We start from the raw sequence: 1,057,972 nt of genomic DNA, 5'->3' as shown, positions 1-1,057,972 counted from the left end.
AAAAATGTTCCTGGGGCGCCTGGGTTGCTCAGTCGGTTAAGTGTCTGACTCGATATCAGCTCAGGTCATGATCTCATTGTTTCATGGGTTCAAGCCCCACGTTGGGCTCTATGCTGACAGCACAGAGCCTGCTTAGAATTCTCTCTCTCTCCATCTCTCTGCCCCTCCTTCACGCTGTCTCTTTTTCAAAATAAATAACTTTAAAATTTTTTTCAAAATGCTCCTTCTTGACTGGCACACACTGTAGCTTCTAACGGAAGCAGAACACTAAAAAGCAAGGATGGCTAGAATCCATGTGGTTTTGATGTGTAACAGGAGTACAGTAACACGGCATTTCCACCTGTGCTGAAGACTGGCAAGTGGCCAGCAGGTTAAAGGTGGCACCAGGGAACGGTGGTGGGAGAAGTTGTTCAAGGCCTTCGTCTTCTAATGCATACTGTCTATCTGGTCAGAAGCTCCAAATGTTTCTCCAGAACCATGCTGCCCAATAGAAATATAATGTGTGCTAATATGTTATTTAAAATTTTCTAGTAGCCACATTAAGATAGTAAAAAGATCCATTGATAGATGAAGGGGTAAAGACACACCTACAGGGGCGCCTGGGTGGCTCCGTCGGTTAAGCACCCAACTTTTGGTTTCAGCTCAGGTCACAATCTCACGGTTTGTAAGATTGAGCCCTATGTCAGGCTCTGCACAGACAGTGCGGAGCCTGCTTGGGATTCTCTCCCCCTCTCTCTGCCCCTCCCCTACGTTCTCTCTCTCTCAATATAAATTAATAAACATTAAAAAAAAAAAAAGACACACATACAATGGAGTATTGCTCAGCTTTAGAATGAGATCTTGCCATTTACAACAACATGGATGGACCTAGAGGGTATTATGCTAAAGTGAAATGTGTCAGACAAAGACAAATACTATATGATTTCACTTACATGTGGAATCTGAAAAGCAGAAGCATCCATAAATTCAGAGAATAAACTGACAGCTACCAGTGGAGGAGGGATGGGCAGAAGGAATGAAGGAGTGTGGGAGGTACAAGTTTCCAGTGTTAGGGAAGGAATAAGTCATGGGAATAAAAGACACAACTTAGGAAATATAGTCAGTGATACTATAATAGCATTGTATGATAACACGGTAGCTACACTTGTGAGCAAAGCATAATGTATTGACTCACTCACTATGTTGTACGCCTGACACTAAAGTAACGTGTGTCAACTGTACTATAATTTTTAAAAAGTACAAAGAGGGATGCCTGGCTGGCTCAGTCAGTAGAGCATGTAACTCTTGATCTCAGGGCCATGGGTTCATGCCCTACATTAGGTGTGGAGATTACTTTAAAAAAAATTTTTTTTTAAGTGGTTGTATCAATTTATTTTTTTAATTTATTTTTTATTTTTTAAAATTTACATCCAAATTAGTTAGCATATAGTGAAACAATGATTTCAGGAGTAGATTCCCTAATGCCTCCTATGCATTTAACCCATCCTCCCTCCCACAACCTCTCCAGCAACCCTTTTTGGTCTCCATATTTGAGTCTCTGTTTTGTCCCCCTCCCTGTTTTTATATTATTTTTGTTTCCCTCCCCCCAAAAAATTTTTTTAACTTTAAGAGAGACAAGGAGGTTAACTTTAATTATGTATTTTTTTAGGATCGCCTGGGTGGCTCAGTTGGCTAAGTGTCCGACTTTGGCCCAGGTCATGATCTCACGGTTTGAGCCCTGCATAAGGCTCTGTGCTGACAGTGCAGAGCCTGCTTCGGATTCTCTTTCCCTCCCTCTCTTCCTCCCCCACTTGTGCACTCTCTCGCTCTCTCAATATAAAAAATTTAAAAATAAACTTTAAAATATAAATAAATAAAAGCTAAATACAAGGGACCTGTCTGGCTCAGTAGAGTATACGACTCTTGATCTCAGGGCTGAGAGTTCTAGACCACATTGGGTATAGAGATTACTTAAAAATCTTAAAGCTACATATATTTTCCTTTTTGTACTAAGTCTTTAGTACAGAAGACTTGTGTCTTTGACACTTACAACAGGCCTCAATGTGGACTAGCCCCAGTGTGAACAGTGACTACCCTATTGGATAGTGAAGTTCTAGAAAGACCCCTTTATTGCATGTCACCAGTATAATGGTACATTTGTTTTGAGTGTTAAAGTTGGAGTATGTAGGTTGGGAGTAAGGCTAGTTAAGTGTGATTTTGAAACGCTTAATAGATTATTAAGTTTTATGGGAAAGCCAGTTAAATATGATTTTAAAATGTGTAATTGATTATTAAGTTTTATAAGGATTGGAGTAAATATTTTTGCTTTGGGAGCACATAACAAATCTGTGCTCCTTAATGGATTCTGAAATATTTCATAATGCTTGAAATTTTCCTTAAGCAGTTCCAATGACACTCCAGAGTTTTCTCTAAATCATGCGGAAGCTAATCCTTAGTACAGCCTCGATTTACATTCTAAATTTCAAATCTGTCGAATATAAATTGAGATTTTGGGGATGAGAATAGGATTATGTGACTAGATAACATTAACTGAGAACTCAGGATGTGTGGGAATAGTAAGGCAGTTCAGGCAGAGCTGAGATTTTTGTCTAACTTGGTTTTTGTTTTTTTTTTTTTTAAGTAATCTCTACACTCAACATGGGGCTCAAAGTCATGACCCTGAGATCACAAGTTGCACACTCTTCTGACTCCCCCTTGTTTTTGTTTGTAGTAACAGCTTTGTGGAGTTAAAAGTCTGTTTCCTTGCTGGGCCATCCTGGCTACTTAGGGCAGGGTCTCTGTGCACTAATTAGGAGGAAGTCATAATGTGGATAACTCCAAAAGGTGAAAATCCAAAATTAGATATAGTTTAATTTTTTTTTAACCAAAGTATAGTTGACCTGCATTACTAGTTTCAAGTGTAAACCAGTGATTCATTTATATATATTTATATATATTACAAAGTGATCACATTGATAAGTCTAGCTCCCATCTGTCACCATACAAAGTTGTTACATAGCTTCCCTATGCTGTTCATTGTATCCCCATGTCTTACTTATTTTATAACTAGAATTTTGTACCTTTTAATCCTCTTCCCTTTTGCCCATCCCCCACTCTTATTGCTTATGCCCAGCTTATTGATCTCTAATTAGCTATTATGTAGGAAAAACATGCTGCATCCATTCCACAAATGTTTATTGCGTCCCTAGTATATGAAAAGCACTGCATTGCGGTGCCTGGGTGGCTCCGTTGGTTAAGTGGCCAACTCTTGATTTCAGCTCAGGTCATGATCTCCTGCTGGTAAGATCAAGTCCCGCATTGGGCTCCACTCTGAGTGTGGAGTCTGCTTGGGATTCTGTGACTCCCCCTCCCTCTCTGTCCTGCTCACCCTCTCTCTGTCTCTCAAAATAACTAAACTTAAAAAAAAAAAAAAATGAGCACTGTGTTGCTGTCTTTAAGTAGACCTTGCCTTGAAGGAGCTCCTGAGTCCGTGTGTCCAGTAGTTCGTGTGCATATACCAACTAGTGTCAAGAGAAGAACATTCCGGGGGTGCCTGGGCTGGCTCAGTTGGTTAAGCCTCCAACTTCAGCTCAGGTCGTGATCTCATGACTCGTGGGTTCGAGCCCCACGTTGGGCTCTATGCTGACAGCTCGGGGCCTGGAGCCTGCTTGGGATTCTGTGTCTCCCTCTCTCTGCCCCTCCCCTGCTCGTGCTCTGTCTCTCTGTCAAAAATAAATAAACATTAAAAAGAATTTTTTTAAGAGAAAAACAGTCCAAAAGCATGGTGGGAAAGGGAAAAACCCAGCAGTATAATGAAACTGTGGAAAATAAATCACAAAGTGGGAGCTTTGTTAAGTGGATAGTCAAGATAGTGGAGAGAGTTGTTTTTCACAAAACTTTGAGGAGTTCGTAACACTTAAGACATGAGTGATATATTTGTTCTGAGACCTGTAATTTCCTAATTTTAGGCTCAGCAAAGACAGATAAAGACATAACTGATGTTGCAATAGTGTTGTATAGTGACACAGGGTAGCTAACACTTGTGCGCGTAGCATAACATAGAAGTGGAACCACTGTGTTGTATACCTGAAACGATCGTAACATTGTCAATAACACTCAAGTTTAAAAATTAAGTAGACATTAATTACGCTGACCAGCTATACTTCTAAAACCAGAGAGGGGCTCCTGGCTGGCTTAGTGGCTAGAGCATGCAGTTCTTGATCTTGGGGTCATGAGTTCAAGCCCCACAGTGGGCATACAGCTTAGTTTAAAAAATGAAAAAAAAAATTAATAACCAGAGAATATCCATTTGTGGTCCAATAAAATATTAACGGCAAAATAAAATGTTAAAGCAAGAAACTGTGAGCAGGGGAGAAACAGAAAGAGAGTGAGAGAGAAAAGATCCCAAGCAGGCTCTGTGTTGTCAGCACAGAGCTCAACAAGGGACTTGATCTCTCAAACCGTGAGAGCGTGACCTGAGCCAAAATCAAGAGTCGGATGCTTAATGGACTGAGCCACCCAGGCGCCCCTAAAGTGCACTTCTTGTAGACAACGTATACTTGGGTCTTGGTTTTTTTTGATCCACTCTGACAATATCTGGTGTTTAATTGGTATATTTGGATCACTCACACTTAAATTGATAGCTAATATAATAGGATTAATATCTGTTTTCTGTTTGTTGTACTAATTCTTTGTACTTTTTTTTCCTCCCCTCTTTACTTCCTCTGATTTTAAATGAGCATTGTATATGATTCCATTTTCTCACTTCTCAGTGTATCAATTTATTACTTTTCAAAAAATTTTAGTGACTATCCTAAAATTTACAATATATATTTATAAGTAATATGATCCACTCTCAACACTACCATATTGATTCAATATACTGATTTAAAGTACAGGTACTTTGTGGATAGTACAGGTGCCATATAATAGTTTCTCCAATTCCTTTGTACTGTGCCTTATAACACTGCTTTTATTCATTTCACTTTTCCATATGCTATAATCACCCAATTCGCTGTTACTATTATTATTTTGGACAGAGTTATCTATTCGCTTGATTAAGAATAAAAAATGTAGGGGTGCCTGGCTAGCTTAATCAGTGGAGCATGCAACTCTTGATCTTGAGATTGTGAGTTTGAGCCCCACATTGGGTGTAGAGATTACTTACAAATAAAAAATCTTAAAAAAAAGAAATAGTGGGACATCTGAGTGGCTCAGTCAGTTAAGCATCTGACTCCAGTTAAGCATTGCTCTCTGCTAATGTCATGACATAGCAGTTTGTAAGTTTGAGCCCCATATTGGTCTCTGTGTTAACATCATGGAGCCTGCTTGGGATTCTCTCTCTCTCTCCCTCACTTTCTGTCCCTCCCTCACTCGTTTTCTCCTCTCTCTGTCTCTCAAAATATATATACTTTAAAAAAAAAGAAGAAATGGGGGCACCTGGGTGGCTCAGTCAGATGAGTGTCCGACTTCGGCTTGGGTCATGATCTCACGGTCTGTGAGTTCAAGCCCCGCGTCAGGCTCTGTGCTGACAGCTCAGAACCTGGAGCCTGCTTTGGATTCTGTGTCTCATTCTCTCTCTGCCCCTCCCCTGCTCATGCTCTTGTCTCTGTCTCAAAAATCAATAAAACATTTAAAAAAAATTTTTTTTAAAGAAGAAATGTAATTTCTTAATTTTACTTTAATTTATTCCATCTGCATTGCTCTCTTTATGTACTCCAAAGTTCTCCACCTGTATAATTTGTCCTCTTCCTGTGTAACTTCTTTTAATACATCTTGAAAGACAAGTCTTCTGGTAAGAATTCTCTCAGTTTTTGTTTGTCTGAGAAAGTCTTTATTCCTCCTTCACTTTTGCGGGATGTTTTCACTGGATGTAGAATTCTAAGTTGGTGGATTTTTCTCTCAACATTTAAAACATTTCACTCCGCTTTCTTCTTGGTTTCACGGGTTCTGATGAAAAGGCCAGATAATTCCTATCCTTACTCCTTTCTAGGTAAGACATTTTCCCCTCTGACTTCTTTGATGATTTTCTCTCTGTCTTTAGTTTCCTGCAATTTGAATACTATATGCTTAGTTGTAGTTTTTATGGTATTTATGCAGCTTGGTGTCCTTCTCTGAATTCCCTAGATGTGTGATTTGGTATCATTAATTTTGGAAAATTCTTGGCTGTTATTACTTCAAATTATTTCTTTTGCTCTGTTGTTGCTTTCTTCTGGTATTCCAATTACATATATGTTGCACTTTTTGAAATTGTTCTGCACTTCTTGGATATTCTGTTCTGGGGTTTTGTTTTGTTTTGTTTTGTTGTCCTTTCATTATTTTTTCTCTGCATTTCAGTTTGGGGAGTTTCTATTAACACATCTTTTGGCTCACTGAGTCTTTCCTTGATTGTGGCCAGTCTGTTAATGAGCCCATCACGGCATTCATTCAGTTCTGTGGTGGGGGGGGGGGGGGGTTGTTTTGTTTTAATGTTTTACTTATTTTTGAGAGAGAGGGCACGAGCTGGAGAGGGGCAGAGAGAGGGACAGAGAATCCCAAGCAAGCTCCATGCTGTCAACACAGAGAGCCCAGTGTGGAGAGCTCTATCTCATGACCCATGAGCCAAAATCAAGATTCAGACGTTTAACCAATGGAGCCACCCAGGTGCCCCAGTCCTAGTTACTTTAAACTCAAAAGTCTGGGGGCGCCTGGGTGGCTCAGTCGGTTGAGTGTCCGACTTCGGCTCAGGTCATGATCTCACAGCTCGTGAGTTCGAGCCCCGCGTCAGGCTCTGTGCTGACAGCTCAGAGCCTGGAACCTGCTTCTGCTTCTGTGTCTCCCTCTCTCTCTGCCCCTAACCCACTCACATTCTGTCTCTGTCTCTCTCAAAAATAAATAAAAATTTTAAAAAATTTTAAAAAATAAACTCAAAAGTCTGAATCTTAGCTGAATCTGGTTCTGATGTTTGCTTTGCCTCTTCAGACTATGTTTTTTCTTGCTTTGAAACTGAGTGTGCCTTACAAATTTCTGTTGAAAGCCAGACATAATGTATTGGGAAATAGGGACTGAGATAAGTAGGCGTTCAGCATACGGTTTAATGTTAATCTGGCTAGGAATTGGACTGTGGTTCACGTTCGCTGTAGCTGTAGGTGTCAAGGGATTTCATTTCCTCTCACGTCCTTGTTTTTGTCTCTCCTGTTGTGTCTGTGATTCCCTGAAACTCCCCCTTAAACAGGATCTGCACCTTTGCTGCTCTTTCAACTGTGATCCACTGTTAATATTCTGTAGCCCTGTTGGGAAGGGAGAGAGAAAGTGTTCTGGAAGGCTGTACTAAACCTCAGTCTTTCAGTAGGAGTGTCCTGAGGCTGTAATGTTCACTAGTGTCTCTCAGCAGTCTTCCCCCTTAGGTGAGACAGGAAGGCTAGAGAGGGCTGGATTTGGGTAATTTGCCTCCCCCAAAGTCAGATAAGGCTCTGATAAAGTCTACATCACCTGCTGAAGAGGCCTTTGTTATGGGGAACATTCTGGGCAGATTTCAAAATGGTTTCTTTCCCCCCCTCCCCCTGCCAGAAACCCAAGTGTTTCTGCGTGGCTCTTCATAATGAAAACCTAGTGGGGTTTCTGGAAGTAAAATCTACTGAAATGTGGAGGCCTCTCTAAGACCACAGCCCCTAGGAGCTTCCTGCTAATCCACACCCAGCCCCTAACACTTCCTACCTGTCTCCAGATTCTGAGGTGACAACTTGCCCTGCAGCCTTAATTCTCTGATGGCTCCAAGAAAACTCATTCAAATTGTTGACTTTCACTTTGTTCAGGTTTTTTCTTACAAGAACATGAATGACAACTTCCAAACTCTTTATATATCAGAACAAACTGGAGGCCCACTCGTATGTATTTTTTCAAGTTAAACATATTACATTATTACTGTATATAAAGAGTCCCTCTTACTTGGAATAAATGTCATGATTCTAGTGCTTCTCAGTCACCACTGTATTAATCCTAAACCTCCTACAATGACTGTTGTTAACAGTTTGCTGTTATTTCTAATTATTTCCTCTGTGTTTATACAGGTGGGTATATCCAGATCTAAATGTATGGTGTGTGCACAGAGATAGACACACACACACACGTATATACATATTTTATTTTATTTTATTTTATTTATTTTTATGAGAGAGAGAGAAAGAGAGCACAAGTGAGTGAGGGGCGGGGGGGGGGGGGGGAGAGAATCCCCCAAGCGAGAGAGCACTAGTAGCAGGGCTCCAGCTCACCAGAATGGGTGCTCAAATTCATGAGCCAAGATGGTGTGCCTGGCTGGCTCAGTCAGTCAAGCATCCGACTTTGGTTCAGGTCATGATCTCCTGGTTCGTAAGTTCGAGCCCCGCGTCAGGCTCTGTGCAGACAAGAGACTGCTTCAGATTCTGTGTCTTCTTCTCTCTCTGCCCCTCCCCTGCTCATGCTCTGTCTGTATCTCTCTTCCAAAAATAAACATATAAATAAATAAATAAATAAATAAATAAATAAATAAGGGGGGCTGGATTACAGAGAGGGAGGGAGGCACACCATAATAGACTCTTAAATACTGAGAATAAACTGAGGGCTGATGGGGGTGGGGGAGAGAGGAAGGTGGATGATGGGCATTGAGGAGGGCACTTGTAGGGATGAGCACTGGGTATTGTATGGAAACCAATTTGACATTAAATTATATTTAAAAAAATAGAACTACAGGGGCGCCTGGGTGGCTCAGTCGGCTGAGCCCCCGACTTCGGCTCAGGTCATGATCTCACGGTCTGTGAGTTCAAGCCCTGCATCGGGCTCTGTGCTGACAGCTCGGAGCCTGGAGCCTGCTTTGGATTGTGTGTCTCCCTCTCTCTCTGCCCCTCCCCCGTTCATGCTCTGTCTTTCTCTGTCTCAAAAATAAAACATTAAATTTTTTTTTTAAAAAATAGAACCACAAAAACAAATAAATAAATATTAAAAAAAAAAAATTCATGAACCATGAGATCATGACCTGAGCCCAAGTTGGATACTTAACCAACTGAGTCACCCAGGTGCCCCATATATACACATTTCTAATGTGCATGAATGTGTGTATACTCTATGCTGCAACTTTCTTTCTCCATGTAATATTCTTTACTTCACTTCCTTTTTCTTTAAAAGCTAAATTTATTTCAAATGAAGTGTATACTCGACTGACAAAACTGTATTTTTCCTGAAATTTCACTTATTCCTGAAATTTCCTATTATTTATTATCACTCATTTTATGTATAAACATGTATTAAGTAGGTGCTATGTTAAAATTTTATAATTCTAGGGGCACCTGGGTGGCTCAGTTGGTTGAGAGTCCAACTTGATCTCGGCTCATGGTCTCACGGTTCATGAGCTGAAGCCCCATATCAGTCTCCATGTTGACAGCACAGAGACTGTTTGGGATTCTCTTTCCTTCTCTCTGCCCCTCTCTGGCTCACTCTTTCTGTCTCTCTCTCAAAATAAACTTAAACAAATATTTTGTAATTCTATTAAAAACAGAGGCAAAAACTTTTTTTTTAATGTTTATTTTTGAGAGAGAGAGAAAAGGGGACAGAGTGTGAGTGGGGGAAGGGTAGAGAGAGAGAGGGAGACACAGAATCCAAAGCAGGCTCCAGGCTCTGAGCTGTCAGCACAGAGCCCAATGTGGGGCTCAAACTCACGGACCGCGAGATCATGACCTGAGCCGAAGTCAGACACTTAACTGGCTGAGCCACCCAGGTGTGCCTTTAGGCAAAAACTTTTTAACTCATTTCCCACTAATTTTTGTGCAAGTATTCCCTTAACTTGTATTATTTCCCTAATCTCCAAATAAAATATCAATATATAATAAATTGAAAAAGCTCTCGTAGTTTTTTCCACTTTCCATCCTGTGAGGGTTCAATGGATGTGGAAAATTACAACTTTTTTAGTAGCTATACTTTCAGATATATTTCTGGTTTAATATGGCAGATTGAACATACCCATCTTACTCTTTCTCACTTAATTAAGAAATTATAGGAGAGTGAACAGGTGGGATCACATGGGTAGAGAAAAAGAAGAGGAAATTGCACGAAGCCCAACACACCGCACGTAATGAAGGAATCCTGGCAATTGGAAAGCTTGAGGTCAAGGAATACAAAGAGCAGGGCTGGGCCTGGAAGCCATATTTAGAGTAATTCATTAAAGAAGCATGCTTGGAATTACGGGGACAGTCGGTTCCCTCCCCTCTCAGCTTCTTTCACTTATTTGTTACACGAATATTTGTTGGGCACTTTGTAAAGCACTAGGCTCTGCTCCCAGTGCCTTTGCCCTTGGGATAAAGCCAGTGAACCGTTCTCTAAAGCAAGTGGGCAGGTAGCCCAAGGAGGGCACCCAGTGTAGTGTTCCAAGCCTGGGCGAAGGAGAGCAGTGCCTGAACTGACTTCAGAGCCCCACAGCAAATGTGGGTGGGGAGCAGGGAAAGGCAGTGCTGCCTAGGAGAAAAACACACTCAACCTGTTCCATCTAAAGTGCAGCCCTTTTTAATTTGGGGATTGTGGGGTTCCCCAGCCCGCCTGCTGGCTCCTCACCCACACATCTTGCAGTGAGGCATGCTGGAAGGCCGGCTGTACCACTTACTCAGAAGCAGCTCAGTCTTCCCTTCAGGAGGGGCCGGCTGGAGAACAGAGAACATCAGTACTGAAGAACCCCACCCACCGCACCCTCGGCTACCCAGTGGAGGCCTTTGCTCCTACCTGTGGGTCCGAGAATGTCGGAGTTCACCAGACAGGAAGAGAGGTGGCAGCAGCATGGAAGAGAAGGACCAAGAGAAACAAACTGAATAACGGACCCCACAGGAGACACAAATAACTCTAGAAACAGAAGAGAATTTAAAATTGTCCTATTTAGCATACTCAGAGGGTAGTGCATCAATCAAACAAACAGTCTTCAGGGAAGGGAGATTGACTGGACAACTGGAAGAGTGATTGCCGAAGTAACGTAATGGATTGGAAGAATGATAAAGGGGACTCGTGGAAGGCTGCGTAATTGGGAGGACAAAGTAGAGGAAGCCTCTCAGAACAGAAATCAAAAAGATAGCACTTGGAGGCTATGTTGAGGTAAAGATGGAGAACAAAGACCAGAGTGGGGAAATAAATCATAGAAAAATGCCACTCACCAAGTGTCAGGACTAATTGGAAAGGCCCACACATTCAGATGAGATTTCAGAAATCCAAAAATCTTCCCAAGAGCAGGGTAAAAAGCCATGGCACTTGCAGAATATCCAAATAAGACTGACTTCAGATTTCTCTTCACCAAATGCTGGAGGATGTTGGAGTGATGTCTTCAAAGATGGAAGATAAAAGTCTTAGAACCTAAAATTTTATACTTAGCTGAGGCATCAATCAAAAGTGAAGGCAAAATAAGATACCTTCACATGTATAGATAGACCCCGTATGAGGAATTTTTTGAAGATATTCTCCAGCAAAAAAAAAAAAAAAAAAAAGAGTGCACCTGGGTGGCTCAGTCAGTTCAGTGTCTGACTCTTGAATTCAGCTCAGCTCATGATCTCACAGTTTGTGGATTCAAGCCCCCATCAGGCTTTGCGCTGACAGCTTAGGATTCTCTCTCCTCTCAATCTGTCCTTCTCCTGCTCGCTCACTCTCTCTTTCAAAAATAAACAAACATTAAAAAAAAAAAAAAAAAAAAAGGAGCGCCTGTCTGTCTTAGTCCATAGAGCATGCGACTCTTGATCTCAGGAATGTGAGTTTGAGACCCACATTGGGTATAGAGATTACTGAAAAATAGTAATAATCAACCAATCAATCCAAAAATAGGAAAATGATGTGGTCCTAGCAGTTAGAAACTGAAACAGAGGGGCACCAGGCTGGCTCACTCTAAGGAGCATGTGGCTCTTGATCTTGAAGTTGTGAGTTCAAGCCCCATGTTGGGTGTAGAGATTGCTTAAATAAATAAACATAAATTGACCCAAGTACAACACAGTTAATATTAGAAATAGAAAGGCAAATATTCACGATTCTCCTTTGATTGCCAAAGACATACAGTTGCATTTTCCTTTTTTGTTTGTTTGTTTATTTTGAGAGAGAGAAAGCATGAGCTGGGGAGGGGCAGAGAGGGAGGGAAAGAGAATCACAAGCAGGCTCTGAGCTATCAGAGCTCAGAGCTTGACTCACCAACTGAGAGACTGTGACCTGAGCCAAAGTCAAGAGTCCGATGCCTAACCAATTGAGCCACTCAGGCTCCCCTTCCTTTTTTTGGGGGGGGGGGGTGGGGAGTGGGGAGGGTTCCAATACACGATTTCATTCTTTAATAGTATTTGCACATTCACAGCTTTTATGACACTACTATTTGGTCTTACTCTTTTAGGATGTATTCATTCAGTAGATGTTTATTGAGCACCTATTAGCCAGGAACTGTTCCTGGCACTGGGAACATTCAGCGAACACGACACAACTCTTTGCATAGACTTATTTTCTCAGAACTGGGGAGACACATCTTTGGGGAGGTGGCTGAGATCTGAGCTGAAATCTGAACCAAGTGAGGGAGTGAGCCATGAAGAGCAAATACAAAGGCCCTGAGGCAGAAACACATGGTTTGCTACAGCAAAGAGGAAATTCAAGTTCATATTTAAGTAGATAAACAGTATATAAATATTCATCTTGACAAAGTACGATAGTGTAACTAGCAAAAATTGAGAAGAGATTAAAAGAATAAATGCATTAATTTGCTCATATTCATAGAGAGAAATCAGTAGATATAATGTGACATTTCTAATTTAAGAAGTTGATGATTTTATATGATATTTTTAAAGACAGCAAGCCAGTAGGAGAAGTAGGAATAAAAGCCAACTGGAACTACTGCGAGTAAATGAGAGTGTTATATAAATCACTTATGTACCAGAAAGTGGAAAATACAGCCTAAAGTTGATAAGTCAGGAAAAAACATGAAAGGGTTTTATTTCATGTCAGAAGGATAATGAACTAACAAATGAAAACGAGAAACTGTAAACAGAAATTGTCTGTGTATGTGGACCTGGGAATAAGGAAGGAGCCACTTTCATTTTTTCATTTCCTCCCCTTCTGTTCTACTTTAGTTCTTTCTGCCTGTTCTTTTGACTTTGCCTGAATAGCTATATTCTAAAAGTAGCTTCAGGGGCACATGGGGGGGCTCAATAAGTTACACACCTGATTTCCTCTCAGGTCAGAATCTTGAGGTTCATGAGTCTGAGCCCCTTGTCAGGCTCTGTGCTGACAGCTGAGAGCCTGAATCTGGCTTCAGATTCTGTGTCTCCCTCTCTCTCTCTCTCTCTCTCTCTCTCTCTCTCTGCCCCTCCCCCTCCCTCAAAAATAAATAGACATTAAAAAAATAAAAATAGCTTTAAAATAATATAGAAACTGTTTTGGTACCAAAAGCATTAAAGTAACTTAAAAACATGCAAACAATAATAATTGTAATGAGATGAATTCAAGAAGGAAGGAAAATCATTATAGGAAGTTTGAAGCTAAGGTGATATTTAGTATTTAAAAATTATTTAAGGGGCGCCTGGGTGGCTCAGGTGGTTAAGCATCTGACTTCGGCTCAAGTCATGATCTCATGGTTCGTGGGTTTGAGTCCTGCTTCAATGTCTGTGCTGATAGCTCGGAGCCTGGAGCCTGCTTCAGATTCTGTGTCTCCCTCTCTCTCTCTGCCCCTCCCCTGCTTGTGCTCTGTCTCTCAACAATAAGTACATGTAAAAAAAATTTTTTTTTAATTATTTAAGGTATACGTGACAGATTTCTCACGGCTTTGCTGTATTGAATGTTTCTTGAAATTTCTCACAATTCTAACTCCAACAGTAAATTCTCTGTTTGGAGATAATGATCCACTGGAGAGATCTGAGGGAATGAGCTACATCATTCCAGCCAGAAGTCCTTGACCAACACACTATGTCAGTTTCATTTGAAATCTGAACTGCTTTTCTAAATTTAATTTAGATGATGAGAACACAGATAGTTCCTTGTGATATACCAATAAGGGATCTGGAGAAATGAACATGGTAACCAAGATTTGAAACACAGGCTTTTGTAATTGGTCAACATTTTGTGTGTGGTTTATAAATTCTAAAAGGCATCCTGGCTGGCTCAGTCAGAGGAGCATGTGACTCTTGATCTCAGGGTTGTGAGTTCGAGCCCCACAATGGGTGTAAAGATTACTTACATAAAAAAAAAACTTTAGAACATTTTTTAAAAGCAGAGAGAGAGAGGCATCTAGGTCGCCCAGTCAGTTAAGCATCTGACTTTGGCCTGGGTCATGATCTCACGGTTCATGAGTTCAAGCCCCACATTGGGCTTGCTGTTATCGGATCTTCTGTCTCCTTCTCTGCCCTTCCCCCATGCTCTCTCTCTCAAAATAAATAAACACTTAAAAAAAATTTTTTTTAAAAACTTGATACACTGGAAAGATCCAAATCTTTTATTGACATTTATGACATGTTAATCAGCCAGCAGAGGGGGACATGGCTGTACAGCTGTTAGCAAATAGCCTTTTTCAACTAGCAGTAAGAAGGATGCTATCAGCCTACAAGGAATCATCAAACAGGTCTTCGAGATTGTGCATGCGGGCCACTTTTCAGATGAGGAAAATGGGACCCAGAGCAGCAAACCCACTTCGGCCAGAATGAGCACCTCCTCATCTCTGACTCCTAATGCAGTGTTCTTTCCTCTATACTTGGATTCTGAAAGGGACAGTACTGGCCCCTTCGCATTTAAAAACAGGTTTTTTTTAATGTTTATTTATTTTTGAGAGAGAGAGCGAGAGCACCAGTGGGAGAGGGGCAGAGAGAGGGAGACACAGAATCTGAAACAGGCTTCAGGTTCTGAGCTGTCAGCACAGAGCCCAACGTGGGTTCGAACTCATGAACTTCGAGATCATGACTTGAATCAAAGTGGGACATTTAAGCAGCTGAGTCACCCAGGCACCCCTGTGTGGTTCCATTTTTAAGAAATGTTAGAAAATGCAAACTAATCTATGCTAAGTAGATCAGTGGTTACTTAGGGATGGGAGTATGCGGGTACATTGGGATGGAGAGATTACCAAGGGGCATGAGGAAACCTGGGATGATGGCTATATTCATCTTGATTGTGGTGATAATTTCTCAGGCAAATAATATGTCAAAAGTTATCAAATTGGGGCACCTGGGTGGCTCAGTGGGTTAACCATCTGACTCTTGACCTTGGCTCAGGTCATGATCTCACGGTTCGTGAGTTCAAGCTCCACGTAGGGCTCTGTGCTGACTATGTGGAGCCTGCTTGGGATTCTCTGCTCTCTCTCATTTCTATCTCTCTCTCTCTCTCTCAAAATAAATAAATAAAATTTTAAAATAAATAAATAAATGAATAAATACAATGTGTCTTATCTCTTACAGGTACATACTGTAGTATTCATAGATGAGATTATATGTCTGGGATTTACTGAATTGGAGGAAATGATGGGTATGGATGAAATAAATTTGGCCAAATATTACTAATATTGAATTTAAAATGGTCACATAGAGGTTTGTTATACTATTCTTTCTACTTATGTGTTTTTTGAGATTTCCCAAAATAAGTTTTTGTTGTTGTTGGGTTTTTTATAAAATGATCATTTTAGGGTAGCCTAGGTGGCTCAGTTAAGTGTCTGACTTTTCAGCGGGGCAGGAAGAGAGAGAGCGTGGGGACAAGTGCAGCAGGGGCTGAGGGAGAGAGAGAATTTTAAGCAGGCTCCATGGTCAGCATGGAGCCCAATGTGGGGCTCGATCCTATGACCCAGGGATCACGACCTGAGCTGAGGTTGAGAATCAGACACTCAACTAGCTGAACCACCCAGGTCTGACTCTTGATCTCAGCTCAGGTCATGATCTCAGGGTCGTGAGTTCGAGCCCCACGTTGGGTTCCATGCAGGGTGTGAAGCCTACTTAAAATTGAAAAAAAAAATTATTATTTTAGTCATGCTCTGAAACAGTGGAGTAGACTAAGTGGCCTCTAATCTTCTCATCTGAGAAAACATACCTTTTCTATTAAGTAATAATCTCTATCATGAACTATCTGCTTCTCACTAGAAGCAAAAAATTGAAGTCTGAAAGACACATGGGTTTTTTGACCAATTAATCACAAATCCCTACACTGATATGCTGTTGGAATCATTGCTTAAAAAATGAAAAGTGAGCCAGTGGCATAGGATAAGAATGCTATTTTAAAATTTCTTTCTTCTTAACTCATCCCCAAATGTCACAGAAATAACCTGTCACTGAAGGTTTCATTACTTTGAAACTCAAAGTAAATTATATTTTTATTCTGGCTGGAGGAGAGAAAAGGTGACCTGAGCTTTTCTGACTAGATACAAGTTTTCTAAATTAAAAAAAAAAACAAAAAAACTGAGCCAACTGGAAACTCTCTTTAGGGGGCAAGCATGGGATAAGTAATTATATCAAGGTATTATTTGCAAAAAGTTTAAAATGTGACTCATGCAGAAACAGACCCATAAATACAGAGACAAACTGGTGGTTCCCGGAGGGGACTAGGGGGAGGAGGAGGGCAAAATGGGTGCAAGGGAGTGGGAGGCACAGGCTTAGTTATGGACTGAGTAAGTCATGGGGATGAAAGATACAGCCTAGGGAAATAGTCAGTGGTGCTGTCGTAGTGTTGTGTGGTGAGCACAGCAGAATGTCCTTGCTGAATCACTATGTTGTACACCTGAAACTAATGTAACATTGTACATAACAATGTACTTTGACAACACATATACTTACTGATGGCATGTAGATGACTCATACAAATAGAGAAGGAACACACGGAGAAGGTTTTTTTCAACTCATCAGTGAGTTGTGTACATCCTGTCTTCAGTGGGGGAACTGCTGAATTGGGCCCCGAGGGCCCCGCAGGCCTGCCGACCAGTCTGAGACTTGGGGTTGAGTAGCCCTGAACTCAGGAGCGGGAGCAGTCCGTCACCCTGAAATTCCTCCTTGGTCACAGCCTTTTCAGCAGCGGCCTGCTCTTCCTCTTCGATGCTTCAGGATCTCTGTAGAAGCAGAGATCGGGCAGGACCTCCCGTGGGTGTTCACGGAAAAGGAGCCGCGCGCGCGCGCGTGCGCAGAACGTCCCGGGCCAGCAGCCACGTGGGACCCACCGAGCGAGCTCCCCCGTTGTTGCAACGGCTGGCAGCGCCCACAGAGGGCAGAGGCGAGTCTGTGACACAGAGTGATGGGATGCAGGTGAACGGAAGACGCCTCCGTGAGAGGCTGGCGGTCAGCCCTGGGATCGGTTATCACCAGAAGTCTCGGCTCCCAGAAGGCTGCCTGGATCTGGGTTAGTGAAGAAGGTTCCAGAAGTGAAGTGGCCAACAATAGGAGTGGCTCCAGCAGCAGCAGCAGCAGCCGCAGCAGCAAACCTCAGCACAGCTCACTGGCCAGTACTCCTGGGTGATGTGACACTGACATCAGCTGGGGTTTCAATGGCAGCAATGGCACGAGCTGCCAGCAGAAGCTTCTCCCAGGTTCTCTTCAGATTTATCATGTAGCTGCCACGACTTTTCCTCTTGTATATGTACTGTTCCATTTGGAAGTCAAGGTTGATGCCACCTAGGTGGGTTCCTGCTGCGGGGAATTTAAGGACAGCCTCCTCCTTGCATTTGTAGGACATCAAGGGCTCGGGATATCGTGAAAATTTCCCTTTAAGTTATGACAGGAACACAGGACAATGCCGTATGGACCCCTCCCTGGGTAGCATGGAAAAGCAAGCATCCAAGTCTTGATTCTGGCTCAGGTCATGATCTCAAGCTTCCTGGTATCGAGCCCTACATTGGGCTCCTCACTGACAGTGCGGAGCCTGTTTGGGATTCCCTCTCTCCTCTCTCCCTCTCCTCTCTCTCTCTCTCTCTCTCTCAAAATAAATAAACTTAAAAAAAATGGCTACATGAGGGATCCTTGAGGTGATGGAAATGCTCTGTGTCTTGACTCTATTCATCAGTATCCTGACTGTATACTGTACTATAGTCCTGCAAGATGTTCCTGTTGTGGAAACTGGGTAGAGAGTACACAGCATCTCTCTGTATTATCTCTTACAACTGAAAGTAAATCTACAAAAATCTTGAATTTTAAATTTTTATATATTTATTTTTAGGTTTATTCACTTGTTTTGAGAGAGAGCACACACGTCCACTAGAAGGGGAAGGGCAGAGAGAGAGGGAGAGAGAGAAAGAATCCCAAGCAGTCCACACGCCACCAGTGCAGAGCTCAACTTGGGACTCAAACTCACAAACTGGGAGATCATGACTTGAGCTGAAATCAAGAGTTGGACACTTAACCAACTGAGCCACCCAGGTGCCCCTAAAGTTTAACTTTAAAAAAAAAAAGGAATTGCTCTGTTAGATACAAAACTGGTCAGTTAGTATCTTTTGACAATAAACCATAAACTTCTTTTCCCATAACCTTTGATGTTATATTTCTATCAGACAGATTAATATTACCCTTACTGGAGAAAAATACATCTTAACATGTGAATTCATAAGCTCTAGACTTTTAATCAATGGTGAATAGTGAAACAAACAAGTGAAACAAACAAAGGGACTTCTAGAATCAGCAAACTGTCCTCAGCAGGCCAAATGTAGCCAGTGGATGTTTTGGCACAGCCCATGAGTTAAGAATGGCCTTTATGTTTCTCAAGGATTGTAAAATCCAAAAACCTGAATAATTGACTGATTCTTTTTTTTTTTCCAGAAAAAGTTTGCTGACCCCTAGGTCCTAGATAATTAAATAATACTTTGGTGGACATGTTAAACAATGTCTTCAAATCTCACACGTGAAAGTAGGGGAAAAGGACAAGTCTGTATTTTTGGCGTCATATTGACAAAATGTGTTTAAATGTTTTATGCCATTAAAAAAATGACAGATAGATATAAACAACAAAGTCATCTAAACACATCGGCGATTCTGAAATACCCTAAGCAAAAAAAAAAAAAAAAGGAATAGGTACAAGTTATTATCAGCTACAGAGTGCTTCTCAAATTTATAGGTAAAAAACATTAAATAACACATATTCAGTGTAAAAGAACTTCTTATAAGTGAATTCTAAGTTGCAGAAATTTCAATCTCTCTACAACACATAACCTTTAGAAGACCTTTCCTATCTCTTACATTAGTAAACAAATATTTACTGAGGCCTCCCAGTTGTAGAGTCAAACCAACATATTGAAATACACAACAAAAAATAGACTTTTGGGGCATCTGGCTGGCTCAGTTGGTAGAGCACATGACTCTTGATCTCAGGGTCATGAGCTCAAGCCCCACATTGGGTGTGGAGCCTATTTAAAAAAAAAAGGGGGTGCACCTGGGTGGCTCAGTTGGTTGAGCGTCTGACTTCGGCTCAGGTCATGGTCTCGTGGTCCGTGGGTTCGAGCCCCGAATCGGGCTCTGTGCTGACAGCTTGGAGCCTGGAGCCTGCTTCTAATTCCATGTCTCCCTCTCTCTCTGCCCCTCCCCTGCTCATGCTCTGTCTCTCTCTGTCTCAAGAATGAATGAACGTGGGGCGCCTGGGTGGCTCAGTCGGTTAAGTGGCTGACTTCAGCTCAGGTCATGATCTCGCAGTCCGTGAGTTTGAGCCCCGCGTCGGGCTCTGTGCTGACAGCTGAGAACCTGGAGCCTGTTTCAGATTCTGTGTCTCCCTCTCTCTGACCCTCCCCCGTTCATGCTCTGTCTCTCCCTGTCTCAAAAAAAAAAAAAAAATTTTAATGCATGAACGTTAAAAAAAATTTTTTTTAAATAGATTTTTGCTTTGATTGTCAAAGCGCTGACAAATAGAAGTAGGATAAAGAAAGGAAATATCTACTCAGTAAATAGATAATAAATAGGATAAAGAGAATAGATCATTAATAGCTCAGAATGTGATAGAGTTAGGAGAAATGCTAGTACATTATCGAAAGATAGAACTACAGAACAGCGGCTAGAATTTGTTTTCCCAGCCCTGCCCTCAGACCTTTTTCTCAAAGACCCAAAAAGCCTCTCCAAACATGGGCCCCTTCATTAGTTCCCTAGGGTTGCTATAACAAACTGGCTTAAAGTAACAGAAATGTTGGGGCAACTGGTTGGCTCAGTCAGAAGAGCATGTGACTTTTGACCTCGGGGTCATGAGTTCAAGCCCCTCATTGGGTGTAGAGATTACTTAAAACAAAACAGAAATCCAGAAATGTCTTCTCTCCTCATGGCTGGAAGCTGGGAGTCTGAAATCCAGGCCTCGGTAGGGCCATACTCCCTGTGCAGGTCTAGGGAAGAACGCTTCCTGGTTTCTTCCTAGCTTTTGGTAGCTGACCATGCTCTCAGCATTCCTTGCCTTGTAGACGTACTACTTCAGTCTCTGCCTCTGAGGTCACGTGGCCTTCTTCCCTCTGTCTCTGTGTCTTCTGTATCTTTGTATCCAAATTTCCCTATTCTTACAAGGTCACCAGTCATTGGATTAGGACCCACCCTAATCCAGTGTGACCTCCTTTTAACTTGATGACATCTCCAAAGACTATTTCTAAATAAGGTTACATTCACAGGGATGGTGGTGAAGAGTAGGTGTGTTAAAACTTCAAAATCTCTTTTTAGCGGACACAGTTCAACCTATACTAGGGTCCTCTCCTCAGCTCTTCTCTTTAGGCAATACCCCGCATAACTACACCGACTGGTCTAAAGTGGGGTGTAGACTACTTGGAATGTTGGAATAAGTATTATACCTTGCATTTGTGTTTATTTTTGTGCAAATGTGAAATTAAGCTCAATCAGTATTTAGTATGTGGATTTTTCACTCTAGTACCCTGTCATTCATATATCAGTCACTCAATATCAAATATGTTATTCTGAGGAAAGACTGGGGGTTCCTGACATGGAGGCATCATCACACTCCAGAATACGGGGCCATTTGCAGATTACCCAAGCCTAGTTACTAGATTTGTAGGTTGTATTATCTAGTTTAATGAAACCAACCCTCACAAAATTAACCTATGGCTTTAAAAAGATTCCCCTGGAGGGGTGCCTGGATGGCTCAGTCCGTGGAATATGCAACACTTGATCTCTGAGTGGTAAGATCAAGCCCCACATTGGGTGTGGAGCCTACTTAAAAAAAAAAAAAAGTTCCCGGGGCGCCTGGGTGGCTCAGTCGGTTGAGCGGCCGACTTCGGCTCAGGTCATGATCTCGAGGTCCGTGAGTTCGAGCCCCACATCGGGCTCTGTGCTGACAGCTCGGAGCCTGGAGCCTGTTTCAGATTCTGTGTCTCCCTCTCTCTGACCCTCCCCCGTTCATGCTCTGTCTCTCTCTGTCTCAAAAATAAATAAACGTTAAAAAAAAAAATTAAAAAAAAAAAGTTCCCTAGAGCATTGATTCTCAAAGTGAGGTCTGGGGACCCACAGGAGTTCTGTGAGCCAGCCCCAAATACATAGCACTAAGACGTTTGTGCCTTTTTCCACTCGCAAACTCGCCTAAGTATGCAGTGGGGTTTTCTATAGGCTCCGTGACATGGATGCCATCATCATTCTGCTGCAAATGCAATGTGCGCTTAGGGATTCTTGTTTTTTAAATTTTTTCTGTTTTAATTTCCAATATGATAAATATCAACAGATACATAACCACATCGAAAAACATCTCTTTGAGGGGCACCTGGGTGACTCTGTCAGTTAAGCATCTGACTCTTGATTTCGGCTCAGGTCATCATCTCATGGTTGGTGAGTTTGGCCCTGTGTCGGGCTGAGCACTGACGGCGCAGGGCCTGCTTGGGATTCTCTCTCTCTTCTCTCTTCCCTTCCCCTGTTCGCTCTGTCTCTCAAAATAAACTTTAAAAAATTAAAAAAAGAAAAACATGTCTTTGAGGTCTATAATTTTTTTCACTTTTTAAATGTTTATTTATTTTTTGAGAGAGAGAGACAGAGCGTGAGCAGGGGAGGGTCAGAAAGAGAGGGAGACACAGAATCCAATGCAGGCTCCAGGCTCCAAGCTGTCAGCACAGAGCCCGATGTGGGGTTTGAACCCATGAACTGTGAGATCATCACCAGACTGAAGTCAGACACTTAACCAACTGAGCCACCCAGGCACCCCCAACTCTTGATCTCAGCTCAGGTCTTGATCTCAGGGTCATGAATTCAAGCCCTGCCTTGGGATCTGCATTGGGCATAAAGCCAATTAAAAGAAAGAAAGAAAGAAAGAAAGAAAGAAAGAAAGAAAGAAAGAAAGAAAGAAAGAAAAGAAAAAAAATTATGAGGACTACTTGAAACAAAAATTTTTATTCTTATCATTATTTTCTATCCCTTAACATTTTTTTAATATTTATTTTTGAGAGAGAGAGAGAGAGAGAGAGAGAGAGTGTGTGTGTGTGTGTGTGTGTGTGTGTGTGTGCGCAAGTGGGGGAGGGGCAGAGAAAGAGGGGGACAGAGGATCCCAAGCGGGCTCCATGCTGACAGCAGTGAGCCCAGCATGGGTCTCTAACCCACAAACCACAAGATCATGACCTGAGCCCAAGTAAGATGCTGAACTGACTAAGCCACTCAGGCACTTATCATTATTGATAAACTTTGCCCTAAGTGTTTATTATATATCAAACCTTTATGAAATATCTTCTTTGCTTTGATAGCCATTAAGATCAAGTACAAAAATAAACTGAACTTAGAAGTGTTTTTATGAATTGCTATCTCACAAAGTGTCAAACCAAGATTTAAAAAATTTGAAAGGACCATAATTAGTCATTTTGCTCTCACTACAAAGTTAGTACTGGCAACATTTTTAGTAAGAACAAAAAGTCTTGATTTTGTAAATTATAGAATTATTTTTAGTTATCTTTATTTTGTCTTTCTAAAATGTTTTTGTACAATTTTATAATGCAGGTAATATGTTGGTTTTGTGACTGATGTAGTAATTCATAAAAATAAGTAAATGTCATATTGAGGGTGCTTTCTTGAAATGTTTACTGATGGGGTACAATATCAAAAAAACATTTGATCATCTGGCTGCTTGTTAAAATGCACATCCCTTGGTCTCCAAATTGAACGTAGTAAACAAGATTGGGTTGGAATCTGATAAGTTGTATTTATTATCATTTTTTAATTAATGAGGCTCCATGCCTAATGTGGGTTTTGAACTTATGACCTTGAGATCAAGGATCACATGCTCTACTGATGGAGCCAGACAGGCACCCCTGATAAGTTGCATTTAAAGCCAAACCCCATGTGTTTCTAATATATGTTAAAGTTTGAGTATTGGAGCCGGGGATGGTAAACTCAAATGCTTATAGAGCTAAGAAAATGATAATGATGACAGTGTTGATGACAAATGCTTATTTGCTCTTACTATGTGCCCAGCACTATTCTAAGCACTTGATATATTTTGACTCATTTATTCCTCTCAATAACCCACTGATAAAGATACTATTATAATCCCCATTTAACTTGAGGAAATAGTGGCACAGAGAGAATAAATTATTGTCCAAGAGCACAAAGTAGTGGAGCCAGTATTCAAACCCAGAGCAGTCTGGCTCTGCTATCTATAACGAATGTCGTGGGAAGCAGGCTTGGTGAGGATTCTGGCAAAGCAAAGAATGTATGTTGCTTGTGGGAATGAAGATCCAGTTTGGACAGATCTCATGCATTTAATAGAATATGAAAATCTAGGGTGCCTGGGTGGCTCAGTCGGTTAAGCATCTGACTTGGGCTCAGGTCGTGGTCAAAGGGTTCGTGAGTTGGAGCCCCGCATCAGGGAGTTTGAGCCCAGCTTCAGGTGAGCCCCATTTCTCTCTCTCTCTCTCTCTCTCTCTCTCTGCCACTTGCTCACTTGTGCCCTCTCTCTAAAATAAAATATAAGAAAATTTGCATTCATTTACATAAAATCTTTTAATATAGGTAATGCAGGTAGTGAAATTATTTTAACCATGCTTCACTACGCTCTTTGTGAACCAACAAAACATACGATAGCTGGATATGGTCATTGGGCTGCCACGTACAACATCTGCCTCATCCATTTTTTCCTTCCAACGAAGCTCACATCCATAGGCTCCAGCCTAGTTGTAGCAATGCAGCTTAATTTGAGCATGTAATGCCTCTTTAAGTCTTAATATCTGATCATCTCTTACTGTACAACCCTCAGGTGGAGTATCTAGAATTTTCTTTAAAAAAATTTTTTTTTAATTTTTATTTATTTTTGAGAGAGACAGAGACAGAATGCGAGTGGGTTAGGGGCAGAGAGAGAGGGAGACACAGAAGCAGAAGAAGGCTCCAGGCTCTGAGCTATCAGTACAGAGCCCAATGCGGGGCTCGAACTCGTGAACCATGAGATCATGACCCGAGCCGAAGTCGGACGCTCAACAAACTGAGCCACCCAGGCGCCCCGAGTATTTATAATTTTCAAGATGACTTCTTTAAGTGGGCTAAGAAGACGAGAAATTTCAAATTTTAGACATGTACAGAAGAAGTTGTGGTGGTTATTGTTGTGGTTGTTGTTACTCCTAGGTAGCTTCACGCTTCAATAGTCTTAACCACTCTTGGTCAAGTTGATTTTATCCATATGTCTGCTTTTCCACATGCCCATCACTACATAAGTTTTAAGCAAATTCTATACATTACATAATTTCATCCAGAAATTAAAAATTACTTTAAAAAAATTTTTTTTAACATTTATTCATTTTTGAGAGTGAGAGAGACAGAGCATGAGCGGGAAAGGGGCAGAGAGAGAGGGAGACACAGAATCTGAAACAGGCTGTAGGCTCTGATCTGTCAGCACAGGGCCCAACGCGGGGCTTGAACTCACAGATTGCGAGATCATGACCTGAGCTGAAGTCGGACGCTCAACCTACTGAGCCACCCAGGCGCCCCTAAAAATTACTTTTTGAGATTAAAAAGTCCAAGCTCAAACTCAAAGAAATGACTTTTTTTTTTTAAAGTAAACTCTATGCTCAATGTGGGGCTCAAATTCATGACCCTGAAATCAAGAATTACATGCCAAGAATCCCTCAAGGAAATGACTCTCTAATGGTGAAGTCTCTGTATGCAATTGAAGGGAAGATATTTGAACTAGGAGCCTTTAGTGGACCTCTACATTTTTACCATTTAAGTAACTGACTCAGCTCTCTACGGATATGATAGTAAGTTGGGTACTTCAGAGAAAGTATATTGTAGATGGATTGTAGCTGAGACTGAAAGGGGAGAAGAGAGGTTGTTAATTTCATATATTACGAGAACCTGAAGGCAAGGACTTGAAGGCAGAAGACTGGAGGAGAAAAAAGAAGAGATTGGATTAAAATGTAACTTAAATGGCTTAAATAATGAGATTTATTATCTTATATAATACGAAATCTAGAAATAAGCAGTTTCAAGTTGATTAATTCAGTAGTTCAACCATGTTATCCTTTCCCATTTCCTCTGTGCCATCCTCAGCACGTCCTCTTTTCATGAACTGCCTCTTAATTCCCCTCCTGGTGACCAGGTAGCATGGCATCCTGCAGAAAGAAAGGGATCTTTTTTCCCCTCTTGTGGTGGAGTTTTGGACTGATTCTCTCAATATCCATTTTATTTGTCATCTATTTTGAGAATCTAGAAAGCTAAACACAGTATTTTCCAGGTTCCTTGGCAGCTAGAATTCAGACTATGAATCAGGTCCTGCCAACTGGATGTAGGAGAGAGAGGTACAAGGTGGAAATGAGATGGGTTTTGTTGTGGCTGAGGTGGCAACTGCTTCCAGGGGACTCCTGAGTCCAGTCGCCACTTTCGTGAGTGGGAGGAAGTTGTAGCAGCTTCTTTTTATTTTATTTTATTTTACTTTATTTTATTTTATTTTAGAGAGAGAGAGAGAGAGCAGGAGAGTGCCAGCAGATGGGGGGGGGGGGGTGGGAGGGAGGGAGAGAGAGAGAGAGAGAGATTGGCTCAAGCAGGCTCTACACCCAGCATGGCTCCATCTCACAATCCTGGGATTATGACCTGAAATCAAGAGTCTGATGCTTGAGTGCCTGGGGCGCTCAGTCAGTTAAGCATCTGACTCTTGATAGCGGCTCAGGTTATGATCTCACCAGTTTCAGGAGTTTAAGCCCCGAGTCGGGCTCTGTGCTCACAGTGCAGGGCCCTCGGGATTCTGTCTCCGTCTCTCTCTGCCCCTCTCCCACTCGTGCACGGAGTGCTCTCTCTTTCTCAAAAAGAATCTGATGCTCAATGGATGGAGCCACCCAGGCACCCCAGTTATAGCAGTTTCTTAATCTTTGAATTGCAGCTACATTGATGTGACCTTGAACCAGAGTCCCGTGGGCAGCCTCCAGATGTCTGCTTTTCCAGGCTTTCAATGACTTTCTAATCACCTTATTCCCTGTATCAAATCCCTTTTTATTTGATGTATTTAGAGTCCTTTCTATTCTTAAACCAATCACTGGCTGATAAACACCTTTTTCTTTTTTTTTCCTTTAAATATTTTCTTTTATGTTTATTATTTTTTTAAGTTTTTATGTATTTTGAGAAAGAGAGAGCATAAGCGGGGGAGGGGCAGAGTGAGAAGGAGAGAGAGAGAATCCCAAGCAGGGTCTGCACTGTCAGCATGGAGCTGACAAAGCCACAAACCACGAGATTATGACCTGTGCCAAAACCAAGAGTTGGACGCTTAACTGACTGAGCAACCCAGGTGCCCCTAAAGATTTTATTTTTTAAGTAATCTCTACACCCAACTGTGGGACTTGAACCCAGGGATCAAGAGTCATGCGCTCCACCAACTGAGCCAGCCAGGCGCCCCTCTTTTTCTTTTTAAAGGGGAAAGAAACCTTTCCCAAAAACATCTAGAAGACACCCCTTCTTGTCTCATTGAGAACTGGGTCCTATGCCTCATTGAGGAGAACTGAGTCACATGCTCATCCCTGAGGTACCTCCATGATTTGTTTAAATCAGTGACTCCTCTAACAGTGGTCTGGGAAGCACGGGAGATCCTTTTTGATAGTTTTAAATTTTTTCCCTTTTCCTTTGTATTGTCTCAGGAGTGGACAGTGGAGTCCCCTAGAGGCTGTGTGGCATGGGATGGCCGTGAGTTAAATGCACATGCAGATATGAGATTCTGTCTTCTCTTAAGCCAGACATTAGAGACATTTGCAAAAATGTAAAACAGTGCCACTCTTCTAACTAAATATTTTATTTTGGAAAATATAGTTACTTTTCATTAAAATATGTTTTTTAAATTAACATTGTAGGCATATTATTACTTTAATATAAATTCTTAATCCTGGTTTCAATTTGTTTTTTTTTTATTTTTTAATGTTTATTTTTGAGAGAGAGAGTATGAGCAGGAGAAGGGCAGAAAAAGAGGGAGACACAGAATCTGAAGGAGTCTCCAGGTTCTAAGCTGTCAGCACAGAGCCTGACGCAGGATTTAAACTCACGAACCTTGAGATCATGACCTAAGTTGAAGTCTGACACTTAATCGACTGAGCCACCCAGGCACCCTATGGTTTTAATTTCTATTATGTTAAGTAGTGATATATAACATAAAAGTTCTCGGAGGTTCTCAATCATTTCTGAGAGTGTCAAGAGATCCTGAGACCGAAAAGTTTGAGAACCACTGGCTTAGATCAATCAAAATACAGTCAAATAACAGAAGGATGGTGGACACAGAAACAAACAAAAATAGAGCTCTGCCAGTGGGTAGGTGTCCAATGATGACTGTTACCTGAGGAAGATGGTTTGGATCTGGTATGTGACTAAAGAAGAGAGAAAGTGTAAGTGTGCTCAAGGGAAATAAGAACAAGTAAGCTTTTTCTTCCCTTTGGGTTATGGGAAGGAAGTTTCTAGAAGACTGATTAGCAGTGACCAATCTGAAGTAAGGGATGAGGGAAAGCAGGAGATGCTACAGTGTTAGTAACATAAGATATTTGTAGCATGAAAGGCTATGCTAGCAGACCAGTTAGTGAAAGATACTGTAGTAATCTTGTGCCTTAAGTATGGAAATATCTTTACCTTTTTTCCCTGGTTTACACATTTACATTTGAAATACCACAATTTTATGTAATTGAACAAAATTGTAATTCATTGTAATTGAACAAAACAATGTAGGGGAAAAACTATTTAGAAGATGGTTTTACTCCAAGAGGAAGAGGTGGAGCATGTTCATAGATCAGGAGATAGAATCCTTCCTAAACAAGAGCCCCCAGAAGGCTACTGAGGCTAATGAAACCACCGAATCCTCTGTCCAAGGTGCTGCCAGTGACAGGGGCTCTCAAACTGCCTTTAGAGGTTAACATGCAGGACGATATTCTAACTGTAGCTTGTCATTACAGAACTACCTATTTCTATTTTTCAGAAGATTCTGGCCGATTTTTCAGACTTTATCCCACTGAAAACGTATAGTAAGCTTTTGTTTTGTTTTATATATCTCAGTGTAATTCATTTTCTGGACACGTCCAGCATCACTAGCTCCTCTAAATTTAGTTTAATGCTTGCCAGGAACTATTAGCAGATAAGTTTGCTCTCATGGTATTGAGTTTATTTGTTTTCAGAGAACTTAGATACCTCATTTCTAGTGGTGCTGTATGTACATGTATATCAATATATGACTGTCAGCTCAATTTTCTCCTTGGAACTTTGGATTGGGTTATAAGAGCTTTGATTCCTTCTGGAAATTTTGGCTGCAGCAGGAGAGTCTGCCTATTGTGTGGCAGAACTTTCAGTTAAGAGAACTTTTCCTCTTAATTTTTTTCTCTTTTGGTTTTAGGTGTAATGGTCTCTAGTCTTTTACACATACAGAGGGAGTATTGGGTAATGTCTTATGGCTTATGAAATAATGTCTTATTTTTATTTCTTTTTAATGTCAAAATGTCAAAAATTTATTTTTGAGGGAGCGCAAGTAGGGGAGGAGCAAAGAGAGGGGACAGAGGATCCACAGTGGGCTCTGCACTGACAGCAGCAGCCCTGATGTGGGGCTTGAACTCATGAACCAGGAGATCATGACCTGAGCTGAAGTTGGAGGTCAACTGACTGAGCCACCCAGGTGCCCGTGAAATAATCTTTGACTTATAAAGAGGAGGAACCGATGTGGGAAAAAAGTGTATGTTGAGTGAAAATGTTGTGTGTGTCCTAGCTCTCCTACCTACTGCAAAAATGGGACCTCTGGAATGTTTTCCAAAGCCCACAACCAATTCTCTAATGCTCAGGACACCAACTGGGTATTCAACAATTCATTTCTAGGGGCGCTTGGGTGGCTCAGTCCATTAAGCATCTGAAGTCTGCTCAGGTCATGATCTCACAGCTTGTGAGTTTGAGCCCTGTGTGGGGCTCTGTGCTGACAGGTCAGAGCCTGAAGCCCGCTTCAGATCCTGTGTCTCCCTCTCTCTCTGCTCCTCCCCTGCTTGTGCTCTGTTTCTCTCTCTCTCTCTCTCTCTCTCTCTCTCTCTCTCTCTCAAAAATAAACATTAAATTTTTTTTTAATTTAAAAACAAACAAAAAACACACAATTCACTTCAGTTCTGACAATAACTGTCTGGAGTTAGCACGGACCCTACAAAGCTGCCTCCCTTCCTGCTTCAGGACCAGTTTCAAGTCTCAGAGAGACCACCCAGGCTTATTCTGACTGGCAATAAAAAAGCAGGGATTGCCACAACAAATTATCAGGTTCGATAACTCAGGTTATCGATAATTTGCTAGAAAGGCTCGTAGAACTCAGGAGGGCATTTTATTGGTTTATTATAAAAGCTACACGGGAGCAGCCAAACAGAGGTGATGTGTAGGGCAAGGTTTGGGTGGCGGGGTGCACAGGGCTTCCACACCCTCTTGGGGCACATCACCCTTGCAGCACTTTGATGCTTCAACAGCTGGGAAGTTCGAATGTCATCCAAGAGTTTTTATCTTCGGGGCACCTGGGTGGCTCAGTCAGTTGAGTATTCGACTCTTGGTTTCAGCTCAGGTCATGATCTGATCTCATGGTTTGTGGGTTTGAGCCCCAAGTTGGGCTCGGCGCTGACGGTGCGGAGCCTGCTTGGGATTCTCTCTCTCCCTCCCTCTCTGCCCCTGCCCCGCTCATGTGCATGTGTGTGCCCGCACTCTCTCTCTCTCCCTCTCAAAATAATTAAATAAACTTTAAAAAAGTTTTTATCTTTGTGAAATCCTTTAGCAATCCTTCCCTCAAAGGAGGTCAGGGGTAGGGCTGAAACTTTCAATCCTTTCATCATTTGGTCTTTCTGGTGACCAGCCTCATCTTGAGGCTTACCAGAAGCATTACCCTGAGTTGGCCAGGTGTGACCAAAAGGGGCTCATCATGGAAAAATAAAGACCTTTCTAATACCGAGAAAGTCTCAAAGGTGTTAAAAGCTCTGTGCCAGGAACTGAGATCAAATACCAAGTGTATGTCTTATTATACCCCATGCACATTACCTATTTCACAGGGTAGATTTGAAAAAAAATTTTTTTAATTGATCTGAAAGCATTCTTTTAGCCAGAAATTGCAACATAAATGTATATTCCTAGCTTATTATTTTGTTCCTTGTGGTTGCTAAACAAAACAAAACAAAACTGTTGACAGATTGAACTTACAGAGGTTTAGGTACATTGGCAAGCATGCTACTAATCAAGTCCAACTGGATTTTACACACACACACCCTATGGTAGATTGCTATAAAGTGGCCCTGATGAATCACACCTCCCTAAAATCACGCGCTTGGTATCATTGCATCTTGCAATAAATCTGGCCTTAGGATTTGCTTAAAGCAATAGAATATTGTGGAAGTGTCATCGTCTGAGTTTTCTGGAGCCTCCACAGCTTGTGTCTTCACTCTCTTGAGATTTGCCATGTAAAAAGCTCAGATAGACTAGCTAATGACAAAAGACTTCATGGAGAGAGAGAGAGATTCCAGCCTTCCAGTCCCTTCACTGTCTCAGATATAGGGATGGGGTCATCTTGGGCCCTCTGGGTCTAGCTCACCCACCAGATGGATGCAATAGCCTGAGTGAGCCCAGATGAGATCAGAATAACTGCCTAGTGAACCCACAGCATTGTGAGAAATAATAGATCATTGTTGTTTTAAGCTACAAATTTTAGGTTGTCTTTCTATGCAGCAATAGACAAATGAGGCAATACCCAACTTGTGATGACTAGGTTCTTTAGGTGTTACATGGCTGTGAATCTAGCATTAGACAAGAAGGGGAGGGGAGAGAACTGAAGAAGTGTCTGAGGACTCAAAAACAGGAGGCTCTTATATCACCTTGCACTACGACAACAGAACACGCTGACTTCCTGTCTGGTGACAAATAGTGCATGAGAAGAGACATCCGTTTGCTGTACATCACCGGCTGTGACAGGCTACGAAAACATGCCTTCCGTACCCAGCGATTAAAAAATACTGTTGTCTTTAATTCAGAGTTAGGTATATCTGCTTCCTCACCATTTCGTCAAACAAAAAAAGTCCCCAGTTTCTGGATTGTTTTGACTCTATTATTAATGGAACCTCAATGAGGTTGCATTACTTGTAAAGTCAGAAAATATCACCCTGGTAATCCTACATTATATAAAAACAGATATATGCAATTGGAAATTGTGTTGTTCTACAACACATAAAGATTATTCTATAGGGGCGCCTGCCTGGCTCAGTTGTTGGAACATCTGAGTCTTGATCTTGGAGTTGTGAGTTCGACCCCTACATGGGGTGTAGTGATCAGTTAAATAAATAAAACTTAAAAAGATTTATTTTATAAACACATGTATATGTCACCGTCACTCCTCCTCCTCCTTTCCCTGCCCTAATTTTTGTTGAGCAGTTTGACGTGCTAGGTGGTGGTCAGCCTCCTATGTTAGGAGCTTCTAGCAAGCTGCTACTTCTCCATGGTCAGCTGAAGTCAGGAGCCCTGAGTTACCAGCAGGTGTTAGAAACCCATTGGTTCCTCAAAGTTTGGTTTGTGAAGGATTCCAGGTGGGGTCAGCAGATGTGGGTTGTTTGCCCTGGGGCTTGTGTAGGTTGATTCTTAAGACCTTGGAGAGGCGCGGGGGTGGCTCAGTCGGTTAAATGCCTGACTTGATTTTGGTTCAGGTCACGATCTCACAGTTTTTGGGCTTGAGCCCTAAGCTCTGTGGTGGCAGCATGGAGGCTCCCTGGGATTCTCTCTCCCTTTCTCTATGCTCCACCTCTGCTTACCCTCTCTCTCTTTTTCAAAATATACATATTTAAAAGGAAAAAAAAAGACCTCACAGAGGTTTGAGAGGAGCACCCTGAAGTCTGAGTCACTCTGAGAATAAATCCTAGGGGATTCCTTTCATTTGGGGATTTCCATTAAAGATTATTGAAAAAGGGGAGTGCCTAGGTGGCTCAGTTGGTAGAATATGTGACTCTTGATCTTGGGGTTGTGAGTTCAAGCCCCCATTTTGGGTGTAGAGCTTACTTAAAAAAAAGGTTCTTGAGAGAGAGCTTATTTTATTTTTTTTAATGTTTTTATTTTTGAGAGAGTGTGAGTAGGGCAGAGAGAAGAGGGCACAGAGGATCTGAAGTGGGCTCTGTGCTGACAGCAGATAACCCAATGTGGGGCTTGAACTCAAGAACCGTGAGATCATGACCTGAGCCGAAGTCAAGAGTCAGACAGACGTTTAACCGACTGAGCCAACCAGGTACGCCTTTTTTTTTTAATTTTTTACTTTATTTTATTTTATTTTTTATTTTATTTTATATCTTATTTTATGCGGGACAGGGGAAGTGAGTGAGAGAATCTCGCTGAGTGCAGGTTCCAAGCTCACTGCAGAGCTCAATGCGGGACTCGATCCCATGACCCTGGGATCGTGACCTGAGCCGAAATCAAGAGTCCGACATTCAACCGACCGAGCCACCAAGGCGTCCAGTGAGAGGGTTTAAACGACGACGAGGTTGACATTGCAGGCAAGGCTGCCCCAACCCAAAAGTAGCTCCCCCTGCCACTGTTGTGTTGTGTCTGCTCCTGTATCAAACATTTAAGCAGACCGTGAGAAGCAAAATGGGTCTCGCAGGGCAATAGAACCAGCCCATGGAAATTAAGCCCTGTTTATCTACAGCTACCCAGTGCAATGTGTTCTCCGGTTACTGAGTGTGTCTTAGGATAGGGTAGAACTGACCTCAATTTACGTTACTGTTGTACATTAGTTCAACTGTACGAAAGGACAGATTTAAACTTCCTTTTATTATTTGTATTATTTATTCAACATCACGTACTATGTGCCAGACACTCACAGAGGAATTAAGGACATACAGTCTATCTTTATGCAACATGAGGTCTAGTTTGCTTTAGCATTGCAACATAAAAATCCTGAGGTAGAGATTAAATTACAACGGTGTGGGGCTTATTGACTTTTAAAAGTTCTGAGAATCAGCTGTGAGATCCAGGGAATGCCTTAGAATCAATGCAGTCATTTCTACAAGCACTTTGGGAAATGTTTGGGCAGTACCGCTAAAAGTGAGCGCACACATTCCCTGTGACTTAGCAGTTCCGTAGATCTTGACATATTTACCAACAGACAGAGACAAGGACATTCATAGTAGTGTTACTCATAATAGTCCAAACAGGAGACAGTCCAAACACCTGTTACTGGTAGAATCATGTGTCCATTAGAGTCTAGAGGAAAAACAGAAAATTACCTTTTTTTTTTTAAACTTATTTATTTTGAGAGAAAGAATGGGCAGGGGAGGGGCAGAGACAGAGGGAGAGAGAGAGAGAGAGAGAGAGAGAGAGAGAATCCCAAGTAGGCTCCTTGCTGTCAGCACAGAGTCTGATGTGGGGCGCAAACTCACAAACCATGAGATCACTAATTGAGCCAAAGTCAGATGCTTAACAGACCCAGACACCCTGAAAATTACTTTTTTATTGCAGTTAGATGAGTTACTTTCACAAAAACATGTAAGGCATTGTTAGGTTGAACAGGTGCTGGAGAATAACAAAGGGCAAAGGGGACATGGTGATAACAGTAATAATGCATGTTCCCCATCTCCCCGGGGCGGGAGTGGGGGGCGGTTAGGGAACAGAGTGCAGAGCTGAGGTGCCTCAGAAGCTCAGAGGAGGGAGCTGGGACCCAGAGGTCTGAGGAGAGGGAACTGTCTGGTGTTGTTCATTCTACCAGGACAGGCTGGTCTGAGGAGTACCATAAAACCTGACACTGGAAACAACTCCTGCTGTGAAGAGGTGATGCTGACGGGACCGCCAGCCAACAGGAAAGAGCAAGTCCTCCAGCCTCCAGCCTCCCTCTAGCGCCCCCAACAGGCAGAACTAATTGTAGCCCCTTGGCTGAGTCAGAACTGCCTCATTACACGCCTGAGGGTAGAAGGGCAGGTTTGGGGTTAAGACACAGTAGTTGTTGTTGTTGTTGTTGTTGTTGTTTCATGTTTATTTATTTTGAGAAAGAGGGCACATGCGAAGAGGAGGAGCAGAGAGGGAGGGAGAGAGAATCGCAAGGAGGCTCTGGGCTGTCAGCTCAATAGCCCCACATGGGGCTCGAACCCACAAACAGTGAGATCATGACCTGAGCCGAAATCAACAGTTGGATGCTTAACCAACTGAACCACCAAGGCGCCCCAAGATACATAGTTTAATAAATGTCACCAGTGGGGGCGCCTGGCTGGCTCAGTCCCTAGAGCATGTGACTTGTGATCTTGAGGTTGTGAGTTCAAGCCCCATGTTGGTTGCAGAGATTACTTAAAAATAAAATATTTTAAAAAACGGGACGCCTGGGTGGCTCAGTTGGTTAAGAGTCCGACTTCGGCACAGGTCATGGTCTCACAGCTTGTGGGTTCCAGCCCCGCGTCAGGCGGGTCTGTGCTGACTGACGGCTCAGAGCCTGGAGCCTGTTTCGGATTCTGTGTCTCCCTGTCTCTCTGCCCCGCCCTCTCTCATGCTCTGTCTCTGTCTCAAAAATAAATAAAACATTAAAAAAGTTAAAATAAAAAAATAATGGTGCCAGTGGATATAAAAAAACAAGTGGTATATACACACAATGGCACACTATACAGCAATGAAAGTATTACATACAACACACAGCTCGGTCTCACGAACATCATGCTAAGCAAAAGAAACCAGATGCAAAGGCCTAGTGTCTGATTTTATTGCCATAAACCTAAAAACCAGGCAGCATTAATTGGCAATGTTAGAAGTTAGAATAGAAGTTACCTGGATGGGAGTGGTGACTGAAGAGGAATGAGGGGAGCTTTCATGAGGTAATGGGAATGTTCAACATTAAAAAATTTTTTTTGATGTTTTTATGTATTTTTGAGGCAGATAGAAAACATGAGTGGGGGGAGGGGCAGAGAGAGAGGGAGCCAGGCCCCACGCTGACAACAGAGAGCCCAATGCAGAGCTCAAACCCCAACCAAAAGGTCATGACCTAAACCAAAGTCAGATGCTTAGCCAGCTGAGCCACCCAGGCACCCCTAAAACACAGGTGTTTTTATTGTACCCTTGTGATTTATGCATATTTCTACATGTATATAATGTAACAATAGAAAGTTTAAAAAACAAATATAACTGAATACTATAATCATGAAGACCTATCAAGCTGTGTTTGTTTGTTTGTTTTTTTAAGATTATTTTTGGGGCACCTAGGTGGCTCAGTCAGTTAAGCATTGGACTCTTGATTTCCGCTCAGTCATGATCTCACAGTTTGGGAGTTCAAGCCCCATGTTGGGCTCTGCCCTGACAGTGCAGAGCTTGCTTAGATTTCTCTCTCTAACCCTCTCTCTGGCCCTCCCCTGCTTGCATTCTCTTTCTCTCTCTCAAAATAATTTTTTTTTAAAAGGGATTTTTAAAAAGATTTTATTTTTAAGTAGTCTCTACTCCCAACATGGGACTTGAACTCTTGACCCAGAGATCAAGAGTCACATGTTCCACTGACTGAGTCAGCCAGGCGCACTGACTATAAAGCCGTTTTTTATTGATAAAGTGTATTTTATCTCTGTACTCATACTCAGAGTCACACATTCTTGAAGAACTGAATGTGAATTATGCTAGAACAGAATTCATGTTGAACTGTGAGAAAAATTATGTTCAATTTGTTTTTACATTAGATTTTATATTGGATTTTAAAATCAGTTACAATAAAATGGAAAACAAAATTCTTACAGTCAGAGAGTCAGAGAGTTCATGTATTTGACAAACAAGTATTCGATCATGGCTGTATTCATGTCCAAATGCTTGAAAGGAGTGGAGTCCGTGGTGGGAGAGTTCAGCATAGTTTATTATGGCCAGACCATTGAATCTGTTTATATATGTGCTGGCATATTGGTCAATATTCTTTTTCTTTTTCTTTTTGATGTTTATTTATTTTTGAGAGACAGAGCGTGAACAGGGGAGGGTCAGAGAGAGAGGGAGGGAGAATCCCAAGTAGGCTCTGTGTTGTCATCTTGGAGTCAGACACAGGGCTCAGTCTCACGACCCGTGAGATCATGACCTGAGCCGAAATCAAGAGTCAGATGCTTAACCAGCTGAGCCACCCAGGCGCCCCCATATTGGTCAATATTCTAAATCCCTACTAACACAGCCCTGGCAGATCTTCAGGAGTCATTTTTCTTTTTTTTTTTTTTAACTTTTTTAACGTTTATTTTTGAGAGACAGAGAGAGACAGAGAATGAGCAGGGGAGGAACAGAGAGAGGAAGATGCAGAATCTAAAGCAGGCTCCAGGCTCCGAGCTGTCAGCACAGAACCCGACACTGGGCTCGAACCCACGGACTGCGAGATCATGACCTGAGCCAAAGTCAGTTGCTTAACCAACTGAGCCACCCAGGCGCCCCCAGGCGTCATTTTTCACTGGCTTATGTAAGAGTCTTATATACAGTAGGCATTTCATTTATGACAAATTTATTACTATTGATGATATTCTGTAGATAATCTAGTCAACCTTCCTTTTTCCTTAGTCTGAGTGTTGGACTGAGAATTCTCTTTCATTTCTACTCTTCAGACAATGGCCAAATGAGGGGTCTATAAGGATGCTCACTTGCAAATCAGAGGCAGTAAAAGAAAGACAGAATGACCCCTGGTGGTGGTTTAAAGAATATGTCCACATAGTCTGTTTGGCTTCCCTTCAAGAAATGCTCTCAGGCCCCTCCTCTAAGCATGTGCTGTACTTGCATCTCAGGAATAGAATGTAGTGAAAATGATGGATTGTGACTTCTGAGGGGAGGTCACAAAAGGCAGTCAAGTTTCTTCCTTGCTCTCCAGGGGAAGCCGGACACTCAAGCCAGCCCTATGGAAAGATCAGGGGGAGGAAGTGAGGTCTCCCTGAAACAGCCAGTGAGGATCTGAGACCCCCTGCTAACAGCCATGTGAGTGAGCCATCTTGGTAACAGATCTCTCAGCCTTCCTCCACCCTCCAGATGACAGTGGCCTCCAGTGACAACTTCACTTTCCAGCTGAACTGCTCCCAAAGTCCTGGACCACAGAAATCGTGAGATAATAAACGTTTGTTGTTTTCAGTTGCTAAATTTGGGAGAAATTTGTCATGCAGCAATAGATTAGCAATGCATGTCTTAATGTGCATATATATAAGTACAGTCAATATTTATTGAACAATTAGATCCTTCTCTAAACATTTTATGTGAAATAACTCATTGAATCCTCACAACAAATATATAAGGTAGTTAATACTATCCCCATTTTTTGGATCAGGAAGCTGAGGCACAGAGAATGTGAGTAACTTGCCCAACGTTAACAAGATAGTGAATGATAAAACTAGGGTTTCAACTGTGCCAGTCTGGCTCTATTACTCTGCACTAACTTCTGGGTGAAATTGCTGCTTTAGTGGTACTAATGTCACTGAGAAATATGCTGTAATGAAATAATAAGAGACAGGCTTGGGGCGCCTGGGTGGCTCAGTTGGTTAAGTGTCCAACTTCAGCTCAGGTCATGCTCTCACGGTTCGTGGGTTCAAGCCCCATGTCGGGCTTTGTGCTGACCGCTCAGAGCCTGGAGCCTGCTTCTGATTCTGTGTCTCCCCCTCTCTCTCTCTGCCCCTCCCCCACTCATGCTCTGTTTCTCTCTGTCTCAAAAATTAAAAAAAAAATAAAAAAAAAAAAGAAAAGACACATAAAAAAAAGAGACACGCTTAAGCTTCATACTAGAAAGTGTAAATTAGATACAAGGAAACTTTCCTAGAAATGTAAAAGCGTTAGAAAGCCTTTGGAAAAAGGCTAGGTTCTCATCTACTAAAGGCCTGAAGGAAGGTGGATTATATGAGCTCTCAAGTCTGTTTCCAATTCAATGACATACTAAATATACCTTCTAAGATACAGTATGATTTAGTAGCTCTACTTGGAAACATTAGTGTGTAATTGGGTTTACAGCGTTCTGTAATTTTCTCTTATATTTAGTAAAAATTAATATGATATGTTCATCTTGAATTCTGTTGTACTTGGCTGGGGAAAAATGCATATGTATTTTCCTTTTCACTACTTTTGGACAGCACAGAGAAAAAAATATATCCAGTTTTTGTTTTTGTTTTTTTTTTCCTTTTTCTCTTTGAGAGAGAGAGAGAGAGAGTGTATGTGTGTGTGTGCACGCTAGCAGGGCAGAGGCAGAGAGAGGGAGAGGGAGAATCTTTTTTAAAATTAAAAAAAAAAAAAGTTTCTTTATTTTTAAGAGAGACAGAGCACAAGAAGGGGAGGGGCAGAGAGAGAAGGAGACCCAGAATCTGAAGCAGGCTCCAGGCTCCGAGCTGTCAGCACAGGGCCTGATGCAGGGCTCAAACCCGTAAGCTGAGATCTTGACCTGAGCTGAAGTCAGATGCTTAACTGAGCCACCCAGGCACCCCATAGGGGGAGGGAGAATCTATTTTATTTTATTTTTTAATGTTTTTTATTTTTTATATTTGGGAGACAGAGAGAGACAGAGCTTCGAGCAGGGGAGGGGCAGAGAGAGATCGGAGACACAGAATCCAAAGCAGCTTCCAGGCTCTGAGCTGTCAGCACAGAGCCCGAAGCAGAGCTCGAATTCACGAGCAGTGACATCATGACCTGAGCTGAAGTCGGCCGCCCAACCGACTGAGCCACCCAGGCACTCAGGAGAGGGAGAATCTTAAGTAGGGTCCACTTCTAGTGCAGAACTGGACATGGGGTCTCATCCAATGACCCTGGGATCATGAACTTAGTGGAAATTAAGAGTTGGTTTCTTGAGGCGCCCGGGTGGCTCAGTTGGTTAAGCTCAGGTAACGATCTCGCGGTCCGTGAGTTCGAGCCCCGCCTCGGGCTCTGTGCTGATGGCTCAGAGCCTGGAGCCTGATTCTGATTCTGTGTCTCCCTCTCTCTCTGCCCCTCCCCCGTTCATGCTCTGTCTCAAAAATAAATAAAACGTTAAAAAAAAAAAAAAAAAAAAGGTTTCTCAACTGATGGAGCCACCCAGGTGCCCCTAAGATATATCCAGTTCTAATACTTCCCCTTCTTAATTATAATATCCTTATGATTATTTTTATTAGCAATAAATATTGGTAGAATAAAATAATTAAATTTATACTCTCAGGATTGTGAGTTTGAGACCCACAATGATCTTACTTGAAAAAAAAAAAAAAAACTGGGTTGCCTGCATGGCTCAGTCAGTTAATCGTCCAACTTCAGCTCAAGTCAAGATCTCACGTTTCGTGGGTTCGAGCCCTGTGTCGGGCTCTGTGCTGACAGCTCAGAACCTGGAGCCTGCTTCGGATTCTGTATCTCCCTCACTTTCTGCCCATCCCCTGCTTGTGCTCTGTCTCTGTCTCTCTCTCTCAAAAATAATAAACGCTTAAAAAATTAAAAAAAAAAAAGGAAAACTAAGAATAAAACATATACAAAAAAACTTTTATTCTCTTTGTTTCTTTTTTTCCTTTAAAATTATTTATTTTTAAATTAAAAAAAATTTTTTTGTATTTTTGGGGGAGAGAGTGAGCAGGGGAGAGGGGCAGAGGGAGTGAGAGAGAATCTTCGGCATGGAGCCTGATGTGGGGCTCCATTCCATGACCCTTGGATCACGACCTGAGCCAAAATCAAGAGTCGGACGCTCAACCGACTGAGCCACCCAGGTGCCCCTGATTTCCTTTAAAATGTTATTTGAAACTATGATGCATATCAAATAAATTTTTAGTTGTTTTAATTTTTTTTTCAGTAGTCTCTGTACCCACTGTGGGGCTTGAACTTGCCACTGACCCTGAGATTCTCACATGCTCTGTATGCACTGCACCAGCCATGCGCCCTGAAATGTTTCATTTTTAAATTTGCAGAGACTAGGTTTATAATCTATCATTCTTTCTGTAAGCACCTAATATAGGATGTGTAAATAGTTTATTGATAATTTGGTTGGTGTATTTTAATTCAATAAATTCAAAGCAATTCACAAATACTCTAGGTGGCAAATATACTTCTCTCCTAATTTATAGAAGTAAAAAGATTGACAAGATCACCTTGAGGCCTTTCATTCTTAGCTTTTCAGTGAGACTTTTCTTAAGTCTCAAAAGGTTGGTGTTTGTTTTTCAGTTTTTTTTTTCTTTTCATAGATGGTATTGCCATCTAGTAATCATAATCTACAAGTCCCATGTTTATTTTGTTTATTTTCTGCTTCTGGCAATAGAGTGTGAGCTCCATGTGGGCAGGGAGATCTTTGTGTGCTTTGTTCACTGCTGTAGATTCAGTACCTAGAACAATGCTACATAACAGGTATTTGGTAATTATTTGTTGAACAAATGAATGCAAAAGATCTAGCAAAGAGATTGGGTATGTGCCTCCCATGTAATGTGAATGATAATTACCGTGTACTGGATAGTTACTTATGTTAGTTGATTATCATATTGACCCAGGAGGATTGGTATTAATATGATTACCATTTTCCAGATGTTGTAATTAGGTAACTTGTCCCAGGTTATGCAGAAATTAAGTAGCAGAAATTGGTTTCAACATTGAGGTAAGTGAAAAAAGCCAGTCACAAAAGGACACATATTATATGATTTCATTTATATGATCTGTTTGGAACAGGCAAGTCTATAGAGAGAGAAAGGAGATTAGTGCTTGTCCAAGGCTTGGGCAGGGAAGGTTGGGGGAAACGGGGAGTGACTGCTAATGGGTATGGCGTTTCTTTTAGGGGTGACAAAAATATTTTAAAATTAGATTGTTAATTTTAAATGTTTAAAATTAGTTGTGGATGTGAATGTATTAAAAACTATTAAATTTTGCACTTTAAGTGGATGAATTGTATGGTATGTGAATTATATCTCAATAAAGCTGTGAAAAATAATAAAAGAAACTGGTTTCAAACTCACATTTCTTTGGCTTCAAAGCTTTTAATCACCTTCTAGAAGGAGCTAAGACTGGACTCATGATGTTTCTGAGATCAGGTCAGGGAAAGGACAAGGTTTCCTGGAACATGCCAGAAAGTAAAGAGGTGCTCAAAAACCCATGGGGACATGTCCAAAGGACACTGCAAGTTGGAAGTGTCTTTTGTGGTCAAATATGGAACAATTCAAGATCAAAAATCAAAGTGACAGTAATTACTGTCAACTGTCAGTTGACAAAACAAAGAGAACAAGCTGAAAACAGAGAACCAAGGAGTGGCAGGAGAAATGAAAGGTCTTCCTTAGAGAAGACTGTCACCTAATTAATATAGATGGAACAGATGGAACGTTAGGATTGTAATATCAATATTCTACCACCACTATAATAATAATTGATCCAGGCAAGCATCATCACTGGATGCTAACCCACAGTGTGAAAGATTCTTGAGGAAGGACACTCAGTCTCAAAGCATTACCCTCACAGAATTTTGTTTTTAATGTTTATTTTTATTTATTTTCGAGAGCGAGCGAGCGAGCGTGTGCATGCATGAGTGAGGGAGGGGGAGAAAGAGAGAGGGAGACACAGAATCTGAAGCAGGTTCCAAGCTGTCAGCACAGAGCCCAAAGTGAGGCTCAAACCCACAAATCTGTGACCTGAGCTGAAGTCAGATGCTTAAACAACTGAGCCACCCAGGTGCTACAGAATTTTTTTTTTAATTGAGATGAAATTCACATAGCATGAAGTTAACAATTTTATTTTTTAAGTTTTTAAATCTTGTTAATGTTTATTTATTTTTGAGAGAGAGAGAGAGAGCACGAGTGGGGGAGAGGCAAAAAGAGAGGGAGACACAGAATCCAAAGCAGGCTCCAGGCTCTGAGCCGTCAGCACAGACCCTGATGCAGGACTCGAACCCGTGAACAGTGAGATCGTGACCTGAGCCAAAGCTGGACGCTTAACTGACTGAGCCATCCAGGTGCCCCACGATCTTAACAATTTTAGAGTGCACAATTCATTTAGCATGTTTACAATATTGTAATTGTGCAATACACCTCTTTCCAGCTCCAAAACGTTTTCATCACTACAAAAGAAAACCTGTACCCGTGTAGCTGGTTGTTCCTCATTTCCCCTCCTCCACCCGGCCACTAGCCACCACCAGTCTGCTTTCTTTGGATTTGCTTATGCTGGATGTTTTCATATAAATGGCATTATACAATATGAAACAGACCATTTGTGTCTGGCTTCTTTCACTTGCATAATGTTTTGAGGTTCATCTACATTGTAGCATGTATCATTCGTTTTCATTCTTTCCTTCTTTTTCTTCGTGGTTTTTTTAATGGGCTGAAAAATATTTCATTGTATGTCTGAAACACAATTGGTTTAGCCATTCATATGCTGATGGGTATTTGGGTTGTTTCTAACCTTTTGGCTACTGTGATTAGTACTGCCACGTACATTTGTGTACAAGGATTGGAGTACCTGTTTGTATTTATTTTGGATGTCTACCTAGGGGTGATAATTCTATGTTTAGCTTTTTGAGGAACTGTGGGGCTGTTTTCCACAATGATTGCACCATTTTACATTCCCACCAGCAATGTACAAGCGTTCCAGTATCTCTATATCTTTGCCAACATTTACGTGCCATTTAAAAAAGGAATATGGGGGCACCTGGGTGGCTCAGTCGGTTAAGCGTCCCACTTCAACTCAGGTCACAATCTCGCGGTCTGTGAGTTCAAGCCCCGTATCGGGCTCTGTGCTGACTGCTCAGAGCCTGGAGCCTGTTTCAGATTCTGTGTCTCCCTCTCTCTCTGACCCTCCCCTGTTCATGCTCTGTCTCTCTCTGTCTCAAAAATAAATAAACGTTAAAAAATTTTTTTGAAAAAAAAAAGGAATATGGTCATTCTAGTACGTGCGAAGTGGTATCTTATTGTGGCTTTGCTTTGCATTTCTCTAATGTTGTTGAGCTTCTTTTCATGTACTTGTTGGCCATTTTGTGTATCTTTGGAGAAACGTATATTCAAGTCCTTTACGCATTTTTTACATAGACTGCTTTTCTTTCTTTTTTTTTTATTTTTGAGGGGGGGGAGGGACAGAGGGGGGAAGAGATAGAGATAGAGGTAGAGGTAGAGGTAGAGGTAGAGGTAGAGAGAGAGAGAGAGAGAGGGAGAATTCCAAGCAGGCTTCCTGCTCAGTGCAAAGCCTGACACAGGGCTTGATCCCAAGACCCTAGCATCATGACCTGAGCCAAAATTGAGACTGATGCTCAACTGACTGGGTGCCCAGGTGCCCCCATAGACTACTTTTCTAGGTAGAAAAGAAAAAAAGCTACCTTTACCATAGAAAAATGATTACATGTAACATCACTAATAATGGAACAAACTGACATCATTTCCCTCCTGTTCCAACATACTGAGGATGGACACAATATCATCCATATAGTGTACCTGACAAAATTATTTCATTTGAATCTAATAGGGAACAGAGTGGAAACAGAGAAATGTCCTGTAGAAAAGTAGAATTGGATTCTTAAAAAAAAAAAAAAAAAAGTCAATGCTATAAAAGAAAAAAAAAACAACAACAACCCAACAACCAGGGATTATTCTAGACTAAAGGAGTTTAAAAAGACATGACAATTAAATGTAATGCACGATTTTTGATTGTATCTTGCATTGGAAGAAAGCCTGCTAAAAGGGACATTTTGAAAATTTGAATATGGCCTCTGTATATTGCAGATACTAGTATTGTATTAATATTAAATTTTCTTGTTAAGATCATGGAATTTCGTTGATGTAAAATATCTTTGTTCTTAGTAAATACTTATTGAAATTCCAAGGGTAGAGGGTAACATTGTTTGCGAAAACTTGAGTGATTCCGCAAAAACAAAACAAAGAAAACTACACATGCACACATACAGGGAACGCAAATGTGATGAAGTGTTAAAAATTGGTGAATGTGGGTTAATATGGGTGTTCATTATATTTTTCTCTTAACTTTTCTGTAGGGTTGATAGTTTCAGAAATAAAAGTTGAGGAAGTACTTATCTATAGAGGACAAACTGATGGTCAGCAGAAGGAGGTGGGTGGGAGGATGGCTGAAGTAGGTGATGGGGGTTAGGATTAACAGGTGCACTTGTGGCGATGAGCACCACGTGATTAAAATAAAAACAAAACAAAAAAAAGCTGAGAAAGTGAAAGGTTCGTGGTGTCTAAGCAGCGCTGTCCGGGTTCTGTTGAGTTTGCCATCTTCAGAATAAGACTAGATCCTTTTATGAGTTACGAGTACAGTTGGACAACCAAAGAGAGTAAATGGTCGGGATGGATACCTTTCCAAAACATTATAATTATATAAACAAACAAAGGAACACTGCAGTTATCATTCTGTCCTGCTATCACCTTGATTGCTATCTTTATTAGGGAGCACGATAGCTCCCTAATAAGACTTTGGAAAGTCTTTGCAGTCAGCTAGGCCTACATTTGAATCATCATCGCTGGGCAAACTGTTCAACTTCTTTAGGGGTCAATTTCTTCGTTGTAAGATGTAGACAATAACTGTTTGGTGGGATTGTTGTGTTAAATTGTTAGACACTTGGTGTTTTCTGAGCTGGGCTTTAATTCAGGTGCAAAAACTTCGTCCTACTTTCCATGCAATTTGCATCTTTTCCCTCATTAAACTCAAACAATCCTGGGGGGTAAGTAAAGGTGAGAGATAAGATGACTTCTCCAAGGTCACACAGCTGGTGAAGGACCCAGGTCTCCCCGCTCTTGGTCCTGTGCCCTTTCCACACCCGCCAGAGACGAGGAAGCGGCGCTCATGGGGATGCAAGGATGTAGAGGTGCAAAGGGGGAGAAGAGGCCGCGCGAAGAGAGGTGGTGTGAGACCCGCGGAGGCGCCGGCCAAGGAAGGGCGCATGGAGAGGCGGGTGGCGCGACCGGCCGGGGTGCGTAGGAGAGAGGCTGTGGCTGGAGAGGGAGGGTCGCGCGGGCGGGGTACCCGAGAGAGGCGGGAGGCCTGGGCCGGCTGCGGGGGCTCAAGAGGCGGAGGCCCCGGCCGCAGGCTGGGGCGGGGGACGCCGTGGGCGGGAGTGGCGGTGGTCGCGGGGGGGGGGGGTGGGGTCACTTCTGCACAGGTGGGGCAGGCGGGTGGGTGCGGGGTGCGCAGGAGGGCTCGGCGTGGGGGTCCGGACCCCACCGGGCGGGTGGGGGCGGGGCGGGGGCGGGGCCGGCCGGGGGCGGGTCTCGCTGGGCCCCCCGCGGGAGCGGCGGCTGCGGCGGCGGCGCAGGCGCGGTTCCCGCCTCCTCCCGGCTGGCGGAGCGAGTGGAGGCTGCAGCCCGGCTCGGCTCGGCTCGGCTCCCGCGTCGCCGCCGCCGCCGCCGCCGCCGCCGCCGCGAAGCCCCCCGCCCCCCCTTCCGCCGCGTCGGGATGAGCTCCCGGAAAGGTGAGTGGCCCGCGGCGTCCCCTCCTCCCCGCCACGCGGCCCCGCAGGCCGACCGGCCCGACCGTTAATGTGTGTCTTCTCTTTCCCCAGTGCTGGCCATTCAGGCCCGAAAGCGGAGGCCGAAAAGAGAGAAACATCCGAAAAAGTGAGTCCACGTCGCGCTAGACCCGGGGTCCCTGCCCCCCGTACGGTCCAGAGCAGCCCGCGACCACGGAGGGGAAAGTTGCCCGGATCCCCCCCGGGCCGAGGGATGATCCCCCGGGACGCCGGCGCTCGCCTCCTGCGCGCCCTGCGGGCGGCCCGGGGGGAGGGGCGGGCGGGCGGGGGAGGGGCGCGTGCGAGCTCGCGGCCGGCCCGCCGAGCATCCCCGGACCCCCGGGCCCGGGGTGGCCGTGGGCGGGGTGGGGTGGGGGGGGGCGGTGAGTGTGCGCACCCTCCCTGCGCGCCGCGCTGGCCCGGGGGTCGCGGGCGCTTCCCGGGAGGGGCGCTGGCGTCCGCCTCCCTGGCCCTGCCGCGCCGTGTGCGGGCGTGAGGCTGCTGCGTGGCTCGCACCTGGACGCGGCGGCCCACGAGGAAGAGGAGCCGAGTGTGCGAGAAAGTGAGTGTGCGTGTGTGTGTGTGTGTGTGGCCGGCCTTCTCTTCCTCCCCGGCCCCCGCCTCTCGGCCTTTTCTGCCGAAAACCCGAGCTGGTTGTCAAGTGGTTTGCCTGGGGCGTGTTCCTGGCGCGAGTTCAGCCCAGAGACCTGTGCGTTTCGGCGCTCGGGTTTTTTATTCGAAACTTTCTGCTCGGGCCGAGCGTCACTTTGCTTCGCGGCGGCTGCGCCCGGGTCGCGGGCTGCGCGGGGGCCGGTGGGCGTGTGCGCGGGCGGTCCCGGGCGCGGCTCCCCGGCCCTCATTGTGCCGGGGCGTTGATGAATGGGGTGGTGGTATTTAAAACGTGCCAGCCGGCGGCCACCTCCAGCCTGGCCGCGGACCGGAGTGGGAGCGGCCGGCGCCCCGAGATGAGCCTTTCCTGGAGAGCTGCTCCGAGACCGCAGAGCGCCGCCGCGTCGCTCCTTCCCGTTTCTTAATCCTCAGAACCTAGCAGCGTTCCACAGCTTTACTCCTTCTAGATTTGTGGCTTCACTCTTCCTTTTGAGCAAGCAAGGCTCTCTGGTATTTTTGCCCTACTGTAGGGAATGGTAGACCGTGATCCTTCTTGAACATCACGAGATATTTCTTGTTTTTGTTTCCTTTGGGGGACTACCTTGCAGCATTCTTGGGCCTCCCCCCTTCCCGCCCCGCCTGGGTCTCAGCCTAGTGAATTTCATACCCTTTGGTGGCATCTATAAAAACTGCCTGAGGCGCTGCGAACGCGGTGGTTGGTATATCAGGACACGATTTTCGTTCACTCCAGATGGAATATAACTTGAAAAGTATTTTCAGGGTTTCTCAAAATGTGGATCTTGATATAATAATGCCTTTCGTAAAAAAAAACACACACACACACACAAAAATAAAAAAAAACTAGAGTGACAGGAAAAGTACTTACTAATGACTTGAGAAACTGGTGGGTTAAATCGGTTAGTAGATTCTTAAGATATTAAATCGGGGTGGATATGGTAGTTTCGAGATGCTTTAAAAAGATTAATGCTCGCTTTCAAGTCAGGGCCTTAAATTTGCGATTTCCTTGGAATGACAGAAGATTAGCCTATGAGTAAGGAGAACTAATATTTAGGAACTTGAGTATTGGGTTTTAAAACCAATTTTAAATTTAAAGCATTTATCGCAGAGTGCATTATGTCTAGAAAGGTAAAAAAGAATTGAAAAAATCATGTCCCCAGTTTTGGGAATGGCTGTGTGTGTGTACATATGTATGTAACATACATGTGTATGTTTGGGTATACATGTAAAAAGCAGTTTTAGGTAAGTCAACATGTGTTTCATATTTTCATATTTCAGGGTATGACTTTCCTAATGGCCAAGAGCCTTTTTTGGTGTGCTGCAGTTTGGATTTATGTGATACATTTATAAAGAGTTAGTGTATAGCCACAGTATTCAGTTGTTACTCTCACAAATTAATCTTCCAGCGCTTTCCATTGTCCATTGTGTCGATGTGATAAGATTTGAGGGAGAAGCCCCCAGGCATCGCTAAGTGAATTGGTTGGTCTGCAAGGTAATTAACAAGAGGAGACCAGCCCAATTACATAACTGATTAATGAAATGCCATTTTTTTGGCCCAATTCTTTGAATTAAGACATTATTTTAAAGGAATGCTTGATATGATTTATTCACTCATATGTTCAAGTATTTGCACGCCTTTCCTTGGAGATGGTGGTAGAGCTTTGAATAAGACAAAACTGCTCTTGAAGGTCACAACCAGTGGGCGTTGGGGGAGAACCCTAAAGAGGATAACAAATCAAGATTACAGTTGCAGATAGTGCTAAGAGATAGGGACAAAAATAAGATAGGATGCTTCAAGTAATAGTGATAGATGACATTTGAACACTGTGCCAGTCACTGTGCTGATAGCTTTATGGCCTTTTCTTCCTTGTGATGCCACTATACAGTGGGTGCTTGTTATTAATTGCCATTTTACAGATGAACAAGTATCATGCCCCGTTGGTAAGTTGAATACAGGCAGCCGGGGACTAGAATCCACACTTCAGTCTCTGAGGAGGCGACATTTGAGCAGAAAGTGGAATGAGGAGGAGTGGGGGGAGCCCGTTCTATATATGGGCTAGGAATGTTGGAGGAACCTGAGGGTCAGGGTGACTGGAGTGCCACGGAAGAAGATGGTAGCTGGTGGGGGGGGGGGGGGATGAGAGTGGGTAGGGCCTTGTCCTGTCGGCCATTGAGAGGCTTACAGATGGGAGTGACAAGATCTGGTTCCTGTTTTAAAGCACTGGCTGTCGGTTTGGAGGACGGATTGTTAGGGGTCAGGGAGAAGCAGAAACTGGAAGCTGACCTTCTGTCCAGCTGGGAAACCCGGGTGACTTGGTTCAGGGTGGCAGCAGTGGTGCTGGAGAGAAGTGATGGAAGGAACTGTAGGAGGCTGCTGGTCTGAGAAGAATTCCTCATGTTACATTCAGCCCTGACCGGTTAAAGTCCTGCAATTAGCATAGTTTGGACCACAATCCAGGTCTCCTGATGCCCACTGTTTTTGCTTTTTGATTGCTTCTCCAGAGGAGAAGGAGTAATAGGTCTAATTTCAAACTGTATAAACATAATGATTGGCAGACCTAAATTATGTGACAGTATGGGCCTGGCTTGATGTAATATGATCTACTTTTGTTATTATCTCCTTGTATAGGTAAGCTGGCTTTTTATTCATTTTCATTCAGTTTAATTCTGTGAGCATTTATGAATTGAGCCAGTTCCTGTAGGCTACTTTTTAGTAAACTGGAGTTTGTGGTTGTCAGGAATACCATTAAGATTTCTCTACTTAGCTGAGTCAGGATTTTAATCTCGTCAGATTGTTCCAGTGGGTTTAGTTTGCGGAATATTAATTGTGCTGCTTTGTGAGTAACAGGCAGCAGGGAAGGATCATAGTGTCATTCAGTCATGAATCTCAAGAATTAGCTAAATCACGTGGCTTGGGATAGTGTTGCTTTGGGGCATGAATGTATAAAATTTTTAAGGATGTATTTTTTTTCCTGCATGTAACTTTTTTTTTTAATGCTTATTTTTGAGGGGTAGGGGGTGCAGAGAGAGGGGGAGAGAGAGAGAATCCCAGGTAGGCTTCACAGTGTCAGCACAGAGCCCAACGTGGGTCTTGAACTTACCAACCCCAAGATCATGACCTGAGCTGAAATCAAGAGTCAGAAGCTTAACCTACTGAGCCACCCAGGTGCCCCAAGCATGTAACTTTTTCATTGATACATAATTCACATACTATAAGGTTTATCTTTCAAAATATATAATTTGGTGCTTTTTATTATATTCACAAGGTTGTGCAGTGGTCACAATGATTAATTCCAGAACATTTGCACCGCCCCCCCCCCCCCCCCCCCCGTAAACCCCTTACTTTATTTAGCAGTCACAATTCATTCTCCCCTGCTCCTACTTTGTTTTCTGTCTCTCTGAACTTACCTATTCTAGATATTTCATATAAATGGAGTCATACAATATATCAGTCTTGTGTCTGATTTTTTTTTTTTTAACTTACCATAATGTTTTCAAGGTTCATCCATGTTGAGGCATGTATTGGTACTTCATATTTTTATACTGCTAAATACTGTTTCATTCTATTGATACACCACATTTTATTTATCCCTTCATCTGTTGATGGACATTCAGGTTCTTTCCACATTTTGGCTATAAATTATCTTTTAATTCCCTTAAACATTTTTGTTTTATTTTTATTTTTATTTTATTTATTTTTCATTTCATTTCACTTCATTTCATTTATTTTGTTTTTTTTAATCTCTATACCCAATGTGGATGGAGCTTGAACTTACATCCCTGAGATCATGAGTCACATGCTCTACCAACTAAGCCAGCCAGGCACCCCTTGACTCCTTTTTTTTAAATTAAAAATTTTCATTTTGAAATCCTAAGACTCCCAGGAAGTTGCAGAAATAGTGCAGAGTTCCCTGTGTACCCTTCATCCGGCTTCCCCCTGGTGGTGATATCTTACATGATCATAGAACATTGTCAAACCCAGGGACTTGACATTGCCACAGTGCTATTAACTGAAGTAAGATTTCACCAGTTTTTACTTGTATTCTCTGTGTGTTGTTCTCTCAGATGGATTACTTGGGTGGATTAGTGTAGTCATCATCAGGATTAGGATGCAGAAGTGTTTTATTACCACAAGGAAACTCCCTCCTGTTCCCTGCCCTTAGCCCTAACCCCTGCAAGAGTTTTGACACTTTGAGATTGTTGTATAGGTGGGATTATATAGTATGTAACTGTTTGAGATTCACTTTACTCACTTGGCATGGTGCCCTTGATACTCATCCATGTTGTGGGGTGTATCACTAGCTCATTCTTTTTTAATGCTTAGCAGTATTTCATGGCATGAATGTACCAGTTTATCCATTCTTCTGTTAAGGATGTTTGGATAGTTTTAGTTTTTGATTCTTAAAAGTAAAGCTGCCGAACATTCATGCATAGGTTTTTATGTGAACGTGTGTCCATTTCTATAGGGTAAATACCTAAGAGAATGATTGCTGGAGAACTTACTGTTGTACTTGGACTTTCTAGCAGGTTAGCAGCTTGGTCTCTCCCTCTCTCTGTGTATATCTTTCCCTCTGTCTGTCTTTTTTTCCTCTGCACCATGTCTGTGATCTGTGTGTGTGCTGTTGGTGGTGGGATTCTGCACTGTATCTTTTAGGCTTTTGACTTTCTGTTGGTGGGTGAATCCTGTCGGTTATTGCTTGTCTGTTCTCCGTAGTAAGGGTTCTGGCTGCCACCGAAAATGATAGGCATGGGATTGGTGGCCCTGGGTCAACAAATCACAGGTGAGACAATTCAGGAATGCTGTCATACAAGTTGATATCTTTCTTAGGTAAGCCTCAACTCTTCCCTGTGTTATAAATGCGAGCTCACAAGCCCATGACCTTGGAATACCTTCTAGGGAAGGTGATCACTTATTTTTGAGTTCTTGTTTTGTTACCCATTGTTTATTCAGCAAATATTTCTGCTTACCACAATACACTTCAACGTAACAAACATATAAGAAGCAGATTCCTAGAGCTGGGCAGTGTGTTGTATGCTAGGAAGAGTAAGATGAATAAAGCCCCATTCTTACTGGCAAGTAGGAGAGATGTCTGTGTCTCATGGTCAGTAGGCTGTTGTGGGACAGATAACCAGTAGGTGCTGGTGCTTTGATTGATTGGTAAAGGAAGGCATTAAGAAGAAATCTTGTTTACTTTTAGCATTACTGTTATTCTAATGAAAGAGCTTTCTTAAAAAAATAATTTATTTTTGAGAGAAAGTACGTGAGCAGGGAAAGGGCAGAGAGAGGGAGAGAGAGAATCTCAAGCAGGCTCTGCTTGATCTCACATCATGAACCGTGAGATCATGACCTGAGCCAAAATTGAGTCGGATGCTTAACTAACTGAGCCACCCAGGTGCCCTGAAATAGCTTTTTTTTTTTTTTTAAATGATTAAAAGTAAGTAGTAATATGGTCTTGGTGGAAAATTAAGACAGTATAGAAAAATTTAAAGAAATAAACATGAGTTGTATATCCACCAATTATGTTGCTGTATTATCTTTTTACTTATGCATACTTTTCCACCAATATTATTGAGATATTCTTGCCATATAGCCTGTAAATTTAAGGTGCATGAATATTTGGTACATGGAAAATTGTGAAATTTTTTTTTGTTGCAATAACATTCATGCTCTAGTCTCTTCCAAGTATGTAATACAGTACTATTATAGTCTACTTGTGCATTTTTTGTTAGTTAAAAAAATTGAATTATAACATGTATGTGTGTGTGTAGTAAAGTGCACTAGTCCCAAGTGTACAGCTTGATGATTTTTACATGTATTTTTATATGTGTTTTACATGTATTTTTATTCCTAATAACCACCACCCAGATCAAGATACAGACCCTTCCAATACTTACCTCATAACGTTTCTCAAGCCTCTCCCCAGTCTATACCCTGCCACCCACAGGTAACCGCTTTGCTGATCTCTATCGTTATTGATTAGTTGCCTGTTCTTGAACTTCATATAGAATATATTCTTGAAATGAAATCATATAGAATATTCTCTTGTGTCTGGCTTATTTTCACTTAACACATCTGTGAGATTTGTCCATGTTGTTGCAGGTACCAGTGGTTCACTGTTACTGTTCTGAAGTGTTCCTTTGGATGTATATTCCACGAGTAACTTGTCTATTCTGTTGATGAGTGTTGTTTGTTCAGTTTTTACTCATTATGAATAAAGCAGCTATAAACATTCTTGCACATGTCCTTTTGTGGACATTTGCATTCATTCCTCCTGGAGATAGACCCTAGCAGTGGGATTGCTAGGTTACACAATAGCTATATGCTTAGTGTTAGTAGTAATGGCAAAAATATTTCCCCCCAGCTTTATTATGAGATCTTTTTTTTTTTAATGTTTATTCATTTTTGAGAGGTAGAGCACGAGTGAGAGGGAGCATGAGTGGGGGAGGGGCAGAGAGAGAGGGACAGAGAACCCGAAGCAGGCTCTGCTGACAGCAGTGAGCCTGAGCCAGGGCTCAAACTCACCGTGAGATCATGACCTGAGCTGAAGTCGGATGCTCAGCTGACTGAGCCACCCAGGTTCCCCTTTTATGAAATAGGTTGGATTGAACTGCTTTCCTCTCCCACTGTGTGACAGTTTCGGTTGCTCTACATCTTTGGTACACTTGATAGAGTCATTCTTTTTAATTTTGGCTATTATGGGTATATATTGGTATCTCACCGTGGTTCTCTTTTGTGTTTTTCCGAGTGATGGTGTTGAACATCTCTTCACATGCTTATTGGTCATTTGAATTTCCTATTTTGTGAAGTGCCTTTGTTGTTTTTTGCCCTTTAAAAAAAAAGTTCTTTTTCTTACAGAAAATTAAGAAACTTTTCTTGAGATGTAATTTACATTCTTTACAATTTGTCTACGTAAAGTGTACAATTCAGTAGTTTTTAGTAGATTCACAGAGTTATGTTAAACTGGATCTTGAAGAGCCAATAGTAATTTGCCAAGTTGGTAAGAGGGGGCGGGGTGAGGACCTTCCAGGCAGAAGCTAAGAGGGGGCGGGGTGAGGACCTTCCAGGTAGAAACAGCATTGTAGTTGGTAGAAACCTGTGGAGGTGTAAATGGTATGCTTGTATTTCGGGAATGCGAAGCAGGTAGGAAAGGCTAGGGTGCAGGCTGTTGTGAGCTAGGAATGGGGCTCACGTGTCTTGAGGAAGTTAACAAGGGATTGGGGAGCTGTTAAAAGGCACAGGTTGAGATTTTTAGAAAGATTACCCAAACTGCTGTGTGGACTAGGAGATCCATTAGGAGGCTATTGGAGGAGACTTCAGGAGACTGATGAGTATTAAGGAATTAGAATTCATTGGATTTAGTGTCCAATTTAATGTGGGAGCAGGCTGGGAGGGGTTTAGGATGAATCCCAGATTTCTGAATTAGCAAAATTTGTGGATGGTGTTGTCATTCCTCAAGATAGGAAATGCAGAGCGGGTTTGGGAAAGGCTGATGATGGCTCTGGTGAGGCCGTTAGGGGTGTCTGGGTGAGTCCAGTTAGAGATACTGGTCAGTGTTTGCAGCTAGAGCACTGGGAAGAGCTCTGGTTAGGGGATGTGAACTGGAAGTTGTTGGGAATAGCTGTTGGTGGCTATTGGTTGAAGGTGCTGCGTGTGAACAGAGGAAAGCCACAGGTGGTAAAGGAGGAGCCAGAGGGGAGAACCAGCGGACAGTGATTCCCAGAGCCTGAGGGAATCATCAACAGAATCACAGTCCGCAAAAAAGTTCAAGTCAGATGAGCCCCAGTCCTTGGCCTTTGATTTTGGCACATAGGGAGTCCTTAGAGACCAATGCTTTCAGAGGAGCAAATTTGCATGAGTGAATGAGATGACATGACAGCAGAGTCCTTTTTTTCTTTTTAAAAGATTACTCTCTGAGTAAGCTTTCTTTGTGTAAAAGAGAGAAGGTGGAGAGGGAGGTTCTTGAGAAGTGGGTCATCTTCCCCTCCCCCCATGGAAGGGTGTAGCAAGGAGGCAGTAGAAGTGTAGAGGTTGAAAATACTGGCAAGGGGGATTTTGGTGCAAAAGCCCTGAGTTGACAGAAGGGGGTGGGATCAGAGCGCAGGTTTGCTTTGGACAGAAGTCGGTGGCTTTCTCTGATATGAGGAAGGCTGTAGGTTGCATATTATGTTTTGTTTTTTTTAAGTTTATTTAGAGAGAGGGAGAGAGAATGAGCAGGGGAGGGACAGAGAAAGAAAGAGTGAGGGAGAGAAAGGATCCCAAGCAGGCTCCAAGCTGTCAGTACAGAGCCTGACGAGGGCCTTGAACTCAGGAACCATGAGATCATGACCTGAACCAACACTCAACTGACTGAGCCACCCAGGCACCCCTAGACTGCATGTTTTAAAAAAACATGTTCCCAGACCTTGCTGGAATGTTATGTAATACATGATATAAGTGCCATATTATCTTTGGAAAATTAAAAAAACTGGAATGTGGTAGTATGTGGCCCCAAGGGTTGTGGACCTTTGGTAAGTGCAGTAAAGGTTGGCTGCCATGAGACTTCTGGTGTTGCTGGTTTAATTTTTCCTCAATGACGAATGCACTTGTTCTCTTGCATTTCCACACAAGTGTGTTGACTTCTCTGTTTCTGATGTAGTCCCATGTTGTTTTAATTGCTGTAGTTTTGAATACATTTTACAGTTTTTTGGTAGGCCAGAAGCCCTCCTACTTCTCCCATAAACACCTCATTACTCACATTTTCAGAATTATTTTGGCAATTCTTGCGTATTTATTCATTAAGATCATATTTCCAAGTCCCTCCTTCAGTTTGTGTTTGCTGTTTTGTTTAAGGTAATTGACTCTGTAGATTAATTTAGAGAGACCTGACAAGTTTTGGATTAGAAACACCTTTTATTGGGGTGGCTCAGTCGGTTAAGCATCTGACTTCAGCCCAGGTCATGATCTCACGGTCTGTGAGTTGAGCCCCTGTCTGAGCTGTGAGCACAGAGCCTGGAGCCTGCTTCCTTGTCTCCCTCTCTCTCTGTGTGTCTCTCTCTCTCTTTGCCCCTCCCCTGCTCACACTTTTCTCTCTCTCAAAATAAATAAGCTTTAAAAAAAAAAAAAACTTTTTGATTGACCACACACACAAAAATGGTAAATATGTAAGGTGAAGGATGTGTTAATTAACCTGATTGTGGTAATTATTTTACAAAAATATGTATGTCAGATCATCATGATATATGCTTCAAATATATACAATTTTATTTGTCAGTTACACCACAATAAAGCTGTTAAAAAAAAGTTATAAGAATCTTGAAATTGCCGTATTCGAGAACTTGCTTTTGGGGATTTATTAGTATCTCCTTCATTTTGTCTGTTTACAAAAAAAGGTTTTAAGACATGTTAAAAAATGCTTTTTGAATCTGATAGTAGTTTTCCAGAGCACATGATCTGTATTTTTAAAAACTGAATTTCTTCCCTGGTCTTACTGAGAAATAATCGACACACATCACTGTGTAAGTTTAAGGCATACAGCATGATGGTGTGATTTACATATGTTGTGAAATATGACCAAAAGAGGCTCAGGTAACATCTATCTTCTTGTGTAGATACCATGATAAAGAAAAGAAAATCAGTAATTTCTCCTTCGCTGAAAACTAATTAATGTTCCTGTGTACTGAACAGTCATCCTGCTACACCATGTTATATCCCCGGGACTTACTCATTTTATAACTGGAGGTTTGTACATTTGACCACCTCCCTCTACTTCTCCCTTCCTCCACCCCCTGCGTCTAGTAACCACAAGTCCTCTCTCTTTAAAAATCTTTCTTTTAATCATTTTTTTAAGTTTATTTATGTTGGCGGGGGAGAGGGGGCGACAGAGAGAGAGAATGAGAATGAATCCCAAGCAGGCTCCATGCTGTCAGCTCAGAGCTTGGCGAGGGGCTCTGTCTCAAGAACTGTGAGATCATGACCTAAGCCAAAGTCAAGAGTTGGATGCTTAACCGACTGAGCCACCCAGGCGCCCCCAAAACGTTATTTTTTAGAGCAACTCTTAAGTTTATGGACAAGCTGTGAAGATAGGACAGGGAGAGCCCGTGATATTTATCTCCGTCTAGACTGAGCTGTGTCATTCTTGAATCTGTACCTGAACTGTCAGTTCATATTTATCAGTTCATTCACAGCAGATACTTAATCCAGGTTGTAACTGTTTGCTGAACAGTGAGACATTTGTTTAGTTTTTCCTCATTTGTTTTATGTAATTACATCTGTTATCACAATGTAATGATTTACTTGCTTTTTAAAACAATTTTTAAAAATAGGCTCGTGTACAGCATTAATAAGGTTATATAGCTTAAGGAATAATTCTAAAAATGTGTTGAATTTACTTGCTCCCTTTTAAATTGATTTTTTTTGGGCTGAAGTCTCTAAGCCTCGCAAATTAGTATTGATTACAGTGATTTCAGCCATTTCCCCCAGAAGGTTCTAGGTCAGTGAAGAGCAGCTTTTACCCCTCCTCCCCCATCCTGTCTGACCAGCTCCTCTGGGAATGATCTTCTATCCCCTGCCATCAAGCTTAGCATTACTGTAATCCTGATTGTTCATTTCCTCTTGTCTTGAAGATTTTTCCTCTTATTATGTTAAAGATAGGATAAGTGAGAGAGCCGTCTGTCGTAATAAAGGATTTGTAAGGACTGGAGTGTAAGGAAACTGTCTCCTTTTTTGAGGGATAGTTTTTGGGAAAAGACCATGTTTTATATAGACACATATGATACTTGATGCCAAGTTCTGAGCCTTAGTAGATAAGTCCTGCAAAACATATTAGGTAATGTTTTGCCCCTGATATTTGAATTCAGTTCCACATTGAATGTCTTTGTAGTCAGACTGCTTTGCTAACAATCAAATTAATGATTGATACATCAATTCCATGGTGTATTTATTTCAGCTCTTGGACAATTATTAATGTAAATATTTGTAGACATTATAATTGTAAAGTCAGGGTCTTAAAATGTGGCGCCTAAAAAGATAGGGACGAGAGGAATCCTCTGGATGAGGTTGTTGGATGCTTTAAACTTTGAAATGTTGTGACACATGACTGTTACTCTAGTTGGGCACTGAGTGTGGGTGCCCATATCCCCTGTAGCACTGACATTTTGTAGATGTGCCCTTGGCTGGACTGTGTGAAAGGTGCAGGTTAACTAGTAGGGTGCGGAAGGAGTAAAGAAATAATTCAACCCAGGGGTACCTTATGACCGAAGCTGAAGTTGTAGAAGAGTTAAGATGGACAATCCATTTAGATGTGGGAATCCTGGCTCAGGGGAGTTCAGTGTTGGGTGCTTGCATCGGTCCCCAGGTGTGCCGTTTTTCTGGCATCTGGGGAACAGAGGTCACCTCTGCCGCTTCGGCTGCCAGCTGGCTACTGCTGCTGCTTCTACAGGGAATCTTATCCTACTGTTTGTTTATTTTTTAAAATTAAAAAAAATTTTAATGTTTATTCTTGAGAGAGAGAGAGAGAGATACCATGAGTGGGGCTTGAACTGGTCAACTGCGAGATCATGACCTGAGCCGAAGTCAGACGCTTAACCAACTGAGCCACCCAGGCGCCCCAGATTATTTTTTATTTCTAGAGTATCTCACTGAAAGATTTTTTTTTGAGGGGGAGGCACGATGTGTTTTATCCCAAAATAGGATGTAACTGAATGTTAATTGCAGCATTCATGTGGCATTGACTCTGTCACAGATGAAACCCATTGCATAAGGCAGTGGATGCAGCGAGGGGCAGGACTTTAGAGAAAGCACCTGGACAAGTGTTTTTGGCCCTTACTTTGTAGTAGCAGAATGCTTTTTAAATAAAGTTTTACGGCGAGGTGCCGACTTTGGCTCAGGTCATAATCTCACGATCTGTGGGTTCGAGCCCTTGTTGGGCTCTGTGCAGACAGCTCAGATCCTGGAGCCTGCTTTGGATTCTGGGTTTCCCTGTCTCTCTGCCCCTCTCCTACTCATGCTCTGTCTCTGTCTCTCAAGAATAGATAAACATTAAAAAAAAATAAGTAAAATTTTATGGAAAATTCTATTATGTAAAGTGGAAGAAGTTCTAGGCAGGTTGACATGTGAGGGGTCCTGCTTACCTGGCCTTCTCCCTCATCCCCTAGGATGCTCCCCAAGCCAGTTTTGTGGACAGAGTTTCATATTTCCTAGGCCTGCATGTCTCCTTCTTTTCTTCAGTGAAGGAGACACGAGGGCCTAAGGAACAGAAGTTACTTGATTAAAGTCACTTACCCTGTTTAGTGGCTGAGCCAGTTTGAGTGTAGACCTAGAGCCCTGGACTCTATACAGTGGGTCTTTGAAACCACCATCTGATCTGCAGAAAGACAAAGCAGTTCTGGGCCTGATACAGAAGATAAAGTTTCTAACCCCCTGAAGAGAGATTATTGTAAGGACCTTTTTTTTTATAGCTTTTATTTTTTTTATTTATTTTTTTATTTTTATTTATATATTTTTTATTTTGCATTTTTTTATTATTTTTTATTTTTATTTTTATTTTTATTTTTATTTATTTAAAAAAAAAATCTCTACACAATGTGGGGCTAGAACCCACAACCCCAACATCAAGAGTTGCACACTGTACCTATTGAGTCAGCCAGGTGCACTGCATGAACCGTATTTTTTAATTCTTCCTTTTACTGTCAAAAAAAAAAAACAAAACAAACCAACAAAAAAACGTATATTCTCTTTTCCTGAATGGAAAGGACTATTAACATGCCACATGGCGCTGGGCTGTTCTGTCACATGCATACAGGAGTGGGATGGAAGTTACTTTAGGTAGAAAACTTTGGTGTACAGTAAGATTTTTTTTTTTTTAAAGGTGTAATTTTGTTTGCTGTCTTAGCTTTGAAAACTTGTTTTTTGTTTTGTTTTTTAGTAGCTACAGGGCTGAGGTTTTCAGTATTTCTATAGCAACCAGTGTCCTGTAGGCATAACAGTAGCAGAGCTGTTCTGTGTCCCTTGGCTCCACTCCTGCCTCCTACCTGCAGTGTCGTCATTGCGATCAAGAGACACTTGGAGATAAAAGTGTACTTTTGGGGGATCCTGGGCTTTGTAACTTCATGCTCTTAAAGTTGGAGTCCTCTTACCTTGTGTAAGGCAAAGGCTGTCTCACTTCCCCAATTACCTAGAAGATGTGATGGTTTCCCACTTCCCCAAAATCCGATTTTTCTTTGAATATTCTTGACTCAGGTTGATCTTGCAATCAGAGGTAGCTGACCAGGGTTCGAGTTTTGAAGGCATCACTTTTCTCAGTGGTAGATAAGTTATTCAGTTTTTCTGAAGCTCAATTTCTTCATCCTAAAGTAGAGCTCTCAGAGAGTAAATGTGAGGATTAAATGGGATCTACACACACACACGCTCTTATTCTGTGTGGCGCATACTAAATGTTCAGTAAGTGGAGGGTATTAGTTTTATGTTGTTTCGTTTGTGTTTTAGAGGTTTTTATAACGGGGAAAAGACAAGCTATGGAATTGTGATAAAATTTTCTTAAGTGTCTAAACATGCAGATGCCTTTATTTTAGCTATCTCACATTTTTTAAAATTGCAGTGTAGTTGACACACAATGTTACATTAGTTTCAGGTGTATGGTATAGTGATTGAACAGCTCTATTACAATACCATTGGTTATATTCTGTATGCTGTTCTCTCATCCTCATGACTTACTCATTCCATAACCTGAAGCCTGTGCCTCCCTCTCCCCTTCACTCAGTTTGTCCCTTGTCCCTGTTCTCCCTCTCCACTGGCAGCCTTATTTTCTGTATTTATGAGTCTGTTTCTGCTTTTTGTTTGTTGATATGTTTTGTTTTTTAGATTCCATGTATAAGTGAAGTCATGTGGTATATGTCTTTCTCTGTCTTCCCTTAGCGTAACACCCTGTAGGTCCATCCATGTTGTCACAAATGGCAAAATCTCATTCTTTTTTTATGGTTGAGTGATACTCCATTGTGTGTGTGTGTGTGTGTGTGTGTGTGTGTGTGTGTGTACACCATATCTTTTTGATCTCTTCATCCACTGATGGACCCTTGACTTGGGTTGCTTCCATATCTTGGCTATTGTGAATAATGCTACAGGGTGCCTGGGTGGCTCAGTTGATTAAGCGTCTGACTCTTGAACTTGGCTAAGGTCATCATCTCATGGTTCGTGAGATTGAGCCCCACATTGGGCTCTGCGCTGCCAGTGTGGAGCCTGCTTCAGATTCTCTCTCTTCCTCCCTCCCTGCCCCTCCCCCATCACACGCTCTTTGTCTCAAAATAAATAAATAAACATTAAAAAAAATAATGCTGCTGACAGCATAGGAGTGCATATATCTCTTTGAAATGGTGTGTTTGTTTTCTTTGGGTAAATACCCATTAGTGGAATTAGTGAATCATACAGTATTTATATTTTTAATTTTTTGAGGAACCTTCATATTGTTTTCCATAGTGTCTGCACCAATTTACATTCTTACCAATAGTGCATGAGGGTTTATTTTTCTCCATATCCCCACCAACACTTGTTACTGCTTTTTTCATTTTTTAAAAAGTTTTCATTATATTTTTGTTAGTAATCTCTACACTTGACATGGGGCTCAAACTCACAACCTTGAGATCAAAAGTCTCATGCTCTTGAATTGACCCAAAACCAGGTGTTTGTTTTGTTTTGTTTTGTTTTTTAAGTAAGCTCCACCCCCAACGTGGGGTTCGAACTCATGAGAATCTGGGACCCTCAGATTAAGAGTCAAATACTTTATAGACTGAGCTAGCCAGGGGCCCCTTTGTCTTTTTGAGGTTAGCCATTCTGACAGGTGTAAGGTGATACCTCATTGTGGTTTTGATTTACATTTCCTCTGATGGCTGGTGATGTTGAGCATCTTTTCATGTACCTGTTGGCCAGCTTAAATCTTTCTATACCATCCCCTATAACTTATTTATAGGAGACATAATGTTGAAGTACAGGTCCTCATGAAGTTAGATCTAGAAATCATGAAAGAGATAGTCTAGGTCTGTAATTTGAAACTAGAATATGGGGATGGGGAGGAGGAGACAAAGGCATGTGATAAAAGGAATGGGTGGTCCTTGTAGTCATTTTTAGATCTATTTTTTATTTTTAAATTACGTTCAGGCAGAATCTAAGAGGGAAATAAACATTTGTTATCCCATCCCTTGTTTCGTGTGGTAAATGTACTTTGGGTAAGGTTGAAAAAACTGTTTTTTTGTAAAGGGAATTCTAGTTTCTTGTTAGCTAGTATTGAGGCATCAAGTGATGTTTTCCCATGAAAAGAATTCTTAATAGAGTTGAGAACTCTGACTGACAGGGGTTCAGGTGGACATCAGGCCCGAACTGGGTGTTACTGTTCAGGTAGGAACTACTTTGTGGCACCGCCCATCTTGGAGACTTTGCTTTCCCGAGCTTTGACTCGTTTTTTTCCACAAGACCAGAGAAATCCCTCCTAAAGTAGAGATTCTTAACTCTGTAACCTGAAGGTTTTAAAGATTTTGAAAATAAGCCTTGTTCTTTTTTTTTTTTTTTTTTTGATAAAGATGTAGTCTTGCATGTCACTGTGAAAAAGCAGATGTGGTTGAACATGCCTTAATTTTAAGCTGAGTATATATGACATTGAGCTATATGAAATTGGCTTGTTTTCCCTAAATGTCAGATTCTATCAGCTCCCTTGTGGTTCATCTCATATACATAAATAGCTAATACAGCAGCTTCTATTTATTAAGCTCTTGTGTCTTGGGCATCCTACTAAATGCTCAGTGTGTACTTCTCATGTTTAATTCTAACAACCTGAAATTGGGCTCTTTAAATTTTCAGCTGTCCAGAATCCATTTATCCTCCTGAAAAGAGGCCTCAGTTTTTGTGTGGGGATTAGGCCTTATCTATTTTTGGTTCAGGTAATTCAGTCTCTTCCCGTTTCTTCTCACACTCCAGGGATAGTGTGTGTCCTGTTTCAGTCAGTGTTTTCTGCTCACTGGCCACAGTTAGAGTCCACCTAGAGCTCATCACATGGCTTTTGTTGGAGGATCTGGAAGGGGCTTTTGCTTTGTTTGGCTTGACTGTGAGAGGTTGTGAAATGAAGTTATGGTGCCATTTTGTCACCAGACAGACCCTGCAAACAGAGAACTGAGCCTACCCGAGAGGTGGGGAGAGACTCAGTCCTGAAAATGATATTGAAACTCTGTCTGAAACAGGGGCTACCTGATGGATTTCCAGTTACGTAAGCCAGGTTGAGTTGGGGTTTCCATTACTTACACTCAAAGAGCAGTGTTATTCATAATGGCAGGTGGGAATAACCCAAATGTGCATCAACTGATGAATGGATAAAGAAATTGTAGTATATCCACGGTGGAATTTCATTTGGCAATAAGACAACGGATTACTGTCAATTACTACATCGTAGGTGTACCTTGAAATCAGTATGTTAAATGAAGGAAGCCAGTCATGAGTGACCAGATATTATATTGACATGAGATTTTAGAACATGCAGATCCCTGGAGATGGAAAATAAAGAAGTGGTTGCTTAAGGCTCGGGGGGGGGGGGGGAGTGGCGGGGAATGGGGAGCTATTGTTGATAGTATGAGTTTCTTTTGGGGGTGATGAAGATATAACAAAATTAATTATGGTGATGCTTTTACAACTTTGAATATACTAAAAGTCATGGAATTCTATACTTTAAATGCATGAATTGTATGATACGTGAATTGTATCTGACTAAAGCTATTATTAAAAGAAAAACAACCAAAAACTGAAAGATATTACCAAAAGAAAAACACTGAAAGAATTCTAAATTACTATTTTTTTAAAAAATTGTTTATTTTTTGAGAGAGAGTGTGCATGTGTGAGTGGGCAGAAAGAGAGAGAGAGAGGGAGAGAGAGAGAGTGTCCTGATGTGGGACTTGAACTCACAAACCGTGAGATCATGCCCTAAGCCAAAATCAAGAGTTGGATGCTTAACCTACTGAGCCACCCAGGTGCTCCTGGATTACACTGTTATTATTCTCATTTTACAGATGAGCTGGGGCACAGAGATGGTGAGCATCTGGCCCATCATTGTTGAGTGCTGGGGGCTTGGAGAGCTGGGGTTCAGGCCACTTATCTGACACCGTGTCCAAGCTTCCTGTTGTACTGTGCTGCCTTTTTTCATAAGACTGATCCTTATGGAACTTTGTGGAGTCGGGAGTTCCTTAGCAATTACTTAATCTAACTCCTTCATTTTACTGATGAGAAAATTGAACCTCACATAATGCAGTGACTTACTCGAGATTGCCAAGTTAATTAGTGGCAGCCAGGGATTTGTGACCTACTCAGAGAGGCAGGCAAGTAAACAAGTAAGCAGTGATCAAAAGTGGAAAGGGTGGAGAGCAAATAGAGGTACATTGTGCTTTGTAGAATTAAGGGAGGGCTCCGAGAGTTCTGATGACTGACTGCCCAAATGAATTTTCACTCAGGCCGTGACATTCTGAGGGAATAGGTGACAAACAGGGTGAGTGTGAAGGAGAGAGTGAGAGGTCCTGAGCATCTCAGCGCATACATGGGGTCACAGCAGGATGCAGAAGGTGGGAGTAGGAAATTCTGAGTTTGTCTGGAAGCAATGGCGGATTTTTGAGGAATAGCATGCTCACCTGCTTAAGATAACGGATGGGCAGCTACGTGGAGGAGGGCTGAGGCCCGTGGCAGAGACTGAAGATCTGGAGAGACACTTTTGCACGTTCTCACAGTGATCCAGGTGTGAGGCTGGGTGGTGGTGGGAGGAGTGGGACGGAGGGAGGGAATGTGTGTCTGCACAGGTGGAATCATCAGGACTTGGCAGCAGACTGGAAGCCGCTAGATGGTGAGCTTCTCGGGGCAGCTGGGTCCCGCCTGCCGTGTTTCCCTGGTGCCCAGCGCAGTGCCTGGCACCTTTTGCAGAAGGGGGAGGATTTTGATGTGACTTCGGATATGTCATCTTCTGACTTGGAAGATTTTGGTCCGTTAATGAACACAGGGGGAAGAACAGGGTTGGGCCTGGGGATGAAGGGGAAAGATATGAGGATTGAGGTGGAGGCAAAAGATTGAGATTTTGTTGGAGTTTGAGATACGAGACATTCATATGTGGCTGTTGAGCTGGATGAATTGGGATCTCATCTACTCAGATAAGAGAGAGAGGCTGTAATATATCTAGGAGTCAGAGGGTCATCCCCAAAAAGGTCATAATTGAGGCTGTGTAAGAATTAAGAGAATGTTGAAGATAACCTACATTTTGAAGGGGCAGGATGGGGAGTAACAGCAGTAGCAGAGGCCTGAAGAAGGACTGTGTTAGTGGTAGTAGTTTATTCTCTGGAGGCCAAGGGACGGGCACCATTTGAATGAGCGTCCTGTGCATCAGAGTTAGTAAATGAAGACCAGTAAAAATGGCTAATGGGCTGTTTTGGTGGCCAAAGGAGGTGCTCCCTGTTGAGAATTGGGAATTTTTTTAAATGTTTTTAAAAAAATGGTTATTCATTTTTTGAGGGGGGGGGCAGAGAGAAAGAGACAGAATCTGAAGCAGGCTCCAGGCTCTGAGCTGTCAGCACAGAGCCCAATGTGAGGCTTGAACTCATGAACCGTGAGATCATGACCTGAGCCGAAGTCGGATGCTCAACCGACTGAGCCACCCAGGCGCTCCGAGAATTGGGAATATTTAAAGCATGGTGTTATAAGACTGGGGTGGCTGCTAGTGAAGGGAGAGTAAGGAAGTAAGATTAGTAACAGTGAACATTTGTAAACCTTCAGTGTACGCACCATGCCGAGTGCTGGCCATGTTCTTCCGTGTAGTCCTCGTGGTGACTGAGAGGTACAGAAAATGGAAAGATGATTGTAAAATGAAGAGGGTATTTAAAATGAGGTTTGTATCTGTCCTAGTACACATGGCAAAACTGATTCTGAGGAACGGCCCCTTAGTCCAGGTCATATGTACAGCTGCTTTTAAGACATGACCTGCGGAGCCTGTGCTCTGGATTGTAGGGTGTTGGTCACATGTGAGATGTGTGTGTTTTCTTTCCCAGTTGTATTAGTTGCTTATCACTTTGTAACAGATTATCTTAAAACATAGTGACTTAATCACTTACAAAACGTCAGTTATGCATCAGTAAACTTGGACAAAAGCCACAGTGGCTTCATACAACAGGCATTTATCACTGCATAGTTCCCGAGGTTAGGAATTCGGGAGCCGTGCAGCTGGGCGGTTCTGGCGCTGGGTTGCAGACATTGGAAGGCTTGGCTGGGGCTGGAGGAGCTCCTTCCAAGCTGGCTTACTGACATGGCTCTTGGCAGGAGACCTCAGTTCCTTGCCATGTGGACTTCTCCTTGAGCGTCCTCACGACACGTCAGCTGGCTTTGCCCAGAGTGATGATCCGAGAGAGCAAGGAGGAAGCCACAGTGCTTTACATGACCTGCTCTGGGAAGTCTCACACCTGTCACCTCTGCCACATTTTACTGGTTAGAAGTGAGCTACTGGGGGGACAGTGGAGGCTGTCTCCCCCCTTTGAAGAGAGGCATACTAAATACTTGGTGAACATATTTTTAAAGCCAGCGCCCAGGTCAGGCACAGCGAGGAGGAAGGGCTCCCGGGGGAGGAGTCAGAAGACTGGGGTTTCAGACCCAACTCTGCAGCCTGCTCCCTGAGGCTCTGGAGGATGTGGTTTATCCTTCCCGAACCTCGTTTCCTCTTTGAAAATAGGGGTCATAAAAGTGTGGGCCACTTCACAGTGAGTCATAAAGTTGACAGCAAAGAGATAACACTTGTGATGGGCTCTGGGACCCCCCCCCATCCCCCCCTTACAGCGGAACGGGCTTTGCTGACGGACGTGACTGCTTGTTCCAGTCCTGTGCTGTGTAATCTGGAGCATGTCGTGTGACCTCTCTTGCGCCTCAGTTTCCTCGTGTGTGAGTCAGGATTAATTCAGGTGTCCATCTCATGGGGTTACTGTGAAGATTGAATAAGAGTTCATAGGACATATTTAGCATAATGCCTGCACATGTTAGGGCCAGGTGTTACTGAATAAGCAGTAACTCGAAGACTCTCTTCTTTCTGCTGGTTTCCATTCTAGTATCTCTTTCTTGGGCTTCAGCCAGTACTTGGCCCCAGGACTTTCACATGGGTATTTATGAAGGATCCTTGATCCAAGGTCAAATGTTTCTTTAAATAAAACATTTTATTTTTAAAAACATACTACCTGATTGTACTGAACTAGTTTGGTTAGAAAATATTTCACTTTTCTGTACCAAATAGTGACTTATTAAGTTTGCCAAGCAGTTACAGTGTCATTAATATTAATATAAGTCATTTGTGGATCAGTTTGAAAATGTTTTGTTTTTCTAAACTTCTGTTTTCAAGGAAAGTTTCCAATTGTGATATAATCATTTTATGAATAACTAAGGCCCTTGAGATATCTTAGTGGTAGTTGAGAATTGTGCAAAAGACCACATATGACTTAATGGTTCATAAATTATTGCAAATGACTCACATAAAAGTTTCTAATTCTTATTGAAGCTCAGAGTTTGTTTTTATTATGGTAAAATATACATAACATAAAATTCATCATTTTAATGTTTTGTAAGTAACTATACAGTTCAGTGGCGTTAAGTATGTTTACATGGTCTTGCAGCCATCACCACATGTCCATCTCTGGACTGTTTTCATCATCCCATATTCAGACTCTCTGTATGTATTAGAGACCAGAGTTTCAAGGGCACCTGGCTGGCTTAGTTGGTGGAGCACGTGACTCCTGATCTCAGGGTTGTGGGTTTGAGCCCTGCATTGGGTGTAGAAATAACTTAAAATCTTTAGGGGCACATGGGTGGCTCAGTCGGTTAAGCATCTGACTCTTTATCTTAGCTCAGGTCTTGATCTCAAGGTTGTGAGTTCAAGCCCCACATTGGGCTTGTGCTATGTGTGAAGCCTACTTAAGAAAAAAAAAAAGAAAAAAAAAAGAAACCAGGGTTTCATTAAACTTGTTTTCACTGGGTACTATTTATGAAAAACATTTGATTTTTTTCTTTTCCTTTTTAAGTTTATTTATTCATTTTAGGAGAGTGAAAGCACCAGTGGGAGAGGAGCAGAGAGGGAGGGAGGGAAGGACAGAGAGAATCCCAAGCAGGCTCCACATTGTGAGTTCAGAGCTTGACGTGGGCTTGAACTCACGAACCATAAGATCACGACCTGAGCTGAAATTGAAAGCCAGGTGCTTAACCAACTAAGCACCCAGGTGCCCTTATTTTCATTTACTTTTATTTTTAAAAGACTGACAGGAGATTTATTGCACTGCTGTTTGCTACAGTAGAGAAATACAAATGGACACTTCCTACATACAGTATCATTAAAATACATTTATGGTAAATATCTTTGTGAAGCTTCCCAGATAGCCTATTTACTAAAATATTGAAAAGAACATTTTAAAGGCAGCCACTTATTATGGATACGCCTTTGGAGATCAATATAAATAATTTATTATGTAACAGCTTAAGTTTTCTTTAGAAAAGTTCATATCAGGTTTGCATTAGAGCCACTTTTTTTTTGTCATTTATAAGAAATAATATATGCATATTCATTTCTCTTATTGTAAAAAAACCCACAACATAAAATTTACCATCTTAACAATTTTGTGTCCAGTACAGCGGCATATGTACCCACTGTTGTGTAACACAACACTAAGACTGTCTTAAAGAACCACAATTCTTGGACCCATCAAACAACACCTTCCTTCTTCCCCCTTACCTGACCCCTGGCGACCACCATTTCCTTTGTTTGTCTCTTTTTAAAATATTTTATTTTTATTTAAAAAAATTTTTAATGTCATTTATTTTTTGAGAGAGAGAGAGACAGAGCACAAGCTGGGAAGGGGACAGAGAGAGAGGGAGACACAGAATCCGAAGCAGGCTCCAGACTCTGAGCTGTCAGCACAGAGCTCGATGCAGGGCTTGAACTCAAGAACTGTGAGATTATGATCTGAGCTGAAACCAAGAGTCAGATGCTTAACTGACTGAACCACCCAGGTGTCCCTGAAATACTCAAATGATAAATGTTGTAAAGATTTTAAAGCCATGGTGAAAGCATTCAAAATGATTATTTTCCTGTATGAGTTAACCTAGGAAGACTTTTTTCAGCTTTTAATACAGTAAATACACCTGTAGGAAAACTGTTACATGGTACTTTCCAGGAGACAAGTGGTTAACACTTTACACTTTCCTTTTGAAGAAGGGAAGAAGTTAAGATTCCATTTTTTTGTTGAGTCAACAGAGACAGGGAAGTGTATAACAATATTTTAAACCAGTACTGTCCAACAGATCTTTGTGTGATGATGGAGATGTTCTGTATCTGTGCTGCCCAATATGGCAGCCTGGAGCGTGTTCTAGATCACTTGAAGTACGGCTGCTGTGACTGAGGGACTGAAGTTCTAATTTTATTTAACGTAAGTTAGTTTACATTTTTTTTAAGGTTTATTTTTGAGAGAGAGAGACACACACACACACAGAGACAGAGTGCTAGTGGGGAGGGGCAGAGAGAGAGGGAGACACAGAACCTGAAGCACGCTCCAAGCTCTGAGCTGTCAGCGCAGAGCCTGATGGGCTCAAACTCATGAACTGTGAGATCATGACTGGAGCCGAAGTTGGATACTTAACCGACTGAGCCACCCAGGCGCACCTAACGTAAGTTAGTTTAAATTTAACTAGTCACATGTGGCTAGTGGCTATGATACTGGTCAGAGCAGATATAGAACATATGCCTTTGTGGTCATTGGCCATGTCCATTTTGGACACTTGTTTCTTGCCCAGCTTTATATTCCAAACACAGTTCTTCGTGTATAAAATAAATATTTATGAATGAATAAATGAAAAGTTTTTGTTCTTCAGATGATATGGTGTTTCAGTTGTGTTTTTTTTAACCTTATTCTCTTTTGTAACTTCTAATTGTTACATAACGTCTTTTCCTTCTTTTTAATATAGTATTTTTTGATTTCCTGTGGTATATTTGGTCATATTATTCATTTCTCTAGTCTGGTCTTGTGCATTTCTTTAAAATGTGCAAATGAATTTGGATTATCTCACCAACCTGAAAACTACTGTTTAGTTTTTAGTTTTTGAATCTGTAGGAGAGAAACTTGACTGAATTGAGATTCATCCTAACGGACTCTGAACACTGCACATCAGTGTAAGAGCTGTCATTATTCTTTGTTCCCTTTGTACAATTACTTAAAATCCCCTCCTCTTCCTTTCAGTATTTTATTCATTTTTATGATTTAAAAAAATGTTTATTTTGAGAGAGAGAGAGAGAAAGAGAAAGCTAGTGGGGGAGGGACAGAGAGAGAGAGGGAGATCGAGAGAATCCCAAGCCAGCTCTGCACTGTCAGTGTGGAGCCTGACACGGGGCTCAGACTTACAGATGGTGAGATTGTTACCTGAGCTGACACCAAGAGTTGGATGTTTAACTGACTGAGCCACCCAGGCACCCTTACTTTCAGTATTTTAAATCAGAAACTAGATAAGCAAATTTTTTTTTTTAAGTACAAATGTGGGTGAAGATTTTATTTTTAATTAATCTCTATACCCAGTGTGGGGCTTGAACCCACAACCTTGAGATCAAGGGTTCCGTGCTGTACTGACCTAGCCAGCTAGGTGCCCCTCCAGCACTTTTTGTAGAAAAGACTATTCTTTCTTCCCTGAATTGCCTTTGTTTTTTTTGTTGAACATTAATTGACCACATATGTGTGTTCTCTTTCCAGACTTGAATCTGTCCTATTGATTATAGACCTTTTCATCTATGTTGATATTTTACTGTCTTGATTACTGTAGCTTTAATAATAATTCTTGAAGTCCGGTGGTTTAAGTCCTCCATATTTGTTGTTTTTCAAAGTTTTTTTTTGGTTATTCTAGATCCTTTGTATTTCTCCATGAGTTGTAGGATCAGCTTGTCAGTTTCTACCAAAAAGTGCTTATTTAGATTGGGGTTGCATTGAATCTATAGATAAATTTGGGGGAGAAGTAACATCTTAGCAGTACTGAATCTGTGGTCCATGAACATATGTTTCTACCTTTATTTAGGTTGTCTTTAATTCTTTTCAGTAATATTTTCTAGTTTTCAGTGTACAGGTGTTACACATCTTTGGTCAGATTTATTCCTAAGTATTTAATATTTTTTGAAGCTGTTATTATATATTTTTTAATTTCAGCTTTTTATTTTATTATAATTTGAGCCTACATAAATCATGGCTATGATTGTGGATTCTGGAACTAGACCTAGGTTTAAACTGCAGCTTTACTACTTCTTGGGTGTCATGGATTGGGCAAAAAAAAAATCACTTTTTCTGAACTTGTTTTGTCAGTGAAATGGAGAATGATTACCGACAGCATTTTTCAGCCTTGGCACTGCAGATGCTCGCTGCAGCTAATCAGCCTGATGATGGAAAAGGTCTCCAGTCGTTGCCGGAGGTCTCTGGGCATTGCGTGGGGGGCATATCAAAATCACTCCTGAGCGAGAGCCATTGTTTTTGCTTTGTGAGATTGCTGTGAGGGTTAATTTGATTGCATGGGAAGAACTTACTTGCAGTACTTGTCTATGGAAGACAAATTGGTCGATACTGTATTGTATGTTCTTCAGTTGTTTTGGCACTTTAAGTTACTTTGTTTACTCTTAAGTATAAGCTCAGGGAGGGTAGTCTTTGGAAGGAAATCATTTAATTATGTCTTAGAGTCCAGGGAACATTTGGTAAGTAATTGAGTATGGGTGCTTTATTATACTAGTTTGAGGAGGTGTATGTAATTACGTATCTATGTGGTGACCAGGAAGAAATGAGGATGTGGAGGATTAGTAAGAAACTGGACTGCTGTCTATTTTCTTGTGTCTCATCTTCTCGTGTGGTTTTATGTTTATGTCAAATGTAGTGGATTTCTAGAATGTCAGTGACAAAACTCAAGCGTGTTTCAAAACCACAGTAACTTCACCTTGCCTGGCGGGCATGTGTTGTTTCTTTGCTGTTGGTCATTTCATCACCTTGTGAAAAGGACACCCTTTTTCATTTTGCTGGATCATTCAGTATTGAGAGTGCTGGGAGAAGTGCGGGTAGAGGGGTGGAGGGTATCCTCTGTCCTCCCGCGGGCACCTGACTTGATCCAAGCCTGGAGCTTCCTTCCTAGAATTTGAACCCTGTGCCCAGTGACTGGGGATCCTGCCCTTCTGGAGTAGGACCCAGACGATGTGGTCAAGATCATCCAGGGCTGTCTCCATCCCGACCCTTCTCTGCACCGTTGGCCTTCCCTTTGGCCCTGTGTGCACCCCTGTGACTGTCTCACAAACCTCCCCCTCTGTTTCTGAATGGAGTTGTCTGTGACAAATTGATGCTTAACCTTTCTCCCATACAGCTGAGGTAAAATGTGTGAAGGGTCCAGAATTGCTTTGAAAATCGATATGTGAACGTATGTACTTTTCTTACATATTATTTTGTCTGGTTTTAATGTATTTCTCCTGATGATACGATTTTCTTTCCAGCGGAGGACTGTTTTGTGAGTAGAAATCTGTAAAAAATCTCGTTTGAGAATGGCCATCCTTTTTGTGGAAGTTCTCTCATTTTGTATTTGTTGTTGTACACGTCTGTGATTGACGGGAGTAAAGTAATTTTAACACTGATAGGCCACAGAGTAGGAAGTGAAACATTTACCATTAAACAAACAAACAAACAAACAAACAGGGATGCCTGGGTGTCTCAGTTGAGCTTTTGACTTTTAATTTCGGCTCAGATCGCAAACTCTTGTGGTTCCCGGAGATGGACACTTGCGTCAGGCTCTGCAGACAGTGTGGAGCCTGCTTGGGTTCTCTCTCCCCCTCTCTTTCTGCCCTTCCCTCTGTCTCACTCTCTCAAAGTAAATAAATAAGCATTAAAAAAACAAAAATAAAAAATGGTCACATAAATAACATTTTTTAAAAAATGAAAACTAACTTTCAAAACATTGAGAGAAGTGGCCTTTAACGTCTGACTTAGTAGAAGACGGATTCTCACGTATACTTCTTCATTCAGTCTGTTGTGATATATTTGAAGTAAGCATATGAAGAAGATGTGGCCGTGGACAGATAGGTAGTTGGAAGAGTGTTTTAAAAGACTTTTTAGATAATCATAGGTATTCATTGTGACTACACTGACACTTAGCAAGTGGGCAGGTGTTGGAAGAAAGGTGGTGTTGTGGAATCTAAACCCATATTGATGAGCTTTTCATACTGTCACATTAAAATCCATTGGTTTTCTCGTACTTTACATGACTCTTTGCCCCATACATGGTTTTGTAACATCATGCGTCAGTCTTCTGGAAAATGAGGCATGCAGTACTTCAGATGTTGACACATGTCGTTAAACTGTATCCCAAAGTAATGCTCATTAATATCTGATCAGAAGAGTTTTAAGCGTTGAGACCTGTCCTGCTTCTGGTGGCACATGGAAGTTTTACAGACTGTTGTCTTGAAAGCTTGAATTTTATCACTGGCAACAAATACTCTTTCATTTGTTTTTCTTTAAATGCTAGGCTTGCTTATTTATTTATTTTTTTATAGAAAAGTCTTTCATGTAGCCAAGTCTGAATAAGCATAGTTTGTGGTGTTTTTTCAAGTAAAGATGATGTTCTGTGAAAGAAAGTGGCTAATTCCGCCTACAATTCGGTTACCCAAGTGCTTTTTCTTGAGATAGCCGTCGTATTGTGGTGTGTACCAGTTCTTTATGCACATTTCCCACTTTGTCACACAGAATTTTAAGTAGATACTTTTTTTTTTTTTTTTTTTAAAGCTTATTCTCGGAGCTCCTGGGTGGCTCAGTCAGTTGAACATCTGACTTTGGCTCAGGTCATGATCTCATGGTTTGTGAGTGTGAGCCCCACATCGGGCTGTCTGCTGTCAGCACAGAGCTTGCTTCGGATCCTCTGTCCCTCGGCACCTCTCCATTTATAGACTCTCTCTCTCTCTCAAAAATAAATGAATAAACATTTAAAGTTTATTTGAAAGAGAGAGAGTGTGCGTGTGCACAGGCAAGTATGTGAGTGGGGGAGGGGCGGATAGAATCTCAAGCAGGCTCTGTGCTGTCACAGAGCCTGAGGCCGGGCTTGAACTCATGAACTGTGAGATCACGACCTGAGCTGAGATCAAGAGTCGGATGCTTAGCCGACTGAGCCACCCAGGCATCCTGCTTAGTGTTATTTTAGAAATGTCAGTGTAGGGGCGCCTGGGTGGCTTGGTCGGTTAAGCGTCCAACTTCGGCTCAAGTCATGATCTCACGGTCCATGAGTTCGAGCCCCGCGTCAGGCTCTGTGCTGACAGCTCAGAGCCTGGAGCCTGTTTCAGATTCTGTGTCTCCCTCTCTCTCTGCCCCTCCCCTGTTCATGCTCTGTCTCTCTCTGTCTCAAAAATAAATAAATGTTAAAAAAAAAAATTTTTTTTTTTAAAAATAAAAGAAATGTCAGTGCAGTCATACAAGAAAAACATACATACACAAACTAGAAGTGAAGATTATTATTTTCAGATGATAAAGTCTATTTGAAAGATCAGAGACTATTGTGAAAATTATAATTAAGAAGAGTTAAGGCAAGTGAAGTATTCCAAACAAAAAATAATTTAAAAATATTTCAGTAATAACCTATTGGATATATAATGGAAAGATACTCTCTTTACAGTAGGATCCAAAAATAACATCTTTTTCATAATTGAGGACATTTAAGTAGATAAATAATTTGGACAAATTAACTAGAACATTGAGTATGTAAGGTCAGCATTTTTAGCTTGACACTCTTAGGTGAGACAAATTATTTTAAAAATCCTGTAACAGTTCTTACCAAATTTATTCAAAGACAAATTTTCAAGTCAGCTTCTTTTTTTGCCTTGTAATAATTTAAGATTAGTACTTTGTTTATCTTAAGACATTTTAATTCCGGTTTTGGTTATAGGAATTACATTGAAAAGTAGTTTCATACATTCTTTTTTAAAGCTTTTTTTTAATTATGAGAAATTTCAAACTTAGAAGTTGAGTTAATAGCATATTAAATGCAAGTACCTGTCACTTAAATTCAGTTTTGTTACTTTGTTAGATATGCTAATGATTTGTGACTATGTAAGAAAATGTACAAATCTTTTAGTGACTGCTGTGGACTGATTTGTGTCCCCCCAAGTTCCGATATTGAAGCCCTAGCCCCCAAAGTGATGGTGTTTGGAGATGGGGCCTTTGGCAAGTAGTTAGATTTAGATAAGGTCATAAGGGTGAAGCCCTTAGGATCGGATTAGTGCCCTTATAAGAAGAGACACTGGGGTACCTGGGTGGCTCAGGTGGGTGAGTGTCTTACTGGTGTTGACAACGTGGAACCTGCTCGGGATTGTCTCCCTCTCTGTCTGCCCCTTTAGATTGTGGTCATCTAAACCCAGTCTTGTATTCACATTTCCACAATTACTTCTTACAGTTGATTTTTTAGAATTGGGATCCAAAAATAACTCCATGTGTTCTATTTGTTATGCTTTTTAAATATGGTTAAGTAAAAGAGTGGTTTTAAAAAACAGTGCAGTGGGACCACTGATTTTTCATCCAGTGGTTGTACTTAAAAAAAAAAAAAAAAAAAAGGAGGGTGAAGGACTGCTGTAGAGGAAAAGATATTTAAAATGCAAAATGAACAAATGTAACATGTGGGCTTTTTTTTTTGGAAGGGGGTCCTGATTCTGACATATTAACTGTAAAAAAGATGACAGTGTCTTAAGTTCTATAACTCCAATATTCTGGAAAACTGACGCACACAAACATTTGCGTTGTAAATAAAATAACATTCTGAAAGTATTTTAATTAAATAAGGATTTATATTTTTCACAAATTATGATAGTATTTTAACTTTTAAACATTCCCAACACACTAATGAAAATTTTGTTAGAATATTTTTAAAAGTCAAGGTATTATTAACTCATGGTGTAGCTTTAAAAACTTCTCCCCTTCAAAAAAACCAGCGTCTCCAAAGCTAAATTTATCAGATCAGCTTAGTAAAATTTTATAAAGATCATTACTATGATATTTTTGACATAGTGTTTTATACTAACTATAGTGAATTTTTAATGTGCAATGATATTATTCAAGTATGAATTTAACCAGTAGGTGGCAACAAATCAAGATCTGAATTTATTTTTAAGAAAATTTCAGAAAAAACAGTATAAGTCATAAATAAGGCACATTTGATATTTTTCTACAAATAAATATTTTGTACTTATGTCCTTTATACATGCTTTTTAATTTGAAAAAAATGTACAGATTTTATTTTTGTATGATACACATAGTTCTTTTTAAAGCTGTGATTGGTTTTTAATAGTTGGATGATTAATTTATAGTTGTACTTAACAACTGATAATGAAGGTATTTGATTTATTACCTGGTGGATACAGATAATCATGATTTGAGTTATATTTTTGTTTTTGCTTTGCTTAATTCGAAACTTAATCTGGTTAATAAGTAGTATTGTTTAATTTGCTAAAAATAAGCTTCTATTAAAATTAAAAACCCACAAAAACCCTGGAAATTTTATAACGCCGTGTGATAGAACACTTGGGAAAAATCAGTGGGGAGTGTATTCATATGTTGTAATGTTGTAAATGCATTAGATCTATCGTTACTTACATCAGCTAGGAAAATACACCTATTTTTCGAATTAAAAAGCGTGTATAAAGGACATAAGTACAAAATATTTATTTGTAGAAAAACTTGCATCAAGTTTGACAAATGATAGAAAAGTATAATGCCATTTATAAAAGGTTTCCAGTACCGTGTATTGTTGATGGATGTGTGTCTGTATTCGCTTCTCTGTGCGCTGTCCCTTGGATTCTCTGTCTCTCATAAAAGTATCCAGAGGTGGACACTTGGGCTTCCATCAGAACGTAACTGCCACTAGGAGCCAGGAGAAGAGGATAGGACTCAGGGTTTATTTTAAAGGGTTAGCTTACCTTAAAAAAAAAAAAAAAAGCTATTTTAAAATAATGTTAGCAGTTGTTAATTCTAAAGAGTGGGAATAGGAGTGTCATTGTAATACTTTAATTCTTTAATCTGTTGATTTAAAAAAGATACAACTGAACATAGTCTTGAGCAGAGCAGTCCATGGTTACAAAATGTTATTTGTCTCTTCAAATACAAACATTTAAAAAGTTATAAACATTTTATGTTTTGTCCATATATACAAACTAAATGTCATTATTTACTACTTGATGTATTTTGGGTACTTTTTAATCTACGCTCATGTACATTTCTAATTTAAATTAACCCATTACAATTTACGTACTTTCACACATTTAGGCTTTTTGGTGGTTTCTTTTTTATTTTGGAAGGATCATTTCTTGTGACTATATTTTGTGCACTTGGTTTTAGGGGGAGGAAGAGTAATATTTTTGGGAAATAGAAGCTTATGTGAAATCCAAAGATATGAGCAGTGTTATAGTTTCTGTCATTTATTTTTAGATTTTCTGTATTTTTCTTAATTTTTTGAGCCATACTTTGTCGACAATGTCAGTCTAGAACAAGCCAGGCATTTTTCCCCATGAAGTGAGATAGTTTTCATTCTGCCGTAACATGTACCCACACATCTTCTTCACCTTGAAAATGTAGCATTTCAAGCTTTAGTCAGGGTAGATTACCCCTTTTTCACTTTCACACTTTTTACCGTGCTGCCAGAAGTCTTCTCAGCATTTGCTTTGAATTCTGTCTTAGCACATCTCTCACTGCTTTTGCACAGATCTAGGAGTATGGGATGTAGCTGGGTCCAGCCTCTCGCCACCAAGATGTCATGAGAGTAGGTGTGTCAGTGTTGGCTCCTGGACTGTCTTTAGGTTAAATAACACTCTAGCATACAGTTCTGTCTCTTTCCTCATCCTCTCCAACTTTTGTCATTGTATTTCATTCAGCTTTGTTAGGTGGATAAATGCAGGTGGCTATCAGGAATGTACACACTTCCCTTGCAGTGATGTGTTGTGTAGGAACTTGTGTTTTTCTTGGTACTTTAGAATGTCATCTTTATCCCTTGCCCTTGTCCACTGGTATTGTTCATGATCTCTTGGGCCCTTTCCTGCCTCTGGCCTTTTTGAGCTGCTGTTTTCCCTCTTCGCTTTGCTGGCTTCTTGTTCTTTCTTCTGGTATCAGCTTTGATGTTGTTTCTTAGAGAATTCTTTCGTGACCATCCTGTGTACAGTGCCTCCTCAGTAGGTCTTTACTTGGAGCAGTCTGTCTTTTCCTCTGTGGTGCTTACCAGAACATCCCATTGCTTTTTGTGCTGTTTGCTCAGTTCCTACTAGACTTAAGCTCTGTGAGGTCAGGGGCCATGTGTATTTTACTCAAACTCTGAAAATTCAGGGCTTACATCCATGCTTGGAATGTTCTATGAACTTGTAGTAAGTCAAATGAATTGCTGAACGAATGAACTTTAAGGATTTACGGTTTACGTGTCAGAACTCATTTAACTTTTCTCTCTTCATCTCTCGTCTCTCTGTTCATTCTTTAGTGATGAATTTTCTCTTCTCCAAAGGTAAGATATGCTTTTAGGATCAGTATTTGTTTTTATGGGTTATTCTTTATATTTAACTCTTTGACACATCTGAAATTTATTGTAGAATATAGTGGTGTGTGGTATATTCAAAGTAATTCCTTTTGTTTTGAACTGCATTCTCATATATTGAGTCATTTGTTATTATTTATAGTTAAAAATTTAAAAATGTCTGTAGAAATACTGTTTTATGTTTTAGTCCATTGATTAATGCCTTCTCTTAGTTTTAAACTATTATATTTTGAAAACCTGGTCCCCATGAAAATATAATTATAATTTAAATTATTTATGGTACCCATGAATATATAATTATCACTTAAATTATTTAATTTTTGTCAAACCCATGTGAATTTTACTATCAAAGGACCAGGTTATAGAAAATATTTTGTGTGGTTTCTACTTGGTATTTCACTTAATCTCTAAATTTATATTACTGTCATATTTATACTTGGATAGGTTTCGTAATTTTTAAACTAAATGATTTATATTTTATCCTACCATCCACACTACCCCATCCCATCAGTCCTACAACTTATTCTTTGCTAAGTCATTTGGGAGTAGACATTGAGAGCTGCTGACATATTAACTTCACCCCTGAATAATTAAGCATGTCTCTTAAGAAAAGGGATGTTTTCCTACAATACAACCACAGTGTTATTATCACTCGTAGGGAATTTAACATTGATAGAATGTTGTGTGTGTGTGTGCATAGATTTAACATTGGTAGAATATTGTGTGACTATATGTTAAATTATATATATGTATACAAACACACACACACACACACACACACACACACACACACTACACATATATAATTTAAATCCAGGAGCACACATTACATTTAGATGTCATGTCTCTTAGTTCTCCTTCTGAAACTCTATTGGAGAAGGATCGTTTTTTTTTTCTTTCATTTCCATTCTGCTGTGGACCAATAATTTTTTAAAATACAATGATAATAAATTACTAGAAAAGTAAAATGGAAGAAATGAAGACATAAAATTAAGGCTCATTTAAAAATTAGATTCTATGATCAAGTTGCTATAAAAATTTCTGAACTCTAACTTGTGTACTTCTCTTATCATGGATCAATAGCAAACATTTTGAGGGCTTTTAGTGATCTGAGAGTTAAGTAACACTGATCTGGAATGGTTCCCCCAGGCTAATTTATTTTTTTAATGGCCATGAGAGTTTTAAAGAGCCCAGACCAGTTGTTTTATAGATGAGTCTCTTAATTTGGATTTGTCTGATTTGTCATGATTAAGAATCAGATTAAATACTTTTGACAGGAATACATCATAGGTCATGGTGTCCCCTTCTCAGTGCGTCCTTATTATCACATGAGACACATCATTATTGCTAATGTTAAGTATCATTTGGTTAAAATGTGTCTTCCAGGTTTTTTGATTGTGGAGATTTCTTTTCCCTTTTTAAATAAGATATTTTCAGACTGTGTGAGTATCTGTTCTTATAATTATGCAGTGGTTTTAACATCCCTTGGTGTTTCTTGCCTGAATCAGTGTTTTGCAACCGTGGGTTGCAAATGAGAATTGTCTAATTCTCTTAGTATCTTTTTCGTTGATTAGTTGTCATTCCTTTGAAGAGAAGACATTTTCCTACTCCAGCAGAGTTCTTAAACCACATTGTAGAGATGAGCCCTCTTTTCCCTTTTTCTGATAGATGCTTGTCTGACCTAGGGAAAATTGAAGTAAGTGTCTTTATATTAGACACCTCCCATTTCCTTTTCTGTACCTTTTCCATCAGTTTTGCCCTTTGGGTCTGTTTTCTCCTGGTTTCAGTTTTCCCGAAGCTTCCGGGCTTAGAACCTCATGCCGCAGCCCATGAGGGCTTCATTTCCTTAAACTACCTACTTTTTTTTTCCCCCCTCCTGTCTCATGATCAAAACTGCTTTGTGTGGTCCATGTTAATGCATGAAAATTTTTGTTATTTAGGTTTCTTTAGCTATTTGTTTCTTTAGCTTTTTAGATCTGTTTGTGTTTTAAAAAAATCTCTTAAAAAAGAGATTTCTTGTAAGGTGAGTGAATAAATTAGATGACTAATAGGCAGTGTGACATGGTGAAATATGTAAAGGCAATGTGGGAGGAAGATTTTTTTGGAGGTTGTGGTTGAAACTGAGGAGCAAGCAGCCTCTGCTATATATGAGTTTTGCGGACTCACATCTGAGCCTGCAAACTTGGGTTGTTCCTGTTTTTGTTGTTGTTAATACCTTTTACCACTGGGCTGCGTTTTAGTTTAACCTCTCCCCACTACCCGCCCCCACCCGCCCCCCGCCCCCCGCCCCCCCCTTCCCTGTCCTGCCCTGATCCATTTTGTGCATTGTTGGGGTTTATGAGTAGAATGAAGCAGGGGTTAGAGTCATTCATATGACTCCTTTGTAACCCTGATAAAATGTATTTCTGGTATCTTCTGGCAGAAATTTCTTGTAAATTTGAAGGTGTTTTAGATCAGCTCATCTGACTATAGTATCTTCTGCCCTTTCATTCATTCAGCAGGTATTGGGTGCCTACTGTGGACAGTATTGCTGGGCAGTGGGATCTAATAATGAACAAGCTGATGTGGGTCTCCCATGTTGTAATCTAGTTGGGGAGGCAGCTGTATACAGACAGTACACATGTCACATGGATGTGAAGTGATGGGAGAAAAATCCGGTGCCACAGAAAAACCTTAGCCAATCTTGGCAGGGAGGAGGTCAGGGGATGTTTTTTGGGGGTCACTATGTTGGGGAGGGGTGCAAAACCAGGAGACTGTGGGAGTGGTTGACAAAGGATCTGGAAAGGATTGCTTTTCAGGCCACATATCTGTCGTAGCTCCCTAACTTGCCACCGTAGTGCAGAAGCAGCTGTGGGAAATCAATAAACACATGAATGTGAGGGTGTCTCAGTCAGACTTTACTTATGGACAGTGAACTCAGAATTACCTTAAAATTTTCAGCTGTCATGAAATATTATTTTGATTATTTTCCCCCCAACCATTTAAAAATGTAAAAACCGTTTTTTACCTTACACGTTGTTACAGAAACAGGTGGTGAGCTATAGTTTGCTGACTCCTGGAATATGGCGCTAAAATAAAACGCCCATTATCAAGGGTCTTTTGCCTGAACTCTTTATAAAAACAGAGCTATCGTGCAATAGACCTGTAGTCAGAGCGTGCATTATGCTTTCAGTAAGACATAAATATATAGGTAGGGTTGAAAATTACAGTATTTCTGCACCTCTAGCTGTTCTTTTGAAACATTCCAGTAATTCTGGAAGTTAAAGGGAAGGCTGTTGGGAATTAAGAGAGTGATTGACTAGTGGTGCACATACAGAGGGACTTGCATGGTGTCATTAATAGTACTTAGAATCTAGGCCTAAGTTCCAGTCATGAACTTGTCAGTTACTGCCTATGCACATCATGGCACTTTTCTGAGCTTTGTCTATCTGTGAAGAAGAGAAAGTGAACTCAGTACAGATACTGCTCGGAATTATTGCGGGTAATAGTATACTTTAAAGCACCACGTAAGTGTCAGTACTGATATTTTAAGTTACACCGCCATTTCTAGCATCTTTACATACATCCTGTAGATGTAAAATGGCATCATGTTTGCTTAGTTTTTGTCACCAAGATGGATTCTTGGGGAATTCAGCCATCATGCAGACATTCATGTGTCTACTGTATATTAAGGACATTCCAAATATGGGGATACAACAGTAAAGAAGAAATTGTTCTGTTCTTGTGGGATATAAATAAGCATGTATTATACTGTGAGGTGGTCATAAGTACTATAAAGAAAATAAAGGTAAGGGGGTAGATGGAGGTCTGGGAATGGTGCATGGGGAACAAACTGGGGAAAGCCTCTTAGGAAATCAGGTTTGAACTTACTAAGGTTTGGAGAGGCGGGAGAGCTTTCAGAGAGACAGAGAACACAATATAAAGGCCCTGAGGTAAGAAAGATTTAAAAAAAAATTTTTTTTAACATTTATTCATTTTTGAGAGAGAGCATGAGGGGAGGGGCAGAGAGAGAGAGAGAGAGAGAGAGACAGAATCTGAAGCAGGCTCCAGGCTCTGAGCTGTCAGCACAGAGCCCAACACAGGGCTTGAACCCACAAACCATGAGTTCATGACCTGAGCTGAAGTCAGACGCTTAACTGACTGAGCCACTCAGATGCCCAAAAAAGAGTTTTTAGTATGTTTGAATAAAGGCCAGCAAATATAGAGTGCTTTTTTTACTGCATAGATGTAGAGAGGTAGGGGAAAGATTTATAGGACCTGTTGGACCATGGGAAAGAGTTTGGATTTTATTCTGGGAAAGATGAAAAAGTGATTGGAGGGTTTTGAGCCAAAGAGTGAGAAGTGATCACTCTCCCTTTCTTTTTTCTGAACAGTTCTGTCCTGAAACCATTCGGTGGGACAGAGCAAGGTAGGCACATACCATTTGAGGAGGGGTGTGTGGAGCTGTTGTGGCACAAAGCAGCATGTTGGCCCTCGTGGGATGGGGATGGTGGCCTGGGACAGAGGATCCATGTTGGGAGGGCATGGTGGATGTCACCAGAGTCAGAGCCTAAGTAGGGTGAAGACAGGGTCTTTCTGATGGGGTCACCTAGTGTGGGATGCTAGGGCTTGATCAGGGTGGGGAGAGTGTCCAGAGGGGAGAGTAGACTGCACGGAGAGTCAGGGCCCATGCTGTCCCCACCATGTGTAAGGGGTGGCCTGGAGCAGGCTTTGAGGATTAAAGCATAGTAATGTAGCAGTCTTCATTTCCTGATCTTGATGATTTTGTTGTAGTTTGCAGACCATCCTTGTTTTTTGCTTTTGAGGATGTTGGAGCCTCAGGTTGGCAGCTGACTCTCAGGTGGTTTGGGGAAGAAAGTCTTTGTATTGTGCTTTTCTACAAGTTTGTTGTTTCAAAACTGAAAAAGAAAAACCAACAGTGTCACTGTGGCCACTGTATGATAATGAATTGTAGAGTGGCAGGATCTCAGGCAGGAGGCTGCAGCGGCCACTAGTCTGGGTGGGTTGTGCTCGTGGTGTGAGTAGGTGGTCTTAGTGGAGGAGGTGAGAATGGTCAGATTGGGGACTTAATTTGAAGTGAGAGCTGATTGGATTTACTGGTGGGTGTGAGAGAAGACAAGAGTCAAGGATAGCCTCTTGGTTTTTTAAGGCTTCAGGAACTGGGGAAAGATGATGTCATTAAATAATGCCATGAATTTGTTTTTTGAAAATTGAGTTTAAAGAAAAAATAGTTGTCAAAAGACCTGGTTTCCAGTCTTAGCTCACCCACGGAGATGGTGTGTGAACTTGCCTTGACATTTTTGGCTCTTGGTTTATTCATGTGGACAGAATGGTGTAGAATCTACTGTAGTAGGACCAAACAAGCCACGCCTAAGCTAAACCCGGTCTTCATTTCAGCAAGGCATGTGGTAATCTCTCATGATACTTTGTTGAAGGGCTGGAGAAATGCAGTTTATATAATTGCACACCTTGATAGTTTAACACCTGCTCTCCGAAAGTATTAATGATTTAATCACTAACTTTACTTTCAAAGAGTTCATTAAATGGTGAGATGAAATACTTTGTCTTTGATCCTGTTTTGCTAAATGTTTTTATCAGTGCCTTGGATGGCTTGAATTACATGCTTATCAAATTAGTATATAGGTAGGGATGTTGAGAGCACCTTTTTGGGGGGTTATAGCTGGGAATCATAAAAGTCTTGGTTGAATGAAACCACCATGATAATTACTGATGAACAGCTTCGGTTAACTTCATCATGTACCTACTTCAGTGTGCATACATGGATTTTGAATAGGAATGACAGGATTATTGGGCATTAAATGATAATAGATGGAAAACCCCAGGCATGCTGGACGTACCCTGTAGATGTCAGTAGCATTCCTTCTTAGTCAAAGGGTGTACAAGCCTTACTTATCCATGCTTCATGTTTGTTAACTTTTTGGTTATGAATCATTTGGTCAGAGTACTTTTAAGGAAAGACAGTTTGAATCCTTCCAAAAATTTGTTTGTACTGTGCATACTTGAGGTGGTATTTCTTACCTTGAAAAAAGCTTCCGTAGGTGAAGTTTTCAGCCGGTTTGCTTGGCTCTGCTAAGGGAAAAGTGTGAGTGATATGTCCCCAGATCATTGCTATAGTGTTAAAGATATATATATATATATATATATATATATATATATATATATATATACATACATACACATACACATATATATATATATACACACACATACATACACACACACATACATACATACACACACATACATACGTACATACATACATATATGATATAATACACAATACAGATATTTTTTCACTTCTTAGAAATGAATGTACTATTCCCACTTTATCCTTAAAATAACTCTAAAGCACCAAACACTGTTCCCCTGTGTTCTTTGTTACTATGTAGTATCTTGTACACTTTGGTGCTGAGTAAGTTACATAGTAAGTAATTGAGAAGAAAGACTTTATTGTTCCTAACATTTCTGAACAGTGCCAGTATTATAATCTTATTTGCTTTAAGAATCAGCTCTTGAGAAAGTGCTAGACTGCCTGCAGTGTCTCAAACATGAAATACGGGTAGGTGTTGCAGAGAAATTTCTGTGCTGTTCTGCCTTGTGGTTTGAAGTTTGAAACTTAGGAGGAAGTTGCTGCCTGACATTTTCAAACATTGGTGGTGGTAATGCAGACTTGAGTGTTGGTCACTGTCTGTGTTCACGGAAGGCCTCACCTTCCATTTGTGTTTGGATTTTGTTAGGGAAGTTTTAGTGTATACATTTCTCTAGTGCTTTTTTCCCCCAGCATACAGTTTCAGTCTTTATGTAAATATACGTTCTTAAAGTTTGTTTTCACAGATCATTTTTGACCCAGTGTTTTCTCTCCAGCTGCATCTGGGCTGTGTACCAGGGAGACCTGAGGTATTGAGAGGGGAACACTGAGCTGGGGAGAGCATTCCTGGCTGAGGTGGAGATGTATAGACTAGCAAATGAGATATCTACACAAACTTAAAAAATTGAGGTGAAATTCACACAGCATAAAATTAACCATTCTAAAGTGAACAGTTCAGTGGCACTTAGGATATTCACAATGTTGCAGCCACCAGTTCCAAAATGTTTCATCTCCTGAAAAAAGAAACCTGTGCCCTTTAAACACTTATACCCCACTGCTCCTTCTGCCAGCTCCTAGCCACTACCAGTCTGCACTTTGTCCCTTTGGATTGACCTGTTCTGAGTATTTTATATGGTGGAATCATGCAGTATGTACCTTTTTGTATCTGGCTGCTTTCATTTCATATAATGCGTCTGAGGTTCATCCAGTTGTAGCGTGAATCAGTATTTCATTCCATTTTACGGCCAAATAATATTCCATTACATGGAAATGCCACAGTTTATCCATTCATCACTGATGGATGAATGTGTGTATGTGTGTATTTGAGTACCAGTTTTCACTTCTTTTGGTTATATACTTAGGGAGGGGACTGCTAGGTGGTTGTATTATAATTCTGTGTTTATCACCACTCTTTCCTCTAGAGGTTCCACTTCTTGATATTCCCTCCAGCAATGTATAAGGGTTTCTCCACATCTTTGCTAACATTTGTTAGTTTCTCCTTTCTTGCTTCCTTCCTCCTTCCTTCTTTCCTACCTTCCTTTCTAAATTATAGCCATCCTTTTTCTTATTTTTCTTATTTTTTTTATTGGGGGAGAGAGTGTGTGTGCATGTGCAAGTGGGGGAAGAAGAGGAAAAGAGAGAATCTTAAGTAGGCTTCATGCCCAGCATGGAGCCCAGTGAAGGGTTTGATCTCACAATCATGACCTGAGCCAAAAGCAAGTGTTGGGACACTTAACCAACTGAGTACCACCTAGGTGTCCCGAGCCATCCTTTTTAAATTATAGCCATCCTTTTTGGTTCGAAGTGGTCTCTCATTGTGGTTTTTGCATTCTCTAAATGATTAATGACATTGGGTATCTTTTCATGTACTTGTTGGTGACTTGTAGATCTTTGGAGAAATGTCTATTGACATTTTTGTTGTTGTTATTGAGTTGTGCTTGTTATTTATTTTAGGTACTAGACCTTTATTGGATGTATGATTTGTTAATATTCTCTCTTCTGTAGGTTGTCTTTTGCTTTCTTCTTTTTTAAATTTTATTTAGGCTCTATGCCCCACGTGGGACTTGAACTGATGACTCTGAGATTAAGAGTTGTATGATCTACTGACTGAGCCAGTCAAGTGCCCCAATTTTTTGCTTTCTTGATAATGCCTTTTGATGCAAAAGGGTTTTTAATTTTGATAGTCCAATGGATCTATTTTTTCTTTTGTTGCACATGCTTCTGTTTGTATAATCTAGGAATCTATTGCCAGACTCAAGGTCCTGAATCTTTATTCCTATGTTTTCTTTTAAGAGTTTTATGGTTTTAGCTCTTATATTTAGGCTGTTGATCCATTTGGAGTTAACTTTTGTATGTAGTGGGAAGTAGGAGTCCAACTTAAGTTCTTTGGATTGTCGATCTCCATTTGTGCCAGCACCATTTACCAATGAGACCATTCTTTCTCCACTGAATGGGTCTTGCTGTACAAACTTTTACTTCTGTTTATAAGTATATGGGTCTATCTATAATTTATTTCTGAGGAAGAGCTTTGTTTTTTTTTATTAGTTATTTATTTTTTTTAATTTACATTCAAGTTTAGTTATCATATAGTGCAACAGTGATTTCAGGAGTAGATTCCTTAATGACCCTTACCCATTTAGCCCATCCTCTCTCCCACTACCCCTCCATTAACGCTGTTTGTTCTCCATATTTAAGGGTCTCTTATGTTTTGTCCTCCTCCCTGTTTTTATATTATTTTTGCTTCCCTTCCCTTATGTTCATCTGTTTTGTATCTTAAAGTCCTCATATGAGTGAAGTCATATGATATTTGTCTTTCTCTAATTTTGCTTAGCATAATATCCTCTAATTCCATCCATGTAGTTGCAAATGGCAAGCTTGCATTCTTTTTGATTGCTGAGTACTACTCCATTGTATGTATGTATGTGTATATATATATATACACATACATACATACATACATATATATATATATGTATGTATGTATGTATGTGTATATATATACCACATCTTCTTTATCCATTCATCCATCGATGGACATTTGGACTCTTTCCATACTTTGGTTATTGTTGATAGAGCTGCTATAAACATTGGGGCACATGTGCCCCTTCGAAACAGCACATCTGTATCCTTTGGATAAATACCTAGTAGTGCAATTCCTGGGCGAAGGGTAGTTGTATTTTTAAGTTTTTGAGGAATCTCCATACTGTTTTCTAGAATGGCTGCACCAGTTTGCATTCCTACCAACGGTGCAAAAGAGATCGTCTTTCTGCATCCTCTCCCACACCTGTTATTGCCTGAGTTGTTAATGTTAGCCATTCTGACACGTGTGAGGTGATATCCCATTGTGATTTTGATTTATATTTCCCTGATGATGAGTGGTGATGAGCATTTTTTCATGTGTTGGCCATCTGGATGTCTTCCTTGGGGAAGTGTCTATTCATGTCTTTCACCCATTTTTTCACTGGATTATTTGTTTTTTAGGTGTTGAGTTTGATAAGTTCTTTGTAGATTTTGGATACTAACCCTTTACCTGATATGTCATTTGCAAATATCTTCTTCCATTCTGTCGGTTGCCTTTTAGTTTTGCTGATTGTTTCCTTCACTGTGCAGAAGCTTTTATTTTGACGAGGTCCTAGTAGTTCATTTTTGCGTTTGTTTCCCTTGCCTCCGGAGATGTGTTGAGTAAGAAGTTGCTGCGGCCAAGATCAAAGAGGTTTTTGCCTGCTTTCTCCTTGAGGATTTTGATGGTTTCCTGTCTTACATTGAGGTCTTTCATCCATTTTGCATTTATGTTGTGTGTGGTGTAAGAAAGTGGTCCAGGTTCATTCTTCTGCATGTCGCCATCCAGTTTTCCCAGCACCACTTGCTGAAGAGACTGTCTTTATTCCATTGGATATTCTTTCCTGCTTTGTCAAAGATTAGTTGGCCGTACATTTGTGGGTCCATTTCTGGGTTCTCTGTTCTATTGATCTGAGTGTCTGTTTTTGTGCTGTGAGGAGGAGCTTTGTATGGGAGGGTTTTTGGGGGCCACAGTCTGGCTGTGGTGGTAAATAGGGATTTGTCACTTGAATGCAAAATTTGCTTTATAAGTATAACTTTATTTTATTATTTAAAAAGAATTTTAATTAATTTTGAGAGACAGTGCCAGAGGGGAAGGGGCAGAGAGAGGGAGAGGGGCACAGAGGATCTGAAGCAGCCTTCGTGCTTACAACAGTGAGCCTGATGTGGGGCTTGAACTCACAAACCGCGATATCATGACCTGATGACCAAATGATTAAATTAGGGCTGATTTTATTTTGGCTTTTGAGTCCCCTGCAGGATCTATTTAGTTTGCCTATTGTAGTTCAGTACTGCGAAGTGGGCTTACTGGTTTCCTTTCTGAAAACTTATAGTTTGTTTTGCAATTTATTCTCAAGGTAATTATTAATGTATTTTTTATTTTTTCAATTAAATTTTTTTAAAGTAATCTCTGTGCCCATCATGGGCTCAATTCATGACCTCAAGATCAGGAGTTGCATACTATACTGACTGAGTCAGCTAGGTGTCCTCATTTTAAAATGAGAATCTCAAAAAAAAAAAAAATAATAATAATAAAATAAAATGAGAATCTCTAGGGGCACGAGGGTGGCTCATTTGGGCATCTGACTCTTCATTTTGGCTCAGGTCATGATCTTGAGGTTTGTGAGATTGAGCCCCACATGGGCTCTGTGCTGGCAGCAAGGAGCCTAGTTGGGATTCTCTCTTTCCCTGTCTTTCTGTCCATCCCCACTCGTGTTCGTTCTCTCTCTCTCCCTCTCTCTCTCTCTCTCTGTCTCTGAAAATGAATAAACATTAAAAGAAAATGATGGGGTGCCTGGGTGGCTCAGTTGGTTAAGCATTCGTCTCTGGCTCAGGTCATGATCTCATGGTTCGTGGGTTCCAAGCCCTGCATCAGGCTCTGTGCTGACAGAGCCTCTCTGCCCCTTCTCTCTGCCTCTCCCCTGCTGGTGCTCTGTCTCAAAAACAAACATTAAAAAAAAGACGAAAAAATAATTCTCTAAAGAAATTATACTGATAAACTTTAAGTTTGTTTAATGTAAACATTTTGCATATGCAGCTCCTCTTTTCCCCTCTTCCACATGATTAAATTGGTAGCAGTTTTGCAGTAGACACATTAAGGGGCTGAAGATGAGAGGTGCTGAGCCAGCGAGGAACGTTAGCTTCCATTTCATCCCTCTGTCTTTTGAGGGAGTGGATGTGGCAGTGTGTAGGGACTATGTGTTCATACGTGTGGGTGTTTTAGATTTAAAAAAAAATTATTTTAGAGAGGGGGAGAGAGTGCAAGTTGGGGAGGGGCAGAGGGAAAGGGAGAGAGAATCCCAAGCAGGCTTCCCACTGTCAGTGCAGCCCGAGAGGGGGCTCGATCTCAAAGACCATGAGTGAGATCAAGACCTGAGCTGAAATGGCTCAACCAACTGAGCCACCCAGGTGTCCCTTGTGTGTGTTTTAAAGCATAGATGTTGCTTTGCTTCTTTGGATCTTGTCTTAAATATATAGCAAAAACCAACATAAGGACAACACTGTAACTAAAAAATGGTAACTATTTAAAGATTTGATGACCTGGATTACTAGGAAAAAACCACTTGAGTATTTGCAAAAAATTTAAAAAGCTGATTATGTAATTTTTTCCTCTTCCTGGGTTAAATTTAATGGTGGATGTTGACAATAAAAACTAAAGTTTGTTAAAGTTAATCGTTAATGTGTTTCTTGAAAAAGTGTTTAAGAATGTGGAAGAGGGGCACCTGGGTGGCTCAGTCCGTTCAGCATCCGACTTCGGCTCGGGTCATGATCTCGCAGTTCACGAGTTTGAGCCCCTGTGTCCGGTTCTGTGCTGACAGTTTGGAGCCTGGAGTCTGCTTCGGATGTTGACAGTAAAAACTAAAGCTTGTTAAAGTTAATCATTAATGTGTTTCTTGAATAAGCATTTAAGAATGTGGAAGAGGTGCCTCTGGGTGGCTCAGTTGGTTAAGTGTCTGACTTCGGCTCAGGTCATGATCTCATGGTTTGCAACTTTGAGCCCCTGCATCAGGCTCTGTGGTGACAGCTCAGAGCCTGGACCCTGCTTTGGATTCTGTGTCTCCCCCTTCTCTCTGCCTCTCCCCTGCTTGTTCTCTGTCTCTCTCTCAAAAAAAAAAAAAAAAAAAAAAAAAAAAAATTAAATTTCAAGAATGTAGAAGAGAGAAGAAGATAATTTTAAGCCTTAATAATACTACAAATGAATGTTTAAAAAAGTTCATGAAACCATAAATACCTGGAGGCTGTTGTACTTAAACCCCTATATTCTATATTGAGTGATAATGTTCAATAGTAGATAATCCTATTTTGATTGTAACTCTTAGCTATGTTGAAAAAGACATTTGCAGTGTGAACAATTTTGAGTCTTCAATTAATATGTATAGAATTTTAAAATAGTATTGAGTTACATTTTCACAGAACTTAGAGATTTCTAAAGGGTAAAAGGGTGCTTTGTGAACATAACATTTTCTTAACTGTGACTTCCAGTCAGTTTTAAAATATTGAGTAAATGAAGTTGTTTTTAAATATATGATAGATTTCATCTTTACTCCCTTGGATTTGTGTTTATTTTAGTTTTAAGATATGACTCCTTGGGGGTGCCTGGGTGGCTCTGTTGAGTGTCTTGATTTTGGCTCAGGTCATGATACCAGGGTTGTGGGATCAAGCACTGCATTGGGCTCAGGGCTCAATGTGGAGCCTGCTTAAGATTCTCTCTCTCTCCCTCTGCCCCCCTCCCTAGCTCATGCATGCGTGCACTCTCTGTATTAAGAAAAAAAAAAAGAAAAAAAGATGTGACTGGTTTATTTGAAAATATTGCCTAGGTTTTGTTTTAAAACATGAATTTCACTCATGCATGTAAATTCCTGTTTTATAAGTTGGCTTGTGATCATTTGATTTGTGACTGTCTTGGAGGTACAGTAATGGAATGCTGGGTGTGTGAAATACCGACTCCTCACTGCCCTCCAGTGCCAGGGTTCTGTACTGGTGTTTAGTGGCTCAGACGGCAGGACCCTGCGCTTGGACCCAGAAGTTGCATGCATTCTGTAGTGCTTGAATTCTGTTTTCTAGAGAGTTTAGAGCTTTTACTCACATTCTCAAAGGAGGTGGGAGAAGCATGTCTTAAAAAAAAAGTTAAAAAAGAAGTTAAAAGGTTAATTAAGGTAGCATATTGGTAGCTGAAGGGTAAACTAAAAATAAGATTAGTAAAGTTCTTTGATACTAAGGATGTTACAGAAAGAACATAAAAGGCTCAGGTGCTGAGTGACATTTCTGATTATTCAAATAGCATGAATGAAGGAACTTGATACTTGTGTAGACAGTGATTCTTAAATGTTTTACTCTCAGGACTCTTTTAGACTCTTAAAAATTATTGAGGAGACTAAAGAGCTTTTTAAAATGTGGTTTATATTGATTAATACTGTTAGAAATTAAAATTGAGAAATTTTGAAAGTTAAAAGAACAGTAGTAAACCATTGAGTATTAACATAAAATAGCATATTTTTAAATGAAAAAATTTTAAATGAAAAAATTAAAAAAAATAAAACATTTGAAGAATTACATTGTTCTACATTTTTGTCAATCTCATTAGTGTCTGGCTTAATAAAATCTAGACTCTGTTGTTTTTCAGAGTTTATTTTATTTTGATAGAGTGCAGATGTGTGCACATGTGCAAGCAGGGAAGGGGTAGAGAGAGAGGGAGAGAGAAAATTACAAGCAGGCTCTGCACTGTCAGCACAGAGCCCGATGCGGGACTACATCCCATGAATTGTGAGATCATGACCTGAGCCGAAATCAAGTCAGACGCTCAACTGACTGGGCCACCCAGGCTCCCTGAAGCTAGATTCTTTTATTTATATATATATATATATATATATATATGATATATCATATATATATATATCGTATATATAATATATAAATTTATATATATATAAATGTATGTATGTATATATATAAATTTATATATATATAAATGTATGTATGTATATATATGCTTCTGCCTTCAGTCTGTCACAGAATGTTATTTTGACTGAAATATATGAAAAAAAATCCTTAAATTCATCCTCTGTCCTTGGCATCAGCTGTTTGTATTAAAGCAGGAACTTCATTTCATCAATTTAAAATTTTTTTTTTTTTAACGTTTATTTACTTTTGAGACAGAGAGAGACAGAGGATGAATGGGGGAGGGTCAGAGAGAGAGAGGGAGACACAGAATCTGAAACAGTCTCCAGGCTCCGAGCTGTCAGCACAGAGCCCGACGCGGGGCTCGAAGTCACGAGCTGTGAGATCATGACCTGAGCCGAAGTCAGACGCCCAACCGACTGAGCCACCCAGGCGCCCCAATTTCATCAATTTTTAAGACTGTGTCTGCCAGGTTCCCCAGTTTGAATAACCATGGCTCCTCTGTTAGCCAGGTGAGAAAGGTGTCCCCTGGGAAAAGAGACCACTTTTCTTTGCAACCAGCATACTCCCACAGGTGTTTTCCCTGAGACAAATGTATGCAGCAGAATTGCTTCCTGCTTCATTGGACTGAACGTGTGCTCAGGGTTGAGATGTAATAATATGTTCTACTCCTTGGTGAAAAACACTTTGAAATGAGATGGACATGATCTTAAGTGCAAGTTAAGTGAAGAGTGCAGTGATTGCTGACGGGTGCAGTTTGGAGCCGGTGAATGTGAGGTGCTTGCCCTGTTACTGTTGATTCACGTGTCAGTACATGTCAGCACAGGGAAAAGGGCAGATGGCATCTTGTTACCATTATGGAAATAGCTTGGATCGTGTGGACTTCTTGGGATTTGTGAACTACTTTTGAGGGTTGTTGGGGGATTTGCACCTGTACTATGAATTACTGTGGCAGCTCTTCCTCCCGTCAAGAAAAATACAGAATCAAACCAGAGTCTAATTTTCAGGTATAATGGAGGGGAGGAGGTGTCAATAATATTTCTCATTTTCCTGTTTGTCATTCTTATGTCAGCCTCTGAACTGCCCAGTAGACTAGGTATTGAACTTGCAGATGAGGTAAACACCCTGAGAGGCAGCATACCTTGCCTAACTTAACTAAGGTCACAGAAGTAGTAAACGGGGGCTCGTGGGCTGGAACTAAAATGGGGTGAAATCAAAGACGACACGTCCACACGTGCCTGCAGGTAGAGGTAACGGATCCTGGATTTAGGAGAGTCTTATTTGAAGGACTGGTGCCCTATCCTTGAACCGCCTGTGTCGTTGCAGCCATTTTCTCCTTATCTTGTCATTAACCTTTTTCATTTAGAATCCTAGGAATCCTGATTAGAAAGATGCTTATGGAAACCACTGATATTTACTTGATCTTTGATCTCATTTGTAAAATTGGAATAAGGTCAAGGAATAAAATATTGTCAAGCTAGAAGGGAATGTAGTTAATCTGGTGGTCTTTCTTTCTCTGATTTTTAGAATTGTTTGTACCGGTTTGCTGTGAAGCACTGACTTAACACGGAGGGAGTGTCGTCCAAGTGCATAGAGTACCGTGCTTTAGCTAGTCTTTGAGTATGTCTTCATGGAGTAGCGGGCAGACTACAGAAGTTAATGCTGCTTTCCAGTGCTTTCCAGTCATTTGAGAGGTAGTTTCCACTGCTTAAAGGATTCTTCTCTTCAAGTCAAGAGGCGCACTTTTAAGATTACCTGAAAGATACCTTTTTCATTAATACACCATTTTGTGTTGTGTAAGAATGCTGGGAGTTTCATGGTATCAACTAAGAAGCAATTTCAGAAAATTTTTAGTAACTGATGTCTTTAATATGAATATGCATTAGGAGGAATACTATCATAGACTCTCAGAATTAACAAAAAGTTATTTTGCAGTATATTAGAATCATGCCAAATATATTTAAGCTGGAATTTTCTTCACCAAGAATATTTCCAGATTTGCCAAAGGGATGAGAATACAGATGTGTATGTAAGATTTAGAATGAATAATAATACTCCAAGGGACTTTACAGATTATCTACTTAAGTGGTTTTAGAACTTTAAAATGGTGGAACTTTTTCTTTATTTCAAATCGTGTCCAGGAGTCCAGTATTTATTTATTTTTTAAAGTTCTTTTTAATGTTTGTTTATTTTTGAGTGAGAGACAGAGCACGAGCAGGGAAGGGACAGAGAGAGAGGCAGAGAGAGAAGCAGGCTCCAGGCTCCGAGCTGTCAGCACAGAGCTCTACGCGGGGCCCGAACCCACAGACCATGAGATCATGACCTGAGCCTAAGTCGGACGCCCAACTGACTCAGACACCCAGGCGCTCCCAGCAGTCCAGTATTTAAAGCATAAAAGGCAAACGGTTGAAAGGAGAGTCGTGAGTCTGGAATCCTTATGCTTCTTGGCAGGTTCTGTTTGCCACTGCTGGGAGCCTTTGGTTAATAGTAATAAACAACATTAACATGTATCAAGTGTTCATTCTGGGCCAGATACTAAAGCACTTTATATGCATGATTTCACGGTTTGAAAGCCACTCATTTAGTTCAGCTTGTGAGTTTATCTCTGAAGAAGCAGGCCCAGAGAGCTTACTAGCTCACATGAGTTGCCCAGGGTTTTTTGTAGAGTTAGCGTTACTGAAATTCTTCAGTCAGTTTAGCAAATGGTGTGTGTATGTGGTGTGTTATTATTCCAGATACGAAAAGTCATATGTGTTCATTGCCAAAATTTTTGCCTTCAGAAAAGAGCAAAAGGGAAAGAACACTTAGCTTCACTAATTATGGATTGATCAGATTTTGGTGCCGATCTTTGTAGCCTTCTTAAATATTTATTGGAAAATTGATATATGTACCATACCATTTCATTAGGAGTCTTAAGGTTAATAATACATTCTAAAGCATGTTCCTTTTTCCCTGAAAGTTCTTTATGAGAATGATTATTTAATGAAATTTTATTAAATTGAACAGTTTATTTAATGTTTCCCATTGTTGGACATTGATGATGTTTGCAGGGTTTTTCTTTTTTCTGTTGTATTTAATGCTGTAAGGAACATTTAATGAGCATAAAATTTCTGGAACATGAGCTTATAGATTTCAAATTAGTAGATCTTAAAAATATATTTTGGGGGCACTTGGGTGGTTCAGTCAGTTAAGTAGGAAACTGTTTATTTTGGCTCAGGTCACTATCTCACATTTGTGAGATTGAGCCCTGCATCTGCTCTGTGCTGACAGTGTGGAGCCTGCTTGGGATTCTCTCTCCCCCTTTCTGTCCCTCCATCCCTCGCTCTCTTTCTTTCTTGCCCCTGCCCAATAAATAAACTTAAAAAAACATATATATGTTTTATGCATATTTCCTAACTGATCTTTGGAAGGTTTTTGCCAATTTATGCTTTTACAGTCATGTAATTAAACTCTTGTGAGTTCTCAACAGTGCAGCTAAAACAAATGGATAAGTCATTGTTTTAATTTGCAGTTGATTATAAATGAGGTTAAGCTTTCAACCCTTTATATTTATTAGGTGTTTCTAGTGTTTCATTTGTAAATTTCTAGTTTTTTTTTTTTTTTTTTTTTTACTTTGCCAGCTTTTCTATTTGGATGTTTTTTCTCTTTTTAAAAAATAAGAGTTTGGGGCACTTGGGTGGCTCAGTTGGTTAATAAGCATCTGACTTCAACTTAGGTCATGATCTCGAGGTTCCTGAGTTCGAGCCCCACATTGAGCTCTGCCTGCCTGGGCTTCTCTCTTTCTCTGCCCCTCCCCCACTTGCTTGTGCGCATGCTCTCTCTCAAACTTCAAAAAAAATAAAGGGAAACCTGATTTGCTCTCAATTTAAAAAAATTTAAAAAGTAAAAAATAAGAGTTAAATGGAGGCAAAAATTCTCAACAGGATATTAGCAAATAACATCCAACAGTACATTAAAATAATTATTCACCATGATCATGGAATTTATTCCTGGGCTGCAGGGGTGGTTAAGTATTTGCAAATCAATTAACATAATATACCACACTGATAAAAGAAAAGAGGGGCGCCTGGGTGGATCAGTTGGCTGAGACTCAGACTCTTGATATTGACTCAGGTCATGATCCCAGAGTTGTGGGATTGAGCCCTGTGTCTAGCTCTGAGCCATATGTGAAGCCTGCATAAGACACACTCACTCACTCTCTCTCTCTCTCTCTCTCCCTCCCTCCCTCCCTCCCTCCCCCTCCCCCTCTCCCTCTCTCCCCTGCTTGTGCTCTTTCTCTAAAATAATAAAAAATGGGCACCTAGGTTGACTCAGTTGGTTAAGTGTCTGACTTCAGCTCAGGTCATGATCTTATAGTTCGTGGGTTTGAGCCCTGTGTCGGGTTCTGTGCTGACAGCTTGGGGCCTGGAGCCTGCTTGGGAGTCTCTCTCTGCCTCACTTTCTCTCACAAAAGAAATAAACTTAAAAAAAAATGCAGCATTCATTCTGGATAAAAATCCTCAAGAAAGTAGGGATGGATGGAACATACCTCCACATCATAAAGGCCATATATGAAAGACCCACAGCTAATATTATCCCCAGTGGGGAAAATTTGAGAGCTTTTCCTCTATGGTCAGGAACAAAACAAGGATGTCTGCTCTCACTATTACTATTTAACGTAGTACTGGAAGTCTGAGCCTCAGCAATCATACAACAAAAAGAAAGAAAATGCATCTATCAGGACATGCCTGGGTGGCTCAGTTGGTTAAGCATCTGACTCTTGGTTTTAGCTCAGGATGTAAGCTCTTGGTTTGTGGGATCAAGCCCTGAGTTGGGCTCTGTGCAGACAGCACAGAGATTCTCTGTCTTGGAATTCTGTCTCCCTCTCTCTCATAATAAATGAATAGACATTAAAAAAAAAAAAGGCATCCATATTGGCAAGGAAGAAGTCAGAGAAGGGAATGAGTGAACTTTATGGTGTGTGAATGACAGCTCAATAAAATTATTCTGAGTAAGAAGCTGCTGGTTTAGAGCTATAGCGCCACATAAAACAATGAAACCAAAGCTGTACTGGGTCAAATGATACTTTCCCATATTTCCACCTTTGTAAGCTACCTAGAGATACCAGTTTACTTCTCTCCACCCTTTTCCAGAGGAAAAACAGCAAGGGGCAGGTCGGTGTGGGAGTCGCTGGCTTGCGTGTGCACCCTGGTGCTCCCTCAACTACTGAGAGGCACACACACGTTCGCTCGCTCATCTCTCCTGGGCCCTACGCCCCCCACCCCACCCATAGTGGGCACACAGCTGCCCCACCATCTCTTCAATGGCCACAGACTTACCTCACTGCTTCTACTTATCAACCTTCTGTTTTTCTCCTCTGCTGTCAAGTTTCCTCTTCGTTCTGCTGGTAACTACTACGCTGCAGCTGGGGCGAACCTGAAATTGTGCCCTAACTACAATATGTCCCAAGTACAACCTCTGCCTTTTTGATTTCCCTTGGTTATTATTCCTTTCTGTCCTCCAATACGTTCCACATAGAGGGGTCAGGTGCTTCAGGCACTATGAAGCAGCGGGCCTGCCTATAGAAGAAGCCACACCAGCCACTGGACGTACTGCCTGCTGGTTAAAAGCAAGAGCTGTTGTCTGCTTTTCAGTCATGAGATATACCACTTCCACTTTGTGTGCTTTGGGTGTCCTCAGCTGTCCCCTGGGGCCCTGCAGGTGTTTACTTACCTCCCAGTGGTGTTGCAAAGAGTCAATAAATTATTATGTGTCAGATGTTTACAATAGTGTCATGTATTAATAAGCACTTAGAACATATTGCTCCTACCGTTGCTGTTACTATTTTTATTAATGGATAGATCCACAAATAAGAACTCTTTGGAGTGAAATTTCTATTACATTTTGTATAATTATTCAAAGTAGAGAGATTATAGTAGAAAATATCAAAAACAATACTGTTTGGCTCCAAACCACAGTAAGAACTTTGCCTTATAGCCTTCTAGGTGATCATCAGAACGAAGACTAAAAGTACGTACAAGTGAGTGAAAGTCCATACGTGTCCACCATTCCTTAAGGTGACCTCCTGTTCTGCTTCTTGTCCTAAAGAGAAATCCTAGTATGCAGTTCTTTCTGTGTAAGCTGTATGAACATTTTTACACGTTAAAAACAGCATGCACCTGGCATTTTCTAGAGCTCCCCGAAAACATAATCCTGTCAGTGCTTGGGAGGTGAGATGGGAGAAGGGGGGGAAGCAAAAGAAATGCTCAGGTGCTATCTCAGTCTGCTGCAAGATAGGTTGTTGGCAAAAGGGGGACAGGGTTTGTTTCCTGTGGGTTTTCTTTTTTTATTCTCCATGGTGCAGACCTGATTTTCTATGGAAGCAGTATCATGAACTGTTAGGCCTCCGGGTGGAGCCACAAAAGCTCTCACCCCAAACTCCTAACTTTGGACATACTCGGGTAACGAGCCCACAACTGTAGTAGTGAAGCCGTAATATTTATGAAGGCCTCCCATTTTGCTAAGTACGTCTGCACATCCCGTGTCATCCTCACTGCAGTCCCATGACACAGATATTTTTATAAAATTCTTATTTTTGTGGTTGATGGTCAGGGACGTAGATCATTGGAATTTTAGGAGCTGTCTTGCATGACTAAGGAGTCACCCAGAGCCCATACTCAAAGACATCATGGTATGTCCCACCTAATTGTAAAAATACTACTTGACTGTAAAAAAATATATATCCTGATTATAAATTCCTTTCGATTCTATATTCTATCATACTTCTACTTATTAAAGGCTTCTTCAAGGCACTGTGTGCATCTATAGAGGCATACCTTTTGTACTTTTTCTCATGCAGTGTTTTTCTGTGTAAAACTAAGATTAAAAAAAATTTTTTTTAACGTTTATTCATTTTTGAGAGACAGAGCATGAGAGGGGAAGGGGGGCAGAGAGAGGGAGACACAGAATCTGAAACAGGCTCCAGGCTCTGAGCTGTCAGCACAGAGCCCGATGCGGGGCTCAAACTCACGAACCGTGAGATCCTGACCTGAGCCGAAGTCGGACACTCAACCGACTGAGCCACCCAGGTGCCCCTGTAAAAGTAAGATTTAGATAATACTGGGAAGTAACAGGAGAGAATAAGAAATCAGCATATGTCAGTGACCAAATGGACGACCTGCCAGGGCGCGGTGAAGAGGGTAGGAAGCTTCTCTCACCTGCCTGTCTTCTTTGCTCTTCAACAGAATTCTAGGTCACCAACTTCACAGACTCCCTTCTGGACTAAAACACCTACTTAGTACATGTTGGAAATTATTTGATTCTGTATGTCCTCTTTTGGTTTTATCATTTGTTTATCCTTTTTAAAAGATGGAGGAATTCTTATTGTAACAGTAAGCCTTTCTTATGTGAAGAAAAGCCCCTTTGTATTCACCACAGCAGATGGAACAGCATTTGTACTTCTAAATTTTTTAGTAGTAAGACCGCCTAAAATAGCACTAAAAGTGAATTACTTTGATTGACACTCGCCCTCTCCCCCATCCCTGTTGGGGAAGCCTTGGTTTTGCATGATAAACTCTGACCCTTCAGCTAAAAGCTCTTTACGAGCTGAAGGCCTTTGTGTTTCAGGCCGTGTTCACTTGCACCTGCCTGATACTCAGTGCCTTCCTCCACTAGGCAGAACTGTGAAATAAGAGGCAAGGACTGTTTGCCCTTTTCAGGACTGGGCAGCATGATGATTTGACGCCCGGCCCTAAATGTGAATTTGTATTTCCATAATGAGGTTGTAAGTTTGTGTTCGAACATGTCTTTTTTCGGTGTTAGAGTCCTTTTCCTCTCTTTCCTGGGATCATTTTCTTTTATGTAAATGTTCCTGTGGTAGTGTTTTAATTCTAATTCTGAGAAATTTATGCCTTTTGTTTTCCATTAGAATTTATTCTCTACTTAAGTTAGAGGTGTATACAACATTAAAGTGGTTGCTAATAAAGACATTTGTAAATGAATGTTTTGGTTAAACGCTTTTCCAACCGAAGGTGGCCTCTTGCCAGCGAGAGGGCGGTAGTTAGCCAACACATCTTTCTACATGACTTTTTTTTCTTTGTTCAGGCAGAGTAACATCCTGCTACTTTAATGGCAGAAGACTCCTCTCCTCTTTATGGGATTTGAAAAGAATGTTGTTTGCCTGGTTTAAAAGGGTTGACTAGAAGTTGACTGTGGTATGGTCTCTTAAGTTGAAATATTTCTACTTTATGGTTTGGTTCTTGGGATCTGTCCTTTGCAATAACAATTCATAGTTATTGTGACTTTCATTAATGTTATGAAACTATGGTTTGTTTGGGTTTTTTTTTTGGTAAATATATTGAAAGGCATGAAGTGAGTACAATGATCGATGACCCTCCAGGGCCCTATTGAGTCCTTTAAAAGCCTAAAGCACCGTGCCACTTTCTCTCCCTGTAAAATGAAGAAAGGCAATACCAAAATGAAAACTAAAGAATTCCCATTGTTACCTGTAGTTGAAGTACATAAAATATCAATATTGAAGAAAAAAATTCTTTTATTCATTTATTTTTTTGGTGGTATTCCCCAAACATGCTGAAGGGGGAACAAAGTTTGCCACCTCAAAACATGCCACTTTGGCAAAAGGATTGTTTTGAACCGCAGACAGCTCTCTCTGACCTCTTACTTTCTATCTAAAAGCAGGATATAAGTTTCCATTTGTAAAAGTGTTCCCCTTTCCCACACCAGGAGTGGGAGAATCTTCTCTGTGTACCAGTCTTACTGACAGCCCTGTCTTACAGCACTTACCTTTGTCCCCTTCTCACAGCTGCTCCCAACCTTTTCCTTCCAGCACCGTTTGTTAAGTCCTGCATTCCATCCATCCTTTGAGTTGCTCATCATAGAGTTTTCCTGTGTGCATGAGCTTTAAATGTGTAAATAAGCGAGTTTCTTTCCTCCTGTTAATTTGTCTTTAATCACTTTGATTTGTTGGTGATCCTCGGAGGATAGTGGAGTTTTTTCGCCCCCTCTACATGGCTTCCTTTTGGGCAATGCAGCTCTGACTCTCCCCCAAATTGTACCAAAGGCAATCAGAATAATACTGGAAGAGAGGAAGAGGGCAGAGTTTATCTGGTGGAAGCTTTTTGTTTTTTTAAAGTTATTACTCTAGAATAAGTATTCGTTCCTTTTTTGTATACTGCTGTGATAAAGGAGGATTTTTAAGTAAACATCCTTTATTCTCTCCATCCGGAGCTTTAGAATCCAGAGAACACAGAAACCCATTAAAATAGGTACTTGAGGGGAGCTGGGTGGCTCAGTCAGTTAAGCGTCTGATTTTGGCTCAGGTTATGATCTCACCATCCGTGGGTTCAAGCCCTGCATCGGGCTCTGTGCTGACAGCTCAGAGCCTGGAGCCTGCTTTGGATTCTTTGTCTCTCTCTCTTTGCCCCTCCCCTGCTTGCGTTCTCTCTCTCTCAAAGATAAATAAACATTAATAAAAGTTTTAAAAATAGGTACTTGATATAAAGCATTTTGAGCAATATTTATTGGCTTGGTCTGGATGTTTCTAGAGTGATGGTGTATATTTTTCAATTAGATCAGGAATCTTCTTTAACTATATGGTAGTTTGATTTTAAAACCATATACTTTTTGATTTATCTCTAGTCTAGGGAGGCTTTTAGTTTTTCTTTTGCAAGGAGATGTCCCTTGTCTGAAGGGGTCTGTAGGCATTGTGTAGCAGTTACTGATAGCAGGCTGGGGCCAGGGCAGTGCTGAGGCACCCAGAGTGGTTTGCTCTCTGTGTATCATTAGTCTCTGGAGACAATAATAAATGAATACTGAAATGAAAAGATGGATCAAATAGTTTGGTTTTTCTCTCAGTTTTTCTTACCATTAGTCATCTAATTAAGGCGTAGGATGTTACCTGATGGGAAACAAAGGGTTAAGGCAAAACTCCGTGTCTAGTCTTTGGGCAGGACGTTTCTGTTGACCTTAGTATGCATATGTGCCTGTTCTGCCTTGTTCCAAAAAGGATGTAAGGTGGCACTTCTCGGCAGTTTTTATGGTCTGAGTAAGACTTATTTATAAACGCACTTACCAGGCTCAAGCTGAAATGAATCTGGCTTCCAAATGCCGTGTACTCACTCCAAGAATGCTGCCATTGTATCTCAAGGTCTTGTTTCACCTTTAGGATTTGATTGTGTTCGCTGGTCCCAAGTCTTTGTCCTTTGATGTAAGAATCCATTTTTGGCATTGGCCAAAAAAATCACCGAGTGCCAAGTCTGGTCAATAACTTGGATAGGCAGTGCTGGGTTGTTAGAGTTTTTGGCTTATTGTTTTTGACTCACAGACTATGAGCCAGAACGTTTGCAGGATGATGAAACCAGTTTCGGAGCCACAGTTAACTCCTTGTTACTTCAGCAGACTTGAACAATGGGTCCGATTGACTCTTGGTCTCTGTGGGCTGTTCCTGCAGCAGCCGCGCTGGGGATCAAACAGATGAGTTAGTATTGTTCTCACTTGTGATTTTGATGTTGAGTATTTTGGAGTTTCATTGGACTGCAACAGAGTTTTCCATTGTAAATTTTATGTTTTCAAGTTACTATGAAACCCTTTTATCATTAGCTCTACTAGTTTTCTCAAAATGTTGTTTTCTTTAGCTGTTGATGAAAGATCCAAAACAAAGAATAGGTTTCTAGCTGCTTTTTATCACTTAGTGAAAATGTTTGGAACATTTTCCACCCAACTTCTCATTATTTATTGGCCACCCTGACTCACCTCTCTCCCCAAACCAACAAATTTTCTTGTGTTCTGATTTTTCTGTCTAATCATTTAATTGGATGAATTAAGGTACTACTTGGATAGCATCTTGTAGATGAAGAAAAAGACTTCGGGAAGATGAAACTTTTATTTATTTATTATTTTTTTTATTAAAATTTTTTTTTAACGTTTATTTATTTTTGAGACAGAGAGAGAGAGAGACAGAGCATGAACGGGGGAGGAGCAGAGAGAGAGGGAGACACAGAATCGGAAGCAGGCTCCAGGCTCTGAGCCATCAGCCCAGAGCCCGACGCGGGGCTCGAACTCACGGACCGCGAGATTGCGAGATCGTGACCTGAGCTGAAGTTGGACACTCAACCGACTGAGCCACCCAGGCGCCCCTGAAACTTACTTTTAAATTAGGAATCAGAGATGCTTGAAGAGAAAAAATTTAAATCCCAGTTTTCTGACTCTAATTGAGGATTGTTTCAGTACTTAATACTGTCATGATGGAATCAGGTCATATTTTCTTTAATTTTTAATAGTATGAAAATTAAGAGGTTTCTCCTTTTATTCCCATATATTTCACTTGTGGATTTAATGTCATACAAAATTAAATGTTAATTTTTTTCTCCATGAGGTCATTTTTCATTGTATATCAACATGAAGCCTGCACATGCATTTACCTCAACAGATTGTATTTTGGCCTTGGAAATAGTTGTTGCATATGAAAAAATTACAGTACATCCCTCCTGTGCCTGTTTCTTTATTTCCATAAATCATGCCAGAAAATCATTACATTTTAGTGTTGCATTGAAACATTAGTTTGTCTTAGTTATGATTTATAAAAGTCACACTTAGGGGTGCCTGGGTGGCTCAGTTGGTTCAGCATCCAACTCTTGTTTTCGGCTCAGGTCATGATCTCATAGTTTGTGAATTCTTGCCCCACATCGGGCTCTGTGCTGACAGCGTGGAGCCCGCTTGGGATTCCCTCCCTCCCTTCTTCTCTCCCTCCCTCCTTTTCTCTCTCTCCCCTTCCCCCTCCTCTTCCTCCTCCTCCTCCCCTGCATAAGTGCTCTATCTCTCAAAATAAATAGTTAAAAAAAACCCCTAATTGTTAAAAAAAAAAAAGAGAAGATAATTATCAAAAGAAGCATTGATAGTGATTTAATTAAATTGAAAAAATTACGGAATATGATAGTACCAAATCTCATATAGTACCTAACTATAGGCAAATAACAATGTTTAGAGTATCAAGACAGAAGAAAAACTGAGATTGAGGGGAAAATAGGGGTTATCCAATTCAAACAAAGAAAACTCATGAAATTTAGGGTCCAGAAGAGACCTTGAGAGAAGATGGTAGCCCTGAACTTCTCCACATACTCGATATGAACTAGGAAGTGAGGAGGCCTTCTACCTCTCACCCTCCAGGAGGTTGTGTGTGTTTTTAGACATTTTGTATGTAGATGTGAATTTTAAAGATGTGAATGTTGAGGACCAACATGTTTTCAGCTAAGTCTTTCCACAGTTTACAGAGTGAATTAGGGCTGGGACTGACCCAGGTCTTACTCCCAAGGGCCGTGCTGGTTGTGGGAGGGTGTGCTCCTTGTCAGGCAGCACACACTGGGAAGAACGACAACTGAGAATTACCTGTTAATTTTGTATTAGCAACTTTTGTTGAATGCTTGCTCTGTCAAGGGTATCAAAGGTGTTGTGTTTGACTTAGGAGTTGAGACAGGGAGACCGTTGCCATCAAGGGCTTGTGGCCATGATGAAGGGTAAGGGAAAATGAGCCTTTTGCAAACGTGAGAAGTGATAGACTTGATCAGGTGGCCTCTGAGGAGGTCTCCTTCAACTCCAGGAATTTCTGATCCTTTAGGCAGCCAGTCACTGGGTGAACCCCTCCCCCCCGCCCCCTCCTGCCCACTGGTAGAAACTCTGCTGGTGGGTTTTGGAGTGTGAGCCATGTAGGATGGTGAGGTTTTACTCAAAGTTAGGGATAGGATGGAAGGAGGTGTTAGTGTTCCAGTTAAAGAAAGTGTTGGGGCGCCTGGGTAGACTGAGTTGGTTAAACATCAGACTCTTGATTTTGGCTCAGGTCACCATCTCAGGGTCCTGAGATGGAACCCCATGGAGCCTGCTTGAGATTCATTCATTCATTCATTCATTCATTCATTCATTCATATTCATTCTCATTCTCATTCTCTCTCTTTCTCTCTCTCTTTCTCAAAAATAAATAAATAAAATTAATTTAAAAACAAAAGAAAGAGTTAACTTGTTCTGCAGATTAACAAATGTAAGGCTTTACTGTTCTGAGTATGATACGGTTTTATCCAGACAGCATTTGGCCTTATCTTTACAGGGTTCATTGTTATTCTTTAGTCTTAATTTTTGAAAAGTTAGTTCACTGATATCTTTTTCAGAGAGGTTAATAAAATGTGAAAATTTCAGAACAGAAGGTCTATTGTTCATCCTGTCTATGGGCTATCTGAAAAATATTTCATTTAAAAAATTATGTAGATGGAAAAAAGGCTGTTGACAATGTTGAGATGGGAAAAGGCCTTAGTTGAAAGGATTGTAGGGAGTTGGAGGCTCTCCACCTGAAGAGTGGGAAAGAGACTGTGGTGACAATGGCAGTCCTGCCCCCACCAGGCCCTGCGGATGGGGACTTGGGAGAAACAAGGGCCTCTGTTCCCGGGCCTGCTGGACAAGTCCGGTCCTCAGTTGGGTTAGGGCAAGCAGTCCTCTTACATCTGGGGTAGAGGTTGTGGAGATTTGCTGATGCTTCCAGTGGGCAGTGGAGGGAGTGGGGGGAAATCGGGGCACATCAGTGATGCTGGTGATGTGGGTCACTTGGGCTGACGGAACCAAGCGGCATCTGGGAAGGTGGGTCAGCTGGTCAAGCTGAATGGGTGCTGTTGCTGGTTCTCTGGGTGGTGATAAGAGCGATGGGATTGAAGGCCAAGCGAAAGCCTCCTGGGGGGCAAGCTCTGTTGGGGGTGGGACTCCTCCTGTGCCCCCTGCTGGGTCCGCTGTGCAATCACGGTCACGCTTGGGGGAAGGCCAAGGGCAAGCTGTTCTAGGCTGGGCGTTGGCAGCTTATACTGAGCCACACTATCCTGAAGGCCTCTTTATTTGATAATTTTGTTTGCTTTTTATAGACACAGAAATACTATTATACTATAGTTGTGATTGAATTTTGTTGCTTGCTTGTTTAGTGGGGTTTTTTAGTTTTTGAGTCCCCTAAAATGGCTTGCCAGAAATGCTAGCATGCAGAAGTAAGTGCCTGCCATGAATACAAAGTGGTTGAGAAGAATCCCCCCCAGCTATTTCCTAAACAAACCTTGCTCTTTCAATCTTTGATTGCTTGCGATCTTTCCCCTTCCTGGAATGTTACTCTCTGCCTGCCCTGTTTGCTCAGCATCAGACTAGCCCTCCTGGAAGCTCCTGAGTGCCTGCTGCTATCATATTTGGACTTGGTCTGTGTCCACACTGCTCACCTTGGATTTAGTGAGTTGATCATGTTGTTGCCTGTGTTAGTCTGTGCCCTCTTATTTATTACTCTTATATCCCTAGGCCAAATATAGGTGCCCAGAAAACATTTGTCAAATAAATACTGTGATAAGGACCAGAACTTTGGATCAAGCAGTAAAAATTAAAAAAAGTAATTGATACCTTGCACAACATACAAAAATTAACTCAGAATGGATTATTGGCTTAAATCTAAAGCTACAAACTAGTAGAAGAAAACATTCGAGAAAAATCTTTGTGACTTGAATTAGGCAAAGATTTCTTAAATAAACCAAAAACCTGATCCATTAAAAAAATAAGTTGGACTTATATCAAAGTCTTACCCTTCTTGAAAGACATTCTTTTTTTTTTTTAAGTTTATTTATTTATTTTTGAGAGGGAGATCTGAGAGAGAGAGCGAACCAGCACGTGCACACTCATGAGTGGGGGGTGGGGAGGGGTAGAGAGAAGGGGAGAGAGAGAATCCCAAGCAGGCTCTGAGAACTGTCAGCACAGAGCCCGAGGTGGGGCTTGAACTCACAAATCACGAGATCATGACCTGAGCCAAAATCAGGAGTTGGACGCTTAACCCACTGAGCCACCCAGGCGCCAAATGGTGATATATCAGTACAATGGAATACTGTTCAGCAATAGAAAGAAGTGAACTATTGATACCATTGCAGCAAATGAATGAAATCTGAAGATGTTACACTTCCTGAAAGAAGTCAGACTCCAAAGCACGTAGACTGCACAATTCCATTTGTATGGGAAAAGGTAAGAGGATAGGGACAGAGAACAGATCGGTGGTGCTAAAGGGTGCGAGTAACAACGGTCTGTGTTTGTTACATACAGAACACTTACAGAACTGAACACTGGAGGGTGGATTTTGCAGTGTGAATTACACTGTAATAAAAAATGAAAACAAAACAAAAGTGATTGATACGGTGATTACCAAAGGTTTTGTTAACTCTGTTAAAGCTTGATAAAACTTGGCAGGTTTGGGGGAAACAATTTGCCCAAATGTGATCATCTCCGAAGGCCTTTCAGGTGATGGTAGTGAGGACCTCTGTATTCCTGATCTTTTGTCCAAGTGCACAACCAAGGAGGCCACATGTTACGGATGAGACGGCTCTTTTATCAGGGAAAGCCAGTGTGGTTTGAAACATTTGCAAATGTTGAACAAGACAATGTTAAGTGTAGTTGGTAAAGGACAATGTGGCAAGACAGAATGGATGTGCTGCGTCCTGCCTTGCATTCAACAGTTGTGACTCTTGTGGTTTAAGGAGCACAGGTCTTTGTTGCTTCATTCTGTCAGTACATCATTGAACTCCACGTAAAACTAAAGATCTGTGATTGGCAATTGGTTTGCCATTTTGAACAGTCCATTGGTTTTCATTTTTATTTCTAAAATAACATTTATTTCATTTTGACAATTTTATCACACCTGTGAGTTACTGTTCTTGAAGATTCCCCAGAGTATTGTCGGGTGAGTGTGTGACGGGGTTCAGTAAGTGTTCTTACTCTGTACGTTCTTTTTGTTAGTTTATGACTCTTGAACCCCACTGTAAATGTTATCACGAACCTGCCATAAAGATTGTGAGAGGCGCTTTGTAGTAGTGGCTTCTGGAGCCAGGTTACCTGGGTCTGTCTCCAGCTCTCCCATTTATTAGCTATGTGACCTTGGGCACAAGTATTTATAATTTCTCTATGCCTCTGTTTCCTCATCAGTAAGTGAGAAGAGGGTGAAAATTACAAGACCAGCTCTGTGGAGGGGTTGTGTAGATTAACTGAAGTAATAAATGGGAAGCCCCCCAAACAGGTAACCTAGAGCTCAGTATCACTTTTAGCTGCTGCTGTTGGTTACTGTTATTCTTCTGTCCACGAATAGCCTCATAAGCCTTCCTTAAATGTTTAAATACAAGAATGGCAATGATGCCATTTCTCCTTTGGCTTCCTGACACTGGATTTCTTTAGTTCTTATAAAGCCAGTGGACTTAGGCCCTCTTTTTTTCCCTCTCCTTTCTCTGAACATTGCATATTTGATTTTTAGTACGTATGTTACATTTCAAATCTGTCTTCTAAAGATTCATTGCCTTAAGAAATAAGAGACAGAACTAAACGTATCTCTTAAATGGGGAGCTAGGGAATGCGGTTATAAATTGAGATTTGGAAACCTGGTAAATTTAGAGGACTGAATGCTATAAATCAAAAGAACAACTTGTTTGCTTCCTTGTGTAGTATGTTAATTTTGTAAAATTGTGTCTTTTATACGGAGAGGTGCTCTCAGCACAAAGCTGATTGTGTTTGTCAGAGTGTTTTGAAGGCGCTCGTTAAAGGGCACTGGTGGAATGGTTTGTGGAAATGGCTCTGGTTTCAGAGTGTTCTTGCCCTCCTCAGGTCCATTCTTTGTAGGAAGAAAACAAAATTTGTCTTTTAAGCGTGATGGTAGCAAACCAATTTACAGGACTTTTCTTCTTGTGGGGTTAAATTGGACAGTATTCCTTAGAGGTACTCAAGCCACCCGCTGGGTTGCTGACAGTGAGTCCATCCTCTGTACTGAGGGTCTGACGCGACTTTCGACTTTTCGCGGCCTGAACCACGACGTCCCATATCCCCTTCTCAGCCCCTGAGCCTGTTTTATTTTCTCTATTAATTTGCTTATTCTGGATGCTTCGTGTAAGTGGGTTAAATGTATTATTTAATTAATTATTGGTTTCGTAGAATAATATTCAGCTGTAAAAAAAAGAATGAAATTCTGACACGTGCTACGACACAGATGAATCGTGAAAACATGCTAAGTGAAATAAGCCAGATACAAAATTACTACTTGACTGTAAAAAAATATATATCCTGATTATAAATTCCTTTCGATTCTATATTCTATCATACTTCTACTTATTAAAGCCTTCTTCAGGGCACTGTGTGCATCTATAGAGGTATACCTTTTGTACTTTTTCTCATGCAGTGTTTTTCTGTGTAAAACTAAGATTATATCTGTCCTTTTGTATCTGGCTTATTTCACTTAGCATGTTTTCACGATTCATCTGTGTCGTAGCACATGTCAGAATTTCTTTTTTTTACAGCTGAATATTATTCTACGAAACCAATAATTAATTAAATAATACATTTAACCCAGTGTCTCCAAAACAGTGTAACATATCAAGGTGTAATCTGTATAAAAATAGTAACGGAATATTTTTCATTCTGTTTGTGTGCTAAGCATGTCTCTGTTCAGAGTAACCATCTTTCGGGTGTGCAGTAGGCCCATGTGGCAAGTGATTTCTGTATTGGACAGTGTAGACCTAGAATAAGGGAATGATTACTTAAAATTATTAAGCAGCACAAACTTTTTAAAAAAGAGAAATATTTGCTGAAAGACATTAGAGAAGATTGTAGTCTTCAACTATAGAAAAAAGGACTTACAAAATGACAAAAAGGGGCAGCTGGGTGGCTCAGTTGGTTAAACGTCTGACTCTTGATTTTGGTTCAGGTCGTGATCTCATGGTTCATGAGTTCGAGCCCTGCATCAGGCTCTGTGCTGACAGCGTGGAGTCTGCTTGGGATATTCTCTCTGTCTCTGTCTCTCTCTTTCTCCCCCTCCCTCTCAAAATAGATAAATAAACTTAAAAAATGACAAAGACCCAGGCATAGTTTTTCCTTTGCTCCAGACTTCACAAGGGATAGGAGCCCTTAGGGGAAGAAGTATTTACTGAATTTCTTTTTGCCAGAACCTCTGATGAGAAGGCATAAGGAACCCCAGACAGGGTTTTTGATTCACACTGTCCTAACTACAGTGCTGGTAAACCATAGGCAATTCATATTTTAAGTAGAAAAATGTGAATATGGAGTAAAGGTGGAACAGAAATTTGCAGTGGCTGCTGTGAGGCTTGATGAAAAGCTCTTGTCCAAACTCTGGAATTTTTCCTTTCCATTCCCATACCTCGAACTGTGGGGATTATACCTGATTTATGTCAGGCACACTTAAGTGTGGGTTTCAGCACTAGGAGTACCTAGGTAGGGGTGTAGACCGGAGGTGTCCCGTGGCGGCCCCTCCCGTGTGGCTCTGCTGTGTGCCAGCTCCTCCAGAGGGACTGGGTTGGGTGTGCAGCACGGCTCCAGCGCGGACAGGCCACATGGCAGCTGGCGTCTTGTGCGCATGGTAGCCTGGCTGGAAAAAGTGAATTGGAATAATGCAGTCTCTGCCTCAGGAATTTGGATTTCTGAAGTGGAGAGCTTAGGCCACCTTGATCCAGCCAGTGCATCATTGTAGATGGTAGTAGCATTGGCTTCAGAGTTTGATTGACCTGGGGCCAAGTTCTGTGTCTGTCACTTAATGGCTGGATGACTTCATTATTATTATTTGCTTATTTCAGAGAGAGAGGGAGAGGGAGAGAGAGAGAGAGAATATGAGAATCTTAAGCTGGCTCCACATTCAGCATGGAGCCTGAAGCAGGGCTTGATCCAACGACCCTGGGATCATGACCTGAACTGAAATCAAGAGGCAGATGCTCAACTGACTGAGCCACCTAGCTGCCCCAGTGACTGAGTGACTTTAGACATGTTACCTTCCCTCCTCCACTCCCTCCTTCCCTCCCTCATCTACACAATAGAGATGGTGATTGTGTATGCCTCCTAGTATTTTTATGAAGATAAGTATCTGTAATCCTTGACAAACTCAAGAGTTATCCTTGTCACCGTCATACAAAACAAGAGTTATTGTTGCCATCGTAATATAGAGGAGCCTGGCATACTTTTATATGCCGTGTGCAAGCTGCATTTATAGAGCTGACCACTTGGGAGAGAATGAAAGGGATGCTTAAAGAGAAGCAGATGTACTGTGGCAGTGGGATCCCAAAAGAGAGAGGGGCCATAGCTGTTTTTATGTGAGCCTTGGATTTGTAGCACTCCTCAACCTAGGAGTGTTACCGACGTTGTGAAGAAAACTTCACGTATGGTGTGGGAAACTATCTATTTATACTTTACTCAGCAGGTTGGAATGGGCCAGTTGGAAGGGCACATATGTGGTCACTGGAAGGGACAAAAAGAAAACAGTAACAAGCTGAATCCACTGCCCTAACCTGGAGCTCTTGTTGCGGAAGCAGACCTTCAGCCTCCTTCCAGAGGCCCTGAGGGTGTGGGAGTCCTGCTCATGACAGACACTCTGAGGCAGCCAAGAAACTTTATATTAGGCATATGTGAATGTTTCAGTCCAGAGCGGCTTAAATAAGATAGATAATCTTTCAGCTGTCAAGAACACGTGGCTGTCCAGAATTCACGCATTCCTTGGAGGCCTGGTAGCTGGGGTATACCTATGTTCAGAGGAGGAGATAAGGAAGAGACCATGCTGAGAAAGCAGTGGAAACTGGTTAAACACTGGTGAAAAATTAAAATCATATTTTAATAAGAAATTTTTTAAATGTTTATTCTGAGAGAGAGAGAGCCACGCACACATGCGTGCACACCCGTTGCAAGCAGGCAGGAGGAGGGGCAGAGAGAGCGCATCTTAAGCAGGCTCTGAGCTGTCAGCACAGAGCCCACTGTGGGGTTCAAACTCCTCGAACATGAGATCACGACCTGAGCCGAAATCAAGAGTTGGACGGTTCACGGACTGAGCCACTCAGATACTCCAAAAAACATATTTTAAAATTATGCAATGTTTCATGCATATAAAACCTGAAATGTGAATGTAAATTTGAAAAATGAGATAGGCACCTGAATACCCCCCTCGCCCAACTCAAGAAATAGAAATATTTTCCCCCTTCCTCCTATCTTTGTAGTTGGTCCAGATTTCAGAGAGTTATTAGGCTTTAGAAAGAGGAAAAAGCTGGGTACCTCAGATGTCTTATAATACATTGGCCAGTATATTTCAGTATAAATTGAGGAACCATTTTGTTATTAAAGTAGATGATATGACTGGAAGAAAGTTATATTTTTTTTAAAAAAGCAACATTGGAATTTCTTGAAGTTGTGGTCTTGAGCCATTTTATACTTTTTATTGCATTGCTTCTTTTGTGGGAAGTGTTTCTTGCTACGTAACTGCCCTGGCAATTGACTCTGGTTTCTCAAGCACATGCCTTTCTTTCTCCTCTGCACCATCTAACAAAGAACCCAAATATTCATGGCTCTAGGTACAAAATTTAGTTTTTATCTTAACTTTCGTCTGTGGGATTCTCTGTGTTTCTTCTATGCAGTAGTATACCTTTCATAGGCACACCCCATTAGTTGAGACTTGGTCACTTTTGGACTGCTAAATTAATACCTGTATTTTTAAATACTTTTTTTTAGTTGACCAATTTGTTTCAGCAATTTTATTTCATTATAAGAGCCTGCTCATGATAGAATTGGAACAGACCGAATTTAGTTTTTAAAGCTAGTTTTAAGTGCCATTTTTACAACCTCCACAAGACTCCCTTTCTTATGATAGAACAGTGTCTGAAGAATTGAGCTGGTTTTCCCCCCCATTCAGTATAATACTCTCAGGATTCCAATGGAACATTGCTTTGATCTTGATTAAACTGTGAATTTTATTTGAAAGTGAAAATTGGCATTTGGATGTTATTTATAATGGTGTGATGGCAATCTTTTTGCAGACTGTCCGTTTGAAAGCTGGGTAAGCACAAAAGGGGTTTATTTTAAATGGGGTATCCTTTGGCAACACTCAACATTATTTGAGAAAATTATTTTTAATTACACAAATAACATCTATAAAAGATTTAAGTGCTGTAAGGGTGAAATTCTCTGATGACCATTCCCTCATTCCTTTTTTTTTTTTTAATGTTTTATTTACTTTTGAGAGAGAGAGAGAGTGAGAGAGAGAGAGAATGTGAGTGAGGGGGAGACAGAAAGAGGGAGGGAGACACAGAATCCGAAGCAAGCTCCAGGGTCCGAGCTGTCAGCACAAGAGCCCGACACAGGGCTTGAACTCACAGACCGCGAGATCATGACCTGAGCTGAAGTCAGACACCCAGCTGACTGAGCCACGCAGGCACCCCTCCTCATTTTGTCTGCAAAAGCAAGGAAGACCTTCTCCTAATCAGTTTGGAGTATACTCTTCCTCAACTTTACTTTTCATTTACATGTACATATACGCACGCACATACACACCTGTGAAAACACGCATTTATAACAAAAGTAGTATACTGCGTATTCTGCACGCTTAGTGTCAGTTTTGTAGATCATTCAGTACCTGCAGGGCCACCTCACTCTTTTCAAAGGCTGTGTATGATGAATGTAGCAGAGTTCAGTTAACAGTCGGGTTGTTCTCCATTACTTGCTGTGGCACACAGCATTATGAAGAGCATCTTTGTGTGACCCTCCGAGGACACGCGTGAGTGTTCTCGTAGCTTGGATTTGGAAGAAGTGGAATTGCTGGATTCTCACTATCTAGCATTCCCTATGTTGAAGTCCCAATAAATAGAATATTGTTTGGCATGATTGGCTAATTGTGTTTGTGAAATGAATTGTGTGTTTGTAACACTGTCGTGTCAGTCAGATAAGGAGGACAGGCGCCAAGTGTAAAGCCAGTGATTCTCAACACTGGCCGCGCGTCAGAATTACCTCTTAAGACTTTTTCGGCATCATCACCCCAAGAGAGTGATTTAGTAGGTCTGCAGATCAGTACGAATGGCCCTTGGCATGAAGAGGAAACTTAAATGCAAGAGATACAGAGTGCCTCAATTGCCCAGTACTAGTTCAGTACGTAGCTCATCCATAAAATGCAGTCAAAATATGGCCCTAAAATTTGATTTTCTTTAAACTCTTAATGCGAGTTAGTAACGTTACCCCCACAGACACTTACCATAGTTGTAGGTGTAATAAATGATTGTTTTAAGGCTGACAGATTTTTTTAAGGGGGAGGGGACAGCAAGATTATAAACATGAAGTCTGAATAGGACTGAATTTATAGGATTGTGTTGTAACTTTCATAAGTATTGTGAACATAAGTGAATGTTTAGGTTTTTTACTATGGAAAAATGTGAGCGCATTCTAAATCGGCCACACATAATGTATGGTGGTTGAGGGCCCAGAGCCTGTACAGAGGCTGCTGGGGCTCTGAGTCCCCTCTACTACACTAGCCCTGTAAATGGCAGCAAGTTATTAAGCCTTTCTGTACCTCCATTTCCCTGTCTGTAAAATGAGGATAATGATAATGTTTATCTTCCAGGGATATGAGAGTTTTCAGAGAGTCACTATATAAAGCAGGTAGAAGAGTTCCTGGCATTGTAATTGGTATGAAATGTTAGATGTTACTGTTGGTATTGTTGCTGCTCTTTGTTACAAATATAATTATGAATCCTGGTGTCTTTATATTTAGGCATTATTGCATGCTTAAAGTATTTTTCCACGTGACTAGAAACCAGCAACGCAATCAATACGTGGCCAGAGATGATAAGGATGAAGAACTTGTACTCTGGAATACTGATTCAGCGTCATTTTGATAAAACAGAGTTAAAGTGTTCTGTGTCCTTGATACGTTTAAGGCCCTGTTTATTGATTTTTGCATATTAAAATGGAGAACTAATTGAGGTTTTCTGTTTATGTAATTGGTGGGAAATCCCACAGACAGCAAGACAAGAATGAAGTAGCCTGTGTTTGATTTGCTACAGTGTTTATCGTACTTTAGAACATTGTGTAAAGCAACAAAGCCTTGGAAGTAGACTTTACTATTGCTTGCTGCTGTTAAAGATTTTTATAGAAATAAGGCACTATTGAGGCTTGGGGTGAGAATTTTAGGATTTACAAATGAGAGAGGTGATAATTGGCAGAGTTCCTGGGGGGCACCGTGTGGGTGTACAGACACAGGATGAATTGTGGAGAATTGACAAGTCTCATACATAGTTCCATGAAGTCAAATACTTTCTCCCTGGCATGACATAAGATTTTAAAAATTTGCTCTTAATTCTAACCCACCTGTTGAATCTCTTATTTTAGTTTTCACTGTATAGTTGGTTATATTCTACCCTATGTAAGACGGACTTCTTTGTATGGCGTGTAAGATGCTCTAGGGACAGACCCCGCCAGTATCTCTCTTTATTTCCTACCAGTCTCTACTTGGCTCCTGCCAGCCACCAAAACAACTTGGATGGCCCACACGACAGGAGTCTCCGTAGCTTTGTTTGTGCCATTTTCCTGTTGGGAGTGGGCTTCTCTTCACCTGGCAAAGTCCTCCTAACGCTAGTGACAGATGCCTTCTTTGGCCATTCCCTTTCCCCACACTGATCATTTCCTTCCTGGAGGCTGTGCAGCGCAGCACGCACCTGGGGATCTAGACTACAGAGCTAGGCCGCCAGGTTCTCATCCTGGCTCAGTGACCTACTAGCTCTGGAATCTTTTTTTTTTTTTTTTTTTTTTTTTTAATTAAAATAAAATTCACATTCCCCTTTTCACCAGTTTAAAGTTTACAAGTCAGTGGCTTTTAGCATATTTATACTATTGTAAAGACCTCGCCATTTCCCAATTCCAGACCATTTTTATCATTCTAAAAAGAAACTCTTTGTGCATTAGCAGACACTCCCCATTTTCCCTCCTTCCCTAGCCCCTAGATCTACTTTCTGTCTCTCTAGATGTCCCTGTTCTGGACATTTCATGTAAATGAAATGATACAATATGTGTTTTGTCTCTGACTTGTTGCACTGTCCATAATGTTTTCAGGGTTCATCCATGTGTTAGCATGTATCATTACTCCATTTTTCTTATGTATGGATATACCACATTTTGTTTATTCATCAGCTGATAGATATATGGGTTGTTACTTTGGGGATATTACAAATACCACTTGTGTGCAGGTTTTTTTGTGAACAGTATGAACGTATGTTTTCAGTTCTCTTGGGTATATACTGAGGAGTGGAATTGTTGGGTCATATGGTAACCCTTTGTTGAGCTTTTTGAAGAATTGCCAGATTGTTTTCCAAAGTAGCTCTGCCATTTAACATTCCCCACCAACGGTATGTGAAGTTCCCAAATTCTCCACATCCTTGTCAATCCTTGTTGCCGTCTTTCTGATTACAGCCATCCTGGTGTGGGTATAAAATGATATTTCATTTTTGTTGTAATTTGTGTTTCCCTGATGACAGATGATGTTGAGCAGTTTCTCATGTGCTTCTTGGCCATTTGTGTGTTTTCTTTGGAGAAATGTCTATTAGATCCTTTGCCCATTTTTTAAATTGGGTGTTGTTTTTTTTTTAAATTGCTGACTTTTAAGAGTTCTTTATATATTCTGGTTTCTGGTTCTTTATCGGTATGTGATGTGCAAATATTTACTCCCATTCTGTGGATTATCTTTTTTTCTCAATAAGTGTTTCTTGATTCACCAAAGTTTTTAATTCTTATGATGTTCTTCTGTTTTTTGTACTTTCTGTGTCATATTTAAGAAACGAGCCTAATCCAAAATAATGAAGATATACATCTGTATTTCCTTTTAAGAGTCAAGTTTTAGCCTTTATATTTAGATTTTTGATCCATTTAGGGCTAACTTTTGTATGTACTGTGAGTTAGGAGTCCAATATTATTCTTTTGCATATAGACATCCAGTTGTCTGGACCATGTTTTGGAGGCCATTCTTTTCTCGCCTAGTGGCCTTGGCACTGTTGGAAATCAGTTGGCTGTCATGTGAGGGTTTATTTCTGGACTCTGATTCTATTCCATTGATCTATATGTCTTATCTTTATGCCAGTTTCACAGTGTTTTTTTAAAATTTAATTAAAAAAAATTTTTTAACATTTATTTTTGAGACAGAGACAGAGCATGAATGGGGGGGGGGGGGCGGGTCAGAGAGAGAGGGAGACACAGAATCTGAAACAGGCTCCAGGCTCTGAGCAGTCAGCACAGAGCCTGATGCGTGGCTTGAACCCACGGACCGCGAGATCATGACCTGAGCCGAAGTCGGCTGCTTAACCGACTGAGCCACCCAGGTGCCCCTAAATTTAATTTTTTAAATGTTAATGTATTTTTGAGAGAGTGCACAAGCGAGCAAGAGTGGGGGGAGGGGCAGAAAGAGAGGGAGTCTGAATCCGAAGCAGGCTTCCAGCTCCTAGCTGTCAGCACAGAGCCTGACTTGGGGCTCAAACCCACATGCCATGAGATCATGACCTTGAGCCCAAGTTGGACACTTAATTGACTGAGACACCTGGGTTCTCCTTAATCACACTGTTTTGATTACTATAGCTTCATAATAAGTTTTGAAATCAAGATGTGTGAGTCCTCCAACTTTGTTCTTCTTTTTTCAAGATTGTTTTGGCTATTCAGGGTCCCTTGAATGTCTAAATGAATTTAAGGGTCAGTTTGCCCATTTCTGGAAAAAAAAGGTATTGAGAATTTTTATAGGAATTGTGTGAATCTGTAGATCAATTTGGGGGAATACTGTCATTTTAATAATAATAAGTCTGCCAACTCACGAACACAGGATGTCTTCTCATTTAAGTCTTTAATTTCTATCAACAATGTTTTGTGTTTTTCAGTGCACAAGTCTCTGATTTCCTTTGTTAAATTTATTCCTAAGTATTGCATACTTTTTGATGCTATTGTAAATGGAATTGTTTAGGTCTGGAGGTTTTAGAAAAATTTTTTATATTACTATTTTTTTAATGTTTATTTATTTTGAGAGAGGAGAGAGAGAGAGCATGCACACACGCACGCACCGCAGGGGAGGGGCAGAGAAAGAGAGAATCCCAAATAGGCTCTGTGCTGTCAGTGCAGAGCCTGACATGGGACTCTATCCCACGAACTGTGAGATCATGCGCCAAAATCAAGGGTTGGATGATCAACTGACCGAGCCACCCAGACACTCTGTTTTGGAAATTTATAAACGTCCAAAGCTTCAGTTTCCATGCATGTAAAATGGAGATTATGTTAAGTGCCTACCTCTCCAGTTGTTGTGAGTTCATTCATGTAAAGGGCTCAGGTAGGCCAGATGGTTCAAGCTAAATGCTAAATATTAGGCTGTGAACTCCCTGAAGGGAGGAGTTTTGCCCTACATATTTTTTTATTTTTATTTCTTATAATTTTTCTTATTTTTAAAATAATTTTTAAATGTTTATTTTTGAGAGAGAGAGAGAGAGGGAGGGAGGGAGACAGAGAGGCGCTGTCAGCACAGATTCCAATGCGGGGCTTCAGACTTACAAACCATGAGATCATGACCTGAGCTGAAGTTGGACAGTTAACCAACTGAGCCACCCAGGTGCCCCTGCCATACGTGTATATATATATACATATATATATTTTTAAGTTTAGGTGTTTATTTTTGGGAGGGGAGGGGCAGAGAGGTAGGAGGATAAAGGAGCTGAAGCAGGCTTTGCACTGACAGCAGACAGCTCGATGCACGGCTTGAACTCACAAACTGTGAGATTATGACCTGAGCAAAAGTCTGATGCTTAACTGACTGAGCCACTCTGGTGCCCCTGCCCTGCATATTTTGGAGACATTCTTCCTCCCTCTGCTCGTGTGGCATCTAGTGCAGCACCTGTTGGTGATGAGGGAATGTGGAAGAGTGGACAGATTGGACTGCATCACATCAATTTCAGAATTGCAGTTCTAAAGTTTGAAAGTTAATGTGGATTGGGAGTTAGGGACTCTAATTCCTCCTTATACCTCATATTTTGATATGGCTTGTTTTCTTATACATGTAAATAAGCCTTGTACAATAATTTTACCTCCTCTTAACATAGTGAAATTACTTTTGAAGATGGTTGAACAGCCTTGGTTTACTACAGGAGTCAATAAAAGCAAGCATTTATTGCCTTGGTGAACTCACAGTCCTTTATGTGCCAAAATTGTAAATGAAATTAAAATGTCTTAATTTATGACATTGTAAGCCACAATATTAGAGAACCGAGTAGTTTCACTTGTATATTAATATCTAGTATGAAAAACTGTCTTTTAGTTAGGATTATAAAAATACTTCTTTTTCCGAGTAGTATTCTGTGTTGTAAATTCTAAAATTCATGTATCAGAAAATTGTACAAATGGTATTTATTTTATAAGCGTAAAACAGAGAAAGCTTTAAACTTGATCTCATGGTGAAGGGGGAGGTTGGATCTCACCCTGAGTGTAACAGTTCAGTTATCTAAGAACTTGTGTTACTTCTTAGGTCTCCCCGACAGAGTCAGGGTAAGAGTGTCTTTGTTCTGTTTAGCAGCCTGGATTAACTATTAATGATACTGTGCTGTGGTGAGAAACCTGTAGACAGTTTTCAGGAATTAGTTTCATTACATTTCCTTGCTGATAGAAGACAATGATGGTGATGGTAATAAAATTAAGAATTTTTTTAAACATTCATCTTTTCGTATTTTAATACATTTTTGTATTAAGTTGTCCTGGAATTCCTCAATATCAAAATACAAAAGCACTGGTAACAGATACTGTCTGGAGGCCTTTGAAGTCTGAGCGCACCCCTGCCATGTCCAGTTGGGTGGTCTGGGGTCTAGGCTGGTGCTGCAGACAGACACAGCCAGGGCACCTGGTTCCTCTTCTCCCTGCCTCTTGCTTGCAGTTGCAGGCTTATGGGGGTAAGTGAGGATGGGAATCCCAGTTTGAGGGGATTGACCTGCTTTTCTTTCTAGAACTTGAAAATCGGGAGCAAACTTTTCCTTTTAAACTAATGTTCCTTTTGCGTTATCAGTTGCACTCAGGGTAATTAGTTTAAGAAGTAACAGAAGGAAAAGTATTGCCTCTAGTAAATGAAATTTCTGATTAGTGGCAGCAGCAGCTACCTTGAAAGTTCAAATCGAAACCTAGCCAGCTGGAGACCACCTCCTTCCCCTCCTTGTCCCCGCCCCCTCCCACCCCCACCCCTTTGTGGAGTTTGGAGTGAACACAGTGTAGTCCGCTGGCCCATCACCCTGTTCAGAAGGCAGGATACTGGAAAAAGTCTCCTTTTAAGGAAGGGGTGAAATTGGGACTTTTATCTTGAAAAATAAAATGATTCTGAAAGTAAGTTATTTTATTTATCAAAATTTGAATTCTAATGAAAAATAAGTACTGAATATTAGAATGAACAAAGAATGCATCAAGTGTTGATTGTTTTGGCATATATTTTTGTACTAAATTTTGTGTAATAACTTGATTGGATATCTTATAATTTATAATGCAATTATAACGAAGGACATTTTTGCAGACTCTTCAAGAGTTTTATTATCTTCCCCGTTAGTCACTGATAATCAAATAATTGTCATTCTTGAGACACTTAGAATATTATTGTCCTTGTTGATTTTTCTCATCAATCACTGACCTTCCTGACTCCTTCTGTAGCCTCATTTGGGATTCTAACATTTCGTGAGTGTCTTCAGCCAGCCTTGTCAAATGTTGCATGTTTTGGAACGTATTTTCAGTTTTCACTTTGTTTTGGGTTTACATCTTATTTGAATTGTTGTTGGACTGTATGACCATCAGTGTGAAAGAGAGAAAGAAGGGGTTTGATGGATGGAGATGGAGACTGGGAATAACCAGGGACAGTTGTTTGAATGGCCATTTTGTTAATGATTGCTTTTGTTTGCACAGTTTTTGCTTTTCTCTGTGTTCTTCTAACAGAAGGCTTGAATAATGAATGCTGGGACGGCAAGGACTCATTTTTACACCCGACTGTCTTCATGGTGTTGGTCAGTTCATCACTGACCTTCCTAGACGTCTCAGAGTGCTTGCTTTACTCCTGCTTCTTTATGAAGGGTCTCTTATGTGCCCGTCTCTTGAATTTTGGGTCAGGAACTCAATACTTGGTCCCAGAGGGTATTATCAGGGATTGACACTTGGGCCAGAAAAGCTGCTGCAGCCCCTGGTTTGCATTTACATGGGAGCCCCGTAGAGATACTTGCAGGCTTAAGTTGGAGACACCAAGAGAGAAGGCCGTAAGCATGCATGGTTGAGGCAGTAGGATCTGTGAACATGAGAAACAGAGAGAAGCAGTTAATTGGTAGTGACAGGAGAAATGGAATTAGGGTCAGAGAGGTGTTGAGTCCCCAGAATGGTGAAGCATTAAGGTGGAGAGCAATCCCTCTGAACACTTGGTAACATGAACTGAGTATCAAGAGCTGTTAAGAACAGATAAATGCCTCCACAGGCCTCACAGCCAGAATCTTGTTCTGTTCTTAACTTTTAGATGTTTTCTGGCAGTACTGTCTTATCCCCTGAGGTAAACTGAGCACATACCTGTTCCTTGCAGCCTGAAATGGCTCCAAATATACAGATAAAGCATTAATTTAAAATATCCTCTTTCAGGGCGCCTGGGTGGCTCAGTCAGTTAAGGTCTGACTCTGGCTTAGGTCATGATCTCACGGTTCGTGAGTTCGAGCCTCACATCCGGCTCTGTGCTGAGGGCTCGCAGCCTGGGAGCCTGCTTCAGATTCTGTGTCTCCCTCTCTCTCTGCCCCTCCCCTACTCGCACTCTGTTTTTCTTTGTCTCTCAAAAATAAACATTAAAAAAAAAAATCCTCTTTATACCTGAAATAAAATCAGCTTTGTGAATGGTCATGTAAAGAATTTGACAAGAGAGGAGTGCTTGGGGTGGTTCAGTTGGTTGAGTGTCTGACTTTGGCTCTTGTGGTCCGTGGGTTTGGGCGTTGCGTCGGACTCTGTGCTGGCAGCTCAGAGCCTGGAGCCTGCTTTGGATTCCGTGTCTGTCTGTCTGTGTCTCTGCCCCTCCCTCGCTAGCACTCTATCTCTCTCTCAGAAATAAAAATAAACATTAAAAAAAAATTTGGCAAGAGAAATTAAGTTTAGTGAATCTGTTGGAATAGCACCCATGGAGAAAGGATGTAGGTTTAAGAATTTAGGTAGAACTGTCTGCCCACTTATTATATCTTAATTTCCATGTCTTAAAAGGAAGGGTCCCATGTGAGCTTGTGTTGGGCAGGTAGTGATGTAAAGGACATGGGAACATGTCCTCTCCACAGCATCCTGTGTGAGTCTCACACTACTGTTGCTCTTAGGATCCAGGTGGATTCAGGGCTGTGCACCTTTTCTCCCACACTGTCTGATCTTTGAAGCATATCCTTTATTGGACTTGGTTGTTTTTTAAATTGTTTGTTTATTTATTTTGAGAGAATGAGAATGCACATGTGAACAGGGGAGGGGCAGAGAGAAAGGGAGAGTAACCACTCTTCCTGGTCTGGGTTCTCAGGGATGGTCTCAGCTCTGGACTCATAGCCCTAAGTGTTCCATGAGTCTTCAAACTCACGTTATTGAGTAGAAAACTAAATATTAGACATAGTAGGCCATTAACCGAAGAGCTAAAAGTGTTCATCTTTGCGAGGGATTTGAGTATCTTTTAAAGTGTGGGTACAATCAGAAGAAAAGGTTTTCATTTTATTCTGGATCTGTAGGTTGGATGAAAGAGAATGAGTGGGAGATCCTGGTGAATTGGTTTTTCCTTTTTGGTGTATAATGTGATGAATAGGAAGAGTATGATGTCACAGACCAGTTGGTTTTTAAATTTTAATGTTTATTTATTTTTGAGAGAGAGAGAGACAGAGACAGAGACAGAGCGTGAACAGGGGAGGAGCAGAGAGAGAGGGAGACATAGAATCCGAAGGAGGCTCTCAGGCTGTGAGCTGTCTGCATAGAACCTGATGTGGGGCTTGAACTCATGAACCGTGAGATCATGACCTGAGCAGAAGTTGGACGCTTAACTGACAGGGCCACCCAGGTGCCCCAAGACTGACCAGTTGTTTTAATCAAGAAAGCTGATTAATAGTGATGATTTTAATTGATTGGAAATATGAGTTAATAGATTTAGAAGCTGGTTTAAAAAAATTTTTTTAAGTGTACTTATTTATTTTGAGAGATAGCACGAGCAGGGGAGGGGCAGAGAGGGAGTGAGAATCTCAAGCAGGCCCCAAAGTGTGAACACAGAGCCCAGTGCGGGGCTTGAACTCATGAATGCGAGATCATGACCTGAGCTGAAACTGAGAGTTTGATGCTTAACCGTCTGAGCCACCCAGGTGCCCCTAGAAGCAGGTTTTAAAGGATGCTGAATGTTCTGCTTGGGTTGCTAGGTCCTTGGAAATTTAGCTGTAGGTCTCAGAAATGGTAGTCTGGGCGAAGGTGAAAAGTGTTATTGCCACCAGTTGTTTATCTTTTTAGCCCTCAAATTTCTTCTTCATAAATTAATGTGGTTCAGCTAAGTGATGACCTCTGAGGACTCTTCTATCTCTGTAGTTGTTTGAATCTCCGATTGAGTAATTGTGTCTGGAAATGTATATTTAAGAATAAGGACACGAAGTTAGCTAGAGTGTAACATTGACTAGGATAGGCTAAGAGGACCATGAAAGAATCAACAAGTAAGTGTAAATTGAAATGAAACTTCAGGTCTCCATTCCTAAAGAAGGCCTGGTCTCGGGGAGTCAGACAAGTAGCGTATATATTTCAGTAATTTTGTCCTGCCGGTGTATGTGATATATAGAAGGACAGCGGAGGTGAGCTGTGTTCTGTCTGGGGTGCAGTCAGAGGGGAGGTGGCGCGTGGGCTGAGATTAGAAAAGTGAGTTGGGTGTGCAAGGGAAGCACACTGGGCAGTGGCATCCCAGGGAGGGAAACTGCGTTCTAAGAAAACACTTGGTGGTGTGAGAAAGCATGGTGTGTTTAGGGAATCCCAGGGTAGCGCTCAGCAGTCCTGGAACATAAAATAGGTTGGAAGGGGAGAGTCGTGGTAATGATACCCCAAATGAGACAGGGGTGCTAGTCTGGAATCCTTCAAACATTCCAGACTCAGAAGGGCAATGCTGCTGCTGTTTGGGGAGATGTGAAGGTTCTACATAGGAGATCTTAGACCGGGAAGTTGAAGAGTTTAGGTTTAGATGGTGGGTTCAAGGCATCTAGGGACCATGTAGGTGAAGATGTCTAGGAAGGGTGGAAGGATGCACAGTGCTGAGTTGCAGGAGAGAGTATTGGGCTCGAAGTTCAGGTTTGGTCACCATCAGTGTCCTTTGGTTGTGGATGTCAGGGGAGCAGATTGGAAGAGTCGGTGAGTGAAAAGAGGGTCACGTGAGATAAGTATCTCCTACATTTAAGGTCTGGGTGAAAAAAGATGATCCAGCAAAGAACCTAGAGTTAGGAGGAGAATCAGAACACAAAAACTTTAGAAAAACAAAGAAAAACTTAACATTGTCCCATAATGTTATTTAGAAATTAAAAGAACATGATGACAAAAAAAAAATCAACCATAATTTTAAATATGCTTATTCAAACTACACAAGTGCCACTCGTTTATTTTCTTTGTGAAATAAAGAAGTGTGGCCTTAATACTCACTGGCCTGAATGAATAAAGGGGAGACCCTAGATGGTTGAATAAATATGTATTTATGGGGTTGTTACGATGGCCGCTTCGGAAGAACCTGAGGAGTGGTAGTGAAGAGAGTAATTTAGAATTGGTGGGGGTTGATGGGGGTGTAGCATTTTAAAGTGTAACTATGAAAGCAGACTGGATCTCTACATCCGTTCATAGACTGAAGTATGTTCTAGAAGGGTCCAAGATTTACATGCAAAGTGAATTATAAAGCGTTATTTGTGGAAAATGGGACGATTTTAAAAAACCGGTGTGGGGAAAGTCTAAATGTGACAGGAAGACCATCATTCATAAAGAGAAAGACTGGTGGACTTAATTGCAAAAAAATGAAGGATAGGGTCATAGATACTGTGAATAAAACACAAACTAATTTTGGGGGAATGTTTGTAGTGTGTGTAAGAGAGTGTGGTAACGGTAGATGACGCAAGTGATCAGAGGTTCAGAAGGCTGAGGTCCTTAGCCAAGGGTTTGTGGAAGTCCTACGAACGTGAACATCGAAGCCCCCCGGTACTATGGCAGGTATTGTGGTGGAGTAAGACTCAGTGACATGGCTTCTGGGGTTCTCAATGGATGCGGGGAATAATTAGACCATGGATGGTATTAGTAAGGAGGAGTAGGTAGTAGACTAGAAATGGACCTTTTGGGGGGCGCCTGGGTGGCTCAGTTGGTTGAGCTTCTGACTTCAGCTCAGGTCATGATCTCACGGTTTGTGAGTTTGAGCCCCGCATCAGGCTCTGTGCTGACAGCCCGGAGCCTGGAGCCTGCTTCAGATTCTGTGTCTCCCTCTCTCTGCTCCTCCCCCACTTGCACTCTGTCTGTCTGTCTCTCTGTCTCTCTCTCAAAAATAAACATTAAAAAAAAAAAAAAGAAAGAAAGAAATGGACCTTATGGGCCTCAGAGGATACAATATTCATGTAGTATTTGTAAACATTCCTGAATGTTTTAGTCCTTCAGGAACTAGAAACATATCTGAAGGTTTGAAGAAAATGTGAAAAACATGTTAGAAACCTGTCCATGTATTACTGGAAACCCTTTTGGCTTGGAGCTCTCAAAGCTTTAACTTTTCTTTCTAATGTTTGTAAGATGGGCATATACTTCCTGAGAACTGTGTGGTTTAAATTGGGTGTCTTTCAGCTTATGTGCACAGATGATCTGCACACTGAAGGGTGAATCTTTTGTCTTTTTGGAATGAACAATTACCATGATGAAGAAGGATTCAAGTGTAACCTCATTTCTGACATGGCTAGTTGATAAACTGAGAATTACACGGGGAGACTGAGATACAGATTAAAGTTAAATTTCCACATAAAATCAAACTATAGTGATAAAAAGCTGCATGTTGATGTTGATAGTAAGGACAAAGTAGATCAAAACTGTGGACAAGCTCTTTAAAATAGGACAGACCTAGTATACCTCATTAACTCCTTCAACAAATATTTATTTAGGATTACTGTCCTTTGCTAGGCACTACTTAGCAGCAGACACAGGGCTTACTATATGGCAGGCACAACACTACATCTACATGACTTTCATGGATTACCGTATTTCATACGGCTCACAACAGCCCTTTACGAGCAGTTGCTATCCCCATTTTATAGGAGAGGAGATAGAGGCTTTTAGAGAGTCTCATTAATTTCCCCAAGGTCATAGGGCTGTTAAAAATGCTGGAGGAGCCTGCCTTCAGATCCAAGGCTGCTGGTGGCCAAAGCTGAGCTCTTCTTAAACACTGCTCTTTTTAAACCGGTGGGAGGGGCATTACTGAGCATTCTCTGTGGCACCCGGTGCCAGACTCTGTAATCCACGTAAGAATCCTCGAGGTAAGTTTCAGTATCATCATCTCGTCTTAACCACTGTGCTGTGTGCTCTCCCCAGTGGTTAGGTAGTTTGGCCAGAGCTGTGGTAGATTCTGTTCTCTAAACGGACGTTCATGCCAGCTTTATAGTGCCCATTGGATGAAGTTGTAAGCTTAAACAATTCGGAAATCCCTTATTTTAACAACATTGAAAAAGATATTTCTGAACAGGTCCATTGTATCTTATGCAACTAATTTTTATTCCCTTTTCCTATTCCTTTGATTTCTGTAGTCAAGATTCTTACAAATTAAAATGTGTTTTACCCCTAAGAAAAAAAAATACCCTGAAACTGTTAGCTCTACTTTGATATCCTGAGACTGCCTATAGCAGTATGTCAGTGGCCAGGTGTTTTATTTTTGGTACGTGAACTTTTATTATGCATGGGAATAGGAGTGGGAAAACGGCTTTACGTGTGAAATAGTTTGGGTAATGGGATCATGTTAGTTTTATTCACGTAAAATTACGTGCTTTTCGGTCAGTCATTAGTATTTTTAAAGGAAATGTGTTAGGTTTTATTTTCCTTCTCTTTTCCTTCTCCCTTTTATTTTTACCTCTCCTTTGCTTTTGGTCTGTTATCTCTGTCTCTCTTTTTTTTTCTTTTCCTCCAAATCAGTATCAGCAATTATCTTTTAATTAAATTGAATTGGCGCTTACATTTCTGTTGCAGATGGCATTGTCAGTCCTTTCCTAAAAGGACAAGTATATTATCTGCTCGGTAACTGGGTGTTGCTGTTCACTTGTGCTGTACTGCGAAGGAGGAGGGGAGAATTAAGGTGTAAAATACAAGTCTTTTTCTGAAGGAGTTAAGGACAAGATGTTAAACACATTCTTTAACTAAAGACGGTCAAGAAATTCTAAGAAAGGTTAAAAAAATTTTGATCTATAAATTGGGGTTCTGGTTTAATATTTCATTCTTAAGTGACAAAAATGATTCACTGAGCCATATTTTTCAGGGCTGGTGAAATAGAAGTAGCCCAGGGTTGCACATCTGTTCTTTACAGCCTGTAACTTTATTATCCAGGCTTCTCAGATTATCCAGTGTATCCAGTCCAGTTGTGAGCATTTCTTGTTTGTATTTTAATTTGCTGCATTTGAAATCTTCTTGCAGAGCCATGCTGGTTCTACCTTAAAAAAGAAAACACCCCTCCGCTTAAAAGAAATGGTACTTCCTGCTTTCATAAACAGTCATGTGCATAGTTTAGCAAGGCCTGGTGCCTCTGGAGCTTTTCCCTTTATAGCACCATCGAATCCCAGTCCTAACAGAAGTACTGCGAATCTTGTGGCCTCTTTTTGAACAAAAGGGATCAGAGACGAAAAATCTGTTGATATAAAGCTTGAAAGCAAGAGCAGGCAATCTTGGTTGTGAATATTTTCTGATTTTTCCAGAAATCAAGCAGAAGATTGAGCTGCTGATGTCAGTTAACTCTGAGAAGTCGTCCTCTTCAGAAAGGTACAGCTACATCTCTTGCATGAACAATTAATGGTGTAGCATTGCTAAGAAACAAGCAGGACGTATTTTTTTCTTGTCAAGTTTGCTGTATAACGTATCGTACTGCATGCCGGTCATTGTGCTGTGTCGAAGATGTGTATTTGGGCAGGCTGTTCTGCTTTTACAAAGGGTAATTGATTTTTTAAAAAATAGTGAAGCTTAATCAGCTGCAGCATGCACACCATCGCACAGCAGAGCGCTAGTTCATGTGTGACAGCTGTTGAAGCCTTTAAAAAATAATTTACTTCGCTACAAAACAAAAATCTTGCTTTCTTTAAGGAAATATTAGTATTAGATTTTCTTCCTATGTTTGGAGATGGTTGCTACACAAAATCACATTATTTGTAAGATCTAGGTTAAAAATACTTGGCTTTTGGTGTAATAAATATTTTCTTATATGGAAAGGGAGTGCCATTTGTAAATAGCGTAGGAATTGCAAACCCACAGATTAGTCACATTCTGAAAGAGAGATATGATGCTTCTTCAAGTCTGTGCTAGGAAATGGAACAGTCACTGCATGCAGTAATGGTTCATGCCTGCAGGTAAGGACAAAATGACTCAGAAGTATTTTTAAAGCAATTATTTTGTCTGTCAATCAAATGATTATACCTGTAAGGAGATATTTCCTTAAAATGGCTATTTTACTTAATAAGTGGAATAAAGGTATTTTTATCTCAAGCCAGAAATGAGGCTAATAATATAGTTGCCTATATTGGTATGTAAATACTGTGTTCACTTCTCTTTGCCAAAATTGTGTATACTACATAATGTTTTAAATGGAGGTTCTTGGGCATATAGTTGATGCTTACCCTTCTCTTGGTTACCTAATAGTTCATATTTTATGTTGATATTTTATATTGAAGGTGTGTTGATTTGTCTCGTCCGTGGTTAGTTTTGAGGTTATCTTTTTCATAGATTTAATATTTAGGAAAATATTATGGAGACATGATTTAGTACTTGAGGAAGATAGAGGAAAAGCACTGGGGGAAAAAATGAGGTGAACAGCCTACCATGGTAAAATGGATTTAATTAAAGTACACTAGTGTATGGAGGACATGATCTGATGGCAAAATGATGACATTAAATCGATTTATTAGTGTAATTAGGGGAAAGACTTCTGGTTATAATTTAGGGCATTACAAATAAGATGTTAACTGCTTTCTTTAGAAATTGAAAATAGAAAAATTTCTTCACATTTGTGTTTATTTTCATGTAGCTTCTAACTCCTGGTTTGTGGCTAGCCATCCGAGTTTTTAAACATTCTGTTTGCTGAGATGAAAAACAATCTTCAGCCTTGTGAATGTTCAGCCAGTAAAATGGTGGTGCTGGGAAGGGGAGAGGGTGGTGGTGTAAATAGTGAGCGGTCCGGGCGCCAACTGTGATGTTGGAGTTCTGTTACCAGGGAAGAGCATTCTCAATGGGATGGCAGCAATGATTATGTTAGCTTTTTTGAGTAGCATGAATTCTCTATTGATAAATTGGATGTTGAAGAGAATGGAAGAATATTAGTGAGAAACAAGTTAGGAATGGATGAGGTTTCTCTAGTTAAAGGAAAGATTCTAAAATATTTTGGTGATTACATTTACTTATTATTATTATAACAATAATAATTTATTATTTTTTAAATCTTTATACCTAAGATCCTGTAGTTAAATTTGATGGAAACAGAGGATGCATGTGGTCATGGTTTTAAAGTTCAGAAACCAGCCACTATGCTTGTGACAGCTTTATACACAGTTTTACCAGAGCTTGCTTGCTTTGTTTGTTATTCTTTTGGGGGTGCTTAGACATATATATGGCAGTTGTGATATGCTGACTTAATGGGTGATAAATCTAATTTATGGGTCAGCCAACACTTTGCAAACATAGAAGTTGTTTCATTAATGTAAATACATTAAAAATAGAAGTTACTTCTTTTTTCTTCTCTTTGTAAAAGGCATACAGTGACGAGTAGTCAAATGATTTGTCTTTTCAATGTGTTTCAAAGAATTTGAAAAGCAAGAATGTAAAGTTAAAAAAAATTCATAGCCTAGTAGTGCTATATCCTGCTCATGCATTTCTATCGTATCATGTAACATTACCATCACATTCTTCATTCAATTCCTTGTTCACCGGTTACTTAATTTTAAAAGTCTTTGACTTTTTTTTTTTTTTTAATTTAGCTGTTAGAGTCAAGGCCTGAATTCAGCTATTTGGGATTTACATATGGTCAGTATTCCACATGGTTTTTTGGGTAGAAATGATGAAGAAACCCTGCTTCTTTAAAAGAGGGGAGAAGCTGCTTTGCAAGAAACCAAAACTTACCATTTGGCACAAATGATTTCGTTCACTGTCTGCAGGATAGAATGATCTTTTGATGTTTCAGACCACTGAGTGGAGTGGAAATGCAACATTTTTATAAGTAAAAATATAACTGTAAACAGCAATGTGATGTTCCTAATAATTCTTCCATCTCCTATTTTTAACCCGTTTAGTGAGAATTGCTAGTCCTGTGTGACAGCTAGTATTGGTTGAATTAATTCTTGCTCAGACAGTTTTGTAAAACGGGAGAAACAAAACAAAAAATAAATTTATTTCTGTAGACTTAGGGTTCTTCATTGAAAAATACGAATACGATTTGAAGCAGTATATGGAATTTTGAAAATTGTTTTGGAACCTAAATTAGAAAATATGTTTTCTTAATGGATCTCAATACCACCTTGAGATTTAAGATTGTATTTTTACCTTTAAAAGAAGAGTGGAGATCCATCTAAATGTTCTTTTGTAGGGGAGGTGGGGAGTACTGTTCAGAATGGCTGACTCAGGGGACAAAGTCCAGTGGGGTGACAGAAAGTTATAATTCTATTTTTTGGTTTTATATTTCAGAGAAAGGGGAAAATGTCAACTTACTCAATTATTAAATTAAGGACAGAGAATATTATTGAATGAATTAAAAAGACAAAAACAAATGATGCCTGATTTGTATGTTATTACCAGCTAAGAGGAACACGTATCCGTTGCAAGAGAGCCCCCTTCTGCAGATTTTAGGAGCATATCCTACTATGAGTATTTGCTTTTTAATTGCTGCCTGTTGAATGAATGAATGTATTCATCTTAAACATGGTAGTGACAGGGCCAGGCACAGTTTTACTTCCTCACCTACCCCCATTTAATGAAAAAAAGAAAGCTGTGAACATTTATTTGATATAAAAACTAGGTTTTCAAGTTTTTGTTTCTTCTTGACTTAACCATAACACTTCTGGGATTTGGAAATTTATGGAGTTGACTAGGTGGGAAAGAGGAGGAAAAGGAGTAGTAATCATGGTAATATCTAGAAAAAAGATAATCATTTCTTAAACATTTCCACATGCAAGTTTTAAGTGAGGAGAGAGAGTGAGTGAGTGTGTGTGTGTGTGTGTGTGTCTGTCTGTCTGCCTGCTGTGGGAAAGACTCTGGCAAATCAACCTCAAAAGATCCTGAGTGAGCAGAAGGCTCTTTGCTCTATTAAAATTTTGGACAAACTGTGTTGCTACTTCTTCAGTGAACTCATGAACAAAATTGGACAATTCTTTATCAGTGAGAAGAGTTGAGCCCAGAGTGCTCAGAGAGAGGATTCCCAGTGTTTCCGGGCTGACTCCAGGGAGGCCTGTGGAGTTTGTGAGGGGAAGGAAGGTCTCGAGAAGCTGGGGAACCTATGTTCATACAAAGCTTTGGCCACATTTGCTCTTGTGAAATGTAAATGTTGTTGTAATTAATAAAGTTCACAGTCAGTCAAAAGTTAACTAAGTAGCAGTGCCTACTGTTGTATTTTCTCAGGTAACAGATAATAAAAGGATAATTTCGCACTTGCATGAGAGAGAGAGAGAGGGAGAGAGGTTGAGAGAGAAAGAGATATTTTGGTGATTAAAGGGGTCTTTATCCTGGAAGAGATAGGAAGTGCAAGCCTGGATCATTAGCATCCCACTTGAATTTAGAAATTGCTAGCTGCCTTTTTTTCAGGAGGAGAGAGAAAGGAAGAGGGAGAAAGTATCATAAAAATATTTATGCTCTGGCCTATATCCTGCCAATGCTGTGTAAACAGGATTGGTAAGAAAGGTTAGAGATTGTTGCCCCTACCCCAGTAGAAGAGGGGCATTTGGAACACATAAAGAACCTGTGCTGTTTTTGTGTGTGTATTTTAATTCTTTTCTTATTTTGGAGTCTCTTAAGTGAAAGAAAAAAGGGCATATGATAATGATGCGTGGTTGCAGAAAGCAAAAAGAGAAGCCTGGAAGAATAAGGGGAATGGGAGGGAAAACAAAAACATCAGGATGGGACCACCTGGAGAAAGAAGTAAGTGTAGGATATTTGGTGGAAAAGGATCCAGGACCAAGGCGTCTTTTATTTGCTCTTATGTTGAACGTATTTTCCTCCATGTCTCTATGGTGTGAACTAAGAACAGTCATGGAGGATAGCCAAATTTTATTAAAAATTCCCTCTTCCGGGGCGCCTGGCTGGCTCACTCAGTAGGTTGAGATGCGACTTTGATCTCAGGGTTGTAAGTTTGAGCTCCATTGTTGGGTGTAGAGATTACTTAAAAATAAACAGATAAATCTTAAAAAAAAAAAATTCCTCTTCATTGTAGTGAAGAGGCAGAGGTAGTTAGTGGTGACGGCTTCTCCCTTGCTCATGCTCACCTCCGCCTCTGTCTGTGTTTGCGGGTGTACTTGAGAACCACTTTCTCTGAGGGGTTAGAAGAGATGACCGTGGCTGGTTGTGTTTTCTCCCTCTGCTCAGTCCTTATGCTTTCTGCTGTTTTCATTTAATTTTTAGTAATGTGTTTATTGAAGATATATATGGGAAAGTGCACAGATCATAGATCATTATGAAATCCAATTATTTTTTCTCTTTTGTTGTTTATGTTTTATGTTGTATGTTTTATGTTGTATCTAAGAAACCCTTGCTAAGCCCAAGGTCACTATGATTTTCTGCTAGGCTTACCTAAAAAAAGTTTTTGACTTTTAATATTTTAAGACTTTGATTCATTTTGGGTCTTTTTAAATTTTATTTGTTTATTTAGAGAGAGTGTGTGTGCACACTTGAACGGGAGAGGGGCAGAGAGAGAGAGAGAGAGAGACAGAGAGAGAGGATCCCAAACAGGCTCTGCACTGTCAGCACACAGTCCGATGCGGGGCTTGAACTCGTGAACCGTGAGTTCATGACCTGAGCCCAAATCGGGTGCTTAACCGACTGAGCCACCCAGGCGCCCCTATCTTGGGTCTTACTTAGTATTAAGATAAAGATGAGGTTATTTCCACATCTGACTGTTCAGTTATATCTGCCCTTGAGCGTTACATGCAAATAGAAACCCTCTGTACATGCGTTACGTTGCGCTACGCTCATGTTTGTGTGCAGCAGCGGCAGTTAGTTCCGTCTCCTTGCTGTGCGTTATTCACTTGAATGTGCCTCGCTTTATGTATCCATTCTACTACTGATGGGCATGCGGGACATCTGCAGTTTGTTAGGATTGCCGCTCCTGTGAGCATTTGTACACCTGTCTTCTGGGGAGTGGATCTATGCGTGCACTTCTGCCCTGTGTGTACCTGGGAGCACAGTTGCTAAGTGTTAGCGGACACTGCCTGTTTTCCAAAGTGAATGTGCTAGTCTGCATTCACACCAGCCTGCCCCAGGTCCTTGTTCGCTTGGTACAGCGCATATCCTTTACCTCTGCCTTCCCATGTCTTTTCCCTTCCCCTTTTCTTTCTCTCTGTTAGAATACTGATGGGTCAGGGGCCTGGGTGGCTCAGTCAGTTAAGCATTTGACTCTGAATTTCGGCACAGGTCATGATCTCACAGTTTGTGAGTTCAAGCCCCGCATCAAACGCAGCTCCACAGAGCCTGCTTGGGATTCTCTCCTTCTCTCTCTGCCCCTCCCCTCCCCTCTCTGTCTCTGAAAATAAATACAATAAACTTAAAAAAGAAGAATTCTGATAAGTGTGCCAGTGTGAACAGGCAGAATTAGATGCAGATAAGGGCAGAATTTTTGAGGAGAAGTAGATGCAGATAAGGGACTGTTTCTGAGTACCAGCTTTCATGAAGGAGATCAGAGTTAAAAGTTGAGACCAAATGGGAACCAGCCACGAAGTGTAGTCAGTCATCTGAGGTACTGCCCTCCCACTGACTGATTCGGAACTGGATCCGAGAGGCCACAGCTGTTACCATTAGTTTTCAGACTTGGTTTGAATACCAAAATTATTTCTTTATTTAAGCCTTATTAGAAGCCTGTCATGCAAAACAGAAAAGAAAAGCTTGGGGTGAGAACCAGGGAAGTAATCTGGGCCTCAGTTTTGGTGCTCAGCCATCCCATCCTTGAGAGCCCTTCCGTCGACCTCCAGTCTTCTTAAACCCTTCAGGTGGACCACCTTGGGTCTGACCAGGAAATTATGACATTTTTGATATGTCCCAATCAAAAATAAACTTTTTTTAATGTTTATTTATTTTTGAGAGAGAGAGAGGAGACAGAGTGCAAGCAGGGGAGGGGCCTAAAGAGAGGGAGACCCAGAATCTGAAGCGGGCTCCAGGCTCTGAGCTGTCAGCACAGAGCCCGATGTGGCGCTTGAACGAACTCTCAAACAGTGAGATCATGACCTGAACCAAGGTCGAATGCTTAACTGAGCCACCCAGGCACCCCTATATGTTCCAATCTTATATCAACTTTTTATAGTGTTAAATTTGTAGAGTGTTACATTTCATATTGTTCATAGTCTCTAAAATTTCAGTATCCTATGTCTGAATAAAATTGTACTAGTGTCTTTTAATTTCTGTTAGGAAAACAAAACAAATCTGGACAATTAGCTGAGCTTCCTTCCTGTTGGTCATTACTTATGTGGTCTAGATGCAGTAATTTCTAGGTTATTTTGTTTGTTACCAACTTAAACTTTGATTCTGACACTTCTTTGGAGGGTTGCCACATCACAGCCCGCACAGACCTTTCAGAACACCAGTCTGCTCAGGCCAGGTCACTCTCCACTTTACATACCCTTCAGCCCTCTTCCCACTGTTCTTGGCATAAAGGAAAACTCTGTATCTGGGTCACTGAGCACCCACATTCTCCATCCCAACCGCAGACTCCTCTGACTCCAGTCCTGTCTCTCTTGCTTTGCTCTTTCGCTGCTCCTATCCTTCCCATCTCAAGGAAGCCCTGCCTAGGTCAAATTACACTTGTTATAAGCCCTTCCAGAACCATGTACCTCTCCTTTGTAGCATTTGTCACAGCTGCTGTTTGACAGAGGGGAGTATCAATGACATTTGGTCTACTTACTGGTGTACTATTAGCCCTGACTTACGATCTTAAATATAGAAGTGTTTTCATTAGAGAATATTTTTATATCATCATTTGCAGCTTGCAAATTAGGAACCTTATGGGAAGACCTTTTTTGGTATAGAGGGAGTCATTTATTTTTATGGTATTGTTTTAGATTAATAAAGTATAGCTGTACGTGGTCATAGTTATATATAATCCTATGTTGTCAATTGTAGTCATAAGCTAATTTAACTTGAAGTGTCAAGGTTACAAATCTTAGGTTTTTCTATCACCATAAAAATGCACAGTTTGTTATTACATATATATTTTTTACGTTTGTTACAATGTAAAATGGACATTAAAGTAAATCTGAACGCTTCCCATCTCTTTGCCAAACTGGTAACATCAAACCAGAGCCCTTCATCTCCCAAATGTCAGTATTGTGTATATCACCTCAGTGCTCTTTGTCATGGTTGTACTCCATCCTTTACTGTTACTTAATATCATGTTCTTTGTGTTTAGTTGTGGCAAGATGCACATAACATAAAATTTGTATAATGCTTTTTAAAAGTTAATTTTCTTTAAAAGGAAATCTCTGTATCCCTACCAGAACCTTTAAAAACAATTACTGTTAAATCCTGTCCAGATTCTGTTGTCTGATAAAGGCTTAGGCCTGTGCCATATGCTCCCTCTGTTTACAAGGGAAATTAAATTGGCAAGTGTCATAAAGGAGCTTAAGTGTATGTGTTAGCACCAAAGTGAGACATGCTGTTTGATATACTCAGACAGACTGAAAGAAGTTGGGAAAAGCGTCACTTTCTCAGTGTGCAGTTCGTTGTAATTCAGTCCCAAGTCCCAGGTACCGTATTACCTAATGTGGGTTTGTACCCCAGCAGCAGCACTTCCTCTTCCCTGTGGGATCTGCCCTCCTCCCCCCCCCCCCGCCAGATGGTAGATCAGGGAAGTTTTGAACAAATGTGCACTGCTCTTGTAAGAATAACAATGACAACAATAAAAAATAACTCTCCTTCTAACAGTCATATTGCAGATTCCCTTTGGAGCAGAATTCCTTATGTGCCAATAGCTGGAAGAAATTAAAGACTGATTTTAGTATAGCTTACATTTGTCATCCATCCATCTTCTGTGCGTCCATCCAGCATTTATCAGCAGCGGCTGTGCACTGCCCACTCAGTGATTGGGAAATCAGGGGCCAGCAAAGGCAGCACAGAAGCCTAGGCTCTGTGTAGAAGAGGCTTTGGTGGGTGGCCTCCCCTCACCTAACTTGGGCAGTTTCGTGGGCATCTAGTCATGGACCACACCAGCGGGAAGCTCTTGGCATTTGTTGAAAGAATTACAAATAACCAATAATAGCATTTTGGGTGAACTTACATTGAGGCTAGAGCTGTATACAGTGTAAGGGTTACAGACATTTGCCAAAGGCAAATAGTGATGCCTTTGAGACGAGTGAGGACCAAGGGCCAGATGCAGATTCTAGAACGCTAGAGACCACAAACCCATGTAAAGAGCTAGCTGCTGCTATACTGAATTAAAACGAGGGGAAAAGAGACTGAAAACTGGGGAGGAGGAGGCCAGAGAACTCCCATCCTTTCATATTCTTCTTCAAAGTCTAAAATAAAACACAGGTACCTGGGTAGATCAGTCGGTTAAGCGTCAGACTTCAGCTCAGGTCATGATCTCAAGGTTCATGGGTTTGAGGCCTGCGTTGGGTTCTGTGCTGACAGCTCAGAGCCTGGAGCCAGCTTCAGATTCTGTGCCTCCCTCTCTCTCTCTGCAGCACCCCCCGCCCCCCCCCCCCCCGCCGTCTCTCTCAAATACAGACATTAAAAATAAAACAAAATTGTCTTTGTAAATTACTCTGCACATTTATGGTAGCAAAGCTATTGGAAATAAATGGTTTGCAGTATGAGAGTATTAAATTTGTTATAGTTTATCCAGTGTAAGGAATATGCTACAGAGATTAAAACATGATGTAGAAGATTTAATAACAGTGTTATTAAAAGGCATAGTAGAAAAAAAACAAGAAAGGTGAAAAACAGGCAATAAAAAACTACTAAAGGTGTTCCCACTTCTGTAAGCCCAGAGTGTGTGAGGCTGTGTGTGTATGTGTGTACATATAAAAAGAGCCTGTGCACACAAATAACATGGTTTGCAAAGACACACCGCATGAAGCTATGATGCCTGGTATGGTTACACATCTGTCCTTTTGCTTGTAGGTATGTGGTACAGTTTTTATAATGGCATGCTGTGTTTTTGAGATCACATGTTTGTAAAGAACCCGTGTTCCTCCAAAATAAATGAGTAAATAAAGAGGTGGTTGTGGATCAGCTCTTGCTGGCTACTGCCATGTGGAAATCCAGGCCAAATTTTGCCAGCCTTTGTGATTTTTGTGAGAAGTTGACTACTTTTTTCTGTCAGAGCTCTCATTTTAGTCTTATTTATTTATTTATTTATTTAGTTAGTTAGTTAGTTAGTTAGTTAGTTAAAGATTTTTACTTAGAAGTAATCTCTACCCGTGGGGGTTGAACTCACAACCCCGAGATCAAGAGTTGTTTCCCCCACTGACCGAGCCAGCCGGGAGCCCCAGATCTCTCCTTTTAAATGGTGGCACAAATTAAAAAACAAAACAAAAACTCGTGCCAGCCTCAAAAGAAAAGAATGTCTGCCATCTAAATTCAGCATCTAAATTGAGCTGAAGAAGAACAGTTTTCTTCTGTGCTGTATAGCACATTGATTTACAATCTGTGAGCCACAGACCTGTGCAGATTTATAGGAAAGGATTTTCAAGTCCTGTGAGTACTATAAGCATTCATTATCTGTAGATTGAAGGCATGCACATCAAACTGTTGTTGTACTAAGAACTGTATCTCTGGGTTTTTCTGATGTTTCAAATCTGCACAAATACTGGTGAGCACTGTTCTAATAACCATATGCTAAGGTACCAGAATTCAAGAAGATTTCAACTGTTTGGAGTAGGAAGGGCCCCTGAGAGACATGCATTTCTCAAGCTGGGAAGGTGTTCTGTCCATTCATTCATTCTACACGTAGTACAGTACCCGCTGTGCTGGGACCTAACCTTCAATAAATTAACCTGAAAATTACAGAGCTAGAACAATATCCTGCTGCTGCAAATGCCACCTCATCCTTTTTCTCCTTTCCCCTTTTCCTTCTTTTTCCGTCTTTCTTTTCCCCCCTCCACCCACACTCCCCCCACAAAAGGATTTGGAGGCTAGTGAGAAGAAGATCTACAATGCAGTAGAAAAAGGGCCAGAGAAAATGCAGGTCAGACTAGAAGGTTACGATGGCGGATAGTCAGAAGCACACGCCGCCAGTTATGTGGCATTTGCTGTGCACCTGCTGATGGTGACCGGCAAATTTGGCTTTGAGTCTCCTGGCAGCCAAACTAAGGAAAAAAATAGTGTTGCTTACTCTCTATAAGGAGAAAATCTACTAGTTCCTACAGAAGAAGTAAACTTTTTCTCTAACTTAATTATGTTACGTATTATTTAACGTAATCCTTTTCAGAAGATATGTTTATTCGTTTTTGAAAATTCAGATAAAAAGGAGAACACAAAAAGCACCATACTTTCATCATAAAAGGTCAGTCTCTAGTATTAATTTTTTAAGTTTAATATTATGTTTTAGCATCAGTAGATCTATAAAAATCAAGCAGACATACTTTCACAGCATTACCGTCATCAACAAGAAAACCCAACATCACACTGGCACATTACTCTGGAATTGGCTTTTTACGTTATCATATGCGGTCTTTCTTAGGTTATTAAGTAATCTTCTGTGGGCATTTTTTTATGGTATCATTTTTAAAGGCTGCATAGGACTGAGTCCATGATATGGATAGGTATACCATAATTCTTTTTATTGAGTCTTGGTCTTAGAAATGGAATCACTTAGAAAAGCCAGCTTGTAAGGCTCTCGGTCAGGAGTGTTAAATTGCCTCTGCAAAGCTGGAGCTTTACACTCTTACGGGCAGCGTGTAAAGGACCTTTTTGCTTACACTCTCATTTTGGAGTCTCAGTTGTTTCTTTTCGAGTGTTCTATAGATGATGGTTGACAGTATACTAGACACTGTTGACAGCAGTCCCCTCTGCTTCTTAGCTCTTCTCTCTCGTAAAGCCACCTGTTACTGTGACACCTTCAGCATTCTGCTGGGTGTGCATAAATGAAAGCCAAGTCCATACAGTCAACTTTAACAAACTCTGAGGCAGTAGATTCTGTATTCAGTCAAGCATTCACGAAATGCTTAAGGTATACTTAGTGCCTTTGTTAATGACTTTTAATTTTGTAAGGGATTTCAAGAAGTTGTATCGTAGAAGCTTCTCACCCCAGACAGATGACAAAACATGGCAGACTTTCCTTTTTTATTTTTATTTTTTCAATATATGAAATTTATTGTCAAATTGGTTTCCATACAACACCCAGTGCTCATCCCAAAAGGTGCCTTCCTCAATACCCATCACCCAAAAAATATGGAACGCTTCACGAATTTACATGTCATCCTTGTGCAGGGGCCATGCTAATCTTCTCCGTATCGTTCCAATTTTAGTATATGTGCTGCCAAAGCGAGCACCCTTTTTTATTTTTAAAAAGATGTACAGGAATTAAGATTCTCTAACCCTCCTTGTCAAACTAGGGCCTTGTGGTTGTTCGGTAAGCATTCACTGACTCTGATGTAAAACTGAATCACCTTTTTAGGCAAGATCTTCTTTTTGGCCAACTGCATTTTTCTTGCTAGAATTTGTGTTTTTTGGGGGGTGGAGGGTGGGGGGGGTGGGGGTGTGTGTACTTTGTAGAGCGGGAGGACGGAATGTGAAGTCCCAGTCCTCAGGTTAGCGTTGCACGCTGGGGAAATAGCATGTGAGAAATCAGAGTGAAGCGAAACATGGTGGTGCCACGTGGGAACTTGAGATGATAATGTAAGGCTGGGAAAGAGGTGAAGGAAAGGGTGGGAAAAGAGGGGAGAGGATTCTTCTGTGCAGTGGTAAGCCTTTTGAATTTTAATGCTGAAGTTTAACAAGAGTCATTGATTGACAGGATTTAGCAAGGGAGACGTTCTGCCCATGTTTAGAACATGCACACACTCCTGCGAGCATAAAGGTCTTTTAGGAAAGTCTTAAGAAACCCGTTTTCCCCTGTAAAATAGAAACAAAGGTTGCAAGATACGTTGCAGAGTTGATGGCAAAATGTTATTCATTTGCTCTGGAAAAGGGTGGAAACATTATGGCAGAATTTACCATTTGAATGACAGAGGGTGGATGAATGCCTTGATGCCTTGAGTGTTAAGCACTGAAATGGATTACCAAGAGAGGCTATGAAGTGTATTCCTCTCCAAGATTTTATAAAGAGGATGGTTCCTTATTTTTTTGGATGGATGGAGATGTCCTAAAGACAGGTGGTCGGTCGGCCTGTCAAACCTTAAGTATTTTTTTCCTGTGTTATGTATGGTTAGTCATGATTACAGGATTTTTGTGGTTAATAAATTGACACCTTTTTTTCCTGAGCTTTTGTAGTTGAAGCAAGATTGCATTGAGATTGTATCGATGATGGATTTATTGCTGTGGTGCTTTCTGTTTCAGCGTCGATGCAAGTATTCATTGCAAAGTGAGCAAATCCAGAAATCGTGTTTGGGTGTAATGAGCTGTGCAGTGTCCGGCCCATCGTCATGTTGTCCCTCCACTGCCATCACTCCTGAGTAGCTCCTGCTGCTCTCGCTGCCCTAAGGCCAGTCATGTTCTCAGCGGTAGCTTGGGCTTGGCATGGCAGTCCACCTGGCTCCTGGAGAAAAAGAAGACCGTTATTACCCCTGCTTCTCTCAGAGGTGCTGTAAAATATTTAACAGCCAGCGACAAAAATGAACTGCTTATCTGTGTGGTTCACCCTTCTGGTAGTTGGATGGAATCACACATTTTATGGAGAATATGACAGGCCTTCTGATTCTTAGGACTAGATGTTATGGTGGATCTGTTTGTAGTGATAGCTCAAAAAAATTTTAATGCTCATTTGTGTGTGTGTGTGTGAGAGAGAGAGCGAGAGCGCGCGCGAGAGGGAGGGAGGACGGGGGAGGGGCAGAGAGAGAGGGAGACACAGAATCCAAAGCAGGCTCCAGGCTCTGAGCTGTCAGCACAGAGCCCGATGCAGCTTGAACTCACTGACAGTGAGATCATGACCTGAGCTGAAGTCAGACGCTTAACTGACTGAGCCACCCAGGTGCCCCTGTAGTGATAGTTTAAATAAACTCAAGTGAGGCATTTCCCAAGAAATTTCTTTCAATCTAATGTTTTAAAGTAGATCTACTGAAGTTTACTTAAAAACATTTTTTTAAGTTTATTTACTCATTCTGAGAGAGAGAGAGAGAGAGAGAGAGAGAGAGAGAGAGAGAGAGAGAATATCCCAATCAGACTTTGCACCGACAGTGTGGAACCAAGCAGGTGCAAAGCCCGATGTTGGGCTTGAACTCATGAACCATGAGATCATGACCCGAACCAAAGTCAGATGCTCAACTCACTGAGCCACCCAGGCACCCTAAAGTTAACTTTTTCTAAAGTTGAGGCTCTGTCTAGTTACCTCATATGATTTGATACTTTTTGTAGTTTTGAACTTGAGAATTCCCGCTAAGAGTTCAGTGGCGTCACACCCTGCATGTGCATAAAGTGAATCCTGTGTGTTTCTGAATGTGAAATGATGGTGTGTCCCGCCTCAGTCTGGCACAGCCAGCCTTTTCTCCACTGGGGCAACACATCAGTGTCCCTTTGCACTGTTTGTTGCTTTGAGAGCAACAGTTGTGCTTTGAGAGGCATGTGGGCAACAAGGGCTCATGCAAAGAAATAGCAGACTTACACTTCATGTTTCCTGTCCTTCTTGCTGGGAGTGATCACCACACTATGAAAATTGTCATTTTCCCTCTAACTTTAATACAGTCAGGATGGTGGAATGTAAAAGTTCACTTATGAATGATGTAACTCAGTTGGAATGACTCGTTTTTATTAACTAATCAAAAGCATTTCACTAGTTCTTGTGACCAGACACATACAGATGAATATAATGGGGGAACAAAAAAGTCCTAGCCAAAAAAGAGCTTGGAGATCCCGCTCGTCCTCCACGCTTGTTTTCTGCATGAGGAAAACTGATGCCCAAAATGGTGAAGTGATTCATCTCAGGTTCCACATTGGACTCTTGTAACCAGTTACTTTCAGTACTTAAAGTGTAGGAATTTAGAGTCTTGGAACATCGTACAAAGAAATTGACCAGTTTACTTTTTCTTTAAGAAAACCGAGATTGGTTATGCTAAATTATACTAGTGTTGGTAGAATTTGAATTCTATAATTCTCTGCTCTAGCTGGAGAAGAGAGTAATAACCTCAGTGCCTTACAATGCATTCTCCTGTTCACTGTTAATTTAATTCTTTCAACAGTTCTTGTAGATGTATAGTGTGGATGGGTCTCTCTTCACTTTCTAGGTAAGAAAACCAGTGTGTTTATGATTTCACAGTGTCACCTTGCGGTTCCAACCTCTGCACCTCAGGGGTACAACCGACTGACAAAGATTTCCAGTGTTTCTATGTACGAGGTGTCCTGAGTCAGGTTGCATGCGTTTAATAAGAATATGCACACCTCAGGTCCTTCTCCAGCAACTTGAGTGTCTAAGCACCAAGAAGGCAGAGAGACTAGGGGTGCCAATCTTGGCCGTGAAACAAAGCAAAGATGACTGGCACACCTGGACAGAATTCACGTTTTTGCTATCCTCTTCTCCTTATTTCCCATCCTGGCTTTACATAGAAGTCTTTAACCCCAAATCTGTTCTATGTGAAGAGAATTATGCAATTTCTTAGGCAAGAGGAGCAGTGACTCCGACCTTCTGGAATCATAGGATCTGCCTCCTTTAAGTAGTGACAGCCTTTTAAGGGGAAGGTAAAAAAGATCATCAATACAATCAATTTTCATACCAAGAATTAAACTTCATTTTAGGGGGTACCTGAGTGGCTCAGTTGGTTGAGCATCCAATTTTGGCTCAGGTCAGGATTTCACGGTTCTTGAGTTGGAGGCCTGCTGTTAGGCTCTGTGCTCATAGCTCAGAGCCTGGAACCTGCTTCGGATTCTGTGTTTCCCTCTCTCTCTGCCCCTCCCCTGCTCGTGCTCTATCTCTCTCTCAAAAATAAAACATTAAAACATTTTTTTAAAATTAAAAAAATAACCCTTCATTTTAGCTACTGTCTAATACATTTTGTTAGGCACCATTTAATTGTCATATTTTGGGGCACTTGGGTGGCTCAGTCGGTTAAGTGTCTGTCTTCTGCTCAGGTCATGGTCTCGTGGTTTGTGAGTCCGAGCCCTGCATCAAGCTCTGTACTGACAGCTCAGAGCCTGGAGCCTGCTTCAGATTCTGTGTCTCCTTCACTCTCTGCTCCTCCCCTGTTCATGCTCTCTCCCTCCCTCCCTCCCTCCCTCTCTCCCTACCCTCCCTCCCCCCTCTCAAAAATAAACATTAAAAATTTTTTTTTTTAAATTGTCATATTTTGTTCAGTTAATGGTTAAAAACTTCAAACAATAAAATGAGAACCCTGTAAAAGGTGTAGCTCCTTTTGGGGGGGAGGGGGATATATATGGTACTTAAGTGATTTAAAAAAAAATTATTTTTTTACATTTATTTATTGTTGAGAGACAGCGTGAGCAGCAGAGGGGCAGAGAGAGAGGGAGACACAGAATCTGACGCAGGCTCCAGGCTCTGAGCTGTCCGCTCAGAGCCCCATGCAGGGCTCGAACCCGTGAACCGGGAGATCATGACCTGAGCCAAAGTCACATGCTTCACAACTGCCTGAACCACCCAGGTGCCCCAAGTACTCGAGTGATTTTTTAATAGCTGCACAGGTATTATTGCACTTTGATGATGAGTGATAATAGTTTGGAAAGCTCATCATCATTTAGTCCATCCCATTCTCCTCCTGCTCTTCCTCATTTATTAATGCCTAATGGTCATCGAGTTAGGGACTTCTTCCAGACATGCTTTCAGTTAGTCCTCATAGCATTATTATCTCTGTTTCACAGATGGATTGTAGATAACACCCAGAGCCACAGAGCTGATGAGTTTTAAGAAGTGCTTCCATTTTACAACACTGAATGTATTCACACTTCACCTCTAGAGAAAAACGGTTAATGGCAGGAGCAAAGACTTCTGTTAACATGCGGCCTTGTGCTGTAATTGTGAACCCATAGAGACGTGGTTTTGATTCCCAGTTCACATGGTACTGTAAGGACCAGGATCCTCCATTTTTCTCTGTAATCCACCAAATTTGAATGCCAGTAGGAGAGGCCCAGCCCCTGCCAGTAGCACAGGACCCACCATTTACCGTTGTGTTTCTTAGTGCTTCACACTCACCTACCTGAATTTTTTTTTTTTTTACGGTTTTATTTTTTAATTAATCCCTACACCCCACGTGGGGCTCGAACTTAGAACCCGGAGATCAAGAGTTGCATGCTCTATTGACTGAGCCAGCCAGGCCCCTTCACCCACCTGATTCTTGCAGACATTTAAGCCATGAACCAGTCACATAAAGAGAAATCTTCCTTTATCTGGAAATACCACTCATCCGCAGATTTAACTCGTACAGTCCCTCTTCTCCCGACAGGTCTAGATTACTGTTACTAACTGAAATTGGTAAAATTGGTGGTAGTCTTCGGTATTTAAAATATCTGGCACTGAAATACATAGATACGCTTAACACAAAAGGTTTCTGTTGTTGGTTTGTAAAGAAGTTGGGGTAGAAGATGAACTACAAGCCATCCTCCTCAGTTTCTTTGGTTTCCCTTATCCAAACGTTGGCCCTTCCACAGGGTCTCTGTCCTAGGCCTGTTGCTCTTGCCTGCATTCCCTCTGAAGATGATCTCATCTGTTTCCATGGTGTTGAGTACCATCTGTGTGCTGATGACTCCCAAATTTATATCTCAGCTCTCCATTCTGAGCTGCAGACATATATATCCACCTGCCTACTTTACATCACTACCTAAATGCCTTTTGAAACCTAAAATGTAACTGGCCATGAATCAAACTCTTTATCTTGTTTAATCCTTCTTGACTGTGCTGATAGACAGGTTACATGGCCACTCTGTGCTTCACTTTTCTGTCTCATAAAATGTACTTGTAGGGGGAGGAGAGGGACTAAATAATTCTTTTGCTATATGGCTGCCCTCAGGGGCTCTAGGATCAAGGACAAAAATTACCCTGTATGTTTAAATGTTAAAGTTTTACCCTGCCTCTGTGGGTTTAAATGAACATTATAAATAGCTTTGAAAGAAAGCAGAAGACAACAGGAAATTTTATAAGGTCTCTAAAAGGATAGAAAGAAGTTCCCTAATCTTGGCCCAGCAAATAGTGAGGATTTTTGCTGATGTGGACGGTTGACCTTTGAACAACATGAGTTTGAACTGTGTGGGTCCCACTTATACACAGCTATTTTTTTTTTTACATTTCTTTTTTTTAATTAATTTTTTAATGTTTATTTATTTTTGAGAGAGAGAGAGAGACAATGCGAGAGGGGGAAGGCAGAGAGAGAGGGAGATACAGATTCAGAAGCAGGCTTTAGGCTCTGAACTGTCAGCACAGAGCCCAATAGGAAGCTCAAACTCATGAGCCGTGAGATCGTGACCTGAGCCGAAGTCAGAGGTTCAACCAGCTGAGCCATCCAGGCGTCCCCCACCCACCTTTTTTTTTTTTTTACACTTCTATAAGTGAATTTTTTTCCTTATCATTTTCTTAACATTTTCTTTTCTCTCCTTTTACCTTATTGTACGAATACAGTATATAATATACAAAATATGTGTTCATTATGGTATCAGTAAGGGTTCCTGTCAACAGTAGGCTGTTAGTAGTTAAGCTTTTTGGGAGTCTGAAGTTATATGTATGTGGCTTTTCCACTGTATAGTGGTCAGTGCCCCTAACCCTCAGATTGTTCAGAGGTCACCTGTGTATGTAACTTTCAAGGTTTTCTTTGTAGCAGCTACTGGAGCCGCTGTCATCTCTCTGCCAGACTTCTTGCTCATGTGACGACTTCTCCTCCTCCTCCTTCTCCTTCAGAGAAAGAGTATGAGTAGAGGGGAGAGAGGAAAAGAATCTCAAGCAAGCCCCACGTTCAGTGTGGAGCCCAACTCGGGGCTCGATCCCACAACCCTGGGATCATGATCTGAGCTGAAATCAAGAGTCGGATGCTTAACCCGTGGAGCCACCCAGGTGCCCCGCTTATGTTACTTCTTAACTGTCAAGCACAGTGTGGGGCCTCTGTGACCAGGAATGGTCCTTCTATCTCTAAAATTTTGTCACACTGCTCATTTGAATTTAAAGAGTGAATATTTATAGCTTTGTATAGATTCAAAATCCTCAGCATTATGTGACCTCCTCATTTTTCCTCAGAGTCTACATCTGGTTGGTCATCGGGTCCTGTTAATTCCCTTGCAAGCATCCTTCCCAAACCCTGTGCTTCTCTGTGACCTTCGTGCACTGCTTTTATTCAGCCTTCCTGCCTCTGGCCTCCAGTGCTGCTCAGTCTCTTTGCTGCCTGTCACCAGCCCCTCCCCTTTGCCCATTGTGTCACCTCCAGGATCTCATTCCTACGAGAGACTTCCTGGTCAGGCTTGAGAAGGTCTTTTCACTGTTGGGTGCCCCCCACCTGCAGTTCCTGCTGCCCTTGGCTCTTCACTCCTCGCCTTCTTCATAAGTGCTCTTCCCTTCATAAGTGCTCACCGTTCAGATGCTGTCCCCACTTTGAATGGCCCCTCCTGTGCCCCTGCAGAGGGTCCTTCTCTGTTTGTGTCTCCCAGAAAGCCGTTGATACATCTGAGAAGCTGCCCATCACCCCATTAGATGGTGAGAGAGTTTCATCCATCTTGGTGGCGTTCCTGGCACATCTTGTAGCCCATACAGTAGACACAAATTTTATTTGCATAAAAGATTTTTAATTTCTTTCCCAATTAGTAAGGAGGTTTACACTGAGAAAAAAATTTTTTCTTTTTAATCAGACAGTATTGTTGGGCAATATTCTCTTAATTTGCTCTCTCCTGAAAAGCTCTGTTAGATGTTTGTTTCTGTAGCTGTTTCACCCAACCTCCCTGTGCTCGGAAACCTTAAAGGACTCCCACTATCTTCTGTGGGGACTCCAGTGACATCTTCCTGCTAGAACTCTTTTCTCCCGGAAACACTTACCTGATGTTTGAATTGCCCGCGCGCCAGGGGCCTTGGAGGCATACCAGTTAATTAATGGCAGAATTGGGACCGGAGCTTAACTGCTTCCTGTCTGTCTAGTGCTCTTTCCCTTGCATCTGTCTGATGCCAGCAGCGAGGACACTAGGCGCAACTCCTTAGATTGGACTGGGGAAGTTTTGTTGATGCCGTTTTTCACATTTAAATCTTAGGTGTTCGGCTGAACTGCCGCTGTGTATCAGTCTACTCTGATTTATGGATATTATAATCTGGATAACTGAAATTTAAAATTCTGTACTTCTTCTCAAATTCAGAGTTTATTAAAATTCTCAGCTTGGTTCACAGCCCTTACTAAACTCACTAGTTACTATTTAAGGTTGTTTGGCAAGTGACTTTGGGATTTTGAATTTAATCTTGGTCACCTCTGCTCCTTCTCATGTTCTTCAACTGTAAAATGACATACAGACTTGGAAAATTGAGATTACAATGTAAAGATGTCCAGGCTTTTTGAACTTTGTCCACGCCGTCTACCAGAATAAATAAAATACAGGAAGTAGCCTTACATATTTGAGATACTGCTTCCTTGGTAGGCTTTGAGCCTTTGTAGCTTTCTGTTCTTATATTCAGGTTTTGGCTGTAGTCAAGCCAAAGGTTACTCCTAAGGATTAGAGATCCGGCTTGCCTTAAGATTCATTGGTGAGCCCAGCTGGCCGCTCATTTGGCTGCCGCAGGCCAGGCTAGGCCCTGTCTTGTGTGGATGTGAGCTAAAAATAGAGGATTCATTTTGGGTTGGCAAAGCCCAGGCTCTGGGTGGTTTTCGTTGCTTGTTTCAGACTGGACTTTGTGTGTGTGCTTGTGAGTGGATCTTTGTGTATACAGTAGAACCTGATAATACTCTGCTGTACTTACTGTGGGGCTTTGTCTGCAGCCCACCCCCCCCCCCCGCCACCCCCCCCCCCCCGCCATCCCCCATAAACTATCAGCCTCTTCCTCATGAACAGGCAGAGGAAGAGGGATCCTATCAGATAACTTAGAGCTCTGAAACAACAGGGGCATTTGAGATGGTGTTGCTCACGTTATAGATGAGGTAGCAGACCTAGAAATGTTGCCCATCATCAATCAGATGATAATCGCACAAGATAGAAATGGCAGCAGGGGGAAATATTTGATTTTTTAATTGAAAAATACGTATCAGTTTATGATTTTGTCTTTGGACTTGGAGTAAGGTTATCATGCAGAGAATGGCAGACTCTTGACAGTGGCCTTGCCCTGGTGACCTTTTCTCCGGGGAAGATTTCCTTCTAATAGCTTTAAGCTTTTCCAGTTGTCTGTTTGAGAAGGGTGGTGGGTGGTCGTAGAGGGAGTTACTGATCGTAATGTAAGTCCTTGAGAATTGTCTCAGTACTTCACTGGGAGAGGCAATAGGGGTGTGAGAAGGGGGGAACAAGAGAGGCTGTGGCAACAAAAGATCAAGTCCTACTTCATCTCCATCCTGCATGGAATCGTTTCCTGTAAGGGAAGGGAACACTTTGTGGTGATAGATTTATAGAATATTAGTACCGAAAGCAGCATGATATATTGGAAGAGAGAGTATGGGCTTTGGAGCCACGGACGAGAAACTAAATCTTGGCAAGCTACCTAACTTAAGTCTTAGGTTTTCTTGATCTTCAAAATAAAGATGATAATGCCCACCTCACACGGAATTGTGAGGATTTAAAGAGATAATGTTTATAAAACGGATGTTTAAGAGGTAGTGGGTGGTATTGTTTTCAGATTACATGCTCTGGAATCAGGCCAGATTTTCTAATGCGCTCAGACACCAGATTGCTTTGTTTATCTTGGGCAAGTAGGTAACCTTCTCTGGGCCTCAGTTTCTGTATGTGTATAAAGCAAATATAATAATGCATACCAGTTGGGAAATTATGAATTTAACCATTCAATAAATGGCTTGATGCCACAGAGAGGGAATGTCTAAATTTAGCTTGATGGTCCTGTTCTGTACCTTAGGTTGTTACCATCTAGTTTTGGTGTCAGAATTAGAGTTTTTAAAAGTTTATTTATTTTGAGAGAGAGGATGTGCAAGTGGAGGAGGGGCAGAGAGAGAGGGAGAGAGAAACCAAGCAGGTTCCGCATTGTCAGCGCAGAGCCTGACGTGGGGCTTGAACTCACAAACTGTGAGATCATGCCCTGAGCCGAAATCAAGGAGTTGGACGCTTAAACTACTGAGCCACCCAGGTGCCCCTAGAGTTAGAGTTCTTTAGAAGCAGAATTTCAAAAAGAAGTTTACATTCTTTCCTTACCATATAGTCTCTTTTTAAAAAGTTATTTTGTATTCTGACACCATTTCGGTGTTTTCACTTGGAGTCCTTGTATCTTTTTGCCTCTATATTCTTTCCATCAGTTTGGTAAAATGGTTCTTGATCATTCTTTAAAAGGCAAACAAACAAAACAATAATAAAAATAAAGCATTGCAGGGGTTCCTGGGTGACTCAGCTGGTTACATGTCTCACTCTTGGTTTCAGCTCAGGTCGTGGAATCAAGCCCTGTTCCAGGCTCTGTGCCAGCGTGGAGTCGGCTTAAGATGCTCTCTCACTCTCTCTTTAGAAAAAAAAAAAAAAAAAAAAAGGCAAAAGATTATCTGCCAAACTATTAAACAAAATAATAAAGCATTGCAGATTGTGCACTGGAATTGTGCTGCCAAAGATTACTTAAATTAAGCATCTTAAACTGGCAAATATTCATTAAATATTATATATATATATATATATATATATGGTAAAAATATTGATAAACATCTGGGTAAATATCCGGTAAATATTTTCATTTGTGGCAAATAAAGCCCTCCAATAAATCAAGAGCATGTTGGAAATACAACATATGAGAAAAAACACTTTACAAAATGTTTCAAGGCAGTATGCTTCCTCTTTCTTCAGCGATCTTGCCATTTTTAGAGACAAATGAGGTTCAAAGGTCAGCTGTTAGTTCACCCTGTGCTTTTCTGAAACTACAATCTGTGTTGAGGCTGTTAATGTTAAGAAGGTTTTTGTTCCTTTTTCCCCTCCCTCTCTCCCTCTCCCTTTATCCTGGCCTGTTTGTAATTTCTGTCTGGGATTTATATGTAGAGAACTTTACAAACCAGACATAATATGTAATGCCTCATGTGATTTTTTTATACCCTTTCTGTATTCTTGGGACTCTGTTTAAAGAAATGTTTTAAAATGTGTTTGTTCTCCCCTGCTTCCAGTTAAAATTATTTCACTATCACTCCGTGAAAGGATAAAAGTACGTTTATAAAAAAAATTACCTATGACCTTTTAGGCTGAGCCCAGCGTATGTGATTTGGAAACTGACTTCCCTCTCCTGTAGGTAAAATATCATCAGTAGAGGTGGGGAATGTGAGCAGAATTCATCTTCAGAAAAGAGTACTCGGAGGGAGGAAAGGAAATAGACTGTAGGTAAGGAACGGTTGCTGACAAGGCAGAAAACCAAAAGCGAAAGCTGCTACAAAGCAAGATCTTGTTTAAAAAGAGGAGGAAAGAAATAAGCTCAAGGGATTCTGGCTTTCTTACTGTTATCAATTACATATCGCTCTTTTTGAATCTATGCTCTGATTTCCCCCTAGTTGGTTTTTCTGTCGTTGCTTTGTATTGTAGAGCACTGTTCCTATATCTGGGTCTGTCGAATTAAGAGTCTGTTAATTAAGTTATATTTATTTATTTATTTATTTTGCTCTCATCCCACCTCATCATGTCAGCTTCTAGGAGTATATTCGAAACCATGTCTTTTGATTTTCCCCTCCAGCCTTCTTAAGGGCTCTGACCTACTTAAAGGGGGGAAGAAAACCCCAAATGATACACTATTTTGGGTGTGGAGAACTGGGCGTACTGTTTCATTGATGACTTGATAATTCAGGAAAAAGTCCTTTGTTCTCTCTGTTTTTTATTGAATGACTTCCTGTGCAAGGACAAATTGGGTCAACATTTTTTCTGACCTAAGAAGGAAGGGGTGGTATCTATATTTTGCATCTTCTGATGATAATTCTATTGCAGTTTTAAAAAAACGTCTTTCATTAAAATTTTGGATTTGTTAGGACTTAGATTTATCTTCTTGTTCTCCTGTTTGCCAGTTGGTAAAAATAAATTGTGCTAGGGAAGGATAATTTATAATTCGTAGCCTCTTCTGATGAATGGTACTATTTCTAAAGTGGAGGTTTCTAATCAGTAGGCTGAGCTATTCAGGTATGTAGGGCAACCCTACAGCTGGGTTTGCCAAGGATAGCCCCAATTTAAGGATGTTTTCTTGGATTATTAATAAGGGAAGGAAAGAAAGAAGCCCTTACGGAACGATGAATTATGTGGTCATCCTTGCTTCATGTCTCCATAGGTCTCTAGTGTGGTTAATGTGTCCACACTTTCTTCTCGGGGGTCAAAATGTCCATTTGGGCAGAAAACTTGGAAAGGTGTGTTTCAAAATGATTGTGGTTGTGTCTGTCTAGTTAGTGGGATTATAAATGATGTTACATTTTTCAGTGAGCTTGCTCTAGTTTCCAGCTTTCTACTAAACAAAATAATTTTGTTATTAAAACCAAAAGAACTATATTTCAGAAATTGTTTATGCTTAACAAATATAAAATGGAGACTGTGTAATGGTGAAGCCTGTCAATCAGGCTTTTGCATTCCAAGCAGTACAAGTTGATTTTGTGTATTTTAACTAGTAACACAGTTTATTGGAATGACTGAAGTATAGTTGACTCTCAAACAATGAGGAGGTTATTAAAACAATCCTGTATGTAACTTTTGACTCCTGAAAACATAACTCCTAATAGCCTACTGTTGACTGGAACCCTTACTGATATTGATCAGCACATATTTTGTATGTTACATGTATTATAGACTATATTGTTACAATGAAGTAAGCTAGACAAAGGAAAATGTTATAAAAATCATAAGGCAGAGAAAATACATTTGTAGTATTGTACTGTATTTGTCAGTACCATCAGTTTATGTCATCTGTTTACAAGACGAATTGTCTATCAGTACCTGCATTAATGTCTTACCTGATACAAAACACTATAGCTGTTACACATATTTCTAACACTAGACATCAGAAATGAAAACAAACTTGGGGTGCCTGGGTAGCTCAGTCGGTTAAGTGTCCGACTTCGGCTCAGGTCATGATCTCATGGGTCATGAGTTCGAGCCCTGCTTCAGGCTCTGTGCTGACAGTCTGGAGCCCTGGAGCCTGGAGCTTTGGGTTCTATATTTCCCTCTCTCTCTCTGCCTCTCCCCGACTTGTTCTCTCCACCCCTCAAAAATAAATAAATGTTAAAAAAATTTTTTTAATGAAAGCAAACAAAAAACAAAAGAGTAACCAAAAGAAAATGTGAAAAAGAAATGTATGTTTATTTATAGGGTATGAGTCATGCAGTGATAATGAAGTAGCAACAATATGGTTGTTTTATGGTAGCCTACTATAATCGATATGATTGCTTCACGGGAGCCTAGCTTCTATACCAGTGAATGAATCGTTATAAAACTTTTGTGCTTTACAGTATTACAGTCCTATTCATAATAAAGTATTGGAAACATTGTTGCATTAAAAAATTACTTATCTGTGATGATAGGGTGATAGGCAGTTCCTCCAGTTATGAGAGAGGGAGGCATAGTGTACAGTAATGTAATTCTTTGAAAGCACAGTTATAAAACAGAAAATTAACAGTATTTTATATTAACTCTCACTCACCTTATGCCTACATAAGGATGGGCTGTCCATTTCCATGCAAGTCTTAGACACAGTGTTCCTTGTGGTGAATATGTAGGCGATGATGGTGATGACACAGAAATGTCCCATACATTGCTTGTCATGCAGTTATTAGATACTAACACAAAGACACACACATACACAACAGTTAAGTTTATTTAAAAGAATTTTTTTAATGTTTATTTTTGATAGACACAGAGTGTGAGTGGGGGAGGGGCAGAGAGAGAGAGAGATAGAAAGAATATGAATGAATGAATGAATGAATCAGTCAATCAATCTGAAGCGGGCTCCGGGCTCCGAGCTGTCAGCACAGAGCCTAACGTGGGGGTCAAACTCACAAACCACGAGATCATGACCTGAGTCAAAATCGGTTGCTTAACCAACTGAGCCACTCAGGTGCCCCTCACAACAGTTAAGTTTATTAACTGTATGGCATGATGAGTGTTTACTCTTCACTGAGTGGACATCGATCATCACAAAGTCTTGTCATCTTTGGGTTGTGTAGTATGAGGGGGAAGAAACAGAAGAGGAGGGGTTGGTCTTACTGTCTTAGGAGTGGCAGAGGCAGAAGGGGAGGCTGGGGGCGGAGCAGGCACTCTGGTACATGTAACCTTACGGGGATACCTCATAATTTCTGACTTTTTTTTTTTTTTTGCCTTTTCAGTTCTCTAAAAATGTTTCTAAGATCCATGCCTTGAAACCCTTCACCCACCCACCATTTCTGCCACATCAGCAGTCTCTTTCATGATTTCCTTGATTGGCTCTTTCGTAAATCCTGTGAAGTCATGCATAACATCTGGACACAGTTTTCTCCAGCAGGAATATTCTTTCAGTCTTGATGGCTTTCATGGCTTTTTCTAGAACAGTGGCATCTTCAATGGTGTAAGCCTTCCATACTCTCATGATGTGCTATCAGGGTTCTCTTCCGTAGTGTTCACAATGCTTTCCAGACATCACTGTGTGTAACGAGCCTTAAAGTTCCTTATGACCCCCTGATCTAGAGGCTGAGTCAGAGTCATTGTGTTTGGGGGCAAGTAGACTATTTTGATACCTTTGGTGTTGAACTCATGGGATTCTGGTTGGCCAAGGGCATTGTCTAGTATTAAAAGAACTTTATTAAAAAAATACTTTTTAATGTTTATTATTTTTTGAGAGAGAGAGAAGTGGGGGCGGGGGGGGGGGTGGGTGGTGGAGACAGAGAGAGAGATGGAGATACAGAATCCAAAGCAGACTCCAGGCTCATAGAGCTCAGTGTGGGTCTTGAACCTTCGAACTGTGAGATCACGACCTGAACTGAAGTTGGATGCTCAACCGACTGAGCCACACTGGCACCCCTTAAAAGAACTTGAAAGGGCGGCCCCCAAGGCACTTGCTGATCAGGGACAAAGCTTGAGGGAACCCATCCAGAAAAAGGGTTCTCACTGTCCAGGCCTACTTGCTGTGCAACCAGGCACTGGCAGCTGATGTTTATCTTTGCCCTTCCAGGCTAGGAGGTTAGCAGCTTTACAGACAAGGGCAGTTCTCATCATAAACCGGACTGCATTTGCATGAAACAGTAGAGATAGACTATTCCTTCCTGCCCTAAGTCCTGGTGCTCGCTTCTCTTCCTTTTTTATCAATGTCCTTTGTGGCACTTTTTTCCCTGAACAGGGCACTTTCGTCTGCATTAAAAACCTGTTCAAGCAAATATCCTTTCTCTTCAGTAATGTTCTTAATGGCGTCTGGGAAGTCATCTGCTATCTCCTGGTTGGCAGAAGCGGCCTCTCCTGTTATCTTAACTTTTTTTTTTAAGCGAAATCTCTTTCTAAAATTACCGAACCATCCTTTGCTGGCATTACATTTTCCAGCTTTAGATCGTTCACTTTCCTTTTACTTGAAGTTGTCATATAATGACTTCGCTGTTTCTCGAATCGTACCAGTCTTTAGAGATACGCCTTTCTTTTAGCAATCCGCACCCACATTAAAGCTGCATTTTCAATATGGGGTAAAAATGTATTTTGCAAAAAGTCCAAGGTTTTTGTGCCTGCTGGCATAGCAGCAGTGACAGATTCATTAACTTCCTTTTCTTATTTCTACAGTGGTCCTTGTGCTGGATTCATTTATCTTGAAATGGCGGACAACTGCAGCTGCAGACCTCAATCCATGTACATGCCACGCCATTTAACTTTTTCTTGTAAGGTCACGCTTCTTGGGAGCACTTCCAGCCTCACTAGTGGCACTTCTTATGGGTCCCCTGGTGTGATTCAGGGTTACCAGTATTGCACGAAACACAATGAGAAATACACAAGAGTTGTGAGAGGTCGCCTTTACTGAGATACAGAGTTTACTGGAGACGCAAACTGCGCGTTCAGTGATGAGGGTCATCTTGCACTTGAAGTGTGCACTCTCACCACTTGAGTTCTCTGCAGTAGCAACAGGAGGTGGCTATGAAATGTTTACAGGAGTGCAGTGTGTATTACAGTTAATTTTATGCAGTTATGGTTTAATGAATCCTTCTCTTGACTACACATGGCACCATGTACAGTTTGTAAGTGTGTAAGTTTTGATAAATTTTAACTTTTTATAATAGATTCATGTAGATTTTATGGTAGTAAGTGATAAAATAGTGTAGTACCTACATATATTTTATGTATTCGTGACATACCTAATTTTTTCTTAAAATTTTTTTTTACATTTCTAGGCCATGTAGTTTGTGAGTTTATTCAAATTGTCAAAAATCTCCAAAAAACTTTCCAATGTGTTTATTGGAAAAAAAATCCCTATATAAGTGGACTGGCACAGTTCAAACCTGTGTTGTTGAAGGGTCAGGTGTAGGTGATGGAACAACAGAAAAGCTGAGGGACTGGTGGAGAGACAGCAGCCACTGCCACGGCGCTGGGGCAGTCTTGGGTCATGATGGCTGCTGGCACCACTGTAGCTGGACGCCTTGTGCTGTCATTTTGCTTCCTGGGCCACGGGCCTGTGCTTTGGCCTTTAAGGAGCAGGGACACATCTCATCTTCTACTCCAGGAGTGGGAGGCAGAGTTTCATGGTGACTCCTGCATGAGCTTTTCTTATCATCTATTCACACCCAAGAGATGAGACTAAGAACAATAGTAGTAATAATGGTTTAGTTTTCTTGATATCCCATCTATTAGGAATTTGAAGGAGGCATGCAGCGTCTTTAAAAGAAATCTGCTTTGGTTTGAAAATGATCATTAATTACCACTTGTTGAAAGTCCCGTCTCATGTTCCTTGGCTGTTGTTTTCTCCTCATGACTCAGCCCTTACTTAGAACCTCTTGTCATTTGCCTGGTTGGGGGAGTATGGAATAGTTATTTTGACAGAGGGGTTGATTTAGATCTATGCTTTGCCTTTAGTTCTGGGTTATTTTGCTCATGAGTTGTTTCAATCGTAATAATACTGTAGCTTTTTTAGTGCCTTAATTGTCAGAGTATACTGCTGGTGTTATTGGCTGTTTATAAACATTTAAATGCTTTCCCCGAAATCAGTCCAAGACACGTGTGTGTGTGTGTGTGTGTGTGTGTGTGTGTGTGTAAAATGAACTTAAAACCAAGCAGGAAAAAATAAGAGTTCTGTTGTGTTAATTGCTCTGGATATGCTTTCTTAGGTTCTTAAGGTTTGGTTTATGGCCTCAGTAGAGCAGCCACGTGCTTCATGTCTGGTGGCAGGAGCCACACGTGTGAGAAAGAACTTGACTTACCTGACTCACGATATTTATTTTTTAATTTTTTTTTAACGTTTATTTATTTTTGATACAGAGAGAGACAGAGCATGAACAGGGGAGGGGCAGAGAGAGAGGGAGACGCAGAATCTGAAATGGGCACCAGGCTCTGAGCTGTCAGCACAGAGCCCGACGCGGGGCTCGAACTCACAGACCGTGAGATCATGACCTGAGCTGAAGTCGGATGCTTAACCAACAGAGCCACCCAGGTGCCCCCTGAGTCACGGTATTTAAACATACATGGTAATTAGAGCAAAAACTTTGTGGCCTCAGAGTTAAGCCTGATTTACGTTTTTCTAATCAGAAATTGAATGTGAGATTTAAGTAGTGTTTAGAGTTCCTTCCAGGGGTGAAAAATATTTGGGCCCCAGAGGAATTACCCGCTTAGACGATTTGCCCCTCTGAACTTGTAGCTGTCTTAGTAAGGAAGATTTGTTTGATGAACCCGAATATTTGCACATTCTTCTCCTAGGAGTTACAACATTTAATCGATCCAGGTAAAGGTGTAAGTGTGTTTTGAGAATGTGCTGAGTAGTTTGCATAGTTTAGTGGATCTTCTATTAGTAGACTTGCGGTAGGGAGTTGGGAGTATGCAGAATGTTATGACAAATAGTATTTGTTAGCTTTTCTAGTCTTATTTTTTCCTTTAAGTTTTAGAATTTATCATTTTGGCAGCCGACAGAACGGTATTTCAGAAAGTCACCTTTTCAAACCAAGTTTGATCAAAAGCATACAACTTGTGGTGTTCTGTTTTGTTTTGTTTTGTTTTGTTTTGTTTTGTTTTGTTTTGTGTTTGAGAGTTGGTTCTGTGTGTTGCTGTGAAATGTCTAGGGTTTCTGTCTGGTAGCCTCAGGAAGCTGATGGTGGACGGCGTCCTGGCGGGCTTCTAGCCCTCAGGCCTGTCTTAGCACACACCTGATTTGATGGTCTCACCTGCTGTAAATTAAAGTGAATCCTCAGACCATTGTCTCCTCAGGACATGATGTCATGTGCTGCATCACGCAGCCCTTTGGGGAGCGGTTCCCAAACTGGTGTTCTGATTCGATCTCTACATTCATGGGGGTGGTTGATTTGGCTGTTTTCATTTTTTAAAAATAGTTTCTTAATAAAAATCTTGAGGCAGTTCGTCCTAATTGCTTTAATTTGGTATTTCCCACTTGGTGCCCCTTGTGGATATGTTGTGCTGTGTTGGCTTGACTTCATTGCTTTTCCACTTCTCTGGCAAGTATAGGTCACTGTTGTCCCCAGTACTATATTAGAGGCAAGATGTTGTCAAGATTTTGGGGTTTTCTAATCTTGGCCCTATCGTTTACTAGCTCTGTGATCTGAAATGTGTCTCTTAGATTGCCCTAAAGTCTGTTTCCTGATCTGTAAAATGGGAACAAAACCTGTTTTTCCCTCTTACAGCATCACTGTATCTGAAGAGATATTATTTTGCAGTGAACCAGCCACCTGTAAATTATAATACACATCATTATTTTACATGCCACTAAGAAAGAAAAATCACCGCGCTGATTGCAAAATGCATCCTGCTATCGGAAATTATAAGTGTGAAAAATGTACATGTTAAAATAAGTGAAATGTATTGTATGAGACAGCTCCATTCTTCATATTGCTGTCAGAGTGATATTTTAAAAACCACAAGTCTTACAATGTCATTTCCCTGCTTGAAATTTCTCAATGATTCTCCATAACCTAAAGACACAGTCCAAACCCTTAATGTCATGGAAAAGGGCCAGTGTAATCTGGATTCGAGTGTGGTGCCCCACAGCATCAGCAGCACCTGGGAACTTTTTAGAACTGGGACTTCTCGGACCCTTTCCCGTTCCTGTGGAGTAAGAAACTTGGGGGTAGATCCAGGAGCTTTTTAACAAGTTCTTTGGGGGATTCTGGTATATGCGAAAGTGTCAGAACTTCGATCTAGGTCAAACCTACTTTAATAAGTTTCTCCCCCCCTCCCCCTTCTTTTTATGTGCGTTTAATTTAATGTAGAAGTACTGGGACTGCTTGGAGGTAAGGTGAGTACTCCCCTTCCCAAGAAATTATCCCCCAGAGAAGATCGCTGCAGACAGCTCTCATGTTAGGGCAGGCTGTCTCAAGGAGTTAATTTTGAATAGCAAAGAATTCTTTGTGATGACATACTATAAATCAAAATGATTTCAATCAATGCTTAGTTTCAGATATTTTTAGATTCGCTAGTGGAAGTAGTAAAAAAGGCAAAGACTTTTTTAACACTGATTTTGTAAAATTCCTCACAGTTCCAAGTGTTGACTGTCTTTCTGACGCCTTTTAAAGATGACACAAAAAGCAAAACAATAAGTGATTGTTATGTGGAGATTGTGTGTGTGTGTGTGTGTGTGTGTGTGTGTAAAATGGAAAAATGAATGGTTATTTCTGACTTGGGATAACAGTTCTAGAGGCAGTATCATCTCCATTAAAATAAAAAAAAGAACCAAAATCTATCTCACAAGGCTTGGAAATAAAGATGCTATCATTTGAAAACCGGCTTTAGACTAAAGAATTGGCTTTAAGGGCACCTGGGTGGCTCAGGTGGAGAAGCGTTCAACTCTTGGTTTCGGCTTAGATCATGATCTCATGGTTGGTGGGTTCGAGCCTCGCGATGAGCTCCAGTTAGCGTGGAGCCTGCTTGGGGTTCTCTCTCCCTCTCTCTTCCCCTCCCCACTCTGTCTCTCTCTTTCAAAATAAATAAATGAACTGGAAAAAAAAAAGAATTGGCTTTACTGCTGAAAATAGTGATGACAAAAATGCATATGAAACATCTGAATAAACTTGCTTCATGAAAGTAAGAAAAATGTTCTAAACAATATTCTGTAACATGTACATTTAACTATATGTGCTTAAATTAAAAATTAAATGTTATAAGTGCACATTTGCTTCACCTCTATACCTACAAATTTACCAAAAATTTTGGGGGAGTAATTGCCAAATAATATTTATAATTTCAAAAAACCCTCCATTGCCCTCTCTACCACCCCTTTCTCTTCATGGGCTTCTTGCACTCTTTGAAAGTCTGTTCCCATTTTCTCCCCATGTTTACTGTACATTTTTTCTTTCCCACCGTCGAGGCTAAGAGTACATACCTTTTCTCTGCCTCCTGTGGCAGCCGGTGCATACTGCGTGTCTGTGCACCTGTCTTCATTGCCCTAATGCTCTCTGGTTGCTTCGTCATTTTTTCTATTAATTTGAAGGCTTTCTTTTTGGGGTAATTCATAACTAAGTGTAATGAGCATGGGTTTTGTAGACATGCTTGGTTTGAACGATGGCTCAGCTACTGTTTAGGCTTATTACCTGGCACAAGTTACTTAGTCTTTCTCAGTCTCCAGAAATTGAAGATAATAATTAGTTTGTTGAGTTACGCTGAGGATTAAATGAAGTAGCACATAGTTAAGCATCAGTAATGCTTATTAATCAATTTTGTCTTCAGTGTGTCATAGGGACCCAAGGTATCTTTTCTTAAGTGAGTTAGAGGAGTTCTATCTAATTTATCCCCGGTTGTCTCTGGAGAGATCAAAAAGCCATACGTGAAATATTAGCATATATTTCAAAATCTTATTTACTGACTAACATGTTTGCATTGCTTCAAATGGTATTTGTTTAATTCTATCCCTTAAAAAAAAATCACCCATAATCTCACATTCCAGTGGCAACTAGTCTTAACACATCTATGGTCTTTTTCTGTTCTTTCTTTTTACATAACTGAGTTTACTAAAATATAATCTCACTTATTTGATTAAAACTGGAATAGGAGAAGTCTGCTTAATGTGCACCTAATTTTAATAGGGACCTAAATTTCATGTAAATTGTGAAAGAGGTTTAACTGGGCCTTATTTTGATAGAATCATAATTACAGATTCTTAAAATTAAATCAATTTTATCTTACACATAATAAATTTCGCTTTGTTTCATCTGTAAGCTAGTTCACTGAATGAACAAAGGATGACTTAGGTGTTGTTTCTGGTATAATATCCCCCCACCCCCACCCCTCACTTTATTTTTCACTTCATAATTGAACTTTGCAGGAATTATTGAAGGGATCTTGTTTGGTGGGAGTAGTTGAGAACTTGATCTTTTTCTGGTGGTCTCTCTCCTAATACTTTTATGCTCACATTGTTTTGAAGAGACTATTAATGAATTCATTCTCTTTGTTGGTCTTGTCCCCCAGTTGTTACTCGGTCTGCCAGTTTCTTTTGTCAGGAGCTTGGCCTCTTATTAATATCAACATCTATTATTGTCACCATGAAATCTTCCATATTTTTGAGATTTCTGCTGTTATTGAATTGTATCCACAGTCTGTGGTCAAATGACTAATTTATCTGGACCTCCATTAAACAGATCTAGGTCTTTTTTTTTTTTATTATTTAAAGTATGGAGAGATACTTGATTTGATCATAATTTTATGAATTCTCAGTTTACTCATGAATATTTTGTGTTTTTTTCCTTTTGCAACCTCATTACTTCTCAGACAGATTACAAGTGCTTGCATAGTTTTCTAAAAACAATTTTTTATATTGCTGTTTTTGCTTTAATGTACTACAGACTCTTTTTAAACTTCATTTTAAACATAAATTTTATTTTTGGGACACTTGGGTGGCTCAGTCATAAAAGGGTCCAACTCTGGATGTTGGCTCAGGTCATGATCTCAAGGGTTTGTGACTTTGAGCCCCTCATTGGACTCTGTTGCTGATGGTGCGGAATCTGCTTGGGATTCTCTCTCTGTCTTACTCTCTGTTCCCCTTCCCTGCTCATGCTCTCTCTCTTTCTCTCCCGCACCCCCTCAAAATAAATAAATAAACAATAACAAGAAAAAGATTTAAAAAATAAAAATAAATCTTATTTTTAATAAATTCAAGAATATTGGATATATAGGGATCAATAATATGTTTGCTACTATGAACAGTCATTGTATACATTTAAAATTCTTTTGAATTTTTCTTTTATTTTTTTAGTTTAGAGGGAAAGTGCATGAGTGGGGTAATTGGGCAGAGGGGGAGTCAGGCTCTGCTGCCAGCACAGACCCTGACGTGGGGCCCCATCCCACAATCATGGGATCAGGACCTGAGCCCAAATCAAGAGTAGGATAGTTAAGCAACTCCACCACCCAGGCGCCCTTACGTTTTTTAACCGAAAAGCATCTGGATTGTTTTCCGTGGACAAATTCCTAAGGAAAAATCACAAGATAGGACCATTTAAAGTTTTCCGATACATATTGCTAGTTATTTTAGCAGTTTATGTTGATCAGCTTGTGAGTGCTGATGTCAGTATACATTTATCTGTGTGTACTGTTGTTTTTAAAAACTTGGAACAGATGTGAAAGGTAAATCAAGGGTATCTCATTGGTATATGACCTTCTCTAGGCAAGGGAGACCCGTCTCTGGGTGAATCTTGTTAGCATCCTGTGTCCCTCCATTCATCCCGCTGAAGTATGTCACGTTAACCGTTCTAAGGCACACATGCTTTTGTCATTTTCCTCTTCTCCATTTTCTGCTTACTTGCTTTTCCACCGACTTTAGAGCCCGGCAGTGGTGGTCTCTCGCCTGTGTCTCCACCAACCTTATCGCTGAGTTCTGTCCCATGGACTCGGTACTGACGCTCAGTTGGAGTGCCGCGTTTGCTTGACTCTAGTCACTCTCCAGTTCCCATCTCTGTCCGTCTTACTTCAAGTCCCATCTTAAGTATCTTCATCCTTTGTTGAAGGAGTACCTTTCTCTTCCATTAAAGGGTTCTGTGGTTTTGGTCTCTTTCATCCTCAGGTACTCTTTGCTCAGACTGAGCACTGCATTGTCCTGCAGCCAGACTCTGCTCGTGCTCTGGAAGAGGGGCTGTCTCCTGTTAGAAAATGCCCTCCCTGCCCCTGCCTGGATTCTACCTGTATGTCAGGACCTAATTCACTTCCACATCCCCTTGAAACCTTCCTGGATCGCTAAGTCCTTATGATGTTCATCAGTACTGTTTAGTTCTTAAATTAAAAACTGTTTTCGCCTCGGCTCCTGGGCTAGATTCCTGTGACAGTGACTCTGCTTGGCTGCTTCCGTTTCGACTCTTGATAGTAAACCTGAACCTTTTGGTTTCTGTGTGGTTGTTTCTGTTTATCACCTCATGGCCTCAGTGCCATACGTTCATTTAACCAAGATCTGTTCCTATTCTGTGATCCTGGATCTTGACTCTAGAATTTTATTCCTGCACTCCCTCTCCATCTGCAGGGCAGAGTGTGGGATAAGTGGGGAAGAGAGAATCATCTCTGTCTTTGCAAAGCTCAAGGCTGTGTGTTTGATGTTAAGAAAGTGAGATAACTAGATGCCTGGATTTTCTTACAGGTTAGAGCAGAAAGGAAGGCCCTTTAAAGCAGCAGCATTTTAGGGTGGCTTTACTTTTTATTACTGTTATCTTTAAATGTGCATTTATTTATTTAGTTTTTTGTTTTTTGTTTGTTTTGAGAGCAAGAGAACATGAGAGGGCAGAGTCTCTGGAAGAGAGAGAATCAAATGTGGTTTTACATGCTTGCTTGGTTGAGTTTTCTTGCTTCGCTGCAGTTTTCTTGCTCTCGTGGGCACCCACATCTTTAAATAACTGTTGGTTGGCCAGTGTCATTCAGCTTCAAGTCCACAGTAAAAAGGCAGCAAGGACACTGTTGGTTCTGTTAGCAGTAGTTCTACTTAATACTCAAAACGTTTCTATATAAAAGTGGTAAATGACTGTATATATTAATTTACTCGAAAGGAAGCACATTAAAAGATGTTTTGGTATCCTCTTTGAGTATCTTTTCTATGGGCTGCTTATCCTTTCTAAAGAACTCGTATTGCATCTTTCTTATTCCCTTTAGTACCCAGATACTGGAGTGTCACAAACTTCTGTTTTAAACATTTTTGAAGAGAGATATTTTCAGAGAGTTGACGCGCTTTGCAGCTTCAAATGTAAATTTTCTAAGTGTTAATCAAAAGATCTAAATCCAGGCACCGTACTGTTCTCCTAGCAAGTTAATTTTCCACATAAAGTGAGCTTTATCCATTCCTTGTATCACTTCTCCCATACCAGCTTAGGATGGTGGTTTTGGCCATCATTTACATTTTTGTTATTAAAAACTTCCTTTTTAAATTTTTTCTTAAATTTTATTTTTTTTAATTTACATCCACATTAGTTAGCATATGGTGCAACAATGATTTCAGGAGTAGATTCCTCAGAGTGCCCCTTACCCATTTAGCCCATCCCCCCTCCCACAAGCCCTCCAGCAACCCTCAGTTTGTTCTCCGTATTTATGAGTCTCTTCTGTTTTGTTCCCCTCCCTGTTTTTATATTATTTTTGTTTCCCTTCCCTATGTTCATCTGTTCTCTTAAAGTCCTCATATGAGTGAAGTCATATGATTTTTGTCCTTCTCTGACTGACTCATTTCACTTAGCATAATACCCTCCAGTTCCATCCACGTAGTTGCAAATGGCAAGATTTCATTCTTTTGGATTGCCGAGTAATACTCCATAATATATATATATATACACACACACACACACACACACACACACACACACACATATACACACACACACACACATACACACACATACATCCACATACATACATACATACATACACACACCACATCTTCTGTATCCATTCATCCATTGATGGACATTTGGGCTCTTTCCATACTTTGGTTCTTGTTGATAGTGCTGCTATAAACATGGGGGTGCATGTGTCCCTTCGAAACAGCACACCTGTATCCCTTGGATAAATGCCTAGTAGTGAGTTGCTGGGTCGTAGGGTAGTTCTATTTTTAATTTTTTGAGAAACCTCCATACTGTTTTCCAGAGTGGCTGCACCAGCTTGCGTTCCCATCCTTTCTTAATTTTTAATCTCATTGTTATTTTTATGAAGTTTATTCTGAGAGAGAGAGAAAGAATGTGCATACACACATGCAAGTGGGAAAAGGGCAGAGAGAGAATCCCAAGCAGGCTCTGCACGGACAGCGCAGAGCCCAACGCGGAGTGCAAACTCACAAACCGGGAGATCATAACCTGAGCCACAGAGTTGGACGCTCACCAGACTAAGCCCAGGTGCCCCCAAAATACTTCCTTTTTAAAAATAGTAGATGAAATACTTCCTTTTTAAAAATAGTAGATGAAATACAAAATACTTCCTTTTTAAAAATGGTAGATGAAAAATAGTAAAAATAGCTTGTAGGGATGGAGATTTGCCTGTATCAATTATTTCCCCCTTCCTCACTTCTCTGAGGATCAGGGTAGGTTGTGAGATGTTTACTGTGCATTTTTAAATAATATTTTTTAAAATGAAAGAGAAAAGAAAATGTACTTCTTTGTCTTCAACTGCTTTGTATTAGTACAGAACATTGCATTTTCTATATAATGAAGTAAAATGAAGTATGCTATAGCTACTCAATTTTTACCTCCTGTCCCCCAACTCAGTGCACAATCTGGAAGAGGGTTGTGCATTACTATATTTTTGGTGCCTTTAGTCATTTACCTGTGGCAAAGTAAATACATTAAAATCTAAAATGGTTTTCCTTAATAATGTATTCTGTACTTAAGAAACACTGTTGAGAATTACTGGTTCAGTTAATGCCAATAAAGGATCTAGGAAGAAGTTTTCCTTTCAAGGGATTTCTTGTGGTCTGTGGCATATGTGTTTGGCAGCAGATGAGGTAAAGACGGGTATGATAATGAATTCAAAGGAGAGGTGGCTATAGGAGGGTGGGGTAGGTAGAATTAATTATAGTTTAAGGCTTGTTAAATGCTCTTGTTGGACTTTTCCTTCATTATTAACCTTCATATGATTCTGGGTCCCCCAGTTACCAGGCTTAGATCAAATTGCTCTTTGTTCTGTAAAGTGGAGAATAATAGTCATATCCACGAAGAGTGTTGTAAGGGGGTTGAGTGAGTAAACATATGTTGAGAGCTTAGGATGATACTTAACAGTCATTTGATCTCAGTAGTTATTCCATATAATACTTTTGTTAGATTTTTTATACTGGTGGCTTGGCCACAGGAGTTCATGTTCATTCTGGGACCTGCCTAGAACAGGAAGTGGAGACATTGGGGAACGTGTTTTATTTGGTTTTCTGGCAGATGCCTAGGAATTGACTAGTAGATAAAAACATAAATGTCTTGAGAATTTCAAGACTGCAGTGAGGTGAATCTGGATGGGAAGTGGAGAATATCTGTGATGTGTAATAGGTTCTGAGTTGTGAAAAATTCTGGGTTTGAGGCATAATGTGGCTTCTGAAGTTCTAAGGCTAGGAGTAGTTGCATTGTTGAAAGAGAATTTTTAAACTTTGAAAGGGGACCTTAGGATCTTTGGGGGGTATTGAGGAATCTGAGAGTGAGTTGAATTCTTCCAAATCTGTAATGAGGTATTTCTGAAAACCTTTTTTGTCTTTGAAGCCAGAGTATGAACTTGGAACCCAAGGGAGGAAACATAGAAAAGATCAAAGGACTGTATGTTTCTAATGTCCATTCAACCAGTGAAACTCTCAGACTTACATTCTGATTACTGATTGTGTATCAGTGCTTTAGTCTTTGTAAACTTGATGCCTTGTACCTTGAAATTTCCCTGGATGAGGTTTTAAAGTAACAGGTGCTTTCCTATGGGGGCTGTATAGGGGAGAATTGCTGGGGGATTGTCTTCAAACTCAGGGACAGGGATTTTGGGAGTCATAAACCTCATCCCCTGGTAAAGCCTTAGGATAATGCCCATTCAAATTCTGGGCTCACATTCGTCCTCCGATTTTTGTCAGGCTCCCTGGCTCACTGTGTGACTGATATCATTGGGCTGGTAGCCTCATCTCTCCCCTTATAAAGCCTACTCAACTCAAGCTTAATAGGGAAGTGATAAGCTATGCGTTTATTTTCCCATTCATTCATTCATTCATTCATTCATTCAGCAGACTTCATGCCCAGCGTGGAGCCCAACATGGGACTTGAACTCATGATCCTGAGATTAAGACTTGAGCTGAGATCCAGAGTCAGACACTTAACCAGCTGAGCCACCCAAGTGCCCTATAAGCTATGTATTTAATTTTACGTAAAAACACATATACAAACATCAGGCTATAATTCACACAGCATATAGTTCATCCATTTAAAGAGTAAAGCCAGTAGTTTGGGTATATTCACAGAGTTGTGTAACCATCACAATAAGTTTTAGAACATTTTCATCACCCCCCAAAAGAATCCTGTACCCTTTAGCAGTCATGCCCCATTTCCCATCATCCCCCCAGCCCTAGTCAATCATCGATCTGCTTTTTTTTCTCAATGAACTTGAATATTTTGGGCATTTTGTACAAATAGAACCATACTATATGTTGTCTTTAGTCAATGGCTTCTTGAAGCATTCTTACCATAATGCTTCAAGGTGCATCCATATTGTAACGTATATTTGTTCTTCATTCCTTTTTATTGCTAAATAATACTCTGTTGTATACGTATATACTACATTTTGCTTATCCCTTCATCGGTTGATGGACATTTGAGTTTCTACTTTTTGACTCTTGACTAATGCTGTTGTGAACATTCCTCTGCAAATTTTTGAGTGGACATGTATTTGTTTATTTTCTATTGGGTATACTTAGAAGTGAAATTGCTAGGTCATATGGTAATGCTTATGTGTAAGTTTTTGTAGTAACTGCCAGACTGTTTACCAAAGCTGCTGGACTTAATGTTTATTTATTTTTGACAGAGAGAGAGACAGAGCATGAACGGGAGAGGGGCAGAGAGAGAGGGAGACACAGAATCTGAAGCAGGCTCCAGGCTCCGAGCTATCAGCACAGAGCCTGATGTGGGGCTCGAACCCACAGACCGCGAGATCACAACCTGAGCCGAAGTCAGACGCTCGACCAACTGAGCCACCCAGGCGCCCACTGCTGTACTTATTTAGATTCTACCTGTAATGGAAGAGATTTCCAATTTTTCCACATCTTTGCCAACACTTGTTATTAGCTTTTATTTAATTGTTATTATAGCCATCCCATTGGGTGTGAAATGGCATCTCACTGTGGTTTTTATATTTACGTCCCTGATGGCTAATGATGTTGAGCATCATTACTTATCATCATGTGCTTATTGGCCATTTGTTTATTGTCTTTGGAGAAATGTCTGTTAAGATCCTTTACTCAATTTAAAATTGAGTCATCTATCTTTTTTATTACTGAGTTGTGAGACTTCTTTATTTGCTTTCAGTTATTGAGTTTGGGAGTTGTTACAGTGCCTTTGATTCTAGGCAGTTAATAGTCCCAGCTCTCCCCTCTCACCACCAAGGTGTCTCCACAGAAACGGAGAGGAAGTGAGAGAGGATAGGGGATTTGCTCCTGGTGCAGGTGAAAGCAGTCCCTGCTCTCTTATCCTTATATCCCAGTCAGTATATTCTTTTGATTTAACCCAAACTTGGAAGGAAATCAAATTTGATTTAACCCAAAACTTGAGGAGGAGATCTGTCTTTGCCACTTGTGACGTGGAATTCTTTTTAGAGAATGAATTTTGCTTCTTCCTTGAACACATACACAATGTGTTTTCTTTTTTTTTTAAACAAGCAAAAAATATTTCTCTTACTTTGTATCCTGGGAAATATATAAATAAAATCATTAAATGCTTTCAGGCAAATATGATTTTGTATTTCTTTAAAGTAGATTTAGGGTCACCAAGCTGGCTCGATAAAAAAAGCATGTGACTCTTGATTTCGGGGTGGTAAGTTCGAGTCCTATGTTAGATGTAAAGATTACTAAAATAAATAAATAAATAGACAGATATAATATTTTGACATAGTTATTAACATATTTTAGAGATCTTTAGATTCTGAGACTCAACAGAAATTTGTATGTGGTAGTAAAACTATATTTTAAAGTTAACTTGATTAGCACAGTTCACAAATTTTAACATTGTGAACAACATTGCCTGCCTGGTAGGCAACATTGCGGCAACACTGCCTGCCTGGTAGGAGTCTGTGGTGGAAACACTGCCCAGTGTGGTAAAGCAGCCCAACATGTGACAGCACTTGAAATACGGCTGGTAAAAGACTGCTGAGTCTTTAGGTTCATTTATTTTAAAGTATTAAAACTAAAATTTAATTAATTAATTTTTAAATTATTTATATAAAATTTCTTTCAGTGTTTATATTTGAAAGAGAGAGAGAGAGACTGTGCAAGCAGGGGAGGGGCATAGAGAGATGGAGACAGAATCTGAAGCAGGCTCCAGGCTCTGAACTGTAGCACAGAGCCTGACGCGGGGCTCAAACTCATGAGCCGTGAGACCATGACCTGGGCCGAAGTCGGATGCTTAATCGACTGAGCCAGCCAGGTGCCCCAAAACTAAAATTTCAATAGCCACATGTGGCTAGTGGCTACCTTGCATAAGTTCTAGACAGCACAACTGTAGAACCTTACTAATCTATTACATGGTTTAGAAGGAGGAGTTGAGTTGTAAGAAATAAGTACAATATATTTTTGGCAAATATTTTTACTGAATTTATTTTCTATTTTCTCCAGTGTTTTTTATTTATAGTTTTTTTTTAATGTTTATTTTTGAGAGAGTCACAGAGCAAAAAGCGGGGGAGGGGCAGAGAGAGAGGGAGCACAGAATCCGTAGCAGGCTCCAGGCTCTGAGCTGTCAGCACAGAGCCTGATGTGGGCTAGAACCCATGAACTGAGATCATGATCTGACGAAGTCAGACATTTAATGGACCGAGCCACCCAGGTGCCCCTATTTTCTCCAGTCCTAGTTTTCTACATGGGGCCTTTTGAACTTTATAAATAAAATTAAATTTCTGTGTTTGTATCTGTAATTAAAATGTGATAAATGGCTGGATAAATTTTCACCAAATTTGGAAGATTTGAGATGTTCTGAGTGAAAATATAGGCTGTGTGTCATGCTAAAGAGTGGCTTTGGGCAGTATGGTGGCTGTTACCTATGAGAGACTGACGGACCCTGGGAGGCCCTCCTTGCCACCTTTCACCCAGAACGTGGGATAGATGGGAACAGCTCGTGTTCTAAGTATGAATCTTACACAGAAAGCTTCCGGGGCAGATGACCCGCACTGCTGGTTGGCATGTCTCTGTGGCCTCCTCCAGTGACAGTGGCACTGAATCCCCATTGCAAATGGAGAAGGGCTAGCTGCTGGTCTTAAATTAATTATCCACTGTCGTTGCAGGTAGAAAAGCAAGCCAAATTGCATTGGCACTTTTTGGATGGTGGCAGCGTTCTAGGTAAATTCAACCTTATTAACATGATTGCGAAAGCTTCAGAAAGGAAAGGGAATCACTTGATTTGATACCTTAACACCCTTCTTACATTTAAGCTGATGTGTGTCTTGAGATTAGTTTTTTTTCCCTCATGAAACATTTAACTTTGAGTTAGCAAGTAAACATTTAAGGGGTGCCTGGGTAGCTCAGCAGTCTCTGTCTCAAAAATACATTAAAAAAAAAAAAGAAAAACATTTGAAAATTTTTCAGGCCAGGGAGGATATTTATTTCACTTTGTTTATAAGTTTATTTATTTTGAGAGAGAGAGAAAGAGGGAGAGCATGGGGGAGGGGCAGAGAGAGAAAGAGAGAATCCCAAGAAGGCTCCATGCTGCCAGTGCAGATCCCAACTTGGGGCTCAGTCTCAAGAACCATGAAATCATGACCTGAACTAGATGCTTAACTGAGGCACCCAAGTGCTCCAGTTCACTTTAAATAGCAGCTTAACATACCAAATTCGTGAAATACGGCAGGGATAATGGCAAGATACATTTTAACTGGCAGTTTGCAGTTTGATTTAGAATTCTGAATGTTCCAAAATGGAAGATGGCGGCAAGCTGAAACTTGAGCCAGCCTTGACTGAATGACCAACAAGTGAGGGGTGTATTCATGGAGTAGTTAGAACGGGTTAAGGTCTTTTTTTTTTTTTTTTTTTAGGAAAGGATAGCAATTGTGAATTACTAGAAATAACTCTAAAAAAAAAAAAAGCTATGTGTGGCCTTTTTGGAGAATATGTCAGAACATTATGGAGGACATAAAAGCACTCTAATGTTGGGGCGCCTGGGTGGCTCAGTCGGTTAAGCATCTGCCTTTGGCTCAAGTCATGATCTCATGGTTCATGGGTTTGAGCCCCATGTCGGCCTCTGCACTGACAGCTCAGAGCCTGGAATCTGCTTCGGATTCCACCCGTCCGTCTCTCTGCACCTCCAAGCCTGCTTGTGTTTTCTCTCTTTGAAAAATAAACTTAAAAAAAAAAAAAAAAGGGCACTGGAATGTAAAATGAAGAGAGAGGGCAGGGTGATTTAATATTGTATGGAAGTTATTAGTCTGTAAATTCTGCTGGTACAATTGGTTATCCATATGTGAGAAACTAAATCCAGAGCTCTACCTCACACTTTAATTCCCAGGTAGATAATTCTCTAAATCACCAGTGTGTCACAGTTGAAGATGTGTCTCGTCTGTTGATTGTGGAGTTTTTACTTCTAGGTATGTACTCTCCAGGAGTGGCTTCCACATTTTATTCTGTGACCCACTGTGTACACAGATCTTTCCATGTATAACTGAAATTTATTTAAAGAAGCAATACTCCTACTAAATGAAACACACTTTTTTTTTATTACATTATTCCATTTTTAATAAAATACTATCATGACCCAATACATTGATTTCATGAGTCACCCCGTGTAGCTTGACAGGGGCTGCCTTTGAGAAACTCTTGTGCATGGACATTTTAGCATGTTTGTAACAATGTAAAATGATATGTCCATGAGCACAAACGTGGCTAGGAATGGATAGGAATGATGACTCTTCATTTGGGGATGACTGCCAACCTGTGGAAGGAGGGGAAAGGAACTGAGGGTCTTCAAGTCTGTCTATAGTAAGTTAGTCCTTAATCTAAAAATATATGAAGCAAATGTGACTAAATGTTACAATTTGTTAACTTTGTAGGCGGGTCACGTGTTCTGTACCTTTGAAATAATGGAATATAATAAGAGGCAGAGAAAAAAGGAGCGAAGGTGTGGAAGTGAGGCTAGATTAGTAAGCAGGACGCAGACCGTCAGAACTGTATTCATCATGTTAAGCATATTTTGCTCTATCTCGAGGGCAGAAGGATTTAAGAAAAGAATGATGAGATCAGATTTGTGTTTTTGAAGCATCACGTTCATTACTGTGTGGGACGAACAGAGTTTGAGGGAAGCGTGGTAATGATTCAGTTGAGGGATGTGTGTGGCTTGGACAGAGTAGGGCAGTGAGGGAGTCGGAAGGGGATTGCCTGGAGACCTGGAGGAGGCAGGCAGCGTGTTGGTGTCTGATGAGACACAGCGGCAGGGCTGACGCTGAGGGTAACTCCAGGCTTCCCTGTTAACCACCGAGGTGCACGAGTGGTGGTGCTCTTTGCGCACGGGGAGACACAAGGGATGGATTAGGTTGTAAGTAGCAAATGCAGAGAACTAAATGAGAAGTCAGGCTTCCTATGGGGAGATGATTGTGTTCATCATTTCTGCTTGATCTCATTTCCAAAAAACTAAAGCTAAAACTTTATAATTAATGTTTTTATGTTTACAGAGTATTTCTTTTTAGTTTGGTTTTGACGAAAAAGGTGATTTTCACATGAAAGATGGAAAAACGAAAGGTACTGTTATCTAACAAGGTACCTGTTTGAATAGTAATAGAGATACTTTGATGATAATAGAGAATTGGTTTTGCCTCATAATACAGTTTACACATCTTTGCAGAACTTTTAGATGGACCACTAGGTATCGGGCTAATTTGTTGGGTTGTTTTGGTTTTATTAATTAGCTTTCTCAAACATTTTAAGAATTTTTAGTTATTCACTGACTTTGGTCTATAATTTTTTTTATTCAAGTTTACTTTTGACAGAGACAGCGTGAGCAGGGGAGGGGCAGAGAGAGAGAGAGAGAGGAGGGTGGGGAGAGAGAATCTCAACCAGGCTCTGTGCCATCAGCACAGAGCCTGATGCGGGGCTCGAACTCAGGACACCTTGAGATCATGACCTGAGCCGAAACCAGGAGTTGGACGCTTAACTGACTGAGCCACCAAGGTGCCCTTCTTTCATCTATAATTTTAGCTTCTGTTTTGGTCGCAGTTGGCTTCTAGAAGCCAGCTTTGCATTTATTCTTTTATTACTTTATTGTCCTCCTTTACACATGAAAGAAGTTTGATAAAATCCAAAGTTGACAGTTGCAACCGACACCTTGCTTATAAACCGTTTTTCTGTAGGAACATGCTAGAGGTGCACCTGCTAGTGGAATGGAAACCCACTTTGCTCTCTGCATCTGTCTTTATAAGTTGGAGCTGTTACTTAAGAGTCTTCAAAGCTGACATGTTGGTAGTCACTGACGGTGCAGACAGATGTGGAGCTTGTGCTTGTCATCATCCATGGTTCTCTCCTGTTGTTTGTAAATCAGTATTGTGCCTGCTGCGGTGTGTGGCCCATCGTTGGTCTTTAATGAATACTTGTTGAATGAAAGTATACCATGGCCAACATGGTATAATGAGGATTTGAATCTTTTACAGTTTTTAATGTCTTTTGAAGTTGACTTACTACTTTGTGAAGATAAAATATCACTTCTGAAAGTGTAATTTCAAATAAGAACACAGATAATGGGGGCGCCTGAGTGGCTCAGTCCGTTAAGCATCAGACTCTTGATCTCTGATTAGGTCATGACCTCATGGTTTGTGAGTTCGAGCCCTGCGTCAAGCTCGGCAATGAAATCGCGGAACCTGCTTGGGATGCTGTCTCTGCCCCTCCCCATGCTGTCTCTCTATCAAAATAAGTAAACTTTAAGAAATTTGAAAAAACAACAACAACAAATAATGGTTCTCAGTAAGCAGGATTAAGTTAAGTGGTTTGGAATGCTCCCTTAAAATAATTTGTGGTAGTATGCCCTGTTGGTGTTGAACCATTCACTGGTCAGGTGGTTTAATAAAGCTTTGATGTGATTTCCAGGTAAAACTTTTTGTTTGTTTAAATTCCCATATGGATTATCCAGAATTATAAGGTAATAATCTTACCATGCTTGGACATTTGATTTGTTTTTTATAAGGTTTATTTTTAAATTTATTTAGGAGAGAGAGCGAGCATGAGTGCTTGTGGGGGCGGGGCAGAGAGTGGGAGAGAGAGAATCTCAAGCACACTCTGCTGACGTGCCATGCAGCTTGAAGTTACCAACTCTAAGATCATGACCTGAGCCAAATTCAAGAGTCGGATGCATAACTAACTGAGCGATCAAGGTGCCCCTCGATATATTTTTGAAAATTAAGGGTAGGAAAGGGTTTAGTGAATACTTTAAAAAACAAGGAAATAATTTCATGTTTGTAAGTTGAAGAGAATGTTAAATTTTTGAACATTTACTGTCTACTGAACTCCCATGTAGCAAGGACTTGTTATCCAGGGTTCTTGTGTTCTCCATCTCAACCATCTAAAACACAGGTGAGAGTAAGAATGCAGAGTTTTGAAAATGTGCAGGGCATGGAACCAGGAACAGAGTGGTCGGAGGTGGTACTTAAACCTGCAGGTGGCAAGTGGGAGAGCAGAATGTGTGTGCACTTAATTAACACGCCGGCGGGAGGCAGGAAGCACTGTCCTCACATCTGCGGGGGATACAAGTTTCACAGGGAGTTGATCAAATCGGACTTGATGGTTGGAGGAAGAGTATAATTTGTCAACAGAAGAGTGAGGAAAAATGGCAGAAGGTTGCACAGAGGTGGGAGATACTTACGCTTTTGGTATTCTGGTGCAGACGTGTAGCAGGATGAATTGCAAAGGAAGGGCCTTTAGTTCCATCTTGTGCCTGGATTCCTGAAACGTGGAGAGCCTGTGAGTGGTCAGCACAGAAGGATCCTCTTCTGAAGACACTTTTTCACTTTTGTGATGTTGGGGGAAGAATCGAAAGCAGTGGTAAAGAATAGTTGTTGCAATTTGTTTGTTTTTAAGCTGAAGAGGAACAGAGCTCTTTTTGGAATTACTGCCCTTGATTGAGCCCATTCTGGGCAAGTGGAGTTAAGGTTGTGAGGTGTCAAGGTCTCATGCCTTTTCTGGGCTGAGAGGCCATGGGCTGAGGCGACAGGTCTTCCGGGGTGTCTGTGTGCATTTAGTGGCAGACTGAACCACTTGGTCTTACACCTGGGTCATTTTGCACGAAGGGCAGTAAGTTTCTTCTGTGCTGTTTGTGCTTTTTACGAAATTAGTCTTTAAAAAAATGTATTTGAATAAACGTGAAAGCATTTAGATAATGCCTGTCTCACAGTAGTAACTAGAGTTTAGCTGGCTTTTTACACCATTAAAATTAGAAATACAAACTTTCTTGTTCTGATTCCAGTGTAATCCCAGCAAAATACTCCAGGAGGTCAGGGGCCATATCAATCTTGCTCATGATGAAACAAACACAGATCTATGTAATAAATTGCTAGTGTGGTTATAGTTCATATAAGTGAAAGTCTTCCAGAAATGTGTTTTAAAACTCATGCTATTATAGATTCAGCTTCTGTATTTACACCAGAATGCTCTTTCTCAAAAATGTAATTAATGATGAAAAACGTATAGGGAATGTGGGGGAATAGTATTTAAAGAGTTAGCAATACTCCGAATAGGTATTGAAGTAGGCTTTAAAAAAAAAAGATGGTTTTAAAACTTAACAGTGATTTTGCAGTTAAGAAAAACTGTTTTCTGCTTATTAAATTGTTAGAATATTATCTTCAGTTATTGTTAGATTAGATATTACTTCAAATGTTGAGTTTCAAACTTTGTTGATTATAGTATCTTTATTGTCTTTATATAGCCTGGAATGTTACTATAGGAGTCAGGAACCACTGTAAGGAAACCGCCTTGTTGCTGGGATGTCTGTACTAGAGAGGGTGCAGGGGCCCATCCTATGCAGCTAAGCTACCAAAAAAGATGCTTCCTGATGATGAGAGTGAAATGTGTATAGCATTTTGGCAGTATGTTTGGTTTTTAGATGTCTATAATTTTTGATCAGTCTGTGTACTTCTGAGACTGTGTCTCAAGAAAATAATATATAAGATATAGGCAAAGGTGTTTAACCAAAGATGTTAACATTATTGTATACATGCAGTCTCCCTACACTGGAAACAAAGGAATGGTTAAGTAATTTTGGTAGATAGGTGTCATGAAGTAGTCTATGCCTATTAAAATGACATTTCGAGGGGCGCCTGGGTGGCTCAGTCGGTTGAGCGTCCGACTTCGGCTCAGATCACGATCTCACGGTCCGTGACTTCGAGCCCCGCGTCGGGCTCTGGGCTGATGGTTCAGAGCCTGGAGCCTGCTTCTGATTCTGTGTCTCCCTTTCTCTCTGACCCTCCCCCGTTCATGCTCTCTGTCTCAAAAATAAATAAACGTTAAAAAAAATTAAAAACAATGACATTTCGAGAGTTTTTAATAACAGGAGAAAATGCTCATGAAAAGAATGACCTCATATTATGTAAGATATATATGGGTAAAAATTGGGAGGACATGTATGGAGATATTCTGGTTTATTTCTGTACACTAGGACTATAAATAGTTTCTTTAGAATTCTGTGATTTTACACATTTCTCATAATGAAAAAGAATTTTTTGTTGTTGTTAATCTGAAGACAAATAAATAGTACTTTTTGAGAAGGAGACACAGGTCGTGTGTCTAACTTGGCCAGGTAGCTCTGGTGAAGGAAGGTGGGTTGAGTGGGGAGGAGCCCGGGCATCAGAGAAGGTGGTGAAGACTGTTGTTTAAGGCAGAGGGATGAATAAGGGATACGCCACAGGAGCAGCAGCATCGAGATTCAAGAGAGCACTCAAAGAATGCTTTGAGGTGTTGACCCTGGCAAACAGCTGTGGTTGGGGTGAAAGTGGGCAATGATATGATACTGGTTTGATATCCTAGAGGAGACGTGTTTTGCACACTGGTTCAGCAGGCTAGTGGAGATGCTTGTCTGGATCCAGGGTGGGACATGACGGCTGATGCAGCTGGGGGAATGAATATGGTGGTGAGAAAGGTACGGATCGGAGAAGGTGATGTTGCCTGTTCAAGGCCACAGAGCTCATCTTAAATGAGGTCTGTGAACTTTCCAGACTGTGCTTTTAACCACCACTTTGTACTTTTAAACTTTTATTGAAAGGAGTAAAATACCAACTTAGTTTGTAAAGACATATTTATAAAGGCAACAATATAATCTGGTTTAGAGATTTGTGTGTGTCTTGGGGGGGGTCAAAAAGTGGTGAGCGGGATTAGTAAACCTCTTAGACTAATTCACTCATGTAAAATTCAATTTCTGACTCTTTCAACTCAATATTGCAAATATTTTTAAATTAATGATTTAAAATTGTACCAATTTCTACTCTTTATTTTTTCCTCTTTATATTTCAAAAGGTTATTATTTGGCACTTGTCATGGCTGTTGTTTCTTCTTCAATGCTCTTTTAAAACCTTTTAGGGCTTGGGGAGCCTGGGTGGCGCAGTCGGTTAAGCGTCCGACTTCAGCCAGGTCACGATCTCGCGGTCCGTGAGTTCGAGCCCCGCGTCGGGCTCTGGGCTGATGGCTCGGAGCCTGGAGCCTGTTTCCGATTCTGTGTCTCCCTCTCTCTCTGCCCCGCCCCCGTTCATGCTCTGTCTCTCTCTCTCCCCCCAAAAATAAATAAACATTGAAAAAAAAAATTAAAAAAAAAAAGGTTTTATTTATTTATTTTTATTTATTTTTGGGGGGAGAGAGAGAGACAGAGCATGAACGGGGGCGGGGCAGAGAGAGAGGGAGACACAGAATCGGAAACAGGCTCCAGGCTCCGAGCCATCAGCCCAGAGCCCGACGCGGGGCTCGAACTCACGGACCGCGAGATCGTGACCTGGCTGAAGTCGGATGCTTAACCGACTGCGCCACCCAGGCTCCCCTAAAACCTTTTAAACAATTCAGGATACCCTTTGAAATGAATTAGCCACAACCTGGGATGACAAAATTAGGGCTAGGAATCTGGGTGTCTTGATAGACACAAGTGGTTAAGGTGAATTGTAGTGAAAACAGTGTATTAAAATTCTACTAGAATATAGATATGCTAGTTTTGGATTCTTTCAGTGAGGTGTTTTATACACTAACAAACTATTGACAGTGCTATTGTTTTAGCTAGGTATCACAAGCCACACTGTCAACAATATAAATGGATCCAAGAATTTAGCAGAAACAGGATCACTTAAAGCATTTAGAATACAAAACATTATTATTATTATTATTTTAATATTTATTTATTTATTTATTTCAGAGAACATGTGCACATGCAGGGGAGGAGGGGCAGGGAGAGAGAGAGAATCTTAAGCAGGCTTCATGTTCAGTGTGAAGGACACCGAGCTCAGTCTCATGAACTGAGCCAAAGTCAAGATTCAGACACTCAGCCAACTGAGTCACCCACGTGCCCCTAAAATATTAATTTTATTGTCACATTTAGACTCCATCTTTTGGGGAGGGGTGTATTTAGTTTTTTGTCTGCTGATTTGACAACATTAATCATTTAAATGAAATCTTGCTTCATTTTTCACGATTTAAATCATATGTTGAGTTCCTAAAATTCTCCCTAACAAGTAGTAATGAATAGACTATTTAGCATGTATGCTTCTAGGTCAAGTGCACACAAGTTGGAAAGTTTGGCCTGTTCTTGCCACTGGTTTGTGACTGAGTTATTAGGAAGATTGTTTACTCATGAATTCCTAATATATTGAAATATTATCTATTTGATAGAATTTCTTTTTTTTTTTTAATGTTTTTATTTTGGAGAGAATGTTTGTGAGTTAGGGAGAGGGGCAGAGGGAGAGAATCTTTTTTTTTTTAATTTAATTTTTAAAATTTACATCCAAATTAGTTAGCATATAGTACAACAGTGATTTCAGGAGTAGATTCCTTCATGCCCCTTTCCCATTTAGCCCATCCCTCCCTCCCACAACCCCTCCAGTAACCCTCTGTTTGTTCATATTTACGAGTCTCTTCTGTTTTGTTCCCCTCCCTGTTTTTACATTATTTTTGCTTCCCTTCCCTTGTGTTCATCTGTTCTGTGTCTTAAAGTCCTCATATGAGTGAAGTCATAGGATATTTGTCTTTCTCTGACTAATTTCACTTAGCATAATACCCTCTAGTTCCATCCATATAGTTGCAAATGGCAAGATTTTATTCTTTTTGATTGCTGAGGAATACTCCATTGTCTATGTATATACCACATCTTCTGTATCCATTCATCCATCGATGGACATTTGGGCTCTTTGCATACTTTGGCTATTGTTGATAGTGCTGCTATAAATATGGGGGTGCATGTGTCCCTTCGAAACAGCATATCTATATCCCTTGGACAAATACCTAGTAGTGCAATTGCTGGATAGTAGGGTAGCTCTATTTTTAATTTTTTGAGGAACCTCCATACTGTTTTCCAGAATAGCTGCACCAGCTTGCATTCCCACCAGCAGTGCAAAAGAGATCCTTTTTCCACATCCTCGCCAACATCTGTTGTTGCCTGAGTTGTTGATGTTAGCCATTCTGACAGGTGTGAGGTGGTATCTCATTGTGGTTTTGATTGGTATTTCCCTGAGGATGAGTGAGGTTGAGCATTTTTTCATGTGTCGGTTTGGCCATCTTGATGTCTTCCTTGGAGAAGTGTCTATTCATGTCTTTTGCCCATTTCTTCACTGGATTATTTGTTTTTTGGATGTTGAGTTTGATAAGTTCTTTATAGATTTTGGATACTAACCCTTTATCTGATATGTCGTTTGCAAAGAGAGAGAGAATCTTAAGCGGGCTCCATACTCAGCGCAGAGCCCAGTCTGGAACTCCATTCCACGACCCTGGGATCATCATGACCTGAGCTGAAATCAAGAGTCGGATGCTCAACTGACTGACCCACCCAGGAGCCTCTCAACAGATTTCTTATACTTTCAGATGAAACCTCATTATTTATTGCTTTGGGGGAAAGAAAGGACTAGGAAATACATTTTTTTTTTCGGAAAACTTCTGTTACTCCGTTGAGGTTGAGAACCAGTGTAACATAAGGACATCAGAGTATTATAGGCTTAATGATTTAGAAAATAGTGGGTATACATACACTTTTTTTTTTTGTTTATTTATTTTGAGAGAAAGAGAGAAAACCAGCAAGGGAGGGGTAGAGAGAGAGGACAGAAGGTCTGAAGTGGGCTCTGTGCTGACAGAAGAGAGAGCCCAACTTGGGGCTTGAACTCACAAACCAGGATATCACAACCTGAGCTGAAGTCGGACGCTCAACTGACTGAGCCACCCAGGCACCCCTCATACACCTTTCCATTTCGATTTTTCATTCAGCATGTATTATTTAATGTCTGTCCTACTAAAGCACCTGTGTGAGGTATGTAGGCACCAAGGCATAGCTCTTGTCCTTGGTCATCAATCCAACATGATACCTAGTGAAGAGTGACCGACACCCAACACTGGAAAGCCTCACAGGAACCTGGGTAGAGGAGCTGATTGGTCTTCATCTGGGGAGCATCCAGTGGTGACACCTAAATGCTCTTACACATCACAGGGAAAGTATTAAGAGAAGGATGACCAGAAGAAAAGAATTTTATTGGAATTATATATGGCTCTGGCCTGGGTGGGACTATGCAGTTTCTTCAATAAAGAATTCTCAGAACCCCTGCCCAGGGAAAGAGGGAGGAGCTGGGCTTGTGTTTTGGGAGCAGGGTGGAGTAAGGAGTCTGAGAGTCTCGCTGTTCACCATCAGAACTGTTTCTTATCCCAGTACCTTACCACATCCTCTGTGCCTGATGTTTCCAAAATGTCTGGTCTTTACCAGGATCTGTTGTAATCTGCCTACTCGGAGGGTGAGCGGGTGTGTGGAGAGGGAGCCATGGCTTTATCCAGCTGAGCTCTGTGTCTTCGGCACACTCTCCCCCTGCCCCGACCTCTTCCCACACTCTGGTCATAGTGCTGAGGCTCTCGGGGTTCCAGGATGGACGAGTTGCTGGTCAGCGTCTGTTTCTGCAGCGACTATTGGTTGTATCTGCTTATGTTCTTCCTGATGGTTATGTCCTCCATTCACTTTGTTTTCTAAAAACGTTGAATTTCTTGTTCCTCAGTTTTTACTTTCCTATTGTCTTTGTTCTCGTGGGTTTTCTTTACTATTATTATTATTTGAAAAACAGAAGAAAAACGTGTGCTGTTAATCAGTCATGTTTAAATTAGACATTCTTGGGGTACCTGGGTGGCTCAGTCGGTTAAGCGTCCGACTTTGGCTCAGGTCATGATCTCAGGGTTCATGGGTTTGACCTCTGAGTCGACAGCTCGGAGCCTGGAGCCTGCTTCTGATTCTGTGTCTCCCCCTCCCTCTGCCCCTTCCCCGCTCATGTGTGCGCACTCTCTCTCTGTCTCTCTGTCTCTCTTTCTTTCTCTCTCTCTCTCTCTCAAAAATGAACATAAAAAAAAACACCTATAAATTAGATGTTCTTTAGCTGTGCTTTTCTGATGAAACTCTAATACATAAGAGTATAATTATTTATATTTTAATGGAATTAACTAAAAGTTGGTTTTACTTGAAGTAGATGATTGAAAACAGACTGTGGGATTAGGGGAGTATCTTTTAAGAAATATGTGTCTATTAAAGTGGAGGTCCATTTCCTGAAGTCTTCAGGAGCATTAGAAATTCTTATTTGTATCTTTGTCTGTTTGTGTGTTTGCTTGTAGAGTTGACCCTTGAACAGCACAGGTTTGAATTGCACAGATCCGCTTACACAGATTTGTTAAATAGATACAGTAAAGTACTGTAAATGTATTTTCCTTATGATTTTAAAAATATTTTTGTCCGAGCTTTCTGTATTGTAAGAATATGGTCTATAATGCATATAACATAGAAAATCTGTGCTCATTGACTGTTTATGTTGTAAGTAAGACATTCTGGTCATTAGTAGGCTATCAGTAATTAAGTTTTTGGGGAGTCAGAAATTACATGCAGATTTTTGACTGTATGGAGGTTGGTGCCCCTAACCCCCACATTGTTCAGGGCTCAGCTGTGTTTGAATCACAAGCACCCTTGAGTGCATTACTGGTAGACATCTGTTAGAGGTGGTAATGACTCCTCACAGCAGTGATTCCTAACCATGGGTGTGTACCAATCTCCTAGTGACTTGTGTCCAGGATACATTCCAGACCTACTGCGTCACAGTCTCCTGGTTCTAGGCTTTTGTTTTTTGAAAAAGCTTCCCATGATTTTGATGTATAGTCCTTTTTAAGAACTATTACAGCTTCTAAAATAAAAGTAGATTAAATTTTGCATGGCATTTATATCCTACCAGAAATAAACTCCAAATTCTTCATTCAAGGGTGTCAAAATCTGGTCCCAAACTTTCTTTATAGAATTTCTGGGACGCCTGGGTGGCTCAGTCGTTAAGCACCTGACTTTGGCTCAGGTCAGGTTCCAGGTCAGTTCCAGTCCCATAACAGGTGAGCTCAAGCCCCGCTTCGGGTGAGCTCATGTCCTGCATCAAGTGGACCCCTCATCAGGTAAGCATGAGTCCTGCTTTGGGTGAGCCCTGCTTCTCTCTCTCTCTTTCCCTCTCTTTCTCTCTTTCCCTCTTTCCTTCTCTCTCTCTCTCTCTCTCTTTCCCTCTCTCTCTCCCTCTCTCTCTCTTTCCCCCTCTTCCTTTCTGTCTCTCTTCCTTTCTGTCTCCCTTTCTGTCTCTCTTCCTTTCTCCCTTTCTCTCTCTCTTCCTCTGTCTCTCTCTCCCTTTGCCCCTCTTAGGATTCTCTCTCTGTCTCTCTCTCTCTCTCTTTTTGCCCCTCACTCACTTGCACCCTCTCTCTCTTTCAAAAAAAATTATAAATAAAACAGGATATCTGCCAGTATTCTCCCGTAGCTTGTATATCAGCATGACTGGATGAGCCCTTTCCTGCTGCCGTATAATGCCCACTCGTGTCCTCTTGCCCTGAAAGTCCTTTCCTAGCTACCACTTTTTCTTCCTCACAGGTCAGCCTCAGTTGTCACTCCTTTCTTTCTCTAAGCATTCTGTGGGACTCACCTGGCCAGAGAGAACATTGTTGTCTTTCTATGTACTTTGTTCTTGTCATTGTATCCGCTGGACCTTATAACAGTATTGGAAACTGTGTAACTTGAATATGTTTTGAGTTAATAAAGGAAATAACCTTTTCACACCAGTGATTGCCTTGTTTTATATTATTTATGTACCTGTCTACTACAGTGTTAGACTCCTCGTTCCATGAATGAAGATTCATGGAAGAGAGTTACTGAAGAGAGTTGAGTAAAAATTTCTCGAACACGTAAATGAGGGATGTTCTCAGTACGTGGGGATCCAGCCGAACGTGGCACTGCGGGTGCAGTCGCGCAGTTTATGACCCAGGGAAGGGGAGAGAGTATCCCAGGGCCTGTGTTCTCTTTGATCTGACTTCGTAAGATGCTTGTGCTGGTAGAGTACTTTAGTCCCTGCCCTGTCCGAGCTATGGGTTTGATGTTTTTCGGGACCGTCTTCAGCCGTCAGGTAGGTTCACACTGTGGCGTCTGTGACTGCAGGAGAGTCATTGGCAGTATTTGCTATGATGGCTTTATGTTTTGAATCTGTTCCACCTTAGGTAGGGGTTTTCTTGCGCTCGGCTCTGAAGCTTTTGTTTTCTTCCCTGTTAAGTAACTGCCCTTGCAAGGAAGAGAGTAGTCTCCAACTAGGTGGCGAAGGTCGGGACTGAGTGCCCCGTGTGTTCATGTCCATGACTGAAGCGTTTGCAGTATTTTACATTTGGTTGTGAAAAGCCCTGGACCTTAACCAGCTGGAGTATGATGGGGGCTTCTGGTAAGAATGTTTCACTAGGGAGAATTCACTGGCAGCAATGATGGTCTTTTTTTTCAGTCAGCTTTATTAATGTGTAATTTACATGAAGTCAGAATTGACCAATTTGAGGTGTACAATTCAGTGAGTTGTGACCAGTGCACACATACATGGTGTCATTAGGATCACAATCATGATGTAATATTCATTGGCATCAAAAGTTTCCCTTGCACCCTTTTGGAGGCAGCCCTTCCCCCATCCCCAGCGCCTCACAGTCATTGATCTGCTTTCCATCACTGTAGCTTTGCCTTAAAAAAAAATTTTTTTTTTAATGTTTATTCATTTTTGCGAGAGAGAGAGAGAGAGAGAGCATGAGTGAGGGAGGGCAGAGAGAGGGAGACACAGACTCTGAAGCAGGCTCCGGGCTCTGAGCTGTCAGCACAGAGCCCGATGCCGGGCTCGAACCTACTGATAGTGAGATCATGACCTGAATTGAAGTTGGACGCTTAACTGACTGAGCTACCCAGGTGCCTCTGGCTTTGCTTTTTAAAATGGAGTCATGGGGTGCCTGGGTGGCTCAGTGGGTTAATCATCCAACTTCGGGTCAGGTCCTGATCTCCACGGTTCATGAGATTGAACTGCACATTGGGCTCTGTGTTGCCCACAGAGCCTGCTTGGAAGTCTCCCTCTCTTTCTCTCTCTTTCTGTCTTTCTCCCTCCATCCCTCTCTCTACCTCCCTCCCTCCCTGTCTCTACCTCCCTCCCTCCCTCTCTGTCTCTCTCTCTCTCCCTCCCCTCCACCGCCTCTCCCTAGCTCCTGTGCTTTCTCTTTCTCTCTCAAAAATGAACAGATGAACTAAAAACAAATAAAACGGAGTCATATACTATGTAGTCATGTGTTTGGCTTTGTCACTTAGCACTTTTTTCACTTAGCACATGCTTTTGACTCCATGTTTTTGTACTTATTGTTTTCTTATTACTGAGTAGTTATTCCATTGTTCAGCCGCAGTTTATCTTTTCTGCCATCATCTTTTGGGAGAGCGTGAAACTGGCACAGTATTTGTCTAAGGATTTACTTGATGCCTGTATCTAAAATGCACATGAACATGGTTTTTCTTGTTAAAAAGGTCATTAAAGTAAAACAGAAAATGAGACCAATGGACTTGTATGTAATGTTTATAGTGGTTACATGTGCTTGGAGTGGTGTTTCTTAAAGTATGGCCCTTGAACTACTGCATCAGTCTTCTGGGGTTCTTACCAAACATGCACATTCCTGGGCCTCATCTCCGTCTTATGAGTCACGCTCTGTGGTTGGAGAAGTCCGAATGTAGTAAGTGGGCATCGGCACTAGAGAGGACTCATCCCAGTAGGTGTCTGCTCGGATGTTTCCTGTTTAGACTTCTCTCCAGTGGCAGCCGCTACCCACCTACCCTTCCCTCCATGGAGTCTCCTGGTGCTGTAGGAGATCTTTAGTCCCACTAGAAAGTTGGGTCTAGAAACCTGTCACTGCTTCCAGTTGCGATCTAGTGGGGCAAGCTCCATTTCTGGCTCTCTACTCACCAAGCTTTGTGACTTTGAATACCTTATTTACTCTCTGTGCCTAATTATCCTCATTTGTGAAAATGGGGTGGCTAAGTAGTACTTACAGAGTTGCTCAAGGATTAAGTGAGTTAATTTGAGTGAAGTGCTCCAGAATAGTGCTGTTGTTTAAGAGTTTGCTTTTAAAAATACTTTATTTTATTTATTTATTTTCTTTAAGTCTGTTTATTTTGAGTGAGAGAGTGAGAGCAGGAGAGGGGCAGGGAGAGAGGGAGACACAGAATCCCGAGCAGGCTCCCTGCTGTTAGGCGCAGAGCCTGATGCGGGGCTTCACCCCATGAAGTGCGAGATCATGACCTGAGCTGAAACCGAGAGTCGGACACTTAGTTGACTGAGCCACCCAGGGGCCCCTTAAAAATATTTTAAGCCATGCATTTGTTACCAACCTGGAGATACTCATTCAAGTGTTTATTTTGGTTTACTCACATATGTACCAGTTTGCTAAGAATCACCATTTTTTTCTTGTAATTTAGACCTTCTTTCCTAATTATTTTCTGCCTTTCTGAAATACATTCTTTAGCAGTTTCTTTACAATAGGGTCTGTGAATGGTATACTCAGTTTTTGTTGACCTGAAAATATCTTTGCTCCATATATATATATATATATATATATATATATATATATATATTTTATACAAAAGAATGCAGTTATTGGGTCTTTAACACTTTAATGATTTCACACTACTTGTTTGACTTGGAGTTTTTCTTTTGAGATGCTTGGTGACCGTGTAATGGTCATTCTCTGTAGGAAATCTGGCTGTTTGTCCCCCTACAGTTTTCTCTTTGTTTGGTGTTCTTTGGTTTTACTTTGTTGTGATTTATTTTTATTCAGCACACTTTGTGCTTTCTGAATCCAAGAATTTACATTTTTTTAAATCAGTTCTGGATGGACAATTCTCAGCTGTTATTTCTTCTAATAGTGCCTTTCCTCCATTTTCTTCCTTTTTAAGAACCCCAAATATTAGGTAAATTAGACCTTCTCAGTCTCTACTTGAGGTCTTAACCTTTCTTTTGTATTTTCAGTGTCTTTGTCTTTCTGTGATACATTCTAGGTGATTTCTTCAGATCTGCCTTCCAGTTTGTGGTCTAATCAATTTAACAAATTTTAAGTCTTTTTTTTTTTCCTGCTTATGCTTTAATTTCCTTCCTTTATTTCTGTCAACACTATGGACATACTTATTTCATATTCTGTATTCCACAATACTAGTATCTGAAATCTATTTTTGTTGATTATTTCTTTGTCTTGCTCATAGAGTATTGTTTCCTTGTTTATTTGATGATTTGAAAAAAAAAATTATTAAATTACATTTCCACAATCTTAGTTACTTGGAATCCCAAGGAGGCCCGATTGAGGGTTCATTTCTTGCAAGAGGATTTGTTTCTACTTCTTCCAGGAGCCCCGGGAGGGCAGTGACCCAGAAGCACTCTAAATTTCCTGGCTTGGGAGGTTTCCAGGACTGGGTAGGTATTATAATAAATTCATATGCTCACCATGCATGCGGGGAAGCTTGAGATCACAGATTCTTAGGGAGGATTTCCCCTTCCACTGGAATCTGGAGGAGTACGCTATATGGCCTCCCACATACATGTCACTGGCTGACCCTAGGTGCATTGTTTCGCTTCTCTGGTCTTATTTCCTCCTAGAGCTGTCCTTGGATCCCAGGTCACTTTGTTGGAATCCTAACCGACTCTTCCTTTATTCTGGAGCCCTCTGGGAATGGATTTGGTGCTTGCAGTAGGTCTTGTTTTCTTGGAAAATGTTTTTCTGATGGCTTCGTCAGATACCCATCAATCTCTGAGAATGGCCACTCCTAAAGAATAACATTTATGTGCTTTAACATCTTTGAAGAACTATATACACAGTTCCTACAGTAGGTTGGCATTAGTGCTAATTGAAACAACTGCCTTCAGAAATAAAGCTATTTATCTGAAAACATATATTTAAGAATATGGATGAATGAAATTTTAAAGTTTCAGAGGTAGAATGTATTGCAGAGCACTAATAAATCTTCAGGTGATTTAATTTCTGTGCCAGCAGTTCTGAATTTCTTCCCCTTTAGGGAACAGTTTAACATGGAAACAGTTTAATATGGGAACAGTTTGATACGTAAAGGTCATTGTGTGGAACCCTAGTTCACAAGGTCTTCGAGGACTGGGCTTAACTTTGTACTTGTCAAAAAAGACCTAGTTAGAACAAGTCATGTGTTAATGGAGAAGCTTTATGAAGCAATTTGCTTACTCGTTATATTTAAAAATTCATGTTAGACATCTCTCTCTTCTAAGATGATTACAATAGCAGTAGTCATTTGTCTTATTGCCTTGTGGAAATATGTAATAATTAACAGGAGAGATCCTTGTTGAAACTTACTTAAATCTTTTAGCTAATCTTGACTACAAAATAGATGCGTTTAGAAACAGAAGGGTTAAGAGGTGGGACTGATGCTGGCCTGTGCATTAGGACAGTCACAGGTGAACAGAGAAGGCCAGAGGTCAGCTCACAATATTAGGTGAGATGTGTCCCGGTGTACCTATGATCACAGCCCCCACAGCCTAGGAGGGTGGGGAGGAGAGGATTTCCTACCACCACATGCACAGTTAACATACCAGGTGACTTAGGTATCATCTCTTTTAATTATCATGACCCTCTGACTTTCCTTAGGGGCCCAGAGAACTTGTCACTGGCTTGAGTTGTCTGGATTTTTAAATGATAGAACTAGTATTCAAACCTAACCCACAGCCTTTCTACCAGAAAGCTGCATGGCATTTGAACTTTGACCTTTATCCTAACTCTCTAGTTCTAAAGTAGAGTAAGGTGTGACTTGCCTGTGCCTTAGACACATTTACTTTGTTGTTCTTTAGTAGATTCTCCCTAGCTGCTGGAGGGACAGGGGTATCACAGATAGGAACCCCTTTCCCAGCATCTGTTTTCCCTTTCCTGTCTCTTTAAGTTAATAATTTAGGGGCCTCTGGGGTGGCTTCATCTGTTGAGTGTCTGACTCTTGATCTGCACTCAGGTCTTGATCTCAGGGTGGTGACTTCAAGCCCTGGGTTGGGCTCTGTGCTGGGCGTGGAGTCTGCTTAAAAGAAGAAAAGAAAAGAAAGAAAAAAATTACTTCAGTAGGCATGCACATGGTACCAAATTGAAAAAGTAGGAAAGGAGTGTGGGGAATTTTGAAAAAGTTAATTGCTCTCTCTGATCACCAGCCATTGAGTTCCTTTCCCTGCAGAAAGCTGTTACTGCCAGTGTCTTATTGCTGCATCCAGAGAGAGATTAAGCCGAGGCACATGCTTCCCATCTCTGAAACATGATGCATGCCCTATACAGACGCTCTGCACCTTTGTGTTCATCACTGGCATATCCTCCCTGTTGGTAAATATTGAACTGCCGTAGTATTTTTGTGTAGCAACATTATTGGGAGAAAATTGACGTACAATAGAATTCATCCATTTAAGATGAACGATTCAGCACAGGCCTAGGTCCAGGCGGCAGGGGAGGTTGCAGGTCGTCCCGGGCAGGTTCCCCTTGGCGCTCCCCCACGGAGCAGGTGGAGCAGGCAGCGAGTGGGGCTGCAGCCCCAGACGCTCTCTCCTCCTACTGTGTGGTGACCAAGGCGCCTGTGTGCGGCCTGTGTGGCTGTGTGAGTGGAGGTGCCTGGACCAGAGGGTGGACGGGAGGCTGCCTGGCTGGCCTCCACTTGGGGCTGGAGCTATTCTGCTAGGGTTTGAAACTTTAAAATGAGAATAAGGAGTATTATTTACAAGGAAATGAGAGGGGGGAATAAGTCATCTCTAACCTCTTCCAGCCTTTTTTCATAAGAGAGACTGTATTAAACTTACATATTTGAAGACTGCAGAATCCTGCCTCCAGCACCAGCAGTTTCTCTGTTTTGTGATCAGCGTGATTCACAAGAACTTCAGTAACAAAATGATCCAGGGGCATCGAAAATACGACTTTGACATTGGTCTGGGATTGGCCATGAGCCCCAGCATTTTCATTGGTGGGAGTTTCATTTTGAAAAATAAAAGGTCTGGGGCGCCTGGTTAAGCGTCCGACTTTGGCTCAGGTCATGATCTGCGCGGTTTGTGGGTTCGAGCCCTGTGTCGGGCTCTGTGCTGATAGCTCGGAGCCTGGAGCCTGCTTCGGATTCTGTGTCTCCCTCTCTCTCTGCCCCTCCCCCACCCACACTCTGTCTCTCTCTCAAAAATAAATAAATGTTAAAAAACATTTTTTTTTAAAAGAAAAGAAAAATAAAAGGTCTTTTGTGCCTTGCCAGGAAAGGCTCTGTGAGAACAGGTCTAGGTGGCCATGCACATCTGGTGGTGGCCTGGATTGCTATCAAGTATGTATAGAGAACATTCCAAGAAAATATAATTGTATATCGACATGTTCTCATATACTAGTACAGCCTCATACTACGTAGCACATTTTAAAACTTGAAATAAATCCTGGTTTGTTTTTTTAATTTTTTTTTTAACGTTTATTTATTTTTGAGACAGAGACAGAGGATGAACGGGGGAGGGTCAGAGAGAGAGAGGGAGACACGGAATCCGAAACAGGCTCCAGGCTCTGAGCTGTCAGCACAGAGCCTGACACGGGGCTTGAACTCACGGACCGCGAGATCACGACCTGAGCCGAAGTCGGCCGCTTAACCGACTGAGCCACCCAGGCGCCCCTCCTTGGTTTTTAATAAACAATACTCAAAATATGTAAAATTTAAGCCAGTAAAAGTCATTTATGTAGCAAGCGAAAACTATACGTTCAAAGGGTTTCCAGTATAAAGAGTTGTGCAGCCACCACCAACCAACCACCTAGTTTTAGAACATTTTCATCACCCTAAAAAGAAGTTCTTAGGCTTGAGTAGTCATCCCCATCCCCCCTTCCGCCATAAGCAGCTACCGATCTTCTGTCCCATGGTTCTGGGAATTGCATATAAACGGAATCATCCAGTATGATCTGTAGTGACTCTGGCTTCTTTGACTTACCATAACCCACATGGTAGCATCTATCAGTACTTCATTCCTAATTACTGTTTTATTGTTGTTAATGGACATTTGGCTCGTTTCGCCTCTTGGCCATTATTAGTGATGATGCTGTGGACATTGACGTGCAAGTTTTTGTTTCGATGCGTGTTTTAGTTTCTCTTTGTTACATACCTGCTGGTGGAATTGCTGTGTCTTATGGTAACTCTGTTGAACTTTTTGAGAAGTTGCCTCCCGTTTTTCAGATGACTGCACCATTTTCCTTTCTCATAAGCAGTGTGTGAGAGTTCTACTTTTAGCACATCCTTGTCATCACTTGGTATTACCTGTCCTGTTGATTATTACTAATTTTTGATTATTATCCTAATAGTTGTGAAGTGGCATTATTGTGGTTTTGATTTTCATTTTTTTGATGGCTGATGATGAACATCTTTTTTAGGAGATTTATATAGTTTTAGCTCTTAACATTTAGGTCTTTGAGATATTAGGAGCTATTTTTTTGTGTATGATGTGAGTTAGGAATCCACTTTTCCTTTCCACGTGGATATTCAATTGTCCCATCACCATTTGTTGAAAAATCTGTTGACTGTGATATGAGCGTTTATTTCTAGAACTTCAATTCCTGTTGATCTATGTGTGTTGGTACCACACTGTGTTGATTACTGTACCTTTGTAGGGAGTTTCGAAGTCAAGAAGTGTGAGTCTTCCAATTTTGTTCTTTTTCAAGTTTGTTTTGGCTATTCCGGGCCCTTGCGTTTCCATATGAATTTTAGGAATGGCTTGTCAATTTCTGCCACTAAGGCAGCTGTTATTTCAGTAGGGATTGAATTGCATGTATAGATCAGTTGGGGACATATTGTCATCTTAACAGTATTAAGTCTACTGTCCATGAGCATGGGATGTGTTTCTTCTTATTTAGGCCTTCTTTAAATTCTTCCAATAATGTTGTTTGGTTTTCATAGTATACGTTTAGACACTATTTTGTTAAATTTATTCCTAAGCACTTTATTCTGTTTGATGCTATTGTGAATGGAATTTTCTTAGTCTCATTTGCCTCGTGCTTTTTAGCAGAGTTGTGTTGTATACACATACCATGATTGATCAGATGTTATTAATAAGGCCTCTCTTGATGCACATTTAGGTTCCAGTACATTGCTGTTTGCAGACATTGTAACCGTGAGTGTATCAGTAAGATGAATTCTGGTAAGGTGTGCTGAGCCAAAGGGTATTCAGATTTTGGACTCACCTGTCAAATTCAAAATGAATATACCCTTTTTGTTTATAATTTTACAGCTTATTTTTCAAACTTCCAGTAGTAGGCTGTATAGAAAAATGTTCCAAACTCTTGTAGTTGATCTTATTTACTTATTAAAATAATAGTATGCTAGAAGAAGTTCATGCTGCTAGAATATTGCCTATAGCAGTGTTGTCTCATAGAGCCTTCTGTGCTGATGGAAATGTTCTGGATCTGTACTGCCTAATACCATAGCCACCAGCAGTCCATGGCTGTCGAGCACTTGCAATGAGGCTAGAGTCACTAAAGACATGAATTTTACATTTTATTAAGTTGTAATTAATTTGGCTAGTGGCTATTGAATTGTATAATTACAGTTGCTTTTAGGTTTAAAACTTGGGGAAGTTTGCAGAAGCCTCGTCCAGAGTGGTACAGGTTGCATTATTTCCGGAGCCGCGTGAGGCGATCGTGAGTGGTTGTGGTAAGTTCCATCAACATACAGGTCTCAGTAAACAGTTCTTTATTTGTAGCAGTTCTCCTACACCCATTGACTTCCTACTGCCTACAAACAGAGCTCTTAGATAGAAGCCCATGCAGGTCCTAGGTTTGCTAGTTCTTTTTTTCTTTTTCTTTTTTTAGCATGTATCTCCTCCTAATGTAAAAGGTAGGCTTCCATGAGGTTTTTATGCATGTGTATTCTTTAAAATCTGTATTGAAATCTATGAATTTATATTGGTGGTCATAGTATGGGTCATTGCTGTGGATGATGAGCTGGGAAGTCAAGAATCTGTTGGTGCCTTCATAACATTGTGCTTTGTGAACTAGGCTCTGCCCTTCACCCTCTCATTCATCATTTATCCTTGGCACTCTGACCTGCTTGGAAAGGCTTCAGCTGCCAGCTGTTTGCTCAGACATCTGCTTCTGTTTACAGCCCAGACCTTCATTTCTTACTGTGGATTCTATATACCAAGCAATCCACTGTATTCCTACACTGCTGGGCATCCCATATGCCTCTCAAACTGAAATGAACTTAAAACAGAAGTAGGTTTTCTCTGAAAGCCCTTCCTCCTTCTCCTGTCTCTGTTCTCAATGCTGTCTTACTACCGGAAATTGAGGAAGCAAAGACCCACCTCCAGCAATGGAATGACCAAGTTCTGAGCTATGTTTTTTATCATCTCCTCTCTGGACTCCTCACTAGTTTCCTTGCTTCTGGCTTTTATCCTTTCTACCCATTCTACGTACCAGTTCCTTATGTTCTTTGCAGAAAGCAAATCTTGACCTAAAATTACATTTCAGTGTCTCCTACTTGCTTTAAGGATAGAGCCCACGGGTGCCTGGATGGCTCAGTTGGTTAAGCATCCAGCTTCAACTCAGGTCATGATTTCACAGCTCGTGAGTTCTGCATCGGGCTCTGTGCTGACAGCTCTTGGAGCCTGCAGCCTGCTTCGGATTCTGTGTCTCCCTGTCTCTCTGCCCCTCGCCCACTCTCACTCTCTCTCTCAAAAATAAACATGTAAAAAATATTTTAAAAATAAATAAAAACATTAAAAAAACAATAATAATAAAAGGATAGAGCCCAAACTCCTTAGAACTCTGAGTCATTCCTCTGTGAGCTGATTGCTGCAGAAACTCTTGCTTATCTCCAGCCACACCACTCCAGAGGGTGTTTTAGGCCTTTGTGCCTCTGGTCACCCTGTTTCTTGGGCCTTGGGCCTCCACCCTACCTCCCACCCCTACCCTCCACACCTCATTCTGGTCAGTATCTTAAGATCTCAGGATGTAGATGTTTCTGGCTCGGCCTTCTGTCATCTCCTTTTCCATAACAGTACCTGGGAGCATTCGATTTATGTTCATGTGTTCATGTGACATGGCATTTCTCCCACCCTGTAGACTGTGTATCCCTCAGTGCTGGGCTCCCAGGAAACTTCCTGGAATGTGGCACACACTATTCTATTTGTAGAATCAAAGGATGTCTTTTTTACATGCCTTTGAACTCTGATTTAAACTTTTCTGACAGTCTTTATTCCACTTCAGTAGCACTGTTTTTCCCAGGTCCCACAAATGTTCTGTAAGATATTAACAGTTTCAGTGGCCTATGAATTATGTAGCCCTGTCATATATATATTGTTAGGTGATCAGTCAACTTCTTTGTGGTCTAAAATGTTGATTAGTTGGGAAGCAGGTTTGTTTACTTACATCTTCATCAACTATTAGTTGGCTGTGTTCCATATTCTAAAAAACAACATAGTCTTAGAAAATAAGAAGGTCTAAACTTTCTGGCTTGGAATTATGATTGTTTCCATTAGTATCTGGGGCATACTGGGGCACCTGGGTGGCTCAGTTGGTTAAGTTCCCGACTCTTGATTTTGCCTCAGGTCACGATCCCACAGTGGTGGGGTAGATCTCTGGGTCACACTCCACGCTGAGCGTAGAGGCTGCTTAAGATTCTCTCTCCCTCTCCCTCTGCAAATAAATACATAAACATTAACAACATTGGGGGGACATACTTTTTTTTTTTTTAACCTGTCTTTTCCCATAAAAGAATTGGCTCCCATTCTTGAATACCCAGCTTCTTAATTCCTTTGGCCATTTTAATTTAAAAAAAAAAAAAAAAAAGCCCAGGCCTCACTGTTGAGGCCAAAATCTGATAAATTAATATGAACTGCTCTGTTACTTACTGAGAACTAACTTGGCAGCTGTATTCATTTTCTATTGCTGTGTAACAAATTACCACACACTTAGCAGCTTAAAACAGTATGCATGTATTAGCTCACAGTCCTGTAGGTCAGAAATTAGGGCCGCGCAGCATGGCTGGATTCTCACTGTACTGAAATCAAGCTGTTGGCCAAGACTAAAGTTCTCTGTTGGGACTCAGAGCACTCTTCCAAGATCACTGGTCATTGGCAGAACTCACTTCCTTGCATTGAAGTCCTTGTTAGTCCTTCTAGCTGTTGGCTGGGGACCGTGCTCACTCTGAGAGGTCACTCGAAATTCCTTGCTCTGTGGCCCTAATGGGCAGTTCACACCGTGGATATTTGCTTTCTTCTCAGCCAGCCAGAGCACGTCTCTTTGACTTCTAAGACCAGCAACAAAAAACTCTCTACTTGTAGAAGGCTCATGTAATTAGGTCAAACCCACCCAACATCACTGCCCAGTTGCCATGTAACATAATATAAAGATGAGAGTGATGTCTTATTCACAGGATCTACCTGCATTCAGAGGAGTTGGGAATTCTACAAGGATGAGGGTCATTGGGACTCATTTTCAGAAGTTGGCCTACCACAGCCGACACTTAACATTCAGGTTCAAGTTACATAAAGTTTAGAAGTGTTTTCATTACAGAGGAACACATAAAACTAGTCTGGGTTTTTCTCCTTAGCTGTGCAGCTTTACCCAGTGTTACAGAAAGCCTTTTTGGATAAGCTGTTTTGAGAGAAAGTATGTATTGATTGATTCTACTCTTAAGCAGAAATGGCAGATTGCATATTTCTCTGGCTAACAATTTACCATCAAGAATGGGAAAGTAAGAAGGAGGGAGGGAGGAAGAGAGTGAGTTGTAGATTAGGTGGTGGACATAGGAAAGAAAAAAAAATTGCCTTTGTGTGAATGTTCCTAGGAGAAATTCATTTGGAACTTCTTTTTCTTTGTATTTTGGTTAAAACTGAATGAATGAATTTCTTGAATTGTGTCAGTTGCCATTTAGGTTGATAATAAAGGAAAGGACTTCTTTTTCTGCCAAATGTGAAGTTTACTTGTCCTTTTCTCTGCTCGAAAGAAATAGCAGCTGGAAGGAAGTGGGAACTCCCATCTGGTTGCCATGGCAATTTAGAGCTGATCGTGCATGCATTTTGCTAGGGTTCGGTTTTCCTCCCCTTTGTGGTAGAGCAAATGTACTTGAGAAATACAGTATGCAGTAGATAAACATGATAAAATCATCTTAGTATTGTAATATTTGAAGAAAATATTTTGTGTTTTTTCTTAAACTGCATTTTTTATGTTTGGAGTAATGGGAATATTTACTTGTGTTTAATGTAGGGCAAAATAAATGTAATTCTTTGTGAAAAACCTAAATGACTAGTTCTAAATTTTTTACTCTAGTTGCTAAGGGTGGTACATTGTTGATGTCATATGAGAGCATGTTCTTTAAATTCGTGCCTCGTGTAAACTTGGACATTTAGGTAGACTCTCAGTCTGGTTTTTATGGAAGTATGTATTACCTTTCACTGTAAATGTGGCTGGGAAGTTGTGAAGGAGACCATATGTAGCAGGTTTTCTAAATCTAAAGATAGTTATTTCTAATTTTTCTTGGAGAGTGGACATTAAAAGATAATATACAGGGGTGCCTGGGTGGCTCAGTCGGTTAAGCACCCAACTCTTGATTTCTGCTCAGGTCATGATCTCACACTTCATGAGATCATGAGATTGAGCCCCCTATTGGACTCCACGCTGGGTGTGGAGCTTGCCTAAGATTCTCTCTCTCCCTTGCCTTCTGCCCCTCTCTCACTTGCAAGACATGCTCTCTCTCTCTCTTAAAAAGATATTATATAGTTGTGTAACCTTTTGTTTTTTTAAAAAACAGCTTTTTGCAGGTGCTTTGTACCTGTTAACAGTCAATCCCCATTCCCCTTCTTCTTTATTTCCCCTACTCTCAGCCCTCAGCAACTACTAATTTACTCAGTTCTCTATACATTTGCCTAGTGTGGACATTTTTATATAAAATGGAATCCTATAACATGTGGTCTCTTCTGCCTAGCATTTTTCATTTAGCATAATGTTTTCAAGGGTCACCCATGTTGTAGCGTGTGACAGTACTTTCATTCCTTTTTATTGCTGAATAATGTTACCATTTTATTTAACCACATTTTATTTATTTATTCATTTATCACTCGATGCACATTTTTGGTCTGCTACGAATAATGTCCTATGAATATTTTCGCACACGATTTTGTGGGGACATATGTTTTCATTTCTTTTGGGTATTATACCCGGAAGTGGAATTGCTGGGTTATGTGATAACGCTGAATTCAACGTTTTTAGGAACTGCCAGCTTGCAAAGCAGCTGGGCCATAGAACACTACTGTTACAATTCAGGGTTCTACTTTCTTCATTCTCGACAGTACTTGTCATTGTGGTTTTGATTTCCATTTCCCAAAGGACTAATGATGCTGAACATTTTTTCATATATTTATTGGTCATTTATAGGTCATCTTTGGAGAAATGTCTATTTTAATCTTTTTCCTATTAAATTTTTTTTTGTCAAGTTATGCAAGAGTTCTTTTTACATTCTAGATACAAGACCCTTATCTTGTATGGTTTCCAGATACTTTATTCCATCATTACATGATGACTTTACTTTCTGGTGGTGCCCTTTGAAACACAAAAGCTCTTAATTTTGATCAAGTCCACTTGCATATGCTTTTAGTGTCAAATCTAAGAAACATTGTTGAGCCCAAGATCATGAAGATTTACTTGTATTTTTTTCCTGTGAGTTTTGGAGTTTTAGCTCCTTTATTTAAGTCTTTGATCCATTTTGAATTAATCTTTATGTGTGTGTGAGGTAGGGTTATGACCTCATTTTATTGCATGCAGATAACCATTTGTCCCAGTACCATTTGTTGGAAAGACCATTCGTTCACCATTTAATTGTGTTGGCACCCTTGTTGAAAATATTTATGGGTTCCCTGCATGGCTTGCTAAGGGCTTCTAACAACTCTTTTTTAATTATTATTTTTTAATTTAAATCCCCGTTGGTTAACATAACAATTTCAGCAGTAGAGTTTAGTGATTCATCACTTACATGTAACACCAAGTGCTTATCCCGACAAGTGCCCTCCTTAAAGCCCATCACCCATTTAGCCCATCCCCCCATCCAACACCCGCCAGCAGCCCTCTGTTTGTTCTCTGTATTTAAGAGTCTCTTATGGTTTGTCTTCCTCTCTGTTTTTAAATTTTCTTTTAATGTTTATTTTTATTTTTGAGGGGGGTGGCATGAGCGGGGGAGGGACAGAGAGAGGGAGACACAGAAGCCGAAGCAGGCTCCATTCAGAGCGTGATGCAGTGCTTGAACTCATGAACCGCAAGATCATGAACTGAGCCCAAGTTGGATGCTTAATGAACTGAGCCACCCAGGCACGCCCCCCTGCCTGTGTAAAATTTTTTTTTAAATCCCTCTCTGTTTTTATCTTACTTTTGCTTCCCTTCCCCTATATTCATCTGTTTTGTTTCTTAAATTCCACATATGAGTGATATCATATGATACTTCTTTTTCTCTGACTGACTTCGCTTAGCCTAATACACTCTAGTTCCATCCATGTTGTTGGAAATGGCAAGAATTCATTCTTTTTGGTCACTGAGTAATAAATATTCCATTGTATATATAAACCACATCTTCTTTATCCATTTGTCAGTTGATGGACATTTTGCTCTTTTCATACTTTGGCTATTGTTGATAGTGCGGCTATAAACATTGGGGTGCATGTGCCCCTTCGAATCAGAATTTTTGTATCCTTTAGTTAAATACCTAGTAGTGCAACTGCTGGGTTTGGGTAGTTCTATTTTTAATTTTTTGAGGAACCTCCATACTGTTTTCCAGAGTGGCTGCACCAGTTTGCATTCTCACCAACAGTACAAAAGGGTTCCTCTTTTTCTGCATCCTTACCAACATCTTGTTGTTGCTTGAGTTGTTGATTTTAGCCATTCTGACAGGGGTGAGGTGGTATCTATCTCATTGTGGTTATGGTTTGTATTTCCTTGATGATGGGTGATGAGCATTTTTTCATGTGTCTCTTAGCCACCTGGATGTCTCTGGAAAAGTGTCTATTCATGTCATTTGCCCATTTCTTCACAGGATTATTTGTTTTTTGGGTGTTGAGTTTGGTAAGTTCTTTGTATTTTGGATACTAGCCCTTTGATAATGTCATTTGCAAATACTTTCTCCCATTCCATGGGTTGCCTTTTAGTTTTGCTGATTGTTTTATCTTGACGAGGTCCCAATAGTTGGTTTTTGCTTTTGTTTCCCTTGCCTCCAGAGACATGTCAAGTAAGAAGTTGCTGTGGCGAAAGGCCTGTTCTCTCCTACGATTTTGATGCTTCCTGTCGTACGTTTAGGTCTTTCACTGATTTTGAGTTTATTTTTGTGTATGGTGTAAGAAAGTGGTCCAGGTTCATTCTTCTGCATGTGGCTGTCCAGTTTTCCCAACACCATTTGCTGAAGAGACCATCTTTTTTCCATTGGGTATTCTTTCTTGTTTTGGCAAAGATTAGTTGGCCATACATTTGTGGGTCCATTTCTGGGTTCTCTGTTCTGTTCCATTGATCTATGTGTCTGTTTCTGTGCTGCCACCATACTGTCTTGATGAGTACAGCTTTGTAATACAGCTTGAAGTCCAGAATTGTGATGCCTCCAGCTTTGAATTTCTTTTTCAACATTACTTTGGCTATTTGGAGTCTTTTCTGGTTCCATACAAATTTTACAATTGTTCTAGGTCTGTGAAGAATACTGGTGTTTTTTTGATAGGGATTGCATTGAGTATGTTGATCACTTTGGGTAGTATCGACATTTTGACACTGTTTGTTCGTCTAATCCATGAGCCTGGAATGTTTTTCCATTTCTTTGTGTCTTCAATTCCTTTCATAAGCCTTCTATAGTTCTCAGCATATATGTTTTTCACTGTTTTTGTTAGGTTTATTCCTAGGTGTTTTATGGGTTTTTGTGCAATTGAAAACAGGATCAATTCCTTGATATTTCTTTCTGCTGCTTCATTATTGGTGTATAGAAATGCAACTTATTCCTGTACATTGATTTTATGTACTGCAACTTTGTTGAATTCATGTATCAGTTCTGGCAGTTTTTGGTGGAATCTTTTGGGTTTCCACATAGAGTATCATGTCGTCTGCAGAGAATGAAAGTTTTACTTCCTCCTTGCTGATTTGGGTGCCTTTTGTTTCTTTCTGTTGTCTGATTGCTGAGGCTAGGACTTCCAACACTCTGTTGAGCAACAGTGGTGAGAGTGGACATCCCTGTCATGTTCCTGACCCTATGGGGAAAGCTCAGTTTTTCCCCATTGAGGATGATATTAGCGATGGGTCTTTCATATGTGGCCTTTATGATCTTGAGGTATGATCCTTTTATCCCTACTTTCTTGAGGGTTTTTATCAAGAAAGGATGCTGTATTTTGTCAGATGCTTTTTCTGCATATATTGAGAGGCTCATGTGGTTCTTATCTTCTCTTTTATTAATGTGATGTGTCACATTGATTTGTGGATATTGAACCAGCCCTGCATCCCAGAAATAAATCCTGCTTTATTGTGGTGAATAATTCTTTTAATGTATTGTTGGATCCATTTTGCTAGTATCTTGTTGATGATTTTTGCATCCCTGTTCATTAGGGAAATTGGTCTGTAGTTCTCCTTTTTAGTGGGATCTTTGGTGTTTGAATCAAGGTAATGTTGGCCTCGTAGAATGAGGTTGGAAGTTTTCCTTCCATTTCTTTTTCTTGGAACAGCTTCAAAAGAATACATGTTAACTGTTCTTTAAATGTTTGGTAGAATTCCCCTGGAAAGCCATCTGGCCCTGGATTCTTACTTTGGGAGATTTTTGATTAGTGATTCAATTTCTTTACTGGTTATGGGTCTGTTCAAATTTTCTATTTCTTCCTGTTTCAGTTTTGGTTGTTTATATGTCTCTAGGAATTTGTCCGTCTCTTCCAGATTGCCCCATTTGTTGACATAATTGGTCATAATATTCTGTTATTATTGTTCATATTTCTGCAGTGTTAGTTGTGATCCCTCCTCTCTCATTCGTGATTTTACTTATTTGGGTCCTTTCCTTTTTCTTCTTGATCAATCTGGCTAGGGGGTGATCAGTTTTGTTAATTCTTTCAAAGAACCAGCTCCTGGTTTCATTGATCTGTTTTTTTGGTTGTTGTTGTTGTTGTTGTTGTTTTCCTTTGATATCATTGATTTCTGCTCTTATCTTTATTTCCCTTCTTCTGCTGGTTTTGGGCTTTATTTGCTGTTCTTTTTCGAGCTCTTTTAGGTGTAAGGGTAGGTTGGGTATTTGAGACCTTTCTTCCTTCTTTATGAAGGCCTGGATTGCTACATACTGCCCTCTTCTGACTGCGTTTGCTGCATCCCAGAAGTTTTAGACTGCCGTGTTGTTATTTTCATTGGCTTCCATGTACTTGTTAATTTCCTGTTTAATTTCTTGGTGAACCCATTCATTCTTTAGTAGGATGTTCTTTAGTGTCCAAGTATTCATGGTGTTTCTAAATTTTTTCTTGTGGTTGATTTCAAGTTTTATAGCATTGTGATCTGAAAATATATAAGGTATGATCTTGTACTTGTTGAGAGCTGATTTGTGACCCAGTATAGGATCTATTCTGGAGAATGTTCCAGTGCACTCAAGAAGAATGTGTATTCCTTTTTAGGATGAAGTGTTCTGAATATATCTGTTAAGTTCATCCAGTCCAGTGTGTTATTCAGAGCCATTGTTTCCTTGTTGATTTTCTGCTTAGAAGATCTGTCCATTGTTGTAAGTGGGGTGTTGAAGTCCTCTACTATTATGGTATTATAATAAATGAGTTTCTTGATTTATATATTTGGGTGCATTCACATTGGGTGCATAAATATTCACAATTGTTAGATCTTCTTGGTGGATAGACCCTTTAATTATGATATAGTGCCCTTCTTCATCTCTTGTTACAGTCTTTATTCTAGAATCTAGTTTGTCTGATGTAAGTATGGCTATCTTTTGATGACCATTGGTATGATAGATGATTCTCCATCCCCTTACTTTCAAATTGCAGGTGTCTTTAGGTCTAAAATGAGTCTCTTGTAAGCAGCATACAGATGGGTCTTGTTTTCCTATCCATTCTGATACCCTGTGTCTTTTGATTGAAGCATTTAGTTTATTTACATTTAGAGTGAGTACTGAAAGGAATTTAGTGTCATTGGGTTGCCTGTAGAGTTGGTGTTTCTGGTGATGTTCTGATCCTTTCTAGTCTTTGTTCCTTTTGAGGTTTTGTTTTGTTTTGTTGTTTCTCCAGAGTACCCCCTTAAAATTTCTTGCAGGGCTGGTTTAGTGATCATGAATTCCTTTAGATTTTGTTTGTCTGGGAAACTTTTAATCTTGCCTTCTGTTTTGAATGACAGCCTTGCTGGATAAAGAATTCTTGACCGCATGTTTTTCTGATTCAGAATATATCCTGCCATTCCTTTCTAGCCTGCCAAGTTACTGTGGATAGGTCTGCTGTGAACTTATCTGTCTTCCCTTATAGGTTAAGGACTTTTTTCCCCCCCCTTGCTGCTTTCCTAATTCTTTCCTGCCTGTATACGTTGCTAATTTGACTATGATATGCCTTGGTGATGGTTGGTTTTTGTTGAACCTAATGATGGTTCCCTGTGCTTCTTGTTTTTTGATGTCTGTGTCCTTCCCCAGATAAGGAAAGTTTTCTGCTATAATTTGCTCACATAAACCTTTTGTCCCTTTTTCTCTCTCTTCATCTTCTGAGACTCCTATGATTTGGATGTTACTACCTTTTAATGAGTCACTTGAGTTCTTTAAGTCTTGTATCATGATCTTTTGCCTTTGTATCCCTCTTTTTTTTTTCCTGCTTCATTATTCTCTGTAATGCTAATTCAATGCTTGATCCATTCTTGGTGTTGTGGCATCCATCTATTTGAGATTGTATCTTAGTTGTACCATTTTAAATTTCAGCCTTACTGTATTTTATAGCTTTCTTTAAAAAAAATTTTTTTTAATGTTTATGTATTTTTGAGAGAGACAAAATATGCGCAGGAGAGGGGCAGAGAGAGACGGGGATAGAGAGAGACAGAATCCAAAGCGTGCTCCAAGCTCTGAGCTGTCAGCACAGAGCCCAATGTGGGATTCAATCTGACAGACTACGAGATCATGACCTGAGTCAAAGTTGGATGCTTAACTGACTGAGCCACCCAGGCACCCCAGATTTTATTAATTTTGTCTCTGCAGAAAGGGATTCTTTTATGTCTCCTATGCTTTTTTCACCCCAACTAGTATTCTTATTATCATGGTTCTAATTCTAGTTCACACATCTTATACCTATGTTGATTTAGTTCCTGGCTTTCATTTCTTCCTGTTCTTTCTTTTGGGGTGAATTCATTCATTTTGTCATTTTGGAAGAAAAAAAATTAATAAAATAAAAATTAAAAACAAAACAAAATATCAAAAAAAAAAAAGGAAGCTAGATCCTAGGTGAGTTTTGTTCTACTTGTTGAAAGAAGTTTTATGGAATACAGGAAAAAGGGAAAGGAAAGGGGAAAAAAAGGTAAGAAGAACTTTGAAAATTAAAAAACTCATATATAATAAAATAGAATTAAAGAAAATAAAATGAAATAGAATAAAAAATTTTTAAAAATAAATGAAGTAAAAAACAAGTTTTTCTTTCTGTATCTAAGAAAGAGAAAGAAAACAAAGAAAAAAAGAACATTTTAAGCAAAAACTGAAGCAAAGAAAATGAACACATAAAGGAACCAGCAAACAGAATGAAACCTGAATGAAGTTACATCCAGTGTCCCTTAGAACTGAAACTACGAAGGATTCTATAGTCCATACACTAAGCTTGTTGGAGTGATTTATGTTGGTCTTCTGGTGCCTGTGCTTGGAGGGTGCAGATGGGTGGAGCTTGATGTAATTGCTCCATTCTCCACTAGGTGGCTCTGCTTAGCCTACTGGGGTGGATCCATGTGCCTGTGTGCTGTGTGTGCACAGGGGAGGTGGAAATGGCTTCACCCAGCTCCCTAGTATCTAGCACAGGAACTTTGAGTTCTCACTGACCCGCGATCAAGCCCCTCCTTTGTCAGCCCTCTGTCTACTCCCTGTCTCTACCCTGTCCATGTTCAAGCTGTCCACTGCCAGGTGGCACCTCCCTCTAGAGTTTTATCTTAGATGGGGTTTTGTTTCAGAATTCCATGCTTCAGAGTCCTCGGTGGCTTGGACCTACGCTGACTCTCTGGGGAGGGTCTTATTGAGTGATGGCCGAGTGCCACCCTACGCCAGAAAAACGTTCATGCAATCGCCGCAGCAGTGATTCAGAGATTATGGCAAATCACAACACCCAGCCAGTGCCAGGTTTCATGGCACTCTGGCGTTTGAGTCCCTATACCAGCATATGTGCTGCTCTCCAGGGTCCACTGGGACCTTTGCCCCAGGGGAGGCCATATGGCCTCTACCAAATACACTCCAAGCGGGGCAACCACTTCTCCCTGTGTAGCACACAGACCCCTCAGACTCTGCAGCCTGCTCTTGGGGATTCGCCCTACTTCCTCACCAGAGCACTGCCAGGCACTGAGCTCGGGAACTTCAGAGTCTATGCTCCACTGTTTACAGAATCCTGGTGGTATTGAATCCTCTTCTTTCTCCCTGGCAGTGGTTTTGGGGAACAGGTTTCTTGTTCAGTCCCCTGCGAGGGTTTTTACTCTTTCTCCCTTTCTCTCTTTCTCTCCAGCTACTTTGGTGGGGAGTGCTTTTCTTGTACGATCCCGATGCACTGCTTTCTCTGCCTTTCTCTTTCTCTCTCTGCCAAAATAGCTCACCACCCTCCACGGCTTCTTTGTCTCCCCCGGTTCACCTGCCTGCAGTGCATATGTGCCAAGTTCTGCGGCTCAAGTTACGAAGATTGTTGTGTTAATCCTCAGATCAGTTTCCTAGGTGTTCAAAATGATTTGGTGCTGATGTAGCTGCATTTCAGGGAGGAGACAAGCTCAGGTTTCCATGCTGCTCCGCCATCTTGATTCCTCCCCAGTGCTTCTAGTAATTATTCTGTGAAATAACTTTTTGATGGTTCTCATTAGGATTGATGAAAAGGTACTTTTAAAATCTGTTGATATATTTTTTAAGTATGTACTTGGTGATATAAACTGCCTGCTACCTCTGGATCTTTTAAATAGTTGAGATTTAACCAGGCTTAAAGTAATACTGTGGAAGCCACAAGAATCCACTTTGAAGAAGCCAGCCTTCAAGATGGTGTGGCCTCCTTCTCTTGTGCCTATACCTGCCCTAAGACATATTTACTTGTGTTTCCCCTATGTGGTAGGCAGTAACAAGGATGAATGAGATGAAGAAGAGTCGTGATCAGCACCATAACATTTGGCAGTTATGTTGTTCTGAACCTTACTATGACGATTTAAGTGATTTGATAGTTGGTGATCATTGATGTGAGGCATGTTACTAGGAGAAGCCTTAGAAAAATTCACCATCATTGGTATGACCAGGAATCTCTGACTTTTTAGGCCAAGTACTCCTCTGGTTTTTATCTGAAGAGCCTAGGGTGGTGCTGTCCAGTAGAACTATAATGTGAGTCTCATTTGTAATTCGAAGTGTTCTAGTAGCCACATTAAAAAAAGTAGAATCAGGCGAGTTTAATTTTAATAATATATTGCATTCTATCCCAAATATTATTGTTTTAACATATAATAAATGTAAACTTATTAATAAAATATTTTACATTTTTTGTATGAAATCTCAGAAATCCAGTATGTATTTTACGCACGTAGCATGTCTTGATTTGTACTCTCGTCCCATTTCCAGTGCTCAGTACAGGCATGTGGCCAGTGCCCACTGATTAGACAGCATAGCCCTAGGTGTTAGGATGTGATAGTTGAAATATTACTTCAACATTACTCAACTTCCTTTCTACTTCAAAGTACCCTGACTCCTTCCTTTAACTTGAGAGAAATAAGTGGCCTTGGGGGCGCTTTCTGCCTGCCTGTTCAGTGTGGCCCTCACTGGAGGGAGAAGAGGTGCCTGCCTGCTCATTGAGACCAGAGGGTCTGACAATTTTGTTAAGTGATGTGGACAGCTGAGCAAATGGGGGGACAGTAATTAAGAGAAACACATTATGATGAGCCTCTCAAATGAGAGAAAATGGGCCCATGAAAATGAGAATTTGTTTTCCCTTATTACAGATACAGTCTACTCTGTAGGAATAAAGCTAAGTACAGAAAACGCTTGTTAGAGCAGTGGTTCTCAAATGGGTATGATTTTGTCCCCAGGGAATTTGTTAATTTCTGGACATAGTTTTTGATGGTCACAACTGGCGGTGGGTGTGGATGTTACTGACATTAATGTCTTGAGGCCAGGGATGCTTATAACATTCTACAGTGTACAAAACAGTCCCCACTACAGTGAATTAATTACTTGGCCCAAGGGTCTGTAGTGAGGAGCACAGGTAGAAGATTCTCTAGTTCTGTTCTTTTCATTAATTGTTACATAGTTTCTATAGGGAATATAACATGTTTTCTTTTAAATTTGGAGAATCTCCTCATTTTTTCGTGTAAAATTTCTAAGCGTTTCTGATTGAGCACATTGGTCAGCTCAGTAGTTTCTGCTCACAGCCCTGAAGAATGAATGAATGGTTCTTGTGAGACCATTCATCTTGCTCACCTCCCCTTCCCTCTGGTGCAGCCCTCTCCTGCCTCCCCTTCTTCCAGCCTCTCTCTTGTGCATTGCCATTCTACTTTCAGTAAGAACATGTATGTTAAAAAGGAAAGGAGCATTTGCAAGGCTGCCAGAAAGATTAGTACACTTCCATAAGGTCTGTTAGATGTATTTTTGGATGTATTCTGGCAGTGATGTGGGTGTTTGGTTGTGATTATCCCCTTCCAGGGCTCCATCTTGAGCAGTGGTTAACTCAGGATGTGATCACCACCCTGTTCCTAACGTTTGTCACCCAGGGAGCTGTAACTTTGAGTCTCCATAAATTGTGGCAAATAGCAATCAATACAGGTCGTTTTCAGCTCATAAGCGTTCCTTAGTCACTCTGCCAAAGATACTCAACTTGCCAGTGCTTGCCTTTCAGGTTACCTGTGCGGCACAGTCCCCACCCCTTCCTCGTGACTGCTGGATTTCTGCTGCCTTCCACCCTACCCCCCTTTGTTGCTTGTGGCACTTTGAGTTTTGGTGGCAAACCACATAAGTGACCTTTAGCCAATTTAGGCTAAGAGCAATACAGTAAATGCTCTTTGGGGGCTGTCAGATTGGGAAGAATTTAGAGGTCTGGCTTAGAGAGGGGCCAGGGTCATGTGGCTCTGCTGGCCCTGCCTCTACTGGCAACTGCAGATGAGCTTGCTGCCCGTGACAGCCGGCCTGAAGGTTCCAGGCCTGTAGAGTCAGCTTCAGCCGTCTGTGCCCTGAGCGGTACGACAGTGAAGAAAGCGGATCAGAACCAGCCTTCCCTTGTGTAGGGAGGAGCAGTCTCAAAAGGTGCTTTTTGAAGGGGGGCACGACTACTGGTAGTCCAAAAAGAAGAGCAGTTGTGCACACATCAGTGCTTATGGGGTTCCCCTTGCTCCCCAGACTAGAGACCCCCTCTTTACCCTGTGAACCTCTCTGGAGAACACCTCTGTCAGCCCGATTTCCCTTGCCTGTTCGTGCACTCTGTGTGCTGGCTCAGGAAGAGTTTCTCCTCGAGTTTCTCTAGATACCTGAAAGAAGGCTCTCATCTGTAATCTCTCAAGCTTAGAAACATTTTTTTGTATTGTGGGTTTTCTTATCTTTTATAAAAGAGCAGACTAACCATTATTTAGCCTTTTTGTGACATTTGGAAATTAGCATTTTGTAAACCTTGGAAACCTTGCATTAATGTATGTGCTGCTTTTGTATTTGACTGACAGTGGGTGTTTTCATTGTTTAATTTCCAGTTTGGGGTAGTATTCTTGATAAGCAAGGGAGATAGATGGCTGAATTCCTTAATGAAAATAACTGTACATCAGTTAATAGCATGTATTAGCTTTTACGAGTTATCCCGGAAACCTAACCACATTGTACTGTTTCTATGGGAAAAGGAATTCTGATTTTAAACAATGGAAAATAAGTCCTTTTATAAGCTCAGAGCTGCTTTCATCTGTCTTTTTATAATCTCTGTGGGATGTGTTCTAACTTAATAAGGCTATATAGCATGGGTGGGGGGGGATCTCTTTCTGTTTCCCCTTTATTTCATAATATTGTCAGGACTTACGAAATTTTGAAGCTCTGAGTGAAAATGTGCCTGCAAAGTGTGATTTTTTTTTTTTTCCTCTGGACCTGTATGTTGAAACCTTACTTGAATTTAGCTAAAATGGACGCAGTGCATTAACCAGCATTTCTAGCTAGTGTGTGACAGGTTTATTTTTTTCTTGTGTTAAGAAACTCTCATGTGTGTCCATAATGCAAGATTGGCTTCTGAGTAAATAGGAATTCTCCTTCTCCCGTTTCAGGCCGGAGCCTCAGCAGAAAGCTCCCTTAGTTCCGCCACCGCCGCCTCCACCACCGCCACCACCTCTGCCAGACCCCACGCCCCCGGAGCCAGAGGAGGAGATCCTGGGATCAGATGATGAAGAGCAGGAGGACCCCGCCGACTACTGCAAAGGTGATCGTGCCTGCTTGTCACTGATGCAGACAGTGTGGTCTATGTTAAATTCACCTCTTGGTGTCAACACCTTTTTTTTTTTTTTTTTTTTAAATGTTTATTTATTTGAGAGAGGGAGAGCGTGAGCGGGGGAGGGGCAGAGAGAGAATTCCAAGCAGGCTCCGTGCTGTCAGTGTGGAGCCCGACCTGGGGCTCAGTCACACGAACTGTGAGATCGTGACCTGGTCCAAAGCCAAGAGTCAGATGTGTAACCAACCCAGGCACCCCTCATTTTTAATTTCTAGATCATTAAGTATAGAGTGGTACCAGAAAAGGTAAGAGATAGCAGAAGGAAAACTGTTAAGAGATAGACAGTATATACATATGTACATTCATACTTTCAAGAGGATTTTAATCTAATAGAATTAAAGATACTGTAAGTAGGACAGTTAAGGATAAAAACAGCAGCAGCTATCTAAGAAGAGCATAGACTAGAAGGTACCAGGCTCCTGAGGGGAGCCAGTGTAACGGTTGTGCAAGGCAATTGACTTTAAGTTTTCAGACTAAGAGTAACAAGGAACCAGTCCTTTTCTCTGTATAACATTGAATTACATAGTATTCATTGTCTGTGGAAAGAAAGCCTGCTCATTTGTTTACAGAGACAGACTTTTTCCTGGCATTGTACTCAGTGAAAAAGACATTCTGTGGACTTTGCCATTGTGTGACACAGTGGATTGTGTTTTTAGCTGTGATTTCACAGAAGACATAGAAATTACTCAGGTGAAGTGTTCTTGTATTGCTTTGTAAAGATCAAGAGCATATAAACTCCTAAAAGGCAAGCATGTTGTGTGATGAATATTGAGGACAGTGTGATCCAGACTGTATGCTTTGTGTAGACTGGACTCTGAGAATGTAGGAGAAAGGGAGGTTGATGTGTCCATTTGACCACCTCTTTGTTACTTAATTTACTCATTTGGACTTTCATATTCTCTCTCTCTCTTTTTTGGACTTTCATTCTCTTTAGTAGATTATCACAGTCTGGAATTCTGAGCTTCTGAACAATTGATGAGACACTGACTTGCTACTCATTAAGTTCAATGTAATCAGATTCCCTTTTTTTTTTTTTTTAAAGAATTTTATTTTTATTAGTTATTTTTAAAGATTTTTTTTTTAATTTTTTTACATTGATTTATTTTTGAGAAACAGAGTGAGACAAAGCGTGAGCAGGGGAGGGGCAGAGAGAGGAGGAGACACAGAATCTGAAGCAGGCTCCAGGCTCTAAGCAAGCAGTTAGCACAGAGCCTGATGCGGGGCTCGAACTCACAAACTGTGAGGTCATGACCTGAGCCGAAGTCGGACGCTCAACCGACTGAGCCACCCAGGCGCCCCTTTATTAGTTACTTTGAGAGACAGCCAGGGAGACAGAATCCCAAGCAGGGCTTGGGATTGATGCAGGGCTCGGGATTGATGCAGGGCTCAAACCCACAAACCGTGAGATCATGACCTGAGCTGAGACTGTTATGCCCAGAATTCGTGATCCCCAAAGACCACTAGGGAGCCGAGTCCGATGCAAAAGCAAAGAGCCTTTATTCGAGCTAGCTCGAGCTCAATCCCCTACCTGCACCGACGCAGCGGTGAGATACCAGGGAAAGAGAGCAAGTTTCAAAAGGACAAAGGTTTTATTGGGGCCTGGGGGCAGTTGGTGAGGTAATGGCTATGGCCTCAGCCGATTGGCTGGGGAAGGGTCCTGGGGAAGGGTCGAGTCCTGTTAGGCAGGTGGGGGGGGGGGGTTACTCAAGGGGAGGAGGTGTGGTCAAGGTGAAGGACACAGAACAAGATGGAGTCGGCTGGCGTAGGCCCGCCCTTTCAAGACCAAGAGTCGGACACTCAACCGATTGTGCCACTGAGGCACCCAAAGTAGATCACATTCTATACAGAAAAATAATAGATGGCAGGAGATGGATACCTGGTCAGGCCATAGAGCATTAATGAATCCCTGACTCCATGGTGTCTTGTATGAATTTATCTAGTGATTGCAGGCCGTCTGGGTGTTGGTTATGGAGTACCATTAGAAACTTTTTAAGTCTCCATTAAGAGGAAGAGAAAATTATGCTCTGTTGTAAAAGTTTAAGAACTCATCTTCTACTCTAACCATAGAGTGGGTTTCCATACCATAGGTGTGGGTTTCTACACATGGAATCAATGTTTTCCTTAGAAAAAAGAATGTAGATCTTTAGCATTTGGAGGAGTAGTGATTATGACCTCAAAGGTCTAAGCCATCCGGTATGGAACATAACAGAGCCTGTGGAAAGGTGAAAAGATAGAGGTTTTACATCCTCCCTCTAAATCTGCATTTCTTGGTTCACAAATGAAGTTGTTTGAAGAGGAGATTTGGACAGTTGTCTTTGATCTCACTGCTTAGGCCGTGTTAGCTTGGTCTGCAGGAACAGTTCTTTTAGCACATGGGCTCTACCGTGCGGGAATGGGAGCTCTTGTTCTCACATCTGGCACTTGAGTGTGTGGGTCAGGAGATGTAACCAGTACTCTCATTTATCCCTGTACCATCTCTGTAGAGCAGCAGAGGGGACAGACACCTCAGACCGAAATACAGGGCTGTGAATGAAGGATTTCACGGTCAGGGCTGATTTTAGGTAACATTTGCTGAGCTCGAACCAGTACTAAAGTCAGCCTCACTGAAACATGTGAGAGATGTAGCTTCTCTGTCTCTCTGTCTCATTCCCGACTCTGGCAAGTAACTTCTGCTTCCAGTCAGCATTACATGTAGTAGACGCCTTGCTCTGTGAATTTTGTGATCTAGATCGGAACATTTTGTCTAAGATAATGGACACAAATGCATTCAAGGGGTCAGTGGAACTGATTGGGAATGTCTGGGGCAAGAACTGTGCCCCATCCCCCACCCCCCCCCCCCCCCCGCCCCCAGCCACAAATAGAGTTTAAGTTTCCAACTTGCTAATTATTCACATCTGAGTTATTTAGTAAATTTTGCCTACAGTCAGGTACATTATTCTTTGTAACTATAATACAACCATCAAAATCAAGAAGTGACCTTTGTGGGGCCCCCTGGGTGGCTCAGTCCGTTGGGCAGCTGACTCTTGGTTTTGGCTCAGGTCATGATCTCACAGTTTGTGGGTTTGAGCCCCACATCGGGCTCTGTGCTGACAGTTCAGAGCCTGGAGCCTGCTTCGGATTCTGTGTGTCCCTCTCTCTGTGTGCCCCTCCCCTGCTCACGCTCTCTCTAAAAATAAATAAATAAATGGAAAAAAAAAAGACATTAACATTGTTTATAGCTCTACTATTCATTCCTCAAACAACATTCAGGTTTTGCCAGTTGTCAATATCGTCCTTTATATGAAACCAGTCCTTCCCAGACTCATACTACATTTTGTTTTCTTGGGTTAAAAAACAAAATGCAGCTGATCTAACTGGCCTTATTAAGCAGTTCATGAACCGGGCAGCACCCGTCTGTATCTAGCAAGTGGAGATGCTCCCGGAGTTGTACAGAATGAGAACTTTGAGGGTGAGGCATGGAGTTACTAGCTGAAGAAAAGAAAGGACTGTTTCTTGCCAGAATATCTTCCTTTGGGGCGGGGTGAGGGTAGAGAGCAGCAGGATTTTTATCATGCAGATTACCTCATTTGTGCTTATCAGGAAACTTCTGGTTGACTTTTAAAAGGTCACATTCCTGGGCTAGGTTTAAACTAGAATTAAGTCTTGGTTTGCTGTTGTGTTGGGGGGTGGGGATGATTCCAGTTTGCACTTGTTTTTTGTTTGTTTGTTTGTTTTTTCTCTTTATTAACACTTGTTTCTTTAATCTGGAACAATTCCTTAGTCTTTTCTTGACTTTGACATTTTTGAAGATTGTAGGCCAATTATTTTGTATAAGGCTTCTTAATTTGGTAAACTGTTTCTTTATTTTGTAGCTGTTTTGGTTTTTTTTTTTTTTTTTTTAAGTTATCTCTGTGCCCAAGATGGGGCCCGAACTCACAACCCCAAGAATAAGAGTAGCATGCTCTACCAGCCAGCCAGGCACTCCCAGGTTTCTTAATTTGGAATATCAAAACAGTGTTGTTCTATGAGAAGTGTTCTTACTGCGTTTTGTCAGGTAGCATGCGAGTTTGGTTTGCACCATTACAGTTGGTGTTGGTTATTTTGTTTAAGATGGCGTGTGCCAGATATCTGTCCTGTGAAGTTACTCTTTCCTCCTGGTAATTAGTTAGTACTGTATGTTGTTGTGAGTTACTTTGAGACTGTAAATATCCCCCTGCCAACTAACTTGCTTCCTTCTCCCTCTTCTTCCTTCCTCTTCCTGTCTCCACCTGTCCCTTCCATCCATCTCTGTGTCTGGTCATTCTTTCTAGTTACCTCAGATGGGCTCATTCATGGAGTTCCCTTTTGTTCAGTGAGTTCTAATTAGTTACTCTCCTTATTTATTTTGATGGCCCAAATTTGGCCATAAGGAGCTCCTTCAGGTTGATTCTGTATCCTTTTGAGACATCCCTGTCATTCTTTCCAACTTTCAAGTATAGTACACTGTTCCAGGCTTGTCTTGTATTTTCCCTACTCCAGCCCTGGAATCCACTCTTTCTACAAGGAGCCCTCGTTCCTTTTAGTGGAGAATAGTGCTTAGGAAACAAGATCTAGGCATCAGATGTGGTTATTGCTGTTGAGGCAACAGTGCTTCCAGATACCTTAGCCTAGAGCTAGGGACACCCATACACTCTTCCTTTATGTTTATATCTATTTCTATATTTATATTTGTTTCTATTTCTACTTATGTATATATTAAAACACATAAGTTAATCAGATATCTCTAATTCCACTGTAATACCAGGGAATTCAGCCCAATTTTCTCCCTTTCTGTACTTCCGGGTTTCTTTCTTCGACAAATAAGAGGCTAGGTTCTCATTATCCTTGTTACGTTTAATTGTTTGATTAATTTCCTTGTATGTGATGAATCACCAGTCATCCTCACTGCTGTTTTGGGCATCTGTCCCCTTCCGGCCTTACTTAGCCTGTGCTCAGATATCTTCGCTGCTTGGCCCTATCTAGTGATGACTGTGGACTGAATTGTTGAGGAAGGGGAAGGGCAGGGGTGGCTTTGGCAGTTCAGGAATATGATTCCCTTAGTCTGGTGTGGTGTCTTTTCTGTCTTCTGGTCACTTCTGTTTTCTTTGACTTCATTCCTGGAGAATGAATCTGCCAGCCACTTTTTAGAAAGAAAACATCATCAAAAACAAACCACACTACCCTGTTTTATCTCTTCACAAAAGAACTATTTGTTCACCTTAGGAAAAAGGTTATGTTGGGGGTGGAGTGTGGAAATTCCCCCACCATCTCCGCACCCTGCGGTAGCTGCGGTAAGCAACTGGGTGTCTGCCCTTCTGGATCATACATCACCAACCAAATTGCATCTCAACATTCTACCTTCTTTTTACCTCTTTACGGGTCTTTCCCCACTCAACACACAGGAAACCTCAGCCACTTGAGCACAAAGGCCACTGTGTAAAGTTCTCATATTGATAAAGCATTCTTCTTTGCTCCTTTCTCCTTGCCTGTGCGTTCTCTTTCTGCATAGCCAGCCTGTGCCCACTCATCTCAGTTTTTGCTCTCCCGCCAAACTCAGGAGGATTATGGCCTCGGTGTCTGAGAGTCCTAGGTTCAAAATCTGGCTTCCCAGTCCTATGTCCTCAGACAAGCTCCTTTCCATCCAGGCTTCAGCTTCTTCATCTGTGATATAATATCCTCTCTCCGCGTAATGTAACATATAACCACATCGTACCACTCAAGATTTTATGAGGATAAAAATGAGACAAATACATGAAGTATGTGCCATACTGCCTGGTACAGGGAAGGTGCTTAGGAAATGTGAATTTTAGTTTGCTCTGTCTTCATTTACTCATTCTCCCCTCAGGACTGTTCCCGCGTGTGTGTTTGTGCTGGTCTCCTTGTGGCCTCACTGCCTCCCTCTGCTAGGCCTGTTTCCCTGGCCTCTGGAGAGAGAGCTGTGTCAGCATGGTTTCTCTCTTCCTATCTTGTTTTGATGTTGCTTCTGGGCAGTTTGTTTGGATTCTTACTTCCAAGCCCAGGAGATAACACGGATCAGGCACGGGGTGAGCCAATAAACAGACACTTCCGAGAGGCCCTTGTGCAATCCTGCTCATTTGGTGAGTGTCTCTCGGACGGACGGGGTAGAGCCCCCTGCTCTGGGGGGATTGCCGTGTAAAGTGGCTTTTCAGAGTGTGACCTTTGTACCACCTGCATCGGAACCGCTAGGGGCACCTGGTACGTGGTCCTGGGCTGGACTGTACATCCAGAGTCGGGACCCCTGGGAGTACGCCCCGCACTGCACGTGTTTCACGGGCTCAACAGGCTCCTCCAAGGTATGTGCCATGCCTCCAGAGCACCACGGCTACCACGAAGAAGTGGCTTCCGTTCACTTCCTGCTGTGTAAGGGGAATTAACTGCTTTGACCTACCTTATGTTTCAAAATGTTTCTGGCCCTCAGCATGTATTTGCTACAAGGACTGGTCCGTGGTGACCTAGGCACCTTGCTGTGTTAACATCCTGCTGCCTGCACTGATGGACTCCTTGGAGCTCCTGTGTTTGGGCTCTCTTAAATCATCCTTCAGGAAGTTGGCACCTTGTACAGTTTCATCACCTGTATTGTTTCTGCAGATACTGATTTCAGCACTTTTATGGGCTGACTTGGTAAGCATGTGTCATTTCCTTAGGCCTTCATCGAACCCTGAATCACATCTTAATTAGGCACCTCCCTGTGTCCCTCACAATGGTGTCTGTCACAACCTGCCACCCCCCAGTAGTCGTCATGGTGTAGAATTGCACATGTATTTTTGCATGCATCTGTGATCTCCTTCTCCTCAGTCTGGAAGATTGCCTGTGGGCAAGGGCTGTGTATTTTGTCAACCCCACTGCATGTATACTGTCCACAGTGCAATAAATATTTTTGGTTGGATGAAGGAATTGTCTCTAGTGTTAGGCTCCAGCTAAGGGACAGACAGTACTGATGCTACCTGTGTCTCAGAAGGCGTGTCAGGAGTGAGGAGGTTGATGCACCGTGAAGGATGCACAAGTCGGAATGCACATCTTGCATTTCCTCCCTGGATCTTAAAATTATCCGTAATGCTCCAGAGGTCTTTATTATACACATTTGAGTGACATTCAGTTTGTTTCTTTTGCGGCTTAGGAATATCTTCTTCAAAACGTAGCATAAAAATGTAAATATTCACACACTAGAAAAATGTCAGATGACTTGTAAAAAGTTTAGACTGGCTGAATTTTAATAACTCTCAAAGTTTAATGGCGGTTATGCGTTCTCATCAGCCTTGTCTTTCTCAGAGTATGTGACTTATGACTTATAGCTTTAGCTTCTTTTAAAGAAAGCAAGGAATATACCTTACATAGGGTTGCCTTAGAAACCGATATCATACAGCTGGTGTTTTATAGAAGTGTAGTCTTTAGTCTCTCTCTCTCTCTCTCTCTCTCTCTATATATATATAGAGAGAGAGAGAAATATAGAAATATATATCATATAAATATATATGATAACCTTTATTCATTCACAGTTATTTTCCTTAAAATCACTAAAGCTGTGCACATATTTAATCCCACCATGGTTGTCTATGTTTTTAAAATTAGTTGGCTTAATTTGGCTTACTTGAGGCCTTAAAAAGAGATTCTTTATCTCTATGAACAGAATAATAGATGCTCTTGAACTGATTACATAGGCCTTAACATTTCTTTCGTGGGGCCTGAGGAGATTCTGATGCCTGATAGACCCTGGTGCTGTGAATTGCTGCTGACCAGGGTATTGATCCCTAAGCCTTAGTTAGCATGACAGTTGAATTCTTTGAGGCTTACTATGTGTACAGTGTTGTGTTTTACTACAGGGAATATAAAGGTGAGTGAGAAACCAGCCCCCACTCTCTAAGACTTCATGGGCTAGAATATAAACTAGTCAGTGACAGAACCTCTGCTGGTCTTGCGTTCGCAGTCTGTCCCTGGACCTAGTAGAATAATCTGTGGCTTGCTAAATAGTGACCGAAGAGAGCAGATCAAGAAACTTTTTAAATACCCCTTTTCATCTTTATTGTGTAGTTAATTGTAAGATGAAAAAAAGATGAAAGATTTGTGATTGCCTTTAGAGGAATAAGTTTGTTTGGTTAGAGGTAAAAGACTTCATAGAAAATGTAAAGGGGGCCTTGCCACTTGGGATTTATTAGACTTTGTTGATAGCATAGGGCACTTCTCTGACGCCACCTGCAGGCTGGGAAGGTTCTCTGGAAAGCTCTAAGTGACCTTGTTTTCCAGCAAATAGCAAGCTAAAAGCTGATGTGTAGGTTAGGTTGAAGAGGTGTTTGGAAGCATGATGTAGATGATGAAGATGAAGGTAAGAAATTTGTACATGAAGTAAATTAAAACATCAGTTAGGAATATATAGTGAAAAATACAAAGTTGAACATAGAACAGTTCATGTGTGTTTATGTCAATTTCTTGGGATTTTCTGCACATACAGTCATTTATCCTTTCACTGCAGATACACCCCCCCCCCCGCCCCCTGTTAACATTCTTTATGATTTTATTTCTCTTTCTTCCTGCATAAGGTTGAATAGAAGTGGTAAGAGTGGACATTGTTAATTGTGTCTGATTTTACAGTTAAATGTGTAGGTATTTTTTAGGTCTCTTTACAGGTTGTGATGGATCATAGATTGAAATGTAAAGCTAAAAGTATAAAGCTTATAAAAAGAAAAAAGGAGGAGGATATCTTCACAGCCTTGGAGTAAGGGAAGATTTCTTAGAGAATATGCAAGACATATTAACTACAGAATAAGAATTAATAAATTGGATTTCATCAAAATAAAAAATACTTGCAGATTAAAAGGCATTTTTAAAAATGAAAAGACCAGGGGCGCCTGGGTGGCTCAGTCGGTTAAGCGTCCGACTTCAGCCAGGTCACGATCTCGCGGTCCGTGAGTTCAAGCCCCGCGTCGGGCTCTGGGCTGATGGCTCAGAGCCTGGAGCCTGTTTCCGATTCTGTGTCTCCCTCTCTCTCTGTCCCTCCCCCGTTCATGCTCTGTCTCTCTCTGTCTCAAAAATAAATAAACATTAAAAAAAGAAAAAAAAGAAAAAGAAAAAAAGAAAAGACTAGCCTCAGACTAGGAGAAATATTGGCTACATAGATAGCTGACAAAGAACATGACTGGGAGAGAGAACATAGGAAGTCTTGTGGTTTTGGAGAAATATTCTTCATGTTGATTAGGGCGTAAACATTTGTCAAATAATCAGGGAATTGTGTGCATAAGACATTTGATTTCCATTGCATGTAAATTTTATCTCTATTTAAAAGAAGGTAGGGACAGCTGGGTGGCTCAGTCCTTTGAGCTCAGTCTGTTGAACGTATGACTTCGGCTCAGGTTATGATCTTGTAGTTTGTGAGTTCGGGCCCTGTGTCGGGCTCTGTGCTGACAGCTTAGAGCCTGGAGCCTGGTTCGGATTCTGTGTCTCCCTCTCTCTTAGCCTTCCCCCACTCGTGCTCTCTCTCTTTCTCAAAAATAAATAAACATTAAAAAAAAGAATTGCTAAGTAAAGGTTGCCATACCTACTTACGTGTGGATTATAGGATTTGTGTGTGTGTGTGTGTGTGTGTGTGTGTGTGTGTGTGTGTGTGTGTGTTACCTCTTTGCTTGGTTTTCTTGGTTTTCTGTATTTAGCATGTATTTCTTTGTAAGTAGGAAAAAAATGTTTTTAAAAAGAAAAATATAGCAGTGAGTAGGAACCATTGTAGATTTTGCACAGGGAATTGCTATATTTAAAAAAAGATTAATCTGTGAATCTTGAATGGCTAGAGAGAGAAGATACATAGAAAGGCGAGGTCGAAAAGCAAACAGCACCACAGAGGAAGCATCTTGATCATTTGACAAACAACTGAATATGGAGGACAGCAACGAAAACATTCCAAGTCTTGAACCTTGATGTGACTGGAAGGAGAGCAGTGCCTTCTGGGCATCATTTTTTTTTTTTAAGGACCCTGTGAATTTTGAATCTGCTTGTTAATTCTTCTTGGTATTGGATATTATTTGGCTATTAAAAAAAAAAACTTCCAGCCAAATAAACATGCAGCCTTGCCCTACCAAGTGAGCAGGAATTTCCAGCACTGCGTTCTGTGTCCTGACTCCACCGCAGCATTATTCTAATTTGATTTTTTTCTGGGCTGTTTTTTTCTTTGCCCCAATTTCCTTCTAATTTTGTATCTTGTATTGTGGTTTTACAAACTGCCTCAGTTCCTTCTTGGAAAGTAGATTTGGCACTGTTAACACGAACAGTGAAATCATAGTTGGTCTGGGGAAATTTTGTTGAGTTTGACTTTATTCATTTTAGTTTAAAGAAGCTGTTGTAGATATCAAAAAGACAACTAGCAGTAGGAGTCTGGGGCTCGGAAGAGCAGCTAGCAAATGGTGTAGTAAAGAATTTAACATTGCCCAAAGAGAGGTCTGGCCTTTTCCCTAAGTTCTGTGTGATAATGTCTAAGCTCTTGGAGTGTCCAGCCTCGTAAGTGTCTGTTTACCTGGGGGCCTCAGGCCATGCACTGGCAGAGCCCCAATAAAGACTCTGGGCTCCAGGGCTAGATAAGCTTCTGTGGTTGGCAGTACTCTGTGTATGGTCACCTGTCATTACCCAGAGGAATCGGCTCTGTCTAGAACTCCGCTGGCAGGGGACACCTACGTGCTGTGTGTTTGGGACCCTCCTAGATTCTGCCCCCTACATCTCTTCCCTTGATTGATTTTAATCTGTGGCCCTTATGTTGTAGTAAGAGGTGACCGCGAGTGTAGCACCCTTCAGGGAGTTTTGCGAGCCCTTCTTACAGATGATTAACTATTACAGCCGAGCTGCAGACTCGCAGCTGGTGTCAGCCAAGAGAGCCCCGCAGTTCCGCGCGAAGTCGACGTGGTCTAGTGGCCTCCTCCCCAGCCTTACACAAGTACTGCAGATTTGGTAGGAAAATAAATCATGCAGGAGGTGTTAAGTGAATAAAAAAGATGCAGAAAGGCTGTTCAGGGACAGGGCTTTGAGATATTCGGTGGAATCTAGGAGGAGAAAGAACGAGTTGAAAGAAACAGAGCAGCCAGGGAGGTAGGAGAGCAGCCAGAGACTGGGGGTTCCGCTTGACATGGAACAGATTGGGGAACTGAGCACACAGCAGCTCTGTTCATCTCCGTGAAAAATCCCTATACATATTCAGTTGTGTGAGTGGAATTTTCCAGTTTTGGGGTATAGAGGGGTCTTACTTGCATTCTAAATGTCAGTGGTTCTTGTCCCTACCTGTTAGCTCCCTGCACGGTTGGCACTTTGGGATCTGCATGTCCCCAGAGGTGGGTGGCATGGGACCTGGGCCGGAGCCACTGTGACATCTGTCATGGACTTCCTCACTGCTCCGGGCGCTGCCAGCACCCACTGTGAGAACGCTTTTGGCCATGCTGCCGGGGCTTTCCCTGCCGTGCTCGGTGCCAGAGCGGGACTGGGTGGTGCAGCAGCAGTGACAGAGCCCAGTCCAGATGCCGCCTCTGTCTCCACTTAGTCCAGCAGGGGTGTGCACAGCACCACCTGTGCCACTGCACCTGTGCACCTCCGCGTGCCCTTTGCGGATACGGTTCCTGCAGCCACCCCGCAGCCCTCTCTCTGCTGGCCTGCGCTGCTGGGCTCGGGAGTCTGCTTCAGAAAGAGTGCACTCAGTGATGGCTCGCTTTCCTGCCCCATCCTCTCCCAGTCCCCTTACAGACTCACTGGAACATAAATTCCTTTACCTTCCTTCTTTGGCCAAAACCCGAAGCACTCTTGCACGTCATTTCTTTCACTGTGGTGGCTCCTCAGGACCATCCACCGATTATCTCGGTGGGCCCAACCATGTTTGAGTCTTATGTGGGGTCTAAGGATTGTGAAAACACTTTTTTATAAACAGAACCTAGTAATGGGACAGGTTTTGGAATAATTTATCTTCTCCCTTTTTTTTAATTTATTTTTACTGAGATACAATAGACACACAACATTATGTAAGTGTAGGGTGTATGTCTTCTGAGTTAAGGTGTTGATTTGGTACATTTATATATTGTACCATGGTTACCCTCCTTAGTGCTAGATAACATTTCCATCGTGTCACGTAATTAATCATTTCCCTTTTTTGGTGGGAATGATTACAGTCTAGTCTCTTAGCAACTTTAAAGTTTATAATAGAGTTGCCTGTAGTTCTTATTTCCCACTTGAGGCTAGTAGATAAAAAGAACTGTATTCTTAAGAGTTCCATATCCAGGTCCCTCTCCTCCTTAGCATTGATGTTCTGGATTAGGCAGAATCATGATGATTTTCCTATTTGTCTGTATTGGATCCTGAGTCAGCTTAGAATTGAGAATATTGAAATGAAGTAAAAGAGTTTTAGATTTTGTTGTTGTTGTTTTTTTCTTTTTCCTATTTTATATTGACTAGCAGTACTTGAAAACTGCTATTTTTTTCCTCCTGCAGTTTTCTGTATTGATTACAATACTTCCCCCAAACCCTAATCCATGGGGGTTATTTTCCAGGACCCTCCAGTGAATGCCTGAAGCTTCAGGTAGTAGCAAGCCCTATATATACTATGTTTTTTCCTATACGTACATGCTTGTGATGAAGTTTAAATTGTAAACAGATCAGGCACAATAAGAAATAACAACAACAATAATAAAATAGAACAGTTATTACAGTATACTATAATAAAAGTTATTGTGTAAATGTGGTCGGTCTCTCTCTCTCAAAATGTCTTACTGTTTGTACTCACCCATGTGGTAGTGGTGATGTGAGATGATAAAATGCCTGCTAGATGACATGAAGTGAGGGAATGACAGACCTAGTGTTCGGCTACTGTTGATCTCCTGGTGATAGAAGGGGAATGACGTAGGCACTGTGTCCTAGCATTAGGCTACTGTTGATCCCCTGGTGATATGCCAGAAGGAGGGTCACCTGCTTCCAGACTGCAGTTGACCATGGCTAATTGAAACTGCTAGGAAGAGAGGAGTACTATACATAAAATTTCCCACTTTAAAGGCTGCGATTTATTGGTTTTCAGTGTATTTACAGACTGGGCAGCTGTTAGCACTGTCTAATTCCAGAACATTTCATCACCCTAAACAAGAATCACGTTTGTTAGCGGTCAGTCCTCTTCCCTGTTCTTCCCTGTTCTTCCCTGTTCTTCCCAGTCCTTGGCAACCACTGATCTGCTTTGTGTATGAGTTTGTTTATTCTGGACATTTGGTGTAAAGAGAGCACTATAGTGTGTAGCCTGTTGTGGCTGGCTCAGCATCGTTTTAACTTTGCTCCATGATGTCGCATGTATTAGTACCTTCTCCCTTTTTATACTGAATAATATTCTGTGGTCAAGATATATTATATTTTGTTTACCCATTTATCATTTGGTATACATTTGGTTGTTTCTCCTTTTTGGCTATCAAAAATATGCTACTATATATACACATACATACACATACACTTTGTATATGAGTTTTTAAGTGGGCATGTTTTCTTTTTCTTGGGTAACCCTAGGCGTGGAATTGTTGGGTCATATTGTAACTCCTTGTTTAAATATCTTGAGGAATTGTCAGACTGGATTTGTGAAGCAGCCACATGTCACTGTATATCCCCACCAGCAGTGTATGAGGATTATAATTTCTCTGTATCCTTGCCAATACTTACTTTTGTTTTGGCCATTCTGTTCTTATGGAAGTGGTATCTCATTGTGATTTTGATTTTCATTTTTTAAAAGACTATTGATATTGACCATCCTTTCATATGCTTATTGGCCATTTACATATCTTCTTTGGAGTTTCTATTTGTGTGTGCCTGCATATGTACTCACATGAATGTGCTGAGGCCATGGTTCATAGTAACACACGTTGTTTTCATTAGAGAGTCCATGAGAATTTTCCTCCACTCTCAGTACATGGGAAAGTATACTGCTACCCCAGATGTCCTGATTTATTATTAACGGTTTTAACACTGTTGTGATGCCCCCATTTCCTTATCGGCTTTTGATGTTAGAACTTGAGGTTCACACCCATGGTGGAAAGTGACCAAATATGCATATTCCTATAGCTCTTTATTTATTTATTATTAAAAAAAAATTTTTTTTAATTTTTTTTCAATGTTTTTTATTTATTTTTGGGACAGAGAGAGACAGAGCATGAACGGGGGAGGGGCAGAGAGAGAGGGAGACACAGAATCGGAAACAGGCTCCAGGCTCTGAGCCATCAGCCCAGAGCCCGACGCGGGACTCGAACTCACGGACCGCGAGATTGTGACCTGGCTGAAGTCGGACGCTTAACCGACTGCGCCACCCAGGCGCCCCATATTTATTATTAAAAATTTGTTTAATGTTTATTTATTTTTGAGAGACAGAGAGAGATAGAGCATGAGCAGTGGAGGGGCAGAGAAAGAGGGAGACCCAGAATCCGAAGCAGGCTCCAGGCTCTGCGCTGTCATCACAGAGCCCAACACAGGGCTCTGACTCACAAACTGTGAGATCATGACCTGAGCTGAAGTTGGACGCTTAACCAACTGAGCCACCCAAGCACCCCAGTATAGCTCTTTATATTGTGGAATATATGTTTACTTCTTATTTGCTAGTTCAAAAAACTATTATGAAAGTTTTATATGCTTAATGTTAAAAATTCAAACAAAGTAGGAAGTAAGCAAAAACTTAAAATTCTCACTTTTACTTCCAACGCTTTTCCACAGTCCCATTTCTCCAAGGTGAATTGAAAGGGTTTATCCAGAAATTAATACGTATATATGCACATCCATCCATATGTGTATAACTTCCATAAATGAAATTGATCTGTGCATAATCCATATAATGCTATTTTTTTCCCAGCAACATGTATGGAATCAGTTCCATGAATCTGCATCATTATAGTTCTGCATCATTGTTTTCTGTATAATGTTGTGTTCTTATTTACTTACTCTAACTGTGTATTGATCAGATATTTAAAGGTTTTCAGTTTTCACTATTGTAAATAATGCTGCTGGGAGCTGCTTGTATATTCATCTTATGCATTTGTTTTGAGCATAAATATGTAGAGAGGATTAGCTAGTTTTAAGCACAGCATATTTTGATTTTAACATGTCAACAGTTGTGGAGCTTGGATGGCTGAGGCACTGGAGCATGTGACTCTTGATCTCCTGGTCGTGAGTTCGAACCCCACATTAGGTGTAGAGATTACGTAAAAATAAAATCTTAAAAAAAAAATGTCACCAGTTGCCCTCCAAAAAGATTATACTGATTTATACATATGTTGGAAGTACATGAGTATGGTTCCACATGGCACCACTAACTACATGGTATTACCAATAGTCTCTTTGTTTTTATTTATTTCTAATATTAATAATGTCCATATTTTTATTTTATTCTTTTTGTGTCATGTGACGTTGTGTTTATTTTACTTTATTTTTAAACTTTATTTTAAAAAAAAAAATTTTTTTTTTAACGTTTATTTATTTTTGAGACAGAGACAGAGCATGAACGGGGGAGGGGCAGAGAGAGAGGGAGACACAGACTCTGAAGCAGGCTCCACACTGTCAGTGCAGGACTCGACGTGGGGCTTGAACTCATGAACTATGAGGTGAAGTTGGACTGAGGCACCCAGGTGCCCCTGTGTTTATTTTTTAAAGAAGATTTAACTCTTAGACTATAATTTCTTCATCATATCTTGATTATGCTTTACTCTTTTGTCCTTTTATATGCTAATTAAAATCACGTTACCTCTTTCTGCAACTTTTATTGATCCTTTCAGCCTCCTCAGCTCTTTTCACTATGTCACTCCTATTCAGCGTGAACGTTCAAACTTGAATCTCATCAGACTTCCAGACCCAAATTCTTCCCAGGAGAATACTCATTTTTCCTATATTAGTAATACAACTGAGATGGTAGTGTTCCCTCTAAAACTGTTAGGTCTGAGGCATAAAAGTAGGAGTTTTCAAGACAGCAGGATATAATAAATAGCAGCATTCAGTTGAGCCACATTTTGAGGAGGGTGAAAGCTAAGACAAGGCCAGTGAGAATTACCTGCAGGGAGAGTTCCCAGTGACACCAATGACTGGGGCCAGTGATGGGTCATGGAGATGTCCAGGCATACTGGAGAGACCATAGCAGGTTCTTGCATGAAACTTAGCCGTCAGATGAAGAGAACATTTTATAGCTTGTTGGGGGGTGAGGTCAGATATGAACCAGGGAAAGTTGATTTTGGGACAGGATACCTTGAGCATATTTCTAGGCAGAAGAGAAGCAGTCTGAAGAGAGGTTGAAGGACCAGCAAGGAAAGAATTAAATGAGTGATTTGGGGGGATAGTAGTCTTGGAGAGATTGAGGTTACCTCTTTCTTGCAGAATAGAGGAGTTTTTAACATAGCTGTTGTGGTGAGCAGAGTAATGACTCTTCTGGCTATTATTGTTGTGTAACGAATTATCCCAGAGCTTGCAGCCTTATGCCAACTTTTAATTTTGCTCATGATTTTATGGATCAGGAATTTAGAAAGGGCAAAGCTGGGATGGTTTGTCTCTGCCTCATGATATCTGTGGCTTCAGCTGAGACATCTCAAAGGCTTGAAGTGACTTGATAGTTGGGCTCTAGAATTATCTGAAAGCTTACTCTCATATCTGGCCCCTGGACCAGAAGGATTGGACCATTAGAACTGCCAGCTGGAACATCTCCATGTGGCTTGGCTTCCTCATAGCATGACGGCTTCAGAGTAGTCAGACTTCTTACTTGGTGCTGGAGTTCCAAAAGCAGACACCTACCTTACAAAGTGACAGTTTCATCGCCTTGTACAGCCTAGCCTCAGAAATCACCCAGTCACTTGTACTATGTTCTTTTGTTTGGAAGTATCTCAGAAGCCAGTCAGACCTGTAAAGAAGAGAAGTAGAGAGTTCCTTTTCTTGATGATAGAACATCAGGGCTCTAGAAGAGCAAGTGGTGTGGAAGATACTGTTGGCATCCTTTTTTAAAGAATACAGTTTGTCAGAAGAATGTCACAAGAAATTATTAAAGGACATTGCTGACTCCCCAAGTATGTTTAGCTGTATCTGTTTTGGGTGTAATCATTTAACTGCTTTTCCTGGAGCATAAATTCATTTAATACTCTTTTTTTCTGGCATAGATTATAAGCCATAAATCTAGAGCCACAAGCCTAAAGTCCTAACTATATGTAAATGCTGTGTTGGGTACCTAACATAGGAGTAATGTACAAGTTGGTACATGAGTTAGGCTTTCTCATGATGATTAAGCTAGAAAGCACGAATTGCTCTTGGATTATAAAACTAGATGGGACTTTAGATTGAGACTCAAAAATAAGTTATTTTTTTAAAATATTTATTTATTTTGAGAGGGAGAGAGAGAGAGCATGAGCGAGCAGTAGAGGCGCAGAGAGAGAGGGAGAAAGAATCCCAAGCAGGCTCCTTGCTGTCAGCACAGAGCCCAATGCAGGGTTCGATCTCACAAATTACGAGATTGTGACCTGAGCCAAAATCAAGAGCTGGACACTTTACCAACTGAGCCACCCAAGTGCCCCTCAAAAATAAGTTCTGTTTTCCATATATTTGTTAAAGACCTTTGACTTATACATTTGTAGTCCTTTGAATCTAAAACCTATGTTCTTTTTCCCGTTTTTATATTTTCTTTAGTTGAGAATTTGGATTATTCACAATATGTTATTCTTCATTTTTTATAAGAGATAGATGGGAAAATGCCTGCGGGTGTGTGGTTGAGTCAGATACTGCCATGCGTTTTCGTACATCCTTGCGCTTTTATGGTCAGTAGGAGCCAAAAATAACAATAGGCCTTGACGTCTTGAAGGAACTTAATCTTTCAGTTATATATTGATATCTGAGTGCATATAATTATGGCCTTTGGTTTTAAATAGCCAGGCAACTGCTCTCAGGGTTCTTTTACTTTAAAAGTGTCTTAGTTACTGAAAGAAGTCTCAGTACTTTTCACCTGTCTTCTGATTTCTGAACTCTGCTTTTACCTAAGACTTTCTCATTCTAAAATCAGTTGTTTCCCTAGTTCGTATTTTTTGTTCTTTTAGGGTGGGGTGGGGTGGGGTGCATGAGCGGTGGAGGGGCAGAGAGAGAGGGACAATCTTAAGCAGGCTCCATGATCAGTGTGGAGCCTGATGCGGGACTCTATATCACGACTGTGAGATTATGACCTGAGCTGAAATCAGGACTTGGATGCTTAACCAGCTGAGCCACCCAGGCAACACCTCCCCCCAGTTCATATTTTAATATATTGTATTTTAACTTATCCAGAACATAATTAATAACCAAGAAGTGAGCCCAGAATCTTTGAGTATATATGAACAATGTCCAGGTTCCTGTACTAAAGCCCGTGTTTACTAAAAAGAGAAAGTGTATCCTTTTAGAATTTGAGACAGTATCTATTTACTCTTCTTTTGCCCACAACACAAATAAGGAAAAGGCTAAGAAGAAGAAATAAGATGTAAAATCCATAAAAATCATAAAATCCCAATCAATATTACAGCTTTTGCCTGCTTGATGTAGTGATAAAATTTTTAGGCAGAAAGACCACATGTCATGGTGGGGGGTATGTCAGATTGTCATCGCACTTCTGTACATTAACGCTTTAGGCCAAAAGAAAATAGAGTAATGCATTTGACATACTCAAGAAAAGAAATGGTGAGCCAAAGATTTTGTATCCAGTCAGATAGACCTTCATTCATAGAGGACCCACATAAATTGTTAGGTTACATGCAAATTCTGGGGGCATATTTTTCTCTGAGAAATTGGTTTACAAAAAAACCCCTCAAAACTGCAGACAATCAAAATTAATGCAGAAGCATGGACATAAAGACTTATTTCATTAAATGACAAAACTAACACCTGAAAAATTAACACCTCTATCAGTCCTCCGGAGTATTTATCTTACAGCATACTGTTAAGTAGATTTTTTTTTTTTTTGAAGGAGAGAGAGAGAGAGACAGAGACAGAGCATGAATGGGGGAGGAGCAGAGAGAGAGGAGAGAGGGAGACACAGAATTCGAAGCAGGCTCTAGGCTCTATGCTGTCAGCACAGAGCCTGACGCAGGGCTTGAACCCATGAACTGTGAGATCATGACCTGAGCCTAAGTAGGACGCTCAACCGACTGAACCACCCAGATGCCCCTATTAAGTAGATGTATTAACTAGATTCTCAAATGGACTTTAAAGAATCTGTATTTAGTTTCTGTTGACTGTGTTTTTCAATATAAGGGCAAATTTTATAACAACGTATTTCGTAGAGGAATGGTTTAGATTCTCCTATCAAAGATACATGAAGAGACCAATGGCTATGCCTGGCATAGTGTATTTAAGAAACAATAGAACTTGTTGGTAATGAATATAAAATGTGTCTTTTAACTCTCTTGAACTGTGAATTCTGAGACTGGTAGGCTATTAGTATGCGCAATATATTTTCAGTGAAATTGCACACTTAGTTCTATGTGTATGTATGAGAAAAAAAGCTTGTGACCCAAATTACAGAGTCAAGTGAATCTTTGTCCTTGGTCTCTTAAAAACAGCCATTAGCCATTTATGATCTGATGTTTACTCCTATGCATTTTTAAGGACTACCAACAACCTCCAAGGTGCATTTATAGAATACTGTGTGTTTTGGGGAGCCTGGGTGGCTCAGTCGGTTGAGCGTCCAACTTGGGCTCAGGTCATGATCTCGTGTTTCATGGGTTCGAGCCCCATGTAGGGCTCTGTGCTGACAGCTCAGAGCCTGGACCCTGCTTTGTGGATTATGTCTCCTGCTCTCTCTGCCTCTTCCCCTCTCGTACTCTGTCTCTGTCTCAAAAATAAATAAAACATTTTTAAAAATTAAAAAAAAAAAACTTGTTTTTTTTTTAATTTTTTTTTTTAACGTTTATTTATTTTTGAGACAGAGAGAGAGACAGAGCATGAACGGGGGAGGAGCAGAGAGAGAGGGAGACACAGAATCGGAAGCAGGCTCCAGGCTCTGAGCCATCAGCCCAGAGCCCGACGTGGGGCTCGAACTCACGGACCACGAGATCGCGAGATCGCGACCTGAGCTGAAGTCGGATGCTCAACCGACTGAGCCACCCAGGCGCCCCTGTTGTTTTTTTTAATGGTTGTTCATTTTTGAGAGAGAGAGAGTGCGCAAGCTGGGGATGGACAGAGAGAGAGGGGAGGATAGAGGATCCCAAGCTGGCTCTGCACTGACAGCAGCGAGCCCAATGCAGGGCTCGATCTCAACAACCGTGAGATCATGACCTGAGCCAGAGTCGAAGTCAGATGCTCAACCAACTGAGCCACCCATGCATCCCTAGAATGCTGAGTTCTAAACCATTCTTGCTGGATGGTTCAGAATGTTCTAGACTACAGAATGTAGAGATTAGGCTTTTAGAGTCTGGCTTACCCCAATATGCAATTTGCATGTCCACTGTGGGCTCTGTCATTCTTGAGGGTCTTTTCTAGCAAAGTGAAAGTGTCAACATCACTATAGTTTAGAAAAATTTTGCTGTAGCTACAAAATTATAGCACTAAAATGACAGGAAACCTAGTTATTGATCATAAAAGCAGATAAAATCCTTACTGTATTTGATTTTTGTTTAGAATCACATTCTAATTTTGTAAACATTGGGAGCTGTTAGCGGACTTTAACCCTTAAATGTTTGTAGATCCCATTATGGCTGTGTTCAGGATCTTAGAAATCCTATCACAACTCGATTTCCATTTCACTAGTTTGTTTTGAGTACTATACATTTTAATTTTGCAGTATAAAAAATACAAGTTTTCCTCTATACAATTCTCTTAGTGGTGTTTTTATATGATATTACTTGGGATATATTTAAATTGTTCGTTTCCTATTTCCCCTATCTGATCAGAAGACAAATAAAGGGAAATCTTCTAAGGATATACTGTGTTACTAAATTTTGTTCACAATTAATAATGAAAGTCTACCCTTGAACAACTCTCAAGGCTCTTCACAGTCTGATGCCAGTGTGCTTTTCTTGCTTGCTTTCTTAGCATCAAACACAAGTATTTATTTTACCATGAGCATGCCTTCCTGCTGTTGTAATTTTCCTCATGCTATCTCTTATTCCTTCTGGGCCTTCCTCTGTTTTCCTGTGTAATATTAACCCAGAATTTAAATTTAACCCACATCTTAAACTGGTAAAGCCTTGCGCATTTTTCCCTCACATCATACCAAGGAACAGAGAACCATCCATGTCTCTTGTGTTCTGTGCTCTCTCTCTCTCTCATGTGTTTATTAATTTGCCTGTTGCGATCCAGGTACTGTGTGGTGAGGATACTATCTCTTGCCCTGGTAGTGTTTAAAATCTTCCAGGAAGACATGAAAAAAAGAATAATTAAAATATTGTGTTCTGTAACAGAACATGATGAGGCATTATGGAGGCACATAAGACAAGCACAGGACAGGAACTTCTCCTCAGCCAGGAAAATCAGGAAATACTTTCTAGGAGAGGACCTTGTTTGAGCTTATCCTGAAAGATAAGTAGCTGTTGATTGTATCCGAACACTTTCACATAGTGGAGACATTTTACACATAAAATACATAGAATACAATAGACAAATAGATGAGGAAATTCTAGAATAAAAATAATTAGTTACATTAAGGTTGATACATAAAGGTTTATTAATAGATATATGTACAATTTAAAAATGTTGCACATTTTCTTCTGTTTCTTGGTCATCAGAGCAAGGAAGGAAATGCAGTGGTTGTGAGACTGACAGTTTTCATAAGAGGAAAGTAAACTAGTCACTCTAAACTTCTTGGTGCTGAAGATAAATGTAACAAGAACCAAGACATTTCTGAGATTTTATTCTTCTTGCAAGCTAACAAGTTAGCCAGCCATTTTCATAGTGCTTACATAAGACATGAGACTCCCGAGTCAGAAACAAAGGATTTTATTACTTACAGCACCACAAGCAGCATGTACTCATGTTCATACTGGTTCCCCTTACCCTCCAAATCCCACAAGGGCCATGTGGAGGCAGGCCCAGGTGGACGCTCTGCACACCATGGAGCACCAAGCTTAGGAAGCTCTAATCTTTTATGGGCATGCAGCCACACCTCCCCGCCTTTGTTCCTGAGGGGACATACTTATCATACTGGGCAGAAACCACTGCGCCCTCTTCTCCAGAAGGAGATGGTATGTGTGTTTTCCAAAGTTACTCACTTTGGAAAACCTTGAAAGGTAGTCTGGAACAAAGGCTACCAATGTCTCTGTTCAAAAGATGTTCAGATAATCTGGTTGGTTCTGGACAGGATTTTCTTATGAGGTGTTACAGTCATGCTGAGGCTGCAGTAATCTGAAGGCTTGACTGGCCCAAAGGATCTCCTTCTCTCATCATTTCACTGGCTGTTGGAAGGTCTGAATTCCTCATGCTGTTTGACTAGAGGCTTCAGTTACTTGCCACATGAGCCTCTCTACAGGGCTGCTCTCAACAAGCAGCTAGCTTAGCAGAGAGAGGGGAGAGAGAGCACCCATGATAGAAGCCAGCGTTTAAATAAGACGATGATAAGCCCCACTCTTTTTTTTTTGACACTGGTATCTCTTGGGAAATTACATTTAACTTGAATTTTGGAAATCTTGGTACTTTTATATTTTAATGTTTGGATAAACCATTAATAAAAAGGTAAGTTTCTACAATCAACTTGATATATCACGTCAATAAAAGAAAGGATAAAAAGCATGTGATCATTTCAATAGATGCAGAAAAAGCATTTGATAAAGTACAACATTAATTCATGGTAAAAACCCTCAACAAAGTAAGTTAGAGGGAACGTACCTTGGCATAATAAAGGCCATATATGAAAAAAAAACCCAGCGAACATCATATTCAACAGGGAAAAATTGAGAGCTTTTCCTCTAAGGTCAGGAACAAGACAGGGATATCCACTCACACCACTTTTTTTCATCCTGGAAGTCCTGGCAACAGCAGTCGACAACAAGAAGAAATAATAGGCATCCAGATCAGTAAGGAAGAAGTAAAGCTTTGACTATTTGAAGATGACCTGATACCACATGTAGAAGACCCAAAAGATTCCACCAAAAAAACCTGCTAGAACTGATAAGTGATTTCACTAAAGTTGTGGGATACAAAGTCATATACACAAATATGTTGCATTTCTGTACATCGATAATGAAGCAGCAGAAAGAGAAATTGAGAAAGCAGTCCCATTTACAGTTGCACCAAAAATAATAAAATACCTAGGAATGAATTTAACCAAACTGGTGAAAGACCTGTACTCTGAAAACTACAAACACTGATGAAAGAAATGGAATGATATTCCATGCTATGGGTTAGAAGAAAAACACTGTTAAAATGTCTATACTAACCAAAGCATAGGTTTAAAGCAGTCCCTATCAAAATACCAACAGTATTTTTCATAGAACTAGAACAAACAGTCCTAAAATTTGTATGGAACCGCAAAAACCCCCAAATGGCCAAAGCAGTCTTTAAAAAGCAAAGCAAAGCTGGAGGTATACAATTCCAGACTTCAAGTCATGTTACAAAGCTGTAGTAATCAAAACAGTATGGTACTGGCACAAAAATAGACACATAGATCACTGGAATAGAGTAGAAAACCCAGGAATAAACCCATAATTATATGGTCAATTTCCAATAAAGCAGGAAAGAATATGTAATAGGAAAACGTCTCTTCAACAAATGGTGTTGGGAAGGCTGGACAGCCACATGCAGAAAAATGAAACTGGACCACTTTGTTACACCATACACAAAAATAAACTCAAAATGGATTAGAGACCTAAATTGAGACCTGAACCCATAAAAGTCTTTGAAGAGAGCACAGGCAGTAATTTCTCTAACATTGGCTATAGCAGTATTTTTCTAGATATGCCTCCTGAGGCAAGGGACATAAAAGCAAAAATAAACTGTTGGGACTACATCAAAATAAAGAGCTTCTACAGAGCAAAGGAAACAATCAAAACCAAAAGACAATCTCCTGAAGATATTTGCAAATGACATAACTGATGAAGGGTTAGTATCCAAAATATATGAAGAACTGATACAACACCCAAAAAACAAATAATCCAATTAAAAAATGGGCAGAAGACATGAACAGACATTTCTCCAAAGAAGGCATCTACCTGGCCAACAGACACATGAAAAGGTGCTCAGCATCACTCATCCTCAGGGCAATGCAAATCAAAACCACAATGAGATATCACATCACACTTGTCAGAATGGCTAAAATCAAAAACACGAGAAACAACATGTGTTGGGTAGGATGTAGAGAAAAAAGAAACCTTCTTGCACTCTTGGTGGGAATGCAGGCTAGTACAGCCACTGTGGAAAACAGTATGGAGGTTCCTCAAAAAACAGAACTACCCTCCAATCCAGTAATTGCACTATTAGGTATTTACCCCAAACGAAAATGCTAATTGAAATGGATACACGCACCCTTACGTTTTTTGCAAGGTTATTTACCATAGACAAACTGGAAGCAGCCCAAGTGTCCATCAGTAGCTGAATAGGTAAACAAGATGTGCATATGTACAATGGAACATTACCTAGCCATAAAAAGAATGAAATCTTGCCATTTGCAGCTATGTGGATAGAGAGTATAATGCAAAGAAGAATAAATCAGAGAAAAACAAATACCATATGATATCATTCATTTGTGGAATTTAAGATACAGTTGAGCAAAGGAAAAAGAGAAGGCCAAACTAGAAACAGACTCTTAACCGTTCTGGTTTCTGGAATGAAGGTAGGGTATGTGTGGGGTGGGGAGTGAAATAGGTGATGGGGATTAAGGAATACACTTATTATGATGAGCATTGGGTAATGTATAGAATTGTTGAATCACTATATTTAAATTTTTTTTTTTTTTGATTATTTTTGAAACGGAGACAGAGCGTGAGTGGGGGAGGGGCAGAGAGAGAGGGAGACACAGAATCTGAAACAGGCTCCAGGCTCTGAGCTGTCAGCACAGAGCCTGATGCGAGGCTCGAACCCATGAACCGTGAGATCATGACCTGAGCCAAAGTCGGATGCTTAATCGACTGAGCCACCCAGGCGCCTGAATCACTGTATTTTATACCTGAAACTAATATAGCACTGTATGTTAACTCTACTGGAATTAAAATAAAAACCTTAAAAAAAGATAACTTTCTTTATGACATTTGACAGCTATAAATCATCATATCTGGAGTGTCACAAACCTTTTGCTGATTGGGCTACGTTAATGAATTCAATTACACGTTGGGTCAGTTAGTTTTACCATCTTAAGTAGCTCTAGACACTACCCTGAATCCTGGCCTGCTGACTCATTCATCTGTGTCTTTAGTCGTAGTGGGTTTGGATAATGGCAGAACAACAGTAAACACTTAGGTGGCACTTAATGTGTCCCCATGTGTGGTTCTGAGCGAGTGACCACAGGGGCAAGAGTAACCCAGAGAAAAAGAGCAATTTGCTCAGTGTTACTAGCTAGTAAATGCTGGTGTGATTCAAATCATAATCCTTTTTGAAACACATACCTGAATGAGTAATTGGTAGTAGGCAAGAGCTTAAAATTATTTGTTGGACTTTATATTAACATTTCATATATTCATTGCCTCTCAATCTATGTGTTATACTTAAATCTCTGGCTCTACTGCAAAAATTGATTCTGCATTTATCTTATTTTATCTTCAAGTGAGTTTTGTTGTTACTTCTTTTGGTCATAGGTAAATAGGAACCCTCTTTTGAAGGATTTTCCTTTGCTCTGAGTTTCCCTGTAGCGTTCTCTCCCATTCATTAGTGTTACAGAGACTATTTGGTATAATGACAGAGATTATATTCATGAAGTTTTTTTTTTTTTTTTCAGTTTATTTATTTATTTTGAGAGAGGGGAAGGGGCAGAAAGAGAATCCCAAGCATGCTCCGTCCTGTCAGCAAGGAGCCCGATGTGGGCTCGAACTCAAAAACCGTGAGATCATGACCTGAGCAGAAGTCAGATGCTTAACCAAGGCACCCAGGCACCCCCTTTTCAGTCCTTTTAATCTAGGAATGAGCCCCCTCTTCTTATAGTTCCCTGGAAACTTTAAGTCTGATGCTGCCTGTAGGTTTTTCACAGAGGCTTTTCTGTTCTTGCTTTGTCAAGAATTTTGATCAGGAATTCATGTTGGACATCAGGAAATGTTTTTTTTCTGTGTTTATCTAGCTGATCATATGGTTTCTAAGTTTTTATTCCCGGAATAAACCCCAGTTGGTCATGGAGTATTATCTGTTTTATATGTTGTTTAATTAGATTTGATAAAATTTCATTTCGGTTTTTATATTGCCATCATGGGGAAAATTGGTCTGTAGGTTTCTTACCCTTTGCCAGCATTTGGAATGAAAGTAATGCTGGCTTCATAGAATGGGATTGGGAGTGTTTCCTCCTTTTCCGTTTTCAGGAAGTGTGTAGAATTGTTAGTATTTTTCCTGTAAATGTGTGAGATTATTCACCAATTCATTTTTTTATGGGAAAATAAACTACAAACTGATTTTTAGAAGACCAATATAAAGTTATTTAGGTATATATTTCTTGATTGGAGGTTGGATATTTTGTGTCTTTCACGGTATGTGTCCATTTCATCTATGTTTTCATATTTATAGGCATAAAATTGTTTGTAATACTCTCATTATTCTTCTAATAGCTGTAAAAGTATGTAGTGGTGTCACCTCACTCATGTTGCTAATTCGTGTTTTCTTACTTTTGTCCATGGTCAACTTAGCCAGTTTATGATTTTCATTTTCTCATAGAGCCAGCTTTTGGTTTCACTGATTTGTTTTTCTATTTTTTATGCTTCTTATTTCACAGATTTTGCTATTATTTTTATTCTTTTTTCCTTCTGCTTACGTTGGGTTACATTTGTTCTGTTTCTATTTTCTTAGTCTGGAAACAGCTTATTGATTTGAGATCTTTTTTCTTTTCTGATGTAGACATTTAGAGCTCTAAATATCCCTCTTAAGTGTTAATGTTTCTAGCAATATTTCACAGATTCTGATTTTTTTTTTTTTTTTTTAGCATTTATTTATTTTTGAGAGACAGAGAGCGTGCATGGGGGAAGGGCAGAGAGAGAGGGAGACACAGAACCTGAAACAGGCTCCAGGCTCTGAGCTGTCAGCACAGAGCCTGATGCGGGACTCAAACTCACGAACTATGAGATCATGATCTGAGCCGAAGTTGAACACTTAACCGACTGAGCCACCCAGGCGCCCCATCACAGATTCTGGTCTTAAGTTTTCACTTTCATTTAGTGTAGAATACTTTATAATTTCCTTTTGATTTCTTCTTTAACCCATCAGTTATTTTGAAATGGGTTAGTTTCTCAGTTTTGTGGTATTTTCTGTTACTCATTTCTAATTTAATTCTATTGTGGTCTGAGAGCATGCTTTATGCATCTTTTAATTGATATTGAAACTTGTTTTATGCCCAGTATTTGGTTAATGTTGATATGTGTTCCATGTATTAAAAAATATATATTTGCTGTTGAGTGTTCTCTAAATGTCAATTACATCAAGTTGGTTGATGGTATATTCAAATCTTCCATATTCTTAGTGCTTTTCTGTCTACTTGTTCTATTACCTTTTGAGGAAAGGAACATAGAAATCTTCAGTGATTCCCCAGATATGTCTGTATTATCGTTCTGTGAACAGATTTCTTTTTAGCGTCCCTTCCTTTTTTAAGACTGTGTTGGAAGTGATTCTCAAGTATTTTCTATGACTTTTGAAAGCCTTCATTGGTTAGTGAGAGAAACCTCCCCATCACAGTACTGAGAAACTAGTGTCTATAAAAAAAAAAAAGTAATAATACACCTTCAGTGGAAAATAAAGACTTTGCTGCAAATCCTTCCAGACTATTGTATATGACAGAATTCTGAACTTTTGATTCAGTCAAATTGATTAATTTGGGCTCAACAAGGAAAAGGGAGCCCTCTTTATCTTTGACCAATAATTCCAGAACAGCTCAGAAACATCGTTTTAGGATTGTCTTCTTTGGATCCTTAATAGTACAAGTAGAACTTGAGTTACACTTTTCGTGAATGTGCTGGAGGACTAGGAGTCAGAGAAGAAATCAGTGAATGAGTGTAATTACTTAATCCATTTTTATTCTCTTGTATTTGTAATCAAATCTAATATTTTTGTTCTAACTTTCTTTAAAAATCAGAGGAAAACTTCTCAGTGCTAAGTGCATGACCTTTACACTAAATAATACATATAGTGAAATACAAATATGTCAGCCAAACCGCAAAGCCATGGTAGTTGTCTAGTGCTTGAGTCTTTCTGGTACTCTGCCCAATGCCACGAGCAGGGTCTACTCCCGTACTGCCTGTGGTACAGCAGCAATAGGAGAGGCTCTTGTGTAGTCTGTGACTGGTCGTGAGATTCCTTGTGTGCTAGGTGGTGTTCTGAGCCATGGAGTGGCCATCGCTAATGGTCATTATGGGTGCATGCTTTAGCTGATCTCAGGGAACTGGAGAATTTTTTTTGGCAGAGTTCCTGAAGGGTCCATTTTCTCTAATTCGGCGGGTGTTCGTTAGGTTGATGTGGTTGCTCTGCTCTGGGGAGTCATGCTCAACCTTTCTGGCAGCATGAGTATTAGTTACCCTTCTGTGACAAAGAGATTGAGAAATGGTCTGAAGAGACTTGTTTTCTGTAGCAATCTGGGAGTTAGGGTAGGAGAATATGTAGAATATAGACTTGAAATTGTCAAATTTATGTCAAATGTCCAAAATAAAAGGATAGATGTTTTAGCACTTTTATTGTATTCAAAAATTGCTTCTCTGCCTCTCTTGTTTGGTTGGCCTGTTTTTAGGTATGTTATTCTTTCTTTTTCTTCTTCTTTTTTTTATCCTCTGCTAGGTACATTATTCTTAGCTCGTCTCTGGGCTCCTGAGATAAATGGACTAAACTAGTAATTTCCTTTCTTCAACTTTCAAAGTCCCATTGAGAAAAGGAGCAGCTGGCTTCTGCTGTGATTACATTGGAAACCACGCTCTTCTGTTCTTGCCCACGTGGACGCACTCTGGGCTGTTTGAGAATTCAAATCTGAAACAGCATAGTGATACCAATTTCTTCTCTTTATGCATAATTAAATTATTTTTAAACTTAGCGACTTTAATGTTGGCACTAATATGCAATTAAGTAGTCAGGAGCTTTTAATTAAGCTATCAAGTGTTCCCTGTATACTAAGTCCAGGAAATAGTCCTACAGTTGTTGAAAATGAAGCTCATTTCTTCCTGGTGGACACAGTGTGGACTTTGGAGTCAGACCCAGTTTCCAGCCCTGAACCTACTAAGCACTGTGTCTGAGACTTGTGTCTGCTTCAGCAGTGGAGAAACCTCACCATCTGCTTGGTGGGGTGGTTGTAAGAAATTTCAGAGACACTGGCGTTTCCTAAATACTTTGTGTTGTGAGGGGTGCCTGGGTGGCTCAGTCGGTTAAGCGTCTGACTTCGGCTCAGGTTGTGATTTCACGGTTCGTGGGTTCGAGCTCCACATTGGGCTCCGTCCTGACAGTTCAGAACCTGGAGCCTGCTTCGGATTCTGTGTCCCCCTCTCTCTGCCCTTCCCCTGCTCACGCTTTGTCTCTGTCGCTCTCTTTCTCAAAAATAAACAAACATTAAAAACACAATTTAAAAAAATAAAAAAAAAATACTTCGTGTTGTGAAATGTGACTTGTTTTTTTGAAGGAATCATTTCCTGTGCAAATATGTCTGGAATTTGCAGCAGGCTCCCTTCTCTTTAAGGTTCCTTCATGCGTGAAAACTTTGGGCTTTTGGAACCCCTTTGGTCAAGAATCCTCTCTGCTTCGTTGAACTTTGCATTTCCCAAACAGACTTTTCCTCTCTTCTTCTCCCCACCCCTGCCATGGAACGTTATGGAACATATTGTAGTTTATGTTTCTTTTCATGGAACGTGGTTTTGAAAATAAAGTGCCTAGTACAATACCCCTAATTTGTACTGGGTAAATTATAGGTTTTTTCCTCCTTCTTTTCAGTGTTAATGTTAATGGTTCAAAACTGAATTGTAAACTCAGAGCCCACTTCAATTTTAGTCTAACCTTCTCAGTAAGTAATCAGCCATTTTGTTCTTCCAGGTTTTTTTTGAGATGTATTTAATCATATATAAATACTGTATAAGCACTGTATAAACTTAAGGTGTACAGCACAATGACTTGATATATGTGTATATTGTGAAATGATTACCACAGCGAGTTTAGTCAGCACCCATCCATCCATTTAATAATTTGCTATATTTTATTCTTCATTTATTATCTTTTAGTTCATATCTTTTACCCAAAATGTTGTTAAAGACTTTGATGTTAAAATACGAGAAATGCAGTGTACAGGTAGGAGAGTAAGAATCTTGCAGCGCAGTGTCTGGTTAAATTCCTGCTTCACTAGTTCATTTAAGTAACATCTTAAATATTCATAAACATTCATAGTATTTCTTGGAAGTTTGCTCCTAGCACTCTGAAAGATACTTAGGTGTAGTGAAAGATGTGGCGTAGATACTTCCTGCACCTACTTTGAGCCTCTGAACACTAGGTGGAAACCATGCATGTCTTTCTTGAGTGACTTGTAAGAATTCTGTAGATTTAAAAAGTGAGAAGTAACAACTTTGCAGTAAAAAAGCAGATGTTAAAAGAATAAACAGTAGGAGAGTATTTTGTTGTTTTAGTAAGAAATGAAGATAGATAAAAAGAATAAAAGTAATTTTATGCCCAGAGATATTTGTTGCTAACATCTTACCCTCCTAGATTTTTTTCTTGTGTAGTCCACAAAAATAGTACCATGTTTATACACGCTGCTTTGTAGCCGGCTTATTTTACTTGCACATGCGAAATAAAGGGCTTTTTACGCCAGATATCTGTGAAAGCACCCTTATCCTTCCCGAGTATCTGCCTTAACAGCGTGCCCTCTCTCACTCTCCAGCCTGTTTCTCAGCAGAAGTTGGAGGTTGGAAGAAGAGTGAGGAGAGGAGCAAGCTGTCTTGGAGGGTAAACTGTTGTACCTTATGTGATTCCTTATTGGCTGTGTGTAAACTATTGTGTATGCAGAATTAGGCAGAGTACGCATCCTTTATTTCGCTGAGTTATGTTATACTGACCCAAAAAGATTTGCATTGAATTTATTGCTTAGAAGAAGAAGAAAAGGTTGTTTGGAAAGATCAAAAGCTGGCATGGGCATATTTTGTACACCTAGAATTAATAACAAATCTGAAATTCTTTGGGCACCTGGTGGCTCAGTCATTTGAGCATCCGATTTCAGCCCAGATCATGATCTCACAGTTCGTGAGTTTGAGCCCCGCGTTGGGCTCTGCTGACAACTCAGAGTCTGGAGCCTGCTTTGGATTCTGTCTCCCTCTCCCTCCCCTCCCGCTCCCCCCTCCCCCCTTCCCCCTTCTTTCCTCCTCCCGCCTTCCCTCCCCCTCTCCCCCTCTCCCCCTCTCCCCTTGTCTCCCCCTCTTCCTCTCTTCCTCTCTCCCTGTTTCCCTCTCCCTCTCAAAAATAAACTTTAAAAAATTTTTAAATAAAAAATCTGAAATTCTTGTAATGGAGTACTGGATGGTTTGTTTACTTTCTAAGTTAAATCCAAACAAACAAAAAGCCAAGAAGAATGGCAAAGGACATTTTACTCTTGATGAAAGATATTTTTAAGAAAAATGTTAGATTATTAAACATATTTTGATCTGATTTTATTAGAGCTTGATTGCATGGTATCAAGAACTGACAAAAGAGGGAGCTTGGATTAAGCTCAGTTGGTAGAACATGTGACTCTTGATCTCAGGGTTTTAAGTTCAAGCCCCACAAAGTGTAGAGATTACTTAAAAAGAAATGAAGTCTTGGGGCGCCTGGGTGGCACAGTCGGTTGAGTGTCTGACTTCTGCTCAGGTCATGATCTCTGGTTTGTGAGTTCGAGCCCCATGGTGGCCTCTGTGCTGACAGCTTGCAGCAGGAACCTGGCGCCTGCTTCTGATTCTGTCTCTCTGCCCCTGCCCTACTCATGCTCTGTCTCTGTCTCTCTCTTTCAAATATAAATAAACATTTAAAAGATAATAATAAAATCTTTAAAAAAAAGAAGAAAAACTGACAAAGGAAGAGAATTTATTACTGTTTCTCTGAAATTAAAAAAAAAATTTTTTTAATAAAAGGTGGCTACCATCCGGTGAAAATTGGAGACCTCTTCAATGGCCGCTACCATGTCATTAGGAAGCTAGGATGGGGACACTTCTCAACTGTCTGGCTGTGCTGGGATATGCAGTAAGTGTTCTTTGTCATTTGTGCATTTCATTTCTGGTCTAGTTCAACCTTTATAAGACAGGCTGGCTGAGGAGCAGAGGTGTTTGTGTGGTGGCCTGAGAGGACATAGCATAGGCCTGCTCCACCCAGCTAGACATTCCCCCCACAGTCTGAAGTTCTCGTCGGTTATCTTAATGTATTAACTTCCTTCTGCTTATGTATCTGCAGCTTATTCAGTGATACTGCATGACATTGGACGTACTGTTCTTCTAGTAATTCATGCGTAGCAGAAAAATATTCAAATGTAAAATAATAATGTATAGGCCTTTAAATCAGTGGTTTCTGACTTTTTTAAAAAAGTCATGAGCCCATAGTATAAAACTGCACCGCTGCCCAGTGTACATATACATACATACTAGAACAGAAATGTTAACAGAGTAATACTGACTCTACATGATGAACTCTGACATTTTCCCAGTCTACCTTATTCTTATTAGGAAAAAACAAACACACAACAAAAAAGAGATTATTTTGATCCATGAACCTGTTGCTTAATTATGGCCACACAGTTTGAAAAGTACTGTTTTAAAGGAAAGGTTATTAAATGTTTCTGTTTATTGAATAGATCTTATTATAATGATCACTTCTGATAATATAAAAAATATGCATTTTTTTTTAAAGGGGGAAAAGATTTGTTGCAATGAAAGTTGTAAAAAGTGCCCAGCATTATACAGAGACAGCCTTGGATGAAATAAAATTGCTCAAATGTGTAAGTACTGCAAAAATGTGAATAATGTAAGAAAAATTAATGACTTAAAATTTTATACAGGAATTTTTTTAGGTTTTACTTAATTAAAATTGAATTTATTTTTTATAAATTCAAATACTGAATCATTTATTTTTAAAAATATGACTTTTACTAAGACATTTTTGATTGGTATAATGGAAATGACTTTCAGTCTTAAATGCTTCCTGTTCTTGAATTCATTTTTCTTTCCATAGGTTCGAGAAAGTGATCCCACTGACCCAAATAAAGACATGGTAGTACAGTTAATTGATGACTTCAAGATTTCAGGCATGAATGGAATACGTATCCTTATTGACAGTTCTTCTGCTTCCTAATGGCTAAATTATAATGTAGCTTTTCTTTTTACTTTTAAAACATGGCAATATTTCATACTCATTTAAACTTCTGTTTCCTGTGCCCCATCACTGTCCATATAATGCCTCTAGTATGATCACTGAGTGTTGTAAAATGGTATGCCAAAATATTCCCCAATTCCTGCCAATCTGTTTCGGTGTCTTGGGTAATCTCTCTGGGGCCGTACAATTACTCAGCATCCTTCTTGTACATGCTGCTAGCTCTTTGACATTCTTCTTGTCCAAGCACTGGGCTCTACCTTCAGTATCAAGCTGGGGAGTGCCTTACATATGTGTAAGTAGAGAGCAGAGAAAGATTAACCGCAGTCATCTTTACATATTACAAGGAGCAAAAGATCGGGTGTGTCAAGAGCCAGGGTCTTCCCTTGACTGATCTTTTGCTCCCTCCTTTATATCATGTTTGGAACAGATCTTGATATTTGACCTGCTCAGGCTCCAGAAACCTGAGGACAAAGCCATCCCCCAGCCCACATCGACATCCTGTTTCTGCATCTCCTAAGCCTTAATCTTCTAGGGAAGCACTCCTGCATATGTTTGAAGGAGATTCTGTATTTCTTCTAGAGATTGGACTCGAGGGTACTAGTAAGTGCCACTGCCTGCTACTGTCACCTTGCCCTTTGCCTCAAGATCATTTCTGCTAGCTGCTGAGTGCATTTCCCCCCTTGGTAGATAGGAAGATAGAGCTGGTCCTCTGCTCTGTCCCCAGGTGAGCCTGTCTGTGAGCAGGCGTGGCAGCCCCTCCTCCTGTATCAGTTCTGCAAGGCAGTTTGCTGGGATAGCTGACAGGGTCTCTTTGGAGAAACCACCTGATTTATGGGCAAGTATACATTCCAGTGGCTATTCTTACCTTTAAATAAATTGCTCAGAAACCATTATGGTCCCATTTGGTCAGTGCTTAGAACTATTGGCCTTTGGCTCTGTGTCTTTTACTAACTTTAGTCCTTAGTTTGCCATTTTTTATAATGAGTTGGGAAATAAAACTTCTGGCTTAGATTATCTGTGCATGAATCTGTAATATTCTCGAACACTGTAGAAATATTTTATTAAAAAAAATACTTAAAGTGACAAATATTGTGGTAATGTGAGTGGTAGATCCAGGTATTGTAGAAAATATTAAATCAACCAACCTGTTTTAATAACCTGTCTGTCAGCTTGCAGGGATGAACAGTATATTCTCAAAGGCTTTCAGAGCCAGTTGAAGTTTTCCTGTATGAATGATATGAATATATTTGTATGATGGACTCTGATGGATCATAGTTCTGGAGAGTCCGTGATTGACTAGAATTTCTATTGGGGGAAAAAAACACCCAGATTCCTGAGATTTCATTATTTTAGGTGGGTCTTAGTGCCATGTCTTATATTGTCATCTTGTGTTATTGAAAGCTGCCTATAGTGTTAAAGTTGATCTAGTTCTGCAGTGAAAGATAGTATTGAAGGAAAAGATTAAATGTCTTCATTATGTTTTTTAAATTTCTATTTTGTAAAGTGTTCTATGGAATGGAAATTTATTTTTTTATTTTTTTAACGTTTATTTTTGAGACAGAGAGAGAGCATGAATGGGGGAGGGTCAGAGAGAGAGGGAGACACAGAATCCGAAATAGGCTCCAGGCTCTGAGCTGTCAGCACAGAGCCCGATGCGGGGCTCAAACTCACGGACCGCGAGATCATGACCTGAGCCAAAGTCGGACGCTTAACTGACTGAGCCACCCAGGCGCCTGTGGGATGGAAATTTAGACAGTCAGGGAGGATACCTAAGACATTTTTGTTGTTGTTGTTGTTGTTTTCCTCTCATCAGTTTTTATGAGGTTTCAGCCTGGTTCACTTTTCATTAAGGCTGATTATCAGGAAGGAGGGTGTTGAAATGATCGAGAGCACAGGGAGGTGTGGGGTTGGGTCGTGGTCCATCTGGAACCGTGTGATGCCAAAGAGCACTTCCAGCTCCTGGGTTCGCTGTGGTCACTTCTGTGTATGGTGGTGAGCACATTGTTTGAACGTGACGAGCACGCACTGAGTAACATCTAGGATATGAGTACTTAGTGTTAGATCTCTTCATTCAGGTGAGAAACAGCAGGTGACTACTTGTGGTATTATTGATACTAGTGATGTTGCGTTTCATAAAGAAAGAAATGCCAAGTGCTACAGCGATGGCTGCTTTGAGTAATTGCATCACTCCAGGAAATGTATCTGCAGATGGTCCTTAACCGTGTCCCAGATGTCTGCATGGTCTTCGAAGTGCTTGGCCACCATCTCCTCAAGTGGATCATCAAGTCCAACTACCAAGGCCTCCCAGTACGTTGTGTGAAGAGTATCATTCGACAGGTGAGGACATGAGAACAGCCCCCACCCTCCATTACCTAACTGGCTAGTCTTTCAACACGGATTCCTGTTCTTAAAAATATGCTTAGCATACACATGTGCACACACACTCTCACACACATATAAATATATATAATTTTGATTTTACATATATACATGTATATTACAGTGCATAACATTTTGAACTTGTTATGTCAATTTTATATTTATTTAATGATATGCCATCCTGTCTTGTAAAGAGAGAAATTTGTAAATGTCAGGCATGCATTTCTTTTGGTGTATTGATCTTTTATTTAAAGTAAATGGTATGGTATACTGAGAGATTGTTTTATCTAATGTCATTACTACAAAATGTCCCACTTAGTTCCTTAGAAAATAGTTCAGAAGAAATAGATAATTTGTGTTTGTTTACTATTTCTGCATATCTTTGGATAGAGTCTAGATGAAAGATAATACAAGGCATGTTTAAGTTGTATAGGGAGGGGGCTCTTGGGTGGCTTAGTTGATTAAGCGTCCGACTTTGGCTCAGGTCATGATCTCACGGTCCATGGGTTCGAGCACGTGGGTTGACAGCTCAGAGCCTGGAGCCTGCTTCGGATTCTGTGTCTCCCTCTCTCTCTGCCCCTCCCCCGCTCATGCTCTGTCTCTCTCTCCTCTCTCTCTCTCTGTCAAAATAAATAAAAACATTAAAAAATTTTTTAAAATAAAAGTTGTATAGGGAGTATTGTATTAGATTTGTATTTTGTTCAATTGCCTTGACAAAAGAAAACCTCTAGCTGGGGTCTGGTTCGGTTATGATGTTCCTGCAAATATTTCTAGAATGAAAATATACACATATCAGAGATCTGGTAATGAGAAATGTTTACCAGATTCAGTTTTCTGTATGGGATATATCAGTCTGTGCTCCTCATTGCCTTGCTAGCCTAAATTAGGAAAGTTGGAGATATGACTTATTCTGAATTACCTGTTCTGACATCATGGATAATTGCTGAGGATAGTGTTGCAAAGGAAGTAATATTGGGGGGCGGGGGTGGAGGGGGCGGGGGTTGTTGCTTGGTTTGCTTGAGAAGAGGATTAGGTGATTTGGTGCCCTTCTCTTGTCCCCAGGGCCCAGAGCTTGAGCAAGGCCTGCTCAGGGGTTTCCAGACCTGAAATACAGGCCTCAGTTCAGAATTCTTACATAGGTAAAGAATCAGGGAATGATTTACAATTAAGAATTGTGAATTCAAGAGAAGCCTACAAAAGAACCTTCCTTACAATTGTAGTATAGATAGTATTTGCACATATGCATATAAGTAGGTTTTTAACTTTTGAAATTGTGTATAGGTAGCATTGTTGAGTCAGCCTGAGTGTTCACCATTTATGTTTGTCTCTTTGCAGTGCAAATTGGCAGCTTGTCTTCTAACATTATATATGTTACACAGGAAGAGAGGCTGGAGGGAGAGGGGCTCTTTGCCTTGGCTTATACAGTGGAATGCTATACTTGTACATAGTATTATGTTAGGTATACAGACTTGTGGCCAGATTTTGTTTAATAATATCTGTTCCCCTTTAGACTTTAGATAGTAGCACTTTAGTATTTTAACATGGTTAATAGCTCAAATAAAAAAACAATTTCCCTTTAACATGGTGGGGGGGGGGTGGGTTGTGATTAATGTCAGTTGGAGTTTTTCAATCCCTAAATAACACTTCAGTGTTTATAACTATCAGTGGCAACTCTAAACTCTGAAAAAAATCATCTTGTTAAAACTCTGAAAAAATTTCTTAATTATCTCTGATAAACCCTGAAAATATTAAGATTTACTTATTCTAACAAAAAGTAAATAATTTGAGAAATACCGCCTTGCATATATTTCATGTAGGGTCTGTCTTTCCCTTGAACCCCGTACTTTGAAAGATATATGCAGTTGCCACAGCGACTGACCATGTCACAACTCAGGCTGGGCAGTGAAGGAAGGTGACTTCCCAGAGGAACCATTCGTATTTATTTTGTGTTCCAGAAAAGGGAAACAAAATGTAGCCTTTCATAGCAAATGAAAGAGTCTGTAAATCTAAAGATGAAATTCTTGGGGTTTAATGGAATTTTAGTGGGTGCTTGCTGAATGAACAAATGATTTTAATGACTGTGTTATCCTCAGTGTAATTCACATACACCGTGCTTTGCACGCTGAGAACTTGAGTGTTCCACTGGTCTAAAATTTCAAGATGCAGTTTTCATTTTCTGTACTTAGTTATTGTAGGCAGTATTAGAAGTTTTGTGTATATATGTGTGTGTGTGTGTGTGTGTATATATATATATATTTTTTTTTAAGAAGAATACGGAATCTGGATTTTTTCCCCTAAGTTTGTAACTTTCAAAGCAGTAAATTGATATATATCCCAGTTAATAATCTATATATCTGAGTTTCCCTTCATTCCCTTTGATTCAGTCTGTGGATTCAGTATTTTAATCCTTTATTAATAGACCTCACAGTTACATTGCTTCCCAGAACCAGACTAGGTACACCAGCTTTCTAATACCCTTCCACTGTGTGGCCTCCTTTGCCTTCAGTCAGGCTAACCCTGTGTGACTCACCCCTGTCAACTGTCATTTGCTGTGCTTCAGTTGTCACCGAGGCATCGGGTCTTTGACTCCCAATCTTTCTGCTTCCAGCGCCACCATCCTTAGTTCAGGCCCTTATCACCTCCAGCCAGTCCTCTCCTTCTCTCTCCTCTCCCAGAGGCTGTTCCGCTTCCCTGTCCCAGGTTTTTCTCTGTCCCATTGGCAGTTACCTTCCAAAATGAAACTTTGCTTCAGTAATTCGCACTTTGCATTTAGAAACCTCTAGTACCTCTCCATTGCCTGTTGACTAAAGCCTAACTGCTCATTGTTCACTCTCAGGAAGCAACATGTGGGGTGATAAAGAGCTTGGGTTTTGGTGTCAGATGTGTCCTTCTCAATGCTAAGGGACCTCAGCTTAGTTCCTTAGCCTCCTTACGCCACAATTGCATCATGAATGAAGTGAGAATGATAATGGTACCTTCCTTGCTAGATTATTGTTACAACATAAAGGGATACTACTATTGATTATTACAAATTTTTTTGAAGTTTATTTACTTATGCCGAGAGCGTGCTGGAGAGAGTGAGAGAGAGCATGAGTGGAGAGGGGCAGGAAGCGAGGGAGAGAGATTATCCCAAGCAGGCTCCAAGCTGCCTGTGCAAGCCTGATGTGGGGCTCGAACCCACAGATGGTGAGATTATGACCTGAACCAAAACCAAGAGTCAGATGCTTACCCAGCTGAGCCACCCAGAAGGCCTGATTATTACAAATTTTTATTCAGGGCTTAGTATGTGCCAGGCATAGTTGTAAGTACTTTGCAATTTTTCATTCATTGAGTATTCATAGTAACTCTGCAAAATAAGTATTTTTACCCTTCTGATTTTATGGGAGAGGAACTGAGGCATTGAGAGGTTAAGTAACTCACTCCTAGTTAGGAATTAACTTAAAAAGTAGTAAGCTGTGGAACCGGAATTCATACCCAGGTGGTCTGGCTCTGGAGATCTTGTGTTTAGCATTTTGCCCAGCAGCATATACACCATTGGAATTGTATTTGGCCTAATGTCCGATAACATTTAAATCACTGTTCTTCCAATGAACCTATTTATGGGTTTCTGCCATCTGGTATCGACCCGTATTTCCCCTTGCAAACCCTGATTCCGCTTTTGTCTCCTAGCAGGTGATTTTTTTTTTCCCATTAAGTAATCTTTTAAAGAAAATAGGTAATACATGTGAGTGTTCTAAAATGTATGTCCTTCAGATACCCAGTTTCTCTCCTAGAGCGAACCAAGTTACCAATCTCTTATGAATATTCAAAAATGCCCAGGTGTTTGTAAATACATGTTGATTTACCGGAATTTTTATTCATAAATGGTTACCAGTTTCATTTTGTAGGTATTTTAGACAAAGTTATTCACCTTGCCCGTTTTTTTTTTAGCTGCACATCTTTGATCACTTCCTTTGTCTTAGGTTCTTGAAAATACCATCTTTTCTTTTCTGCCCATGTTTTTATTTTTTTTATTTTTTTATTTTTTTCAACGTTTTATTTATTTTTGGGACAGAGAGAGACAGAGCATGAACGGGGGAGGGGCAGAGAGAGAGGGAGACACAGAATCGGAAACAGGCTCCAGGCTCTGAGCCATCAGCCCAGAGCCCGACGCCGGGCTTGAACTCACGGACCGCGAGATCGTGACCTGGCTGAAGTCGGACGCTTAACCGACTGCGCCACCCAGGCGCCCCTCTGCCCATGTTTTTAAAGACTCAACCAAAATTTTGCTTCTGTGACAAAGTCTTCCCCAGTTCAAAATGCTATTTGTGCCCTCCTCAGTATGCCTGCGGCCTGCATTGGGTCCTTCCCTAATGATTGTGGAGTCTTACAGCACGAGCCACAGTTCGACAGGCCTGGCACAAGACATTTGGACTGGGTAATTCTTTGTCATGGGGACCTGCCTTGTGCATTGTAGGGTGTTGCCAGCCGACTAGATGCCTGTATCAGCTGCCATCGCCGCACCTGTGACCATTGAAAGCGTCTCTCAGCTTTGTCACATGTCCCCGAGGAGGCAGAATTCCCTCCTGTTGAGAACCTGGAACAGGGGAAAGTGCAGTGGATACACACCTTGCCAATAGACTTCACTTCAAATAATAACTTGGGCACTTACTGTTTTGTGACCCTGATCGGACCACGTAGCCTCTGTGAGCCTGTCTTCGCATTTGTAAAATTGGGATGATAGTTCGTAACTTGTGGCTTTATTGTGGAGATTATTATGGAGGGACTGCTGATAAAGCATCCGGCGGGGCGACCGGCGCATAGTAGCCACTGTGTCTTCCCACCTGCCGTGTGAGCTCTCAGAGTGACGCATCATGTGTGAGTTCTCTTTGCTGCTTCTTCATGCAGTAGGTGGTCAAAGGATGTTTGTGACTGGTTGTCTTTCCTTAAATGAAGGAAGAAGTGTCCGTTTCTCTTTTTACTCTACAAAATGGCTCACTTGCTGTGATTTGATGGGCTTGTCGACAACACTACCACCTGTTGATCATTTTAAAACTAATGACATAGTTGAATCATCTGCTTTTTCAGGGCTTCTGATACACTGTTACCAGTCCTTTGGTCAGTTCTTAGCCGTCCTCAGGTAGCCCTGGTAACCTGGTTCTGGGTCGGAGAAGGACCGTGCTGGTGGCTTCTGGGATGCCGTGGGCAGCCCCTGCCTTCCCCCAGGCTGCTGCACCGGCTCAGTTGTAGACTCTTGTGGGTGTCTGTTCACCCCCCAGCTTTCATTTCTTTCTTCTTTTTAAATCAGCTTTATTGAGGTCTATTTCATGTGTCGCTTTTATTTCTGAATCCAGAAGAAGAAAAAGGATGCTAGTGTTGGCCGTGTTTATTTGTGGTGCATTAAAGGTCTACTGCAGGTGATGTGGCTTCTTCAAATGCTGTTGCTCTTCTTTAAATGTTTATTTTTTATTTTATTTTTGAGAGAAACAGGGCACAAGCAGGGGAGGGGCAGAGAGAGAGGGAGACACAGAACCCAAAGCAGGCTCCAGGCTCCAGCTGTGAGTACAGAGCCCGACGTGGGGCTTGAACTCACAAACCTCAAGATCGTGACCTGAGCTGAAGTCAGATGCTTAACTCACTGAGCCACCCAGGCACCCAACTGTTGCTCCTCTTTGAATGTGGCTTTGATTCTCTTCTATATTGAAAAGGTAGCTGATGTTCTACTTTTGTAAACTTTATGGTTTAATTCATTGTCCTTTACAGGAGCCCTGTTAAGAAGTGGCTTCTTGGTAAGGTCAAGGCCCTGGTTTTTGGTGACTTTGCTATAGTACTGGAAAAATTAGCAGTTACAGGTTGTAGCTCTGGATTTTTAAACTATTATTTTATTCTTTTCTGTAGCCATGATGGTCACAGGCAGTTCCTGTGCTCTTTAGACACCCACTGTTTGAAGCGCTGTGTTTGTATTATGCTGCCCAGTCTCCACCACACCCTGATGAGGCCAGAGAGGTCACCACCTCCACTCTAAGAGGGCACTTTACAGAGAGGGTAAAAATCTTCCCTAAGCCCCACAGTTACTGGCGTGCGTTGGGGGGCAAGATTTGAATTCAGGTGGTGTAATTCCAGAACCTATTCTCTCAACTGAGGGTGCTCTGAAGTGTCTACGTAGAAAGGTCTGGGAGCATTTAAATTGTAGCATGTCTTTGTGAAAAGTGTGCATTCACGGCTCTGTTTGTGGTAAATGGTTCTCTTTGCCTTAATAGGAGAGCTGGCAGATTGTTAAAAAGTAGAACCATTGGATTTTATTTACAAAGTAATTGGTAATCGGCATGGCATGTGTAAGCTGAGGGGCTTTTCCAACGCCCCCCCCCCCCCGTGGGGCAGGAGCCCTGGGACCATAGGAAGAGCCTGGCCCTACCTGGGCCAGCTGACTCACCTCTTATCACTGCTTTGGTCTACACTTAGTATCTATTTGCCATTTCATTTATTCTGCTGCTCCTAGTGATCAGCGAATTCATTATCACTGTGCCAGTTTTCAATTATAAAACAGAAGACTAATTTTAAGTTGGTAAACACTTTCATGTTCTTGGGTTTATTCTTCATGGTGATACATATTCTGACCTAACTTGGGACTCTCCTCCTCAGAATGTTGGGTCGTCAACTCAGGAAGGTGGTGCAGTCGCTCCCTTTGAAGAGCGGTGAGCCTCGTGCCCAGCTCGCTCTGTGCCGTGTGGTCTCCGTGCTGGGCACGTTGGCTTGCTCTTTAGTCCCAACTACGTTTGGAGGCATCACGGCAGGGTTTTCTCATGAATTCTCAGTAGTGCGAGTTAGAACACGGAGCAGAATGCTGGTTCGGGACAAAGCAAACAAGGACAGTGCCCACTGAGACTTTTGTCTGCATGTGCATCCAGTTCTTGCCCCCTCTGTTGAGCTGGGATTCCCACAGTCCTCCATTCAGTTGAACACCACAATTGTCAGAAGCAGGTTGTAGGGTTTACCTCGTATCTGTTGAATGAGGAGGAGAAATCCAGTGGGAACCTTAGCTTTTCTAGTGGGAAAGTTTCTAGGCTTGAGGAGAGCCCTTCTGGTGTTTCTGTGCACACCACGAGGGGTTACTGTCTTGGTGAAAGGCTCCTGCGTGGGCCAGCCCCTCTGGCTACCATTTGGGCTTCCCTCCGTGCTGCATTAGCAAGGCCTTACTCACAGAACTAGGGGCAGGCCGAGTCTCCTGGCCCCATGTCCTTTGTCCAGGTGGGGGAGGAAGGAAGTCCCCATGTGGTAACCAGAGTCAGAAAATAATTTGGGAAGTTGCTCTCATTCTGTTTGTCTTCACAATTTAGGATTTGGGGGGAAGCTGTGCTTTCTGGGTGGTGAGCAGAGTGAGGGACACAGCCCTGAGAGAAGTTCCCACATTCCTCTTGACCTACTCCTCCTCTTGTATCTGCACGATTACGGGACCCATTGTAGCAAGCCATGGTAGGGAGGAGTAGGTTTGTGTCATTCACGCCAGTAATAGATGATCTCACCATCCTCACAGGTGTAGAGAAAGAAGCCCTGGAGACGGTCTTGACAAGCGTCTTATTTTACGGATGAATCTGAGGTCAGGGAAGGGGACTCGCTCTAAGCCATAGCTAATCTGTTTCTGAACCGGAACCGGGGGCTCCTGGCTCCCAGCCCTGGTCTCTGCTTCACGGCTGTGCTGCCGCTAACCTGCGGGTCTGGCTTCACAAGGAGAGAACTGGCCCTGCTCCTGGACGGTGTGATCTGGCTCCTCCGAGTGTGAGGTCCTGCCCAGTCCCTGGCCCGTCTGTGCTTGGATTATCTCTGCTCTCATGGCGGCTGTAGATTTTCACAGATGGCAGTTGGAGGGTGTCTCTGCAGCCTCTGCTGCCTCCTGCTGATGAGGCGAAGTATGTGTTTTTCTTTTTAGGCAAGAAAGGCAAATAAACTGTGCCTGGCAAGTGAAGGAAAACTCGGGAAATTGCTAAAGCCTTTTCTGAGCTTTTTTTTTTTTTCAGGTTTTGCAAGAGAAGATCTACCCATGGGCATGTAGCTTATTCACTGCTTTTCTCTTTTTTGTGCATCATCATAGATGCTCTGCTTAAATGGTTAGGAGATTGCCCATCATTACTTTAGTGATTCTGGGGCTCTTTATTGCTTAAAACTTCATTAAGAAAAGAAATGCTATCTTTAAAAATAACACCATTCTTTTTAGTCTATAGCTAAAGGCTTTTTTAAAATATGTAGTCCAGAACTAAAGGAAATTACTAAACCACAATTTCATTGCTGGGATGTAGCACAGAACGTATCAGGTATAGCCCATTCACATTCCGAGTGGGAGAAGTGAGACCCAGAGAAGTTTATTAAGTGACTTAACGAAGTTATAGTTACTTAGTCAATACCAGTACAAGTGTTGTGACTTAGTTCAGTTCTGTCCTTTATTTGGAGCTTCCTATGAGCTAAACCTTGTTTTTTTTGTAGGTTTTCCATAGGTTGTTTCTAATTCCTACCATATTTCTATTTAGTAGATATATACACACACCTCCCCCCCTTTTATGAATATGGAAGTGGAAGCTCAGACAGTACTTTACCCAGTGAGAGAATGTTCTGGTTAAGTACTTTGTCCAGTGAGAGAATGATCTGGCAGCAGTGTAGGACTGGTGTGAATCCCAAGGTCGTGTTTTAACACCATACTTACTGTGTCCCTTAATTATTTCCTTGAAGATTTGCATTATCTTAATTAATTTGTCCTAGGAGTCAAGTCTTTCACTGTGTTCATTGTCAGACATTATAAGCTCAGCTTCTTAAGGAAGGATAACCTAATGGAGTGTAACTGCAGATATTTAAAAAATCTGGTACCTTAAGTTCTTGCTGGGAACACTTTGTTCATCTCAAGTGCTTCCTGGTCACTGGCAACCCCTAGGAACACATTTGAATACCGGATCGCGTTAACTCTTACTTGTGTGGCCTCCCACACAGTGAAACAGCCTGATCTCCGTGAAGGAGCTCAGGTGGAGAAATAGGAGAGCCTTGAGCATGGAATGGAGGTGGAGAGATGGGGACATTTTTACTTGGAGTTTATATTTGATAATGGAAATGCAGTTTCAGTTGGGATAATTTTAAACTGTTTAAATTTTCTCAAAAAATCTTGTCCGTTTGCCCTCCATAGGTTAGAAATCATCACTGTTCCTGTCCATTAATTTCTTATACTTCTCAGAATCTCTCATTATTCAGATATTAAAATTCCCTGTATTATTTCACTTTGAACAAAGAAGATGCATGGATGTCAGTGAAGAGCATATAGGCCCATTGGATTGTGCTCCTGTCTGGGTTATAACCTTATTCTTTATGGAAAGACTCTTTTTAAAGAGTCTTTCTTACTGGTCCTTTGATATTTCAAACATCATTTAAATGTTCTAATTACAGTATAATTGCAAACATTAAATATTATTTTTAAGGTAAGACAAGTGTCTTTCCTTCTCTTACTCTAGTTTTATCTGGTTTACTGTTTGGGTACTTACTAGGCACTTGTCAAGAGCTCATTAAACTTTGTTTGCTGTAGCCATGGTTCATCTTGGTTTCTTCTTGGCTGGTCCCTCTCCCTTCAGGCATGAGACAGTAAGCCCTCTGACTGTAAGCCCCTTGGAGACAGGGGGCTTTCTTTATTGCTGTTGTCAGACACTTCAAACCAGGTACATGACCTATTCCAGGAATTTGACTGATGCTTGATCAGCGAAGTCATGTAAGAATCCTTCCTAGGGAAAGTTACTTTCGATGAGTATAGGGATTTTCATCCTGTTTAAGAGATGGGTCTTCCTTTTTTCATTTTCCTTTTGAAACCTCTGTCCCCTCATATCCTAATACTGTCATCTGTTAAGGTTGTTTAGCCAGATACAGTAGAAGCATTGGACTCTTGCTGAGAACTTACTAGAATTGGATAATACCATGTATCTTCTCGTCTTTTTCCCCACTTCTGTTGTGAACAAATACCCTAAATGATTTAAAGTGTATGATGACATTGGGGCTCCTGGGTGACTCTGGTTGTGTCTGATTTCAGCTCAGGTCATGATCTCACGGTTTGTGGGTTCAAGCCATGTGTTGGGCTCTATGCTGACAGCTCAGAACCTGGAGCCTGCTTTGGATTCTTTGTCTCCCTCTCTCTCTGCCCATCCCCTGCTTGTGCTTTGTCTCTCTCTGTCTCTCAATAAATGTTGAAAAAAAATTTTTTTAAGTGTATGGTATTTATTAAATGCTAATATTTATTGAGTGGTAGAATTTCTAATGTATAGGAACACAATGGGGATATTTTAAAAAAATATTTTTGCTTATGGAAAGAATTGAATTCCTCTCTGGAAATAATTTGAGAAAAACTGGCTTTGTATTTAGGTCACTGCACTTTAAGTTTTGTGGGTCTTGTTTTTGTTGATACTTTGTTTCAGCAGTTTTAGTGGATACTGAGGCTATTTAATCCTCTTTTTTTGCAATATTAAAAATGTATACACATCATTAGACATCATGGAAGTGCCTATCAGTGAGATACACACTTTATACCCAGCAGGGTGACTAAAATTAAAAAGACAGCAAAGTGTAGGCCATGACAAGGGAGTTGGAACCCTTATACACTGCTAGTGGGAATGTGAAATGGTGTGACCACTGAATAAAACAGCAAGCAGTTTGTCAGAAGAGTCACCATATAACCTAACAGTTGCACTCCCAGGTATATATCCAAGAAAAATGAAAATGTGTCCACACAGAAACTCATGCCTGAATGTTCATAGCAATATTATTTATAATAGCCAAAAAGTGGAAACAACCCAAATATCCATCAGGTGAATGGCTAAACAAAGGATAGCATAACCAGCAGAACATTATTTGGCAATTAAAGGAAGTACTTAATACATGCTACACACGGATGGACTCTCAAAACATGATGCCAGTTACACAAGACCATTTTGTATGATTCCATTTATGTAAAATGTCCAGAACCAGCAAATGTATGGCGATAGAAAGTAGACTAGTGGTTGCCTAAGGCTGGAGGAGCTGGAAGAGATGGAGAATGAGTGCCAATGGGTATGGTGTTTCTTTTTTCCGTGATAAAAATGTTCTAATTAACATGTGGTGATGGTTGCACATCTGCAAACCATTGAATTGTCCACCTAAAAGGGTGAATTGTATGTAAATTACATCTCAGTAAAGTTGTTATACAAAAGTATATTTATAGATGCATTTGCTTCCATGAGCATAAATTTACCTCCAGAATGATACACGTTGGTTGCTTATGGGAGGGCTCTGGGCTCCTTTGGGGGCCTGGAGCAGGAGGGAGATTTTTACTAAATACCCTTTGTGCCTTGTGATTATGTTACATAATTTACAAGGAAATGTTGAACGTTACTGTTAAATAGTAATGTTGAAAGGTATTAATAACCCATCTCTTCTCTTGATTTTACTCTGACCAGGTCCTTCAGGGGTTAGATTATCTACACAGTAAGTGCAAGATCATTCATACGGACATAAAGCCGGAGAACATCCTGATGTGTGTGGATGATGCATATGTGCGAAGAATGGCAGCTGAGGCCACCGAGTGGCAGAAAGCAGGTGCTCCTCCTCCTTCGGGGTCTGCAGGTGAGGGAGCTGAAGCAGCTTTGTTTCATTTTGTTTGGAGGCACTGAGAGCCTGCAGAGTTGCACACTGAAGGTAGTTGAGTCAAGCACGTACATTAGGGACTTTCATAAGAGCCTGATTGCTAGAAATGATGAGACCTTTTTCTTGAAAAGGAAGGTGCCCCAATTATTATGCTGTCATACACCTAACTTCGTCTTCCCTTAAAAGATCATATGAAATCTTACGTGCTGCTTCACCTATGCTTGAACGTTTTCTTACGCTGCAGGCTTCTCTGCAGAGGCGTATATAGTAACGGGTTACTTGTAGCCGGCCTGTAGTCATCAGATTTTTTTTCTAGTTTCAGGTTTGTTAGAACGCTTCCCAGTCTCCAGTTAGTCTACATCAACCTGAGTCCAGCTGGTAGCTTTGGAGTGCGTTACAAAAGACCCTAGGGTGGGAGAAGACCAAATGTCTTTATTGGCCTGTAGAGTTTCACATCGGGTTTTTACAGGGTATAGTGGCTGCAGCAAAGTGTTGACTACTTTGACCATGTCTGCACATTGTCTGCGCCCTAGTGTGTTGTCAGGCAAGCATGCTGGCTGAGGGGCTAAAGTCCTGCAGCTCCCGGGGCTCTGGGAGATGCACCACCTCCTACTCTTGTTTTTTACTGTTTTTTGAGATCATAGAACCATAGTCTGTCAAGCTGTGGCTGCTCACAGAGGCTGGTCATGCGATTTCTGGAATACTTGCTGCAGTTTTTGATTTATTTCAGCTGTATACACTTGCCAAATAGTTGTCAAACACAGATGTACATCCTCTTATCTAAATTGTTCATTTCATTGTCTGTAGAACAAATTTAGATGATGGTGTGACATTTGTGAACTCTTCTCCATTTTCGTATCAGTGCTTTGGATTTTAAATAAATGGGTATTTAATTTTAGACAAATAAGAAAAATGGCTCCATATGAACAATGACTGCTGTGCCTTTTAAGAGCCAGTCATTCGTTTGAGTTGGAAAAACTTCCTTTAGATCTGTATGATTAAGAAGCACTGAGGTTAAACAGTTTTCCAGCTGGATAGCAATTAAAAGACAATAATTACTTTTCGTTTTACAATTCAGATAACCCACCTAAAGATATATGTCTGTTTTCCTCTAAACATTCATTTTGTTTCATTTTGTTTTAGTGAGTACGGCTCCACAGCAAAAACCTGTAAGTACTTTATTCCACACACACTTCTACTCACCTTCTTGTTAAAAGCAGCTGTTCCTTATTGAGCTTTTCAAGTTGTAACATTAGTTTCTGCTGCTTTTTGCAACGATTTTTTTCATTTAAGGTTGTTTGAGAATCGGATCGTACCTTTCTTTGTTCCCTTCTCAACTGTAGGTGTTTAATACGTGTTAATGTAAAGGGCGGGCATGTTCACAAATGCTGTGTATCCTTGAATAGATGAGACGTACCGCTTTGACAAGTCGAAGGGATTTTTTAGAGTTGGGATAGTTAGAGCCCTTCCACGTTTGATCTTTATTTTCCCTGAGCACTTTCTGGGGTCCGTTGGCAGAGTGGTGAAAGGGGTGATGCGGTCGAGATCAGGCTTGAAGTGTGATTATTACAGAAACACTTAACATTACTTCTGATTTGCCTCCAAGATCCCTGTTTTTCTGAAGCTTGTACTCTAATGTGTTTTCCAGCTGGTAGTTATGTATAAAAGAGTACTGTGTATTTTGTGGTCCATTCAAATGAAACGAGGTGCTTGGAATTCAGTCTTACCCCATTGTCCCTAAACCCGCTTAGTTCCAGTAGAGGATAGAGTGTATATGTCTTGAGTTGATGAGTCATGTGCAAGTCTTGAAAGCACTTTACGAACTAGAAGCACTTGAAAGGAAATGCGCTGCCAGGAGCCCTCACTTGGGAGTGGAAGTCCCAGTGCAGGCGTGAACTATAGTGATGATGCCACCTGGCTCGCTGCACGGCCCGGTCCCTGCCTGCAGCCCTCCTGTGGCTCGAGCAGCTTGTTTCGATTATTGACTCCGTGGAGAGACTGGAGGCTGTCGTTGCCAGCACTTTCCAAGTCATGTGGCCCTGATCGCAGGCAGACTGAAACTGTGGCTTTTTCTTTTTTTCCCTTTACTTCGTACGCTCGTTTTTGACAGTTTCTGCCATCTCGGCTGTTGATAACAGCAGCTCCGTGTGTGAGACCCAAACACAAACAGAGCTGTTGACCAACAGTGACTGAAACCCACTTGTTTTGGCAAGGTCTTCTTTCATGGCTGAGAGTTGGGGGAGACCGGAAGGACAGGGGATGTTGTTAGCTTGTATACGGGCAGCAGCCAGTAAAACTTGGAAGGGGTGCTACTTGTCGAAAGGCCAGAGTACCTCAGCGTATTCTTCTGTGCTCAGCGTTTAAATGAAACAGCCTTCCTGGATTGGAGCCGTGTCCTCTGAGGTCAGGGCCTGCTGGCAGTCCCCTTCCATGATGGTAGGCGGCGCTGGTTTCTTTTTTCCGGTTTTACTGCGACCCTACACACGAGATCGATCTCCTCTGTGGGCATATTTGGTTGTAATAAATAACTCGGGCCTGGAAAACAGGATTGGTTGGGGCTTGCCACGCCACTCACACTTGCACTCTTGTGTAGTGCTTTAAAAAGAAGCAAACTGACCTGTGGTGTTTTCTTAACATGTTGTAGATAGGAAAAATATCTAAGAACAAAAAGAAAAAACTGAAAAAGAAGCAGAAAAGGCAGGCTGAGTTGCTGGAAAAGCGCCTGCAGGAAATAGAAGAATTGGAGCGAGAAGCAGAAAGGAAAATCATAGAAGAAAACATCTCATCCGCTGTACCTTCCAATGAACAAGACGAGGAGTACCGCCCAGAGGGGAAGCTCAAAACTGCTGGCTTAGAGGACGCAGCCGAGGGCGAGCCTGTGAATGACAAGGGTCAGTCTGCATGGGGTCCTGGCACTTCATTAGTGGGCACCCACCAGGTCCCCACCCTGGTGGGCTTGGTGTCACTGCTTCATATGTGAGGATTGGGGAACATGGGAATCTGTCTGCCACTTCATTTGTAAAATGAATGCCAGAAATACGTTAGTATTTCAAAACACTTTTTTAAAAATGGAAAATGTCTACCTGACACCACATCTCGAGCATGCTAATGAATGTTCTTTATTTTGTAATTAACTTTTACCCTAACAGTAATGTACCCACATTTTCTAAAGATTGTAGAAGAGAGGGTAGAAGTGGAAACAGTCCCTTTTCCCACCCCAAAATCTAACTTCTTCTAATAAGAGTAAGCCAGTTATTTACTAAATGAAAAATAAGATTGAGAAAACCTAAGATTTTACCTTGAGAGCCAAGAGGTGTTTTGCTGTGTAGTATGTAAATTAAGCACATTCAGGGGTGCCTGGCCGGCTCGGTCGACAGAGCATGTGACTCTTTTTTTTTTTTCTTTTAATGTTTTATCTATTTTTCAGAGAAAGACGGAATGTGAGTGGGGAAGGGGCAGAGAGAGGGAGACACAGAATCCAAAGCAGGCCCCAGGCTCAGCTGTTAGCACAGAGCCTGACGTGGGGCTTGAACTCATGAACCGTGAGATCATGACCTGAGCTGAAGTCAGACGCTCAACCAACTGAGCCACCCAGGTGCCCAGAGCATGCGACTCTTGATCCTCAGGGTCACAAGTTTGAGCCCCACGGTGGGTGTAGAGCTTACTCAACGGGGGAACAAAAACCTAAACACATTCAAAATAGTCTCTTGTTGGAAGAAATATGTACCTAGTGCCACTGTGTTGAGAAGAGTAACATGTTCTGATTCTCAACCCATCAACTTTTTAAGGTGAGGCTGAGGACCAGGAAGAGAAAGAAGACACTGAGAAAGAAAACACTGAGAAAGATGGAGATGATGTGGAACCAGAACTGACGAGCACAGACCCTGCGTGGATAGAGTCCCCCAGAACCAACGGCCATATTGAGAATGGCCCGTTCTTACTGGAGCAGCAGCTGGATGATGAAGATGACGATGAAGAAGATTGTCCCAATCCTGAGGAATATAACCTTGATGAGCCAAATGCAGAAAGTGATTACACATATAGCAGCTCCTATGAACAATTCAATGGTGAATTGCCAAATGGACGACATAAAATTCCCGAGTCACAGTTTCCAGAGTTTTCCACATCCTTGTTCTCTGGGCCCCTAGAACCTGTGGCTTGTGGTTCTGCACTTTCCGAGGGATCCCCGCTTACCGAGCCTGAGGAAAGCAGTCCATCCCATGACAGAAGCCGGACGGTTTCAGCCTCCAGCACTGGAGATTTGCCAAAAAGTAAGTGTCGCTCCCCACCAAGTGTGTCCTTTCAGTGGCCCGAGTATCCGAGCCTTGACAAATGCTGTGAAGGGAATGGGCCAGAGGTGGGCATGTCATGTATGTATGAATTCCCCATTGTCGCTTTATTCCTTTTGTCCTCCTGAATAAGTAATGTGATTTAAATGGTCTTCTGTCCCAGCAGGGCTTTCTCTGGCTCTCTGACTATCAGATTCCATTTCTGAGCTTTTCTCATTCTTTCTGTGTTTAGTTAGTGACATCTGCATTTGTAGAAACCTTCCATATCCAGCAGCTTACACCTGTGGCTTTTACAGAATATATAGTTTAATATTTGTACTTCCATCTGACAGTCTTGCTTTTGGTTTTTGTTTTGTCTTGTTTCTATTCAAGGAAAACACATACCTTCTCTTAGTCTGTGTTAAGGAAGAAGTCTCTGATTTTATTCTGATAGTTGTTTCTGGTTGTAGGACTCAGCTCTTGAAATGTCAAAGCCAATTTAAAGCAAGTGGCATGGAATTTTATGTGATGACTTATATCAAGTATTTTGAGAGTGAGTGCCCCACAGCCTGTCTCTGCCTGTGACCTGCTCAGGGACTCCAGTAAGCAAACCCGGGGCATCACTCATGGTTTCCATTCTAGCCCGCGGAAGAGCAGCTCAGAATCCTCCTCTGCTCCCTCTGCTGGCAAGAGTGTTTAACACACGATGAGTCCATTGATGACCCAGCCCTGCAAGTAGCTCTCAGAATCCCCTCAAGTAGCTCTAACTAATCACCTTAAGGATGTGGGTTCTATTTTGTGCTTTCTTTATCTTACTTGGGTAAACATACTCTGTTCCTTTTTACTTTTACCCCGATCAAGGACTCTTTGAAGGTGCTTATAAGATGCCTTCACATGGAAGGTAGGTTCGCATAGGGAAAACTCACCTGTGTCTGTCTCCTTCACGCTACTTCTGACACCTTTGGTGACCAAATGTGTGTGTAGGGGGTTTTCCCTGCCCCAAAAGCTTCTCTGACACCAGCTGGGTGTCCTGCGATTTAACTCATTTCTGACACTCTATGGAGACAGAACCAGATCCTACAGGTTTAAGGGCTCAATCCCACCAGACACCCCCGCCCCCCTTCATACACCAGTGGCAAGTCCACATTGTCACCTGTGCTTCTGACCCATCAGCCATGAATCCGAGGTTCCCACGACCCCCTCCTCAGGTTCAGTTAATTTGTTCCAGCAGCTCACAGAACATAGGAAACTCTTTTTCTGGCTGGATCACTGGTTTATTATAAATGGATAGAGAACTCCGGAGCGGCCAGATAGAGAAGATGCTTCCAGAAGGCGGGCTTTGGTGCTCCTCCCTGGCACGCCGCTTGCCCCACAGTCTCTCGCACGTGCCTTCACATCGTGCACTCATGGGTTCCTTTGCTCTTAATTACCGCTTTGGGTTATGTCTTGTAATCATTCACAGCTTCTTGTTTCCTGATGCTGGAATTGTCCTCAGTTTGGTCTACATGAGCCTCTTCGAATGGTCTCTTCTGTCCTTTTATCACAATCCCATTGCTCTTTGCTGCTTCCTCTCTTTCTGGAACCACGTCCCGAGTTCATACCTTCCCTGCCCCAGGCTGGAGTCAACCATGTCTTCCGGGAGTTTCTGTTATTAGTTTTTGTTTACCTTTTGTCATGTATGTAATGTAGGAACAGAGATATGTGCCATTGATGAATAGGTGTCTACTGAGATGAACGTTCAGGCACTTTTTATTGAAGGAGTAAACCATGAAAAGGTTTTGCAGTCGTTAAGTATAGCGTAGCTACTTCCCGGTTTATTTTCAAGACCTGACGAAGAGCTTCTGTGTGTAAATGGCATGTTCGCTCTTACTTCTGTACCTTTGCGTCTGCCTTTCTTCCTGCTGGGAGTGTCTCTTCCCCTTTCTCCACTGCCCATTCTCTCGGCCAACTTTTATTCTTTTGCCGGCTGGTACAAACGCTAACCCTGCATCACTTCCCACGCGGTCCTGTTCCCTTCCCCCCTTTACCTACTGGTCATGCTTTACTTAACTGCATGCTCACTGTTTCCATCATCTTTTCCTCGCCATGATGTAAAATCATTGGGAGCGCTGTGTGCTTTTATCCTTGTATCCTTTGCATCTAACTCAGTGCTGTGATAAACATTTATTGAGTAACAAGCAATCAAATCAGTGATAATCTGGGTATTTTTCCTTCTCCTCTTACCTTTGTGCCACCTGTCTCCATTCACCATCAAAACTGTATTCAGTCCCAGCACCAGTTCTCTTGTACGAACATCTTGCATTGGGGAGAAATAGCAGGTCTATTTTTCACTTTGACCCAGGTCTCTCACCAAGCAGACCTTTTCAGTATTTTGAAATTCTAGGTACGCAGCAGGGTCAGGATCTCCTTACCCACTCATTTGTTTGGAGGCACTCAGTTTTGGTTTCTAGCTTGGTCGTTTGGTAACGGTGGGCCGCCTCCTGGACGGGAGGGGTTCATTTCCTGCGTGGAAGGAGTGGGGCCCAGAGGCTCGTAGTTGGCCATCTACCACTGCGTGAACACAAGGCAAGAGAAACGAGCCATGTTCAGAGCTGGTGTAGATCCTTGTCGTTAGACCAGGGCACACACGTTAGGAAGTAGCAGAAGGAAAAGTCAGGCCAGAAGAACTCACCCTCCAGGCTGAAGGATGCAGACTATTCCCTGGAGTGACTGGGGAGCCACTAAAGGCTGAGGAGGCGGGATTCCTCTGGGATTATTAGCTTTGGAGCCATAGCATGTATCTTGGCCCATCCCATCTGGTCTTGCTGGCTTTACCTGCAAGGTACTCACTGCCACTTGGTGGGGACCCAGATCACTGCCAGACCTTGTGCCAGCTGCTGTAATATGGGCCCCGCGCTGCCCTCGCTGTGACTCTTGCTGCCTAGCCTGTCCTCCTTAGGGCACACCCTGTCCTCTTCCCTCCCTTTCCCTCCATAAGGACCTGCAGTGCATTTCCACTCAGAATAACAGTGCGGGGCGTCACTCTAAAGCCTGAAAGCTCTCTGCAGGCCATTTCCTGGCAGCTCTCTCTGGCCTTGTCTCCCCCCCCCCCCCCCCCCCCCCACCTTGCTGATTCTGTACCTCCGTGCTGGCTTCTTCCTTAAGTTTCTCAAAAGTGCAAGTTTGTTTCTCCCTCTTTGCACTTTGCATTTGAACTTGCTGTCTCCTCTGTTGAGGGCCCCCCTCTCTCCACGCCTCCCTTAGTTCAGGCCTCTCCTCAGAGTCACCTTCTGAGAAAAGACCTCCCCTGAACACCCTCATCATTGTCCACCTCCTTTCTTTGCTTTGTTTTTCTTCTTTGCATTTAGAGCCACCTGACATGGTGTGTGACTCCTTCATTTTTACTTTATTATCCATATTCCCCATCTCCCCACCGCCCCCCCCAGTGCATGAGTTTCCTAACTTGGGCTGTGGAGGGGGGACCCTGCATGCCTTGTTCATGCTGGTCCCAGTGCCGAGACAGCACACAGAAGGGACTCTGTAAATACTCGGTGAATGAACGGGCCAGGCTCAGGTATTAGATCTCCCGGGGCCTGGTGTTGAACCTCTGGGTGCAGAGAAGGTCTTATTCGTGTGTTTATTGGAGGGACGCCTCAAACCATAGAGAGTCTGCACGAGCCTAGCACAGTGCCTTGCACGTAAGTGATGATGGCGGTCTCGTCCCTTGGAGGCACCACCCGCAGCTATCTTACTAGTTTCTAGGATAGCTTCACATGGAATGAGTAGTGTCACTCGGACCCTGGGCCACCGGAGACGAGTTAAGAGCCCTGTCCTTCGTGAAGTGACATATCCCCACTTTGCATTCCCTCGTTGGAAGAGGCAGAGCATTAGGAAGAGCTGTGAGAGGTGACCACAATAATGACTCAGCGAGCCGAGATGATTTGAGTCCCAGGCAAAGCAGAGTTGGTGTTAGTCCCTGGCAAGTGCCTGTTGTTTAAATGGGCTGTTTTGAGGGTTGCGGTCAGGTAATTATCACACTGAGTAAAGGAAGTCGGATATACCAAGTAGATTGTCTTTTACCTCGTTTGTGTTCCTGTACAGTTCAAGTTCTGAGATGAACACCCTGGTATCATTTGGGATGCGCTGTGAGCGGGGTCACCGTTTACAGATCTGAACCAGGAGGGTAACAGCCTGTCACCAAAGAGACTTTGTTTAGTGATCAAAAATGAGGGGTGTTAAATACAAAGAAACCGTATTGCACATGTGTGATGATGCGTCTTTTCAGGCCAGATCTCCTCTGGCTTCATTGATTCATGCAGCTCCCGGGGAATGTCTTTAGGACACTCGTGGCACTTCCAGATGCCTCCCTACACTCGCACCCTTAGGCACTGGGCACCGCTTACTCTCAGTCAGTCAGAACTGGAGGCTCACCCTCTTCTTCCTTAGACCTTTGATCTCAAGTGTTTGGCCTCCCCTCCCCCTCTGCCTGCTCTCTGCTGGTGGAGCTTTGATTCTGGCCAGAGGCAGCCCCAGCCTGGGGCGGGGAGTGTAGTCTGGCTGGTCCCAGCACCGGTGGAGCCCTCCCCCCCCCCCCCCACCCAGGCCACTGGGTTGGCTGGTCAGTTTGGAGGGGGGTGTGGCATGGCCCCTTCCGCTTCTTTCTTGAGCACTGAAGCTCATGGAGTTAGGTCACTTTCCAGAGTCTCACAACTTTGTTGGTATTGAAACGTCCGCTTGAATCCGGTTCTGTAAACCTCGAATTCCATTTTCTTGCCTGCTGAGTCTCCTTGATTGAGTGACGTGAGGGATTCATCTGGCCGTTTCTGGTGCTGCCTGTCTGTCCACTGGGTCAGTGTTTTTGTTTCTCCTGAAGCTCTGTTTCTTCCCATCCTTCAATCACTGTATCCAGTTTGCCTCCTCGTGTGGGTCTCTGCTTCTTTCCTTCTCGTCGTTTCTGAGTTCCTGTGTTTGTTCTGCCAGCTCAGACTGCCTTTGGCAAAGTCCACAGTGGATCGGCATCCTTAAAAAGAGGAATGTGGTCATAGGGCAGATGGCAAAAGGGGACATGTGAGGCTGGCCCACCCACATTAACCCACAAGCCGGAGGAGTGGGGCTTGGGGGCTAAGATGTTGGCCAGAGCTCTCTCTGCATCCTCTGGCCCCTCCTGGGGAGTTCTGTAGGTGCCCCCGCTCCTGGGAGGGATGCCCAGAAATCAGAGCCCCCTGAGCACTGTGGCTCCACGGTGTGGGTGTACCCAAAAGGAGGTTTGGTTTGTTTTAGCAGTGCCCAGCTCTGAGCGGATGAAAGGGTATTTGATGTTCTGCATTGAGTGGACTTTTCTGTTTACTCTGTAAATACCATCTCAGAATTACTTCTCCATTAGTAAGAACCATGGTTACATCTCATCCCTTCCAGAAATTGGAGCTTATAAGTCATTTTAAGGTTTGAGGAAGATGCTCAGTCACTTCAGGATTTCCTGTCTGGGCCTCTCCAAGTTAGTTTTCTTTGTCACTTGCCCCCTGGTTAACCCTGCCCAATATGGGCATGATGTAGGCTTGTCCATAAAGCTCTTCTGGCCCCAGGAACCCTGAGAAGTCTAGCCCTGTGTCCACTGTTGAGATTCTTTCGGGGTCACTGTGCTTAAGAGTGGCCTGAGTATTTGGTAAGTTTGGGAGGGACCTCAGCGGTTTGCCCTGTGGCCCAGGTGGCCTCAGGAGACCTCTGTTGTGGAGCGTTACTTGTCCAAAGCTAAACCCAAACTGATTAGTCCTGGCCTGTAATCTGTATTTGTTAACCAGCCATCATCTAACCTTTGAGGTCTCTGTGCTCAGCCCAAGCAGGAGAGGTAGGAGATGTGGCTACCAGGTGAAGTGTGTGTCACCTAGAAAGGGATTGGCCATCTGGGAACATGTTGTCTCTACTTTAGTGTTTCATGTAGTAACGCACCAAGATAGATGTGGTTCTCTATGGGCTCTGATGCGATGAGGAGCAGCTGGAAAGATGCAGAAGGGAGCAGAGTAGGGTCATCCTAGAGGTGGCGGAATCAGCAATATAAGGAGAAAGGGCAAGGCGGAGCCGGTGAGGTCTCTGGGCAGCCCAGTGTGCTCTCTCTTGTGAAATATCTTCCGGGGATGGAGACCAAGAATTTCAAATTCTGTTGAGTTCAACTTGCAGGGCTCCAGGCCTAAATTTCCCTAGAAAAGGAGACTGTGCCTGGCAGACACTGTGTGCACAGATGCAAGCCACCCCTCCCAAGTACTAACTGTCTCGCTCTTTGCTCATGCCAGCAAAAACCCGGGCGGCCGACTTGTTGGTGAACCCCCTGGATCCACGGAACGCAGATAAAATTAGAGTTAAAATTGCCGACCTGGGAAATGCTTGTTGGGTGGTAAGTAAAGTTTTCTTTCTAGAGCGTTTTGGTCATGATCATGGATTAGAAGACGCTTTTTTTTTTTCTTTTTGCATGTCTGTTTTCCTCTGTACTAATACAGTGTGTTCCCTTCCAGCATAAACACTTCACAGAAGACATCCAGACGCGTCAGTATAGATCCATAGAGGTTTTAATAGGGGCAGGTTACAGCACACCTGCTGACATTTGGAGCACAGCATGCATGGTAAGAACGGCCTTGGCCATTTCCTTCAATGTAAAGGCCCATCCCGCAGCGCTTATCATGGGACAGTCTCACCAGTACATGTGGTCTGAGTTTTCCCGACTGCGGAGTACGTCTGCTGTGGGATGAGTGAGGGCAAGGTTGCTGTCTTGAGCGCCTTGAGAGTTGGAAGAATTCTTCTCAGACGTGTTCTAGGGTTTAGCCTGCTTTGGTCTTGTGACAGACGACCTCTACTCAAGGCCCTCTTCAGCCCACCACCCCCAGGAATCACAGCCTCCTTGTGGTGGCAAAATGGCTTCAAGTAATTCTGTCTGGTTTCTGAAAGATTGCGGGCTGTACCCTTCCCTCGTGCCGTGGAGGAGGATGAGACAGCAGTGTCTTCAGGAAAGATTGTCTGAGGTCGAAAGGCGGGAGCCCTTCTCAGTGACCTCTGACAGACCTTCTATCCTTACTGACAAGGAAAAGGATTTCCCCACACACCAGTGTTCAATCTCTCCTCCTTTATATATAAGGCCAAATCTAGAGAATATTCTGGCTTGTTGCTGTGGGCTGTCCACTGATTTCTGAGACACCAGTAGCCGCCCATCGTCCCTTTGATGGAGTCTGTTCCCATAGAGAAGACGGAGATGTTTTTTCTCGGGGTCTCAGGACGCCTCTCCCCGCTGTGTATCATACTGGTTTGGGCTGCATCGCGGGTTTACTTGTGTCTAGACCCTCCCCCGGCCCTCACCAGCGCATCATTTTCTCACTTGCTGCCGACCTGTGAATTGATGAGCACCGGTGGGCCCTCTTCCATAAGCCGATTTCAGTTTCTCTTTCTTGGCCCTGTTTCCTAGCCAGTTCAGCACCTTCCTCTAAGTGGGTTGTGCTTTGTGGTCCCGTGCTGGAAGGGTGTGTGTGTGTGTGTGTGTGTGTGTGTGTGTGTGTGTATGGAAAAGGGGGTGCTATTTCATGTTTTTCTTATTCCATCCCCCCCCCCAAATTCTCTGATATATTTAAAATGAAAGACTGTATGTGTAAAGCTTGGCACTTTTCTTCTCACTAAAAAGAGCAACAGGCAATATATGTAATTGTCTGTTATTCAAAGATTAACAATTCTTCTGAGTTTGCTGTATCATATGCCCCCTGGTGCTACAGCAAGAAGCATGGTGCTGGACAATATGGAAAAATAGTAGTTGTTTGTGTAAAATTATCAAGATCTGAGGCAACAGATGTGGCCAAACAGATTGGAAACATCGTGCCTTTCTGGTCCCATGTTACTCTGACAAATAATACCAGATAATTTTTAAAATTAAGTTTTTCAGTGAGTATCAAAAACTTCAGTCTTTGCTGTGTGAGACATGGAAAAGAACAGTTAAAAAGATTGGTGGGCATGTGATGGCTGCTTTGAATTTGGAGGCTGCTGTGCAGAGAGGAGTGAGGTCCAGAGGGCAGGAGGGGGCGGAGGGCCCAGACGCGGTGGGAAGCAGAGGTTAGGTCAGTAGGAAGGGAGCACTTTCAAAAATTGGAGCTTCGGGGAAGAAATGTTCCATTCCAGGATGTGGTGAGGTCAGGCCTTACTTGTCCCCAGCAACACAGGAGGGGCCCTGAATTAGACTCCAAGAGCTCTTTCAACTCTGAAATCCTGTGCTTCTAATTTGGGGTGTTAAATTTTGGTGATATAACCGGAAAAATAGGACAAGATCACAGAGGCAGGAGAATAATGGTGGAGCTCAGTGCGATTTTATACCAGGTTGTCTGTCTTGCCTTCCATTAGATTAGGACTTACCCCTCCACACAGTCTTCACACCCTGGCCACTCCTGCTGCTGTGAACAGTGCTAGAGTCCATCTCCTTTCTCCTGCCTCCTGCTCCCCTCAGACGAAGCATAAGCTCCCTCGGTGCCTCAAAGGCCGCTTATGGGTTGTTGTTGTTTTAATGAGGCAGATGTTGGAAGCGTGATTGTTCTGGATGGGGGGCAAGCCATCGTTCCCCACCCCCACCTCCCATCCCTGAAGGCCAAGGCTGAGAGGTCCCCTTCTGTTCTTCTCAGACAACCTGGTAAACACGAGGCGGTGTTTCTCCACTCCTGTCCTTTTGTCGAAGTTTAGAAACATAATATTATATTAAATTCATAATTCCAGTCTATACTAAAGCTCTAGTTGTTCTTGGTGATGAGGCCTGGAGTCCTTTGATGGCATAAATGGCATGAAGACTTGCAGAGGCCCTACTGGGGTCGTGAGCTCCTGCGTGTCAGCTGGTGTCTTTGCTCTCATCGTGGAGGAGGGCTCTTAGAGCCGGAGGAGAGCACCAGAATGAGGCAGAGAAACTGAGATATGTGTCCCGTTGAACCTCTTTTCCTTTTCTTGAGTCTTGGGGCCCCTCCCAACGTAAGTGTATGTGATCTAAAAATTCTGCATGGGCCGAGGCGTCGATTGCTGTGCACTTGTGTGTCACAGGCCCAGAGCAGGTAACGTCTACAGGCTCCGCGGTGAGCCATAGTCAGTGCCCTAGAAATAAGAAAAGGCAGACTGGCAAAGTTCACTTGTTCAGCACTGGTCCCATCACAGAAAGAATAGGTACACCTTATTTATTCAGAATCGGGTACTTGGTGTGGGGAGGAGGGCATTTCAAGAAAGAGGTGTCTGGTCTCCCCAGGACCTGAGAACAGAGTTTGCTCCAGGGGAACGTCTCCCAAGGGGGTCTGGTCAAGTACAGACGAAGGAATCCAAGATTCCCAAGCATGAAAACAGTAACAATAGAGATTATATCAGGAGTAACCTACGGAGTTGAAGGCGGTAATCTTTAACCGGCGTGAAGGCAGGTCATGAAGCATGAGGGCCCACATTTCCATCGGAATTTCTGCATCAGCTCTGTCACATGTGGCCTTCCTGTTAAGGAAGTCTTGTCACTCCCCAGAGAACTGGGACCAGATGACACACACGTGAGCCCCCATCTTCCCTCACATCTTCCTTTTCTCTTTTAAACCATTTCTTTGTAGGCTTCTTTGACTTGAGTGTTTGATTGGAAACACGTGGGTGCTAATCGAAACAGTCATCTTTCAAAGAACACTCAGTTGACCTACCTTAGTGTTAGGCTGTAAGAAATAAATTCAACCTGATTGAAATGTGTTTGAAAATGTGTGAGGAGAGAGAGTTCTCAGGGGAGGGTTAAGGAGCAGCCGTGGCCCTCTCCACGGAGCATTCGCAGTGGCTTCTTCTCCATTAGGGTTTCACCCTTTCCTCATGGCTTGTAGGCTGCTTAGTTGTGTCCTGGGAGGGGAAGACCCTTCTGGCTGTTCAATTTTCCCCTTGGATTTGTGGCCAGATGTGGGGTTGTGTGGAGAGGAGAGGCCCCCGGTAAGGACTTTCCCTGGCCCTGCAGCGCCTGCGTGACCAGCTTACTCGGTGCTGGGACGGGCTGGGATGGGCATGTCCGTGTCCTGCGGGATCCTGAGTTCATGCACCGATGCTCTCATGGGGCTGCTGACAACCATCTTGTCACCCCACTACCCTCCTTTCTTTAAATAAACAAACCAACCAAAAAAATGGTGAAGAGATGTGGTCCTGGCCTGAGTGCGTCCACCTTCGGTTTGTTAAAGACAGTGCTAGGAGACCCCCTCCTGACCCACTCTGGTCATGAACAGAAAGAGGAAATGGGTGGGTGCGGTGATGGTTCATCAGGGGTGGGAGTGAGGAGGGCCCTGATCCGAAGGCATCTGTGACAGAGGTCTAGGCCCCTGAGCACCTTTCAGAACCACAAGATCCAATACAAAATAGAAGTAGGTATAGAAAAACCAAAAATAGAATTTAGCCTTTTCCTTTAAAAAACAACAAAAAAAAATTTTTAAACGTGGTATTCCATCAGCAGAACAATAGCAGTTGCCATCTTTCTATAACATTAGCAAATTAAACCCATGGTCCTGAGCTTTTTTTTGTTCTTTTTTTTTTTTAGAACAAGGGGAGAAGAGTGTGTGGCAGAAATGGAAACAAAGGGCATGCTGGGGGTAGTGGTAGCCCTAGAGGCAGGCCGGCCCTCCTTGCCCTCCTCACCTGGCTCCTCCTGGCCCCGGGCTCAGAGCCTTCGTTTGGCTCGAGGTTTTCCTTTGCTTGAGTCAGAAGTGGCAGAATTGATGAGATGCTGAAAATAGCTCCTGGTTACCAAGGCACGAGGGTCTTGGCTTCAAGAGAGCGGCAGTGCCCGCTTTCCCGGGACCCAATGAGCCTGCGTGGGGGAGGGCAGGCCTGAGTCCCTGTCCCACCGTCCAGAGCTGGAGCACGTTCCCCTCCCCCCGGGCCTGCACACAGCTGCTTGTGGCTGTGCTTCTCGCAAAATGAGGAGAGCACACAGCCTTTACGTCCTCCAGTAAAGGGAATATAGGAAAATTTCTGCAGCTTCTTTGAACTTTTAGGAAGTTCAGAGTTGAAAGAAAAAAGTTGGTGTTGAGCTCTTTTAGAAGGCTTTTGGGTTTGATCAGGTCCTCGGAAAACGTGGGTCTCTTGTATAAGGAGAGAAAGTTGCTGCCTCGGGGGCCAGTGTCTTTGAAGTGCTTAGCATGTCATCTGTTGTGTCCTAGGCATTTGAGCTGGCAACGGGAGATTATTTGTTTGAACCGCATTCTGGGGAAGACTATTCCAGGGATGAAGGTGAGTATTGCCGCCTGCCAGATACCTCAGGCTGGGCCTCCTGAGAGGCCTGAGCTTCTGGAGAGTATTGTGTTTCCCTACCGAAATAGAGCTGTGTTTTGGTTTTCAAACGCCCAGTCGAGATGCTTTCCCCTGAGCTTGAAGCCCCCTCAGGCACAGTGGACGGGCAGCTCTGCCCTTGGCCCGGGACCACCTCTCCTTCCTGCTGGCCTCGGCCTGGCGCTCAGCAGCCAGGGAAGGACAGGCTGTGCGACCCCCGAGGCTTCTCTGTGGTCCTTTTGTCCACCGATCTGCCCATTTCACTGTCCTGTCGGGGAGCTGAGTTGAAAACCTGGGAATTCTGGCCTGAATTCCATCTGTAAAGCTGACCATCTCCATGCTTATTTGCTTACAGTGCTGGGGTGGCCAGGGGTGAGCTGGCATCAGTCACCGTCCGATGTTCCAGATGGTGCCTGAGGCCTGCCAGCCCCAGAAGCCTCTGCATGGATGTGCTGCAGACATTGTTGATTTGAATCTATTTCTGATTTTTTACTAATTTCAATTTTTTTCCCTCTTCTTTTATCCCATCCTTCCCTTTGCCCCTCCCATTCCCATGTCCTGTTTTTCTCTCCTCCATAGACCACATAGCCCACATCATAGAGCTGCTAGGCAGTATCCCAAGGCACTTTGCTCTATCTGGAAAATATTCTCGGGAATTCTTCAATCGCAGAGGTAGTACCTCTTCTTTTTGAAAAGCGCCACGATGCAGACAGAAACGGGATAGCACTACTGATTGTAGCGCGAATGATGGCAGACATTTCTCCTAAATTCGAAAGGCAACCTAGCGAAATTCCTGTGCTGATTTAAAAGTTGACAGGGAAGACCGCACTTGACCTTGCCACGGTCCCCCTGTGCATCCGGCGGCACCGGCAGAGCCTGTGCTTGGATCATACAGGTCGCGCTCTGTTTCTGTCTGCGCGGGCGGTAGCAGTGTCTGCATGCAGTGTACTGATTAAACTGTCGTGTGTTTCTGTTTTGCTGGCAATGTTTCCCAATGCAGATCACATAGCATTGATCATTGAACTGCTGGGGAAAGTCCCTCGAAAATACGCTATGTTGGGAAAATATTCCAAGGAGTTTTTCACCAGAAAAGGTAACGGTATTTATGCAACACTAATTTTCAGCATAATCCTCTCCCAAAAGGAGAAATTGTGCATTCACGTTTGGGCAGTGGAGAAAGACCTGGACCTTGTTACAGCTGGGGGATTCTGCTGAAGAAAGCTCTCGAGAAATAAGCTTGAACCATCTCCCATCTGTGGAGTACGGATTTTGTAAGAGTACCACTTCCCGGAACCCTCGGTCTCCTCCCCGCCCTCTCCTCTCCTAATCTAAGCCCAGTCTGTGTATTCACAGATTTGTGAAAAGGAGTTTAAGTGGTTTTTAGAAACCAGCTAGACTTCTCTTTCCATTTCTCATGTTGTTCGTGGAGCCTGAATGTTTTTGCCGTGGAGTAGAGGCAGCCTGGGGACAGGACTTTGTGAGCGTCCCTCTGTGTCCTGCTGGGTATGTCTGAGCTCCTTATGACGTGGGCGCGGGCTGCTGAGACCCTGTGCCCCCTGCTCTGAGAAATGACGTTCTCTTCTCCCCTGCACTATTCACATTGTGTTAATAGCTGATTTACTTTAGTAAAAAGGCGCCAGGAATTTATTTTTAAAGAACCCCTTCCCGGCGCCATATTGTTTTGTGTGAGCATGTTGGACCTCTTAATTATGTTTTTCCAGCTTGAATTTTTTTTGGCAGTGAGAGGGAGCAGTTGCACCCCCTTTAATAAAGAACTTTTAAAGTTGGTTTGAGTAGGATGTCGAGTTTCTAGAAATCTCTGAAAGTCCAACATGCTCTATCGCTTTCTGCTTTAGTCAGATTTGGAGAACTGGCCTTGACTTTTTATTTTCCTATGAGATAAGGTATTCTTCTAGAGTCATAAATCCTTATTATACCCTTTGGTGATGTCCAGCCACCCAGTCCTTGTTCCCTCCTTTAAATTACGCATCCCTGTTAAATGCGCAAGACTCGAGAACGTGCTGTGCCGAAGCCAGCAGTTTCCTGTTCCACTTACTCTGAGCACAGCGACCACTGCTCCCGGCTTTCCTAGGACCACCCCATGGGCAACCTCTGAAATGTGTAGCTAGATGCAGTTATTTTCTTACTACCTTTTAGAGGCTTATCACAGGGAAAAAAGATGGTCAGGAAAAACTGCTCTTCAGACAACCTGTGTCGATTTTGGTTCTGAAGACCCACCTGGACTTTGAGTCTGGGTCTCATGAGCAAGGTTATGGTTCCCCTCACACGTGGGCCCAAGTAGGCTTGAGGCTAATAGAATGGCTTTGCCACTGAGTTCTGTTCTGTGACAGCATGGTGTGAGGCTGGGCACGTCCTGTCATGTCATCTCTGCACCTTCCATTTCCTACGCAGCACGTGGCACCCTAGTAGCTCATGTCACGTTTGCTGAGGCAGAGTTGTAAACAGGAAAGGAACTGCTCTAAACACGACGGACTTCTAGACGGCAGCATTGCTGAGAGAGCGGGCTAAGTTTCCGTAGGAAACTTCTTAAAAATGGTTGAAGGGCTGAAGCAAGGGAAGGCTCTGGATTACTGTGGCTTGGGATTCAGCGTGACTTGAGGAACTCTGTTTTAATCAAGGCAGAGCCCTTCTTCCACATTTCAGAGTGTTTTCACAGCCTGTGAGAGACGGCCTGGCCCCTGGGAGGACTTGGCTGGACTTGCAGTGAACCCCCCAGCCGCAGCCATCACCACTGTCAGGTGGAGGCTTGGAGGGGAGGGTGGCCAAGAGCTAGCAGCCTAGTCTGTCATGAAGTAGGGGACATGGCTGACCTGCTGATGCTCTAGGGAGGGGACGGGCACTGGAGGGCGCTGGACCTTACTCAGCACCTGCTCTGTCAGCCAAACAGAGAATCCGCCACAGGCCGACGGACAGGTTCCGGCATCAGGCACAGAGGACCAGCAGCCAGTAAAGCCACACGGAGTTTTTCCTCTGCAGCGAGGAGCTTCTCAGAAGGCCTGGGTTCTGCAGTTTTCCCGGCGCAGCGTCTGTGGGTTGGGAACCGCTTACTATCTATGCACAGCGGGGAGGAAGAGGGACACACACTGCAGGAGGGGACCCGAATGCTGAGGAGGTGAAGTCCTGCTTGTCCAGTGGCCTGGGATCAGGTTTGTTCCCAGAGGCAGTGCTCTGAGGCTCTTGGCGCCAGTTGGGCGTGGCTCCCAGGGATGGCACCTGCTGGGTACCAGCCCCGAAGCCCCTCCTCACCCCATCGGCAGGTGCTGTCTTTGAGCGGGGCGGGGCGGGGGGGGGAGGGGTGGGCTGACCAGCGATGCTGGTGAACTGATGTCGCATAGCAGGTGGCTCTGCTCAGAGCTCCCTGCGCGTAGCCCTTCAGGCCGGAAGGCGGCGTTCCTGTCAGCCTTCCTGTCAGCAGCCCTGCTCCTGGGGCCACTCGGAGTCTGTGCGTGACCACTGCCTGCTCCCCGACGGGGGTATGGAGTGCTTACCTGGGACTGTGCTGCCGCAGCGTCCCGTTATTACTGCACATGCGCTTTAGGGCCTGCATGCACGGGCTCCGCCAGGGAGCTTGTTGGAAGGTGACCAGGGTCGAAATACATTTGGCCTCCTTAGTAAAGACAGACCAGACGCATTGTGATTCAGTGTTACTGTGGTAACTAGGGTCCTTTCCCCTTCATTTGGATATGAGGGAGAATTTTTGACTAGGCAAGTGATTGGGAATTGGGACCCAAGTCCTTTCCTGATCATTGTTTATTTATAATAAGTGGAGATCAGAAGGGATTTAGGGCTTTTACAGAAGTCACAGAAATAATATTTTGATGAATGAGGGTGTGTCATGAAAATAGATTTTACCATGTCCCCCAGGATGAGAGGAATGATTTGTTACATAAAAGATGGGTTTTGGCATGCCCCCCCTAAGGAATGTGTGCGGATATACAGTTTGGAAGTAAGGAGATCTTAAATGTATCTGTTAACATTTTTTAAGTGCCTGCATGCCAGAACTGACAAAGAGAAAAGCAAAATCAGAAGCTGTTATTAATTTGCTTGCATCCCCTTGGAAAATAGCCAACGATTGAGAGGGAGTGAGCAGCACCCTACCCTGCTCTTTGTCCTCCTGCGGGAGACGCAGGCCACATCTTCACCCTGATGCCTGTGAGGAAGAGCATGGGGTCTGTGTGTTAAAGCTAAAAACCAAGCGCAGCTAAGTGACCTCTTCTTAACGTACAACTCTGGGTAAAATGATTGTTACTAGTCTGAACAGTCATTCCTTAGCTGGGAATTTTCCACGCGAGCTGGGTGTTTTGGCAAAGGAAGGTAGTTACTGTTCTCATCCTGTTACAGTTTGATAACCAGCAGGTTAACTCCTCTGGGTGTGGACATTAGCCACCAAATGTCTTTCACAAAAATCCTCTTCACCAGTGTATGAAGATGTGCCCCACTAGAAGTAAGCACCTCTGTGCATTCTGCCCCTGCTTCTGTCCTGTTAGGGTCTGAGGTGTGTGTGTCCCCCGCCCCCCCCCCCAAATTCATGTGTGGGAATCCTAACCCCCAAAAGTGTTAGTATTAGGAGGTGGGGGCCTTTGGCGAGGACATAAGGCCATGAGGGTAGAGCCCTCCTGGTTGGGATTAGTGCCCTTACAGAACAGATCCCAGACCACTCCCTTACCCCATGCAGAGGACACGAGAGGGTCTGTGACCCGGAAGGGGGCCCTCGTTGGGACCCAGCCCTGCTGGCAGCCGGATCTCAGACTGCCAGCCTCCACGACTGTGGGGAATAAATTCATTCTTATTTATAAGCCACTCATTTTGGTTGTATTTTGTGATAGCAACCGGGATGGAGTGCAACTTGTCCCCAGGAAGTGTCCCAGTGCTTGTCAGGTGATGTAGCAAAAACAGTGCAGGCAGGAGTGCACCGTCCCACACTGCTGAACAGACGTTCTGTCGACACATGAGTGGCCATCGTTTTAGTAAAACATACTGTTGGAAATATCAGAGTAGTTAATTTAAAAAAAAAAAAAACGGTTTGATTCTAGGGAAGGGCATCACGTGGGCTGGAACGTGTGAGAGTGATCTGTTGTGTGTTGGACCAGAGACCTTAAGTGCAGTTCAAAGCATGCAAGAAGCCTGTGCAGACAGGGCACCCGGGTGGCTCAGTCAGTGAAGCATCCAACTTCAGGTTTCAGCTCAGGTCACGGTCTCACAGTTTGTGGGATCGAGCCCCACACTGATGAGCCTACTTGGGTTTCTCTCCTTCTCTCTGCCCCTCCCCTGCTCATGCTCTCTCTCTCTCTCTCAAAATAAATAAACTTAAAAAAAAAAAAAAAGAAAACCCGTGCAGAGCATTTGCAGTGCAATGCCGACACGCCCCCTGTGATAGGGCTTTGTTCTGCAGTCTTCGTTTTTAGTGTTTGAGATGAAACTTGTTAGAACGATTTCAACTCCCCTCCAGAATCCCCCACATCAACAGATTCTCTTACTTGTGTGAAGAGCGAAGCCCGCCGTAGGCTTTGGGCCCGTGTAGGCTGGCGCTGTCCCGTTCATCATCTAGGCCTCAGGTGGCGAAACCCGTTGGTCGCCGCGGTTTGCTGACTGCACAGGCAGGTGGCAGGTGCCGGGCTTGGGCACGAGGCCACCTTGGGGATGCGTGGGGCTGATCTCCCCATGAGCCGGGCCCTGTGCAAATGACTAGAAAAGGTTCTTCACACTAGTGAGTCTAAAACTTTTAAAACGTGTACTTTAATACACGTTTTAATACAGTTTCACTTTAAGCATCACTTCTGAGTTGTGAGCACCCTCTGTGAGATCAGGACCCCGGTCTGTCTTGTTTGGTGCAGGATTCCCCACAGCCCGGTGCCCAGTAGTCACAGAAAATAACTTCAGACTAGAAACATGAACCTGTGTTGAGTCCTCCTTTCTGGAGAGCGAGAAGCAGGTGACACTGTGTCCCCCTTGGCCCAGGACGGCCCTCGTGGCACCCGCACGCCCGCACACATGGCCCTGTTTGAAGGATTGCGTGGTCTAAGGCCCTCCCCTGCTAGGGTCGGGGTGCAAGGCGGGAGGGTACGGTAGGGATGGTGCGGTGCCCTGGAGGCAGACTGGAGGGACAGTGGGCACACCACAGAGACATTTTGGAAAATAACAGACCACAGGCCACAGCTGATCATAAGTCTGAAACTAGCGTTTTAATCATTTCATTTTGAATTTGAGCATATGATGCAGAAAAAGTAATGAAATTATTGCTCTCAGGTGTTCAGTTCTAGTTCATCCCACACATTCCTGTCGTTTATCATGATTAGTGTGTATTTTTACTGCGTGCATTAACGCAGTGTTGGGGTTCTTTTAAAGCTATTACTTTGTTTTAAGGTTTGTTCCAGTTTTTTAAGCTTTTGTTCCAGCTTTATTCAGATGTAATCTACATACCGTACAATTCACCCTTTTAAAGCGTACAATCGAGTAGTTTTTAGAATGTTCCTGAATTATGTAGCCGTCACCACTGTCTGATTTCAGAATATTTTTATTCTCGACAAGAAACCAATCCTTTGCCCATTAGCACTCATTCTGGTTTCTTTCCCCCTGACCCCTGGCAGCTGCTGGTCTTCTCTCTCTCTGGGTTTCTCTGTTCTGGACATTCCATGTAGATGGAATCCTACGGTGTGTGGACTTTGTGATGGTTTCTTCCATGTGTTCCAGTGTTTCAGGGCTCATGCACGTGGGTGCCTGTGTCTGTACTCTGCTTTTGATGTGTGGAGAGACCATGTTTGGTTGCTTCGCTCACCAGTTGATGGATATATGGGTGTCTGCTTTTTGGCTCATATGAATAACGCTACTGTGACTATTGTACAAACTTGTGGATGGACCTGTTTTTACTTCTCTTTTTTAAAACTTTATTTATTGATTTATTTATTTTGAGAGGAAAAAAGAGAGGGGCGGGGGAAGCCTGCGTGGGGGAGGGGCAGAGAGAGGGAGAGAGAGTCCCAGGCAGGCTCTGCACTGTCAGCACAGAGCCCAGTGGGGGGTTCAGTCTCACCAACCTGTGAGATCATGACCTGAGCCAAAAATAAGAGCTGGACGCTTAACTGACTGAGCCATCCAGGTGCCCCTGTTTTAACTTCTCTTAAATCACGTGTGATAGTTGAAGTATAAAACTTAAATTTTGATGAAGTCCAGTCTTCTACTTTTTCCTTTGTTACTTGTTTTTGTTATTTGTGCTTTTGATGTCACATCTAAGAAACCATTTCCTGCTTCTAAGTCCCAGAGATTATTCTGTTTTCTACTAAGAATTTATAGTTTTAGTTCTTAGGCTTTGGGCTGTGATCCATTTTGCGTTAATTTTTGTATTGGGGGTAAGGCTTATACAGATACTGAACTCAGATATTGACCTACACACTTGTAGGAATTTCTTCAAATTTCTAGTTTTGTGTCTTGCTTATACCAGTATTTGTGGACAGGTTTCCTATCTATATATGCCGTGAAATTTATCTGAATCTATTTTATATCATGGTTTATTTTCTAGTTACCAGTATTCCCTGAAATACAGTACAAGGATTTCCCTCATAGTCTCCTATATGCTTAATTCTGGAATATTACAATTTCAGTGAACAAAATAAAGTATTTCCCTTCTCACAGATCACTTAAAATGATATTCAGGAGAAGTCTGATGGAAGTACTTAACTTTTTCCTTAAAAAGCACTCTGATAATCTGGGCCTGGCGAATACAGTAGCAGGTCCCAAAGCCTTGACTTGGCAGGCGAAGAAGCCCTCCCTTGGGGCCTGTTTCTGTCCGTCTTCCTGGGCTCTGTCAAGGTGATTCTGCCCCCAGGGGGGATTAGGAGCACGAGGGGCTGCTGAGGGCAGGGTCGTCCATCTGGCCTTGGGCTGGGCTCCCGAGGAAAGACAAAGTGGTACTCAGCGATCTTTAGGAAGGAAAGGAAGGAGATGGTTTAAACGGTAAAGTCTTTCACTATTAAGTGTCTGGTTTTTTGCAGAATGTGTTGTAGTGGAACATATCTTGGTATACTTGCCTGAGAGAGAAGAAGTTGTCAAGGTAAAAATTTGTTAACTTGTCCAGGAGCCACTTGTACAATAGGAGCAGATAGCGAAAAACAGTCTCTCAAGCGTTTTCTTATTTCATTTTGTATTCTGAGTTGTGGTAGCAGAGGTGGCCGTTCACGAGGCTGGAGCTGGGGAGGGGACGGGGTCCCTGCTCATGGGACGAGCCTGTCCTAGCGGTGGATGTGCACGTTTGGGAGTTGAGGGCTTGTTATTAAAGAGCCTTTAGCAACCATTTGTGAGACTTGTTTCTTATTGAATTGAGCCTAAGAGTTTGTACATGGAATCATAGGGCCTAGGCAAGTTTATTTCCTGTGTTTTTTCTTGGCATCAGTTTTTCCACTTGTCTCCATAAGGCACATGCTTTTTCTTCGAGGTGGCACTTCGGGGTTGTCACGGTAGCAGTGTCGGGCACGTGTACCGATCGGACCTGAGGGTTACTGTGCCTGGTGCATATGCTCGTGTTACAGACAGCGTCTTTGCCCACAGGTTTTTTTGTGTGTGGGGTTGATTACCTGGTCAAAGTGTGTTAGGTGTTCCAGTCGGTTCTTTGCAAATGTTTTTATCAGTTTATAGCTAGTTAGGTCTGAATAAATTTTCGGGGCCTTTCAGCTTGTGTTGTTCTCATCACTGTTACTATGCAGATTTTAAGGCGGCTGTTGTGGTAACGCTTCTCTCTTTTCATGGAAGATTGAACCTAATTTCATGCCTGTTGATGGATTTTAAACTGGCCCCCTCCGAAATAGATCCCTCAATGTTCTGATAGGACTGTGCTTCTCAGCTGTTACATTCATTTGCAACCTCGGGGAGTGTTCGTTCCAGGTCAGAAGAGATGAAGGTCCGTGAAGTTCTCTCCCCCTTCCAGAGGACACGTTTTGGAATGTTCCATGTGAACTTTCTTAGTTTCCTGCAAACCTTGCTCTGGTGAGCTCCGCGGTCTCTGTAAGCCCAGGAGAGCTGTATTACGGAAGATGCAGAGAGAGAAGCCACCTTCTAACAAAGCTGCTGTTTGGGGGGGGGGGGGGGGGGGTACCTGCTTTCCATCTTGAAGGGCGCTTTGAAGGTTACTCTTGTGATCATTCTCTTCTATTCTTCTTTTAGTACCAGACGCTGGGCCATATAATTTCCCTCCATGTTCCCAAGTAATATGAAATAGTATTCATCAGGTCGATGTATCATGGTTTGTTTCTGTAACCACGGTTATCCTGTCACTGAGCACCTGTGATTTTGCAAGTATGCCTACTGGGTGGGTGGGTGGGGGCTGGGGGGATTGGGAGGGTGGTACCAGGGTTTATTTTCTTAGGCTGGATTTCCAGAGCTGGAATTTCCAGATTAAAGGGGATGAGCTTTGAGCCATTGCTCAGACTCTGTTCTCATGGACACAGTCTTCCTTCTACAGGAGGGAACACTTTCTCCTCTCAGATGGCCCTTTCTCTACTCCCCTCCCCAAAACAGAGCTGACCTACAGTCTGTAAGCCATGCCAAACTCCGTCCTCCGTTTACTTTGCACAACATCCCTCCAACAAGAAACATTCCATAAAGTTCTGTTTATCTCAGATCTGGTGCGCGTGACGATTGCAACTCCGTAGACATACCGGTTCACAGGAATGTAATTAAGAGAGAGTGGAGGCCGAGAGAAAAAAATCCTAGTGGGTGGGATTACAGGTCATTCCTCCTTCTGTTTTTGTACTTTTCTGTAACGTTCTTTTATTTTGTGATTAAAGAAAGAGGAGAATGGTCTAAATTGAGATGCGTAAATGCGTGAAACAGACCAGGCCTCCTGAGAAGACCTAGTAAGGAAGCATCTCTTAATACACACCGTGAGACGCCTGGCTTGGTGGGTGGACAGAGCAAGTGGAAGAGGAGAGCACAGCACACCTGGCCCTCGCGTGGGGCTACATGTGGGGTGCCTGCCTCAGCAGGACCGGCCAGCGCTATGAGCCCAGAGCTGTGCCTGTGCAGGGGGAGCAGGGAGCGGGCCCCAGGCAGCCCTTCCTTGTCTCTGCGACCCGCAGGGGAGGCCTCTCTGCCTACAGGGGAGGCGCGTCCTGTCAACATTTCTAACGGGAAGAGAAAAGGAATTAATCCTAATGAAAGGTATCCTGACCTTTTGGCAGTTTGATTTAAATCAGCTTTTTTTCCTATTATGAAAAAGGCTGTCCTAGTTTTCAGACCATTTACTAGATCGTTGGTTGTTCTGTTGTGTTGGTCGGGGCTCCTCGTAACCTACGGTTTCTGTGGTGCAACTAGCACATGTTCAAGATTTGATGTCCTGATCTCTTAGATTTTACAGCCAGCGTGTGGAATTGAGTGGTGTTTGGTTCACCTTGGCCTCTAGAGCTGTGTTGTCTGGTACAGGAGCCAGTGGCTAATTGTGGCTGTTTAAACAAATTAAAACTTCAGTTCCTCAGTCGCACTGGTAACATTTCCAGGGCTCAGTAGTCACATCTAGCTATCAGCTGCCATATTGGATTAGTGAGCTAAAGTACACCTGTGCCATCCAAGAAACTTCTCTTCAACAGCACATTTCTAGACGGAAGGACTCCCTTTTTCTTTGCATGGTCACATGCAGAAATAATGGTCAAAGGAGTTTATGTAGTGTGTTTCTTACAGCTTTTTCTAAGCAAATTTACAAATTGCAGAAGATCCCACATTGGAGGGAGAGTGCCTTTGTCAGTCTTTGCAAATGAAAACATTCCGGGTGTGGTGCCCTGCTGGCTCAGCCGGTGGAGTCTGTGACTCTTGATATCAGGGTCCTGAGTTCGATCCCCACGTTGGGTTATAGAGCTTACTCAATAATAATAAACTTAAAAAAAAAACCATCCTGGGGGACTCAGCGCCTCTACTTACTTAAAAAAAACCTGGAACCGATTAGAACGAACTGTTCCCCTTTCAGTGAACCCCTTGTTTGCATTCGTCAAGCTTACGCAAATAACACGGCCACAAAGACCTTTCATGGTCACTGCTTGGGGGGAAGCCGGCCTTTGGTGTTGCCTAGTGTTGGGCAGGTAGGTGTCCGCTTCACTGAAAACCTGGCCGGACCACCAACGGGAAATGCGCGTGTGGAGCTTCCTTGACACTGCCTGTTTCTTCCCTGTAGGAGAGCTGCGGCATATCACCAAGCTGAAGCCCTGGAGCCTCTTTGATGTCCTTGTGGAAAAGTATGGCTGGCCCCACGAAGATGCTGCACAGTTTACAGATTTCCTGATCCCAATGTTAGAAATGGTTCCAGAAAAACGAGCCTCAGCTGGCGAATGCCTTCGGCATCCTTGGTTGAATTCTTAGCAGATCCTACCAGTAGAGCATTCTGAGCTAGCAAATGTTTTCCAGTACATTGGACCTAAACGGTGACTCTCATTCTCTAACGGGATTACAAGCGAGCTGGCTTCATCCTCAGACCTTTATTTTGCTTTGAGGTACTGTTGTTTGACATTCTGCTTTTTGTGCACTGTGATCCTGGGGAAAGGTAGTCTTTGTCTTCAGCTTAGTAGTTTACTGACCCACTTTCTTCTGGAAACAATAACATGTCTCTAAGCATTGTTTCTCGTGTGACATTCAAATGTCAGTCTTTTTTTTTTGAGCGAAAAATACTTTCCCCCTGTGTTTTGGCAGGTTTTGTAACTATTTATGAAGAAATATTTTAGCTGAGTACTATATAATTTACAATCTTAAGAAATTATCAAGTTGGAACCAAGAAATAGCAAGGAAATGTACAATTTTATCTTCTGGCAAAGGGACATCATTCCTGTATTATAGTGTATGTAAATGCACCCTGTAAATGTTAATTTCCATTAAATATGGGATGGGGACTCAAATTTCAGAAAAGCTACCAAGTCTTGAGTGCTTTGTAGCCTAAGTTGCATGTAGCGGACTTGAACTGCTCCCAGGAGCTATGCAGACTTTTCATTCCATAACAGCCCTTTTACATTGGATTTTAAACAAAGTGGCTCTGAGTTATGTCATTCCCTATATGGCACTTTAAAGCAAGAAAAGACATGCTTTCATTCGAAAATACGTACTATAGTTTTAGCACTCTCATTCATATTTTTGCGTATTTTTAAAAGTACTTTTAAGGAAAAAGAGCAATTTCCCTTTAAAAATGTGATGGCCTGGTACCATGTGGTGTTGCCTCCTCCAAACACTGTAAGTTAAACTCTACATAGATTAAATCGGACAACAAAAACCATGTGCAGTGTGTGGAATTAGAAATATATATATATATATATATACACACACACACATACACATATACACACGAAGGTATATACATATGTATACACACACACACACACGTATGTATATATATATAGTTTTTCTTTTTTGGAAAAGCTTACTTGTGTTTCTCCAAAACCAAGGTGTGGTATGTACAGTTAGCGGTGCAGTGGGCACGACCCTAACATCTCAAAGGTAACAGGGATCACGTTCATTCCATAGGCAGTTATATGCGTGGCTGTAACAATTTTCTGAGCTTTTTCATTGTCTTCCCATGTATTGAAGTTGAGAAAATGATTTTCCCTTTGCAGGTTGCACACAATTTTGTTTATGCATTTCCTTAAAGTTTTAGAATCCAGGACACAAACCATAGTAGGCAATACGATTTTAGAATGTAATCTACAGAGGTGTATTTAGCCTCTTTTAGAAGTCAGTGGGTTGAATGTCAGGTTTTTAAAAAATTTTACATTCATTAAGGTGCCTCGTTTTTCTTGACTTTGTCCATTAACATTTATCCATATGCCTTTGCAATAACTAGATTGTGAAAAGATAACAAGTGTTGTAATAATAATCCATTGTTTGAGGTGCTTGCGGTTGTCTTAAAAATTAAAGTGTTTTGGTTTTTTTTTTTTCCAGACATTGCCTTGGTCATTGGCCTATATTTGAAGTGATAGAATCAACAAACATGTGCTCTCCTTTTAGTGCAGTGTGACCCAAACTAAAGGAAGTATCAACATTCCTATTGCAGGAAATGTAGTCGCACAACATGCATTAAGGCTTACTTAGTACACGGAAATCGTTCATTGTGTTGTAAGAGTAGAATATGGCTTTCGAAGAGCTGCTGTAGTACAGACTCACTGCCTAGAATTTCAGTGATTCCTCTTCGTGTTCCATGAAATCCATACTAATGACATAGTGTTTGAGCATTGCAGATTTTCTTCTTTTTACCAGTTTTCACCGTGAGGGAACAAGACACAGTCCTTTAGGAGTTAGCATGGTAATCACATACCGCTGTGAGGTGCAACAGAACCACTTACGAAACGTGCATGCTGAGGTTTTCCGAGGAGGCTGTAGGTTACCACGTAGGTTCTACGACGGATGGTTGCTGCAGACACAGTTTCCGTAGGATCCGTTCTTACAAGAACCACAAAGTATATGTCTTCATCTTCCCCTAACTGAAGAATTTGTATCAGGGTTATAGCACACTGGAATGAAATGTGTCTAATGCAATTGCAGCTCATGTTAGAAAATAAACTAGATTGTTATGAATTTTGTAAAGACCTGTCCCTAATAAGAGCCTAACTGGTGTACAATGTTAAAAAAAAAAAAAATGTTCTAGAAGGAATATATGTTTGTATTAGGTATAGTATGTTTTTTTTGGCGGGAACCTGGTGGCTTGAGTTTAAAGAATACATACAAGCCGAGCGAGAAGCGCTGGTTATACGGAACACTGCAGCTGGCTCGGACGTTCTAGTGAACGTCCTGCTTTTCCCCTCTGGTGCACATCAGGCCTTCATGGAGAAGGACAAGCAGTGGCACATACATGATGATAGCAGATGAGAGGCTGTCTGGCTGGAAATTAGAACTGCCCAAAGGCTTAAAAAAAAACAACAGATACAGGAGCTTCAGAAAAACCTAGAGTTTTTAGGTGAAAAGCAATTTACTGACTGACTTCTTCCTGTGCCTGGATCATACGTTAACAGTTAACAGGAGAAACCACTGTCCTTGGGCAGATAACTTCAGTTTGTATCCACAGCTGGGATTATTCCTTAAATTCCGCTTTTAAATTGTCCATTTTTTTTTTTATGACTTCAATGAAATTTTGGTAGAGGACAGCATTTGGGAGTCCGTGTGTCCTTCATCGAGGAGTCGAGGAATTATGCAAGATCCTGCAGTTCATAGAAAAGTTTCTCTATACATGATTTGTGTAGTAGGCCAATTTATAACTGAGGAATCCTAAATCCTTAGGAGGACAGTCCTTTAAAGAGTTTGAATAATGCTGTTCGCTATGCTAATAGTTAACCTTTGTTCTTGGAAACCGTTGGGCTGGGTGATGTAGAGCCATGTTTTTCTTGGACAAGTGTTTTTTTAGTGAATACGGGAAGTACAATTTTGTTTGCTAAAGTCAAGGAGGGCAAAGTTGACCTAAGTTCTTTTAAAACTTGAAGCTGATTAGAATTGAGCCCTGAACATGGCTCTCTGTGTGCCCTTATTAGCTGATTTTCAAAAAGAAATGGGAGTTAAAAGTGTGCAATGTGACTTTCATTACTGCCAGATATTATCCAGTCATTTTTAGGCTGTTCACTTGTTTCTCTAGCACACAGAATTTTTGTGCTGTGCCAAATTATGCCAACTAGGGAAAACTGGAAAAATGCGTTCGTGTCATTACTAATGCTCCTCAGAGGCAGAAGACAGAATTTATTTTTCCAAAATAACTAGCATTTCCTATTTCAGCAAAATGTTCATTAGGCTGTTTTCATTTCACTTGAGAACTCTAAGGGTAACGCCTTCTTCCTTTTCCTTTTGTACACCCAAAACAAACTTTTAAAAACTCGTATTTTTTTTCCCCTGAATACTATAGAGCTAGATGATGTTAATTTAAGGTTTAGAGATAATTTTGATTAATCAGGACATTGCAGTCACGCATGTTCTAAAGTGTACAAGTTAGATATTTGTGTTTTTTAGGTCAACTACTCCATATTTTACAGGCTCTAACTGTATCACGTGTGATGCTTTAATGATACGGGCTCACATTGTACGATGTCAGAAGTAAATGTGCACAGCATCTCCACAGCAGAGTAGATTCCTGTGAGTTGGCTCCTGCAACAGTGACAAGTAGGGACATCATAGGAACAACCCCTTACTGCTTCCTGATGACTGCTGAGGTGGTGGTCGCTAAAGAAAATGGAAGGCTCCTTACAAACTACATCTGAAAAACTGTAACTTTTTGTAAAAGACCCTTGTTTGAACAGACTCCAATCTCAGAAGCTGTACAGGACAATCTGGTAAAACTGACATAATTGTGATTTATTAACATGAATTAAAATGCCCAACCAGTGCTTCAATGTGACAGTATATTTAAAATAAAAAAGAAATTAAAGGCCATATACTGTACTACTCTCACAAAGATCACACAGTTTTGCAAAGACCTGTCATATGTACAACGCTATATATCCAATGAGAAAAGCTGTAAGCAGTTATATACGCAAAGGAAATGCAGTATTTACAGTGTGTCGGGAGACGTTAAAAATCATCTATACATTAAATTACATTTTGCTCGCAAATAACCGATAAAACAAAATGAGCCATGTCCACACCAAACTATAAAAATCTGTATTGCATTTTTTTTTTTATACCTAAGATGCACTCACAGAACTGCTGACAGGAAGAAAAATGAAAATCCTCATAGTGCCATTTCTTAGCTGTGTACTTAAATGCATATGTATGAAATAATATAGAAAACATTCACTAAATGAATTTAACTGCAACAATAAAATTGAAAGATCATGTAGCATCAAATCTACTGCCAGAAAAACAGCTGGAATGTTCACTTACAAAATAAAGATACCTAATACTGGCTTAACAGCACATCTTTTAAGGAATTTTAAAAAGCAAAAATGGGAAAAATACAATGAAAGAGCACTGGTGTTTTTTTTTTTTTATACAAAGTTTCATGTACAAGCTTTAAAAAGTACCTTAACAGGTACATATGAAATATACAGTTTATCTTACAGAACATTTTAAAAAATGTTTTTGGGGTCCGTTTTAATGCCACCCTGAACCGTGGTAATTGTTCTGAAATGTCGGTGGCACCTGCGCTCTGTGAATTGGGATTTGTCCAGGCACTGGAGATGCCTGCTGGGGTCCTTGAACCCCGTGTGGCAGGGCCACAGAGCCAGGATGAGGACAGAACCCTGAAGCAGTAGGCGTTGGAATACTGTTTGGTCCCTGGGGCTGGAGATGAGGACCTGCGACTGGTAACGGACAATGCGGCCCTGTTCCAGAAGGCTGGTGTTGGGGTCCGGGCCCCAGAGTGGTGTGGTGTGTGGCTTGGGAGGGATACGGTGGTACGGCCGGATGAGCACTTGAAGGAAACAGTGGAGGTCCTTGATGAGGCGGGTGGTGTAAGGCCTGAGCGGACGTGGTGTGGTGCCCAGAAGCCAAAACACTGGAAGGTGGCGGTGGCGGTGGCGGAGGCGGCGCCGAGTTGACAACATGCTGGTGTTGTGCTGGCAGACCTTGGAGTCCTGTGGAAGGATGGGGCGGTGGGTGGTGATGAGGGGCGGGACCGGGAGGCGGAGGGGGGGGTGGCAAATGGTGGCCCGCGGTTTGCGAATGAATGTGCGACCCGGGGGTGACGGCGTGAACGGGCCCCACCACGTGAGCCACTGAGTGTTGCTGATGGGAGCTCGGCTGCTGGACGAGGTGCGGTCCTGGGGCAGGGGGTGGGGGGGGCGGTGGGGGGACCACGGTGGCAGCAGTCTGATGGTGGATCGGGGGGTTCTGAGAAGGCAAGAAATGCCCTGGAGTAACATGGTGTCCTGGGACGGTTTGCTGGCTCGCGGTGCCAGGAAGTGCTTGATTTGGTCCCGACGCAAACACAGTCTGTTGGGAAAGCCCACCTTTAAGCTGATTATAATTCTGAAAGTTTGCAGAGGGCTGCTGGTTTTGATAGTAAGACGAGGAAGAAGGGGGCGGAGGGGGTGGAGGGGGCGGAGCCGCGCTGTTCAGACTCGGTTGGTTGAACTGGGTGTAGGTGGCCGAAGATTGTCCCGAGGGGGTCTGTGTAAATAACGCTCCGGAGGTCGCCTGCGGAGTGCTGGCTTGCAGGGTCTGTGCCGCGGGGTAGAAATTTCTCTGAGGCTCTCGCTGAGGGGTTCCCACCTGAGGTGACTGTGCGTGATGAGGCCTGTAGGGAGACCCTAACTGCTGGGCGGGGGGCTTTGGTGAGAGATAACCGTGCTGTACTGGCGGGTGAGGTGTCGATGATTTGGGAGGATTTTCTACGTGAGGGGATGGAGGACAGTGCAACTTCACTGGCACAGAAGGCAGCTTTTGTGGAAGTTGCTCGGATGAGCTTCGAATGAGCGGCTGAGGAGGAGGATTCTTCGAAAGCGCTTGGGTGTTATTTAATAGCTGTTTCTGTTGGAGCTCTGTTTTCAGGTGAACACCGTTCTCAGCTTCTGACACAGTAACTGTGGCCTCCCAATGGGACTCTGCTTTTGTGAGTATTTTCCCATGTGCTTGGACAGGAAGTACAGGTCCCGGTGAACCAGGCTATGAAAAGGAAACAAATCATGTAAGAAACGTTTTATGTACATTGAGGTTTGTTATCGGTGGTATTTAATGTTATTTACATGTTCATTTATAAATGAAGATAGAGTCGAGAAGTCCATCACAGAGGCTTGGGATATTGAAAAGCCAGCTTTTTCAGAGGCTACAACAAGTTCTGATAACTAAGGTTAACCTGAATTCCCTGGATTAATTTTTATTAAGACCAGGTTAAGGAAATAATGGTCCTTACATTTAATTTGCCTTTTTTTCTTAAGCGATGAAACCTGCTTTTGAGGCTTATTTTGAAAGATTTCTGATAACCTTCAATTCCATAAACTGAAATTCCTATAGCCTAATGATAAACCCAAACTGTTTTAAATATGTATGATGTCATGTATGAGGAAAAAGAAAATCAATCTCCTATCCCTCATCTTTAGTTTCCAAAGATACTGCCACGTCAGACCACCCGCCATGTCATGAGTGTCACCTGACCTTTTGTTTTTTGGGCATTCACTGAGTGGTCAGATATTCTACGAAAAGACTGAATTTCCTGGGGTATGGAGGTGGAATTCTAGGAGAAAATGTAAATTACTGAAGCACAGTGAGCACATTAGACCATTTGGTCAAAAAGTATCCAAAAGTCACAACCGGATACTTGATACAGCAGAAAAATCTCCGTATGCATATTACCATCCACTTTTCTGAACAGCCTTGTTCAAAGGTCAATTTTATTACCTTGCTCATTTTTGAAGGGCTTTTACAAGTATTTTGAGAAGTGTCTGGGGATGGACATTCATTTGTAGTCACGGATTCTGGATTTTCAGGGTCAGGATCTGTAAAGCAGAAGAAACCTATACAGTAAACGTAAGATTGCGCGACAGTATTGTCTTACAACTAACACTTTGTACAAAGCAATGTCAATTCTATTCAAACCAACTTTTTATAAAGGCGCTCTCCCTTCTGATTTAAAAAGGTTCTTAAAACAATAATCATGATGGGTCCTCTGCTTACTGACCTTCCATAAGTTCACTGAAAGGAGGGACTGGGCCCTGGGGCTGCAACTGGGGAATGTGATTTGAATGAGATGGAGGTGAAGACGGAACATGACCCGGTGAGCATGGGACACATGGCGACTCTGCCCCTGGAGGTGAAGCAGACCCAAAGACAACATTAGAACCGCAAAGAACGAGGGTACATCGTGGTCAGCTGGCTCCACTTTTGGGCAGAGGCACAGGCTCACTTACCACTATCTCTGTCTTTTCGGTGATCGCTGAGGAGTAGCGCTCGCTGGTAACTCCTTTCTCTCACCTGCTCCACTGAGGTTGAAGCAGTCCTTGAACATAAAATCATACCGTCAATTCAAGGAAGGTACTGCCAGCTAGATTATTCTTTGTCCTGGATGGTCAACATGTCCTCTCAGACCAAGGCTTTTGCTCTGCTGGGAGAATACTTAGGTGTAAAGCTTTGAAAACAGCCTGTCTTTTCTTTATCCTCATATATTTAAAGAGCTCAGTCAGACTCCATTCCTTTGTCTTAAGGCAACTCCTTGGTGGAAGGGAGCAGGGGGTTGAAGGGTGACATACCAGCATCCAGAATGTCACTGCAGGGACCCATACCCTTTATAAATTACCCTGTGTCTGACAGCAGGAAGCTCTCGGGGGTAAGGGGACGGAGGAACAACGTGAATGAGCCCTTCTGCCCTTTGCCAAGACCCACCTATATCTGGCCTCTATTCCTACTGAAGAAGTACTAAAGTTGGTTCTTCTTTTCTGTAACTGGTAACAAGGGCGTATAAGGAAACTGCAGGATGTTGACTATGATACAAGTTCTTTGGAGATGAGTATTTGTATGAAAAACGTGAAAATTATCAAAGAGGAAGCACAGTGGACCCTTAAACAGGCAGATGGATAGCTGGTTTAAAACCCTATCAGCAAAGAGGATCTCTCTGAAGTAGGACCACAGACGTCTATCTCCTTAGCACTGGGGGAACGACGACAGACAGGAAGAGAGTTCCTTAACAAAAGCGTGTGCTTTTCAGAACAGCAGACTTCAGGTCTTTACAAACACGGCTGCGTTCAAAACCAGCTATGTAAGGGGTCCTGACTGGAGGATAAAGAACACCGACTACTTTAATTATATAGGCATGCATACTACCCAGAGTTCTAAAGTTACCAGTTAGGTTTTTTGAAACAGGCTTACCACTGAACTTCTGGTTCATTCTTCTCGCTGGCGGAAGCTTCCTTAACGGGACAGTTATTGCTGGTGTCTTCTGAAGCAGCGCTGTAAACCGTAGGCGGCGCCGGTAACGGCAGGCCCGTGGTGCTCTCTGCCTGCTCCCCGCTCTCGGTCCTGCCGCCACAGCTGTCACCGCTGCTGCTCGAGTTGCCACTTGCATGAGGGGACACACTAACCAGGGGAAAGTGGTCTGCCTTGGAGCCGCTTTTCCTAGCTTCACGCTGTCTTTTACGGTATTCTAGCAGGGAGACCTGAAGCAAGAAAAGGAAAAGCAAATCTTTTTTTCTTGTTTTATATGTCAGAGTCAATCTATTCTTTTTTTCTAAAGAGAATTACTGTATTTACATTAGGAAAATTATGTAAAATAATTTTTGAACAAGTAATAATAATTAACAATTACCAATGGCTATTACATTGCCAGGCATTGTATTTAGATGATTTACATACATTATCTCATTTAATCCTCACAACAACCCTATGAAATAGGTATATTATCATCCCCATTTTACAGATGAGGAAATTGAGTAACTCACTCACTCAAGGTCACACAGCTGGTGAGTGTTGGAGCCGGGATTCGAACCTAGGTCTTACTTGAAAGCCCGTGCTCTTTCCACTATACTACATTGCTTCCCACAAAGTTGCCAACTGGACTCTGTTATAAAAATTAAAAGCACACATCACTAAAATTCTTTTGACTTGCAAAGCAATAAGCCTATTAACAAAGAAAATACGTGTTGTAGTCCATCCCATTCCTCTGAGATAAGGCATTCTTAACAGTCTCAGTATGTCTGCCAACCAAATGGTGGTAAATCAGGGAACTTCAAGTAGTGTCTGTAGAATACTTTCCAAATATTCATATCCGTGGTCTAAATACTATTGATATTATGGATTAGGAAACAAGCAGGGCTGCCTGCTAACATGTAAAATAAGGATAATAGCACAAATATTATTCAACTCTGCTTCTCTGGCTGGGAAGTGGTTATTCTTTCAGTGAAATAAATCATCTAGAGGTTGCAGTCTCTGAAACCATGCTTAAAGAATGTCCCACAGCTCACTAGAATGTTTTACTTGTCTGTAAACATTTTCTAATTGAGCATTTAGAAAAGGTTTAAAATGTACACATCAAAAATTGAACTTGAATAACTAAGTATGAATGCCTCCCATAACTATAATAACCCTCAGAAGTAGTATGAAAAAGACACTATTAAAAGGACTAAAATCGTTAAATTTGTAACCTTTTTCTTTTGTGGTGGATTCTGGGGTGTGCAACTTCCGTCGATCAAATTGTCATTAACAGTCCGTCCGAAACCAGAAACAAGCCCATCTTCTGAAGTACAAAACACAGGTGTTTCCATAAATATGCCTCTAGTATCATCCTGCATCAGGCACTTTGACTCACTTATTCGGAAGCCTCCTCCAACCTCCAACTGATGTGAGGGTGTCAGGTCCCTCAAGTTAGAGTTTACAGAGAAGTTAACTCCTGTTCTGTCAGGACTCTTTACCCAGGAAGAATACATTGTGCCCCGTCCAGAGTGAGTAGATTCCAGTTGGCTGGTAGCATCAGTCCTGTCATGTGTAGGTGGTTCCATGGTTTTAAGTAAGGCAGTCTGCTCGACTGAATCGAGTCCCAGTTGAAGGTCTGACACAGAATCCTTTTCTCCAGGGCACTGCCTACTGACCTCAGTCCTACTCCTGGGGCTGGTATAACCGATAGTCTTTATTTCTTGCAGACCCAGGTCAGTTAAATTAGAATTTCTAAAAGGCCCCAGTGTTAACATGGTCGAAGATCTGTCATATCCCTGTTTACAGAATTAAAACAAAAAAAATTACACAAATAAGCACACCTTGAGACTACTTATTTTAAAATCTCCTCATAATTTAAACAAAATAATAATAGGCAAAGGTCACTAATGTCAATAACCTTATTGACTAACTCCTTACCTCTTGATTATAAGTGCGTCTCTTAATTTCTGGAGAACTTTCTGGGGAAGAAATATTCTATATAAAAGAAAAAATTGAAAGTTAAAATATAAAAATTAAATCCATGATATTTATAGAAATGACAACAAACTATTACACGGACTTTGGTTTTAAACTTTCTTTTGTTTTATTTCCATTCCCCACATAAGATACCTGCCTCAATTTGATACACACAGCCATTCAGTCTGATGCCGAGTATCAAAATAAGATGAACATTATGCTCATTTTAATAAAAATGTAAAAGTTTAAATTCACATAAGTGAATGTTCCATATCTGCTTATTTGTTTTGTTAAAAACTTTTTTTCTACTCTCAGTACACTGGGGGTTGCTATTAAACACCAATCCCACAGGGTTCCCCCCCCCCCATTTAAATTTCTCACCTCAAAGTGCATGGTATTTCCTGGTGTGCCAGGAGTTACTGGGGTAACTGGCGAATATATGGGCTTATAACCATTTCTACAAGCTTCATCATCTGATTTTATCCGTGGAGGAGTGGCAAATGATGGGTCCGTGGGAGTAATATCTGTGTGGGTTGGTGTAGCATATGGTGAGGGAGTAGGTGTGGAGGTTTCTGAGTAAGCAGAATCTAGCAACTGATAAAGTCTTCGTTTTTTTAGTGGTGTAGTTAAATCTGTTGATGCAATAAGAATTCACAGACATTATATTGCTGGTATGTGCTACAATCTGTAATATATTCTGGGAAAGATCAAAACATCAACAATAGTAATTATGATGACTTTCACCCCCAAACTCAATTTCAGGGTTTTTAAAGATACTACTAACATGAAGCAATCTCTCCCCACCCCTCCCTGCGTTAATTTTACTATTACAACATGCATTATCTTGCCAAATGACTTACAGGCCTAGGAGTTTCTAAGAAGTCTTACAAGTACAGATGTTAATTTAATCGATTTATTCTAAGAGTTCTGTTGAATCTGAGAAGCAGCCCGTAACTTCACCCCTAAACCCCAACATACATAGTACTACAAATGAAGGTTTTCATGTTTATCTTCATCTAAAAGGTTAGAGGACAGAAAAAAGTTAACAATATGCTTCTTGGGGCCCCTGGGTGGCTCAGTCAGTTAAGCGTCTGACTCTTTTGATTTTGGCCCAGGTCATGGTCTCAGGGTTGTAACATGGAGCCTGCTTGGGATTTCCCCCCCTCCCCCTCTCCCCCCCTGCCTGCACATGCTTATTTGCTCTCTCGAAAAAAATGCTGCTTTTATAAAGTACATAATAACTAGAATATGTTTGCTGTAAAAACCATTTACATCCTGCCACATTCTTCACACTAAAACAGCACTGAAAAGAAATTCTACCTGGAAGAGAACAGCTATCATTTAATAGCAGTGGACTTTTACTTTCACCATTGACTGTAGGACTTCTGGATCTTTCTTGACAGGGTGAATTAAATCTATGTAAAATTGCTGAGTTTTCCTCTTCTAAAGCCTGTTTCAGCCATCGCTGAAATACATAATAAAGGAATAGAAGTTAGTTTGTAGCTGTTCATACAGCCTGTAAATGTAAAGCTGATGCTAAAAGCATTTCACTGCCAGGAATGACAGCAAGGAAGGAGACTGGCCTTGGCTCATCCTAGATTTATATAGCCAAAGAACAGTTTACCTTCTTGCATGAGCCAGAAATGTTTTCAGTAGGTTCTTTTCTTCTCCTTTTTTCTGAAAGGAATGGTGAAGTAAATCTGATATAGTGCTTAGGAGTAGAGTATACGTGGGGGCTGTAAGTGAGGCCGGGTAAAGAATTGAGCTGTGTGGCTAACACTTCAGGATCTGTAGTTATGCGCAGAGGCCTTTCTGAAAGGCTGTCAGAAGGTTTTCCAGTCTTCTCATTCTTCTCACTTAACCATTCACTGACCAAGTGCTAGAGAAAAGAGAAATCCGGATCATTCTACATGTAATTACAGTTATACAGATGCTCCTATAGAACACTGACCCCAAATCTGAAAACATATTATCCAAAATGAAATATTAATTTAAACCATTCATATGTCTAAAAAATCGGTCCATCATTCTACATTTCCTTGGGTACCTCGTCTTACTCCTAAAATTTTTTATACAATAGTACTTTGCAGGAAGAAATCACATAATGGTACCTTCTGTAAAAGAGTCAAGTCTAAGAGATTCAGTACCATCTTATAAACACACAAAAACACTGAATTTAGATTTGCTACTGCTTCTATAACCTGTTTGTTAGAAAAATCTGATTTTATGCAGTGCTTTTCTACCCTGATTGGCTATCAGAATCCCCAGGAGATGATGAAACCAGTGTATATACATTAAAAAAAAAGGGAGGGGGGAGGTGTTGGCATTGACAATCAATATTTAAAATTTTACATAATCCTTTTTAAAATTCTGTTGATTTTTTTAATTGACAGTGCATGCAGTTCAGACTTTACTGGTAACATGAATATGCCTGATCCCTAAAGTATAACGATTACTCACTTTTCTTGTAGGCTAGTTTTAGTTATTTAATAAAGTTTGATTGTAATGGGCATGGAAATAAGGATTACATTTATCAGCACAAGCACATTTTGTCTGCTGTGTGGGCGCTGATCTTTTCTATGTGGGTATCAAATGTATCCTTTTTATTTTTACTGGAAGTGTAATTTGTTAAAAAAAAAGTACTAAAAGTAGTTAATACATTCTTACACATACAGATAAACACACATTAAAAGAATGATCTACCCACATCCTGTCTTCCAGAGATAATCATTATAAGCATTCTAGTATCTTTTTTTTTCTCAGCATCTATACAATTGGTTATGTCCAGAACAAAAACCAGAAAAGCACATGGAATCTGCACCCAGATGCCTGGATTATGCATCCTGGCTTTGCCACTTACACTGTGACCTTTCCATAGGTCAAGTTATGCAATCTTTCCACATCTCAATCCTTATCTGTCAAAGAAGGGTCAAAATAGAAACTAGCTCTACAAACAGGGTTATTGCAAGGATTAAAAGAGCTAAGTAACATAAAGTTCTTCAAACAGTATCTGGCACAGAATAAGTACTATGTATTATTAAATTGAATGAGGCCTTTACATTAGGAGAAATCATGATAATTCGGTACTCAAACAGTATACTGTTTAAAAGAAGAAGGGAAGGGGCACCTGGTGGGTGGCTCAATCAGTTAAGCATCAGACTTAGGCTCAGGTCATGATTTCGTGGTTTGCAAGTTTGGGCACCACACTGGGCTCTGTGCTGACAGCTCAGAGCCTAGAGCCTGCTTCAGATTCTGTGTTTCCCTCTCTCTGCCCCTCTCCTACTCCCACTCTCTCTCCAAAATTATAAATGCTAAAAATTTTTTTTTAAATAAGGGAATACCATCAACAAAACCTGTGGCAAGAGAGGCTTTTTTAGAGAATCAAATATGATATAAGAGTCTACATTTCAGGTCAGGAATTTAAGTAAATTGATAACACCACAATAATTTAGTCACTTAAAAATTAAAAGGCAGGAATTATGTCCTATTTGTATCTTCTCTTTTAACCATGAGTTTTTCTTTTCACTAATCCAAATTACAAAGAAAAGGTGCAGTTATTTTTTGTCCTTCCAAAGTGGGCAAGAATAACTTGTTTGGTTTTGTTTTTTTAATTCCAGTATAATTAGCATACATTTAACTGCTCATTAATAAGGCAAGTGTTGGCTTGTTCAAGATCTGAAGGGCTGTAAGGAAGAGTACAGACTTCCAATTAGAACTGTATTTAGATCTTATCTCTAACTAACCCTCTGATTCACTGTGAAAGTACATTCCTGGGCTCATCCTGGTTGTTTACTGATGTATTTCTCCTGGCTTCAAACTACCTACAAACTGTGCTGAACTTGGTAAGAACAAAGACAAGATAAATTAAGTCTCAAAATATTTTGTTATAAAAGTGTGCGAGAATTACTATTTATGATCTAACCCTCCCCAAAGAGTCTAAGGATTACCACTTTGGTATCTCTGCTCCAATCTACCATACTCTACACTGGGGGTGGGGGCTTCATATGGATGTTCTGTTATTTCTGAGCTGTAAAGCTCAGGTTGATTTACCTTGGTGAATAGTTTCATAAGTGCCTCATTCAATCTGACAGTTTTTCAAAGATGAACAAATTGATCTAAACCTGCCCTTCCCTTACGGCAATCAGTAATTCCTTCACATTTAATTTTTATTATTTACCTATGCTGTGAAATTTGTAAGAAATACAAAAAAAATAAAGGATAACATGTAAAACCAGTTGTTTCTGAGAAGTGTAAACTTAGTACATAGGGCATGCAAAAATAGCAATTTTGATAAATTCTTAAAATCACTACATTATGATTTACAATACAAAAAGGCCGTCTTGATATACTGAATATATAACTTTTTATTAACAATAACGCAAGCATTTTTATTAACTGATTTTTATAGTTCTGTGATTCTCATTCTTGGTTTAAAAAAATTTGTCAGGTGGGGCTGCCCAGGTGGCTTACTCAGTTATGTATCCCACTCTTGGTTTTGGCTCAGGTCATGATCTCATGGTTTTGTGAGTCTGAGCCCTGCATCAGGCTCTGCACTGAGAGTGCAGAGCCTGCTTAGGATTCTCTCTCTCCAGCTCTCTCTGCCCCTCCCCCACTCGCGCTGTCTCTCTCATAATAAATAAATTAAAAAAAAAAAAAATAGGGGCGCCTGGGTGGCTCGGTCAGTTAAGCGTCCGACTTTGGCTCAGGTCATGATCTCAAGGTCCGTGAGTTCGAGCCCCGCATCTGTGCTGACAGCTCAGAGCCTGGAGCCCATTTCAGATTCTGTGTCTCCCTCTCTCTCTGCCCCTCCCCTGTTCATGCTCTGTCTCTGTCTCAAAAATAAATAAACGTTAAAAAAAAAAAATTAAAAAAAAACAATAAAACTTTGCTAGGTGTAAAAACTATACCTGTTACTCTGTTTCCTAATGAGGTTTTACAGAATGTATCTTAAAAACACAAATCTATTTCACATCATAAGACACTGTTTTTAAAAACAGTTCCTACATTCATTAAGAATCATACCTTCTTTGTTTTAGGGTACTTTGTAGGACATTTATTAAGTGCTGGAACTTCAGTTTCAGTAATTATTTCTGCTAATGCAGTTTCAGTTTCTGGTTCTATTGCAAGTACAGTATTTTCAATATCATTTTGTTGTGAAGTAACTTCTAGATCAGGAGAAGACGGCTGGATATCTGAGCACATGCTGACAGTTCTGTGTCTGCGCCGCTGCTGCCCAATGTGAGTCCTGCTCCGAGAAAAGCTTTTTCTCTGTTTCGTCCTATTCACTTTGGCAGGGGCAGGCTTGCTAGCAGTTTCTTCTTTTGCTTGTTCCTAATTCAAAATACAACAGAGTGGAACTTTTGATACTGTGTTTATGTAAGTGAGAAGCTGAAATCTAAAAGCATTAATTCATTTCAGGAGCTAACTTCCTTAAATGTTTTTCTGAATTCTGATATATACTAAATTACATTTTTCTTATTGAAAAACAAAGCAAATAGGATCTTGTATCTCAAGTCTAAAATCTCCTAGCATTTGAAAAAGGCCACTGAGCAGCATTAGACAGAATTCCTTACAGATGCAACTAAACCAGGTGTGACAGTCTCACTGGAAAGTGCTTAAGGGGTGAAAACAAAACTAAACCTGAGTAGCTTCGGCGTCACTGACAGCCTGCGCGTCTTTACACTCTGTTTTAACTTCGGTTTTGGCTGTGCTGATTCTTTCCAAAGCTTGTTCTCTTCTTTTCTCTCTTTTTTCAAGTCTGGCAAAAGCTTGCAGAATTGCTTCCATTTTCCTTTCTTCTCTTGTCTACAAAATTTAAATTTCAAGTGGCATAATAAATGTCATTGCTCTGAAGTACAACTCAGAATTGCAAATGTTCATGGCAAATGTAAAAAATAAATTCTGGGATGTTGTTAGCAAAACCTCCTATTGATGGTACTTGGGGAGTGAGGGTGAACATATACACTGGAGAGCCTCAGAGTCCAAAACCTCTCCAGAAACCCTGTCATTACAAATATATATTTCATGAAAGGAATGAATACTTGTTGGATCACTGTTCACGATACAGATAAAGCAAAACAACAACAACAACAAAAGCATCAAAAACTACCTTGCTCTACGAAACTGAAAATCTCTTTCTTCATAGAAGTTAGCCATTTTTTCAAATAAGATTCGAAAAGTTCCTATGTTAACAAATGTTGAAAAGATTACATTCATAGGAACTTAGGGAGCGAATATATTATTGACGTTGTGGTACCAGGATATTACAGGCTGATGTGCTGCGTTCAAATTATGATTCTACCAGTCATTTGCTATCTTTGTGACCCTAGGCAACTTCACAACCTAGTTAACCTTTTTGAGCTTTTTACAAAATGTAACAATAATTACACTTCACTGAGTTCAAATAGAAGGTATCTGTGCAGCTTGCCAACAGCACTTGGAAAATGGTGGGCATCCCCTAGGTGTCGATTATTATTTGTACTTTAGCTTTCTTGCCCTCAATTACAATTCTTCTAAGGCATCCTTCTTCCTCTGACCTGTCTTCCGCTGACAGTTCAAGGCAGGGACTGGAACAACAAGAGTTCCTCTGATCTTCAGTTCTCTTTGGAGAGAAAATATTAAAAGCAAGACCCCAGAGCCTTGGCCTGTGGGCCTGGCAAATGCTTCAGTTTTCAACCAGAAACAGGAAGAAGCACTTTCATCACCTGTCCAGTTCTCCAAATGAAAAGAACCAAGTCCTGAGTCTCAGATCCGTTTGGCTTTCCTCTTGTGTCAGTGACATGGGGGAGAAGGGTTCGAAACTCAAGGTCGGGATGCATGCATAGTCTTCTCCAACTTGGAGCTTTAGTTCCAGTAATTACTAGCACAGTTTCAAGCATTAAGACACCTATACTCTGGAAACTTTGGCTTACTACTCTTGCCTGTATTTTTTTTTTTTTTCATTTTTTACACTCAATAAGGGGACAAAAATCATCTGTCAACAGAACTCCTCTGACAATAGTGACTTTCTAATTAATCAGTTTTCAAAACAAGTTATCCTCAGTCTCTTTATATTACAGGGAAGAAAACTGAGGTCCACGGAGGTAAGATTGCTTGTTACATGTCTGCATCTTCCTTCTCTTGCTCTGGGGTGGGTAACTGGCACTAAAAAACGGCAGAGGTGAAAGTAGTCTTTTCACTGGAACTGGAAGTTTTAAAGCTGAATTCTTTCCTTAGTTAATTTCTATCTCTGGTCTTTTAATCACTTTACTCAACCTCCTTGCATCTTATGGCTCTCTATTAAAACCCTGTCTCTATATTAGGGCTTTTCTAAAATCCTAAATTTAGAAATCTGGAGTAATTAGAAAATAATTTGGGGGGCACCTGGGTGCCTCAGTCCAGCTTCAGTTCAGGTCATTATCTCGTGGTTCGTGGGTTCATGCCCCATATCAGGCTCGCTGCTGTCAGCACAGAGCCTTCTTCTGATCCTCCTCTGTCCTCCTCTCTCTCTGCCCCTCCACCACTCATGTTCTCTTTCTCTCAAAAATAAATAAAAAATGATAATTTTCATAACTGCTTCACCTGTTGAACAGGGGAGCGGGTGTGGAGAGAGGAGAAGGGGCTAATTACTGTGGTTATTTTATCTCTTCAAAAAATTTTAAAATAGATCTGAGAAAAGTACATTTTTCCAGAAGAAACAAACTTGGCAAGAATGATTTTATGTGTAAAAAACTTACCAGTATTTAAGGTAAATATGAATTTATGACAAAATAAGTTTGACATAGTCCAGTATTCACTGGTTTTAGATGGTCAGAATGAGAGTCAGAGATTGATACAAGGACCAAACTCATTCATTTAAAAATTTTTCTGAAGGAAAATCCTTTAGAGATGACTCCATCTTTTTGAGCTAGTCAAGATCTTAGGGGAAAAAAAAGTCTAGTCCTGTGCTGAAGAAACCAAAGCCCATGTGTATTAAGTGACTCACTCAAAGGCAGAGCCGTAATTCTTATCCAAGGTTCCTGGTTCCTAATTTACTCTCTCCATTTAACCACCAGTGACACTACATAAGCAAAATAAAGCATAACTCCTCTCACATTTACAACAACTGTCAGCCAAAGCACTAAAGAGATATCCTAATACCTTTAACCCAACTTCATCTTAAAAACACACAAATGTTGGAAATGTAAGCATGCCTTTGATTTTCTACATGAAAAAAATCATTAGCACACTGATCTAATTTTATTTTAAATTCCTGAAGGTTCCCAGGTCATTCAGCATTTTCACCAATGCATCCAATACATTCTTTGACACATAACCATATGTATAGTATCTAGTTAATGACTGAAAACTTAGCACCAATTTCACAGACCTACCTGAAAAATAACCAGTTTTATATATGGCTTAGGGTAGTGACAGCCTGTGTAGGGGATCAGTGAAATCAGGAGTCCTAATTAACCTCAGCAGACCCTAACATCTGTGCTTGATGTAGTTGAGATTATACTTGTCACATAAGACATGTTCTATAACCAGGACTCATTCCAAGCCCATGAGCAGACCTCAGGATCACTGTATTATCTGTGAGCTGGGCAATTATTGATGCTGATCCAGAATTACAGTTAAACAGGTTTGCCTTTCAGGAATGAAAGTGACACATTGTTAACGCTGGAGTATTGGGAGCTAAGCTGAAACTATGAAGGCTCTCTGATGAGATCAACAAATTGCTTTTATGACCTGTATCTTAGTTTATGGTTTTACAGCAGCAAATATATAGTGCTGTAATTCCTGTAAGCAGAATAAAGTCTGCTTACTATCCCTTAAAGGCATTTTATCCCTTGAGGAGTGGGTATTTTGAAAATTTTTATTCCAATTTTGTGCTTCCGTATGTAAACACTGGAACACAAACCTGACTTGAAATCCTCTAACTTGATACGCTTGGAAGAGACTATGGAGAACTTGTCTAAGACTCCTATTCAACAAATGGGGAAAAGGTAAAGTCCAATATAGTTGTAGGGGTACATACTAAAGAACACGGCTTAAAGTTTGATACAATATTGCAACTGAAAAAATAAACCCCACTGAGTAAATTGTTATAATTCATCCCAATTAGCAATAACTGGTACTTTTTAACTGAGTGAAAATAAGCTGATGAACTGTGCCCCACACTAGCTTTAAAGGGAAATGTGCTTAGTAGTAGAGCTAAAGAATTGAGAAGGAAACAAAATGAAGACATCTAGAGACTCAAGGTTTCCTTTTTTCCCTTGCTAACAGGTAAGAAGTAGTTCTTAAAAAACTTGCCTTTTAAAGGAAAGGGAACCTGGAGGGCCAGTCTGCTAAATTACCCCACCCATAGCCTTGAAACAGAAAGTAAAAGGGATTCCTTACTCAAATGACTTTGCTTATCCTCTCGAACAAGAGTTAGAGATTAATTTATTAATCTTTTAAAAAATGGTTAAGATTATTGATTACCAATAAAATAATTGCAAATAGTCAGTATGCCTTGTGGAGTATCCCCATTTCTTCTCTACCACACAATGATTCAGTTTCTCTGCACAGTACTGTTTCCTCTTTGATATTTGTTTCTTATTCCATGCACTTGTGTTCATGAAAGCTTCTCCAGAACCTTGCCTTCTTTTTCACCCAGTACTTTCAATGATGCTCAGTGTGTAGCAAACACTCATTTTTGTTAAATGAATAAGAACTGTATATACATTATATAAAGCATATGTCACTGTTATATGAAAGCATGAAGTATTTAAGTGAGATTTGGGAAATCTTGAATTTATTACAAAGCAGCTAAAGCTGAATATCCTCATTTTGTTTGAATAGAACCCTAATAAAAATAAATGGGTTCCCATTTGCTGTTCAATACCATAATGTCATTAATTACTTGTCTTTAGAAACACAATTCCTAAACTCTGTGATGAGAACATGGGACCTAAGAAAATCAGAATTGGTAACCGACATCAACTTAATCATGTTATAAGGAGAGAAAAGTGAGATGGGGGATATATTTCACATGTCCTCAGATGGCTTTCCTGGCAAGGCATTTATCCTGATATCTTACTATTAAAATTTCTTCGGCATTTTCTAAAGCTATCTTCTAAGTCAAGTTACTTCCCTAGAGGAATTAACAGTAGTGTTTTCCCACAGGATGCTTGTTCCATCAGATAAAAATCTGTGGGATGTCAAAGGTATCACCACAAACAAGTTGGAAGGGTGTCAAAATTTACAAAATGCCTTCATAAACAGAATTTTTCAAATTTTTAAACACACCACTACGTATATACTGAAGAACTCAAAGTTGGGGATCTAAAGCACTGTTTACTAAACTCAACTGGCCCCAGAGCTTCCCCCGCCCCCTACCCCACAAAACTTATTAGTGTTCTGTGGAATAATTTCTGATGTGAAGGATGAGGGATAAGAAAATTATGGCGAATCCTGCATCCTGGCAAGGCCTCCAGGGCACTACCTGGGCTATAAGGAAGCTTCACTTAATTCACATTCATGGGCCTCCTATATCTCTACTTAAATGGCTGCCACAAATATTCAGTAGGCTCATTTAGGTACTTTATAAACACCTGGAATTTTTTTCCACAGGAACTGGGGCTGTAACAATTTATAAAATTATAAATTCTCACCCTTACGTAGTTTATATTCTAGTGATCTTCAATTCTTAGTATCAGCAGATACTTCAGGAGGGTCTTTTCATGTCATTATACACTGGGTGGGGCAAGCCTGATTTTTATTTAAAATTTTCAAAAGCTTTATACTTTAATTGATCACATGTTAGTGCAACAAAATACGATGAGCTTCCCAAAATCTAACCCCTTTCTGCATACTTTCTTTACCTCTGACAAGGTTATATGGCCACCTCACCTCCCCTTACTTCACCTCCCGTGCACCTGGGGGAATCCACTCAGTAGTGCCCTGGTTTTGGAATCAGGTGAGTATAAACAGCCTACTTGCATTTCAACTGCCATTGCTTAACGGGGTTGATTTTAAGATTCTCCAAAATCAGTTCCAACCACCGCCAAAGAGGTATCTCTTACTAGCTAAAAGGAAACCATCTATTTATTCAGTTCTATACCATTTAGACACAGGTGTGCTTTCGTAAGTAGGTAACAACTTTTTAAGGGGGAAAAATAATAGAGGGAAAAATAAATTTTTTAATTAAAGAATAGCTTTCTATCTGGCCACATAGTAATTTGAATAAACATTCTTCCATGAAATCTTTATCATTCAACACTTCATGTGATCTGCTATCAACCAACCTTATCTCCCTGTTCCCCCACCCCAAAAAACCACCTATATAATCCCAGCCAAATATGATTTATCACTTTTATAATTACCTCCAGGCTTTTTCCCCTGGAGGGCTATTTCTGTACTCCATGTAACTCCATACATTGTACTCCATACAATTTAGTTACAAGGTAATCTGTACTTGTTTAAACCCCACCCCTAAGGTCCATCCTAAATAGTACCTACTTCATGAAATGGTCTTTGACCCTACCTCCAACCACAGCTGTAAGTTACCTATCATATTTATAGCTCCTTTACCACATTTCTTGCTGCACCATAATAGTTTCTATAAATGCCCTGTAAGGCAGAGACATTGGTCTTCCATTCTCACCAAAAAAAAAAAAAAAAAAAAAAAAAAAGACAAGCAACCAAAATACATACTTCCACCAGTGCAATTTTTGGAGACTGAGCAAAATGCTAAATATTAGGTCATGTATGAAACTTCCATTTGTGTAGGTAAACACTGTCAAATCAACAATTTTATATGGCTCAAGCTACACTACAAAAGGATAGGCTAAAGTATATTTGAATTTGGACATTACATGGTATTTATCTGGGAGGAGAGTAGGACTAACTCCTTTTGTATCCCAATCTTGTAAATCTACAAGAGAACTAGTACCCAATAATGATTTAAAGTCTTTCCTCTCACAGGAGGAAATTTCAGTCAGTTTCTCAGGAGCTGACCTTAATGTTTCTAACTACTACTGTTAACCTACCCAATACAAAAGGCAGACACTAAAGGCTGATTAATATTTAAACTTTTCAAAGCCAAATATTTTGGTCCTCAAAAATACCAGTATGTGGCAAGGGGTGGGGAGAGACCATGCCAACTGGCTTAAGAATCCCAACAGTGCTTTTACATTCTGCTTATTTGACCATACCCAAAAATTCTGTAATTAAAATATCAAAGCAAATGTACCAATTGGAAATAACATTGCAATGATTTTGAGGGTCAAGGAGCCAAAGATTTTTAAATATTTATTTCATATCCCTTCAAAATACCAAATACTAGCTGCACAGCAGCTACCTTAGAGGCAGATATTAAAATGAATATGCTAAAATGGATATAAAATTTAAAGCATTTGCCTATATTAATATAGCATACTAACAGGTAAAATCCTGACCAAAAATGGATTCCCAAGTAAGCCTTTTTGTTTGTCCAAAGTTCGATCAGCCAAAGGGTATTTCTATTTTCTGGGATCTGAAAATGAGGATGTTCTAAAGTTCATGGATTTTCTCAGCATTAATAGATAAATTTTAAAAGGAGCCCCACAGTCATAAAAACTTTTAAACAAAATGCAACCTGAGTAAAATTATTTTAAGGGCATATAACCTGTTTTTTAAAAATTTCATGATTTTTCAAAGTGATTGTTGTAGCCCTTAACTTATGAAAGAGGTTCCTCCTTATCATACATATGCATCATCCAAAACCAGTGATACTCCAAATTGGTTTTGCAGATTAGCGCAAATATGCTGCTGTGGCAACTGTGGAATGAACAGGCCAATACTGAAAATCTCAAGAAAGGGCCACAGGTGATTTGGGTAGGTACAGATAATTCAGATGTAACCACATCTTGAAAAGGGTTCAAGATAATTCCTTTAGGTATAGGAAAAAAAACCCTCCTCCTTTCTTTATAACCAACCACGTCCAGTATTTTCTCCTAATTGTTTTTCTTCTCTCTGATCTCTAACATTACCCTGTCCCCTCACAGCAGTGTTTGTGAAACCTGCAGACTGCAAAAGTTGGGCTTTGCTTTCACAATTCTGAACATCAACAATAAAACCATGTTGGAGGAATGACTATCCAGGCAATAAAAAAGACAAATTAAGTAGGCCTACAATGACCAAATTCCAAAGATCCTACCCTTCCCTAAGTACATGACACCTGCAATTCCATGGAATTCAGCATGAAAATCACAGACATGAAACAAAATAAAAGGGAGTGGGGAAAACCCATAGTAAGATCATTAGTTGGTGTGTAAAATCATCTTCAAATCTTTGGGCAAACTATATCACAAAACTTTCTTAACTCGCCTAAATATTATATCCACTGCCAAATTACCATGGACTTCTATGAAAATATCTTGTATTATTTATTTGCAAATATATGTATAAAAAGCGGAACAAGGAATATAAATTCTAAACGTATTTTAATGAAAATCTTGTGATACCAGTATGAGATACAGAAATAGTAGCTACCAAACAGTGGGTTTTGTTTTTTTTTTGCATAAGCCATTTATTTGGTGCTATTATAAGCTTTAAAATTCCATTTTTGCTTTACATTAAATTATGAAGTGAAAGGTACATTTAGCTAATGAAAGACATTTTGAACAGTGATTCTGGCATTAAAATTTATTGATAGTTCTCAGCTTCAAAAATGTTCAAAATTTCTTAAATGTCACATTCTAAAATGTCTAATGAACACACAGTAAATATATAAAAGATTAGTGCAAGTTATTTGAATGGTAACAACAAAGCCAAACAGAAATGCTCAGTGGCACATCCTGTTTGCTAACTTGAAACAAACAACAGGCCTCCTAAAGGCAGCGACAATGACTATGGGAAGAGCAGCTGTCATAAGCGCAAGTGACAGCATGAAGCAGCTACTGGCTTCCCAACTTACCATCTTCCTTTTCCTTTCTGCAATCTGCTCCTCTGATTCCATTTCTACTTCATTGCTAATGGGAGTTTTTTCTTCTATATCATCAATAAAATCTGGTTCCTGAAAGATGGAAATGACTGCTTTATAGATACTACTATTCCATCTACAAACTAGGGACACTGCACTATTATAAATGCCTTTCAACCACAACTAACAAATTTCAACGTAGGAAAATTATAAGCCTACTTAAATACATTTCAGAATTTTAAAACTGGTTTTAATTCAACACTTTCAAAATTATGCAAATAATTTTGCTTTTTAAAGTTAGAGTCAGTGTTATCAATAGAGCCCACAAGGTCAAATATGGTAGCACAGCTTCTGTTTATAGTCTTCCCAAAACATGAACATACAAAATTACTTCATGAGACCCAGTGCCTACAAACACCAAGTGCCCAATAAATGTTTGTTCAATTTGAAACTTAAGGGAAATTATTAAATTGATTAAACTACTGTTAAATTAAGGAAGATGGGGTACTGGAGATGAGTAAAACTGTACTTAATTTTCACATTTAAATGGTCCCTCCTAACTTTCATTTGTGTAGAGGGCAGATAACAAACTATTCCCTGGCAAAGCAGACATAGAGGGCAAACTCATTCCTCCAAATTACCGTACACGTTAAGAGAATTTTCTCTGAACAATCTTATCTCTCATCCTTATAGAATTATGCCTCAAATATTTAAAAAAGGAAATTAAGACTTTAGATAAGAATTTTATTAACATAAGGACAATACCATCTGGAAGAAGTTTTTAATTACCCAGTTATAGAAATATCTTGCATTCAATTCTGCAAGGATATGCTGGCTGAGTTATTTACTAACAATGCACAAATTCTAGTAGAACCTGTGTTTTATGTTTCTAAGTACTTCATTAAATAACAGGTTTAACTTAAAAAATTTAAACCATTTTACATAAAGCAAAAAAGAGGTTAAAATATGACAAGTTATTTTCTTTTGTTAACTTCGGCTGACAATCAGAAGAGCATAGTTCAGTACCTGATTATTTGATACTGATAGTCTCAGGGGAGAAAGCTTTCTTTGTTTAGTTTCTGGGCTCTTCATTTTGTTGGTTGTTCCTTCACAATCCAGAGTAATATTCTGATTTTGTGTATCTTTTTCTTTTGAAATATCCTTTTCTTTTTTTCCTTTTTTCCTTCTGGTCTCATAACCGCTATTGATGTTTTCCGTGGATTCAGAACTACGTTTTAGAACAGGGCACTCTGGATTTTCTTTGAGGCATGCGCAGTCCACCTTGTACTTACTGGAAAGATAACCAGTTAAATATTTATTCAGGATGCAAACTTTAAAATCTTCTTATCCACTTTAAGCTGCAACTCTGTAAATTCTATGCTACTACTATTTATGAGCAATCCTTTTCACTAATTTGCATTCCTATGGTAACTATCACAAAAGAGATTTTATTTCCTCACTTAAAAAACATAATCATTTGAAGTTGATTTCTGACCAGAGATTGGGCCTTCAATCAAAAGGATAACCAGTTATGGTTTAGAGAAGCAACTCAAATTAAAACTGAGCCTTTTTAAGTAAAATGATACTGTGGCTTACATTAAGGCAAAAACAGTATTTACTTCAGTGGTCCCAAACCCTAACTAGTTTGTATTTTACTTTAAGGAATGACTTCAATAACCAAGTGTCTTTGAAAAAAGGTAAAGTTACGCTTCTTTTTGCCCCTCCTTACATGTTCTCTCTTTCAAACGGAAGCTTGAAAAATAATTGCACTCTCATCTTCACTGCAGTGATATATATTACTCCCACCATACAGACAAGATTAATGGGCAGAGAGGGGCAGCATTTTGTCCAACGTCACATGCTAGCTAAATGGTTGGGACAGCATTCAGGTACAGGTTTAGGGGAGTCCAAAGCTCACACTTTTCATCTCTTCAATATTTCTTAACTCTGCCCTCCGTATCTCTACCACCAACGTTCAATTTCTCTCTAGGATACAGGCAGCATGCCAAAATCGGAGTTAAACAGTAGAAGCCTCCCACTTTACATGTTTTAATTAGTTTAGTGTTTGTTCACAATAAAAAAGTTTCTAATACTCCTACTTGCTCACTTTCAAGACTAGTATAAGTCAAACTTGCTAAATCTGTGAATCAGGGATAGAACTCAAAAATTTATGATCTACTCCCCCATCTCCCCAAATCAGGTATTGCTAGAAACTAGGTTGAAACTTTCTAGATGTTTTGATTTCAGGATAATAGAACTCCAAATAATGATGGCTAATAGCTCATGTTTACCAAGCACTTATTTTGTGCCAGGAATTGTTTTAAACACTTTACATATCTTTTTTTTTTTTTTTTTTTTTGAGAATGTGTGCACACACAGGAGCTCAAGTGGGGAAAGGGCAGAGGTGGGGGAGAGGGAAAGAGTGAGAGACAGGGAGAGAGAGAATCTTAAGCAGGCTTCACACCCAGTGCAGAGCCAGACCTGGGGCTCAATCTCATGACCCTGAGATCAAGACCTGAGCTGAAATCAAGAGTCAGATGCTCAACCAATTGAGCCACCCAGACATCCCTGAACACTTTACGTATCTTAAACTCACTGAATTTTCAAAACATTCCTGTTTGGTGAGTATTATTATTCTCACATTACTTGTGCTGTAACAAAGCACAAAGGGATAAGAAGGTTATATAGCTAATAATAAGCAACCAAGCTAGGATTTGAAACCAGATTATAAAAAGCTTATATTCTTAACCACTTATGGGATACAGTCTTTCAAAGCAATGGGCAAAGAGCCATTATGCTAAATTTTCCACCTTCTGGGGGGAGAAAGGGCTAACAAGGAAATGCTGAAGTTATAATAAATCTGACTGCCAACAATTAAGTAGAGATGCACAGGGCAGGAAGAGGAATTTCACTGACAGAAAACATAATGGATATTTAAAACTTAGGCATTTAAATAGGTTACCATAGAAAAATTTAAAGATAAAATACAGAATAGGAGGAAATGAACTGAAATGCTTATAACCGAATACACTACAAGATACAAAAGGAACCATCCCCCTTCCCCCAAAAAGCAGTATGAAAAAGACTGCCCAGGAGCAAAATGGAAGATGATTAACCAATTCATCAGAGCGGAAACCCAAATGACAAATTAATATATAAAAAGATCCTTGGGTCAAAAAATAACCAAAGACAATGGTAATTAAAAATATAAAAAGATACCATTTCACATGGATTAGCATCAATTTTTAAAGTCATAACGAGATGGAGCAAGGAAGTAAAGCTGCAAGAATAGAAACTGGTCATTATTCATATCTTGGTTATTGTAAATAATACTGCAATAAACATAGGGGTGCACATATCTTTTAGAATTAGTGTTTTCTAATATAACAGTATATGTCAATTATACTCAAATTAAAAATTAACCCATGTCTGGTGAAAACTAAGGCTGTGCACACTCTACAACCCAGCGAGTACACCCCTAATTCCATACCACAGAGAGAACATGTACCCACAAAGACGTGTTCAAAAAGCCACAGGAGCACTTTTGGTAAATCTAAAGGTCCACCAATAGTGGAATGGATAAATGCCATCAACAGTGAAAATAAATGAACTAGAGCCACACCTAACAACAGAACTAAATCTCAAAGTAGTGAATGAGAGAAGATGAATGCAAAATAATACAGATTATAATTTTGTATATTTGTATTATATTTGTATAATTTTGTATTATAGTATGTATAAATACATAAAATTTAAATGGAAGCTTTTATATCAGAATTAACTTTAACTTTCTTCCCTAGTGTTTCAGAACAGCAGTTCTCAGAACTTCCTTACAGTACTCCAACAAACACTTTTACTGCAAGAAAACTTGGCACAATTTCTGTTGCTTTTGTTTTTTGTTTTTTTTAAGTTTATTTGTTTTGACAGAGAAAGAGGAAGTCCCAAGCAGGCTCAGCACTGTCAGCGCAGAGCCCAACGCGGGGCTCACTCTCAAGAACAGAACTGTGAGATCATGACCTGAGCCCAAATCAAGAGTTGGATGCTTAACTGTTAGAGCCACCCATGTACCCTGAATTTCTTTGTTTTGAGGGGCAAAACGTTCAATTACCCATTCACACTGATCAGCCAAATTAATTATATCACTAACACTGTACCCCCTAAAATACCAGAAAGAGAAAATTCTCACATAAACAAGGTCAGTGTTGTATGGCTGAATTAGGGCTATGATTTTTTAATTGCCTCATGATAAATACAAATGAAAAGCTATGAAAGTAATGCAAATACATAAATTTTTAGGAGGACATTAAGGAACTACTGCAAAACAGATTAACATATACACAGACTTGAACTTACCAATTCCCATAGTCAAAATCAAAGGCAATAGTAATTTCAGTTCCTTTTGGAATAGTCTGTATAGAATAAATGTAAAGATGTATGGTTCCATCTTCAATTTCATGCCTCACCTGTTAGTTAAAAAAATAATTTTATATTTTTATAAATTTTTTCTTTTAGAAGTATCCCATCCTGTAATTTTGAAAAATTTTCAAAGTAATTCCTAAGTACAACATGGAAAATATGCAGTTCAAGACTTGTAACTATAAATCGGTGGTTTTCAACTGGATGGAAGCATAGTGATGCAAATTCTACGGCCCACCATGTAGCATTAAAAAGCAAATACTAAAAAAAGAAGAAAAAACATGACACTTCATCAATTCTACAATGCCTATTTTTTTTTTACCCCTGAGTATCTCTGAAATTGGGAGTTTTGTAAATGATGACACCCTCGATTTGATGAAATACAATAATCAGTAATGGAACAGTTAACACCACACTTTTCTATGACAGACACTGTTCTAGGTACTTCATATGTATTTACTCCATTGAGTCCTCATAACCACTTTTTATAGAACACAGGCCAGGTTACAAAGCTAGTAAGTCAAAAAGAAGACATGAATCTATTAAGTCTGGCTTCAAAACCTAAACTCAACTATAACATAGTTATAAATTAAAAATGTTTATTTTGGCATGTAAAAAAAACCCGGAAATATGCTCCAAATGTATGCTCCAAATTAAAACACAGTTTTATAAAAAATTTTGTAGTAGCACATATAAAATCTACTTTAGCTTTCAGTTTTGTCATCTACCTTGATCCAATCAGATCTTATATTTGACCCATAAGTAGAGCTTCAGAAATAAACAAAAATCTAATATTTCTTCTTACAAAGAACATCACAATTTCTTCAGTGTGCAAAGCAATTTTTAAGACCTCACTGCCCATTACCACCTAATTTTTTGCAATGAAAACACGCTGAGGAATATAAAACGCATCAATGGTTAAAAAGTTTAGGGCTACCAGACTTGTGTTTAATACTCAATTCCATGCATCCCCTGAAACCCTTGCCTCCTGAAAAGATTTTTAGAAGCTTACCTCTGCATTGGGTGTACAAGAACGCCTAATGAACCGAGCCTCATTCCCAAAAGTCCTTGCATCAACACACATTTCTAGCCCGTGAAATTTAGAATAAAATAAAACAAAAGGATATGGTCTACAAAGAAAGAAATGCATTATAAACCATTAACATGTTAAGAAACTTCTAAAAGATTCAAAGTAAATAGTGAAGCCAAGACTTGAACACAGGCAGTCTAATACCAGAACCCATTCGTTAAGGGCTAGTTCATGCTAATGAGATTTTTACCTGCTCCAGTAACCTTACCTAAATTAAAGGTAATTAATTGAAGGTAGAAATTCAAATTTATGAGATAAAAAGGGAGTGACTACTGCCTTTACAGGAGAATTCATAATTGGATACCTTTAAAATCCTAATCGCCTAGTACATTTAAGTTTTGATTTCTAGCACTGTTTCAGATCAAATTTGCTATGTAAAAGATTTGTATATCTTTCAAATCTTAAAAATTCAAGTTATAAACAACAAATACTTTTAATAACCATATAGACTTATCTCCCTAAAGATACAAACATATTTCCTGACCTCCGGGAAGCAAGGGGTCATATCAAATGCCCCCAAAAAATATATAGAAGAGGGCTCCAGTGCCATTCTAGTACCAAGAAAGGAGGAGGTGAAAGTAGCAATAATGTAAGACCAAATCCAACATCTGTTATAAAGAGGAAGGGGTTTTGCCTGTGATCACCCACCAATGGTGTTTTCAGGTTCTAGCAATTATGTTATAAGGAACTAGGTAAGGTCCTGGATGCAAAAGGGCTTCACTCCTTATAATCTTATGTAATCATAGTTTTAAATTAATGTCCACCTATATACTGCTGTTTATCTTTGAAGTAAACTGTTGCAAGAATGTCAGTAAGAGAGATGGGTAAGAGACAGAAATACATCTACTTTTTGTCATATTTTATTATAGTTCAAAAGTTATCATTAGTCACTGTTCAACTGTACCATAGTTTTAAAAGTATTAAAATGATAACTTAGAAAAACAAAAGGCTTATGAACACACAGCATCTTGGTAAACAGCCAAAAAATCAATACTTAACAACAGGTAACTAGTAAAATAAATGAATATACCTCTTAAAGAAATATCCATTTGCTTCAAACTGTTCTCTTAGCATAAACTTCCCTCTGTACTCAATGATAAGTGCATCAGGAGGCAAATCTTTTGCGGATTTCAGAATTTTCTTATTTTTTTGTATATGGCTCTAAAATAAGAGAAATGTTCAGATTAGTTAAACCTAACTGCTTTCAGTCTAACCAGTTAAGACATACATTAGAAAAAGGTCTTTGTTTCATAATTTTTAGGCAAATGATATATTTACCTCTACAGGAGGTTTGAAGAGCAAATTGTTGGTATTCAAATCTGATTTATTTATCTCTTTTTTGTCATTTCCATTGCCTAATCTCAGAGCTATTCTTTGTGCCTCCCTCTGAACACCCTCACTATATTGGTTACTATTTGCCTCTTCGTATCGATCCATCCACGCTTTGATTTTTGTCTCCCATCCAAAATTTGAACCATCAGATGAAGGATCAATCTCTGGAGCTGAACCCTAAAATCATAGCAAACTAAGCATTAATATCTGGACTTGTAAGTATTTACACACACACACACACACACACACACACACACACACACACAGAGTAATCTATATAAAAGAACATAACAAAGTAGCAATAATGTTCGGCTTTCTAAGTTGGTCCTAGGAAAAAACAGACCATAAATGATCAGCATACTACATTTTATACTGCATGCCAGATAAAGAGTTAGAAAACTAAAGAGGCCAAGTTATGTTGAACAGCATAAATTCAAGCTTCACTGACACCACTGTGGCCAAATTAAGGCCACTGACAAAACTGCAAACACCCAAAACTTCGGAGTTACTGTCAACTAATGATTAAAAAAAAGATAGCATATGAAAATGTTTTTATTTTACAGACTACCAGTATCTACTTTATACTCAGTTTTGATAGAATACAATTTTAACATGTTTTATTAAGAAACACACTTTGACATCTTAATTTAGTATAATTCCAAGATCTATAATCAATTGTCCACATGATAAATATGACATGAGAACAAAATGTCTAATAGGATGTGAAATGACCCAAAATGATCCATAGCCTAAATTCAAGGATCATAATGACAGCAAGAACTTATAAACTTAAATGCTTGCTCTTCATCCATACCTCCTATTAAAAACCTGTAAGATAAGAACGCTAAGTGCCAAGTACAAAAAGTTACAGCCTCTCTCAATCTGTTACAGAACAAAAAAGGAACACTTTTCTCGCTGGAATGCAATTTACAGATAGGCACAATGACCACACATTTTAAAAATGTATTAAATGTGGACACCCACAACAATTCTTATTTGCAATCTTAGGATGAAAATCAAGTAATGCAGATAACAAAAACATGTTTCATTAGCATAATTCAGGTTTATAATTCGTTTTAACACATGACATTTCAATTTGTTGTAAATGCTATTCACCAGTTTCTACAACACTGAATACCTTGGTGAGAAAACAGATTATTTCTATATGTATAACCTAACTAAAATTTGAAAATCACATATAGAATTCATAAAGATCCTTATATATCCTGTTAGACATGTATACATGTACAGTAACACTAAAATTTACCATCTGTCCACCTGCCATATAATTAATTTTTATTACAAAAAATACCATTCTTTTCTACAATGAAACAAACTGTAGTAAGTTGTTCAACTACTTGATAGGAGTAGGTTTATTTGTATTAACTGGTATTTTCTGTACTTAAATATTTCACATTATAATGACCATGAGATAATAAATTTTTATACAAATATGAAATACTACATATTAAGGCTTTCCTCAGATTTATTAAAGAAATCCATTTTTAAAAATTTGTCTTTTCTGTCCTCCTCCACCCAAGCCCTCTACTGATCTGGTATATATTTGATAGTTCTTCCATATCTCTTTAACCTATAAATACTATTGAATTACTAACTGAAACTGTTACAATCCTAAAGAGGTATCTTTTAGTTAAGGGAAAGATATATTTAAAGATGCACAAAGCATTTTTAAAATTTTACTTCCTCATCTCTTTACAAAATAAATGAAAATATTTCACTTAAGTAAAAGATGTTCCTTCTTAATTAAACTTACTATTGGAATGACTGGATAAATAAGGAAGAAAGGAAAACTTTAGAGTATCAACAGTTTCCACCAGCTTAATCCAAAACCTTTTTCAGATTGTACTGTGTCAGATAATGTCCCATAAATTCAAGTTTAATATATAGTAAGTATATAATCCCCAACTTTAACATATAAGGAACATTTTATGAAACTTTGGGCTTGCTGTGTGTTGAGTGACACCACATATTTTCTTGAGAAAGAACTACAAACGTATGCAGTAATCATCACTGGACAGCTGTTTAATTATTTGTTTTCCAAGAATGTGAAATAATGAATAATTGTCATGCACAAAAGATACACTGTAACATGCTCCCCACATACTATTTTAATATCTGACAACTTAAGAAACCCATTAGCGTTTAACCACACAGCCTAGAAAGCTGTATAGTAAGTCTATACAGCTGACCTCTGTGATCCAATACCTATCTTTTAGTGGGAGGCAGAGCTGAGGAGCCCTGCCACTCTCAGAAATCAGGGCATCTACAAAATTGAGGATACAGGCTAATTCAAGGTACAAGTGACTACTCTGTATACCTCTATGGTGATTTTATAGTATAACAACTGACTTGACTAAATCACTAGAACCCCAACTATGCAAAAAAAAAAAAAAAGAAAAATTTCAAATTCTAAATGTGATTTTGCATTCATATATCCAGTATACAAAAGTGGTATGGAGACATGGAATGCAATAATCTACTGAAATTCAGATTATCCAAAATTTTGATAATAGGAATTACTTATATACCTCCTTTTACTTAATGATTTAACAGTGTTAATAAACTCCAAGAGAGGCATAGTAATCCAATTAGGATTCTCTGTGGTGTCACTTCTGGTAAAGATAATAAGCAATGAGATGATACGCAATGAAGAGAACATAAAGTAAAGGTTTTGGACAAGCAACCACTTAGTAAGCTCCTGAAAAACTGATAGTTGGAACAAGGACTTAAATTTAATGTATTTAAAAAAAAATTAATGAATTTACATTAACTCTTAAAAAAATTTTTTTTAATGTTTATTTTGAGAGAGAGAGAGAGAGAGAGAGAGAGAGAAAGCAGGGAGGTACGGAGAGAGAGAGAGAGAGAGAGAGAGAGAGAAGGAGGGAGAAAGAATCCCAAGTAGGCTCCATGCTTAGCACAGAGCTCCACACAGGGCTCAATCTCATGACTGTGAGATCATGACCTGAGCCAAAATCAAGAGTCAGATGCTTAACTGAGCCACCCAGGTGCCCCTGTTTACCTTAACTCTTGATGACTTCCGAGATCCTTCACGAAAGGCCTAAAATAACATGAAATTCTGAGTTAGTTTTCTTTTAAACTGGATATAATCAATCAGTTCAGTAAAGCATTTTATTGAAGTCTCATAATAATAAAAAACTTGGCAAATATAGCCAGAACCGGGTGAATGTTTAAGTAAGGAAAGTCACCTACTAGCATACTATTTTACTATTAAAAATAGAATGCAGACTTTGTATATCTAAAACCAAAGTAACAATGTATGTCAACTATAGTCAAATTAACAACAACAATAACAACAAAAACCATAATGCAGGCTATGTAAGAACAAGAGAATATGTATATGATACTGCTAGAAAAAATCTCAAATTTTTTGTGTGCTCAATTATTACAACCATGGGAAAATATCTGATTAAAATTGGAAGGGTATTAACAATATTACAGTAATTTTATTTAAGTCATGAGACAAGTCTGGGGAGTGATGAAGTTATTTACTTTAATTCTCGCAGTCAACTAGTAAGTGATATTTGAGCACAGAGGAGCATTTGAGTAATAAGCACTGTGGCAAATAGAGTTGTATTTATTTAATAAATAATTTAGTGACAGCCCACTACTCTGCCAGGTCCCAAAGTGGTATTTAACATTTAATTCCTATCTTCCTCACCACTTCACCCAAAAAGTCTCCAGGGAGACTAACAAACATAAACCGAGAGTAAGCAACATAGACCCAAATATATGTGTTAAATTTGTGTAGACTATATGTTGGAAGTCAGCAAGATTTACTAACAGCAAAAACAAGGCAGTGAAACGTCACATAAAACATGGGCAAAGAGCCAGGTGGACTTTGGAGAAGTAATGTACCCAGACAGATGAACAACTGAAAGGAATACAATCCTGGTACTAAAGAAACATGAAAGAGACACCTGGCTGGCTCAGTCGGTGGAGCAGTGGAGCATGCAACTCTTGATCTCGGGGTTGTGGGTTTGAGCCCCACACTGGGTATAGAGATTACTTATAAAAAAAAAAAAAAAAAAATATGGAGTGCCTGGGTGGCTCAGTCAGTTAAGCAAGCATCCAACTCCAGCTCGGGTCAAGATCTCATGGTTCGTGGGTTTGAGCCCAACGTCGGGCTCTGTGCTGACAGCTCAGAGCCTGGAATCTGTTTCGGATTCTGTGTCTCCCTCTCTCTCTGCCCCTCCCCTGTTCACGCCTTCTCTCTCAAAAATAAACAAATAAAATAAAAATAAAAATAAAATAAAAACTGTCCTCTATCCAGAACATCTATTGTAAACTCCTTTCAAATTTTTAACAATTAGCCATAACAATAGGCTGAAAAAAAAAAAAAGCAAAACTGTATATATTCTTTTGTTTTATATATATACTACATGTCACCCCTCAAATAATAGTAAAACCTTAACAGTGGGCAAGATCTAAGTGGGAAAACCAGATCTTTTATACCAAGTTCCTTGATTTTTTTTTCTAATTCTTGTCAATTTTTACTAACAACATAAGACAAAAATCTCTTTTTAAATACACAGCAATATTCTGAAACAAGTATGTCACACTCCAAGACCCAGGACTGATTCATTTTAAATAGGGACAAGTAATTCCCCCCAGAAAAAGTGCAAAATCTATGCTTTATTCAAAAAATAGATTTTTTAAGCCAAATGACCTAAAACAAATATGCAAGGATACAATTTCCAAGTAACAATAAACAGGAAAGCCTAATTTGAAAGTATGATATGAAAAAGGTATGTCAATACCTATAATATGTGAATTCCTAAATTATAAAAGGCATTTAATAGACAATCTCTCTCTCTCTTTGTGTAAATTACAATCTGAAATAAGGGACATAACAATGAAAGAAGACAAAATGTTGTTACAAGTGCTATAATAAAAGGTTCAAGTGACATAGTGAGATGCAAAGAAAGATGATCATATTTGATAGGAGAAAAGCAAGTTTCATGGAGGAAGCAGTACTTGAGAGTATAATAAGGGTTTAAAAGACAGAGATGAGAATATCCTAAATGGTGAAGAGAACAGCATAACCAAAGATGACACCTGGTGGGACACTTGGCAGGCTCAGTGGGTAGGGCATATGACTTTTGATCTCAGGGTCATGAGTTCAAACCCCATGTTGGATACAGAGCTTACTTTAAAAAAATAAATAAACAAAAACCACCCAGAAAGTGCAGGTAGAATTTGGTTATAAGAATGGATAATATACAGGAAAAAGTGTAGCAGAACTGGAGAGGGACCTCATCTGTGAAGACTGCTACAGTCAAGCTTAAATGGTGGTGAAATGAGAAACTGCAAAGTACCTGCTGCCTATTAAATAACCAAATAATATCTTGAAGAATTACTCAAGGAAAAAAAAATGCTTTCTTTGGAAAAACCTGATTTTATATCTAGGAATAATTTCACTCTATAATAGCAATATAGTTCTCGTGAAAAGTATTTTTTTTTACCTTATAAGAGAAAAATCTTCAGGACCAATAATAATAAATTTAGTGAAAAAGTGGCTTAGAAATGGTTTTGTGCCATTAAATCCTTGGGATAATTCATCACATAAGACTTAAGTAAAAGAAGTCTACATGATAAGAAATTCATTAAATATGGAGGTTTATTAAAATTACATACGATTCAGAGAAGAACAACTATAAACAATTATTCACAATTATCATATGCTCTTTTACCTTGTTCATAAGCTATTAAAAATTTAGGATTGTTATTTTTTGTCTAAAACAGCAATTTTTTTCTATTTTATTTTAGCTTTTGCCTTTCTATGACTAGTCTCATTAGTGATTTCAAATCAGTATGCCAACATTTATCTATTACACTTCAATCTTTAAAACATATTAAAATTGTAAAATGAGTTTTAAAAAACTTAGATTCTGCAACCTTTTCTAGCTACCATCCATTACTCACCTGCCTTTCCTGTAAAACACAGTTCCCATCACTTCCTGTCTACATAACTAAAAAAAGGAAAAACTTACTTTTTTACACTTTGAAATGTTTTGTTCTTTCTCCCCACTTTTTTTCCTTCTTTTATCATTAACCTTGGAAACTCTTGAAGCAGTTAAAGTAATCGATGTTGGGGTATGCTGAAATGCAGTATATAATTCCACAGGAACCTCATCACCACTCTCAGTTGCACTGGTATCACCATCTTCCAAGGCAAAATAAAAATTACTATACTTGTAACACTATCTTGAACAAAATGAAAAATCAAACAGCATTCTACAAGACAAGCTGCTGTATCTCCCATCATTCTGAAGAATACACTTTTTTCTACTTCCTCAGTTCACTCATAGTAAGATACATTTAAATGCATACTACAAATACCTTTTCTCATACATTAAATTAGAAAGGATACAAAAGTCTGACAACACACTGAGGTAGTGTGACTATGGGAAAAGGGCACTTGCATAAATAACCAGTGGTAATTCAAAATTCCCTATGAAGGGAAATTTAACCATATCTAACAAAATTCTACATATACTTACTCTTTCACCTAATAAACTTTTTCTAGGTGTGTGTCCAAAGATAAAATGAACAAAAATACACACACACAAAAAAAAAGGCCACCAAAAAACAAAACAAAAAAAAAAAAAACTTGTCTGGGAGGGTTTCATTGACAGTACTATTTGTAGTAACAAAAATGAAACGAAACAAAAAACACTGGAAACAACCTAAATGTCCATCAAACAGTTCAGTAAACTATGATTATTCAAAACCAGTTGTACTGGTGTTGTCGTAAGCCAAAATAAAAGTTGTAGCACAGTTATACTGCTAAAATCTATTCCTCAAAATGAAATACTATTCCATATGATTAATGGATCACCATCTCTCTGAAAAGCAAACATATTTTAATACTTCTTTAAAGCTGTTACCTTTGTACAAAAATGAGGATTTAAAATTTTTATTTTCCTCTAATTTCCACATTTTCTAAAATAAGTACATTCTATAATCTGTAAAAAAGACTACTTAAAATCTATACCTGAGATTGTAAGTTGTATGTACAACCAACATTGACTGGTAAGGTGTTTATATCCAACTGAAACATGCAGACCACTCATTTTCTCAATCACACTAATTTTAATTTAGCATAGATCCTCTTCACCCACCTGACATATTTTCCCTTTTCCGGCGCTGTAGTAGCACTGCCCTCTCTTTATCCAAACTCCTGCATTAAAATATTAACATGATTATTCATCAAACTTTCATAAATTTAGATATAAAGCAGATTGATTTTAAATGTGATAAACTTTACAATTTCTCTAACGTCCTTACTGAAAAACAAACAGTATAAAATATGTGTATTTTTTCCCTTGCTTTAGATTTGATCTAGCATAATTAGCAGTAGATGCCAGGTAAGTGACACTGTTGTGCTTTTAAGAAAATAACTTTTTGGGGCGCCTGGGTGGCGCAGTCGGTTAAGCGTCCGACTTCAGCCAGGTCACGATCTCGCGTCCGTGAGTTCGAGCCCCGCGTCAGGCTCTGGCCCGATGGCTCAGAGCCTGGAGCCTGTTTCCCATTCTTTGTCTCCCTCTCTCTCTGCCCCTCCCCCGTTCATGCTCTGTCTCTCTCTGTCCCAAAAATAAATAAACGTTGAAATGTTAAAAAAAAAAAAAAAAAGAAAATACTCAAGAAAACTCACACCCCCAACACACGCAAATGCAGAAGTTCACATACAAACACGGATATCGTGTCAGGTCAATAAGTGACAGAAACTTGCTTTAAAAAAAAAAAATAAATAACTTTTTACTTAGGAAGCTAGTACCTTTTTTTTTCTTTTTCCAAATTGAATGTTTAAAGCAAAATGTCTGGGGGCACCTGGATGGCTCAGTTGGATAAGTGGACTTGGGCTCAAATTATGATCTCACAGCTTGTGAGTTCAAGCCTCACGCTGGGCTCTATACTGACAGCTCAGAGCCCAGAGCCTGCTTCGGATTCTGTGTTTCCCTCACTCTCTGCCCCTCCCCAACTCAGGCTCAGTATCTCTCTCTCTCTCAAAAATAAACATCAAAAATTAAAAAATTTTAGAGCAAAAAGTCTGAAAAAAAAAAAAGAATGTTTACAATAACCAAAATAAATTTCTTAAAAGCACACCACTGATTTAGGATCTATTTGCATTATTACCAGCCTAAAATTATTTCCACTTTTGAAATAATAATACACACTGAACTTTTAACAATTAAAAATACACTAGAGGGGAGGTGTGTGTGGGGGGATGGGGATTAAAAAGTGCACTTGTGATGTGCTAGCACTGTGTGTTGTATGGACATGTTAAACACATAATATATCTGAAATGAACAGAACACTGGATCTTAACTGGAATTTAAATAAAAACTTAAAGAAAAAAGTAAAATATTTCATTAACTCCCCACACATGAACTACATAATCCATAGGAACTGTTTTATATTTCCCACCAACATTTTCACTGTCGAAACCTATTAGCCTATAGGTCAAATAAGACTAGATATTTTTCTTAGATGAGAGAATAAGGGCTCTAGACTAAAATATCTACAATTCAGTAACAGACTTGTCTTAATGTCTACTAGGACATATAACTATAACTAACATTACTGATTATCACAGAATAATAAGTAGGTATCACTCAATAAACTACGCTCCCTAATGACCAGTTTTAAACCAGTTCTTAACTGAATTTATCAATAGATATTTACCCCAGCAAAAACTATTTGGCAAAAGGCTAGTAACTATCATAAAGTAAAACAAAATCACATAGTAAAACCTCACTCATAAAAAAGCAATGCAAAGTGTAACATTGCGATTACCATTTTGAATCTAGTTAAACTGGGAAAAATCCAAGTCTGTCAGACACTATTGTAAGCCCTGGGAAAACAGGCATGCTTATCCATCACTGGTAGGAATTCAAAACTGTACAGCTCGTATTGGAGGAGAATTCAGCAATATCGGACAAAAATTTTATGCATATATTATACATTTACCCTTTTACTGAACACGCCTACTTCTATTTGCAATTACAAAAGACTGGAAACAATGTCCACTCTAATGAGACTGGTTGAATACACTATTCCATGAAAAAGATGAAGCACCTTGAAGCAACAGAAAAAAATGAGCCAATTTCTATATACTTCTATGAAGTGATCTTTAGCAGATATTTTTTTTTAATTTTTTTTTAACGTTTTTTATTTATTTTTGAGACAGAGAGAGACAGAGCATGAACGGGGGAGGGACAGAGACAGAGGGAGACACAGAATCGGAAACAGGCTCCAGGCTCTGAGCCATCAGCCCAGAGCCCGACGCGGGGCTCGAACTCACGGATCGTGAGATCGTGACCTGAGCCGAAGTCGGACGCTCAACCGACTGCGCCACCCAGGCGCCCCTTTAGCAGATATTTTTAAGAGAAAAAAGGAAATGTGGCAAAACTCTGTAATATACTATCGCTTACCTAAATAAGAAAGGAATACAAAGATGTATATACACACCTGTTTCTAATAAGGAAACAATGGAAAGAATAATCTATTTTTTATGTTACTTCAGGGATAGAAAGTTCAACTTATCTGAATATACTTTGTTTTAAAATTTAACTTCAAAATAATGGGACTACTTCTTACATAATCATGTAAGTATATAATTATAAAAACAAAGTATAAAAAGCAATCCTAAAAATAACTAGATTCCTCCTACATTTCTGGTAGGAATATAAAATGGTACAACTGCTCTGCAATATAGCTGGATAATTTTTTTAAAAAACTAAACACAACTACCATGTGACTGAGCAATTGCACTCTTGGGCATTTATCCCAAAGAAAATAAACTTACATTCATACCAAAACCTGTACACAGATGTTCATAGCAACTTTTCTGTAATAGCCAAAAAAATGTCCAACAGGTGAATGGTTAAATAAACTGTGATACATATATATCATAGAACACTACATAGCAAAAAGAAAGAATGAAATATCGGGGCACCTGGGTAGCTCAGTCGGTTAGGCGTCTAACTTCCGTTCAGGTCATGATCTCAGTTTGTGAGTTCAAGCCCCAATTTGGACTGTCTGCTGTCAGAACAGAGCCCACTTGGGGTCCTCTGTCCCCCTCTCTCTGCCCCTCCCCCACTCTCTCTCTCTCTCAAAATAAACAAGCATAGAAAGAAAGAAGGGAGGGAAAGGGGAATGCAGGGAGGGAAGGAGGGAGGAAAGAAGGAAGGAAGGAAGGGAGGGAGGGAGGAAGGAAGGAAGACTGATATATGCAAAAACTGGCTGGCTCTCCAGAGAATCATGCTGAGTAAAAAAAAGCCCACCCCAAGGTCACATACTGTATGATTCCATTTATATAACATTCTTGAAAGGAGAAAAATTATAGTCATGGAGTACAGATTATAGCAATAGAGTTGCCAAAGGCCAGGAATGGGGGAGATGGGAGAGGTGGAAAAGGTGGGAGGTGGATGCAGCTGAAAAAGCAATGTGATGGATACTGGCCATAGAAATGTTTTGTATCTTGACTAGACCAACTAAATATTCTAGCTATAATACTGCATTAATAGTTTTGCAACATGTTACCACTGGGGGGAACTGGGTAAAAGATACACAGAATCTTTATTATTTCCTAACTATTTATGTGACACTCTAACTCAAAATTAAAAGTTTAATTTTAAAAAATAAGGGGTACCTGGATGGCTCAGTCAGTGAAATGTCTGACTCTTGATTTTGGCTTAGGTCATGATCTTGCAATTCGTAAGTTTGAGTCCCACGACTCTTGTCAGCACAGAGCCTTGAGATTCTCCGTCTCCCTCTCCCTCTCTCTCTGCCCTTCCCCTGCAAGCTTGCTCTCTCTCTCTCAAAAATAAATATTAAAAAAAAATCAAAAATAAAAGAACCTCATCAACGTAAGTGTGTAAGTGTGCATCCAGATGGTGTTTTAACCACACAGTGAAATTCTTTTAAGGGACTTTAAACACAACCATACGTTCCTTGTGGAACATATCTTAAGGGGAAAAAAAGTTCTAACCTGTTTTACATAGGGGTACCTGCCTGGCTCGGTCAGTAGAGCATGCGACTCTTCATCTCAGGGTCATGAGTCCAAGCCCTAAGTTGGGTGTAGAAATTACTTTAAAAATAAATAAATAGGGGCGCCTGGGCGGCTCAGTCAGTTGGGCGTCCGACTTCGGCTCAGGTCATGATCTCCCGGTCTGTGAGTCTGCGCCCCGTGTCAGGCTCTGAGCTGACTGCTCAGAGCCTGGAGCCTGCTTCAGATTCTGTGTCTCCCTCTCTCTCTGCCCACCTCCTGCTCATGTTCTGTCTCTTTCTGTCTCAAAAATAAATAAAAACATTTAAAAAAATTTTTTTAATAAATAAATAAAAATAAACCTTTACATAATCATATTGTTGGTGCTAGTCGTTGGTATTGTTACTCTGAGATTCTTGCATTTTTCTATGAAATAAAGCAACTGAGTAAACTGGTAAAATTCTAATTATGTTACTGTCTGTTGTTGAGAATGAAGATCAAAGGAGATATAAACAGTATATAGAAAAGACTAGATGAAAACCTTGTATTCCTAAATTTAAACTGCAATTATCTGCATAAACTCATGTATTTTATCTTAAAAATAAACACACAAAACATATTTCCTAGCTTTGTCTACCAAAAAGACCTAGGAACAGTAACCAATCCAGTAGAAAGGGCATGCTAGCTCAGATTCTAGTCCTGAAAACCAATCCTCAGGGGCACAGAAGTATAATACAAGCTCGAGACATCTTGTTATGCCAGACAGCACGAACACTTATCAAGTACCACAAGGATACTGTCAAAAGGGCTCAAGAGTCAAGTTGTCAAGTTTCCACCGACGAAAACTAGACAAAATTTAAATATCAATACGAATAATAACTGCAACAGACTGACATCCATTATGTTTAAATACTTGAGTTCATAATGACACTTGCAGCCAAAAATTCACATATAACTTTTGACTTTCCAAAAAATTAAAACTGTAAGCCTACTGATAACATAAACAGTTGATTAACACATATTTGGTATCCATACGTATTAGTGAATACATGTATGAATATGTATTATGTGTTAGTGAGCATATGTATTAGTGAGCCACAGAAAAACATAATTAAGAAAGTCATAAAAAGGAGCATCTAGGTGACTTAGTCAGTTAAGCATCTAACTTTGGCTCAGGTTATGATCTCATGGTTCATGACTCTGAGCCCCGCGTCAGGCTCTGTGCTGACAGTGCAGAGCCTGGAGCCTACTTCGGATTTCATGTCTCCCTCTCTCTCTGCCCCTTCCCCACTTGTGCTCTCTCTTTCTCTTTCTCTCTCAAAAGTAAACATTTTGAAAAAATAAAAAAACAAAGTCATAAAAAATAAACTTACAGTACTATATCAAAAAAACCCAAATATAAGTGGACTTGCACAGATCATAACTACGCTGTTCAAGGGTCAACTGTATACCTTAAAAGAACTAAACAGTTAATATGGGAAAGTTTGTTTCTATAGACATATTTGAGCTAATAAGTCATAAGCAATAAGATTAACATAGCATTGGGGCACTTAGGTGGCTCAGTCAGTTAAGCATCTGACTTCGGCTCAGATCATGATCTCACATTGAGTTCATGAGTTCGAGCCCTGCACTGGGCTCTGTGCTGACAGCTCAGAGCCTAGAGCCTGCTTTGGAGTCTGTTTCTCACTCTCTCTCTGTTGCTCCCCCACTCACGCACGCTCTTCCAAAAATTAAAAAAGCATTAAAAAAATATATATTAACATGGCCCTAACTTGCAACCCCTAATAAATTAATGGGTCTAAATAATGACTACCAATAGGTCCTATCGTAGAGACAACCAGATATGATGTGTCACCTGATGAAGCAGTCTATGAAATATTCTTACAATATTCTTACAAAAAAAAAAAAAAAAATTGACCAGTGCCTAAGTGGCTAAGTCAGTTAAGCATCCAATTCTTGATTTCAGCTTAGGTCATGATCTCATGATTCATGGGTTCAAGCTCCACATCATAGTTTCAAAGCCCCACACTGTCAGCATGGAGCCTGTTTGGGATTCTCTCTTCTTCTCTCTCTGCCCCCTACCCCCAATTCCCCACCCCTGCTCATGCTCTTTCTGGGCGCTTGCTATCTCTCTCAAAATAAATAAACTTTAACAACAAAAACTGAACCTATAATCTGATCACACACTTACTTACAGAAATACAAAGGACAGAGTAACTTGTTATAGCATGATAATGCAATTAGCAAACAAATCGGGATAAACAATTCAGTTCCTTAAAGAAACACACTGCAAAGGAGAGGCCAAAGTTAGGGGAGTAACGAAAGGAGGTTTAGATGACTAGAGACTGAATAGATGTATATTAACCAATCAATATTCTAACAGCGACTGGATGATAATACATTTTGTTGCATATACAATAATGGTTTTGGTTTTTTTTTAATTCTTTTACAAATTATACATATATTTAATAAATATACATAATTATATATGTATTTAAATGTGTATATATTTATACATGTATATGCATGTTTAAATACATATACATATATAGTAAAACCTTGGTTTGTGAGCACAATTCGTTCTGGAAACATGCTTGTAATCCAGAGAACTTGTATATCAAAAGGAATTTCAAGAACCACTGGCTCAGTTGTGATCATGTGACATACAACATCATGTACTACTCACATTGCAAGACATCACTCGTTTATCCAGTTAAAATTTATTAGAAATAAATGTTCACTTGTCTTGCACAATACTCACATAATAAGTTACTTGCAATCCAAGGTTTTAGTGTACTGAAATACACACAGATATATATGAATGAAATATATCTGGGATTTGCATTAAAATATGTGAAGGAGAAAAGAAACACATGACAGTATAAATGAAAAAGATTGTTGAAAATTGTTGAAGCAGGGTGATGGAATGATTGTATAGACCTACAAAATTCTTTATAAGCTAAGGAAATGTTCTTCTAGTAACTGTTGAACATAGTGCATTTCAGTGAAAAAAAATGCCATCACTTAAAAGATGTGCTATTATTTTATGCATTATTGATAAAGTAAAAGAAAAATGCTACAAAGTAAACCATGACATATTATCAATGAAAACATTCTTCCTGATTTTAGAGATGTCAAAATACAAAAAAATAAAATAAAATAAATATGAAAATTAAAAGTATATCTTAGAATTGATGAAACATAGTAATCCATTAATTGTTTAATCCAGAATTCATACATAAACTTCTAATAACTAAAGATTATTTCAGTGTATTTACTGGCAATCTTATAAGTATGCACAACTTACCTAGGCTGACAACGTTCACATAAGTATGTATCAGGAATATGCTGCCTGTCAATCCCCATGCAGTCAATATGTTGCCAAACGCTTAAAAAAAAAAAAAAAGCAAAATATAAAATATTCATAGAATCATCCATAAATTAAGACCTGATATTCTATTTGACTATCACTTAGTAAGTGCCCACTTTGTGTTTAACACTATAAAAGGTGCTGTGAGGAATTCACAGAAATATGTCCTTGGGGAGATAAAACTTTGAGATGCAAAGAGGACAAAATATAGATATATAGATATATAGATATTTCTGAAGCAAATGTAACTTTAAAATGTGAAAGGTATACATTACAAATATTATCAAGTCACAAAGTAAAGATGTCCACACTCCTTGAAGTTAATGGGGAAAAGCACCCTGGAGAATGATGGACTTGAATAAAACCTCATTTGAGAGTTAGGAAGAAAAGATATCATCATAGCAGTTTTTTCTCAAGTAGACAGATATGATGAGCAATGGACAGAAGACAGTTAAACTATATGAACGGGAATTTTCATTTTGAGACATACAGAGGAGGTAGAATTGGGTTAGTATGGTACAGTCAGATTATATAGGCGTTGGAACATCAGGATGTGTGTAGATTTCCTCCAACTAGCAACATGTAAAACTAGATGTGTTTTGATGATATAAAGTGTCTGAATTCAAAGAAGAAAATGAAAGTAGAAAAAACAATTAAGAGGGTTTTCCAACATTCCAAACTTGCGTTAAAGGACAGAACTAGAACGTGGCAGGGAAGATATAAAGAATCCAAGATATATTCTATGAGGGTAGGGATTAAACCTATTCTGTCCTCAAATTATTCTTATGGAATACATGGACCAGCATGAGGCAACTTTTCAATTTATTACTATTATTTTGTTGCCAAGATTTTAATTGGTCCAGATATATATATATGTGTGCATGTACACACACACACACACACACACACCTGTTCCTAAAAATAGTCTTAATTACTTTTTACATAATCTTCAGCAACTTCTAATATATCCCTACTGATTTACCTGCTACTGTATTGTTCTTCACTCAACTGAGGATGTTGGGAAAAGAACTGGTAGAAAGTGGAAGGTAATGGAATATATATCAAAGATGTGGGGAGAAAAGTGAGAAAAGCAGAACACCAGACAGGAGGGCTAGAATAACAAACTAAATTAAATTTGGGTGGTAAGTAGTAATGTCATGCAGACAACAGAAGAAACCAAACTAGAAAATGAATAAATGATCAGGGATCTAGATGCCAAACTTGAAAGAGGAGATTATAGGCAGTAGGTACATGGAAATACATAGAGGCAATACAGAACAAGAAGAAAGGAAAAAACATTAAGTTGTACAATATTTTACTGATTAAGCAGTAGAAAAATAAAACCACAAAAAATAGATTCATAACAGCAGTTGCTGAGAAGCAAACACTTTGAACAATCCAAAAACTGTGAACTGGTCCTTTAAGAATTTGTAGATAGTATAAATCCTAAGGACTATTTCACTATTTTCTAACAGAGATAATTCTGTATTATATCTAGATCACTGTAATTAAATAGAAAGAAAACAATATTCATATTATGCATTAAAATGAAAATGCTGCCAAATGTATGTAATTTACCACATTAGACAAGATCAGCTAAGAGAAAGCTATATTATGTGATCAGTTAAAATATGAACTGAGATTTTCTATCAGGTAGTTATTTAAAAAATAATAAAGAAAAGAATTTATCACTGAAGATATTTTTTTAGTTTTTTTAATTTACCTCCTGAGTAAATTTACTGAAGTGATTGTTCATAGTAATGATATGTCACAGATAATGAGTATTTATTTTTAAATGTGAAAAGATATCACAATATATTTTTATAAAAATTTACTCAAAACTTCACATTTTTACATAAAAATATCAAATTTCACCTTCCAAATTAAGACTAATCTTCCCCCCTTTTGGCAAAGGTAAATCATCTTTTTAAAATATAACCCTACATGCATGTTTATATCAATAACATCCAACTCCTAACCACCTAATAAATGAGAACAATATTACAAATAATGCAAAGTAATTTATATTTGGCTCTAAGATGTATTTTTACACTCACGTTCAAATATGGGTATACGCTATACTATTTCAAATCAAATAATGAAGCTATGCCATAAAGATATGACCCAGGAAACTGTGTAAAGCTACCAAACTTTCTTACCCACTACAGTGCACTGCTTAAATACTCTGCTTCCCACTCTGTGCAGGGGACGGACTCAGTAACTTTCAGGCTGAAATCCTATTCCCTCTCCATCCTCCCCAACTCCCTCACCCCCCAAAAAAACAAAAACAAAAATAAAACCCCACTTTCTGTCCCAATCACACCTTCTCTAGGGGAGGAGGCCTTTCTTGGTGGTTGAACCAGGGTTGGGGGAGGGGAGACTGTGGTTCTGGTTCAAGGAGACTCCAGAGTGCTGCAAGGTTCAAGTCAAAAGGAGGTGAGAGAGTCAAGTCAAACAAACATCAATCAAAATGTATAATTCCCCCAAACTGGAAAATCACAGTGACTACACAGCACAAATAACTCCAAAGGAAATTCGCAGGGCTCATTTCTCTATCTTGTCTACCACTGTATGTAGTTGTATTATTACTGAATGAGCAAAAACAGAGATGTGATCCTACATGAATAAAGTTCAGAACTGAATGCCTATTATGCAATTAACAATGATTTCTGATAAACTCTAAGAGAGCTTGTTTCCCATAGGGGCTTTTTCTAGGAACAAAATAAACTGCACTGATAACAGCAGAAGTCTCACTTAAAAACCACATTCATCAATTCCTTCAAAAGTGACTTTATCTTTTCCAAGGTTAACAATCAAAGGTTAGCAGCATTCAAGAAAAGTAAACTAATGGTGTAAAATATTTTACCTGCATTTGTCACAACAGATCATGTATCCATCATCATGTGTAAAACCACATATGCACCTGGTTACATCAGTACCATAACTTCCATCCTCAGATGTGCTGATTGTAGTAGCACTGGAAGTTTCATCAAAGTTAGGAGTGGTAAATATGCCTACTTCATTTTTGCTAATAAGAACTGATGGAGGAGGGGAAGCCGGAGGTGTTGGAGGAGGACGAGCACCATAATTATGGTCCTGGATAAATGAACACAAATACAGCACAATATATATAATTTCAGCAACAATATAAACTAAGTAACTAAAATAAAATTCCGTCCTTAATTTGAATATTCAAGAAATATGAAGTTGGCCTATTTCTTCCTTAATACCTTTAAAATAACAACTTGGTAAAGCTATAAATTAAACCATACTAGTAAGTGAAAATGTCAGTCTACCTCAGTCACCTGCACAATGACTTCCCTTAAACTCCATGCTCTCACCTCCCTAATCAAAAGACATCCTCACAGTCCTATGGACATAGAGCTCCACCTTCAAGATAGAGGCAGGCACACAATGTGAAGGGTAAAAAAAAAAAAAACAACCTGAGGAATGTGGAATGTGGAGGCTCAAGAATAACAAAAACAACCACAAAAGACATATTATCATTATTAAGTATATAACAGAAGATTTTTTAGGAATTGGTTTTTATGCTGGTCCCAGTGGCAAAAATCCCTCACAATTGTATCTGGATAATATCACGAATATGTCCAGTTCTTCAACTGTTTCAATGTAACCTCTGCCTCTTATTAGCTATGCAACACTGAACAAGTTAATTTAGGTAAGCCTCATTTTCTCAGCTATGAAATGGGGATGAAAATTATGCCCATCTCATGAGGTTGGTTTTGAAGATCAAATGAGATAATATATGTAAAAATGTTTAGCACAGGGGGACCTGGGTGGCTCAGTCGTTCAAGCATCTGACTCTTGATCTCAACTCAGGTCATAATCTCATGGTTCTGTGCTGACAGTGCAGAGCCTGCTTGGGATTCTCTCCCTCCCTTTCTCTCTCTGTCCCTCCCTCACTATGAGCATGCAAAAAAAAAAAAAAAAAAGTTTAGCACAAAGCCTGGCACATAAGTGCTCAAAAAATGGTAATTATATAATTTACAATAAAATTATTATATAATTTAGAACCAACAGTAGGTAATACAATACAGTTCTATCTCTGGCTTTTTTATAGAGGAAGTAAAGAATTAGAATACCACACTATTAATAGTATAAAATACAAAATAATAATAATAATAGTAATAGCAAAACTTCTAGGGAATACCTCTAATAGAATTTTAATCCTTTGAATAAATATAGTTAGAGCAATAAAAAATTAAACTATAAATTATATACCTAATTGTTTAGATAATATAAGTATGGATTTTTAAATGTTTTCTTTTTAGGCACAATTACTACAAACATCTACTTTCAGTCTCTAGGTATAAAAAATACCCTTCCAGAGAAACATTTGACACTTACCGCATAGGGCAAACCGATGTAACTGTGTGAATGATGCGAGCTGCTGGTATACAACTGGTGGGGATAACTGTTGGATTTCTCAACTACCACAGGGCTAGCTTCTACGGATTCTGGTCTGGAGGGGGAAAAGTTGCATCAAAGAGAATTCCATTCATTTTTGTTCTGTTCAATCAATTTAAAATTATAAGCATTTATTTTATTGCTATACAAATGTCTTTTTATAGTAGGCAGACACCTGTGGATAAGATATATCCTATCTAGGTTCTGTATCTTAACCAGACTTTTTAAAAAATCAATGTCTCCGGGCGCCTGAGTGGCTCAGTTGGTTGAGCGTCTGACTTGGGCTTAGGTCATGATCTCTATGTCTGTGAGGTTGAGCCCCGCGTCTGGCTCTGTGCTGACAGCTCAGAGCCTGGAGCCTGCTTCAGATTCTGTGTCTCCTTCTCTCTCTGTCCCTCCCCTGCTCATGCTCTGTCTCTCTCTCTCCAAAAATAAACAAACATTAAAAAAAAATTTTAAATAATCCTAAATAAATACATAAATACATAAATGTCTCACCTCCCAAATTCAAATAGTTTCCCTATCATAAAAAAAAAAAAAATTATCAGAGGGGCACCTGGGTGGCTCAGGTGGTTAAGGATCCCACTTTGGCTTGGGTCATGATCTCACAGTTCGTGGGCTTGAGCCCCACATTGGGCTCTGTGCATAGCCTGGAGCCTGCTTCAAATTCTGTGTCTCCCTCTCTCTCTGCCCCTCCCCCGTTCTCACTCTGTCTGTCTCTCTCTCTCTCTCTCTCAAAAATAAACAAACATTAAAAAGGTTATCAGAGAGTAAACATTATTTGAATACTCAATGGCACCAGGGACACTAGGCACAGGGGTGGAGAAAAGTAGCAGAAATAATTTAAACAGAACCAAGAACACAATGAATCCATGTGGCCCCGAATGTGAATGTGAAATATACATTTCAATGTTCAAAACTGTATGTATGTGTTAGTGTGCCAAGATGTAATGAAGCCTTGGAAAGTATCAGTAAAGTTAAGAAATAAGAAACCTCACAATGAACCAAGATTTACTTATGAAAAAATAGAAGCAGCAACCTGTGGTAGAGTAAGATCAGCAGTTCTGGTCCATAATGGTTAAGTGACGATAACCTGACCAACAACTGATACAACTGAGACTAACAACTCACGCACTGTGATTGACCTGTGAGCTCTCTGGCCTAGCATTTTACATATATCACTTTGCCAACTTCTTTACTCATATCAATCCTCCTGAACCTTATTCCTGGTAATACCTATTTATTGACCAATGTAGCAGTGAAACTACTCCTGAGGCTAATTCACAATGAAATTAATTTCTCCCTGGCACACACAAAACATGATTTGTTTCTGTGCCTTTATTCTTACCGTGGCCACCATCTGAGATGATTTTTTCATGATACCCCTTATCCTACCTCTTATCCAAAACTTGCCCTTAGAAGTTAGTACTGTTTGCACTCTTCATGGTTTAAAGACTTCTTAATGCAGTTACACTCTAGTTGTCTTATTTCTATAGTTGACAGCTTCTTGACATACTCTTCCCACCCACCCCCAACTCACTCCCCTGAACAAAGTCTCAATTTAGCTCTAAGTGGCTGCTGCCGTGAGATCCAGGATTCTAGAACCAGTAGAGAAGGAGGCACAAACTGAGGTTGTTCCACGGTTCTGGAGGAAATTACAGAAGAAGAGCCTCCAAAATGTTCTGAATACTTTGAAAATCAATCCTCATCTAATGTCTATGGTGTTATTTTAAAAATTTCCTCCTTCTTTTAAAAAAGAAAAGTCTTTTAAGTTTAAAATCAACACATTCTCATTGCATAAAACTTAAATATATAAGTACATAAGAAAGTGAAAGACCATGTCTTCGAACCTCAAACCTTCAAACTTAAAACCTCAAACACAAACCTTAGGATGCCATGTATCTCCCTCTAAATTGTTTCTAATATACTGTTTGTTTTTTCACATTTTGCTTTGTCCATCTTTCAGTGTCAATGTGTATCTACCCTATTTTTGGTAATAACTGCTTACTTCATTATATAAATGTATATGGTTTATTTAACAATTTCCCTATTTGTGGATATTTGGGGCTTTTTTAAACTTATTTTTTATTTTAGAGAGAGAGAGAGAGAGAAGGGCAGAGAGAGAGAGAGAGAGAGAGAGAGAAAGAGAGAGAGAGAGAGAGAGAGAGAATACCTTAAGCAGGCTCCACGCTCAGTGGGGAGCCTGACATGGGGTTCAATCCAAGACCCTGGGATCATAACCTGAGCCAAAATCAAGATGCTCAACTGACTGAGCTACCCAGGCGCCCCAGGGGACATTTATTTCTATTTTTCACTGTTAAAGGTATCACTGCACTTGTACACCCTTCAATATATCCTCTCTAAATACATGGTAGTATTTCTACAGCATGCATCCCTGGAGACAGAAAGGCTCAACAAAAGGGTAAATGCATGTAAAATGGATAGATATTAGCAAACTGCCTTTGACTGCTCTACAAAATCAATTGCTTTAAAAAATCTTTAAAACTTACATGAAAGGAAAAAGTGGAGTTTTGGCAACTCCTGATCTATAATACTGTTATTAAGGTAATATGCACATATTGTGGCCAAAATAGAAAGACTCCCACTTAAAGGTTTAGAGTAAACTCTGACCATACTGCTAAAGAGCATAGTAAAAACTTTGCTATTTTGGAGCAGTTAATGGTTAAGCATAAAAAAAAAACTTTCAGCACAAAAGCAGGTAAGTTCAAGCATGTAAGCAAGTCACAAATGCATAATTTCAGGATTCAAATTGAAGCTGCAGCAGTGATTACTGGCAATGATCATTTGGCAATTTTTGTATTAATAATTATTTTTTAATTTACATCCAAATTAGTTACCATATGATGCAACAATGATTTCAGGCGTGGATTCCTTAATGACCTTACCCTTGTAGCCCATCCCCCTCTCCCACCACCCCTCCAGCAACCCTCTGTTGGTTCTCCATATTTAAGAGTCTCTTCTGTTTTGTCCCCCTCCCTGTTTTTATATTACTTTTGCTTCCCTTCCCTTATGTTCACCTGTTTTGTATCTTAAAATCCTCATATGGGTGAATTCATATATTTATCTTTCTCTACTTTTGCTTAGCATAATACCCTCTTGTTCCATCCAAGTGGTTGCAAATGGCAAGATTTCATTCTTTTTGATAGAAAGCAGAAATTCTTCATCAAGATCCTCATTTCTAATGCTGCTTATACTAAAAGTAATTTTAAAAAGAAGCTAACAGTTACTTTTTAAAAAATTTGGGGGCGCCTGCGTGGCTCAGTTGGTTAAGCGGCCGACTTCGGCTCAGGTCATGATCTCGCGGTCCTTGAGTTCAAGCCCTGCGTCGGGCTCTGTGCTGACAGCTCAGAGCCTGGAGCCTGTTTCAGATTCTGTGTCTCCCTCTCTCTGACCCTCCCCCGTTCATACTTTGTCTCTCTCTGTCTCAAAAATAAACATTAAAAAAAATAAAATAATAAAAATAAATAAAAAATTTGGTTGACCTATTTTAAGGATTTTCCTGAACTATAAGAGAGCATTAAAAAAAAAAAATAATAACACAACATATATACTTAGAAATATTCTTTAAAAGTACCATGGTGCTAAATATCCTCAAAGCTCTGCATTTCCACAACATAGTAAACATGAAAACAACTTTGTGACAAATACCAAAAGTCAAGCATCCTTTGATCCAGTAAACCCATTTTGGGGAATTTATCCTAAGAAAGAAATTCCCACTAAGACTTGTAGATTTGAGATATTTACTGTAATACTATTCATAAAGCTATATATAAGAGGAGAAGTCATTTAAATATCCAATCACAAAATGATTAATTAGAGGAGCCTGGCTGACTCAGAAGAGCATCTGACTCTTGATCTCAGGGTCATGAGTTCAAGCCCCACGCTGGGCATGCAGCCTACTTAAAAAAAAAAAAAAAAAAAAAAAGATTAAATCCATGCAAATCTACTGTATTTACATATGGACAGCACCTTGGCAGGAACTCATAGTAACAAAAATCACTACATTGAAGTCATAGGAGTTTTCCTCAAAATCTTCTGGAACATTATCATAAAGCCTTAATAAACTTTTAATGGCAGGGCTAAAGGGATAATAAACACAATAACAAATTTGTGTGTGTGTGTCTCTCCCACACACACACACACACACACACAAAAATACCAAAGTAAAGGTATAACATTTATCATAAAGAAACTACATTAGCATAGTATTTTCTATAAATAATTACATATCCAAACATAAACCATGGTGCTGTGTTTATCCCACAAACAGATGAGATTTCACTTACATAATTTTGATGTCACTTTTTAAATAGTATGAAAATTATTTGTACTCATTCAGACGTGGTTTTTGTGTATGTTCTTAAATCACTGAAACAATGACCATTGTCAAAAAGATAATCTCTATCCATGGGAAACTTCCCAAAAGATAATCATCGTCTAGCCTGATAATTCAAAATGTTAAAAAACAACATGTAATTAAAGTATTCATAATATATGAGCAGTAAGGTATGGTCAAATGATCAAAACAGAATTTGCAGATGAACTCACTTTTTCAAAACTCTGAATTCTGTTTCCCACAAATTGAGGATGTGAAATGCATAAAGAGTTTCTAATATACAACTTGACTCTAACACTGAATTAAGAAATATGCTCTCTTGTTAACTAAGCCAATACTCAGATACTAACTGCTTCTTTTGAAAGTTCCCTAATAGCTAATGAATGCAGAAGGAATGATCGAATTAGAAAAACCATGAATTTTCAACCCTCTAGAGATAATGAATTTAGGCAACAGATACCCATGGATGCTAAAACCTTGAAAGGTTGGAACCTGATGAACAGGTAAGGCTAACAATACCTGAACCTGTTGATCCTTTTTATCATTACTGAAAGTTAGACAACCAAGTTTTATGTGCCTAATAAAATGCAACAGAAAGTACAAAGTCTCACATATGAAGGATCATGCTGAAAAGAAAACAGAAGGAAAATGAGAATGGGGAAAAAAAAAATCTGAAGCTAATCACATCTCTAGATCTAAATACTGTTTATAGAAATACGGGGTTAGGGACACCTGGATGGCTCAGTCAGTTATGTGTCCGACTTCAGCTTAGGTCATAATCTCACCGTTCATGAGTTCAAGCCCTGCATTGGGCTCTGTGCTGACAGCTCAGAGCCTGGAGTCTGCTGCAGATTCTGTGTCTCCCTCTCTCTCTACCCCTCCCCTGCTCACACTGTCTCCTCAAAAAAAAAAAAAAAAAAAAAAAAAAAAAAAAAAAAAAAAAAAAGAAATATGGGGTTAAGTAGAATAATACATGACAGCAAAAAAAGAAACAATAGGCCAAATTCATAATGTTCAAACTTCTATATACCGAATGACTCAGTTTCTTCAATAGTATATGGTATGAGGGCAAAAAAATTTTAAAGGTTGCCTCAGAACCTTGAAAAAGAGATTCAAAGATACTTCAATCAAAAACAATGTGTGGATCTTGTCTGGATGCCAATTTGAACACACCAATCACAAAAAGACATTTTTGAGACAAGTAAGGGAAATTTGAAGATAAATTGGGTATTTTATATTAAAAAAGTGTTGGGGCATCTCACTCTTGATTTTAGCTCAAGTATGATCTCAGGGTTGTGAGATTGAGCTCTGTGTCAGATCCCACACTGAGTGTGGAGCCCGCTTAAGAGTCTCTGCCCCTCCCAAACTCACACTCTTTCTCTCAAAAAAAAAAAAAAAATTAATTTTGTCATATGCGATAACAGTATTGTGGTTAAAAAAATCTTTATCTGTAAAGTGATTATACTGAAGAATATATAGGTAAAATGATGGGAGAATTTGCTTTAAAATACTTAAGTAATACTATAAGACAGATGAAATAAGACTGGCAAAACGCTAAATACTGATGAAGCTGAGTAATGGCCTAATGGCCACTTGGGATTATTATACTGTTCTCCCTACTGTTGTATATATTTTTCTATTTCCTTATTAAAAAAAAATTTTAAGCTCCCAAGCTTCTTATTTTACATTGAATATCCTTTACACAATAGATACCTGTAAGAATGATACACTATCTCCTTTCCTCCCAACTCAGGAAGATATCCTGGACATTTTGATTTCTCCCATCCAAGTACTAACCAGACCCAACCCTGCTTAGCTTCCAAGATCAGGCGAGATCGGGCACGTTCAAGGTGGAATGGGCATAGACCTAGGCAATTCTATTTCTAAGCCTCTTCTGTGGAATCTCAACCCTTACTTCTTGATTTCAACACATTTCTCAAGGCTTATTACTTCAAATGCTCAAGGAGCACTTTCCTAACTGCTTCAACTCATCACAATTTTTATAAATCCTATGGATCCCTATTACTACTTATTTACCATACCGTTAATTTATTACTTTTCATGTAATACTTTTGTATGCTATCAACCATATTATTTACATGCATTTATTATTTTTTTCTCCCAAATTACAGCAAAATTAACAAGGAGACTTCTCTATTAAAAAGAACATGGAGGATGCCTGGCTAGCTTAGTCAGAAAGAGCATGAGACTCTTAATCTTGGAGTTGTGAGTTTGAGCTCCACATGGGGTGCAGAGATTACTTAAATAAACTAAAAAAAAATTTTAAAAATGGAGTTGGGACTTACATGTCTAAGGCTGGCCATTCAATGGGTACAGTTCAGTAGTCACCTTTTTAAAACTGTGCTTTTTATTTGTAATGTGGGGTAAATATGCCTGTTTCACCTTCTTCCTAGCAATATGGATAAAACTCAAATGATAGGATATGAAAATGCATTTTTTCAACTATAATGCATTATACACATGTGTAACAATACTTATTTCTTCAGAAATGTTTCTCAAGTGTAACTAAATATTCAGTCTTAAGTTGCTTTTCAACTTTATTTTCAAACTGTAACTCCACAATAATTCAAACTTCCAACAGTGATTTTAAGTACAAGGTCTAGTAGCTACACCTGTTTTAAATATATCACTAAATTTGCAAGGTATCAAAACATTGTTGATATTTAAATCATTTAGTAAATATTGAGCACTAAATATATGTTAAAGTCCCTACAAAGTTTATTCTTCTAAAAGTATACTCCCCTAAGTCTTAAAATTATATTGAAATATGTGCGTTCTAAATTTTTTTTTTAATCCTTATTTATTTTTGAGAGAGTGAGGGAGACAGAGCATGAGCTGGGGAGGGGCAGAAAGAGAGGGAGACAGAATCAGAAGCAGGCTCCAGGCTCCGAGCTGTCAGCACAGAGCCTGACGCAGGGCTCAGACTCACAAACTGTGAGATCATGGCCTGAGCCAAAGTCAGATGCTCAACCGACTGAACCAACCAGGCACCCCTTTTCATGTTTTGTTTTGTTTTTAATGTTAGGGAGACAGAGCATGAGTAGGGGAGGGGCAGAGACAGAGGGAGACACAGAGTCAGAAGAAATGAAATAAGTGCCTTAAAATACAATGGTTCCTTGGTAATCTTTCTATAAAGCAGATTTTTAAAATATATTTTCTTAAAGTCTTCACAGAGTAAAAGACTAAACTTTATATCAAAAAATGCAATCTGTATAATCATGAGTCTGTAAAATTGATATAATAAGGTCTGAAGGGGCTTCTGGGCGGCTTAGTTAAGCTCAGGTTCATGGGATGGAGCCCTGCATCAGGTTCTACACTGTGAGCACAGAGCCTGCTTGGGATATTCTCATTCTCATTCATATTCTCTCTCGCGCGTGCTCTCTCTCTCCACCCCCCCCCACCCCCCGTCCTCTGCTCATGCTCACTTGCTCTCTCAAAAAATAAATAAGCTTTTTAAAAAATAAGGTTTTTAAAAAATACAAGGTTTTAAAATTCTAGGTCAGGGATTCAGAGCATTATTCAGTGAAACAAAATACATTTTACTGCTACTATATATATATATATATATATATATATATCACTAATCTAACACACCAATATACATATATCCCTTTTCTATACTTACCTTCCTTGTATTTTTTAAACATGCTAAGCTCCAGGAGGCCAGGACCTATTACTGTAACAAAGGTTATTTACTATCAACAAAATAAGAAATAGGAAATGATATAACAACAGAATGGGATTAATGTTTTAATTTTAGTTCTAGTCATTCATAATTTTGACACAAGAGCTAAGTAAGCAAGGAAATCTCTATTGCAACAGGGATTTTTGAAATGTTTGTTTTTAAATTAATAACTTTAAAAAGTTTCTGGTTGGAAAGTTTCTTAAGAGGCTATACATAGGTATGTTCGGCTTAAGCATGTCAATGAAAAAACCAACATGATTTTGTGGAATACTTAATATACACGTGTAAGGTTAATGTAGATTAACAACATCTGACACAATACATTAGATTCATTGTTCACCCAACCTAATATCCAACATGTTAAACCAAGAAGCTATATGTGAGCTCCTTGGAGAGAACTTTTATTCAAAACCTTTGCAAAGGAATAATTTATTGTCTCTCTTTAAAAGTCTCAAGGTGCTCTCCAGTTTTTACATTTTAATGTTAAGTGATTATCTAAGTACCTGTCCATATAGATGGGTCCACTGAACTATCCTGTTTCTTGATACATAGATCTCAATCTTATTAACTATCTTTTTTTTTTTCTCTACACTCAACGTGAGGCTCAAACTTGTGTCCCTGAGATCAAGTCACATGCTCCACCAACTGAGCCAGCCAGGCACTCCTTATTAATCATCTTTTTAACACAGCCCCTTAAGCCCTAGTGATCTTCATCTTTCTTCAGATCCATTTATTTCTTCAATAAGATGTGGCAGACAGAAAAGCAGGGTACTCCAGACATGAGCATAATATACTCTGTAGAGAGTGATGATGATCTCATGACAATCATTTTCTGGATTCTTTTGACATGGTTTACTATACCAAGTTAAAAAATCATCTTAGTATTTCTGTCCTTGCCCATAGTGAAACATTTGCCATTTTCCGACTCACAGTATTCTCAAATTTGTATCTTATCACCACTAATATATGCTTTCAGTATATAAAAGAATGAATCTGAAGACACCATTATGCAGCCCCTATTCCAAAGCAGTCTTATAGACATTAAAATAAGAGCAACCCTAGTAATGCAGGAGGACCCTGTTGTTCATACCACTTCATCCAGAAAATTTATTCCTACACCGCTTCCATCTATGATGAAACCCAGTCATAAAAATTTTTCTAAGTTTTTTTTGTGGATTAACCTTCCAGTCAAAGGAGCATACAAACTATAATTCAACAAGTAGTTCTACGATGGTGTTCATTATGTGTATTTAAGGTACCTTGCTAGATTCGAGATAGGATAAAAATATATAAAACATACTATCACTCAAAGAGTTTTGGAAAAGCAGGGTTAACAAAAAAGAGACAAGTACACAAAAACCACTATAAAGGCAAAACAGGATAATGCCATAAGAGAAGTATGGGCAATGCTTAACCAAACTCTTTCCTCCTGTGTGAGGCTCTGCTCTTTAGCTAACTTTCTACCTGTTACCCTAAAGCCTGATAAGCTAATTTGCTATATTGCTAAGCAAATTAAAATGACCCCTGATTGGTAAGTAAATTGTGTCTGGATTGAGAAAACTATAAATACTTGATGAGGATGCCATAGATTTGAACTTCCTAAAGATGCAGTGACTCTTCTAACTGACATGTCCCTCACGGAACCTGGAAACTCTGCCTGTGCTTGTTAACAACAAATACCGCCTTCTGAGGGATATAAGGCTTCTAAATCAGGAGACTCTCACACCATCCAAGGTGGACCTCAACTCTTTGTACATGACCACCACCTGAGAAGCCAAAGAAAATAACTCCTGGATGGTTGACTGTACTCCTTCCTATATGCTCTCAGACACGAACACCTGATGCTAACTTCTGATAAAGTGTGGCTCCTGTCCTGTATACCATGAGACTAGTGTCAAGTATGGCCTGTGACAGTCTTGTGAGTCTGTATGTTTAGCTGAATCTAACATGACCTCCTTGTAGAAGCTGCAGAAGTTCAAAGTACAAGTCTCCAGATTTAAGGGGATTCAAGAGAAAAACGTATCTACTTGAGTAACAGGGAGGATAAGGAATAACATCATGAGGTTTCACTAAAGGTGAGACTACTTCTGAAAGTTATAGAGGACTTTGAACATTTGAAGAAATGTTGAAGAAATGAAGAAATACCAAGTATTTCTTCTATTGAAAAAAATATATATTTTTTAAAAGCAATAATGGGGGCACCTGGCTGGCTCAGTTGGTAGGGCATATGATTCTTGATCTTGGAGTCATGAGTTCAAGCCCCATGCTGGTGTAGAGATTACTTAAAAATAAAATCTTTTAAAAAATAATAAAAAGCAGTAATGGCAGAGAAAGACAATATCCCATGCATATGCAAAAAGAGGGAAAAAATGGCACGGGAGTCTTCAAGGAGTACAGAGAGGTCAGTTAGACTTCAGAATAGTGTTTGTTTAGTTAGCTGTTTGTCAAAATTACGTAACACACAAAACCCTGCAATGGAGGGGCATTTTTCTTTGTAAGATTTAGATTTAGAGAAACACTCCATTAAACTAGGTCTTTAGGTCATCTGTGTACCAACGGCATCAACACAAACACTTGCAATGAAATCTCATGGTAGTATTCAGTATAAAGTGGTGGTCATCCAGGATCACTCTAAACATAAATTCTCTACCTAGCTCGAAATTAAAATAACAAAAAATTAAAGCTTCATAAGGCTCATTGAGCACCATGGGGATTACATCCATAGATCTCAATATAACTAACACAGATTAAACATTGAGGGCCTCGTGTTTGCCAGGGACTATGAAAGACAAAATAACAAGACACTGTCCCTATCTTCAAGGAACTTAGAATAATATAGTTTTAGTCATTCAATAAACATTTTGGTACACATTAAGTAGAAGACACTGAGATGCGGGAAATTAAAAAATAAAGAAGGTAAAGTGGTCCTTCTCAAGAAAGTGATGTATGGGGAAGACAAGTATATCAGTGATTACAGCAGTGTCATCAGAGGTGTATGCATAGGGGTTCTTCATAATAGTAATCACATTCACCAAATTTTAAAGAATGAAAAGTTAACAAGCCTGAGAACTAAGAGAGGTGGAAGAAATGGAGAGGGTATTCCAGACAGAAAGTACACATGCACTCAGAGGTATAAACATCAAGACATGTTTAAGCATGTTTCTCTACACAAGACTGACAGAACACCAGCATCACAATCACCTGTAATGCATGTTATAATTGTTTTACACTCTCCTTAACCGAATGAATAAAACATTTTAAAGATCAGGCTCAGAAATCTGCATTTTAATAAGCACTTTCAACTTTATGTTCACTGAAGTTTAGGAAGCACAGATTAAGAATTGGTTGTATACCTCAACACCACAAAATTCCAAATAATCCAGTTTAAAAACGGGCAGAGGACCTGAATAGACATTTTTCCAAAGAAGATACAGATGGCCAACAGACACCCGGAAAGATGTTCACCATCACTAATCATGAGGGAAATGCAAATAAAAACCACAATGAGGGTATCACCTTACACCGGTCAGAATGGCCAGAATCAAAAAGTATTGGTATGGATGTGGAGAAAAAGGAATGCTCATGCACTGTTGGTGGGAATGTAAACTGGGGCAGGCACTCTGGAAAATAGTATGGCAGATCCTCAAAAAATTAAAAATAGAATTACCATATGATCCAGTAATTCTACTAGTAGATGCCCAAAGAAAATGAAAATACTGATTTGAAAAGATATATGCATGCCTGTGTTTACTGCAGCATTATTTACAATAGCCAAGTTATGGAACCAACCCAGGTGTCCATCAGCAAATGAATGGATGAAGACGTGGTATGTGTGTACATATACATACACATATGTACACACACACACACACAGGAATATTACTCAGCCATAAAAATGAATGAGATTTTGCTATTTGTAACAACATGAATGGACACAGAAGGTATAATGCTAAGTAAGAGAAAAAGACAAATACAATTTCACTCGTGGGATTTAAGAAACAAAACAAATGAACAAAGAAAAAGAAGAGACAAAAATAAACTCTTACATACAGAGAACTGGTGATTGCCAGACAGGAGGGATGGGTGAAATAGATAAAAGAGATTAAGTGTGCACTTATCATGATGAGCACTGAACAACGTATAAAACTGCTGAATCACTATACTGTACACCTGAAATTAATATAACACTGTATGTTAATTATACTTCAATAAAAAGAGAGAGAGAAAAGAATTTGTAAAATTCAGAGCAGACAGAGTTAAAGGTATGGAGAAGGGGCCAGAGATGAAGGCAGGTAAGTCAGCCAAGGACCAGTTCAAAAAGTACCCTAGGTATCTAGCTAGGCCACTAATAGCTGTTTCTCCACCAAGCAAGGTTACAATGTGATCACAGAAGCAGCATTTCAAGATAAAGCTGAGGGCTTCAAATGTGAGGTGAGGTTGAATAATCTGTATATACTTCTCCCAGATTCAGTAGGTTCAAGAAAAGATCTGAGCCTGATCAGAGGATGTAAAGAGTGCTTCCTCTCCAAGACTCCTTCCCCATCCCTACTTACAAATAAGTTACCTTTACTCAGTTTTCTTCACTCAAAAATACTTAGTACTCTGTCTAGTATCAAAGTAATTCACATGAGCAAATGGTACCCAGGGTCCAAATTAGTAACTTTTTTATTTAAGAAAGAGATATTAAAATGTGCAACTTGCTATTTCAACTAATAATTTCTGCAATTGAGTTCCTTCAATTCTCAAGTACGGGACCAACTCACCATGGTGATTTACCCTACATTAATTTTTTTTTTAAGTAGGCTTCAGGTCCAGCTCAGAGCCCAATGTGGGGCTTGAACTCACAACCCTGAGATCAAGACCTGAGGTGAGATTAAGTCAGACAACCAATTGAGCCACCCAGGTGCCCCTACATTAATTTTTATTATGTACAGAACACAGCACATTAACCACTGTTAGATTCATGTGGTATTTAGTTACTTTCAACGACATGTTGAATAAAACTTTCACAAATATTTCATTACATAAAGACGACTTATCTCTTAGTAATCTCTTAATTTGTCAATTACACTATCAACAAGAAGTTCCTGTTAATTCTCTAGCAGCCTTCCTTGCTTTTGAAATCTTAACAAAGTTGGCACTCATTTGCCAAATACGTTTTAGAATATCTTTTCATCCACTTAATTTCTTTGCTTTTTAAACGTTTATTTATTTATTTTGAGAGAGAGAACACAAGCAGGGAAAGGGCAAAACAGAGACAGAGAAAAATCCCAAACAGGCTCCACGCTGCCACCACACAGAGTGACATGGGGGTCGAACCCATGAACCATGAGATCATGACCTGAGCCAAAACCAAGAGTTGGATGCTTAACCGACTGAACCACCCAGGTGCCCCTCATCCACTTAACTTCTAATTATTACATGACATGCCAAACTTCTTTTTGTCTTCCCTTCCCTTTAACAGATTGTTCTGAATTCTGAAAGAAGCTTTTTGTTTGTTTTATTTTCAAGAGCATCTTTTATTTGGCTAATTAGCCACACAAAGCTTAAATCAGATTCAAGTGCCCATCTTTGATGTACAGCATATTACTACCAAGCTTCCAAAAAGGGATCTTTACACAGACTCTAGAGTTAGGAAAATGAAAATATATATACATATATATTAATGTTTATTTATTTTTGAGAGAGAGAGTGCAAGCAGGGAAGGGGCAGAGAAAGAGGGGGACAGGGGATCCAAAGCGGGCTCTGCACTGACAGCAGTGAGCCTGATGCAGGGTTCGAACTCAGGAACCCATAAGATCATGACCTGAGCAGAAGTCTAACGCTCAACCAATAGAGCCACCCAAGTACCACAAAATTATATTTTAAACTCCTACTTTTAACTTCACACTCTGGGAAATTTCATCATTTAATCTGTCATCAGTTAAAGAAAATGTGATTTAAAATTTCCCAGTCAAAATACTATCACTTAAATCCCATCACTTGTTAAAATTCTAATACTGGAGAATTTTATATCCCTCCTGCTTCTACATTCTGTCCTAACATACTCTATTACAGTCATATACAATCACTTGGGTGATATACATAGTATATCATAGTTGTTTTATTTCTGCTAGCTTCCTAATGCCTTTATTTCCCAGCTTCCTGAAATAGGTACTATCCAGAACAGCTACTTTAAAGAACTATAGCATTCACCTCACTGAAAGCACACCAATTGCATAAGATTTTTTTACATACAAGAGACACTTTGTTCAATTCTATAACCCCTTACATCTTTCTACAAAGGAGAGGCTATAAAATATTTCCAGCTTTAGTTTGGTCTCTCCTAAACAACTGAAATAAAATCGGCTAAGATATGAATATTCAACAATCATTTCTACGTAATAAGCTTCAGGGTTAACCAAGAGACCTACCTTCAAACAACAGCATTCATGACCCAATCCTTATATGCCAGGCCCTGTGGGAGGTGCTGCACATCAAGTGATGTATAATAAAGCAGATGTTTGTAACTCATGAAGCTTGTATTTCAGTAAAAAGGACAAAATAATGAAAGAAAACAAGACTGTTTCAGAGGGATTCTCAGATACTATTTTAGACAGTGTGCAGAGGAAAGGCCTCACTGAGAAGTTGTATTTGAGCTCAGCTAAGACTATGCTAAGAGCAAAAAAAGAACGCTGCAGGTAGTTGGAACAAGTACAAAGGCCCTGGGACAGTAACAAGTTTAGACTGTTTAAAATAACAAGGAAAATAATATCCATATGGGAACAACAGTAGGCTAAGGAGAGAATATTGAGTAGAGACTAATAAAGTGGGGTCTATGGTGCCAAAAGAAGTTAGGATTTTAAGCAAATCAAAACAAAACAAAAGAATCACTGGAAGGTTTTCAAGTGGGAGAGATTTAAGATTTGGTTTATGCTTCAGAAGAATCATATTACGTTCCATAAAGAGAATGAATTGTAGACAGCAAAAGACAAATACGGAGATTACTGTAGTATCCAGGTGCAAGATGAACAGGGCTTAGACTAGGACAACGTAGAAATGGAGAGAAGTGTACTGATTCTCAATGTATTTTGGAGGGAGACAAAGGATTAACCAATGAATCAGATGTGGTGGGTGACCAAGAATGACACCTTCGGGCTTTGGCTTAAGCAAGTGGATAGAGATGGAGTTATTTGAAGAAAAAGATGAGACTGGAACAGAGGGAAACAGATTTGGAGGAAGAAAATCAAGGGAAAAATGAAAAAAAGTAGCCAGTTAAGTGTGGTAACCACAAAGCCAACAGAGTTAAATCTTTCTAGTAGGAGGAAATGGTTACTTCTATCAAATGTTGATAAATCTATATAAATTATAGGAAACTACTGATTAGCTTGACAATATAGATATTTATAGTGGTGTTGTGTGGCTTAATGCTGAGTGCAAACTCTTCCAAGGAGTTTGCTATAAAGAGGAACAGAAAAATGGATTAATAAAAAGGGGCAGCAGTTTTAAGAGATTTGTCTGAGATGGGAATGATCTAATTAGAAAGAAATTTGAAGATGCAGGAAATACTGGATACCTGGCAGGTGAGAGTAAAGTGTAAAGATCCTGAAAGATGAGGGGGGATGAGATCCAGAGAGCAAGTGAAAGAACAATGCTCTATTAAAAGTGACATTTTTCCATTTTATAAGAAGAAAAACAAAATTTGAATGTAAGATTTTAGATGTGGAGCTGTGTCCCCAACATCTAAAACAGTGGATGGTAGAATATAAGCTCTTAAATAAGTATAAATAAGAAATTCCTATCAAGTTGTTTTTACATTTTAAAATAAAGTCATACCACTGAACAGTGCTTGCTTAAGCCAAAGAAATCAGAGAAGAATGGAACTCTTTACCTGAAAGAGTACTCAAGATTCACTTTCTGTAAACAAGAAGTCAGCAAACTATGATCCCTGAACCAAAGCCAGCACAATGCCTGATTTTGGAAATAAAGTTTTATTAGAACTCAGTTATGCCCATTCATTCATATATACTATCTGGCTTTCCACCTATAACAGAGCTGAGTAGTTTCAACAGAAACCATATTGTTCCAAATCTTAAATATTTACTCTTTGGCTCTTTCGAGAAAAAGTCTGTGGACTACAGCTCTAAATTTAATTTAATTTTAAATTCAAAAATAATCTGTAAAGTGAAGAAGGATTCTCTACAATACACATTGTAGAGACACACATCTCTATTTTATAATCACGAAATACCTAAGAGGTCTAGTAATGCAGGGGTAGTCCCATATAGTTATGGGTAGAGCTCATGAGATAGAATTAGGTTGAGGAAGATTTGGAAGTCATGAGCATGTAGGAAATGGTGAAAAGCTACAGAAGTGGATAAAACCTCCAGGACACTTTACTAGAAAGCATAAATACTTAACACTTAGGAGAAGAAACATTAAAAAAAAAAAAAGATTAACGTATAAAAAGAAATCCAGATGGAGAATAGTTTGGTGGTTTCTTATAATGTTAAACATAGAATTAACTTATGACCTAGTAATTCCACTCCTAAGTATATATCCCCCCAAAAAACTGAAATCAAAGACTCAAATAGATACTTTACACCAATGTTCACAGCAGCATTATTCACAATAGCCAAAAGGTGGAAACATCCCAAGTGTCCGTCAACAGATGAAAGGATAAACAAAATGTAGTACATCCATACAACGGAATATTATTCAACCATAAAGAAGAATGGAATTCTGATACCTGCTACAACGTGTATGAACTTTGAAAACATTACTCTAAGTAAAAGAAGGCAGACAAAGACGGATAAATATTTTATGATTCTATTTATATAAGGTATCTAGAAGAAGCAGGTAGAGAGAGACAGTAAAATAGAGGTCACCAGGCGCTGGGGCCTGGAGGGGATTAAAGAGGTTTAGAGAAGTACAAAGTTTCTTTTGGGGATGATGAAAAAGTTTGGAAACAGATGTGAGATGACTGCACAGCACTGTGAATGTACTTAATGTCACTGAATTGCACACTTAAAAATGGCTAAAGTTATAAATTTTATGTTATTTATACTTTGTTACAAAAAAAATCCAAACTACAAAAAAGTTGGTTCACTAAAAACTAAAAACAAAGGTACTGAGAATCATAGTATCAAATCCTGAGAGAGCAAGCAATAGAAGGCCTGAAAACAACCCATTAGCCTCAATGTCACAGTAGCACGGTCAAAGTAAAAGCCAAATTGTATACAGCAGGTGGAAGAATTAATAAAAGGGAGAACAGTGCAAGGATCCAAACATATGAATGGACCTACAATTTAGAAATGCCCAAGGAATTACCAAAGTGAGAGCCACAGATAACACGTTAGAAAGGGTCAAAATTTAATCCGAATTAGCTACTCTCAGGACCTCCTTCTGACTCCTTGAGGTGATGTTGGTGGCCTGGAGAAAAATGAAATACTGTTGCTAAGACCTGGTAAGTAGAGCAGACAGAACAAAGATGTGGTAGGCCTGCTTTGCATCTGGCCCCAAAGGAGTGTTCAGGTCTGGTTTCCTTTCCCTCAGACTACAAGCAGATTTGTTCTGGCCTAGACCTGCAGGTAGACCTCCTGGTCAGTCTAGACAGGTTTAGTGTAAAGGGCAGTTTCTGGACCCTCAGACAATGTTATAATGAAGCCAGGGGTGGAGGATCAGTTGCTGAGTCCTACTTGTGAGTTCCTACTTAGGGACAGGGTACAACAGGACAGCAACTGTTCAGAGAAAAACTCTCTGCTGCTCCAAAGTGATATTCAGACACTGTCCCAGAAGGTATTCTGAAGATCACATGGTCCAACCTCCAGCTTTACAGACCCGATGACTGATCCTAGTTTCAAAAACTCTAGATTGAAGCACCAACTCTACCACAAAGTCACTGTGTATCCTTGGGACACGTCACATAACCACTTTGGGTCTTAGTTTCTACATCTGTAAAATGAACTCTTAACTCCAAGTCATGTGGTGTTATAATAGAAAGAAAATACTAAAGTCCAGATCTCTTAAGTTGGTCTAGCACTTTTCCCACCAAACACCACTGTACTCACTCTGCCTATGAAATTTACTAGCGTGCTAGTTATGCCTGTGGATTAGTGACTTAATGGGATAAACAGCTTTACCTCGTTTTTATATTACACAATGGCAGTATGTGTCATTTCATAGAGTTACACAAAGCCTGAGTTCTAGAAATCCAGAATCTATGCCAGTTTAATTTTCATTACTTCAGACTTCATAAATATGCAGGATATTTTTGTTTATTAAAAGTAAAATTATTCCTTTATGTAGTATTTCCATTTGTAAAAATGAAAAGTGGTTTGTGGAACTTTACAAATTAAAAATCTTATTTATACCAAAATATCCTTATTCTTTAAAAAGGCATCATAAATTACCATCCAAGGCACATTATGCATTCTTACTGCAGACATTTAATTGAGTTAGGTGAACTGAAGATCTAAAAAGTGAAAGTACCAATCATGAAATTATTTATGAATAAGGGAGAAAAAGAACAGCTTAGAATAAGTGAATAAATAAGCTCTAATTCTGGGGCGCCTGAGTAGTTCAATCAGTTCAGTGTCTGACCTTGGCTCAGGTTATGATCTCGCAGTTCATGAGTTCCAGCCCTGCTATCAGGCTCCCTGCTGTCAACACAGAGCCCAGTTAGGATCCTCTGTTGCCCCTCTCTCACTGCCCCTTCCCCACTTGTGTGCGCTCGCTTTCTCTCTCAAAAATAAATAAACCTTTAAAAAAACAAACAAACTCTGATTCCTCAGAAATAGGACTTTTATGATTTCCTTCTTCTTCAACAAAAATTTAATTTCTTCCCTGTTTATACCTTCAAAATTCCATTTGATTTTAATGAGAAGTTTGTATCAGTGCTTTAGGTAAAACCTCTAGTTTTCCTTTTAATGTTAACATATTCAGTAAGACACACTTAGGTATCAGTAATGACACATGGACAGACTGACTCCCTAATTATTACAGTAATGGGTGTAAAAGATCTCCATGAGTTCTCAATATATTCCTTCAGATTTGTGATCAAAACTTGTAAATTTCTTTCATCCTTGTTATAACCTATTATTTTCCAAAGATAACATATGAAAATTACACACATTATAATAATATACAAGAAACTTTTGAAAATGGAAAGGTTTGGTATGACAACTATCCTCAGTTTATTTCATGTGGCATTTTACTTCATTTAACTCATCCACATCCATTAACAAAATCTGGCTCTTCTGACCTATGTGGCAGTATGGATCGGGAGCTAAGCAACCCTGGGTTCAAACATAACTCCACTTTTTGCAAAATGGGAATAATACTGGCCTTTCTGCTGGGATGATTAAGAGATATTAAACACTACGTTATAAACAGTTGTATGGATGTACTGAGCTTTGCATTCAGTATTACAAGTGGAAATAAAGTTAGAAAAAAAATTGTTTATGATTAAGTATGAAACAAATGAGAAATTCAGCATCATGTGAAGAACACTTCTAAATACTGCTAGCACAGTACTGTAAAATAGGCTTTTAAATACTAAAACAAAACCACTTTTAAATGAAAGCACTTCCAAATTAGGATAAGCAAATCAACTCTTTGAGAGCAATAGAAAGTATTAGTTTCTTGATAGATTATGTGTAAAGAAACCGTAAGTGAAAATGTTAAGCAGCAGAGAAAATGAACAAGTAATATGCTACTGAAAACATTTCATTATACACAAAACATTTTAGCATCTTCAATCATACAAATTCAGACTAAAAGCACCCAAACACTTAACAAGTAATGAACTCTGTCAGCAGGTGGCTCTAGTGACACTGAAATAACTTAATATCAGACACTGGCAAAATACAAGAGGTAAAAATGTACTGACTCTCAGAAATCTGAACTCAAAAGAGTCGCGTTAATACCTCAATCCAAGCCCTCTTTTTCAAATTAAGATAACCAAAGTCTACAATGATTGTCATATTGAAGGGCTCACTAGTATGTTAGTGGTAGAACAAAATTGATAACCTATATATCTCTTTTTTACTACTCTCAGTCAACAAATGAGCATTTACTATGTTGCCAGGCATAGTACTGGGAGTCCTCCTCCAAAATAATTCACCTCTAATTTACACATGTCACATTTACTCATTTGTCCACCTCACTCAAAAGTAACACATAATTATATAAAAAGCTCACATTAATGATTTCTAATGGTACCAAGGTACTAATAGTAACATTAAAAGGAATACAACGTTTGCAATCTTGTTCCCAGTCTCTGAGAGAGAAAAGTAGCTTGGCATTTCTTTTTTAAAAAGGCTATGAAAGGCAAAATTTAACATTCCCCATTTAGGGGCACCTGGATGGCTCAGTCGGTTGTGTCCGACTTCGGCTCAGGTCATGATCTCACAGCTCGTGAGTTCAAGCCAGCGTCGGGCTCTGTGCTGACAGCTCAGAGCCTGGAGCCTGCTTTGGATTCTGTGTCTCCCTCTCTCTGCCCCTCGCCTGCTTGTGCTCTGTCTCTCTCTCAAAAATAAATGTTAAAAAAAAATTTTTTTTTAATTTAACATTCCCCATTTATATGTCTTCCCGCTTTCTAGCTCCAGGAGGGTTTCCTGTCTTTTTTTTTATTTAACCAATTTAGGAATTCAGATCGCTGGAATGCCAGAGGTAGAAGAGGTAAAAAGAAAGTGAGGAGATACGTTCTACCTATTAGAATAAAAAACATACAATTCTAATACAGCTGACTTCTGGGTCAACTTTCCTGTCTAATGATAAAGGAGTCTAGGTTTTCTTCAACATTTCTTATCCTTGAGCAAAGACCTGTGAATATCTTTGTTATATGTAGTCATTTATTATACTGAATTTACTACTGCTAGAACTAAAGCTACTACTTACATGAACCATGTGTCAACACAGTTATGTTACATAAATCATTCTCTGTAATATTAGTAAAAGAGCTATAATACCAAAAAGGCCTAAAATGAACACATTATTAAGTTCTGCCTCTGCCACTTTTCTGCTCTGTGACTTCAGTTTCCTCACCTATAAATTAAGAATAACAGTATGTGCCTTATATCTTTATCTTCCTTATTCAGAAAGAGATTCTCAGATCTCACTTTTACAACTTTCACAACTAGCCTATAGCCTAAGTTTCCCCATTTTCTTTTTCTCTGAGGTCCTACCACTTTGTTAGTCTAGAGCTTCTTTATCCAATACAGTAGCCACTGGACATACACTGAGCACTTGAAATGTGGCTAGTTTCAATTAAGAGGTACTGAAAGTATAAAATACATACCAGATTTTAAATATTTTTAGTGTGGGGAAAAAAAAGACATGAAATATCTCATTCATATTTTTATAGTGACTGTATATTAAAATGGTAATACTCTGGACATACTCAGTTAAAAAATACATAACAAAATTAACCTTTTTAAAAAACTTTTTTAATATGGACACTAGAAAATTTTAAAGTACACATGACATGCTTTTGTGTACTTTTTTAATTGGACAGCTCTGATTTAGAGTTCTGATTTCCCCACTGATTATACTTTCCTTAAGAGTAGGGGTAAAAGGTTATACCTTACGTTTATAACCTGAGCCTCTAGTAAAACACTCCCCAAACAGTTGATGCTTATAAGTGATGATCCAAAATGTGCTTTCTCTTGGACTACCAGTCTTGCCCTATGAAGTTATGCTAAAAGCCAGAAATCTATTTCTATTATTAGCCTACATTTACAGACACACAGCTAATCAAAAAAATTTTACAGACAGAACTTCCTGGTAAGAAAAGCAGTCTCCTGATTATTCCAGTTATGGTCATTTTGCTAATCAAGTTTTTAAAAATTGTTTTTGCGCTCTGCTCAATATTCCCTTTAAATATATTATTACATTTCCACATTTTTTATTGTACCCAGATCCTTCCAGGCACTAGTGAGAAAATCAGTCATTATGTTAACCTGTGTGCTGTAATGGGTATTTTTTAAAATAAAAGGACAAACACAATGCAGGTAAAAATTTACTGCTAGGATCTAAGTAGTTAACAGGCAATTTTTTAAGGTATCTTGAGTCTCCCCTGTAGCAGTTGGCTTCAATTCCACTTCTATTCACCAAGATCTATGTATTTGTTTTATTAATACTATGCATAGTAAAAAATTATTTTTAAATAAAACATCTTCAGTTAAATTTGACTGTGGAATGTCTACAACTTCTTAAAAAAATACATAGGCTAATGAAACAAAATTTTGTTCTTATTATCCCTAAACCATAGTCTATCAATCTTCACTACTCGGTTACTTCTAAAATATTTTACAATTATTCTTTTTAGTTCAAACATTTAGGTAGAGGGCCAACTCTTGCCAAGGCAATAGGTAACAGAAAGAAGTAAAATACAAGATCCTTAACTCTGAAGGAAAGGCAAAACAAACCCAAGGTTTTTTAAAACTTAGTGATGAGAAGAGCACAAATATACAATAAAGAAGCTGGAGCTGGTGAGAAAAAGGAGTTTTATTTTAGAGACCCAATAATCCAGAAGCAAATGCTACCAAGTATGAAAATAACGGACTAGAGCTTTGTAAATCCATCCTTCACAGATCCTGAGCTGGATATTCAACTGCAATTTCCTATCTATAAAATGCTACAGATAGTCTAAAAGAACAAGTAGTCCAATAAATTCTCTTTTATAGACTTAGAAGTCAACATAAATTTGGTCCAGTACACTAACACACTGAATAAACAATCACTCAGTATCTCCTAAATTTTAAAATAATTCATTAATGATAGACTGTACTGTAACAGTACAATCTTTTTTTTAAAAAAAACTCATGTATAATTAGAATTATATAGCCACATGAATACAATAAAATGTAATTCCATTAAAAACAATTTAGTTTGAAATAATTATGTAGCTTCACAGGAGGTAAACAAAGAAATAGTGAAGTCCCATGCACCCTTCTCCCAGAATCCTGTGTCTTACACAACTTTTGATTATGTATTTGTAATAAAAAGGAAGCATCATATTAATTACATTAAAGTTTCTTATAAAAGCAACTCTAAAAGTTTTGTTTCTGAGGGAAGGGGGGAAAATGTTATTTAATGGTCTTTTTAAGCTTCCAGGTTTTATATTTTAAAAGAGAATTTAAAAGTTTGAAAATTAAGCCACAAAAATTCTGATGGCTGTCCCATAATAAAAATTGGCACCAGCTATACTTTCTATGTCCACTGCATAGGGGAAGGTATGCCCAAGTGACACATACCTGTACATGGAATAGAAAAAAATAATTTCCTAAAAAGAAAATCATTTTGTAATTACCTACAAATTGATCATTTTTGCATAATAAAAATGCCATACATGTACCCAAAAAGATTTGGCTCCATAATATAAATCATTCTTATTCTATAAGTACTCTAATAAATGCATTTAATAAAGAAAATAGGAAGTTATCCCCATACTACCCTCTTTCAATATTATTCATTCCCTTTTGACTGTATAATAATGTATTTTCCATTCTTTTTTTGTTTTGTTTTAATGTTTCTATTTATTTCTGAGATAGAGACAGAGCATGAGTGGGGGAGGGGCAGAGGGAGAGGGAGACACCAAATCAGAAGCAGGCCCCAGGCTCTGAGCTGTTAGCACAGAGCCCGACACAGGGCTCGATCTCACAAACCGTGAGATCATGACCTGAGCCGAAGTCAGACGCTCAACCAACTGAGCCACCCAGGTGCCCCTCTATCTTCCATTCTGTGAATTACTTCATAGCACAAATACTAGATATGACAAAGCACAGATGTATCTCATGCCATTTGGTAGACAAATTCCTATCTAGTATATAAATTTCAGAAATTACATCTTGTATTAACTGCTTAAAAGACTGATTTTTTTAAAAAAGAACCAAGGAGGTGATTATTTTTAGGAAGCAAAGAATCTTTACCAACAAATGCCTACAACTATTATCAGATATGGATTTGCACCTACCAGATGCCTTACATTAAGAAAAACTAGTACTTTAGCCTAGGAACCTTTTGTCTCCCAAGCACTACTTCCAGGTTCTTTCCTTCCACAGTAGTGTCCCTATTTGGGCAGAATGAGTGGGCAGACAGTTGATTAACTGTCTCAAGAGTACCTTGTTAGGAATCTGTTATTTTACAACAAAAATAACTTATACATAGTGCAAAAAACATAATGGCTTTTAAAAACAGCATCACAATAATCATACAGTTAAACAGACCGTATATTAATCTGAAACATTAGAAAGCATTTCTGGGTTTTTCCCAATGGCACAAACAGAAGTGGTGAAAACATTTCAGACCACCTGAAATGCCAGCAAAAAGAGAATAATAAACAGCATTTTTGTCCTCTCCATGTATCAGTTTCAGAGGCCTAAAATAAATTTCCTTTTTTCAAATTTCTATTCTAGTAAGTTCAGTTTTCTGGTCAATTAGAGTCCCACTAGGCCCAATATATCTATATACCGAATGGAAGAATAAACAGTTGCATCTTTCCATCGTTCAGCTTCCAACACTGCCACTTGAATCCCTTGCAAATTTCCAAAAACAAATAATCAATCGTCACAGCACTAACCTAGTGTTAAAGTGACTGGTCATTCAAAAACAAAATATAATGAAATCTATCCACACAATTGCCTAGACCAAATAGTCCAGAGGCAAGGTAAGAACGTTTTACTGAATCCATCAGAAATGGCACTCATAAAAGCAAAAGTTATCAAAATAATCATCCAGCAGAAAATAATCCCTTTCTCTTATTTAAAAGTGGCTTGAATTATTTCAACTCAACTTAAAAAAAAAAATAAACCAAGAGCACCTGGGTAGCTCAGCCAGTTGGGCAACCAACTCTTGGTTTCAACTCAGGTCATGATCTCAGGATCTGTGAGATGGAGCCTTGTGTGAGGCTCTGCACTGACAGAGCAGGGCCTGCTTGGGATCCTCTCTCTCTGCCCCTCCTCTGCTTACATACTCTCTCCCTCTCTCAAAATAAGTAAATGTTTAAAAAATACAAATAAAAAAATTTAAAAAAAAAGCAAATCCCACATTTAAATGGATCTTATTAGAATATTTTTAAAATTAAGATCAAATTTAAAATCAAATTACTTTTTCAATAAGACGTGACAAATCTTACAATTAAAAAAAATTATTAACTTGAGGTCAACAATTAGCAGATGGAAAAGACAAAAAGAAGTGGGAAAAGATACAGCATTTTGGCTCAAAAGTTGTTTGAAAAAGTAATTTTAAAGGAATTTTTGTCTTTAATCTTCTCATGTTTTATTTTCAACAAGAATCCTAAATGAGAAAAAATATAAATCCAAACCAAGCACTGCTTGGTTATGCTAAAATAACTATATAAAATATTTTTCCTTTCCTATCCCAAACACTTTTAATTTAAATACTTACTCTGAGCCTGCAGCCATTTCCAAGTATGATGTTTCTGCTGTATCAACCCCCAAAGGGATCACTATGCTCATGACGTTCGCCTCTGGTAAATTCGATTACTATGGAGTCCTATGCATTGGTATCCAAAACACTGGGGCATGCCAGCCACAGTGCTCATTGCAAACATCTAAGTGCATCCACAAACCCTGTTTAAAAGAAAAGGGAACAAAAAATTAAAAATAATTTCATATTCCTAACACATTCATACTATAAAGACAGTAAGTAAAATACATGAAGAAAAAGCATTCTTCATTAAAATATCCATATAAACTGAAATTTGCTCAAGGGAGTCTCCACTTCGTTTATTTTATTTTATTTTGGAATTAAGTTATGGGATTGTGATTAAAAGAAGTTTCTGAATCATAACCTTACTTAGAGAAAGAATATAAAATGCCAAAAAGAAAGATGAACTAAGCTGTCTTGCTTAGTGAAGAACCAACAAATATTACTCATTTTCAAAGATAAAATGGAATTTCTTACAGCACTGGTATCCAAAATAAGCCTTCTTGATTCAGTAAGTGATCTAACAAATATCAAGTACTTACTATGCTTTTACATGGATGATCTATTTAATCCTTACAACTCTGAAACAGGGCTCTCCCTTTTACCACTGAGGATAACAAAAGCAAGAAAGGTTAAATAACTTAACCAAGGTTGTTCAGTTTAAGAGATAAAACCAGGAGAGGCACCTGGGTGGCTCAGTGGGTTGAGCGTCCAACTTTGGCTCAGGTCATGATCTCATGGCTAAAGCCCAGCATGGGGCTCTCTACTTCAGGGTGGAGCCTACTCTGGATCCTCTGTTCCCCTTGCTCTCAGCCTCTCCCCGACTCCTGCTCTTTCTCTCTCTCAAAAATTAAACATTGTTAAAAACTAAAACCAGGATTTGAACCAATTCTACTCTGTTATTTATGTATTATAAAAGGAAAGCTATTTTATTTGTAATAAAATCCAATGTTTTAAAGTGGCTGTCATTTTCCATACCACATAAGTACACGTATATTGAGGGAGTTGTCTTATTTCTTCAGTTAGTATTAACTCCCCAGAACTAATGTTTCCTAATACAGGTAATTAGTAGAGAAAACTAATACACTTGAAGTGTTTTTTAAACAAATTTACCAAATAACAAAATATATTCAGCTTCAACATCAATGTTTCTAATCTAATTCACTGTATGACACTTGCATATGATACTCTTTGTGAAATATCTACTCAAAATCTTTTCAGCAGTAAGGGGTGCCTGGGTGGCTGAATCAGTTAAATGTCTGACTTCAGCTCAGGTCATGATTGTGCAGTGCATGAGTTCGAGCCCCACATCAGGGTCTGTGCTGGCAGTGTGGACCATGCTCAGGATTCTCTCTCTCTCTCTCTCTGCCTCCCTCACTCCCTCTCCCCCATCCCCACTTGGGTGCTCTTTTCAGTAATAATACAGTACAACTTAGGAACAAAACAGATAATACTATAAACAGAAAAGGGCAACAGTCAAAATTGTTTCACCCGTGTTATACCTGAAATACTGAAGAGCAAGGTTTCTTCAAATGGCAATTCTTATATTTATCTTTAATCTTTACAAGTAACCTTGAGAATAACTATTCAGGTTAATTTCTATTTCACAGGTAATAAAGATTGTGACCTCATACCTTATGGGAGCAAATACCAAAATAGGGAAGTAAAGTGGTAACAGTTGTTTGAATTCTCCAAGAAAACTAGCCTCTACTTTTAAACCATGTATAACTTGGGGAGCTACTAGATTATAAGATATTATAATAAAAATATACAATAATAGGCATTTGTGCCTAAAAGTTCAAAACATAGGCTCCGGAGCCTATCTCTAATGCTCACCAGATATATGAGCTAGGCAAGTTATTTAACCTAAGCTTCAGGTTCCTTGCTTATAAAATGAGATTTTATCCTCATAGGGTTTCCATGAGGAAAATGAATGAATGTAAAGCATTTTCATACACAGCACTGCACATTTTTAGCAATCAGTAAGTGGCAGTCACATAAGAAGAGTTGCTCTTACTTCATGGAAAAGCTGTCTAGACTTCATTTAAAGTGATTCTTCTAATAGTTTTTGAAAATAATTATGGTTTTCAACTTGCCATGTTTTTATAATGTGCTCATCAAATTAAAATCATCCTCTAAAAATTAAAGCAGAGTGAGAAAAAGGAAAGATCGCCCTACCTTCTTTGCTGCCCCTGTGACCATATTAGAGTTGCTTCATACAAGCTGCATTAACCCACACAAAGCTATAAAATTATAAAATTTCCAATTGACAAAACACAACCAATATACAAAACTATAAGTTTGTTCCATTCAAATGTGACAATATTCTACATTTCTTTAAAATGCTGAAGATACAGATATAACAACAGATAACAATTAAAACTTAAGAAAAAAAAACTGTCTTCCTTGTTGGTAGCATCTACTTGGGAGATGTTTTCTTTAGCTCAGCATATCTTTACATTCGACTCACAGAAGTCTTAAATTTTAGACATATGTTGTTAAATATTTAGTAGTGCATTTTTTTGTTTTAACCAGACCGGTAACTAGAAAGCAGAAATCAAATCATTATGTGTTCTTTTAGTTAACTGATTAATAGTTCCAAACTAAAAGAATCTATTAGAGTACGTATCTAACAGTGTGCTCCATTTTTATGTAAATATACAATCTTCAATAAACACTACATTTGAGCTATTTTTAAGTAGCAGTGAAGAGCTTGCCATTAACCTACTTCAGACAATGGCCTGTGTTTGTATGATTACTGCCTGTCTCTCAAACCCTGCACAGTGCCTGGAGCACTCTATAAGGGACTGGTGAATGAATCAGAGCACCTAGAATGAAACTGCAGCCCTGGCCTCATTAGCCAAATGAGTGGTCAACCTATACAATCAAGTGCTATAACAGCAACTTCATGACACCCTCTGCACAAATGCATCGCTCTAAGAACACAGAACTTCATTCCCCAAGATAGACACATCATCACATCTGAAACAGAACCACAAACTCTGTATTTGATTCAACAGGGAAGAGGATCTCAGGAATTTATTCACAGGAGGCCAGAAGGCAAGAGGTCCTATCTATTGAGACCATAAAATGGCAAATATTTTACTATATTCATTAATATCAAAAACTCCTTTCACCAGAAAACTCACACTGTTTAAAAATTCAGTTGATACTTAATAACATCATAAATTCGTTGGGGTCAAATTGCTGTGTCTTGAAAATTAAGAAGAAACGAAAGGGAAAGCCAATGCAGTAGGCAGAAAAGGTGTGAGCTTATAACACAGGCATAACTGGAGAAAAAACAATTCAACACAATCCAAACAATTACACAAAGCTTCACATCTTATATGTGAATAAGAAACTGGTTATCCAACTGGCAAGTAAAATATATACAAAGTACATTGAGAACAAATGGCAGCCATTAAAGAAATAATATAAAAGGAAATACCATGAGATGTCTGGTAAATCTGAGGTCCAAGAAAGAACAAATGTCTTCACAAAACCTGCTATCCAGAATAGACCTAGAAACCAAGTGAACACAGGAGTATTGAGCTGTTTTTAAATGGCATAAAATTATCGATGCTTGGCACCTAACATGGCACCTAAAAAACCAAAGGGGCTCACACAAAGACAGCAGCTAATTCTTAAAAAAATAAATTTATTCTTCGCTTCTGTATGCAAATAAATGTAAACACAGTAAAGGCAACGATTAAAGCTAAGTATCAAATCAAACTGAGGAGAAACTGAGAAAATACAGTATTAAAAACAGATTTGGCAAAGCAAAGGCAACAATCCCAAAACGAAAACACGTAAAACCCTAAAGAAGGAAAAACAAGATAAAAGGCTAGGAAAAGCAATTACAAAATAGTCTATCAGTTTAAGACTGAGGCTGCTTTTAAGACCATGTTAAAAAGTTCAGGAAGCAAAAAATACCACTGAGAAGATGAATACCATACCCAAAAAGCGGAAGGATGGAAACAGGAGGAAAATTTGTTTCTAATATTACAATTAAAAGTGTATTCTAAAATAATATTTTTTAAAAACGTATGTGTGTTTTTGTTTTTTGAGAGAGTGAGGGAGCAAGCCCATGTGAATATGGGAGGGGCAGAGAAAGAGGGAGAGAATCCCAAGCAGGCTCTGCACTCTCAGTGCCACCCAGGTGCTCCTGACATAATCTCTCTGAAGAAAGGGTCATTTGTTATCTTTCTGTCTTTCGGAACTACCTTACACAGAGTTCAATAAATATTAAAATTAAATCAACACTTTTATGTTTTAGATACATATCACTAATAAGCAGGTGAATTTTGAGCTATATTACTAGAGGAAATAAAGCAACTTCAAAGAAACTGTGAGGGACTACATACCTAACATTTCTTTATAAATTAGAAATTAAACTGCCCTCATTATGCACTTAAGATTTCCTTTCTCTACAGCAGTTGACTAAGGTATAATTTAAAAAATACTGGTTGATCAAGATCTACTACCAACTTATTACCTATGAAACTTAGGACAAGTCATTTCACTGCTCTGTGGACTTCAACTATATACAGGAAGGTTAGGTTTTTGATATTACAGTTTACACCTTATAATCACGAGTATATTAACCAAGTACTCCTGATAATCGAAAGAACAGAATAAATATCAGATTCCAAAAAACAACAAAAAATAACTCTGACAACAGAATGATTTTTTTCCAATTGGGTTAATATTAGTATCAGACATTGCTCTACAAGCGCTTACCTGATACTCAAGCCTCCCCAAACAGAAGTTACAACAGTGATAACAAATACTGAGTGCTTACAATGCTTAATCCTCACAATGAACCTATGGTGTAGGTACCTTTATTATCCCCATTTTACAGAGAAGATAGATTAAACTTGTCCAAAGTTCCATAGCTAATAAATCACAGACTCAATAATTGAACCCTAGGGGCACGTAGGTGGCTCAGTCAATTAAGCGTCCAACTCTAGATCTCAGTTCAGGTCACGATTCAGGGTCATGGAATCGAGCTCTGTATCTGGCTCTGTGCTGACACTGTGGAGACTGCCTGGGATTCTATCCCTTCCTCTCTGCCCTTCCTCTGCTCAAGTGCTCACACTCTCTCTCAAAATAAACAAACATTTTTGGGGAAAAAAACCAATTTGAATTCTAACAGTCTGATTCCAGCACCTACCCATTAGTTTGAGTGAAATTAAAATTTGCTGGATAATTGGTAATCTACAATTTACAGTTAAGAGGAAAATACAACTGCCTTGCTCAAAAAGAGAAGAAATTAGATAAATACATAAATGAATCATTTATCTGGACGCCATTTATTCTAGCACACTTAAAGAATAATGAAACCCACTTTGCTCCTCCCCCAAACCTGATCTACTTAATGAATTCTCATCCATTCCACAAAAATGCATTAGAACACTACAGAAGTAGAGAAGAATGGGCTCAAAGTCTAAAATTTGGGTTTAAAATACTTCAGGGATGGTGCAAAGCACATAATCAAAGAATATTCAAACTCTATTATTTTCAGTATATGCTTCACCAGTACACTTCACTAATACACTGAAGTTAGAGGAACCATGCTCCAAATCTGAGATTACTAATTTGCACAAGGATATTCAATTCCATGTACAAAACTATTTGTTAATTGAGACCACGTATTTAATCAAATTTTAACTTGAGTCTCTCTTTAATGACCATTTGGTTCCTAAAAACAAAGAATTACACCAACCTACATTATAGTACTTTTATAGCAAATAAAATCTCTATTTAGAAAAATCTGTATTCTTGTAGTCAGAGTCAGTTCATGGAAATGCTTGAAAAATGGAAACCTATATTTCGAGAAATGTCTTTTCTGGTTCTGTAAGAGTTTCATAGAGTTTCACTGGATCCTGTTGAGTACAATTCCAACTAACTGTTACAACTAAATTCAGTATCAAAGTAACAGTGCTTCAGATTTCACATTCTGCCACTTCACTAATAATGGTTACTTATTCTCTTGAAGCCTTAGCTCCTCATCTGTAAAAAAGAATAATCACAGAACATGTTTTCCTGAATTGTTTCAAGGAATTGTGTGTGGCACTCAGTTAGTGTTAGCTATGGTGACCAGATAAAAAGTCCCTAAAAGATCAGTACTGGAGAACAGCTCTCAACTATATACTTGTACAATCCAAGTAATTTAAGAATTTTTGATGGGGGGGAGCTTGGGTGGCTCAGTTGGTTAAACATGTCCAACGCTTGATCTTGGCTCAGGTCATGATCTCACAGGTTGGTGAGACTGAACCCCCCCATTGGGTTCTGTGCTGACAGTGCAGAGCCTGCTTGGGATTCTCTCTCTCCCTCTCTCTCTGCCCCTCCCCTGCTCATGCTCTCCCTCTTTTTCTCTCTCTCAAAAATAAACTTTAATAAAAAAAAAAAAAAAGAATTTCTGGGGCGCCTGGGTGGCTCAGTCAGTTAAGCGTCCGACTTCAGCTCAGGTCATGATCTCGCAGTCCATGGGATCAAGCCCCGTGTTGGGCTCTGTGCTGACAGCTCAGAGCCTGGAGCCTGTTTCAGATTCTATGTCTCCCTCTTTCTCTGACCCTCCCCTGTTCATGCTCTCTCTGTGTCTCAAAAATAAATAAATGTTAAAAAAAAAAATTTTTTTTAAGAATTTCTGATCTGGGTGCCTGCCTGGCTCAGTCAGTGAAACATGAGATTCTTAATCTCACACTTTGAGCTCCAGATTGGTGGGAGAGTTTACTAGAAAAAAATTAAAAAATAAAATGCACTTTTGTCATGCACTGTAGGTGCTCAATAAATACGATCTGAATGAAAAAAAAAATAGAATCTATGATCTTTTCCAAAATCCATTCTTGCCAAGAAAGGTGAGAGGATCCTTCTGTATTGGACTTCAATTTCAGAGAATCTGACAGAAGTAGTTTCACTTAAAAAAAAAAAAAAAAAAAAAAAACAAACCTCTTTATTATAAACTCCAAACACAGTTTCAATTATTTTCTTAAACTAAAAATCTGTGTGCACAGTAATGGTGAAAATCAATAGGTAATCTGGACCTGAAATTCTTTTTACAGAATTTTTGTCACAACAGAAATTGGCTCTGAATAAAAGACTTTAACAAATCAATGGCAATCCTTGTGATATTATCCAATGAGCACCACCTCATCCCTTCAGGGTCAAGAATAAGGTACTTTCCCAAATCTGCCAGTATTTTTTGGAACTTCATACTGGCTTACAACTCAGTTTACGTTATCTTTTAGCTCACTAGTAATGTGACATTGGAATCAAAGTATTAAAGTGTCAAGAATAACCGTTTTAAAAAAATACATGAAGACAGAGTGAACCCCAATGTAAACTATACACTTTGGATGATAATGATGTTTCTTTTCTGTTTTTTTAATAAGTTCATTTATTTATTTTGAGAGAGAGAGAGAGCATGAATCAGGGAGAGGTAGAGAGAGAATCCCAAGCAGGCTCCGCACTGCCAGTGCAGAGCCCAATGCAGGGGCTTGAACCATTGAATCATAAGATCATGACCTGAGCGGAAGAGTCAGACGTTTAACTAACTGAGTCACTCAGGTGCCCGGATAATGATGTTTCAATGCTGGTTCACTGAATGTTATAAATGTACCATAATAATGAGGAACACTGATGATGATGAAGGTTGTGCTTGTGTGGGGAGGAGGCATGTGGGAAATCTATACATTCCTTTCATCTTTGAAGTGAACCTGAAATTTCTCTAAAAGATGAAGTCCATTAAATTTAAAAATACATGTATGAATATAGTGAATTGTCTGGCATTATATAATGGGATAACTTTCCTTCTACCAGGGTTTTGGGAAAACTTTTAAACATCAATTCTGCAACCAACAGAAGTATTGGTACATTCAATCTCCTTTACCATGCCAAAGCATCCACAGGTTAAAAGAATTAATTTCAATACTATCAGTTTTTTAATGCACCATGCATTTTTGAATAGTATTTGTCATTCCCTGAAGTGTTGGAGATCACCAAACTACAGTATAAAATCTAGTAAAATGTGGCTTTTTTAAACTTTCCTTACTTTGAGAGAGAGAGAAAAAGTGTGAGTGGAGTAGGGGCAGAGAGAGAGAGACAGAGACAGAGACAGAGAGAATCCCAAGCAGGCTCTACACTGTCAGTGCAGAGCCCAATGTGGGGCTTGAACCCATTGAACCCCAAGATCATGACGTCAGCTGAAGTCAAACACTTAACTAACCAAGACTCGGGTGCTCCAAGTGTGGTGTTTTAAAATAGCAATTAAGGGGGTGCCTCAATGGCTCAATTGGTGAAGCATCCAACTCTTGATTTCAGCTCAGGTCATGATTTCAACGGTTTGTGGGATTGAGCCTGCTTGAAATTCTCTCTCTGCCCCTCCCCTGGCTCTCTCTCTCTCTCTCTCTCAAAATAAATAAAAAGTTAAAAAAAAAAAAGGTATGGGGTTTGCAAATTAAAAAAATAAAATAGCAATTCAGTGACCGATAATAGAGTTGACAGGGTAGACGAGAGTCTCTGGGCATAAACACACAATTTCTGTTTCCTATACATACAAACCTATTCTTAGAATGAGGTTAGTCTTTATTCACATCTGAGAATAGAATAAAAGCAACTTCCTTCTAAAACAGTTACCTATTTCCACTTTCTATTTGCCATATGGCCCACAACTACGTACCTTAGAATATACTGCTCAATATACAAGCACAGAAGACAAAGAATCCTCAAACCTAATAATCACATCTTCCTAAATTCCTCAAAAACTTACTTTTAAGTACAAAAGCAGTAATATCACATGTGTGAATGTAAAATATCACATGTGTGAAGCATAATACCTGTAAAGCATAATACCACATACTCATGGATTCTAAACCTTCCTTCTGTTAAAAAAAAAAATTGCTATCTACATTAGTAATTTTTAAACTGTGCTCCCAGTAGTCCTCAATGGAGTTGAGGAGTGAGATATTAGGAGAAAACAGAATCAGGGAAGTTCACAAAAGACAATGAAAGACAACATGTTCTACAAATTTAAAAGTTAAACTCAGAAGCTGCCTGTTTTGGTTTTTTTTTTTTTTTTAAGTTTTACTTTTGAGAGAGCAAGAGCAACCAGGGTAGGGACACAGAGAAAGAAAGAGAGAGGATCCAGCAGGCTCCGGGCTGACAGCAGAGAGCCCGATGCAGGCCTCAAACCCACAAAGCATGAGATCATGACCTGAGCCAAAGTCGGACACTTAACTGACTGAGTCACCCAGGTGTCCCTGAAGTGGCATGTTCTATGTGGTAGCTACCAAACGGGAAAATGACATTAAATGGAACACTACTTAGCAATATAAAGGAATTATTTTATTCAAATGTTTACTTATTTTGAAAGGAACTATTTTTTTTTTATTAAAATGTTTACTTATTTTGAGAGAGATAGAGAGAGAGCACAAGCAGGGGAGGGTCAGAGAGACAAAGAGAAAGAGAATCCCAAGCAAGCTCCATACTTATCATGGAGCCCAACGTAGGGCTCAATCTCATGACACTGAGATCATGATGTGAGCCGAAAGCAAGAGTCAGATGCTTAACCGAATCAACCACCCAGGCACCCCTAAAGAACTACTGATAGATGCAACAACTCCAATGAATATTAAGGACATTATGTTGAGTGAAATAAAAAATCCAATTCCAAAAAGATCACATACTGTATAATTACATTTATGTAAGAGTCTTGAATGACATATTATAGAAATAGAGAACAGATCAGTGTGGTTGTAAGGTCCAGGGAAACTTGTGGAGATGGAAATGCTCTATATCTTAACTCTGGTAGTAGATACAGGAACCTTACAAATGTAATAAAAATACAGAAAACTAAACACACACACACACACAGGAGTAGAACTAGGGAAAGCTGGACAAAATGGATAGATTGTATCAATGTCAATATTCTGGTTGTGACACTGTACTACAGTTTTACAAGACGTTACAATTAAGGGAAACTGGATAAAGGAAAAAATTTCTCTGTATTATTTCTTAGAAATGCATGTACATCTTACTTCAAAACTTAAAATTTAATTTGAAAAAATGACATTAAAATTGTGGCCTTCAAACCTGTTTTTTTGAGTATTGACAGAAATTTTCTTATGAATGAAATCTTTATTTTTTTTAGAGAGAGTGAAAGGGTGAGCACACGCATGGGAGGGGGGCAAAGAGAGGAAGAGAAAGAGGTGTGGGGGGAGAGAGAGACAGACAGACAGAGAGAGAACCCTAAGCAGGCTCCATGCTCAGCACGGAACCTGAAGCAGGGCTTGATCCCACAACCCCGGGATCATGACCTGAGCTGAAATCAAGAGTCTGACACTCAACCCACTGAGTCACCCTGGCGCCCCACAAATGAACTCTTAAACCATAATCTAAGCATGTATTTTAATTCCAAGATGAAAATTAGCTTTAATCTACTATGCTTTCTCCGGTTGCTGATATCAACTTGAAGTACTGTGTTAAGGAGGCCACAGCCAAATATAACAGGAGAAGGCCTCAAGTAATCAGTAATGTCTGCTAAAAGATATAGTAGGCATTTGTACCTCATATTTGCTATGTCTATAGTTAAAGAGGGTGGCACGGAAATGGCCCTGCCTGAACATCCTCCCACCTACCACATGACAAGCCTAAGGCTTCCTGGAGAATAGTTCAAAAATCACTGGCTAAAAGAAAATACTTACAGACTCATCATGTGACATGAAAAACTTACTTGATTGGTACACTCTATCTGCCTAAAGCAGAAAAGGAAAAATATGCTCCCAAAAAGTAGTGTTAGAGTCTGTTATAATTAAAAAATCAAACAAAAACAACAAAAAACCCTGCATTTATCTTTTAGTCAACCCGTACAGACTATTGGGCTGGTTCATTCTTGCTTTTTCAGCCTTGAAATAAGTATGCCATTAGGTAAGGGCATAATTTTTGACTGAAACAATAAAAGATGGCAATAATTTTATTCTCTCATTCTTCATTCTAGTCTCAAGTAAAACAACGTCCCCTCCAGAATGAATTATTCTTTCTATCACTATTTTGAATCATTTATTTCAGACTAGAGAACGTGAGCCCTCTCTTCTTCCCCTATCTAAAAACAATGTGTAGCAAAGCTAATTAATAGGATTCAAACAAATCTTTCTGTCTCTACTGTCTACATTTTATTATCTCAGACTTGGGCTGTCAGAATAATTTTCTAAGTGGTCTCTCTCTCTCCCTATTCTAACTTGACCTTTAAACCAATCGTTCTCAAACATAAAATCACAAACTGCTACTTTTCATATACCTGGGGTTAGTAGTTGAAAATTATGGATTCCTAGGCCTTACCCCCAGAGATTCTGATTTAATAGGTCTAAGATGTGGCCTAGATGTCTTATTTTTTAAAAAGGCATTTGCTCCAGCCCTTTATTCTAGAACAACTGCTTAAACTCTGAACAGATTATACTTCAAAGCCCACAAGTCTCCTAGTCTTGCCCTCTTCAAAAAAAGAATAGTAGCTCACAGTAACTCCAATTAAATTCCTAATCTTGACACTATCAGGTTACCTTGTTCCACACTAATATTCCAATATATAAATCCTCTGATTATGCCAGTCTTTTTCTATTGCTGGCGTTATCTTTTTTCATCCCCCTTCAAAATTTCTAAAGTAATTTTCCTTTACATATAACCATTCCACCCAACAAAAATCTGATTAAACCTTCAGGGATCATTTAAGCATTAATGCTTCCTTGAAGCATTCTCAACTTCACAACTTAGACTTCTGTGATACAAAACTAGCTTTGAGGTCTCTAGCAGATCAACCTCCTGAGGACTATTTTCTCAATAAACAAAAATTTAACTAGCTGAACTCAAAAAACTATTTGAGCCATAAAATTTGTCCCATGCTAATCTCTTCCCTTGTTAACCTCCCAAAGAACGCATTACTTGCTTTTTAAAAAAAATTTTTTTTCAATGTTTATTTGTGAGAGACAGAGAGAGACAGAGCGTGAGTAGGGAAGGGGCAGAGAGAGAGGGAGACACAGAATTCAAAGCAGGCTCCAGGCTCTGAGCTGTCAGCACAGAGACCGACGCAGGGCTCGAACCCACGGACCGCGAGATCATGACCTGGTCCGAAGTTGGATGCCCAACCGACTGAGCCACCCAGGTGCTCCCGTATTACTTAACTTTTTTAAAGTACTGGTTTACATTTCGACCTATTATTTTGAAATAGCTATTAGATATTTAGTTTCCAAAACTGGATCATCTACTTTACCCCATACCAAGAAACGAGGTATTTATATTTTAGCTCTCAAAGCCTAGAATGTGGTGACAACACCACCTAAATTATTCCTGATTATATCAAATTTTCCTCACCCTAACACACTTAATCCCCTTCTCCTCTTTTAGATGAACAGGAACACATCTTAAAACTAAACAAAAAATGTGCCACAGAAGAACATTATTGATTTTCTTCTGAAACTTTATTTTTAATAATTGCTTCTTTCTGTTATTATTTTTAAAATGTGGCTGTCCCTAAAGGCTCAACCCTCTCCATTATTCATCTCCATCAATCTCAGATTTTACCATTCATTCCCGTTTGATTTCCTACTCCCAGCCACCTATAGGATGTGTACCCATTTAAATATCTGCCATCATTGCAAAAATTAAACTTTCAAACTGAATCTTTTCCACACGCTTTCCATTCCATTTCTTGTCAGTACCCCATTTTCCCAGCTCCCTATTTAATCCTTCTTTTTTCTAGTCTCCTATTATATCTGCTCACCTTGCCTTTTGTGTCTCCTCAGTGTTTCAGATTCATTCTTCCTCAGTTTCCAAGGCCCCCACCATCATCTCCATCATCTGAATAATTTCCAATAATCAACAACCCTTCCAGCGTATCAAGTTCTGAATTTCTTGTCTCCAAACAATGGAAGAAATCTTGTGTATTTTTAAGCACTTATCCCCCAGATTAGGACTATTCTGTCATTTTAAATGTAATAAACTCAAATTCATCCACTCAACATATTTATTGAGCATATACTATGTTCTGGATACTGCTCTATGTGCTAGGGAATGAGCAGTGAACAAAATTAAGTTGGCCTTAAGCACCCCCCCCTTTTTTTAATGTTTATTTATTTTGAGGGAGAGAGAGAGACAGAGTGTGAGCAGGGGAGGGACACAGAGAGAGGGAGGCAGGCTCCAGGCTCCAAGCTTTCAGCACAGAGCACAATGTGGGGCTCAAACTCATGAACTGTGAGATCATGACCTGAGCCAAAGTCAGACACTTAACCCACTGAGCCACCCAGGCATCCCTGCCCTTAAGGTCCTTTTATCGAGCTAAGGCAATTAATATAATCAAAGGTATCTTAGAGTAGTTTTAAATAACTGCCTTTGATAACGATTTGTGTATTCTCATTACTGAGCCAAAAATTATTCCTTTATAAGGATCAATAGAATGCTATGATGATTTTTTTCAAATGATCTGAATTCAAATTCTTGATCAGTCCCTCTTTAGCTTACGTGACCGTCAGTCTTTCTAGGCCTCTCATGAAAAATGGGTAAAATTCTACCTTGCAGAGTTGGTATGTTCGTGCCTTCCCTCTTTAGAATTAAAAGCATGAAGTTCATACTACTCAATCCAATGATAATTTAATCAACCCCAGTCATAAAACTGTTGACCACTAAGGCCACCAAAATAGTGAAAAAACAGCTCTACTATTGTAAATACCTGAAAAGATATCTTCTATTCCACGTTTAAAATATTTACTATAAAAACCTTAAGTCTAAAACAAGAGCACTTTAATTTCTAAGTATTAGCCTATAAATCTGCAAAAGACTAGCAAAACGAATAAGAAAAAATACTTTCCATGTTTAAACCACTTATTTCTGCAGCATTTGCCAGACAGAGTCCTTTTAATCCCAAGACTTACAGAATTCAACGATCAAGTTCTTCCTCTTCATACATTAATGTAAACAGAAAAATGAAAACAAAAAACTGGAAATGAAAGGACAAGTGCATAACAAGTAGAGAGTTGAAGCTTAGGGAAAAAGCATCTTACTCTCAAGAATAAAATACAGAATTACTAGATCTAAGCCTCCATTAGGAAAATTACTCAGATGTACAAATTTCATTAACTTATTATACGTCTTGTTCAAGACGATCTTTTAAAGTAGCTTGTCTTGAACAGGCATATAATCACTGAAAAATTGTACAATAAAGGGAAAAATAAAATGTCAAGAATGAAGTTGGTAGATGCAGGTACTATTACTAACCAGTACATTTGCTATGAGACAGGCTACATCCACGTTCCCTTTCCAAATTACTTTTAAAGACCTTTCCGTCTTTACAGATAGAAAACATTATGTATACACATAGGTAAAAAAAATAATAATAATTAACATGTACTGAGCTGATTGGCCACCCTTATAAAAGTCATTTGTATATAAAGAAATTGCTGTGTGAAGTTGGGGACTGAACTAGAAATACTTTTCTCCAAATCCTTAATGAGCCATTAAATTTAGGAGGCAAGAAGCATAAACTTTAAACTTCCTATAAGTGAACTTACAGGCTATACCAGCAGAATCTCTTTTTAAAAATCCACCATCACTCTAGATTAAATTTAAATGATAAATATTAGTTTCTCAGATATTCTCAAAGTAATTACACAATAAAATAACTTGTGTCTTTTGGCACAATACCGTGTCCATAAGATCTGCCAGTTTTTACTTGGAATTCAAAAATCAAAAAGTTATTACATTAGTGTATAATTAATAAGTTATTACTAACATACAGCAACCACATTAACAATATACCAAACTATTGCAAGCTAAAATTTGAAAACCACACAAACTGATCCCAGAGTTATTAGCCAACACAATCAGTTACTTCCCTTAGGAAATATGTGCAAGATCAGCAAGCCAAAATCAGTAGCACCCTAATGCTTTCACATAGAGGGCATTCAACTATTTACTACTGAAGGAATCTAGTTTACAATATTAACAGTTAGAAGAGTCCTAAAGAAGAGTAGAATTTAAATCTCACAGATAATATTAAGATTACTGGATCCTGATACATCAATGAATCTATTCAATTCCATGGACATGCGAAATCTGTCATTTCATCTAGGCAGAATCCTACAAACCCAAGTAGACAAAGCACAATCAGACTCTGAAACAGCATTTTAATTCTTTTTCTTTTGTATGTATGTGTGTGCGTGGTGTGTGTGTGTGTGTGTTGTCTAGCAGTGGGCTTCACTGAGAGTAACTGGAATTGAGGGGAGTATTAGTTTCCTAAGGATGCCGCAACATGACCACAAACAATTCTAGAGGCCAAGATGTCAGCATGAAAGAGCATTTTTATATTTCTAAGATACTAAATGGAAAAAAAAAATGCCAGAGAATACAGTAAGATTCATCTCCTTTTGGACTGAAAAAAAAATCTGGATTTATATATATAAAAAACAGTAACTCAAAATTGGTTAGTTCATCAAAGTCAATTAACCTGGACAACCATTTAAAAGTTACGTATACCTTATAAACACTGAACTTTTTCATTTAAAATATAATTCATCAATATTTTAATGTCAAGCCCAAATGTTCTCTTTGAACATGGCTCTGCTAATTGGAATTTTGGGTTCTCATTATTGTATAAACCCTATCTATAATGCATTGTCTATAATTTTTGGTTTTAGATTATTTCAAGGTAACAAATTACTTAGACACCTGTGGAGCAATGAGAATGCAGATCTCCTTCTCGATTTGGATTTGTATTATTTTAGTTACCTTACCCATACCTAACAACTTTCTTTGACAATTAATGTATCTTTAACAAGTTTTCCAAAGTAATTAACTTAGTTTGTGTCAATTCTCAGGGATGCCTGGGTGGCTCAGTCAGTTAAGGTTCAGACTCTTGAGATCAGCTGAGGTCAAGATCTCAAGGTTTGTGGAACTGAGCCTCTGTCAGGCTTCGTGATAAAGGGAGCCTGCCTGGGATTCTCTCTCCTTTCTCTTTGCCCCTCTCTGATCACGCATGCAGGCGCGCTCTCAATCTCACTCTCTCAAAATAAATAAACTTAAAAAACAAATACAACCCTCTTTTCACATTCATTTATCAATGGTTTAATTATACCTAATAATATAAACACAAGTACAATGGGATTAGCCAATTTGGAAACAAACATAGGACTTTTATGAGCATTGAACTCCACAAATGGAGGCAGCACAAAGTTTACATCATTCAACATTCAATTGGCATTAATATTTTTTAAGTATTTTTTTAATGTTTACTTATCTTTGGGAGAGAGAGAGACAGAGTGCAAGCAAGGGAGAGGGCCAGAGAGAGAGAGACACACAGAATTGGAAGCAGGCTCCATGCTCTGAGCTATCAGCACAGAGCCCAATGCAGGGCTGGAACTCATGAACCACAAGACCTGAGCTGAAGTCGGACGTGTAACTGACTGAGCCACCCAGGCACCCCCAGCATTAATATTTTTTAAATGAAGGGCACTTGGGTGGCTCAGTGGGTTACACATCCAACTTTGACTCAGGTCACGATTTCACAGTTTGTGAGTTCGAGCCCCGCATCGGGCTCTGTACTGACAGCTCAGAGCCTGAAGCCTGCTTTGGATTCTGTATCTCTCTCTCTGCCTCTTTTTCTCTCAAAAATAAATAAATACATAAATAAAACATTAATTTTTTAAAAAATATATTTTAAATGAAGGTAAGAATCTTCTACTGTATCTATGTAAAACACTTTAGGAAAAATATAGAAGCTATAAATAGTGATCACCTCAGCATATGAGAGACACTAGGGATGGTTCTGTTTTTTCAAGAAACAACTACAACACAAACAGCTGGACAGCCTACTAAGAATTGTACACATATTAACACTGAATTCTCAAAACGACTGTATAAGATAAGCTCTATTGTTACCTCAATGTTGCAGATCAACAAACTAATGCACTAGAAGATAACTTGCCCAGGTCACTAGGCAATACAACCTGGTTCGATTGTAGTTCTAGTATCTACTCTTAAGCCCTGTGCAATATTGCCGCTAAAGAAGTATTGTTTGAGCTCTTTTAATAAGCATATAACACTTGCATGATCTTAAGAATTGGAGGGGATAAATAAGCATGTCCCAGTATGTCACTCCCCAAAGCAAATTTTTCAGCAACTTCCCCATAAAGGCCATAATCTTTTATCATGGCATTCAAGGCTCACCGTAACTTGATCACAATTTGTACTGCTACAATTCCAATCCAAGACTCTTATCCAAATAACTCGTGGGTTCTGGAAACCAACAGATCATCTTGAATTAGGATGCACAGAAACACTAAACATATAGAGTCTATCACATGACATTGCACAAAGTATTCCCTCATTCAGAGAATCTAAAAATAGTGGCCTGGCTTCTCAAGAGGGCAGTCAGCATGGTTTCTTGGAAAAGTTTAAAGCATCAAGAATCATGACCTAAATTTCAATCCTTGATCAACCACTATCTAACTATATGACCTAGAGAAAATTATTTAACCTCCCTGGGATTTGGTCTAGTTGTAAAATAAAAGGAAAGAACTAGAACAGTATAAAAATTTCTGAGACTAGTAACTAAAATGCAAATTCATGGCTCCACTAGATGTAATTAAGTAGGTCTGGAATTGGGCCCAAGAATGTTTAATAAGCACTCTACATAAATAACACATGGGGTCCCTGGGCCACAATGAAAAATAGCTCACTAAAAGATCTCACCAATCAATTCTAACTCTGGTTTCTTAACTTCAGTCAATAGGGTACGCCTGGGTAGCTCAGTCAGTTAAGTGTCTGACTCTTGATTTTAGCTCAGGTCATTATTTCATGATTTGCGGGTTCAAGCCTGGCATTTAAGCCTGCTTGGGATTCTCTCTCCCTCTGTCAAAAATAAGTGAATAAACTCTAAGAAAAAGAAAACATTTTAACTTTAATAGGGTGCTATTTTACATGTCCAGGATGGGGGTTGTGGCCTAAAAGAAAATCCTGTTTATCATAGGATTTGCTTTTGCACCTTTCACCCTGTACTTTTTTAAGATAATGGGTAAGATTTGGTAGTTTTACAAACTGAACTTTCATTCTCTTAAGACACAGATAGATACAGTTGATTCAAATGAGTTTTAAATTAATTAAGCACCTGCAAAATACTAAGAATCAACTATATCATCTTATTAATCCTCCTTATTTGAAATATGATTACCTTAATTTTCTCCCAAGGAAAATTTTTTTTGTTTTTATTTTATTCTTGAGAGAGACAGAGTGGGAGTGGGGTAGGGACAGAGAGAGAGGGAGACACAGAATCTGAAGCAGGCTCCAGGCTCTGAGCTGTTGGCACAGAGCCTGACGTGGGGCTCAAACTCACAGACTGTGAGATCATGACCTGAGCCAAAGTTGGACACTTAACTGACGAAGTCACCCATGTGCCTTGAAATTTTAAGTTTTAAAAGATATAATCTCCACTCTACAAGTATTCACAAGTCTCAAATTTTCTTCTCCCATTCTCTCTGAAAATTTCCAATCAAATTAGTAATTTTCATTCACATCAGTAAAATATTCAAATTATCATCCAAATTCACTATGAATATCTTGCTATCACTATACAAAACTGATAAAAGTATCACTATAATGTAATTAAAGTTTGAATCAGTGTTTTTCCTGTTTCTTGTCCCTTTCTTGTCCTTCTGAACTTTTCTAGAATGAGTACTGTATTTATTCCAAAATCACGTACCACTTTGTCCTAAGAGTTATAGATGTTTGAAGCTCTGCTTTGTTAAGTGTACCATCTCACTAACCTTTTTTAAAGAGCAAACTTGGGGACGCCTGGGTGGCTCAGCCGGTTGAGTGTCCAACTTTGGCTCAAGTCATGATCTCAAGGTTCCTGAGTTAGAGCCGTGAATCAGGCTCTGCACTGTCAGCACAGAGCCGCTTGGGATCCTCTGTCCCTCTCTCTCTGGCCCTCCCCGGCTCACGCAGGTGTGCATTCTCTCTTTCAAAAATAAATATTTAAAAATAAATAAATAAAACATCAAACTTGCATGTATGTTAAAACAAAAAGAACTTATCTCAATTTCAGAAAAAAAATACTTTTCTTCAAAAGAATTACTTCAAGGATTTTTTTTTAATGGAGGAAGGGGAGTAACACCATAATTAAAATATGTATTTTCAGTCTTGTCTTAGAAATCAAAGTGCTAGCATTAGTAGCAAATCATAAACCTAAACATAACTGTAATTCAAAGCTCAGTTGGCAATAATTCTAAAAGCTAAATAAGGAATTGGAACGTCATAGTTTTTTAAAAATAATTTAACAACCTAAGCACTTATTTTCTATATTCTGAATTTCAAATTAGATCAGCATTCAGAAAGCTATTTTAAACCCACATTTATGTAGAAAACTGTGCAAGAATAATATCTGATACTATCCAAATTATCTACACTTTCCTTCAATTTTTTTCATCTGTTTTTGATTACAAAAGCTATCCATATGTCTCAGAAAAATCAGAAGAGAAAAGAAAACCCCCACAATTCCAATTACTCAGACACAAATCACTGCTAAGAACTTCGGTGTATATACAGACGCAAAGTAAAAACTTATTTAAGCAAGAATCACCTATAGACACTAAATCTAAGAAAGTATGACAGGGACCAGAATATTTACACAATCTCAAAATATCTTTCCACAAATTACTTAATAAAGGCAAAATGAGAAACAGTAACTATACAATGGAAAAACTACTAAACACCTTAACCCAGCGATCAAAATGAACATACTGGTAAGGGGCAAACAAAAATGATTAAAAAAAAAAAAAAAGCCCACATACTGCTTATCTAGTATTCCAGCCAAAAATGCAAAACCTGAATCTAATCATGAAGAAACCTTAGATAAACCCAATTGAGGGGCACTGTATAAATAGCTAGCTTGCCAATGTCATGAAAGACAAAGAGATCAGAGAACTAAATGCAATCCGTGATCCTGAATTGGCGACTGCACCAGAAAAAAAAGTGCTAATAAAGGACATAATTGGGACAACTGATGAAAACGGAATATGGACAACAGACTAGATAAAAAGAATTACATCAATGCCAAACTTCCTAAGTTTAACCACTCTGGTTACCTAAGAAAAGATGCTTGATCTTTAAAAATGCATATTTAAGTATAAGACAGCATCTTATATGCAATCTACTCTAGTTAAGAATTTTTTTTTTACATGCATAGAGAGAATAATAAAGCAAAGGTGACAAAATGTTAAAAATCAGGGGATGTGAATAAAGGGTATAAGAAGTTTTGTAGTATTCATGTAACTTCTGTAAGCCTGAAATTACTTTAAAATAAAAAATTAAGGGGCGCCTGGGTGGCTCAGTCGGTTAGGCGTCTGACTTCAGCTCAGGTCACGATCTCATGGTTCTGAGTTCAAGCCGCATTTTGGGCTCTGTGCTGACAGATCAGAGCCTGGAGCCTGCTTTAGATTCTGTGTCTCCCTCTCTCTCTGCCCTCCCCTGCTCTCTCGCTCTCAATTAAATATTAAAGAATTGTTTTAATAAAATAAAAAATTAAAACAAAAAAACTGGTATTTTGGGAGTATTCCTCAAAACACATGCATATATTTATATATAATACTTGTATTTTTAAAATTAAAAAGTGGAGGGGGTGCCTGAGTGGCTCAGACAGGTGAGCGTCCAACTTCGGCTCAGGCCGTGCTCTCACAGCTAGTGAGTTCAAGCCTCGCACTGGGCTCTCTGCTGTCAGCACGGAGCCACTTCGGATCCTCTGTCTCCCTCTCTCTGGCCCTCCCCCTTCTCTCTCTCTCTCTCAAAAATAAACATTAAAAAAAATACATTTAAAATAAATTAAATTAAAAAGTGGAATCATCAATTTGATACTAATTATTTAGTTGTAGAGGCCCTCTCGAGTACATTTGAACATCCCTGAAAAAAGGCAATTGTTCCACGATGAATTAGATGTCCGTCTCTTACTCTCCATCCAAGCAAATTCCCCCACACCACAAATACCCACCCTACCACCATCTCCTTAACCAGTCACAGCTAATTAAAGGGCTCAAGATGGAGCACAGTGGCTCACTGACACCTTGCCAATTCCTGTGAGGTCCAACGGTACTTTTCTTCAAAAAAGTTCTCTAAGATTTCCCTATAGTCTTATAACAAATCTTTTACTTAAGCTGGTTGGATATGATTTCCGTACCCTGCATCCAAACAAACCCTGAAACAGCAGGCTTTTAAGGAGTAGAAATAAACAGTACAAGGGAAATAGCAGCTACTTAAATTCATCTTTTGTCTGTGCTTGAAAAATATGGTTTTGCTGGGGGCTTAATGGTAAAGATGTAATAAGGCTGTCAATTCAGCCAATTACACAGATTCACTTAAAGAGAAGCAGCAGAAAAGCAAATAATTCAAAAGGAACAATCTTATTTTCTCAAGAAGAGCTACTATGTATCAGACCAACCTCAGACCCCCCCCCATCAATTTATAGCTAATGAAGCAGAGTCCCAACCATTCAAATCAGTCACATCAAGAATCTTCCCATCCTTTGCAACATCGTTAAAGAGAAAATGGGTTTTCAAATTCCTGAAACTTGTCTTTCTTTGAATGACATATAAAGCAGGACAAGAGGAATTTAAGAGGTCTCTCTGTGAAATCAAAATTAGAAACTATTATCTTTCAATATTAGTCGGTGAAATAAGAAAAAATATTAGGAAAGTGTATCTTTCTCATATACAGTGTCCCAATATGTAAACTTTTGAAAAAACAAAACTATTTTCTGACAACATCCTAAGTGAGAATAGTTCATTCTTTTCACCACATTCCTCACTTTTTGCTAAAAACCACTGATACTAGGTTTTACATGATTGTTAGACCAGTGAGACAAATGGGAAAAGATTTAATCTTTAAATTTACTTAACTCAATTAGCAATAATCATGCCTCAGATAAACCTCACTGGCTACAATACTGCCACTGTGCAAAGCTAAAAACTTACTTAACTCAAATAAGTTTAAAATAATTTATGGTAAATTCAGTTAAAAGTCTTTAAATAAAAATTATGTTTTAAATACCTTTTGAAAACAAAAGCCAAAATAGATTTAAAAATTAATAAAATTTTTTCTTGTCTCAGATAAAATGTTACATAATATAAGTACGTGAACTTGAACTTTACGTTAGGAGTACCACAAACCAAAACTACCTCAATCCCATTGTTCTATTACTTAATTTTATGCCACAGGCTCAGCCCTTAAATGCAACCAAGTTAGCTATAACACAGGTGTGATTACTTAATGTTCTTTCTCAATAATAAACTTCAGGACCAAGATGTTCATTCCTTTGGATTAACTCTAAGCAAACATCTAAGAGTTGCTAGAAAATTCCCTGTCTTCTCCAACTGTAAAACTAGAACAAAGAAAGCTGCATAAATCATTTTGTTTCTCAGGTCCTGTCTTAAATCCAAATTTCACATTTGAAATAATTTTAAAAGGCAAAAATAAATATTTTAACTAAAAATAATAGATGTGGACTTGATTACTCATTGAATTATTACATACTATTTATGCATTAAAAGTCATAATGTCTGTTTTCAATGGCATCTTAATTGAACACATCAAAAAAGAATTCTGACTGACCTGTTGCATTGAAAAGTTCAAGATCCCAAACAGCTCAACTAGTTTTTGTAAATAATCAAATCAGATTTTGCAATAAAGTTGTAAAATTCACCTAACAATATAAAAATAGCTTTCCCAAACTGTCTTAAAAATAAAATTTGATTTATGACCCCTCTAAGGAAAAAAAAACTGATTTCATATTAAGTGAAAATATTATCAAGTGAAATATAAGACCCACCTATTTTCTTGACTCTCACTTAAGTAAAAAGCATCCTATTTACTAACGGTTAATAAATACTTCTCATAGTCTTAAAGATACAAATAACATTTAATTAAGTTAACCTGAGTCATCATCATTTTGACTTTTTATGTAGAACTGATCACAAATGCTCACAATAACAACAAAAAAATTCTTTTGGTTAATTCCTACCTGTCTGTAAAATACTGTTTAATGGCAATAGCAAGATTTTTAGTTAAATATGGTTACTTCAAATTTGGTGCACTAAAAAACTATTTTCAACCATAAATATTGCTCTTCCACATTAAATAAGTTTTTAGGTAATATATACTATCCTTTTAATATTAAAAAAAAAATAAAGCTCTTCCCAACATTTGTACATTACAAGAGACAGTAAAAAATTGTGAGCCACTCCAATTTCAAACCAGCCTAAAAGCTAACATTTATACAGCAGCACCTAAAATAGTATCCTTATTTTGCCAGCCAATATAAAAAAAAATTTTACCACAAAATAAAAATAATTCTATAGTCAATATTAACAAGTCTCCCTGAATACAAGTATTAAACGCTTTTCCTAACATGTAACAAAGAAAAGTCCGTGATTACCCTGAATATTTGAGATGTGTTTGCTCAAACGAAAGCTTTAAACTCAAAAAATAATTGAGCACCTACTCTCTATTGTGAATAAATCCTTTGGAAATAAAAGCTAATTACACATTACTAAAATATTTTTAAAAAAATAAACAGCATCTTTTGTAAAAATTACATACTAACATTTCTTTAGCAGTTTGTGGTAGCTCTTCAAAGTCCTTTTGGTTTTCTCCATTTTAAACACACAATGACAGTACACATTAAAGTCCTAGTAGTAACTTCCAGAACTAAGCAGAGCTGTTAGGATTTACATAACACACTTTTAAAAATAAAACCATACGTTTAAGAGTTTGATGCATGAAATGGGTACATTATTCTTAGAAATAAAAAACCAATTTAAGAAGTTAGACTTTCACTAAGACCACTAAGGTTATGTGTTAAAGGAAGAATTTCTCCTAACTTATTAATTGGCTTTTCCCCTCACTTCCTCATTTTAGATCCAAGAAGTCCTAGAGCTTGCTTTAGTATATACATGGAAAAATTCTCCAGCTGGAAGCTCTAAGACAAACAAGGCAAAATTGTGAGGGAGTTATCAGAAATCTTAAGAGTTGAAGGGAAATACAGCAGCCCTGTAAAGGTTCTAACTTAAACTGAGATCAAAGGGATCCTATAACTTACACTGACAACAAAAGGGAAGTATGATCAAACTACAGTCTCTAAAAATAAAATTTGCTCACCAATTACATTATGATTTTCTACAAATCCACTTAAACAGACAAACACCTAATCCCTCAACCTTAGCTACCCTAAGAACAAAGACTATTTGACTAGTTTTCCCCCAAGAGACTGAATGTTTCAAAACTCACTCAGAAAAAATTGTACTTAACCTTTTTAAAAAAAAATTGCCCCTACAATTTCTAATTTAAAACACAGATGGTCAATGGGGTACATACACATTAACAAAAACCAAACACTTACAGCCATGTTATTTATAAAGTAACCATTTAAAAGAGTACAATACATTCAAAAAATATATCAAAAGAAACAAACAAAATACAAAGCAATGAAGCAGGCTAGTATGAAGAAAGCTAAGAGTCAAGGCAGCTTTTCTTATAATTTCTAACTTGGTATTGTTTATTTGAAGCCAAATAAGTCCAAATGCTTTGTGTGTCTAGAGCTGATCAAGGTCACTACCAAGAAAAAACAATGGTTGTATACAGTGTTCCTTTCCATGGCTACATAAAATAAATTTTCCTAAGAGTATACTGATTTCCTACCATAGATAGCAAGTTTAAAGTACCAACCTTCTGAACCACAGATTGTAACTACTCAGTCCATAAAATAAATGCAAAATCCTTACCCAGCAGTTATGGATCTAGACTTATACGATCAGAGCACATACAAGTGAGTATTGACCCCAAATCCCTACATAAACTCTCCCACTACCCACCAACATTTCATTTCATACTAAAATATTCCAAAGATTCTAAGTACAGTTGTACACTGTCTTCCATGAAGAAACTAAGGCAGTGATTGCTACAATTATTTTGTACAACAGACAACTAGTTCATATACGAACTTCATGATTCCCTTATTCCGTTGTAAATATTGGAGCAGAATTTATTGTGGAATAAAAGAATCATGAAAGGGTGTGTACTCTCCAACCTTTTCAAGAACTACTAGATTTCAATAACTACTCATCTTTCAGTTATTCCACATCAGAATGGTCATTAAATGCCATTAATGGCCCACTGATATCTCGCTGCTGAGTCCAGGCCAAAAAGATCACCCTTCCACTCCAAAAATAAATTCTAATCATTCCCACTTTTAAAAATATTGTTAAGTAACACCATTTAATTTTCTGCCTCCATCTATAAGATACTGAAATTAGCATAAAATGGATTCAAGACTCTATATTATGGTATGGCTTTTATTTAGTCTATTAAAACAGACTAAGTTCCACATCCCATAATAGGTAAATGGGTACAGGGCGGGGTATCAAGAACTAAAGCCTTACTTTTTTACTTACATAATTATGATTGCATGCTATAAAACAATTTTAAAAGGCAGCAAAGCATGGAGCTTCACTTCATGAAATATACAAACTTAGAAAATGCATAAGGAATGCTTAAATATATGAGAAACATGGATGCAAAATATAATAGTGAGAAGAACAAGCATCTCCACACCCAGTGAAGTAACAGGTTTAGGCTTGTTTGTACAGCTCCCTAAAAATTAATCTGAAAGAGTACAAAAACCAAAATTCATAAAATTGGTCAAGTGTTGGATGGGAAACATTACACTCTAAATTAAAACATCTACTCACACAAAATGTTGCACTTATACACTTATTCAACATTTAACTGACTTTAGCACAGTGAATAAAAGACACTCGGATTAAACGAGCAGGAAACTAATATTTGTCCCAAGTAATTTTTTTTTGAATATTTAAGTGCACCCATCCTCACTACTCAAATTTCTAAGGCTACCTGAGTGTTTTTTATTATTTTTTTGGAAGTGGTGTCATTTCATTTGCCTCTCAGGAAAAACCAACAAAATTAATCAACTAAAACACAGCGTTGTAATTTGCAGTAAAATCAACACATTTTTGTAAACTATTCGGGAAAGAAAAGCAGCACAGTCTTTTCATGTAAACATAATAAGCCTGTAATATGCTGCAGACAAACGCACTGCATGGGGTGTGGAGGACCCGAGCTGATTAGATTACCACAACATCAGCCTGGGGCCGCCATTTTTAGAATCTGTAAAGGACAAAAGAGGGAAATTTCACTTTTTACTTCCCATCTCGGAAAATAAGGGAAAAAACGGGACTATTTTCCAATTAGGTATTGATGTCTCCAGCCTAGAGTTGAATGCACCTCACTTAATTCTCTCCAAGGTCTCCAGAACTCCAACACCTTACGTTATTCACATCTCTAAAAGGGGGGGAAATAGGCAAAAAAAAAAAAAAAAGAAAAAGAAAAGAAACCAACCCGGGATTTACTCCAAAGCGAACTCTAGCGATTTCTCTTCGACTTTAAATTATCATTCTTAAGACAGACTTTAGCAAGAACGGATCTCTACGGAACTGAGGCCAGTGGAAGAGAGCACTCCGGATTGTTTTTTCTCTCCCCCTCCCCCGTTTAGCACAGTGAGCCGTTTGTTTCTCTTCTGTATCTGCTGCCACAGTGTTTGTGCCAATCCCTTGGTCAAAATAAGCTTTTCTGAAATGTGCCATATTGTGGATTCTAAGCCTCCGGTACAGTAAAGGACGGCGATAATGCAAGCGGAGTGGGGGAGGAGACTGAGAAGGCTGGGTACTGGGGTGACCACCTCAGGGGCGGGTTTACCCTCTCCCGGAGAGGATGAGGAGCTGTCTCGTTCTCCCACAAAGGGAGATAGAGACCCAGAGCGTCCTTTTAACCCCCTTCGTATTTACCTGAAAATTATACCAGAGACTGCCAGCCAAGAAATGGGAGACGAAAATGGGGCCTATACGGCTTCTGAGCACCTGAACAAGATGCGGTCGAGGAAACGGAGAGCTGGCAGCTCCTGGGACCACTTCGACACAAACCCTGCTAACAGTCACAAGCCTCCCTCCTCACCCAAGCGGCCTTAACCCGCTGCCAATGAGGAGTGCGCCCCCTCCCTAACTCCCACTCTCAAGGGGGTTTAACTGCCAGTTTCCCCTTTCCCCAACCCTAAAACCCGCCATAATGCTCCCTTTCCAGGGACAGGGAAGAGAAAGGATAAATTCGATTGAACCAAGCAACGTCTTGCCCCAGCCCAGACACCTGAGAGGCAGCGTCGACTCCCCCCAACACCCCCGGAAGGATAAAAATGAGAAAGCCCCCTCCCTCTTGAAACACGCGTCCCTCCACCCCGCAAACCCCAAGAACTCCCAAGGAGACGACAAGCACTGACCTGCGATGTTCACACAACAGACACCCGAACCCCGTTATCTGCTCGACCCCCAAGGAGTCTCTCCACACCTCCGCGAACAGACGACCCCCCGACAGCAGCCACTGCGGACACAGGACCCGGCTCCACACACCCCCTCCCCAAACAGCAGCGCGCAGCCTCTTCACCAGCAATCAAGGAGTAGGGGAGGGGGCACCCAGATAGTCAACAGGAACGCAGAGGCGACGGCAAGGCTGCTCAGAGTGTCTATGCCCCCTCTGTTGCCGCTCCCGAACTCAGGCACGGTCTCCGACTCGGCCCCCTGCGCCCGCTCAGTGTCACTGCCTCTCGCTCTGGGAAAATGGCGGCGACGGCGGCGGCGGCCGCGGCGGCGGCGGCGACGGCGGCGGCGGCGGCGGCGGCGGCAAGTGCACGGGGCCCGCCCGCCCCGCTCCGCAGGGGCAGAGGGGGAGGGGACGAAGCTGCCTGCCGCCATTTTGCTTGTGGGCTGCCGCCCGCTGTTGCCTCTTGGCACAGAGGCTTGAAGACAGACAACTGGAGGCAGAGCGGTGGGCAGAGTCTCCGTCTTTTTTCAGAACAGATGCATTCAACAATTTACAGAAGGTTTGGGATAGTTTCGATATTTGATGGTATTGGTTCTTTATCCCTTTTCCCTGAGTAGCCCTCAAGTCTGGATATCGGCGAGCATGGGCACGCCACTACTGGGTGGAAGGATTAAGACTGTAGGCCCTGGGAACGACTCCCCCCCTCCCCTCCCGCCCATCACCCTCCGAAAGCGATGCACTTTCTCCCACTCCCCAAACAACCTCAGTCTCCGTCTTCCCCTCCCCCTCCCCAGTCTGGCCTCCAGCGCTGGGTGAACTCGTTTTGGGTGTCACTCGACGCCCACTAGGGGCTGAGGAGGCTCCAGTGCGCAGACTCCGGGCACCGGATAAAAGCGGAGCTGGAGCGTCCAGCGCCGTCTCGATGGAGGAGCGAGAAACGGAAGAGGTCGGGGGGAGAAGCAGCAGGAAAAATACAGCCACCGTCAGCGCCGCTTCCCTGCCACCGTGTATCGGGGTAAAAAGCTGCCGTTGCCGTCGGTGCAGTTGCCGTCGCTGCCTCCTACTTCTCTTGGCCCCGGGGAAGGATTTCCCCGCCGGCGGGACAATGTGCGGGGTGGGGAGCAGGAGTTAACCTTTATGTGGCGGTGATTAAACGAGGGAGGGACAGAGAGACGGTTATCTCGAAGAAAAAAGGGGGATGCCAAAGAATAAAACAAGGGTTTCCCCACTAAAATAACATTGTGATTCCGGTTCTTGTTTTCGGGGTCTTTCCCCGAAATGGCGGTTTCCGTCTTCTTGCTCCACAGAGACCCGGAGCGCTTGGTAAGCGGAGTGGGGAGAGGCAGAGGCGGTCCATGCGGCCAATCAGTGCCTGGTGTGTCCTGTCGGGCTAGTAGTGATTGGCTAGCGATGACCTCATGCTGCAGCAGCGGGTGGGGCCAGAGCCGTCGGGGGAGGCTGTTGCAAAGGCAGAGAGGGAGAAGTGACGATGGTGATGGTTGCTGCCGCGGCCGATATGGAACCCAAGCAGTGGCGAAGAGAATCTCAAGGCTCTTCCCTGAGTATTTTCTCCTGTCCCTGCGCGAGGTGAGGGCCCCGGCTCGGCCCCTGCGAAACCTTGGGGCGCTGGCGCGGACGAGGAGACACCATTTCTCTCATGACTTTTGTAACTGCGTCAGGGCAAGATGGCGCTGGGTCTCCTTGGGGCGCGGGGGGAGAGGCACGTCCACCGCCGCCGCAGCGCATGTGACCGGGCTGCATTCCTGTGGGGTTTGGCTCCGACCCAGGCTGGGGCGGGGGAGGGGAAAGGGCTTGGGCGGAGGAGACTGTGGTGCGGTCCGCGTTGGCGGCCTGAAGAGGAAGAGATGACTGTTTGAGAGCGCTTCCCCTCCCCCATACAGCTTACAGTTGCGGCTCCCAGGGGAAAGCCCCTGGAGGGCCACTCCTTTTGGGTGTGACGGCTGTTGGTGGAGGAGAAGGTTTGGTGCCCTATTTTCTTATCTACCTTTCTCCTTGCAAGGTACTTACGTAAGGTGACAGGTTCCTAATGTGGGAATCTACTATGAGTCCCTGAGGGCCTCTGGACTGAGTAAAGAGGGGAGAGACTAGCTCCTGGCCCACGACGACGAGCGGTATCAGTTATTTTTTGAGAAGACGTAAAATTTCTCAGATCCTAGTAGAAAAATGTTTCCTAAATTTGGAAGCAAAGGTAAAAGGTGTAAACACCCAGGAACACTTAAAATCTCCGAAGTTACAGGGAATTTGCCATCTGAATTTTGAGGACCTTTTTCAGGCTTTCTGTTCCTTTCCTATGTACTTTATTCTCGTATCCTCCTTATCTGTGTATTCTACAAGAATGTGTAATTTTAGCGGATTTGCTTTTCTAAATTTAGGCGTGATCAATAATAACAATAAAAGCGATAGTGTTGTGATCTGTATGAAGTTGTAAGGATGTTTTCAGGACTTTCGTCTTTCTGTCGCCCTCTTAACTCTGGTTTTTAAAAATAAAACATGAATTCACTTTCGGTAAATGTTACTCATTAAGAAGCCTGCACCGTTATGAAGCCTACATCTTTAATCACTTTTCTGGAAGTATGAACTTTAGTTTCCGAACCTTGTTGGTTGAAGATCTTTAGTTCAAGAGTTCTTAAGGTCTGTATTGGTAGATTCAGTAAGAAAGACTATTTTTGTTTTTGATACTTCCCAGTTGGCCAAACAAGCATAATAGCCATCAACTAAACTAGTCAAGATTTAAAAGGCTTCTCCCCTTGGGTGGTGTTGAGCTGGGAGTTCCACAACAAAGACATTTGCACTGACACCTGGCTTGCTTTTTTTTGACAGAACACATCTGGTGCTAAGAGGAAATATTTGCTGAACCTGAAAAGATGGGTTTTAACCTGGGGTCCAGGTTATGTTACTTCCTTTAGTGTTAGTTGTGGACTTGATAGTTTGAAAACAAGATTGAATTTTTAATTCATTTGTTTATACTTAAACCCTTACTAGTTTCTGTGGTTTTCTTTTTCAGTGAATTACCAATATGAATGAACTAAAAACTCTGTAATTAAACTGTTAATATAGAAGAAAGATTTTAGAGTTCAAAGTGTGTTTTATGTCCATTGTGAATATAAAATGGGCCTTCTGTCTATAAGAACTGAATATCTTCGAGGATTTACTTGTCATGTGTAAGTTATATCTATCTCCCTTACTGTCATAGCAATTTTTATTTTGACTTAGGAAAGAGGGACGGAATATGAAGTCAGATTGTAAGGTTTCATGGTCTTCCTAGCTTCACTCTGCCTTAATAAGGAAGAGAAGCCATTTTTAAACTAATAGAAACACATCCGTGTTTTGAGTTTTTCATCAACATGTGTCCTCATTGTTCCTAATTGCTAAATCTTGAGCTTTAGTTTTTCTTTTCATTTCTGTGGCATTTTAAGTACTACTTGCAGTTACTTTGACTACCTTTTTGTGTTACATGTTCTCTTTGGGCAATTTTATTCATGCCTGTTATTCTCCACTAGAGCCTAAATTTTCATCTCAGCTGTAGATGCAAAGTTAAGGTTTTTAGGGAGGGGGACCACAGGCTTCCTGAACTCCCATAAAAATACTGAGCTTGTACTAGACTCCTAAGAATTTTCTTCACCCATTCCCTCAAAAAATTTTTGCTTCTCTTCCTATGTTTCATTATTTGAGTAAACCATGCCCCAACCTTCCTTTATCTATTTTTGTTCACATTCTCCTCTCTTTTACAATGGGAATAGTTTTTATCACTGGCTTCAGATGGCAGACCAACCCTAGTGGGCTAAAGTACCTCCCGAGTGCTGTGCTATTTCATACTTTTGTGTCTTTGTCCACACTACCTGAAGTACTTCTTCCCACTCATGGTTAACTTGAACCTTGCCTCCCAAAACTCTTCCAAATCCTTAATTCCAAGTGAAATGAGCCAATTCTTGACATTGATAACCCAGCCCAGTGCTTGACACTTAGTTGGCATTCAGGTGTACAAGTTTTTTTGTTTTTTTCTGAGGAAGATAACACTCCACTACTAGAGTGTATAATCCAAACTGTAAAATGTAGCTTTCCCACTTTTTCAAAAATGCCCTTGACCACCAGGGTTTGGAGAGGAGATCAAGGTTTAGGGAGGCTCACAAGCAGGTTTCCTCTCCTTTTGCTTATGTCAGGGCAGATGCTCCTGATGGGATAGTTCTACCTCCAGAAAGTTGGGAAGAAAAAACTGACCTTATTTAACATCCATATTTCTCAACTCTAGAGGACATTTTAACCTACAAACTTCAACAATATATGAACTGATTGAGTGGGTTTATAATTCCTTGATGTGGTTGGGGCTTATCAAAGTATGTATTACTGCTTGCTCTGATACTATAGGACCCAATTTGTTTTGCTCTTGAGTTTAGGTTTTGTTATTTTTCTTGCTGTTGTTAAGTGTCCCATTTGCCAGCCTCTAGTAGCTACATGTATGTATTGTGAGGTTGGCATTCCAATAACAGGAGTTATTGAATTGCATAAAAAATGAAGCTCCGCAATAAAAATTCTAGGAATCAGATTTGGGCTTTATAAACGTAAACGTTGGTGATGTTTTTGTCTGCTATTAAAGCCTTTTGGGGTATTTTTGAGTAGTCCTTATCTGTCTTTTGAAATTTGAGTTCAAAGTAAGAAAATAGACTTTCACTGTATTTTGTTTTTTGTTTTCTTTAACCTGTTTTTAATTTTTTTTTTTTTTTTTGAGAGAGAGAGCGCGTGAGCCGGGTAGGGGCAGAGAGAGAGGGAGACACGATCTGAAGCAGGCTCCAGACTCTCAGCTGTCAGTACAGAGCCTGATTCAGGGCTGGCACTCACCAGCGGTGAGATCATGACCTGAGCTGAAGTCGGACACTTAACTGACTGAGCCACCCAGTTGCCCCTGGATTTTGTTTTTATATGGAATTTTTTTCTGCCCCACCTCTGACTTCAGTGTCCTTTTAGAATGAAAAAATTTATGTTTCAGAATTGAACTTGAACCATTAAATATATACCTTAAAATGTTAGGGGTAAATATGTATCACCTGATTAGTTTAACTTCTAAAAAATGAATATAATGCTATCCCTTTCTGTGCAAGGTGTTATGTTGATACTAAACCTGAAATCTGTATTTGCAAACAGTGCTCAAAAAACCTTCCAGGGTTGTGGATACCTTGAACTTGATTGCTTGTCTTGAAAGAGGAAATTAAGTTTATTCTTGAGCATTCAGCAAATATTTTCAGGGGTGCCTGGGTGGCTCTGTCTGTTAAGCATCCAGCTTCGGCTCAGGTCATGATCTCACAGTTCTTGAGTTTGAGCCCAGCATCGGGCTCTGTGCTGACAGCTCAAAGCCTGGAGCCTGCTTGGAATTCTGTGTCTCCGTCCCTCCCTCTGTGTCTCACTCTTTGCCCCTTCCCTGCTTGTGTGCTCGCTCTCTCCCTTTCTCTCTCAAAAATAAATAAATTTTTAAAAAAGGAAGAAAACATTTTGAAAGCTACCTGCCCTCTGCTATTCAAAAAGATCAGGCCTCTAATCTCCCTGTTGATTGTTCAGTTCAGGTTTGAAACATCTTTAAGTGGAGTTGGAATTGGAAAGTAGAGAAACTATTCTGCTTCTACCTGAATGAAGCAAACAGAAGGCTAGCAAAAGATTATAGAGCCCACCATTCTGTTCTCTGGAATGATTTAACAGTAGATATAGTAAAAAGAGCTTTTAATATTCTGTGTGAACTGCAAATTTCAGCATCAAATGTAAAAATGGAGCCAGTGGCGAAGAGCTGAAAAATCTGTTGGAGGTCCTTTGCTCGAAGTGAATGGTAGTTTAAACAACAAAATTTCTGAATGCATCTAGTTTGCCAACTATGTCCTATTTAGAGCTTGTGATTATGTTTTGCTTTCTTAAACTATTTTATACTGGTATTTCCCCTTCATTGGCTCTGTTTGCCATAACCATTGAAGTATGCAGAGTTTACCTTGCATTTGTATTTTTTATAAAAGAAAATTGGATTTGGGGTTGTTTTTTGTTTGCTCCTTTGTTGTAAGCATACCACGAAACAGCAGTATGGGTCAGCATCGTCCTTTTGAGGTACAGGGTATACCTTCGCTGAACAACTAACTATCTCTTCTATAGAACTGGTCCTAATAAATTGGTTATCAACCTAGAATAAATGATATTTCTTACAACAAACTTAAATGGAGTTTAAATTACACATAAATTTATTCCAAGAGATTTATATTACTTTAATATTCTTTATCCTCTAAAGTATTTTTAAAGCGCCGTCCAAAAGTATATTGATGCTTGTGTCTCAGATTTAAAGCTATAATCTGTTTTTCCCCTCTGATTGCTTTTGTTCCTGGGACAGATAGGAACTCCAGCTCTAATATGAACAAAATAATTTGCATTCCTACTGTATTTAAGACCAACAAAACATTCCTAGGCTTTACATTTTTATTTAGGTTGGCAAGATAAACTACTTTGTAATTACAACTTTTGAAGCATTTATATCAGTCAAAATATTTACCTGCTAGTTTCTCCCAGCCTTTATTCTACCTTTTTAAATTAAGTGAAGTTTTAAAGCCACTTCCATTTCTTTGTGTATAGGTTGGTTTGTTGCTAACAGTTATCATCAAAGAAAGGAAAGATCATTGGTTACCAAGTGTGGGAATAACAAAGAATTAAGGATTTAGGAATAACAAGAGTTTTTGTTTTAAATTAACAAAGTAAGGGGCGCCTGGCTGGCTCAGACAGTGGAGCACATGGACTCTTGATCTTGGAGTTGTGGGTTCAAGCCCCACGTTGCGCGTGGAGATTACTTAAAAAATGAAATAAAATCTTAAGTTAGCAAAGTAAGCCACACTAGGTCATTGATACTAGTGGAATTGGAGAGGAAATGTTGGGGAAGCTTAATTTAAGCACTAGAAATCTTTAACTGCTAGTGAGTCCCCTGCCTCCCAAAAAAGGAATGCCCAGAAACCTATTTGATACTGTTACATATACTTTGTCTCAGTTACCTGCTAATCTTACCTGAGGTTGGTGGAGCAGTGATTTCAACACCTCTCTGACTTTACCAAAGTTTATATTCCTTGTCCTAGTTACACTGTCTGAATGAAGACTTCGTTTTAAGCCAAGACACACGACAGTGAAGTATATTGGGACTTGTTTTAAATCTCACCTACTTTCAACCTTAGAGGAAGGGACTAATTCTTAAAGAGCCCTTAATGTAGATGGAGTAAGATCCTGAATGAGAGTAGGAGTAATGGAATATAAGGAGGAGATATGTAACACATTACAAAAACATCCATGCGTGTTGCTTGGATTTGGAGTGGAAAAACTTTTTCAAGAAAAATCATTTTAAAAAGATGAGTGTCAAAGCTGAATGTATTGAGTCTTAATAGATATGGTAGGAAGTGGACACGTCCACATTTTAGACTTAAGAGAGGGAACAGATTCCATGATGGCAAAATTATATGGAAGACACAGTATAAGTAATATAGTTAATGATACTGTAATAGTCTTGCATGGAGACAATAGGCTACATTTGTGCCATAATGTATAAATTTATCAAATCACTATGTGGTATACTGAAACTAATGTAACATTGTATGCCAACTACGCTTAAAATTTTAAGAAACAAGTTAGGAAAAAATAAAATAAATAAATTATATGCCAGTACATACTTAGTACCTGAGTCTTGTTGGTCATAGTAAGAATAATAACACAGGGTCCTTTTTTTTTAATGTTTATATTTTGAGAAAGAGAGAGAGATATACAGCATGAGTGGGAGGAGGGGCAGAGAGAGATGGAGACAAAATCTGAAGCAGGCTCCAGGCTCAGCTGTCAGCACAGAGCCCCTACGTGGGGCTCAAAACCACAAGCTGTGAGATCATGACCTGAGCGGAAGTTGGATGCCCAACTGACAGAGCCACCCAGGCATCCCACAAAATGTATTTTATTTGTAACTACCCTAATGATACTTTTTACTGTTGGATTATTCCATAACGCACAAAAATGGTAGCCTTTTAAAGTACTTTTTTTTTTTTTAATGTTTATTTGAGAGAGAGAGAGAGAAAGACAGAGAATCCCAAGCAGGCTCCACGCTGTCAGTGCAGAGTCTGGACATTTAACCTACTGAGCCACCCAGGCACCCTGAGTGGAAATTTGTTTGAGCCTAGTTGTCTTAGGTTAGGATTTTAGTTTGTTTTTAAACTTGAAGTTTTCGGCTTTTCTTCACTTAATTTAGGTTCTCTCTTTCCTTAGTAAAAGAGTACAAATTAGTTCTGATAACTGAAAACCACGCACTGCTTAATTAACCTTTTCAAACCATGTTGCTTCCACCACCAGTGACTTGATGCCTGACGGGTAAAGTAACACACATGTTTGGTGAGCACAAGTTGGTTTAGCAATATATCCAATTCTGGACTAGGGGAAATTGATATTGATTTGTTAGACACTTCAATTCTTACTATAGGCATGTCAGAACTTAACTAATCTTGTAAGAATTCATAAACCTTTTTACATGTTAAAAATGAATCCACTCTGGCCTATTTGCACCTCTCTCACATATACCTTATGCCCAGTGCCTGGTTCCTGTTGTCTTTCTGATAAACGATGTTTTTAGATAAAGGGGGAACCTATTCCTCTAGTTTAGTTTTGTCCCTAGTATTTACATTTTCTATGAAGGAAGGCTATGCTAAGGTGCCGACTGCTTTCTGAAGAAACTTCTTTTAGATAGCAAGAGATGCCCCCCCCCTTTTTTTTCATTCTGTAGATGAAACCTACAGAATGAAAAGGCAGCAAAAAATATTCACTGTTCTCAAGTTCATATGATAACAATAATAGTATGGTAGTGTAGGCATCATCTCTCCTCTGTCCCAAACACAACTTTCCTGACCACATCTGTGCAAGATATTCTGTGGCTACTCTCTTTGTTTGCATGTTCTCACTTATGGCCAGTTAAAGGGCAAATGGGAGTAAAAATATGAGGATACATCAAATGGATGATTGAAGAGTCCTTTAAAAACTAAATTACTGAGAGAGGAGATCTTGTAATAACATCAGAACTCAGGGTTCATTGTGCCACCTTTGGGTTTTTGTTTTTGTTTTTTTTTTTTTTTAAGTTTATTCGTTTATTTGGTGGGGGAAGGGAGTATCGGGGAGGGGCAGAGGGAGAGAGGGAGAATCCCAAGTAGGCCCTGTGCCGTCAGCACAGTCCAAAGAGGGGCTCAAACCCACAAAACTGTGAAATCATAACCCGAACCAAAATCCAGAGTTGGTCACTTAAACTGAGCCACCCAGGCACCTGTGGGTTTTTTAAATGTCTAAAAGTTAACTGGCTCCCTTTGCCAACTCAGTTTTCTATGTAAATATTCTTACTCCTAGGGAATAAGGAAAGACTAAGATGCAATTCTCTGCATTTGTAACATTTTGTGAAAGTTCTGTATTATGTGCTCCAGATGTGGGTGGTCTTCTATTCCTTAGAACATACATTGTTGAAACTCTCTAGTTGATATGCTAAATACTCTCTGCTGGTTGCTACTTCTGTCTTTTCTGTTTTGATGAGTTTCTTTTTCTGCTTCTTAACTGTTGGTATTTTCCCAGTACTATGTCCCAGCCACCTTTTCACCAATTGTGGTAATCAGTTCCCACATCTTTACCTATTGAGGCATCCAGAATTGAAACTAAACAAATTCAAAACTGAACTATTTCTGTCACCTTTCCTTCTTGAGTTTTTTTTCTTGATAATGATTCTCTTTTACCCTGTTAGTGTAATTCATATAATCAAATATCTTTCCAAAGTAAATCTGTTTTGCTTACAGCACTCCAATTAGTTCACCAAAGATTGAGGATCATGATCATGAACATCACTAAGTTAAAATGACTGAAGTTTTAGTATCTGATAGTCCACTTCAGTGAAACTAGGTGGTTTGCTCTCCTTAGTTTCATAATCCATAGAGTGGGTAAAATAGTAACTACTTTATCATACTAGTAATAGGGATTAAATGAGAAGTGAGAGCTCAGGGGCAATTATTGACTTGTTATAAACTGTCAATTATTTTTTTTTTTTTTATCTCCAGATATCTTCCCTCTTCTTGTTTCTGTACCTATCACACTGTCAGGTTTATGTTCCTCTTTTCTGTTCATGTAGGAGGTAGTGATAGGCAGTGTCTCATTCATTTTTGTAGCTAAAGTGCAAAGTCCCTGGCATGTAATAGGCACTTAGTTTTGTTGCACAAATAACAGATAATCTCCTTTGATGCCAGGTGCTTGAAAATTTTGCCATACTTTATGTTTACCGTAAAATAGCAAGTCAGTAAAATAAATTAGATGCAGCATGCTCTGATTTATTCTATACCATCATGTTAAAAACTGAGATCTTTTTTCCCTCCACTTTTGACTTATTTTGCCAGTGCTGTTAGCTCTCAAATCTGGTTTCTGTGTATCTGTCATTGTGCAATGTAGGACTGGGCCCTTACTCTAATGGTTCATAATGTAGTTTAGGATTAAGCCATATGGGTATGTACTATAAACATTCAGGCAGAACCCCTGTCCACAGGTAATGTGTTTGTCAAAGGAAATCAAAGTTTTGGACTAGAAGGCACAATATTTGTGGATTTCAATAGTGACAGGTTAAGGGCAGTGAAGCACAACATATTTGTAGTTGGCCATAGCTTTACGTGTGAAGGCATAGAACAGGAATAGAGAACATGTGTTTAAAATATAGGAAACCAATTTGACTAAGCTTGTATGCAGTACATTGAGAGAGAAAACGAGAAAAGAGGGTGGATTGTGACCAAATAATTTCTTTTTCTCTCTCTTTTTTTTTTTTAATTTAGAGTCCTTTGCCAGTACCCAAGCCTTTCTTATTTTTTTTTTTTTTCCTTTTCTGTTTTGACAAAATATTCTTAAAGAGGGAAATGATTGGTATAAGTCTTAGGATAGGCCTGGAACCCAGATAGTGCCAACTAATTCCAAATGGAAAATTGGGCCATTAGTAAAAAGTCTGTCATGTATTAGATTATTGATCTCATTTCTAATCTTCCTTATCTCAGTTTTCAGTGGAATTAGGGTTAGAGAAAGTATTTGATTTCTTACCGTGTTGTTTTTCTTCCTGCATTTTTTTTCTTCCTGGTTGGACGTGAAAAAAGAGGGAATGAGAGAGCAAGTCCGATGACTTTCCTTTCCCAGTTATGCTCACCTGTTAAAACATATGTTCTTTTTTTGATTTTTTTTTTAAGATTATATTTTTAAGTAATCTCTGCACCCAAGGTGGGGGCTAAACTCACAACCCCAAGATCAAGGGTTGCATGCTCTACCAACTGAATCAGCCAGGCGCCCCTACAAGCTACAATTGGCAAATGTGTAACTTAGTTCCTGACAGCATTAGATAGTGAATAATTGATAGCCACCGTTAATAACATGGATTTAGTAGAGTTCTGGCATTTTAAATTTTATGCTAAAAATACATGTAGCACAGGCAACCTGTGTCTACCTATATAGCAAAAGCCAGAATTTGTAATTTTGCTGCTGCATAAGGAAATAATTCTTGACCCCTGCTTTCCTTATTAAAATTCTAGCCCAAAAACCTTTATTAAGAGGCTCCAGATTTCAGGTTTGTATATCTTGAATTATTATGTCCATGCCAAGTATATTTTTTAATTGGCTTTAGAACAAAATATATACATTTGGCAATTGGCAGAAATCCTAACAGTCAAATTGTTGTAATGTATAAATGCTATCCTTGTATGAATAAGAGGTTATTGTTAAACATTACATTATCTGGCCATATAAAACTGCTGTAACAAACTTGTGATTGTGACTTGAATATAGTCCTATGTAGACATTTCTCATATTTTCCAGGTGACTTCCATGTTCTCACCATTTTACAGTGTATATTTCAGAAGAACTTACCCATTTATGCATCTTGGAGCACACCCATTAGAAAGCAGAAGCAACTTATATACTAATACCCAGTTAAGTTAGGACATTGACTTGGAAGAGGAAAAACTGTGGTATCATTAGCGGGATTTTTTTGTTTTTTGTTTTTTGTTGTAGTTTTTATTTACTTTTGAGAGAAAGGGTGGGACAGAGGATCTGAAGTGGGCTCTGTGCTGACAACAGAGAGCCCGATGCAGGACTCAAACTCATGAACCTGAGCTGAAGGCAGACACTTAAAGGACTGAGCCACCCAGGCACCCCTGTGTGAAATTTTTTTTTTTTTTTTTTTTTTTTTTTTTTTTTTTTTAAATAAAGATGTAGGAGCACCTGGGTGGCTCAGTCCATTGAACATCCAACTTTGCCTCGGGTCATGATCTCACAGTTTGTGAGTTCAAGCCCTGTGTCGAGCTCTTTGCTGACAGCTCAGAGCCTGAGCTTGCTTCTGATCCTGTGTCTCCCTTTCTCTTCTTCCCCACTCACACTGTCTCTCTCTCAAAAATAAACATTAAAAGACATTTTTTTAAAATAAAGATACATCTAAGTCCTTGTTTCATCATGTAAGATGTCACCAAATAATGGTTTCCTGGATGAGCTGTGTATTACTATAGCTTATTCCTTTTTTCTGAAGGTTCCTTGGCTCCAACAGTTAAACATTTCGAAAAACAAAGTTTGATTTATAGGCCGTTTATACCCAGTGTCTCGTTTGTGTGTATGTGTTTTATATTTATATGTAGTCATATTGGTGTAGTTCAAAACATTTGGGGTGGGGGACAGCTATATTAGATACCAAATTCTTATTTTCTAAATGTTTACATATAACTAAATGTCAGGACTAGCTAAGAATGAATACCATTTATACTTTATTTCAGCTGAACTTGCATTATCTTTGCTTTTATGGTATATCTTACAGCAGTTTGTTTTTAGGGATAGAAGAGATGGATTTTTGATTTAGCCCTTCTTTTTTAAAAAAAAAAATTTTTTTTTTTAACGTTTATTTATTTTTGAGACAGAGAGAGAGCATGAACGGGGGAGGGGCAGAGAGACAGGGAGACACAGAATCGGAAGCAGGCTCCAGGCTCTGAGCCATCAGCCCAGAGCCCGACGCAGGGCTCGAACTCACGGACTGCGAGATCGTGACCTGAGCTGAAGTCGGATGCTTAACAGACTGAGCCACCCAGGCGCCCCTGATTTAGCCCTTCTTACAAATGAAGAAATTGATAGCCATCAAAATAACTCAGGTTTCAGTAATTTATTTTCCTAGGTATTTTCAAATTGGATCCTACTTTACCTTCATTTTTTATATGAATCTAGTCATTTAATGCTTATGTTAAATAAGTCCTTTCTGGGTTTTTAAAAAAAAATTTTTTTTTAAGAGAGATAGAGTGGTGTAGGGGGAGGAGCAGAGAGAGAGGGAGACAGAATCCAGATCAGGCTCCAGGCTCTGAGCTGATAGCATAGGCCTGAACTTGGAAACTGAGTTCATGACCTGAGCCAAGGTCGGACACTTAACCAACTGAGGCACCCCCATTTTTGTTTTCAATACTTCTGTATTCTCTGTCTTGATCTCTTGGGTGATCATTAACATAAAGTGAGCACCTTAATTTTGAGTTCCTATTTTTACTGCCCTCTCCATTTTTTCTATCTCTGTACTCTACCGGCTTCCCTCTTAACAACTACACAATTTCAGTAGTTAATGTAACAGTGTATACTCTTCTGTAAGTACACATGTATCGGTGTTCCAAGTTGGTTATCCTTGCTTCTGGAGGCAAGAATGAATTTTATTTATAATAACACATCAAAGTTTTGTATTATAGAAGTGCTCAGCCTCTATAAAGATGACCAGGAGTTAGCCTACTTAAATTGAGAAGGAAATCAAGACTCATACTTTTCTCGTATTAAGCTACAAAGTAAACTGACCTCTTAAGTTGCATGTAGGTAGCAGAGTACTTCCTAATTCATACCTTTAGGCCCAAATAGCTGTCTCAGAAACTAAAAACAAACACTAAAATCATACGAGTGAGGTTTAGGTCATAAAAATCAAAATTATCATTAGATTTTTTTTTAACATTTATTTATTTTTGAGAGAGAGCATGAACTGGGGAGGAGCAGAGAGAGAGGGAGATACAGAATGAAAAGCAGGCTCTAGGCTCTGAGCTGTCAGCACAGAGCCCAATGCTGGGCTCAAACTCTGCATCCGTGAGATCATGACCTGAGCCGAAGTTGGATGCTTAACTGACTGAGCCACCCAGGAGCCCCTATCATTAGATCTTAATACCTATCTATGACTTACAATCGTTTCTGTGTAATCTCTGCCTTTTTTCTATCAGCTAAATGGCAAAACAAATTATGGTCAAGGATTAGGACTTAACTCAAGAGTAGTTTAATTGGAGGACTAGAATAAAGTTATAGTTTTGTTTTTAAGATTGAACTCTTTAAACTCATAGTTGTCTGTGCAGCTGATTGGTTTTCTATGCATAAACTTCTTCCCTCCCTTACCAAACCTTGCCATCATGCTTTCCCCCGAAAATTAGACAATACTTAGATTATGTTTTCCATTTCTAAAACAAACAAGTCATATATTCCCTGGAATTAATTTTACATTGGTAAATAAACTGAAAGAGTTTTTCTATGCCATGCATTTTTATGAAATAACTATAATTTGTAAATTAAAATATAATCATTCTAAGTATGAATTAGCAAAGTAAAATGAAGGAACCAGATTGTAAAAATCAAGTCATGGAACAAGGCTTGGGGAGATGGGAAGAAGACAGTTAAGCATTTGTGCATGGAGTTTGAATTTAATACTCTGGAAAATAATTTGCAGTGGAAAGGATATCTTTGTAACTATTATAAAATTTGGTATTTTAGAACTCAGTAAGTACAGTCAGACCATTGAACTTTTTTTTAAAACTTAGGGCTCTGTTATAATGACCAGATGAAGGTAAATGTGTAGGGTATTGGCTCTCTGGATTGAGAGAGGAGTAGGAAAAGTTTTGACATCACAAACTGTTTAGACTTAAAGCTATGGATTTTTGTACACCTGAAGCTACTATAATGCTGTATGTTAATTACGTATGAACTTAAATAAAAATTTTGAAAAATCTATGAATCTGAAAGTAGTTTCATTATTTAGAGTTTGGTTATTCATGCTCTTTGTAGCCTCTCCCTCTTACTTGGCAGGCCTTATTTTCTTGCTCATTCAGTTGTTACTGTTCATCAAGGAGGCATTGTATACCAGAAGGCTTTGAGCTACTTGAGAAAAAAGTGCTTGTAAGAACAGAGTTATAATTATTAATCATAATAAACAGTCTTTGTCAAGGTGCCTGGGTAACTCCCTTGTGTATTAGAATCTGTCAGTGACTAGATCTAGCTTCTCAACAAGCAGGTTAGATTTGTTCCCTCTAAACCACTAACTTCATAATGTAGGTCTTGTGTTTCACATGAGCTTAGAATGGTTAACATGGAAAAGGTTCACATTCTCTATCCCTTGAATATAGAGCCGCTGTTTGAAAACAGGATAACTCAAAGATTTAGGACCTATCAAACAATGTGTGTTATCTAGATCTCTACGATATGAATCAACAAAGCAGTTAGGAAACTCTTGTGTGTGTTTCTTTTGGTAGAATGTATCAATCTCTTTTATAAGACAGACGAAAGAGTTGGCAGGGTTTTCAAGCTAATCAAATCCGTTGGTTCCCAGATTTTGGGATTTCTTGAATGAATCAAATAATAAGGGAAAATGGAAATCAACATAGTTGCCAGTTTTAGTTCTTAAAATAGTGACAGTGTGGTCATAGTTGCCAGTTTTAGTTCTTAAAATAGTGTGGTCAGCACCTGGTTTTAAAATAGTTATTAACAGCAAATAAGGACATATGGTTTCAAAAATTAATTTGTCGTAGGGCACCTGGGTGGCTCACTCGGTTATACCTCTGACTGGCTTTGGCTCAGGTCATGATCTCCGGGTTCATGAGTTCAAGCCCCATGCTGGACTCTGAGCCTGCAGAGCCTGCGTGGGAGCCTGTCTGTCTCCCTCTCTCCGTCCCTCCCCTGCGCACTTGCACACGCACTCTCAAACTTTAAAAAATAAAATTAATGTCTTTTTGAAAAACTTGTCACATTGTTCTTTTTGTTTTGCTGTGGAATAATGAAAAATTGTTCAGAATTCATTTTGGATTATTTAGGAATCACTCCGGTATCTCAACTCTCATTTTGTGACAAGTCATTCTTAATAGTAAACAAATGTGTAAAAGGCTTACCTAATTAGGGTAAGTCCATAAATAACAGCCATTAAAATTATTTTCAAACAATCATTTTGAAGTATTACATACTACAAAGAAATGGTAACAAAAATAGGGTTATGATTTTGTGGGACTTTTGTACATTGTAAGTATTCTAGAAATAGGTAAAGTAGAATAGTTTCACTGAGTCTTTCTGGGTTGTAGGCTTACGGATGGATTTTCTGCAACAGGCATGTACTACCAAAAGGTGGTATTTTAGATATTCTAGTTTGTAGTATCAAAAAATGCTTGTATATTAACTAAAAAATGAGATACAAACTAAAGCCAGTTATGGTCTTAGCTTGTCAGAAACCTAGGAACTATCCTCAGTCCTTTAACACCATATGTCCATTATGTTCCTAAGTAATGTCTACTTTAATGTCCACTTTATTTCTTGGTCTGCCTGCCCTGGTCTCCTGTCACCACTGCCACTACTTCAGGCCCGGCATTGAATAGACGGTCACCCTGAATATTTGCCAAAGAAATTAATTATTTTATAACCATGTAGTGGCCTCCTTGCTTATCCTGGCTATAGTCGTGTCCCTTCAAATTCATCTGTCATCCTACAAAGTGATTTTACTAAAATGTGAATCTGATATTAGTAGAAATGCCTTAATCAAAAAGAAAAAAAAAAGAAATGCCTTAATGGAGTACTTGTTCCTTAGGATGGCAAACAAGGCCTCTGTGATCTGGCTCCCTTTTTTCCAAAGATTCAGTTGCTCCTTCTTTTGCTTCCACCCATATTACTACTGCTTTCGGTTCCCCAAACATACTTTATTTTCTCAGACCACCTTTTGTATGATCATCTCTTCCTGAAGTGCTCCCTCCCTCTCTCTTCCCTCTGAATGCACACTTCAGTTCAAGTGTTTTTCCTCTAGGAAGCTTTCTCTAGTGTTTTTTCCGAGCAGTCCTTTGTTCTTTCAAATTCCATGTACCTTTTATCCAGCTCTATTATAGCACTTACTGTAGTTTGTTACAATTATTTAGAATCTCCTCACTCTGTTAGAATGTGAGTCCCTGAAGGCACTTTCACTTTCATTGTCTCCCTGAGATAAATGCATAGTGCTTGCATTAATACCTAGGGCAAACCTTGCCATCATGCTTTCCCCAAGAATTAAACAATGTTTAGGTTGTGTACACTTGGCTTAATTAGGTATCTTCTCTCTGTTATAAGTATAAATCTGCAAAATATCTCTTGACTGTGAAGAGAAGGAAGGAGGATTAGAGATGAATTTTTGTAGTTAAAAGTTAGGAAAAACAAAATTGCAAATGATCTGTGCCCAAGGGCAAAGTCATCCTTATCCTTAAAATTATCTTATTCCTCTTAGGTTTCTTCAGGTGCAATTAATTATCTCCAGAGATTAATTCTCCCAGGTCAGACATCCTGGTACTTCTATCATTTGCAGATAAAAGCCTCTGAAAAGAGTGTTAAGTTGTGTTAGGCATATTGAAAATTCCTGTCTTTCCTCTGGTGTTTGATTATAAATTCTTATTTTTCACATTTAATCTCCCTTTCCAGTGCATAAAAAAGAAAAATAACTGTAAAGGTACTTTAATTAAAGAAGAGAACTTTTCCATCGCTAACTTTATTGAACAGTTCAACAACCCCCTCTTAACAGGATGGAAGTGCCTAGATTCTGGCATCTTTTTTCAAAAGAATGGCTGTGGACCCAGAAATACAGATGGGAGATCCACAAATGCTTACCAGTATGCACAATATCCCACAGTGGCATTGGTGAAAATATATGTTTATCTCTGCTGGAAAGTTATTTAGCCTACATTCTGAATGGTTTACAATCAACAGAGTACTGTCATTCCCTTTAAAAAAAATTATTTGTAGGAGTGCCTGTGTGGTTCAGTCAGCTAAGTACTCTACTCAGCAACCCCATGATCAAGAGTCACTCACTCCACCAACTGAGCCAGCCAGATGCCCTGTTAGTTCTCATTTTTATAAACTTGAATCATCAACGTGCTAACAAATCTGGAACACAAGCAATTTTATATTCTTTGGGAAGGTGTGGCACTAATTTAAAAATCATTTCTAAGATTTGCAATATTAAATATAGAATGCTATGTTGTTACATACCATCAAATTTATTTTCCAAATTGTTAATTGTAGATATTACATAAAGAACTAATAGAAACATAAAGCAATTAATTCTCAAAGTAAAACTTAATTGGTCGTCCATTTCTAATAATCCATTTTTCATTAAAGGCAAGTTTTTTAAAGTTTATTTTGAGAGCCTGGGAGGGGCAGAGAGTGAGAGACAGAAAGAGAATCCCAAGCAGGTTCCTTGCTCACCACAGGGCTTGAAATCATGACCTGAGCTGATAATCAGTCTGCTTAACCAACCAAGCCACCTAGGCGCCCCCTGGTAAAGGCAAATTCTTATGCCCAGGGTTTTAGGTCGTGACTACCAAGCCTTTGTAAAAAAAATCCACTTTTTAAAGTTAGTTTCCCTAATACTGGAATGTTAAAATGCTACAAGTCAGTGTTCCCAAGCCAGTTTGATCACCATAATTATCTGGGAAGCTTATTAAATTATACATTCCTGAGCTCCACACCCAAACTTCCCCCAGAACAAGATGTTAGGTATCCTCATTCATAATTTTCGTAGGATGTAGCAATTCCTGATGAACCATATGCTGAACTACTGTCACCCAGGAATCTGCATTTTTGACAAACCTCCAGTACTTTTTCATGCAAATGTCTATTTAATAAATATAGATATATGAAAAGTGTTTCACTAAAATGCCTATGTAAAGCTACCGTGCAAAAACAATATTTTTTTCACTTTTTTGGGAAGTGTTGCTGACATCAGATCTCTCCAACCTAAGAAGCTTGGAAGTGCTATCGTCATGAACCATTTCTTACATTTCTTCTTCAAGACTTCATCAGTAACAGCCGCAACAATTTGTTTCCAAAGAAATGTAGAATATTCTGATGGACTGAACTTTTTTTCTCTAGTAAGTAAGAGCCAAATATTGTTAGGCTGCAAACCAGTCTGTGTGCTTTTTAGTTTTTTGTTTTTAAGGGTGGTTAGGTTTAGTGCCTTATTTCTGAACTCCCCACCTTTAATATATATGAACATCTTAAAAGGGGAGGAACTTTGGGGAACCTGTCTGGGTCAGTTGCTAGAGCAAGGGACTCTTGATCTTGGGGTTGTACCTGAAAAATAATAAAATAAAAAAACTTTAAGGGGGAGAGGGATGCCTGGGTGGCTCGGTGGGTTAAGCGTCTGACTTTAGGTCAGGTCATGAACTCAAGGTTCCTGAGTTCGAGCTCCATATAGGGCTCTGCGCTGTTACAGAGCCTGCTTTAGATACTCTGTCTCCGCTCTCTTTGCCCTTGCCCCACTCATTCACATGTGCTCTCTGTCAAAAATAAACATTTTAAAAAGGGGGGGGAAAAGCTATCAACTGTTAAACAGTGACATTTCATCCTTTTACAAGGAATCATTCTGAGATGTTTAGACAGTGTGATCTTTTAACTAAGGTTAATGTTTTCTCTTAAAGCTCAAACCAGTAATTTTAAATCCTAGAAGTACAACTCAGAGTAGAAACAAGCATTGCCTCATTTAATACTAGTAATTTAAGAGTAGTGGATCTTAAGTGTAGAAGTCATGAGCTAGGACTTTTCAGGATGCACTTCGATATAAAAAATTCAGTCCAGGGGCACCTGGGTAGCTTAGTTGGTTAAGCGTCTGACTTGATTTCTGCTCAGGTCAGATCTCAACGTTGTGATACTGAGCTGGATATATGGAGCCTGCTTAAGATTCTCTCTCTCTCCTTTCACTGCCTGCCCCCCCTCCCCCCTCCCCGCCGCCCTCTCTCTCGCTCAAAAAAAAAAAAAATCAGTCTTAATGCCAGTAAATATTCTCATTGCATAGTTCCATATTTGGGTATCCTGTTCACCAAATAACTTTATGAGTATAATTAGACTTTCTGTAGAGTCATGGAGATAATATACTGACCAGGAGGTTTAAGTTTCTTTTCTTCATAAACTGATAAATTACTTTTCTTTCTCAAACACACCTGTCTCTTAGTTAGTATTCCTTCAGCCTGAGAGACATCAGTTTGCTTAAGTCTGGTGTCTTGAGCTGTATGTTTGAGGTCCCCACCTTAGATTGGTAAATAAGCATTGTTTTGAACTTAACATTTTTAAAAGTTAATACAAAGAAGTACAAATTGCTTCAGAAAGTCAATAATACAGCCAGAGCATACAGAGATACATATGAAAAAATAGAGTAAATACAAAAATGTCTTTCATCAAGCTGGCAATAAACATTGTGTGAGAGAGATTGTTTCTGAACATGTCCTTTAGTTTGGAGTAACTTCCACCATGGTCACTATATTCAGAAGATTAACCAGGAAGAAAAAATAAAATTTAATTTCCCTTAGATCAAAGTTAAATTCAACCAGGCCTTTCCCTTCTGATTCTGCCAAGCTAGTTCCTTGGTTGCATTTCGCTGAATACTAGGTAGGAATATTGGGGATCTTGTTCCTCTATTCATAGACATCATTATTTACATGATGAGGTATTTGGCTACCCTGAGAATTATACTTACTCCCTGATACCCTCCCTCACTTCACTGAATTTCTTCACTTTGACATTCAGAGCACTGGGCAGAAATCACTTACTAATTTGGGGGACTTGGGTATTTTTTTTCAAGTTAAAGCATTGGGTTTCTCCAAATTAGAAAACGTAGTAGTCCACATCACTAGCTATGGGATTTTTTAACGTGAAAATTAAAAGACAACATAGTTGCATTTAAGAGTAAATGAATAGGGGCACCTGGGTGGATCAGTTGATTTAGCATCCAACTCAATTTGGGCTCTGGTCATGATCCCAGGGTCATGGGATCGAGCCCCGCCCAGGTTGGGCTTTGTGCTGAGCTTGGAGCCTGCTTAGGATTCAGTCTCTGTCTGTCTCTCTCTCTCTCTCTCTCTCTCTCTCTCTCTCCACCCCCCCCCCCCGTCCCTCTCCCCCTCCCTCCCCAGCTCATGCCCATGCTCTAAAATAAAAAGTTTTTTAGGGGCGCCTGGGTGGCTCAGTGGGTTAAGCATCCAACTTCAGCTTAGGTCATGATCTCACAATTCGTGGGTTCGAGCCCTGCGTTGGGCTGTGTGCTGACAGCTCAGAGCCTGGAGCCTGCTTCGGATTCTGTGTCTCCCTCTCTACTCCTCCCCCATTCATGCTCTCTCTTTCTCTCTCAAAAATAAGTGAAAGTTAAAAAGTTTTTTAAAAAGAATACTGACTTTTTTAAAAAATAAATGAATAAAATAAGCAATTATGTGGGAAAGAAATTTTTCAATGTTTATTTTTGAGAGCATACGAATGGGGGAGGGGCAGAGAGAGGGAGACAGAATGCGAAGCAGGCTCCACGCTGCCGTCAGTGCAAAGTGCTCAACCAACTGAGCCACCCAGACAACCCAGGAAAAAAATATTTTTAACAGGACTGTATTTTAACTTATTCTACCCAATAAATTCATGGCTGAAAGGATAAATGAGGTGTGGAATTTAGTCCTTCCAACATTCCATTGTGTAAATCATTCTTCCTGTTCGAAGAGGTATTGAGTAATTTGAGTGGCTGCAGTTAAAAATAGTGTGCTATATAAGCACTCAAGGGTGGAGATAAGAATGGAGGTATAGTTGTCAAAGAGAAGAATTTGGCCATCATTCTTTTTTTTTTTTAATATTTTATTTATTTTGGGAAGAGACAATGAGGGAGGGTCAAGGTGAGGGGGAGACAAAGGATCCAAAGCAGGCCCTGTCCTGACTGCAGCAAGCCCGATGTAGGGCTTGAACTCAGAAACCGTGAGATCATGACCAGAGCCTAAGCCAGATGCTCAGCCAACTGAGCCATCCAGACGCCCCTTGGCCTTCATTCTTTGTTGTCTATCATTTGATGGTCTCTGTTGCCCCTAGAGTGTCATCTAAGGTATCACTATTCCTTGAACCAGAGTTTACAAGTGCCAAATATATGAACAAGAGAATGCCTCATTAAAATTCCTTCCAAATATTGCGTATCTTTTTTTTTTAAGACTTTATTTTTAAGTAATCTCTACCCCCAACATGGGGCTCAAACTCAATCCCGAGATCAAGAGTCTTACTCTTCACTGATAGCCATCCACCAACTGAACCAGCTAGGTGCTCCTTAAGCATATGTGTATTTTGAGGTGCCTAGGTGGCTCGGTCAGTTAAGTATCTGGCTCTTGATCTCAGCTCAGGTCTTTTCTCAGGGTCATGAATTGTTGGGCTCCATGCTGGGCATGAAGCCTACTTTAAACACACACACACACACACACAGGTACACATATTGTATATCTTAAAAGAGCCAGATGTATCTTTGGGCTATCAAAATGGTCAATCTTACTCCATTCAGCATAAACTTAACAAATATTAGTGGAGACTTACAGAATTTGGAATTAATATAAAAACCTCTGAGGTATCCAATGTTAGTTCATCTCCCTCATCATGCAAACATTAGTTTGCCTAAAAAGTAATTGATTTCTGTTTAAATAACCACTATGATGTTGGGGCAATTTATTGCACCTTTAGATAGATAAAATAACACTAACTTTCCTTATGTTAGCTACTAGAATTACAGTGGCAAGTTTTAGGAGCTATTTGAGATATAAGATGGAAACATGTAACACTAAAACTATACATTTAAGTATATGATTGTACCATTGTTGCAGTAAACTTAAATCTTTGTTTCGATGATTTCTTACTTTAGTCATGAAGTTTCTCTATCCCCAGGGTATAGTATGCATGTATTTTAATACTTGCTGTTTTATTTGGCCAAGCAGAAGCACTCAGTGACAATGTGAGATGCCATAAAGCATTATGGGAAGACCAAATTGAATTAAATCTCTAGCCAGGAACTTTTTAAGTTACTATGATCATACATGCATGCAATTGAGATGTACCCTTTTTTCCCCCAAAAAGGACTAGGGTAGAAATGGACAAACAACACACAGCAAGCACAGGCTGGGTTTTTATAGCCTGGGAGTTTAGAGTTTTATATAAAATTATGGAATGGTTGAGGGGGCCCCCATGTGACTGAAGACTGTGGCCTGAAAAGGCTAGAATATTTTCTGGGTGGCCCCAGACAACAAAGTGGAATCCTGGACTAGAGCAGTTAAAGGAAAGGAAATATTTTGAACATAAAACTTCTAAAACCAAATAATGCTGAAATGGCAACTAGTTTACCAGAGAGCCTGCTGTTGATGGAGGGATCAGGTGGTACATAGAAAAAAGGGAAACCAGCTTAACCAGATCAGAATACAAATAATGTAAGAGCTAGCTAATGAATAGGTAAATAATTATATATATCCTGTCACAGCCAATACATGGAGTAATATGTCATCATTAAAATGAATTTATAAGAACATGTAAAAATTGTTTTGGTATGTTTAAACTATTAGGATAGGGCTTTATACCCAATTATGTTAGAGACATCTAGGAAGAAAACATAATTAGAGAAGATCCATCACCACATATAGCAAATACAGACATACCAACTTTGATTTAATGCATACTTCTCTAGGAGGGTTAATCTCACTCTTACCTATCGAGAGTTAAGTAGTTGGTTATACAACAGTATTTCTCTCAAGTATCATGTTGGCAGTACCCTATTTTGGAAACTACTAGGCTAATAAGTAAATTGTGAGCCCAGGCCTGTATTGTACTCAGTATTCAAACAGAATAAACTGATAGAAGTGACATTAATTAATGGAAGGAGATTTGCCTCCTTGCTGGAAAAACCTAACCTTCAAAATACGGCATTACTAAGTTTTTACTACAGTGGAATCACAAATTACTATGCTTTTTAATTATTATTATTTAACACTACCAGTGAAGTTAATATGACATAATAAACATTGTCAAGATTTTCTTTTAAGATGATGGGACTCTTCAGTGAGATGTAAGCATTTTATAAAGCAATTACCAAGACTGTATTGGACTTAAAAATTGGTCATCCATGCATGAAACACCCTAAATATAGCTGCCCTCCATGGGCAGCCTTTGACTCATGCCAAAATGTAAAACAGGGTTGGTAAACTTAATCACATTTCCCAAAAAGAATTTACTTCATGAGGCATAAATAAGCAATGTTTATTTTACTGATGATTTCACAAGATAGACTGAGTAGCAGTCTAAATTGCAGTATACCCTGGGTTGTCCATAAAATCTCATATACTTCTGTTTTGTATTTTTTTAATTGCAGTGAAACACGTGAGCGCTACCCTCTTAGATTTTAAAGTGCACTGTACAGTATTTCTCCAGCTTTTGTTTCTCACAGCTGCCTAGTCTTGCTAAAGTTTCCTCCTTTAAGTCTTACACAGAACCGTTTAGCAGTTGTGGACACTATATAAATCTAGCAAGTATTTTCTTGCTTAGGATGTACCAGATACAGTCAGATTTTATGTTCTGCCATGTAGCTCTGATCCTTAATGCAAGGTCTCACTCAAGAGTCCTGTAGTTGCAGGGCGCCTGAGTGGCTCTGTTGGTTGAGCATCCCACTCTTGATTTCAGCTTAGGTCATGATCTCACGAACCTGAGAATTGACCCCACTTCTGTTGTTAGCACAAAGCCTACTTGGGATTCTCTCTCCCCCTGGCTCTCTGCCCCTCCCCCACCTGTGCTGGCTCTCTCGCACGTGCACTTTCTCTCTCTCAAATTAAAAAAAGAACCCTGTAGTTGCTTGTCAGAGACACCGCTATAGAGAAAGTACAATGTCTAACATCTTTGGGGAATGTCTTACTGGGTTAGGCCAGTGAATTTTGCCAGGTATATGGCATTTTGATTCAAGTCCTGTGCCTCAAACTCTCAATTTCCTAACTCCAGCACTTTCCCTCAACCTGTAGACCCTTAGCATTAACCAAGGTAATAAAGAATTGTAAATTTTAGCCACAAATGGATATAGAATTAGACTAGTTTAATAAATTTGGAATATATAATATCTGAGCCTGAACATCTTGAATAAATAACAAAGCCTTTGTGAAACAGGTTTTTCTATGGGAAGGCCACAGTTTCCATCTAGCACATTTCATTTGGCTGTGTTCCTTTATAATACAGTACAACCTAAAGAATTTCAAAAACTATTTGCATTTTTATAGGTTATTTGGTTTTCTGGCTACCTCTGTAGATATTTTCCATCTGATTCTACAAAATCTACAAGTTGCCAGAATTTGGGGACCAACCACAGAAATAATTCCAAGCAAGCATGATCTATTTGCCTCTAAGCCAGTGGTTCTTAAAATATAGATCCTGCGTCAACCCTGCATCAGAATTATCTGTGATGCCTGTTTATAGAGTTCAGATTCCTGACAAACCTACCACATCAAAATCAGATCATTTCTGTATTTTGAAAAGGTAACCATCATGAAAAGAAATGCTTCTTTTTTGAGATCCTGAAACTGCAGTGCAGAGCGGTCTCCTCCTTTAAAATAAATGAGGAACAATACCATAATATTAACGGGATGTTTTATGAAACCCAGGTCAATATTTTAACAAGCCTTTAGGAAGGGGGAAAAAATTATATATATATATAGCATTACATAAACAATTGTAAAGTGGAATGTATTTTGAGCAATCATGGATATTTTTTAGGGAGCTTTGAATTTACAATGGAATTCTACAGGGAAAAGGGGAAGAAAATGCTATATTGAGCTTCACACAGAAGAATTCCATCATATCCGAGATTTGATAGTCTCTCCCCTCTCTATTCCTGTTAAACAGGAAAACTGTGATTAAAGGTAACTTGATATAAAAATATTTAATTGTAGGAGAAGAAAGAGTAATAAAATAACACTCTAACATTGGTTGTCAGGGAGGGGATTTGCTTGACCAAATGAATTAAAATAAAGGGATTAACAGTCATCAAGACAATTTTTTTGTAAAAAGAAGTTACCTATTTATATAGTAGGTTCGACATAAATTTATTCTGTAATCCAAGAGGCCATGTGTTGACAGGCTTAAAAAAATGTTTTTAGAAGTTACATTACTACCTTGTGAACCCAACCATAACTCAAAAATAGTCCAGGGTAATCCGGGAACAAAAATCAGGTTCTTTGTACCTTACAGAATAAAGCTTTAGAGGCTATGTGTTAGCCCCTAATGGCTAACATTGTAAGCTTCATTTGTTTGGTTGAAGCTCCCAGAAATGACCTTTACATGAGTTAGTCCCAGAGATTGCTTCACTTGCCACGAACTACTCAGATTCTTTAGTTCTGTGCCATGGGCCTTTGGCCCCTTAAAACCTGTACATACTTTCTCAGGTATGTTTTAAATGAGTATTACATACCGCACACACAACTCAACCTACGGACATCTAGTTAGCAATTCTTTGCCCAGTATTAAAATTCTGAGTGTAAACTCAGTTAATGAAGACTGTAACCAGTGTTATTTGAGCACCCTGTTCAGGTTGGGGGTACACTGTCATTCCATGTTTCTGGCTGGAGGATCCCTTCTCAACGGAGAAACAAGCACACTTTAAAAGTGGTTATGGTGAGAAGTAAGGAATTTTTCTTTAGTAAGAAACACTAAGAAAAAACTTAAGTGCGTTTCAAACATTCTGAACAGTCTAGAGGAGAGAGGGGTTCCGCAACCCAGTTTTGACCTTTTGTGGTAGTAGTCTCTAGTTCTATACACAATAGGTAACTGGCTTACCGTGACTACGGACACACCTAAGATCCTCTTAAGGGCCCACCACCCACTTTACACTTGAGAACTCTTGAGACCTCTCTCGCGCTCTCGGTGGGGTGGTTTTCTTTGCTCTCGTGAATTCTACCAAGCCGTCCAGACATTTGCCTCGCGTCTGGAAGAGCGAGTTGTGGGTGGCTGCCAGTAGATGCACGCTCGTGGCTTGGCCGCTGGCCCAAGCGAGTCCGGACCCGGCGTTTGTGTCGCGGCTGCGTGCTGGCCCGCGCTCTAAAGGGCGTATCCCCGACAGCTTGCTGCGTCACGGGGCGCCGCCCTCCCGGCGAGGGAGGGGCCGGCGCGCCGTGTCTGTCGGCGCCTCACCTTGGGGTCTCCCGGTAAGCGGTTGTTTCTCTCCGGGGCTAGAAGTCCCGAGGGCCCAGCCGGCCTACGGCCTCTAGTACTGCGAGGACCGAGGAGCGAAAAGGGTCGGCGAAGAAGCGCCGCTGCTTTCCTGCCCACGCCATCTCGGAGGAGCGCCAGAAACGCACTTCCGCCGCGGCCGAACGCCCGGGCGGTGTTAGATTGCCTTTGCCAGGACCGCTTCCGCCCAGCGCTTTCTGCGGCACCTGGGATCCAGGGCTTTAGCTTTTTCGGTATTGGGGACCTTATTGGATTTCCTTTCTCCCTTCTATCCTCTCTGCCCGTCGTTTTCTACAAAAAACGGTATAGTGTCACTTCCGGCTTCCCTTGGCCGGCGGTGACGCACTAGCTCAGGCCGGGAGCCGGGAGCCGGGAGCAGCCGCCATCTTCCGGAGAAATGCTAGTGGCGGCCAGGGAGGCCATTGTCCTGTGTGCCCAGAAGAGGGGACTGTCCGTATTGCTGATGCTCTGCTGGGGGGGGAGGCGGGAGTAACAGTAGCCCTGCGGTGGGACTGACATGTATTTGAGTTCTCACCTCCCCACACTCCTTAACCTGTTGTGTCCCAAGTTTAAAAGGACTTAATCTCTGAGCCTTTGTTAATCAAATGAGGTAATGCATACAAAACCCTTAGGGACAGTATCGGGCATAGAGTAGTATCTGGCATAAAACTAAAAATAAGGAAAAGCTATGAGGGTTTATTGAGCACCTGTTTCCTCAAGGCATGTTAGTTGTGTTAGGTATGTAGAGTGCTTTTGATTCTTCATCCCCACAGGAATGGCCTTACAGCTCCTGAAAGAGAGGATGTTTGATAGCTCCTGAGTTTGCTTATATCTCCCACGCAGCCCTTCATGCTTCTAGTTCCTAAGAAAGTTTCTGCTTTTACTTGACCTGCCTGTTGTTGCAGCTCTTTGTACTGGATGAGTATTTTGTAGGGATGGTGGACAAGCATTGGTTTGATTGTAGCGTCATATGGATGAAAAGGTAGACTAGCCTCTTCCCAGGTATTTTAGGCCGCTGCCTGACAGCAGGCCATAATGCTTCCCTACACTTGATCCCTTACTATTTGGAACCAAGTATAGAGTGGCCACGGGACGGGATGGGGAAGGTTCAGGTCTTAAAAAAAGAATGAGAGATGCTAGATAATTTTGGTGATAATTTATAAGGGAATAAAAGAATTAAACATACCAAAGATATTATTATCCCTGCACAAAATGGAGAGACTTCACAAACTGGTGGCAGACTCATTGGTGATCCCGGAAGGGAGGAGCTCTAACTTAATTTTCTGGTTAGTGTCTGTTGTCCTTGCAGGACTCAAGTTTTTGCCCCTTCGAACTCTAAGCAGCCCATAACTCAAACTGAGTAATACCTTCCAACACCACAATACCCACTGTGGAGTGAAATTATCTGATCCCAACTCAGTTGAACAGTTGGAAGCTCCTTATACTTTAGAACATTTAATTTGTATGTAAGTTAAACTACAATAACAAAAACCAAAATGGAAGACTACTTAAGGATATGGAAGTTATTTTGTAAACTATGACTTACATGTCTATTCTGTTAGCTATCGCCTCAGTGTTCAAAGAGCATAATGTCAGTTTGATAAAACAAAAATATAAACATTTAAAAATCTGGAGTTACCTCTAAAAGACGTTGCCTCTCAAGTTTGAGGTTGAAAATGGTGTCTTCTTCCTTTTCATTTTAAGCTCTTGGATATGGATTTTTTTTTCTTTTAAAAATATATGCATGTTTTACTCCACGAAATTTTAAAAGATTAAAAATTACACTGATGTATATTTTAAGATTTATGTTCATCTTGATCAACCTGTTCTTTCCAAGCTTACTCTCTGCTTCACCACCCAGCAGTCAGCAAACAAATTAAACAACTAGCTGAAAGGTACTTTGAATAACAATATCAAGTAGAAACACATTATGAATTGCTTAACATAAAGCATGAGTGTTGGGTTTTTTTGTGTTTTGTTTTTTTTTTTTTTTTTTTGAGGGAATGAAAACACAGCTTCTTATTTATCATGAAGTACGTCATACTCTTTTGGGGATGGTCTTTTGGCCTGAGTCCACTACTGATTATAGATCTTGAAGCACTGTGAGAACTGCATTACTAAAACAGTTTGAAAGTCAGTTTTTGTGTTTGGCGCCCTCTAGTGCATCATTTTAAGTGACAAAAGCCAGCTTATCCTTGTTGAGCTGTTAGCTGGAAGATAAAATGTGATTTTCCGTTCTCCCTGCGGCACCTGTGGCTGGCTTAGTCAGTAGAGCATGCAGTTCTTGGGCTTGGGGTTGTGGATTTGAGCCCCACGAGGGGCATAGAGACTACTTTAAAAATAAGTAGAAATAAAATAAATTGCATTCCAGTGTGATTGATCTTGCTTTTCATGACATCCTAAGAGATTTACAGCTCCTTGAACCTACACATTATTTCTTAGCCATGACACTAGCTAGCCTGTGACCTTGCACCAGTTGCTTAATCTCCAGACTTCAGTTTCCTCATCTGTAAAGTAAGGATGACAATCACAAGAACTATATACCGTTTCCCTGAGGACTAAGTGAGCCATTACATGTCATGTGGATGCCCTGTACATAGGAGGACCTCAATAATTGCTAGCTTTTGAAAATATATAGATTCAGCCAATACTAACCATGCTTGGAGAGAGTATTCAATCTTGACTCATGTGTTACAATCTACTAATTTGGGAATGTGAAGAATGTTAAAGAGCAGTGTGAAAATAAAGAATAAAAGCCTAGGTATGACTCTAATCTCTGGCCCCATCTTACTGAGTCAGTTCATGCCAGTTCTCAAGTCTGGAAACATTTTTCACATTCTTCATGGTGCCTATAATTACACACCCTTAAAAATATTTGTTGTTTTAATGTTGAAGGTAAATGGTTTTATGGCAAATCTTAGAAAATGTAAGCTGGAGAGAGAGAGAAATAACAGTCTAAAAATTTGGAGATGTGGATTCAAACTTTAAGCTGGAAGCTCCAAATTCCTTTTTCTGGATTAGTTTCTGAACAAGCTGTGGACAATATTTGTATGATCTGTGTACAAGTCTGAGAGAATAATTGATGCTAATTAACCCATGTGAATCAGGATTTACAAATCAATGAGAGTAGTAGGTACCAGAATGCTCATCCATTCTCATTTAATTCCAGCTTTGCTTAGGCTATACTGCTAAAATTTATTTCCTCCAAGGCACCTGGCTGCCTCAGTTCAGAGCATGCAATTCCTGATCTCTGGGTCAGGAGTTTGAACCCCACACTGGGTATAGAAATTACCGGGGGGAAAAAAATTGAATTAAAAAAACTTTTCTTCTGACACAGTCCGAGAAATAGTTTCTCTTTCCAGACATTGTAGGAGACTACCTGTATTTCTTTGCCTGCATTGACAGACATGGATTTTGATGCTTAACATCTACCTCCTGAGTTCCCCTAAGAGCCCAGTTACCTGAAGAAAAAGCATTGGGTGCTTCTGACTCCCCTAGTCAAGCCCCTCTGGAACTTTTGTTTGGTCTTGCCTATAATAAATGTCACCATGCTGGAGTGCCTGATGGCTAATTGGTTGAGCGTCCCCGTTCGGCTCAGGTCATGATCTCATGGTTAGTGAGTTTCGAGCCTGGTGTCGGGCTTTGTGCTGACAGCCTGGAGCCTGCTTCGGATTTTGTTCCTCTCTGCCCCTCCCCTGCTCTCACTTTCTCTTTCTCACTCTCAAAAATAAATATTAAAAACAATTTTTTTTAATAAATGTCACGATGCTATTTTTCCTCTGTGTCTACTGGACAAGTCAGTATTGTTCTCCTTCCCTTCCACTGCCTCAGTGCTACACCAGATGAATTTTCTCATGAACTACCTAACCATTATGGAGCCTCTATTATAAGCTTGGACACTTTGAGGAGTACTTGACATACGTTACTTCTAACTCCCACAACCTCAATCCAGTAGAGGGTATTACTCCTATTTTCCAGAGAAGATCACACTAGGTCACCAGGTAAGTGTTAAGAGTCAGACTTCCAACCTGAATCAGCTTCTAGAGCCCATGGCCTCAACATCACATCGGAAGCACTTTCCAAAAAAGGAGAACTGCGAGTTATGCAACCTTCAAATGTGCAAGGAGAATCTTGCAACTCCCTTCAGGCACTAAGACATCAGTTATGAGACTTCCTCCTTTTCAACAATGCCCATCTATCTAGCCCTGCTGTAATAATTATTAGAACCAGGATGGCTCGCATAGGCTTGGCAACTTGCAGTTTTCCAAGGTTGATCCATGGGGTCTCTCATGGTCTCTTCCAGAAAACCTTTTGCATTCATCATGCACTAAACCTCCAAGCTGGGGCAGCGAGTTCTTTTCTGGCCAAAGATTGCATCTGCTATTATTTACCCCATCCCCCAGGGAAGATGCTGCAAATCCCAAGCCTTACAGCTGGGAATACGGAAATCTGGCTTTGCAAGCATATAAAAGGAATCTTGACAAAGAGGGGGAGGGGTGTTCACACACTGGCCTTCCTGGTCATAGCGCATTGGGCAAGGAGTTCTTCCCACCAGAGGTTGTGCTGTGGAGGCAAAGACATGGTTTTGGACGCCAAAACCACATTCAGCCCCGCATCAGGCAGGCCTTCCACCACTTGGGCTCATTCACGTATGCCAAGCATGTGTTCTCCTAATTGCTTTTACTCTCTTTAACCACCCCCCCCCACCCCTTCCCCCACCTCACCCTTGTCCTTAAATGATTTTCCAGGTTCACACCTTAACCTCATTATAGGATCCCAGTGAATGCCAAGGCTTGCGTGGGTGGAAGATTATAAATCAAAGACGCAGACACGGTGGGGGGGCGGTCCCCAGAGGATTCAAGGGCCACAACTTGGAAACAAATGAGCCTCTTTCATCCCAGTGGAATTTTTGTTGTTTTTCTAAAGCCTGCTGTTCCAGCAGGGCACTTCACCAGAATCTATGGTTTCTGGAACTTTTAGAAAGCAGAAGCACTATCTGTGTCCATGTGTGTGTTCTCTGCAAGAGTTTCAACAAAACTGGGAGCCTAAAGAAGTTTGACTAAACAAGCATCAGTTTCTCCCACAGAAAAATAGGTTTCCTATTGGAAAGGCAGCTGAAGCATATCATCAACCATCATTTTCTTGATAACTCGGAAATTTCACGAAATGACAGAAGGGGTCAGATTCGAAAGATCTGACTGTAATTTAAGAAAAATTAAATCCTGTCAGTTCACCATGATCCATGCTAGGGAAGGGTATCCCTAGACAATTCCAATGGGACTTCAATTTACATTTGGTAAATGTACATTTAGCCAGATTTCCAAATGTACATTTGGTTCATTTACATTTGGTTTTACCAGGCATTTTGATAGTTGTTGTTTTTATATGAGTGTGTCTGCGGTTCTAGAAATTTACAATTGTTTACAGCAAATAACAAAGCTACTCAGTGAAGATGCTGACAGGGCTGGAATACTGTCCAATGACTTTTTCAACCTCTGGACCAACTCTGCTACTTGAGGGCTGCAAACAAATTGGGTTTTGCCTCAGAGGAAGACTTAAATCCTGATGCTGCTGTGTGAGTTTTAGATTCCTTTTTTTGAACACCAGGAGAAATGAAATACCAAGTGCCTTGACCACGGATGGCATTAGAGAATAACCTTGGAAGTTGTGAGGGAATTCTCAGACACATCTAGCATTTCATGAGCAGACTGGAGCTGCTAATTAATTTGGGTTTAGGAGAGCTTCATGACCCAGGAAGGTCATAGACTTGAGTCTGTGGCTGGAATCCAGCCCCTGAGCAACTCCATTCAGAAGGGAAGCCTATTTTGTGCTCCCAGGAGAGGAATTTACCATACTGCTGGAGAGGCTTACCGCAAGATGATTTGTTGAGGCAGCCCCTCCTACAAAAACCTTTGGCACCATGTGCACAAATTCTGAACTGGGTAGGGGGAGAGCCCAAGTATTCGTGGTCTGCTGAAAATGCTAGATGAATTTCCACAGCTTTTTCATCATCCTTATAAGCATGTCTTAACTGGATTAAGGACTCACTCTTGATCACTGAAGTAAAATTGGACACTTACACCCATAAACACAAAAAACTTGACTAACTCAGTTATGTGTTCTTTCCAAACAACACATTTGTTTTCAGGCCAGAAAGTTAGAACACAGATTCCAACAATGTGGATGTTGTATATATCAACTTCTACTTGCAACTTAGGCCATATCAAGCTGCAAGGGAAGCTGGAAAACTGGGGGTGATCATGTATCTGGCTACAAATTCTGTTATTATGTAAGAAAAGTACAGAGTAGAGAACATCTAGCAGTTTCGAAGATTCCCTTCCTATGGTTTTCTGCCCCGAACCTACTTGATTAATCAGTCCAAGCATTGAGCTAGAAGCCCATTGAATTCCTTATTTGTAAAAGACATTGAAACTAGAGGCAATTTTACTCTCTTATTTTTAGATTGCATAGGTAACATGTTTATTCTTGGGGAGGGTGAAATAGAAAATACAAATCAGCAAGAGTTTTAAGAATTAGCATCCTTATGAAGCAATATACTGTACACCTGAAACTAATACTACACTGCATGTTAACTGGAATTTAAATAAAAACTTGATGGATGGAGCGCCTGGGTGGCTCAGTCAGTTAAGTGTCTGACTTCGGCCCAGGTCATGATCCCACAGTTGGTGAGTTCAGGCCCCGCATCGGGCTCTGTGCTGATGGCTCAGAGCCTGGAGCCTGCTTCGGATTCTGCATCTCCCTCATTCTCTGCCTCTCCCCCACTCATGCTCTCTCTCTCCTTCAAAAATAAATGTTAAAAAAAAAAAAAAACGATGGAAAAAAAGAATGAGCATCCTTAGACTCTATCCTCTGGTGATAAGGATGTCCGGATTCTGAGGCCTTTCCTGATAGACTTGTCTGGTACAAATATAGATGTTGAATCTCAGGGTGGGAACTTACATGATGGCGGGAATGATACATGGTCTATGTTACTGTGTGGGCTGGGGTGGGGAGAAGACTTTAAATCTAACCTGCCCTACAATTGAAAGAGAATAGAAATTGAGAAGCTTGGGTTTTAGTTCTACCTTAGTTGACCCCTTTGTGACCCTGAGCAAGTAACAAATCCATAATGTTTCCATTTCCCCATCCATACAATGGAAATTTAAATATTTTCTCAATCCTCATTACAAGATAGTTCTAAACATCAGGTCTTGCTGCATTCCTTCAAATACTCTTGGGTGCCCTCTGCATAACAGATGTTGAGAATAAGACAGACATGTTCCCTGACCCCTCCCCTGGAGTGGAATCTAATGGGTGACACATAGCAAAATCTTTTGAGGACTATGAGCTGGGAAATGTCAAGGATTACTATCCAGGAGTGCCTACTAACCATCATAGTGTTCCTTGGCCCTTCACACCTCTCGCCAAGGCTAAAGTGGAGGAAGAGGTAGGAGATAAAGCTGTCAGATGGGAGGATGTGGTCTGGCCTGGGCAGGCTGTCATTTTCTTCTCTACCTCTCCTCCAAACCAAACCACCAAACCAAATATCCTACTAATCAGCATTTTTTAGTTACACCTACTCTTCTCTGTGCTCCACCTTCTGACAGGGAAGTAGGAAAATAGAGATTTACAGAAGTTGGTAAAAACTAATGTCAGAAGGCAGAGTTCCATTTCTAGATCCAAGAAAAACTTCCTGTTTTGTTAAGACCCGTCTTAGGAGCGGAAACTAGCTCACTCAAATGGAAACCACAATGAATAATTTCACTGATTTGTACCGTATGTTAAGCAAGCCTAAAATCCCAAGAGAAGGTTGTGAATAAGAAGAGAAACTACCAGAAGGGAACTGTCAGATGTCAACCCCCCACTGACTAGAGCTCCTCCTCACTTCCTCTTTCACCAGTCCCTGAAAAACAGTGACCCAACAATGGCGCAGAATGACTTTGGGGAGTACATGACGCAAAGGCAGTCTGGCAAAGCCTCAGGGGCTTGTTCAAGAACTGCATAGCTCAGATTGCTCATCTTCTCTCCAGATGGAGTTTCCTTTTCTACAAAAAAGATCTAGAGGAGCAGCTTTATTAGCCTAGCCTGTGCTGCAATTAACAAATTAAGTCCAGAATCTTCGCTCAACACAGTAAAATGCATTCTTGCTTTCGGTACATGATGGATGTGTGTTGGTGGTGGAGACCGTGGGATCCTGCTCAAGAACTCTGGCTGATAGAGGCTCTGACATTTGGAGCTGTATCACTGGAGTCTTAGGTCTCCAGCATCCTGGCAATAGAAAAAGACAAGGCATGGGGAATTCATACATGCTCTTCTGTGCTTCAGCCTGGAAGTGACCTGTGTCACTCCTGTCTCAGTGGCTGGACAGAACAAAGTCTGGAGGGTCTGGGATTGATGGAAAAATACAAAGATATTGCTGAACAATAAATGCCTCTGCCCTAGCAGTACTTTAAAGCCAAGTGCATGCTACAACATGTAATGGCAGCTCAGAATCCCAGACCATGAAAAAGAACATGTGAGTCCAAATCTGCTGAAATGTCTCATCTAAACATCTTTCTTCTTAATAACTTCCTGAGTGTCGAACAGGCAGCTCTCAGGTTAAAAACAACCTGCCCCATTTAAGGTGAGTTCTACATAAGGGTTTTACTTCAACCCGCTCGACACCCTCACACTCCCCCCCCCACCCCCCCCCCCACACATCACTCCCATTTTTTTATTTACCTAATTAGCTAGCCTCATAGTGTTGTTGGGAAACTGACATAGCTTGGTGTCCCTGGTCAGTCACTGGAATCAAAGCGGAGTTTTTAAAAATCATGGAATTTTAAACTATTCAGATTCCATGAAAATGGCAACATAAAGCTGGAAGACTGTTCTCTGAAAGACTATTGACCAAATTGTTCAAAATGTATTAAGAGTCAAGCCTACTCTTGCTGTTGACTCATGTCTGATTCTTGTCCATTGTTTTTATGCCAAGGGAGGATGCTCTGTATTCACCATCATTATCGATCATATATACTTACAAATCACACACACATGCATGCATGCTCATGAATGAACTTGTATGCCCTTGCCAGGGGGGCAAGAAGTTAAGTGACAGCATATCCAGGATTTGAATTTCTTTGCCTTCTCCCCCTTGCTCCTTGCTCTGGGGACCTTCTGCAATCCACCAGAAAGGCAGGAAAGAAGCAAGGGAAATGCAGCTCAGTTGGGGGGGGGGTGGGGGGGGTGGGTAGACTGACTTCACAGGGTGGTTCTCCACCCATTTGTTTTACTTGGCCTGATTGGGAGCTGTTTTGGGACTTAGGCGGTTCTCCAACCACGAGGCCCTTTCCAGACCTGATTTTGCCTTGGAATGACACATCATCCTCCCTTCCAATGTAGCAATTGTAAATTCCTGCCTGGGGAGCAGCAATTGCTTTCAATTACACACTATTTGAATAAAACAGTATGGGATTAACAAGGCCCCATTGTTCTACAATCCTCTACTGAAACTTGCTATGGCAATTTCTGGTGAGGCTGTATTTCCCTGCCTAGCATTGGACTCTGCAAAGGAAACATTTCCCACACTTTAATTGGTCCTTTTTAGTTGTATGTAATAAAAACCTCTGGTTACCATTTTACCAACAACACTGAACAGGAAGAAATAATGCTGCCAGGTTTTCTTGGTTCACTTTTTTCTCTTCCTTTCCTTCTCTTTGGCATCTCTACTAGAATTCCTCAGGTGAGTGAACTTAAATATCGCTTCATGATTGATACGTACACATGAAAATACACACACTGTACACACATGATTTAGGGTTCCCTCCTTTACATTGTGTGTATATGCTATTTTTAAAATAGATCTCAGGAGGGGGACGTGGCTAGCTCAGTCAGCGAAGCACGCAACTCTTGATTTAGGGGTTGTGAATATGTTGGGTGTAGAGATTACTTAAACATAAAATCTTTAAAAATACAAAAATAAAGGGACACCTGGGTGGCTTAGTCGGTTAGACGTCCAACTCTCGGTTTCGGCTCAGGTCATAATCTCATGGTTCATAGGATTGGGCTTACCTCGGCTCTGTGCTGACAGCCTGACAGCATGGAGCCTGCTTGAGATATTTCTCTCTCTCTCTCTCTCTCTCTCTCTCGCTCTCTCTCTCTCTCTCTCTCTCTCTGCTCCCCTCCCTACCCCCACCCCCACAGTCTCCCCCCCCAAAAAAAAATTTTTTAAAAATTAAAAATAAATTAGACCTCAGGAATACAGAATGAAAATCAATAATCGTCTCTGGTTTATGACCCAACTCTTATCATTGGTCTGGAAATGCGATTATAAACATGTTTTTATAACTCAAAGAAAAAATTTACATTTACTCTAGTCCATTAATAAAACCACACACACATTTCTTGCTCATTCACTTCATACTCAATAACCAAGAATAAATCAACCAATGTTTACTTTCTAACCAAAATTGTTCGTTAACAGAACCAACCAAAAGGGAATGTTTTTATAATGAAAGGTTGTACTCATAAAAGTGTTGAGCCCACAATATGATTTACCTACAAAATAGGCCTTTATAAAAGCTTCTGACTCAGTGAATGTGAAACCAATAAATCAGAGCTACAACAGAATCTTTTCTAGCTGGTTTTAGGCCAGTTCAATCTAATAAAGCTCATAAACATAGAAAGCCAGTGTAAAGCCAAAATTACTCCTGAGAATGTTTTATATTCTGTTAATAGATAATCAAATTAAATCTATGCAAATGCTGAGTGAAATTTTTAATTACTTATTTATATAAAACTTTAGACCCACATAACTGTCACTCCAAAAAACAATATTTTTTATTTAAGATCTTTTGTTTTAAATAATCTCTACTCCCAACATGGGGCTCAAACCTAAAACCCCAAGATCAAGAGTCACACACTCCACCAACTGAACCAGCCAAGTGCCCCAACAGCACATTTTTAAAATAGGCTTTGACGAAATTCACTAAGTAATCATCTTTACCCATTTGTTCCCAAACCATCTTCTCTGATCTTGTACCTACACTGAAATTTTGGTGCCAGAAGGGAGTTGGATGCTATTTCAGATATAGTTATAAGAAGTATGATAGGAGTGCCTGGGTGTCTCAGTGGGTCAAATCTCTGACTCTTGATTCGGGCTCAGGTCATGATCTCACGGTCATGAGATCGAGCCCCAAGTGGGGCTCCACACAAGGTGTGGAGCCTGCGTAAGATTCTTCCTCTCCCTCTGCCTCTACACCCCTCTTAAAATTTAATTTTACAAAAGAAGTATGATAAATTATTTTCTTAATCACCAGATGACCATGAAGTCAACTTAAAAAAGCCAAGTCTATAATCCACACTGAAAAGAATAATCTATAAATATTTTTAATCCAGAAAATATGAGCCACTTTCTCCAATTTTTCAAACCTCAGACTTCTTTGAAGGCTTTCCTCTTAGAAAGAAATAAAAAGAGGGGTGCTGGATGGCTCAGTTGGTTAAGTGTCCAACTCTTGATTTTGGCCCAGGTCATGATGTCACAGTTTGTAGGATGGAGCTCCATGTCAGGTTCTGCGCTGACCGTGGGGAGAATGCTGGGGATTCTCTCTCCCTCTCTCCCTGCCCCTCCCCATCTCTCTCAAAATAAGTAAACATTTTAAAATCATAAAAAGAAATGGTTGTGGCTAGTGTTAATTGCATCAGCAAAGAGAGCTCATTCCTTTAGAGAACTCATTTCAGAGTTAAAGCCTGGATGAAATCCTGTGACACACAACTGAAGTTAAGGAAGCCTTATATGGACACTTGTCCAAAGGCAGCAGAAACAAGCTTACTAAGCTCAAAGCAGAGGCCAAAATCACGCAGGGATTTGTACAGGAGCAATAGATATTTGGAACTGTACCATAAAGAGATGTTCAATGAAAATCTTAGGAGCAAGTAGAAAACCAGTTTAGAAAAACTGCCACCTATCCCAGATGTTGATCCCCACCCCCTCCCTGTGAGTAGAGCATGCCTACACACAAGTGAGCAGGAAACAAATGACAGGAAATTTGCAGCGTAAGCTTACAGGCTTCTGGCAACACAGTTTATAACAGGGTTCAAGTATTCAGGGTTGCTTCTAAATTAAAAGAAACAAACAAGTCCCAGTTTGAGCCTGAAACATTTTAAACTTGGTGAATGATTTGGGGAAATTCCACGAAATCTGCAGGCCAAGTAATTTTACTTCTTCTTACATTCAAGCCTTTCCATTTCGTTTTTCTCCAGAAGTTGTTAAAAAGTGGTGTAGACCACTGAGAAAGAGGCAGGAGCTCTCTTTTCCAAGAGCATACCAGGTTTGATCAGAGATACATGTTTTTCTTTAGGAAAAGTCTTTTTATCCCAAGCTCAAGCCCTTATCACTGTTGACGAATATTCTTGCTCCTATCTCCCTCAAATGGTTGTGCACTGACAGCTGGTCTCCCTGGCCATCCGATGACCACATTGCTAGAAGCTGTGCTCAGAGTGCTGGAGTCACTGGTGGCCAGGACTGGTTGGGCTGGTAATGAGCTCCTGAGCTACAGCAGGGCTCTGAGAGCTCACAAGGTCTCCCACATCACAACTTTTTCTCCCCTTCCTTCCTTTACTCCACAGCCACCTTGTGCCTCAGTTTCCCTCATTAGGACTGAAGACCTGCCCCTTAGCTGGGGTGTAATTACCCTGTCTTGCTCTTTGCCAGCTTTTCTTTCCACCCTTCCCCTGGACGGTGGGGCTCTGCTGGAGTAAGTCAAATGCTCAAGAGCCATGACTTTGTTCCACAATCTAGATACAATTATTCCCTGCTTCCTTTGCCCCCTGAAGGTACTGAGAATTGCCTGAACTTGATCCTAGCTTGCCTTGTCTAGTGAACCCACCTGATTATCTTTTCCAGAACCAGCCTAGGCAAGCCAGTTCCCCTGCCTCCCTCTTCCCACCAGCTGACACTGTTAAAATGCTGATGATAACAGTAATTAATGTTAGGAGCTTAGTCTATCTCAAACTGTCTTAGGTGCTTAATGTACTTAAATTTATTTAGTACTGACTAGAATACTTGGAAAAATGGATGCTGGGAGAGGTTAAGTGATTCATTCAAGATCACCCATAGAGGCAATAACACAGCTAGAATTTGAACCTAGATCCTTCTGATGCCAGGTATATTTCTGTTCCCAATCCTAATGTATGGGCTTTTCCTCCACACCAAGCAATTGTCAGCCACCAGCTAGATGTCCTACAATCCAACTCAATTCTGACACAGTCTACCTGGAAATAGCATCATATCCCACAGGTTAAGGATTCAGTCCTGCGAGAATGCTCTCCTCCCCTCCCCCTGCCCTGCCACCTTTAGATGACAATCACAAGCAAGTATAGGTTGTCACTTGTGCTTCTGACCAACTATATATAGATTGGAAGTTCCAACTACCCCCTCCTTGTGTTCCATTAGTTTGCTAGAGTGGCTCACACAACTCAAAAAAAATTTTACTTACCAGATTTTGACTTATTATGTAACTCAGGAACAGCTGGATGGAAGAGACACATAAGGCAAGTAGGGTGAAAAGATCAAGACCATCCATGCCCTCTCTGAGCACCACTCCCCTCAAAACCCCTCCTGCTTAGCCAGAAGCTCTCTAAACCCCATCCTTTTGGGTTTTTATGGAGGCTTCATTACTTAAACATGATTGATTACATCATTAGCCACTGGTGATTGAACTCAATCTCCAGCCCCTGTCCCCACCCCTTAAATCAAGGTGGGTGGGACTGAAAGTTCCAGCTTTCTAATCGCTTGGTTGGTTCTGGCAACCAAACCTCATCCTTAGGTAGGGATCCCAAAGTCACCATGTTAATATAACAAGACACCCTTCTAGATCTTACTGCTTAGGAAATTCCAGGGGGATTTGGAGCGCTGCATCAGGAATGGGGCCAAAGACCAAATATATTTCTTTCTGCGAATTGCAATATCCCACCAGCTAGGTACTCTTTTTTTTTTTAAATGTAACAATTTTTTTATCTTTTTAATTAGAGAGAAAGAGTGTGCACGGGTGGGGGAAGGGCACAGAGACAGACACAGATTCTGAACCAGGCTCTAGGCTCTGTCAGCACAGAACCCAACATGGGGCTTGAACTCACGAACCCTGAGATCATGACCTAAGCGGAAATTGGATGCTCAACCAACTGAGCCACCCAGGTGCCCCCCACCAGCTAGGTACTCTTAAACATGGGCCAAGTGTTGTCAATATTCACTTTGCCTCCACGTCGTTCCCAGACACTGTATGTTTGGGGTGGGGTGGGGGGGGGTCTCTGGGGCTGTGCTAAATCTCAACTCTGCTGCCTCCCAGCATAGAATGGAAAGGGCAGATTGTTGCTCTGCCTCTCATATCCATGCTTCCACTACTCCAGCTGGCTCCTGCCAGTAGACAAGGCTTATTGGTGATGACTGAACTTTACACCTGAGTGCGTCACCCATCAGCGCGGAGCCTATGCAGGTTTCCCTGGGATCTAGGAAGCCCCATATCTTAGGGTTCTGGCCCAAGCCTTTAATTTCCCTGTTTATAACGGAAGCTTAGAGAAGTGAAGCAACATATCCCACATCACACAGCTAGTTAATGGCTGGGCCAGGACTGAGGTGTCATGGCTTGGGTTGGAAACAAGGAAAGAGTCCCATTTCACAGTAGACCTTCTGATGGCAAGGTAGATGGCTTGAATGTGTGACTTTCACCTCTGTGTCTTAATCTCTGACGTGGAGCAGCAAAGGAGACCTAACTAAAAGGATGATGGGGCACCTGGGGGGCTCAGTCGGTTAACATCTGACTCTTGATTTGGGCTCAGGCCATGATCTCATGGTTCTTGAGTTCGAGCCCCACACCCAGCTCTGTGCTGACAGTGCAGATCCTACTTGGGATTCTCTCTCTCTCTCTCTCTCTCTCTCTCTCTGCCCCCCCCCCCATTCTCTCTCCTTCTTTCTCTTAGAAATAAGTAAACATTTTTTAAAAATAAAAAATAAATAAAAGGATGACAAATGTTGTTTACAAGGAGCAAATTGTTCTGCAGGAATTGTTGCTATGGCTCATCATTGGCAAGGACGAGGACATTGTGATTCCATTACCACTCTGGAAACCAGAAAGGTATTCATAGAAGTATTCACACATTGTGATCTAATTTATGCCACAAGACGAATAAGAATAGCAAGTTTAATTGAGCATTTACTACACACCAGCGACTGCTCTAAAGTAGGCATTTTATATGTATTAACTAATTCAATCCACCTTATCCACCCTATCAACCCTAACCTTATCAGCCTCGTTTTACAGGTAAGGAGGCTGAGCCACAGAGAGGTCAGGTAACTTGCTCAAGATCACACAGCTAGGAAGGGGCAGAACTAAGATCTGGAGAAATATATATTTGGTCTACTTCTAGTATCTGCACTCCTAACCCCTGCACCAGACTGGCTTTCATGGGATATGGAGAATGGAAGTTTTTGAAAATACTCAGAAAGACACGGAGATTTGAATTTTTTGGTTCAGGACGAAGAGCAGGAACCAGTTATCACAGATATCCATATTCCTAGGTTCAAGGTCTACCTGCCCACGGACAGATCATGTATGAGCGTGATAGCCTACAGTTAGCTTTTCAGAGCTCTTCACCTGGCTTTGCTTTTTTCACTGTTAGGAAACTGTCATCTAGCCCCATGTGGCTTCTGGGCCACTCTCAGAGTGCCATAAAGTCCCTTCATTTCCTAGGTGAAGGTTCAGAGCAGATAAGGTGCACAGAAACAGAGAAGGAATCAAATAAAACTACCAATAAAATAAGGGTTTGGCAATTTTCAGGTCTTGTTGCATAACTCTTTGCTTGGGAAGAAATGTTCAAAAATCAACAAAAGGAGGAAAAACAGGATGTTAAAAATCACTTTTATTATGTTTTTAGAAGTTTATTGCCAGACTTTTTCTGCCAAAAAATAACATGCCTCCTCCCTCCAATCTACACAATTTGGGGTTTGCTGGGAATTTTGTGGGATTTTTTTTTTTTTTTTTTTGGAATAAAACCTAAGTTCCCACCAAGTTCATTTTCAAAAAGAATGTCCCAGAAATGAACAAATGTACAGGGAATGAGGCTCTTGGACGGAAAACTGGTCCTGCTATCCCCACCATGAGTGACACATCCCATAAAGCTCTGGCCCAGAGACTAACACCTACCAGGACCGGTGCTCACACAGTGATTGCAGGTCTCCTGCTAAAGGTCTCTGTCCCCCGGTCTGGGATGCAAAATGACACCAGATCATGAAGATGGGGGAAGGGCCCAGAACCAGAAGCCAAACAAAGCTGGGATCCAGTCCTAGACTCCCCAACTGCTAGTGGTGTGACCTCTCTGAGTCCTCCTGTCCTCATCTGTGAACTGAGCACTAAAATCCCCTCTGGCCTGATTGGCAGGAGGGCTACAGGAGATGTGTGTATACTGCTCAGCACTGTGTCTGGAAGTAGTAGCTTAGGCCCTTCCACATGGGAGAAGACTGGATCGAGCCAATGACTGTCAGGAGCAGAGAGGAAAGAAGCAAGACCGAGGGCTGAGCAGGGTGGTTAAGAGAGCCTGGCGGGTCCGTGAGGGAGAGGAAGGGAAGAAGGAGGAAAACCAGGGAGAAAGGACTCAACTGTTCCGGAAGCACCAATTTCCCTATATTAATTTCTTTTGTGCTTAAAACCTTGTCTGGATTTTATTTCTTGCACAAAGGATATACTACCCTTCCCAGCCCCAAAGTCTGCCTTTAAATTAAGCACCACCCTTTCAAGCATTAAAAGCATAGCCAAGGAGTTATATATTATTATTACTGAGCAATGGCAATGTTTTGACTTTGGAAACATTTTTTCCTCTCCCCAATTTTTCATTCCCATTGCCCCATCTCCCCGATCTGAAGAGTGCAGCCATTCCTTCCTCTTGCCTTTAGGGATGGGAATTGAAAACAGAAAGTACAGAATGGTGGAATTTCAAAGCCCGAGCCAGTGGTTCTACCAGTGCAACATTGGAGTCACCCGGAGTCACCCGGGTGTCCTTGTTAGAAAGGCAAATTCTTGGGCCCCACCCAGACCCAGCAGTCTGTGTCCTAACAAGCCCTCAGGTGATCTGGGTGCAGGCAACCTTTGAAAACCATCTTGGTCTTGGCCTTTGGTGGACTGAAGTGCACCGACAGGCAGCAGACGTAGGAGATAACATCAAGAATAAAAGCAAAACTCCTCACCTAGATTAGCAAAGTAGTCCCCAGACTGAGGGAGATGGAAGGGAGGTAGGTGATGAGAGAGAGGTGGGGTGGACCATGAGGACAGAACTGAATCTGAATAAGCCCTATACTTTTTGCCACGGAGCTATGCCACTTGCCTTCTGGCAGGTGTCTGGTGAGGACTTCCCCTTGACAGCAACCAGTCTTTCTCCATTGCCTGACGGGCATGAGAAATTGTTGGGTTTCTGTCCTCTCAATTCCATATGCATAAGCCCTCCTTGCAACATGCTTGAATGTTCATCAGCCTTTGAGCAGGGGGTGGCACAGGAGGTAGTGGAGAGAGAGTAAGCCTTGCATTTGATCTTGAGGGCGAGGGAACGGAAGGAGCACAAGTTTGCTCCCGAGCCAGGGCAAGCGTAACACCTCAGTGAAAATCACCACTTGTGTTGGAAATCCATTGGCATTGAGTATCCATTCCTACCTCTTCCTGGGGTGCCTTTCTGTGTTTCAGAGGCTGGAAAGCTTAAAACCCATTTCCCAGACTCCTTTGTATTTGTGGATGTGCAACTTCCTGATTGTGCAAGTCTCAGAAGAGAGAAGTAGGCAGAGGTCATGGGCTATCTTTTGTTGGCCTGCTGGTCAAGTTTCCTGATTCCAGCTTCCACACTGCCTGAGTACAGCAACTGCAGTGTATTCATGGGCTCAGTAGTTCCAGCAGCAGCCTCCAGATCCTTCACCCTCCTAATGTGGGTAGAGGCCGTAGCTCCTGGGGAAGAGGGGGTGCGAGTCAATTCTTTGGTTTTCAGGTGGGCATTCCAGAAGGCCTCAGGCTAGATGACTGTTCCTTCAGTATTTCCAACTGTTTCATAAGCATCAACTTTCCTGTATTAATTTCCCTTGTGCTTACAACCAATTTTTTTTTTAAAGTTTATTTATTGAGAAAGCAGGGCAGGGGCAGAGAGCAGGGCAGAGAATCCCAGACATGCTCCGTGCTGTCAGTGCAGACCCCAATGTGGGGCTCAAACCCACAAACCGGGAGATCAAGACCTGAGCCAAAATCAAGAGTCGGCCATTTAACTAATGAAGCTACCCAGGTGCCCCAAGTTAGAACCTGTTCTTTTTTTTTTTAATGTTTATTTATTTTTGAAGGAGAGAGAGACAGTGTGAGCGGGGGAGGAGCAGAAAGAGAGAGAGAGAGAGAGACAGAATCGGAAGCAGGCTCCAGGCTCTGAGCTGTCAGCACAGAGCCTGACGTGGGGCTCGAACTCACAGACTGCGAGATCATGACCTGAGCCGAAGTTGGATGCTCAACCGACTGAGCCACCCAGGCACCCCTAGAACCTTTTCTTAAACTAAGAACATACCATTCCTAAAAAGAAAGAAAAAGTCTGCCTTTGCATTTAACTGAAGAGTCAGGACCGTTGAACAGAAATGCTTATGATTCCAGAAAACCATGCCATGTGCCCAAGGAGCAGTGTGGACAATGCATGTCTCCTATGCTCAGAGGTGACAGCACTCGCCATCCCAACACTGGTTAGGCTTTCGGGCAAGAGGGAACTTGAAGGAAATGTCTCCAAGACCGAGCCACATGCTTCCTGGCTGATGTTCCTGTTTCACTTGGCCTCGGTCATTGCCTTGCTCTCTGCTGCCCCATTTCCTCCTCCATACCTTCTCTTGTGTAATGTCATTCACAGGGAGCTCCCACCCCTTTGTCCTAAATATCAAGCCCCTTTCTCCTTTTTTTTTCTTTTTTTACCAGCATGAGTCTTGCTTCAGAGTATGCATGTGTCTGTATGTTTCAAAGAAGTGTATAGTTTGTAGGAAGAGTGACCAAGTGGACGTCATTTATTCCAGAGTTGAGAGCCCCTGTTGACTGCTAAAGCATTATCTTGTGTGCATGAGGACTCTTGAGAATTGCTGTTATTTGTTAGGGAAGCTTCGAGGGCCAGCTTCTGCCATCCAAGGTGGTTCCTGAGGCTGAACTTGGACATGTCTGTTGTTGTCTTTGCCCAATAAGAAGTTGATGACCTATGTCCACAAAGAACAGAAATTTGAAGCAAACCTGTCCAAGCCTGAAGAGCCAACCTGGGACTGACCGTCCCTAGAAGAAGCACTTTCTATATGAAGACTTGGCAGGCAGGGCTTGCTTTAGGATGTTAGTAAGCCCACGTTTCTCCAAGCTCCATAAGCCATGGGTACATCTACAGACACGGGTCTCCTAATCCCCTCTTCTAGCTGGAGACTCACGTGTTTTTCACAGGTTCTCTCACCGGCTATGCTCTCCCTAAATTGCCGCACAGAGGCCTCAGCTCCTACTCAGGAAGCTCCTGTCCCTGGTTGGCGGTGTTTCAGTCTCCTTTTGGTGAGATCAGAGCAATATTTCCTTTTTGTTCCAAGTGTCCCTCCTGAAGCCAGAGAAATATGGGCCTGTATTAGTCAAGGTTCTCCAGAAAACAGAATAGGGTATACATATATATAAAGAAATCTATTTTCAGGAGTATGCTCATGCCATTGTGGAGGCTTGGCAAGTCCAAAATCTGAAGGGGGAAGCTGGCAGGTTGAAGACTCAGGAAACAGTTGCAGTTGGAGTGTAAAGGTTCTGCCAGCAAGCCAGGAAGAGCCAATGTTGCAAATGAAGGCAGTCTCCTGGCAGAATTCCCTCTTACTCAGAGGAGGGTCAGCCTTTTGTTCTATTCAGGCCTTCAACTGCTTGGATGAGGCCCACCCACATTATGGAAGGCAATCTGCTTTATTCACAGCCCACTGATTTAATGTAAATCTCATCCAAAAACACCCTCACAGAAACATCCAGAAAAGACTTAACCAACTCTCTGGGCACTGTGGCCTCTCCAAATTGACACATAAAATGTAACCAACAGAAGGCCTTGTTACTAAGTGATGGGAGAATTGTCTCATGTTCTCGTGCTCTACAGTCACTTCACTACAGATGCCCCACCCTCCCCCACCAGCATCGCCATCCTCCCAATCTGGTATGGTTTCCCTTGGGGATCAGGGATGGGGCAGTGAAGTGGAAGAGGGGTGCTGGGCTGGAAGTTAGTTAGAGAAATGCTGGGCTCAAAATGAGCTCTTCTCAAGAATCCCCAGTCTGTATGTCCAGGCCAAGCAAGAGAACTCTTTTTTCCCTCAGGATTCCTTCCATAGTAACATTCCACCTCCAGGTCAGGAGAATACATTTTTTCCAGCCTGTACCAACACCTTCCTCTGGAGCTCAGGTCTAGCCAACCACTGTCTCTCCAAGGAGCCGAATCTCCAGCTGTTCATCTCCACTAGCCCCCAGCACATCTCCAGAACTTCCTGAATCCATGTTTGTGGTTGAGTTGAGCCATAGTGACATCAGTCATGTTATTGTTGATCAAAAACAAGGGTAAGCTGTAACCAAGGCCTTTGTGGTTTTTGACTTAACTGTTGCTCACTAACTGTAATACAACTATAAAAAGGCCCCAAATAGAAACTGTGTATACAGTAAGGGTAGACAGGATAAGAGCCTAGACTCTTCTCCTTTAGTGACAGAAGGTGGTTTGTCTCCTTCACTGGAACAAATTCAAGTACACACCCAGCTCAGTGTTGCCTGTGCATTTAAAAATAGCCTCTTTATTGAGATAAAATCCACATTGTATACAATTCACACATTTAAAATGTATGACTCAATGGTTTTTAGTATATTCATAGAGTTGTGTAACCATCACCACAAACAATTTTAGAGCATTTGATCACTCCCGAAAGAAACACCATATCCATAAAAAACCACTCTAATTTCCCCACCCCAAACTCCCCAGACCCTAGCCAATCACTAATCTACTTTGTCTTCTGTCCACATTTACATATTCCGGACACTTCATATAAATGGAGTCATAAAACATGTGCTTCTGACTCATTTTTATAAAGGTAAAATAAGCTTAGATGTTGTCATGACAACAAGATAACCGGACGAAGCATTCACTTCCAAGGGATATTGGTCACACTGCTCAGCTTAGTGAATTCGGTGGAAAAAGCATCTATGCAGTAAGAAAGACAGAAAGCCTGGATTTTAGCAACACCAAGCATGTAGAAATTCTGGATTCTATGTAAATTTGACTTACAATTCAAAGAATTCCCAAGAGGCTTTTAGTGGAGGAGGCACAAGAGCGCATTCAACAGTCTGGAAGGCGAGGAGGCAAATTTCCTGGAGTCCCGCTGCACCTTTAAGATGTGTCTCTTGGGAAAGTTCCTCCCTTACCACTCGCAGCTGTCTTCCCAAGGGGAATCAAGTGAGTATCAGACAGGCATTTTTTTTTAAAGTGTTTATTTTTTATTTTTGAGAGAGAGAGAGAATCCCAAGCCGGCTACGCGCTGTCAGCACACAGCCTGACCCGGGCTTGAACCCACGAACCACGAGATCATGAGCTGAGCCGAAACCAACGAAATTAAGAGTTGGGCATCCAACTGACTGAGCCACCCAGCCACCCCAAACAGGCATTTTATTTTATTTCTATGTCTTGGTTGAATAAGAGAAAGACACAGAGGGTACAGCGTCAAACGTGCACTTTGGTGGAGGCGGAGGGTTGGGGGGTGGGGGTCATAGCATTGGAGTCTAAGCCCAGGACCAAGGATCCAGAAGTGCTGTCTTGCAGTGCTGTGCATTTGGCGGGTTATAAGCCAGAAAATGCCAAGAATGAAAGCCAGCACTTTGAAATGGTGTAACAAGCTAGCTTTTTAAAACAAAGAGAAGGGGCTCTTGGGTGGCTCAGTCAGTTAAGTGTCAGACTCTTGGTTTCCACTCAAGTCATGATCTGACCTGTTTGTGAGTTCAAGCCCTGAATCGGGCTCCTGGCTGACAGTTTGGAGCCTGCTTGGGATTCTCTCTCTACACCCCTCCCCTGCTTGTATGCGCTCTCTCTCTCTTTCTCAAAATAAATAAATAAACTTTAAAAAAATAAAAATAAAACAAAGAGAAGATGAATTGGCCAGTTCTCAGACTCTCTCTGGGCCTTGGGGTGTGGTTTTGCTTTCTCAGACTTTGGGAATTATTAAATGGTGCTTAAAATTTTTTAATGTTTATTTTTGAGAGAGAGAGAGACAGGCAGACAGAACATGAGCAGAGAAGGGGCAGAGAGAGAGGGAGACACAGAATCTGAAGCAGGCTCCAGGCTCTGAGCTGTCAGCACAGATCCTGACACAGGGATCAAACTCATGAACCATGAGATCATGACCTGAGCCGACGTCTGATGCTTAACTAACTGAGCCACCCAGGTGCCCCGGGCATTATTAAATGTTGCTTAAAAATAAATGTACATGAGAGCTAAGGATGTTTTGGGCAGTACGTGATGTGTTTCAAGGGCCCACATTAGTGACAAAGCTGACTGAAGACTTTACAGTGTGGAGGTCACTGAAGGCTGGCCCACTGGGGAAAGATACTCCCAGATGAGTGGACTTGAGCTGGAAGGGAAAGAGTGACCCAGCTGACATAACAGCCATGATCGAGGTGAGAGAGAAGGGGAGGAGGGTGCAGAGTGGCCCTGGCTGTGGCTTTTTCCAAGCACTGCTTGGAAGTCAGATTCCCTCTCAGTAAAGTATTCCAGTAACGCCTAAGGTTTGTGCACAAGTTCTGGCGACAAAAAGGCCATGACTGCTCCCTTCTTTTTCCTGCAGGTTCATACATAGCTCAGGTGGTTTCACAGCCCCCCTGAGAAAGTGCCAGATTGCTTTCTCTGATAGCTCACATGCTTGGTCAGAGAGGGCTGAAGAAAACTAACCGCTCAGTCTAGCTAGTCAATGAAACCGGCAGACTAATAAGGGCACAGCTTGGAACACGGTCATTCCTATAATACTGCTTTATACTGTTTTATAATCTCTTGTGATCGCCTTATCTCCCCATCTGCATTTTAATCCTAAAGGTAGGGAATGTGCTTTTGCCTTTTATGCTGTCATTCAATGTGCCTGGCACACAGAGGACAAGACGCTCATTTTAGGCTGGTGATTTGAAGCAGGGAAGCCACACACAGGCAGGCAATGGCAAGATGAGAGGGAAGGAGCAAAAATTCCAACAAACCTAAAAATCAGCTTGAAACCCATTCCAAGACCTAAAAGTGTTTTAGAAATGAATCCCGGGGCACCTGGGGGGCTCAGTCGGTTAAGCATCTGACTTCGGCTCGGGTCATGATCTCGTGGTCCATGAGTTCAAGCCCCGCATCAGGCTCTGTGCTGACAGCTCAGAGCATGGAGCCTGCTTTGGATTCTGTGTCTCCCTCTCACTCTGCCCCTCCCCGGCTTTGTGCTCTCTCTCTCTCTCTCTCTCAAAAATAAACATAAAAAAAAAAAATAGAAATGAATCCTGTGAAATGCACTGCACATTTCAGTGAACTAAAGCAAGGTCACAGTTTTAGGACAAATTTACATTCTAATAAATCATGTGTGTAATTCCTTGAAACAGTCTAGAAAATTTCCTTTTTCTTGAGTGGGTGCAAAGATGTTAAATAAAGTCGAAAGACCAGGAATTAAAATACTAAAGGCCTCTGTTGACGAAGAGTTTTCTCCTTCTGGAAAGAAAAGAAAAATCCCCAAACTTCATGCTGCCTTCCAAAGTCTTCAGCCAAAGAAAACAACATAAGCCTAAGTTGGATTAACTCAGATGAGTACAAAACAGTGAGCACGTTCAGATGTGGGTGATTATGACACATGGAAAAATTAGTATCTGCCCAGGAGAGAAGGTTGGGTGCTAGGACCCAGCTTCAGGAGGTTTGTTGGTCATCAGTCCTTGAACTATGAAAGCAAAAAAAAATGTAAGATACATCTAAAATCAAAACTAGAAAATAGGGGTGCCTGGGTGACTCAGTTGGTTAAGCATCTGACTCTGAATTTTGGCTCAGGTCATGATCTCGGGGTTTGTGAATTTGAGCTCTGCACTGGCAATGCAGAGCCTGCTTGGGATCCTCTCTCCCCCTCTCTCTCTGCCCCTCCCCTGCTGTCTCTCGCATTCTCTGTCTCTCTCAAAATAAATACATTTAAAAAAAAAACTAGAAAATAGAAATTGGGGCATGGAGGTGGGGAAGTTGGGTGAAATAGGTGAAGGGGCTTAAGAGTACACGTATCATGATGAGCACTGACTCATGTATAGAACTGTTGCATCACTGTATTGTACACTTGAAGCTAATAGAACTCTACTAGAATTAACTATACTAGAATTAAAATTTTAAACTTAATGAAAATTTTAATTAAAAATAAAAAGAAATTGGGGCATGGAAATACTGACCTTAGGAAATTTAATGTTTAAGTTGCTCCTTCCCCAGGAATGGGTGCCCCTAATAGCCTGGCCAGTTTTCAGTCAGTGGCTCATCAAGGAGGTCCAAGAAAATGATTAGGAAGCTATTAAAATAGATGCCAGGGCCCAACTTGGCCCTATTGAATCTGGGGCAAAGTTTTTGATATTGAGTATTTAAAAAAATTTTTTTTTAAGTTTATTTATTTTGAGAGAGAGGGAGCGAGCATGTGCAAGCTGGGGGGGGCGGGTGGCAGAGAGAGCAAGGGAGAAAGAGAATCTGAGGCAGGCTCCTCACTGCCAGTGCTGAGCCCGATGAGGGGCTCAAACCCATGAACTGTGAGATCATAACCTAAGGTGAAATCAAGAATCGGATGCTTTAGGAATGCAAGCTGGTGCAGCCACTCTGGAAAACAGTATGGAGGGTCCTCAAAAAACTAAAAATGGAACTACCCTACGACTCAGCAATTGCACTACTAGGCATTTATCCAAGGGATACAGGTATGATGTTCCGAAGGGACACATGCACCCCCATGTTTATAGCAGCACTATCAACAAGAGCCAAAGTATGGAAAGAGACCAAATGTCCCTTGATGGATGAATGGATAAAGAAGATGTGGTGTGTGTGTGTGTGTGTGTGTGTGTGTGTGTGTGTGTATATATATATATATATATATATATATATATATATATATATATAATGGAGTATTACTCGGCAGTCAAAAAGAATGAAATCTTGCCATTTGCAACTACGTGGATGGAACTGGAGGGTATTATGCTAAGTGAAATGAGTCAGTCAGAGAAGGACAAAAATCATATGACTTCACTCATATGAGGACTTTAAGAGACAAAACAGATGAACATAAGGGAAGGGAAACAAAAATAATATAAAAACAGGGAGGGGGACAAAACAGAAGAGACTCATAAATATGGAGAACAAACTGAGGGTTACTGGAGGGATTGTGGGAGGGGGGATGGGCTAAATGGGTGAGGGGCACTAAGGAATCTACTCCTGAAATCATTGTTGCACTATATGCTAACTAATTTGGATGTAAATTTTAAAAAATAAAAAATTAAATTAAAAAAAGAAAAAAATCATATGGCAATTCAAATGCCATCTGATGTATTTACAAGCGTATATAAATTTTCATTTTTAAATGTCAGTGTTGATAAAATGTTGGAACTTTTGCAACTATTTAAATTTATGATGAGTTTAATCAAAAACGTTTTACAGAATAGTTCATCAAAAATAAAAACCAATGTTCATGATTAAAAAAAAAAAGAATCAGATGCTTAACCAACTGAGACACCCAGGTGCCCTGATATTGAGTATTTTTTAAAAAGCAGGGGATTCTGATATCATTGGGTCTGTGGGTCACATCTTGAAGACACACGGAAGCCCTACTCCCAGTGTGATAATATTTGGAGATACCACCTTTAGGAGATTAGGTTTAAGTGACACCCTGAGGAAGGGGCCTTCATGGTGGGATTAGAGAAAGACACGGGGGCTGCTCTCTCTCCACAAGTGAGAACACAGCTGGTGGCTGCTGTCTGCGAGCAACAAAGAGGGCTGTCATCAGGAACCGAAATGGATGACACCTTGATCTTGGACTTCCCAGCCTCCAGAACTAGAAGCAATAAATGTCTGTTGTTTACACCACCCTGTCTGTGGCATTTTGTTATGACAACGGGAGCTGACTAAGACAACTCTGAAGTAGATACACGAAGCTGACCGCCTCTGTCATGTCGGGAAAGCTGTAGCCACCAGGACACACAGACTTTTTCAGATAGTTTCAGGTCATATTTTCCACACAAGTTCAAACCTGTATTAGGTCAGGTTCTGGGACACTTGGGTGTAGATGCTGGGTAAAGTTCTCAGTCATTGTGTGGGACTGGATTCCACGAAGATATACTCTTCCCCAAAACTGTCCTAGACAGACAGCTTATTACTTTCTGCGGCTAATAGCAGGCTTTTCTCCTTATACTTCATTTGAGTGCAGTTTTTTTTTCTCCCAATGTTTATTTATTTTTGAGAGAGAGAGAGAGAGAGAGAGAGAGAGACAGTGTGAGCAGGGGAGGGGCAGAGAGAGGGAGACACAGAATCTGAAGCAGGCTCCAGGCTCTGAGCTGTCAGCACAGAGTCCGACGCGGGGCTCGAACTCACGGACCGCAAGATCATGACCTGAGCCGAAGTCGGCTGCTTAACCAACTGAGCCACCCAGGCGCCCCTGTGTACAGGTTTTCTTTGCCACTAGACCATGAGATTCAAGGAGGCAGTTATCTTGACTGATCCATTTTGGTGGCCTCAGAGTTTAGTTCAGTACTTGGCATACGTAAGTGCTCAATAAATGTTGAATGAAATGCCTATTTGTTTTTTGTTTGTTTAAGTAGGCTCCACGCCCAACGTGGGGCTCAAACTCACAACCCCAAGATCAAGAGTCACATGCTCTCCTGACTGAACCAGCCAGGCACCCCTGAAATGCTTATTAAGTGAATTAAACCTTCAAATATTTTGAAGAATAAAGTTTGCTGCTAAAAAAAAAAAAAAAAAAAAAAAAAATCCTTGAGGCACCCAGCTGGCTTAGTGGAGCATGTGACTCTTGATCTCAGGGCTATGAATTGGAGCCCCATGTTGGGTGTAGAGATTACTTAAAAAATAAAATCTTTAAAGGGCTCCTGGGTGGCTCAGTCGGTTAAGTGTCTGACTTTGGCTCAGGTCATGATCTAGAGGTTCATGGGTTCAAGCCCCACGTCAGGCTCTATGCTGACAGCTTAGAGCCTGGTGCCTGCTACAGATTCTCCCGGCTCACACCCTGTCTCTCTCTGTCTCTCAAAAATGAACAAACGTTAAAAAAATAAAATCTTTAAAAAAAAACACACCTTTTTTATTATGGACATTTTCAAACATACAAAATTAGAGAAAACAGTAAAATAAAGTCTCACGCACTCATCACCCAGCCCAGGACCAATCATATTTCATCTAGATCCCTACACACCCTATCCCCTTGCCCCCCTCTCCCACCCACCCCCATTTTCACTCACCGCCCCTCCCCCCAACTCCCACAACACTCATGGCATGATTATTTTGGCAAAACCCCCATACATGACATCATTTCATCCATTTCCTTCAGCATCTATCTCTGAGATAAAGACTTTTAAACTAAACAAAATATAACCACAATAACATCAAACTTAAAAAGATGGGCCATAATTTTAATACCATCAACAATTCAGTTAGTATCCAAATTTTCCCAATTGTATCATAAACAACATTTTTGTTTCAGTTTGTCAGTATCCAAACAGCCCACATGTCAAACCACGCCTGGTTGATCTGTCTTTCAAGCATTTTTACCTACAAATTCCCCTTCTCTTTTCCTCTTCTTGCAACTTTTTTTGTTGAAATAGCCAGATCATCGTCCCACAGAGATTTCTACATTCTGGACTTTTCAGACTGTATTTCTGTGGTGTCATGTTCCTCTACATGTTCCTTAATCCTGCAAACTGGTAGGTGGAATTATACCTATAGGCTTGGTAAGATCCAGCCCCCCCCCCAACCCCATTTGGAGGTGGGTGGATACAAAATACTTCCGTTCTGGTTAGTATCATGGCATAACAAATTATCCCCAGACTCAGCAGCTTAAATTTTTTAAAAAATTTTGTTCAGGATTTTACAGGTCAGGAATTTGGAAAGGGAAACAGGTATGGCTTGTCTCTGCTTCGTGGTATCTGGGGCCTTAGCTAGGGGTAAAACTCAAACGCATAGATGCACAGAGGGAGACCAGGCGAAGATGGGGGGAGAAGACAGCCATCTCCATGTCAAGGAGAGAGGCCTCAGAAGAAACCAGCCCTTGCCAAATCCTTGATCGTGGACTTGCAGCTTCCACAACTGTGAGACAATAAATTTCCTTTGTGGGAGCCACCCAGTCTGTGGCATCATGTTACAGCAGCACTGGCAAATGGATACACAGTTTTTAGTCTCAGAATGTATCATAGTAGGGATACAGTCAGTTAACTATATATTAAAATTATTAGAAACAATTCCCCTCAGGGTGCCTGGCTGACTCAGTCAGTGGCGCATGTGATTCTTGATCCCTGGGCTGGGAGTTCGGGCCTCACATTGGGTTAGAAATTACTTAAAAATAAAATCTTTGAGAAAAAAAAAAAAAGAATTCCTCTCTGTGTAGTTAAGTGACTAATTCAATACACAATTCGATTCATTTGTTTCTTTTGCTTTCAATTTTTGGGAATTTCTTTTTTTTTTTTTAATATTTTTTTCTTTTTTAAATGTTTATTTTTTTTTAACATTTTATTTATTTTTGAGACAGTGAGAGACAGAGCATGAACAGGGGAGGATCAGAGAGAGGGAGACAAAGAATCTGAAACAGGCTCCAGGCTCTGAGCTGTCAGCACAGAACCCGACCCAGGGCTCGAACTCATGGACCGTGAGATCATGACCTGAGCCGAAGTCGGCCGCTTAACCGACTGAGCCACCCAGGCGCCCCTAATTTTTTTCTTTTAACATTTATTTATTTTTGAGAGACAGAGAGAGACAGAGCACGAGTGGGGGAGGGGCAGGGAGCTAGGGAGACACAGAATCCGGAGCAGGCTCCAGCCTCTGAGCTGTCAGCACAGAGCCTGGCATGGGGCTTGAACTAACAGTGAGATCATGACCTGAGCTGAAGCCCGATGCTTAACCCACTGAGCCACCCAGGCGCCCCCCACATGCCTCTTCAAAATCAATCACGTCTCCGTCTTAATTTTGCATTTCTTTTGCTTTGGACTCCCCAGTTCTTTTTATAACAGCAACTGTCACAAGTCATTGAATACTTACTATGCTCCAGGTGTTGTGCTAAGTTCTTTACACTTAAGTCATGTAGTCTTCCAGTATTATTTCAGAGGAGGACACAGGCTTAGGGAGATTAATAACATGCCTGAGCTCACACATCTAATAAGAACAGACACACAGAAATCACACTGGTGAAGGTAGAGAGTCTCTGGTATGACTCATAGGTAACAGCCAGAATAATAGTAGTAACACCTAACTTTTATTGAACACTTACTATTATACCAAGTACTAGTGCTTATTTATTAGGGTCAAAACAATTTCCTCCTCGGGGCACCTGGGTGGCTCAGTCGGTTGAGCGTCTGACTTCGGCTCGGGTCATGATCTCAGGTCTGAGTTCAAGCCCCGCGTGGGGCTCTGTGCTGACAGCTCAGAGCCTGGAGCCTGCTTTGGATTCTGTCTCCCTCTCTCTCTGCCCCTCCCCCGCTCATGCTCTGTCTCTCTCTGTCAAAAATAAACATTAAAAAAAATTTAAAACAACAACAACAACAAACCAATGTCCTCCTCTGCCCTAATGTTCCTTTCCACAGAGGAAGCTCTTCTAGCCTAAGGTTTCTGACCTCTCCTCTACTCTTTGAGTCACTCCTCCCTAGGAGTGGGGAACAGCAACTTCTAAGGGGTGAGCATGGGGGAAGGAACCTCAGATGCACCCCTCCCTTCTCCTTGGCAGCTGGCCTCCTTCTGAACAGGCTCTGTGCTCCAGGGTTTACAGGGACAGTTCCCAGTCTGGAGGCCCGCCTGTGTGGGTACCTGCCTAATACCGCTCACTTCCCTACAAATACAAACCACTGGCTCCAGTATAAAATGTATCAGTGATAACGTTAATATTCTTGATCCCGTAGGTTTGATTTCTTCTTGCCCATCTCTTAATGACTCAGAGCTTTTTAAGGGATCCTCTTTACCTTATTATATCCTCTTGAATCCCCAAACGATTCCCTAAACGTTTAATCCTAACAAGAATTCATGAGAAGACTACCCTTCACCCAGATGAGGAAACTCAAGGATGCGTATTTGCTCTCAGTTCAGCATCGGGTGAAATGAGAGCACGCGAGAGTCGGCAAACAGGCACACGGCCCCGGGGCTGCGGATCCGGCTTCGCCGCCACTCCCTCCGCGGCAGACGGACCCTGAACAAGTGCTTTCCGACCTCCGTCCGGTTACCGGTTCCTTTACCGGTAAAGCGTGGGGTCCGACCCGCTGCTCTCCGCAGCTCCTTCCTGCTCTGAGTTCTGCGGCCGTGAGTCAATGATGACCAGCCACCGACTGTTTCTCCCCTGCCTTCCTCTGCGTCGCTGCGGATTTTCGGAGGCTAACTTCTCCCCTGCCTGAGCGAGGCCCAGTCCCGGAGGACACGGGGTGCTTGAAACTCCCCCTTGTTTAATAGGGCCGGGCCCTCTGTGCTCCGCTGCTCCCTGGCCTTTGTTGCCATAGCAACAAAACAGGCGCCCACACTTCCGTTTCCGAGGGAGTGACGCAAGCCGCCGGGAGGGGCTGCGCTGCGGCGGCTCTCCGGGGTCCCGGCTCTGCAGCGCCCCCCAGCGGCCTCGCAGGGGCCCGACTACAGGGACAGTGTCCTCTCCCCCTGCCGCCCCCCCCCCCCCCCCGGGCCATTCCTGCGGTGTGGTGCAGGCGGGAGTGAAACCACGCGCGGGCTTTTCCAGAAAAAAACGCACCTGTCCGCCAGGTCAGCCTAAGGAAGAATAACAAAAATCTCACGAAATCCAGGCTCATTCGCATAAAAGCCGGACTCAGAACAGCGAGTCTTCTGCCACTACAAAAGCCTGCCCTTTGGTTTAGTTACCACGGCACGGGGTCGATGGAGATCTTGTGGCAGGCCTTGACTTCTGATAAGTTTCATCTGATTCCGAAACTCAGCGGTTTAACGCCGGAACAAAGCAAACTAGCAAAGAACAGGAAGTGGAAAAAACATTTTGCCTCCTTGGAAACCACCTTTTGTTCACCTGCATCCCTTCCAAACAGCAGTCAAATTAGCCCAGATACCTGCCTTTCTGGGGTGTATCCCCAGATGGGGCGTCCCCCAAAAGGCCTTTGTCGAAGAATTTGATGCTCCTGATTTTCAGAAGAGGGTTCAGTAGGGGAACTGGAGGTTGTATCTCCCTGCCTGCATAACGAGGTAGCTCACTCTTTTTTTGCATTTTCTGGAAAAAGAAATTGCTTTGGCAGGGAGGACACAAGGTGTAAGACAAGCACAGGTTTTGGAAGTGCAAAAAGGGTGGAGATGTCAGTGTGTACCAGAGGGAAAAGGGCAGGCGGCCAGAATGTGAAAGAGTCCTCTGGCCTTCTGACCTTTGCCCTCACAGGACCTGTCCCCACCGGCAACCAGCAGACACTTCCTCACTTAGGTGGGGGAGGGTGGCTGTGGCCCTCAATGGCATTGTTCCCAGAATGGAAAATGTGGGTGTTGGCAACCATATCAAAGGCCTTGGATTGTTCAGAAAACTTTGCATCTCTGATCAGCAGACTTCAGAGCCCAAGTGCTGTTCAAGGTCTGTGGAAGCTTTGGAACAATGGACTTGGCCCCCTGCCTATCTGTTTGCATGACTTTATGAAAGAGGTAAATGGGTCCCCAGACCAATGACCATCCTACCAAACTGCTTGAAGTGGCTCTCAACAATTAAAGTCAGCGCTAAGGCCAACACCAGTTAGAGACCCCAACTGGACCTTGGGGAGACAGACTTAGGATGCGGTGAGTAAGGTACTCACTCCAGCACAGAATTTAAGAAGGTGCTAAAAAACTCAGTCATCAAAATATAGTTTTTCTTTTTCTTTTTTTTTAATGCTTACTTATTTTGAGAGAGAGAGAGACAGCACAAGCAGGGGAGGGCCAGAGATGGCGGGGGGAGAGAATCCCAAGCAGGCTCTGTGCTGTCAGCCCAGATCCTGACTCGGGACTCAAACTCACAAACAGTGAGATCATGACCTGAGTGGAAATCAAGTGTTGGATGCTCAACTGACTGAGCCATCCAGGCGCCTCCAAAATAAATAATATTTTAATGTAATCCTAATATTAAAATAAATTTTTTAATGTTTATTTTTGAGAGAGCGACTGTGAGTAGGGGAGGGGCAGAGAGAGAGGGGGACAGAGGATCTGGAGCCAGCTCTGCACTGACAGCAGTGAGCCCAATGTGGGACCTGAATTCATGAACCATGAGATCGTGACCTGAGTCCAAGTCTGACACTCAACCTACTGAGCCACCCAGGTGCCCCTGTAATCCTTAAAAATTTTGACACTTTGTTTACTGTGGATTATTTTGCGTTAATTTCAGTTTTTGAAATTATTACATCTAAATATTGTTTATCTTTTTAAAAAAAATTTTTTTAACGTTTTATTTATTTTTGAGACAGAGAGAGACAGAGCATGAACGGGGGAGGGGCAGAGAGAGAGGGAGACACAGAATCATAAGCAGGCTCCAGGCTCTGAGCCATCAGCCCAGAGCCCGACGTGGGGCTTGAACTCACGGACCGCGAGATTGTGACCTGAGCCGAAGTCGGATGCCCAACCGACTGAGCCACCCAGGCGCCCCTAAATATTGTTTATCTTGATAATGGAGTTTTTTGGCACGCCCCGCCCCCCTTAAATTTTGCACAGAGGTGAGGGTCCCACTGGCCTCACCCTAGTCTAATCCCTGGTCAGAAATGGTGTTGTTCACAAACACTCAGAAACAGGAGACATTGAAAAAGCCCCATGGTGATCAATCAGAAGACGAGGGTCCAGTGTGGCCCAGATTATCCAGGCCTAGATACCGCACTTGGGCAGAGATGTGAGAAAAGTCAGCTTTGTCACAGGCTCCAGACACCTAACAGTTCTGCCAGGGAATGCAGCTGGAAAGCTGCCTCCAAGAGCCCCAGTCCAGCCCACCTGCAGTTTTCCACAGGGAGGCTGGGGCAAGCGTTAGCAGTGGGCGGTTGCCCAGTCTTTCCAGTCTGAGAAAAACTGGAAAGGCTCCTTTTCCCTAAGAGTCATGGCAGGCATGCTTTCAGCAGAGTGGTCAATCCTCTGGCTCTTGAAGTTATCTTGGTTCTAAATAGAACCTTCCATTGAAATGCAACCATCTCTGCAGAAACCATTATCAGCAGAGCTCTTAGCAGAGACTAACTTATGTCATTCATTCATTCATTCAACAAACATTTACTGAGTACCACACCAGACAAGAGTAGGATCTATCCTGCCCAGTCTGATGACAGAAATGTCAAGTTCATGTACTAAGGTTAGGCTAGAGGCCAGGGCAGGATGGTGGAAGAGCCCCCCAGTCAGAGCCCCTTCTAGCTGGGATTGCAACTGAGGAAGAGCAGGACTCAGGGGGAGCTCCTGCCTGGGATATAAGACAGGAGTGTAGAATGGGACAAGAAAAATCTCCTGTTGCTCTGATTTGCCTGGGCTATGCAGGGCCAGAGGAGGTAGCCAGCAATTGGCTTTGATTCATGGAGCTCTCGCCACACAACTCCAGAGGGCATCATTTTCAGAATACAATGTATGCCTCATGGCACTGGGCAGATTTGGGAGGGTTCTGTCCTGCCCACTAAAGACAGTCTCTAAGAGGGTAGGTGAGTTTTTCCCTTAAAATATATGTCTGTGCATGTGGGGACCTTGCACAAGGAATCCTGTCCCTTGGGGTGGGGGGAGAGGAGCCCAGATGGACCCCGCCTCTTGGATCTCTGCCCAGCCTTGGCCTGACATTGTGGGAAGTTGCTTGGCATTGTGGCCCTGGCCCAAGTCCTCTGGTGAGCAATGGGCTGTGACCCCAGTGAGGCTGCCTCCCTGGGAGAGATAAGCCATTCCACGTGTGCTGCCTTTGATGTGCCTCCCAGGAAGGTGTCCCAGGAGCTAATCATTGATGTAGAAGCCTGGGAACTGACAAGAGAGGGAAAGCCAGGAATGTTTCTGGATCCTGCAACCTCTCTTTTTACTTACAAAAAAAAAAAAAAAATTCCCCTCTTTTTAATTTTTTTTTAATGTTTATTCATTTTTGAGACAGAGAGAGATAGAGCATGAATGGGGGAGGGTCAGAGAGAGAGGGAGACACAGAATCTGAAACAGGCTCCAGGCTCTGAGCTGTCAGCACAGAGCCCGACACGGGGCTCGAACCCACGAACTGTGAGATCGTGACCTGAGCTGAAGTCGGACGCTTAGCCGACTGAGCCACCCAGGCGCCCCTCCCTCTTTTTAATTTTTGAGAGAGATAGCACACAAGCAGGAGAGAGGGGCAGAGGGAGAGAAAGAGAGAATCTTAAGCAGGCTCCAGGCTCAGTGTGGAGCCTGACGCAGGGCTTTGTCCTCAACCCTGGGATCATGACCTCAGCTGAAATCAAGAGTCAGAAGCTCAACTGACTGAGCCACCCAGGCGCCCCTTTCTCTCTTTTTAAACAAAATATCGATGCAGCACTTTTATATACATCATCTTATTTCTTTTTTATGACAGCTCTGTTAGGAGAGGTTCTGTTTTTCCCATTGTCTAGCTGAGGAAATTGAGCCCTGAGCAGTGATATAACTTCCAGATAGCACAGTCAGTAAATGGAAAAGTTAGGACTTGAGCATTACATCCATGCCCTTTTCCTGTGTCACTCAGCCCCGTGACCCCAAATGCTCCTGTGCCTCAGGTGCCTGGAGTCATCCTTTCCTCCTCCTCCTCACATACAGCTTATTCCGAGTACTTGTATCTAAGAATAGATCTCAAATCTGCCCATTTTTCTCCATCTCCTCGCCACCATCCTAGCGTAAGCCCATTCTCACAGCTCACCTCCTGAAGATCTCTCAGCTGCTACTCTTGTGCTCCCTTGCATTTTTTTCTCTTCTTACTACTGTGTGTCCTTAGGCAAATTTCTTAACCTCTCAGGGCCTGAGTGTTATCTCTGCAAAATGAAAAGAATAGCACCACCTCACAGGCTCTTGCTAAGGATTTGGCAATCATGCTGTGCTTAGAGCAGCCGGAGAGCAGTGCCTTCCAAGAGAAATACAAGTGCTCTACTCACAAGCCATTTAAACCTATCTAGTCACTGATGAGGGAGCGTGGGGCAAGCTGGGGGCAAAGTACAGGCTAACAGCACCCTCTTCCCCCCACCCCTCCACCCCTGTGCACTATGTGTGATATTCCTCGGACACTCCTGGCTACCTAAGAACAAAGAAAGACGGTTTAAGTGCCATGGTAATGTGGGAAACCAAGGCAAGCGAAAACAACTTCCCTTACTGCCTACAACCCATTGACAAGTCCTTGAAACAGGCAGTGACCTCCTTCTAGGAGCTCAGCTGCCTCGATGATGAGATGATGACGCTTTGCTTGGGGCAAAAGAGAATCTTCGCTTCACATTATCCTGACAGCCACTCCCCACCCCCCTCCAGGAACCTGTAAGTCTACTTTAACATATAAAAATTCCTTTAGAAACTTCCTTTATCTCAACTTCCCCAAGATATATGCTGGCAATCATACTCCAAGCTTATGGCCCCCTCATATACATCTGAAGGGTCTCATGACTGAGGTTTTACTAAACGATAATAAATGGCATTTCTCTAGCAACAGCTAGTCCCTCAAGGTCCTAGAAACCTCGCTTCCAAAATTCCTTAGAGACTCACACTGTCCCTAACCCCCGCTCCCAACCTGAGGGTATATAATGAGTTACCCGTCACAACCCCAGTGCAGCATTTGCTGCCCATGGGTCCTGTCCCCGTGTTTTAATAAAATCACCCTTTTGCACCAAAGATGTCTTCAAGAATTCTTTCCTGGCCATCGGCTCTGAACCACCCCACCATCACCCCAAAACCTCATCAGTCACCATATTAAAAAGGCAAAAAGAAGTGAAATTCATTTTAGTAGTATAATCGATTTAACACAACACATAAAATAGCATCCATTTAACATGTAAGGAATGTTTTGAAAATACTGGTGAGATATTTAATATTCCTTTTTTCATACGAAGTCTTAAAGGCCAGTGTACATTTTACACTTACTACATGTCTTGGTTTTAAGTGTCTAGTATCACACGCGGCCAGGGGCTGGGGTACTGGTTCAGAGTGCTCTAGCAAGGCATGGAGCCTAAGCATTTGCTCTTAGGCTGGTTGTTCAGGGCCCGAACGCCAGGCAGGCGGTTCCTCCTGAATTCATTGTTCATTGCTCATTGTTCGCACCCTCAGGCCTTGCTCTCGCTTTCCCCTGCCTCCTGCCTTCGCTAGGAGAGGTCCCGGGACTGACTCCAGGGGGCAGGAACTCTGGCTTCTGTAATGTGAGGCCCGCTGAGCCTTCGTTTTCCTTTCTGTTAACGGGAAGCGCTTACACTTCGCTAACCTAATTATATGGAATCCATCTTAGTATAATTAGCGTGTCTGTTGGGGCTCCCCAGTGGTGGGAGGACATATTTGGGGTTCAGGAAATAGTCCCTTAGAGTCTGGGGGAAAGGCATTTCCACATCCCTGGCCCCCTGTTGAGGAGGAGGGAGGCACCGGGAGACAGAGTGGAAGGTGGTAATTAGGGAGGAGTTCCCAGAGCAGAGCCAGGCATCTCTGCAGAATTTAAGACGTCGTCCCTCCTTTTTATTTTTTTATTTTTTATCTTTTTTCATTTCAAAAGAGTTTGTCTGGAAGCCCTTAGAGCCTGGAAGGAGGATCTGCCCTTAAGTGGGGTTTCCTGCCTCCATCCCTACTGTCACCCTTCCCTGTCCAAATGCAGAAGCAAAACACTCCTTCAAAGAGCTGTGTCGGGCGGGCCAGCTGCTGGCCTTGCCCTTGGAGGCGGACCACTGCTGCTCAGCTGTGGCATGGGCTAATTACTGCCCAGAAGATCTCACAGACTTGGCTTTGCCCTCCCTGTGTTTCTCAGGAATCCAGCTGCAATAGTTTGCCGGGGCTGCTCTAACCCAGCACCACACACTGGGTGGCTTAGTACAACGTCTCACAGTCTGGGAACTAGAAGTCGGATAGCAAGGTGTCCGTACCGTTGGTTCCTTCTAAGAGCAGTGAGGAAGGATCTATTCCAGGCCTCTTTCCTAGCTTCTGACAGCCTCCGGAGTTCTTTGGCTTGTAAAGGATACTCTTCCTGGATCTTCATGTTAATTTTGCTCTATGCAAGTCAGTCTCTGGGTCCACAAGTCTTCTTTTTGTAAGGACCCCAGTCAACTTGGATTAGGGTCCACCCTAATGATCTCATTTAATTTGATTGCCTTGGTAAAGACTCTATCTCCATAAAGGTCATATTGAGGGTTAGAACTTCAGCATATGGATGGGGGTGGTGATGGTACACATCAGCCTAAGCTCCATAACAGTAGCCTAAGCTCCTTTGGCAAGTGTAGGCATCTGCTCCCATGCTTGGGAATCCAGGAGGTGGGTGAGCCTCTGAGCCTTCCAGGATCAGTAGCCATGTCTTCAAGTGTGTGGTGTATCTGACACAGGGTAATTGCCGGTAATTACCAAGCCAGCTCCCAGAAACTCACAATTTCCTGGGGCTGCAGGCAATACTGTGACCAAAAAAACTCAGCCTCCACCCTTCCGGAAATGTAATCCAATAGGAGAGATAAGACATTAACCATATAATAAAATACAGGGCAGTGAAAGGTACAAAGAATAAAGCAATAGAGGAGGGAGCGCTTTCTTGTGGTTGAGAGATAAGTGAAAGATTCACGGAGATTTGCTTTGAAGAGTCATTCTGATTCCAAAGGTAAAGATGACAAAGGTGAGGGGTAGAATTCCAGGGAAAGATGGACATCCCAGGGAAGACCAGATGGCTTGGCATGTTTGGGAGATGGATGGAAGCAGCTAGGGGAGAAAAGGGTGTGAGGGCAGAGCAAAGCCAGTTGCAGTGGGCTCTTCCTCCCAGGCCATGGGGACCCACTGAGAGTTTTCTAGCAGGAGGACAACATAACGTGTAATTAGGGAGTTTAGCCTGGCCATGAGAATGGGCCAGGAGGAGTTAAATTTTGTTTTTTATTTATTTCATTTTTTATTTACATTTTTAAAATGTTTATTTATTACTGGGGGGGAGAGAGAGAGCACACGGGAGGGGCAGAGAGAGAGGGAGACACAGAATCCGAAGCAGGCTCCAGGCTCTGAGCTGTCAGCACAGAGCCCGAAGCGGGGCTCGAACTCACAAACTGCAAGATCATGACCTGAGCCAAGGTCGGAAGCTCAACGGACTGAGCCACCCAGGCACCCCAAATTTTGTTTTTAATGTTTATTTATTTATCTTTGAGAGAGAATGAGAGCAAGAGCGGGGGAGGGGCAGAGACAGAGGGAGAGAGAGAATGGATCCCAAGCAGGCTCCACCACAGAGCCGCACTTGGGGCTTGAACCCACGAACAGTGAGATCATGACTGGAGCCTGAAACCAAGAGTCAGCCGCTTAACCCACGGAGCCACCCAGGCGCCCTTGAGTTAGGAGGAGTTAATGAGGTGGAGCGGGAACAGAGGGGATCAACAGGAGGCTGGGTAGTTGTTCCAACGGAGCGGAAAGGCCTGAGCTAGGGCGGTTGCTATGGAAACGCAAAGGCAGCAATGGGAGCGTAGAAGTGGGAAGAAAGAACCCACAGAAGTCGACAAGAGCGGATGCTTAGGTGTGGGAGAAAAAGGAGGAGAAGACAGCGGGGCTTCGGCTTGTCAAGTCTGGGCGATTTGGAGAGGGTGGGTACCATTAGGAGAAGGAAACTGGGAGGTGAAGGGTGTGGCTGTTCCGCCCCGCTCCGCACTGCCGCCAGAGCGCCTCGCCTCCGGGGAGGGGTGGCCCTCCCTGCCAGTTAAAGCAAAAACAGGAGTGGCCTCCCCAGACTCGTACCCTAGCACCACCCCCCCTTTTTTTTTTAACCTCACAGGCTGTATCTTAGTCATTTAAAGGCACACGGGTGTCTCGAGGGTGTAAATGTCACAAGGAGGAAATGAGAAGGGAGAGACCCTAAAGCACTATTGTGGAGACTAGAAAAAACGCAGAGATGGCACTGGTGTGACATGTGTATCCGACAACACAATCTCAGCCCTAAGCTGGCTCAGCACCCGAAGGATGTCTCCCACAGGGGCATCCCTTCTTTGGGGGCAAGATGGACGCTTGCATTCAGTCTCTAGGTCCTGGCTTTTCTCCCTCTGAAATGCGTAAGATACAACTTTTGTCTCCATATGAAAGCTTCTCATCTCCTATTGCAAAGGGTCTGGAGTGTCCCTTGTGTGAGCACACCTGTGTGCGTGTGCTTATGTGTGCCTATATGTGTGCACTTGTGTGTATGTGTGTGTGCTTATGTGTGTGCGCACCTATATGAGTGTGCGTGTGCCTGTGTGCACCTCTGTGTCCATGTGCATGTGTGCCTGTATGTATGTGTATGTGTGTGCCTGTGTGTGCACCTGTGTGTGCCTCTCTGTGTACCTCTGTGTGTATGTGTGTGCCAATGTGTGTGCTCGTGTATGTGTGTTATGTGTGCTGTATGTGTGTGTGCTTGTGTTTGTGTGTGCACCTCTGTGTGCATGCCTGCATGTGTATTTGTGCGTGTGTGTGTGTGTGTGTGCGCGTGCGCACGTGTGCGCTCCCTACTTGGCATCTCTTCCTCCCTACCCTGTCTCAGCCCTCTCTCCTTGCAGGAGCATTTTTACCCCTCCCTAGCCAGTTCCAGGACCCCTTGTCTGATGGGCCAGAAACTTTAATGTGGGCAGACAGATGCCAACAGTGTAATCTGGAAGTCACTGCCCACTAATAAAATACAATATTCTGGAAGCAGGATCTAGCTGAAACGCCTTTTTTTATGACCTATTATCTCCAAGGGTGAAGAGGGGAAAGCCAAAGTGAGAAATGATGCCATAGCCTCTATGACACGTGTTCCTGGACAGGGCTACCCAGGAAAGGATCCGAGGTGGATTGTAAAGGAACACAACGTACAAAATGCAGAGTAGTGAGGTTGCAGTGGGACAGTGAGTGGTGTGGATGACGGGGCCGGAGCTTGAAGAGCCCAGGACATCACCCCCTCTAGTGTCAGTGTCTGCTATTCTACAAAAGAATGTAAATCCCAACCAGTAACGATCCAAATGCACAACAGTAGGGGATTGGCTTAAACCTTTATCCTTTATCCATATAAAGAAATCACACGGTCAGGGGCGCCTGGCTGGCTCAGGTGGTGGAGCATGTGACAGAGCATATGACTCTTGATCTCAGGGATGTGAGTTCAAGCCCTATGTGGGGCTGTAGAGATTACTTAAAAATAAAATCTTGAATAAAAAATAAAAAAGAAACACACAGTGGCCCCCAGAAGGGAAGTGTCAGGAGCAGCTATCCTGACCTGGAAAAATGTTCTCGATCTGCTCCTGAGGATACATAAAGTAGCATCTAGTTTTTCATGTGAAGAGCGTATATGTATTAAATGTTGGAAGTGGCTATGTCCTGGTTGAATTATGGGCGACTTTTCTCTCTTTATTTTTTAATTTTGAAGTCATTTTTCTTCTTTTTTCAACCATTTTCTTCTTCAATGAAAATATACTACTTGTGAAATTTAAAAACGAATAACATTATTTAGCAAATAACACGTGCCCTCAGGAATATTTCTTTGGTGTTGGAGAGCAGAATTAGACGTCAGGCTTCTCCTGACAGCCAGAGTCAGCCCTGCTCCCCACCCCCACCACTTTCCATCTCAAAGCTACTCGGAGCCCTGCTGGGAACAACCGACCGGGTGGGGGAGGCGTGGGGGGAGGGCTGTGTTAAGCACCACTGCCTTTAGTAGGAGAGGGAGGGCTCTTAGTCAGGTCTAGTGACTCTTGCTCCGAAATCCCCAGTTAATCGGGTCCCGTAGGGGGTTAAGAATTGGCCTTCCTTTCTCTCTCCTTCTGTTTTCCAGCAGCCAGCTGCTCCTCTCATGAATAAGTTTTCTTCTGGTTTCAGTCCCGTGACTCTGCCTTCCAAGTGCTATTGTACCCGGGCCAGCTGGTGAGCAGGACTGGTTTTTAGGGGGACAGTCTTCAGGTCACACAGGGGTTAAGTGCCATGAGAAAGGCAAAAGTAAAGTTAGAAGGTCTCCGGGGGCAAAGGGGAAGGACCAGGGCCTCCCCGCATTGCCGGGCGGGAGGAGGGTCCAGGGGGTAGACAGGGTGCGGTTAGGGACTTGAGCAGAGAGGGTCCTGGCAGCAACACTTTCAGGGCCACCAGCAGGTCTGGGCGTTCCTCAGACAGGTGTGCAGACTTTTGCAGCTGCTTTGAAAGGCTAAATGAGTCATCCCCACCTGCTCCTTCCTGCCTTGCCCTCCAAGGGATAGCACAACTGCAGGTGACGGGTTCCTCTGGAGTTCCAGCAGTTTCCCTTGCAAAGGTTTAGAAAGCTATTCCGTTGCAGGACTGCATGCTCTTTGTGAGTTTTTACCATGAGCTACCATCACTGTGTTTTCTTTTTCTTTTTTTATTCTTTTAAAGATTTTTTAAAGATGTCTATTTGTTTTTGAGAGAGAAAGACAGAGTGTGAGCCGGGGAGGAGCAGAGAGAGAGAGAGGGAGACACAGAATGCGAAGCAGGCTCCAGGCTCCGAGCTGTCAGCACAGAGCCTGATGTAGGGCTTGAACCTACAAATTGTGAGATCATGACCTGAGCCGAAGTCGGACACTTAATGGACTGAGCCACCCAGGCGCCCCTCTTTTTTTGTCTTAATGTTTGTTTGTTTATTTATTTATTTATGTATTTTGAGATGGAGAGAGAGAGAGAGAGAAAGCGTGTGAGCACAAGCAGGAGAGAGGCAGAGAGAGAGAGAGGAAGAGAGAATCCCAAGTGGACCTCACGCTATCATTGTGGAGCCTGATGCAGGGCCCAAATTCACAAACTGTGAGATCATGACCTGAGCTGAAATCAGGAGTCAGACTTAATGTATTGAGTGAGCCACCCAGGCGCCCCTCTATCAGTATTTTCAGAGGGGGAGATCTTATCTGGAGAAAAGGGGAGCCCAGAGGACACCCAGACTCCCCAGGACCTGGGGCTGCAGCCTCTGAACTCTTCTTGGCTGCTTGCTTTTTCTTGTAAGGATAAAATAATTCTGACATACCAGTTCCAGGACGTACAGTCAGAAAATACGGAGCAGTGCTTTCGAGCTCTGCCTGTGACTTGGGCTAATTGCTTAATTTCTCGGAGCTTCAGATTCTTCACATGCCAAAGGAAATAGGAACAGAAGATACTTGGGAGTTGTTGTGGAATAATGCATCCTAAAGATTTTAGAAGACAGTGCTGGGAGCACACTAAGCGGGGATGAACTTGAAAAACATGTCACAACTAGCAAGGGCAAAGACAGCGTCCTTCTCGCCAGACTAGAGGGTAAGACTGTTGGAATAGGTTCTGGAGGACCTTTCTGTGCCAGGCATTGACTGGCTAGCTACTGGACTGTGGGGAATTTCCAGAGAGGGACTGGGGTGGGGTGATGAGAAGGGTAATGCTGTTTATCAGCAAGTGTGAAGTTACATAAATATTTTAACAATCTAATTATGGCAGCTTAGCTCCCGAATTATCAATTGTAATTCTAAGTGCTAAATATCAATTATTAATTAGTATAAAGAAATGTTAGGGGTGCGCACCTGGGTGGCTCAGTCAGTTAAGCAACTGACTTCGGTTCAGGTCATGATCTCACAGTTTGTGGGTTCGAGTCCCGAGTTGGGCTCTGTGCTGACAGCTCGGAGTCTGGAGCCTGCTTCGAATTCTGTGTCTCCCTCTCTCTCTCTCTGCCCCTCCCCCACTCATGCTCTGTCTCTCTCTCATTCTCAAAAATAAATAAACATTAAAATTAAAAAAAAATAGTATAAAGAAATGTTAGCTACAGGGCTTTTAAAGCTATGTCTCCTCTTCTCCAATGCACACACACATGTGCATTTCTTAATTTTTAAGACAGAAAGACCAGAAAGCACTTAGGAAAGGGAGGGGAACAACAGGTGTCAGATTTGGGGACTGCACCTGTTCAGATGTGCAGCTCTGGGACCTGGAGTGTATGTATATACCACTCAGGACAACCGCTTTCTGACAAGCCAGATCTCCATTTGCCAGGTCGACAGGGCGTCACTGTCATGCACTGTAGTTACCAGACTGTAGCATCAGGGGGACAGGGCTGGGTGGGCATATGGGAAAAGACCCTGGGCTTTGGTGACGAATCAAGGAGCTCTGTATTAGTTTGCTGGGGCTGGCTTAAACAACAGAAATGTATTTTCTTCCAGTTCTGGAAGTTTGAGATCAAGGTGTCAGCAGGGAGGGCTGATTCCTTTGGAAGGCCAGAAGGGATGGATCTGTTCCAGCCTCTCTCCTTGGTTTGTCCATGGCTATCTTCTCCCTGTGTCTTCACATCATTCCCTGAATGTGTCTGTGTCCAAAATTCCTCTTCTTGCAAGGATACTAGACACATGAGATTAGGATCCAGCCTACTAATCTCATTTTAGACTCTATCTGCAAATATGGTTACATTCTGAGATACTGGGGCTTCAGACTTCAACATACGAATTTGGGGGGGCAGGCATAAGTCAGTCTTATAACAATTTCATTCTTCCTGGTCTGGTGTGCCCAGAGGAATCTATAGGCTTTCCTCTCTGGTACGTGTAGGGTACATGCACCTCTGAGATCTTCCCCTGAGTCTCCTTTTTCTCACTTCTGATTGTGAAACATTGGTTATCATTTTGTCAGGTATCATTCATTTGTAGGTACCTATTTTTGGAACCATTTCAAAGTTGCTTCTAAATACTTCAGGATACATTTCCAAAAATAAATGAAGGGAAAAAGGGCATTTGTCTACGTAGCCACTCTGCCATTATCATACCAAGCCACAGTTCCCTGTTATCACCTAATAAAAGCCCGTATTCAAATTTCTTCACCAACCAAGATGTATGCATTGAAAATGGTTATGTCTCTGGGGCGCATGGGTGGCTCATTTGGTTAAGTGTCCAGCTCTTGATTTGGGCTCATGTCATGATCTCATGGTTTGTGAGATCGATTGAGTCCCGCCCGAGTTGGTCTCCGTGCTGACAGTGTGGAGCCTGCTTGGGATTCTCTCTCTCTCCCTCTCTCTCTGCCCCTCCCTCGCTGTGTGCTCTTCCCCTCTCTCTCAAAAACAAGTAAACATTTTAAAAAAGAAAATGGTTATGTTTCTTCAGGGTATTGTATCTTTTAATCTTGAGCATGTTCCCCACCTTTTATTTTCATGATCATTGACTTTTTGAAGTCATGAAGCTACATTAGAATGTCCCAAATCCTGGTGTTCACTGATCATCTCCCTTGAGGTGTTTTATTTCAGGTCATTATGATAAGTAGCCACATGAAAACCACTTATTTACTGTAAAGCAGTTGTTGAGGACAGGAACTGGCATGACTCCACACTGTCAGTGCAGAGCCTGATGCAGGGTTTGAACCCACCCACTGTGAGATCATGACCTGAGCAGAAATCAAGAGTTGGAAGCTTAACTGACTGAGCCACCCAGGAGCCCCTAAGTTTATTAATTTTTTAAAGTAATCTCTATACCCAGTGTGGGGCTCAAACTCACGACTCTGAGATCAAGATTCCAAGGCTTTTCCGACCGAGCCAGTCAGGTGCCCTCAAATTCTTTTTTGCTTGTTTGCTTTAAACATATAGGATATAAATAAATCTAACTGATTTCCTCAAGGCCTTTCCTTTACCTCCAAGCTCAGAGATGAAGACCTCACCCAAAGGTGCTTTCAGGGAACCAAAGGACTGGAAAAAGCCTCAGAGGACCAATCCTCTCCTCTGGCCACAGCGCTCTTCAGTGTTGTCGTGATTTAACACTGACCAGGTCTTCTGACAGTGAACAGGAAATCTGCTCCACTTGTTAATTTCCTACGGCGATCCTGGCTCTCTGAGAGTACCTTCTGGCCCACGTGTACTTGCCAACGTTTAATTGTTTAATTGTCCACCAAGCTCTGTGCCAGGAATGGTGAAAACTCGAAGGAAGCAGTTATGGCCTCTGACCTATAGGGTTTAGGATTTATGGATCATTTATATTTCCTTGAGATTACAACAGCTCTTGATTTTCAAGGATTTAAATACACCCATCTAAGGGGGGTTACTAATCTCAGTGGAAATTTGATAGCCAGAAGTTCCATGAGGTCCGATTTTAGTGTCTGCTCATTAAGTGCTTATTATGTGTCAGGAACTTAAGTGTATTATTATTTAATCCTCTGAAGAATTCTGGAGTATAAACATTAGTGTCCACATTTTCTGGGCTAGAAATCAGAGGTTCCAAGATGCTAAGCTAAGTTCCAAGAGTACGTGGTAAAGTTAGGATTTGAACCTACGTCTGCCCCTAAACTCATTCTTTTTTTTTTTTTTTAATGTTTATTTATTTTGAGAGACAGAGAGAGAGTGTGTGAGTGGGGTGGGGGGTGGGGAAGCGCAGAGAGAGAGAGGGAGAGAGAGGACCCCAAGTAGGCTCCACACTGACAGTGAGGAGTCCCACGTGGTTTGTGACATCATGACAGTAGCCGAAATCAAGGGTCGGACGCTTAACCCACTGAACCACCCAGGCACCCCTGAACTCATTCTTTAGTGTTTAAAGTTTTCTGAGTTTTGTTCCTTGCACAGAAGAAAATTAGGAGAAAGACACTGCTGCTAAACTCAGAGTTAGGGGAGAGAAACCATTTATTATGCTTTTGACCTGCCCCAATGCACAGGGGGCTGAACTGTTTGAGGATGGGACTGGAGGTGGGTTCATTCTGGCTTTTTCCTGGTCCTTTGGCTGGAAGTGGTTTCTCCCCACTCCAGCTGCCAATGGCACCTGACCGTGTGTGCAGCAGCAGCAACACCATCTGGTCACACAGGCTCCCTCCAGAAGGCTCGACCCACAGCCAGCCCCCCTCGTACTGGCAGAACAAAGGCAACAACAGTCCCACACCAGGAGGCCTGCCAAGAACTCAAATGCTCATTCAATAAAATGTATGTGCTTGAAGAGAAAGTTTGTAATTTGAATATGTATGCAGGCAGAGCCGCTTCCTGCCCCAGCACGGTTGATGATCTCTCCTAATGAGGACATTGGGACCCGGATGTGACACTCCCCACATAGCCACCACCACCATTCGGGAGGGGCTTGATCTCCTCTGGAAACTGTGAGGTCAAGAGGTGTTAACTCAAGTTTCCTCCCTGGGCTTCAGGGAAATCCCTGAAATTCTGTGCACACTTTATATTTGTGTATATATGCTCATCTTTCCAGGAAGGGAGACTTTAAGTGTTAAGATTTTCAGAGGGGTCCCCAACTCCTAAAGGTTAAGAGTCATCACTTCGGGACAAATTGAGATAATGTTTTGTTGGCTTAATATTAACTTGAGAGCTAATTTAAAATTACTTTACCTTTCCTAAGAGATTTCTGGTCAGTTGTCTTGGGATTTGGCTAGGTGGTGGGAAAATGTTAAGTAGGGTGAAAAATGTGTCACTGATTAACCAGGGAATGCTGAACCCAGCAGTTAGGAGAGCAGGGTTTGCAGCAAGTCGGGGGTGGGGGGGGTGGGGGGGGGCACAGGACGGAGGGGTGGGGGTTCAGGCCCAGCTTTGCCGCTTAGTAACTACAAGATCGTGGGCCCACTACTTCAGCTCTGGGCTTCAGTTTCCTCTCTGTAGAATGGGTTGGTAACCATATTGCTACCTCATAGCACTGTTGTGAGGACTAAGAAGGCTAATCAACACAGAGTCTTTAGCACGACATAAAGTTAGCCATTATGATGATTTGTTCTATTATTCCTTATTAAAGAGTGGAATCATTATTGGTGGCAGTATCTTTGTGGCAGGGAGATGTCAAGACTGTCCTTCCAGTTCCCCCACATGCTCAGAACATGCTGGGTTCTCCTACCTCACGCCCCATCCCCCGCTCCCTCCTCCCAGATCATTTATTTTATTTTTTAAAGTTTATTTATAGTTTAGTAATCTCTACATCTAACGTGGGGCTGGAACTCACAACCCCCAAGATCAAGAGTCATACACTGCTGTAACTGAGCCAGCCAGGTGCATCTCCTCCCTGATCATTTAAACCTGGTTTGGTCTTAAGGCCAAATCAAGAACCACTTTCTCTGTAACTCCCAGCACATTCCATATTCCAGCCTGGTTTATTGCTTTGTTCTTAATTCCCTGTAACCTATATGTTGGAAATGGAATAATATTCTTTCTGTATCAGGTTTCTGAGAGTCAAGAGCCCAGGAATGCGTAGATGGGGTTGCAGCCAAGCTGTTCAGTGGGGCTACAGTCCCTTGCTGGCTGTTGGCTAGAGGTCTTGGTTCCTTAACGTGTAGGCTTTCCATAGCCTTCCTGAATGTCCACAAAACATCGTGCCTGCTTCTTCTATGAGTGATAAGAGAGCTTAAGACAGAAGTCATGGTATTTTATTTTTTAAAAAATGTTTATGTATTTGAGAGAGAGAGAGAGAGAGAAAGAGAGAGAGAGAATGAGTGGGGGAGAGGCAGAGAAAGAGGAGGACAGAGGATCTGATGTGGGCTCTATGCGGACAGTAGAGAGCCCGATGTGGGGCTCAAACTCATGAGCTGTGAGATCATGCTTGAACCCAAGTTGGACACCTGACCAACTGAGCCATCTAGGTGCCCCAGAAGTCATAGTATTTTAATGTATTTAATTTTTATTTTGTTTTAATTTAATTTAATTTGATTTATTATTATTATTTACAATTTTTAAAAACATTTTTATTTATTTTTGAGAGACAGAGGCAGAGCACGAGTGGGGGAGGGGCAGAGAGAGAGGGAGACACAGAATCCAAAGCAAGCTCAAGGCTCTGAGCTGTCAGCACAGAGCCCAACGCAGGGCTTGAACTCAGAACCATGAGATCATGACCTGAGCTGAAGACAGACACTTAACCAACTGAGCCACCCAGGCACCCCTGATTTATAATTTTCTAAAGCTTATTTATTTATTTTGAGAGACAGTGTGAGCAGGAGAGGGGCAGAGAGAGAGGGATAGAGAAAATCCCAAATAGGCTCTTCGCTGTTGGTGCAGAGTCCCCCAGGGGGCTCAATCCATAAACTGTGAGATCATGATCTGAGCCAAAATCAAGAGTCAGAAGCTTAGCCGACTGAGCCACCCATGCAACCCAGTCACAGTATTTTAAAAACAAGTATTGGAAGTGACATATCATCACTTTTGCTGTGTGCTGTTGGTCACTTAGACCAACTCTGGTAGAGTATGGGAGGAGATTATGCCAGGCTGTGGATACCAGGAGGCAGGGTTCATTGGGGGCCGTCTTACAGGTTGGCTACCAGAAATAATTGGACTAATTTTGGGGGTCAAGTGGACAAGGTCCTAGTGGTGGCAAATTCCTACGCCAAGGGCACTGGCTGTTTTGTGGGGATTCTTGGGTTTATTCTTTGAAGGCACATAAAGCCCTTCATGTCTCCTTTGGGCTGCATGTAGCCATATAATATTCCTACCCAGCCTGCCCTGAACCTCCAACCTTGAGCATAGGAGCAGAGAACCTAATATTCCTGTAACAAAAAAAAAAATTGGGGGGAGGTGCCTGGATGGCTTAGTTGGTTGAGAGTCTGATTTCAGCTCAGTTCATGACCTCATGGTTTGTGAGTTCGAGCCCCACATTGGGCTCACTGTTGTCAGTACAGAGCCCGCTTCAGATGCTCTGTCCCCCCCCCCCCCGCCCCCGTCCCTTCCTTGTTCACACTCTTTCTCAAAAATGAATAAACACTAAAAAACATTTTTTTTTCAAAGAACTTGTACATATTCATACAGAGACCTGAAACTTGAACTTCCAGCATATACTTGTAGATACGGCAATATAACCTCTAGCAGGAAGGGGAAGTTTTGGGGCTAAGGGCTTGGACACCGGGGTCAGGGTCCTTACGCTACCCCTTACTAGGTATCTGACATTAGAAAGTTTCTTCTCTGAGCCTTAGTTTCTTGTACTGTAAAATGGGGCTAATAATATGTACTTGATAGTTTTTTTGTTTTTTTTTTTTAAATGTGTGTATGGTAGGAGTGGTTAGGATTAACTGAGATAAAGCACAATGTGGCAAGTTGTATTTTCTAAAGATGGTGACTCCAATATGTATGGATACATATAACATCCATAGTGCTGTTTTTTTTTAAATGTTTATTTTTGAGAGAGAGAGAGATCAAGTGGGGGAGGGGCAGAGAGAGAGAGAGAGAGAGAGAGACAGACAGACAGAGGATCTGAAGTGGGCTCTGCATTGACAGCAGAGAGCCCGATGCGGGACTTGAACCCACAAACCTAAGATCATGACCCGAGCCTAAGTCGGATGATTAACTGACTGAGCCACCCAGGCACCCTTACAGTGCTCTTCTTACGCTGTGCTAGGGGACGTGGGGTCTAGTTCCCACCTCTTGTAAACTGCACCAATCGATGGAATGAGGCCAACGTGAGGCTATGTGATTTCCAGGGCCAGTTCATAACAGGCATGAAGTTTTCACTGTTTTTCTCTCTTGGGTTGCTTGCCCTTTGATCCCCGCCACCACGTTGGGAGGAAGCCCAGGTCACATAAGGAGGCCACATGTGGGTGTTCTGGCTGGCTCTCAGCCAGTAGTCAGCATCCACCGTCAGACATGTGAATGAGCAGAGCTTCAGGTGATCCCAGCCTCAGCCTACAAGCTTCCAGCTGATGTCCCACGGTCTGGAGCGGAGAGGAGCCATCCCTAAACAGGTGCAGTGCCCTGTTTGAATTCCTGGCCCACAGGAAATGTGGCAGATAATATGTAATTATTGTTCTAAGCCACAAAATTTTGGAGTAATTTGTTATGTGGCAATAGGTAATAGACATAATAATCCTCCCAATACAGTGTCTGAAAAATGACACCCAGTGAATTCTGGGTTATACATTAAAAAAACATGTGTGCCTCATTATAAGATATTTTCAAAATGCTGGGCCAAAATGTTTTTTTGTTTTGTTTTGTTTTTTGTTTTTTGTTTTTTTCCAAGCAGACTGTGTCTTAATAGGGTTTGGAGGAAGGGACTTTTGATTTTGTTTTTCCCTGGCTCCTTTCATATACACATTTACTTAACTCGGAGTATGAAGCATATAAGAGCAGGTTTTTAGCTCTCCATCTGCTGAGCTGTCTCATGAACTTCCAGTCCTGTGCTGGGGGTTAGAGCCACAGCTGTTTCTGGATCTGGCTTATCTTTTGGTTTGCTGGTTCATTTAAGCTCTTTCTCAGCATTAATCAATAGGCATTGAGATCGTCCACATTTACTCTTTGCTCTGCCTAGAAATGAAAGTTAGAATCATATGCACTTTTTTGGGGATATTTTTGTACTTTTAAAAGCCTAACCTCAATTTACCAGGCCGAGGTAGCCTCAGGGGAGAAGGAGGGCCCAGGTTAAAGAGCCACTGTCCCACAAACCCTGGCAGCTTTCCAGATTCCAGAGTGCTGCCTCTTTGTCCTCCCTCCAAGAGTCAGAAGGTAACACAGAAAAATATCTGTGTGCCTGTGTGCCTGTGTGTGTAAATGCGTGTGTGTGCACGTGTGCGTGCATGTGTGTGTGTGTGGAGGTGGAGTAGTCAGTCAGAAGGCTGTGGGGCCTCCTTTGAGGTCCTGGTGCACCCTGTCTTGGATCCCTGTCCTGTGATGGTGTTCCAGGGTGCTGAGCCCAGTGCTTGTATGTAGTAGTAAAGACTGGGGAAGAGGAACTTTGTGTGGCCAGGTTTCTGGCCCTGCCTATTTTGTTTTATTGTGGTAAAATAAAATATACACAACATAAAAGTTCCCATTTTAGGGGCGCCTGTGTGGATCAGTCGGTTAAGCGTCCGACTCTTGGTTTTGGCCTCAGGTCATGATCTCACTGTTTTGTGAGCTGGAGACACGCGTCAGGATCTGCGCTGGCAGCTTGAAGCCTGCTTGGGATTCTTTCTCGCTCTCTCTGCCTCTCCCCCACTTGCACTGTTTCTGTCTCTCTCAAAATAAATGAAAAATTTAAAAAAAGTTATCATTTTAACCATTTTTTTAAATGTTTGTTTTTGAAAGAGAGAGAGAGTGTGAACAAGGGAGGGGCAGGGAGAGAGGGACACACAGAATCTGAAGCAGGCTCCAGGCTCTGAGTTGTTGGCACAGAGCCCCACGTGGGGCTCAAACTCGGAACGGCAAGATCATGACCTGAGCCGAAGTCAGAAGCTTAACCAACTGAGCCACCCAGGTGCCCTACCATTTTAACCATTTTTAAGTGTACAATTTCAGTGGGATTAAACACCTTCACACTGTTGTGCAGCTGTCTCCACTATTTTTTCTACAGAACTTTTTCATCATCCCCAATTAAAACTTTCTTCACTGAATAATAACTCCACATTCCTCTCTTCCTCCAGCCCCTGGTAATCACTATTCTACTTCTTGTGTCTGTGAATGGGAATATTCCCCATATTGTGGAATCAGACTTTATTCTTTTGTGTCTGACTTATTTCACTTAGCATAATGTTTCCAAGTTTCATCCACACAGTGGCGTATATCAAAATTTCATTCCTTTTTAAGGCTGAATAATATTCCCTTCTAGGTATAGATCTCATTTTATTTATCCATTCATCTGCTGATGGACATCTGGGGTGTAAGTTATTGTGAATAATACTGTGGTGATGTTTGGAGTAAAAATACCTGTTTGAGTCTCTGTTTTCAATTCTTTTAGGTATTTATCTAGAATTGCTGGATCGTATGATAATTCTAGGGTCCAGAGACCTGACCATGGGTCCTGTTGTGTCTAAAGATCTATTTGCTAATGGAATACAACAGGGGGCTCTTCTATTATCTCGGCATCCTGAGGGGCTATGCAAATTAGGCTCCCAGTGATCTACTGATGTGATGGCACCTTGTTCCCATTGGTTCCCATTGGGCATTTACTTTGTGCGAGTTTCTGGGCTGAGCATAGTGTCTCTTGTACTACTCTGTGAGGTAGATTTGATTATTATCACTGTTTTACAGATTATGAAACTGAGGCATGGAGATGTTTTATAATGAGTCCAAAGGTACACGTGATTGCAAGTTCTGGGCTAGGATTTGAACCCAGGCAGCATCAGCACAGCTGGGTGGCTCAGTCACTTAACTCTAAGTATCTAACTCTCAATTAGTGTCTAACTCTTGATAACTAAGGTCATGATCTCACTGTTCTGGGATTGAGCTCAGCATTGGGCTCTGGGCTGACAGTGTGGAGCCTACTTGGGATTCTCTCTCTCCCTCTCTCTCTGCCCCTCCCCCACTTGCTCTCTTTCTCTCAAAATAAATAAATAAAGTTAAAAAAAAAAAATGAACCCAGATAGTATTGTGTGAGATCTCCTGTGTTCAACCTTTACACATTTCTGCCTCTCCAAATAGAGTGGCCATTAAATCAGTCAACAAGGATTGTATGTATTTATCTAGGAGAAAGCAGCAGCTTATGTGGGATAATCATGGTGAAAATTAAAGATAAGTAAAAAACAAAACTAACATTAGGCGCCTCAGTGGTTTAAGAGGATCTCTGTTGGGCTCTCCCTTCCATATTTACGTTAATTTTTTCTTAGCCTATAAGGTATATAAGGGGACTTGTATATGGCACAGAGGAAGTAGTTCTATTTTTGCAAGCATAAATCCTTGATTTTACGACGTTTTTAAGGTAACCCAGTGGACCTACAAATAATGCACTAAAGGGTGTTGAAATTTGCAATGAAGTATACCACAAGATGGCAGTACAAATCAATTAAAAAAAACCCAACTGCTCTCTAAGTCTGTACAGTAAATTAAGCTCTAGGAAAGCAACTTCATCATTTTTGACATGATCAGGGCAACTGTATTTAATTCCAAATGGGTTTTAATCACCTAGAAGAGAATTCACAAGCTTTTTAAAATCAAAAGACCTGAAAAGTGTAAAGGCTTTGATAAGGAAAGCTGCTTCTAAAATTTTAGAAATTCCTGCTTTGGAGGAAGCTAAAGTTTTAAGTAAACGTTTTGACTCCAGAAACTGTTGGCAAGATAATGTCACATTCACATACTTCCAGGAACCTTACCGTTCGCCATGATGGCTTGGCCAAAGATCAGCCTTTAGTCCATAACTGCAAACATATTTACCAAATTGGTCCTTAGGAAAAGTTCCTTTCAGTTAACGCCAGAGGAAAGGACACTATTTAAGTAATTTTGGAAACTAGGATTGAACCACAGGTTGGTCTGACATCTGAGCCCTGGGGCCTGTTGACTTGTGGTTGAAATAATGAAACAGATATCACCCAGTAGAAGGGAATTCCCATTCATTCATTCATTCATTCATTCATTCATTGTAGGCTTCACACCCAGCGCAGAGCCCGATGTTGAGCTTGAACTCACGACCCTGAGATCAAGACCTGAGCTGAGATCAAGAGCCGGACACTTAGCTGACTGAGCCACCAAGGCACCCCCAGCTTTTTAAGAGAGCGAGTGGCAGGAAGTAAGGTAAACCCATTTCTTCATCTCAATGTACCAAGGATTGGCTATCATAGGATCAATTTTAATGATCTAACTGGTATACTACATTGGAGAGAGAATTAATGTTTTATTTCAGAGAAGGCAGTACATTTGTGCCTTGATGCTAAATGTTCTCAAAATGAAAGACTGACTTAGAAATGCATTTTCTTTTTTTTCTTTTTAGCTATCATATGCAAACTATTAGTCTCTTCTAGAAGGATCACAGGGAACTCTCACTGAAGAAATGAAATCCAGCTAATCCCTCCAAGAAACTGAAGTTTCAGGACATTACTTTTGAAAGGCAAATGCAGGCTGACTCCTGCCCACAGACCACCAAGAGCCAAAGTGTATCTGAAAGCCATTGTCAAAATAAGGAGTGAGGACATCTGTGGTGAAGACCATCCTCTGTGATCTTTTTTTCTTTTAAACATTTATTTAATTTTTAGAGAGAGAGAACAGAGTGTGAGCAGGGAAGGGGCAGAGAGAGAGGGAGACACAGAATCTGAAGCAGGCTCCTGGCTCTGAGCTGTCAGCACAGAGACCCATGTGGAGCTTGAACCCATGAACCATGAGATCATGACCTGAACCAAAGTTGGACGCTTAACTGACTGAGCCACTCAGGCACCCCTAAATTATTTTTTTAAGTAATCTCTGCACTCAGCATGGGGCTTGAACTCATTACCCTGAAATCAAGAGTCACAGCCTCCTCTGACTGAGCCAGCCAGGCTCCCCTATCCTCTGTGGTCTTATGGGCAAATCATTTAGCCTCTCTGAGCCTCACATCCCTCCTTTGTTAAATGGGCATGATAATACCTTAGAGGGGTGTTGTGAAGGCAAATGAGACAATGGACGTGAAAGCACTTGTAAGCTATATGGTGCTATCCAAACATTGGCTATTATTGCTGTTACCACATCAGCCCACCCAACCTCATTGTCACCTCCACCCCCTCAACACCCTTCTAATAATAATTTTGGTTTTCCATCTCTCTAACCTCCTCCTCATCCTCCTCGTCCTCCTCTTATTCCTGTCTCAGGAACCAACTTCCCTTTTCAGTAGCTCTCTTCATCTTCCACATTCAATCTAACAAGTCTTATATCCCCCAAACACCTGTCTGCAGTAGATACTATGAGATGCTCCCAGGGCCCCCTCTTCAGAACTAGGCCTTATTCCCACAGCTGCTGGATGGGTTGCCACCTCACAGCCCTCTGCCCTCTCTGGAAACTGCCCTCAGCTGAAGAGACCCACCACACCCAAGGTTACACCCCCTTCTGGGGGCAAGCACCCACATACAGTGACCGATGTTTGAGGCCCGGACTCCATGTAACGCAGGACAACCCTGAAAAGCCGTCCCAGCATCTGCACTCCCTGCGGGTCAGCCGGGGCCTCCGTGAGCCTGCTTGCCTCATCCCAGCCCGCCTTCTCGTGCCCACCTGCTGCTGCCTCCCTTTCACAGGTGCTGATCCTGAGAACCCTGCACAATACACTTCTTTCACCCCGTTCTTTCCCGGTTGGCTTCCCAGGAAACCCAATCTACAGCACCATCCTCGATTTATTCACCTCCTTCTGTCTCCACTCTGTTCTGGTTTCAGCCAGCACCTTCCCTCAACAGCCTCCCTCCTATCTCCCTGCCTCTGCTCTCGACCTTTTTTTGTTTTTAATAATCTCTACACCCAATGTGGGGCTTGAACTCACAACCCGGAGATCAAGAGTCCCATGCTTTATAGACTGAGCTAGCCAGGCACCCCTGCTCCTGACCTTCCTGACCCTCCCTTTTCCTCACAATTGTCAGTTATCTTAAAATATTCAATGCCTTTTATTTTATTTCATTAGATAATATTTGATACAAAAATATGACATATACATAATTTAGGAAACCATGAGGAAAATGAACCTATGAACCCTTCACTCCATTAAGATCTGGATCTGTTAAAGCTGCCTGTCTGCCTTTCCTTGATTATAATCCTTCCCTATTCTCCACAAGTAACCACAATCTTTTTTCTTTTTTTTTAAAGTAAGCTCTATGCTCAACATGGGGCTTGAACTCACCACCCCAGATCAAGAGTCGCATGCTCTACCAACTGAGCCAGCCAGGTGAGCCAAGTAACCACAATACTGTGTCTTGTTTTTATTATTCCTATGCTTATACCTTTATAGTTCTACCATATAGGTATTTATTTCTAAATAATATATAGTTTAGTGTTGCTCGTTTTTATATTTATAAAAATGGAGCCACAGTGTGTGTGCTGCAACTTGTTTTTTCCCCTTTCAACATTACATATCTAATCTAATCTAATCTAATCATTCACATAGATGTTTATGAATTTGGTTTATTCACTTCCCTGTTTATAGTAATAGTAAATTAATCAATTAACTGAAAAATAAATTTTGAATAATTCACTCTTTATCTATTCTCTGTTGATGAATATTTGTGTTTTGCATTTTAGTACCTGTTTTGTTTGTTTGTTTGCTTGTTTGTTTTTGCTTATGTGCAATATTTTCTCCAGCATATATAGCTAGGAAGAGAATGAATGAATTTAGTATATACAAATGTCCAGTTTTACAAGAAAACGCCAAGTTGTTTTTCAAAGTGATTATACCAGATTTTACTCTCACCAATAGTACAAGAACTCTCACTGCTGCACAGCCAGGCTAACAGTTCTGTCAGACTTGTGATTTATGCCAATAAAATGAGCATTATCATTTGCAATTAATTTACATTTTTTGACTACTACTGAATATCTTGTCATGCTTGCCATTTGTGTGCGTGTTTTGAGAGAGAGAGAGAAAGACAGAGCATGAGCAGGGGAGGGGTAGAGAGAGAGAGGGAGACACAATCTGAAGCGGGCTCCAGGCTCTGAGCTGTCAGCACAGAGCTCAACGCGGGGCTTGAACTCACAGACTGTGAGATCATGACCTGAGCTGAAGTCGGATGCTCAACTGAGCCACCCAGGCGCCCCTGAAGATTTTATTTTCAAGTAATCTGTACACCCACCATGGGGCTGAAACTCACAACCCTGGGGTTAAGAGTCATGCTCCACCAACTGAGTCATCCAGGACCCCTGTGTTTTCTTTTTTGTTAAATTCCTATACATATCTTTTGCTCATTATTTTTGTTTTGGCTTTTAGGAAATTGATTTTTAAGATTTCTCTATGCATTCTGTATTGTTAACCTTTACCAGTAATATATTTAACAAACATCTTCTCCCAATTCATGGCTTTTAGTTTTCTCTGTGGAATATTTTGTTGAACAGAAGCCTTTTATTTCAGTCTAGTGGAGTTTATCAATGATTTCCTTTATGTTTTCTTGTGTTTTGTTCAATAAATCCTTCCCATTTCTGAGATCATCCATATTTTCTCCTAAAAGTTAAAATTTTGCCTTTCACTGTTAAGTCCTTAATTCATCTGGAGATTTTTGCGTACAGTGCGAATCAGATGTGTAATTTCCTTTTTTTTTTTCTTTTTTTTTTAATGTTTATTTATTTTGAGAGAGGGGAAGAGAGAGAATCCCGGGCAGGCTCTACACTGTCAGTGCAGAGTCCGATGTGGGGCTCCATCCCATGAATGGTGAGATCGTGACTCGAGTTGAAATCAAGTCAGACGCTTAACTTACTGAGCCACCCAGGCACCCCTAATTTCCTTTTTTTTTTTCAGGTGGATAACTGAAGCACTGTGACCGTAACCCTATTTGCACACTAAGAAGCTGGACTGCCATGGTCTATGGATGCCGGCAGAACACATGAGACTCCTGGTCAGAGACAAAGGACTTCATCACCCACAGCCCCGGCAAGCAGCATGTCGGCATTGGTTCCCTTTGTCCCATTCCCAGAGGGCTATGAGAAGAGGGCTGGATGATACCTGCATTGCAGGAGAGGAACCCTGAGCCTTAGAGAACCTGAATCTTTTATAATTGGGCAATAAATTATAAATTTATTTATAGTCAGGCAAACCTGACTTTGTCTTACAGGGAGATACTATCTTTATTAAGGAACAACAAACAAATCTACCTTTTGTTCTGGAGGGAGGCCTCATCTCTGTCTTCCCAGGCTGTTTGCTATACTAAGAATCTTGAAAAGACAGCCTGGAATAAAGGCAGTTAGTGTCTCTGCTCACAAGACGTGCAGGAACATGAGTCTCAAGTAGAATCATCTCCCAACAACAACCAAATGTTCTAGCACCATTTACTCCCTAATATATACTTTTCCAACCAAGTTATTGTGCTATCTCTTCTGATATTAATTTTCCAAAAAATACATTCATATACTTCTAGGCTTTGTATTTTGCTTCATTGATGTGTCTGTCTTAATTATTATAGTTTTATAATAAATAAATATCTGATTGAGCAAGCCTTTCCACCTTGTTCTTTTTCAGAAGCATCATGGCTATTTTTGGCATCTGGTACGTCCACAAAAATTTATATCTATATCTATCTGTATGTATGTATGTATGTATGTATGTATGTATGTATGTATCATCTATCTATTTATCTATCTATCTATCTATCTATCTATCTATCTATCTATCTATCATCTACATATATATGCTTACTTTAAGTAGGCTGCATGTCCAATGTGGGGCTTGAACTCACAACCCTGAGACCAAGAGTTGCATGCTCTACTGGTTGAGTCAGCCATGTACCTCAGGCCTCCACAAAAATTGGGAATCAGCCAAATTCCTCAGCTCTGATGGAATTTTGGTGGGCATTTCTTGATTGTACAATTTGAGGAGAATCAGATCTTAATGATACTGAATTTTCCTATCAGTGAATATAGTGTATTTCTATATTTTTAAAGATCTTTAAAGTCTTAAAAAATTTTTTTTAAATGTTTATTTATTTTGACAGAGAGGGAGACAGAGTGTGAGTAGGGGAGGGGCAGAGAGAGAGACACACAGAATCCGAAACAGGAGCCAGGCTCTGAACTGTCAGCACAAGCCCAACACGGGTCTCAAACTCAAGAGCTGTGAGATGACCCTAGCTTGAGTCGACGCTCAACTGACTGAGCCACCCAGGTGCCCCAATCGTTAAAGGCTTTTAATGAGGTTTTCTAATTTTCTCCCTTTAGATTCTATTCACATTTTGCTAGAGGTATTTCTAGGTATCATGATTTTTTGTTGCTATTGTTAGATATTTTTTGAAATTATGTTTTCTAATTGCTCGCTGCTATGCTAGAGAAATGCAACTTTAATACATTGGTTTTAAATCTAGCCATCTTGTTACTTTGTTACAGATTCTAATAATTTTTATTTGTAGCTTTGGTTTGTTTTTTATGAGGGCAATTATATATCACTTCTTGGCCTTTAGCACGATCAAGTGTAGTATCTGTTCTTATCAGTTTAGTATAAGGGTAATTACAATCCTAAAATGGTGACAGTTTTGTTTTTCTCTTCAAATTCTTAATCTTTTATTTCTTTCTGTTGTTTTACTGTGTTGCCTTCAGTAATGTGGACAGATTTACTGATGGGGGGCTTATTTGTCTTGTCCTTCATTTTAAAGGGACTACTTTTAATATGACACAATTATAAATAAAAATATATTGTGTGGTAGAAATTGTTTCTTAGGAATATTGTCCTTATTCCTAGTTTGTAAACAGTTCTTGTTATTGTAGATGACTTTAAGTTTTATCAAATGATTTTTTTTTTGTATTTATCAGGCAATCGTATGGCTTTTATCTTTTAGCCTCTTAATGTGGTGACTTTTGCTTGAATGTATTTCAGAATGATGTTTATATCAGGATTCAGTTGGCCTGTACTGTTCCTTTTTCTTTCTTTCCTTCTTTAACTTTTTTGAAAGTTTATTTATTTGAGAGAGAGAGAGAGTGAGCACACCCATGAGTGGGGGAGAGCCAGAGAAAGAGAGAGAGAGAGAGAGAATCCAGAGCCTGATGTGGGGCTTGAGCTCATGAACCATGAGATCATGCACGACCTCAGCTGAAAACAAGAGTCGGACACTTAACCAATTGAGCCACCCAAGTGCCCCACAACCTTAGAATTTTAATATTTTGTGGGTGAATTGAAACTTTCATTATCATGTGGGGATTGTTTGGATTGCTGAAAATATTTTTTATTGTTTATATTTGGTCTGCTATTAATATAGCTTTTTTTTTGGCTAATATTTGCCTAGGATATATTTTTCTATTCTTTTATTTTTAATTTTTCTGTGTCCTCATGGGTTTTTAAAAATCCGATCTCACAATCTCCTTGACAAATTTAATCTATTTTTATTTATTTTGTTTTCTGATTTGGTTTTATTTCTTCTGTCTTACATTGGGCCTTTTATTTGTTCTCCTTTTCCTACACTTTTCTCTCTCTCTCATTCTTTTTTTTTTTTTTTTAGCTTTGAGGCATTTGATCATAACAAGCTGGCACTCGTATATATAAACTAACAAGAACTTAAAATTCACCACACATTTACTTCATTTTTAGCATGACTTTCTAGTAAATCTTTAGCTTTATTGATTTGGGTGGCTATATAAGGAGATCCTTCCTTGTCTGGGTTATTTAAAAGCATAATTTATTGAGGAGCATCTCTGGTTTTTCCTTTATGGCAGTAGGGCTTATGGCTAGTATTAGTGCTGCCTCTCACTTTGGCATTTGGGGTCCAAAGCCCAAACCCCTATAATAGCCACCACTGAAGGCAGATTTTGGAGGACTTTGAAAAATTTGTTTTACTGAGGCTCCATGTTTCATGGGTTGCAAAACATAATAGCCTGCAAATCTTGCAGCAGCAATGGTCAGTCCGTTACCACTGTATTGGCCGTAGCTTTGGCTCAGTTCCCCAGCTCCATGGAGAACGTGTTTCATCCACCCCAAAGACAGCAGCCGCCAATTCCATGCCTCTACCAGACAGTGACATGGCCACCGCCCCCTGATTTCTTTTTATTTTTAAAATGCTTATTTATTTATTTTGAGAGAGAGAGAGAGTGCACACGAGCGAGCAGGGGAGGAGCAGAGAGAGAGGGTGAGAGAGAATCCCAAGCAGGCTCCATGTTGTCGGTGCAGAACCTGACACGGGGCTTGATCCCACAACCCTGAGATCATGACTTGAGCCAAAATCAAGAATTGGATGCTCAACCGACTGAGCCACCCAGGCGCCCCGCCCCCTTTGTTTTCTTATTCCACTTCCCCTCATTGTTTTGAAACTATATCTTCTATTGTTCACTTTAAAATTTATCATTTATGTTGAACTTTAAAAATTTTATTACTATTATATTTTTAGTATTTTAGAGAGAGAGAGAGAGAGAGAGAGAGTAGGGGAGAAGGGCAGAGGGAGAGATTGAGAGAATCTTAAGCAAGTCCACGCTCACCACGTAGCCTGACATGGGGCTTGATCCCACAACCTTGGGATCATGACCTGAGCCAGTAAGAGTTGGAATGCTCAATTGACTGAGCTATCCAGGCGCCCCTATATTGAATTTATTTTTTGAACTTAAAAAGAAATGTTTACTTATTTATTTTTGAGAGAGAGAGAGAGAGAGAGAGAGAACACAAGCAGGGGAGGGGCAGAGAGAGAGGGAGACATGGAATCTGAAGCAGGCTCCAGGCTCCATGCTGTCAGTACAGAACCCAACACAGGGCTAGAACCCATGAACCGTGAGATCATGACCTGAGCCGAAGTTGGACCTTTAACTGACTAGGCCTTCCAGGCACCCTTATATTGAACTTTTTAAAGCAATGGAGAGGGTAGTAAAATAGATTAATTGTAGAATCATGTTATCTGGGTTTGAACCCAGCCCTTTGCTACTAACTGTATGACCTTGGGTAAATTATTTAAAACTCTCTGTGCCATAGTCTCTTCATCTGTAAACTGAGGATAACAACAGTATCTCACTCATAAGGCTGTTGTGAAGATTAAATGAGTTGTTACATATACCTGGCCCATTATAAATAATCAATTGCTAGTTATTACTATCATTAATCTATATCTTCACTCTGTTCCCAATTAACATAAATTCCTTAAACTCTGGTCATCTCATTGCAATTGACGTGGTATTGTTATGCATATCCATAAAATAAGACAACTACTTTATTACTTTTTATTAATTTATTATTAATTTATTTTGAGAGGGAGTGAGCACTTGCATAACCAGGGAAGGGCAGAGAGAGGGAGAGACAGAATATTAGCTGTCTTATTTTAATTCCACACATTAGATGTTTGTACAATGTTTGTTTAGCTATACCAACATGTGTACCAAATTCTCTACTCCTTAGTCTTTTTTGCATCTCAAACCTTACTTCTTGGCTCATTTTCAGAAATTCTTTCTGTGTAGGTTTCTTGCTGGTAATCCCCTTAGTTTTGTTCATCTCAAAATGACTGTATTTCACTTTTGGTCTTAATAAAGACTTTTGCTGAAACACAATTTTATTCTGTTTTTAGTTTTAAATTTTTATTTTTTTAAGTAGGCTCTACACCCAGTGCACAGCCCAACGCAGGGCTTGAACTCGCAAGACCTGAGCTGAGACCACAAGTTGGATGCTTAACCAACTGAGCCACCCAGGCACCCCTGAAACACAAGTTTAGACTGGTAGTTATTTTACTTTGGCCCTTTGGATACATGTGCTAAGGTCTCTTCTATTTATTATCAGGCTAGAAATCATTCCTTTGTGGGTGGTATGTCATTTCTCTCTAGTTACTTTCATGGTAGGTCCTCACTTTATGACACTATATGACAGTCTACACTTTACTGTCATATTTGAATATACTGTTTATTTGTCTTGCTTGATATCTATTGTGCTTCCTATATGTGTGGATTTATACCCTTCATTGTTTGTGGAAAAATTTTAGCCAATTTCTATTCAAATACTGTCTTTCCCTTATTCTATTTCTCCTACTGGAACTCTGATTAGACATATATATCTTCTCTATAGCTGAACTTCTTTTCATTTTCCAATCTCTTGGCTTCCTGTATTTCATTCTGGGTAATTTCTTTAGATCTATCTTCTAGTTGACAACCTCTCTCTTTAGTTATACCTAATGTATATTTAAATGACACATATTTTAAATTTCAATGATTTTTAAAAAAATGTTTATTTATTTTGAGAGAGAAAGAGAGAGAGAGAGAGCAAGCAGGGGAGGGGTATAGAGAGAGGGAGAGACAGAGAATCCCAAGCACTGTCAGCGCAGAGCCTGATGTGGGGCGTGAACTTATGAACCATGAGATCATGACCTGAGCCGAAATCAAGAGTCAGTCACTCAACCAACTGAGCCACCCAGGTGCCAAATTTCAATGATTACCTTTTTTAATTCTAAGAAAATTTTTTTTCTTCAAGTATACCTGGTTGATTATATCTACTGGCTTCTCCATATTGTTCATGTTTTAGATACCATCATTATTTCTTTTATATGTTTTACATATAAAACATGATTTTATATTCCATATGTAGTAATTGCAATATCTAAAATTTGTGGGGCAATAAATGTATTCTTAATGATTTCTGAGGATTCTCTCTCATCACTTATTTTTATATTTAGTAATTAAAAGATTGTGAACACATAGTTTGTTGAGCTTAATTGGTGAGATCTACGTTAATAAAGATGCTTTCCTTCAGAAAAGATGTGTATTTGAATCTGCCAGCTACCTGGGCTCTGGCAAGCTCTTTAATTTCTTGGTTTGATGTTTCTTTGACCATACAAAGAGTGTAAGATTGAATTCCAGACTTGGGGGTGGGGGCATATCCATGGCTTAAAATTTTCAGAGGGTAATGATGCCTCTTTTTCTTTCTCCCCCTGACGTTTCCCACCAACTCCATCTAGATTGAATGTGGAGACAGAATTCTTGACAAGGCTTCTTTTGTTTGCGAGCATGAACATTTTTCTTGGACCACCCTTGTAGAAGGTTGAAGGTTGCGGCCATCTTCAAACGTCCTGCTTTAGGGTGGGACTCTCAAATTTAACTCATCCACTTTCAGTGGCCCAAGGCTCAGCCTCCTACTCTGTCTTCTGATAAATGCATTTGCCTTCAAGCAATCCCCAGTTTCTGCATTTGCTTACACTTCATGCTCCGTTTTCAGTTTATTCTTCTTCTTTAATGCCTTTGGGATTTCTCTTACTTTCTTGCAAGCTAAGCTGTGTATTAAAAATAAGCTTATTGTAATTTATCCAAGACCTGGGAGTATCGTGTAAGTAAGGCGTTTCAGAGTATCTAGTTTATACTGCTAGAAGCAGAAGCCGAGTAATCCTTAAAATAATAAAATAGCTTGCATCAGCCTCCCTGAAGACCCTCAAATGGCTTTTCCTCACACTTAAAAACAGTATCAACCATCCTGGCCCACCTCATCCTTGGCTGAGCTCACGTCACTGGCCTCTGCTGCCTCACTCCTCCTCAAGCACGGTGACCTTATTCCTGCCCTAGAGCCTTTACACTGTGGCTCCCCCTGTGTGGCATGTGATCTTCCCCCTTCCTTCACATGGCTGTCTGGTTCTTATTCAGATCTCACTTTAAATGCTGCCTTCCTTGGTCAACCTCCCCATTTCTCCCCCACATCACATTTTAATACTCTCAAGGGCATCGATTCTTAGCTGTATTTTCCTGCTTATGGTCTCTTTTCTTACTAGAACAGAAGACCTCTTATGAGAGCAGGGACCTTTTTTGTCTGGTTTACCACTATCGCCTCAGGCTTTAGAACAGTTCCTGGCACATAGTAGGGATTCACTACATATTTGGTGAAGGACTAGAACTGAGTATTGGCTGTTTATTCTCTTTAGACAGGACCTGGGTTTTCTAGTGCCCCATTACCTCCTATTATCTCCCTAACCCAGCTTGCTTTGCTTTGTCAGTTTATTTATCTACCTGGCCCCTGTAGGCATCTGAATTTTCAATCCCTGCTCATAAATGTTACTCTAATTATCTTCAGCATTTTGAAAGAGGCTGTATTTTATGTTTCATTTCATCCTTCGATGTCTTGCATGTGGTAGGAGGGCAAGGAATTAACATTCATTGAATATCTCTTACCTGTCAAGCATAATAACACTATGATTTATGTCCTCACAACACTATGGGGCCAGGTATTATTGGGTCCACTTTTTTAAAAGTTTTTTTTAATGTTTATTTTTGAGAAAGAGAGAGTGTGAGCAGGGGAGAGGCAGAGAGAAAGGGAGACACAGAATCCGAAGCAGGCTCCAGGCTCCGAGCTGACAGCACAGAGCCCAACACGGGGCTCGAACTCATGAATTGTGAGATTGTAACCTGAGCCGAAGTCAGAAACTTAACCGACTGAGCCACCCAGGGGCCCCTGGGTCTTTTTTTTTTTTTTTTTTTTTTAATGCTTATTAAAGAGAGAGAGAGGAAGAGAGAGAATCCCAAGCAGGCTCCATGCTGTCAGCACGGAGCCTGACTCTGGGCTGGATCCCATGAACTGTGAGATCATGACCTGAGCTGAAATCAAGAGTCAGAGACTCAACCGAGCCACCCAGGTGCCCCATATTTCTGTCCCCATATTTTATAGATAAGGTCACTAAGGCTTAGAGGTGTTCATAACCATATAGTAAGTGAAAGATCTGGCATTGGAACTCACCTAGACAGCACACACTCAATATGAACAGTTGCAAAAGAGTTGCTCATATCTGAGAAATCAATTTGCAAAGTGGAGACTGAGCAATTAATTGGATATTTCAGGTCACATTTTACTTGAATAGTTTGGCTATTTACTTACTGATTTCACTCCACTGAGTATATGAAGATTTAGCTTGATCTATGTCCATATTGGCTGGAAGAGGTTTGGAGATGTTAATCATGCCTTCTACACGAGAGGCCTGGATACCTAATAAATGTCTGCTGTTGGTGAATATTATGGAATCTGACAGAAAGGAGATTTCCTGAGGATACCGATTTTGGTCAAATCCTAACTTGCTGCTCGATCGCTGGACAAAGACACTGAGTGGACTGAGCGTGTGCCACATCACCAAGCCATCTTCTAAATAACAAAATCTTATTTTTATTTTTATTTTTTACAGAAATTCAGATATTCCAACAAATTTCTTTACATTTCCTGGACCTTAAAAAAATTACACACAACTTTTTGGACGCAATACAACGGAACAGAATGAGAAAGGGAGTCACTTTTTTTTTTTTTAAAAAAGATAAAAACATACTTCTTATATTTAACACTTAGTGATTTACATGTGTATTACCTATGTACAAATGGTACATCATCAATGACCCATCTTCAGAGCACTGTGGTATGCTAAATTACACTTAGGTTTCATGGAAAAAAATTTTTGAAAAACATTTGTGTGTGGATAGGAAGCACTTTTTCATTTTCATAAACACCACTTCTAGTGATGCAGGACTCCCAATGGAATCTGTAATTTACATGGATTAGAGAAAACCAACATCTTCTAATTTTATTGTAGATAGAGAGGTACCTCCCTTTAACTAAAAGATGAATTCTTGAAAAGTTGTGTGTAATTAAATTTAGTAAGTAGGGTGCTTAGAATGCAGTGCGAGAGCTTCTATTTAATGCAACAAGTAACTCCCAGAATGACTAACACTTTAGAGATAATAAGTATTCCCTTAATTTGGTTCTTTAGAAAATCCATAGCTTCGTGATTTGGGGCTCACTCATTTGAGCATACTTGTAATATACTCTTGGCCATTTAGAATATAATCTCCTTCATGGTGTAAAGATAGCTACTACTAGAAACATTTGGCAAGAATGAGAGTGTTGTCTTAATAGAGACAGGGTACGAGACATCGACTCTGATCTGTATCACTTCTTGTCTTACCCTCCATCTGGTATTCCAGTGATGGATGCTAATTTGATCTTAATGTTGAGTCTAAAAATGAAGGCATTCTACACGTCCATGTTTTCTGCTCACGTACAGAACGTGGTTTAGTTCACACCAATTACCCCCTGCATATACATTTTAGCTCGTGTTCATTCTCAAGCAGTTGGCCAGGTCAATATTACATATTTTTCTGTTGTTGCATATTGGCAGGATTTGTGATGAGGGTGATAGTGGGGGAAGCCCGGGAGCAAAAGATTGCTGAAGACAAGTGACCGGTTGTAACTATTTCCAAATGTCAACCGACAAAAAGAAATCTGAGTATTCTTGAAAAAAACCAACATTAGTAAACAAATAGGCAACTTACTCCTACCAAGTTTCTTGACCTGTATAAGTATATATTCATTTATTTCTAAGGCTATTAAATTATTATTTATTTTGTTAGTACCACTTACTATAATTTAGAAATAGGTTTAATGGAATGATTTTTTTTTTAAACAAAAACAAGTACCTATTAGTAAGGGTAAAAAGGATATGGATTTCTGATGACATGTATGGCAAAGAAATAGAAAAAAAAGGAGGGATTTTAGATGCCTTCTTATGAAGTATATTCAATTCCTATGCATGTACTAGGGAGAATTAGAAAAAGGTATTTATTTGATAGCAGCCTATATATTACATGTGAGCATCCAAGGTGAAAATGAGCTTTCTATATTTTTCAGAGTTCCTTGATACTGTTTCCTGGAAGATAGGGATATCTATGTTGCTTGGGAACTTATGATGTTAAGATGTACTTCCTGTAATATACATCTCGATGGAGTTATAGTATATGTCAAAAACACTTTCTCATTAATAACTTGTACAGACAGATTAAACTGAACACAGACTCTGTAAAAAGCTTGAAGTGTTACATCTCTTAACTGAGTAGTTGTAACTAATTACACAGTGAAAGAAACACACGGCAGAGATGGGGAACCAAAGATCATGTGAAAACACGCAGAGGCATTTTCTAAGATGCTTCCTCCATGAATGATGCTTGATAAGCCTCTTGGCTATTGAGATAGGAATAATTTAGGATTGACTGCCTTTTTTCAAATAAGGTTGAAAGATTAAAGCTTTTTGTTTTCCGTTGGATTAAAAAAGGACAGTTTACAAACCTCGGTACATATATATTTTACATGTTAATTCTAGCACATTTATACTCCTCTTCCTTAAAATATTTCCTGAATGTGATTTCTCATGAATGCGGTCTGATCTTATTCGGTGATAGTTTCCAATGAGCTGGTGTTTAATCCATTATCACATCTCCTTCCAGAAAATCACTCCCATCTCTGCCAGTCCAGATTTAGAAAGTGCTTTGACAAGTAGATGGTTCACTCTTGTCCAGATCCGTCTCTGTACTCTGATTTCTCCCAAGAGTCTTCCTTCTTGATGTTGATGTACAAAAGCTCTTATTCGATTTGTTTAGCTGTTACTTGATTTGTTTTGTGCTCATTCTAGAGAATATTGGCTTAGCAGAACTGCAGAAAGGGGCAGGGGGGCAGGGGAGGAGAAAGAAAAAGAGAGAAAGAAGAAAATGCATCATTTTATGTCGGCAAGATTTTTATGCAGGGTTGTCACAGAAAAACCACACCAGCAAATGGTTCAGATGCACTTTAGGTTTGTTAACAAAGAAGACTGAAAAGTTTGAGGCTCTTGTTCCATAAACAAACAGCATGGTCTTCCGGCAAGGGGCCCCCCATAACCCAGAAATATGTACTCCCCACATTTGGGTGAAGATTACAGGCCGCTTTGAAGGAGCAAGGAAGGATGCGAAATGATCCCAAACATCACTGATTTTTCTGCCTGGCACAGAAAATGTCTCACTGGAGCGTTTTCCTTTTCCTTCCAAGTGTTATTTATTTTACAATCAACATTATAACAGCTGCAAAAGAAATGAGACACCGTTTTATTCCCATGTGTCTTTCCATTCTTTATCTAAATGCGCACTTATTTTATACAGTTGGAATCACAGTACAGATGACATTTTTAACATTACATGAAAAACAGCTTTCTACATTTCCACTCTGCAGCATCAGCATCTAATTTCTAATAGCTCCAGAATATTCCATTCCATTCTCATTCCTTTCACCCCGTGCTCAGTATCCCATCTTGATTGTTTGACGGTTGTCAGATTGTAGGTAGGTTTCCCATTAAAAATTTTTTTTGAAAATGTTTATTTATTTTTGAGAGAGAGAGAGAGAGACAGAGCATGAGCAGGGGAGGGGCAGAGAGAGAGGAAGACGCCGAATCGGAAGCAGGCTCCAGACTCTGAGCTGTCAGCACAAAGCCTGATGCAGGGCTTGAACTCACAAGCTGTGAGATCATGACCTGAGCTGAAGCTGGACGCTTACCCAACTGAGCCAGCCAGGCGCCCCATAGGTTTCCCATTTTTAAAAAAATGTTTATTTTTGAGAGGAAGTGTGCACGTGCACACGAGCCAGGTAGGGGCAGAGAGAGAGGGGGGAACAATGGATTCGAAGCAGGCTCTGTGCTGACAGCAGAGAGCCCAACGCGGGGCTCGAACTCACCAACTGAGAGATCATGACCTGAACTGAAGTCGGACGCTCAACCAATTGAACCACGTGGGTGTCCCGAGGTTTCTCAGTTTTTTGTTATCAAGAGTAAATGTTTTTGCATATAAAGTTCTATTTGTTCTTTAAAATTCTTTCTTTAGGACAAATTCTCAGGGGATACACTGCTTTTCCTCTTCTCCAGCATGGTATTAGGGACTATGCCTGTACTGATACAACTAGACTACAAATAGTACAACCACCTCCTTTCTTTGGATGATCTCCACAGACTTGGGCACTGTTAACCAGGGTGTAAGAGTCCCTTAGAACCTGTGAAGATGGGCAAATGTACCAACAGGCCAGATTTGGGCTGAAAGGAAACAGCCTGCTGGGTTTGCATCACAGAGCACTTGGAAACACAAACAGTAAAACAACTGGTCCATTATTCCGTGATAGTCCTCATTCCACATCACAAGATTATAGTTTCTGAATGAGTGCTAGTGAAACCTCTGGAAGATTCTGTTTTTTCTCGGATAAATGCTTATAGTTTTCCAGTACACTTTAAAATACCTTAACATATCTAGTACACATTATGATTTTAATGAACTTCTCTCCTTGAGAACTCAGTTACTTTAATGAACCCAGACGACACAGGGGACAACTGAAATATGATCCCGTCGTAACGATGATTAATCTGTAATGATTCTCTGAGATTGCATCATGCTAGTAGAAGCCCTATGGAAGGGAATGCTTTCCTTTGATATTATTAAAAGCAGCATAAGCAATCCATGGGTTTTACACACAGCTATAGGTGCTTCTGAACCTTGAGTGGTCTCTGCTTGCTGCCCTGGAGATGGTCTTGTTTGATAGAATTCAAAGTCAGGTGTGTCGGTCCATAATTTCACTTCTCTAGCATTCTTCACTCTGAATATTTTTCTATGTAAAATTCACAAAGCTCAATGCCTGGGGTTTCCAGTAAGATCTATGAAAGGTGCTAGCTGGGATGGGGGAGAGGAAGGAATGGGTGTGAGTTGTAAATACATGAACGAGAACGGGGTAATGGGTTGTGCGAAGTGACTATGCATATGGAAGAGAAGGTAGTGATGAGGGAGCATAAGGCAGGCTGAGGACAAAGCACAAGCTAACTCCCCACCCCCCAACCACAGTGAGATATGTGTGATATTCCTCAGTCACTTCTGACTGTCCAAGAACAAAGGAGAGGAAAGAAAACAAATAGTTAACTGATAGAGATCACAGTCATACAGGATGTGAGTCTCCATCAGTTTACAAATGTCTTAGTAAATTACAAGAAAAAGGCCATCTTATCAATCGCCAAATCTCCAGAAGCCTGTAGACTCAGTTTCCTGGAATCCCAACATCACTCTCCCCTCATGTGGGGAACAAAAGTAAGAAGGAAATGGTAGGTAAAATCAAATTTCTTTATAATCTGCAAATACTTGAGGCAAATTCGGAGTATAACATTTCTCCAGGAACTCCCTACCATCTTAATGTTAATGCCTTACTAGAGGGAAAACAACCTTAGCCTGACAATAGCAAGGCCTCCAGTATCTTCTGAACCCTCTTTAGCATATGAAAGTCCCTTTGGAGGCCTCCCTTTTGCCCTTACCTCCCCCAAGTCCAAAGTGTATAATCAGTCACTCTTCACAACCCCAGTGCAGCTCTTTCTGCCCATAGGTCCTATCCCCGTGCTTTAATAAAATTCCCTTTTGCACCACAGGCACCTCAAGAATTCTTTCTTGGCTGTCAGCTCCAGACCCTCTCATCACTCTAAAATCCCATCAGTAGGATATGGAAGTGACAGGGCCATATATGTGTGATGCAGGGGAAGAAGGAGGCAAAGGGTTGTCCTCATTTTCTTGATGTTTGCAAATAAATATATCCCTGATTTCATGACAGAAAGCCTGCTTTGGTGTGAACTATTTCTTGGCATCCAGGAACCAGTGATTCTTCCTTTCCCTGGCTCTAAGCTGTCTAAATTGGCTTTATGACATCACAGTGGGCTGGGAAGAGAGCAGACCACGGAGGTAGGCTGGGACTGGGGGTGGGGGTGGGCAAAGGCTTTAATCAGCCCCCAGAGCACCAATACCCAAGCCTGAGGAGGAGAAGGACGCTTCCTGTAGGATAGGCATCTCCCTGGGAAGATCCTGAGCCTTCTTGTAAGAAGGAACATCTGGAGCCAATCTCACAAGGTTCCTGTCTACACCTTGCCATTTGGGGTCTAACCTGTCTAGGGGCCGGCCAAGATGAGTCATTCATCACCAACCCTTCTTGGATCTGCTGTGATCTTGGGTCTCCCATATCCTCCATTGTGACCAAATCCCTCATTGGATCCCTCACTAGCCTTACCATTGATTGTTCAACATTTCCTTCTGAAAGCTCTCTTCTTTGTTGACTATTGTTAGCACTGGAACTACACTCCCCACCAGCAGTGTCAACGCTGGGCAGGGAGCTGAGGAGTGAACGGGAAATGAGAGAAGCCACAGAGTCAGGCTGGACTAGGAGGAGGCCAGTGAGGCTCATAGGGTAGAAGATTTATGACCGAGCGCCTCCTGACATTTTGCACACGAGATGCCTCATTTGCCTTCTCCTCGTGCGGGCTGCTGATCATGAGGCGTCCTGGGAATATGTGCTTGGAGTCTGAGTTACTTGGACATTACTAATGCTGTGTATTTTTTCTTCCTAGTGCACGACACCACCATGCAACAGGAACTCCAGGGCACTTGAGAATTCTGCAGACTGCAAGGCTAAAAATAACCAGCATATTCCTTCTGGTGGTGACCGGAATACAAACACTCCCCACACCATATCAGGAAAACACTTTGCTGGGAGTGGTAAAATTAGAATGCCACCATAATGACTTAACTAGGATGCACAGTGAGGAATCTCCCACCTGAAGGCTGGGAAAGGGTTGGCCCTCCAGACAGATTTGGGGAAACCAGCAGGTGGAAGAGGATAAAAGGCAGGGTTTTTTCCACTCTGGATGTGGCCATTACTCGTTCAGACCAACGACTATGAGATACCGGGGTAGTCTGCAGAATTCCGTGGGAGCACTAGTGTGGTTACACTGTGATCTTTGCTTTGTAAAACATCGGTTTTTCCCCCCTTTTTCCGGAATTTTGCTAACATTTCCCATGCACCATGGCTATTGCATAGCTCAGGGGAGGCAATTTAAAAGATGTCATATTCTCCCAGGTTCGTACAGAACAGGACTGAATAAATAAGCCATTCAATGCTGCTTTGGATCTTTGTTCAGTCGGGTTTGTCCTTGTAACACGTCATGGGCTCTGAGTTGCCCATGTTCCATTTCTAAAGGGCTCTTTGCAAATCCTTTTCGAAGCTGTCATTTGAATCGCTGCTCATGAGAGCGGCATTTATAATGGCCACATTGTCCAGACTATCTAAATGCTGCGTTGTTGAATTTTCTATGTGTTTGCGGGCTTTGAAAGGTCTCCTGTGGTCCGCTTCTGCTGATTGTCCCTATCAACCTATTCAATTAGGGCCCGGAGCCCCCACCATCAGGAGAGCTGGGGGGCAGCCTGTCTGAATGAGAAAAACGCTTGGTGGGAGCGGTCAGGCTTTAGTAGAACGGCTTGCTGAATCTTTGTTGTGAAAATGAGGAAGGGAGGCATTCCAGGCCATTTTTTCTCATTGGCTATAGAAGCTTTGCCATTTCTTCCCGCTCCATTGTTTCAAACTGCACCCACCTCTAAGAGAGCCTTCCAACATCCTTCCTCTCTGGGAGGCTGAAACAGCCCCCTGGACATAATATGTCACTATCTGTGTCCGCAGGTGCTCTCCACGTGATGTCCTCCATGGTGGGCACATTAAAGATGGCTGCCGATTCTTTACCTTTCTTCTCATTGAGAGGTGGCCTCTATGTCCCCCTCCCTTTGAATCTGGGCTTTAAGAGTACTGGCGGTTTATTTTTTGTTGTAGTGGCAAAAAACACATAAAATAAAACTCCCCATCTCAATCGCTTTGAAGTATACAGTTTGGGAGTGTGGAGTACCTTCACATTGTTGTGAAACAGATCTCCAGAACGTTTCCATCTTGCAAATCTGAAACTTGACACCCATTAGACAACAACTCTTCTTTTCTCCCTTCCCCTATCCCTCAGTAACTGCCATTTTCTTCTTCTTCTATGAACTGGACCACTTTAGATAGCTCCTACGAGTGGAATCATACAGTATTTGTCTTGTGACGGGTTTATCTCACTAGTCTAAGGTCCTTAAGGTTCATCCATGTTGTGGCATGTGGCAGGATTTCCTTTGTTTTTAAAGACCGAATAATATTTCATTGTATGTATATGCCACATTTTATCTATCTACTCACTTGTTGATGGATATCTGGGTTGTTTCATCTTTTGGCTACTGTGAATTTGTGCTGCTGTAAGCAGAAAGAATTAGGGGTCTCCAGAAAAAGAAAGATGAGACCTAGCTTTTGAAGGGGTTCAAGATAGCCGCCCCCCCACTTTGTGAATGTGCCACTTTGGCATGGGGATTATTTTGAGCTGAAGACACTTGAGACTCTGTAGGCTCAAGAGAACATTTTGTCCCTTCCTTAACCACTCAGAATCTAAATTGGGGGTCTTTCCCAGAATAAGTGTTTTTTTTTTTTTTAATTTTTTAACGTTTATTTATTTTTGAGACAGAGAGAGACAAAGCATGAATGGGGGAGGGGCAGAGAGACAGGGAGACACAGAATCAGAAGCAGCCTCCAGGCTCCGAGCCATCAGCCCAGAGCCCGATGCGGGGCTCGAACTCACAGACCACGAGATCGTGACCTGAGCTGAAGTCAGACGCTTAACCGACTGAGCCACCCAGGCGCCCCAGAATAAACGTTTTTAACATAGATCAATTTTATCTGAGTGACCCATCTGTATGGTCACTTAAGGCAAACATCTAATTACCAAACATCTGCTCCTTCTTATTGCCCTGTATGCATATTCCTTGGATATTCCAGGCCCCTACTCCCTTTTCCTTAGTTCAGAATGACACACACCCCATTATGCCTGACTGTCTTTGGGATTTCCATGTCTATGTGGATCCCTGAGCATACATCTATGAAATTTGATTTTGTTGATGTGGATTCCCTGCATACACCTATTAAATTTGATTTTCTCCTGTTAATTTGTCTCATGTCAACTTGATTTTTGGTCCAGCTAGAATGACCTTTGAGGGGACAGGAATTCTTGCTCCTGACACTTTCTTGACATAAGAAAAGTCATTTTAGACCCCTAACTATTTTGTGATCTATGCTTGACCAGCACTACCTGCCCAAGCATTCTTGCAGAACTTTCTGGGTTATGTTAAAATTGTAGAAAAATAGACTTTAGTAGGTGATGATTTTAAGGGAACAAAAGAATGTAAAAACAAACAGCCACTACCAGGCCAGGAGAGAACCTAAAAAAATTAACCTAACACACATTCTTGAGTTGTTTTTTTGCAGTATTTAAACCCTTTGAGGACTTGGAACACTGGACTAATTCCAGTCAGAGAATTAATGATGCGGACCCTTGCTGGCCTTGCGATTTCAATCACCTGGGACTTGGACTCTGTTAACCTAGGGTAACTTTTGACCCAATTCCATATGGATCACTCCTTTGCGAAGCCCTTCCATGCACATACCCTTGGCTTAAAACGTCTCCAATTTTGTTGTTCAGGGAGATACTACTTTGGGAAATATCCCTGGTGTTCTTACTTGTTGCAAGTACAACCCTTCCTTTTCTCCTCTTTGGCTTTGGTTGTGTCCTTTGGCTCAACACCTACCAAAAAGCGACACCAGTTTTGGGGTATAGTGCTATAAATATGGATGTACAAATACCTCTTCAAGACCCTGCTCTCAATTCTTTTGAATATATACCTAGAAGTGGGATTTCTGGATCATAGGGTAGTTCTATTTTTAACTCTTTGAGGAACTTCCATACTGTTGAGCTATCTTACAATCCTACCGAGTGCATAAAAGTTTCAATCTCCTCATGTTTCTCTGACACTTATTTTCTATTTTTTTTTTTTTTTTGGACAGCCGTGTTAAAAATAAAACCACAGGCCCAAAATGGCATCAGTTAGTTTTTTTTAAATGTTTATTTATTTTTGAGAGAGAGAGAGAGCATGGGCGGGGGAGGTATGGAGAGGGGAATGGACAGAGGATCCAAATCAGGCTTTGCACCAACAGCAGAGACCCTGATGTGAAGCTTGAGCTCAGGAACCCATGAGATCATGACCTGAGCTGAAGTTCGATGCTCAACTGACTGAGCCACCCAGGTGCCCTGGCATCAGTTAGGTTAAGGCCCCAAGTCAGTAAACCAAGAATTAATACTTCATCTAATTGCAGTTTTTTTTTTCATTAAAGATTTTATTTTGGGGGGAGCACCTGGGTGCCTCAGTTGGCTGAGTGTCTGACTCTTGATTTTGTCTCTGGTCATAATCTTATGGTTCATGGGTTCACCAGCCCTGGGATGGGCTGTGTACTGACAGCATGGAGCCTGCTTGGTATTCTCTCTACCCCTCTCTCTATCCCTCCCCCACTTTCTCAAAATAAATAAACATTAAAAAATAGATTTTATTTTTAAGTAATATCTATACCCAACATGGGGCTTGAACCCACAACCCTGAGATCAAGAGTTGCACACTCCACCAATTGAGCCAGCCAGAAGCCCCAACCTAACTGCAATTTTAACCTTTAATCAGTCAACATGGGAATTGCCTGTCAGCAGAAGGGAATTTACTGATAGACCCCTTCTGTTCCCGTTAGGAAGGTGACCTTGCCTAAAACAATGGATTCTTTGCTAATAATTTCCTCTTTCCTGCTCTCTCTCTTTAAAAACATTTTCTTTTCTGTACGCTTTGGAGTTCTCCTCTACTTGCTAGATGAGATGCTGCCCAACTCATGAATCGATTAATACAGACAATTAGATCTTTAAAATTTACTCAGTTGAATTTTTGTAATTTAACAGTAGCCATCCTAATGGGTGTGAGGTGATATCTCATTATGGTTTTGATTTGCAGTTTTCTGAGCATTAGTGATGTTGAGCATCTTCTGAGTACTGGCAGGTTTTTTTTTTTTTTTTTTTTTAATGTTTATCAAGTGGGGAAGGGGCAGAAAGAGAGGGGGAGAGAGAGAGAATCCCAAGCAGGCTCCGTGCTGTCAGCACAGAGCCCGACAGGGTGGTGGTGGTGGGGGGGCTTGAACCCACCAACTGTGAGATCATGACCCGAGGTGAAGTCGGATGCTTAACCGACTGGGCCACCCAGGTGCTCCTTTCCAAGGCAACTTTGACAAAGTTTTAAGCCACTAAGTTTTGGGAGAGTTTGTTAACACAGCAATACATAACTGGAACAGCGGGCAAAGCCCTTTCTCCAGTTGTGGTTTAGATTTGCTGTATTAAGTATGCTGTAAATGACACGTGTGGCTGGACGGCAGGCACAATACTCACAGGTCAGAGAGAGTCCTGCCATCTTTGACTTGTTTTTTCCTTCCTGACACTATTTCTAGAGAAGCAATACCTCAAACCCCAACCTCCAGTTTATTGTTCTATCCATAGTCTCTCTTTGGGCAATCATTAGTTTGTCCCTCAACTGGTCTAACTGCAGGGGGTTTGAATCTGTGCTGAAGGTAAATGCATGCTCACAACATACTCTGGGGCTGAATTCAGAAAAAAATCTAATACTGATTTTGGTTGCAGTTTGATTACCACTAACTTTGTAAGTGATTAGAGGGTTTGAGTTTGTTAGAATTGTTTGCTGTGTAATTGACCAGTGAGTTGATGAAAACCAGGGTCTAATTCATCTTTACTTGCATGCCACCCTCCCACTCATCAGCCTCTACCAGGACAGTCCCTAACCCTGACTGCAGTGCTGCAGGAACATAGCTGGATAGGAAGCCACCTGCCAGTTACCAGTCTATCCATGCTCTCTAATGTCTTCTTACTCTAACCGGACAGGCAACACCAGTCCTTCTTTCTGGGTGCTATAATTTACTTTGCATCCAAATTTTTATTTGGGATTGAGCTAGTGCATGTGGCTGTGTCTGCCTGGAGGCATCTGTAGTTTTAGTGATCGCTGCTGAGGCAGAGGGATGGGGAGCCGGGAGAAAGGAAAGAAGGAAAAGGTACAGGAGTTGCCCCTCATCCGTGGTTTCACTTTCTGTGGCTTCCATTTCTTTGGAAGCAGATGATTGTCCTCTGACATAGGGTCAGGAGGTCAATCATGGCCTAACACTGGGTCACAACGGCTGCGTTACTCATGTCACTTCATCTCATCATGTGGGCATTTTACCAGTTTTCATCATCACAAGGAGGATGAGTACAGGACAACACGATACTCTGAGAGAGACCAGATTCACATAACTTTTATGACGTGTATTGTTATAATTATTCTATTTTATTAGTTACTGTTAATCTCTTACTGTGCCTTATTTATAAACTTTATCACAGATATACAAAATTAGGAAAAAACATATATATGTATTTGAGGGTTTGATACTATCTGTGGTTCTGTGGTTTCAGGCATCCACTGGGGGTCTTGGAACATAACCTCTGCAGAGAAGGGTGTGTGGGGGGGACTACTAAATTATAATCTTTGGCTCTTTTCAGGTAGGACCACTGACTGTTTACCTTTGTAGAACAGAAAGCAAGATACAAAATGGAAATAACTTACTCCTGAAGTTACCACTCTCCCTGTTAGAGTTCATTCTGGTTTCTTTATGTTATATTGATAGTTTATTTGCTTCACAGAACTGCTCACAATCTAACTATCCACCTATTTTCTTGTTTTCTATTCTTCTACCCTCCCCCCATATTAGAATGTGAGCCCAGGCTCTCAGGACCTCCTCTGTCTTGCTCACCAGTGTACCCGTAGCTCTTAACTCAGAGCCTGATCTATGACAGGTGATCAGTAAATACTTCTGAGCCAATTATGAAGGGAGATTTCAAAATGCAGCCAGCAAGCCTTCGGGAGGCCAAAAGGGAGAAGGAATTTGTGCATTGCAGGAACCATGAATTGCAGGAACCATGAACTTCTTGCCAGCCGCAAGCCCTCAGCCTGGACTTAACTCCTTCCTCACCATGAGACCTGAATCCTGAGCATTCTTCCAAAAGGGACCAACTAATCGACTGGTTTCCATCCTTCATTTGCATATTATCCCAACCAATCCTAGTTAACCTGCTTTCAATCTCTGTTTTGTATAGAAGACCTGAATGAGAACTGGACCTATGACCTTTAGGCTTTACAATTCTGCCCCTTCTGTTGTCTACCTCAGAACAAGAGTCAGGTTTCCACCCGAGTCTGTGTCTCCTGAATTGCAATTCTAATGCCCACATAAATGCCTGTTGGCTTAAATCTTCAGGGAATTCTTTCTCGGTCGACACAATGGAGAAGTTAAGAAATAGAAAAGGACTCCTCTGTCCCTGCTAATAATCCAAGTCAGTGCTTCTCAAACTTCAATATGGCTAAGAATCACCTGGTGACCTTGCTAAAAATGCAGGTTTTGATTCAGTACAACTGGGGTGTATAAAGCCTGAGACTCTGCATGTCCAACTATCTCCCAGGTGATGCCAAGTGACCCCCTGAGTCAGAAACTATGTCCCCTTCATCTCTGTATTCCCAGCTTAATGAGGCGCTCGGTAAACCATAGGTGCTCAAACACTGTTTGTTAAAGAAATGAATAAAACCAGACCAGGCATAGGAATCTATGAAAAACCTGGCCAAACAAATCTTTAGCGACTGGCAGAGCTACTCAGTGACCTGCAAGCTCAGTGTGGACTTTTAAGAGGCTTTCCATTCCTTCCGGCACCATGAAGGAGCAGAGGTGTGGGAGGGGCCCTCTCCTCCTGGGCCCTGAGCCCACAAGATAGAGATTTTAAAACTCAGCTGTAAATATACATTTATGTGTGTAAAGAGGTATCTGGGAAATCAAAAATGTACAATCTGAGACAGTCCTCCACATTTCATTCCTTTCTTCCTCTAGATTCTTAAAACAAAACACTTTTATATTCTCTGACTTTCTTGCTATCTTTTTTAAATTTCCTACCTCCTTTTCGATACGACATATTGATTTTAACACAGAAAAGATATTTGCTAAAACTGTTCTCCTGGCCAAGATCTTCTTGGCTGAGGAGGGGCAGAAAGTGACATAAGGATCAGGTGCTGATAATTCTGTGCTATTCTTGTAGGCAGCAGACAATTGGACTTTGATATCAGGCACGAGGCTTTCCTGTGTGACCTTTTCTAGGAACTAATTCATGAGAAGGAATTTTGATTGTTAATTCATAAACATTTCTTTTTTTCCTCTTCTTGGCCCCATAAAGAAATACCGTAGATTCTATTACACACCAAGAAAACAGGCACAATTCCTCGGTAGATGTGTTGACGATAGAATGCTTGTGTTGATGTATTAATCCCAATAATATTCACCGTACAGTTTTAACATGAAGCCATTCCATATTGTATACAGGCTGAAAGGCTTTTACTAATGAAGCCCCCCAAAAATATGCCTGGCAGAGTAAGAGTGAAACATCCTGAATTCTCAATGCACTTCACAAGAATACACCTGGTGTCAATTTTTAAAAATTTTTTAAAAAATGTTTTTTAATGTTTATTTACTTTTGAGAGAGAGAGAGAGAGACAGAGCATGAGCAGGGGTGGGGCAGAGAGAGAGGGAGACACAGAATCCGAAGCAGGCTTCAGGCTCTGGGCTGTCAGCACACAGCCCGACGTGGGGCTCAAACCCACAAACCGTGAGATCATGACCTGAGCTGAAGTCGGATGCTTAACCGACTGAGCCACCCAGGCTCCCCATAACCTGGTGTCAATCAATATTAATGTGCCATCCCCAGTTTAGCGACTTCTACGTGATCTTCTGAAATTTTTCATGATTGGTTAGCCTTTCCATTTTATGACCTAGCTCATGACTCACACTTCACTATGTGGTCATGACATCCTTTAAAAATATAAACAAAAGCAGGGTGCCTGGTGGCTCAGTCAGTTGAACATCTGACTCTTGATTTTGGTTCAGGTCATGAGCTCACAGTTTTGTGAGTTTGAACCCCACATTGGGCTCTGCTCTGACAGTGCGGAGCCTGCTTGGGATTCTCCCTCTCTCTCTGCCCCTCCCCTGCTCACGCTGTCTCTGTCTCTCTCAGAATAAATAAACTTAAAAAGTAAATAAATAAATAAAAGCAAAACCAAATTGAGTATTACCACACATGAAACTGCAAATCATGCAACCCAACTATGTGTTGGCTTCACAAAATAATAAATTTGTCTCTGTTGATGTTGAATATTCAGCCTCATACACTTTCCTCTAAGCTGCTTCTCCTTCCTGTTCAGGGAAAGATTGATAATTTGCATCATTTTCCTGTTCTTTGCTTCTGTCCATACTTCTCTTCCCTGAGGTGTGCTCGCTCTCTCTCTCAAGGTCAAATTCACAGGTGTTCTCTTCTCCAAACACTATCTTGAGAGTCAACTGGCCTTCCTTGATAATATAAATTTCCTCATTTTCTTGGAGGCATATCGTTTATTGATTAAATGTATGTGTTCTGAAGTAATTTTCTCTAGCTTTGAATTCTAATTCCACCATCTCCTGGTTTGGTAATTTTAGAGAAGTTCCTTAGTCCTCTGTACTTCATTTGAAGGCTGTCCTGAAGACTGACCAAGATGATGCTTATAAGGTTTTTATGACTTAATGGGCAAACCGTGCAAACAGAAAGAGCTCAGTAAATGTTGGCAGGTTGTTTTTTTTTTTTTTTTTTTTTTTTAATGCACAATAGTTGGGGCACCTGGGTGGCTCAGTCGGTATAAGTGTCTGACTTTGGCTCAGGTCATGATCTTATGGTTCATGGATTCGAGCCCACATTGGGCTCTGTTAGCACAGAGCCTGCTTTGGATCCTCTGTCTCCCTCTCTCTCTGCCCTTCCCCCTCTCTCAAAAATAAACATTAAAAAAAATGCACAATAGTATAAGTAGCACTGTGTCATTCCAGAAATACTACACACACACACACACACACACACACACACACACACACACACACAACAGTAAATCATGTAAGCAGTTACTTTTCCCTGAAACAAGATGGCCCCAGGGTTCAGACTGGGGACGATGGCCACAGACTGTCTGGGTGTGGACTACAACTTCACTACCTATTGGCTCTGTGACCTTGAGCACAGGATATGGCTTCATTTCCTCATGTGTACAATGAAGGTAGACAAGCCTTGCATACAGAGCTGTTGTGGGCATGAAATAAGTTACCACATGGTGAGTACCATGTTAAGTATTTGCACTGTTAGTTGTTATTGCAATTGTTATTGCTGCGAAGTGGAGTTTTACTGGGTCCCCACCTAGCCCCTCACTCTACTTTTCTTAGAGGATTTTGAAATCTTGCAATTGCAAATTTTCTCTGTGTCTGAAACGTGTGTAAATCTTTTTAGAAACTAAATAAGGCTCTTGACAGCTTTAGGACTCAGGAATATCTTTCTCAAGGACGGGAGCCATGTCTCTGAAATGTAAACAGCAAGGGCGAGCACTGTCCTGTCTCCCGGTTTCTGTGGGGGTAGGGGGCCTACCTCAGCAGCACCTGCTCTACGTTGCAGAACTACCTCTGTCATAAAGGGGAGCTTGTTTTTCCTGTGCATAAAACCAGTTAATACAGATGGTCACCCTCAATTAACCGCTCAATCTAGGGTGAACCATCTATAATCAATGGTCTTGAGGACTAGTTACCATTTATCCTGACACCATGCATGTAATGGGTTGTATCTGCATGGCTACATAAAAAGGTGAAATTTCACTCTGTCTTCGCAACCTCTTAGCAGGCTACATGTGCTGTGTGTCACATTCCGGTTTAATGCTTATTCAGTAGTAAAACCCTTTTCTTTTTCTACTACTGTTATGGAGAAATTTTCTGGGTTGGGGGAAGATTTTGTTTTTAAATATATTACCTGAATGACATATATTGATATGTCCATATTTGGGCATCAGATTGCTTTATTTAATGCCTGTACTCTTTTAGCACAAAATTTATAAGAGGAAAGGGACTATTTTAAATGTTTTATTTATTTTTGAGAGCGAGAACGTGAGCAGGGGAGGGCCAGAGAGAAAGGGAGACAGAGGATCCTAAGTGGGCTCTGTGCTGCCAGCAGAGACCCCAATGCAGGGCTCGAACTCACAAACTGTGAGATCATGACCTGAGCCGAAGTCAGAGGAGGGGACTATTTAAAAAAAAATTCTTAGGGGCGCCTGGGTGGCCCAGTCGGTTGAATAACTTTAGCTCAGGTCACGATCTCACGGCTCGTGGGTTCAAGCACCACATTGGGCTCTGTGCTGATGGCTTGGAGCCTGAAGCCTGTTTCGGATTCTGTGTCTCTCTCTCTGTCCCTCCTCCGTTCACACACTCTGTCTCTCTCTGAAAATAAATAAAACATTTAAATAAATAAACAAATAAATATTCTTAGAGAGTGCTAAAATCAGTGTTATCAGAAGGGATTTGCTAATTATTACCTAACAAAACCCAACTGATGCTCTCTTGTCTTCTTTCATACTAATCTACAGGCTTCTGTGAAATTATGGTAAGGCACCACTCTTCAACACCTCTCGCTTGTTCTTCAGGATATGGACCTATGGGCTTGAGTGAGACTTTAGCAGGCAGAGAGTTCAGGATCACAAGGCTTTACATTGCCATTATTACCACAAATAATAGCCCTGATCCTAATTATCCATGTGGGTTTTTGCTGTACTGAAGTAAGACATTCAAGTATGATGTAAGCTTCCTCTCTAGACCAAAGGGAAGTAGGCTATGGAGTCTAGAAGGCAATCAAGGTCTAATCAAACATGTCCACGTGCATACACACACACACACACATTCACCGTCCCCTTTAGAGAAGTAGCCAAGAATGAACGCATTTAGTAAATATGTGATCCATCACTGATTGGCTGACATCGGTTAGCCATGAATGACAGAATGGTAAGGGAGAGCCACAGATCAGTTGGAGTGCAGAGTTTTAGGGCTTTCTATAACGCAGAACTGAATAGGTTGTGCTCTGTTTAAAACTTTTCAGGGGAGACTCTTTGCTAATGGAATGGATCTTGTAGCTCAACATCACCCACGAGGCCTTCCATGGCCTTTCTTCACAGCTCCAACCTCCCCTCACTGGTTCCTCACCTCAGACTGTGCTCCCCTCACTTAATGTGACCTGCAGGTCTCGGAATGGATCCTCCTGTCTTTCACCCCTCCTGCTGGAAATGCCCTCCCTCCATTTTCAAGCTGCTGAACACCCTCTCATGTTTCAAACCTCATTTCAAGTCACTTCCCTGGAAGGCCCACAGGGTGCCCCAATCATCCCTTATCAGAGCCTAGTCCTTTAATACAGTGGGCACTGTGAGTGCAAAGGCCACTGCTGGTGAGCCTGTGTCCCAAACACCCAAGTAGGGTTCAGCATATAATAGACGCTCAGCAAACTTCTGGTCTTCTTTATCTTTTCCTTCCCTCTTTCATTTCTCTCCTCCCTCTTTCCCTCCCTTCCTCCCTCTCTCCTTCCCTTCCTCTTAGAGAGAGAGAGAGAGAGGGAGAGAGAGAGAGAGAGACAAAGAGAGAGAGAGAGAGTCTTAAGCAGGTTCCACATTCAATGCAGAGCTTGACAGGGGGCTCGATACCATGACCTTGGGATCATTACCTGAGCTGAAGTCAGGAGATGGACACTCAACCCACTGAGCCACTCAGGCACTCCAAACCTCTGGTGCTTCTAGAAAAGAGCCTTACGCATAGTTATGGAATGAATCATGTCCCCCAAAGTTCACATGGTGAAGCCTTAACTTCCAAATGTGACTATATTTGGAGATAGGGCCTTTAAGCAGGTAATTAGGGTTACATGGGGTCACAAAGATGGGGCTCTGATCCAATAGGAATGGTGTCCTTTTAAGAAAAGAAAGTGACACCAGGGGCATGAACTGCATAGAACAAGGTCATGTAGGGCACCTGGGTGACTCAGTCAGTCGAGCGTCCGACTCTTGGTTTTCGCTCAGGTCGTGATCTCATGGTTCGTGAGATCGAGCCCACATTGGGCTCTATGCTGACAGTGCCGAGCCTGCTTGGGATTCTCTCTTTCCCTCTCTCTCTGCCCTCCACTTGTGTGTGCTCTCTCTCTCAAAATAAATACATAAACATAAAAGAAAAAAAAAGAACAAAGGCCATGTGAGGACATAACAAGAAGATGGCCATCTGCGAGCCCAAGAGAGAGGATTCAGGAGAAATCAAACCTGCTTGCACCTTTGATCTTGGACTTCCAGGCTCCAGGGCTGTGAGAAAATTGCTGTTGTCTAAGCCACCCACTCTGTGGTACTTTGTTATGGCAGCCCAAGCTAAGACAGGTATCCACAAATCCACCCTTTTGTTTTTCTTTGTTGGCAGGTAAGCACTCTGAGGACCAAGGAGATAAAATTTGCCCAAAGTCATCCAGCTAGTTAGCTGAAGACCTGGATTAGAATTCTGGGCTAGGGGCGCTGGGGTGGCTTAGTCAGTTAAGCTGGTTAAGCATCCTATGTGGGCTCAGGTCTTGATCTTGCGGTTCCTGAGTTGGAGCACTGAACCCAGCTTGCTGCTGTCAGTGTGGAGCCTGTTTCAGATCCTCTACCCTACCCCACCCCGCCCCTTTTCTGCTCATTTGTCTGTCTCTAGAAAGAAAGAGAGAAAGAAAGAGAGAGAGAAAGAAGGAAAGAAGGAAAGAAGGAAAGAAAAAGAAAGAAAGAAAGAAAGAAAGAAAGAAAGAAAGAAAGAAAGAAAGAAAAAGAAAGAAAGAGAAAGAAAGAAAAAGAAAGAAAGAAAGAAAGAGAAAATGAATTCTGGGTTACACTAGTGTTCTTTCTCCACTAGGTTTTCTGTTTTTTTCCAGAGCAAAACTTTTTTCAAGTTACTCTTTTAGGAATTCCAGTTCTAAATATGAAACAGAATTGAGGTCAGCCTTCTCCGCCTAGGGCTCAGAAGCCACCCTTCCCAGGTTTTCCCCTACTTCCCCGCCCTCCTCTGTATTGTACCTCAGCAGCTCTCTAAGGATTCATGGAATTGAGTTTGAAAACTATTGCTGTACCCCCATGCTGCCTCAATTACATATACAAAATCATAAACCTTCCCAATTCACCATGTTCTCTCACACGGACATAAAGCATTAAAAACCTGATGTGAAGTAGCAAAGCCGCCTGGGTCAGCAGGGGACAAGGTCAGATGGCACAGAGAGTGATGATTACGGTTCCAGAGAAGGAAAGACCACTGCAATTGATTTGACTCTAACCTAGGGAGATGATAAAGACAACTGCAACAGAGAATATAGAATCATCCAGAAACCAGGTGTGTCCCAACCATGGTCTAGGATCCATGGTCTAGGTTTCAGTAAAGCTGCTTTGATGATTATTGGGAGAAAAAAAGTCCTATGGCCTTAGAGAGCCCTGCCTCAGACCTGGACTTCTGTAAATGGTGTATGGCCAAGGGCACTGCTTCTCCAGGTATGGCCTCTGGATCTTCTTGGATCTCAATCACTTGGGTATTTGTGAACATGTAGATTCCAGGATCTTGGCTTGACTTAATCCCCAGGTGATTCTTGTTTACATTCAAGTTTAAGGTTGTTAGCACCTGGGCTTTGGAATCTTCAAAAAGTTGGAATCCTGGGTCAGCCACTTCCTAGACGTAGCCAAGAAATTTTACTTGCTGTAGCTTTGGCTCATTTGTGAAATGGACATTGTACGTATTTTATGGTGGTGTTTGAGAAATCAAGGTCAGCATTGAACACTCAACTGAGAAAGATCTTAGTTCTAAGAAGTCCAAATAGTTTCTAAGCGCTTATTTGGAATTAAGCACTTTAAAATAACTCTTGAGGGTTTTATGGGCACTAAGGATGATCTCCAAGTGCTGGAAATACAACTCCATTTTGGGGAAAGTCTTTGGCTTGGGGGAGGAGGGAATGCCCAACAGATTTAACCCCAGGGGAGGACTGTTTACTGTTTAATGGATGTGATCATAATCTGAGTCAATCATGTCCCCAGTAAGGACATCTTCCTGACAAGCCTAGAAATCAACTGTGATCCTTGTTTTCCTGTAAGAGTATTGGCTGGGATTTTAAGGTTTCTCTATGATGATAACAGTTACCTTTACTGAGCACCAACTGTAGGTCAGGCACTGTGCTAAGTACTTTATGCACATTATGGTGTTCAATCTGCACAAGTACCCACAACTGGCAGGTAATCTCATGAATTCCATTTTGCCAATAAGAAAACTAATTCAAGGGTTCTGACTCTGGGTAGTATTGTAAGGATAACAAATAGCAAAGGCAAACAGGATCCTGCTCTGATGTTTTCATGAGCATCCTACTTTGATATTACTTGCCTAGACAAGTCTGAGTCTAGAGATAGTCTTGCCTGTAGCTCCGTTCCTTTCTCTGCCTTATACAGATGAGACAAGGGTCTCAAATAATACCAGGTTGTGAGCTTGAAGTCCAATAAATGGCATTTAATGAGCATCTGTAAAATATGCTCTGAATATACTATGATAAAAATAGGATAAAGTTGTACACATAAAATTATTTATCATACCAAAAAATCGCAAATAACCTTAATGCCACAAATACAAGCTTGGATAAATAAGTTGTGGTACTTTCATAGAGCAAAAAATGAATGTAGGGGTACCTGGCTGGCTCAGTTGGTGGAGCGTGTGGCTCTTGGTCTTGTGGTTATGACTTTGGCCCCGCATTGGGTGTAGAGATTACTTTAAAAATAAAATCTTTATTTTTTATTTTTTTTAATTTTTATTTTTGAGAGAGAAAGAGAGACACAGTGTGAGTGGGGGAGGGGCAGAGAGAGAGGGAGACTATAGAATCTGAAGCAGGCTCCAGGCTCTGTGCTGTCAGCACAGAGCCTGACTTGGGACTCGAACTCACCAACTGTGAGATCATGATCTGAGCCGACGTTGGACGCTTAACCGACTGAGCCACCCAGGTGCCCCCCAAAATAAAATCTTTTAACAAAATTAAATAAATTGAATGTAGATCTATACTAAATAAGTAACATCCATAACATATTAAATGAAAACAGGTTATAAGTGACATCCATAACATATTAAATGAAAACAGGTTATTAATAGTGTGATCCTATTTTTGAAAATGAAATATGTTTATGTACACATAGAAGAAAACATGCATCTACCCCATGATATCCTAATTAAGTTCTGAATGATAGATTTAGGATGTTTTTCACTTTCTGTATTGTCTGATTTTTCTTTTTTTTCCCACAGTGAGCTGAGCATGCATTATTTTTGTAATTAGGAAAAAAAGCACTATTATCATTTTGAAAATTAAATGCCTTGGAAAGAAAAGGAAACTAAATATTCTGCCGTCTTCAATGTCTCCATGGATTTGTGTTGTTTCTCGAAGAGGGTGATTAGGAGATGGTCTGAAAAGTGAGTACAAAGAAGGGATAGCCATGCGTGTGTTTGTAAGCATGGCTTTTAGCACCTCCACATAGCCTCAATGCATTCCTCAATTTATCGCTTAATACATTCCTGTTAAATGAACATGCATTGAAAAGAAAATCTGTGATCGATACACAAAGTATTGCAAAAAGAAGAACACTCTCAGAAGGACTGGAAGAAGTCCTAACAATGGGAAAGAAAAACTTCCCCTTTCTTTTTCTCAGATTCCTGGTAGCAGGATTAGCTTGTATTGCTAATACGAGTCTAGCAGATGGATCTCAGAATCAAGGCAAAGCAGGGCAGGAATTGAAGTCACTGGGAGAGCTGCACCCCCCTGCCCCCGCCCCACCCTTGGCAGACATTTCCCAACAACCTGTCCATACTATATCTCTTTTCTTCATTATTGTTGCCTTTGGTGGCTGTCAGAGATAGGAGGGCTGAATAATGCTCCCCACAGAATATGCCATTTCTCCTTTGTCCGTTGCTTGTTCACTGTAATAGGACATTATTCTTCCACAGATAGAGAACAGGTTTCTGGCTCTTAGAAAGGCTTCCCAACCTCCAACCAGGCTATGATGATTTTATTTGTGATTCAGAGGAATGGCTCTTGGCCAGGACAACAGAATGCCAATCCAGGGATTGTGCAAAACAGACTCTTAAAAACAAACAAAAGAAAACACACCCAAAACTCCTCCAGACTCTTACTTTGGCAGTTGGAGGTCTCTGATAGGAGAGGAAAGTTGGGGTACAAGCAGGCACGGCACCCGATCAGCAGAAAGGATCGACAGATTTGTCTTTATGGCTGCACCAGGTGCTTTAGCAACTGTGGTAGACACAGAAATGATCTACCATGGGACATTAAAAAAACTTAAATCAACATCCAATGACCACCTACTCTGATCTGAGGCACTGAGCTGGAGGTGAGCTTCCTGGCGCCTCATCCTGTCCTCACCAGCCAGAGGCAGGAGAGCAAGAGCAGCACCCCCTACAGGCCTTCCTGGGAACCACGTTCAACCTCGATTTCAGGTAAACAATGGAACAAAATACAAAGGCACTCATTCCCGCCTCAACCTGGTTTGCTGATGAGGCAGTGTGGGCAGAGTAGGGTTCCGGCTGGTCCTTCTGTGGCCTCTGGCTTGAAATCTCTGCCTTCCTGCTAGCAATATATCTCCACTCTGGGCAGTGAGGTTCTCACCAGGCAAGTGTTCAGAACGCACTGAGCGAGTGGGGAGGCACCGACTGTCAGTTCTAAAGGGACCAACACAGCCAATTTAGGGGTATCGTTTCAGCCCCTATGTGTAAGCCTCAAGCCAGGAGCGGTGGGCCGGGACTACTCTGGAGGCGGCAATTGAATATTTACCCCTGAACTCTAAGGGGGTTGTAATGCAGGGAAGGAAGTGGAGGGGACCCAGATTAAGAAGTAGGTCTAATGGCCCGTGACTACTTAGAGCCTTCCTTAGGGTCCCTGTTCAGCTCTGCAGGGGTAGGGCAAAGGGATGCTTTTGGCACTATTCTGCTGAGCTGTGAAATATTCCTTTTAGATGTTTCCAGAGCCCAAGGACTGAATGAGGAGAGAAGGAAGAAGGCAAGAACACCTTTTGGAAATACAATTAGGACTGCGCCTTCCTAAGAAAAACTGATTGAACTTACGTAGCTTTGAGGTGGGTGCAATAAACCAGGAAGTGTGTAGCAGCTTGAATTTTTAAATTTCTATTTTTTCAAGGCACTATGTGCATCTTGTTAGAAAAAAATCAAACCATGTGGATGGTCCTGTGATGAGAAGAACTGCCTCACCTTACCCCTTCTCTACTCTTACCCCCTCAAGGAGACACTCTGTTTTCATAGCTTCCAGTTTTAGCACATAGCTACTTCAAAAGTCGAAATAATATGCTAATATCCCCCTATTTATTAATTTGTCATGTTTAGACAATATCTATCGAGTCTTCTAGAAAAGTGAGAATTTGGCTCCATTCCTCCTCACCTCTTTTCTCTCCCAATTTTTAGTGGGCTGCCTTTATGAGTTTAAATAATATGTATACTTTTGCCTGTTTTTCTTGTTCTGTTTCTGACTTTAGTCAGACTCAAGTCGTCTCCATTTGAGGTGAAGCTATCATGTATTTAAAAAAGAGACAGTCCGAAATGGAGCCACTTGTGCTAAGCCCAAGTCACCAAAGACATGATCCCTAACTTCATTTCAGTTTTGGCCTCTTCTAGGAGTGGAATCTTAAACCTGCCAATCTGGAATTAACTGGTCAGTACTGGTGAGGTAATCTGCCTGACAGACCCTTTTTGGCCCCTAAAGAATGGTGACCTTGCCACAATCTACTTGTTGCTAGGAACCTCCTTATTCTGCCTCCTTCTCCCTATAAAAGTCTTTCATATTGTATAGCTCTTCAGAGCTCCTTTCTGTCTCCAAGATGGGATGCTGCCTGATTCATGAATCATTGCAGCAAACCAATAATATCTTTCAAAATACTTAATCATGTTTCTTAAAAAATATTTTTTAATGTTTATTTATTTTGGAGAGAGAGAGAGAGACACACAGTGTAAGCAGGGGAGGGACAGAAAGAGCAGGGGAGGGACAGAAAGAGCAGGAGACACAGAAGCTGAAGCAGGCTCCAGGCTCTGAGCTGTCAGCAGAGAGCCCGACACAGGGCTCGACAGGGCTTGAACTTACGAACCGTGAGATCATGACCTGAGCTGAAGTCAGATGTTTAATCGACTGAGCCACCCAGGACCTCTGAGATAACATTCTTATAGAATAAGTAAGATGGTCACCTCCCTTCAATTCAGCTATTTCCTACAAAGGAATCATTTTCGCTTTTTGCTTTGCTCTACGGAGCACCTACTGATGTTGCCGCGGTGGCGGTGACGCCCATCTTTGTGTCCACCATTTATGGGAAATGGCTGCCGGCCTAGCAAGCTTTGCGTGAAAAGAGAAAATACTACAAATTTCTTTAAGACACAGGAAGAAAGCCACAAAGCTGATTCTCCCATCCACAGTTAAATGTTGAGAGTAGTAAGCTGCTTTGTGAGGCTGCCCTCACAAGCAGGGCAGGGGAAGGCTTCCCTTCCCTTGACCCCCCGAGACCCAGGGAGGCCTGAAAGAGTTTTAATGTGATTTCTGGAATGTGCTTAACTTTAAGAGCGGGAGCAGCTGAACCCCTAGGAGAATCCCATTAATGTAATGTCGCAGTAGAAAAGCTTCCTATTGCCTAATCTCATTAACTCTGTTTTATGTACAGTAAGTGGTAAAAGCTGAGTTTGTGACTTGGTAATTGTGAATACATAATTTTTGAGTGCTTAGCAGAATAAAGAAGAGCTTTTCATGTGTGCAAAAAGGAGGTCCAGAACTCCAGAAATGACCACTTATTGAAATAGGGAATGAGGGGCGCCTGGGTGGCTCAGGCGGTTTAGAGTCCGATTGGCTCAGGTCATGATCCCGCGGTCCGTGAGTTTGAGCCCCGTGTCGGGCTCGCTCTGTGCTGACAGCTCAGAGCCTGAAGCCTGCTTTGGATTCTGTGTTTCCATTTCTCTCTGCCCCCCACCCACTCATGCTCTGTCTTTCTCTCTCAAAAATAAACATTAAAATAATAATAATAATTATTATTATTATTAAAAAAAAAAGAAATAGGGAATGAAAGTGGGACATGCCTTATCTTCGAGTAGCCACCATAAAATAACCCAAGGGTGAGAGGAAGAGAGGGGCTAGTAACCCCATTCTTTCCTCCAAACTCTCCGAATGAATAGGACCTTCAATGTAGCCTGAAAACCATGTCAGCACCCATCCTTACATCTGTAGTTTTGCTTCATTCATTTAACAAATATTCACTGAACCCAGTTGATGTATCAGACACTGTTCTAGGCACTAGGTGGCAGGCAAAAGAGCCTAAGTCCCAGTCTCATTGAGCTTACATTCAAATGAGGAGATAAACAACAAGCGACTACATGTATACTATAATATATCGAGTAGTTTTAAGTGCTACGAAGAAAAAGAAACCGGGGTAAGAAGAGAGTTGCTCTTTGGGGGCAGGTGGTCAGGGAAGGGTTCTCTGTGCGAAGGGAGAGAACAAGATATTTGAGGGATCTCCGCCTTCCAGGTGGAGCTGTCAGCAAAGGCAAGAGCAGGAGGAAAAGAGGGAAGCCAGGGTGGCTAGAGATGGGTCCACAATGTGGATGGGGCAAGTCCTGTAGGACTCTACGACCACGGTAAGGTAGTTTGATTTTATTTTTCATGTGATCCGAAGTCACTGGACAGTTGGGAAAAGGGAGGGTGGTGATGAGAATTATGCTATAAGACGTTCAACTGTGGCTTTGTGTGGCAACCAGACCGTAGGGGTACAAGTGGAGCCTAGGAGGACAGGAAGCAATGAAGTGTTCTGGGGGAAAGGCGATGCTGGCGGGCAGGCTGGTATTTAGTGGTGGAGGTGGTGAGAAAGGGGTGGGAATAAAGATGCATTCTTTTTTTTTTTTAAGTTTATTTATTTTGTGGGGGGAGGGGCAGAGAGAGAGGTAGGGAGAGAGAGAGAATCCTAAGCAGGCTCTGTGTTGCCAGTGCAGAGCCCCACACGGGGCTAAGATGCATTCTTAAGGTAGAAAAGCAGGATTTGCTGATAAGCTGAAGTGTGAGTGAGTGAGAGAGACAGAGAGAGAGAGAGGCAGAGAGATATTGATTGATGGATGGATGACTCCAAAGCTTTTGATCCATTTGGGTGAGTGGGGTGCTATTTATAGAGATGGGGAACACTGGGGGAAACATTATTTTGGAGAAAAGTCAGGAGTGTAGTTCTGTACTTGTTCAAAGTGTGAGCCGCTATGAGACATCTAGGTGGAGATAAGAATCTGCAATGAGAAGGATCTAGAATGCAAAGCAGAGGTGAGGACTGGAGATACCATGCTCTAACCCACTGAGCTAACAGGCCCATCTGGAGATTCATATTTAAAACCATTTAGACTTCACTCAGGAGCTGTGAGAGGGAGGGGGGAAGCCCAAGGGCAGGGGTGGATGCCAGACCCACCTTTAGAGGGAGGAGGAGTGGTCTGGGAGCACAAAGAGGAACAAGGGCACTACTGCTCTGTTGCAGCTTCATATTAAAAAATTAAACTGAACAGCAAATAAAATTGAAGTCTCAGTCGTGATTGTCTCTGGAACAGAGTGGAAGGGACAGCAGCTGGGGCCTTTTTCCATCAGTGCGTTCTGCCCTTCCGTGAGACTGGAGCACTGAATGCTGTGGAGGGGAGATATTTGAGAGGGTTCTTCCTGTTCCCTCTCCCCTTCCCCTGGCCCCACTCCCCTCCCAAACCTTCCTCAATTTCCCATTCTTCTTCCTTTGCCTTCCACTTCTCTTCCTCCTCTTTTCCCTCCTCTCCAGCAGCCAACAAGCCAGGCACTGAACTCCAGGTGGAGGAGGCTCCACCTGGGCAGGAGGAGGGCGCTCCCCAGTCACACACCCTTCCTTTCCGTGTGCATGTGAAGGCTTCCCCTGAGGAAGTGGGTCACAGGTAAGGTCACTTTTTTTTTTTTAATTTTTTGTAACGTTTATTTATTATTGAGAGACAGGGAGACATAGAGCATGAGCAGGGGAGGGGTAGAGAGAGGGGGAGACACAGAATCTCAAGCAGGCTCCAGGCTCTGAGCTGTCAGCACAGAGCCAGATGTGGGGCTTGAACTCAGGATCTGTGAGATCAATGACCTGAGCTGAAGTCAGTTGCCTAAACAACTGATACACCCAGGCACCCCGTGGTAGCTTTTTTTTTAAGTTTATTTATTTTGAGAGAGAAACAGAGGGAGAGGCAGAGGGAGAGGGAGAGAGAGAATCCTAAGCAGGGTGTGCGCTGTCAGTGCAGAGCCTGACGTGGGGCTTGAACTCATGACCTTAGTAAGACTGTGAGACTGTGACCTGAGCCGAAATCAAGAGTCCGATAGGTAACCAGCTGAGCCACCCAGGCGCCCCTCAGTTTTCTTTAAACATCCATCCCACTTGGTTCGCTAATTGGAAATTTGTTAAGGTTTGCAAAATGTCAGAATGCAAATTCTCCTGAAAGGGGTGTTTATTTGTTCTTCACAGTTCAGTGTGAATTACTTTAATCAGATAATCAGCTAATTTCCCTCCTAACAGCTGGTTGAGATCAATCTGCACTTTATTTTAAAAAAAACTCACTAAGAATATGGTGCATAAGATTCAGTTAGGAAATACTAAAACGCACAGTCCTAGGTTCCATCTGGAGAAACTCCAGCTTTGTAGGTCCGGATGATTCTGGTGCAGGTGGCTTGTAAGCCACACTGGGAAATCCTGGAACACAGAAGAGTGAATGAACTGTGAGGGGCACAGGGTATTTTTGGCAAGCTGCCAGAATGAAGACCTTTGAACTGACAGAATGAAGTAGGTCTTAGGGTGTCCCTGTGGAAGGACAGAGGAAGGGGAAAGAGACCCCAGTAGGAAGGGAATAGAAGGAATCTGATGTCTTCTCTCCGATGTGAACACCTGACCCCACCCTATGACTTCCAGGATGTACTGAGGAAGTGAACACTTAAAACGCATCAGGTACAAGATTGAGTTTTGACAACTTTCCAGGGCGCCTGGCTGGCTCAGCTGGAAGAGTGTGTGACTCCTGATCTCAGGGTCCTGAGTTCGAGCCCCACGTTGGGGGTATAGATTACTTAAAACAAAACAAAAAAAAATGAACACTTTCCAGGCACGATCTCATTGCATTCTTACCACCTTCATCTGAGGGAAATACTTTATAATCCCTGTGCACGGATTAAAGAGGCCGCAAAAGTTTTAAGTGGGAGAGCCAGCTCTGTCTGGAATCACCTGTGTCCCAGGTGACTCCAGGTCCACGCGCTTGAGCACTGTGTTGCACTGTTGAAGTGTGCAGTCGGGGCATGGAAGCTCAGAGGGAAGGCTGTCATGATCACCTACGGGCTCAGGAGTGAGCAGCAAAGGCTCAGTGACTCGCACGCTCTCCTCTGGCAGCTTTGGCGCCCCCTAGTGGCCCCTAACCTGGTGTGCTGAGAAATTCCAGGGAGAACTTTGACTAAACTGCCTCTGAGCCAAGTCATAACAGAGGGAAACGGGAGGTCTACAGGACAGATACATAAATGATTCTTAAAATACCAGCCTCTCACCTGATCACACACGTCAACCCTCTACTCCCAGCATCTAAGCATTTCCAGGGAGCTTGAGTTAGAGCTATGTTCCCATCCTCTGCCTCAGTGACACATGACACCCTAATTTCCAAATTACAAGCCACAGCCTTTTAACCTGATCACAGATGCACACACCTTCCCTCCAACCATTAGGCTCAGAGAACTGGCTTCATTTTCATTAATCAGTGTGGAAAAGCTCCCCAGCTTCTCTACTCTATTAGGTCTCCTTCTATTTTTAACCGAATGTCTGCCAAAGCACTAGTGGGCTAAAAATAGACTTACTTATAATACAATTCATCGTGTACTCAGCTGCCAGGAGGAAGCTTAATTTAAACTTCATCTAAGGTGAAATACCTTTAAGAAACACATTATTTCATGTAACTATTTATTAATGTCATTTTTTTTTAGGAGTCCTTGACATGAACGCTTTGCTATAGATCTTCGAAATGTAGAGAACTTTAGTCAGGTTTGAAAGAGGTTCCCACAAAACTATTTTGCTATAGTGCTGGCCAAGGTTATAAAATGCTTTGGGAGCTCTTTTCCTTAACTTTAAACTCCTTTGGTGCCTCCTCAATTTTATTTTTTAATTTTTAAAAATTTCTTAGAGCAGGGGAGTGGGGAACAGGGGGGGTGGGGAGAGAGGGAGAGAGGGAGAGAGAGAGAGAGATAATATCTTAAGCGAGCTATACCTGCTGAGCCACCCAGGCACCCTCCTCAATTTTTTTTTAATAAAGTTTGTTTTTGAGAGAGATAGAGACAGTGTGAGCAGGGGAGCAACAGAGAGAGAGGGAGAGAGAATCCCAAGCAGGCTCTGCACTGTCAGCACAGAGCCCCATGCGGGGCTTGAACTCAAGAAACCATGAGATCATGACCTGAGGTGAAACCAAGAGTCAGATGCTTAACTGACTGAACCACCCAGGGGCCGCCCCCCCCCCCCCCCCCCACTTCTTGATTTTTAATCAATTTTAATTCTAGACCTCTGCTTCAACTTGATCTGTATGAACCGTATCATCTTGTAAAACTAAGGTTTTACAAGGTTGCCAGATTTAGCAAATACAGGATTCCTAATTAAATTTAAGGTAAATACTGAAAGGTTTTTAGTATTTGCGACATACCTCAATATTGCATGGTTTGCCTAAGACTTTCCTGGTTTTAGCCCTGAAAGTTGTCTGTTCGGGAACACCCTCAGTCCCAGGCAGAGAACCCTAAATGTGACACAAATCATACCCCCATCTTGAGGATTTATCACCCACTGAGAAGTCCTATGGGAGAAAAATAACTTTTCTTTTTATAACAGCTTCACTGAGATGCAATTCACATACCATAAATTACCTCTTCAAGGACACAATTCATTGCTTTTTAGTATATTCATAGAGTTGTGCAACCAGCACTACTAATTGTAGAATATTTTCATCACCACAAACACCCCATACCTCCCCATTCTCCCCTCTCTCCAGCCCATGGAAACACTAATCTACTTTCTGTCTCGCTGGATTTGCCTGTTCTGGACATTTCATACAAACGAAGTCATGTAATATGTGGTCCTTTAGGGCTGGTTTCTTTTCATTAGCAGGACATTTTCAAGGTTCATCTATGCTGTAACATGACTCAGTGCCTCATTTTTTTTTTTTTATTGCCAAAAAGTTCCTTTGTATGAATATAGCTCATTTTGCTTATTAATTCTTTAGCTGATAGTTACTTGGGTTGTTTCCACCTTTTGGCTATTATGAATAATGCTCTATTAAATGTTCTAGACATTCTGAGGTGCCTGGGTGGTTCAGTTGGTTGAGCATCTGACTTCAGCTCAGGTCATGATCTCATGGTTTGTGAGTTTTGTCGGACTCTCTGCTGACAGCTCAGAGCCTGGAGCCTGCTTGGGATTCTGTGTCTCCCTCTCTCTGCCCCTCCCATGCTTGTGCTCTGTCTCTCTCTCTCTCTCTCAAAAATAAACATTAAAAAAAATTTTAGGGGCGCCTGGTTGGCTCAGTTGGTTGAGCATCCAACTTCGGCTCAGGTCATGATCTTGAGGTTCACAAGTTCAAGCCCTGTGTTGGGCTCTGTGCTGACAGCTTGGAGCCTGGAGCCTGCTTGGGATTCTGTGTCTCCCTCTCTCTGCCCCTCCCTCACTAGTACTCTGTCTCTCAAAAATAAATTTAAAAAATACTAAAAAAATTTTTAAAGGCTCTAAACATTCTTGTAGGAGTTTTTGTGTGTACCTATGTTTTCGTTTCTCTTGGGTATATACCTAGGAGTAGAATTGCTGGCTTCTACTGCAACTGGTTAACTTTTTGAGGAATTTCCAAACTATTTTCCAAAGTGTGTGTACCAGTTTACATTCCCATCAACAACATAGGAGGGTTTCAATCTCTCCACTTGTTATTGTCTCTCTTTTCGAACACAGCTATCATGGTGGGTTGGAAGTGGTCCTCCTCTGTGGGTTAATCCGTATTACTCTCATGATTAATGATGTTGAGTAGTTTCTCATATGCTTATTTGCCATCGTATATCTTGTGTCTATCATTTGGAGAAATGTCTATTGAAATTCTTTGTCCACTTTTTAACCAGGTTGCTTGCCCTTTTATTGAGTTTTAAGAATTCTTTATATATTTTGGTAATTTCTTTTATTATTATTATTATTATTTTTGAGAGAGAGGGAGAGAGCAAGCAAGGGGGACAGAGGTGAGACAATCTCAAGCAGACCCCACATTCAGCACAGACGCGGGATGTGGGACTCGATGCCACAGCTGGGGGGATCGTGACCTGAGCTGAAATCAAGAGTCAAATGCTCAATTGACTGAACCACCCAGGCACCCCCAGAATTCTTTATATATTTTGGATATAAGTGCCTTCATAGATACATAATTTACAAATGATTTTCCCATTCTGTGAGTTGTCTAAGAAACTTTTTAACCCAGTGTTCCCCAAATGTTATTAGACTGTAGAGTTCTTCATTTCAGTCATCTATTCAGTATTGAGTTTAAACTCTGTGCCAGGCATTGGGGCTCCCAGGATGGAAAGGAACTGCCAGGAGGAGCTCACAGTCTGGTGCAGGAGAGAGAAGCATGCAAACAAATGGTTTTAGGGAGACTGGGGAGGGAAAATTTTCATAAATTTAGAGTGCATCTTCATTTATCTCTAGCCTTTGGTGCTATGTAGGATACACAGTGGGGATCAATAAATATTTGAACTAAAGATTGAATCAGTAGCTTCCTAAAGTGGAAATCCCCCTGCCTCTCTTTTTTGTGTGTGTGGAGTTGTGATGTTTTTGTTTGTCACGTAATTTAAAGAATTCTAGGAGTGCCTGGGTGGCTCAGTTGGTTGAGCGTCCGACTTCAGCTCAGGTCATGATCTTGTGGTCTGGGAGTTCGAGCCTCGCACTGAGCTCTGTGCTGGTATCTCAGAGCCTGGAGTCTGCTTTGGATTCTGTCTGCCTCTCTCTCTGCTTCCCCGCCTCTCACAAATGAATAAATGTTAAAATAAATTATATAAAAAAAGGAATTCTAAAAGGCTTGTTAAGGTCTGAAAAATCTCCTCTGTCTGCCCCTAGCAAGTAACATTTCCATCACCATTAAATATACCTAAAGCTTTGAAGATCTTGGTTAAAATATAGCCATATTATCTGGGATTATCTGGGAGCTATTATCAGTCAGGTAACATTTTACTCTGAATTAATTCATCTAGATGGGCTCTAATGACCTGCCAGAACTCAGGACTAGTAAATTTTCCCGACTGTGGAGCTGGCTTACATCTGGTGGGCTGGAGGGAGCATGGCAGGAGGTGTGATTGGGGTGGTGCAGGGAGGTACTGAGAAGGTCAAAGTAAAGAACATGAGGGGTGCCTGGGTGGCTTAATTGTTGAGTGTCTGACTCTTGATCTTGGCTCAGGTCATGATATTATGGTCATGAGATCAAGCCCTGCATTGGGCTCCCTTTGCCCTCCCCCACTCATGTGCACACATGTGTGCGTACTCACTCTAAAAAAAAAAAAAGTTAAAGAGAAAGGAACATGAACAGCCCCCAAAACAAATTTTGGGTATACACTTGTGCGAGGGCCTTTTTTTAATGCCTCTCTTATGAACAGAGAGAAAAATTCATATAAAAGTGTTCCCTGCAAGAACCATCAAATTACAGGATTTTGATGTCACGGAATTAGGGGTGATGGATGAGCCCGAATTAACACCTATGTGCTGTGACGCTCAGAGACTCCTGAAACCCAACTCATTTGAACATAAGAAAGAATGACCTTACTGTAAAAAGCCTCCCTTTTAGGCCCCAAAACACTGTCAGCAGAAAGACACTCTTGAGAAATCTCTCCCATCTCTTTTTATAGAAATCAAATATTACTTAAAGCAAATAAATTAGATGGCAATTATGCGCAATTGTGAGTTGTAGTATTAAAAGAAAATGCTCTTCAGTACAGTTAATTGGCATCAATTGTGATTTGTCCAAATGAATTCAATATCCAGAGTGAGGTTAATATTTTGAACACTTTAGTGATAGTGAGAGTTAGAGGAATAAGATTCGAGCAGCCGCCAGCTATATCCAGATGACCTGTCTTGGGAGTCCTGTCACATTTCTGGGCTCACCCTGTGGTCCCACCAGCATGCCTCTGTCAGTGAGGGAGGGCCCCACGGGCCGGTTTTCATCAGGGATCTCCAAACGCTTGCTCACCTGCTCACCCCTGCCCGCCATGTTCCCATGCAAGCGCTGTCAGACCTTCCCGTGACCTTCTGAGGGCTGCGGAGACCAGCCTTGTAAGTGGCCACAACCGCAAGCCTTGTAGGGCCCTTACGCCATTCAGGGATCTTCCCAGTCTGTGAAGCCAGCGTGCGAAGGCAGTGTGCTGTTAGTACCTCAAATCCCTCCAGAAATGTGGGATAATAAAGAAAATGTGTGTGTGAGAGTGTATGAGCACACTCAAATATTGTTAAAAATCAGAATTTGAAAAATTAACATGCTGGTTTCAGGTGGTTTTTTTTCCCCCCTCAATAGGATCATCTGCCACTGTTTTTCTTTTAGAAGAATCTTCCTAACATATTTACTTGACACATACTCCTTTCTGGAAGATGAGCTGAAGACCAAATAAACCTGACGGAAATACTCATATAGACACACACGCCTACTTTGTCTTCTTTTGACAAGTTAAAGCAGCCCAGGGCTTCCACCTGCACTGGCTGGAAAGAGGACTAAGGCACCTTGCCAAGTATGTGGGTGGCTTGGAAAATGAGGCCCATTAGCCTGTCCCTCAGTCAGGTGGTGTCACTTGCTCCAGTCCACACTGAACTAGTCCCAGGGACCTCTCGGCACTGGGTACATCTGCACTGTCTATATGGGGCCTCCCCCGCTCTCACTGTGGTGAGGAAAAGAGGTCACAGTGGGATCCTGCCCTTCCTTCAGGATCTTTTTTTGAGGCTACTGTGCATCTTTCACACTGGTGGATTTGGAGATGGGGGAATCTTCTAGATACCCAGATCCTGCAATCCAGTTCAGATCTGCCTCAGGGTGAGCTTCTCGGAAGAAGTCAGAGTCCATGGAAAAACCGCCCAGAGCTTCTTTCCTCCATATATAAATGGGGCCTTCAGTCTTTGGTGAAGTTGCTGCTGTCACAGGCCATCGCACTTTAGGGGTGGTAGAGTTTTCCACTTTGGCTTCCCCACCTGGCTGAAAAACTCCATGAAGTCACTTTCTTCTTGGCTTTCTTGTCTGTCTCTCCTTGGAAGGGAGTAGGTGATTGAATACATGTTAGGTAATAAGCTAAATGCAACTCCATCCACCCATTTCTCGACTGGGCAAAAAATCAGTGAAGAGGGAAAAAAAGGAGGTTGAGAGATGATTTTGGAAATGAGAAGGAGAATGATAGAGGCTGAGGGGGCAGATGAGGACGGGGTTGTGGGAAAAAGAACAGTAGGGCCAAGACTAAGAATAGCACTAAGTTAAAAAATGGAGATTTGGGGGGCACCTGAGTGGCTCAGTTGGTTGAGTGTCTGACTTCAGCTCAGGTCATGATCTCACGGTTTGTGAGTTCGAGCTCCACGTCGGGCTCTGTGCTGACAGCTCAGAGCCTGGAGCCTGCTTCGGATTCTGTGTCTCCCTCTCTCTCTGCCTCTCCCCTGCTCACACTCTGTCTTTCTCTCTCTCTCTCTCTCAAAAATAAATGAACATTAAAAAAATTCTTTAAAAAAATATGGAGATCCCCCCCCACCCCAACCTTAGAAATCCATCTGTCTGCATCAGGATGAGACCTGATCAGCACAATACGAGATACCTCTTCTTCAGGGCTGCTTGCCCATGGTGAATGACTGCTTCCAAGTTTATGGACTTCAGTGCCTGATTCTTCCAGGGGTGAAATGGAGTGGTGAGGATGGCAGAAGGAAGAGAAAATGGGCTTTGTGATCAGAGAGAACTGGCTTCAAATCCTGGGCTGGCCAGGGACTCACCGTGCGAGCCTGAGTCAGTTACCTGATGTCTCTGAGTGTGTGTTGTCACCCGTACGATGAGGACAGTAACTCCTGCCCGGTGGGGTTATGTGACAACTAAAGGGTGACAACTGAAGGACAGTGCCTGGTGTGCAGTGGGGATTCAGTAAACGTCAGCTGCCTTTTCAGCTGCACCCTGCCATCTTGACCATGAGCTGCCACCGAGGCAGCCTGGGGTTTTTGCCACGCAGATGCCAGCCGGAGAGGAGCCAGTATAAGAGAAAGGACCCTAAAAACACAGCACTTGTGTTTTGGTGCCTTTGATGTCACTGAAACAAACACCAAGGTTTTAGAAGTGCTGCTTGATTTGTGATCGGTCAGTGACCACAAGGTGTTGGCAGACGCTCGTTAAAAATGCAGGCGAGAGAGTCAATTTTGTTTGGCCAGAATGCAGTTCAGCACACCCGTGGGAATAAATCAGAATGCCTCCAACCAGAAGATCCAGCTCCTCACCCATCAATTTTGCATTGTTCACCCTATAGGATTTTGAGATGAGGGAGATTAAGTCAAATGGAGGTCAGGGAAAACAACGAAAACTATGACCTGGAATCAATAGCACAAAGCCATTGCTATTCTTAATTTCTTTTTGGGGCAGGTCAGGGCTCTCGTTAGGAGAATCCAGTATGCCAAGTATGAAGAAGGGCAATTAACAGAGCATGACTCCAGCTCAGTGTGATTGGGCTGTGCTGTCCACATCTGAGATAGCGTAGGGATGCTTAGAGACAGTTTCTCGGCTGCACAACATCTTCCCACACATATTTTCCTAGGACTGGCCAGTCCAAGCAGCTGGACTCTCCTTCCAGCTCTGACATGGGCAGGTAGGGGTGTGTGTGTATGTGTGTGTGTGTGTGTGTGTGTGTGTGTGTGGCAGCTGTCCTCTTTGATTCTCCCGTAATGAGTATTATATATCAGGCTTTTCCTACTTCTGGGTTGTTGTAAGGGCCAATAGGAGGTGTGGCTAAAGCTCCCTGAAAAGCTGACCCCACAGGGTGTGGCAGGTCCGAATGTGTGTCTAGCTTTGAGCTTTGCAGGGTGAGGGGCAACTGGGTCTGGGACCCAGTCAGGGCCGGGGACCCAGGCAAGACCTCACAGGCAGCCAGGGAGCCCAGACCTGCCCTTCTCCAAATCACAGAGGCCATGCATCAAGCCTTCCGCTGCCTGGAGTGGACTGGCAGTGTGAGCCCGTTTCGGGTCAGAGAAAGCTGGACGGAATGCAGCTCTCTCTGTGTGTGACCCTGGACGACTGCTTATCATCTCAGAACCTCATTTTCTTATCTGAAAAATAAAATGGAGGTCATTCCATCTACCCAAAGGGTAGGTAGGATGACCAGAGGTAATGTTTTAAAGTGTTTGGTGCTTGGAGGTGGTAATATGTGACAGCTCCTACATTAATTCCTTTCCGGTTCACCCCTGAAGTTCATTCTCTTTTCACCTGCATTAAAATGCAGGGGATAGAGGACTCTAACTAACCCTGGTCTGTAACTCCCAGCAAAAGCGAGAGGTTGATTCTGCTAGCAGGTGCACTGTATGCCATTTCCGGGAAGGTGTATTTGAAGTTTATATTCAAAGGAGGTGAAACACAGAGGTTATTTTTTATCCCCGAGTCAGTTTGTCTCCTTTTCCCTTGAGAGTTGAAAACAAAGTGCTGAAAGATGGGGGAAGGCAGGCACTGAGGCGTCACTGGCCCGAGCCAGTTCTAACCTGCTGCCTGCAGAACCTGCCATCTCCAGGAGTGAGAAATTACAATGCTGTAGACTGTCCACAGCCCTACCACCTGCTCTGTTCCTCAAAGCCCAGGAGTTCCCTCCAACAGTCCTGTTGGACCCTGGCATTCATTGCAGACCTTGATGGAGAGAACAACCTCCAGATTCTGTGCCAATCAAAAGCCTGCCTGGTAGAAATACTAAGCAGGAAGGTTGGTCTTGGTAGGAACTCTCTCCCCTCTTCCCTTAGATTCCCTGAGGTCACTGTGGACCACATTAGAACACCAGGAAGCTTTATGCTGGGACATTACCTCAGCTTCTCCTCCTCCAGAATCACCTTCACTGACATATACTTTAAATGTTACGCTCTGGGGGCACCTGGCTAGCTCAGTCAATAGAACAGGCAACTCTTGATCTCGGGGTTCAAGCCCCACATTCGGTGTGGAGATTACTTAAAAATAAAATCTTAAAAAAAAACTCCCAATATATGTATCTTTTGTTGTATGTATATCCTTCCTTATAAGTCAAATGTAGATAGATAAATGCATATATGTTACACACGCCCATCTATACTTTATTTTACACCTTTTTCTGGAGGTACGACTTTCTCCCCAGTGGAAGTAGCTGACTGCCGGTCACGTTTAGGATCCAGTAGTTCACTCAAAGCGTTCATGGTCAAACAACCTCTGTCAGCGTCTGTGTCTCTGCAGCTTCCCGCAAATCTCATGAATCTGGGCTATAGCCTTGGACCTACTGTGGTCTTTGAAAAGACATTAATCTCAAGCTTCAGTATAATACCACCTGCCCCATTTATCTAATAAAGTGCTACGGGGACCAAATAAAAAAAATGAATGCCCTGTGAATGGAGCCTTTTTGAGAAGGTCTGAGAGTGCCTAAAACATCTCCGATTTACAAAGCAGCAGCATCGCTTGATGAGCAAAATGCACCTGGTGGGAGCCAGGAAGGAGACAAATCTGTGAAACACTCTGCTTGCCCCTCCAGCACCATTCCCCATCCTCCTCCACCGGGCTCTGTCTAGACTGCAACAGCTGGGCTATTTTGCCTTCAGGCTTCAGCCACAGGAACAAACAGCAGGAGGTGGGGGGTGGATGGAAGCAGAAAGAGGTCGAGTGTCTTCCTTGCTTGGGGCTGCAAGCTGGGGGTCCCCTCCCACAGCCGGTGCTGAGAGAGGGCAAGTTACACTTCTCTCCAGCTTTTGGTCACCACTCCCGCAGGTAATGGCTCCCTCTGGCTCCCTAACAGTTGCTTCATTAAACATTCCTAAGTTACCCTCTTGGAAGGTGCCGTGTGTTTCCTGCTGGGGTCTGGTTGTGTCCCCCAACCCCTAAGGCTCAACCCTCACACAACCTCCTTGAGGTAGACATGACTGCTCATTTTACAGAGGAGAAAAGGATATGGTTAAATAAATCTCCCAAAGTCATATAAATTCTAAGCTATAGGTATCAAACTCAGATCTGTCTTATGCCCTTTCTATCTGTCCCACGTTCTCTTAGGTGGGTAAAATGTTTTTGATACTATATTTGTTCACCCTCTTTCTCGTCCCTCCACATGAAAACACAATCCAATGCAATGAATATAAATTTACAAATATCTGGTTTATGTTATATTGAGATAAAACCTTTATCAATGCTGAGATGGAGAATTCACTTACTGTATCCTATCATCTTCTTTGTTTTACTTTTTTTTTTTTTTAAATGATAAATAGCACCTAATTGCATGTGACAGTGGAAAGCATAAGATTGTCAGGGGAAGTCCAGGATGATACTGCCTCTGGTAATTGTACTAATAGAAACATTCCAGGAAAAAAAAAAATCAAAATAAAGAAGATTAAATTTTCCTGTCTACTTCAGGCTGGATTCTTAGTATATACTTTATGTGTCCTATCCAATCTGGAGACAGGAGACATCAGTTTATCTGAATATTTGATTTGATTTTTCTAGTTGTTAGCAGAAGCAAAGAGAGGTACTAAAAGAGAGGCATTCACTGGGAGATCTTGGAATTTCTTATATAATTTACATTCCAGGAGATAAAATATACATCCTAATACTTTTAACCCATTACATCTAGCTGCCATTTAAGGTAGAGTGGGCCCTTATTGTTCCCTCTTGGATTGGGTAATGGGAAAACCCAGATGATTTTGTGAAGAGACTGCAAGAAGATGGGGGGTTAGACCCTTCAGGTCCATTCCCAGCGTTGCCTCTGGGGGGTTAGCCCTGGAAACCTAGATGTCTTTTACCCTGTGCACATACAATGAACCCCCAAGATGTTATGTGCTTCCTTCATTAGTGGTAAAATGCTTGATTTGCCTTGGACAAACAAAGATAGCAAATGATTAGTTGGTACTCAGCTATAACAAATGCAATGCTGTGAATAACCACACCACACAGAGTCCATTATTCAGCAGTGGATTATTTAATAATCAACCCTCCCTGCATTAGGCTAAATCTTAGGTGTCCTGAAAACCTAGTTTGAGTATCTTTATTGGCTATGACATTTCCTCTTCTGTGAATATCCTCTTCATTTTTTATTTACGTAGAAGTTTAATCTTTCTTTTCTTCTTTCTCTCTCTCTTTCTCTCTTTCTCTCTTTCTTTCTTTCTTTCTTTCTTTCTTTCTTTCTTTCTTTCTTTCTTTCTTTCTTTCTTTCTTTCTTTCTTTCTTTCCCTCCCTCCCTCCCTCCCTCCCTCCCTCCCTCCCTCTTTCTCTCTCTTTCTTTTTGTAAGCTCCATGCCCAACCTGGGGCTTAAAGTCACAACTCCAAGATTAAGAGTCCCATGTTCTACTGACTGAGTCAGCCAGGTGCCCCAGAAATTTGAGCTTTAATTTTTTTTAATGTTTATTTTGAGAGAGAGAGAGAGAGAGAGAGAGAGAGAGAGAGAGAGAGAGAGAGAGAGAGAAGAGTAGAGAAAGCGCACACATGGAAGCAGGAAAAGGGCAGAGAGAGAGAGGGAGAAAGAGAATCCCAAGCAGGATCCCTGTTGTCAGTGTAGAGCCTGATGAGGGGCTCAAACTCACAAAACTGTGAGATCATGACCTGAGCTGAAATCAGGAGTCAGACTTTGAATCTACTGAGTGAGTCACCCAGGCACCCCTAAAACATCTATATGTTGATTGATTTTAAACAAAAATTTTAATATTTATTTTTGAGAGAGAGCAAGAGAGCAAGAGAGCAAGGGAGGGGCAGAGAGAGAGGGAGACACAGAATCTGAAACAGGCTCCAGGCTTCGAGCTGTCAGCACAGAGCCCGATGCAGGGCTCGAACTCACAAACTGTGAGATCATGACCTGAGCTTAAGCTGTATGTTTAACTGACTGAGCCACCCACGCACCCAGGTTTTGAATGATTGTTGTTGGTAGACAAGCACACTATTAATTTTTGCATATTGATTATATGTTCAAGAAATATTGCTGCACCATTTTATTGGTTCTAGTAGTTTGTCAATAGATTTTCTTAAATTTTATGTAAAGATAATCATACCTTCTGTGAGTAATGAAATTTTGTTACTTCTTGTGAAATTCTTACATCTCTTATTTATTTTCTTGCCTTATCCCTCTAGCTAGGACCTTCAACATAATGTTTTAATGGCAGTGGTGGTGGAGGCATCTTTTCTTGTTCCTGATTTTCAAGGAAGGACGTCTAATGGTTCACAATTAGGAATGATGTCATGGTAGGCAAGGAAGGCTATAGTTCCAAGGAGAAGGGCCAAGTAAGGTTCAGAGAAGGTTTGAGAAAACAGGTTGTGTGTGTGTGTGTTTGTGTGTTGAGGGGTGCCTTGGGGGGATGGTGGTGGAACATTAGGTGCAAGATTAAATCCTAGTCCAACTCTGAAGGGCGTCTATTGGTAATGCTTTCTTCCAAGTGAAATGGTAAGTAAATAGGTGTCTGTCACACGATTATTTATAAGTTTTTGAACGTAGGAAGTATTCGCAATAATAGTGTGGAAGTAGAAGCGCCAGGAACAGATTAATTTTAAAAATGAAATGGTAGCGATGAAAGGGCAAGAGAAAGAGTCAAAGCTCATGATGTAGAAGGTGTAAGTCATGGTCTTGAGCGCACTTAGAGTTGAAGGGAAGCTGCCAATGGAGAAAAAAGGGTTTCACTGTGGGGGAAAAAGAAAGTAACTGATAGACTAAACTCCAGAGTAGTAAAAGGAGAGGTGATTAAGGACTCAGGAAGAACAATACTTAAAATGTGGAAGCAACTCAAGTGTCTATCAGGGGATGAATGGATAAGCAAAATGTGGCATAGATATGATGAAATATTATTCAGCTTTAAAAAAGGAAATCCTGACACACGCTACAACGTGGATGGACCTCAGGGTGCCTGGGTGGCTCGTCGGTTGAGCGTCCGACTTTGGCTCGGGTCATGATCTCACAGTTCGTGGGTTCGAGCCCCATGTTGGGCTCTGTACTGACAGCTCAGAGCCTGGACCCTGCTTCGATTCTGTGTCTCCCTTTCTCTCTGCCCCTCCCCTGCTCACACTCTGTCTCTCTCTCTCAAAAATAAATAAACATTAAAAAAAAAACATGGATGGACCTTAAAGTTGCTATGCTAAGAGAAATAAACCAGTCACAAGAAGATAAATACTGTATCCACTTATTTGAGACTCCATCCCACTTATATGAGACACAGTCAAAATCATAGAGACAGAGCCACACAGTTCTACCTCAAGAAGCAAGAAAAAACTCAAACAACCTAACCTTACACCTAAAGGAGCTAGAAAAAAGAATATAAGTCCAAATCCAGGAAAAGAAAGGAAATAATAAAGATTAGAGTGGAAATAAATGGTAAAGAAACTAAAAAACAAACAACAGAACAGATCAATGAAACTGGTTCTTTGAAAAGATCAGCAAAATTGATAAACTGTAGAAAGACTCATTTAAAAAGAGAGAGAGAGGACACAAGCCAAATTACTAATAAAAAAGGAGAAATAACAACAAACACCAAAGAAATACAAGCAATTTTAACAGAATATTATGAAAACTATATGCCAACAAATTGGACAACTTAGAAGAAATGGATAAATTCCTAGAAACATATAACCTACCAATTTGAGCAGACCAATCACCAACAATGAAATCGAATGACTAATCAAAAAGTTCCCCCCACAAAAAAAGTGCAGGACTAGACGGCTTCACAGCTGAATTCTACCAAACACTCAAAGAAAAGTTAATACTCATTCTTCTTAAACAATTCCAAAAAATACAAGAGAAAGGAAAACTTCCAAATTCAGTCTATGAGGCCAGTATCACCTTGGTACCAAAACCAGATAAAGACACCACAAAAAAGAGAACTACAGGCCAATATCTTTCATATATTCATTTGAATATAGATGTAAAAGTCCTCAAAAAAAGATGAACAAACTGATTCCAATAATATATTAAAAAATCACTCACCACTATTAAGTGGGATTTATTCCTCGGATGTAAGGGTGGGCTAACAGTCATAAAACAATCAACATGATATGTCATATCAATAAGAGAAAGGATAAAAACTGATATGATCATTTTGATAGATGCAGAAAAAGCATTTCATAAAGTACAATATCCTTTCATGATAAAAACCCTCTGCAAAATAGGCCTAGAGGGAACATATCTCAACATAATAAAGACCTTATATGAAAACCACACAGCAGGGGCACCTGGGTGGCTCAGTCAGTTAAGTGTCTGACATTTGATTTTGGCTCAGGTCATGATCTCATGGTTCGTGGGATTGAGCCCTGCATCAGGCTCTGTGCTGACAGCGTGGAGCCTGCTTAGGATTCTCTCTTCCTCTCTGTGCTTTCCCCTTCCCTGCTTATGTTCTCACCCCCCACCCCCTAATACATAAATTAACACTAAAAAAAAAAAAAAAGAAAAGAAAACCACACAGCAAACATTATACTTAATGCGGAAAAACTAAGAGCTTTCCCCTATGGTCAGGAAGAGAACAAGGATGTCCACTCTTACCACTTTTATTCCACACAGTACTCGAAGTTCTACCCACAGCAACCAGACAAAATAAAGAAATAAAAGGCATTCAAATTGGTAAGGAGGAAGTTAAACTCTATTTGCAGATAACATGATACCATATATAGAAAACCATAGACTCCACCAAAAATTTACTAGAACTGATAAATTTAGTAAAGTTTCAGGATAAAAAAATCAATGCACAGAAACCTATTGCATCCCTGTACACTAATAATGAAGTAGCAGAAAGTGAAATTAAAAACATAATCCCATCTATAATTGTACCAAAAATAATAAGATATCTAGGAATAAACTTAACCAACAAGGTAAGACCTATACTCTGAAAACTGTAAGACACTGATGAAAGAAATTCAAGGTGACACAAAGAAAGGGACATTCCATGTTATGGATTGAAAGAATATTGTGAAAATGTCCATACTCCCCAAAGCAATCTACAGATTTAATGCAATCTCTATCAAAATACCAATAGCATTTTCATAGAACTAGAACAAACAATCCTAAAATTTGTATGGAATCACCAAAGACCCAGAATAGCCAAAACAATCTTGAAAAAGAACAACAAAACTGGAGGTATCACAATTCCAGATTTCAAGCTATATTACAAAGCAATAGTAATTAAAACAGTATGGTACTGGCATGAAAAAAAAACCACTTAGATAAATGGAATAGAACAGAAAACCCAGAAATAAACCCACAATTATATGGTCAATTAATCTTTGACAAAGGAGTAATGAATATACAATGGGGAAAAGATAGTCTATTCAACAAATGGTGTTGGGACAACTGGACATGCCGAAGAATGAAACTGGACCACTTTCTTTCACCATATAAAAAAATAAACTCAAAATGGATCAATGATCTAAATATGAGACCCGAAACCATAGAAATCCTTGAAGAGAGCACAGGCAGTAATCTTTCTGATATTGGCAATAATAACATTTTTCTGGATATGTCTCCCGAGGCAAGGGAAATAAAAGCAAAAATAAACTATTGGGACTACATCAAAATAAAGCATTTTTGCACAGCAAGGGAAATAACAAAACTAAAAGGCAACCTATGGAATGGGAGAGGATATTTGCAAATGGCATATCCAGTAAAGGGTTAGTATTTGAAATACATAAAGAACTGATACAATACTCAAAAAACAAACAACCCAATTAAAAGGAAGACATGAACAGATATTTCTCCAAAGAAGACATACAGATGGCCAACACACACACGAAAAGATCACTCATCATCAGGGAAATGCAAATTGAAACTACCATGAGATATCACCTCACACCTGTCAGAATGGCTAAAATAAAAAACACAAGAAACAACAAGTGCTGATACGACATGGAGAAAAAGGAACCCTCATATGCTGTTGGTGGGAATGCAAATTGGTGCAGCCACTGTGGAAAACAGTATGGAGTTTCCTCAGAACGTTAAAAATAGAACTACCTATGATCCAGGAATCACAGTTTGGATGTTTACCCCCTCTCCTCCAAAAATAAAAACACCAATTTAAAGGGATACATGCAACCCTATGTTTACTGCAGTATTATTTACAATAGGCAAACTATGGAGGCAACTCAAATGTTCATTGAAAGATGAATGGATAAAGAAGATGTATGTGTGTGTGAGTGCGTGCACCCCCACACACTGGAATATTATTTAGCTATAAAAAAGAATGAAATCTTTCTATTTGCAACAACATGGATAGCACTAGAGAGTATAATGCTGAGTGAAATAAGTCAGAGAAAGACAAATACCATATGACCTCACTCATATGTGGAATTTAAGAATCAAAACAAATGAGTAAAGGAAAAAAAAAAAGAGAGAGAGAGAGACAAACCAAGAAGCAGATTCTTAACTATAGAGAACTGTTGGTTACCAAAGAGGAGGTGGTGGAGAGGGGATGGAGGAAATGGGGGATGAGGATTAAAGAGTATTCTTATCATGATGAAAAACACAACGAAATAAAATTAAATGATTAAAAAAAATCATAGAGACAGAAAGCAGAATAGTGGTTCCCCGGGCTGAGTAGGGGGATGGAAAGTAGTCTCTGGGACATAAAAAGGAAAGAGACAGAGATGATTGAATAAAAATAGGGTGACGATAAAGAAAAGATTTGGGGTGGACAAGAAAGAATTTGAAGTTGACATTGGATGAGCTTCATCTCTGCGGAGGGGCTGGTGGGGTCCACAGAGGGTGGAGGTGTGTCGCAGAGTTGAGCAAAGAGGAGGAGGTTTGGAACCACGTGTGGGAGGGAGGCATGAAGGGCGAGCTAGGAATGAATGAAGGAGGCAGCATCTGGCCAGGAATGCTCAGCAGAGGTGAGTCGTATGGACGTGCAGAAGATGCATCACCAGGTGTGGAGTCTTTCTCCAGCAATGCTCAGCTACCTAGGAATGGAGAAACCTGGATCGAAGGTTCTTGAAGTGAGGGGAAGCAGTTTGGGGTGCTGACAAAATCTGAGCAGGGCAGAGCAAGACACATTCTCTGTCCATATTTATATTTGGGAGGGGGTCTCTGGAGATAGCTTTGCTTTTGAGGACCAAATTGTGAGGGGCTGGGAGGCCTGTGAGTTGTGTTTGCTGTAACGGAGCCCCTATGCAAGTCTCCTGCAGGAGTGGAGCCCCTGTAATGTCCGTAATGTAAAAGAGGCTGAGGAACATTCTTCCAGATTGATTGGTTTGGGTGAAAGATGTCTGCAATGTTAGCTTTCAGGGCAAGTCTATGGGGTCTTCAAGATATTTTTAGGCAGTTTCAGACTGACAGTAAGATATTCTGGATTGTATTCGGCCTTCACAGCAGGAAGTAGCCTGGGACACAGCTAGAATTTACCAACATATTTCAACATGACTTCAACTGCCACAGAAGCCGCTACATAGTAATGACTGCAAACCACATGCCCTATTTCTCTCCTGCAGAACCTTCAGCTAGGAACCACTCTGCTGTTCTAGTGCACAGCTTTGCTCTTTATTATTGGGGATTACACAGAAGGGGACAGTCTTGGGAGCCCAGGAAATTTTTACCAGCATTCAGAAAGAAGAAAAAGACTGAGTTTAACATGTTGAAAGGTGTTAAAACATGCTAATTCTCCAGATGGCATGACAAAGAGGATTTGGTTCCAAATTTACTGCCCCCCAGGAGTGGTTTCGCTGGAGTAAGACCAGCCAAACTGGCAGAGTTATTCTGACATCACAATAATGCAGTGGGAGGTGGGGCTCCTTTTCCTAGGAGAATTTTAGAAAGGCAGGCCAGGCAGCTAAGTGGCCTTAAGATTGCTCAAGGAAGTTGGGGGTTCTCAGTTGTAATTCTAGACTTTCTATCCGACTGAATGACCTGGTAATCGGGCGTCTCTTGAAGCACACATCTATTTGTCTTGTATCCCCAGAGCCTGGCATACACACACGCTTCAGGGATTTAATATAGAAGGAGTCACCAGTGGATTTGAAATTAGGTGGCCACGTGGTAGTATAATATTCACATCTGATAGTATCACCTCCTGGTTTCCGCCTTCTTAGGGAAAGGAAAACTACTCCGAGGGCTGGAACAGTGTTAAATAAGAGGCTGCGTTCTAAAAGCAGACTGCTGGCAGGGAATCCCTGTTCCGCTGCTTTCTAGTTGAATAGCCTCACTGAGCTATCCTATTGTCGTGTGTAAAACGGGGACGATATATTCGTACCTGCTTCACAGATCACTGTGAGGATGAAATGAAACAATATAGGCAAAGCCCCCGGCACACAGCAAAATCACAGTAATGTAAGGGAGCTGGGAATCACTCTGCTGTCAACACTACCTTTAGGCTTAATCTTTTTTTAATGTTTATTTTTGACAGAGAGAGAGAGAGAGAGTGAGAGTAGGGGAGGAACAGAAAGAGAGGGGGACAGAGGGCCCGAAGTGGGCTCTGTACTGACAGCAGAGAACTGGTCATGAACTCATGAGCTGTGAGATCATGACCTGAGCCAAAGTCAGACACATAACCAACTGAGTCACCCAGGCGCCATCTTTTTGCCTAATCTTAGGATTCACTTCTCATCCCTCTCTTGCAGCCTGGGGTCTTCCTAAACATACCAAACATGCAGAGTGTTACTGCTCATAGAGAAGCTGTGAGGGTCAGGGAATTTCTAGAACCTAGTGCAGTGCCCATGTCATAGTACCTCCTCAACACATGCTTAGACAAAGAGTGAATGTTGAAAGAAATTTGCTCTTACCCTCTGGGAATTGCAAAACACACAAACTAGTCTTATGAAGCAAGTATTTACAGGTTTCCATGTATGCAATAGAATTGTTGGACCCTTCAGTTTCGGAACCACAATAATTCACTGAAATTAATCAAAGTGTCTGGAGGTCAGTAGTTCTCAAATTTTACCACATAAGAGTTCCTGGGTTAACTTGAAAATTCTCAGAGTCAGAATCTGAAGATCTGGGAAGAGGGTTGTCTTCAGCATTTTATTTTTATTTTATTCTATAGTTTTAATTTATTTATTTTGAGAGACAGAGAGAGAGGGAACAAGCTTGGGATGGGCAGAGAGGGAGAGAGAGACAATCTAAGCAGACTCTGCATGGTCAGCACGGAGCCCGAGGCAGGGCCCGAACTCATGAACCCTGAGATCATGACCTGAGCCAAAATCAAGAGTTGGATGCTTAAGTGACTGAGCCACTCAGGTGCCCGTTTGGCATTTTATTATTATTTTTTAAAATTATTTTTAAGTTTATTTGCCTATTCTGAGAGAGAGAGAGAATGAGAGCGAGCGAGCATAAGCAGGGTAGGGGTAGAGAGAGGAGAGAGAATCCCAAGCGGTCTCCATGCTGTCAACACAGAGCCCCATGTGGGGCTTGAACCCACCAGCCCTGAGATCATGACCTGAGCCAAAGGCAAACCCTTAGCCGCTTAACCGACTGAGTAGCCCAGGTGCCCCGCCCCTCTGGCATTTTAAGCAGTCTCCCAGGTAGTTCTGATGCAACACTTCAGGGCAGTCTGAAGGCCTCTGTTGAGAAGCTCTTAAAAATGTTGCTTAAAAATGTGACGGCTGCTCATCTAGAAGCAAGAATTTGCGTGGTCTTTTACTTTTATGGTTCCTTCTTTTTTCTCCAATGGGCAAAAGAATAGTAGGATTGAAATTACCTTCAGTTCATAGATGGGGCTGGGAGAATATGGTGTTGAGCAAGAATAGACACGTTAAAGGATTTGGCATACAGATCTAGAGTCCTCTGGACCCACTCTATGCCTGGAAATCATCCAGAAGGGTTCTACTTTCAGATTGTTAAGGTAGGAGCCTATCTGTTTCTCAGTCTGACATTTCAGGAGGACTGTATTTTCGCCTTCAGGATTAAGGAAGAAATATTCTGCGCTGCCAATATAAATAATTCAAAATCTAAGAGAGCATAATGTGGACCACAGCATACTCCAAATCCAAGAAGAATGCATCCAGATCAGCATTAAAAGTCTACTACTAGGAAATAAATGCTAGGCCCATCAGTTGGCAGGGGAGAAGTTTCTGTGCATTTCCATGATTTTTCTAAGGAATTAAACTCCCCCAGAATCTGGACTTTGCATTTAACCTCCATCTGAGGTCATCAGTCTGTTCCATCGCCACACGGTGCCACCTGGCATCACCCCCCGCCCCCTTACTAATCTGTTGTTGTGAATGTTGCCTTGAAAGGGTCTTAAGATTCAATTATTAATCAGAACCAATTTAACAGGCTGTTGATGCCAGGAATGAAATTTTTTCAATTTACAAAGCTGGGATAAGCTGATCAAGGAGAATGGTACGATTTCACAGGAAATACATTAAGCTTCCCACGCCTGCCTAAAGAGCTTACTGAGGTTCACAAGAGTGCAAAGAAAGGTGTGTTTAGGTGGATACGTTATCAGTCAATGGAGAGTAATCATGGGGAATTTATAAGCCATAGCAACCTCAGTTTAGATAAAGTTTTCTTAATTTGCAAGGAAGGGTCACGTTGCTATACTCTCTCTTTTTAAAATCTCTTAAAATTTAAAAAAAATGTTTATTTTTGACAGAGAGAGAGAGAGATAGGGAGGGGCAGAGAGAGAGAGAGGGAGGGAGACAGAATCTGAAGCAGGCTCTAGGCTCTGAGCTGTCAGCACAGAGGCTGACGCAGGGCTTGAACCCGTAAACAAAAGATTATGATCTGAGCCCCAGTCGGACGCTTAACTGACTGAGTCATCCGGGCGCCCTTTTTTTTTTAAATTTCATTTAAAAAGTAGCCCCAGAAATTTTACTTAGACAAAAGGTGCTTCAGAAATGATATTTTCTGCACTTAAATCTGCTTTATTCTTCTTTTTCACATTAAAGCTATGAGAAGCCACAAGCTTACCAATTATCTTATGAGGTGCCAGACTTCAGACAGGATGGTGATAAATTACTTAAGTCATTTGCAATATTCTGGAAGTGCAGACCATTGTACTGAGTGTGAGAAACCACGCTCTTGAAGAGGGTCACTCATGATGAATGAATTGACCTCACCACGGAACCTCACACTGCCCTGGGTATGGATGGATCACCTAGACAGGTGATGGGTACTCATCCAAACATAAGAATCTTTGTGTTTTTTTTTTAACTTTTACATTTCCTCCTTTTTTTTTCCTCCTGTAGATGAATGGATACTAAGGTGGAAATTACCTTCAGTCATAGATTGGAAACGTTTTCTCCCCACAGGCGTAGAATTTCACCTGTAACGCTGTGTAAGAATCTGATTATCTCCCGGTCAGGGGAGACGGTGAGGTACAGGCAACCAGTTGCACAACTTACAGGCCCAGGGCTAGATGAAAATTGTTCAGAAAGCGGGGAAAAAGTACCATTAAAGGCATTACAATACAAAGCTTTTTCCTTTTTTCTTGTGGTCTTTCTCTTGCCTTGTCATGGTTTTTGCTTGCGTTTACTTTTTCTTACTGTAAAATGTGTATAACATAAAATTTGCCCTCTTAACCTTTTTTGTATTTATGCATTACAGGTACATTTTGTACATTTTAAAAAAGTTTATTTATTTCTTTTGAGACAGACAGAGGGGTGCCTGGGTGGCTCAGTAATCATCTGACTTCAGCTCAGGTCATGATCTCACAGTTCATCGGTTTGAGCACTGCATTGGGTTCTGTGCTGACAGCTCAGAGCCTGGAGCCTGCTTTGGATTCTGTGTCTCCCTTTCTCTCTGCCTCTTTCCCACTCACGCTCTGTCTCTGTCTCAAACATAAATAAAACATTAAAAAAAAAAAAAGAAAAAGAAACAGAGATAATGCAAGTGGGGGAGGGGCAGAGAGAGAGGGAGAAAGAGAATCCCAAGCAGGCTCCACACTGCCAGAGCAGAGCCCAACATGGGGTTCGAACTCACAAATCCATGAGTTCCTGACCTGACCTGAAGCCAAGAGCCAGACGCTTAACTGGCCGAGCCACCCAGGCACCCCACATTTTGTATCGTTGGAAGTATACAGGTTGGTTGTATTAAATACATTCATACTGACGTGCAACCACTAGTCATGGGGTCTTTTTTTTGCTATGTAATGTCACTCTAGGTAAATAAAGTTAAAGTTTCTCATTATTAGCATGCATTTTATCATCCATTATTACATTGTGCAGTGCTAGTTGTAAATGCCAATGTCAGAGCATTTAACTTGTTTGTGTGATCACTGAAATCACACAATTTGTATCTTGCTCCAGGAGGATGCCTTGAACTGGCCGGAAAATGCTAACACAGTTTCAGAAAGGTTGGGAAACAAGAGCTGGTTCCCCCCAGGCACAGAGTGGGCTCGAGAAAGCCGGCTGGGAGCATCTCACGGGTGCTTAGGGGCCCTTGCCCTGTGTGCCCACTTAGGCCTGATGCCTGCTGGGATTATCCCTCCCACCAGCTGATGTGCCGACACATTGTTCCCTGGCTTGAAGCAGGCCTTGGGGACTCTCCCCTTTTGACGAGTGGTATCCCCAACCAATGGTGGATAGGTTACCGCCACCCCCCCCAGGGTATTGCCACCTCTGTGCTAGGTAACAGGATCATGAGTCAGCGATAGGATCGTCCCTTACTGAGTTGTGGCCTTCTGCCCAATATCCACCAGACACGTTGCAACACTGCCACCCTGGGCCAGGTGGCCACTACTATGCCCTGCCCCAAAGTGCCACAGGACAGGTGCACACCCAACCAGGACTTTCCCCACCCATGCACTAGCCCTTCCTGGGGCAGAAGGTGGCACTGGGAAGGCACAAGGCAGTGGTCACTGGGAAGGCACAAGGAGGGGAGGCTGGGCAGGGCCCAGGTTCCAGGGGATAGAAAAGTGGGCTGAGAACCCTCCTGCTTCCCTCCCCCACCAGCTGGGGACATGTGATGGGGGTGGGAGAGGTACTGGGGGAAGGCAGCAGGAAGCAAGGCACCATAAGCAGTCTCCAAGCTCCCCACCCCCTTGCATGCTCCAAGTCTCCACTGTCCCATCAGATTTCACTTACAAAACACAGTTTCAAGACTGTGGCTGCACAGCATTAAACCCCAAGCACCAGGCCCTTCGGAGCTTGGGACCCTGTAGGACCACACCGGTCATGCACTCTTGTTGCTGGCAAAAAGCTGGGTGCAGGAGCAAAGAGCAAGCAAGCCAGAGGAGAGTCAGAACCTGTGTCAGCAAGGCCAGCCCATTCCTTGAGCCCAACAGGATCCCCCCTAACCGAAGGACAGCTCTGTGAAGAGAGGATTTGTTCCTCAGGCAAAGCCTTCTCTTCTCTTAATAGTGCCCTTATTTCTTCCCTGCCCACTCAGGATTCTAAGTATAGTGCTTTGACCCGACCCCTGCTGCTGGAGGTGTGGGCTGCTCTCCTTCTGGACACAAAGTAAGTTTAAAATTCAACATCACTTGTGGCTTCTTTTTGGGTTTTCCTTTGCTGCTCTTCTCTTTCTTGCTTCTTTCTCTCTCTCTCTTCCTCTGAGTGAGGGGAGATGGGAAATCTCTCTTTTAATTATGCTCTACAGTAAATTAAGGGGGAAGTCCCTGCCAGGCAGAATGCATGTGGCTCCAACAGTCAATGTTGGTGTGGCCCTTGAGCTCCTGGATGGGGTGGGTGCCTGCTTTCCAGGATTAAGGGAGGCCCAGCAAGAAGAAGGGAGAGAAAGGGAGGGGAAAAGCTACAGAAAGTCACAGAAGCATAAAAAATATGGGAAAGGGAGCATGGAGAATGGATAAGGGGAAGAAGATGGAAAGATGGAGGGAAGGAAGGGAATCAGCGCTTGGCCCCAACATTTTGGAAATAGAAGCTTGACCTGATTAACCTACTGCCCCCTAGCAGACAATATCTGGAGACAATGACTATGAATCCTAGACGGTGACAAAGAGTGTCTTCTCCAAGTCTCCTGCTCTGCTCAGCATATCCTTGAAAATATGACTCTGCATATTAGTCTTCTCAGAGCACATCCCAAAGAATTAGTGCTCCCTGAAAAAGTGTGGGTGCTCTGGAAAGAACTGGGCTGGGGAGTGAAATGGGACAGTAGGGCTCAGAGTTGTGTTGAGGAGAGCTGAAATCTCCTGATTTCATTCAGGAGAAACTTCACAGAAATTAACCCTATGCTTCCAGGGTGATCAGCGCAGAGGCCACATGAGCCAAGTGTATTCATAACCTCAAGTTTTGAAAACTCTTTCTTCCTGACAGTAGTATAATGAACTAGCCTCGTAGCACCATTAAATGTCTCACTCAAGAAGTGAGAAGAAAGGCGACTTGCTATCTGATAGGTTCACGGCCTAGAGGTGACGCACGGCTTCTTGGTGGGCCCGGGCATGCCATCCCGGACTCATAAGCAGCCACAGTCTTCCTGTTCTTATTGTTTTCTCAGTAATTAACATGACGTTCCAGAGACAGATTTCACTTCTGGATTATGATACAGATTGCTCACCATAGGAGCAAAAATTAATTCGTCAGGGGAACAAGACAAAAGACCTGGAGTACGCTGATCTACTTACTGAGATCCCTTTCAGTGAGATGTGAAGACAATATTTATCTCTAGGTCAAAGGAGGAAGCGAATCTGTGCTAGTGAAAGATGGCCTTGCTCTTTCTGGAGAATTTCTCAAAATGGTGGTCGGTGGACCATCCACGTCAGGATTACGTGGAATGATGGTATAAAACCAGAGGTCTGCATCCCCACTGCAGAACGACGAAATAAAACTCTGTGGGTAAGGGGTCAGAATCTACATTTTACATAAGCTGAGAGTTTGTAACCACGTATAAATCGACAGTTATGAATCAATGCTTGAAGTGGTGGTTTTCAAATCTGAGGAGGCCTCAGGATCACCCGGAGGCCTTGTAAAACCAAGATGGCTGGGCCCCCTTCACAGAGTTTCTGATTCGGCAGGTCTGGGGCAGGGCCTGAGAAGCTGCACTTCTAAGTTCCGGAGTGATGCTGATGCTGCCGGTCTGGGGACCACACCTCGAGAACACCACTGGGTTAGAACAATTAAAACAATTTAGCCTTGCGTCTGTCAGGGGTAACCTACTTACCGTTCTTGGGAAGCCCTGAGGATCACAGTGTGGGAGGCAGTGGTGGTGGAGGGCTTGTTCCCTGTCCCTCTGGGAGGTGAATGCCTGGGGAGGCCCCCAAGCCAGGCCAGTCTACACTAGGCCCTCAGAGAGCAAATGTGGGTTGGTGTGTTTATCAGGCTTCTGGTGGCTGGCTTTTCAGACTCTAGGGAGGTCAGTTTGGTTTCAGGTGAAAATGGAGCTACCAGTCTGTTCTAGGGCAGGACAGGAAGGATCAGCCAAGGCTAGCACTTCCAGTCGGTCCCAGATCTAAGCTGGAATAACCCCCACACAAAAGAAACCTAAGTCCTCATCACGTGGCTAACAGCGCTCTGGACATGTTCACATGGTGACAGGCCACCAGGCCTCCGGGCTGGTATTTCAGGGGTCTCAGGCCACAGATGCTCCATCTATGGAGCAAGATGCACCATCTTGAACGTGCGTCAGCTGAGCCCTCCACAGACCACCATGGACATGCATGCAGCCCACAGGCTGTTTGGTCCCTGCTTTTCTTAGATACCGGCAGTTACCAATATGGCCACTAGAGGTCTCGGCAGGACAATGATTATCCTAGGAAGGGGCCAGGAAGGACCTGGAAAAAGCTGGGAAAGGGCCTCTCCCACAGCCCTCTGTCTTGTCCAGCAAAGGCAAAAGTAATGTGAGGAACTCTCGACCTCTGTCTGCCTGTCCAGTATCTTCAATGTGACAATCCAGTCTTGCAGGGCTGCTCTGGGGGCCATTTTCCTCTTCAAACTGCTAATGGTTGTCACTGGAGAAGGGATGATGATACTATGACAATGGTGATTGCCTAGAAGGGGCCTGCAGGCCATTACCATAATTTTCAACAGCTTCTCCCTCCAAAGGACATAGTGGATTGACACTCTTCAATCCAGTACGAACTACCACGCAAACATGGCTTTAAGAGTCCTCCGGCACAACTCCTAAAGTCCCCACGCCACCCAAATCCTGGAGCTGAAATTCTATCCCAGTGATGCTTTCTGAGGTCACACATTTCCGCGGCGCTACATTTTTGTCCAGCAGCATTAGAACCTAGGAAGTGCATAGGCAATTATCCATCTCCGTGATTTTCCCCTCCCTGCCATATCCTGACCTGCCCCTTCCCATCAAATCTGAATCAGTGGCATATCCAAGGAAGATGGCTGCAGACTAAATGGGCTGCTTCGAAAAGATGCACTAAAGCTAAACCTGATATATGGAACCAAAATGGGCCAAATTGTTAAACCAAGTGAGGATTCTTTGCTTCATAAAAAAGATTCATCATAAAAATGCCATGGACTTACTATGGAAAAAGAAAGCCCTGTAAAAACGACATTGCATATTTAGTTAATATCTGTATTTCCATAATTTTGTGTAAGCAAGGGGTATATCTCAAAACTTTGCTGGAAGCCGGCATGTGTGGGCCTCTACTCTCACCTTATTTGCTTTTAAATGATTGTTGGATTGCCTCAGAGACTTCCCTGGCCCTGTTAACTCAGAAAGCAATACATTGAAAAGAGAAAATGTAGGGGCACCTGGGTGGCTCAGTCAGTTAAGCGTCCAACTCTTGACTTTGACTCAGGTTGATCTCACAGTTTGTGAGTTCAAGCCCCACATTGGGCTCTGCGCTAACAGTGCGGAGTCTGCTTGGGATTCTCTGTCTCCTCTGCCCCTCTCCCATTCACGCTCCCTCTCTCTCTCAAAGGTAAATAAACTTAATAAAAAGAGAGAAAATGTAACCTTGTTCACATACTGGGTCTGGTGTCTTGGTAGATAGCCCCCAAAATGCAGAAATTGGAGATGACCAAGTCTAGGGTTTGCCATGTCTTCCTCAGTTTCACAGGACAGCGTGAGGAGGGCAGGCTACTCACTTCTCACCTGCACCTTCTCCCTCCTTCCCTTGTCCCCCTTCAGTTCTTAACAGACTCATAGGGCTCTTGCTCCTATTTGCACAGCCCGACTATCACTTTTTTCATCATCCTGTAGTGGGAAATCACTGAGAGGACGCCACATGAAAGCAGCTGGAAATTCGTGAGCAAAGTTAGCATCAGGTAGTTACTCAACTTGGCTGTTCCCACACTCACTTTGCAGGTGAGGAGCCCGAGGTCCAGAGGAGCATAGTAACTTTCCCAAGCTCGCCCAGATATTTAGGGCAGAGCCAGGACTGGGACCCGAGTCTTTCCATAGGATGTAGTCTCCTTTACTTTCACTCACTTTTAAAAATAAAAGTTCAGGGCACCTGGGTGACTCAGTAGGTTAGGCGTCAGGATCCTGACTTCAGCTCAGGTTACGATCTTTCGATTTGTGAGTTTGAGCCCCACGTCGGGCTCTCTGCTGTCAGTGCAGAGCCTGCTTGAGATCCTCTGTTACCACCCTCCCGCCCTTCCCCCACTTGCACTCTCTCTCTCAAAAATAAACAAACATTAAAAAAAGAAAAGAAAATATCTTCTGGCTGTGTAGGGGGTTCTCTCCCAGAGAAAAATGAGCTGGGACAATACATTGATAAGACGCTTGGATGGAAAGAGGAGGACTGGGTTTTCATCCAGGCTCTGCCCCCTCCCAGGCAAGTTACTTTCCCTCTGGGAATTCAGGGGTTTGGAATGAAGGACCCATCTCTAAGGACTCATCAGCTGCAGAATTCTGTGCATGTCTAAATGGTGGGTTGGCCTCTTAACACTGAGGGGACACATCTCATGAAGAGCCCCTCTAATTTTAAGTTCTTATCATTTCTGACAACTTGGAACGTTTCCTCCTAACTAATTCCCATCGAACACATACTGGAAACTTCGGTGAGCCTGAGCACAAAAGGCAGATCCAGCCCTGAAATCACTGGCAGGTGGGGATGGCTGTGCAGTTAAGATAGGATATTTTAAATGCTCCAGATATTCTCTTTGTCAGGCACAAATTCCTCCTCCCCAATTTATTTATTCTGGAAGTCTAGTTTACCACATATATATTTCATATTAAGTAATCCCCATGCCCAATGTGGGGCTCAGACTCACAACCCCAAGATCAAGAGTTGCACGCTCCACAGATTGAGCCAGCCAGGTGCCCCGAGTTTATCACATTAAATTCACTCAAAGTGGAAACATAGTTTATGTAGATTCAAGGGACACCAAAAGCGAGTGTGTGTATGTGTGGACAATGAAGGGCCAATAGAGCCCATTCTTTGGCTTAAAAACCATGATCCCATCTCCTTCGTAATCACAGGCTTCATATACATATGTGTGCCTATCACATACATCTGTACAGAGAGAAATAATAAACGAGAAGATTACCACTTCTCTCCACGGCTCATTTTAGCCCCGTCACATGGCACGATGGAATTTATTTTCACACAGCCTCCACACCTACAAGGACTCACAGAGCAGTGATCTGTCTAGGCTGGTGGCCGCGGAAGACCACTGCAGAGCAAAGGTGTGCCGTCGGTGACCGCGACCGGCATGGAGAAGCCCACAGACATCTTTCCAGCCTGGGAAGCAGTATGTCACTGCAAGAGTGCGGACACATGCCTAGAATCCTAAAAGCTGACAATCTGAGGGCTCATTGTCAGAGAACAATAACCATAGGAGTCTCCAGCTCCTTCCTGGAGAGGTGCCAGGCTCACAGCTGCACGTGCTCTGGCCCTTACCCAGGTGCCGGGGATTGTGGGAGAGAGAAGCACAAATATGAAACCAGGAGCAAGACAGAAGATCTATGGCTTTAAAGTGACGGTTCATGCGGCCCAAGCGCCAAGCGGCGGAAGCGGGAATCGGAGGACAGCAGCGGAGAAAACATGCGGGGACAGTAGGCAGAAGCGCACAAAACACAGCTGGACCCACAAGGAGCCATGCTCACACTTACATGGTGTGGTCTCACACTACCTTAGTTTGCTTTAAGCATTTCCGTCGTCTGAGAGTTTGGGAGGGAAAAACAGAACGGTTAAATAAATTAAGAGCTTGCACTGTATTTTTAATGGTTAAAAATCACAACGTCATTCCTGGCCATCCCAGTCATCGCGTGCAGAAAGACACGCGTGGTGAGTCATAGGGATGAAGGGCACAGTTCTGAGAGCCGGACTGTGGTCTCACATCTCGTTTCTGCCGCTTGCCAGCTGCGTGACCCCGGCAAGTGTCCTATCTTTCTGTACCTCAGTTTCCTCATCTGTAAAATGGGTCTAACAGGAGCACTTACCTCATAAGATTGTGGTGAGGATGGAACGAATTAATACATGTGAGATAGCAGGAAGAGCCCTATTTACCACAAAGCATTATCTAAGTAGTGGACATCATTGTTGTTGTCATCATTTTTACCTTTGGCTCCCTCAGGCGACACCACCCAGAGTAGATGATCAACTGTTTACGGAAAGCCAAGGACTCTCAGAGAATTTCAGATGCTCAATAAGAAACAAATCAAAGCATTCAAGATAAACAGACAAAGTTAGAAATGCACAGGGTGGGCAACGGTTTCATGTGTTGTTATAATTCTTTGAGGGCATTTATTTCAAATTCCAAAGCAATTCAGAGTAGCTTTTAAAGAAACATAAATAAAAATCCATCGCATATACACAGATCAATTAGAACCCTGAGGCCTGGTTCATGTTGGACAATTCAAGGCTACATACACATCATCAGGGATTACTCTCTGGACTGCGGCATCTCATATTTTCTAACTTGTTTCCACCGGTGTCTCATGCAGAGAATTGCTGTAAGTCACCAGGGCAAGGATGAGTAGTACCAAGTGGTTTACTAAGTCATACAGAAGAACAGACTTCTTTCCTCTGCTCCTTCCCAGAACCCTTCGGTCAGTTCTGAGCTCATTTGGCAGGATATACGGTCCAGCAGGAAAGATGGGACTCTGGCACTCTTCTTGTTTCCTTCTGTTGCTTGTTACCTATGTCACTTCTTATTCATCACTGGCCCGAGGAAGTTTCCCAGATGGAAGCTTTCGGTTTCTCCTCTGTCACTCCAAGTTTTCCCATTTTCTCAAAGGCGTGGAGAATTGTATGGCCTCTCTTTGCTATGTGAGCGTCTACATGAAGCGATTTGGTTATTACAGTTGGAAAGGTGGGCGCTAAATTTTTCAAAGGCAAAACTAAAAGGCAACATCGGGAGTCTTCAGCTGGTCGAATACAGAAGGAAAGAACGATCGGGAACATGGCAGCATCCGTTTAGCCTAACTGGCCTTTGCCGGAAAGCGTAAGTCACAGGCTGCCCCCTCAGGCAGCATGCTCACCCCCTGAAGCACAGACACTACAATGGTGTTTGGCTTTCAGCTAGGTGCAGGGTGTGTGTGTGTGTGTGTGTGTGTGTGTGTGTGTGTGTGTGTGTCTGTGGTGCCCAGCCACAGATGGTTGTGCTCCGAGAAGGCTCCTGCTTTAGGCAGAGTTTTAACCTGGATAATATTCTTATGTGCAAATGTTCTCCAGAGTTGAATTCTCTGGCTGCTTGTTGGGGTGCAGGTTCCTGAAGGCTGGACCTGGGTTTTCTCATTTCAGGCAGCCTCTCACTTTGTCAAGTACACCATGCCTCCTGCCCCAGGAGTGGGTTAGGGTTGCCACTGAGAGCAACTTCGTTTGGCAGGGAACTTGGCTTTTTAAAGACACAGTGTGAGATCTTTCCCAATCATAGGTACTATCTCAAGGACAACAGAGTACAGTGTTTGGGCTTTGGAATACTGAGAGGCACCCTGATCTGTTTGACACCTTTTTGAAGGGATGCTATGTATGTCATCAGAATGTTGCTCAGGCAAAAGTACAAATGGGAGAAAGGGGCCAAAGATATTTAGAGAAGCAAAGAGATTTCCAACCAGGAAAAGGAGACCTAATGAATTGATGTTTGCAGAAATGGAGACATTTAAACAGAATTATTAAGCAATTAGCCAAATTATAACTAGGATGGGAAACATGAGATGGTCTCAAAGGCGATCATTTCAAACAAGCCATTCTCTTGCACTGGAGGGCTTTCATTCTAAACTGTCTGAAGGTCATTATGTTAGCAGAAGAGAGAGAGGCAGTCATGTTTTTCTGGCTGATGGGACAAGCATGTCGTGTCTCCAGGAGGGTCGAGGAGGCCATCAGGCCACAGGCTTCTAAGCTCTACTCTGTGTCCCAGGGTCTCATCCTCCCCAAGGCCGTACAGATATACCCAGGCGTATGTTGTCAGGCCAAGTTTCAGTGGGTAGCCCATGTAGGAAGAAGGCCAAAAGAATTGGTTCTACCACTGCATTAGGGGCTGATGCTGGAGTCATTTTTGGAGTATTCTGATGTTTTCTGCTCTCCTTATCTCAAGGTAGACCTCCTCTGGATCTCTCTGGCCCCTGAGAATTGTCCCCCAGACCATAGGTATCATATTCCAATCAAGGCTGAGGCAGGGGGACATACTTCACGTACATCTTTCTATAGCATCGGAGAGGGTTCCTCGGAGGAAAGGTCTAGCATTACACCTCCCAAAGGGTGGCTGCGGCTTTGTGGTTCCAAGCACACGTGTGTGCGGCATGCTTTTCTCTGCTACACACACACCCTGTATCATCATGTTCCTACTGGACACCAGTGACTGTTCGGAGGGCTCACTCAAGACATCAGTCACTCTTACAGTGGTAGATCAACTAACAGCCTGAGACTCTGCTCATTACATAATCTTATCTACAATACCCAAAACACAAAAAACAGACCTGGCCTTTATGTTTCCATTTGATTTACTCACCCTCGAATGAAGCGCTGTTTCATTCATTAGAAACTTTGTAAAAATCCAAAAATGTCCCTCTGACTAAGTATTGCTTTCATACCTGGGTGATTTGCACTAAGCCCTAGGAGTCTGGGTTCGATGGTTTAATTTCCCACTTCCTAGGTGGTAGCAGATAATAGGTGGAACCCTGAGTGTTGATGGATTTTCCTTCAAATGCACCCCTCCTGTGCCTTTGGTGCTCTGTGGTGGAGGGTAGCAATGAAAAGAACAGGAAATAGAGTCCTAGTGAAAATGATTTTTAGTTGAGAGGCCTTTCACAGGAGAAATGCAAGATGGCACTAGTTTATTGTTGGAATCAGATACCTACGCTGGACAAGACCTTAGTAATTAATGACCCTGTCTGCCGCTTTGTGTTACAGATAAGGAAATGAAGGCTCTGAGAGGGCCAGCGTCCCAGCCTGCTGGAGAGGCAGGGTTAGTGGGAGACCCCCCGCGTCGTGGTCCAGGACTCCCGCACCGTGCTCCTCCCCAATTGCAAGAGAAGAACATAATTTTCTAAGCACTGATGTCCATTAGGGAGTAAAATATGAACACTATGCCCAGACTGCCCTCTGAGTTTAGAAAGGTTTAATCTCTTCATAAGCTAAGGGCTAAATTAGGAAATTGCTTTAATGACCCCAAAAAGATAAAAATCAAATGGTGTGTGTGTGTGGTCTGACTGTAGGTCACACTGATCCCCAAATGTGAATCTACTATGGACCCCTTTAAAGCAAAACAATCCTCTAAGACCTATGATATACTTCCTTAGCCGGCATTTGAGAAACATTTTTTTTTAAATCAATTTTTAAAAAATGCTTATTTTTGAGAGATTCAGAGATTGAGAGCACGAGTGGGGGAGGGGCAGAGAGAGAAATGGGGGCGGGGGACAGAGGATCTGAAATAGGTTCTGTGCTGACAGTAGACTGCCCTATGTGGGGCTCGATCTCATGAACTGTGAGCTCATGACCTGAGCCGAAGTCAGATGCTTAACTGACTGAGCCAACCAGGTGCCCTGAGAAACATTTTCTTAAAAAAAAAAGCTACAATTTCATTCTTTAAACACGATTTTCAATTGAGTACTGTCTGAAAAAAGACAGGTTATATATGGTAAAATGAAAGCATAAAACTTAAACATCCTTACTAAACCCAATGACGCCCACCTCCTTGCAAGAATATGTCCCTGAAATTCAATTTGAGAAACACTGTCCTAGCTCAAAATTTGTCTCTGCTGTCTTCTCTGGTCCCGTTAATGAACTTTTTCTTCAGTTTATGTTCCTTTCCACCTTTGCCCCTATGGCAGCTACCTTTTGCACAGAATGGATTTTCCTAGTTCACAATTTTGCAATGGACCCCGTAGGTCCCGTTATCTTGTCACCTGATCTCTCTCTCTCCGAATCCTGGGTCCTTTGTGATTTCCTTAATATTTGCTTTAGATGAAAATCCAGCACAATCCTGTCTTCATGGAATGGTATTTTTATTGAAAATGCTAGTTTTGTAGAAAGAAAGAGATAGAAGTCTCCAGTCGGCCTTCCAGCCGGCATCAGCCACCGTCTGGATTTCAGGAATGAAGTTCCATCAGCTAAAATGCACTTTAAACATCTCGGCTGGCCTTGTACAGTAGTTAAGTTCTGTGTTTTACAATCTTGCCAATTTAACATCGCCATCCTGTCCTCCCTCTGGGGTGACAGGTGGCTAAAAACACATTTAGATTTTCCTCTGAGGGGGAATTACTCTCTCCTTGACAGGCTCTCTCTACTCCATGTCTCACAGAAGACTAGGAATTTTGCCAAGGACCTCCCCTTGGGAATGTCTCTTCCTGCCTACCTGCCTTCATGTACTCCTGGGTCAGAATTCTCTTCTTCATTAAGAATTCATTCCCCAGTGGCAATGTAAGCGTGCTGGAATTTCTTCTCACCTTTTACAGTTATTGTTTTTGTTTTGGATTTTATGGAAGGTGGTTTTAAAAAAAATGGAATGGGTCTCGGTTCTGCATTATTTTGGTTAAAAAAACTGGAAGGATGTTTCTCTATACTTGCACGTTCCAATACAGTAGTCACCAGACACGTGTGACTATTTAAATTTAATTAAAATGAAATTCAGTTAAAAATTTAGTTCCTCAGTCTCATCAACCACATTTCAAGGGCTCAAAAGCCACATGTGTCTAGGGCACTGTATCGGACAGAGCGAAAGAGAACATTTCCATCCCTGTTCTTTGGCAGAGTGCTGTTCTATAACATTTATTATGCATTAATAAAATTTGAATGCAAGATGTGTACTATGAAACATAAATATGTAAGACAGTTTCAGTCAAAACCCATCTGTAAAGTACGGAGGAGAATTTTTTAATAAACAATACAGTTGGAAGTCTGGGTGTCTTTTATGTTCAAGTCAGTCACACGAAGCCTCGTCATTTAATTTAGATTCTAAGACCAGCCTTTATGTAAATGAAAAGACAGAACTGACTTTCCCTAAATGGAGGTGTGTACACAAGGATGGGTAATGGATGGATGTTATGCACTGGGAACTTGTGTCAACCTAGACATTTTCTCCCTGACCCAGAGAAGACTAGGAGTTTTTGGGGTGAGGGAAGGTGCTGTAGGTGGAACTTCTGGGGTTTGAAAAAGCTCCTCAAGTGGTTCTCGTGTATTCTCTCCATCTCATCCCTCTAGCTGGGAACTGATGCTTCCCCAAATAGCTAAACTGTTGGGGAGATGTGCCTAATTGCAGAACACCAAGGACCATTTATGTAATTTAAGCACATAAATCCTATAGAGCTTATATTAGAGTTCTCCAGAGAAGCAGAGCCAATAGGATATATTGGAAATATATGTATTTTTCCCGGAGAACCAGGAAAGCCATTGGTATAATTTGGTCCAAGTCCAAATGCCTGAGAACCAGGGGTTCTGATGGTGTAAGTTTCAGTCTGAGTCTGAAGGTATGAGAACCAGGAGGGCTAATGGCAAACCTGAGGGAGGTGTGATGTCCCGTCTTAAGTAAGAGAGCAAATTCAACCTCCCCCTGACTTTTTGTTCTATTCAGACACTCAGTAGAACACCCACTTGCCTTGGTGTGGGTGATCTTTTTTACTCAATCTGTTCTATTTTGGAAATACTCTCACAGATACGCCCAGAAACAATGTCTTACTAGCTATCTGGGCATCCCTTAGCCCATTCAACTTGATTCATAAAATTAACCCTCACATTGGTTAGGTGATGATTACAGGGCTGGTCTCATGGGCAATTCTGCACGAAGTCTAAGTAGAGTGGGTAAGCCTTCTGGTTAGCAAGGTTATACTGCTTGTCCAAAGTGCATGGGTAAATGCTGAAGGCAAGTTAGCAGAGCATTAAATACTTTTTCATTCAAGAATGACTTATTGAGCATTTAGCAATATCTGCCAAATACCTTGGTACATATTGTAGAGTATGGTAAGACAAGTAAGTAATGGCACCAGAGTGTGGCAGTTCAATTGCTCCATGGGCCTTGGAGTCAGCCTGAGTTGAAGTCTGGTATACTCTACGTGTGTCCTTAGGCAAATTAGTTAACTTCTCCAAGATTCCGTTTCCTGCATTAAATTGGGGATGATGCTTACTTCATGGCGTTACTCTGAAGATTGAATGACATAAGGGGAACACTCAGTAGAATCTAGTGACTATGTTATTATCAGAGCATGTAGTTTGGCGAGGAAGATAAACTCACTGCAAATCTGTACTCCTCCTGACTGCACGAATGGCGGGTTCAGCTGACAATGAAATGGTCCTAAAGAAGTCTGAGGTGGGGATGTGATCCCTATAGCATCCGATCAGCTGTAGGGTAGATCAGATGCCCCTGACTTTAGCCCTGCCATCTTGCAAACGTGGGTCACTGAGTAATCAGGATGGTAGTATACAGATGATCAAATGGGAGAGCTAAGAATGATCCAAGATGGAGTCAGTTCAAGTTCCTTCCTTCAGAGAGGAGCAGACTAAGTTTCAAAGTACTTTCCCCAAATTTAAACACAACGCTTTGGTGGCAGAACTGAGGTCAGAACCTAGGGTTTCAGATTCCTTGCCAAGTGTTGTATACACAACAATAGCCTCCAAATGGAACAGAAATCTTCATCACCATGAAATACTAGGAAAGATGCTGGTCTTACTATCACTGGGCTGTGGGGTTATTTTGAAACATACTGCTTTAACTTCAGGACCCAAAAACCATACTGGGTGTAATTTTCATTTTGCCCTCAGAGATAAATTGATATCCTATGAGACACAGCTCCTAGAAGGGACTCTACTGCAGACTCACAATCTCTAAGAACCAAGAGTTCTTGAGATCTAGTTTGTGGTACATCCCAAAAGTTAACCTAGCATATCACTGCTCAGGCAGGGTAAACCTTCAATTCTTTCTGGAGTATGGGAACGGCTAGGAGAACACAGTGGACTCTTGAAAAACAGGTTGCTGGAAGGTAGGGACCCAGCTTTATGCTCACCACAGCCCTGATACTATCTTTCTTGGTTTTCAATTCTCAGGGCATGTGGCCAACTTCTTGCTTAATCTTTGCTTTTATCTTGTCACCTCCTAAAAGCACAAAGGGTGCAAGAAGTGTGGGCTTTTCTGATTAGGACATGGTGGCCTCTTGGTCTTCTGAGCACTTCTTTCTGTGTGGCAGTTGTATAGGATAGCTTATTCCACGGACAATAAATACCTTAGCATACAGGGCCAGCCATGCCCAGGGACAGTAACGAGAGGAGACAGTCAGGAGACACCTTTACAATTTTAAGTCAGATTATATCACTCCCTGTTCACAGCCATCCAATGGTTCCCGTCACAGTTGGAATGAAATCCAAACACCTTTCCCATGGGATCTGGCCCATGCCTACCTTCTAGCTTCATTTCACACCATCCTCCCTCTCACTACCATCCAGCCAAACTGCTTTTCAATCCCATCTTTGGATCCTTGCACTCACTCTTCCCACTGCATGAAATTCTTTCTTACTGGCTGTTGTTGCATCAGTCTCCAGATTTTGGCTTAAATGCTAAGGCTCTCCCTGAACAAACAACCTGGGGAGCTACTTGGTCATGGTCTATCATATTACTTGGTTTAAATTCTCTGCATAGCGCTTTCCACTTTGATATTTTCTTGCCTTTTAAATTTATTTATTGCCCATTTCTCCCCATCAGAAAACAAACTCTAGGAGACGTGGGATTTTGTTTCCTTGATTCACTACTTTATCTCCACCTTCTAGAACTGTGCTTAGCACATAGTAGGTGCTCAAAAAGTATTTTGTGAATGAATGAATGGATGAACAAGTGGTGGCCACTGCAGGGTCATATCTCATCTAAGCTTACCTTCTTGCTAGTGCTATTCGTGCCTGCAGGGAATCTCATAGGCTCTGGATGTTGCCCTACCTAGATGGAAAGTGTGCAGCACCATGGAGAGCAAATCTAAAAATCACTCTTACTAGGAAAACACGCAGCAAATGTTGGTTGACTGAACAGTATTTCATGAGTACTTATTCTGTGTCTAATACTAGGGTCATTATGAGGATTAACTCAATTAATCTCAATAAATCAATCTGGCAGGCTCTATTCTCATTTTCATTAGTTAGGATCAGTAAACTGAGGCCCTAATGGTTAAATGTATCACCCACGACCATACAGATGGTAAACTGAAGGGTCAAGATTTGAACCCAGGGCATCGGACTCTAGTGGCCACACTGCAAACTGTCAGAGAAAATTCACAATGGAACCCATACAAGGGGTCCCTTCCATGCAAGGAACGAATGAATGGCAAAAAGAAAATGCTAGAAGGGTGTTGGTGGCTTAGTCAGTTGAGCATCTGGCTCTTGGTTTCAGTTCAGTCATGATCCCAGGTTTGTGGGATTGAGCCCTGAGTCAGAGTCCACATTGAGCATGGAGCCTGCTTAAGATTCTCTCTCTCTCTCTCTCTCTCTCTCTCTCTCTCTCTCTCTCTCTCTCTCTCTCCCCCTCCCTCCCTCCCTCCCTCTCTCTCCCTCTCTCCCCCCCTCCGGGCTGTGGGGTTATTTTGTCTCCTCTCCCCTACTTGCATGCACTCTGCCTAAAATAAAAAGAAAGAAAATGCTACAGAGTATGAATGTATGTGTTTAATGAATATAAATCTGGCTGACAATTGTGTCCTACCTGCATCAAAATAAAAGGTATTTCTACCTTTCCAAAGCTACAATGGCCTTTGGTGATCTAAGAACATCAATTGCTCATCTCTGTTGAGCTAAACAAGATTTTCAGCCCTATAGAGATCTAACAAAGGAACTCCTTGGGCATCTTTTATCCAAACCATCACAAATCTGAAGCTGCCATCTCTGCCCCCCAGGACCTGAGCAGGCCACACCGAGTAGACTGTGCACATGCATGTTGATTAGCTAGTCAATGGAACACTGGAAGTGTGTCAGCTGGCTTTTGGCCCTAGCTCTTCTTTCTGTCCACTTCCCACTGTGCAAGTGTTTGTCTCTACTGGACAATGGCAGCTGTCGCATCTTATCTGGCATCTGGGCTTGCCATCTTGGCCCCTCTCACCCAGCCAGACCCCACTGATGTCTAATAGGTCTCAATAAGTGATTCCAGGAGGCGAATGATACTACAGAGTATTTAAAGTCAGGAGGCAAAGGCGTTGGCGATATCCAAGTACATGCAGGAGAAACAGAAGAGGGAGACAGAGGTGAAGTTTCGGGAGGAACCTGACTCCCTAATGGAATCCAGAGATGGGAAAGTCCTCCTGAGGATTTAGTTATTCTAACCATCTGGTCTGACCTTTGCATCAAGTAGAAATACTAAACAGAATGATCCCAAGACAAGGTAGCGAGCCATGACAGGGAAAGAGTTTCTTGAGGTGGATGAAAGAGTACTTTAAATGAGAAATAACAGAGCAAAAGAGATGCTTTAAGACTCAATTTGCTAGGTTAAATAGGCTTTACAGAAGTATTACTCTGTGATACATTTAGACAGAATGAACATGGGCTGTGAAGAAAATTCTCTCCTCAGATGTATGCACTCAAGCCCTTTGAATTAAAGTCCCTGAATGTGCAGCTGGGAGCAAAATTTCGTCCTTCATAGTTACCCTTTATGTGCTTTATGCTCAACGGAGGATGTGATGCTATGGGTATTAATAGTGCCTGATAGAGTGATGGACAATACAACTGACTTTAGATTTTCCACCACAAGGGGCCAGGGCAAATCATCTGGTGCACCTACACCCTCAAATACTCCAAATATTCAAGTCTGTCTTCTGTGCCAAGCTCTTTCAATAAAAGCAGAAAATAACAAAGGGCAATGCTTTGATTTCTAGGAGCTTCCCTCCATTTCAAAGTTTTCTCACTGCTCCAGCTTGGCTTTCACAAATATATGCTGGAACAGCAAAAGACAGAGAAATGGGAGAAGCAACAGTGATGGAAAAATTTACATTATACACAAGTCATTAGCCCCCAGATACCTGAAGGGCTAATCAGTGAGAGGGACTGGGAGAGTCTACTGTATGACAGGCATTTCCTTATGCTGTCTTAGTCCATCTGCATGACATCCTGGGCAGGTGTTCCTAACCCTCCTTCTACAGATGAGGACAGTGATGCTTTAGTCCCTTATCCAGAGTCGCCTAAGTGGTGAGCAATAGTGCAGGTTTGGTGAGGATTCAAATTCATGTTTAGCTGCTCTGAAGACTATTTAGTATCCCACCTGCATCATGGAGCATTTGGAACCTCTTTTTCTGATGTATTAAGATGTCCTTTGTGACACTGCTTCATTAATCCTCACCATCTTTTCATGACGCAGGAGAATCCCACTGCCTCTTATTTTTCAAATGAGACAATGGTGCTGCATGGTAGCTCCTGGAGAACCTGGCAGTCTTGTTGGGATGTCTGGGGGTTTGGAGTAGTTAGGGTCCATGTGGGGACTGCGAGCGGAAGGAGCACAGTGAGGGCACGCTGCAGGAAGGGGGGCTGCAGGTTACTTTCTCATCGTGGCAGTGCACTGTCCTAGATTTTCTCTGATACAGGACATGGTTACACATAGGCTGGCATATAACTCCAGGCTCTGAATGTTGCTTCTTGCTTTTTTTTTTTTTATAATTTGTTTTTCCTTCAAAAGAAAACAAACCCAGTTTTTCTTAAAGAAAAAATACTTGTAAGAATAGAAAAGTTGTGGGAGCATGATTAGTTTCCCTTCAAAGCTCTCTTTACCTAAGTTGGAACTGCCTGAACTGAATTTTCTAGCAATCAAGGGATGAAAAACTGTGTAGACTGCACTTTTGTCAAAACTCTCTGGTTATTTTAACTATTGTTATACATGTACAGTGTATGTGTGTGTGTGTGTGTGTGTGTGTATATGTATACACACACAAATACACACACATATTACACACATATATATTGTACATACAGTATGCGCAGTATATACATATATGTAACTTTAGAGAGAGAGAAAGTGAGTGAGAACACACATGCAAATGGGGAGGGGGCAGAGGGAGAGAGAGGGAATCTTAAGCAGGCTCCACACTCAGCACAGAGCCTGATGCAGGGGCTCAATCCCACCACCCTGGGATCATAACCTAAGCCAAAATCAAGAGTTGGGGCACTCAAACCGACTTGAGCCACCGAGACACCCCAGTATTTTTTTTTTTTTATTTAGAATAAAAATGCAACTTGATTGGGATGCCTGGGTGGCTCAGTTGGTTAAGCATCACGCTTCGGCTCAGGTCATGATCTCATGGTTCACGGGTTCGAGCCCTGCGTCAGGCTCTGTGCTGACAGCTCAGAGCATGGAGCCTGCTTCAGATTCTGTGTCTCCCTCTCTCTCTGCCCCTCCCCTGCTTGAACTCTGTCTCTCTCTCTTTCTCTCAAAATAAATAAACATTAAAAAAATTTTAAAAAAGTGCAACTTGATTAAGCTAACTTAGCTTGGATATGAATAAAATTTTTATTTTTATTTTTATTTTATTATTTTTTTAAAATTCTAGTTAGTTAATATATAGTGTAATATTGGTATCAGGAGTAGAATTCAGCGATTCATCACGTGCACATAGCACCAGTGCTCATCATGACAAGTACACTCCTTAATCTCCATCACCAATTTACCCCATTCCCCCACCCACCTCCCTTCATCAACACTCAGTTTGTTCTCTACAGCTAAGAGTCTCTTATGTTTGGCTTCCCTCTATTTTTTTCCCTTTCCCTATGTTCATCTGTTTTGCTTCTTAAATTCCACATGAGTGAAATCATATGGTATTTGACTTATTTTGCTTAGCATAATACACTCTAGCTCCACCCATGCCGTTGCAAATGGCAAGATTTCATTTTTGATGGCTGAGTTTTATTCCACTGCATATATACACTGCATCTTCTTTATCCATTCGTCAAAATTCTTAACTTGTAAAGCTGAACATGATCCCATGGTGAAATGGTCAATTTCTAGGTATCCATATACTATGAGTTACAGGGGAAAAGTTACCAACAGAATAATTTTTTTATTCTTTCTAGTGCCTCCCCAAAGTTGAGCCATGTCATTTGTTGTCCAATCAGGTCACTCTTGAGAGTGACACTGAGTGCTCTTAGTAATTATATCAGGTCAGCAGGCATAAACTGGGACTCCTGGGGAAGCCAGGATGGATACTCATGCAACGCAAAGGGAAGCAACTCTTTCTTCTTTCACATATTCCATGAGCAGTCCAGCAATCCATGATTTAAAAGGCACCTGTGACCTCTAACATTCCCCACTGCAGGGATAAGTCCTTTTATTTTTTTTCCTACTCTCTTCCTTTATTTTTACCCACTTCTGCTTGCCTTTGATGGTGGACAGACCAGGCTGCAGACCCTTGGTGACAGTCGAGCCCCCTGGGAGGCCTTCATGGGGGTGCTGTGTCTCCTCTGGGGAGTGAGGGCTGCATCCAGGTCCTGAGACCAGTGGGCCAGACTGCAGCCTGGAGCTTTATGAGGCTTCGGGCTTTGAGAGTTGGTATGTTTGGGGACAATTTTTTCCTCTCACCTTCTTACTTATTCCATTTGTCTGATCTCTTTAGCTGCTCTAGCCTGGGGAGACTTTACCCAACACCCCTGTGGGATGTCCAGATGACTGTATTCTCCAGAACCCTAGTTGCCTCACTCCCTGAGAAGGACTGTCAGGCCAGTATCTCCTGAGCATATGTCTTGCACCCTTGGGACACCACTCCTTTATGGGAAGAAGTCTGAGCAGCTAGGTCCATTGGCTTCAGACAAGAGGACAGAGGAGGGGGCCAGATGTGAGTTACTGAGCTCTCCGTTTCCTGGGGCAGGGTCTCTCCCCTCCCTATCTTGTGAGGCTATTCCCTTGACCTTTTTCCTGCGAATTCAGTGAGCAGCAGCACCCTCCCGCCTGCCTGTGCTTTGAGGGGGGCTGGGGATAGATACCCAGGGGCCCTGCATCTCTGCTCTGAGGGCAAAGAGCCCAGGGAGCTTGGCTATGTTTCTGAGAACATCCCATAGGAAAAGGCCTGGGGCTGTGTCAGAGCCTCTGGCGAATGAGGTCTCCAGGGCTGATTTATGAGTTAGGCATGGCAGGAATGAGCCGCAAGGAGAGAGTCTACAACTAGGGAACTGATGGCCCATTTCTGCTTCCTCTTGGGTTGCCCATACCTGGATCATTAAGTTCTGCCGTGGGAGCCACAGCTGAAGAGAAAGCTAGTTCAGAGAAGAATGTGCAGGATTTTGACAGTACTGTTTGACTAGAAGGGCCTGGGGGTGGACAGTGTGGAGCTGAGATGGCCTGATGGGCATGGGACAGATGCCTTCAAATATGCAAAGGGCTGTGGTCTGGAAGAGGATCTAACTTCCTCTGTGAGGTCCCCAGAGGGTAGTGGAGGCCCCTGAGAGATGCGCCTTCACCCAAAGATGGGAAATGCCTTCTGAGGGAGCCAGTATGGTGAGATGGGCCAAACATTTCCAAAATAGCTTTAAGAATAAATCAAATAAAATAGCTATTATTCATTGAATATCTTCCATTTGCTAGGTGCTTTACATAAGAGGAGAGAGCCTGCTAATTAATTACCTACTATCTACTCTCCCCTTTTGCCGTAATCCCTTATATTGTTGGGGGTGCTAATATTTCCAGCTAAAATCCCAACTTTTCCAATCTCCCTTGAACTCATTGGATGGCCAATGAGTTATAAATAGTTGGGTGAATTATAAATAAAACTTGTTGGGGTTAAAAACTCAGCTGGGAGGCAGGCTTTTTTGTCCTTCCCTCTTCTTCCTTCTTCCAGTTTGAAAGGCAAATGCGATGGGTGGAGCAGCAGCAACCATCTTATGACCACAAGGTAATCTTAAGGATAAAAGCCACATACTAAAGACAATACAGCACCGAAAAGAAAGAAACGGGGACATTCTTGATATTATGGAACCTTCTTGTCTACCCTAAACTGCTACCGTTAGACTTCATATTATATAAAGAAAAGACAACCTCTATTGTGTTTAATGCATTTTTATTTGGGTTTTCTGTTCTATGCAGCTGACTTAATCCTAAAACACACATTATTTCATTTAACCCTCACAAGAATTCGAATGATGGGTCTTATCACATCCATTTTATAGGCAGGGAAATGGAGGCTCCCAGAAGTTAAATGACTTGCCCAAGGTCACACAGCTAGACAGTGGCAGAGTTAAGATTTCCTGCGTCAATCTGACCCCAAGTCCCTCATATTTCCATACTGCTTCTCTTTTCACAGAGTAGCTAATGTGTGATGGCGAATTCTGTGCCAATACGTTGGATGTGGACTACTCTTGCTGTCGACACGTGCACCAGTCCATCAGGCTGACTGTTGGTACACTTCACCCATGCCGGCTGAGTGGAGAAATGAAGGGAACGCTTGTATCCTTCTGACCTCAGTCCCAGTTCTATCACTCTCCTACTTTCAAACATACTCTCTTTCTCTTTCTTACACGTGCCTGCTAGAAATGGATAATCAAAGCTAAGTCCTGTTCCGTCTTGAATTACTACACCCTCTGCCCTCAGTGTCCACTCTGTGTGTCTAGACATCACCTGAGTCACATGCACATAATTCAAAGAAGGCAAGTCACAACTGGGGCCCTGTGCTTTCCAAGCTCTTAAATCTTGTTTTAATAGTTTATTAGCCATCTCTTTTTTTTCTCCCAGCTTAGTGGCCATATCAGCAAACGTGGAGGTTGATTTACAGTTTGTCCTTTGTGCACTCTCTGAAGTGGAGTGAAAAATTGAAAGGCTTATGTCGAGCCCATTCATTCACAGACACATTCAAGATCAAATTAATTTTAAAGCTCTTATGGGCTAATTTAATGTTTCTAAGTTTTGCTTTACAAATCTATAGTGATTTTTATGGCATAATATATATTTCAAGCTAAAGCTATTGCACACTTGGAAATACAATTTTTTATATAACACATTCTGGGATGAAATACGTCCTAGGAGGAGAAACGAGTATCAGAACGGAGAAGCCCAAAGCTGCTTAATAAGTACAATCACCGGGAGGCAATTATCCAAAAGGGCTCCGAGTCAGGGAATGTTAGAGCTGGAAGGGACTGAGGAATTACCCAATCCAGCCCTGTCATTTTGAGTTGGGGAAACTGAGACCTAGAGCAGTTAAGGGGCTGTCAGGGGTCACATTGCTGGTTACGATGGGACCAGGCCTCCAACCTGGGCCTTCCAAACTCTTCATTCAGAGAAAAGATACTCACAGAATATTTGGGCAATAGACTTTTTTTTGGAATGAATTCATCTTCCTTCTCTGAAATTATTTATCAATCTCAGGAGCTATCAGTAATATTCTCCGCATACTGTGCTGCAAGACTGTCTGTATCCAACAGCATATACCATCACGTATCACCGTTTTTGTGTCTCATATTGCTACTGTCTGTAATCCTGTTGGACACGTCTCTGCTCACCTCCTCATGCGGATTATAAAGTTCTGCAGGCCTGGGACTCCATGTTATTTTGGTTTTGTATCCCTTGCAGGGCACAGCCCCACGCCAGTCACACTGGAGTAGACACTCCACAAGCACTTCTTGGTTAGAATGAACAATGAAAACAAAGCAGTCTCTGGGCATCAGCCCACTCTCCTTTCGAATTCTATCTTGACTTTTTCCTTCCCACCCATCTCCTTTCTCTCTGTGTTAGCCTTTTGCTGAAGATCACAGCCATTTGAACCTCTGTTTCATCCAGGATTCCCCCAAGCTGAAATGGCTCATTTGGTCTTAGGGGTGGATACAGACTGCTTTGCTAACGGGCCACTGTCAGCCCACAGGATGTCTTTGTGTCAATTAGAAAAAGTAACTCCTTCCTCTAGGCTGGTGGTTCTCAGCGAGGGGAAATTTTGGATCCTAGAGGACATCTGACAATGGCTGGATGTATTTTAGATTCTTACAACTGAGGGGTGTTACTGGCATATAGTGGGTAGGGGTCGAGGATGCCGCTAAACACCTATACAGGAAGACTCCCCTTCCCCCCAGAGAACCAGCTGGTACAGAATACTAATTGTGGTGACAATGAGAAACTGTGTAGCAGAAGGAAAACTTTCAAAATTAGACAGGATGATTTAGAGACTTCTTTTTTACCCGATAAATGTGTTCAACTAAGCATTTAGCATTTCCTGCGCCAAATACCTACTTGGACCACGACTGAATACTTCTGGACATTTGAATTTAGAAACATCATGACTGCACTAGAGTTGCATTTAGGCTCTATGTTTTCCACCTTTGATAAAGACCCTTCAGACAAAGATCACTTCTGGAACACGGCCTGATCCCTGGGTTACTGAAACCCTAGACCTAGTCTCATGGAAACCTTCTTCAGCGATAAAGCTCCATTTATGGTCATTAGGTGTGAATCATTGAAAGACCTTCCCTGACTTTCCTCTCTATGTGAGACTGTCACCAAGCTCTACGTTACAGTCCCTCATGCTTTCCTAAATAAGCTCCTTCTCTCCCCGGTGTTGATGCCCTCTTAATATATGCAGCCTGCTATCATCTCCACCCTACAATTCAGGGGAGCTAAGTACCTCTCTAAAACTCTTGGTAAATTTACCAACCTTTGATTACAGTACTTAATCTGTGTTTGCAAAGTACTTCACCTATATCCTTATTAGTGCAATTTATTGTATCTAAATGAGTTTCACTTGGAGCTGGTTGAACTGGTGATTTTATTCATTTCTGTGGGAACTCCTGCTTTTGCAGCTCTAGAAGCTCTGCTATTTTAGCCTTTAAAAAGGGCAAAATGAGGGGGCACCTGGGTGGCTCAGTAGGTTAAGAGTCCGACTTGGGCTCAGGTTGTGATCTTACGGTCCGTGGGTTCAAGCCCCACTTTGGGCTCTGCACTGACAGCTCAGAGCCTGGAGCCTGCTTTGGATTTTGTGTCTCCCTCTCTCTCTCCCCCCCTCCACTGCTCATGCTCTTTTTCTCTCAAGAATAGATTAATATTTAAGAAATGGCCAAATGAGGTTACAAAGCAGTGTAGTGAGGTGGTCACGCTGTAGGTTAAATCAGATATCCTGAATTCAGTGTCTCACCTCATTCACATCACATGGAATACACATCACATGGACCTTTAAGAGGTCCAGCCTTTGTCTTCCAGAACCTTTTGGCCCACACAGTTTTATCTCCTAGAACTTCAAGATTTGGTTCTAAGGAACAGGGACAGGTAAATGTATTTAGGGGATAATTCAGTATTCCATTTCAGAATATTCCCCACCTCAGCCCTCACTTCAGAGTGAATCTGCTTTAAACTGCCTCTTGCCCACAGCTGTGAGTGCTTCTGCATCGGAACTCGTACTTGCTTGCCTCTTTTCCACGTGCAGAGGCAGCCCTGCCATGCTGTGGGATGGATGCTGTCAGCAGAAGCCTGTGCTGTTGACGAATGGTCCACAGAACCTTGAAGAAGGAAGTGGGGCAGCCTGCTCAGACTCTGTTTCCACTGTCCTCATGGACACTTGCTAAAACTCACGGAATGGACTTTCTTTGGCAAGCACTCCTGGCACACTTATTAAAAAATTCAACACTGCATCATTTCTTTTTTTTAAGGGCAGAAAACAGGCAATAACGATTAGTCTAGGTATTCAGAAGAAGTGATGCCAGCAAGATGGCAGAATCAGACGTTTGTCACTTGTATCCCCTCCTCAACAACAACTATTTGGAATCTACCACATCCACTAAAAGTGTCTTTGTCGGAGATTTAGGATCCAGGTAGAAGACTGTGATACTCTGGTGTAGTTCAAGAAGGAGGAAAACTGTTTTAGGAGACAGGACTGCATCCAGGAAGCTGAGTCACCAACCATGGTCCCAACCACAGACCCAGAAACAACTCCATACCACTGAGGGGTAGGCTACAGGCCCGTCTGGCTTTGGTTCTATCACCAGCACCATATGCCAAGGGATCTAAGTGGAGTCTCATTCACCTGTGTATCAAGTAAAGTAATAGGCATACAGACCTTAGTCCTGGCTGTGGACCTTAAAGTGCCCCATGAACCAACTCTAGTCACTCTTGGCCGTGGTCCAGGAACCCTGGGAGAACACTGTCTTAGACCATCACCCAGGTTTGTTGAAAGAGCATTTGTGGAAAATCTAGGAGCCCAGAAGAGAAGTTCCAGCACATGGGTGGAGCAAAAGAAAAATTGATATTGGAAACACTGAAGAGAGTAAGAGGAACAGTTGACTTTACCTGCATCACCCTACCCCCAAGGTGGCAAAGTTCAGGGCTCAGGGAGCCCTTCTAGGCCTTTAATTTCGACCCATGGAAGAAAGTGAGAATGTGAGAGCTCAGCTTCTCTAGTTGCATGAGGCACTGCCAAAGACACTCACTTCTTTCTTGATGAATCATGAGCTGCACAACTACGGGCCAAAACATATCAAGGTGACATGGATCCTACTAGCCACATCAGGGAGTCTACTGGAAACCATGAGAACAAACAATCTGAATTACTAGAGATCCAGAAGGAGAAGAGAGGGAGAAGAGGACAGAAAGCTTTTTAAAGAAATAATGGCAGAGAACTTCCCAAATGTAGGGAGAGATTTGGGCATCTAAGTTCATAAAGCTCATAGGTCCCCAAACTCAACTTAAAGAGGTATTCTCCAAGGCACATTGCAGTAGTTCCCCCTTACCTTCAGGGGACACTTTCTAAGACCTCCAGTGGATGCCTGAAACTATGGATACTACCCAACCCTATGTATAGACCATGTTTTTTGCAATATATGCGTACCTATGATAAAGCTTAATTTATAAATTAAGCACAAAGATTAATAACTAATGATAAAACAAGTATAATAATACACTATAATAAAAATTATGGAATGTGGTCTCTCTTGTTCAAAATATTTTATACTCACCCTTCTTATTGTGATGATGTGAGATGATAAAATGCCTATATGATGAGATGAGGTGAGGTGAAGGACACAGATTTGTGACATAGTGTTAGGATGCTACTGACTTTCTGAGGATATGTCAGAAGAAGGATCATGTGCTTCTGGACCACAGTTGACTGTGAATAAGTGAAACCGTGGAAAGCAAAACCATAGGTAAGGGGAGAATACCGTATAATAAAACTGTTAAAGAGAGAATCTTAAAAGTAGGGGGAGAAAAGAAACTTGTAACTTATAAGAAAATCCCAATAAAGCCAACAGTGAATTTCTCAGCAGAAACCATATAGTCCAGGAGAGAGTGGGATGATATATTCAAAGTGCTGAAATTTAAAAACTGCCAACAAAGAATACTCTAAACAGCAAAGTTGTCTTTCAGAAATGAAGGAGAGATAAAGAATTTCCCAAAGAAAAGCTGAGAAAGTTCATCACCACTAGACATGCCTTAAAAGAAATACTGAAAAGAGTTCTTTAAGCTGAAATAAAAGGACGCTAATTAGTAACATGAAAATGTGAAAATATGCACCATGCTGGTCAAGGTATTACATACACACACACACACACACACACACACATATATACACACACACATATATATATATAGTCAAATTCAGAATATTCTAATATGGTAGGGGTTAACATATAACCTCTATTATAAAGGTTAAAAGGACAAAAATATGAAAAAGTAACTATAGCTACAATAACTTTTTAATGAATACATAATATAAAAAGTACTAAGTTGTGACACCAAAAGTATAAAATGGGGGGACTAAAACAGTAAAGTTTTTGTATGTGATTTATGTTAAGTTGTTATCAGTATAAAATAGCCCGTTATATCTTTAAGGTGCTTTATGCAAATTTCATGGTAACCACAAAGCAAAACCCACACAAAAGATAAGGAGAAGGGAATCAAAGCATACTACTACAGAAAATCATCATGTCACAAAGGCAGACATCAAGAGAGGAAGAAAGAAACACGGGAACTACAAAACAGCCTGAAAACAATCACTGTGATGACATTAGTCCTTACCTATCAGTACTTATGCTGAAGGTAAATGGATTATATTCTCCAATCAAAAGACATAGAATGAATGAGTGGATATAAAACAAACCCAGTCACATGATGCCTACAAGAGACACTTCAGCTTCAAGAATACACATAAATTGAAAGTGAAGGAATGGAAAAAAATATTTCATCCAGTGGAACTTCTAAAAAATTGATTTCAACTCAAAATCTGTAACAAGAGATAAAGGAAGCCATTATAAAGATGTATGTGTGTGTGTGTGTGTGTGTGTGTGTGTGTGTGTGTATGTACATATGTATGTATATACACACATACATGCAATGGAATATTACTCAGCCATCAAAAAGAATGAAATCTTGCCATTTGCAACAACATGGATAGAACTAGAGTGTATAATGCTAAGTGAAATAAGGCAGGGAAAAACAAACACCATATGATTTCACTCATATGTGGAACTTAAGAAACAAATGAACAAAGAAAAAGACAAACAAAAAAACCAGATTCTTAACTATAGAGAACAAGCTCATGGTTACCAGAGGAGAGGTGGGTAGGGGGATGGGTGAAATAGGTAAAGGAGATTAAGAGTACACTTATTGTGATGAGCACTTAGTAATGTATAGAATTGTTGAATTACTATATTGTATACCTGAAACTAACATAACACTGCATGTTAATTATACTGGAATTTAAATAAATGAATGAATAAATAAATAAATAAATAAATAAATATAAGGCCATTATATAATGATAAAGGAGTCAATTTATCAAGAGACTACAATGATTATAATATATATGCACCCAACATCAGAGCACCCAAATATAAGGAAATACTAACAGATTTGAAGAGAAAAACAGCCAATACAATAATTGTAGGGGGCTTGACTACCCCACCTTAAAACAATGGAGAGACCATCCAGACAGAAAATCAGTAAGAAAACATTGGACTTGAATTTTTTAGACCGATGGACCTAACAGACATATATAGAACATTTCATCTAAAAGCAGAATACACATTCTTCTCAAGCACACACAGAATATTCATCATAGTAGAACCTATGCTAGGTCACAAAACAAGTCTTAGCAATTTAAGATAGAAATAATACCAGGTATTTTTTCCAAGTATGAATCAATAATAGGAGAAAAACTGGAAAACTCACAAACATGTGAAAATTAAACAATACACTCCTGAACAATCAAAGGGTCAAACAAGAAATCAAAAGGAAAATAAAAAAGGTGTGCCTGGGTGACTCAGTCGGTTGAGTGTCTGACATTGGCTTGGGTCATGATCTCATAGTTCATGAGTTCGAGCTCCTCTGTGTCAGGCTCTCTGTTGTCAGCATAGAGCCCACTTTGGATCCTCTGTCCTCCTCTCTCTCTGCTCCTCCCCGCCTCTCAAAAAGAAATAAACATTAAAAAAAAAAAGGAAAATAAAAAGTATCTTCAGACAAATTAAATTGGAAACACAACATACAAAAACTTATGGGACACATCAAAGGCAGGTACCAGAGGGAAATATATAGGGATAAATGCCTACATCAAGAAAAAGACAGGTCTCAAACAACCTAACCTTACACCTGAAAGAACTAGAAAAAGAAGAACTAAGCCAATATTAGTAGAAGAAAGGAAAAAGCAAAGATCAGAGTAGAAATAAATGCATTAAAGGCTAGAAGGACAATAGGAAAGATCAATGAAACTAAGAGCTTTTTTTTTTTAAAAGATGAAATTGACAATACTTTAGCTACACTAAGAAAAAGAGAGAAAAGATTCAAACAGATAAAATCGGAAATTAAAGAGAAGACATTATAGCTGATATCACATAAATACAAAGGATTATAAGACTACTATGAACAACTATACACCAACAAATTGGATAACCTAGAATAAATACCTAGAACCATACAACCTTCAAAGACTGAATTGTGAAGAAATAGAACAGATCAATAGTAAGGAGATTGAATTCATAATCAAAAACTTCCCAACAAATAAAAGTCCACTACCAGATGGTTTCCATGGTGAATTCTACCAAGCATTTAAAGAAGTAATGCCAATCCCTCTCAAACTCTTCTAAAAATTGAAGAAAAGGGAACATTTCCAAATTCCTTTTATGAGGCTGGCATTACTCTGATACCAAAACCAGATAAGAAAAGAAAACTATAGGCCAATACCCCTGATGAATATAGATGTAACAATCCTCAAAGAATGTCAGCAAACTGATTCAATAGCATAGTAAAGGGCTCACATGCCATGACCAAGGGGGATTTCTCTTTGGGAAGCAAGGATAGTTTAACGTAAGCAAATTAATTCCACATTAATAAAATGTAAGATAAAAATCATATGATCATCACAGCAGATGCAGAAAAAGCATTTGACAAAATACAAAATTATTTCATGATAAAATGTTCAACAAATGAGACACAGAAGGCATGTGTCTCAACATAGTAAAGGCCATATATGACAAATCCACAGCTAACATCATACCCAGTGGTGGCAGTTTGAAAGCTTTTCCTCTAAGATCAGGAACAAGAACTGTTGTTCCTGCTATTCAGTATAGTACTGGAGGTCCTAACCTTAGCAATGAGGCAAGAAAAAGAAATAAAAGGCATCTAAATTAGAAAGGAGGAGGTAAAACCACATCTTTTTGCAAATGATATGATCTTACATACAGAAAATCCTCAAGACTCCATCAAAAAACTGTCAGAGCTAATAAATTAATTCAGGTAAAGTTGCAGGATATAAAATCAATATATAGAACTCACTTGCATTTCTATATGCTAACAATGAACTATCAGAAAGAGAAATTAAGAAATGCTGTTTACAACTGCATCAAAAATAATACCTAGGAATAAATCTGTCCAAGGAGGTGAAAAATATATATACTGAAAACCCTGACATTGAGGACAGAAATTGAAGCAGCAGCATATAAACATAAATATATCCTGTGCTCACAGATTAGAAGAATTAATATTTTAAAAAATGTCCATACTACCCCAAATGATCAATAGATTCAATGCAATCTCCATCAAAATTCCATTTTTGGTGGCATTTTTCACAGAAACAGAAAATTTTTATGGAATCACAAAAGATCCCAGATCGCTAAAGCAATCCTGAGAAACAGAAACAAAGCTGGAGGCATCACACTCACTGATTTCAAACTATCTTACAAAGCTATAGTAATCAAAGCAATGTGGTACGGGGATAAAAATAGCCACATAGAGTAATGGAACAGAATCAACAGCCCAGAAATAAACCCTTGCATTTTGGCAACTGATATTTGACAAGGGAGCCAAGAATACTCAATGGGAAAAGGATAGTCTCCTCAACAAATGGTGATGAGAGAACTGGGCAATCACATGCAGAAGAATTAAACTGTAACTCTACGTTACATCACTCACAAAATTAACTCAAAATGAATTAAAGATTTGAGCACAAGACTTGACATTGGGGAACAAGACCCTTGACACTGGTCTTGGCAATGATTTTTTCGGATATAACACCAAAAGCACAAGCAACAAGAACAAAAATCAACAAGTAGAATCACATCCTTCTGTGCATCAAGAGAAGCAATCAACAGAATAAAAAGTCAACCTATGGAATAGGAGGAAATATTCGCAAACCATTATCTGATAATATCTTAATGTCCAAAATATGTAAGGAACTCCTATAACTCAATAGCAAAACAAAAGCAAACACACTCTCCCAAACCAAACAGTTTGATAAAAAATGGGCAGAGAACTTGAACAGACATTTTCTCAAAAAGACATTAAAAAGGCCAATAGGTACATGCAGAGATGGTCAACATTACTAACCATCAAGGAAATGCAAACAAAACCACAAGGACATATCACCTCATACCTGTTTGAATGGCTATCATCAAAATTCAAGAGATTATAAGCATTGGTGAGGATGTAAATGAAAAGGAATCCTTGTGCACTGTTAGTGGTAATGTAAGTTGGTGCAATCCCTATGGAAAACAGTACGGATGTTCCTTAAAAAACTGAAAATGGATCTACCATATGATTCATCAATCCCACCTCTGGGTATATATCCAAAGGAAATGAAATCCGTATCTTTGAGAGATATCTGCAGCCCATGTTCATGGCAGAATTATTCACAATAGCCAAGGTGTGAAAAAAACCTAAGTGTCCATGTGTGGATAAATGGATAATGTGAGATAAATCTCACTTATTATATATGAAATCTTAAAAAGCCAAAAAGCTGAATTCATAGACACAGAGAATAGAATGATTGTTCCAGAGACTGAGTGGTGGGAGAAATGGACAGATGTTCGTCAAACTTCTGTTTTAAGATGAATAAGTCTAGGGGCTCCTGGGTGGCTCAGTCGGTTAAGCGTCTGAGTCTTGATTTCATCTCAGGTCACGATCTCACAGTTCATGGGTTTGAGCCCACGTTGGGCTCTGTGCTGGCAGTGCTTGGGATTCTCTCTCTCCCTCTCTCTGCCCCTCCCCTGCTCATGCACTCTCTCTCAAAATAAATAAATAAACTTAAAAAAAAATAAGATGAATAAATTCTGGAGATCCAATGTAAAGCATGGTAACAATAGTTAACAGTCCTGTATTATACACTTGAAAGTTGCTAAGAGAATAGAAAATAAACGTTCTCACCCTCCCCCCACCAGAGATAACTATGTGAAGTGATAGAAGTGTTAACTAAACTTCTGTTGGTAATCATTTTACAATAGATACGTGTATCAAATCATCACATTGTACACCTTAAACTTATACAGTGTTATATGTCAATTATATCTCAATAAAATGGGGGAAAATTGGATAAAGATTAATCTTATTGAGGTGATGCTTTGAAGGCTCCATTTTGTAACTCAGCACTACAGAGGCTATTGTTGAGAAGAAGGCACCTGGGAGGTATTTGCAGGAGAAATGCAGTCAAGATAGAGTGGAGAAACCCTGGGGTGACTCTCTAGGCTCCTGTTTAAGATCAAATCCTGAAAATGCTTAAAATCAATGTCAGGACAAACTGGTTGAGAAGCTAACTGGGTTGGCAGTGGGCACATTGCAAAGCAATGGGAGGCATTTCCTTTTCCTCCGGAGAGGGTGTAGCTGGGTCTCTGCTCTTTTTGCCTAACAGTGAGTTAAGGTGTTTGCCTAAGTCGGTGCTCAGTGAGGTGATCCAGAGTCAGGTGCACTGGCACACCAGAGGGAGAAATAGGTTCCGGGAGCACACTGTTGCTGCATGGCCTGTGTGGGAGCCTTGGCAAAGATCCCTGGAAACACCAAGTCATCTGCCTCATGATTTTGTCAAGGACCTCGGCCTGGCTTGGAACCCCTGCCAGCGTTCTCTCCCTACTGATGTGCTAGGATGGCTGGCTTATGAAAATGTATCCTGAGCAGCTCACATTTCTTTGAGTATCTTCCTTTTCCTAATCAAAACCCAGAGAAGCATTTCAGCTTCTCAGATGCTGAGCAGAAGCACTGACACTTTAATCTGCAGCCGTGGTACGTTATTAGCACTCTCCTCACCCTTTCATTCATTTGCTTCTCTTGCAGAAAAAGCCGCCTGTACAGTTTTTTCACTGGGAATGATAAATGGGCTCGGCGTTTCCCGCTCTCATTTTTTGCATGGTCTCTGGATGCACTTGCATTTTCCAATTTTCAAGATATAACATGTCCAGATGTGTATGATGGAGAAGGTGCAAATGTCCCAATAAACCCAATTTTCCTGGAGAGAACTCGGCAATGTTATAAATATGGGGCCCAAATTGTTAAGCACACAAGGAAATGGAACAGAGACAGCTTTCTTTCTCTCTAAAAAAATGTGACAATCAGCTCATTTTGCACATTGCTTTGATCCTAGTTCTTCTTCTGTCAGAGGCCTGGTGACAGTGGGGACCACTGTGGCCACTGACACTTCCCTACAGTCACGTCTGTCTCGATGTAATTTTTGAAACTGATTGTCCCTTGACAAATTGTCCATGTGCCTTTATTTATTTATTTATTTATTTATTTATTTATTTATTTTTCAACGTTTATTTATTTTTGGGACAGAGAGAGACAGAGCATGAACGGGGGAGGGGCAGAGAGAGAGGGAGACACAGAATCGGAAACAGGCTCCAGGCTCTGAGCCATCAGCCCAGAGCCCGACGCGGGGCTCGAACCCACGGACCTTGAGATCGTGACCTGGCTGAAGTCGGACGCTTAACCGACTGCGCCACCCAGGCACCCCCCCATGTGCCTTTAAAAATACAGGCTGCGGTAGTGGATTTGTAAAGATGGTGTGGCATCTCTATTAAAGTAGGCTAATATCAACGAGCTCTAGTATAAAAGGACTGGAATCCTGAGTGGTCATGATTACTTTCGAGCAAAGGACCTTCCTGTGAACAGCGTTTAAAGTGATTAATTTGGCTGCTGTGGGGTACTAATACACGGGGTATTAGTGCTGAAGGACATATACTTTATATTACAGAAGTAATATAACCACTGCTTTTTATGAGAGAAGAAGAAAAAGGCACAGGCTTCCTACTGCAAATTTTTTTTTCCTGCTGGGATATTGAGAAATCATTCAGAAGCAAGGGTCAGAGTTTTTTGTGTGTAATCACATTGGAAGCTCCTATGCAAGGATGAATGTAAGTAGTTGAGAGAGCAGGGTTGTTTCCCTCCTCACTCCCAGATCCAAATGGATAAGAAGAATATATTCTTTTTTTTTTTTTTTAACATTTATTTATTTTTGAGACAGAGAGAGACAGAGCATGAACGGGGGAGGGTCAGAGCGAGGGAGACATGGAATCCGAAACAGGCTCCAGGCTCCGAGCTGTCAGCACAGAGCCCGATGCGGGGCTTGAACTCACAGACCGTGAGATCATGACCTGAGCCGAAGTCGCCGCTCAACCGATTGAGCCACCCAGGCGCCCCAAGAAGAATATACTCTTTTGGAGACAGATAAAGGGCACCAAAGATGTTAGCATAAAACTGAACTGTGGTGAGAGCCATGGTAGAGTCCTAGTGGTGATATGTTAATTGTGATGGTTGTAAATAGGGACCATCTGTTTTAGAATTATTATTAGAAATGCAAGCACATTCCCTATCATTCATGTGATTTACTACTTTCTTAGCAGAATCAAGAAGAAAAAAATTTCAGCTGCATTTACAGGGATCAAATTAAGCTGGTATTAAATCTAGTTAGCAACACTGGGAATGGTTTGGGCTTTGCCTAATGCTTGAAGGCACGTAACATAAACGTTGTGAATACCAACAGGGGGCCATGATCTACTTTCTCATAAAGTCCTATGTAGCTATGAATTGTATAGGAATTTCTTCCATGTAGCAGACATATGATGAGAGAAGAGAATCTCATGGTTGGGGATGGCATTACCAGATTTAAAAAGGTGAAGAAGCCTAAAAATGAGCACTTAGATGAACTCACAAAGATCTTGAGTTTGCATAGAAACGCCTTCTTTTGAAGGAAAAAGAGAGAGAGTACTTGAGAGAGAGAGGAGGAAAACTTTACTAAGACAACAGATTCCCAAACCCAATCCACGTAAAATAAGCACATTATAGGAAAAGTGAAATGTCTTCTGCTCTGCTGGCTTTGCTCCAGGTTTCACTCTCTGAGTTCTTGTGAACATCTGAAATTCAAGTTATTGATTATTTTACTCATAAACTTGAATCCATAATGCTATGCTCACCCCAGGGTCAGGTACAAAAGAATCTCAGTAGAGTAAAGCATAAAGCTGCAAGTGCAATGCCTGGGATTTAAAAAAAATCAAGAAGGCAGATATTTAAAGATGCAATGCTACTGGGTTGCCCAGGTCAGCGGCTTTAGGCAGGCAAGGAGTTCCACAAGCAAGGCAAAACATTAGGGAGAACTTCCTGGCCCTGTTGGTTGTGACAGGTTTGACAGATTGCCCAGGGGGTGGTGGAAAGACTCGCCTTGAAATCGACAGAAGATAAAACAGAACGGGAAAATGAACCATCATATTCCTCGGGGAGTTCAGGCACACTCATCCCGAAAAGCTGTGAAATGAGCCAGACGACCCCCTGCTGGCTTAAGACGCCCTCCCTTCTCCTCAATTCTGCTTCTCTAAGTTTCTTAGAGAACTTTCTGTGATGCTGGAAATGTTCTAGACCTGTGCTGTCCAATACGATGTCCAATACGGCCACGATTCATCATTTGAGCTGTAGCTAGTACAACTGAGGAAATGAATTTTGATCACCCTCAATTTACATAGCCAGCATGGTCTAAGTGCTTGGTATTTGGAATAGCATTTCAATTAAAGACTTTATGATATAAAGTCAATGATGGGAGGATTTCAAAGGACAGCTGATGGAGGGGCTGTTTGGAGCAGGAGGGAGTAATGGTGTGGATGAGGGGGTTCGTATGGGATGAGGATGAGCTAAGGTGCTGTCTGGAGACGAAGCTTCTATACCTAAAACTGTCAATCAGCCAATCAGGAAAGGCCTCAGAGTTTCTGTAGGATGTGAAGCCATTGGGGCTGTGTAATAAAGCATAGGCATAGTTTTGGCCCTCAGTTTTGTTTCCAGTCTAATGGAGAGAGAGGTACAAGAGCCAAGAACTGACCTAAACACCAGCAAATAAGTATCTCAAGAGACTGGGCAAAGGATGGATTCCAGAGACTGTGTTGGAAAGTAGGGTTGTTTAAAAAAAAAAAAAGGTAGCATTTAGTGAGCAAACTTCCTAGGGAGTAGGAAAGCCGTGCTCTTTCTGACTTGGGGTTGAGCTGGGTCAAGACAAAGGTTAGACCTGGTGAATCAGGTGAAGAGGAAAAGGGGAGGCATGTGAAGGTTATGACGGAAGGCTAAAAAATCAGAGCCTTTACTCAGCACATCAGTATTGAATACACGGCACAGCAGAGTGTCAGTTGTGCACACAAGCTATTGGACAGGGTTCTTCCCTCAGGGAAATTATAAGAAAGACAAGCAATCCAGCCCTAAACAGAGATAAACAGCAGTACAAAGCAATACTATGTGAAGAGCATTGGGAGGTAGAGTGGGGGAGCTCCTAACTTCAGAGCAGGGAGAAGCCCCTGAGGCTTGGGGTAGCCAGGCCACAGTCAGACTGGGTGGAAAGTGGATGAGAGAGGAGAAGAAGAAGTTGGAGGGGAACCACAGAAAGACTGGGCGAGCTAGCTGCTCAGAAGTTAAGGTGGTCATTGCCCGAGGTGTGTTCTTGACCCAGATAGAGGACTCTGGAAGGCCAGAAGATGTAGAGTTAACGAGGCAGGCGTGGAAAGAGCATTTTATTAAAAAAGTATAGTGGTGTTAAGCAAGCTAAAGACTGGGAAGCTCCAGGTAGAGGTGATAACTGGAACAAGATGGGATGTTTCCACATGGGGCAAAGGCTGTCTAGGCCTGAGCGTTCTGCCATGTTGAGGGTCCTGAAAATGATACACTCAGCTCTGACAGCCTCTGTCTGCCTTTGAAAGCAACATCTGAAGTTCATTTTATAAGTGAGTTGCCACCCAGCCCAGTGCAGAAATTTCAGAGGGGGCTTAAGAGATTAAACCCAACATCCCTTTTATGCAACAGCTCGGAGTAATTGAAAGAAGGATTCTGAAACCATGGTTACCACAGAGGACTAAAATTAAGATCAAAGGTGATGATTTCAAATCCAAGGAAACAGAATAGGTTCAAGCTAGAGCTCACATTTATGCTTTGTATAGACTATCTGATTATCTTTGGCAAATGCATCCTTTTATGAAGCAACCTCAGGAGACAGCATAGTGATTCACACAGCTCTGAACCTTCATACAGACCCTGAAATGCTGGGTAGCAGGATGGGATCCTGCTAGGCTGAAAGGAAAGTAGGTTTGTAACAGGTATGAGAATTTTAGACACAATTCTTACCCAAGCTGCGGATTCTTATGGTCCATGGTGGGCCTAGTTGGGGAAAAGCTTGGAGTATACTAGCAAAGATGGTTTTTGTACAAACGATTTTTCCAGGAACACTTAAGAATAAAGATGTTCCTATAGCGCTCAGTTCTTCAAGTTGTTCTTTCAGGCAGGGATCTGTCTCCTACTCAAGAAGGGTCAAGACTATTATAGAATGTCCCAGAACAGGTGAGGTGTCTGAGTGGCTCAGTGGGTTAAACGTCTTACTCTGATTTCAGCTCAGGTTATGATCTCACGGTTGTGAGATCGAACCCTGCATCTGGCTTTGTGCTGACAGTACAGAGCCTGCTTGGGATTCTGTCTCTCCCTCACCCCTGCTCACTTCCACGCATGTGTGCTCTCTTTCACAAAATAAATAAATAAACATTAAAGAAGAATGGCCCAGAACAGGTAACAGAAAGTACGCCATGGGGCTAATTCCCCTCATTGGAAAGGGGGTACTGGCCTATATAGAATATTATGATCAGCTATGAGGAGGGGTTTGGCCTCTCCATTCTGAATGAGCAGAGCAGTTCCATGCATAAATCCATCATTCTTCAAAGAGGGGGACACACTGCCCATACTGTAAGTTTGGCAGGAGGCCATTCTTACTGATGAGCCTCTTTTTCTCAGTAGTGCTATGAGGTAGTGTGGCACTTTTCCTACATCTCCCAATCATCATAACTGCAGTCTGCCAAGAGGTGATCTCTCCTTGTGTCACAAACCAAGAGAGAGTCCAGGGTGTGAGACCCTGTGGGTGGGGCTGGGGGACAGAGTTGAGTGGAACTATGAGAAAGGCCGGTCTGAGATGGGGCGGCATCGGGGAAGCACTCTGAACAGAGGGAGGAAAGGTAGAACTGGAAGAATTCCTGTTTCCTTTGGATACGTTATTATAATTAGCATTTTAAAATGTACAGATTTCGGTCTTCCCACATCTACTACTCAAGTAGTCTCTTTAGCTTATTTAACATTAGCTCTTAATGTTTTTTTGGTGAAGTAGAGCACACATTCAGACAAGTGCAGAAAATACAAATGCGGTCTAACCATTATAAAATGAACACTCAAGTAACCAGCACCGAGGTCAAGAAACAGGACATTGACAGAATCCTGGAAACCCCATGTGTTTCTCCCCAGTCACATGCCAACTCCTTTCCCTGGGAGTAACACTATTCTGACATTGGTGATGATCACTTCCTTACTTTTCTTTATTGGGTTATCAGGTAGGTACACATCTCAACAATATTCCGAGTCCAATTTTTTTAATTAAAAAAATGCTTTTAATGTTTATTTATTTTTGGCAGAGAGAGACAGAGCATGAGTGGGGAAGGTGCAGAGAGAGAGGGAGACACAGAATCTGAAGCAGGCTCCAGGCTCTGAGCTGTCAGCACAGAGACCTATGCGGGGCTCGAACTCATGAACCACGAGATCATGACCTGAGCCAAAGTCAGACACTTAACTGACTGAGCCACCCAGGTACCCCCCCCCCCCACCCCGAGGTCAATTTCCAATCCTAGAATAATACTGTATACATTCTTTCATATTTTCCTTCTTTTACTCAACATTGTACATTTTAAGGCTTATCCATGTTGATGTGGGTAGCTGTGGTTTTGAAATTTCCATTGCTGTATAGTATTCCATTGCATGAATATACCAATTTATTCATCCATTATACCAGGGAGGGCCATCTGGGTTATTGCCCTTTCTTTTTTGAGATCACTGCTTTCTCAGAAGCTGCTGGGCTTTCTGTCAGCAGTGGTTATGCCCAAAAAATAATTGAAGTTCTGACAGAGAGTTTCTAGATTGTCATGAAGAAAAGTGTTATCGACCACTTTCCAAGTAAGACAGCAAATATGACAAAAGGGTTCATGGTGGTTCAGACACTGGGAGAAGCCTGAGTCTCCATACTGGCCACTCTTGAATTTTAACTTGCTGCAATTTTATTATCATTAGAGAAATAATTATTGCATTTAAGTTAACAAATTGTCAAATAATAACCTAAACCTTTATTGTTTGTGGCATATTTTAATTCTGCAGACTTAACCAGCCAAATTCTTCATTGTTGTGTACCTTCTCTAGAATGGTTTTCTCTCTTTTTAAATAAATGTTTACTTATTTATTTTGAGAGAGAGAAAACGCGCAAGTAGGGGAGGGGCAGAGAGAGAGGGAGAGACAGAATCCCAAGCAGGCTCCACACTATCAGTGCAGAGCCCCATGCAGGGCTCAGTCTCACAAACTGTGAGATCATCACCTGAGCCAAAATCAAAAGTCAGACGCTTAACCAACTGAGCCACCCAGGCGCCCTAGAAAAGTTTTCTCTTATGATGATACAATCAGTGAGTAGGTGACAGCAATAAATGTCTTCATGTTATTTCAGGGTGAGGCTTCAAAATGAGAATGAACTAAAAGTGGAAAGAACTTTAATATATGCATTCATTTATGCTAGCGTTGACAAAGACTAATGCTTAGCATCAGTGTGGCATCTGTCATAATAATAATGATAATTGCTAATGATTATAACAATCACAGCAACAACATGCTGTCACCCATATATAAAATGATGCCATGAATCCAAAGTCAGTAGACTATGTTTTTTGAGCTTTATCCCCCTGAGGTTTGGGGATACACATGTGCTCATCCATTCTTACTCTCTTAACTGACCTCCGCTAAAGTCTAACCTTAGGCAAGGTGCCTCGATCACATTCATCCTGACTCTGGCTTCAAGCTGGAGACATTTCCCCTGGGCCTACCTGATATGAGATACACTGGAAGGAAAGGATAGAGCAAGGATCCTTAGCTGCCAGTTTATTTTGGCATGTGCAGTGAAAATAGTCATAAAATGTGTCTTAATTAAATACCATAAAGCAATTGGAAAAAAACCAACCTCCTAAAATGTGTTTCCCTGTTGGGAAAAGTCTTTGGTCAAGAATTTCACCTCAAGGTTAGACACATATGTCTACTGCCTGCTTGATATCTTCACTTGGCTATATTATCGCTAACTCCAACCTCAATATGTCCCCAAACAAGAGTCTGGTTTGCCAGGTATAGCCTCAGTTTATGTTGTTGTCCCAATAGCACCCTTCACGCCTCCTTCTATTTTCAAATGTATGTCTGTCTGGACGATAAATGATGTGGTCATCCTAGCAAAAACAACTCATGTTCTTCCTTCTCCAACTTCCTCCCATGTCTCCACCTGACTACTCCACTATTCTACTGATGTTCCCTTTCTCAGTTATAGGCACGATCATTCTTCCTGTGGTTCAAAGTGGAGTACAAGAATGACCCTCTCTCACCAAGTCTTGTGAAACCTCCTCCAATCGAGTACTTCTCCATTTTCCCTCCACTGTACTTGCCCATATGTCATCATCTCTTGCCTGGGCTATTCCATGAAGCTTTCTCACTGGCCCTCCTACCTTTAGTCTTGCTTCTCTACAACTTGATTTCCACCCTTTGAACCATAAGTGGGATCACGTCACACTTTGTGTAAATCTCTGCAATGACTTCTCATTGGCTTTGGATGAAGTCCATGGCTCACAGGGCTCACCATAGCTAAACCCCTGGCTGCTCCTTTTGGCATTCCACATATTACCCTTTACCCTCCAGGCATTCAGGACCTCAGCTCCATGCCCACTGTCCCTCTGGTCCCTGCATATACACTTTTGGTCTGTGATGCTCCTTCTCTTCACCTGGTTGTTGCTTCCTACAAGAAGCCTTCTCTGGCCCTTCTAAACTAGATTCATTCCAGGTATAGCCTACATCTTTCCTAGTGGAGCACTTACCACAATTTATTCTAATTGCTTTCTTTTAGACTCTGAAGGGCTCTGAGTGGCTCAGAACTATGTTCATCCTGCTCATCATTGCATCCCCAGCGCCTGGCTCAGTGCACACAGCACATTGTTGTGTTCAGAAGAGTCCTCAGTGAAATGACTAACATTCAAATCCAGGGTGTCTGAGCCACAGGAGAATGAACTTCCTCTGTGCTGTTTGGGTCAGACTCTTCTTCTCTTACCTTTCATAGTGAGCTCCTTAAGCTATTGATTTGGTACTATGTATATGCATATGTATATGTATATGTGTGTGTGTGTATGTATAAGTGTATGTACATGTGTATAAAAAAGGACTTGTATGTTATAGGACATAAGATTATTTATAGGAAATACTATTTATCAGTAACCCAAAATTAAAAGCAATATATTTTAAGAAGAATTGTGTCAAGAACTAGAGAACACAGTTGACCTTGGATCAAGGACTTTGGGATATTTCCTAATAGAAAACCTGTCCTTGTGTCTAAGCTCAGCCCCTCAAAGGCAGATGCGGATGGTTTCTCTGGTACGCACGGCAACATTCACTTGTCTGCTCTCCTAAGTGGAAATTGGAAAGAACTCACATTTTGTTCACTCTTTTCAGCACACGCCTTAAGAAAAGAATCTGAAGGCATATGTACCTCTCCTGCCTGTCTATGGCAACTGACATTTAGGAAAAAGATGTTAAAAGATTTATAAACTTCTGGAGAGCCCTAGGCTGAGGGACCTGCACTTTACTTTTTATTTTTTAACCCCCCCCCCACAGCTTTGTTGAGACATAACTGACATATAACACCGTGCAAGTTTAAGGTGTACAGTGTGCTGATTTGATATACTTATATATTGCAAAATGATTACCACCTTAGGTTAGTTAACTTCTCTGTCACATCACCTAATTATCATTTCTTTTCTGTGGTGAGAATATTTAAGATCTACTCTCTTGACAAAATTTCAGTATGCAAGTATTTCAAGTATAACACAATATTATTAACTATGATCACCAAGCTGTACGTTGTATCCCCAGAACTTATTTGTCATATAACTGGGAATTTGTACCCTCTGATCAACATCTCTCATTCTCCCACCCCCCAGCCTCTGGCAACTGCCATTCTACTCTGTTTCTATGAGTTCACCTTTTTTAGATTCCACATATAAATGATATTTTCATCTTTCTCCAAGACCTACATTTTATTTTTTTAAATTAAATTAAATTAAATTAATTTTTTAATTTACATCCAGGTTAGTTAGCATATAGCGCAACGATTTCAGGAGTACATTCCTTAATGCCCCTTACCCATTTAGCCCATCCCCCACTCCCACAACTCCTCCAGCAACCCTCTGTTTGTTCTTCCTATTTAAGAGTCTCTTATGTTTTGTCTCCCTGTTTTTATATTATTTTTGCTTCCCTTCCCCGTGTTCATCTGTTCAGTGTCATAAAGTCCTCATATGAGTGAAGTCATATGGTAGATGTCTTTCTCCGAGTGACCAACTTTGCTTAGCATAATACCCTCTAGTTCCATCGACATAGTTGCAAATGGCAAGATTTCATTCTTGTGTATTTATGTGTGTGTGTGTATGTGTGTGTGTGTGTGTGTATATATTCTGCTCACACCCGTTTTTAAGACTCACTGGCCTTAAGGTATCTAATAAATATTGCCTTCCTGTGTGTGTAATCGCTACAAGTTGGTTAAATCAGCCATTAGAAGAACAAAAAGAGTATTTATCTCTCCATACCCAGACTTCTGTTACCCAGAACTTTAGCCTTGAATTTCTGTCTTCTCCAGCTCTTCTGCTCTAGTTCTAGAGAATTTTACCATGTTGTGGAAAGAGTACAGGCTTTGGAGTCATTTAGGCCACAAAATACTTATTATGAGCACCTATTATGCACCAGTCACCATTCCAGGGTCCTAAGTAGGGCAGTCACAGAGACATAGGTTCAAATCTCAGCTCTGCCATTTCCTAGCTGGATGATCTTGTGCCATTCAGACACTTGTGAGGGGGGCGGCATTTTCAAAAATGGGAATAACGTTGCTTCCATGCTGGAAGCAGGGGTTGGTGGGATCAATTGGAATAATGAATACAAAGTAGGCATCTGACCATGTTTCGAATATCTAGCAGTGCTTGATAAATGGTACCATTTACAATAACCTGGGAACTCTGGTTCCTGCAGGAGAAGGGCAGAGTTTGCTGTCTTATGCTCCTAATCTCTGTCCGAGAAAGAATGTGGCTGACGGGGGAGAAGAGTAGTCAGAGAGAGCACTTAAATCACAGACGCAACCCTTGTGTGCACATATCATATCACTTTTTCCCTCTTCTACTTGGATGGAGGCTAGTGCTGGTGAATGAGGCAGAGTTCCAGACTACCTGACCACAAATAAATACATCTGGTGAATGAACAAGGGGACCAGGAACTGGGTGGGATTTCCTCTCAAGGGTATCTATCCATTAGTGATCAAATACCAGTGCCCACCAATGTGTTCAGCAAGAACAGACATTCAGAAGATTCAGTCATGAGCCTGCTTTATACTCTTTGGGTGGGATGGGAGTGGGGGTGGGGGAAGTACAAAGATAGAAAAGATAAACATCTTGTTGAGATTGTTTACAACCTTTTATTTCACAAAGAGGTGCCAGGCTCAGTGGATTCATGCTCTTTTTTCTCCTGCTTTTTCTCCTGCTTCTCTGCCTTCTTCCTCTGTTGCCTCACCAACATCATCATGCTTATCTTCAGCAGCAGCAGTAGTGAGAGGAACACCATTACCTTTCACTGAGAACTTGTTCTGGAATAAGCATTGGGCTAAATAAGTCCTTCACATAAGTTTGAGAAGCCTGTGTCTCCCTTGCCAATTAGGCAGTATTGTAGAAGGTTTTGAGGTGGAAATAAAAATTTAGGAATTGAGATCTGTACCTATTTTCTAGGGCTGCCATAAGAAAGTAGCACTGACTGAGTGGCTTAAGGTCTCAGAGTTCTGGAGGTTAAAAGTCTGGGATCAAGGTGTTTGGCAGGGCTGTTTCCTTCAGAGGGTCATGAGGAAGGATGTGTCCCAAGATTCTTTCCTCTGGAGGCGTGCTGGCCATCTCTGGTGTTCCTCGGCTTGTAGAAGCATTACCCCAATCTCTGCCGTTGCCTTTATATGGCCTTCTCCCTGTATGTCTGTCATGTGTCCAAATTCCCCTTTTTATAAGGACACAGTCATATTGGATTAGGAGCTAATCTGTGACTGTATTTTAACCTTATTACCTTTGTAAAGACTGTACTTTTGGCCTGGGTGGCTCAGTTGGTTAAGCATCCAACTTCAGCTCAGATCATGATCTCACAGTTTGTGAGTTCGAGCCCCAAATCGGGCTCTGCGCTGACAGCTCAGAGCCTGGAGTCTGCTTTGGATTCTGTGTCTCCCTCTCTCTCTTTCCCTCTCTCTCTGCCCCTCTACCAGTTGTGCATGCTCTCGCTCTCTCTCTCTCAAAAAAAAAACAAAAACAAAAACAACATGGTCACATTCTAAGGTAGTGGGGGTTAGGACTCCAACATGTCTTTTTTGGCAGGGGGGGACACAGTTCACCTTACAACGTGGTCACAGAAATAAATGAAGTTATTAGGAAGAACATGTAGAAGGAGGAGAGGACTGAGAAAAGAAGAGAACTTGCAAAGGTAGTGTTTTATGCCTGAGAGGCATTGCGAATAAAATGAGGCCACTGGCTTTGGCAGTTATGAGGGTGAGGGCAGATAGTTGATCTCGGGCATGGCCTGTGGCACGAGTGTGTTGGGGACCCTTTCCTCATTCCAGGGCCCAGACCTACAGGGGCTTGATAAATATTTCGTTTGCAACTGAATGAAGGCAAAAGGACCCCTTGCAGTAACAAATAATTAATTTTTCATTCTAGAAGGTGTCAAGAGAATTTAATCATTTTGGTTTGTTTTTCATGTTGAAAACATTCAGATGATGTTCAGATCAAAGAATACAACAAACATCCAAAAAAGATCCTAAGTGTTCTTTGTTTTAGTACACACTCCAGAGAAAATGTTCACAGTCACGGAGAGAACACGAACCAGTACTGGAAAGAAATTTTTGATACTTTGGTTCCCTGAATCCAGAATGTGTATTTTTATCAAAAACAACTTTGGGATCCACGCAATCCCTTTATTGGTTTAGGAAAAACTTCAGAGGTCAAGAGCCGTTTGTGGATTCTTGGGATAAACGGTGGCAGAAAAATTCCCCCTACCAGAATGGGTTTTATCTTGAATTAATAATTCAAAAGATGTAACGTGTCTCTAAACAGTCTATGAATAGCTCGGTCCTGTACAAACTGAAACTTAAGTATGAGTGAATCATTATGCTTTGTAACATATGGCAGCAGAACTCTAGGAAAAAATGCCGAGTGAAACAAATGCCTAGCATCTTCAAGCGGTTATTAGCAAAATGGCCCAAACATTAATTAGAAAAAAAGTAGTGAGCTTCCCCCGATTCTGTTCTTTGTCTGAAAGCTCGCATGTAGCAACAGCCACATGATAGGCAGAACAGTTTCTTCACCCAGGATTGCTGTAATTCCTGCACTGTCGGTCTCATGCTTTATAACATAGCCTATGGCAGCTTTAATTACCCGCAAATGCGCCACCTGTTGCCTCTTTAGTGCTTAATCATGAAATGTATTCTGCATGGGTTACTCTGCAAGGAGATTCAAATACTATACGGAGTTGCAGAATCAGAGTCCACAGAAGAATAAAGCTCAGCTTTCAGATGAAGCAATGTGGCTAGGGTCAACCTGGTCCCTGAAGGGTAAGGGATCCAGTCTAAAAAGTACGGATTGGGCAAAGAGGAGACGGGTGTGAGCAGAAAGGGGACTTGGGGTCAGTCTCAAAGGCCCCATAGGGAAGAGGAAATATGACTCTCCATGGAAGATTATGGTTCTCTGAAGAACTGAGAGACCCTGGACCCCGACTGAAGGAAAGGCTTTGTGCTTTGGTGGCCGGAAGCTTTTGTGCAGCACTGTGAATCCTCCTTCAGTGCAACTGCGGTCTGGGCTCTGTGAGGCTGCAGCTGTGCATCCTGAAAAGCGTTACAGAGAAGAAGAGGAAGGAACTGAAGACAGAAAGAAGGCTGGGGCGAGGCCACGTAGGTCAACTCTGGCCATTCATGGTGACTCCAGATAGGAGAGGACTTCAAAGACAGTAACAGGTGACAATTGTTCACATCATCACAGGCAGTCATGACTTGCCATTAGCGAGAATGACATTTTGAGTCATCTCTCTCTCTCAAGGAGGAGTTATTTTGGGGTCCAAAATGCTTCCTGACCCTTCAGCTCTGCACTTATGTGTGGAGCTGACTTCTGTACAGAAGAACTTAAGGGATGCCTGAAGAGACCCAGATATTATCAGTGAAAAATATCACTAAAAGTCCTTTCCTTTGGGTTAAAACCTGAGGAATCTGTGAAAATTGGCTCAGATGCTTTCTCTGAACCTAAAAATGAGGTGAAGGCCCAGTTGAAAGAGGAGAGTGCATGGGAGACTCTTAAATACAGAGAACTGAGGGTTGCTGGAAGCATGTTGGGTGGGAGGTGGGCTAAATGCGTGATGAGCATTAAGGAGGGCACTTGTTGGGATGAGCACTGGGTGTTATAGGCAAGTGATGAATCACTAAATTCTACTCCTGAAATCATTATTTCACTATATGTTAACTAACTTGGATTTAAATAAAATTTAAAAATTAGAAAAAAAAAGAGAGGAGTGAAAGGGAAGCAGAGAATACTAGGCCTTTCCCAGGGTATATAAGCTTCCACTGTTCAAGATTGGCATTGCATTCTGGATGGGAGGAGCAAGCAGATCTGGGAGAGATTCTGAAAGACACGTGGGAAGAAAAAGGAAGGCATTAGTTGTTTATTGCTGCATAACAACAGTACCACAAATGTAGTGGCTTAATATAGGACACATTTATTATCTAATTTCTGTGTCCTCTGTCTCAGTATCTCTCACAAAACTGCAATCAAAGTGTTGGCAAGAGCTGAAGTCTCATCTGAAAGCCTGCCTGGGGAAGGATACACTTCCAAACTCATGTGGTTGTCAGAATACAGTACTTTGAGGGCTATAGGACTGAAGGCTTCAGTTCTAATCCAGAAGCCATCTTCAGTTTTGTCCCATGTGGGCCTCTTCAATATGGCCGCTTGCTTCATCAAAGCATCAAAGCCACAAAGGTCATAGAGAGAGTCTACTAGTAAGATGGAAGTCATAGTCTTACACCTTAATCGTGGTAGTGACATTCCATCACCATTTCCATAGTCTATTGATTAGGAACAAGGCATAGGTCCCATCAACACTTAAGGAGAAGGCATTATAAAAGGGCAGAAAGCCAAAAGTTGGGGATCAGTGGGGGAGGCTACCACAGGGAAGAAAGAGGCATGGCAGACATCTGTCCCCCCCACCCCACCCCCCGCCTTTCTATCTATTTGCCTTTCCTCTGGTAATTATATCTAGATTTTCCCTTGAGGGAAAGCTCTTTCCATCATTTCTAAAGTAATTCTGGCACTCTCAGCTCTAGAGGTGGACACATTCAAGTGTGGTCAGTCAGAATGTCACATGCTGAGTGATAGTGACTGGCTGAGACTTGGAAATATGATCCAACAAGAGTCAATGAAAAACAACAAAACTTTCTTGGGAATCCTGGAAAGATATGCCCTATTTTTCAGAATGATTTAAAGCTAGAGAGGACCTAGGGCCTGGAGTTGCTACTCCATCTGCTATGACATAAAGCCCAAGACTGAAGGTAACATAGCGGAAGGAGAACAAGAGATGAGTCCTGACGTTACTGCTGAATGCGCCTTGAGTCAGCTGTGCCTTAAGTGAGTTATTTCTAGTGTGCTAAATCCAGTTTGGGTCAAGTTTTCTGTGATTTGTAACTGAAAAGGTCCTGACTGACACAGAGGAAGAAACGAACATTCATTTGACACATTTTAGGGTCATTAACATTCCATAGCTTATTTGAAGGGAGCTTTTGAATCCTCCACAGTTTTATTTGGAGTTGGCAAATTATTTTACCTATAGTGATAAATACTTCACCTAAAATATGTAGCCCATAGTGAATTGTCTTAATGTGAGGTATAGAAGATTAGAGATAAAGGAGGTGGTATCACTTTACTTTCATCTTTGTCTCTGTGGTATTTTTAGCAGCCTAGAGAATCATAAGAGTTCCGAGATGCTTATATATCCTGCATAGGAATTTGTAGTGTCTTCTAGAGCAGATTTATGGCTAATATACCTTATTGAAAAAATCGAAGTATGTTATAGCACAATGTCTTTAGTGACATGCACTGTGGCCTTTGTAGATCTAAAATTCTCTTACTCCCTTCTCTATCCTTACTCCAGAAATGAAGGGATATGTGTTAACATTTCATTTTACCTCAACTTGCACCAGAGTTTTTGGTTGGCTTTGCCTGGACTCTAGGTTAGTTTGGACATTGAATTTGTGACTAGGCTGTGTGGGGTGTGGGGCCACACACCAACTGGTGGGGTGTTAGAGCCATTAGTAAGAGACAAACACACCTATAGTTTGATAAGCCACCGATATCCCACTAATGTTCAGGTTGCTGTTATTTTTATGGTGCAGTTAATTGGTACCTAAAATCCAGTCTCTGAATACAGTTCACTTTTTTTCAGAGACAAGATGGGGATAATGGTTATACTGTACCCATTAAAGGAACTGCAATACAGTTTCAAATATTAATGTCAGTTTTATTTAATAAGCATTTACTGAGTACCTGTGCTGAGCACGTAACAAAATGTTGGTAAATAATTAATTTTTCAATGATGGTGCAAATATCATAGCACAAGTTTCTATGGGTAAGCCTGACATTAGTTTATCAATGGCATGCTGAAGAATGTTTGATTATTGGATATAGTGTGATATAGAAACTATATAAATGACAGAAACACAATTCATGTAACATACAAAGGACAAAGGTAGAGGGGCTATTTTCTAGATAAGTTCATTCATCAACAAAGATTTATTTTGCTCTTATTACACCTTACATGTAGGGCTATTGCATACAGATGGGTAGTTTGTGCCCTGCACAAAGACATCTAGCCAACGGGGTAAGTGGGAACTGAAACCAATATTCCTTCTATTTGTCAGTCCTTTAAGCTGGTGTGGAAGTCGATCTACTATGGATGAGGGGAGGGAGCAGGAGTTCTGATTTGTGACTAGGTCAGCTGTCCCTCTGTTAAGGTAAGTAGGGTGGAAGGAGTGAGCATGGTAGAAACGTGTGGCTATAAAGATTAATCCACATATGGTTCCTGACCTTTAGGAGTTTAATTCAAGTGTGGGGTTAGATATGCAAACTGAAGATCATGATACAATGTAATAAAGGCTAATAATGATGTTGGCACATATGGCCATGGCCTTGGAACTGTAAGTTTAGGAATGTGATCCACAAACAAAGAAAGGTCACCCTGAGTGGGGGAAATAGCAAGTGCAGAAATTAGTGGAGGGAAAGCACTTGGTCTATTCTAGGAATGGTAAATAGTTGTTGCTTGAACTTACAATGTGTGAAAGAGGGGGTACTGTAGTAGGGCAGGCTAGACTAGGACTAGATTAGTAAGGGGCTTCTAGGACAAGATTGAACATGGAGTTTGAACATCACCCATTAGTCATGGGCCACCATCATAGATTTGAAAGCTGGGGAGCCATGTGAATGAGGATGGGTTGGAAAGAGGGGAGACAGAGTTCTGTCACACCATCTAGGTAAGAGATGGCCAAAGTGAATCTCAGCATTGACACTGGGGATGGAAGAATGGAACATCCATGTGAGACGGTTTTGGAGATATAAGCTGATGCTTGAGCAACGTAGGGGTTTAGGGCGCTCACCCCCTGCAGAGCAGAAAATCTGTATAAATTTTGACTCCCCTAAAACTTAACTACTAATAGCCTCCTATTGACAAGAAACCTTACTGATAACATAAATACTTGATTAGCATATTTTGTATGTTGTATGTATTATATACTGTATTCTTGCAATAAAACTAAAAAAAGTTATTAAGAAAATCATGAGGAAGAGAAAATACATTTATAGTACTGTATTTTGGGGAAAAAATGCGTGTATAAGTGGACCCGCACAGTTCAAACCCATGTTGTTTGAGGGCCAACTGTAGTCTGCACGTTCTAGTCTACTTCTAGATGGTGGCAAAGGGCCGGACTGGGGGTGAGATTAATAGTGATGATTTTTGTATAGCAGTGTCAAAAATGTACTACTACAACTCAAATTTCAAAAAAAAAGTCACAGCTTTTTAAATTGTCTATAATCAGTTGTTCATTTTTGATAGCTCTCAGCCAATGGTAAGGGAGAAAAAAATACATGTGAAAGAAACACCTTAGTACCAACTAAAGAAATTCCACTCTTCCATACATCCTGTCAGGCTAACTCTACCTCTTCTGGTTAGACGCAGACTTTCAGGGTCTTTCCTCTGTACCCTGCTCTCTAACCTCTTGTTTTATGAGTCTACAGATTGTCCTTGACTTACAGTGGGGTTACGCCCTGATAAATGCATTTTAAGTAGAAAACATGAGAAGTTGAAAGTACATTTAACACACCTAACCTACCAAACATCACAGCTCAGCTTAGCCAAACTGACACATGCTCAGAACACTTACATTAGCCTACAGTTGGGCCTAATCATCTAACACAGCCTATTTTATAATAAACTGTTGAATATCCCGTGTAATTTACTGAATATTGCACTGAAAGTGAAAAACAGAAGGGTTATGTAAGTGTACCGGTTATTCATCCTCGTGGTCCCATGGCTGACTGGGAGCTACAGTTCGCTGCCCCACCTAGCAGCAGGAGAGAGGATTGTCCCACATGTCACAAGCCTTGGGAAAAGATCAAAATTTGAAGTACAGTTTCTCCTGAATGAATATCACTCTCGCATCATTGTAAAGCCAAAACACGGTAAGCCACACCATCGTAAGTTGAAACCCTTCTGTAGAGGAAAGCCGATCTGTTCTCATGGTGATGGGAGAGGCCTTACTGGGTCTGGGCTGGTCCCCGTTGTGAGGGCCCTAGCTGGGCTGCACTGGTCCTGGGGCCTGGGTGCTTTGTACTGGTGTTCTTGCAGTGTACCCAGTCATGTTTGGCGACTGGGTCACCAGCTGCTTGCATTCACTATTTCAGCTATATCCTTCCAATTCCAAGTCCTCACACTCTTGTGGCCTCTTTGTCCAGATCCCAAGGCTCTGCCTGGACGCTGTTTTTTTCAGAACCTCTCTGGTCCCCTCTGGGACTAGCAGGAACTTCCGAGGCCCCTGGAGCAGCTCTTGGGAAACCAGAGACCTTTTTAGGCTCATCTGCCTGGTCACCTCCCTCAGTTTTTTCTAACCTGTGGCTCAGGTGCTGGATTATGTGGATTTCTGTGTGAGGCTGGTAGTCTCATAAAGGGAAGCTAAGCCAGGGTTTTGTCTGCTCTGGGTCCTTCAGAACCTATCTGGAGCTTCTATTACACTCTTGCTTCCTGTCTACTCCCTGGTTTTGGTAACAGAGTTGGGGCTGTGTATAGAAACTCTATCATCTCAACACTTACCCCTTGCCCCAGCTCCTCCTTCCCATGCGGTCTCCCTGGTTAGCAAGGAAAGGAACTTGATCATTGAGGAGTATTCCAAGAGGTGTTTGGGTGGGTAGGCTGATGATAGCGGCGGGGCAAAGGTGTGGGGAGATAAAGGGACAATTTGTTCATTATAGACAGGGTGAATTTGAGGTGTCTGTGTTGTTCTAAGGCATCCTGCATTTGGCAGTTGGAAATAGGGTTTGGAGACAAGAATGGTTGTGGCCAATGCGGGGGTCCTTTGTAAGAAAAAGGAGCCCCAGAAAGAAGGATATATTGTATTTACTTATTCACTCAATCATTCAAAAAACAGGAATTGAATGCCTGCTACATGTCAGGACCTGTTCCTAGGCTCCAGATAAAGCAGTTAAACAACAAAAATCCTTGCCCTCACAGAGCTTACATTCTTCTGTGAACCCAATAATGCCAGGGTTATTACTTTGCAAGTCATAGGCTCGATATCATTCTAACAAAAGAGAATGTATTTCTCAGATGAGAAGAGACCATATTATCATCAGAAAAAAATTATTTCACAATGAAAAATAAAAACACTAGCTGTGGTCAGTGTTGCTGGTTAAGAGTGGTTAAAAGGGAAGGAGTGGAGGGGCGCCTGGGTGGCTCAGTCGGTTAAGTGTCCCACTTCGACTTCAGGTGATGATTTCCCAGTTCATGAGTTCGAGCCCCGATCCTCTGTCCCCCTTTCTCTCTGCCCCTCTCCCCTCCCCCTCTTCCTTCCTCCTCCCTTCCCCACCATCGCTTGTGCTCTCTCTCTCAAAAATAAACAAACATTACAAACAATAGGAATAGATGAAGTTAAGGAAGGCAGAAGAAAGAGAGGGAGGGTAGGAGAGGCTTGAGGATGAGGAGCCTGGAAGGACCTTGGCAAGGAGTGGTTGGATAGGCAGGAGGAGGGAATGAAGCCTGAGCCCATCACACATACAAATCCCAGAGACCTTGAGGCCTCTTGGGAAGCTCACAGAAACTCCCTTCAACAGTCATACTTAAAGTCCATTTTGCCTTTTTGCCTTTCAAATAAAGAGAAGTATATTAGGCAAGCTGAAACGTAAGCTCAATTATCAATGAGGTAGGTTTTCAAAGGGAACAGCAATAAAGGACAAAAGTTAGAGCTGGAGTCTGGCAAGAAGGAAGGTCACCTGAAGAGCAGAACAGGAGACTCCGGCCCCTACTGGCTTTGGGTCAGGAGGAAGAAGGATGCCAACGCGATTGCCAAGAAAGAAGATAGAAAACAACTCCGGAAGATCAAGACAGCGCATGCATGCCGGGGCAGCAGCTGCGGGGTGAGTCGTGGGAAGGCAAACTCATGAGGGGCGTTAATCAAGGTAAAAGCAAAAGGAGAGCGAGGTGCTTCAGGGCAGAGTGTGTGGGAAGGACAGCGTGAGGGAAATCATTAGGAGAGATGCCCACGCCTCCCTTGCACAGCAGGCTCTTTTGTCAGAGGGTCTGCTTGCAGCTCCTGGGGTGGGGCGGTGGGGTCTAAATGCCCAGATCATCAGTGCCAAGGGCAGTCCTAGAAGAGCCCACTCCTCCCCCACTGTGCCATGGAAGAGGGAGGCCAGGGCCTGGGGGCTTTGGCATGTTTTCTTCTCTGCACTGGGTGGGGCATGGGCAGTGCTTGCACTTCACCAGTCCATGGGGAGCAGCCAGACCTGGAAGGGTCATTTATCAGAGGAAAGGGAGTCTCTTCTCCAGGTGAGGCTGGCATGGCTACCCAAATGTAAATGTGCCGCACACCTTTGCCGTCAGTAAGTGTCTGAGGCTCACTCCCATCCAGACTTTGCTGGCTTGACCGTGAGCCAGCCAGGACCCAAGCCCAGAGCCCAGACCTTCTGGTTCCTGGACCAGTGCCCTGGCAAAAGCCAGCACACAACCTGAGAACAATTTCTGTGCCTTTGTGTTTTCATCTCTGAAAGGAGGATAGTAAAAATAGCTCTCACACAGGGAATTATGACTGCATTTTAAAACAGGGGCAAAAAAAAAAATTGAGAAACGAGCATCCTGTCACTAGGCAATTGTAACCTATTTTGAAGATTATGACCTAATCAAAATTACCCGGCATTCTGCTCTGCAAACTCTCGACAACCACACAGGATGTTTTTGAATGCAGTAATAAAAATTATCTACAGGGGAAAAACCCTACTGAATCTTCAATGTTACTCTCAGGGAGGAAAAAAAAAAAAACACAACTTCCTCCAAATCATTTTCAGATTCTACCAAGGAATTCCCTACAGTGTGTTTTTGTGGAGGTCGTTAGAAAATTTTTACCATATACCCAGGTCAGAGCCAATCCCCCAAAAGCAGTAGCAAAGACAGAAGTTGGCTTTTAAAGATTTTTTGAGAAAGAAAATATGGGTGAATATACGGGAGAGGTATTTTAACTATTAATCACTAAAAAAAATGAGACTTTTTCTGTTTCATTTTCATTTGAGAACTGGGCTGTAAAAACTCACAAAATATTCAGAGACTTAGCAGCACTGATCATTCTTGGTTCTAGGATAATTTATATTATGGCTACTTGTTTATACTTTAGAAAATGCTGTCATTGTAGAAAAAAGGCAGTTAAGAGTAGAAAGATGGTTAGCAGGGACTGGGTAGATGGGGGAATTGGGGAGATTTTAAGGGTATACATTTACAACCAGTACATAGTCCTGGAGATATAAGGCACAGCATGTGATTATAGACAATAATATTATATTGCCAAGAGACTAGATCTCAAATGTTCCTACCACAAAAATGAAATGATAATTATATGGCATGATAGAAATATTCACTAACACTACAGTGGTGGTCATGTTACAATAGAGAAATGTATCAAATCAACACACTGTATACCTTAAATTTACATAATATTATGTCAATCATATCTGAATAAAAAAGCCAATTGTAAAATGAAATTGTACTGAACTATAATGTTTTGGAAGACTATACATCAGAGCAATAAACATTGCCTATGTGTAGTTATAGATACATACCAATTAGTGATAACCTTCATATTTCAAATGCATTTCAAAAACTAAAATTTATTTCAATGAGTGTGAGACTTAACATTTTTATTTCCTTTGTAGGTTATTTTTTCCATAAATACAGTTCTTATCTTAAATAATTGTTTACAAGAATTCAGATTTCCTTGATCTGGGTAACTCTTTTTTCCAAATTATGGACTAATTAATTTTAAAAATTCAGTAGAGGCACCTGGGTGGCTCAGTTGGTTGAGCATCTGACTTCGGCTCAGGTCATGATCTCACAGTTCATCAGTTCAAGCCCCGCATTGGGCTCTCTGCTATCAGCACGGAGCCTGCTTTGGATCCTGTCTCCCTCTCTGCCCCCTCCCCCCTCACGTGCTTTATCTCTCAAAAATAAACATAAAAAAATAAAAAAAATTCAATAGAAAGTAGTTTCCTTTTTATTTGTTATATGCAAGGCATGTATTTTTGCCCTTAACATCATTAGACTCTTTTTTTTTAAAGATCATTAGATTCTTTAAAAGGACAAATTAGGAATAATTTTTTTCTTTTCTCTTGAGGACAAGAACCATAGTGGCAGCTCTGTGGATAGGAGGGGATTCTCAGGAAAACTTTTCTTTTTTCTGGCTTGAGTATATACTTGCTCCTTCTGACCAGGCCACCTCTACCTGATATGTGACTGGGGTCCTGTGTGAGGTGACTGCGGGCCACCTTACCTGGCCTCCCTACCTAGGACAAGATGTCAAGTGCTAAGATGATAGGAAAAATATAGGATAAAATAGGCAGAGAGAGAAAGGATTAGGACCTGAGGTCCCTGGGTGGGGAAAGACATATTTTGGAATAATGCTGGGAAGGTCTGACGATAGGAAACCCTCTCGAGTGTAAGGTCCCTCTTAAGAATATAACAGATACCACCTACTCCCCCTCAGGTTTCCCTCAGGAATTTGACAAAAGACCTAACTAAAAGTAAGTAGTAGACCATACAACCTCTGATCCACAAAGAATGGTATGGTCATATACCACCCCTCATACAATGGAAGTGAGCCAGTGAGGAATGGACAACCCAGCACCTAGAGCTATCCAGCTAATAAGGGTAGAACCTGAGAAGAAACAAGGAGGGAGGGCAAGGAAGGGGGGGGCGGCCAGAACCTTATAAAACAAGGACCCTTGCCTATAGCTGCCGGCATTCACTCTCGAATGTCCCTTCTCTCTAAAGAGAGCTTTCCTACTATTCCTCCTTTCTGATCTTATACTCTAATAAACTTTTGCTTGCCGCTCATTTCGTGTCCACCTCTTCATTCTTCAAAGCGGCGAGACAAAGAACTCCAAGTACTGAGGTAAAACATCCTGTAACACTAACCTCAGCTGTTGCTGTGTGTGCCGTTCATGGCATCAAGGATAGACTAAGATACACTGGGGTAAAAAAAAAAAAATCTTGGTGGGTTTTACCAACAAAGGTTTACTTCTTGTTCATCTCCATCATGGGTTCTGCTCTGTGGGGCTCTACTTCAGGTCTCCTCGTTTGGGATATATACTGAAGCAACAATGCCATCCTGAGCAATCACGGGTCTCCCAAGCAGAATTAAAGACGGGTCTGGAGGCCTCACGTTGGCCATTAAAGTGTCTGGCTGGGCAGTGACACGTGTCACTTCTGCTCACTACCTGCTGACTGAAACGAGTCTCATGGTCTCAGGGAAGTAAGATCCCATCATGTGCCAGGAAGGTGGGAAGCCAGAAATACTTGGTGAATGGCATGAATGATTATTATAGCTATTCACACAGTGTGCACATCCTTTTTCTCTTTCTCAGGAAGAAGCTGACTTTGATTAGCTATCTATCTCTCCTCCATGATACCCATTAAGTTAGGCAAAACTGACCCTATTTTCTTGTTCCCGGAATGGACTTTTGCCAATCAAAACAATCTTAACCTGGTTGTAAATGGTTCAGGAAGGGAGATAAGACATAATTCAGGCCAATGAGAGGTTATGAGAGGTTTGCAGGGGCTTTGGGGAAGGTTTCTTCTCATTCTTCAAGGACAGCTTCTAAGACTCACTCCTTCGCTTTCCCTGGATGTGAGGAGGAAAGCATGTAAGCCCAAATGCTACTTGCAGCCATTGGGTAACCCACCATGGTTGTCATTTGAGCTGAGAGATGGAAAAAAGCTCAGTCCTTGATGAAAGAAATGGCCAGGGCAGGGTGGGGGGGGAGGGTGGTCAGTCAAACCTGAAGCTTCTCCTACCTTTGGACTTCCAGTTATCCTTGCCAAAAAATGCCCTTATTGTTTAAGCCACCTTGAGTTGAAGTTTCTGGTACTCGCTGCCGAAGCACCCAAAGTGATCTATCTGCTTATCTATGTTTCCCACCATGTCCTTCCTGCTGATTTGTAGTCCCTGACTCCAGCTTGGCCTCCTTATTCTCACTCGACTAGCTGCTTCTCCCTCTTGTCACAATTCACCTGAATATAGAATACAGATTTGCCTCTAACTCCCAATATCATATGAATTCCTCCCTTTGCTTACTGACTTCATGACCTTCCCACATGGCCTGCTGATCTTTTACTATCTCCAATGGCTTGGAGTATTCCTGGCCTTCCTTGATGAGCAGCCCCCACACCAATACTAAGAAGGGGGCCAGCTTCTCCAAGACATTTTTGCTCCTTTAAAGCATGTGAGTTGTTTTATTAAATTATATCTTACCTCTACACTGGTTGAAACTACAGCAGCCCATGTGGTCAAATGCTATAAAATACAAAAGGTCAGTGGAATTGTCCCTCCACTCTGTCAGGGGCACATAGTATCACAGAGCTGTGTGCTTTGTGATTTAATAATGGGCTTGCTTGAGTCCTAAATTGGGGCCGCACTATTGAAGCCTCGGCAAGTGGATTTAAAGCTGTCATTGAAACATGCCATCACATCCCATACATGAACTGAAGGGTGACAGTAGGCCCAGTTCCGCAGCACTTGTCACAGCAAAAAGCAGAAAGCTCAGCACCAATGTGGGCAGGGGTGTGCTTTTTAGATCCAGATTTTAATGGGCATGTTTTAGGTGAATTCTAATAGGCATGAAGTTAACATCTTTTGCATGTCTCCCAGCCTGGCTCATTTACTACCATAAATATAAGTAGCGACGCCACGTTGACTTACCTCAAATAATTTAGAAGTCAGGGACAAAGCAACGCTGCGAGCAATCTAAGAAACAGGAATATTTTAGGAGCTGTGTGGGGGTGGGAGGCATGGTGTTACTGATGTGAGTAGACACGCAGGATCTGAATTGGCCCTTTTCTGAATTATTAATACTTTCTAAAACCATACTAAGGAAGACCTGGACCTTTTAAATTTACTGCCCTTGTATTGAACAGGGATGAGTCCAGAGAGATTTCTGGCAGGTTCTAGGAAAATATTCTGAGACTGACAGTTGCTTTGGGGAATAAAGAGACAGCATGTATCTGCTTACCACTCCCGTCCCCCCGCCCCCGCCACTGCAACTCCTATTCCTTTTCTTTAACTCATTTTATCAAGTCATGCAAAGCTTTCACGAATACAATTGAGGCTTACAAACTGTTAGAAGAATTGCTGTCTTAATGAACATCATTTAAGGAAGAGAGGAAGAAAGCAAGCAGGGGAGGGTTGGGGAGAGAGAACAGAAGGCTGTTATCTAGCTGGTTTGGCTCCCTCTCATCCAGAAGGCTGACTTTCCGGCAGGGGGAAGGAGGCGGGTCAAATTATGGTAATTAGGATCTTATGTGACAGCTCATGATTTGCATTTCCTTCATTTCATTGGTTCCCTTCATGTTTCCTGGAAGACTAAATAATACGCTTCTATGTTTGTACCAAAGGATTATTCTTGGGCTTCAGAAGAGGAATGGCCATCAGAGAGCATGTCTGGCCTGGTTTTCCAGAATGGTTTTCAGGGGAATGAAGGCAGGTGGCTTTGTAGAATCAGGTGATCAGTCTCTAATGGACATTAAAGACTTTAGAAAAGGATCATAAGATTTTAGGAATTTCCCCGTGGCTCTATTATCCAGGTGCTGACTACCTAGTTTGATTGTGCAGTGGACTATCAAAGTCATTTATTTTTCCCTTCTCTGTTCTGCTGAATATATTTTGCCTTCCAAGAAACTCAAATTGTAGGAAAAGCCCACAGGAATTTAGGTATAGCTATTTTCTCATCAAATGGAAGTCACAGTAATTTCTCCTATCAGTCCAGCAAATGCCCTCTGGCCTAGGCCCTGGACTTTCCTCGTCTAACATATGATGTGATTGGCAACTGATGGCAGAGATGCTGACTCTCCCCAGCTGCCAATCAACCACTGTACAGATCATCTTTAAATTCACTTTATATTAAATAAGGAAGGAAAGGAATGGCTTGGCACACCGAACTGCAGGATTGGTTGGACGTTCTCGGAGCATATTTTAGCAGAATCATAATTTCCAGCAGCTACTATGGAGAAGAAACTATTACAGAAACATTGGCTCTTGAATTTGATGTGACCACACACATCACTAGCTGTGTGATGAACATCTGCTTTTAAAATAGGGGCCCACACGGACAGCCATCCTAGTTCTACTTCTTTGCTATTGACATGAGTCCTACAGTTCCAATTATTCTACATCATTCCCCACACAGCAAATTTACAGAGCCTTTCAGTTCACTGCCTTTTCTGGGAAGGCCTATGGAAACTTTGCTCATGTTCTGATTATTATTCAAGTCACTAATAGCCAGAATATCAATGCTATGCATTCATCATGTGCCAATGATGACGGCACTGAGAAGCTTCAGGGCTGGGATCATCTGGGCCACCTTCTCATTTTGCAGAAGAAACCAGGGTTCAATTGACCTCCCCCAAGTCTGTTGGCTATTTAGAGTGGATCTGGCGAGAGAATGCAAAGGCTTTTTAAAATAAATGCTTTACTGAAATACGTGTATTCTATTTTTGCAGTATATAGAGAAAAGTATGCATACCACACGTGTGAGTTCAGTGAATTCACAATGTGGGAGCACCTGTGTGGACAACACCCAACTCACAAAACAGAATCGGTCCCTTTATGGTTCCTTCCCAACTGTGCCAGACATCTTAGACCCCACATTGACTTCTAATGCCTTAGGCTAATTTTGATTTTATATTAATGGATCTAAAAGCCTATAAATCAGCACTCTCTCCACCACCAGTTTCTTTGGATTTCACATTCTCCTAAAGGAGATAACATAAAACAGTTTAGGAGAATCAAATGCTTTTATGAGGTCAGATTTCTATCATATTCAAGTTGGTAGCTCTGTAGGGGCACCTGGGTGGCTCATTCAGTTGAATGTCCAACTGGATTTTTAGCTCACGTCATGATCCCATGGTTGTGAGATCGAGCCCCATAATGGGCTCTGCCCTGACAGTGTGGAGCCTGTGTGGGATTCTCTCTCTCCCTCCCTCAAAATAAATAAATCAACATTTAAAAAAGAAAAGTTCGCAGCTCTGTCATCTTTCACAGGTAGGGACAAGGCCACTTCGTTGGAGACAATGTGTTAAAAAACCAAAACAAGCCTAACTCCACTCCTGTCCAGTCAGTGAAGATGCAGGGCCACCTAGTTGGTTCTTGGCCACTCTGGTGACAGTTATAATTCTGTAAGTGTGAGTTCCAATCATTATTTTGAAAAATTTATGACCGTTTTTGTGGCTGCTATTGATTTTCATCCTGATATATTACTATCCTTGATAATATTGCTTTTTCAACACCAACTTCTTCGTAGATCTAGAGAAAGGAATATCATCTGAGTGCTTACTAAATTTCTTCACAATGAATAACCAACTTTCTACATCTCCTTTCCTATAACAACGTTAGTCTTTTTTAAAAAAAGTTTATTTATTTTGAGAGAGAGTACAAGTATGGGAGGGGCAGAGAGAGAGAGGGAGAGAGAGAGAATCAGTGGGCTCTGTGCCGATGCGGGGCTCAATCTCACAAACCGTGAGATTACGGACCTGAGCTGAAATCAAGAGTCAGTCGCTTAACCTAGTGAGCCTCCAGGCGCTCCCAACGCTAGTCTTTCTATTTGTTTATTTTCATTTTGGTTGAAATACTTAGTTTTCTATGACAGACATTTCCCTCTCTTTCCTCTGTTTTCTCCCTTTTTTCCGAGCGGTAATGTAAACCTACATGCTTCATTTACTATCCAGTTGTGTAGCTGACTGCGTCTTATAACTGCCAGCAAATAGCAGGATCTGATACAGACGAATGGTCAGCTCACAGGATAGCTGGGAGATCTGCATCTTTTGGTCACATGTCCCTCTTTGCACAGTCAGATACTTTCCAAAGCAGTTTATGTCCTTAAATATAAGTGGCTGCAGAATTGGGCCTACCAGCTGTCCACACTCTTGCAGCATATATATGGATCACCTTATTTTTCTGCTCTATAAGTTACGGAATATGGGAAAGACAGAATAGATCTTCCTTGTCTAGTAAATGAAGGGGTAAAGTTACAGTAGTAAAAACAAGGTACAGAACAAAGTGCTTGGGTTTGCTCTCCAGAGGGCATTTTATATAGCCATGTGCCTTCTTCCCCAGAGGCAGCAGAATTCTTTTGATATTGGAGTCTAGAAGAACGGTAAGAGCCAAAAGTGAAAAAGCTATTTAGTCATGGATAGTACCATGTCAAGTGAACTGAAATAAGTACCCGTGACGGAGGTGATGAAGTCATCTGAAATAGAGTTTGGACTCAGAGAATTCTAGCAATTTTTGGATTCAGATGGGAGAGCGACATGTTGTGGCTTCCAGGGAAGAAGCTGGTCATAAAGAGGTATCTCAGATTTAAAAAAAAACATTGAAGAATCCCCCCAAAACATAGTTTGCCAGCATGCTAGCTAATGACGAGGCTGGGGGCACACTTTCCAAAGCATTCTATCCATTCTCCTTCCTGGGGTGTCTACCTGTGTATCTCTCTACCCTTTGGATGGCTGGAGGCAGCAAGCCCCTGCCTGTGGAGGAAGGGAAAGAGGGCAGGGATAACACTGAGGGGAAAATGCTCTATCTCTGACTTAATTAAACTCTTTTTTTAATTGTGCCAGAATTAGCCCTGTCAATAAAATGTTGCCTACAGGCTTCGTTCCCAGAGTTTTGAAATTTCCTTTGTACTTCTGTGTTTGTTTTGTGAACAAACAGAAAGTTTCCTGAAACCACGGAAGTCTAAGCCAATGACCCCTCCCCTTCCTCAGATCAGATTATAGTGGTGACAGCTTGGTTACTGGAAAGGAATCAGCTCAGAAAGACAGTTCCAATTACACCAACAATAATTATGAAGAAAAAAGGGGGCAGTTGTGGAGGTAATCACAGAATATTAATCACCGAAAAACGATGAGAAAGTCTAAAATTTATGGAATGTCTTCCAGAAAGTTCAAGATGTTCTATTCACGCTTTTCATTTATGTCAACGACATATAGAAAGATCAAACAGCTTGATAATAGAACCACACATCTAAATAATATTTTTAGATATGAATTGCTTTTGCTTACCCTTTCTCGTTTGAATCTGGCAAGTAGAGAGTTACATAATATATTCATTTTGTATACACAGAAATGAAGCTCCAAAAGGTTATGTGACTGGTTCAAAGTCACAAATGACCAGAAATCTGGTCGTCTAGCAACCGATAAAGTGTGAATTTCAGTGCATTAGAATGTCCTATTTAACATATTTCAGGAGGGTAAGTTATAGAAGATGGGCTGGGCATCCTGACATAATCAGATAATAACTGAGATTACAATAGCCTCTTTTAGACACCACGGGCTTCAAAAGGAAGAAATGATCTGATTTTGTTCACAGGTACTTTATAATCTGGTTGGGGAGAGTGGCCCTTATATCAGGACTAAACAGGACACTGATGGTACCAAAAAAAAAGCATCAGCAAATTCCAGAAAGGGGACATGCAATGCCAGGCCAGGCAATGCTGGGAAGGTTTTCAGATAGGAGGCAGGATCGAGATGGACTGAGCATTGTATGGAAGCAGTCTCTGCCTGTGGGGACAGCAGTGGGATGTGTGAATCTGTTCGCAGGGAGCCAAAAGGCTACTCACGAGACATCCTGATTTTAGTTACATACAAGAAGATCTGGGAAATTGTGGGAAGAATTGTCTTGGGTGGTGAACAGGCCAGGCTATGAGGACCCACAATTAAAGCTTCAGAAATTGCTTTTGGAAGCGACCAGGCAGTCAGGCTAGAGCACAGAGCCCTGCAAACACATGGGTCCGTTTGGTTTATGCTACTCAGCAATGTTGTCACCAGCTTTCTTCTTGTCCTGTAAGGCAGTTTTGAATATAGAAAAATAGGATAAATCAGAACATTCAGAAACCCAGAGACAGATTTGGTTGGCTGGCAAATTCTATACTATATAGTGTTAGTGTAGTGCCCCCATTATCTAGGAAATCTCTCTTCTAGAAAAACTCCTAGAAAAAGTTAGGGCCTACAACCAATATGAATGTTGACAAAGACTCTTGTTAAAGACTTCACTCCTCCATTAAGATGCCTACGGAGAGGAATTCTCTCAAAAACATCTAGGTTAGCCACAGGGCTGATACAAATGGAGAGAAACAAAGCTTATGGGTGGATGGCTACACCAGGTAATTCTTCTGTTTTCCTACTACTCTTTAAGGTGTCCAAACAATTTTTAAAGTACGTATGGATTTAGCAGAAAATCCATATGGGGAAAGAATGATTGATGCCTGATAGGAACCAAAGTTTCTTCTGGTAGGTTGGGTAGTGGGACATGCACCTTGAATCTAGGTTGCTCTGTTAATTTTCTTTTCCTCATGGTGGCTTCCTGTGCAGAATTGAAGGTTGGTTGGAACACGGAAAACCCCAGAAACCCAGTGAAGTTAAAAAATTCACCATTAGCATTTCTCTCAACTCCAGGGATCCATTGGACTTTACTGACTTATTCAAGCCTTAAAACTGACTTATTCCCTTGCCTCTGTCTTCAGGACTGACCTAGGTTCTCTCTATACATTTACCAAGTACACCATGTACTCATTAGCTGTAGTATGAGAGAGAGAGTGAGTGAGTGAGGGAGGGAGAGAGTGTGTATGTAAAAGAGGGAGAGAGAGAGAATTTAAGGAGTGCAGGTTGATTAATGACCTCCATTACAGTTAGGGGAGGCAAGCTGTCAGTGGGCATGTGATAGGGGCTGTGAATTTATCTTCATTTGGACCTTCTCAATTTCCCTTTACTTTCCATTCTGTAAGCATCTTGCCATGTTGTGTGTTCTAGAGTTTAAAGGCATTATTTTTTTAGTTTATTTAATTTTTTAAATGTTTATTTTTGAGACAGAGACAGACAGAGCACAAGTGGGGAAGGGGCAGAGACAGAGAGGAAGACACAGAATCTGAAGCAGGCTCCAGGCTCTGAGCTATCAGCACAGCCCGATTCGGGGCTTGAACCCATGAACTGTGAGATCATGACCTGAGTTGAAGTCAGATGCTTAACCGACTGAGCCAGCCAGGCGCCCCAAGTTTATTTATTTTTGAGAGAGGGAGAGAGAGAGTGCAAGCAGGGGAGGGGCAGAGAGGGAGAGAATCCAAGCAGGCTCTGCACTATCAGCATGGGGACAGACTCGGGCCAAACTAATGAATTGTGAGATCATGACTCCCACCGAAATCAAGAGTCAGATGCTTAACCGATTGAACCACCCAAGCGCCCTTCAAGGTATTATTTTTTTAAAGACATAGTCCATAAATGCAAGAATGGTGCTCAACCAAGAATCAACAATTGTTTACCACAATGGTGGAATGAAAAGTTGATATGTTGGACATAGAGAAATGTGGTGCTTTCCTAAAGGGATTTTCAAGGACAATTCTGACTATACATAATTTTTTTAATAAATATTTTTTAATGTTTATTTTTGAGAGAGAGAGAGAGAGAGAGAGAGACAGAGACAGAGGATCCCATGAGCTCCATGATGACAGCAGGGAGCCCAATGCGGGGCTTGAGCTTAGAAACCGTGAGATCATGACCTGAGCCAAAGTTAGAGGGTTAACCAACTGAGCCCCTCAAGGTGCCCCATGGCTATACCTAATTTTTTCCCTGCCTCTGACTTTAACCACAACTCCTACAATCTTGTGGAAGGATGAGACACAGAATGAATGAAGGTGAAGAGAAAGACAGTGGGAGCAGCAAGTGTGACTTAAAGGACACTATAACCAACACCTCAGGAACCCATGTCCTTGTCCATGAATGGTCATATGCTGCAAATGTTCCAGTAGCATCTTTCTCTCTGGCTTCAGCAATTCTCAGGGCATTCACAGGAGGAAGGCAGAGAGAAGACAGCCTTGCCCTCTTGTTAAAAAAAAAACAAGAAAGTCAAGGTATTGACTGGCCTTAGCCAGTGAGAAAGCTTTAGACTTTGAAAACTGGATTCAGTCTGTCTTCTTACATGTATAATTTAGGCACAAAATAGACCACTGCACGCTTTCTCAATAGTGAGAGAGCAAAGGTAACAGAAAAAGGTTTTTATAGTCCCATTGGATGAAGCCCTACAATAGATTGAAAGGATAAGATGTGAAATGGTGTGTGAAGAGGATGAGCTAAGTTAACGGAGGAATCAGTCTGAAGAGCTGTAGCTCACAGGATTCGGGATGGAGGGTGTCGATGCCTTCTGGAGAACACGGTCTTGAATAGTCTGTTCATATCCCTTGATACATGCTGAGCTCTCTAAAAGTTGGGCTGTAGGTGATTCTGTTCTGCTTATCAGACTATAAATTAGTTGACCCACATCATGTGTCAGAGATTATAAGAACAGAACCAGGAAATCTGCTGGGAACACTCTTCATGGAGGAATTACGTTTTCTTCCACGTGTGAACAAAGAGATACGATTCCTATTCTGCCTATGGTACTACACACGATTTATAAAAGCATTACTAGGGATAGGCTGCATGGTGCAGGGTTTAAAAAATTCAATGAGAAAGACCGTAAGGATGATGAGCATCTCCAATCTATTGTTCCTATGCTTTCTATTGTTTCAGAACACGTGGCTACACTGGGAACGAGCTAACATTAATTTGGGGCCTCACAGCTGCTGTGTTTCAACAAGTCGCCCAAAATACACTGAAAGCACTCACAAGACTTTCCTGTACCTGAAGGGCTGAGAGCATTGTCTGGATAACACGAGGCCTCGGGATGATGCTAGGAGTGTTTCTCAGTGGTTCCCAACGCAACTGTGAGAACAAGCTCATTTGAGAAGTGGAAGGACTTCTGTCTCACTGTCCGGGGATGAAAACATTTAAAGGACAACAAAACAGGGGCACCTGGGTGGCTCAGTCAGTTAAGCATCTGACTTCAGCTCACGTCATGATCTCTCAGTTTGTGGGTTCAAGCCCTACATCGGGCTCTGTGCTGACAGCTCAGAGCCCGGAGCTTGCTTCACATTCTGTGTCTCCCCCTCTCTCTGCCCCTCCCCTGCTCATGCTTTGCGTCTCTCTTTCAATAATAAATAAACGTTAAAAAATTTTTTAAGAGACAACCAAACAAAGCATGAAGGTCAGTGGCTTGCAATAGCAGGCTGCAGCAGAATAATTAAAGATTGTAACTGAGCCTAGTCATACACGGGGCACGATAAGAGAATGTTTTTGTTTTTTTAAGTAGGCTTCATGCCCAGCACAGAGTCTACCACGGGGCTTGAACTCATAACCCTGAGATCAAGACCTAAGCTGAGACCAAGAGTTAGACACTCAACTGACTGAGCCACCCAGGTGCCCAGTAAGAGAATTTTCTAGGACTGTCTTATTGATTCTGAACAAAGCTGGGCTTTCGGTAAATATATTACAGTGTCTCTTTAAAAGTTATTTTCTAATAATACAAATGCATTCGTATGATCTGGGTAATTAAACTTAATTGTATAATTAGAACAAATGAGCAGAATTAGATTGCATTAACCATATGTAACAACATTATTAGGTACATAAATCTTTTCTTCAAGGTTTGTATGGAACTCTCCCACTCCCATCCCACCCCATACACAGAGTAGTCTTACCCCCCAAGACCAGGAACTGTCATCTTATGTTGTTCAGGATGGCACCTATTATTTCAATCCCTCTTACTCCCCTGCCTACAAGGAATTATACGGTGGCACTAGAGATATTAATGAGGCATGTTAGGGATAACCCATGCCTCAGTAGCAGATTGAGAAAGTTGATTCTATGATAATAATAGCTGCATTTATTAAGTATTACATTATACAAGGTATTAGGGCAATCATTTTATATATCATCTCATCCAAAATTTGATAACAGTATGAGGTAAATGTTATGCTTATTTGACAGGTAAGGAGGCTGAACAGACAGCAACCCAGCTATGGATAATTGCAAAGTTCAGCTCCTAGCCATTATGCTACTTTGACTTTGATAAAATTGACTATTTTTATATATTTTTAATGTTTGTTTATTTCTGAGAGAGAGAGAGACATACGGACAGACAGACAGACAGAGACAGAACATGAACAGGGAAGGGCACAGAGAAAAGGCGACACAGAATCCAAAGAAGGCTCCAGGCTCTGAGCTGTCAGCAGATGGGGCTCAAACCCATGAACGATGAGATCACAATCTGAGCTTAACCAACTGAGCCACCCGGGTGCCCCTAAAATTGACTATTTTCATTCTAAATACTGCCAGTTAAAGAAAGCTTCCACTCCCTGCCCTTGTATCCTTCTCTGTGGATAGGTGAATTTTATATAAACATTTTAGTCTATAACCAGTAGCTAAGCTGGATATGGACCATTGAGCTGAGGTAGGAAAATTTTCAAAGTGAAATTGTTTCCATCCAACTATATTGCTCCTTGCTGACTGTTCACTGAACACCTATGGAGCATGAGTTGTTTCCAAGAAGAGAAGGTGAGGGTAGGGAAGGTGAGGAGAGTCTGTCCACAGAGAGGGTCTGGCATGGACACAGACACAGAGTTATAGAGGCCCAGTACGTGAGGGGAAGTGTGTCTGTGAGTGGGGGGATTTGGGGTCAGAGAGGAAAGACTGGCAGAGCAGGTGGGGGCCAGAACACAGAGGCATTGTTGGCCAACCAATGCTTGTGGAATTAAGTCTGTAGGAGATGGGAGTCTATGGACATGCCAGTGGGGTTAAAGCTTAAGCAACATACACTACATAATGAGATTTGTCTTTTAGAAAAAAAGAAAAACAAAAAACTAGCACTAGCATGGAGAACTTCTTGGAGGAGCAAACGCAGACAAGGAGAAAGCTACAATGGTCCAGTTGAAAGAAGATGAGGCCCTGGGGAAGGACAGAAATGGCCAGATTCTCTAGACATTTCCAGTTTAAGATCAGCAGGATTTTGATATTTAGTAAAAGCAGGCTAGGAGACTTGAGGTGTGTGTGTGTGTGTATGCATATATAAATTAAAAAAATATATATTTAATTTTAAGTTTATTTATTTTGAGAGAGCATGAGCATGCACACACATGAGCAGGGAGTACAGACAGGGATAGAGAGAGAATACCAAGCAGGCTCCATGCCATCAGTGGATAGCCTGATGCTGGGCTCGAACTCACCAACCATGAGGTCATGACCTGAGCCAAAACTAGGAGTTGGACGCTTAACCAACTGAGCCACCCAGGTGCCCCTTGAGGACGATATTAAGCAAGATCACAGGGAGAAAATTCTTTGTTCTCCCTGGAAGAGGTTCAATAAATTAAATGTTGGGTATGTTGAACTTGAAAGAAATGTAGGACAGTTAGCTGGAGGTGTTCAGACAGTAGATGAAGCTGGGTAGGGGCTAGAGATCTAGATATTCGTTTACTTACATGTATTTATTGAATGCCTACTAAGCTCCAGTCCTGTTTCAGAGACTTGGGATAGAGCAGTGAAGAGCCATCAACATGTAAGTGGCTGGTAAAGCTGGAGGAGTGGCGGAAATCCTTGGCAGTGTGAGAACAGGAAGAGAGGACAGCTGAGGACAGAACCCTAAGGAATCTGGACACCTAAAGGGCAGGTAGGGAAGTAGGGGGAGGAGGAAGCAAAGGGGATTGAGACAGAGTGGTGAGAAGGGCAGGAGTACATGGCATTAGTGGGAACAAAGGAAGGGAATAGGGCTCATCATGTTTATTAAAAATTTTTTAAATGTGTTGGGCATCTGGGTGGCTCAGTCAGCTGAGCTTCTGACTTTGGCTCAGGTCATGATCTTGAGGTTCATGAGTTTGAGCCCTGTGTAGGACTCTGTGCTGACAGCTCAGAGCCTGGAGGCTGCTTAGGATTCTGTATCTCCCTCTCTCTCTGCCCCTCCCATGCTTGTGCTCTGTCTCTGTCTCTCTCAAAAATAAACATCAAAAATTTTTTTAAAAAATACTTATAAAATGTGGTAAAAACAACCTAAAATTTACAATTCTAATTATTTTTTAAATTTTCTTGTTTAATGTTTATTTATTTATTTTGAGAGAGAGTGAGGCAGAGAGAAAGAGAGAGAATCCCAAGCAGGCTCCACACTCAGCACAGAGCCTGACGTGGGGCTCGATCTCACAAACCGTGAGATCACGACCTGAGCTGAAATCAAGAGCTGACACTTAACCCACGGAGTCATCCAGGTGTCCACCATCTTAACCATTTTTAAGTATACCATTCAATAGTGTTAAGTATATTCACATTGCTGTGCAACAGATTTTCAGAACATTTTCATCTTGCAAAATTGAAGTTCCATATCTATGAAACAACAACTCCCCATTTCTCCCGCCACCCAGTCCTGGAAGCCAACATTCTACTTTCTGCTTCTATGAATTTGATGACTTCAGCAGTGTCATGTAAATGGGATCGTGAAGTATTTATCTTTTTGTGACTGGCTCATTCTCTTAGTGTAATGTTCTCCAGGTGCACTCACACTGTAGCATGTGACAGGATTCCCTTCCTTTTTAGGGGTAAAATTCCATCGTATGTATATACCATATCTTATCTATTCATCCATCAATAAACACCCAGGCTGCTTCCACCTCTTTGCTTTTGTGAATAATACTGCTATGACATAAGTGTGCAAATACCTCTTTAAGACCCTGCTTTCCAATGAATCACGGGAATCTACCCCCAACACCAAGTTGATAGCTAACTTGACAATAAATCATAAAAACAAAAACAGTAACAAAAACCTGGAGTCCTACCTCCTCGGAGATTCTGATTCAGTAGGTCTGAGGAAAGGCCTGGGAATCGTTTGGTTCACAAAACCCACCACAATGAGGCTTTGGTTTGGGGAACAGTTTTGGGAACCACTGCTCCTGAGCAACTGTTCTGTAGTGCAGGGCTCTTCAACCATTGCAGCTTCATTGAACCACCGAGAAGTTTTTATAAAGATGCTGATGCCTGGACCCCATCTCCAGATATTATGACTTCATTGACTTGGAGTATGGCCTGGGCACTGGATTTTAAAAGCTCCCCAGGTGATTCTGATATGCAGCCGAGATGGAGAACCACTGTTCTGGTATATTCCTACTATTCAGTGCCCTGAATTGTTAATTTCAGCAATAAATAACAGAATCCTAGCTCAAGGGACATGATAGAATCTCTCATTGAGTAAATATTGCCTGACTGCACCTGTCATCTATTTGCATAGCCCTGTACAGTGGACTTTACGTCGTTATCTCATGGAATCCCTCGCATACACCTGTGAAGCAGTGTGAGTAGACATTATCCCCATTTTATTGATGAGGAAGCTGAGATTCACCATTTTTTAATAGCACACTTGTAGATATAAACACAGATTAGGTACATGTGCTTCCCTGAAAAGACACCATTGTCTCGGGGGGGGGGGGTGGCATAAGGCAGAAACAGGAATTTGGTTGTAATGAGGTGCAGGACAGATCTGAAAATATATGAAAATTCAGAGAAAGAGGTTTAGGAAGAGTAATTTGTGAAGAGGAGGGATTCAGAGAAGGCTCTTCAGAGGAGGTAGCCCTGGCTCCTCTTGGAACTGATGAAAGTTGGAGAATTTCCTTTGAGGGTCTGAATGGAGGACAAACGACTGTGGCCTTGGGGCCGTGATCCAATTGGTTCCCTTTATTGGATTTTTATAGTTCTGTAACTCAGTCTGTGTAACTCCCTTAGCGCTTTCAGTATATCGCATTTATAATAAACTCCGTTTTTCTTTAAAAAAAACAAAAACAAAAAAAACCCTGCTTTCAATTCTACTGGATATACCCCTAGCAGTAGGGTAGTTAGAGTATATGATAGTTTCATTTTTAACTTCTTGAGGAACCACATGCTGTTTTCCACAGTCCACTTGGTTGTTGTGGTTTTATTTTAGAAACGGTTTATTTCCGGTCAATCTCATTTCCATTTTGTTTGCCTTTGTGCAAGAGCGGCTGAAGATGACTCAGTGGTTGCTCCTGCCCGTTCAGTGGCCTGAGCAGTGGGAGCCGCACACCAGTCTTCAGGGGCAGGATGAGCGCTCAGGTCTTCAGTGGGGGAACTGCTGAATTGGGCCCCGAGGGCCCCGCACGCCTGCAGACCAGTCTGAGACTTGGGGTTGAGTAGCCCTGAACTCAGGAGCGGGAGCAGTACATTCACCCTGAAATTCCTCCTTGGTCACAGCCTTTTCAGCAGCGGCCTGCTCTTCCTTTTCGATGCTTCAGGATCTCTGTAGAAGCAGAGATCTGGCAGGACCTCCCGTGGGTGTTCACGGAAAGGGAGCCGCACGCGCAGAACGTCCCGGGCCAGCAGCCACGTGGGACCCACCGAGCGAGCTCCCCCGTTGTTGCAACGGCTGGCAGCGCCCACAGAGGGCAGAGGCGAGTCTGTGACACAGAGCGATGGGACGCAGGTGAACGGAAGACGCCTCCGTGAGAGGCTGGCGGTCAGCCCTGGGATCGGTTACCACCAGAAGTCTCGGCTCCCGGAAGGCTGCCTGGATCTGGGTTAGTGAAGAAGGTTCCAGAAGTGAAGTGGCCAACAATAGGAGTGGCTCCAGCAGCAGCAGCAGCAGCCGCAGCAGCAAACCTCAGCACAGCTCACTGGCCAGTACTCCTAGATGATGTGACACTGACATCAGCTGGGGTTTCAATGGCAGCAATGGCACGAGCTGCCAGCAGAAGCTTCTCCCAGGTTCTCTTCAGATTTACCATGTAGCTGCCACCACTTTTCCTCTTGTATATGTACTCTTCCATTTGGAAGTCAAGGTTGATGCCACCTAGGTGGGTTCCCGCTGCGGGGAATTTAAGGACATCCTCCTACTTGCATTTGTAGGACATCAAGGGCTCCGGACATCATGAAAGTTTCCCTTTAAGTTGTGACAGGAATGCAGAACAATGCTGTATGGACCCCTCTCTGGGTAGCACGGAAAGGCAGTCCACTTGGTTTTTGATATCGCTAATTCTGACGAGATAGAATAGAAATGATAGCTATTTGGCATGTTACCTGCCTGTTGAGCAGAAATGTGCATTATCTTATTTAATCCTCAAAACAATATTCTAAAGAGGTATTATTAGCACATTTTGCAGATGAGGTACAGAAATGTTAAATAGGCCAAGGAGCTAGTTAGGATGTGGGAATCGAAATCAGGTCTCTCCTGATTTTCAGATGTAGCCATTGTGACGTTTTATTTCCGAAGAAAAGGGCTCATTTTCCCAAGTTCCCTAGCAATCTGTGACATATTTTTCATGAGTCAGGTAATATTTAATTCTTTAAAGTTATTTATTTATTTTGAGAGAGAGCAAGAACACGTGCATGTGAGAGAGAGAGGGGAGAGGAGAGAGAGAGAGGGGAGAGGAGAGAGAGAGAGGGGAGAGGAGAGGGAGAGAGAGAATCCCAATCAGGCTTGGTGCTGAGATCAGGGTCAAAATCAAGAGTCAGACACTCAACCAACTGAGCCACCTCGGCGTCCCTCACAAGGTAGGATTTAAAAGGACTGGAGTAATTATACTTCCACTCTCATAATTCTGACCCCGAATTCTTAAATAGTCACATCTCTCCATGAACAAGTAGAAGCGGGTCATTCCTACGCACCACCAATAGCTCTCCAGGTCAACACCACACTGAACCTCTCTTCCTCAGCTTGGTGTCTGCATTGTAACCAGTTGCTGTTATTGTTCGGAATTAATGAATAGTTTGCAAACTAGCATCACTTCTGTGAAAGTTGATGGACATATTAATTATACCTTATTCAGATTTCACAGTTGTGCGACCCAGATTCTTCTTTTCTGCCAAATTTCCAAAGATGCAGTGGCATTTTAAAAACTCCAGTGAAACACAGATAGTGTATTAAAATGCAAACAAGGAAGGAACTGGCCATGCAGAAATGGGAAGATGATGAGCTTGGTTTATCTGACTTCAGGACTACAGTCAGATGGTCCATTTTCAGGGTTTTTAGGTTGATTCAACAGTGCACATCTTTCCCTTCTGGGGTTTTACTAAAATCTTTTGCAGGCACTGTTATCTACTCAAGTGTCTCCTCTCTGTTACGTAAGGATCAAAGCATTTACTTGAGGCCTGATACCAGCTGCTGATTACCAGTATCCTCAATGCATTAGATCTCTTGTGTTTGGTGTTTATAGTCTACATTGATAGAAGAGTGGGATGCATACAGGCTTCACTATTACTTATTGAGCTACTGCCACAGCAGGCGTGATGCAGGTGCTAAGGATACAGTAACACGTAAGATACAGTCCCTGCTCATGTGGACTCAGAGAGGGGCCATTGGGATTAGGCAAGTAAGTAGGCAATTATAGTACCCTGTGACAGGGATGTAATCGGGGGAGGGGGTACTGTGGAAATACACAGGAGTGATTCCTATCCCAGTAGTTGGGTAGAGAGTTAGGTCAGGGAAAGCTGCCTGGGGAAAATGTCTAAACTAGTGCCTCTCAGACTTTAGCATGCACCAGAATCAGTTGACTGAATCAGGAGACTGTCAAAATACAGATTTCTGGAATCTCTAGAATTTTTGATTCAGTAGGTCTTGGGCCTGAGAATGTGCATTTATTTATTTATTTACTTATTTATTATGTTTATTTTTGAGAGAGAGACAGAGTGTGTGTGTGGGGGGGGGGGGGAGGAGGAGCAGAGAGAGAAGGAGACACAGAATCCCAAGCAAGCTCCAGGCTCTGAGCTGTCAGCACAGAGCACGACGTGGGGCTTAAACCCACAAACCGCAAGATCATGACCTGAGCTGAAGTAGGCTGCTCAACCGACTGAGCCACCCAGGCGCCCCGATAAGGTTTATTTCTAACAAGTTCCCAGTTGATGTTGTTGCTGCTTTCTCTGGGACCACACTGTGAGAATCACTTGTCTAAAGCCAAGATCTGAAGGAGACTGAGAGTGGAAAAATGTGTGTGTGTGCGCACGCATGTGCTTGTGCTCACTCATGGGATGTGGGGCATGACGAGTGCTGGGTCAAAGGGTATTCCAAAGGGAAAGAATGTATAGAGGCATGAAGATAAAAGAGAGCATGACAGGCTTGGGGACATCGATAATGTAGGGCTGAGAGTGTAAGAAGTGGTGAGAAGTGAAGGTGACAGTGTCACGAGTGACAAATCACAAAGGACCAATTGGCCATGCTATGCTAAGGAGTTTAGTTATGGCAGTGGGAAGCTGCTAAAGTGGTTTGGTCAGGACAGTGATGTGATGTGATATGCATTATGGAAAGGTCTCTCTGGCTACATTGTGGATGATGGGATGGAAAGGGCAACACAGGAGCAGGGAGACCAGTTAGAAAGGCATTACAGTAAGTCAGAAGAAAGATGATGGCTGTGCAGAGACTGCTTTGTCGAGGAGGGGGCTGCAGTGGATTGAAGATGACCCCAAAGTCTTGGATCTCTCTTCCCATTGAGAGGTGAGGTTTATATGTCCTCCCCTTGAATTTGGGTGGGCTTATGACTAGCTGCCCAATAGAACAAGGCAAAAGTAATGCTGTGCCAGATTCTAGGCTCAGGTTCTGAGAAACTGGCAGCTTTCTCTTCCTATATCTTAGACCACTTGTTATTGGATCACTGACCTGCCTTGCAAGATGACCAACAGTCTTGCTGGAGAGACCCCGTGGAGAAGTCCAAGACTACCTGAGGATGGAGGGCATGCCAGCTTGCTGGTTATCCCGGCCAAGTTCCAGGCATGTGGGGAACACATCTTAGAACTTCCAGCCCAGTCACTAGCTGACTATCACGGAGTGACCCCAGTAGATGCCACATGGAGCAGAAGAATTGCCCTGCAAGGCCCTGCTCCAATTCCTGACCCACAATATTATGAACGTCATAGAATGGTTGCTCTATGCTGCTAAATGTTGGGTAGTTTGTTCTGTAATAATAGATCACTAAAACAGTTTCAGTAATTGAAACACAAAGAACATCAACATTTAAGGGGCAGGCAGGGAAAGAGAGTCCCTCAAAGCAGAATAAATTTTCAGGAAGGAGAAGAAGAAGAATATGGTATCATGGAAGCCAAAAGAAGACAGTGCTTTAGGCAGGAAGGAGTGGTTATTGGTGTCAAGTCCTGCAGAGAAGGAGAAAAGGCTACGGACCAAACAGTGTTCTTTATATTTAATGGCACAGAGGTCCCTTGGTGGTGACACTGGTGAAAGTGTAATAAGCCAGAAGACAACCCGCAGTTGAGGAGACAGAACCTGCAACTAACTGGCCAGAAGCTTCCTGGTGAAGAAAGGGGGTAGACCTGGGGGTTTGTAGGGTTAAGAAAAGGTTTTTATTTTCACGTTATCAGACTTGAGCACATTTCAGTGCTGATGGGAAGTGTGCTGGGAGAGGGTGAGGAGAGGTAGTGGGGCAAATGGATACTGGAAGGTTCTGTAGCATGCAGTGTGGCAGTGGTCCACATACATGCAGAGGGATTTGCTTAGGATGGAAGGCAGGCCCCACTTCTGTGACAGGAGAGACCGGGGAAAATGAGGATGAAGAGGAAGATAAATGTGGAAATGTGTAGCAGCTGTAAGGTGATACTTCATCTGATGGCACCTCTTTCTCCTGTGAGATAGGAGACAAGGCTGCGGGTTTAGACACGTGGGGGCTTGGGGAGATAAGACTTTTATTCAAACGGGGAAGACTCAGAATAGCCACTGTGGGGGATAGCAGGGGACCAAGCAGAGAAACGTGGAAGGATTTCATCTGTGGTAGCAGCACCTCCTTCTACACTTGTGTGATTTTTTTTTTTCCTTTGGTACTACTGAATGGTCCAGGGGTAGAATCAAGGAAGGCAGGCAGTTGGGTGAATGCAGGGTTGAAAACTTGGTGGACTTGTTTAATGACACATGGCAAAGGATTTCAGGATGGTGGCAAAGAAAGGACTGGAGTGAGGGTGCAGTGGTCAGTAAGCAATTAATGACAGAGAAAGTCAAGTCTGAGGGATCAAGGTCTTGATCAGCTTGAAGGACAGAATGGATACCTGGTTTGGTTTCCCAGAGGTTCTAGGTAATGGCAGAGTCCAGGGTCTATTGGTGGCTAATAGTGTGCACAGCAATCAAAGTGCAAGAATGTAGAGAAAGTAAAGGAACTGAGAGTTTACATTTATGTAGATGATCACTGATGAGGTCTTGGAAGGTGGCAGGGCTTGAGGGTGAAGGAAGACTGGGGGGCAACTGTCAAAGTGTTCAGAAAGTGTACAGGCCTGGGAGGTTCAATTATTATCCCCATTCTGCAGAAGAAGAAAGTGAGGCGTGGAGATCACACCCAATAGCTATTGGGTGGTGGAACCAGGCCTTTTGACCCAGGTGGTCAGGCTGCAGAGTTTGTGCTCTACAATATGAAGCCATTTGTACTCACATTATATGACAGAATAGCTATAGAAGGCTCATGTGCAGGGGGGCAAAGGAGGAAAGGGTAGGTTCCCAGAAGACACATGTGGCATTCCAGCTGGATCTTGAAGAATAATAATAGTTCATGTTTATTTGGCCGGGCATTATGGCAAGTAATGTGCATGAAATGGTTCCACTGAATTGAACTCTCCTGACATCCCTCTGTGGTGGGCTGGGCTATTACCACCCCATTTTATTTTATCTTATTTCATTTCATTTCATTTCATTTTTTATTCGAGATTTTATTATTTTTAATTTTTTTTAAATATTAAATTTATTGTCAAATAGGTTTCCATACAATGCCCAGTGCTCATCCCAACAGGTGCCCTCAATACCCATCACCCACCCCCCCTCCCTCCCACCCCCCCATCAACTCTCAGTTTGTTCTCAGTTTTTAAGGGTCTCTTATGTTTTGGCTTCCTCCCTCTCTAACCTTTTTTTTTTTTTCTCCTTCCCCTCCCCCTTGGTCTTCTGTTAAGTTTCTCAGGATCCACATAAGAGTGAAAACATATGGTATCTGTCTTTCTCTGTATGACTTATTTCACTTAGCATAACACTCTCCAGTTCCATCCACATTGCTACAAAAGGCCATATTTCATTGTTTCTCTTTGCCAAGTAGTATTCCATTGTGTATATAAACCACAATTTCTTTATCCATTCATCAGTTGATGGACATTTAGGCTCTTTCCATAATTTGGCTATTGTTGAAAGTGCTGCTATAAACATTGGGGTACAAGTGCCCCTATGCATCAGCACTCCTGTATCCCTTGAGTAAATTCCTAGAAGTGCTATTGGTGAGTCATAGGGTAGATCTATTTTTAATTTTTTGAGGAACCTCCACACTGTTTTCCAGAGCGGCTGCACCAGTTTGCATTCCCACCAACAGTGCAAGAGGGTTCCCGTTTCTCCACATCCTCACCAGCACCTATAGTCTCATGGAGGGAGAGAGAAGGGCCTTAAAAAACAAATACTCTTAAGTTCAGTATGCTGTATACTGATTTGTTTATTTCAGCCACTCTGACCAGAGTGAGGTGGTATCAGTGTGGTTTTGATTTGTATTTCCCTGATGAGGAGCGATGTTGAGCATCTTTTCATGTGCCTGTTGGCCATCTGGATGTCTTCTTTAGAGAAGTGTCTATCATGTTTTCTGCCCATTTCTTCACTGGATTATTTGTTTTTCGGGTGTGGAGTTTGGTGAGCTCTTTATAGATTTTGGATACTAGCCCTTTGTCCGATATGTCATTTGCAAATATCTTTTCCCATTCCATTGGTTGCCTTTTAGTTTTGTTGATTGTTTCCTTTGCAGTGCAGAAGCTTTTTATCTTCATGAGGTCCCAATAGTTCATTTTTGCTTTTTTTTAAAAATTTTTTAATTTATTTTTGAGACAGAGAGAGACAGAGCATGAACAGGGGAGGGTCAGAGATAGAGGGAGACACAGAATCGGAAGCAGGCTCCAGGCTCTGAGCCATCAGCCCAGAGCCCGACGCGGGGCTCAAACCCACGGACCGCGAGATCGTGACCTGAGCTGAAGTCGGACGCCCAACCGACTGAGCCACCCAGGCGCCCCAGTTCATTTTTGCTTTTAATTCCCTTGCCTTTGGGGATGTGTCAAGTAAGAAATTGCTGTGGCTGAGGTCAGAGAGGTTTTTTCCTGCTTTCTCCTCTAGGGTTTTGATGGTTTCCTGTCTCACATTCAGGTCCTTTATCCATTTGGAGTTTATTTTTGTGAATGGTGTAAGAAAGTGTTCTAGTTTCATTCTTCTGCATGTTGCTTTCCAGTTCTCCCAGCACCATTTGTTAAAGAGACTGTCTTTTTTCCATTGGATGGTCTTTCCTGCTTTGTCAAAGATTAGTTGGCCATACTTTTGTGGGTCTAATTCTGGGGTTTCTATTCTATTCCATTGGTCTGTGTGTCTGTTTTTGTGCCAATACCATGCTGTCTTGATGAGTACAGCTTTGTAGTAGAGGCTAAAGTCTGGGATTGTGATGCTTCCCGCTTTGGTCTTCTTCAAAATTACTTTGGCTATTCGGGGTCTTTTGTGGTTCCATACAATTTTAGGATTGCTTATTCTAGCTTTGAGAAGAATGCTGGTGCAATTTTGATTGGGATTGCATTGAATATATAGATAGCTTTGGGTAGTCTTGACATTTTTAACAATATTTATTCTTCCAATCCATGAGCATGGAATGTTTTTCCATTTCTTTATATCTTCTTCAATTTCCTTCATAAGCTTTTTATAGTTTTCAGCATACAGACCTTTTGCATCTTTGGTTAGGTTTATTCCTAGGTATTTTATGCTTCTTGGTGCAATTGTGAATGGGATCAGTTTCTTTATTTGTCTTTCTGTTACTTCATTATTGGCGTTTAAGAATGCAACTGATTTCTGTACATTGATTTTGTACAGAAATTTGCGACTTTGCTGAATTCATGTATCAGTTCTAGCAGACGTTTTGTGGAGTCTGTTGGGTTTTCCATGTATAATATCATGTCATCTGCAAAAAGTGAAAGCTTGCCTTCATCTTTGCCAATTTGGATGCCTTTGATTTCCTTTTGTTGTCTGATTGCTGATGCTAGAACTTCCAACACTATGTTAAACGACAGCGGTGAGAGTCGACATCCCTGTCGTGTTCCTGATCTCAGGGAGAAAGCTCTCAGTTTTTCCCCATTGAGGATGATATTAGCTGCGGGCTTTTCATAAATGGCTTTTTATGAGATTTAAGTATGTTCCTTCTATCCTGACTTTCTCGAGGGTTTTTATTAAGAAAGGATGGTGAATTTTGTCAAATGCTTTTTCTGCATCGATTGACAGGATCATATGGTTCTTATCTTTTCTTTTAGTAATGTGATGTATCACATTGATTGATTTGCGAATGTTGAACCAGCCCTGCAGCCCAGGAATGAATCCCACTTGATCATGGTGAATAATTCTTTTTATATGCTGTTGAATTCGATTTGTTACACCACCCCATCCTAGAGAAGAAGGCACTGAAACACAAAGTGACTCAGCACTAGCTCTCACATGTTGGAGCCTGGATTTTAACTGAGGCAGTCTGGTGCCAGACCAGGGTACTCAACCACAGCCCAGGAGCTCCAGGGGGATGCTGGGAGGGGAAAGGGGGCCTCGGGACAGACTGGAGTGTGTTGGCCAAGGTAGGAGGAGGTGTGTGTGGGAAATCAGTGGATGTTAGGACTTAGGGAGCTCCTGCAGGAGTGTACGTAATGGCTGGAAAACTGGAGAAACAGAGCAAGGGATTTAATTCCAATGGGGAATAGGGATAAACTTTCCTTCCATGTGAGCATGTAGAGTTCAGGCTGCCTTTTGGGTAAATTTGTGGAGTGGTGAAGTCTGTGGTGATAGGTTCCTGCCTCCCCTCCCCCTGTGCCAGATTCCACACTGCTCAGCAACAGTCAACTGATTCTGGCATAGTGATGCAACAGCTCATCAAAGCACTAGGGCCTAAGGCAGTGTGGTCACCACCTCTGCCCAAGGTGGAGGGAGAATGGGCTGATTCACAGTAGGGTTGGGCTTTAGATGATTCAAGGAGGTGGGGACCATTGAGAGCCCCCAACAATGACAAATCTAAACCACACTCAGTCTTGTGGTTTCAGCAGCATGTGGAGGATATTATGAAAAGTATGTAGGACTGGGGGTATCTCAACCATGGTGCCTGGGGCTCCACCATCTTGATAGGACCTGGGTCTATTCCTTCTCAGTCCTTCTCCTTCCTCTAAAGCAGGATTCTCGCCCCAAGAAGTTAAGCCCAGGTTGTCATGGAAGGAGCTTGGGGAAGCACTGTTTGGGGAAGGAGAAAAGATTAAGTACATCCCAGATTCTCTCCTAGACATCAAATCCTGCACAGCCCAACAAAGCAGCTGGTGAAATAAGACTGCCAGAATGATTTACTTAAATTACAAGGGATCCCCGTCTTCCCCTTTCCTTTCACTTGGAGGAATTTCTCAAAAGAACACGATTTCTGCTGTTTCCATTCCAAGTTTGCCTCCAGGTCCGTCACTCAGATTGGGATGGAGAGAAAACAACAGGTTAATCCAGAGCAATTGAGTCAAATACCAGCAGCCAGGGAATGGTGAGCTGGGGACGTCCCCAGTTTTCTGTGGTGTAATTAAGTAAGACAAGCCATTTTCTCTGAAGTGCTGGTGATGAGGTACTGGGGATTTCTGGGAAGGTTGCCTTTGGGAGTTTGGATCAGGCCAAGGGAATAATTAGCTGCAAAGGGAGTGAGAAACTGCAGACATAGCAAATGGAGGATATCCTCGGGAAAAGCCTCATGGCTCCTTATTCCCATCAGACTCTGTGCCTGCAGCAACAGAATCAGGACTTATGGGGGCTTCCGCCAAAGGGGTGCAGAGCTTATGTGAGTGCTATTCCCCGGCTCACCTCTTGATCCCTATTTTCCAGGAGCACCAGAAAGGAAAATACCTACTGCTCAGGCCTGAGCGTTCATCTCCAAAAATATCAAAGAATGTACAAAGATCCATTAAAACGGATACATGGAACACCATCCTTTCATGGCAGAAAAGGAAGACGAGAGGCAGCCTCTTTCTCTCAAGGCCACGCTGTCATCTAAGGGGCTACAGCTGAACTCCCTGGGACTCTTTTCTGTGGCCGAGACAACCTGACACTCCTAGGGGGTCACGACACGCAGAACCACATAGCACTGTGCCCTCTGGAAGACACTGGAACAGAACTGTCCTTCCCAGGAAGGTGGTCAGAGCTCCCTAAATTGAGCACTTGTTTATTTCTCAGTGGGGCTTTTCACAGTTGAATCCTGAGTGAGGGGTGCCCAGACTTAAGTAGCTGTGTTTGTTCCCCTTGCTGTAAAAGCCTGTCACTGTTTTGTACAACGTGAAATTAGTTACCCTCCCGTCTAACAGCCCAACCACCCAATGTGATCCTTACAGTCCCTGTGCTGTAAAGTAGGAGACCAGGCACAGGGGAAATAGACAATGAAACAAAAACCCATTTAAATGTCAGTATAAATATCTGGGACATGATAGCGGCACTTTCTTGTTTGAGAGCAGAGAGTCTCCAAGTGTGGTCCTGGAGCCAGCAGATTCCTATCACCCCAGAGCTTGTTAGAAATTCACCTTCTTGGCACCTCCTCTCCTACCCTAGGTATCAGAAATCCTAGGGGTGGGGCCCAGGAGAGGGGGAGGCTTGGAAGGTGATTCTGAAGCACATTGCTTGGCGGGAACCACGGGTTTACGCTGCTGACCTGAGTAAAAGAGGGAGCAGTCAGGGGGGTCTTGTGCCTGGACTAGGACCTCAGGGTATTTCAGACACAGGATGGCTTTGCCAGAGGTTGGGAGGAGGGCCTGAGGAAGAGGATGGAACTGGCAGTGGGGGTGGGGAGACCCGTAGGTACCTTGGTAGCACAGGTTTGGGGCATGGTTTAAAAAATTTGCTCTGTTTGGCATTATAGTCATGGCAATAGGCTAAAGTGCCATATCTCCAAATAATTTCTTATTAGTGTGCGCATGCGTTTCAGTTGTAGCCTGGGTGACTTTGGACTCACAGAGGTGACTTACTTCCTAGTCCTTGGTGTCTATGATGTTCACCACAATGAAGCTTTGATGTTGTTAGGAATACATTTAGATTTATATCCACTGGATCTACATCCCTCTTTGGCTTTGGTCTGGTACCAGCCAGTTCATACCTTAAACCCAAACTAGAAAATACGGACAAAGGCTATTTTTGGAATTCCATTTTCCTTCTCTTCTTCCAAACAATGCATTCTGAGATTCTGATACAAATAGGATGCATTTTGGGGCATATGTGGAAAATCACGATTTAAGAAAAATGTGAGCATTCATTTTTATGTTCTGATAAGCTAAGAAAAAAATACGGAAGAGAAAGTTCAGAGAGTCTAGAAATAAGCCTTTTAGCCAAGAAGAAAGATTGTTAGTTGTTGGGTATATTCAGATTTGCATTTTTAAAGTTAATGACTAATATAATAAAAGGTTCCAAGGTTCCAGTTAAATTATGACAGTGGCTGCTTGCTTCAGGGCAAGCAAAAAACCTTTGAGGTTTTAAATCACATTCTTCAGTCTTCAGGAGAGGGTATTGTAAATTCTTGCAGACTATTTCTTTAATCTCTGTAACTTTTCTCTACCTCGTCCCTAATACTCATGTACCTAGCAGGAAAATGAAACCAATGTTTGTACTCAGGCACAAATGGGTAATATTAAGAAAACTGAAGCGGGGCGCCTGGGTGGCTCAGTCGGTTAGGCATCCGACTTCGGCTCAGGTCATGATCTCACGGTCCGTGAGTTCGAGTCCCACGTCGGGCTCTGTGCTGACAGCTCAGAGCCTGGAGCCTGCTTCGGATTCTGTGTCTCCCTCTCTCTCTGACCCTCCCCCGTTCATGCTCTGTCTCTCTCTGTCTCAAAAATAATAAAACACTAAAAAAATTAAAAAAAAAAAAAGAAAACTGAAGCTTCCATGGAAATAGTTTGGTTAGTAACCTATGAAAAATGTATAGCTGTATTTAATTGCCTAAAATGAAGCATACTATGGTTATCCTACTTTTGAGCCTTAGTGTGATTCAACCTTTGGCAGGTGCATTGACAATGACCCTTGAAATCAAACCCACCCTAGAAAAAGCCAGCAGTTTGTTTTAACTGTGACACCAGTGCTGACGGCTCAGCATTTGCCTTGAGTCAAAGAGGCAGGGCAAGTGGAAATTTCACAGTATGGTTCTGCTGTAATGTAGAAAGATGCCAAGACTCATATATTTTGCCTCCTGACTGAGGCCTTTAATCCAGCATGCTCCTTGTACAGCAAACAGAGATCCTCAGAGCAAAATTCTATAAAAGGAACACGATCAGATAGAACTGAATATACAAAGTACTTGAATAAAACTGACCGTATCTTGATGCCCAGAATAGAAGTAATCAAAACATTCTTTTTCTATAAAGTTCTGGAAAAACACTGGGACACATTGATGAACATTAAAAAATTTTTTTTTTTTAACATTCACTTAGAGGCTTTACTGGGGTTTCAGCTTTGGAAAAGCTAAAGGCTTTGCCTGACTGCAGGTTGCAAAGACCCTTTCTCTCTACATGATCTGAAGGTATCGAAGGGGATAGCAAAGTAGTTAGAATTGGGTTCTGGAGACCGGCTGCCTAGAACCAGATTCTGGCTCCGTCACTGATTAGCTGTGTGACATCGGACAAGTCATCTAAAAATCCTTGCTTTAGCTTCTTTGTCTGTACAATGGGGATAATAGCAGTATCGGGCTCGTTGTTAGGGTTAGGTAATGTATGTAACATCTTAGAACCATGCCTGGCACATAGTAAGTGCTCATGAAATTTAGCTATTACTACCAATATCATGTTAATTTTTTTTAAAAAGTTTATTTTTGAGGGAGAGAGAGAGAGAGTGCCTGTGTGTGCACAAGCAGGAGAGGGTCAGAGAGAAGGAAAGACAGAATCCCAAGCAGGCTCCACACCATCAGCACAGAGCCTGACGCAGGGCTCAAACCCACAAACCGTGAGATCATGACCTGAGCTGAGATCAAGAGTCAGACACTTAACCAACTGAGCCACCCACGTGCCCCCACTTTAATTTCGATGAAAGAGGGCCCTGTAAGAACAGGAAGAGGAGAGGAAGCGCCACTGTTTTCCTGCCTGTTTTCCTTTACCTTTCCTCCCATTTCCCTTCCCATTTCTATGTCTTTGCCACATTCCAAGAGGGATCAGAAGCCGAGGAATGAACGTTGAGTATCTCTGGTGTTGTGTGGTACACATGATGCTTTTCCAAAGGTCAGGAGGGGGAATTCCTTTCCTGGCTTTACCACTAACTAGCTGCGTGACTGCAGGCGAGTTTTCTTCCCTTCTGTATTAGTGCGCTAGGCCTGCTCTAAGGAAGGACCACAATCTAGGTGGTTTAGAATAACAAAAATGTATCATCTCACGGTTCTGGAGGCTATGAGTCTGAATCAAGGTGTTGGTCTGGTTAGCTCCTTCTGAGGCTGTGAGGGAGAATCTGTTCTGTGTCGCTCACCTAGCTGCTGGTGGTTTGCTGGCCGTCTTTGGTATTCCTTGGCTTGTGGAAGCATCAAACTGCTCTCCGCCATCATGGTCCCATGTTGTTCTCTCAGTGTGGGTGTCTGTCTCCAGATTTCCCCTTTTCGTAAGGATGAGATTAGAGGCCCACCGGACTCCAATGTGACCTCATAGTAGCTAATTATATCTGCAATAAGTCTCTTTCCAGATAAGTTCACATTCTGAGGTACTGGGGGTTAGGGCTTTAACATGTGAATACTGGGGGAGGGGGGGACACAATTCAACCCTTAACACCAAGAGACAGCTTTCAGAGTCTTCTGGGTGTTGCTATGTGCCGTGATTCTCCAGGAGAGCCGTGAAGTCTATGTGGTATTTCTCAAACTTATCTAACCGGAGAGCGCTTTTGATATGTGGTGGAGAATCATGACAGCCTGGTGCTAATCGTGACGGCCTTCTGGGCAATGTTGATGGGGCTGTTATTTCTCTGTCATGAATATGGACAGTCAGGGCTGATCAGAACCGCGCACAGAAAGTCCTCCCTCCATCTCAGGGCACGGCCTACCCTGACTCTCCTGCAGCAGCACCCTGCCTGTCTGTGGTTAGCTCACCAAGATGATGGGTGCAGCGAAGCCAGCAGCCCCTCATGGCCCCGTCAGTTCCTGGGTGGGTGAGGAACCCCCCTCCACCCCACCCAAGGGAGCCTCTCTGGATCTGAGACAGCTGCTGTGGACGACAGGGAGACCGGGCAGCCGCATTTACATTCAGGCAGCTGTGATCCCACATAAACTAGAAGGGAAAGCCCACAAGGGAGAAAATGACTTACTCATAAAATTTTAACAAACAAGTTAAAAGAAAAACCTGCCTCAGCTTCTTTTTGTGTTGCTTTCAGCAAGCCCATCTCTTGTAGTGAGCTGACATTCCTGTCGACAGGGCTGTTAAGAGCACTCTGAATAAGGTAATTACCCAATAAAGGTAATATTCACCAAATTGCATGGAACTTGAATTAAAAATATATATGATCGCAGGATTGAAGCCCAAGTCATGTGTCGTATCCGCTGCACATGTGGTGTGCCTGCCTGGAGAGTAGGAAGCGTCACGGGAAGGAGGCTGCCATTTATATTCTGAAGGTGAACCTACTCTCGGAAGGAGGACCTCCAAAGATGCTTTATTCTCTACTTCAAGGCAGCAACGGAATGAGGTTTCTGCTTTCTACTTTATCTCTGCATGATGTTTCCGTTCACTTTGCAGGGCGGCAGTGCCGGTTAGCACAGTCTGCCCTTTCCTGTGAAGACTGAGCTGAGGTGGCATCAGAACGGGAAAGGGAATTGCTTTGTGAGTTTTAGTGTCCTTGTAGGGTTGGCACGAGGAGGCAGTCTGAGCTACTGTCTGAGCTCTTCTGTCAGCACACCCTGGGACTGCATGGTTGCAAGACAGCTCACACAAAGGCCATTAGGTTTGAGCAGAAAGAGTGCAGGACCTGGGGTCAAAAGAATTGAGTTTTAATAGTCTCTGTGTCATTAACTAATTGAATGATTTTTGGCAAGTCAGTTCCCTTCCTTATGCCTCATTTTTCTCATCTGTCAAATGATGGTAAAAAACTCACTCTGTTCCTCTAGGGTGAGAGAATAAAAAGAATGATAGACACAGATGTATCATGAATATAATACCTATCATTAGCCTTAAATGATTGGTCAACAGGGAAGTTGCCATTTTAGGGTGTTAAAAAAAAAACAAGAAAAAACAGAAACTGATAGAAATCAAAAATAAAACTAAGGAAACTCCCAACAAACAAAAGTTCAGGATGTGATAGTTTCACTGGTGAATTATACCAAATGTTCAAAGAAGAATTAATACCAATCCTCCTCAAACTCTCCCAAAGAAGAGAAGAGAAGAGAAGGGAACCCTTCCAAACTTACTTCACAAAGCCAGCATTACCCTGATACCAAAACCAGACAAGGATGCCACACAAAAAAATTAGAGGCTAATATCTATGATGAGTATAGATGCAAAAATCCTCAACAAAATATAAGCAAACCAAATTCAACAATGCATTAAAAGGATCATACACCATGATCAAGTGGGACTCTTTCCAGGGATGCCAGGGTGCTTCGACAACCACAAATCAATGTGATACACACATTAACAAAATGAAGGATAAGATCGCATGGTCATCTCAATAGATGCAGAAAAAGCATATGACAAAATTCAACATCCGTTTATGATAAAAACTCTCAACAAAGAGAGTACAGGAGGTCATACATGACAAGCCCCAGGTAACATCATACTCAACAGTGAAAAGCTGAAAGCTTTTCCTCTAAGATCAGGTAGACGACAAGGCTGTCCACTATTCTCACCTTTATTCAACATAGTATTAGAAGTCCTAGCCAGAGCAACTAGGCAAGAAAAAGAACTAAAACACATATAAATTGGAAAGGGAGAAGTAAAACTGTCACTATTTGCAGATGACATGACATTATATGTAGAAAACCCTAAAGACTGCATCAAAAAACTGTTGGAAGTAATAAATGAATTTGGTAAAGTTGCAGGATAGAAAATCAATGTACAAATTCTGTTGCATTTCTATTCATTAATAATGAAGTATCAGAAAGAGAAATTAAGAAAACAATCCCATTTACATTTGCATCAGAAAGAATAAAATACCAAGGGATAAATTTAACCAAGCGGGCGAGAAACTTGTACACCGAAAACTCTAAGACATTAATAAAGAAATTGAAAAAGACACAAATAAGTGGAATTGGAAGAATTTTTTTTAATTTTTTTTCAACGTTTATTTATTTTTGGGACAGAGACAGAGCATGAATGGGGGAGGGGCAGAGAGAGAGGGAGACACAGAATCGGAAACAGGCTCCAGGCTCCGAGCCATCAGCCCAGAGCCTGACGCGGGGCTCGAACTCACGGACCGCGAAATCGTGACCTGGCTGAAGTCGGACGCTTAACTGACTGCGCCACCCAGGTGCCCCGGAAGAATATTTTTTAAATGTTCACACTATCCAAAGCAATCTACAGATTCAATCCAATCTCTATCAAAACTTCAATGGCATTTTTCACAGAAATAGAACAAACAACCCTAAAATTTATATGGAACCACAGAAGACACTGGATAGCCAAAGCAATCTTGAGAAAGAAGAACAAAGCTGGAAGCATCATGCTCCCTACTTCAAACCATATTGTAAAGCTACAGTAATCAAAACAATATGGTACTGGCATAAAAACAGACACATAGATCAATGGAATAAAATAGAGTCCAGAAATAAACCCATGCAGATATGGTCAAATCATTTATGACAGTTTAGCTAAGAATATAAAATGGGGAAAGGACAGTCTCTTCAATAAATGGTGCTGGGAAAACAGGACAGTGGTCCATGAAATTGGACCGCTATCTTACACCATACACAAAAATTAACTCACAATGAATTGAAGACTTGAATGTAAGACCTGAAACTGTAGAACTCCTGAAAGAAAACATAGGAGGTAAGCTCCTTGACATCAATCTTGGTGATGGTTTTTTTGGATTTGACATCAAAAGCAAAGGCAAAAAAGTAAAACTAAACAAATGGGACTACATCAAACTAAAAAGCTTCTGCACAGCAAAGGAAACCATCAACAAAATGAGATGGCAACCTACCGAATAGGAGAACATACTTACAAATCACAGATAAGGGCTTAATATCCAAAATACATAAAGAGCTCATACAACTCAATAGCAAAAAAAAATCTGATCAAAAAATGGGCTATGCATAGACATACAGAGGGCCAACAGACACGAGAAAAGATGCTCAACATTCACTAGTCATCAGGAAAATGCAAAAACCAAACCCAAATGAAATACCACCTTATACTGGTTAGAAGGGCTTTTATCAAAGAGACAAGAAATAACAAATGTTGGTGAGATGTGGAGAAAAAGGAACCATTGTGCACTGTTGGTGGGAACATGAATTGGTGCACTATGGAAAAACAGTAGAGAAGTTGCTCAAAAAATTAAAAAAGAGAAATACCATATCATCCAGTAATTCCACTTGTGGGTGTTTATACAAAGAAAATGAAAACACTAATTCAAAAAGATAAATGCACTCCCATGTCATTGCAGCATCACCTAATAGCCAAGACATGGAAACAAGAGACATATCTACTGATGGATAAATGGATAAAAAAGATGTGGTCTATGTATACAAGGGAACATTATTTAGCCATAAAAAGAAGGAAATCTTGCCATTTGTGACAATATGAATGGACCTTGAGGGCATTATGCTAAGTGAAATAGGTCAGACAGAGAAAGACAAATACTGTGTGACCTCACTTGCATAGGGAATCTAAAACAAAACAAAAACACAAGCTCATAGATACAGAAAACAGAATGGTAATTGGGAGGGGGTAGGAGGTGAGGGAAATAGTTGCAGGGACCCCTGAAATACAAATTTCCAGTTATAAAATAAGTCATGGGATTTAATGTATAGCACGATGACTTTAGCTAATAATACCATATGGCATATTTGAAAGTTGTTAAGAGAACAGATCTCAAAAGTTGTCATCATAAGAAAAAAAATTTTTGTACCTATGAATGGTGGTGGATATTAACTAGACTCACTCTGGTGATCATTTTGCAATATGTACAAATATCAAATCATTACACTGTATGCCTGAAACGAATTCAGTGTTATGTGTCAATTACATCTGAATTAATAAATAAAACTAAGGGTAAATTCTGAGCCTGGGGGAGGGGAATACAAAGTCTCCTCTTTTCTTTAGAGAGTAAGAAAAGGAGTAGAATAAGCAATTTACTCAGGGTTATGAGCAGTATGAATTAGGAACTACAAAACAGAGCTACAATATCAATATTCATTAGGCTTAAAAATTCATTTTTCTTTTTAAAAATCTAGCTAAATACTCAAAATGTATCCTAACTGCAACTATATAACTAGTATATATTTGCAAAGCTGTAGAAATGGAGAGTGTGGATATAGACTCACTCATGCAAATGATACAAAAAATGGCAGCATCCTTGTGGAAACAGCACTGAGCAGACAGGTGCTACCTCTGAGATGAACAAATCATGAGAAAACCACCTCTGTGCCTGTGTTCCCACAGGAGATAATTCCTGTCCTATTCAACTCATAGGGTTGAATAAAATGAAATACGTATCTGAAAATGTACAAGTACCATATACCTGAGAAGTGCCATTATTTTAATCATTTGGTCAGGTCTCTGTTCTTCTCGTAATTCAATTAAATAACCATTGATTGAGGGGCTACAGGCCAAATGTGGTAAGTTTGGTCAAGAAGTTACTCATCCTGTGTGGCTCTGTGAATCCAGAGGAGAAAGGGGTGGCTTCAGGCAGGAAGGACTGAGAAGGGCTTGTTACAGAAGTCATGTGTGAGCTGCCCCTGAAATGAGTGTGACCAAGCAGAGTCATTCCATCAATATCTTGTGGGGCTCCACCCCTGTACCAAGCACTATCCAAGGGTCTTCAGCATTCATAAACAAACAGAAAGAAGAGGCCAGCACTTTAAGAATTTACATTCTAATGGAAGAAGGTGGGAGCTAGGTGAAGCAGGTTGTCAGGGTGAGGAGTCACCATATGGGAGGAGATAGTGGTGTTAACAAAGACACAGAAGAGGAACACAGGAAGGGAAAAGAAGCTGCATTTCTGGCTCTACTTTGGATTACTTGGTAGTGGCTGCTGGAGTCTGTGTTGAGAAGGACCCTGAGGCTTCCTTCTGGCTCAGGTAGAAATGTCTGGGCAGGATCAGTAAATAGTGTCTGTAATGGTGTGGGAAGGGAGAACTACCACGTGTGTGCCAGAGATTTGCCATTCCGAGAGGGGTCCCACATGGCTGGATTACACCCTGTGCCATTATGGTCTGCGCCCTTCCACTCCCCTGAGACAGTTACGAAGTTCGATAAGCAAGTATTATTGAGTCTAGCATTTATGTGCACATGGAAAATTACTTGAATATTCCCAGAGAAAGGCTCTTCTACATAGATGGAAGCGTTACTGGTCTACTTCCCCAGTCCTTTCTCTCTTCTACATCAAGACCACAAGTAGTCACGTAACTCAGCTACGTTTCGTAGAACGCGTCTGTTTGTGGTTCCACTTCTTTACTTCCTGGACCCCAACTCAAAGTGAGGTTCAGTCTCTTAGATTCTCAGAATTTTTAGTTCCTTATTAGCTATTTTTATTTTTCGCTATTTGTCTTCTGTTTGGAGTTATCTAATTCATCCTCCTCACAGTATTTTAGAAGGAGAAACATCTACTTCTTTGTCTCCTGAGGAAACGATACTGTCCCCTGGTGATTCATTTCTCCCCTCATATATCTTACAGTGTGGTGAGGTTCTGGAATGTCTCATACGAGGATGACTCCAGCTTTCTGACTGGGCCTTAAAGGTAGATGGAAGGAAACCCTATTACTTGGCCTTTGATAAGTCAAATAAACAAACTTAGCACATCCTTTCTCTGTTGAGGCTGTGTTGCTTTTAAGCTATCTTCTTAGTGCAAAATTTATTTTGTATGTCAAAAGCAAATTGTTAATGTTTCTTCTCTTAGGTTGAACTGTAGGAAATTGTATTTTTGGTCAGACGGTTGACTGTCAGCAATATCCTATGGCTCAATCAAATATTTTTAAACCTTTTTTAACAGTCCTAATCTTGAGTATATGGGCTTTAGGGTGTTTTTTTTTAATTTTTATTTTAAAAATATAGTTCATTGTCAACTTGGCTAACATACAGTGTATACAGTGTACTCTTGATTGTGGGGGTAGATTCCCGTGATTCATCGCTTGTATATAACACCCAGTGCTCATCCCAACAAGTGCCCTCCTCAATGCCCAGCACCCATTTTCCCCTCTCCCCTGCCTCCCATTCCCATCAACTCTCAGTTTGTCTGTATTTAAGAGTCTCCTATGGTTTACCTCCCTCTGTTTGAAACTATTTTTTTCCCCTTCCCTTCCCCCATGATCTTCTGTTAAGTTTCTCAAGTTCCACATAGAAGTGAAAACATATGATATCTGCCTTTCTCTAATTTCACTTAGTATAATACCCTCCAGTTCCAACCACGTTGCTGCAAATGGCAGGATTTCATTTGTTCTCATTGCCAAGTAGTATTCCATTGTATATATAAACCACATCCTCTTTATCTATTCGTCAGTTGATGAACATCTGGGTTCTTTCCATGATTTGGCTATTGTTGAAAGTGTTGCTATACACATTGGGGTACATGTGCTCCTATGAATCAGCACTCCTGTATCCTTTGGATAAATTCCTAATAGTTTTATTGCTGGGTCGTAGGGTAGTTCTATTTTTAATTTTTTGAGAAACCTCCACACTGTTTTCCAGAGCGGCTGCACCAGTTTGCATTCCCACCAACAGTGCAAGAGGGTTCTCGTTTCTCCACATAGAATGTTTTAGTTTTTAATTTTTTTTTATTAGAGAGCATGAGCCGGGGAGAGGGGCTGAGGGAAAGAGAGAGAGACTGGGGTGGGAGGAGAGAAAGAGAGAGAGAATCTTAAGTAGGCTCCACGCTAACTGTGAAGCCTGATGCAGGGCTCAATGTCATGAGCCTGGGATCATGACCTGAGCTGAAATCGAGAGTCAGACACTCAACCAACTGAGCCACCAGGCCCCCCACGGGCTTTAAGATGTTTTGTGGAGATTGCCTTATACTTACAAAGGCAAAGGGAAACAAACACTAATATTTTGTTAAAACATGTCTCTGCTTTCAAAGCCCATTCTTCCTGTTGCCTCCTTAAAGATAGTAACAGAAGCTGTGTGAAGGCTTTTGTTTCCAAACTTGAAGAGCTGGATACTCTTCAGCTTGGCTTTTAGACATGACATAAAGCCAGAAGGCAACTTGTCCCCTGTAGTATTCACTGTTTCAATGGAGAAAGGAAGCATTTCACGAGAAACTCTTGGGATGTTTAAAATGATATCCATACTTCTATTTGCTTTTTGAAAGTCTGAGGGCAATCTAGTTTCTCAATTAACTACTGAATAGCATTTGTCTTTAATCTGATGGAAGGTTCTTCCAGGAAGCCAAAGCTGGTGTTCAGAGTTTTGTCTGAGCATCCCTTTCCACTTCACTTGTGCAGTCCTGTGGCTGGCTGTGTATGCACGTGGGTGTGGTGTGGAAGAGGAGGACCTGAGTGTTTTCACGTTTGTAGGAAGGATTGTGGAGTAATGCAAGAGAGTAACAGAATAGCCTAGATGGAGAGAGGGCTGTTTCCATTTGATAGAAGGTAGCACCAAACCCTCTTCTAAAAGGGGGGGATGCTGGGAATACAGTTCTGTTCCTGGAAATAAAAGTCAAACTCATCTTTTTTTACACCAGGGGCTTTGTTCACCGGGCCTGTTTCTCATTATCTGAAAACTGTCAGTCACAGAAGTAATGCAACCAGTTAGCTAATTAACAGGGACTCTGCTTCTGGGAAGGGGACCATCTAAAGATAACAAAGGCTGGGGCACCTGGGTGGCTCAGTTGGTTCAGCGTCCAACTTCGGCTCAGGTCATGATCTCACGGGTGGTGAGTTTGAGCCCCACGTCAGGTTTTCTGCTGTCAGCACGAAGCCTGCTTTGGATCCTCTGTCTCCCTATCTCTGCCCCTCCCATCCTCTCTGTCTCGCTCTCTCAAAAATAAACAAACATTAAAAAAATAAAAGGGACACTAAGAGACCTTAGTTCCCTGCACTGCCATCTCATACCATTTAGTCACACATGTACCTGGTGACTGTGGGTGAAGGAGTAGGCTCAAGCCCAACTCTGCTGATTTCACTAATAAAAATGACAACACCAGGGCACCTGAGTGTCTCAGTCAGTTAAAGTGTCTGGCTCTTGACTTTGGCTCAGGCCATGATCTCACAGTTTGTGGGATTGGTCCCACAATGGGCTACATGTTGGGAATGCATAGCTTGCTTGGGATTCTCTCTCTCTCTCTCTCTCTCTCTCTCTCTCTCTCTCTCTCACAATAAATCAATAAACTTAAAAACAAAAAAGACAACACTGAGAGTGGTCTTCAGTCCCCAGAGATAGGAGTGTGAAGTCCGTTCACAAGAGGCCAGGGAGATGTTGCCCTGTGGGGCCAACTTTGTCTCACTGAGCCAAGAAGAGTGTTCTTAGCAAATTCTCAGATTCCCTTCACCAACTCACCAGGCTGCTGTACTTAAAAAATATCTAGAACATGAAGATCAATACTAGAGAACTGAGATATTTCCAGTATGAGGAAGGAAGAAAAAGACAATGTTTCTGTCTTTTTTTTTCTTTTCAAGGAAAGAATCACAAGAGTGTTTGGATGTCTTCTTCAGTCTTTCCTGCTTCGCTTGGAGGCTGATGCAGAAGTCGTCAGTAGCTGCTTTTTCTTTCCTGAAAGGGTCCTTATCTCAGAGATTTAGGGATGAGAAAACTGGGGATGCCATGTGGTAGGGATGAGAGGTTAGAGTATTTGCTCTGAGGCAGAGATAAAACCCCCTGTTCTATCTCTCTGCTTTGCTTTACCGTTTCCTTAAAAGTTATGTCATATGCAAATAATATAAATAAAAATTATCTTATAAGTGGGGAAAGACCCCAAATATGGAGAGTATGATTGTCACCAGAGGGAGTCAGAAGTGACTGAACTCTGGGTTTTTATTCTCAAGCCAACCCATGGATTTATAATATACTTTTACTATCCCTATAATATACTTTGGCCAATCCACTTGACTTCCATGATTTTTGTCAACAAACTCACTTCCTGCCTCATGTGGAAGCTGCAAGGTTGGTTTAATTAAGGTTAGTACTTTGAGGGGCTCAATGGAAGAAGCTTAGAAATGCAACATGGCATAACAAAGTAAGCTAAGGACACCTTAGGAAGGAAAAGTGTACACAGCACCCAACACCCATTTTGGGGGTGCCTAAATGCAAACTTTACAAGAGACTGCGTATACACCAGCTGGAGAGAATCAGATCAGCTTCCACATCCCTCATTGGACCAGAAACTGGGTGATTCTGTTAATCCTGTCCCTCTGGGGATTATCTGAATTTTCAGACCTCTCTCTAGGTCCTCTCCAGGGTGGAAGCCATCTGTCAGAGGCACCTCTGGGTTTACAGCTCCTCCAGCATTCAGACTCCACCTTCCAGAGCTCATTCCCTAACTGCTGGGCCATATAGCCTGTCTCAGCTCCAACTAACCCCCAGCTGCTCTAGGCCTGACAGTATCCCTCGGATCACTACGAGTCTCCTTGCTGAGGACACTAAACTAGAAGACTGCAGGGCCTGTACATGATGGTTATGTTGACAAATATCAACCAGCTTATTCCATCTGATCTTTAATCTTTTTTTTTATTGGCTTGGCATTGGTTCTGATTATAACTTCATCATTCACAATTTGGAGAGATTCAGTTTATTTTTATTTTTAACTTTTTAAAAAGTATTTATTTTGAGAGAAAGAGAGACTGTGTGAGTGAGTGGGAGGGGAGGGGCAGAGAGAGGAGGAGACAGAGAATCTCAAGCAGGTTCTGAGCTTTGCAGAGCCCCATGCAGGGCCCAACTCATGAACTAGGAGATCATACCCTCAGCTGAAACCAAGAGTCAGACACTTAACTGCATGAGCCACCCAGATACCCTTGTTTTTAACTTTTAAAAAAGAAAATGCAAGTTTCTTAAGATAAAGACAAGCAATTAAAATGCTTCCCATGATTGTAAGCTCTGCTAAATACAAATAATAATGACAACTAAAAGTATAAACTTGGTATGCAAACCAAGACTAAGCCACTTTGGATTTGGTGCCATTCAGAGATATCGACTAGAAACCCCTGAAGTGGGTTTTCCTTCTGAAAACATGATTCTATGTGTTTTGAGTATGGTTTTCTGGGACATTTGGTATGGCTTTTTGAGCCCACAGTTTGAACTTTGCCATAGATTGGCAGAGTGACAGAGGAGAAAAATTAAGAAGGAAATTAGGAGGAAAAATTCGGAGTGGGAAATTGAAGAATGAAAGAAGGAATGTTTGCTCTCTTTCTCCTTCTCTGATGTCAAACTTCTGACACACATCTGAGGGGCCCAGAATTACAGGATCATACACAAGCGTGGAAGTATGGTAGTGATTTTCAAATCATGTATCAAGGAATCCCAGAGGTTTTTTTTTTTTTCAGGGGCTGCCTCACAGATGAGGAAGGAGAGAAAGGCTCCGGATCCTTTTCCCCAACTCTTTTGTGGACTTGACAGTTAGATGGAATCCTAAAGGGAAGACCAACTATAGCTTTCTAGGCCCATTTAAGCACTTTAGTTTTTAAAATTAGAGTCATCATAAAATGAGCAAGATGGGGGTGCCTGGGTCACTCGGTTGGTTAAGCGTCCAACTTCGTCTCAGGTCATCTCGCAGTTTGTGAGTTCAACCCCCATGCCGGGCTCTGTGCTGACAGCCCAGAGCAGAGCCTGGAGCCTGCTTCAGAATCTGTGTCTTCCTCTCTCTCTGCCCCTCCCATGCTCACACTCTGTCTCTCTCTCTCAAAAATAAACAAACAGTAAAAAAATAAAAAATAAAAATAAAATGAACAAGATGGAGAAAATCAGCAAAGATCACGAGAGAGCCAAGTGAAAGACTCTCTTCTTGTTATTGGTTCATGCCCCTAACTGTTGAGCTTTCTAAATTCAGGGCCTTGACAAAGGGCACTCTCATATTGGTCTCTGCCAAAGCTTTGGTCCTGTAGCATTCAGACTCCCAAGGAAATACAGCTTAGCTTTGGATCGTCCCACTCCTCAGGCTTCAGACTGTCTCCCATATCTCCTAAGTTTCTTTTGTTCTCTAGAAAACCAGGATGACAACAGAGCTCAGCTTTACCATTCACAGAAATTATTTTAGGGTCATTCCAGATAATCGTTATGGATTTCTTTGCCAGTTCAGGAACAAAGAGTTTTGTTATCCAATGATGATCTAGCAGAAAAGAGACTGAAGCAGGCCACAGAGCAGGATTTAGAGAACTACGACAGCTGACTACAAAACAGGGAAGAACATGCTGGAGTTTTAAAACAGTTCTTTGGTACTGGTCAGAAGTGAAGTGGGTTGGATTGAGCCTGATGGTGACCGTGAAGGGGCTGCCAGAACTTTTCCAGATGAAGGGCAGGATTTCTGCACAAGAGACTGGAGCCTAGACTTCCATGATGGTGCCACAAAGTAATCAAACATCTGCATTGCACATAAACAGTAGGAGTGGAAATGCCTGCTGAAAGCTCTGTTGAGAGAGAATTACAATAATTGAGCTTTCTATTACGGGGCTCTGCTCTGCAGCCACAAGGTCATCATGGAAGAAATAATGGAGCAGTCTGCAAAAACGTAGAAGTATTTGGTCTTTTGCATGCCCTCCATTGCACTTTGTGCATGACAGCAGCTCAGTAACTATTAAAGATGGTGCGGGAAGTGCCTTTGTAATTTCTCTTGGGAAATGTCTTTCTTTGCAAAAGTTAGGTTAAAAAAAACCTACTCCTCAAAGTGATGGCAAGAAGCAAGGATGAGTCCTTCATGCTAATCCTGTCCCTTGACAATAGAGATACTTTGCTAGGTGTATGAAAACTGCAAGGTCATCTAGGTATTTCTTTGAAGTACAGCAAGACACTATAGCTAGGTCTTTGGCCAAATACTGAGCTCAACAGCACTCTGGAGTCCATGCTGATCTTTAAGCTGTGAAGAGAATCTGTAAATTCTTTTGAGTTTCATCAACTCCTCAGGAATCAACTAAGGTCATAACGTTTCCTGTTGTGCTGAGGAGGAAGTGGGGGAGACTTTTCCTTTTAGGTAGCTGAGTCCTTCCCTTAAAGTTGCCATTTATTTAGGTTTATCGGATTTGGGGACCCACAGAATTTCCACCAGTCACCTCATTAAAAACAGAACAAACAAAAACCAAAGTGTCATCTTCTGGTTGCTTGTCTTACAACCCGTTATAAGAAATAGCTTTGAAGTATCAGATCCGATATCCTCTGAGACTGAGCCCCATTCCAACATGAATTCCTCTGAGAACCAGAAGATGGAGGGATCAGTCTTGGCACTAGCTTTCATGAAATGGATGACAAGTCACCTAATGTCTGTAGCATCAATTTTCTTGTGTATAAAATGGGGATAACAACAATAATGGGACTGTTGGAAGTATCAGATGAGTTAGGGGATATAAAAACACACTGTAAATTGTTAAATGCTCCAGAGATATAATTATGAACACTAGAGAGGCAGTGATGGTACAGTGGAATGAGCATCAAATTTGAGGTCAGGAGACAGGGGTGTAAATCCTGAGTCTTCTGCTTAACTGTTGTGTGATTTGGGGCAAGACACATAAGACCCAGTTGTCTTCATTGTAAATGTGATTTATTGAACTACCAAAAAGCTTCATAGGGTTTTGAAACTGAAACAATAGCCAAATGAACTGGTGGTAGATATCTAAACTATGCCACTCAGTTTTTCTCCCTTGGGAATTTGGGATTAGAATTAAAGGACTGTCCGTTATTTCTGAACAAGGATGTCAGAGCAGGAGAACTCAACATGCGTTGTGTGAAGGGATGATTAGTAGAGGAAATAGGTGTACCGAGAAGGAAGGATGAAGTAGGTGAGAGAGAGATACACACATAGACAGCAAAAGACTACTCCCTGATTTCTTTACTATTCCATTTCTAGGTGACATCCCCAAATACCCGTATTGTAAATTCCTTCTGGATTAGTCAAGGCTCAGTTGCAGATAAGGGAATCCATTCTAGCGGTTTAAGTAGAAAGGGATTTAATGTGGGGATTGGGCATTTACAACATTGCTAGAAAGGAGACAGGCTTTAGGCTAAGCTTTCAAGACAACTCCCCCAAACAACCTCACAGAAGTGGCCTATGGAGGGAGTTCCAGAAAGCTGGGAAAGAAATTGTTCCCATAGCCACTGGCTTTACAACCAAACTGCTAAGATCCACGGCAGGAAGATTCTTGACACCCGTGAAGCCAAGACCTAACCACAGAGATACCTGCTACCACTCTCACCCTCCACCAACACACATCCACTCTGTGGGGCACAACTGCAGCTTTGGAGGTAAACTCTGCTTGGTGGAAGCCAGGCGATGTGCAGGATTGTGCTCTAAGGCGTCAGAGCAATGCAGTTTCTACTGTTCCAGCATGTGGAGCAAACCATGCATGGGATAAAACGTGATCCAGTGAGTGAATCTGTATATGCCCCCCATATCTACTTTGCTTTTTCTTCTCAAAGTAGGTCCAGTCAATTTCTGTTCATTTCAGCTAAAGAGTGCTCATCAACACACTCACGTGACTGACATCTTGAATATGCTGCAGTGGAGCCATAGATTCCTTTCAACAAGATGTTCAGGGATGGCCACTTCAGAGACCAACATAGAGAAATAAGGACAAGGTCTGGCTAAGATTGAGACACCGGGGCTGTATAGTGTTACTTTTTGTGCTGAATTATTGTTGACAAGCCCTGAGCTTAACATAAGGTACTTCCTATAGGAAATTAGATAACCGCAGAAGTGTTAACAAAGAGACTATTCTTGGCATAATCACATCCGTGGATTGTGGTCTTAGTAAACAGCACGTCTTCACGATGTTCCCCAGCGCCTGGGACCTCACCCTTTCCTCCTTCTTCCATCTTTAGTCAGACCACCCACCACACTGAAGGCCCACTTCCTTCCTTGGATCCGGGCAGACTGCAGGAACGCTAGGTTAGCATCAGGTTACCTCATCAGTGGGTTGGGAGGCCAGCACGAGGTCACAAAGAGCATAGAATGTGAGTTGTCTGGTTAACCTATTATTAGTAAGGGACCTTAGGCAAAGTATAGAATCCCTTTAAACCTCAGATCCTTGTCCCAAATGGAGTATTGATGCCTGCCAAAGATATTTGTGAGAATTACAGGAGATAGTACAAAGCCCTTTGCAGCAGTTTCTGGCACACAGACCATGCATATTACATACTAGCTTCTTTAGGAAAGAGTCTTTATACCTGTAGGCTGAACCACGTTTTTGAAGCTATGCTTTTGGTAAATGGATCCTTGTCTTGAGGTCCTTGACTTGACTCTATGTCTCAATTCCCCACCATCTTCTTGATCTTGCTGAGACCTGTATCACCCTCTCCCTCTTCTCCCTCAACCCTTTGTCTCCTCTTCCGTATTTAGTTCTATGGTTGGATATCTGTGACTCAGCTGCCTGCTTGCACAGATACCTGATATTTTTGAGATTCCTCACTGCATACGTTACCCTTTCGATGATCTTCATATCCTGGACCACCACTGCTTGCCTAGATACCACCACCTGCTGTTTGTCACGTTACTCTCTGGATGCCAAGTTCCATCTGCCTTTCTCTGGACTCTTGTAGGTGGGCGCTTACTTTCCCCCCTTGTTATCTGTGTTTCTTCTCTTCCCCTCCTGCTCCAGTGAATGATCTACTCTCAGGTCCTGGATCTTAACCCTGTTATGCCAGGCAGTGTTTTCATAAATAAAATAGAGCCTTCTAGGTTCTTGCTACTCCAAGTGTGATGCAATGGCATCATCTGAAGTTTCTTCAGAACCAGAATCTGTGTTTTAACAAGATCCCTAGTTGACTCACAGGCACAGGAGAGCTTGAGAAGCACTGAACTATAGCAAGGAAAGATGGCTAGGTTAGAAAATCTTTTGGTGGTGCCTGGCAAAATCTATTAACCTTCTTCCTTCTTCCTTGTGATGTTCTAGAAACAAAATGCTGTTTCCTAAAGGAAAGGACTGCAGTGTGGAATTCTATGTCTCTTCCTCCCGGGAATGGTTGAAGGATGAAGTCCATGCTTGGGAGAAGATGCAGTTCAATGACAACTCTAGTAGGCTATTTATTTGAGAAAATTCACTCTAAGGCACTTCTACTTGCTTCTGACCCAAATCCAATGAAGGTATCCTGCACTTATGAACTATACCCCAGCCTTTCCCAAATCTACCTTCTTTGCTCCAGTTGTCCTGGAACCAGCACCCAAGCACAGAGCAGAGCCCAGCGGTCATGGGGGAAACAGTGGGGGGGGGGGGGAAGCTTTGAGAAACTGCAGGTATTTTCGGTGACATGACCGAACCAGTGGCCCTTCCTCCTAATGTTTTTGATCATAGTATGTCTTTGTGATATTGGGGGTATTAGAATGTTTACTTTTTCACTTATTCAGATACACCAACACCCCACCCTTTTTTCTCCTTAAAAGCTCCCAGTGCTGGAAGGGTGAACTATGCTAAATTTAAAACTAAAAACCCAGTCACTCTATCTATATTCAGATAAGGAAACAGGCTTAAATTAAAGCATTTGTAAGTAAAGTGGAGAGACCTCATGGCCCCTCCAGCCTACCTGCCCCATGCTGCCTCCCTTTCATCTACATTTCCATCTGATGACAGGAGGAAACACGGCCTGGTGCCCTTTGCTGTTTGGAACACACAGACGTTACTTAGATTTCAGATGCAGCTTCTAGTGAAGGGAACTCTTCCATTCTCAGCATGGGTATCACTGTGACCTGGGCCTGTCCAATCAGCACGCCCGGGACTGCTGTTGTCTTGTGAAAATGATGGACCCCATGATACACAGAAGGCGATATGGCAGGGTTGGGGAGCTGGGGTAGAAGAGAGGGCTTAAAAGTCATTAAAAATAAACGAGAGGTATGGAAAAGGTCCTCTGTTGCAAGAATGGAAAGGGCTAGAGGTCAATGGCTAGAAAGATTGAAAGCACTCCTAAGCCACTTAGCATAGCAAGAGGTTGGGGAAAGAGGTAACTAATTTCTTGCTTTTTGAGCACAGCAGTGGTGGTTAAAATAGAGTCGTTAAATTTCAGACGCAGATAGGATTTTCTTTAAGTTTACCTATTTATTTTGAGAGAGAGAAGGAGAGTGCACATGAACAGAGGAGGGGCAGAGATAGAGAGAGAGAGAATTCCAAGCAGGCTCCATGCTGCCAGCACAGAGCCCAACGAGGGGCTCGAGCCCAGGAACCGTGAGAACATGACCTGTGCCGAAATCAAGAGTCGGACACTTAACTGACTGAGCTACCCAGGCGCCCCCTCAGATAGGATTTTTCTAAGCTGTGGCAAATGCACAGTGATAATCAGTTGCCTTCTAAAAATGCCACTGGGAAAATACTTGATAATGTAACTACATCTTCAATGAAAGATACTGTATGAATTTTTCAAAAGGAAGTAGTGATGACTTAGAAGTGTGTGTACTTTAGGGAAGACTCTACCCAATGTTTACATGGTATCAGACATCCACATGTATAATTTCCTCTTCTCTGCAGGAACTGAGTGAAGAGGTATTTGCTTCCCCACTTGCAACAAAGAACTTATGTTCAATGGTTAATTATAAATGAATAAAAACGTTCAGAATGAGGGGATCTATTCCTGTCTGTAGTATGTGGTAGTGAACTTCAGCTGTCTAAGGGAATAGCAACGTTTGGTTTCTGGTAGGACAGGGAAGCGTCATTATTAGTTTAAGACAGACCTCTGTTAACGGCATCAAATCCAGTCTCCACGACAGAGGTTCTGAAAGTGTCATTCCTAGACCAGCAGCATCAGCATCTTCTAAGAACTTGGAGGCCCCACCCTGACTTGCTGAATCTAAAACTTGGGGGGGTGGGGCCCGGCAACCAATGTTTTAAAAAGACCTCCAGGTGATTTGGAAGCTCACTGGTTCGAAAGGCACCTGCTACCCGGTGATGCCTGGGAGGGAATGTGACAGAGTTGTAGGTAGTGCTAGGGATCAGAGCTAAGCCCGAGTTCCTGCCCCACTCTGCCAGCATTTGCTGTGTGACCTTGGCAAGTCCTTGGCCTCCCTGAATATCGATGTTCTCTTCTACGAAATGAGGACCATTTTCCTCTCCTCACAGACCTGCTGTGGAGCAAACAAAGTGACCTGACTCCTTATTTGTACTGTAGTTTAGAAAACAAGGATGCTTTTCCACTTCTCTGCCTGAAGCTGGGTTCCTGCTGGGAAATCTAGCAAGTAAGGTTCATCAATATTTGTGGAAAATTAAGAGGATTTTCAAATGCATGTTCCTCAGGGCAAGTCAGATGTCTTGTATTAAGTGGGCTGTCTGCCGCTGAGGCCTGGGCTATCCTCTACAGGAGCCACTGGCCATGTGTGGTCACTGAGCACTTGACATGTGGCTCATCTGAGTTGCGATGAGCTGCAGGTATAAAATATACATTAGATTTTTAAGACTTGGTATGAAAAAAACAAAATATAAAAATGTATAATTTTTTATATTGATTCCATGTTAAATTGAAAGTCCAGATAGATAAATATAGTCATAAAATTGATAAAATTAACTTTACCTTTTAAAAAGTTAAAATGTGGCTACAAATGGCAAGATTTGTAGCCTCGCAAATTTCAAGTAAACAACACAATATTTTAAAAAAAATTTTTTTTTAATGTTTATTTTTGAGAGTGAGTGAGCAAGCAAATGAGCAGGGGAGGGGCAGAGAGAGAGGGAGACACAGAATCCAAAACGGACTCTAGGCTCTGAGCTGTCAGCACAGAGCCGGACGTGGGGCTCGAACCTATGGACTGTGAGATCACGACCCGAGTTGAAGTCAGACGCTTAACCAACTGAGCCACCCAGGCGCGCCTCAAGTATGCAACACAGTATTACTGTCACTGGAAAAAAATGCGGCTACAAGAAGATGTAAATATGTGTTTCCCATGACATTTCTGTTGTGCAGCGCTGGTCTAGGCACCCCCAGGGGCCTGCACTGTCCTCACACCAGACCCAGGGAACGAGGAAAGAGCCTTTTGATAAAACCTGCTCGTTAGCTTCTTGGCTACCAAACTTCTGATCTCTGTGAAATTTTTCCTCATTATCATCTGTGCAGCATTTCGTAGCTGTAGAGGATTCCGTAAATTTTTTTTATCAGCTATTCCTTGTGACACAGCCTGGGAGGCAGGTCACTGCGAAATTATGAGACTCTTTATAATGATCATCATTCAAAGGCCAGTGGAGCCTCCCTCCCCCCGCAGACGCACACTCTCCCAAAGTGGGGACAGGAGAACTACAAAGCAGAGGCTGGCCTACAGTGCAAGTGTAGACAGAGCTAGCTCAAGTAACTTGGGCTTGTTAATAACGCCCACACCCAAGGTAAGTTCACCGAGTGGCCCCGTCCCTTCTAACATCACCCCTCCCCCATCCCACCACGTTTTCTTACAGGCAGAATTTGGACACTCGTTTAACCCTTCAGACATTTTTAAAGCGTCAGTTTTCATGAGATGAGAGTTTCTTGAGCATCAGCCCACTCTATCCTCCCTTGCTTAACAAAAGACAACGGAAGGCAATTCCCTCGGATGTCTACTTGTCCTCGGTTCCATTTAAAAATCAGCTCAGGAAACCATCTGTCAATCAAGTATATTAGAGAGAGAAACATTCACGGAATTACCTGAGTTGAGATGTTTCAAATGACAATTTCGTATTTGCACCTCTTAAATTATTCAAGACGACATAAGCCTGCTCTAATCTTTGAAAAAGACAGGAGGATTAAGGAAACTTGGCACTCTGGGTTTTACATGTTTAGTCTTATTTTGAGACCCCAACTCTTACAGGATACTGAGAGAACATTCTAATAACAGGAAGAAGCCATCAGTGTGAGTACCTAGGACAGATTATGTGTGCCTGTTTTATAGCTTGTTTGGGTGATATTTCCCCATGAAAAGCAAACAATGACAGGTGCAGCGGGCGAGGTGGTACAAACGAATCTACGCCTGTAAAATTGCACATGTAATTCGTGTAATATCTGATCACTCTTTCATTTCAGATTTTTCATTTTAGTGGGGTGCAGAAAGTTCCTAGTTAAGTTCAGGTAAGTATTGAGCACCTGCTGATGCCAGGCACTGAGAGTGCAGAACTGAGAGAAACACGCACGGTCCCAGTTGCAGCTTGGACTAAAATAGAAATAAATGATAACCCCTCTACACATCCATGACAATTATTTTATTGATTTTCATGTATTGGGCTCTTTGCTTTCTTTTTTTTCTTGCTTGCAGGGGGCACCAGGCACTTGGCACAACGTCCTATTTTTTAAGGCACATTTAAATTTAATTTTGACAGCAGAGAAAGGGATATTCTACACAGAGCAAAAAGCCTTTAGAATCTGTCTTTGGTATAAATGCTTCTTTAAAGGTAAAACTATTGTGTTTATAATGTAGTATGAATATACATTTCTGGGACCAAGGGTTTATTTTTCTCTTAAAAGAAACTTGTGGATAATCCTGTTTCATTAGAAACTGATAGTTTTGTATTTAGATTTTTATATACACCACTGCATTGGACTTTGTGCTGACAGCTCAGAGCCTGGAGTCTGCTTTGGATTCCGTGTTTCCCTCTCTCTCTGCCCCTCCCCCACTTGCCCTCTTTCAAAAATAAATAAAATGTTAAAAAAAATTGAGATTTTATATACACCAGACTGTAGCTGTTGATATTAGTATGAACAATAACATTAGGCTATGATAGTAAGTCTATCACACAATCAGGGCAATACACCGTTACTTAAAGGTTAGGAACAAACTTTATACAAACTTGCAATTTAACCTCAGTTCTTAAACATCTCTACCTTTGCTCTGGATTCAGGGAAGTTTTCCCTTCCTAAAAATATCCCAGGGCACTTGGGTGTCTCAGTAGGTTAAACATCTGACTCTTAATTTCGGCTCAGGTCATGATCCCACAATTGTGAGATTGAGCCCTACATCAGGCTTGAGCTGAGCACAGGGCTGCTCAAGATTCTCTCTCTTCCCCTCTCTCTGCCCCTCTCCTGCTAGAGTGCTTGAGCACATGCTCTCAAAAAAAAAAAAAATCCCCAAATAGCCCTGTTGATCCACTTGTCTGCTTCTTTAAGGACAGATCTCCACCCCCACCCCCACCCCTCACCTCCCACTTCCTGGTCCATAGTAAGACCTATCCATCTTTAGTTACTAACTGACTGCATTAAAATGAATACTACACTGGTCACTAGGGCTTCTGCCAGAATGTGTGTGGGTATTTCCTGAGGTCAGAGTACGCTAGTCACTACTTCTGCTAGAATGTGGATGGGTATCTCCTGGTGACTGAGACAGACATTCTCAGGTCCACTTTTTACACTAGCTGAACAGTTTTCAGTTTTCCTGCTTTCCCAGCTAGGCTGTGTTCTCTCTCTCGTCACTAACAATAACGTGGCTCCCTGTGTGGATTGCATCAGTGGCTCCAATTCTTCACCCTTCTCTGCTCTCTGTCTTATAATTTGGCTGTGTCTTCCTCCTGTGGGTGAGGTATAACTCCACACCCAGGATGACTTACTTTGACCATTGGGATGTCAGCAGATGTGACACAGGAGAGGCTTCAGAAGTCTGTGTGTGGTTGAGCTGGGTTTCTCTGTGTCACCGTCATCACTACAGGAAGGACATCCTAGCTTATTAGTTCCAGGAAGAGGATGAGAGACATGTGGAGCAGAAACACCCCATACAAATTGAATCCAGATATTCCGACCACCAGGTAACGCACAGACTTGTCAGGAATAATACGTGACGGTCTTAAGGCACTGATGGTTTACACACAACAGTAACCAAATGACATGTTCCCACTTTCTCATCACCCCACACCCCAGGTCCACCTCTTTTCTACTCCTTGGGCTTCTTTCACACCTAACCTTAATCTGTCCTAGCACCTGGGGGAAAAAGTGGGACCTTCCATGGTTCTGGGAAAGAAGGACAGAAAATCAGGGGAGGAAACAGGGCAAAGGAGAGAAGACTAATGCCAACCGCGCGGTTCCCAGGGGGGAAGATGGAAAACTTAAACGTCACCATGCCCATCCTGCTCCTGCCTCAATTCTCCCATCTCCTTTCTCTCCCAAGCCCTATTTCCTGCCCTTAATTTTTTATGTTCCCACAACCAGTCCTTGCAAAAAGGCTGGAGTTCTACTATAATTACTGCTAACATTTATCGAGTACTCACTATATATATTAAGCACTGAGCTAAGTACATTACTTGGATTACATCTTGGAGACCTGCTGTAAGATAGATAATACGATCTACATCTTACACGGAAGAAGCTTAAGAGAATCAAATGATTTGCCCAAGAGCCACAGCTAGTAAGTGGTGGAGCTGAGATTATCACCCTGGCAGCCCACATTCTCTACCTCTGCACCACTGCCTCTTCTCAGTGAAATCTCCTCATCCCCATTTCCCACTGTCATCCTGCTTCCCCATCCACAGGCAACCATTAATATATATTGTCTTAAAAAAAATTTTTTTTTAACGTTTATTGATTTTTGAGAGACAGAGTGCCAGCAGGGAGGGGCGGGGGGGGGGAAGGGGAAGGAGAGAGAGAGAGAGAGAGAGAGAGAGCCAGTGAGCGAGTGAGCATGAGTGGGGGAGGGGCAGAGAGAGAGGGAGACACAGAATCCAAAGCAGGCTCCAGGCACTGAGCTGTCAGCACAGAGCCCGATGTGGGGCTCGAACCTACCAACCATGAGATCATGACCTGAGCCAAAGTCAGATGCTTAACCAACTGAGCCACCCAGGCACCCAACTTTTTTTTTTTTTAAAGTAAGCTCTGCACCCAGTGTGGGCGTGAACTCACAAACTTGAGATCAGGAGTCCATGCTCTACCAACTGAGCCAGCCAGGTGCCATTAACGTATACATTTTTATTCAAATACGTTTTTGCACAATGCAGATGGTTGTTTGGTTTGCACTAATTTTAACCTACATTAATGATAATTTATTACCTATCTTATTCTGTTCCCTTTTTTTTTCACCAGGCATCCTGTTTTTAAGATCCACCCATGTTGCTATGTGTTCAATCTAATCTGTTGTCTCTGACCTGCCACATAATAGTAAGGTTTTCACTCACCCCAAATTATTTAAAATTTTTCTTTCTTATTTTAGAGAGAGAAAGTGTTCACACAAGCAGAGGAAGAGGGCAGAAGGAGAGAGAATGAGAATTCCAGGCAGCCTCCCTGTCCAGTGCAGAGCCCCACATGGGGCTCAACCCCACAAACTGTGAGATCATGGTCTGAGCTGAAATGAAGAGTTGGACACTCAACCGACTGAGCCATCCAGGTGCCCCTGAAATTATTTATTCAGCCTCTATAACGATCACTCAGATTTTCTGCAACTCCCCACCATGAATAATAGTTTAGTAAGCATCCTCATGCACAGTCCCTAAAGCTCTAGTGACAAATTCCTGGATATAAATTCCCAAGCATAACTATTAGGTCACAGGATATGCTTAACAATTGGACTAGACTGCTCTTTAGAACAATTGATTCAGTCTACGCTCCCGCTAGCAATGCACAGAGGCAAATCCCCCCGTTATCTTGTCTAAATTCCGTGAGCCTACAAGGTGTAAGTTGACAACTCATTGCTGTTTTAATTTACATTTTTCTAATTACCAATGATTTGGGACATTATGCTAGTTCTGTTTTTGAGTTTCCTCTTCTACAAGCTGTCTATTCATTATCTTTGCTCATTTTGTAAATGATTTTAATTTTTTTCCTATTAATTTGGAGGACTTCCTTGCTTATTCTAGATACTTGTCTGCTTGAAACATTCCAGACAACTTCTCCCAATCTGTCACTTAGTCTTTGTCCTTGTTGTCCTTCATGAACAGTAGTCCTATTTTGATGTAATTCAATTAATACATATATTTTTTGTCTTATGGTTTGTGCCTTTGAAGTTTTATTTGAAAATCCTACCACACGTCCAGTTCTCAAAGACTTATTTTTATTTTATTTTAATTTTTTGAAAGAGAGCACGCTTGAGAAAGAGCTCTTATACATGCATATGGGGGGATGGCAGAGGAGAGAGAGAATCTTAAGCAGGCTCTACACCCACACAGAGCCCAACATGGGGCTCAATCCCACGAACTGTGTGATCAAGACCTGGGCTCAAATCAAGAGTCGGACACTTAACCAACTGAACCACCCAGACACCCCTCAAAGATTTTTTAAAAAATATTAACTTTATGGGTTTACATTTCCCTTGCTTCCTTTTAAAATGTGATGGTTAAAATAACCTCAGTCATACCTATGAATGAAATAAGCTTTGAAGGGCAGGTCCAATAATTTGATTGTTGTGTACATCAATTCTTTCTGTGAAAAAATATGTGATCTGAGTTCCAAAACACCAATCTAGAAGTAAACTTTTGGAACAGAGCCTATTTACACATGGAAGATTGCCAGGATATATATGAAAAGGGACTCTAAAGCAAGGATGCTGGTCTGGCTATGGTCATTGGCCTCTGTTTCATTGCATTATAATACGTGTTAGTATGATTATAAATGACTTAGAGCAGCATTGCTTAAAGTGTGGTCCTCATATCAACTGCATCATATGTACTTGAATGTATCTATTAAAAGTAAAGATTCCAACTGTCAAAGCCCAGAGAGTGTACAACACAAAGAGTGAACACTCAACTATGGACTTCGGTGTCAATATTGGTTCATCGATTGTAACAAATGGACCACAATGATGTGGGAGGTTGTTGGCAGGGGAGGCTGTGTGTATGGGGTAGGGTATGTGAGAACTCTGTACTTTCTCTCAATTTTGCTATAAACCTAAAACTGTGGGGTTTTTTTAAGTTAATTAATAAAAGATTCCAGATACCAGAATTTCATTTCATTTAAAATAAGCATCCCAGGGGCACCTGGGTGGATCAGTTGGTTAAGCATCTGACTTTGACTAAGGTCATGATCTCACAGTTTGTGAGTTTGAGCCCCAGGTCAGGCTCTGGGCGGACAGCTCGGAGCCTGCTTTGGATTCTGTCTCCTTCTCTTTCTGCTCCTCCCTCACTTGCACGCTGTCTCTCTATCTCTCAAAAATAAATAAACATTAAACAAAATTTAAAATAAGCATCCCAGGTAAATATTGTACTCATTGAAGTCTGACAGCTACTATCTGAGAATTATTATTATTTGAATTATAATAACAATGATAGAGCTTGCTATAGGTGTTACCTAATATGTGTGAATGAGCTGGTGACGGAAGGGGTCACCTCACAGAGGGCAGGAGACACAGCCAGGGAGAAATGGGTTTTTGAATAATGAGGAAAGAGTCCCTCACAATTTATTTTAACTTCAAATAAAAAGTTTATTGCTTATGCTTGTTTTATATGTGGATATTATTTGCCATGTTTATGATGAGGGAAATAAAGATGAGTTCTGACCCAAACACAGGGGCCTGCTAACCCAGTGGCACTAAATATTCATAGCTCTGTGAAAGAACTAAAGTGATCACATTCTCCTACATTCAGGGGATGTCTTTATTGCTTCTTCTGCCAGGGTGGGATCCCTTCCCTCCATCACTTCTGAAAAACACCTCTCACAGACATGTTGAAGGCATTGGGTTTGTCCTTCAACTGTCCAGCAATGTAGCCATGGAATAATTCTTAGCCAGGTTGAAAATAGGTAACATTGTAAGGAGCAAGTGACATTTCCATCAGGGAGCCACGGGCTCTCACTGGTGACTGTCACTGAATTTATACAGCCAGCTCTACAGTGTGAGCTCTCTGGGCAGCAAATATTAGGGAATAAGCTCCCCACCCAACTCATCCCAAGATAGAGGCATATGTAGGAAGGTTACAAACAAACCAAAGCCCCAACCAACCCACTGATTAACCCTCATCAGTCTTATTAAAAGCATTCACAAAGCTATCAGATGAAAAATTCAAATTTTGGCACATGGAGGAAGCAATCTCTAGATCTTAACAAGGCCTTGATTATGCCAACACTGAGTTGCAGGAACAAAGGGCAGGGAAAGGTGGTTAGGGCACGTGCTTTCACTGCATGAACATGGGATAGAATACGCACTATATATGTTTGTCAAGTAAACTCAAAGCTCTGAAAACCACCACAGTTGACATGTGTCAGAGATTGTGACAGTTTACACACATTATCTTATTTTCACAAAATCTCTACAAGGCAGTTGCTATTAACGTCTTTACAGTGGGGACACCGAGGCTTAGAGGTTTGCCCAAGTTCACAGAGCTCGTAGGCGGCACAAATCAATTTCTCAGGGCTAGAAGAGGGCTCTATCTCTAAAACAGGCAGCAGTGGAACTAAATCAGATGATGATTTAGCCTATTACAGAATGGGACTGGATTACTGTTTTGGGTTACCTGCTGATTTCTAATGATAATAATTCAAACTTTACCTTCCCTTTCTGGGCCTTGCTTCTTTATCTGTAAAAGCCGGGTGTTGGGTGAACCCATTGGTCCTTAACCTCAGCTGCGTGTTAGAACTTCCTAAGCAGTTTTCACACCTGGACCCACCTCATGCCAAATGAACTAGAATTTCTGGGGTGGGACCCAAGCACTTGTGAATTCTTCAGATCTCACTAGATGATCGTACAGAACCAGATTTCTGGCTCTAATTGTCCTCACTCTGTGATTGTCGTTCAATGTTCCTTTAACTTGATCCCCAACAGATAACTCCAACAGGTCATTATCACCCAACATCTGAAGAGTGATGAAGTCTACCATTAAACTGACAAAACAAAAATAAAACATCAAAACAGTCGCTTCCGGTCATGGGATTAATGTCACGGGCATAAAAGGCACAGCATTGGGAATATAGGCAATGGTATAGTCAATGGCATATACAGTGACAGTCATTACACTTGTGGTGAGCATAGCATAATGTATGGACATGTCAAGTCACTATGCTGTACACCTGAAACTAACATGACATTGTGTGTCAACTGTACTCAAATTAAAAAAAATTCATAAGAGGGGCACCTGGGTGGTTCAGTTGATTAAACATCTGACTCTTGGTTTCAGCTCAGGTCATCATCTCATGATTCATGAGTTCGAGCCCCACATTGGGCTCTGTGCTGACCATGCAGAGCCTGCTTGAGATTCTCTCCCTCTCTCTCTGCCCTTCCCCTGCTTGTGTTCTCCCTCGCAAAATGGATAAATACTATTAAATTCATAAGAATAACAATAGCCAGAAACAGGAAAAAAAACCCCAGTTGCTTATGGTTTTAGAAGATTTTCCTAAAAAAGGGGACTTTAAGACAACTTCATCGATCTACACCTGATCTTTGGGGCTCCCCTGCCGAGAGCAGGAAAGGTTTTTTTTCCTTTTCTTCTGTGTGGGTGAATTAGAAACAAAGCTCCCGGAGAGCTCCCAAACCATTGCATTTCTACTACCTGAACCATCAGAGAACATCTGGTTCATTGTACACATTGGCACCAAATGACCAGCCTCTGGGGAAGAACTATCACGCCAACAGATGGAGCTGGCTCATGTGACTTCTGGGCTTGTCACCTTCTCTGGGACAAGGGAGAGCTCTTTTAGATTCCCTCCGGAGAAGCTGCCCCTTATGAGGGCTCTCCTTCAGTGAGTGTTGCAGACTCATCTGCCACCATGATGGGCAGTCTCCAGCTGCCCTTGCCTGTGCTTTTCGCCAGCCCGTCAGGTGGCTCTGTCAGAACATGTCGGGGTGGCTAACACTAACACCACCACAGCTTTTCTCCCTGGTTGAATTCTGCCCTCCAGATCTCTTGACAACATTGTTACTCTCATCTTGTGGACTTTGACAGCATATGAACTTGCAGACAGCATTACTGGGGAGCTGCCAGAATTCCCATTTCACCTCCTGATTATTCCAGGTGCATCATCAAAGGTGACATGGTCAAGTTGAGTTAGGGAGATGATATCTTCTTGGGGCAAACTGATTTTCTTCCCGTTAAATGTGAGGCCCAGATTACGTGTACAGCCAAGCAGGAAGAAAACGTCAGTGAAATGCATAAATACAGCACTTGCCGAGGACCAGCTGGCTGACAGACTGTAAAGACGTAGTTCAAGAGTGATGATGTTAGCCGTTATGAGTGACCTTTCCCCCAAAGCCATTTCTGGAGTTTAGATTTTAAATAGGCTGCTCTAAAATTTATGCTTTAGCGAGAAGAGATCTCTCCCATCTTTCTTGTCCCTGCTTCACCTCGATCACATTTTTCATTTCTTCATAGTTGTTCATTTCTTCATAGTTGTTTTCATTTCTTCAAAGTTGTTCATCTCTTCAAAGTTGTCCTCCTTTGTTTGTTTAATACTAATAGCCTTGCTGATGTTTTCCACAGCTGAGTTTTCTAAGCCTCTCCGTGGATGAAGCCTTGTATGTCAAATCGTCCTTGGGAAACGGTTTCTGCTTATTACCGCATCAGCTCTCACTGGTGCCAGAGTGAGTTGGCTGTCAGGCAGGGGCTCGTGCTCATTTCTGCACAGGTGGCACCAACAACGCGAAGCCACGGATATCAGAACAGATTGGGCCTCAGAAACATAACCTCGTACCTAACGCTAAGTGTCCTCCTCAAAGAGACTTAGGGCAAAGCCTCTGCCACTCATTTCTGAGCTCCCGGTGTCCATCACTTAGCTTGACGTGCATGAGGCACGCCATACATGCCATAGTGAGTTGAATGCCGTAGTTTTGGCCATGACTTGGCACACAGTAAATGCACAGGGCGTTTTTGTGGTTGTTGAAATAAGGCTGAAAGAGGTGCAGTAATTTGCCTGAAGCAGCAGTTATGTCATTCTAACATACTGCTACTCCTTGTTTCTTTTAAAATAGGTATCTGTGTATAGTGTGTAGACAAATTTATTTCTTTTGCAATCAATGAAGGGACAGATTCCTTCAAGTACAGAAGATATGTGAAGTGGGAACTTCTGAAGTTTATTTATTTATTTTGAACGAGTGCACGCAAGTGGGGGAGGCGCAGAGAGTGAGAATCCCAAGCAGGTTCTGCACGGTCAGCACAGAGCCCCATGCAGGGCTCGAACTCAGGAACTGCGAGATCATGACCTGAGCTGAAGTCGGACACTTAACTGACTGAGCCACCCAGGTGCCCAAGTTGGGGGCATTCTTAAACATTTACACATTTTGTCATCAAACTGAATCAATGAAAATAAGAAGTGCTGAAATTAAGCACTTACTATGTCCCAGGATCTCGGATACCAGAGATAACAGATAAATAAGACATAGCCCTTGTTCTTAAGACTTAGAATTAAAAAAATGAAATTTGTATGGTTTGGGCAGTTATATTTTGTGGAGCATTACAGAGGCAACATCTATTATGCAAGTAGTCTCAACACGTATTTACCTCAGCAGAGTTTTGCTTGGTGCCGTGTTCTTACTCCACCGGATGTTAAGAACAACTATGTTTCTCCTTTATGAGGGACAAGTGACAGGTTACATTTTCACTGTGTTCTTTGACCTTACAATGGCATCACTGAACATGTAGCAAGAATATAAATGTCCACTCTGCTAAGAAATTGTTATGTAGCTTAAAAAACAAATCTGAGTAGGGAGGCTGAGGCCCAAGGAAATTCAACTAGAATTATGTCAAGACCACTAACGTTTCACTTGGTACCTGTTCTTCTCCGGTAGGGCATATGGAAAAGAACCAGATGCTCCAGGATGGATAGGAATAGAGGGGTTCAAGGTTGGGAAACTACAAAAAAACAAAAACAAGAAGAAGATAAACTACTTTTGGTATATTTATGCTGGAGAAAAAATTTTCAGAAGTATATTTGTGGTTTACAAGTATAGATCAACAGATTCTAAACAACAGATTTGTGGGGAGCCTGGATGGCTCAGTTCAGTGAGCAACTCTTGATTTCTGCTCAGTTCATGATTTCACAGTTTGTGAGTTCCAGCCTCACATTGGGCTCTGCACTGATGGTGCAGAGCCTGCTTGGGATTCTCTCCCTCTTCTCCCCTCCCCTGCTCATGCTCTCACTCACTATCAAAATAAATACTCAAAAAAAAAAAAAAACAGATTTGCCCTGAAATAAAACCAGTTTACTTTAAAAAGTCTGTATTACATGTTAAAATAAAACCAGATTTAGATAGAGATAATTGATCACTAATTAACTTCAAATGCTGAGGTGCCTATTGAACCTATCCAGAGTATATAGATCTGAAATTAGACCCACTCTTATAAAAGAAAAAGAAATTGGCCACAGATCTGTAATTTAGAAAAAAAAATACGATCCTTAAACCTGGGCTATGTCTCTGAAGGTCACGATTCTCTGTGTTTTCAACTCTCATAATGTTACTGTTAAAAGGGAGGAGGTAAGGGGTGGGAGGGTGAAGCTGATAAGTTTGACTTAATTATGACTTCATTTAAAGTTCTGCCAGAACATTGAAAATTTATTGGGAAGGTTAAATCTTGGACACCATGGCTCTGTTATATAACAGAGTCATTTTTCTATTGTATATTTTTTTCTATTCCTTCCCCTACCACCTAATATTCTAATATTTACCCAGAGATCCTTTCTCAGGGACTGAAAAGATCATTATAACATTACAATTATTTTGGCTATTCGAGTATAGTGGATAATAATGGAGCATGTGACTGCCATTCAAAGTCAGCATTACCTGTGGCCTCCAATTCATAAACTAATTCTGCTTACAAGTCCACTAATTGGGGAAGGCTGGGAGGAAGATGCTGATTTTGAGGGTATCATCTGAGGTTAGGTACTGATCAAAGAGAGAGCTCCCTCTTCGAGCACACCATGGTACATTTATGACCTCAGTGTGTACTTGTTGAATGGACTAGAGTCAATCTCATAAGCTCAGATGTTCTTCAAGTTACCACCAGGTATGGAGGGTAAACCGAAGGAGACAATCTCCAGCAACATATCCATGAGTGACTCCTGTAGAAGTCTCTTCCTTCCACCACACTTCCGGATGTCTTCTCTCTCTTCTTCCCACCGGGGGTGGCCCTCTGCCCTGGGGCCCTGGGTGGGTAGTGGACAGAAGTGACAACACAGGCATCTCCAGATGCCCAACAAGACATGGGGAACTATGCCCTTTGGCAAATGTGTAACTTTAGCCATTACAGACATGTTAACTCTAAAGAAGTCAGTAGCTTAAAGTATAAGAGGGAATACCAATGGGTAGACATTACAAGGGGGTGTATTTCAACCTAACCAAAACCAAAACTCTCTGAGGTTAAGATCTGTGCAACAATGGAATGACTTTCTCATGAAAGAGAAAGATCAGAATAGACTCATTCTTTCATTCAATCATTTACTCATGCAATGCATAACTATTGAGTGCCCACATATGCCAGGCATTATTCTAGGTACCAGGGTTACAGCTGTGAATGAAAGAGACAAAAAGCTCTGGTGGAACTTTTCTGGAGGAGGATGATTAACAACAACAAAAAAAGAGGTAAACTACTTAGCGGGTTAGCTGAAGTACACGGGTATGTGAAACTCTAGAGAGGTTGGCCAGGGAGAAGGTAATATTTGGGTAAAACCTGGAGGAGATGAGGAAGCAAACTGTATGGTTTGGAGGGAGAACATCTCAGGCAGACAGGACACCAAACACAAGAGGCCCTGAGATGGGACTGCCCCTGGTGTGTTTGAGAAATAGTAAGGAAGCCAGTGCGTCCAGAGCACAGGAAATGAGGGAAAAAAACAGGGAGGAGGTCAGAGCGCAAAGACGGAGGCAGCTGTGCATGGTCTTGTAGACGGTACTCAAGGACTCTGGCTTTCACTCTGAGTCAGGTCATGTAGTCACTGGAGGGTGTGCAGCTGAGGAATGGCATGGTCGGACTTACCCTTTAACAGGATCACATGGGTGCTCTGCTGAGATCAGACCGAAAGGGGGCACAGCTGGTATCAGTGAAACCGTGTAGGGGAGTCTTGCAATGATGGCCTGAACCTGGATGGCAGCCACTAGGAGGCTGAGAAGTCGGTGGACTCTCGCTATATTTTGCAGGTAAAGCAGACATGAGTTTTGGATGGGCTAAACGGCAGTTGTGAGAGAAAGAAAGGGGTCCAGAATGATCGAAGTTTTGGCCTGAGCAGATGGAAGGATAAAGCTGCCATTAACTGAGATGAGGAGGACTGTGTGAAGTGGCAGCTTTGTGGGAAAGAAATGTCAGGAGCTCAGCAGGCACAGCCTGCTGTCAGCGCACAGCCCAACGTGGGGCTCGATCCCACAACCCTGGGGTCATGACCTGAGCTGAAATCAAGAGTCGGACACGCAACCTACTGAGCCACCCAGGCGCCCCACGAGGATCAGTTTCAAACTTTGTGGTGCTAATTAGATATTGAGAAAGGGTATCAAGTAGGCAACAGGGCATAGGAGACCAGACTTCATTGGAGAGGTGGAGGTATTTAAACTTGGGGTGTCATTAGTGTGCAGAGGTTTCTGAAAGCCATGGTGCCCAAGGAGATAATCTACAAAACAAGTGCAGGTGGAAAGAAGGCAGAGATAGGGAGGAGGCAGCATAGGAGGCTCCACAGAAAGAGCCCAGAGAGGGAGAAGGGAATCTGGACAAGGGCAGCTCCTGGGAGCCAATGAAGGAGTTCCAGGATGGCTCACTGCAGTCAACTGTGAAAAGGCAATGTAAGAATTGAAAACAGACTGTGAAATTGAGCACCTGGGAGTGACCTTCATAAGACAGTGGCAGGCCAATGCTGGGGGTGAAAACCTGAATGGAGTGAGTTTATGAGAGAGTGGGAGGAAACAGGAGCAGCAAGGACTTAGAACAACTCTGGGAGGGCCTCCGAGGTCTGCACCAACTGTCAGATTAACGAGCCCCTCTGCAAAAGTGCCAGCATACAGGCAGTTTTAGAGACATATTCTGAAATGCTTTAATGACTGTGTTTGTTCAACACTAACCCCACTGGGAAAGAGGTCGTTCACTGTGACCTTATTAAAGATTTAATTCAAAGCACTCGGTGCTTTTTGCCACGGCTTCCTGATCTTCCTCTCTGGGTTTTCATAAAGTTACACAATCAAGTAAGAGGATCAGTTTTAGAGATATGTACTTTTTTTTTTTTTTTTGAGAAAGAGAGCACACACAACCTGAGCAATAAACAGGCACAGAGAGGGAGAATCCCAAGCAGGCCTCACGCTGTCAGCACAGAACCTGATGTGGGGCTTGATCCCACAACCTCGGGGTCATGACCTGAGCTGAAATCAAAAGTCGGACACTCAACCGGCTGAGCCACCCAGGTGCCCCAAGAGGATCAGTTTCAAAGACTACTTCTCATTTTTGCAACTAAACAACAGGCTACCCAACAATCAGTGGGTCAAAGAAGAAATCAAAAGAGGATGAAAAAAATACCTTACAACAATGAAAATGGGAATACAGGAATAGTCTATTCTCAAGTATATTAGATTCTTGATTAAGTGACATCATCTAAAAGCTACCAAGTGAAAATAAGACTAAACTTTTAGTTGTACAGGGCTCATTGGTCAAGTTGAAAGCAACAGAATCGGCATATTTTAAGAAATTATCCCAACATCTTGTATGGTAGAAAAACTTGAAAGTTTGAGTAAAACGACTGTGTTTGAGCCCTGGATTCATTCCTTCACAGCCATGAAAATTTAGACAAAATGTTTAACTTTTCTGAGCCGCAGTGTCTGATGTGTAGAAGTAGAATGATGATAGCTTTCTCACAGCATTACTGCAAAGATCAAATATCATATGGGAAAAATGATTAGTAACTAGTAAAGCTTATCTAGATATTGATTATAAACTGCTTTCATACACATGCTTTCATTGGACTCTCTCAACCCTATGCAGGAGGCAGACCTGGGTAGTATCCTTCTCATTTTAGAAAAGGGGAAACTGAGGCTCTGGGATGTTAGGGACTTCCTTAAAGCCATAATGACTCTTGTGTGCTGGAGTTGAGACCAGAAACAAAGTTTTCTTCTCTGATCCGGGGCTCTGTCCACTGTCGAGGTGTCCACATGGACGCCACATAACATGGTAATTAGTGAGGCCAGCAGGCTCCTGTGCCCTGGACCAGAATTTCTAAACCTGACCCCTTCCACTTGGTGGTGTGAATGATGGGGCCATGACAGTGCTGTTCAGGGCAGCCTAGAGCTCCTTCCTGTTGACCTCATCTTTCCCTTCTCTTACTCTTCTGTTGTTAACAAGTTCCTAAGAGCCGTTAGTGTCTTCACTGCTCTGAGGGCACGAGCTCTTACTGCCCTTAGAGCAACTTCAAGGAACATTTCTGAAAGTGTCTCCAGAATTAGAGCTGGAAGAAACCTCCGGTGCCATTTAGACAAGCCCTCACTGCATAGATGAGAAAGTTTAATTCTGCAACTATCAAGATCTGGGGGCAGGGCGCTCAGGTAACGTGAGAGCCCACACTGGCTCCAGGCAGTGCACGCTCTCCTCACTCCCCCACGCTGCCACTCACAGTGGGGCTGTGGCATGGCATGCCATGGCACCTTAAATCAAAATACTGAAGGGCTTCTCAATTAGTTACTTGAGTAAAATGAATTTAACTCCACCTATTATAGCATTAAAAAGAGCTTAAGCCACTTAATAAATGGTAGCTAGAGTCACCTCTTAATGGATAATCATATTTTCTCATTTGCAGTGTAAGTGCTAGAAGACAGAATGACTTTAAAACTGTTCATGAGAGGACTCAATTATCTGATAAGCAATTCCAAAGACCATACACACAAACTCCGAAACATGGCTCTTTATGAACGGCATCTCACAAGGAACGAGCTATTTGTGGCACGGGAGTTCTGGAAAATGTAATTATTTATCCTTTCACAATTAATGAAAGAAATTGGAAATGAAGCTTTCATTTCAAATCCTTTTTATCTGGATGAAACTTTAATTTTACATAATTAAATTGACTTCACAGTTCAGTGTGTTAAAATACGCAATTAGGCGGCATATCAAGGTGAAATGCCTCCTGTTGTTGGCTCATTTAGAAATCATGCTGTCGAGCTCCCAAACAACAACGAACACCTGCCCACCTGCTCTTATCCCCAGAGCCGGGGATGGCATACAGCCTGCGGGGCTGGCTTCTCAAATTCACAGTCGAATTTTCTTGTAAGTGCTAACTCCTGCAGAAGTTAGTCACGTATTTAAAATAGTTTTTGCTTCTGTTTTTCAGTGGAGTTTTTTGTTTTTTTGATTTTTTTTCCATGAGAAAATATTGTGGGACTGTGATGATGCAACATAGATGATTCACTTTCTCTCTTAGAGAAGCTCCTGCTGAGGTAACCCTTGGATTCTTCAAAGTTGCTGGTTGAAACTCCGTGGAAACTCCCTTATTCCAATCTTGCCATTTTACAATTTGTGGCAAACTTCAGCTGAGACCACTTTCAAATTATTGTTGCATTCCTGGAAAAGGCTTAAATATTTGTAGGTGGTACTGAAGGGTGACATACACTCTAATGGGATTGGGGTGAGTTCCCTGGAAAGTTAATTAATTAGAGAGAGAGCAAGCAGGAGCAGGGGAGAGGAGAAGGCGAGAGAGAATCTTAAGCAGGTTCCACACTTAGTGCAGAGCCTGATGCGGGGCTCAATCCCATGACCCTGGGATCAGGACCCGAGGTGAAATCAAGAGTAGCACACTCAACTGCCCGAGCCACCCAGGCACTCCTGGACATGTATTTTAGGAGGCGGTGGTTTATCGAGGTAGAAAGCTCACCTATGTACCTTCCCCTTGTTTTCCCTTTGAACAGTACTTTGTGATGGTTAATTTATGGCTCAGTAGTGTCCTATATTCCCTTAAGGAATCTGTGAATGGAACACAGTTCAACAATTAGAATGGAGTTCTCTTCCCTTTTTTGATATAGTCTACAATTTACCTAACAGTGATTCTTGTTTTATCCATTGGGGAGGTTGTTAGGAAGGACTCATGGATCTAAGCAATATCCTTACTGTAGCAATACATGGAAAACCTGGACCCCTTTTGTGGCTTTTCCAGATAAACACAGAAGCGTGTTGCTACATTCATTATAAAAGCCACAAAAAGAAGATGATCCTATCATGAGACTGCTCAGGACAAACTTGTTTAAAATGGGGGCATATGCTCCTCTTGTAGGTTTATCCTCTGTATAGTACTCTTGCTACTTATTATAGGATGTAGGTTGTTAGGATGATCAGCAGACCATGAAACTGGAAGAAGACTGTAAAATGTATTGGTGTGTAGAGTAATATAATGTATATCAGAACATATGAATGCTTTATTCTTTTGAGCCAAGACTTGAGATATGGTATTGTCTGCTTTTAGGATACCACAAGCCATTAGGGAATTAGTAAATTCTTCTAAAATTCCGTGAGCTCGACTGGCCTCTGTCTCTTTGCATTGCCCTGGAATCCAAAGGAGGACTCAACTACCAAAGGACAGAGGAAGAATAGTGAAAACATAGTTTTAGTAAGTGAAAAGGTATATTAATGTAGCCATGCAAATTGTAAAAGCACTTATTCAAATATAATTTCATATTTACAAATTATTCTCATCAGATCTCTCCTCCATTAAGATTTATAGAAAGTAACACTGATGGTATTTAGTTTTGCTTATTGCATACACTAGAAAGCAAGTAAACTACTGTTTAGTGAAATTGTTTACATGCACACATACACAATCATCGGCTGGTCTCCCCAAGTCTGCAAGTTTCAACACTGAATACGTGTTTAAATAATACCAAACAATAAAAGCTATTTTGCACAGCAACCATAAATCTTTTACCATTTCTAAGAAACATGCAGGTCTGATTACATTTCCTGTAATCTGAGTTTGATTTTATACAGATCCTATCATATGAGAATCTGAAATGTCTACACAGTAGAGCTGTTGATACATTCTCAGGATTCAGATAAAAGAATTCTGATTGTGTGTAAGAATGTGATACAACTGACACGTTCCTCAGTATGGCCCGATGCTCTCGGCTACTTTACTGGATCGGATTTGATGCAGAGGAACTGCTACTGATCTGGGTCCTTCAGAACCAGATGGAAGGAACTATGGACACAGGTAAATGTGATACAAGCAAATGAAGATAATGCACACAGAACAATCACGCACAGAGACTCCCTAAACCTTATACTGGCCTCTTTTGACTTCCTTCTCCATCAACACTTACCAAGGCATTGGAGTGGAAAAGATGCCTTTTAAAAATGAAAACCTAGACAGAAGGGATCAGATATCAACATGGAACCAATTCCAGTGAAAGAAAAGACCCACTTTGAAAACTGTTGAGAGTTACCCTTTAATCCTAGCTGTTACCTTCCGAAGCATGAATTCAGAATTGTCACTCATTTGTGTGGATAGAACTGACAGTTCTCCATTGCCAAGTGAAAAATCTTCCTGATTTTTTTTTTAATTTTTCTTGATTTCCTTATTTGGGGTCAACAGATGTCTGAAAAGTTTAAAGGTTCTTGGTATAACTTTAAATATTTATTTATTTTTTTGAGAGAGCACTAGCATGGGACGGGCAGAGAGGAGACAGAGAATCGGAAATGGGCTGTGTTGATGGTAGTGAGCCTGATGCGGGGCTCCAACTCACAAACCATGAAATCATGGCCTGAGCCCAAGTCAGATGCTCAACCGACTGAGTCACCCAGGCGCCCCTCAGTATAACTTTAAATTGTACAGTGAATAAATAGCACTCAGTCCATTATTATGTGGTGGTAGAAATCAAGCATTTGCAGAACAAAATGATGTTTTCTTTAAGTCACCCTTTAGGGAAAGGCAACTTATTCTGACATTGAGCTATCCTTATTATTCGCTTTGAGGTGAAGCTAACTGGACAGAGACCTGTATACATGCACCAAATCACAAAGACAACAACGGACAAGGACTCCAAATCAATAAGCACATGTGAAAGCACTTTAAATCTGTAACATGCGTTATGAGGTACATCATCCTTTAAATCTAGAAAGGACAACCGTGAGAGGGAATAATTGTGTTTTTAGAAAGCACTGCTCCCTTGTGCAAGATTTTTGTGTTTAGAACATTTTTGCTAACACCAAATAAACTAGTGCGTGTTCTGCCCATAAATCAGGGAGATAAAGAACTCAAGGATGACTGCTTCCCCAGACCGCTTGATTTTCTTTCTGTATAGTTCATAGTTTACAAGCATCACCAGTGATGGTCTAAATATAAAGCTTGCTACACTGTCATTACCTCCTGTAGTATCCTGTAGATACGAATCTATACCTCGATTTGAGGCCTGCTGAAGCACTCAAGAGCCACTACCTGAAACAGTAAGCTACATTTCCTAATTCAAGGATGGATTTAGTTTCCAATCAGAAATGGGAACTACAAACAGCAGCCACCCAATTGAAGGTGCCAATGTAAGTCCAAAGTCTTAAAATTAAAAGTTACCTAAAGATAAAACAGTGAAATAAATCTAAGTCTGCAATGAACAGAGGTAGTAAAATTCTATGCCCCAACAACTGGTTTAAAAATCTGGAAGGAAAATTAATATTCCTCTTGAATAATGACTTGCTACTTTTTATTGGCACTCTATCATTTGAACATTTATGTGTCATTCACCAGCCAGTGCTCTATTTTTTTATTCTAGTCTCTCTGTGTTTCAGAAGACATTTTCTTTTTGAAAAGAAATAGAAGAGCTTTTTCACTACCCAGATAACACATTTCAAATTCAGTTAATTAGGTAACTGTTGAAATCCCTAACTGCAACTTGTTAGGGCCAGTATCATGCCTTCTCTCTGAGAGGAGGAGTCTGAATTCAAATACAATGATTGTGAACAGTTTAATAAAGACCTTTGTAGATGATTTTAGGAGATTCCCCAGACATTTATTTCAGCCTGGAAAATAGCTGAATACATGGAAAGGATGTACTCTCCATTTAACCAAGTAGACAAAAAAAAAATTACCTTAGTCATGAACTTTCAGAGAGAGGGAAAAAGAAACTGGAAAAATGCATTTAAATAATAATGGACTCAGAGTCTTAGAAAGGTAAGTATGAAAATCCTGTATTTCAATTGCATAAACTTCTGGAGTTGAGTCTAGGAGAAAGTCTATGAACTAGACAGCATTAAAAGATGCACGAAATTAGACCCACATGGGAAGCACTGGTATTTGATGTGCTTGAAGTGTCCTGATAAGAGTTCCCCAAAGCAATCTTACCTTTGTTTTCTGCCTTCAGTTCCTCTGCCATCAAGCTGTCTTGTCGGTTACCAAGCACAAATGCCAGAAACGAGAGGATCAGGGCATCCAAAATCCCAATAATGGCCAGGATGTATGCCCAGCGGACTGAACACGCCCCAAGAGTGTACTTGTCTGTCTTTTCTCCACACATCCGTTTGACTTCATCTGAATCCCAGCCATCAGGGAAAATCATACAGCCAAGCACAAGGCAGGCAGCTTGATGAAGAGAGAAAGAGAGAGGAAAAAAAAAGTAGTTAACATAGATGTTATTTTAGCAAATATTGCTACTGGGTGTCAAAACATTGCTTTAAATTCTTGATTTAAAAACTAGCAAATCTTACCACTGTCCTACCCTGAATGGTTTTGTGTGTGTTTTTTTTCCTGGTTTACTTAAAAACAGCCTAGTATTGCAGTGAAAGGTATGGGAACACTATTTACAGCAAGCCTGAGCATTCTGAGAGAGGTCGAGGTTTGTTGATCTATAAGAAAATACTAAAAAACTTGAATTTTGGTTGCATCTGTGGGAAGGCTTCCATTGCGAATAAGCTGTAAGGAATCAGAACACAGCAGAATGACAATTCAACACTGGCTTTGAAGAGCTAGGACAGCAGCCAGATGAGGGATTAGGATAACATGGAAAATACCAGAGTGTATATTGACTGAGTCACAGTAAAAAAATAATTTTCTATTGCAGCCTCCTACACACCCACATGTGTGCGTGCGCGCACACACACACACACACACACACACTCTGAAGTTTCTTGAAACCATGCCTAGTAGATTCAGCACACCATGGTATTTTCTAGCTTCTGTTCTATTTCATTTTTTAAAAGGCTGAAAAATGTTGCAGCATGGTGTGGTACCAGAGATTTTATGGAAATTCAGGAACTTAAGGAGAATACTTATATTTTATTTTCCAAATATCACTGTGGGAATCATATGAATGCTTTTTATAGAGTATGTTACTTTGCAGATTAAAGAAGATTAGTAGCTATTTGTTGCCACTCTTTATATTTAATTGGATTATTTAGGGGTAAGTGAGGATAGTTTTAGATTATACAAAGCTTTCTTAAAAAATTTTTTTAATGTTTATTCATTTTTGACAGGGAACAAGCAGGGAGGTACAGAGAGAGAGGGAGACACAGAATCTGAAACAGGCTCCAGGCTCTGAGTTGTCGGCACAGAGCCCGATAACAGGGCTCGAACCCACAAGCTGTGAGATCATGACCTGAGCTGAAGTCGGATACTTAACAGACTGAGACACCCAGGCGCCCCTAGCTTTCCTTTAAAATATATATTTTTTAATGTTTATTTTTGAGAGGGAGACAGACCACAAGCAGGGGAATGGCAGAGAGAGAGGGAACCACAGAATCCAAAGCAGGCTCCACACTCTGAGTTGTCCGCACAGCCCCCAATGTGGGGCTCAAACTCAAGAACTGTGAGATCACAACCTGAGCTGAAGTCAGATGTTTAACCGACTGAGCCACCAGGCCCCCCTATACAGAGCTTTCTCAACAGGTGTATTCATTCATTACTTCACGAATGTATTCGTTCACTCACTAATTCAAAAAGTACTTATTGATTTTTTATGATGGAGTGCCAGACACAGTTCTTGGTACTTAGAGATATAGCAATTAGGAAAAGATACATGGCTTATGTTTTATCAGGGAAAGAGGCAAAAAAAAGAGTAACATGCAAATAAAGTAGTCAGTAATTGTAGTACTAAGTACATAGTCCTAAGTACTGGGTAGGAAAGAAACAAAGGACTCAGATAAAGAATAATGGTACACCTCTTGGAGAAGTGGGGATATTTAAGCTGAGACCAAAAACAGACAAGACACTAGACCTGTGCAATTGATGGGAATAATGTTCCAGGCAACAGCATGTGCAAAGGCCTCAGGGTTGGAAAGAGGCCTGGGGTATTTGAGGAGCAAACAGGAGATCAGCCACTGGGATGGAGAACGTGATCATGTTGAGGCTGCAAGGGAGGCAGGATTATGCATCCAGAAAGGTTACTGTTTCTAGGGCATGTCACTTAAAAAGACTGATAGCATTACCAACTTAGAGTTGTGTGATGGTCAAGGCCAAACACTTCGTGCAACTGTCAAAGCTGCTACTTCTTGAACAAACCAGCAGTGGACACCTAATTTCCTATGTTTTTAATAGGAGCATGACTCTACAAGGCAGGTGTGGAGGATACAGAACCCAAAGGGATGACACACAGGGAGACCACCTGGGAGAACTTTGATTTAGGGTTCCTTTTTCTTTTACAGAACAAGATTTCAAAACTTTGGGTCACACTTGATTCCTCTTTTCTTTGCCCCCCCATCCCAAATGTTGCCATGCTTCTCTCATCCACGTAGGCACTATCTCTGCATAGGTGTCATCAACACTTCCATACTTTAAGCCTCATATGTCACAGAAGGAAACTAACGTCCTTCCGCTTTCGGTTCACCCTCACTCCAATCCAGATCACATGAGACCGCTGAGCCCGTCATGCTCAAAACCTATGGTGGCTTCCCACTGGTACTGAAGAACACTCAGACATCTCAGGTACCCAAAGGCTCCATGATCCAGCCCCCACTTACTTTCCCAGCCCCTCTTCCCTTCATAATCTCCATTTCACTTGGGTTGAATGACAGCCGACTTCCTGTCCATGCACCAAGTTTTTGGACCCTTCTCTTTCTTCTTCTACATGGAGTATTTGCTACCACTGTCCTTAAATGTTCCACTCTTCAGTATCTTTCATTGGTCAAGTCAAATGCAATACCTTCCACAAAGCAAGCCATCTCAAATTCTTCTTGACCTATGGTACTGCCCTTCTTGGAACGCCCGAAGCTGTTGACTGTACCTATCAGAGTCCTTGTAGCTTTTTACATTTGTTACTTATTTACAAGTATTATTTCAATTAACAGAGTGTAAGCTTTCTGAGGAAGGAATCTTTGGTTAAGTCACCATATTCATAGCACCTAAAACAGTGCCTTGTAGACCTCTAGCACTAAAATATTTTTGAATGGGAAAGTAAAACGAATGAATAAATCAATTATCACACCTAGACAGTATACTCTAAAATACAGTTTATAGGGGCACCTGGGTGGCTTAGTCGGTTAAGTGTCTGACTTAGGCTCAGGTCATGATTTCATGGTTAGTGGGTTCGAGCCCTGCATAGGGCTCTCTGCCATCAGCACAGAGCCTGCTTTGGATCCTCTGTCCCCCTCTCTGTCTGCCCCTCCTCCACTTGTGCCCTCTCTCTCAAAAATAAATACACATTAGAAAACAGAAAGGTTTAAAAAAGATATAGTTTATAGAATTCAATATCATTACCACCCAATGTCACAAATCTAGTTTAAGACTCATCTTTGAAAGGTGACATTCAACAGAGACACTTTTGTTATGATTAGACAACAGATTCCAAGTACTCAGGAGAACAATTTGAAAAAAGTTGACTATTTCAAAATTCAGATTCCCACTTCTTCTGGAACTCCTAGCATTCCATTCCAACATGCTCTCCGAGGTATTTCTAGCAATAATGATCTGTGTATTTTTTAAAAAGATGTGGTTTCCATTAGCAAAAATTAACTTTACTTGGGAAGACACACAGTGGTTTGAATCCAAACCACAGTTGAGAAAAATCTCTAAAAATGCTATGTTACATGGAAGATTTTAAAGATATTCTCAATTTTTTTCTTACACATTAAATAATGTTTATGTAGGAGTGAATTACTTTCTTATACAGAAAAAATGAAAACCAAGTATTTTTCCTTTATGAATGGCAATCACTTAGAGAAGGACACTCTATTATACTACTTAAAGCTCTAGCAAAACTTAATAGAAATCACCAAGTGACACAAGTTTGGGAAGGTTATTAGATATTATAGGACAAGTTCTCCGCAACGGGGTATTTGTGGAATAGTGACATCAACAAAGACATCTTTTCTCAAAGTCTTTCTACACTTAAAAGTTTCCATATCTGGAAACTGAGTTACAAATGAGGATAAAAACAATAGAGGCAGAATTAACCAGAAACTAAAACCACGTGAGAGTATGAGTGGCAATACATCGCTCCCTATCTTCAAAGCATAGGATTTCCTTAACCCAATGTTGAGAGAAATCTGAGAAGAGAGAGGATACACAATTGTGTTTCATCTTATGCAATGGCTATTTTGCTCCAAGTTACAAAAATAGAATTTTTGAAATACAATTCTTATTTTCGATAGTCTAAGGGAGTGACTGTTCAGAGAAATCTTAAGACAAAACCAGGCTAACAGGGTTGGGCTCTGGCCTCCTACAGAAAATGTTTAGGTCCCCCCAGCAAGGGTACTCCAGGTATCCTGCAGGCCACAAGGCATTGGGAGACGTACTGGTTGCCTCAACCACTTCTTGCTGGACTTCTCTTAAACATTTGATCTTTTTCTAATTGATGTGTTTTTAAAAATCTGAATGGTTGTATAATAGTAAAAATGAGATCAACTGCATTTAAAAGTTTTTAAATCTTTGTAAGTGAAACTTGAGATAAAAAATAAGTAAAATTTGGATTTTAAAGTTTATTTTGAGAGAAAGAGAGAGAGAGAGAGAGAGAGTGCGCACACGCATGCGCATGGCAGGGGCAAAGAGAGAAGGAGACAGAGAGAATCCCAAGCAGGCTCCATGCTGTCAGTGTGGAGCCCAATGCAGGGCTCAATCTCACGAACTGTGAGATCATGACCTGAGCCAAAAATCAAGAGTCAGATGCTCAATCGACTCAGCCACCCCAGGTGCCCCTAAAATCCAATTAAAAAAATTATTTTTATTTTTATTTTTTTTTTCAACGTTTATTTATTTTTGGGACAGAGAGAGACAGAGCATGAACGGGGGAGGGGCAGAGAGAGAGGGAGACACAGAATCGGAAACAGGCTCCAGGCTCTGAGCCATCAGCCCAGAGCCTGACGCGGGGCTCAAACTCACGGACCGCGAGATCGTGACCTGGCTGAAGTTGGACGCTTAACCGACTGTGCCATCCAGGCGCCCCTAAAAAAAATTTTTAATGCTTATTTATTTTTGAGAGAGAGACAGAGCATGAGCAGGGGAAGGGAAGAGAGAGAGGGAGACACAGAATCCATAGCAGGCTCCAGGCTCTGAGCTGCCAGCACAGAGCCCGATGCGGGGCTCAAACCCATGGACCGTGAGATCATGACCCGAGCCGAAGTCAGACACTCAACGGACTGAGCCACCCAGGCGCCCCAAATCCAATTTTTAAATAAAGAAATCCTATCCCTTTGAAAGCTGTGCTTCTAGATGGTCATTACACGATAAAAATTGTACTTTCTGACAATGTATTATCAAAATATACATTTTCTTCTGCCCCTATCCAAATTTCCCCTATTTGGCTATTTTTGAAATGTGAAGTCTCCCCAAAGTTATAGTGTGTTTAGGATTAAATGGAGCCATTAAAATAGTTTAGGCTCTGTTAGTTTCTTTGGAAAGGCATTACTGTGTTTTGCATTAATGAGTGTGTGCTATAATAAATTCTGTTTCCTGGCATCCTATTAATCAGAACCCTATTCACCTGCATGATGTGGATAGCCAGCAGAAACCAACAGCTGTTCCTAATCCAAACTAAGCAGTATCCGTAAGAGCCTAGGCTAATGTCTCAGTCAACGAACGATTAAACACTATTCCTCTTGGTTTTGTAATTATTTCTAATTCTTTACAAATTGATCATCCTATAAGATGAAGCAGCATCACTATACTCAACAGTAGAGAACATAAATCACCAGAACATTTGATTAATTTGGACATGCTATTTCCTGACCACAAGGGATAGTGGAGAATTAGTTCCAATTGGGCTATTATCCCCAAATGGGTTTCTTGGTAGAAAGTCACCTAGGAAATGCCTAGCTGACTCGCAGCTATCTATTCCTTCACTTCAGCAGTGGGTTTTCTGGAAGACTATCAGGGAACATTTTTGAGTGTTAGAAATGAGAGCTCACAAGCTGGAGGTGAGCAGAGAAGGATGCTCTCTGCATGCCGGCATGACACCTTCCAACTTACAACATATAATAAAGGCATCCTTGTGAGGACAGGCCCGTTGATTTCCATTTTAAGCATGTTCCAAATGGTTAGGAAGCATTCACATTCTAAAAGGCCCCTCGGTCTAGAAGCTGATGCCCCACAGTGGGTTCCTCTGAAATAGTACACAAACAGCCAGTGGTTCCCTAGAGCCACTAATTGCTCTGGCAATTTTCTGGCCAAAGAGTTGAATGTAACCTCTGTGAAGGAAACGTCCTTAGAAGAATCTACCAATGTTTTTAATTGGGTCTTTCTCCAAAGGAAAACGAAGCAAGATGAAAAAAGCAACGGGGGGGTGGGTGGGTAAGAGGGAGGTTGTCTATGATTTGGGTCATGTGTACAGGCTGATGCTGCTGGGCCAACTGTCCCGGTCAGGACACTGAATGCTGCGAACCTGAGAACGGCTATTTTTTTGGACAGTAAGAGGAAGACTAAATTCATTCTCTAAAAAGTCTATGCACTGTTGCACAAAAAGCATGATAAATTGCCTCATGTTGCTGAAACACTCACGGGGAACGTGGTGAAAAACGAACCTGCATCCACTTAACTCTATCAATTATTCAGGCACGCAGTAAGGGAAGGGATTGACGCCAGAGAGCTGCCGCGCCGCGCTCTGCAAGGGGAGCGTTCACCTGACTGTCACTCTAAACACCTGGTAAAGAAGAGGCACGCATCCCCAGCATCTTCATTAGCACACAGCCCGCAAACCGGAACTACCCTATTTACACATCTGGAAAAGCTGTGATGCCTACACCTCAGTCTACCTCTGGAAAACGGAGTTGCTAGGTAATCCGGGACATGAAATACTGCGGTTGACAGTCTGGTGGAGAACAAATGGTCTCCCGATAAATTCTGGTTCTAAATCCAGTGTAATTTTACGAGCATTTCACTTGAGGTCATAGCACAAAAGGTGCAACATCCCCTAGAGAGCGGGGGGGGGGGGGGGGGGGGAGAGCAGGTGTAAACAAACTCTGGGCTCTCAGAAGGGTCACACAGTGATGTGTGAGGATGATAAAAGATCCTGTGCTCTGCCTCGACGCTCAGCCCTAATTGCCTGAGTAAAGAGCCACACATCTCTCGGTACCTTGTGCTGAATCAGCTGTGAGCCCCGAGCGTAGCTGAAAGGGGATAATCAGGAGTCTGCCCACACCGGCTCTTAGGAGCAGCACAGCGGAGAAACAGCTTTCATGGAATATGATACAAGAGGAAACACACTTAAATGGTACAACATCACTTGCTAATTTACCCAAATGTTGAGGCTTAATAGCGAAGTATAATACAAATCAGAATTTAGAACATAAAAATACAATGCTGTTCTGATCTCTAGAATGTTTGCTAGGCAGTTTTCTTTTATGTTTTTTACATTTATTTATTTTTGAGAGACAGAGAGAGACAGAGCACGAGTGGGGGAGGGGCAGAGAAAGAGAAGGAGACACAGAATCCGAAGAAGGCTCCAGGCTCCGAGCTGTCAGCACAGAGCCCGACGCAGGGCTTGAACTCACAAACAGTGAGATCATGACCTGAGCTGAAGTCGGACGCTTAACTGACTGAGCCACCCAGGTGTCCCTAGACAGCTTTTGATACAGATCTTGGATCCAATCAAATTTCTTAAACTCCTGATAGTGACACAGTTAATAATACTACATCTCATAACAATAGCTAATAATTCTTGACACTCCCCTTGAGTGGGGTACACAGCATATCATTTCATCATTTCAATTCTCAAAGCCAAGAGAAACAGGAGAGCACATATTCCTGGCTTTTCCAGTTTCCACAAAGAGGGATTTTTCTCGAAAAGCCCTTGGCCACTTATCCCACTTCTCATTCCTCTCCATGGAGATGGAGGGATTTCCCCGAGGGAACCTGGGCATAGTGGCCCAGCCCCTTCCTGACCTTACCTTAGGAGCTGCTGGCCTACATGAGGCCTGTGTTCCACTCCTCTGTGCTGGCGATTTCACACAGGGCGGGCCTGATTCTCCACTGCTGTCTCAGAGTAGGAAGGTAAGAAGGCCTCATTTTGGGGGAGCAACTTAGAAAGTTCTTTTGGTTAAGACACCCAGAGCCATCTCTTCAACCCAATCTTTCTCATAATAAAGGAGATATTTTGGTTTCCTGCTGCCAATTCTCTCTCTCAGGTGGTTCAGAGCTTAGGAGGGCCTCCCAGTTCAGAGACTGGAAGCCTTGATTAGAGGACAAGCATGGCTGGGTTGTGGTGAGGACGCTCGTGTCCTCACAGCGTGGAAAGAAACCTAGCCTGCTCTCTGCCCCTTCTTATACAGGCACTAATTATCCATGAGGGTTCCACGCTCATGACCTAATCACCTCCTTAAAGGCCCCACCTCTTAATACTATCACAGTAGGATTAGGTTTTCAGCCTCTGAATCTTGGGGAAACATACAAATCCAGTCCAGGGGCACCTGGGTGGTTCAGCTGGTTAAGCGGTGGACTCTTGATGGTGGCTCAGGTCATGATCTCATGGTTTGTGAAACTGAGCCCCATGATGGGTTCTGTGGACAGCACAGAGCCTGCTTGGGATTCACTCTCTCCCTCTCTCTGCCCCTCCCCCATGCATGCTCTCTCAAAATAAATAAACGTCAAAAAAAAATCCAGTCCATTGCAGAGGGGGGGTCAGAGGGCTTTCATGCAATGCTTATCTGTCAACCCCAACATTATTTGTTTATTTATTTTTTATATATGAGGAAGTGGAGGCACAGAAATTTCAAACAGCTTGCTGAAGGTCATACAAAGCCCATGAGTGGGACAACCCGATTTGAATCAGACAGTCTAGCTTTGGAATTTATGCTTTTAATCCCAACTATACTATTACCTTTTACTTGTCAACAACAGTAATGCACATGAAATCACTTTAGAATATTGGTTTTGGTGCTAAGAATACTTAGAGAATCTTGGCAGTGCTTAACATGGTGTTTATAATTAGACATTTATTCTTTGAGGACAAGAGCCACTACCAAAAGGATGCTTAGAAACTGTGAGCTTTTATATGTATAGATATTTCTGTTGTTTACACTACTTTTTCACCTAATCAGTATTTCATCTGCTATGTAGTGCCAAGATCATTAGAGTAATTATAAAATCTAAATGCGTGGAATGGGAATGAATGTGGTTTTACTGCACAAATACACATATATCTGGATTTATACACATTTCACAAGAAAATCTGCCCTTAGTTTTTGGCTTGATATTTTAAGTTGGCTATGTGTCAGCCAAACATTTTTATATGTTCTTTAAGTGCTTATATTCCTTTTGAGATTATATATATATATATATATATATATATACACACACACACACACATATATATATATATATACACATATATATATACACATATATGACTATGAATATATATGTACCTTTTTAATTTATACATGGTTACTTATATGTAAGATAATATCTGCTTTGAGAAAAAAATAAAGGTATAATTCAATTAGGTTCTTTTTAAGTTTTTGTGTAGCTTCTTTGGATTTCAGTGGACACATTTTTTAAAAAAAGTTTACTTATTTATTTTGAGAGAGAAAGAGAGAACACAAGTGGGGAAGGGGCAGAGAGAGAGAGAGAGAGAGAGAGAGGGAAAGAGAGAGAGAGAGAGAGAGAGAATCCCAGGCAGGCTCCACACTGAGCCAACACATGGCTCAATCCCATGACCTGAGCTGAAATCAAGAGTTGGATGTTCAACTGACTGAGCCACCCAGGAGCCCCTCGATAGGGGCTGTTTTAAGGAACATTTCAATAAACAAAACTGATAGTGCTGGTAGGTCACAAACAGGTCTGAAATTGTTTTTGTTTCTTTGTTTGCAGGAGAGCCCTTGACTCAGGCAACATTTTCTTTTTTTTTTTTAATTTTTTTCTCAACGTTTTTTATTTATTTTTGGGACAGAGAGAGACAGAGCATGAATGGGGGAGGGGCAGAGAGAGAGGGAGACACAGAATCGGAAACAGGCTCCGGGCTCCGAGCCATCAGCCCAGAGCCTGACGCCGGGCTCGAACTCCCGGACCGCGAGATCGTGACCTGGCTGAAGTCGGACGCTTAACCGACTGCGCCACCCAGGCGCCCCCAGGCAACATTTTCATGTGCTAAAATCTACACTGCATTTCAGACACAGGGTCTGAAGACAAGATTATCTTTCTCCATGGCCCTATGAACAGAGAGCCCTTTGTGGTACACCTATCACCAACCTCCCAACAAAATTTGCTTGAGCTAGGATAACACCCCAAACAAGGCAACACAGACTAGTAACTACCCAGCCAGCAGTTTTCCTTGTGGCTTGTTGTGCCATGGCTATTTTATCTATAAAACAAGGAGCCCAGTCTAGATCACTGAACGTTTCCTGCTACTTACCTTATATTATTCATATATAGGACTAAATTTGTACTCATTTGATGCTCCATACCTATATATATTATGGGAAATAATGGGCTTGTAGAAATGCTTTACCAACTGACCCAACGTCTTCCTGCATAGCAGGTGGAAGGAAGGGGCACCCTAGCTCTCCACCCTGATTCATCACGGAGCTTACAGAAAGTCGCTGTTGGCTAGAATTGGACAAGGTCAGGTGTCTTATGCCAACTGGCTACTGGCATTTCATTTCTCAGTACAAGGGGTAACTTTAGAAGCAACTAAATTCCTTCTCAACGAGGATGAGCTCTCCTAACCCTGCTGGACCTCCTCAAAACCTCCTGGAGTGCCCGTTTCTACACACTTTCTTGTAGGAGAATTTGGCACCAGTCCAGCTTTATGGTGGCGAGCTTTTCTTCTAAACAGCTTGCTCACTTTTTTATGTTTACGTTTTTTTCAACTTTAGTACAGTTGGCATATAATATTAGTCTCAGGTGTACAACATAGCGATTTGACATTAATGTATATTATAAAATGCTCACCTTGATAAGTGTAATTACCATCTGTCACCATACACAGATATTCAGTATTACTGACTATATTTCCTATGCTGTACTTTATATTCCCATGACTCATTTATTTTATAACCGAAAGTTTGTATATCTTAGTCCCCTTTTCCCATTTCACCCATCCCCCTCACCCACCTCCACTCTGGCAACCGCCAGTTTGTTCTTTGTATTTATGAATTTGCTCACTTTTATTCTCCTGAAGTAACAATTTAATGCTTTAAAAACTTCAAATGGCAAAAATTAATTGTTCAGAGGAAACGTGTGGAAGAACTAAATATTGCATACTAAAAATGTCAGAAGTGGAACCAAGCTCAAGAAAGATGAATGCTACTCCAACCATCCTTCGTATGGAAGGATCTTACTTCCAAGGCAGGGCAGGGATAAGATGTGCACATTTACACATGTCTAACAGGCTCCCAGCCTACGCTTTTTCATAGTTTAGTTGATCAACTATCCATTATCTATCTATCTATCTATCTATCTATCTAACATCTACCTACCTTTATCTCTATATATATCCCTCTGCACCAGTAGTGGTCCTTACACAGCTAAAGGACAGCTGTATAAAGCTATAGAGTGCTGTCAGTGTATTTCCAGAAAAAGGACTCATAATATCATTCAGGACAGACATGATCTAGACTAGGAACTGAACTCAACATGCTGAATCAGAAAAATACACAGTCAAGAATTCTTTATCCAACAAGGCTGTCATTTAAAATAGAGGAGAGATAAAGAGTTTCCCAGACAACAACTAAAGGAGGTCGTGACCACTAAACCAGTCCTGTAAGAAATTTTAAGGGGGACTCTTTGAGTGGAGAAAAGACCAAATAAAACTAAAAAGACCAAGAGCAACAAAGACAAGAAAGGACCAGAAGAAAGCACCAGAAACACCAATTCTGCAGGCAACATGATGGCACTAAGTTCATATCTTTCAGTACTCACTCTAAATGTCAATGGACAAACACGCCAATCCAAAGATATACGGTATCAGAATGGATAAGAAAACAAGACCCATATATATATATATATATATATATATATATATATATATATATATATATATATATACACTGCTAAATTTTATACCTAAAGACACCTGCAGATTGAAAGTAAGGGGATAGAGAACCATCTATCATGCTAATGGTGGTCAAAAGAAAGCTGAAGTAGCCATACTTATATCAGACAAACTACATTTTAAATTAAAGACTATAACAACAGATGAGGGGCATTATATCATAATTAAGGGGTCTATCCACCAAGAAGAGCTAACAATTGTGAATATTTATGCCCCAAATATATAAATATATATATATTATATATATTTATATTATATATAAATATATAAATCGGTAAATCACAAACATAAAGAAACTCATTGATAATAATACCATAATAGTAGGGCACTTCAACACCCCACTTACAACAATGCACAGATCATCTAAGCAGAAAATCAACAAGGAAACAACGGCTTTGAATGATACACTGGACTGGATGGACTTAACATATATATTCAGAACCTTTCATCCTAAAGCGGCAGAATACACCTTCTTGAGTGCACATAGAACATTCTCCAGAATAGATCGTATACTGGGTCACAAATCAGCCCTCAATAAATAGAAAAAGATTGAGACATACCTTGCATATTTTCAGACCACAATGCTATGAGACTCTAAATCAACCAAAAGAAAAAAGTTTGGAAAGACCATGAATACTTGGAGATTAAAGAACATCCTACTAAAGAATGAATGGTTAACGAAGAAATTAAAGAGGAAATGAAAAGTACATGGAAGCCAATGAAAATAAAAACATGACAGGTGAAACACCTCTGGGATGCAGCAAAGATGGTCATAAGAGGGAAGTATATACCAATCCAGGTCTCCCTAAAGAAGGAAGAAAGGTCTCAAATACCCAACCTAACCTAACACCAAAAGATCTGGAAAAAGAACAGCAAATAAAGCCCAAAACCAGCAGAAGAAGGGAAATAGTAAAGCTTATGCAGAAATCAATGATATCGGAAAAAAAAAAACCAGTAGAACTAATCAATGAAACCAGGAGCTGGTTGTTTGAAAGAATTAACAAAATTGATAAACCTCTAGCCAGATTAATCAAAAAGAAAAAGGAAAGGACCCAAATAAATAAAATCATGAATGAAAGAGATCACAACCAATAATACAACAGAAATAAAAACAATAATAAGAGAATATTATGAGCAATTATATGCCAATAAAATGGGCAATCTGGAAGAAATGGACAAATTCCTAGAAACGTATGAACTACCAAAACTGAGACAGGAAGAAATAGAAATTTTGAACAAACCCATAACCAGTAAAGAAATTGAATCAGTAATCAAAAATCTCCCAAGAAACAAGAATTCAGGGCCAGATGGCTTTCCAGGGGATTTCTACCAAACATTTAAAGAAGAATTAACACCTATTCTTTTGAAGCTGTTCCAAAAAATAGAGATGGAAGGAAAACTTCCAAACTCATTCTATGGGGTCAGCATTACCTTGAATCCAACACCAAAGACCCCACTAAAAAGAATTACAGACCAATTTCCCTGCTGAACACGGATGCAACATTTCTCAACAAGATACTAGCCAACCAGATCTAACAATACATTAAAAGAATTATTCACCATGACCAAGTGGGATTTATTCCTGGGATGCAGCGCTGGTTTAATATCTGCAAATCAATCAATGTGATACGTCACATTAATAAAAGAGAAGATAAGAACCACATGATCCTCTCAATAGATGCCGAAAAAGTATTTGACAAAATGTAAAAAAAGACAAAATGCAAAAAAAGAAGGACAGCATCCTTTCTTGAGAAAAACCCTTAAGAAAGTAGGGATAGAATGATCATACATGATGATCATAAAGGCCATATATGAAAGAACCACCGCTAATATCATCCTCAATGGGGAAAAACTGAGAGCTTCCCCCTAAGGTTAGAAACATGACAGGGGTGTCTACTCTCACCACTGTGTTATTCAACATAGTGCTGAAAGTCCTAGCCTCAACAATCAGACAACACGAATCCAAAAAAAAAAAGCCTCCAAGGGGGAAGTCAAACTTTTGCCCTTTGCAGATGACATGATACTACATGAGGAAAACCCAAAAGACTCCACCACAAAACTTCTGGAACTGATCCATGAAGTCAGCAAAGTTGCAGGATATAAAATCAATGTACAGCAATCAGTTGCATTTCTATACACCAAAAGTGAAGCAGCAGAAAGAGAAATCAAGGAATCAATCCCATTTACAATTGCACCAAAACCCATAAAATACTTGGGAATAAACCTCACCAAAGAGATGAAAAATCTATACGCTGAAAGCTATAGAAAGCTTATGAAAGAAATTGAAGAAGACACACAAAAAATGGAAAAACATTCCATGCTCATGAATTGGAAGAATAAATATTGTTGAAATGTTGATACTACTCAAAGTAATCTACATATTTAAAGCAATCCCTATCAAAATAACACTAGCATTCTTCAGAGAGCTAGAACAAACACTCCTAAGATTTGTATGGAACCAGAAAAGACTCCGAATAGCCAAAGCAATTCTGAAAAAGAAAACCAAAGCTGGAGGCATCACAATTCTGGACTTCAAGCTGTATTACAAAGCTGTAATCACAACAGTATATTACTAGTACAAGAACAGACACATAGGTCAATGGAATAGAATAGAGAACCCAGAAATGGACCTGCAAAAATGACCAACTAATCTTTGACAAAGCAGGAAAGAATATCCAATGGAAGAAACACAGTCTCTTCAGCAAATGGTGTTGGGAAAACTGGACAGCGACATGCAGAAGAATGAACCTGGACCAGTTTCTTACACCATACACAAAAATAAACTCAAAATGGATGAAAGACCTAAACATAAGACAGGATGCCATCAAAATCCTAGAGCAGAAGACAAGCAACAACCTCTCTGACTTTGGCCACGGCAACTTCTTACTTCACATGTCTCTGAAGGCGAGGGAAACAAAAACAAAAATGAACTACTGGGACCTCATCAAAATAAAAGCTCTGCACAGTGAGGCAAACAATCAACCAAACTAAAGACAACCGATGGACTGGGAGGAGAGATTAGCAAACAACATATGGGATAAAGGGTTAGTATCCAAAATCTATAGAGAAGTTACCAAACTCAACATCCAAAAAAACAAATAATCCAGTGAAGAAGTGGGCAAAAGACATGAAGAGACACTTTTCCAAAGAAGACATCCAAATGGCTATTGGACACATGAAAAGATGCTCAACATCACTCATATCAGGGAAATACAAATCAAAACCACAATGAGATACCACCTCACACCTGTCAGAAAGGCTAAAATTAACAACTCAGGCAACAACAGATATTGGCGAAGATGCAGAGAACCGTTTTGCACTGCTGGTGGGAAAGCAAACTGGTGCAGCAACTCTAGAAAACATTGTGGAGGTTCCTCAAGAAATTAAAAATAGAACTACCCTATGATCCAGGAATTGCACGACTAGGTATTTATCCAAAGGATACACGAGTGCTGATTCGAAGGGGCACATGAACCCCAATGTTTACAGCAACACTATCAACAATAGCCAAAGTATTGAAAGAGCCAAAATGTCCATTCACTGATGAATGGATAAAGAAGATGTGGTATATATACACAATGGAATATTACTGAGCAATAAAAAAAGAATGAAATGTTCCCATTTGCGAAAATGTGGATGGAACTAGAGTGCATTATGCTAAATGAAATAAGTCAGAGAAAGACAAATACCATATAATTCATTCATATGTGGAATTTAAGATACAAAATAGATGACCATAAGGGAAAGGAAGTAAAATAATATAAAAACAGAGAGGGAGACAAACCGTAAGACTCTTAAATACAGAGAACAAACAGGGTTGCTGGCGGGGTGTTGGGTGGGGGGATGGGCTAAGTGGGTGATGGGCATTAAGGAGGGCACTTGTCAGGATGAGCACTGAGTGTTATGTAAGTGATGAACCACTAAATTCTATTCCTGAAATCATTATTACACTATATGTTAACTTAGATTTAAATTTTAAAAAATAAAGAGAAAAAAAGAGAGATAAAAAAAAATAAGGGCAGAACAGCATGATGGGGCTCTGGATGACAAATCTTCAAGCTGACTGTTCCTTACATTGCCCTCCCATCCCCTAGCCCCTCAGATGCTTAAGATAAAGGTTATGTGGACTCAGAAGGACTGATTTATGACATCTAAAACAAACATACAAAAAATCTAATGAAAAAGACAACTGTGGCAAATTGTTTGAATTCCCTTTTTTTCCCCCTCTTTATTTCGTGCTCCCTTTCCCCATCAGATTTTCCTTCACGTCTGTTTTTAGGCTTCCATCCTCTTTGCTACTCCTTCCAAATAATTTATTCAGACTATGGAAAAGAAAAAAATGGAGATATGTTAGGCTTCAACTGATCTATGGCAAAGTCTTCTGGTAATTTATGTATTTATAGAGAATGCTGCTACTTCAGAACAAGAAACTTCCCAGAGAGATGGAATTGGAATTGGCAGTAGGTATCAAAAAAAGTGTAGGACAAAAACCAGGTCAAAAGAGGGGAAAAGAAGTCAGGGTGTTAAATGTTTTGTCAAAAGATTTTCACACATCTTTCAACTTCAAATTCTGAAAGCAGTAGCCAAAAGTTTATAGATAAAACCTTGACCAGTATGACATTTGAACAATGCTTGAATCAGAACAATGACTTCCCTTGACTAAAATGAAATTTAACCCAGTCCTCACCTGTCAGTGAAATGCCCAGAAGGTAGTTTTGCTTTGAACTTGGGTGCTACAGAGTGGCCCCAGGCATGGCTGAATATAACTTCTAGAACCTGAGCAGGAGTGTGGGCTTTTGGCTTTTGCCCTTGGGGATCTTTCCTCCCCTCAGGGCTCTGTACTTGCACCGTTTATCCACAGGCTCCAGTTTCCTTCTTGGCATAAAAAAAAAAATCTGTGGTTCTGCTGTGATTCATTTGCTACTCTCATAATTGAGGCTGGGGTTTGCCGATGGCATTATAGTACTGTGATGATCTACAACATTTTACGTTCTGGGATGATGGCCATGTGAATTACTGATAGACTCTGCTAGTTAGAAACTTTCAATAGTGATAGGATGGTACACTTGTTCCAGTATGTTTCACTAAAGAGTTTCCTTGTTCTTCTTTTATTTATGTATTTTTTTTTACCACTATCTGAATCTAGAATACCAGTTACCTGTTTGCCCAGACAGAGTAGGAGATATTAGTTCTCGTTGGAGACAAGTATGTGACCTTGGGCAGAACTTATAATTTCTTCTTCTTCTTTTTTTAATGTCTATTTTACCTTTGAGAGAGAGCACAAGCAGGGTGGGGGAGGGCAGCGAGAGAGGGAGACAGGATCTAAAGCAGGCTCCGAGCTGACAGCAGAGATTCTGATGTGGGGATCGGACTCACAAACCGCAAGATCAGACGTGAGGTGAAGTCGGACTCAACCGACTGAGCCACCTAGGCTCCCTAGCTTACAATTTGTGAATGGAAATTGAGAACAGTCTAAAATGGCCATGATCCAGGGTTTGGGTCTGGTCCCTATCTTTATTTGTGCTCAGCCCTAGTGAGTAAAGAGAAGATGAATACACATTCTCCACCCTGCAACATTGCCTGCTTCCCTTCTTCAAGGTATTATTTGTATTCTTCAAACAGAAGTCGATTTTTATATATAAAATAAATATCCTTTGGGACAAATTATGGTTTTGTTGATTCTAGAGTCAATCGCAATCTAAACGTTCCCTTATCCATAATGTTTATTTATTTTCTATTTTTACTGCAACAAATCACCACCACAGACTTAGTGGCTTAAAACAACACAAATATAATACGGTAGATCAGAATTCTGACATGGTCTGACTGGGCTAAAGTCAAGGTGTTGTAGGGCTGCATTTGATTCTGGAGGCTCTAGGGGACAATTTCCTCTCTTCCAGCTTCAAGAGACTGCCGGCATGCCTTGGTTCATGGCGTCTTTCCATCTTCAAGGTCAGCAATAACAAATTGAGTCCCTTTCACGTACCATCTCTTTGATCCTCTCGTTTGCTTCTTCTGCTTCCAGTTTTAAGAATTCATGTGGGGAGCACCTGGATGGCTCAGTTGGTTAAGTGTTCGACTTGGGCTCGGGTCATGATCTCACGATTCATGAGTTCAAGCCCCATATCGGGCTCTCTGCTGTCAGCACAGAACCTGCTTCAAATCCTCCTTCTCCCTCTCTCTCTTCCCCTCCCTTGCTCGCTCTCCTTCTCTTTCAAAAAAAAAAAAAAGTGAAAAAAGAATCCATGTGATTAGATTAGGCCAACCTGGATAGTCTCCCCATCAGAAGGTCAGCTGATCAGCAAACTTAACTGTGTCCATAACCTTAATTCCCCATTTCCATATAACCTAACATATTCACAGGTTCCGGGGGCTAGTGTGTGGACATCTTTGGTAGACATTGTTCTACCTACCTACCTAATGTTATACACAGTTAGTGTGTTATAATCTTGTTTCTGTTTTCTGATCTGTAGTTACTGGGGTCCACATCGAGGCACAGAAAGTCCATCGTAGATCTAGTGTATGGGATAAACCCTGAGCACCTGTGCCTCCCAAGCCTGGCCTTCCATGGGTCACTGATGGTTTTTCTCAGTGTATGACATGGTTCTGTCTGGTTTCCCGATTAGCTTTATTGTTTCTTGTTGGGACCAACATTTGATCTTTTTTTTTTTAAGTTTATTTATTTATTTGAGGGGCACCTGGGTGGCTCAGTCGTCTGACTGAGCCAAGCATCCGACTTTTGGCTCAGGTCATGATCTCATAGTTCTGGGTTCGAGCCCGCATTGGGCTCTGTGCCGACAGCTCAGAGCCTGGAGCCTGTTTCAGATTCTGTGTCTCCCTCTCTCTCTGCCCCTCCCCTGCTCATGCTCAGTCTCTCTCTGTCTCAAAAATAAATAACACATAAAAAAATTAAGTTTATTTATTTGAGAGAGAGAGAGACAGCATGAGTGAGGGAGGGGCAGAGAAAAAGAGAGAGAGAGAATACTAAGCAAGCACCATGCTGCCAGCACAGAGCCTGATGCAGGGCTGGAACCACGTAACTGACAGATCATGACCTGAGTGGAAACCAAGAGTCAGATGCTTAACAGACTAAGCCACCCAGGTGCCCTGGATCTTATTTTGAGTCTGCTTGTCTGGAGTTCTGATATTTTGCTTGGCTCTGGCTGTGTAAATTGTTTTTCTTAAGCCCTTAAAGCAAGCCTGAGTTATGTCACAAGAAGGTAGATCACCTTGACCAAAGCAAGCAATGTTTAGAAAGGCCTGAATTTGGGGGCTTTCTTGCTGCAGGACCCAACCCACTGCTTGCCCACCATCTGCCTTGGATATTACCCCCAGCTTGAATCAAGCCTAAGTTTGGAATCCTTTGAGCCACTGGCTATTTCCAGTGGTGGTTCAGTGTAAGATCAGTTCTGCTTGTCCCAATTTTCTCCCTTTCAGCACTGGCTTCCTGTTGGGGTTACAGCATGCTCTCTGACTAAACCCATCTAAACTGCAGCCAACAAGGCCATCTCCACAGCTTCAGTCCTGTAGAGGCTGTCATCAAAGACTGCCCTGTCTCCACTCTTTCTTAAAATGTGAGTGATCAACCTGTAAAACTCTGATGTCTGCAGACAGAGCTAAATAAAAGTTTCCTGAAACTTTTGCCACATGATACATTAGGAAGTTTGAATAAGAGTGCCTATTCATTCTGTCCCTTTATCTCTAGGTACTAATGCACTCAACTCAGGTGTGGCCCACACACCTCTGAAGTGTGTTCACAAAGACAGGCAACATATTGGAGGCCCAGAGGTAACTGCATGGAGTTAGTTATAGGTCTATGTGCAGGATGAGCTCTGTATCTCATTTCTTACCCATTATTCCCACGTGATCAGTGCTGATCTCTGGACACTAATGATACTATTTTTCTATAAAGCCAGAGTCATCATCTAGGCTTCTGAGAGTTCAGAATCCCCACTGAAATGAGCAGTTGGAGCAATTTTGAAGAAAATAAAAGGATTTGTCAGGGAAATTGGAGCAAAAGCCTGTAGTGCCTTCATTTTCCTAAATTATTCTGAGAATGTAAAAATAATAGCAAACCATATTGAATACTTGTACCAGGCACTCTCTTATATGAATCAACTCATTTAAACTTCATTACCCCACTATGAAATAGGTACTATTATTACCCCCATTTTATAAAAAATGAAACAAGAAGGGAGATCTTAAGTAACTTGAAAAATGTCACAGGTAGTAAGTAAGGTGCCAGGATTGACACCTTAGAGTCTGACTGCTGTTCCATCTCTTAACCATTATTCAGTTACAGAGTTTCATTTCTTTGATTTTTTAATTTCATTTTTTATGATTTTTTATGATTTTTTTATGATTTCAGGAACATATAGAGCTTTCCTCTGACAGTAAAATTGGAATACTAAAAAAGAAGTAGATTCGCCTAAGAACTGGTAAGACTGATGTAGATAATCTGGCAAAGGCTAGTCTGTGGCTTCATTAAATACAGTCAACAAGTAAGGTCAAAACAGGTTGGAAGAAATGCAAAATTTGGACTCGCCAACAAATATGTGTATTGCAGTACATGGCTGGAAGGCTTTTACTGAGAAATTACCTTATGGTAGAACAATATTAGAGTTCCCGTGAACATTGAGAAATGGACCAACTTACCTCAAAGTATTGGCATTCTGAATTGTCAAAATGACATCCCTGGAAATAACTGGCAGCAAAATCCTGGTCAACTAAATGTAGGAAGTTCATTGATTTTTGTTGTTGTTGAACTTTAGAGCAATGTATTCTCAGCTAAGGGAGTTCTTGTCAGTGGCTGATGAGAGTCTTAAGAGGTGCCATTTTTTGAATGGCCAGACCTAAAGCAATTTTACATATCCTTGGCAAAAAGTCTCTTCAGTCAGGTAACTATTATTTATGTCCCGCGTCTGGGCATACTGGTGATTAAGATAAATCTAATTCCCTTTTGTCAAGGGACTTGTAATTGAAAAAGGGACCCAGTCTAACTGCTGTAATGAGCAACCAAGTGAGGACAAAGGGAGACACAGGCTACCGAATGTAAATGAACTTATAATTTTGAACCTCCGACTTGTGCTTTGGAATCTCAAAATTACTGAAAAGGAAAATTTAAGATTCTTTTGTTTCAGACCATTATTCTTTCAACCAGATCTAAGATTCGAAAGAGGACTGGGCACAGAGGATTGTGATTTGGAGGAGGGAAGTAAAAACAGTGTCTATGTGAGGGGGGCATGCCTATTTAATTACAGTATATAAATATTCAAATATAGGTATAAATATAACTGCTAAGAATAGGAAGGTAACTGGTATCAAAATAGAAATATGCAGTAGAACTTACAATTACCAGGGAGACAAAAGAGATTTTTAAAAAGGTAATAACTCTAGAAAAAGAAATGTGAACTTGGTTTAGCCTCAAGCTGAAGGAGGTCTGGGGCTCTCTCTGTTATGTTACAGTAAGATTCAAACTCAAGCTCCCTTTATCATCAGTAGTGTCGTGTGGCATTCCTTTCTTCTACTGAAGTACCGTAGATAACAACATTGGATGTTTCCAGAGTAAAAGTTATGCTTCTTTGGAAGAGTCCAAGGAATCAGGGAAAATGACTTACTATTCCCATATCTTGGATGAGGGCACCTCATATCTTCTTCAGTGCCAGATCCAAGAATGCCACCTAGAAACCTGAAGTGATCTGTGGACTACAAAAGCTGGCGAGAACCTCGCTCTTGGGCTTTTCTGTATTATGATGGGTGTTTGGTTGTTTCTACCAGCACTCCAAGCTGGCCCTTGAAAGTGAGGGGAAAGAGTCCTAGGTACTCACACCCCTGTTGTCCTCTCCCCTTTTATTTCTGACAGACCCCACGTTTTTGGCCTTTCTGATGTCCCTCTGGACTTCCCTCTTAGTATTTTCCGGAATTAAGCACCATTTCATGGTTTTAGACTACTCTTGCTTGGTTTAGATTGGCTTGGCTGGTAGTGTCATGGCCAAATATATTCCCCTAAACCTCACCTCTTCTCCTTTTAGGCATCCCCTTCCTGCACTGGGTAGGAGATCACATTGGTTCCTTCAATTCTGCACGAAGTTTTTTCAGTCATGCAGACAAAATTAGTGGAGAACTCGGCATGTCCTTTAGAAGCCAGAATGGAGCCAGTTAGAAAAATCTAAACAAAAAGAGGTCCTAGAGAAAATGGAAAAGGCACAGCTCTATACTTACAACTCTTCATGTATCTGAGGGAGAGGAGGAACACCCACTTTGTGGTCCAGCAGGACTTCTATCAGGGAAGGTTAATTCCTTAAGTCAACTGAGGTTCCTTGAGGTTCCAGTTGACATGTGGCCATTACAGACTGGTCTTCCTGTGACCTCACTTGCTGCAGTATTACAGCTTACTCTCATCTGGTTGGTGGCTAGTGCATCCTCATGGTTCCCACATGGTTCCAATTATGCACATCAAACATGACCAGGACATTTGCACACCTGGCAGGGAGGTAGTGTTTATTTTATTCATCTCTGGCTGAGTCAATTCTAAATTTGACAGAATATATTTTTCACTGAGCAGCTGGATAGGAAACTGAAGCCTCCGGCTCTTCCCTGATTGAACCCTACGTACTCTGGGAAGTGGTGTGGTCTAGAGTGAATTAAAGCTAATGGAGCATGAACATAGGTCTCCATCCATCTGTTGTCAGGCACATTCAGATATTGGGTTTGACTGGAGGTGGTGCTTTGGATGTGCTTGAGTGATGATGCAGCCATTCCTCTGGCTCACCCGGGGTACTGAAGGTTTGGTGTCAAACTGAGAATGAAGATCAAAAGCTTCTTTTTGTTTTCTCCTTATCATTCACCAAGAAACCAGGATATATTGCTCAGCATCGTACATCAGTGTAGCTGTGCTTCAGAGCTTCTAGCTATCATCCCTCATCATCCACCCCTTGGACAATTGCCACTACTCATGTTTACTGGTTTTAATTTTTTTTTTTAAACAGATGTAGCCAAGAATGAGAATCATGGCTGGGCCACTCAGTCTGGAATAATATTAACATCAATGCTGACCACTGAAATTTTATTGCCAAGACATACATCACCCATACATCTGACCAATGATGACCTTTCTCCTGTTTGAAGGGAGGAGGCCACATAGGGTTCTCAGATACACTCTACTAACCTGAAAACTGACTTCCAGTGAGCAGTTAATACCTACATTTTTACCACCATAACACAGTCAGTTCATATATCCTCAAACAATATGGTAATGGAACACGATCATTGCTGAATTTAAATTTTAGCTCTGCCTCAACCTGGAGAAAGAGCTACATCATGGATGCATGATATCTTGCATGTGAGACCTTGTTGGTCAGGAAACTGGGTATACTGCCCATCTGGCCTGACCTGTCCAGCTCTGACAACATACAGAGGTGCTGGTGATTCTCCTATCCAGTGATCTCCTTGGATGCTGAGTCACAGGCCAGGGCTACATACTACATAGCAGGGTTCTTATCAAGCCCTCCTTGTGAGTGATGTCCCTGTCTGGTTCATCTGCTGGTGGTATCATTGGCTGGCAGCGGTTGATGGCCTAGAATGTTTTAGGTAATGACAAGTACCATGCCGGTCATTGCTTTGGTCTGATCATGTGTAAGGGCTACTATAACCTTGAAATAGGGTCAGACTATAGGCCTATAACACAGTCAGTTGCTTTGCCACCCAAAAAATGTACTGGGAGATAGAGGCCTGAGAACGCATCCCTGACTCATTCCTCCTCTGAAAACACAATGAGCAAAATGAGGCTGCCAGCTGAGCCTGGGAGCCCTGTGCCATCCTGAGAGTGAAGGTCTTTGCTCCCTGTGCTGTCGAGGAGGAGTGGACAGAACTGTGGTGTGAAGGCCCTATATTTCCTGCTCCTTCAGAGGGCTGGACAAGCAGAGGCCAGTTTGCACGTGCTGAATATGCTCCTCAAAGAAGCTGCCAGACCTCACGGCCTGGAGGAGAGATGCTCTGGTGGGCAGAGACTGCTGCCTGTTCCCTCTTGCCTCAGTGTAGGGACAGCCGGCTCAAATGCCTATCAATTGACAAAAGCAGAAGTTTTCATGCCCAACATCATGGCCTGGGAAGCCTCAAAGTCCTGAGTGCTGAAGGTCAATGAACCATGAGGAGGCAAAGGAATAACGATTTCTTTAGGAACAGTCAGAGACACAAGGGAAGAAGGCAGAGTTGAACTGGACCTGGGGACTCCTGTTGTCATAGAACTGACAAAAAAAAAAAACAAACAAACCTGGAAGAGAACACTGCACAGTATTGGGGCTCCTCGAGGAAATGCAGCTAGAATGTACAAGACATCCTCAATTAAAACAAAAAAGCCCAACCAACTAAAGATGGTTGTGGTTGAGAACTGAAATAATGGTTTCAGAGGGCACAAAAGAACAAAATCCCAAGGATCTGAGGGAAAAGACAGGAGATTTGGAGGTCAGAGACTTAACATGTAAATACAGTGGTCCCTGCCTTTTCTCCCTGTATCCACAGGGGATACGTTCCAGACCCTCAGTGGATGCCTGACACTGAAGATAGCACTGAGCCCCACGTACACTGTGTTTTCCTATACTTACACACCTGTGATAAAGTTTAACGTATAAATTAGGTGCGGTAAATGATTAACAATAATTAATAATAAATACAGGACAATTATAATAATATACTGTAAGGAAAGTAACGTGAATAGGGTTTCTCTCTCAAAATAATTTCTCATCCTGTATTCACCTTTCTTCTTGTGATGATGTGAGGTGATAAAATGTCTCTGTGGTGAGGTGAATGGCATAGGCATTGTGACACAGCGTTAGCCTATAATTGACCTATTGATGATTCATTGGAAGATCATCTGCTTACAAACCGTGGTTGGTTGTGAGTAGCTGAAGTCACCCAGCAGTGAAACTATGGATAAGGGGGGCTGCTGTATGAAGAGCTCCAGGAAAAGAAAAAAAAGACTATATGGAGAAATAAATTTTTAAAAAAGAGGGCAATTCTCTGGAGAAAGACAAGATTTTAGATTCATAACGGTTGCCAAGACTCAGGTGAGACTAATGAAAAAATAATTATGTACCTAGCTCTATCTTGGTGAACTTTATAAATTCCTCAGATAAAAAAAAATCTTACAGGTTCCCACACAGAAAGTGACAACAACAATGACAGATTAATTAAACAGATTAATTAAAGCAATAGTTACTGTGTGTTATGGAGTTTTGAAACAAAACCTATACCGAAAGGGTAGATAATATCCCCGAACTAAGATTTTGAAGCCCAGCAAAACCCACACACTTGAGTGGAAGCAGAAATGCAGTCGTGTACTGGGAAATGATTAATGGCTCACTCTATGGAAAAAAGATAAACAAGAACTAAAGCCCTGTTATGGAGTGCTTGCCAATTTTCATGGTATAAATACTCCCTTTGTGGCCAATTTCAAGCTATCAAGGTGATGTCTCAGAGAAGAGTTGGTAGGAACCGGTTTTAGGACACCACAGTCAAGAGGGGTAATGTCGATAGGAAGAAGTCATAACAGACCCCAAATTCCATCTTTGTGTAATGTGGGGTGGGTAGGCAAAGAAAATACGACACTTTTAATTCTGATCTGTTAATAGAGAATACAAGCGTGACTACAGCTGTTTGAGGGAGTAGGTAAGCCTTTTGGCAGAATTGAAAACAATTCATTAGTACAGGTGCTTTCAAATTAACAGGGCAGAAGATGCAGTGAAGAAACTGACCAAGTCAAAAAAGTAAGGATAGGGACTTCCAGTTTCCTGTCCATCATGGAAGGAGCTTGGAAGTCACCTCTCTATCTCAAATATAAGTAAAAAGCTAAACAAACTAAAAATCAACAACTTCTCAGATCTGTCGGGGAGGTGAGGTCACAGGGCAAACCGCTGGCTTCCAAATTGGAGAGACAGGCAGACACAACTTACTGGAGCAGAGACCTCCTTGGGAAGCAGCGCTGGGGCAGGAGTAGCTGAACTGTAACTGATGAATTGCTGGAGGCTCTGTGTGGACGAGTCTGAGAGTTAAAAACTCCAGGGGACCCACTAATAGTGTGGCCTCCACTTGGCCGTGAGTTTTATCTCCTGGAGCTCTGCTAGGTCCTCAGAGAGATGTGAGAAAAGATGGGAGAAAAATCTCCTCCTGTTTCCAGAAGGGGGAGGGAAAAAGGGACCATTTTGAATATACCAGAGCATTCTGTTCTTCTTCACAAGGCCTGACCTCAAGGGAAACTATTTCACCAGAGGCTAACCTACTGGGATTTTGTGAAAACCTAATGAACCTGGGAGAAGGGAAATGCCCAAATGCAGCCCCTGCTAGCCATCCTGTCCCACCTAAGCAGGGAAAAACTGAGAAGCACTTGTAAAGAAAAGTAAGTGGAGGGGAAAATAAAAAATAAAGTGTGTGAGGGATGCCTGGGTGGCTCAGTCTGTTGAGTGTCTGAGTCTGGATTCTGGCTCAAGTCATGATCTTAGGGTTGTGGGATCAAGCCCTGCGTTGGGCTCAGCGATGACAGCTTGCTTGGGATTCTCTCTCTCCCTCATTCTCTGCCTCTCCGCCAACTTGTGTGCACGCTCTCTCTCTCAAAAATAAATAAATAAACTTAATAAAAAAGAATGTTAAGTATTAAATGGAATAACACAAAGAATATCAGTTATCAAAATAAAGGTGAAAATTCTTACTTTCCCTATCAGAATACATTATCATATTCACTTAGACAAAATTCAACTGTATGTTAACAAGAATCACAGTTAAAGTGACAACGAAAGATACAAAATAAGGGTATGGACAAAGATAAACCTAGTTAATTCAAACACAGTAAGCAGGAGTAACAGAATGCAAAGTCAAAGGCATTTAATGGGACAAAGAAGTTTATATACCACCAAAAGATGACATCCATGAGAAAAATAAGCTATAACCAAGTTATGCACAAACACAAGAGACAATATATAAGGCAAAATTTGGTAAAAACTTGATGAAAAAATGATAAAATTATAGGGGGGGATTTTAATAAAAAATAATATAGGGAAAAGAATAAAATTAATAAAACCCCTTCAGAATTTGACAGATAAAATCATCTAAAAATAAACAAACTAAAGAATTTGAATAACAGAGTCAGCAAGGTCAAGTTAATTGACATTTATAGAATTTTTACCCTACAAACAGAACAGATAATCTGAGTCGTCCATAGAATACTTACAAACATCAATTTGGTGATAAAGAGCCTAAAGAAATTCATCAAAGTTGGGATTTTAAAAGCTACATCTTGATTTGAAAAGACCAGAAATCAACAATAAAGAGATGACCCAAAAAACAACTTGGAAATTAAATAGATACTAGAATTAAAAAAAAAAAAGATCTAGAACAAATGGAAAGAAGTCTTTATATCAAAACCTATAGGACTAAGCTTTTCCTTTCAACACAGCAGAGTGATGACACATGTTTATTTCATTGTTCTGGGACTCTAATTAAATTGACAATACAGGAAAAAAGATAATCCCAAAACAAACAAGAGAGTAGATGAAGGGGAGGGTTGTTAACTGGCAGCTGAGACTTTCCAGAATTATACAGAAACATGGAGCAGATGGAGAAGTGAATGATTAAACAAGTTGGAGGTGGCCATAGCTTCGAATATGAGATGAAGGGACCAGAGCTGAAGAAGAGACCCTAGCAGGATGCTAGAAAAGCCAGGTAGAACAAGAATGGGATATGAAGAAGAAAATAGGAGTTAATTTTCTGGAAATGTTGGCCATTCCCTTCCTAGGTGAATAATACCCACCAGGAGTTTATGTCCCGAGCAAAAAAATTGGAGAATTTTCTCTAAAGAAATTGAACTAATTGGGAAGAACTGAGGCAACTTTAAGAGAAGAGTATCCTGTTTTGGTGTTTTTGTTTCTTTTCTTTAAATGTTTAGTTAGGGACACATGGGTGGTTCAGTCGGTTAAGTGTCCGACTTTGGCTCAGGTCATGATCTCATGGGTTGTGAGTTCGAGCTCCGCATCAGGCTCTGTGCTGACAGTTCAGAGCCTGGAGCCTGCTTCAGATTCTGTGTCTCCCTCTCTCTCTGTCTGTCCCCCACCTCAAAAATGAATAAACATTACATTTTAAAAAATGTTTATTTACTTATTTTGAGAGGCAGAGAGAGCATGTCCAAATGGGAGAGGGGCAGAGAGAGAAGGGGAGAGAGAGAATCCCAAGCAGGCTCCTCAATGTCAGCACACAACCTGACACATGGCTGGAACCCACGAACCGTGAGATCATGACCTGAGCTGAAATCAAAAGAGTCAGATGCTTAACTAACTGAGCCACCCAGGCGTCCCCACACAGAAATTTCTAAATAATATCCTCTAAAGAGTAAGAATGGGATGCTATAGGGACGCCTGGGCGGCTCAGTTGGTTAAGCGTCCGACTTTGGCTCAGGTCATGATCTCAGGGTTCTGTGAGTTTGAGCCCCACATCAGGCTCTGTGCTGATGGCTCAGAGCCTGGAGCCTGCTTTGGATTCTGTGTCTCCCTCTCTCTCTGCCCTTCCCCTGCTTAGGCTCTGTCTCACGCTCAAAAATAAATACACATTAAAAAAAAAAAGAATGGGATGCTATACAAGGAGTCAAAACAAAAAGGAGTTCTCAGAAATACAGAATTTCCCAAAGCTGAAAAATGTGAATTGTTTTTTTCTCCGAAGAGAATCTTTTATTCAAATGTTCTAACCCAAATTTCTTAAATGCAGTGTTTCATAATTTTCTGCCACATAGGTAAATTTAACAAAATTAAATGCTTTAAAATCAAAATCTTATTTAATTTCTATATAGTTGTTCTTTTTTCCAATTCTGCCTTTTATTTATATTTAAAAAAATTTTTTGAGGATATATCACTGGCTATATTCCCTCATACTGTGCCTTTTATTCCTGTGACTTATTCCTTCCATAGTTGGAAGCCTGTGTCTCCCACTCTCCTTTGCCCATTTTACCCATTCCACAACCCCTTCCCCTCTAGCAATCACTAGTCTGTTCTCTGTACTTATAGGTCTGATTCTGCTTTTTTGGTTGTTTGTTACTCATTCGTTTTGTTTTTTAGATGCCAAATATGAGTGAAATCATATGGTATTAGCATATTTAGCACCCCAGGCTTTCTTTTTTTTAATGTTTATTTATTTTGAGGGAGAGAGAGAGAGAGAGAGAGAGAGAGAGAATGCACACATGAATGAGTGGGCGAGGGGCAGAGAGAGGGGAATGAGAATCCCAAGCAGACTCCTTGCTGTCAGTGCAGAGCCTGGTGTGGGGCTCGGTCTCACAAACCTTGAGATCTTGACCTGAGCTGAAATCAAGAGCTGGACGCTTAACCAACTGAGCCACCCAGGTGCCCCCTGGATTTATTTGATAGTAGCCATCCCAATGGGTATGAGGTGATATCGTGGCTTTAATTTGCATTTCCCTAATGACTAGTGAGGTTGAGCATATTTTCATGTGCTTATTGGTCACTTGTATATTTTCTTTGGAGATTCAATGCCTTTGCCCATCTTTAAATTGGGTTGTTTGCTTTTTTTGTTGTTGAGTTGCAGGAGTTCATTATATATTCTGGATATCAATTTCTTATCAGATACATGATTTGCAAAGATTTTCTCCCATTTTGTGGATTACCTGTTGATAGTGTCTTTTAATGCATAGAAGTTTTAATTTTCATAAAGTTCAATGTACCAATTTTTTCTGTTGTTACTTATGCTCTTGGTCCTTATTGGGTTTTAAATTTTGAATTGACTGAATCCAAAAGAGTTTAAGTCAACTCCTGCAAAGCTTAACAAACTGAAAGAGGTATGATTAACTTTAATTGGTAACTTTATGACATTTTTGTTGTTGTTTTTGTCTTTTGCCACTTAAGTGGGAATACAAGCAAGATACAGCCAGTTGCAGAAAATGAAAGCTATTCTTTTATTGGTTTTACACATCTGAATTTTAGTGTATACATTTTGGCCCTTACTCAAAAGGGTGGCAGAAAATTCAGAAGCAAAATGCCACAATAGCCCCATGAAAACTTTCACAGAACACTGTTTTATATCAAGAACTTGCCTATAATGGGGCCTGGACAGCAAGCGCATCAGTTGGTATTTTGAGACTTACACACAAAGGCCCCATGATATTGGGTGAGGATTTACACCTTATTTAGGGTAGTTTGTTTCTCCTTTTCAAGAATACAAAAACCATCACCCAGGGATTAAGAAACCCATAATACAACCATGGTAAAGATGGGAATTTAAATGGAACTTATAAAAGGCAAAACAGGATTTCAGAAGGAATCAATACGCTGTCACATCTGTTGCCTTCCCACAAGATCCTGAGGACACAAATTCATTAATCGAGTATTCTGTCTGTTGCCGATGTTCTGTGGGCTCATGTTAAAGAACTGACAAACTGGCTTTTCCCCCTTCGTATTTAAAAACATAAATATTGCATCAGCACCAGAGTAGAACTCAATTATGAAGACAAGTTAGATGAAATGCTCAAAATAAAAGCTTGGCTCTATAGTTTTGTTATCCTTCTGAAGTCGCACGTGGAGAAACTGTCCCAATCGCCAAAGTACACTACTTATTATTTTTGAAAAGGCCAATGAATTATTATGCTTATATTCTTTGACCTAATATGCAGCAAATCTGATTTCTGTTCTGTTGGTGCTTCTAAGAAAGCTCTAAATCTCCTTTTGGCAGGAAACATTGCTCTCTATTTTATTTATTTTTAAAATATGTGCTATTAATACTCTCAGGCAGTATATTTGCTCAATCTTTCCTTGGGGATTCTCGCAACTTATAAATTACGTGACCCTCCTCGTATATCTGCCAATTTGAAGTAAATTGTCAGTTATCATATAGATTGTCTAAAACACTTGAGCTGTTTGCTAAATAAGCCTTTTGCTCAGAGCTTCTCTCTTATTAAATGGCAATGCTTGCCTTTGTTTTGGGAGGTGATATTTTCCTGACAACGATTTCCTTGTCATCGAAGGTCTCCTTGACTTTCTAGGTAGAGATCCTACCCTGAGTGACTAATTTCTACTCTCTCCTCTGGCCTACTGATAGGAACTGTTTCTCACAAAGGGATAAAATGATGGGTGACTTCATTTTACCTTCACCAGCTGATATGGCTTAGACCACATTTATCTCTCCTTACGGTTGCTATTCACCCATTCTTAATTAGTGCCGCGTTTGCAAGTTCATTCCTCTGCTGGGAGACCCCTCTCCAATGAGTCTGTCTGCTGCTATGCATTTATTTTTCATAAAGCTGAAACGCCGACTCCACAACAAATTCCTGGTTTAGAACTCTGCACGGACTCCCATGTCATCAGTGCTCAAAATTCCTCAGAGCCATCAATGTCTTTCATCTTTTGTGGCATGACCTTGAATTTTTCCGTTCTTGCTGCCAACAGCCTTCTTCTTTAGTGATGGTGGAGTGGGACTTGCACTTGTTTATCCCTTCTCTTCCAAGACTTTTCCTCTCCACTCCCTTAGCCAAGTGAGCCCATACTCTCAACACCCTTTACAAGATGGACTTTGATGAATTTTACAAAGTAAATACACACATGCCCCCCCCCCCCCCCACACACACACTGGGCTTAGTGACATTTTCTCTTTTTCCCCTTCATCCTTCTAAACTTTCACCCATCTCTTTATTTAAGCTCCCATTTACCGAGCGTACTTATTAGACACTGCTTCTTTGCAGTGTATGCTCATTTGATCCTCAAAACAATCTTGCAAGTAGGGATTAGTTTTGGTTTACAAATGAGAGGCTTGAAGCTCAGAATCGAAATCCTTTGGTAAAGGCATGAACATATACAAAGTCGGGGAGCAAGGACGTCGACTCAAATCTGCTTTTTCTTTTTGCTATAGCCTGCTGCCTTTGTACCTGACTTTCTGCACATCTTCCAGCCTGTCCACTTATTTGCTTGTTGTCCTTGTGTTTCTAGGCTAGATAGAGGCCGGATTGCTACTGCTTGTAGGTCCCTTGGGAAGGTGGTAAATTTCCTCTGGACACTTGTCATTCCACCTGTCACTTTACTGCACTGGCGTGGACCTCACCCAGCAGAGACAATGTGTCAGTCTTCCAGATAAGAAACACCCAGATGCAAAGCCCTTGAATTTCCTCGTCTCGGGAGCTTCTTTGGCCCTGTTTACAAATTGGGATATTTGCTCCTGTTCGCTGGCATTTCTCACCAGCTAGTAGCTCTTACCACAATACTGAGGATTCAAAAAGTTAGGAGACCCAAGATAAGGTTCTACCTTTTTAGGTTAACATCTGTCTTCTTGCTTCTTTGTTGCTTTGCATCTTTTATTGTAACACTTGTAGTTCTGCTTATATAGGGATGGCTCATCCAGGGCAGTGATATTGTATCAGCATAGTTAATTCATTCACTCGTTTGATTAAAAACCTGCCAAACAACTTTCTTTTCCTTTCTTGGGAGGGGTGGTGGTGGCAGACATCCACAGAACTCTAAATTTTTAATTCTCCATTGACGTTGTGTCCACAAACCATTATTTAGATTTTTATCACCACCACTTCCACTTTCAGAGAAAGAAATAAAAAGAAGGAGGGATTTAGGTTTTTATTGAATAAGCGAATTAACCACGTTAACTCATTGTAATTGCCATAGTGCCTTTAATAAGTGTTTTTTAGATGTACTTAGGCTGAGACCATTAAATCTGGCTCTTAAGGCTTCCATATTACAGAAGACCAGTGTTTTTCAACCTTTGTTTTTTCATTATTCTCCTCCAAGGAGCATTTTTAGATATTTTTTCCTAATTGGCCTCCTAAAACTTTTTAATATGTTATGTACTGTAGCCTTTGAGAGAGGGACTACAATCCATTTATGACTGTAAATTGATATTGCCCCCACTGAGCATGCATGCATAGACCACCAATGTAAATTCTATGACACTTCAGTTAGATGTTAAAAAATTCTAAAACACTTTTTATGGCCCTTGCTCTTTCAGAACACAGAGAGGCAAACACTCCTCCCGTTATGAGCAGAACTACCTACCTGCTAGTTTCTGTAGAACATAAACTAATTCCTAATTATGTGTGTGGCTATTAAGAATCTCAGATCACAAATTCAGGTATGTAAGAAACACAGCTTCCTGTATTTCTCTCTAATGGAATTCAATTTCTATCTCCCATTCTGTTGGGAGAGCCCTCCTTACTCTTGGGTTTTGTTTAAATTCCAGGTAGGCTTACAGAGCTTTGGTCCTGAGTTTCCTGTCAATGTTGGTGTGCTGGTTCAGGTGGGGCACTGTTATATACACCCTGTATCCAATGGCAAAGCCCTTCAGGTTGGCCAGCTCTCTGTCCTGGGCTACCCTGCTCTTGGTGCCTGGGAATCACACAACTACTCCCATACCATGGTGTCACAGTGAGTTTTACTTCTCTACTCCTGCCAGGCACCAGGTCATATAGGATGGTGTAGGGAACCCTGGAGGCTGTCTGGGGCCTGTCTGCCCAGATACCCAGCTGTTCCTTATGCTGGTTGTGGGCCCTTTGAGATTTTGACACAGTCCTGCCAGAGACGTGGCCCTGGGGGTGGGGGAACAGGACTTCTCTTTAGGGACCACCTTTGCTCCCCTAAACTCTCCTCATACCCTGGGAGCACCTTATTCTCATAACACACGGTTTCCAAATCTTTGGTCTTATGCTAGGAATTCGGCTTTTTTTTTTTTTTTTAAGTGTATGTATGTATCCAAGTAAGTAAATAATCTTTACACCCGATGTGGGCCTTGAACTCATGACCGCGAGATCAAGAGTCACAAGTTCCTCTGCCTAAGCCAGCCAGGTGCCCTAGGAATTAGGCTTTTGAAACTCTAGAGCCAAGAATTTGACTTTCCCAAATATAAAAAGAGGAAGGGTATATAAAATATAAGAGGGGAAAACATAAATAAGCATTCTCAAATAGAATCTCACCAATCCTTGGGTACTTATTTCTCATGTGCTTCTGTATAAAGGACTACTTCCTAACTTTTTTTGATACAGTTTCCATGCTTACCAGATTCCTAATCACCATGACTCTTGTTTCAATAGGGCAAGCCATGCTCTCCCCACTTAAGAATCAAAGGTAACCTTCAGGGAATCTGGTAAGGCGTGCCCATTTGTATCTTAAATGCATAAGCCGCTTGAGAATCTTCTTTCTGAGAACCTGCTGTGTTATTTGGACTCTCAACTTAGAATCAAGGCCCTGGAAGCAGAGACCAAACGAGCCTGGGGCCCAAGATGATGGCAAAAGACTGACTCTGTCCAATCTGTACCTGATGGTTCTTAGAAATAGTTGGAGAGGGCAACCTAGGAAGGAGCAGACCTTTTGTGGACCCAGTAGTTGGGGAGCTTGAAATATCAACGCTGAGGCTAAGAGCATGGTGATGTCCACTCACAGTTACTGCCTGGTGAATTCTGACCACACCAGTTTCACGGAGAAATTTATTCTGAGCCTGGCCTTGAAGATTAAACAGAACTTTCCATACACTCTATTGAGTGTATGGAACTTCACTTTACCACTCTTCTCCAAAGAGGGACAAGGCCCTAGCCAGCATGCCGTGCAGGGAGTTCAAGTAAAAATTAATTCTCTTGACCAGAAATTTCAGAAAGTACCCATCTAATAGAAAGTCCTTTCAGAAAGGACCCTTCTAATTTTGAATAAAGATGGGATCCGCTTCTATTCTCTTCCTTTTCTTTTCCCCTCTGGCTGAAAAGCACACCTGGGGAGTCTGGGTGGCTCAGTCATTTAAGCATCCAGCTTCAGCTCAGGTCATGATCTCAAGGTTCATGAATTCAAGCCCCACACTGGGCTCTGTGCTGACAGCTCAGAGGCTGGAGTCTGCTTCTGATTCTGTGTCTCCCTCTCCCTCTGCCCCTCCCCTGCTCATACTCCGTCTCTCAAAAAACAAATATTAAAAAAATTAAAAAAAAAAGCACACTAGAGGTCTCATTTTCCTCTGCAACACCATGGTTACTTAAATGGTGTTTCTATTTATCAAGCTAAAATGGAATCATCTGGCTGCAGTGTCGCCACCAGTCTTGCTTGGATTTGCTATCCATTTTCTCGATTCCTCCTCACCTAAGTGTTCAGAGACATTTCAACAGTGAGCCTCATGGAGAAACTGATCTTCATGGGGGGACATGTGCAACTTCACTGGGCAGGTCTGAGAACTGACCATGCATAACATGTCTATCATAGGCTCTGGGGTTTCAACTCTATGGAACGTCTCTCACTGAATGAACAGAATCTTGGCGGCAGAGGGCGGCAGAGACAGTTTTGATGCTTGGTTGATCTCTTGTGGCTACAGGTACCTGGTTCCATCTTTTGGAGGCATCCCATGATGAGCACCTATAGGGCTGACTCCTGGGTGCTCTCACCCTCTGACTTAAAAATCTAGTCAGTTGAGGAAGGCAAGGGAAATGCATCACGGAGGAGATGGTGTGGAAGAGAACAAAGAGGGTCTGGGTTTGGGACGTGCTACTGTTTCTGAGTGATTTGTTTTTATGAGTCACTGAATCTTTCTGGGCCAGGCTTTACCTGAAAAAAGGAATAGCTGAACTAGAGTTGCATCCTTCTAAAAAAATTTTTTTAACGCTTATTTATTTTTGAGAGAGAGCATAAGCAGGGAAGGGGCAGAGAGAGAGGGAGACACAGAATCCAAAGCAGGCTCCAGGCTCTGAGCTGTCAGCACAGAGCCCGACACGGGGCTTGAACTCACGGACAGTGTGATCATGACCTGAGCCGAAGTCGTATACTTAACCGACTGTGCCACCCAGGCGCCCCTCTAAAATCCTGTATCTAATTCTTTACTCAGCAGTCACAATAATAAAGGAGTTTCTCTTTGTGAAGGATAACCTATTTTGCTTGTAAAAGCACCCACAGAGGCAGGATAATTTCAGATGATCAATTCATATTTTGTTTTTACTGCTGTCAAAGAAACGTAATGACTACCATTTTCCCTCTCACCAAAAATGGGAAAATAGGGCCATGAGTGGCGTAGATCAGGAATATTCTTAACTCCCGAGTTTTCAAAAAAGGATGCAAATTGTCTAAGGAGTAGGAGCCAGAGAGGTCTAAGCTGGGTCAGCTTCCCCCTGCTGGTCCTAGTTTTCCTCTGAACAGGTATCAGTGGCATCTAGTGTAGACAGAAGACCAGAGTGGGAGTCAGAAAATCGTATGGCTTGCCACCTATTTGTCTACAGCCTGGGGAGCAAAGAATGGATTTTATATTTACACATGATTGAAAAGAAATCAAAAGAATAATAGTATCTTATGACTGCAAGATAATAGAAAAAATTCATATTGGTCTCTGCCCCCTGTTCCTGGCACAGACCTCTTAAAACCCTTGTAATTTCCTAAGTAATAAGAGCACTGGGAGTATCTTTTGTTCTAGTTATTTGGTTGTTTTTTTTTTTTTAATGTTTATTTATTTTTGAGAGAGAGAGAGTGACGCAGAGACGGAGCGTGAGTGGGGGAGGGGCAGAGAAGGGAAACACAGATTCCGAAGCAGGCTCCTGGCTCTGTCAGCACAGAGCCCCATGTGGGGCTCGAACCCACGAAGTGTGAGATCATGACCTGAGCTGAAGTCAGATGCTCAACCAACTGAGCCACCCAGGCGCCCCATAGTTATTTGGTTTTTGACCCCAGCTCCTGACACGGAGTCCCTGAGTTCCTAAATCCCTTGGAATTTCCCAGGTGATACGAGTGTCTTTTGCTCTAATAAGGTGACTCTTGGTGGGCTCCCGGATGGGGGCTGGTCACCAGAAAGATCAAACCATGATTGCACGTGTGGAATTTTCAGCCCCCATTCTCTAAGGAGGAGAGAGGCTGGAAATGGATCATGCCTCCAGAAATGAAGCCTCCACAAAAATCCAAAAAGTACAAGGGTTCAGAAGGCTTGCAGGTTGTGGAACACGCAGAGGCATCGGGGGAGTGGCCCACGGAGGGGGCGTGAAAGCTCCAAGCCCCGCCCCAAACTGTGCCCTACCCAGCGGTTCCACCTGGATGTTCATCTGTATCCTTTACCACATCTTTTTATAATAAACTGGTAAAGAGTAAATAAACTGTTTCCCTGAGTCCTGTGAATCACTCTAGCAAGTTACTTGAACCTGAAGAGGGGGTCATGAGAACCTCTGATTTATAGCCAGTCAGAAGCACAGGTGACAATGTGACCTGTGATTGGCATCTGAGGTGAGGGACAGTGTGATCAGGGACTGAGCCCTTAATCTGTGGAATCTGATGCACAGCCTCAGATGTGAGTTACACTGTAGGACACCCAGCTGGTATCACAGAATTGCTTGGTGTGGGGAAACCCCCACACGTCTGGTATCAGAACTGTTGTGAGTGTGGTAGTCATGTGTAAAGGAGACACACAGGAGGAGGACTAAGGTTTATCTGACACAGTTACACATGAAAGTCACAGGAAGTTCTAATTTCAGTGTGCATAAGTGAAGTTTTATTGGGGCGCAACTAAATTAATTTGTTCATGTGCTTCTTGTCGATGGCTGGTTTCTAAAAGGTCACAGCAGGTGCACACCAGTTTGGCCTGTAAAGCCTAAAATATTTACTATCTGGCCCTTTACAGAAGAAGCTGACCCCTTGATTAGAGAGCCCTTAGAGCCACAGTTCTGTACCTTGTAAGAACCTTTGGGACGTTCATTTACCTCTGGTGAGAGAAACCCAGAACAACGGAGGTAAAATTTCCTACCCGTTGGGGTTCATGGTAGACCACATTAGATTTAGAGAGAGAACATAAATGTGACATTTATTATATCAGTGTTGCATGGAAAGACTTCCACCTGGTATGCAATTGTTTGCAGAAAAGATTAAGAAGTTCTATTGAATTGGGAACTTGGTTTAGAGTGCCTTCTTTGTTAGTATTCTTGTATTTAAATGCCATCTCTGGGTGGGGTGGAGCATTATATAATCTCAACCAATCAGGAAAGCTGCAAGCTCTAAAAACAGAAATGTTCCACTCATGTTATACTCTTTAGTTGTAAGGTGGAAGATCTTTGTTAGTATTTGGCTATAAGATAAATTAAAAAGTTCCCCCGAAAATGTGTCTTTGTCAAATCTATCCCTCAGAGGAATATTAAAGATGTTTCAAAGAGCAAGAATCCAATTCTTTTACATGGAAGGACCAGTGGCATTCTATTCTATTCTATTCTATTCTATTCTATTCTATTCTATTCTATTCTATTCTATTCTATTCTGTTGTTCTGTTCTATCCTATCCTATCCTATCCTATCCTATCCTATCCTATCCTATCCTATCCCCTTCCATTCCATTCCCCTCTGTTTATTTATTTTAGCTACACTATCTTTTGTTCAAAGGAAATCTGAATCAGGTGCATGGTATGAAAAACAATTAAAAAGCTGAGCTGTGTTGAGCTCTGAGCTGAGCTAGTTAACAGGGAGATTGGAGGTTAGGTCAGGGGAAGGGACATCCCAAATCCTACCTCTTCATCTTCACCTGAGAAAGTCTCTTGGGAGAGGGGGTTCTGGGACTCAGCTCTGAAAAACTCTGAACTGTATTAACCTCATTATTTATAGGAGGATTGGGTGATTCAGCTTGAATGTCACTTAAGTAAGAAAAAATTCTTTAACATGAATTAATTTTAGTACTACAACAATATGGGAAATGAAATTGATAGGAAGCAAAACTTAAATCCAGAGCCATGACTTAAGCTGGCAGCTAATGCTATGTTCCAGAAACTGAAGTTTAAAAAATAATCTTGGCATTTTTTTTATTATAGGGCAAACAGGGCTAAATTCTACCCCTAAATGTAGATATGCATTTTCACAAACATTAGAGAGAGAATTAGTTCTGTTAACAACAGGAGCATATACTAAACAACCAAAAAAACTGATGAAGTATTTAATTTGAATAAATAGGAATGTCAAGATCCTGGCTAATCAGACTATTGAGTAAATGTCAATTCTTCCGAAATTGAAATAAAGAGCTGTAGAATTTTTGTTTGTTTATAAAGGCTTTTTTTAAAAAGCATTTTTTAAGTTTCAATATAGTTGACACACAATGTTCCCTTTGTTTCAGGTGTACAACTTAGTGATTTGACAAGTTTACACATTATGCTATGTTCACCACGAGTGTGGTTACCATCCATCCTTTACATTGCTATGACAGTATTATTGCCTATATTCCTTATGCTGTGCCTTTGACTTCCCATGACTTATTCCTTCTGTTACTGGAGCCTATATCTCCCTTTTCCCTTCACCCATTTTGCCAATCCCCTACAGCCCTCCCTTGTGGTAACCACAAATTTGTTCTCTGCATTTACAGGTCTGATTCTGCTTTTTGTTTATTCATTTGTTTTAGATTCCACTTATATATTTTTTTCTCTAACTTATTTCACCTAGCATAATACCCTCTAAACATGGTCCATCCATGTTGTCTCAAATGGCATGACCTCATCCTTTTTATGGGTGTGTAGTATTCTATCATATACATATGATACACACACACATAAACACACACATTTTCCTTATTCATTCTTCTATTGACGGACACTTGGTTTGCTTCCATATCTTGGCCATTGTAAATAATGCTACAATAAACATAGGGGTGCCTGTTTCTTTTTGAATTAGTGTTTTCCTTTTCTTTGAGTAAATAATCAATGGTGGAATTATTGGAGAGTATGGTATTTCCATTTTTAACTTTTTGAGGAATCTCTATAGTGTTTTCTATAGTGGCTATAGCAATTTACATTCTCACCAACAATGCATGAGTGTTCCTTTTTCTCCACATCCTCACCAATACTTGTTATTTCTTGTCTTTTTTATTCAGGCATTCTAACTGGTGGGAGGTGGTGATATCTCATTGTGATTTAGATTTACATTTCCCTGATGATTAGCAACTTGGAGCATCTTTTCATATGTCTGTTTGCCATCTATATGTCTTCTTTGGAAAAATATCTATTCAGTTCTCTGCCCAGTTTTTAGTTGGATTGTTTTATTTGGTGTTGAGTTGTAGAAGTTCTTATATATTTTGGGTATTAACCCCTTGCTGAATGTACAGTTTGCAAATATCTTCTCCCATTCAGTAGCTTGTTTTGCTGATAGTTTCATTTGCTGTGCAAAAGCTTTTTATTTTGATAGAGTCCCAATAGTTTCTTTTTGCTTTTGTTTCCCTTGCCTTAGTACACAGATCTAGGAAAATGTTACTATAGCCGATGTCAGAGAAATTACTGCCTGTGTCCTCTTCTAGGATTTTTATAGTTTCAGGTCTCATATTTAGGTCATTAATCCCTTTTTTAAAGTTTATTTTGAGAAAGAGAGGAAGAGAGAGAATCCCACGCAGGCTCCACACTGTCAGCACAGAATCCACTGTGGGGCTTGAACTCACAAACTGTGATATCATGACCTGAGCCCAAATCAAGAGTCAGACGCTTAACTGACTGAGCCACCCTGGCACTCCAGATCTTTAATCCACTTTGAGTTTATTTTTGAGTATGGTGTTAGAAAGTGGTCCAGTATCATTGTTTTACATGTTGCTGTCCAGTTTTCCCACTTATTTAAGGGACTGTCTTTTCCCCATTGTATATCCTTGCCTCCTTTGTCATAGATTAATTGACCATATAAAGGAGATGTGGAATTTTGATAGTTGTTTTTGTTGTTTGTAACTTGGTGATAATATTGAAGTTAAGGAACAAAGAATACAAATCAAAATAATTACCTATCATTATATTGCCCTCAATTAGCAGAAACTTAAAAAACGTGCACTAACTCTAGATTTAGTTGACTTTGTATTTAGATTAGTACTTAAACTGCTTTTGGGACCATGAACTGATATACTATATATCAAAGTAAGGGTATCAAACACCCTTTGACTCAGTAAATTTTAGGTGGGCCCAACAGTAAGAAATCATCAATCATTAACTACAAATAAGATTGTTCATCATAACATAATTTAAATAGTAAACAAAGTTAGAAATTATATATCTTTTCAATTAGAGGTGGTTAAATTTTGATACAGTCACAAAATTAAATAATAGAGATCCATCTAATTATCTTCAAATAACATAATGTGGGAAAGTGTTCAGGACAAGTAGAAAAATCAGGTCACAAAATTCATCAGTACAATCCCGCCTTTACCTGACATAAGACTGGTAAGAAACACACACCTGTCTGCAGCAGTGGTTTGTGTTTTCTAACTTAACTACAATAAGCATGTATTACTTTTATACTTAGACGTAAATGAGCACCATCAGAAGAAAAAAATCCCCATCTGAATAGGACCTTGAATTCAAACTGCTATATATTAAAATCAATGTCAAAGCACATGACACAATCAAATCCTAACAATGGCTCAGCAGTTCAGCAGATAAAAATAAACTTGCAAATACATATTTGAGCAGAAGAAGGGGCATACTTATCCCCAAAATGGTTTTTCCAGTTGGTAATCCAGGACCCTGTAAAACCAGACCCTCACCTTGATCCTGTAGTGCCAGAATACTTGGTCTTCCCCGAGGTTTCAAGGTTACTGTTATCATAGGAACTTCAGGCATAAAAAACAAAATTCTACTGAGCACTGTCAGGTACTCTGTTGGGCACGTGAAGTCTCACACTTTACTAGGTGAGGTCACTGAGACCCGGAGCTGTGCTTTCCCAAATTCAATGTATATCTGGAGTCACCTGGGGATCTTAAAATGCATATTCTGGTTCAGTGGGTCTGGGGTGAGGCCCAGACTCTGCATTGGAACAAAATCCCAGGTGAAGACTGTGCTGGGATCTGTGGATGCCACTTTGAGGGTCAAGAGTTTACAGGGGCCCCTGGGTGGCTCAGTCGGTTGGGCGTCCGACTTTGGCTCAGGTCATGTTCTCAAGGTTCGTTGTTAGAGCCCTGTGTCAGGCTCTGTGCTGACAGCTCAGATCCTGGAGACTGCTTCCGATTCTGTGTCTCCCTCTCTCTGGCCCTCCCCCACTCATGCTCTGTCTCACTCTCTCTCTCAAAAATAAATAAACATTAAAAAAAATTAAAAATAAAAGAGTTTACAGAGGGGTGTCTCTGGTCTGAAGTCACATAGCTAATACAAAAATGGACAGGACAGTACCTTTCTACTTTGCTGGCTGTTTTAAAATGCATGTAAAAAGCAGACACATAAAAAACATTAGCCTACTGAATTATTTCCCATAGCTAGTTAAGCTGCTAATAACAATGCTTGGCAATTATGTAGTTCATTATATTTTCACGTTTTTGTTTTTGTTTATTTTTGTAACTATTAATTTGCTAATCCACTAATTTATCTTGAAGAGTGGCAACTATTATCATCCTTACCCAGCTAATTGTACACAGTATCTCCAAATCCTTTATGGGATTTCACTTGAATTGGGATTTACCTTGAGGTATTTAAGTATTGTGCACAAGTTATACAGAGGTGTATGAGAATCTAAACCAGGACCATGTATGTGGGATCTGGTCTATATGTGACCAAATATTGTTTTTTTTTTTAAGGTTAGAAGAATGATAGTTGTTGAATGAATACATGTGGGAATCAAAGCCTTTGTTAGCTATGTGGTTTAACCTCTATAAGCCTCAATATCCTTATTTGTAAAAGAGGGTAAACGAGACCCTGTGGGGATTAAATGTGATTATGTTTCCTCCCTCCCCCCTCCCTTCCTTGCTTCCTTCTTTCCTTCCCTTCTTCCCTCCTTCCTTGTTTTGCTTCCTTCATCATTTTTTCCCCAGCTTTATTAAGATATAATTGACATAGAACATTGTGTAAGTTTAAGGTGTGTAACGAAATGATTTGATACACATATTGTTAAAAAGAAAACCACAGACCCAAAATGGTGTCACTTAGGTTAAGGCGCCTAGTCTGTAAACTAAGACTTAATACCTAGCCTAACTGCAGTTCCAACACCCCAAAAATGTAACCTTTCACCAGTCACCATGGAAATTTCCTAGTCAGCACTAGGAAATTGACTGACAGACCCATTCTCTTCCCCTTAGGAGGTCGACCTTGCCTAAAACAATGGATTCTTTGCTAACAATTTCCTTTTATCTATTCTCTTCCTACTTTTAAAAACCTTTCCTTTTCTGTAGCCCCCTGGAGCTCCCCTCTATTTGCTAGGTGGGATGCTGTCTGATTCATGAGTAGATTAATAAAGCCAATTAGATCTTTACAATTTATTCAGATTTTTGTTATTTAACAGTATATATATAGTGAGAAATGATTATACAATAAGAATAGTTGGGGCGCCTGGGTGGCTCAGTCGGTTAAGCGTCCAACTTCGGCTCAGGTCATGATCTCGTGGTATGTGGGTTCGAGCCCCGTGTCGGGCTCTGTGCTGACTGCTCAGAGCCTGGAGCCTGTTTCGGATTCTGTGTCTCCCTCTCTCTCTGACCCTCCCCCGTTCATGCTCTGTCTCTCTCTGTCTCAAAAATAAATAAACGTTAAAAAAAAAATTAAAAAAAAAAGAATAGTTAACACATCCTTTACCTCACATAATTACCACCCTTTTTAAAAAATGTTTATTTATTTTTGAGAGCAAGAGCGAGAGAGACAGAGTGTGAGCAGGGTAGGGGCAGAGATGGAGGGAGACACAGAAACTGAAGCAGGCTCCAGGCTCCGAGCTGTCAGCACAGAGTATGACGCGGGGCTCGAACTCACGAACCATGCAATTATGACTTGAGCTGAAGTTGGACGTTCGACTGAGCCACCCAGGCACCCCAGTAATTACCACTTTTTAAACCATTGTAGCGAGAACAATAAAATCAACTCTCTTGCCAACTTTAAGTATATAATACGGTATTGTTAACTACAGCCACCATGTTGTCCATTAGTTTCCCAAAACTTATTCATCTTAAACTGGAAGTTTGTACCCTTTAACCTTCTTTTTTCAATAAATAATCTTGGAACACACACTTTGTGCCAAGAACCATTTTAGATATTGTTTAGGGAGAGAGCAGTAAATAAGATGGAAAAAAACGGGGTATACTAGAAAACAGAAACAACAACAAAAACAAAAGAAAAACAGCCAACAAACCAATAAGGTATGTTAAGCATGCAGAACAATGTCTTTCCTTTAGTGACTGTTTAATACCTTAAAGAATCATTATTAATACACTGGGAAAGAGGCTATATTGCATTATAAGACAATCTTTTCAAATATATATTTCATTTTCTTTTTTTTCCCTAAAGTTTATTTTTTAGAGAGAGAGAGAGAGAGAGAGAGAGAGAGGGAGAGAAGGAGGGGCAGAGAGAGGGGGAGAGAGAGAATCCCAAGCAGGCTCCACACTGTCAGCACAGAGCCCGATGTGGGGCTCAATCTCACAAACTGTCAGATCATGACCTGAGCTGAAATCAAGAATCAGGAGCTTAACCAACTGAGCCACCCAGGTGCCCCCTATATATTTATTTTTCTATATGAAATAACAATATTTGAAAGATTTAAGCTTGGCTGAGGTTCGATAGACACTATATAGTTCTATGCATTGAGCCAGTGGCTCATTCAGTCAAGAAACATTTAGAACCAGACTGACTTTTCTTCCTTCAGATGTTTCTCTTCTTGTGTTTTGGCTCTCACGCAGAATTCATCCTGTCTGGGAACTCCCAAGCTTCCCTTCTTATCTTCTTCCTTCACCTCCATCAAATCAGGTTTATCTGTTTGTGTTTTGTTGTTGTTGTTGTTGTGTTTGGTTTTTCCAAGCAACAGTCTCTCAGTGATGACAGTAAGCATCTCATATGAAGTTGTCCCTGCTAATGTGTAATTTTGTAATGTAAATACTCTTTCCCGTAAAACTATGGACCACAACCGGGGCGCCTGGGTGGCTCAGTCGGTTAAGCAGCTGACTTGGGCTCAGGTCATGATCTTGCAGCCCGGGAGTTCGAGCCCCGCATCGGGCTCTGTGCTGACAGCTCAGAGCCTGGAGCCTGCTTCAGATTCTGTGTCTCCCTCTCTCTCTGACCCACCCCGTTCATGCTCTATCTCTCTGTCTCAAAAATAAAAAATAAAACGTTAAAAAAAACAACAACAAAAAACTATGGACCAAAACCTACAACAGGTCTCTGGTCCAACTTCTCTGTAAGGACTCCAGTAGTGTTAGGTCGTGCAGGGGGGGTTACTTTTAAGGCCCTTGAGGCATGACTGATTCATGGTAGGACTTGATAGAAGGAGGTATGGGGGGTGGGGAGGGTAGAAGGAGGTATGTGGGGGATAAAAGGAGGTATTTGGGGGTGTGTAAAAAGACTTCAAGTACCCTCAAACCACACAATCAGAATACCTTGCTCGTGTCACGTACAAACTCCTGGGCATAAATGATGAACAAGCAGTCCCCGGTGCTGGCAAGCATTCCTGCCACCATGAGGGATGACGGGATGATGAACGCTGTCACATAGGAAGTGCTACGACATCCAAATAGGGCAAATCTGTTTTCAGCGTGGAGCCCAATTAGGAACTTACTCTTGCTGCCAAAGGAGTGGGATGTAGCTCCACCGACCCACAGGCAGTGGCACAGCCAACGGCGGACGCGGGCTGACTGAGCAGTCACGGCACCGTATGAGCAGAAACGGGGCCCGCTGCCAAGGGGGAGCACGGTTATCTCAGGCCTCAGGGCGCTGCACGCTTATCTCCCTGCTTTTCTTCTGCCCCGCGACTCTGAAGGAAACATCCTGCTTTGGACGGGGTAGGTTTGAGAAGCCAAAGATCTCAAAGCAGCAGAGATGTTGAACAGCTGGATGTACAAGTCTGAAGATCACAGAGAAGTCAGGCTGACGATAAAACTGTGAACTGTGCCGAACTGCATGAGATCACCAGGGAAAGAATGCAGGGAGGGGAACGCAGAGGGCAAGGGGTTACTGCAAACAGAAAGTCTCTATCTGGGAAACCAAAGCTGCAGAGCACCCACCAAGGTCCTCCCTCTTCCTTCCGAGTTGAGAGACCACCTGAGTTTTCTTTGAGCTCTTCTTTCACAGTGAGCCTCTTAGAATTCTTAAAAAACAGAGGGTAGCGTGAATTTTTTTTTTCTTTTTTTACTGTTGATCTCACAAAGGTACGTTCTTCGTGGGAAAAATGTGTCAGGCACAAAATTGCAAGTACTGCCTAGCAGAACTCCAAGAAACACGGGGAGAAAAGTATAGGCAAATCTGACATTTGGCTGTGGACCTCCTCGCACTTAAGTTCTATTCGGGTTCTAAGTACGGCTTTGCCTTCTGTTTGCATTTCATGGATGTTTCGATTTAAAGCGAGTACACACGTTCCTATGGCTTCGTTACTGCCCTCTTGAATACGGGTGGGTCTTAGTGACTCTTCTCATGAACAGAATAAGGCAGAGGTACAGCTACGTGACTTCAAGGTTGGGCCATAAAAGACCTTGAGGCTTCGGGCTTTCTCTTTTGGATTACTAACTCTAGAGGAAATCAACTGCCATGTAAAAAGGACACTCAAGCAGCCCCGTGGCAAGATCCTCGTGTTGAGGCCTCCATTTCTGCCAAAACCCAGTAAGGAACTAAGGCTTCTTGCCAACAGCCATATTGACGTGGATCCTCCACTTGGAGGCTCAAGTTAAGGCTTCGGATCGCCGGAGCTCTGGCGGACAGCTTGACTGCCACCTCATGAGACCCCTGCTCCAGAACTACGCAGCTAAGCCTTTCTCGGATTCCTCACCTTCAGAAACTGTGACTCACACATGTTTCAAGTGGCAAAGTTTTGGGTTAACTTGTCACACAGCAATCGATAACTGATATAATCTAAATTAGAATTACGATCATTTGAAGTATATCTTCTTCCACTTTTTGCTTATTTTTTAGAAAACTCGGTTGGATTTTAATTTAATTTTCTAGGAGACCTCTCAGACTAATGTGAAAACAAAACAAAACAAAAAATAATCATATGTTATTTTTTAAAAGGAAGAAACAAGTGAAACCTATGGCCGCACTAACGTTAAATGCACAGTTAATTGCAATGTGATGAAAGGCTAATTGAAATTTTTATTATGGCTCTATAATTATATCGAAATGCTTCTGCCATAATTTCATTATTTTTAAAACATTATTCTCCCATCAGAGTATAATCGTTACATTACCTTAAGTGCTGTAAAATTTAATAATCCTGGTTAAGAGGAATTAGGAGCTGTGCCTTTTTTCCTAGATAAAAACAGATTGTAAATTTTTTGGAAGCTTTTAAGCACATTAACTCCAAGAGAATAGCTCTTAAAACATAAGCCACAAAACAAAATATGAGAAAAGAGAGAGTCTTCTCCCTTCGCCTTTTAGGAGGTCATCATAGGATATACTTCTTCATGTGCAACTCTTAAATTGAAATGTCACACATGCAGAGAGTAGTATAAGCCTATTTAAAAAGCAACTTTTGATAAGGAGTGCTGTTTACTGCTCCTAGATATCAGCATTGTGCCTAAAATATTAGGATAGCATTCACTCTGTCCAGAATTCTGTCTTTTCCAGGATCTGGAAGAGTACTTTAATTACAAATTTTGTGACAACCACCAAATATATAAAGTAAGAAAAAGCCAACCAAATGTATCAATTAAGAAAAAGCCTACATTATGGAATGAGAATGCTCTATCATTTACCATACAGTTAACTTACACCTAAATTATACACATGTAACTTTATTCACTGGGGTTGGAAATAAGTTTCCAATTTCTCCTAGTAAACTGATGGGCATTCTACTAATTCCAATGGGGGCTGATCATCTCAGATCTGGTCTAATCCAGAGCTCTTCCCACACTGAACCAGGTCTGCTGATCTTTTCTCTGTGCCGTGCCAATCTGCCATAGAATCCCATCGTCCAATACAGTAGCTATTATTTGCATGTGGTTCTGTAAATTTTACTTAATTAAAATGAAAAATCAGTTTCTCAGGTGAACTAACTGCATTTCAAGTACCCAGCAGCCACACGTGGCTATGGCATTCCACAATACAGATATGGAACATTTCTAGCATCATAGCAAGTTCTTTTTTTTTTTTTTTAGTTTGTTTATTTATTTGAGAGAGAGAGAGAGAGTGCAAGTGGGAAGGGGCAGAGAGAGGGAGAGACAGAATTCCGAGCAGATCCCATGCTTTCAGCATGGAGCCTGATCCAAGGCTGGAACCCAAGACCCATGTGATGATGACCTGAGGCAAGATCAAGAGTCAGATGCTTACTCGACTGAGCCAGCCAGGGGTCCTGCATCGTAGCAAATTCAAATGGATGTGCTGCCCTAGAATGTTGCTTCTGTGTTATTTTTGTGAAAAATTCCTAGCCTTTTCTTCTGTAATTGCGCCATGTGCCAATGTAACTAACATATTTATGGTAGAAAACTTGACACAGGCAAATCTAATAAAATTAAAATCATTTATCTCATACTACTAAGAGATGAACATGACTGTTTGGTATATTTTCTTTCCGTCTATTTTCTAGGCATACACAAACAGAAATAGGTCGTACAATTTCACTATATTAGAAACATTTTTCTATGTCATTACTTTTATGACAACAGTTTTTAAATTTAAATTCTAGTTAGTTAACATACAGTGCAATATTGGTTTCAGGAGTAGAAATCAGTGATTCATGACTTTTATACAACACCCAGTGCTCCTATGACATCATTTTTAATTGTTCCATAGTACATTGTCATATAGATATTTCTGTATTGTTTATGGTTCCCAAATTTTTACCACCTCTGTTATGGATGCTGTGGACCTTCTTGTGGTTAAATCTTTGCCCTTATCAATTATTGTTTCCGTTGTATATTTAAAGAATCAGAACTTCTAAGGCTGGGACTGCTGAGTCAAAGACAATGCCAAGTTTTCAGGCTTTTGATACAAACCAACACCAGAAAATATATGCAGTACCAAAATACACACCCCACAGCTCTACTTCAGAAAGACCATTTTTATATCTCCTAGCCAACTCTGGGATTTTTTTCTATTTTGTATTCTTCGCCATTTTGGTAAGGGCAAAGTTATATTTCATTCATATGTATTTATTTATTACTGAGGCTAAACATCTCCAAGTCTTTACCAAGGGAATTTCTAAGATGGTTTGCTTCATGTAATGTGGCTCTGAGATGATTTTTAAAAAATACCAGGTATGCTGGCCTTCTTTGTCATAGAGTAATTAACCATATACACATTGCCTTATTTCTGGACTCTATCCTGTTCCACTGATTCATGTGTCTGTCTATTTCTGTGCCAGTACCATACTGTTTTGATTACTACAACTTTGTAGTATACCTTGAAATCTGAGATTGTGGTACCTCCAGCTTTGTTCTTATTTATCAAGATTGCTTTGGCTATTTGTGATCGCTTATGATTCCATACAAATTTTAGGATATCTAGTTCTGTGAAAGATGGTGTTGGTATTTTGAGAAGATTGCATTAAATCTGTAGATTTCTTTGGGTAGTATGGACATTTTAACAATATTGGTTCTTCCAATCCATGAGCATGGAAAGTTTTTCCATTTCTTTGTGTGTTCTTCAATTTCTTTCAGCAATGTTTTATAGTTTTTGGAATACAGGCATTTCACTTGGTTAAATTTATTCCTAGGTTGGGGTGCCTGGGTAGCTCAGTTGATTGAGCGTCTGACTTTGGCACAGGTCATGATCTCCCAGTTCATGGGTTTGAGTCCCACGTCAGGCTCTGTGCTGACAGCTTGGAGCCTGGAGCCTGCTTCAGATTCTGTGTCTCCTCTCTCTGCCCCTCCCCTGCTCACACTCTGTCTCTGTCTCTCTCTCTCTCTCTCTCAAAAATAAACATTAAAAAATTACAAAAATTTATTCCTAGGTATTTTATTCTTTTTGGTGCAGTTGTAAAAGGGATTGTTTTCTTAATTTCTCTTTCTGCTACTTTATTATTAGTGTATAGAAATGCAACCGATTTCTGTGTATTAATTTTGTATCCTTTGACTTTTACTGAATTCATTTTTCAGTTCTAGCAGTTTTTTGGTGGAGTCTTTCAGGTTTTCTATATATAGTACCATGTCATCTGCAAATAGTGAAAATTTTACCTCTTCTTTACCAATTTGGATGCCTTTTATTCCTTTTCGTTGTCTGATAGCTGTGGCCAGGACTTCCAGTACTATGTTGAATAAAAGTTATAAGAGTAGACCTTGTCTTGTTCCTGATCTTAGAGGAAAAGCTCTCAGTTTTTTTACCATTGAGTATGATGTTCTCTGTGGGTTTTTCATACATGGCCTTTATTACATTGAGGTATGTTCACACTAAACCTACTTTGTTGTGAGTTTGATGAGTAGACATTGTACTTTGTCAGACGCTTCTTCTGCATATATTAAGAAGATCATATGGTTTTCATGCTTTCTCTTGTTAATGTATCACATTGAATGATTTGTGCATATTGAACCACCCTAGTATCCCTGGAATAAATCCCACTTGACTGTGGTGAATGATTTTTTTAAATGTATTTGTTAGATTCACGTTGCTAATAATTTGTTGAGAACTGTTGCATCTATGTTCATAAGAGATACTGGCCCCCAAATAAAATGAATATACAGTGGGAAAAAGACAGTCTCTTCATAACTAGTGCTGGTGAAACTGAACAGCTACATGCAAAAGAATGAAACTGGACCATTTTTTTTACATAATACACAAAAATAAACTCAAAATGGATTAAAGATCTAAATGGGAGACCTGAAACCATAAAAATCTAGAAGAGAGTATAGGCAATAATTTCTTTGACATTGGCCATAGAAATATTTTTCTAGATAGGTCTCCTAGGGCAAGGAGAACAAAAGCAAAATGAAACTATGGAGACTACATTAAAAAAAGTCTTTTGCACAGTGAAGGAAACCAGGAACAAAACAGATAGCCCACTGAATGGGAGAAGATATTTGCAAATGGTATATCCATTAACCCAAAAGGCATTAATATCTAAAATATATAAAGAGCTTATACAACTCAGCAACAAAACCCCCCACAAATAATCCAATTAAAAAATGGGCACAGGATCCAAATAAACATTTTTCCAAAGAAGACATAGAGATGACCAGTGGACACATGAAAAGATGCTCAGTATCACTAACCTTGAGGGAAATGTAAATCAACACCACAATGAGATATTGCCTCACTCCAGGTGGAATGACTAGGATAAAAAAGACAAGATATAAAAAGTGTTGATGATGATGTGGAGGAAAAGGAACCCTCGCGCATGGTTGGTGGGAATGCAAACTGGTGCAGTCCCTGTGGAAAATAATATAGAGGTTCCTCAAAAAATTAAAAACAGAATTATCATATGATTCAGTAATTCCACTACTGGGTGTTTACCCAAAGGAAATGAAAATGTTAATTTGAAAAGATACATGTGCCCCTATGTTTATTGCAGCATTATGTGCTATAGCTCAGATATGGAAGCAAGCATCCATCCATAGATGAATGGATAAAGAAGATGTGGTATATATACTATGGAATATTACTCAGCCACAAAAAAAGAATAAAATCTGGCCATTTGCCACAACATAGATGGACCTAGAGGGTATAATACTAAGTGAAATAAGTTAGTCAGAGAGATAAGTACCATATGATTTAACTCATATGTGGCATTTAAGAAACAAGCCAAAGAAAAAAGAGACAAAAAACAAAAACAAAAACCCAGATACTTAACTGCAGAGAACTGATGGTTACCAGAGGAAACAGGTGGGGGTTGGGTGAAATAGGTGATGGGGATTAAGCAGTGCACTTGTGATGAGCAATGGGTGATGTTTAGAATTTTTGAATCATTATATTGTACACCTGAAACTAACATAACACTCTATGTTAATTATATTTCAATTTAAAAAGTGAGGGGCCCCTGGGTGGCTCAGTCGGTTAAGTGTGGGACTTTGGCTCAGGTCATGATGATGCAGTTCGAGCATGAGTTCGAGCTCCGCATCGGGCTCTGTGCTAACAGCTCAGAGCCTGGAGCCTGCTTCAGACTCTGTGTCTCCCTCTCTCTCTGCCCCTCCCTACTTGCACTCTGTCTCTCTCTTTCTCAAAAATAAACAAACACTTAAATAAATAAAGGGGAATAAAAAATACCAGATATGCTTGATGAAATATTTTCTACCAAAAAAGAATATGTGCATCATAAACACATGATATGGAAAGTTTCTTGATGAGACTTTGTATTATTGTATCTTTGCATTTAAATTACATTATGTACTTAAAATATTATGTTTTGCACTCCTTTGGAAGCCTAAGATGAAATTTTTTTAAGATGAATTTTTTTAAAGAAAACGATGATAAACATCAAGCTTATGACTTCCTGACTTCACACTTATTCATATGTGTAAGTCTTTTCTCCACTGAAGCGTTAGTGTTTCTCTTAGAGACTTTTGAGTTTTATACATACCAGGGTTATTAACCCTTTGTTCAAAGACCTCCCCCAGTCTTGGTTTTTGCTACTAGATTTCATGTGCAATGTCCTCAGAAGTGGAGAACACTTTATAAGCATCAAATGACTCGGTGAGCATAAAAGCAATGGAGGAAACCATGAAGCAAAAATTCGACATAACTGGCTACTCCTCTATGCTTCCCAGGGTTTTTTTACTGGCTCCTCCCATCAATTGAGCTCTAAATGTTGCGGTGTCCCAGCTCAGTCCCAGACAAATTTTCTCCTCTCTACCTCTTCGGCACCTAGCCAAACATCATCCCACCTGGTTTCAGGCTTTAAAAAACATTCTTATGCTGATGACTCCCAGTATCTATCCATGGTGCATCCTTTCTCCTCTGAACTGGAAACTCATGCATCCATCAGCTCTGGAGGGACAACTCAAATGTAGTCTGTCTAAAAGGGAACTCCTGAGTGTTCCTCTCAAACCTGTTGCCCCCACGGATCCCCCTATGCTGCAAATCACTTTTATTGCTCAGGTCAAAAAACCCAGGTGTCCTTCGAGACTCTTCTCCCTCACACACCACATTGGATCCTTCAGCAACACCTATTGACCCTGCCTTTAAAATAGATCCAAAATATATCCAAAAATGGTTTCTCACCACCCCTCCTGTTACCATCCTAGCCCAAATTACCTTCATGTCCTACCTGGATTGTTACAGCAACTCTTAACTTCTCCCTCTGCTTCAGACTTTGTCCTCTCCACACGTTTCCCACATAGCAAGCAGAACAATGGTCCCTTAAATCTTAAGCTACATTATGTCACCATTCTGCTCAAAATTTCAAAGGGCTTCACATCTCACTCAGAGCAAAGGCAGGGAGTAGCAGACAAGACCCTGCATGGCCTGCTCCTACCTGCTGCCTTTCTTTTTCTTTTTTTCTCTTTTTCTTTTCTTTCTTTTTTCTTTCTTCTTTCTTTCTTTCTTTCTTTCTTTCTTTCTTTCTTTCTTTCTTTCTTTCTTTCTTTCTTTCTTTTCTCTTTTCTCTCTCTCTCTCTCTCTCTCTCCCTTCCTTCCTTCCTTCCTTCCTTCCTTCCTTCCTTCCTTCATTAATCTTTTAAAATATTTATTTTTGAGAGAGACAGAGGGCAAATGGGGAAGGGGCAGAGAAAGAGGGAGGCACAGAATCTGAAGCAGGCTCCCGGCTCTGAGCTGTCAGCACAGAGCCTGACACAGGGCTCAGACTCACGAACCATGAGATCACGACCTGAGCTGAAGTCAGACTCAGCTGGGGTCCAACCCTTAACCAACTGAGCCACGCAGGTGCCCTACCTGTTGCCTTTCTGATCTCATTGCCCATTGCTCTCCTTTCTGCCGACTATGCCCAGTCACATTAGTGGCTCTTATTTTGAAGACATGAAGTACTCTCTGCCCCAGTACTTTCTGCAATTCTGTTCTAGAAAGCTCTTCTTTTAGATATCTAATTGGGAGTGCCCTCTCTTCCCTCTGCTCAAAACTCACCTCCTTAGAAAGGTATACAAGCCTACAACCCCTGGAATGTTATTACCCTCCTCTGCTTTTTCTCCAAAGTACTTATCACCATCACACATATATTTACTTACTTTTAAAAAAAATGTTTACCTATTTATTTTGAGAGAGAGAGAGACAGCACACACACACGAGTGGGGAAGGGGCAGAGAGAGAGAGAGAGAGAGAGAGAGAGAGGGAGAGAGGGAGGGAGAGAGGGAGAGAGAGAATCCCAAGCAGGCTCCACGCTGTCAGCACAGAGCCCGATGTGAGATCCCATGATTCGTGAGATCATGACCTGAGCTGAAATCAAGTTGGACACTTAACCAACTGAGTCATTCAGGCGCTCCTTTACTTACTTACTTACTTTTAAAATTTGCTTATTGATGGTCTTTCCACACCAGAATATTTTTTTTCCTCGAGGGCAGGAACTTGGTCTTTTCTTCGTGCTGTATTACACCACCTAGTATGGAACCTTGCTACACATTGGTGTTTGTTTAATGAGTATATTTGCATTTCTTCCCTTATGAATTGCTCAGATCTTTGATTCCTTTCTCTTTCAAGTTTTTAGTGTTTCTCTTATTAGTTTAAAAGACTGATTTATATTTTGGATACAATTACCCGTCACTGGAGACATTTTCTCCTAATTTTTATTTGCATTGAAATTTTATTTACAATATCCTCTGAAACATAAAAAATATTTAAATTGTATGTCGTCATGTGTATCAATATTTTTGTCCCACAGTTTATTCCACTGCTTTTATACCATACAAAGTCCTTTGCCCGTTTCAAATTTAATAAAATAATCACACATATTTCCTTGTGGAGTGTTTTTAAGACGTTGAACTTTTCACTCTGTTTCGGATCTCCTTTGCTGAATGTTGTGACTGACAGTAAGACTGAGTATGTGAGAACTGACCAGAGCAGAATGAAGACATCAGAGCTTCTAGAGCACATGGTTGGTTCTGAGATTACAACCATGTATTTGGAGGTTTTCCTCATCAGGAAGATGCTTCTGTCTGGGGTACTGAAATTTCTTCCCTCTTAACTGATCCTGGAAAAGCCATGAAGGTCCGGATGAAAGACTGTGCATGTCCCGCTGGTCTCTCCCCAGCAGGGGTCTGAATGGTCCTGCAGAAATCCTCTTTAGCAATCCACTTTCTTCCCTTTTCAAATGGGTGAAGCAATACTGTTTGATGGAGTGTACAGATGGGCAAGAAGAATCATGTAGATGCAGTTCTAACAGAGTGGTTAAAGGTGCTATGCTTTCAATTCCATTCTCAGGTCTAATTGAGGCTCTAGCTTCAAAACAAAGAGATATCTGCCTTTACTGTTGTCATTCAGTTTTGAGCTCCTGCCACTAAATGAGGATGGATACTCTGACTTCAGACCATCAGTTCCACACTTCCTATGGGCAATGTCTCTAAACTCACACGGCACTCAGAATCTCTAGCAGGCAGTCTTGACTCCACCAGATTCTCTCTTCTGTACTGTTGTCTCATTGTTCCATACCTGAATGTTTTATTTCCCCAAAGAGAAACAAAGTGGTTTTTTTTTCAATCTAATGCACACTTCTTTTGGAAAACATCAAAAAGCATTATATCTAGCTTCATTTGAGCTAAAATTTCATGCAGTGCATGCAGCAAAGGGGCAAAGATGAGTAGTAACTACCAGCCAGAAGGTTCCCTGTGTGTTGCCTTTGATTATAAAGATCTCTGATCGCACATAAGCCATTTTAATCAGAAGATTACATAAAACCAGTGACCCTCCAAAAGTGTTAGGTAAGAACATGTAGCATAGATAAAAAGCAAATAATTTTATACTTAATATCCTATTTTAGAACTTCTTAAGGCAGACCAACAAAATAATGCTAATTTAGTGTTTCTCCAAAACTTTATACTTATGTGGCTAAGTTGCCTTGAATCTATGTATAAACTTTTTATATTTTGCTGAAGTGTTTTAAAAAATTAAATTCTAATTTAGTTTGGATTCCAGGTAATTCCCAGACTTTTCAAAGTATGTATAGAGGGCAAGCTGTGAACTTGCAGGGGGTCTGCTGGATGTCATAATGGATTTGTACATAAATGAAAATCAATCAGTAAGTGAGCAATAGCTACCAAGGATAAACATTTAAGGTTAAATGAAAGCAGGAGAATTATTTCACCCAGATTAGAAATAAAGAACGGCCTGGAGAGAGTCACGCACAGAAATGACCATATATTTTCCCTTACTGATTGGGGAGAGAAAAAGATGCAGGAATCCTGAGGGTTTGTTTGCTCTAAAGAGAAGGGCAGAATATAAAGCTACTCCAGGAATCAACCAAAATGGCGGAGGAGGAAGAAAGATGAAGAAAAAACCCAGGAACTCTTTGAGGGTTCAGGATGAACTGAAAGGGTGCACTTTTTGTGAAAGCACAAAAGCCAAGACTAGATTAAGTTGTGAATCCAAAATAAGGGTGGAGGACTGAGACACTGAACAATACTTCGCTGGAGAAGGGAAAGAAACAAACATTTTGAGTTCCTACTAAGTGCTAGCCACATCCATGGTCTTAGGATGGCAACTCCGTCCTCAACTGTGTAAGAGGCGGGGAGAAGAGACACAGCTGGTGCTGCCACTTTCTAGCCATCGACCTTGCAGATTTCATTTGAGTGTTGGTTTCATATCATTTACTTTGTAGTCACTCATCCATTCATCCAAACATGTACCGGTCACATTCACCATGCCAACCACGCAAAGATAAATGAGGACATGGACTCCAGAAGTCCTCAGTCCAGAAGGGGAAACATGAACTTAGCAGATGCAATGGTTAGTGCAAATAGGAGGGAGAGGCTCTGTAAGCCCAGATCATTTATCATGGGATGATATTAAAAACATTTAGCATCTTGTTAACGTGGGACTGGTGAGTCAGAAGGGATACAGCCAGAGAAAACCAACCCACTGACCCACCAGTTTGGCCATTCCTGGGCCTGCTGGCTGCATGTTTGACCTAGGTGTCCCCCCCACCCCCCAGGAGGTTTGCATCATAACTACTGTTATACTGGCAATAACAACAAAGGATGTACTTGGAAATTTAGAAAGGAAAAAATAAAACACTCTTCCACTGGTTTGTATCGACAGCTCCTTAGTCCCGTCATCATCATCTATAAAAGTAGTAGTCAAAAGGTCTAATTCTTTCAAAAGAAACTGGGACGTTGATAGAGAAAAAAGAAACCCACACATCAATTTCTAACAAATTATAAAATGGATATAAGAAGACACTGCTTGTTGTTATTACTAATAAATTAAATAATAAATGTAAAACAACTACTTCAGTGCTTAGCATGTAGAGGGTCCTAAATAGATGGGGACTATTAATGCCTTTTTAACAGATGAGGAAATGAAGACTGAAAGAAGTTAAATTTAAAAGAATTTGTTCAAGTTCACATAACTGTTAGTGTTGAAGCAAAATTCAGTATCACTATATAACCAGATAGTGGAAAGTTCATAATTTTTCCTTGTATTTAATTACTCCTCTAAGTTGTAAATTGCACATATAATTGTGTGTTAACCTTAGTTACTACTTACTCTTAGCTATTTTGACAAATTCAATGTTGTACACTAAAGGAATAACTAACATTAGTTATTCTGGTATTTGATCCAATACAAGGCTTCACAGGAAGATTGGCTAAGCTGACCACAAGTTCATCACCCAGATGACATTGATCCTGCTGGGGCAGCTAATTTAAATTACAGGCATAGGCACCCAGGAGGATGAACGCAGGCGCTTGGGTTGTGAGCCTTGAAAAGTCAAATCTATAAAGTGACAGCAATGGCCCATAGCCTGTGATGCTTAATACAGGCAGGGAGCATGAAAGTGATTTGTGATTACAAGGATGTGAGCATAGCCACATAAAACACCTTTATGTGCTCATTTGTACCAGTGCTGTGCAAGCCAGTTAAGGGCTCCCCCCTACACACACACACAAATGGACAATTGTAGGAGGGGATATTTGCATTGGGAATTTTCGTGTTTAAAAAGGTTTCACCAAAAATTACTTAGAAATTGTAATAGAATATTTTACATAGTATTTATAAAGCTAAATCAAGGTATACCTGCAATGAGTTGGTGGTTTGTAGCTTTGTACCCAGAGGGAAAACTTAAAGAGGGGGACAGAACTGATGAGCAGCAGGAGAACTCACTACTCACACTGTCTGAGTTAGTCTTTTCTGATAGTTAGGAGATTATGAAGACACCTGTCAATCTAGGCACTGGAAAAAGTCGAAAACAAAGCAGAGGATCAATTCTTTCCTTATCCACAAGTCCATCAGAGATAGGTCATTCTTTCCTCATGCATCTGAAATAACTCACTTTTGAACAGGGATAAAACATATGTAAAGCTTAGCTGAAAAATATCACATTTTCTTTCAGACAAGTTATGAAAAAGGGATACATGTGAACTGTGGTGTCTATAATTGTGGCTCTTGATGCCTTGGACACAAGGCAGTCTTGATAGAATATCTTTGTAGCTACACAAAACAGTTTATGGACATACAAGAGTGAAAGTTACCGTGGAAACTACAGTTTAGAAAATCCTGGGGCTCCTGGGTGGCTCAGTGGTTAAGCGTCTGACTTTGGCTCAGGTCATGATCTCACCACTAGTGCGTTGGAGCCCCACGTCAGGCTCTGTGCTGAGGGCTTGGAGCCTGGAGCCTGTTTCAAATTCTGTGAGCCTGTCTCTCTCTCTCTCTCTCTCTCTGCTGCTCCCCTGCTCACACTCTGTCTCTCTCTCCCTCTGTCTCAAAAATAAACATTAAGAAAAAAAAGAAAGAAATTCCTGGAATTTTATCTTAAAATTAAAAAAATTTTTATGGTTGTATTTTTTTCATTGAATGTACTCCTGGCTTTTTAATCCCTGAACCATTATTTTCCTCACCTTCTGAAGAGAGCACTTCAACTATGGAAACAATTCAATGTCTTCATGGATGGACCCACCTGCTGATTATCCTGATGAAACCAATACAGAAAAGCCAACATGTAATAATAGATACACAAATGACCACTTTCCATTAGATGCTATGTTTGCAGAAAACAGTGTTTCAATAAAAATACAATCTATTATTTCTAATACAGAATGAGTTACCTCTTTTAAAAACTAGTTTTATAAGAGCAGACTGGGCCAAGAAATTCATAACCAGTAAATTAGTGATTACATGCTAACATTCATTTCTATGAATAGTATTACTTTTAAGAAATCTGAAATTCAACATGCATTCCTTTTATAGGACCAGCAGAATAGTTGTTGTGTGATATGTGTATGCCTGAATAGTTGTATAATAGTTGCATGTGTGATATGCCTATGCCTGAGATGGCTAAATGTCTGTGAAGGATTCATGTTTCTCTTCCATGATGTAGAGAAAAGTGTCTTCCCAGACAGGAACTACATTTTCCCAGGCACCCTTGCATCTAGATGAAGCCAGGAGACTAGTTCTCACCCATGGAAGTGATGTGTGACACTTCCAGGGCAAGGTGACTCAGTGAAGAGTGTGTGTTATTCACCTTTTCTGAAAAGATTCTGAGACTTAAAGGCAAGGGTCAGCAAAATACAGCCCGTGGATCAAATTTAGCCTGCCACTTGTTTTTATAAATAAAGTTTTATTGGAACACAGCTATGTTTAGTTGTCTATGGCTGCTTTCTCTGCTACAACTACAGAGCTGAGGAACTCCAAGTGACAGCATGGCCCACAAAGCCTAAAATATTTACTATCTGACCCTTTAAAGAAAAAAGTTTACTGATTTTTGCCATAGGGGATATTGGAGACAGATTATGGAAAGAGTCTAGGTTCTTGATGAGGATCCTTCATTGGCTTCTGTGATAAAAAATATAAGTATAAATTTGTCTTTGTAATATGCCATTGAAGTCCCAGCTCTTTTAGTTTTCTTGGCTGTTCTCTTTCAGCATAAAATATGGAGTTTCCCAAACTTATTCTCCTAACACCTGGGAAATTTTGGCATATGTGCAAACTCTCCTTGGTTTCCCCATGACAGTAAGGCTGGTCGTAGGGTAAAGGACTATAGCTCTGCATGTTGTATATGAATTCTCCAGCTAGATGGTGTAGCCATGGTTCCTTCGTAATCAGCAGCCTGGCTCTATGTTCAGTGAAGGATGAATGAACCTTGGCTTCTTCTGCAGATGGGGAGTTCCAGCCAGAACTGATGCATGGTGTTCTTTAGCAAAAGCCCTCCAGATACTAGTTCAAATCTTTCTAGATGGGAATGCTAACACGGGCCACCCAAAGATGTTGAGAAAAAAGGAGAAATCCACACAGATTCTCTTTATGAGATGGTCTTGTAGCATGCAGTTAAAATAATTTGTTTTAAAAATCCAGCCACTGGGCTGCCTCCGTCAGTGGAGCATGTGACTCTTGATCTTGGGGCTGTGAGTTGGAGCTCCACGTTGGGTATAGAGAATGCTCAAAAAATAAAATCTTAAAAATACAAATAAAAAAATTAAAATCCATAAAGCATTTCAGATTCACATTCACAAGCACTGTAAACAAGAATGACTATAAACTCAAGAGGTTGAACAAGAAAACCTAGAAGTTCTTGGGTTTGTGATCAAGGTTATTATTTTATATTATACACTGAAGTTAACACAGGAAGAATAGGCATTCCAATAAACAGTTTTTCAGAGTCAAACATGGTTGGATTTGAGAAGAGAGGCTACATGAGGAATTGAGACCTAAACCAAGGTGAAAGGGAAAGTCTTCTTATTGTTTTTATTTTTATTTTAAGTAGGCTCCATGTGCAACATGGGGCTCGAACTCATGACCCTGAGATCCAGAACTCATGACCAACTGAGCTGGCCAAGCAACCAAAGTATTTTTAAATACTGATGGGCATGACTTATTTGAGATAACTGCGAGAGAATCAGTTTAAAATGTCTAAAGAGTGTGTCTGGTAAATCACACATTTGTATTTAAAATTTAAAACAATTGGGTGCCTAGGTGGCTCAGTCACTAGAGCCAAAGAATCTGACTTTGGCTCAGGTCATGATCTCGGTTTGTGAATTCAAGCCCACACTGGGTGAGCTTGAGCCCTTCTTCAGGTGAGCTCGGGCCCCATTTCAGGTGAGCACAAACTCTGCTTCGAGTGAGCTCCGCTTCTCTCTCTCTCTCTCTCTCTCTAAAAGATAAATAAAATTTTAATAATTGATGACCTAGGGGCGCCTCAGTGGCTCAATCAGTTAAGCGTCCAACTTCAGTGCAGGTCATGATCTCACAGTTCGTGAGTTCGAGCCCTATGTCAGGCTCTGTGCTGACAGCTCGGAGCCTGGAGCCTGCTTCAGATTCTATGTCTCCCTCTCTCTCTGCCCCTCCCTCACTCATGCTCTGTCTCTCTCTGTCTCTCAAAAATTAATAAATGTTAAAAAAAAAAGAAAAAAATTTAAAAATTGATGACCTAATGGTAATCATACAGAGCTTTGCTTTTATTAAATTATCTTGATTCAATATTTGGGAAGTTAGATTCCATCAACAGGAAGTACCCCAAATATGCCTTATTTTTCTTTGCAAGCTGGATGAATATTACTCATTTGTTTGTATCATTTATCCAACAAGCATTCATTAAGTTCCTGTAAAGCATCCTCGTTGCTCTGGAAGCTGAGTATTGCCTACCACATCCCATGGGTCACACAGTTAGAGAGAGAGTTGGCTCCAGAGCTAACCTAACTGAATCTGAATTCAGCCACTGCCATTTATTAGCTGTGTACCTTGGGCAAGCCATTAAAGGCCACCATGCTCTGTTTTCATCTGTAAAATGGAAATAACAGTACCTACATCACTGGGTCTTTGAGAAGATTAAATGAGATAATTTATGAAAAATTCCTGGAGCAGTGAAGGCAAATGCCAAGTAATAACATACTTCTGCTAGAGTACTTATCTATATGATGGTTCAGTTCAAACATATCACCAAAACTAAGCAATAAAATATCTAAAATATCACCAGCTATGTCCTGATGCCTATATATTATGAGCAAAAAAACACAGTTTGGATTTACCAATACTTCTCCTGGTCTCCATCCCAACATAGCATAAAAATATCTTTTTCTCCTTTCACCAAGTAAACTAAAACACGAGTCAGGGCATAGGCATTTTCACTTCCTGATTTACTTGCCGATAGTTCAGAGAAGGGCAGTTCAGGTGGCCTGCTTTTTCAAATGGTGGTCTAAAATGGCCCAGCTCAGTTAGTATTATATGCCCATGCATGTTGTAACTATTTGGGGAAAAAAACTCCAGGGAAGAGGGTTCCTGGGTGAAATGGGTAGGACAGCCGCCTTCCTACTCCTCAATCAGCAGAGTGACACTTCAGGAGACCAAGCTTTCTGTTGTGTAGTTTATATCTACATACTCAACTGCCATTGGCATATCATGGGACCCTGAATTTCCTTCAACATCATCTTTTTTTTTTTTTTGAGAGAGAGAGAGAGTGAAAACATGAGCAGGGAGGGAGGTGCAATGAAGAGGGAGAGAGAGAATCTTAAGCAGGCTCCACACCCAAATGCGGGGCTCAATCTCACACCTGACAGATCGTGATATAAGCTGAAATCAAGAGTCAGATGCTCAACTGACTGAGCCACCCAGGTGCCCCAACACCATCATAATTAAGCTCACTATGCTCTGAGTCCAGCAACTTCATGGACCATCTGCACCATTCCTAAGCCTGCCTGATATCAGTGCTCACATGACCTCAATATGGAAGCATTCATCTCTTGAAGAAAGTTAGTTGTACTACCAATGGAAATGTGATGCCTCCGTGACCACACTGCCAGCCAGCAGTAGCACCAGTTTTAAGATTTAAGCCCATCTGAGGTTACTTTTATTTTGTTTTATATTTGAGAGAAAGAGAATGACAGAGAGAGAGAGAGAGAGGAGGAGGGGCAGAGAGGAGAGAAAGAATCTCAAGCAGGCTCCACACTGTCAGCACAGAGCCCGATGAGGGGCTCAAATTTGTATGAGATCATGACCTGAGCTGAAATCAAGAGTCGGATGCTTAACTGACTGAGTCACCCAGACACCCCTATTTTTATTTTAGAGAGAGAGAGTGTGAGTGACAGAGGGGGCAGAGGGAGAGAAAATCTTAAGCAGCCTCCACGCTTGGCAGGGAGCCCAATGCAGGGCTTGATCCCACAACCCTGGAATCATGACCTCAGTGAAATCAAGAGTCTGATGCTCAACCAACTGAGCCACCCAGGCCCCCATGAGTTTACATTTGTAGGTATAATATGAAGATATGTGGCATCTAGTTTTAGGGGAAGTTCTCTAGTGTAATGAAAAGAAGACCAGACACAATGATGTACAATGGAGTTTGTGACTTTGGGAAAACCATTTGAATTCTGTGTGTTATGCAAGATGAGATGAATATTGATGCCCAAAGGGCTGTTGTGAGGCCAAATGTGGAACTTTTTGAAGAAGGAAAGAGCTATGCAAGTATGATTATTAATATAACCTTCAAGGCAAAGATGAGTCTTCAAGGATGATTTAATTGACATTGACTAGAGAGTAATCTATTTCTTTCCACCTCCATATGCAACAGAAGGTGACTAGGAAGTTCACGTTGGGTTGTTCATATAGCAACTTTCTAACTCACTGTGACATGCAAATCATGTACCTTTTGCTAAATTTGTACCTAGTTGACAGAAATAGACAACCTGACATAGTACAAATAGGCAGCATGCTATGACTAACATTCTCCCCCACACTGACTGAAAGGAAAAAAAATCCATGTTTTGTCCAAGCCACAGTTGATTGGATCTCAGTCTGGGCGGGGCAAGGATGGTTATGTTGACCAAGCAGACGGTACACTGATCATGTGTGTGTAGCAGGTTCAACTAAATAAGAAGTATAGTTGTGAGCAACTTGAGGGCCAGAAAGGAATCAATTTGAAATATCACATAATGATTAGAAAGAGATTATGAGGTCCTTCTCTGGGGTGAGGGAAGTGGGCCAGCACTGCATACCAGGGGATCACTTCTAAGTAACACTTTCTCTCTAATATTGGTGCTACAGGGCTCAGAAATAGTGTCTGCGGCTAAGCCAGACCAAAGCAAGATAGTTTTCTATGGTAGAGGCCTAGCATTCTCCCCAGGGTTTTGCGTCTGAAGTTTTGAGGTCAGTGTGAAGTCCTCCCAGGAGTCAGTTCAGTTGTTTATTTAGAACATTGCACTAGAGTACCCAGGTTGGTGATTTCAATTTTTGTGTTGAAAGATAGTCCTTTTCATCTATTTCAAGGTCTTACATCATTCCCTTAATCTTACTAAGAATTCCTCTACCACTGTGGATTTAGGTCACAAATAGTGGTCAGAAAAAGCCTGTGGCTATATTGTGTACTATGGAGCACTTCTGGAAGGCATCTAAAAGTTTATGACCTGCTGGAGTAGTCTGGAATTTTCTGGTGAGAAGGAAAGAACACCGAGTGGTTGACAGAAGATGGTGGTCTGGATCTTGGCTCTACAACCTGCATGTCATGTATGTATGTGTGTGTGTGTGTGTGTGTGTGTGTGTGTGTATATATATATATATATATATATATATATATATATATACATACATATATGTATTTTTTTTCTGGGTGTCATATTTAAGAGGCACCTCCCACATTCTAGGAACAGGGAAAGGCATTGGGTGTCCGGGAAGAAGTCTGCGATGGAGGAACGGAGTCTGTGGGGGCACAGACAAGTATAGAGCCAGTCATCTTCCATGTGACAGATAGCAAACCATCAGAGCAAGCCAAGGGCTCTAGAAGCAAGGAGAGGATGATGAGTTCTGCTTACCCAGAGCTGGGCCCTGAAGTACAAGAGGGGATTCATCAAGCAGAGAGGAAGCAAAGGGGGTTCCAGACACGGGAAGGTCACATGTAAAGGCACATGGTGTGTTCAGGGAACCAGATGGAACAGGGACTGGGACCTCTCTGAACGTCAGATTTTCCATTGGTAAATTCTGATCTCACAGGCCTGTCTTGAGAATCAAATAAGGTAATGTTTGCTATGCTAGCTCCTTTTTCGCTTTTCTCAGAGTAGGGTTTGGGGATCACCTGTATCAGAACCATCTGGGGTACCTGTCAAAAATTCAGATTCCTTGGCCCCAACCCGGACATTGCAGATTTGACTCTGGGGTGCAGATTCAGAGGATTTTTAAGTAAGTACTTCAGGTGCTAAGCCACTGATGCTGTCTATAGGGATTCTGAGCAACTCAGAGGTGAACTAATCTGATTTCACAGACTCACTGTGTCAGTCAAGGACTAGGTCAGTGTGTTTTCAAAGCTGGACTGGAGTGAAAGAGGATAGAGAAAGATGTATGTGTACACGTACTGGGAAAACATATTCCTGAGTCTTTCTTTTTGATCTACCTAGAAACGCACTTCATACTTAAAAGAAGTCAAAATTGAGAACTTGCAAGAATATATATAGACATATTGAATGGTACATAAAATGCTATATGTATATTTGCCCAAGTCAGCACTAAATATCAAGCAATTCTAACTGCAAGGCAGCAAGAAATTTGAAAGCTCTCCAGTTTTACTTGAAATCATGTATTATTTTCTTCTAATGAACACTTTATGATTTAATATTATGGCTGTATTTTTTTCTGCCAAAGGCTTAGCATTGAAAATAACTGAACTAGCATCTATAGGAAAATACTCAATTAAGTGGGCCCACATATCACTGTAATTGTTTTCCACTGGAAAGTTAGTAACCAAATGGAATGGGACATGATTCAACTGTCAAGTCTCTGGATTTACTATCATTAGAGCAGTTCAAATTGAATGCGATTGTGGAAGATTTTAAAACAATGGAGGAGAGATAGTTTAAAGACATGACCTCTCTTGGGGAAGGAGACGTCTATGGGAGGCCAGGAAGGAAGCTCCAGAGAAGGAAGATGGCAAGACAGAAGGGTTGGTGGGAATGAAATGCACACAGAGAGAGATGACTGCATTGGAAAGGGTGTGGGAATTGGAACCAGACCTGTACTCACAGGCACCTTCATGTATCTGGCAAAGTAATTAGCAATGTAGGTGTCCATTTCTTCAGTACAGTGGGGATATCACTGTCTCTGTTGCAGGGCTGAGAGCGAGGTGGATTCAATATCTGCAGCCATTGGACATCATGTAAGTGCTAACTATTAAAATGAGATACTGGTATATCCAATAGACTCTTTAAAAAACCCTAGATCTTATTTTTAATTCTCAGAATGAATTTCAACCAACGATTTGCTGCCTGTAGAGTCACACTTAAACTTTGCTTCTCCAAAGTCATCAGCTACACATGGCTTAGAACAGTTGAAACTATTGATAGGTAGGCTTAGCAGGCAGGGCATGCCTTTGGAAGATAAAATTTCTTTAGCAGCACTGAGTCTGAATTCTTTAAAGATGGGCGCCTGGGTGGCTCAGTTGGTTAAGCGTCTGATTCTTGGTCATGATTCAAGTCATGATCTCATGGTTCATGGGTTTGAGCCCCACATTGGGCTCTGTGCTGAGAGCACAGAGTCTGCTTTGGATTCTCTCTCTCACTTTCTCTCTGCCCCTCCTCTGCTCGTGCTCTCTCTCTCTCTCTCAAAATAAATAAACTGAAAAAAAAACTGAATTCTTTAAAGATGAGGTTATACAAACAGCTACTCGTTTTAGAAATACAGAGTTGGAAAACATGTTAGTGCTGGAATATTCTGATGCCTAAGAGCCACCTGGAAAGGGATTCATAACATCAATTAGTATGCACATAAGACTGCTCAGCATGTATTATCCTCTGTGAGATTATGCATGATTGAAAAAGGATAAAATGAAAAGGGGTATGTGGAGAAACTGAATCATCACAATCAGCCAAACTCTTAATCATAACCTTTAAAAAAAGGTAAATGTGAGGCCAGGGCTTGTTTTTGCCTCAGGTGTGGACTTGTGGACAACCACAAGTTCAGAAAATATAAATAACATGGGTTCCAAAAGAACGTGGTAGACACCCATGACCTTTTTTGAAAAGGGCAGTTGAATGTGAAGGATGCTCCTATGGGGAATTAGAATATCTACAGGGTGTCTTAAAAGAAAAGAAACTGCAAATTTAATTTGCAAATGGTCTTACAATCAGCAGATATTTGGCCTGACAGGTCCATGGTCCCTCAGCTCGCGGAGTTCTGGAGAAGTTTGGGGAGAAAGCTGTGTGGAGAGCGGAGTAGCTTTTGTCAGCCCCTTCTCGGGCTGAGCAATGTCCAAAAGGCCACCCATTTCAGGAAGCACAAAGGGGGATGATGCCCATGCATGTCATTGCCAACTCAAGACTGTAGATCAGCCTCTGCCAGGAAACCTGGTCACTGGGCTCCAGGCAGCAAGGAGGGAAATTGAGAAGCAGGGCTGTGAGTAAGGAGTCAGCAGGGTCTTACCCCTGAAAGCAGCCACAAGGTTTGCTCACAGATGCTGACTTCCCAGCAAGACCCACTCCAGCTCATTTTACCTTCTCTATGGTCTCCACCAGGCCTCATCTGACTAATGGATCCAACTGGGTTAAGCTTATGTGAATTCATTGTTGCATACAACAGTACTTAGTAATCAAGCAAAAAATATGTTTATTTTTTGGAAAGGGCTTTTCACATGCACTCCCTAATACCCATTTCATCTATTTTCTCCCAGAATCATATAAAACACATTTAGCCAATTCAGAGATGTTGGAGGGACTCAAATAAAAAGAAAAAAAGATAGGAGCAGTAATCTTGTTGATTATATTTAGGTGGAGAAACTAAAATTATTTTTTGTACAACCAGATTGATTATATAGAGTTTTAAATCAAATGTCAAAATTCTGAAATCTGTGACAAGAGAAATAAAACCTTTCCAGTAAAGAAAACCTCCATGAGTCATTTTCTGTTCTTTTGTTAGTATAGTAATTTTATCGAAAAAACAAAATGCAATGCTTTTCTGGAGATAAAAGCACAATCACTAGTTCTAACCTTTGTCAATGTAGCATAAAAGCAGAGAGATTTTTGTTTAACACCAGAAACACACAAATGAAAAACTGAAAGTCATTGGTAACCAAGGAAACTAACAATGAATGGTTGGGTGTCCCTGGAACTCTTTCAAAGAAAGATAAGAAGGGGCGGGAGGAAGATAATGCAACTGTAGGTTAAATCCCACTGCCAGAAAAGATGCACCATGCTCAAGTATCCTGTAAATAACATCTCTATTTGCATGTTGCTGATTTCCTATAACAAAATTCCCTGCTACAAACAATTCAACAGAAGGAACACCTAGTTTCGGCCTTAGCTCCCGGCAGCATTGTGTTTTAGAATAAAACCCATTTCATGTTTCATTTTGCCTGCGGCCTTCCAGGTGTCCCCAGTTTTGCCCTCAAGGGCCATGGCCCCAAAGTTCTATTTCCTGCCAAAATATTTGTTTCCTGCTGTGATTGCCAAGTTATCATTCCTGGATATGCTATCACACCTATCCATGAGGCACACCCAGATACCTGCCCACACAATCATCTCTCTCAATTTTTAACCACCAAACACATTCACAGGATGCCAGCCAGGCACTGAGAGGAAAAGATAGAAGAAACAAGACGTAGAACCCCAGGCCAGGGAACAGACAACGTCAGAGACAGAACAAACATATGGAATGAAAAAATAAAAGACATCCAACTGGAAATACAGCCAGAGAAAACATAAAAACTGTACTGTACCAAAGCTGGCTACAAAGCACTGTATGCATGTGTGGGAGAAATGGAGTCAGACGGAGTGAGTGGAAGAAGGATTGTCATCACTCAGGGTTGGCTTCCTGGATTAGCTGGAGGAAGCAGACAAGGAGGCAGAGATGGAAAGAACCAGAGGAAGCTCCTGAGGGAGGGAATGCATCAGGTGTCAATACTCATAGGTAGGACAGAACAGTTCATACTTGGTGTTAAGGGAGTGTGCCTGTGTGCGTGTGTGTGTGTGTGTGCGCGCACGCGTGCAAGGTTTGCTTAGCTTGTACATGGGAGTATAAATGCATGATAAGAAGGGGCTGATGGAAAGACCGCATCAAAAAACCAAAAAGGCAGAGGTGCCTGGGTGGCTCAGTCGGTTAAGCGTCTGACTTCGGCTCAGGTCATGATCTCACGGTTCGTGGGTTCGAGCCCCACGTTGAGGTCTGTGTTGACAGCTCAGAGCCTGGAGCCTGCTTCAGATTCTGTGTCTCCCTCTCTCTCAGACCCTCCCCTGTTCATGTTCTGTCTCTCTCTGTCTCAAAAATAAACATTAAAAATTTAAAAAAACCAAAAAGGCAACTGAATTGGAAAAGATATTTACAAATGATATACCTGATACAGGGTCAGCATCCAAATAAATAAAGAACTGATACAACTCAACACCAAAAAGCAAACAATCCAATTAAAAAATGGGCAGAAGACGGAATAGACATTTTTCTAAAGAAGGCATACAGACATATGAAAAGATGCCAACAGACGTATGAAAAGATGCTCCACATTGTGAATCATCATGAAAATGCAAATCACAACCACAATGAGATCTCACCTCACACGTAGAATGGCTAGGCTAAAAAAGACAGAAATAAAAAGTGCCAGTGAGGATGTGGAGAAAAAGGAACCCTCATGCATGGTTGGTGGCAATATAAATTGGTGCAGGCACTGTGGAAAACAGTATGGAGATTCCTCAAAAAATAAAAAATGGAAATATCCTACAATCCAGTAATTTCACTACTGGCTATTTACCCAAAGAAAATGAAGACACCAACTAAAAAGATATATGCATTCCTGTGTTTACTGCAGCATTATTTACAGTAGCTATGATATTGAAGCAACCTAAATGTCTATTCATAGATGAATTGATAAATGTTTTTTACACACACACTATATACACATGTATGCGCGCGCGCACACACACACACACACACACACACACACACACACACACACACTGGAATATTACTCAGCCATAAAAAGGATAAGATTTTGCCATCTGAGACAACATGGATGGACCAGAGAAGGCACTGTGTTAAGTGAAATAAGTCACACAGAGAAAGACAAATACCATATGATCTTGCTTATACACGGAATCTAAAAACCAAATGAATAAATACACAAACGAAAGGTAGGCTCAGACCTACAAATGCAGAGAACAAACTGATGGTTGCCAGAGAGGAGCGGATGGGAGGGTGGGCAAAATGGGTACAGGGGAGAGGGAGATACAGACTTCCAGCCATGGAATGAGTATATCTCAGGGCTGAAAGGAGCAGCATAGGGAACATGAGCAAGGGACTGTAATAGCATTGTCGAATCACTGTATTGTACACCTGAAACTACTTATACTCAGGTGAAAAAAGAAAAAGAGGCTGGTAGGGTAAAGAAACACATGATCAGGAATCTGGAGTTTATGGAACTAGAACTGAAAGAGACTTGGGAAATAAATGCCACACTGCTCAGCCATGCATCTTTAGGCAGATGAATACCCAAACCACTGGGCATAAATGGCGCCTGGTTTCTTTTTATATTTTCCGAAATGAGACTCTATGACCTCCCTAATATTATTACTACAACCATTTACTGAGTGTTTTCTGGGTGCCGGATGCCTCATTTGGAAGGTTACAAGTATCGTGTCTAATCCTCATGATAATCCTGCAATATAACACACGACTACCCTCATTTCACATATGAGAAGTCTGTGGTTCAGAAAAGTTAGGTAACTTACTCAAGGGGACAGAGGTATTTGAATCTGGGATTCAGCTCCAAGTCTGATTCCCAAATTGGAACACTCCCACGAGAACATGCTGGTTTTCCGAGAGGTGTACTTCAGACAGCACGCGATTCGGGAAATCATGTATTCGTGGGGGTCCCCTAAACCCTGTAGTCCTAGAAACATGTCCGAATATTTATTTTTACTTATTTATTTTAGGGACAGTACAAGCGGAGGAGGGGCAGAGAGCAGGAGACAGAGGATCAGAAGCAGGCTCTGTGCTAACAGGCTGGAAACAGAGAGCCCTCTGAGGGGCTCCAACTCCCGAAACCGCAAGATGATGAGCCGAAGTCGGACGCTCAACCGGCTGAGCCACCCAGGTGTCCTAACATGTCAGAATGTTTTAAACAAACAAATAACATTTTCAGACATCAGTAGCTGGCAGGAGCAGATTCCTTTGGCCAGCCCTTGGATTTTCTGCCAGTGACACAGGGCTGAAGTACTAGCACAATGCCATGGACAGACAGCACATCTGCTTTCCTGTCTCTGTTCTTAGATAATGCAACTAAGAAACCCATTAATTAAATCACATGTGGAGTTGCGATCCAATGGGACCCGGAACTGCCTACTGGTGGTTTCTTTCTGGAAGTAAGTCAGGAATTTCTTGGCACACAATGAATGGGGCAGAGCTTAGGTGTCATCCTAAGATATTTTTAACATGAGTGTTGTCATGCAGGAAGTTGCTCCCAATCAAGCTTAAGTAGTGGGCAAAAAAAAGTGCTGTCTCCAAGGAGACAATGTCACCTGGCTCTGAATGGAGGCTGCTGGCGTGCGGCTTAATGGAATGAATCCGGCCTGAGGATTTGGGGCAATGCCAAGCAGCAAATTAGTTCTGCATCTAGTAGATGAGGTTGTAATTTATTTTTCTTGGCGGGGAGGAGGGGATGAAATCTTGCAGGTGAACAGTCTGAGAAAGCCCCACCGGCAAGTGGAACATCAAAGTGTTCTGTGTACATACGAGGTGTGGAAAGGGTGACCTCCACACACACGTGGGATCAAACCAGAGCTTGGAAGAGGGGTCAGCAAGTGAGAGCTGGTGAAACCCAGCCTGCAGCCTGATTTGGTATGGCCAGGATGATTTTTGCATTAAAAATTTTTTTAAGTTTATTTATTTTGAGAGAGAGAGACAGAGAGCACTGTGTACATGAGCAGGGGAGAGGCAGAGACAGGGAGAAAGAGAATCCCAAGCAGGCTCTGCCTGTCAGTGCAAAGGCTGCCATGGGGCTTGAACTCACAAAACTGTGAGATCAGGACTGGAGGCAAACCAAAGGCAGGAGGTTTAACAGGCTGAGCCACCCAGGCGCCCCAGATTTTTGCATTTTTAAAGGGTTAAAAAGAGGAGTTTCTACAGGGACCATATATGGCTTGCAAAGCCTAAAGTATTTACTATCTGGCCTTTTAAGAGAGAAAGTTTGGCAGCTCTGGGTTTGAACCTTGCCACTGTGAGACTTAAGGGTCCCTTCATGCCTCCTAGTTCCACCCTGTGTATTTGGTCACTTGTGCCGTTTAGCCCATCCTCAATTTCTGGTTCTATCCTTCCTCTCAGCTAGATCCTTCCCCTCAGCTTAAAAATTTCTTTCCACTGAGGCACCTGGGTGGCTCAGTCGGTTAAGTGTCTGACTCCTGATTTCGGCTCAGGTCATGATCTCACGGCTCATGAATTCGAGCCCGAGTCAGGCTCTGCACTGTCAGCATAGAACCTGGTTGGGATTCTCTCCCTCCACCCCCCACCTCTCTCTGCCCAATCACGCTCTCTCTCCCTCCCTCCCTCTCAAAATAAATAAACATTAAAAAAAACATATCTTTATGTTTTCATGACCCTGCCTCCTCTGACAAAGACTCTCTCCTTGACCAAACTCAGGCTCCCATCCGCCCACTTCTCAACTAGGTGTTAGCCTTGATCTATCAGGGGTGCAGACACTTCAGCACACAAGATTCTGTCTACCCTCAATCCCACTAGGAGACTTGAGCAAACTCTAGCGTGTTTCCAAGGCTGTGTCTCTGGGTGGATCCCACCCCTGCTTATGTTCATGCCTGGGAAAATTCAAGGCTGCCAAAAGAATTTACCGTTTGTTCCAAGCAACTCTTGAAGATAAGACCTCTATCTCCCAGTTCCTGTGGGATGCTGGGAGCCTAACTCCGACTGGCATCAGTGAGCACAGCCAGATGGCCTTATCGCAGTGACCTACACCTTTACCCACACTTGGTAATTTTCTGCTTCCCTGACAGACACTGCCAGAGCCCATGATCTCTCTCCCTGCTCACTCCCTTCTTCTGCCCCAGAACTACGGGCACCTTGGCAGTCCTCAGTTTACATTGGACTCTCTTTCCTATTGCAGTGCTTATGGAGTCAAATCAGATTTTCCTGCCTTTAACTAGTGTCCAGCTTCCTCTCTTTGAACCACCCCCAACTCTGGTCCTGCCTTAGTGTGACCTTTCACTCACCACCTCCAAGCTGTTTCCTGTCTGCCACTCAGTTCCCAGACATTTCCTTTCTCAGTTAAAAGCAACTCCCGGAACCTAGTTGCCAAGCTTAGGAACTCAGACCTCTCTCTCCAGCAACCTTTCCCAAATCTTATCACCAAACCTCTACATCATATGGCAAACGTAGAGAAGGTAACTAGCATTTACTGAACACCTACTATGGGTCAGAAAACCATGTGAGACACCCCATATATGTGATGTCATGTAATCCTCACAACTACCTGTGAGCCTGGAGGTATTATCACCATTTACAAATTGGGAAATGGAGGCTCAGAGAGGTTATCACCTCGTCTAGGTCTCGCTGATAGTAAGAGCCACAGTGATTCTAGAATGCATGCTGACATGTGGGCAAGCCCCAAGTGGTGTTGGACACTGGAGGCACCGAGGGTAGAATCAGAAATGTATCGCTGTACACAGGCTTAGAGACAGAACACCTGTCTCAAGTCGCTTTTGTTTCTTTTGTACGCTCCGATGAAAAAATCACGATGCCGGATCTCTTCTATCTAATTCAGCCCTGTCTGTGTGAAAAACGATGACAGGCGCCCTGCTTTCCTTCTCTTTGCAAGCTGTACTGCTGAGGGCATGTGCCACGGTGAGCATTTGATCCTCTGCCAGGCACAGAGGCACCTTGGAGCAGGTGCCAAGGCCCCGGGGCTCGGAGTTGCACAGACATGCTTCTCCAGAGATCCTCAATCTTTCCTGTACCTTGGGTTCATGCAGATCACGGTGCCTTCCAGCCTCCTAGCCAAGGGTTTAAAATCTTTATTTCAGCACACCGGCAATAAGTATCCTAGACCATCGAGTCTTTGTTCACATTTCTACCAGTGTGGAGCTTGAGGAGGTTTGATTTTTTAGCTCATGGAAGAGAAAGCACATCACCAGGGAGAGTGCATCTCAGTGTGGCCCATTTAAACGGTAGCCTGTTTCTCAGTCATTCAAAGATCTGACCAACTTCCCTGAGTGGCTTGGTTCAAACTCACCCTTGTTCCCTACCCCATGCGGTGTTATGCAGTCTGACTTATTCTTATGGTGGCTGCGTCGTCACCCCGCTGTTACTCAGAGGTGACCCTGTCACATGAAGACAGTTAGTTAGAGTCTTAGAAGTCCTTTGAGATGAAGACAGACTCTCATGGAAACAAGTCACCGTTGAGTCTCATTTTTTTTTTTAAACCAGACTCTCTTTGGCAACACGGATCATGCATCAGAAGTGCCACTGTAATTGTGATGCTACATAGAAATTTGAGTCGCCTAAGTGATTGTCATCTTTGCTTTTACAAATCGTGTCCCTTTTTCTTGACACTGAATTCTTTTGCATCTCTCCAGCATCAAGGACAGCCCTCCCTCTACACTGTGGATTTTCTACACACCCACAGTGTGTTTGTGTTGACACGAGAAAAGGTAATCAGCAGCTTGTAGCATTAAAATGCTCACTTTCTTCGGGCTGTAAAAGCATTTTGAAGGTTACAAACTCTAGCAGCAGTACTCAAGTGTAATAAAAATAATGCTTTCAGCAAGGAATTCACCAATCTGGATGGAATCATTTAATTTTGCTTACATGTAGCTACGCACTGTTATCATTAGCCTTCTATGAAATGTTTCTCTAATATTCCACATTCATTAACTCAAGACATTTAACAGGCCCTCACTAACTAGCAAGGGGCTGTTTGCTCAGGAGGAAGAGACATTGAGGACAAGGTTTTCCACTGTCATCCTATTCCCGGGGTCTTCTCTGCCAAAGTGGCTCTTCTCTGCTCCACCTTGTGGGTTTCCAGCATCTTCTGAGGCTGCTGGGGATGTGTGCACTGGCGCCAGAGGATGGCTCAGTCAGATCGGGGAGAAGCCGCACAGTCACATTTATGAACAAGTGGCAGCCTCTCCCTACACGTGACTCCTCCAATTCCCTGACCACGGCACGTGGCCCTATCCAGCATGTGAGACTCCCTTCTGCTCTTCCTTGGGCAACGGTTGGTGTTCATGCTTAGTTGCGGTCTTCCCTCTTGTGAAGCCTTCTGCTGGGACTCACTGCTTGGACGGGATTTACAACAGACCCTCCACAGAGTTCTCTCGCTTGCCCCTGTGTACGAGAGCCATGCTGCTAAACGTCAACAGGCAGGTGAGTCATCTGAGCATCTAATTAAAACTGCAGACGTGTCAGCCTCTTTGGTGGGGCTTGCGATTCTGCATTTCCCTCTCTCTCTCTTTAAAGTTTTCGTTCTTGTTTTAAGCAGGCTTCATGCCCAGCGCAGAGCTCAACGACCCTGAGATCAAGACCTGAGATGAGATCAAGAGTTGGATGCTTAGCTTCTGCATTTCTTTTTTTTTACGTTTATTTATTTATTTATTTTGAGAGAGAACGAGCGAGTGCTGGAGGGGCAGAGAGAGAGAATCCCAAGCAGGCTCCATGCTGTCAGCACAGAGCCCAACACAGGGCTCAAACCCACAAACCGTGAGATCATGACCTGAGTCAAAATCAAGAGTCATATGTTTTATTGACTGAATCACCCAGGTCCCCCTGAGATTTTAACAAGCCCCTGGGTACTGCCCATGTGAACCACTTACCACACAGTGACACTATGACAGTCTCTTAGAGGATCCCCCTCCCTGCCCCCCTCCCAACAAGGCCGACATTCCTATTGGGATGTTACAGGTACTTTCCTCCATCCTGTGTCTCCCCATCACGTTACACTTCTCTGCTAGTCATACCCAAATCCATCCTTCTCCCTGGACCTCAGGGCCTTTGGCAGTCTTGTGCCCTCTCAACAAGAGTTCGCTTTTAGTTGGTCAAAACCCAAATGCAGCAAACATCATGGTTTGGCCCCTATTTTTCAGGGCTAGTCTCCTGTCCCCATGCCCACCATAATCACTGTGTGAGCACTGGCTGAGGGCTTGCTCCAGGCAAGGTCATGTCGCTGCCACCCTACAGACCATCTAAGCTCTTTGAGTCCTTAGGGCTCTTGCACACACTGCGCCTTTGGCTGTCCCCTCTTCCCTTCTCTGCTGTTGAGTGTGGTAACAGGCCCATGCCACCGCCTCTAGGAAGTGCTCCTGGATTTTCCTAGGCAGGGTGGCTTGTACCGTGTACCCCTACAGCTTCTAGGATAGATCTGTGTGTTCCTTGCCTAGCTCTCTCCCAGAAAGGCATCCTCCAGATACTGCATTCTTTAGGGGCCTGCCAAGTGTCTCGTCATTCCCAGCATGGATCTCAGTGCCTTTCCCTGCTCTTCAAGTTAATGCGATAATAAAATGAATTCTGCTAGCTGACCTACCCACCCTACTGGAGTACAGGAGTGAAGAAAACTTGAAGGGAAGGCACATAAAAGGACTGATGGCCAGGATGCATCCACAGAGGTCCCTAGGGTTTGGGCTGGAGGGTTGACAAGTCAGGTCAAATACAGGAGAATTAAACATTTGCACGTGTTCCTCTGTGAGCTGGTACCACATTGTGGTCAAGAGCATGGCACCTAACAGAGAAGCTGGCTGGAATCTAAGCAAGCAACTTTACTGTTAGAATCTGTTTGCCTTATGGGACTCATGCTCACCAGTACCAGTGCTCACTGGGCAGCTGCGGTGAGGACAAAATGGGCTGATCTGTGACCAGCACTTAGCTCAGTGCCTGGCACAAAGTGAGCACTCTGGACACGTCTGTTACTGTATCACACACCACCGTGTTGTCGGTCTGAGGAGAATATGATAAAACGGTGCAGGGCTCGATCACACAAGCTTGGTCTCCAGCTGGGGGTGAGCACTGGGGCAGTTACCGAAGCCTACCTTACCTTTACGAGCTTTTGTGTGCTCAAATGGGAATAGTACCATAGTTCTTGGATTCTGTGATGCCACCAATGCTACTTCATTGATTTAAGGATAGCTTTCCTCTTGGTAAGGGTCTGGAGAAAGAAATTATCCAAGTTAGCCACCTGGGTGGCTCGGTCACTTAAATGTCTGACTCTTGATCTTGGCGAACGTCATGATCTCGCAGTTCATGAGTTGGAGCCCTGTGTCGGGCTCTGCACTAACAATGCAGAGCCTGCTTGGGATCTCTCTCTTCCTGTCTTTCTGCCCATCCCCACTCATACTCTCTTTCTCAAAATAAATAAACTTCTTTAAAAAAACAACAACAACTATCCATGGTAGACATCATCTGAGAGCTTTGTCTTTGAATTGAGGTAATATGACTGATTGGAGGGCCCAGAGAGACCATCCCTGATAGGCTTACTTCTGTGTGAACACAGGGCTCGGCCATGGGTAATCACTCATTACAGAGTTGTCACTTTCACTCTTATGAATACAAGCAGGCCATGAATTTTAACAGCATGTGCTTCAGGACTCATGTCTCTGCCACTGGCTTCCTATGTAGGAGAGGTTCAGGGAAAATTATTGAGGCTTTAATCCATCAGATGGAAATGACCCAGCCTATTCAGTAAAAAAAGTGGAGGACACACATCTAAATATCTAACAGAAATAGGACATGTTTCACTGTCCAAACAGTTCGTTAGAAGCCTTCCTCAGAAATCAGATATCACTGGCAATAAAAGTCAATTTGTTTTAATCAGCAGACATGTGAGGCCAATTATCCATTTATTTCAATATCATCCACTGCATCCATGAGAGGGGTGAAGAACAGACTTTTGTGGTTGGCTGACTCATCCCCTTCCCAACTCCCTTATCCTTTCTGGTCCAATAAATTGTCAGTAGAAGCCTGCTATAGGCTCCCTGAGAAACGTTTGCATCCCTGATACAAATGCTGCCCCTTCCTCTTCTTCCTTCTTCCTAAAGGAACATAGAAAAGATGGCAGGAACTGCAGCAGCCATCCATGATTGTGAGGACAAGGCCAAGAGAATCAAGGAGATTTCTACACTGGCCTTATAGATCTGTTGAAACAAATCCCAGCAATTTTACATGAGAAAACCGAATTCTTTAAGTTACTGTGGTTGAGTGTGCTGTTACCTGAGCTGAAAGCACTTCTAATTTATACAGTACGACACCTTTTACATGAGTATTTCAACTGGCAAAACCCTACAAACGGGCACTAAGAACCAATTAAACAACAGGAGGACAAACTTGACATGTTATTCAGGACCCTTCCTAGATGTCTATAGAACTCAAATGCATAATTCTAGCCCTAATTCATTTCTTTGGAGGCTGAATGAATACTTTCCTTAGGCAGGAATCCCAGCTCAAGCCAAATCTAGCTACCAGAGGTCCAGAGCTACCCTGATAGGCTGGGTATTATCAGGCCACTAGTTCAGGCCATTTTACTTGGGGGTGCTAGGAAACATGAGCCTTTAGGAACTAAGGAGGAAGTTTTCCAGAGCTGGCCCAGGCAGAGGAATTCTCTCTTCCTGAAAAACTCAGGTTCACAACTCAAACATTTCAACAACTATATTACAGATAGTAAAAAATAGAGAGACTCGTGTTTTCATTAGGCTGAATGAAAAGAAGTAAATAATTAAGGCTACCCTGAGACTTCCAGACTGTTCTGGGATCTTCACTAGGCATAGGATAGGATCTTTGACTCCAAGATAATGAATGCCTGTTCCTAATGGCACCAAAGTGCTCAGCAGACTGAATTGAGATATTCATGCAAACAGCTCCTGGGGGTAATGTTTGGGGGAAGCACTGTGCTTATTCATCTTTGTATTCTAGCACTTAGCACAGAGTCTGGTACTGAATAGAAGTTGGCTGAATTTTGAATAAATGAAATAGTTTCTATTAACAGTGAGTTGATAATTCAAATCTCATTGCTATATTCTAAGAGTATTGCACTTGCAGAAAATCAACTTAGGGACTAATGATTTAGGTTATACAAACATTCAATAGCACAGTGTCTTATAATTATATTTATGTTTGATTAGGACAACTACAATTTGTGCCTGCCCATTTAATTTGTTTTAGTACAATACACATTAGAGGTAGACTTGTAGAGTCTTCCCAGTTGAAACAATTTTCTTATTGAGTTTAGAATCTATTTTCCCAATGGAAACCAGATAATGCAGCCAAAAAGTTTTCAGATCTTTTTTTCTCTCTGTTTGCCAATTTTTATATTCTATTTCACAGAAATAAAACTGTGAGTCATAATTCCTCATTGTACACACATATCGCACTATTTTTCTTCACTTACAATGATGTTGATGATAATTTAAAAAATGTTAATAGCACACAGAGTGTGTTGCAGAAAATGAAAATTGGTACGCAACTAGCAACCCAAGTGCAAGTGAACAAATTCTTTAAAACCCACGTTTGCAAACAGAACTAATTTTTTTTTTTAATTTTGTTTAACGTTTATTTATTTTTGAGACAGAGAGAGACAGAGCATGAACAGGGGAGGGTCAGAGAGAGGGAGACACAGAATCTGAAACAGGCTCCAGACTCTTAGCTGTCAGCACAGAGCCTGACGCGGGGCTCGAACTCACGGACCGTGAGATCATGACCTGAGCCGAAGTCGGCCACTTAACCGACTGAGCCACCCAGGCACCCCGCAAACAGAACTAATTTATTGACCACTTAAAATACACCTGGCACTGGGCTTTTTGCTGTACATAATTTACTTACATCACATCAGTATCAAAGGAGGTCAGGATATGCCATCCCCAAATCTTCCCTTGGATATAAGGATCATTTTAAACTGGAGGGATTAAGAATCAACAGATATAGAAAAGTTCTCTGCCTTCCCCAAATCTGCCTGAAAACAAGGCATGTATTTCCCCCCTCTCCCATACTAGATGAGATCACTGGAGATGGAGAGCCAGCACCAACACGAGTCTGCATAAATGAATCTTACTAAAATACCCCTTATCTTCCATGAATTCCTTCATCTATTTCCTAGTCACTTCTCTACAATTTATCATCCCCTGAAGCCAAAACCTTCCTTCCTTTGCTAAGAAGGGTACATAAGCTCCCGAGGCTAACCACTTCTTTGAGTTTCCCTTCTTTTCTGGGAATTCCCATGCATGTAGAAATATTAATACATTAAATCCCTTTTCTCCTGCTAATCTGTCTTTTGTTTGTTAAATTCATAGGCTCCCACTGACAGAACCTAAAAGAGGGGAGAAAAAGTTTGTACTTCCCAGCAGCATTATTATTCCTTTCTTACGTAACTGTGGAAAAGGAGGCTCAGACAGATTTAAGTATCTTATTTGCGGTTACCTAGTTGGGAAGAGGTAGTGCCTAGAGTTAAACCCAGATTTGTCTGAGAGTAGAGCCTTATGTTTCCTGAGGCCACAGCGCCTGGAGAGTGGTGGTAGGGCCTCTCCGTGAGGCATCACTCTGCTTTCCGGGGGTGATCCTGGTCCTGAAGAGCAGCAGTATGGATAGTCTACCCCCGAAGATAAGAAAAGCCTCACAACACATCACATCACAAGAGGACTTAGATATGGTTTCTTTAGAAACATTTTTCTGTATTTAGAATTTCTTTCACAGAATCACCTCACATTCTCTTTTTGTCAGGAACACGATTATTATGAGATATTCTGAGAAAACAATATTCACCAAGGAGTTTCTAAAAATTTCTTTTCACTGGGCAATTATATTCTGGGTGATAATACCAGGTATCATTCAGTCTAATTTCTTACTTCTAAATATGATCACGTAAAGGATGAATCTGTTTTGAAAGATTCCAAAAAGGACTGAGGTTGAGAAGTGTTTGGACAGCCCATAGGGGTTGAGGCAACTACTAAATTAAAAAAAAAAGAAGACTCCTGCTTTATTTTTAAAACTGAAGCAAATTTTATATTTTATGCCAACATATGTTTATCTTTTAAGATGTAGTTACTGAAAATTTTCACTAGATTATAATACAGCCCAGAGCTCAGACATAAAAAGTCTAGACAGGTTAACATGAAATCTCTATGCCCACCTTTCCATTTGCTTTCCCCCTGCTAAAGAGATCACAGCAAGTTTTACTCACTTGTCTAACCTTTCAGAGATGTTTAGAGCATAACCAAGTAAATACAAGTGCATGTACACACACACGTATTCTTTAACCCCTTGAAAAATATATATTAGCAGAAAATATACTTTATTCTGCACCTTACTTTTCCCCCACAGTTGCTTTGCATTCTATTGTATATGTATACCATCATTTACTCAACTGGCCTCCATTTGATGGACATTTCTAATTTTTGGTGCACTGAATAACCCTGTACTTACCTTTTGTACGCTTCCAAGCCTATCTGTAAGATCAATTCTCAGAACTTCAATTTCTGGGTCAAATGATGTGTGCATTTATAATTTATAGATAAGGCCATATCTCATTTTTTGGAATTGAGCCAATTACTCTCCATGAGCTACATATGAAAGTTGATCTCTCCATCATCTCACAAACACAATGGGTCATCAATCTTTTGAAGTTTCGCTAATTGATAGGTGAAACATGTCTCTGTGCAATTTGAATTTCCATTTCTCTTATTATGAGTGGAGCTGAACAACTTTCACTTAAGCCAAGCCACTTGCAATTCTTTTGTGTGTTACTTTTTTCATATCTTTTGCCTGTTTTCCCTTTGTTTCCTTTTTTCTTTCTTTTTAATGAATATAAATTAACTTGATTTTTTTTCAATATATGAAGTTTATTGTCAAATTGGTTTCCATACAACACCCAGTGCTCATCCCAAAAGGTGCCCTCCTCAATACCCATCACCGACCCTCCCCTCCCTCCCACCCCCCATCAACCCTCAGTTTGTTCTCAGTTTGTAAGAGTCTCTTATGCTTTGGCTCTCTCCCACTCTAACCTCTTTTTGTTTCCTTTTTTCTTTATTGATTTCCATGAGATCTTTTATGTAAAAAATACACTTAGCTCTTTGTCATATGAGTTACAAATATTTTCCCCAGTTTGTTTTTCAATTTTTGATGTTGCCTGAGGTGTTTATTTGCCACTGTGTTTTTTGAATTTCATGTATTTGAAAACATCCATTTTTTATTTTATTGCTCTTTGATTTTAAGTCATAGTTGGGAAGGCCTTTTTTACTCTGACATTATATAAAAATTCTTTTAGTGTTTTATCGAACTTTCATGGCCTCATTAATTTCTAATTTATTGCTATGTATGGTGTGACATGTGAGTTAAATTTTGTTTTTGTTTCCCAGTTGCACTCAGTTGTTCTAATACCATTTATTGAGTAGACCACCCCCGCTGATATGCACTACTACCTTGGTCATATACAAAAATTCTGTCCAGGATTTAAGATATTTACAGAACATTTCATCCAAAAACAACAGAATACACATTCTTTTCAAGTGCACATGGAACACTGCCCAGAATAGATCACGTTAGGCCACAAAAAAGTCTCAATAAATTTAAGTAGATGGAAATCATATCAAGCATATTTTCCAACCACAATGGTATGAAACTAGAAATCAATTACAAGAAAAAAACCTGTAACACTAACACATGGAGACAAAACAAATGCTACTAAACAATCAATGGGTCAAGGAAGAGATCAAAAAGGAAATTAAAAAAATGGAGACAAATGAAAATGAAAACACAACAGTCCCAAGTCTTTGGGACAAAGTGAAAACAGTTCTAAGGGGGGAAAGTTTATAACGATACAGACCTACCTCAAGAAACAAGAAAAAAATCTCAAATATAACAATCTAACTTCCCATATAAAGACACTAGAAAAAAGAACAAATGAAGCCCAAAGTTAGTAGATGGAAGGAAACAGAGTGGAAATGAATGAAATAGAGATTAAAAAAATATATCAATAAAACCAAGAGCTGGTTCTTCAAAAAGATATAATTGATAAACCTTTAGGCAGACTCATCCAGAAAAAAAAGAGGACACAAATAATTAAAATCAGAAATGAAAGGGGAGGAGTAACAACCAACACTGCAGAAATATAAAGCATTACAAGAGACTACTATAAAAAATTACATGGCAACAAATTGGACCACTTAGAAAAAAATGAATACATTCTTAGAAACACACAATCTTTTAAAACTGAATCAGGAAGAAAATCTGAACAGACTGATTATTAGTAACACAATTGAATTGGTAATAAAAAAAACTCTCAACAAAGTGGTTTAGAGAAAAGAAACATCAACATAATAAGGTCTATAAATGATAAACCCACAACCAACATCACACTCAATTGTGAAAAACCGAGAGACTTTTCTCTAAGATCACAAACATGACAAGGATATCCATTCTTGCCCCTTTTATTCAACATAGTACTAGAAGTCCTAGCCATAGCAATCAGACCATAAAAGGAAATAAAAAGCATCCAAAAGAGTAAGAATGAAGTAAAATTGGCACTATATGCAGATGACATGATACTATACATAAAAAATCCTAAAGAGTTCACCAAAAACTATTAGGAGTAATAAATGAATTCAGTAATGTTGCAGGATACAAAATTAATATACAGAAATCTATCGCATTTCTATACACTAATAACAAAGTAGCAGAAAGAGAAATTAAGAAAACAATCCCATTTACAACTGCACCAAAAAGAGTAAAATACCTCGGAATAAACTTAACCAAGGTGCTAAAGACCTATATTCTGAAAACTATAAAACAATGATGAAATAAATTGAAGGTGACATGAACAAATGGAAAGATATTCCATGCCCATGGTTTGGAAGAATTAACACTGTTAAAATGTCCACACTATCCCCCCAAATCTACAGATTCAATGCAATCCCTACCAAAATACCAATAATATTTTTCACAGAACTGGAACAAATAAGCCTAAAATCCATATGAAACTACAAAAGACCCTGAAGAGCCAAAGCAGTCTTGAGGAAGAACAAGGCTGGAAGTATCGCATCCCAGATTTCAAACTGTATCACAAAACTATAGTAATCAAAACAGTATGGTAGTGGCACAAAAACAGACACATAGATCAAAGGAACAGAAGAGAGAGCCCAGACATAAACCCATGGTTATGTGGTCAATTAATCTATGACAAATGAGGCAAGAATACACAATGGGGAAAAGACACCTCTTCAACAAATGGTGCTAAGGAAACTGGACAACTATCTGCAAAAGAATGAAACTGGACCACTTCCTTAAACCATCCACAACAATAAACTCAAAATGGATTAAAGACCTAAACGTGAGACCTGAAAACATACAACTCCTGGAAGAAAACATAGGCAGTACCCTTTTTGACATCAGCCTTAGCAACATTTTTCTAGATATCTCCTCAGGCAACGAAAACAAAGGCAAAAAATAAACTATTGGGACTAAAACAAAATAAAACTTTTGCACAGTGAAAGTAATCAACAAAACAAAAAGGCAACCTACTGAATGGGAGAAGATACTTGCAAATGATCTAATGAGGGGTTAATATACAAACTATATAAACAACTTATACAACTCAACACCTAAAGAAACAAAGAATCTGATTAAAAAATGGGCAGAAGACCTGAACAGACATTTTTTCCAAAGATATACAGATTGCCAACAGATACATGAAAACATGCTCTACATTACATCATCAGGGAAATGCACATCAAAAGTGCAGTAAGATATTACCTCATACAGTGAGAATGGTTAGGATAAAAAAACACAAGAAATAAGCAGTATCAGCAAGGATGTGGAAGAAAGGAACCCTCATGCACTGTTGCATGTGCAACATGTTTACATGGTGGCCATGTAAATTGGAACAGCTACTGTGGAAAACAGTATGGAGGTTTCCTAAAAAATTAAAAATGGGAATACCACACAATCCAATAATTCTACTACTGGGATTTATCCAAAGAAAATGAAAACACTAACTCAAAAAGATATATGCACGTCTATGTTTTTTGCAGCATTATTTACAATAGCCAAGATATGAATGCAACCCAAATGTCCATCCACAGATGACTGTATAAAGACCATGTATATATGGGCACCTGAGTGGCTCAGTTGGTGAAGCATCCAACTTCGGCTCAGGTCATGATTTCACGGTTTGTGGGTTTGAGCCCCATGTCAGGCTCTGGCTTGGAGTCTGCTTCAGATTCTGTGCCTCCCTCTCTCTCTTCCGTTCCGCCACTCTGTCCCTCTCTCTCTCTCTCTCTCTCTCTCTCTCTCAAAAATAAATAAAACATTAAAAAAATTAAGAACATGTATATATATATATATACACACAATGAAATGAGAAATTGCATTTGTACCAACATGGATAGATCTAGAGGGTATAATGCTAAGTGAAATACAGAGAAAGACAAATACTATAGGATTCATTTATATGCGGAATCTAAAAAACAAAATAAATGAGCGAAAAAGCAGAAACAGACCCATGAATATAGAGAGCTGATGGTTGTCAGAGAGGAGGGGTTAGGAGTATGGGCAAAATGGGTTAAGGGCAGTGGGAGGTGTAGGCTTCTGGTACAGAATGTGTAAGTCATGGGAATGAAAGGTACAGCACAGAAAATATGGTCAATAGTATTGTAATAGCATTGGGTGGTGACAGGTGGTAGCTACCTTGTGGTGAGCACAGAATAATATAAAGTTGTAGAAATACTATGTTGTACACCTGAAACTAACGTACTATTTCACTGAAGTATGGCACACACACACACATCTGTACTGAGGTCCATTTCTGAACTTTCTACTCAGTTACATTGGTCTAATTGATTATTTACCCACCAGTACCACATCATTCTACTTGCTAAGGCTTTATAATGTTACAAAATCTAGTTGAGGCTAGTTCCCAATCACTGATCATTCTCAGAGTTTCCCTAACTATTCTTGTTTGCTGTTTTTCATTTTCAACCTAACAACCTTAACTACTTCAAAAAAGGGAGAGGGGCTCTCACTACCTTTATTGATTATGATTGAGCTAAATTCACATATTGACTTAGGGAGAGTTGACATCTTTATTACGTTTGAGAGCTCCCATCTACAACTCGGTCATTTGCACAATTATGTTTATTTTAATAGTACATAAAATTCTTCCCCATCTCCAAACATTAAAAAAATTTTTTTTAATGTTTATTTATTTTGAGAGAGGGAGAGAGACAGAGTGCGAGCAGGGGAGGGGCAGAGAGAGAGAGAGAGAGAGAGAGAGAGAGAGAGAGACACACACACACACAGAATCCAAAGCAGGCTCCAGGATCTGAGCTGTCAGCACAGAGCCTGATGTGGGGCTCGAACCCACAAACTGCAAGATCATGACCTGAGCTGAATTTGGATGCTTAACCTACTGAGCCACCCAGCCCCCACCAATCTAATCATTTAGCAAAACTGTGCTTCCAGGGAGATTTCTATAAGCCACATTTCTGGATCATCCCTGGAGGTATGCAACCTTCTTTGCAGAAATTCAAGTTCTAAGGGGTTGTATGTAAGATGGAAATATTTTCTCCTTATAATATAGTTGGCTCACAACATGAACCATGATCATTTAAACTGCAAATTAGCAGTGTCTTCCAAGTTACTTAAAGATTCTCCTCAACTCTTTCTTTGTAGCTCTCTCCTTGCCCGGGGCCCACACACAATGGTAGGCTCTCAGCAGCCATTTATAAAACACTGCTTTGCCCTGACCTCAGTGACTGGACTGGAAATCTGAAACCTGTATCTAGAAATTCAGGGTTGGAATTGAGAGAGACCAACTTTGTTTCTTTTAGTGGCTGTGGTGGCTGCACCTGCTGGCAGCTAGGTTTTGTCAAATTATCTCTTAAGGAGATAAAGCTGGTCTAGCAAAGAAGGAGGAAGCAGGTGCACAGAGAATTCGATGAAAGCAAAGGCGAGAATCACAGAGCAGTCCCTGGCTCTGGTCCTTTCCAGGTTGCATTCCTATCCTTGAATTCTATTAACATCTTTGTATCCTCACAATAAGTCAGGCTGCTTAAGCAAGCTGGAGTTGGTTTTGTTTTTTGCAACCAAAAATATGTTAATACAGGCAGTCAATTGCTGCTGTATAAAATGATTCATATTCATTCCATAATTATATGGGGAAAAACTTTTTAAAACTTCCAAATTTAAAAATGCTCAATAGCATTTATAAACGATAGCAACAGTAGCAATTAAAAACAAAAAAATGCATGCTTACCAAGCTTACTCTCTCATTCAATCCCCACAACAAGCCGATCCTATTTGATCGATGTGGACACAGGCGCACAGGTACGTTCAGTAAATGGCCTGCTCCCAGTTCTGAGAAAGTCATGATTTAAAACCCAGTGCCAGAGGGATCCCTTGTGAGCTATGCTGCCTCAAACACAGACTTGGCCTTACAAGAAGCAGTGGGGAAGTTGAAGCCAACCCATCCTCGAAGCTGGCCCAGGCTTTCCTCGGCTGGGGCTGCCACGCTTACCAGGGCGGTTCTCTGATGGAGGAGTTGAGGATGGAAGAGGTGCCCTGGGGGAACTAGCAGGTGCCCAAGAGACGTGGCACCTGTGGGAGGGTCTATTTCTTCCCCTTGGGCAGATGACAAGGCCCCAGATGGAAATGTGCTCTGAACCCTGACACCAGCTAGCACATTCTCCCAGAGAACTGCTTATTAGGAATTGACTGAAATCTTGAGAAGAGGAGCCATATGAAAGAAGAACGGTTTCCAACTACCGAATTTTAATTAAACACAGAAATTATGCCATGGGCACACTGTTTCATATTGGGAGAGCCTTTTGGAGTTTATCCTCCATTCAAATAAATGCCTCATTCTATTTTTCAGGTGTGGACACAACATTTACCTTCAAACAACATGGAATTAATTCACAAAACATGTTAAAAAATAAATTTTGTAGGGGCGCCTGGTGGCTCAGTTGGTTGAGCATCTGACTCTTGATTTCGACTCAGGTCATGATCCCTGGGTTGTGGGATGGAGCCCCATGACGGGTTCTGTGCTGAGTGTGGAGTCCGCCTAAGATTCTCTCTCTCTTTCCCTCTGCCCCTCTCATTTTCACTCTCTCTCTAAAAAAAAAAATTAATGAGCTTTTTTAAAAGAAACATTTTGGAAAAGAAGCCTTTTCCTTACCTTTGGCACTTCTACTCTTGGACACTTTGCCTCCGCCAAATACCCAGGGGTCGAGGGATGTTTCTGTGCTGCTGCTCTTGTTTCAAATGTTCACTAAGGTCTGGATTATATGCACATCTTCCACTCTTGTTTCAGTTTTGCTTCTAATTCATTTTTGTGCCCTGCTGTCCTTTTCGAAAAGAATAATGAACAGCCGGCTAACCAAGAGCTTGACTGCTGGGCACAATTCATCATCGCAAATCAAGTTAAAGCACAGTTTTTAAAAAACAAGAGTTGGACAAATGCATCGTGATAGCCGTTTCTGCTGGCAGCCTCATTAGAAGCGACCCAGCCCCCTCCTCCCCCCAAGTATAAAAGTGTTTGAGGCTTCTTCGCAGGTGTTGAAGAAGCAAAGCATAGGCTGGTCCCACATGGGGAAAGCAATAGGGAGAATCTAGATAATCTAGAGTCAACTGAAAAACCTGGGTGGTTGCCTCTTTGTTACTGTGGGAGCATTTTTATAGAGAGATCAGGGCAGAGACAAGGTCTGAGAACCGTGGAGAGGTGGTGGGGTGAGATCCAGGTCAGCGGTTTCAAACACTCACTATGTACCAAAACCATGTGGGAGCTTTTAAGAAACACCAATAGCCAGAGGTTTGGTTTTTTTTTCCTCCCAATTGGTCTGGCACGCAGATCGGGCCTCTTAGAATTTAGAAGTTGCTCCAGGTGATTCTCAGGTTCAGCCCAGGCTGGAAAACCACTGTGATAGATGATAGACACAAAGAAGGCAGGAAAGGGGGATAAAGAATGTTTCCAGGGGAAGTGGCAGGCACAGGTAGGGGAGGCGAGTCTGCCCCATGGCCTTGCTTACAGCTCCGAGCAGAGCTCTAATGGCTGAGGGCAAAGCCATGACTCCTGCTGGATGTCACACAACACTGCCTGATATCAAGTCGTCTTCCTACCAAGAAAATGCTACTAACCCAGTTTGGTTACCACCAATTGTAGATGTTGCTTTCCCAAGAGCAGGCATGGGTGCTGCTAATTCACCGTTCCCCCCCCCCCTTTTTTTTTTGCATGTGTCAGCTTGCTTATAATCACCCAATACTATTTTTGTGGCTGTGTTACAGGCAGTGTGCAAAAAAGAGGTTTCTGGGGGCTGTTGGGCTCAAGAAAGTCAGTAAAGAATGCTCACGGTGCTGGAAGGTTGCACTCGGGTTGGGTTAGTGCCTGAACAAAGGCCCTGGGTGAGAGGCTGTGGAAGATGCGTGAAATCTGCACCTGCAGCCATGGGACTGATCATTCTTACCGACACAAGGTCTCGAGTAAAATGAAAAGACTCAGAAACTGCAATTGTAATTTATGACTATGTCAGTGAAATATTTGTCTGGCGATAAAGGAAAAACTTGTTAATTAGTATTTTGACTAATCTGTGGATTTAGTGACAAATTATTTTGACTACTGTTAAATTAAAAAACGGGAGATATTGTATCAGTGGCTGCAGTCTCGAGTACAGGTAACACTCAGCAAAGAACTAGTGGTTGATATCCCTTAATGATGCTCGGATTCGAACTATGTTAGCTTATACGAGTTCACTAATAGATTTCTCAGTGTCTCTCGTGGGTAAGATCGTGGTTCAATAGCCACCCAAGGAAATTCTGCAATTCTTACCAAAAAAGGTGGAGTTCCTTTGTGAATGGGCTATGTGCTGGCAGTTCTAGAAGCTGTGCACTGAAGATAGAGCCCTGCGCTAGATTTTGCTCAGGGGGCTTGAATCTAAATTTAAACAACAGTCATGTTGAGCCTCGGTTGCCTGCTGAACTCATCTGGGGAGCTTTTAAAATGCCAGGCTGCATCCCAAACCAAATAATTTAATAACTCTGCAGGGAGGAGGAGAGGTTTCCGGGCATCAATAATCTGTAAAGCTCTCCAGGTGATTCCAGTATGCAACCAGGTGTAAATGCTACTGACCTATACATCTCCATAGGGCACTTGATTTCTCCTACTGTTCTAGCTTTACCCTGGAGAATGCAAGATAAATGTAAACAGTTCTAGAAATCTTTCAAGGAAATCCATAGGAAAGAATCATAATGTGTATGGTGTACAGACTGTACATGATCATACATATAACAGATCCTGCAGTAGTCGTTAAGAGTTAAGAACAATAACCTTTTTAAAACAGTTTTTAAAATGTTTTATTTATTTTTGAGAGAGAGACAGAGACGAGCGGGGGAGAGACAGAGAGAGAGGGAAACACAGAAACCGAAGCAGGCTCCAGGCTCTGAGCTGACTCGGGCGGGACTCGAACCCATGACCTGCGAGATCATGACCTGATCCGAAGTTGGATGCTTAACTGACTGAGCCACCCAGGTGCCCCTCGAACAACAATACCTTATGGATTATCTCAACTGTAAGAAAAACTATGTGAGTTAGGTACTATTGTTGCCTCCATTTTAAAAACAAGAAATCTGAGACTTACGAAGTCTGCAGGGGTCTTACGGGAAGGCTCCAAAGGCTTTATTTCCCATCTTCCCTTTTAATTTCCTGTATGGGGAACTGGGTAGAGAAGGGGTCAGAAGTAAATGAGGCCATGGGAGCTGCCTTTCTGCAGACAGCCAGGCGAAAAAGTCAAGACTCCCCCAACACAAGAGATGCAGGAGAAATGCATCCCCGATGAGCCAATTTTATCCCAAGTTTAGACTTCAGATTCTGACAGGTATTCATGCCCCACTCTGCAGAAATAGAGACTACATTGAATTTATTTGACAAATATCTAAAACAAAAGAGATAATATGTAAATAAACTTTAAAAACCATTGGCTTGGGGCGCCTGGGTGGCTCAGTCGGTTAAGCGTCCGACTTTAGCTCAGGTCACGATCTCGCGGTCTGTGGGTTAGAGCCCCGCGTCGGGCTCTGGGTTGATGGCTCAGAGCCTGGAGCCTGCTTCCGATTCTGTGTCTCCCTCTCTCTCTGCCCCTCCCCCGTTCATGCTCTGTCTCTCTCTGTCTCAAAAATAAATAAACGTTAAAAAAAAAAAAAAAACGTTGGCTAAATATCCCTGAAGTCAGACTAAAGAGGGAGTCAACTTTGAACATCAAAAAACCAAAGAAAGCTAAGGAGAAAATTCAGTGTATATTAAAAAGATTTTAACAACAACAGCTCCAGAGGCAGAGGGTTATAGTCTGATCATCTTCAAACATTCCAAATGCCAGCTGGTGAAGGGCAAATCTTCAGAGCTGATACTTGGACCAGATGTCTTACGATCAGCTCTGGAGTGTGATGGGAGCGTGATGTCCTCCAAGCCTCTCCTCATGCCCTGCGCACGCCGTGGGGCCAGGTTGTGGGAAAGAACGTGGGACAGGGATTAAAAGTGGCTTTATTTCCATAGGGAAGGGGTAAAAACACCCTCCACCTGTGGCTAGCAAGGAGAAAGAGAGAAACTTTCCAAGTGACAGGCTTCATTCTGTAAACGTCAGATGTACAAGGCTCTTAAAATTGAAAGGGGAGTCAATGAAAAATGTTCAGTTGGAAACATTCTTACTTATGTTTATCCTCTACCATACTTATTCTAGAACAACCAGATTACTCGAGGGGAGGAATGGTAAATAAACCAATTTGTGAAACTCTCCAGTTATGGGCCCAAAGAAAATCTCAGTTTGAAGCATCTCAACTAGTGCTCCTGAGGAATTTAAGAGCAGTAACCAAAAGATTTATTACTTTTAATATCCACTTTGTGGGGCACCTGGGTGGCGCAGTCGGTTAAGCGTCCGACTTCAGCCAGGTCACGATCTCGCGGTCCGTGAGTTCGAGCCCCGCGTCAGGCTCTGGGCTGATGGCTCAGAGCCTGGAGCCTGTTTCCGATTCTGTGTCTCCTTCTCTCTCTGCCCCTCCCCCGTTCATGCTCTGTCTCTCTCTGTCCCAAAAATAAATAAACGTTGAAAAAAAAAGTATTAATATCCATTTTGTTATGTCTGGTTATAAAACTTGGGTTGTTTTTCATCATTCATGTATTACTTCAAAAACAATGGATAATATACTGAGGTATAGACAACCGATACCTATCACATTCACAAGGAAGTCTTTTTCTATGTAAATAATAAAAGAAAGTTCTGATATACGTAGGGTTATATGCCAAATATATCTCAACAAAAACAGAAGTGCAATATTAAAAACAAAAGGTCTGAAAGAACCAAATCTTCTGAGGATGTGCATGAGTAGTCTTGTAAATATTTTAACATGGAATTTTATAATCTCTCTAATTTATTTGTCTTTTTGTATAAAGCTTTCCTCATTCACTCTAACAAGGAATTTAGCACTTTCTCTCATACATGGACTGTGAGAAACTTAACAGAAGACCATGGGGGAAAGGAAGGGGGAAAATCGTTATGAACAGAGAGGGAGGCAAACCATAAGAGACTCTTAAATACAAGAACAAACTGAGGGTTGATGGCAGGGCAACGCGGGGAGGAGAAAATGGGTGATGGGCACTGGAAGTGATGAATCATGCGAACATACTCCCGAAGCCAAGAGCACACTATACATACATATACACTGTATGTTAGCTAACTTGACAATAAATTATATTTTAAAAAATAAATAAAAAGTGAATTTCACCAAAAAAGAAAAAAAAGAAGAAGAAATTTGTCACTGAAACCACAGGCAAAAGCCCAGCAGCAAAAAAGAGTGATTAGCCACCAGAGAAACCTTGTCATATTTTACTTTAAGAAAACTGGGAACAATGAGAAGTATCTATGTGGATACTACCTTCTCCCCAGAAGAGCTCAGTTCTGACTTGCAAGTTTATTTCAAATGAAAATGGAACAAATGAAGGCTGGGAGGTAATTAATCTGTGATAGGCCAGATCCTCTGATGACACAAGTAGCTCATGCAGGTATCCTCTCTACGTAATTTACTAAGTATCTGATAACTCTCCATGCGTGTGGGAGGGAGTAGCATGGTCCTATTCAAGTGATGCTACTCCTGACTCTGATTTCAGTCCCGGTCTGATGATCTAAAGTCTGATAGTGCCAGCTCTCTGCCTTGGACGCTGCTTGTGATCAGAAGGAATGCCTGGTGTATTTTGACATTCAAACTTTTATTACTTTGGATTCTTCTCAAGTTGCTTGGCATCCCACTGGGAAGTGAGATAGACTGTCTAGGAAATAAAGTGATACCAAAACACAGTCAATATACGCCTCCTTATGTCCTGCCGTGCTTTCAACCTAGCTTGCCTTCTTCTTGCTCCCCGACCCAAGGCATGTGTTCAATTGGGAGAAGCATACCTGTCTTTAATATGAGTCAGCCTACAGAAGCATGATATAAGGGGGAAATATGCTTCTAAAACAATGGCATATGGTCGAAAACCAAACATAAATAATTTTCATTCAGTGTTGTAGATGATATGTGCAACTCCCTCCATTACCAGAATCAATCAAGAGTTTATTATTATGTGCCTCATTGCTCAAAGTTTCCTTATTTGGGGAAAAAGGACATACTTTTCTTCGGAGTTCATGTATACCGCTCCTAAAAATGCACATTTTTCAAGACCTTTGGTTCTATAGAAAGCCCTATGTCATGTATGGATGGCAGGTTTTCCAGCTATCCTAGAGAGGGGAGAGGACAGACTCTGTGTAACCAATGCTGGTACTGGATACTCTAAATGAGGTTCATTTGGCCCTCAGTCAATCTGTAATCTAAAATATTTTCCCCAACACCTTAAAACTGCAAAAAGGTCACAGAATAATTAAGGAGTTCTGAAAATTCAAGTACATTTCCAAATGTATAGTTGAGTAATTATTTGATGTCAGTGGATTTATATATCAACCCACATGAATCTGGCATATAGATAAGTAAATATTAATCCCTGATGTGTAAAGCTTTTGGTTTCCTTCCAAGAGCCAAATGATAGTTTTCACTGCATTGCTTTTAAAACCTTCCCTTCTACTTCAAAACACTGCCCTGTGTACAAAGTAAGGATTTTTATCCACTTTTCAAAAAAAAATAAATAAAATACTACTTTAATAAAAATATTACACATACAAATAGTTTAAAAGTCAAACAGTGCTACAAGTCTTATAATAAAAAATATCAGTCTCCGGGAGCCTGGGTAGCTCAGTCAGTTGAGTGTCTCACTCTTGATTTCTGCTTGGGTAATGATCTTGCCGTTCGTGAGAGCAGGCCCCATGTCGGGCTCTGCACGGATAGCAAGGAGCCTGTTTGGGATTCCCTCTCTCCCTCTCGCTCTACCCTTTCCCCACTCACACACACACACACACACACACACACACACACTCTCTCTCTCTCTCTCTCTCTCTCTCAAAATAAACTTAAAAAAAATTTAAAATATATCAATCTCTTATATCCTATCTTAACTTTTCCTCTTCCCTCAGAGGTAACCCCTTTCAACTCTGAGCTGTTTCTTCTGCCATTAACTTCCATATTTCTGAGTAATATACATATACTACTACCTCTTAACATGTCTGCTTTAGATAGTGACTACTGAAAAAGGGCTGAATCTCCTTTATGATAGGTGAATATTCTTCCCCTGTTCCCAGTATAACTATACTTCAGCTTTGGTTAGGTCCATACATATTCAGCATTTTCATTATAATGATTATGGACAAATTATTCACTGTTGAACCAGAAAGTTAATATGACTTCATTTCCTCTCTTGAATTACATTTTATTGTTCCTAGAGGTAATAATTGTTATTTACTCATTTTTTGGGGGGAACATATGGTTGTCTTTTCACAACCTCCAACAGCTTTATAAAGTGTCTCTTAGTAGGATTTTCTACATGGTCAAACTTGCCATTCAATTTATTGTTCTGTTTCTCCCCTGGAGGCATACCTTCTGGAGTCTCCTAGTTTCCCATTTGACTAGCTGTGTTCTGGCCTGGAGCAGAGCTGTCATACTGGGGCTTCCTTTGACTCTCATACTGGAGGTCTCCTTCATCTCTTTCCTTTTGGATCTCCACTTGCCTTCCTCTTTCTTGGTTCACTCCCTTTGGTTTTGTGCACCACATTCTTCAGTAACTTCTTGAGTAATGGTGCAGAGAGAAATTTTCTGTGTGCTTGCATGCCTGAAAATGTCCTTTCTACCTTCCCATTTATGTGATAGTCTGGCTGGATATAGAATTCTCAGTTGTGGATCATTTTCTTTCAGTGTCTTGGAGGCATTGCTCTATTGTCTTCCAGTTTTCAGTGTTTCTGTTGAGTGGTCCAATACCATTTTATTCCTTTACATTTTGTGCATTTGTTCTCTCTGGGAGATTTTGGGCATCCTCTCTTTCTCCCTAGTGTTATGAAATTTCATTATGATGCACCTGAGAGTATATCTCTGTTTCATTCATTGTATGAGTACTTGGTAGCCTTGTCAAACTAGAAATCAATATCATCTTAGGAAATTATGTTCCATTTCTTTCAAAATTTCTTCCTCACTGTCTTTTCTCTCTTTCTTACCTTTTCTCCCTCTCTACTGTCTCTTTTATTCTATATTCTGGAAAATCCTTCCATTAAAAATGTAGTTTGGCTACTCGATTTTAAATTTCCAAGTGTTTTTCCTTAGTCTTTAATTGTCCTTTTTCCTCCAGAGTATCTCATTCTTGTTTTGTATTTCTTCCCTTAGCTTTCTGAGCATTTTAATTACAGTTTCTTGGACATTTGATTCTGTTCTGTTTGATACTGTCTCTGTTTCCCCTGTGCTCTGTTTTTCTGTGCATTTGTTTTGGTTTCTGTATTTCAGGTTGGAGACTTTATTCAAATGGCACATAGTCCTTTTGTGTCCATTTATATTTAAGAGTGAGGAACCAAAAAAGATTCTTGGGAGTTCTCTGGGTATAGGTAGGGCTGGTATACTAAAGAGATTTACTATAGGGCAATAGGATGGCCAGCAAATGTCCACATTTCAGTATCTGTAGTTATTGGTGTGGTTCAATGTCTTCAGAGAAGGATCCTACAATCTTCTGCTTAGGAGATGCAATTCTGGATGTCAGCATGCTAGAGCTAGGGGCAGGAAAGAAGACTGTTTATGAGTCTCACTGTTCACTATGAGACTGACCTTATTCCCCCCTTTTAAGTCCCAAACTCTTTTCTCCTTGGTGCCTGATGTCTTTGATCCAGAACTTATCAGATTCTTTTTTTTCAGGGCATAAACCTCTATTTTCTATGGAGGTTGGGGAAGATTTGTATCTTACTCACATGGGGTGGAGGTCAAATTCTGAGGTAGTCTATCTGCTCCTTATATAGTCTTTTAAATGCCTTCCCCTCTTTTCAGCCACAGCCTTCCTCCTCCTGTGGTGCTCACTGTCTCTCATTTCTAAGACCTTTCAAGACTCCCACAGAAGAGACCCTTGGTTTGTTTGTCATCTTCCTTCCTCCCCTTGTGTGTGGTACAGAGGATCAACTCTACTCTTCTTGGATAACTCATTTACCATTCTTCTATTTGCTTTATCTTTTATATTTTGATGATTCAGGATGGTATTTGTCTGTTTAATTCAAGATAAAGTTTTTACTTCTACTTTTGTTCTCTCTGTTGTCTTAGTGTGTATGCATGTGTTTTGAGAGAAGGGTCACAGTCTATAGGATTAAAAAGACAAGGGCACAATTCTTCAAATAACCTGTATCCATGTGTCAAAATAGCTATTCAACTTATTGAATAAAATGTTAATCTAACAAGTTGTTTGCCCATAATATACAGACAATCCAATATGGTATAACTGGAAAGGACACAAGCTCTGGGGTTGGAAGGAGCTGAGCTTAAACCTGAGCTCAGTTGGTTAAGTGTCCAAACCTTGGTTTCAGTTCAGGTCATGATCTCGCAGTTCATGGGATCAAGCCCCACACTGAGTTCTGTGCTGACAGCATGGAGCCTTCTTAGAATTCTCTCTCTCCCTTTCTCTCTGCCCCTCTCTCCTACCTCTCAATAAATAAATAAACTTTAAATAATATGAGCTCTGAGTTTTCTAGCTTTCTCATCTTGGGAAATTTACTTAACCTCTTAGACCTTAAATTACCTACATTATTACTAAATTTTAAGTCCAAGTAAGGATTAAGTGAATATATGGTAAAGTTTTTAGCATAATGCCTGGCACTCTGCAGCTAATAGTTTAGGTTAGGTTAAGTTAGGAATCCTGAAGACATAATCCTATGGACTGGATTCCCCCGTCCCCAACCTCCTTTGTTGAAGCCCTATCCCCCAGTGTGACTACATTTGAAGACAGGGCCTATGAGGAGGTGACTGAGGTTAAAGGAGATCATAAGGATAGGGCCCTAATCCAGTAGGGCTGGTACCCCTCTAAGAAGAGAGAAGACACCAGAGCTCTCTGTCTCCAACAGGTGAGGACACAGTGGGAAGAGGCTATCTACAAGCCAGGCAGAATACTCTCAGCAGGAGTCAAAGCTGACCATGCGGGGCATCCCGATCTTAGGCTTCCAGCCTCCTGAACTGAGAAAATACATTTCTGTTATCTAGACCATCCAGTTCATGGTATTTGTTATGGCAGCTTGAGGTGACTAACATACATAGTGACCATATATTTTACAAAAAAGTGTAAATCAGCTATTGGACTTTACATTTACTGCAGAAAATGAAGACGATGTCAGTAAGGAAACGAAGATATTTGTTGCATACTCTTAGAAGAGTTTAGGATAATGGTGGTACTTAGCCAGTGCTGTATTAGAATCACTGAATTGTGCAGGTGAATACAGAGAGGTGTTTTGCCAGTGTTTTTTTCCAGCCACTTGAATAGAAACAGACAAACAAAATGCCTGTCACAAGGTAGGTGCTCAGTTATCAGTTGTGGAATGAAGGACTGTTTTTCTCTAGGTAGTTCTACTTGTTGAATATAATCTAGGAACTCAGAATAGAAAACAAATCACTAAATTATGCTTCCAAATTTTTAGCACTCAGATTGATTGATGTTTTCCAGAGAGTAGAGAAATCGAATAACTTGCAGACAACCAAAACAGAAAACTTACCCAGGGTTAGGAAGGCTTCAGAAGCCTCTCACAACACTAAAAATTGTCTTTAGACTTCATTATCATCATTGTCATCATTATAATCATTCTTTGTATTTACTGAAAAAAACACCTATTCTGATGTGCTCAAAGCATTCTTGAGACTATATGACTCCTTGCATAATATCCAGGTTCCAATTTTATACCCTTATCATTTAACATCTAACTTGGTGACTTGAATGGGATATAAATTTGACTTAATTTAAAAGGGTTATCTGTATCAAAAACTAGAGAGACTGCATCAAGTTTCTTGGAAAACATTTATAAAATAGCTGTTGTTCACCTTTTAAATGCAATCAGGTTATTTCATAATAGTTATATATTAGAAATTGCTTCACATTATGGGGCTGTAATAATCTTTAGGCTAAGAATTCACAGAACACTTTCAAACGAACCATCAAATCCTTTCCTTTTATTATTATAATAATGTCTACATCCTGAAGAGCACATTCAAATAGTGGTGTTATTAATGGTCCTACACAAGTTAATTATGTGCTGCAATTTAATTATTTTGGTCTTTAGGACTGCAATGATTGCAAGTTCTACTGCCATCTGTATATGAAAAATTCTTTTCATTGTTTTCTTCCTAAAAGAGATGTGACCTCATCAGGCACAAATAACTTGGAGGATAAGTTAAATATGAGGTTTGAGCCCTGTCTCTTTGATGGAAAATTGGGTTAAACAGGGTTACCTTAGCCTGTTCACAGAAGCTCATAAAGGAGAAAGAAGAGAAAGAAGGAAGCCCAAAGAAATGTGTGCCACCTCTATCCAAAGACAGGTGACTCATCACCTCCTAAAGCAGTCCCCGACCTTTCTCTGCACCGCTGATGTGGAGAAAGTCCTTCTTAGATTTGATCTTGGGTTCCTTCCCATAACTTATGCCTGATGGTTCCTTTTCTGTCTGAAATTATCTTCCAATGTTAAAGGACTTATAAAAGTTGCAACCATGTCTTGTCGGTGCTTTATTTTTCTAAGGCTTATGTCCCCAGGCCCTGTCACTCTTCTCTGGTTCTTCATCATATTGTTTTGGAAGTGCTGGGATTCTTCAGTGTCTTTCTTTAAGATGAGGTCCCTAGAATTGAATGCAATAATGTCATAGCAAAAGCTCTGTAGATTAAAACTAGGCCAATATATCTCTTGCTCTGAACCCATTAGTGCATCCTACGGTTGCATTTGTTTTTTTGTAGGGATCATATCAAATTATAGGCCCATAATGTACTTACAGCAAACTAACTTCCTCCCCTCAAGGTTTTCCCCCCCCAAAACTGATAAGCCCATCTTCCTCTATCCCTTGCATGTACAGCTGACCAACAGTCCTACTAAATGTAAGCATGTTAATTTAGGTCATTGATTCTTAATTATGGGTCATGCTCCTTCCAAGGACCAATCAGCATCTCTGGAGGAGGTGGAGTTGGCCCAACCAGTGGGACAGAAGTGGCAAGTTTAAAAAGGATATCCAAAATGGCTGTATCTTTAAAATATGAGAGGACATTTGTAAATTTTCAGAAAATGAGAAGTCAAGGTGTTCCAGTTGTCAATTTATTACCTCTGCTGCAAATTCATTCTTCACTGCCTGCTCTGCAAAAATTGAGATGGACATTTTAAATACTTTCCTTTGTCAGCTAGTATGAGGTTAAGTGTGGTCAGTAAAGGGTGTTGCAGAGATATCATGGGAGATGAGACACCTCCTAGTGAATAGCTTTTCCTGGCACCCAAGGGCAGATTCCAGCAGGTACTACCATCACTACCCCACAGTGACTTCTCTGACATTTAGTGAGTCACAGTTTTGCCCTCTCCAACAAGGTCTGAATTTTAATCCTGAAGTTGGGAGGTGGAGAGGCTCTTCCTTGGATACTTTGTCTAAGCTCTAAGGGTAATGACTGCTCCTTATAATCTTATCTTCTTTAGAGCTCTCTACTATAGTGAATCTCTTGTTCCAACCTCCTGCCATAAATAATAATTCTTTATATTCAATTGTCCTAGTCGAGTTACTATTTGTTTTTCTCTCTCCTAATAGGACCATGAGTGTTATACAAGGACCTTGAGAAAGAACTAGCTCCAACTTGAAAAGATCAGGTAAGTCAGTATCTCCACAACACCTGGCAAATGCACACAAAGCAATGGCACTGTCCCCTTGACTTGAATCGTCTGGTGCTGAGTTACTGGATTCAACTCCTGCACATGGTGTTCCAAGCCTCCAACTGATGGTATATCTCTCACTCTACCATCTCAGATATCTTAGTTTTCATTTTTCTCCTGACAGCATTCTTTACTCCAGCCAAATCTGCATGCTGCTCCCCACAAGGTGACCTATATTCTCATAACCATCCATGCCTTTTTTGTGTGTGATTATCTCCTTCTCGAATGCTTATTTTCCTCCTCTGAATCAGTCCTAACACCTTATAAATCTTGATTACTATTCATTTTCTCTAAAAAAAATCTCTCTGGATGAACCTTAACACATATGACTTGCTCATTTGTCCGGCAATTGCCCTTGGCAGTTCTGTGGCCCTGATTTACTAGTGCAATATAAACTAAGCATTTCAAATATTTGGAATCTTCTTTATAAGTCTGTTGAGACTCTGACAGTAAATCAGAAATTCCTCCAAAGCAAGGACTTTGTCTTTTATTTCTCTTGTATGTCTTCTTGAGGACCTGGTTCTATGCTCACTGAAGGCTTCTTTCTTGGTCAGAGCTAACTGAATGACCAGGGACACTTGGAACCTTCAGTTCTTTGTCAATTCTTTGACACATGATGTCAAAACAACATGATGTGTTGACAATGGCTGCAGGAGAAAAAAATGCACAAAGAAGTATCCATACTCAGGAGGCACTTGTGACATTAAAAAAATGTACATGGTCCATTTTATATATTTCCTACTTAAGAGTAATGGTCAGAAGTGACCCCATCCAATATGGCATCAACACTGCATTAAGATGAAGAGTCATCTAATGATTATAGAGGAGGAGCCATGTTTAAGGGCCAATATGGCTGGGATACAGACTGGTTTTGGCTACTGTAAGTAGCTTCTTAAATAGTTTTCTCAACACCTTTTATGCATCAATTGGCAAGTCTAAGTCACGAGTGGTGAGCTGGAACACAGCCACTCCATCAGTACTGAAGCCAAGCTTGGAGTAGAATGAGCCTTGCAGGGTTGGAAATGTACAAGTGACAGATAGCAGAAGGCATGCTAACCAGCTCCTGTGCGGAGATGGGAAGGGCAGATGAAGACTTCTTGAGGAAGACCTAAGGTGCTACTACCTACACTATAAATACTGCTAAAGCAGCAAGGTATTCAACTTGGGTTGTGGCCCTCAGAGCAAAGGAAATAATTTTGAACTGTGGGACCACAACTTCTGGAGAGTTAAGAAGCAGAACTGTGAATAGCGACCAAGCCAGCAGCTAACTTTCCAGAAGATATGCATAGATGCAATGAGTAGGGAGCTGCTGAACCCTTATCATAGTGTCTTTAGCACTATGTGAAGGCACATGAGTATCAGTGAATTCAACAGCATTCTGCTATGAATACAAAGGGCAGTGAGTGAGACGGGTCTAATGTGTCAGAAGAAGTAAGGGAGAACATTGACCCTCTAAAGGGGAGATGGACTTTTCTGGTCAGCTGGTAATACCTATATTTTTAGTTGCTTAAATGGCATTATCACAATTACACTAAAGGAATAAACCCAAACAAAACTTATTTGACAGAAGCCAAGATGGTATTTTGTTTTGCAATATTCCCAGACACTTAGGCAAAGAATATTGCCAAAATATCTTAAGTCAATGTTGATATGACCAGTGCTGAGGACAGTCATTGATCCTCTGGATTTGAGAAGCTTGCATCATATCTGATATCAAGAAACATTCCTCTTTAAGGTATAGCCTCTCCAAATTATGGCCTAAATGTCCAAAGTCACCTTACTAATCAATGAGAGTAGAACTGGGGTCAATTCTTAATTTCTTTGAAAGTAACTAACCTTTAGTTAAGATTACATAGAAAAATCCTATGAAAATGAAACCTATTATTTTAATTGAAAGAAATATGAATTTAGCTTTAGGACATCTCAGTAATATGAAAATTTCTCTCTCTCTCTCTCCCACCCTCCTTCTCTCCCTCCTGCCCCTCCACCCTCCCTCCACCCCCAATACACATCACACATTGCCACTTTTTTCCAATGATCAAAAAACACCGCTACTCACGGTAATAATTTAGCAATTCTGCACATGCAGTGAGATCATTGGCAATTTTTACCTGATGGGACCACAAGGGAAGATTTATTAACTAAATTTAGTATTCCAACAACACAGGCTCAAAGTAAATATTATTTACGTCATCACTGATATCTCCCCAAGAAATATTTTGTAAATATAGGATTCTTGGTACATCATCAGATAAAAAAAAATCATTGAGCATTTGATTTTTGTTGCTTGTCAAATTCTACAGCTTGATTTAATGCCAGTATCTGAGGATTATATATCCCAAGGCAGTGCTGCATTTTGATTTCTGGTGCTTTATCTTAGCTGAATATGGAAGTGATTTATGGAAGGTTTTGTCTAGGGTAGTAGCTGCAGCAATAAAATACCGTTTTATTTAAAGCTTGCTTGGTAATGTACCTAATACAACATCACCTACAACAAGACTCTATTCCCATGCACAATTACCAGCATTGATGGAGAACAGGAGTGCGCCATGTGTATCTGATTTTCAGAACAAGAGAACAGCTCTCACTGTCCATACAGCTTTGTGCTTTTCCGCTGCCTGCACTCCAAGCTTTTCCATTCAAGGCATTCAAGAGTTACCCGCCGGCACAGCTTCCCTGACCCAGAGCAGTGTTAGAAACCCTGCCCACTCTGATGATTCAGGATGAAAAGGGTCATACATTTACTACCTCTAATGGATTGTGGACATCTGGTTTGGATAATTCATGTCACACTTATTTCCTTATTTCCTTTATTGCAAGAGTAGCAGACAACTGCAGAATGAGAATGTTTGATTTTTCAGTAGTAACTCTCTGCCTATAATACCACATAATGAGGCAAAAGTGCTTTCTTTGGATTCTGTCTTGGAGGCAGTATAACCTGGAAGTTTGATCATGGATCAAATTTTAGAAATTCAGAGTTCTTTTCTTTTTTAATCATATTATCCAATTTAATATCACTATTGGTGGGACTAATTCACAGCACGTGATTCCTAGAATGAAGTACTGAGATATCCTAAACACTTGTATTACTACAAAAGGTACATAATGCAATAATAAAGAAACATGAAACAAATCCTATTACTTACTTGACTAATAATAAAATAGAGTATGTTTGATAGCTAATGGTCATTCAGGATATTGTCAGTCCCTCCATGTGGCTTTTCTGATACATATCAACTTGGCACTTTTCGAAGGGTCATAGTCATAGCTTGTGTTAGCTGGATGTCTAGGATATGTGAGTTACAAGTAGACCCAACCATGTAATAGCTCAGCACAGAATAAGTGTTTTTTTCCTCACAAAAGTCAGCCTGCTAGAGGAGGCAATTTTCTGCACAGTAATTCTTGAGCCCAACTCCTTCCATGTGGTGGTACTCTTCCATCTCCATTATAGACATAGGGGACAGCAGAGAATACAAAGGATGAAAATGTCTTTCATGAGACTTATTTTAACACCTACACCCACATTCTACTACATAGAATTTATTGTAGATTGACTTCTGTTGGAATTTCCCAAATCCATTACCTTCATAAGACTTTTCATCTGGTTGATGTACTTTGAGGTCTCTACCACTCAATGCATTTTCTGTTGTCCAGAGAAGGGTGGCTTTTGGCTGAAGTTATCACCCACTTACTACTTTCTAGATTTTCTTCATTCTCTACTTAGTGAGATTCAGTCTTTTGACAAAAAAACTTACACATTATTATTACTTTCTGTGCTTCTCCACAATGGAATTTTACTGAGGGTTGAATTTACACAGTGTTTGCTATATTCATTACATTCAGTGATTCCTTCCCTCAGAGAATTCCTGATGTCCAATTAGGTCTACAATTATTCTTAGTGGCTGAAAAGCTGTCTATCTACATTTCAAGAATCTCTTTCCAGTGAAGGAGGACTCTAGACTAAATCGCTCTGGACTGAATGTATATGTTATTCCAAAACTCTTATGTTCAAACCCAGTCCCTAGTCTGTTGGTATCTGGAAGTGGAGGTCTTTGGGAGATGATTGTCAGGAGAGTAGAGCCCTTAGTAGTGTCCTAACAAAAGAGATCCCAAAAATCTCCTTTGACCCTTACTCCATGTGAGGACAAAACAAGAAGATGGCCATCTATGAATCAGGAAGTGGATCCTCACCAGACAACGAAGTCTGCCAGCCTTTGATCTTGGACTTTCTAGTTTCCAGAATTAAGAGTAATAAATCCTTGCTGTCTATGAAATCCAGTCTCAGATAGTTTTCTTACAGCAGCCTGAACGGACTCATGAATAGTGGGGAACATCCTAAGGAACATCCATGTTCATTAGCTTAATAGGTTTTAGCCCCTTCTCGAGTTCTGCTTTCTTTTCGTAGCCTTGACATGGGGCTGACACTTTCCCTACATACATCTTTATACTTTCTCCCCCCTGAGTTCTCTGATGTTCTTAAAGATATGATTTCTCACTGAAAGCATTCTAAGACCCATGACATTTACACATTATCACATTTATAGTATGTCTCACCTTTATGAGTTTGCTGATGCTTTCATAAGGTGAGACTCAAGAAATTCAGAGTTCTAATTTTGAATTCTCAACACAGAGCAGCTAGAGCAGGCAAGGAACTGTCCCGGGTGCTGAAACTCTTCCTAGTTTGTCCCTGAGAGGATTCCGTACAAGTAATGAAAGAGATGGTATCTTCATGAGGGCGTAGCAAAAAGAAGGAAGGTCTTTGCATTGGAAAAACAGCCCAGTAAGCCACCTAATTTTGTGGATAAGCCTGCTCACCTCAACTCTGTCCAATAGTGCAATATCTTCTAGGTATTCCTGAAGATGTCCCTTCCACCATCATAACAACACATACCCCATAATTTGGTTATAAAAGCAGCAGGAAGTGTGCTTCATCATTATTTAATGATAGTTTATTTTGGTTTTGGATATTCCCAATAAAGACATACCGGCACTTCATAATATCTAAACTCCTCATGTCCTCATAATGTCCAGCATCCATATATCAAAAATTCTGAATTATACAGATTCGTGTATTAGACTGGGTACTCTGGGTCACTACAAAGAGGTCCATAAAAGTGAAAGATGGAGGGGGTGGATTAAGTATTCTAAAGTGCTTAAATGAGAGAACCAAGAAAGGATATTATGCAAACCAGAGCAATCCAGCTTATCACAGATTCCTATTTGGGAAACTGAAAAAATAGAATGAAAGTTTGAAACTTTCTGCCTCTGATATTCACACTTGTAACTGTGAACAGCTGGACTCTAGAGACAGAAAGTGTGATGCTCAGAGCCCTGCCATGAAGTCTTTGGGGTTGATAATGAGTCACACACATCACCCTCTCTGAAAAGCAATCTCATAAGGAGCAGACATTCGTGTCTAAAATGTTCAGCTCTGGAGCTAGTACATATTCTGATTAAAGTGAAAAAATTACATGGGCTTGGAGGATGTTTTTCTCATAATATTATTGTCTTATTTATATAAAAAGAATAACTACAATACATTGTGTTGTTTATTCTTACTGAGTATATATGCCAAGCATGAGAGCGGAGCTTATTAAGGCCTGTCAGGCAAACTGCTTCTGGCAGGGCTACAGGAGGAAAGATGACAGCTGGCTGGCTGGCTGGGGTGTTATTTCAGAAACTCTGAAGAAGTTTCATGATGAGAGTGTCATGAGAACATTTTAAACATCACCATCTTCCAACAGACACATGTAAAGATGCTCAACATCTGGTGGATATGCAAACTGGTGTAGTCACTGTGGAAAACAGTATGGAGTTTCCTCAGAAAGTTAAAAATGGAACTACCTTATGGTCTAGTAATAATACTACTGGGTATTCACCCAAAGAATACAAAAACACTAATTCAAATGGATACGTGCACCCCTATGCTCATGGGGAACAGAACAGCTCCAGAGGACCCCCAACTGAATTTGTAACAATGGGGCATTTGCAGTCATAAGAGTGGCTGCTAGTGGAGAAAAATATCTGGAAACTGGACACCAGCTGTGCTGATAGCACCTGGGAGACCTGAGAAGTCAAGATTGTATACAGCTTCTCATACTGAAGGTTCTGGAGCCTTCACTCCCAGCTAGCCCTTGCATAGGGGTGCCCTATATAATATTATTCAGCCATAAAAAAGAATGAAATCTTGCCATTTGCAACAACATAGATGAAGCTACAAAGTATACTGCTAAGTGAAATAAGAAGGGAAAGATAAATACCATATGATTTCACCCATATGTGGAATTAAGAAACAAAACAAACAAAGGGAAAAAAAAGATAGACAAACCAAGAGACAGATTCTTAACTACAGAGAACAAACTGATGGGTACCAGAGAGGATGAATGAAATAGGTGATGGGGATTAAAGAGTGCACTTGTCATGATAAGCACTGAATAATGTATGGAATTATTCAATCACAACACACCTGAAACTGTGCACCTGAAACTAATATATCTATTTTAAGTATATTGTAATTAAAATTAAAAACTTAATAATAAAAGATGCTCAACACCGCTAACCATCAGGGAAATGAAATCAAAACCACAATGAGATGTCATCTCACACCTGTCAGAAAGGCTAGACTCAAAAAGACAAGAAATAACAAGTGTTGGTGAGGGTGCGGAGAAAAAGAAATCTTTGTGTACTGTTGGTGGAAATGCAAGCTGGTGCCGCCACTATGGAAAACAGTATAGCAGTTCCTCAAAAAATTAAAAACGGAACTACTATATGATCCAATAATTCCACTACTGGGTATTTATCCCAAGAAAATGAAACAACTAATTTAAAAAGATATATGCACCCCTACGTTTATCACATTATTTACAGCAGCCAAGATATGGAAGCAACTCAGGTGTCCACTGATAGATGAATGGACAAAGATGTGATATATATAATGGAGTACGACACAGCCATACAAGCATGAGATTTTTGCCATTTGCCACAAATGGATGGACCTAGAGGGTATTACGCTAAGTGAAATAAGTAAGACAGAGAAAGACAAATAACATATGATTTTGCTCATATGTGGAATATAAAAACAGAACAAAACAAACAAAAAGCAGAATGAGACCTATAAATACAGAGAACAAACCAGATGGTTCCTGGGGAGAGGGAGATGGGCAAAATGGCTGAAGTGGGGTGGGAGATACAGACTTCCAGTTACAGAATGAATAAGTCATGGGAATAAAAGGCACAGCATAGGGAAAATAGTCAATGATATTATAATAACATTGTATGGTGACAAGGTAGATTTGTGGTAAGCATAGAGTAACATATAGAGAAGATGAATCACTATGAAATGAAAATTTGACCTTGTGTGTCAACTATACTCAAATTTAAAAAAACAACCCTGCCATCTTAGTGTGGATAACCTTGATTGTATTTGTTTGGTGAAGTCATATCCAGTGCATCAAAGACCCCAGGGAAGAGTTCACAAATTGGTAAAGTTTTCTCTTGAATGTACAAAGCCATTGATCAGATAGTAACTGAAAATTATAATTTGGAAGCGAAGGACAGCCTATGAGCAAGGGAGCCTGGTGTTGAGATGTTAGTCTCAACAGAAAGATCAATGACAAAAAGGATAACATAATCTTCTCTTTCCTTTATGCATAAGATATAGAGGTACAGCAACAAGGGAGGTGTGGTAGACACTTTGAAGATACAAATTTCTCTGCTGGAGTGCTTATTACTACTTCTGGGCTTTTGTTCACGAATGGCAGGATTCTGGTCTCCAATACTATGGAAATGAGATGGACAGCATTTTCCTCATAAAACAAAAAGGCAAAATTGTAAGTTTGCTGTTGAAGTTGGCTGTTTTCTATTATAGGCCCCAAAATGACAAAGGTAATTACAGTCATTGTTTTCAAATGTCATAATTAATTCAGAATGGTCACCTTCTTTTCACACATTTTTCTTGGTGAAGGAGGACTCATATTCAATGTAATTGGTATCTTCTAAATAATTACACAATACTTAACACTATCCAGATGGAGACTTAATGCAAGGACCATCTTGGTGAAGAGTTCATCTGACTATAAATGATTTTCTAAGATGTTTTAATAAATTAGAAGTAGGAAAGGCCCCTCTACATGTAATCTTCAGGCAGATGTCATCTAAACCATTGTGGGAAGATAAATACTTAATTCTTCATAATCTTTAAGGAGGTGAAAACACAATGCTTATTATCTACAAACCATCTCAATGATTAATATCCCACATGATCAGAAAGTTCTTTTTATACCTGAACCCAGATTTATTCTCCACTTGTTATTTAATGAATTCTCTGGAGACAAACATCTCTCATATATGATAAACCAGACTCATCCATCCAGCTTTTTCTACCAGAAATAAAAAGAAGAAAAATACACCCTTCATAAATCTCGACTTGCCACTTTTTGTAACACTCAATTTTTCTGAGTTGAAGGGATACCATTAAATGGTCTCTCAAAGGATATTATTCTTCCTCCTTCCATCCACCCATACATCCACTCATTTATCAACCCATCCATCCCACTCTATCTTTTTAAAACACAATAATAGTAATTTGAAATAATGACTCCTTTCTTTATTCCAATATTTAAGTCAGGAATAAACAGAGCTGCTTTGCCTTAAGGGATGGTGGCAATAGGGAGGCCCAGCCATGGCCTCATCCTCCTTTCTCACCACTTCTTCCCTGGGTGGGAAGCACCTCCACACACCTTTTGGGACTCTGGGCAGCTCAGGAGAAAGATAAGTTCCAAGGAGATGAAGTGACTTGTCCCTGAGTGACTATCAGAATAGTTGAAATTCCATAGAAGTTCCTGATTTTTGGTAGGTTCCCCCTTTATCTACAAACCACAAGAGCTAATGAGAGGGAGACTCTGATTCTCAATTTGGCTACTTAGGTAGTAGGTGGGTTGCTGAGCATAGCCATAGCTCTACAAACTGCACCCTGATTTCTTTTTGGAGGTGGGTGTTTCACTTTTAGATGTGTGTAAAAAGTCTCAGGATATTTGTTTTAAATTTGAAGTGATAGAAAAGTTGAGAGGTCACTACTGCCTAAATGCCTGAAAAACTTCACATCCACAATATTCAAGATTTAGGATTCCAATATTCAAGACTTAGGATCCCAATCTCCAAATTCAAGACTCAAGATCAAAGAACATCACCTCTTCTATAACATGTTTCTTCGGTAAATATAACTTGTTATTTCCGAACCAGACACAACTGGTCACTTTCTCAGTGTTTTAGTTATCCATTTTTAGGAAACAAACAACACTATTTTATTTTCTCATTATTCTGAGTCAGGAATTTGGGCAAGGCTCCTTTGTTTGGTTCTCCTGCTTCATGTTGCATTGACTGGGGGCGCTTGAGTATGCAGAAGGCTCCAAATGGCCTCACTCACATGGCTGGTAGTCATTTTGGCTTTGGCCAAGAGCTCACTCAGAGCTGTCGGCCAGGAACCTTGGGCCTCCTCCTCTCTACCTGGCTCCTAGTCTCTCTCACAGCATGGAAGCAAGGTTTCAAGAAGTTCTTCAGATTTTGAAGGCATAATTACAGATCCCATAAGATACAGACTCAGAAGTTACTCAGAGTCACTTCTACCACATTTGCTTGGTCAAGTGGGCCAAAGAGTCAGCCCACCCTGAAAGAGAAATGTCAAAATAACATCGCAAAAGAACACGTGGAAGGAGAAGATATTTGCTAATTATATGATCCATATCTAGAATATATAAGGAAACTTATAACTCAGTAATAAAACCCAAATAACCCAATTAAAAAAATGGGCAACGTACTTAAATAGACATTTCCCCAAAGAAGACATATAAATGGCCAAAAAACGCATGAAAAGCAGCTCAGCATCATTAACCCTCAAGGAGACACAAATGAAAACCACAGTGAAAGAACATCTCACCCAGTAGGATAGTTACAATGAAAAAGACAGATAATAAAAAGTGTCGGGGAGGATGTGGAGAAACTGAAATCCTCATGCACTGCTGGTGGGAAAGTAAAATAGTGTAGCCACTTTGGAAAGCAGTCTGGTAGTTCCTCAATAGTTAAATATAAGAGTTACCACATATCCCAGCAATTCTGCTCCTAGATATACAAGGAGAAATAAAAACATATGTCCACACAAAAACTTACACATGAACGTTCAGAGTCGCATTATTCCAAACAGCAAAACGAGTGGAATCAACCCTAATGTCCATTAGCTGATGAGTGGATAAATAAAATGTGGTATATCCACTCAGTGGAATATTATTCAGCAATAAAAAGGGATGAAGTATTGATGCATGCCACAATAGGGATGACGTTTAAAACATGTTAAGTGAAAAAGGTCAGTAGCTAAGAACATGGATTATATGATTCCATATATATGAACTGTCAGAATAGGGAAATCTATAGAGACAGAAATTTTGCTCTGTGGATTGCCTATGTAATAGGAAATGTATAAAAATGCTTGAACAGAGCCAACTTTGTGAGCAGGGGATGAGGGCTTTCCTAATGGAGGTGGTTATGTAGGACTGTGAAGTATAAGGGTAGAGGGGAAGGGGAGGGTGATTGTTAATGGGTAAGCAGTTTTGAGGGGGGTAATAAAAATGTTCTAAAATCAATTGTGGTTGATGATTGCATAACTTGTGAATATACTAAGAATTACTGTATTATACACATTAAATAAGTAAATTTTATGGTATGTGAATTATGTCTCAACAAAGCTGCTGGTGGGACGGGGGATATTGCTCTAGCCAGTTTGGAAACACAACCTACCACCCTCAGAGATTCACAGTGTTTATGCCACAATAATTCGAAATCAAAGGGATTAATCAATTATAAGTACATTCGCTGTATTTTCTGGGGTGGGAAGAATATTTTTTGGTGGCTGGAAGATGATATGTTTTGTGTCAGTACAGGTTGTTAAAAGAACAGAAGAAGACTGGGCAGGCAGGAGAGGCCTATTTTTTTAAATTCCTTCCTTCCTTCCTTCCTTCCTTCCTTCCTTCCTTCCTTCCTTCCTTCCTCTCTCCCTCCCTGCCTCCTTCCCTCCTTCTCTCCCTCCCTTCTCTCTCTCTCTTTCTTTAATTTTTGGGAACTTAGAGCTCAAAGCTGCTATGAAGTTAAAGTTTTGTAACCTCTACTTATCAGGGGAGAGGTGCTCTGTGCTTGCCCTCTTTCCTTTCAACAATTCTGCAGTAAGACAAGAGAACTGAAGTTGGAGTGTACAAGCCATCTCTGTTCCTAGTTACAGACACAACAAGATATAGCTAAAAAGCCAGTTACAACTCCCCTGTGAGAGAGATAACATGTCTCTAGTATGTCATCTTCACAGATGGCAGTAAGCTTAAGTGATCTGCCAGCTCCGTGGAGGGAAAGGTGTCAATGGCAGCACTTCTGTTTGGAAGTTTGGGGCTCTCCCTCATGCTCAGCTCATTCTCCAATGGTCTTTCTCCTTCATTCCAGCAGCATCTGCTTCTTTCAGTATGAGTCTGCTGGAGTGGGCAGTAATTCAGTTTGCAAATATGTTAACTCTGGGAAATCACATATTAGTATTGTGCTTTTAGGAAAGGCCAACAAAAACATAAGCATGCTTGTTTCTGGAGTGGAAAACTCTTTCAGTGAAACCTCTCTCATAGAACATTAGAGCTTTCCACTAATCCATCAAGAGAGAGAGAAAAAAAGCCAATTTCAGTAAACCTCAAGAGCCACCAAATTAATTTTCAGTTCCGGATTCCATTCGTGTTTTAGATGGGTGGCAGAGGCAACATGGGATTATGGGTAGGTTGAAGACTGAAAATTAGGGGATCTAGGGATGGGTCCACAGATTTGGCAAGTAAAGAAAGTGAAGAATCCAAGCCCTCATTTTGCTCCATGGATTGCCTGTGTAAGAGGAAATGTATAAAAATGCCTGAATAGAGTCAACTTGGTGAGAGGGGATAAGGACTTTCCTAAGGGGGATGGAGATTCATACTGTAAAGCATGGAGGAAAAGGCTTTCTCTGTGAGAAATGAAATGAGACAGTTTCCCCAGCCACATGGCATTGAAGACCTGCCTCAGTCATGACCTCTGGACATTTTTATCTGTATTAGCACTCTGGCTACCAAAATTGTAGCTGGGTGCTTCATTTAGCCTTCTTGTTAATCATAAACCCCCAAGTGGGGCACCTACACACAGCAATTATTGCCATTCCAAGATCCTCAATGATGAGTTAGAGAGCTCTGGGCCATTATGTACTTAGAAATGGAAAATCACTGGGGGAAAAGCACTCAGTAAAGATAAAATGTATTTCTACTTGGCCAGAGTTGCTGTGTGTAACAAAGGAACAAGTCGGAGGCTTAGACAGGGGTTAAAACTGATAAGCAGTACCTGTAGAACGAAATGGATGTTGATTAATGAAAGGATTCAAAGAATCATAGACTTGAAGGAAGAAAGCAAAGACTGTCATACAGTGATAAGTGGTCAAAATGGAAGAGGAAGTTGCACAGTTTGACAATGAAGCAAAAGGTGAGGTAGAAGCAGAAAGTATGTAACACAATCTATATACTCAAAAGGGTATATGCATCACTGTTCCACCTAAAGCTCTTGACCAACACCTTTATAAATCTATAGTAGAGTGATAACTGTTCCTAATAACAAATCTAAAGTATCATTAGGCCCCAGTGTGACCTCTGATTCATTCAAGATGAAATTATATTTAACAGGATTTGCCTGCATCCCTGATTTCCCAAGGCTGGGTTATATGCTTGTCTAAAGGCACCCTAAGTGCTATGTTCTTACCCTGAATCACATGACACTTGCCATATTGTAGGATACTTGTCTAGCACTCCAAGTAGACCATGAAATTGAGGAGCAAAGTTATGACATTATTATTTTCCCAGCAGCTAGAACACTGCTTGATCCACATAATAAATGATTTCTGATTTAAACAATAAATGAATGAGCATTAAGTAGCTAGGTATGCTTAATTTGAGTTTAATAAACTGGTTTAATAAATATTGGTTTAGCATATTGGTTTAATAAATACATGGTATCCTAGTAACTGGAATATGTATTATTCTGTTAACCAGAATCTCTCATCCAAATCATTATGAATTAATAAAAACTCTAATTGAATTATGTAAAGGAAATATGATGAGCACTGGCAAAAAAAATTCTAAGATAAGAAAAAGGGAGTATAGGGGCACCTGGATGGCTCAGTCGGTTGAGCATCCAACTTCGGCTCAGGTCATGATCTCACGGATTGGGAGTTTGAGGCCCACACTGGGCTCTCTGCTGTCAGTGAAGAGCCCACTTTGGACTCTCTGTCCCCCGTCCTGCCCTTTCCTCTTGGTTCTCTATCTCAAAATAAAATAAAATAAACTTTAAAAAAGGGACTATAATTATAAGCTGATATGTAACATTAAAATACCAGTGGCATTATATTAGAAATTTTTTTAAAAAGTCATGGTAAAAAAACAAACATACAAAAAAACCAACAGAAGTACAGAGAAAGGATAATGAAAACAGAATTAATGATAACATATTTTTCACACTGTGGTCTAAAAATAGCATCAGAAATAAACATTATTAGAGACAAAGGAGACTACATGTTGTGACTATATGGAATATATGAAATGGTATTATTCTTACCAAAATCATTTCTATCTAAAAAAATCAATTTTTATAGTCTTAAGCCTGGAGAGTTTCCCACTCCCGGCATGCTGTCTCACTTCTCGAGGAGTCCAGAGGGAGGGTGTGAAGCCAGAGCAGCACTCCTGATACAACTACAACGAATAGTCTTATTTGATCGGTGAATGAAAAATTACTAGGTGGAGGGGAAACTGAGAAGCCACTGAGCAACCTGTTTTTTTCAGCTGTCTTGCATGCCAGGGATCTACCCTGTTAGTTACACGTCATTTTGAATTTAATTAAGATATTCCCAAACTCAGTGAGGTAGCTGGCAAGATATGTGGATATGAGTCCCAGCTCTACCATTAAGGGGCTATGGGACTTTGGCTAAATCATTTGGCCTTTCTGGATCCTATAGTTTCCCATGTGGACTAAATAATCTGAATCTAGTGATTTTTATATTACTTTTCCCTTTCAGAATCGCAGTATAGAGTTTTTCTCCCTGAAAACAAGAAGTGTTGTTGTTGTTGTTGTTTAATATGTTTCCTTAGGTTATTTAGGTCTGTGACCTAGGGGGTCTTTAACGTATGTTAAAGAAAACCCATGTAAGTTTTTCATTGAGAAATGGGATGATATGTAAAGCTAAGATGATCAAACAACATACAATGATTTGGAAGAGGTGGGGTCTTCAAAATGAGGCAAATAGAGGCAACAGAGCGGGGTGTTAAGAACACTTTGCATCCTGGTTCTGGCACTTGCCGGGCATGAAGCTTGGGGAAAGATGTTTTACCCTCTTCAGCGTCAATCTTGTCATCTGTAAACTGGGAGAGATCCTCTAACACTTTCCTCAGAGAGCTGTGCTGAGGACTATATGAGCAGGTGTTGTAAAGCCTATGGTAAGCCCTGTGTAAGGTGGTGGTGATTGTGAATCAAGCGCATGTTCATTACAGCACCTACGATATTCTTTCCTTCATTAGGGAATTTATTTTTACTTTTTTTTCACGGTTATAAAACACACCCTTCAAAGTACAGTGTATCTAAAGTATAGTAATGGGCATACATTACAGTAAGCAGCCAAAGTGAAAGTCTCTAGCTATTAAGAAAAAAAGGAACAGCTGTTTTAAGGAACTAGTGTGGCAAGAAATTATGGGGAAAAAACCCAAGCATAAACATAATCCTTTTTATCAGTCCTACCTGGGAGTCGTACCGTTGTGAAATAAGCATGCGTTCAATAAACAAATACATATTAAAATCCTTCTCTGTGCCAGGCACTCTTCTAACTGCTGGATTACAATGGTGACTAAAATAGGCGGCATATACGAAAACAATGACTTTCAGAACTGTTCATGATGTTGGGAAGAGGTGTTGGGAAAACGGAACCTTTCTGAAAACAGCAGTTACCTCCATTGACAAACCACTGAACAGTGGCACAAACTTGCTGCTGTCAGTCTCAGGATATGTTTCTCTTTTCTCTTCTCTTCTCTTTCTTACTTTCTTTTTCTTTTTTTTTTTTAGAGATAGAATGCATGCGTGTGGGGGGAGGGGAAGAGGGAGAGGCAGACAGAGAATCCCTAGCAGGCTTCACGCACTGGGCGGAGCCTGAGCTCACAACCATGAAAGCATAACCTAACCTGAAATCAAGAGTTGGATGCTCAACCAACTGAAGCACTCAGGCACTACTGTGGTTATCCTTTATGTGTCGCTCTTTTCTGCATCAAGTATTCTGACAGGACAGACCATGATTTTTATCTACACACAGTTCTGGGCATGGTGTTTGCTAAGGGGCTTGTGTTTTCACTACTTCAGTTTTCAAAATATAAAAGTTGCCATTCTCACAGCCCCATTCCTTAAGAGCAGGCAGGTGCTCCAATTAGAAGTCCGTGTCTGCCATTTCACCAAAAAAGGCCTTGTCGAGGGCCCCAGTGTTCTCCATGTTGCTAAATCCAGTGGTCAGTATCCAGACCTCCCCTATTCCCCTGAGGCTGAGCCTGGCCAGCCTCCCTCATCTGAGTCAATGGGGACTCTGTCCTCCTGCCTGGCCTGCCCAAAGTCTCTGCAGTCACCCTGACTCTATCTCTCACACACCACGTCTGATCTTCCATCAGCCCTCTTTGCTCTCTCTTAAAACATATCCAGAATGCCCTCACTCCTCACCCCTCCACTGATACTATGAGTCAAGGGCCTTCATCGTCTCTTACCCAGAATGTGGCAATGGTCTCCTCAGGTTGCTCCTATGTCAGCTTGTGCCCACCCAGAGTCTATTCTAAAAAAATAGAAGTCTGATCACATCATTCCTCTGTTCAAACCCACCGATATCTTCTCACTTCACTCAGAACTACATCCCAAATCTCTGCTCAAGTGACACCTTATCAGTGAGGTCTTCCCTAAATGCCCCACATAATATAGGAACATCCCTCACCCCCAGTAAACACATGTGCACACACTGCCCTCAGAACGAGAAACTCCCTAGCCCTTCACCTTCCTTCTCCCCCTCCATAGCACTTATATCCTTGTCTATTTGGTTTTAGTTTTTATTTCTTTTTTTTTTTTAATCTTTTTCATGTTATTTATTTTTGAGAGAGACAGAGCATGAATGGGAGAGGGGTAGAGAGAGAGAGGGAGACACAGAATCCAAAGCAGGCTCCAGGTTCTGAGCTGTCAGCACACAGCCTAATGCGGGGCTCAAACCCACCAGCTGTGAGATTATGACCTGAGCTGAAGTTGGATGCTTAACTGAGCCACCTGGTTGCCCTGGCTTTTGTTTTTATTTCTAAGTATCTCTTGCCTAGACTATACACTTTATGTGGGTAGGGCTTAATCTGTTTTGCTCACTGCTCTATCCTGAGGGTCTAAAGTAGGCACTTAAACAGTTGCATATGAATAAATGGCTCCCAGAGCTCTAGGGATTTCAGAATCCTGTGGGGGTTACCTGCTCAAAACCTTTCCCTCCCTCCTTCCTTGCTGGCAGTAGCTGGTTCCATTTGGGCATCCTATTAGGGGAAATTCCGATTATTCTGTCGTTCGTGATGGTCTCATTCTTCTTGCAAGTGACTGGGTTGGGCCCATGGATATGATAGATTCATACAATGCACCATGAAAGATAGCTGGGAAATTTCCTTGGCTGATAGAAAGACGTATGTAGAGATAAAAGTGCCCCTTGTTTTCAACACACTCTGGGGCAGTTAAATTTTGGTCCTGAGGACAAGGAAGACACCTGGAACACTGCAGAACAGAGACAATGGATAGTGATGACACTGTTAACCTGGAGATTCAACTAGTGTGGAACAACCTCACCCATGGGTTCTTTTCAGTAAAGTAATTCGTTTCCTTATTGTTGAAGCTTAAGGCCTCAGGTATTTTGAGTTTGTTTTCTGCTGCTTGGCAGCTGCAAACATTGTAATTGATACAACATGCACAGATTGCAAATTTCCTCTAGATACACAGACACTGGCTCCATTGTGTCTTCAACAAACTATGGAATTACTGTTGTCATGAATCTGTCAAAGAAAACCCTAAAAATCTAGAGTTTCAGCTTTAAGTCATTATTGAAGGCATAGAGTAGTGAGCTTTGGGGCTACTTGACATTAGAACATTTGGATGAAAGGCATACCTTCCACCTAATTATTTATCGTGCCAAAAGTTCAGACACAAACAAACAAAACAGCCCGGAAATAACAGAAGTAAAACCAATGAATCACCAAAGCAGTAATTAGTACCAGTGTATCGTATCGTGCATATACCAAAAAGGCAAGTTTGCAAACCAGGAGCACTCAAACCAAGACATGGAATGAAGCTCAGGGGGATACTGTTATAATTAAATATAAATTGGTATAGGAGCGCCTGGGTGGCTCAGTCTGTTGAGCTTCCGACTTCGGCTCAGGTCATGATCTCACAGTTCAGGAGCTCGAGCCCCACGTAGGGCTCTGTGCTGACGGCTCAGAGCCTGAAGCGTGCTCCAGGTTCTCTCTCTCTCTCTCTCTCTCTGTCCCTCCCCCGCTTGCACTCGTCTCTCTCTCTCAAAAATGAACATTACAAAATTTTTTTAATTAAAAAAATAAATATAAATTGTTATAAATAAATATAAAGTGAGAAAGCAGTGGTTGTTTACTCTTCACAGTTACCGGTTATAATATTAGAATTTTACTGAATAATAAGGGAATTGGTCAGTGGTTACCTTGTATCAACCTTGGGAAACAGCTCAAGTTTTGCCTATGACTTCCAGAAGCATAAGCAAGAGCTGACTAGGGTCAAGTTAGCCCTGCAAAATAAGCTAATTGAAACTTTGTTTGTATGACTCAACTAATTTTGTCTGCATAGGAAGTTTTCAAGGCTGGTCTCCATTTGGTTTTTATTTTAACAATCAACAAATATGTGTCTCTGTGATTCAGGCATCTGGAAACATTTGGATATTAGATATTATCTAGAACAAACTGGAAGGTTTTTAATTAGAGTCTTCTCTTTGTATCCAGATGTTTTAGCATTACATCAACATGAATTCTATCTAGGAAAAACAAAAAAATGTTAGATGCCATTATTTAAGCTCTTCCAACTCTAAAACTTTGGAAGGGACCAATTAAATATGCAAGGAAAAAATTAGCTTTTGTTTCCTTAATAGTGCTACCACAGAATGGTCTGGAGGAAACGAAAGCCTTTATTTTGTGTTTTAAGAATGCTATTCCATATTATGCATACAAACCACAAGTGATTCTTGGTGGCTAGAAGTTTTTAAATTTCTAGATTTACTGTCAATAAAGTCTGTTTCATGGGATTTCACATTCAGTTAACCATCATCTTTATTTATTTAAAAGGTGGCTGAATCACTGCATTTAAGGGAACTATCCTTATTGAAAAGCTTGTGTTCCAAGTTCTGTAAATACTTTAATTCCTCTGGTAGAACTTAATCTTCTAGTCCAACGCTAGGCTTGAGTGATGATTTAAAATGTCTATAAAACTACAGTGACTATTTCTGAAAAAGAATGATCAGTGGGTGATTGGAAAGGCTTTTACTTGCCATGGGGAAGTATTTTCAAGAGAAGAAAAATGACATTAGTATAAATGTTTCCAAATAATTTTTAAAGGAACATGTACCACTTATCTTGTTTAAAGTATCTTCGTAAAATTTGAAGAGGTTATGCAACATTTTTTCACATTTATTAGAGCTAATCTCTTTGAGCCAGCTCATATATGCACAAGAATATTTTGTGCATCCTGTGTGTAGACTTTGGGTATGTTGTTTTCACTTGACTTATCAAGGGGAAATCAGGTAAAATACATGCTATTTGGACAGGACAGTGCTGTGGTCATGGTAATAAATATTTATAAATTAATGAATGAATTTCTTCTCCATTTACCCAGTATTCAAACGAATCTTTAACCATGTGATACCAGAGAAAGAACAGGGAGGAATTCTGAAGAAATTGGGTTCTTACAGAACTCTCTCCTTTTCCCACAAACATTTGATGAGAGTCTACAATGTGCCAGGTTCTCTGTACAAAGGTTGTGGCGTAAACAAAATAGGCACTTTGTCCCTGAACAAATGGACAGACATTAAACAAATCAGTTACAGTCAATACAGGCACCTTTGAGGCTCTCATCAAGAGCTCTTCTTAAGATTGTATATTCACAGTAAACTTTTAGAAACCCAAACAAATAAGTATGGAACTATTAACAACTATGATGGAAGAGCCATGAAAGCATATAACAGGCAGATCCTGACCAAATTGTCCTGAATGTTCTCCTCAATTTGACTGAACTTTAGACAGGTCGCTTCCTGACTAGAGGTCCCTGATCTCCCTTTTCTTAGAGTATTTATAATAGAAAACTTATGCATTCTTTTGCTGCCCCTTTGAGATGTAAGTCTTCTCCTAGCCTCTTGCTGGTTTTACAACCCAAGATGTCTTTCTCAAAGACCTGGGAACCGTCCCTCTGAAGTGTAATCAGTAAGAAAAATAGCACCTCCATCCTTTAGTCTGGGGGGTGGAGGCGGCTTGGGAGCCTAAGTGCCAATGAGCAAATACAGATGGCCTAATCACATTGACCAACTTCACCTCTAATGTTCTCTAGTACTTTCCCACTAGCTCACCACAGCACTTAAAAACTCTCCCTCCTTTTCTTTCGACATAGTTGAGTTTCAATTTCTCTCCCCTATTGCCATAGTCTTGAATAAGGTCTTTCTTGAATAAAGTCTTAAATAAGGTGGAATTTTTCTTTGACATCCCTAATCTAGATTCACTGACAGAGTGATTAGGGACACTTCACGGAGGAAGTGATAATTAAGCCAAGGTCTGAAAGTTGGAGTCATCTAGGCAAACACTGAATGGGGACAAATGAAGGGTAGGTGGGTTGTTGGGGATAGGGTGGGTATGCAAGGCAAGGAGGGATAATCTGTTCTCTAACACCACTTTTCATCAACAATTGGCCACTTTTAACTTTCCTACTGGTTCTGAAGAGGTAATTTCAAAAACATGATCATTTTCTAATCCTTGGATCTTTTTTTCTTTGATAACAGCAATTAAAAGGCATTGAGGGTCATTTGCAACTGCATAGGAAAGAAATTATAAGATTCAAGGCAATAGAGTTCTTGTTCTTAAAATTCTCCTTAAATAGCTCAGTTGCTTTTAAACTAGATATTCCCTAAACTGACCTGTTTTCACCTGGGTCTTCAGCTTTTAAAAAGTTCTGGGGTTCTTAGGGGCACCTGGGTCGCTCAGTCGGTTAAGTGGCCGACTTCGGCTCAGGTCATGATCTCGCGGTCTGTGAGTTCGAGCCCCGCGTCGGGCTCTGTGCTGACGGCCCAGAGCCTGGAACCTGTTTCAGATTCTGTGTCTCTCTCTCTCTGACCCTCCCCTGTTCATGCTCTGTCTCTCTCTGTCTCAAAAATAAATAAACGTTAAAAAAATTCTTTTTAAAGTTCTGGGGTTCTGACATCATTTAGTACTGACTGCCTTTTCTCTCCCTGCCCCCAGCTTTATTATTCACAAATAAGAATTATATATATATAAGGGGCGCCTGGGTGGCTCAGTTGGTTAAGCCTCCGACTTCAGCTCAGGTCATGATCTCATGGCTTCTGAGTTTGAGCCCCACGTTGGGCTCTGTGCTGACAGCTCAGAGCCTGGAGCCTGCTTCAGATTCTGTGTCTCCATCTCTCTCTCTCTCTCTGCCCCTCTCCTGCTCACTCTCTGTCTCTCAAAAATAAATAAAAACATTAAATTTTTAAAAAAAAATAATTGTATATATTTAAGGTGTAGAGCATGATGTTTGGGTATACATATATATTGTGCAATGATGATCACAATCAAGCTTATTAAGACATGCACCACCTCACACAGTTATTTTGTATGTGTATGTGTGGTGAGAATACTTGCAAATTTTAAGTATTGTGAGAAATAAGCCCACTGACCCAATCAAAGGAGGGGGACTAGAAGCACAGTGAAGCAAGGCTTTAATCAACTTCTTGCCAGAGCATGTATCTGATGGACAGGCACACTCGGGGCAGTTACAGCAGGTAATTTATCTCCTAGTGTGAAGTCCCCCCGGCTCCCTCTCCTGCCCACTGATTACTCATTAGTTGAGTGTTACAGAGGCTACAGCCTTACCTGGAAGTTGCCTATGCCCACGTAAGGCAAAAAGTAGTCTGATTGGAACAAATGTACATTCCTTGAGCTGAGGCAGGGACTTCAGTTCTTTGACGCATCCTCATTGCAAAGCTTGTGAAAAGCCCGTGAAAAAATAAGTCCATGAAATGGAGAGGGGAAGAAGAATCAGGAAGTGAAGTGTCTAAGGGGTTGGGACTCCATTGGTGGCGGGGTGAGGGTTGTACATATTTCCAATAGGTTGTAAACCTATTGGTAACTAGACAGCACAGCTTTTATTTGGGATTTCTGAAAATGAATCATCTCATTTACTTCTCACAAGTATATAATACATTATTATTAACTGTAGTCACCATGCTGTACATTAGGTCTCCAGAACTTATTCATCTACTATCTAAAAGTTTGAACCCTTTGACCCACATCTCCCCATTGTCCTCACTCTCCAGTCCCTGGTAACCACCCCTCTATTCCCTGTTACAAGTTTGACTTTTTAAGATTCATTCCATATATAAGTGAGGAACTTTCCTTACAAGCGCTGTGATTGTTAAATACATTTCTTTGCATATTTGTTTCCAAATGAATTACTCCAATTCTACCTCTCAATCATAAAAAGAGAGCTGAGTGTAGCATGGGAAAACACTGATATGAAAATTCTGGAACAAGGAAGGTATGATGAATGCTACAGGTTAATTCACAACATATGGATTTTCAAAGATAGCCTATGGAGGAGGAGGAAGAGAATCATTTAGCAAGGCAGTTAGGAAAATGCAACGTCAATCTCTCTAGGCAAAGCAGTGTCAATATCAACATCCTTCACAGTACTCTACTTCCCTGTACAGACCCACAATTACATGATTAATCAGCTGAGAGGTGTGAAGGTTTAGATCTCCACACAGGTGCCCGTGGAGCTTTCCTCAAGAACTCTTTTTAAGCTTTTTAATTCATAGTCAAATTTTAGAAGCCCAAAGAAATCACTCAGGCCTGCAAATACTTCTAAAACTATGGATAGCTCTTAGGTCCCAAAACTTCTTAGGACTTCTCTTTATGTCACACTTCAAGTGTTCATAAGTCTACTCATTTATTTTTGAGGCATTCACTGAATTGTTTTGTTTTGCTTCTTGGTCATCCATCCATCCATCCATCCAACCCATCCATTATCACTATGGAGGCATCAAGAGAATTCTTGACACATTTTTTTCAATTCTCCACAACCTGGAAGGTAGCTAGAGTCAGCAGCAGCTTACAAACGTGGAAATAAGGCTCAGAGGGATTAAAAACCTGGTTTGATTACAAAGTCTACATTCTGAATCTTTGGTCTTGAATTCCCAAACCTTCTTCATTTGTTTTTCTTTTTGTTTGTTTGTTTGTTTGTTTTTGTTTTTGAGAGAGAGCAAGAGTGAGACTGAGAGAGAGAGAATGAATCCCAAGCAGGTTCCACGCTCAGTGGGGAGCTGGACATAGGACTGGATCCCACAACTCTGGGATCATGACCTGAGCTGAAATCAAGAGTTGGATGCTCAACTGACTAAGCCACCCAGGTGCCCCTCCAAACATTCTTAAGTAACTAATTCCCCTAATGATTTATATACCATGTTACTTTAAAAGGAGAAAAAATTAGACTGCTGCCTAATAATGGAAAAGTAGTTGTTGTGATAATCATCCAATTCAGTTTTGGAGAATGACAATATTTTATTGAGTACTTATTGTAGGCAAATTGCTATGGCAGAAGCTGGATGTCAGAAATGGTTGACATACTCCCAAGAGCCTACATGCCAGCATGAAGTGTACAAGGCAGTCCCGGATTGCATTATCTATTATACAAAGCACATCACCTCTGTGTTATCTTCTTTCTTTCAAATGACCTAAATTAGGATTTAATTCATACCCTTGCAACTAGTCTCATTCTATTATTGGTATCCCTGCATAGAAACCCATCTGAATTTCTTTTCTGTTAATAGTTTCTGTCTTTTATTTAATTTATTTATTTTGAGAAAGTGAGCACTCAAGCAGGGGAGGGCAGAGAGAGAGAAAGAGAGAGAGAAAGAGAGAGAGGGAAAGAGAGAATCCCAAGCAGGATCTGCACTGTCAGAACACAGCCCGATGTGGGGCTCGATCTCATGAACCACAAGATCATGACCTGAGCTGAAATCAAGAGTCGGCTGCTTAACAGACTGAGCCACTCAGGTGCCCCAATATTTTCTGCCACCCTATTTTTGACACCATGTTTCTTTTTATCTCCTCTAAAATTAATTTCAACCTTGGGGATGGGAAGATTAAGCAAGGATGATTCTGTTTCTCTTTCGCCCTTCCTCTTTTCTTCACTTGCTGCATCAACTATCCTTACTGCCAACTTCTCTGAGTTGAGCTAAACACGAGACTAGCCTTCCTTGTTTGCCTTTTGGTTCAGACACTTTCAAGTGTTCTAACAAACACATCCTTCCTCTAATTCGCTAAAGCAAAACTGTGCAGTGCATGATGTGTGCCTTGGTGTATTTCTTACCGGTACCCCTCCCCAAGCAGCCTGTATTGCTTGGTATTCGTATCGCCTTCCAGCAATAACACATAGTAGGCTGGAATTCAACTGGGCAAATGACCGATACCCTGTGACTTTGGATCTAACCTTTAGAAGTCTCAGTTTTCTTATCTGTAAACTGGAGACAATAATAGTACATGCCTCATATGATTAAAGGAAGTTAGAGTTATCGTAATACCTGCCTAACTCAATACAATCATTTAATAAACTTTACCTATCATCATCACCACCACCACCATTACCACTACCCAGCACTTAACATCACCATCCTAGGGTCTAACCCAACACCTTTATGAGCCTATGTCCACCTCTCCTGATCCAGACATCTCAGGATTGTTTTCTCATCCTTCTTGTCTCACTGCATTTTAAAATCACCAGTCCAGCATCTCCCTGCTTTATAGGACTCCAGTGATTCATGCTGCTCTTCAACTGAAAAGACAATTAGAAGGTTGTTCCAGGCAACCAGGAGCCGGGTATTTAAAATGAGCGTATGTTTAATAGACAGCCGCTCTTCTTTTCCACGTCCACCATGTGATGGGTAATTTTATGTGTCGAATTGACTGAGTCATGTGGTGTCCAGATATTTGGTTAAACATTCCTTCTGAGTGTGTCTGTAAGGATGTCTCTGGATGACATTAACATCTGGACTGGTAGACCACCTAAAGCACATTGTCATCCTCTCCAATGTGAGTGAGTTGTATCTAATCCACTGAAGGCCTATGTAAAATAAAAGATTAAGTTAGAAAGAATTCTTTCTTGAGCTGCCTGTCTTCAACGTGAGACATCAGCCTTTTCCTGCCTTGGAACTCAGACTCACTCAGCTGGAACTTACATCATTAGCTTCCTTGGTTCTCAGGTTTTCAGGTCCTCAGCCTTGGACAGGAATTATATCATGGACTCTTTGGGTCTCCAGCTTGCCAACTACAGATCTTATACTTCTCAGTTCTATAACTCTGTGAGCCAATTCCTTATAATAAATCATATGTGTATATATGCATACATTGTTGGCTCTGTTCTTCTGGAGAACCTGGACTAATGCACATTTGGGGACTGAGAGTGGTTCTAGAGGAACAGAATTGTAAGGATGAGTTTTCTGAATTCATTCTGAGGTTTCTGGAATTGGCTTTCCAATCTGATTAAATTTAAAGATGCTAATGACTATTCCCAGTAATACTGACAGTCCCTGGCATGATCTGACAACAGAGCCATGCAAAATATCTCTGTTGGGTACCCCTGATAAAACCACTTAAAAGAAGTAAGAAGCTAAGTGGCTCTGTATATGATACCTCTGAACATTTTTGGAACTCTAATGAATAAGATGTTGGCTAGTTGCTCCTAATGTCTCTTGACAAAGTGGTGAAAAAAAGGATGAGCTCAGGAATTCAAATTCCCAGCTCAAGTGTCACATAAATGACTGAAATCTTCTGTGTGCCCCGAAGGAGACCCGTACTGCCTGTTGCCCTAGGGCTGAGACTGCTGAACATCAAAGGCAGAATCTCATTCTGCAATTGTCTAAATTACAATGCAAGTTGAACTCCCAGTCTACTGTTAAAGTGAGGGCATTGATTGGGAAAAAATGGGATCCTGTAAGTTGGAAAGGAGATGTGTGGGAAGACCCTGATGAATATGGGGACACTGTGCCCCTAAATTCTGATGTATCTTCTTTGCTAGTTGAAAAGGTCTCTCTACCTCCAGTGGAACAGCCTCCCTACCTCCATTGGTAGCAGCGTTTCCATGGCTCTCTGAGGGGATTAACCATAAATTTCCTGAAGGAACTGTAATGACCGCAAGATAATGTTGATTCTCTTTAGGACTCATATCACTATTCTTTGCTTCTAGACCTATAACTAGACTCAAGTCCCAGCAGGCACCTAAAGGTGGGGTATGAAGTATGACCCACGTGGAGGTGTGCTACATTCCAAAAGAACTACTTAAGTTTTCTAATTCATATTGGCAGAAATCCAGAGAACATATGTGGGAACAAATATTGAGGGCATATAGGGTAATGGTGAAAGGAATGTAATTTATTGATTAATACAAGCTCATTAAGCAGAAATTCTGCATTTAATGTTGCAGCTTAGATAGTTAGAAAGGGTTATCACAGAATCAGACCTAGAACTACAGAGAAGAAATGAAGGCTGCTGGATGGAAAGGGGATGGGGGGATGGGGAAAATGAGTGAAGGGACGTGGGAGACATAGGCTTTCAGTTATGGAATAAATAAGTCACAGGACTAAAAGGCATAGCATAGGGAATGTAGTCAATGATATTGTAATGTTTTGTATGGTGGCAGATGGTAGCTACAACTTGTGATGAGCATAGCATAACATATAGAAAAGTTGAATCACTATGTTGTATCCCTGAAACTAATGTAACACTGTGTGCCAACTATGCTCAAATTTAAGACACTAAAAAATTTTTAAAAAGGAAGCAATGCCATAGTTCAATTGGTTTGCTGAAACATGAACCAGGAGGTGGCCCACAGTGAGCAAACTAGAAACGCTGGCCATGCTTTAATTTAATGTATAGGAAGGGATTCAAAAGCTCAGGGGGATTGGAATGTTAGAGTGGATTTGAAATTTAATACCTACTCACCTACCCTGAGAGGGTCCAGAAGACATCTTATACCACTACTCTGAGAACTAAATCTGTGAGAGGATTTGTAGAGTTCCTTGTAGAGTTCCGTGATTGCTCTTCTACGCAGACCAGAACTTACAGTAGGGACTGTGGTCACTGAATTCAGTAACCTAAACGTAATGGGAGTAATTACATTCCAGGATGGTAGGTGCCAAGTGACAGGATTCAACTGCCAAGCGGCAAGTGGGTGTGGTTGCCATAATGGACAACAGAGTCAAAGCAGCAATCAGAACAATCTGACTCCTGCAAATCTATGGTGTTGGCAAGTTGTTCATGGTGTTCATGGAAGTGAAATAGATAGGAAGCCTACTAAATTCTTGATCTATATAAGCAGAAAAGTTCTAAGTCAAGTATTCAAAAATCCAATCTGAATCATAAAAACAGAATCATGGCACCTCAACCAATTTCCAGATATTAGCTCGTTTACAGACCAAGAATTCCTTGAATGAAGGGGAGGTGTGGCCGCCTTGACATACTGCCCAAAATTTGTACTATTAATCTTTCTTCCAGCCATCCTCAAAGGGATCAATGGCCTTTAACCAAGGTAAATGTACACTGAGAAAAAGGAAATAATCAGACTTTGGGGACCACTGGACGCTGATTCTGAACTGACACAAATTCTAAAAGATCCAAAATGTCACTGTGGTCCACCAGTCAGAGTAGGGGCTTATGGAGGTCAGGTGATCAATGAATTTTTAGCTCAGGTGGGTCCCCAAACCCATCTTGTGTTTTTTCCCCAGTTCCAGTATGCATAATTGGATAGATATACTCAGCTGGCAGAATCCCTACATTGATTTCCTGACCTGTGGAATGAGGGATATTATGGTGTAAAAAGCCAAGTGGAAGCCTTTAGCCTTCCTTGCTTCTACCAAGGAAAACAATAAATCAAATTCCTGGAGGAATTGCAGAGATCAGCTCTGCATCAGTGATTTGAAGGATGAAGGGGTGGTGATTCCCATCATATTCCCATTCATCTCACCTATCTGGCCTATGCAGAAGACAGATGGATCTTGGAGAATGACACTGGATTATGAGCTTAACCAGGTGGTGACTCCAATCACACCTGCTGCACCAGATATGGTTTCATTGCTTGAGTAAATTAACACATCCCCTGGGACCTGGAATGCAGTTACTGATCTGGCAAATGCTCTTTTCTGAATACCTATTAGTAAAGACCACCAGAAGATATCTAAATTGCCTTTTCCTTCCATAAGATATCACATTGGTCCACTACACTGATGAAATTATGCTGCTTGGACACAGTGAACAAGAAATAGAAACAATTCTAGACTTATTAAGACACTTGTGTGTCAGAGGGTGGGAAACCTGACAGAAACACAGTGGGCTTCTAACTTAGTGAAATTTCTAGGGGTACAGTGGTGAGGGGCATGCTGGGATGCTACCTCGCCTTTTAAAGTGAAGGATATTTGTTGCATCTAGTCTCTTCCCCAACCAGGGCAACAAATTCTTCATTTGGCTCTGTTACTCTTGTCCATTTACTGAGTGAACCAAAAAGCTTCGAGTTTTGAGTGGGGCTGAGAACAGATCCAGGCTGCTGTGCAAGCAGCCACTGGGGTCACATGATCTAGCAGATCCAGTGGTGCTTAGAGTGTTAGTGGGAGATAAGGATGCTGTTTGGAGCTTTCAGCAGGCCCCAATAAGTGAATTGCAGAGTGGGCCCTTAGAAATTTAGAGCAAAACAACTATTCTCTTTTCCAGCAATGGCTGCTGGCTGGCTATCACGACTTAGTAGAGGCTGAATCACGGGCCACCAAGTTACCATGTGACCTGAGCTGCCCATCATGAACTTGATGTTACCTGGCCCACCAAGCCATAAAGTTGGGCATGCACAGCAACACTCCATCATGAAATGCAAGTGGAATGTATGTGATCGGGTTCGAGCAGGCCCTGAAAGCACAAATGAGTTACGTGAATAACTGACCCAAATGCCCATGGCCCCCACACCTGCTGCACTGCCATCTCTCTTCCAGCATGCAGTTATGATCTCCTGGGGAGTTCCCTGTGATCAGTTGACTGAAGAAGAGAAGACTGGGGCCTGGTTTAGAGATGGCTTTATATGATATGCAGGCATCATATGTACATGTATATCCAATTGGTTCTTTTTCTCTGGAGAACCCAAACACAGACACCATTGGAATGAGTTGTGATTAGAATTCCAGTGGACCAATAGGGCAAGTGACAAGTTGATGGGGAAAATATTATTAAGTAGGATCTCCGAGGTGCTTTAAATCATACCACCTAATGTAGAGGGTTGGCCTTGCTTCCGTCAATTAAAAAAAACACACACAACTGACTAATTCAATCAAAAATACACTGATACTTAGTGAGTCTCTTAGAAGATTCAGGTTACAGAGGATTATTTTTTTTTACATCTCAGAATCTAACATTTACTCCTATGTTGTAATTCATTGTATTGGATCTCTAGTCACAGAAAACAGTTATACAGCCATGTGAAATCAGTACTAGAATGGGGATCAGCTAACGCAATAATTGGATATAGTTTTGGTTTTGGCAATAACTCTGTGAGGGAATTAAGGCACAATGTTGACATCTATTTAATCTCAGTTGGTAAGAGAAAAGTATCTGATATTATTTTTGCTACTTTTGTTAGTTTGAATAGTTCCATTAAGAAAAACTAAAAAAGTAATTCTGCTTCCCTCACAAGCCCCAAATGTCTCCACTGGCAACGTTGAGAACACAATACTGCGTCTTCCCAGTATAGTTTCTTCCTTTTATCGCCTCAGATTCACATTATTTAATTACTGTACTTTTTAACTAAAATATTTTAAAACTAATTAGACACTGTTTTGTTTTAACTATTTTTTCCAGATGTCTTTCTTGCTTACCAGCCAAATTTAGGAAGTGATGGCAAACAAGTTTGGCAGGAACTGCATGTTTAACTGTTTTACGGGCACTGTGTAATACCAATATTGTCACTTTAAATGTTCTTTACTGTTCTCCTGGGTTTTTACACTCTGCACTATTTCCATTACTGATAATTCTATGCCTCTTCCTGCTCATTTAAGCTGAGACCCCTTATTACATCCAAACTCTTAAACCAAAGACAGTATTACTCTTGAACAGTATTTCCTTCAAAGTAAAAAAAAAAAAAATCTACTTATGTATCTCAAGACATATCTCAATTACTGAAAAAAAGAAGTCTCTACTTCCACGAAATGCGTAGTTGCTTACATTTATATTATAGATGAACAAACAGAGATATAGGAGTTTAAATCCCAGTTAAGATAATAAAAAATAAAACTGATTGTAACTAACATTTATTGAGGCCTTACTATGCTGCAGGCACTGTTCTCAGTGCTTTATTATCTCATTTAATCCTTTCAACAATCCCTTTGCACAGGCATTATTCCTACCTCCATTTTACAGATGATAAGACCCAGGCCCAGAGAGGCTATGTAATGTACCCAAAGTTTAGGTGAATCTAGCAGAACTCACTTTTTTAAATTCTGTACTGGACTGACTTAATCACCACACCTAGATTTGAGCGGGATTGCTGAAAAGGGTAGATTTCTGCCACAGTGGTCCTAACTCTTCCTACAGGACAGACACAAAGTCTGAAACAGGGTATCTTTTACTCCTGATCCCCATTCAAGGAAACGTGGGTGTATTCCTAAACATCAGAGTGGTGCCTTTGGTCTCGGGCTTCGCTGAGACTGACTGACCCTCCCAATGAGCCTTGAAAATCTTCAGTCTTGTTGGATCTAGCCATGGTGATGGTTTAAGAGGGAACATCACACATGGAGTTTTGCAAAACCTTTGGCAGACAGGCAAGCGACCCTGATCTGAACACATGGCTCTGCATGTAGTTAAGGTTTCACGATTGCTTGATGTGTTTCAGGCAGACAACTCTTCTGAGACCATCAGAACAAAACTATACATTTGTGCGGGGCTCTGTGGTTTTCAAAGACCCTTCTTGTAGAGTATCTCATTTGACCTTCCTCCCATTCTTTTCAGGCAGGCAGGAACTATGTTATCGTTATCTCTACTTTTTACATTTTTACGGAAACCTGAGTTTTCAAAGAAGGTAAGTGATTTGCCCACTCACAAAAGATGGAGCACTTCAAATACAGAGTCAAAGCTATTCCACCCTAGACACCTGTCAGTCTGTTCAAAACAACAAAGCTGGCTGTCTATAGACTTGGCCAAAAGATAAATTCGTAACGACAAAAAAGACAAAAGCAATGGTGCCTTCCAGGAGCTCAGTTTTTCTATTTGCAAATCTTGTTCACTACTGTCTGGTCAAGAGCCAGGCACAGTGAAGTGACCCAATCAGTAAAGGTGGATGATGAGGACAGGGGTGTGGTTGATATCACAGGTTTCCAGTCCCCATAAGCTCCCAAGTTCCATCATCTAAACATGTCTTCTTGGTTTGGCTCTAACCAAACCTTCACATATAATAATGAGAGCTTGTCAAAATCTGTGGTAGCCTTTCAATACTTTTAGAGATGCTTATTTTTTGAAACTGTTCTTTTGATTCTGACTAGCTTCAAAAGGGACTTGAATTTTCTGCACTCGTAATATGACAGGAAGTCTGGTATTTTTTCTGTAGTTGTACAACAGTGGTAAACATTGCTTTATGCAACAGGGATGTTCTTGAAAGTTATCTGTAAACTAAATACCAAGAATGCGATTCCAGCCTCTTAAAGGGAAGATTTTTTTTATAAGAAATATCACATACCTATGTTTGTGAGTTTATAACTTTACAGTTGGGTTTATCATAATCACAGTACACCTTGGAATTTATGTGTATGTGTAAGAGAGAGAGAGAGAGAGAGTGCAATTTGTAAATATATACTGATAAAATATTTCTTACACATTACTCTGTAGCCAGCATTCTTAAGTTATAGGTTTGTACAACTGCAGCACTTATAATGAGTGAGCATGATTTTGAAAGAGACTTAACCAAAGACAGATAGCATAGCCACTAACAAAATTAATAAACATGCCTATCACTGTTACTAGAAATCACAAGAATTGACCATTTTCCTCACTTGGTTTAACAGGAGAAAATTGTTCATTTTTTTTATTCCATTAGTAAGAAGGTAATTCTTTGGAAATTCAAATTTTAAAAACTTTTTTATCATTTTTTAAAATAATTTTTTGGGAAAGTTTATTTATTTTTGAGAGAGAGAAAGTGTGTGCAAGCAGGGGAGGGGCAGAGAGAGAGGGAGAGAGAAAGAATACCAAGCAGGCCCGCAATGCCAGTGTGAAGTCCAATGTGGGGCTCCATCCCACAAACTGTGAGATCATGATCTGAGCTGAAAGCAAGAGTCGGTCGCTTAATTGACTGAGCCACCCAGGCGCCCCTAATTTTTATTTTAATTCCAGTGTAACTAACATGCATTGTTATGTTAGTTTCACTTGTACAATACAGTGACTCAACAGTTCCATACATTACTCAGGGCTCATCAAGATCAAGTGCACTCTTAATCCCCTTGACCTATTTCACCCATCCCTCCCAACCACCTCCCCTCTATTAAACCATCAGAGTGTTCTGTATAGTTAAGGGTCTGTTTTTGGTTTGTCTCATTTTTCCCCCTTGTTTTGTTTCTTAAATTAGACATATGAGTGAAATTATACCGTAGGTCTTTCTCTGACTTTTTCCACGTAGCAATGTACTCTCTAGCTCCACCCTTGTCATCATAAATGGCAAAGATTTATTCTTTTTTTATTACTGAGTAATATTCCATTATATCCATCTATTCATCAATCAATGGACACTTGGGCTGCTTCCACATATTGGCTATTGTAAATAATGCTGCACATAGGGGTGCATGTATCTATTCGAGTTAGTGTTCTTGTATTCTTTGTGTAAATACCCAATAGTGCGATTACTGGATCGTAGAGTAGTTCTATTTTTAACTATTTGAGGAACCTCCATACCATTTTCCACAGTGGCTGTACCAGTTTGCATTCCCACCAACAGTGCACAAGGGATCCTTTTACCTCTCTCTCCTTAGAAAAAAAGAGGGTGGTGAAAGAATGGTCCTTATGAAAAAAAGTGAAAGCCACTATTTTGATTGAGAGCTGTCAGAAGTTTAAGAAACTTATTTGATAGTGTAGATTTTTTCTTGCAGATTAGGGGGGAGAAAAGGTCCTTTCTGTGTTTTCACGGCCCAAATCTAGGTTATTTGAGTATTTCGTTACAGATACATTGTATAGATATTTGAAAATAACAGAATTGTGTTTATTGAAAGACATTTCAGAACCTTGCAGGATGAAGGAAATGGTTGCTAAATCCCAGTAGGAAAATAACTATTTTCCTCCAGTAAGGTACATTTAATTCCGATGGTCCTTTGTGACCATTTTGAAATAATTCTCAGGCTCCCTGGAGACTGATAATCCTGATAGCTTCATCTGGTGGTGAAGCAGTCTTGAAACCAGTTTGGCATGGCCCAGCACCTTCGTCGGCTGAACAATTGAGTGGAAAAATCTATTATTGGAAAAATTTGATCCTCCTGCTATTTGCTTCCCCAAAGGTTAAAAAAAAAATCATATCATAGTGACAGACACAGTTTATTCTGGAGAAGCTTATTTCAGAGTTTCTGCCGACTGACTTAGATTCAAATGAGATATTTAAGTACTCTAAGTCATAAAAACCTCCAAATTAATCATTAGGACTTGTACAGATTTCAAAAATGGTAACTTTTTTTTAATGTTTATTTTGAGAGAGAGAGCGAGTGGGGGAGGGGCAGAGAGAAAGAGAAAGAGAGCAGGGGAGGGGCAGAGAGAAAGAATCCCAAGCAGGCTCCACAGCTGTAAGTGCAGAACCCAACGTGGGGCTCAAACCCACAAACTGTGAGATCATGGCCTGAGTCAAAATGAAGAGTCTGACGCTTAACCCAGGCACCCCAGTAACTGTAATTTTTAGGTGTATATTTAAAAATCTATGAGAGGTAGGCTGATCAGCATAGTATATGCTGATGAATACTTGCTGAAGGAATGGATAAACCAAGTCCTACTTGAGAAGCTCATCTTTAAAAGTTCAGAATTTTGTCCAAATGCATCAATGAAGAAAATTGGGAAATGTCTGAGGGTCTGACTATAACAAGTTTTATTCAGCAAATATTCAGCGTCTACATACAAGACACCATGGGGTTATGAAGGTGAAAGACATCTGTCTGTTCACACGGAGATGGGAAAGCAAACACAAATTACAGGTTAGTGCAATTCAACACAGAGATGTGATCACAGACACACCAAGTATTGGGAAAGGGTGGGAGTGTGTGAATTCCAACTTGGGGTCATCAACTGTCATCAACTGTGCAAACCCTGATCTGGGACAGATAGGCTCTACAAGTTATACTTTAAAGGCAAGCTTTGTGGAAAACTTTCTTCCAGGAGGTTCTAGCATTTTTTTTCAGCTCCAACACAGACCAAGAGTAGCAGAGCTGAGTATAATGACTATTGTTAAGGGGGTCATATCTGTAGGGTATGTGTCCTATTTTTTTTTACAGAGAGGAATGTTAATTTGAAAATTCTCCCCAGGATCATATGCCTCCTTTACTCCCATCACTGATCTTTCAGGCTAGGGTTTCAAATTTATTTTTCACTTTAATACATAAGCTTGGTTCTCTTTCACTGTAAGTCCTCACCTGCTCTATTTCAGTGACTGCTTTGTATGAAACTTCTACTGATAGAAGACTGAAAACCATTGATTCTATGTCCTTGAGTTTTAATTATAGGGAATTTTACCATTTAGCCTCGCTCTGTAATCAATACAGAATAGAAACCTAGTTGCTCATCACCTTATATGTAAAAGTCACAGGACATGGGATATAAACATGTCAAACAATGAATCATGAGCCAAGCTGCTTTCAGAATCTAGTTCCTACTCCACTAGTTGCCTTGTTTCCTGCTTGCATGTTAAGTTCCATTCAGAGGACAGGGAAAGAAAAGAATCTGAATCCTTAACAAAGACAACTTGTTTATAGCAAAATAAGCCCCTAATGTAAATGTTTTTCATCTTTGAAAGAACTGATGTTTTGAAAGTCAACCATCATGTAAGTCGGGGGAGGAAGGCTTTCTCTGTGTGCGTCCTCACCCTTGCTGAAGACAGAACGAGTACTCATATGGATCTGGGGTGCTGTCAGACAAAGAGCGATTCCAGCTCATGGAAACCAGAGCCAGCTCCAGGCTTCCATGAAAAGAAGGCCTGCTGGTGCTTTCAGAGGTCAGGCTCAAGCTGGGAGTCTGGTGGGCTTGAGTTCGCACTTGAAGTGCCTTTGTGGGATGAGGGAGAGCAGAGCGGGGACCAGCAGTGGACAAGAAAGTAGCCAAGATCTGATTCCAGCTCTCTGAACCACTGGCTGCTTTTCTGCCTTTCAGTCCTGGCCTGAAAGTCACGCCTCAGAGAGGACTTCCCTGAAAACTTCATTTAGCAGCCACTCTCCCCTATGCCTCACCATTCTGTTTAATTTCATTCCAAGAACTCGTCAGTACTGGAATGCAGGCTTCATGACAGTAGGGGCCTCACAGATTTTGTTCACTCCTGTATCTTCAGCACCTAGAACACACTTGGCACACATAAATACTCAAGAAACATTTGTTGAAAGGATAAAATAGAGATAAAGTTGCATCTTAAAAAAAGACTATTCTAAGAATGAAGAAATACAGTTTAGACACTAATAGGGGTGGGGAAGGGTGCCTATTTAAACTACCCTCTCTCCTGAATGCCCCTCTCCTTACCCTCTTCCTGTCCCAGCAGATTCTGATATACCTCCCAGGGGACCAAACCCCTTATGAGAAATTACTGTGGTAGGAGATTCATCAATGAACATGCACTCTGGTTATCAATGGATTGGAGATGGGAAAAAGGCTGAGAACCTCTAGCTTAATGAAAAGAACATTAGGAAGAAGTTTAAGAATTGACTCCACTGCTGGTTAATGGAGACGTGCATAATTAACTGGTTTACTCTTCCATCAAATACGGGTAACAGTACCTACCTGACAGATTGCCATGAGATTAGAAAAAACACTATATGTGAATCATATACTCAGCACAGTGCCTGTTCCAAAGAAGCCACTTAATACCTCTTAGCTGGATGTGAACAGGCATGACCTTGGGTAGCTACATGGCCTCTATGCGCCTCAGTTTCCTTACCTATAAAAGAGTGTAACTCCAACTCACAGGACACTATGAAGAATGAACGGGATAACCCAGGACAGCCACTTAATAACTTCAGAGTGTGGTTCAAGCATGAGACTCTATTCCGGGCATCACCATGAACTAAGCGACTAAATCAGTCTTTGGTGCCTCTATATCTTTATCAGTAAAGAGGATTTTATCTCATTATCTACTTTTTCACTCTGAGGATAAAATGAGATAACAGTTTAGAAAATGTTTTGTGAAAGTGAAAAGCATTATGAAACATGAGCTTTTTGTCATTACTATCATCAACATCTGAATGACAGTTCCAATGGCTCTGGTGACAACTCCATTGAACACTAAAGGTCCTATTAGAACCTACATGACAATAACTTTTCAGTCATAGATCAGCTTGGTGATATACAATTAATGGTAGTTCCTTATGCTCCGGAGGGTTTCTATTTTCCACAGAACAGAGCTCTGTATGTCAATAAATATTTGTTGAATGGAAAAAAGGAAGGATTAATTCTCCAAAGTAGCCAGCCCAGTAAGTATTCAATAGTGAAACAATGCTACGATGAGAAAATCTACTTAACTACCTCATACTATGAGTTAAGATACCTTCTCTGTCCCCCACTTCCCAACATTTCCTATGAGTCAGTGGGCCAGGAGCACCCCAGGTTACAGGTCCAAGGGTTAAACACAAAAGAGTGGCAAAGAAGGCCAGGTGCATTACCATACACAGACATCAGGGCAAGGGCAAAGAGGCGTAAGTCCTTATCTGAGGCTTCTGGCTAGGATGGGAATTCTACAAGTCTGGTTGGGGCTGAAGCCTAAGAGCCAGGGAGGCTATGAGTGGTGTCTGGGTTTAAGAGATGTAGGGCTTTTACAAAGTTTAAAGTTAGTGCAACTCAGGATTGCCTGCCTAGCCAAACCTTGGTTGTCAAATGGCCTCACACTGGCCATTGCTGATGTTTAGCTGGCCGACTGGATGGGAAAATGAGAGAGACCTTCCTCACCACTGCTATTAACAGCAGCCTGGTTTAGGTCCCTCTTTATGCCCCCCTGTGATGTTTCCCTAACACCTGTTGCGGATCTACATCACAGAGCTTCTTCATTGTATTTTAAGAGTTAAATTTCTGGGGCACCTGGGTGGCTCAGTCAGTTAAGTGTCCAACTTCAGCCCAGGTCATGATCTCATGGTTCCTGAGCTTGAGCCCCGCGTCAGGGGCTGTGCTGACAGCTCAGAGCCTGGAGTCTGCTTTGGATTCTGTGTGTGTGTGTGTGTGTGTGTGTGTGTGTGTGTGTGTGTGTGTCTCTGTCTGCCCCTCCCCACTTGAACTCTCTCTCTCCAAAATAAATAAACATTTAAAAAAATTTAAAAAAAAGAGTTAAATTTCTGAAGTCTCCCTCAATCGGCAGCAGTAAGTACTTGGTTTATCCTCATATTCCCCCATGCTGTCCATGGTCCCTGGCAGACAAAACGTGCTAGGCTGGTTGAATGAACAAGGAAGGGGATAGATGAAGTGAATGATGTGTTCTTTTGCTCTAAAAGCCTAATGCTGCTCTACCTGAGAGGACAGAGGGTAAGTCGACCAATTAAGGGTCATCTAACGTAATTAACGCTGTTCTATTACTTCTACTTCTGTTACACCAGTGCAAGAAACTCAATTATGCTCACCAGAAAAATTTATTTCCAAAATGGAACTTGAGAGCAAGTTTAATTCCAATGAAAATGACACTCTTAAATACAGAGAAAAAACTGAGGGTTGATGAGGGGGCAGGGGAGAGGGGAAAATAGGTGATGGGCAGGGAGGAGGGCACTTGTTGGGATGAACACGGGGTGTTGTATGTAAGCAATGAATCATGGGAATCTACCCCCGAAACAAGAGCACACTGTGTATACTCTATGTTAGCTAACTTGACAATAAATTATATTAAAAAAAAAAGAAAATAAATATAAAACACTTCTGTGATAGAAACAATATCATTGGAAATAATAGTTATTCTACATGTATGGACTTAAACAGTACACAAACTAGTAGAAATCTATGGGAATAACTCTCATTTACTGGATCACTAATTCTCTCTTGTGATCATTCAGATGGAAGCCAAAGTTTCCTATTATCTGTAAAAATAACAGGAGAATATTTACCTACTTAAAAATTTTTTTTTCAGTTTCAATAAATTGTTTAAGAAAAAGCACAGGGCACAATGTCCAACCCAAAGAGAGAGAGAGGGAGGGAGGGAAGGTGAGAGAGAGAGAAAAGAAAAGCACGGGGGCACCTGAGTGGCTCAGTTGGTTAAGCGGCCAACTTCGGCTCAGGTCATGATCTCACGGTTTGTAGGTTCGAGCCCCGTGTCTGCTCTGTGCTGACAGCTCAGAGCCTGGAGCCTGCTTTGGATTCTGTGTCTCCCCGTCTCTCGGCGCCTACCCTGCTCCTGCTCTGTGTCTCTCTGTCTCTCAATAATAAATAAACGTTAAGAAAAAAGAAAAGCACAGCTTTCAGATTCCTTGGAAGCATTCATATACATGCAAAAAGGGTAATCACAATGCTAGCAGAAGCCAGTATCGTCAATATACAAAGTTTTATATATTGATTGAAAGAGGATAATTCTAGGCAGAATTTTGGCAAAGATAATTCTAGTTCCTTAAAAATACAGTCTATTTCAGACTTTAATTACTTAAGATTAGTTTTCCTCTGAATTAATGCAAGTAAGTAACCACATTTTTTTAAAACCACATATCTCAATAGAGACAGGCTCTACTTGTCTATTTATATAGTGGAGTAGACTTGAACAATCTAATGAGAATAATAAGCATTTAATTCCTTCTGGTATGACTGTATTATCAGAAGCCTGCAAACTAGCTTTAATCAAGGGGGATCAATTTAAAGATGCATCTGTGAGTCTTAGCTAAAGTGCTTAATGATTCAGTTGCATGGAAGCTTGAAACGTAAAGAGTGGATACAGAAACTTTTTTTTTGTAGTTAAGTCTAAAGCCAGCTCTATTGAATATTCACAAAAAAGAATGACTCAAATGAATGAAGTAGTATTCAAAAGATAAAAAGAAAGAACAACTGTCCAAAAAGAACTTTCAATGGAGAGAAATGCCTTAGCATGCTATATACACAATTCATAAAAGGATGTTATTCCCATTAGGCAAAGTATTATTGCTGTGACATCGTATACATCCATTTATCATGCTACAGCTATGTGACTTAGAAACAGATACAGCATGAATTTATCTGGAGGGCTGATGATTACAGCTGCTTTCAGTGGGAAAGAACAGAAGAGATAGCGTTCGTGAGCTTCTGTAGTTCAAACAAACATTTATTCAGCACTCAGATATGGGTTAGACATTGGGACTGCTGCTGGGGATAAAATGGATACACAAGGCAGGATCACTAACTCCCTCAGTGAACTCATGGTCACTTGGGGAGGATGGACCCATAAAAAGATATACATTTGGAGCTCATTAGACACTTTAATAAAGAGTGCAAAGGCTTAGCCACACATTTTCAATCACTTTTTAAATTTTTTTTTAACATGCATTTATCTTTGAAAAAGAGAGAATGAGAGAGCACAAGTGCGGTAACGGCAGAGAGAGCGGGAGACACAGAATCCGAAGCAGGCTCCAGGCTCTGAGCTGTCAGCACAGAGCCCGATGTGGGGCTTGAACCCATGAACTGTAAGAGCATGACCTGAACTGAAGTCAGATGCTTAACCAACTGAGCCATCCAGGCACCCCCTCAATTACTTTTTAAAGTTACCACATCATCTGTTGTTGAGTGCCTTCTAGAAAAGTGTAGGGGGTAGACAACACTAACTCTAAAGTACTTAAGATGTCTTACTCGTTGGAAATCTTAAAAGGGTATTCATAGTTAAATTCCTTCAAAAAACCCCGTATACTTACAACTTTTAAAAAGGGGGATCTGAGTAAGGTAAGATAATTAAAGTAAAAGGTGTTTTACTTTAAATCATCTCAATTGTTTACTTTGGAATGATTTGTGCAATTATTATCTTTTTTTTTTTAGCAGGAAGGATAATTTATCTCTTCATTTTAGAACTGCAGAGAAATAATCACTATATTGTACACCTGAAACTAATATAACACTGTATGTTAGCTATACTGGAATTAAAATAAAAACTTAAAAAAATACAGAGGAGAAATAAAAGATGTGTGTACAGAGGACATCAAGGAAAAGAAATTCGTGGGTAGAAGGGGTCGATGAATTATAATAGCTGTTTTCAGCACCCTAAAAAATGAAAGAGGGGTGCCTGGGTGGCTCAGTCGGTTGAGTGTCCAACTTCAGCTCAGGTCATGATCTCATGGTTTGTGGGTTCGAGCCCCGCGTCGGGCTCTGTGCTGACAGCTAGGAGCCTGGAGCCTGCTTCGGATTCTGTGTCTCCCTCTCTCTCTGCCCCTCCCCCGTTCATGCTCTATCTCTCTCTGTCTCAAAAATAAAATAAACATTAAAAAAATTTAAAAAAAGAAAGAAGAAGGCGTAAAAAGAAATAATGTTGCTTACCCAACCATCCTTAACTCCTCTTTCTCTTTCGCAGTCCAATCCATATATATAAATTTCCATAAAATTTATAAAATCCATAAATTACATATATATATATATATATATATATATATATATTCCATAAAATTTCCCCAGGTTCAAATTCCAACACACTTTCTTTCATTTCCTCCTTCTGAATGAACATAAATAAATTTTATTTTCATGGTTCACCTTCCCCACAATTTATGCACGTTCTGATATCCTAATTCGGATTTTCATTCTATTCACTTTTCACATTAATTCTCAACTGACTGACCCTCTTCATCTGTAATTATTACCATGAAGGTTTTGAATATCATTAAACTCTTCTCACCGACTGCATTAACTTTAAGGTAATTTGATTAATTTGGCAAGCCACGGGTAGGTGCAGATTTAACACCTCACAGAATTTGTGCATTATCACTATTTTGCAGCAAGTAGATCTAAAAGATAAACGAAATCCTCGGAGACCAGATAAAAACAAGGCTGCTTGTTTCCCTGGGAGATTTTTCAGTAATTTTGTTAAGCCTTCAAAAGTGTGTTCCAAATTGTTTCCCCCAGAATTACAAACAGAGCATTCCTCCGCATTCCCCTGCAGTCTTGGTTTAATAACTTTTCATTTCTGTGGAGCGTGTGTATTTCTAGGGCTCAGCCAAAGGTTCTTCACTTGGGAAAACACAATGACTTGGAGGCAGCAAAAGTTATCAACTGATAAATTGTAGAACAATGTAGCCTGCCCAAACTTTCACCTTAGAAAGGCTTCTACCCTCTTCAATATTCATCAGGGACAAAGCCGTGTGTGTGTGTATGTGTGTGCGTGCGTGTGTGTGTGTTCCCCAGTGCGTTACTCCACTTCCACCACTGGCTGTATCATATGCAAATGAAGTGGCTGTTATTAAAATGGTGTGGGCGATGATGGGAAATGCTGAAGAGCCCCTTACAGATCTGACAAAAGTAATACTTGTTCACGGTAAATGTCAACATCTTCCTTTAGAGGAACAGAGTTGGTTACAAGGTTTTCTTGGGTAGAATCCTTTTAGTCTCAGGCATCTCCTCAGGCAAATTGCCTTAGCCACACACCCTCTCCTCAAGGCACAGCAGTAGCCCCTGTAGGAGTCACCAGACACTATAACAAGACACTATAACAAGTCCATGGCACAGGGAAGACAGAGGGCAGATGGTAAAAGAAGGACAGGGAGGACGAGTAGAATACTACATAAAAGTGCTGAAAATAGGGAGAAGGAGAGAGGATGAGAGAGAGGGAAAAGTGCCAATCATGGCAGAGAGCTGTGAGGCTCAGGTGCCTCTGAGGGACTGCAGTGTGACAGATGGCCCTCCTTCATGTATGTGTAAGAGGCTTTGTTTGTAAATGTAAAACGTGAAAACATAAAACCAAAACCAAAACCAAACAAAACAAGAAGTCCTACAGATGCCATCTATACTGGTAAGCCTAAGTCAAATACTTCTTAGTTGATTTAGGTTAGTTGAGTTCACTGAAGTATTGTGCTGACTTGCTTATTCCGCAGACCAATAAGACCAGTGAGGTTTGTTTGTTTATTTGTTTTTTCCTTTTCAGAACTACTATCTATGAATCTCTCGTATTGTGATGGCTCTGCGTTTTACTATTTCCTTCAAGTGGTGATGTAAGCACACTTCTTTAAAAAAAAACCATTCTGTCTAAATAATCAGGACTCCTTACTAAGGACTCAGTCTGCCTTTCTTATCTTGGTTAATCTAATCTGATATATAACACCTGAATGCTACTACTGGCTAATGGTTTGACAGCTGGTTTACATTTAGATGGTATTTTAGTTAACTGCCAGGCAACAGAATTAAATCATGTCCAAACTGTATTAATAAAGATAAAGTAGGAGCGCCTGGGTGGTTCTGCCTGTTAAGTTCCGACTCTTGATTTCGGCTCAGGTAATGATCTCACAATTTGTGAGATCGAGCCCCACATGGGGCTCTGTGCTGACATCGCAGAGCCTGCTAGGGATTCTCTCTCTCCCTCTTTCTCTACCCCTCCCTGGCTCATGTGCACACATGTGTGCACTCTTTCAAAATAAGTAAAAATAAACATTACAAACAAAAAAGAATGGCTAAGACTAAAAAGACTGACAACAGAAAATGTTGGGATGCAGATGTGGAACAATTGGAGTTCTTATACTTTGCTGATGCAAATGTGTAATGGCTCAACCACTTTGGAAAATGTTTCTGCCAGTTTCTTATAAAACTAAACATATACCTACCTATGATCCAGCAATTCCATTCTTACCTTCCTACATTAGCTTCCTTCCTACTTAGGGAAATGAAACATACCCACAAAAAGAGTTATAAAAGAATGATCATTGCAGTTTTATTCATAATATCCATAAATGAAAATAACCTAAATGTCCATCAGCAGGAGAGTGAATAAACAAACTGGGTACATTCATATACTGGAATACCACTCATTGATAAAAAGAGCTAGGATAGATGCAACAGCATGAATGGATCCCAAAAACATACGCTAAGTGAAAGAAGGCTTTCCTAAGAGTTCATTCAATTTATATGAAGTTTTAGAATAGGGAAAATTACTCTTTGGTGGAATAAACCAGAAGAGTGGTTGTCTCTAAGGGTAGGAGTGGGATTAATTGGGAAAGATGGGAGTGAACTTTCTGGGGTGATGGGAATGTCCTAGATCTTTATAGGCATTTGAGTTATTGGGGTGTATGCGTTTGCCAAAATTCACTGAATGGTACGCAAGATTGATACATTACACTGTAATGAAATATTGAACTCCAGTTAACCATACGCGTGCTAAAGTGCTTAGGTATTGGGGCACCTGGGTGGCTCAGTGAGTTAAGTGTCTAAATCGTGTTTCAGCTCAGGTCATGATCTCAAAGTTCTTGAGATTGAGCCCTGCATCGGGTTCTGTGCTGCCAGCGCAGAACCTGCTTCAGATTCTTTCTCTCTCTTCCTCTCTCTGCCTCTCTCCCACTCATGCTCTCTCTCTCTCTCTCTCTCTCTTAAAATAAATACACAAATAAACATTAAAAAAATAAAGTGCTTAAGTGTTAAGGTCACTGGGGTCTGCGGCTCACTCTGAAATATATAAAAAGTAAGCTGGATTAATGGAAGGGTGGATGAAAAAGATACATGATAAAGCAAAAACTTGTTAGTTCTAGAATCTAGGTGGCAGGTAGATGGGTGATCACTGCACTATTCTTTCACATTTTCCTATGTTTGAACATTTTCTTCATAACACTTTTGGTAAAAGGAAAAAAATAACATGTACTGCACCTATCATCTAGGACAAACTGTACTGGGCCTTCCCAAATTGTAACCAATAATTTGCATATATCAGCATTTCAGAGGGAACCTGACTGGTCGGCTGAAAAGAGTTTAAGCATAAACACATTCTCAGAACTTATTCCAAGATGAGTGTTTTCATTTCTATGCATCTCCTGAGGGTCTTTGCAAGTACATTGCTGGGTATCTCACCTTTTTAGCTTAGGTCTGAACACTCAAAGGTCTTGTATTTATTGCACAGATCTACCATCAGTAGTTAAGAATTTAAGTGCCTCATTGCAAAAAGCTGGTTTTTGAGGTGTAAATCTTGCAGTTAACTAGTTAAAGAGACTTAACTTTCAACCCCCACCAAGAGCTACAATGCACCCTGTAAGCAAGCCCCAGTTCTAGGTTAGCCACATAGTAGCCTCCAGGAGGGTGGAAACTCTGTCTTGCCCCACTACTGTGTCCTCAATGCTAACATATTGGTAGATGCTCAATTTAATATATAGTATTCATCTAATACTATAAATATTTGTTACATTCAACGGCAGGGTAATTTTACAGGTTGAGGTTCCTCACTAGAGATCTAATCCAGTTTGTGTCGTTTACCTCTGAATGGAGTAATTTAGGTATCTACAAAATACAAAGTTAGTGGTCCATACTAATGACAATGGCAACAGCCAATGTTGACTCAATGGCTCATTTACCTGGGCCTTTAGACAATGGGGAAGAGATAAGCATAAGCTAAGATCAGGCAATGTAGTTCAGCCTAGTTGACCTCTTGAATGCTTCCAAAATCCATTATAAAAATCTTCAAACAGTCAAATAATGAGGACCCACCGGGAAACTGGTGGGCAAGAGGCTAACATCAAATTAGGAGACTTCAAATAGAATTCTACTTTAAGCTCAGAAATACCCAAACATGGTCTTCACTGCCCACTCTTGGTTGTATCTCAGTTGACTTTGACTTTATCTGCTAATCTGTCCATCTATTTAGGGCTGCACCTAAATGTAGAGTGAGAAAGATAAGGTAGAGAGTGGTCTGTACTGGTGGATGGGCACTCTCAAGTGGCCCCCATCATGCCCTAGGGTGGGGCACAGGTGGGCAGGCCCCAAGAATATACGCTAAGGACTGGACAGGAGAACCATGGAAGCAAGGTTTGTAGTGTAAAACAGGACATTATAATATAGTATGACTTGATATAATATGATATAATGTGATATAATATCAAACATTGTAAAGCTCTGAAATATCCTCAGATATTTTATTTGATCCACAGGACATTATTGTCCGGCTGCCTGAGGCTTAGGACCCACAGGTGAAGGCAGGAGGTGCCCCTGGCTGGAGAGGGGGAGTGTGGATGTAGCAGCCAAAGGCAGAATCTGTCTACCATGAAAGGGAACCCAGTGTTCAAACGTCTCAGGAAGTGGGATGGAAAGTGATAAGGACTGTAATCACTGGCAATGCCACGGGGACTTCTTGGCAGGAGGGCTCACCAGAACCTCCCCACACGAGGAGGAAGCTTTTCTAGAATAAGTCTATAATGTTGTGAATCTTAAGACAAAATCACAATGACTCTTTCTGAAACCTCTTTCCTAGAAAAGCAGGCTGTAACTTTTTCTTGACACGTGGGACACACAACCACTATTAAGTGACTTAGAGAAATGCCTTAAATAATTGTCTTCTGTATTTCTTTTTTTTAGTGTTTATTTATTCTTGAGAGAGAGGGAGCAAGGGAGGGGCCAAGAGAGAGGGAGAGGAGACAGAGGATCTGAAGCAGGCTCTGCACTGACAGCACAGAACCCGATGCGGGGCGCGAACTCTACATCCTCGAGCTCATGATCTGAGCTGAAGTCAGAAGCTTAACCAGCTGAGCCAGCCAGGCGCCCCTCTACTGCATTTCTTTATCTGAGGCACCCTCCCCCCTTATATTCTGTACAGCTTTCGCTTGATAACCTGAAAGTAGAGCATTCCCATGAAAACTTTCATAAGCCGAAATGGCATAAAGCAAAGAAGCAATTACCGTTAATTTATATGGGAAAATTTTTTTGAGTATTCCCAGACCTCAAAATAACCTCCTGGGCACATCTTACTAATGGATGCACAAAATAAAGAGAGAGAGAGAGCACAGGATGCCCACAGACACAGCTCAAAGCCATGGCGGCTGGATGCTGACATGCCGAGTATAGTTTCCTGGAAGGAACTTAACGAAGCCACTCTCACCACTCTGGATGCCTGCGGCTTTTAGAGTCTCACTGAAAAACAAATGCTGAACTTTCTCTTTTCACCTTTTTCTCATAAAAGCAAAAATACCCTTCGATTTCTTTCAGTAAAGGAAAACTGGTACTCATGTAGGTCTTTTGCAAAAGCAAACTTTCAGAAAGCAGGGGATACCTACATATGCCTCAATAAAAATAATTAACCAATTTTTTGTTTGTTTGTTCTTCTGTAGAGAAACAGACTCAAATGTATTTTTCTCACCTCCCCATGGTTTAGGGGAAAAAAAGAATCTGTATTACATGGGAATGGTTTAAGCATTTCTTAAAGATGTCAGGATGCATTAGGAGCCTTGGGATAGAATGGGCACAGCGATGGTCTTCTAGAAGATACAAGATGATAATGAGACTGACCACTCACAGAAACCACAGTACAATATGCTTCACATTATAGAGAATAAACGCTATCTCCTGCTTAGCTGTTAGCATTTAAAGAAGGTGTAGTTCATGAAACCAGAGGAGCACTTCTGGCAACACTGAATATCAGAAGGACATTGAGGGAAACCACCTGTAGGTTTAAAAACCTTTACATGAAATAAGAATTCATTTTGTACAAGGGAAATACACACACACACACACACACATTTATAAACACACAAACTATAGGGGCATCTGGGTGGCTCAGTCGGTTAAACATCTGGTTATGTTTCAGCTCAGGTCATGATCTCACAGTTTTGTGAGTTTGAGCCCCACATCAGGCTCTGCCCTGACAGCTCAGAGCCTGCTTGGGATTCTCTCTCTCTCTCTCTCTCTCTCTCTCTCTCTCTCTCTCCCTTTCTCTACTCCTCCCTTGCTCACACTGTCTCTGTCTCTCTCAAAATAAATCAATAAACTTTAAAATAAAATAAAAAATAAAAATACAAGCTATATATATGGTTATACTCATATACCTATATCTGTATCTATATTTATATTTATATACTGCTCGAACCTAACCCACTTAGCTCATCTTCCCAAGCACGGAACATTCTAGGTTTGAAAATGGAAAGTATAGGGACACCTGGGTGGCTCAGTCCGTTGAGTATCTGACTTTGGCTAAAGTCATGATCTCACAGTTAGTGGGTTCAAGCACCGCATCGGGCTCTGTGCTGACAGCTCAGAGCCTGGAGCCTGTTTCAGATTCTGTGTCTCCTTCTGTCTATGCCCCTCCCTCACTCGTGCTCTGTCTCTCTCTGTCTCAAAAATAAATAAACATTAAAAAAAATTAAAAAAAAATAGAAAGTATAATTGATTAGATTTGTAAAACTATTCCAATTTAAATAAAATCTTGGGTCTTCTTCAATTTCCTTCATAAGCTTTCTATAGTTTTCAGCGTATAGATCTCTTACATCTTTGGTTAGGTTTATTCCTAGGTATTTTATGCTTCTTGGTGCAACTGTGAATGGGATCGGTTTCTTTATTTGTCTTTCTGTTGCTTCATTATTAGTGTATAAGAATGCAACTGATTTCTGTACATTGAATTTTGTATCCTGCGACTTTGCTGAATTCATGTATCAGTTCTAGAAGACTTTTCGTGGAGTCTATTGGGTTTGCCATGTGTAACATCATGTCATCTGCAAAAAGTGAAAGCTTGACTTCATCTATGCCAATTTGGATGCCTTTGATTTCCTTTTGTTGTCTGATTGCTGATGCTAGCATTTCCAACACTATGTTAAACAACAGCGGTGAGAGTAGACATCCCTGTCATGTTCCTTATCTCAGGGGGAAAGCTCTCAGTTTTTCCCCATTGAGGATGATATTAGCTGTGGGCTTTATATAAATGGCTTTTATGATGTTTAAGTATGTACTTTCCATCCCGACTTTCTCGAGGGTTTTTATTAAGAAAGGATGCTGAATTTTGTCAAATGCTTTTTCTGCATCGATTGACAGGATCACATGGTTCTTATCTTTTCTTTTATTAATGTGATGTATCACATTGATGGATTTGCAAATGTTGAACCAGCCCTGCAGCCCAGGAATGAATCCCACTTGATCATGGTGAATAATTCTTTTTATATGCTGTTTCATTTGATTTGCTAGTATCTTCTTGAGAATTTTTGAAGAAGATATAAAGAAATGGAAAAACATTCTGTGCTCAAGGATTGGAAGAATAAATATTGTTAAAATGTTAAAATACTACCCAAAGCTATCTACACATTCAATGCAATCCCAAACTTGCACCAGCATTCTTCTCAAAGCTAGAACAAGCAATCCTAAAATTTGTATGGAACCACAAAAGACCCCGAATAGCCAAAGTAATTTTAAAGAAGAAGAAGAACAAAGCAGGAGGCATCACAGTCCCAGACTTTATTTAGCCTCTACTACAAAGCTGTAATCATCAAGACAGTGTGGTATTGGCACAAAAACAGACACATAGACCAATGGAATAGAATAGAAACCCCAGAACTAGACCCACAAAAGTATGGCCAACTAATATTTGACAAAGCAGGAAAGAATATCCAATGGAAAAAAGATAGTCTCTTTAACAAATGGTGCTGGGAGAACTGGAAAGCAACATGTAGAAGAATGAAACTAGACCACTTTCTCACACCATTCACAAAAATAAACTCCAAATGGATAAAGGACCTGAATGTGAGACAGGAAACCATCAAAACCCTAGAGGAGAAAGAAGGAAAAGACCTCTCTGACCTCAGCCGCAGCAATTTCTTACTTGACACATCCCCAAAGGCAAGGGAATTAAAAGCAAAAATGAACTATTGGAACCTCATGAAGATAAAAAGCTTCTGCACAGCAAAGGAAACAATCAACAAAACTAAAAGGCAACTAACGGAATGGGAAAAGATATTTGCAAATGACATATCGGACAAAGGGCTAGTATCCAAAATCTGTAAAAAGCTCACCAAACTCCACACCCGAAAAACAAATAACCCAGTGAAGACATGGGCAGGAAACATGAATAGATACTTCTCTAAAGAAGACATCCAGATGGCCAACAGGCACATGAAAAGATGCTCAGCGTCACTCCTCATCAGGGAAATACAAATCAAAACCACACTCAGATATCACCTCACGCCAGTCACAGTGGCCAAAATGAACAAATCAGGAGACTATAGACGCTGGAGAGGATGTGGAGAAACGGGAACGCTCTTGCACTGTTGGTGGGAATGCAAACTGGTGCAGCTGCTCTGGAAAACAGTGTGGAGGTTCCTCAAAAAATTAAAAATAGATCTACCCTATGACCCAGCAATAGCACTGCTAGGAATTTACCCAAGGGATACAGGAGTGCTGATGCATAGGGGCACTTGTACCCCAATGTTTATAGCAGCACTCTCAACAATAGCCAAATTATGGAAAGAGCCTAAATGTCCATCAACTGATGAATGAAGAAAGAAATTGTGGTTTATATACACAATGGAATACTATGTGGCAATGAGAAAGAATGAAATATGGCCTTTGTAGCAATGTGGATGGAACTGGAGAGTATTATGCTAAGTGAAATTAAGTCATACAGAGAAAGACAGATACCATATGTTTTCACTCTTATGTGGATCCTGAGAAATTTAACAGAAGACCATGGTGGAGGGGAAGGAAAAAAAAAGGTTAGAGAGGGAGGGAGCCACTGAGGGTTGATGGGGGGCAGGAGGGAGGGGAGGGTGGGTGATGGGTATTGAGGAGAGCACCTGTTGGGATGAGCACTGGGTGTTGTATGGAAACCAATTAGACAATAAATTTCATATTAAAAAAAATAAAGTACAGAAATGTTGAGTTTTAAGAAAGAAAGAAAGAAAGAAAGAAAGAAAGAAAGAAAGAAAGAAAGAAAGAAAGAAAGAAAACCAACTTTGGGGCTCCTGTGTGGCTCAGTTGGTTAAGTGTCTGACTTCGGCTGAGGTCATGATCTCCTGGTTCACGAGTTCGAGCCGTACGTCAGGCTCAGTGCTGACAGCTCAGAGCCTGGAGCCTGCTTTGGATTCTGGGTCTCCCTCTCTTTTTCCCCTCCCCTGCTTGTGCTCTGTCTCTCTCTCTCTCTCAAAAATAAATAAAAATATTTAAAAATTTAAAAAAAACTGGTATCCTGCCAATGTTTGTAGAAAATTTGGAATTAAGTTTATCATTCCACTGTGACAGGTAGCTCTAGGCTAGGTTTAAAAAAATTTTTTTTTACTTTTTTAAATTAAAAAAATTGTTTTTATTGAGTTATAATTGACATCCTTTTCACTTTTAATTATTTTGCACCTGCTTTTTAAAAATCTTTATTATAATTATCCAAATGTACCTTATTTAATCCAATCTAAGATATAAACCGTTATTCTATGAAGAACTCAGAAAAAAAAAACTGCCCATTAACATATGAAACAATGCTACAGTCTGCTCATTTTATGATGCATAACTGATTCAGAGAGATAGAAATGAGAAAACATGCACATTTTTAGAATGACAACATATGGTATCTGTCTTGTATTGTTTGCTTCTCAAATCCTGTTTGGAGGCAGGTGACATGTTTATAATAAAACCATCGATTAAATGTGAGTATGTTTGGGGCGCCTGCGTGGCTCAGTCAGTTCAGTGTCACACTTCTGCTCAGGTCATGATTTCACGGTTCGCGAGTTCGAGCCCCATGTCAGGCTCTGTGCTGACAGCTCAGATCCTGGAGACTACTTCAGATTCTCTGTCTCCCTCTCTCTCTCTGCCCCTCGCCTGCTCTCAGTGTCTGTCTGACTGTCTGTCTCTCTCTCAGAAATAAATAAAATATTTTTTAAAATGTGAGGTATGTTTTGATATTATCTAATGAGAGTAAATATGGCACTAAATACAATGCCTGACCCAGAGCAGGTCTTCAGTGAGTATTTGCTGAATAAGTAAACAAAATTAACTAGATCTTTCTAAAGTTATCATGAAATAGAAATTTGAAATGTCAAGTGGTAGAGTAGAAATAGACAAAATACCACAGTTAGCGCACTCAGATGATTCTGTGGTCTTGATTCTTATACCCCCATACGGTATCACAGTGCCATGTGGGCGATGTTTTGCAAGACTAGCGAAGACAGTAAGGAATTCAGACCACATTCTGGTCTAGGCTGAGAGCCAGACGGCCTTGTGACCTGGGCTGACAGCTACAGCTTAGGATCCTCATCTATTAAAGGAAGGAAACTGAACTAAGTTAGCTTCTAGGCCCCTTCCGCTCCTGACATTGATTTTTTAAAAACTAACATAAATGACATCACGAGGAGATCCCTCACCAAGTGCCATGCAAGCCTGATCCTTTGGCCCTTCAATGAAACTCCAAGAACAGATCTGCATGTCCTTCAAGCATGCTTTTTCTCATTAACATTCATGGAATAGCCTTTTATTAAATACTCTGCCTATGGTAATAATCATAGCTCCCTTGAAAATGGGTCTACCAAATAAAACATCAACAGTACTGATTTTGAGTGAATACTACATAGCTAATAACAAGGACTGAGTTGAAGCCAGAAGATAATTTAACTGATAGTGTTACATAACCACACCTCAGATCACTAAATCTCTCCCTAATGGGGCCCTTGAGTACTTTGTAGGAAGGAAATCTGTTATTGCTCAGATATGACAGCCTATTTTTCCACTCTTTTAAGCACTTCATAAGGATACATTCACGTGGAAAATACCTTAATTGCCTATTACTAGTCACAGTCTAGTAAGCGTGGAGAGTAGATTCACACTAATAAGACAATGTAGTTTAGGAATGCAAAAATAAATTTTTCTGACACAGCCAAAAGGGAACAAAACCCCTTAATTTAAATTGTTGATAGTTTATCATCCAATAGGAGCTAAATGACACTCAGAAAGTACTAGCTTATAAAGTAGGAGGGACTAGATAATTCAAATTGCAGTCACTGAACAGGAAGAAAAACCTTAGAAAAGGTTGAAGTATTTGAGAGCATTGATAGAAAAGAAATTATAGGTGGTCCTATAATGAAACACAGTGACGAAAAGTTTAAGACTCTGGAAACACAAAAGTTACAGTACACAGTAGAAGGATGCGATTTTTTCCCCTTACATACGGCAAGAGAATTCTAAGAATACAGAGCTTTTGGGGTGCCTTGGTGGCTCAGCTGGTTGAGCGTTTGGCTCTTGATTTTGGCTAAGGTCATGATCTCATGGTTTCTGGGATTAAGCTCCATGTTGGGCTCTGTGCTGAGTATGTAACCTGCTTGAGATTCTCTCTCTCTCTCTCTCTCTCTCTCCCTCTCCCCCACTCTCCTGCTGTCACACGCTCTCTCTCTCTAACAAAATTTTTAAAAAGCAAAAAGAAAAGAATACAGAACTTTCAATGTCAAAGGAGGTAAAAAACTTGGCATGAATTCAAAGAATGGCAGCAATAAGTGATTAACACAGGCAACTGAATTATGAGACATGATTGAGGGAGTTTCTCATGGATAGGCTGGTCACGTGTAACCCAATGCCACGGAAGAGAAGGGCAGGAGAGGATTTTGTGAGACATGAGAACAGAAGTCCTACTGCTGCTTCAGGTTTACATGGTAGAGAAACTGAGGCACATAGGGGGAGACTATAGGATTGATCTGAAAGCTTCAGTCAGTGGTGTGCTGACAATAAGATTTAGCTCTAATTTCCCATTCTGCAGGTATCCCATCAGGTGACATAGTCAGAGAAAATCTAGCTCATATAAGCAGTTCTCTCATTAAATGGCAAGGGGGTCTTGGAATCTTGAATTTTTCCTCACTTCTTCATTTCTTTACTTTTTCCTCATTTCATTTCATTGGATTTTCCTTAATTTTTCATTACTCTCTTTCTGGACTGCTGACCACATCAGCCAAGTGCTTATGAGTCTTGGCTCTAGACCATTTAAATCCCCAAGGAAGAATGAACTTTCTAAAACAGAAACCTGGCACCGTCATGTCCTGCTGTCATGGCTGTGATATCACAGTGACAATGAGGGAGACACCTCTTTGTCTCCATGAAGACATGCTGTATGTCTCACATTTGTATCCCTTGCACCCAGAGCAGCCTGGCACATGCTAGGTGTTCCTAAATGTTAACATTTAGGAATGTTAGGAATGTTAGAAACATTCCTAAATGGTTCCTAAATGGAACCAATACATTTTTCAAACAGGACGTTTCAAGAAGTTGAGCTAATTAACCAAAAGAAATACAGTCTAAATGTGTGCAAATTTTCCAGACCATGAGTCCCAAAGGGGCAACACTCTCCCAAAAACTTGGATGAAATCCCTACTCATTTTTCTTATTCCCAGAAATTTTCAATATGAGCAAAGATGGCTGGTAAAAACATTTTAGCTCTGACTTGAGTAAACCTTCTCTACCATGATGGTTACCCCTGATCTTGGATCCCGACTAATACATAATTAACAGGACTCATGATTCCAGATTTTTCAAATATTCTCAGAAGGGATAACTGTTTAAGTCAAACAGTCTCAGTGTTCTCTCTGTGATGGAATCTGACCCACTAAGTAGAAGGGTCTCTGATACACTAGCTATTCCGTGGTGAAGGATGGGCCAGTTCACAGATGAGGCAAAAATCCTGTGCCGCTCCAAGTCAGCAGCCATCTGAAGTCAATGCCTGAATTTTAACTGTCAGAGTTCAAACACCTTCTTTGACATCAAATACTTTTCTCTGACATCAGTTAAAATACAGTTGGTGCTAGAACAAAAAAAGGTTTAAGCTCTTACTTTCCCATTGCTGGGAATTAAGAATCACAGAACAAATTTAGATCCAGGAGAGAGAAGGGTCAGAATAAAAGAGGAGAACAAGAAGGCTACAACATTAAACTGTTGGCTCTTCATGAATACAGACCACACATACACACACACACCCCACTGACCATGGAAAGCAAGTCTCTGAAACATCACGATGCAAATTGGTCTGATTTGTCCACTGTCAGTTTCAACTAAATTATCCTCTCATGAAACATTAGTACTTTCAGAGAAGAGGGAGAGTGATTCTCTCTTTTACATCCCAGCAACAACCCCCACCTCCCTGCCCCCATCATGGCTTTCTGCTACCACCACCTACTGGGATGGGGTTGAAACTAAGACAACCACTCAGGCCCTTTATTTGCTAATTGGGCCCAGCATCAATGCCAGGACCTCCCAAGTGCCCAGAAATGCCCAGAGAAGTGTCTCCCATCAATCTCTTTATGTCTTCAGTCAACAGTCTTATACCTTGACCTCCAGTTCCCTCCAAAAACAAGTTGGCTATAATCACATAATTTCTAAGGCTTAAAGAGGAGAGCGATTAGTGCCAAATTTCCAAAAGCCATCAGTCTTGTCTGCCATCATTTCCTGAGGGTCTTTACTGTGTGTAAGTACTAATTTCTCTGACAGTCTCCAATTGGATCCTTGTCCTTCTCCCTTTCCTCTCCAATGGAATCTTAGACTGGTCCCACAAGAGGTTATTGGGTATGACCTCATGCAACTTCCTGTTTCAGGCTCCCCTAATATTCCCCCAAATTTACCTATATCCAATCCATCTTCAGAAGCATACCCAAACTTCAGAAGGTGACTCCGGCAAGTCCAATACTCTGTCTATGCTCTTGACCACAACTTCTCCAGTGAACTCTAGAACCATATGTATTCACCAATCCCTCATCTCATCCCCATATCTTCAATTACTATCATTCTTCTGATGACTTTTTTCCATTGATGATATCCCTGTAGTTACTGACTCAGCTTTCTCTTCCCTTCTCATCCAAACTCCCAAAGATACCCTTACTTCTTCCCACCCATTCATATAAACACCCATTGCAATCCGGCTTTCATTGCCCTCCTCCCCACCCTACTAAAAATTCTCCTGCATTAGCTTGCAAAATTGAATGGGCACTCTTCCATCCTTAAAATAACTCCCTGCTGAACCTCAAACCAGTGATGATATTTTCCTTTCTGAAAGTCTCTACTTTCTTGGCTTTGGTGATATCATGGTCTCCTGATTCTCCTCATTTTCTTCTAACCATTTTTTTTGCTGTATCTTTTTTCCTTGATTTTCTTCCTCTGCTTGCTCTTGAAATGTGCATTTTTCCAGAGTTCCATTTTCATCTTACTCTTCCAATCATTCTACAGAATCTCCCTGGGTGGTCTCATCTACCTAAATGTTTCTACCTAGTATTTATTGTTGCTATATTGCTAATTGTGTGCTAAACTTCCATATTTGAATGTCTGACGGTCCCCTCAAACCCACATAGTCAAAACCAAGTTTTCTAAATTGGCTTTTCCCCTTTATTTCTGTCCCACAGACAAATGGAGAGGTCACCATCTATCCAATCTTTAAGCTGGGAGCTGGGCCCTAATTTGTTGCTTTTTTCTCAAGAATAAAATAGTCTTTCTTATTTTGATTCTTATATAGCTCTCACATTTGTCTGCTCCCTGGTCTAGGTTAGGCCCTTATACTTTTTTCTTCGGATTATAGCCATAGTTCCCTCACTTATCTCTCTACTTTCAGCTTTGCACATCTCAATTAGTTCTCTATTCTTTAGTGAGAGCAATCTTTCTAGACTGTAAGTTTGACATTACTCCCATGCTTAAAACTCTCCAGTGACTACCTTGCCACTCACTTCTTCCTGATACTTTATGTTCCTCAATACTGAGCTATTTGAAATTCTCCATATTCCCTGTGCTGATTCTTATTTCCAGGCCTTTGTTCATGCTGTTCTTTCTGCCTGGATACCTTTCTCTCTCTAATCATTATTTCATGCCTACTTATCCTTTAAGATTCAAGTTAGGGGTGACTTCTTCCAGGAAGCTCTCCCTGACATCTGTATGCTCCCACCTGCTTCTCTACACACTCCCATAGCTTCTCCTAAAGCACACTGTCTTTGATTATTTATTTAACATGTCTGGCCCTCAATATATGTCCTCTGAGCAAGGGATGAGTGTTTATTTACTTTTTAATGTTTATTTATTTTGAGAGAAGGGAGGGGACAAGAGAGAGGGAGAGAGAGAATCCCAAACAGGCTCCACACTCAGTGCAGAGCCCAAAGTGGGGCTTAATCCCATAACCATGAGATCATAACCTGAGCAGAAACCAAGAGTGAGGTACTCAACTGACTGAGCCACCCAGGCATAAGAACTGAGTGCTTATATCTTTAGAATTATAGTTTCTGATTCATGTTTGATGTTCAGTAAATGTGTACTAAATGAATAAATGGATGAAATGCTGGACCCTTTTCAGGAATATAGGAATGCTATGAATTTAGCTGGTTTTGAGTTGCTTCATGAGGGTAAGAGTCATCAGAAGGTAACCAATTAAACAGAGGATTGAGCTAGAGCCCAGGGCCCGAGGAAGGTAAGAAAAGAACCTTTGGAGAAAGATTCATTGTAGAGAAGGATCCAACGAGAGACTGTCAGAGAAATTAGTACTTACACGCAGTGAAGATCTCAGGAAGTGATGGCAGACGAGACTGATGGCTTTCGGAAATTTGGCACTAATCATTCTCCTGTTTAAGCCTTAGAAATGATGTGATTATAGCCAACTTATTTCTGGAGGGAACTGGAGGTCAAGGTATAACACTGCTGACTGAAGAGCCCTGGGGGCGAATGGTCTATGAAACACTGTATGTCATGGCAAACTCTCCAACAGAACAGAACAACTCTCTCCAACAAAACAGAGAATCAGTAGGTCTGCCCTTGGAGGAAGACCTATGTTCACTACGGTAGTGGGGTAGGCAAATCTATCCTTTGTTTAGACAGGAAAGCAGTCTAATACTTACAGCAATGCCTTGCATTGGAGAGATATTGGGGGCACTTGAGCCTATCTATAATTTCCATTAATTCCCTTCCCCAAACTACTCAAAGCAAACAGACAGCCTAAATATAAATACCATGTTTGCAATCATGGCTACAATACAAATTCCTTAGCCACCCATTCCAAAAAGATTGCCTCTTTTAAGTCCTTTCTATATGTAAGTTCTAGAGACACTGCTTTTAAGATCACTGGTTGAGAGTAGGGGGAAGCAGGTTTCCTCTTCATTTTTAAGGGTAAAGTGAAGAAGCCAACTGCCTATGATGAGGACTTTCTGGCAGGTTGCTTGCTTCTGTTTTGCTCTTAAGGGTACTATCTGCTGTTTTCTCACCCACTTCCTGCATGTTAAAAATAGGCTTATTTGTCACAGGAAACAATCAGCAAAGCTAAAAGGCAACCGATAGAATGGGAGAAGATATTTGTAAATGACATATCAGATAAAGGGTTAGTATCCAAAATCTATAAAGAACTTATCAAATTCAACACCCAAAAAACAAATACTCCAGTGAAGAAATGGGCAAAAGACATGGATAGACACTTTTCCAAAGAAGACATCTAGATGGTGCACAGACACATGAAAATATGCTGAACATCACTTATCAGGGAAATACAAATCAAAACCACAATGAGATACCACCTCGCAACAGTCAGAATGATTAAAATTAACAACTCAGGCAACAACAGATGTTAGCGAGGATGCAGAGAAAGAGGAACCCTTTTGGACTGATAGTGGGAATGAAAACAGGTGCAGCCATTCCAGAAAACAGTATGGAGGTTCCTCAAAAGACTAAAAATAAAACTACCCTATGACCCAGCAATTGCACTATTAGGTATTTATCCAAGGGATACAGGTATGCTGTTTCGAAGGGGCACATGTACCCCAATGTTTATAGCCGCACTATTGACAATAGTCAAAGTATGGAAAGAGCCAAAAGTCCACTGACAGATGAATGGATAAAGAAGATGTGGTGTGTGTACACACACACACGCACACACACACCCAATGGAGTATTACTCAGCAATCAAAAAGGATGAAATCTTGCCATCTGCAACACTGTAGATGGAACCAGAGTGTATTATGCTGAGTGAAATTAGTCAGAGAAAGACAAATACCATATGACTTCACTCATATGTGGAATTTAAGATATCAAACAGATGAACATAAGGGAAGGAAGCAAAATAAAAACAGGGAGAGGGACAGAACATAAGAGACTCTTAAATATAGAGAACAAACTGAGGGTTGTTGGAGGGGTTGAGGGTGGGGAGATGAGCTAAATGGGCAAGGGGCATTAAGGAAGACACTTGTTGGGATGAGCACTGGGTGTTATACATAGGGGATGAATCACTGGATTCTACTCCTGAGATCATTATTGTGCTATATGCTAACTTGGATGTTTATTTGTCAATAATATATTAAAAACACACATAATACTTCCAGTTGGATATATATATATGTATATTTTTTTCATCAATTTTACAGTCAGTGAATTTCAGTGAATTTTACAGTCAGAACTGTACAGCTAGTCATACTTAATTTCCATTGTTAAAGTCTTTAAATAAACTAACCTCCAAATTTCTTTTCAAGGTTGATCCTTTTCTGAGTAATTAGGGGCATATCATAGATTTCATGCAAACCCTTAAGAGCTCTTTTTTTTTTAGAAGAGAGCGAGAGAAAGAATGGAGGGGGCAGGATGGAAGAGAGAAAGGATGAATCTTAAGCAGCTCCGTGCTCACACAGAGCCTGACAAGGGGCTCGATCCCATGACCCTGAAATACTGACCTGAGCCAGAATTAAGAGTCAGACACTCAACTGACTGAGTCACCCAGGCACCCTTTAAAGAGAATTCTTAAAAGCAAAAGAGAAGGATAATGTTGCCCTGGAAAGGAGGGATAGTTTGAGAAGCAGGAGTCTTCATATCTAGCTCTGGTTTGGTGGTTGATTGAGGCAGGTACAGTTTCCCTGGGCTTCAGTTTTCCAATTTGCCAAACTGGGGAAACTGGATTCTCTCTAAGACTACTCCCCATGCTCAATTTTAAAGAATGAGTAAAATGCAAAATAACCTTATCCTCTTTTAAAAAGAAGTCTTCCATTTATGTGTTCCATTTCCTTTCCCTCAGAAAAAAATGTGTAAGTAATTTGTTACTTCCGTTAAACATTAATGATGCTTAAAGAGTTAATATTTATTCATCGAAAGCAGTGGCCATCTTCTCCTCGATTATCTTGTGGTTAAAATATACAGGGCACCCTTTCTCACCCTTTTCTCAGGACCTACATGCACAAAACGTCATAGTTTCCAACTGTCATCCTACTGCTCCTCCCTCTCAGCTCCCATACTGTCTTCTCTTTTACAAAACAGCAACATATACAAAACATTACTAGTGGCAAAACCCTAAAAGTGGGCAAGACTGGGGAAAAATCCTAAATAAACAAATAAATAAATAAAGCTTCACAAAATCAGAAAAGATCTGTTATCACCTATCACTCAGAGTAGGTAGGTAGGTTTCTATTGGTCAAGGAAACTTAAAAATAGGTGGATTTTTGACAACATCTATGTTTACCACCACCAAATTCTTATGGCATTATTAAAATTTTATTTCTAGAAGGCATCTTGCTAGTTACTCCCCCTTAAAAAAAAAGGCTCCAATAGAATTGGGAACTCTGTGATCTATTATTTGCTTTGAGCAATCTTTCATAGATTTAGCATTTACCAAAATGTCCTTTAAAAATGTGAAGTCCTTTAAGGGATTTTCTGAATAAAAAGGTGGTAGTTACGTTTTCATTAAAATTTTATGTTAAGTGTATTTTACTCTAATTCTCTAAGAATTACTAATCCATTAATCATATTGTAGGACTCTTATGTTCCTTATCCAGGACAGATTGTCCCTGTCCCTTAATGGAACTCCATGCATGAGAATGCATGCTGGTGAACCGATGTGGTACGTTTCTTTTCAGCTGAAGCAATGGTGTACTGACTAGACAATTAAACCATCCTGATATGACACTTTGAGAACTTCTACAGTTTCTTAATTTTTTAAATAGTTTTTTAATAGGTTTTTTTTAATAGTTACCTATTTTTGAGTCCACTTGTATTGATTTGGCCAATCATGAGATTGGAATTAATAAATATTTTTAAGCAGGGACACAATAATCTTTTATTACAAATGTCCATCATTCCATTCTCTGCCTCTTCCAATTCAAGTTGTTTTGTGGATGGATGTCATTCTCAGTGACACCAAAATTAAAGTAGAATACTACTCTTTTGTAACCAAGACAAAGGAGAAAGCTTAGATGGGGCACTCTCAGGGCGAGAGGAACATGCGACACACAGCTGTGCAGTGCAAAATGCGGTGGCTACAACAGTGACAGTATTGAAAGAGAAGGGGAATGTCCTCCAGGAATCACCTTTCTACCAGGAAGGGCCACTGAGATGAGCTTGTTGAAGGAAGACCAAAACAGTTACAGGATTTCCCCACCCTACACCCAGGATTCTCACTGTTAGGAAGAAGGGGTCATTCATTCAGTGACTGGTGTGTGACTGTAACTGAGACCAGGAGAGAGAGGAAAAAAAATCCAAATGGAGCCAACACCTAAATGAGAATATGATCTCATACTACGTTGTATATCATTTACATCTTGGTTTCCTAAATTCATCCATATATGGTTTAATAGCCAAACACCACCTGTACATTATTTATTAAGTATTTTTCTTCAAGCAACATATTTTTCTTCCCTAAATGAATTGATTTAAAGGCAACTTCCTATACTAGATTTAATAGAAAACCAATATCAATCTCCATAAATATAAGGTAATTGTTAATGTAAATAAAGTGAAAATAAAACAATTCTAATTCTAGCTAAATCTTGCGGTCAGCCAAAGGCTGTGCCCACAAAGACCTGCTCTTTCTACTTAAAAGGAAACTGGTTAATGTTAGAAACCAACATGTGATTGTGTTCTTCTTTTAATTAACAAAATTGAAAGATAATTGAAGAAATCCTTTTCTCACTTATGATTCAAGGTATTCACTATGATCCCTAAAATGCCTAAAAATCATCTGCTGTAATATCAGTGAAGAAGTTCCACACTTAGGAAAACACTGACCTACTTTAATCCCTATACAAGATTAACCTAAGAAACAGAGCTCTGTTAGGACATATGCGCTATTATGAAGTAGTAAGAAGATTTTCGCTCTTTTGTAAAATTATCAAGCAGAAATATAACATGGTAGACCACATTTTTCAAAGAGAAAAACCATAATTCTATGGCTGGTTTATATAAAAGTTGTTGGACATTATTATGAATGTTCCCAGTGTTTGGAGAAAAATGAATCTCTGCAAAAGGCTTGAAGTCCATGAAGCTACAAAATTCGTCCTCTTCTCAAGAAGAATATTCTTTTTTTTTAATTGAAGTATAATTGACACACAGTATCTTATTAGTTTCAGGTGTGCAATATAGTGACTTGATATTGCTTTACATTACAAAGTGATCCCCATAAGCCTGGTTACCATCTGTTACAATACAAAGTTATTACAATATTACTGACTAAATTCTCTATGCTGTACTTTATATCCCCAAGAATTATTTATTTTATAACTGGAAGTTAGTACCTCTTAATTATCTTTACCTATTTCACTCCCCCCTGCCCTGCCCCGCCCCATCTTCTTCCCACTCTGGTAATTAATAGTTTGTTTCTTGTATCTATAAGTCTGTTTCTATTTTGTTTTGTTTTGTTTGTTAGATTCCACGTATATGTCAAATCATATGCTATTTGCCTTTCTCTATGTGACTTATTTCACTTAGCATAATACCCTCTAGGTCCACTATGATTTGCAAATAGCATGATCCCATTCCTTTTTTTTTTACGGCTGAGTAATATTCCATTGTGTTTACAGCAAACCACATCTTCTGTATCCATTCATCTATCGATAGACACTTAAGTTGCTTCCATACCTTGGCTATTGTAAATAACGCTGCAATAAACATAAGGGTACATATATCTCTTCAAATTGTTGTTTTTGTTTTCTTTGAATAAATACCAGAAGTGGAATTGCTTGAACAAATGGTGTTTCTATTTTTAATTTTTTGAGGAACCTCCATACTATTTTCCACAGTAGTTGTGCCAATTTATATTCCCACCAACAGTGTATGAGGGCTCCCTTTTCTCCACATTCTAATATTTGTGTTATTTTCAACTTTTTGATAATAGCCAACCTGACCTGTGTGAGGTGACAGCACATTGCAGTTTTGATTTGCATTTCCCTAATGATTAGTGATGTTAAGCAACTTCTCATGTGTCTAATGGCCATCTACATGTCTTTGAAAAAATGTCTATTCGGGAACCTTGGTGGCTCAGTTGGTTGACCGTAGGACTTCAGCTCAGATCATGATCTCATGGTTTGTGACTTTGGGTCACGCATTGGGCTCCGTGCTGACAGCTGGGAGCCTGGAGCCTGCTTCAGATTCTGTGCCTCCCTCTGCCCCCTGCCCCCCGCACTCACACTCTGTTTCTCTCTCTCTCTCAAAAATAAATAAACATTAAAAAAACCCAAATAATTAAAAAATGTCTACTCAAGTCCTCTGCCAATTTTTTCTCAGATTTTAGTTAGTATTAAGTCATGTTCTTTATATGTTTTGGATATTGATCCCTTATCACATGTATGATTTGTATAAACAGATTTAATCATCTGCCAAGTGGAAACCCACATTTCTTTCTTGCTTCCAAAGCCACATCTCCAAAAGGCAAAGATGAGCCAAAATTACAGTTGTATGTTATTTTAAGCACCTTTTTTTAACGTTTATTTATTTTTGAGACAGAGAGAGACAGAGCATGAACAGGGGAGGAGCAGAGAGAGAGGGAGACACAGAATCTGAAACAGGCTCCAGGCTCTGAGCTGTCAGCACAGAGCCCGACGTGGGGCTTGAACTCACGGACCGTGAGATCATGACCTGAGCCGAAGTTGGACGCTTAACCGACCGAGCCACCCAGGCGCCCCTTAAGCACTTTTTAAAAATAATAAAATATAGATTCAAATCTGTGAGGAAAATACTTGATTTTTTTGATTCGACGAATTTGTGGTACATCTTATGAAGGGAACAGAATTACTCAGTTAAATCTGTATTATAAGACAGATTGACAGCCAGAGGAATACACAACAAATGGCTCAGAATGGTTACCCCTTGGGGAGGGGAGGAGATGTTAAGATTTTAGGTTTTTATAACCTACCTTGCGCATTGCATAATTTCAGATTTTTTAAAACTAAGAAAAAGTATAATTCTAAAAAAGATTTTTTTTTTTTTTTTTACCAAAATAGAGTGCATCTAGAGAATCCTCAGGATGATAAATATACTGAACACCAGGCCTCTGAGGGAGGGAGGGAGTGTGAGAAAACCTGGTTATCTGCACATACCTTCAGGGTTCCCCGGGGCGGGGGAGGAATGAAATCTATGCAGGGTTTCTTCTGAAGGCAAGATTCGGATTAATTGGTAGAAATAATAGGGAAGTAGATTTTTCTTTCTATTCAAGGAGCATTTTTCTTATAACCCGAGCCACCCATCATTGGATTTGGCTTCCTTCAAAGGAGTAAGCTCCTTTTCACTAACTGTGCTCAAGAAAAGGCTTGGGAACCACTTGCCAGGAACTTCAGAGACAGGATGGCCACCCTGGAAGGAAGCAAAGGGTAGAGAATGGAGAAACTTCGAGGCTCCTTCCAAGTGAAAGATTCCCTGATTTATGCGGAAACACATAACTTCTTCATTCTATACCTCATCTTTTGCCATTGACTGAAGACTGAAAGAAAAAACAAAACAAAGGAGAGTCTGATTTAATGGAGAATCATTTATGGTCTTTTGACTGGATGTAATGATAAATTCCTAACTTTTTCATGGGCTTTCCATTAGTCTGAAATGGTCACTTCAGGGCATCAAGTAAAAGTGAGAAGGATGAATTACTGACAAACCATTTAAGGTGAAGTTGCTGAAGGAGTTTAGGTGAGGTTTTTAACACTGAGGCAAGATGAATTTAAACAGAATGTGAAATATAACCAAATTAACATTTTGGTTCAGATGCTACTCTTATTAATATTTGCTGGATTCTTCAAAAGAGCTCTGTTTACAGGTAAGCTCTAGGGGCAGGATGTCTGAATAATGTAAAACTGTCTGATTATTTATAAGATCAGAACAGTCAATCTTCAGGAATGATTATTAGAAGGAAAAGCAGCATTATTTAGATAGGGTGTATATTGACGTATATGAGCCCATCAGAAAGCAGCACACAGTTTGGTAGGAACACCTTTACTGTTTGGAAAAACATGATAATAGAGACAACATAGTTGTGAGGCATCCATTCTAAGATAAACAGGGACAGACACTGGAAAGAAGTTTCCTTCTGATAGAGCACCGGTCCATTTATCAAGAAGACTGAAGTTCAAGAAAATTGCTCCAAGTCTTGGCTTGTGACATAATAAAAAGTGCAAAGTCATACCATTAGGGCCAAGTTCTGATTTGAATCCTGGTCTACCTAACACACTGGCTGACTAAACAGTGGGGTCACTAAAGGCATAGCCAGCTGAGCTCCTGAAATTCCACTGCAAAAAGCCGTTCTTTTGGGTAAAGCATTCTCATAAGTCACCAGGAAAGTGTGATGCATGAGCCCTTCTTAGCTGACACATGGTGCCATCATGAGGGGTATAAACAGTGCTGAGATATGAGAACTGACAAGGGCAGGCAAAAGGTGGAAATGGGAAGGCTTCAATCAATCAGTCAAAATTGATTTGGTATTTGCTCTGTAATGATAAATTCCATCCATCTCACAATTTTCCAATGCCCGGTGGAAAGTACAGCTTTCATAACACAGAAGCAATGTAATGTAAGTCAGCACTTTAAACATTTAAGAGCAAACATATTTTGGAGAAATTAACATTTTCATATAAGACTCTGATGCTCCAAAACATAATGAGTCCTGACTTTGCCAGAGCAAATATTTATAGTTCTCATGAGTTTGTCTTAAGATTATCCTTGAATACAATCAGGAAATTGGGCAACAGCAGGGCAGGGAAGGCAGTATAGTACAGTGGTTGAGAAGATAGTTTCTAATGTCAAACAGAGTTGGGTTTAAATCTTATTTCCATTATTTACAGATTATGTGACTTGGGGCAAGTTACTCAACTTTTCTAAATGTATTTTGTATCTCGTACACACAGGGGAAACAATAGAATCTACCTTATAGGGCTTGTTGTCAGAATTAGATGACCTAATACTCAGAGCTAAGCATTGTACTCAGCACATAATAAACTCTCAATAAATGTTAGCCACCATTATGAATACTGTATTTATAATTGTTGCTATTAAGAGATCACTGTATGATAGTGTGGATAGTCATGTGCAATTCTCTCCACCTTCACCATGAAAGTAAGAATATTTATCTTTACTTTGCGAGTCAAATGTTATCCATTCATTTAAATGTGTTTATTGAGTATATGCTGGTGATACAAAGACGGACAAGGCATTTCTCTGCCCTTACGTTGCCTGGAATCTAGGAGAGAAAATGATCACAAAAACAAATACTTGTAGTACGATGGGTGCTACGCTAGAAATAAATAGAAGAGATACAATGGCCCAAGGAGGGAAACTAAGGACACATGAAGACTTCATTCTCAGATTCTCTGTACTTCCATCACTATATTGTCTATAGTTGATCATCTATCCAGGGCTGCAGTATAAAAAATGAGTTGGGGCATGTGGGTGGCTCATTTGGTTGGGCATCTGACTTTGTCTCACGTCATGCTCTCATGGTTCGTGAGTTTGCTGTCAGTGCAGACCCCACTTCAGATTCTCTGTCTCTCTCTGCCCCTCCCCCACCTGTTCTCCCTCTCCTCTCTCTCTCTCTCAAAAATAAACATTAAAAAAATTTAATGAGTCGAAAAGCCTAATTTAATAAAAATATGGCATTAGAGGCTGTGAATCCTCTAATGAAGACTAATCACCAAATCTACTGATTCTTAGGGAGATCTTTTGTTGTTGTTGTTGTTAAAATACATTTGTTGGGGCGCCTGGGTGGCGCAGTCGGTTAAGCGTCCGACTTCAGCCAGGTCACGATCTCGCGGTCCGTGAGTTCGAGCCCCGCGTCGGGCTCTGGGCTGATGGCTCAGAGCCTGGAGCCTGTTTCCGATTCTGTGTCTCCCTCTCTCTCTGCCCCTCCCCCGTTCATGCTCTGTCTCTCTCTGTCCCAAAAATAAATAAACGTTGAAAAAAAAAATTTAAAAAAAAATACATTTGTTAGCCTTTCACTTTCACATATACTCAGTACATGTGTCAATATTCAGTCAACACAGTTTTTTTTCTGATTAATTGACATAACTCAAAGAGAGCCCACTAGATTTTTGGTAACATTATGCTGCTTTACATCCCAAGGAACAGAATCATGGGAAGTTTACAGGAATCTGAGGAGCCGATTGTAAAGTTTAGTTATTGATTTATAATGATTTAGGAGATGAATTCTGGTTCCCCTAACCTCTGGGAGGGCACCACCAGTGTGTTTCTTGGGAGATAAGAATCTACACTATGTCATGGGTGATAAGAAGCCAGAGACAACGAGAAGAGAAAAGGAAAGCTGTCAGATGGGCAGTATGGTTTTTAGCACATCATATCAGCTGCAATCAGGGATTAGGTCCCGCCAGAGAGAGGATGTGTAGATATTATAAAGTTAGAGGGTAAAGTTCAGACGAGAGTACTGGAATAATAGAAAGAACAATGAAGTGAGATGATCCGTGCAACAAATTCATTATGTCACCATTATGTCATTCATTGGCCAATTATGGCTAATTCATTTAACATTCGCCAGCCTTGGCTTTCCGAGCTAAAGAACTTCCCACCTCTTCTACAAATATTAGGTACCTACCCTAAGATAGGTAGTAAGATTCAAAGAATAGGACCTGATCCCTGTCTTTAAGGAGCTCACAGCTTGAGGCAGATGGGTAAAACAAAAGTACCTTTAGCCCAAGAAAAAGATTGCCGCATAGTCCGCATAGTATTAGATGCTTAACTAGGGCTACATAGCAGAATCACTTTGGGAGGTCCCTGCATCTAGCAAGTCTGTTGCTGTCAGTGGTCTAAATTTGAAAATTCTCCCCAGGTGTATCTCAGGTATATACATTAAGGATTCTACTAGAATCTCTTTGTCTCCAGGGCTCCTTGAAGGCCAATGGAGTTGGTGGTGGTAGGGGACTAAAAAGGAGGGTAATTTAAGTAAGGGTTTTAGATTCAGGCTCCTTCCATCCTGACATTTTTGAACCTACAGAACAGCAAAGCACAGCTCCTGGGGAAGCCATTGTTGGTACCCAGAGACCTGACTGAGAGGGCAGCAGACACGGATCTGGGACCAGGGCTCAGGGAGATGGGAGGAAAAGCATCTCAGGTCTGGAAGAGGTTTGAGGGTCCACAGGACAGTGCAGCTGGCATGACCATTAGTTCAACAGCAGGGTTTGTCTGTCTGTACTGAAGGTGTATCCTCTATAACAGGAGGTGGAGACCCATGCAGCACGTGGAAAGCTGCACTGGGTCCCTTGGGCTATCTTCATTCCCAAAAGTAAAGAAGCCTGCTCACTTTGCCGCCAGCTCCACTCACTTTCTTCATCATGGGCCGGTCTCTAACAAAACAGCTTTCTTATACTGTCTAAAAAGAAAATACTAGAACCTCCCAACAAAGATGAATAAACAAACATACCTTTGTGCCTGGAGGAAGACTTTTGTCCTAGTTGTCTGGACCCTAAATCTCATGCAGGTTTTCATCTGATGCCACAGATGGACTGACACACCAGCTTTGGGGATGCCAGAACATTCAATGAGAAAAATACAAAATGCCCACGTCTCCTGACATGGTGGGGGTATAACCAAGGCGAATGAGAACTGCACTGGCTCCTGCTGAAGGAGGCTCATCAAATCAGTGGCATTGTCTGAGAATGACTGATTTATTTAGTGGGCCCAAAACGTTGCTCCGATGAAACACTGCTCCATTGCACATGTGTTCCTTTGGATGTAAGTTTTGGGAAGGCAATTGAATTCACTAGTAAAGGAAATACAATCTTCTAAAACATGCATGTAATCTCAGTCACTAGAAATCACTTTGGAAAATACCGCTTGAATGCAAAGACTGTATCACCTAAAAACTTAGTATGATATAAAGCTGACTCTATTTTATATATAACACATGTAAAATATAAAGCTGTCTGGGAAAAGGCTATGCAAATAAAACCAAGCTTGCCTGAAATGACAACAGTCATTAGGGAATTCTGGCACGAAAGAGTGTGAGGGATAGAAGGAGAATTTTTTGTTTTGTTTGAAAGATTCCAACATTTTATCCTTAGGACGTACCTTATGCAATGTAGTCATGAAGTGAAGAATTGCATTTAAGAAATAAAAAATGCTTTCCTTTGGTGTCTAGGTAAACAGATAAACAGCACAGAGGGGACGTCCTTAAAACTTTTCATGTTAAAAAATACTACTTAATTCTCACCAAACAGGGTGCACAACTGCCATGGTGTCATCACTGGGGAAGAAAGGCAAGAGTTCCAGGGTTGTGGATTGACTAGTGGGTAAGAGATCACATACTCCTTTTAATATTTCTCTCTGTTTTAAAAATATGAGCAATCTTGGGATCTTACTCAAAACCGCATCATTTTTCCTCTGTAATATTGAAAAGAAACATTGAAAGTCCTTATATAAATATTTATTATTTACAACTCAATTTCTACATGTGCATCGAAAGTCTCCTCATGAAAAGTCAGGATATTTTATTCCAGATGTAGAAGCTGAGGGTAGCCAATAAGTGTAGGGAATAGGTGGGTTCGGAGCCACAAAAGTGATTAGAGCTTACCCCCTAATGTCTGTCTCTGTTTGGCTCTTCTAGTTGAAATGCCATTTCCCTTTGATGAATGCATGGTTATGGGCATTAACAGTGTATAATGCTTGCTGGCCATGTCACATAGGGTCACAAACAGTCATCACTCATCAGTAGTTGCCCCAGAAAGGGATCCCAGACTATCTGTTCACTGATAATATAAAGGCTATAAAAAGGGAAGGATTAACAAAACATAGTCTGTACCTTCACAGATCCAGTTTTTGTATAGAAGCCACTTATTATCATATTTTCCAATAAATCAGGATACAACCTGAGACATACCCATAACTACACTTGCCCCAGAAATGATCCTTTGGAGAGACACGTCATCTGGCAAGATGATTAGGAATTATAGATAGCCAGGAAGATAAACCATGGTGCCATTAATGCAAGGAAAATAACTGTTATCCAAGCAGATGAAGTGCGTGTATTTGCTCAATGACACTCATTAAAGTGCCAAGCAGTAAGTGATCATATTTTATAAACTTTTTAAACGTTTGTATTCATTTTTGAGAGACAGAAAGAGACAGGGAGAGGCAGAGAGAAAGGGAGACACAGAATCTGAAGCAGGCTCCAGGCTCTGAGCTGTCAGCACAGAGCCTGATGTGGGGATTGAACCCACGAACCATGAGATGATGACCTGAGCCAAAATGGGACACTCAACCGACTGAGCCACCCAGGCACCCCAAGTGATCTGTATTTTAAATTACTCTTTTCCCTGGACATAAATATTCAGATGGCCTTCATCTCTCCTCTTCCATTTCCTTTCAATCCTTTCTCTTCTCTCCTTCCTCAACAGAACTTCTCCCCGTATCTACTGAACAAACCTGCTTCAGATAAACTGGATCAATTTAACCAACAGGCCAGTTTAGTCCCGATTCTTCTTTTTTTTTTAATTAAAAAAATAGTTTTTTACATTGATTTATTTTTGAGAGACAGAAAAAGATGGAGCATAAGTGGGGGAGGGGCAGAAAGAGAATGAGACACAGAATCGAAGCAGGCTCCAGGCTCTGAGCTGTCAGCACAGAGCCCGACACGGGGCTTTAACCCACAAACCGTGAGATCATGACCTGAGACGAAGTGAGACACTTGACTGAGCCACCCACACGCCCTGAGTCGCAATTCTTAATGCAGCTTTTTAAAGAGTGTTCACAGTAAATAGCAACATTTCATCTTATGCTTTAGCCTATTAAACATATTATTTAAAGCACAGAGCTTTCTGAACAGGAGGCAGACTTAAATTTATAATTTTCTGAAGGGCTTTCGTTTCTTTCAAAATATCTATGAGCCACAACACTGAATAAGGTTATCTCCATAGGACTTCACGGATTTCAGTAAATCTGACTCTTATGTTTGAATGCTTAGGTAATTTCCAAGACTTATTTGTACTTTTCTAAAGACTACTGGTCATCTATAATTTTATCTCTAATTACTAGTATTTTCAATTGATTATAAATTAAGCCATTTGCAAAATGACTTTCCAGATCAATACCGGCCACACATTGTTATTTAATTTCCCAGGTTCACAAGATTCCATCACTGATGTCCATCAGCTTATATTTCATTATTACCAGTGGAGAGTTGTTGTCATGGGAGCAATGAGCAAGAGTAATTCATGTTCACACAGCCAGATTCTGAACCTTCACACCAGCACTGAAAAAAGGATGGCACTTTCTTCTCCAGTCTTCTATACCCCCTGGGAACCCAGGCACACTTTCCTCCTACACAGAGACAAGATGGGTGTCATGGGGTAGCCCTTTACAGCCTTCAGAACTAGAGAGCCCAGCAATGTGTGATTTCAAGGCCAACCTTCCCAAAGCCTCTGAACTGGACTAGGTGCACACTTACTGATTGCCTGGGTAAGGCATTCTCGAAAGCCTATAGATGAACATTCAGGAGAAAATGGTTTTTTTATGTCCAATTTTGTCTGTTTTGCTTCTCACGTGAAAACGTAATTTTTATTTTACTTATTTATTTAATTATTTTTTGAGAGAGAGAGAGAGAGGGAGAGCGAGTAAGCAGGGGAGGGTCAGAGGGAGAGGGAGACAGAGAATCTGAAGTGAGCTCCATGATGACAGCAGAGAGCCTGATACAGGGCTCAAAACTCAGGAACCGTTGAGATCATGACCTGAGCCCAAGTTGGATGCTTAACCAACTGAGCCACACAGGCACTCAAACGTAATTTTTATTTAGATGACCCGATTCTATGAGGTATCTAGATGAGTTCCTTGTATTATTCAAATATACTTGTATCCTTTCAATAACCAGTTCTATATCTGACACACTACAGGCCCTCAGTAAATATGTGGATTGGATGAAACAGAACTGAATGTCATCAGTTCCTACTGCTGGCTGTTTTACCTATCTTAGAGATGTATTTTAAAATGAGGGGCAAAATTTTTCTGAAAGTGGTATCACTACATCAAGAATTACCGAGTCTTGGGGGCACCTGGGTGACTCAGTCAGTTAAGCATCTGACTCTTGATTTCCGCTCAGGTCATGGTCTCACAGTTCGTGAGTTTGAGCCTGGCATCAGGCTCTACACTGACAGTGTGGTGCCGGCTTGGGATTCTCTCACTCCTTTATCTCTGTCCTTCCCTCACTTGTGCTTTCTCGCTCTCTCAAAATAAATAAATAAACTTAAAAAAAAAAATAACTACAGAGTCTTGGATATGACAAGGGAAGCCATGACTATACCTCAGACCTCTGAACATCAATCTGTAAAAGTAGAGGCAATCACATAGAAGTTATGGACACAAGTCAGACAAACATAGGTGTAAATCCTAACTCTATCTGGTGTGTAACTTTGGTCAGGTTACTTCATCTCTCTATTTTCTTTTGTATGAAATTACAGTAGCCACACCATAGGACTGTTGCAAGAATCAAGTGGATTATTACATGTGAAGTGTTTAGCATAAGGCCTCACACATAATAAGCACACAATGCTTATTAATAGTAAATTATAGCTTATAAATGGTAGCTATTACTATTGTTATTAGAAATTTTCTATAGCAGGACGATCAAATATCACAACTCCATTTACCTAACACTCAAGTCATTAAGTCCTTTGTTGAATGACAATTTTAATATTTCTGCCTAGTCAGCTGATTTCTTAATTTATATTTGTTGAGTTACTTGAAAAGGATAAAACATATCCCAATGGTCTTCCAACCAGGTTGTGGCTTTGCAGTTTGGTTAGCTGCCCTGCAAGATGTGGAACTTGGTGACAAGATTTGTAAATCATCTGGAATGCATAAGAAAAAATTAATATTAATGAAAATATATTATTATAACCCTTTCCCTAGATGAAGATAAGAAAGCTAAATCAATTAAGATTGGCAAGAGTATTAGAAAAACAAGAAAAACAAAAACAGGAGGAGCCTCACTAGCATGGTCAGAGGAGCGTGGGACTCTTTTGTTTTTTATGCTTATTTATTTATTTTAAGAGAGAGAGAGAGAGAGAGAGAGTGAGAGAGCATGAGCAGGGGAAGAGCAAAGAACAAAGAAAAGAGAGAAAATCTCAACCAGGCTCCACACCATCAGTGCAGAGCCTGAAGTGGGGCTCAAACCCATGAAACATGAGATCAGGAAACATGAAACCAAGAGTTCGACACTTAACTGACTGAGCCACCCAGATGCCCCTTAGCATGTGACTCTTGACTTCAGGGTTATGGGTTCGAGCCTCATACTAGGTGTAGAGATTACTAAAAAAAATAAACTTAAAAACAAAAACAAAACCAGGAACCATACTTGCCACCAAAAATATTGAGCTGTTTATCACAGTGAAATAAATAAGAATGACCACTGTAAGATTGATGGACAATATAAAGCATGGTACAAAAGATCAGAGATTCTTCTTTTTTAAGGTTTCTTTTTAAAAAAAAACTTTATGAGGTATAATTGACAGATAACTATATTGATTTCAAGTGTACAACATAATAATAATTCAATATTGATATACATTATGAAGTGGTCACCACAACAAATCTAGTTACCATCCATCCCCAAAGTTAACCTTTTGGATTTAGTCTCTTGGTAACTTTCAAGTATGCATTACAAAATTGTTGACACAGTCACCATGCTGTATATTACATCCTGTGACTTATTTTTTAACTTGAAGTTTGTACTTTTTTTTAAAAATATTTTTAATGTTAATTTATTTTTGAGAGAGAAAGAGAGACCAAGTGTGAGTAGAAGAGAGGCAGAGACAGAGGGAGACACAGAATCTGAAGCAGGCTCCATCCAGGTGTCAGCACAGAGCCTGATGCGGGGCTCGAACCCATGAATGGGGAGATCATGACTGGAGCTGAATTCAGACCCTTAACCAACTGAGCCACCCAGAAGCCACCCAGGAGCTTCTGGAGTTTGTACTTATTAACTGCCTTCAGTCATTTCGCCCACCCCCAAAACCTTCTCCCCTCTGGCAACCACCAATCTCTTCTCTGTACTTTTGAGTTTTGTTTCAGTTTGTCTGTTTTGTTCTAGATTCCACACATATGTGAAATCGTATGATACTTCTTCCTGTCTGACTTATTTCACTTAGCATAATTCCCTCAAAGTCCACCCATATTGTCACAAATGGCTGAGTAATTTTCCACTGCATATATATACCACTTCTTCTTTATACATTTATCCATCCATGGACACTTATGTTGTTTCCATAGCTTGGCTATTGTAAATAATACTGTGATGAACATGGGGATATCTTTTCAAATTAGTGCTTTTGTTTTCTTCAGATAAATATCCAGAAGTGGAATTGCTGGAGAATATGGTAGTTTTATTTGGATTTTTTAAAATGTTTTTATTTATTTTTGAGACAGAGCATGAGTCGGGGGTGGGGGGGCGGACAGAGAGAGAGGGAAACAGAATCTGAAGCAGGGTCCAGGCTCCAAGCTGTCAGCACAGAGCCCGATGCGGGGCTTGAACTCACGGATGGTGAGATCATGACCTGAGCTGAAGTTGGCCACCCAACCGACTGAGCCACCCAGGCACCCCTATTTGGATTTTTTTTTAATTGAAGTATAGTTGACAACATTACCTGAGTTTTATTTGTAATTTTTTGAGGAACCTCTACTGTTTTCCATAGTAACTGCACCAATTCAGATTCCCATCAACAGTACGTGCGGGTTCCATTTTCTCCTCATCCATATCAACACTTGTTATTTCTTGTCTTTTTGACACTAGCCATTCTAACAGGTGTGAGGTGATATCTCGTTGTGGTTTTGATTTGCATTTCCCTGATGATCAGTGAAGTTGAGTGTTTTTTCATGTGTCTGTTGGCCATCTGCATGTCTTCTTTGGGAAAATGTCTATTCAGATCATCTGGCCAATTTTTAAATTGGATTGTTTGTTTTTACTACTGAATTGCATGGGTTTTTTATACATCTTAAATATTAACTCTTATTTGATGTATGATTTGCAAGTGCCTTTTCTCATTCAATAGTTGTCTATTCATTTTGCTGACGGTTTCCTTTGCTGTGTGGAAGTTTTCCAGTTTGATGTAGTCCCACTTGTTTTTGTTTTTGTTGTCTTTGTTTTTTGAGTCACATCTAAAAATTCATCACCAAGACTAATGTCAAATAGCATACCACCTAGGTTTTATTCTAGGTTTTATTTCAGGTCCTATATTTAAGTGTTTAATCCATTTTGAGTTCATTTTTGTGTATGTTGTAAGACAGAGGTCTAGTTTCATTCTTTTGCACATGTAAAAGAAAACTGGACACAGTTTTCCCAATACCATTTATTAAACAGACTGTCCTTTTCCCATTGTATATTTTTGTCTTCTTTGTATATGGCTGAATTTATTTCTGGGCTTTCTATTCTGTTCCACTGATCTGTGTGTCTGTTTTTATGCTAATATCACACTGTTTGATTACTATAAGCTTTGTAATATTGTTTAAAATCAGGACATGTGATGTCCCCAGATTTGTTCTTCTTTCTCAAGATTGCTTTGACTGGTCATAGTCTTTTGTGATTCCATAAAAAACTTAGGTTTGTTATACTTCTGTGAAAAATGCTATTGGAATTTAGATAGGAATTACATTGGATCTGCAGATTTCTTTGAGTAATATGAACATTTTAATAATATTAATTCTTCCAATACATGAACACAAAGTATCTTCCATTTCTTTGTGTCTTCTTCAGTCTCTTACATCAATGACTTATAGTTTTGGGTGTACAAGTCTTTCACCTCCTTAAATATATTCCTAAATGATTTTATTCTTTTTGATGCTATTGTAAATGGGATTGTTTTCTTTTATTCAAGTTTATTTATTTTGAGAGAGAGCAAGTGAGCACTAGCAGAGAGACAGAGAGAAACACACACACATACACACACACACACACACACACACACACACACACACACACAGAGAATCCCAAGGCAGGATCTGCACTAGAGCCCAATGTAGGGCTCAAACTCACAAACCATATGATCATGGCCTCAGCTGAAATTTAGAGTCAGATACTCAACCAACTGAGTCACCCAGGAGCCACTGGGATTGTTTTCTTAATTTCTCTTTCTGACAGCTCTTTGTTAGTGTGTAAAAATGCAACTGAATTGAATTTTATTGAATTCATTTATTAGTTCTAAAAGGTTTTTTTGTGGAATTTTTAGGGTTTTCTATATATAAAATCATGTCATTCACAAATACTGACAGTTTACTTCTTCCCCACTTCCCATATCCTTCCAAGGGATATCTTCTCTTTCCCTTGACTTATTGCTTTGGCTCAGACTTCCAATATTATGTTGAATGAAAGTTACGCAAGTAGCCATTCTTGTCATGTTCCTGATCTTAGAGGGAAAGCTTTCAGTTTTTCACCACTGAGTATAATAATAGCTGTGGGTATACTGTATATGGTTTATTATGTTGAGGCACAATTCCTCTATACCTAGTTTCTTGAGAGGTTTTACCATAAATGGATGTTGAATTTTGTTAAATGTTCTATGTGCATCTACTAAGATGATCATGTGATTTTTAACCTTCATTTTGTTAATATGGTGTGTATCATATTGATTTGCAGATATTGAACAATCCTTGCATCCCTGAAACAGATCCCACTTGATCATGGTGTGTGATGCTTTTAATTTATTGTTGAATCAGTTTGCTAGTTTTTGTTGTTGCTGTATCTATGTTTATCAGGGATATTGGCCTGTAATTTTCTTTTCTTGTGATGTCCTTGTCCAGTCTTGGTATCAGAGTAATGCTGGCTTTGTAAAATAAGTTTGTAAAATGTTCCCTCCTCTTCAATTTTTTGGAAGAATTTATAGAAAAATAGGTACTAACTCTTTGAATGTTTGAATTTATCAGAGAAGCCATCTGGTCCTAGGCTTTTCTTTGTTGGGAGGTTTTTGATTACTGATTCAAACTCCTTACTAGTAATTGGTATGTTCAGATTTTTTATTTCTTCATGATTCACTCTTAGATGATTGCATGTCTCTAAGACTTGATCCGTTTCTTCTAGGTTGTCCAATTTGTTGGAGTATAATTGTTCACAGTAGTCCCCTATGATTCCTTTGTATTTCTGTGGTATCATTTGTAACTTCTCTTTCATTTCAGATTTTATTTGAGTCTTCTCTCTTTTTTACTTGGCCAGTCTAGCTAAAGATTTGTCAATTTTGTTAATCTTTTCAAAGAACCAACTTTCAGTTTCATTGATCTTTTCTATTTTTTTTTTTTTTAGTGTTGATCTCATTTATTTCTGCTCTGATCTTTATATTTCCTTCATTCTATTATCTTTGGGCTTCACTTGTTCTTTTTTTTTCAAGTTCCTTTAGTTATAAAGTTAGATTTTTTATTTGCAATTTTCTTGTTTCTTTAGGAAAGACTATATCACTATGTACTTCCCTGTTAGAACACCTTTCCTGCATCTCATAGATTTGGAAATGTTGTATTTATATTTTCATTTTTCTCAAGTTATTTTTCAAGTATCTCCTTGATTTATTCATTGATACAATAGTTATTCAGTAGCATGTTGTTTAATCTCCACATTTTTGTGATTTTTTTTTCCAGTTTCCTTCTTGTACTTGATTTCTAGTTCCATATCACTATGGTTTGGAAAAGATGCTTGATATGATCTCACTCTTCTTAAATTTATTGAGACTTGTTTTGTGGATTCATATGTGATCTGTCCTGGAGAGCATTTCAACATTTTATGTGCACTTGAGAAGAATGTGCATTCTGCTGCTTTTAGGTGGGTGTTCTGTGTGTATCTATTAAATCGTTCTGGTCTAATGTATCATTTAATGCTTATGTTTCCTTATTGATTTTCTGTCTGGATGGGGTGTTAAAATCCCCTACTATCATTGTAAACTCCCCTACTATTAGACACACACACACACACACACTAGTCTCTTTTAAGTTGATAGCAACTTGAGTTTGAATGCATTCTAAAATTCTACCTTTTTACTCCCTCCCACCCCCACATTTTATGTTTCTGATGTCTCACTTTACATGTTTTAATCTTGTGTATCTCTGAATGAATTATCATAATTACAGTTAATTTTACTACTTCTGTCTTTTCATATTTATGTTAGCTTTATAAGTAATTAATTCACTACCTTTACTATACATTTACCTTTACCATTGAGATTTCTACTTTTACATGCTTTTTTTGTTACTATTAGTGCCTTTTCTTTTCAGCTTAAAGAAGTCTCTTCAACATTTCTTGTAAGGCTAGTATAGTGGTGATCAACTTTACTTTTGCTTATGTGAAAATCTCTTCCTATCTCCTATTTTGAATGATTACCTGTCAGGTAGAGTACTTTTGGTTGGAAGTTTCTTTCCTTTTAGCACTTTGAATATATAATTTCACTCTCTTCTGGCCTGCAATGTTTCTGCTGAAAATTTGCTGATACCCTTATGAGGGCTGCCTGTATGTAAAAAGTTGTTTTTCTCTTGTTGCTTTTAAGATCTTTCCTTATATTTAACTTTTGACATTTTAATTATAACGTGTCTTGGTATAGATCTATTTGGGTTCATCTTATTTGGAACTCTCTGCACTTCCTGGACCTGGATGTTTGTTTACTCCCCCAGGTTAGGGAAGTTTTCAGCTATTATTACTTCAAATAACTTTCTGCTTCTTTCTTTCTCTTCTCCTTCTAGGACTCCTATAATGTAGATGTTATTCTGCTTGATATTATCCTATAGGTCTTTTAAGGTATCTTCACTTTTTAAAATATTTTCTCTTTGTGCTGCTCTGTATGAATTGGTTCTGTTGCTTTGTCCTCCAGCTCACTGATCCATTTTTCTGCTTCAGCCTTTGGTTGAACCCTCTAGTGTATTTTCCAGTTCAGTTATTGTATTCTTCAGCTTTCTGAAGCTGGTTTTCCATTTGGTTTTCTCTTCTTTTATCTCTTTATTGAAGTTATCATTGTATGCATGAATTCTTTTTCTAAGTTCAGTGAGCATCTTCTTTATTAGGTAGTTTACTTATCTTTATTTCATTGAAGTCTTTTCTGTGGTTTTATCTTGTTCTTCATTGGAACATATTCCTCTGTTTCCTCATTTTGCTTGACTCTCTGTGTTACTTTTTTCTTTCTTTTCTTTTTTCTTTTTTTTTTTCCAAGGGGGAGGAGGGGAAGAGAGGGAGAGAAAGAATACCAAGCAGACTCCATCCCCAGCACAAGCCCAGTGTAGGACTGGATTTCACAACCATGAGATCAAGACCTGAGCTGAAATCAAGAGTCGGATGCCTAACTGACCGAGCCACCCAGGTGCCCCTCTGTGTTTGTTTCTATGTATTAAACAAAACAGCTATCTCTCCCAGTCTTGAAGAAGTTGCCTTGTGTAGGTGATAAACCCTATCCTTCGACCTTGTCCTAACTCCTGGTTGTCTCTTGAACCTTTGAGATTGTATAAGCAGACTGATTTATTCTCGACAGGTCCCAGTTGTTGAAGTTGTGCCAATACTCATCACTGTTCCAAGGTAAAGGATAGCAGCACCTCGTTTTCAGCAGATTTGAAGCCAGACCTTCAGGAAGCAACCTTTAAAGTATGCAAATACATACAGTCCTGTGCGGTCTTAATTATAAACCCTGCTGGCCTCTAGACCAGGAGATCTTAAGGTGTCCCTGGGCAACAGTTGCAAAAACTGGGATGCAGATGGGTGTGTTAGCCCCATCAGCTCCAGATGGGTATACCAGTAAGCTCTAGTGAGGCCAGGAAAGAGTATGAGGATGGTGTCTCCCTGCCTACACCTTTGGGGAGTTCTTCCATAGTATCTAGATGTGTGGCAAACCTGAAGCCTATTCCACTGGCTGAAGCTCCAGGACAAATAAATAGGCCTTTTTCATAGGAAGACTGGGAGTGTGCCAATCTACTATCTGTGCAGTGGCCTGAGGGTGGCAGTCTGCCAAGAACTATCTTTCTAATTGTTTCAGTCGTGTGCAGCCCAGGATTGAGTCCCCCTGTCCACCAGGATCAGGTTATCAAAGGGTGCCCCCAGTGTGGACTGAGTGCACCCTCTGGCTTTAATGATGCAGCTGGAGAGTGTGGGGGAGGTGCCTTGGCTGTATACACCTGCCAGGTTCAGTGACACAGCAGGAATGTGCTGGGTCTGTTCATGCCCACCAGCTCCAGCAAGGCAGTGGGAGTATGGTGTAACCACACATGCCCACCAGCCTTAAAAGACAGTGGAAGAATGCAGCATCTATGCATGCCTACCTGAAAGAGCAGGGTACAGGAAGACTGCAAAAATGGTGCTCACCAGTGCCTCTGTATCTGGAGAAAGTCCCAGTTGCTCCCTGTCCCTCCAGCAGAAGCTTTAAGATTAGCAAATAAATCTCCTTCACATACAGTCTGGATACTTTACAAACTGCTGCTTTTATTTTGGGTCCCAGGATGAGTGAGCCTGCAAGTGAGTCCTTTAAAAGGATTGTTGCAGTTCCATACAGTCCTTTGGATTCCTTGGATATAAGCCCTTTTGGTTTTCTAAGCCAGATATTTTGGGGGCACATCTCTCCAGTGCAGGTCCCATGGGTTGGGGTAAAAGCATAAATCACTCACTCTTTTGGTGGAAACCCTGGACCTGTGAGATCCCTCCCTATTGTGTCTCACCAGGCTGGGGTGGAGTTTTTGGTGACCCTGCCCCTGCCTCTCCTATCTGCTCAATGTAGTCCTTTTATCTTTTGTTGTGGAGGAGCAGTTTAATTAGTTTCCAGGTTTTTTCCAGAAGGAGTTGCTCCAGATATAGTTGTAGATTTGGTGTGTTCCTGGGAATAGCTGAGTTCGGGATCTTTCTATGCTGCCATCTTGGACCACCACCCCATCAGAGATTCCTTACTGATGAATTGTCATCAGCCAGAAAGTCACAATCATGAAGAATCTTGAGTGTCATATGGAAAGGACTGGACAGAGACATCGTGAGCAAATACTTGCAGACAGAATAAATCAGAATGAATCCACAATTCATAATAATTCACATTCACGTAGTCAACAGCTGAGCCTTTAGTCTGGCCAGACACTACTTATTGGGAAAGGAAGATTCCTTCAGGCTTGGACTGATTAAGTTCCAGTGTTTACTTCTCAGCATGAAATGTCAATAACAACTGGGATGTGAATATGGTAACAGAAGGGACTTGCTAATTTGTAGGGAATGAAATGATCTCAATATTCTGTGGTTTTAATTTGTAAATTGCCTTAAGGCTCGAAAGGAGTGTGGTGCAGAGCAGTAAGGCATGGCAAAAGAAAAGTTAAACTGAAAAGAGATCTGGGAAGAAGGTGACTTTAAATCACTTGCATTTTAGATTCATATTCCTAAATTTACTGGGCCTAGAGGCAGTTTCGTCGCCAATCAGGACAGTTAGGGTTAAAAATTTCCTGGAATGTTGGGACAACTGGGTGTCTCAGTTGGTTAAGCATCCGCTCAGGTCATGATCTTGCAGTTCATTTGGGCCCCGTGAGGGCTCTGTGCTGACAGCTCAGAGCCTGGAGCCTGCCTCACATTCCGTGTTTCCTTCTCTCTCTGCCCCTCCCTGCTTATATTCTTTCTCTTTCTCTCTCTCTCTCCCTCTCTCAGAAATAGTAAATAAACATAAAAAATTTTTTTTTCTGGAACATGCTCAGAGGTAAGGGAAGTGGCAAGTGGTCTCAAATCATCCTTTCCCCCATGTTAGGAACAAGAAAAGGGCCTAAGTATATCTAGGTTGAGGATGCTGGTTCCTTTATAACCTATTATCAAAATAAACAGAAAGGTGGCAAAGCAGCAGAGGAGAGCATATTTTTGTGTCTTACAGCACGATTTCTGTGGGCTGTCTTCTGCCCCGAGTTATTAATCTGAAGACCAAACTCTAGCTCCAATTCAAAAGGTGTGAACTCTAAGAACGTGAAATGTTGTTTCTTTGGGCAAGGATATTGCAAAACATCTATAAAACAAGACCTGGATTCTTATTTGAGACTCAGGATTGAAATCACATGGTAGAAAGCTGCACACTGAGCTGGAGGTATGGAAAGGTATTTGACAATTAAGAAATCTAATATATAAATAGCCACAATCATAACACAAAGTAACATGTAATGAGGCATCAGTCTATGCGGATATTTATGGATATATTTATGGGTATTAACCCACTCAATCATCAAAATAGCACACAAAATATGTACCACTCATATCTTCACTTAAACAGGGAAAACCGAAAAATAAAAAAGCTAAGTAGCACATGCCAGGGCATGTAGCTAATAAAAGGCAGAACCAGGATCTGAACTCATGAACTTAATTCCTACTTCATATTTCCAGATGATAAAAATGTAGACTAATAAAAGAGGAAAATTAGGAGAGAGCAATTTTCTTCATTGAATTCATTAGATTATAATCAGCAAGCTTAAAAACCTGCCACATTTAAAGATATTCCAATTATAAAATCTACATATATATAAATTTCATAACAGATTACAGGTAATATATGCACCTTCTTAGAAATGGCCACAAACTGAATTTGCTCCTTTTAAGGCTCCAACCCTAATTCATGCCTCTGTTGCTTAACTCAAAAGCAACAGTGAGTCCCAAAGATAATTCTTCTAAGGGGAGAAAGATGTCTTCTGATTCCTATTCCACCCCTAGGAAACCTAAAATTCTCCTCACAGAAGACTCCCAGTGGTATCTCTGTTAGGTTAGAAGATCTCAAATAGCCTAACCATGGACAGGGTGACACTCTGGTCCTCTTTAAAATCCAGTGAGGCCTAATCAGTTAGGAGGGAATTGCTATAGCAGTAAGTGTTCCTTATTGGAAAGGACACTGTCTGGCTTCTGTGGAGCTGTCAGTGGTGCTGATCTCTGAACCTGACTGCCGGGCCATGGTTTTGCCAGGGTTTTTATTCCCCCTTATCTTGATTACCTGGTTCATGTCTTGCTCCTTTGGTTGCTGTCTAAGACCTCTCTCACGTTGCTGTAGACTACTTTAAGCCCTGTGGTCTATCTAGGCAGCGTTTTACAGACTAGGAAACAGAGGCACAAGAAGGTTAAGTAACCTGCCTAGAGCATGTAGCTAATAATTAGTAAAGCTGGTATTCAAACCCAGCCAAGCCAGTGCCAGAAACCACCCCCTTAACCTCCACATACAACAACTTCCCTGAATAAAGGCCAATATGGTTTAAAGTAGTACTCCACAGAAGCAGGCCGGAGGTGACAGGCCATGAAACTGAGAGTCCTGGAGAGGAGAAGGTGGCTGATGAGCACGGCACACCATGAAATGAACAAATGACCAGCTGGTGAAGTTGCCATAGAGAAAAAAAATCTCCTCTTGGAGACTGATGTGCTTCAAAAACACTCTTCCTGTTCTCACATTCTCCATGGGAGAACTATCCAGCATTTCCCCTGCTTATTTCATTTTCCTCTATTTTTATTTCTGAGAATACCTTTATTTTAAATAGGATTGCCAAGTTTAGGTTAATTTTTGAGTAGTTGTGTGGACAAAGGGTCAGGAGAGCAAGCTTGGTTTCCCACTTTGTCATCAACACTATAACTAGTATTATTATCAATGCTACAGTAATAAATAATATAGTGGAGGCATTTGTGAACACACTTGATTCTGCAGTAAAATATCTGGATACCACGACAGAGGGCTCCCTGAGCAAAATCAATCCATAAGAACAAGGCCAGTAAGGTTTGGGGGAGGGGTGGGGTGCAGCAGAGAGAAGAGGATGGTTATGCTCCCAGGTAAACCACTACCCCCTACAGGTCAGTATTTGCATACAGCTCCTGCCTGCAAACCAAACCCTACCTGAGAAATAGAAACCAAGGGAGAGCTAGTCAAGGTGAGATTTATAGCCACTGAAGACATGCCAACATTATTTAAACAGAAAGAAAAATTTCCTAAGAAAGGAAGACATACAACTCTATGCTTTCCTTAAGCTCAAAAAAAAAAGCCTATTTAAAACCTATATTGTTAGCAAAATTACAAAACATGTGTCTTCCCCTGGACCAACTTGGTAGTTGCTTTCCAAAATACTCTAAAACATGAATGTGTGCGTGCGTGTGCGTGTGCGTGTGGACAAGGCTGGGGTTGTGGCCACTAACTTCATTCTAGTCTATTAAGAAATGTTCCAATTAGTGCATGGTGTTGTGCAGTCTATTCAAAAGGTCAAGGTCTATAGCTGAGCTAAATATAACCTGGTGAGAGAGAGCTAGGAGAGCTCTGGAAAATTTTGAGAGGCTTTCATACTGTTTGGAAGATAAGAACACTTTTTTTTTAAAGGATTTCATTCTTTTTATGAAGTGTGTGATTGAAAAAAAGAGGTATCAAGGACGAATGTAACTTCTTATACAAATAGCTTTAAAGAGAAATCTAGAATAATTTTTTCACTGTTTAAAAATCATAAAAATAATGCTTTGTTCCTCTAGTCTATCTTTCTCTAAGAAACTTAAATAATTTTCACAGGTTTAAATAGAGCTGGTAATCTTCCTGCTTTTGTGAGAGAAGAGGTCAATGTGACCTTCCTAAGACACACAGCTGGTAGAGATAGTTTGCTGCTTAAAACCCCAATGACTCCTCATGGCCTATGGGAGAAAGTCCAAAAACCTTTTGCCATGCAATCAAGGCTTTGGTTTTCTGGCCAATAACTACATTCCCAGCTGCCTCTTACACTATATTCCTCCCACTCATTCTGGGGTCCTTCAAATGACCCATGATGTAACTGTGTGCCTTTGGACGGAATGTCCTTTCCCTCATTGTCTGCAGGCTCTTCCTCACCACACCACTGCCTGACTGCCCTGTCCCACCCTCTATCCCTCTCCCCCAGGGTAAAAATGATGGTCTCTTCTCTTTGGCCTCCATAGTATTTTTTACAAGCCTATGATACAACACCAGCATGTTTATTATATTTATTAGTTAATATCTCTGTCCACCCCTTGGCTGTAAATTCCAGGAAGGCAGTGCCCATGTAGCACAGTGGCTGGTACATAATAAGCTGAATTACAAATAATCAAGGTCTCCAGAGAGGTACAGAAACACAGAATTCAAGCAAATTTTTCTCCGTTGTATAAAGACATCCTCAGATTATAATTTTTCTTTTCTAATTCATCTCTTACTCCTCATTATCTGCCAATTATAAAAGCAAAACCCAAATGCAATGTCCTTTGTGATTTCCCACCACCCCCAACACACATTTGGGTAGAGGTAGTGCATACCAAATGTGTGTGTGTGTGTGTGCGTGTGTGTGTGTGTGTGTGTGTGTGTGTGGTGCCAAAAAGAGTGTACCTTGAAAAAGTACTAAGCTACTCACTCCTCTAGCTCTCTTTTAATCAATTTTGATTATCTGTGCCAAGCAATGGTAGTTACCATGTATCTAGCATTAAAGAATGTTAGAGCAATTCTATGTTCATTTTACACGGCAGGACACAGAGACCTCATTTGAATTTACCAAGACTCTTCAGGTCTCCCGAACCAATTTCTTTCTTCTTCCCTTACACTAAGCTGAGCTCAATGACAGAAAATCACAGGTAATGTTCTTCCAGCACTTCCCTTCAAGAGCACTATAAGGTAGTGATTCAAAGTACTGTCTGGAACTGACTGCCTGGGCTCAAATCCTAACTCCATGAAAGGTTGGCTGTGAACCTATGGTGGTTACCTAACCTCTTACTGCCTGAATGTCAGTATCTGTTAATTGCAGATTAACAACATCCACTTCATAGGGTTTGCTGGCAAAGGTTAAATTATATATATGTGTAAAATTCTTAATCCAGAATCTTCAGCAGCTCATCTTAATTACTACATCAAGTCTGGACTTTCACGTAACTTTAAAAATCGTCTTTGCTATTCACTTCTTTCTCTACCGATGCACCAGGTTCTCCCATTTCTCCTTGCACAGATCTTATTAGCTCCCATTTCAACTTACAAAGGTTTCTTTTTTCCACAAGTCCAACTATTGGTTCCTTTATAGTTATGTGAAGTCCAGTTCTTCTGAACATTTCCTGACTCTAAAATTCTGCTTTAAGAATCCCTTAAGGACTGTACAACTGTATCAAACACTTAAAATAAATGTACTGAGCTACTGCCTCGCTGTTTTGTGTAGGCAACTAGACTGCAGGGTCCTAGAAGGCAAGAACAATGGCGGCTGCCTCAAGTCCTCCGGGGGGCTGGCTCACAGTCTGCTGGTAGTTCTCGGGTGCTAACTGGCAGAGAACCAATGGCTGTTTTGTCTCTCTCTCACAGGAAGGCACAGAAAAGGGGTGTGGGCACCTCATTCTTCCTACCACTTCCCTGGGTGGCTAACCAGTTCCAGCTTGGCCAAGCCATGTCTCTCCTTGGCAGAGATTCCTTCTGGAGCACATAAATAGGGATTTTTCTCCAGCAGTTACAAATAGAAAGCTTAATTTTTAAAAATCACCAGTTTTTTTAAAAGCAGCTTGGGGATGTAGGTAGATTATACATGTTTATATTTACTTGAGCTCTCCATTTCTTTTGAAAATTTTTTACTTATATTGAGAGAGAGAGAGAGAGAGAGAGAGAGAGAGAGAGAGAGAGAGAACATGAGCAGGGGAGGGGCAGAGGAGAGAGGGAGAGAGAAAATCCTAAGCAGGCTCTGCGCTGTCACTGCAGAGCTAGATGCAGGGCTCGATCCCACAAACCAGGAGATCATGACCTGAGCTGAAATCAAGAGTCAAAGGCTTAACCAACTGAGTGATTCAGGTGCTCCTTGAGCACTCCATTTGCTCTTTTTCTTCCCCTTCCTTCATTTTATTGACCACAGAACTATTTTTGTGTTCACACACACACACACACACACACACACACACACACATGCAACTGGAAAACAAATGTTTAAGCAAAACAAAACAAGCAATCAAGTCTGAGAGGAAAATGCCATTAATTATTAAAAAAAAAGAATTTTAAAAAGGAATAGGAGTTTCAACATTTTGGTTCTTCTTTAACTTAAAACACAGTATAAAAATACTACTTAGATAAAATAACACTCTAAAGAGGTAGTGAGTTTCCCACTGTAAGTAATAATTACTTATTTGTATATTGTCATAGTTGCCTAGATGTATTTTATATTTCTGAAAAATCATGTTATATTATACTATTTTTTCCCAGACTTGGAATAGCTGGGATTTAACTTGTATTTGCTGATGTTTACTGTAAGAGCAAATGAAAAGATTATTTTCTAAAATTTTGTAACTCCAGCTGGTTGTCATATTAACTTTCATTAGATGCATTTGATATAAATGACAATTGAAAACGAATGGCCCAAATACTCCTTCTGCAAGCTTTCCTGGCCCCCGGAACTTGGAAGGGTGTAAATCCTAACTTCCCTCATGTCCTATGCTATGAGAAAGGCCAGTGAACTGGTAGTCAATGTGCTGTCTGGAAGTTTCCTAAATACCACGTGGATACTGGCCCCCAGGCAGCTGCAGAACCCTGTCTACACTGACTGTCATAAGGAATCGTGACTAACTTATGTAGGATATGTAAGCACACAAACTGTGTTTATATTCAGGGGCAACCTTGAAGGATCACCCCAGATCCACATCACTATGGATTATTCACACCTGTTCTAGTTCTCACACTCCCCGGCCCAGACTCCAACCCTTGGAATATACTATTGGAAACGAACTGCATGAAGGCCAATTGAAGTAACCAATGGGACCATCTACACTGACAGGTGAATACATTAGTTCCACCTGGAAGCAGGGGAAATGTACTGACATAAATTATATTTATTTAAAGCCACCATTTGCTGAGCTCTAACATATGTGCCAGAAACCTTACATTTTCTCCTTTAATCCTCTTAACAACACTGTGAGGTAGGTACAGATTATGACCCTCATTTTCCAGAAGAGAATATTGAGACTCAGAGTAATAACCCAGGTTACATAGTTTTCTGAGAGCAGGCTGTGGAGTCAGGACCTGAACCCAGGTCTCCAAATCCAAAGCAAGAGTGTTCATAACTTGGTTGTGCTGCCTCTGGAGGATCCAAGAATTTATTGTAGGTGAGTAGCTCTCTATGTGATCCTCTATAGCTACAGTGAATCTTTATACATATTTTTAAGTTTATTTATTTATTCTGAGAGAGAGAAAGCATAAGTCGGGGAGAAGCACAGAGACAGAGGGTGAGAGAGAGAATCCCAAGCAGGCTCCACACTGTCAGTACAGAGCCTGATGCGGGGCTCGAGCCCACGAACCACGAGATCATGATCTGAGCTGAAGTCGGACACATAACTGACTAAGCCACCCAGGCACTGCTATAGTGAATCTTTAATTCAACGTGGTATTAAGAACATTGGCTATAGTAAAAATTTGTGCTACAATGAAAGAAATCTACATTGACACATTATTCATTAAGAGAGCAGTCTTTAAGTCAATTACTAGTTTCATTATTTAACTTTTTTGTCTTTTCTTCCCCCGAAACTACATTATCTAGTGCCTCATGAATCTTCACATATACAATGTGTGAATAATAATAGTTGGCAATGAGTCTTGGCTACACATCAAGAGAATTTCAAAGATAAATTAGTTTACTGATCGAAAGGTGCGAAATTAAATATTTTGTTGTGGGTTCATGTATTTCCACTAGAAACATACAATTAAATAGAAACTACAAATGAGGTGTTAAATCAAATTCCATGGTCCTTTCCCTGGGATATTTCTTTCAAAGGCAGGCTGCAAACAGCATGCACCCACTAAAGACCCATTAAGTACATTCTGGTTCAGAAAGTTAGTGAAAACACTTATGTCATAACAAAACATGTCTCAGCAGCTCAGAACCAGTCCTGGAAACAAAAATTTAGTTTGGTAATACCAGGCCAACATTTTCTCCTTTGTAATTTGTGTGTGTGTGTGTATGTGTGTGTGTGTGTGTGTGTGTGTGTGTGTGTGTGTGTATGTGTGTGTCAACTATCCTTTGTAAGATTTTTAGCTCACCGTGGGCTCATAAGCAGCCAACAATCCTTTAAATATTAAATGTCTGGAGGTTTTCACACAAGTGGAGAAAGAGCAGAAAATGCCTGCCTGTTCCATGTGGAACAGAGGTGCTGGGCTGCTGTGCACATTCCAGTTTGCAGTGCTCCATTGGAAATAGGCCTGGTGGAGGCAGGAGGCTGACCCAGAAAGACTGACAGAGTCATTTCCTTGCTCTCAGACTTTCCAAGCTGACAGGAAGGAGCACAGGTGGAAGGAGGCCAATGGCCAAACAAAGTCCCCTTGGAACAGGAGCATCTCTTAGGGCCATCCCTACCATTGGAGGGGAAGTGGTGGCTCATATACTATTCTACCAGAGCCAACCAGATCAAACTCACTCTAAGGAAAGCTTTTAAAAGATCAGAACCTCTCCTCACACTCTACTCAAAATGAGAAGACAAAAATGAGTTGACTGGTGACAGATCTGGAGATTCTCCAGAGGTCAGTACTACAGAAGTACAAGAATCTAGGAGGTGATGGGAATTGGCAAGGGTTAAAAATAGAGAGGAGACCGGGGCAGGCCATTCAGAGGTAAAAAGCCTAGAGCTGTTCTGATGCCATTTGGGGAGACTTGTGTGGTAGTCAATCTTCAGCGACATATAACAAAGCGATGGAAAGATGAGGATAAATATGGGGAGAAGCATGTATTTTTAAGAGGAATGGTGTAAGTGGGAATGATTTTCTTGTTCAGTTGGCCCTAAAAAAAAGGAAGAAATTGGACAATTTTCAAAGGTAATGATGATTTGAGAGCCTAGTGAGGAGGTGGGGGAAGGACACAGAGCCTTGAATTCAAGACGAGACGAGGCAGTGTCCATGTTGGTGTAAACCTCAAAGGACAAACCTTCAGAGTTTATGTAAAGTACCTAATCCAGAAACCCTAAACTTAAGGCTTAACTGATGCTGCCCTCAATTAAGCCAGATACCTTTTTCAAAAGGCCCAAAATACTTCTCTGATTCTCCAGAGGCTGCTTTGTGAAAACAGCTCCACTTTTGGCGAGGGGCAGGAAGAGGACGTGTCATTTCAAAGCATTCCACAATTGCATACTCCTCTCCCCCAAATCATTTCCCACTTAGCACATGAAAACACACCTCTTTTCTTCAGAAATCATGCTTGCAGATAAGTAGCGATGCAGTATGAAGGGTGGAGTGGAGGGGAAATGATCTGTGGGGTGAGCTATTTTTGTCTTTGTCAAGAGCCCTCCTCTCTGAGACTGAACTGCTGTCACCCCATCGTTTCTCAGCTAAAACTCCTGCTTGTCCTAGAAAGAGCCGAGAGAGAAATGACTTCAGGGCTTGGGGTTAATGGGAAAAGAAAATGTTATATTTCTGAGGGAGAGGACAACAGATGTCCCATCAAAATGCATCTGACCTATAATGCTCCAAATTTTTGTCTTTGTGAGGGCAAATTATAATCTTGTGGTTGCTTGCCTAATCGCCACTAGCTACACAAAGTGACTTGTGTACGTGGTTAGCTTGTACCCTGAGATGACCTTGGAGCCACACAAATTTCCCCTCCAAACCCACAAATGTGAATTTGAGTTTTACTGTTGGAGTTACTTTCATTTCTCTAAAAATGGAATCATAGAATTCGCTGGAAAGTTATTAGCGATGTTTTATGACCAACAGCATTTTGAATTATAATGTGCTAATTAGTCCCATTTGCTCTGGATGGCACCTAGACATCCCAGATTACCTAGAAAAATTAAAATCCAACAATTCTGTTCTTCCTCACCCACTTTTATGGGTTGAATGAAATGAAAACTCCTAATATTAGGTATTTTTAAGGAGTTCTTGTGCTGAGGAAAGTCGATGAAAAAGGAAGCAGCATCAATGCTCTCTTCAGCCCACCATGAGAGGGCTGGACCCAGCCATTTCCCACCTGGGACAGGTGTGCCTGGAAAGGAGGAGAGAGTAATGCCTTATTTGTCTTGGCTGAGATTCCATTGCAGGGAAGGTAGAGCAACAGAATGGGGTATCAGAGCATGTTCTGTACAGGATGAATTTGGGAAGTCTCAAAGAGCAGCTCAGGTCTGCGACCAGGTCTCAGGTTTTTAATGGCAGTCCATTAAAAAGGGGGCCACTGCTCATGGGCTCAGCCATTACAGTTATCAATAAGCTGTGCAGTGGCTCCGTAGGGCCTCTCACACTAGTGGAGGGCTTTCATCTTCATTAGTTGAACTGTCTTATCTTGTCGGGGAAAACAAAGTCATATAAGGAATGAAAATACTTCTAGACCAGTTCTCCAATGACCACGTTCTGGAAGGGGGCCTCAAAAAACCAAGCTGCCGTCCCCTTTAGCAGTCATCCGTGCTCCACTCAGTGTCTGCTAGCACTCCTGGACTTGCACTACCAGGGAGGAAAGCTCTGGAAAATGGCCCCTTCCCGTCTCGCAGGAGCACTGCTCTCAGATGACCACTTCTTTCCTCACTCTCCTGGCTCTCACAGCAAACTCTCACTCTTCTGGTTTCCTGCTACTTTTGGCATCTGCTTTTTCATTCTCTTCCCAGGCTCCTCCTTTAGAGTTCTATACTTTTTGGTATTCCCTAGGCTTTGTCTTAGACTCCTTTTCTTCCTTGCTAGGCTTTCCCCCTAGGGGATCCCATTTATTCCTGAGGCTTTAAATACCACCCAGGCTTTATTTAGATGGTTCTCAAATTTAAAGAAGTGAAGTTTCTTTTCTCAACATTTACTGAGAATTTGCAATAGAGGAGCACGCTTCTATGTTATCATTTATGACAACCTTACCATCCCAGTCCTACACACTTGTTCACTTAAGAATCCTTCCGTTTCAGTGATCTCCCTCCAACCTCCCACACTACCCATCTGTCAACAAGTCTTACAGACTTGTTTCCTTGGTGTATTTCACATCTTTCCTTTCCTTCCCCACAGTCAAACCTTATTCAATATCCTTAATGCCTTGTGTCTAGGGGGAGAAAGTCTTTTATCTGGTCTTCCTCTGTGGAGAATACTGAAGCCAACTCAATACTCATACACAGTGATGACGGAGGTCCTTCATTCAATACCTATTGTTTGGTGTCTACTATGTGCCTAGTGCTGGCAGTATATATTGGAATTACACTGTCCTTGTTCTCAAGTTGTTCACACATTAGCGGAAGAGACAGACAGGTGCACCACTAACACAAACGGTGGCAAAGGCAATGATGGTATATGCACAGGTACTCTGAGAGCACCTTCCTCAGTCTCGGGGATCAGAGAAGCTCTCCCTCTGAAAGTGAGTCCTGAAGGAACTGGAGCAGGAGCTAGCCAGAGGTGTGTAGGTGTGTGTGTGTGTGTGTGTGTGTGTGTGTGTGTGTGTGTTGTGGAGAGGATGTGGATATGAGGGAAAGAAGCCCAAGCATAGCGAGGTAGAGAAATTGCCACTGCCTCCTCGCTGCAGAGTTTTAAACAAAGTGATAGGATCAGAAGCACTCTTTAGAAAGCTCTCTCTGACTATAGTCAGGAGGAGGGATGAGGAAAGCTGGTTGGGGTTTGCTGCATTCGGTAACCCAGGCAACAGACAATGGTAGCTTTGAACTAAGACAGTGGCAGTGAGGATGGACAGAAGTGGAATAATCAATAACCGACTGGCCTTGGTGAGGGATTAAACTGGACAGGTTCAGGTCAAATCTGATCGTGGTCATTAAACTGACTGCAGGCCGATCACTACACTCCCTAGCTGCAGTTTCCTCATTTGTAAGAGGGAGAGAATAATAACTAACACCCAGGATCACTCTGATCGTAAAACAGGATTTACACAAAGTTGTCAATACATTTTCCTTTCTTTCCTTCCTCAAACATTGTATTGATCCCACTTTGTAATACCCTACCCCAGAATGCACAGCAGTTCCCTGTTATTTCATCACATTGAAACTAACTTCCTATAGAGCAGTGTTTCTCAGCCCTGGCACTATTGACATCTGGGGACCGATAATTCTTTGTGGGTGGAGTGGAGGGCTGTCCTGTGCATTGTGGCCTCTCCCCACTAGATGCCAGTAGTACCCTAACCCCAGTGATGACGATCAAAAGTGTCTCTTATGATGTTTAAGTATGTTCCTTCTATCCTGACTTTCTTGAGGGCTTTTATTAAGAAAGGACGCTGTGTTTGGTCAAATGCTTTTTCTGCATCTATTGACAGGATCATATGGTTCTTATCTTTTCTTATATTAATGTGATGTATTACATTGATTGATTTGCAAGTATTGGACCAGCTCTGCGGCCCAGGAATGAATCCCACTTGATCATGGTAAATAATTCTTTTTATATGCTGTTAAATTTGATTTGCTAGTATCCTGTTGAGAATTTTTGCCTCCATATTCATCACGGATATTGGCCTGTAGTTCTCTTTTTTTTTGCTGGGTCTCTGTCTGGTTTGGTAAAGATGAAGTCAAACTTTCACTTTTTGCAGATGACACGATACTCTACATGGAAAACCCTACAGACTCCACCAAAAGCCGCTAAAACTGATACATGAATTCAGCAAAGTCGCAGGGTGCAAAATCAATGTACAGAAATCAGTTGCACATTTATGCACCAGTAATGAAGCAACAGAAAGAGAAATAAAGAAACTGATCCCGGGGCACCTGGGTGGCTCAGTTAGTTGAGCGTTCAACTTCAGCTCAGGTCATGATCTCACGGTCTACGAGTTTGAGTCCTGTGTTGGGCTCTGTACTGACAGCTCAGAGCCTGGAGCCTGCTTTGGATTCTGTGTCTCCCTCTCTCTCTGCCCCACCCCTGCTCATGGTCTGTCTCTCCCTGTCTCAAAAATAAATAAAAAACATTTTAAAAAATTAAAAAAAAAGAAACTGATCCCATTCACAATTGCACCAAGAACCATAAAATACCTAGAAATAAACCTAACCAAAGATGTAAAAGATCTGTATGCCAAAAACTATAGAAAGCTTATGAAGGAAACTGAAGAAGACACAAAGAAATGGAAAAACATTCCATGCTCATGGATTGGAAAAATAAATATTGTTAAAATGTCTATACTACCCAAAGCAATCTACACATTCAATGCAATCCCAATCAAAATTGAATCAGCGTTGTTCTCGAAGCTAGAACAAACAATCTTAAAATTTGTATGGAACCACAAAAGACCCCGAAGAGCCAAAATAATATTGAATAAGAAAACCAAAGCAGGAGGCATCAAAAGTATCTCCAGACATTGCCAAACATCCCTGTAACCTGGAAGGAAAATCAGAAATGGTTTAGAACCATTGCTTTAGAACTTTCTGATCCCCTGCCAACTATAATTTCAATTCCACCTCCTGTCTTCAAAAATACAGCTTTTTGATTGCTTTCTTGCATGGACTACCACTCCAGCCAGGTAAGAAATGTTACAATCTCACTCTCATCTCACACCATGTAATTTTCCTACACCTTAAACAGTGCCTAAAATACTGCATTGACTGTCACTGAATGATATATTCATTAGCTCTCTATTATTAAGAGATTAAAGCCCAAACTCCTAGTATGGCAGTCAACACTACAGAAATACAGCCCCCTCATCTCTACAGCTGAGTCTCATCTCCTTTTATTCACCTCAATCCATCCTTTGCCCTAACAAAGGATGGCTTTCAGACTTCTGTGTTTTGTGGACCAGAGACCCCTCTCCACCCCAACACACCCTCATAAAGAAAACCAACAGTACGCTTGCCAATTTTTAATTTTTCCAGATAAGAGAATTTCAACAACAATAATAGCAACAACCACCCACCATCCTTTTGTTAAAGGAAATGTTAATACCAAAAAGATAGATAGGAACATAAACTCAGGGTTAAAGAAAGGAACTTAAATGGAACGAATTAAGCTTTATGAAAGAACTCACTACATTTTTTGTTTTCCTCATTTCTGAGAAAACACTGGTGCAGATTTCATCATGGACCAGCATTTGCAAACCACTGGCCAGGTTCTTTATTGACCTGAACCTCTTGGCCTATGGGCTTGGGTATGCCCCCATCTCAATACACTCTTCCAGCCTGGAAACCTTCTACTCCTGGAAATCTACTCCTTCTTCAAAATTAGCATTCAAACATTAAACTGTACCCCAAACCAGAGGCAGTCTTTCTCCTTGCTTAGCTTACTTCTTGAGAGGTACTTCCTGTATTCTACCTACTAGAGTTGTCTTTACAGAAGTCACAACCAGCAGCGTTTCCTTAATTTTGTGGAAAAGGGCCTTGCAAGTAAATAGTGGGCACCCAATAAGTGCATGCTGTATTAAGTCCATCCCCTCCACCAGGAATACCTATTGTTATGCTGCCAAAACAAATTATTACAAATGCACTGGTTGAAAACAATACAAATTTACAATCTTCCAGTTCTATAGGTCAGAAGTCTGATCCAAGTCTCACCAGACAGCGTTACATTCCTTTTTGGAGGCTCTAAGGGAGATTCTGTTTCCAGCTTGTCCAGGCCACCTGATTTTCTTGGCTCAAAGCCCATTTCCTCCACCTACAAAGCCAGCAATGTTGCATCTCTCTGACCATACTCCCATTGTCACATTTCTCTCTGACTCTCTCTGACCTGAGTCAGAACAGCTTCTCTGATTTTGAGGCCCACGGGATAAGAATAAGCCCACTTGGATACTCCAAGATAATCTCTCCATCTCCAGGTCCTTATTTTAATCATATGTGCATATACTAACATAATCGCAGATTCTGAGGATTAGGCTATGGATACCTTTGGGGTCATTATACTGCCTAACACACCAACTCTCACTTTACTTTATCAATCCACATTCCTTACTCTTCATTCATGGTCAGAAACTTGCTCAATATTACAAAAATAACAAATGACAGGGGCACCTGGATGGCTCAGTCGGTTGAGCTTCTGACTCTTGGTTTCGGGTCAGGTCATGATCTCATGGTTTGTGAGATTGAGCCCCGTGACAGGATCCGAGCTAACAGCATGGAGGCTGCTGGGGATTCTCTTTATCCCTCCCTCTCTGCCTCTCCCCCGCTGTCTTGCGCATACATGTTCTCTCTCTCAAAATAGATAAACATTTTAAAAAAATGACAAAATCAGGATTTGAACCCCAGTCTATGCTGGATACAAACTCCTTCCAATGCCTTTGTGATATAGAAATCGCAAAACATCTGTCCAATGTAGTAGATGGCTGCCATGTGCAGTGGATGATGAGGCCATGAAAATGTTTTCTTCTGAGACATCTTTAAGACGGCATTTGAAAATGCACTGATGCTTTCCTCCAATACTTAGTATATGTATGGTTTTGTGTTCAAAGACAAACGTTCATGGCCACACAAGACAACTGAAAGATAATCTTCTAAATTGGGCTCCAGCTTTTGTAACTGGCTCTGTGCGGTCAGGCGACACTCATTCCTAGGTGTCAGGATATTTTTAGCCTTACACAGTTAGGCTTCCTGAGCTTTGATCTAAGAACACATTTCTCTCAAGCTCCCCTTTATCTGTCACATTGTTCAAATTTGCAAGGCCTTTGTAGGGTAGAAAGGACTATTTTTATTTTAAAATTTAGCATTGATTATGCAGTGGTGATTCACAGCTTGGGCACTTCAAGTCTTAATTAATATAATAGTGCATGGTAAGTAAGGTCTTTGTGGCAGAATTCATCACTAATTACCACTGAAATGAAACCCAGAGTTCAGTTTTATTTTCCCTAGGAGGGCTCAGGAGATACTTCCTTGCAGAAGAAACCTTGCCTTGATTTCTATTCACTATGACCTACCATCTGTTGAGGTGCTTTGACAATGCCCAAAACTGCCTCTGGCTTCAGAACAGCCTTTGCCTACCCAAGGAAGACCTTGGTGGTAAGGAATCTAAAGAAATCTGCTTATGCACAAGACTGTATATAAGTTATCCTAGATAGCTCTGTTCAACCTCCTGCATCCATTTGCGTTAGAGACCAACAGGGAAAGAATGCGCTTTCTGTTTTGTTCAGCTCTACTGAGGTATAATTGACAAATGGAAATTGCATAGATTTAAGGTGTACAGTTTGATGTTTTGATACATGTATACACTGTGAAATGATCAGCACAATTAAACTAGTTAACATATCCATCACATCACATAGCTACCGTTTTCTTTCTGTAGTGTGTGTGTGTGTGTGTGTGTGTGTGTGTGTGTAAGAACTTAAGATCTACTTTCTTAGTGATTTCAAGTACATAATACGGTATTGTTAACTATGTACATTAGATCTCCAGAACTTATTCTTCTTGCATAAATGAAACTTTATACTCTTTGACCAATACCTCTCCATTCCCCCCTCCCCCCGCCTCAGTCCCTGGCAACCACCACTCTCTACTCTCTGCCTCTAGGAGTCTGACTGGTTTAGATTGCATGTATAAGTGAGATCATGCAGTATTTGTCTTCTGTGTTCAGCTTATTTCACTTAGCATAAGGTCCTCCAGGTTCATCCATGTTTTTGTAAACAGTGGGGTGTCCTTTTTTAAGGAAGAATAATATTCCATTATAAACATATACCACATTTTGAGAGCTCTGTCTGGATTTAGGTTAGCAAAAGGCGTGTCATTTATGACAATCCATCTATATATGGATCTATATATGATGGTTGGTGATGGTTCAGGTGCACATTTAGTGAGATCACCCTGCTTCCTCACACAGGCTTCAGATATGGGCAATGTACCTCGGAAAATCAAACAATCAGGGTTGGAACCGACACCAACTGAGCAGGAGGGGAACAAACAACCAACCAAAACACAAAACCAAGGCTGCCCAACTGAGGACATGTAGCGCAAGAATTTCTTTCTTATATTCTACTGATAACCCCATTTTCTAAAAGTCCTCTGTGGGAAATGGAAGCATTCAGAGGAGGAGGAAACGTGAAAAGAAGCTGAGAGCTTTTAGATATAATTACTATTAACTGGAAATGTCACTCTCCCCCACATCCCCAAGTCTCTTTTTAGATTAGCAAGCAGCAGTGACCAGATGGAGGCTGTGTGCTAAAACGCCTTCTGTGATGTGAGCCAAACAATTACAGTAGTCAAGCTCCTCTTGAACAGATGGACCACCAATTTCTTGGGTTAAAGATCAGCCAGGCTCATTAAAGAAGCTGCAAGAGTTCAACAGTTAAAATTCCTTTTTGCCTCACATGTTGAGTGGTGTAAGTATCTTTTGCACCCTAAAAAAAAGGCTATCGGGAGTAGGGGGATTAAATAGCCCAAAATACTGATACCAAGGACTACAGGAAAGAATACAGAAGAAAAAGGGTGAAATTAATGGTCACTTAAGCCATTAATGCTATTGCTATTGCCCATCATTGACGTTCTTTGGTACTTTTCGATGTGTTCTATTACCCATGTGTTGACTTGAAAGGAGACAGCAGAAGAGCTTTCGTGTCAATGCAAGCTTAATCTGTTACCATTCTTAAGTAAATGGTACAAGCTGTATAGGGGAAGTAAATGATAGGGGCATCTCATCAGCAGTGCAAAAGGATTAAATTAAATAGAAAACTTAAGGCTGACACTCAAAGGGAAACATGTGAGAAGCCAGAAGTCAGAAGTGATGTTTCCTGAGCTGAATCAGATCACAGAAGTTTGGATCAATAGTTCCTCTGACAAAACGACTTTAATTGATATTGAGAAAGGGCCAATTATTTATTCCTACTTTAGGAGAAGACTTGATATAATGGTCTGGGAAATTTTACGTGGGGAAAAAAATTTCAAATTGGCCTGCAGATGAAATCCCAAGTATTCCCAGGCACAAGGGCTGGGTTAACCATGAAATGAGGTGGGAACTGGTCAAAATTTAACTTCCCTGTCTTTTTACATCCCTCTGCCTCTCATCTTCATTTATTGCAGCCTGGGGTTGCAGGTATCTCCTGGCTTCATTAGAGATGTTGTATTTTTCTATTTTGTGTTCCCTGTTTGAGAGTCCATACTAACTATTTTTAAATTAAAAATCTTTAAAAATGTACTCTAGGGGAGCTTGGGTGGTTCAGTCGGTTGAACATCTGGCTCTTGATTTTGGCTCAGATCATGATCTCACAGTTTGTGAGTTCGAGCCCCACGTGGGGCTCTGCACTGACAGATTGGAGCCTGCTTGGGATCCTCTCCCCTCTCCTTCTCTCTTTCTGTCCCTCCCCCACTCTTGCTTGCTCTCCCTCAAAATAAATAAATAGATAGATAGATAGATAGACAGATAGATAGATAGATAAAACTCTAAAAATGTGCTCTATACAACTATGGCTTTCTAAATAGAGAAAATGAAATGGCCATTTTATCTGGATTTGAGTTTGGGTCCTCTTTATGATTATAAACTATTTACTCTGCACTCCATGCAGCTATGGCTACAGATAAAGGCAAAAATGGTGTGGGCTACAGGAAGATGAGGTAGCTTGTTACAATGATCCCATAGACACAGTGATGGCCCCTCCAGATGGCAGAGCTACACTAACTGTGCTAATGAGCACACACAGCTGGCTCTGAGGGTCACTAAGGTAGTGTTGATGCTAGTTTGCTTCCCACTTTCCAATGACATATTCTCTTTCCTGTCTTTCCATGGCTTATATCTCAGCATCTATAACAGGCTTATGATTTCCACAGCTTGTTATCCCTGCTGCTTTTACCATTCTTTAACATGCTCTTCTCTCTGCATTCCTTCTTTCTTGTTTCTTTGGATGCCCATGCTTCACCCATGTTCCTTAGCTCTCAAACTGTAGCCTAGTCTTGATGCACTCCTCCACTGGGACAGGACTTTTTCCTTTATTATATGCCTAACAACTAATCACCGTGTTCTCTTTCTAAAATTTAGGTGTTTGTGGCTTTCACTGTTGCTGGGCTGAAGGGTTACCCCTCTGCTTTTCCATTTACACCTGTCATTAGAACAGAACTGGATGCTTGTGGGGGGATGTCAGTAGGGTGAACGTCTATCAATTAGCAAAACTGTATCGAAGTCTGCCCTGACTTATTTCACTCAGTAACGGAAACTTAATGAATATTTTCCAGCTACTACATGGACATGCACAGAATCAAAGGAAGGGTATAGTGCTGAATGAATGCCTTGGAAATTGCATTTTGGTACATTTCATTGGATTATAGCCAAATACAACTTCTTGTAACACAGATCCAGAATGACAATTTGCTCTGCTTGATAGAAGCATCATTTGGATTTTTGGCAAATTCTCATCAAGTTATAAGATGTGATCAATCCTTTTCCAGAGATAAAAACAATGCAAAGTATTCCATTTTCTCCTAGGTTTTCATTCATACCAAAGAATAATCGATCTTGAATAGGCTTATTCGCAGTCCAATCAGAGAAACACTGATGTCTAAAACACCCAACGGTAGGAGCATCTTAACATGACAAAAGATGACTGAAAGGGGAATCAGAACTTACTGTGCCTAAACAGTCATGATAAATCCACCCTTTTGTCTCTTCCCTATATCGTATGTCCAGTTCTGGGTCAAGCATGAGAGATGTCAATGAGGCTGAAGTCATAATTGTAAGTCATAATCGCTATCCTCAAGGGGCTTACACTTTAGTTATTCAAAGGAGAAAAACCACAATTTAAGAACCACATAAGAGAATGGAATAATTCAGGAAAAGTTATCACCTTACAGAGGAATAGATTTCTAAATTAATAGTGTGGAAGCAAAATGCGTATGGCTTAGTGATGACTAAGTGGGGACATAAAAGCAGTCTATAAATACTTTAAAGGTGTAAATACCAACTAGGGTGAGGAATTATTTCGTCTAGTACTCTACAGAAATAGCACTGAGGGTGGAATTAGAAAAGGAATACATTGAATAGAGTGTGAACAATTGCAAAAGAATTATTTAAACTGTAGCTCTAGGGTCCTTAATGACCTTAAAAAAATAAAAATAAATAAAAAAAAAACAGCTCTTGCTCTTTGATAATACTTGCTGGCATCTTGCAGTGGTCCAGGTAATGTCAATGAACATCAAGATTGCAATAGACCCCAGGAGAGAGAAAGGTAAGAGGTACCCACCAGCAATCCCAGAGCAGGAGGCAGGATAGAAATGTGGTTAGAGGCAGGCGATGGCGGCCTTAGCAGGACCATGCTAAGACGTTGCATGTCAAAGTTACTCAAGGAGCTCTTGCAGCACACTGAGGCCATAGCCCTAGCTCAGATCCCCTGAATTATCCTCTCTGGTGTTGAAGCCAAAATCAATACATTTGAAATGTTTCATGAATTTTTTTCTGATGAGATACCGGGATTGCAAATATTTGCTGATGAGTCTTAAGCAAAGGAATGATCAGTACTGCATTTTAGAAAAATCATTCTGGCTGCCATTCGGGGAACAAAACAGGAGACAATGTGGAAGTTGTTTGACTATTCCAGGGAAAAGTGGATGAGGGCTTAAATTAAAGCAGTGTCTACAGGGTAGAGGAGAGTGTACAACAGGTTCGACGAGGGCTTAGAGGTTAACTCAACGTAAAGAGGTGAAGAAAATCGAGGACTCAAGCAGAGCCTGAAAGCCAGAAGTCTGGCTCATCCTTCATCAGGGGAGGGCAGCTTAGAAAGTTAGCCTAACTGGTTGAGGGAGTTTTCTTCCAAGATTGCATGGGACAAGAGAAGTCCAGCATTAAAGAGACAGAACAGTCCAGTACTGGGGCACCTGGGTGGCTCAGTTCATTAGGCGTCCGACTTTGGCTCAGGTCATGATCTTGCGGTTCGTGAGTTCGGGCTGTCAGCACGGAGCCTGGAGCCTGCTTCAGATTCTGAGTCTCCCTCTCTCTCTGCCCCTAACCTGCTCGCACTCTGTCTCTCTGTCTCTCTCTCAAAAATAAACATTAAAATGAATAAATAAAAAAAAGAACAGTCAAGTATTAAAAGGCAAGTTGAAGTCCAAGAAGCCAAAAGGAAGGCTAAAGATGACCAAACTGGCAGGGTCAAGCAGAGTGACATCAAGCCTGAAGTCCCAAGTCCAGCTAGATGAGAGCAATAACAAGGAGTCTGGCAATAAATCTGGAGCAGCTGTAACAACCACTCAGCTTAGCTACTGATTTTGTGTGCCTGGGTGGGCTGGTCAAGACTTGGGAGCAGGGAGGAAATTCCAACTGTGGATAATAAGGAGAACCATAAAGAGGATACAGGTTAGTGGGATAGAAGTTGAGGCATTCTGCTTCGGAAATGTTGAGTTTGTGGTGCTATGGAACATTCAGATGGGGGTGTTCTGGGAAGCTGACCTACTCTTCACTCTCTCCTCATTGACATATTAAACTAAATTCAGTCACACTTCCACCGTGGAAACTGTTGACAACTTCATAAGTTACTCAGTACCTAAGATGTGCAGGTCCTTTTGTCTAGGTGTTTTTGTTTTTGTATGTTTCCAGGGCAAAAATGAATCAAACAGGCATCTGCTTTTGAGAATGCATGCATGTGTTGATGCTAGGATAATTTCTTGTAATAGTAATTTATAATTTTCACCATATATTTCTCCATGTTCTTTTCTCTTTCAGGGAAAGAAACACAGACTACCTATAGAAACCTCCCTTCTTGACTTCTGTTTCCAGAAGCAAAAGCCCATTTGTGGGGAAAACATGAAAAGAGAGGATTTCCCAGGATAAAAATAGATTCCCCAGGGTCAAAGAAAGAGGAAAGAGAAGTCTCTGTGTATGCTTTTGATGGAAATAGGGAGAAAGGGAAACTTTTCCAAAGCTAAAAACAGATTATCTAGGCTGGAGGGAGGAGAGGGGTGTGTGGTTCCTCAGGCATTAGAATCTACATGTTAGTCCCTGGCACTTCCAAGAGTAAGTAGCAAAACCTAGGAAAAGTCAAAACCCATGATTCACAGCCTTGACAGCCTCTTGTGTGCCCAGTGTCAAAACAAAGCCACTGGTCAATGTACTGATGACACAGGCTGGAATAATGTAGGGACAGATGCCTGATGACTAGGGGGAATCATGAGTCCTAGAACCTTAGCAAAACCACAGTTGGGAGAGCCCCACAGAGAGCTGAGGTTATAGCCCAGCCAAGATATGATGTGTCCCAAAGTTAGAATGAAATTGTTAACTGAGAAATAAAGAAATACGGTATTTCCTGGACTCTTGAGAGTTTGTGTCCTTCTCATTCATACCCACAACATAAATGATTTCCCATATAGATCTCTTCATTACACACCTGGATATGATCCTTGGGAGGATCCTGTTGTTTGCAGACAACAGGTGGGCCAGGCTGTCTTTGTGAGGGTCTCAGGTTCCAGGGAAAAGTAAAACAACTGACTTGGAGGCATCTCTGCAAGTAAGATTCTCAATTCAAGGCCAGTGACATAATTCTGTAAACCCCATGCCCGAAGTTAATTGGGGTTGTGAGGGTGTTAATAAGCGGAAGTATAACCCTCCTACTAGGAAAATAATCCGTTCAGACCCAGTGGCCCTTGCCAACTCTTAATTTATCTAGTGGTTAACAGATGTTGTGGTTGTTAGCTTGCGGTAACCGCTATCTTCACTGGAGCCCTACAGCTCTTTGAAGTTCTTAACTGACAAGGTGAGCTGATCTGTCTGGACACCTCTGGGGAGAGGAAAAGGCTGTAGAGGGAAAGAAAAGAGTACTCAATGCTGACAGAAATAAAATCAAATGAAAAGATGCAATAATTGTCATAAAAATCGTACATCAGTGATTTCGCGCATAAAGCAAACGTTAAGTGGGTATCCTTCGGTGCAGTTTAAGCCTTCCAACTCAGACCCATTCCAGGCCCTGCTCCCACTTTCAGAACCTTTATTTAGTTTGTAAATACAGGCAGTGTTTTTGTTTCACACATTAGATAATTGTACAGCACTTTCCACCGGAGCCAGCCGGCAGCCTTATGCCCCTGCCATAGAGAGAAAGTATAAATGTACATCAATATCGTGTATCATAAATTACTTTTTATTACAAGACGAGTAAATGATTTGCCTCTGCAAGTGGACTTGCTTGCTTGGCGCAGGATTAAAAGAATGTTTATTGTTGCAATCGAAACCTTTAAAACAAACCCCTCCGAGGTAGAAAGATAGATTTTAGTGCTTCTATTACTGCTCCACAGTACGCTGTTCAATCAGTCCCATTTCTTAAAGCAGCTAGTAATTTATTGCCCCAAATATGTTGCGATTGTCATCTGTGAATTCGGAGTCACACAACTGTTAAATTTAACGAACTATGGTTAAGAAATGAATGAATAGTTATGAGCTTCACAAATCAAACTCTCAAATCTACAACTTGGCTTTTCTTGAATTTTCAATGTGTTTACAACAGGCAAGGCTCCACCCCTCATTGGCTTGTCATGCTCAGTTTTACAAGGACAAGCAAACAACCAGCCGTAGCTGTGTGCCAATTTCACCTGTGGCTGCACTGAGGCCTGGGTGTGCTGGAAATGTAACTGCTTGGGGGTTGGGGAAAGAAGCACTTTCTGGGCCATATGCTTGCTGTTTGTGGTCATAAAGAGCCACATGGCCTCCAATGAAAACTAATTTGGGCTATATTTGAGTCACCGGAAAATAGAATCACTATCTCATCTTCTGCAAGTCTATGGGAATTAACTTGTTTTCATTCCTGTGGGATGTAAAAATGGCTTAGATCTACAACTAAGGGCCAAGTCTCAAACTCTGAGTTGCAGTCATAAAGATGATTATTCAATCGTATCACCTTTCCTTTCTGTGTATCTGTCTCCCTTCTGAGGTTACACTACTTTTTACATTCCAGCAGGAGCTGTAAGGACCATTTAGACCAAGAGGATGAAAACAAGCACAGGAGCATGTGTGGATGGAAAGCAGTACTGAGCTCCTAGATCAACCATGCATGAAAATAAACCCACCTCTAGACTGCTTATATGAGCTGGTGAATTTCCTTTTCTGCCGGAGCCAATTTGACTTGATTTTCCTATCCCTTACACCCCTAAGAAAACTTCAGCTGTACATCTCAGATGCCACACCAAAGTATCTGTACTTAATTCTGTAGAACATGAAAAGATAGGGTATGAGGGCATGGAATCTACATTAATTATGACTATCTTCATGAATATGAGCATCATAATTGGCCTTCCATAATCCTGAAAACAGCCTGGTATTCTCAAGCAACAATAAATAACTCTTTGGGATTGGAACATTCTTTAACATTATTTTGTTGCCATGGTTTAGCCCTTCAATTATACATTACCTTAGATTGTTTATCATTGATTCTTATGTGTTCATCTATTCACTTTCTCTTCCCTTTCTGATGCCAGGGGCTGTGATTCTATGTGAACCACATGGTCCTGAACATTCAGTAGGCGTTTTTAAATTGCTTATATTCCTGGAGTAAAAAGAATGAGAAAAGGAAGGCAAAATCCTTTTACTGGAGACTGTGAACGTTTCTCACCAAATTTAGCTTCAGTCCCCATGTTACAATGTCACTTATTCTCCAAGAGGAAGCTAAATAACTCTATTTACATAGCTGCAAAGTCCTCTTGCTCCTGTGTATGTTTCTACCAATCACAGCAACTCACCCAATTGCTTTGAAATATGTTGATCAATCCCCTGGTGGCTGCCAAATCCCAAAGGAAAACACCAATCCCTTTGAAATTATCAAACCAACAGAGTTCCTGATGTAAAAGCAACTTATTTCGGTTTCCTTTGTGAAAAATGTATCACAAGGTCTAAAGAGCTTTAATTTAATTATCAGCCTTCTACATGAATCCTCTGCTCTCTCGAGAGTTTAATTAATTTGGAACAGACATTTCCAAGAGATGGAGAAGGATAGAGATCAATGTCCCCAAAGATAACCACGTATAAACTTTGATTGGTGATTTACATTTAAATAAACATGATCACCAGCTTTGAATATTAAAAGCACAGGTTCTACCCTTTTCACAGCTTTTTGAGTTCCAGGCTGTCCTGTGTCAGGTGGAGAGGCACAGGTAAATGGATATTGCCTAAAGAGTTCAGAAATAGAGAAGTGAATTTCCTTCTATAATCAGACCTATAAATGAGAGTGAAGTGAGCTGCATGGCCATAGGGAGGCCAGACTTTCAAAGGGGCCATTGTGGGACCGTTGCCTGACCTTTCTCATCATCCACTCCCACCCTTACTCCTCTGCTGTCCAGCTTCCTCGCCAATACTCTGCCTGCACCTCTCAAAAATCACTGCTAATATCCTTCTATTTTATTATTTTATTTTATTTTATTTTATTTTTTATTTTAAAGAGAGAGAGAGAGCAAATGAGTGGAGGCGGGGGGGGCAAGAGGGGGGGAGTGAGGGGGGGAGAGAGAGAGAGAGAGAGAGAGAGAGAGAGAGAGAGAGAGAGAGAGAATACCAAGAAGGCTCCATGCTCAGTGCAGAGCCCAATGTGGGGCTTGAACCCATGACCCTAGGATCATGATCTGGGCTAAAATGAAAAGTTGGATGTTCAGCTGACTGAGCCACCCAGGCACTCCCCTAATATCCTTCTTTCTACTTAAAAATAATAACTGGCCTATTGTCCAATTCAAGGCCTTTTTCTTAGCCATCACTCTCCCTATTTGGGGGGCATTCTTAACATTAGTTCCTATCCTCTTCTTACTGAAACTCTCTTCCCCTAGGTCTCCAGTGCATTACCCTTCAAAATATATCCTAAATCCGTGTCTCACACCATCTCCACTGCTACCACTGGGGGACAAGTTTTCATGAACTCCTACCCAATCATTCAGATTCTACTTTGGCCATTCAATCTATGTCCAACACAGAAATCAAGAAGATCTTATTAAACAAACACTGGATCTGACCACTGCCACCCCCTGAATCCTCCAGTGGATCCCCACCACATTTGGACTATAAGCGCAACTCCTTGACATGGACTGCAAGGCCCTACCATATCTGCTCCCTGCCCACCTGTCCAATCTCATTACCCCCCACTAGCTGCTCTAGCTGCACTGGTGCGAACACACCAAGTTTATGCTCACCTCAAGACTTTAGTCTTTGTGCCTTTCCCCTAGATCGACACATGCCTGGTACTCTCACTTCATTTCAATGTCATCTGCCCTGACCTGTCAGCTAAGGTAGTCTCCCTGACCCCCTGCTACACTTTATACCCAGCTTTATTTTTCCTCATCACACTTATCACTATTTGGAATTTTATTACTTAGAGTGTATTTAGTTACTGTCTTCCCAATCGAGTGTAAGCTCCATGAGGATAGGAATTTTGAGTCTTCCTCTTCACTGGAATAGCACCTCTCACTCAAGAGGTATTCAATACAACCACTGAATGAGTGTTTCTTTGTCTTTCCTGATAAGAATTGCATGTTATTAATACTGGGTCCACAGAAGCAGAAGTAATTTCTAAATCCTAAAATTGCTTCCTGGGCTCTGCTGTCATTGCACCAAAAAATCTTAATCGCAATGTCAACAAAAGTCTGAATAACATTTCTCAAGTGGGTCAACAGCCTCACTTATTAGTGTCTTACATTGGGTAGCTTACTTCTTATAATTCTGAGGCTGGGAAGTCCAGATCAAGGTACTAGCACAGTCAGGTGAATGTCCTCTTTCTGGTTCATGGCTAGTGCCTTTTTGCTGTGTCCTCACATGGTGGCAAAGGGCAAGGTAACTCTATGGTGTCTCTTCTATAAAGGCACTAATCCCATTCATGAGAGCTCCACCCTTGTGACCTAAGCACCTCCCAAAAGTATCAGCCCCTAATACCATCAAGTCATACATCAACATATGAATTTGGCTGGGGCGGGGGGGGGGGGACACAAAAATATTCAGAATATAGCACATAGTATTTTAAGGAAATACTTAACTAACATCACTAAGGAGGCGTGCCACATTTTCAAGTTGACACTGGCCATTATTTACTTATATTAAGTAAGTAGCTATGAACTTGTCATTTGTAACTGGAGGGCTGGACACTGCTCTATTTTCATACAAAAGGCTAAATCTTTTTTGCCCACCTCTGTGTTTCCATGGCATCACTGTTGTACCCCACAGATGCTTGTGGACACTTTCATGGAATCACAAATCCTAAATGAAGCTCTTTTATGGATGTATGTTTTTATTTGGCTAATGTCCCTTTGCTTTGGAAAAGCACCTCTTCCCCATTTCATGAGGTTTTCCTAACTAGTGAATTGATATCTGCTGGTGGTATATAGGAACCTGAATATTCAAAAGTTGAGAAACCCTCATCAAAGGGGTAGGAGTAGGACTTATGTAGGACCAATCCTCAAACCAAGGAGAGACAAGCAGAGTCAAGAGGAGATAAAGACAGAGATCTGAAGGCAATTCCTCTGAACTCATCCCTAAGACCTCACTCCCTAAGCAATTCTTTCAATCTTGTGAACTACCTGAGCAGCTTTCTCTGCTGCATGAGCCAACATTTTCTCCTTTTGCTTAAATTCACTGACTTGGATTTCTGTCACTTCTCAAAGTATCCTCCTTACCCTAGAGTAAAATAATGCCCATGAAAATCATGCTCTAGAAGGCTCCTTTGATATTTATCATCTATGTTTAAACTAATGTTGTTCGTCTTCAGAGTTCCAATGTTGATGTTGGTATGTTCCATTATGAGTGGAATAAGTACATATAGAAGTGGTGACGTGAGCCATTTGAACAGGAGGGGAGTTGCTTCTCTTGGGACGATCTGAATTTGGTGGTTTTGGAGCTAAAACAGGGAGCAGCATATTGAGATTTAAGACGTGTGATGCATACCGAGGAGCTCAACTCTTGAATAGGAAATAAACACACCCACTCCTACTTTAAGGGGAACTGTTACTCCAACAGAAGCTGAAGGAGCTGTTAAATCAGCACCACCTTCTCATATTTCCACTACGATACACATGGCCAGAGCACATTCTGCTTCTCTAGGAAGCCAACATTACAGCAGAAAAACTAGGTGTATGTAATTTGTCAGTGGTTGAGGCACTGCAGAAGACAAACCATGTATAGATGAATGAAAACCTTGTGTTTTGTTTTGTTTTTTCAAGCAAACTGCTGAGAGTTAAAACGAACAAACAGATTGAGATGAACAGGGGTTGAAAGAATACTTTATGGGAGGCCCAGATCTTACAAATTTTGGAAGAAGGATTATGGGCCAAATACAACTCGTATTAAAGTGTCCCCATTACCCTCAGTCTTTATTCAAAGGAGCATTATAATTAGTGTTCCAAAATTAAAACATACTTTCTTCCTCGGGGATAAGATTTTATAAGATTCTTGAGCAATCCTGAGGGTCTGAGTCTATCAGGAGTTGTTGACTGAGTTTAATTCAGATCCATAAACTGACAAGCACTGGGCCAGGCCTGAGGATGGAAAGGTGGAAGACAGAGTCATATGCAGATCATCTCATTGATGTCAGGACCAGAGGGCCACTTGCTGGCCTCCCATAAAATCAGTAAGGAAACTGGCTTCCTGTGAGGTACAGGGTATAAGCCTCAGGTTCTTGAGATCAAGACCTCCCTTACTCTGGGTCTTTTGCCTGGACTTCCTTAGCCATCCTCCTGTAAACTTGACTCCTCGTGACTCAGCTCCAAGGTCTATCTGCATAGTAGGTCTCCCTGCCTCTTTCTTTGCCATAAATCCTGCTTCTTGACTTATGATCCAACCTGCCTTGTCCTCCTCCTCTGGTTTTCCTATCCTCTAGCTCTGTGCTATAATCTGGCTGGACTTGATTACTACATATTCTATAACTGTCATTTAACTAAAGACAAACATGATACCACTGGAGTGTAAGGCAAAGGAGAAAAGCAGTCCTGTTAAGTTCATCAGCATTCTGTTATATTCATGGACAGTAATGGTTCCTAAACACTTATCTGTGGCTTGACTGACTGTGATGGAATCATTTGAAAAAAAATAATTTAAGTCATTAATTCTTGAGATGGATCTGGAAGACTCTTCCTTAACAAGTTCTAGATGAGAACCATGAATCTGAATGTTTCAAACTCTCACTGGGAGAGTGGCCAGGGTGGAGGATTACTACTTCAGAGGCTCTGTTACTTTATTGCCAAACCGGAAGGCAGACAGCAAGGTCCTGGAACTCCTTGGACTTGTGTTGTGGTTGCAGTTATTCACTGGAGAACGATCATCTATGTCCAAGCTTGCACGTATGCCAACGTGGCTGGTGAAGCATGTGCGTGCATCACATATCTAAGAGGCCATGTGTATGCTGAATATTCATTAGAAAGGAACTCTATGGGGAAGACAGAAAAGATGCCTGGAGTATGGATGAGGAAGGAGAAGGAATCAGAGGGAACATCTAGGTGTTTCTTGATCAGATTTGGTTAATGGGTCAGTCATGAGGGAAATTGTACTTCACTTCATACATGTCCCACTATTAACACAAACGATGCACATGTAAGGGAAAGCCAAATCACTAACTTTTCCTCCCTAGTCCTAGAAAATGTCTTATTTCATTGTAAAAAGGGTTGGAAAATACTTTTAATTTATTTCCTTTTTTCCACTTTTATTGAGAAATAATTGACACACATCACTGTGTAAATTTAAGGCATACAGCATGATGGTGTGATTTACATACATTGTGAAATGATGACCCCAATAGGTTTAGCTAATATCTATCTTCTCATAGAGATACAGTAAAAAGAAAAGGAAAACATTTCTCCTTGTGATGAGAACTATAGGATCTCCTCTCTTAACAACTTTTACATACTGTACAGCAATGAGAACTATAGTCATCATGCTATGTCACACTATATCCCTAGTTCTTATTTATTTTGTAACTGGAAGTTTGTACCATTTAACCACCTTCCTCCACTTCTCCCTCACCCCACCCTCTGCCTCTAGTAACCACAAATCTTATCCCTTTTTCTATGAGTTTGGTAAGTTGGTTTTTTAAAATTAAATTCCATATGCAAGTGAGATCATACAGTATTTGTCTTTGTCTGACTTATTTCATTTATCATAATGCCTTCAAAGTTCATCCAAGTTATCACAAATGGTAGTACCTCATTCTCTTGATGTCTGAGTAACATTCCACTGTGTGTGTGTGTGTGTGTCTGTGTGTGTGTGTGTGTGTGTGTGTGTGTGTAACAACTTCTTTATCCATTCATCCATCAATAGACACAAGCTGGAGAAAATACTCTTTTTAGATTTTCCAGTGTTTGTGTGTTTCATATAGGCCAGAGACAAATTTGCCACATGAAATTATTCAATTTAGTAATAACATATTTACGCAAAGGGTCCACTGCAGTGTCTGGCACATTCTAGGGGCTCAGAAGTAGTGGATTACTATTACTCAGGAAGGTGCTATCAACAAGGATCAATCTAAGCATATTTTATACAAAGTTGTGAGTGAACAATTAGAAAGTAAGCTCACATATGCCTATCTGTATCTACAGTTGGCACTCACTAATATTTTTTTTCACTGAGCTTAACATTCAGCAAGACCCTGAGAGTTGTAGAAGTCCAAATAAATAGGCAGGATGAATCCCACTAGCCCTAAGGGAAGTCCATTTTATAATTTATAATTGTTCATTTGTAAAAATGATGCTCCTGACCATCCCCCAGTACGATAGCTACTGTTGGTTTCCCATGGAGGTATTTGTGCACAGCGGGCTTGTGTTCCCCGTATCAATTATTGTCTGTGGCTCCTGGGCAACATAAAATAGTCAACACAGTCATGAAAGCCATGACCTTGGCCCACTTAGCAGAGTTTTTGTAAAGGAAAAAAAAATCAAAGATGTTTTCTTGACACAGAACTGTATTGGGAGAAAACTGAGTCAACGTAACATTAAAAAAAAAAAAAAAAAAAAAAAAAGAAGCCAAACCCAAGAATGCAAGTCATCAGCTTTTTCAAAATGTTGGAGTGGGAAATGTGAGAAATATCAACACTAAATCATTAAAATACAAAAAGCAATACATATCTAGTGAGTTTAATTTTCTTAGTCATGAGTTTCACCCCTAAATTCTCCTTGAGCCATGAAGTTGTCAATGCCACTGCTCCTGACAATTACAGAATTACCTCAAATCAGAGAAGGTCCAGCAAATCCCAAAACACCCATGTGAGTTCTGGGAACCTTTCCCCTTCCCTCATATGCCTTTGTCTCTGGCTGAAAAGTCTTGTTCTAACATTCATCTTTTACAAGATGGATACAGTTGCATTACTGTTTCTAGACAAAGTTTGTACAACACACACACCTTTTGAGAAGAAAAAGTGATGAACAGTCACCCACACCAAAGTGAGTATTAGCATGCCCATTGGAAGGGTTCAGTGAGGGTCCTGAGGGAAAGAGGAGGAGCATTTTGTTGCAAGAGAAGGAAAAGCTCTAAGACAAGGGTCCCCAAAACACTTCTGTTCATATATTTCAGTCCCCACTTAAATTTGGAGAAACTATGTACCGCCTTGGTACATTTTTTGAGTTAACATCTAGAATTCTTTATTGTAAAATTAAGGCATTATGAAGGAAGTATACCAATATTCTAAAGTAAAACTCTTATGTTACTCTTTTAAACATATCTAATGGAATTTAAAACCATGGAGATCAGATACCCATCATCATTCATTTTAAAAAACCAAGAAGGCCTAAGCTCTTCTTAGCAGGAATTTTTATACCATTCTTTGCTCCTTTAATTTGTATTTGCCTTCCACTTTCACCACTAATTATTATTCAACATGATATATTTTCATCCTTGAAAATCTTTCATGGATCATCCTATCCTAGTTATCTGACACAATGAAGTATATAGAGTTTTTAAAACATGCCCTTTTACCATAGGTTGCAAACAGTTTAACATTTTTCTTTCAGATGAAGCATCGATCATTATTAGTAACATAAATATTAGTGGTTGTACAAGTGATCAAAACAATGTATGTAAATTATAAATTTTGTTAAGTTATCAAAATATTGTGCCTGGGTGGCTCAGTTGGTTGGGCGTCCAACTCTTGCTTTTGGCTCAGGTCATGATCCTAGGGGTCATGGGATAGAGCCCACGTCAGGCTTGGTGCTGAGCGTGGAGCTTGCTTGGGATTTTCTCTCTCTCTCTCTCTCTCTCTCTCTCTCTCTCTCTCTCTCTCTGTCCCTCCCCCTGCTCACACTTGTGCTCTCTCTCTGTCTCAAATTAAAAAAAAAAGTAAAATGTTACTGAAAATGAAGCTCTTAATGGTTTGTTGTTATTGTTAATCTAGTTCATCTATTCCTAGATTAATTATTTATTGGGATGAAACCGGGCTCATAATCAATTTGATTCCTATTTTCCATTTTTAATAATAATGCCGACAAATGACTGAAATAAATTTTGAGTTATGTGCCAAAAATGGCAGGGTAATCTATTATAAAAATTAGAAAATAATTTAATAAATAACATTTAACTTCACTTACAGTTATTTTGTCAAAGTTTTATTACAGTTAATATAATTATGGAAGTTAAGTTTAATGTTTAGATCTTTTAAATCATTTTTTAAAACTGAGGTATAATTGACATATTGACATATATGTGTCAGGTGTAGAACACAGTAATTCCATATTGCAAAATAATCACCACAGTAAGCCTAGTTAACATCCATCACCATACAGTTATAAAAAATTTTTTTCTTGTGATGAGAACTTGTAAGATCTACTCTCTTAGGAGCTTTCAAATATGTAATACAGTATTATTTACCATAACTGTCATGCTGTACATTATAGCCTCATGATTTATTTGTTTTATAGCTGGAAGTTTGTACCTTTTGACGCCCTTCACCCATTTTGCCCACCTCCCAACCCCCCACCTCTGGCAACTTTTAATTCATTTTGGAAAATACAAACCTGTCTAGCAAAAGCATTTGATACTTATTCATTAGAGTCATTAACTTTATCAGGTCTGGGAAGTGTACCAAAAAGATTTCATGAACATTTTCCAAATGACTATCCATTATAACAGTTTTTCTTTCACTTAAAGCATCTTACTTAATTCCATGTACTCAGAAATAGTTGGAGAAATAAAAATATTGTTAATTTCAATACTCATTTGCCAAAACAAACTTTTTTACAACATGACAAATTTTTGCCAAAGCTTTGGAGCTTATAGATCTAGCTCGTTCAATCTATGGAAGATCTCTTTGATGAAATGTAATTGGCAAAGCAAATCCTTCTTGTCAAACGATTGGCTTGACAACCTCACATTTCATGAGAAAGAGTTTGGCTTCCTGTTTGCCTTCTAACCAATGTGTTAATACGCATCTTCAGGACAGCTACCTTACTTTGGAGTTTTAATTCTCAAATAGAAAAGTAGATAGGGCATGAAGTTCTGCCAAGAGTTTGTTGCAAGGATCAGATAAACTGCTGTCATCTTCAATATTTCTTTTTATGGTCTGTTTGCTTCACTCTCAGAAAACTCTCCCTCAGGAGTGACACATTCTTTGATAAATAGTTGGGGAATGGGAAAAAATGAGGTCGTTAAAGAAAAATTGCCCTTGCTATGAGACTTAGGAACATCTCAATAAGGACCAGCCTACTTGCTCTTTAGGACCATGTTTGGCCTGTAACAGAAATGTATCTAAGACAGGGAAGACGCATGGCTTGCCTAAGATTAAGGGCTGCTTACCCAACTTCAGTATCTCCAGTTGTCCCTCTGTTTGACATTCTGGAGGTTACTGTAGTAAGACTGCGGAAGGGTGAAAGAGACCTTTTGAAAAACAAGAAGAGGGTGAGCATGAACAGGAGGTGGGAAGGAGCTGAATCCCAACATCTTGACTGCAAGTACCATCTGTGACACATCAGTTTTAGGAAAGAGTCCATATGCACAGAGGATCTAGAAATGGATTCCCATTCTACTCTCGGTGCATGCCTCCCAAGACACTCTCTGTGAGTCCGGGAGCACTTGAACCCCACTGCACAGTTCTCTGGCCTTCAAGAACCAAGGGGAGGGTGGGAGGCAGAGCTATCTTCAGTGTCTGAGTCTCCAGGTGGAGAGATTACGAAGGCAACTGGCTACCCTCTGGCCAACTGTGCAAGTTCTCCTAAGGAGGTCAGACTTCCTAATTTTTAGGTTAAGAGAACCAAATCTTTTATTTGTCTACAGCAATGTACACACCTGATGTAACAGGAAGTTAATTTTTCGCTGGTACATAGTTTAATCGCTAAATTTAGGCAAATATAAAAAGTAGAAAAACCTTATTTTAAATAGCCTCTAGTCTGCCCTGTCTGTGACACTTCTGACTCCTGGGACCTCATTTCTATGCTCAGATATCAGGAGGTCTCAGATTGCTTCTAACCATACAAAATCCCCTGCCCCGGGGCCCCAGTCAAACCTTCTTTCCTTATGCTCTGAAATTAACCTCACTCATCTCCTGAGGATGAAAGTGACCTGATTTTCTAATTTATGTAATTCATACTAAGGTGTGACTGGTCAAAAGACTTAATTCTTCCTCAGATTGCCTCCACTCTAAAAGAAGAGTTATTGGATTACAGCCAGAGCCATTTTGTTTGAGGGGTGGATGTAAAGAAAGGGGAGTTTCTCTCTTTTACTCTCCTGTCCCCAGTACAGAAAAATACAAAGTCAGCCATTTTGTTTGCCTCCCCCAACTCCTCAGATAAAAGGTCTTTCTATGCCCAACCCACTGCAAGTCCATTTAGGCCTCTTTCTTTTAGTGGTACATTATGTACTCAGGGGGGCACCATATATGTAACTGAACCACTAAAGAATGGGCCCAAGTAGCACCTCTCTGGTTTCCCAAAGTGAACAGGCTTCCCAGGCACACTTGCCTGAGTATCAGAGTGACTCAGGCCGAGAAGGAGGTATATTTGTCTACACTGCTCAAGGATGAAGAGGGCATTTCTTCCAGATTGTCACCCAACGTCTTAAACAGTCCTGGTGTTTTCCACACATGGCTCTCACATATCCTGTGGATGGACCACCACAGAAGTGCACCACATCTCAAGGGTTGGGAAGAGATGTAAATAATTCTTCCTCTCCATATCGCTTTTCTTACACCCATGAATTTTTCTAATTAGAACACAATCATACTACTTCAAAGCACGATGTCTTTCGACTTCCAGTCATTCTACTAAGCAGCTAAGGTTTATGTCACGACTCCAGTAAACAACAGCAAAAAAACAAAAAACAAAAAACAAAAACCTGGAGAAAGCTGGAGGACGCAACCCTGGCTGTTTATTTCTGGAGCAGCCTCTCGGACGCCTGGGTAACAAGCTCTCTCCCTATTTGCATTTTGTGATCCCAGTTCTTTGAACAAGGGCACTGCTCTGTTATGGATAAAAGTCATGGAACCTGATGAGTCCTTTTAGATCTTAGAGTCAATTACAGCTAAAGAGTGACAACAAATGAAATTTGGCATCAGACTTTATTTTTAGTGCCAAATATTAAAAACCAAACCAGGAGACTGTTAAGGAGTGAAACATCTCAGGGAATTAATCTTCAATGCAGATTAATCCCTCTGGGCATTTAGATGGAAAGACATGTTTTTAAACTGCTATTTTGAAAATCAGAAAGTTAACAATCAAAGGAGCAAATTTTCATTTGCTCTGTTTTTATGTCAATAATTAATTCCCAATTTCCTTGTGCCTCATACAGCACCACTCCACAATCTCACTTCATAGGGTGCCAGCAGGCCAAGTCTATGGAAATCAACACCATGATTGAAAATAAAAGAAGCAAGAAAAAAATTAAGGTGGTAGGTAACAGACACCTTTCACTTTTGTCTGTCCCCGAGTTTGGGCTTGGTTTACTTCAACGCAGATTATCTCAACAGAAAAGGAAGGTCATTTCGAAAGGAGGTGAGTTGTTTTATGTGACCTTAAAAATGTTTAATTGTGCCAGATTTTAGACATCATTAAGCCCAGCTAGTGGTTCTCAACTTTCACTACATATTCCATCACTCTGGAGCCTTTATAAATGTCCAATAATTGGGCTCTACCTCAAACCAGTGAAACAAGAACATCTGTGTTGAGTCCCAGACATTGGTATTTTAAGTTTACCCAATGGTTTTAACAAGTGCAGCTAAGTTCCAGAACCATCCCTATTTCACAAATACGTACACTGAGCCCCAGGGAGAATTAGTCACCTGTTCAAGGTCATGTTAACTAGTTTTCAGCTGAACCATTACTAGCTAACTGCTTTTAAGACATCCTTATCTCTGGTGAATACTTCGAGGTTTCTAAATAGAGACTGGTTGGTTCACTCGGGCAACAAATTATTTATAGAACATCTATGCTGTATCAGGCACTAGGCTGGTGGCTGGGGAGAAAATAGTGAGCTTTCTGAAGGTGAGATTTCTGCCCTCAAAGAGGTTCCAGTCTAGTGGGAGAGACAGACATTAATGGAATAATTATAAAATAATTGAAAATTGTAACTGTGATGAGTGCTGGGAAGGAGAGGTTCATGGTAGCATATGAGGCTGACTTCTCTGTGGACGTAAAAAGTGAGCGAGAACTGGGGCATCTGGCAAGCTCAGTTAGAAGGGCATGCGACCCCTGATCTCAGGATTGTAAGTTCGAGCCCCATGTTGGGTGTACAGATGACTAAAAAAATAAATAAACCTAAAAAAAAAAAAAAGGAAATGGGAGCTGAAGGAGATTAATTAGGCAAAGGAAGGAAAGAAGAATGGGATTATGTAAGAGAGAGAAAGAGGAAGCAAATTCTTGATCTGGGTAGGACAATTGTATTTTTGAATACCGGTAGCAAAAGAAAATATGGAATGTCCTAGGAGCTGAAAGAGGGCCAGTGAGGCACACAGTGAAGTTGTGGGGGAGCTAATAGCCATGTTAATTTATATCGTTTATAAATATAACCTCTACCTTAAAATATGTACTTAACCTTGTCACTACAGGCACAATGAAACAATTTACACACATCACAACCCTGAACCTTCACGTTCAATTTAAAACAAACACATGGAGGTACCTGGCTGGTTCAGTCAGAAGAACATGTGACTCTTGATCTTGGGTCGTGAGCTCGAGCCCCATGTGAGGTGCAGAGATTAAGTAAATAAAACTTCAAAAAATAAAACAAACACATAATGTGTACCTAGAAGATTCAAACAGGCTATGGACTTCCACTTGGCCAGTGGTTCTCAACCCTGGCTACACTTTGCAATTGTTTTGAGACCTTTAAAAATGCTAATGCTCAAGAGATACTTTAGATAACTTAATCAGAATATCTGGAGTGGTGGTGGGGGGAGGGAATCCAGGCATTGGAATTTTTTTTTTAAAGCTCCCTTGATGACCTCACTATGCAGCCAAGACTAAGAACCACTGCTCTAGATTGAAGATGTGATCGGGGAGACTACAAGGAGGAAAGAGATAAATTGTGTTTGTATTTGCCACTTTCCATCTTTAGTTATTGCCGCCACTCAACACATTAGGACTCACATTAGGACTCACCATGTAATGGAGATCTCCTCTGTGTTATAACTTCTTAATAAACAGCTGGATTGGAATTAAAACTACAGGAACACCAGGGAGAGCTCCTAAATGAAAAGTAAAGCTCCCCCTTCCCATTTCTTCTTCACATTCTCTCTTCTCATCTTCAATCTTTTCTTTTCTACTGGTTATGTGCATATTGTTTAAAAAATTTTTGACATCACTGTAGATTTCCATGCAGTTGTAAGAAATATATACTGTTTATGCAATTTCCCCCAAAGGTAACATCTTGCAAAACTACAGTATGATATTACAACCAGGATATTGACATTGATACATTCAAGTGACAGAACATGACTTATCATGACAAGGTTCCCTCATTCTGTCCTTTAAAGCGACAGCCCCTCCCACATCCTCACGTACTTTTTTACCCTGGCAACCATTAATCTGTTCTTTATTTCTACAATTTTGTCATTTAAATAAGGTTATGTAGGGGTGCCTGGGTGGCTCAGTCCGTTAAGCATCTGACTCGTGATTTCAGCTCAGGTCATGATTTCATGGTTTGTGAAATTGAGCCCTGAGTTGGGCTCTGCACCAACAGCATGAAGCCTGCTCGGGATTCTCTCTCTCCCTCTCTTTCTCTCTCTGCCCCTTCCCCCCACTCTATCTCTCTCAAAATAAATAAACATTAAAAAAAAGAATGTTATGTAAATAAGACCATACTTAAATGTTACGTAAATGTTATGTAAATAAGACCATACCAGAAAGTATATAACTTCCTGGCATTGGCATTTTTCACTCAGCATAATTTCCCAGAGATTCAACCAGGTTGATTCATGTGTCAATAGTTTGTTCTTCTTAACTGCTGAGCAGTATTCCCTGGTATGAATGTACCACTGTTTGTTTGAACCATCCATTGTTTTTTAAGTTTATTTATTTATTTTTGAGAGAGACAGAGACAGCGAGAGTGGGGGAGGGGCAGAGAGAGAGGGAGAGAGAATCCCAGGCAGGCTCCACACTGTCAGCACAGAGCCCGACATGGGGCTCAAATGCACAAAACCATGAGATCATGGCCTGAGCAGAAACCAAGAGTCAGACACTTAACTGACTGACCCACCCAGGTGCCCCTAAACCATTTATCTATTAAAGGACACCTGAGTTGTTTACAATTATTGGCTGTTACAAATGACGCTGCTATGAATACTTGGGTACAGCTTTCTTGTGAACGCTGGTCTTCATTTCTCTGGGATAAATGTCCAGGAGCATGAGTGTTGGGTCTTATGGTAGTTACACAGTTTTCTTAGAAATTGCCCAACTCTATTCAGAGTGGTTGCACCAGGTTATGTTCCCACCAACAATGTATGAGTGATCCATTTTGTCCACATCCTTGTCAGAATTTGGTGGTGTCACTATTTTTTTTACTGCACCATTCCTCGTTAATGGCTAATGATATAGACTATCTTCTCAGGTGTTTATTGGCCATTTGTATACCCTCTTCAATGGAATGTCTTTTCATGTCTTTTATCTGTTTTCTAATTGGACTGCTGTATTTTTCCTGCTGAATCTTGCGAGTTCTTCACATTCTGTATATACTAGTCAAATACGTGGCTTGCAAAATGTGTTTTCCCATTCTATAGCTCACGCTTTCACTTTCTTTACATTTTAACAAAATCCAATTTGTCAATTTTTCCTTTCGTGGATTGCATTTTGATGTCAAGCATCCTTAGCCTTAGCTCACAAACATTTTCTATGGTTTTTCTCTAAAGGTTTTATAGTTTGACATTTAAACCCATAAACTGTTTTGAAATAATTTCTGTATAAGGTGTGAGACTTAGGTCAAGATTCATTTTTACACCTATGGATGGCCAATTGCTCCAGCACCATTTGTTGAAAAGGCTGTCTTTCCTTCATTGAAATGTTTTTGCATCTTTGCCCATTTGGCGGTTCCTAACTTTGTTCCGCTGATCTATGTGTCCCTGCTAATACCACTCTGCCAGTCTGTCTTTTATTTGCTGTGTTTAGACCATTTATATTAAAAATGTGTTTAATGTTTTGTTGTTGTTGTTGTTGTTGTTGTTTTTTGAGAGAGAGACAGAGTGGGAGCGAGGAAGGGACAGAGAGAAAGGGAGACACAGAATCTGAAGCAGGCTCCAGGCTCTGAGCTGTCAGCACAGAGCCCGACGTGGGGCTCGAACTCACGGACTGCCAGATCAGGACCTGAGCTGAAGTCAGATGCTTAACCGACTGAGCCACCCAGGCGCCCCTAGACCATTTACATTTAAAGTAATTATTAATATGTTAGAGCTTAAGTCTGTCATTTTAATTTTTTGTTTCATTTGTTCTTTTGTTTTTGCTTCTCTGTTTTCTTTATCCTGCCATCCATGGTTACTTGAACATCTCTTTATAATTCCATTTTGATTTATCTGTTGTGTTTTATAGTGTATCTTTTAGTATAGACTTTTTTGGTGGCTGCTCCAGGTAGTCTATTATTTATATGTAACTTACAACAGTCTATCAGGGTCATGACTTAACCAATTTAACTATAGAGACTTTTCTTCCTTCTTCATCCTTTTTCTCTCCTTTATTTATAGGGAAAGAATGTTAAATATTTAATGTTTGATTTAAATATTAAATATTTGATTTGATTTAAATATTAAATATTTACATAATAATATTAAATATAATTCCTCTGTATTTATTTAGAATGAATTCCATGCGGTAATTTTTGCTTCAACAAACATAATTTAGAAAACTCAAGAGAAGAAAGAAAGCTTATTGTATTTACCCATATTTTTCCTTATTACCTTCCTTCTTTTTTTTTTAACAATTTTTTTTTTTTTTGGGGGGAGAGAGAGAGAGAGAGCATGAGTGAGTGAGGGACAGAGAGAGAGACAAAAAGAGTGAAAGGGAGAGAGAAGCAGGGCTCCAGCTCACCTGATGAGGGGCTCAAGCTCATAAACAGTGAGATCATGACCTGAGCCGAAGTTGGATCATTAACCAACTGTGCCACCCAGGCACCTTCTTTCTTCCTTCTTAATATTCCAATGTTTCTTTTTTCATTGTTTCCTTTCTGTTCTGAGAATTTCCTTCCATCATTCTTTCAGAATAAGACTAATGGTAACAAATTCCTTAGTTTCCCATTACCTGAGGCCTTGATTTCTTTCTCATTCCTGAAAAAATTTTTTGCAGGGTATAGAATTTGGAGAGGACAGTCTTTTATTGCAGCACTTGAAAACTAGTGTCCCACTTCCTCTTTTCCTCCATGGCTTCTCATGGGAAATCCAACATCATGTGAATTTTTTTTCCTGTAGAGGTAAGTTGCCATTTTATTCTGGCTCCTTTAGAGATTTTTTTTGGGGGGGGTGGGTCTGTTTTCAGAAGTTTAATTATGAAAAGTCTTGGTGTGGATATCATTGGGTTTGCCCTGTTTATTCTGCTCAGCTTCCTGGAGCAGTAGATTTAGGTCTCTTCCCAGATTCGAGAAGGTTTTAGCCAATATTTTTTCAAGTACTTTTTCAGCCCCATCCTCTTTCTCCTCTTCTTCTGAGGCTGTGATAACACGAAGGCTAGATCTTTTGTTTTAGTTCCATAGGTTCCTGAGGTTCTATTCACTTTTTTTCTGCCTCTTTCTATTTCTTAAATTCAGTAATTTCTATTGTTCTCTCTCAGCTCATTGATTCCCCTAACTTCTACATTTGCTATTGACCCCATCCACTGAGTTTTTAATTTCAGTGTCTTTTTCAGTTCTAAATTTCCATGTGTTTTTTTCTCTATATTCTCTACTGATTTGCTGGGACTTTGTATGTCTTTCCTGAAGCTATTTTATTTCATTTGTTTCAAGCTTATTCGTGCTTACTCACTGAAGTATTTTATCATAGTTGCTTTAAAACCCTTGTCAGATAATTCTAACATCTGTTTCATCTTGGTATTGGCATCTATTGACTATCTTTTTTTCTTTGGCTTGAGATCTTCCTGGTTCTTAGTACACCAAGTGATTTTTGACTGAAACCTAAACATTTTCATGGTATGTTATGAGACTCCGAGTATTATTTTAAAACTTCCTGTTTTAGCTGGTTTTCTCTGACATCACTCTGGTAGAGGAAGGGGGAGGTAGACTGTGTTATTACTTCTAGGTGCAGGTAGAACTCCATGTTCCGTATGTGGGATCTGTTGACACCCAAGGGTGTGGGCTTTTTGTTACTCCTGGGTGGGGAATGTAAGTTCTGGTCCCTGTGTAGCCCCCAGTGACACTGTAGTGGGGGTGGTCTCATTGTTACTGGATGACGAAGGAAGTCCTGACTCTACACTACACCTCTTCTGACACTAACCCAGTGGGGAAGGGAGGAGCATCTGGTTCCTTCCAGGTGAAAATGGAAGTCTGGGCTTCCCATGTGGTTGCCACTGACACAAAGAAGGTGGAGGGGAGGAACTCATTACAGCATGGAGAGAGTGGCAGAAAGTGGAGGTCTAAGCTCCTCATTTGGCAGTTGTTGGCATGAATGTTGGTGGGGCCACATTTTCATCTATAATATTTGGTTGGAGTAGACTGGTTATAATCTAAGGGTTTACTACTTTGCTAGGCTGCCCCTTTCCTGGTGATTTGGCTAGAAAAAGCAGGCTCTTCTTAGGACTTCTTTTTCGTCAGTGCCCACTGGCATATATGTGTCCCTGGTTTCTTCAGTTCCAAGTCTAGGAAAACCCAGGGAACTCACTTCCATATTCTTTGAGGCCTGAGGGTCCCCAGCCCATCTGCCTTCTTCTCTGCACTGTTCAGAGTCTCCTTATGTTTGTCTTGTCCATAATGTCCAAAGATTTTAGTTGTACCTAGCAGGAAGAATAGAGGAAAGTTCATCTACTCCATTTTCCCAGAGCTGGAACTTGGCTCCATGCTTTAAATGTGCATCAGGTCTCTCCTTCTGAAAAAGAGTTTTCTTACTACACCGTCTTAGTGACTGCCACGTTTTGGTGGACTTCAATGAAAAACTCTGGGAATTAGCCAGCTATTTCTATTACTTCCCTTTTATTACAGCTTGTTTTCTCTCAATTTCCTGGATTTGTGCTTCCATTCCTTGGGCTTCTGCTGAGACTGCTCTCAAAGATTACGTTACCCCACACTATTGAAATCCAAAGGTCTGCTGCATCTAACTGTTGGGGCACTCCTGTTAGGAACCTATCTTCCTAGGTTTCTATGGCCAAATGTTTGAATCCCAGCTCTTTCACTAACTGTCTGTATGAGCTTGTACAAATCACAGAAGCTCTTAGAGTCATTTTCTTCATTGTGAAATGGGGATTATACTCCTGACTTCTACCTTTTAGGGCCAAATTGAGGCCCAAATGATACTGTATGTATTTAATGAGTACCAATTCATGTCAGACATTATGGTAGGATATACATACAGTGAGTATAATACAGCCCCATGGATTTGACACATAGGAGATAGAGAAGTAGGGGCGCCTGGGTGGCTCAGTCGGTTGAACGTCCGACTCCAGCTCAGGTCATGATCTCTCTCACAGTTTGTGAGTTGGAGCCCCACGTTGGGCTCTGTGCTGACAGCTCAGAGCCTGGAGCCTGCTTCGGATTCTGTGTCTCCCTCTCTCTCTGCCCCTCCCCTGCTCACACTCTGTCTCTGTCTCTCTCTCAAAAATAAACATTAAAAAATTTAAAAAAAAGAGAGAGATAGGGAAGTGAACGTGCATAGGGGAAGTGGGAAGGAACATGATATGCACAGCAACTGCCATGGGAATATTTAGGAGCCTTGAGGGTTCAGGCAAGGCTTCCCAGAGGAGATACATCTAGGCTGAGTCCTGAGGTATGAATAGGAGTTCACTACCGGTGGAAAGGTATGAGATGCGCTCTGCATGAGGTATTAGGAGAAAAAAGCCTATTTTCCGTATAAAAATATTTTCAATCTTCATGCTTTTCCAGTGAATTGAAAGTGAAGTTCAATTTCAAGGAAATATGTACATATTATATGTAATCAAGTCCATTTTCAGTTGGAGAAAGAGACCTGTACAAGATGTCTTTTCACCATGTAACTTCTGGTCTAGAACTGTGATCTTTGAAAATGGAGAAGAGTAGCTTTTTGAAGAGTTGTCATTAATCTACTTGAGAGAGATGAGTTTTTATATTACAATGACATGCTCTGATAATTGTAACGGTGACTAATTCCATTAATTGCATTTATTCATATTTGAATACTTGATTGGATTCTTCTCCTAGAGCCATACCTTCATCACCTTGTGCTTATCTCTTTTTTTGATAGATAAATATATTTTATATATATGATAATTAACCAATTGCCATATTCCCAAAGAGTTTAAGTTTTTTCCTCTCCAACAAAATAACTCAGTCATCCATGCTCAGCGGTTTTCCCCTTGACATCCATCAAGATCAACGTTGTTCTGCTTTTTTCATCTGGAACTCACTGACAGCTCACCATTCTCCACCTTTACCAGCTCCAACTTTGGATTCTGTGATTTCTCATTACCTTTAGGCATATCCAGGAGAACACAAGGTTGTGCTTTGTAATTATCATCATTTGCTTCTAATTCGCTCTTCAACATCAGCGGTGTGAAAGCTTTTCATTTCCATATCTCATTTCAACATGATGCCTTTAAAAATAAACGCAGCCCAGGTAAAATGTTTTCTCCTATTCACGATTGAATGTAATCATGGAGTTAGAAGACAAAAAAATCCCATTGGTCGTATGATTTATGTCCCACAGGACAGAAAAGTAATATATATTTTCTTTAATGCTCATCTTTCTGAATATTGATTTTGGGAGCCAGTGCCACTCTGATACAGCTGCAAATGTTGAGATTTGCTTTGAGGCACTACCTCCTACATATAAGCAGTGTGACTTTGCAATCCTTGAAGACTAGGAACATTTCATCAGACTAACTCTTCCATTGCTAATGATCAGCCGCCAAAAACTGTCACAGTCACTTTATGGAGAACAAAGCATGCTGAATGAGTCGTTATTTCTTTTTATGATATTGCCACACAGCAGAAACAAAGGGATAGGGACTCAAGCAGTTTATCTCAAAATACGGCAAAGGCTTTAACACCATTGTACACCATGTCTCATCAACATGGCAGGAAGTAATATGGGTAGATATTACTTCCCACATGGGAAGTTGTTGTAACATGGGTAGATGGTTGGATCAAGGATGCAACCCGGAGGAAAAGGTGATGTGGCATGTATTGGAATCAGCCCTGAGGCCACTGTATTTGTATTCAATATTCATGGCCCAGAATCAGGAATGCATTTATCAGATCTGTGGAGAATCCTCAATCAGAAGGGTTGTTATTGCTCTTAACACCACTGACAGCATTCAAAATGACCTTGACATTTTTGAGATATTTCAGTATCAAAAGAATGCAACTTAATGCCTTAGGGTAAACATATAAATGAGAAGGCACTTAAGCCGGCAGAAATTAAAAACTGGAATAAAGTACACTAAGATAAAAATATAGCAAAAAATTTTTTTAAAAACCTTGGGAAATATTAACCATTAATGAATGTAAAGTGAATACCCAATTAACTATGACTATGCAGAAAAAAACCCATATCCTGTTCTTGAATAGCGAAGGGTTAAGAACAACCCCTTCCAATCTAGTCTGCCTTAGCTACATTTTTCTGTGATTGTCTCCAGTTTGGTCACTGCATTTTAAATTCTACATGAGCAAAGTAGAGAAGGTTCAGAGATGAACAACAGATATAGATTAAAGGAATAGAAAATTCGTTCATGAAGGAAAGTGAAAGGAACAGAGACTCTGCAGGCCTGGGGAGAGTGATGAGTAGCAGGTGACTTGATTGCTATCTTCAAGTACAGGATGGGTCGTCAAGTATGCGGAACCGTTATTCTCCATTTATCAGTCAACTCAAAACAAAACAAAGCCTGGAAAACAACAGCCTAAGGAATGCTAGGGAAAGGTTGGCTGGACTTAGGAAAAAAGGCCTTAAATATGGACACTATCACACTATTAAGTAGAACACTTGAAAGCAACTTGGAAATCATTGCTTTGAGCACATAAAAATGATTTTATTGTTCCTAATAAGACAAACATTCATCATAAAAATCTAGGAACTAATGCGTGAGCAAAGAGAAGAATATGCAAAGCACCTATGACTCCACAAGCCAGAAAGAGCTAAGTTCTTCTGGTCTTTTCTTCACACAGATGTGTGCGTGCATATATGTGTTTATTTTACCAAAATGGGATAGCTTTGTTCATTCTATTTTTTAACCTGATCTTTCCACTTAAAATTACATGTGATCATGTTGTCATAACTTCATGGTATTCTACTGTCCTATAAAGCTTAATTTATTTAACCAATTCCTTATCTGGGGTATTTAAACTGTTTCTAGTTTTTCTTTTTACAAACATGTGATGCACATTTATTTCATTAAACTTAAAAATTATATTTTTACTATAAATTTCTAGAAGCAAATCATTGGATCAAGGGCTTGCAGAATTCTAAACTATTAGTAACTGTTTCTTAATTATGTTCTAGAAAACTTGAAACGATTTATACTATCACTGGCAGTGCAAGAGAATGCCCTTTTCTAAGGACTCAGATATAATCGAGTATAACCATTTTAAAACATAATGAACACAAGACAGCATTTTAAAGCTAGACCTGACAAGAACCATCCCATAACTCAGTTAGAAGGTAACAGAGTTGAATAAACAATAAATACTATTTATGGCCCAACAATACTGACATTGGAAAAACAAATGTTATTAGAAACCCTTTGGGCTGTAAGGGCTGGAAAAGCACTTTGGGCAAGTCACACTACATGAGTGCATTTCACCTTCTTTACAAATAGGATGCCCAAATTCCTCAGGAGGTGATGTGTCTAATGGGGCAGGCAGAACATAGTATCCTAGATCTACCCCGGACAACAGGTATAATCTTCTGTAATCTAATGTGGAGCAGTACTAATTCATGCTGCCAGAGTCAAGAGCTCTGTAGGTACCTACTGGCTAGATGACTAAGCTAGATGGCTTAGTCAACAGGTGGATACTCTTTTTTGTGGTCTTTTCCTGCATATATTTTTGACTCTAAATAAGAAGAGTATGAAATTTTGGGGCGCCTGGGTGGCTCAGCCAGTTAAGTGTTCGACTTTGGCTCAGGTCATGATCTCACAGCTTGTGAGTTCGAGCCCCGTGTCGGGCTCCGTGCTGACAGCTCAGAGCCTGGAGCCTGCTTCAGATTCTGTGTCTCCCTCTCCCCTGCTCATGCTCTGTCTCTCTCTGTCTCAAAAATAAATACATTTAAAAAAATTTTTTTTAAAGAAGAGTATAAAACTATTCTTTTCTGAATTTGGTGATAAGCATTATTATATCTTTTAAGAACTGAAGCACTAAATAGTGACTTCTTTCATACTCTTAAGGTAAAAGTGGAATGTATTTTCAAATTCCAAACCATGAGACAAAGACAACAAATTTTAACTAGGTCAAATGTTAGCAAATAAATTGTGTTTTGCACTATTATGTTTCATGTATAACACAGAAAGTGACGTGCTATACAGTTAGGATACCAGGTCTACAATCCTTGTGGACATGGACCATTCTGAATTAACTGTTTCAATATCCATAAAATTTCAATAACAACACATGAAGGTTTGATAATTCATGTCCATTTTCACTGAATCATTTTCCTTATAGGTATCTTTAGGAATCTAATTTCTGCTCCTTTGATCAAATGCATTTACAATAAGTACACCACAATCTGATTATTTTGAAATTCCATTCAGTTAATCTGATTCCTAGCACAGTACAATTGATCTAATTTACTGTTCAGAAATCCAGTTATTAGAGCCAGAAAAAGAAAAAGAAAAGAAAAAGGACAATAACCATCAAATCAACTATGCTGCAGCTAATTCAATAGCAAGTCTAGACATAGCTGCAGAGTATATTTGGTTTTCTTTGAGATTTTTCTTGAGTTACAACATTCTCTTTTTCTCGTATTTCAAATGGAAACTTATTTCTAGAACTCCCTTTCATTTCTCTTAAAATACCTGAGCCTTAGGCATCACCAGGTCAACTGGTCCAGAACCTCTGAACTCAGGGTACTTTACGTTGGACACCAAAGAAGAGCAGGGCCTGGGAAATGGTCCCATAGTCCCCAAGTCCCAGAAGAGAAGGGTAAGTGCCTTGTCGATATGACTCACCATTACATTTAGGGGACAGGAGTAATCTTGAGGTCTACAGTTCACAAGAAAACCACATGCAAAATATTCTATTTAGATGGAGTCCAAATTTCATAAACATCTTATTTGCTCTTACTTCAAATCTAAAACTGTTTGCCTTCTGTTTAAATCACATTAGCAATTGTACAGAGCACTAACCGATCCCAACTGACTGGAGCTGTTTAGTTGACTGGTTTTGAAGGCTTCATCTTGCATAATAGCTTGTAAATTAATGGAATGAATATTGTTGAAAGAAAAGCAGCATTAAACTGGTAAACAGTATTGGCTTATTATGTCATAAAGAGCCTGAAAATATACTTCCGATTAAGCAAGGAATGGTATTTGGAATTCGAAAGTTGTTTATTCCTTCCTTTTTCATTCTTTTCCTCCTTTAATCAATAACCATTTATTGACTACTTCCACCAGACACTGTGATAAACCTTGGGGATGTGTTAATGAGAAAGATGAGGAGGCAAGAGGTAAACACAGAGTTGCAATACAAAACGATGAGGGTACATACCAAGATAACTACACGCCAGGTAAGCTAATGGGTAAAGCTGCCTGGAAGCATAGGAAAGATGGGGCAGGTCTGAGAAGGCATCTTGGGGACCTATGACACTTGAAGGACGGCAGTGCATTTAAAAGTTAGTAGGGATATTCCTGGGAGAGGAGGCTGGAAGACATGAAGGAACATGAGCATTCAAGGAACTCCACACAGTCACAAAGGAACAGAAGAGACATTTTGTTCTATGGGCAGGGATTTGCACAGGAATTTCAGGCTGGTGAATAATCTGATTTGTGTTTAGAAAATTCACAGTCTTGGGGTGCCTGGGTGGCTCAGTTGGTTAAGTATCCGACTTCAGCTCAGGTCATAATCTCATAGTTAGTGGGTTCGAGCCCCGCATTGGGCTCTGTGCTGACAGCTCAGAGCCTGGAGCCTGCTTTGGATTGTGTGTCTCCCTCCCTCTCTGCCCCTCCCCACATGTGTGTGTGTGTGTGTGTGTGTGTGTGTGTGTGTGTGTATATAAAGAAGGTTCACAATCTTCTGTGAGGAGAAAAGAGTGTGGAAGAAGGAAAGATACACAGCAGGAGGACCAAAGGGGCTCATTTACAATGGTCCAGGAGAGACAGGATGAGTCTCAAGAGGTCCGAAAGTAATGAGGAAAGAGACACAGAGGGTGGATTTAGGAGACAGCACAAAAACCACAGAGACCTTATCCTTTGTCAACACACAAAATGCTCAATAATGAAATTTTGGAGATTATATATATTTTATCTTCATAAAGTTGAAATGTTAACATATTTTCAACCTTGCAAAGCAAAATTCAGTAAGCAATACTTTGTGAAATCACAGACTAGGCTATAGCAAGTTCTATTTTGTTTTTCAAAATATTTACCATGGACCCCCAGTTGATTAGGAGGGTCACAAAGATACTGATAAAACCAGCAGGCTGCTGAAATAGATTTCTAGAAGCTGTCTAACCCCCTCACCCAACTCTGAGAAGAACAAATCTCAAAAGAACTATATCACCATTAAAACTAGAGGTATATGATTGCCTGTAGAGCTCTGAGACACCAATATTCACCTATATTCCCCACCTCTTGGACTAAAAATCAGTCCTGGAAACATCCACCCAATCAGGGATGATGCATAACCAATATAAATATTTACCCAGCCAAGTACCATACTCATCTTTATGATTCAGTCCTCTGTTAAAAGGACTAATAATCTGTTTAAATGTATTATTCTGTTTAAGAATTCTTTCAGAGAATAACACATTTACTGCATTTGGAAAAATAAGTTGTAAAACATCTTTCTAATCTGTTGGTTCATTTTGTTATTTTATTTCTGGCAATATTTTTGCTTCTACTGTTAAGAAAGCATTATTAAAAATATAATGGAAACTTTTAAAGCAATTTACCAAATTCAGTACACTTTCGGGTTAAATGTAATTATAACTGCATGTGTTTTATTATCTTGCTTCAAGATATGGATGAGATCATTAGTTTAATGATTTAAACCTTCCAATAAAAAGAAATTAACGTAACAGATTGAGCAAATTTATCTTATTACTAGTCACCAGGACTCTATGGGGAGGGAAAACCCTCTGTAGTTAATGATATGATACTGGTGCACCGAAAGCTGACACAAAGAATTCCCTCAATTTCATGAAGGCCTTTCTCCAAAGGCATGGGAGCCAACCAGACTGGCTGGGGGTGTAACTTTCCAATAGGGCCTGTACAACATAATACTAAGGTAGTCACTTACAGGATGAGAACGGAGTCGTGCTTCATTGTAACCTTTACAGTTTTCTTCCCTTCAGAGCAAATACTAACAAAAATGTAAGCAATGCAAGTTTGGGCTAGCACTAAAAAAAAGTTTTTTTCAAAGCCCATTGACACCAATCACTTCGTCTTATAGTAAGAACTCTGCTAAGACGAGGAGAGGAGGTGCGATTCATTTTGCAAAAGAGAAAACAGGTACACAAAGGGTTAAATGGTTTGGCTAAGATCACCCATCATGTTGATGGCAAAGTGGAGACTGGGTGCCATGGCTCCTGATTCTTATCCCCATGTTCTCCTTTTCCTCACAAAGTAGTTAAAATGACACTACTTCCCTCTGGAGTAAAGGGAGTAAAAAGCCTTACTAAAACCATGTCCTCTGCCATCACTTTTGGAGTAAAAATTACTTTCAATCATGCTTCACTCAATTTAAGCTTCCATGAGTTACTGTGCCCGGAAATGTCCATGTCCAAACCTTAGACCCCCTGTCATCATGGAAGGAAATTCACTGAACATTTTTGGAATTGTTGCTCAAAGGAGAAACAGATGAATGCATCTTTCCATTTAAAAATTTACTTAAATGTCCTATCTTTAGCATAGAATTGATTGTGGACCCATTTTCATCCTAACAGCTGGCATATTCTTATTGCCAAGGGATTGCAAATGTTCTTATTGCCAAGGGAAAAGAAAATTTTATTAAAAATGTTTTCCTTGTACGGACAGTTGAAGCACAGGGAATGCAACAAATGAAGATGAAAATTCATTTCAGAGGAAAAGCTCTTGGCCCAACTGTCTTCTCGTGCAAAGGGAAGACATCTAGAGAACAGGGCAGGAGTGAGTGACAAGGGAAACCTCAGGCTTTTCCATCAAAGCCTCAGATGGTTTGACAGAATGCACAGGGATTTTTTTTTCAGTCATGGTGGTCATGGTTGATTGTGTCATCATAGTAATAACCATGACCACAATGTTTAAATACGGCATTTTCCAGCGCTATGAGTTCAAAAAATACATCTGCTGAGGTTAGCTCATTTAATCTTCACAGTAACTTGTTTTTGTCCTGATGTTAGAGATTATTAGGAAAGGGAGGATCAAAGATAAACTCGACTTAACAACAACAACAACAACAACAAAAATCATTCAGGCCTCAGGCATCTGTGCCTTGGCCACGCCCATGCCTAGTTTTTCTGACTTCTGTAACACCCAGGTCTTTGGATTCTGGCTTCTCTCATGTCATCTGTGCCAGGCTAGGACAGGTTAGGACTCTGTGACTTAAGTGTCCAGCTTCTATTATCCATGCAGGGCTCTGGCTCAGCCCCACCACCCCTTGAGATGTCCGCTGCCTTCCCAAGTGGCACTGGAGATGGGATCGGTGGACAACATTGGGACGTCTGTGCCAAGGGATCTCTGACCAGGCTCCAGGAAGGTTCCCAAGCAGAGGGTTCCTCTGGAGGGAGGTATGGCCAGCTCTTTCCACGCCCCCAGCATATCCTGTATCCAGTTTTGCATAGTTAAGGAAGGATGTCAATATTGCGATATTATGTTTGTGCTTCCTTTTCCTCCCTTTTTTATTGGCCTGCGCAGGGATTCTGTAGGATGGTAACCATAGTAACAGAGTAAGAGAAATGAGATTTCACCCCAAAAATGCATATCCTAGGCTATTTACTGAATGTAGTATATCTGCCAGCTCTTACAGATGAAGACAAAGGCTTCTAATGTGACTTCCAGTTGGCTTTAATATCATTCCACCTTTAATATATGTATCTTCACATTATTTATGTGTGTGTGTTTTTTTAATAATGTTCAAAAGGAAATTTTACTTTCTGAGGTTAAAAATTAAGAATCTTTTTTATCAGATAAACGAGCAAAGCTTTTTAAATATAGACACCCTCATATTATGTGTGTATATTTTTTTTAATTAATAATATTCAAAAAGAAATTTTACTGTTGGGGTTTGAAACCGAAGAACATTCTTTATCTAGTCAATTAGCAATGCTTTGTTCTGACACATAAATAAACACTGTAAATGCATAAAACATGCTCTGGGAAAAATGCTTTTGTCGTTGGCTTTGTCAATCATACTTGACCATAATAGTGGTAATCAGATAACCTAGTCTCTTCCACTCTCTCTCCTGGCACCTCAGCTCCCCAGTAAATCACCTCTAACAACCAGGGTCTCTAACCACAAAATAGGCTGAGGGATGATTTCATCTGGTTCTAGGGAGACCAGGAGATGTTTAGGGCAGGAATGATAGATTGGGCTAAAGAGACCTTGTTCTTCATGTAAGCCTTGAATTTTATATTATAAAGAGGTAGAAATGACATCTGGGAAATGATTTGGAAAAGCTCATAAGAACTGACAAGTTTATAAGAACTTATGTTACAATCTTTCTAAGTTTCCCCTCCATCCCTTTTCAGGAATGTTTTGTACTCACATCTTACCTGCACCGTGCTACTCAGGGCACAGAGGATGAGGGCACAGAGAATGAGCACTGCTCTGCCCTCGGTGGGCTTAGCATCTAGCAGTGATGACGAGATACATATTCAAGGGCATGGATTCAATTACATTTAAGCTGAAGTAGTACAGGTTAATGGCCAAATAGAGACTTTGGAACCGGTGAGACTTTGTTAAAAATCCTGGTTCCTCTGTTTACTAGCCATGTAATTTCAGACCATTCCCTTACTGTCTCAGAGTGAAGTAATAGATGAGGATTAAAAGAGATAATGTACACAGAGTGTCTGGCGTGTAGTGATGACACAGTGAAATGAAACACTGCTCAAATAAAGGTGCCGTGAAAATCCAAAGAAGGTAGTGCCTGTCTGGCTGGTGAGGAAGGGGTTGAGTCTTCCCTGAGAAGATGTGTGAACCACAGAAATGCCTTAGGATTAGCTAAAAGTATACAGGAAACAGGGTGACACATTGGGGGACTAACTGTAATACTGGCTTCCACCTCTTACTATGGATTTTAGAAGAGAAAGGGGGAGGTGCCTGGGTGGCTCAGTCGGTTAAGCGTCCGACTTCGGCTCAGGTCATGATCTCGCAGCCCGGTGAGTTCAAGCCCCGCGTCGGGCTCTGGGCTGATGGCTCAGAGCCTGGAGCCTGCTTCCGATTCTGTGTCTCCCTCTCTCTCTGCCCCTCCCCTATTCATGCTCTGTCTCTGTCTCAAAAATAAATAAATGTTAAAAAAAAATTATAAAAAAATAAAAGAGAAAGGGGATCAAGCAAGTGTGATCTTTGTCAGGATTATGGAGCAACTTGTACATACTCCAGAGAGTGTGAAAGGAGGTGGTGGGCGTGGTGGGGAATATTCTTCTGGCAGAGAAGATTTTATTACTGATAGCAAAGGAAGTGAGGATACAGACATGTGAAAATGAGAAGAAAGTTCTAAGGCAAAGGAAACATTATAAGCAAAGAGGGCTAGGAATGCAAGGGACACGGATGGGAAGCGTTTGGCAGACAAGGTGCTGACTGACCAGGGAGGGTGCAAACAAAGAATAGTGGGGCTAATGCATATCTGTTGCATGAGTGGATGAATGAGTGAATGAATAAATGAATGAATGGGAAGTATAGTTTGGGACCAGATGGTTCAGGGCATGCAGTGGTTTAGATACCAAAGGAGATATGAGGCACCTGGGTGGCTCAGTTGGTTGAGCATCTGACTCTTGGCTTCGGCTCAGGTTCTCACAGTTTGTGGGTTTGAGCCCTGTGTTGGAATCTGTGCTAACAGTGCAGAGCCTGCCTGGGATTCTCTCTCTCTCTCTCTCTCTGCCGCTCCCTGCTCACATACTCTCTCTCTGTCTCTCAAAATAAATAAGCAAATTTAAAATTTTTTTGAGATGCTAAAGTAGACACTTATGTGAAAGCATTTTGTAAAATAATATGTTCCTCCTACTACCAATATTATTTCATGGTAATGAGGACCTGCTAGAAGTTGTTGAGGGGAAAAAACAACACTAACTTTGCTATGTGCTATGGTGATGCTACCTACTAGATTTAAAGCCATACAGGAAATTTAGTATTTTCTAGTCACCCACCAAAAAAAGAAATTAATTTTAAGACATTAATATATTTATATATTATATATTTAATTATGTATAATTACTAATTACTATAAATATATTACCATTTCAACACATAATCAATAAAAATTATTAAGGAGAGAGTTCACGCTATTCTTTCAGGATTAGATACTCAATATCAGGTATGGGTTTCATACCTCCTGAATATCTCATTTGGGACTCCCCACATTTCAAGGGCTCAACAGCACTTGTGACCAGTGGTTCGCTATTGGTAGCATAGGCCTCTCGGATGGTGTAGAGAAGTAAGAGACCAGGAGAGGAGAGTGGTCAGGAGGGGACTGTAGGAGCTCAGGAGTAATGAGGGCCTGGATTTGCACAACGGTGGGGAGAACGAGACGAGCCAACAACGGAAAGGGCAGCTGCAAGAATTGGCTGCCGAAATAAAAGAGCACCTGCAAATCACCTTGACGATGGGGTCAAGGGAAAAGGAGGAGCCAACGTTGATCCTAGTGACTCCAAGCCTGGGATGGTTGGGGCATCAGCAGGACCAGGAACCCAACAGGTCCGCTGGCTTGCAAGGGGAGTCAGTTGGCGGGTTCCCTTTTGAATGTGTCTGGAGGACAGGTCAGTGAAAAAGTTCAGCAGGCTCTCGAGATACAAGGGGTCTAGAGAGAGGCTGGGCACTGAAAGTTGGATCAGGAGGTCATCACACAAAGGAGACCCTGAAACTCTGATTCTGGGTGACCTCTCAGAGGTGGGGAGCTTCAGGGGAGGGAGAAAGGACCCAAAGACTAAAAATCCCACCTACGTGTGAAGGGGGAGCAGAGGGAGAGGAAGAGGAGGTGGAGAAGGAGTAATCAAAAATGTCACAGGAGAACTGGGAAAGCTCTATATGTAAGGTGACGGGCACTTCGAGAAAAGAAGGGGTCAGGTTCTGCACAGACGGTGAGGAAGATGAGCACCTCAGAGGAGTTTTAATGATAGGACTGTTGCAAACCTTCCAGATTGGGGGCATAGTGGGAACAGTAGCTAATTACATGGAGCTAAAGAACATGTAGAAAATGGGGCGCCTGGGTGGCTCAGTCGGTTGGGTGTCCGACTTCGGCTCAGGTCATGATCTCGCGGTCCGTGAGTTCAAGCCCCGCGTCGGGCTCTGTGCTGCCAGCTCAGAGCCTGGAGCCTGTTTCAGATTCTGTGTCTCCCTCTCTCTCTGACCTTCCCCCATTCATGCTCTGTCTCTCTCTCTGTCTCAAAAATGAATAAACGTTAAAAAAAATTTTTAAAAAAGAACATGTAGAAAATGAAGGGGAACAGTGCAAATATTTTTATTTTAATAAATTTGTTCTGGCCCTGCATCGGGCTCTGTGCTGACAGCTGGGAGCCTGGAGCCTGCCTCAGATTCTGTGTCCACCTCTCTCTCTCCCCCTCCCCTGCACATGCTCTGTCTCTCTCTCTCAAAAATAACAATTTGTCCCTGTTGACAGACTCGGGAGAAGGGGCTGGTGGGAAAGAGGGCTGAAAGTAGGGAGTGATGATAGATGGATGAAGCCCCCTCCCAAGGAGGCAGGAGGGAACAAGGTGAGCACCCACATCCTCCCCTAAGCCAGAAAGGAAAGGACAAAGGGTGAAGTAAAGTACACATTTTAAATTGGAAAGCGAGGAATTTGAGACTCTCATAAGTCAAGTATCTTTCAAATTAGTGGACATAGTAGTTATAAATGAATGTGAGCAGAATAGATTTTCATACAATTTACATAAGAATCAGACACATATGTCTTGAATATTTATAAATATACAATATTTATTAAGCTCTTCTGGGCTTACTGTTCACGGTTCCAAAACACAGCCAACAAAACAGAATGTACCAGGCAAAGCCTGAATACAGAGCTATTGCCCAATGCGTCTCTCCAGGTAGCCTTCTTTGGTGAATTCAGTACGATCTAGGGTCTGACCCTAGTGTCAGGCATGCTCTAAATGGATCCATCTCAGAGACACCCAGTTTGAAACATTCTTCCTAATATGAGCAATTTGGAACAAATCAATCTCTTCTCTGCCTGGAAGAGCAAGTGTTTCAAAAGCATTACTATCCTGTTTCAATTACAGAAATTTTAATTCGGTTTCCTGTTGACTACTTGTAAATAAGAAAAGGGAAATAATCATTTAATGAAACATAAAATGCAAAACCAACATTTAAAATAAAATCCAATTCATAATAGCATCGTTATTCAAACAATCCTGTAGTTTTTTTTTTAAAGATGTTTATTTTTGAGAGAGACAGAGTGCAAGGGTGGGAGGGACAGAAACAGAGGGAGACACAGGATCCAAAGCAGACTCCAGGTTCTGAGCTGTCAGCACAAAGCCCAACGTGGGGCTTGAATCGGTGAACCACGAGATCATGACCTGGGCTAGAGTCAGACGCGCAACCGACTAAGCCATCCAGGCACCCCAAACAATTCTGTAGTTTTTAATCTACTGGTTGAGAATGTATGGTAGAACACAAAAAAATCTTTAACAATTTTAAAATAAGTTAACTCCTGGTGACGCAGCACATACTAAAACAAAGAAACATTCAAACCCAATTAACATTTCCCCACAAATACTCCAACAATAGTACACACATACACATACATGTTTCCTTAGAATATAGACCTATGTGTGATTTTTGAATGAGAATATGTCTGTTAAAAATGTGAGCGGAGGGGCCCCTAGGTGGCTGTCAGTTAAGCGCCTGACTTCAGCTCAGGTCATGATCTCAAGATTCATGAGTTCAAGCCCAACATCAAGCTCTCTGCTGTCAGCATAGAGCCCACGTCGGATCCTCTGTCTCCCTCTTCTGCCCCCTGCCTGTCTGTCTGTCTGCCTCTCTCTCTCTGAAAAATAAATAAACATTTAAAAAATGTGAGGGGAATGAAATTGAGGATTGTAAATTAGTAAGTATAAAGAAGTTTCTGATTAGAACATTTGTACTTTGTGTTCTCTATTGGTCATTTTAATTTGGACGGGAAAACTTTATTTTGTGATACATGATAATATTTACTTTGGATGATTTAAACACCCACTACAGTAGAAATCATTTTTTTAATGTTTATTTATTTTTAAGAGAGAGAGAAACAGAGTGGGAGCAAGAGAGGGGCAGAGAGAGAGAATAAGACAGAATCTGAAGCAGGATCCAGGCTCTGAGCTGTGGGCTCCTGTTCCATGGGATCTGCTCTTCTGGATGTGAACATTTCTAAGGGTAAATCCTGGGCTTCCGGAATCTAGTGATCAATCCTTATACAAACTTTCACTGAGTTTCAATTGAACTTAATATGTAAATGAACTCTTATGTAAATGCCACAGAGACCCTGGAGGGGTCACCAACACCTAGTCCTATGACAAGGCAGGAAGAAAACTAAGTGTGGGGGGCTGTGGCTATTTTAAATGCAGCTCCATAAAAAGGTCCTAAAAAATAGGAGGTGGCACCCGAAAAGAAAGCATGGGAGGAGAAAGGAGTGAATTCCAGAAAGTACTATTTAGATAGAGGAGGCTCAGTTTTTATATTATACACTGTTCTATCTGGAAAAAGAATTAGAGTGAGAGTTTTGGCAAAACAAATCCATCTTTTTCTGCTCATTTTTCTAGTCCTTATTATTATGTCTTAAACATATGGGGATTTAAGGGTCTTATTTTTTTTAGTAGGCTTAGACCTTTAGAGCCTTTTGTGGTTTTCTGTGTACCCAGTGGAGAGTGGAGAGCTCAATGTGTATGTATATGGGTGTGTGTGTGTGTGTGTGTGTGTGTGTGTGTGTGTGTGTGTGCGCTTTCCTTACGGCTGCCTAATGTGACCAGCTCTTGGATCTAAGTGCCCAGAGGTTGGCTTTCAGATATTATCCCACAGGTCAAGAAGAATTAATGTCCCATGTGTTTGCTACACCCTCTGATTTCTTTGGAAAGGGAACATTATCCATGTGTACATCTCCTATGAATGAGGAAAAGATATCACTCTACCAGGGAGTGGTATGGGCTGCTTCTATGTAAAAGTCACTTGGTAGTATAGGAACAAGAGGGAAGGACGTAGAAGGATGAGGGAATGCTGGTCACTCATCTGTGGATTCTTTTCATCTCACTTAGTAAGGTAATTAGGTAAAGAGGGTTAAATCCAGAAAGTCTAGTTTCTAAAGAAAAAATGTGAACTCTAGGAAGGTTAAAAGCAGGACTGATGATAAAACTATACAAACTATCTGAAAATTAGCCACAAAATGGCTTGATGATGAGGTAGACACACAGCTCCTGGTGCAAGCCCCTCTTCAGTCCCTACGCCTGCCTGCAGGGTAGCTGGCATGTATAAAGGACTCTCCTGATAAGCACATAGTAAGCCTGCAGTGGACCACAGTGGGACGGGTGGGAGGAACCCAAAAAGCCTAGGGTGACAGCACTAAGGAGGTTGCAAAGTGCACAGCTGTTTGCACCCAGCCACAAAGTATATAACAGTGAACTGACCCTCCACAAAAATTCTTGTCTCTAAATTATTCCAGTGAACTGCAAGATCATACCTACTTGAATATTGAGGTGGGAGGGGCCCAGTCATGGTACTATGGTACCACATACACACTACTACACTACATCACCCACCTAGAGTCTTCAGTGGCCCAGCTCCCAATCTGCACACTTCCCGATGCTTGGAGTTGAAATAACCTGTGCTTTTATTCCTACCTTAGGTTCTGAGTTCCATCTTATTCCTGACAAAGGGGAACTAAAAGACCTCAAGGTCAATTATTTGGACCTTGGGCTCCCAATTTGGTGACCATTACACTAATTAAATATTTACAGAGGCACACTAGATGACAAGTCAGAGGACCCAAGGGTAAGAGAGGATAATATTTGAGTGTTTGAGCTGAAATGTAAAGAATAAACAGGAATTCCCTGGGCTCTATCCTGACTTACACAGAACACCCGCTATAGAATTGGCATAAAATCCTTAGGTCCTTGTTCAAATAGCATTAAGAATTTCAGGACAGGGGCAGTAGAGCAGTAAGTCACACAGGGGTCCCTTCTGAGCAGGCAACACTGTGTGACTGCATCAGTTGCATGCTCACGAAGCCAGTCGTGGTTACACAACCTTGATTTCTTTGCCTAAAACTCCAGGCTCCCAAGAACTTGGAACCTGACATTTACCACTTTCCACTCATTCTCAGTGGCGGATCCTACGAAGTGCTGACAGACTTTGCTGACTGCCTAGACTGTGGACTCTCAACACGCTGTGTCATTGCAGCCGGGGTTTGTGACATCACATCTCTACCTGAAATATGCCTGCAGTCCATTGCCATATGTCTAGATGCCCTATGTTGCCTGATCAACTGGACCTCCATTTACAGTCAGCTGGACTTCCTCTTACCCCTTGACCATCTGACATCCCCCTCAGGGGCTGAAAGTTTAGGTGAAATTCAGATCCTGGACCTTCCAAATTCTTAGTCTGGCTCTGGAAGTATGAGAGAGAGATTGTGAAGTCATAAGCCTATGGTGAGAAGAAATGTCCCAGGATCCCAAACTCAGTGGACCAGATGAAAAGCAGTGTGACTGCTTTCCTGGCCCTTTTATATCAAAGATCTTACCACTCTCCAAGGAAGAATGAGCCAGAGGGAAGAGCTTTGCTCCCTAAAGACCAACAAGAGGAGCACCTGGGTAGCTCAGTCAGTTAAGTGTCTGACTTCAGCTTGGGTCATGATCTCGTGGTTCATGAGTTCAAGTGCCATGTTGGGCTCTGTGCTGACAGCTCAGAGCCTGGAGCCTGCTTCAGGTTCTATGTCTCCCTCACTCCCTGCATAAACATGCTCTGTCTCTTTCTCAAAAATAAACATTTAAAAAATTTTTCTTTAAGAAGATCAACAAGGAATTTTGGTAGTGCATAGCTGCATAATGCAGCATTCTCTCTTTCTCCTCTTGAAAATCATCCAAAACCACACTCAATTTTTGGCAAAACTAGAAGAAACTCTAAAGTATTGGTTAAGGGTTGCCAAAAGCAATCAAGTTCACTCAGGAGCTGCATGGAGAATACTGGAGAGGAGCCAACAGAGATTTCTATGGCAAGAACAGCTGTGGGAGGTCTCAGACAGTAATGGCAATAATACACTCTCTGAAGTCAAGAGATCCATTCCAAGGGGGCCTTGCCTGCAACAGTGGGGATGGAAGTGGGGGTCTGATGACCTGGTTCGGTCCAGAGAAGCAAAGGAGAATGAATTACATGACGAATCACAAAGACAAGCCATTTTTGCAGGAAGCAGCCTGTCTTGATAGCAGCCAAAAAGAAGTGGGTCTCAGGTTTGGGAATCCCAGCTGCATGCAACATTACCCCTGCCCCTTCCTGCTTTCAATTAAAGACAAAAAGTGATAGAAAATCTAAAGCGTCTAATTTCCAGAAACAAAATACAGGAAATACAAGGGATCTCCCCAAATCCTAAAAAGCATTACTTCCACAGGGAAATTTCATCAAGTCTTTAAAAAGGAATATCATTGTGTTGTTATTTTAAACTGTTCCAGGGATAAAAACAATTAAAAGAAACATGTACAAATTCTTTTTATGTAATCATAATATTAATACAAAAAGATGGTATAGAGTGCACACACACACAAAAAATCCCAAACTACAGGTCAATATCACTCATGGGTATCAATGTAAAAATCCAAAAAAAAAAAATACTAATAAGTGGAATCCGACACTACATTAAGGAATAATGACCAAAGGGATGGTCCAATATTTAGAATCATATTAATATAATACACTACCAGTAGTTCTAAGAAAATAAAAACATATGACCATCACCATTAAAAAAATTTTTTTTGAAGAATACACCATAAAATGAGAATTAAGAGATACTGCCTTTTTTTAAGTTTATTTATTTTTTGAGAGAGAGAGAGAGAGCGAGAGAAAGAGAGAGGGAGAGAGGGAATGACTGGGGGAGGGGGAGAAGGAGAGGGAGAGAGAGAATCCCAAGCAGGCTCCACACTATCAGCGGAGAGCCCAATGCAGGGCTCAAACTCATAAACTGTGAGATCATGACCTGAGCCTTTGAAATCAAGAGTCAGACGTTTAAATGACTGAGACACCCAACTGCCTTTGCATGCTAAAATATATTTTCCTTAGTGCAAACATCAACATCATGCCTAGGAACTGAGACAATGAGAACCAAATATGGAAGAAAGACTTTTCACTGTGTATTTCTTATGTATTTCATGATGTGCAAATCACATGAATAAATAACCTATTAAAAACTATGAATAATACATTAGAAAGGAAAGACCTCATCAGGCCTTCATTCCTTAGCCCATCACCTCATTTTCATCTGTGGAGAACCCCTCCTACTATGTGCAAGGTACCTTAAATCCTTTGCCTCCCCTGCCTCCAGAGTGGGGAGAGACTTCAAAAAGTTAGTTAAAAAAAAAAAATCAAGAAGCCAATGAGATCAATAGGACTCCCTCCCTTTGGGCCTTAGAGTTTTTAGTCTTCCTCCCTGCCCCTCTCCCCATGACACTTCATCCCCAGCACATTGGTCAAGGAATTTCCATGCTCTGAGAGATACAGTGAAGGAGGGAAGGAGATGGAAGGTGTTTCTATGTGAAGGCAGAGTAAGTAAGGTAGGGAGTGTGCTTTGAGGCTTCCTGTGGGCTGGGGTGTGCCTGTCCACTCAGTACGTGTCCACTCAGTCCCACTTCCTTCAGTCTTTCAGAGTCAGAGGTACCATTTAAATCTGCTGAGGAAGAAGCGGAACACAGCCACAGCACGGCCAGATGAGTTATCTTCTTAGAGAAGGTACATAAGAGCTTAAAGAGCCCCAAAGCGGTGAAGAAAAGGAAGGGAAAGGTATTAAAAATTCTAATCTCTAGGACTAGTCTGATTATTAAGAATTGAAAACCTCAAGGATACTATAAAAACCTATCAGTTGTGACATAAGCCAACACTGCTCATTTACTTAAATCAGTATCTTATATAAGATGACTCCACATCTAAAATACAAGTTTAAGAATTTTTATTAAGTTACTTGGAAGAATTACAAGTATTTCAAAATGTGGCAAGAGTCTCTCACCCACGTTTACTTTCACTTCTCCTTTGCATAATATACCTTTTTTTTCTTGAGACAAACAGTAAAATTACTGTGTAATTTTAAAAGTCTCTGGACTATCAATTTTAAAACCTTGATCTTTGGTTAAAGCAAAGAAAGGAAATCACAACTCAACATGAAATTTATAAAATGGTAAATTACACTGGTAGTCATAGTGATTTATATCTTCCCTGTTCAATCTCAGCACCCAAAACCAGTTTATCAAGACCTAATTAAGCATCACCACTACCCAGAGATTGTTTTCTATCCTACTTTAGGACAAGAAGGGCATCTATGGGAATAGAATCAATCTTGCAAAACAAATCAGGAGTAAGAGTAAGAACAAAATGACTTGTTCCTGTCCTTTGATCCGTTAGTAGAGTGGTCCCAAACTTTTGTTGTGATCACAGTGGGCATATTTTTCCAGAATTTAATGACTGCCACCTATTTTGGAGTCTATACCTCAATTCTGCAATCACTCCCAACTCTCTACAAAACCAAGGTTGAGGGCATCCATGTGGTTCCATATGTGTCCATATCATCAGGGCACAAAATACATCCAACATGCTCCTGTAATCCCGCGTTCATTTCCATATGGGTAGGCACAAAACACCATCCAAAGAACTAAAATCCAGATGGAGACTTGGCTTTTAAAGAATTATGCTGAGTGTATTTTCCCAGATATCCTCTTCAGACTGGACCACAGCCAGCCTCTGAGCTGCCAGTCAAGAGGGAGAACACCTGGACTGCCATGTGTCTACTGGGTTTATGATCTGTTGAATGTTCATGGGATGCAAGCAATTGCTGTTTTAGGGTTCAAGGAGGTGGCAGGGAGAAGGGACAAAAAGAAAAGCAAATCTCAGAAAGGCAATATCTTCTTTTAGGCCCATATACGTCAAATGACTGACTCACTATGCCTACTACACACAGTAAAACAGGAAGAGAGTCACAGGTGTGTAAACACATGAGAATCTAAATGCACAGACCCAACTTAACAAAGGGTTTTGCTAACTATCCCAATGATGGGACATCTATGCAGGGAGAGAAGAGTGGCTTGAAAAAGGCTCCATCTGGGCAAATACACGATTTGCGGCAACCCTCAGGAACCCCTTAATCAGGACAATCTGGCTCCATGATAGGACTCTAGACCACCAATGTAGCTTAGACTAGATCCCTGGAAGCAGAGTCCGAGCCAAGTAATCTTGCAAATAATTTATGAGGCAGTGCTCTCAAGAGACAAACATGTCAGGAAGTGAGGGAAGAGGGAGATGCCAGGGGAAAGATAAAGCAAGGATATGCTTCTCTTGAAATCCAACCTCAGTGTGATCCCCTGGAGGGCTCTAGAGTGAAAACAGCATGCACAACAGAATTCATTCACCTTGAGGAAAAGAAGCAGGGCTTTTGTACTCCAGGTACAACTCATCGGTTGCAGGCCATCTCTGGAGGGAGGGAAGTGTGTAACTTCAGACAGGACAATGACCCTCCAATAAGGGCAGTGGTCCAGTGAAAGGTACACGTGTAAGCCCGCAGCAGCCCATGTTCATGGAGTGGGAGGGGTAGGTGGGTGCACCGTGGCACCTGTGGACAGGGCATAACAGCTGCTATGACACAGTGGTGTAGCCTAGACTACAAGATGCAACCACTTAGTGATTAAGCCTATTTCCTTTCTAAAAGAGCTACATATATATTCATAAGCAATGGCTCTTATTATACTAAACAAATGCCTGAAGTTGGGTGCCATATTTCTTGTATTTAGGAAACATTTAAAAATTTCAACTTCCCAGGGCGCCTGGTTGGCTCAGTAGGTTGAGCATCAGAGTCTTGATTTCTGCTAAAGTCGTGATCCCAGGGTGATGGGATTGAGCCCCGTGACAGGCTCCACACTGAGTATGGAGTCTGCTTGGGATCCTCTCTCTCTCTCTCTCTCTCTCTCACACACACACACACACACACACACACACACACACACACAAATAAATAAACATTAAAAAATTTTTAAAAAGACTTCTCAGGTCCTGTCTCCACTTGCTCCAGACTGACGGCATCTATGCTTTACAAAAGAAAGCACAAGTGACCAGTCAGAACTTTTCCCACAGAGAACAAGGAATCTCCTTTCTATACCAGTGATCTCTACAAAATTAACTGAATTTTGTTTCAGGATTCCAAATTGCCATTTTTATGGATCCAGGTGTGTTGAGGCCCTGCAGGTAATTTTGTGTGGCCAGAGCCTACGTGAGGGAAAGTAGGAGGTGAGGCAGGAATGAAAAGTAGAGAGCCTGATCATGGATAGCCTTGTACGTCCTTATTCAAGGCCTTATTCGTGGACATGCAGAATGTTTGTGCTAGCATAAACCAGCATTTAAGAGATGAGAATCATGTTACCCAGTAAGACTAAGTGACGTGACTGACCAGTGGCAGAAATGAGATTAGAAGATGGTTTCCCTGCTTCATCCAGCATTCTCCAACAAGTGGTTCCTTAAAAGGCCAGACGCGGTGCTGTATTAAGTCTCACACTTCTCTAAATAAAAAAGAATTCTGACCACCCGACCCTCAGCCACTCTACTTTAAATGACAGCATGAATACCTCCCTATATAAATTCCTGATTTTGTCCACAGGTTATTCAAGATTTCATTCCTGTTGGCTTATCTGCATACCGAATACTTGCCAGCATGTGGCTTCACCAGTTGCTCTGCACAGCTCTCAATAGGCTATTTTAGCCAGATTACAGTGATGTTCTGTTACTACCTGCCTTCAGTTAGCACTCACTATCTCCACAGGACATTCTTACTACACCCAGGGGGCACTTTATTTGTGCATTAGAGGTAAAACTGATAGGTGAGAACTGACTGCAGCAACACACCAAGGGGTGCCTGAAACTTGGTAAGGCTCTTTTATTAGTAGCCTTTAAGTATTTATCCGAGTTTTCTTAAGAGAGAGATTTAAGATGCAGAGACAGAACTCATGGACAGACACACTTGTCAATAGTAAACAGAAGACACCATATATCCCTGTTGCATGGGAGTCTCACACCAGGGACATGCATGATACAAGAACAAGGAAATGGGGGTGGGGTGCTTGGGTGGCTTAGTCGGGTTAGCATCCAACTCTGGATTTCTGTTCAGGTCGTGATTTCATGGTTCACGAGATTGAGCTCTGAGTTGGGCTCTGTGCTCACAGCACAGAACCTGCTTGGGATTCTCTCTCTCCCTCTCTTGCTCTCTCTCTCAAATAAATATTTAAATAACTATTTAATTTAAAAAAAAAACAAGGGAAAAGGTAAACCACTGGCCAGCAATGGACCAAGATGAGCAGAAGTGCCTTGACTGTTCCCCACCTCCACCCTGCTGCTATTTTCCCTCTGGAGGACTCCATGCCTCATTAAGACCTTCTGGGTCCAAGGGAGTGGATCAGTGGAGAAAGGAGCAGAAAGGACCAAAAAAGCAAACACCAAAAGAACAAGGAGGCTAAGGAGTCACATCAGGCTTTCAGGAGAAGTCATATTCCCATTTACTCCAACATTTAGGTCTTCTAATACCTGGTAGATGACAAAAATTGGGAATGGTATCAACAGTCGACATCATCTGAAATCTAGTTTCCCAATCCTTTCACCTGGACAGATCTGTCACATTACGTTGCTATTTTTACATCTCTTGTGTGATATCTGCAAGTTGGAAAATCTTTGAAGGGATTGTGCATTTGTTTAATTTTTCTATGATAATCATTGACAAAGAGGCTCCCTTAGGCATACCCATTTTAGATGAAAGCAGCTAGACATTTGTTAATAAAAATGCTTGGAAGACCATGTAGTAAGTGTTTTTAATAAACATGTGTTAAAAAAAAATAAACATGTGTTATCACTCCAATTTCTGTAAACTCAGTTAGCATAGGTTCTGGACATGCTACACTCAGGCAAAAAGAAGAATTACTTCCGAAATACACTAACATCAGTGACAGTACCTGTTAAAGGTTTTTGTCAAAAACAAGAGGCTAAAAATTTATACCAAAAAACAATTGTTTTATGAATTTCATGTTATTCCATTAAGAAGTAGAAGACAGGGGTGCCTGGGTGGCTCGGTCGGTTAAGTGTCCAACTTCGGCTCAGGTCATGATCTCACGGTCCGTGAGTTTGAGCCCCGTGTCGGGCTCTGTGCTGACCGCTCAGAGCCTGGAGCCTGTTTCAGATTCTGCATCTCCCTCTCTCTCTGCCCCTCCCCTGTTCATGCTCTGTCTCTCTCTGTCTCAAAAATAAATAAATGTTAAAAAAAATTTTTTTAAATAAAAAAAAGAAGTAGAAGACAAATTATCCACCATTTTCTAGTCACATAGTCTAGACAAGCATTTCCAAAGATTGTTCTGAGAAAAACTAGTCTGTGGTACTATGTTTAGAAATTTACCTCTAAACAAAATTAAATGGGTTCCTTTACTGCAAGACTTCTCAGAGTTTTTGTGAACAGTTAAGTCACCAAAATGAAATCATAAGTATGCATGTTTCAAAAGCATATCTGACCAGAGTCCTTTCTGTAAATTTTTTTAATTAAAAAATTTTAATTGGGTTAAAAACATATAGCATAAGATTTACCATCTTAAACATTTTGAAGTGTGTAGTTCAAAAGCATTGGACAAAATTTTTCATCCATTCATGATAAGAACTTCTAACAAAGTGGGTACAGAGGAAGCATATCTCAACATAATAAAGGCCATATATGACAAACTGCCAGTTAATATCATACTCAATAGTAAAAAGCTGAAAACTTTCCCTCTAAGATCAGGAATAAGACAAGGATGCCCACACTCTCCACTTTTATTCAATATAGTACTAGAAGTCCTAGCCATAGTAATCAGACAAGACAGAGAATTAAAGGCATCCAAATTGGTTAAGAAAAAAGTATAACTGACTACTTTTAGATGACATGATACTATATATGGAAAAACCCTAAAGACTCCACCAAAAAACTATTACAACTAGTAAATAAATTCAGTAAATTTGCAGGAAACAAAATCTATATACAAAAATCCATTGTGTTAATATACAAAAGTAACAAACTAACAGAGAAATTCAGAAAACAATCCCATTTCCAATCACAGTGCATCAAAAAGAATAAAACACCTAAGTATAAATTTAACCAAGGAGGTAAAAGACCTGTATTCTGAAATCTGTAAGACATTGATAAAAGAAATAGAAGTTGACACAAATATATTGAAAGATATGCCATGCTTATGGACTGGAAGAACTGATATTGTGAAATTTTCCATGCTATCCAAAGCAATCTACAGATTTAATGTAATCCCTATCAAAATACCAGCAGCATTTTGCACAGAACTAAAACAAATAACCGTAAAATGTGTATGGAATCATTAAAGACCCTGAAATAATCTTGAAAAAGAAGAACAAAACTGGAGGTATTACAATCCCAGATTTCAAACTCTATTACAAAGCTATAGTCATTAAAACAGTATGATACTGGCACAAAAACAGACACACAGATCAATGGAACAGAATAGAGAGCCCAGAAATAAACCAATGCTTATATGGTCAATTAATCTATGACAAAGGAGGCAAGAATATACAATGGGGAAAAGAGGGTCTCTCCAATAAATAGTATTGGGAAAACAGCTATATACAGAAGAATGGAATTGGATCACTTTTTTACAAAAAAAAAAAAAAATCAAAATGGATTAAAAAGCTAACTGTAAGACCTGAAACCATAAAACTCCTGGTAGAAAATATGGGCAGTAAACTCTTGGACATTGTTCTCAGCAATATTTTTTTGGATCTGTCTCCTCAGGCAAGAGAAACAAAAGCAAAAATCAATAACTGGGACTACATCAAACTAAAGCTTTTGCACAGTGAAGGAGACCATAAAAAAAAGCAAAAAGGGAATGGGAGAAAATGTTTACAAAGAATATATCCAATAAGGGGTTAATGTACAAAATACATAATATATAGTTATTAAAATATATAAAATCCAAAATATATGGAATATGTAAAGTGCTATCAAACAGCATCGCATGCTACAGAGACATCTTTTGTGAAAAGAAGAGTCAATCAATATGGCAAATGTCACTGTTATCTTATTTTAAGTAATTGTCACAACCACTCTGACCTTCAACAGCCCTGATGAGTCAGCAGCCATCAACATTGAGGCAAGACCCTCCACCAGCAAAAAGATGAAACCTCGATGAAACTCGATGAAACCTCGATGAAACTCGATGAAACCTCAGATGATAGCACTTTTTAGTATTATCTTTTAATTAAGGCATATACATGATTTTAGACATAATGCTATTGCACATTTAATAGGTCACAGTACAGTGTCAATACAACTTTTATATACACTGGAAACCAAAAACTTCACTTGACTCACTTTATTGTGATATTTCTCTATTGTGGGGGTCTTGAACCAAACCTGCAACATCTCTGAGGTAGGTATGCCTGAATAGTTAAGTTGATAATATCATGACACTTCTCATCTTAACCTATGGTGGCTCTCATGGTCTAAAACAAAAAGTTCGGGTTTCTTTGAAAGGATACTGTACCCTTTATGATTTGGTCCCAGTTTATATTTCTAGTCTTTTTCTCAATACCCAGTGCTACAGATATACCATTATCCACCCCGCCCCCCAACACACACACACTGTATGCTATTTTTCAACTCCTGTGCCTTTATCTCCTTTATGATTTTATCTTGGAATGTGCTTCCTCCATGCTTTCCACTAAGAACACACCTTCTCTCTCTGCACCAGAAAATAAAACCTAAATGGGGGATGGGCATTGTGTCTTTTCAGCATATATGTCTGCTATCTGCATCCCTATTCTACACCCCAGGATCTTTGAGGTCAAGGATACTTTCTTAATTTATTTCATCCACCTTAGACCTAGCAAGGTGTCTTTTCATAATAAACATTCAACTGAATTGAACTGAATCTCAAAACAGACTGTCAAAAAAAAGTCCTTTAGAAGCAGACCAAATTCTAATTGTTTAAGGAAGACTTATATCTGCACCTTCCAGAAGGCATGGGATAAGCTAAACTGGCCTGGAATGATTTTCTTGTACTGTGGTGAATTTGGAAAGAAGTGAAAGGTCTTTGGATTTATTTTACCTGACTCTCTGCTAAGTAATTCACATGTGCCTCCTGGCTTGGGTCGTTTTCCTGTTCCCTGATAGTGGTAGGTTTGAGGGCAGAATGGTGAGCTGTGGGCAAAAAGGACACGTGTGTGTGTGTGTGTGTGTGTGTGTGTGTGTAAGTGTGTGTGTGTGTGTGTGTGTGTGTGTGTGTGTGTAAGTGGGATAAGGAGAATATATGCATCATCCAGCTTATATAAATACTTTTCCCAAAAATAAATGTTTTACTTTTCTGTTTTCTCTTAGTCAAGGGTGAACATCAAGGAACGTTTTTCAGTGCAATGCTTTCAGATGCTATCGGTCAAACTCAATTTTTAAAACAAATTTAGTCTAAGATTTATTTAGTGCTTGCTATGTGCTAGGCACTATTCTACATGGTTGACATGGGTATCTCACCTAATCCCCACAACAACCCCATGAGATACAGAATATTTTATTCTAATTTTACAATCGGGAAAAATTAGGTACAAAGTGGTTATGTAATTTGCCCAAGGTTATCCTATAGAGAACGGATTTAGAAACAGGATGTTCTGACTCCAAAACTCAATTTCGCCACCACAGTACGTGGATAGATAGCATTCAATAAAGTCAGCATTCAAATAAAGAGCTGTTTTCTTGGCAAATGGCGGAAGCAACTGATGATATAGGAAGATTATAAGAACTAAGTATAATTGTATTAAAGCCTTGATGATGTTAGTTGACTTTCCTGCCATTTGCTATTCATTGTGTAGTGGAGAGAAGTGAAAAAAAATGTAGGGTATACAGGTGTTCCCCAGAGAAGTCCAACTGGGAAGAATCTACATAAAGAAAATCTTTATTGCCATTAAGAGAAAACTTTAGAAAGGCCAATCACAAAATGCACAGGGAAACATTTTACCAGGCGGTAAAACTGAGGTCTGACAGAAGCATCTATTCCCTACAGAGTTCTGGCAGTTGTTCTCACCATAGACAATATGTTAGTAGGATTTATATTCCACAATTTTATAGTATATATTTCATTCATATAAATATATGAATATAATTCGGAATCATTTGTTTGAAAATAGTTTTCCATTTCATTGCCTCTAGTTCCACAAAGAATAAAATCTTAATTTCATTAAAATTATAGCTGTTTGAAATTAGGAATATCTTTTATTAATATCATTAATATTTGTTATCAGTCTTCCAGAGGGCCTAACAAAAGAAGTTCCTGTAATGCTTCATCAAAATTTTATTTTGATCAGTTTGAAATCCTCAATCAAGGATTGGATTGTGACATTTTAAAATGAAATTGCATTTTTTAACAAGCCAGTGTCATAAAAAAGGGACTGTGTTAAATTAAAATAGACTTAAGGGATAATAACCAAATATAATTGATACTGGTTTGAAAAAACCAAATGTACAGAAAAGTCCTGGGTCATTTGGGGAAATATGAATATGAACTTGATTCAGATGACATGAAATTTTACCTAAGTGGAAAGGAAATCGTTGGTTGAAAAAAAAACAGATTACATGATAGTGGGTATAACAGTATAACATTTTGATTAATTAGAAATGCATATTCACAAATATGCATATCCATATATGCACACAAGGCATATGGAAAGATATCCACAGAATGCTACAGTCATGATCTCTTGAGTAGTAAGAACGTAATGACTTATTTTATTCTTATGACTTACTATTTTGCTTGCCTGTATTTTCTAATACTCTATAAAGCACAAGTAGTATTTAAAGATTATTAATAAAAATGCTGATTCAAAGGGGCACATGCACCCTAATGTTTACAGCAGCACTATCAACAATAGCCAAATTATGAAAAGGGCCCAAATGTCCATTGACTGACGAATGGATAAAGAAATATGGAATATCATTCAGCGATCAAAAAGAATGAAATCTTGCCATTTGCAACAATGTGGATGGAACTAGAGGGTATTTTGCTGAGTGAAGTAAGTCAGCTAGAAAAAGACAAATATATGATTTCACTCACATGTGGGATTTAAGAAACAAAATAGATGAACATAGGGGACGGGAAGGAAAAATGAGAAAAAAACAGAGAGGGAGGCAAACCATAAGAGACTCTTAAATACAGAGAACAAACTGAGGGTTGCTGGCAGGGTGTTGGGTGGGGGGATGGGCTAAATGGGGGATGGGCATTAAGGAGGGCTCTTGTTGGGATGAGCACTGGGTGTTACATGTAAGTGATCAATCACTGGGCTCTACTCCTGAAATCAATACTACGCTGTATGTTAACTACCTTAAATGTAAAATTTAAAAATAGAAGAACTTTTGATGGCAGGACTTCATATGACCCATCTGATGGAAAGTGAGGCCAGCTTCTTAAAAATGCGGCTCCTTCTCTCCACTTCCTATCTTTCCTTCCTAAAAGCATATAAAATTCATCAGTGTTCATGAGTGTTTTGCTCAATTATAGTGACTAACTTAGAGCATACATTCACTAACCTTGAGTAATGAAAATTTTACATGGAGTAAAACATTTGATCCAAGCATAAATGATCCAACTTCAGTGTAAGATTTCAGTTTCAAGGGATGAATCCAAATGGAAAGTACTGAGTGTGAAATTGCATTAGGCAGCTTTCTGATTCCACTACTTAAAATAAAATGTATCCAGGAAAAATGGGGCACAGAGTGGTTATGTAATTTCCCCCAAGTCACACAGTAGAGAACCTTGTATCTAAGGCTCATCAAGGCTTCCATAAGCTATAAACAGTAGTTATCAAGACCACAGATTTTGCAGTCATTGTCTTGGTTTTCATTCCTGGCATTGCCATTTATGAATTAGGCCACGTTACCTAAATCTGTTTCCTCAAGTACAACCTAAGAGTAAGGATATCCACCTTATACTGGTGATAAGGCTTAGATGAAGTAAGTGTATCAGAACGGTGGCTGGCACACTGTAAGCACATGATCACAATGATGGAAGAGGGGGAGGAAGAGAAGACACCAAAGAGGCCACCTCCCTTGGTTGCAACAGTGACATCAAAACATCACCTTCCCATGTGGCAACCAAGTATTGCCATTGTCAATAATTATTACCACTGCCATCAAATATATTAAGAACACTCCATGGGATGCTTTGAACTGAATTACAAGTACCATTCCTGACTTCTAGAGCCTCAGAGACCATTAATACAAACACACAGAAAATCTACCAAAAGCAAATAAACACACCTTATGGAAAATATTTAATTGCCTACTGTATACAGCATAACGATCATGCATCAGGAATATGATGAACGAGAAAATGCTGGGAATTCCATGTTTATAAAGAGAAATTGTCTTCTTATTGCTCAGGGATATCTTTGGAGAAAAGCTGAGTTCTCTTGGACTCACTGGGATCTAAGGAAGTGTCAACAAGGCAAAGGGTAGAAATACCTACATTGTGAGCTGCGCTGGAAACTGCTGGGAAGGCAGTGGCCTGGATGGAACATGTAAGCTGCACAGAAAAGATCCCACCAGAAACAAGATGATGGAAATGACAGTTGGAGTGAGAGGGAAGAGGTGGGAAAGGCCAGAGGAGTTGCTGTGAAGAGAAAGCCTCCATGTACAAGCGTTTGTATGTGTGATTGTGTCGCAGAGGCAGGCTGGTTCAGAACACAGGCTCTGGGGCCAGTGGACCTGGGTGCAGCTTTCGCTTTAGGACTCACTAGCTACGTGACCTTGGCCAGTTCCCTTATCCTCTCTGGCCCTCATTTTCCTCACCTGTACAGCAGGAAACAATAGGGTTGTCATGAGAGTTCGGAGAGTTCATATTTGTAGAGCCGTCCGTGGTTAAACAGAGCAACCACAGAAAGTGCTGGATACGTATAGCCCCCCTGGTCCTTTTCCTGGGCAGGTGTGAAGGTGCCCACAAAGATGAACTGCTCTATCTGAGCCAAGGTTAGTTTCAGCTGAGACATTACAAAGGCCTTAAAATCCCGCCTCATACATACTTTGTTACCTGTATGGGACCGTGTGGGAAACAGAGGTTCACAAAGATGAGTAGTTATTTAAAAATATGAGGATGACTACGGATTAACCCCTGTTTGTGAAATAGTTCATTGCCTCAAATTCAGAATTATCCCATAAGAGAGAAGTGAAATGGAATTATCAATAAAAGACAATTCTGGCTAAAGCCGCCGAAATCATTATTTTTCCTTTTCTTGCTTTTGAAAATATGGGGCCAGGTACTAAGAACAGAGTGGGAAAATTCCGAACAATATTCATTTTCTTCTCCCAAAACCACCCAGCTGGTTCATTCTTCAACCTCTCATTACTGCTCTTTCCTATGAGAAGGAAGCACAAGGTAATGCATGTTCTAATCTAACATCTGAACACCACACGGCACCCACACCTGGGATCCGGGCATTCTCAGAATGTGGCATTTTAAATACAGCCACCTACTTCCCTACACTTTTCTACAATTATGCTATAATTATGCTCAGAGGGAATGGTGGAATAGGGATAGATATTAATGCATAATTTGTCTCACATTTAGAATGGTAACTGTATTTCATTCATGCTGTGAAAGTTAAGAAATGTCACCTTGTCTAACCAACAACAACAAAATGCTACTTTGATTCAAGTTGATTAAAGTTTCTCTGATAATAACCATTTTTCATAGACTGCTAGGAAACAAGAAACAACACTTAATGTTTACTTTTAAGGAACAGAGTTCTACCATTGTTAAAGGTAATTTAGAAGGGGGAACCATCGTGTAATCCTGGAGATCTCCAAGAGCCAAGTTCAATTAGGGTAGGCAGGAAGACTGATGGGATGCAAATTTTCATTTATTAGCTATCTCAGTCACAGGGCCATTCTTTGGAGAAGATTTATGCCAAGTTTTAGGAGTTAGCTAAACCTGGTAAATAATATAAAGGATAATTAATAGGCTATTTATTTGAGAAGGAAACTTTCACTAAGGAAAAACAGACACAAACCAAATCCAGTCTGGCACCACTCCCAATTAATGCTTCCCAGGAAGTATTCACGAAATGAGTACCACTGCACAGGTCTCCACCATCAGATATGCTGATCACTGGGTCCTGCCACAAAAGGTTGGCAGGGGTTTAAAAAGACCCTGCCCTTTTCCTACTGCCATGAAACACACCGCTGATGAGCTGGGAAAAGAATGGACGTCTGCTTTTAACCCTGCATGACAATGCTTCTCTTTCTAGACCAGGCTTGTAATGATCCACACAGACATTTCAGAAGTAAATCCATCAGCTCAAAAACTGTTGGCACTCACTTTATTTATTCCAGTGACCAGAGACTGGATCAAACTATCCATATGTCCACAGGGCAAAGGTTTGATGTGAGCTTGTTAAATTGGAGTCCCCACAGAATGAATCACACGAGAGGTGAGTGAATCAAAGTTCTCTTCCCTGGGAAGCACCTCGATGGTTAAAGGTAGGAGAGGTTATCTCAAGTCCTTCCTACTTTGGGGAATTTGTCATTCTCTGTAGAAACTGTTCCATGCTGAAACATGCATATATGATGTAGTCTGATGGCAGATCCCCATGTCTTTGCTCTTACACAGGGGCAAACGATACATCCATTTTATTGGTTTTCTATAACTCAAAGCCATTATTTGTTTCTGAAAGTTTTGTTCCTGAAAACTTTAGGATGACCTGGAGATGTAAGCCAGCCAGTTTCTCAAGCTGAAGCTATTGGCAGTAGTTTTCATTCTCACCCCGTTCTTGTAGAACTCAAAAACTTCATTTCTAGATTCCACAGCAGCTGGGGTTCTGGAGGTAATACACATTCTGCCAATGAGATGTCCTCATGTGAGTTTTGGCTGGCAAGATAGGTAGTTACGACCTCAATAGCTGGATTCCATATTCCAGTGTCCAGTCACCAACTGCAAAGGTACAAGCCAATTAAGGTCAAGGTCGGCGGGGGCAGGGGGGAAGGGAGGACACTAGCAGCTTCTTGACCCATGGGTTGCCGTTATGGTAGTTTAACCTTGACATCAATAGTCCAGATGATTTCTGCTCCTCCAGCCCTTTCAATAATTTCGGGAACATCTAATTCTATCAAATCTTTCGGTTTAAAATACCTTAAGTGCACTGAAAGCTGGCAGATCCATCTCTCCAGGGTGAGAATTAGAGAAAGACCTCCCCTACTGCTAATATTATGGGAAGGAAAAACACTGAGCAGTAAGGAAAATCAGCCTATAGGTAAAAGACATAGTAAACAATATGGAGAAGAGAGGTGGGGGAGGGGAGGGAGAGCGAGAGAAGGAGAGAGGGAGAAAGAGAGAAAAAAGGAGGAAAAGAAGGCAGAGCAGAATGAGGGGGAGGAATAAAGGAAAAAAACCTAATGACTTGATGTTCAAATTGATAATTTGCTCAAAGCAAATTCATATTTTCAATCTTTCCCTTCTCAAATATGGTCTTATCCAAACGTATCTAATTTCTTGATTGGGTGAGGAGAAACCAACCCAAGAAATGTTATTAAATTGGCTATGCATCTACACACAGTTTGCCAAATCATAGAAGACAGCCTGTTTGTCATGCAGCACTATCTAATGCAGGGATAATGAAACAGATTAATCCCCCATAGTCAATTTGCCACTTTCTTCTTAAACAGAGATAAGCCTGTATAACCTACACTCTTGCACTTTATAGTGTACAAGCTATATTTACAAATTGTATCTCATTTGCTCCTGACACACTTTCATGAAATGGGCAGGCAGGAATTATTATTAGTCCTGTTTTCCAGTGTAAAAAGACTGATACCCAAGAAGACCCTATGTGACTAAATTGCAGAGATGTGAGTTAAGCTGCAGTTTTTCTGCCCCTCCCCCAGTCCTAGGTCCTTCTTGTTACCCACACTCCCCAACATACACACCCTATGACTCTTGTCTGACTGCCACACCAGCCACATGACAGAGTAGGGCAAAGAACACCTCATCTCCCACTTCTGCCATGAATCGTAGGACATCATCAAAGAATAATAAGCTCAAAGTCATGGCCCTTGCCTTAACTTTAGGCACTACTGGACTTCACAGACACAAAGACAAAATTAAAAATCATTTGTTCTAGAGAGAATTCAGGGGGAAAAGAGCACCAAGGTCAAGCCAGAGAGGAAACTGATATTAACAAAGGAGCTGACACTAGAAAATCATTACGATGAGTTTATTCCTAGTAGTGATGAGCACTTTAGAGGGAGGGAGAAAGAATTAAAGGAAAGCATCAGAAATATGGTTCTCGAGAAAGGAAACAATGAAAGCAAGAACTGGGGGTGCCTGGGTGGCTCAGTCAGTTAACTGTCTGACTCCTCATCTCAGCTCAGGTCATGATCTTGTGGTTAGAGAGTTCGAGCCCCACGTAGGGCTGTTGGCACAGAGCCTGCTTGGGATTCTCTCTCTCCCTTTCTCTCTGTCCCTCCCCTGCTCACACACTCTCTCTGTCTCTGTCTCTCTCAAAATGAATAAAGTTAAAAAAAAAAAAAAAGGAAACAGGAATCAAACTCAGTTGCTGATTCCAGGCATAGGCTGTGCTGTGGGGTCCAACAACATGGTATCGTCTGTCACCAGATTATAATTCCAGTTAAAATCCCTTTTAATCCATCGACAGGGATTACAGCTAGGTCAACCACACAGTTCCACTTTTCCATAAAGTCTTGGCCCAGCAAAAAACAATGGACTTAAAGCTAGTTTGCTTCAACCAGGAAGAACTGATAAAAAATACCGGCAGAGTCCTGTGTGAAGGACTGACAACAACATGAGGACTTCACCAGATATGATGAAACTGAGAAAAAAAAGGTCACATTTTAGCAGTGCAAAGGCAGATTATCCCCAAATTCCCTAGATAGTTTTAGTAGTAGCATCAGTATAATGCTCTAGGATAACTGGTATGTGGAGACTCTCACCCCCAACGTGATGTATTAGGAGGCGGGGCTTTGGGGAGGTGATTGGATTCTGAAGGCTAACCTCTCATGAATGGGATTAGCGCTCTTATAAAAAAGCCACCATAGAGCTCCCCCAAACCTTCTGCCATATGGAGATGAGAAGATGTTATCTGTGAACCAGGAAGCCAGTCCTCTCCAAACTCAAACTCTACCAGTGCCTTGGTCTTGTCTTCCTGGCGATAGAAGATAGAACTCTGAGAAGGGATTCCTGTTCTTTACAAACCACCCAGTCTATGGTGTGTTGTGATGAAAGTCTGAACGGATTCCAATATACACAGCTGTCTGAAGCATAGTAACACAGTCTACTTATCTCTCTTGTTTCCAATGTTGGCATTTTTCTGCTCTACTGGGGAGGGGCGAAGATGTGAAGTATGGTCTTAAAACCACATGTATGTAGTCAGCTTCCCCCGCTCATCCTATCAACTCAAATATTTCCCCAACCTCTAGCGGGTCTTCAAAAATGACATTTTTAGGGGTGTCTCGGTGGCTCAGTCGATTAAGCATCTGACTCTTGATTTCTGGCTCAGGTCATGATCCCAAGGTCGTGGGACTGACCCCCGCCATCGGGCTCTGTGCTGAGCGTGGAGACTGCTTAAGTTTCTCCCTCTCTCTATCTCTCTCTCTTTCTCCCTCTGCACCTTCCCCACTCACACACACACACACTCACCCTAAAATAAACAAATATTTTAAAACACACACTTTTAGAAGACTGCAATCAGAAACACACCTACATGTTTCAACAATATTAGGGTTTTATCTGTTTTTTGCACACTCTTAATAGCAATAAAGAGATGTAAATTTTCAGATATGTAAACTGGTGCTGAGTAAAGGTGTTGGTGATGGTCTTTTTCCTGTGAATCTGTGTAAGCGATAAAGATAGATTTTTTAAATTGAGGTTAACATTCTCCTGGAAAATCGTATGGAAAAAGGGAGATACCTTGCTCAAATGTTAGATCTCACTATCAATCCTGGAACAAAAGGCAAGTATATAGCCCCTTACCTACTTATTTCCTCTCCAGCACCAGTCACAAATGAGACCCTTCTCCTTCTGCCGGTTTTCAAGGCTATAGGTTGGAGCAGGTGTGATGCAGCTATGAACAAAATGGGCATAGAGACAGCTGTAAAAGTACTTGGGTCCCTATAACTTCCTGCCTTCCACATTTCCCATAGGAAAACATTAAATAAAGTATTCTTTGGGGTGGTCAGTGCTGGCAGTTTGCACCATGAATTTTCATCTCCTCAGACCAATATTCCTGTCCACCCCCTCTTGTTATATTGGCTTCTTTGAAGAATACTCAGATTGCAGCCCAATCATTTCCATTTAAATCTGTTACTTCGGGTAAAACTCAGAGTGCATTATAGCACTAGGATTTGGACACACTAACAAGTAACAAGTGGTACTTAAAGGTAGGATTGAACACAGTGCCTTTGGAACTGAATGGAAAACAGGAACCGTTCTAGATAGCCCAAAAAGGAGAAATTTAATAGAGGAATTGGTTACACAGGTATTGGAAGCATTTAAGAAGCCAAAGATAACAAGGTCAAGTTACTCAAAGATTAATAACTGTAGGAAACCACTGTGACTGGAGGCTGGAGGAAGAGAAACGTGAGGCCGTGGCTGTCTGTCGCTGCCCAGTGTGTGCACCTGCTTGTGAACTTTCTGCTGCCCCTCCCGCCCCACCCCCACCCCACCCCTAAAACCAGGGCCAGGGCTGACAATGCTGTCACCCCTGTTGTACTGCTGGAAATGCTCCACAACCAGGATGCTCCCATCTCCTGACCCGCCCCTCCTCCAACCAGTGACTTTCATCGGCAGACTCGGGTGACAAGACCACTGACAACAGAATGTGAGAAATACAGTCTAAGGGCATGGGGATCCAGAGGAGCACAGGACCGCTGAGGGCAAACAGGCAACAGCAGGGCACAGGGCTTGAAAAAGAAAATAGAAGAGAGACCCTTTCAAAACTGAGTTAGAGACATAAGCTGGTAACAGTTTTAAATTATTCAAAGCCATAGTGTGAAACCGCTGTACATTTCTTACACTGGCAACATCTTCTAACTTAGTTTTTACATACTGGGATTTTTTTTTTTTTTGAAATTACAGTCTGAATACACTTATGTAATGTCTCTTCATTGTTTCAATTTCTTAAATATCATTTTTTTAAAGGTGTCCAACATTAGTCTTCTACCTATGTATTTCCCCCGTCCACCTGTCAATCCTTCAGGTAAATCAAAGCTCTTCTGAGAGCTTCTTAATAGCTCCATCTTGAGTTAAGTATTTCATCATAATTTTTGAGCTTCAAAAACATAAAGCATCAGACTGTATAAATAAAACTTTAGAAGTGGAATGTATATGCATAGGTATATGTATTATTCTTTTCGTATTCATGGAATACGTAAAACTGCAAAAGACACTTTACATCTATAAATGCACAATTCTAGTAGCCAACTCCTTGAAAATCGACTCCATGATCAGATTAATAAGTACAGATAACAAGAGTCTTCCTGGCACTTAGGCGCTCCATGCTGTGTTAGACAACAGGAAAAAAACAAACAACAAAAACTTCATAATCAACTAACTAAATTGGCTTAGAATATAAAATAATTACCACTGGATAATCACATGCAATGATTTACGGAACTGGAGATTGCTCTGACTTTTTGAATATTTTTCTTATAAAATATTGGTACAATCTTATAAGGAATATACTTTTGTCTTAAGCAGTTTGAGAAGTAACTGTTAAATATATAGAATTCAAAATCTAAGCCTCTCTTTTTTTTTTATGATTCAAGTTTTAAATTCTGTCTTCTGAAGTGTTTGCCACGCATTTTCCAAATTTTAAGATCACATATTTTTCAATTAGCTGTGAATCAGCTAATTTGCACATTCCAGACCTGGGATAAGCTTTTTGTGACTAGATAAATTTGCCTCATCACCAAAAACTCATTACATGCAAAATGCTAATTCATGTGCATTTTAAAATCACGAGATCCATTTTTGGCAAATCGGGCTGCTTGTAAGTCCATGTTGATATTGGTGATGAAGTGAAAAGTTGCAATCCACACCTAGTTCGCACATCAAGATTGAACGAAACTACAAAGGAAAAACACTGAGGAGGCTCTGAGGTAAAATGACAGATACAGGATGAGGACATCAGCTAACTGGTCACAGCTAATGAGACAACACGGAAGAAGCAGGTGACAGCTCGTTTGTGTCCCACTCAGCATTCATACGCTATAGACTGGACCAAGAAATCAAAGGATAGGCTTTCCAGGTGGTTTATAAGGTTATAGATGGGCGACACAGGAATTAAAGAATCGGACAGTTAGGCAATTATGTTCTTCGTGTCTTTTAATCAAAATGGGAGTGGCATTTACAGGTTGGGGAGGCCATACGGTAGAAAAGGAAACAAAAATGAACTGAGCTTCTATGGGAAAGGTGTGGGCCAGGTATTCTGCATACGTGATCTCAATATACTATCCCAATGATCTTGAAGAGAGTTATTATCCTCATCTTACAGAGAAGGACACCGAGCCTCACAGAGGCTAAATTTCTTGCTACAGGGTACCAGTAAATAATAGAGCTGCAATTAGAACTCAGGCCTGGATGTCCAAAGGCTCTGCTCTTGCTCTTCCTTAGGCTATGGACATGACCTCAAGATACCCTTTACAACTATAATCTGTGGCAGACGGGGATGCAGTAACTTCAAGTAGGAAACAGCAGAATCCCAGATCTGAGTGCCCAGTAATCACTCCCATTTCTCACAGGTGAAGACCAATCTTACAACACGCATTTTGACTGCCTGCTTAAGTTACCACAACTTGACCTTGAGGGAGGATTTCAGAGAGAAATCACTTATGGTGATTATAAGTGACTTATAAGAAGTCACTTATGGTCTGATTGATGCCCCCACCACTTCCTTTTACTTTTTGCACATACAGGACATGAATTCCAGTCCTAGCTTCTGCCTGAGAAATACTTCAACTAGTACATGGAAAAGTCGGACCTCTTCATCCCTCCCCCACCTCTTCTTTTGATTACCTTCCCTGTTCCTGAGAAGGATATTCCCATTCCCCAGTGAGCAAGACAGTGTTAACATTCCCCTCAGTTTGACCGAACAATAGACAGATTTCTTTCTGACCAAACGCCCTTAAACCTCCGTCTTCTTAGAACATTTACTTTAGAAAACTTGTAAATTCTTTCTCTGCCCATCTGAGATCTAAGTCTTCTGTGATTCTGTTACTGTCTTTCTCAAGGACTTGGGAGCCATCCCTTTGAAATGTAATCATTTCAAAGTAGCACCCCTATCTCCCATTCTCTGTGGGAGGGTAGGAGCCTAACTTCAATAATTACTGATTAGCACACACAGATAGCCTAAATTGCATTGACTAAGCTCCCCCAGGCTACAAGTCCTCCAGTACTTTTCCACTAGCTCATTCTAGCGCTTAAAAACACGACCTTCTGTTTTAGTGAATTCAGTCTCTGCCCTATTGCAACAGTCTTGAATAAAGGCTTCCTTGCCTCTCTAACCAATCCAGTGGCACTTTTCTGGTACACAAGCAAGTCTCAGATCAAGAACCAGCCAATTCTAAAGGCATTATTACGTAAGGTTTTAAGACAGATTGCAAACTGAAAAAGTATTTGAAATACATACACAGGATTAATATCTACTATATAAAGATCTTTTACAAACCAAAGGCAATTCACAAAAAAGATACAAATAAAAGGATAAACTAAACATCAATAAAATGTAAAAAAAGAAAAACATGCAAATGGATAATAGATGAAAATGTTAAGTCCATCTAGTAAACAAAGAAATGTAACCTGAAACTATAGAATACCAGTTTGTCATTAGCTATGAAATGTCTTTAATTTTTTTTAATGTTTATTTCTGAGAGAGAAAGACAGCATAAGCTGGGGAGGGGCAGAGAGAGAAGGAGACAGAGGGTCTGAAGCAGGCTCCACGCTGTCAGCACAGAGCCTGATATGGGACTTGAACTCATGAGCCATGAAATCATGACCTGAACCAAAGTCAGACGCTTGACCGACTGAGCCACCCAGGTGCCCCAGCTACAAAATGTCTTCAAAATAGGTGTACCCTTTGACCTAGAAACTGCACTTCTAGGAATTCACACTAAGGAAATACTTTGAACAAGTGGACAGAAGTTCAGCCTATAAGGATGTCACTGTACCAGTGTGTGAAAACTGTAAACAACTTCAATGTCCATCAATAAAACAATGGTAAGATAAAATTCATCCATAGGACGAGATACAATGTAGCCATTAAAATTGCTGTCTGATTTGAAAAGCAGCCATGCCATATTTTGAATAAATAAGCAGATGCCCTTCATATAAAAGTCACATAAATCCATGTACACTTATGCACGCACAGAGACATGACTCTAAGGAAAGAACACCAAAATGTTGCAGTAGCTATTACTAGGTGATAATCTGGAGGGAGATTTTTTTTTCCTACTTGACTGTATTATTTGAAAATATTAAACAATGAACATGTGTCATTTTTACCAAAACAATAAAAATAGTTTAAACATAAAATACACACTCTAAAACCAATTTTATCATGTATATTTAGGCCCAGGAAGATGTTGTGACCAAAATGTTGACAGCTAATTACCTACATGTACAATTTTTACTTTCTGCATAATTTTTCTGTATTGTTTTCATATATATTACTTTTAAAATCATGGGGCACCTGGGTGGCGCAGTCGGTTGAGCGTCCAACTTCAGCCAGGTCACAATCTCGCGGTCCGTGAGCTTGAGCCCCGCGTCGGGCTCTGGGCTGATGGCTCAGAGCCTGGAGCCTGTTTCTGATTCTGTGTCTCCCTCTCTCTCTGCCCCTCCCCCGTTCATGCTCTGTCTCTCTCTGTCCCAAAAAAAATAAATTAAAAAAAAAAAGTTGAAAAAAAAAAAATCAGAAAAAGCTACTGCACCAGAAAACAAACAGTAAAAAAAAAAAAAAAAAAACCCTGCATCATCAGCATCATGGCATTCTTCCTTCCTTAATACCCCACTAGTTTTCAGCTTACATTCACTTAATCAATTTATAATTGATTGGCTTGCCTTACTGATTCTACTTCCTTCAGTTGTCTTAACTTTGAGCATGGCAGCCAAGTTCACTTTCTAGCCTTGCCATCTTATCACCAGGAAGACATTTTAAAAGCAACAATCTGTATGAGGGGTGTCCCCTTTTCTGTCAACACTCTCCATGAAAAAACAAATTAGCCATTACGTGCATATGATATCCAGAAAAGCAAAATCTTGGTCATCATTCCAATTCCAATTTCAGTTCCCTCTGGCCCTAGTCCCACTGGATTTGTGGAGAGAGCTATGAGCTCCTTGCTCAGGGCTCTGGTCCATCTCTCAGCCTCTCACCTCTGAGGAGCCCCCTGGATGGAACAGTAGAGGGAAGAATTAGAGAAGGGTTTATAGGTGCCTTATCCATTCATTTCCACTCCGCTTTTTCTCTTCAGTGAAGGCTTTTTGGAGAGACAGAGAAAGAGAAAGAGAGAGAGAGAGAGAGAGAGAGAGAGAGAGAGAGAGAGAGAGATACAGGTCACTGGAAGAATAGGAAAAGGACATTCAAAGGTCAAGTCATGATGGCAGGCACAGAGCACAGACCACCATTCTTTATCTTTTTTGTCCCTATTTAGAAGGGTAACTTCATCTCCCAACACCACTTTTTAAATGGCACTATTTAAAATTCAGAAGTAAGGAGAGAAGGGTCTTTTAATGTAAAGGATGGCACTTTGGAAGCAGAACTCCATAGAGAAGTTTTTCTTTTCTTTTTTCTCCCCCCAACCCCTTCCTTCCTCACTAGACCTCTCTGATAGGTTCAGGAGATTTTTCTTCCTGAAGAGTCCTCAGGAAAACTCACAGACCACAGATGTTTCAGCGGGGGGGGGGAACCCAGAAAGCAAATTGCCATATAGTAACCATCATAAAGGGGTTTTCTTTTAACCCTTTTCCCTGAATCTATCCATTCAAAGGAGGGATGAAAATGTAAAAACAAAACCAGAAAGTTGTATGAGCTGAGGGAAGCAGGTGGTGTGTGAAAGAACAGTCCTCCTCATGTGTCAACAACCAAGAGAACACAGGTAGAAACTTCTGATTATCAAACAAGTGGTCATACAAGATGGAAATCGTTACTACCATTTCGCCGTTCTTAGGAAAGACAGCCTAGTGTTGCTAGCTGGAGAGAGAAGGTATACCCCGCGGGGGATGATGGGAGAGCACCAGGGAGAAGAAGTGCCTTTTGTCCTCAAACTCAGTTTTCTGCCCAGATTAAATCATGCATGGATTAGCAAGATGGACTGAAAGACTTTTCCCAGGAACGTAAATGGATTAAGGCAAACTCTTGAACCGAGGCCTAAAAGGACACATTGAAATACAAACCATTGCTAATTCATATGTGAGGAGGAATCAAAATTTTATTCTTTGCCCTGTCCTCATAGAATTATCGAATGCAGCAAAGCCTGATGTGGTTTGTGGGATTCCAATTCGAAATCTTTATGTGATTCCATTCTAATTTCCCACTTCTGTGCCCCGCAGACATTTGCTAAATATACTTAGATTGTCACACCTGTACTCAATATATGTATCATGCCATCAGGGAAAGAAGAAACAGCATGACATTTTCCATCAAGGCCCAGCAGCACCATGTGGCAAAGCAGCTATTTTTGTCTTTCAGGAAAAAAAAAATCATTACAGTGGGTAGGAACTCTGTCTACATCCTAATGTATTGCTTTGTTAGAAACCCTTGAATGATGCAACACTACAGAAACAAATGAGCACAGGTTCGCCACCACAGAATTCCGTCTTAGAGGTCTGAAGTCTACTTGTCGGTGTTTGTCCCTCAGGAAGATATACCAAAAATCCCACACCATCATTTTATCCTGAAGGAAAGAAATCCTTTCAAAAGATATGTAAAGACATCATCTTAATTTTAATCTGAAAGGCATATTTGTTAAACTGACTCTATTAGCATTAATAGCCTCACCAGTGCCCACGTTCTGAGACAGTGACAATAGCCGCTTCAGCATACTTTCCTAAATGGGTTTGATCATTCTGTCACCAAATTACTCCAGATTTAAATGATCAAGTAAAAATTCTGCCAGGGCCCCAACACTATAACATCATTTCTTTTCATTATTTAAAAGCAATCAAGCCGTTTTCTTTTCCACCAGAGCAATTCACGTTAATAGCCTGGGCGCTGTGTCCTGCTATCTCTAACACGGAGAGACTGTTCATAATAGAAATATCTATAAAATCAATCACACTAAGTGATTTCCACATTGAAATAGAGCATTGTACAGTTTTCATATAGTACAGTAATGGTTTCACAAAGAGGTTCCAAATATTCATAAAGGGTGATAGGGAATTAGCTGAATGCTGTGGATTGACAGGCTATCAACAAAATAACACACATTTTTCGTGAAAATGGCTAAATCACTATTTACTTGATGAACTGCAATGTGATGGCTCTGAAGGAGCCATTTTGCTCTATTGGCTAAATAATGTGTGTTTACCAAAACTGGGTAATTACAGAGTCATCATATAAGCACCGTCTGAGCCTGCCAAGGAACGAGATGAACCTGCTGTGGGGTGAGACCTCGAAATTTGGCTATGGTTATTTCTAACCCTGGCACTGCAGACAAGAATGAATAAACTACACAGTGAAGACAAGCAAAGGAAGGGAAAGGCCTCCCTGTCTCTTTCACCATTCAATACTACTCAGGAGAAGACCCCCCAAAAAAAAAAAAGTCTACTAGTTAAATCTGTGAGTCCAATAAATTATTTTATTGAGAAAGAACTCAAGGATGCCATTTTTCTTTGCACTATTTGTACCATATTAATGATAGTTGAAGTTACCCACCTGACTTGAGGAGGAAAATACAACATCAAAATAAATCAATTTAGTTGAAAATGAGAATTTTTTCATTAAAATATATTGGAAAGCCTAAAGGTAAATCGTATCTCAATTTATAAAGCAGAAGATGGATTTCCTACATAGTAGAGAAAGCAAATAAAATAGAAGAGGAAAAGAGGAAATGGAAAATACTTGACCATTTTTGACCTACGAAATTAGTAATTTCATATGGTCCAACTTAATATTATATATGAGTCCTGAACATTTACTTTCAGATAAGTGGATCTTTTCATTCATTTAAACGGATAGGTAAAAAATATATATAAGTAATATTCTAAAAGCATTTTTATAAAAAAGAATGTTTCAGAGAGAAGAGAAAATGCCTACGATCTGAACCTTGATGAAATCTCTATTTAGGGCACACAGAAGTCAAAAGGTAAGCAGAGTACCAGCCTAGGGTTCCCAGAATGAGGGGCAGACATTGGCACTAAATGCTACCGGAGCTACAGAAAACAGCACTAAGAAAATCTCAGGGGACATCAACATTTAGAGACCATTAGTGGCCTTGATTTACAAGGAACCTGACTGACTTTTTGACTTGGACCACCAGTAGATGAGAAATTTATTGAAGGCAAGAAACTTGCAATTCGTTGAATCACTCATAGTTTGAAAGTTTGCATCCATTAAGTGCTTTGATTGCCCAATTAGAGACAGTATTGTTTTTTTTTTAATTCTGGATTTAGAAAGTGAATCCCAAAGACCACCAGGGAGGGAAATTTGCAAGCTTTCTTTTGCTGCAGATGAAAGTTATCATTGGAGGTTTTAGGGAAAGAAACCACCTTCTTCCTAGTGTGCCCCCAGCAATATGGGCAAGTCCCACACTCTGCAGTCTGAGACCCCAGTTCAATGCAATTTGATACTCAACGGTAGATATGATATGCTAGAAAAAGAGTTGCAATAAGGACAAAATACATTAGAAACCTGCAGTCAAGACCTAAATGCAAAATAACAACTACAGATTTCCATACTGCCCCTAGTATGACAGGGTTTTCCTATCTGTGTTTCTGAAAGTGAAAATTTTCCTAAATTAAGAATTTACTTATCAGGGCACCTGGGTGGCTCAGTCAGTTGAGCAGCAGACTTTTGATTTTGGCTCAGGTCATAATCCCGGGGTTGTAGGATCAAGCCTAGTGTCAGGAGCCTGCTTGAGATTCTCTTTCTCTCTCTCTCTCTCTCTCTCTCTCTGCCCCTCTCCTCCACTCTCACTTGCTCTCTCTCTAAAATAAAAAAAGATTAAATAAACAAGAATTTACTTATCTATTACCATGAGTTAATCAGAGCAAGCATTATTTGGTAACTAATAATTAAAAGAAAAAACAGGTGATAAAATCTGAAACAAAAATTTTTTGAGACAGAGAAAGAGAGAGAGAGAGAATCTTGAGCAGGCTCCATGTGCAGGGTGAAGCCTGGTGCAGAATTCAATCCCATGACCCTGGGATCAAGCCCTGAGACAAAATCAAGAGTTGGATGCTTATCTGACTGAGCCACCTAGGCTCCCCTGAAAAAAAATTTTTAAAGACTCTAAAATTGCTAAGATCTAGATGGGATAAGAGTGGTAAATAAAACTGTTTCCTCTAAATAGCTCTGATGAAGAAACATCCTACCCAAAAGGTTATAGACACAGAAAAAAACATATACAGTTTGGCCTCGTCTTCTGTTGGCCACATCTTCAGTGATTGCTTTTATCGCTGTTTTTCCACCTCTCCTCCTCTCTTGTAACTCAGAAGGCCATTCCAAATGATCATAGAGCAGAAAACACAAACAGAATTGAATTTCCCTTAAGTCAATTTCTACTGAAAATTATCTCTTAAGTCCAAAGATTTTTTTTTATTCATTTTTGGGACAATTCCCAGGACTCTTGAGGAAAAATCACAGAAACTGGCCTATGAGGCATTTTATCAAATAAATATCCAGCTTTGTCCAATTATGCCATGTCCCTCTGTGAAGATACTGTCTAATAAGCCTTCCTGGTGATGAGAACAGTGTCTTATAACACTTGACTTTCATTAGTAGCTCCTGTAGAAGATGAAAGATACTGCTTTATAGATGAGGGTCAAGGCTCTGATTAAATCAGAGGACAGAAAATTGGTCTTGGTTCTCTCCTTGCTTTGCTACTATTAACCTGCAGGAGAGATATTAAGAGAGGTAGGATCCAAAAATTGGTGGACTCTTAAAATGAGCAAAATCCTCTTTTAAACTATGTACAAAAGAATGAAATTAACTTTTTCTAAGTCTTATATCTCCTTATGTCTTCTCCTGGATACAAGTCTAATTGTTATAGATGAAAAAGAAATATATATATAAAATAGGAGCACTGGGCTAGAAGTCTGGCCATTTTGTGTCACTTCCTTAAAATAAATGCAGTAAGCAGGCAAGGAAGAATTAACTCCAGGGGCAGGCGCCGTTTCTCAAGACCGTGAGAACGTTAACAGATGAGATGATAAAACTACTGAACATTTACTCTGTGCCAGGCCCTGTGTTAAGTGGATTGCTTCATTTAATCTTACAACAACCCTATAAGGTATGTATTCAACAGCCGCATTTAACAATGAGGAAACCAAAGATTACAAAGATTAAGTAGCTTGCCCACAGACACACCTGGTAAGAGGAAAAGCAAGAGCTAAACACAAGAACTCTGATTCAAGAACCAATGCTCTTAAACATTATGTTACACTATTTCCCTATACAGTAAAGCTTGTGAAATTGATTTTTCAGTTCCATAAAACATCAATCTGTGTTTTAATAACGTAAGGTGTTTAAGATTTGCTAAGAACAGATACACAAAACCACCACATCTTGGCCAGATGACCAATATAGTATAAAAACAAAAACAACAGCTACCATAAACAAACAAAACAAAAACTTCCCAGGCAACACAAAACTTCAGAGCAACTATAGAGCATGTTCAAGTTAACAAATAGAGTCAGGGGTGCCTGGGTGGCTTGGTGGGTTAAGTGTCTGACTCTTAAATTCAGCTCATGTCATGATCTCATGGTTCATAAGTTTGAGCCCCACATCAGGCTCTGTGCTGACAGTACTGAACCTGCTTGGGCTTCTCTCTCTACCTCTCTGTCTCTGCCCCTCCCCTGCTTGTGTTCTCTCTCTCTCTCAAAATACATAAACTTAAAAAAAAAACAAATTAAGAACCAGAAAGGTTCCCACATCTATAACATTCCTGAAAGAAAGAAAGAAAGAAAGAAAGAAAGAAAGAAAGAAAGAAAGAAAGAAAAGAAAGAAAGGAAGAAAGGAAGGAAGAAAGAAAGAACCGGTTGCCTGGGTGGCACAGTTGGTTAAATGTCCAGCTCTTGATTTCGGCTCAGGTCATCATCTTGTGGTTTGTGAGGTCAAGCCCTGCATCAGGCTCTTTGTTGTAGACATGTGGAGCCTGTTTCAGATCCTCTGGCTTCCTCTCTCTCTCTGCCCCTCCCCCACTCACATTCTCTCTCTCTCTCTCTCTCTCTCTCTCTCTCTCTCTCTAAAATATAATAATAAACATTTGAAAATACATAAATACAAATTAAAAAAAAATGACCAAGCTACCCAAATCAGGATCCTTGCAGTTAGATCCTGCCAATCTATGTTTATGATTCAATGAACATGGTGATTGCAACTTAGAAATCATGGTTAAGAATTGTTGGAGAAGGACCAATAATTAACATTAAATTAATTTAAAAAAATCAATCATCCATGTTAGGCTAACAGAAGGTATTCCATAACCAACAGAGTAGAGGTGTCCAGAGCCTTCAATGGAGTTTGAACATTCCTTTAAACATAATCCATATACAACCAATCTCTAAAAATAGTGAGAGGAGTGGCTTCTAACACATGCACAAAGTAGGTGTCAATTAAACTAACACTTAGTTCAAGGGATTTCAGAGCAATCACAACCTAGTGCTGAGCTGACACACATATTTGTTCACACACACACACACACACACACACACACACACACAGGGCTCTTTATTGTTTGCTTTCTATAGAGATATGCACCCGGCCAGAGTCACCATGCATGGATTTCCTTTCCTGAAGCCCTGCTGGTCACAAGAGGCCCTGGATGGTCTCTGTCTCTCTATTTCTATACTGAGCCAGGCCTGAGAAGGGAAATTCACCAAAGGATTCCAGTTTTACAGTAAGTATTCAGCTACATGTGGAATTTCAGTTTTCCTACCCTCTATAAAATAATGCCCAAAGGTTGTGTTAATTTGCCAACAACTCATATTATGTAGTAACGATGAGTTGGCTTTTGAGGGATGAATACTGCATGAATCTATACTTTAGTTCAATAAATCCATCAAGATGTCAGACTTTGATAAATCATCTTTTTATGACTATAATTTCTCTTGTGCTTTCTGTCTGCTCCTCAATTACTCTCTTTCCACTGCCCAAAGAAACACACCTATTCTACTTTTCCTGACCACTGAAGAACATCTCTGTAATTACTTTCACGTAGGCCACCAATATCAGCAGAATACTGTTAAGGCAACCTTCGTCTGAAATGGGGATGGGGTTCCAGATTCCTCACTTAAACCACTTACCAGGGGAACAGGAGTCAGAGCTGCTCTGGGATTAAGGAATTCTATAATTATATGCTTTTATTGGTTAAACAGCCACAGCCGGGGTCAGCCTCCATTCCTTTTGTCATGAATCTTCCTGAATCTTCTCTTGGCTGATATAAAGTGTCCCTTGAAATTTTAGACATTTCTGAGCCACGTGCCTGATCTCTGAGTGGTGGACCTGGTGAGTAGAGGGGTTCATGCCAAGATACCTAAAAGCGCTTGCATCCATCAGTGCTAACGACCAGTCACAAAATGATCAGAACTCATAGGAGAACACAGATGTACAGGCTGATAATGGTCATGGACTCCTCCTGTCTCCTCTGATAATCCATTCACCCCAAACTGTGCCATCCAGTGTGGGTGTTGTACTAGTATGTGCATGGGATTGGAGGACGCTAGTACTGTGTGATACTGTGCTGTTCACTTTGGGGACAGGCTTAGGGCTACATTTACCTGTCTTCCATCCTCAGTGGCTACAAAGGACCACACTATCAAATCTTTCAAGCTTCTACCAGCCACATTGATCTTTGTCTTCTTAGGTTACCCCAACCACACTTTTTAAAAAAGGTTTTATTTTACCTTTATTCCTTTTTTAAATTTATTTTGTTTTTTAATATGAAAATTATTGTCAAATTGGTTTCCATACAACACCCAGTGCTCACCCCAACAGGTGCCCCCCTCAATGCCCATTACCCACCCACACCTCCCTCCCACCCCCCATCAACCCTCAGTTTATTCTCAGTTTTTAAGAGTTTCTCATGGTTTGCCTCCTTCCCTCTCTGTAACTTTTTTTCCCCCTTCCATTCCCCCATGGTCTTCTGTTAAGTTTCTCGGGATCCACGTAAGAGTGAAAACATGGTATCTGTCTTTCTCTGTATGACTTATTTCACTTAGCATAACACTCTCCAGTTCCATCCACATTGCTACAAAAGGCCATATTTCATTCTTTCTCATTGCCAAGTAGTATTCCATTGTGTATATAAACCACAATTTCTTTAAAATAAAGAAACCACACTTTTTGAAAATGGGGTCCTGACATGATTACCAACTATCAGGCATCAACTATTGGTACTCTAGAAGATAACTCAAATCAATGAGGAGGATTCAGGGTTCAATCACCAATCACCAGATCATCTATAATAGTCACTCCTAAGGACAACTCCGAATATTGGAAAAATTAAGGCTTAAAAATCAAAGGCGACGATTGCAGGAATACAGTGAAGTCCAAAGGCAAGGAAGCCATATTCTTTGGCATTCTAGAGCATAGAAGAGCAAGTAGTGATCTCTGGCAGCCCCAGTGATATATGTAAAAAAAACAATCACCACCCCAAACTCAGCAGTTTGCCAAGGAGACACTAAAAAGGTACAATATGTTGCCAGAAAGAGCAAGCTGTAATAAACACACAATTAAATAATCTAACTAAACACTGCCTGGTCAGATGGCACCCAGCCTGCAGAACCATCTGGCTAAAGAAATATTCAGAGAATCATCAACCTAAAAACCCAGATTCTACCTGGTAGGTCACAAATCCAGGTTCCTAGATATAAGTTGCTTCATGAAAAGATATTACAGAAGCTTAGCAACCTGCTCTTTTAGATATTTTCTTCTAGATTTTGTATGCTTTATTTCTTTAGCCTCCATAAGCTTCTCATTTACTTCAATTCAGTATATAATGGGTCATTCCTTTTATCTTTTAAAAAGCAAGAATCCCTGTATCAAAGACTCATATCAATGTCCACATACATAGGCTGGGAAATGGAGGAGAATTATAGTAAGGATAGGATTTTGTAAAAAGAAATGAAGCAGATAAAGGGTTAATATCCAAACATTTAAGGGACTCCAACAACTCCATAGCAAAAAGTACAAATAACCTTATTGAAAAATGGGCTAAGGGCTTGAGGAGACATTTCTCCAAAGAAGACAAACAAATGACCAGTAGGTGTATAAAAAGATTTTCAACATCACTAATCAGAAAAATGCAAATCATAACCTCAGTGATGTATTTTCTCACACCTGTTAGCATAGCTATTATAAAAAAAAACAAAAACAAAAAACCTAAGTGTTGCTGAGAATGTGGAGGGGCGCCTGGGTGGCTCAGTCAGTTAAGCGTCTGACCCTTGATTTCAGCTCAGATCACGATCTCATGATTCATGAGTTTGAGCCCTGCATTGGGCTCCGTGCTGACAGTGAGGAGCCTGCTTTTGGAGTCTCTCTCTGCCCCTCCCCTGCTCATGCTCTCTCTCTCTCAAAAATAAACAAATAAACTTTAAAAAATTAAAAAAAAAAAACAAGAATGGGGAGAAATTGTAACCCTCGAGCACTGCTAGTGGGAATGCTAACTGGTGCAGCTACTGTGGAAAACAGTATGGAGGTTCCTCAAAAAATTAAAAATAGAAATACCATATGATCCACCAATTCTAATTCTGGGTATATATTCAAAAAAACTGAAACTAAGATCTCAAAGAGATGTCGGTACTCCCATGTTCACTGCAGTGTTACTCACATAAGCCAAGATATGGAAACAGCCTCAATGTCCATCATAGGACAAGTGGATAAAGAAAATGTGGTATACATATATATTGGAATATTACTTAGCCTTCAACACAAGGAAATCCTGCCATATGTGATTACCTAGATGAACCTGGAGGACATTGTGTCAAGTGAAATAAGCCAGTCAATGAAGGACAAATATTGCATGATTCCACTTATATGAGGTCTCTAATATCAAATGCATAGAACCAAAGAATGGAATGGTGGTTCCCAAGGGTTGGAGGAGGGGGAAGTGGAGGGGTGTTGTTCAATGGATATAAAGTTTCAGTTATGCAAGATGAATAACTTGCACAGATCTGATGTACAACACAGTACCTGTAGTTAGCACTGGATTGTGCACTTAAAAATTTTGTTAAGAGGGTATATCTCAAACTGATTGCTCTTGCCACACAAAGAGAGGAGAGAAAGGAAAGAGAGAGGGGAAAGAGAGAGAGAGAAAGAGAAGGGAAGAAGGAGGGAAGGAGGAAGGAAGGAAGGAAAGGAGAAGGAAGGAGAGGCATAAAGCAACTTTTGTAGGTGATGGATACGTCTTACCCTGATTGCATATATATATATATATATATATATATATATATATATATATACACACACACACACACACACACACACACACATATATAGTGTATATATATGTATTATGTACATATATATATGTATTGTGTACATACAAACTCATCTAAGTATGTGCAGTTTTTGTATATCAACGAAAACTCAATAAAGCTGTGTAAAAAATTTTTAAAAAATTGAAACAAACCACTCACATGACTGAGGTCACAAATCAGATATTAGTGTATATGTAGATATCCTACAAGTAGATCTAGAGTCTTCCTTAAGATTGATGGTTAATCTATGCAATCACACAATTCCTTAGAAAGAGAGTCCCATAGTCCATATGTCTTAACGTAACCAGAAGGTGTCTGGATTGATGATCTCTCCTGACCTCTGTACATAGCATTCTAATCCAGTCAAAATGCAATCACAGTTCATGAACTAAAAAGGCTTATCTTCCTTTCTTTTTTCCTGTCCCTACTTGCTCTCTCTCTCTCTCTCTCTCTCTCCCTCTCTCAAAATAAAATAAATCTTTAAAAAAGAACAGAAAGATTTAAAAGATAAACATATGGATATGTTTAAACATATGGAATTTTAAAGATAAACATATGGAAATGTTTCCATTTCATTCTTCAAAAAAATTGGCTCTAAAAAAGTCTCCCATCATTTTAAGCCTGCTTAAAATCTTTCAAACGAAGAGTTTTAGCAGGAGCCATTTGACAACATAAAAATGCAACATCATGCAATTAGTTTGCAAGAACTTAATGACATGCAGCAAAATAGAAATCTACTAGCTGAATTTCAATAAAAGCCTTTGAATAAATAATGAGTAGATAAAAAGACTGGTTATCATGATTTAATACATGCAGTCAATGAGGCCTTTCCTTATATGATACACATATTGTTCTAGGGTATGTATTTCAGCCATCAGATCATTAAATGTATGCATTTAAAAAAATGAATGGGACCTTCAAATTGCTTTGTCACAAAGAAACCAACATTTAAAAAAATACAGAAGCATATTCAATTGCATTGCTGCCACTGGTGGCAAAAAAGAACTGACAGGTATGCTATCAGAAAGGCTAGAGACTACTGGGTAAGAACATAAACTGCATTTGAGTACTGGCTTTACCATGAATCACCTTGGGATAGCTATTTAATCTCTCTGATTATCAGTTTTTATGAAATAGAATAGTAAAGAAACATGACTCATAAGATTGTTGCAAGGATTAAATGAAATTAAAATGCATACAAAGTGCCTACCCCCGTGCTAGCCGCTTATGTAACTTTATATAATAATACTGTGCCAATGAGGGGCACCTGGGTGGCTCAGTCCTTTTAAGCATCGGATTTTGGCTCAGGTCATGATCTCATGGTTTGTGGGTGCGAGCCTCGCCTCAGGCTCTGTTCTGACAGCTCAGAGCCTGGAGCCTGCTTCAGATTCTGTTCTCCCTCTCTCTCTGTCCCTCCCCTGCTCACACTCTGTCTGTGTCCCTCTCAAAAATAAATAAACATTAAAAAATTAAAAAAAATAATATTGTGCAATGATATTGCATTATATTATTACATTATAGTTATGACAATTGATATTATATAACTCTATATAATAAATAATATAATGCAAACCACTTATGCAACTTTTTTTAAGTGATTTAAACTGGGAAGCAAAGAGGTAAGATGGACAAATTAAGCAGTGGTTCCCAAAGTGTGGTCCAAAATGCTCTGGGTGGGGGTGGGGAGCTCCCCAAACCTTCAGGAGGTGCATGAGGTCATAAACATTTTCATAATAATAGTAAGGTGTTGTTTGCCTTTTTCACTCTCACTCTCTGAAGAGTGTCTCCAGAGGCTACATATTGAGAAATGACACAATTGTTCTGATGCGTCTTAGAATAGGCGTTGGTGTTTTTCTTATATTTTAAATTCTGTTTTAATTTCCTCTATTTTATTTTTGAGAGAGAGTGAGTGAGCGCACACACAAGCAGGGGCGGGAAAGAGAGATAGAGGGAGGGAGGGAGAGAATCCCAAGCAGGCTCCTCATTGTCAGTGCAGTGGGGCTCGATCTCATGAACCATGAGATCATGACCTGAGCCAAAACCAAAAGTCAGACACTTAATCAACTGGACCACCCAGGTGCCCCTGCTTTAATTTCTAATAAATGTACGTATCTACAATGTCTAGATCTATAAATACATCTATGTCTGTGTTTGTATATCTATGTATAACACATACACGAAGCTTCTTGGTCCTCAACAAATTTTAAGAATGCAAAGGTTGTCAAGGGGTGTCTGGGTAGCTCAGTTAGTTAAACATTTGGCTCAGGTCATGATCTCATGGTTCGTGAGTTCAAACCCTGCATCGGGCTCTCTGCTGTCAGCGCAGAGCCTGCTTCAGATCCTCTGTCCCATCTCTCTCTATCCCTCCCCTGTCTCACACAGGCTCTCTTTCTCTCTCTCAAAAATAAATTAAAAAAAAAAAAAGAATGCAAAGGTTGCCAGAGACCAAAAAGTTTGAGAACCATTGAATTAAAGGTTTCACTTCAATGGTGCTACATGGAGCAGGGAGGGAGAGAGGGCAATGCTGAACAGTGAAGAGAGTCATTTTTGTTACAGGTGAATGATGATGGTGGCCTGGTTTAAAGCTTAACGTAAAAGTAGAGAAAAGGGAATGAGTCTAAGATATGTTGAGAAGGTAGAGTCAACAGAATTTGGTAATGTTTTAGATTTGAGGTATAAGGGAAAGGTCAAGAAGGACACTCAGATTCTGGCTTTGAAAGTTAACTAGAGGCCTCACAGAGAGAGGGAACCCAGGAAGAGCTGTGCGGAGTAGAACGAGTTTAGTTGTGGAGGTGTTCTGTATCTACTTGGTCATGATGAACGGTGAGCTGGTTGCATGAGACCACAGCACAGCAGAATCTAAAGCTGGAAACAGACATTTAGGTATCTTCAGAATGCAGGTGGCAATTGAGGTCTTTAAAGGAAATGAGATCATCTCCAGAGAATGTGGAGTGTGACAAGAAAACAGGATTTGGAAGAAAACGGGCATGGGCAGAAGACAAGGAATCTTAGGAGAACAAAAAAGAAGTACCCATAAATGCACTCTCAGGAAGGTAAGGCAATAATAGTTTAGGAAAAGCCATGAGTCAACTATGTAAAAACACTGAGGGGGGTGGTCTTCCAGTTCCTGACAAGATGGCAAACCAAACCTGGATGCTGACTTCCTTCCCCAGAATCCATCCTGGAGAAACAACAGAAGAGAGACAGAAAGTACCAGCAACATAAAAACTGAGAAAATCCTGGGTAAAGCCCAAGGCTGTTGTGAATCAGCAAGGTCAAATACAGCCTGGTGCAAAGAGAGAAAAAGACTGAGGGGGAGCTTGGAAATTCTGCTCTGGTCTCCACAACGCACAGCCATGAAAGATGCCAGAAACCAGCAGCAGTATCCTTTCCTATAGTGCAGATCAGGCAGCCCAAAGCCCAGTGGGGCAAGGGGCCAGAATATACCAGTGAGGCTGACTGACCCCCGGGACATTTATTCCCTCACCTCTCCTCCCCTCCAAACTTCCAGGACCAAAAGACCACAAGCCAAGGAGACCAGCAGGAGAGCGAAACATGAGACAAGAGAAAACTCTAAAAACCTTGGCGAAAGGAGCTTATCATCTCCAGAGGAATGCAAGTTTGAAGGAAATCCTATATCTCAATACAAAACTTGGATGCCAAAATATAATAAATTAGTATTTTAAAATGCTGAAGAAAAAAAAATATTTGAACCTACAACTTTATGTCCAACAAATTATTATATACATGTGATAGTAAAATAAATACACTCTCAGACTTATAAGGTCTTAGAAAGTTTGCCACACAAAAGCCCACTTTGGAAACATTCTTAGAAGAAATGCTTAAAAAAATACAAAAATTAGGGTCACCTGAATGGTTCAGTTGGTTTAGCGTCTGATTTTTTATCTCAGCTCAGGTCATGATCTCATGGGTTCATGACTTTGAGCCCCACATCATAGGGCTATGCAGTCAGTGCAGAGCCTGCTTGGGACTCTCTGTCTCCCTCTCTCTCTGTCCCTCCCCTGTTCATGCTCTCTCCATCCCAGAATGAATAAACTTAAAAACATTTTTTTAATACAAGACATAAATTCAGGAGAATCCAGCCAGAGATACAGGAAATAAGAATGATCAAATAAATTAGGAAAATGTACTATCCTCTAAAAAGGCAAGGACTGAAGAAAAAATAGGGCCCCCACAAATTCGTTGCAAATAAATAGGAATAAGCAAGATGGTGTGGGGATAAAAGGATGGGGGGATATCATTGGGGAAACATGTAGATGATGCTAAATTAAGAATCTGATAACAATGGATAAAATAACGATGGCAGTTATGGCCATCGTTATGGCAGAGAGACCAAGAGAAGCCCTAAGAAGTGTCTACAGAAGGGGCTCATTCTTGACGATCACAACAATCAATTTTAAAAAGGCAGTGGGGACTAAAGCCAGATGGCTGTGGATTTAGAAGTGAGAGGTAAAGAAACAGAAACAGCAACTATAGAAAAATCCTTCTAAATGGTCTCTAAAGGAAAAGAGGGGAAACCCCAGACAGGTGAAATACCAGGTTGTGCGAGAGTTTCTCAGATAAAAAGGAATTAAGCATCTGTATTCATTTTATTTATCATCATAAAATAAATCTGAGGTGGTTTTGAAATACATCCAAAGTAGATGAGCAAGTTAGGATAAAGGGGAAGTGAACATGGGGAAAATCAAGCCACCAATGCACCAAACGCACATGTTATACACTTGCAAAGATGGGGCAGAGGCGGGTGCTTGGCTTCCTAGAAGCCAACTCAAAGACGGAGAACACTTGGCTTAAAAATCAAATTTTAACTAGAACAGCTATCTGCATTCACGTAGGATGCTGCCACAGGCTCTGGAGAGCTGGCTAAATCCTTGCCTTGGTCCATCATCTTTCTACTCTAATGTCCTCATTATCTTCCACAGAGAACAGATGTCTCCTGGATAAAGGATCAATTACTCCAACTTGAAAGCAGACAGGACAGAGATTGAATGGACGTTTTCTGCAAACCAGATTTTTTTAAAGAATGCTTTTTTCATCGTTTCCATTGTCTCATTTATTCCTTCGTTTTTTCTAAATGACTCTCACTGCCACATTCGGTTGATCCTGAAGCCCTGCCAGGAGTAAAGGCCAGAGCAGCCTGGGGAGCCACTGAGCCATTTCTCTTGGCTTTTGTCCTTCTGTATCTCAAGTAGAATAAGTGACTTGTCTTGAAAGAACAGTTCAGGGCGCCTGGGTGGCTCAGTCGGCTGAGCGTCCGACTTCAGCTCGGGGCACGATCTCAAAGTTTGTGAGTTTGAGCCCCAGAACAGGCTCACTGCTCTCACTGGAGCCTGCTTGGGACCCTCTGTCCAATGCCACCCACCCGCCCACCCGTCCCCCGCACACGCTTTCTCTCAAAAGCAAATAAATAAATAAAACATTAAAGAAAGAAAGAACAGTTCAAACAGCAACAGACACCTTGCTTTTCATAAACCACTTGTCCACTTCAGTCGCTCTTTTTCTTTCTTTTCCTGGATTGGTAGACTTCAAAGTCTACCCGCACTGCTCTTTGTTGATGTGCCTCAGTCGGGTTTCAAATTCATGTAAATTCATAATTTCATTTAGGCTTCCAAACAACTGTGTTAGGTATTACTACCCTACCTTTACAGATAAGGAAAATAAAGTCAAAGTAACTTGTCTGAATTGCACAGCTTGTAGCCCAAGTGGTGGTGCTGAGATTCCAACCTTTTCTTATGAAAGAAATAATTTAAAGGGGGCCTGAGTGGCTCAGTCAGTTCAGTATCCGACTTCGGCTCAGGTCATGAACTCAACAGTTCATGGGTTTGAGTCCCATGTTGGGCTCTGTGCTGAGAGCTCAGAGCCTGGAGCCTGCTTCAGATTCTGTCTCCCTCTTTCTCTGTTCCTCCCCCACTCACAGTCTCTCTGTCTCTCTCCCAAAGATAAAGATTTAAAAAAATAATAAAAAAAGAATCTAAAAATGTCACAGACAGACCCATAAATGTGTGTCCCTTGATCCTTCCCTAAATCTTTGTGTTTTTTTAATGTTTATTTATTTATTTTGAAGACAGAGAAAGTGAGTGCACTGGAGGAGGGGCAGAGAGAGAGAGAGAATTCCAAGCAGGTTCTTTACTGTTAGCACACAGCCCTACATGGGGTTTGAACCCACGAACCCGGAGAACCTGACCTGAGCTCAAACCAAGAGTTGGACGCTTAACCAACTGAGCCACCTAGGTGCCTCTCTTCCCTGAATCTTTATTTTTTATTTTTTTTTAATTTTTTTTGTTTACATTTATTTATTTTTGAGAGACAGAGACAGAGCGTGAGTAAGGGAGAGGCAGAGACAGAGAGAGACAGAATCAGAAGCAGGCTCCAGGCTCTGAGCTGTCAGCACAGAGCCTGACGTGGGGCTCAAACCCATGAACCGTGAGATCATGACCTGAGCCGAAGTCAGACGCTTAACCGACTGAGCCACCCAGGCGCCCCATCCCTGAATCTTTAAATGGCTGTTGCTCTGCTCTGGTATTTTCTATGCTAGTTTGTTTGTCTAGGTTTGTTTTTTGTTTTGTTTTGTTTTTTGGTTTAGGTAACATCAGAAGTGATTTACATATAAACTTCAAGCTAGAAGTGTACATCTATTTCAGAGTGCCTAGCAAGGATATGCAGGGAAAACTTCCATCCTTTGGCTATTTCAGAGGGGACTTGTTTCCTTCAGAAAGCTGAGGGAAAACTCCAGGAGCACATAAACAGGTGCTGACAACTATTTCTATAGGAGAAAGTAAAACCTTGTCCCACTCTTGTGGAAGATGGAACATGAAGTATTTTAATACATACCCCTGTATAAAACAAAATCAAGGCTGCTGTTCTTAAATAGAGCAATGAATAACCCCAGTTATCTTTTGGGGGGTTAATTTTTAAATGCCTTGTACATCAGCAATTTCATCATCAAAAACATACATCTCTGCATAAAATGAGATATACTTATGACTGAGAAAAACAACAGATAATGTCACTGGCAATTAGTGATTTTATTATGAATCTGTTTTTATGTTGTTGTTTTGTTTTATGTTTTTAAGTTTCTCAGAGGGATTTTTCTTTTCGTGCAAGCATTTGGAAGTCAGCGTGATTTTGTTTATTTTTGGTCACATTCTGAACCCAGCCCTGACACTAGTATGTAATTCTGAGAGGCCAGTATATGTACACAGGAGAGCTTCCAAAGATGCCTTCTTAACAACTGAGTTGTTTAAAATTAAAATCTATTAGTCTCCCAGACAACCATATTGATATCATATTAAAGCTAGTCTTTTGGATGGGGAAAACGTATTTTGGCATTCATTTCTAAACAATGAAAAAAACAGAAGTATGAAAAGAATTACAAAATGAAAGTTTCTAGAGTTGCAAAATTATTTTATAAATCCTAAGTGGTTGATTCCAATAGTTCCACAAAGACAGGTCATAGGTAACAAACCGAAAGCCAGGGCTTGGGCTTGAGGTAAACATTTTAGTACTACTGAAGCTCTGGGAAGATTTGATTAAGTAAAAATTCTAGATTCAACATTAACCAGATAATATAATCAGGATAGCAATGGTTATTGTGGTAACTACACACAGGCAAATATTAGAAAATGTACTAAATTGTCCAACCCGAAAAGAAAATGCCTTCTTTTGTTACCTCCTAAGTCACCAAAAAGATTCAACTGTTCTCATCTCTGAAAAGCAGGATATTAACTGCAAGAGAAGTTACTTAGACAAGATCATGCATGCTTGAATATGGTGAAGCAATTAATTACTATCGTAGGATCCTGTTTACATACATGAATTGTTTTATAATTTCTTCCTAAGTGGGGAAAACTTGGAATTATGGGACCACACTAGCACATTATATATGTAGATTTTAACATAACTGTAGACAGACATCTATAAAATGGCTGTCACTTAGGATGCTATTAGGCAAAGACAGTATAATATGACTGTAGTGTCTAAGTGGCTAAATGACCATCTTTGATTTTTTAAATTTTAGTCCAGTTAAGATATAGCATTATATTAGTTTCAGATATACAATACAGTGATTCAATGCTTTCATACATCACCCAGTGCTCATCACAAGTGGACTCCTTAATCTCCATCACCTATCTAACCCATCCCCCCACCCATCTCTCCTCCAGTAACCATCAAGTTTGTTCTTTATAACTAAGAGTCTGTTTCTTGGTTTGTCTTTCTCTCTCTTTTCTTCCCCCTTTACTTGTTTGTTTTGTTTCTTAAATTCCACATGAGTGAGATCATATGGTATTTGTCTTTCTCTGACTGACTGATTTCACTTAGCATAATACTCTCTAGCTCCATATATATACATATATGTATATATATTTACATATATATGTATACACATATGTATATGTGTGTATGTGTATATATATGCACATATATATATACACACACACCACATCTACTTTATCTATTCATCTATCAATGGACACATGGGCTGCTTCAACATCTTTGCTATAGTAAAAAATGCTGCTATAAACATAGGGATACATATATCCCTTTGAATTTATGTTCTTGTATTCTTTTGGTAAATACCCAGTAGTGACTTTGCTGGATCATAAGGTATTTCTATTTTTAAACTTTTGAGGAACCTCCATACTGTTTTCCATAGTGGCTGCACCAGTTTGCATTCCCACCAACAGCATACAAGTGTTCCTTTTTCTCCACATCCACACCAATACCTGTTATTTCTTTTTTTTTAAAATTTTTTAATGTTTATTTTTGAGAGAGAGAGAGAGAGAGAGAGAGCACGCACGCAAGTAGGGGAGGGGCAGAGAGAGCGGGAGACACAGAATCCAAAACAGGCTCCAGGCTCTGAGCTGTCAGCACACAGTCCGACACGGGGCTCGAACTCACGGACCGCGAGATTGTGACCTGAGCTGAAGTCGGACACTTAAGTGACTGAGCCACCCAGGCTCCCCACCTGTTGTCTCTTATGTTGTTGATTTTAGCCATTCTGACGTGATATCTCATTGTAGTTTTGATTTGCATTTCCTTGATGATAAGTGATGATGAGCATTTTTTCATGTGTCTGTTGGCCATCTGGATGTCTTCTTTGGAGAAATGTCTGTTCATTAAATGACCATTTAAAAACTACCTGAGCAAGGTGAAATGTTACCATCACCTACCTGATGCACTGTGACACTGATGTATTATCTGCTTTATTGGTATAGCAGTTTCCATCTATTTTAATTAGACAAGTTCTGTCCTGGTGTGTGCTATATAATCTCTCCTTTCATATTTGAAGCAGTTACGACTGCTGGTGATAGTTCTCATTCATGATGCTCATCACAGCAAAAACTGATGCATGAGGTGTTTCGAGTTGTGATTGCTTGAATTGAACAATCCAAGCTACTTTGTTCATGACCCTGAGTATAAGAATGTCAAGTACCTGAAGAACTAGATGATTTGAATTTAAGATAGGGTTCAGAACTTCTGATTCCACATAAACCACTGGTCTGCTTATAACCCCAGATAGAGAGAGCTCAAATCATTTCAACTTACAGCAAAGAAAGCCCTAATGTGGATCGAATCAGCCAGGCAACAACCCAGGTGGTGTCAGTACGAAGCATGAATGTACAATATTTTTTCAGATATGTGGTTTACTTCTTTCAAATTTACACAGTAATTCCAACTACAGATTGACAAAATATTTTCAAGTAAAGACCCTGCCAAGCCTGCGTTAAAGAATGATCTGACACTAGCACCATCTGTTTTTATACAATTAACAGATTAAAAACACTAATTTGCTTCTTGTAGGAAGTAGAAGAGAAACTCTACATTGCTTCACCTGTTAATTTCTTAATTAATTAATCAACGTGATTGATTAATTAATTGATTTCGGTGATTAATTAATTCTTAAGCAGACCCTCTACTTAGATAGTTTACTGTAGGCTGGAATTGATTTAGGAATAAAGATATTTCACTCATCCACAGACCCAGCTTTTCAAGTTTACAGAAGTTTCAACTGAGAACTAAACTGGTCTCCTTGAAGATATCAAGGGCACTGTATGTTTTTCCCCCTTGTCTTCTCTTCTTCCACATTGCCTTCCATCTCTCCATAAACATCACTGACTATTGACAATGAACAACAGTTTGGATTTGACTAGATAGATTCTGAACATCTTAAGATATAATATCTTTGAAACCACAGACTTTAGCAAATTACTTGGAACACAGTAGTTACTCTATAAATGTTTACTAATTATTCATCATTAATTCAATTCTATTCAACAAACATTTTTTTAATGTTTATTTATTTTTGAGAGAGAGAGAGAGAGAGAGACAGAGCATGAGTGGGGGAGGGGCAGAGAGAGAGAGGGAGACCCAGAATCCGAAGCAGGCTGCAGGCTCTGAACTGTCAGCACAGAGCCCGATGCGGGGCTCGAACTCACGGACTGTGAGATCATGACCTAGCCGAAGTTAGACGTTTAACCGACTGAGCTACCCAGGCACCCCTCAATAAACATTTTTTAATGCTTTTTACGTGTCATGCATTGGGCTAGGGGTAGCTGGACAACAGTGAGAATAATGAATAATACACAATTTCTCCTCTCTCAAGGAACCACAATTAGTAAAGAGAAAAGACCATAGCAGATAATTATAAACATTGAAGAAGTTCAATGCTAAGACATTCATCAAAAAGTATTTTTTAACCACTAATGTAAATGAAACGATGAGGTTGGTACAAAGAATAAAGGATGTCTCGGGGAAAGAAAATTATTCACAAAATATATATCAGGCAAAAACTGTAAGTACAGTTTAAAAATAGGTGTACCTATTTTTAAATTCTTTGATCTGGTCTTAATTTGGTTCATTTCATAAACACTAACTTTATTTTTATAAGACCTTCACTATGTTTTGAAACATAGTATAGAACACAGGAATAAAAATATCATGAATAAGTCACTGTAAAAAATTCCAATCCTTAACAAGCAAAATAAATAAATAAAATAAAATAAAATTTAAATCCCAACATACACTCAAATAAATTGCTTAATGGACAGTGCAGAAAATGCCATATCAATAAACTAGAAGATATTCTAATATCACACTGCACCACCTGGGGAATAGTAACATTTTAACATTGTAGCTGGATATTCAGCTACAATTTTGCCATTGTGAACAGAAGTAATAGGCATTGTTGACAGAACAACATTCAAAGGACACAGAAGCTTCCCTGAAATTTATCTTCTATGTATAATAAATTACTTTTAGAGTATTTAGCCCAATATAAAGGAGAGCCAGAAAAAGGTAAGAGTCTATCTATTTTGTAGGTTAAAAAGTTAAAAATGAGAAAATGAAAGAAATACTTAATTTGGTCTTCTACATAAAAAACTTCCCAAAAAACCTCGTAGAAAATAATTTCACCAAATAATTTTCTCCTAGAGTTAAGACAATCCCTCAGGCATTCCCAACTGTGAAAATATAAATAACGATTTCATCACAAAAAATATAAATTAGTAATATAATTAATCACCTACAGATGTAACATTAGAGCTAAGAGGGAAGCTGAATCTTCAAGAAAAGCATTTCAGCTAAACTCTTTTCCTTTTTCTTTCATTTCTTGTGCCTCCTTTTCCCCTCAAATGACATAACCATCATCATAATAGTGATAACATTCATGGTGCACCTAATATGTGCACTATATTAAGAGCTTACATAGGAAGCGATTCAAGATGGCCTCTTAGGAGGATCCTTGAACTTACACCCTCCCACAGACACAACGAATCTACAAATACATGTGGAATAATATCCTCTGAAAAAGTCCTGAAAATGAGATGTGTAGTGGCCTCCACAACAAAGGATAAAAGGGCCACACTGGGTAAGAGAAGCAGAGAAGTGCTCTTGCCAAAACCTTTGCCCGAGGCATGACAACCCACAGTCAGAGGGATCTCAAAAGTATGGAGTTTTTCCCTGAAGAGTGAGGGGTTTGACCTCCATATCATGTACTCCAATGCTTGAGTCCTGCACTGCAGAGACAAGCCCTCAAAATATTTGGCTTTGAAAACTAATGGGGAGTACATTCAGGAGAACCCAAAACTATAGGGAATAGAGAATCTACCTTTAAAGGCCTTGTGTGCAGACTCACTTATGCACCCCGGGGCCAACACAAGAGCAGCAATTTGAAAAGCACCTACACCATACGTGAAGGACATGAATTTATTTTTTTTTTAATTTTTTAAAATTTTACTTTAGAGAGAGCATGCAAAAGGAGGAGGAGAAGAGAGAGAGAGAGAGAGAGAGAGAGAGAGAGAGAGAGAGAGAATCTTAAGCAGGCTCCATGCTCAGCACATTTGATCCCACAACCTAGTATCATGACCTGAGCTGAAATCAATCAAGAGTAGGATGCTCAACCAAATGAGCCATCCAGGCACCCCAAGAAGATGCACTTATTAAAATTAAAGTTGCTGTGGGACAGGCAGGTACTCGATGGGACGCTCTCGAGGACAGAAGCACAGGCAGGCACGGTTTCTGTGATCTCATTCTAACCTGCTAATGCTAGTGGGGTTGGGCGCCATCTTGGCAATCTCCTTCTAACCTGCATACCCCACACTGATCCTCCAGCCACACCATAGCCAGTCAAGCAAGCGCCTCCATCCCCATGCCTGAGTTGTGTCAGAGTCAACAGGGTTAGCACCTGGCCACACCTCTCCCACACCACCCTGTGCTGCACCTGCACCATAGCCGCTGGATGAATGCTCCATACCTCCCTGAGACACAGCTGGCAGGTGAGCAAATGCACCCCACAGAAGGGATGCCCCCTGAGCACCTGGCTGTACTTCTGGGCCTCATGAATCATCTCCTATACAAAGCTACTCCGTTAAGACTGGAAGAAATAGCTGTTTCACCTCACACATAAAATCAAACACAGAGAGTCAGGCAAATGAGAAGAGTGAGAAATAACAAGACAAAATCTCAGGAAAGACATTGATAAAATAGATATAAGTAATCTATGTGATAAAGAATTCAAAGTAACAGTCGCAAACTCAGGAGAAGAATGGATGAACATGGTGAGAACTTGAACAAAGAGATAGAAAATATAAGAAAGTACCAAATAGAAGTCACAGAACTGAAGAATACAGTATTTGAACTGAAAAAAATACACTAGAGGGTTTCAATAGCAAACTGGATAAAGAGAAATGATGGATCAGAGAGCTGGAAGACAAAGCAATGGAACTCATAAAGATAAAGAAAGCAGCAATAAGAAAAAACTTTTTTTGAAAGTGAAGATACATGAAGAGGCCTATGGGACATGAAGTGAAATAATATCTGTATTACAGGGAGAGGAGGAGGAGAGGAAGAAGAAAAGGAAGAGGAAGAGGAAGAGGAAGAGGAAGAAGAAGAAGAAGAAGAAAGAGAAGAAAGAGAAAGAAGTAGAAAAGGTTTTAGGAGAAATAATGGCTGAAAATTTCCCTAACCTGAGAAAGGAAACACTTCCAGGTCCTAGAAGCACAGAGAGTTCCAAATAAAATGAATTCAAAGAGATCCATATCAAAACACATAATTAAAATGTCAAAAAGTTAAAGAGAGAATGTCAAGAGCTGCAAGAGAAAAACAACTTGTTATGTACAAGAAGACCTCATAAAGCCATTAGCAAATTTTTCAACAGAAACTTTGCAACTCAGAAGGGAGGGGCAAGAGATATTCAAAGTGCTGAAAAGAAAAACTTCCAACCAAGAATACCCTACCCAGCAAGGTTATCACTTAGAACAGAGGAGAAATAAAAAGTTTTCAAGATAAGCAAAAGCTAAAGAAGTTAATCACCACTAAACTGGCCTTACAAGAAAACTTAAAGGGACTTCATTAAGCTGAAAAGAAATGGCACTCATTAATAACCAGAGAACATATGAAAACAAAAATCTCACTGGAAAAGGTAAATATATAGTAAAAGTAGTGGATTAACCACTTATAAAGCTAGTATGAAGGTCAAAAATACAAAAGTAATAAAATTACAAAAATTACAATTTGTCAATGGAAATATAAAATAAAAAGATGTAAAAACACAAAATGTGCTGGAAGTTAGGTAAAAACGTAGAGATTTGGAATATGTTCAAATTTAAGTTGCCAAGTTACTTAAAATAGACTGTTACATACATAGGACAATATATGTGAACCCCACAGTAATGACAAGCAAAAAGTTATAGGGAATACACCAAAGGAAATGAGAAAAGAATCTAAATATAACACTAAAGAAATTCATCAAACCAGAAGAGAGAAAGAGAAGACAACAGGATGAGAGAACTTACAAAACAGCCAGAAAACAACTAAAAAAATGGCAATAGCCACAATAATTACTTTGAGTGTAACTCCAGAAGTTCACTCCAGAAGTAAGGATATACACAGACTGAAGGTAAAGGGATAGAAAAAAATAATCTATGCAAATGGTAATGAAAAAAAAGCTGATGTGGTTATACTCGTATCAGACAAGAAAACACTTTAAAACAAAGAACAATAAAAGACAAAGAAAGGCATTTCCTAATGATAAACAGTTATTATAAATATATATGCACTCAAAATAGAAGCACCAAAATATGTAAAGCCATAATAACAGACCTGGAGGGAGAAATTCACAGCACAGTACCCTAATAGTAGGGGACTTTAACACCCCACTTACACCCCACTTACATCCAGACAGAAAGTCAATAAAGATATATCGGCCTTAAACAACACATAGACCAAATGGGCTTAACAGATATCTAACAGAACATCTCACCCAAAAGCTTCAGAGTACATATTCTTCTCAAGTGCATATGGAACATTCTCCAGGACAGATGATATGTCAGGCCACAAAACGAGTCTGAATAAATCCAACAAGACTGAAATCAGATCAAGGATCTTTTCTGCCCACAATAGTATCAAACTAGAAATCACTTACAAAAATAAAACTTTAAAAACATTTTTTAAATGTGGAGATTAAACACATGCTACTCAACAACCAGTAAGTCGTCAAAGAAATCACAGGAGAAATAAAAAAATAGGTAGAGACAAATGAAAACAGAAATATGACATGCCAAACTCTATGGCATACAGCAAAAGCAGTTATAAGAGAGAAATCCACTGCAAAATACACTTACCTCAGTAAAGAAGAAAAATATAAACTAAATCTAACTCTACTCCCAAAGGAACTGTAAAAAGAAGAGCAAATGAAACCCAAAGTTAGTAGAAGGAAGGAAAAAATACAGACGAGCACAGAAATAAATAAATACGATGGAAATTTAAGACCAATGAAATTAAGAACAGTTCTTTGAGAAGATAAAATTGACAAAACTTTAGCTAGAAAGCAACGAAAAAAAGAAAAAACAAAGAGGAAAGGGAAGGGCCTCTGGGTGGCTCAGTTGGCTAGGCAGCCAATTCTTGATTTCGGCTCAGGTCATGATCCCAGGGTTGTGGGATCAAGCCCTGAGTTGGACTCTGCACTGAGTATGGAGCCTGCTTAAGATTCTGTCTCTCCCACTCTGTCCCTCTCCCCTGCTCATGTGCTCACTCTCTCTCTCTCTTGCTCTCACTCTCTCTCTCTCAAATAACTTAAAAAAGAAGAAGAAGAAGAAGAAGAAGAAGAAGAAGAAGAAGAAGAAGAAGAAGAAGAAAGGGAGAGGACCCAAATAAATAAAATCAGAAATGGAAGAGAAGTTATAACTCATAACACAGAAATATAAAGGATATAAGACAATGATGAACAATTATATACCAAACAAATTAGACAACCTAGAAGAAATAAATTCTAAGAAACATACAATCTTCCATGATTATTCATGAACAGAAAATCTGAATAGATCAATACTAGTAAGAAGATTTAATCAGTAATCAAAAGCCTCCCAACAAACAAAAGTGCAAGACCAGATGCCTTCACTGGTGAATTCTACCAAATATTCTAAGATTTAATACCTATCCTTCTCAAAATCTTCCCAAAAATTGAAAAAAGGGAACACTTCTAAAGTCATTTTATAAGGCTAGCATTACCCTAATACTAAAGCCAGACAGAATACCACAAAAGAAAGAAAGAAAGAAAGAAAGAAAGAAAGAAAGAAAGAAAGAAAGAAAGAAAGAAAGAAGAAAGAAAAAATTAAAGAAAAGAAAAGAAAAAAGAAAATTAAATTATAGGCCAATATCTGTGATGCATATAGATGCAAAAATCCTCAACAAAATATTACCAAGTCAAATTCAACAAAATGTTAAAAAAGCCATACAACCATGATCAAGTAAGATTTATTCCAGTGATGCAAGGATGGCTTAACATCAGCAAATCAATCAATGTGATACAACACGTTAACAAAATGAAGAATAAAAATCATATGATCATCTCAACAGATGAAGAAAAAGCATCAAATAAAATTCAACATTTGTTCATGATAAAAAAAACTCTCAATAAGTGCATACAGAGGGACATAATAAAGGTGATATATGAAAACTTCACAGCTAATATATTCAGTGGTAAAAAGCTGAAAGCTTTTCCTCTAAGAACAGGCACAGGACAATGATGCCTACTCTTGGCACTTTATTCAACATAGAATTGGAAATCCTAGCCAGGGCAATTAGGCAAGAGAAAAAAATAAAAGGCATACAAATTGGAAAGGAAGAAGTGAAACTACCATGATTTACAGAAGACATGATCCTTTATATGGAAAATCCTAAAAACCCCGTGAAAAAAACTGTTGGAACTAATAATGAATTCCGTAAAGTAGCAGGATACAAAATTAATATACAAAAATTCACTGCATTTCTATACACTAATAACTATCAGAGAAACCAAAAAAACAATCTCATTTACATGCATCATAAAGAATAAAATATCTAGGAATAAATTTAACCAAGAAGGTGAAAGAACCACACACTGAGAACTGTATGACATTGATAAAAGAAATCGAAGATGGTACATATAAATGGAAATATATTCCATGCTTGTGAATTAGAAGAATGAATATTTCTAAAATGTCCATAGTATCCAAAAAAAAATCTACACATTCAATGTAATCTCTACCACAATTCTAATACCATTTTTCACAGGTCTAGAACAAATAATCACAAAACGTATATGTAACCACAAAAGACCCTAAAGAACCAAAACAATCTTGAGGAAGAAGAACAAAGCCAGAGGTATCACATTCCCTGATTTCAAAGTATATTACAAAGCTATAGTAATCAAAACAGTATGGTACTGACATAAAAACAAATATATAAACCAATGGAATAGAATAGAGAGCCTAGAAATAAACTCACACATATAAGGTCAATTAACTTATGACAAAGGAGGCAAGAGTATACAATGGGGAAAGGGCAGTCTCCAATAAATGGTGTTGGGACAACTGGACAGCTACATGCAAAAGAATGAAACTGGACCACTATCTTTTACCATATACAGAAATTAATGCAAAATGATTTACAGATTTGAATGTAAGACCTGAAACCATAAAACTCCTAGAAGAAAATACAGACAGTAAGCTCCTTGACATAGGTCTTAGCTAAGTTTTTGAATCTGACTGCAAAGGCAAGGGCAACAAAAGGTACCCATTCAAACTAAAAAGGCTTCTGCTCAGTTAAGGAAACCATCAACAAATGAAAATCAACCTACATGATGGGAAAAGATATTTGCAAATCATATATCTGATAAGGGGTTAATATTGAAAATATATAAAGAACTTATATAACTTAATAACAACAAGAAAACCCCACCAGTTCAAGTATAAAATAGGCAGATGAACTGAATAGACATTTTTCCAGAGAAGACACAGATGGACAACAGATACATGAAAATATGCTCAACAACAATAATCATTAGGGAAATGCAAATCAAAACCACAATGAGATACCCCCTCATATGTGTCAGAATGGCTATTATCTAAAAGACAAGAAATAACAAGTGTCGGAGAGGATGCAGAGAAAAGGGAACTTCTATATACTGTTAGTGGGAAAGTATATTGGTACAACCAATATGGAAAACATTATGGAGGTTTCTCAAAAACCATATATGACCCAGCAATTCCAGTTCTGAGTATCTATCCAAAGAAAATGAAACACTAATTTGAAAACATACATGCACCACTATATGCAGCATTATTTACAACAGCCAAGATATGGAAACAATCTAAGAGTCCATCAATAGATGAATGGATAAAGAAGATGTGAGGTATCTATATCCATATAGAATACTGTGCAGTCATAAAAAAAAAGATATTTTTTTGCCTCTTGCAATAACATCGATGGGTCCAGAGGGTATAATGCTAAGTGAAATAAGCCAGACAGAGAAAGGCAAATACCACATGATTTCACTTATAAGTAGAATCCAAAAAACAAAACTCAACAAGATTCAGACTGACAGATACAGAGAACTGAATGGTGGTTGCCAGAGGGGAAGGGGCTTGGGGGACATGAAATGGGCAAAGGGGATCAGGAAGTGCAAACTTCCAGTTATACAATAAATAAGTAATGGGGAAGTAATGTACAGCACAGGTAATACAGTCAATAATATTGTACTAGCTTTGTATGGTGACAGATGGTAACTAGAATTACTGTAATTATCAGTTTGCAATGTATACAAATGTGGAATCACTATGCTGTACGCATGAAACTAACAGTATATTGTCTATCAATTATACTTCAATTAAAAGAAATGTAGCATGGTAACTTAATCCTATGTTTAAAAATAAAGTGAATTGCTAATGTATGGTACCACACAATACATGTATTCTCTATCAAAGAATGTTATGTCTCATGCAACAAGCAATTTAATTGCAAGCAATAAACACCATACTGTCCCTGCTGCACAAAAAATATAGGTGGTAAAACAAAAGAAACCCAGCTTGCACAACTCATGTTTGGCAGAAACAGTTAATGCTGGTGAGCAGGCCAGTTTGAAAGGGTTGTCTCCTTCACGCATTTATGGCCATCATCTCTCGTACTTAATAAACCCAACTGGATCTAAGAAGTGTGTATGAGTGCCTGGGAGATCCACAGTGCTCCAGCATTCTTAACGTGTCAACGAGTAGAAACCTCTGAGTCAGAATGCATCAGTGCCTCTAAAAGATTGCCATGCTTTTCCTTTCTTTGTGCTCTGTCAAAGTCACTTTAAACACCTGATACTTAGCACCTAGACCCAAAATAAAAAAGCTTATATATACTATCTCACTCAATATTTCTAGGAGGCAAAAGAAGAAAATGTCCAGTTTTTGCAGATAAGAAAACAGGCTCAGAGAAGTTAACAAAGATCAGAAAGTTTACTACATGTCGGAATCACTGCTCAAGTTCATGTCTTATGTATATGTGACATATAAACATTCTTTGTCGGTATCAGTAACTGGAACACCACTGTCCGTAATCCATTTGAAGCATTGCCACTCTCCATCCCCATATCTGCTTCCCATCTCATCTTCTCCACTACCCCAATTCCAGTACACCTCTCCCCTTACTGGACCCTACAACCTAGTGACTGTCCCACTTTCCACTGCCCTTTGTGTACTCCACGTCTTGGTCATCTCTTTCCCAGCTTAAATTCCAGGGTTACTCCACCTTGGTAGTACTGACATTGGAGGCTGGGACAATTTTTTGTGGTAGGGAGCTGCCCCGTGCATTGCAGGAAGTCCAGCAGCATCCCTGACCTCTGCCCACCAGGGTTAGCCTCTACCTACCAAATGTCAGCACCTTCTCCCCTGGCCAGTTGTGACAACCAAAACTGTCTCTAGACCTGGCTGACTGACCTTTCAGTTTAAGCAATACTTGGATTTGCTGGTTGGGGGGTGGCTACAATGTATTTATTCAGCTAGTGTAGCCTTTTATTATGTATCTTTCTTTGGCCTTACATAACCTCTGTAAGTGACAACTGGGAGCATTCTGAAGTGAATTCAAAGGCTGTCTAGTCCTGGGGCAGATCCTGTAAGAGCTCTTCTGTGCCTCAGTGGAAGGCCTTTCTTCTTTCAGTGCCTTCATTCGGCAGTGTGTCTGTGAATTACAACAGACAGTTCTCAGATTCTCCAGCAAAAGTACCTCAAGCCAAGTGGGGCCCTGCCACCTCTTGTACAGCAAGTGCCTATCAAGGAGAGCTAAATCACAAAACCAATTTCTCTATAATAATACCAGTAAATCACACACTTGGTAAGGTAGTCATAGTTTTAAGAAACTTAGTGTGAAAAACACTACAAACTATAGCCACCCGCCCCCCCTCCTTTTTTCTAAGGGAGAGAAGCATTTACAGGATCATTTCTTGTCTAAAGTACTAGTTGAGTGATTTTTTTTTTTTTTTACCATGTTCTGTTTTCCGAAAGCACATTAGGGAGCATCATATTACCTCCTTTAATAACAAAACTAAAGCCCTCCCAGGCCATTGCCTCTTCACAGGCCAGTTCTCTGCTGACTTTTCTTTTTTTCACCCCCAGATTTATTGAGATGTAATTGATACACAACACCAGGTAAGTTCCAAGTGTACAAACAAGTTATTTTATATATGTACGTATTGCAAAATGATCGTTACAATCAGTTTTGTTAACACATCCATCACCTCACAGATTTACAATGTGTGTGTGTGCGTGTGCATATGTGTGTAGGTTGAGAACTTTTAAAATCTACTCTTAGCAACTTTCAAACATATAACATGAAATCATTAACTACCGTCACCATGCTGTATGTTAGATCCCCAGAACTTATTCGTCTTCTAATTAGAAATCTGTACCCTTCGACCAATCTTTTCCCACCCATCTCCACCTCTGACAACCAACAATCTACTCTCTTTTTGTATGAGTTTGCTTTTTTCAGATCCCACATATAAGTGAGACATCTTTTTTTAATCTTTATTTATTTTGAGAGAGAGAACGCATGCACAAAGTGGAGGAGAGACAGACAGAGAGGGAGAGAGAAAATCCGAAGCAGGCTCTGCACTCTTAGGGCAGAGCCTGATGCAGGGCTAGATCTCACAAACTGAGCCAAAATCAAGAGTTGAATGCTCAAAAGACTGACACACCCCCAGGAGCCCCATAAGTGAGATCATATGGTATTTGTCTTTCTCTGACTTCCCTCACTTAGCATAATTCCCTCACTTAGCATAATGTCTTCAAGGTCCAAACACAATGCTGCAAATGACAGAGGATTTCTTCTTATGGCTGAATAATACTCTGTTGCGTGTATACACTACATTCTCTTCATCCATGCATCTGTCTACATACATGTAGGTTTTTCCATGTCTTGGCTAATATAACAAAGCTGCAATGAACATTGCGGTGTGGATATCTCTCTGAGATAGTGACTTCATTCCTTTTGGTACACAGCCAGAAGTGGAATTGATGGATCAAGATAAGGGAGCATAAGGGAAGCAGACAGGCCAGTCGCAAACCCCTCCCCCACCCCCAGGTGGGATATGTGTGACATCCCTGGGCACTCCTGGCTGCCCAAGAACAAAGGAAAGGTTTGGGAAAACAAAGGGTTAACTGACAGAGCTCATAGTCCCGCAGGACATGAATCTCCATCCATTGACAAATATCTTAGTAAATCACAAGAAAAAGGCAATCTTATCAGCAGCCTTATCTCCAGAAACCTACAGACCGTTTCCTGGAGCCCCAACATCACCCCTCCATAGTGAGGTGGGAAACAAAGGCAGAAGGAAATGGCAGCTGGAATTCAATTTCCTTATAACCTGCAGCCCACTGACAACTACTTGAGGCAGGCAGAGTAAAACGTTTCAGGAACTCCCCACTGCCTTAATGCTAATGATTTGCTAGAGGGAAAAACAGCCTTAGCTTGATAATAGCTAGGCCTCCAGGATCCTGTGAGTCTAATTTAGCATACGAAAATCTCACTGGAAACTTCCCCCGGACTTTACCTCCCCCAACTCCACAGTATATAACTAGTATCTCCTCATGGTCCCCAGGCAGCTCTTCCGGCCACGGGTCCTGTCCCCTCACTTTAATGAAATCACCTTTTTGCACCAAAGGCATCTTCAAGAATTCTTTCCTGGTTGTTGGCTCCAGACCCCACGAACCCTACTGTCACCCCAAAAACCTCATCAGATCATACGGTATCTCTATTTTTAATACATGTCATACATGGTTCTTTTAGCCTTTCTGATTGCCACTGGCCCTTTCTAGTTCACACATCCCCTAGATGGGAAGCCTTTCATTTCTCTCCTGTCCAGGGCAAGTTGGATGGCCCACCTCTCTACCTCCATAAGCACTAACCCATTTGATGACTTCATCATAAATGTACATCACAACCCCCTGCACCGCACCATTTTAATTGGCAATTCCACCACTGCTCCCCATACTGATTACCATTGCCATTGGCTTCCATTGCCATTCCATTTCCACTATAATTAATACCTATCACCTCCTAATACACTGCACTTATTTGCTCTACTGTTTATTTGCTGTCTCCCCTCACTAGAACCCAAATTCCATGACGGCAGGGAACCTTGGTAGGTTTCATTCACCAACATATCCCCAGCACCTGGAACATTCTAAGGGGCTCAATAACTCTTTGCTCAATGAATCAGTTAATTTTCTTAGAATCGCTGGGTCACTCAGAGCTTTGAAGATATTTCTCAATAGCCTGTGAGTCCTGGAGGACAGGGGCTGTTTTATTCATCTCTGAATTCCCAGAGTAGTTTATATCACCATTACTACCACCATCATCATGGTAATAGGGAATATTAACAAGTGTGCACTAGCTGCCAGTTCTGTGACCCTTTTTTGGTGTCACACCATATTTAATCTTCCCCATGAGGTAGCTTTTATATTATGATCTCTTTTGTACAGGTGAGGAAACAGACTTAGAGAGAGAGAGAGTAACTTGCCCAAGTCGCATAGACAGTACAACATGGAGGTGGGATCCAAGCTCAGGCAGTTCAACTCTAGAACTCTTGCTTAACCATTTTGCAATAAAAGTCAGTTGAAGAGAAGCCACAAAACCCAACCTAATTTATTTTGGGGGTAGTTGGAAATTAGAGAGACCATCATTAGGAAGACTATGGCAATTTTACGTTCCACATCTGAACAATTTCCAAATCCATTTCTTCCTCCTCTGTGCCTTGGCAACTTAGGTTTATTTTCCTGCAGAGCTTTTTTTCTCTTCTAGTGCTTTAACTTCTCTCCAGTGTTGACAGCTATCATCTTCTCTCTGGCTTCCCTGACCAAGCCACTTAACTCTCAGTGAAGACTTCATTTCCTCTAGTTCAAGATGCCCAGGAAAAAAAAAAAAGAAAAAAAAAAAAAACATCTTTATAGCCTCTCCCCAAGAAGACTTTTACATGACTTTCCCCCATCAAATGCAAAGTTCCTCTACTGCAGCTGACAGGTTCAGCCCATTTCCACCTCCCCACTGTGCTCCTTTAGGTCTTTTCCATAACAATCAGCTGCTAACAGGTGTACATTTGCACCTTGTCCCCTTTTCTCTTGCCACAAGGTCTGGACTCACGTCCATGTGTTCTCTCCTCTACCTTCACCCTCATTCTGCCTATGTCTTGTCCTTCTAACCTAAATCTATAGGAGCAAGGTGGCCCTTGCTCACCAGTCCTTACAGACTACACTTGAATTTAAAAATCCAGGGGCGCCTGGGTGGCTCAGTCGGTTGGGCGTCCGACTTCGGCTCAGGTCATGATCTCGCGGTCCGTGAGTTCGGGCCCCGCGTCGGGCTCTGTGCTGACAGCTCGGAGCCTGGAGCCTGTTTCAGATTCTGTGTCTCCCTCTCTCTCTGACCTTCCCCCATTCATGATCTGTCTCTCTCTGTCTCAAAAATGAATAAAGGTTAAAATTTTTTTTTTAAATCCAAGCACTTTACTTTTCTGAAAAATCTCAACATTAAGCCCTTTTCTAATTCTACCTTTTCTCGGGTCCTCCAGGATCTTGTCATGAAGTATGCACTTCTCTTTTGCATAACCTTACTCTACTCTGTGTTTCTTCTCACTACCAGCCTCCCTTGCCTTTTAAACAACATACAATAACAACTACAAAGTCTCAGTCTGGCTATCCCCTGGGGTCATAAGCTCATCTCCTTCCTTTCAACTCAAATTACCCCAAAGTGTAGTTCACATTGATTCTTTTCCATGCCTCCCACCTGCCTATTCTTCAATTCTGTAAATTTGACTTAAATCTACTAGTCTACTACATCCACCCTTTGGAAGTCCCCCAGTAAGCATCTAAAACTTAAATGTAACCTTTCTTCAACGTTCAAGGTCCTCCATCCTTACGTGGAATTTGACACCACCTCTCCATCTCTCAGCTCCTCTATTCTTCTTGGTTACCCACCCGTCTACCTGTCTGGTCCCTTTGTTAAATATAAGGCAGAGTGTAGTCTTAGCTGTTCTAAGCCCAGAGCTGCCACAGACACATGGTCAACCACAGTGCCAGTGGGATGGCTACTAGTGTGGTCCTCTGGTTTTCTCCCTTCTGCGTAGCAAAAGCAGTGAGAAGGCCTGCCTGTAACTCCTGGAAGAAAGCCCGGAAAAGCGCTTTCCCTCCTGCTTTGCCTCAGGGCTCCTAAGGCTTATCCAGCCTAGGCAGATGGGGTCCTCCGCATGGCCGAGTCTGGGCCCCTGGTATTCTTCCTGGGGTTGGAGCCAAAGCCCTCTGCGAGCAAGAGCTCCTCTGCCTTTGCCTTTTCTGAGCTTGTTTTTTTCCACTTGGAGTCTGAAGATGAGAGTAAACTTGTCAAGGGTATGACTGGGGTATTTTTAGGTATTCTTCCCTGTGTGCCTCCCCGCCCTGTTTTCTTCCTCCCTCCCATTCGGTATATTTCCCAGCTTTCAGCCTCTATCTCATCCCCTTCTGCTTCACCTTCAGCCAATGCTTATGTCCACTGCTGTCAACTAATATTTCTACTCAGAGGACCCCCAAATCTGCAGCGTCGGCTTCGTCCTTCCCTGAAGTTCTAGTTCTGAATTCTTGAACTTTTTCATAAAGATATCTACCTCAAAATCAATATGTCTAAAGTCAAGTTTATACTCTTCCCCCTAAAATCCACTCTCCCTCTAACATCTATATATGTGTTTTTAGTGGTATCATAATCCTCCAGTGACCCAGATATGAAACACAGATACATCTCTGACTTCTTTTTATTTCCTTTTCCCCATTTTCCACGGGTCACTAAATGCTGTTCACTCATCTTAGGAATGTCTTTCAAATTCACAGTTGTCCTACATTAATCTCTTGACTATATCCAAGCTCTTGTTACCTTACTAATCAAGGATTATTTATTTTTAAATGATCTCCTTAATTCCAGTTACCTCTCTTTCCAATAAATCCTATACAATGTCACCAGACTATCCTTCCAGAACAACACTTCGAGTCTCTCATTGTGCTGCTCAGGAAACCAGGGGCACTTTAGTCACTACTAAATGAAGTTCACAACTCTTCACCAGACCCTTAAGCACCCTCCATAGTTTTTCATCAATATACCTCTCTCCTTCTGGTCTGCCTCTCATCATTTCCAGCTTGCATTCTGAACTGCAACTAGATTGGATCTGCTAGTTTTACTGTGTGAGACAATTTCCTCAGATAAGTCCCTCAAACAGCTTGGGCTCTAGAGTCGGAAAAACAGAGGATTCAAGATATAAACGCTGCCACTTCTGCCTGTGTGACCTTGGGTAAATTCCATAACCTGTCTGAGATACAGTTTTCTCATCAATAAAACCAAAACAACAACGGTATTTGTCTAATAAACATTTTTTTATTTTTTTATTTATTTTTGAGACAGAGAGAGACAGAGCACAAGTGGGGGAGAGGCAGAGAGAGAGGGAGACACAGAATCCGAAGCAGGCTCCAGGCTCCGGGCTGTCAACCCACGTGCTCGAACCCATGGACCGTGAGATCATGACCTGAGCCAAAGTCGGACACCCAGCCGACTGAGCCACCCAGGCGCACCAGTATTTGTCTTAGAATTGAAACAGGTAATGCATGTGCTGTGCAGAGTTAGCGCACGGTCTGCTATGCATAAGGGCAAAGTGGAAAAATATTTATTGTTTCTAAAGATCAACTAAATGTAAATGAAGTCAACTTTAAAGTACCACTTTATACCTATTTGACCAATTACATACAAAGAAACTAAAAATTACTTAATACTGAAATTATGGTGAAACAGGCACACTGCATACTATCTATGAAGTTGTAGACTGAGAAAATGCTTTTGAAAAGAAATCTATGAATATGTAGTTGCAGTCAAGGAGGCTATAATATTCCACTCAAGACAGGGCTCCATAGAAGCAAAAAACTTACAGATACACAAATGTCACCATGTAAAAAAAACAGCAATCTGAAAGTTACTCTAACTTCCCAATTAACATGGAAAAAGCTTTTTAGTAATGGCATCAACATAATGGAATATTATGTGGCCCCTTAAAATTCATAACTATAAAGTCAATTACAGGGGCGCCTGGGTGGCTCAGTCGGTTAAGCGCCGACTTCAGCTCAGGTCACGATCTCGCGGTCTGTGAGTTCGAGCCCCGCATCGGGCTCTGGGCTGATGGCTCAGAGCCTGGAGCCTGCTTCCAGTTCTGTGTCTCCCTCTCTCTCTGCCCCTCCCCGTTCATGCTCTGTCTCTCTCTGTCTCAAAAATAAATAAACGTTAAAAAAAAAATTAAAAAAAAAAAATAAAGTCAATTACATTGGACATTTGTCACTCTTTTTGGTTGCCTGGCATCCGAGTCCCTTCTGTGCTGAAGGAATGTCATACCTTATGAGTTTCAGTGAAATGCTGAAGAAGCAGAAAATGCCAGGTCCTCATTTAGACTTCCCCATAACTAGGGCATGGGTGTATGCCCTGGAGTCACTGCTCAGATGCTCCTGCCGTACTTTAGAGGGGAGGGGAGGATCTAGAAAGAGGAACTATGGAAGGTTTCTCTCTGGAGCTTGCAGGGGTTGAGGGGAGTAAAAGGGGTGGGCAGTGAGTGGGTGATATGGTGCTGGGTAATTTAGTAGATTGCTAGGGCTGCTATAACAAAGTATCACAAACGAGGTGGCTTAAAACAACAGAAATGTATTAACCTGTGGTTCTGGAGGCTAGAAGTCCAAAATCAAAGTGTCAGCAGAGCCACGCTCCCTCTGAAATCTTCAGGGGAGGATCATTCCTTGACTCTTCTAGCTTCTGATGTTTGCTGGCAGTGGTTGGCATTCCTTCGCTTGGAGCCGTATCACATGGCTAGCTCCTCCTTGTGTGTCTTTCCCCTCTTAGAAGGATACTGGTCATGTTGGATTAAGGACCTGCACTACTCCAGTGTGACTTCATCTTAACCAGTTAAATCTGCAACTATGTCCAAATGAGGTCACACTCTGAAGTACTGGAGGTTATGGGGTGCCCGGGTGGCTCTGTCAGTTAAGAGTCCGACTTCAACTCAGGTCGTGATCTCATGGTTCGTGAGTTTGAGCCCCATGTCAGGCTCTGTGCTGACAGCTCAGAACCTGACGCCTGCTTCAGATTCTGTGTCTCCCTCTCTTTCTGCCCCTCCGCCACTTGCGTTCAGTCTCTCTCTCTCAAAAACAAACAAAACATTAAAAAATTTGAAGTATTGGAGGTTAGGATGTCAACCTGTCTTCTTAGGGGGACACAATGCAACTCCAGGGGGTATCTACTGACCCACGCCAGTGCGTCTCCAGTGCAAACTGTAATGTCTAGTGCTTAGTGACAGTAGTGGGCATCCTTACTCCTAATGGTCATGACCTGACTAGAACATTGTTTTGGAATCTCTAGCCAAATTATAGCCATCCTGGAAATTCTAGAAGCTATCTAGTGTCCTTTATAAACCTTTTTCTACTTGAATTGGCTAAATTTCTGTGGCTTTCAACAAAAGAATGTTATACAACTATTCATAAGTATAAAAGTACTTAGGTACCTTTGGGTTTTGACAACCGTATGATGATATGTATCTATTCTTACAGTACCATAAAGAGTGATTTCACTTCCTTAAAAATCCCTGTGTTCCACTTATTCATCTTTCCTTCCCCACTAACCCCTGGTAACCACTGACCTTTTATACCGTCTCCATAGTTTTGCCTTTGTCAGAATGTCATACAGTTGGAATCATACACACTATGTAGCCTTTTCAGACCGACTTCTTTCACTTAGCGATATGCCTTTAAGGTTCCTCCACGTCTTTTCTCAGCTTGATACCTCATTTCTTTTCATCATTGAATATCACTCTATTATCAGGATGTACCACAGTTTACTCATTTATTGAAGGGCAAACGTACACCACAAAGAGTGAGCCCCAATGTGTACTGTAAACTTTAGTTAATACCAACACGTCCATATTGACTCATCAATCCTAACAAGCATGTCACGCCAATGCAGCATATTATTAGAGGAAACCGTATGCAGGGGTTGGGGAGTAACACGGGAATTCCTTGTATTTTCTGTCCAGTTCTTCTGTAAACCTAAAACCGTTCCCCCCAAATCCACTATTTAAAAATGTATTTATGATTCACATTACATGAAAAAGACAGACTAGGTTGTAGGCATGTGAAAATAGGTACTTAGGTAGCCAAGAACAGGAAAGTAACATTAGAAAAATATCGTATTGCATTGGGTTGGGGGGTGGGAATAGCTGTGGTTTATTAATTTTTCACAACTGTCTTTTATATTATTATATGATTCTCTTAATTTTCAAAAATTCCAGAAGCAGTAGTAAGGGAAGAACAAATGACCGAAAGTCGACCTTCAATCTGATATTATAATTTATCATTTTCTTGGTAGGAATTTCATAGTTGTGTTTGGGGATAGGGAACACCAAACCTTTAGTACTGAGAAACAAAATATCAAACATCATTCACAGAATAGTTCAGAGTGACAGCCACTCAACCATGCTCTCAAGTCAAAGATTATATTTTAACTATTTGGTTGTTAGCACCTAGTACAGACATCACAAACAGGACCACGCTCAACAAACATTTGTTGCTAAATGGTTCAATTATTGACAATGCATGAGTAAACAAGCATCCTTGATGTAGGATTAAGAATTTATTCTCCTACATCTCTGTTCCTATTTGCATTTTCTTGGCTCAGCTCACACTGATACTAATTGATAATTTTAAAAAGCTATGCTCTTAAGTCAATTTCTGAATTTATTGTTTTTCAGCATGGCCTCAATTATGTGTTAGCCAGAGTTAACATTTACTGGTAGTCTAACTATATGGGGCAATTTGTTTTCTTCTCAGGATGACCCATGAATGAATGCTATCATTAAATCCAAATACATCCTAAGTGATGCCATTATTAAATACTGGCAACACACCCATTTGAAATGGTGGATACAATTTTTAGAATTGACAAATTTTCTGAATTTGTCAAAGTTCTTTTTAAATCAGTAAGAGAATTCAACCCTCAATGGTGAAAAGTTAAGACTGCTGGTTGGTAGCATGAAATTGAATGCGATGAGCCTGTTCTGGATCACTGCTTAGCTGCTAAGGTCAATAAGACCTTGTTTGTGCCATCTACAGGTTATGCATAAATCTAACAGCATAAACAGATACTCTAGCCAATTTACAGTCTTAACAGCAACTCTGCATTTATAAATTGTTTCTGTCTTCTGAAAAGGAGAAAAGAACAATTTAATTGATTGCATATAGTGTCTCCCTTACAATTTTCTTAAAAATATCAGGACAGCTGTGTTTCATTTTTCAGAGTTCCCTGTCCTCAGATCTGGGCACAATCACATGTTGCTCAGACTATAGAGGCTCCCAAGAACTCTATGAAATGCCTAACAATGTTCTCCTTCTGCAGGACTCTTTTAAAAATCAACACAGAAACTCCTCTGCCAGGGATCCTGAAAAACTCATCAGCAGCAATTTCCTCTCCTTATTCCTGAAGCTCTTGTATTTTTCTTAAAAAGCAAAAGGGAAAATTCTAATTAAGCACATATTTTTTACGTGGATAAAATATAAAAGCCGCTGTGACTGATGGTTAATCATTTTCGGTATAACTTTCATTCTCCATCTACTATTCATACTAAATGCCAATGAGCAGGTTCTAAAGAAAATATAAACGTTTGTGTGATACAGTTCTTTTTCACTGCAATAATGAAATATAGTACCACATTTAGAAGAGATGAAAGAATTCACTTAAGTATTCATTTATACTGTAATAGTATACTTTTAAAAGCCTGCCTTTTCTAATGAATGAGAGAGTCTTATATTTTAAATCACTTTTCTGCAGAAAAGAAATGAATCTCCCCAGGGGATCAAACGGAAAGTAAAGGCCGTGCTCCTAAAAAAAAAAAAAAAATAGGTGATCGCATATACTGGAAGCTTTGCCTGGTGTTTGACTGTGATGGGAGTACAAGAGGGGCCATAAACAATGACCTTGGGATACTAAAAACAATGTGAGATGGTATTTCTATGAGTACACGCTGAAGTCTGCCATCCAGAACACACTATTGCTTGAAGCATCCCAGGAAGGTTTCATTGGAGCTCTGGGACATGGGACAGAGTTCTCTTAGTGGTCAAGAGAACTGGACAAGAAGCATGGACTCTGGAACTAAATCAACTGGGTTCCCATTCCTACTCTACTTCTGGCAGGCTATGTGACCTTCAGCAAGTTATTTGGCTGCTTGTACCTCAGTTTCCTCAACTACAAAACGGACATGATAGAGTGCATCTGACGATTAAATGAGCTAATATAAAAAGACCTTGGAAGAGTACCTGATAAATAAGTAACTTTCTAAGTCTTTTTTTTTTTTTTTTTTTTTGGAAGGAGAAAGAGCGTGAGCAGGGGAGGTGCAGAGAGAGACAGACAGAGGATCTCAAGCGGGCTCTGTGCTGACAGCAGAGAGCCTGATGTGGGGCTAGAACTCACGAACTGTGAGATCATCGACCTGAGCCGAAGTCAGACGCTTAACTGACTGAGGCACCCAGGTGCCCTGTAACATTCTAAGTCTTAATCAGTATAAGTGTTTGTAGATGGTGACGTTTCAGAGAAACAGAAACGTCAGTGGGTGAGGGCCCACTGGGGAACAGGTACAAACTGGGCGGAGACAAACAAGGTGGGAAGGTGATACCTATATATCATAACATTTATGTCAATGTTGGTTTAACAATATTGACTTCATTTGAGGGAAGAAGGAGGTCAATACCACCTGGGGTCTCACTCTGTTGGCTGATGTCGGCTACCAAGCTGACTGGTCTGATGGGGAAGGAATCTGCTGGTAGAAATAAACCAGGCCCTCTTTCCTTCCCTTTGCCTGGCATGTTTCTTTCTTTCTTTTTTTTTTTTTTTAACGTTTATTTATTTTTTTGAGACAGAGAGAGAGCACGAGCAGGGGAGGAGCAGAGAGAGAGGGAGACACAGAATCCGAAACAGGCTCCAGGCTCTGAGCTGTCAGCACAGAGCCCGACGCGGGGCTCGAACTCACGGACTGTGAGATCATGACCTGAGCCGAAGTCGGATGCTTAACCGACCAAGTCACCCAGGCGCCCCAACCTGGCATGTTTCTAAGCCAGTTGATTTTGAAAAGAGACCAGCAACTACCTGCAATCTATAGATTTATGGGACATGGAACCAAAAATACCACACAAGCTATGGAACTCTCTAGTATAAAATGGAGATCCTTCTCCTGTGTAAGTGATGTGAACTTCACATATCACATATACACCTCTTGTGTTGATCCTGGCCCAGCATATGTCCTGGTGTAGCAAGAAATGACCTGGGGCACCACATTGGAAGTCCTACATCACTCCCCACTCTGCCTGTGCCCTGCAATTATGTATCCTTGAAATTACTAGTGAAGCTTGTCACTGGATGAGATCTTCAAAATGTGTGAGTATGGGGCACCTGGCTGGCTCAGTCAGTAGAGCATGAGACTCTTGATCTTGGGGTCATGAGTTCAAGCCCCACTTTGGGCACAAAGATTACTTGAAAAAAACTTTTTTTTTTATTTTTTTTTCAACGTTTATTTATTTGTGGGACAGAGAGAGACAGAGCATGAATGGGGGAGGGGCAGAGAGAGAGGGAGACACAGAATCGGAAACAGGCTCCAGGCTCTGAGCCATCAGCCCAGAGCCTGATGCGGGGCTCGAACCCACGGACCGCGAGATTGTGACCTGGCTGAAGTCGGACGCTTAACCGACTGCGCCACCCAGGCGCCCCGAAGAAAACTTTTTAAAAATATTTATTTATATTTGAGAGAGAGAGCGAGCACAAGTGGGGGAGGAGCAGAGAGACAGAGAGGGAGACACAGAATCCAAAGCAGGCTCCAGGTTCTGAGCTGTCAGTGCAGAGCCCGATGCGGGGCCTGAACCCACGAACCATGAGATGGTGACCTGAGCTGAAGTCAGACGCTTAACCAACTGAGCCACCCAAATGCTCCCCAAACATTTTTAACTAAGAAAAAAAATAAATAAGGGCACCTGGGTGGCTCAGCTGGTTGGGTGTTCAACTTTTGATTTCGGCTCAGGTCATAATCTCAAGATTCATGAGATCTCTCTCCCTCTCTCTCCACCCTTCTCTTTCTCTCTCTCTCTCTCAAAATAAATAAATAAACATTAAATAGGCAAAAAAATAAATAAATAAAATGTGTGAGTATGATCTCACTAACTGATGCTTTGCATTATCTATGCTTATTCTGAATGAATAATAAGCAACTCTAGTGTCATTTGCCCTCTCTCTGTGACACTCTTTGCACAGGAGGCAGGGGAGTGAGAGGACTGGTAAAAAGCAGGGACTTGGGTGTGACACCATCACTTACTGTTTGCAAAGCTGTGGGCAAGTTATTTAACCTGTCTTCACTTGAGTTTTCTCATTTATCAAATGGGGAGAAGCATGCCCCCTCAGGAATTGCTGTGCGGATTAAATGAACAATAAGTATACTGAAAGAGTTTAATACAGTGCTTAAAACCATAGTGAACACTGGCTAAATCACATCTCTTTTTGAAATTATGGGGAGATCTTACTGGATATTAGATCAGTGCCTTTTGCTGGCAGGTAAGAGAGGGGAGAGAGGCAGTAAAATGACAGAGATCTTGTTTCCTTTGTCTTAAGTTTTTGCCAATGTTCTCCTTATTCTGATCTGAACAATCTGAAAGGGATTTGCATATAGAACTTCAGCCACATCTTCTGCAATACATTTTAAGAAAACAGTTGAAAATAGTGCTTCTTGCTTTGTGTGTGTTTTTGGAGTTAGTAAATCCAGTTCTACTGACTACCACCCGTTTAAATAAATGGTTTTGGTTTTTTACTTTTTAACAGCTGAAGTGCTGTCTTGCAGTATTACTTTGAAAAGGCAAATATTCCTTTGGTTTATTTTCAATACTGCCCTTGTCTGAACTTCTTTTCATGTGTGTGCTATTTGGTCTACTGATTTCTGATAGCCTCAAATGACATTAGAACAGACCCACAACCATTAGAGGAGCTGGAAAGAGCAAACTGTGTTGTCTGAGTACTTCTGGGTAGCTTATTTCCGCTTTTCTGAAACTGTTATTCTAAGTCCCAATTAGATCTGTGATGGGTGATTTTAGGAGGAAAGTAGGGAAGGTCCTCGAAGGACATACACGTTCCCTGCATGTCTCAAAGAAGGAAGACTACCGAACTCCAAAAATATGCACAAACTGTAGAAGCTATCTTTCCCTCCTACCATCTCTAGTCAAAATAGTATACTTTCTGCTTGGTCTACTGCAAGAAACATATCAGGGCAACCATACCGAGCAATGACTTCAAGGTGTTCATAAAGCAGCCATTGGCACCAAAGCTATCTGCCATCTTGTTAATCCTCTCACATATAGAGGTAAGTAATTAACACTATTATCAATTAAAAAAGAGAAAACTACTGGCACCTGGAACTGAACCTGTAGGTTGTAAGCCAAAAGGTTAACACATTCAAAACCAACTGATCGCCAGCAAGCATGAGAACACAGTTATAACATGTTCCACATAACTAAGCCCATATTACCTTTTAATTAAAATACCCTCACTGAAATTAATCCACTTAGAAAGAATCTACTTTTACGAGGGCATGCTCAATATGCCTCTCTCTTCCACAGTGTTTAAATCACAGGAGGAGGTATTTCCCATTAAAATAATTCCTGCTTGGGTCCTATTTTGCCTGCATGGTTGAAAAAATGAATCCCATTTCTGAAAAATCATTCAGAATCATATTGAGACACTCAAGCTTTATCGGCATTAGACATTTTGCTTTGCCAATCCATATTTCAAGTGTTTTAATTTACATGTTTACTAATATTCTTCTTAGCTGCTTCCTTATTGAGTTATTAAGATCATTTGGTGATTATCTTCGTATGATCCATATTAATCAACATATCTTAATATTTTCCTCACTGTAAAATAATGCACGATTTATGTCCTTTGCATGACCTTGTTTGAATCTTTAACAAGACCGGTTATAACCCATGAATGACTTAGTGTGTCAGTTTAATGGTAAAATATTTCAGTTTGTGGATTATTACTCCCTTTTGTCACCAACAGACCTATATTTACGTTAACTTTTAACTTGCTTTCACATTCATTATTTTACGGCATCCAATTGATTTTCATAGCAACCCTGTGGGTAAGTAACATAGGTTTTTCAGTGAATAATACAGACACATAGAGAGGCTACATAATTTGTTCAAGGCATGCAGCTGGTCAGTGAAGCAAGCTAGACCAGGTCTCCTGGTTTGGGTCCAAATGCTCTTCCTAAAAATTAGGACATAGCACCTCACATCTGTTAGAATGGCTATTATCAAAAAGACAAGAGATAACAAGTACTGGTGAGGTGGACATGAAAGGGAACCCTCGTGTACTGTTGGTGAAAATGTAAATTGGTGAAGCCACTATGGAAAACAGTCCAGAGGTCCCTCGAAAAATTAAGAATAGAGCTCCCATACCATCCAACAATCCCACTTGTAGATTTATAAATCCAAATGAAATAAAATCACTATGTCAAAGAGATATCTGCATCCTATTATTTATTCATTATGCAGCATTATTCATAATAGTCAAGACGTGGTAACAATCTAAGTGCTCATTGACAGATAAACAGATAAAGAAGCATCTGGGTGGCTCCATCAGTTAAGTTTGATTTTGACTCTTGATTTTGGCTCAGGTCATGATCTCACGATTCGTGAGATTGAGCCCCATGTTGGGCTCTGTGCTGACAATGTGGAGCCTGCTTGGGATTCTCGCTTTCTCCCTCTCTCTGCCCCTCCCCTGCTCACTCTCTGGCTCTCTGTCAAAATAAAAAAATAAACTTAAAAAAAAGTTGTAGTATATAGACACAATGGAATATTAATCAGCCATAAAAAAAAAGAGAGGAAATCCTGCCATTTGGGAGAACATGAATGGACCTTGAATGCATAATGCTAAATGAAATAAGTCAGAGAAAAGCAAATATTACACCATCCCACTCATGTGAAATCCAAAAAGCCAAACTCAAAAAAAAAAAGGAATAGGGTCGCCTGGGTGGCTCAGTCGGTTAAGCACCTGACTTCAGCCTGGTGATCTCATGGTTTGTGGGTTTGAGCCCCACGATGGGCTCTCTGCTGACAGCTCAGAGCCTGGAGCCTGCTTCAGATTCTGTGTCTTCCTCTCTCTCTCTCTGCCCCTCTCCCAGTCATGCTCTGTTTCTCAAAAATAAATAAACGTTAGGGGCGCCTGGGTGGCTCAGTCAGTTAAGCGTCCGACTTCGGCTCAGGTCATGATCTCGCGGTCCGTGAGTTCGAGCCCCGCGTCGGGCTCTGTGCTGACAGCTCAGAGCCTGGAGCCTGTTTCAGATTCTGTGTCTCCCTCTCTCTGACCTTCCCCCGTTCATGCTCTGCCTCTCTCTGTCTCAAAAATAAAATAAAAAACGTTAAAAAAATTTTTTTAAATAATAAATAAATAAACGTTAATATAAAAAAAATTTTTTTTAAAGGAGTAGAATGGCAGTTGTCAGGGGATGAGAGGTGGAGGAAGTGGAGACAGGTTGGCCGAAGAGTACAAACTTCCAGTTACAAAATGAGTCAACTCTGGGGATCTAATGCACAGTATGGTTACTGTAGTTAACAATACTTCATCATATATATAACTTGATATTTGCTAAGATAGTAGCTCTTAGGTGTTATCACCACAAAAAGAAAAGGTAATTATGTGATGTTATGGAAGAGTTAACTGACCTTATTATGGTAATCAGTTCAAAATATATAAATGTATCATCATGTGTACACCTTAAACTTACACTATGTTATTTGCCAATCATATCTCAGTAAAGCTGGGTATGGGGGTGGGAATCAAACTTAATGAATAGTCACTAAAGAAAATGGATATTGGAAGGAAAAAAAAAGAGGTACCTCCACATGGAACAATGTTCCCCCTCAACACTGTAAAAAAGGAAGGAGGGAGGGAGGGAAGGAAGGAAGGAAGGCAAGCAGGCAGACACCAATATTTTGTTCAAAACAGCATATAGGGCACCTAGGTGACTCAGTTGAGCATCTATCTGACTTTTGATTTCAGTTCAGGTCATGATCCCAGAGCTGTGGGTTCGAGACACAAGTGGGGCTCTGTGCTGAATATGGATAGAGCCTGATTAAGATTCTCTCCCTCTGCCCCCTCTCCTGCTTGCACTGTCTCTCTCTCTCTCTCTCTAAAAAAATAAGTAAAATAAGGGGCACCTGGGTAGCTCAATCAATTAAGAGTCAGACTTTGGCTCTAGTCATGATCTCCTGGTCCATGGATGGGTTCAAGCACCACATCGGGCTCTATGCGGACAGCTCAGAGCCTGGAGCCTGCTTCTTCTGATTCTGTCTCCCTCTTTCTCTGCCCCTCCCCTGCTCGTGCTCTGACTCTGTGTCAAAAATAAACGTTAAAAAATTTTTTTTAAAATAAGTAAAATAAGAAACAACATCTGGTTATCAATCCCTGACTGAGCCTCTTTCTGCATTCCTCTAACATATCTACACACACACACACACACACACACACACACACACACACACACACACACAGATAGAGAGGGAGAGAGGGGGTGGGGGGAGAGGGAAAGGGAGAGGGAGAGGGAGAGGGAGAGGAAGACAGAGGCAGGCACCCCACAGGACCACTGGAATTTAAGTCAGAATCTGAAATGGAGCCTATCATATACCTCCACTGAAATAATACCAACAACTTTGAGAAGACAAGAAAGATGTCTCTACCACTCACCTCCTGCCCCTATTACCCTTGGCACCTGGCTTCAATAATCCAGCACGTGCACCACTGCAAATTTTCTGCACTGTCTCTCTGCCATGTACTTGCTGTGTATGGTTACCAAGTGTTGGCTCCATCTTCTCTTTGGTACCTCCCTCTATATTCATTCTGGAATTCTTACACCCAGAAAAGTATAGGAACCAGGAAAGGGGGGGATGGGCAAGAGAAAGGCAGTGCATCGCTTTCTGAGAGTGTAAGTCCTAAAGAACTTGGCAAGAGAGCAAATTGATACAACCTTTCTAAAAATAAATCGGTTGATTTGTAATAAGAGCCTGTTCATTTATAATACCCACTAATTCCATTTCTAGGAGTCAAAGAAAATTGTCAGGCATACCAGCAACGATTTATGTTTAAAGATATTTGTTGCATTATTTGCAACAGCAAATAATTGAAAATCACCTAGACATCCAAAAAGAAGGTGATAGTTAAATGTTTTAACTAATTAAATATAGTGAAATTGTATGCATTCATTTTATTTTCAAGACTACTGAACAGCAGGGGGAAAAAAACAAGAAAATGTTCACAGTCTGCTCGCAGGATAACATGTGCCAACAGTGCTTATCCCTGGGTAGTGAAATTATGAACGATTTTTAATTTTTCTTAGCTTTCCAGCATTTTCCATTTAAAAAAACTGTATTCTTCAACAGAAACATATCCTCTGAGAATCAGATCAATGCCAAAGTCTCACCCAATATTCTTTCATTTGTGTAAGACAGGAACTTTCAGACACACACACACACACACACACACACACACACACACACACGTAGGTTCCAAACTTTTTGATAGATTTTATGAAAGCAAAATGCAGGAAGGCCACTTTTCTGGTTTTCCAAACAAACAGTAGCGTTTGGGAGGTATTTTCCTCCCTTTCAACAGGGCTAGAGGATTACCCAACCAGAGATGCCACTCATTCTCTGTTCCTCCCTCCCCACCCTCACAGCATGAAAGGCAGATATCACCAGTCTGTCTCATCACTCATTCATTGAAACGTTTCACTCATCCCAATCATCACTCATTGACCGGAATGGTTCACTCATCCCAATCATCACTCATTCATTGGACATGTTTCAGACATTCTGCCTCAAGCATGCAGAGAGCTCCTACCCAGTTGATCAGAACTGGCATTTGTATTGCAACCTTTTTGCTACTTCTGAGACAGACTCGACTCTATTGATCAACAATATTAATTTGAGGTGATAAAATTAATTTTGCCAGATAGCAGCCTCTTTGGTTTAAGGGCTTATCTCCAAAGATACTGCTCATAGAAGTAATCTGCTCAATTCACATGACACCACGGTGGAACTCCAGGCTTGTATCATATTGCCCAACACTGATCAATAGTTTAGAGATGCAGAAGACTACATCAAATTTATTCCAGATAATTTAAGATCTGGTGAGCAAATTACCAGCTGGTATGTATAAATACTACAAATTCACATGTGAAAGTTAAATCCAATCTGGCGGAAACTGTTCCACAAGAACCAGGGAGCTCAAAAATTAACCCTTGTTATTGGTTAAAATTGAGTAACAAAGGGAGGAGTCTAAAATAACAGAAATGATGGGGCTCCTGGGTAGCTAGGTCAGGTGAACGTCTGACTTCAGCTCAGGTCATGATCTCACAATTCGTCAGTCTGAGGCCAGCGTCAGGCTCTGTGCTTATAGCTTGGAGCCTGGAACCTGCTTCAGGTTCTGTGCCTCCCTCTCTCAACAATAAATAAAAAACATTTTTAAATAAATAAAGTAAATAAATACATAAAATGACAGAAACGAGAAACCATATATTTCAAACACACTGCTCTTATATAGATTAGAAATGTCATTACAGCCAGAAAAGAAGGTTCAAATATCAAAATAATGGTCTGAATCATTGCAAACCACTGGATAACAAAATTGGGTAAGAAAAGGCTCACAAATAGGTCTCTGGGTTAGTTAAGCCAAGCAGATGGTCCAATCATGTAAAGCAAGGAATTTCTGGTTTTCCTAGACCATCGTGTACAAGGAGAGGGCTCAAAAGAACAAGCCAGCTTGCTGGTTCAGTCGGTACAGCATGCAAACCTGGATCTCAAGGTTGTGAGTTCGAGCCCCATGCTGGGGGTAGAGTTTACTAAAAAAAAAAAAAGTTGCCATAAAGATAATGATTGGGAGGCAATATAGCAAAGTGGTTAAAATCACAGACTTCTAATTCAAACAGTCTAAATTTGAATACTGAATCCAGAGTTACTTTAAGCAACTTACCTTCTCTTCGCCGCAGTTTATAAAATGAGGATAATCATAACACCTACTTCATTCAACTATTGACGGGATGAAGAGAGAATAGCTCACAAAAAACACTTAGAGGATGCCAGGCACATAACAATTCCCCAGTAAATGTCAGCTATCATTATCTGGGAACGTCTGAATTTTATTTTATTTTGCTGGTCATCTGATAAATTAAGTATTAATTGTACTACTGAAATCAGTGATAAAAAAACATTTTATTCCCAGCCAATTCTACATTATTAATAAGTAAAAGTACAGGGAGACAGAGAGGAGAAATAATAGTTTTTATACCATAAAATATTAATTATGAGAAAATAGTATCTCAAATGTCAGTTCTTCCTTCAGTCTATATTTCTGTCAGACTGAAACTGTCTTTCTAGGCTCAAAAATCTAATCATTAGAAAAACAGACTGACAAATCCCATCATGATTTTCAAAATAGTATTGATTCTATTTGTGAGTAAAAAGCAATATCTCACAAATAGAATCAATACTATTTTGAAAACTACCCATTTGAATTTATTAGAAGCAAATCGAGACACATATGCATGTATACACATGTACACACACACACACACACACTCATACACCTCTTCCTGAAAAACATAAATAACTAAAGTAGATGGAACACCTTGTTCAGGAGGTTGTATGGACCTGATCAGTTAATTGCCAACTATCAGCAACATACCAGGATGACACAATAAATTTGAGAGCACCTTAACTTGCTTGTCCTTTATCTAGGTAGTTCCACAGACGTTTCGTTGATTATTTTTGTTTAAACTACCTGGATAACAAGCTCTGAAATCAAGGCATGTATAGTCCCTACAAGGTAGCATAGGATGAAAATACAAAAAGGTTCAGTAAATATTTAACTAGGGTTCCTAGGTAGCTTGTTACTGGCAAGAAAGGTACCACCTACTCACTGGAGTTTTTCAGGTCAGAACCATGGAGCTCAGCTACTTTGCCTCTTTAAAAAGGCTCCTCTCAGACACAGGCAGAGGCGGATCATCAAGGAGACAGAACTGCTAGTGTGAACTAGTACAGTTTGTCTTGCACTTTTATGGCTCAATTCGGATTCTTTTTATGACAGAAGTGACTACTGTGATTTATTGCTACTAACCAGAGTCAAAAGTCAGCAACCTTGATTCTCAAGCCAGACTTTGTCTCTCAAAACAGTCTCCAAAGTATAGCAGGCATTTCCCAAACAGTTTTATGTCAGTAAAAAATGGACCTATGATCAAATCATTATTGATCTTTAATGAATCACATAAGCATTTTTTTAAAAAGTAGGTGGTTCAGGCAGTTAAGTGTCCCACTTCAGCTCAGGTTATGATCTCACGGTTCATGAGTTTGAGCCCCTCATCGGGCTCTCTGCTGTCAGCACGGAGCCTGCTTGGGATCCTCTCTCTCTCTCTCTCTCTCTCTCTCTCTCTCTCTCCCCCTTTCTCACCTCCTCTCTCTCTCTCTCTCTCAAAAATAAACTAAACAATTAATAACTAACTAAATAAAATCTTTGCTTCACTTGGCTAAGAGTAAAAATTAAAGAGATTCTTATTTTAATTAAAAAACTTTTTTAATGTTTATTCATTTTTTGAGAGAGAGAGAGGCGGGGGGTGGGGGGGAGGGAGGGGCAGAGAGACAGGGAGACACAGAATCTGAGGCAGGCTCCAGGCTCTGAGATGTCAACACAGAGCCTGATGTGGGGGTCAAACCTACAGACCATGAGATCATGACCCGAGTCCAAGTCAGACACATAACGGACTGAGCCACCAAGTCAGTCTCTCTCTCTCTCTCTCTCAAAAATAAATAAGCGTTAAATTTTTTTTTCATATGAAAATCATTCTTAGATAATAAGCCATATAAAACCAGATGGCAGGCCCAACCCCTGCTCTAGCCAATCCCTGCTCTAGCCAATGCCTGTTCTAGCCAATCCCAGGTCTAGTCAATCCTTGCTCTAGCCAATTCTTGCTCTACCCAATCCCTGCTGTAGCACAGGAATAGCACCTCCACTCTAGAAGGTCTGTCACAGAAAGAGAGAAAGCCTCACTGAGGACATGCTTTGACCCCAGTGGCACCAAAACCACAAATTCTAGCAAAATCCTGGAGGGTCACCTTATACTCTCCCCCCACCCCTTCCAAAGCTATCTTTAACCACATTTTAAAAAATGGTATAGGGGCACCTGGGTGGCTCAGTCTGTTAAGCATGGGACTATTGATTTCTGCTAGGGTCATGATCTCACTGTTCATGAGACTGAGCCCCGGGGCCTTAGATCAAGCCCTGTGTCAGGCTCTATGCTGACAGCGTGGATCCTGCTTAGGATTCTCTCTCTCTCTCTCTCTCTCTCTCTCTCTCTCTCTCTCTCTCTCTCTCTCCCTCCCTCCCTCCCTCCCTCCCTCTCTCTCTCTCTCTCTCTCTGCCGTGCTTGTGCACATGCTCCCTCTCTCTCTCTCTCAAATAAATAAACTTTAGAAAAATAAAATAAAATAAGCAATGGGATGAAGAATCTGATAATCAAAATTTATCCAAAGACCAAAGCAATGCATTCAAAAAGAGAACAGAATAGCACTATCATTAATTGTATCTTTTTCCCATTTATTCATTTGTGTAAGAGACTTTTATAGAGTGCCTGCTCTGTGCACAGTGCCTTGAGAAGTGCTGAGGCTGCAGAGATAAATAAGACCCAATCCTTGCCCTACCAGAGCCCAGAGTCTAGCAGGAGAGACAGAAGTTGGGATTTCATCACACCGCGCTGTCCTAGAGTACAGGCATCCTCATTCCGCCTTGGGAGGACCCAGCTCAAATGCCCAACTCTTGCCTGGTGGCAAAGTTTTCTCCAGAATATCTGTACTGAGTCTGAAAGAGTAGAGTAGACGGCTAAGGTGAGCTAGAACAGCACGCGTGAAGACCACTGGCAAAAGCCCTTGGCTAAGTAAGAGTAACACCGTTTCCTAATTTAAACTTTTGTTTCTATAAATTGACTTTAATTCGGTTGCAGGATCCGCCTCCCTGGAATTTGGATCTGGAATGTTCGTGGAGTAAGTGAGGAGACTAATAAGTAATAATAAAGAGGTCTTTTATGTTTTTTTTGCTCAGAAAGCCCGGCGTTTAAAACCAGCACTATTTCCAGCGGGAGTAAATATTTAGCCGCCCCAAGTATTTACTGGTTGGAAGACTTTTGATAACCTTTTGGAGTTTATCCTGTTATTTTTTATTATACTCATGTGGCATCATGCTATATAATTCCTCTTTCTTCTTGGTGTTCTACACCTTTTAAACGTTTGTAGAATGCTATTATCACTCCCCTGAGTCACTTGTAAACAAAGCTAGACATTCTTTGCTACTTTAATCTTTCCTCGTAAATTAATTCCATTGTTCCCTTAATAATTTGTATTGTTTGTTTTCTCCTCACCGGATTCTGTTTTTAATTTTCTAAATCTTTCTCCAAATGAAAGGTCCACAGCTGAGCCATTTATACTAATAACAAAAACAGAGAATGTGTAAGTTTAATTATGGCTGTTTTTATAAATCTAGTTTGCCTGGACTTACATTTTCTAAATATTCTCTTTCCCAAATGGAATTTCTAAAAAATATCTGGTAGTGAGTATCTTCTTTTTCCTTAAATAACATTCATTTGAGTTTAGACTTTCTGCTGCTTTTTTTTTTTTAATTCTAAGTCATCCAAAAGGCTACATTTTTTTTTTTTCCTTTCTCCATTGGTCTCTGTCCTTTTCTGTTTGGTAAATACAAATTATTTTCTGGTCTTCTGAGCACTGCTGAAATTGATTTGGCTGTTTCTATTTAATTAAAATGTTAGCTTAAATGTTATGCCAAACACATTTTTTAAAAATTTCATCCTACAGCCTTTGAAAAAAGGCACAAAAACATTTACTTATGCTCACAAAAATAGTCTTCTTTTCCTCCAAGAATCTCAAGGACTTTTATAAACCAACTGGAGAGCCTGGGTGTCTCAGTCGGTTAAGTGTGAGATTCTTGATTTCTGCTCAGGTCATGATCTCACGATTCCTGAGATAGAGGGCCCCCCCCCGCCTCCACTGATGCCCTCTCCCCCACCCCACCACATTGGGCACAGAGCCTGCTGAGGATTCTCTCTCTCTCTCTCTCTCTCTCTCTCTCTCTCTCTCTCTCTCTCTCCCCCTCCTCCACTTGAATGTGCATGCTATAAACAAACAAACAAGCAAACTAAGGAGAAAAAAAACAATTTGGGGTAAATACTAGGAATGGGCCTAGAATAGCCAGTTTCTATTGTGTTTAGAGTCTATGGCTGAGAATACTAATTTTCTCCACACATAATTCATTAGTTGTGCTACTTCAGATTACCATGTAGGGAGTGAGAACCCTTGCTACTGACAGGGCAGAGGTGAAGTGACCCAACTGCCAAGCCCAGGACTAGGCTAGACCAGCCCAGACTCAAACTGGTTCTGGAGCTTCCTCTTTAACAAGAAAATGTACTTCTGTAGGAGTCCCGTGTAGATGTCAATATATAAAAGTCATAGCTCTAAATTCCAACAAGGTAATAAGGCACACTGAGAGCTCAATAAATCTTTACAGATGGCAGCTGTCCCCACCACTGGGGAGTATTTACAAAATAACTCCAGATGATGTATGATGGAAGAATCATAAACAGTTGTTGTGAAAGGTTTGGAGAAGCAGGTTGAAAATTTTTAGATGACAATATTGAGAAACGTTTTTAAATGCCTGCGTTTTCCACAGGAAGTACAGAGGCTGGACCATTTAGATAGTGTTAAAGGGTATTTAAGTTTGTTAGTTTGGCTGAGTGAAAAGGGTATGGTCTTCAGGGTCAGATCTCTAGAGTTTTTAATTTATTACTTATGCAATGTGGTAAAAATCAGATGACAGATAATAGAAGACTGACATTGCTGGACAAGCATTACTCATAAACTGAAGAACCTTAGAAGGATCTATGTAGAGTATGTCATTTTCTTTTTTTGTTTTTTTAATTTTTTTTTAACGTTTATTTTTGAGACAGAGAGAGAGCATAAACGGGGGAGGGTCAGAGAGAGGGAGACACAGAATCTGAAACAGGCTCCAGGCTCTGAGCTGTCAGCACAGAGCCCAAGGCGGGGCTCGAACTCACAGACTGTGAGATCATGACCTGAGCCCAAGTTGGACGCTCAACCGACTGATCCACCCAGGTGCCCCGAGTATGTCATTTTCTTTATTAAAATGGCAATCAAATGGCTTACCGCGAGTAACTTTAAGAATAGGCCCCTAGGTAGCTGAGAGAATGGACCTACCAGATAGGGTAAATTACATTCTCCATTAAACATTGGACAAAATCTCCCAAATACAACTTTAGTTGCAGTTTAATTCATGCCAAACTATTCTTTCTAACAAGTTAATTAGCAGGTTCAGACACTTCTTGTGTCTCATCATCACAGCTGAAAACGCATGTCTTCTTTGAACTTCAATAACTAACTCAACCCTGTGAAAGGCTGCTCAAAGATATTAATCTGAAAAAACACATGGCAGGTCAAGTTCCAACTCTCTCATAGAGTCTTTATACAGCCCTGAATACATTCCCTAGGATACCTGGGGTACCCCAAACCACTCTCCAGGGTAACATAATTGCCTTAAGAACAGAAGAACATAATGGGATTCTCAGACAATTGACTCTGATTTCACCAAGTTATAGAACAGATGTGAAAAAACCATCAGAGCAATAATAAATGATAAATAATCATCTAAAATTACTCAGCAAAAGTAAAATTGCACAAAATACCAGCATTTGCTCTAATTTCAACCAATTTGAGTGCCTACATATTCACTCTAGCATCCTGAGGACTCCGGATGTCCAAGGAAGGGAGAGGATTTGGGGGCAGCAGCACTGGACCAGCTCACAGAAACTGTCCCTCAGAAAACCCCACAGGAAACGACATCTATGCTTCCAACTTTGCCACCTTTCAGCTGCACACAGAAGCGCCTGGAAACCAGTGTTTTTGCTTCAACCATGGCTGTTATCCCAGGCGACAGGAAAGGAATTGACCACTTTTTAAGTATCTACTATATGTCAAACCATGTGGTAGGTCAGGAATATCAAAACCAGTATGACTTATTCCCTGCTCTCAAGATGCTAAGGCCAACAAGGGAGAAAACCTGGCAAACAAATCATAGTAAGACAGTGTGATAGGAGCTGTGATATAGGGACACGCAGCTTCTATGACAGCACGCAGGGGACGCTCTTTTTGTCAGAGAAAGTGTCCTGAAGGAGGGAAAACAGAAGCTTGCCAGTGAGGAACAGAAGAGTAACAGTGAAAAATGGCACGCGGCAGCTGCCCACTAGACTATAATAAGGTGTGAAAGGCAGGAAGACTGGGCTTGAACTCCTTGCTAAGGGCTGGAAGACACTAAGAAGTTGCCTTATGAGAATTAAATGAGGTAATACTTTGTAAGCTGCAAATTTACAGAAATGCTTCATAAACCAAAAAGCACCAAAAATGTTAGTTACTGCTTTCACTGGGACAGTTTTTCACTGCCTCCTCACTTTGTCCTAATTTTGCCACAAAACAGGAAAAAAGACATGTGAAAATAATACGAAAAAATGATCCAGGTGGAACAGCAATAGATTGCTAACTCTGACCAAAATTACCTTTGCATGTGCAGTATCTGTGTTTCCTCTGTTGAGGAAATATTCCAACACAGAGAGTGATCCCCAAAGCTCTGTCTTTCCTCATGCTTTTCACGTTAGAGATGATACACAGTCACTTCCCATGGGAATGGAATGAACTCTGAACAAGTGGAAAGAGTACTGTGAACTTCTTACAAACTGGCGGCGACTCACTCATGTGGTTCATCCTGGAACCAGTGACTGATAAGACCTTCACAGGAGGATCTTGTGTAGTTGTGATATTTATGTTAAAAAAAAAAAAGCTGAAGAGACCTACCAAAACCCAAAACCAAAACAAAACAAAAACCAGTTCAATGAATAGAAAATAGTAGTACCCATGCTAAAAATTAAAAGGGGTTGGTTTCTCATCCTGAAAGAGATAAATTTAAAATAAACGTTCGTCCTTTCTATTACGAGGAACCGTATGTTGAAGTGGTTCTGGTGTTTGCTATCTCCATGGAGCTCAAGATAAATTGTTTACCCACAGAAGCCTTTACTTGTGCTGTTTGCTTAACACAGAACGCCTTTTCTCTGCTCACTGTCATATGCCCACCTCCCTTTGAAGCCCAAATCTACCTTCTTTTTAAAAAAATTTCTTAGGGGCGCCTGGGTGGCTCAGTTGGTTAAACGTCCGACTTTGGCTCAGGTCATAATCTCACGGTCCATGAGTTCAAGCTCTGCATCGGGCTCTGCGCTGACAGCTCAGAGCCTGGTGCCCATTTCAGATTCTGTGTCTTCCTCTCTCTCTGCTCCTCCCCTGTTCATGCTCTGTCTCTCTCTGTCTCAAAAATAAATTAAAAAACATGAAGAACAAAATTTTTAATGTTTGTTTATTTTTGAGAGAGAGAGGTAGTGGGGGAGGGGCAGAGAGAGAGGGAGACACAGAATCCAAAGCAGGCTCCAGCTCTGAGCTGTCAGCGCAAAGCCCAACGTGGGGCTCAAGGTGATGAACCGTGAGATCATGACCTGAGCCGAAGTCGGACACTTAACAGACTGCTCCCAGAGAAGGGGTAAAGGAAGGTGCTATCACTTGGGGAAAATGAGGAGGTGTGAGAAAGTAGGTGAAGACTTTCTTGACCAATAGTTTCATTTTTATCCCATGCTGCCACTGCAAACATGGTTACCACCTCCCAAGAATTCCGAGGAATGTCTCAAGGGTCTTGGGTTTTCTTAGGTGGTGGACAGAGAAGGTCAAAAATCAGGTACAACTTAATCTCAATTCATATAAATTTTCAATAACTATGAAAGTCAAAATCAACCTGCTGAAGTGGTCTGTTGGGTGATGAAGCTGAAAAAACAAGAAGATTCTCCACTCTTGGTGTTGCAGCTACAGAGTATTTCTTAGAATGTTAAATGATGTAAAATTATAGCCCCTAATTTTACTTTAAAGGAATTTGTATAACTTTATTGGAAAACTCACTTGTTACTAATCACTTTAAATTAAGTGCATCCTGAACGCTATAAGAATGTTATTTATGCTCTAATATTGTTATCACGTTTGATTTTATCTTCAGTCTTCTCTGATATCATCTTTTTATTAGGACTCTTCTAATATATTAATCTGATGCTTTTCAACCCAGCCAAGCAACTAAAAACTACAGCTAAAGAGTGAAGACAATCTCTGCACATTTTTTGCCTGCTTTTACCTTTCTTAATTCTTCATATTTGTGTTGTTATACCATATTTCATAGTAAAAACACAGGAGATCTAATGAAAAGTATGGGTTGGAGAAAAGAGGATGCCCTGATGTCCCTAGATTGAGTATTACAGCCCTGTCACTCCTGTTGAGGAACTCAGAGTAAAGCACCATGACTCGACCATTGCTGGCTGCACAGTCTGTCAATCTCTTATCAACTTTCCCTGGTACCCTAGCACATCCATTCCTTGGGAGTCCTTCATTCCTGGGCTGTTATTTCTCTTAGGTCAATGCTATTTCATGTCATTTTGTGCCATCTCCATTTCCCTGCATTTGATCTCCTCCATGGCCCCCTATAGCAGTGGGCTTGGTGACGCCATTTTGTACAAACCTAACATAAGGTGGGCAACTGAAAACAAATGGCCCAATTCCTTTTCCTAAGATTCTGGAATAGGTCCAAGAGAAAGTTGGTCCCTCTTGGTGTGGCTGAACATGTAGGCTTATGAACACAAATTCAGAGGTGATGGAGTGGCCAAGTTTTCTACCATGTAGATCCAAGGGTGGGGAAAGGTGCTGACAGAGAAGAATGAGGAAGAGGAGTCTTGGTGGTCTTCCAAAAGTCCCTCCTATAGTCCCACCTGCCTTCTTGGTCTTGAAGCCAGTAAGACAACCTGGGCTTTTGATTCACTTGCCTATTTCTGGCACTTTCAGCCGGAAAGAGCCTTTGTTAGTAAACACAGATCCATAAAAATCAAGGTTTTATTTTTGAGGGTATTATAAAATCTTAAGCTAGATGAAGACCATAAACATTAGGAAATAAAGAGTAAATTGTCACCATGATTTATTCCAATATGTGAAATAACCAGGCATCCTAGAAAACTTCAGGCCGAGGAAATCTACTCTCATCAAGTACAGAAATCTATTCTCATAAAGTATGCTTGGGACCCAGCAGAAATTAAGACAGAAAAATGCGGAAGAAAGTCAGTATCTCCATGGCAGACAATTTGTTTCTTCCACCTGTTACACAATTACTCCCACCTCTCCTGACCACTGCTTCTCCCGCCAGTCAGTGGGCCCTTCTGATCACGAATTAAAACTGTGGAGAGTGTCTCTGGGGTAAGAGTAGAGGAGAAAGTCTGAGAGTAGGTGGCAAAGAAATTGGCCTCCCATTCCAGAACAGATTATTCCCTGTAATGATACAAGTGACACAAGGGGCAGACTGGCTGGAGCACGCAGGTAAGTCACAGAACGTCCAGAAGGATGCACGCACGGCAACAGGCAGGAGGGTTCAACTACTGCAGCAGTGACTGAACTGCTCTGAAGTGACAAACCATAGGTCAGCTTTTTTTTAAAGGACTATGGATGCACGCATTCAGGACAAATTAGATTTAATCTAAAAACCTCCAGGTTTGTTAATCATGTTAAAATAAGCCTTGTTATTTAATATGTTATCCAGTAGTTAATACAATAAGTTTCTCATAAATCAAATCCTTAGAATCCCTTCCTCCTTGGTGTCTTTCATGGCAGTGAGGCATACAGTAGATGTTGGGTAACTGCGACAGATTTTAACTAATTTTTTAGTTCTCTGGGCAAGAACCATTGCATATGGCAATGATGATCCTTAGCAAATAATGGCAGTAATTATAACTAACTCAATTGCCTTACTAAAGCTAACTAGAATGTTTAAGAAGGAAGTATATGAAATCAATAATAATATGAATGTATATATTTAGATTTTCATCTGTAATTGCTTTACAAAATTAAGTCTCCTAACAGAAATGTAGGATAGAAAACTAACTCTAACCTAAAAAAAATACAACCTACAACAAATATAACATGCTTGCAAAGGATTTCTTTTCCTTTGTTAGAAATGGCTATTACTTCTGATTTTTTTAAAAGCTCTCCGCCCAACATGGGGCTTGAACTCATGACCACAAGATTGAGTTGCAAGCTCTCCTGACTGAGCCAGCCAGGCGCCCCTCTGATTTTTCTTTTTAAAGACTTTATTTTGGGGAGCACCTGGCTGGCTCATTCGGTTAAGCATTCAACTTCAGCTCAGGACATGACCTCATGGTTCGTGAATTATAGCCCCCATCTGCTCTGCACCAACAGTAGAGAGCCTGCATGGTATTCTCTCTCTCCCCCTCTCTATGCCCCTCTCCCACTCGTGTTTTCTCTCTTCTTCTCAAAATAAATAAACATTAAAAAAAAGAAAACTAAAATGACTGAAACTATATCACCATGCCCATTAACTGATAATATCTCAGAAGTTTTCCTTCCAGACTTTTTTTTTTTCTTTTTGCAAATCTTTTAGTTTGAGGACCAGAAGTATCTATGCTACCTGGGAACTCATTAGAAATGTTGACTCTGCAGGCACCTGTGTGGCTCAGTTGGTTAAGCATCCAACTCTTGATTTCAGCTCAGGTCATGATCTCACCGTTTCATGAGTTCAAGCCCCACATGAGACTGCATTGACCACAGAGAGCCTGCTTAGGATTCTCCCTCTCTCTCTCTGCCCCTCCCACCACTCACACTCTGTCTCTCTCAAAATAAATAAATAAACTTAAAAAATATGTTGATTATCAGGCCCCACCTCAGCTCTACTGAATCAGAATATGCATTTTTTTAAACTTTTTTACATTTATTTATTTTTTGAGAGACATAGAGAGACAGAGCACAAGTGGAGGAGGGGCAGAGAGAGAGGGAGACACAGAATCCGAAGCAGGCTCCAGGCTCTGAGCTGTCAGCACAGAGCCTGACGTGGGGCTCAAACTCACAAACCGTGAGATCATGACCCAAGCCAAAGTCGGACACTTAACCGACTGAGCCACCCGGGTGCCCCCAGAATATGCATTTTAATAAGACCCTCTAGGTTATCTGATAGACACTCTAGTTGAGAACCACTTGAGTTGAGGTAGACTTTTACTTTGCTTTGCCAAAATGTTGAGCCAGATTTTTTTGTAACAGTTTTATTGAGATATATAATTCACATACTCTACAATTCACTCATTCAAAGTACACAGATCAGTTTTTAGTATATTCAGAGAGTGGCATAACCATCACTACTATCTGGTTCTAGAACACTGTCATCATCCTCCCAAACAGCCTAACGATTGAGAGCCACTGCTCCTCCTGATTCCCTCAAGTCCCCAGAAACCATTAATCTATTTCCTGTCTCTAGGATTTGCCTATTTTAGAAATTTTATATAAATGGAATAATCTCAAATGGGGTCTTTTGTGGCTGGCTTCTTTCACTTAGCATAATGTTTTCAATATTCATCATGCTGCAGCATATCTCAGATCTATCAGTACTTCATTTCCTCTTATGGCTAAATAATATTCTATTGTATGCATATACAACATTTTGTGTATCCATTCATCAGTTGATGAACTTTATTTTTTCACTTTTGGCTATTATGACATCCATGTACATGTTTTCTGTTGTTGTTTGGTTTTTTGGGGTTGTTTTTTTTTTGCAACTGCAAAGATTGATTGATTGATTGATTTTGACATCCATGTACATGTTTTTGTGTGGACATGTATTTTCATTTCTCTTTGGTACATAGCTAGGAATGGAACTGCTGGGTCATACGATAACTTTATGTTTAATTGTTTGAAGGCCTGCCAGACTTTTTTTCCAAGTGGTGCCACCATCTTACATTCCCACCAGCAGCATATGAGAGTTTTCATTTCTTCATTTCCTCCACAACACTTGTTATTATCTGTCTCTTTGATTCTAGTCATCCTACTGGATGTGAAGTGGTATCTCATTGTGGATTTGATTTGCATGTCACTGATGGCTAATGATGCTGAGTATCTTTTCATTTGTTCATTGGCCATTTGTATATCTTTCTTAGAGAAATGTCTCTTCTGATTCTTCACCTATTCTTAAATTGGGCTGCCTTTTTCTGCTGAGTTATAAGAGTTCTTTATATATCCTGCATACTAGACCATTAACAGATAGGTTTTTCGCTCATTCTGCAGGTTGTATTTTCACTTTCTTATTGATGTCCTTTGAAGCCCATTTAATTCTTCTTTCATTTTTTTAAGACAATCTTTTTTTTTAATGTTTATTTATTTGAGAGAGAGTGTGCGCATAAATGGGAGGGGCAGAGAGAGAGGAAGACAGAGGATACGAAGCAGGCTCCACACTGACAGCAGAGAGCCTGATGTGGGGCTCAAACTCACAAACTGTGAGGTTATGACCTGAAGTCAGATGCTTAACTGACTGAGCCACCCAGCCATCCCCCAAAAGGTTTTAACTTTGGTGAAATCTAATTTATCTATATTTTTTCTCTTGTTGTTTGTGTTTTTGGTGCCATAACTAAGAAATCATTACCCAAGTCAGGAAGATTTACAGCACTATTTTCTTCTAAGAACTTTATGGTTTTAATTCTAACATTTAGGTCTATATCTATTGTGAGTTAATTATTGTATATAGTGTGAGATAGGGGGCCCAATTTCATTCTTTTGCATGTAGATATCCAATTATTCCTTTACTATTTGTTGAAAAGACGATTATTTCCCCCATTGAATGGTCTTAACATATTTGTTAAAAAATCAGTGGACCGGGGCGCCTGGGTGGCGCAGTCGGTTAAGCGTCAGACTTCAGCCAGGTCACGATCTCGCGGTCCGGGAGTTTGAGCCCCGCGTCGGGCTCTGGGCTGATGGCTCAGAGCCTGGAGCCTGTTTCCGATTCTGTGTCTCCCTCTCTCTCTGCCCCTCCCCCGTTCATGCTCTGTCTCTCTCTGTCCCAAAAATAAATAAACGTTGAAAAAAAAAAATCAGTGGACCATACGCAACTATATGGATGAATCTAGAGGGTATAACGCAAAGTGAAATAAGTCAGAGAAAGACAAATACCATGATTACACTCACATGTGGAATTTAAATAACAAAAATGAGCGAAGAAAAAAAGAGAGACAAACAAAAAAACCCAGACTCTTAACTATAGAGAAGAAACAGAAGGTTACCAGATTGGGGGGGGGGGGGCGGGGAGGGGTGAAATAGGTGAAGGGGATTAAGAGTACAAATACCATGATGGGCATGGAGTAATGTATAGAATTGTTGAGTTACTATATTGTACACTTGAAACTAATATAACACTGGATGTTAACTATACTGGAATTAAAATTTAAAAAATAAGATAATAAGAAAATAAAAGGCAGTTAAAAAAAATTAAAGATAATTAATTTTAAAATGTGTATTTGTGGATTCTCAGCCCTATTTGCTGGTCTATCAAATCTTATCCCACTCCCCCATTGTTTTAAATAATACAGCTTTGCAGTTAAATTTTGTAACTGGTAAATGTGAGTCCTCCAACTCTGTTCTTAATTTTCAAGACTTTTTGGTTATTCTGGGTCCCTTACACGTCCACAGGCATTTTAGGCAATGTGTTAATTTCTGCAAAGAAGTAAACTGAGATTTTAATAGGGGTTGCACTGAGTCTGTAGATTAATTTGGGGACTATTGCCATCTTAATAATATTATGCCTTCTACTCCATGAATTATAGGATGTCTTTCCTTTTATTTAGCTTTTTAACTTTTTTCCACAATGTGTTGTAGTTTTCAGCATACAAGACTTACATTTCTTTTGTTAAATTTATTCCTAAAGTATTGTTTCTTTTTGATACAATTATAAGTGGAATTGATTTCTTAATTTTCATATTATTCATTGGTAATGTACAGAAACACAAATAATATACAACTAATTGTATATTAGCTTTTTATCCTGCAACCTTGATCAACTCATTTATTAGCTGTAATCCTTTTTGTTGTTGTTGGATTCCTTAGGATTTTCTATATACAAGATTATGTCATCTGCAAACAGATAGTTTTACCTCTTCTTTTCTGATCCTGATGCCTTTTATTTCTTTTTCTTGCCTAATTACCCTGGCTAGAAATTCCAGTAGGATGCTGAATAGCAGTTGTGGGAGTGGATGTTCTTCTCTTGTTCTTGATCTTAATGGTCAGCCAAGGATTGGACAGAGATTTTAATTGCCTTGAACCAACAGTCTCCCTGCCTTTGCTGAGGGGCTCTAGGTGTATACTGGGGCACACTTATAATGCTCTGAAAGTTTATAACTCTGCCTTAGTGCCTTCACTTCCTGCTTGTACAGAGCCTCAGGGTCAGCAGGATGTTAGATATTAGGAGATTCTCTGGTCTTTCTTGACATGACAACTAGATCCCATTGACTATGGCAGAACTTTTCCAAAAAAGCCTCTTGCTTCTCACATCTTCCTCTTTTTTAATTTTTTTTTAAAGTTTATTTTTGAAACAGGAGAGAGGCAGAGAGAAAGAGTGGGGGAGGGGAGAGAGAAAGAGTTGGCGAAGGGCAGAGACAGAGGGAGAGACAGAACAGAATCCCAAGCAGGTTCCATGCTCTCTGCGCACAGCCCAATGTGGGGCTGGAACTCATGAACTGTGAGAGCAGAAATCAAAAGTCAGATGCTCAACCAAGTGAGCCACCCAGGCGCCCCTCACAACTTCCCTTTAAATTTTTGGCCAGGCTCTTATTTACCCCAGTTGGGATTGCAGCCTTAGGAAGCTGTGATTTTTCAAAACAATTTTTTTTACTATTTATTTTTTTAATTTTTTTTAACGTTTATTTATTTTTTTGAGACAGAGAGAGACAGAGCATGAACTGGGGAGGGTCAGAGAGAGAGGGAGACACAGAATCTGAAACAGGCTCCAGGCTCTGAGCTGTCAGCACAGAGCCCGACACAAGGCTGGAACTCAACGGACTGTGAGATCATGACCTGAGCCGAAGTCGGATGCTCAACCGACTGAGCCACCCAGCACCCCGCTATTTGTTTATTTTTGAGAGAGAGACAGAGCATGAGTGGGGGAGGGGCAGAAAGAGAGGGAGACACAGAATCTGAAGCAGGCTCCAGGTTCTGAGCTGTCAGCACAGAGCCCAAGAACGGGGCACGGGGCTAGAACCCAAGAACCTGAGATTATGACCTGAGCCGAAGTCACTTAACCAATTGAGCCACCCAGGCACCCCAGGAAGCTGTGACATTAAACAACTGCCAGTGATTATTTCTTACCTGCAGGATGAGCTCCAAATCAGGTCAAATAATGACAATGCCCTATGAATAAAGCTTTTCTAAGGAACCTTAAGACCGATCAAATAATGACAATGCTCTGGAGATGCAAGTTTTTGAAGAGTTCGAAACCTATCATGCCCACTACAGTGACTGCTAGGCTGCTGATTTTCACAACTATCGTGTTTGTGACGCTGCTAGTATTCAAGGCCACCACGAGCTGGGGACAGGATGATGGGTATAGGACAAGTAAAAATGCAATAAAGCTCACTGTTTTTACTGAGATTCAACTTTTTTTTTTAATAGATGCTTCTCAGATTTTTGCAAGCCTTTGGTTAATTTCCAGAGTGCTGAAAAAGTTGATTTTGATTACTTTTATCAGTGCTCTCATTGCTTTTATGGAAGTGCAATTTTCAGAGGTCCATTCCAGAAGTGCTTCCTCCTCTCAAACTTTTAAAAATAAGTATTTCCAACTTACTTCTACACTAAAAGAACAAAAGAACAGAATGTGACATTGCATGCATTAATCTTCACCTTAGAAGCACTGCTAGTTCATGGTATTATAACGTAGGTAAGGAAGTAGCTCATGCTGGCAGTAAAGTAAAACTCACTCGATGTTCTTGAATGAATAAGTGAATTGGTACATGAGTGGCAGAATGAATGAGGGACTGAACACATGCGTAAATGATGAATGTCCATCCTCCCAGGGACCTCAAGTGTCATCAGGAGAGGCAGGCTGGCTGCCTACCAAAATGCCTTCTAGAGAGACAATCATTATCTTGGTGATTTTACTCTGGTGCCAAGTCTGGCCTTCAGCTTTGCAGACTCAGCTGAAAGCCAGTTTGTCAGCACTTAAGTGGGGCCACATCTCCCGGACAGCTTCTCATTAACCCAGCTCAGTGAGATTGGAATGCTAACGTATTAATTTACAGTAAGAACTCTAAATACCATGGGGACCACAATATCAGTTGGTCTAGTGCCTTTTCCCCCTGTACGTGGATCTATATGGGAACACAGATCCTTTTGAGTAGCCTGTCAGGCTAGCACAATGAGAAAAGGACAATGAGAAATATTATAAAATTCAAATGTGTAATGATAATTGGGCTACTGAGGTCTAAGAATCTATTAAAATCTTAACTTCTGCCTTGTTTCTGTTGCTTTAGGAGACTGGAAATAATGAAAAGAGCATTTCACCATGGAGGATCTAAGGCTCCTCTTACCTAGAGAAGGAAAGGGCGGGAATAAATGCCTTCTTGATGCTTCTTGGGGCCACCCTCCGCCTTTCTGTGGTAGGTTCAGCCCTGTGAGGAGGAGTCAAGCTCGGAAGAAGGGGAAAATGTTCTTTTGAGAGCTGAATGGCTATTGCTACAGGTCAGACAACAGATGATGTGCTTAAAAATAATTCTACAAAGCCCACAGAAACAAGCCTTACTGATACTGAAGATTCAAAACTAGCCTTTAATGCAGAGCCATTAGACCTCCTCAACTCCCGCTGATAACAAGACAAAGAAAAGTGCCACCACCTTTTCTTGCATGTTCAAAGCTTTCTTTTTAAGCAAAACAAGCAATTCCTATAATCTTACCTTCAGCCTTTAAATACTGTCAAAAAGAGCAGCAAACTCACAACAAGGTCCAGGCTTACCCAGAGCAACATCTTTCCATCCAGAAATCAAATGAAGTTAAAATGTAGCTCCTTAGGAGAAAAGAAACAGTTCCTTTATAGCAACACTTTGAAAGAGAAGCCAGGTGCTGTGTATTCAATCAGCAAATGCTAATGAAATGCTAAGATCTGAGGGCAAAAACTGTTAAACAGAAGATCTTAAAATGCTGGTTCATCTGTATATCTGGTTAAAGGAAAAACACTCACAGGGGCCAATTAGCATGTACATTAAAAACATTAACTTTAACGATGATTGACAAGGCCAGCCTCTGTCTAAACAGATTAGGAAGCCTCTACTTTGTGACAGGCACTGACATGACAGTCATTTCCCGAGACCCCACCTACAATTTGTCTTGGCACCAGAAACCCCGACATCGTTGTCACTGTGTTAGGCAGGAGCCTCCGTAAGAACTAACACCAAATCATGCACTATTCACAGGAGGAAAGGAAGGAGAGGAAAAGCAGATATTTCAGTACTATTAGGGCTCCCCACATCTGTTACTACATATGATCCTCACAAAAACCTCACGAGGTCTAATTTTCACAGTCATGACCATGGAGGCGTAAGGCATGGCACTACGGAGCATCGGGTGTAGAATGAAACTCACTAACTTGAAGCCTGACTCTGTTATGCACTAGTGCCTTACTGTGCCTCAGTTTTTTCATCTGTGAAAGGGAGCAAATGGTGTACTTATCTCAAAGATCTGCTTTGAACAGATTACTGCAGATAGGGCTGCCTTTAAGAGTGGCTGGCACGTGGTAAGGATATAACAGGTATTTTGATTAGTGGTTTTCAGATGAGAAAACGGAGCCATAAGGAAATGAGGTAACCTGCTGACAGTCATAGCAAGTAAGTGCCAGAGCCCTCAACAGTAATCAGGGCCATCTGTCTCAATGCCCAGGCATGCACTTTGCATACTGTCTCACCACAGTAAGATCTTAATGAAACTGGCTATTTTGTTTTTCAGATTTTGTTGTGGAAGTGGGACATAAGATACACAAACTGTGACCAGAAATGGGATAGAAAGAGAATGACAGTCTATAAAGATCAAGGCCAACAGTACTCAACCTTGTCTGTACAAGTTCAAAGCTCTGGATGCTCAGACCACATCCAAGAACAATTAAATCCAACATCTTTGGAGGTGGGACTCAATCACCAGTAGTTAGCAAAACTGCCCAGGTGATTTCAACGTGCAGCCAGCTTGAAGCCCCCCAGATCAGAACCACCTGGAGAATTTGTTAAATACAAATTTCTGGAGGCTCAATCGGTTAAGTGTCGGGTTCTTGGTTTCAGCTCAGGTCAGGATCTCAGGGTTAGTGAGTTCAAGCCCTGCATTGGGCTCTGCACTGACAGTGCAGAGCCTACTTGGGATTCTCTTTTTCTCTCTCTCTGCCCCACCCCATCCCCCCCTCCTCAAAATAGATAAACTTAAAAAATTTTTTTTCAAATCCAAACTTCTGAGCCCCACCTCCCAGGGTTTCTGATTCAGTAGGGATAGGAGAAGGCTTGAAAATTTGCATTTTTAACAAAATTCCCCCGTGATGCTCATGTTGCTGGTCCAGGGAAAACCCTTGAAGATCCACTGCCCTAGACAATGAAGAATTCCTTCTGCATCCAGGCACCTGGAGGAGTCTGAGGAGCCAAAATGTTTTAGGAAGGGAACTATATGAAGAGATAAGGAAAGCAAAGTATCCCAGAATGGAGACCAGGAACACGCAATGGGGAACAAAACATACTTCTGTGTACCTCACAATTTCTTTCCAAAGGCTAGCTCAGATGATAAACAAGGGTTTGCATTTTTATGCCTAGCTTTGGCTTTTTTTTCTTTTTTAATTTGAAAGAGCAATGGAGCACGAGAGTGAGCTGGGGAGAGGGGCAGAGGAAGAGAAAGAGAATCTTTATCAGTCTCCAAGGTCAGCACAGAGCCGGATGCAGGGCTTGATCCCACAACCCTGGGATCATCACCTGGACTGAAAGGAAGAGTCAGACGCTGAGCCCACTGAGCCACCCAGGGGCCCGTCTGGCATTTTTAATCAAATTAACATCTTTCATCATTCCACTGTGTCTGTTCCAGTTGAAGCAATGAGATTTAGATTTTTAAGTCAAAATCCATTTCCCATTATTCATTTTTCATATTTTATGGTAAATGGAGGAGCACAGCTTCAACAGGCCAATAATGGAAACAGGAGTCACAATCCTAATTTGTCAGTAGGTTTTAAGTTCCATGAGAGCAGGGACCATAGCTGTTTTACTTGCAACTTTAGAAGAATAAGTGCAGTGCCTGATATCTACTAAACATTCAATAACTGCATGTTGAACAAAGGAAGGGATGAAGAAAGGTGAAGAGGGAAGGAAGCGAAGAGGGAGAAAGAAATCATCCATAACACAATGCAAGGCAAAGGGGGTTAAGCAGGTAAGGTCGACAATAAAGAGATAATAGTCATCAATCTTTATGTATTGAATGGCATCACATGGAAACATGGAAAAGATAAGCTTTTAAGAGTATAAAGCAGAAATCCTACAAGCTCAATTGTAGTAGAGTTTTTGGAATCACCCAATTTAACATTCTATGGAACTCTCTTCTTAATGGACTTGATCTGTAAATCTTGGTTAATGCGTAGAGGAGGAGCACCCACTTTAACTTACAGTCATAACTTAATGTAGTCATCGGTGATCACTATGTTTTAACCTTGTCATGTTTGTGCTGTTTTTTTTGTTTTTGTTTTTGTTTGCATAGTACCTTGTTCCTTCCTTTGCAGTCTATCATTTACAACATGGATTATATTTTATTTTTTCATACCTTTTTTAATGTTTTTATTTATTTTTGAGAGAGAGATAGAGTGCAAGTGGGGTACGGGCAGTGAGAGAGGGAGACACAGAATCCAAAGCAGGCTCCAGGCTCCGAGCTGTCGGCACAGCAGACACGGGGCTCAAACTCACAGACCGTAGATCATGACCTGAGCTGAAGTCGGACACTTAACCGACTAAGCCACCCAGGCGCCCCTATTTTTCCATACTTTTTCAGAACACTTGCTATTTTAAAAAATAATTTAAGATTTTCTAACCAAGTTTATAAATTCTAAGCTAATATTTATTTTCTCTCATAATAATTGTTACATTCTACTCAATAAACAAATCTGCAATAATTAAGAATTAAATCTACACAACTGATTTCAATGTTCACAATGATGCCTTTCATGACATGAATTCCTCAAGTTTCTGGCTTTCTTTGTTTTTATTCATTCTTTCTTGGCTAGAGAATGCCTATAAGTAAAATTTTCAAGGTTGTATATAAATGACATATTTTCTAAGCCCTTCCAAATCTGAGAATGTCTTTCTGATTCCTTCAGGCATATATGGTTTAGAATTCCTCAGTCACAAATGTTTCTCCTAAAATTCTGTTGACACATGGTCTTCATCTTAGGGAGATGTCTAAGATTAACTTGACTTTTTATTCCATTGTAGGAAACCTTTGTCCCTTACTGAATGCTTGTCAGAATTTTTCTTTACTCTTGAAATTCAAAAATACCACACAGATTTTGTTTCATTTACAGCTATTTTCATTAATTTTTCCTGAAACGTGGTAAACTCAATCTGCAGATTCAGGTCTTCCTTGAGCCCTGGAATGTTTTCTTCTACTTATACTATAAATTCTGTTTATGTTCCATTTCTTCTTGAAACTTCTGTTAGAAACATCCATTACCATGTGCTGGATTATTGTTTCTGATCTCAACATCTAACATCTCTTAATTTTCATCTCTCAATATATATACATATATATCCCTACAAGTATGTTATTTTAAATAAAATCATAGTTAATATTTATTAAGGACTCACCATGCACCCAGCACATGGATTACCTGAATGAAACTTCATAAGAAAATTCTATATGATGGATTCTTTATATCCCCATTTTGCAGGCTCAGAGAAAATACAATTATGTATTCAAAGTCACACAGCTGTTAAGCGACAGAATTGTGACAGTAAGACGATCATTTTGACGTTCGATGCTATGCTCTTAACCACCAGGCTTACTAATAAGAATATGCTATGTGTCATAATGAAACAGATAAGACTTTATAATAACAACAAATAGGAAGTTTATTTTTTCTCATTTAATCTATACCATGGACAGAATTCAAATTCTCCACTCTAGTTAGAGAATTTTCATATAACCAGTCCAGTAAATACTCAAATATGGCATTTCCCATCAAGGCAAGCCTAAGATTTGGTAAAATCTGGGACAGCACTAGGACTGAGAACCCCAGACTATGGCTCCACCCACATCCATTGCTTCCTCTACAAAGCAGAGCAGCAACCATGCTAAGAAGCCCTGTTCCCCCATTTCTGTTTCCCCTGAAGTTCCAAATGGATCTACACATTTACATGAAACTTTGTGACTTCCTCCCAGAGAGTTCGGTAGCTTTTGCTCTACTAGATCATGTCCTAGAAGCATTAACTGGTGCACTTACAGAAAAATCTATTAGATTAATGTGTTTGTTATACCACCCTCTTCCTCAGATGTCCTGCTTCCTTAGTGCCAGCTTGGACAATTAAAATAGTTGACTTATCCAAGATCTGAAAAAACAAGCACTTTATTATTTTATATATGGTACTTCTCTCAGATGCTTCCTGATCTTTAAAAAACCCCATTACTAGCCTCTTGGAATAAGAAAGGAACTCCACTCTCATGTTCAAGAAAGCATCAATAACGGACAGGCACGCTAACAAACTTACCAGGGAAATTCCCCAATGTCGGCAGTTAGTTTCATCTGATTCAAGCTGGTCTGCACTGAGGAATGCCAGGAAGTATGGATTATTCCTTTAAATTACTTCAAATTCCCTGAGAGACCAATTTGGAGACCTGGCTCAGTCCTGGAGCGGCATCAGGGATCTGCCAATCATTCTAGATTTCCAAGTTTGCCCTCGAAGTGGACCCGGATGGACTGAAGGAAAACAGGCAAGAAACAGCAAGGTCTGTATCTCCAGGCCATCTGGTACCATTTCTTTCAAAACTTCTGTGCAAAGTTTATAAAATAAAAGTCAGTACTCTCCCCTGATATGATTGGTTCCTGGTTTCAGATTTAGGAGCAATACAATGGATGATGTATTGGGAGACTTAAAAACATAAGTTCCCACATTCCCATGGTAATAACTAGAAATCAGAGCCAGTTTTAAGTTCAGGGGATCAATGATAACTCAAACCAGTGGACGAGCTTTTGCTAAGCCATCAAGACAAGCCCTTGATTCTGAAAATCAGCCAACCAAGAAAAGACTCACTTCAATAAACACCACTGAGTGCCAACAAATCAGTAACAGTCTCACACACATTATCACTTCTCTAGATGATGTCAACACACTTATAAGTCTGAAAGTTCGCCAATCCCTGAACTCACCACCGTCTCAAAATCCAATACAAGATTAATAGTTGGATCTGCTCAAAGCCTGTGCCTAAACAGCACAGTAATGTCTCTAGAAAACAATGAATTCAGCTTTGTCTTTTCATTTCAAAGAAAATTTAAAAAAAAAGAACCCAAAGGATAAAGAAAACTATTGACAAACTGAACAGTTTGAAAGATTCTATTAAAAAAATGAAAAGGGGGGAGGGGCACCTGGGTAGCTCAGTTGGTTAAGCATCCAACTCTTGATCCTCAGCTCAGGTCTTGATCTCAGTATTGTGAGTTCAAGCCCCATGCTGGGCTGCACAGCTGGGCATGGAGCCTACTTTTAAAAAAAGGCACAAGGAAACTGAAAAGGCAACTCACAGACTGGGGGAAATACTCAAGATCTACATATATATCAAAGGACCAGTATCAAGGATATATGAAGAACTCTCACACCAAAATCTTACAAAAGATTTGAAATGACCCTTCACTGAAGAAGATATGCTAGCGGCGAATAAGCACATGAGAAGATGCTTAACATCATCACTAGTCATCAGAGAAATGCAAATTAAGACAATGAGATACCACCATTACATCCACTGAATAGCTACAATCAGAAGACAGGCAATAGTGATGTGAACAAAAACATGGAGAAAGTGGAACTCTGGTACATTGCTGGTAAGAATGTAAAATGATACAGCCAGCATGGAAAATAGTTCAGCAATTTCTTAGAAGTTAAACATGAACTTACCCTATGTCCAAGAAATTCCATTCCTACATATTTACCCAAGAAAACATGTGTCAACACGAAGACTTATACCTGAATGGTGAATGTAATAGAAGCTTCATTCGTAACAGCTAAAGCCTGGAAACACATAAATTCTCGTCGACAGGGGAACAAATACAATATATCCACATAACAGAATACTATTCAGCAATGAAAAGAAATGAACTAATGATAAATAACAATTTTGATGAAGCTGAAAAAACATGCTCTGCAAAAGAAGCATACAACCCCACATTGCATACTCCAACTCTGAAAAGAAAATGCCAACTAATCGATAATGGCAAAAAAGTACATCAGTGGTTGCCTGGGTCAAGGGTGAAGGGAATGACAGCAAAGGGGCAGGAGGAACGTTCTGGGGTGGCAGAAAACAGTCTACCTCCTAATAGTGTTACTTAGGTGTATAGTTGGTCAAAACTCCCAACTGTATACGTGCAGTGAGTATACTTCATTATATGAAAATTATACTCCCCAAAGAGTTGGTATTTTTAAAAAGATTAGGCTGAAGATAAATTTTATTTGGGAAAGTTCAAGATTCTGGTGCAATGCTGCATCCGTTGTATTTTCACCAGATGGAATTTTTACAAGATTTGAAGAAGCCACAGGCAAGTAAACTCTAGGTCTTTTAAGTTTAAGACAAATAAAAATATATTTATTATTATTGAGAAGACACAGGGATACGTTGGAAGCATTATTAGCTTTTTTAATACGCAGATTTGTCCTTCCCAGAGGTTATGGAGTGATGAGAAGACACTGCAATGATTTGGGGGTGGGGATGGGGGTGAAATGTGTAGCAGTCATTGTTTTACCAACTGTCACTGAAAACAGTGAAAGAGTCAACTTATGTTAATTGACCCAGTTCTTCACAGGTGCAAGTTGATTCTTCAGAGAAGTCAATAGATGGTTTTAAGTATTCGAAGCAATCAGGCTTCTGTCATTTCTTTAAAAACTGAATCTAAAGAGCAAGAAGAGGGGCGCCTGGGTGGCTCAGTCGGTTAAGTGCCTGACTTCAGCTCAAGTCATGACCTCACAGTTTGTGGGTTCGAGCCCAGGTCCTGGCTCTGCACTGACAACTCAGAGCCTGGATCCTGCTTCAGATTCTGTGTCTCCCCATCTCCCTCTCTCTCTCTGCCCCTCCCCCACTCACACTCTGTCTCTGTCTCTGTCTCTGTCTCTCTCTCTCTCTCTGTCTTAAAAAATAAACATAAGGGGCGCCTGGGTGGCGCAGTCGGTTAAGCGTCCGACTTCAGCCAGGTCACGATCCCGCGGTCCGTGAGTTCGAGCCCCGCGTCAGGCTCTGGGCTGATGGCTCGGAACCTGGAGCCTGTTTCCGATTCTGTGTCTCCCTCTCTCTCTGCCCCTCCCCCGTTCATGCTCTGTCTCTCTCTGTCCCAAAAATAAAAAAAAATTTTAAAAAAGTTGAGAAAAAGAAAAAAAATAAACATAAGAAAATACTATGATGAAAAGATTCTTTCCCAGGCAACGAGTTTGAAGTGCCCCCTTCCCTTAAACCCTTCTTTTTTCTACCTCTGTGTGCCTTTTTGAGACATCCAAACCTGATTTTCCTGATTTTCCACCTTTTCCTGAGTCTGGCTGGCTCAGTCAGTTAAGCGTCTTGACTTCAGCCTAGGTCATGAGCTCCTTGATGATTTCGAGCCTGACATCAGGCTCTCTGCTGTCAGCACAGAGCCTGCTTCGGATCCTCTGTCTCCCTCTCTCTCTCTCTCTGCCCCTCTCCTGCTTGCTCCCTCTCTGAGAAATAAATATACATTAAAAAGAAAGAAAGGAATGGAATTATGTCTCCTTCCAAGTAACAAATAAGCAGGGAAATAAAAGTTGTGTTTTGCAAGAGGTTCTCCAGCAAACCCTCTCCCAGTCACCTTTCACAGGGGTGGTTTACATCACGCACCTGTGAAGATGACAGGTGAGTCAGCAAATTCTTTCCTCCCATCCTGTGATTTCACAAGGCATGGAACTTTACAAGGTGTCACAATGCATCCAGTCCCCTGCCACCCACAACTGGGCTATTTTTGACCTTCCTGCAGTCCTAATAGAGTTAGTGGGGAACTGGAAAACGTCCAGATATTTGGGAAAATGTAGCCAATGTGTGATGTTTCCTTTTTGTCCTTACCAAGCAAAATCACCAACATGAAAATTAAACTTTACACCGCATCAAATATCAAAATTTTAAAGGCATAACTCAGGTATAGTACATACCAGTAACAGGGCACAGTGGCTTTGCAGGACTCCTAGAACTTTGAAGGAAAAACAGTATCTTCTGAATCGTAGATGTATAAATATCACAGGTAAAATGACGAAAATGACACAATTTACCAATATATTCTAGCAACGAGGAGGAGTCTGGCACACAGCTTCCTTGCCAGCCCAGAGCAGATGCTTCACCAACCTTATTACCTTCTTGATACTGAGAAGTATATGTTGACAAAAGCTTTTGCAGGGCAGAAATTCTTTCTCAGGATGTGACTTTGCACAACCCCCTGCCAGTTCAGCCCCATGTAATCACCATGACAGTCTACCTTCCAAGCAAAGTAGCAGAGATATTAGGAGGAGAAAGGAAAAGAGAAAACTTCCATTGTTACCCTGGCCCCTGTCGGGGAGATAAATGACATCAGGGATCCCACCCACCATCTCCCTCGCTAGGGGCTCCTGGCACCTGAGGAGACACTGAAAAGTTCTATATGAAAACTTCCTTACACATTCACTGCAATAAAAACTACCTGAAAATATATACGTTTTACTTGTGTACAGTCTTTCGCATCAAAATGTAATTTTTTAAAATTTTTTAATGTTTATTTATTTTTGAGAGAGACAAAGAGTGAATGGGGGGGGGGGCAGAGAGAGAGCGAGACACAGACTTCGAAGCAGGTTCCAGGCTCTGAGCTGTCAGCACAGAGCCTGACGCGGGGCTCGAACTCACGGACCGTGAGATCATGACCTGAGCCGAAGTCGGACGCTCAACCAACTGAGCCACCCAGATGCCCCTAAAATGTAAATTTAATGACAGCAGGTTCTTGATCTTACAGAATACCTTCCATACACCTGGAACCTAGGACAGAACCTGCCACATAAAAGTGTCCACAACTGTGTGCTGAATGATTGAATGAGTAAATCAATGAATGGATGACTCTGTGTTGTCCTCACATCCTGTTGCCACCCATGGTGCTGCCGCTGTCCTTTCCCACGTCCAATACCACGAGTCCCACATATTTACCAGCAGTTCCCAAACTTTAATCTGCACAAGGATCACCCAATATGCTGTAAAGAAGCAGAGTCCTGGGGCACCTGGGTGGCTTAGTCAGTGGAGCATCCGACTTCAGCTCAGGTCATGATTTCACAGTTCATGGGTTCGAGCCCTGCGTCAGGCTCTGTGCTGACAGCTCAGAGCCTGAAGCCTGCTTCGGATTCTGTGTTCTCCCTCTCTCTCAGCCCCTCCCCTGCCCGTGCTCTGTCTCTCTGTCTCTCTCAAAAATAAATAAACATTAAAAAGAAGAAGAAGAAGAAGAAGAAGAAGAAGAAGAAGAAGAAGAAGAAGAAGAAGGAGGAGAAGAAGGAGGAGGGGAGGAGGAGGAGGAGGAGGAGGAGGAGGAGGAGTCCTAAGCCAAAGTCTATAGGTTCGATTTAGTAGTTTAGGGGGAGCAGCCAACAATCTGGATTTTCAGCAGGTTTTCCAAGTGATGCTGAAGCACCCTGAGGAACAGAGCTAGGGAAAAGGTGATGGCAAATGGTTTAATAAAGAAAATGAAGGTGGCAGCTACGATAACGGTAAGTTAATGCAGGATGCTAGAGAACTGCAATATTGCAATTCCTGGAAAAGAAGGCGAGAGAAATACCAGCCTTTGCAGGGTTGCCTCCAGAAACCCATTAAGAAGTGAAGGGTCCAGGACAGTGTCTGTGAGATTTACTTTACCCCCATTGTTTCTACCAAATTTAATTATTTTCCTGGGGTCAAATCTTGCAAATCTAAATGTTGTCATATGAACCCTTAGCCAATAATAAATTTAACCATGTATAATTTTGAGTCTTGTTCATTTCATATTACTTTCATTACTTTTGATCAAGTCCAATTTTTCCCAGGTCAATTTTTACAGATTCTATTTTACCTAAACATATTTGGTTTTAAAACCAGTCTTCCAGGGGCACCTGGGTGGCTCAGTCGGTTAAGCGTCCGACTTCGGCTCAGGTCATGATCTCGCGGTCTGTGGGTTCGAGCCTTGCATCGGGCCCTGTGCTGACAGCTCAGAGCCTGGAGCCTGTTTCAGATTCTGTGTCTCCCTCTTTCTCTGACCTTCCCCTGTTCATGCTCTCTCTCTGTCTCAAAAATAAATAAATGTTAAAAAAAAAAAAAAAACCAGTCTTCCAAACATACGAAATACTACAAGACACCGTGTTTATCATCTGCATTCTTACTTTGCATTATCATTTCTACAGATAAAATTTATTATGAATTACACTTAAAATGCACTAATAGTTTGTATTTATCGCTTGATGCAAATAACAGTAGCAAGGCAAAGAAATATGACCCGAGTGACATATGGGGTCAAAACATTCTGCTTCCAATTCTACTAGTTCACTGAAGATTCAAAAAAATAATTTCATGTTTACCATGTGCATAGGACCTAAGAATACAAAAACACATAAAGTCCACCAGTACTTGGTGTTACTTCCAAGTAAAATTCAATTTGCAATAACATTTGCAATATGTTTGCAATTATTTGCAATAACATTAGTGCCTGTGATGCAGTTCACAGGAGTTTGTTACCAAAACCATCCCATTAGGTGAAGACAGGGCTCTGTGTGTTTCTAACATCCCAGGCAACTCACATAGTACTTCTCATGCTGTGTCTTAATGTCCATTTTTAATACGTGTCTTTCACTCCCCCAACCCTAGTCTGCAAAGAAACTTTAATATCCATTCCCAGATAAGAGAATTACCCTCCAACCCAACAAATATTCAAGACATGTTTCTTCCAGCATGGGGAGTAAAGGGATGGCAGGTTATAACATACCATCAATAGCTAGAAAGCAAAAAGATCTTCACGAATATTAAACACTTATATAATACTTCTGAACCAACTGTTTCCTAGATTTATCCAATCAAAAGTCATTTATTTCACAATTTTTCCTGAAATGGGGCTGCTATTGCACAAACAGGTACAGAAAGACTTTTTCACTTGGTGTTACTTGCAGGTAAAATTCGAGCACCTCCTTGTCTTGAAACATTTACTTAAAGCAGTATATACCAAATGGATACACTGTTCCATTAGATGTTACGTGCAAAAGAAGACCTAATAGTCACGTAAGCAGAACATGATGGATTAACGAAGTTCAACAGCATTATTTATTGTGGGACTTCTCAGAATCTTTAACATGTTAATATGCTTTATGACTAGGGCGTGCGGCAGTTCACAAACTTATTTGACCATGGAACTGTTTGTTTTTTTTTAAAGCATCTCTTGGGAAATCTTTGGGAAATGCATGTTTAAATCATAGACATTTTTCTTTACTCAGAAGTATATCAATGACAGGCACGGAGTGTTTTATTTTGATTAATTCATTATTCGACCACTCACTGGATAATGTATAATAGAATTACAAACAGCTGATCTTCGAAATAACAATGTAAACAGCATCCTGGAAACATTGAAGTCACAGATGAATCAAGAACTATACTAATACTTAAATGCAAGTATCAGATTTACTGTTCCTATTGGTCCCACAGCAACATCATACACTTAGAACTGCGACCTTGAATTTCCATTTCACAGGCCCCGGAATCAGAAAAGAACAAGAGCCTAAAAGACAAAGTATATGTGAGAAATTAGCCTCCCTACAACCTCCCAGACCATTAGAGGCTGGATTTTTATGTTGTGGGTGGACCCATGAGTGCCTCCAGCCACAATACTCAAGTTGCGCGTAAGTCCTGACCACTCTGGATGAATTCACACTGTTTTTAGTGGCTGTTTGAAACAATCCACCCACAAAAATGTGTTATCTTCTCTGATGTTCTCAATGTGCACTTAGATAATTGTGGTCCAGACTTCTGGTCTAGATACATCTGTAAGGGAAAATATATATTTCCTACATGGATATCCTTAAAATGGGAAAACACTCATATGTTATGTGCGTATCCCAGGCAGCTTACTCTATTTTGTTGCAACATTATTTATCTAATGAAAATTATGTGCCTGTACTCGTATACAAGTATCTGAAACGTCACTTTCAAATTCTAAGCAAAGGAGTACCACACAGCCTATGGAACTGATTATACATGTGTAACATCCATATTGTGACTCATTTGGAAAAAAAGAAAATGTGCTTAATTTCTCAGTTGGGGGGAAATCATGGTAGTATCACTATTCCAGAATTTGCAAGCTAATCAATGAAAGCATCAAGTTCATGTCCAAAGTTAAAACAGTGAACTATATTCTGAAACTCAGAGAACTAGAAAACAACTAAAAAATAGGAGAGAAATGTATAATCAACTGGAGAAAGGCAGAGTCAAATGAATTGGACTCTTAAGAGAGAACCGTACCCTAAATGATTATCGTCTAAAGCCAATTATCCCCACTCCCCACAGGTAACACTAGGGAGAAAAACCATGTGCCCTTGTTAATAAACCATTTAAATATTGTAGAAAGTAAAGAACTGAAAGTGGGAGACTGAGGTGTCTGGGTGGCTCAGACTTCGGCTGAGCATCCAACTTTGGCTCAGGTCATGATCTCGTGGTTCGTGAGCTCGAGCCCCGCGCTGGACTCTGTGCTGACAGCTCAGAGCCTGGATCCTGCTTCGAATTCTGTCTCTCTCTCATTCCTCCCCTGCTTGCACTCTGTCTCTCTCTCAAAAATAAAGAATAAAAAAATATTTTTTAATAAAAAGAAAGTGGGAGACTGTGTTATGAAGGGAGAAGTGGCATAAACCATGTAGAGGCTCACTGTCTGGGGTCTAAGTAGGGTCTAGAACTCTCTAACTCTCCTACACTTCCAAGAATCCAGAAGAACTATGGCTTTTCTCGACTAATAAGACCACAGAAAATCCAAGAATTCACAACAGGCAGGTGCAATGTTTGCTAACTATTTTTTTTATTACAACCTATGGCTGGATCAGAAAGGCAGACTAAGTAGCAGACAAGACAAGGAGCTCTGGAGCCAGACACATGAGTTCAGATCCCAGCTATTATTTATCAGCTTGAATATGTTGGGAAAGTTATACAATTTCTTTCTTCCTCAGTGCTCCCACGTGTAAAATAGGAATAATGGCAGCACCTACCCATCTCAGTCAGTAAGCTACAATCTATCAACTTCAATCCCACCCTTCTGTACTCTACGCCCTGATGCTGGATCTGCAAGCCACATTTCTGCTTTTGCCACCTTGTTCCTTGTTAGGATGTGCCAACTGGGGGTGCTGGATGGAGACAGGGAGGTTGGAAGGGGGAAAAGGGACTTCTTGGGGCAACTGGGTGGCTCGATTGGTTGGCCATCTGACTTCAGCTCAGGTCACGATATCACGGTTCATGAGTTTGAGCCCCGCATGGGGCTCTGTGCTGACAGCTCAGAGCCTAGAGCCTGCTTCAGATTCTGTGTCACCATCTCTCTCTGCCCCTACCCCACTTGCACTTGCTCGCTCACTCTCTCTCTTTCTCAAAAAATAAATAAACACTTAAAAAAGGGCCTTCCTGACCTTCCAGACAGTTGCCCCCTGTTCTTCCCATCAGTGGCAGTTAGTTCCAGGGGCACCTGTTGACTCTGGTCTGCAGTTTCCCCAGCACCCCGAGAACCAGCTCATCGTACCCCTCAAAGACACCAGCACCAACCCGGCAGCATCCTCTCCTCAAAGGATTAAGTTTCAGCTCCTTCTCCACGCTCCCAAGTCCCATCATTCCAACCTCTTCCCTGTATTCCTCCCATCCTTAGAGGTGTTAGCTGCCTCTTACAGTGGTTGCCTCTATGAAACTTTGTGTTTCCTTTTGCCTCTTCAGTTCTTCAGTACATGGTTGACATGTATTTCACATGGTTAATAATTCTTCATACGCAATTCTCTCTACCAAAACAATTGGTGTGTGGGGGGAAAAAACAGCTACAGGTAGGGAGAAAACATTTGAAAGCTACATATGTGATAACAAATTTGTATCCAGAATATTAGAGAGAGACAGAGCAGTTTTACAACTCGAAAATAAAAAACAAACAATGGACAATTTACCAAGTAAGACATATGAATGGCTAACGGGTGCATGAAAACAGTGCTCAAAATCATTATTCATTTAGGAAATGCAAATTAAAACCACAATGAAATGCCATTGGACATCTATTCATATGGCTATCATCCAAAGGACAGAAAAGACCAAGAGTGAGCAAGGATGTGGAGAAACTGGAACTCTCATGCACTGCTCATGAGAATGTGAAAGGTCACATCCACTCTGGAAAAACAGCTTGTTAGTTTCTTTAAAACTTGTACGTAAACTTATCATACAGGGGTGCCTGGGTGGTACAGTAGGTTAAGCCTCCGACTCTTGGTTTTGGCTCAGATCATGATCTCACAGTTTGTGGGTTCAAGCCCCGCATTGAGCTCTGCGCTGACAGCATGGAGCTGGCATGGTATTCTCTCTCTTCTTCTCCCTCTGTCCCTCCCCTGCTCTCTCTGTCTCTGTCTCAAAATAAATAAATAAACTTTTAAACTTATCATACAACCAAGTAATTCTAGTCCTAGGAATCTATCCAAAAGAAAAGAAAGCATATGCCCAAACATTTTTTCATAACAGTCAGAACTGGAAGAAATGTAAATGTCCATCAATTGGGGATTCATAAACAAAATATGGTGTATCCATACAATAAAATCCTGCTTAGTTATGAAAAGGAACAAACGTCTGATACCCACAACAAGTATAATGTTCAAAAGCATTACGTAAGTGAAAGAGCCCAGACACAAAATACTATACACTGTAGGATCCATTTGTATGAAATGTCCAGGAAAGGTAAATCCATAGAGATCTAAAACAAACCAGTGGTTGCATGAAGCTGGGAATGGGGGCAGGTACTGACTGCAAACAGGCTCAAGGGATTTCCAGAGAGTGATGGAAAGGCTCTAAAACTGGCTTATGGTAATGATTTCACAACCTACAGATTTACTAAAACTCATTGATGTGCACACTTACCATGGGTAAATTTTATGGTATACAAATTATACACAATAAACCTATTTTAAAAATGGTGTGGGTTCTGTCTCCTGGAGACAATCTGACTGCTATAACTCTCATGGGATTGCTGTGAATATAAAACAAGTAAATACACAGAAGGAGTGTACAAAAGTGTCTGGCACATAGTGTTACATCTTAACTCTTACATTATTATTGCTTTGTCTATCACAAATTAATATTCTATGTAGGTAGCATTTGGCACAATGCTTGGAACATACTAGGTGCTTAATTAATATTAGTATCAGTGCCGAGCAAACTGGCCATGCCCTTCCAGGAGGCCCGTACAGAGGTATCCAAAAGGAGATATCCCTTTGGAAATGATAACTGTTGGTCTGTGGGAATGCTATGTGAAGAAAAACAAAACAAAGCAAAACAACACACACAAACACACACGCGCGTGCGTGCGCGCGCACACACACACACAGACACACACACACCATGTTTGGAAAAAGGACAAAGATGCTGCAGCTGAGAATCAGGAACAGAAAAGGAAAGCCTCAGGCAGAGGTAGGAACAAAGAAATAAATAAAAGTCAGGAAGTGCTGGTGGGCATAAAGGAACAGATGATAATAAGCCAGACACGTGGGTCCCCACCTCCTCCACCCCATTCAGGTAGTTGGGGTGTCTATAAGCATCTTGTCTTGGCCAGCGTCCTGAAGCTTTGTGCTAAGCTAAAATTAGTCTTAAAAGTCCCAAACTTGAATCATTCAGGTACCTTCCATCCTTTCTCCCTCATGCTTCCTTTCAAAAGATTCTGGATAGGGGTTTTCACCACAAAGAAAATGTTATTCAAACCCAAATTGTCCTGCTGGGGAAAATAAAGTGCAGGACCCACAGCAAAGGTTGCCTGGAAAGGCCTCCTAATTCAGCCCTCCTGAATTCCAACTACACCTTAATCCACACCCCACTACTAATGAGCTGACAGCCTTGCTCAGTACTGCTCTCAGTGAATAGACAACCCAGCAAGAGCACTGAATACCCAACAGAGGAAAGCTGGGCTCATAGGCAAGAAATGATAGCCAAAGAATTACAATGACAAATTTCTAAGTGCTTCTGAGCTGAAGGATCAAAGTTCAGAAGTATGAGAGGAAAGAAAGCCTTGGTGACACAGCTTCTTACAGTAAATGGACCATTACAGAGAAAGAATCTTTCTCTTGCGTCTTTGGATGAAATTAAAAAAATATGTTTACTGTGGGATAGTCCCCGACCCCAAGTCCTAGAACTCTCCCAGCAGCACCTACTTTCATCTGCAAGCCACGACAATGCCATTTTATTTGTCTGGGCAGCCAAAACCAAAAATAAACAAATAAACCAAATACACACACATTTTTTTTTCCAATACGATGTGAACAGCTCTAGAATTTCTAAGTCCGGATACACACATCCGTTATGCTGATATTGCCAAATCCACTACTTTGGGCTACTGTCATCAATAAAGCAGCAGTCTCCTTCTTCTGCCTACCTACAATCTGACAGTCTATATCCCAAAGCCATTAGCAGCCCACTGTACTTGGCCCAACATCAATGCTAGGAAGGGGTAAAAGTTGAATCCCATCTTCAGACACAGAAGCTTGACTATAACAACACATCAGTTCTCTAATCTGGAAATAGGAGAATAAGAAAGATGTTCACTCAGATTACGAGTTAAACACAGGGCATTTCCTTGCCAAGCAGGTAATAAAAGGGTTGCCTGTACATTTATAGCCCATAAGGCCCTCAGAACTCAACACTGAAACAGTTCTCTCTGATGATTAAATGTATTATACCTGTGCGGTAAAGGTAGAAACTTCATAGAACTTCTCAAAAATTGAGAATGTCTCTCTGGTATTTTAGTTTGATCAGATCCCACCTAACCCCACCCCAATATAATTAATCCACAAAGGCAACAGAAAACTTAAGCCACTTCCAAGATCAAATTTAATAGCAGAATAATGGAGCAAGAGGGCCGATACAGTCCAGACTTTATCACGTTTAGAAAACATGCTTCAGGGACATGTGGGTGGCTCACTCAGTTAAGCACCCGACTTTTGATTTCGGCTCAGGCCATGATGTCACAGTCATGAGATGGAGCCTGCTTAAAATCCTCTCTCTCCCTCTCCCTGTGCTCCCTCCCCTGCTGTGCGCATGTGCTCATACTCTCTCTCCCTCAAAATAAAACAATTTAAAAAAAGAAAAAGAAAACATGCTTCAGGACATTCACAGTCAAGCTATGAAATCTTATCATAAATATGTAATTAACAGCCATCCACACTTAGCAAAATAAATGAAAAAAAAAAAAGCCCTACATTCGGCAGTGCTGTTTGGTTTATTTGTTTTCTCTTTCTTGGCTATTTTTCAAAAATCAGCAATCCACAAATGGACTCACCCATCTCTAACACAAATCTGCTCGGGTGGGCGGGAGGAACCAAGATGGTGGAACAGCATGGAAGTTTTTTGTGTCTCATGTGTCCATGAAATAGAGCCAGACCAACACTAAACCATCCTGCACACCTAGAAAACTCATCTGAGGATTAACACAACAATCTGTACAACCTGAACCACAGAACTCAGCAGGTACATGATGTGGAGAGGTGAACTTGGGGACAGAGAAGCCAAGGAGGGCAAGGAGCCACTCTTGTGTGCTGAGAGAGGATGGAGATGGGGGGGGGGGTTAGGGGAAAAGCACCCCTCCCCAAAAGCAGCCTGAGAGAAAGTGGAAAACTGGAAATAGCCACAGGGAATGAACTAAAAAGGGAGAAAGGAGAAAGGATGGGTTTAAATTCCATTCAGACTGTAAACAGGGGGAGTGCAGAGTCTGCAACTCCGCAGCTCGATACCTGGCTGCGCTCTGGTGGGAACGGCGAATCCCCAGGAGCAGAGTGGGATCCGGGAGGTTCTCGGGCCACACAGGGAAAAGAGGTTCCAATGTTAGAAGGATATTTGGTAGAGGCTGTGAGGCCACGTGAACTCAGAAGACCCCAGAGAACGGCTACATTCGCTGGTGCTGGAACAAGGTCATTAAGGGTGAAGCCTGGTGCCACAAGTGTGTTGTCATTTTCCATAATGCCTGAAATGCTGCTGCTACACTATCTCGTGAACTTTTTCTGGTGCAGGCTGGCACCTGGCCGCAGTCTCTGGGCATCAGCAGCAGGGCAGTCCCACAAACATCCCTGGGTGCAGCCACGGCTCAGTGAGACCCTATGCAGAGGGGCAGAACGGGTCAAACCCACAGTCCCTCAGAAGTAAGGGGCTGGGGAAAACACCGAATCTGAGACAAAACTCAGCAGGGAGGTTCGGCCTGGGGCTTGGTCACGAGCAGTGTAAAAGCGGGGAGTGGACAGAAGCCAAAGACAAATGATGGGTACGCAATTGCTGATCAGGGAGAACAGAGTTCCAATGCTAGAGACTGGGTAGCTGGGTGGTGCTATTATCACCACCCCAGGGCATGTGCATATGCACCAAAGAGCGCCACAACAATCCACCCCAGTGGGCTAGCAGCGCCACCTAGTGCAGAACAGAGCCGTCAACCTAAGCCCTGCCCAACTGGGCTAACCTCACTCTTCAAGAACACAAGTCTCACCACCTGTTGTTAGTTTAATGGACTCTAGAGTGCTTCATACTTCTAGGGTAAAACGAAGTAATTTCAGTCGTATTTCAGTCTGTTAGCTGCCACATCTATTCAATTCTCTTTCTTTTTTTTCTCTTCTCTCTTTTTCATTTCTTTTCTTTTTCTTGAATACAGAAAGAAAAAAATCATTTTTATTTTCAACTTTTATTAAAAAGTTTTCTTTCATTTTTTCTATGATATTTTTTCTTTTGTGTGAATTTTTTCAAATTCTATTTTACTTCCATCATTTCATTTTAGTCTACTTCAGTGTATTCATTTTTTCAAACGATTTCCTTTTTTTTTCGTTTTTTTTCCTTCCCCTTTTTTCTCTAACCTATCAAGCCACTTTCAACACCTGGACCAAAACACACCTAAGATCTAGCATCATTTATTTGATTTTGTGTGTGTGTGTGTGTGTGTTTTCCATTTTTTAATTTTAACATTTTTTAATTTAAATTTTTTACCTTATTAATCCCTTTTTTTCATTCAAAATGATGAAACAAAGGAATTCACCCCAAAAGAAAGAGCAGGAAGAAACCATAGCCAGGGACCTAACCAAGAGAGATACAAGCAGGATGACTGAAACAGAATTTAAAATCATGATAATAAGAATACTAGCTGGAGTCGGAAAAGGATTAGAATCCCTTTCTGTGGAGATACAAGAAGTAAAAGCTAGTCAGGATGAAATAAAAAATACTATACCTGAGCTGCAATCTCGAACGGATGCTGCAGCAGCAAGGATGGATGAGGCAGAACAGAGAATCAGCGATATAGAGGAAAAACTTATGGAGAATAATGAAGCAGAAAAAAAGAGGGAGATTAAGGCAAAACAGCACGATTTAAGAATTAGAGAAATCAGTGACTCATTAAAAAGGAACAACATCAGACTCATAGGGGTCTCAGAAGAGGAAGAGAGAGAAATAGGGGCAGAAGGGTTATGTGAGCAAATCATAGCAAAAAACTTTCTTAAACTGGGGAAAGACACAGATTTCAAAATCCAGGAAGCACAGAGGACTCACCTTAGATTCAACAAAAACTGACCATCAACTAGGCATATCATAGTCAAATTCACAAAATAGTCAGGCAACGAGAGAATCATGAAAGCAGCAAAGGGAAAAAAGTCCTTAACCTACAAGGGAAAACAAATCATATTTGCAGCAGATCAATCTACAGAAACTTGGCAGGCCAGAAAGGAGTGGAAGGGTATATTCAATGTGCTGAATCAGAAAAATATGCAGCCAAGAATTCTTTATCATGCAAGGCTGTCATTCAAAATAGAAGGATAGATAAAAAGTTTTCCAGATAAACAAAAATTAAAGGAGTTTGTGACCACCAAACCAGCCCTGCAAGAAATTTTAAGGGGAATTCTCTGAGGGGAGAAAAGATGAAAATATATATAAATAAATAAATAAATAAATAAATAAATAAATAAATAAATAAATGCATACATACATGCATACATACATGCATACATACATACATACATACCAAAAGCAACAAAGATTAGAAAGGACCAGAGAACACCACCAGAAACTTCAACGTTACAAGCCACATAATGGCAATAAATTCATATCTTTCAGTAGTCACTCTAAACATTAATGGACTAAATGCTCCAATCAAAAGACACAGGGTAACAGAATAGATAAGAAAACAAGATCCATCTATATGCTGTTTCAAGAGACCCATTTTAGACCTAAAGACACCTTCAGATTGAAAGTAAGGGGATGGAGAACCATCTATCATGCTAATGGTCAGCAAAAGAAAGCCGGAATACCACACTTATATCTGACAATCCAGACATTAAAATAAAGACTGTATCAAGAGATGCAGAAGGGCAATATATCATAATCAAGGGGTCTATCCACCAAGAAGACCTAACAATTGTAAACATTTATGGCGCCAAATGTGAGGGCACCCAAATATATAAATCAATTAATCACGAACATAAAGAAACTCATTGATAGTAATACCATAATACTAGGAGACTTCAACATCCCACTCACAGCAATGGACAGATCTAATAAAAAAATCAACAAGGAAACAATGGCTTTGAATGACACACTGGACCAGATGGACTTAACAGATAGATATATTCAGAACATTTCATCCTAAAGCAGCGGAATATACATTCTCCTCCACTGCACATGGAATGTTCTACACATAGACCACATACTGGGACACAAATCAGCCCTCAGCAAGTACAAAAAGATCGAGATCATGCTGTGCATATTTTCAGACCACAATACTATGAAACTCGAAATCAACCACAAGAAAAAATTTGGAAAGGTAACAAATACTTGGAGACTAAAGAAAATCCTACTAAAAAATGAATGGGCTAACCAAGAAGTTACAGAGGAGATTAAAAAGTATATGGAAGCCAGTGAAAATGATAACATTACAACGCAAAACCTCTGGGACGTGGCAAAGGCAGTCATAAGAGGAAAGTATACAGTAATCCAGGCATTCCTAAAGAAGGAAGAAAGATCTCAGATACAGAACCTAACCTTACACCTTAAGGAGCTGGAAAAAGAACAGGAAATAAAACCCAAAACCAGCAGAAGACAGGAAATAATAAAGATTAGAGCAGAAATTAATGCTACTGAAGAAAAAAAAAAAAAAAACCAGAACAGATCAATGAAACCAGAAGCTGGTTCTTTGAAAGAATTAACAAAATTGATAAACCACTAACCTGTTTGATCAAAAAGAAAAAGGAAAGGACCCAAATAAATAAAATCAAGAATGAAAGAGGAGAGATCACAACCAACACAGCTGAAATAAAAACAATAATAAGAGAATATTATGAGCAATTATATGACAATAAAATGGGCAATATGGAAGAAATGGATAAATTCCTAGAAACATATACACTACAAAAACTGAAACAGGAAGAAATAGAAAATTTGAACAGACCCATAACCAGTAAGGAAATCGAATTAGTAATCAAAAATCTCCCAAAAAACAATAGTCCAGGGCCATATGGCTTTCCAGAGGAATTGTACCAAACATTTAAGGAAGAGTTAATACCTATTCTCTTGAAACTGTCCCAAAAAATAGAAATGGAAGGAAAACTTCCTAACTCTTTCTATGAGGCCAGCATTACCTTGATTCCAAAACCAGACAGAGACCCCACTAAAAAGGAGAACTACAGACCAGTTTCCCTGATGAACATGGATGCAGAAATCCTCAACAAGATATTAGCCAACCGGATCCAACAATACATTAAAAAATTATTCATCACAAGTAAGTGGGATTATACCTGGAATGCAGGGCTGGTTCAATATTGACAAAACAATTCATGTGATTCATCACACCAATAAAAGAAAGGACAAGAACCATACGATCCTCTCAATAGATGCAGAGAAAATACAGCATCCTTTCTTGATAAAAACCCTCAAGAAAGTAGGGATAGAAGGATCTTACCTCAAGATCATAAAAGCCATATATGAACGACCCAACGCTAATATCATCCTCAATGGGGAAAAACTGAGAGCTTTCCCCCTAAGGTCAGGAACAAGACAGGGACCTCCACTCTCACCACTGTTATTCAACATAGTATTGGAAGTCTTAGCCTCTGCAATCAGACAACGCAAAGACAAAAGGCATCCAAATCGGCCAGGAGGAGATCAAACTTTCACTCTTCATAGATGACATGATACTCTATATGGAAAAGCCAAGAGATTCCTCAAAAAAACTGCTAGAACTTATTCATGAATTCAGCAAAGTTGCAGGATATAAAATCAATGCGCAAAAATCGGTTGCATTCCTATTCACCAACAATGAACCAACAAAAAGAGAAATCAAGGAATCGATCCCATTTACAATTGCACCAAAAACCATAAGATACCTAGGAATAAATCTAACCAAAGAGGTGAAAAATCTATACACTGAAATCTACAGAAAGCTTATGAGAGAAATTTAAGAAGAAAAAAAATGGAAAAAGATTCCATGCTCCTGGATATGAAGAGCAAATATTGTTAAAATCTCGATACTACCCAAAGAAATCTACATATTCAATGCAATCCCTATCAAAATAATACCAGCATTCTTCGCAGAGCTAGAACACATAATCCTAAAATTTGTATGGAACCAGAAAAGACCCCAAATAGCCAAAGCAATTTTGCAAAAGAAAACCAAAGCAGGAGGCATCACAATCCCGGACTTCAAGCTATACTACAAAGTTGTAACCATCAAGACAGTATGGTACTGGCACAAGAACAGACACTCAGATCAATGGAACAGAACAGAGAACCCAGAAATGGGCCCACAAACGTATGGCCAACTAATCTTTGACAAGCAGGAAAGAATATCCAATGGAATGAAGATAGTCTCTTCAGCAAGTGGTGCTGGGAAAACTGGACAGCAACATGCAGAAGAATGAACCTGAACCACTTTCTTACACCAGACACAAAAATAAACTCAAAATGGATGAAAGACCTCAATGTAAGACAGGAAGCCATCAAAATCCTCAGGGGAGAAAGCAGGCAAAAAACTCTTTGATCTTGGCTGCAGGAACTTCTTACTCAACACGTCTCCGGACACAAGGGAAACAAAAAGCAAAAATAAACTACTGGGACCTCATCAAAATAAAAAGCTTCTGCGCAGCGAAGGAAACAATCAGCAAAACTAAAAGGCAACCGACAGAAAGGGAGAATATATTTGCAAACGACATATCAGATAAAGGGTTAGTATCCAAAATCTATAAAGAAGTTATCAAACTTATCAAAGAATTTATCAAAGAACAAATAATCCAGTTAAGAAATGGGCAAAAGACATTAATGGACACTCCTCCAAAGAAGACATCCACATGGCTAACACGCACACGAAAAAATGTTCAACATTACTGATAATCAGGGAAATACAAATCAAAACCACAATGAGATACCACCTCACACCAGTCAGAATGACTAAAATTAACAACTCAGACAACAACAGATGTTGGCGAGGATGTGAAAAAAGGCGAACTCTTTTGCACTGCTGGTGGGAATGCAAACTGGTGCAGCCACTCTGGAAAACAGTATGGAGGTTCCTCAAAAAAACTAAAAATAGAAGTACCCTATGACCCAGCAATTGCACTACTAGGTATTTATCCAAGGGATACAGGTGTGCTGTTTCGAAGGGACACATGCACCCCAATGTTTATAGCTGCACTATCAACAATAGCCAAAGTATGGAAAGAGCCCAAACGTCTATTGATGGATAAAGATGTGGTGTATATATATATATACAATAAGGTATTACTTGGCAATCAAAAAGAATGAAATCTTGCCATTTGCAACTACGTGGATGGAACTGGAGGGTATTATGCTAAGTGAAAACAGTCAGAGAAAGACAAATATCATATGACCTCACTCATATGAGGACTTTAAGAGACAAAACAGATGAACATGAGGGAAGGGAAACAAAAATGATATAAAAACAGGGAGGGGGACAAAACAGAAGAGATTCATAAATATGGAGAACAAAATGAAGGTTACTGGAAGGGTTGTGAGAGGGGGGATGGGCTAAATGGGTAAGGGGCACTAAGAAATCTACTCCTGAAATCATTGTTGCAGTATATGCTAACTAATATGGATGTAAATTTTTTAAAAATAAATGAAATTAAAATAAAAGCAAAAAATAAAAAATAAAAGAAATGATATCATAGGGGCACCTGGATGGCTCACTTGGTTAAGCATTGAACTTCAGCTCAGGTCATGATCTCGCAGTTTGTGAGTTCGAGCCCCATGTCAGCCTCTGTGCTGACAGCTCAGAACCTGGAGTCTACTTCAAATTCTGTGTCCCCCTCTCTGCCCACCCCCTCTTGTGCTCTTCTCTCCCTCTCTCTCAAAAAAAAATGAATATAACATTTTAAAAAAGACATGGTACCATATCTTCAAAGCAGTGGTCAAAAGCATCTCACGACAGTTGTTTATTAACCAAGAATAGTGTCATCCCTGTTAGGTGAGGCTCCCCTGTCAACCAGACCTCTCCCCAGTCTTTTTGAAGAAGAAAGCATTCCTTGCTTCCAGGCTTGGCTTCCACGTTCTCCTCTTAAAATCTTACCCATTCTTCAGTGCCCAGGCCACATGCTGCTGCCTCCCCCGTGTGCTGTCCCTACACACCAAACGGTCTCTAGTTTGTCCAGCTGGATGAATCGCCTCCCCACTCCTCTGCCCTATGCACCTCTATCCCCGCACTTACCCCAGCCAGGTGGAAGGAGGCCTCCCCTGAGCCTCTGAGTCAATGTTGAACCCTCCCTTCTCCCAAACCCCTCAGCACTTTCGTTGGTCAGGACATGACATGGTGTGTGCATCCTGGTCCTGTCCCCCTTGCTACATGGACCTCTGAGCAGGCAAGGCTGGGGTCTCCCTCCTTGTGTATCCCCTGCTCAGCACCAAGCCCAGGTGGGTATGTGATGAACATCTGTGTATAGGAATCTAGCTCCTTTTCTCCCTTAACGAAGGTGAGAGTCCTTGTGTGAGAGGCATAATAACCCTCCAAAGATGTCCACATCCTGTTTACCAAAACCTGTGTATATGCTGCCTTACATGGCCGATGTGCCTTTGCAGATATCGTTACGAAACTTGAGATGGGGAAACTGTCCTGGATTATCTGGGTGAGCCCAACATGATCACAAAGGTTCTCCTGAGGGATCGGGCAGGCAGGAGAAGGAGAAGGAGATGACCAAAGAGGAGGTCAGAGTCAGGGAGGGATTTGAAGATGCCACGCCACCAGCTCTGAAGACAAAGGAAGGCGGCAAAGTAAGGAATGAATGCAGGTGGCTTCTAGAACCTGTAAAAGGCAAGGAAACAGATTCTCTCCAAGACTTTCCAGGAGGATCTCATGCTGGCCAACACATAAACTGGAGCCCAGTGAGACCCATTTTGGACTTCTTACCTCCAGAACTGTAGATCTGTGCTGTTTTAAGCTCCTACATTTGTGGTGATTTGTTAGAGCCGCAATGGGAAACTCATACATCCTGTCTGCTCTTCAGCTGTCAGGGGCCTCTCCCTCCAGGGCAGGTGAGCACCTGGGCAGCCTTAAGGAATACTCCTTTGACTAGTATCCAAAATCTATAAAGAGCTCACCAAACTCCACACCCGAAAAACAAATAATCCAGTGAAGAAATGGGCAGAAAACATGGATAGACACTTCTCTAAAGAAGACACCGGATGGCCAAGAGGCACATGAAAAGATGCTCAACGTCGTTCCTCATCAGGGAAATACAAATCAAAACCACACTCAGATATCACCTCACGCCAGTCAGAGTGGCCAAAATGAACAAATCAGGAGACTATAGACGCTGGAGAGGATGTGGAGAAACAGGAACCCTCTTGCACTGTTGGTGGGAATGCAAACTGGTGCAGTCACTCTGGAAAACAGTGTGGAGGTTCCTCAAAAAATTAAAAATAGACCTACCCTATGACCCAGCAAGAGCACTGCTAGGAATCTACCCAAGGGATACAGGAGTACTGATGCATAGGGGCACTTGTACCCCAATGTTTATAGCAGCATTCTCAACAATAGCCAAATTATGAAAAGAGCCTAAATGTCCATCAACTGATGAATGGAAAAAGAAATTGTGGTTTATATACACAATGGAGTACTACATGGCAATGAGAAAGAATGAAATATGGCCCTTTGTAGCAATGTGGATGGAACTGGAGAGTGTGATGCTAAGTGAAATAAGCCATACAAAGAAAGACAGATACCATATGTTTTCACTCTTATGTGGATCCTGAGAAACTTAACAGGAACCCATGGGGGAGGGGAGGGAAAAAAAAGAGGTTAGAGTGGGAGAGAGCCAAAGCATAAGAGACTCTTAAAAACTGAGAACAAACTGAGGGTTGATGGGGGGTGGGAGGGGGGTGGGTAGGTGATGGGTATTGAAGAGGGCATCTTTTGGGATGAGCACTGGGTGTTGTACGGAAACCAATTTGACAATAAATTTCATATATTTAAAAAAAAAAAAAAGGAATACTCCTTTGAAATCCCTCAATGCCCTTTCAGCAACAAGGTGTGTCTGCTAATATAACCTTCCAGGTCCTTTCAAATGTCTCCACAGAGTCGGAGGCTACGTCCCACCCTACTACCACTGAGGTCAGGGTTTGGCCCAAAGGGAGGAAGACATTGTTTAAGGAAAGTCTACACTTGAGGAGGAAAGTTTGTATTTAATACAGTGACAAACCCAGAATTATTTCCCTATTGCGTGGGCAGAGGCAGTGGTGCTAGGGAGCAGGCTGCTTCCCAAAGAGGGGCTGGGACCCCCCCGCCCCGCCTCGGCACTGCCTGCAGGCTCTCACAGACTTCATGTGCGGTCAACAAGTCCCAGGCCATCCCCGGTCAGTTCACCAGTATTGCCCATCCAGCAGCCCTCCTTCCTGCTGCCGTGCGAGCCTCGTCTGAGTCTGAGTCTGTCTTATTTGCTGCTGCTTCTCCCAGACCCAGCACGGTGCCTGACCCACATGCTCTGTACCCCTGTGTGGAGTGAGGGAAGCCACCACCAGGCGTGTTGCCTAGGAGGAAAGAGCCATCAGAAGCAGCATTCATGGGTGTCTCAGGAAGGCACATCAATGGGGTCCTTTGTCTGGGATGTACCCTGCAAGTCACCGTCATCTGCCCTTCACCGCTTTTCAATCTTTATCATTTAACAGAGTTTATACTTCTTCTGGGTGACATTCTCACTGGCATCCATGACCCAAATTTCTCTGGTGTCTACCTTGGTCTTCCTTTCTTTTCACCGTTCCTCTCTGCAGGATTTCATCCATGGTCAGAACTTCAGCTGCCCTCCATAAACTGATGAAAAATCGACCCCAAATCTATTCTAGCTCAGAATTTCTCCAGAGACACTCAGAATCTTAAAGAAGCCTGACTGTTGTAGGGACAAGCCTAACAATAGACAGAATAATCTTGAACAATACAAAGTAATAGATGACAAGGCCCTGGGACGCCTGGGTGGCTCAGTCGGTTAGGGGTCCCACTTCGGCTCAGGTCATTATTTCGCGATCTGTGAGTTCGAGCCCCACCTTGGGCTCTGTGCTGACAGCTCAGAGCCTGGAGCCTGCTTCGGATTCTGTGTCTCCCTCTCTCTCTGCTCCTTCCCCGCTCATGCTCTGTCTCTCTGTCTCAAAAATACATAAAAACATTAACAAAAATAAAAATTAAAAATAGATGACAAGGCCCTAAATCATTTGTTAGAGTCAAATGGTTTTCTGGCCTTGTCACCCAACAAAGAGTCACACATCACCTTGATTTGTCAAACCAGTCCTCACTTGATACTGGCTGCTTTAATTCTGTATCTCATTTAGGCTTCTGTGGATATGAACTCCAAATGTAAGCAACCATCCTCACTTCAAAATTCCTTCATCAGAGGCACCTGGGTGGCTCAGTCAGTTAAGCATCTGACTCTTGGTTTTGGGTCAGGTCATGATCTCATGTCGGGCTCCACATTATCAGTGAGGGGGATTCTCTCTCTCTCTCTCTCTCTCTCTGTCTCTCTCTGTCTCTCTCTCTGCCCCACCCTCCCCCCACTCTCTCAAAATAAATTAGTAAACTTAAAAAAATTCTCCATCTCGTGGTATATATATGCAATGGAGTATTGCTTGGCAATCAAAAAGAATGAAATCTTGCCATTTGCAACTACATGGATGCAACTAGAGGGTATTATGCTAAGCGAAATTAGTCAAAGAAAGAAAAATAACATGTGACTTCACTCATATGAGGACTTTAAGACACAGAACAGATGAACATAAGGGAAGGGAACCAAAAATAATATAAAAACAGGGAGGGGGACAAAACATAAGAGAGATTTAAATATGGAGAACAGTTACTGGAGGGATTGTGGGAGGGGGGATGGGCTAAGTGGGTAAGGGGCATTAAGGAATCTACTCCTGAAATCATATTTGCACCATCTGCTAACTAACTTGGATATAAATTAAAAAAAAAATTAGTTGGGTTCTCATTTTTGTTTCATCTTCCTGGTACTATATTTATGGAACCTCCACAAATAAAGAATATCGTCAAAGCCATGACCATAAAATGTACTCATCCAGGCAAACAGGAGGATATAATTTTGTGTTCGCAGGAATATGGCATGGTTAAAGAAGAACTGATTGTGGGTCAATTACAATTGTTAAGGAAAACCCTCGATGGGGTGCTTGACAAGAGAAACTAGGTCACCTCCTCTGAAAGAGACGAAACCCACACATGCCAACCTTGTCTACAGCCCTGTCACTGCAGAACTTTCTCCCTGACTGCATCTTTTGCCATCACCCTGGATAACATTTAGCTTAATTTACTTCTGCAAAGATTGACTGAGCATCCACCATGCGCCTGATGATATGCTAAGGGCTGGGATGCCTAAATAAAGGTTTCTTTGTCCCTGGCCTTGTTGGGCTCAAAGCCTCACAGCCCCCCTCTTCCTCAACCTTCTCAAAATGAGAATGTAATTCCCACTCCATTACCATCACTCACAGGTCTTAGTACCTATTTGCGGAGTATTATTTTGCCTCCAGTGTCGCCTGTACGTTCTTTCCTTCCATCTTGCCCACACTCTTGTGCCTGCTGAGCCTTCTCTACTCCCTCAGACAGACCACAGTAAACCCCAGACTCTTGTTTTCCTCCCAAGTCAAGTTGCCAAGGGCACTCATTCCAAGGCGTCCCTGTCTTGACTCCCCCACCCCTTGTCCTGGTGGGTGAAATTATGAAAAATAAGGCAACCGGGTCCACCACAATTCCTATTTGAGACCTTGCTGTGTTCCCCAGTATTTCTATTCCCCTCTTAGTAACTGTCTCAGTCACTCTCTACACAGTTGCTCCAAACTTTTTCTTTACTCCTTAATATGTCCCTCTCTCCTCCCTCCCAACACATCCTAGGCAGATGACTAGGCTGGCATGAGGCTTCTTATCTCACTGATGCTACCTGGTCTTCTTCACCACCTGTATCCCCACTCACTGTGCCCTCACTCCAGCCTGTCTTAGAAGGAGGAGCATCCCCACCATTCAGGAATCTTCCACGCCAGTCTCCTGATGCAACCCTCTCTCCTGCCTACTTCAACCTCACTACAGAAGAAATTTTCCTTCCCTGCACCTTCAGAAACTCTCTCAACCAACACCTTCACTCAGCCTTTCTACAAACTTACTAAAATCTCCTCTAACCTAAGAAAGAAATTTCTAGGGGCACCTTGGTGGCTGTTGCTTGAGCATCTGACTTCAACTCAGGTCATGATCTCTCAGTTTGTGAGTTCAAGCCACACATCGGGCTCCAAGCTGACAGTGCAGAGCCTGCTTGGGATTTTCTCCCTCTCCCTCTCTCTCTGCCCCCACGCTCATGCTCTCTCTCTCTCTCAAAATAAATAAACAAAAAAATAATAATAATAAAGAAATTTATCAGTCCTGCCATCCTTCTAACCTGACAACCTCTTCCTTTGTTTTTATCACCAAATTCAGAGCTACAGTCTTCTCCTCCAGTTTCATTGCAAGTGAAGAAAGGAAAGTTGGATGGCTCGCCCACGGTTACACAAGTGTGCATGCAAGAGTGAACAAAAATGCAAGGGTGCAAAACTTTTTCACCATGGTATGATTCCCTTCCTCCTAACACCCTGCCCTCTCCCTCAACATCTAAGTTATTTTTTTAATTGAAGTATACTTGACATGTTATATTAGTTTCAGGTGTACAATATAATGATTCAACAATTCTATACATTACACCATGTTCACCATGATAAGTGTAGTCACCATCTGCCATCATACAATGTTACTGCAATATTATTGACTGTATTCCCTGCACTTTACTTTTCTTCCCCATGACTTATTTATTTTATAACTGGGAGTTTGTACCTCTTAATCCCCTTCACTTATTTTGCCCACCTCCAAACCCCCTTTCCTCTGGCAATCACTAGTTTATTATCTGTATTTATAACTCTGTTTCTGTGGGGGGTTTTGTTCATTTGTTTTGCTTTTGGGATTCCACATATAAGTGATATCATATGGTATTTGTCTTTTTCTGACTCATTTTACTTACCCTAACACCCTCTAGGTCCATCCATTTTGTCACAAACGGCAAGATTTCATTCTTTTTTAGCTAGGGAATATTCCATTGTATGTATATACATATACATATACATATACATATACATATGTGCATTTAACATATACACACATATACATAAATAAAACACATATTCTTTATCCATTCATCTATCAATGGGCACTTGGGTTGCTTCTGTATCTTGACTATTGTAAACAATGCTGCTATTAACACAGAGGTACATATATCTTTTCGTATTAGTGTTTTCATTTTCTTTGGGCAAATACCCGGTAGTGGAATTACTGAATCATATGATAGTTCCATTTTTAATTTCTTGAGGAGACTCCATACTGTTTTCCACAATGGCTGCACCAGCTTGCATTCCCACCAACAGTGCACAAAGGTTCCTTTTTCTCCAAATATTTGCCAAAACTTGTTACTCCTTGTCTTTTTATTTTTTTTTTAATTTTTTTTCAACGTTTTTTATTTATTTTTGGGACAGAGAGAGACAGAGCATGAACGGGAGAGGGGCAGAGAGAGAGGGAGACACAGAATCGGAAATAGGCTCCAGGCTCTGAGCCATCAGCCCAGAGCCCGACGCAGGGCTCGAACTCACGGACCGCGAGATCGTGACCTGGCTGAAGTCGGACACTTAACCGACTGCGCCACCCAGGCGCCCCACTCCTTGTCTTTTTAAATGTTTATTGATTTTTGAGAGAGACAGAGCAAGGGCTGGGAAGGGCAGAGAGAGAGGAAGACACAGAATCTGAAGCAGACTTCAGGCTCCAAGCTGTCAGCACAGAGCCTGACGCGGAGCTGGAACTCATGAGCTGTGAGATCACAACCTGAGCATAAGCCGGACGCTTAACCAACTAAGCAACCCAAATACCCCTGTTCATGTCTTTTTGATACCAGTCATACCTGACTGGTGTAAGGTGATATCTCATTGGATTTTGATTTGTATTTCTCTCCTGATTAGTGATGTTGAGCATCTTTTCATATGTCTGTTGGCCATTTGTATGTCTTTTTTGAAAAAATGTCTATTCGGGTCCTCTGCCCATTTTTAATCAGATTATTTGGGTTATGGCCACCACCTAAATTCTAATCCTGACTGAACCACACCATTTTCTACCACCAGAACTTGCCCCCAAGAAAAGAGTAGAATTTTGGTAGAAGATTTGGACTTTTGAATAGAGAGGAGCAAACATAAAAATCTAATACCTATTATCGGCTTTACTATTATTTCTTCAAAGCCATTTTTATTCTTGCAATACCTTTTTTTATTATCAATGGTTTTTTTTATTTTTTTATATCATTTATTGTCAAATTGGTTCCATACAACACCCAGTGCTCATCCCAACAGGTGCCCTCCTCAATGCCCATCACCCACTTTCCCCTCTTCTCCACCCCCATCAACCCTCAGCTTGTTCTCAGTATTTAAGAGTCTCTTATGGTTTGCCTCCTTCCTTCTCTGTAACTTTTTCCCCCCTCCCCTCCCCCCTGCTCTTCTGTTAAGTTTCTTAGGATCCACATATGAGTGAAAACATATGGTATCTGTCTTTCTCTGCCTAATTTATTTCACTTAGCATAACACTCTCCAGTTCCATCCACATTGCTACAAATGGCCAGATTTCATTCTTTCTCATTGCAATACCTCTTTGAAATGCCCGTGTGTGTGTGTGTGTGTGTGTGTGTGTGTGTGTGTGTGTGTGGTTAATGTTCCTTCTACATTTACACTGGCTGTGTGTCCAGCTCACAGAGAAAATGCAGCCCACAACAAAAGAAGTTGCTGGACCACATGCTGAAAAGGACAACTTTTTAATGAGCCCCCACCTCTATCAAGAGCTGTATTACCAAACTACTGCTACTGCCAAAGGCTGTTATTACATGTTCAAGACAAAACCTTTGAGGGGCGCCTGGGTGGCTCAGTCGGTTAAGCACCTGACTTCAGCTCAGGTCATGATCCCGAAGTTCGTGAATTCGAGCCCCACGTCGGGCCCTATGCTGACAGCTCAGAGCCTGGAGCCTGCTTTGGATTCTGTGTTTCCCTCTCTCTCTGCCCCTCCCGGACTCATGCTCTGTCTCTCTCTCTGTCAAAAATAAGTAAACAAAAAAAATTTTTTTTTAAAGACAAAATCTTTGCATAATAATTGCCTGTCTGCCTCCTCTACCTCCTAGGCCTCTAGGAAATGGCTAAATCCCAAAATAAGCTTTCGATTGCTATTTTGGAAGTAGAAACTTTTACAGCACCCTCCTTGTTACTCTATTTCCAATACTCAAATACAAAAAGTCTCAGCTCCAGACTTGGTACTCTGAATTTTCATGAGACTACATAGGAAACTCAACATTTGAATTAAATATGTTCTGAGTCATGATGATCTGCTTAATATCTTAAACCTGTTAACCTATTAGCAAGAAAAGGAGAAGGCTTATAAAAATGAATAAAATGAAACCTACTCAGGGGGACTGTATTATTGTTCACCAATATCCAGTGTCCTTCCTGCTTTTTCAATGAAATGGGAACCGAAACAGCATGTCACCCTAGGTGAAAGTTTTAGGAGGCTACACGTGTTTCACCAGGCCCTCTTCCCTCCACCACATGGACTGGACTAGGGTAAAGGAAGCAAGGAGCGTATGGTGCAAACTTTAGGAGCACTCTTTCCCAAGGTCTTGTGAATGCAGCATGAATTGCATGACCCTGAGCATGAATGCAGGGGGTGCCTCTCCTGTCCCACCCTAGGGCCATCACCTCCAGACAGTGGCCATCCCATCAGTCTGGATCCTCAACTGAAGATGTTATCCACATTTAGCCACCCTGCCACACACATGGACATATAGTAGGAGAAATAAGTCGTGGTTAAATCACTGAGATTTGGGAGTTATCTGTTACTGCAGCATAACCCCCCAACATACACCCATCCTCCCAACATTACAAATTAGAAACAACATAAATTCTAGTAGGAGGCAATTACATTCTTACATAATGTAGAGGAAAGAGCAAGAGCAGGGCAGTTAGGCATACCTGGGTCTGTATCCCAGCCCTGACACTACCTAGCTAAGTGACTTTATGTAATTTATACTAACTCCTCAGGTTCTTATTGTGAAAGGTGACTAAAGATGCCTTTCCAGATTTTTTTCCAGAATTAAAACGACTTAGACAAAGCTCTTGGCACAATGTATGACCTCAAAACCTGGCAATGGTCATTTTTCTTATATAATAAGTTGACTAGTCCCAGCCTCCTTAGAAAGGACAGTTGGAGGGTTATTTTGCACAGTGGCTCAGAGTGTCCTCATCGATGGAGCCTTAGTTTGCCCATAAGTTAACCATCCAATGTATACACCCTCTACTGGCTTTTCCTCTTCCTTCTCCTCTCTCCCTCCTCCCTTACTTTTATTTCTCAGGAGCACGTCCCCAAAATTGCCTTTTTAAAAACTGGGACTGGGGCACCTGGGTGGCTCAGTGGGTTAAGCATCTGACTTCAGCTCAGGTCATGATCTCACGGTTTGTGAGTTCGAGCCCTGAATCGGGCTCTGTGCTGACAGATCAGAGCCTGAAGCCTGTTTCGGATTCTGTGTCTCCCTCTCTCTGACCCTCCCCCATTCCTCTCTCTCTCTCTCTCTCTCTCTCTCTCTTTCTCAGAAATAAACATTTTAAAAACTCAGGACAGATTTATACATCTTGCAATCACAATGGCCTCTCTCACTGCTCCAAGATGCCCTTGCTACTTCACCCCGTTACAAACTTGCGCTTAATTATCAAATCCAAACTGTTAGTAGAAATCTATTATTCTGTAAGCAGAGATGAAGATCATTACCTCCATGTCCTCTGTGTGTTATTAATAATAATGTCCTACGTAGCACCTCTCCTCAGGAAGCGCAAAATGCTGCCTATACATTATCTCATTAATCCTCACGGCAGCCGTGAGGGGGCGCGGGGCCAGGAGCTGCCACTTTCATCCCACCCTTCCCCTTCAGCGCCCACTCTCAGATGGAATGGTTCAAAAGCAATTTAAAAATTAAAACTTCTTCACCAAAATCAATCATGAGAGATTTTCCAGATGCAATTTAGAACGTACCTTCACCACACACAACAATTATTCCAGGCCCTTTGTGCCAGCACAGATTAAAGTAACACCAAAAATCGATAGAAATCTATAAATAAAATCAATTGGCTCCTCTGGAAGGCTCTGGAAACAATGGAAACAATGTTATTCTGTTTTCCCACCGGCCTTCAACGCGGAGGACACTACTACGGCTTACAGCAGAGGTTGGCAAACTTCTTCTGCAAAGAAGCAGACAGTAAATATTTTAGGCTTTTTGTGGGCCATATGGTCTCTGTTGCAAGTACTCAGCTCTGCTGTTGTAGCACACAAGCAGCCATAAATAATACACAAATGAATGGGTGTCACTGGGTTCCAATAAAACTTGACTGACGAACACGGACGTTTGAATTTCAGGTAATTTTCGCACATCACGAAATAGTCTTCTTTTGATTTTTTTCAACCACTAAAAATATAAAAAATCATTCTGAGTTTGGTTTCTGTAGGACTATAAAAACAGACAGCAAGAGGGACTTGGTCTAGAGGTTAGAGTTTCCCAACCCTTAGCTTGGAGGCCAAAATGGGGTTTTGTGTCTTCACAGCAGTTCATCTCTCCATTTCCACTCTCCCTTGAATCCTTCTCCGCATTCTTTCTTTGTTTTCATCTTGGGCAAGAATGCATGTGAATGAGCACACACACACACACACACACACACACACACACACACACACACACACACAGAGAAAGCACTTACTTAAAAAAAATCTGCTGTGGAAATCAACCTCCCTGAAGCTGAAAATACAAGGACTAGAACTCCTAACTTTATCACCATGTCTGTTGCCGTATTTATTTCAGGTGTCAGGTGATCCATTCTCAGGCAAACATAGTCAAGGGCAGTTCGTCATCAAGTCCAATTAGCTCATCCTTGGTCTCCCACTTCACCTGTCCAGTCTCCCTCTGGTTGTCCCATTCACTGAGATGTGCCTGGATGCCTTTACCTGATTAATTCAATCAGCACTGATTAAGATGTCACTGTATACCAGGTTCTGTGCCAGGCACAATGCAGTATGACAAGTGTGAGCACAGACATACAGGCAGGTGTACAGCAAGCACAGAAGAGAAGGTTAACTATGGAACATGATATGTGGGAACAAAGGCTCTGATGGGGGGTTATGCTTCAGCTGTGTTTTCTAAGAGACCAGAGGCTCTTTAAGTGAATTACTTGTCATTGCTCAGATCTTATCAGGAAACTACCTTGGATTGCCCTCTCTCCTTTAAAACTGTAGTTGCCCGGGGCGCCTGGGTGGCTCAGTCAGTTAAGCGGCCGACTTCAGCTCAGGTCATGATCTCACGGTCTGTGAGTTCGAGCCCCGAGTTGGGCTCTGTGCTGACAGCTCAGAGCCTGGAACCTGTTTCAGATTCTGTGTCTCCCTCTCTCTGACCCTCCCCCGTTCATGCTCTGTCTCTCTCTGTCTCAAAAATAAATAAATGTTAAAAAAATTTTTTTTAAATAAAAATAAAAAAAACCCTACAGGCTGTATCCTGGTGACTAGCTACTATGGTCTAAACATTTTCACCCCCCTAAAATTCATATGTTGAAATCCTAATCCACAAAGGTGATGATATTAGGAGGTGGAGCCTTTGCAAGGTACTTAAGTCATAAGGAACCCTCATGTATAGGATTAGTGTCTTTGTAAAAGAGGCCCCAGAGAGCTTGCTTGCCCATTCTTCCATGTGATGACACAAGGAGAAGTCTGTGACCCCAAAGAGAGCTCCCACCCAAACATGCTGGCATCCTGATTTCAGATTTCCAGAGTCCAGAACTGTGAGTAATAAATTTCAGTTGGTTATAAGCAACTCAGTCTGTGGTATTTTGTTACAGTAGCCAGTACGAGCCCCAGCATCAGCTCTGTGGCTAAAAGTTCTGAAAATCCTTGTTAGTTTAGCATGGTTCAACAAAAAGTGACAGCGTTGAGGATCATACTGTTGTCATTTACTGTCTATGTGGAGCTGAGCAAGTTACCTTTCTTAGTTTTATGATATAACATATACTGTACAAAACTATTAGAAAAAATCATGTCACGCATATAGAGTGCCTAGCACATCTTTGCCATCTAACATACTTACATCACACTCATAAATAATTGTCTTTCAGTAGGTATCTCCTAGAGCTAGGCCAACCCGAAGTGAGGACCCTAACAGTGGCCATTGGTAGATACATTTGGGCAGAATTCTTCCTCCCATAAACACAAAGATGCTCATAGATCCCCTAATGCAGTAATAAGTCAGAAGACACCTGAGATATATAAGTTGGCTGATTCAGTTTTGTGAAAAGGACCATATCAAATTATACTTAGTTTTTCATACATTAACTGAGTCATTAAGGATGTGAAAATTTACATCTTAAAAAATTCATTTTGTCTAAAATCTGTGTTTTAAAGGCTGAAATCAGCCACATGTGAAATCAGCATATATGATGGTTAATAGTAATTTTTAAATTTCATTCTTAGCTTGTGAAAACGGACACAAAGTCCAACACAGATCCTTTGAGTTGTTTGAAGTCCCTTTCATGCCACTAAATAAAATCTCCTTTAGTGACTTCAAATACTTAATGTTGCTTCTAAAAGAGCTGAACGGGGGTGCCTGGGTGGCTCCATCAGCTGAGCATCTGACTTCGGCTCAGGTCATGACTTGGTGGTTTGTGGGTTCGAACCCCGCATCAGGCTCTGTGCTGACAGCTCAGAGCCTGGAACTGCTTCAGATTCTGTGTCTCCCTCTCTCCCTGCCCCTCCCCCATTCATGTTCTGTCTATCTCTTTGTCTCCCAAAAATAAACATTAAAAAAATTTTTTGAATAAATAAATAAAATAAAGTAAGAGCTGAACATATTCCCTAGGAGAAAGCTCTGTATTGAGGGCATTAAACGTACAGCATGTTGTTTCCAGTTGAGAAGGAAGAAGTGTGGACGTAAACAGAACATGAATGTTCTGAGCTGGTCCCCTCTGTGCCACTGTGCACATCAACTGTGAACATATGCCCCAGATAGCCTCTTCCGAGGAAGGGCCATTTCACCCCCTGGCTCCAGGTCACTGTCACAGCCCATTGTCTTGGTGATCCATAACTCTAGTTAGGAATTCATCTATGTCTGTCAGTAGCAACAAATTTGAAAAACATCTCTCTGAGCTGTCACCACTGCAAAAGGATCATTATGCTGACATCCTCCATACACCAAGCTAGAGTGTATGCTATACACAGAGAAGACCCACACATCACAGCTCCGAATAAAGAGCAAGTCTGAACAGCATTTACTGAGAAGAAAAGAGCCATGGCAGTAAAATATTCCCAGGAACCCAAGTACAACAGCCAAGCTAAATCTCGGCGTTCTTTCTGACAGGCCCGAGATTCATGACCATCTTCCCGGTCAGCACACTCTAAACAAAAGCTCCCCCTATCTGAAGATCTCCGTCACCAGCTCTGTGCAAGCAACCCAATCCTGTGTCATCTTTATTACTCAATTCACTATCCAGCTGTCTAAGCAAAGCCTGCCTGTGCCCTCCAAGCTGGGAATTCAGAACAATAGGCTTGAACAATGTCCATCTCACGTGTACAAAGGAACTGAGGCTGCCACTTGTCAAAGACCTGAATCCCTTGCTAAAACAAAGGCTAACACACGAAATTGACATTTTTAAATCACACGCGGGTAACCCTCCAGGAGAGAGGTGTTCCAATTCCGGGGCCACTGCAGTCAGCTGTACAGAGCACTGTTTAACGACAGTTACATTTGGTTATTTTTCTATTATGGTAAAAATACACATAACATAAAGTTTACCGTTTTAAAGTATACAATTCGATGGCATTAAGTACATTCACAACATGATGCAGCCATCACCACTATCCAGTCCCAGAACTTTTACACCATCTCTAAATGGAAACCCCACCTGCAATTAAGCAGTCCCTCCCCTTTCCCCCTGCCCTAAGCCATAAATCTGCTTTCTGTCTCTGTGGATTAGTCTGTTCTGGACAGTCCTATACATAGGTTCATATAATATGTGGCGTTTTATATCTCTGATGGATTCCCCTCTGTTGTTGCCGTAATCTGCCTGACGCAGTTGTTAATAATGCCTGCCCTCACCTTGACATCAGGGCTGTTCTGAGGGAGCTATGATGATCCATTTTACATGTCTATTTGGCGAGGCTATTAGGCCCCAGTTACTCATCAAACACTAATCTAGGTGATACTGTGTATTTTGTAGATGTGAGGAAGTCTATACTCAGAAGGCATTAAGAGCAGAGCTGAGGATGAAGAACTTCCACCCACAGACAGAAGCTTCAGCTCATGCAAAGAGCACCAGCCTGCCCTTCCTGATAGCCTGCCCTACAGATTTCAGACTTGCCCAGACAGTCCTCACAACTGTGTAAGCTGATTTCCTGGAATACATCTCTTATTATAGATCTCCTGCTGGTTTTGTCTCCCTGTTTGAGCCCTGACTAATACAGGAAGAAAGAGAGACTTAAATACATAGTATTCCGATTTGTCTAGCCCACTGAAGTTGGCTTCCTAAAAGTTAGTCCTTAGAGAGCACTAAGATAGATGCTCTATCTTAAATGGTTGTTTTAGATAGTCATTTGCCCCAATATCCCAGTCAATACCTACCAATAACCATTAACAGAAGGAAAAAGCTGGGGGTTGGGTGCCTGGGTGGCTCAGTCGGTTAAGCGTCCAGCTCTCAATTTCAGCTCAGGTCATGATCTCACAGTTCACGGGATCGAGCCCCACATCAGGCACGACACTGACAGTGTGGAGCCTGCTTGGGATTCTCTCTCCCTCTCTCTCTCTGCCCCTCCCTCACTCATGCATGTGTGTGTATGTGCGCACTCTCTCACTCTCTCTCAAAATAAATCAATAAACTTTAAATAAAAAGAGGAGGAAAAGGGCCTTACTCTATTCACATCCTGGGTTCTGACTCATACTTGCTGACCAGGTATCTGGCCAATACTGCACATGACTTGTCAAAGAAGCAAGGAAGCCCTGGTCTCACAGCTCTGAGACTACTCTGAGTTACTTTCACAATGCTAGGACACCTGTAGAACATGACCGTGGATGCCTTTACTTACTTAGACTTTAAACTCTAAGGATATAGGTGTGGAACTCTGCCTGCACAATACCTCCTGGGACTCCCCTCTAAAGAAATAGCCTAGCATACTTTTTCCAGCTCCACTTTGTCTATGGAAATCCTTTAAAGTCTATCCCAAGGATAGTTTATCCCAAGTCCCCAAATTAAATTGAATGCGAAGGTTTCCTCCCTTTGAACTCCTATAACCTACAGTGTCTCTCTTAGACCACTGAGCACACTCTGCCTTTGATTTTCATTGTCTCTATGTTGGTGCCATCACTTCCCCATCAGACTGTGCGACAATGTACTCACTAGCCCTTTCTCTGGATACATAGTCGGGGGAGTCTGTGGTCAACACTAAGGAGTAGAGAAAACAAGGAAAAATATTCTTTTATCTGCTATACTGTTGCTTTGAATCTGGACTCCTTCCTTTCTCTCCAACCCCCTCGGCTGAGCAGTGACCAAAGCTGAATATGTAACTGTACATTTCAAGCAACCACATTTTTCATTCCTTTGTTATAGCATGTTTCATTCTGTTATGAAAGCTATATCCTAACATGATCATTTTACTGATACTATATTTGTCCTACAATCTTTCACATTCTCTTTATTATGATGCCTACCATATTGCATATCATTATCTTTTAATTTGGTACATCTGTGTAATGAACTATATCAATGACATCAAGATGAAAATTTATCATACTATATCATATTTTTCTTATTAAAATGAGGTGGTGTGTTGGCTTTGCTTTTGCAGTAAAATATACTAACTAATCCTTAGGTCAGATTTAACAACACATTCAAAGGTTGTTCTACTAATTCATTCTGAATGGATGCTACTGGGGGAAGAGGCTTTACACCAATTTCAGGTGCAAAACATTTCTCCAGTACTTACTTAAGATAGAGCTACAGTTATTTCTGAGGACGGGTCTTTAGAAGGCTTTTGGCAGGGAGTTAGAGTGGAAAGAGACTATGTTATTGACAGAAATTTTATTTCTATAAGCTTGATTCTCTTTGCTTAGAAATTATTGCAAGTAGAATGTCACATCTGATCTGTGCTTTTATAGGTATATTAAACATACATTGGATACTTGAAGAACATGAACAGATGAATTACCAGACAAGAAGCAATTGTTAACCAAGTCCCAATGTGACTGCAAAAAGCTAACTTAGTTTCAAGTTACTCTGGTGGTGACAAAGTGTCTAGGTCAGGGGAAGCTAAATTCATCTGGACACTGCCTTATATATAGACTACCTAACAAAACATGCTGCTTCCAGTGTCGCATCTTTGGACAACAATCTGTGATGCAATCAGCCCAAGAGCCCGGTGTCCTTAAGTGAAGGAACTATGCCATGTGAGGTATAACTGTGGGTTGGGGAAGGTTGGGAACCAAGCAGAGAAGATATTGTAAGGAAAGAGAAACTCAAGAGCTATAATCCAAGGCTTATCAGGATGTCCTTTCAAAGACAGGTTAAATGTTTTGTGTGTGGCCATGGAAAGCAACATAATGATGAATGAGTAAAAATTAGAGGGAAGTGGGCTTTCTAACAATCAGGAACATCCAACGTTTTATAAACAACGTATTTATTTCTCTGTTAAACAAAACTTTACTTGTAAAAGTGGCAATTTGCTTCCACCACTGAAAAGTTAGCATCTGAACTGAGATGTGCTTTCGTTATTAAATATGTATAAGAATTTGAAGATTTCGCTTGGAAAAAATATATAAAAGATATTAATACTTGTTTAATCAATTGCATATGGAAATACCAACTTATATTTACCAAGTTAAATAATATGTCATTAAAATTAATTTCACCTGTCTCTTTTTATCTTTTTTAACGTAGCTACTAGAAAACTTGAAATTACATATGTGGTTTCTTACTATATTTTGAATCAACAGTGCTGGTCTAGGGAGATGGGCAGAGCCCTGACTGTGACCTTCATCCCCTCAACTGGAACACAATGTAGCAATTGAAAAAGTGCAGCTAACAAGCATATGAAGAGATGATTTCTTAAAATACTTATTTTTCAGAGACAGAGTGTGTGCACATGTGTGCGCATGAGCAGGGGAGGGGGAGGAGCAGAGAAGGGAGCAGAGGATCTGAAGCAGGCTCTGTGCTAACAGGGGAGAGCCCCATGCAGGGCTCCAGCTCACCAACTATGAGATCATGACCTGAGCCAAAGTCCAACACTTAACCGATTGAGCCACCCAGGCACCCCAAGATGATTTTTTCAAAAACATTAAAATTTGAGAGAAGTGCAAGCTATTAACAATGAGATACACTTGACACATACAGACTGACCAGAGGTGGAGAATTAGAAAAACCAGACAAGTGGGAAGTAGCTAGTGGGGACGAGAGGCTACGGGGTGCTCCTGCACAACGGATGGTCACGTGGACTGGAGCAGCCAGACTGGGCAGCAGCCCAGCCCAACGTGGTTAGAGTCAGGGTATGTGTTTTCCCTATGGTCCAGCGAATCCCAAACAATCCCTGCACGGGTTCATGGAGGGATGTGGACAGAGTGTTCACTGTGGGGTTATTACTCTGGAGCCCTGTGCAGCCAGCAGCAAAAATGGACCTGAAGTACATACCTCCACACAGATGGATCTTCAAAACCCAGCACTACACAAAAAAATAGTTTTATATAAATAAACGGATAACAAAAAGAGAAAGAAGTCTGTAGCAGAGTACCATTGCCTACAACTAAAAATATAGGAAAACAAAAGAGAAAGCTATTTTTATTTTTACAAAAATCCGCACAAACAGAAGGATACACATCAGACTCATTATAATGGTTTGTCGGTGGGAAGGCAATGGAAGTGGGAAATGAGGAAAAAAGGGATAACAAGAAAAAAAAAATACACAAGAGAAGAGAGAGACACAGAACCAAGCCTTGTTTTTCCATTTGGTGACCCTGGACAAGTCACATAACCTCTCTGAGCTTCAGTCACATCATCAGCAAATTACAAAATCGCCACTGAAGCGTGTTAAGAAAAGTAAATGTGCTGCGTGTAAAGCACCCAGCCCAGAGCTGGCATATCCCAGGGTTCCTCAAATGAAAACAGCTATTATCACTTGGAGTTCACGCATGTTTTGTTCACCCTTTGAAGCAGACCCTTCGTCCTCTACTAGGCACTGATGCTCACAGCTTATATAATTTCTGGCTAATTGGGCATCGATGGAACAAATGCGGTGCCATCATTCAGATTTTAGGTGGTTATGAAGGATTATCTTTAACCTTACAGGAATTATTCTCACTTTGCAAACACTTCTTGCATCCAGAATGTGCTCTTTATTTATATACAGATGAATAATTTATCACTGTATCCATCAGGAACACAGACCTAAATTAAGGCCTGAGGAAACAAAAATAAAAAGAACTAGCATGATTCAATGACAGAATATTAAGAAGTTCTGAGAAAACTGTGATCCCTCCCATGCATTACATAACTCATGCCCTCTCATGCAGCATCACACTACGGCAGCACACTGAATCCTAACTTACTCCTCCTCGGTGCAGTTGCTTTAAGCTCAGGCAGGGTTTTTTTGTTTTGTTTTGTTTTGTTTGCTTTTTCTTTTTTCAGGTTTATTTTGAGAGAGAGAGCAAGACAGCAAGAGCAGGGGAGGGGCAGAGAGAGAGGGAGAAAGAGAGAATCCCAAGCAGGCTCTGTGCTGTCAGCACCAAGCCCGACACAGGGCTCAATCACACAAACTGTGAGATTGTGACCTGAGCCGAAACCAAGAGTTGGATGCTTAACCGACTGAGCCACCCAGGCGCCCCAGCTCATGTATTTTAAAATGTGAATTCCAAAATATAAAAATTAAATAAATAAATTAATTAATTAAATAAAATGTGAATTCCAGGGGCGCCTGGGTGGCTCAGTCAGTTAAGTGTCTGACTTCGGCTCAGGTCGTGATCTCGCAGTCCATGAGTTCGAGCCCCGCGTCGGGCTCTGTGCTGACAGCTCAGAGCCTGGAGCCTGTTTCAGATTCTGTGTCTCCCTCTCTCTGACTCTCCCCCATTCATGCTCTGTCTCTCTCTGTCTCAAAAATAAGTAAACGTTAAAAAATAAAAAAATTTTAAAAATATGAATTCCTCCAACATTGGCAACTGCTAAATATCTTATACTTGGCCCATAGCATGCAATATCTTTTTCTCTCTCTGTCTCTTTTTGTGTTATATAAAATGGACAAAAACCTGGCTTCAAGAACATGTGAGAGCCTTTAGTGCTTCCTCACAAGCACATCACCAACAGAAATCAGTACATTTCAACCTATTCAGAGCTTTTGTGAGGCATCCAGAAATGCAGAGGGAAAACAGCCTTTCTATGTAGCCCCCACGGGCTCCTCACTGAAACCAGGTACCCACCCAGTGCAGTTAAAGACTCACTCCTGCTCAGCTGAAAACCTTCATGTTTTTCTGGGCTGTTTTTGGGGTTTTTTTTTCTTTAACATTTATCTACTTTTGAGAGACAGAGAGAGACAGTGCACAAGCCAGGGAAGGGCAGAGAGAGAGGGAGACACAGAATCTGAAGCAGATTCCAGGCTCTGAGCTGTCAGCACAGAGCCCAACACGGGGCTTGAACACATGAACCCTGAGATCATGACCTGAGCCAAAGTTGGACGCTTAACCGACTGAGCCACCTAGGCGCCCCTGGGCTGTTTTTAAACAGGGTGGGAGCCCCAGCTGTCACTGGAAGATTAGTGAGGCGCATGTGACTAGTTCTACCTAGACCATCCCACACCCACTGGACCTAGACTCTTGGCTGGAGACTTGGTGGTGCACGCACAAGACCCACCCTACATTAGAGAGAAGGAGGAAGAAAGCTCTGACCCTGGAGTAACAGGCTTATATTGTCTTCTGCCTTGAGCCCCCCCTGCCCCTTTTAGAATACAAAGTGCTTGCGAACAAGTGAAATCTCAACAGTGCCCAGCACAGGATTTTTTTAAAGTTGTCATGAGCTCCCCTTTGCAGGATAGATTAGAAGAATGAGGAAAGGAAGCAGTGCTCACCAAAGGAGACACGCACTGTGTGTGGCCTGCCAGGGATACAGGGGCGGGACTGGAAGACACAGGCAGGCTGCAGCAAAAAAGAGTAGGATGCATCGAGGCACAACGGGCTTAACTAAAAAGAGGAGAGTACTGGGAATAACAATGATAGCAGCTAACATTTATGGGGCTCTCACCATGGACTTGGTGCTATTCTAAGAATTTTACATGTAAAAGTACTTTATGGGTAAAATGCCAAGGATACAAATATAAAATTAATATTTTATATTCTTTAATTATTTCATTTGTCCTCACAATTAATAAAAGAAAGGAGTAGTGATTTCATTGTACTAGATCTCTGCAGGATGTGCACTCACAGGACACACAGACGAGGCAGGGACAGTGACACAGTCAGGGAGGAGGGTACAGGCAAGTTTGTAGGTATTGTCTTATGTAGCAAAGCTTTCCTCACACTTGGCAAATGAGAGGTTCCATGTATCCTTACGGGCTTCCAAATCTGGAAAGATTTCAATTTACTCAAAGACTTGGGGTTCATTTTCCATATTTGGTCAAACTCTTAACAATGAAAAATTAGATTCATAAGCCTGTTCTTTGCATCTAGAAGTAAAATTTTAGACCATGGTTTAGTTTCTTTACATCTTAATTTTCTTCTAAAAATAATGTTATCATCCTGGCTTTACATACAGTAATTTCTGATCTGATAGGGTCGTCTCTGTTTATACAGTGAAGGGGGCCATGGAAAGCGGAAGGACATTTCCAACAAATGTGATCCTGTGATCCCGTTAAGACAAGGTTAATCATACAAGGGTGCTACGATTTGCTTTATGTTCCAAAGTCTGCAACCTCCAAAACTGACAATATTTGCAGGAGAAATGCAATGGGCTTTGATAGCTGAAAGGAAGATAGATGGAAACTTGGCAAGAATGGTGATATCACACCAAGGGTAAGGGAGGTTGAAAAGAAGGAATTTCTGTGGATGCCCGCCATTATCTGTGGTACTCAACAAATCAAAGGAACTCACTGGCCTCTGCTTCAGGGCCTCAGCGTGCTGCTGCCACTGCCTGGCTTGCTCCTCTCTCACTTCCATGTCTTCCTTCTTGCAGGTCCCTTCTTAAATGGTGTCTTATCAGAACACCTTACACCAGCACCTGCTATCATCATCATCATCCCGCTTGCTTTCCCCACAGCACTTCTCACCACCTAATATATTATGTATTTCATTGTTTGTACCTGTCTGCCCCCAGCAGAAAGTAAGCTCTGTGAGGTCAGAGAATCAATCTGCTGTTTGGTTCACTGCTGCAGCAATGACCTCTAGAATAGTGTCTATCTCTTCGCAGGGGCTCTATAAATATCTGTGTAATGAATGAATCTCGCATTCAGTCTTTAGTCATTAGTCTTGCTCTGTATCCTTCATTTTATTGTTAATAGAAGAAAATTAAAAAGTGCAGTGTAGTAGTTATGAGTAGGGACCCTGGAATGACACCACCTGGTCGCAAGCCTGGTCCTCAAAAGCACCATCCAATAGTACTTTCTGCAATGATAGAAAGATCCTGTTCTACACTGTCCAACACGGTAGCAACCACCCACATGGAGCCACTTGAAGTGTGGCTAGTGTAACTGAGGAACTGAATTTTTAGTTTCACTTTAAATTTAATTTAAGTAAGGGCATGTGGCTAGAGGTTACCGTTTTGGAAAGCACAGTTGCACCTGTATGATCTTTGGCAACATTTCCTAATCTCTCTGTGCCTCCAATCCTTCCGTTTCCATCAGTGAAATGGTGGTCATCGTAATAATAATAATAACAGCAGGAGCAGCGGCACCCCATAGGATTTAGTGAGGATTAGATCAGGCAATACACAGAGAACCAGAACAGCACCTGGTACACAGTGAGCTCCCCAATCACTAACGGTACTACTGTGGGCAAAAGATGCAGGCTTTGCAATAACACCGTATCCTTACTCAGACATAACAGTATTAATCTACCATATAAACATAAACATAGGGAAATAGAGGCGTTTCCAAAAGTAAGATTATATCAAATATGTGATAAGTCAGAAAACTGGTAAATGTAAGGGACATCTAGAATAGCACGCCAACCAGTTGACAATTTTCGTTGACTATAAACGTTACTCTTTAATAAAAGAGCGGTTACCATAGCAGCCAGACATCACAAAGTCATTTCAAAATCAGAGACAAGGAGCATCTTCTTAAAAGAATCATGGTGAACAATGTAACTGAGCAATGTAAGGAAAGGGCTCCCTTGTCTGCCTCGGGTTTATCATAGAGAATAATTCATTCCTAGCACTTTTTTCCAGCTTTCAATATCTGCTTTACTGCCCCCAAGATTCTACACATTCTTCTCATTTTTGAAGATCTATTTATGTGTTTAAAAAAAGTCACCACAGTGAAAAAGGTAAAACAATTATTTTTTAAGAAAAATTGATTATGAGGTATATCTTATGACACCACTTGATTATTGCTCTGGGAAGCAGCAAATTGATGTCATTGTATTTTGAAGCAGACTTAAATTAATTTTTTATTATTTTGTATTGTCTTTGTCTTAGCCTCCAAATAAAATGTTCTCTCCCTACCTACACAGATTTTTTTCTTTTATAAACGTTCATACGTTTAGTCCTTCTCAAACAATTTGAATGTCAAGATTACTGCTACTTCTGTCACGTGCCAGTCCCCTCTGTTTGCGCCTTGACCTGCATTGCTCTGTGTCTTTTTGCCTTTTTCGTCTGTTCTCTCAATCTTTCCACCTTGCTCAACTTTCAGATTTTATGGTAGTCCCATTGAAGGTAGAGAACTAAAAGAACTCATTTTGAAAAATAATGTCTAAAAACAAGGTTTATATTCAAATGTCTTAGTGTTTCTTTGGTTCTATAATATTTTTTATTCTTTGTGTTAGGGTGGGAAATTATAAACCATAGGACCCACTTATCTGGTTTTAACAAAACATCTGCTTTTCAAAGCCAGATTTCTTTAGTCAAGGTGAGCCGTCTAGAATGTATCATTCCATATTCATATACATAAGGTATTAAAGGATAATCAAGTTTGGTTCGTGGTTCAGGATTTTGAAATTTGAAATAAAAATAGGACTGTTTTCTTTTGGGGGGTGGGCACCTGGGTGGCTCAGTCAGTTAAGTGTCTGATTTCAGCTCAGGTCGTGATCTCATGGCTCATGAGTTTGAGCCCTGCATTGGGTTCTGTGCTGACAGCTCAGAGCATGGAGCCTGCTTCGGATTCTGTGTCTCCCTCTCTCTGTTCCCCTCCCCTGTTCACACTCTGTCTCTCTCTCCTTCAAAAATAAATAAACATTTAAAATATGGGACTGTTTTCTTTTTTTTTTTTTTAATGTTTACTTATTTTAAGAGAGAGAGAGAGAGACAGAGAGAGAGAGCACAAGCTGGGGGAAGAGGGGCAGCGACAAAGGGAGAGAGAGGATCCCAAGCAGGCTCTGTGTTGGCAGGCTCTGTCAGTGCAGCTTGAACCCATGTACCCCAAGATCATGACCTGAGCAGAAACCAAGAGTCAGAGGCTAACCAACTGACCCACCCAGGTGCCCCAGGACCTGTTTTCTTAAGTAGAGCTCAAATCGTACAGAAATGATAAAATCTCATTCTGTCGGTTAGAATGGGAAAAGACATTTGCAAATGGCATCAGATAAAGGGTTAGTATCCAAAATCTGTAAAGAACTTATCAAACTCAACACCCAAAAAACAAATAATCCAGTGAATAAATGGGCAGAAGACATGAATAGACATTTTTCCAAACAAGACATCCAGATGGCTAACAGACACATGAAAAGATGCTCAACATCACTCATCATCAGAGAAATACAAATCAAAATCACAATGAGATACCACCTCACCTGTCAGAATGGCTAAGATTAACAACTCAGGAAACAACAGATGTTGGCAAGGATGCAGAGAAAGAGGAACCCTTCTACATTGTTGGTGGGAATGCAAACTGGTGCCGCCACTCTGGAAAACCATATGAAGGTTCCTCAAAAAATTAAAAATAGAACTCCCTACAACCCAGCAATTGCACTACTAGGTATTTATCCAAAGGATACAAAAATTCTGATTCAAAGGGGCACATGCACCTCCATGTTTATAGCAGTGCTATCAACAACAGCCAAATTATGGAAAAAGCCCAAATGTCCATTGACTGATGAATGGATAAAGAAGATGGAATATTATTCAGCAATCAAAAAAACGAAATCTTGCCATTTGCAACAACAAAGATGGAACTAGAGTATATCATGCTAAATGAAATCAGTCAGAGAAAAACAAATATCAGGATTTCACTCATGTGGAATTTAAGAAACACAACAGATGAATACAGGGGAAGAAAAGGAAAGGAAAATTAAGATAGAAACAGAGAGGAAAGAGAACCATAGGAGACTCTTAAATACAGAGAACAAACTGAGGGTTGCTGGAGGGGTTGGGGGTGGGGGGATGGGCTAAATGGGCGATGGGCATTAAGGAGGGCACTTGTTGGGATGAGCACTGGGTGTTATATGTCAGTGATGAATCACTGGGTTCTACTCCTGAAACCAATACTACACTGCATGTTAACTAACTTGAATTTAAATAAATTTTTAGGGGCGCCTGGGTGGCGCAGTCGGTTAAGCGTCCGACTTCAGCCAGGTCACGATCTCGCGGTCCCTGAGTTCGAGCCCCGCGTCGGGCTCTGGGCTGATGGCTCCGAGCCTGGAGCCTGTTTCCGATTCTGTGTCTCCCTCTCTCTCTGCCCCTCCCCCGTTCATGCTCTGTCTCTCTCTGTCCCAAAAATAAATTAAAAAACGTTGAAAAAAAATTAAAAAAAATAAAATAAATAAATAAATTTTTAAAAAAAGAAATGATACGATCTCCAGTTGTTCTGACCCTGTGGGAAAATCACTGTTAACTCCTTCTCGAAAAAGACTCGAGAAATTGTCTTTATATCAGTTCCTAGGATAAAGCTTTGAGTTGTGGTATCACTTTAAGGCATTGGAAGATTAGGCAAATTGCAAAAGCATCCAAAGCAATAAACATACAATGGTAAATAAACTGCCATGATCTCTGCCCTCAGGAAGCTTCCAGCAGGCAGGGCAAAAGGACCAGCAATCACTAACTACTACACTTCTCTGAGCTCTAGTGATTATCTTTCTTCAGATCGCTAATCTCCAGCCCAAAAGGAGGGCTGAAAGGGCATCCACTTCAGCAAAGATCCATAGCCTTCCTTTGTTCTCTCACTGTTATAAAATCCCCATGAAGGCCTAGAATGTTAAGGGCTAACCTCACCCAACAAAATGGAATTGCAATGAATTTACACCTTCAAAATGTACATGATTTCTTTTCTAGATTAAAAGAGAAATAATCTGAGGGGTGCCTGGGTGGTTCATTTGGTTGAGTGTCTGACTTCAGCTCAGTTCACGTTCATGGGTTCGAGCCCCGTGTCAGGCTCTGTGCTGATAGCTCAGAGCATGAAGCCTACTTCTGATTTTGTGTGTGTGTGTGTGTGTGTGTGTGTGTGTGTGTGTGTGTGTCTCTCTCTCTCTCTCTCTCTCTCTCTCACGCTCTCAGTCTCCCCCTCCCCCATTTGCCCTCTGTCTCTCAAAAAATAAAAATAAACATTAAAAAAACATTTAAAAAGAGAAATAATTTGAGGTCATATTTTTTTTTTTGTAGAATAGCAATGTGCTTTATACTTCTTTTTGTTCCTTCCAGCACTGTCTTTCTAGCAATGATGATGATGGTGATGATACTCATTCCTCACATTTATGAGTGTTTTCTGTGTTCCAGACATGAGATAGGTTCTACATTTATCCTCACCTTACAGATGAGGAAACTGAGGCACACATAGGCTAAGGAACTGGTCCAAGGTCATACAATGACCTTGGAAATGAAGCAGGCACCACACAAACCCAGGTGTTTTGGTTTCAGAGTTTATGCACTTCTCTGGTATGTTATAGCTGCCTCCAAATTTTTCTTCTTAGGAATTCAAAATTCTTTCAAAACTTAAGAAGAAAACCAATCATGAAGAGATCTTTAATATTAGAAGTGTTTTAGGCTTGATACTTTCTCTAATACACATAATAGGCATGCAATAGGAAAAGGTAAATGAATGAATGAAAGAATAAAAGGACTGAGAACCCAATGGCAATATTTTTGTCATTTAAGTTGGTATTTTTATATTAAAACTAAGGGGAATCTACATTAAATGCATATGTCATTGGAAGTGGCAACCTTTGCTCTTTTGCTCCTAATACGTAGTTCATCTTAGAAAAATATGACACTAACTCCCTATGGGACATTCAAGAGCTTTGAGTAATAGATTCAGAAAGTATAATTAGTTTCTACGCATCAATCCACACTCCCCCATCCTGTCCCCTTTTCAGCAATGGCATAAATTGGTACTTTTAAGTTTAGAGTCCATGTAGCCATAGAACTAAGCAAAGCCAAATGCATATTATCATAGGATCTACCTTTTGGGCAACATGGCAACTTAGATGACCCAAACAACACTCCCCAACAGAATACCTAAAAATGCTGGATAAAAATTCAAAACTTTTTTTAACGTGCATGGCTGAGCAACAGTACAGTAAGACAAATCCTTAGGAATAAGAAAAAAGACAAAGCAGAAATCCAGAGGAAAAACTGAATAGTAAAGCTGATAATGACCATGGAGTGCCTGGGGGGCTCTGTCAGTTGGTTGAGTGTCCGACCTCGGCTTCGGTCACGATCTCATGGTTCGTGGGTTCCAGTCCTGCATCAGGCTCTGTGCTGACAGCTCAGAGCCTGGAGCCTGCTTTGGATTCTGTGTTTCCTTCACTCTCTGCCCTCCCCCACTCGTGTGCTATCTCACTCTGTCTCTCAAAAATAAATTAATGTAAAAAAAATAATTTTAAGCCGATAATGATCTTGGTGGCATCAACTGATCATTATAGATCTTGATTTTTTCTCATCTTTTTCTTTTTTTGTTTTAATTTTTTTTAATGTTTATTTATTTTTCACAGAGAGAGACAGAACATGCGTGGGGGAGGGGCAGAGAGGGAAGGAGACACAGAACCCAAAGCAGGCTCCAGGCTGAGCTGTCAGCACAGAGCCTGACGCAAGGCTGGAATTTACAGACTGTGAGATCATGACCTGAGCCGAAGTCGGACGCTCAACCGACTGACCCACCCAGGTGCCCCCTCATCTTTTTCATCTCATGATACACATGGAAAATGATATTACAATAGCAGTTGCTAGAATAAATGGAAGCATCTATATGTGATTTTGCAAAAACACTCATGTTTATTTCATATAAGACAGAAACTAAAGTAGTAAATGTCAAATATATTGAATATATATCCAATATTAAATATAATTACATAATTTGAGTTTTCTTTCATGAAGAACATATATATTTTTCATTTTGTGTCATGCCTAAGATGGCTACATGCAATTCCTGATCAAAATGTGTTTGTTTTTGTTTTTTTAATTTTTAATGTTTATTTAATTTTGAGAGAGAGAGACAGAGCAAGCAGGGGAGGGGGAGAGAGAGAGGGAGACACAGAATCTGAAGCAGTCTCCAGGCTCTGAACTGTCAGCACAGAGCCTGATGTGGGGGCTCAAGCCCACTAATGGCGAGATCATGACCTGAGCAGAGGTTGGCCGCTTAACTGACTGAGCCACCCAGACGCCCCTCCTAATCAAAATGTTTAATGATGGTCTCTTCAAAAGTCTCACCATAGGGGCGCCTGGGTGGTTCAGTTGGTTAAGCGTCCAACTTCAGCTCAGGTCATGATCTCGCAGTCCATGAGTTCAAGCCCCGCTTTGGGCCCTGTGCTGACAGCTCGGAGCCTGAAGCCTGCTTCAGGTTCCGTGTCTCCCTCTCTCTTTGCCTCTCCCCAACTCATGCTCTGTCTCTCTCACTTTCAAAAATGAATAAATGTTAAAAAAAATTTTTTTTTAAGTCTCACTATAGATAAGCAGTTTTTTCCATAAGTTTGTAGCAGATAAAAATTAATGATGGGGCACCTGGGTGGCTCAGTCGGTTAAGCTGCCGGCTTCGGCTCAGGTCATGATCTCGCGGTCTGTGAGTTCGAGCCCCGCGTCGGGCTCTGTGCTGAAAGCTCAGAGCCTGGAGCCTGCTTCGGATTCTGTATCTCCCTCTCTCTGACCCTCTCTCGTTCATGCTCTGTCTCTCTCTGTCTCAAAAATAAACATAAAAAAAAATTTAAAAAAAATTAATGAGCTTGGTAATCAATCAAGAAGTTAGAAAAAGAACAAGAAAATAAACCCAAAGAAAATAGGAGGGAAGGGGCGCCAGGGTGGCTCAGTCAGTTAAGTGGCCGACTTTGGCTCAGTTCATGATCTTGCAGCCCATGAGTTCCAGCCCCGCGTCGGGCTCTGTGCTGACAGCTCAGAGCCTGGAGCCTGTTTCAGATTCTGTGTCTCCCTCTCTCTGACCCTCCCCCATTCATGCTCTGTCTCTGTCTCAAAAATAAATAAGCGTTAAAAAAAAAAAAATAGGACGGGAAAAAAAGTAAAAAATGAAAGCAAAAATTATTGCTATTGAACAGAAAAATGCAATGCAAAAGAATAACAAAGATAAACTGGTTCTTTTTTAAAAAAACTAATAAATTGAACAAACTTTTGGCAAAATCAATCTAAAGAAAACAGAAACACAAACAAATAGTTCTTATGCAATTATAATAGTATCAACAGCTTTATGTCAATATATTTGACAATGTAGATGAAACTCTTAGGAAATACATCTTTATAAACTGACTGAAGATAAAATAAAAACCTGACTGATTCTAACACAAAGAAATATAATCAATAGTTTCAAACTTTCCTACAGAGAAATACCAGGCCCAGACAGTTTTATAAGATAATTCTATTAAACATTCGAGGACCAGATAATTCCAATTGTACACAAATTCTTTCAAAGAATAGAAAAAGAGACTTCTCAACTACTTTTATAGATCTTACAAAACCCTGATACCTAAACTAGATAAAGACATATGACAATGCAAAAAAAATAAAATAAAATAAATAAAGACCAAACTTACTCATGAAATTATTTTAAAAAGTAATAAATAAAATATTAGAGACTGAGTCTCACAATATGTATAAAAGTTGGCTTTGTTTTTAAAATGTGTCAACAGTAGAAAATCCAGTTTTATAACTCACTTCATCAATATAGATTAATGCAGTAAAGTCATTTGATCATTTCAGTAGATGCAGAAAATGCATTTGATGAAATTCAACATGGGGCACCTACGTGGCTCAGCTGGTTAAGCATCCAACCCTTGATTTCAGCTCAGGTCTTGATCTCATGGGCTCCAGGCTGACAGCTCAGAGCCTGCTTGGTATTCTCTCCCTCCCCCTCTCTTTCTGCCTCTCCCCTACATGCATGCATGCACTCTCTCTCTCAAAATAAATAAACTTTAAAGAAAAAAAAAGTGGCATCCTTAAAACCAAGATGCTTTTAAAAACAAATAAATCAAAAGAAAAAAATAAAATTCAACATACATTCAAAATCTAAAAACTTCTTACCAATATAGGAATATAAGTGAACTTTCTTAACCTAATAAATAGTACTTGCATCTACAGCATGTCATACTAAACAGTAAAATATTGAAAACATCTCCTTTAAAAACAGAAACAGTAAAAAAAACTAATGTGTTACTCGAGAATATGTACATTAGTGATAAAACCATAAGAAATATAGGGTAATAACACAAAACTCAAGGAAGTGGCTACCTCTGGGCAGATATTATCAGCAAAGTGGGTAGTGGCTACACAAGTGGTCATTTTATTATTATTTTTAAACTGTACACACAAACACACACAGCCACTGCACACACAAATGTAAAATACATTATTCATAATGTGTTCACAGACGAACTGAAACAATGATTCATTCTGCAAACGTTAAGCAAAGCCAGCATGATGGCGAGGCTAAGTAACATCGTAACTACAACAGAAATTTAAATCACCTTCTCTTTCATTGGACAAGTTCAAGCTTGCCTTCATATAAGCCATATTTCTATACTAAACTCAGATAGTGCTTTAACACATTTGGAAATAAATTCCAAATAAATTGTTCGTGTCCCCAGGAGACTTAATGTGGAAGAGCTGTATGCTGGACTCATACTATGTCCTAAATAAATCTATAACAATTAAAACTTTAGTGTTTAGGGACCACCTCTCACAATCATTAGGTTGGGTTTTTTTAGAAACCTTTTGTAAAAAAAAAAAAAATCAATTCTTAAATAGTACACAGTGGAGGGGAACAGCCCTCGTCAAATGAACTCCTATTGATTGCAGAACTTTTCCTCTTTGCTCTACGCACATCAAACTCAGCCCCCCAATTCTAACGAAGTCCCACAGCAATGCCAGTGTGCTCTACTGAACTGGGGTACCAGTACTGTTCCAGATTTTCTGCTTGGCCTGTTCAGGCAGAAACCTTAGTGGACACGGGGGCCGGCCAGAGGGGAAGCATAGGGGCTAATGAGGGAGAATACCAAAGAGAATTTTTAAAAATTCTTTTCTTAAAATTGTTTTTTGTTTAGTTTTGTTTTAATGTTTATTCATTTTTGAGAGAGGGAGAAAAAGCAAGCATGAGTGAGGGAGGGGCAGAGCTCCAGGGAAACAGGATCTGAAGCAGACTCCACGATGATGACATAAGACAGCCTGATGCAGGACTTGAACTCAGAACCGTGAGATCATGACCTGAGCCAACGTCGGACACTTAACAGACTGCATCACCCAGGCGCCCCTAAAAAATTCTTTTTGAGTATGAGATGGGGGTTAAAAAAAAGGCTTGATGTTGAAGGGGAGTGTGGTTTTTGAATTTTCCTCTAAAGAACTTTCTGCACTTCAGGTTCCCAAAGAGATAAAATAGAAACGAGATAAAATAAAATAGATTGAGTTCAGGTCCCACTTAGGAAAAAATAAAAAGTAAAAGAAAAGAAGAAAGGAACTTGTGTGTTCTTTGAGTGGCTTCCAGGGGAGAAAACTATGTGTGAGTCTAGCAGGCATTCATTCCTTCTCTTTTTATCTTGTATTTAAGGAAATAGAGACTAGGATATGTAGGTGGAGCTAGTTATGAAATCAGGTGTCCAGTTTTTCATTCTGAACATAGAAGCATTATTTGCCTATGGCTGGGGTCCATGTTCTGAGTTACTGTAAATATTATTTTTAAATTCTGGAAAGCTCCTAAAGTTGCCCAAGGAAGGTAATTTCCAATTCTACTTTTTTTCATTGCTCAGGCTGCTGCAGAGATGCAACCATAATGCATAGTTCATGACCACCAAGATCAAAGAGCCATTTCAAATTCCCCAGTGCTGAATTCCTCTACTTTTGAATTCTCTAGTAACTACTATACCAGGTCTCCAGGGACCTGCTGATTCTCCAGTGATGTCCAAGTTATTCCAAAGTGTGCCTCTGCAGGCTAAGAAAAAAACAGCCAAAATGTTCCGATGGGGAAAGACCATCCCAATGAGTCCTCTGCAGAAGTAGTCCACTGGAGCGTCACAATCTGCTTCTTAAAAGGTCAAATAAGTTATAAACAGTCATTTCAAAGAATTTATATAAAGACAAAGGACTTCAGAGAAGTCCAGGAGGAGTTGGCTTTTTCCTTGTAGATAAAGGAGGTTTCCCCTCTACTGCACATATTCTGAACAAATCCCTTTTCTTATTCTTTTTCACCCTTCATATTTTACCCTTCACTCTCTACCCTCTAACGTGTTATCTTGCAAGTAGTGTCAGGGGGAAAAGGACTGTGGACCTGACCTTACAAAAGGGAAAGTCCTGACAAACACAAGATGACAGGGCTGGAGCTCCCTCTAGAGCCCATCCTGCACTCGATGGAGGGGTCTCAGTAAAGTGAAGTGGGGCTAGGGAGATCCTGGCCCATTTCCCCATCTGAGTTCATCTTGCTGGGGAGCCCTTTCCAGCAGACTGAGAGGTCAAGAAGAGCAGAGCTAACCACTCTGACCTCCAGGACACAGCTGGGACACTGCCTGGCAGTGCTCACCAAGCATCTCTTTACCAGCGTGTCTAAAAGCGGAGTCTGACTGAGCATCCCTATTTAGCAAGTTCTCCAGTCCACCTCAACTCTGGATATTTACTCCAAAAGGGATGTAGGCAGAGAATGTTCATGTGTTCATTAATCCGTTCAGTGGTTTGGGTTATAGTCATAGACGTAGCCTTAACAAACTGATATTCTCCTTTTACAATAAGCTAATGACTTTACACCTGAAATGAAAATATTAATGAGGCCATGTTGAGTTTGTTTTTCTTACCTTCTTCAGGAAAGCTAAAGAAATACAAGGTGACTGGGGCACCAGGGTGGCTCAGTTGGTTGAGCATCCGACTCAATTTTGGCTCAGGTTATGATCTCGTGGTTCCTGAGTTCAAGCCCCACATCGGGTTCTGCACTGATAGTGTGGAGCCTGCCTGGGATTCTCTCTCTGATCCTCCTCAACTCACTTGCACACACAAGTGTGTGTGTGTGTGTGTGTGTGTGTCTCTCAAAATAAATAAATAAATACTAAAAAAGATTCTTAAAAAAAAAGAGTTTAAGTTCGTGTTAACAGGGTGTAGCTCTTCCATTTTATTTGTCTAGAGTGATGACTCAAAGTAACAAAAACGTATTTTGGAGATAATTTTGAACTGTTCAATCACTTACAAACTTATAAAAAAAGAAAAAAGAAGAAGCAGCAGCTATGTTTTGAAGGCAATGTGGACCAGACAACCTTTGGATTATGTCAAGACCAAAGTACTTAGGCATTCTTATTAAGTTCTTCTCAGATGATAGGGAAATATTATCAGATATTACTCAAATTATTTTCTCTTCACAGTTATCAAAAGCAACATCGAATATTCTTGATCTTTAGTAACATCATATAACAGAAACATTTTAGAGGTAGCATTTGCCCTTGGCCTATAGGAATTCAGTCTAAGAATAGTAGCAATGAGATCAGAGGTACAACCGGCAAAGGACCACCCCAGCTCTAGGTTAGGGAAACAAAAAGGACGGAATGAGGAATACCTCCCACTCCTAAGCAGGCTTGAAGGGAGAAGTCTGGTAAACATTTGGCAATGATTTTCCTTGTAAATACCAGCTCCTTCCCTTGATACAGCATGGTGAAAATGCACACTGAAGCAAATGCACATCAAGTTGGGAGGCAAGAGAAAGCAGAAACAGAACTGCCCTGGGAATCATATGTGTTACTCTCAATTCCACCACCGTGTAATTTTGGGAAGACTCTTAATTTCTCTCAGACTCAGAGGCAACATTCTTCAGGGAAGGGGGAAAGTCTGATTTTTGGCTCAAACCACTTACTGGCATGAGACCTCGAACAACTTTTTAAGCCTCAATGTCTTCATCCGCAAAATGGGTATAATACCACTAACGTTGTAGAATTGCTGTGAACTATACACTAAAGATTTTTGAAAATGGTAACTGCTCAATAGTTTAGTGTTTTCCATTACTGTTTCTTTACCTAGAAAATGAAGAGACTGCTAAATAGTTATTAATATCCTTCCAACTGTTAAAAGCCTTTGAGTCTATATCCATTTGGCCCTGGGTTAAGTACATTTGTTTAAATGTTTGCTTAGAGAGATTGTTGCTCAGAGGTGGACCATGTCATTTTGCATCGCATGAATGAGATCAAATCACAGCTGGAAAAATAATTCTTATTTTCAATCCACCCACAAGTTAATAAGGAGACATTAGCGATCAAAGTCATTAATGGAAGAAAGAAAGAAAAAAAAGTCTCAAATATACTTAGGTTAAGTATGTTTTATCAAATCTACATCTACTGTAATACAAAATTACCTATGAATTGGCACAAAACTTTCACAATTTTCCAAAGAAGAGGTAATTCTTTTTTCTAAATTCACACTTTCATCTTTTCTCTAGAATAGTGAGTACACCCCACAGTAAGCAATACGTTATATGTTGTAATCTAGTCCACATATACATATATAAATATTTTAAGAAATAAAGGTTTCATGAAACCCTTACTATCTGCATTATATTCATATTTCCTGTGGTTTTAATCCAAGCTTTAATGCTGATCATGATCTGCTCAATTGATGTCATGACCCATCAAAGGGTCACCAACCATAGTTTGTAAAACACTACAGGACAGCCTTTCTCTATGAAGGTTTCTTAGAAATGCCAACTATTCAGTGCTATATCTTTTCCAGGTAACTGGTTAAAAGGTAGATATTCAGTTAACTAATATTTGGAATTATAGATCTACAATATTGATGGTTTTTAATCATCTGTATCTTAAATTTAATTAATCTAGCATGCACTAACTACCCATTCCTAATGTGTTCTGTAAATATATTTATCCTAAATACTCCATAGTTAGGATAGGTTCCCTTTCCCTATGAAAGGCATTATAGAGGGGCACCTGGGTGGCTCAGTCAGTTAAGCTTCTGACTTTTGATCTCAGCTCAGGTCTTGATATCACGGACATGAGTTCAAGCCCCACACTGGCTCCACGCTGGGTGTGGAGCATACGTTAAAAATTTTTTAAATAAAAAGTCAGGGCGCCTGGGTGGCTCAATTGGTTAAGTGTCTGACTTCGGCTCAGGTCATCATCTCACGGTCCATGAGTTCGAGCCCCGTGTCAGGCTTTGTGCTGTCAGTTCAGAGCCTGGAGCCTGCTTCAGATTTTCTGTCTCCCTTTCTCTCTGACCCTCCCCACTCACACTGTCTCTCTCTATCAAAAAATGATTAAACGTTAAAAAAAATTAAAAATTAAAAAAAAACATTATAGAAATCAGTTTAGCTTCACAATCTGTAACTAGATTTTCAAAGAGAAACTACAGGAATTCTATTTATCAAATTTCACAATGACTTTTTCTTTCTTTGGTTGGCTTATTTTAGTCCTCTATATTTTCATCTGCCATACAGGAAGTTTGATCATCTCTCTCTTTGAATAGATTGATATTAGAATCTATTATAACCCCTGAGTAGTAGGGGGGTGTACAACAGAGCCTTAATCTTTCCTTCTTGGGAACTGAGATTGGCACACAGCTTTGCAAGGTAATGCATATTCCAGCCTTCTGCTCTTCCTATGCCAATATATTTTTAAGCATTGATGATATCAACTCCAACAGGCTTTTGATGTTCTGAAATTCCACAGGCTTTGCAACCTTGAATTTCTTCTCGTCTTTTCTATTCATATTTCATTTATCGGTGTCACTCTTCAATGTCCCTGTCATTCTCCACAGCTGGATCTATTTGCCTATTTTTTAAAATACTGAGCCTTCTGTCAAGGATAATACTTCTCATTTTGATTTTTTGCAACCTCACTCTTGATCTTCATTAAAACCAAAAAATGGGGGCACCCGGGTGGCTCAGACACGTAAGCATCCAGTTCTTGATTTCAGTTCCAGTCATGATCTCACAGTTTGGGGGACTGAACCCCATGGCAGGCTCTGCACCAACCATGCAGAAACTGCTTGGAATTCTCTCTCCTGTCTCTCTGCCCCTCCCCTACTTGCATGTGTGCACCCACACACGCATGCATTCTCCTTCTGTCTCAAAATAAATAAACATTAAAAATGGAGAGGAGGTGTAGAGCACCCTGCCCCCGAGACTATTTCCACAACGTGTCTCCAGACACTTAAGGAAATGGGTCTATGATGCATGCCATACCAAAGCTAGGGCTTAGTTCCCTTCACACTCCTGTGTGCCATTGTTTTCTAATCGGACAAAGAATGAGGACAACTCTCTTCGATTAGTTAAGTTCTGTCTGTCCATTTCTGAGCTAAGGCCTCTTTTCTGATCTGCAATCACTTACCACTCCTTTCACTAACTTTCACTACTCTGCCACTAGCCCTTCCATTGATGAGTTATAATCTCAAAATTTCATGCAGTTAGACTAATTTCACTCAGCCTATCACTTAGGATCCTTTCACCTATTCAGCAGACACAGCCCCTGCCGCACTGCACATCTGGTTGCATGAGTGTTGGAAAGATGTCAGAATCCCGGTATGCGAGACCCATTATGGCGATCTCGTGTCAGCAACACTATTTCAGAAAGGGTTACTTTCTTCGTTCATTCTGTCCAGTAGTAGTTAGGTAGGGTTCACGTCTATGGTGGTCAAAAAATGCTTTCTCTTGCAAACCACTCATTTGTCTGTTTCATTTTCGCAGAGGACATGAGAAATGTGTTCAAGATTACAGTTACGACAGGGTAAACTAAGAAATGACACTCTGACCCTGTGCAATAAGCACATCATAGAATCATAACCATCATTTGAGAGATGCATAATATCAATTATGTGGACATTAAGAATGCTGGCAGAGGTCATTTTATTTCTTTTTTGAAATGCCCCAATGACTTTTCATAACAGTTTTACGTTTAAGCCATCAAATAACTTACCTACTACTGGCTATATGAACCAGCCTCTTACTTTCTGTCATTATTAATATCTTCTTGTTATTATTAAGAATAAAGGTCAGCTCCTTGGTCTTTCCTCATATCAAATAAAAATTCCAGTTGACTCATTATAAGAAAAAAATCACATTAATTAAAACTGGTGCTGACCCCCAAAGTTCAACTACATTATGGAAATTACACTTTAAAACTCTCCCAGTTGTCATGTCATTAAGCCCCCCAAATTAGAATTCTCTCAGGGAGTCTGCTCTTTGCTTCTCGCCAGTGTGACCTGAGGTTCTGTCTCCTCCTCACCCTATAGCCTCACACCATACACAGAGGTGCACTGAGCCACACACTCCACTTACAGTTATGTGTTCTGCTCGCTTCTTTTCTTAATTCTTTTAATGTTTATTTATTTTTGAGAGAGAAAGAGAGACACAGAGTGTGAGCGGGGGAGGGGCAGAGAGAGAGGGAGACACAGAATCTGAAGCAGGCTCCAGGCTCCGAGCTGTCACCAGAGCCCAAAGTGGGGCTCGAACTCATGAACAATGAGATCATGACCTGAGCCGAACTTGGATGGTTAACCGACTGAATGATCCAGGCGCTCCTCTGATTTCCTCATTTAAAATTTTATTCACTTTGAAAGATTCCTAAGGTATGTACATAAAATGCAATATACCGGCCTGGCCATCTGGATTCTCTTATCACAATATCATACCAAACATAAGCACTTATCACTAAATAATTGTTTTCATGGGTAAGCATCTGATACCACATTCTGGTTAAGTATATATTTATTTATCGATTGCTGAATAGAAGTATATAAGCACCTTGTTAGCATTTTTACAATGGAAAAAAAAAAGCTGTTAAATGCGCAGCCTTGCACCAAGACAAAAAACACCTAACAATATACTGCATGGGCTATATGGGGTCTGTTATTTTTCACAGATGTTCACTTAAAATCCCACTGTTATAAAAATCATTTGTTTTGACATTCACATTAATATATTTTTCAACATCTCTTCAACTGTCACATCCCTTGTCATGCTGCATAAAAGCAAAAAAAAAAAAAGGAAAGAAAGAAAGAAAACAGTTTCTGAATTCTCATTTTAAATCACTTTCTTATAAGTGTGACTTGGCAAATAGAAAATTCTTATAGGTGGAGCATAGTGTTAGAAAATGAAAACTGCCGTCACCAGTTGTACACCCCCTTCCCTCTGCATCTGAGCAAGTGTGTGGAATGCCCTGGAAGAAGAAAAACCCCTCTTTAAGGTCATTCCGTAACTCTGAACTTAGGATGGATTAACAGCTCCTTGAGGCAGGACGTCACTTCCTCATAGGCCCAGCACCAGCCCAAGGGTAAGAATTGGTGAAGGTCCTGAGGGCCTGTCAGTCCTAGCCTTGTCTCCTCTTCCAAGACCTGCATCACAGCTCTGCCACCCGTCTGAGCAGATCTGGCAGGATCCCTGGCAGGTCCAAGAACACATCTGCAATGACGCCCAGACAGATAAAGGGAAAGTCTGCAAAGACACATCCTCTCCTGTCTGGATTGCTCCTGAAGGTATGGAAGCAAATTCAATATAGAACAGGGTCCCTGCTCCTATGAAAGCCTGATCTTGTGATTCTTCCATAGAACCTCCTTTTGAATTATTTTTTTCATGAGAAATCAAATGAGGAAAAGGAAAAACTTGCTGAACCCTAAGATATAATTGACGATGTCCTATGGTTGTAATAAAGATCATGACCCTTGCATCAGAAAAGACCCCCATTTGGGAGTAAGTTCATCATGAATTAGGCTGCAAGTCATAATCACTGCTGTCAAAGAATGGCGGAAGAGATCCCTTAGTGCAATTACTGCTACAAACCAATGAGAAAGATGAGCATCGTGGCTTCAAAGAATATACGACATTCGCTTCTCAACAGGGCATGTGGGAAATTTTAAATCTCCCCTTTTCATTCTTTACCCCATTAATCATTCATTTTTCTATTCACGAACAATTTATTGAATATCTACTATTCAGCACATGACATGCACATACTACTGTGTGTCAAGGCACAGCAGTAAGAACACAAGAACAGTAACCATACCTAACACTCATAGAGCACTTGCATCCTGTGCACCAGGCACTGTTCCCAGGGTACACATTAGCTCTTTAATCCTTGCACCAATTGCCTGAGGTAAGCACAAGTACATGCCCACTTTGCAGATGAGCAACTGAAATACAGAGAAATTCATTCCCTCGGTCATACAGTCAGTGAGTGTCAGAGCCAGGTTTGAAACCCACATCTTTTCACTCCAGTGTCCAGATCTTGACCTTTATGCAATATGAAGAAAAACAGACGCGGCTTTATGGAAATTTCCATGTACTGGAGAAGACAGACGTTAAACAAATGCACAAACACCTCTATCATCTCAAATGTTGATAAGATAGATAAGAGCAAGGTGCCCTGAGACAGTACCATACAATATTGCAAAAGCTCTTCTTACAGGCTAAGAAATGCAGTGATTACCTCTGATGATTCTCTTCTCACCTAAACAACAAAGTTATAAAATTTAAGAAAGGAAGTTGGCTAAAAAGAGCTGAGAAAAACTAAGGCAGGGAAGCAGGGGAAAGTGACTAAGCAATTCAGCCCGTAACCCTTGCCATACAGCCTCGCCATCTTGGTGGCGCTTCTTGTTGGTACACTCCAAAGGACAAGAGGTGAGGATGTGGCAAATGCGATCCCTTCTCCCAAACTGATCTCTCCTGAATAAAGAAATCCAACCTGGAGCTGGGGCCCTACTTCATAGATGAAAGCAATTCCCTTCATCTGCTGCTTGTCCCCGAGAAGTCCATGGTGGATGTCTAAAAAACCATAAATTTTACTTTAATGCTTTAGCATATTTTTTTAAGTTTATTCATTTGTTTTGAGAGAGAGAGAGAAAGCACAAGCCGGGAAGGGGCAGAGAGAAAGAGGAGAGGGAGAGAATCCCAAGCAGGCTCCACATTGTCAGCACAGAGCCTGATGTGGGGCTTAAACTCACAAACCGTGAGATCATGACCTGAGCCAAAGTCTGACCCTCAACCAGCTGAACCACCCAGGCACCCCTAGCTTATTTTTTACTTTTAATTAATTTCTACATCCAATGTGGGACTTGAACTTACAACCTCAAGATCAAGAGGCATGTGCTCAACTGACTAAGCCAGCCAGGCACCCCTTAATGCTTTAGCTTATTAGAAAAAGAAAAGATTTCTTTAGCCTATAACAGTTAACACTTGGGCTTCTGGAAACAATTCCAGACATGGCTTACAGTCAATAAAACAAATAAACAAAACAACACCCTTATGAGACTTGGCTATTAATAGACTTGGAAACAGACAGACACACTGATTTTAAAGAGCAAGAACATGGAAGCAGAGAATCAAGTTCCCAGAGCAACAAAATTCTCTTTCCATCCTGATTAAAAAAAAAAAAAAATCTGGACTTTATTACCTACTTGACCAGTTTGTGTGAGAGAAATCATACAGAAAGAATAAAAGTCTCTTTTCTTCCCAAGAAGTTGTCTCTCTGTAAATTAGGAAAACGTTGCATCTCTGATTGCTGTTACTTATTCTATGTATTATTTTTATGTCTTCAGTCTTTATATTAGACATGGTCCATAAGTATAGGATTACATCCAGAAGTAGTGTGACATAACTAGCTCCTAATTCGGCAACTTCACTCTACTGAGGTTAATAATGATTTACAGGGGAGAGCAAGAGGGACAGAGCAAGGAGTTCATAATAGCACCATTAATTATATGTGCTTCGCATATCTAGATAGAAGACCAACATCATTTTCAGGTCCAATAAATTAAGTATTTTTTCTAGTTCCTTGCTCAGAATCATAATAAGGATAACTCTTGATGTTGTATTGCCCCCAAGAAAGTCTCCTGCTTCCTCATCTTCTTATCATTTCATATGGGATTTTATGTTCTACTTGGCTCTGATTTATGGTGTTACTACGTGAAAATGCTTAGATACCTGAAAACACAAGTTAGTCGCTTGACTTCCAATGAGGGTTAAACAATCTCTAATAAGCAAATAGCACATTAAGTCTCATCTGTCATAGCTTGCAAATTACACTTGAGATTAGCCTAGGTACAGTTAAATTATAAGCATGAGAAGGCGGAACATGAGAGGGGAATGGTCTAAAGGTTAGAACCTAAACTTTGAGAATAACTTACATTATGCTAAATGTCTTGTTAGTGTCGTGAGACTTCAAAAAAGAAAACCACTACATGTGACATCTTTTTTAAAATGCTTCTTTAATTAATTATTAAGTAGGCTCTATGCCCAACGTAGGGCTCGAACTCACACCCCAGAGGTCAAGAGCTGCATGCTCTACCGACTGAGCCAGTCAGGGGCTCCTAAATGTGACATTCTTCAAAAGTATCTTCTATATCCCACTCCTTAAAAATTTGTGAACATAATTGACTTTTATTCTTAACTACCCCATCGTCATAATCCATTCTCCCTTAATTAATATATTTCATTAATAAACAAAATTACGTCTTTCTGTGGTTTATCTAGGAATACCAAATAAATTGCGAAGAAAGGTTTTAAAAAGTATGCCTACAAGCTAAAGTCCTGGACTCCTTCAAAAATGAAGTAAATGCCCAAATATCTTCATTAGCACAAAGGCCATCATCACATTTTATGGTGACATATTGGAAACAGGATCGTGTATTTATGTCAAATTTCTGAAAACATGACATCATATTTTACTACCCCAGAATGATTCCTCTCTGCTCTATTCCAGGAAAAGGAAAGAAAAAAAACACCATAATAGTTGCAGTCGTATTAACTTCAAAGCTGGCAATTCTTTCCCAAAGATGTTTTCTTTCCTTTTTAAAATAAGACAAAAACAGAACAGCTTGGGTTCAGAGTATGGAAACTCATAAAAATAAAATATTTAAGAATACGTTGCTGAGAAATCACCCGCAAATTACTTTGAGACCTTCGAAAAACAATCTACTTTGAATCACCAGTCTAAATAGGTCATTTAACTTAGAAAAATTAAAATTAGCTGTGCAGGGTCAATTCCTTTTCTAAAAAACAGCTGCATCCTCAGTGTCCTCTTGTCGTCAAAGTCAAACCAGAGCCAAATGTCAAGAACAACTATAATACGTGACTTTATTCCAAATCTCAAAGTTAGTCTGCTCTTGAAATGGCCACAAAAGTTAACATTATATATAAAAACAGAGAGCGTCTGTGGGGTGCTTGGAGCATTTCAGGAGGATAGTGGTTTGGGGGCGGTGGTTCTCTCCCAAGGCTCTTTTCTTGCCTTTCACCTGCACATGTTCCCATAACGTGGCAAATCAAAATCAGCTGAGACACGCACTTCATACATAGCAAATATTTCCATAACACAAGTTTAGGCTCCCACAAGTTTCTCTTATGCCAACCAGCAATACAAGGTCATGAACCTTCATGTTCTTGTCCAGCACCTCTAAGGGCTTCATCATCCTGGTAAACTCGGGGATCAAGCCCCTACTCCCCAAAAAACCTCCCCAAACGTAAGAGTAAGTACAAAATCCTAAAGGTAACATGAGCCTTAAAGAATGAAAACAGTAAGACCAAACACAAATGAAACCATTTGACTGCCTGAAATATCCTATATGCTTGCACAACCAGATCACTCATAAAATTAAAAGGACCCAACCATGTTGGAACAGGAGGGTGTCAAGTGTTGGAGGCTGCCTTTATAAGGCAGGGCATCCAAGGTGGCTACCAGAGTGGGAATCCGCATTACAGGAAGGAGAGAAAGGAGTCAGTTTTGTTTCACGATTCTCCAAAGCCACCGGGAAACGCACCCCTATCCTTTCTGGGTTAAAAGTAACTTTAATGCCCAGAAAAAGTACTTCCATGTCCTCTAGCTAGAAACATTCTATCAACCACAGGCAAAAGCGATCAGAAATAATAATGGAACAGGTTTTCCTCTCAGCCCATCTCCCTAAAGCCACTTCCCCAAAATGAGATCTCGAGAAATCTTGATTCCCTCAAGATCTCTGCTTAAGGATTTAACGTAAGGACCTTTGCCAACAAGGAAGCAAACGGAAGACTTGACATTAACATTTGGGGAATTGCTAAAAGGAGCATGCTAAGCTACATTTTTCTTAAAAGGCTGAAAACCACAACAGGATTAGCATCTACTCATTTCCAGATGGATGATAAAATTTTTGTAACTGCCCGGGACAGAGTGAAACAGTTTCACTCCAGCACCACCCCCTCCTGAAGCAATGACAGAAACAGTCCCACAGAGGGACAGGGCAGGCTGACTCTCCTTCCACTACAACCTCTCCAAATCCGCTTTTCGCCAGGCTGGGTCAGTCCCCTCCTTAGTCCCTCAGCTCGCGCCCTAAGCGGCCGGCCCCTTCTCCCCACCTCCATTTACGAGCGGACTCGGCCCAGCAACCGCCCTTCCTCCTGCGCGTCCCCCTGGGCGGCGTCCCCCGCGCTGGGGAGGTTCTGGAAAGCCCGGGACAACGCGCGGGTGCCGGGCTGGGGAACCCCGGGGGTTCCGGCCGCCCAGGGCTCCCGCCCTCACCCCACCCCCCACGCCCTGGCGGATTAAGTTGCTCGGCACCCCGCGGCGCGCACGGCCCCCGCCCCTCCTACTCCCGCCCCTCTGGGCTCGGGCGCCCCGCGGTACCCCCCGCCTCCGCGGAGGTGAGCGCGCACTCACCGGAGGTGAGCTGCATCCAGGCACAGATCTTGTACACCGTAGCCGTGTTGCAGAAGAAGAAGAGGGTAAAGCAAACGATGCAGGCGATGATGAGCATCATGGAGAGGCCGATGAAGAAGGAGGCGGCTTTGAAGGCGCCCGAGGGCAGCGTGGAGAAGTCCGTGAAGCTGCCCCTGCAGGTCAGCTCCCGGGAGAAGCCGTTGCCGATGCAGTAGTGGAAGAGCCCGAAATAGCCGGCTTGCGGGGTGTCCACGCCGTCGCCAATCCAGTAGGGCTGGATGAAGCACACCACGTTGACGATGGCAAAGCAGATGGTGAAGATGGCCCACAGCACGCCGATGGCCCGCGAGTTCCGCACATAGTTGGTGTGGTACAGCTTGGCAGCCTCCTGAGCCGGGAGCATCGCGGCGGCGGCGGCGGCAGCGACGGCGGCTCCGGGCATTCTCCCCCTCCTCCTCCTCCTCCTCCTCCTCGTCCTCCGCCTCCCCCCGCCTCTCCGCGCTCAGGAGACACACTCACCGAGCCGCGCGCGCTGCAACTCCCCTGCCTCTGCCTCAGCCCAGCAGCGCCAGTTTCAGAGTCTGCATCCTCGCTCCCGGAAGGAGGGCGGGGGAGCGCTGAGCACCCCTCCGGCTCGCCTGGCACAGCCTCCCGGCCCCCCTCCCTCCCTCCCTCCTGGCCCGGGCTCCAGCCCTCCTCACCGCCCTCCACCCCTCTACCCGCCGCCGCCGCTGCAGCTGCTGCAGCTGAAGGCGGCAAATCCCGCGCGGGGCAGTGTGGCGCGCGAGCTCGGGCGCCCCCCACTCCGCTTCCCGCCTTCCGCCCCATGCCCCCTCCCCCCGCCGGCCGCCCCGGGGTGCGGAGGACCGCCACCACTCTAGGACGCCCCTCGAGTGGTGGGCGTGTGCCACAGAAGCGGGACTGGAGTTGGGGGGCGTGGGGTGAGAATCTAAGGAGCCAGCGGGAGCACCCATAGGGATCCTAGAGGCGATCCCAGGATCCCGGTTGGTGTTAGGGAGCGGGCGTGGGAGGCTGATTCTGGGAGCATTTCTGCACCGCACAGCAACGTGCTTCGACCTCTGCATCTTTGCGGAGGCGCGAGGGGCCGCGCGGCAGGTGTAGGCAAGAGACGCCAGGAAGAGGAGACGTACTGCCCCCCAGAGCCTCTCTGTTACAACCACAGAACTGCCCCCTGGCTAACTCCTCCGTTGCCAGGTGTTCCACGAGGTGGAGACAGAAGTTGGACAGGAGTCTCGCAGACAATCATGTAAAAGGCACAATTCAGGGGTGGTCTCATAGCTGCTCTACTGAGCTTGTTTCCTCTTCGCGTTACCCCCCAGCATGCAGCCAACCGAACTGTAGCCAGTGGATGCCCTGTACTTTCCTTTAAGTCAGGTCATTTTCCCCACAAATCCTGCCATCGATGGAGCCTGCGGGGCATGGAAGTGACTGGGTCACAGAAACGTGTAGATTGTCTGAAAACACTGGGTTCTTTGGCTAGTGTTGTATTTCTTAGGCAAATATTCGTTGGCAACTATTCTGTGTCTAGGCACTGCGCTGAGTGCTAAGGATACAGTGAAGACAGCGGACGATTGTTTTCATTGTCCAGGTATCTCTCACAACCCAAAGCTCCAGCTAGCCAGAGAGTTGTTTTCAGAGTAATTTTCCTGTGAACTATCCACAGTGTAATTCCTTACATTTTCATGTAGCATTGCTGTTTTACAAACTGTACTTTGTACTGTTTCCTTAGTTTAATTTTTTCCCTTTACAGTCGTTCCGTTGCTCTTTTAACAGTCCCTGCCTTTCAATCTCCATTTCCTTCTTTTCCTTGGCCACTCTTGGTTTCTGCTGATTCTGATGTAAAGAAACATGTAAACACCATCACCACCCCACCCCCCTCAAAGCAACGAAACCAGAATGCTCAATAGCAGCTGACAATATTGGTAATAAACCATTTTGGCCCATGTGACCATTGAATTCTCTGAGCAGAAAGAAGAGAATTCTGTTAGAATTTGACCCTTAAGTCTACACTCACTTCCACACTTAACCATGATGAAAAACATAGAGGCTCCTTGATAGTATCTTGCCATTATGCTCAAAATGCCCACCTTACAAGAACATGAGAAACGGGGTACCAGGTGGAATACAAAACTACCAGGAATGTATAGGAAAATTTAGAATGGTTCACTGGGGGCAGAGGGTGTTGGGGAGGAAGGAAGAAAAGCTCCAAAAGGCATTCTGCTACATAAATACCTATGACTTGGAAGAGGATTCACATCAGACCCTAAGTCATGAAGACCAACCATTCCCATCATCTGATAACCCGAAGATTGGAAATTGTGTGGGGAGAGAGAGGGAGAGAGTAGAAATAGGAATACAAGATCCACAAGATGATGAAGGGGCTATTGTTGAAACTGGGAAAGGGGCGCCTGGGTGGCTCAGTCGGTTAAGCGTCCGACTTCAGCTTAGGTCATGATCTCATGGTGCGTGAGTTCGAGCCCCGCGTCGGGCTCTGTGCTGACAGCTCAGAGCCTGGAGCCCGTTTCAGATTCTGTGTCTCCCTCTCTCTCTGCCCCTCCGCTGTTCATGCTCTGTCTCTCTCTGTCTCAAAAATAAATAAACATTAAAAAAAAAAAAGAAACTGGGAAAGAATCTAAAGGGTTAGTGTTGGAATGTTACATTCAATTTGTCCTATAAGCATGAAATTCCAGTGTTACAGTTCCAGGTCCTTTAGACAGGTCTTTGGAAATCAAGCGGTCAGAATTAAAACAGGAGTATAAGGCAAGTAGGTTTAGGTGACTAAGAATTTTTTGCAAGGATGATTGTAGATTCTCAGAAGGTCTTTAAGAAATCAGAGGCATTTGGGGGAGGTGGGGACGATGACCTAAATATGAGCCAGCCCAATATAACACTTGCAAGCCTCTAAAAATATAATTCATGATGATGCATCATCAGTGCATTGGTGGCAGTGGAGGGTCAGAACTTCTGTTAGGTTTCATTTGTCTTAACGCCCCTGAAGTTGCTGGTAAATCAGAAAATCAGAAGAGTTTTAGCATGGAAGAAGAAGAGGGAAGGTGAGGGTAATCAGATTTATGGGGCCATCTGGCAGGCCATGTGTCCCAGGGGCAGAGATAGCTTTACAGCATGAACTGACAGTTATTTCTAGTGATTCTCCCAAGCCCTCAAATCCCCCTAAACCTGCTTGTATGAAGTGGTCTTTCTTTAAAATCAATGCCTAAAAGAGATCTTGCTGCTCCCATGGGGTAGTTGAGATGGAAGGTTGCTGAGAGGGAAAAGTCTGAGAATCAAAAAGCCTGGTTTAAACCTGTGTTTAAATTGCCTTTATAGGACAGAGAAAAGACTGGCGAGTGACTCAGATTCAAATGTTGTGATTCAAAGAGCTTTTCTATTTGAGTCATACCCAAGGAGAGCCCTATTCTTATTCCAGGTTTGGAATTGCCTCTAGGTTCGTGCTCAGAATCACTACACCAAAAAAGCACACTCAAGGTGTCCACTTTGTCAACAGCAACTAGGAAGAGACGGGTGTTGGTGTATTGCAGAATTAAAGTGCTCCCATGGATTCCCCTGAGAACCTGACTTGTTGCTCCTTGAGGTGAGGGGTCAGTCAGGGATGAACCGAATGCTGCCAATGGCCCTTCCCCTACATTTATCCTGCCCTGCACCACAGCAGATTTCCAGGATGAGCAGGGTCTCCCAAGACTCTCAGAACTAGGGATGAACTACAACTGCTGTAAACACCTTAGTTGCCATCAGTGAATTCAGATTATTCTTCTACATCTTCCTAAATCCTTCCATTGCTCATCCCAACCTGGCTCTTGCCCTTTGCAACCAGAAACTCCAGATGTAAGATTGTCCCGAAGCTGAATCTAAACTTTTGTCTGACACCATGCAGACTTTAGGAGTTCAGACAGCTAAGCACCTGGGCAGCTCATTACATTCATCAAATAGGATGTGACCAGGAAAGCTGTTTGGGGGAAGAGGAAATAATAAAACTAGCCTGATTCATGCTAAGAAGTTACTATTGATAGAAGACTATTTTGAAACTATAACATGATTCATTTGTGCTAAATAACTAGTAGAAGTCAGTGTCACTGACAGCTTCAAATTAGACATACTGAACGTTCAAATCTCAAACTTCATTGTTAAAAATGTTTTTCTCTTACTGCCACAAAGAGTCAGTAGTGAGACCCACTCTTTTCCCAAATGTGTCTTAATGAATGTTAGGACCAGAAAAGAGAAAACAACAAAAGAAGAATAGTTAGACTGTGTAATACAACTAAAAGGATCCTGGGTAAGTTAAAGGATGAACTGTTTTGATCCCAAATTTATCTGTGATGACTTGAGAAAGTGTAAATGCCTTGGGGGGCAAAAGACAGGTTCCAGAGGCGGTACCACCTCTGCCTACCTGGGAGAGCCTGAGGCTTCTGGGTCCTCATTTTCTCATCTCTAAAATTATGGTGAGGGAGGGAGGATATAAGATGAATTCCAAAGTCCCTTTCTACAGTAGAATTCTATTCTGTTCTACAAAGACTATTCTAGGATGACTTTGCAAAAAAAGATAAAACCTAGTACTTGCAGAAAAAAATGAGGCAAGACCTAACAAGAGATATCAGATTCATGATGGAGATATTTTATTTGAAATTGAAAATCCCTTCTGAAATCCAACTGTTATAATTTTTTCAGGTAATCAGTACTTAGTGTTTTCAGGTAAGTCATTGCTACGACCTTGGAAAATGGAGAAAGCGATGATTTCTAAAATCTGTTATTTAATCACATTCTAGGGCTATTACCAAGGTCAGTATCAGATCCCACTCCAGAATATAAAGATTCTAGTAATGAATCTCTTTTCAATGACCAAGGATTTCCCTCTGCCCCTGCCCCCCTTAGTTCTCTTTTAGGGCTTTTCAAACATCAGGAAACACCTCTTAGTCACTAGGTCTGCAGTGGCAATCAAATGCATTGAGTGTTTCAATGCCCCCTGCAAATCAAGATCACATTGATCACAAGGCTCTGATTTCGTCGTACCTTAGTCCACACAGTTGTAAAGAGATGTGAGCTCCACATAAGGAAAGCAATGGGAAACAAGAACATCAGTCATTCTCCTATGAAGAATGAAGCATAATTGTCATTTGAGGTATGATTTTTTTTAAGTTTGTAATGGAGAAATTATTATATTAAAGTTTTTGGTTCAGTATATACGTTCTATTCTCTTTCAATGTAGCACTCATTGGATCTTCCTAATTTTTTTAAAAAAAATAAGTCTATCTACTGGTAATTCTGAAACTGCTTCATGGAGTTTCCCACCCAACGTGCACCTTGTTTGAAAATCAATACCTCCATTTGGAATACCTACCCTTGTACTTTCAATATAGGGCTCATATTTGGAACCACTGCTTGGATTCTCTGCTGAACACATCTTTATTCACAAAGCTTGTCTCTCCCATTTGGCAATCACTTGAGTCTCTCAAACCTCAGTTTAGGTCTTTCTGAGAATCTCCCCAACCCACACAGCATATATTTAAAGTCTATAGCCCCAAATACCCCTCTAACTGTAAAGGCAACTTCCTTTTACCGCTACAGTAATACAAAAATATTACTTTTGATAATTCAGTGCTTTTGTTGAAGAGACACTTTTTTATGCCTACATTAGTCAGCTTTTGCTGCAGAAGCAATCCAGACTCACAGGCTTATAACCACAAACATTTACTTCTAACCCAGACCACATGATGGTTACTGGTTGGCTCAGGTTCTGCTCCAGGCAGTGGACATAACTGCAGGTCTGCTTGTATTCTCATTCTGAGATCCAAGTTGAAGGAGCAGCCCTTATCTGGGATATGTTGTTGGCATAAGGACAGAAGTATAAAATGATACATCAAATTGTAAAACTGTATCTAAAACTTCTGCTCAACTTTGGCATATAGCATGTCACCACATATTCCATTGGCCAAAGCATATCATATGCAGAAACCAAAAGTCAATATGCTAGGGATATAAAATGCTCTTGCAGGAAACAAATGAGTGAAAAGGCATTTAATCAAATGTACCACATTCAACCTCTGATAGGACTTTAATCCAACTTACTTTTCAAATGTTTCCTGGAAAGACTATATGCGCATATGATTTTTGCTTGAAAGTTATAGAGTATTTCATTTTAGATAAACACTTCATCCCATTAACTCTTTTTTTTTCCTTCAAGAATCCTCCACTACTTTTTATTTCATGGAAACTTAATAAACTGAAAATAATCTCATGAGAAGTTAAATTCATAATGAATTTCTTCACTTCACAATATTCAGATACAATATGTGATTCTGCCTGTTGAGGTGTGTTTGCTCAGAAATGGCATTTAGTTTCAAAGTGGGAAAAAAAAAACATGTGCATTGTGAATTCTCACAAGTCTACAGTGTTCTCCAAGCTGTATAAATCCTTTAAAAACTTAAAACAACAACACCAATAAAAAAAAGGTACACCCCCAGGAATGACTTATAATTATTATAATAATGTTACTTAAACGTACAGAGTTAATATTAAAAGCATAAACCTTAATTAACTTTCAATCATAGCAGCATGAAGAAGGCAGTGCATCCTCTCCCCAAAAGCAAATATAAAACAGAATGAAAGTGTCAAAACAGCCATTTTAAGGCTCTGAAGGTTGACCAAACGCAAAAGCAAACTGAGAACTGTTTATTCATGATGAATTTTAGTAAGAAAATTTAGTAAGAAATTTATTTTTTTAAGATTTAAAAACAATTTTTTTTAATGTTTTTATTTATTTTTGAGACAGAGAGAGACAGAACACAAGCAGGGCAGGGGCAGAGAGAGAGGGAGACACAGAATCTGAAACCGGCTCCAGGCTCTGAGCTGTCAGCACAGAGCCTGACGTGGGGCTTGAACTCACGGACTGTGAGATCATGACCTGAGCCGAAGTCGGATGCCCAACCAACTGAGCCACCCAGCTGCCCCTAGTAAGAAATTTAGTAAGAAAATTGTGAGTCTGTGGTCTTTTTGCCTGAGGTATCTTTCTTCCTACTTACCCCCTGATTCAATCAACTTATTATTTTAGCAGTACAGGGCTGGCAATGAACACCATCATCTTCTGCCAGAAGGAGAAGACTTCATTTGGAGAGGAGGACAAAAGTCCATGCCAGACAACATTATTACTAAATTTAGCAAGCTCAGTAGGCAATGAGTGTGGAAAACTCATGGCTCTACTAGCCTGAGGTCCCTCTTGAGGCAAGCAGTCAGAAACAATGCAGACAGTCTGGAAATAAGAGAGCCATAGACAAACTACATAAGCTTTCCACATATTCCTGGACAACTGAAGAATGGCATACACATTCAGGGGAGACAAAAGACAATTTGGTGAAAGTAAAAGCTTGAGGAAGACTTGGGGCATGCCTGGCTGGCTCAGTCAGTAGAGCATGTGACTCAATCTCAGGGTAGTGAGTTCAAACCCCCTGTTGGGCCTGGAGCCTACTTAAAAAGGTGGGGGGAGCTGTGTAGCTTAGTCAGTTAAGTGTCCAAGTTCAGCTCGGGTCATGCTTTCTCAGTTTGTGAGTTTGAGCCCCACATTGGGCTCGCTGCTGTCAGCACAGAGCCCACTTTGGATCCTCTGTCTCCCTCTCTCTGCCCACCCCAGCTCATGCGTGTTCGCTCACTCTCTCTCTCAAAAATAAAAAATAAACATTAAAATAAACATTAAAAAAAATTTTTAATTCTTTAAAAAAAATGCCGAGGAAGACTTGAGAAATAAATGCCTGAATCAGTTGTTAGAAGATAGAAGTTTTACAGGTTTGATGAATTTGAGCATAACCTCTACTGAAATCATCGCCTGCCCACTAAGCTATGAAGACTCAGGGGAAACCTCTAGGAAATCAGACTAAAAACTAAATACAGATTTTTTTTTAACCTGAGCGGAGATATCAGCAGTTGCAGACTATAAGGGAGATAGCTCCTATAAGTTAAGTTCATGCAAGTTCCTGAAAAAAATTCCTCAGGAGGGAAAAATCAGAATCTAAAGTTGCTGTTACTTATTATCTAAAATGTTCGGTTTTCAAAGCAAAATAATTGAGACATGTAAAGAAATAGGAAGTCTAATCCTTACACAGGAAAAAAATTAGTCAGTGGAAACCAACATTGAGTGGCCCCCGATGTTGGTTTTAGCAGACAAAAAAACTTCAAAGCAGCTATTTAAAATAATGTTTAAAATGAGAGGCGGGGTGCCCGGGTGGCTCACTCAGTTGAGTGACTCTTGATTTCAGCTCAGGTCATGAATCCAGGGTTGTGGGATGAGCCCCGAGTTGGGCTCCTCACTAAGTGTGGAGTCTGCTTGAGATCCTCTCTCGCACTCTCTCTCTCTCTCTCTCTCTGTCTCCCTCTGCCCCTCTCCCACTTGCACTCTCTCTTTCAATAAAAGTAAATAAATACATAAAAATGAGAATAAAAGGAAACCATGTTTAAACATTCATGTTTAAAGTTTATTTATTTATTTTAAGAGAGAGAGCAAGAGAGAGAAAGTGAGCACAAGCGGGGCAGGGTCAGAGAGAGAGGGAGAGAGAGAGAATCCTAAGAATCTGAGCTGTCAGCTCAGAGCCTAATGCAGGGCTTCAACCCATGACCTAAATGGAAACCAAGAGTCAGACACTTAGCCAACTAGGCCACCCAGGCACCCCTGACACACTGTACATTTTTAAATGATAGTAACATAGTCACAAAATAAGAAATTAACTTTACTTCCATAAAGAGAGTTCACCAGCAATTTTCTGGACTTCTCCCAGGTAATGGCAATGGCAACCCTTAGGGAAAGAAGACTA

General features: G+C 40.9%; 4 protein-coding genes, 3 long non-coding RNA genes, 1 other non-coding gene and 2 pseudogenes across 26 annotated transcripts; 3 read left to right on the top strand and 7 right to left on the bottom strand.

Annotated features, from left to right (window-relative positions):
- Positions 1–16,735: 16,735 nt before the first annotated feature.
- Positions 16,736–26,839, bottom strand: LOC106978486 (40S ribosomal protein SA-like; annotated as a pseudogene).
- A 10,277-nt stretch (positions 26,840–37,116) lies between these two features.
- Positions 37,117–283,577, top strand: SRPK2 (SRSF protein kinase 2). 11 transcript variants are annotated; one of them, XM_027071712.2, is made up of 18 exons: positions 37,192–37,333; positions 45,700–45,754; positions 127,652–127,715; positions 207,532–207,683; positions 239,909–240,017; positions 240,678–240,765; positions 240,999–241,086; positions 243,370–243,476; positions 254,951–255,116; positions 256,281–256,306; positions 257,782–258,028; positions 258,926–259,408; positions 265,672–265,772; positions 265,891–265,998; positions 270,550–270,619; positions 271,238–271,330; positions 271,659–271,751; positions 281,829–283,577. In XM_027071712.2, exons 3-18 carry the CDS (start codon positions 127,678–127,680, stop codon positions 282,011–282,013), a joined length of 2,154 nt encoding a protein of 717 aa, XP_026927513.1. In that variant the 5' UTR covers positions 37,192–37,333; positions 45,700–45,754; positions 127,652–127,677; the 3' UTR covers positions 282,014–283,577. The 11 variants fall into 11 exon arrangements, with proteins under 11 accessions (XP_026927510.1, XP_026927513.1, XP_026927507.1 ...); XM_027071706.2 differs by lacking the exons at positions 37,192–37,333; positions 127,652–127,715 and adding exons at positions 44,970–45,111; positions 278,665–278,723 and having other exon boundaries at positions 281,829–282,000; XM_027071702.2 differs by lacking the exon at positions 37,192–37,333 and adding an exon at positions 45,067–45,111.
- LOC113603003 (ATP synthase subunit epsilon, mitochondrial-like) lies at positions 75,554–78,525 on the bottom strand. Its single transcript, XM_053218606.1, is given in 2 exon segments — positions 75,554–76,995; positions 76,998–78,525. Coding segments are annotated over 2 exon segments (153 nt in total). The 5' UTR covers positions 77,074–78,525; the 3' UTR covers positions 75,554–76,918.
- Positions 139,515–139,621, bottom strand: LOC113603089 (U6 spliceosomal RNA). The gene has a single exon (XR_003424644.1). It is a non-coding gene; the product is annotated as a U6 spliceosomal RNA (small nuclear RNA).
- A 2,369-nt stretch (positions 283,578–285,946) lies between the features above and the next one.
- On the bottom strand, positions 285,947–385,007 carry KMT2E (lysine methyltransferase 2E (inactive)). 6 transcript variants are annotated; one of them, XM_053218595.1, is made up of 28 exons: positions 384,867–385,005; positions 376,300–376,493; positions 360,945–361,017; positions 357,455–357,639; positions 331,944–332,058; positions 330,442–330,671; positions 327,513–327,593; positions 320,337–320,395; positions 319,206–319,378; positions 316,214–316,252; positions 313,120–313,350; positions 312,872–313,002; positions 311,764–311,881; positions 310,689–310,798; positions 307,362–307,626; positions 306,330–306,428; positions 298,070–298,234; positions 297,452–297,760; positions 294,054–294,308; positions 293,750–293,894; positions 292,811–293,061; positions 292,391–292,447; positions 291,685–292,248; positions 290,414–290,700; positions 289,459–289,547; positions 289,230–289,355; positions 288,950–289,047; positions 285,947–288,217 (listed from the first exon to the last, which is right to left on the bottom strand). In XM_053218595.1, exons 4-28 carry the CDS (start codon positions 357,523–357,525, stop codon positions 286,706–286,708), a joined length of 5,580 nt encoding a protein of 1,859 aa, XP_053074570.1. In that variant the 5' UTR covers positions 357,526–357,639; positions 360,945–361,017; positions 376,300–376,493; positions 384,867–385,005; the 3' UTR covers positions 285,947–286,705. The 6 variants fall into 6 exon arrangements, with proteins under 6 accessions (XP_053074570.1, XP_026927501.1, XP_053074569.1 ...); XM_027071700.2 differs by lacking the exon at positions 376,300–376,493 and having other exon boundaries at positions 384,867–385,003; XM_053218594.1 differs by lacking the exons at positions 360,945–361,017; positions 376,300–376,493 and having other exon boundaries at positions 384,867–385,007.
- On the bottom strand, positions 379,422–379,487 carry LOC113603087 (uncharacterized; annotated as a pseudogene).
- Positions 385,008–428,095: 43,088 nt separating the features above from the next.
- LOC113603005 (uncharacterized) lies at positions 428,096–433,111 on the bottom strand. The gene is made up of 3 exons (XR_008296897.1): positions 432,618–433,111; positions 431,672–431,806; positions 428,096–431,429 (listed from the first exon to the last, which is right to left on the bottom strand). It is a non-coding gene; the product is annotated as an uncharacterized LOC113603005 (long non-coding RNA).
- Positions 433,112–464,338: 31,227 nt separating this feature from the next.
- On the top strand, positions 464,339–470,181 carry LOC113603070 (uncharacterized). The gene is made up of 3 exons (XR_003424630.2): positions 464,339–465,833; positions 466,030–467,937; positions 469,498–470,181. It is a non-coding gene; the product is annotated as an uncharacterized LOC113603070 (long non-coding RNA).
- An 8,884-nt stretch (positions 470,182–479,065) lies between these two features.
- On the bottom strand, positions 479,066–1,049,864 carry LHFPL3 (LHFPL tetraspan subfamily member 3). Of its 4 annotated transcripts, none has more exons than XM_027071721.2 (4): positions 1,049,139–1,049,836; positions 651,302–651,538; positions 535,253–535,280; positions 479,066–480,084 (listed from the first exon to the last, which is right to left on the bottom strand). In XM_027071721.2, exons 1-3 carry the CDS (start codon positions 1,049,578–1,049,580, stop codon positions 535,264–535,266), a joined length of 696 nt encoding a protein of 231 aa, XP_026927522.1. In that variant the 5' UTR covers positions 1,049,581–1,049,836; the 3' UTR covers positions 479,066–480,084; positions 535,253–535,263. The 4 variants fall into 4 exon arrangements, with proteins under 4 accessions (XP_026927522.1, XP_026927521.1, XP_026927520.1 ...); XM_027071720.2 differs by having other exon boundaries at positions 535,233–535,280; positions 1,049,139–1,049,835; XM_027071719.2 differs by lacking the exon at positions 535,253–535,280 and having other exon boundaries at positions 1,049,139–1,049,827.
- On the top strand, positions 483,157–484,379 carry LOC113603006 (uncharacterized). Its single transcript, XR_003424530.2, has 2 exons — positions 483,157–483,326; positions 483,821–484,379. It is a non-coding gene; the product is annotated as an uncharacterized LOC113603006 (long non-coding RNA).
- Positions 1,049,865–1,057,972: the final 8,108 nt, after the last annotated feature.

This window comes from Acinonyx jubatus, chromosome A2, assembly GCF_027475565.1.
Source record: "Acinonyx jubatus isolate Ajub_Pintada_27869175 chromosome A2, VMU_Ajub_asm_v1.0, whole genome shotgun sequence".
Classification (NCBI taxonomy): domain Eukaryota; kingdom Metazoa; phylum Chordata; class Mammalia; order Carnivora; family Felidae; genus Acinonyx; species Acinonyx jubatus.
This window is presented reverse-complemented; position numbering and strand designations above follow the sequence as displayed.

Bases quoted from the DNA above. Each gene is read 5' to 3' on its own strand.
- SRPK2 (XM_027071701.2), top strand. From the start codon at position 44,985: ATGGGGATGCAAGGATGTAGAGGTGCAAAGGGGGAGAAGAGGCCGCGC. The intron at 241,087-243,369 runs GTATCCTTATTG...ACCGTGTCCCAG, and splicing joins TTCAGGCATGAATGGAATAC to ATGTCTGCATGGTCTTCGAA. The intron at 265,773-265,890 runs GTAAGTAAAGTT...GTTCCCTTCCAG, and splicing joins TGGGAAATGCTTGTTGGGTG to CATAAACACTTCACAGAAGA.
- KMT2E (XM_053218594.1), bottom strand. From the start codon at position 357,525: ATGAGCATAGTGATCCCTTTGGGGGTTGATACAGCAGAAACATCATAC. The intron at 311,882-312,871 runs GTATATTCATTT...CTTTCTTTGTAG, and splicing joins AATGGATATTTCTTTAAGAG to ACCATATCCTTTTGTTTTAT. The intron at 298,235-306,329 runs GTAAGTTGGGAA...TAAATTTTGTAG, and splicing joins CAGAAAGGAAAAGGAAGATG to ACAAGAGAAGAAAGGAAAAT.
- LHFPL3 (XM_053218593.1), bottom strand. From the start codon at position 1,049,580: ATGCCCGGAGCCGCCGTCGCTGCCGCCGCCGCCGCCGCGATGCTCCCG. The intron at 651,539-1,049,138 runs GTGAGTGCGCGC...CTCTTCATCAAG, and splicing joins CTGGATGCAGCTCACCTCCG to CTGCCTGCCTTGTGCTTGGC. The intron at 643,166-651,301 runs GTAAGATTGCTT...CTACCCACCCAG, and splicing joins ACTGAAGGCAGAAAACAAAG to GGCCCCAGGGCAGAGGGCCA.